Below are 1,153,433 nucleotides of genomic sequence, written 5' to 3'. Positions count from 1 at the left end.
TAACATAGACATAATATAGTCACATAATATCAACTTAGAACCACATGATACTGACCTCGTACATTTGTCAAGACTACTCTCCTACTTGATTCCTCATAAACCAGGAACCTCTTCAGGTCATTCACCTGTGTAAGAAATCGTTCCTCCATAAGACCGATTCCTGACGACCCTGTCAGAGAACGATATGCACACACACACACACACACACACACACACACACACATATATATATATACAGCAACTTAAAACAATCATGATCCTTGATGACCCTATCAGGTAAAAACATACATATAAACATTAGCATAAAGCAATCATGATCACATCATAATTACTAGATATCATAAGGCCAAGGTTAAGAGAACTTTATTCATGCACAACATGCACAATATAGAGAACAAAAACTCCCAACATAGCCAAGGCATATGAAACATCAAATCCATTTACTTTACCCTTTATTTTACCTTTCTCATGATTTACCTGTTGGCTATATGTTACAGATGTTGTACTTGATGGCTATATGTTACAGATGTTGCACTTGATGGCAACTCCCGTGGCAAGGCTCTCAATATGTTGAAAATTAAGAAGTACGCAGGAGATCAGTTCAGACAGTGCGTACCCACAGGTACACCGTGGAGGGACCGCGGCCTGATACGCAGATAAGCCGTCCAGGAGGTGCGTACCCCAGTGCACACATTTCAAGGCAAAGAAAAGCACACGTGGGGTTTCTTATGTTTAACTAGCCGACGGTATTTGTGTTTCTATGGTTTTGGCTCGTGGTATTGATCCATGATTTTAGGAGGAGCTTGCCTATATAAAGCAAAGGAGATCACTTGGCTAAGTATCTTTTGCAATTGAATATCTTAAGATCTGAAATATTGGGTTATGGTCTTAAAAGCTTGATCTATATGAAGTTGAAAGCGAATCTGTGAAGGGTGATCTCTCGAGCACATCTGGGCATCTGTACCACCTTGGTGGACTGCCTATTTGGCCCTAATCAGAAGTACGCAGGTGTTTAACAAGATAGCAATGTGGGTACGCAGAGAAGAAACAGAAGATCTGCGTGGGTACGCAGAGCAGAAACAGAAGATCTGCGTGGATACGCAGAGCAGAAACAGAAGAGCTGCGTGGGTATGCAGAGCGATGAAGGTTCAGGTGCGTACGCACAGTAACTGCACGCGGCGCGATAGTATCTTTGAGCGCGTACTTTCAGCAACAGTACGCGGCGCAATAGTGTCTCTGGGTGCGTACCTACAGTAACAGTAAGCAGCGCGGTTGAAGAAATAGTGCGTGGACACACAGTGCGGCAGAAGGGTCTTTGCGGGTATACGCAGGGGAGCAGAAGGTGAAGTGCGTATGCACGCAGACCAGAGAAAGAAGAACTGCATATCTGTCTTAAGACTTTTTGTTTGGCTATATTTTTCTGTTGATAAGGTGCTCTGGGTTTGGTTCTATTATTGTTGATCTGGTTACTACAGTTGACAGGGTTATTTTCTTATACTTGATGATCATTTGATGCTTATGGATCCAGTTTGAAAATTTATGAAAAGTGGTCCTTGTAAGAAAATAAGTAGGGGGTTGTAGCTCCCTTCCAGGAGAGACTGGAAAACGAGAGAGAAAGTTGTAGCTCTCTGCAGGTTGCAGCCTGCGTACTGGTAAAGGACTGCACCAGTACAAAACCATTGTAAAAGGAGTTTCTAATTTGAAAGAAGATAGAGACATATTGCAGCAGGTGGTTTTCACCCACATTGGGTTTCCACCTTACATCTTGTGTTCTTTGGTGTGACTATCTGTTTTCTTTGTTCATGCTTATTATTTTATGGTACTGACATGCAAAAATAATTCAAAGAACAAATAAGGAAGATTTATTAAAAGAATTAGATAATACTGATTCACCCCCCCTCTCAATATTATTTTCAACAATTGGTATCAGAGCAGGTCCTTCAAAGAAGCTTGATCGCTTGAAGGTAGATCGTTCATCATGAGCAACTACGAGAGAGAAGAATCAATCAGGCCACCGGTTTTTGATGGGATAAACTTCAATTATTGGAAGGTAAGAGTTACTGCCTATCTTCAATCTCTTGGTACAGAAGTTTGGGACATCGTAGAGACAGGCTACGCTTTTCCTTCAGCTACTCCTACAGATGCAGCCGAGAAAAAGAAGTATGAAACAAATGCGAAAGCAGTTAGTACCCTATTAGGATGTATATCCCAAACGGAATTCATGAAGGTAATGCACTATAAATCAGCAAAAGAAATATGGGACAAAATTGTCACGAGCTATGAAGGAGATGAACAGGTAAAGCGTGCTAAACTTCAAATTCTCAGGATTCAGTATGAGACTCTCAAGATGTATAATGATGAAAGTGTGGCTAACTATTTTCTTCGGGTAGATGAGATTGTTAATTGTATGAAAATTTTGGGTGAAGAAATAAAAGAGGCTATTGTGGTTGAAAAGCTTCTAAGATCATTGTCCCCCAAGTTTGAATCTAAAGTATCTGCAATAGAAGAAAAGGAAAATCTACGAATTCTTACTATGTCTCAGTTACATGGAATTCTAACTGCTTATGAAATGAGAAAGGGAGGTCCATCAGATAGAAGAGAAGCTGCTTTCAAGGTATCAGGCAAAGGAGATTATTATGAAGCAAGCCAAGTCCCAGAAGAAGAGGAAGAAGAATCAAATTTTGTCAGAAATCTTAAAAGGGGTTCTGGAAGGTTCAGAGGTAAGTTACCTTTTAAATGCTTTGCTGGTGGAAGAGTAGGTCATTATGCTGCAAAATGTCCTGATAAGGATAAAGGAAAGGAACCTGCTAGATGGAACAAGAAACAGAGTGCAAATAAGAAAAGCTACTACACTCATGAAGATAGTGATGGTCTATCAAACAGTGATGAAGATGAACGAGTTAATGAATATAAGCTGTTAATGGCATTTGAATATGATGATTATATGGATGCTATAGATGTGGATAACCTTTATGATGAAATTACTAGACTCAAGAGATGTATAGAAGAAAAGAATATGATCATTGATACTCTACAATTTCAAATTGATGAAAAGGAAAAACATCTTGAAAAATTAGAAGGTGAAATTGTTGGTCTTAGAAAAGAGATTGAGAAAACAAAAGCTATTAATCTTAAGTTTGTCAAAGGATCTGAAACTTTGGATGAGATTATCAATGTGCAGCGGTCTCCACTAAACAAGACAGGTCTGGGCTATAATGGAGAAACTTCTCAAGCATCCACCTCAAAAAGTTATCTTGGTGCAGCAAGAAGAAATGAGCAGAAGCACAATGAAGACCATCAGGTAAAGCGGGGACGAATTGCAAACAGAAACTATCAGGGGCAATCCATTTTAAGGGTGAACAAAAGCTACAACCAGCCACAGGTAAAATCTTCTCAATTTGGTTCAAGAATAGATGACAATAGAAATTACAATCAATTGGCTGGTAGATTCGATAACCGCAGAAGTTTCTTCAATGGACAATGCTTTTCTTGCCATAACTTTGGTCACAAAGCAGCTCAACGTGTTGCATATAAAACGATCATGACTAGGGAAGCTCAAAAACAAAGAAGTATGATCGGGATTACAAAAAGGACCTATAACAACTTTTCGGTTCTTGAAAATGAAGTTGAATGTTCTATTTGCAATAACCTTGGTCATGAAGACTCTGAATGCAGGAGCAGGTTTCAGCAGAAAAAGGAACAAGCCTCAAGCACCAAAACATGGAGAATAAAGGAACCACAAACAGAAAGATGTGGGATAGCATTTTATGCAGAGGGACAGGAAAATCTATGGTACATTGACAGTGGATGTTCGAAGCACATGACAGGTGATAAAGAAAAACTTGAATCATATTCTGCTCTAGAAAAAGGAAAGAAAGTCTCTTTTGGAAATGATACTCCTGCAACCATAAAAGGAAAAGGCATTGCTCAGTTAAAAGAAAAGGTCAAGGCTGGAAATGTTTTGTATGTTGATGGATTGAAGCATAATCTTCTAAGTGTCAGCCAAATGTGTGATCAAAGAACCGAGGTTATATCCAGATCAAATGGATGTCTTGTTCGTGATCTTGATACAGGTAAAACAGTGATCAAAGGCAAAAGAACTCCAAATAATCTGTACATATTTGAAGAAGGACAACAACAATGCTATCTGAGCAAGGATGATGAGCACTGGTTATGGCATTGGAGGTTGGAACATCTAAGCTTTTCACAAATAAGGAAAGCATGCAAGTATCAAGCAGTTTATGACCTTCCAGATATCAAAATTCCTGACAACACCATATGCAAATCATGTCAGTTTGGAAAACAAACCAGAACTAACTTTCCAGAGAAAGAAGGATCAGCTAGCATGCCTCTTGAGCTAGTACATACAGATACATGTGGTCCTTTCAGGAAAAGAACACCTCGAGGAGAAGAATACTTGATATTATTCATTGACGATTTCTCTAGGTTTGTCTGGTTAGGACTTATGAAGCACAAAGATGAAGCATTCGAAAAATTCAAATCCTTCAAAGCCTTGGTTGAAAATGAATCAGGTCACAAAATTAAGTGCCTCAGATCCGACAGAGGTGGGGAATTTACTTCAAACGAATTTTTCGATTTCTGTGAAGAACATGGGATAAGAAGAGAATTCTCTACAGCAAGAACTCCTCAGCAAAATGGAGTTGTGAAAAGAATGAACAGAACCGTCCAACAAATGGCTCGTGCTATGCTTGATGAGTCAGGAACTCCCGCAACTTTCTGGGGTGAAGCTGCACATGCTGTGGTTGTTATTCTCAACAAAACAAATGTCTGGGTGAACAGCACTCAAACTCCTCATGAGCTCTGGAGTGGTAGGACTCCTTCGGTAAAGCACTTCAAAATCTTTGGGAGCAAATGCTATATCAAGAATACTAATGAGCATCTTGGCAAACTTGAACCTAGAGCAGATGAAGGCATTCTTCTTGGTTACTCTCCACATAGCAAAGCATACAAATGCTACAATAAAAGACTTGGCAGAATTGTTGACAGCATTGATGTAGTAGTTGATGAGAAGGGATACATTCCTAGGCAAGTACATCATGAAGACATCGAAGAAGATGAAGGCTACCCCCAACGACAGAATGATGAAGAAGAAGAACCTCAAGAAGAACCTCAAGAAGAACCTCAAGAAGAACCAGAGGAGCAAACAAGAATAGAAGAAAAGACTCCATCCAGATATGTTCAAAAGAATCATCCAGAATCTCAGATTATGGGGCAGAAAGAAGCAGGTGTACAAACAAGAAGAACAGTTGCAGAAGCTTCAAGCTATTTGGCATTACTCTCCTCTACTGAACCACAAAATGTGAAAGAGGCATGCAAAGATGAATGTTGGGTGAAAGCAATGGATGAAGAACTTGAGCAGATCGAAAATAACAACACTTGGGAGCTGGTTCCTAGACCAAAGGATAAGAATGTTATCGGAACAAAATGGGTCTTCAAAAATAAATTGAATGAAAATGGAGAAGTAATTAGAAACAAAGCCATACTTGTTTGTAAAGGGTATGCGCAGCAAGAAGGAATAGACTTTGAAGAAACCTTTGCTCCTGTTGCAAGACTTGAGGCCATCCGAATGTTCCTTGCTCTCTCAAGTTTTCAAAACTTCAAAGTATTTCAAATGGACGTGAAATCAGCCTTTCTGAATGGAGACTTGGAAGAAGAAGTATACATTGAACAGCCAGATGGGTTCATTCTTGGAAATGATCCAAATCTTGTATGCAGATTGAAAAAGGCTCTCTATGGTCTCAAACAAGCTCCAAGGGCTTGGTACTACCGTTTGGACAAATATCTTCATCAACAAGGCTTTTCAAAAGGATCAGCAGATAGCAATCTTTATATAAAAGTTGAAAATGACAAATTGCTAATACTTGTTGTGTATGTAGATGACATTATTTTTGGCAGCAATGAAGAAGCTATGAGTCAAAGCTTTTCCTTTGTCATGCAGAAAGAATTTGAAATGTCCTTGCTAGGAGAACTGACATATTTCCTTGGTTTCCAAATCCAACAAAAAGAAGGAGGAATCTTTTTATCTCAAACCAGGTATCTCAAATAGATTTTGAAGAAATATGGTATGGAAGATGCAAAACCAGTATGTACACCCATGGTCATAGGATGTAGCCTCAGTGCAAATGATGAATCTGCAGCAGTACATCAACCAACCTATAGATCTATGATTGGAAGTTTACTTTATTTGACAGGTACCCGACCGGACATCATGCATGCAGTTGGAATAGTTGGAAGATTTTAGGCAAATCCGAAGGAGACTCATCTTGAGGCAGTGAAGAGAATTTTCAAATATCTTCAAGGGACTCAAAATTATGGCTTATGGTATCCTAGAGATACAGATCTTACACTTCATGCTTATACAGATGCAGATTGGGCCGGAAGCGTGGATGACAGGAAAAGCACAAGTGGTGGTGCGTTCTTTATGGGTTCCAGACTGGTATCTTGGTTCAGCAAGAAACATAGTTCCATTTCCTTGTCTACAGCTGAGGCGGAATATGTTGCTGCTGCATCTTGTTGCACCCAACTCCTTTGGATGATGCAGACTTTGCAGGATTTTCAAATCACTTGTACACCACCAATCCCCATCTTATGTGATAACACAAGTGCAATCAGCATCTCAAAGAATCTTGTTATGCATTCCAAAACCAAGCACATACCAATCAAGTATCATTTTCTCGGGGAACAAGTGCTTGAACAGAAGGTCAAGTTGGAGTATGTTCCTTCTAAGGAACAAGTTGATGATATTCTCACCAAACCATTGCCCAGGGACACTTTTGAATACCTCAGGCAAAAGCTGGGGGTTGTTGATGCATCATCTTATTGCTGAACCTCTTCTGATTGATGGTACAGGTTCAGGGGGATCATATAATTCATTGTTGGCATTATGGAGGATGTGCAGAAGGAGATCTTGGAAGTAGCTGCAATATGTCTCTATCTCTTTCATGGTGGATTATGGTTTTTCGCTGCAGATCTGGTTCATATTCAGAGGGAACATGTTCTTAGGGGGAGCATAACCCTTTGCCCTTGATGTCAAAGGGGGAGGATGAAGCTGAAGTTTGTGAGGTTGCCATCAAGTCCAAAGGGGGAGATTGTTGGCATGGCTATATGTTACAGATGTTGTACTTGATGGAAACTCCCGTGGCAAGGCTCTCAATATGTTGAAAATTAAGAAGTACTCAGGAGATCAGTTCAGACAGTGCGTACCCGCAGGTACACCATGGAGGGACCGCGGCCTGATACGCAGATAAGCCGTCCAAGAGGTGCGTACCCCAGTGCACACATTTCAAGGCAAAGAAAAGCACACGTGGGGTTTCTTATGTTTAACGAGCCGACGGTATTTGTGTTTCTATGGTTTTGGCTCGTGGTATTGATCCATGATTTTAGGAGGATCTTGCCTATATAAAGCAAAGGAGATCACTTGGCTAAGTATATTTTGCAATTGAATATCTTAAGATCTGAAATATTGGGTTATGGTCTTAAAAGCTTGATCTATATGAAGTTGAAAGCAAATCTGTGAAGGGTGATCTCTCGAGCACATCTGGGCATCTGTACCACCTTGGTGGACTGCCTATTCGGCCCTAATCAGAAGTACGCAGGTGTTTAACAAGATAGCAGCGTGGGTACGCAGAGAAGAAACAGAAGATCTGCGTGGGTACGTAGAGCAGAAACAGAAGATCTGCGTGGATACGCAAAGCAGAAATAGAAGAGCTGCGTGGGTACGCAGAGTGACGAAGGTTCAGGTGCGTACGCACAGTAACTGCACGTGGCGCGATAGTATCTTTGAGCGCGTACTTTCAGCAATAGTACGCGGCACAATAGTGTCTCTAGGTGCGTACCTGCAGTAACAGTAAGCAGCGCGGTTGAAGAAACAGTGCGTGGACACGTAGTGCGGCAGAAGGGTCTCTGCGGGTATACGCAGGGGAGTAGAAGGTGAAGTGCATACGCACGCAGACCAGAGAAAGAAGAACTGCGTATCTGTCTTAAGACTTTTTGTTTGGTTGTATTTTTCTGTTGATAAGGTGATCTGGGTTTGGTTCTATTATTGTTGATCTGGTTACTACAGTTGACTGGGTGATTTTCTTATACTTGATGATCATTTGATGCTTATGGATCCAGTTTGAAAATTTATGAAAAGTGGTCCTTGTAAGAAAAGAAGTAGGGGGTTGTAGCTCCCTTCCATGAGAGACTGGAAAACGAGAGAGAGAGTTGTAGCTCTCTGCAGGTTGCAGCCTGCGTACTGGTAAAGGACTGCACCAGTACAAAACCATTGTAAAAGGAGTTTCTAATTTGAAAGAAGATAGAGACATATTGCAGCAGGTGGTTTTCACCCACATTGGGTTTCCACCTTATATCTTGTGTTCTTTGGTGTGACTATCTGTTTTCTTTGTTCATGCTCATTATTTTATGGTACTGACATGCAAAAACAATTCAAAGAACAAATAAGCAAGATTTATTAAAAGAATTAGATAATACTGATTCACCCCCCCCTCTTAGTATTATTTTCAACGTTACCTATCACCGTCCATTTACCTCAATGGACCCAACCAATCCAACTAGCCAACGATCATACTCTTACTTTTAATTGCCCTTAAACATGCACCAACTTCATCCGAGTCTTTCATTACATGGTAGGTTCCACACAGCTCTCCCAGAGTTCCATCAACTTTCCTCTTTCCCAAACTAATTCCCAAGACTCAAAACATAATAGGCAAAATAAGAAACAAACAAGAAGAAAACCATGAAAATCAATAACAATACGACATCACAAACAAAGTGACAGGGCCTTGCACTAGACATAACAAAGATACAATCAAGTGCAACCAAATCACAAATATTGAAAGCATAATACTAGAAATAGACACCATGACTCCATCCCCATGGTTCCTAGTGCCTCCAGGTGAAAGCTCAACCCAAGCCTTCTTTAAGATTTCATGGAAATCCCTTTTTCCAAGCAATCCCTTACATCATACTTCCATAAACACATAATTGTTAATGCATAAATAAACATAACAATACACTAGTTACCTTGTCTTCTTATGCCAAGCACGTTTCCTTGTAGTTGAACACATCTATGCCATGTCTCAAGGGACTCCAATTCCCTTGACATATCTAGCTATAACAAGACACCAATTGTTATTGTTGTCAAATAGATGTCCATGAATATAACACATATCCACATAATGTCAAACAAATTAGGGTTAAGAAGACTTCCTGTATGCAAAACACTCATTCGTTTGGAATTGTGGTTTCTAAACATAGCCAAAGGAATTCTCACCCAATTCATTTCTTTTACCTTTACCTTTTTGCAACTGAGTCTTACAATGTACTTTCACATTACCCAATGGATACTTATATAAACAAATCAACTATTACCTTTTCATGCTAAAACCAAGCATGTTTCCTGCAACTGTTCACACATGTCGATCACATATTCCAAATATCAAGACAATCAATCTATCAATTTGAAATCAACCTTTACCAATACTAACAATCATGTCATAATCCATAGTCAACTCATAGTCATGCAATAAATCAAACATTCAACAAACTATAAATGTACCATGTTAGATGAATTAACTAGATGACATAATAGACACCAAACACTCAAACACCAAATAGAATACATAATCAAACAATGAAGCACCAAGTATACTACATAAGCAAACTCATACCTTAATGTATCTCAGGGGAGGCTATCTTGTCTGCACAATCAATCTAGATTAGCACGATATAGCTTCACAACACATCAACTCAAACATAAGGTCATGATATCCATGACAGTAACTAGCTAACATGTTCACATCATAAGCTCATAAACAATTGTCATTCATGCATAACAATCACATATGCATAGTCAATCTAGATTAGTAAAACACAATGTCACAAATAATTCGACTCATACCTAAATGTCATAACCCTAACCATTTGCATAGGCCAATCCAATTTAGTAGGATACATATAACATCAATATCTTATTGTAATAACCCTAATCATTAATTTAACTAACATATAACATGATCATTAATCAACATAAAACATAATTATCAAGCTAACTATAAGAATGCATATAACAACAAGTTACTATCATTCATGACTATTCGACACATGTGCATATAACCACACTGATTCACTAGCATCTACCATGCATGTAACCATAACAAAAAAGAATGAAAAACATGTATATAACCCTAATGCATTTAACAATCCATTAACTAACATACCTGCATGCCAAACATACAACACATGTATGACAATCTGCTCTTACCCCAAAGTCTAATGCCGCAACCTCATTCTAATGATCATCATCTCTTGCTCTATCTCAACCAACATTTTGGCATTATAACATAGCAATAGCATCATGATGACCTAATTTCATACAATGACTTCATGCACAACAACCTTCACCATGACAATGCATGCATAACAGCATATAGACACTGACATGCATAAAAAATGCATATACAGCCATACACTCATGACGACACATTCGAAAACAACACCATCAACCTTCACATGGCGAAATCACTACAACCATGATCAAAATGATGCAAATGAAACAAGCACATGGAATACAAGCATAAGGAACACATATGCAACCGATATGAATGCATGACCAACACACCACCCGTCCATTCTGTAGGTGAACCATGCTTTGATACCACTTTGTGGTATCAGATATCACCCAAAAAGAATGGAAATCGGACACCACCCGAAGAGAATGAAACTCGCTCTGATACCACTATGTAGTATCAAATATGGCCCAAAGAGAGTGCAACCCACTCTGATACCACTCTGTAACCACCATCCTCCAACATCTACCCAAGTAACCAACCAATCGGGGTAAACATGTGACGAGAAGTTACTATGATATGATTTGAATCCCTATGTGCTAGTTAAGGAAATGGAATCGATGGAAACACACCATGAAAACCTTCCATATCAGCAACAAAGCTCCTAGGAGCCATCCCAACCACTCAGGTAACCAACCCTAGAGACCAACTGATGTTTTAATGCATCAAACCCCTAGACACTCCCTTGATATGGGAAAGCACGCATCCAGGAGGCTCCAGACACTCCCAAAAAATGGGTATGCATGCGGATGGATAATTTTCTCCTCATACTTATGTCTACGAATCCGGGATTTGTGCCACTTTTTAAGACCCAAAGGCCAGATGACTGCCAAAAACTCAATGACACTTTCGGAATTAAAAGATAACAACAAAATAATAATACAGATGTAATTTCTTGAAAAATGACTTGACTAGACCCCTACTATCCATTATAAGCATTTCTTCAAACATGTCACAAATATGAAAGCTACATGTCTTAATAGTAGAACTGAGCATAGGGGTCTCATACTTATCTTAGATTTTCTATGAGGCATTGTTTCATTGTCACATTAGCTACATTATCACCAATTAGGCCGTAGATGCATTTTTCATTCATTTACAAGTAAAAGATGATGAGAGCTATACATAACCACTGTCATAATACATGTTCATAACTAGCATGATAACAACATAAATACCAAGGAAACAACAACCATATAATCCACATATAAACTAGTGTAATACTCATAGCATACTAAGGAGAAAGAGATTTCTTATTGATGATTGCATAGGCTGACTAGGCATGGGACTTCCACGAACCACCTGACAATAGACTATGTTGAACCAATAATTCTTTTAGCCAGTCACCCCTATGCCATATTCCAAGCATGAATGTGGGATCTCATGGAACAATCCATCAAAACTGAACCAGGGCTTATAGAGGCAAAACCACCTCAACCCATCAAACAATGATTCCACCTCATGGTTGGACATCACAAACCATCACAAGATTGGTATCTAACCAAGCCTTCCAAGGCTCCAGAGTGTTTGTTCCAACTAAGGCTTATAGAACTAGTAACTCAACCCACAATCGTCGTTGGGCTTCGAGAGCATTTGTCCAACCAAGGCCTCCAAGACTACTAACTCAACCCACCAAGGGCTTCCATAATGTTTACTTAACCAAGGCTTCTAGGACTAGTGACTTAACCCAAGCTGTTATAGGGCTTCAAGAGTGTTTGTCCAACCAAGGCTTCTAGGACTATTAACTCAACCCACCAAGGGATTCTAGGAACTGGAAACTCAACCCAAGCTAAAGGAACATGAGAACCAATCATAAAAACAAATAAATGAACCTACAACACCATGGCTCTCTAGGAAATGGTAAGGTTAGGAAGATCTGTTTTCAATCAATGCAATCCTCGATGCCAATTACAAATCATGACCAATAAACCACATGCATATGCCATGAATGCCAAAACTAGTGAGGAAAACATACATGCAACTTGAGACCTACAAACAAAACCCATTGTAGTTGCTGATCCCGATCTCCTCTTGCGCTTTCCTTCTCTTCCCTTGCCTTCTTTCTCCAAAACTCCTAGTGTTCCAAACTCCTCCAATAGTGCTCCAAGAAACTTTAAATGTCCAAGAGTATGTGAGAGAGAGAGAGAATAGAAGAGAGCTCCACCAAAACCTATAAAAAGCTTCCCGACCGATCCTCATAAGCCTTTTTTATCAATGAGGCCTCTATTTTCTTCAATTTCCATTATTTTCCTTCAATTTCCTCCTCATATGAAACCTATGACCAATTTCCTTTATTTTCATAAACAAAAAGCCAATATATGTCATTTTCCTTTCGAAAGCCTTTGACATTACCTTTTCCAATTTCCTTATCCATAATAAACCAAATGAACACCCACTAGGATTTTTTGCCCACCATTCAACTTGGAATACATGTTCCATTACCGTGGTCTTATATAATTTTACATGGATTTTTAACTGGGGTTGTTACAAAAATATTAGTTCTACCGAAAAACTAAATAGCTCGGCGGAAAAAAATAAATATCTCGGTTGAAAACATACGATCACAATTTTTTCGCGAGCAATTCTCGCAAAAGTGTAACCAACTTCACAGTTTTACCCATATGCATTGAAAATGATACAATATAATGCAATTCTATTAAGTATATCACTAGTACAACAATATAAATTAAATGCCTAGTAAACGTTGATAGGCTCCTAAATAATTCTCACCATTAAAAGGACCACAAAAACTCATAACCTAGATATTATTTTAGTTCAAGAAACAAAGATGGTATGAATAAAGAAAGATAATATTTTTCAACTTGGATAAATAATTGATTTTTCTATTATGTTGGTGTACACAACATGCCGAGGGATTTCCTTTTCACATGGATTCCAAATCTTAATACCCTCTCATCATCCCCCATAAATTCTATGAAACTGGTTAAGCTAGAAGAAAACAAGTTTGGTATTATTTTAAACTTGTTTAATGTGTATGGGACCTATTTTGAGAGAATCACTTTCTAGGAAAATCTCGCTGAGTTAGGAATTCTAAGTGATCCTCGTGACTATATTTGTGGGGACCTTAATTTATTTCTCTTTAAGAGAAGTGTGGTGGACAAATCCTAGGATTGACTCTAAAAATGACTATTTTTTGGTCTTTCCTTGAAAAGCATCAAATGGTGGATATCGGACCTATTAAGTTGTCGCCAACTTGGAGAAATTTCAAAAGAAATGACAACTCCATTTCAAAGTGTAAATAAAACTTTTTGATGTCAGAGGCATTGTTCGATAGTTCATTCCTAATGAAATATTACATACAAATAGGTGGTTTGTCAAATCACCTCCAAATCATGTTTAAGATGGAGAGTGAAGAACATAAGCCTCCTTCATCCCTCAATTTGAATCACTCATGGTTATTGGAAGATGATTATAAAAAAATGATTGAGGAAACTGTTGTAACGTCTACAACCACCCTCCAAAATTTTTCCTTAGCTTCATTTTGGAGCCTCCCTTCCAACCTTCACAGCAACATGTCTTGTTTCATCAAGTACACAAGATTCAGTGTTTTTATTGCACAAAGGCAACCTGTCGATCACAACATGATGCATTCGCCTCCTAGGTTGTTCACCCGAACATGGTCCAGTAGCAGGCTGAGCAACTCCTTCAATAATTTGCGCAAATCTGGAGGGCAGCCAACCTTCCCTCTAGAAATTGCGCAATTCTAACTAGCAACCTGTTGGGCCCTAGAATTGCGCAATTATGCTAAGCAAGCTTCAACCAGAGAATTGCGCAATCCTTCCCAGCTGGGCTAGTCAACCCAGAATTTGTGCAAATCTGGGCAGCAGTCAGCTGCTCTACCCAGAAATTGTGCAAATCCTCTGAGAATCCAGCCCAACTCTGAGCCAGAAATGTGCATTTTCTCCCACAGTTGAGCAGCCTCTTGCATGTGTAGTTGATTTGACCGGTTCCCTCCGAGACTGAGCAAAATTGACTTGCATGCATGGGGTAATTCTCCCAAGGCAGCATGCAAAGGCATCCCTTGTTTCAGGAATCTATTTTTAGTAGTTTGAGGTTACATGAAAGGATCATTTCAGAAGCTTCCTACCAAGTGTCGCTTTCCCTATATTTGTGGCATGCATGTCAGAACCTTGATGTTATAAAAACTCATCAACCAATCACTGCAGATCTCACTCCTCACATCAACCTTGCAGCTCTAACATCCCACATCATATCTAGGAGTTGCTACCACATTCAGCTTAGTCATTTTGGGGTATGCGCACCTTCCATGCCTTGTGTTGCATTTCTATTTCTTTTTGTGTTTTCGCTTGTGTGAGTATTGTTTTCTTGATTTCTCTGAATGCTTATGGTTGCTTACATGTATGTTAGCTTGTCCTAGCACTATTTCCATATTCATTGCTATCTCATTGTTGTCACGTGCATGAAATTGTTTTTTGCGAATGGTAGTCAACTTGGCGACTTGCCTCACCCACATGCATGTTGATATTTTTACTTAATATTTCATTCAATGTTTTCATGCATTATCAGTCACTTCTTCTTTCACTCAGTGCCGCCATGCATTAAATTCCACATTTAATTTTAGTTTCCCATCAGCGAGTCTAACCAACCTTGGGGTAGAATCTGCCTTCATTGAGATAGCATTGTGTAATCCAGCGAAGGAAGGCTCTATCTTCCTCTCTAGAAATGTGCATTTCTGCCTAGACACTGTCCTCCAGGATAGTTTTGCACATTTTTGAGGGAGTGTGACTATTGGCCCATAAAATTACGCAATGCACTCATTGAGCCTATAGTCACTCCTAGCTGGAATTGTGCCTTGCACAATTCTAGTAGTCAACAACCAGATTGGACTATGCATTGTGTAGTTCTAGTAGTCAGTCAACCTCCCAGTAGCCCAGAATGTGCCTTACTCCATCTTGGCAATCATTCTTTTGACTGCCCGGTGAAAATTAAGCAACCTTCATGATCAGTAACACAGGTATGTTGCAAGCCAGTTCTCAAGTTCATTTTGGTTTTCAACTGATACATTGCCTACCATGAGTGTTTCCATGTCTCCATGTATCACAGGTTTTCATTTGCCTCTCAGCAGTACAGGTACAATGGTTTCCAAGAGAGCAGAGTTGAAGATATCATTCAGAGCACACTTGGGGATGTAGTTGATCAAGTGTCTATCGACTTGCGTACCCATGAAGACATCAAGTTTTTCGTAGACAAGGACACCAAGATATGACCACAGAAGCATCAAGTGAGCACCATCATGAGAAACAGTTGAAGGAAGCATACCGGATGCAACTAATGCAAGAGGAAGGTTGTTGACAACATAGAGACAGAACAAAGTGGCAAGCTCAAGCAGATCCACTGGTGATGAAAGAAATTTTGGAGACTCAGACTATGAGGTGACGACATGACTTGAAGATCACACAAAGACAGAGAATGGAACAAAGAAGGAGTTGCATGTGCTGAAGCAATAATTCATGAGAACATTAAGATGCACAAACAAGCGAATGAGTTGCAGCAAGAACATGAACAACAAGGGGTGCAACATACATTCACAGATGAAACTACACCCGTACAAGTTAAAGATCCATCCTAGCAACTGGCATGGAGCAGACATGGTGAGCAGTGTTTTTGATCGCATGTAATTGATTCAGCAGCATGCATGTCATTGTGCGTATGCATACGATCCAACCCATTCAGCACACTCACCAAGGCAAAGACAAGAAGCAAGTCCAACTGGAGCTGAACATGTACTTCGGCAAGTTGATGCACATGACCACCAACACACACTTGAAGATCAACATAGACACTATGCATGAGTGTGTTGCTGGTTTAGTCTCACCCAAGAAGTCCATGCGCATGTTAGTAGATGAGTTGGATGAAGGATCCATACCAATGCACTAGATGCAACGGAGGTAAGAGTTTGCTTCAATAAGATGTAGCCATGGGGTGCATGCACACCATCATGGATGACCAAGCTTGGCATCAGCTCACCACATTTGTCATCACAAGCATGTCATAGAGTTTGTCTCATCACAACGGACTGAGTGTCAGTGATTTCTTCCAAGGTTTTCTCAAGCCATGTTGTCTCACATGAGTACATGTGCATTGTAATGTAACGTCATGTCAAGTGTCGATAGTTGGATGTAACAGTCGTAGAGTATATGAAGAGTCATGAGGGTATATGAACTATCACATAGGGGAATGTCAAGGGTCACCCCACCCTTTGCTATAAATAGAATCTCATAACTCATTGTAAAGGCTTTTGGTCATCCAAGCTTCCGATAAGACTATCTTAGAGAGAGATTGGACAATATTGTAACACACCTTGGCTTCTCCACTACACAAAGCTAGTACATCTCTTTGGAGGAGTAGGCAGATGTGGCTATAACATTCCACTATTGGAGCTAGTGATTAGACATGGATGTATTGTATGACTGGAACTTACAGTTCTTTATATAATAAGAGCCATCACGTTTCATGCATATGTTGTATTGTATTCCATCTATCTTGTTTACTCTAAATGGCATATGTATTTTCTTTCTTACACATGCATGTATGGACTATTTTATATGAGTATTTATGAATCTTTCTGAAATGCGTAGTTGGTTAAACCATCACTTTGGATTTCCATCTAACTTTCTTTCCAGCTTGTGATGCATCTTCACCTGTGTGTTCCCTTCCCATCGAGTACTATTATAGCTTTCCAAGGGGCGCACTCATCTCAACCCCCAGGTGTTAGAACCTCTCATCTACCTTCCTTGACTCATTGCAACTATCACACCCTTTCTACCAACATAGTCATCTTACTTGCCTCTATCCAAAATCATGGTCAAGGCATTACCATATGACCCACTGCTGGGACTCTTACACCAAAAGGTGTAAGGTCAAATTGGGACTTCTTACAGGAGAGATCCTCTTAGATGTTGGTGGGTCCAGCACTGTCAACATCTTGGTGCTAGAAGGAGGGCTAGATGACAAGTTGAGTCCTCACATTTGTTTTGAATCTCTACATATCTATCATGACTAACTACTCAGTTGCTCTTCAAGAGTGCATGTCTCATGGAAACGATGTCATTATCTTGGAAAAACTCTCGGATAATTTCTCTCATAAAAAATTTGATGGTCGAGGCTACGTAGCCTTGGTTAGGCACATGGTCGGCATTGTAGGCTCATGCGAAAGACATGGATTCTTTGAAGAATACATGAGCTGTGGGTTGTTCATCTACATGCTTCGAGGGCATCCAATGCAATGGTGTGCATGTTTCCTGAAAAATATATTCATTCTCTTTCTCATCTGGTCGCAGAGACAGACCGTGCTTTCAATCACTTTGACCATAAATAACTCAAAAAATAAATTATGAAATTACAAAAAGTACCCAATGAATCCATTGAAAAGTTTCACACACGCTTTTGTAATCTTTCATACCAATTCCCCGAAGATGATATTGATTGGGAATTTCTGGATGGGAGATTTGAGTATCCTCTTTGCATATATAAAAATCCGCAAGTCTTGAAATCACTCGAATCCTACTCATACTCAAGTCATGGAACTGCACAATCACGAGTAGGCACAGTCGTTGTCACAAGCGATTGTCTGCCTTCACCTCATCAAACAACTCTACCACCGTAGAGTGATGTGGGAGATCATGCACATAACTATGTTGAAATATCACATCCCCCCACCCCACCTGCTCTTGATATCTGCGCAGATTTGGCTTGCAATCTCGTTGGTTGTCACATGGATTCGCTCCCTCGACCTTTGTCCTCACGTTCTATTGATCCTCCGGAATGTACTGTCTTGTGTTCTTCCATTCCAAACTCCTCGCTTGCTATGAATGAGGATGAAGTTGTCGACGGAGTTGGTGTTATGTAGCCAACTTGTAGGTTTTAACCCCATACATAAATTACCTGCATACAAATTCTAAAACACAGAAAATAAACAATGTGAGAGCATAACACATAAAGACATATACACAGAGATTTTCCCCTGGATCCCAAAACTAAGACTACCAGATTTATTTTTCATTATGTTCCTTTCAATGTCACAATACATTTTATACATGCCGAAGCATCCAATACCATGGACCGAAAAGCCATCACGTCCAAAACCATGGACTGAAAACCATCGCGTCCAAAACCATGCACAAAACCATAGGTAGGCCGCCCTGTGACCCCCCCACTGCACAATTGGCGCAACGAAGGGGGGGCTCCCCCCCCACCCCCTCTAAACGTATATTTAACTATGTGGGCTAGTCATGTAAAGAATATAACACAACCCAACATTCTCCCACTTGTTGTTTTCCTTCCACATGGGGCCACAGGAGAGCTTAGTCATTTATCCAGCCCTGCAACTCCCATTGTTTCTATACACCAAGATAACTTCTTAGAGCTCACATATTTTTTCAATGCATCTGCAGTATTCTTCAAAGTGTCTCCCTTTTCCAGCAACACCTTTTTGTCTTCTATCATATCCCTCACAAAGTGATACCGAACATCAATGTGTTTTGTATTTGAATGGTAAGAAGAGTTCTTTGCCAAGAAAATTGCACTTTGGTTGTCACAGTCTATGCTTATAGCCCCCTATACTAACCCTATACTTGAACACAATCTATGCAACCAAACTATTTCCTTGCTTGCATGAGTGGCTGTCATGTATTCTTCCTATGTAGTTGATAGTGCCACTACAGATTGTTTCTTACTCATCCAACTGACTGCACCTCTAAATAGGTTAAACACATACCCACTTGTAGATCTTCTTTTATCCAAATCTCCAGTCCAGTCTACATCAACAAAGCCATGAATATCCAAAACTCTGTCCAATCCTAGTCTTCCTTGGTAGCACAAACCATTATCACTAGTGCCACACAAATACCTAAAAACCTGATTCATTATTGTCCAGTGATCCTTCCCTGGTTTTGACATAAACCTGCTCAATACTCCCACTGCATGTGAAATGTCTGGTCTAGTACAGACCATTGCATACATCAGGTTATCAACTGCACTTGCATATGGAACATGGGACATGTCCTCTTCATCATCTTGCGTCTTGGGACACTGTTCAGAAGATAACTTTACACCTACAAGAATAGAAACCTTCACCGGTTTACTATCATGCATATTGTCTCGACATACTTCCTCTGGTTTAACTAGAGCTTCCTCTTTTCCCAATCTCTTTTAATTTCCATGCCCAAAATATAGTTTGCAGCACCAAGATCGTCCATGTCGAATTTGGAGGACAATTGGGTCTTCAAGTCCTGGATAATTTCTTTGTCATTTCCAACTAGAAACACATCATCCACATACAAGACTAGATAAATACCATGGTCACCAATTAATTTAAAATACACATAGTGATCTACTTTGCTTCTGGTGAAGCCAAGTCCCCATATAAATGTATCAAATTTCTGATACCATGTCCTTGGTGACTGTTTTAACCCATACAAAGACTTCCTTAACTTGCATACCAATTCTTTCTTCCCCTTCACAACAAAAACTTCAGGTTGCTTCATGTAGATCTCCTCTTCTAGATCCATGTGAAGAAATGTTGTCTTCACATCCATTTGCTCTACCTCAAAATCAAAATCAGCAGCAACAAATAAAAGTAATCTAATAGAAGCTACCTTGGCAACAGGAGAAAACATATCACCAAAATCAATTCCTGGAACCTGGGAAAAACCTTTTGCTACTAATCGAGCTTTATATTTCTCCACCTTTCCTTGTACATTTGTCTTCTTCTTGAACAACCATTTGTTTCCAATGGGTTTCCTTCCAGCCGGCAACTCCACTAGATCCCATGCCTCATTTTTGTGTAAAGATGTCATTTCATCAACCATGGCCTCTTTCCAAAGTTTTCCATCCTCTGAATCTATTGCTTCTTTCACAGTTCTGGGATCATCATCAGTAATAGATAAAGAAAAATTTGAACAAAAAGCAGATGGACTATACCTTTCTGGCTGCCTTCTTTCTCAAATTGATCTTCTCACACCTGGAGTTTGTTGCTTTTCATCTTTTGATTCCTCGTCTATTGTAGAGTCTGATTCTTCCTCCTTTAGCTCAAAACCTATCTTCTCAGGTTCCTTTGGTTGGACTTCATGTTTAATAACATCTTTCACCTCTCTGAACACCACATCTCGGCTATACACAACCTTCCTTGTTACTGGGTTCCAAATCTTATAACCCTTTAAACCATCCTTATACCCAATAAAGATGCACTTTTAAAATTTACTATCCATCTTGGTTCTTTTCTCCTTTGGAACATGTACATATGCATCACATCCAAATACCCTCATATGTGAAAGAGAGGGTTTCTTACCAGTCCATACCTCTTGTGGAGTCTTATCCTACAAAGTTGATAAAGGTGATCTGTTGACCAGGTAACATGTTGTCCCCACCGCCTCTGCCCAAAATTCTTGTCCTAACCCGACACCACTAAGCATGCTTCTTGCCCTTTCCATCAACGTCTTGTTCATTCTTTCTACAACTCCATTTTTCTCAGGTGTATACAGAATAGTCTTCTTCCGTGCTATACCACACTTCTTATAGAATTATTCAAATTCCTTACTGCAAAACTTTCCACCATTATCTGTCCTCAACACCTTTATCTTCTTCTCTGTTTGGTTTTCCACCAGAGCCTTAAATTATTTAAACCTATCAAAGACTTCAGATTTCTACTTAAGGAAATATATCCATGTATTCTTTGAGAATTCATCTATAAATGATACATAGTACACAAACTTACCAAGTGATGGAACCTTCACAGGTCCAAACACATCACCGTGCACAAGCTCTAATATCTATTTTTCCCTCTTACCACCAAAGGGGAAACTCACCCAATTCTTCTTCCCATATGCAGAATTTTCACAAAAATCAAAATCCAGAGAGCTATTAATCATACCTTCTACCATACCTTTATCGTGAAGTACTCAAAGGCCCTTCTCTCTAATATGTCCAAGCCTTTGATGCCATAACATGGTCTTCTCTCCAGAGACCACTAGATTTTCTGCTCCACTTTCAGGAAACATAGAACTATTGCACCCATCAACAACAGTGCTACCTTGTAGCTTGTACATAGTTCCAATCCGAACTCCCCACATAAATACTAGTGCTCCCCAAACCATCTTGCAGATATCCTACTCGAACACTTTTTTTAAACCTGCATCATCCATCTTGCTTAGAGAAATCATATTTCTAGCTAATGCAGTAATATGTAGAACACCCAGAGGTGTTCTAACCCTTCCACTTTGCAACTTCAACTTTACTTTTTCGTGACCAACGATTCTAGCCTTCCAGTCATCCCCCAAGAAGACATCACCACCATCATATTTCTCATACTCATAGAACCACTCTTTATGGGGAGTGAAGTGAAAGGATGCACCTGAGTCAATCAACCATGCCTCATGATCTACATGTGTACTTGAAGAAGCCAAGTAAAAATCCCCACCTTCATCTGAGGTGATTTTCACCTCCGCAAAAGGAGAATCATCAGATCCCTTTCCTTTATTAGGAGCTTTAGATTTACAATCCCTTTTGTAGTGCCCTTCCTTTCTGCATTTCCAGCACACCACCTTTACAAATTTTCCTAGAGATTTAGATCTCCCACTCGATGACTTATTTTTGTCTCTGTTCTGGGACCATCCTCGTACAGACAAGGCATCACCATTCTAGCTCTCCATATTTTTCTATCTCATCTCCTCCATCAGCAAGGATGAGACTATTTCATCAAACTGCAAGGCAATTGCATTGCTACTTATTGTAATAACCAGACTATCCCACGAATCTGGTAGAGAACACAACAAACTGATCCACTTATCTTCATCTGAAATTTTAATATGAACAGATAATAACTGACTTACAACAGTATTAAATGTGTTCAGTTGCTCTTTCACCGAGTCTCCATCTTTAATCCTCAGGTTATATAGCTTTTCCGTAGGAACAGTTTACCAGAGACTTAGATTGGTACAAAGTCCCTAACTTGTCCCACAAAGCCTTAGTTGTAGCTTCCCCTGATACATTCAACAATACTAAATCATAGACACACAATTGTATTGTGATCTTTGCCTTCTGATCCAACTTCTTCCATTCTTCACAGACACTCCCATTAGTTTAGTACCTAGATCTATCGTGATCCACTAATCCTTATCCACCAACAGATCCTCCATCTTGATTTTCCACAACTCAAAAGTCTAAACATTAAATTTCTTTATCTCTATCTTCCCACTGCTCGCCATCTTCTTTCACCACCAGAATCGATCTCACAGATCTCCCACTAAACAGGGTCTACCACAGGCCTGAGTGAAACCCCTCAGCAATAAAGGTGTCCCCTTGAAGCCAAAATAGCTCTGATACCAAATGTAGGTTTAAACCTTGTATAGAAATGGCCTGGATACGAATTCTAAAACACATAAAAAAAACAATGCGAGAGCATAACACATAAAACACATATACACAGAGATTTTCCCCTGGATCCCAAAACCGGGACTGCCAGATTGATTTTTCATTATGTTCCTTCCAATGTTACAATACATATTTATACATGCTGAAGTATACAATACCATGTACTAAAAAACCATCGCGTCCAAAACCATGGACTGAAAACCATCGCTTCCAAAACCATGCACAAAACCATAGGTAGGTCCGCCTAACCTAATATAGGGTCCAAAAAAAAAATTCCCATGGTGCTGCCCTGCACCCCGTAGAGCAGAGCTACCTGCCCCCTCAAACCCCCCTTGTTATAGACATCTTTGTGCCTTACAGCCTCGAGCATGAAATGTCCATAATCTAAGGGATCCAAAGTCCCTAAACATGTTGTTCCTACCCCTAGAAGAACAAGGCAAACCAACCACAGCAATTCACAGAAGTTCTCCACCTGAAAACACTCAAAAACAAGCCAATTCTGGATCATGTCAACTGCTCCACTGGGCATCTGCGCTGAATGTCAACTGCTCCACTATCTACCTGCATTGAATGTCAACTCCAACAAAGGCTACCTGCGCTGAGTGATTTTGGACATGTGGCAGAGTCATTCCTCAAGGTGTCAATGCCCAGGAAGCTTCCAAAATGACACTTGCATCAAGGAATTCGACTGGTGATGAGTAAGAGGTTCCAAATCTCCAAGTGGAAGCAAGAACCTCCAAGTGGACTCAAGAACTGAGAGAGGGAGAGGACACTAGTCAGATCTCAAGCTGACTCATCCTCTCTCCAAACATCTATATATGGATCTCTCCTCCATGGGATCTAGAGGCTGGAATTTTGTTATTGCAAAGAATTATTGTTGGTTTGTGGCTGGAGACATTGGGTGCTTAATGCTTTGAAGGGAGCTGAAGAAGGAATTCCATTCTGCTCGGAAGGAGATGCTGGATTGGAGCCCTATGGGTTGTATCTCTTCCTGAACCCTGTTATCAATCAACAAAGCTATCTTGATTCTTTCCTATATGCTGGTGTACTTTGTATGATTGCATTAGTATATTTGATTTACTTCTAATCCTGAATCATTTATGAATATGTATATTTGCCTTTGTGTTGTGTCCTTCTCTTGTCGCAAGTAGCTGTTCTCTTGTCACAGGTAGTTGTTCTCTTGTGATCTCGTGGGATTCAAGTAGCTGTTCTCTTGAGCAAGCGAGGAGACAAGTAGCTGTGGACACACAAAGAGAAAAGGATCTAGATCGAGGGACAACCGGAAGACAAAGGATCATCCTGCATAGGCATTTTTCCCCACAACACCCCTATGACCTCCCCGCTACGCAATCGGCGCAACGAAGGGAGGGCTCTGCCCCCCCACAACCCCCACTTAACTACGTGGGCTAGTTGTGAAAAGAATATAACACAACACAACCTGTGCCATCATTCATGATGAGTGTGTGTGGGAATCTAAAGAAGAACTTGTGGTCAAGGATGACTCCCTTTCAGCGGCGCCTCATTTGCTTCATCCTAACATCCCTTGCGATTCTACCACTATTGATTTCCACTGTGCAAACCCTTTTCTAGATGTTTCTAGTTCCAATCATTCACAGGACATGTCAGATGTGAGTTTGTCATCTCAGTGCAGAGAGGACACATCTTCCTCTAAAAATCCATCCAATCAGTCATCTATATTTTTTGAAAACACAGAGGGTGAAATCTTTGCTTCCGATCTACCCTTCTGCCCGATTCATCAAATCATGAGGATGCTGACAAACATCTAAAATTTTTTGATGTTGGTTTTCCTAATCTATTCACTTCCTCATGGATCAAGATGTTGATTCAATCATTGTTAATATATCCAAGACATTGGTATACAATGATCTATCTGTCAACAAAGTCAAAACCCCTTAGACTATTGATTCACTTCAGCCTAAGCTCAGGGTTATGTTAGGCCCTCATTGTCCCGAGGTTGGTTTCACTTCTGGTCAGGAAATTGTTGAAACACTAAAGGTTCTTAATCACTCTCTACCTTGCATTGAAGATCAACCAAGCACACAGATTTTTCTTCTTCCACTCGGACTACATGATCGGATCGCTCATGCATTGGAGGAATCTTACACAGCAAGCAAACATGCACAACACAAGTGGTCTACCTTTCTCATGTTTGCTTTCATGTCATAGTCAAGAGAATGCATACACTTGACATCTTCATGCAATGTACCACAGAATGCATGTCATGCGCTTTCACTCATCTTTATTCTTTTGTTTATTTTATGCTAAGAGTGTGTTGGTCTTCATTGTTACATATTTCTTGTTTGTTGGTTTGCACAATTGTCTTGTTCACGAACCATCCCTTCACCAACATGGGTCAACCAATGCACTGATGGCTAAATTGGAAGTATCACTTCATGTAAGATGACCCATGCACTTCTAGCTTAGGAGTAGGAGTGTGTTTGCTTTTGAGTTGTTTGATTGCATGCTTTTTTGTTTACTTTCTTTGCTTGTTTGCTTGTCTACTTGCTTGTTTGCTTACTTTCTTTGCTTTCACTTTTGCTTATGCTCTTGCTTTTCTTTGTTGTTTGTCAGTTCATTTGTTTCATTTGTAGGATAGTTTCACATGAAACCATGTATGGCTCTTGAAGCAAGCTGGTTAAAGTACAAGAGGCCTTGTGCTTCTATGACTATTTGGTTATCTGTCATCTTGCCTCTGTATGAAGAACTTGTTACTTTTAGTCCATGATACGTTGAAGTCAAATATGTGTTGTTTGAAGTGAACCTTGTTGAAAACATAACGCTTGCGCATTAACTAGTATCACCTACTCTAGTCAGTTGTTTTTGGGTTAACCCTTGTCAGCTGAGTCAAGTAGAGTAAGGTGAGGGGGAAAACTTTAACAGGCATGTCAGAGGTATAATAAACTACTTCTCTGCTAGAACAGCCTCTTCTGATCTCAATGAGTCGAGATCCCTCTTCCACCTCTGAGATGAATAAGTGTTATTCACAGTTACGAAAATAAAATAAAAAATGAAAAAAGTGAAAAAAAGTTAAAAAAAAATAAAATTAAAAAATGAAAATAAATAAGGCAAAAGAAGCGAAAGGTTTCCTATGCAAAGAGGTGATGCAAATAACTCTGTCGAGGTATTGACTAGGCTCATTGGCAGCAAATCCATGCTTGTGTTCCTATGTGACTCCCCCAAGGTACTGTTTAGGCCTACTGGCAGTAGAGCAACACCGAAGATAAGACTAAGACTCTGACGACTATACTGCTTGTGCACTAATATACCCCTCAACCTCAATCAAAACAACTGTGTTGCCTTGGTTTGGAATGTGTGTCAATCGACTAAGAGCTTGGTAGATGCTACAACTTACAATCAAGCTAGTGTGGAAACCAAGAGGAGCTGATAAATGAATAATACTTCTGAAGATGTTAGACTTTATTTTCACAAAAAGGGTCCATTTAGAGAGCTAGAGTTCTACTAGTGTGTCGCCAAGTGTTGTAGCAGCTACAACCACCCTCCAAAATTTTTCCTTCACTTCGTTTTGGAGCCTCCCTTCCAACCTTCACAGAGTCATGTATTGCTTCGTCAAGTACACAAGCTTCAGTGTTTTTCTTGCACAAAGGAACCTGTCGATCAAAACTTGATGCATTCCCCCCACGGGTTGTTCACCAAGACTTGGTCCAGTAGCAGGCTAAGAAGCTCCTTCAAGAATTTGCACAAATTTGGAGGGAAACTAGCCTTCCCTCCATAAATTGCGCAATTCTACTGAGCAAGCTTCACCCAAAATATTGTGCAATCCTTCCTAGCTAGGCTGCTAAGCCTTGAATTTGTGAAAATATTGGAAGTAGTCAACTTATTTGCCCACAAATTACGCAAATCCTTTGAGCAGCCAGCCCAACTCCTAGCCATAAATGTACATTTTCTCCTAGCAGTTGAGCAGCCTCTTGCATGTGTAGTTGAGTTGATCGGTTCCCTCCGGGACCGAGAAAAACTGACTTGGATGCATGGGCTTCTTCTCCCAAGGCAACATGAAAAGGCATCCCTTGTTTTAGGGATCTAATTTTATAAGTTGGAGGTTACATGAAAGGATATTTGAGAAGCCTCCCACCAAGTGTTTCTTTCCCTATATTTGTGGCATGTGCATCACAACCTCGATGTTATCAAAACTCATCAACCGGGTAGTGTAGAGCTCATTCCTCACATCAACCTTGTAGCTCTGACATCCCACATCACATCTAGGAGTTGTTGCCACATTCAGCTCAACCATTTTGGGGTAAGCCCGACTTCCATGCCTTATGTTGCATTTCTATCACTTTTTGTGTTTTCACTTGTCTGAGTATCATTTTCTTGATTCATTTGAACGCTTTCCGTTGTTTACATGTATACTAGATTGTCCTAGCATTGTTTTAGTTTTTGTTGCTATCTCACTGATGTCATATGCATGAAACTATTTTTCGTGAATGGTCGCCGATTTGGCGACTCACCTCACCCACATGCATGTTGATATGTTTACTAAATCTTTCATTCAATGCCTACATGCATGATCAATCACTTCTGGTTTCACTCAGTGTCACCATGCATTCACTTCCACATTTGCTTTCAGTTGCCCGTCGGCCAGTCTGGCCAACCTTGGCTCGGACTCTGCCTTCATTGAGACAACATTGTGCAATCCGGGGAAGGAAGGCTCTGTCTTTCTCTCTAGAAATGCACATTTCTGTCGAGACACTGTCCTCCATGATTGGTTTGCACATTTCCGAGGGACAGTGACTATTGGCCTAGAAAATTGTACAATGCAATCCTTGGGCCTGTAGTCACTCCTAGCTAGAATTGTGCATTGTGCAATTCCAGTAGTCAATAGTCGGTCAACCTCCTAGTATTCGATACTGTGCATTACACAGTCTTAGCAGTCATTCACCTGACCTCCTGGCAAGAATTGCGAAACCTTCTTGATCAATCACACAGGTATGTTGCAAGCCAATTCTTAAGTTCATTTTAGTTTTTGACTGAAAGATTGATTTCCATGAGTATTCACATTTCTCCAAGTATCACAGGTATTCATCTACCTCTCATTAGTAGAGGTACAATGTTTTCTAAGAGAGTAGAGTTGAAGACACCATTTATAGCACACTTGGGGATGCAATCGATCAAGTGTCTATGGACTTGCCTACCCATGAGGACATCAGGTTTTTCATAGACAAGGACACCAAGAGATGATGGTAAAAGAATCATGAACAGTAGTTGAAGGAAGCATACCAAATGTAGCAAATGCAAGAGGAAGGTTGTTGAAAACATAGAGGCGGAACAAAGTTGTAAGCTCAAGCAGATCCAATGGTGATTCAAGAAACTTTGGAGACTTAGGCTATGAGGTGACAACGCGACATGAAGATCATGTGAAGACAAAGAATGGAACAAAGAAGGAGTTTGATGTGCTAAAGCAACAACTCAAGAGATAACATGAAGCTGCACAGACAAGAAAATTAGTTGCAACAGTAACAAGAACAGTAGGGGTGCAACATACATTCATGGATGAAATTGCACCCGTACAAGTTAAAGATCCATCACAGCAGCTGGCATGGATCAGACATGGTGAGCAGTGTTGTTGATCGCATGTAAGGGATTCAACAGAATGCATGTCATTGTGCGCACACATGTGATCCAACCCATTCAACATACTCACCAAGGCGAAGACAAGAATAACGTCCGACTGGAGCTAAACATTTACTTCGGCAAGTTGATGTGCATGACCACCAGCACACACTTGAAGATCAACACGGACACCATGCACATGTCAGTAGATGAGTTGGATGAAGGAGCCATACCAATGCACCGAATGCAATGGAGGCAAGATTTCGCTTCAGCAAGATGTCACCATGGGGTGCATGCACACCATCACGGATGACCAAGCTTGGCATCAGCTCACCACCTTCTTCATCACAAGCACGTCAAAGAGTTGGTCTCATCACAATGGACTAAGTGTCTGTGATGTCTTGCATGGATTTCTCAATCCATGTTGCCTCACATGAGTACATGTGCATTTTAATGTAACGTCATGTCAAGTGTAAGTCAAGTTTCAATAGTTTGATGTAACAGTCATAAAGTATATGAAGAGTCATGATGTTACATGAACTGTCACAAAGTGGAATGTGAAGGGTCACCCCACTCTTTTCTATAAATAGAACCTCATAACTCATTGTAAAGGCTTTTGGTCAGCCAAGCTTACGATAAGACTATCTTGGAGAGAGCTTGGATAGTACTGTAACGCGCCTTGGTTTCTCTACTAGACTGAGCTAGTACATCTATTTGGAGGAGGAGGCAGACGTGGTTGTAACGTTCCACTATTGGAGCTAGTAGTTTGACATGGATGTATTGTATGACTAGAACTTATACCTCTTTATATAACAAGAGCCAACGCGTTTCATGCATATGTTGTATTGTATTCTAGATATCTTGTTTACTCTAAATGGCTTAGGTGTTTTCTTTCTTACGCATGCATGTATGGACTATTCTGTATGAGTATGTATGAATCTTTCTTAAATGTGGTGTTGGTTTAACCATAATTTTGGATTTCCATCTAACTTTCTTTCCATCTTGTTATGCATCTTCGCTTGTGTGTTCCATTCACATATGAGTACTATTACAGGTTTCCAAGGGGTGCACTCATCTCAACCCCCATGTGTTAGAACCTCTCATGCACATTCCTTGACTCATTGCAGCTTTCACACCCTTGCTAGCAATAGAGTCATCTTACTTGCCTCTTTGTGAAATCACAGTCAAAGCATTACCATACGACCCACTACTGGGACTCCTACACCAAACAGTTTGAGGTCTAATTGGGACTTCTTACCGAGGAGATCCCCTTACATGTTGGTGGGTCTAACACCATCAACAGAAACGTAGTAACATTTATTGAACCTTTTTTTCCACCGCTTGTATATTCCAATTTGTAAAAAATAGTTCTAAGGTTAATGCTTCCATAAAAAAAATTGTTTCTTTCAATGAGAAATCTCAAGTTGCACTTAAAGATGTCAAGCTACAGATCAATATTTTGTATGAAGACAATTCCTTTGCCCTATTTTTTGAGGAGACTTATCTTAGTTAAGAGCGTTGGAAACCACTTGCCATAATTTATTGGAAAAGGAAGAGATGTAGTGGTGTTTAAAATGTTGGTCTCTTTGGATAAAGAAAGGATACAATAGCAAAAAAAAAGTTCATTGGTATGCAATGCGAAGGAAAAACATGAATACTATTTAGGAAATCAAAACATTAGATAGTAGTTTGGTTTTCTCCTTCAAAGAAAAGGAAGAAGGATTATAGAATTTCAAATCTCTTTCTAAAGAACCAAAAGGGCGTCCCATTTACGGAATTCTTAAGATCCTTTCAAAATTCCCCTTAGTTATTTTAGATTATATGGAATTGGATTTTGAGAAGGAAGTAATGGAGTAAAATGTTTAAACTACTCTTACATCTATCCAAAAAGGGAAGAGCCTTGTTCTAGATGACCTATCAATCCAGTTTTATTTAGAGAATAAAAAATATCTAGGAAAATACTAGGCACTTTTAATTCTACTTTCATAACATCAATTCCAAAGAAACAAGATGGGGAATTTTTTGATGGTTATATGTCGATTTCATGTTGCAATGTGATTTATAATCCAAAGGCTAACATTATAACTATAAGGACTAAACCCATCGTTACTAAAGTAATCTTAGAGGAACAATTTGGTGGTCTTCGACGTCAACAAATCTGTGATGTAGTAGTTATTGTGTAAGAAGCTATACACATTGTCAATATGTCTAGTCAACTGGTAATGATTATTAAAAACAATTTATCAAAAGTGTATGATAAATTAATTGTACCTTCTTGAAACTATCTCTTTTGTAGATGGCTATGAATATTTTTTTATTTAACTTAGATCATGGTTTGAATTCAATTAGCCTCTTTCATTGTGCTCATAAGTTAGATCCCTTCTAGGATTTTCTGAGCCTTGAGGGGGTTAAGGAAAGGCTGCCCCCTCTCCCCTTTTCTTTTCCTCTTAGTGGTTTAGGTCCTAATAATATTGATAGAATATGCTAGAGTAAGAGGGCATCTTAAATGTATTAAGCTTTTTCCTTAGGAGAATATCGCACAAATTCATTTTGTGGATGACATGCTAATATTCATATTAGGGTTGGAGAGGGACATAAAATACTTGAGAGGAATTGTGGAATTGTTCTACAAAGTTATAGATATGGAGATTAACGTTGGGAAGTCTTTTCTAATTCTTGTTTGTCTATCAAAAAACTTACTTCAGTAGATGTATATCTTCTTTCCTTTCCCTCAAAATACTTTGTATACATGCTTCAAGTAACTTAGGTTTTTTTGTTAGCCAAATGTCTTTAGGTTCATTTATTGGCTCTTGTTGGTGAAAAAATTGGAAACATGTATTTCCCTATGTGCCAATAGATTCTTGCCAATGGGGGGTTTTCTAATATTGCTCAAATCAACACTTTAAAGTATCCTTATATATTGGACATCAATCATGAGTGTGCATAAATGATGTAGAAAACTAATGATATGCACACTTACCCTAGTTTACAAGTTTGCATGTGTTTATTTTTTCCCAACCCACATGTTTTGTCATGTTGATATAAATTTCAGAATGCATTAATTGTAAACATTCAAAGATTACTTCTACTATTTTTCACTTTGTTGAGAAATATAGGGCATTAGTGGCTAGGTGATTTCTCTAGTTATCATAACTGCTTGTGATAGACTTTCGCTTCTTAATTATGATCTTCTCTTTATTTTACTTATTATTGTGTTATTTTCATCAAGACAACTACCATATCATGAACAAATAGAGAGACAAGAGACACAATATATAGGCTTTTCAACCAGGGCCTAAGCCTTTCACTCTTTGAGAGGAAAAAGAAAACGAAATTCTTCTTATAGATCTTCAATTGACAAACACCAAGACCATGACAATGACCCTTGACACTAGAGTCCTCCCAAGACCAAGTCACTAGCCTCGTTTACCAACATTGCTCTTCTTCTTCCTCTTCTCGACTTCCTAAAATCTTGGTCTTCCTCTTCTAGACTTCCTTGAGAATCTTGGCCTACCTCTTTTGGGCTTCCTTGAGAATCTTGGTCTCCTTGAGGTCTCAAGAGAGATACCTAACGCACTTCTACAGGGCCCCTTCTAGCAAGGTCTTCTTCTCAAATAAGATAACTTTGATGTAGCTGGAAGATTTCAACCTTCTTCTGGAGCCTTCATATCTTCTTCCTTTGCACGCGAGAAGACATATTACCCAAAACAATTTGAAAACTAACTTCGCTCTCCTTCCCTCCTGCTTCGTTGAGATAGTGGCTCTCTTTAGTATGATTCTTGTACTTCTTTGTAGACTTTCTTGATTGAACTTTCTTGACTTAAAATGAGGTCGAGCACTAGTATATATAGGTGTTTTTCCATGGCAGTTAGGCTGACATGATCTCTTGGAGGAGATTCGACATCATCTCTTGATTTTCTTCCTTCGTTGTAGGTCGACTTGAATAGGGATAATGACAAGGTCTTGGAGGATGACTCTACATATACAAGTGTGACACTTTACAGTATGTCTTCATTACGTGACAATGAATCTTTATAACTTTATGACTATATGACAAAACTCCTAAGGGCTCTCAATTGGAGCCTATACTAAAATAAAATCTCTCTCTCATGGAACCCATGATGCAAGCATTACAAGAATTTTATTTTTCTTCTTTACATCTCTTACATAAAATCACAATTACATGTCATTATGAAGATCGAACCTAGTTACACTTTACAACACTCCCTCTTAGCTAGGGAGGTATTCATAATGGTACTTGGTCATTCTCAATAAGAAGAAATTCTAATAAGAAGAATCAGATTGGTAACCCATTTGTTTAGCATCATATTAACCAAGATTGTTCTATAGCAAGGTATTGAATAACAACTCTATCTCTCCACAAGTTTTGAGCTCAATGCTAGCGAGATCAATGATTTATATACACCCTCATCATTGTCTCTCTCGGAACATACCCCACCTAGGTTCTCAGGGTTAGCTCCATGAGGACTATTCTTATCTTGGGCTCCCCAACCCTCAAAGAATATTGGTCCTCCACAACTCCTCTTATTTAGGATGGCCAATCTCATACTCAAAGAGTATCAAATGCCAAATGATTACGCAATTCCCTATTATGTCTTCCTAAGTGAAGACAAGAATAATGTGTTCATCTCTCCCTCTCAATTAGGGAGGACAAATTTACTCATTCCTACATAAGGAATATACCTAAGCTCCCTCTTCTATTAGGAATTTCCAATTTTATTCCATGTAAGAAACTTATTTCTAGTCTCCCTCTTAATTAGTGACCTATACCAACTCCTCAAGTGGATATGATGGGATAACCACCTGCTAAAAGAATGCCTTCCTTCGATGTCTTGTATTTTCTTTGTCAAGGAGTCTTCTACTTTTGGGGACTTATTCATATGGCATAGACCATGCATCAATTTCATCCATGAGATAGTCATGTCATCATCCCTCCCATCAGAAAGTGAGATATCAATCTACATCTAGCATTGCTTCATGTTATGCTAGCTTCATCATACTTTATTCTTTGGAAGGGTCTTTCATCCTTCTTGGAAGATATCCATAGTTCTTCCCTTTCATGGTCCTGCATAAGGCCATCTAGATACTAATTCATAAATAAGTGATGCACAATTAAATCATAATTACCTTTGTGAAGGTTTTCACCATAAAATATTCCTATAGGTATCAACATCTAGCATACATGTTGACACGTCTCCTAAATATATGTATTGTCAAGGGTCTCTATCTTTTCCAGATTTCTATTAGAGTCTTCATATCTTTCTAGGAGATATCATATTCAAATATGCTTGGTCTATTAGATGTTGACTACTTTTACCATTTTGTCTCATTCCATGATCTCTTCCTTTCTTTCTTCACATAGTTTATTTCCAGGAACTTCCAATTAGAGTTCCTCAATTGTATCCAGTCACCTCATCTTTCATATGAGGACATATTATGTTGATTTCATCTAGTAAATGTGTGATCTATTCATTTTTGCATCCTAGGAGGAGATCGTTTCTATGATAGTACTTCTCAAAATAGAACATTGATTCATGATGTTTATAACCATATCACCAATGAGAATTCATACCTCATCTTTCCTCATACTTTCTGCAATAGCTTCCTCTAAATGGAGTCTTATTCTATTGACCTATTTCCTTGTTATGTCATCATGTCATTATCCTATGGATTCCACTTGTCTTTCTTCATAATCAGTGAACCTTACAATGAAGATTCCGTCAAAGAATCTAGAGGATCCAACATATACTACTATGCATATATATGAAGAGCCTTTCCCTAGATGACCTCTTCCTTCTCGATAAGTATCTTTCAATGAGGCTAAATATTTTTGTCCAAGACATTTTACATGAGTTATTTAGTGCTTCTACCAAGATGTCATTCTTTAATATGATGCATCCTATTTTATTTACAAATATTCATACCTATACATTACACAATAGAAGAATATTTGAAGGAGATAATCTAAGTAATAGTAGAGATCTCTCACTTCCTCCTTCTTAAGCTTCCTCATTTTAGGTTCTTCCACTTCTTCGGTAATATTTGCTTCTTCTTGATTTTTCTTGTTATTCTCCCTTTGGGGACAATCTCTTTCATATTGCCCATATTATTGTAATCTATAGCACTTAGCCTTAGCCATTTTCTTATTTTTCTTCTCAGGACCAAATTTACTGACCTTTCTTTTTCCTTTAGTAATTGTTCGACTCCTTTTTCTAGGTTCTTCATCATATTGTACCTTCAACCTGTTTTCTTCTATATTGCATACAATCCATAAATTGTTGAATGAGATAGCTTCCTCTTACTTATTGAACACAAGGTTACATTTTTCATTAGTTAGTGCATTTAGAATGATGGATATCATTTCATTATTAGATACCATCTCTCCTAAGTCTTGCAATTGAGTTTTTATTTGATATGCTTTTGAAAGGCATGAAGATATCTCTTCATCCTTTGATAGCTTCTATTTAGATCAGATATCAGTGATATGATCTTTCTTATTATACTTTCAGAGAATACTTCTATTAGCTTATCATATATCTTTTTTGTTTTCTCTAGCTCGGCTATATGAGGAATGAGGGAATCTTTGATAGATTCCTATTGTAACAGCTACAACCACTCTCCAAAATTTTGGCCTGCACCAAAATTCAGAGCCTCTCTTAAGAGTTTTACTTTGTGGTTGCATACACTCGGGTTCACGAAGTGAGCGGGTGTGAGCCTTCGCACCCACCTTGCTTATTCATTCCCCCCAAGCTTTTGCATGTTGATGTCAATGTCTTGATTGAGACCATTTTCTGGTCATGCTCAAGGTCTTCGCTTCATGTGTACATGTTATGTTCACCATGAAAACATCTGTCACACTCACACATGGAGTCATATTCACTATTGCGCAAGCATCGACACGGTCAATCAACGATCAATCATGAGTGTCGTGCTTGTTTCTTGCACCGTCAGCCGACCATGTTGAACATGTGTGTCTAGTTGGTTTGAGTCGTCTCGTCATCAAGTCATGAGGGTCTGTGTTTGTAAGATCACATTTTCATCTTTCACTCGTTCACACAGTTACTCATTTTCCTAAAGTTCTGATGACCTAATTCCCCTCTGACAGTCGAACCATCACCCCGCCATTGACTTGATTGACTGTCACCCAGACCAATGCAGAAGCACCAAGCATGTCTTTTCAAGCTATGCTTCTCACAAGCAATTCAATTAACCTTCATGATGGCCACCTGGAGAGTCAGACCTTACAGCCACCTCGGAACTGACTCCCCTCAAAAATTTCACATAGGCTGCTAACCTTTCCCATTCTGTTGACTAAAGAAATTGTGCATACAAGCTGGTCAAACACCTAGTGACCATCCTTGTCTGCTTCAGAAAATTGCATAATGTTTCCATCTAGTCCTCCTAACAGTCGACCGGTTGCTCATCCAGAAAATTGCACAGTTTTCATGAGCAATACTTCTACTACCCAACAGTCCACTTAGCTCAAAAAATTTTCAGACATGATTAGCAAGCTAGCCTTTGAGCCTCAGTGCATTTTTTCTCAGTAGCAGCTCCTAGCAGTAGACTGACAATTCCCTCCAGGAAATGTGCAGTTTCTATTGCCAAGTTCTCGGTAGATGATTGCTAGTTCCCCTTGGGAATTATGCAGTTTCTGGTGCCAATGACCCAGTAGCCAACTACCAATTCCCTCCAAGGATTACGCAGTTTTGGCTGCTTGGCTCCTAGCCAGTTCCTCCAAAAAACTACGCAATTTATGCCTGTTGATCCTCCATTCAGCCCAGCCTGTTCCTCTAGAAAATTATGCAAATTTTTCTGTCAAGCCCTTGCTTCTTGCTCATTCTAGAAAATGCACAAATTTTGTCTTCCTTGCCTTCCTATAGCCCAGACTGTCCCTCCCAAAATTTGCATGCTCTTTCCTTCGAACCAAGCTAGACCTCGCAGACAGTCACTTTCGACTTGGATTGCCCATCTTCATCACCTAGTGACTCTTGCGTAGTATTCATCAGCAGTGCCCAGAGCCATCATCCCGCCTTGTAACCTTTCTGCCTCTCCCGATCATTTGCATCCAAAATAATCACTTGTCATGGTAGACTAGGATCTTTTTGGATTTGATGTCGTCTCGTCATGAGTGACTGCAGGTGCTTGTACACCAATAAAACATTGTGCGAAAACAAATGGGATGAACAAAGGGAGCACATGCAGAAGGATAGGTTCACCAACAAACAAACAAACAATGCATGTGAAGAGATGTGTTCACGGACGGATGGACGAGAAAACATGCAAGATGTGCTCGCAGATAGACGAACGGACGAACATGTGCATTTCGCGAACATATGAGCCTATCAAGCCTTCCAACATACAAGCAATGAGCAACACGCTAAATCAACATCAAGTGAACCAACAGCCATCGAAGACTCCACGCACTTTTCCATGTGGAGGTGAAGTTGTGACACACCATGAAGACATCCATCACCCAACAACACTACAACTCAACATGCACTCCAGTAGCAGCACGAATGTACCAACATTGTCATGTCGAGTCATGTCATGATTCATGTTTTCCACATCTCCATTATGGGCCATGTTGTCAAATCAATGTATTGTAACGTGGAAGTCCAAGAGACCCATTTGTTGTATAAAGAGTCATGTAAAGTTGAAAAGTCATGGAAGTCAAATAGTCACCCTTCATTATAAATACCACCTCATTTGTACATGCAAGGGACTTTTCACCTCATCTCCTCTCACATAGCCAAGAGAGTCTATAATATTTTCTTTGAGGAATAGGTAGTGGCTCCAATGCCCAGCACACAGCGCTAGTGATGTATGGTGTAACGATCTTAGAACTTTCACTTAATTCAGAAGCCTGCTAATAGGCCAGCACATTTTCACACATGTATTGTAACTGTTGTAAGACTAATATTGAACACTTGTAATGCATGTTTCTTTAACTTGTGTTGAAAACTTGAACTTATTTCACTTGTTGTAATGCATAATCTGTTAATGAAAATGTGGTGTATATGTTGTTAACGTTGTCTCACTCGTGGTGGCTATCTCCCTGGACATTAGAGATACCCTTCACATAAAACTTGTTGTAACAACTATTTCACTTGTGCAGACTCATCCCCTGAGTGTTTTACATGTTATCTTCCCTTGTATGTTGTTACTACCGCATCCATGTGGACTGCTCCTCTTGATGTTGTGCATGTCATGATTGTGTTGTGTGTTCCTAGCCGAGTTGGGACTTCATCCCAACCAACTTGGGATGCACTCCCACCCTCTCCCTCTACAGTGAAAGAACCATTGACACGAGTAACACTAGGAATCACTAGGCACGTGGACCACACTTCCTGAAGACAAAGTAGACCACTCTCCTATGCTTACAGGCAAGAGTTGAGGCAAATCCTTAAGACAGTGGCAACCGGGCCATCATACTGGATGGGACTTCCACACCAAACGGTGTGAGGTCTAGTTGGGACTTCATACCGAGGTTATCCCATAAATGTTGGTAGGTCCAGCACCATCAACATTTCTAGCACTAGAAGGAGGGAAACAAGTTGTATATGGCTTATCATCCTCTCACACTCATTCATCAACCATCTGGTCAAGGCAATAACTCACACTCCCTCTCACCTACACGTGACTCTACAGTTGGTTACTCGTCACCTACCAGGACTTAACACGTGATTTTGTATCATCAACTTTGCTCCGTCCATCCCATCACTCACCAATTCATGAAAGCTGTCGGACTGATCCTAGGCATACAACATCTTCAATACACATCAAGAAAACCAAAAGCCACTCCTAAGGGGTTGTTCTATCATCGGTGGAAGAAGAATTCCTTACCACACTTGAAGGTCTCATAGAAGCTATTGAAGATGGAGAGGAACCTCTGGTCTTCTGGCATGGCAAACGAGACACTCTTGTGATCTTGGGATCAGATTTGGTATAGGAGGTGGAGGGGAACACAACAGAGGAGGTGGAGGTGGAGACGAACCAGCAGACTCATAGCTAAAACCAATGAATTCTGAAAGAGAAGAGGAGGATGCAGAAGAAGAAGAAATGGATGACTCAAGGACCATTGGCTCTCCTGGCTATTCTACACAAGATGCCGAAGCGAGCAGAGAGAATGAATATCAAGTTCAACCTTGATAGCACGGTGAAGGCAGAATACCACTTGGAAAACTTCTACCTAAAGCTGCAGACCCATGAGGTACGATATGATGACGTAGCATGTAGTTTGTTCACATGTACCTTGGACAATCACGCAACTTCATGGTATCACAACCTTCCACCAAACTCTGTACAGAACTAGGGTGCATTCAAACACATGTTCCTTTAAAAGTTTGTTGATGACAAGACCCCAGCCATGCTACTCAAATTATTGGGAAGCCTCAAGATGGAGGGAAAAGAGAAAGTGAAAGACTCAATCAGAGGTTTACATGCATATGGAACAAATTTGCAACAAACGCTAAACCTCATGACCCCATCACAGTTGATTGCTGCACGTCTACACTGCAAACCAGCATTACGCAGTTTGCCGAGCGAGCTACGAAACCAACACTCTTAGAAAGTTATGAAGAGGCTATTTCTATTAAGAAAGACCTGCACACAATTAGAGTCTTTAAGGATGATGAACCAAAAAAGGACTCCAAAGACGTGAGCAGGAAGTCCCAAGGAATGACGAGAAAGGGTAGAGACAAGGAAGCAACTGACATTGAAACCCTCACTCACCTCATCAAGAACTTAACAACAATAGTGTCAGAGCTTAAACAGTGGAAAATGGACACATCTGCAAGCAACCATCCACATAGGCAGAGACAGGAAAGTAGCTCATCAAGCAGCAACCGGTTCGCTTCAAAAACTACGCAAAAACCTTTGTTCCAGGTCAAACAATGTGCATATCCTAAGTTTTGTTCTTTCCACGAAGAACATGACCCCGAGAACTCTTGTTCGAACTGGAAGCGAGTCACAAGCTCTTTCTGCAGTCATACACTAGATGCAAAAAGCAGTATGTAGGAGCAACCAGAAGACACTAATGATGATGAAGAGGTTGCACCTAATGAAGCATCGAGCTTTGGGCATGTGGTGAATGCATACCAATGCTTACAGGTAATGATGAAGACAAACACCAAGAAACAACCCCAAAAGAAAAATGATCGCTACAATATTAGGAGTAAGGGGGCTCTCCCCACACTTGGGGAAATAAAAGAGAAGATGAGACCGCTGATGAGGAAATTTGATCCACCGGCCAACCCAAAGTAGAAAATGAAAAACAAGTCTCTGAAGACAGCGGTGAACAAGAATACATCCATGAGCAACAAACTACAAAACACTCTGCCAGACAACACGAACATCCATTCTACCCTGGAGTCCACCTCTTCTAGACTACAACATTGTTGATGACATGAAGAAAGCTCAAGCAAACATTAGTTTTTTGGAGTTAGTTAAGGTCCAGAGTTAGCAAGATATCCTGCGGCGTGCATTGGGACAGACAATAACAGACAGCACAACCTCTACCAGCAAGGGAGTAAGCACACCTCTTGGATCACTTTCCACTGTGCTCAATATACTCCGGATGGAAGAAGCAAACTCAGGTTGCCCTCCATTCGTGCTATCTTTTGAAATTTTCAATTGCAACGTTAACAACTGCTTGGTTGATTCTGGTGCAACAGGCAACATCATGTCGCTCTCCATTGCAAAAAAGATTAATGCAGAATGGAGCGAGACATCTGTGCAAATAATCCAACTTGATAGAACATTGGTACCATCCATTGGTGAACTACGAGATGTGATCATCCTGCTATCTCATGAATGTTGAGTCCACTAATGCATCAACATAGTTATTGTGGACATACCGGAAGCATATGGTATGCTACCCAGCAGATACTGGTCCAGTAAGCTAGACAGTTATTTTGCTACAGACTGGTCTCACATGTGGATTTCATACAAGGGAAAATGCAACAAAATCCAGGTGTCATCCGAGAGGTATATGAAATACAATGTCACTCACCTTAACAGTGAGAATGAACTGTTGGCCTTCGTAGAACTCATGTTTGCAAACTGCCTCCCAGAGACAACATTGGAGTGTTATCCTACACGGCCAGCTCCAACCCCACCAGATACACAATTGGGACTCCTTCCTTGCCCAACTAATGGTAATGAAACCTATACAGTTCATTGTACCAGTAGTAGCAGTAGCAGTAGAAACAATAGAAGCAAGCAGTACTAGCATGCCAAACGGTCCATGTACAGATAAGCTGTTGGCCATGGGTTTTCACGAATCAAAGACACATGACGGCTCAAGGACTGGATGTATCTCAATCTCCCAAAACAACATAAAATGAAGGATTTCAAGCTGCTTGAAGTTCGATTTCACAAAAAACATTGCTGACTATGAAGCATTCGCGCTGAGCTTATAAAGGACCATCAGCCTCAATGCAATCGCACTCAGAGTGATACTAAAGCCCACAGACAATGTTGATGCTTTCAAGAACATAAAAATTGATGAAGTTAAGCATGAGCATCCCCTAAAAACTACAGTTGAAGTCAAGAAAGGAAGCCTCATTCTCGAGGATGGGGTTTCCCTCAACAAGCTCTATCGTTTGTAGAATTTCTGTCAAGGGCCAAGAAACGATGGAACCCATAGGACCGCCATTACAAATGAACAAAGAAACCTAGGAACCAATCATGATCCAAAGATAGCTAATATTGATACAAGTTACACATCGCAGTAGCAACAAGTCTTTGACTTCTTAATCAAATAGTATCGAGATGTGTCTACATGGGCAGATGATGACGTGGGTACACACTACATGCAAGCAATCCAATATGGGATTCTAGGTAAAGGAGGATCCAAGTCGTTGTAGCAAAGGCCAGGTAAAACACATATGTCATTTGAACTCCTTAGACAGAAAAATTGACTAAGATTTTGGGTGATTGGATTACTTGTTAATTTCGTCATCTACTTGGGTTTCTAATTTAAATCCCACACATAATAAATATGGGGAAATTCATTTATGCATTGATTTTATGAACTTGAACTTCTCTAGGAACAAAAACAACTACCCCATGCCATCATTTGAGCCTATGTTGCACACAGTATCTGAAGCAGTGGTGTCATCTTCACTTAAATGTTTTTTGGAATACCACCATGTTCCGGTAGCGGTGTCTGGTGGACTTACACTGGTCCATGAGAAACTTGGCCCACACACATGTCATTTGCAATCACTTGATGGGAGGGTTAGCAACCTTCTTGTCAACGTCCAAGATCTCAAGAATTACTTTCAGTAGGTTGGGCTGCGCTCGTTCCATGTACATAGTCTGCTTGCTGCTTATTGTTTTTTCCTTGTTTTCTTTGCTTATTATCTTTGTTTTCACTTTGTTGGATTTGCCTACTATTTTTGTGTACGTTTGTTTTGTTTTCTTGATATATTACTTTTTTTGTTTCCAAAAATAAGTGTTTCCAACTAATACATTCTGGCTTTTTAATAGAGCATGTGGTTGAAATTGAAGAGACTTGTGACACTACAACACTTGGCCAATCTTGTGTCTATCTTCTGTACGCTTGGTTATAACCTCTGTCTGATGAAGTCTTGATGGAAAATATGAATCACCTGCAAGGGAAGTTTTGGTCCAACCATGAACCTATGTCCACACTAGGAATCCCCATGCCTATACTCAACCTTATGCTCTGTGTGTTCAAGCTCATCCAACTAGTAGAAACGGAGAACAAGAAAATCTGAACGAGAAAACCTATGTCAGAGGTCTTAAATGCTTCTCTAAAGGAACAATCTCTTCTTCTCTCAATAAGTCTAGATCCCTCTTCTTCCCCAAAAATAAAAAAGTTCCTATGCACAGTCCTCTTGAAAAATACAAAGGCGAAAGAAGCGAAAGGCTTCTTGCACAGAGAGGTGAAGCATGCAACTCCACTGGGGTACTGACCAGGCTCGCTGGCAGTAGAGCAATGTGTGTATTCTTGCGTGACTCCACTGGGGTACTTTCCAGGCCTACTGGGAGTGGAGTAACACTAGAGATGAAAACTTATACTCTGAAAATCTTCAACTCGTGAGCTAAACTACCCTTCCCAGATTCGAAACATTGTGGTCAAGATGAAATGTTGATTGTGTTTGAATGAGTTAGCAAAAAGTGAACCATGTGTGTCCATGGGGTAAGTGGGGAAGCTAAACGAATGCACACAGTGATTCAATACTCCCCAAAAGACCAAGGCCCTATGTTAGAAATGAACCAAAATAGAGAAGTTGGAGTTCTACCAGTGTGTCACGAAGTGTTGTAGCGGCTATAACCACCCTCCAAAATTTTTTCCTGCACCTAAATTTGGAGCCTTCCTTGAGAGTTTCACTTGATGGTTGCGTACACTCGGGTTCACTCGATGAGCTCGTATGAGCCTTCGCACCCACCTTGCTTATTCATTCCAGCCAAGCTTTTGCATGTTGATGTCAATGTCTTGCTTGTGACCATGTTCTGGTCATGCTCAAGGTCTTCACTTTGTGTGTACATGTTATGTTCACAATGAAAACATTTGTTGTACTCACACACAGAGTCACATTCACCGTCATGCAAGCATCGTAACGGTCGATCAACAATCAATCACGAGTGTCGCGTTTGTCGCTTGCACCATCGGTTAGTCATGTTGAACATTTGTGTCTGGTTGATTTGAGTCATCTCGTCGGCAAGTCATGAGGGTGTGTGTTTGTAAGATCACATTTTCATCTTTCACTCGTTCACACACTTAGTCATTTTGCTGAATTTCTAACAACCAAACTCCCCTTTGACAGCCGAACCATCACCCCGCCATTGACTTGATCGACTGTCACCTATAACAGTGCAGAAGTGCCAAGCAATTCTCTTCAAGCTGCACTACTCACAAGCAATTCAATTAACCTTCATGGTGGCCACCCAGAGAATCAGACTCTACAGCCACCCTCGGACTAACTCCCCTCAAAAATTGTGTAGAGGCTGCTGACCTTGTCCATTCTGCTGACTGAATAAATTGCACAGACAAGCCGAATAGACACCCAGTTCTCATCCCTGTCTCCCTCAGAAAAGTGCGCAGTGTTTCCAACAAGTCCTCCTAACAGTCAACCGACTGCTCATCCAGAAAATTGCACAGTTTTCATGAGTAGAACTTATGTTTCCCAGTAGTCCTCTCAGCTCAAAAAATTGCACAGAGATGATTAGCAGGATGACTTCCCAGCCTCTATGTAGTTTCTCTCGCCAGCAGCTCCCAAAAACAGACTGACAATTCCCTCCAATAATTGTGTTGTTTCTACTGCCAAGCTCCTAGCAGTTGACTACCAATTCCCCTTGGGAATTGCGCAGTGTCTGCTGCCAGTGGCCTAGTAACAAGTTGCCAATTCCCTCCAGGGATTGTGTAGTCTTGGCTGCCAGGCTCCCAACCAATTCCTCCAAACTATTATGCAATTTTTGCCTGTTGATCCTCCATGCAACCCAGCTTGTTCCTCTAGAAAATTGCAAAAATTTTGTTTTCAAGCCCTTTCTACCTGCTCATTGTAGAAAATACATAGATTTTGTCTTCCTTGCCTTCCTGTAGCCTGGACTATCCCTCCCAAAATTTGTGTAGTTTTTCCTTCCAATCGAACTAGACCTCGTAGATAGTCATTGTCAACTTGGGTTTCCCATCTTCATCACCCAGTGACTCTTGCACATTTTTCATCAGCAGTGCCCAGAGACATCAACCTGCCTCGTAACCTTGCCACCTCTCTCGGTCATTTGCATCTGAAATGATCATGTGTCATGGTAGACTAGGAGGTTTTTGGATTTTATGTTGTCTCGTCATGAGTGACTGCAGGTGCAGGTACACCAAAAAACATGGTGCAACAACAAATGGGATGAACGAAGGGAGCACATGCAAAAGGAAAGGTTCACCAATGGATGAACAAATGATGCATGTGAAGGGATGTGTTCACTGACAAATTGACGAGAAAACATGCAAGATGTGCTCACGAACGGATGAGTGAACGAACATGCACATTTTGCAAACAGATGAGCATGTCAGGCCTTCCAACATACAAGCAATGAGCAACATGTCAAATCAACATCAAGCAAACCAACGACCATCGAAGACTCCGTGCACTTTTCCATGCGAAGGTGAAGCTATAACACACCATGAAGACATCCATCACCCATCAGCATTGTAGCTCATCATGAACTCTAGTAGCAGCATGAATGTACCAACATTGTCATGTCAAGTCACGTCATGAGTCATGTTGTCCACATCTCTATTGTGGGCCCTGTTGTCAAATCACTATAATGTAATGCCAAAGTCAAAGAGACTCACTTGTTGTACAAAGAGTCATGTAAAGTTGAAACATCATGGAAGTCACACAGTCATGAGGGTAGTAAAACAGCCATAACGGTCAGTTTCACCCTTGGCTATAAATACCCCCTCATTTGTACATGCAAGGGAATTTTCACCTCATCTCCTTCCACATAACCAGGAGATTTTGTAATCTTTTCTTTGAGGAGTAAGTAGTGGCTCCAATGCCCCTCACACGGGGCTAGTGATGTATGGTGTAGCTATGTGTCTTGGAACTTTCACTTAATTCAGAAGCCTGCTAATAGGCCAACACGTTTTCACACATGTATTGTAACTATTGTAAGACTAATCTTGAACACTTGTAATGCATATTTCTTTAACCTGTGTTGAACACTTAAACTTATTTCACTTGTTGTAATGCGTAATCTGTTAATGAAAATGTGTTTTATATGTTGTTAACGTTGTCTTGCCTATGGTATCTTTCTCCCTAGACATCAGACAAACTCTTCACATAAAAATTATTGTAACAACCGTTGCACTCGTCCGGACTCATCTGCTGAGTGTTGTATGTGTTATCTTCCCTTGTGTGTTGTGACTGTTGCATTTGTGTGCACTACTCCTCCAGAAGCTGTGCACATCTTGATTGTGTTGTGTGTTTCTAGCTGAGTTGGGACTTAATTCCAACCAACTTGGGACTCACTCCCACCCTCTACCTCTGTAGTGAAAGAACCTTTGACACAGGTAACACTAGCAACCACCAGGCATGTGAACCTCACTTCTCGAAGACAAATAAGACCACTCTCCTATGCTGACAAGAAAGAGTTGAGCTAAATCCTTAAGACAGTGGCAACCATGCCATCATACTGGATGGGACTCCCACACCTAATGGTGTGAGGTCTTGTTGGGACATCATACTGGGGTGATCCCCTGAATGTTGGCGAGTCCAACATCGTCAACAATTCCTTAAGAATCTTTTGATCCTTTAGATCTCTTTCCATGTATTCAGATAGAGTTTAATCTTTGGATGGCTTGGAGATCTTTCCATGGACATGATCGATGACTTGATTTACTTAAAGGACTATGTCTATCCTTCATTTCAATGCAAGGAAGTTTGATATCCCAACCAGCTTCTAAATTTCCTTGAAACATGGAGTAATTTTAATAGATTATAAGAGAAAAGGTACATACTTGTCAAGATAGAATATTCAACTAGATTTCTTTGGTGGTTATGAACTTGATGCTTCTTGGATGATTCTTTTAAGGATAAGAAGGCCCTTCTTTTGAAAGATCTTTTTCCAAGTGAAGTCTTTGCTTTAATAAAGAGAAGATTTCCATTTTTATGAAAACACCTTTCGATCCAATCCTTCTTTAGTCTCTAGAAATATTCCACTCCTTAGATCATGGAAAATTGATTATCTTGAAGATGGTACTCATGTTTTAGTCTTTATTTGTGCTTCCTCCTTGATTATGATTCCAAGACTTTTTGCTGAATTAGATTTCTTTGATCTGGGGTTTCATTAATATGAAGATCTTTATCTCTTGCTTAGTATTCTTTTTATCTCACTTTGATCCTTCCTTGAAACTTTATATTTGTGTGTCTTCTTTATTAGATGCCCCTTCTTGACTTTAGCACCATAGCTTTGATACCATGCTGAGAAATCTATGGCATTAATAGCTAGGTTATTTCTCTACATATGATAACTTCTTGTGATAGAATTCTACTTCTTAATTATGATCTTATCCTTCTTGTACTTATTATTGTTATTTTCATCAAGACAATTACCATATCATGAACAAATAGAGAGACAAGAGACACAGTATATAGGTTTTTCCTCCAGGGCCAAAACCTCTCACTCTTTGAGAGGAAAACCCAAACAAAATTATTCTTATAGATCTTCAGTTGATGAACACCAAGACCATGACAATGACCCTTCACACTAGAGTCCCCCCAAGACCAAGTTACTAGCCTCCTTTACCAACACTGCTCTTCTTCTTCCTCTTCTCGCCTTCTTTAGAATCCCAGTCTTCCTCTTCTAGACTTCCATGAGAATCTTAGTCTTCCTCTTCTCTGCTTCCTTGAGATTCTTGGTCTCCTTGAGGTTTCAAGAGAGAGACCTAATACGCTTCTAATCGGCCCCTTCTAGCGAGGTCTTCTTCCCAGTTAAGATCACTTTCATGTAGTTGTAAGAATTCAACCTTCTTTTGGCACCTTCGTATCTTTTGCCTTCACACATGGGAAGATATATTACCCAAAACAGTTCGCAAACTAACTTTTCTCTCCTTCCCTCTTGCTTTGCTAAGATAGTGGCTCTCTCTAGTATGATTCTCGCACTTCTTTGTAGACTTTCTTTATCGAACTTGTTTTCCTTCAAATGAGGCCAAGAACTAGTATATATAGTTGTTTTTCCATGCCATTTAGGATGACATGATCTCTTGGAGAAGAGCTGACATCATCTCTTGATTTTCTTCCTTCGTTGTAGGCCAAATTGAAGAGGGCTAGTGACAAGGTTGTGCAAGGTGACTTTACATAGACGTGTGACTCTTTATAATAAGTCTTCATTACATGACAATGAATCTTTATACTTTTATGACTAGATGAAAAAATTCCTAACGGATGTCAATGGGAGCCTATACTAAAATAAAATCTCTCACTAATTAAACCCATGATGCAAGTATTAAAATAATTCTATGTTTCTTCTTTACATATCTTACATAAAGTCACAATTACATGTCATTATGAAGATCGAATCTAGTTACACTTTACAATGCACTTTTCCTATTAGCTGAAATTAATACAAAATTTAGGCAAGCATTCAAGCATGTGTGACACTTATTTTTAGTCAAGGTGACCCAAAGAAAAACCCCAAAGCCTCTTAGGGAAAACCGGTCTTAAAAGGAGGATTTTGTTTCTTGATAAATTAGTCTAAGTACATAAAATTAAACATAGTACTTATCTCCCTTTAGCTAAAGCTTTAAATGCAATTTCTAGAAATTTGTGCCCACTGATAATTTTCATATTTACAAATTTTTCATGCCCTGAATTTTTCTGAACTCATCCACAACTCATCTCCTTAATTTATGTGCCCAAAAATCTTCCTCGAAATTTGTGTTGAAGCAGCCTTGATTTCTATGCCAAAAGAACCTCGAATTTTGTGCCAAATCTGCCTCAATTTTTGTGCTGGAAGTGACTGAAATGCACCTCAAAATTTATGCTTGGGGACAATAGAGACCCTCCTCGAAAATCACATTGAACAGTCCCTCATAATGCATACCACAACCCTTGAAATTTGTGCTACTGTTTGCCTTGATTTATGCATTGGTTGTCTCCTTGTTTTTTGTGCTCCTCTCCTTGGAATTCATGCCTCCAATGGCTTCCTCCCTCCTAGAAAATCGAACCCTCCTTCTCTAACTACAAATTCTCTTTCAAGTTCTCCTATCCTCTTCTCCTCATGCTCTCTCAAGTGTGAAGTGAAGAATGAGCCTCCCTTTTCTCCTTTTGTCTCTTAGAAAAGATTGAATCCCTAAACCTAGGATCTAACGGATGAGATTTAATCTCCAAATCTCAAGATGTGTTGTTGAGATCAATTCTCCAAAATGACCCCCCTCACACATTGGCCGCATTACTTTAAAGTCTCATAGTACCTTTTTCTGTTTTGTAATAAAGTGATTTTTCACCTCACTTTAATATTAGAAAAGTACATTATGTACTTTACACATAAAGTCACTTTATAAACTACAAGTGACTTTAATAATAGAAAAATTACATGGTACAACACTTTTAAGTACCTTTTCCACCCATGACATTAATATAACTCATAAATGTCACCAATTCAAAATTCATTAATGTCTCTACTAGGATAAAAGGGATAAATGCCTAGTAACACCTCCCCTTGGTACTATTTCCAACACTCCCTCTTACCAAGGAAGGTGTTTCTCACCACTCCCATCCTATCTCTAAAGAAAACATGCTTGCCTCTTGGCAAAGACTTGGTGAAAATGTTTGCTACCTGCTCATCAGTGGATATAAACTCAAGCTTCACTTCCCCTCACTGAACCCAGCCTCTAATGAAGTGGTATCTGATCTCTATATGCTTTGACCGATCGTGAAATACTAGATTCTCAGATATTTTAATACAACTCTGATTGTCACATTAAATCATAGCTGGTCTCAACATCTGACCAAATAAACCATGAAGAATCTTGTGAAGCAAAAATGCCTCACACCCTTCCTATATAATTTCCATGTACTTTTCCTCTATGCTACTCAATGCCACTAACTTTTCTTTCCTATTGAACCATGACACAACTATTGAGCCCAATTATAAACAACATCCGGAAGTGCTCTTCTAGCCACTGACACTATCATCCCAATCTGAGTCTTTGCAACTAATCAATCTAACCCCATCACATCTGACATAAACCAACCCATAATCCATTGTGCACTATAGGTACCTCAACACATGTTTTTTAGTCACCCAGTGTACTCTCCTGGGCTCCATCATAAACTGACTCAATGAGTTGACTGCAAACTAAATATTCGATCTAATGTTGACAAGATACGTCAATTACTCGATCAACTGACAATATAAAGTGGGATCGAGCAACTCAGAATCAACATCATGAATCTTCTTCTAGTTGGTGATCGTAGGAGTATACATAGGCCTACAACCATCCATATAGAATCTCCTCAAGATATCTCTTGCATACCTTCCCTAGACCATAAAGATGTGCCCATTATCCTTACAATCCTCCAACCCAAAAAAATAATGCATCAGCCCCATATTAGTTATAAAAAACTCTGAGGCAATATCTCTCTTGTAGTGTTGGATGAGACTATCCTCCCCTGTGATAAACAAGTCATCCACATACAGTACCAGAATGAGTGGATCGTCACCTATTAGGATAAAATATATGTTTGAATCTGCATTGCTTTTCTAGAAACCCATCTACTACAAGTACCATGGAAAATTTTAGGGGTGAATGTTCACCCTTTGGCGAAATTTAGGGGTTTTAAATTTTTAGTGGGCGAATATTTTGTATCATAGTACATTTTTACAAATCACCTCAAATAGCCCACCTTATTTTAAGGGAGAGGGTAAAAAAGGTAAATTTAGCCCTTGAAATTAGGAGTTACAACCTTCCATTCGCCCTAATTTTCGAGAATAGGTTTTATTTAAGTGAATCCTATGGGCCAAATACAATATTTATAAAAGAGGTATGGTAAATTAATAAAAATATAAATAAATGAGAGGTATGGTAAAGAAATAAAACATTTACTCCATAAGTCACCTTATATACATGCAAGGGTGTAAACAAATAAAAATATAAGTAAAGTGAAGGTATGGTAAATAGATAAAACTCTTTTTATACTTACTCATAAGGTATTTCTTTTTAGGTAAATAAATAAAAATAAATAAATATAAATATAAATATAAATAAACTAGACATATGGTAAATAAATAAAACCTCTTTTTATATTTAGTCCATAACCCTCATTCTATTTATGAAGGCTCAAAAAAGAGGTTTTATTTAAGTGAATCCTATGGGCAAAATACCATATTTGTAAATTAATAAAAATATAAATAAACGAGAGGTATGGTAAACAAATAAAACATTTTTTATATTTACTCCATAAGTCACTTTATATTTACGAACACTCAAAAAATGCGTTATATTTAGGTGAAACCTATGGGAAAAATACTATGGGACAAATACCATGGGATAGATTATTATTAATACCATGGAAAAAAACATTATTAACCCTAATATTAGTATTAATAAAAATAAAAATGGCACATGGTATTGACCCATGGTATTCACCTAGAATGTAGCCTCAAAATGGCACATGGTATTGACACATGGTATTCCCCTAGAATGTAGCCTATTTAAATGGGGGAATTAAACCAGCATAGATCCATCTTTACTCTGGATCTACTAACCCCGAGAGGTATCAAATATCGTGATATGCAAACTAGCATAGAGTGAAAAAATATTTGATCCCTCTTCCGCTTGGTGGATCAAGAGTAAAAATGGATGTTGTAATTTAATGTATGTTAAACATTTTAGCGTGGTTAAAATAAAAATCAACTCTTAATTTTATTAATTTTTATAAATTACTAATAGTAATTTTTAAGCTCCAAGTTTATGATAACCCATGGTATTGACCCATGGTAATACCATGGTATTCAAGAGTAAAAATGGATGTTGTAATTTAATGTATGTTAAACATTTTAGCGTGGTTAAAATAAAAATCAGCTATTAATTTTATTAATTTTTATAAATTACTAATAGGAATTTTTAAGCTCCAGGTTTATGATAACCCATGGTATTGAACCATGGTAATACCATGGTATTCATGTGAGCATAGACTATTTAAAGGGGAAATTCTATCATCTTAGATCCATCTTAATTCTGGGTCTACCAAGTGCTCAGAGGGATAAATAGATTTAGTACCCCTAAGAGTGGAAGATGTGGAGTTAAGATGGATATAGGTTGGTTTTTATGATAATGAAGATATTAAATAGACTTAGGAAATTATATTCTAAAAACATCTTAAGGTGAATGGTTAAAGCATAGACATTGGACAAGTATATTTGTATACTTCTGTTTTAAACTGAAACAAATCCAGGGCTAAAAGGAATGAATTAATTGCACTAGTCATCCTTCTATAACTTTCCAACATAGGCTGGAGTAAACAGATTGTAATTTTGGAATTTTTCTAACTGCAAATAGGAACATACTTGTGTATTGGCAGGGTGGTTACGAGGTCACTAGAAGTGATGAATTTGAATTTTTATTGGTTTTATATATAGTATTAGGTTTTTTCTCATGCTTTCTATGAATGACATGGGTGAATTTTATCCTACACCCACTAGGTTATCGATATGTAATTTCAGTAATTTTGATTTCAAAAGATATTTTAAATAAATGCAATGATTTCATTTGTGTATTCAATAAACACAATATTCTAATCGAATTCTGCATTTTTGGTTTACCTATATAGATTCCATGGAGAAGTATTAGTGGTGTGACATAAATTGTCCTCAAGCAGAGGCTTTAGTTTTACTCTTTTCTGGAAGCAAATACTTTCTTCCAACATTTTTGAGTTCCATGAAAAATTTGAAAGTCCTAAGAGTATTCAATTATGGGTTCAAGAGAGACATAGTATTCAGTTATGGGCTAAAGAGATCCACACTGAATGATCTATCAGCCTTATCTTCACTTAGTTTAAGACTATTCACTTGGAGAGGCTGCATGTGCCCCCACTTCAAGAGCATAGTAAAGTCATGAAGAACTTAGAGAATCTATCTTTAAGCTTTTAGTGAAGATTGGAAAAATGTTTGGGTTCAATAACACCCAATCAAGCATTAAGCTTCCAATAATGCTAGATTTTAACCCGGAGCACTTTTGTGATTTGGAGGAGATTCCCCCTCGTATTTGTGACACATCTTCAGTTGTGAATTAGACTATTACTAACTGTCATTTCCTTCGAAAGTTACCTGATGACTTGGGGAACCTCAACTCTTTAAGAATGTTAAGGAAGGAAAGAAAGTACATTATGCTAAGTTCTCTTATGCTTTTCAAGTTTTTCTTGGATATCTACAACATTTCAGATAGGAAAGTACATTCTGTTAATGAAAATTTGTCTTGATAGAAAGGCCCAATTTCAAATTCTAATGCTTTCAAAAAACATTGTATAACTGTAATGTTTCTAAAAGGAAAGAATATTTTTTCAATTTAAGTATCATGATCCCAGATTCCAACTTATTTTTCAGTAACCCATTAGGCTTTGTAGCTTTGAATAAATCCATGTTTTTTGATAAGATCCTCTTCCAAATTAGAACGCAGTTTCCTTTTGGAAATAACCACATACAATGTCTTGATTTTGTTATTGAGAAAAAAGAGGTTGTGAAACAAGCCTGTGCCATACAAGGACTTGATTCATTGATTATGTATCAATTATGGCTCTTGATGTAACAATGTCTTGATTTTGTTCCTTGAAATAGAGGTTATGCTTTACTATTTCACAGAATTTCTTACAATCTTTCCATAAGTATTGATTTATAATCTCAGTCAATGAGGGATGACAATAATGACAAAGGTAATATTCCATGGTTTGAAGTTCCCCTCTTACTAAATATTTAAATATATCACCACAATTTAACGGTTAGTTAAAGGAATTGTATTTGATTTGTAAACAATTCATTGCTTGATTTATAGATTTTGATTTTTTCCCTTTTTTATTTTTTTCTCAAATTTGGTATGAGATATCTTCCAAGATTTGGGTTCCCTATTTTCCCCACCATAGCTACGAGGTTCAGATGCTATCATTAAATATTCTCAGAACGTTACAACTTTTCCAATAAGTGTGCTTTGAAACATTGTTGTTGCTTTTCCATGGTGTTAATGCAAATAAGCACTGCAACTAGTGCCATTATTTAGATTAAGTGCCGAAATCTAGGTGGTCTTGTAATGATGGAGTGATTGTTTTCTAGCTACTAAGGCCATATTCATTTTTATCTCTTATGTTGTCCTGAGATATTCAAATTCAGAATAAGAATTGAGATTTCGTTTCCACTGTAGATTGTAGTAAGTTTCTTGAACATAATATATAGTAGATTATCTTTTACTAATCAATTGTGGATGTGATCCCTCACAAGAAAGGAAATTCAAAGTGAATTTGATTTCATATTGATTTATCAAAACATCCACATAGGAAAGCAGATTCAAAGTGACATTGATTTCACACTGATTTGTCAAAATGGAGGCAAGAGAAAATGAAACTTTGTATTCAACAATGCTCTTAATTTCATATGTACATGCACAGAAATATTAGTAGAAAATATTAAAGGGTTGCCTAAGTAATAATTTCCATTCCACTACATTCTTTACAGCTTGTAAATAAATAACATGAAACAATTCATTACACTACTTATTATTCTTTATTAATCAGTGGTTAAGATTTTGATATTGAACTGGCTAAGATTTTTCTTCCTTCTGTGAAATTGTGTGTTCTATAATGCTTCTTTTCCATTCACTATGTATAGCATATAAAGTGTTTCTAATGGAGTAGGAAGATTGGAAAGTCTTGTGATCCTTGAACTATGTTACAAGGCAGAAACCCAACGGGGCAGGGTAGGTGCATCCCCACAAAGAGGTCACAAATACCAAAGTTGCTATTGGCTAGTGCCTTGAGCTAGAAAATTTCCTTTACCCTTGTATTAACAATGAATCTGGAGAGGATTCTAATATTATCTTTATAAGATTTATATCAGTTAATATTGATGAATAAAATTCATGAGACATGAGCTAGGATGTCCTTGCAAGGTGGTTGTTGATTATTGGAGGCTATGATGGCCATTATTTCAGGCCAGGTGGTTGCACTCACTTGATCGTGAGCATGATTGTGATCAAGATGGAAGACTTCATAGTCTAGATTGATTGTTTAGCAGCGATAGTTAGTGGGATCCTTCACAAAAGCTTCTATTTCACTAATCCTTTTTATAGAGTTGTCAGATTCAATTTCCAAAGGTTTTAATCACACTATAGAGTTGAGTTCTGGCAGAGTTGTGATTAACAGTGTTAAGTATAGCAGCTATGACACTTGAATGAAGACAAGCATAGTAGAGGTATCAAACTCTGTTATAAGCTTACCTGCATATTATAAGGGACTTGGTTGGCTTTTTTATAATTTTGTAAACAAGTTCCATGTCGTGGAAATGTGAGAAAAAAATAGTGATATTGCCACCATGTGGCTCTTGTCATATATGGTTTTATACTTTTCAAAAAATTCTTTAAGAGTTCACAATGCTAAGATTTACTAGGAATTTACAAAGTTTTATTATTTAGTGAAAGACTCGCCAAGATCTTATAGGCTTTTATAATTGAGTAAAATATTCGCCATGCCTAGTGAGAGATTCACCAAAAAATTATATATACATATTATATTATTGATAAAATTGCCTTCCATTTTTCCTATATACCATGGAGATTCGCCCATTTATTATACATATAAATTTAGGGGGGGTTCTTAAAATTTTCCCTGACAAGTACACATCTATCCTCTTGTACCATGCCCTCATTGCCTGCTTCAGTCCATACAAGGCTTTCTTCAGCCTACAAACATGAGACTCCCTCTCATGAAACTCAAAGCCCTCAGGCTTCTTAATGTACACCTCCTCCTGTATAAAACCATTGAGAAAGGTGGTCTTCACATCCATCTGGTGAATCCTCCAACCCATCTCAACTACTATATATATCACTTCTCTAATGGAAGTATAACGAGAAATCGATGCAAAGGTCTCCTCACAGTTAAATCATTCTACTTGTGAGAACCCCTGTGCCACAAACCAAGATTTGAACTTCTCAACACTACCATTTGCAACATGTCTGACCTTGTAGAGACACATGGAAGTCATAAATGACTTCCCATCAGGTTGTGGAACTACCCCCCATAAATCATTCTTCATGATAGAGACCTACTCTACCATGGCATCCCTCTAGATTTGTTGTCTAGCGACCACCTCAAAACTAGCTGGTTCTGTCTCCACAACATCTACAATGAAGCCACCCAACCTCTCTAGCAGTCTACTCTCCATCATAGACAACTTGGGTCTCCCCACTGCCTCCTAAGCCTCCTTAAAGTTCTCCCAAAGCCATCTTGGTTTCCTCTTCCCCATAGTAGACTCCTATAGTGGTAAGGGAAAATCCTCAACTAGTTCCTCTCCTCCACACGAAGAAGGCTCCAAAATAAGCAAAGGAGGCTCTGAACTCTAATATACTTTGCCTTATGAACCTTCACCAGGTGATCCCGTGCTAGGCAAAGCTGTACCCTATGAACCTGTCACCCCCGAAAAAGGTGAGCTTCCCAGTCTTGATCTACCACCTGATGCACCTTAGACCTGTGGTGTGGCCCCTTGCTTAGTAGACTATTTCTCTACCTGATCAACCTCCTGAGACCTCCTCAAATGTCACATCCCTCCTCAGGACTATCTTCCTTTGTGCAAGAAGATATATGTTGTAGGCTCTGCTACTCTCACTATATCCCACTAGGATACCCCTCTTTGCAGTGGGTTCCAACTTTGTCTTGTTCTCCTCAGGGACATGTGGGTATGTAAGGTGCCCAAATATCGTTATGTGCCCAATTTACAACTTCTTCCCAGTATATATATCCTCAGGAGTATTACTCCCCAAGACTCTGTATGGGCTCTTGTTCTACAAATAAACAATAGTGTTAGACGCCTTGGCCCACAAGAAGAAAGGTAAACTTTGATCATGTAGCATCGCTCTAGCTACACCCACAATGGTCTTGTTCTTCCCCTTTTCTACCCTATTCTTCTTAGGTTTGTATGGCATAATGAGCTCCCTCTTGATGCCAACACTCTCACAAAAATCTCTCATCTCTATTGAAGTGTACTCACCCCCAATTTTCGATCTCAACACCCGGATATTCCTCCTTGTCTGGTTCTCCACAAGTGCCTTAAACTCTTGGAATCACCAAAAGACCCCATCCTTGGTCTCTAGGAAGTAAATCTAAGCCCTCCTGGGGTGGTCACCAAAGAATGTCACATGGTACTCATATCCACTCAATGAGACATCAGACATAGGACCATATACATCATAATGAACCAAATCAAGGATAAATGTAAGTTTGTTGTCACTGCTTTGGAAAGGTGTATTGGTGTACTTTCCCAAAGCACACACCCTACACACATCATCATGCTTAGTGCTGAAATCTGGCAACCTAGTAACGATCTCCCTAAGCATCCTAAAAGCTCCATGGTGCAAGTGGGTCATCCTCCTGTGCCACAACTCATATAAATCATTGCTATTGGTTTTCACTACCATAAATCGAAGAGGATGAAACATGATTCTGTATATTCTCCCACTGCAAGCTTTAATCACATGAAAAAACTTGACATTAGATCCTCAAGGATATATCAACACTTTTCCCTTCATAAATAATACCTCATACCCCTTGTCCTCCAAGCTGGAAACTAATATCAAGCTCTTCTTCAACCATGGAACATAAAGAAAATTTGTCACCCTCGGAGGAGGTGATGACTCCCTTTGAAATGAAATTTTCCCCATATCTTTTTCCTTGACTTTGGAGTTGTCACCAAGTGTAACCTCCAAGTAAATGTAATCCTCCAAAAGGTTCGTAAAGTTCTCTCTAACTACGGTCATATGGAAGGATGCTCCACTATCTATGAACCTTGCATAGGAAGATGTGACATGAGTGGATAAACCCAACACCAAAGCAAACCTAAATCAAACATATCCATAAACTCATCCACATCCGCTGAAGCTGCAACTCCTTGTTTCTTCTTACCCTTCTTGATGGGACACTGAAAAACATAGTGACTCATCTTCCCACAATAAAAGCATTTTACTTTTCTCATTTCCTTCTCCTTAGCCTTCTGCTTCCCCTTATCCTACTTTGCTCCACTAGAAGAAACCCTCTTGATATTCTTGTTATTATTTCCCTTTGTTACAAGAGAAACATTCTCCTCCTCACCTCGCCCACCACTCTTACTGCCACTTTTCATACTCCTTTTGATCTCCTCCTAGAGGAAATCACACCACATCCTCCTCCAAACAGGAAAGTTCTCTTTAGCCACCAAGTTATGGATAAATCTATCCCACTTCTTAGTGAACCCCTCTAAAGAAATACGAACCAACTGCTCCTCTGGGATAGTTTCTCCGATAATAGCTAACTTATCCTTCACCTGTGAGACTCTGGTGAGGAAAGATGTCACACTGTCGGTCTTGGTCATCTTGGTGTTGCATAGTTTTTGTCTCAACACCATCTTCCTAATCTCATAGAACTTTGGTGCAAAGAGACCAAGGACTCCCACATCTGATATGCATGTCTCATCCCTTAAACATGACTGAATAAATGATCCTTGATGACATCTAGAAGGATCCTCTTTACCTTCACATTCTTCTTGTTGAACTCTACCAACTGAGCTGGAGCAATGGGTGCTTACACAAATGCTTCAACAATTTCCCACTCTTCCACCTCCTCTAATAAAAGCATAATCCTCTCCTTCCATGGGCCAAAGTTTTTAGCCCCCATCAATATGTCCTCTACTCTCAACCCATTAGCCATGACCCCACAAACAAAAAAATGAAGCAAACCTGGACACTAAAACCTCTCTCCCTCTAAACTACTAAAATCTTTGGGTTTCTCAAAAAGTATGGTTCACTATTTGAATACTTTGGTAGCTTGTTGCCCTCTTTAACAGCTAACTAAAAATGAATATTTAAACTTGAACTCGGCTCTGATACCATGTAAAAAATTAATGATTTTCACCCTTACCCCATTTTACAATTTTGCATGTGTCTATTTGGCCCGACCCACATGTTTTTTCATGTTGATATAAATTCCATAATGCATTAATTGTAAACATTCAAAGAGTACTTGTCCTTTCACTTTTAATATCAGTTGAAATAAATACAAAATTTAGGCAAGCATTCAAGCATGTGAGATACTTATCTTTGGTCAAGGTGACCATGGAAAAAACCCCACAACCTCTTGGGGAAAACCTGTCTTCAAAGGAGGATTTTATTTCTTGAGAAATTAATCTAAGTGCATAATATTAAGCACAATACTTATCTCCCTTCTTCTGAAGCATTAAATGCAATTTCTAGAAATTTGTGCCCACAGATAATTTTTAGATTTATAAATTTTTCATGCCCAGAAATTTTTTGCACTTGTCAACAACTCAGTTCCTCTATTTTTGTGCGTAGAAATCTGCTTCAAAGTCTATGCTGAAGCATCCTCGATTTCTATGGAAAAAAACCTCAAATTTTGTGCCAAATATGCCTCAAATTTTGTGTTGAAGCTTCCTTGATTTATGCGTTGGAAGTGACTAAAATGTTCCTCCAAATTTGTGCCTGGGGATAGTAGATACCCTCCTCGAAAATCATGTTGAACAGTCCCTCGAAATGCATGCAACATCCATCAAAATGCGTGTTGTTGTTTTGCCTCAATTTTTGCATTGATGGTCTCATTGATTTTCATGTTCCTCTCCTTGGAATTTGTGCCTCTAATTGCTACCTCCCTCCTAGAAAATTGAACCCTCCTTCTCTAGTTGAAAATTCTCCTTCAAGTTCTCCTCTACTCTTCTCCTCATGCTCTCTCAAGTGTGAAGTGAATAATGAGCCTCCCTTTTCTCCTTTTGTCTCCAGAAAAGATGGAATCCCTAAACCTAGGATCCAATGGATGAGATTTAATCTCCAAATATTAAGATGTGTGGTTGAGATCAATTCTCCCAAATGACCCCCCCCCACACATTGGCCCCATTACTTAAAAGCCTCGTAGTAACTTTTTCAAGTGTGTACCTCGCTTTAATATTAGAAAATTACACTATGTACTTTACATATAAATTCATTTTATAAAGTACAACTGACTTTAATATTAGAAAAAATACATGGTACAACAATTTTACGTACCTTTTCCACTCATGACATTAATATAATTCATAAATGTGTCTACAAGGCTAAAATGGATAAATGCCCAGTAACACCTCTCCTTGGTACTATTTCGAATAAAGGAATTCTTACAAAAACCAAGAGGATTAGTTTCCATTTCTTGTCCATTTCTTATAGACAACATCTTAGTATTCAAGGGGCATTCCTCTTATGAAATGGAGTCATATAGCTACTCCAAATAAAGTGGGGTTATGGGGCCTCAAAAATATATTTATTTAGCAAATCTTTAGCAATGTGGAGCATGTTCTCATTATCAAGGGTAATGCTATCTAAGTATATCAAGTATCTCTTGATGGAGAAATAATATCGATAGACAAGGAAATCGACCAAAGGTTAAATCGTTTGGAAAGCATTGGTAGATGCTTTCCCTTTAGTTGGCTCTTATATGATCCAAATAGTGAGGAATGACTGAAAGGTCAAATTCAGTGAGGATCCCTAGATATCGGGAAAATGGTGATTAACAACTCTCAAAAGCCCTAATTAAGTATTTCCATGCAATAGGTATTTTTTTCATTAACGAATGCCAAAGTGTAGTCTCCCCAAGCAAAGCACAGGTCGAGGTGGAATTCTGAGTAAGATGGAGGTTTGGAAGGCCTAGAAGATGCAAAGTGGCACAACTATATGGGGAAGATGATATCCAATTATATTAGACTAAATGAGGATGGGGAGTAGAATACACAACTAAATTGGGTTATTCAACCAATTTCAAAGCTCAATTCTTGGGGGAAAATAAATGGTGGTGGAGGCTCCTTTTGAAACTCCGTGCTCCCCTAAAGTGAAAAATTGTTATATCAATAGCTATGAAAAATAAACTATTCATGTGAAGTAATGGTTTAAAACAAGGTTGGGTTGGCGCAAATTGATGCACCTCGTGCATAGCTTTGGAGGAGATCATTTCTCACTTATTTGTTTGCTGTCATTATGTCATTATAAAGCTAGTATTCAAGCAAAAATCTTCTACGATGAAGTAGGACTTGGATGATGCAAGTGGAGCTAGTATTCAAGCAAAAATATTCTTGGAAGAAGCAAGATTTGGAAGCATGCTTGTAGGAGTGGCTTCATAATGGATCATTCAACCAATTTGATGCTTTTCCATGTTTATTGGCGTATGGATTATGGTAAGCCCAAAATTCTAATAATTTTAAAAATGATAAAATTGTGTCACAAATAATAGCCGATAATTAAACTTATTGGATCCTAAAACCAAAAACTCAAAATTTCAATTATGCCAATACTAAATTATATATATATATATATATATATATATATATATATATATATATATATATATATATATATATGATTTTTGAAACTGCAACATTTTCTTCATGTGAAAATCTTTTTCATAATATTTTTTTCAAATATATTAAATTTTATAACCTTATCTACATAAAAATCATAAAAAACACTTTTCTTCATAAATTGTTATAACAGTTATAAATTGTGCCTGCCTAATGGTTTCAAAAAATATAAACCTTCACTATATAATCTGAAAATATCAAAATGATTAAAAAAATATTAACAATAAATAAACAAACCTTCATTGAAAATATTTTTATGATTAAAAATAAAAAATAAATTCTTTAAAATAATTCTAGCTAAACAAAATATTAAAATTATTAATTAATATTAAAAATAAATAAATAAATGTAACGCAGCGCTCTAGAGGAACAACGTAACTGCATAAATCCACTTCAAATAAGAACCCCAATAACACAGCATAATAGTGTACCTTATAATTAATTAATTATAATTTATTTCCTTAATTACAATTACTTGATCATTAGCTATTCTTATTCTTAGAATTTGACAACCCACACACCGTACTTTTTATTCCAGGCTATAGTCAAATGTAGAAAACACAACTGCTTATTAGTGAAATTTCCATTTAATGGATTCAGATGCGGGCAAAACAATTAGTCATTTAAGCTTTCTAGAAACAGATAGCAAATCCTGACCTAAAAATGCAAGGATGAATTCAATTTCTCAACCCCTTGTGGAAGGAGAAAAAAAGGACAACTGCTCTGAAAGCCGACCTTTCCTGCAATACCTTCCTTTGTGCTCTAATAAAGAATAAGATTAACTGGTTTTTTTTTTTCTGTTTATTAGAGGACTTTTTTTAAATCAATTAGAATTAGAGTTGTTTAATGAAGTCATAATTTTGTTTAGAAATAGAAATTTTGGAAAATCTGAATTACAATTATCAAGTTTCAGCATTTTGGGTATGACATAAGTTTTTTATGGTGCTGAATCCATCTTCACCATAAAATAAAAAATAAAAATTGAAAACTCCTATAATCATGTTAAAAAAAAGTAACTAGATTAAAACAAAAAATAATTTTTAAAGCAAAATTGTAACCTGTAATGACCTCGGAAAATTTGTAAATATTTTGTTACCACCGTAGGTGAAAACATTGGACAAGGATTATTATTTTCCTTTTTAATTATAACACTGTTAACTCTGAATTTGAACATTAATCGGGTAAAATCAAATATTGTAACTTCTCATTGGGAAGTTGTTTTCTTTTCTTGATTGTTAAAAAAAAAAAAAAAAAAACAGTTGCCAGCAGAAGGGGAGAACCCTAACTGCTTTCCTAGTAGTAAGAGGGGGAAAAAGGAAAAGACCGGGCTGTTGAGGAACAGACGGAGAAAAGGTGATAGAAAAATCATGCTAAGTCTGGTAATGACCAGATAGCATGGGCATGAACGTGCAATAGGTTTGCTGAAAGTTGTGGTCTGGCAAACAAGCTTGGGGGGTGATTCGTTCTTGCAGACAAGTCTCGTGGACGGGAGGAAAGACAAGCAAAAAACCAGTGTTTCCAAGCTCTAGAGGAGCAAGAGGAATAAATACTGAACATACTGGAACACAGGTGAGTACAATTTGCATCACCATTCTTCTGTAAGTTATTGAGTTGCTAAAGAGCTCCATCTAGTGTGGCCTGGTCTATTTTATACGGTCTGGGTTGACTCTGTTAGGTGGGTTCTGTTATGTGTAAATTGGTTACGTTCTGTGAGAGGGTTTCCATTTGGGAAACCCTGTTCTGGTAGTAATATTAGTGCAGGTCAAATAACCAAGAACGTGGGAGATCCCTTAGTCACAAGAAGGCTACATGCATCTATTAGGACACCTGTGGCTATATGGACCAGGTAGAAGGACTTTGGAGAAATCTGAAGGACTTATGCTGGGAATAAACGGAGGGGAACTAACCATAATTTCATACCATTGTTAAGTCGAAAATCGTTAAGAAAAATTGGTAGAGTTCTAGATAAAAGTTAGAGCAAGATGCAAAACTGAAAGTTCTAAGTATAGTTAAATTCAGCAATCATAATAATACTTTATCTCAGCAAAAGATTATCGAATTCTGTTCAGATAATTGAAAGTAAACAAAGAACTGAAACTTTTCTTTCACAATCAAGAAGTGAAATTGCGATAACGAGATGTGGATAGCGGGAAAAAATTGGCTAATACTGAATCTATTGGTTGACCAACAGTAGTCAAACGTTTACGGTGAGATACCTGTATGATAACATGAAAGCAGAACGGATACGGCCAACACCTCCATAGGGCCCTTGAGCACCCTAATGGGTCAACCATGGGCCAGGGCCTTAAAAGTAATATGTGTCATATAGCGATTAGGCTTTTTAATAATGAAAAAAACGAGTACAAACAAGAATTCTGAGAACTTATAAACCTCATTAACAGACATAGTCGTGTGCTGATAGTCGCATGTATATATAACAGAATAGTAAAATATTGTGTTAATGAAGTAAAGCATAGTTATTACTCCAAACTTATTTAAGAATTCTCAAAAAACCCTGAACGCATATAGAACAATGAGTATAAGAGTCTATTGTTCATCCTGGGTAGAATCAATTGTAGCGCAAGCAACCTAAATGAGTACAGGAACAATTGTATACATTACTGAGAAAAAAATTAGACATACGTAGACCAGCTAGAGCCAGGATAGCTAGCCATAGCATAATCTCAGAGAACCAATAGACCTGTAGCAGAGTGGAGGAAAAAATAAACTTATATCTTTGAATATAACACGCCAAAGGAATGAGCAGCAGAGCTAGCCCAACCTTAAAGAGTCACAAAAATCCTCAATATACGAACACAGGGAATCAATGAATGTACATAACATATATCCATGAGCCGAAGCTAACCGGCACTGTTATTATTACAAAACCCCGATTGGGCAGAGGAGCCGCCAATTCTTAGAAACAACACTGATTACAACAAGACACAACAACAGAATTCACGCAGACAGAAGCCCTCACTGGGCGGCAAACTGTGGAAGCACCCCATAACAGAAAAGGGAACTCGGTCGAAACCCCTTCCAGAAGGAAACCAACAATCAACCTGGCAAAAGGGAAAACAACTTTGAAGTTGTTGAAATCAGCAAACCCATTAACTATCACAACCCCGGTACCAAGAAAGGGTTCGAAATTTGGCATACCAGGATAAATCCAGCGCCATGCCTAGGCAAAAGCTGTTCCACCTTCATAGCCTTCGGCGCTTTATATTCGAAGTGCTGCTCAGCCTGTCACAAGAAGGAAAAGATTTTAGAGTCGCCTTCTAAAAAAAAAAAACAACAGGTCGAATCATGTGTAGCAGGTGACTAGGTAGGAAATACCTGACCTGCTAGAAAAGGCTCCTGAGATCTGTAAGGTGGAAGGCGTTAAGCTCGCCCCTGTAAGATGGAACAAGACGAACCTCTGGTCTGAAACCTGTGAACTGGAGGAACCCTCTGGAAGCTCGAACCCTATTGCATCGAATGAGAGCGAAAACCGTGAGCGCCAAATTGAAAGGTCACCCGAAGTGAATCTAACCGTTCGATTGAAGGGAGAGAGTTCCCTCCGTCGATTTGATCAGGGATCCTGAGAACAAGGTACCACTGCTGCAAATATTAATTCTGTTGTACCGCCAAGAGTTTACCAGCTGAGCTTGTATGTAGCAGATTCCAAGGTAGAGCTTAGCTGTCACGCTCTCGGCGAGTTACCAATAAATGCAGAATGGGAAAGTTCTGTCACCGTACCCATCAACACCCAGATCCATACAGTGTAAACAGATCCGTATGCGGATGAAGTGGAATGACTTGTATGGTTAAAAGAGAATAGGTCGAGAGTTGAAACAATGAACTGTCACCTTTGGGAAATTGTAAAGTAATTTAATAATCTTTTTTTTATTTACTATTTTCACCATGGTTTGGGAGGTGTGACATGTGGTATCAGAGCCCAGTTACAAAACTAAGGCCTCTAGGAAAATTGAAAGTGGCGTATAGAAATAGTATATATATAATAAGATCACATTTTACTCGTGTAGTTACCAGTTAGTATGCTAATTCTCCTCTTACTGTTGCCATTTATTTTATGATCAAGGAATGGACCAGGAACCAAAAGATTTGCAGCATGAGGAGAACGGACAATACATCTCGCAGATATGTGCTGGGACAGGGAGTACCTGGCCCCAAAAATAACCCTGAGCTATGGGTACAGCTCGGGGAGGAAGCCCGAAATACAAACCAGGAAATTCTGGAGACAGTGCAGGAGCTTAAGAATGAGATGGCTCGGTTACACGAAGACAACACACGATTAACGATGGAGCAAGAAAGAATTTTAAAAATTCTATCTGATAGGCAGAACCAGCCACCAGTTAGTCCTAGTATGGAACAGCAGAGAGTGTTGGAAGAACAGAACCATCATATACTACCTGAAAGATCGGAAGAACAAGAGGAACGTTTTGAAAATGCATCTGAACAGCAGACCTCAAAAAGACGAAGGGTGGAGTTGCATGGAGAATTTCGTAAGATTAAACCACCGCACTTTGACGGGGAATAGGAAGAAGCAGCTGAAGCATGGTTAATTAATATGAACAAATATTTTCAGCTCTACGAGTATGATCATAACCTTAAAGCACGGTTGGCTATTTTTCAACTGCAGGGAAAGGCTACCCTGTGGTGGGAGGAAGTTAAGATTGTAAAAGGAGTGACCGAGCAGACCATTACTTGGGAAAATTTCCAAAGGTACTTCAAGGAGAGATATTTGACCGAGCGCTTCTACGATGAAAAGGCAAGAGAATTCCATGACCTGCGGTTGGGGCAGCAGACCATGGACGAATTTATCACCCGTTTTACTTCCTTGCTCCGTTATGTGCCATATATTAGGGAGGAAAAGGCTAAGGTGCAAAGATTTGTTAGCAGTTTGCCACTGTATATGCAGGAGAGGATTGAGTTCGACAATCCAAAGTCAATGAACGAGGCAATTCGTAAAGCCAGAATCTATTATCAACAGAGCAAACAAAAAGGGAAACTGCTGGCAGGAAGTGGAATGAAAAAAGAGACTTTAAGTCAGTCGGAAGCAACAAAGGAAATCGCAGTGGCGAAGGCAAGGGGAACGGCAAAGGACAAAACAGCAGAACTACACCAAGAACTTCATCAAAATTCAAGACAGCTAGTGAATCTAGGGTCAGCGAGCAGCCTGCAAGATTGGACAACGAAGGGGAAACAAGGCCCCCAGTGCAGTGCTGGGGCTGTGGAGGGCCACACTACGTCAAAAAATGTCCACAGCATAAGGGAACTGAACAGTTATCCCAAATCCATGAAGCATCGATAGTCGGCGAGGTAGGACGTAGAGTGCCAAGGATTAATGCGGCTCTGGACGATCGTCAGACGGAATATCAACCAACCATGGTCAAATTTGAAGGTAAAATCTCAGACCTTACCATAGCTATTTTAATTGACCCTGGGGCCACACTAAGCTATATTAGTCCAAGGGTAGTGGAACATTGTAAATTGCAACCTGTTAAATTCAAAAATCCATGGCTAGTACAACTGGCTACAGGGGCCAAGAGGCGAGTAATGGCAAAAATCAGTGACTGCTCCTTCACAATAGCAGGACAGCTAGTAATGGCTGATCTAAATGTGCTTCCCCTTGGTTCATATGACACTCTGATCGGTATGGACTGGTTAGAAAAGCACTGGTCGTTAGTTGATTGCAATACAAAGATTATTTACTATAGGGATCAGCATGGAGCTAGGAAGGAAATGCAAGGAATTAAGCGGCCAATGCAGGTCCGACCAATAACCGCAACCCAGCTAGCAAAATGTATCAGAAAAGGGTGTCAGATTTATGCTATCTAAGTGGGTTATGTTGATTCTAAGGATAAAATAGCCACGTTAGATAGCATCCCTGTAATACAGGAATTTGCAGATGTGTTTCCAGATGAGATTCCCGGACTGTCGCCAAAAAGGGATATAGACTTTACCATTGAATTGGTACCAGGCGCAGCCCCGGTGTCACGAGCACCCTATAGAATGAGTGTGCCTGAATTGACTAAATTAAAAATGCAGCTGCAGGAATTACTAGATAAAGACTATATTCACCCCATTGTGTCTCCGTGGGGAGCCACAGTATTATTTGTCAAGAAAAAAGACGGAACCCTTCATATGTGCATTGATTACCATCAGCTGAACAAGATGACCATAAAAAAAAAGTATCCTCTACCTCGGATCGATGAACTGTTCGACCAAGTGAAAGGTGCAACAGTGTTCTCTAAGATCGATCTGCGATCAGGTTACCACCAGATCAGGATTAAGGAGGAAGATATCGCTAAAACAACTTTCAGAACGAGGTATGGTCATTATGAATTCGTGGAGTTACCCTTCGGGTTAACTAACGCCCCTTGCAACATTCATGTGCTTAATGAACAACATATTTCATCAATATCTGGATCGATTCGTGCTGATATTTATCGATGATATATTAATATATTTCCGCACCATAGAGGAGCACAAGGAACACCTCAGATTGGTGCTACAGACTCTTCGAGAACACCAGCTATATGCTAAGTTCAGTAAGTGTGATTTCTTCAAGGAAGAAATCTAGTACTTGGGTCACGTGATCACAAGGGAAGGGATTGCGGTAGACCCAGAAAAGATAAAAGCCATAATGGAGTGGCCCGTACCAAAGGATGTAGTAGATATCCGGTCCTTTATGGGATTAGCCGGGTACTACAGACGATTTGTGGAAGGCTTCTCCAAAGTGGCATATCCCATCACTTCCTTACAGAAAAAGGAGAGGGCATTCCAATGGACCCCAGAGTGTCAGAGGAGCTTCGAGCAGTTGAAACATCTGCTCACTACAGCACCCATTTTGAGCATAGCTGATCCTGATAAGGACTATGTGGTGTGTACTGATGCAAGCAAAGAAGGCGTGGGAGGTGTATTAATGCAAGAAGGTAAAGTGATTGCATATGAGTCTCAGAAGCTAAAAGAGCACGAGCAGAAATACTCTGCTTACGACTTGGAGTTGGCTGCCGTCATACATGCCTTAAAGATGTGGCGGCATTACCTTATGGGTAGGAAATTTCTGTCGCTGACCGACCACCACAGTCTGACCAATTATTTTAGCCAGCCCACTTTAAACGCTAGGCAAGCACGGTGGGTGGACTTCTTAAGCGACTTTGAATTTGACATCAAACAGTTGCAGAGAAAGGAAAACCGGGTGGCAGATGCCTTAATTCGGAAGGTATAGAGTTTGTACGAAATCTCCATTAGTGTATGGAAAAGTCCTTTTTGGGAAATGATAAGGAAGGCAACAGAACAAGATGCTGAATATCAACAAATAAAATAGCAAATACAACAGTATACCAGCGAGAAAAATTGGCAAGGATATGAGTTGGATGATGCTGGGATGTTGTACTATAAGAAAAGGTTATATGTACCGGATCAAAACAGCATTAAAAATCTGATATTGGATGAATTCCACATCAGCCATTATGCGGGGCACCCGGGTTATCAAAAAATGATCACTGCGATTCGGAAGGATTACTTTTGTCTGGGAATGAAGAGGAATGTGGCTGAGTACTTGGCGTGGTGTTTAGAGTGTCAACAAATTAAGGCAGAACATCAGCACCCAGCGGGACTATTGCAACCGTTACCCATTCCGAAAGGGAAATGGGAAACCATTTCCATGGATTTTATCACCGGACTGCCTAAAACAAAGAGGAATAATGATTCCATTATGGTGGTGGTAGATAAGTTGAGTAAAGTTGCACATTTTATACCTGTGAAATCCACTTACAGGGCTGCACAGATTGCTCATATTTTTATGCAGAATGTGTTCAAATTACATGGACTTCCGAAGACAATAATTTCAGATCGTGACGTGAAATTTACGTCAGCCTTTTGGAGAACATTATTGGTTGAATTAGGGACTCAGCTGAACTTTAGTACAACATATCATCCTCAGACCGACGGACAGACAGAACGAGTGAACCAAGTGGTAAAGGACATGTTAAGGGCATATGTAATGCAGCAACCGATGCGGTGGGAAGAGTACTTGCACCTGGTTGAATTTGCGTACAACAATGGGTATCATACCTCGACGCAAATGAGTCCCTTTGAGGTGCTATACGGCCGGAAATGCCATACACCCTCAAGCTGGGGTGGACCTGAAGATAAACTGAGTTTAGGACCATAAATGCTTAAAGAAATGGAAGATATGGTGAAGAAGGTACGTGCTAATTTGAAAGTTGCTTAGGACAGACAGAAGAGTTTTGCTGACTGGAAGAGGAGGTTCAAGGAATACCAAGTTGGTGACCATGTTTATATCAGAATTCAAGCCAAAAAGAGTACACTGCAATGGAGTGGGTGTGCCAAGTTGGCACCCCAATATTGTGGACCATTCCAAGTCTTCGCAAGGGTCAGACCGGTGGCTTACCAGCTCGCTCTGCCAAGTCACATCTGGGTTCAAAATGTCTTCCATGTTTCATTGTTGAAAAAATATGTTTATGACCCTAGGCATGTGATCAGATGGCAGGACATTCAGGTGGGAAAATTGTTGTTACAATAGACCTGTCAAAAGGATCATTTTCTAAGAAACTAACTTGGGACGTTGTATGTTGCAGGTCAAGCCAGAAGGATAGGTCTTGATTGAGCCACTGAGCATCCTCGACCGGAGAGAAGTACAGTTGCGGAGACGAGCTATTACCCAAGTTAAAGTGCAGTGGCGGCACTTTGGGCCTGAGGAGGCCACTTGGGAAGATGAGGAACTGATGAAAAGGACCTATCCAGGGTTGTTCATGGCTGAAAGACATCGGGACGATGTCCAATCTCAGGGGGGAAAGATGTAATGACCCCGGAAAATTTGTAAATATTTTGTTACCACCGTAGGTGAAAACGTTGGACAAGGATTATTATTTTCCGTTTTAATTATAATACTGTAAACTCTGAATTTGAGCATTAATCGGGTAAAATCAAATACTGTAACTTCTCATTGGGAAGTTGTTTTCTTTTCTTGATTGTTAAAAAGAGAAAAGAAAATAGTTGCCAACAGAAGGGGAGAACCCTAACTGCTTTCCCCAGTAGTAAGAGGGGAAAAAGGAAAAGACCGGGCTGTTGAGGAACAGACAGAGAAAAGGTGATAGAAAAATCATGCTAAGTCTGGTAATGACTAGATAACATGGGCACGAACGTGCAATAGGTTTGCTGAAGGCTGTGGTCTGGCAAACAAGCTTGGGGGGAGATTCGGGCTTGCAGACGAGTCTCGTGGACGGGAGGAAAGACAAGCAAAAAACCAGTGTTTTCAAGCTCTGGAGGAACAAGAGGAATAAATACTGAACGTACTGGAACACAGGCAAGTACAATTTGCATCACCATTCTTCTGTAATTTATTGAGTTGCTAAAGAGCTCCATCTAGTGTGGCCTGGTCTATTTTATATGGTCTGGGTTGACTCTGTTGGGTGGGTTCTGTTATGTGTAAATTGGTTACGTTCTATGAGAGGGTTTCCATTTGGGAAACTCTGTTCTGGTAGTAATATTAGTGCAGGTCAAATAACCAAGAGCGTGGGAGATCTCTTAGTCACAAGAAGGCTACATGCATCTGTTAGGACACCTGTGGCCATATGGACCAGGTAGAAGGACTTTGGAGAAATCTGAAGGACTTATGCTAGGAATAAACGGAGGGGAACTAACCATAATTTCATACCATTGTTAAGTCGAAAATCGTTAAGAAAAATTGGTAGAGTTATAGATAAAAGTTAGAGCAAGATGCAAAACTGAAAGTTCTAAGTATAGTTAAATTCAACAATCATAATAATACTTTCTCTCAGCAAAAGATTAGCAAATTCTGTTCAGATAATTGAAAGTAAACAAAGAACTAAAACTTTTCTTTCACAATCAGAAAGTGAATTGCAATAACGAGATGTGGATAGCGGGAAAAAATTGGCTAATACTGAATCTATTGGTTGACCAACAGTAGTCAAACATTTACGGTGAGATACCTGTATGATAACATGAAAGCAGAACGGATACGGCCAACACCTCCATAGGGCCCTTGAGCACCCTAATGGGTCAACCATGGGCCAGGGCCTTAAAAGTAATATGTGTCATATAGCGATTAGGCTTTTTAATAAAAAAAAACGAGTACAAACAAGAATTTTGAGAACTTATAAACCTCATTAATAGACATAGCCGTGTGCTGATAGTCGCATGTATATATAACAGAATAGTAAAATATTGTGTTAATGAAGTAAAGCATAGTTATTACTCCAAACTTATTTAAGAATTCTCAAAAAACCCTAAACACATATAGAAAAATGAGTATAAGAGTCTATTGTTCATTCTGGGTAGAATCAATTGTAGCTCAAGCAACTTAAATGAGTACAGGAATAGTTTTATACATTACTGAGAAAAAAATTAGACATACGTAGACCAGCTAGAGCCGGGATAGCTGGCCATAGCATAATCTAAGAGAACCAATAGACCTGTAGCAGAGTGGAGGAAAAAATAAACTTATATCTTTGAATATAACACGCCAAAGGAATGAGCAGCAGAGCTAGCCCAATCTTAAAGAGTCACAAAAATCCTCAATATACAAACATAGGGAATCAATGAATGTACATAACATATATCTATGAGCCGAAGATAACCGGCACTGTTATTATTACAAAACCCTGATTGGGCAGAGGAGCCGCCAATTCTTAGAAACAACACTGATTACAACAAGGCACAACAACGGAATTCACGCAGACAGAAGCCCTCATTGGGCAGAAAACTGTGGAAGCACCCCATAATAGAAAAGGGAACTCGGTCGAAACCCCTTCCAGAAGGAAACCAACAATCAACCTGGAAAAAGGGAAAACAAGTTTGAAGCCGTTGAAATCGGCAAACCCATTAACTATCACAACCCTGGTACCAAGAAAGGGTTTGAAATGTGGCATACTGGGATAAATCCAGTTCCATGCATGGGCAGAAGCTGTTCCACCTTCATAGCCTTCGGCGCTTGATATTCGAAGTGCTGCTCAGCCTGTCACAAGAAGGAAAATATTTTAGAGTTGCCTTGAAGAAAAAAAAAAAAAAAAAAAAAAAAACAGGTCGAATCATGTGTAGCAGGTGAACTAGGTAGGAAATACTTGACCTGCTAGAAAAGGCTCCTGAGATCTGTAAGGTGGAAGGCGTTAGGCTCGCCCCTATAAGATGGAATAGGACAAACCTCTGGTTTGCAACCTGTGAACCGGAGGAACCCTCTGGAAGCCCGAACCCTATTGCATCGAATGAAAGCAAAACCCGTGAGTGCCAGATTGAAAGGTCACCCGGAGTGAATCTAACCGTTCGATGGAAGGGAGAGAGTTCCCTCCGTCGATTTGATCATGGATCCCGAGAACAAGGTACCACTACTGCAAATATTAATTCTGCTGCACCGCCAAGAGTTTACCAGCTGAGCTTGTATGTAGCGGATTTCAAGGTAGAGCTTAGCTGTCACGCTCTCGGCAAGTTACCAATAAATGTAGAATGGGAAAGTTCTGTCACCGTACCCATCAACACCCAGATCCATACAGTGTAAACAGATCTGTATGCGAATGAAGTGGAATGACTTGTATGGTTAAAAGAGAATAGGTCGAGAGTTGAAACAATGAACTGTCACCTTTGGGAAATTGTAAAGTAATTTAATAATCTTTTTTTTTATTTACTATTTTCACCATGGTTTGGGAGGTGTGACATAACCTTAATAAACAATACCATTAGAATTTAGCATATATATATATATATATATATATTAGTCAAATCGCTACAGAAAACTATTTATTTTGAATATAATTTTTATAATTTTAATTCAATTATGAATAGATTTATTTTTTATGGAATATTTTAAAATATTACATTGATGATAAATAATGGTGGAAGGTAATATAAATAATTTAATTTATTTTTTAAACAAAAAGTTAGATAAATTTTATAGTTTTAATTGTATATCGGCATAATGTGTTTCAATTAATAGGTTAAAAACAAAATAGATGTATGTATGCTTTAGTAACCAAATCCCTTATCCTACGAATAAAAGAATTGTAAACTTAAAATCATATATATATAATTGTTTTTAAAAGATATAATTGTTTTTAAAAGATATGATAATGGGTAGATATTTATACGAAAGTAATGCAAATAATTTAATTAAATTTTCATTTATCTGGAATGAAAGAAAAATTTAGATAAAAGTCGTGTGCTGTGTAATAAATCCTCAATAACAATAATATCAATATGGTAGAATAAAAAGTAACAGATAAAGCATAATTAAAAGAAATATAACATCATGAAAAACCATACATATATTTGAGAAAAAGAAATAGCATCCTAAAAATTTAGATAGATAACACTTCAACAGAAAGGCACCCGAAAATTTTAACATCATGAAAACAGTCAGAGAACATGGAGGATGAACCTGAAATTCTATGCTCTTTGCTATCGATCCACGGACCACATTCCATGAAAAACACTCAACAGAGACCACAAAGACTATGTATCCACCAATCAGCGTATACTCAACCGAGACCATTCGCTGGAGGAGATGACAAACAGCTGTAACGTGTAATTTTCCCCAATTTAAAATCTACATGTAAATTACCAAAAACATTAGCAATTTAAGAGTAATTATGTCTAATACTCTTGAGTTATCAAAAATACTACTGCTTATTAATTGAAGTCTGAATTAAGCTTCGAATCTTATATTTGTATGCTTTTTTTTATTCTTGAGCTTCAACTTTACTATAGTATTATTTTTCAATATTTCTTGTAACTTTTTTTTTTCTTTATTTGTGGTTCTAAGTAAAATATAACTATATAGTATTATTTTTCAATATTTCTTGTAACTCTTTTTTTCTCTATTTGTGCTTCTAAGTAAAATATAACTAAATGAGCTTCTCTGTCAAATTTAGTAAGCTCAAAAACATTTTTATTTTCTTTCATTTTATATACTACTGTTACAATAGCTTTAGCAACTCTAATTTTTTGTTCTTCCTTCTATTATAGTTATGGAAAATTTTCCATATTCACTTTCAACACCATCAAATTTGGGCAATGCAAGCTACCTCTCAAAAAAATGTTAATCCCACCTCATAGTCAAATTCAAAATTCACTATAATTTCAGTCATGTCTTCAACAATTTCTATTGGTAGATTTTTCTCATATTTTGTTGTTGCTGCACAAACAATTTCAATTTAATCTTCAACTTCAATTTCATCATTCACATGGGCATTTACATGGCCACCTTCACTATTTTCACCATGATCATGCTCTACATCTTGTACAAATTCACTTATTTATTCTACAATTTCTTGAACTATATTGTTTAGGACAATTGTAGCTTCCATGTTTTATACATATTCTTTTATTATGATAATCATTTTATACATATTCTTTTATTATGATAATCATTTTATCAAAAATTAAAATTTTATGTGACTGATGCAGAAAGTGTTGCTTCCCCTTTCATCATATCTATCATCCAAGCCTTGTTCAATAAGACACAAAGCTATCACATCAGTCTTGTTTAATCAATGTTGATCCTTATAATCTTGAATCATGGCCTTATAGGCTACCCAACTTGAGGGTTCTTCAAACCCATGCAACATAACATCCCATAAACCTTTGAGTGTCATCTTACTGACCAAAAAATCATAATTTTTACTAGAGAATAGAAATCTTGATAGCAAATAAGAATTGTATATATATAAGTTAATAATTCCTTTGCTTCTGGAAAAATTAAGGTCATGACCATGGGCAATGCAAGTTGCCTCTCAAGAAAATGTTAATCCCACCTCATAATCAAATTCAATATTCACTATAGTTTCACTCATGCCTTCAACAACTTCCATTGGTAGATTCTCCTCACATTTTGTTGTCGCTGCAAAAACAATTTCAATTTAATCTTCAACTTCAATTTCATCATCCACATGGGCATTTGCATGGTGGGCTTCACTATTTTCACCATGATCATGCTCTACATCTTGTACAAATTCACTTATTTATTCTACAATTTCTTGAACTATATTGTTTAGGACAATTGTAGCTTCCATGTTTTATACATATTCTTTTATTATGATAATCATTTTATCAACAATTAAAATTTTATGTGATTGATGCAGAAAGTGTTGCTTCCCCTTTCACCATATATATTATCCAAGCCTGGTTCATATAGTATTAATATAAAAAGACGAAATTACCAAATTTTCATTTTTTACGAGGGAAAAATAGCATTGAGGGGAGTATTTATGAATGTATTCGGATCAAGCTCCATGGTCATGGCCTCTAAACCTACATTTGGGGCTTCTAACACCATCTTCCTTTCGAAAAAGAGAGTAGTGCTTCATTTAAGCTTTGACAACTAAGCTTTCGAAACCACGAAAAACATTAGACTAGAAATTCACATGAGGTGAGACAAAAGGGACCATTCTTGGTATGCGAAGCACAAATAAAATAATAGTAGAGAAAATATATATTTGTATTACATTGAGTTTCGTCAGTTATTAGGTAATTGACTTGTTACAATATGGTATTTGGTGCCAAGCATAGAGGTTGTTTATACATTTGTGAAACAAGACAAGGGATATGTCAAGATAATATATTGTTTGAAAATAATTAATTATAATCTAGAGAAAGCTTTATAGAATTATATGAATCTATCATGCAAGACCAGAAGTGAGATAATGTAAGTTTATTATTATTTATGATTTACATATTATTATAGTTACTATGATATTTTCGAAACATATTTCAAATCAAAATTTTATATTTGGTTTACTAAATAGAAGAAATTAACATGGATTTTTAGTGCTTTTCTCCATATCGACACGGTATAAGAAGTAAAGAGAAAATAAAACAAAGATATTTTGAGATTCAAATCATGGGTCTAAAGATATTTAGAGAGAAAAAAAATAAAAGAAATTTATTTAGATAGAAAGGCTAAATTTAAACACTTAGTAACCTTAAATAATAATCATGTTGACATTAGCGTTAATGAGGTTGTCATTGCTCAAAATAATCTTTCTTTTAATTGAGGAAAGTAATAAAAGAATGATTAAAGCTTTGAATATCATAGTGAAAATCCTATTGGCCTTAGGGTAGTAAGGAAATCATAAGACTAAGTGTTGATTTAGAAGATATTGTTATTAAAACTATATATAAATACCCTTCAAGATCAATTAAGGATGAACAATTTTGTTGACAATGGCTATACATTTCAATTAAATGTGAACAACTTTATAAACCCATAGAAGACAAAGAGAAATATCAAATTAGAGAGTCATGGGTCAGTTTCATATTCACAACTTGAAAAAATTGATAAGGTAAATCCATATTCGCATGTGGTTGGCCACTTGGTTCTTGTTGACCTTATGGACATTCTTAGTAGGGATTTTTTAATCCATCTAAATGTTTTGACCATAAATATTATGTGATTGAATGAAATCATTCTATAAATACTATGAGAGAATTGTTGCAAGGGGATATTAGTAACCTTCTTTTTCAACATAATTGAATGTATCATTTACGTTGCTTTAACATATAAATAAATAAATAAAAATAAATTATTGGTATAGGAATATAACTTAGATAGTGAGAATAAGAAGTCCATGATATTCATTCAAAGGGTGATATTTATCCATGATTAATGTCAAGAAATATGTTTTTAGAACAGATCATATATCGAAAAAGTTTTCAAAACTAATGTTGTATGGAAATATACTTCCTCATTAACAAGAAGAGTGGGTGGAACAAAAGATTTCAAAAGAAGTGATGCCTTTAGAGTCACACATGGTCTTTTTTTTTCAACTAGGTTTTAAAATTGAACAAACATGAGTCTTGATTAGTGAGTTCTTTAGCTTATGGGAAATTATTGGTATAAAAAATTCAAAAAGTTAAAAAATTTAAAACCTTGTCATGTAGCATTGATATTATAGATCCTCAAATCAAGAGCATGTTATTAGATATGACTATAATACCTTGGATATCAATGTGATGAGTGAATGATGAAACATTTATCATGGACATATTATCACAAATGGAATAAATATTTAACAAGTTTTTTTCTTTCTTTATTTTTATACTAAAGGAATTAAAAACAACGTGGGTCTTGTATTGTTGTGACAAAGGGCTAATTCTCTTTTCTACCACTATAACCTATATGTGGAGCTCAGGCAAGTGGGGTTCTCATGGGGTTTCAAACAATGACCATTATGTAAGGAGTGCCTTAACAATGCACATATTCATCAACTATTCTAGGCGTCATGGAAAACTATACAAGTTTGAGGAGGTATGTTAGCAAGTTATTTTTAATTGATTTTAAGTTTATAAAATTTATTTTTAAGTTCAACATATTAATGTTCTACGTATTTTGTTATAGATGTTATAATAACATTATTTATTCTACTTATCTAGTTGCAAGGGGCTATAAGAAAATACAAGAGAAAATGGTTAAAATGTTGAATGAAGAGAGCTAGGATGATGTTAGATGAAACTATCTAGACTCAAGCTATACAACAATCCTTAAATTTTTTTTTATTGCTTAAAAAAATGTATGTTGATTTATTATATTCATTTTATTAGTTTGCAGGTTAACTAATTTATATTTTATATACGACTTACACTACTTATGTATTTTTCCCAGAAGAAATAAAAAATGATTACTAATGGAGTACTAGAGACCTTTAAAATTTATATTTAAAGTTTAAAAAATGAATAAGACTGTATTCAAAATGCTCAACTTGATGATATCCTTGATCACTATATTTGGAATGGGCTCAACACTATGTAATATCAAGTAGTATTAGGTTATGTGAAAACATTACAAATCTTGTTCCTAAAAGAGACTATCCTTAATTACTAAAAATATTTTTCATGGTTACAACATTTAAAAAATTGGTTATGATTGATAGCCTTATACTTGCCAATGATTCAATAAAATTGTTGGATTTGTAAATGTCGCAATGTCATATTATGGAGATTCATGTTTTTTCATTTAGGAACACATATAAGGTTGTTGCTTAACCTTCAATAGGAAAGATAATTCAATAAAGCAAGTTTATTGGTAAGATATTTAGAATTTATTGTTATTATCGTTATTTACATGCTAATAAAATCTTTGTTTATTTATGTTACCTCCACAAGTGTAATATTCATAACTACAATAGTGATCCATATTTGAGTGATATTGAATGAATACATCTTGCATGTTAGGCAATAGATGATACCTATATGATCTTATTTTTGTTAATAAAAACTGAGGAAAACATAGTCCATTATTAACTTATATATGGACAAAAAACTAATGTATGAAAACAAGAATTGAAAGGAGAGATTGTAAACATTTATCCATTTATCAGAAGATAAATGTTGATTAATTATATTATAGGTGCATTTTCAATTGAAGGAGACAAGGTTTTGGAGTTGCTCTTAGGTTTAGGTAAGATTTATGATATAATATATATGAAATCATCCTCCAAGATTTATCATTTTTAATGGATGTTAGTTTATGATATTTTACTTAATAATTTTTCTAGATCTAAGATTATGTGCAACACTAGCATGTTGCCTATGGAAAGGAAGAAATTGCATATCCATTCAAAATGATGTACAATGCAATTCTATTAAGCAGATCACTAGTACAACTATATAAATTAAATGCCTAGTAAATGTTGATAGGTTCCTAAATAACGATCACAATTAAAAGGCTCATAAAAAGTCATAACTTAGATATTATTTTAGTTCAAGAAACAAAGATCATAGGAATAAAGAAAGAGAAGATTTTGCAATTTGGATAAAAAATTGATTGTTTTCTTGTGTTGGTGTAGAGGGCACGTCGAGAGGTTTCCTTTTCACATGGACTCAAAATCTTAATGCCCTCTCATCATCCGCCATAAATTCATTGAAAGTGGTTAATCTAGAAGAAAAAAAAGTTGGGTATTATTTTAAACTTGTTTAATGTGTATGGGACTTATTATGAGAGAATCACCTTCTAGGAAAATTTGGCTAAGTCAGGAATTCTAAGTGATCCCTATACCTTGATTTGTGGGGACCTTAATTTAAATCTCTTTAAGAGAAGTGTGGTGGAAAAATCCTAGGATGGACACTAAAAATGACATTTTTTTTTCTTTCCTTGAAAAGCATTAAATGGTGGATATCAGACCTATTACGTTGATGCGAACTTGGAGAAATTTCAAAAGCAATGAGGGCTTCATTTCAAAGGTGTAATGGAATTTTTTGGTGTCAGAGACATTGTTCAATAGTTCAACCTAATGAAATCTTACATAGAAATAGGTTGTTTGTCAAATCACCTCCAAATCATGTTTAAGATGGAGAGTGAAGAAGAGAAGCCTCCTTCATCCCCCAATTTCAGTCACTCATGGCTATTGGAAGAAGATTATAAAAAAATTGTTGAGGAAACGTAGGAACATTTATTGACCCCTTCTTCCTCCTCTTGTATATTCCAATTTTCAAAAAATAGTTCTAGGGTGAAGGCTTCCATAAAAAAAAAAATTGTTTATTTCAATGAGAAATCTCAAGATGTGCTTAAGAACACCAAGCTATATAGATCAATATTTTGTATGAAGAAAATTCCTTTGGCCTTTTTTTTGAGGAAGACTTATCTTATTTAAGAGCCTTGGAAACCACTTGCCAAAATTTGTTGGAAAAGGAAGAGATAGAGTGGTGTTAAAAATGTTGGTCTCTTTGGATAAATAAAGGAAACAATAACAAAACAATGTTCATTGGTATGCAATTCTAAGGAAAAACATGAATACTATTTAGGAAATTAAAACATCAAATAGTAGTTTGGTTTTCTCATTCAAAGAAAAGAAAGAAGGATTATGGCATTTGATATCTGTTTTTAAAGAACCAACTGGATGTCCCATTCAAGAAATTCTTTAGATCCTCTCAAAATTCCCCTTATTTATTTTCGATGATATGATAATGGAGGAAAATGTCTACACTACCATTGCATCCAACCAAAAAGGGAAGAAACTTATTCTATATGGCCTATAAATTGAGTTTTGTTTGCGGTTATACAACCTCATAAAATAATATTTACTAAAGGTTGTTAGATAATAAACAAATATCTAGGAAAATACTAAACACTTTTAATTCTACTTTCATAACATCAATGCCCAAGAAACTACATACCATCCTATCCTCTTTGCTATCAATATCCTCGATATCCTCTTTTCTATCCATCCATGGACCACACATCATGACAAACACTCCACAGAGAGCACACAGAGAGTATGTATCCACCAACCAATGTATAATCAACAGAGACTAGTCACTAGAGGAGATGAGAAACAAGTAGTACCCCAATCATCTAGGAGATGAGAAACAGCTGTAACGTGTTCCAGAAGATTGAATACAAAGTCGTCACTTCAAAATAAGTGCAATAAATTCAACAAAAACAGAGACATTAATTTCAACATCTGAATAATAATAATGACACCCACATTTCTTCAATATTCCCTCCATGTTATCATATGAAAAGATTTTGTGTGGGGTTATTGCACTGATGGGAGAAGGAATTTTGTGTGGGTTTCTTGCACAGTTCGTAGGAGGAGGAATGCATAAAGTCAGAAATGTGTTTCAACATGGGAAAGGCATTCTCCGATTTCAGATTGAAAAGATGAAACACGTGGTCTTTTCTTTCCATCACAACCAAATCGGCATCTTTGCCCACCTTCTTTAACACTTCTTAATACAAAACCACACGTAGTCTAACTAGGCAGAGGAGTTGCTCAGAAAATTAAGGAATTTCTGGTCATATTTAGAGAAAATCCAGTAAGGATTTTTGTAAATCCAAGTTATAGTTATTAAACTTCTAAATTTTAGGTGTCCTAGACGTTTTTGATTGTGCTGAATCAATTTCCACCATCAAAAACACAATTCAAAGACTCCCTCAACAAAAAAATTTGAATTTTTTTCTCGGATTCTGACCACTTTTGGCCGTCCGAGCAATTCCTCCTCCTTGTTAGATGACTCAAACCCCAATCTCTCTGAAGATCCTTCTCTGCAACAAATACAAGAATTCGTCCATACACCAGAGTGGACAAATCAGGAGAACGGGTCCAACTTGGTTGGAGAAAGGATGGGCACAATTAATGGTGGGTGTTATTTTGGGTTATTAGTCTTTCTAAGGCAATATATTGATTTATTTGTTAATTAAGGGGTCTATCCAAGTGAATTGGAATTAGGAGTTAGTGATTCACGTTTAATTTAAATTTATGAGATTTATTTGTTAGGAGTTGAGTGTTCAATAAATTGATGTTTAAACGGGTGAATAAATTAAAAAATTAATGAGTTACAAGTTTAATATTTGTTTTTTTCGTTGTTGTTGTATTTTTTGGGGTAAATATTTTGTATTGTCTGAAAACATGGACTATATACTAAGTCATGGAGTTTTTGTTGGTTTGTTACTAGGAAAGCCAGACCAAACCCACAAATTCAACCTTTTTAGAAGAGTAGATGACATATTTATGCTTATTGATAAAAGGCTAAAAACTAAAAACTAGGCCACATAGGCCAAATTATAGATTGAGAAATATAGACAAAGAGCATGAAAGAATAAGATAGAAAGAGATCTATCAAGGAGATTTGCCCTGCTTAGCTATGGTTCATCATCTTGATTGATAGGAGAGTCATTAAAGGATTTCCATGAGGAGTAAATATGCAAAGTTGATGATACATATCCGTAACTGGCCAACTAATATGTTATTTTATTTCCAGTTCTTCTGATGTGAGTAGGGATGTTCACCATAATGGAAGGAAGGAGCAATTCTACTTCTATGAGTAGGCTTTCAACTCTCCAATTACAAGATATTTTGTTGATGTGGGTGTCATGTGGGATCTTGCAGATCATGTTTATAACAAGTTGAGGATCTCCCTCCACTATAAGTTTGGTGTAGCCTTAAGTCTAAGAAATCAATAGTCCCTATTCCCGGGCTTTCAATTCTATTATGTTTTTATTGTTTATCCCATAAAACCTAAATAAATGTAGATAAGAGATTTGAAATGATCCCTAAAGATACCTCCATAGATCACCTCATCTATATAACATTTTGAAGTGTCATCAAAATTAAGCTTTAGAAAATTAGAGGCAGGAGGGTATACACATTGTAGTATGGCAACGAAAGGGACCAATCATTACTCCTATAGTAGGGAACCAACTCTGAAGTAGAAATGCCTCCTCATATGTGGCTTTCCGTTCTTGATTTGAGTAGGGCTACACAACAATTGATTCCTTTACATTATTTTCAACTATGATCCAAAGTGAGTCAAGGGAGAGGAAACTTTTATTGAATATGTTATGATTCCTCTCTTTCCAAGTAGCCCAAAGGAGCAAGCCCAGAAGGAGAGTCCATATACAGTTAATATAGGGTTATTAAAATCTTGAGCCTCCAATTTTTAATGATGTGAAGGATACTGGATAGATCATAATCTTATCTCTTCATGCTAGCTTCTAGATCAATCCATTGATGATTTGAATAGGGGCACCTATTGATCCAAGTGGATATCGGTGGCCACCTGCCTATTCCACTTGGACCACAACCATTGTTTATTTCAATTTCCTTAATTATAGCACAATTTCAGCTTCCTTAATTGTAGCACAATTTACTATTTTTGGCATTTTTTTAGGTCCTGAACTTCTTGAGCCATTTTGGGGCCCTAAATGACGTTTTTTTGGAAAACAGGAAAACTACAATCTTAGATTGAAAATTCTAGTTGAAAGTTATAGTCCTCGGATAGATATTTCTAATGAGGTATTGTGCACATGAAATGAAGATCGTATGCCAAAGTTATGATCTTGGGAAGTTGATCTACCAATTTACACCAACAGGGCCCATAGTTTTGGTGCTTCATCTCCTGGGGTTAGGTTTTTGGATTTTTAGGGGTTTTAATTGTTTCTCAATGATAAATAGGCCTTCGAGCCTCATTGTAACACAATTTAGAGGCATGTAGTCGACACATCTCTTCTCAGAGATAAGTTACCATCCCCCGAGCTAGTTTATTTCCATTATGTATGTAAGCATATTTCAGTTCTTTGATATTAATGAAGTTTTATTTAAGTTGCATCTCTATGTTTATGTTTATATTTGTATTTTGTTGTGTTTCTGCATAAGTATGGATCACCTATTAAAGAGGCGCTCCACATTTTCAACTTCCTAGTGGCACAAAGAACAACAAGAGGGGCCCATAGGCATGTGTTTCTAAATGTTGCCTTGGTTATTTTTTTGTCTTGAATTAATATCCATAGGAAGTTGGAATTTTTCGACCATAGATTTCTCTACCAAATGTAGATCTAGATGGAATCTTTTGGCAATTCTTTAAAACTCACTTCTAGGCTATAAGCCTCATGCATGGAAAATGAAATACTTGTTCCATAACTCTGTCATAGTTTATTAGCCAAGTTGGATATCAAGATGAGTCTTTCCTAAATCTTCCAGTAAAAGCTTGACCAAGCCTCCTCCCTATGCTTAGGGTTCCATTCCCTCGAAATTAACCATTGTATCCATATTTTATTTAAGGTAGAGGCATCCCAATAGTCTTCAACTTTGTGAAGACCTTGGGAAGTCATGTGGAAGCACATACCCCTTAAGTTGTTTTGGTCTTGGATGTTTTACAGTCATTGCCATGAGTCCTCCCAAAACATGGCTATCTATCCATCATGAATTTCTGTGAAGTAGTGTTGTTGTATCAAATGCATTCCTTTATTTTTCTAAATTCCAAATGGAGGGGGATCTTTTGGAGAAGAGAATTCTTATGAGCTATTGAATAGGAATGTGCTTTGAATATTTTCTCATCCATATACATTTCTATAGGCATTGACCTCCTTGGATCTAATGCTACTAGATCTTGGCTCCTAGAACCATAATTAAAATTGAAGGATCTCTTAGCCCCATACCTCCCTTTAGATTGGGTTTGAATGTAACAACCCCAGGATAAAATTTCATGTAAGATAGTTAATAAAGGAAAAATAAGACCAAGGTCATGGGACACATATTCCAAGCTGAATTTTGGGCAAATCATCCTAATGGGTGTTCATTTCAATTTATTATGGCTAAGGAAATTGGAAAAAACATGGAAAGACAAAGAGGCATTAATTGACATTTTATTTATGAAAATAAAGGAGAATATGAGAAAATGGAGATGAAAGGTCACAAGTTTTCATGAGAGGAAAATTAAAGTGAAAATAGAGGAAATTGAAGAAAATAGAGACCTCAATGATAAAAAGGCTTCTTAGGATCAGTTCACAGCTTTTGTCAGGTTAACCTTTTGTCAGTTTAGTTTTGAAGCTCTCTCTATTCTCTCATACTATTTCACACATAGATCATTCTTGGATCATGCTAGCACTGGAAAAAGGAAAGAAAAGGAAGGACAAGAAGGCAAAGGAAAGCAAGGGACAATTAAAGAAAATTTGGATCAAGCAGCTTCAACATGAATACTTGCAGGTAATAGGTTGCATGTGTGATTTCCTAGCCGGTTTGTAAATACATGGTACATGCATGTGTGTATTTGGTTCTCTTTTTGTCATTGGCATGGGTTTTTCCATGTGTGACAGTGGTTTTAACCTTGCCTTGCCATTTTCAAATAACCATGGTGTGATGGGGTTCCTTTATTTGGTTGAGCTTTGGATTGTTGGATGGTTTTGGAACCGGGTGAGGTGGTCTCAAGAAAATTCCCATAAGGCTTAGGAATCCCTTGACCGATTTTGGTAGGATTATGATCAATCTTGAGGGTGGAGACAGGAAAATTCCTCTAGGTATTGGTGAAGAAATTATGAGGCATCCAATCATGTTTTGGGCCTAGTAATCCCTTGATCGGTTTTGGAGAGATTATGGTAAACCCTAAGGGTGGAGGTGGTTTAATCTTCTGGAAGCCCTTGTTGTTTATTTATTGGTTTTGGGCGTAGTAGCCCCTTGAACGGTTTTGGTAGGATTGCAGTAAAGCTTGAGGGTGGAGGTGATTTAATATTCGGGAAGCCCTGGTGTAGCAACCTTGGGTTAAAAATCCATTTAATAATGTTAATAAAGGGAAAAATAAGGCCAAGTTCATGGGACACTTATTTCAAGCTGAATGTTGGGAAAAACATCCTAGTGTGGGTGTTCGTTTGGATTATTATGGCTAAGGAAATTGGAAAAGGCAATGACAAAGGCATTGAAAAGGCAAAGTGGCAATTATTGGCATTTTAATTATGAAAAATAAAGAAAAATAAGAGAAAAGGACGATGAAATGTCATAGATTTCATGTGAGGAGGAAAATGAAGGAAAATAATGGAAAATGAAGAAAATAGAGGCCTCATTAATAAAAAGGTTTCTGAGGATTAGTTCATAACCTTTTGTAAGTTCAGTATTGGAGCTCTCTCTCTCTCTTCTCTCTCTCATACACACTTAGAGTATGATTGGAGCACTCCAACATTGGAAGAAGGAAGACAAAGGAAGGACAAGAAAGAAAAAGGGAAGCAAAGATTAAGCAAGGAAGGGCGAGATCAAGTAGCTACGATGGGATTACTTGTAGGTAATGAGTTGCATGTATGATTTCCTTGCTAGTTTTGGCATGCATGGTACTTTCGTTTGTGCAGCTGGTTGTCTTGATGTGATTGGCATGGGTATTGCCAGGTGTGATAATGGATTTCAACCCTATCTTTCGATTTTCGGATAGCCATGGAGTGATGGGGTTCTTTTAGTTGGTTGAGATGGATTGTCGGATGGTTTCAAAATTCACTGGGGTGGTATCAGGAAAAATCACAAGTCCTAGGAATCCCTTGACTTGTAATGGAAGGATACACACTAAGTTACTGGTTTTGAATACCCTCGTTAGGTCTAAGAATCCCTTGATCAGTAATGGCAAGATACATGGTAAATCCTAGAGGTGTATGCCCTCGTTGGGCCTATGAATCACTTGACTGATACATGGCGAGATTGTGGTAAATCCAATATTGTATTTTTATTGTTTGGGCCTAGGAATCCCTTAGTGGGATGCAAGGGTAAATCTCGATGAAGCCTTAATTATTTATGTTGTGAGTCCCACATTCATGATTGAAATATGGAAAGGGGGTGATTGGCTGAAAGAAACATTTGGTTCAACCAATCTATGGTCGAGTGGTACATGGAAGTCCCTGGCTTGGTTTGCTTTTGCATATGTTAATAAGAGATTTTTTCCTCTTGTGTATTATGTGTGAATATGTTTGTTATTATGTGATTATAATGGTTGTCCTATCATTGTTATTCTATTGGATATATGTTGGTTATAGGCATGGTTTTATGACAGATCTTAGCATGGATCTCATCATGTTTTGATTAGTAAATGAATGAATAATGATTGTGTGGCATAGGAGACGATAATGCATCTATTATGAGAGGGCATTAGACTTTCTTGACAAATCTTAGATAAGTATGAAGTCCTTGTGTTCAGATGTGTTTATATGACTCATAAATTACATGTTCTCAATGTGTTTGATGGAATGTATGTCATGGCTAGGCCTTGTCACATGAGGTCCTTGTTCAAGTTTTGCATTAGAGGCCATATCATCTTGTTATTTATCATCTTTGGAAGTTTCATAAAGTTATGGGCAGAGGCCTGAGTCTTGGCTGGGAAAAAGTGGCTGAGAAATTGGGTACGTTAGCACAAAACTGCCTAAAAAAGGCCACAGTTGCATGGAGGCCTTGTTGTGGGAGAGACTAGAGGGTCTCAGTCGCATGGAGGGCTTGTCATGGGAGTGACTGGGGTCTATTTTGGTGGATAAGAAATTTATTTAAAGGGTTGGACACCCTGAGGGGTTGGTTGGCTCCTAGAGGTCCTAAAGGTTCTGAGGAAGGTCAGTTTGGTTTTGGTTTGTCAATTTCACTTCCTTAACTGTACTTGGGGAGTTGAATCTTATCATAATAACTCTTCATCACATGTTTACCCCAGTGGACTGGTTAGCTTGGGTAAATGTGATAAGAGGGTGTTACACCTGATTGTGTTGTCTTGAGTCCCACATTCATGCTTGGAATATGGCACAAAGGTGATTGGATGAAAGAAAGATTTGATTAAGCTCAATCTATGATCGGGTGGTACGTGGAAGCCATTGTCTTGGTTGGCTTTTGCATATCTTAATAAGAGATCTTTTTTTATTGTATTTCATGAGTACTTGTACTTGTTATTATGTGACTTTGATGTATGTTTTATCATGGTTATTATTCAAGTTATATGCTGGTTCTAAGAATAGTTTCATAACAGGTTCTAAATATTGCTCTTGACATGTTTTGATTAGATGACGACTACTTACTTAATGCATGAGCTAAATTGTGTCTATTATGAGAGGGCATTTTCTGGCTTGTTAGGGCCTGACCCAGGTTCGTAGTTAATTAGCCAAACAAATCCCTGTACTATTGGCCCTTTTGGCAACAGTACGCAGAGCACGAACTAAGGTCTCACCCGAAGTAGTATGGGGGGGTGCTGAAACCAGGTTTTCGCACCCTTGAGATGTCTGATGGTTTGATTTGTTCCAACTGTTAGTCCCTTCATGCAGGTTACTTCACACAATTCCTTGGCCTTCACGCCCTGATATATTCGTCTTCGCGCAACCCTAACTAGAGGCTATGGGGCTTTCGTGCTGTTGGAGCAGCATCTGCACTATTTCCCTAAGTCACACCCGATATCTTTACCTATCTTCTTATAACATTTAGTTATCTTCGGGTAAACATATGCCTTGTATTATATTTACTTATTCAGCACATTTACATGAGTTCGTATAGTAAGTAAATATTAAACTTGCAATTCTTACCCAATAATATGTAAAACAGGAAAAGATACATAGAAATATGGTAAAACTTCTCTTTATTAATTCTTCCCATGGTTATAGACTTGACCTGGCTTGCGCACTCAGCTGCAAGGGTCCGCACACTCAACTGCGAACTACTAGGGCTCTATGCACTCAGCTGTAGAGCCTTCTCCTACTCTACGACCCAAAGTCACAACTTACACTTCGACTCAATCAATTCCTTAGACTCATCATGCTTCCTTCGATTGATAGATCTATTTCTACACTTAGAGACTCACTCTATTTATACAATCCCATGGTTCATGGACCATGGGTAGATCTTTCAAGCTGACAGCACATTACAAAAACAAGTATGGACAACCATGTGACTCTATTATGACTTCACGCTCTGCGCCCATAAATCGCGGAGTCTTTACAATGGAGTTGGTCAAAACTTGGGATTTAAGCCCCAAAACATTCCTTAGGGGGATTCCACGCCAAATATGCCCCCAACACAAACATCGTGACTCGCCCTCGAGTCACTCTATTGGTGTAGAGATCTTTGTGGGGAGTCCCCCCAACTCTACTCAAACCACTGTAAGGTCGATAGCACACTGAGCATTTGCCTGTTGAATCTCCTGTACCCGTTGTTCCGAGACCACGGTGTTGGAACTACTTCCCTGGACATGTTCCTGCATCCCCTGCATTTGCGCGAGCTTGCCTTCAATTGTTGTTGTAATGATGAAGGCCTCATCGATCCAAGGGTAAACGCATGCCTTCAAGACTGCTTCTCTGTGCTGTGTTGCGTCCACTTGCTCTTTCAGCGCTTTGTTCGGCTGCATTCATATGAGCCTCTGGGTAAGGTCCACCATTTGCGCATTCCCTTTGACACTATCGTACTGCTCCTGGAGATCATGCACCTCTGTATTTAAGCGCTGGATGTTAGGGTCCTCCTACAGATTAGTGAGGACTTCGAAGGACTCTTTCAACATTTTGGTGCAGTCCCTTACTGCACTACTGATCTCTTCCATCCCTAATGTAATAGCGCTGACGTGCCATTCTCTTACTTCTGGAGGGGTGGATGGCTACGCCTTCAACCGTAGTTCTGCTATCTGAAGGTTTAGTTCCAGCTAAACCTTGGTCATTTCTTCTCGTGCCTCGCGCACCCCTGCTACTAGTTTATGGATGCGTGCCCCTACTGGTGTGTCTGCTGGGATGACCAACTCAAGGACCATCTAATAGGCTTCTTCCAATAGCTATACCATCTGCATGTTCTGCGACACCACTTCATCACGTTGCAAGCTCAACTGCTCCATGTTGATCTTTTGCTCGCTCAACACTTGCAATGCGTGACTCTCCCTAGCCCACAGTTATGTAGTAATCCCATCCTCTAGTACATAGAGTGTCTCCCGTAGGAGTGAAACCATGTTGATTCCTATCCCTTTTAGTGTGCTAACTATAGGCCTGTCGGCCTCATTTGCTGTAACTAGTGTCCCCTCTGGCAGCACTATGTTGTTGGTTGTCCGAGCACATAGCATTTTTTCAGTTGCAACTGTCCCTACTACGAGGTTGGTCGAAAGGGTACCAGCTTGAGGAGTGTGCACCTACAACTCCTGAATCTATGCTTTGAGGGCCCCCAACACAATCTGATTCTCCTCTGCAAAATTCTGGAGGGCCTCTGTGGTGACGTCGCGCACTGTTTCACCTATGTTGTGCAGATCACCCTCAGTAAGGGTGATTGGGTCGATCGACAGCTTGGATGCTTTCACCTTTTTGCATGGCCCCATCCACTCGCTTGGGCATTGGTGCTTCAATAGTGTTGATGATGTTTGTGGGTCTGCGCCACCCTCTTCTTCCTCTATCTTCATCTCTTTTTGCTGCCCATGTGAAGGCGACTTTTGGCCCTTGCATGCCTTCTTGATTTCCTCTTGTGTTGCTGCTGTTGTGGCCTTTTTCTGTTCTATTGTTGTTTGTGCATCGTCCCACACCTCTTGCGCTTTTGCTTCCACGGCTTCCTACCTTCTCTTCTCTTCCAATTGCACCATGCACAGTTTGGCCTACTCTTACTTCTTCTACGCAGTAGACTTTTCTACCATCGTGATGTCTGGGGCACTCCACTCTAGCTGCCATGTCTCCAGTACATCAAGAATTACATCATTTGTGGCTATGAAGGGTAGCTTGCTCCATTTCTTGGCCGAGTCCTTGCGTGCTCTGATATATATGTTGTGGAAGTCCACTTTAAATTCTACAAAACTTTGCAGGCTGTTGTAGACAGTGGGTGATAACCGTGGCTTGCGATTAATCCCCATTCTGATGTTCATTTCCATGAACACCCAGAATATCTTGTTGTCGCGGATCCGATTCATGCCTTTTGTGGCCCACAGCAAAGCGTACTTCGCGGCCTCTGGCAAATCCCTATCAATTGTGGGGAATTAACTGTCCTGCGTTAGTTCCCCTGCCACCAGCACTATGGATAGAAGAAGCCATGCATAGTGGAACATTTTTCCTTTTTCTTGGGCCTCGCAGCAATTTTCCAGGAACTCCTTTCATAAGAACTTGAACCAGTTAAAATAGACCCCATCCGCACACTGCTCAGCAAGTGCCACCACTGGCGCGGGTACCTCGTATGTGCAACACTTGCACATAACTTTACTCCCCAGTATCTGAGTCGCCACCCTGACTGATTTGTTGTTGATACCGGAGATTGTGTAGCCCCGCTTCTTCTTCTCGATATTGTATTTCTTCTTCATGGCCTCCACGATGGAAAAATCGTTGCTCTTCCCCTCCGAGATATCTGCAGGATCCTCTCCATTGCATGGAAGCTGGGTAATGTGATGGATTAAGTGGTCCATGATGGGGATGGGCTCCTCCAACCAAAAACATGCACCATGCACTAAGCAGAGCTGCTGCTTGATGAGGAATACCGTTACTGAGGCGCGGTGGAAATGTGGCACCAAGATCAGGTTTAATAACCCTACTTTTTCCACTCCATGTAACCACTTTCGCAACTCTAATTCAATAACCCCCATTGTAGTGTTCCGCTTCGACTTCATGAGATATGTGGTCTCTCGATGAGGTAATTTCTTGTGGTTAGCAAGATCCCAATCTTCAAATTTCAAGCTCGGCACCTGTCCTAGGTGTGTGCCTTCAAAGATGATGTCATCTGGGAGGAGTGAAGTCTAGAGAGAACCCTTGCTCTCGTCGAGGTCCTTGGGAACTTTTTCCTTCCCTTTACGCGGAGGGATATACATGGGCAGCTTGATTGGAGGATGCAGAGGCTCGGTTTCTTCCTCCATACCCTCGTCCTTGTCTTCTTCAATCATGAGGTCCTCTAGGTCTTCCTCCTACTCATCAGTTTCCAAGTTAACTGCTTTCCCCTTCTCCTCCATTGTCAATCTGGTGCGCAGCAGGTTTCATGGGGACACATGCACCAGAATCATTGTTTGTTTATCCTTCCTCGGCCTCAGCGTGCACAGTGATTTATGGATTTCTGCCACAATCCTAACACCTTCAGGGGAATCTTCCACGGTCAAGGCATGCGCAGCCTCTTCGGAAGTCATCTTTGTATTTCCCTAGCTTTTTCTTATGCGGCCATCTTGCTAGTCCAGAAATCTCTCAATCACTCAATCAGGGGCTCAATCAATGCTTTACACTAGGAAAACAGGTCTCGACTCAGAATATGTGGGGCATGTGATAGCTCAATTCACAAATGACCAAGTGTTGTTGGGCAGCCCTTTGTAATTTATAGCATCTTTTGAATTTGAATTCGATCGTTCCCCCCAAATCTGGTTCATTAATGCTCCCTTGGCGAAAATTTTTCCCAAATCTTGCCCATAAAGTGCGTCTTAAATGCCTACCACCCACTCCCTTTGGTCTGAAGTTGAGCATCACATCATGAATATTGACTCCAATGGTCACTTTCCAGCCAACCCGTGCAGCAGCACAACCCCTTTTGTGTGGTCGTGGACCTTCTGACATTTTACTCCTGCACGCAGCTCCAACATCGCACAACTCCCGGGTAGAGTAGTTTATAGTCCCGTGCCTCCTTTTAACTTCCTGGAGTGCTAAGACTGTACTCCCCACATTTAGTAAGGTGGTCGCGCCACCTGTATAGGGTTTCAACCAGTTATTCATTACTTTTCCTGGAAAACATCCACTTTTTATTGTTACTAGCTGTGTCATGCACTTTGTCATCTGTAGCGCGCCACCATGCGTGATCCGTTTAGTAATATTCAGTCCAATCCAAGGCATCAGGCTGATCAATTCTCGGCAGTAGTCCCCAAAGTTTTCAACCGGATCGCACACACCCTGTTTTATCACCCTAGTTTCCTTATCAAGAAAATCCTTCTTTATTTCATCCTCAAGCTTCTTGACTTCCGCTTCCACTAGAGCGCTTTCCTCCCTTAATCGCACCCTTTCCTTTATAATTTCTTGGAGCCTAAGATCATATTTTCGGATTTCTTCCTCAGGTCCCAAGTGTTCTACTTCATTTAGTTGCGCGATCCCTTCTTCCAAGGCTCCACGAGCCATCCTATCTATTGGTGCTGCTATGTGAGGACTAGGCATTTTATACTCTATGGGGATTACAGCGTTCGCTCCATACTCCAGCCTCAGAGGTGCCTACGCCATCAATTTCTTCCACATGGTTCTATAAGCCAATAGAACTGTTGGTACGCACAAGTCCCAATAAATCCGCTACACATTGTGTACCTTCTTCAATGCTTCGCATACTTCGTTAAAGGCTTCAATGTGGATAACCTTCTATGTACTTGGTCCTTCCATACTCTGTTGTTCTAATTGTCGGGGTCATTCGCACCATTGACTTGTCCACACATGCTTATTGACCGTGTCTCCCAACACGAAGTATGTGTGCATCCGTGCAGGTTTTCTAAGATATTCCTATATCTATTTGGATAGGTGTGCGCGTGGATTGTTCCATCAGAAAATATTGTCTGTTAATTGCATCTGAGGCTTCCCAATTGTATGCGCATCATCCTCCTACATTCGCGCTAGTCCTCAAAGCTTCCTTGGTGCGTACCCTACCACCTCACGGGTGTAGTGCGTAGCACCCATTTCAAAACCTCGAAGCGTTGTTGTTCCAACACCTCCCTTTTGAATCTGTTTAGGAAGTCATCTACCTAGTTTAACGCATCATACGTAGGAAGATCCCTTACCTCTATTGATATGCAACACACCGACCTCGTCATCATGTTACAGTTCAGTGTGGTTACCTCGTGTAATTGGTTCTGCCATCGTTCTATCCCTTGTCAGAATCTGATGTACAAGAGCTTTCGTGCTCCCATGAGATTTGTCAATCCGTAGTGGGATTTACCCAGTCTTTCTCTCATGCAGTTATCTTGTAGATGCAGTCCAAGTCATCATCGCTTTCATAATTGTGCACTGGCTCTGTGTAGCGTGATCCTTCTACAAGGTTCAAAGGTACAACTACATGCAGAGACTTTTTTCTCAAAAATCATTTTGTACTTCTTCAGATTTATCACCCCATTCATGTCAATGGCCCTATCTATCCCTAATAGCATAGGGTAGTGATTGTTATCATCAACAATCTCTATCACTTCGAAATCTACTAGCGCACTTGCTCCTTTGATATCCACTATGATTACCTGCAATCTTCCGATAGGTAGGATCTTTTGTTGGTTCACCATTCACAGTTGGATAGGAGACCATTGCAGCGTAGCCCTTCCCATGCACTCCCATGTCTGCTTTGGTAGAACATTTGCGTCTGATCCTAGGTCTAAAATCACTTGGTTCATCTCATATTCCCCAATCTGTGTGGTAAATCTCATCTCTCTTCCCGTCCTTGTCATGTGCTTTCCAATCTTTCGGACTACGCACGGTCCTCCTGGTGCGGTCCCAGCGCATTTATTTCTAAGTTCATGTAGTCCTTTTACAACCTTGCTGTCATGCAACAGCTTCATGCATGTTTCCAGGAACATTGTAAGGATTGATGGGTCCATGTCTGGCTCTGGCCTGTCTTTGCTTCCTGAAGTGGAGGCATCAGCGAAGCTCTTCCTAGCTTCCATGAAGGTTTTCTTAGCGCGCTCGAAATCAAACTATAATTCTTTTGTCGGAGCCTTGCGAGCCCAAGTATTATCTTTAGGTTGCTTGCCTTTGTCATTCCCTGTCAAAATTCTACTTCAGAGAACAATGTTCACATTAGGGTCTTCCTCGCGCGACTCAGACCTCATCATTTGTAGGTTCTAAGTCAAGGGAGGTTGGTGCACTCCCTTGTCGCGTAGCCTCGCTATCAATGTGGGACAATCCTCTATCTCATGATCAAACAATGTACAATACAAGCATGATGGACAAGTCGAATTCGTACAACCACGGGCATAATGTCCTGGCCCTCAGTAATTGTAACATATCAGCTATCTACGACCTCTTCTGGGTCCTCCCCCACCTCGGCCTCATTTGCGCCCTTGAAATCTAGTTCGTACCATCCCTACGTTCTGGTCAAGGGGCCGTATTTCGGCCTGAACTCTGTAGGTAGGGGTCCTATCCATCATCAGCTCATAGCTTCTACAGGTGCACTCACCATGTCCCATTAACCTACAGAAATTATAGAACAACCTACGAACTTTTCTTTTACTTCTGCAATAAATGGCAATTATCCGTAACATGCTTTACTTCTATTTGACAAATCTCACACCACAACGTAGATGCTACGCTAGGTCTTTCTTATGCCTCTAGTCTCAATGGCATTGGGCCTCCTCCCGTGAGGTTATTCGTGAACATCGGGCATTGGTCCTTGGCATGTCCCTTTCCCTTGCACTTTATGCACCATACCTCATTGCGCACTTCTGGGTGAGCTATCCTATCTTGTTTCAGACTCTGCATCTCAAGGCACAAGTTTTTCAACTGCGCATGAATGTGTTGAACTCCCAAGTTGGGATCCTGTATCGAGGTCTCGTTCAGTCTCATCGTGATCTCCAAGGCCTCGGCCTGAGTTGTGACAGTGCATTCCCTAGATGTGGTGTTAATGATGCTACAAACCATTTGCGGTGTTGTCCGTCTGTCAACGTCATGTTAGCTTCGCGAATTGTGAACTTCACTCTCTGATCCAACTCCCAAGGGGTCTCGCCTAGTATCATCATGATCTCCTTGAACCCAATGATCGACTGCGCCTCTCAATTCAGCCTGGTAAATTCCCTGTTCAGCATAGTTTGGATATTTATGATCCCCACATTCGGATTGCCATTATAATTCTTATTATACCAAGTCAACGCATGATCCTATAGAGCATTGACCAATGTTGCCTTCTTTATATTGTCATCCTAGCTCCCTGCGCTTCCCATACAACTTTTATCATGAACTAAAATTGGTCCGGATCTTCATTTCCTACTCCCTTGAACACTGGAAACTTTATCGCGCTTCCCATATTCACTCGCGATGGTGGCGGAGGTGGTATGGGCGAAGATGGGGGTGAAGATAGTGAAACTCGCTGTGGTGTGGGTGGGGGTGGTATGCGCGAGATCCTTTTCCTTATCAAATTGATCACACTTCTTGGTGAGACCTTCGTGAGCTCCTCCTCGTCTCCTTGTGGAGGTGAAATCAAGGGGCTAGTTTCTAGTTCTTCACTACCTTCGTTTCTATGAATTCTCCCACTTCTCGTAGCCCCAAACATCAATTTATTCGCATAACCCTCTTTTCACATAGTAGCATTTTAATCCAAGTGTTCAAATACTTAACGTACTTACCTCGTGGTCCTTTGAGGAAGCGTCGCTCTGCCTCACTATAGCTGACTGAAGTATCTACCATGAATTCAGTAATGAATCCTCCTATAATTCGATCGAGCCAGTGATCAACAACGCACATGATATTATCCCCCAATGCTTCCAATCTGCGCACCACTTCTGGACTCCACACAATAGGTCTGTCGAGCTTGCACCTTCCTTGGCTATCTGCTAGCTTCAAGATCCACTTGTATAGCTCGGTAGGGAATGATGTGCAACCCTAACCAAGTGTTGTGGGGCTTTTGCATTGTTGGAGCAGCAATTTTCACTATTTCTCTAAGTCACACCCAAGATCTTTACCTATCTTCTTATAACAGTTAGTTATCTTCGCGTAAACATATGCCTTGTATTATATTTACTTATTCAGCACATTTATATGAGTTCGCGTAGTAAGTAAACAATAAACTTGTAATTCATACCCAATAATACATAAAATAGGAAAAGATACATAGAAATATGGTAAAACTTCTCTTTATTAATTCTTCCCATGGTTACAAACTCGACCTGCCTTGCGCACTCAACTACATACTACTAGGCCTCTGCGCACTCAGCTACAGAGCCTTCTCCTACTCTACGACCTAAAGACACGACTTACATTTCGACTGAATCAGTTCCTTAGACTCATCATGCTTCCTTTGATTGATAGATCTATTTCTACACTTAGAGCCTCACTTTATTTATACAATCCCATGGTCTGCGGACCATGGGTAGATCTTTCAAGCTGACATTACATTACAAAAAAAAGGTCAGACAACCCTGTGACTCTATTATGACTTCGCGCTTCGCGCCAACAAATCAAAGAGTCTTTACAATGGACTTGGTCAAAACTTGGGCTTTAAGCCCCAAAACATGCCTTTGGGGGGATTCCACGCCCAACATCATTAGACCTTCTTGATGATTCTCAGATAAATATCATACCCCTATGTTCATATATCCATTCATGACATGTAGATTACATGTTCTTAATGTGTTTGATGAAATAATTTTCATGGTTAGGCTTAGTTAGGTCAAGTCTTTGATCAAGTTTTGTATGAATAACTCTATCTTGATGTCATTTATCATTCTGGGAAGTCTCACCAAGTTCTAGGTAGTGGTTTGGAGGATGACCTAGAATTTAGACTCAAAATCTAGGACCACACCCTCTAAACTGAAAATTTTAGGTCACAACCGCTACCTGGTAGGATTATGCATGCAGTTGGAGGCCCTTAACCACGTGGATGCATTTTCATGCATGTGGTTGGGAGCCCAGGTCACTGGAAAAGAATTCTAGCTTAGGGTTTGGGCATTGGGAGTGGTTTTTTGGATCCTAGGTGTCTTGTAGCTCTTAAGGAAGGCCAGTAAGGTTCCAGTTTGTCGACTCCACTTCCTTAACTATACATAGGAGGTTGAGTAATGTCATAGTAGCCCTTAACTCATGTTTACCCCAACAGACTAGTGAAAGTGGGTAAATGTGGGAGGGGTGGTTATAGATTGGTATCAGAGCATGGTTTAATACTTGGATTAAATGGGTAGAATGAGTTTTTCATGCATTTGTGTCAGTGCCTAAATGGTTGTTATGCATGCATGTCAGTGTCTATATGATTGTTATGTATGCATTGTCATGGTTATGGTTGTTATGCGTGCATTGTCATTGTTATGGTTGTTATGCATGCATTTTCATGGTTATGGTGGTTGTGCATGAGGTCATGGTATGCAATTAGTATTATCATGCATGATGTCAGTATATTGATATGATTATGTATACACATGTATCATACTAATCTAGACTGATTTTTAGGCGATATAGCCTCCTATGAACTTCACTGAGGTATGTTGATTATGTTTATATTTGGTTAATTGGCATGGTATGCTTGTAGAAAGAAGAGGATCAAAGATAACTAGCAAACTGGTGGATTATAGTTTACGAGGCTCTCCTTATAGATCACATGAGCAACTAAGAGGGTTGCAGTCTTTGGACATAGAAGACACCTTGACAATTTTAAAAGTAGAGTTTAGAAGTTTCAAAGCATATAATGGCAGAATCATTCAATCACAAGAAAGACTTGCTAAGGCATAGTAGAAACAAGCTGAGGTCAATTCAATTATTCTTCATAGTTTTTTAGACTTGCAGAGACAGGGACAACCACAAATCATTTATGGGCAAGAGGGTAGGACTAATTAGGCATATGAAAATAGGTCTCATGGTGGGAATAGGTCAAATAGGGATGACACAATCAAAGATGGTAGATTCTTGGACACACCTGATAGGAGAGGCAGTGGATATGGGTTCTACTCTAGTTCTAGTTCAGACAGGTATTATGGTCATCATTGTTATCATCTTTATAGGAGGAGTGACAAGCGATACTTTCCAAGCCACCCACATTTGATGGAGAGTTGAAAAAATTGGAGGATGCAAAGGCATGCTTTCTTTGAATGAAGAAGTTAATTGAGATGCATGATTACACAAAGAACATGAAGGCTAGGATAGCTAGTTTTAGTCTTAAAGGGAAAGTAGGCATTTTGTGGGAATATGTGAAGCATGTCAGAGACATTAGGATAGAGAAGTTGAATTGGCATGAATTCAAGAGATTATTTAGGAACACGTACTTGTCATAGAGGTACTATGATAGGAAAGCCAAGGAGTTCTATGAGTTGAAAATGGAATCTATGACAAATGAGGAATACATGACTAAGTTCTTGGAGTTGTTGAGGTATGTGTTGTATCTTAAGGATGAGAAAGCCAAAGTTCAAAGATTTATTATTGGATTTCCATTAGAATTTAAGGATTAGATTGAGTATGATGAGCCTTGGTCATTGGAAGAAGTCATTGGGAATTTAAAACATTGTTATGAGAAATAAAAGTGTAAGAATAATTCTAAGAAGGGCTGGAAAGGGAATGACAAGATTAAAGGAAAATGGCCACCGAAGTGAGAAAGACCTCAACGTGTAGGTGAGAAAGAGAATGTTTCTCCTTACAAGAAGTTTAATAGATTAGATAAGGGACATGGAACTATACCTAGAGAGCATGAAAATAGCGGTGATGGTAGGAGAAAATTGCAATGTTGGATATGTGGCAAGCATCATCTCAAGAAGGATTGTTCATTGTATCGGGGTGGTAGGTCTCAGATCTATAGTGCTTAGGAGGTGTAGATAATTGCGGATGTTGGATAGAGCATTCCTCATATCTATGAAACATTTGATAGCAAGCAGGCAGATCACCTGACATCTATTATTGAGATGGAAACTAAACTGTGTGATCTAGTTGTTTCTATTGTGGTTAACCCTGGATCTAATTATAGTTATGCTAACCCTGACTTGGTGGATAAGTGTGGTTTGAGAAAAGAAGTGCATGCAGAGTCTTGGTTGGTGTAGTTGGCTACAATTATGAAGAAAAGAGTTAATCATTGGGTGAGATCTTATGAAGTTTAGTTTAATAGTATGCCTACATCAACACATCTCAATGTGCTTCCTTTGGGATCATATAGTATGCTTATGGGTATGGATTGGTTGTACCTTCATAGGACTAAGGTGGCTTGTTATGAGAAGGCTATTGAGTGTTTGGATGATGATGGAGAGAAGAGGATATTGTAGGGTAAGAAGAAGCCTACATCAGTGAGAATGGTTAAAACTATGCAAGTGAAGCACAGTTGCAGGAAAGGGTGTGTATTATTCGTAGTGCATGTTTCTAGTGATAAAGGTAAGGATGTTGAGGAAGAAAAAATTCTTGAAGAGGTACTTGACCTTGCATCAGTTTTAGGATGCATTTCCAACATATATTTCAGACTTTCCACCTCACAGGGAAGTGTAGCTTTCTATTGAGTTAGTATCAGGGGTAGTGCCAACATCTAAGGCAACTTATAGCATGAGAACTCTAGAGCTAATGGAATTGAAGTTGAGGTTGAAGGAAATTCTTGACAAGGGATACATCAGGCCAAGTGTGTCGCCTTGGGGTGTAGCAGTGTTTTTTGGGAAGAAGAAGGATGATACTCTCAGGTTGTGCATTGATTATAGGTAGCTGAAGAAGGTGACCATCAAGAACATGTTTCTATTGTCAGTGACTTGTTTGATCAGCGGAAGGGAGAAACAATGTTCTCGAAGATTGATTTGAGATCAGGATATCATCAGATATGCATTAAAGAAGAGGACATCTACAAGTCTTCTTTTCATATCACGTATGGTTATTATGAGTTTGTTATAGTTCCTTTTGGTTTTACTAATGCTCCAACTACTTTCATGTGTTTGATGAATAGTGTGTTGCGTTCTTATCTGGAAAATTTTGTGATTGTATTCATTGATGATATATTCATATATTATAAGAATGAGGAATAACATGTGAAGCACTTAGAATTAGTATTGAGATTGCTAAGAGAGCATCAGTTGTATTCTAAGCTTAGTAAGTGTATCTTCTTTCAGAAAGACGTACATTACTTGGGAAATGTTGTTTCCAAGGAAGGAATAACAGTGGATTGAGAAAAGATAAGAACTATCATGGAATGAGAATCTCCTAGGAATGTGGATGAGGTCAGATAATTCATTGGGTTACTAGGTTATTATAGGAGGGTCATGAGGAACTTCTCACAGATTTCCTATCCTATTACATCATTGCGGAGGAAAGGAAAGAAATTTGAATGAATAGAGGAATATATAGCAAGCTTTGAGTAGTTGAAGCAATTTCTTACAAATGCTCCGGTATTGAATATTGCAGATCCAAATAAAGAGTTTGTGGTGTGTAAAAATTCTTGCAAGATGGGACTTGGTGGAGTCTTGATGTAGAAGGAACAGATAGTATGATACAAGTCATGGAAGTTGAATGACCACGAGAAGAATTCTGTGACTCATGATCTTGAGTTGGCAGTGATCATTCATGCATTGAATATGTGGAGAGACTATCTTCATGGTAGGAGGTTTGTGTTGTTAAGCAATCATAGTGGGTTGAGATACTTGGTTGACCAACCTAATTTGAATGCTAGGCAAGCTAGATGGTTGACCATGCTTAGTGAGTTTGACTTCAATATCAGGTACATTAAGGGTAAGGAGAAAAGGGTTTCAAATGCTCTTAGCAGAAGTGTGCAGGTGAGTCACATAGTAGCTATGATCTCATATAAGACATATTTACAAGTGAAGATCTTACAGGAAGGAAAACATGATGACAAGTATAAGGGGCTTAGGTACAGGTTACAACAAGAGGGTATAAGTGATGAGACATGGATTATCATCTCATGCCAGATGGTTTGGTGAGACTTAAGGACAAGATCCATGTGTCGGACAATAGCGAGCTCAAGAATATTATCTTGAGGTACTTTCATGTTAGGCCATATTTAGGCCATTTGAGATATCAAAATACATTTAAAACTATGAAGAAGTTATACTATTGGACAAATCTAAAGAAACAAGTAGCTGAGTTCGTTGCAAGGTGTTTGGATTATCAACATGTAAAATCAAAGTGCAAGCACCCAGGTGGTTTATTATAGCTGATTCCAATTCTGGAATGGAAATGGGAAGTCATTTCCATGGAATTCATTATAGGTTTGTCGAGGACATCTACACAGCATGATTCCATCATGGATTTGGTTGACAGGTTGATTAAGGTATCTCACTTCATTCCAGTGAAGTCTACTAATTTAGCTAGTGAGGTAGCATAGGTCTTCATCAGGGAGATTGTTACACAAAAATATTGTCACCATGATTATTTGCAGTCAGTATGGGTCTATCATCACTTTTATTGACCTCCTAAGCAAGCCTCAGACCTCATCTCTTCAAGTCAAGCTTTGAAAATGAGAGAAAGACATTGAAAATCAACAAAGCTCTGGTTCCGCACTTTCTGTCACTATTGCCTGTGGTCCCGTACCTTCTGTTCACAAAAACTGTGGACCTGCCCACTTTGTCCCTAAAGGTGTGGGTGCAGACCCCTGTGAAAGTCAAAAAGGTGCATGTTTATTCTAAAAAACTCACTTTGGGTTAATTTTAGATGATTCTAGAAGGAATTTTGATGTGGATTGGCTGCTCTTAGGTGGTTCATGCATCCCAAAAGAGAAGGAGCTAATCCCTTGATGAGAGGAGATATCCCTTTGAAGGAGGGCTTTATCCCTTTGAAGGAGGACCTAGTAACTTCCCTCCATTGCACTATAAATTCAGGCATTGGGCTGGTTGCTAGGGAGGTTAGAAGCTGAACATTTTTTAGGGTAAATGATGGTGAAATTAATACTTCCTAGTTGAGCTTAAGAGGAGAGATCACATACCATTTTGGCTTCATTGGGAAGAGAGTGAAACTTGTCAAAGTAGAGGAGACTTCTTGCTAGACCCTGGGAGGAGCTTGTACAACGTCAAGGCATAGGTTGTAAATTTATTCTTGATTTGAATTAATACAATTAGACTCATTTTTCTCAACAAATTGTCTCATGTCATTTGTTTCATGAATTCCTTGACTTTCATGTTAAATATGTTTTATGATATTGGCTTTTCAGGTGCTATTTAATTTGTTTGCTTGTTTGTGTTTGCAGATTCGCGACAAGGGAGCTCATTTGGATCGAAGGAGCGAAGGCTTCCACAAACTTGCGTTGGACCTATGGTAGGCCTAAAACACTTGCTTGCCTTTGTTTATAAAAGCATATTTAGAGAAAGATAGTGTGTGATTGGTTTGCTTGTCATTAGGTCTTCTTTAGATTCTAGGAAGGTCTATCTTTTCCGCAAGATCGACTTATTCCATGTGACAAAATGGCGACTCTAAATGTTTTTTCGTTGAAAATGATAGATTTCACCTGAATAATCCGTTATCTTGAACAAAATAGCAAACATTACTCATACCTGTTTGAAATGGATAAAAACGTTGCAAAAATACCTTTCAAAAGTGAAACATAAACAAATTTGCAATTTATTTACTCAAAAAACTTATAAAAAGGGTTTTCGTCAATTCATTTTACCGTTTGAGTTTTGGGTGAGAAAATAGTGCTTTTGTTCAGAAAACTTCCCGTGAAGATTGCGGAAAACCCAACCGTCGGAATCGAACGTCGTCTTCTCCAGGTAATCCACATCATCCTACTCTTCATTTTTAACTGTTTCATTTTTTTTTTAGGCTTTTATTTCATTTTTGGAGGGTTTTTAGGCTTAGAACCCACGCGCGAGGGCCCACAGGTGTAACACTTCCAGCCCACGGACCCCGACTTTTTCTCAATGGGGAAAAGGTTAGGGGTCCGCACCTTCCATGTAGGCAAGGTGCGGACCCACGCACTGTGTCTAACCTAGAGGGTGTGGTCCCCACCGCAAGGGTTTTTAACCCAAAAATTCTCAAATTTGGCCCAAACAAATTAATTTCTAGCATTCTAATTTATCTTTCTAGTTGATCCAGAGAGTACATCATGCTAGATGGGCGTGAACGAGAGCATGAGGACATGGCTCTAGCCGCGTTGAATCACCAACCTTCGATCGATGCATTGAAGGCCTGCAGTTTTAGGTCAAGTCTTTCAAATGATCTCGTAACTGAACCTTCATTCCATCCAGATATTAATCAATGTACTTAGTTGAATGAAATGAATCTGGGGGGCATGCGCTCTAGCAGTTATGCTTAGGAGGCATCAAGCACAGTTTTCTCTCTATTTCAAGCTTGTGTAAAAATGAAACTACTTTGAAGCATAGTTTTTCTCTGTTTCAAGCTTTTGTAAAAATGAAACCTATCTCGAGTCAATTTCAGTTATTTTCAAGACTCGTTAAACTCATGAAAATCCCGAGATTATTTTGCTATCTTTCATTCTTCAAAAACAAATGAAAAATGACTAGTTCTTTCCGTCTTTTCCTGCTCATAAATTAAATTGAAATTCGGCCATATGAGTACATTTTTATCATTTTTTTGAACTCATTAAAACTTACGAAAAAGTGAAAACCATTAGTACATTTTTATCATTTTTTCGAACTCGTTAAAGCTTACAAAAAAGTGAAACCTTAGAGTCACTTTTAAGCTCTTTTCTAACTCTTGAAACATGAAAAGATTGCCGAGTTTTTCTTTTAAACTCGTTAAAATGGAACTAAAAGACGGTCCACTTACAGCTCTTTTCTGACCGTAAAAACATGAAAAGATTGTTGGATTTTTGTCGTTTCAAATTCAATATTGGTTATAAAATGACATGTCGTTGATCAATTTTTTACCTTTTCGGATCAAGGGCACTAATTACGAAAACTACTCCTTGGTCGTAAAGATCAAGCAGTTTTCTCAAGTATTATTTTATACTTTTTCGGGCTTGGGAGACACAAATTTACGAAAAAGGTCAACCCTGGAGTCTTCTTAAGTTTTTCACTCTCTAAAATTGAAAAACACCGAGTTTCTCCTATACTGGACTCGTTAAAATTTCACAGTAAAGGACCTGTTCAATTACAAATAGGAACGAACCACTCCTTCTTAGGGTTCGAATTTAAACTAAGTTGGACTCACCCGAAGGATGAGCTTATAATCAAGCAAATGTTATCCTCCTCAAGCTTGTCAAAAATAAAGAGGTACTTGCCAGAAATGGTGGGGGAAAAGAGAGAAAATGGGCCTATTTGTCATACTTTGTAACCGCTCTTGAACACGACACTTTTATTCACCTGGGTTGGGAAATCCTTTACCTAACAGTTGATCAAACCACATTGAAAGTCTTCAGCCGGTTTCTGGGTATTAACTTTGGGTCAATTGTCACCAAGCCATCTGTCGTGTCGTTATGTGTTCAAGAGGTCACTGCCAATAAGCCATTCATTTGCAAAATACCTGTCATCCATCTTGATCGTCCCTGAGTCAGTCCTTGCAACTAAATTTCTTCAACTTGATCTATGATTTCGTGTTGTGGGATTGCCTGCGACGGATCGCTTTCTATCAACTTCAGCTCATTATCTATAAAGATGATCTAGAAATCGTCAGTACCTTGGAATCTGCATGCCTCAATGGCAGGTTTCTCGCCTTTGACGACAGGTTGCATCATTGACCTTCGATCAAAGGATTCTGTGACATGTTCGACATCAACACATTTATTCACATCTCATGGATTTTACTGGGTACTTTGAGAGCCATTGACATCACTGGTGGGACTGGTAATCAAGTGGTTTCTACCATGTTCGACTTCAACACATTCATTCACATGGATAGAATCGTACTGTTTCGGGAAGTAGAAATGAAGACCTTGGATCTAGTTTCCACAATCTAGGCTGCGAGGAATTTTGTATTCATTATATAAATGGACTATTCATAAACAGATGGCTGCGTACATACTGTGTCCACATGAGTCTATACTTGTAATGTCTTACAAGATCATTCCTATATCAGAGCAGTAGTTAGTTTTCTAAGTCAGTTTTGATCTGAGTATGGGAATGCCTACCTCAGTGATGATATGATCTCATATATATATCTTTCTTTGAATGTTTTTACAGGTTCCAACCGGGCTCTCCACAAGATGATCCTCGAAATGATAAAGTACTTCACTCTTCCAAAATGATAAATGAAATCCTCATCTACTACAGACTTCACACTTTAGGGTGTAATCTGTTACACAAAAATATCGTCACCATGATTATTTGCAGTCAGTATGGGTCTATCATCACTTGTACTGACCTCCTAAGCAAGCATCAGACCTCAGCTCTTCAAGTCAAGCTTTGAAAATGAGAGAAAGACATTGAAAATCAACAAAGCTCTGGTTCCGCACTTTCTCTCACTATTGCCTATGGTCCCGCACCTTTTGTTCACAAAAACTGTGGACCTGCCCGCTTTGTCCCTAAAGTTGTGGGTGCGGACCCCTGTGAAAGTAAAAAAGGCGCAAGTTTATTCTAAAAAACTCACTTTGGATTAATCCTAGATGATTCTAGAAGGAATTTTGACGTGGATTGGCCGCTCTTAGGTGGTTCATCTATCCCAAAAGAGAAGAAGCTAGTTCCTTGATGAGAGGAGATATCCCTTTCAAGGAGGGCTTTATCCCTTTGAAGGAGGACCTAGTAACTTCCCTCCATTGCACTATAAATTCAGGCATTGGGCTGGTTGCTAGGGAGGTTAGAAGCTGAACATTTTTTAGGGTAAATGCTGGTGAAATTAATACTTCCTAGTTGAGCTTAAGAGGAGAGATCACATACCTTTTTGGCTTCATTTGGAAGAGAATGAAACTTGTCAAAGTAGAGGAGACTTCTTGCTGGACCCTGGGAGGAGCTTGTACAACGTCAAGGCACAGGTTGTAAAGTTATTCTTGATTTGAATTAATACAATTAGACTCATTTTTCTCAACAAATTGTCTCATGTCATTTGTTTCATGAATTCCTTGACTTTCATGTTAAATATGTTTTATGATATTGGCTTTTCAGGTGCTATTTAATTTGTTTGCTTGTTTTTGTTTGCAGATTCGCGACAAGGGAGCTCATTTGGATCGAAGGAGTGAAGGCTTCCACAAACTTGCATTCGACCTAAGATAGGCCTAAAACACTTGTTTTCCTTTGATAATAAAAGCATATTTAGAGAAAGATAGTGTGTGATTGGTTTGCTTATCATTAGGTCTTCTTTAGATTCTAGGAAGGTCTATCTTGTCCACAAGATCGACTTATTCCGTGTGACAGAGACAATGACGTTGCATGGTATTCCTAAGAATATTGTGTCCAACATATATGCCAAGTTCACTTTTAGGTTTTGGAAGGAAATATTTACAGGTTTGAGTACAAAGTTAGCTTTCAGTACAACTTATCATTCACAGAAAGATGGATATACAGAGAGGGTCAACAAGATTTTGGAGGACATGTTGAGAATGTATGTTATGCACCAATAGCAGAAGTGGGAAGACTATCTACGACTGGTTGAGTTCACTTACAATAGTGGGTATCAGGAGTCACTGAGGTTGAGTTCATTTGAGGAACTTTATGGGTGAATTTGTAATACTCTTGTCAGCTGGAGTGGTCCAGTGAACATGGTACTAATTGGACTGAACATGTTGGTGGAGACAGAACATGAAATGCATGTTATTAAGAAGAATATAAAGGAAGCACAATATAGGCATAAGAGTTATGCAAATCAACAGAGGGTATTTAAGAAGCTTCAGGTTGGGGAGCATGTGTACCTACGCTTCAAGCCCAAGAAGAGATCCTTGAGTATTGGATCATGTGCCAAGTTGGCACCTTGTTATTGTGATACTTTCGAGATCCTTCAGGGTATTGGACTTTTATAGACATTTTTGTGCCTTACAGCATGTAGCATGAAATGTCCATTATCTAAGGGATCCAAAGTCCCTAAACATGTTGTTCCTACCCCTAGAGGAACAAGGCCAGCAAACCACAGCACTGAATAAAAGTTCTCCACCTGAAAACACTCAAAAACAAGGCAATTTTGGATCATGTCAACTGCTCCACTGAGCATCTGCGCTGAATGTCAACTGCTCCACTGTCTACCTACGTTGAATGTCAACTGCAAAGAAGGCTACCTGCGCTGGGCGAGTTTGGACATGTGGCACAATCATTCCTCAAGGTGTCAATGCCCAGGAAGCTTCCAAAATGACACTTGGATCAGGGAATTCAACTGGTGATGAGTAAGAGGTTCTAGATCTCCAAGTGGAAGCAAGAACCTCCAAGTGGACTCAAGAACTGAAGAAGAACTGAAGTGAGAGAGGACACTAGTCAGCTTCATGCCAGCCTCAAGCTGACTCATCCTTTCTCCAAAACTCCTATATATAGATCTCTCTCATGAGGTCTAGGGAGGCTGGAATCTTGTGAATGTAAAGAATTGCTGTTGGTTTTAGTTTAGAACTATTGGGTGATTTGCTTTGAAGGAGGTGAAGAGGAGATTTCTTTCTGTTGGGAAGGTGATGCTGGATTGGGCCTCTTATGGTTGTATCACTTCCTGAATCTTACTTCTTCCATTAATAAAGCATTTGAGGTTCTTCTATATGCATGTGTCTCAATGGTGTATTGTTATACTTGTGTATTTGATTTATTCTAATCCTTGAATCAATTATGAATGTATGCTTCTTGTAGTTTCCCTCTCTTGCAATTTTGCAGGATCTTGGTGTAGCTGGGCCAGTGAAAGAGCAAGGAGCTGGGGGCAAGCAGCAAGGAGAGAAGATTGGATCAATCATTAGCGAAAGACATTGGTTAGTGGATCTCTTTCTCCCCTCTTTTACATCTCATAAAGAAGTAATCTCAGATAGCTTTGCTTTGATTGTTGCTAAGGAACTATCACCCTTAGAGTGGGATAGGGTCATTCCGTATTGGATACTTTTCCCAACAACAAATTGGCGACTCCACTGGGGATCGTATCTTGTTGGTTGTTTGTGTTTTTGCTATTCATTTCCTAAACACAGGGAGTACCGAATCGAACTGCATTTGGATCTTTCAAATGCAAAGTAGAGGGCAGCTACTCTAGCTCAGTTTCTGGGCATGTTTATGATTTGAAGAGCTGATCCACAAGGACTCTGAACAGCTCTTAGTGATAGCTTTTCATCCTCCTTTGAATCATCCTTTAGTGTGTACTTGATTGGTAGCTTTGATTTGGCCAAAAACTGTTGATTTTTGAGCAATCTGTGACCCAGAACCTGAGGGAAACGAGAGTTTCTCCTTCATTGCAGGCACTGTGAAGGCAGTCTGCATTTCAACGCAGGTCCCGAAGGGGCTACCTGCGCTGAATGTCAAACTGACTGTGTTCTACCTACGCTGAACCAGTTTGGCCTTGTGCAACTGGGGTTCTCTGCTTTCTGTTGCCCTGTTTTCATCCCTGTTTTTGCAGCCTGTTATCAGTCAATGTACCTATCTGAAACCACCTTTCTTTGCCACTATTTTGCCTCGGTTGTATAAAGAAACTGTATTTGTTCTTTGTGTATTTCTTACATCATTTGCAGTTTCCCATAACGAAAGTAAACTAGTCTTGCTGTGGCCTCTTAGATCTAGACCTGTGATAAGTGTCGTTCTGATCTTAAGAGTTAGTTTGTTTGTTGTTCATAGCTGATTGAGCTTTTGCTTTCGTCATATGGTTTGAATTTATCTATTTCTAGTGTTGAAACAAGTAAATCTTAAGGTGTCTTTTGATTTTGGACAAAAGCTTGTTTGCTTTCACTTGAAATTGAATTCAAAGTTATACAACAGCTTTCTTTTTGTAGTACACCAACATTAAGAAAGAGAAAAGAAATACCTGCATTGTGCATGTGCATTTTGATAGCTTGCATGTTGATTTAGGAAAAAGTGCATTAGTGTGTGCTCTATGATCTGTGTGAAAAGATGATGTCTTTCTTTTCCCTCAGTAGTTAAGATTTTCATAAGTTGAAAAGATTGAAAAAGCTTGCTTCTCATCTTTAGACTGCATTTAGGAGTTGTACCATACATCTCGTGGTGATCCATAAAGGCAAACTACTAAACAAGATCAACCTAAAATAAATTGAATTTACATAACAACGCTTTGAAACATAACGCAAACACATAGAGGTCTAAGCTAGAGACGTGTTCCGGCGTCGTTAAACGTGATATCTTAGCGTTGAGTGGTTGGGTGATTCCTCCACGGTGAAGCGATAAGTATCAATACGGACTTGTGCTCCCACGTACCGTCGCGTATATATTGGGAGACCCCTATAGGAACAAAGCCTTTATCCATAGGAAGCCGTGTCGGCCGCCCTACTGATCGCAATGCAGTGAACACAGCATTCACGAAGATCGACCACCCGTATCGTAAAACGTATTCTGTGGTTTTGCAAAAAGTTTGGCACACCCTCTGCCTAGAACTCCAGAGTAGTTTCTTTTGGCCTTTTTCAAACTCTATAACTAAAAAAGTCCATCCGAGCATTTGTCACTTCGGGCTCGTTAAAACATCGAAGGAGACTAGAGTCATCTTTAGCTTTTTCTCGACTCTTAAAAAGTGAAAAAGCAAGTTGTGTCTAAAGCGTCGTTATAAAATTTATTTTAAAATGGAACATAATCACCTCCTATTCCTGCGTTGATCTGTAGGTTGAGAACATGGAACGCACCAACCAAGGAATTCCCCATGATGGAAATCCTAGTCCTTTCTCCTCTTGGGGAGAAGTTGGTGCGCCCCACATGGCCACATTGTCGCTTCCAGGACTGACAATTGGCCTGCCAATCTGGCTATTCTCAACCAATGTAGTTCAGAACACCATGGTTCCTGAACAGTCGAGTCAACAGTTAGATCAGTCTAGAGCTGCCCACCAGCCTTCTACTTCCTATAACCCTTCCTCCAATCCTTCATCTTCGCAAGGTAGAGTCAGCAAAAGCCAAGCTCCAATGGAGAAGAAGGAGAAGAAGAAGAGAGAGAAGAAGAAGAAGGAGCCTAAGGCGACTGGGGGCAGGCAAAAGACATCTGACAAAAATCCACACACAGCACAGACCGGGCCTAAATCGCCATGTGTCATATGTAGAGGAGACCACTTCCATAGAGATTGTCCCTGTATTCCCTGGATACTAAGGGACTGGTCCCCTCGTTTGCACAGTTCGGGAGCATCAACCTCTGATAGCCATGTTGAATGCTTACCGTCAACCAGCGAAAGTGAAGGTTCAAGACAAAGAGGGGGAGCAAGATCCCCCTGCAGACTGTGTGAAGGCGATCACGCCATCCACCGTTGTCCCTTCTTAGATGAAGCGAAGAGAGTTTTGGAAGATCATCTGGTTTCATCGTTGAGACTTCCTCCTGGATACAAAAAACTCGTGCCAAGTCCTTCGTTGGTTGAGAATACAGCTGGCCCGCTCAAGTGGTCAGCTGAAGCGTCAGTCATTGAAAATGAACCTACTGAATCCAGACCGGACAAAAGTCCAAAGGACGAAATGGCAGTTGACCCGGTTCTCCCTTTAGAAGTTTCATCTTCAAATGACACCGTCACTGAAGATTCATCTTCAAATGACACCCTCACTGAAGAGAATAAGGATGACACCATCCAGATTCTTTTCATCAACACAGACTCTGACGAGCGTCAAGGCAATGCGCCCATTCCTTTATCGCAGGAAGGAACATCGTTAGGGTCATATCCGGCCGTGTATTCGGTCCCACCACCAAGCAACCTGGTTGTGTCCTTTGATTGGAACCAACTAGGCAGACCCCGGTTGCCAGCCAGTATACCATTCAGAATTATAGTCCAAATATACAGAATGGTAATGGTTGGCACTATCATTGATGAAGGGGCGTCTGTGAGTATCCTTTCCTCTGTTGCTTGGAAAGCACTGGGTTCCCCGGCGCTTTTGCCTGAGATAAGAAATCTCTCGGGTTTCGATAAAGGAACCAGTAGACCATTAGGGATCCTCCCCAATGTGCCCATTACATTGAAAGGGAAGGCCGTTCAAATGAACGTGATGGTCGTTCAAGGACCCTTGGATTATAACCTACTCCTTGGACGAGACTATATATATTGCATGGGAGCAATAGTCTCCTCACTCTTTAGAGTAATGTGTTTTCCGCATGAAGGAAGAATGGTCAAGCTCGTGGACCAACTTTCGTTTCCCGGATCACACATCGCAAATAGTCATGTGCCATCCCTAAATGGTCTATTCATGCAAGAAGTGTCTCCACCCCCAGTTCTTATTCCTGATGAGTGCGAGTGATTCAGAAAGATGGGACTGGAACCCAGGGGGAATGCATCCTCGTCTGCGTTGGGCAGAGAGAACTTTGGGTATAAGGTAGAATTTCCGCGAGAGAATATGACTAGTCTATACCCCGTCCGGGGGTGGAAGAGGGGTTGTTCTAGAATAAGATTCTTTTGTCAAAGTTACGTGTTTGACAAAGGTCATTCACCCTTGTCTATTTCGGTAGACATTGCCGAGGAAATGTTTTGTTGAAATAATAACAAGACAATCTTTGGGTAACCAGAAAGAGGTAAGCCTCCCTCAATAACACAAATGTTTTGTCTTTGAGAAGTGTTCTTCTCTTGTCGCAAGTAGCTGTTCTCTTGTCGTAAGTAGCTGTTCTCTTGCGATCTTGCGAAAAATCTGTTGAAAGTTGGGCTGACGAGAAGACAAGTATCGTATAGACCCGTTAAAATTAACGAGAAGACAAGTATCGTTAAAATTGGACTAGCAAGACGACAAGTAGCTGTGAACACCCAAAGAAAAACAGAGGTGAGAAGGAGGAGGGGCAACCTTGAAATTGTATTTTATACCTGGGGGCATGCAACCCTTTTGGAGTGTAAGCAAAGAGCGGTTATTTATCTGTTTTTTGGATTAGCCGTTTCCGAACTTGCATAAAGAAAGGAGCGGAGCAAAGCTTAGTGAGATGAAGCTCCATAAAAAATAGAATCTTGAGGGGACATTTCTTATCTTATGACTGGTATATCGAGCAGTTTTAGCATAAAGTTCATGCTCGTTAAAAAATAAATGCAAGATCCGAGCAGTTTTAATGCGGTCTTCATGCTCGTTAAAAAATAAATATAAGCAGTGAGCAATGTTCCCTCCAGAGTTTAAGCTCATTTTTAAATAAAAAATGAACCTATCCCGGTAAATAACCACCGTGATCGTAAATTTATCATCCATAAAAACCTTGGTCGTGTTTGCACCTGCCACCTCCACTTTCATTTGGCCGATCGTTCACCTCCATATGATTGTTTACCCATTTTGAGGAACAGCTACGAAGAGTGATTTCACCTAGCCATCCTTGTGACACTGCCGTGATTGGAAAATTCCAACCTGTACCTGGAATCAGTTGCTATCCCTGTTTATCACTCGTTCCTCAAAAGACGAGTCTTCTTTAAGCTCTTTTCAACTGACTCGTAAAATATGAAAAGATTGCCGAGTTTTGGCCTTCCAGCTCGTTAAAGGACCGGAAGAGCTATCCCTCCTCTAGATTTTAATCTTTTTGGACCTGAGGGATTATTGCACAAAAAGATCGAGTGCTTGTTTTGTTCGGCTCGTTAAAGATATCGAAAACTCATCCCTTTTGTATTGTTTTATACTTTTTCGGACTTAAGGGATTAGATGACGAAAAAGGAATTTTGGAGTTGACTTTAGGTACCTTTTCAGACTCTCTAAAAATGAAAAGGACCGAGTTTTCCTTGTCGTTAGACTCGTTAAAATGATTAAATAGCGACAAACTTGTCTTTAGACGAGAACGAGTTTCCCTATCGCTAGGCTCGTTAAAACATAGCGATGGGCTTGCCCGAAGGGCAGGTTATAGAACAAGCATATGTTATCCTCCTCAAGCTTGACAAAAATAAAGAGGTACTGGTCAGAAATGACTGGGGAAAAATTGGGAGAACCTCAAAGCTTTAATGGTAGCAAGTCGCTCTTGAACATGACACTTTTCCTCCGTACCACATCGGGTTGGGTTGTTTCATTCACCGGTCTCATCACCATGGTCTCGCCAAACCATCCACATTTGGGGTAATGCTACCGATCCATCGCATCAATGTCGTTATATGTTCAAGAGATGTTTTTCAGAAAGAGTCAACCGTGTCCCATCCACTACCATACATCATCTTTCATCCTTTCATGACCGCCACCCTGAATCATATTTCGCAGATCGTTTTCACCTCTATCACAATCATTAGCTCCGTTCCGTGTCACTGATGTGGGATTCATTAAGGCCCTCCTTTGACGGATCGCTTCTTATCGACTTCAGCTCATTATCCAAGAAGTTGATCTAGGAACAACCCCCTCAGTACTTTGAAGCTTGCATGCCTCAATGGCAAGTTTCTCACTTCCGGCGACAGGTATACATCAATGACCTTCGACCGAAAGATTTTGCGTGGTGTTCGAAGCCAAGTCCTTAATTCACACCACGTGGATTGTACTACCGTACCTTGAGGGTCATCATCATTATCGGTGATTCCTCTCGCGCTTGTTAACAGTTTACATCATTGACTGGTAATCAAGCGATGTCTTTCCATGTTCGACTCTAAGAAATTCTCACATGGATCGACTTGTACTTAGAGTGAAGATCGGACGAGTTTGAAGACCCCGGATCTAGTTTCATCCATCCGGGCTGCGATATATATTCAGGAAATATAAAGACATTTGACATGTACATCATTGCAGCAGATGATCATCCTACTCAAAGGATGATAATTTTCACCAAAATTATCAGTCTACCATCAGACGATCGTCTGTTCTATGTACCAAAATGAATTTATAAAGCTGAGCATGGGAATGCCCGCCTCAGCTAGATCATGAAAGCAGTATGAAAAATAATGCATTGTATTGTATCTTATTACAGGTCACCTCTCAGTAATTGAATGAACTTCGGATCCTCCTGATAAAGCATTTCACCCGATAAACGACCTCATACTTTAGGGGGCAACTGTTATAGACATTTTTGTGCCTTACAGCATGAAGCATGAAATGTCCATAATCTAAGGGATCCAAAGTCCCTAAACATGTTGTTCCTACCCCTAGAGGAACAAGGCCAGCAAACCACAGCACTGAATAAAAGTTCTCCACCTGAAAACACTCAAAAACAAGGCAATTCTGGATCATGTCAACTGCTCCACTGAGCATCTACGCTGAATGTCAACTGCTCCACTGTCTACCTGCATTGAATGTCAACTGCAAAGAAGGCTACCTGCGTTGGGCGAGTTTGGACATGTGGCACAATCATTCCTCAAGGTGTCAATGCCCAGGAAGCTTCCAAAATGACACTTGGATCAGGGAATTCGACTGGTGATGAGTAAGAGGTTCTAGATCTCCAAGTGGAAGCAAGAACCTCCAAGTGGACTCAAGAACTGAAGAAGAACTGAAGTGAGAGAGGACACTAGTCAGCTTCATGCCAGCCTCATGCCAGCCTCAAGCTGACTCATCCTTTCTCCAAAACTCCTATATATAGATCTCTCTCATGAGGTCTAGGGAGGCTGGAATCTTGTGAATGTAAAGAATTGCTGTTGGTTTGAGTTTAGAACTATTGGGTGATTTGCTTTGAAGGAGGTGAAGAGGAGATTTCTTTCTGCTGGGAAGGTGATGCTGGATTGGGCCTCTTATGGTTGTATCACTTCCTGAATCTTACTTCTTCCATTAATAAAGCATTTGAGGTTCTTCTATATGCATGTGTCTCAATGGTGTATTGTTATACTTGTGTATTTGATTTATTCTAATCCTTGAATCAATTATGAATGTATGCTTCTTGCAGTTTCCCTCTCTTTCCATTTTGCAAGATCTTGGTGTAGTTGGGCCAGTGAAAGAGCAAGGAGCTGGGGGCAAGCAGCAAGGAGAGAAGATTGGATCAATCATTAGCGAAATACATCGGTTAGTGGATCTCTTTCTCCCCTCTTTTACATCTCATAAAGAAGTAATCTCAGATAGATTTGCTTTGATTGTTGCTAAGGAACTATCACCCTTAGAGTGGGATAGGGTCATTTCGTATTGGATACTTTTCCCAACAACATGGACCAGTGGCCTACAGACTTGTGCTGCTTGTGATAGTGAAATTCCATGATGTTTTCCATGTTTCATTTCTTAAAAGATATGTGAAAGATGTTGATCATGTGATTGATTGGTATGTATTACAGGTTGAGCAAGAAGGAGAATTCCAACTAGAACCTCAGTGTATATTGTAGTGGAAAGAGCTCATACTTCAGAATCGAGCAATCGAGAAATTTAAAGTGCAGTGGAAGCATTTTGGGCCCGATGAAGCTACATGTGAGATATTTGATTAGATGGGAGCTATGTATCTTTGATTGTTTTCCAGTTGAGGCAAAGGAGTTTTGGTATATGTACATATTTAAGTATGGATTTTAGTGTAAATATTGCAATGAGTTCTATTATAAAGCTCCAAAATGTGGTATGGTTGTTTTGTTTTCATGTGTGTCATGTTGGTTTTGCTTTTCAATAGGTTGTTCAACGTAAATATTGCATCAAGCTAAGTTATAAAGCTCCATGGGTAGTATGTATTGGTTTTTAGCGGTCTTGCTGGTTATAGGTGTCATAGAACACCGAGGATGGTGTTCCCCTAAGGGGGAGGATTTTGTAACAACCCCAGGTTAAAAGTTCATTTAATAAAGTTAATAAAGGAAAAATAAGACCAAGGTCATGGGACACATATTCCAAGTTGAATGTTGGGAAAAACATCCTAGTGGGTGTTCATTTAGGTTTATTATAGCTAAGAAAATTGGCAAAGGCTTTGGAAAGACAAAGAGGCACTAATTGACATTTTATTTATGAAAATAAAGGGAAATAAGAGGACAGGGAGATGAAAGGTTAAAGGTTTTCATGAGAGAAAAATTTAAGTGAAAATAGAGAAAATTGAATAAAATAGAGGCGTCAATAATGAAAAGGCTTCTGAGGATAAGTTCACATATTTTTTCAGTTTAACCTTTTGTCAGTTTGGTTCTGGAGCTCTCTCTATTCTCCCTTACTATTTTACACAAAGCATTCTTGGATCACTCTAGCATTGGAGAAAGGAAAGGAAAAGGAATTGTAAGAAGGAAAAGGAAAGCAAGGGACAAGCAAGGAAAAGTTGGATCAAGCAACTTCAATAGGAATACTTGTAGGTAACAAGTTGCATGTGTGAAATCCTAGTTGGTTTGTGAATGCATGGTACATGCATGTGTGTGTTTGGTTCTCTTGTTATCACTGGCATGGGTTTTTCTAGGTGTGACAATCGTTTCAGCCTTGGCTTGCCATTTCCAGGTAGCCATTTTTTGATGGTGTTATTTTATTTGGTTGAGCTTTACATTTTTGGATGTCTTTGGAATTGGGTGAAGTGGTCTCAGGAAAACTCCCTTAGGCCTAGGAATCCCTTGACAAGTTTTGAAGGGATCGCAGTAAAGCCTGAGGGTGGAGACATGAAAATTCCTCAAGGTATTGGTGAAGAAATTCCGAGGCATCCAAGCTTGTTTTGGGCCTAGTAATCCCTTGACCGATTTTGGTGGGATTGTGGTAAAGCCTGAGCGTGGAGGTGGTTTAATCTCCAGGAATCCTTGGTTGTTTATGTATTAGTTTTAGGCCTAGTAATCCCTTGATCGATTTTGGTGAGATTGTGGTAAAGCCTGAAGGTGGAGGTGGTTTAATCTTAGGGAAGCCCTGATAATTTTTTCTTGAGTCCCACCTTCATGCTTGGAATATCGCATGAAGCTGATTGGTTGAAAGAAATATTTTGGTTTAACTCAATCTATGGTTGAGTCGTATATGGAAGTCTCTGACTTGGTTGGCTTTTGCATGTGTTAATAAGAGTTGTTTTCTTATTGTATTTCATGAGTACTTGTACTTGTTATTATGTGTCTTTGATGGATGTTCAATCATGGTTATTATTCTAGTTATATGTTGGTTATAACCATGGTTTTATAACAAGTTCTAGCTATGGCTCTTGACATCTTTTGATTAGATGATGAATGTTTATTAAATGCATGAGCTAACAAACATTGTTTTAGTTATTATGAGAGGGAATTAAACCTTCTTGATGATTCTCAGATAAGTATTAGACTCCTATGTTCAAATATGTATTGATGACCTGTAGATTACATGTTCTCATTATGTTTGATGAAATTATTGTCATGGTTAGGTCCGTGTAACAATGCTGGTGAGAATTCCATGTAATAAATGTTAAAAAAATAACCACGGATGACTAGGACACTTATTCCAAGATGAATGTTGAGCGAGACATCCTAGGGGGTGTTTATTTGGTTGTTTATGGATAAGGTAATTGGCAAAGACAATGGCTAAGGCATTAAAAGGAAAAATGGCATTTTTGGCACAATTATTTATGAAAATAATGGAAATTAGGAGGAAAAGGAGGTGAAAGGTCACAGGTTACATGTGAGGAGGAAAATAATGGAAAATGAAGAAAAATGAGGCCTCATTCATAGAAAGGATTCTAAGGATCAGTTGGTAACCTTTGCTTTGGAGCTCTCTCATTATTCTCTCTCTCTCTCTCATGCTCTTGGACACTTAGAGTTTTCTTGGAGCACTTTGGCATTAGAGCAAGAAAGGCAAAGAAGGCAAGAGGAAGCAAAGATCAAGTAGGGAAAGGCAGGATCAAGCAGCTACAACAGGCTTCACTATAGGTATCAACTTGCATATGTATTTTACATGTTAGATTTGGCATGCATGGGATTTCATGTGTTTTTTTTCTACCATGACATGGGTTTTGCTAGGTGTGACAGTATTTTCAGCCTAGCCTTTCCATTTCTTGATAACTTTGATGAGATGGGTTCTCTCATGCGGTTTATGAGGATGGTCAGATTGGATTCGAAGCTGAGTGGGGTGGATCTCTAAATTGACAAACACATGGTGGTAGTGGTCCCTAAACCAAACTGAGGATGCATGAAGCCACTAGCCTAGTAACCCCTGAAGTAGACTGTGGGTCACAGTAAATCCAAATTGTGTGCCTTGGTGGGCCTAGGAATTGTTGTCGGTGAATGGCGGGATATACGATAAATCCAAGGGGCGGATTTTCTCTCCGTTGGGCCTAGTGATTATGGGATGGAATGCATGGTGAATCCTGGAGAGTATGTCTCGGTGTAGGGCCTACTGACCTCTTGATCAGACTGTGGATGCACAGTAAAGCCTGAGAGACTAGAAGCCACTCAAATTCCTCACGATGTAGGTGGAGAACTATGGTGGCATCCACATTGGTTGGTGTTTTTTATGTGTTCTATGAGTCCCACATCCATTCTTGGAATATGGCATGGGGGTGATTGGCTGAAGAGAAGCTTGGCTTAGCCGATCTATGGTTAGGTGGAATCTGGTAGTCCCATCACCAGTTGGTTCATTGAATTGATTAATGGGAAATTAATTCCATTGATTTTCATGTGTAAATGTACTGGTGTATATATGTATTTTGAAGGATGATATGTTTATTGTAATTCTATTCCTATTATGCTAGTTAAATGTTCATTTTATGGCAGCAACTCTCTTTGGCTCTTAGCATGTTTTTTCTTGTATTTGAATGGATATTGTATCTAGGACCTAATAAGTGATAAGGCAACAAATGACACAAGGAAACAATGGTTCATGGTGATACTCAGATAACTAAGAGATACCTACATTAAACTCTATTGTTTACACCTATAGGTTACATGTTGATGATAAGTTTGATGAAATGCCTGTCATGGCTAGTAGGGGTATGGTTAAGGCCTTGATAAACTATTTACTTTTGCATCATTGTTTCTTTGTAATTTACTTAATTATGAGATTTCATTCCATTTTGGGTAGTGGCCTGGGCTCTATGCATTAAAAAGTGGCTCAAATCCAAGAGTCACTGGCACAGAACTGGAAAGTTTCATCCACAGTCACTAGCATACAAGCCTATTAGAGAAACTTTAGGTCTTTGGTTGTTCCCTTGCCCATAGCATGAGAGCGACTGAGCCTTAAATTGTCCAGAACAAAAGTGGGACCTAGGGATGTGCTGTCTAAGTGGTTGACTTGTCTCCTGAGGGTTTTGTTGATGATGTTGGATGGTTGTGTTTGATGTTATGTCGATTCCACTTCCTTAAGGTTACCTAGGAGGTCGAATCTGATCATAGTAGCCTCTTGTCTCATGTTTACCCCAGTTTGCATGGTTACTTGGGTGGATGTGGGAGGAGGGTGTTACAGTGTGGTTAGGTCAAGTCTTTGATCAAGTTTTTTATGAATTACTTTGTCTTGATGTCATTTATCATTCTAGGAAGTCTCATTGAGTTCTGGGTAGTGGTCTGGAGGTTGGCCTGGTATTTAGGCTCAGAATCTAGGACTACACCCTTTGAAATGGACATTTTAGGTCATAATCGCTAACTGGTAGTCTTATGCATGTGGTTGGAGGCCCTCAACCACATGGAGGCCTTGTCATGGATGAACTTGGGATCCCAAGTCACCGAAAAAATATTTCATCTTAGGGTTTGGGCCCTGGGAGTCATTGTTTGGCTCCTAGGTGTCCTATAGTTTCTAAGGAAGGTAAGTAAGGTTCCATTTTGTCGATTCCACTTGCTTAACTATAATTAGGAGGTTGAGTCGTGTCATAGTAGCCATAAACTCATGTTTACCACAATAGGTTGGTGAAAGTGGGTAAATGTGGGAGGGTGGTTACATTGTAGATATTATCCCAAACTACAAGCACCCATTTTTTCTAATTTTGTTTGTCTTCATAGAAAATATTACTCATATTTAGAGGTAGAAAACGAAATAAGAGTTGTGTGTGTGTGTGTTGGGGGTATATATATATATATATATATATATATATATATATATATATATATATATATATATATATAGTTGACGTTAAATTTTTTTTACTCAACAATGCATACTAAAATATTTGATTTATAAACCACATTAAATTTCTTTTTCTTATTGATATTTTTGAAATTTTATATATCAACTCCATATTAAGAATATAATAAATTACAGATCTCCCTCATAATGTAAAATGAAAATATAATAATATTTTTCAATTTAATATACTTTATTTTTCTCTATATAAAATTGATATAAAATAATGTTACGTGTATCACGAACACTAATTTTTTTTTTTGTTATTAATATATTTTTGTTTTCAATATTACATCTTTGAACTACATATTAAGTGGTTGGTGAAAGAATTACATAACTCCCACATATTAAAAGGAAAATTATTATTATTGTTATTTATTTTTAATTACTTTATCCCTCTATATAAAGTAATTTTAAATTAAGGTGGAAATTTAAGATTTTATTTATGGTCAACAATGTTTTTTTGTTGTCACTAATTTTTAATTTGTTAATATTATAAGTATTATTTTATTATTGTTAAATGTAATAGTATTATTTGAAGGGAGAGATATGCTAGGATTAGTGTTTAATTTAGCATATTTATCATAATACTTTCTACTATGGTTACACCTATGATCTTCCAACTAGGTGACATATCTCTTTTAGACACTATCTTTTCAGCTGAGCCTAACTAACTAAATGAGTGGTTCTACGAGAATGGGTGGGAACCTATTTTACAAAAGTATCGTAATTGGTACTCAACAAATTAATATAGGTGGATCATGAGCTTCCTCAGGAAAAACAACAACTAAGATAGTTGAATTCTTGGATCTCAATGGAAATATCGCCTTAGGGTGAGTGCATGAAGATGGGTTACACTTTTGGGCCAAACATGGTGATGAAATTTCAAGTTTTTCCACTTTTATCGAATTGAAGCCCTTAAAATTCGTATACGCATTGTGAATTTTGTTTCGAAGAAAAAATACAATATGTGGAGAATTATGTTGTTGTCCTAATGATATTTTTACAAAAATATTTAGTGTCATATAATCTCTCAATTTTCCATTAAATGCAATACTTGTCCTTGCAAATTTTTTCACATCTTACGAGGTATGTGTTTGTTTACACATCATAACTTATTCTAAAATGTGTAATTTAGAAAAAATTATATATAGGGGCATGATCTACATAGAGAGAACTAAGTTTTCGTATTGATTTTTTTTTATGCAAAATTATATTTTTTTATTATTTTTCGAAGTTGGCGAAGTAATATTTCAATTGCATTTTGGAGACACATATGTTCACGTAAGATTTGTTTCAACTCTTTAAATAAATTTTTTAAAAAAAGTACACTTCTGAAGGGGACTAGTAAACAAAGATAGTGGAATTTTTTGAATTTTTTTCATTGTATATTTTTTTTATTATTGAATTTTTATTCAGCCCATTTAAAATTGTCCAAAAAAAATTCAAGCTTTATGTTTAAAATAAATTAATCCATTACATCTGGGTATATAGTATTGGAGCCAATTTATTCTTTCTTTTACAATAAGAACAACATAGTGTTGATCTTGGTAGGGCCACCAAAATACTACTGCATGATATGTCTATTGATTTCCAGGCCTTCTTTGGTAACAATCTACCTCAACTAGTCCTAAGAATGTGTCGACTAAAGGGATTTTATGAGATTTCACCATAGAATCCACACTGGTATAAAATTGTGCATAAGAGGATAAGATGTTGGCTATGAAAGTGCTAAGTTGTTTTTTGCTTTGTATAAGCATCCAGACTTCAGCTTTTTCCAACTGAGCTTGTTGTCTTATTTTCTTAACCAACTCAGGAGGTGAACCTCTATACTTCATTCCCCATTCATGCATTGCAGTGATAGTTGCATGAACAACTTTAGATCTTTTGCATTTTAGAGAAAGATTCTTCGGCGAAAATCACATGGAATCTCATTTGTCGACGCGTTTCGAACCAACTAGTGTGGTTCATCGTCAGGACAAGTTGAAGAAACAGATCTAGCTCATCATGCTAATTCTCCCTTGATTTCTGCTACATGCCATGCAAGGGGACAACTTCCTTGTGCATGGTGACCAACTCCTCATAGAGGTTCCTTATAGTTTCTCCCAATGTTAGCGCTTCGCCAAGTATAGCTACATGAAGCTCTTCTAGTACACCTGTGTAGGGGATTTCTTATAAACCTATGCCTAGATTTTCTCTATTTTTTTCCTCACAACTTCCAAATTATTCACCATTTGTCTATTCTTGGCCATCAAATATTCTATTTTTTCCTTAGAAGCTCATGCAAAGGCTAATTTGGCTACGACAATAGCTTCATGATTATTTTTAGTGTCCATTACAATCACCTTCTCCTTGATGAAAGTAGGACGTGTGAGGTCATCTAGAAAATGCTTCTTTCTTTCTTGCACAATTTTCTTCTGAATCTCATTGTAAGTTAAGCTGCAAATATCCATGAACATGCTCTCATCAAGTGGAGCAATTTCCCCTTTATCATCTAGAGATTTCCCTTCTGCAGGAGGAGGGGGAGACTGAGTGATGATTTGTTCTATACAAGGAATAAGATCAACATCCTAATTTTTTTGTTCCAACTCTACCTCCATGCCTTGAAAAACTATCAATTCTTCAATCTCTTGGGCAAGTTCTTTATCATGTTTTTGTTTTCTTTCTTCCTCTTATAACTGATTTTTCTCTTCTTAGTTGGCTTTCTTCAACATTGTTTCTTATTATTGCATTTTCCCTTCCCTTTGTTATTTCTTCTCCTATTCTTCCTTGTGTATTTGTTCTTCCTCTTGCCTCTTATGTTTCCTCTTTCTCTCTGCTACCATAACCACTTTCAAAATAGTTGGATCTGCTTTGAATTTGTGGCTTTGCTCCTTTGTTGGATTGTGTGAAACCTTCCTTTTATACTTTATGTTCACTGGGTTTCTCTTCTTTGATTTCCCTTCTTCTAGGATAGTTTCCTATTCGGGAGTCACATGGGATGGATTTTCATGGCTAACTAACATGTGGGGCCTAAAGGCATTCTAATAGTTTTGAATATTTTCCTCCTCTGGTCTAGACTAGGTCTCGCTAAGCTAACTGAAATGTAACTTGGCACAATGTTGCTTGCAAATGCTTCTAGGATCATATGCATGGTACTCCATAATACCAAACATGAAGTTCTCCAACTCATTACCTTCAATTTATGCAACCTTCAGATTCTTAATCTCGTAGGATCCCACTGGCGAAGGAAAAGCGGGCCAAGGTCATTTCTTTTTCATTTGAAAGACTATTGATAAGCTTATGGAATCATGGTACACATCTCCTGCATGACCATTTTATCAGTGGCATACCTCGGTAACATATGTGATGACTTCTTACAACTGAACACCATGGGATAAGTTCCATCAGGTGAGGAAAACCAATTGGAAAGTTTTGCTACTACGTCCATAGCCTCACGAGACATGCAAGATGGATCTTCCTCGAAGATCATTTGGTATAATACTATGAGGTAGTGATCAACTAGCTTCTCCATGACTCCTCTGTCACTTCACAATATTTTTTGGTTTACCAGTCCACCTCCTGCTAGGGAAAGAATTTTGAGGGCATATACCATCCAATAGTTGTGCAGACATATATAATATAGATTGTTTTCCCTTAGGAGTATTCTTTGCATTGGTCACATGGATCATAAGTTGTTGAGCCAAAAGATTTGACCAGCTGAATACCATTCCCTCATTAACAATATGATGCAAAATATAAACCCAACCTTTACGAAATGTTTCAATAGTCTTCTGACTGTATATCTGGCATCATAATACAATCAGGTACTCGAACACATTTCTTAGGGTCTATTCTTGTGTGTGTTGTTGGATGTATGACGAAACTTAGATGGCTCTTTCACCCAAGTTTTGATAACATTCTTGGTGCTTAAATAACTAGTGACTACATAAAAATGAGAATCCATATATGCTTCCAGCTTGGGAAAATGATACATGAGATGAATATCATAGGCAAAAAATGAAGCAAGTCATTGCCCACTAACATTGTTGAGCGTCATGTTGTTTATATCTATGTGTGCCAAGATCCATTTGATGATATATATGGAAGGGAAAACTGGGAACCTACATGTATGTTTATGAAAGCCCGATTTCTAGGTTTACGTCCTCCAAATCTACTTTGAAACCGGTTGTTGTGAATGCATACTTAGCCATATGCCATGTGATATCTTAATCCTTTTCAATGAAGAGTTAAGTGTGAGGCATAATAGGCATGGTAACTAGAGTACTCTCAAGTACTTCATCATTGCTTCCCTTTGTATTATCTTTTGAGGCTACTATCTTTGGAGGCATGGTGATGACAACTGATGAAAGAGAGATGAGATCAAAACCTGCAGTACCTGTATCAAAAGATGCACTCATGGCAAAGAAAAAATAGATCAAGTACATCAATTCATTTATCAATAATAAAGCAGAAACACACTCATTAGAGAGAAGGATTACGTAGTTTCTTGGCTCATGGAGGCAGACTAGGCTGTTGAACTATGCATTATGTAGTCTTAACAGGCAAGGGAGAACCTTGAGGCTTGAGACTATGCAATGCATAGTCTCAGCTAGGCAGACTGATGGAAGAGATTACACATTGTGCAGTCTTAATAGACAAAGTTGAGGCTTATGGACTAGCACTATGTAATGCACGGTTGGAAAAGCTAGTGACTACACACTGTGTAGTCTCAAAGGCCGAGGGTGAGGCTTGAGCCTTGAACTTCCAAAATGCACAGTTTGAAGGGGAAACATTTACTCAGATTATGCAGATCTGCTGGGGAAGGAGAGATAAGATTTCAAGATCTGAATGTTGGGGAAGAAATAATTGTAGATCAGCCTCAAGGTAAGTTATATAAGTGAATAACATGTACCAAAAATGATCATGCAAAAGGAAAAAAATACATGCATAAAATGACCCAGCGATGACAATTATTGGTAGGAAAAAAGCAAGAAGTCGATGCGACACTTGTAAAAAAGGAATGATGGACAAAAAAGACACTTGTACAAGCTAATAACAGTAAAATAACCTACTACTATGAAAATAAATGGCAAAAATAACACTCATAAAAGCAAAGTTGACAAAAGCGACAAAAAGCGACACATGCAAAACTTACCCAGAAAAGTGTTGCAAACTAAGTCAAAAAGCCCTTGATATTGAAGGATTGTGAAGCTTTTATCCTCAAGGCATAGCATAGTTTCCAATGATAGTGGATTTCATAGTTCCTAGAGGGAAGACTGGTAGTAGGTGCAAGATCAAGGAAGGAGATGGCTTGTGTTAGAAACTATTTATTTATAGTCGATAAAACTTAGTAATGATCAAAACAACCTAATCAAGTCCTCACAAGCAATGCATGCGGAGATAAGTCTTTTAAATCAAAGGGAATACTTGATGACAATGCGAAAAGGTTCATAGAAACTGAAAGTAGGCTCCAAAATCAAGGCATACTAAAAATTTTGGAGGGGGTTGTAGAAGTTATAACACTCATTAACACACAGGTAGAACTCCAAATCTCTGTATGAGTATAAATTTATAAACTTGGTCTATCTCTTTAGGAAGTATTGTTCATTTCATTGATTACCATAGCTTCTTTACTTTTCTTGAGAAAAATATATAGTCCCTTTATTCTTTTCATCAATGGCACACTAGAAAAGACAATTCAAACTTAGTTGATTCAATTGAGGATAAGGAGTATATAGTTATGCAAGTGGAAAAGGATTATCAGAATCTTAGTTTTCATTTCTGGTGTTGCTACGATGCCAGCAGGCATGGATAGTACCCCAACAGAGTCACTTCAAAAACACAAACATTTCTCCAATGCCAATGAGCCTGGAAAGTACCTAGATGAAGTTTTTTGCTTCACCTCCTTGCGCATGAAGCCTTTCTCTTCTTTCACCCTTTATATTTATATTTTAATTTTATTGAACTATGCATTGGCACTTATTTATTTCATGGGGAAGAAGAGGGATCTTGACTTATTGAGAGTAGAACAATTTGACCCTTAAGAGAAGGATATTTATACACCTTTGAAATACATTCCACTTGTGTAATTTTCCTCCCCTCCTTACTCTACTTGAATTAGTTGACAAGGTAGAGTTGATCAAACTTAAAAAACCAATTAGAGAGTACTAGTTGTAGATTCAAGCATCATAATTCCACTAAGGTTTTCTCTGAGCAAGAATGTATTTTCCATCGAGGCATCGTTGACTAAAAGATACAAGGCCCATGCAAAGAGAAGTAATAAACAACAAGCCAAGCATTGACATTCGTATAATGTCCTCTTCAACGTTTCCATGCCTATTACAGAAGAAAAACATGGTCTCATGCAAAGCTCATTATGATGGCAAGAAAAGAAAAGAGTAGGGAAAAAGTAAAATAGAAAAGAAACAAACTCAACTAGAATAACCCTACTCCTAAACTACCTGAGGAAAGGTCAGGCTTATGAAAAATGAAACTTCCAATGCAACCAACAAAGCATTTCTTACCTTCATCAGCTAGGGAATCAACAACTAGAAATATCATTGAGAACAACACATGATAAGAAACATGAAATGCGACATGTTCCAGAATTCAAATACAGAAAGCACAAGAAAAAAATTATAATAATAAAATGTATCCTAAACATTTTGCTGATGCATCATGATGTTTGCACACATCTTGAAAAACGGTCATATCAAAGCATTCATTCAAACTTTCAAACTTGGCCAACATAAACGTTGGCTTGATGGGCCCTGACCCAGGTTCAGCACTAGTCAGCCAAGAAAATCCCTACACTACTAGCCCTTTTAGCATCAATCCACGAAGTGCAAACTAAAGTCTCATCCAAAGTAGTATGGGGGGATGCAAGAACCAAGTTTCCACACCTTGAGATGGTTTTCATGTTGGTTTTATACCTTAACGATGTCTTCGCACATATCAATAAGCCTTTAGGGCTTATCCATGTACTTATTTATTAGTATTTCATAACCTCTGTGAAGGTTTGTGATCATCCTTCGCGTAACCCCAACAAGCAATCTTAGCACTTACGCAACTCTGTAACTACTTTGTTGTATAGTTCTCCGAATTATCTTAAGTGTTTGCCAAATCTATCATGCAATTTAGATTATCATTGCGTAAACATATATCTCTACTTTCGTTCATATAACAGAGGAAAACATATAGGTTTGCAAATAAATTTAGCATTAAAACATAAACCTAGTGCTTAACATAACATAATCACATGTAATTGACAGAAGTAAAATACATAGTAATTTCAGAATACTCTTCTTTATTGATAATCCAGGTTTTCAGTACAGACTCTGACCACCCTGCGCACACAGCTGTAGGGGTCTGCGCACTCAGCTGTGGACTTCTACCCTAGGCCTCTGTGCACTCAGCTGTAGAGCCTTCTTCCTACACTAAGGTTGTCGCTGTTAGCCCCTTTAAAGACTCATCAATCACTCAAATTAACTTAACCGAACTTACTTAGACTCCTCTTAACACCTCATTTTTATAAAATCCCATGGTCTGCGGACCAAGGGCAGATCTTATCGAGCTGACACAACCTATCTAGACTAAGGGCGGAAACCCTTTTTTACTCTTGATATCTTCATGCTCGGTGACCACAAAATGCGGAGACTTTACATTTATTTATATAAAATTCGGGCCTTTTGCCCCAAAACTTCGGCTTTTAACCACAAAATTGACCCTAATGGATCCGTTCCCGACAGGCCCCTAACACAAACATGGTGACTCACCCTCAAGTCACTAGGCCGGCACGAAGATCTTGTCACAAAGACCTCCCATCTCTATGTGAACTACTGCAACTTCGGTAGTGCACTGTGTTGCTCCCTGCATCATCTCCTCAACTAGTGGCTCTGTCGCTGACCCTGTACTTTCTGACTATATTTTCTGTTGAGTCACTTGCAGACCAGCCAACTTACCTTCGATGGTGGCGGTGAGCGCATAGGCTTCATCAAGCCAAGGCCAAATTCCGGCCTAAAGGACACTCTCTTTGCATTGTGCTTCATCCACCTTCTCCTTTTGTACCTTTTCCTCTTGCATTTTAGCTAGCCTCTGTGTAAGGGCGACGGTGCGTGCTGTGGCTTTGACTTCATCATATTTCTACTGCAACTCTTGGGCTTCCGTTTCCAACCTTTACAAGGTGGGATCCTCCTACAAATTGGTAACCACTTCGAGCACCTGCTCGAAGAGCATGGTAAATTTCGTTATGGCATTTTTTATCGCTACCACGACATCCTTCACAGTCGTCTCGCATTGCTCTTCGAATTCTAAAAGAGTTGAAGGTTGGGCCTTCAACTGCAGTTTTGTGATCTTGAGGTTTACGTCAAACTGAACCTTCACCAACTCTGTTCTACCATCGCGCACTCCAACGACGAGCTTCTGAATCTGCACATCTACGGGCTCATCATCTGGAATGGCCAGCTTTGGGAAAGACCTGCATGCCTCAGCCACCACCTTGGCCGTTCACTCATTTTTTTCTGTGATGGCTTTGACAAGGTTGACAACAGAATCTCTTTGTACCATCATTTGAGCGTTGTTGACCTTCTGCTCACTGATTACCTGTAACACACAGGCCCGAAGTTCTGTCATCATGCCATCTTGCAAATTGTGAAGCACATCACTAGGAAGGATGGCCAAACTAAGCCCAATTCCTTTGAGGGAATTTACAGCAGGCCTGTCAGCTTCAGTGTCTGTAGTTAGCACTCCCTCTAGCAGCAGTATTACCCGAAGATCCAGGGTGCGCACCATCCCTGCTGCTTCCAATGTGCCGGGCGCCAAACTAGTTGACGTGATGCTGCTTCATCCCACGCTATCTAGACCTATCAAACCTAGATCTGCAGCTTGCGTAGACCCATCTGAATGTACCCAAGGCCTGCTTCTGTTGTAACTTTAACTGTTGTAGTAGTTTCGTGGTGGTATCTCTAACCGTATCACCGATATCATTTAAATTACTTTCTGTTAAGGTGATCGGATCGAGGGAAGTCTTGCTGGACTTAGAATTCTTGCACATCCCTACCTTCTTTGGATCTTTGTTGTGCTTAACATAGAATAGAGTGGTATCTAGGTCTGCTCCTCCCTGGTCCGACTGTTGTTCCTCCTCCTCAGTCTCCAGAGATGATGACTTCTGACTCCTGTCAGAGCATGATCCTCTTCTTCTGCCTATCCTCCCATCTGTTTTTTGGTGGCACGCTCTGCCTTGGCCTTGTCCTTAGCCTCCTTTTTTCTTTTTTTGGCCAACTGCTCCATCTTCAGCTTGGCCTCCTCCTTTTTTTTTCCCTGCGGTCTTGCTAGACCCAGCTGTTAAGTCCAAGGCAGTGTGCCAATCTACCGGCTAGCATTCGAGGACTGTTGTAATTGCATCGTCTATGGCCAAGTATGGCAAGTCATACCATTTCTTCTCACAATCCTTGCATACACGTATTGAGACTCGGTGGAAGTCAGCCTTGAATTCCACATACTCCTGCAGCTTCTCGTACACCATTGGTGACAGCTGCGGTTTACGGTTGATGGCCATATGGATGCTAATCTCCATCAAGATCCAAAATATCTTATTATCCTTGACCCTTTGAGGGTCCTTCGTAGCCCACAACGAAGCAAACTTCATAGCCTCTAGTATGTTGGGCGCGACCGAAGGAAACTGGCTATCCTCTTGTAACTCCCACACAACCAACGCTATGGACAGCAGTAGTCAGGCATAATGAAATTGTTTGTTGTGATCCTACGCCTCTCTGCAGTTTGCAAGGAACTTTCAATAGAGGTAGCATGCCCAGTTCAACTACATGCCCTCCACGCACTAGGCCACTAAGGCTAGTACTGGTGCCGACACTTCATCTGCCCAAGACTTTCGCATAATCTTTCCTGCCAATATTTGCATTGCGACTTTGACCGCGGGGTCAGCTATACTTGTGATGGCATAGCTGCATGGCTTCTTGGCAAGTTTGAATTTGTCCTTCATTGCTTCAGCGAGGTCGTGCTCACCTAGATTTATTCCAAATGCCATGGCCAGATTTTCTCCCGAGTATGGAAGTCAAGTGATCCTATGGATCAGCATGTCATTGATGGGTATCGACTCTTCTAGCCACAGACACCCATTGTGCACCAAGCACAATAGCTGCTTGATCACAACCATGTTTATGGGTGTGCGGTTATAATGCGGTACCCACAACATATTTAGCAGACCCACCTTATCCACCCCTTTTACCCACTTCCTTGGCTCTAGCGCAGTCACCCCAGAGTCTTTGTGGAAGATGTGATGCATGAGCTAGTCCATCACCAAATGGGGAAAGCGTTCTACATCAGCCAAATCCTAGTCCTCCAATTTTAATAGGGGGATGCGCCCCAAGCATGGTCCTTCAAAGAAAATTTGGTCTGGAAGTAAGGGTGTGTGCAGTGTGACCTTACTTTCATTAATATCCTTTGGAACCTTTACCTTGCCTCTGTGCGGAGTAATGTACTCGGGCAGTTTAGAAATGGGTTCAGACCCCACCACATCAATGTCCTCTGCCTCCTCCATATCAATATCATTCGCATGCACATGGAGGTCTTCAACCTTGGCTTCAGGCTCTAGGTCAATCACCTTAACCTTTTCCTATGCAGTGGTCTTTCCTATCTGTGGGTGCTTTCTCGGTGATGCGCGCACTGGCTGTTACGCTTTCTTCTTATCCATCTTTGATTTTGGACCCTCCTAGGTTGGAGTAGCCCTCGACCTGGATTTCTTGGAGGATTTAGGCACTTCTTCCAATGTTTATACACTTCCAACCTTCGAGGCAGCTCCCTGAGCTTCCATTACGACCTCTGGGGCAGTTCCTTCGGCTACCATTACTTCTCCTGCACTCAAGGTTTCTTTGGGCACCGACATTATGCTAGACAACAACACCTGTGTTTGTGTGGGAAACTTGTCAAAAAATGAAATTCGCTATCAGGGCTTCAAAGAGCTCAGGTTTCATATGTGCCTGAGAGCTTAATACCACAATTCTCAAAATGCCAAGTCTTTTTCGTCGAGTAGCCACCTATAATTTATAGGAATTTTTGAATTCAAATACGACCATTCCCCCCATAAATCGTTCATAAATGCTAGATTTGTGGCATATTTTCACAGATCTTGCCCTTAAATTCCGAATTAAATACTGCCCCCCTACTCCATTTGGTTGTTTTCCAACTATCAAGTCATGAACAATGACCATAACGGTCACTTTCCAGCTGCCCTGCGTGGTCCCTTCTAGGGTAGCGTAGCTCCCTATGCATGTCTTCTAACACTATGACATTCCTCCATTCCCTTCAGTTCCCCAATCACGCAACTCCCCAACCTGGGCAGTGTAGTTTATATTCCCGTGCCTCCTTTCAACTGCTTGGAGTGCTAAGACTGTGCTTCCATCATGTAGTCATCTAATTGGATCATCGGTGTATGGCTTCAATCGGTTGCCATTCACCCGTCTGGGGAAGGGTTCTCCATTCAATTTTACCAACTGAACTGCTCCAACATCGGTAATCTCCTTGATGACATAGGGCCCCAACCAATGCATCCTAAATTTCCTTGGAAATTTATCAAACTTGATATCATATAACAAAACCAAATCATTTACCATGAAGGTGCACAGTTTGATGTGTCGATCATGCCATGCCTTTTCGTGCTCCTTTTGAACCTGTTGATGGAATCCAGCTAGAAATCTTTCTTCTTCAAGCTCTATTAACTACTCGAGCCTCTCCTCCAGGGCTCCATGATCTACCATTCCTATCAATCCTGCTATGCGTAGACTAGGTACAATGTACTCCATCGGCATCACATCTTTGACACCATAAACAAGTCTGAACGGTGTTTGTCCAGTCAACTTCTTGCAAGTCGTTCTATAAGCCCATAGTACTGCGGGTACGCGAACATCTCAGTCATTTCTTTGAGCACTACAAACATTTGTGAGCGTGCTCTCCAATACTTTATTAAATGCCTGCACCGTCCCATTAGCTTGTGGATGATAGGCCATGCTCTTTTGATGGTACACATGAAACTCCTCCATCATCGTGCTAATCGTCTCATTGAGAAAGTGTGTACCGCAATCACTCACTAGAATTTTTGGACAACCAAACCTTGTCAGTACGTACTCAAAGATAAATTTTTTGGCCATCATGCTCGTACAATATTTCACAGGCCGTGCCTCCACACACCTAGTTAAATATTTAGTCATGGCGATGATGTATCATGCACTTATCTTCTTTCCTGGCAACTGAATTGGTCTGACAAAGTCAATCACCCACTTCTCGAAGGGCTGTAGTGGTACCTATGGATTCAGTGATAGCTCATCCCTGCACGAGGGCCTGCCCATCCTTTAGCATGCGTCGTATGCCCTACGATATGGTTTTGAATCCTTATGCAAGGTTGGTCACCATAACCCAATGCGTAGGATTTTATGTGTTGTTTCTTTTCCTGCGTAATGACCTCCCGCGTCTCCGTCATGAGCCTCAGCGAGGATTCTACTCCGTTCAAACTCTGGCACATATCATCACAATATTTCATCTGACCCCATTTCGTACAAGTGCCCTGCAATGACAGAAAAGTCGGCCACGTGCACCACCAATTCCTTCTTTGGTTTACTTGTATATCCTTCCGGAGCCGTGCCTATCATTAGGAAGTGTATATTATATTCAAAGTGACTGTCTATGATGCGTACTGCAAAGAGCTACATGTCAGGTAACCCTTCCTCCAAATTAGTAGGTTCCTCTCCCATTTTGATGCGCAACAGGTGATTCGGTCCAACATTCAAATGTCATGGTTTCACAAGAACTTCAAAATCGTACTCCTGGAACAACAACAACCACCTACATATCTTTCCCCCCAACACAAGCTTGTTGACCAGGTATTTCAATGTGGAATGGTCTATATACATCTTCAATTTTCCACCCAATAAATAGTGGTTGAACTTCTAGAGCACGTACACCATAGCTAAGCCTTTGCACTCTGTTGTGGAATAATTTTTCTTCGCTTTGGACAACTTCTTGCTTGCAAACGCTATAGGATGATCTAATTCCCCTTCACTGGCCCATGTTAGTATTGCTCCTAGCACAATACATGACGTGTCCACATGCGCATGAAATTCCTTCTTCCAATCCGAGAAGACTAGGATTGATGTGGTGACCATCTTCTGCTTCAGCACATCCAAGCTCTCCTTGCATTCTTCATTCCAACATAACCTAACATCCTTTTTCAACAATTTTTCCATTGGCACGGTAATCTGGGCATAGATCTTGATGAATTTCCTATAGTATCTCGTATGCCCCAATGTTGCACGCAGTTGTTTCACAGTCCTTGGTGCCCCCAAGTTGATTATGACCGTGATCTTAGCTAGGTCTACCATCAAACCTTGTATGCATACCACATGGCCCAGCAAGATCCCAAAAGGGATGCAAAATAAACATTTTTTCAGATTGAGCATGATTTGGTATCTCTGGCATGTATCTACCATCAAGAGCATACTTGCCACATGGCACTTCACCAGTCCAAACACTGTCCAATCATCGAAGTATACCTCCATAAATTTATGAATAAAATCCTTGAACGTCGCGATGACTATGCATGAAAAGATCACCGACATGTTCTTCAGCCCAGAATCCATCATCGTATAATGGAGGCATCCCCATTCAGTTGCGAAAGTTGTCTTACTTCTATCCTCCAACACGATCTTGATCTGATGGTACCTAGAGAACCCATTAGTGAACGAATACACTTCTTGGCCACCAACATCATTAGTGAACAAGGTTGGGAAGGGAACATGTACGCAAGCTTCATTCAACTTCTTAAGGTCTACGCATATCCTTATTTCTTCCTTCTGCTTCTTTTCCTGAACCACTATTGGACTTACCCAATCAAATTCTTCCACTGGTTCAATAATTCTCGTCGCGAGCATCTTATCTAACTCAACGCGAACCCTTTCCCTATACTTCGGGCTAAGGAAGTACGGTCTTTGTTTCACAGGCTTCATGTCTAGCATTAGGGTGATCTTCATGACACCCAGGTCTCCTATTATCCCTTTCAGATCAGAAAACGTTGTGGGGAATAAGTCCTGATATTCGCGGAGCAGTTCGACAACCTTATCTCCTCTCGCATCATCCCAATAATTCCCAATCTTTGCAAACTTTGGTTCTACCTCTGTGCCAATGTTCACCTACCTAGTCTTGAGTGGCTCAATTATGTCTGGGTTCTCTAGATGTGGTCCTTCAACTCCACGATGACCTTCAGTCTCCAGGATATTAATCTTCCTTGGGTCTTCATCTTCTTCTTCTGCTGTTACATTGTAACACTCCAGCGCGTGGCTCAGCTGGGTAGTCCAATCAGGTTGAATCATGTCTAGAGGATCCTACGGTATCCTAAAGATGGTTGTCTTAACCTCTTGCAACACTTCATTGATGGATTCAAATCCATCCTGAAAACTGAACGTCATCAGAAATCCTTGGTGCAAAACATCCTATTCTTCAGTGTTATGACAAAGTTTTGTCTCCAAGTACCGATTCATTGGTATAACCTCCAAGGTATGACAAAACAGATGGACCCACTCTGGCTGAGGCTTCACTCCATATGCTTCAGTCCATTTGGCCAAATGATCTCTTAGATAATTCCTCCCGTCATACTTTTCTATTAGTTGTACCTTCAGGTTTCCAAAACATATCCTCATCATCCTTCTATATTTGTGCCAATCCTTGAAACTATCCTTGTGTGTACCCCACCATCTTGCAGGTGTAGCGCACAGTACCCAATCTAATGCCTGGAAGTGATACTTCTCTAGTACTTCCCTTTCGAATGAATCCAAAAAGTGATCAATGTTAGTTAACCCGTCATGGTGAGGAAGATTTCTTACCTCTTATGATACGCAGCACAACAACTTGGTCATCATATTACACGCAATGTAGATACTTCATGCAGTCGATTCTGCCAGTGCTCTATTTCTTCATCTAAATCTGATGTGCAAGAGCTCTTGCAGTCCCATGCAATACATCCGTCTACTATCGGATTCACCCAATCCTAGTCTCGCACCGTTATCTTGTAAATCTGGTCCAAATCTTCATCACTTTCCTAATAAGAGATCGGTTTTGTATAGCACGGTCCTTTTGCAGGATCAAGTGGCACCACTACGCGTAGTGATTTCTTCTCAAATATCATCTTTCACTTCTTCAAGTTGAATACCACATTCATGTCAGTGGCCCAATCGATCCCAAGGAGCATGGGGTAGGGATTGTTGTCATCCACAATCTTTATTACTTCAAAATCTACTAGTGAGCTCACACCTTCGATGTCAACTATTAACCCCTACAACCTCCCCATTTGGATGATTTTCTATTGATTCACCAACCTTAACTGGATTAGAGACCACTGGAGCACAAGTATCCCAATTCTTTCCCATGTTTGTTTCAGAAAAGCATTCGCGTTGAACCCCAGATCTAAGATAACTTGGTCCATTTCGTATTCCCCTATCTGCGCAGTGAGTCTCATCTCACATCCAGTCCTTAGCTTATGCTTACCAAGCTTCCTTACTATGCGTGGTTTGCTAGTAGCATTGTCCTTGCTAGTGCACCAATTAGTCAGTTCTTGTAATCCCTTCATAGCCTTACTATGCAGAGAAGTTTCATGCAGGTCTCCAAGAACATGGTAATCATGGATGGGTCCATTTCTTCAACCGGTTTCTCCTGAATTCCTAAGGTAGAGGCCTCAATGAAACTTTTCTTCACTACCATAAATGTTTCTTTAGCAAATTCCACATCAAACCCAGTCTCCTTTTTTGTTGCTTTGCAAACCCATTTAACCTCTGTTTGCTGCATCCCCTTATCCTCACCAGTTGTCGTGCCACTTCGCAACAAAATGTTTACCTTAGGGCCTTCCTCACGAGGCTTAGCCCTCATTCTCTGTAGATTCTAAGTCGATTGTGGAGGTTGCACCCCTTTTTCATGAATCTTATCCAATAATATAGGGAAATCCTCAATCGCATGGTCAAACTGAGTACAATAGCGGCATGATAGCCGCGTTGGGTTCAGGAAGTCTCTCACATTATGTCCTCGTCCTCCATAATTGTAAAAAATAAGCTTCCCTCGACCTCTACCAAGTCCTCCTCCGCCTCGGCCTCAGCCGCACCCCTGATACTCTCGTCGCACTCCTCTAGTGCCTTGGCTCGGAGGTCGCATTTCTACCTACACCCTATATGTAGGTGTCTTGTCCATCATTAATTCATAACTACGACAATTGTGCTCGTCATGACCTACTGATTGATAGAAATTGTAGAAGAGTTGTTGTGGCGTGTGTACGAATTTCTGCAGCAAATGGAAATTGTCAGTCGCATGTTTCCTAGCTACCTGGCATATAGAACACCATAGCACGGGCCCTATACTTGGTCCTACTATAGCCTCCAGCCTTAGAGGAATTGGTCCCCCTGCTGCAACATAATTCGCAAAGACTGGACAGTGATCCTTGTCATGCCCCTGACCTTTGCATTTCAGGCACCTCTGGCCGAGTTGTTTTGTCTTTCTTCAGGCTTTTCATTTTGAGGCAAAGATTCTGCAGCTACGCGTGAATCTACTGAACACCCAGATTAGCATCCTGCATTGGTGTCTCGTGCAGTCTCATCACGATTTATAGAGCTTCTGCCTGGGTCCCAATCTTTTATTGTGATAGCACAACCCTTAAGTGGGGCAGGAGTGAAGCCACAAACCATTCGCAGTGCTACCCATCACTTAGGTTCATGTTCCCTTCACAGATTGTACACTTCAATGTTTGATCCAAATCCCAGGGCGTCTCCCCAAGCTTCATCATGATCTCCTTGAATACCATAATGGATTGCGCTTGAGACTTAGGTCTACTGAATTTCCTATCCATTACAATCTGGATATCTTTCAACACGGACGCTGGGTTATCAATATTGTACTTAATGTACCACATTAGAGTGTGGTCCTGCAAACCATTAACCAATGTTGCTTTATTCATCTGATCGTCTGTGATACCCTGAGCTTCCCATACAGCCTTCGTGATGAACCAAAACTAGTTCGGATCTTCATTTCCTATGCCCTTGAATACAGGTAGCTTTACAGAGTTCACCATGTTGAACAGTGGTGGAGGTGGCGACGGTGTGGGTTATGGGGTAAGCGGTGGAGGTGAGGATGGAGGCAGTGTGGATGGATGAGCTGAGGATGGATGCAGTGTAGGTATTTGGGGGAACACTTGTCTTATCAACTGAATAATGCTCAGCGAAGAAGCCTGTTCTGCTCCTTCATCGTCACTGAGAGGAGGCTCCATCAAAGGGCTATAATCAGGGCCTTTTCTTCCTCTGTCCCTGAAATATCTTCCACTTCATGTAGCTCCAAACATCAAGGTAACTGCATGACCCACTTTTCACATAAAAGCATCTTAATCCAAGTATTTAATGATTTGAAATACTTACCTTGTGCCCCTTTGAAGAAGCGATGCTTTGCTTCATTGTAGCTGACAGAAGTATCAACCACGAACACTGTCACAAACCCTCTTACGATACGGTTGAGCCAATGGTCGAAAATGTGAGTGATCTTATCTTCATAGGCTTCCAATTTTTGCACTAACTCCAGGGTCCAGACAATCAAATCGTCAAGCCTCCACCTTCCCTAGCCGTCTGGCAACTTCGCGATCCACTCGTATAATTAAACTGGGAAGGAACAGAAGAATATTTCATGTATCTCTGTGTAAAAATATCTATCCAACTAATTTTCTTTCATCAATCGTAAATTCCTATATTCTTGCATCGTGAATTTGTGGATCTTTCTATCCAACTAGTCTCCGATCTCCTTCTTAGTTGGATTCCAGTGGTGTGACATCACATATCTTGTTATGTAGATCCTGGTCTCGATAATGGAATCATTTGTTGGCTTGATGGGCCCTGACTTAGGTTCAACATTAATCAGCTAAGAAAATCCCTACACTACTGGCCCTTTCAGCGTCAATCTGTGGAGCACGGACTGAAGTCTGACCTGAAGCAGTATGGGGGGATGTAGGAACCAAGTTTTCGCACCCTAAGATGGTTGTGATGTCGTTTTTATACCTTAACACTGCCTTCACATAGATTGATAAGCCTTTAAGGCTTATCGATGTACTTCTCTATTAGTCTTTCAGAACCTCTACGAAGGTCTGCGATCGTCCTTCGCGTAACCCTAACAAGCGATCTCGACACTTACGCACCTCTGTAACTACTTTGTTGTATAGTTCTCTGAATTATCTTAAGTGTTCACCAAATCTATCATGCAATTTAGATTATCATTGCATAAACATATATCTCTACTTGTGTTCATATAACAGAGGAAAACATATAGGTTTGTGCATCAATTTAGCATTAAAACATAAACCCAATGCTTAACATAACATAATCACATGCAATTGACAAAAGTAAAATACACAGTAATTTCAGAATACTCTTCTTTATTGATAATCCAAGTTTTCAGTACACACTCCGACCACCCTGCACACACAGCTGTACAGGTATGCGCACTCAGCTGTGGACTTCCACCTTAGGCCTCTGTGCACTCAACTACAGAGCCTTCTTCCTACACTAAGACTCTCACTCTTAGCCCCTTTACAGACTCATCAATGACTCAACTTAACTTAACCGAACTTACTTAGACTCCTCTTAAGACCTCCTTTTTATACAATCCCATGGTCCGCAGACCAAGGGCAGATCTCATTGAGCTGACACAACCTATCTAGACTAAGGGTGGAAACCCATTTTGACTCTTGATATCTTCGTGCTTTGCGACCACAAAATGCGGAGACTTTACATTTCTTTATACAAAATTTGGGCCTTCTGCCCCAAAACTTGGGGTTTTAACCCAAAAATTGACCCTAGGGGATCCATTCCCAACAATAAAGAAATCCACGAATTTGTGTTTCACAAAAGGGCTTGCTAGGTATGATTCCTCCAACCATTGAACAATAGGATCATGAAAAACAGGTGAAGGATCTGCAAGTTGAGAGATAGGTTCATTTACAACTTTTATGGTCACCTGCTGAGGAGTCTCTCAAGGAATAGTGTCAGCCTAATCATGCTTGGGACATACATCCAAACTGTGATAACCTGACATAATCATCAGCGTAGGCTAAAGTGTTTCGACACCTTGAGGTGGTTCCAAGGATCTGAATATAGATAATCAAAGACCGGTGGCTTGGAATAATCAATAGTTGAAGCTACAAAGTCATTACTAAATGAATCAATGAATATATCAAGAAAACCATGATAAAATTTTCTTTTTCAAAAGAAAAGGAATCCTCAAGATCTAATGAATCAAAGAGAGCGGTTGATTGAAAACCAAAAATTTCATTCTCTGTTTCTTTAGATTGAAAAAATAAAATATGAGAGAGACCATGAAGAGAATATTTTTCCCTGCCCTGCTTTGATGTAAAACTAACATTCCACCATTCCTGACTCACCGAAAGATGTGACAGTTGTGACAGGCCCATGGAAAATGTTAGTATAATGGGTAGGTGAGGAAATTTTTGAAATATTAGAAGAAAAATCATTCTTCATCACAGATACTTGCACGTGGGCTTCACTCAATGAACCTTTGACATAGTGTGTGCGTTTGTGGTGTACTAAACAATAACTTTAGTTTGACTACATATTGGACAATACCTCTAAAAATACAATTATTTAACCCCTTACCAATATGAACCCAATAAAACTTCCTAATTTAAGAAACCCCTACTTTCACTAGATATTGTAGGTAGCCATTTTTTCACTAACATTTTTTTATACCCCTTTATAGTTTCTCATTAAATTTGAGCCCCATGTTTTATATCTGCCAATATAAAATGCCTTTACCTGCTATTATATGCTCAATATATTATGTCATTTTTTCCTCAATATATATCCCCCAATACCACTGCATGTGGTATGGTATTTATCCCCCAGTGAATCCTCCATGGATACTGGTCCAAGTATTCTAAAGCTTCCAATCAAACCACATTTCTACCTTTTTCTTTTGAGAATGTGTTGACAGGAGGGATTTTATGAGATTTCACCATAGAATCCACACTATTGTACAACCATCTATAAGAGGATAATATGTTAGCTATGAAAATGCTGAGTTAATTTTTTCTTTGTATAAGCATTCAGACTCTAGCTTTTTCCAACTAAGCTTGTTGTCTTGTTTTCTTAACCAACATAGGTGGTGCACCTTTGCACTTCATTCCCAATTCATGTATTGTAGTGATAGTTGTGTGAACAATTTTGAGACCTTTTGCGTTCTACCTTGATTTTTGTTGCATTTCATGCAAGGGGACAATTTCCTTGTGCACAGTGATCAACTCCTCATACAAGTTCCTCATAGTTTCTCCCAATTCTACTACTTCACCAAGTATAGATGCCTGAAACTCTTCTAAGTACACTTGTGTGGGAGTTGTCTTTTGAACCTCTGCCTAGAGTTATTCTATAAGGTGCCTCCCAACTTCCAAATTCTTCACAATTTGTCTATTCTTAGCCATAAAATATTTTTTTTCCTTAGAATGTCCTACAAAGGCCAAGTTGGTTGCGATAAAATCTTCAATATTCTTTCTGGTGTCCATTACAATCACCTTATCCTTGATGAAAGTAGGATGTGTGAGGTCATCCAAAAATTGTTTCTTTCTTTTTTTCACAATTTTATTCTGAAGAACATCGTAAGTTAAGCTGCAAATATCCATGTCCCGATTTTCATCAAGAAGATAAATTTCCTCTTGATCATCTGGAGCTTTCCCTTCTGGAGGAGGACAGGGAGATTAAGTTATGATCTGTTTTGTACAAGGCATACAATCAACATGCTGATTTTGTTGTTCTGAATCTACCTCCATGCCTTGAATAACTATAATGTCTTCAAACTCTTGAGCAAGTTCTTTATCCTGATATTGTTTTCTTTCTTCCTCTTGTAGTTGATTTTTCTCTTCTTCTTCGACTTGCTTCAAAATTGTTTCTTCTTCTCGAATCTTCCTTTCCTCTTGTTCTTTCTTCTATTGTTCTTTCTATCTTTGGTATTCCTCTTACGTATTTTGTTTCCTCTTTCTGTCTGCTACCACAGTTTCTTTCAAAGTAGTTGGATTTGACTTGAATATGCATCTTTTCTCCTCTATTGAACTATGTGTAACCTTCCTTTAATACTTTATGCTCACTAGATTGTGCTTCTCTTATTGCCTCACTTCTGGAGTAGCTTCCTATTCTAGAGTCACATGTGGTGAGCACCAGTATTGTAGCAATAATGCTACAACTCCTGGGCTTCCTACTTTACTTTTATCAACCCGGTAGTTCGTAGCAAACTTGGAAGTGATGGTGATGTATGCACAGGTACTAGTTCTTACTGTACTTGGTTAGCCGACGTAAGATCACTAGGATCTCAAGGAAACTTCTATGGATTTGAGAAGAAGCTCTATATGTGATGAAAGGAAAAGAGAGATTACTTTACTGATACTATTCTACTTGCAGAAAGGAAGACTGAAATGTAAAGCAAACCAAGGAAATCCTAGTTAACCACTAATCCTACTCTTGCAGAAAGCACTATGAAAATCATGAAAGGAATGCCATTACATACTTAAGCAAGTAAAAAAAATCTAAATACGCTATTTCTGGAAGAAAATGATAAAAAATCATCCCTTTGGATTTTATGTATTTTTATGTGAATTTGTCATGCATGTAATTTATTTGTTTGTGAATGTGGCAACGAATAGGTGGCGATGGAGGGCGGTTTTGGGATGTGAGAGGATGTAGGATGGTGTGGATGGGTCCTAGGAGGTATCAGGTGGCCTTCTGAAGGATTCTCCCAAATTCAGCCTTCAAGAGGAAGCCTACAGGAAAATCTATAAGAGGACACAGGAAATCTACAGGAGGAAAAACAACGTTTTACAGGAGGCCTACAGGAGGAGGCCGAGAGCAGTTTTCACTATTTTGAAGGTGGGAGAGTAGGTGGAAAAGGTAGATGAAGGTTGGAATGAAGTGTTAGGGCACCTAGGGTCTACCAAGAATCATTAGGAGAGAGAAAGATGATTGGATTTGCTCAAGGAGAGAGAGGAAAGTCTATGGAAAATGCAGGAAACTAAGGTAGAATTGAGGGGAGACTTGGGCGACCTATAGGGCATGGATCAGATGGAGCGTGGAATGGCTAACAGGTTGGACTACTACTAGAAGATATATGCTGCATAAACAATTGAAAGTCAACCAATGAGATTTAGCAAGCAAGGAAATAAGTGCATCTAAAAAAACAAAGTTTTTGCATCAAAGTAAACTAGGATCTATGAAAGGAAATGCTGATAACCATTGCATGAAAGAAGACTATTGCTAATAAGGAAATGAGCATGATGAAGAAGTTTTGAAGCAAAGCAAACTAGACTATAAACCAACTAGAAAGTTGTAAACACTAGAAGTCCTATGAAGGAGAAAAATCTCTGTTTTTGGGGCAGCAAGAGGGTCTTTGCCTCAAATCATTGTCCCAAAGGGAGGAAGAGAGGCCAAGGAACTACTTCTAGCATTTTGGATATTTTCTTTATCACTGTTTATCCTACTATAGAAAGCATAAATGGAAGCAAAGTACCAAATCATCAAAAGCAACCTATTCTTAACCATAAAAGGAATGCAGCATCTAACAACAACCTGATCCACAAACTGAAATGAAACATACAAATACAAGTAAAGAGGAGCTTGGTTGCTTGGATTGGGCCATAACCCAAGAGCTTCAGCCCCCTGAGGTGACTCAGTGATAACTCATAATGGATTCCATCTTTATTCTCAAAACAATAATAATATTACATGAACTATCACAAGATAATAAGCTCGAAGTTGAGCAGAGTTTACATAAGTAATGCTACAACAAAAGTTCAAAAAAAATTCGACCAACTCCTTAGTGAGGCCCTAGGACTCTCTACTTATACAAATGAAGCTCCCAATAGCTTCCTTAAAATCAAGGAGGCTTGGCTCCCAAAACTCAAGGTAAACATCAATTATCCTTCACTTTGCTCGACTGCATGCTAATGCATGACTTGGCTGCGTGTACTCCGAGTTGAATGAAGGAGAATTCGAAGTGAGGAGTAATAAATGAGGGGGATTCTCTCCTATAAGTCCTCTTCTTTGTCCACTTCGAGTTATTGTTGCCATTTGTCTATTGGATGCTTGAATTTGACCACAAAAATCATCAATAATCTGCATTAAACACATATTAGACCTCATTGCATCATAACTAACTCAACTCACTCTATAAGCATAAATATAATCAGAAAATCATGCAATAAGCTAAGAGAATGGTTGATTTGACTAGGTTAGGAGGTAAAATGAGCCCATATAATTACCCATTTATGAAGCTCATCATCACTTCCCTACTGAAAGTGTTGCTCATCCTCTGAGCAACTTAGTCCATCTCCTCATCTTTGATGGCCCTGGCGGCCTCCCTAGCATCCTATGCTTCTAATGTGGTCTCCTCCTCTTTGTCATAGAATCATACCTTTCTTTCTACCTCTTCCCAATGTTGTTGCTCTTCCTCTTCTTTTCTGCCTTCTAGCATTCCTAACAGCAGTGGGGTACTCAATTTGAGGCCAATCCAATTGACGTGCAGCCTCTACATCGAGCGCTTATACATTGGCACTCTCCTTAATGCCTCTTTCATCCTCATTGGGGAGTGATGCTCCCTAATCTACAGACTATGTGGTAAGGTGTTCCATCTCCTCATACAAGCATGCACACAATCATCCGCAAGTAACCTTTCCATATCCTCAAAATGTGCAATGGCTTGAACCTGATCACTGATATATCTAGGGGCAATCTGAGGACTATCTATAAGAAGGTTATGCGTGATGATGAGTTCCATGGGGTTTGATGGCTCAGATCTAATCATTAAGGGCTCATTCTTCTCCTTTATCATCAACTATATTATTTCTGCTACCCTTAACACTTCATGGTTCATCCATGAGGCCATGGCGATTAGTTGCAGGTCCCCTAGCCTAGCATTGGGGTCCCACACATTCATGTCTGTGATGGCCATGTTATGCAGATTTTTGTCGTCTTTGCCTTATCTTCTGATGTGCTTTGGTCACACAAGTCCATAAATTTCCTGTAATCTTGGAAAGGCATTGTGCCTCTTTGTGCCAAAGTCTTGATCTAAAATTGCATCCATTGGTCCTTGAGATATAGGCCATAGGATTTTGCTAGTGTCCTACATTGCAATGCCTCCATGGACCAGCTGGCCATGCATTCCAGTTGGGTCTCTTTCTCTTGCAACTGTCTTCTTAGCAATTCATTTTCAGTTTCCAAGTGATTTCTTGTGATTGCTTCTATGTGTCTGACAACGCTTAGTTCTCTACCTATTTCTCTGAGTTTTTTCTCCATGTGGCCAATATCCTCAACTCCCTTAGATTTGGCTATTCGTATCCACCTATGGGTCCTTATGCTTTCTTTCTCTAACTCAAAGAATAGTGGAATTGCAAATTTTTGTGGAATGATTCTCTCCCCCTCAAGAAGATTGTAGTAAGAGCCAAGACTAGGCTAGGGGTCAGGTTCTTGTGCCTTTGTTGCTTCCTCCTTTTCTTGTGGCTATCCTTCTACCCTCTTTTCAAGTTATTCAGTCTCCTGTAGTTTTTACAGGGTCTCTTGTAGAACAGTCTGTGCCTCCTGTATACTGTTTTTGAGTCCTGTAATTCTACTTTTTCTTTCCATGTGGGAGACCTAGGAGTCCCTCTTTCATAAGTGATAGGTTTCTTGGAAGGGGATTATTTTTCTTAGGCAGAGGGTGAATCTTCAATAGCAATTGGAACGCTGGAAGAAGGCTGGGGTTTCCCTGTTTTGATCCTTGAGCTCTTCCTAGCCTTGAAGTACATGGAGGTCTGTCTCTTCCTCTTTTGTTTTGGTTTAATTGGGGTGCTGAGGGCAGTGAGAGCAGCTGCTACCTCTCTTTCTAGGGTCTCAAGAGACACTTCTATCTTTTCTGCCCCTTTTTCTCCTCCTTCTGTCTCTTTCTCTATCTCTGTTTGCCCTGTTTCTTCAGATTTCTCCTCCTCTCTTTAGGTTTCTTCCTAGAATCTCTTGCTCTATGCATGTCATTTTTCTAATTTTTCTTCAAGTTGGGCTAATAATTTTCTTTCTGATCTTCCAGGTCACTCTAGGTGCAAGAAGAGAGCATACTCAAGAAATTATTAAACCAATAATTCTCTTTTCTGATCCTCCAGATCACACTAGGTGCAAGAGGAGAGCATACTTTGAGAAGTTATCAATTTTTACCTTCCTTGAAATTTTTTTGTCTTTTTTTTTAAGAAAATGGCTACCTAGTTTCACTTCCCCAGTAACGGCGCCAAAATGTTTGGTCAATTTATAGTGTCCTAAATTTCTATTTAAAATTTCAATCCGAGAGTCGTAAACTGCTGAAGTGAAGTGCATTGTATATGCAAGATAATCGATTTCTTATTTCTTTGTCGTTTTTGAGTTTTTGGTTTGTTTTTGGGTTTATCTTCTGTTGATTCCCTAATGTGAGATGACATAATTGAAAGTCAAGTATGGATGGCAATGGTCATTTCTACAATGATTTTTCCAAACTTTAAAGTTCTCAAAAAGGTTTTACAGTGATGAAATCAATTCCTAAGAGAAAATAAAAATATACCAAAATAGTGAGCTAGTGACAATGAAGACCAGTATCCTTGCTGCTGTATAAAAAGAGAAAAAAAACTGAACTCAAAGCAATTAAAAGACTGTAAGCAAAGCAAACTAAATCATACTACTTCAACTCATATTCTGACCCCTCACCTTTCGACTCGCTCTGGCTATAGGAGGTAATCATAAAAAAAATCAGTAATCTGATATCTAAATTGTAGGAAATGAAATTTCATAAAATGAAACTAAGATTAAACTACTCATTCATACTTCAATCCCTGAAAATGACATGAGTAATCTAATCACTAACTTGCAGAAAAGTAAACTAAATCTTACTACATCAAATAATATTATGATTCCTCACTATTTGAGTCGCTTTGGCTATAGGAGATAATCATAAACAAATGGAGTAATATGATATCTAAATTGCATGAAAGTAAATGAGAAAAAAAAGAACTGAAAGAAATGACAATGCTAGAATTAAAACTCAGAAAATAAATCAGTAGAAGGACAAGATGATTTCATGTCATTAGTCATTAAAACTATGTAAATTGCCCGAGCTGTCTACAAGAACCTGAAAGAACAACACTAATCAGTTAACAATCATGAGAAAGCATAAAAGAAAAGATGGACAACAGTTAACATGAATATCAGAACAGTGTAATATATACAAGAAAATGATTATAAAAGCAGTAATATAATGAAAGCAAGCAAGAAACTATACAGTAGTACAGAGCCTTGGTGTACAGGGGCCCTCTGCAACCTCAACCAATCAATACTCAGTCACGAATTGAACTTAAAAACATTGTATTCTCATATATTAAAATGCAGTCATAAGATAAAGATATAGCACGGCACAGTGGGCTTGTAAAAACAGTCAATATTACATATATAAAAAGCTAACTATCAAGCGTATGATAACGCGTTATTTATAACTGAGGATGCTACAACTAATTCCTAAATTCTGTGCTGCCAAACAGACACGTGAATAACCACGTCCTGAGATCTAGCAGTATGGTAGCCATGACAATTAAATCTATGGAGTGGTGGCTATTCGATTTGGTTCACAGATCGATCCACAGGTGTTAGTACACCTCTGGAGATTGAGGAACTTGCCATGCAAATCTTCACGTGGTAAAAACAGAGTCGTGCCACCGCAAAACTCTTAGGTTGACCACTGCTTTGACTGTCCTTAACCATGGCCGTTTGTGAGTGATTCGGCTGAACCAAGGGGACACGTTCCATGTACACGTCATTTGCAGCTTGCCCATGTGGCCGAATTCTCCAGTAGACACCTGTAACATGGACTTCAACAAAATGGCTACGAAAACTTAAGCTGGTTGCGGAAAGTGACAAGTTTCTGCAGCTGATTGAACAAAAATCTAAATCAAACAGTAGTCACAAGACATAGTTAGGAAACCATTTTATAAGCTCTTTTTAAACTAATATGCAATGATTTGACAGCTTGGCGGGTCAAGTAACTGGAAAAGTAGGCTAAAAAGGTGTATAGGGAAGATGCAAGTTTGGGACTCAACATACCCCCATTGTGAAGGTGTTGCATGTCCTCATGCAACCAAAATTTTAGTCATTTCCCTTTAATCCATATGTTTTGAAGCCTCTGCTAGTACATCCAGTCCTCTTCTTTTCTTTCTTGGTGCTACCACCATCCTGGGTTTCCTTATCAGACATCTGAATTTGAGATTGAGTAATTCTCTGCTCAAATTTCTGCACTTTTTCTTTAGTTTCTTGTTCTTATTTTGCCATAGTCCCAAATGAAGCATAGTATTATCATGAATAATTTTGTCCACTTTGCTCTGCTCCTTAAGTGCTTCATTTTCTTGCTTAATATTCCTGTTTAGAACCTCTAATTCAAACACTTATTGCTTTAAGGATTGGACTTGTGTATCTTGTGTCATGTGGGGCAGAGTGGTACTCGGGCCTGCAACTGTCTTTTCTAAAGATTCGAGGTAATCATACACCTCCTGTTGACTTGGATCTATTTTGGGTGTTTTTCTTGGACTGCCTGCAAAGTCTTGTTGAGGAGGAGGACTGCTTTCTAGCTCTGGCCGAGAAGGGCTTTCATCAACATGTGGAGGACTAGTTTCAATAGTTGGCTGAGGATGAGATGGACTATGGCCAGCTGGAGGTTTCTCGGGTGTTTCCCCACCCAAGTCAATGAAGTGGGGTCATTTTACTTGTGTTTTACTCCCCCTTCCTCTAAGCCTGTTGCTTCTTCTTAAATACGGTGGACTAGTACTCCCTTCTTCTATGCTCTGTTTTCCTTTTTCCTTCTTCTTTGCTGTAGCAGCTTGTTTTTGAAGATGCACTAATCTCTCAGACAATGTTTGATAGTCCTCCTCTATAGATGGCTCTGGTGATTGGTAGACTTCTTCTATGTTCCTTTTTCCTTTCAATTTTCTCTGTTTTCTGTCCTTAGTTCTTTTCTCCTTTTCTTTTTGACCAACTTCTTGAGTTTTGATAATAGGAGAGTCTTGGATTATGGCACTCTTTTCTTTTCTCCTACTCCTTCTTGGTGTCTTAGGTGTACTGCTTTCAGGAGCCTCAGATGGCTCTTGAAAGTAATTTCTTACTAAGAACCGTTCCCAGGTATCTTTGTTTTTCTTCAGTTGGTCTTCAATGAGAATCCTTATAAGTCCATGATGATATAAGTGAGGTTCTATATTTCCTATGTTCTTTTGGACTGTGGTACTCATCTTTTTCAAACTTAGCAGTAAGAAATAAGGCAGATTAAGAGTTTGACTCTCTAAGAAGTTCATCAATAACCTAGCATGATACATGTACATTGAACCAAAGCATCCTTCGCAAGTGATAAACTTTTGGATGATTAACAGTAGGCTGGCCCATTCTTCTTTCAATGCATGAACAAGAATTCCTTTTGTAAATATAGTAACATCCATACCTGGGTTACATAACATGATTCTCCATGCCTGCTCGTCCACACTTTTGTTTTTAAACCAACGCTCACCTTCCTGGGGCAAGTCTGTGGCAGCTGCTACTGAGGCTTCAGTGACCGTGAGCTTTAAGTCTCCAATTTCCACCATCTGGCTGTCGAAAGACCGTGCAAAGGCTTTAGTTACCTCCTTGTTATGGCCCTTAAATTTTTGGATGAAGCGTAACCATTTTGCTTTCTTCAACAAATCTTTTGCTTGAGGGTAACCTTCTAAATATTTAGGTCCTTCCAGTTCTGCCCTTAGTAATCGTCCCATCCTTTCCTCTGTTTTGAAATTCAACTGAAAATTCAATTGCGTGTGAGGGTTTAGCAAAGGTAAGGTGGCTCGGTTGCAAGGTTTATGGAAAAAATAAAGTGGCTGCAATTGGAGGATAACAAGTAATGGGAGTGTTCTGGAACTGCAAGCGGAAACAGAGGATGAGCAGCCAAGGTGAGTTCACAAAATGAAGTGCAGACGTAAGTGAAGAAGATAGTCTTAACAGAATGGTAAGGAAATGGAGTGAAGTTGGGATTTTGAATTAAACGGCTGCGTGCGAAATGTTACAATTTTAATGAATGGCTGCGGAAAATGTGGTGGAGAGGAGTCGTAATGAAATAGGTCACATCTCATGATTGCAAGTGGGGTATGAAAGTGCAGTCGACTATGAGTTAAACCTGAAAATCAATCATGAGACCATTAAAGAATAAATGCATGGTTTGTTGAATAATGTCGTGGGATGGTAATGGGTAATGGAGTTATCGTGATAATCATTGCACATAGTAGAGCTTTTATGGTTTGACAACTATGCAAAATTGTGCCTTTAATTGCTATTTGAAAGAAATTTTTGCTCATACCTTTGGAATCCTTGTCATTTGTTGTCCATTAGCCTTTAATCAACTGCTCTTTATTGATGTCTGGAGATGCTCCATGTCTTCATAGCGTATGCTCAGTCACACCTGTATTTTCATGATTATTGCACTAACATTTTGACTGTGAATTTGGAAAACGGAGTGGTGGCTTCGGAAACTGCTTCTGGCTGTGGAAACTGCTTCTGGCTGTGGAAACTGCTTCCAGCTGTGGAAACTGACACAACACCCACTTGGCTGAACAAAGATAGTTAGATAATAACTAACTGAGTGGAAATGGTCCTGAAAGAGACATTTATTGATGAAATGGAATGAAATGAATGAAATGGAATGAGATGAAGTAGAGTGAAGTGAAATGAAAATGAAATGGAGATGGAGTGGAATGGCAAATGAAGTGGAGTGAAAATGAAAAAGAAGGGGAGAATTTTTTTTTGGAAAATATAGAGTGTCAGGTGTCCCTGATTTTCACTCTACATTTTCTGTATAAGATCGCCAATCAGTGATTGGTTTTCAGGCTTATACAAATTATTATTATTATTATTATTATTATTGAACTGAAAGAAACAAAGGTTAGGCTGGTGGGGAAGAAGGATTCTTCTTCACCAACCTTATTACATAATTCTCTTGAAACATTTTGACAAATTCCTCTTTTGAGAGTGGCTTATGATAAATTTTCAATCTGTGGCCATTCACAATAAGAGGAGTTTGAAATTCATCAATGTTCTTGATTCTTACCGCTCCATTGCTAAAGACTTTTTCAATCTCATATGGCCCAAGCCAATGGGTCTGAAATTTACCTTTGAAGTCTTTAAACTTGGAATCAAACAGTAGTGCCCAATCTCCCTCTTGAAACTTTTTCTCTTTGATGTATCTGTCATGCCACTTAGCTCTTTGATGTTGAACTAGATCAGTTCTTAAAATTGCTTCTTGTCTGATCTCATCTAGCTCATTCAGCTGCTCCATTCTGTGCTTTTGGGCTTCTGATAGATTCATCCCCAACTGAACTACCATCTTGAAAGTCTTGACTTGAAACTCAATGGGGAGCAGGACTTCCTTCCCATAAACGACTTCATAGGGAGAATGTCATGTTGTATTCCTCCATGTAGTTCTGTAGGCCCACAAGGCTTCAGGAAGCCTTTCTGCCCAATCTCTTCTGTGTAGATGAACAGTTTTGGTGATGATGCTTTCAATAACCTTGTTTGTAGACTCCACTTGACCATTTGCTTGTGGATGGTAAGGAGTAGATTTTCTGTGCTTGATTTTGTATTCTTCCATCAGCTTATCCATCAAGTTAGATGTAAATTTACTTCCCTGATATGTCACAATTTCTCTTGGGACACCAAAACGAGTAAAAATATCCTCATAAAGAAAATTAACAACTTAAATTTCAGTAGCAAAAGGTAATGCTTTGGCTTCTACCCATTAGTGACATAATCAATGCATACCAATATATACTTCTTCTGTTTAGATGGTGGATTAATGGGTCCAATGAAATCTAAAGCCCATTTTTAAAAGGGTTCGATGAGTACCTGTGGTTGTAATGGCATTTCATTTGAAAGAGTCAGTTTCCCTACTCTTTGGCAGCTGTCACACCTTCTAACATATTGTTTTGTATATTTGAAGAGGGAAGGCCAATAATATCCTAAAGAAATGATTTTATAGGCCATCCTTTTGTCAGCAAAGTGTCCACCGCATGGTTCATCATGACATGCCTTGAGAATGTCAGGCATTTCATCTTCTCGAACACATCTTCTGATCACACAATCTAGCCCTGTTTTAAACAATTCGTTAGAAATCCATGAATAATTTGAACTCTCCTGAATAATTCTTCTTTTTACACTAGGAAATAAATGTGGAGGTAGCTTCCCTGTAACCAAATAGTTAGCAATATCTGCATACCAAGGAGTCTTAGTAGTTATTGCAAATAAATATTCATCTGGAAACTTATCCTCTACAGGAGAATCTTCATTAGTATTTTGGATCCTAGACAAGAAATCAGCTACTGTATTTTGTTTCCCTGGTCTATCCAACACAGTAATATTGAATTCTTGTAAAAGTAAGAGCCATCTTATAACTTTGCCATTAGTAACAGGTTTTTTCATTAGATATCTAATTGTAGAATGATCAGTATGGACAAAATTTTCATAGCCTGTTATATAATGTTTAAACTTATTGATTGCATGAACAACAGCTAAGAACTCTTTTTCAGTCACAGTATAGTTCAACTCAGTGGGAGTCAAATTTTTACTGGTGTAGTAAATGGCATAAGGAACTAAATCCTTTTGACCCAATATAGCTCCTAGAGCTATATTTGAAGCATCTGTAGAAATATGGAAAGGAAGTTTCCAATTTGTCCCTCTCAAAATGGGTGCTTCAGATATTCTTGTTTTCAAAGTTTCAAACGCAGATTGACAATCAGGATCCCATTTGAATTCACTGTCTTTTGTAAGTAATTTGAAGAGTGGAGATGCTATTTTGGTGAAGTTTTCTATAAATCTTCTATAGTGTCCAGTAAATCCCAGAAAACTTCTAACATCTTTTTGACAATTTGGAATAGGCAACTTGGAGATGACTTCAACTTTTGATCTATCAACTTTAATCTCATCCCCTGAAATATGATGTCCCAAAACAATACCTTCAGTAAACATCATAAAGCATTTTTCATGACTCAATGAAAGGTATGTTTCTTTACATCTTATAAGGACTTTTTCCAAATTCTCTAATGCCTCTTCAAATGAATTACCATAAACTGTAAAATCATCCATATAAACCTCTACACAATCATGGATTAGATCAAAAAAGATTCCTAGTACTGCCCTTTGAAATGTTGCGGGTGCATTACATAATCCAAAAGGTAGCACTCGGTAGGCAAAATTTCCCCATGGACAGGTAAATGTGGTCTTATCTTGATATTCAGGTGCTACTTGAATTTGATTATAGCCACTAAAACCATCCAAAAATGAAAATTATTTTTTGCCTGCTATAGTATATAATACCTGATCGATAAAGGGTAAAGGAAAGTGATCCTTCAAAGTTGCTTTGTTCAATTCCCTGTAATCAATGCATACCCTCCATTTACCATTCTTTTTAGGTACTATAACCAAATGAGAAACCCATTGGCTATCTGAAATTGGATAAATGAAGTTTACATTGAGTAGTTTTTGGAGCTCTTCTTTCACTATCTCCCTAAGGTTTGGATTCATCCTTCTCTGAGGTTGTCTGATTGGTCTACTGTTTTCCTCAATGTAGATGTGATGAATGTAAGTCTTAGGGTCAATACCTTTCATATCAGTATACTCCCATGCAAATGCAATAGAATGTTTTTGCAAGATTTTGGTTAGCTCTCCTTGTTGTGATTTCTCCAAGTTTTTGTTGATATTCAATGTTTTACCTAGAAAGATCTCAATGGCGGAACTACCAAACTCTTCCATAGAGTAAAGAGACATTTGTCTAGATGAGAGATACTCAATGTCAGAATATAACTGAAATTGTGTGTGGTCATATTCTGAAGATGTTTCAAAGTTTTCTAATGTGTTCAGAATTTGACTATCTTCACTGATTTCGGAAATGATAAAGACAGGGTGTATAGTATCCTCATCATCAACCCATTCATTATCCCCTACTTCTATAATTGCTTTTGTTGGAGGATACAGATTGAATTTCTTTGTCGAACTACCATTAGAAATATACATATCCCCAGATCTACAACTGATAAAAGCATCAGATGTGGCTAGCCAAGGTATTCCTAAGATGAGAGGGTGTCCTCCTAGATTAATCTTGGGAGTTAAAATCATGAAATCTACTGGATATCCCCAAGAATCTAAGGAGACCGAAATGTCTTCTAATACACCATCTGGTTTGATAATTGATCGATCTGCAAGTTGTAGTAAAGTAGGTGTAAAGAGAAGATTAGGAAGTTTTAGCTGTTCCATAGTCTGTCTACACATAATGTTGATAGCAGCCCCTAAATCAATCAAAGTATTTGGAATTTCTACCCCATTGATATGTGTTTTGACAATTGGACTACCGGGATCTACATAATTCTGCATGGTAATTTTTCCCATCATGATATCTGCATTTTTTCCTACCAGGTGGATTCTTCTTGTATCTCTTGGTTTCCTTCCTGGTCTTTTGAGACTCAACTCCTTTATTGTTTTTGCTAAAATAGGAATCTCTCTAATGGCTTGTAACAAGGGAATCTTGATACAGACATTCTTTAATTCATCTAGAAAATCATAATCATGCAACAAGATTTAATTTTCTACCCCTTTGTCAATTTGTAATCTTTCAGGAAAAGGAAGTGTAGAGGAAGATGAAGGTTTCTCAACTATAGGAGTTGTGGGGGTTGACTCTTTTTCTTTTTCTTTTTGAGTGCTTGGGTTTTGAAGAGGTGATTCAGAACCTTTATTGGCTTCAAGAGAATCTTCCTCATAAATGCTTTTCTTTTGAGTATCTATAGAAGGCTTGTCTAAAACTCTACCAGATCTGAGTTGTACATCATTAAGAGGAACAATCATATAGGTAGGAAATTGTTGTCCTTCTACCATGTAAGTATTTTGAGGGTTTTTATTGTTGGGGTTCGGCAATGGCTGGGAAGGTAGCTGATTTGTCTTCTGTTGGAATGGAAGCAAGAGTTGAGAATTTGGATTCTATTGAGAAGGTTGTTGTTGTTGTAGAAATGGCAATGATAGTTGTGGATTTTGATTTGGAAGTTGTGGAGCTCGTTAGTTTTGAAAATATGGAGGATATTGATAAAATTGAGCAAATCTCCCATAAGGATTTTGCGTACCTTGTACCCATGATTGAAAAGGATTTTGAGGTTGGGACCAAGGTTGTTGCCAAGGATTTCAATTTGGTGGGGGTTGAAAGTTCATAGAGTTGTTAAACCCTCGATTTTGTTGCCCCTGCCAAGGTATCCTTGAAACAAAACAGAGAGACTCAATTGAATTTGGATCTTCTTGAAAGACAACTTTGAGCCCAGGAATTGACAATCTTTGGTCTCATGGTTTTCTGAACAAATCACACATGTTTCTACAACTTTTGCATCCAAGGGACATTCCCTTAGAGCATGTTTCTTCCTACATTTTGGACAAAAGATGGCCAAAGCTTCAGTTTCCTCTTTCTGCTTGTTTTGTATCTTAAGGGTGTCTAGTTGCTCACTAAGACTCCCTAAAATATCAGTTTTGAATTCATCAAGCATGTTGCCAATCTTAGCCCTACTTACTGATCCAGTTGCAGATTTGTTTGCTCTAATAAGAGAAGGATCTCTAGGCCCTTTTCTAGTTTTAGATTTTCCCCTTGAGAGATGGACACATAGCTCTGCTATATCATGAAGTGGAAGTTGAGATATATCTCCTTTTCCCATCATGTTCAAAATATCTATCCTGTAGTAATTTATAGGGTAAGTTCCTCAGAAAGAACACCAAAAGGACACTGCTCGCAACCAGATCACAGATCAATACACCAGTATTTTTGATGTGGTTAAAACCCTCAAAGAGGGAAACAGTCCACGACCTGAGCCAACACGGCCACTTCAGGCAATTTATTAATCAAAGAATGAAAATTTACATAAGTTTCTCTCATGCACGGATTACCCTACAAATGACCCTCCATGCACTTTAAATAGAATTCATGGACCAATCGGGTGTCAAGCCACGGATCAAGTGTCGGTAATACCGAGGAGAAAATGAACCATCGGATCACTACATATCGTGACCGTCGGATTGTAAGTTACAAAATGTACAACGGTAAAGAAACACACTTTACCTAACTCTATACCTAACTCTACACTAGACCAAGTTGTACTTAACTATTTCCTATGTGTCGGAATATCCTAACATCCCCCCTTAAGAACAACTTGGGATAGGATTGAAGGATTTACAAATATGACACAATAGGAGAAGGAAGGAGGCACTAGAACCTATCCCCCCTTAGTGAAAACTTCCTGAACTCCAACCATAAATCAAAGTTTAGTGAAATTCACCTCTGTGAGAGCCTTTGTGAAGATGTCTTCAACTTGATCATCTGTTGAACAATATTGCACTTCAAGAACATGGTCGTGAATGAGCTTTCTGATGAAGTGCATGTGTAGTTCAATGTGTTTGCTGCGCTGATGTTGAACTGGATCTTTGCATAGCTGAATGGCACTTTGATTATCACACCAAAGTGTAGTCGGATGCTGCTCCTGAAAGCCAAATTCTGATAGGATCTGACGAAGCCACAAGGCTTCCTTACTAGCTTCTACGGCACCACGATACTCTGCTTTTGCTGATGAAAGAGAAATGGAAGCTTGTTTCTTACAAGCCCATGTAATAGGTCCCGAACCAAGAGTGAACACATAACCGGCAGTAGACTTCTGATCATCAGGGTCACCAGCCCAATCAGAATCAGTGAAACCAACCAATAGAAGAGCTGCTTCGACACTGTAATGAATCCCAAACTGAACTGTACCTCGAACATAACGAAGTATTCTTTTAGCTGCTTTCCAATGACTTTCACTGGGGTTTTGCATGAACCAAGCAACAAGGCCAACAGCAAAGGAAAGGTCGGGACGAGTATGGGTTAGATACAAAAGTTTTCCTACAAGTTGACGGTATAAGGTAGCATCAACTTCAAGAGAAGTACTAATGACTGAGAGTTTGACTCCAGACTGAAAGGGAGAAGGGGCTGGCTTACAGTCTTCCATGTGAAAATGACGTAGAATATCACAAGCATACTTGGACTGGGAAAGGGAAATACCCTCCTTGGATTGCAAGACTTGAAGACCGAGAAAATAGTGTAAGTGTCCTAAGTCTGTCATTTCAAATTTCCTTTTGAGGCTAGACTTCACATGGTTTATAAGGTTGGGATCACTACCAATAAGGATAAGATCATCAACATAAAGAACAAGGATGATAAGAGAGTTGCCCACTTTCTTGGTGTAGACAGTATTGTCAGAATGACACCTAGAAAAGCCAGATTCTAAAAGAAAGCTATCCATTTTGGCATACCAAGCCCGAGGAGCTTGCTTGAGACCATAAAGGGATTTCTTAAGTCGACAAACAAGGCTGGAGTCTGTTTGTATGAAGCCAATGGGTTGTTCCATATAGATTTCTTCATGCAAGTCCCCATGCAAGAAGGCAGATTTAACATCCATCTGATGGACTTCCCATTTGAAAGAGGCAGCAATGGAAAGAACAAGGCGGATAGAGTTCATTTTGGCAACAGGGGAGAAGGTTTCAGTGTAGTCAATGCCTTGAACCTGTGAAAAGCCCTTAGCAACAAGACGAGCTTTATGTTTATCAACTTTCCCATCTGGTCCATACTTGGTTCTGTAAACCCATTTGCATCTAACAAGTTTTCGTCCCTTTGGTAAAGGAACAAGATCCCATGTATCATTTTCCAATAATGAATGATATTCTTCATTCATAGCTGCTTCCCAATCTGGATGGCCTGAAGCTTCTGCAAAGGTGTCGGGATCATAATTTACTGGAGCTTGAGCCAGTAAAGAAGAGGCTCTCTCGAACTGAGAACGTGTGCGTCGCTGATCTGTAGGATCACCGGCAAGATCACCTACTGCATCTCGAGTAGCACGAACCCATTTTGGAAGCTCAGGAGCTAAAGGAGGATCCTGAGATGGTGGGGGAGGATTTTCATCCTCACTTTCATCATCTGAAGAAGAAATGTTTTCAAAGGTAGAAGAGATAGGGAGAGGTGGCACATCCACCGGACTAGGCTCGCAGGCCGATATATTTTCATCAAATTTTACATCTCTTCTAATGATAAAATTTTTGGACTTAAATGGAATAAGTCTATAGACTTTTACATCTTCATAATATCCAACAAAAGTACATTTTTCACTCTTAGGTTCTAAAGATTTATGCTTTTCATCTGGAATATGGGCCCACGCTTCACTTCCAAAAACACGAAAGTGACTTACATCTGGTTTGATTGAGCTCCATGCTTCTTCTGGAGTGATATTCTTTAAAGCCTTAGTAGGAGTTCGATTTATTATGTAATTTGCACAGTTAATTGCTTCTGCCCAAAAACTAAGACCAAGTCCTTTAGATTGTAGCATACAATTAGCCATTTCCTTTAAGGTGCGATTCTTCCTTTCAGCTACACCATTTTGTTGTGGAGTATATGGAATAGTATGTTGCATTTGAATTCCATTCTCAGTGCAATAGTTGATGAATGTGTTTTTAACATATTTTCCGCCATTATCATATCTTAACTTAAGAATTTGATGTCCAGATTGTTTTTCAACAAAGGCCTTGAAGGCCAAAAAAGTGTTAAATACTTCACTCTTGAGTTTTAATAAGTATACCCAAGTGCGTCTGGAGAAATCATCAATGAAAGTTCAGAAATACTTGCAACCAGAGAATGACACAACTGGAAGTGGACCACATAAATCACTATGCACAAGCTGTAAAGGGGCTGAGGCGTGCCAAGAGGCACGTTTTTCAAAACTGTCCCGATGATGTTTTCTGAGTACACATCCGGAACAAACACCATCTCTGCAAGATACCATAGGAAGACCTGTCACCATATTTTCTTTACATAGATGCTGAAGGGAGCGATAGTTTAAGTGACCAAATCGCTCATGCCAAAGTTTGCTCACTTCATCGTTATCAGCAACAAATACTGAGGGAAGATTTGATGACCCAAAGTTGTGAAACTTATACAACCTTGTAGAATCATCAGCAATGCCAGTAGCCAAAATCTGTTTAGGATCTCTTAAGTCCTTGATTACAACATCATGAGGTGAAAATTCAACGATTTTACCTTCACCTGAATGAGTTATCTGATATACAGATAGAAGGTTGCAGGATAAGGTTGGAACACATAATACATCATTAAACTGACCATTGTCTAGATGAACAGTTCCAGTCCCTACAACATTAAGAGATCTATCATCACCAACATATATATTTTTGGTGTTACAATCATTTAAAGAAGAAAACATGGCTTTGTTTTTGGCCATGTGATAAGAAGCTCCAGAATCAATGAGCCACTCATGAGAATGAGAAGAAGAAGATACATTTAATGCATAGCCAGACCGAGATGCTTGACAACCACATGCAGAAAGTGCCATTCCTGAAGATGAAGTTGAAGTTGAAGATTGTCCCAAATGGATTTTATGCTTCTTCATTGCTGCTTCCAAGGCTTCCATCTTTTTAAAGCATTTTGATTCTAAGTGGCCATCTCGATTACAAAAATTGCAATGTCTATCAGTCTTCTTCCCTTTGTTTTTATATGTCTTATCATATTATTGAAATGATTTTTCATTTTGGGGCTGAAATTGCTTAGGACCCTTGTTTGGTTTAGGACCATTCTTTTTAGGATATGACTTCTTAGGATTCTTTGAATTTGGTTGCTGTTGGGTGGCTAACGCTTTCTTGGAAGAGTTTCCAAGATTAAGAAGACCAAGGTGTAAGAGTTTTTCTTGTTCTCTTATTAAAGAATCACAAAAAGAGTCAAAGGAAGGGGGCTTGTAGTCTTTTCCTTGAGAAATGAAGCCTTCTCTTGTAGAATGGAAGGTGGAAACAAATACAGAGTAGGCTGGTCCCAACTTAGTAAGGATGGAATAAATAAGGTTACTATCTTCTTTCTTAACCTTAACACCTTCCAAAAGATATCTAAGGGTCTTGAACTTAGACAAGAAATCTTCAATGCAAGAAAAATTATTAGGGTCCAATGTAAGGAACTCATTTTCAAGTTGATGGGCTCTAATTTCATTTTTAATCCCAAAAACTTTATTGATTTGTTCCATTGCTTCATGAGGAGTTTCAAGTTCTGCAATATGGAATCTAAGATCTGGAGAAATAGACATCCCTATCAAACCACGTACTTGATCTTGTCTATTTTCCCATTTAGCAGCCTTGTCTTCATCTTTCGGTTTCTTTTCTTGGCCTGTGGCTATTCGGTAGAGACCTTTACTTCTAAGTAAATCCTCCATGTAGGACAACCATTGGAAGTAGTTGGTGCTGTCAAGGGTAACTTGGTATTGACTTTCCATTTCAACAGAAACAGAAGCTGAAGATGCTAAAAGTAAGTGTTCCAATGGATAGATCTCGAAAACTTAGGCTGGTTTAAAAAAAACGGCTCTGAAAAAGGCTTCCGGATGAAGAAGTTATGGATTTTTGAAAAAACGTTGTTGAAGTTGCCGACGAAGTGCGGGAATGTGCGGAAATGAAAAAGTCCACCCCCACAAAATGGAGACTTGAACCCAAGACCTCTACTCTCTTAAAATAGCTTTGAACCAATTGATCTATACAAAAAATTTGAGAGAGAGAGAGAGAGAGGGGGGGGGGGCTTTGGGTTACGTGCTTGCTTTGAGAAAGCTCTTTTTCCCTACAAAACAAAAAACACAAAACCCAACACGGACATGCAAAGAAAACGAACCTTGCGGCTCGAAGTTAGCTTTACCCAAAGAACTAAATATTTTCAAAAAATTGAACCTTGCGGCTCAAAGTTAGCTTTAGCCGAAAAACTAAATATTTTTCTCAATGTTTCTGATTTTCCGAGATCACACTAAGGTGCAGGGAAAAGAGCATACGCATGAGAAAAATCCTTCCTTTCTGTTTCTGATTTGCCCAGATCGCACAGAGTCACAGGGCAAAGAGCATACGCAGAAATGAAAGGTATAGATCCGGTTAAAAAAAAAGGTAAATAAACCGAAACCGAAATAAGCAGAGAGAAAATAACAGTAAACTGCAAATAAAGACTGTATACCTCCAGATCTTAGAAATGACGCAGCTAGGGCTACCGGAAACCTTTTCGCGTGAAACGAAAGGGGTTCCTCACTGGAACAGATGCTCCGAACATAACAGAGCAATCCTCTTGGCCCGAAAGCAGTCAGAAACAACAGATCTAGGAAACGGTAGTCTGATGTAGTTCTACCGGCTTCAGATTTGGATCACCAATGGACACGGCCCTCAAATAGCTCCGATACCATGTAGGAATTTACAGGGTAAGTTCCTCAGAAAGAACACCAAAAGGACACCGCTCACAACCAGATCACAGATCAATACACCAGTATTTTTGACGTGGTTAAAACCCTCAAAGAGGGAAACAGTCCACGGCCTGAGCCAACGCGGCCACTTCAGGCAATTTATTAATCAAAGAATGAAAATTTACATAAGCTTCTCTCATGCACGGATTACCCTACAAATGACCCTCCATGCGCTTTAAATAGAATTCATGGACCAATCGGGTGTCAAGCCATGGATCAAGTGTCGGTAATATCGAGCAGAGAATGAACCATCAGATCACTACATATCGTGACCGTCGGATTGTAAGTTACAAAATGTACAACTATAAAGAAACACACTTTACCTAACTCTACACTAGACCAAGTTGTACTTAACTATTTCCTATGTGTCGGAATATCCTAACATATCCATTCATCTCTAATGGCTTTTAATAGAAGGGCTTTCAAGGTTTCCTCATCTAAGTTATTCATTTTTGCTCTTTTCAGGTTGTATTGAAATCTTTTAAGTAAATCCTCCAAGTTTTCATCTTCTTTTTGCACCATTTTGAATATCTCATCCTTGTGATTGGTGGGCATACAATAGTCCAGGTATCTATCCAAAAATGTTTGTTTCATATCATTCCAAGTCCTAATGGATTGAGTGACTAATCCAATGAACCATTTCAAAGCAGCTCCCTTCAATGTTGAAGGAAAAAATTTGAGTTTTTGAGAGTCTTCCAGATAATCATAAGTTTGACACACGACTTCAAACTCAAATAGAAATGTTTCAGGATCCTCATTTCGTAACCCATTAAAGTTTGGGAGGACAGATGGTGAGATGTTTCTCATTGTTGCTCGAGAATCCTCATCAACTATAGGAAATCTAAATGAGTTATCTCCCTCCCTATTTCCCCCATTGTTACCTCTACCTCCTCCATTGTTTCCTCCTCCTCCTCTACCTCTACCTCTACCAAATCCGTTTAATACTTCTTCTGTCATGATAGTTTCCTCAGAGACTTCAGAGTCCTCTTGTTCCTCTACTAATGGCGAACGAGGAGGAATTTCTCCCTCTTCTTCTTCAGGTGATTCTACTTCCTCAATTACAATGTGTTTTCCTGTAGAAGTAAAGAAAGGGTCTTTTCCTAACTCAGATTCGGTGGATAGTGTGGGAGAGTCTCGTAATTCAACTACTGCCTCTTGAATTCCAGGAATCCTAAGGCTAGGAGTGTGAGTTGGATATGATGGAGGTGTTTCCTGTCTATTCCTTGAAGTATATGGAGTTGTAAAAATCAAACTCTTGGCCCTAGCTAAAAACCTTCCCCTAGAATCTCTTGCTCTATGCATGTCATTTTTTTTAATTTTTCTTCAAGTCGGGCTAATAATTTTCTTTCTGATCTTCCAGGTCACTCTAGGTGCAAGAAGAGAGCATACTCAAGGAATTATTAAACCAATAATTCTCTTTTCTGATCCTCCAGATCACACTAGGTGCAAGAGGAGAGCATACTTTGAGAAGTTATCAATTTTTACCTTCCTTGAAATTTTCTTGTTTTTTTTTTAAGAAATTGGCTACCTCGTTTCACTTCCCCGGCAACGGCACCAAAATGTTTGGTCAATTTAGTGTGTCCTAAATTTCTATTTAAAATGTCAATCCGAGAGTTGTAAACTATTGAAGTGGAGTGCACTGTATATGCAATATAACCGATTTCTTATTTCTTTGTCGTTTCTGAGTTTTTGGTTTGTTTTTGGGTTTAGCTTCTGTTGATTCCCTAATGTGAGATGACAGAATTGAAAGTCAAGTATGGATGGCAATGGTGATTTCTACAATGATTTTTCCAAACTTTAAAGTTCTCAAAAAGGTTTCAAAACTTACTGTGATGAAATCAATTCCTAAGAGAAAATAAAAGTATACCAAAATAGTGAGCTAGTGACAATGAAGCCTAGTGTCCTTGCTGCTGTATAAAAAGAGAAAAAAAACTGAACTCAAAGCAATTCAAAGACTGTAAGCAAAGCAAACTAAATCATACTACTTCAACTCATATTCTGACCCCTCACCTTTCAACTCGCTCTGGCTATAGGAGGTAATCATAAACAAATTGAGTAATCTGATATCTAAATTGCAGGAAATGAAATTGCATAAAATGAAACTAAGATTAAACTAATCATTCATACTTCAATCCCTAAAAATGACATGAGTAATCTAATCACTAACTTGCAGAAAAGTAAACTAAATCATACTACATCAAATAATATTATGATTCCTCACTATTTGATTCACTTTGGCTATAGGAGGTAATCATAAACAAATGGAGTAATATGATATCTAAATTGCATGAAAGTAAATGAGCAAAACAGAATTGAAAGAAATGACAATGCTGGAATTAAAACTCAGAAAATAAATCAGCAGAATGAAAAGATGATTTCATGTCATTAGTCATTAAAACTATGTAAATTGCCCGGGCTGTCTACAAGAACCTGAAAGAAAAACACTAATCAGTTAACAATCATGAGAAAGCATAAAAGAAAAGATGGACAACAGTTAACATGAATATCAGAACAGTGTAATATATACAAGCAAATGATTATAAAAGCAGTAACATAATGAAAGCAAGCAAGAAACTATACAGTAGTACAGAGCCTTGGTGTACAGGGGCCCTCTGCAACCTCGGCCAATCAATACTCAGTCACGAATTGAACTTAAGAACGATGTCTTCTCATACATTAAAATGCAGTCATAAGATAAAGATATAGCACGACATAGTGGGCTTGTAAAACCAGTCAAGATTACATATATAAAAAGCTAACTATCAAGCGTATGATAACGCGTTATTTATAACTAAGGATGCTACAATTAATTCTTAAATTCTACGCTGCCAAACAGACACATGAATAACCACGTCCTGAGATCTAGCAGTATGGTAGCCGTGACAATTAATTCTATGGAGTGGTGGCTGTTCGATTTGGTTCACGGATCGATCCACAGGTGTTAGCACACCTCCGGAGATTGAGGAACTTGCCACGCAAATCTTCATGTGTTAGAAACAGAGTCGTGCCACCGCAAAACTCTTAGGTTGACCACTTCTTTGACTATCCTTGACCATGGCTGTTTGTGAGTGATTCGGTTGAGCCAAGGGGACACGCTCCATGTACACGTCATTTGCAGCTTGCCCATGTGGCCGGATTCTCTAGTAGACACCTGTAACATGGACATCAACAAAATGGTTGTGGAAACTTGAGCTGGCTGCGGAAAGTGACAAGTTTCCGCAGCTGATTGAACAAAAATCTAAATCAAATAGCAGTCACAAGACATAGTTAGGAAACCATTTTATAAGCTCTTTTTAAACTAATATGCAATGATTTGACAGCTTGGTGGGTCAAGTAACTGGAAAAGAAGGCTAAAAAGGTGTATAGGGAAGATGCAAGTTTGGGACTCAACACTTCTTCCACTAAAATTTTGATTAACCCATGGTGAGCTAACTGGTCTAGATTTCCTGCTTTTACTTTAGTACTGGAGTCAATGAGGGACTGCAGGAGGAAGTAAGGGATGTTGAGCTTCTAAGGGGCTAGAGTGTCCATGCCATACCTTAATTCATGCATGATCCTAAAGTGGTAACCATAGACAATGCTATACCTCCCCTCACAAGAAATATACTTGATTATTTGATAGCTAACTTCATCCCAAGGGTATGGTGTGCTAGTCCTTCTTATGCCATTCTTATCTTCTACGGGGGTTTCATTGTTTTGGAAGAAATTCTTCTTGGCAGCCTGGCCAATTGGTTTTTCATCACTTACTCCAAGGCAACCCAAGAGGAAGGGTAGTGACCCTACTGATAAAAAAGTGACAGTGGCATGTGTTCTAGAGTGAGGGACCAAAGAGTGGGCAAATTCCTGAGCAATTTCCTCATCAAACCCTCGGAATTTCTCAAAAAAGTTCATCCAATTGGCTCATGTGAATATGTCCACCACTTGGGGGTGTGCATGGAGCTTGGAGGAGTTGGTAGGCTCCTTCCTCATAAAACCTCTTGTCATTTTGTTTGTTCTTCCTTGGAAAAACAACTATGGAAATGGAGGGATTTTTTTTTTCTTTTGAAGAAAAACATAGAGACAGAGATTGTGTTTTTTCCAAGAAATAAGCAGCAATTCTTTTTACGAATTTACTCCACTGAAAAGTTTTATTTTCTCTTGAAAATTAAACCACTGCTTGCATATTTTGATATTCAATGGAGGTATGCCAAGAACCTACCTCTTCAGCTCGAGAATTTTGCTAAAAACCATGTTTTCCCTCTCCAAAATAGCTTACTAGCCCTCCTGTAGAACGCTGTCAGCCCTCTTGTAGGACCTGTAAGTGCTCCTGTAGAACGTCGAGATTAGGGATATTAGAGAGATCAGTGGAGAATGATGGGTACGAGGCTTTTGGGGGCACGAGAAGGTATCAAGAGTGGAGTTTCGAGGAGAGAATGAAGGAGAAAGGTGGTGAGAGTGCTTCAGCGAGGAGTACTTATGGCTTTTTATGGATATTTCCAGTGATGGAGGGTGAGCTGGCCAAGTGTACGTTGGCCCCATTCAGACCATTGGTCCCAACCTACCTTGTCATCATTTCCTTCTCCTTATAATCACCCCTCATGATTGCATCGGAGTTCCCATCGCCTCCAGTACCTGTCCTTGACATCTCTCTTGAGTTTGACTAAGGGCATGTGTGGTGACATCTTCGGATGAGTGAAGTCAACTGGATAAAGGTGGTTGAGTTAACTGGCCACCTCAACCCCAACCAGCCTCAACCATCTCGTTGCTATTTCATTCTCTCTAATTATACAAATGCAAACAGAGGAGTGGGTTAGTCACTTACCTGAGATCCAAATGCGTTTGTTGTGAGGTGCTATGGCCTTTCCTTCTGCTACATGCCTTTATTTCTTTTGATGCATGCTTTTCTGCCTACTGAGATATGGTTGTACTGTGTGTAGGTTCCTTTCTGGCTTGATCTGATCTTCATGAGTCTGCTTCATCCTATAGATTTTCACCCTCATGCTGCTGATGCTAGATTTTAATGGGATCAGCTGCTATAGGAATTCCTATAGGAGCTCCTGTAGCTGCTTCTCCCTTTGAAATTTTTAGCTTTTTCTATGCTTGGAGCTGTGAGGATGATGCCAACAATGCAAATAGAGATGGAGAGGTAATGGTTAGGCTCAAGTGAGGTGAATGGTGCTATTCTTTTCTCTTATTTTTTGTTTTTTTTTTCTTTTCCTAAAAAACTGTTTTTCTATGTTTTTTCCTAGGCAGGGAGAAGGATGGTGCTTGGGATATGATGTAGGACTAGAAATGATGGAATATAGGTTTGAATATTGTAGGAGGATTTATAAATCCTTTATGAAGCTTCCATGTTCCTCAAACTGCCTTTAAAATCCATTTCTGGCTCTTTGTAATTTCTATAGGAGCCTCCTATAGAAAACACAGGGCCTCCTGTAGAAAACACAGTTTTCGAAAAACAAGCACGGTGAGGTGAAAAGAATGTCAAGAATGATGTAGAAAGGTGAGGGAAGGTAGGATAGGTGCTGGTATTGGTTTCAGAGCTCCCTTGGCACCTATTGCTACTTCCTGTAATCCTCCTACAAACCTGCAATACAACTGGAAATTCATTTTTCTTTCTCTTTTTCTCTTTTTTTTTTTTGAAAACAACGAGGGCACCTCAAGCAGGTTTTCACCCTAGTTTCCTGCCCTGGGCACTTCCAAGGGAGGTTTTCACCCAGGGATTTTATTTTCTTTCTTCTCTTTTTTGACACCGCCAGGCCGCCTCAGGAGAGGTTTTCAAGCCAATGGTGGGACTCAAGCGCCTCATGGAGGTTTTCACTTGAGTCCTTACTATTTTTTTATTTTTTTTCTTCAGTGAGTAGGTGAAGTGGAGGCTAAGACATGCTTCACTACCATCACTGACTTATTCAATCCTTCAATGAACTCTCTCTTGGAGAGGGGTTTCTTGTAGATTTTCAATCGGTTTCCATTAACAAGCACAGGGATGGCTTCATCATCAATGGTTTTGATCAAAACTAAACCATTGTCATTAAATTTCTCCATAGTGTAGGGTCCTAGCCATCTTTTCCTCAGCTTGCCCTTGAAATATTTATACCTTGAATCATAGAGTAGTTCCCAATCTCGCTCTTGAAATTGCTTCTCTTTGATGTTTTTGTCATGCCATATCTTCCTCTGAAGCTGAACTACCTCTGTGTGGAGAAGGGCCTGCATTCTGTGTTCATCCAATCCATTAAGCTACAGTAATCTTTCTTTCTATGCATGGCTAAGGTATAGGTACAGTTGAGCTACCATCCTTAAGGTGTTGAATTCAAATTCTATTGACAGCAAAGCCTTCTTCCCATAGACCAGCGCGTAGGGTGTGAACCCTGTAGTGGTCTTCCATGTTGTGTTGTAGGCCCAAGTGGCCTCAACTAATCTATCTGCCCAATCTTTTCTGCTGTTGCTCACTACCTTTGTTAGGATCCCTTCCAATGCTCTATTAGTGACCTCCACCTACCCATTGGCTTGTGGATGGTAAAGGGTGGAAGTCCTGTGCTCGATTCTATGATGTGTGAGCAGGTCTTCAATCAGATTACAAGTGAATTGGCTACCTTGATTTGTGACCAGCTCTCTTGGATACCCGATCTTGTAGAATATGTTCTCTCTCAAAAATTCAGCAACATTTTCCTCTGTCGCTGCTTTAATTGCTTTTGTCTCCGCCAACTTTGTTAGGTAATCGGTGCACACAATGATGTATTGTTTCTGTTTTGAAGGAGGGCTGTTAGGCCCCACAAAGTCCATGCTGCACTAAAATGGCTCAATGGTCACTTGAGGCTGCATGGGCATTTCATCCTTTGGAGTATGTTTCCCCACCCTTTGACACTAATCACACTGGCTGGTATATCTCCTCACATCCTGATGAAGAGTGGGCCAATAGTAGCCTGCTTGCATTATCTTGAAGGCAGTTCTTTTTGTTGCAAAATGACCTCCACAAGGCCCATCATGACAAGTCAGGAGGATTTCAAAAACTTCCTCCTCCTTGACACATATCCTCAAGATCTGATCTGGGCCAAGTTTGAAGAGATTTCCCCCAATTCAGGTGAAAGGGACGATTTTCCTTACTATTTTGCTCTTATCCTTTGAGGATAAGTGTGGTGGGAACTATGCTAAAACCAAGTAGTTTTCTATATTAGCAAACCATGGAGAGAGTACTGAGATAGAAAATAGGTGTTCATCTGACATTTGATCATCGACCATTCCTTCTTCACCTATAGGCAAATTTATTCTAGACAAAAAGTCAACAACAACATTTTCTTTACCAAGCTTATCAACAATGGTCAAATAAAAATACTGTAGTAAAAGCAACCATCTAATAATGTGAGAATTCACATCTAGTTTGTTCATTAAATATCTAATTGTAGCATGGTCAGTGTGCACAAAGGTTTGATAGCTTGTGATATAATGTCTGAATTTGTTTAAGGAATGCACGACAGCTAGAAGTTCCTTCATAGTTACTGTATAGTTCAACTCTGCCTTTGAAAAGTTTTTTCTTATAAAGTATATGGCATAAGGTAAATTTTCATCAATTTGTTCCAAAGCTGCTCCTATTTCTTTCTTCGAGGCATCTTTCTGAATGTGGAAAGGTAGGGCCCAATTTGGGCCTCTCAAAATTGGGGCAGTCACAAGTTTTCTTTTCAAAGTATCTTGGGCTTCTTGATAGTTTTCCGAGCATATGAATTCGACATCTTTACCCAAAAGACCAAACAACAGAGAGGCTAGCTTGCTAAAATCTTTAATGAATCTTTGGTAATACCTAGCTAAGCTTAGGCAACTTCTGACATCTCTCACCTCTTGAGGAGGTGGGACCCGTTGGATGATGGCAATTTTGTTGGGGTCCACTTGCAACCCTTGTTGAGATATTGCATGCCCTAGCATGGTCCCTTCAGTCATCAAAAATTCACATTTTTCCAGACTGAGGGATAGGCTCATCTCAATACACTTGTCTAGAACTTTTCCTAGGTTATATAAAGCTTCCTGAAAATCAGAGCCATACAGAGTAAAGTCATCCATGTATATCTCTACTGCATCATGAACTAATTTGGAGAATATACTGAGTGCCGCTCTTTGGAAAGTGGTTGGAGCATTACACAAACCAAAAGAAAGGAACCAGTATGCAAAGGTACCCCAAGGACAAGTGAAAGTGGTCTTATCTTGGTCTTCCGGGCTAATTTGAATCTAATTGTAGCCGCTAAACCCATCTAGGAAAGAGAAAAAGTTTTTTCCTGCCAGACCATCTAACACTTGATCTATGAAAGGTAAAGGGAAATGGTCCTTCTTAGTGGCTTTGTTCAATTCTCGATAGTTGACACAGATTCTCCACTTACCATTTTTCTTTGGCACTGGCACTAAAGGAGAGACCCATTCACTATCAGAGATGGGATAGATGAACCCTGCATCAAGCAATTTCTGCAGTTCTTCCTTAAAAATATCTTTAAGTGCTAGGTTCATCCTCCTTTGAGGTTTCCTAACTCTCTTGCAACCTTCCTTGATGTATATATGATGAGTACAAACTTAAGGGTGCACTCCGTTCATCTCCTTACTCTAGGCAAAGGCATCTAAGTGCTTTCTCAGCAGGTTACACAATTCCTTCTCCTGTGAAGTGGATAGGGATGGATTGATTTTCAAGGTTCTTTCTAGATTGAACTCTATATTCTTAACATGGAGAGAAGTGGAGTCGGCCGCATAGAGATCAGTTGAGGGGTTGTTTTTGGTTTCTCTTACTATGTCCTCTAAAGGTGATACACTGGGAGGTGGATTTTGAATCATATTTTCAATCATATCATCCTCATCTTGTTGTTTTTCTCCCCTAGTGATTTCTAATGTACAAAGTGGTGAAAAATAAACTTCATACTCATCTTCCTCCTCCAACCAGAGAGGTAGATCATGTTCTAATGAAGGTTGCGTAGGAGGATATAGGTTTAATTTCTTGGACATATGCCTGTTCTTTATGGTCATGTTCCCAACTCGACAACTGATGTGGGCATCGGCGGTAGCCAACCAGGGTATTCCCAGGATGAGAGGATACCTAGTGAGCTTTTCCTTGGGCTGGAGAACTAATAAATCAGTAGGGCACTCCCAAGAATCAATGGAAACCATCACATGTTCTACAATCCCCTCAGGGGTCACGGTGGAGTTATCTGTTAACTGTAGCACGGTTTTGGTCTTCCTCAAGGAGCCCTGAAGGTTGAGTTTGAGCATTGTTTATTTTGTCATCACATTAATGGTAGCTCCCAGATCAATCAAAGTATGTGGAATCATGGTGCCATTGATGTGGACATCAACTATTGGGCTTCCAGGGTCTAGATATTTTGGACAGATTACATGCCCTAACATCAGGTCGAACAGCTACCCTATGACATTGACAGTTGGGGCATCTCTCTTACGCCTTACTGGATGCCTAAAGCACTTCTCTTTAATTAACCTATTATAGATAGGCACATCCTTTATGGCTTGGAGAAGTGGTATCTTTACACATATATGTTTCAATTCCCCAGGAGCTCAGTTTCTTCTGGGGTAGGCTGGACTGTCATGGATAGTCTCTTAGGAAAGGGTGGAATTACTTTCGGTTCACTTCCCTCTTTATCTTCCTCAACCTCCCTAGGTGGAGGATGACTATCTGGGAGAACTTTCCTAGATCTCAGGTTGATCTCCTGAATCTCCACAACATAAGTTGGGCATGATGGTTCCCCACTATACAGTTGCTAAGCATGTCTATTGTTCGCATTCAGATTCGGCTGGGTAGAAATTTGGGGTTGCTTTGGAGGAGCAGGAGGTAACGGTTGTGGTTGGGTAGGTGGTGGAGGAAAAAGAGAGGGGAGAGAGTTATGTTAGGGCCTCCACCCTTGATGAGGTGCATTCCATTGAGGTGATGGCTGAGCATAGGATTGAAATAAATGGTTGGCTAGTTGGGCATGATATTGAGATGTGAAGGACCAAGGAGGAGGCGTGGACCAGGAAGGATGAGCAGGGGGACCCCAAGAAGGTATGGAAGTGACTTGGGTGGGGTGGTAACATGCCTGAGATGTCCCTTGCATCCCCTTCTAGTATGATCTAGGTACATGCGACCTTCTTTGGTTTATGTAATAAAGTTTTTCAGTGACTCCCTCAACCCCTTGATATACAGCTTTAAGTCTAGGTAAGGAAGTGCACTTATCTGTGGAATGATTTTATTCAGAGACTGAACAAACCTCTATAGAGTTCAATGGGCATTCATTCCTAGGATGCCTCCTGATGCATCTAGGAAAAAAGATGGCCAAAGCCCTCTCTACTTCCTCTTGTTTCATTTTGATATGCAAGGTCTCCATTTGCGTGTCAAGAGTCTGCAACATCTCACTATTGAAGTCTTCCAACATGTTTCCAATTTCTCCTTTGGTGGATGAGTTAGAGGAAGAGGTACTAGTTATGGGTTGACTCCCCCTACCTTTCCACTTTAAAATGGTTTCTAAAAACAGTTTTTATGTCTTCATATGATAGTCAGTAGATGGAGGGTGTCTAGAACATCTTCCCAAATTCCCCTGAGTAGAACCATATTCAGAGACTCAGGATCAAGTGTACACTCGGCCCTTTTGTAACTGTGTTGGAACCTTTCCTCATATTCTTCCAAGGACTCATCACTTCCTATAGTCATTCTGAAAATTTCTTTTTTAGTATATTTTGACCTACAATAGTCTCGATACTTGTTGTTAAAGGCTTGCTACATCTGAGCCCAAGTTGTGATACTATTGCCAGGTAATCCCATGAACCAGCACAATGCTACATCCTTGAGAGTAGAAGGGAACAGTTTCAACTTTTGCTCATCTTCTGCATAGTCATAGGTTTGATAGATAACAACAAACTCAAACAAGAAGGTGTCAGTATCTTCTATAGGTAGACCATGTAAATGAGGTAGGGCAGAAGGGCTTATATTCTTCATTTTGGTGTCCCCATTGGTCTCCCGAATGGGAAAGGCACCCTTTATTCTTTCCCCATTCCCCCTAGCATTTCTGTTTTTAGCCATTGGCTCTAAAGGAATGTTTTCTTCTTCTTCTTCCCCTATAGGTTATTCAAATATGTCGGGCTATTCACCTAAGGGTTCTTCTTGATCTCAACCACCGAAAAAGAGAGAAGGTTGGCTATGTGGAGCAGTGAGGGTGTTGGGGAAAAATTTTCCTGAATTATCTCTATTCCTATGAGGCATGAAAGGAAATATTTTTGGTTGGTTTTTAATTCTTTTTTCCCCACACTGATAGTACCTGCAAAACTGAAATTGATTGAACAAACAAGTTGCAACTAACTGAAATGAGTTTGCTGAAATGAAATTTGCAGAATTGAAGAGGAAATCAAGGAAATGCAGAACTGAAAGCAAGGAAATGACTATTCTACTTTCCCTTAAATGGAAATTGCAGAATTGAAAAGGAAACCAAAAGAAATGCAAAATTGAAAGGAAGGAAATGTCTATTCTACTTTTGCTGAAATAAACTATTAGCAGAATGTTGCAAGAGAAAATAGAAGAAATCAATAATCACAAAATACTCTGATGCTTCCCCGGCAATGGCGCCAAAAAGTTGTGATCACCAGTATTGCAGCAATAATGTTTCAACTCATGGGCTTCCTACTTTACTTTTATCAACCCGCTAGTTCGTAAGAAACTTGGAAGTGACGGTGTTGTATGCACAAGTACTAGTTCTTACTGTAGGTTGTCACTTGGTCAGTCAGCGCAAGATCACTAGGAGCTCAATCCAACTTCTATGGATTCCAGAAGAAGCTCTATATGTGATGAAAGGAAAAGAGAGATTACTCTACTGATACTATTCTACTTGCAGAAAGGAAGACTGAAATGTAAAGCAAACCAAGGAAATCCTAGTTAACCACTAATCCTACTCTTGCAGAAAGCACTATGAAAACCATGAAAGAAATGCCATTACATACTTAAGGAAGTAAACAACATCTGACTACGCTATTTCTGGAAGCAAATGAGCAAAAAGCATCCCTCTGGATTTTTATGTATTTTTATGTGAATTTTTCATGCATGTAATTTATTTGTTTTTGAATGTGGCAGCGAATAGGTGGCGATGGAGGGTGGTTTCAAGATGTGAGAGGATGTAGGATGGTGTGGATGGGTCATAGGAGGTCTCAGGTGGCCTTTTGGAGGCTTCTCCCAAATTCGGCCTTCAAAAGGAAGCCTACAAGAAAATCTATAGGAGGACACAGGAAATCTACAGCAGGAAAAGCAACGTTCTACAGGAGGCCTACAGGAGGAGGCTGAGAGCAGTTTTCACTATTTTGAAGGTGGGAGAGTAGGTGGAAAAGGTAGATGAAGGTTGGAACGAAGTGTTAGGGCACCTAGGGTCTACCAATAATCATTAGGAGAGTGAAAGATGATTGGATTTGCTCAAGGAGAGAGAGCAAAGTCTATGGAAAATGAAGGAAACTAAGGTAGAATTTAGGGGAGACTTGGGCGCCCTATAGGGCATGGATCAGATAGAGGGTGGAATGGTTAACAGGCTAGACTACTGCTAGAAGATATCTGTTGCATAAACAACTAACAGTAAACCAATGAGATTTAGCAAGCAAGGAAATAAGTGCATCTAAAAAAAACAGAGTTTTTGCATCAAAGTAAACTAGGATCTATGAAAGGAAATGTTGATAACCATTACATGAAAGAAGAGCATGGAAGAATATTGTTGCTAATAAGGAAATGAGCATGATGAAGAAGTTCTAAACTGAAGCAAACTAGACTATGAACCGACTAGAAAGTTGTAAACACTAGAAGTACTATGAAGGAGGAAAATCTGTGTTTTTGGGGCAACAAGAGGGTCTTTGCCTCAAATCATTGTCCCAAAGGGAGGAAGAGAGGCCAAGGCACTACTGCTAGCCTTTTGGATCTTTTCTTCATCACTATTTATCCTACTATAGAAAGCATAAATGGAAGCAAACTACTGAATCATCAAAAGCAACCTATTCTTAACCATGAAAGGAATGCATCTAACAAACCTAATCTACAAACTGAAATGAAACATACAAATACAAGTAAAGAGGAGATTGGCTGCTTGGATTGGGCCCTAACCCAAGAGCTTCAGCCCTCTGAGGTGACTCAGTGCTAACTCAAAAAGGATTCCATCTTTATTCTCAAAACAATAATAAGATTACATGAACTGTCACAAGATAATAAGCTCGAAGTTGAGCAGAGTTTACATAAGCAATGCTGCAGCAAAAGTTCAACAAAAATTTGACCAACTCCCTAGTGAGGCCCTAGGCCTCTCTACTTATACAAATGAAGCTCCCAACAACTTCCTCAAAATCAGGGAGGCTTGGCTCCCAAAACTCGAGATAAACATCAGTTATCCTCCACTTTGCTCGGCTGCCTGCTAATGCATGACTTGGCTGCTTGTACTCTGAGCTGAATGAAGGGAAATTCGAAGTGAGGAGTAATAAATGAGGGGGATTCTATCCTATAAGTCCTATCATTTGTCCACTTCGAGTTATTGCTGCCATTTGTCCATTGGATCCTTGACTTTGACCACAAGAATCATCAATAATCTACATTAAACACATATTAGACCTCATGGCATCATAACTAACTCAACTCAGTCTATAAGCATAAATATAATCGGAAAATCATGCAATAAGCTAAGAGAATGGTTGATTTGACTAGGTTAGGAGGTAAAATGAACCCATATAATTACCCATGTATGAGGCTCATCAACATGTGATGGACCTACATGGTTGATTGGAGCATGGGGCCTAGAAGCATTATAACTATTTTTAATATTTTCCTCCTCTGCTCTAGAGTAGGTCCCGCTTAGCCAATTGAAATGTATCTTGGCACAATATTAATTACAAATTCGTATGGGATCATATGGGTGGTACTCCATAATACCAAAACTAAATTTCTCCAACTCATTACCTTTAGTTTACGCAACCTTTAGATTGTTAATCTCATAGGATCCAACTTGCAAAGGAAATGTGGGCCAAGGTGCTTTCTTTTTCCTTTGTGAGGTTGCTAATAAGCCTGTAGAATGATGGTACACAATTTCTTGCATGCCAAATTTATTAGTGGCATACCTTAGTAACAAATGTGATGAATTTTGAAAATCGAACACCTTGAGGTAATTGTCATCAGGTGAGGCAAACTAATCAGAAAGTTCTACTACTACATCCATAGCCTCAAAGGACATGAAAGTTGGCTTTTCCTCGAAGATCATCCAGTAAAATACTATGAGGAAGGGATCAAGTACCTTCTATATTTATCCTCTATAACTGCACTCTGAAAGAAACTTCCAATAAATATGAATAACAAGATTTTTTGGTGTCCAAGTTTAGCTCATGCAAGGGAAAGAATTATGAGCACATATACGATCCAATAGGTATGCAAACATATAGAAGCTGGCTTGTTTTCCCTTAGGAGAATTATTTATGTTAGTGAGATGGATCATAATATGTTGAGCCAACATATCTGACCAATTGAACACCTTTCCCTCATTGACAATCTGATGCAAAATACAAAACCAACCTTCAAAAAATGTTTCAGTACTATTTTGACCATATATCCAACAACATAATACAATCAGGGACTGGAACACCTTTCTTATAGATTTAGTCTTGTATGTGTTGATGGGTGTATGATGGAACTTATATGGCTCTTTCACCCAAGTTTTGGTAAAATCCTTGGTGCTAAAATAACTGATGACTACATAAAAATGAGAATCCATATATGCTTCCGGCTTGGGAAAATGATAAATGAGATGAATATCATGGGAAAAATATGAAGTAAGTCATTTTCCTCTAGCATTGCTCAGTGTCACACTCTTTGTCTCTATGTGCGGCAGGATCCACTTGAGGATATCTTCACAAGGCAACACTGGGAACTTGCCTGTAGGTTTATCAAATCCCGACTTCTAGACATTTATGTATACATGTCTATTCTCCAGATATACTTTGAAATTTGTATTTCTAGATGCATCCTTAACTATATGGCATGATATATTTGAATCCTTTTCAATCAAGAGTTGAGTGTCAGATAGAATAGGCATGGTAACTGGAGTACTCTCAACTGTAACTTCACTGGTACTTTCTGTAGTGTCTTTTGAGGTTGATCTCTTTGGAGGCATGATGAAGGAAACTGATGAAAAATATATGAGATCAAAACCCGTAGTACCTATACCACGAGACGCACTCACAAAAAAGACAAATTAGATCAAACAGATCATTTCATTTATCAAGATTAAAGCATCAACACAGTCACTAGAGAGGAGGATTGTGTAGTTTTTAGGCTTAGTGAGGCAGAGTGGGCTCTTCAACTATGCACTACATAGTCTCAGTAGGAAAGGGATGAACTTGAGCTCTGATACTATGCAATGCACAGCCTTAGCTGGGTAGACTAAGGGAAGAGACTGGGCACTACACAGTCTTAGTGGCCAAGGTTGAGGCATGAGGCCTGGAACTATGAAGTACATAGCTGGGCAAGCCTATGATTGTGCACTACGTAGTCTCAAAGCATGAGGGTGAGGCTTGAACCTTGAACTTGCGAAATGCGTAGGTTGAAGGTGCAACAATTACTCAGGATTTCGTAGATCTGCTGAGGAAGGAGAGAGAAAATTTCAATATCTAAGTTTTAGGGAAGAAAGAAGTGTAGATTGGCCTCAAGGTAAGTTAGATTAGTGAATAACATGTGCCAAAAATGGTCATGCAAAAGGAAAAGCATACGTGCATAAAATGACCCAATAGTGACAACTAATGGTAGGGAAAAAGCAAGAAGTTGATGCGACACTTGTAAAAAGTGAATGATGAACCAAAACAATACTTGTACAAGAAAATAACAAAAACACCAACTATTATGAAAAGAAATGGGAAAAATAACACTCATTAAAGCAACACATGCAAAAACTTACCCAGAAAATTGTTGCAAACTAAGTCAAAAGCTCCTTGATCTCATTGGGAAGGATAGAGCTCCAATGTTAAATTTGAAAATGAAGTCTAAGAGTGTCTATTATATAGATCTGGGTTAGGTTAGGGTTTATGACGCACATGCCTAAAATCAAGGAAAAAGAAAAACTTGTCTTTAGATCGAAAAAGAAACTTTGTAGCACTTGTCAAACATTAATTATGCACTTCCTATTATCTAAGGATAAACACTTAGCTTATTCCTGGAAACTGCACATTCACACTTGTTGGAAGAAAATGGTGGTCAGGTTGAGGCCCTGGGTTCAGGAACAAGGGCCAACAAAGGGTCTGCCATAATCTATTGTAACGTCGACATTTTCACCTTACTCAAGAAGAATAAGGTGTCTCACCTGAAGTGCATCACGACCTTACTTGGTTAAGAGATTAGAACTAGGCATCAGGAGAAATCGCACAAGGCTACCAATACTCGTTAAACTCAAAACCAAGGAATCATACATGTAATCATTTCAGAATACAACAACTAAACTATTCAAAAGAACATAGAATATGCACATGCATTCATAGTAAAATTTTAAAGGGGTGACATAAAACCAACAGAAGAAGATCATCAAAAGTCCTTGAAACTTCCTCTTTCATTAGTTTTAGCCAGCATTACATCATTACATTCGGGCTCAAATTCCCTCCCAACAAAACATGAACTAGGAATATAATATAATATATGGCCACGTTATTCCATAATAATGTTGGCTCAATAGGCATTGGGAAACTATTTTAGTACTCTCCATTCTCTCTCATTTTGGATTTTCCTTTGGCATTTTAAGCACTTTGCTCACCTGGATTGTTTCTTTCTTCCTCAGATGCTCTTCCCTTTCCTTTTTGGTTGCTTATGTTTCTTTGTTATCACTACTTCTTCAGTTGTTAATGAATGTTCCAGCTCGACTGTGACTACATGTGATTTGATTTCCATAGCCTATCTTCCATAGCTTCCAGAACTTAGCAGATTTTATCTCCTTCCTCAGTTGCCTACTCCATGACTTCCCATTAGTCACCTTTGGTCAAAATGTGGTCAAACTTCAAAACATGACAAAACATTGTCCCCAAAATGAAGGACCCAACAAGCCCTCACCACAGTCCATTGACTAGTCCTTGAGTGAATCACTTTTTGGTGCTATTGGTGCTTCTTGCTTTTGTGGTGCTCCTACTAATGTTGCACCTCCATGGCATGTTTCTTCAAACGAAGGACCCAACTCTAGGATAGACTATATGGCTATGATTTTGAACTGCATGCTTGCTTGATCGATGAACTATGTTGTGATTTTAGTTGTTGGTTTAGTAGGTTGTGTCATCATGAGGGAATTCCATTGAGTTTCTGCCTCTACATTCATCTATTATAGCTTCTCGAAGTGTCCCTATGCTGGTGGGTTAAGGACATGGAGCAGATTCTTTTTCTCACATGATTCTTCCTAAATTTGTTGGATTTATTTTTCAAGGGCATCTTCCTGTGCTATGAGCTCCTTTTGTTGGTTGAGGTATTGAGTTTCCATGGCTTATTTGAAGAGCTTATTAGCCTTTTTGCACAGGGGGTAGACTGGTTTATTTTTATTTGCAAGGTAGCCTAACTAGCCTTGAACTTGAGCTAAAAGTTCTTTAGCTTCCCCCGTAGCATAGATGATAGAGGCTTTCAGAAAATCCGCTTCATTAATTCTCTGCTTCATTTCACTAGCATACTGGGATACTGGATCAGGTAGCTCCCTTTGAGTGGTGAAAATAGTTCTTTTGAGATATTTGTTTTTTGAGACAAGATCGTTGAAGGTAGTTATAATATGATTTGATCATTCTAAAAGAGTAAATCTATTACTATTTTTGCAACTGAGGGCCAGAGATCCTGGAACTTTGTACTTATTTCGTCAATTTGTTTCTGTAGTGTCTGCTTCTCCCGAAGAATTTGATCTCTTTTGGCTACAATGGAAATAATTTTTTGTTGTTGCTGCTCATGCTTGACTGTTAGATTGGTGTGCAACGCCTCCACTTGGCGTGAAACTAGTTGATTAAAAGTAAACAATTGAGAAAACGAACAAATCTGGAGGTCATCGGGGGTCATAGTAGCAGGTGTAGGGTACTGACTTTGCAGTAGTTGGTCGTTGGAAACAGATTTCTCAGACTACCCTTAGGGTGAGGTCTCCTACTGCGAGGGCTCGACAGTGTGAGTAATGAGATGGTATGGGATAGAATGCGGTGGTGGTAGGGAGGAGGGGTTGGATGATAGGGACAGGGTGTGTACAGTTTATGTGGCTGGGTTCTCAGAGTTGATAGGCTTATCGGTTGTCGTTAGCGAGTTGATTTCCAGTAGTAAAGATATCACATATGTATTAACAAACTTCATTCTTGCAGGGGGGGATAGAAAGTGCCACATTGATAGTGTTCATAATGGACTGAATTATAGAGTCTACTTCCATTTCCATCTTGACAACGAGAAGATCTCCAAACAGAGGCATGTCTGACGTTATCGCTAAGAGGGAGGTTATTTAACTAATTAATATGACAACATCCTATACTCGATTCAAATCATGCAAATAATAGTGATTGTGACCTGGACCTGACCCGGATGATGCACAAACTGAAAATGAGGGTGGAATGATGGTTAATTATGATGATATGATGGCAGGTTCCTAGAAGTTGATGACTGCATTGTGTCAAAATATTATGGGAGATATTTATCCCAATTTCAAAATGACACAGGGAATTATTACTAATTATTACAGATAAGACAATTGTCATGTGTGAATCCTCGACCATAGGCAACTATGGAGGGAGGCCCTCGAGTGATGCAAGTAAAATAACTGATAAAAACTTATTCACAACAGACACAACTGAAATAACTAATGTAACTAAAATAACTTACTCAAATGAAGAGACTCACACACTAAGATAACTGATTGACTCTACCTAGACCTAACTATTATACCCTTTTGGAGATCAAATTAGTTTGTTTTGGAACCAGTTGTGCCATGGAAGGGCTTCAGGCGTGCACTATTTACCTAGCCAGGAAATAAGACTCCATCCAGTTGCATGAGTTTGACAACTCCTGATTCTTTTACTTCCACAACAATGAATGGTCCTAACCAATGCATTCTAAACAATCTAGTATGTTTTAGGAACTTACTGTCGTATAATAGAACTTGATCCCCAAGTGAAAAGGATTTCTTCTTTATGTGTCAGTTTTTCCATGCTTTCTTCCTCTCCTTCTCAACAGTTTGGTGGAAATCCGCCAGGAATCTGGATTCATCTAACTCTGAGAATGCATCCAACTATTTTGTAATTGGTTCATCTTTTGTCATGTGACTGGATCGTGATATGAAAAGGTTGGGGATGATGAATTGGATAGATACTACAACTTCTTGTCCATAAACAAGTTGGAAGGGAATATATTTATACAAGTTCTTGATGGTTGTACAATAAGCCCATAATGTGGCTGAAACCTTCTCATCCAAGTTGTCTCGGTAAGCAGAGCATATCTTAGTGAGGCCTCTCTCTAGGATTTTGTTAAAATCTCCCATAGTGCCATTTTCCTGCGGGTGGTATGGGCTGCTCTTATGGTGTTATATCATAAATTTCTATATCAATGAGGTGAATATCTCATTATTGAAGTGGGTCCCTTGGTCATTGGTGAGGTTTCAGGGGCACCCAAACCAAGTGATAATATTTTTGAAAATGAACTTGGCGGCAGTGTCTGGAGTGTAATCTTTAACTGGTGTAGCTTCAGCCCATCTGGTAAGGTAATCTATGGTAGTGATAAGGTACCTAGCATGGGATTGATGTGCTGGTGGATTAATGGGCCCCACAAAGTTGACCTCCCATTTCTCAAATTCCTGAAGTTCTCGTACTGGCTATAAGGAAAGTTCATCTAGGTGCAATGGATTTCCCACGCGCTAGAAAACATCACATTTCTGAGCATATTCCTTTGCATCTCAGAAAAGTGTGGGCCACCAAAGTCATGCATGTAACACTTTTCTCATGGTGGCCTTCCTTCCCTATTTCCACCCATAACTTCCAAATGGCTTTCCCATAGTACATCCTATTTCTCATGATAAAGAACACACTATCACAATATCTAGTCAAGGCCAATCTTCTATAATTGTCCTGCAATAAATTAGTAATATGTAGCTCGAACCATCATGTGCCTTCATTGCATCATCGTGTATTCCTTGAGACATTTTCCTATGGCTAGGAATAATGCAACGTCCTCCAATTAGTCTGGTATGGCCTCAACTCATAACAAGTCAACATCTAGCAGTTGAGCATCTATTGACCCCCTAGCTTCACATGACTCTAGCCAGGAAAGATGATCAAGACCATGTTCAACCTTCCTGGCTTTAATATTACCTTAAATGTGAACTCTCGAAACAATGAATTCCATCTATGAATACTTCCTTCAAGTACAGTCTTGTTGACTAGGTACTTCATGGCAGAGTGATCAGTGAAGAACTTGAACGGGCCCCACAAAAGATAGTTGTTGGAAAAAATACTGAGAGGGGGGGGGGGGGGGGGGGGGGGGGAGATGTGAATCATTATTTTAAAAATTCACTTAAACCTTTCAATTTCTTATTCAAATTTATGTACGCTACTGTCATTAAGTAAACTAGTGTATGTACGCGACTATGATGAAGGAAAACCGTGTGTATCCAGTTAACTAAGTTTTCATATATTTCATCATTTGTTCTAATTTAACTAGAGTATCATTATTTCATTGGCCTTTAATTAAACAATAACCATGAGTAGTAATTATAGAATAAACCATCACACTTAAGAAACACATCAACACATGAGGACACCAAGATTTTTAGGTGGAAGCCTAATGTGGGAGAAAGCGATCGTTGTCATCATCTCTTTCTTCATATTTTATTATAAAGGAAAAAATCTTACAATCTTGTACTGGTGCAAAATCATACCTATAAACATGCACCCACTTGTAGAAGGATACAACCTTCTCTCGTTCCCCATAACCCAATAGAAGGGAGATCCAACCCTCTGATCTCATTTAATGACACCCACCAGAAGGGAGCTCCAACCCCCTTATCAGATTTATCAGCTACCACTAGAAGCAAGCTTCAACTTCCTCACTAAAGTCTCAAGCCTTTAGCACCTCTATGGACCATGTTTCATAACATTTCATACTGGATCCACCTGATCCAAAACATCAAACCTCTAGGCCACTTTTCATCATAATTTCAGACTGGGCCCACTACCATCATTTAAGCCCAATGCCAAATAACAATTTTGAAATCAATCACTGAACCAATTGAATCATCAAAGTAATCACTAAATCTTAATCAATCAATAGAAACTAAAAAAGGATAGATCATATAAATGAACAGCTACTCAAAACACATAAACCAACTGCTGCTACTTCAAACCCTGATCAATCATTTGTCAGAATATATATGGGACTGTTCTAAGTCATACTGACGTATGTATGCGCTTCTCTTTAAGAGGACCTATGTACAGATCTCGAAATACTAAACAATTGAGTCTAATTCACTATCATACTGAATCAATCACTAAATCACATATTGAACCCATCACAGATCACTGAACTAGATACATGTCATCACACTATAGCATTATCCCTACTAAACATATCATTCCATAAACAAGTCAACCCAACCAACACTATCAAACACAAATTATCATAAGAGAGACTTCATCGACAAACAACAAAAAACATAATAGAACTGATCATACATCATTAACAACTCATACTGAAAAACCATAATAGAGGTACATGAATCTTATAAAGCATATCTGCGTATGTACGTGGTTATCATTCACCACACTTGCATACAGATCTGTCCATAAAACAAAATATATATGTGACTAACCAGTAGAAGATCTTCATATGTACACGACTTCTTAGTGTCAAACTAACATATAGATCTGTAATCACTGAGACATACCTTCACTACAACAAAACATTTGTCAAACCCAAATCTCGACATGTGAACTATTACAGGCACATATCATAATATCATCATCACATATCTATCAAACCATCAACAAATTATTCAATATGTGGTCATTTCAGATCTATTAGATCTAATCCATATCCATGCTCCCTGGTGCACTCCTATTTTAGATCAAGTCATAAATAATCTATTACTTGCACACTCTAACACTTGATCTCCATCTCCTTATATAGTATAATCCTTAGCTAATACCTTAGGCCAATCTCTTAGTAATGACAATGGTATTCTTTGAAGGGATCAAATATTCATTGTCATGCTCAATACTATGGGCCAATACCATGGTAAATACCCCTAGTATGCATAATACCATGGTGCGGAAACTATACGTGACTTCTCTTCATCATACTTGTGTATGTACATGGTCTTTGTCCAATCTCTGATGGTCTTTATCATTCCTCTGTCTCTAAACTGATCTTCCTTTGTCCAATCTCTGTACTAGCCTGTATGCTCATCCTGCTATCATCATGTTGACATATTTATCAAGTAGGTTGCCATTAAGGACAACACATTAGTCATAATTCCAACAATCTCCCCCTTTGGACTTCATGACAACCACTTTGGTGTTTGGTTACCACCACCTGTAGATACATGTAAATACATTTATAGAAATATCAAGCTTCTCTCCCAAGTTATCAAGCATTCTCCAAACACCAAGCTTCTCTCCCCCTTTGACATCAAGGGTAAAAGGATGACCAAGGTTGAATGAAGAATTCTTTCTCCCTTTGTAGAGATGAGTATGGTAGAGGTCTGATGTTGTTGAATATGAGCATTGACCATGCTCCTCCTGAGCATGTGCTGAAAATTTTAGAAAATATACAAATAAATACATAATGTTATGACTCAACTAAAGATGGCCTTTCCTATCACCAAGGGCTCATTCTTACATCAATCACCCAACATAGTTGGGTTAAATTTTTGACTCAACATTACATCCTATGCCCAAAATAATGGGATTACATACATAATTGACTTGACCCCAATAGTTCAAACATGACTGATTATTACAATTATTACATCATGGGTCTTTACATGACCTTTACATCAAGAGATAGGTATGACATTTATGATCGAAACCAAAGACAGGGACCTCAACCATGCGATAGAAATACCATAATAGTCGTCATAAGATCTTGCAACATAGATATTAGTAATATGAACAACAACATGCATATCCTCTTCATCAATATGAAAGATAAGAAAATGTAGTTGTTGGAGTTAATGCTTACATTCCATATTTAAGAAGTTGGTTTGTGATGGTTGAGAAGTTCTCTCAACCTCTCTATCTAATTTAGGAATAAGTTGGATCTCAGAAACTCTATTTAATAGAGAAATCTGAATGTAAATCTTTGTGTGAGTGTCTTTGCACATACACCATTTGTGCATAATATATGATTGAGTTTTTGTAATTGTGTTGTTTTAGCCATTTTTATCATGGTATCAGAGCTAGATCTGAACCTGTGTTGTGAGGAGGTGCATCTGGATGTTAACCGGGCTGTTGCAACCTGAGTATTCTGGATGGAATCGAAAACGACCCCGTGGATCGGCGTACCGATGAAATCTTGCGGCGGATCAGAAGTCGGCGTGGAACCTTGCGCTACGTTCTTGAAAAGCGGTGCGAGGGTTTTTCTCAGCTATGCTCTATTCTAGAAACCAGCGAACAAAATTCACCGAAACCCTACGCTGTTGTTCAGCAGTGGTGTCGTGACGTAGGAAACCTAAAGGGAATTAATGATAATAACCGTGGGATGGCATCTTTTCTTGTCCAATACTAGTATTTATCTCTGGGATTTATAGGGTTTATCTTGACTGGCCATAGTTAGAAATTAAATGCAGATCGATATATAACGCCAGCAGATTTTTGGGTTTTATATGTTGGCGAGTGTAAAGACCTGAGCAGTGAACTGTTGCGGTGTCATGGTGCTCACAAAAACCCTGACCTTCGCAGCAGTCTTCTCGGACTTCAGGGATCCAATGCCGTGGCTTCATAAAAACGGGGCTTAACAATCGCGTTGCCTACCAGTTCGTGGCTCTCTTCGGGAGCTCATCGATAGGGTCAGGTATCTGGTCTGGTGTCTCTGATCGCGGCAGCAATTTAAAAAAATGGAGAATACGCTGGTCAGGTATCTGGTCTGGTGTCTCTGAATGTTGGTTGAACGCTTTGTCAAATAAGCCCTGTTTCATTAACTGTCAATGCACAGATTTTATTGTTTTTCTTTTATCAATAGAACAGAGCTTCGATAGGTTTGGGATTATACAGCTTGGGGCCGTGATTAGTATTGGCTTGGTAATGAGCGCTAGAGAATTTCCATCCACGCGATAGGGAATGGGTCGATATTCGAAGGAATTTTTTAAATAAAAGGAGTTCAACGCCGGAAGATAGATGCCGCTTCTAACGGGAGATGATGATGAATTCAATGAAGAGAGTGAACCTATTAAACTCTTTTAAAAATAACCAGCAGTTCAACTATGTGTCTGATGCCAGTACTTAAAGATCAAGTAGCAATAAGGCTCAATATGGATGGTTGTCCAGATAGTATGGCAGTTGCGGATCTAGGGAAGGATCCCTCATTAGTGGTAGACATGGAAGTGGTTTCCTAATGAGGTTATGCGACAGATTGGGATGCTGTCCAGTAATTGACTTCGGGAGGTCCTTGATTCGGGAGTTGAGGAAGAGAACTCGGGAATCCAACTTGCCAACTACACCTTTCCGAGGGTTATGAGGCAACTTGATGGAGCATCTACTGATAAGCTTGATTATTTTGTTATTTTCATGTAATGTAATCATTAAGGGGGGATGTTGGAGTTAATGCTTACATTCCATATTTAAGAAGTTGGTTTGTGATGGTTGAGAAATTCTCTCAACCTCTCTATCTAATTTAGGAATAAGTTGGATCTCAGAAACTCTATTTAATAGAGAAATCTGAATGTAAATCTGTGTGTGAGTTTCTTTGCACATACACAATTTGTGCATAATATATGATTGAGTTTCTATAATTATGTTGTTTTAGCCATTTTTATCAGTAGTTTCAATATCATCAACCTATGACCAAGTATGCAACATTACCAAATTGTAGAAACAACATAAGATTATTCCATAGATATTTGTTATCAACTCATCCCCTTGACCTCATCAAGGTCAACTTTCTCTTTTCGTTTGTATGTACAACACAAACATATAGATATTTTGCAGCACAACAACATATCTCTTCATGCATCAACAACATATGTGAGAACCAAGAATATCATCATAAGGTAAGATAGGAAAATGTAGCACCAATCTTGATCAACATCACCAAGTGACCAAATCTATCAATACATGACTAAATATTGGCTAACAGTTGTTGTAATAGTATATCAATAACAATCAGTTTATCTTCATGTAACCTGCCTTTTCATCATAGGAAACAATACCATTCTTGGATCATGATGTTATCATATGCATCCATCAAAGATATCAAGAAGAATCATTACACCATAGGCAACTCAATTAATCATTCATAAGATTCCTATATGTAATTTATTGATATCCCATGACATAGAGATAGAAATATGTAAGAATTCATCGTCATCAACCAATCATAAGATTGTGCAATCAATCTTTGTTAGTAACCCATCTCCTTGATCTCATATTATCAATATCAACATGCTATATATACGAAGAGCCACAATCCTAAAGAAACATACCATATATAGCATAACATCACTATGCAACATATGTGAGAACCCAGAACAACACTATAGGCATCATCCATAATTACACCATATGAAATTGATGCATCATTGAAGATATAATGATAAAAACACATAAGTAGTGAGTGAAACTCATCATCATCAACCAATGTCGATAAGGACCATGGTATGCATATCCTCTTCATGCAACTATAACCAAAATCCAATAATTCATCATCATTAATGACAGAATAACAACATATGTGACTTCAACAACATCTACACATCATCATGCAACAAGGAATTATCAAGAAATCATAATGCCAACAATGCACCATTAGAAGCATAGTAAATGATCCCCCTGTACCTATGCCATCTATTCACTGTCAAATCTGATCACATCCATCTTCATCAATCAGTAAAGCCATCAAAGGAACTAAAGTAGAAATATCATATTGCAGATACTCATAAATCATCATAAGACAATACTACTTCTAAGTAGTATCTAAGCATCAACAGAATGTAACCAACCAATGCCAGAACTAGAAAGCCAAAGAATAACTAACTCAATCATATCATAACTTATCTCTCAGTTTGGCCCATAGTTTCTTCCTCTTAGATAAGCATACACAACTTTCTAGACCATAACTCGCATATATACGTGACTATCATTTATGAGATCCACATGCATAAAGTAAAATGATGAACTCCCATAGCCACAACTCCCCCTGAGCTTGTATGTACATTACTGGTCTTAGGGACCCAATAATCATATCCTGCTCTCATCACTTCTGCAGTCACTATGAGAAGTATTCTTTTAAGAATAATGTACTGCAGTAGAGATCATCTTCTTTTACTATGAGTCTGAATCCTCCTCATTTCTATGAGAATTCAGTTCTTTAAACACATATAATTTGTCTATATTTATGTATCCTCTTGCTATGACTTTTTTAGTTTCTTGATCCATAACCTTGCATTTGGTTGATGTAAACACAATTATATTTCCTTTATCTGCCATTTGACCTACACTTAGAATATTTTTCTTTAGCCCTTGAACTAATAAAGTATTAGCTACTCCTCTATGTTTATTAATTATGGCTCTACCTTTTCCTAGAACTTTTGCTAGAGCACTATTTCCAAGAATAACCTTACCATATTGGTTTTTCTTGAGATACTCCATCTTACTCTTATCTCCAGTCATGTGATGAGAGCATCCACTGTCTATGTACCATTCATATTCATCTTCGAATGAGCAGAGAGCAAGACCATAACTTATTTTTCTTCTTTCTCCTTATTATGAGAAACATTGGTGGATCCATCATTTTTAGTTCTATCAATATTCTTATCTGATTGCTTGCCATGTTGTCTATGGAGATTCGTTGATTTGTTCTTGCATTCTTTTGCTACATGGCCAAACTTGTTACAAGCATAACATCTTATATGACTAGAAAAGGGAATAGAGGAGTCATAAAATTTTTGTTTCATATTTATTTTATTGCAATCAATATATTTCTAACAAAATATGTTGCAAGGAAAAAAATATCCCTTAAAGAAACCTGAGTACCCGGCAGCTAATGATCTTTATGTGAACCGGTTATTTGTTTGATATCAAAACAATATGCTTCTACAATTCGCTGCAACGTGTCCATAATTATGACGTATAAAGAATTCAACATTATTGATCATATGATAGAATTCATTAACGCCTCTATAATTAGGAGAAGATGGTTTCTTTGAAGATTTAATTTACTTATTTGTTGATTAGGTTTAATTCTTATCTCTTAATTGAGCACTTTAGGTTTTTCATTGTTACCCTTTAGATTCCTTGCACTATCTTGTGAACTAGATTCTCCTTTAAAAGTTTCATGAAAACCAAGACCAGATTTAATGGAAGGAGACCTTTGACTACTAAGAATGTTATAAAAAATCTTGGTACTATCTGGAAGTCTCAAAATTTTATCCTTTTTTTCTAATTTACCTTTTAGAATGTTTACCTCAACCTCCATTATTTGGTATTTATTTTCATTTTCAAGATACTACTTTCTCATTCCTTCTTAAACCTTTCTTCCTTCTTCCATTTTCTCCTTTAAGTTGATAATTTCGTCCTTCATCCCATTCTCTTGTTCTTCAAATGCTTGAAGTAGTACTTCATTTCGCTTGTTTGACTTCTCAATATATTCCCTTAGAGAGACGATCTCAGCTTCAAGTCCTTCATAATATTGTTTATATTCTACAACAACATTTAGTAATTTAATATGATCCCTGTTATCATATGCCTGCAACTTATCTTTAAGATTAATCATATTTTTCAAAGAAAGATCAAGTTTTCTTCTAAGACCAAAAACTTCTTCTAACCTATCTTCTTTTGAATCAGTAACTCCATTTGAAATAAAAAAGGTCTTTAAGATTAATAATATTTTTCAAATAAAGATCAAGTTTTCTTCTAAGACCAAAAACTTCTTCTAACCTATCTTATTTTGAATCAGTAACTCCATCTGACATAACAAAGGTTATTTTATCATCATGTTCATATTTTGACACATTAGAAATAATATTACCTGATAGTTCTTTTGTTGAACAAAATTACTTTTGTTTTTCTTCATGGATTTCCTGTAGCTTATCCCATAGTTCCTTTTCAGTTGCAAAATGCATAGCCCTATTTAATGTTGAATCATGTATGCTATTAATGATGTCACTTAATGGCTTACTGTTCTTTTGCACTTTTTCAACTGATGGAGGAATTTTGGTGAAGCCATAGCATACTAAATACGAAACATCAAGGTTCATTAGAATAAACTTCATATTTTCTTTCCATTGTTTAGAATTATCACTGCTTAGCATAGGTACACCTTCATTGTCCATTGTTTATGATTTTCCTCGTTCTTATGCTTCTAGGGCCATCATCTTTGAATCTGTTTTCTCTTTACAATGCTTACTTTCAATTTTACCCATGAGTGCAAATTCAGTTGATTCACTTTCATATTCACTATCATCATTATTACATAGACAAGGAAATGGGCCGCATTTAGAACAAAAACCCATACTTCATAATTCGTTGTTATTGTCTTCTTCATTCTTGATCAATAGAAGCAAGGTGCTCCCAAAAATAAACATTTGCTGACATTTGTAATTTTCATTGCATCTGATATATCACTATCACTATCATAGTTTTATGACTCCTTCCTTCAATATATCTTATTCTTTCCCATCATCCTTGATCCACTCCAAGCGGTTAAGCTTCAACTAAAGTGACCCGCTCTGATACCAATTGTTGGAAAAAATACTGAGAGGGTGGGGGAAGTGAATCGATATTTTAAAAACTCACATAAACCTTTTAATTTCTTATTCATATTTCTATATGCTACTATTATTAAGTAAACCAACGAATGTACGTGACTATGGTGAAGGAAAACTGCATATATCCAGTTAACTAACATTTCATATATCTCATCATTTGTTCTACTTTAAACAATGTACCATTATTTAAAAGCCTTTAATTAAATATTAACCATAAGTAGTAAGAACATAATAAATCATCACATATAAGAAACACATCAACACATGAGGACACCAGGATTCTTAGGTGGAAACCCAATGAGGAAGAAAACCATAGTTTTCTTCGTCTCTGTCTTCATCTTTATTATAAAGGAAAACATCTTACAATATTGTACTAGTGTAGACTCATACCAGTACACAGGAACCCACCTATAGAAGGCTACAACATTCTCTCGTTCTCCAACACCCACTAAAAGGGAGCTCCAACCCCCTAATCATATTTATCACCAACCACTGGAAGGAAGCTTCAACTTCCTCACTGAAGGCTCCAAGCCTCAACACCTCTGTTGAAAATGTTTCATAATATTTCATACTGGATCCACCTGATCCAAATATCAAACCTATAGGCATTTTTTCATCATTTTATTATACTGGACCGACTACCATCATTTAAGCCCAATGCCAAATAACAATTCTAAAATCAATCACTATATCAAATCACTCAATCACTGAACCAAATAAATCATAAAAGAAATCAATGAATCTTAATTAATCAACATAAAATAAACCAGGATAGATCATATCAATGCACGACTACTCAAAACAAATAACCCAATTGTTTCTACTGTAAACCCTAATCAACCATATGTCAGAATATATATGCTACTGTTATGAGTCATACCCATGTATGTACATCCTTCTCCTTAAGAGGACATGTGCACATATCTAAAAATATTAAACAGATAAGTCTAAATCACTACCATACTGAATTAATCATTGAATCACATACTAAACCTATTGCAGATCACTGAACTAGATACATATCATCACACTGTAGCATTATCCATAGTAAACATACCATTCAATTGTTATGAAACCAGCCCAAAAAAAGATAGAAAATATGGATCAACACCTTAGAAATCAGCCTCTTCGAGGGGGCAACCTCCTTTTGTTACCGGGAAATCTGGTGTCTATTTAGAACTGCTAGTCCCACTAAGACCTGTAGCTATCTTAGAAACAAACTAACTAAAGTTACTTGTGTTTTCCTTTACGAGAGAGAGATGAGAAAGAAATAGAGAGTACCAACCTCAGTCTTTCACTTGGTTGCTTGTTTCCTTTCCCCTTCGACAGAATCTTGCCACTGCCTCCTTACTTGTCCCACTTCAAAGAGTACCTGTAGAATCACAACAGCATAATACCATCAAAGCATAGAGATCTATCACTATAAACAATATAGGATCAGATATATATTGACCATACACATGCATATATCAACACAATATTCATAGATACACAAGAATATGGAGGAAAACTCAAATAGCTTTATTGATAAAAGTAGTAGAAGAGAGGATTACAACCACTTGGTCTAACCCACCACCATCCTCCCAGCTTGAAAGCCCTCTTCACCTCATACAAAGCAAGATCACCCAACAATGTCTTCAAGGAGAAACCAGTAGCACCTCTTTGCAAATTACCAAATTCCAACCTGTGGATCTCTGGGATGAGGGATCCATATATAGATATTTGCAAGAGGTTGAGTCAACTTCTGGGATTTTTATTAGTGTCATCTCTCTGATAGTTCTTGGTTCCACTTGGAGATTTCATGATCTCTTACTCATCCTTGGGCTAATTTAGGGAGGCAAGTGTCAAATGAGAAGCTTCTAGAAGATTCTCAGGGTCTCCACCTAGAAAACTGCTTGTGCCATTTGTCTGCTCTCGCTCATCGCACCCTACAGAAGGGCTTTCCAATATGCATCGCACTTTTTGCATGTGGCAGGTGAGATGCATCACACCCTTTGCTCTGGGCAGTCTGTATGGTCCTACTTTGACCAGTTCTGAGTGGTTTTTCATGGAAAACTTCTGGGAGATGATGTAATCAGTTGACCTTGCTCCTTTAGGGTATGAAACAACACTTTTAGGGACTTAGAGGCCCTTGGTTTATGGACATATGTGATTGGGGTTGCAGTGCCAAAATATTTCTATAACACCTTTACATTACACAAATGAACAATTCTTGGATGATCCAAATGACAAGGCCTCCTTTCTATATATAAGAGTCTGAGGTGTCCTAATATAATCAGAGCCGACATAAAAATAATAATGTAAGGGCACAATAATAAAAATATGGGGACTACATGGGCACAACAATAAGGGGTATGCACTAATAACAATAAGGGGTTACACTAGTATCGGGACCTAACATGCCCCTCTCCTTCAAAAAGTGTTGTCCTCAACGCTTGAGTAGTTATGGATGATTTTGTATAAAATTATTTTCCTCCCATGTGAAATCTTTAGCGAGTAATTTCTTCCACTTGATGAGATACTCTGAAATTGATCGATTTCTTAACTGTTAGGTTCTTGTTTCTGTGACTGCTCCAGGTTCCAATATGTTTTTTCCTTCCTCGTCAAGTTCTGGCAATATTGTTTGAACTAGGATATTTTCATTATGTAAGGTCGCCATTTCTTAAGTGCATGTAGTCTTGCCAACATTTCTTTCACATAAATAGCTTTGTGTAAATACTTTCCTTTGATTGGATGACTTTCGAAAGCAATGGGCCTTTCTTCTTGCATTAAAACATCACCAATTCCATTTCTTGATGCATCATATTCCACAATAAAGGTTTTTGTGAAGTCTGGCATAGCTAAGACCGATGCTTGTCACATTACCTCTTTAAGATGTTCAAAGGCCTTCGTTGCTTCTAGATTCCATGAAAATGCATCTTTCTGCAATAATTTTGTTTTGGAATGTCTTCAGTCTTCATTCTTATTTGACGATATCCTGAACAAAGATCCAACTTTCTGAGGTAAATTAATCCATGCAATTCATCCAATACTTCATCAATGACAGGAATGGGAAATTTATCTTTAATAGTGAGCTTGTTGAGCTCTCTATAATCTAGATACATGCACCATGACCCATCCTTCTTGTGCATCAATACTACTGGAGCATAGAAAGAACTTTGACTAGGTTGACTTATACCAAACTCTAGCATTTCTGCAACCATACAGTCAATTTCACTCTTTTGGGCATAGGGATATCTATAAGGCCTGATGTTTGGAGGAACACTTCCTCGAATCAAATGAATAGAATGATCATGATCACGAATAGGTGGGAGGCCTTTTGGAATCTCTAATACCTTGGAATGAATGTCTAAGACTTTTTGGAGATTTGGAGAAATAGATGATTTCGATATGGGAACCTTTAGCAAACATAATTGTGCAATTACGCCTCATTTTTCTTTCTTTAGAAGCTTTGCCAGTCCATTAGAGATGATTATATTTCCTGATTTCCTTGTGATACCTCTTAATTCAACTTCCTTTCCTCCCGAAGAAAATTTCATGAGAAGTTCTTGAAAATTAAAAGCTATTGTACCCAAGGATTGTAGCCCTTCACACCTAGTACAACTTTAACACCACGCACTGGAATAGAAAGCATTGGGCTGCTCAATACATATTCTCCCATGGATAGCTTGATATTATGGCACTTTCCAGAGCAATTTATGGTTCCTCCACTTGTAACCATCACTTGACACTCTGGTGCTAAATATAGGAAGCAATTTAATTCCTTGGCTATCTTACAATGAATAAAATTATGGGTACTACCCAAATCAATCAACACTATTACCTTTTTCTTCTTGATATGTCCTTCTATCTTGATAGTTTGAGGAGTGGTAATTCCGGCCAATGCATTACAAGATATAGTCAGATTCATTTCTTCTTTCTCAATGTGATCTTTCACTTCTTGAACCTTTTGCTTCTTGATATGTCCTTCTATCTTGAGAGTTTGAGGAGTGGTAATTCTTTCCAATGCTTTAAAAGATATGGTTGGATTCATTTCTTCTTTCTCTAGGTTTGGTTCCTAGTGTATATCCTCTTCTTTTGATGTTTCTTGATCCTTTTCTTCCTCCTCTTCACAATCTATGTAAAATAATTTTTTCTCAGCACACTTATGACCTTTAATGTATTTGTTATCACAATTGTAACAAAGCCCTTTTTCTCTTTTTTCTTCCAATTGTTGTGATGTCAACCTTGTAGGTTGTGGAAGGCTAGGAGAAAAAAAACTTCCATATTTATAGTTGTGAGGGGTAGACTTCCTTGTTTCCATAATTTTGCTTTCCACTTTTCTTGCCAACCTGAATGCCTTCTACAATGAATCAGGTTCCCAAAGATGAACCTCATGTTGAATTTTATCCTTTAAAGTCCCTATGGAGACATCAATCCTCTGCTTCTTTGGAATATCATTTTCCCTTATATTCAATTTTTTAATGTCCTCAATGTGCTTTGCCATTGAACACTTTTGTTTGATATTTAGCAATTGGCTAAAGAATGTGTTGCTCTTTGTATCCTCATAATGTGTTATCATTTCCTCGGTGAAAATTGACCACGTAACAAGTGGTTTATGAGAACAAAGGCCTTTATACCATAAAAATTGATTTTGTTCTAAATATGAAGATGCAATATGTACCTTTTGTAACAGTTGCACCTCATGTAGATCAAAATATTTCTCCACATGTAGTATCCAATTTACCAGATCCTTTCCATCAAACTTTCTCATATCGCCTTTTCTTGATTTTAGGAGCTCGATCTTGAAACGACTATAACTATGTAATTTTAGATCTCCAAGTTTTGGAATTGTGTCCTATAGTAGCCCTCTGAGTTCTCTTTCTAACCCCACAAGTCTGATCATGATTGAATTATGCAAGGAAGAGTTATGTCAAATCTCCCACGATGATCTGATTATAGACTGGTTCAGTAGAGTGCACTTGTACGAAGTTCCACGTGTCACTGTTTCAACCTTAGGACTTGAAATCCATACAAAAGAAACTACAATCCGTCTTATTTTTGCAACTTCTTAAAAAATTTCAATCTGATGCTCAGAGAGAAAGTTATGACGTGTTTCCCAAGGTCACCTATTTAGGATGTAATTCGCGAGCCTGTAGAAACCCTAAATGTCTTGGACTATATCTCAAAAAATATAGCGAAACAAGATCTAAAATTTAGGCCCAAGCATCCCAAAGATTTCGACTTAATTTTTTTTTTAATTTTGGAGTCTGAACCTTTGTAGAAAAAAACTTATAGCAAAACTACCATGATAATCTGTTTGAGATAGAATTCTGAAGCCTATGAAAGCCCTAACTTCCTCATATGATATCTCCGCAAATATAGCGAGACAAGATCTAAAATTTGTACTTGAGGTTTAGCACGATTTCTTCTCAAATGGGTTTTTTCTCTTCTGAAAAGTCACCGAACAATAGTTATAGCAAACATTCCACGATGACCTATTTGGAGCAGCAAAACCCTAGAATCCAAAGCTCTGATACCAAATGTTATTAAACCAGCTCACAAAAAGATAGAAAAGATAGATCAACGCCTTAGAAATCAGCCTCTTCAAGGGGGCAACCTCCTTTACATTACACAAATGAACTATTCTTGGATGATCCAGATGACAAGACCTCCTTTCTATATATAGGAGTCTAAGGGGTCCTAATATAATCAGAGTTGACATAACAATAATAATGTAAGGGCACAATAATAACAATAGTGGGCTTTTATGGGGCACAATAATAAAAATATGGGGACTACACGGGCCCAACAATATAATAAGGGGGATGAATTAATAACAATAAGGGGTTACACTATTAGTATAGGGACCTAACATTAATAAACAAGTCAACACATCCAGTGTTATCAAACGCAGATTATCATAAGAGAGACTTCAATGAAAAACAACAATAAACATAACAAAAATTATCAGACATCATTAAAATCTCATACTGCAAAACCCTAGGAGATGTACCTAAATCTTATAAAGAATATATGCATAAGTACATGGTTATCATTCACCACACCTGTGTACAGATCTGTCCATAATGTAGAATATATACGTGACTACCCAGTTGTTGGCTTGAGGGGTCCTTACCCAGGTTCAGAGTTAGCTGCGCCAACCAGCAAAACCCTAAACTGCTGGCCCTTTCGGAAACAACCCATGAAGTGCAGGCTGCAGTATCACCCAAAGTAGTAATGGGGGATGACAGAACCAGGTTTTTGCATCTAGAGGTTTGTGTAATGGGTGTCTATTACTTCTAAGGTTTATTATTACCTTCACGAACCCTGACCCTTAAAATAAAAAATATACAGTAACTTACAGAAAACATATTCTAACTTTGCGCTTATTACTTTAAACATTCATAACTTCATGTAAACAATCATATCTACTACTTTTGCACACCAATTAAGTGTTTCTTAAGATAATTACAGAAAAGAGAGCGAATACACAGAAAATGCATAAGTAAATAAAACATCACAGATACACAAATATGGCTCCAAAATAGTCTTTATTATGATTAATCCTTCTAGTACATACTCTTTCTTCCCTGTGCACATAGCTGCAGGGGCCTACGCACTCAGCTTGTAGACTTACCAAGGTCTCCATGCACATAGCTGCAGGAGCCTTCCCCTTCGCCTAAGTACAGAAAACAAACTTTTCTGCCTTAGAATATTGGCCCTTACAATGATCTTCAATAATTCAATCACTTCCTATGACTCGCTATGACTCCTTTGTATAGCTTCTTTCATTACAATTCCATGGTTTGTGAACCATGGGTGGGTCACAAAAAATCCTATCTTCTAACAAACTAAGGGACTAAAGTCCCTTTTGAATCCTATGAACTTCATGCTCTGTTTGCTGAAAATGCAAAGAATTTATAAATACAACAAAGTTATTACAAAATTTACCCCAAGGGATCTTGTCCCAACAGGCCCCCAACACAATTTTGTGACTCATCCTCGAGTCACTTTGCTGGTGGCGCCTTGATCTTCGCCTACAACTCACTGAACTCAATCTTTAACACTTGTAGGTATGTTGTTCCCTGTGTAGCAGCTTGACGCACTTCCTCGACCAATTTTTCAGTGGTTGGGCCTTCAACTGCAAGGCCCATGGTCCTTTGTCTACTGCATCCCTTTTATCTTGCTCTACACTGACAAAGTCAACTGACTAGCCTTATTTGCCCATAGATGCATCCTTGAATATATGATCATTTCCTTGTGACACAACTCATCAATTTCACTCTGGATGAGCTTTTCTCCTTGTAATCTAGTGAACCTTTGCACTGGTGCTAAGGTGCGCATTGTTGATCAGATTTCATCAAAATGTCTCTACTTTTCCTCAATGTCCGCTCCAATCTTTTTTAGAATTGGATCCTCCTGTAGATAGGTCCATAACTCCATGGCCTATTCAAATAGCTTAGCGCAGCCCTTGACTACATCTTCAAAGGTGACCATTCCTTCTTTAATAACAGCTTCGCGCTGCTCTCTGACTTCTAGAGGAGTAGTGGGCTACAACTTTAGTTGTAACTATGAGATTTGTAGCTGCAGCTCAAAGCTAACTTGACTGATTTCATCCTTAGGCTCTTTAACTCCAGCAACCAACTTTTGAATTTTCTTCAAGAAAACCGCTATCTTGAGCTTTGGAAGCTCACTACAGGCCTGTACAATAGCTGCTTCCAGTTGTTGGCTTTGTGTTATTACATCCCCCTTTTCCTTGAGGGCCTGCACCTTCTCCTCAAAGATCTGTTGGTTATTAGTCTTAACCTCATTGATGACTAGCAATGTACATTTCTCCCATATCTTGAGTTCATCGAACACCCCTTGCTGCAGCTCGTGCAGAGTTTGAATGGGAAGCATGGCTAGATTCAAACTCAGGTTCTTCATATGTAGTAGAGGTGCCTACTATTCGGTTAAGTTTTCACACAAGGAACCTTCTGGTAATTTCACGATGTAGAGATCCACGGTGATTTATACGTCTAAGACTAACCCACTCACTTGATTCAGGCTCACTTGATTCCGACTCGCCTATCCCACACTCGCTTGAATGAGACCTGTTTGGACCTACAAATCTCGCACGCCCTGTTGTACCTTCCCTAATGTTTGTTGGTACTGTGCTTCGAAGTGGCTCATTAGATCCGTCATTTCATCACGGACCACATCCACAATTTCATCGAGGTGCCCCTCTATGAGGACCAAAGGCATCACGCCCATTGTTTTATTAGACTTTTTCTTCTTGCGAGGCCCTGTGGAAGTCCTCTTCTTCCGCTTCTTGACAACAAAGGGGGACTCCAACTCTACGCCCCCTTCTTCTTCTGCCTTTGTTTCTTCCTCCACATGTGTTCACTTGGTGTCTGACTCATCATCATCAATGGTGGCCTATGACATAGCCTTTTCATGCTCTTCTTCTTTTTCATTGGTCACTGCTTCTTTCTCCCTCACTGCAGCTTCTTTCTTCTGCCTAGCCTTTTTACGAGTGAAAGCTTTCTGTGCTTCCTTCTTCTTTTTTGCTGCCATGGTCTACGCTGCTAAACCTGTAGCAGTCGTACTTGTACCTACGCTGACATCAGAAGGGGTGATTGAGTCACTTTTCCACTTGCTGACAACCCATATTATATATTCTTCGGTAACCAAGTGAGGAAACATTTTCCATATGCCCATGACATCCTTCTTTATGTGAATATGCAGATTATGGAAATCCTCTTTAAAATCAGTGATATTTTTGTATTGTGTGTGCAAAGTGGGTGATAACCTTGGCCGTTGGTTGATCACCATTCATAGTTCTGTCTCAAACAAAACCCATAATATCTTTGTCTCCATTACGTGCGTGGGGTCTTTAGTAGCCCATAGCAAAGCGAACTTCACAGCCTCTGGTAGGTCTAATTCCTGCTGAGGGAATTGGCTCTCTTCGGGCATCCTCTAGGCTACCAAATCAATCAACAGCAAAAACCAGGCATAGTGAAATGCCTTGCCCTCATCCTAGGTCTCCTTGCAGCCCTCTAGAAACTCTTTACATAAGTATTGAGCCCAGTTATACTGGACTCCTTTCACGCACTGTGTAGCCGAAGAGACAACTAGTGCTGGTACTTCATCCACACAACACTTTCTCATGTTCTTACCAGCTAAGATCTGTGTAGAAAACTGCACCGTGACATATAATATGGACTAGATGGGATACCTGCGTGAATTTTTCACCAAACCAAACTCACCCTTCATTTGGTCTGCCAACTTCTTCTCTTGTGATTTACCTACAAACGCCTCCACAGGGTCCACTCCTTGGTATGGCAGCAATGTTATTCTATGGATCAACATATCAATGATCGGGATGGGTTCTCCCAACCAGAGACACCCATCATGCACCAACATCAAGAGTTGGCACACATAGATGGTGTTAATATTGGTGCAACTGAAGTGCGGCACCCACAACATATTAAGGAGCCCTGCAACCCCAACACCAATCACCCATTTCATTGGTTCCAACCACGTAACATTTGATTCTTCATAGTAGACTTTTGTCAGGTACTTGTTTGGCACCAATTGTGGAAATTTATCATGGTCCCCCAAGTCCCAATCCTCCATTTTCAGACTCGGTGTATGGGCCAAAAAATTTCCCTCAAACAACACATTCTTTAATAACAATGGTGTGAAACCATAAACCTCGAGTTATCCAGATATTTCTCACTTTAGCAGTGGCTTTTCGAGGTGGGATGTACTTTGGCAGCCGAGTTATCAGTTCAACCTCCTCTACATCAATCTCCTCTATGCCCTCATACATTTCTTCCTCATCCAGGTCTAGGGGCTCTATCAGCTGTTTGGACCGATCCATTTTCCCTTTCTGGCAGATTTTAGTCGGGTTTTTCCGTGGTGATTGTCGCACCGGGACTTGCTGAGGTTTTTTCTACTTCTTATCTCTCACCGTGGAAGTAGATGGATTAGACCTTGGTGACCTAGGCGTAGTCGGTACAGGTTGGGTTGGCTCCATCTCAAGGTGAGTTGCAGTCATTCTCTCAATGATGATCTTACGGTGCCAATCAAGCAAGTTTGTGAACTCCGGCTATGAAATAATTTCCTCCCAATACTTCTCATACATACAACACTTTACTTGGCATAAAGCAAGGCGAAAAAAATTAAGGCAAACTCTCAGGAAGCAAAGTGTTCAAATGTGGAGCGACATGCCATATTTATAGACCAATTTGAATTCAAATCCAACCGTTCCCTCCAATTCCTGGTCATTAATGCACATTTGGTGGCATTTTTCCAAAGATATGCATCTTAAAATCTCCCCCCACGCTCCTTTCAACGGAAAATTCTCCATCCAATCAACTACAGTGCTTCCAATGGTCACTTTTTAGCCTGGATGCATGATACCCACCATCATAGCACAGCTCCTTCATCGCAGCTCTCCTCTGTGCCTTGTCGTGATATGTCATGCAACCCCATTACTTTTTCCAACCTTTCTTTTGGCAGTGTAGTTTAGAGTCTCGTGTTCCCTTGCAATTGCTTGGAACACTAAGACTATCCCACAATCTTATAGTCATTGCACAGGGGTGTGATCACCCTTTTATAGCTTCAATCAAATCCCATTGACTTTTCTTGGAAATACCTCCCCATTCAGCTTCACGAGCTAAACTGCGCCTCCATCTGTAATTTCCTTCACAACATATGGCCCCAGCCAATGCATCTGGAATTTTCCTGGGAACTTTGTGAACTTACTGTCATATGCATACCTAAATCGTTGATCTTCAAGGTGCACTGTTTAATATGGTGATCATGCCATGCCTTTTCATGGTCCTTATGAACCTACTGATGAAATCTAGCCAAGATGCAATCCTCCTCCAACTCAACGAGCTGCGCAAGTCATTCCTCCATGGTATCGCGATCAACCATGTCTGTAACTGTTGCAATCTATAAGCTTGGTACTATGCACTCCATGGGCATTACAACCTCTTGCCCATATACCATCCTGAACGTTATTTGTCCTGTCATCCTTTTGCAGGTAGTCCTCTACTCCCAGAGGACTGCTCGTATGTGCACATCCTAATCATTTCGCTTCTCATTGCAAATCTTCGTCAAAGCGCTTTCCAAATTTTTTTTGAAGGCTTCTACTGTGTTATTCGCTTGAGGGTGATAAGGTGTACTCTTCTGATGATATATCTGGAATTCCTCAAGCAATGCAGCAATTGTCTCATTCAAGAAGTGCGTGCCCCTATCACTCATCAAAATCTTAGGGCAGCCAAACCGAGACAAGATATATTCAAAAATAAACTTCACGGTGGTAATGGTGCTACAAGCTTTTACAAGTTGTGCCTCCACCCACCTGGTTAAGTATTCAGTTGTGATAATGATATATCTGGCCCCTGTCTTCTTCCCCATTGGTTGTATTAGTCCCATGAAATCTATTGCCCACTTATCAAACGCCTGCAACGTCACTTGTGGATTCAGTGGAAATTCATCTCTTCATGATAGTATCCTCGTCATCTGATAGACATCGCATGCCCTGCAATATATTTTGGAGTCCTTATGCACAGTCAACCACCAAAGTCCTGCGCGTATGATCTTCTGTGTAGTTTCTCTTCCTGCATATTGTCCTCCCACTACTCCTCCATGTGCTTCTGCAAGGATACATTTCCTTTCATACTCTGAAACATACTTATGAAATATTTCATCAGATCCCATTTTGTATAAGTGTCTGGTGATAACAGAGAAATCTATAGTCCGAACTACTAGTTCTTTCTTTTGGTGCATTGAGTACCCTTCAAGAATGGTGCCTGTAGATAAGAATTGAAGTATATATATGAAATGATCATCTATGACGCGAACAAAGAAGAGCTGGCATCAGGAAACCCTTCCTCCAGACTCGTAGGCTCATCCCCATTCTCAATTCGCGATAGGTTATTTGTACCAGCATTCAGACGCCTTGGATTCACAATAACTTTGAAATCATATTCCTGGAAAAGAAGCAACCATCTACAAATCTTGCCCCCCCATGGCATGGGCTTGTTGACCAAGAATTTCAGAGTAGAATGATCTATATACATCTTGAAGTGTGGACCCAACAGATAGTGCCTGAATTTCTGCAGTGCATGCACCATTGCTAAACCTTTGCGCTTTTGTGGTTGAATGGTTATTTTCGGCCTTGAACAACTTTCTAATTGCAAATGCTATTGGATGGTCACTTGGTTGGGTCAGAACAGCTTCTAGCACGATGAAGGAAGCATCTACATGAACGTGGAACTCCTTCTTCCAGTCGAGGAACACTAAAATGGGTGCGGTGACCATTTTCTCCTTTAAAACATCCAAACTTTTCTAGCAATCCTCGTCCCAGCAAAATGTCGCATCCTTCTTCAATAATTTTTCCATAGGCGCAGTGATTTGCGCATACGCTTTGATGAACTTCCTATAATATCCCGTATGGCCCAACGTTGCATGCAATTGTTTAACATTCTTTGGGGCTTCCAGATTGACGATTACTACAATTTTGGCAGGGTCTACCATCAATCCTTGCTTGCAAACAACATGGCCCAAGAGTATCCTATAGGGTATGCAGAATATGCATTTCTTCAAATTAAGGGCTATCTGATGCTTTCGACAAGTATCCAACATGAGGCGTAGACTAGCAACATGTCACTTTACTAACCTGAACACTATCTAGTCATCGAAGTAGACCTCCAAAAATTTATGGATAAATTCCTTGAAGGTCACAATTACCACCCTAGATAAGATTGTAGGGGAATTATTAAGCCCAAAAGGCATCATTGTATACTGAAAACAACCCCATTCAATTGTGAAGGTGGTCTTACTCCAGTCCTTCGGTGCGATATTGATATGATGGTACCCTGAGAATCTATCTGTGAACGAATATGCTTCCTAGCCTCCAACATTCTCCAATACCTCATCCATGAATGGCATAGGGAATGGATCGTGGACACATGCGTCATTCAACTTCCTTAAGTCTATGCATATCTGAATTTCACCTTGTATTTTCTTTTCTTGAACCACCATGGGACTAACCTAGTCTGATTCCTCGACAAGTTCAATGATCCCAGCTTCAAGCATTTTATCCAATTCCTTGCGCACTTTTTCCTTATACTTAGGATTTAATCAGTAGGGGCATTGTTTCACTGGCTTTTCATCTGGCTTCAAAGTGATATTCATGACTCCCATATCCCCTAATATCCCTTTTATATTAGAGAACTTGGTGGGAAACAAGTCCTAATACTCTCGTAATAGCTCCGTGACCTTATCTATTGTATCTTCATCCCAATAGTCACCTATGTTTGCGAACTTTGGCTGCACTTCTGATCCAATATTCAACTGCTTGGTATTTAAGGGCTTTAAGATTTTAGGGATTTATACCTTAGGTCGCTCAACTTCGTGTTGTCCTTCGGACTCAGGAATGTGGATGTTCTTGGGATCTTCTTCACCATCCTCCGTGGTCACATTGTAGCATTTGAGTGTATGGTGCAAATGCGTACCCCAATTTGGTTGTACCCATTCAACTAGTTCTTCAAGAATTTTGAATATAGTAGCTTTGATCTCCTACAGTGCTTCATCTATACACTTAAACCCATCCTCAAAGCTAAAATTTAACAAAAAACTTTCTTTCAAAACATCCCATTCTGTGGTCATCTGTTGTAGCTTCATTTCTAGATACCAATTCATCGGGATTGTATCCAAAGTGTGGTAGAATATATGAACCCACTCTGGCTACAGTTGTTCTCCACACGCTTTTGTCCAATAAGCTAAGTGCTCGCACAGATCATCCTTTCCTATGTATTTCTCCTTAATGAGGGTATGAGCATACCGAAACCTCAACTTCATCATTCTTCAATACTCCTTCCAATCTGCAAAGCTATTGTTATGCACGCCCCACCAACGGGAAAGCATAGCTCACAGCGCAATGTTTAACGCTTGGAACCAATGTTTAACCAGTACATCCCTTTCAGATTTATCTAGAAATAAATTGACATCCTATAAACCATCATAATACGGTAAATTTCGTACCTCGGTGGATATACATCGTAGTGATTTGGTAAGCCGATTGTAGCATAGAGATGATACTTCATCTAATCGGTTTTGCTAGTGTTTGAGCTCCTCATCTAAATCTAAATTACAGGAGATATCCTTCTCTCACATAATTCACCCATTTGCCATAGGGTTGATCCAATCTTCATCTCGTGTAGCCAACTTATAGATCTGCTCAATATCATCATCCTCCTCATAATCACAGACTAGTTCAGTATATCGCGCACCTTTGGCTCGATCCAATGGCATAATCACCCTCAGTTCTTTCTTTTCAAATTTCATATTGCACTTCTTTAGGTTGACGATTGTGATCATATCAAATAACCAATCAATTCCAAGGAGCGTTGGATATGGGCTATTGTCATCCACTATTTTGATTACTTCAAAATCGTCTATGGTGCGCGCCCCTTCAATATACACAGTCACTCCATGTAGGCATCCCATAGGAATAATATTCTGCTGATTTTCTATTCTTAGCTATATAGGGGACCACTGTAGCATTGGTCTTCCCATTCTTTCCCAAGTTTGTTTTAGCAGAAAATTTGCATCGGACCCTAAATCAAGAATTACTTGGTCCATTTTGTTTTCTCCATTCTCGATAGTTAATCTCATTTTATGACCAATCCTCTTCTTACTTTTTCCCACCTTATGTACTGCACGTTTTTCTGGTAGAGGCTTATTCTTACTAGTGCAATTATCTATCAATTCTTGCAATCCTTCTATTGCCTTCTTATCCCTTAGGATTTTCATGCAGGTTTTCAAAAATGATGCTAATAAGGAGGGGTCTACCTCCTATGCAGCACTGGTATCTTCAGGCTTTCCCGTATTTTGAGTCCTTGATGTAGAAGCTCCTTCATCCGCAAAGCTCCTTTTTGCTTCCATAAACATTTCCTTCACCTTATTTACATCAAATCTAGTTTCCTTATCAACAATCTTGCAAACCCACACATTCTCCTCTAGTTGCTTCAGTTTATCTTCCCTGGTAGCTATGCCACTTTGCATGACAATATTAACAATAGGGCCTTCTTCGTGTAGTTCAGATCTCATCATTTGGATGTTCTGGGTAGGATGCTGATTTTGTGTCTTCTTTTCTTGCATCTTCGCAATGAGCATAGGGAATTCTGCTATAACATGATCAAACTAGCGACAATATTGACATGAGGGGTGTGTTGGATTTTGATAATCATGTGCAAAATGATCTAATTCCCCACAATTATAACAAATGAACTGACCACGACCCCTTCCAACTCCTCCTCCTTGCCCTCTTCCTCGGCCTTGGAATCCTCCATGAGCCACAGTTGCGCCTTGATCTTGTTGAGGACGATTCTCTGCCTGCATTCTATATGTAGGGGTTCTATCCATCATCAATTCATAACTTCGACAGTGTCGCTCATTATGACCTACAAATTTGTTATAAAAAAAAATAACTGTTGGGGGATCTGTACAAGCTTTTGTAGTAGATGACAATTATTCGTCGCATGATTTCCTGTAACCTAGCATATAGCGCACCAAGGAACTACTCCCATGCTCTGCCCACAGGATTTTCTGGCTTTTAGTGGACAGGGCCTCCCACAATAAGATAATTCTGATAGACTGGGCAATGGTCCTTATAGTGACCATGACCTTTGCATTTCAAGAACCAAACTTCTATGGGAACCTCAATATGGACTTCCTTTCCCTTTTTGAGGCTTTACAACTCCATATGTAAGCTAGTCAACTGCGATTGAATCTATTGCACCCCCAGATTCATATGTTGAATGGGAGAAGCTTCCAATCTCATAACATTCTCTAATGCTTTAGCCTATGTGCCAATTTTCTACTGTGACAGCGACAATCTCATATGGGGTAACAACGAAGCAATGTATCAATCGCTATGTTGATCATTCATGATCTGAATATTAGCCTACTACAGTGGACACTTCAATCTTTGATCAAAGTCCCATGCAAGCTCATTTACCTTCTATTGGATCTCTTTGACCTTCATAATAGACAGGGCTTGCAACTTATGCTCTTTGAATTCATTATTGAGCGTCATCTTTGTCTCGTCTAATGTTACATTTGGATGCGTTGAACAATACTTAATATACCAACTTAGTGCTCTATATTGCATTGTTGTAACCAGTTGTTCCTTCTTCAAGTCATCATCTATAACCTGTTGTGACTTCCACAAAGCATCTGCTACAAACCAAAACTGTTCAGGGTCTTATGTGTCCAGACCTTTGAATATTGGCATCTTCATAGCATTGGCCATGTTGAATAGCGGCAATGGAGGTGGAGGTGGAGGTGTAGGTGTAGGTGTGTGAGGAAGAAGTGATGCTGGAGGTGGAGTGGATGGATTTGGTATCCTCGTGATACCTTATTTTACCATTTGCAGTGCACCTAGAGGTGTCTGACTGCTTTCTTCATCACTACTAGACGCTCCTAATAGAGGACTGTACTCAACACCTAAATCTAGATTTCCTCTCAACGTTTTTCCACTTCGCGTAGCTCCCATCAGATCTCTTCTAAACATTAATTTAATGGCATAACCCTTTTCTCACACAATAGCATTTTAATCCAAGTTTTTAGGGACTTCAGATACTTACCTCTTGGTCCTTTGAAGAATTGTCATTCAGCTTCGCTATAACTTACAGATGTATCGATCACAAACTCAGTGATGAATCCACCCAAAATGCTATCGATCTAGTAATCAACAACCCTCGCGATCTTGTTTTCTGAAGCTTCTAGATGCCTTACCAACTCTGGAGTCCACACAATAGGGTTTTCCAACTTCCACGTACCTTGATTGTCTGCCAATTTAGATAACCACTGGTGTAATTCACACGGAAAAGAGCAAAAGAAAATCTCATGTTCGTATGTATATAGGTATATATTCAACCATTTTTACTTCGATAGGTGTAGATTCTTGTTTTCTTGAGATGAAAATGCATGCAACTCCTGATCTATCTACTTCTTGATTGATTTCTTAGTTGGAAACCATTTATTCGACATCACACATTCTTCAGACAAATCCTAGTCCCAACAACGGAACCATTTGTTGGCTTGAGGGGTCCTAACCCAAGTTTAGAGTCAGATGCGACGACCAACAAAACCCTAAACTTTTGGCTCTTTCGGCAACAACCCATATAGCATAGGCTACAGTCTCACCCGAAGCAGTATTGGGGGATGACAGAACTAGGTTTCTGCATCCAGAGGTCTGTGTGATGAATTTCATAGGGTTTATTCCAACATTCATGAACCCTAACCCTTAAAATGCGGAATTTACAGTAACTTACAGAAAACAGATTCTAACTCTTCTCTTATTGCTTTAAACAACCATAAACTCATGTAAACTATCAGATCTACTACTTTCATGCACCAATTAAGTGTTTCTTCAAATAATTACAGAAAACAGAAAGAATACACAAAAAACGCAGAAGTAAATAGAACATCACAGATACACAAATATGGCTCCAAAATAGTCTTTATTATGATTAATCCTTCTATTACAGACTCTTTCTTCCCTGCGCACACAGTTGCAGCAGCCTTCCCCTTCACCTAGGTATAGAAAACAGATTTTTCTGCCTTAGACTACTAACCCATACAATGATCTTCAATAATTCAATGACTTCCTATGACTCTCTATGACTCCTTTGTTTAGTTTCTTTCATTACAATTCCATGGTTCACGAACCATGGGCAGGTCACAAAACATCATATCTTCTAACAAACTAAGGGACTAAAGTCCCTTTTGACTCTTATGACCTTCACGCTCTGCTCCATAAAAATGCAGAGACTTTATAAATACAACAAAATTAGTTACAAAATTTACCCCAGGGGACCCTGTCCCAACACCAGTACAAGATTTGCATATGTACACGACTTCTCAGTGTTAAACCCACATAAATATATGTAATCACTAAGACATACCTTCACTACAACACAACATATGTCAAACCCAAATCTTGACATGCAAACTATTACAGACACATATCATAATATCATCATCACAGATATATCAAACCATAAACAGATTATTCAATATGTGTTCATTTCAGATCTATTATATCTGATCCATCTCCATGCTCCCTGTTATACTCCTATATCAGATCAAGTCATAAATAATCCATTACTTGCACACTTTAACACTTGATCTCCATATCCTTATATAGTATAAGCCTTAGCCAATACCTTAGGCCAATCCCTTAGTAATGTTGATGGTATTCTTTAACGGAATCAAATATCCATTGTCACGCTCAATACTATGGGCCAATACCATAGTAAAGACCCCTTATATTCATAATACCATGGTGCATAAACTATACGCGTCTTCTCTTCATCATACCTACTATGTATGTACACAACATTTGTTCATAATACCCACATATACTTTCTTACACTTTGCCTTTATCATTCCTCTGTCTCTGAACTAATATTCCTTTGTCAAATCTATCTATACTAGCATGTATACTCATCCTGCTATCATCATGTTGACATGTTTATCAAGTAGGTTTCCATCAAGGACAACACATTAGTCATAATTCCAACAATAGTTTCACAAGTTTATTCCATCAAGGACACCATCGAAAGTGCTTTTCACTCAGTTGTGGTATAGTTCATTTCCGCCGTGGATAATTTTCTTCTAGAAAAGTAGATCGGTTGATTAAGGTTTCCATTTCCGAACATGAAATTTCTTGTTCCAATCTGCATAAACCAGGATTGGTGTGCTTTCTAGCATTTCCATTAATACATTGAAAGCAACTTCACATTCATCAGACCATGCAAACCTTTCATATTTCTTCAACAACTTTTCCGGTGGTGCAGTGATTGAGGCATAGTCGCAGATGACCTTGCAGAAATATCTTGTGTGGCTAAGGTGGACCTCAGGTGCTTAACACTTGTTGGCCGAGGCATATTCAAGATTATCGCAACCTTAGTAGGATCGACCCACACTCCTTATTTACAAACTATATGCCCAAAACTGTTCTGAAAGGGATGGTAAAAATGCACTTTTTCAAGGTTAAGAAGATCTGTAGTTGTCTATTGTGGTCAAACAACATCTAGATAAAATTGGAGTCTCTTTTTAATAAAATGAAGACTTTCTGATCATCCATAAAAACCTCCAGAAACCTATGAATATAGTCCTGAAAGGAATCGATTAAAATCCTCGAGAACACTATCAGCATGTTCTTGAGTCCAAAAGGTGTGACATGGTAGGCATAGGACCCCCATTCAGTCGTGAGTTTTGTTTTATTACTATCCTCCTCTACAATATGGACTTGGTGGTAACTGGAGAATCCATCTGTGAAAGAGTAGATTTCATTACTTGCCACATTGTCTATGACTTCATTGCTAAAAGGGGTAGGGAAGGGGTCATGAACACATGAATTATTCAGACTCCTATAATCCAAACAAACCTAGATTTCTTCAAAGCCTTTTTTGTTTTGTATGACAATTGGACTGATCCACTCAGCCTCGTCAACTGGGAAGATAAGCCCTACTACCAACATTTTATCTATTTCCCTTTTCACCTTCTCTTTGACCCTCGAGTTCAATCTATATGGTTGGTGTTTCACTGGCTTTGCATCTAGTTTAAGCACAATATTCATTTCACCTAGCTCCCCTTTACTCCCCTTAAGCTATGTAATGGATAAAGGGAACATGTATTTGTATTCTCTTAGGAGATCAAATATTTCCTTAGTACTTTTCTCATCCCAATAATCCCCAATTGAAGCTAATTTTGGTTTCTCCTTAGTGTTTATATTGTGTTTTCAAAACTTCATAGGTAGTAGCTACTAACCAATGATTATAGGTCCAATTCCGACACTCTTCTCCCCTTCAAATTCCTTAAATCTCAAATGCCTTAATTCCCCTAAATCATCCCTATCAGGTTCCAAGTTTTTATTTTCATAAGCCACAACTTCATGGGATCTTGATTCATATATGTGATCAAAGTTTTTCTGATCTAGGTATCCCTCAATTAGTTTTCCTATTGAGAGAAGGACCCTTTTGACAAATTTCAGAGAAGCTATTATCCTCTCATCATTATCGATGAAGGAAAAATCATTGATAAACTAAGCTGCCATATGGTCCCATTCATTGGTCTATCTTCTTATCTCTTCCTTCACGTACCATGCCTATGGAAATGTCCCTAGATTATGGACAAATCTATGCACCCAAAAATTTTCTGGAAGTCCTTCTCTGATCCATCTGGCCTTACAGTCTTTTAGGTGATGCTGAGGGTGAGATCCTCCTCTATACTTAGTGACATTGGGCAAGCATTCCTCTGAATATATGAATATAGCCACCAATGTTGCTTTAGCCTCTTGCCACTCTCTGAGATGGTTACGGTGAGAGCCCCACCACCTTGCCAATGTCACCTAGACGGTGACATCCATTAAGGGTCCTTTGTGTATTTCTGAGATGGTTGAATCAACTTCATCAATAAAATCAGTAACATAAACCATGCAATTAAAAATAGGAAATTCTCGTACCTCAATACCAACCCAGTGGATACAGTGGATCATGGCGTAGTGTCTGGTGTTGATCTCATGTCGGCCCTATTTCCACTCATCCCATGCAGTCACAAGTCCAACTTCAGAGCTCTAAACACTTCTCCATCTGATCGATAATCCTACTAAAGGGTTAATGTAGTCTTCCTTTTTTCCCACCATCAACCGATATAATTGGTCCAACAACTCAGGTCCTTCTTTGTCATCCACTGGGACTCGATGAATCTTGGCCCTCGATAGGGGTCCAAGGGCTAGATCACCCTAACTCCTTCCACTTCAACGATCATGGTCTCCCTCTTCATATCAATTACTACATAGTTTTCAAAGGCCTAGTCTATTCCCAATAATGTCAGATAGGGGTCTTTGTCTCCCATAATATTTATTACCTTGAATTCAACATAATTTTTTACCCCTGGTATGTTGACCTCTACATCCTCCAAAAGTACAACTAGGAGGATACAATACTAATTCTCCATGCATAACTGAATCAAAGAGAATGCCAACTTAGGCCTTCCCAAGGCTTCCCAGGTTTTTCTGGGTAGCTGAACTCAAGTCTAGCATTGTATCCTTGATCTCAAATCTTGGAATTTGGGCATAAATATAAAATTATCTCTCTTTCCTTTTCTTGTTCCTACAGACCCGTCTAGAGTGTCTTTCGGGTAAATTGGCGAAAATGAGTCCTTCCCCGGCCACCCCATCTTTGACAATAACTTTATATTTTCCTGCAATTGTCCAAGAATTTGCTCGTCATTCATAATCTGCAGAAAAAACCTGAACCATTCTGCTATAGGTTGGGAATTAAGTTTCAATAGGTTCAAGCTTCTGGCCTTTGAAGTTTTTGGGTTTTCTCCTTGGAGCTCAATAGTTAGGGTCAATTTGTTAATAATCTTCATGGCCTCTTTGTAATAGTGCTTCTTCTAGCTAGAATCATACGAGTTCTTTGGTGAAATCGATGTTATGATTCTTGGTTGTTCAGTGGCTCCAAAGTCAACTATAGTCTTCTTCCCTCCTCGGGTGACTATATTAATTTTTGAAAGGGGATTTGTCTCAGGTTCCCTTGGTTCGGTATTAATTATATTTTCTCCTCATTGGCGGTTTTTATCTTCTCATCTAGCAATTAGCTTTTGACAATGTTATGTTGCATGTGTGTTGACCATGCATTGAGAGAACTAGGGCCTTCTGGGCAGTGGAAATTCTATTGCAACATGCCAATCTTGTCATAATTGCAACAATGTATTAGACCTTTGTCTCTTGTTCTTCCCCCTTTTATTCCTCCATCTCCTGATCCTCAAGGAGCTTCATTGATCTTGTAAGTATAACAATCTAACCAGTTAACTAGGGCATCTAGTGCCCTACACTGATCAGTGTGGTAAGTGGGTGAACCACATAACTCACAAAACATTGTAGAAATTAGGTTGTAGATTTGAAACTTCTCATGAAGTTTTAATCAAAATCACAAGACATAGACCTACTCTACTTCTCTATATACATTAATTCATAATTTAAAACAAAAATCTCAAACATGCAAGAAAAAATAAAACACATGTAACAAGTATTTTTATCTAGGGAAAGTAATTTGCTCAAAAACCCAATGTGTGCTTGTAGTAATCAAATGAATAGATATGTATTACTATTGCTTCGCTCAACTGAGCACACCTTGCAAGTGCATAACCTATCTCTCTGCTCACTGAATGCGTCAAACCCAGACATAGTCAAATTATGCCTCTACTTGAGCTCCTATTTCCTTGCGTTGTTCCTTGAGGAATTAGGCCCTTATTATTTAGGAAATTCCTGAAATTGAATTGTGCAATTCCTTTGGCTTATCATCTGACTGCATGCAACACCTATACACTTAAGACTAGTCTACAATGAATGTTAAACTGCCTCAAAATCTCCAACTCAGCTGGGTAACTCGAATTCTCTACATGCACTAGCTATTTTGGGTTGATTCATCAGTTAACTAGATGATCATTTAGTTTGATCTAAGTCCCACTGCTTAGCTTGACCCTCTACTAGTTGCTTTGATACTTGGAACTAGTTTAACTGAAAACAACATTAGATAACTGACCTTGATTGCTACAAATTATCAATCACACATGCTTAACTAAAATCTAACTCCTCCAACTCGAATTTACTAATTAAAATGGGTGACACAAGCCGTGTCACACAAGTTAACATCATCCAAGTTGTCTGATGATGTCGAAATTCAAATTTTCTCAGTTTAATCAAGGAAAAATCAAGTTGAGAATTTCTTGCTGCATTTTTTAATAAAACCATTGTTTGGGACATTTGAATACTTTTCTAAAATTAGACAAAGGCGAGGGAGATGCCAATAGGTCGTACAGATTTCATAATATTTAGTTGGAGTTGCACCCTGCTAGTTAGGAAAGGTGTGGAACATGTGTTCCCTATATATAACCCTTGTTGTTACACTAAAAAATGTCACCATGACTATTTACAGTTAGTATGGCTCTATCAACAGACATGCTATCCTCCTGGGCAAGTATTATGCCTCTGCTCTCCATGTCAAACTCCAAAAAGAGAGAGAGTCTTTATAAATGTATTTATCTCTGGGTACGCAGGTTCTCTCAACCTTACCTGCGGATACGCACCTAATGTTCACAAAAGCTGTGTACTTGTACGCTCTGTATGTAAAGGGGCAGGTTCGTACCCCTGTAAAGGTCAAAATGCGCAAGTTTCATCTTTAAAAAGTTACTTGTGGTCATTTCTAGAGCATTCTAGAAGGTTGTTCGACGTGTATTCAGCGCCTCCAGATGGTTCATGTACCCCTACCAAAGAGGAACTTATCCCATCAATAAGGGAGCTATCCCATCCAAAGAGGGGATTATCCCATTGATGGTGGACCTGAATAACTTCCTCTAGACCACTATAAATACAGGCATTGGGCAAGAAGGAGGGGAGGTTGGAAGCTAAACATTTCTAAGGGTAGATGCTGCTGGAATTAGGACTCCCATTTAGAAGCTTGTGAGGAGAGATTACCATCTTTTCTTGTTCTATTTGGAAGTGGGTGAGCTTTGTCAAAGTAAAGGAGAACTCTTGATGGACCCTGGGAGGGACTTGCACAACACCAAGGCTCAGGTTGTAATTGTTCCTTTTGTTTCCTATTAATGCAAATGAGTCCATTCTTCTCAATAACTTGTTATTTATGAGTTGTTTCATGTACTCCTTGGTCTATGTGTTAAATATGTTTTATTTTTGAGATTATCAAGTGCTATTTAATCGTTTGATTGTTAGTGAATGAAGTTTTCGAAGTGAAGGAGGAGCTCATCCGGATCAGCGGGGCTGGACTGCTACAACAGCGTTGGACTACAGGTAGGATCTAAACACTTGATTTCTTATATAGTAAATGCATGTTTAGAGAAGGATTGCTCTTATTTGTCTTGTTTGTCACTAGAGAGTCTTAGGCTCCTAGGGAGGTTGGTTGTGTCCGCACTATCGACTCTTTCCACCTGACAAATTGGCGACTCCGCTGGGGACTCCATTGATGTGAAAGTTTTTTCCTTTGTATTCAACTTTGATCTGAGAAAAGTCATTTATTTTCTGATTTTTGGCTCTGTGACTTTGTATTTGGGTGGGTTAGCTTACGGTTAGATTGAATTTAGTTTTTCTTGGCTTTTTCAGTGGTACGCACCCTCTGAGTATTGCACAGTGCGTACCTGTACGCACTGTTGCTGTGTGCACAGAGCGGGCCCGCACCTGTCTTAACAGGTTGCCTGCGTACCCTGCTAAAAATTAAGAAATTTCCATTTTTTACATTTTTCCTCTTAGATTTTGCTTTTTCTTAGTTTTTACTGCCCAGATCCATTAGTCTCTTGTCAAAGATCTTCACCTGAACTTGTTTCGATAACATTGAGTGTTTTAGTGGATTTCATAGAAGTTTAAGCCCTAGGGTTTGATTTTTGAGTAGGTCCTGTAGTGACTTTGGCGGTAGAAGTTGTCAAGCCTTAGATCTCTCTGGTTTTGTCAGCCTTCTTAGAAGTCGGACCTGTCATAAAGTCTACCTGTGAGAGCAACTTACCTTTGAGTGGTCTCTTTGGCAAATTTCGAAGTGTTTGTTGATTGAGTATTGAATTCCATTTTACAAAAAGAACAAAAAGATTTGAGTTTTGTTTTGACTGGTCTTTTGATTCTGCATTAGCTGGTCCTTGGCTTGATTGTGGTCAAGTAAAACAACCTAGAATCATCTTTGTAGGCTTTTGCCTCGTTAGGTTTTCTTAGAATAAATTTCTTTTTGATTTGCTTGTGAGTCAATTTTTCATAGATTTTATAGATTTTGAGATTGATTTTCCTTACAATAGATTTATATGCTTTATTAAATAAGAAAAATACAAAAACATCTCCTTTGAAAAGTTTTGTTTCAAGTAGCTTTGAGGTATTTTGAAAGAAAAAGAATTTTTCGTGCACGTAAGGAGTGGTCATGTTTGTATGCTTGGAAAGATAAAGAGAATTGTTTCTTTGATTGTCTTTACTAAGAAAGTTGTTTTCTATAAAAATTTGCATTTTCCAACTGTCTTAGTTAGGAATTTCATCGAAAGAGAAAAGTAGCGTAAATCATCTTAGGTGCATCTTTGTAGTGGTTTGAGTCGAGTCTACACACCATTGGTTTCATTTCCGCTACCTTTTGTCTTTAAGAAAAACCATAAAATTAACGCTTAAAGTAAAATCAACGTAGTAAATTTTATTTACTAGGGTTCTGAAACACCAATTTAGATCAGGCTAGTGTCTTGGAGTAGGAGAGTAATTAACTCTCCAAGACAACAAAACCAAACAAGTAGCTTATCTTGTGATAGAATAAATCCAATTGTCTCATTTGTACTCTGGGAAAGCTCCTCTTAAAGGAGAAGCACGAGCTCGTGTCTGAACCAGTGAGGGGATCAATCCTCCCTTGTTGGGAACGACACCAGACATGCACGTATTACAAACGGTAAACCTCGGATTAACCATTGTCGAGGAGCCAGGGGTCACTTGTCGGTAAACCTTGGATTATTGTCAAGGAACCGGCAAGGGGATTGAGCTTGATACTCTGCCCTTGCGTGCTGTCAGAGTGTAGATTGTTCCCCCAGGTGCATTTGTTGCGGTTGGTAACCTTAGTGACCATTATCTTTAGGATTCTACCGAGGTGACGGTGGAGGGAAGATCCCACTGTACCTGGAGCAGACGTCGGCTAGACTCACTTGGATTTTCCGGGGGGTTCACTTCACTCGAGACGGTTAAAGTGGAGGAACTTGTGCCAGTCTATTCATTAAGCAGGTTGCCGAGGTAACTGTTCCACCCGCCACTTCTGTACTGAATCCGGCGATGTTGGGTTTCATCTCCAACTAGCGTTTTTGGTCTGGAAGGCTACTGTTTGTGCTTGGTTTGACGCCCTAGATTCTTTAGGCGTGTGATTCAAATTTGTTTGGTTCTTTAGCGAATTTAGGTGGTTTGATTTGAGATTTTACTTTGTTTTCGTGTGTAGTAGTTAAAAGTTTTTAGCTGTGGCGGAATTACCGAGACAGTCCCGTAGACTTCGGGGCCAGTCTCCTGAAGTTGTTTCTGTGGCCGAATTGTTGAGAAGATCCCGTAGACTTCGGGGTGAGCCTCCTCGAGACGACCCGAGTAATCTAGAAGGTTTGAAGGTCCTTGTAACTCCTCCTAGCGGCAGTAGAGTAGGTTCACCTGAAGAAGGAGAATCTTCCTTGGTAGTCCATCCAGATTACCAAAGTCTAGAGACAGGTTATAATCCCGAAGCTGTTACAGTTTCTGAGCTTGCTGGTAGTTTTTCGTCTACTAGTGATATAGGTGAAGAACCCGAAATATCTGAACCTGTTACTCCGACTTCTAGTGTTCCAGATTCACCAAGAGTAGAACGAGTTATCACCGAAAATCTTCCTACTGGTTTGATTGCTATTGAAGAACTTGCTCCAGAGGAAGAAATAGGTGTCTCTAACCTTGAAGATCAACTTACTATTGAGCTCAAGGAGCGTGAATCTATCTTTTACAGTCCTCCTAGAAGTACTACTTGGTACCTTTCGTTAACCAATTATTTAGACAACTCAGGGATAGGTTTTTCTACACCTCGTACTCCTTTTCCACCTGGAGGTATTTATACTCTTGTAAATATGTCTGGTCAGTCGTCCGTGTTTACTCAAACTACTGAATCTTTCTTACACGGCGTTCCTTCTGTTCCCACTGGGTATCAATCACTTTCTGGTACCTTTGCAGGGGCATCTCCTCAACCCATTGATCATGGGTTAATAGCTGGAAATAATGGTAATGTACCGTTGGGTGTAGGAGACATTTACATGATGTCAGGTTCAGTTCCCATTTCTCAAACTCAAGGTGGCCAATTACCGCCTAGGGGGCAGCCTCAGTTAACACCTGGGGGGCAACCTCAAGGTACGCAAATTGTGTCTGGGGGGCAGCCTCAAGGTCAGTATGTACCTATGGTGCAATACATGCCTCAAGGTCAACCCCAGCCTCAATATGTACCCCAAGGTCAACCTCAGTATCAATATTTACCTCAAGGGTATCAACCTCAAGGTCAAGGTCAACCCCAGTATCAGTATTTACCCCAAGGTTATCAACCTCAAGGTCAATACTCGAGTCAAGGTTATCAACCACCTCAAGGTCAGTCATATGTTCCGAGTATGGGAACTGTACCTTTCAGTTATCAATCCTATCTTCAATCCGGTTATGGACCTCAGTATTCTCAACCTGTTACGGGTCAATACCCCGGAATGTTAGTGTGGGATCCATCACAGGGTCAACAGGTGTTGCAGCCAAGTATACAGTTGGTACCTCAAGCTGGACAACCCGTAGTTTTTGGTCCACCCCAGCAACCGCAACCTGTCCAGTCAAATGTTCAAACTTTTGTAACTTCGGTAGTTACTCAGCCGCCAATTGCACCTAGTACTCCATCTCAAACGGCTGTTGCAACTATCGCAACATCTGCCGCACTTACTTCTGGAGTATCGACAGCTCCGGTTTCTACTGTCTCTGCAACCACTCCTCAGGTATCTTTACCGTTGTCTGGATCTACGATTCAAACCACGGTCCAGATGCCTACAGGTCAGCCTGGTATAAGTACGGTTGTCACTACTCAACCTCAATTTGTTCAACAACCGTACCAGGGACAGTACCAACATGGGCAAGTTGTCCAACAGTCGGTTTACCAGTATCAACCGTATCCTGATTACACTTATCAACAACCTCAACAACCCCAGTACGGTCCGGTTAATCCTGGTTTTCCAGGAGGATATAATATCCCTAATGCGACTCCTGTTCCTAGTTATCCTGGATATCCTCCTCCTGGGACTGGTCTTGTGACCCAGAGTTTTAAAGATCCTAACCGGCAATTACCGTTTATCGCAACTTTGGATTTACCAGACTTGACGCGCCTAACGAACGATCCAATTCAATATCTTCCGTTCTGGCCACCAATGCCAAATAAGTTGCCCAGTGATATACCCAAGTTCGAAGGTAAGTCTGGAGAGGATCCGTCCAATCATGTGATGACTTACCACCTCTGGTGTGCTTCAAATTCTATCTCAGATGATTCGATCCGCTTACGTCTTTTCCAGCGTACACTCATTGGTCTCGCGGCCAAGTGGTACATTGAGTTACCACGAGCCTCTTTTTACAATTTTAGCCAGTTAGCTACCTCGTTCTTAACTCACTTTCAGTTGCCAGTTAGATACGATAACGGCACGGAGTTATTAACTTCACTAAAACAATCGACGTCCACGTATATTTCTGATCACATTCATGAGTGGAGACGTCGAAGACGGTTAGTGAAAGTTTTTATTCCGGACCAAATCTTAGCTGAATGGTTTGTTAAATCATTATTACCGAAGATTACTGAAGATGTAGCTAAGGCCAGAGTAGTTACTGAGGAGCAAGTCATTGCTCAGGTGCAGTACCTTGACTTAGTTTATACTCAGTCGGGTACGTTACACGAGAAGATTCCAGATCTTCCAAAATCGAATCAAATCACTGCTGCTCCTTCGGGAGCTCATGCTGCTGATGGTATGATTGGCATCGTGAATACAAAGAGCAAGAAGAAATCTTCTAAGACTTCTACTACTCCTATAATCACTTTGCCTGATTCCCCGACAGGAGAGTCTTCTCCTGAACTTTCCGCCGATATTCACGCTGTAGAGTCATCTACGGCCAAAACAAAAAACGGTGGAAAGAAGAAAGGAAAGAAGAAGGCTAAAGCAGACAAGGCTCTGAAGAAGAAAACAGAAAAGTCGGAAACCAATGACGAAAAGCGCAAACCTCGATATCCTTGTCTTATTTGTGAAGAGGATCATTTTACTAGAGATTGCCCTCATCGGGCCGAGGTTGTGAAAATAGTCAAAGGTTCTCCCACTCCTGCTGTGTTAAAAGATCCATTTCCAAAGTAGGAGAGTAAGATGATAGGTTCTTCCTCGACTGCCAGTGAAGAACCCATTTTGATGATGTCTCATGTGAGGATTGCGACTCGGTCGCAAGATTATGGTAGTAAGAATCCTGTTGATGGTAAGGAAGCAAAATCTTCTCATTCTAATCCATCAACCTCAGCTCCTGGTTCCGATCCACTACAGATCGAAAAACCTAACCCGGACTTAGTAATCAAACCGCCCGCCAAGGGTGTACTTCGAAGGTCTGCTTTCAATCCACATGCGAGAGCGGCCCATAATTACAACATTGTTGAGGACTTAGCTGTTTCACCCTCAGCAATGTCGGCTTTAGAAGTGCTGCAATCATGCCCAGCACAACGAAAATTACTTTTGTCGGCTATCGGAGCTGTTGATGTTCAGGACCCAAATCTGATAATCTTCGATCTAGAAAATAGTACACCGTGTCTACCCCATCAAATGGCTTTCCAAATTCCAGTGATAGTCAAAAACAGGCCTATTCATCGGACTGTGATTGATGAGGGAGCTTCTACGTGTATTATGTCGATTCAGTGTTGGAGATCGCTTGGTTCTCCTTCGCTGAACCAATCCCCGACCATCCTTAAGGCCTTTGATGGTCGTGGGTTTCGTCCGTTTGGTATTCTACAGGAATTGCCTATAGGGGTAGAAGGGAAAACCGTTAGTCTGGATGTGGAGGTGGTTGATGCCCCTCTAGACTACAACCTTCTTTTGGGTCGAAGTTGGTCATATGCTATGACAGCGGTCGTTTCATCGGTCTTCAGAATAATAAAGTTTCCACATAACGGTAAGATCATGACAATTGATCAGCTGACATACTTTTCATCCGACCCAGCCTCTTCAGAGAGTATCCAGCATGTCGGTAAGACGACAATCCCTTATAGGGACGTTGGCGTAGGTTTAGTTAAAGATTCCGGTTTACTGGGAACTTTTCCTTTCCCTCCAATCAACGCAGACCCTTCATTTGCATCAATTCATATGATTACATCAGACACCATTATATACGACGATCCTTGGATTGTCCCATCTGAATCTGAGATAGACTCATTCGGTGATGCTATGCCTTTGAGTCCATATGAAATTGCTTATGAAGTTGTCATGTCTTTTACCGACTCGCGTTCAACCCAAATCGACCAAATGAATGTGGTCAGTGAAGAATCACTTTTCACATCAACCTTAGAACGGATAGCATTTCCCGAAGTCGTGTCATCTGACGAGCAACTTCGCGAAATCCTAAGTGTAGACGATCTACCATGGGAAGATCTCCATCACAGATCTTCGTTTTTACCTAAGGATGATGCTTTTGAAAATGATTTTTCATCTATCTTTACCGCTGAATATGTCAAAGACGCTCAGAATCCAACGAAACATTCTGATTCAGAGCTGAATTTAGGGAATATTTCTCGCACTATTCCCATTGACATTTCAGTGAAGCCAGGAATTGAGGAAAACATTCATATAGGTGCCTCATGTACAGAAGATGAAATCCAAACTTACAAGGCCCTATTCCAAGAATTCCATGATGTGTTTTCCTGGTCTTACGAGGAAATGCCAGGAATCGATCCTGCCATTGTTGTTCATGAAATAAAGACCTACCCGAACGCTAAACCCGTCCGGCAACGGTTGCGTCAGATTCACCCTCGGAAAGCGGCTGCGATTAAAGCAGAAGTCGAGAAGCTGTTGAAAGCAGGTTTCATTTATCCAATCCCGTTAACGGATTGGGTATCGAATATTGTTCCGGTTAACAAGAAACAAGGAACAATAAGAATCTGTATCGATTATAGGGATATAAATCGAGCTTGTCCAAAAGACAACTATCCTACGCCTTATATCGATCAAATTATTGATGATTGTGCCGGAAGTGAAATGTTTTCCTTTATGGATGGTTTTTCGGGCTATAATCAAATCAATATTCTACCTGCCGATCAACCAAAAACGGCATTCATTTGTCCATGGGGGACATTTGCTTACTGCAAATTACCTTTTGGGCTTAAGAATGCCGGAGCCACTTTTCAACGGGCGATGTCTTACGCATTTCATGACATCAAGCACATTGTGCAACCATACCTCGATGATTTGCCTGCTCATTCTTTACATCGAGCTGATCACCTTGTCCACTTACGAGCAATCTTTATGAGGTGTAGGCATTATCGAATTCGGTTGAATCCCCACAAGTGTGTATTCTGTATAGAAACGGGTCGATTGCTGGGATTTGTTGTTTCAAAAGCTGGCATTCGCGTCGATCCCTCGAAGGTCGAAGCTATCATCAAATTGCCTCCTCCTTCGAGTTTGCGCCAACTCCAAAGTTTGCAAGGGAAAGCAAACTTTTTACGCCGATTCATTCCAAACTACGCCGAGGTCACTAAAGGTTTTACACGGTTGTTGAAACAGAATGCTCAATTCTTTTGGGACGAGATTGCCCAACAATCTTTTGATGCACTTAAACACGCGTTGACCCATGCACCGTTGTTGCATCCTCCCAACTACAACCAGGACTACTTCTTATACCTCGCAGCTTCGCATTCCACCATTGGAATGGTGTTAGTTCAAGAAGATGAATTCAGAGCGGAACATGTGATATATTATCTTAGTAGGACATTAAACCCCACTGAGCTAAAATATTCGCATGTGGAGAAATTGGCCCTAGCAGCCGTTCAAGCTGTCCAGCGTTTTCGTCACTACATTCTTCTCCGTAAAACTACAGTTATTTCGGATTGCAACCCTATGATTTATATTTTGACAAAACAACTGCTAGGGGGCAAGTACTCTAAATGGATCGTTATCCTGCAAGATTTCGACTTGGAGTTTGAGAAGTCCAAGTCTAAGAAATCCTTAGTTTTTGCGGAATTGATGTGTGATTTCCCGCATGCTGACACAGAAACTGTGGCAGAGGAGTCCATTGCGGACGAATCTTTGTTTCTTATCAGTACTTTAGATCCGTGGTACGGGGATATAATCATCTATCTCCAAACCCAAACCTTTTGGCCTGAAGCTTCAAAGTCGGAACGTCGAAAAATTCGGTTTCAATCCCAGCAATACAAAATTATTGGAGATACACTTTATCGCCGGGGGGCAGACTTAGTTTTTCGACGTTGTTTAACTCACGAAGAGGCTGAGAGGGTTTTGAATGATTGTCACTCTGGAGCATGTGGCGGTCATATGTCTGGGTATGCCACAGCTCAGAAGGTGTTGCGCGCTGGCTATTTCTGGCCGTCCATGTTTAAAGATTGTATCATTGCGGTCCGAAAATGCCACAACTGTCAAGTGTTTGATCGCAAGATGTGCACACCACCTGCTCCTCTCCATCCTATAATTTCCGTTGGACCTTTCGCCAAATGGGGTATCGATTTTATTACTTGTAACCCTCACTCGGCCGGGGGGCATGCGTATATCATCCTCGCGGTTGATTATTTTACTAAATGGGCCGAGGCGATGCCTACATTCGACGCAAGCGGCAAAACAGCTGCAGTTTTTGTATTCAATCACATTATAACTAGGTTTGGTGTCCCACAAGCAATCATCACTGACCATGGGAGCCATTTTCGAAACATCATGATGACTGAGCTTACAAGCCAGCTTGGTTTGCGCCACGATAGCTCTACTCCTTATTATTCGCAAGCCAACGGTTTGGTTGAGTCTATCAACAAAGTTCTGGTTATCATGATTCGACGAACCATTGGTATTCATCGGTCAAATTGGCACAACATGTTATTTTCAACACTATGGGCATACCGAACCTCAGTGAAAACTTCAACAGGGTTCACTCCTTTCCAGCTAGTTTATGGCTTGGAAGCTGTGTTACCCATTGAATGCGAAATCCCATCACTTCAAATGGCTGTCGAATTACTCCCAGATACTTCCGAAGAGGAGAAACGTTTATTATACTTAGCTCAGTTAGATGAGACTCGACGTGACGCTGCATTGGCAATCGAGACTCACACGAAGCGAATGAAAGCTCAGTATGATAGAAATGTGACCCCTCGAAGTTTTTCGGAGGGAGACCTAGTGCTATTATATGATCAAGCTAACGATAAGCTAGGTGCTGGAAAATTCGTTCCTATGTGGCATGGACCCTACATTGTAAAGCGAAAGCTAGCAAAAGGGGCCTATGAGCTGGTAGATTTTGATGGAGACTCTTTGGGTAAACCCAGAAATGGACTTTACCTTAAGAGGTATTATGCTTAAATGATGGGTATGGAGAATTTTAGTTAGGTTAGGTTTTCTTTCTAGCTAGTATGTTTGTTAGTTTAGATAGTGTGCTTAGCTTAGAAAGTGTGTTTTTCGTCGTTATTTTGGCTTATCTTGGTTTTACTCTTGATATTGCAGATGTCGACGCCTCTCCAAACGTACATTGGATTTGCCGATGGTGCTTGTCGTAGTACACGGAATATCTCTTCTGCAGCTTGGGTTATCTATTCGCCCTCTGACGAGTTAGTTTCTATGCATGGGGTGAGCCTCAGTCAAACGACGAACAACATTGCAGAATACAGTGCAGTGGTTGAATTATTGTCTGAATCTATTTCATTTGGAATTCAACGTCTGATAGTGAGGTTAGATTCTGAACTCGTTGTATTACAGCTCAATAGAGTATATGCCATTAGAAATCTTGTGTTATTAAGGTTGTTTTTGAGAGTGCGTCTCTTGGAACGTGAATTTGATTACATTGAATATCAGCATATTCCAAGGTCTTTAAATACATTAGCAGATGCAATTGCTTCTCGAATGTTGGACAGAAATTTACGATAATCATGCAAGTAAATTTAAAAACATTTCATCACATATGTTAAACAAAATGAGCCGGTAATAATGATATATATAGATAGGAGTGTGTCAAAAAATATACATCGTCTTCGATCATAGGTTGAAAAACACCTTATGATCGGCAAAAATGATAAGTACAAAAAACCAAAAATGTCATATGTGTCTACAAAAAGTGACTAGCCAATCACTGGTGGTGCTCTCTATACGAGACCACTGCCCGCGCTACCCTACACAAGAACCTCCTAAAAGGTCCTGGGACTACGACCACATAGCGCTGAAGTCGAATGGGAATGTCATCTATGGTGGTCTCTAGTATATCCGCCGTCAGACGCTCTAGATCCTGTTCCAGCTCGGCTAAGGTCTCTGCGGCCGCATCCTGTGGGGCTGGTGCTGGTACAGCTGGTACTCTCCTCTCAAAATCCCGGAGGTTGGCTGGACTCCGTGGACCTACATCTGCATTTTGAAAATTTGTGCTGTCAGTTTTGAGGCAATATATAAAAACAAAAAAAATACATAATTTGAAAACTTGTGAAAAATGAAATACCTCTGTCATCCCATTGTTCTCCCTGTGGAAGAACCATGTCCGGATCATTCCGAAAATCCATTCTGGCATAAGGAAAATCCTGAATAGCAAAGACCTGGCTCTCTAGCCAGTGAAAGTAACCATCAGGAAATCGAACAACTGCTGTGCCCTCATCAGGATGCCGGGCCATTACCGCAACCCATCTCGTCAACTTAGGCTCCCGAGGCGCCCCAACTGGAACTGTAAGATGCTGGGGGACCAGCATTGGAACTCTCTCTAGGGCAAAGCTCACGACTATAGGCCCATATCCAAAGGTCTTCAATTGTCCTCTCTTTGCCCTGGTTAGTTGGCCCTTCAAATTAGCCAACACAGCATCACACCAGTTGAAAATGGTGCCATGGAAACAGTCTATAGCCATCCGCATTTGGGACCCGGTGGCTTGGTGCAAAGCGGCCGCGCCGCAAAGTCTGGTAACAGTAAAGGCTATCACCATAAGTTCAGGTCGGGATATGTACTTGATTTCTATCCCCTTCTCATGGTTTTGGTTGTTGCACCACTCTAGCCAGAGACTAGCAAGGGATTGGCCACCCGGCCTAGTCCCGAATAGAGAAAGTTGATCGCCCCTGTTATGCAAGCCAGTGAGAAAATATATGTCGGAGGGCTCTATCTCGAGCTGGTGCTCTCCGATGTAGAAACATTGCTCCTGAATGTTCCACCTTTCAACCAGCCACTCAAGAAAAGGCACTTGGCCCCTCATGCCAGGTATGGCCCAGTATTTGTACAGTCTGCATGCTTTTAATGCATCAATGGAAGGTTGATGACCTATCGCGGCCAAATCAACATCCTCGTGCTCTCTTTCACGCCAATCAAGCATGGTGTGCTCCCTGCACATCATAAAACATCAGTTAGGATCCATAAAATTTAAAAATTTTGGTCTATTTTGGAGGTATGAGGGTTTCAATTTGTGTTTTGCGGGGTACGCACCCCGGCCTTTAGGGACAGAGCGCCTGGACGCAGCTTCCCTTAATGCTGGGTGCGTACACCCCGTAATTTTCCCATTGGGAAAATATCGGGGTACGCAGGTTAGCAATGCATGACCTGCGTACCCCGAAGTGCGCATCTTGAAACCCCAAGACCCCCAAAAAATCAAATAAAAGCTTAAAAATGAATTCTAAACGGATGGAAAACAAGAAAGGGGTGTTGTAGAATACCTGGTGAAACGACGTTCGATTCTGACAGTCGGATTCTCCGCAATCTCCACGGGAAGTTTCTTGTCAAAAGCCCTTTTTTCAACCTCAACAGTAAAATGGTAAAAATGACATGGTAAAAGTCTTTTTATAGGTTTTTTGGATGAATGAATACTAAGTTTGTTTATTTTTCACCATGAAAGGACATTTTTCAATGTATTTTTACCCATCTTAAACAGGTATGAGTAATGTGTCGTTTTTGTGCAGGACAAAAGGACTTTAGAGTAAAATCATCATTTTTCATGAACCAAAAAATCAGAGTCATCTTTTAAGCTCTTTTCTGACTCCTAAAACATGAAAATATTGTCGAGCGTTTCTTTTACACTCGTTAAAACGGAATTAAAAGACGGTCCCCTTATAGCTCTTTTCTGACCGTAAAAACAGGAAAAGATTGCCGGGTTTTTGTCGTTTCAAACTCGATATGGAAATAAAACGACGTGTCCTTGATCGCTTTTTACTTTTCAGGTCAGAGACTCTAATAATGAAAGTACTCCTTGGTCGCAAGATCAAGCGGTTCTCCCAGGTATTATTTTATACTTTTTCGGGCTTGGGGGACACAAATTTACGAAAAAGTTCAACCTGGAGTCTTCTTAAGTTTTTCAGACTCTCTAAAATTGAAAAACGCCAAGTTTCTCCTATACTGGGCTCGTTAAAATTTCACAGTAAAGGACCTGTTCAATTACAAACAGGAACGAACCACTCCTTCCTAGGGTTCAAATCAAAACTAGGTTGGACTCATCCGAAGGATGAGCTTATAATCAAGCATATGTTATCCTCCTCAAGCTTGTTAAAAATAACGAGGTACTTGCCAGAAATGGTGGGGGAAAAGAGAGAAGAATGAGCCTATTTGTTATCCTTTGTCTCAGAAGGAACCTTATTACCACTCTTGAACACGACACTTTTCATTCACCTGGGTTGGGAAATCCTTTACCTCACAGTTGATCAAACCACATTGAAAGTCTTCAGCCGGGTTCCGGGGATTAACTTTGAGTCTTTTATCACCAAGCCATCTGTTGTGTCGTTATGTGTTCAAGAGGTCTGCAAGCAAAACTTTCATCTGCAAAATACTTGTCATCCATTTGACCATCCCTGAGTCAGTCCTTACAGCAACATTTCTTCAACTTGAACAATGATTTCGTGTTGTGGGCTTGCCTGCAACGGGTCGCTTTCTATCGACATCAGCACATTATCTAGAGAGATGACTTAGAAATTGTCAGTACCTTGAAGTCTACATGCATCAATGGCAGGTTTCTCGCCTTTGACGTCAGTTTACATCATTGACTTACGATCGAAGGATTCCGTGAAATGTTCGACATCAACTCATTCATTCACATCTCATGGATTGTACTGGGTACTTTGAGAACCATTGACATTACTGGTGGTCTCTCTCACACTTGTTAACAGTTTACATCATCGACTGGTAGTCAAGTCGTTTCTACCATGTTCGACATCAACTCATTTATTCGCATGGCTAGAATCGTACCAATTCGGGAAGTAGAAATGAAGACCCTGGATCTAGTTTCCACCATCCAGCTGCAAGGAGTTTTGTATTCATTATCTAAGTAGACTAATCATAAACAGATGGCTGTGCCCATACTGTGTCTAAAAAAAGTCTATGATTATGATGTACTGCAAGATCATTCCTGTATCAGAGTAGTTAGTCTCTTAGTTAAAGTTTTGATCTGAGTATGGGAATGCCTACCTCAACGATGATATAATTTTATACATGTATTTTGTGTTGAAATTGCAGGTTCTGACCATGCTCTCCATGAGATAATCCTTGAAATGATAAAGCGCTTCACCCTTCCTAGATAATACAAAACCCTAATCTACTACAGGCTTCACACTTTAGGGGGCAATCTGTTACACTAAAAAATGTCACCATGACTATTTACAATTAGTATGGCTCTATCAACAGACATGCTATCCTCCTGGGCAAGTCTTATGCCTCTGCTCTCCATGTCAAACTCCAAAAAGAGAGAAAGTCTTTATAAATGTATTTATCTCTGGGTACGCAGGTTCTCTCAACCTTACCTGCGGATACGCACCTAATGTTCACAAAAGCTGCGTACTTGTACGCTCTGTATGTAAAGGGGCAGGTGCGTACCCCTGTAAAGGTCAAAATGCGCAAGTTTCATCTTTAAAAAGTTACTTGTGGTCATTTCTAAAGAATTCTAGAAGGTTGTTCGACGTGTATTCAACGCCTCTAGATGGTTCATGTACCCCTACCAAAGAGGAACTTATCCCATCAATAAGGGAGCTACCCCATCCAAAGAGGGGATTATCCCATTGATGGTGGACCTGAATAACTTCCTCTAGACCACTATAAATACAGGCATTGGGCCAGAAGGAGGGGAGGTTGGAAGCTAAACATTTCTAAGGGTAGATGCTGCTAGAATTAGGACTCCCATTTAGAAGCTTGTGAGGAGAGATTACCATCTTTGCTTGTTCTATTTGGAAGTGGGTGAGCTTTGTCAAAGTAAAGGAGAACTCTTGATGGACCCTGGGAGGGACTTGCACAACACCAAGGCTCAGGTTGTAATTGTTCCTTTTGTTTCCTATTAATGCAAATGAGTCCATTCTTCTCAATAACTTGTTATTTATGAGTTGTTTCATGTACTCCTTGGTCTATGTGTTAAATATGTTTTATTTTTGAGATTATCAAGTGCTATTTAATCGTTTTATTGTTAGTGAATGCAGGTTTCGAAGTGAAGGAGGAGCTCATCCGGATCAGCGGGGCTGGACTGCTACAACAGCGTTGGACTACAGGTAGGATCTAAACACTTGATTTCTTATATAGTAAATGCATGTTTAGAGAAGGATTGCTTTTATTTGTCTTGTTTGTCACTAGAGAGTCTTAGGCTCCTAGGGAGGTTGGTTGTGTCCGCACTATCGACTCTTTCCGCCTGACACTTGCGTAGCAACCTACGCAACTCCAACGATGGGTAAATATGTAGATGACCCCACTGATACGGAGGGAGTTCTCGAGCCTCTCAGTCTTGGGAACTCTGTGGCATGGTGCCCCTCGATATGGTAGTTGGTACACCATATGTGCAATCACGATGGTCACACCGGATGCATGTCCCTTAGCTTCTCTATCATATCAACAATTTGATGCTACAATCCTATGAGAGTGGGGTCGTGGGAGACCATTCCTCCCCAATGTTCATGTGGGTATCCTTCCATGGCTTGAATTTAGGTTTCCTATTCTAGGGCATCCTGTAGAGTATCAATCTTCTATTGAGTTAGCGACATGCGAGTAAGTGCCAATAGTACTTTTATAAACAAAATCTCGCTGATGGTTGGGGTCAATAGGGTATCTTAGCTTTCCAATGAAATCCTTAAATATTTTCATCACATCTCAAGCAGTTTCTCCTTCCTCTTCTTAATTTCCCATAGTTCTAATAGCCCTTGTTGGTTAGTCTAGGGGAGTTTGAACTCTTGAAAAAACTCCCTCTGGACTTCATCCATCATTGGATTCTGCTATTATGCAGACCACTTGATAAACCATCTTAGTGCCTTGTCTCAAAGAGTGGTATGAAATTCAATAAGATTTGTAGCATATGGAGTTTGGCTAACTCTCCAGATGGCCTCGAACATGTACTAATGTAGTTCAACATCTTCATTCCCTTTCCCAAAGAATTTAGGATATCTAGCAAAGGATCCAACCATGTTACCAACCGTACGTGGTTGAACTAGAAGATAAAGTATGAGTCCTTGGGAACCTGATTGTGAATATCCTTAGGAATCCAAATGAAAATTACTATTTCTACCACTAGAGGGACCTTCCTGTTAGGTAGTGTGTACATTATGGACCTTTATAACTTTAACTAGCTTAGATAAAAGTTGACCATGGTTGTGATAAAGTACTAGGGGAAGGTTAGGGGAGGTAATACCTAAGCTATTGGGAAATGAATCACTACTCATGGGAGACACATCATTCTTGTAAAGAAATATTCTAATACTGAAGTGCATGTAATCATCCAGTCCTTCCTTAGAACTTGTAGGGCCCAATCCATCTGGCATTCCCATATTTGCTAGTGGAGAAAAATATCTACGGCTTCTCTGAACCTCTGTCATTGTGGCAGTCTCAGCCTCTCCTATTGGACTAGGATTCACTCTAGCATCATTCCCTGCAACTTTAGCTGAATTCGTTCTGCTTCTCATACCTATGGATTGCTTAACACCGCTCCTACTTGGTCTAGCTCCTTTTTCCATCTATAGATCTCCTACATTATCCACCATTAGGTCATATACACATTATCCATTCATATACAAGTAGAAACATACTAAGAGAGATACATAGTTGTTGTCATAAAGTGTGCATATAATCAACATAATAAGAACATAAATACAATAAACATATCAACCATCAAAATCCATATATACATCAGTACATTTGCACATGGAAATCAAGGGGATGAATTTCTTATTAATCAATGCAATCAACAAACTAGAGATGGGACTACCACGTTCCATCCAACCATAGAATCGCTAAGAGAAATCTCTCTTCATCCATTCACCCCCATGCCATATTCCAAGCATGAATGTGTGACTCAAACCAAAAGAACTCAACCAAGGCATATTGAGGCTAAACCACCTCACCCTCATCAATAGAAACTAGGGTTTACCGTAATCCATCTTGGATCACTAGGCCAACATAATGAACACATCATAACATACTTTACCATGATCTCCACCCAATCACTAGGCCAAACAAGCATGGATGCCACTAGATTTCTCCACCTATGACGTGAGGAATTTTCCTGTCTTCTACTCTCTCAGGCTTTACTGCAATGCAAACCTGGATCACTAGGCCCTAAACCAAGGCCCACTCTCCAGGATTTATTGCATATCCCAAACCTGGGATTACTAGGCCCAACGAAGATAAAAACACCTCTTGGCTTTACTATATATCCTGCCATTAACTGGCAAGGATTCCTAGGCCCATCGAGGCAACACAATCCTAGATTTACCGCAACCCACAGTCTGGCGTAGGGGTCACTAGGCCAGTGGCTTTACCATGATCCACAATCCAGTTGAGGGACCACTAGGCCATGTGCTTTATCATTTGGGGATCCACCCCACTCAACTTCAAATCCATCCGGAAATCCAGTTCAACCAAAACATGAGAACCCCATCACACCATGGTTATCTGAAAATGGCAAGGCTAGGTTGAAAAACACTGTTACACCTGGTCTGGTTTAAGGACCACTAAGCCATGTGCTCTATCATTCAGATATCCACCCCACTCAACTTCAAATCCATCCGGCAATCCATCTGAACCAAAACATGAGAACCCCATCACACCATGGCTATCCGGAAATGGAAAGGCTAGGCTGAAAAACACGGTCACGCCTAGAAAAATCCATGCCACGATAGAAAATAACCACATGCAATACCATGCATGTCAAATCTAGCAAGGACAATACACATGCAAGTTGATACTTGCGATGAAGCCTGACGTAGCTACTTGATCCCACCTTTCCTTACTTAATCCTTGCTTCGTCTTTCCTTCTTCTCCTTTCTTTCTCCAATGCCAAAGTGCTCCAAGAAAAATCTAAGTATCCAAGAGTATGAGAGAGAGAGAATAATGAGAGTGCTCCAAAACTAAATTGACAAAAGGTTACCTACTGATCCTCATAAGCCTTTTTATGGATTAGGCCTCTATTTTCTTCATTTTCCATTATTTTCCTTCATTTTACTCCTCAATGCAACCCATGACCTTTCACCTCCCTTTTCTCCTAATTTCGATTATTTTCATAAATAAATGTGCCAAAAATGCCATTTTTCCTTTCAAAAGCCTTACCCATTGCCTTTGTCAATTTCCTTAGCCATAAATAACCAAATGAACACCCTCTAGGATGTCTTGTACACCATTTAGCTTGGAATACGTGTCCCATTCATCTGCGATGTTTATATATTTTACACGAGTTTTTAACCAGGGTTGTTACAACCCTCTATAGGAAACTCAATAATATACCCCTTTAGAGTGGTTTGCACCCAGAATTTGATAGCCCGAGTTAGGTTTGTGTCGAGCCGATGTAGTTCAAAAACATTAGCTTTGATCCAGGTATGAGGAGATAAACTTTGGTTTTCTATCTTTTCTTTTATCTGAAACCTTCGCAACCAATTACAGAGCTCCTCTAGAAACTTGCACCACAAGATCTTGTATTGATCGCTTGCAGGCTCCGCAATCAAAATTTATTCCTTCAACTGCTTCGCACTTCAGTGATAGAGTTGTGCTTGCTGGGAGGAAAAACACTCTACTTTTCATGCCACTGATCTTGCAACTCCTTCTTAAATATTTTCAACACCATGTTGTAGATCCCTTTGAATTTTTCAAGTCCTAGAAATGTAACCATTTGTTGGAAAAAAATGGTGGTCAGGTTGAGACCCTAGGGTCGGGTACATGGGCCAACAAAGGGTCCATCATAGTCTAGCATAGCTTCGACATTTTCACCTTACTCAAGAAGAATAAGGTGTCTCACCCAAAGTGTGTCACGACCTTACTTGGTTAAGGGATTGGAACCAAGCATCAAGAGAAATCGCACAAGGCAAATAATATTCATTAAACTCAGAACCAAGGCATCATACATGTAATCATTACAAAAAACAACAACTAAAGTATTCAAAAGAATATAGAATACACACATAAATTCATAATAAAATTTTAAAGGGGTCACATAAAACCAACACAAGGAGATCATCAAACATTCCTACAACTTGCTCTTTCATTAGTTTTAGCCAACATTACATCATTACATTCAGGCTAAATTACGCTCCAAATAGAATAGGAACTAGGAATATAATCTGATATATGGTTAGGCAATTACATAATCATGCAGGCTCAATAGGCTCAGTGACAACATTTCAATACGCTCCCTTCTCTCTTGTTCTAGATTTTCCTTCTACCTTTTAAGCACTCTGCTTGCTTGGGCTGCTACTTTCTTCCTTAGATGCTATGACCTTTCTTTTTTGGCTGCTTTTGTTGCTCAACTACAATTTCTTCCTCAATTGTTAATGAACACTCCATGTCAGTTGTGACTACATGTGCCCTGATTTCCCTGGCCGATATTCCATAACTTCCATACTTTAGAGTATTTCGTCTCCTTCCTCGGTGGCCTTCTATATGACTTCTCATCAATCACCTTTTGTCAAAATATGGTAAAACATCAAAGCATGACAAAACTTTGCGCCCAAAATGAAGGACCCGACAACACTGACATAAAGGATTACAAAATTCCTAGCAACAAGGGATTACAAATTTCACTATCTTAGTGATCCAGATCTTGGGGGGAGGCCCCCAAGATCTGAAAATTTGAAATCCCAGAAAAAGATGAGAACACCTAGTAAACAAAACCACGAAGAAACTTTTTATTAAAAGAGAGAATAATTGTAAAAGCTACATTGTGGTGGACAATTTGTCCTTTTAAAAAATGTGATTTGTTACTTATAAGCCATTTTTTAGTTACAATACCATGGGTGGGTAAATACCATGGGTGAATGAATACCATGGGTGGATGAATACCATGGGTGGATGCCACTTACAATACCATGGGTAAATTCCATGGGTGGATGACACTTTAAATTTAGATCATTCCTCCCTCAAGAAGCAATGGTCCCCATTGTGTGAATTTCCCTCTTGAGAAGCCTTTGTTGAATATGAAGAGCCAATGAAGAGAGTGATTTTGTGTGGCTAACCCACAATCATGATCAATGAAGATCTGTGGATAGAGATACCCTGTAATGCTTGAGACCAACTATGATACTAACAATGTGTAGCCTAGAAAATGGACTTCGATGAAACATGGGTGTGTGTATGATCCATAACCTTGAAAAATGAAAATCCAAGGATAGAGATACCTTGTAATGCTTGTGACCAACTACAATAATGACAGTGTGCGACCTAGAAAATGGAATTCGATGAAAATGGTTTTACTCAATTGATCCATAACCTTGTGTTTATGGGTGACCCATAACTGTGATGCTTGTTATTTTTCTTGGTAAAATTATGGTGGCTTGTCTAGTAGATTCTTCTATCAAATAAGATGTTGTAAAGGATTCTTTCACATTATTTTTTCTAGAAATATACCTCTTACTGCAACTTTGTTGATAACTTCTACTACATGTGATGAAATCAAATTTCATCAAAGACCCATTTGAGGTATTGAAGAGATATTTCCATTGATATAACAAACTTGAACTTTGATGACCCATGGAGTGAGAGAATGATTCCTAAAACTCATGGTATGTGCAGCCACACAACGAACTAGACATATTTATCTTCAATTGCTCATATCTCTCAAACTGGAGAAAAAAATCTAATTCTAGAAAAAAAAATTGAGCTAATAGAAAATCCTTTAAAACGATATATTTTTCACCTTCTAAAACGATCTATGGAGTTCATGCCACTTGTTGTGTGTGGATCATGATTGTTCAGAGGCCTTTGTTTTAGCCGGATGTATACCCCAGGAAGTTTGTACACCCCTGCACGCGGGGGGGTGCGTGGGGGACTTGTCCCCCCTGCGGGGGTCCGGGGGGCCTATCCCCCCCGGCTGGGGGGTCCGGGGGCCAGCGGTCCCCCAGCGGGGGCTCGGGGGCAGCACCCCCAAAGCCAAAAATAGATGTAAAATTGCCTTGTAAAAGTATAGTAATTTCTAGTCAATCTGGGCCGTTCATTAGGCGGATGATCTGACGGTAGAACTTATTTTTAGTTTAGGGTTTTTTGCCCTAGAAGGCAACCCCTCTCTTTGTATGAGGGCATTGTATTTTGAGGCTGTGTGATAGATGTGTATTCTGTGAACGAGAAACAGAGAGGTGAGACTGTGAGAGAAAACAGAGGATATTACAGCGGATTTGTTGTAGGTTGTGTCTCTTCATTTTGCTGGATAATAGAAAGGAAGGACTGGCTGTTCGCGGTGGACGTAGCCCAAACTGGGTGAACCACATATATCTGTGTCTCTCTTGTTTTGTGTGTTTTCTATGTTTATATTTCTGCAATATTTTATGTGTTCCATTGCTCCGTAATATATAATTTTCTAACACCACTTGCATAAAGTTTACTAAAGGTTGTTGCAAAACTTTGAAACTAAAATGTGCTTCAAACCTTCATTCCCATAGAGCCGTAACTTTCTCTGATACCATTGATCCGGATCTTGGGAGGAGGCCCCCAAGATATGAAAAATTAAAATGCCAGAAAAAATATGAGAACACCTAGTAAACAAAGAAATCTTTTATTAAAATAGAGAATAATTGTAAAGCTACATTGTGGAAGACAATCTGTCCTTTTACAAATTTTGAGTTGTTACTTATAGCCCTTTTTAAGTTACATTAACATGGGTAAATTCCATGGGTGGGTAAATACCATGGGTGGATGCCACTTACAATACCATGGGTAAATTCCATGGGTGGATGAATACCATGGGTGGATGCCACTTTCCATTCAGATCACTTAGTGAATTGCACATTTTTTTTATTGTGAGAGAGGGCCAATATAGTTTTTGTGCTTAGTGGTTGTCTGTCTTCAAGGATTGTGCAATTTTGATCCTCAAGTAATAATGCAGTTTCCAGTGATAATGGATTGTGCAGTTCCTAGAGGGAAGACCGACAGTAGGTGCAAGATCAAGATATGAGGCGAGTTGTGTTAGAAACTATTTAGTTATCATCGATAAAACTTATTCATGATCAAAACAACCTAATAAATTCATCACAAGCATTGCATGCATAGATGAATCTTCATAATCAAAGGGAATACTTGACGACAGTGAGAAAAGGTTCTTATGAACATAAGGTAGGCTCCAAAATCAAGCCATAACCAAAATTTTGGAGGGGGGTTGTAGCAATTACAACAGGATGATAAATATTAATAAAAAACAAAATATTTCAATGTTGGCCATAAATAAGGTACTTCAATGTCCACCTTAAATGACATACTTTTACATCAACTTTATATAGAGAGAGATAAAGTAATTGAAAGTGAAAATTTATAATTTCATCCATAACTACTTATCACTTTTCTGTCAAGTGGGTGTAGCTTAGGTGGTAGGGAGGATTCGTTATTATCCTCCCCACTCTGGTTCAAGTCCCACTGAGATTGACATGTTCACTCCCTAGAAGTAATTTCTACATGAAATATAACTAGCTCACCTAGACACAAGTGTGTTTTTCGTGGATGTAGCTACTAGCAATCTCCAAGACATAAGTGGGTTTTTCATGGATGTAGCTAGTATTGTCTTCAGTATAGTGAACCACCCAACAAAAATACTACTTATCACTTTTTAGAATAAGGAAGATGTGTAAATTGCTCCTATCACATGTGGTAAAGAAGAAATATATTTTAACAAAATATATTTTTGTATAAACCGTAAATAAAATATTTCAATTTACATATTAAGTAAGTAACATAATCTTATATCAACTTTATATATAAATATAAAATAAAAAAATTCTTGTATTTTTACTTTCCATGAGGGAAACATGTAATTACTTCATTATTTAAAAATTATTTTAATGTGAGCCTTCAAATAAAATATTTTAATATCATCTTAACTAAGACATCAACATCAAATTCATACACATACACACATCATAAATAAAATATCTAATGCACACCTTATGTGAAATAACCTTATCAACTTGATATATAGAGAAAGAAAAAGTAATTGAAAAAGAAACATTTTTATTTCATTGACATATATTTTCCACTTCTTAGTACAAGAAAGAGTATGTGTGTGTTTGTAAAAGGCATTGATCCATCTTAATTCCAAATTTATCAAACACAAAAAGGGATCAAATTTTTAGAGGTGAAAACCTTTAAGTTTTACACTCTACAAGAGGATTGAAACTCAAGAGATTTGATACCTGTAGGCTCTTAGGGTTAAAAATGAATCTATCAAGCCAATAGAGGGATCAAATATCTTGAAATACAAACATATTTTAGAGTGTAAAACTTTAAGAAAGGTTTGCAGCTCTAGAAATTTGATCCCTCTTTACACTTTATATATCAAGGGTTAACATAGATCTATGTTGGTTGCACACACAAACACACACAGAGCATGTGTCAAGTCTAGGTTGAGCATGAAAGGAACTCCACTTCTCCATATTGAACAACACACTAATGAAATGTTTTAGCCATAAGAAATTTTTATTTTCACTTGACTTTATATATTTTAACAAAAAAATTAATTTAAATATCTATATCTATCTATCTATTAAATACAAGGATGGAGAGTTTCTATCTAGGGTACACGTATTTAAAAGTATACTAATAACAAAAGCAACATTTTAATATGGACAATGTGGGTCACAAATAAAATATTTAAGAGCCCAAGTTAAGTATGATATATATATATCTATATATATATATATATATATATATATATATATATATATATATATATATATATATATATATATATATATATATATATATATATATATATATATATATATATTACTCAACTTGGGCTTTGAAATATTTTATTTGTGACTCACATTGGTACCCCCCCCCCCCCCCCCCCCCCAACATTCACACACACATATATATTTTACTCAACTTGACCTTTGAAATATTTTATTTGAGACCCACATTGTCCACATTAAAATGTTTCTATTGTTATTAGTATATTGTTAAATATTCATACCCTCAAGAGAAACTCTCATCCACTGTCCATCCCTCTATTTAATATATAGATAGATATAGATATTTACATTATCTTTTTTTGTTATTATTATTTTTTAAATGTTATATGTCAACTCCATATTAAATATTGAAGGAATTGTGAATCTCCTCATCACTTGAATTAGAAAGAACCTATCAATGGAATACGAAATCTCTATTTGTATCTTTGTATCTCTATATATATTTGATTTTGAAATATTTTAATTAACATATATGTTGAAAGATTCTATTTATAATCCACATTGAAATCACGCATCTCTATCATACTAAAAAGTAGAAAGAAATTAGAGAATAAATTAAAATGTTTTTACTTTCAGTTACTTTTTATCCCTTTATAAAGTAGATGTAAATTTAAAGAGGAAATTAAAGCATTTGATTTATTGTTGAATTTGAAAGGTTTTTTCTTTGTTATCATTATTTTTAAATTTTTTATTGTAAGTATTATTTTATCATGCCATAAGGCATTCCCCTTGAGAATAACTCCCCGAGCTTCCACTCTACACTGTTTGGGACTATTGATCTTGTGTTAGACGATTAAAACATTACTAGTCGTCTGATGCAAATTTTGGTTAGTTAGGGTTATGTTAGTTGTCGTGATTGCGTATTTCGAGTTTGGAAAAATGGCCGACATATGAAATTTTGGATTTGAATAGACTGTGACAACGATCCATGGGTAGTTGAAGAACTCAAAGCCACACCGCACTTCCAAACTCCGCTCACCACCTTTTCATGGGATATTCTCATGGTAACTAATTACTATTCGTATGTTTATCTTTGTGTAATGTAAGATTTAGTTTTTATTGGTTCATGTATTACTGCAACTTGTGGCCAATTTTGTTATGTGTTTGGTTATATTCATACCAACAAGTACTCATTAGAATCCTCAAGTAGTCAGGTTTACAAAAAGTGCCCTCCATTAGCATATAGAAGAATTCTTGAGTTTTTCTCCAATTAATATGTTGGTTTGTAGGTGAAGGATATAATGATGGGGGAGTTGCATGACCATGGAAATATGATAAGCGACATTGAACAGAGTTCGAAGATGATTCCTCTGTACGCAAAAATGATAAGAGAAATCAAAGTTAGGCTTCTCCATGGGGTGAGTGGTGATATCATGGCTCTCTCTCCTCCTTTTTAGTTTATGAGATTTCATTGAAGAATTATTATTTTATTGTAATCAAACATTCTTTGGTTGTTGTGATGTTGCAGATATGATCCTCAAATCATGAGGGATTCTAATATGCTCTCCATAAAGACTATACTTCAAGCCCAATACTTACTCCAATACTTCACTGAGATTAAGACAAATTCAACATTTTTTGATGATAAGGGGAGATTGAGGATTCAACCTTTTCATCTGTTTACTGAAGACCCTCCTCATGGATACAACCTCTTCCCTCCTAATATGTGCAAGGTATTCATTCTTCTATATTGTTACACATTAGAAAACACCCATCTAAAATGGGGTCTTATATGCTTAGTGCTCTAGAATAACAATAGATGTTTTCATATGTATATTTGGATCTATAACTTATGATGTAAAGGTATGATATGCACATACAACATTATGATATTTATTATTTACAATTATTTGTATGAATCTGAGACAAAGAATTTGAATCGGGGATTAGATGGATTTATGCTTCTATGGTTTGTACTCAATGGACAATGCAACTAAAGAATACACACAAACACCCAAAGAGTTGATGGATCATTCATCTCACTTTTCTTCTTTGGGTGCAAATAATTGTTTTAGAAATATTTCATGGTGATAATGTTATATGTTGCAGGGAAAACTAATAGATGAGATGATGCAAAAGTCCTTAGAAGGGGAATCAGTTGATAAAACACAATTTATTTATCTGGAAGATAGAAGTGGTGTTCCTGCCTTTCTTTGAAGTTAAGGGATGGAGATCATATTTTACCCAAAAAAAGTAAGTGAGACCATTAAACCAAATTCTTGTTTCCTCATGTTTCTTTCCACGATCTTAAGGTTGGACAAATTCTCATGAAGGTGTGGTGTTGATTAATGTTTTGGCATATACCCTTTGTGGAATTTTTTCACAAGAACTATGATATTGCCAACACTAAAGTGCATGGATGGTCTAATGTAAAGGATGTTGCAGATTTGTTTGTCAAATTTCTCAAGCCTTAATCATTGTAACCTTTATCACACACAACATATATTCTAACCCCCTTTCCCTGCTATGCAACTTTTACATTGATGATTTGTATTAATGGATCATATTGATATCTAGATGTTGGAAGCATTGTCCATATATTTTTATAAATTTGTATTCAAAAGTTTTGTGAAATCTCACTTCAAGATGTACCCTTCTGAGAAATGTACATAGATTCATTTGAATTTGAAGGGCAAAGTTTAATATTTTTAAATTTATTAATGCTTCAAAATTTTAAAATTTAAATAAATTCTATACTTCACACTTAAAAATAGAAAATTTATACTTGTGACACTTAACATCTGTGAGTTAATATCTTTGTTGTGATAAAATTTAACTATGAAATCATCGAAGCTAACTTGGATAATTAATCCATTCAAGTCACAGTTATAGAATGGTATTCATATTGTCTAAGCCAAAAAAAAAAATGTTTTTACAGACAAATTATATAACGAAAGCTGATATTCTCATTTTCCTGTCATACAAGTATAAAATTGGAAACCCATTACCTCTTATAGAGGTATAGAGCTAAGATGGTAAGAAAACAGTGATGAAATGCCTAAGCCAAAGTGAGGAAGGGTTGTAGAGCTCGCTGGTGGCGAGAGAGATAGTGCAAGATCAAATAAAATTTAACTGGTCAAGAACTCAAATATGAGTGGAAATAGGATATGTGGTCCATTTTTAATTCAATTTATTGTTGAAAAATGAATCCTTCTTCCAAATTTATAATTTTTAAAGCTTTACCACAAGTCTACAAGGTCTCTTATTAAAAGGATCAACGACATGGTGCTTCTAACCTTATGGCCAATGTGCGTCATTTTCTAGTTGTACAATAGAGAAGAATATGAGTAAATAAACATATGAATCCATACCATAGCATACCAAACACTTAAGGAAAAAAACACTTGGAAATGTGGCAAGAAAATTAGAAATGGAATATAGAGAAACATCTTTTTTATTTAACATGCAGATGTATAGAAATCATCCATCTTTCGTTCAAGAATTAACACTGGTAACTGATACTTTTGAGCCAAATATTTTTTATGGTTTCATATAGTCTATGAAGCGAAGACGAGTTATTTCCTTATAATATGAAAATTGATCATAGAAGAAAAATACATAAAATAGATATACTTAATCTTGATTTGAATGTGGAGTTGTGTGAAAAATTACTTCTAAAATACAATGTCATAACCTTTTGGGAATGATTTTTTTGTTGAGTGCATCATTCTCTTTGTCACTCCCCTTCCTTGGAAAGGGGTCACAGATGGTTGGTCAGGGAAGTAGGCATACACATATGGGAATATCTATTTTTTGTGGAAAAGGTTATGTCAAACAACTTTATTCAAGTGGCTACTATAATCTGATTGCCTGAAATCAATTGTTCTCTCATGATCCCATATTTTACATACGGGAAAGTTTAACACAATATAACTAGAAACATTTCAAATAGTTTGCATTAGGTACAAGTTCTTAATTGACAACTCCGTGTGATGTTGCAATTGGTCAATGTGTCTCAATTTCATTTACTTATGTTATTTATTTTGTAAAACATTGTTTCTATGGCAAAAATTTCAACTTCAACAAGGTATGTGATGCTACAAGATAACAAGAGTGACATGAGTGGAGTTATGGATCAAAGATCAACTGCATCTTACCCTTCTTCATTTGGATTCCCTGGGGCTGACATTTCGAAACCAAGTTTGTTGAGCCCAAGTTTGGTAATTTGTCTCCAATTAGGGACTAGTTATATGTGAAATTTATAATGTTGATATCGGTGAAGTATAAATTGATATTTTTTTAGTTAAAGATACTATTTAATACTCCACACTTTTGCAATTGTTAAGTGCCAATCGAGGGAAAACTGCATTGCCTTTAAAGGGATGGCCACTGACTGTAAGTTTCATATTAATTAGGATAATTTGCAGTCATATTATTGTCTTTCCACATCTCGTCTCCACCCTCTTTCTTGTATTTTTCCTATCTGGAATTTGTGACCTTTTATTTATGGTAAGTTTGTTTTGAAATCTCATACTTCAGCTTGAAAATTGTTCCAAGTAATTTTTTGTTATAAAGAGTTAAACCTATTTTTTTTTCATGGTTCACAATATTTAGCATTGCAATAGTGGAAGAGTTTAAGAAGTCAACATTGTGGAAAATGTGGGCATGATAGTTAAATAAAACATATCTAATGTTGTGTGCCTATGTATCAGATGGAAGTCTGGGAAGCGTACAAATGTGCAGGAGGGATTGAACTAAACATTTCTCTTTAGGAGATATAAGCGGACATGGTTGAATTGAATGGGTGGGAAATGTGTTGTAATTCTAAAACTTGGAATGAAGGGCATAGAATTCTATGAAAGGCACCTTTATTTTGAATGTACATTTATATATTATGTTGTCCAAATAGTAAAATTATTCAAGTTTTAGTGTGTATGTGCCAATATATCTGATTTTTAAGTTATAACTTGTGTGTCTGCATGATCACTGCTGAGTATTCATGTATTCCAAGTGGATTCACACATGGTGCATAATTGGATTAAAACAAAGAAATCATTAATTTTTGGCTAGGGTGTTTTAAATTGTGCCAGTGGGACAATACTTCATTTCCACAAGGACACAACCAAAATTTGCTCATATATTTGCAAAGACGTTGATAAAGCAAGGCTCAATACCAAGAGGCATATACCTATTGTTTAGGGTTACGAAAGTTGTGAGACTCAAACTTGTTCTAAAGTGCATTTGGATGGTTTTGAGGGATGTCATCAATGTTTAAGATAAATATTTACTTGCAGTAACAAGGCATATTCATGTCTGTGGAAATGAACATCAGTTTTTAGATTTTAAAAATTACGTCCACAGGTGTTGGATCTTAGGATCTTAGAATACACACCAGAAATATTTCCTAGGTTTTCCTTTGCAAATACAATTTATTCCAACCATTGAAATTTATCATTGCAAATAGAATTTGTTCCCATAAGATTTGCATCTACACCTCATTCAGTCCAGAGTTCACCATAATGCCCATCAAGGCTAGGTACATATTTAAAACTCTTACATACCAACTTGGGAAAGAAGGTAATCAATCTATATCAGTTTTACTAGTTATTTTTATTGTGTTCATTGCTTTTGTTCATGTTCTAATTACCATATTACAATTCTGAGTCTTTTTTCTGTCCCGTGTGTGAAATTTGAAGTTCCATTGCACCTTATACCATTGAATTTTCACTCAACCAACATGAATTTCCTCTCCATGATAGGAATTGGTGCCTTCTTTTCTGCATGTGAGTGAGAGAATACATCACATGGTTCAACCCTTTCTTTTGCATACTTACAAACAACTGCTAACATGAAGGAAATGAAAGAGAAGAAATTGAACCAGTTTTGCTTCATAGGGTAACATCACAACCATACCCTTCTTTTGGAACCTTGAATCCTGTACATCTTATTGTCACAATGAAAGCCATGATGTGGATGCAGGGGATGAAGACAGTGGGTGCAATTTTTGTCTCTTCATCTTTTATTCTTTTCAGCAAGTATGTGCAACATAGTGCCCACTGGATGTTGTCAATTCCCTTCAGCTATCCCATGTACCTTGCTCCTCATCTTGTAGATCTTGAGGCCTAGCAGTCCTTTCTTTTTAAAAATTAGAAGATGGCAATTCCCATTTATCAAATATAGATCAAATCAATATTATAAAACTCCAACATTAAAGGTATTGTTAAACGGTACACTAATCCAGGATTTCATTCGCTGTTATCTTAAAAAAATGATTGAAAAACATCATAGAAAAGTGATGGATCCAATCTTATAAAACTCAAGAGATAAAGGTATTACTGAGTAAAACAATCTGATTTTAGCCAATATTACTTCAAAAATAATTGAAAAGCATCAAATAAAGGGGATTTCCCATCATGAAATGGGGGTGAAATTAGACATTTTTTTTCATTTATTGATGAAGGAAAAAAACAAACATGTTGCATTACATTCAGGGAAAACATATTTCATCACAAATTTGTTCTCAAAAATTGTTGAGAATGAAACAAGATGATGGAGCTTAGTGGAAAGAAGTCGCCTTCACTAAGTGGGCCCGCAGGGTATTTTTGGTGCAAAGTCTATTTTTAGACATATGGATCATGGTCTATGAGTTTCAGGATGTTGTTTATGGATGATTGGTCATGTTGGGAAAAATAGATGGAATTCTATTTTTGGTTCAAGCGGAGTGATCAGAGTCTATTTTTAGACTCGCAGGCTAAAAATATAAACAATCAAATATTATTAGCCCTTAGTAATATTTGGACTCTAAACATTATCTTATTCTCTTGGAGCACTTCAGTTCAAGCTACGGATGTGGCACATGCAGCTGACAGAAGGAATCACGTGGTTTCTTATGTGTTAGTTGAGCTATTGCATGGAGGACTTCAGTTAGAACTCATGCATGTGAGTTCTGTGGAGTTGGATGTGGAGTTGATGGAGTTGTGTTCAGTTGAACTAGTTGTATTCAGTCTAACTAGAGAATACACTAGTGATGAGTTGTGTGAATTGATTGTTAATTAATTCACTAATTATTAACTCATAAAGTAACTGAAGAATACATCAGTTAACTTAGTGCATGGACAGTTCAACAGAGACAGGTGTTAGAGGTAAGTGAAAGGGTGAGTTGTGACTATCAGTTGTGCATGAGATTTGCACAATCATGGATTGAGTATGCCCATGAGGATTGCGCAGTATATGCCCAGTGAAATAGCCTGTGCTCACGTGATTTTCACTTGGCATTGTGCAATAGAGGTAGGCAAAGCAGCGGAGGAGATTTGAACCCGTGACTTGTTCGAATATGAGCTAGTTTTGTGTGTAACAGGTGGAGATAGTGTTGGATACTTGTGAGGAGTATTGTACTATGTATTGTTACATGTTCTCAATCATTATAATATATAGATAGTGTGGGGTTTTCAGTTTTATGCTTTCCCCGGGTTACATATTGTGTTAATATGTGCATGCGGTTGATGTTTCATTGTTTTTGATGCTGCTAAATTGATGATCAATGTAGAGGAGATTATGTATTGTGCATGTATTCCGCAATAGTGTATAATCGGGATAATCTTTATGAATAAGTGTCATATTATTCAAAATTTCTACACAAATGACTTCATAAAGATGCATTATATCACAGAAATCAAGAACATTGGTTTTTCAATAATAAACCAATACTAATGGTACTTTCTTTTTGTTTAAAAGAACCACCGAACCATTTTTTCAATTAGAGTGGAACTAAAACTCCTGCATATTTCCACTTACATTAAACACTACCAAATTGTTTTCAATTATAGTGGTGTCAAAAATCCTTGCATACTTCCAAGCTAAGACAACAAAGAAGCACCACCAATGTCCACTAGCCAACCCTGCACAAGCTTCCAAAATATTAAACTACAACACAACAACCACACCTAATTTTTAGGAGTTATTGCTCAAAAATTTAACTTTGATGTTTGATCTAAAATAATCCACTTAGGATATTACTCTTTTTGAAATATATATTCATTCAATTTCAACATGAAGGGAATGCTTGGTATCACCAACATGAAGAAGGTAAGAACCCAGAAGAAATTGCTTCACACTACTTTGATCCACAATACTCAGATCTTTGCTCACATCAATTCTTAAATACACTATTTCTGTGCCTCCTACACCAACATGAACGTTTTTGAAGCCCATCAAGCACTTTTGTGGAGTTCCATGAATAGAAAGAGGATTGGAAAATAGGAGCACAAAACAATCTCCATCTCTACAACCTATGTTATGCACGTCCACATGAATATCAAAGAACAGTCACTAGCACTTGGTGTTCTCCACTTTGACCGAAGCGTAGGAATTGTTCATTCCATGGAATGGTTTAAGTACCCTTTCATGAAGGGAGAATGAAACCAACTTTGGTGCATAGACCAAGGAAAATTTTAAGGGCTAATATTTGTAGGTGGGCTAAATTTCCATGTTTTTTCCTAAAAAAAGATTCACAAATTTGCATTTTTTCTAAAAGTAATTTCGCAAAATTTTATAGTATAAAATCATTTTACCTTAACTATCATAAAGGTTATATAGAGTCTATATATAAAATCATTAGAAATTTTAATATTTTTACGAAAATATCACCAAATATTTAATAATTTACATATAAGGGCTAATAATATTCACCAAAATTTCTAAACTTTAAGATAACTTTCCATTCTTAAAGTTTTCCCTAGTGTGGACGCGAGAATGAGAGAAATTTGAGTAACTCAGTCCATAGCTGAATGGGTACACTGATTTCCCTGTGTAAAATTTGTAAGTTCAGTCTGGGTAACTAGATGCAGGATCACGACACATGTTCATGTTTGTCATGGGTACTTTTATTGCAAATTCTTCAGGATACAATGTTACAGGAAATCTCCCACCTGCGTAAAATTCAAGAAGGAATTTGACCATTTCATCATGCTAGCAGTTATGACAATGATTATATATTTTTCACAGAATTAGTTCTAAAAGCATTGAAATTGGCATCTTTGGGAATTCGACATTTCTTGGGATTCAATATATTTGAGTATAAGATGAATTTATGGATTTGAGGTTAAGATGAATCTATGCTAGTATAGAAAGGTCAATATAGGCATGTCAATATACCTGGATTGTGCTGACCAAAAATTATGTCAGCCAATGCATCTCCTCCAGCTTGGCCCGGATATCCCACCCACAGAATGTTGCATATCTTCAGATTATCTCTGGCAAATGAAATGTCCATTGGTCCCCCTGACATTACTACTAATATCATTGTTCCTCTTGTTGCATCTATTATGTCTAATACCAATTGTTCTTTTTGTCCATGAAATAATAGGATCACTCTGAGTCCCTCTGCTTCTATTGTTTGGGTTGCTCCTACGATTATCGTTGTGGTATCTGCTTGAGATGTTGCCTCGGAAGCCTCACTTATTAGTATTGAATTTGATCTGGAAAGCTACATTTTCACATCCAAGCTTATGTATAGTTGTTGTGTATTTACCTAAACCTTGAAGAGGTGTTATGTATCTACATGGTATACCTGTAGACATATGAGAAGGCGAGTTGGAGAGTGCCTCGAGTTACCAAGATTTGGATGAGAAAACTTATAATTTTGTTATTCATCAATTGTAGTGTTGAAAATTAGATGCACTGCAATGTTGAAAATTGGCATGTGAGATGCAACCTGTTGGGTTGTGTTATATTCTTTCCATGACTAGCCCACATAGTTAACCGAGGGGTTAGAAGGGGGGTAGAGCCCCCCCTTCATTTTTCTGATTGCGTGGGGGGGGGGGGGGGGGGGGGGGGGCTCACAGGGGGTTTGAGGGGTGCAGGTAACCCTATGTTAGGTTGGGCAGACCTACCTATGGTTTTGTGCATGATTTGCGCACATGGTTTTGGACGCGATGGTTTTTGGTCGTGGTTTTGGACGTGATGGTTTTCGGTCCATGGTATTGGATGCTTCAACATGTATAAATATGTATTGTAACATTGAAAGGAACATAATGAAAAATCAAACTGGTAGTCCCAGTTTTGGGATCAAGGGGAAAATCTTTGTGCATATGTGTTTTATATGTTATGCTCTCGCATTGTTTATTTATAGTGTTTTAGAATTCGTATGCAGGTAATTTTTGTACAGGGTTAAAACCTACATTTGGTATCAGAGTTGTTTTAGCTTCAAGGGGACGCCATTGTTGCGAGGGGTTGCGCTCGGGCCCATGGTATACCCTATTCAGTGGGAGATCTACGAGATTGATTATGGTGGTTAAAGAAGATGGCGAGTAGTGGAAAGATAGAGATCGAGAAATTTAATGGTAAAATTTTTTATTTGTGGAAACTCAATATGGAGGATCTGTTGGTGGATAAAGATCAGTGGATCACGGTAGATCCAGGTACTAAACCAACGGGAATGTCTGATGAAGAATGGAAGAAGTTGGATCAAAAGGCGAAGAGCACAGTATGATTGTGTGTCTTAGATTCAGTATTGCTGAAAGTATCAGGGGAAGCTACGGCGAAGGCTTTGTACAAGTTACGGACTTTGTACCAATCTAAATCTCTGGTGAATAAACTGTTCATGCGGAAAAAGTTGTATAACCTAAGGATGAAAGATGGAGACTTGGTGATAGAGCATCTGAATTCATTTAATACTATGGTAAGTCAATTATCATCTGTTTATATCAAAATTTCAGATGAAGATAAGTGCATTAGTTTTTTGTGTTCTCTACCAGATTCATGGGATAGTCTGGTTATTGCGATAGGTAGCAATGCAACTACCTTGCAGTTTGATGAAACAATCTCGTCCTTGCTCATGGAGGAGATGAGATGAAAAAATATGGAGAGCCAGAATCGTGATGCCTTGTCTGTACGAGGACGGTCCCAGAACAAAAACAAAGATAAGTCATCAAGTGGGAGATCTAAATCTAGAGGGAGATCTAAATCTCCAGGAAAACCTATAAAGGTGGTGTGCTGGAAATGAAGAAAGGAAGGGCACTACAAAAGGGATTGTAAATCTAAAGCTCTTGACAAAGGAAATGGATCTGATGATTCTCCTTCTGCAGAGGCGAAAACCATCTCAGATGAAGGTGGGGATTTGTACTTCGTTTCTTCAAGTCCACATGTAGATCATGAGGCATGGTTGATCGACTCAGGTGCATCCTTTCAGTTCACTCCCCATAGAGAGTGGTTCTGCGAGTATGAGAAATACGATGGTGGTGATGTCTTCTTAGGGGATGATAGGAAGGCTAGAATCATTGATCACAGAAAATTACAGTTGAAGTTGCAAGGTGGAAGGGTTAGAACACTTCCGGGTGTTCTACATATTCCTGCATTGGCTAGAAACCTGATTTCTGTAAGAAAGCTAGATTATGCAGATGTAAAAACAGTGTTCGAGAAGGATACCTGCAAGATGGTTCGGGGAGCACTGGTATTGATCCAGGGAGTTCGGATTAGAACTTTGTACAAGCTGCAAGGTAGCACTGTTGTTGATGGGTGAAATAGTTTTGTGGTTCTTGAAAGTGGAGCAGAAAATCTAGTGATCTCTACCATGCTATGGCATTAAAGGCTTGGACATATTGGAGAGAAGGGCCTTCAAATACTTCATGGTAAAGGTATGGTAGAAGGTATGAGTAATATCTCTCTAGATTTTGATTTCTGTGAAAATTGTGTATATGGGAAGCATAATCGGGTGAGTTTCCCCTCTGGTGGTAAGAGGACGAAACAAATATTAGAGCTTGTGCACAGTGATGTGTTTGGACCTGTGAAGGTTCCATCACTGGGTACATCTGTGTACTATGTATCATTTATAAATGACTTCTCAAGGAATACATGGATATATTTCCTTAAGAAGAAATTGGAAGTCTTTGACAGGTTTAAAGAATTTAAGGCTCTAGTGGAAAACCAGACAAAGAAGAAGATAAAGGTGCTGAGGATAGATAACAGTGGACAGTTTTGCAGTAAGGAATTTGAAGAATTCTGTAAGAAGTGTGGTATAGCACGACAGAAGACTACTCTATATACACCTCAATAAAATGGAGTTGTAGAAAGAATGAATAAGACGTTGACGGAAAGGGAAAGAAGCATGCTCAGTGGTGCCGGGTTAGGATAGGAATTCTGGGTAGAGGTGGTGGAGACAACATGTTACCTTGTCAACAGATCACCTTCATCAGCGTTGGAGGATAAGACTCCACAAGAGGTATAGACTGGTAAGAAACCCTCTCTTTCACATCTAAGGGTATTTGGATGTGATGCATATGTACATGTTCCAAAGGAGAAAAGAACCAAGTTGGATAGTAAATCTGAAAAGTGCATCTTTATTGGGTATAAGGATGGTTTAAAGGTTTATAGGCTTTGGAACCTAGTAACAAGGAAGGTTGTGTACAACCGAGATGTGGTGTTTAGAGAGGTGAAAGATGTTATTAAACATGAAGTCCAACCAAAGGAACCTGAGAAGATAGAGTTTGAGCTTAAGGAGGAAGAATCAGACTCTACAACAGAGGAGGAATCAGAAGATGAAGAGCCATAAACTCCGGGTGTGAGAAGATCAGTTCGAGAAAGAAGGCAGCCATAAAGGTATAGTCCATCTGCTTTCTGTTCAAATTTTACTTTATCTATTACTGATGATGATCCCAAAATTTTGAAGGAAGCAGTAGATTCAGAGGATGGAAAACTTTGGAAAGAGGCCATGGTTGATGAAATGGAATCTTTGCACAAAAATGAGGCTTGAGATCTGGTGGATTTGCCGGCTGGAAGGAAACCCATTGGCAGCAAATGGATGTTCAAGAAGAAGACAAATGCAGAAGGAAAGGTGGAGAAATACAAAGCTCAGTTGGTAGCAAAAGGTTATTCCCAGGTGTCGAGAATTGATTTTGGTGATATTTTTTCTCCTGTTGCCAAGGTAACTTCTATTAGATTACTTTTATCTGTTGCTACTGCTTTCGATTTTGAGGTAGAACAGATGGATGTGAAGACAACATTTCATCACGGGGATCTGGAAGAGGAGATCTACATGAAGCAACCTGAAGGCTTTATGGTGAAGGGTAAGAAAGAACTGGTATGCAAGTTAAAGAAGTCTCTGTATGGGTTAAAATCGTCGCTAAGGATGTGGTATCATAAATTTGATACATTTATACGAGGACTTGGCTTCACCAGAAGCAAAGCAGATCAATGTGTGTATTTTAAATTAATTGGTGACCATGTTATTTATCTGTTCTTGTATGTGGATGGTATGTTGCTGGTTGGAAATGACAAGGAAATTATCTAGTATTTGAAGACCCATTTGTCCTCCAAATTCGAAATGAAAGATCTTGGTGCTGCAAACTATATTTTGGGCATGGAAACTAAAAGAGATCGGACAAAGCGGAAGCTCTGGTTAAACTAGAGGAAGTATATGTCTAGAAAATATTACAGAGGTTTAATATGCAAGATAGTAAACCAGTGAAGGTTCCTATTCCTGTAGATGTAAAGTTATCTGCTGAACAGTGTCCCAAGACACAAGAAGAGGAAGAAGACATGTCCCGTGTTCCATATGCAAGTGCAGTTGGTAGCCTGATGTATGTGATGGTCTATACTAGACTAGACATTGCACATGCAGTGGGAGTATTGAGCATGTTTATGTCAAAACCAGGGAAGGAGCACTGGACAACAGTGAAACGGGTTTTCAGGTATTTGTGGGCACTAGTGATTATGGTTTTTGCTACCAAGGAAGACAAGGATTGGACAGAGTGTTGGATATTCATGGCTTTGTTGATGCAGATTGGGCTGGAGATTTGGATCAGAGAAGATCTACAAGCAGGTATGTGCTTAACCTATTTGGAGGTGTAGTCAGTTGGATGAGTAAGAAACAAGCTGTAGTGGCACTATCAACTACGGAGGTAGAATACATGGTAACCACTCATGTAAGCAAGGAAGCAGTTTGGTTGCAGAGATTGTGTTCAAATATGGGGTTAGTAAAGGGAGCTATAAGGATAGACTGTGATAGCCAAAGTGAAATTTTCTTGGAAAAGAACCCTACATATCATTCAAAGACAAAGAACATTGATGTTCAGTATCACTTTGTGAGGGATATGATAGAAGACAAAAAGATGTTACTAGTAAAGGTGGACACTTTGAAGAATACTGCAGATGCATTGACAAAATCTGTGAGCTCTAAGAAGTTCTCTTGGTGTAGAGAAACAATGGGCATTGCAGGGCTGGATAAATGACTAAGCTTTCTTATGGCCCCCTGTGGAAAGAAAACAACAAGTGGGAGAATGTTGGGTTGTGTTATATTCTTTTCCACGACTAGCCCACGTAGTTAACCAGGGGGGTGGAACCCCCCCTTCATTGCACTGATTGCATAGCAGGGGGAGTCACAGGGGGTTTGAGTGGTGCAGATAACCCCACTCTATGGGACCCTATGTTAGGTTGGGTGGACCTACCTATGGTTTTGTGCATGATTTTCGCACATGGTTTTGGACGTGATGGTTTTCGGTCCATGGTATTGGATGCTTTGGCATGTATAAATATGTATTGTAAAATTGAAAGGAACATAATGAAAAATCAAGTTGATAGTCCCGATTTTGGGATCTAGGGGAGAATCTCTGTGTATATGTGTTTTATGTGTTATGCTATCGCATTGTTTATTTTTTGTGCTTTAGAATTCATATGCAAGTAATTTCTGTACAGGGCTAAAACCTACATTGAAGAAATAGGTACTTTTATGAGGTAATTTGGGGAGGGGCCCAGGTTACCAAGGCATTATAAGCAAAATCATAATGGCATGAGTTTTCATGATGAAAATTAGTAAGTTCCCTACCTCCCAAGACAACCCACATTGAGAATGTGGGTGACCAATAAACATAATTAAGTTGTATCACTAAGCTTAGCCAACTGAAATATAAAATATTATTTGATGGAATAGCTTGGGTACTGAGAAAGTTTCAATTAAGTGTTGGGACTACCTACATAGTTTCCAATCATAATATTGGTGACATCTGTGTTAGGTCCAATGAAAGCTAATGATTTGATCTGGGTCGGGGATAATGGTAATGCTCCATTATTGTTTTTTAATAGAACTATCCCTTATCTTGCAGTCTCTAAGGCAGACTGTTGATGTTGTTCACTAAAAACATCCCAAGGTCCAAGATTACCATAGGGATGTATTGCTGGATTGCCATCAAATAACCCAGGAAAATTTGAACAATGAAAGAGTTGAGTAGAGTTGTGTTTATAAAGGCTTCCTTCAACTTCCCAACCTTCACTATTGCTTCTCCATAATCCGCAAGGAAATTTACACAGTTGACATCCAATCTTTTCAATCAGACACAAGCAATATTTGAATAGTTAATTAGTTCCCAACCACTTATTCTTTACAAATCAATAACACAGCAGAGCTTTCTACTATTTGTACATACTACTGACCAGACTCCATGATATCTGCCACTACTCTCTCAGGAGTCGAAGTCCAAATTTGGGTGTTGTACATAACTTCTGCTGAATCACAGTCTGATACTATGTATCTACATAATAAAATTTAACAAAAAATCAACTAATTTAACAACTGATCAAAACCCTACACTATTTTCTAATAGAAATTAGACACCATTAAGCAACTATTATGGAGTAAAAATTAGCATTTGCAAGCCTATAAATTACCTATTCAATCCCCATTCTCCTCTAATAACTCCATTGAGAAGCTTTGGGTCTGCACAGGTTGGAACTCCATTAACTTTATTGTAAGAACACATGACACTTGCAGCCTGGCCATCAATCACACAGTTCTTAAATGGTGGGTTATAAGTGTTCTCTAGGTCCTGTTGTGTAACCTAATTTTTTCATTCCATATTTGAGATCAAAATCAGCCCCAGGAGCATAAATTATATAACATATGGATATATGAATTTTGAATTGGTATCCTAACATGGTCTATATAATCAACTAATATACCTAGGCATCAAAATGGAAGCGATCAACACCATTCCAGTTATCCAAATCATATGCAGTGTAATGTTTGCAGCATGCAACAACCTTTAATTTGTTAGGATCTAGACTATCTGTTAACTATAATCCCCTCACATAGTTGGCGACATATTGACTAACAAGTAAAGGATCCTCTCTTGGTGTCTCTTGACCTCGTCCCCATCTAGGATCATGAAATGTATTCACATTAGGGCTCCAATATGTCAATCCTACCAATCCTATCTTATACATTGCACAAGCCTCTGTTGGTACCGCCTACACATGAAATTCTTGTTATATTTATTTCTACTAAGTTCAATCCATGCTGAAATAGATTGGTTATATTAAGTAGTAAACTATAAACATAGTGACGAATGCCTGAGAGTTAAAAATTCCAATTACAAATTCATGTGACTATGGTTAATCCTTGACCTTGTCCCCATCTAGGATCACGAAATGTCTTCACATCAGGGCTCCAATATGTCAATCCTGTTAATCCTGTCTTATACATTGCACGAGCCTCTATTGATACGGCCTACACATGAAATTCCGGTTATATTTATTTTTACTAAGTTCAATCCATGCTGAAATAGATTGGTTATACTCAGTTGTAAACTATAAACATAGTGACGAATGCCTGAGAGTTAAAAATTCCAACTACAAATTCATGTGACTATGGTTAATCCTTGACCTCGTCCCCATCTAGGATCACGAAATGTATTCACATTAGGGCTCCAATATGTCAATCCTACCAATCCTGTCTTATACATTGCATGAGCCTCTATAGATACCACCTACACATGAAATTCCGGATATATTTATTTTTACTAAGTTCAATCCATGCTAAAATAGATTGGTTATACTCAGTAGTAAATTGCAAACATAGTGACGATTGCCGGAGAGTTAAAAATTCCAACTACAAATTCATGTGACTATGGTTACTCCTTGACCTCATCCCCATCTAGGATCACGAAATGCATTCACATTAGGGCTCTAATATGTCAATCTTGTCTTATACATTGCATGAGCCTCTATTGATACCACCTACACATGAAATTTAGGTTATATTTATTTTTACTAAGTTCAATCCATGCTGAAATAGATTGGTTATACTCAATAGTAAAATATAAACATATTGACGAATGCTCGAGAGTTGAAAATTCCAACTACAAATTCATGTGACTATGGTTAATCCTGTAAAACTGAAAAATAATCAGAAATTGATTCATTTGGAATAGGAAGAACCTAGTAATTTATTTCTCTTTATCTTCTAGCTTTGAATAACATTTTGTTTACTAATTTTTATTTTCATTGATCTTTTATATGTCACTGTTCTTCTAGAATTATGCCTTACAGTGTTTTCTTTGCAACATCTGGTGCAATTGCTATTTATTTTTAAATGTGATGTTAGGGGACAACATCTCCCCTAGATTCTACAATAATAAAAAAAGTGAAGCAATTATAGACTAAATTAGAATGTTTTTACTTTTAGTAACTTTATCTCTATATAAAGTAGATGTAAATTTAAAGTGGAAATGAAAACATTTTATTTATTGTCAAATTTGAAAGAAAAAATTGGTTATCATTTTTTTAATGTAAGTCTTATTTTATTATTTTTAAATGTAATAGTAGAAGTTGAAAAGTTTTTGGTAATTATTATTTTTTTAATTGATTAAAGTGATTTTTATTTTATTGTTTTTAAATGTAATGTTACAACACGACATCTCCCATACTAAGCTATAGAGAGTGTTTTAGGCTCAATAATAATTAATATATGGCTTGAGTGGGCCTAAAGGTTAAGAGCATGTGTTTCCTCTTAAGAGGTTACAAGTTCAAAACTAGAGAAGAGTATATAGTGATTTTATATTAGTAATTAATACATACCTACTAATTTATTATGATTTATTATAAATATATATTATGTATGGTCTAACTATATTAAATATCAACCAAATAATTTAATATTTTTGGTTTTTTTGTTTTTTATAATAATCTTCAAACTCTATAAAAATGAAGTCCTTTTGGCTTTAAAAATTATTTATTCCACCTTTATACAATCATAATATCAGAAAACTTAGCAAAAACTCAAAAAAATTAGAGTCTTACTTGATATTATAACATTGATTTATAATATTATTAAATTATAAATTAAATAATTAGTAATATTAAAATTAATATAGTTATTTTTTATATCTTAATATTAGTTAATTAAGATTATAAATTAAAGATATATAATAATACTAATTATATATTAAAGATATATATTAATAATTAATATATGCTTATTAATTTATTATGATTTATTATAAATATATATTATGCATCGTCTAATTATATTAAATATCAACCGAACGCTTTAATATTTTTTTGGGTTTTTTGTTTTTTTCTAAATAATAATCTTCAAAACTCTAAAAATGAGTTATTCTACCTCTATATAATCATAAAATTAAAAAATTCTATAAAAACTAAAAAAAAAATTAGAGTCTGACTTGCAATTGCTTAAGAACACTTTGATCTATCTACCAACAATATAATAAATAAATAAAATTTAATAATTAAAAAATAAATAACATATATTGCTATTATAACATAATATAATAAATGCAATTATTATAATTAAAAAAATAATTAATATAAAATCAATATTAAAATGGATTACTATAATTTTAGCTTTCAACTAATAAAAAAATATAATAATATTAAAACAAATATGAACAAAAACATCACAATTTAGTGCGTCATATATTCATATGTGCAAGATAAGTGGAATTAGGAAGTGATGTTGATTTATTGTTTATTTTAATAAGAGATGAAAAAGTAAAATGAAAGTAAAATGTATGTGAACATTATACAATTTCATAGCATTCAAGTAATAATATTAAAACAAATATCAACCAGAACATCACAATTTAGTGTATCATACATGTGTATCTAGTGTATCATGTATTTATATGTACCAGAAAAGTAGGAGTTAGGAAGTCATTTGATGTATCGTATATATATAAATATATATACATCAAATATATGTATATGTACATTGAATTCAATTTTACATTTAAAAATATAATTTAAACAACACGAGAACCACATCATATGGCAATCTGACAAAGCCAAAAAGCCACCTCCTTCGACCGCAACGTCAGTGCATACGTACGTGGATTAACTGTCGTTGTCGATACTTCTTGCGTGCATGAATCAGTGGAGGAGCGTCGCAGTCCGGCGATGCCTGTCCTTTTTGCCAAAACTCCTTTAAATTTAGCGATTTTGCGCAACGTCTGTGGGCCCACTTGGCATTTCAATTCCGCAACCCTGGTCAACAATGGATAGTATCCACAGTTTTAAATACAATGTGCCCGGGCTTTCGAACTTGGAACTGCGTGTCTGCGGGAATTTTTTCGACCTCGCGTACTTTTTTTTGCCCGTCGCCTACGGCCCAACACCTATGGAGTCGCCGTCGCGCTTATCTATCGTTGTTGAGATTCCTGGTTTTTTGAGAATCTATGAAGGCGGAGCGGTTGAACGCTTACTCGATCGGGGTACGGTTCCCCCTTCACCAGAGATCGAATCTGATGACTTGCAAGGAGTGGCATCCAAAGACGTGGTCATCGATGCTGAAACAGGCGTCTTCGTCCGTATCTACCTCCCTCGTCTCCATGTGACTGATGGAATTGAAAAATTGCCACTGCTTGTTTATGTTCACGGAGGGGGTTTCTGCGTCGAATCCGCTGCTTCACCTGTGTATCACAGTTATCTTAATAAAGTGGCTACAGAAGCCAAGGTGATTTGTATATCGGTGGAGTACCGTAGAGCTCCTGAGCATCGCCTCCCTGCGGCTTATGACGATTGTTTCAGTGTTCTTGAATGGCTTGACCGTCAAGCAGAGGCGTTGGATGGGGTGTCTGTCGAACCGTGGCTCGCTTCGCACGCAAATTTTAGCAAGGTGTTCGTGGCAGGTGACAGTGCCGGAGCCAACATCGTGCATCAGATGGGAATACTTGCGAGTGGAAGGAATTGGGATGGCCTGCGTTTCCAAGGGGCCATTCTGGTTCACCCCTTCTTTGACGCAGAAGAACGAATCGAAGGCACGGGGGCGGTGGCGGAGGGTTTTAAAAAGATGTCGTATGCACTATGGAGCATCGTCCTCCCTGCAGGAGCCGATATGGACCACCCCTTTTCTAACCCGATGGGACTCCGTTCTCCTGATCTGTCGACTCTGGTGTACGAACGAATGGTTGTATTCGTGGCAGAGAAGGATCTGCTGACAGGTCGCGCTGTTTCGTACTACGAAGCTTTAAAGAAGGCAGGCAAAGATGCCGATTTGGTGATGACGGAAGGCGAAGGCCACGTGTTCCATCTCATCAATCCCAATTCTGAGAATGCGCCCATCATGTTGAAACGTATTTCGGATTTCATGCATTTCTCCTCTGATTAGTCTAACAGCTCACAGAATCTTTCCGTATAAAGAGCAAATCCTATATATGTGGCTTTGGGTTATTTAATTGTTTTTGCTTTAAAGTGTAGAAAAGATTAAACAAATTAGTTGTCTGTAGAGGTTATGCAGAGGTTATAAACTAGTTTGGATGGTATATTTTTGGTCAGGATTTAGTAAAAAAAATTCAAAAATCAGAATGCTTGGAGTGTTTGAATTGTTTTTATGGTGGAAATGAGTTCAGCATCATTAAAAACTTTTACGACACTTAAAATTTTAAAGTTTAACAGTTATAACCCAAAATTTCAAAAAAATCTACTGAAATTTATCATTATCTTACCATAATTTCTATTATTTTCCAAAAAACTAATTTGTGAATTCTTTAAACTATGTTTTATTTTATTGTCCTACTACTTATATGACTTATATAACTGTAGATTATTATAATTATAATTATAATTTTTTTTAGTAAAAAATATAAACACAAATAAAATTACTATATAAAATAATTTAGTTATTAATTTTTTTTATTTAATTTTAAATATACAACTTAAATTTCTAAAATATTAAATTTATTTATATATTTAAAAACACATTTTAAATAAATAAATATCAAATTTACTTTAAAATTATATTATCAAACTTTAAAAAATCCAATATGGGAGTGAATTGAACCGTTAAAAATATATTACAAATATGTGACGATAATATCATTCTAATACACCATATCTTTTAGCAGAGAGTCATGTCATTCTAATACACATCTTGTAGAAAAGAGTCAGTCTTTACTCTCAAATTACTTTGATGTAGCTGTGAGATTGATTCCTTCCTCCAGGACCGAGGTTGATGGATCCATCATTTCCGGTCTGTCGGTCTCTTGCTTCTCTTGATTGTACTATATTTTACTTAATAGAATTAGTCTTTACCGATAAAAAAAAAACCATATCTTTTAGAAAATTATATCATAAAATACAATAATGATTTTTGAAATGTGGTTTTTACAATTCAGTGGTATGGAGAAGAAGAAGATGTGATGTTACGATATAAAATATAATTTTTTTTTTTTGAAAAATTAATAATATATATATTTTTAATTTAAATAAATATATTTATATTAATTATGTATATTTGAAATAGGATTTTTATTATTTTAATTGAATTATTGAATCATAGTGATTTGATTTTTATGGAATATTTTAAAATATTATTAATAGTTGGCACAAATTAAAAGGTGAAATTTATTTTTAAAGCAGTTAAGTTTTTTTTGTCTTTTTAATTAAATTGATTAATTAAAAAAATGTGATATGAACATGTGCTATAGGAACAAGAGTTTTTATGTGTAAATTTAAAATCTCTATAATAAAGTGGGAGTCAATTTCCATCATTAAAAAAATAAATAGTAGAATATAAATAAATTATTTTAATATCAATAAATAAAGTAATTGAAACTAAAAAAATTATGGTCAAATATTTAATGTTGTACTACTTAGTGTGAGGGAGATCTTAATTATTTTCATGCTCAGTATGAAATTGACATGTGGCATATATATAAAAAATGAACATAAATTCATTTAACTCACTATTGTATCATAAATGTTGAGGATTAAGTCCATGCATAAGGATGAAAACTTTTGAGGTGAAAACCACAATTTTTAGTGAAATATTTTATTTATAAACTGCATTGTATACACTAAAATGATTTTATGTTATTAATATATTTTTGAATGCATGTTAAAAAAAATTAACATTACATATTGAAATTTTTTATTTATGACCTACACTGAATTTTTTTTAATACTATTATTATTATTATTATTTTAAATATAACATATTAATTTTATATTAAAAATTTAAGTGAATTACACCTCCCTTTTATTATTCTTATCAATTTTTTTTTTACTTATTCTCTTTGTGGATTGAGATATTTTACTATGGTCCTTCTCTATGAAGTTGATATTAATATAAATTTTGACTTTGATATTCAAATAATTTATTTATGTTCTTTATTGGAAAATTAAGAATTATATATTTTTAACATTTAAAAGAGAAAATATGAAATTTTTATTACTTGTTTTCCCTCTGAATTTGTTATAAAATTATGTTACTTTATGGATATTGAAATATTTTATGTATGGCTGAAAGTGAGAGAGAAGATTTTTTATATCCCCTTCATACTACGTTGTAATATCAAGGAGTGGCATCCAAAAACATAGTAATTGATCCTCAAGCATATGTCTTGTTTGTCTCTACCTCCCTTGCACTAGAGGCCAAGGATGGAAAAGGCAGAGTCCTAGTGCTTGTGTACATTCACAGAGGGGGTTTCAGAATCAAATTTGTTACTTCACTTGTGTATTAGAATTATCTTAGTAAGTGGCTATAAAATCCAAGGTGATTTATATATTGATGGAGTATCAAAGAGCTCCTAAGCATTGCCTCCCTGCTACTTTTGATGTGTGTTTCAGTGTTATTGAATTGATTGATTTCCCAACAATGGAACTGTAAAAGGTACCTATGGATCTGTGGCTCAATTCACACACAATTTTCAGTGTGGTCTTCTTGGTAGGTGATAGTATTGAAGATAACAATGTGCATCAGGTGGGAATCCTTACAAGTGGAAAGAAATGGGATTGCATATGTTTCTAAGGGACCATTTTGATTCACCCCTTCTTTGACACATAAGAAAAAATACACATAATTAGGACAAGCTCAACCTAAGGATGGCCTACACTCACAAATTGATTCATTCAATTGTAGAATTTCCCACTGTAGATCACGTGATAATGCAATATACTAAAGAAAAATACTTGATCTACTTCTACAAACAAACTTGCGGAAGGTTAATCGATTTTGAGCAAGATCAAATAGAACACATATAGCAGAGAATAAGAAATCAATCACACATGAACACAAAAGAATACTCTGGGGAAAGCCTCAATGAAAAACCCCAATCTCTGTATTATCATACAAGTGGAAATATGTCTGGATTACACAAAGCTTTAGCTCACAAGCTATCCATCTCTTAGTACAATCCCTCAATGCTACTCATAGACTGAATAGACACAACATATGCCTTCTCTCAGTCCTCCAAGCCTCATATTTCCTTGCGCAGTTTCTCCTAGGTCCTCTGGTTACCACCTGTATGAATTGACCTCTCACACATCTCACCAAACTCAGAAGTAACTGCGTAATCTCCAAGGAATGAATTCCTTTTCATGCAAGAGATATCCTCAATGGAATATTCCTACAATTGATAGTACACTGTCCCATCATCAGATCTCAACTGGGTCTCTCACTGAACTGACATGCATGAATCATTTATGAGAGAATATTCAGTTATCTAAAGTGCAGTAATTACATGCATGGATGCATTAACTAACTGAACTCACAATCAGTTCCACAAACTATTGGAACTAATCTAACTGGACTTAACTCAGTTAACTAAGCTAACTAATTACAAATCAAAGTACAACTCATCCTGATCACTTTAATTAAGGGATAACTTCCTCAATCAAAGGGAAAATTGTTGCATGTCTTCACATCGACTTCATGTTTGATTTTATCCAACTAATTAACTCAAGATGAATTAATTATTTATTTTTCAAACAACTACTAAGATTAAATTCGAATTTTAGTACTCAATTTTAATTCAGGGACTAACTAAAATTGGATTGTATCTCGAAATGCTATTTATAGCAATGTTATTTTTTGCACTTCTATATTTAGCATTTCTTGTTGCTATTTTCAACACTCCCTCTCAACAAGAAAGGGATTATCTCTCACCCCAATCCTGTTTCTGTGGAACTTGAACTTCCATTTTGACAATGCCTTAGTCAAAATATCTGCATCATGTTCCTTGGTCGAAACATACAACAACAACATGATCCTCTTCACCACATAGTCTCGAAGATGATGATACCAGATATCGATGTGCTTGGATCTGTCATGAAATATTGGATTCTCAGAGAGTTTGATACAACTTTGATTATCGCAATAGATCACAGTTGGATCCATCCTCTGATTAAACAATCCTGTTAGCTCTGCTTCACAATTCGGTATTTGTTGGGTCAAAGACATCATGGCCGTGTGTTTTTTGTAAAAAGAGATCTTGCAGCACTTCATTTTATCCTTTCCCCTTCACTTGATTTATACCCTTATAACTCCCGCTACCCTGTTTTACACCCACCTTTAGCATAAAAGTCATGTTTCCTTAGCCCTGCTGCATGTGCTTCCTCCGTTTCACCTCTATATTTCTTTGAAAGCTTACGATCTGTCGGCCCCATAAGCGTGAAGCCTAAACCCACATGACCATATCCATATGGCCACGCGCGGTTATCATAGCTATCTCTGTCACATCAATCAAAGCACATGTTTTAAATCTTGGCCGTCCAATCTTTTCCCACAAGATCCAATGCTTTTCGCAACTCCTGCTCCCGTAACCTGTATGTATGTTAGTCAGCGGGGAAAGCAGTTTCCCGCGAGTCACGTCCACCATGCGTCAACGTTTGAGTGGTATCGTGCCCCCGCATATGGATAGCACCCGCCTCCGATAAGCAGTGCAAGGAAACCGCTTACCGCCGTCCTGTACGATCCCCACGCATTATTGCCCGCGTATCTTCTGCTTCCGTTAACCGTCAAATTTGTCGCATTCACATCCAACGGCCCTCGTTTCTCCATCCATATTTCCTCCTGATAGCTCCTTCCGATTTGATCTCCGCCGTTCATCTGTTGGATCCGACGGCCATTAATTATTCTCGTCCTGTGCACGCCTCTGCTATACTGTCTGTACCACTCTCGACTGCTCTCTGCTGCCAAAGAATGAAGGCGATCACCTACCTGTACCTGGCGCAGTTATTCCTCAGCGATTGCATTTAACAGAAAGCATGGCCGAGGATGGAGAGTACAGAGCTCGAGAAGATAAACGCGATTATTAGCTATGGAGATTATTTCAGTCAGCACTCCGCCTACTCAGAGAAGGACAACAAAATATATAAAAAGGCCAATTTTGTCCGTTAAAGCACACAGTTTGCAGCAGAGACCCATATTAGATTGTAAATGTGGTTGGTGGTCCATTATGACCCCTCCACGCATAGCATAGTAGAAGTGGTTATCTGGCTTGAATATGCATCATTTCCTTCCATTCATCCACCATTTTCCAACATTTTGTTGAGTTTGTAATGTTCCCGAGCATCTCTGATATACAACCTAGGCGAGTTTCTTGGGGTGATAACGTTAATTGGCATCGTTGCCGGGGAGAGGAGATTGAAGCACAGCTTCCCTGGGAGAACAACACAGTTCCAGATTTTGATGATAGATAAGGTCTGGGTACATTTCTGGTTGTAATCATCTATCTAGTGACTCCACTGGAGGAAGACCAACCTTTGGCGACTCCACATTGAAGTTCTGGCTCAGTTTGTGAGACATACTCGAAGAAATCCTCATAAATCACCAGCTAAACTAGTGCCTGACTCTGAGAAGATTGTTAAGTTGAAGAAAACATCACAGAAAGGGGCATCAGGATCAGGTAAGCCCAAGAAATCTTATTTGTCTCTACATGAGGAGTTTTTAGTTGAAAATACATAATTTGAAGACTTAGAGCCTAGTGTTGCTAGTGAACAAACACCAGCAGAGATTAATACAACCCCTTGTTCAGTGAGTTCCCCTTTGAATCTCAGTCTAAAGAAAGTTTCCCATACAGTCCAGAACATCCCTTTGTCTCTGTCATCCATTTCATTGTTTCATACTACTCAATCTGCCAGTATCCTTCCACATACCCTAGTCATGGCAGGCCAGCAAGCACCCACGAAGATAGAAAGAATTATAGTTGCCAGGTATGGACCTCTGGTTTTGCCTATTCCTTTAAATCCCATGCCTGTGGGAGAATATTAGAAATATATGCCTAAGTTCGCTGGCATAGAGGGAGTAACAGTAGAAGAATACATTGAAGCTTTTTATAGTTATGCTAATAACTTAGATATAAGTGAAAATGATGTGTGGATGAGAGTTTTTTTCCAGAGCCTTGATGGAGAGGCCAGGAAGTGGTTCAGAGAATTACCTCAGAGATCTATAACAGACATTGAAGCCTTAGATGATGCATTTTTGAAGCACTGGGAAGATAAAAAGGATTTGCTATATTACCATACTGAGTTTGGTAACCTAAAAAGGGAAAATGGGGAATCATTGCCTAATTTTAAGAAAAGATTCAATCGTATGTATAGTAAGATACCAGCTGAGGTAAAGCCTACACCCACCTCTACCAAACTCACTTATGCCAATGCTTTTGACTCTAATTTCTGCCTATTATTAAGAGAAAGGAGATGTGTCACTCTAGCCGATATGCAGGATGCAGCGTTGGAGGTGGAATCCAATATTATGGCTGCAGAAAAGCTCAAAAGTCAAGCTGACAGAAGGAGGCAGAGAGGTTAGGCTTCTACTTCCTCTGCTTCATCTTCAGAACCTAAATTAGATAAAATGACTAAGATGATAGAGTCATTGGCTGCTGAAATATCTAAGCTGAAGGTTGAGCAGAATTCAGGAAAGACAAGGCAGCATAACACATTTGCTCCAAGAAATCCAAATCCATTCAGAAGAGCAAATGAGAAATTACAAATAATTCATAGGGGTGAAGAATCAAATGAAGAACAGAAAGTTAAAGCTCCTTTCCAAAATGTAATCATGGAGGCGGAACAATTTGAAGAAGATAAGGATGAAATTCACTACATGGAAGATAAAGGCAGTGCTACATTTTTGACATTGGCTACTTATGAAGAATATTTGTTGTAGGAACAAGACAGTCAGGAGTGGGACAGAGAGGTTGTTCTACAAAGTGGTGAACAACAAAGATACAATTTGAGGTCAAATGCAAAAAATGTCAAAGAGAATTTTGCCCGGAGAGTTGCTGTCCAAACAGAGTCACAGAATATCAGATAGAGAAGACCAGCAGCTGACCCAGTCATCCTAAAAGCACCAGTTCAAGAGGTAAGAGGTTCTGATAAGTTACCTTCCTCTTTCAGCTTTGAGTCAGAAGTTCAGAAATTGAAAACATCTTTGCCTCTGGTAGAGTTGGTAAAGAGTGAAATGTTTACAAAGCCTGTCCTTGAAGCCCTTGACCTGGAAACCACACAGACCTCCACTGACTCTGTCAATTTGCAAGATGATAAGCTTGTTGTTGTGCTTAGCCCCATGATTGAACCTGCTGATAATAATTCTCCATCTTTTTATGTCTCCTTGACCATTCATGACAAAATCCTCCACAACTGCCTGCTAGACACAGGGGCCAGCCACAATTTAATGCCTAAAGCTGTCATGGAAGAGTTAGGCCTTGATATCACCAGACCATATCATGATTTATTCTCTTTTGATTCAAGGAAAGTGAAATGCCTGGGATTGATTAAAGACCTGGCCATTACCCTAACTCAGTTGCCCATGAAGAGTATGATGATGGATATTGTGGTAGCAGATGTCCCTCCTAAGTTTGGCATGCTGCTGTCTAGAGGATGGATTAAGAGACTAGGTGGGACACTACAGAATGATCTATCTTATGCCACTGTCCCAGTTTTTGGAGGAGAAAGCAGGAGATTATACAAAGAAGCACAACTGGCATACATCATTAGTGATGAGAAAAATCCTACAAATCATCCCATATATGCAGTGGACACTGATTTTGGAGCATGTATCCTCCAAATAGAAGAATCCCAGAAGGCCTCAATGCAGCTCAGGAAACAAACAAATCAGGCCGAGAAAGAGCAAGGAAGTCAGGTTTGGGAGATGTTCTTTGACGGAGCATGATTCGTATTTAAATAGGAACGCAAAAAATTATAGAGATAACCATAAACACCAATATGCAACGGAAATAATACTTCATTTCATTAATGTAAAATACTGAAATATGCTTACAAACAATAATGGAAATAAACCAGCTAGGGCGATGGTAGCTTATCTTTGAGAAGAGATGTGGCGGCTACATGCCTCTGAACTGTGTTACAATGAGGCTCGAAGGCCTATTTATTGTTGAGAAACAATGGAAAAGCATTAACATTCCAAAACCTAACCTTAGAAGATGAAATGCCAAACTGTGGGCCCTGTTTGGGTAAATTGGTACATCAACTTCCCGGGGTCGTAAGTTTGGCATACGATCTCCGTTTGACGTGTACAATAGCTCGTTAGAAAGATCTATCCAAGCATTACCACTTTGGGAAGGGAAAATTTGGTCTATGGACCCATGTTGCCCCCAGATTTCCCAAAAAACATCGTTTAGGGCCTCAAAACGGCTCCGGAAGTTCAGGACCCGAAAAACTGCTAAAAATAGTAAACTGTGCTACAATTTAGGAAACTGAAAAAAACTGAAAGAGACAGTTGTGGGAGTCCAAATGGGATAGGTGGGTGGCCATCAACATCCACCTGGATCAGAGCATGTTCCAGGGAGACTGCAGGAGTATGGGTGGTGCTGATATCTCCAGAACAAAAGAGCATTCAACTATCTCTTAAGCTGGCTTTTCAAGTCACAAACAACATAGCAGAATATGAAGCTCTGCTATTGGGCCTTAATGTAGCAAAAGAAAGAGGAATCAGGAACATAAAGGTATTTGGAGATGTCGATTTGATCATTCAGCAAGTAAATAAAACATTTCAGGCAAAACACCCAAGGCTGAAAGCATACAGAGATGAGGTATGGAGACTCAAAGATTCTATTGATTATTTATGTATTTCATATATTCCTAGAGCTCAAAATCAGCTTGCTGATTCCCTCGCCGTGTCTGCTAGTCTATTTATCCCTCCAATGCCTCCCAGACTAATTTATGAAGTGCAAATGAAATACAGACCATCCTTGCCTGATAATGTCCACCATTGGAAAGTTTTTGAAGATGATGATGAGATAAATAGGTTTCTACAAGTCATTGATGAGTTTTCTGAAATGCAAATTGACCAAGAAAATGAATCCTTGGAGGAAAGCCACAAATCCCAACTTAGAAATAAAATTGGTAAAAAGAGCATTGTCCAGCTTCCCAGCAATCATATTCCTAAGGGTTTAATTCCTCTAGAAAGACTGTTTGACCAGAATGATGTGCCTTACAAGGCTGCCCAAAAAGAAGACCAATCTGTAGTCTGTAAGCATGATATAGGAAGTCCAGGTCAGCCTAGATACGTAAATTTGTCTACTCATCTATTTGCTGACCAAAGTTATGAATACTACAAATTAATGAAGCAATTTGCTGATGTGTTTGCCTGCGAGTATAGTGACCTGAAAACTTATGATAAATAGATTATTCAGCATAAAATACCTTTAGAGAAAGACACTATTCCTTTCAAACGAAAGCTGAGACTAATAAATCCTATGCTTGTTCCTCTAATTGAAAAAGAAATTAAAAAGTTATTGGCTGCCAAGATCATAGTCCCTCTTAGATATTCAAAATGGGTAGCCAACTTGGTGGTAGTGAGGAAGAAAATTGGAGAAATCAGATTGTGTGTTGATTTCAGAAACTTGAACAAGTGCTCAAAGAAAGACAATTATCCCCTACCAAAGATGGGGCACTTGTTGCAGAAGGTCTCAGGAGCCAAAGTAATGTCTTTCTTGGACGGATTTTCAGGGTTTAATTAGATTTTTGTGCATCCAGATGACCGAGAGAAGATTGCATTTACCACTCCTTGGGGCACTTTTATGTATGCCAAGATGCCTTTTGGATTGATGAATGCTGGAGAAACATTTCAGAGAGCTATGGATATAGCATTTGTGGGAGAGAAGGATAAATTTGTCCTTATCTACCTTGATGACATAATAGTATACTCCAGCAGCCATCAAAATCATTTGCAGCATTTGAAAAAAAGTGTTTTTGAAATGCAGGAGGTTTGGGATTTCTGTCAATCCTAAAAAGTCGCAATTTTCTTTAGAAGAAGGCGAGTTGTTGGGACATATTGTTTCTGCTGCAGGTGTCTGAATTGATCCAGAAAGAGTAAAAGCAATACAAACTTTGTCTGTCCCAAGATCGAAGAAAGATATCCAATCCTTTTCGGGCAAAATTAATTTTGTAAGGAGGATTATACCAAATTTTGCAGAACTGGTCAAGCATATTACCTCCATGTTAAAAAAAGGGTCAGAGGTTAGATGGACTGATGTAGCAAGAGAATCTTTTGAGTCCATTAAAAAAGCTATTATGGAGGCTCCCACTTTAATAAGTCCAGATTACAGCAAGGAGTTCCATATAGTTTCATTTGCCTCTGAAGACACCATTGCAGCAGTGCTATTGCAGGTAGATGAAGAAGGTTCAGAACATCCAGTAGCATTTTTCAACAAGAACTTGAGGGATGTTGAACTGAGGTATGATATTATGAAAAAACAAGCATATGCTCTTATCAAATCCTTGAAAGCTTTCAGAGTTTACATTCTGCATTCCAAGATAATTGCATATGTACCCTCTGCTGCAATTAAAGATGTCTTGACACAACCTGATGCTGATGGAAGAAGGGCTAAATGGATTGCAAAGCTAATTGAATTTAATATAGAGCTGAAGCCCACCAAGTTGGTCAGAGGTCAGGGTCTTGCCAGGTTGTTAGCTGAAGAAAATTGCAGATCATTGGATATTGATTTCCTGTGCTCAATTGCAGAAAATGGTCAAACAGAAGAAAGGGAAGCAACTGAACCAGAAAAGAATCAGACACTGGCCGAAAATCTAGCTTCTTGTGATTGGTATTTTGCAATAATTAATTTCTTGCTGAAGCTAGAAATCCCTTTAGAACTTACTCAAATTCAAGCCAGAACTATAAAGCTTAGGGAAGCTAAATATTGCATTAATGAAAATCTGCTCTATTGGAGGGATCCATATGGAATGATTTTGAGGTGTCTGGACAAAGAACAGTCAATAGAAGTCATGCAATAGTTTCACTCTAGCATGTGTGGAGGACACCATTATTGGAAAACCACTACCCATAAGATCCTCAAAGCTGGGTATTACTGGCCCTCTTTATTTTCTGATGTATTTTTATTTGTTAAATCTTGTGACAGGTGCCAAAGATTTGAAGGAAAGCAGCAGTTAAAGTCCCTGCCCTTAAAACCAATATTTGCAAAAGGAACTTTTCAACAGTAGGGCTTGGATTTTATTGGAGAGATCAATCCACATTTTAGTGGCCAGCACAGATGGATATTAGTAGCCACTGATTATTTTACCAAGTGGATTGAAGCAATTCCTACCAGAAAGGCTGATCATAATGTGGTCACGAAGTTTTTGACAGAGAATATCTTTACCAAATTTGGTTGTCCATATAAATTAGTCACATGTTATAGACATTTTAGTGCCTTACAGCATTGAGCATGAAATGTCCATAATCCAAGGGATCCAAAGTCCCTAAACATGTTGTTCCTACCCCTAGAGGAACAAGGCTAACAAACCACAGCAATTCACAGAAGTTCTCCACCAGAAACTGCTCAAAAACAAGTCGATTCAGGATCAATTCAGAGGCTCCACTAGCTGTCTGCACTGAAATGCAAAGTCTGCACTGGCTACCTGCACTGCAACGCAGGTAGAAGCACTACCAGGGTGCGCTGAGCGGGAATTGACAAATGGCAAATTCATTCAACAAGGTGTCAAGACCCTGGAAGCTTCCAGAATCTTCCTCAATGACACTTGCCTCAGTGAATTCGACTAGTGATGAGTAAGAGGTCCTCAATCTCCAAGTGGAAGCAAGAACCTCCAAGTGGAAGCAAGAAATGACAGAGGGAGAGGACACTAGTCAGATCTCAAGCTGACTCATCCTCTCTCCAAACATCTATATATGGATCTCTCTTGCATGAGATTTGGAGGTTGGAATTTTGTTATTGCAAAGAATTGCTGTTGGTTTGAGGTTGGAATCATTGGGTGCTTAATGCTTTGAAGGAAGGGGAAGATAGGAATTTCATTTGCTGGGAAGGAGATGCTGGATTGGAGCCCTCTGGGTTGTATCTCTTCCTGAACCTTGTTATTCATCAATAAAGCTATCTTGGTTTCTCCTATATACTGGTGTATCTTTGATGTATGATTGCATTAGTATGTTTAGTTTATTTCTAATCCTGAATTAGTTATGAATATGAGTCTATGTCTTTGTGTAGTGTTCTCTTCTTGTGATCTTGCAGAAACCTCTTGAAGCTGGGCGAGCGAGAAGGCAAGTAGCTGGGAACTCCCAAAGAGAAGAGAAACTGGATCGAGGGACAAACGGAAGACACCAGTTAGTCCATCCATCTCTCTTCATTCTTAATTCATAAAATAAGAATACTAGAATAGCTGTCTCTGTTTGTTGCTAAGGCACTGTCACACCTTAGGTGGATAGGATCGTCCTGCATAGGCATTTTTCGCCACAACAAATTGGCGACTCCGCTGGGGAGATCTGTTTAGTCATTTTATTTGTGTCTCTATCATTGTTTGTTTCATAGACTCAACAGCAACAATCGAACTGCATCTGCTATTCTCAGATGCAAAGTAGACAGCTGCTGCCTTGATCCAATCACTGGATTTGTCTATGATCTGAACAATGGACTCACAAATGATTTGATGATCCTTTGTGATAGATCTTAGCCCTTCCTCAAAGCATCCCTTTGATTGTACCTTGTTTGTTGCTTTGATTTGGCCTGAAACCGTAGATTAATCAGCAAACTGTGACCCAGAACCTAGTGAGAAACTCTCGTTTCTCCTTCAGCGCAGACCCTGTGAAGAGGTTCTGCATTTCAACGCAGGTCCCGTGAAGGCTACCTGCACTGAATGTCAAAACCTCTGTGTTGAGGGTGCGCTGATCCAGTTAGGCCTTGTGCAGCTGGGGTTCTCTGCTCTGTTTTGCCTTGTTTTGATCTCTGATTTTTGCAGCCTGTAACCAGCATAGGTACCTGTCTGATAACTCCTTTTCTCTGCTTAAATTCTGCCTCCTTTTGTACAAAAAGACTGTGAGTGTTTTTATGTGTTTTTGGCGTCATTTACAGTTTTCCATTGCAAGAGTGAAATAGTCATCCTGTAGCCCTTGATTCAGATCTGTTGATTGTGATCTTAGGAGAGAGTTCATTGGCTGTTTACGGTTGATTATACATTTACTTTTTCTTTTGGTTTGAGTTTGTCTCTTTTAAGTGTCGAAACAAGTGTTCATTTCGAAAATCGTTAAAGTGTTGTAATCTCTTCTACCCTTTCTGGTTTCGAAAAAGTAAACTTGTTTGTATTTGTCATTTAAAAGCAAATTCAAAGTTGTACAAAAAGCTTTCTTTTTAGGCATCAATACTAAGAAAGTGGAAAACAAACACCTGCATTGTGCATTTGCATCTTGATAGTTTGCATGCTTGATTTAGGGAAAGTGCATTAGAGTGTGCTGATTGCTCTTTGAGAAAAGATGGTGTCTTTCTTTTCCCTTTGTAGCTAGGATTTTCATAGTTGAAAAGATATAAAGCTTGCTTATCATCTTTAGACTGCATTTAGGAATTGTATCATACATCTCGTGGTGAACCTCAAAAGGCAAACTTCTAAAAAGATCAACCTAAAATAAATTGAATGAACTTAACAACGCTTTGTAACTTAACGCACAACATAGAGGTCTAGGCTAGAGACGTGTTCCGGCGTCGTAAAGCCTGGTGACTGTCGATCTCGTTGATGGTGGGTGATTCCTCCTGAGGGACGATAGCGCCAGTACGGATTGTGCTCCCACGTACCGTCGAGTATATATTGGGAGACCCCTATAGGCATAAGACCTTTATCCTTAGGAAGCCGTGTCGGCCGCCCTACTGATCGCAATGCACTGAACACAGCATTCAGGAAGATCGACCGCCCGTACCTTGAAAAGTATTCTGCGGTTTTGCGAAAATTTTGGCACACCCTCTACCTAGAACTCCAGAGTAGTTCCTTTTGGACTTTTTCAGACTCTATAATGGAAAAAGTCCATCCGAGCATTTGTCACTTCGGGCTCGTTAAAACATCGAAGGAGACTAGAGTCATCTTTAGCTTTTTCTCGACTCTTTAAAATTGAAAAAGCAAGTTGTGTCTAAAGCGTCGTTAAAATTTATTTTAAACGGAACAATCACCCCTTCTTCCTGCGTTGATCTTTAGGTTGAGAAAATGGAGCACACCAACCAAGGAATTCCCCTTGGTGGAAATCCTAGTCCCTTCTCCTCTTGGGGAGATGTTGGTGCGCCTCATATGGCCACATTGTCGCTTCTAGGACTGACAATTGGCTTGCCGGTCTGGCTCTTCTCAACTAATGTCGTTCAGAACACCACTATTCCTAAACAGTCAAATCAACAGTTAGACTAGACCAGAGTTACCCACCAGCCTTCCACTTCATCTAATTCATCCTCTCCTCCTTCCTCTTCGCTTAATGGAACTGGTAAAACAAAAAACTAAGCTCCTAAGGAGAAGAAGGAAAAGAAGAAGAAAGAGAAAAAGAAGAAGGAGCCAAAAGCGCCTGGGGGCAAACAAGTGGCGTCTGACAGAAATCCACACACAGCACTGACTAGGCCTAAATCGCCATGTGTCATATGCAAGGGAGACCACTTCCACAGATATTGTCCCTGCATCCCTCGGATACTAAGGGACTGGTCTCCCCGTTTGCACAATTCGGTGGCATCAACCTTTGATAGCCATGTTGACAGCACACCATCAACTAGTGAAAGTGAAGTCACAGGACAGAGAGGGAAAGCTAGATTTCCCTGCAAACTGTGTGAAGGCGACCATGCCATCCACCGTTGTCCCTTCTTAGATGAGGCTAAAAGAGTTTTGGAAGATCGCCCGGTTTTACCAGTGCAACTTCCTCCTGGATATCAAAAACTCCTGCCAAGTCCTTCACCAGTTGAAAACCCGGCTGGCCCGCTCAGGTGGTCAGCCGAAGCACCTATCATTGAGGATGAACCGTTTGAATCCATACCTGACGAAAGTCAAAAGGTTGAGGCGGAAGTTGACCCGGTTTTGCCTTTAGAGGCTCTATCCTCGAATGATACCATCACAGAGGAGAATAAAGACGACACCGTCCAAATTCTCTTCATCAACACAGACTCCGACGAACAAGGGGGCAATTCGCCCATTCCTTTATCGCAGGAAGGAACTTCGTCAGAGTCATACCTGGCCGTCTATTCGGTCCCACCACCAAGCAACCTAGTTGTCTCGTTCGACTAGAACCAACTAGGCAGACCCCGTTTGCCAGCAAGCATACCATTCAGGATTATCGTTCAAATATACAGAATGGTAATGGCTGGCACCATCATTGATGAGGGGGCATCTGTGAGTATCCTTTCCTCTATTGCTTGGAAAGCGCTTGGTTCGCCAGCACTTTTTCCTGAAATGAGAAATCTGACAGGCTTTGATAAAGGAACCAATTGACCTTTAGGGATCCTCCCCAATGTGCCTATCACATTGAAAGGGAAGACCGTTCAAATGAATGCGATGGTCGTTCAAGGACCCTTGGATTATAACCTACTCCTTGGACGAGACTATATATATTGCATGGGAGCCATCGTCTCCTCACTCTTTAGAGTAATGTGTTTTTCGCACGAAGGAAGAGTGGTCAAGCTCGTGGACCAGCTTTAATTTCCTGGATCACGCATCGCAAATAGTCATATACCATCCCTAAATGGTCTCTTCACGCAAGAAATGTCTCAACCCACGGTCCGTCCTCCTGATGAGCGCGAGTAATCCGGGAGGATATGACTGGAACCCAGGGGGCATGCGTCCTGGTCTGCTTCGGCAGGAAAACTTTGGGTATAGGGTAGGTTTCCGCGGGAGAATATGACTAGTCTGTACCCCGTCCGTCTAGGAAGAGGGGTTATTCTAGAATAAGATTCTCTTGTCAAAGCTACGTGTTTGGCACTAAGGTCATTCACCTTTGTCTATCTCGGTAGACACCGCCGAAGAAGTGTTTTGTTTGAAAGATTAACGAGACAATCTTTGGGTAACCTGAAAGAGGTAGGCCTCTCCCGGTAAAACAAATGTTTTATTGGACTAAGAAGGGGTAACCTTGAAATCGTACTTTATGCCTGGGGGCATGCAAACCTTTTGGAGTGCAAGCAAGGGGCGGCTATTTATTTTTAAAATTTTTAGGTCCTCCCTTTAAACCTGTAGGTCTAACCCTTTAAACTCGTAGGATTAGTCGTTTCCGAACTTGCATAACGAAAGGATCCGGAGCAAAGCTTTGTGAGATGAAGCTCCATAAAAAATAGAATCTTAATGAGACATTCTTATCATATGACTGGATTAATCGAGCAGTTTTAGCACACAGTTCATGCTCGTTAAAAAATAAACGCAAGATTCGAGCAGTTTTAGCACATAGTTCATGCTCGTTAAAAAATAAACGCAAGATCCGAGCAGTTTTAGCACATAGTTCATGCTCGTTAAAAAATAAACATAAGATCGAGCAAGTGTTTCAATCCGCGTTTAAGCTCGTTAAAAAATGAACTATCCCGGTAAATAACCACAGTGAATGTAATATCATCAGCCATTAAAGCCTTGGTCGTGTTTGCACCGTCACCTCCACTTTTCCATTGGCCGATCGTTCACCTCCATATGATTGTTTACCCATTTTGAGGAACATCTGCGAAGAGTGATTTCACTAGCCATCCTTGTGACACTGCCGTGATTGGAAAATTCCAACCCGTACCTGGAATCAGTTGCTAACCCGTTTCATCACTCGTTCCTCAAAAGACGAGTCTTCTTTAAGCTCTTTTCATCTGACTCGTAAAATATGAAAAGATTGCCGAGTTTTGGCCTTCCATCTCGTTAAAGCGACCGGAAGAGCTATCCCTCCTCTAGATTTTAATCTTTTTGGACCTGAGGGATTATTGCACAAAACGATCGAGCGCTTGTTTTGTTCGGCTCGTTAAAACTATCGAAAACTCATCCCTTCTGTATTGTTTTATACTTTTTCGGACTTAAGGGATTAGATGACGAAAAAGGACTTTCGGAGTTGACTTTACGTACCTTTTCAGACTCTCTAAAAATGAAAAGGACCGAGTTATCTTTGTCGTTAGACTCGTTAAAAGCATTAAATAGCGACAAACTTGTCTTTAGACGAGAACGAGTTTCACTATCGCTAGGCTTGTTAAAACATAGCGATGGGCTTGCCTGAAGGGCAAGTTATAGAACAAGCATATGTTATCCTCCTCAAGCTTGACAAAAATAAAGAGGTACTGGTCAGCAATGACTGGGGAAAAATTGGGAGAAACTCAAGAAAACTTTGATGGTAGCAAGTCGCTCTTGAACATGACACTTTTCCTCCGTACCACAGTCGGGTTGGGTTGTTTCATTCACCGGTCACATCACCATGGTCTCGCCATACCATCCATATTTGGGGTAATGCTACCGATCCATCGCATAAGTGTCGCCATATGTTCAAGAGAAGTCGTTCAGAGAAGTCAGCCGTGTCCCATCCACTATCGTACATTATCCTTCATCCTTTCATGACCGCCACCCTGAATCATATGTCATCAGATCATTTTCACCTCCATTAAAATCATTTGCTCTGTTCCGTGTCACTGATGTGGGATACATTAAGGCCCTCCTTTGACGGATCGCTTCTTGTCAACATCAGCTCATTATCCAAGAAGTTGATCTAGGAACAACCCCTTCAGTACTTTGAAGCTTGCATGCCTCAATGGCAAGTTTCTCACTTCCGGCGACAGGTATACATCAATGACCTTCGACCGAAAGATTTTGCATGGTGTTCGATGCCAAGTCCTTTATTCACACCACGTGAATTGTACTGCAGTACCTTGAGGATCATTATCATTATCGGTGATTCCTCTCGCGCTTGTTAACGGTTTACCTCATTGACTGGTAATCAAGCGATGTCTTTCCATGTTCGACTTCAGAACATTTCTCACATGGATCGACTTGTACTTAGAGTGAAGATCGAATGAGTTTGAAGACCCCGGATCTAGTTTCATCCATCTGGGCTGCGATATATATTCAGGAAAATTAAAGACATTGGCATGTACATCATTGCAGCAGATAATCATCCTACCCCAAAGGAAGATAATTTCATCAAAATTATCAGTCTACCATCAGACGATTGTCTGTTCTATGTACAGAAAAATGAATTTATGAAGCTGAGCATGGGAATGCCCGCCTCAGCTAGATCATGAAAGCAGTATGAAAAATAATGTATTGTATTGTATTGTATTACAGGTCTCCTCGCAGCAATGAATGAACTTCGGATCCTCCTGATAAAGCATTTCACCCGATAAATGGCCTCATACTTTAGGGGGCAACTGTTATAGACATTTTTGTGCCTTACAGCATTGAGCATGAAATGTCCATAATCCAAGGGATCCAAAGTCCCTAAACATGTTGTTCCTACACTTAGAGGAACAAGGCTAACAAACCACAGCAATTCACAGAAGTTCTCCACCAGAAACTGCTCAAAAACAAGTCAATTCAGGATCAATTCAGAGGCTCCACTAGCTGTCTGCGCTGAAATGCAAAGTCTGCACTGGCTACCTGCACTGCAACGCAGGTAGAAGCACTACCAGGGTGCGCTGAGCGGGAATTGACAAATGGAAAATTCATTCAACAAGGTGTCAAGACCCTGGAAGCTTCCAGAATCTTCCTCAATGACACTTGCCTCAGTGAATTCGACTAGTGATGAGTAAGAGGTCCTCAATCTCCAAGTGGAAGCAAGAACCTCCAAGTGGAAGCAAGAAATGACAAAGGGAGAGGACACTAGTCAGATCTCAAGCTGACTCATCCTCTCTCCAAGCATCTATATATGGATCTCTCCTCCATGAGATCTGGAGGCTGGAATTTTGTTATTGCAAAGAATTGCTGTTGGTTTGAGGTTGGAATCATTGGGTGCTTAATGCTTTGAAGGAAGGGGAAGATAGGAATTTCATTTGCTGGGAAGGAGATGCTGGATTGGAGCCCTCTGGGTTGTATCTCTTCCTGAACCTTGTTATTCATCAATAAAGCTATCTTGGTTTCTCCTATATACTAGTGTATCTTTGATGTATGATTGCATTAGTATGTTTAGTTTATTTCTAATCCTGAACTAGTTATGAATATGAATCTATGTCTTTGTGTAGTGTTCTCTTCTTGTGATCTTGCAGAAACCTCTTGAAGTTGGGCGAGCGAGAAGGCAAGTAGCTGGGAACTCCCAAAGAGAAGAGAAACTGGATCGAGGGACAAACGGAAGACATCGGTTAGTCCATCCATCTCTCTTCATTCTTAATTCATAAAAGAAGAATACTAGAATAGCTGTCTCTGTTTGTTGCTAAGGCACTGTCACACCTTAGGTGGATAGGATCGTCCTGCATAGGCATTTTTCCCCACAACATCATAGACAATGCAGCAGCCTTCAGGGAAAAAGAATTGGTGGAAATGTGTGATGCAATGGGTATTAAACTGGTTCATTCCACCTGATATTATCCTCAAGGAAATGGTCTGGCAGAATCCTCTAATAAAAGCATGATAAGGATAATTAAGAATATGTTTGAGGACAATAAAAAGAATTGGGATTCTAAGCTCAAGTATGCACTGTGGGCTGACAGAGTGACCATTAAGAAACCGACAGGGAATTCTCCTTTCAAGCTGGTATATGACACTAAAGTTGTATTCCCAATTCAATTAACTCACCCTGTGGCAAAATACCTTCAAGAAGAGCAGGATGAAGAAGAAGGTGGCAAAAAGGATCATTGATTTGGCAGAGTTACATCAAATTAGAGAACAACTGGTTGAAAAGGCTGCAACACATCAGAAAAAGATCAAGGAAGTTTTTGACAGAAAGACAAAATCAGATAATTTTCAGGTTGGAGATCTGGTTCTAAAGTGGGATGCATTGAAGGAAAAGAAAGGCAATCATGGGAAATTTAATGCTTTTTGGATGGGCCCTTTCATCATTTCTCGGATTCAAGGGAACAACACCTTCATACTAAAAAGTATGGGAGGAGAAGCAGTTTTTGATGGTCTAGTTAATGGGCGTTTTCTAAAGAATTATGTTGTTTAAGGTATTTGGCCTTAAAAGTTTTAAATATTTTGTTTTTATCAGTTTTATGTAGGAAAAGTAGACTCCATGCCCAATGGAACACTAGGAATTTTGGCTAATTCATTTTCATCAGGAAGGCATTGATCTGCAGGTTCTTGAGACCTCACAGGGAGGATCTCATCCCCAGAAGGAGCCAGTGTTAGCTCTGCTTCACAATTCGGTATTTGCTGGGTCAAAGACACCGTGGCCGTGTGTTTTTTTTAAAAGGAAATCTTGCAGCAGTTCATTTTATCCTTTCCCCTTCATTTGCGTTATACCCTTATAACTCCTGCTACCCTATTTTACACCCACCTTTAGCATAAAAGTCATGTTTCCTTAGCCCCGCTACATGTGCTTCGTTCGTTTCACCTCTATATTTCTTTGAAAGCTTACGATCTGTCGGCCCGATAAGCATGAAGCCTAAACCCACATGACTATATCCATATGTCCGTGCACGGTTACCATAGCTGTCCTTCTCACATCAATCAAAGCACATGTTTTAAATCTTGGTCGTCCGATCTTTTCCCGCGGGATCCGACGCTTTTCGCAGCTCCCGCTCCCGTAACTTGCATGTATGTTAGTTAGTGGGGAAAGCGGGATTCCCGCGAGTCACGTCCGCCACGCGTCAACGTTTGAGTGGTATCACGTCCCTGCATACAGATACTGCCCGCCTCCAATAAGCTATGCGGGGAAACTGCTTACTGCCGTCCTGTATGATGCTCGCACATTATCGCCCGCATATCTTCTGCTTCCATTAACCGTCAGATCTGCTGCGTTCACATCCAATGGCCCTTGTTTCTCCATCCATATTTCCTCCCGATAGCTCCTTCTGATTTGATCTCCGCCGTTCATCTGAGGGATCCGACGGCCATTAATTATTCTCGTCCTGTGCACGCCTCCGCTATACTGTCTGTACCACTCCCGACTACTCTCTGCTACCAAAGAATGAAGGTGATCACCTACCTGTACTTGGCACAGTTATTCCTCAGTGATTGCATTTAACAGAAAGCATGGCTGAGGAGGGAGAGTACAGAGCTCGTGCAGATAAACGCAGTTATTAGTTATGGAGCTTCTTTCAGTCAGCACTCTGCCTGCTCAGAGAAGGACAACAAAATATCTAAAAAGGCCAATTTTGTCCATTAAAGCAAACAATTTGTAGTAGAGACCCATATTAGATTGTAAATGTGGTTGGTGGTCCATTATGACCCCTCCACGCATAACATAGTAGAAGTGGTTATCTGGCTTGAATATGCATCATTTCCTTCCATTCATCCACCATTTTCCACCATTTTGTTGAGTTTGTAATGTTCCCGAGCATCTCTGATATACAACCTAGGAGAGTTTCTTGGGGTGATAACAAATCCAACTAGAATTTTCTGCATCCAAATGGCCTCACATGCTGCCTAACTGGTAGCCATGTATTCAGCCTCTGGAGAGCTAAGTGCAACTGACCTATGTTTCCTGTTGTACCAAGAAACTGCAGCTGAACCAAGGTTGAAAATTTCTCCTGAAGTGCTCTTCTAGTCTGATGGACTCCCTGCCCAATCTGCATCTGTGAAGCCCTAAAGCTTCACTCTCTCTATCTGTTCGTACCATAATCCATACTAAGATGTTCCTCTGAGGTATCTTAGCACATGCTTCACTGCCTTCCAAAATAGATTGGTAGGCTGAACTGTAGCTTGACTCAGCTGGTTCATGACAAAGCATCTGGTCATGTGTTCACTAAATACATCAATGAACCCACACGCTGTTGATAAATGGTAGCAACTACTACCTCACCTGAAGTAGCATCCTCCTTCCTCCAGTTACCAGCTAGAGGAGTCTGCATGGGCTTGCACTTCTCCATGTGGAATCGCCTGAGTATCTCATTGGCATACTTGCCTTGAGACACAAACACCTCCCCATCCTTTTGCCACACTTCCATGCCTAGAAAGTAGTGCATAAGACCCATGTCTTTCATCTAGAACTCTCTTACAAGGTCCTCCTTGCAAGACTTAATCAAATGATCATCACCTGTCAGTATCAGATCATCAACATAAAGAACAATGATCAATGGCTTACCTTCTACCATGATGTGGTAAAGGTTTGCATCCGCTTCACTCTTTGTGAAGCCCAACCCGGTGAAATAGTTGTCGATTCTGGTGTACCAAGCACGAGGTGCTTGCTTCATCCCGTACAAAGAACTCTTGAGTTGGCACACATGTGACTCACGATCGAAAATCTCAAAACCTTCCGCTGCTTTATGTACACCTCTTCCTCATTATTGCCATTGAGGAACACAGTCTTCACATCCATCTAATGGATCTTCCAACCCATCTGAGTTGATAGTGCCAACATCGATCTGATAGATGAGTACCTTGCTATAGGAGCAAAAGTCTCATCATAGTTGATCCCCTCGACCTGTGAGAAACCACGGGCAACAAACCTTGCCTTATGTTTCTCAACACTCCCATCAGCTGCTTGCTTTACCTTGTAAAGCCATCGGGAACTCACCACTGACTTGTCCTCTGATCTTGGGACAACATCCCAAACACAGTTCCAAACGATGGAGTCATACTCCTCCACCATAACATCAACCCAGACTGGCTGCTGCACTGCTTCCTCAAAGGAAGAAGGTTCGGTCTCTACACACTCCCCAACCAGGGCCATGTAACCAGTGTACCGCTCGGGTGACCTCCTCTGTCTGTGTTGAGAAGATGGCTGTCCCACATTCTCTCTCGCATCCAACATCAATCTATCAGCTTCCCTTGAGCATTTCCACCCATCTCTGGAAGACTCTGCATGAGTGGATGTCTCCACTCTCAGATCCTCTACATGCGGCTGCTCCGCATTAGTCTGAGGCTCCTCCTCCTTAGGAACTAAAAGTTCCTCCTCTGCATGCAACTTGAGCTCCCTCTCAAGGGAAAATCGCATGGATTTCTACTCGTCGAACTTCATATCTCTGCGTACCACTGTCCTCTGACTGGTAGGAAAGAACGCCCAATAGTTGTGGGGTGTATTAGAGCACCCCACAAGTATCCCCAATTTAGATGTTGGCTCTAGCTTCTTCTGGGCATGTTTGGTCACATGGAAATAAACCATTGATCTAAAGATCCTGAAGTGACTCACATCTGGTCCCTTCCCGGAAAAGGTCTCCACTAGTGTCTTCAACCCCAGTATATGATGCGGGCTTCTATTATACAAGTATACTGCTATATTGCATGCCTCAGCCCACAAATGAAGTGGTAGGCTTTGGTCATGCAACATCACCCGAGCTGCTCCCACAATCGATCTGTTCTTCCTTTCGGGAACCCCATTCTGCTGTGGGTTATGGGGTGCTATCAACTCCTGTTTAATTCCTTCTGCTACACATAAGTCTTTAAACTATTGGGAGACATACTATCCACCATTGTCGCTTCACAAGGCCCTTATTTTCTTTCCAGATTCTTTCTCTACCAAGGCTTTGAACTCACAAAACCTTGAGAAGGTTTGATCCTTCTTCTGCATGAAGTAGATCCAACACCTACGAGAAAAATCATCAATAAAAATAACATAGTACCTTTTTTTAGTGGTGGAGGCTGTAGAGAATGGGCCACACACATCTGTATGAAATTGCTCCAGGATTGCTCCATCTCTACTATCTCTATCCAAAAAGGAAGATTGTGCATACTTACCCATAACCTTTACATGTATCCACTTGCTTCAGTTTTCCCTTGGGAAGTTCCGTAGAAATTTGTTGCATGATCTTCAAGGCCCCATGGTGCAAGTGGCCCAATCTTCTATGCCATAGCTCACCAACATCTTGGCTCTACACCAACTCTGCTTTGGAACTCAATGGAGCATAGTCGTCTACCTCTAGCTTGTAGAGATTCTTTACTCGAATCCCAATCCTCTTGGTCTGTCCAGTGCCGATATGCCTCAGGAATGCCTTCCCTTTACTAAAGACTACACCATAGCCTTTGTCTTCCAGTATAGTGATAGACACAAGATTCTTCTTCAGACCAGGCACATACTTCTCATCAGTCAAGGTGAGAGGAGCTCCATGCTCCCTCTGAAACACAACCGTACCTTCACCTGAAACATAGTACTTTCCATCATCGCCCATATTGATGTGCATTTAGAGGTCCTTCTCCTCCAAGGTTCTGAAAAGATTCTTGTCGCTAGTCATATGGAATGAAGCTCCACTGTCTAGGTACCAAACACATGCCACCATCGATGAAACCGTGCATGTGATGAGGGTGAAATCCAATTCGAATTGTGAGGCCAATGCCTCACCATCTGATCCCTTCGAGGATCCCTTCTTGGATTTATTCTATGGACAATTCGTAGCATGATGGCCCACCTCATGAAAATGAAAGCATCTCACTTTCGATTTTTCAATATTCTTCCCACCATGGGAAGAACTTGATTTGGAAGGGACGCCTTCCCTTTCCCTTTCCTCTTCTTACTCATTAAGGCTAGATTTTCTTCATCATCTTGCTTTCATGAAGATCCATCTCTGGTGCTTCTCCTTCTCTCCTCCTGCATCAGATCCAACCAAAGTTGTTCCCAATCTGGTAGTTTCTCTCTTCCATTTACTGAGTCTTGGTAGCTGTGTCAACTCTTAGGAAGATCGGGGAGAGGAAGACTCACCATGTCATCATCTGCTATCATGATACCTACACTTCCAAGCTCATCCCTGCAGGTGGTGAGCTTGTTCAGATATGTAGAGATTGTGTCGCCCTTTTCACACTTGATTTTCCGAAGCTTGTCTTTCAGCGCTAGCTTCCTCTGATCGCTGTTGTTATGATATATATCATTCAATGTTTTCCACATTGAAAATGGTGTCTCCTTCCCATGGATACTTGAGACAATGTGGTCTCGAACTCCCTCTAGAAGAATCCTCCTTGCTCTAGCCACACATTTCTTCCATTCCGCCAATTCTTGGGCATTATCAGATGATGGCTTGGGGACTTCTTGATCAATGAATTCCTTCAACCTATTGTCCTCTAATATCGCTTCCATGTGATCCTTCCAAGCTATATAATTCGCGCTGCCACCAAGGGCATGCTCGAGTCTCAAACTGTTGAACGCCATTGGTGAAATTTGAGATGTGATAAGAATTCGAATTCTATAATCATGAACTTCAACCTTTGAACTTCTCCCTTCTTTGTATACTGTTCTCCACTTTGATCACCTTTGCTCCGATACCATGTAGAATTTCCCACTATAGATCACCTGATATTGCAATAGACTAAAGCAAAATACTTGATCTACTTCTACAAACAAACTTGCGGAAGCTTAATCGATTTTGAGCAAGATAAAATATAACACATATAACAGAGAATGAGAAATCAATCACACATGAACACAGAAGAATACTCTGGGGAAAGCCTCAGCTAAAAACCCTGATCTCTGTATTATCATACAAGTGGAAATATGTCCGGATTACACAAAGCTTGAGCTCACAAGCTATCCAACTCTCAGTACAATCCCTCAATGCTTCTCATAGACTGAATAGACATAGAATATGCCTTCCCTTAGTCCTCCAAGCCTCCTATTTCCTTGTGCAGTTTCTCCTTAGTCCTCTAGCTGCCACCTGTGTGAATTGACCTTTGACAGAACTCACCAAACTCAGAAGTAACTGCACAATCTCCAAGGAATGGATTCCTTTTGCATGCAAGAGATATCATCAATGGAATATTCCTACAACTGATAGTACATTGTCCCATCATCCGTTCTCAATTGGGTCTCTGACTAAACTAACATGCATTGGTTATTTATGAGATAATATTCAGTTATCTGAAGTGCAGTAATTACATACATGCATGCATTAACTAACTGAACTCACAATCAGTTCCAAAAACTGTTGGAACTAATCTAACTGGACTTAACTTAGTTAACTGAGTTAACTAATTACAACTCAAAGTACAACTCATCCTGATCACTTTAATTAAGGGATAACTTCCTCAACCAAAGGGAAAACTGTTGCATGTCTTCACATAGACTTCATGTTTGATTTTCTCCAACTAATTAACTCAATGAATTAATTGTTTTTCAAACAGTTGCTAAGATCAAATTCAAATTTTAATTCTCAATTTTAGTTCAGGGACTAACTAAAATTGGAATGTATCTCGAAATGCTATTTATAGCAATGCTATTTTTAGCACTTCTATATTTAGCATTTCTTGTTGCTATTTTCAACATCAATGTGAAAACATATACATTTATATTATTACAAATTAGTTGAGGAGTTTCAAAAACCTCCTTATAAACAGGATCTAGAACGTAATTAAAACCCACAAACTTAATGAGATACATCAAGAGTCTAACAATAAAATAATCTAGAATTCTCCACATTTCTCCATTATTATAAGTCTCCCCCCTTAATGGAGAAATGTGTTTTCTACACACGTAACATAGGTCTAAATGATTCATACTTTTCCTTTCCAATTGTCTTTGTAAAGATGTCAACTACATTATCATAAGTATTACAATAAATTAAAGTAATTTCTTTAGACTGCATCTTTTCCCAAACAAAATGGTAATGAGTCTCAATATGTTTTGATCTTGCATGGTACACAAGATTGTTGGCCAATTTGATGGAGATTTGATTGTCACACTTGATAATTTTTTATGTTTTATGTACTTCTCCAACATCTTCAATAATTCGTCGCAACCAAACTGCTTCACATGTAGCACTACATAAAGTTTTATATTATGTTTGAGATCATGATAAGAAACAATTGCTTATTTCTTGTTGTTTCATGCCATGATCCTGAATCCAATTTTGAATACATATCCTAAAGTTGATCTTCTTTCATCAGGATTCCCAACCCAATCTGAATCAAAATAACCTGCCAACTCAACATCAAAAGCATCATTATATTTAATATCATACTTAACAGTCGTCTTAAGATATCAAAAGACCCTCTTTGCTACTTTCCAATGGCTTTCAAGAGGCCTTTTCCATGAACTAAACCAACATCCAAAATATGCAATATCAGGCCTGGTTGTAGTGAAAGAGTTTAGGCTTCCCACTAATTAATGATACAATTGTCATCCACCTCTCTTATGCCATCATCATTGTAGAGTTTTCCACTCTATCCTAAAGGTGTTGACTATGCTTTACATTGATCCATTTTGAACCTTCTGATTGTCTCTATAATATATTTACTCTATGTAACCAAAGTTTATCTAGCTTCTCTCCATACCTCAAGACCTAAACAATAATGCAATTCACCAAGGTATTTCACTTTAAACACCTGTGAAAACTACCTCTTAACTTTGTCAATCAATTTAGAGGCATTTCTTGTTATTATAGGATCATCAACATATAGGGAAATCAAAACAAAATGCCCCTTCTAATCTATTTTGATATATAATTTAGGATCACTTTGAATATTCATAAAATTCCTCTAAAGAAAGAAATAATAAATCTCTTCATGCCATGATCTTGGTGCCTGTTTCAACCCATATAAAGCTTTCTTTAGTTTAGAAACAAGGTGTTCTTGACCCTTTTTAACAAGCCCTTTTGGCTAAACAAGATATACTTCTTCTTTTAATGCCCCATTCAAGAAGGAAAACTTAACATTTAGCTAATGAAGTTTCCATTTATGTTTTGTGGCTAAAGAAATCATCAATCTGATTGAATTTAACTTACTAAGCTATAAGTGAAAAGGTTTCACCATAATAAATTCCCTCCTTTTGTGAATAACCTTTAACAACCAATCTAGCTTTGTGTTTATCCACTCTCCCATCAACTTTAAATTTGGGTTTGAACAACCATTTGCATCCTATGGGTACTTTATTTTTGGGCAATTCAGTTATTTCCTCAGTATCATTTCTTATTATTGAATCATATTCTTCCTTCATTGCATTTTTCCATTATACATGTTCATTAGCTTCTTTAAACTTCAAAGGTTTAATGAAATTCATCACTTTAGTCATCAAGACATAGTCTTTATATCTTACAGGTGGTTGAATCTAGTATGAAGACCTTCCTCGTAGTTCAATGCTTTTATCCCTTCTCTTACTTTATGGTGACTCATCTCACTCTCTAGGTGTGCTTTCACTACTTGAGGTGTCCATATCACTAAATTCTTCCTCTTGTGTCTACTCCTATTTGTGATTAAGTTCTTCTTTCACATCATCAAAATTATAAGGAATATGCCATGCATTGTAGCTATCCTCCCTATGGTGTTCACTTGCGTGTTCATGAAAGAAAACATCTCTACTTGCAAATAATTTATGTGTAGGGGGATCAAACATCTTGTATGCCTTGTGATCAAAAGAGTGACCAATAAAAATAACTTGATAGCTTTTGCACCAAGTTTTCTCCTATCTTCTTTTGGAACATGAGAGAAGGCTTTGCTTCCAAATATTCTTAAATGGTTTACCATTGGTTTATAACCATAAAGAGATTCAAATAGAGTTTTATGGTTTAAAATTTGTGTTGGACTTCTATTTTTTAAATAAACAACAACTAATAGCTGCAATCTAAAAATCATTGACAATATTTTACCTTTCATCATGCTCTTTGCACATTCCACTAAGGTTTTGTTATTTCTTTTAGCTACTCCATTTTTCTGTGGAGTATGTGGCACCGTGTAGCGTTGTACAATACCATGGGATTTACGGTACTTAACAAATGCACCCAATCTATATTCTCCCCCTTGATCAGATCAAAGGATCTTTATGTATTTTCTTGTTTGATTCTCACTAAGTTTTTAAATTCTTAGAAATATTCAAATACATCACTCTCCTTTATCATAAATAGAACCCATGTATATTTTGTGCAATCATCAATAAATTTCAAGAAATAATATGCTCCTCCTAATGATCTAGTCTACGTAAGTGCACACACATCGGTATGCATAAGTTAAAGAACATCTCTTTTTATTATATATATATATATATATATATATATATATATATATAGATATATATGAGTATGGAATCCTTCCTGTGCAATTTCCCTAATGCACAGCCTTCACATGCAAAATATTCATTCTTTAATAATGGAAGTCCCTCTACTACTTTTTTTTTGAAGTAGCAACAAGTCATGATAATTAAGGTGGTCATATCTTTGGTGACAAATAGCTTTTGTTGTCATGGTTGTGGACACCAATGCTTGATGAATTTTTCTTGTCATATATAGCTTATATAAGCCTCCAAATCTCACACCTCTGGTAACAACCTTGAAGTGATCCTACACGTCTTTCACCAGAGTGCGACTTCACAAATTCTTCCTTTAAATTCTGTTTTGTTATGGTAGAAACGTAGATTAAATTATTCTTAATGTCCCAATACATACATCACAATATTAATCTGTTTAACACAACCATTTGGTAATGTTACATGCACATCACCACACCCTTTAATCCAATCTGAATGACCATCCCCAAGATATATATTTGCACCATTGTTGGTTTCATGGAAATTTTCAAACCAATTTTTACTGCAAGACATGTGAATAGAGGCTCCATAGTCAACAAACCATGCATTTGAATTATCGGTTTCTGCAGATATTGCATCATTTGAAATAAATAATTGAAGATTCATAAAGACATTATTCATAGCTTCTCCTCCATCAATAAAATGACCTATGTGCCTTATATTTCTATATTTAGATTCATCGTTATCTCTTTTAAAATAATCTCTAGAATGATGTTGAGGTTTTCCACCTTTTTAAAATTTCATTCTAGAAGGTATCATACCTTTTTGAGGCTTTGTATAAGATGGTTTTCCAAATGATTACTTTATTTCTGGTGGATTTCCTCATTTTTTTCTTTCTCATGGATTTCCCTTAGAAGGTTGTTTTGCCTTCACCATCAATGCTGAATTTGAATTTTGAGGCCTTATATTTCTTCACAATTCTTCCTCCCCCATTAATATACCTTCTAACTCATCAAAATTGGGAGCTTTCTCCTTTTTTGTAAGACCTGTAATGAACATCTAGTATTCATCTAACATTAAATTTAAATTTATAGTTACAAGATCAATGTTAGATACAAATTCTCTTATGTCTCCCTTCTTATCTTTCAAATCTTCAATTTTTTAAATAAAATTACTAATGGTTTCATTTTCTTCCATCTTAATGAAGAGGACCTTGCTTTTCAAAGAGAGGAACCCCTTTGTATTTTTGGACTCATACAAGTCTTTGTGTATTCCACATTTCATTAGAGGTCTTTCAATCTCAAATACGGGAATGCTATTGTCATTCACAGACATCCTTAACAACACTTTTACCTTATTATCTCTCTTCTCCCAGTCTTGAAATGACACATATGTTGCACCTGTAGCGACATATGGCTTCCCTTCCTCTCCACTTTTTATGGACCACACCTTGTATCCTTCCAACAAAGTTTGCAATTTAAATTTTCAATTTAAAAAATTGGAGCCATATAGCTTATTCACCCCATTTAAACAAGTTTATGTAAGAGGGTAAGAGGATTAGCCATTCTGGAAAAGAAGAGTAGAAATTTCCCAAATTTTGCACAACTCAATCCACTAAAAACACTTTTTGCATAGCCTTACTGAAAACAATAAAAAAATAAAAATTAAGCACATAACCTCAACACAACCTACTTCAACTCTTTACATAGCACATCACATAGAATTATCACACACAAATAGCCTCACCATCTAGATGAGCACTTCAATAGTCTTCAAACAAATAGAAAATAAAAAAATATACGTTGATACTTACACACCACTATTTCTCTGATTGGAGTTACAGTTTCAGCTCAAGGCTGTAGATCAACGGATCTATGCACGAGTTCCAACATAGGAATTGGCTAGGATGCACTAGTGCAGAATGGGCTAGCATGCATTAGTGTTGGACCTACACTGCATGAAACAACCTAAGAGTAACAGTCTTTTAACTTCCAAATTAAAATAAAAACCCATTTTTCTTCACTAGCCTTGTCTTTCCACAAGAGATATATTGAGAGCCACAAGCAAGCACATATCACATAGAATTAGGAGCAAGATGGAGGTGAGTGTAGTTAAATTAAACTTGTACAAATGGATGGACCGCTTCAATGAGATGGACATACCACTTCAACGAGATCTCCAAATAATCACATTAATATTCCATTATTGAAATAATGCCTCCATACAATCGTTCAACAAAAATATCAATGCACACTTATAATTCAATTTCCACGTAAATCTCAATGCATGTTTCCACTTGGACTGTACTTTATTTCCCAGTTTATTTCTCGAATGGTTGTCTCGAACCCTAGCTGAATGTAATAGTGGAGTTGCTGTCGTTGTTCACATTCAATATTAGAGCTCTGTCTTCCACACGATTAACACATCCTGAGCCTCTTCGACATTGGACCTCTGCAGTTAGAGGCTTTCGCCTCCGCCCATGGATCGAGCTCTTCAAATGCACTCAGTGGCCTCTCCCAAGAGTGATCAATCACACAAAAATACTCAGCCACAAAACAAACTCAGCTACCGCCTTGGCTTTGATACCAACTCAAAATTTAATGAAATAAAAAGTATGGGAGAAGAGTGATGTAGCTCACAGGTGAGGACAAGCTTAACCTGGAGACTTCCTATACTCACAACTTGATTCAATCGGCCAGAAAACACATACATTTATAATATTACAGATTAGGTGAAGAATTTGAACAACCTCTTCATAAATAAGATCTAGAACCTATTTAAAACTCACAATCTTAACAATGAGACTAATAATAAAATAATTTAGAATTATCCATATTCCTCCATTAATCTAAATCAAATTGCATGTAGAGCGGGCATTGGGATGAAGGTGTAGGATTTTAATAAGTTGACGGATTCATATGGAGAATCACTCTCCCTATGGGGGCAAATAAATACCACCCTATTTACGACTGAGTTGGACCCTGTTCTCCCTCGTTGTTTATGGTCAAGTACTTGTGTACTTGTATTTGTGCTTGTTTATGGTCAAGTACTTGTGTACTTGTATTTGTGCCAAAAAAGGATATACTGATAGATGGTGGAATTTTGTACTACAAAGCTTTAAAGAAGGTAGGAAAAGACCGTAATTTGGTTATGATGGAAGGTGAAGGCCATGTCTTTCATCTCTTCAATCCTAATTCTGAGAATGTGTCTATCATGTTGAAATGCATTTCAGATTTCACGCATTTCTCCTCTCATCGGTCTAACAACTCATAAAATCTTTTTGTATAAAGAGAAAATCATATTTATGTGGCTTTGGGTTATTTACATTTTAGTCAAAGTGTAAAGAAAAGTATGAAATAATTTAAGTGTGAGAATTGTTTAAAATTTTAAATTAATTTCCATAGTTTATATAATTTTAATGTTTTAAATTTTTTTAAAATATTAATTTTTTTTTTATAATTAAAAAGACATCAATAAAACACAAATTCACTTAAAATTATATAATCAAACTTATTAAAAAAAATCAAAACATCAAATAATTAAACTACACCAAAAAGAATTAAACAGTTAAATATATTATAAATATATGACAATCATATCATTAAGATACATAATATATTTTATTTATATAATGAATTTCTTTTACCTCTTTGAAATGTGCTTTTTACAATTAAGTATTTTGAAAAAGTAAAAGATGTGATGTAAAATTTAGTTGTACTAATATTTGATGTAAAATGTAGACAAGAGCCATGTCGTGGCTATGTCACTGTGATTGTTTTCTTTGTACAACGTTGCAATAAATACTATAATGAAAATAAGAAACACACACACACACACACACACACATATATTTATATATATTATTGATTCACTTTTAATGTGAATATCACTTCATTATAAAATGATATTAGGACTAATAAGTACAAAAAATTGACATATTGATTACTAAAGCACTAGACATGCATAGCTAATTTGAAGAAAAAGAGGTAAAATATAGGCAGAAACCATAGTATTATAGAAGTTAAAAGTTTAGTTATCTTAAAGTAAATGACAATGTTACTAGCAAAAAATACAAGCAAAGAGAAATAAGTAAAATTCATGTGTTGTTAAACTTATAGAAAAAAAATAAATTACTTTTACACTTTTTTTTTTTTTTTTTTCTTCTGTAAATAGGAGCACATTAGGTACATGATTTTGTGAAAAACAAAAAATTCATACTAGATATGCATGACATTGGTAGTTGGACTGATAAAGATGAAGTGTAATCAAAACTATATGCTCATATACAATTGGAACAGAACCCGTGACAATGAGAAATGAAAGAAATATTAGTCAAAGAAAACTAATTTCATTGCAAGAATAATGTATTTCAATTTTTTTACAAGAAAATGGAATATACTATCAACCAAAGCATTTTATGAGGACATATACATCGATAGCAGAGAAACTGTAAATGTTGATGATATTGGAATGGTTGTTTATAGTGGAATGATTTCAATGATGATGTTATCAAGTGTCAATGTGGAAATCCATTGGATAGAAAGCTTTGAGGGCACAAACTATAGATGAAATGTTCTCGAGATATTGCTAAAAACTTTTCTCAACAATGACTCGACAATATTCATGTACTTGTGGCATTTTCATAATGCAATCTATTTTTCCATCGTGTGTTTTCAACGTGCATTCCACATTGAGGCAACAAAAATATTTTGCACCTTGTTTACAGGATGTTCAAGTCGAGGAATTTGGAACCATGGTATCTACACACTTAGTGTAGATTCATTGACAGGGTGGTGCGAAGGCATTTTTTCTCTAAGTATTCCTTGCACTCGTTTCAAAATCATTTGTAATTATTGAGTACCATGATGGTATGGTGAGAAATATAATGTATATTAAATGGAAAAAAGGAGAAAGCATTGCTAATCACCCATGTTCTTGATTTGATGAGATACAACAAATGCACCTTTGCACAATTGTCAATGAGAACATCAATGAATGTTGTTGTTCCATATGGAAGCACATAGCATCCTTTTGGGCTATTACTGACAATGTTTTTGAATAAATAGAGTGGTGTGTCTTTTTATGCTATCTAATGCTTTATGGCTAGGAAATTTTCTTTGTGGTATTCATTCAATTGTAGTTGTGCATTAGAAAATACCATGAGTATGAGTATTAACTAATTTAGAAAGTTTCAAAGGAGAATATTTTTTTCTATATGATTTGTTATCAAAAGGAAAAATCACTACAATAGTTGTTGATAGATTTGCAACACAAAATAAGGAGCAGTTTACTAGAATGATAGACTTAGAGTTGTTGTATTATTTATAGTTTCACCATCGTTGATATGCAGTTCAAATTGTCTATTGTTTTTGTGGCATTATATAATTTCAGCTGTAATAGAACGAACTAGATATGCTTTAGTTGACACAACGAGATTTTGTATTATTGTGTCTAGTGCCAATTTGTGGTTCTTGCAAACTTGAGGTATTTTTTGGACTGTAGTATTTTCATATAACACCATGTAGCATTTTGAATCTCTTATTTAATAGATGTATTTGTTTCTTATCCAACATTCTTTGATACAAAGGCTATTTCTAAGAAATAAAATCTCACGAAATTTATCTATAAGATTATTTCTTATGTTCATTATGATGGTTAGTTATCCATATTTGTCCACAAGGTTTGCATGCAAAAGTTGTGATTTGACTAGTGAATTGGAATTTTTGGTCTGACCTGGACCATATACTATGAGTATATCACCCTCAAAAAAAATTTCTTGTGCTCCTTGTAGAAAATCCTATAGATTCACAAACTCCTGCAATCTACTAAAGCATGGGACAAGAATCTACTTCTACTTTCAACTAGCGGAAGCCAATAGATCGATGAAAACAATAAGAACAATAAGAACATAAATCAATGGCACATAATACAAGACGTATCTGGGGAAAGCCACTGCTCAAAACCCCACTATATGTATTGCACATATCAGAAATATGAGTGAAGATACAAAGCTTGTTCTCACTAGAACAATTCCGCAAAAGTATGCTGAAATCTCTTAGCTCACAAGAAAGCTCTTGGCCAACACTTATCCAATTCTGCAGCTCTCCAAGCCACTATTTCCTTGTGCAATTCCTATGGCTGAATAACCCATATTAATGGGAATCCAGTGCATACAAAACTACACAATCCAACCTAGGTCCAATTCTTGATTGCATGCATGATCTATACAACTCAGTAAATCATGCAACTGATAATACACTGTCCCTGCACCCTAGTCTCAACTGGGTATTTCTTTGAACTAACATGCGTGAGTTTCTCATGAGGAAATATTCAGTTAACCGGAGTAGCACTAGTGGATGCATTAGTGCACCAACAGACTGTTAGTCCTCTATTAGTTCCAAAAATAATTTAGAACTAATTTTACTGAACTTAACTCAGTAAATTGAGATATCTAATTTCCAACTCAATTTAAACTCATACTGGACCCCTAAAACTTAGGGAGAACATATACATGACTACATAAAGACCTCCAAGTCAAAATTCCTAAGCTAATTAGGTTAATTAAACTTAATTAACTATTTACAAGTTGCCATGAGAATATAATTTGATTTTAATTCTCAGTTTAGTTGAAGGACAAATTAAATTGGAATTTCTTGCTGCCATTTCTCAACACTCCTGTGCAAAGTTCTATAATTGAACATGAAGTTGTTTGCACACTCTTTTGTCTGTGCATATGTGAAACCATGTCACTAGGTTTCATAAAATTCCAATTGATATGTAAGAATGAATGTCAATAAAGTCAATGTTACCTTTTTGTATTTTGATCATTTGATGTTTATTCATGGAGCAACTGGGAATTCGTATTGCTACTTTGCATTTTGTCTTGAGGGAGGTTCAATTTCCTATTGTCAAGAGAGGAAAATTAATTATTTGAAGTCTAATATAATTATATAAAAAGTTATTTTCACATATTGCTCAAAATCCTATGAGTACGTGAGTATGTTTGGCACTATAAGATGTACAAAGTCTATCAGTTAATATGTGTCAAGATAATTGAAAGAGCATGCAATTGATTTAGGAATTGTCAATGTCAAAAGCTTTGCTTACCAAAGAACAAGTGTCAGTTTGTGTTATTTCTTACTTTTGTTTTTTTTTTAAATGATTTTTGTTGCAAGTTTTCTTTTAGGCCATTATGACACAATGGTTGTTGGATAACATTATCTGAGGGAGTAAAAATGCTAAATATTCTATAATTTTTTAATGTTTAATATTCTAGGATAAATATGTGTTAGATTTATGTCAAAATAAAAATTGGGAATCAAAGTAATGTATTGACAAAGACACGTGAAATGTAGCTATGTTGCATCTATTTTTATATATGATTTTCTAGTAACTAGATCTTTGAATATACACAAGTTTATTTTGAAAAATTGTTCTATTCATAAATGGAACCAATAAAATCTTGAGAAGGTGCTACAAATATTCCATGTATATAAGTGCCAATATTTTTTTAAAAAAATTGCATATCTCTATCGTGGATATTTACAAATATTTGTATTTGCTATGAGCTTTAAATGCTTTGGAACACTGCATATGAACAATGGAAAAATGAGTTAAGCGAGAAATCAAGCTATATTAATGCAAATAGTGTGAAATTTGTCCAAAAGCGATCAAGCATAGAGCCATAATCAGTTGTTGGTTTTGTTGTATGGAAATTGAAGTTGTTGTTGTGCATAAATAGACCTAGTTTTTTTCGCTGATAGATATTTTGCAACATGTCCAAGTTGAAGTCACTAGCAAGCACAATTGGATGTTTTCTTGTTGCATGGTATGAAATGGACTTAATGAAATCAATTATTTCTTCAATTATCTTATTTGGATTGATAAAGACATTTGCAAGTGTGATGGCTTTTTCTTCAAAATCGAAAGTTGTAATTATTGATTCAATGTAGTTTGTTGTATAAGAGAAGTGGTTATCAATTTTGATATTTTTCATGTAGTATGTAAAAATCCCATGTAGATGCAAGACTTGTATATAGTTATATGTCTTTGCAAAGGTTTGGTTTGATGGGGGTGAATTTGTCATTGTTTCTTGGAAATAAAGGATATCAAATTTCATCAAATCATAGTCAGCAATAAGATCTTCAAAATGGAATGACAAGCCACATGTGTTCAATGAGCATATTGTCAAGAAATTATTTGTTTCAATCGAATGCAGACTGTATTCAATTTGAATGGAGACTGCTTATCTTGGCCCATATTTCTTTTGCAGTTGTGTAATCCATGACCTTGACTAGTTCAGATTCTTGTACACCAACTAATAGAGCATTTATATCTTTTGCATTTCATGTAACTTCCATATTCTAATCTCTAGTAATGAGGGATTTAGCATTTTAATATTCTTCTTCCATTACATCTTATACATCAACACCAAGAGATTACATATAGTTTTTCATCCTTACTTTCCAAAACACACAACTCATTACATTGAACATAAGTGCCCTATTCGTAAATATCCCTTCCTAGTTTTCCATAGTCCTTGATCTTCCTTCCAGTTTTTGGAATGATACTGAAATAACTTTTCTCTGATACCAATTTTTAGAAACTAGGGCAATACTAAGGGGGAGCGAATCAGTATTGTGAGAATTTTAATTATTTCTTTCACAAGTAATTAATATTAAAACACCAATAAACACTTCAAAGACCATAAATATGAGCATCACAAGAATCAACAAAAGAAAAAAATATATTCTTCAATACTTTCTTCAATTAATTTCATAAAGGAAAGCTTCAAATTTATTTTACAAAGTTTTCTAGCTCCAACTAGAAGGAAGCTACTACTCCCTAATTTATCATCTACTAATGAAAGGTGAAACTACCCTTGAGTTTATCAACTACCACTAAAAGGATATCCAACCCCTGATTGTTTACCAACCACTACTAGAAGAAGCCACAAAACCTAAGTTTATCAACTACCACTGAAAGAATCTCCAACCCCTGATTTTTTAACAGCAACTACCGGAAGGAGCTAAGATCCCTTATTTTTAAGTTGCCACTTGTTTAACCTCCTTTATTCATCTTTCATTTCATTTTCAAACTGAAATCATGAAGGCCACTATCTTTCATAAAACAAAACAATCTCTCCTCAATCATACACCCTATTCACCACAAAATCACCTTCAACAATATTTCATTACTAATCAATTCACCACACATACCAATAGCAGAAACAAAAACAAAGACACCAACTACCTCATTACTAATTTAGTTTTTTCTTATAAATAAGTTGAGCTGATATTTTTATTTTTAGAACTTTAGTTTACTTAACTCTTTAACATGCATAAATCCTTATTTTTCCATATGTAACACTTCTATTAGATTATATATCACAAAGACTGAGAGGGTTATTAAATAGCCTCAAATTCATTCCATGTTGCCTCAAATAAGCCTCTTTGATGACCTCATATTTGCTACTTCATATGCCTCAGATGAGAGTCGAATTCACCACAGACAAAGGCAAGTTTCTTGTCGAATGGTAGAGCATAAATGTCAATATATAGATTTCTTGTCTGGTGAGTGGGTTCTTTTCTAGCTGGCTCAAATTAATCACTTGAAGGAGGTTGACTTCACTAGGAGGAGGCCAACTAGCCTTCAATGGAGCCAAAACATTTAAATTTAAAATTCAAATTTACATATTTTTAAATGAGCATGAAGAACGTGCATACACATAAAATAAATATATAAATAAAAATTTACATTATGAATACCAAACATAGTTACAAAATTCAACACTCCCTCTTAACTAGGGAGGTATTCATAATGTCTTATCACAATGTTCTCAAGTTGAAATATTCTATAAGGAAGGATCAAGATTAAGACAAGCATCATCATCAATATCATAATCACTAGCATCACTATCATCTAGGTTAACCCTCTGACCTATAACAATCATGGCATTAACTCAGTACCTATGGTCCAACACCAATACCATCATGCTGGTACCTCAACCTCATGGCATCCAAACTAGTCCTCGTTCACCATAAGATGATTAGTGCACATAGTCTAGGTGAAACTCCAAATGGCCTTAACCTAGTCCAAATGCCAAAACGTACTCTCTCTAAACATATATCTGCGAAGTTCTCTGAAATATCCAAGAAGTTCTCTCTAAATAGAGATTTGAACAACTCTCTTAGATATTTGAGTAGCTCTCTCATAGATCTAAGAAGGACGCTAGGAGGAAATAACTACCCTCTACCAGATCATTCTCCCTAATTCTGGTCACAATTATTGTCACATCGAGAATGTATGTCCACTAAATCATTCTTCCTAATTCTTGTCAATTTACTTGATATAGGGATAACATCCATAATTTTTATCAGACTACATGACACTGGAAGAGCATTTTTCCATGATGCTATCTAATCTATCAAACCATTCTCCCTAGTTTTGATCAATATATTTGAAACAAGGATAACATCCCTAATTATCGTTAAAGTACATGATAGAGGGATAAACCATATCCATGATGCAATATCATCCTTTCTCCCCCTCAACTAGGGAGGAAATCTCCACAAGACCAATCTGTCTTGAAGGTGCAAAAAATTCCCTCTAGAACAATTTTTTTACATAGTATCGACTTTATGCTCCATTGAAAAATTTAGGGGCTAATGTACACAGGGGTGCAAATTCTCCATGATTTTTCCAAAAGAAAAGATTCACAATTTTCCATTTTTTTTATAAAACTGATTCGCCAAAATTTTACAATATAAAGTTATTTTACCTTAAAAATCATCAACATTATATAGAGACTATATATAAAATCATTATAAATCTGAATAATTTTACAAATATATCAATAAACATTTTATAGTTTGCATATTATGGACTAGTGAGAATCGCAAATGATTTTACACTTCAAGATAATTTTACATCCTTAAAATTTACCCTGATATGCTCATAAGTGGATATATACTTGAGCTTCAGTGCATATTTCATTGCCATGTTTGTCACAATACAATTTTGCAAGTGGTGTATGAATCCATACTGCTTCTCAACTTGCGAATCCAACTGAAATATACTTGGCATTTTCCATACGAGGTAACTTTCTTATTAAGTCTCACACTAAGGTAACAAACTGAAATTGAATCTAGGAATCCTTTCAACTTCACAGGATCCATCATCATAGATGATTTCAAGTCACCTTGACTGAGCACTCCCTATTACACTGACAATCCATCATCTAGGAATATAAGGTCAATTTTCTTTGAGGTCAAAACATGGCTTTCTGATTGCTCCCTTAGACACGAGTCATTCAACTTCCATTAGAGATAAATCATCTATGATCATCCTTGATCCATTCAACTAATATCACAGTTAAAAATCTTATTCAGTCACGAGGCTTCTTTTCATGCTCTTCAAAAACCTAAGGGAACTCTTACAACTAAGGAAAACATATTGACATAATCCTCTCCCTCTTTCTAGGATAACCTTCTCAAATTTTTCCATTTGCTACATGTTATATCTTTACTTATCTTTGACAAAATCAAGACATACTTCAAATAGCCCACTCACTCTGAACTTGGGTCTTATCTGGTGCAATATCATTCAAGTAGAAATTCTTGAAATTCCTCTTCATTTGCATCATTTTTCCATGTCTTCCATCTATTTCCAAAGTCTAGGTACTCCATTCCATTGACCTTCAATCCTCACTAGGATGTCATGGAAGAACGATTACTACCAAGCAAAGGATATAAAGACTAATTGAATAGTAAATACAATAACAATAGTAATAATTAATAAAGAGAGATAAATAATACTTATATTTTGAGAATTATAGGATAATTTGAGCTCCCTCTTAATCTCAACCTTCTTGAATTCATCTTGCAACTTCATCATCCTCAGCTAAGTATTAGTATGATGTCATAACTTCCTTGCATAGACAAGGGTTACTTCTTTTAGTGAAAATTATCACTCATATTTTTTCCAAAAACCTTAGAGCTTTTTGGTCCAAATGATATCTAGGGTTTACAAACCCTAGATATTTCAATAATAAAAAACCTAGGGTTTGGCCAAGACTTAATTTCTTCCAAACCCTATATTTTCTTGCAAGTTCAACTTTCTTCAAATGTCGTCGAGTCTCAATATCTTAGTAAGGGATCTTCTAATGAAATTTTCTTCATTAAGAATCCTGCTAGTCATGATATTATGTAGCATCTTCAAATATCCAGTACTGTGTGAACAACAATATACAATCATTTCTTTAGATTAGGCATCAAGTAGACTTTCTTGTTGGAAACAAAGGCTTCTTCAATTCAATAATTTAGGTAGCCTTATGATCATTCTGAGGTCCCTATTTTTCTAATACATCATCATGATTCTTAATATATAACTCCACATCTTATGAATATAATACTTCTATAAATGTGATGGAGACATTAAATCATGTCAAAACATGTCTTCAAGATTCCAAAACATTATCGGCATAGAAAGTCACTACATTTAAAGGAGATGTTCAATCTTTGGCAAAGACTTCAGTGAACTAGATGAGGGATTTTCGTCCTTTGATTGCAACTAGGATTTGAATTCCTGATTCACATACTTGTTTTGACCATTATTGTAATCATGATTGTAGACAAAGATCCTTGTCTAGTTTATTCCTTCAAAGTGACATCATCTCGGTTTTGGAAATTCATTAAGGCTTTATGATTGTGTGCTTCTTTTTTTGTTGCTTCCTTACTTCAACCTTTTTACATTAGCCCAATTTTTTTTCTTGTACAATGCCTTTTGGAACTCAAAACATCTTTTAAATTTTCTTCAAGGTGTGAATTTAAGGGACCATATCCTTGTCACTTAGGGCATCAATCCTTCTCTTGACATTAGACAAATTATTTTCAATGAGTATGAATCATCAATATTGTAAAACTCAAATAACCTTGGAAAATTTTATTTGAATTTTATTGAGCACGAGATTGGTCTCTCCTATTGTGTTTTGATATTGAAATTATAATACAGTGGATACCTTTAATTTAAAGGGGTATTCTATGGCACACCAAGAGTGCAACTAGCATTCATTCAGGTGATAAATATACCTAAGGTCTATTGTTGCATATTCTTGGTCACCTTCTCAGATTTACCACAGTACCTAAATAGATCATCTAAACTCCTAATGTATTAGGCTTCAAGACATCAATATTTGATCTCCTTAAGACCTCACAAGATGGGGCTTCTTTACTCGGTATGAGATTTAATAAATTTGACCTTTTGAGTTAAACTTCACAATTTTGAAGTTCTGGAAAATATCAGGGCTTAGCATAAATTCTATCTTCGGTTCTAACTTTCAGTGACTACCATAATTGGCTAAATAGCCAAATAATCTAAAAAATCTTCCCATTCCACCAAACAACTTCCAATTCGTTCACGTATGTTAAACGCTTTGCTAGTTTTGGTTGAACCACCAAATATGGCCCTCAAAGCTAGAGTTGTCGACTTGTTTATGTTGGACCCACGCTCTTGGTCAAATAACTCCATATAACCACATCCTAGAGTGAGAAATTTAACCCTCAACTTTTATTTCCTAGGAAAAACTCAATGGAGCAACTCTATTTTATTTTGAGATCTATCTGTTGGGATTAAATTTCCAGGTCGGATTGTCTTCTGATTGGTCCATTGCTCCTCATAATCCACTAACCTATATGTCATTCTATCCCAACATGATCTTCCTGAACATTTCAAGCTTTGCACTCTTGAAAACTTATGAGGTCAAATTTCTAGGGTGATGTGTCACAGCGAGACCACCACCTATCCACTATGACATTTCTGATTGGTCTTCCACTTGCCAGCTATATATGCCAAGTTATCCTAGAGCCTCGTCATCCCAAAGATTTAACTTAGATATTGTTTATAAATTTTCATGGTGCTTGGACTTCTGGGGATTTGGATGATGTGTCCTCAATACTGACTTGTCTGACACCTATGTCTGTCACATTGCCATGTGTCACCCATTTTTGGCCCCACTTCGCTACCCAAAAATTTCAAATATGCATGTCGTTGGGCATCAAATCAGGCTATCTTCCTGTTGCATTTCCATCACCCTTTTTGACCTTTTTTCATTTATTCACCTATGTTTACTATGCTAAATCCACGAGGTAATCACCCCTTTGAAGTCTATTGGAATATTTTATTAATGAAGTAGAAGTCACGAGGTTTTACCTATTCACAGCACTAAAACATATGTTTGATCGCAGCTTCTGGAGAATAGATACCAATCTCGCAGTGTCCCATAATAGATCCACAGTTCACAGCAACAACCAACCATAAGGAGCCATGTAGCTGGAGTCACAGATCCCCAACCCATTCTTGGATCACTCGCTGATCTTGTCTATCTGGTGTTTGTGCCGTTCCAAAGTAATGTACATTTCTGGGTATACGGTTACCTGGTTTTGGGGAAAGATGTTGTTCTCCCTTGCTGTGTATAAAAGACAGATTATTCCTATAATTGGGGGACTCCCCATCGATATTTTAATAGCCCTTTACAGATTAATAAAATACCATCTCTTTTGTTGTTCCATTCTTTGCTGTGACTAACGCAGCCCTGATTAGAGAGTTGGGCCTGCTCTTTTGATCAGGTGTTGCGTCTTTATGTGTGTGTCGTTTATTATTTTATGATTGCTGTTACAGCTTATTAATTCCTGTAATTTTCTTTTCTTGAGTTTTGTATCTAGTTTAGTTTTCCAGTCATGTTTTGAATCTTAATCACGAACCCTTGGTTGGAATAGATGGTACTCTTGCCCCTGCATATAACTTGCACGTTTCCTTGAAAGGATATGCACCCGGATTGATAAATTAATGTAGGAAAAGGGTGAATATATTGTTCATACCTGGACCCCAACATTTTGGCGCCATTGCCGGGGAGGCTAATAAGGTGGAAGACACTATCCAGACCAACCAGAGGGTCAATCTCTCGTCCTGGGGAGAGAATGAGTTTTCTCACTCTACTCTAGGTCCTGAGCATACATGTTCTTTCTACTTGTTTTTATTTGGTTTCTTGTTTTAATCGAACCACTCTCTTGTCCTCGGGAGGGAGAAGTCTTTTGATGCCCTACTCCAGGCCCCGAGTTAGATTTATTTCTTTCAAACCGTTGTGTGTTTTAATTTCGGGAAACCCTAGCTTTTACCCTGGGGAGGGAGGATTCTTTTGACACCCTACTTCAGATCTGGAAGTATTAGGTCTTCTCGGAGGTGTGTGTTTGTTCCTGGTTCTTGTCCTGGGGAGGGAGGAGTCCTTTGATGCCCTGCTTCGAGCCTTGAACCCTAGATTCCTGTGTTTTTTTAGTTGTCTCTCTTTTTGTAAGCTCTTTTGTTGTGGGGAAGGAATGGTCCTTTGACACCTTACTTCAAGACTAGAGCATTGTAGGTTGATACCTAGACCTTCTGTCATATCAACATTTGTATGAACAAAGAACCGAATAAGAGGGGCAGAGGAAGAGCCCCAAAAAGAGGAGGACCAGACTTGGGAAGAAAGACCTATATCCAAAAAATTATAGCGAAAGATGAATCAGAAGCCTCCTCTCACGCAGCCATGAGACCAAGTGCACAGAGAGTGAAGTTCGAGGGACAATCAGTAGAGAAATCAGTGTTGTATACAACATTCTTTGGTGATTCAACATAGCAAGGCCTTCCAGTAGTTGAGGAGACATCCAGCAGTATACCTGACCAAGGGAACCTTACCCTAGTAATAGAAGGGGAAGAGGTTGCAAGCAGGAAATTGATAGGGTCAGGTCACTCTAGCAAAGGAAAGGAGATCATAGTCGAAGGGTCAAGTCATCAGGACGTAGGAGAAGGAAACGAAGGGGCACTTGCATCACCAAGGGATCGAGGAAGTGCTTTCAAAAAATCCCAAACCCGAGTGGTAAGAAAACCTTTGCCATCTTCCACAGGGCCTGTTGAAATACCCAACGGTTATTGGAGGATATTTATGGATCCTACAACTTCCACCATCAAATTCCCGATCGGGGATCTGGGAGCTGGTGTTCCCACAAAGCCTATTCCATTAGTAGCCCTACCAAGCTTTCATGGGCTTGTTTCAGAAGACCCCGACATGTTTTTATTTGAATTTGACATAGTGTATCAGGGGTATGACTTCATGAAAGAAGCCCAGAAGCTAAAAAATTTCCCTGCTACATTAAAAGGGACAGATCTGTGATGGTTCATCAGCCTTAGAGGAAGCTCTATTTCCACATGGGATGATATGCGGACAACTTTTATGGAAAAATACCAGGATTATTGCAAATCCCAGAACATCAAGGAGGAACTTTTTAAGTTCACACAGAAAGAGGACGAGAGCTTGGAAGAGTGTGTGGAACGATTTAAGTATACAATATAGAGGTCAGGTCACTATGACCTAGATAAAGAGATTCTAAAAATCACCATCCTCTGGGATTTTCATGAAGACTCTTTGGAACTGTTGAACATCGTAGGAAAGGGAGACATCTCCAAGGAAGGTTTTGAAGTTATCTACGAATAATATATTCAGTGCTCGAGGGGGCTGATAAGAAATAGACAAGGGATTCACTCAACAAAGGTGTCTGGCGTGGGTGTTACGAAGGAAGAAATAAAAAACTAGCGAGACAATTTGAGAATGGATATCCTGAGTACTCTATCAGCACAGATGGATACACTACAAGTAAAATAAAAGCAGCTGGAATTGGAAAGGACCATGGCTATATTCTACCCAAAGTGTAGAAAGAAGCATCCAGAGAGGGAATGTCCATTAAACTCCATCGAGGAATGTGCAATCTGTGAATTAAATCATGCAACAAGCTCATGTCCCTCCTTGCCGGGCCTGAAAGTAGTATTTCAAGGGATGGGGGAAGACACAGAGCAACTGTACCTCATGGGGTCTAGAAAGCCATGGCAGCCTCGAGCACCAATGGGAAATCAAGGTATGTATTCAGATCCATCTCAATATTTCAGTAATTTCAATATGAATCCTCAATCCATGCCTTATCCTCCCATGTGGGCACAATACCAATATCCACCTTGGTATTAGTGGAATCCTCAAGCCAGTTCTAGCTCCCCATGGGCTCCAACTTGGTGGGGATCCTCTCTTGGGTAGTTTCCTCAACTGATGCCACAGCAACAACTCCAACTGCCCTCTAATGTGCCTCCTAGTAATCAACCTGCCCATCCTCAGCTTCCAATCCAACCTAACCCGAATCCCAATAATAAGGGAGTGCATCAAACTGACACTCTTAACCTACCTTCATATAACATTTCTACTACAGAGTTGTATGAAATGAATTTGCGATCAGGTCGAACAGTCAATGTTCAACCTCCTCCAGTTATCATTGAACAACTTGATAGTGAAGGTAAGGAATCAAAATCAATTAATAAAGAACCAGAATAGATTGGTAGAAACCAGGCACCTCCTGCAAAACAACATCAACCTGAACCACCTTATCTAGAGAGACTAACTCTGAATAAATCAAGCCCTCAAGATGAATTCGACTTATTAGGTGAATTACATGACTTATTTGTTAAAATTCCCTTGTTACAAGCTATGAAGGATGTACCGATATATGCAAAGACCCTTAGGGAATACTGTTCAAAGAAGCCTGTAAAGAAATCTAAAGACCCCCTTACTATTCATGTCATGTGAAAGTTATCAGATTTTATGATGGGAAAATCAATGCCTGTAAAGTATGGAGATCCAGGGAACCCAATCCTGACAGTACAAATTAATGGGATAGAGATTTTGAATGTGCTGGTAGACCTAGGCGGTACGATTAATGTCATCACCACTGAAACTATGCATACATTAGGTCTTCGTAACTTGAAACATACACGTACAGTGTTGGAACTGGCAGATCGATCTACAATAAAACCAATAGGGAAGTTAGAAGATGAAACAATTTTAGTGGATTCATGGCACTATCCCATAGATTTCCTTGTTCTACATATGCAATCTTCGGTGGGCGGCCATCCTTTAATTTTAGGTATACCATGGCTGGCTACTGTAGATGCTTACATTGGGTACCGTTCAGGGCACATGGTTATTTCAAATGGGAAAAATACTAAGAACTTAGTGTTATACCCACCTGCAGAACCAAACCCATCCTCAAAACCAGTGGGTAGCAAGAAAATCTTATCAAGGAAAGAGCTTGAAACAGAAAATGAGGAATTAAGACCAGTCCTCACTATTGGGCAGGCCTTTCAGTTAAAAATGGAATCGGAGGATGATGTAATCACCTCCTTCATGGATGATCCTTGCTCCTTTTTAGATCCAAATAAACGGATCCTAGAATTTATCATAAGTTGTGAGACACAGGAAACTATTGAAATATTAAAAGGATCATACGAGCTACCTGTTGATGCACCCCATGGAAGTGTTTTGGTGGAATTAGAACCAGGAAAAGCCCTGAATATTAATCCAGACCTATTAGAATCCCATAAGAAGAAACTTATAGATGTCCTTCGAAACATAAGGAAGCCTTCGCCAGGATTACTCGGACATGAAGGGGATTCCTACTAATTTATGTACCCATCATATATACATTAAGGAAGATTGTCGTCTTGTGAGACAACCTTAGAGAAGGATGAACCCTGCATTGAAAAATGTTGTGAAAGAAGAACTTCAGAAATTACTGGACGTAGGTTTTATTTACCCCATTTCAGATAGCCAATGGGTTTCCCCATTAGTAATGGTCCCCAAGAAAAATGGTAAATGGCGGATATGCATGGATTATCGAGAATTAAATAAGGCAACGCAGAAAGATCATTTTCCTTTACCATTTATTGACCAAGTTCTGGACACATTGGCTGGCAAAATTTTTTTCTCCTTCCTAGACGGATTTAGTGGGTATAACCAGATCCAGATAGCTCCTGAAGATCAGGACAAAACCACTTTCACATGCCCCTGGGGAACATTTGCATACCAGGTCCTTCCTTTTGGCCTATGTAATGCACCTACAACGTTCCAGAGGGAAATTTTGGGGATCTTCTTTGATTTGGTAGATGATAGTGTTGAAATTTACATGGATGACTTTACTCCATATGGGGATTCATTTGTAGAAGGGCTGAAAATTTAGAAAAAGTTCTCGAAAGGTGTATACAGGCGCGTGTCTCTTTGAGTACGGTAAAATTCCATATGATGATGGAGGAGGGAATTGTTCTGGGACATTTTCTCTCAGCTGAAGGAATCTAGATGGACCCAACAAAAATAAAGGTAATTTTGCACTTCCCGACACCCAAAACGCCCACACAGGTACGCAGCTTTATTGGTTGTGCTGGTTATTACAGGAATTTTATAGAAAATTTTGCTAAAGTAGCACATCCACTTTTTCAATTGCTAACAAAAGATTCAGATTTTGTGTGGACAGGTGACTGTGATATAGCTTTTACAAAAATTAAAGAATTGGTCTGTAGCGTTCCGATCCTTAGAGGGCCAGACTTGGAATTACATTTCCATATTCACGCGGATGCTTCCCAAACAACATTTGGTGTAGTATTAGGACAACAAGAGGACAGGGTACCATATGCAGTTTACTATGTTAGTAAGAATTTGGCTCCTGCTGAATTAAACTACACAGTAACTGAAAAAGAGTTCCTTGTTGTCATCTATGCCATCAACAAATTCCGGCACTACATTACTGGGTATCCTACCTTTGTACATACTGATCATGCAGCTATCAGGTATTTAATGAATAAACCTATTACCCCTGGTCGCATTACAAGATGGATTTTGCTACTACAGGAATTTGACATTACTATAGTAGATAAACTAGGAAAGGAAAATGTGGTTGTAGATTTCTTGTCTAGGATAGAAAATGATGGTAAGAATACACCAATTGAAGATAATTTTCTAGATGAACATCTTTTTGCAGTTTTTGCTAACACTTCATGGTATGCAGTATTGCTAATTATCTTGATACAGGGAAGGTGCCTTGTCATCTATCATATAAGGAGCAAAGGAAGATTATTCGTCAGATTACCTGATATTCATGGATGGCAAGATATCTCTTTCATACAGGGGTTGACCAATAGATTCGACGTTGTGTGGCAGAAGATGATATCTATGAGATATTAAAAGTTGCACATGATGGACCCTATGGAGGACATTTTGCAAATAAAATAACAGGTCACAAAGTGTTGCAAATGGGATATTACTGGCCTTCCATCTTTCGTGATGCTCGAGATTATGTCCGAAGGTGTGATAGTTGTCAAAGGATGGGACAACCTGGGAAAGCAGATGAAATGCCTCTACAAACCTAGATAGTCCTTGAACCATTTGAGAAATGGGCCATCGATTTTGTTGGACCCTTCAACCCACCTTCTCATCAGAAATCTTACATCTTGGTCTGCACCGATTATGTGACTAAATGGGTGGAAGCCAGAGCGGTCACGAGAGCAATAGAGCAAGTAGTGGCAGACTTTCTTTTTGAAGAAATATTTTCCCGATATGGTACTCCAAGGGAAATTGTGTCGGATGGAGGATCATAGTTCACATCTCATATGATAGGGAAGTTGATGCAGAAATATGGGGTCAAACATAGAGTGACAACCCCCTATCACCCCCAGGCGAACAGACAAGTAGAAAGTACAAACAAGATATTGGAAAATATCTTGACAAAAATAGTAGCAAGTCATTGCCAGGACTGGACACAAAATCTTCCAGAAGCCTTATGGGCGTATAGAACAACATGGCGGAATACAATCGGGTTTTCTCCATTTGAATTATTCTATGGGAAATACCCCTTATTTCCAGTAGAATTTGACATCAATACACTCAGAACAGCTCTAGAAGTAGGCTTAGACCTATCAGAAGCATAGAAATGTCGACTAGAACAACTGAATGAGTTGGACAAGATTCGGTCAGTAGCTCTCCAGAAGACTACTGCTGTTCAAAAACAGAGAATGAAATGGCATGTTAAATTTATCAAAAGTAAGGTGTTTCATGTGGGGGATTGGGCATTACATTATGACTCTCGATTTAAGGATTTCAAAGGCAAGATTCTCACTCGGTGGATGGGACCATATCAAGTGGATGCAGTGTTCGACAATGGAACAGTTAGATTAATTACAATAGATGAGAACCATACCTCGTTCCTAGTAAATGGACATCATTTAAAACTATACCACCATCCAGCCTCTAGAGATGCCTTTGTAAAACACCTTTCTAATTCATTTGATTTAATGGTTGTTGGAATAAAGGACGCTCTCACTATGCTCTAAAAAAAAAAAATACTAATATAATATATATATATATATATATATATATATATATATATATATATATATATATATATATATATATATAGTGTTATTACTTGTTTGAATTTTGCAGGAATAACAAAAGAATATGGCCAGGAGAAATATAACACTCGGCGCTGTTACTCTGCAACTGCTATTACTCCACTGGTACTGTTACTCAATTGGTGTTGTTACTCCGTAACTGCTACTACTCCACTGGTGCTGTTACTCCGCAACTGTTGTTACTCCACTGGTGTTGTTACTCTGCAACTGCTGTTTCCGCCGGTGCTATTACTCTGCAATTGTTGTTACTTCGCCGGTGCCATTACTCCACAACTGCTGTTACTCCACTGGTGTTGTTACTCCGTAACTGCCGGTGCTGTTACTCCGCAACTGCTGTTACTCCACTGGTGTTGTTACTTCGTAACTACCGTTACTCTATAATTGCTGTTACTCCATCGGTGTCGTTATTCCACAACTGTTGTTAATCCACTGGTGCCATTACTCTGTAACTACTGTTACTTCGCCGATGCTGTTACTCCACAACTGCTGTTACTCCGTAACTTCTATTACTCCGCAATTGTTGTTACTCTGTAACTGCTATTACTCCGCAACTGCTGTTACTCCACCGGTGTTGTTACTCCGTAACTACCGTTACTCCGCTGATGTTGTTACTCTTTAACTTCCGTTACTCCGCCATTATTGTTACTCTAGAACTACTGATGTTGTTACTCACTATTGCTGTTACTCCCTACTGCTATTACTCACTATTGCTGTTGCTCCTATTGATGTTACTCCCTACTACTGCTACTCCATCCTGCTGTTACTCTGTCAGACATCTTGCTATTACTCCACCACAAGGTAGGTCCCCAAGTACGTCTCTGCTGACTTTTACGGATTTAATTAAAATATTCCAAAAAGACATCAATACGTGCCACGGATGGCTGTAATCAAGTTGGGGGGGAGCCGTCATAAGAAACGATGGCGTACCACGAAAAGCATTCATGACACATGATTTATACCAAGCTAAATTTAATGATTACGGTACGCTGTAATCACTACCTCGATGCATTGGAATGCGTATTCATACACAAAGAGTCATAACTATTCACCTCCCCAACATGCTGCATTAAACCACTGAAAATATCCAACCGTACTACCATAACTCGCCATCATTCCCTGAGATTTCTGAAACATACCAATACTGTTTCCTATTGAATTTCCACTTGCTAGCTATATATGCCAAGTTGTCCTATAGCCTCGTCATCCCAAAGATTCAAATTATATATTGTTTATAAATTTTCATGGTGCTTAGACTTCTGGGGATTTGGATGATGTGTCCTCACTACTGACTTTTCTAACACCTATGTCTGTCACATTGCCATGTGTCACCCATTTTCAGCCCCACTTGGCTACCCAAAAATGTCAAATATGCATGCCATGTCTCTATTGGTCCATGTCATGTGGATGCCATCATGACACTATGTCTTATTTTTCTAATGATATTACACCAAGTATCCTTCTCTAGTTATTCCATTTTGTCAATACACCATGTCGCTTTCCCTTGTCACTCTTCCATGTCCTCCTAGCATTGTGTCATCCCTGAGGATAGAGCTTGCACATGCCTTGGAAAATTATGGGGAAATTCTTCTAAGGTGTTGTGGCCCTTAGGGTCCTTGCTCGAATTGTTGAAATTGTTGAGGTTATGTGTTGAGCCACCTCGTCCAAAAGTTCCACCTAGTTTGTTGGTCCCGTGCACTTTGGAGAAATCTGTCTAATGGTTTCATAGACACCCCACCTAGTGGTTTTGAAATTAGGGGTGGCTGGGTCATGCATTTCACTTGGACCATTGATTTATGGAGATGGTGGTTTGGAAAAACCACCAATTACACGACACCCCTAGTTATCTTGCAACGAGGCATGGGCTTGCATATATCATCTAATCTGGATTTGGGCACGCATAACGCCCAATCTACCGTCTGATATGTGCTCCATTTATATAGTCATCAGGGGTGCCAAATTTTTAAACCAAACCACCAAATGACATAAACTGCTAAGTCTAGAGAGTTCTAGACTGGCACCAAATTTGGCCTAGAAACACTAAAATTTGTACTTTTACCTTCAAAATTTTGATCGACCATATCTTTCGATCTAAGAGTTTGTAGACTTCAATATATCGTTGGAAAGATATTTCTGAGCTCTATACATATAAGTATTTACAAGGGCTTATGTTCTAGTATTATATACTAAAAATTGATCCAATGTTTCTATTCTTTGACTAATTTGCTTGTACCCAACTTTTCCTTTTCCATCAATGATAACTTATGTCTAACAAGGGGTTTATGTTGTGGTTGTAAGCATGCTCATTATCAATAAGTGTTAGAAGTATTATTTAGGGACTAAATAACATTGTCTTTCCTCCCCTAAACATAGTGTTTAATATCTAAAAAAATCATTTAGGGATTAAACCACTTATTACCTCCCCCGCCATTACTTTTCTTATACCATGAAGCCCATTTCTAAAGAAACAATATTTATTCATGGAATTTGTATCACACTTGGATGTTTAGAAACACTAACCATGACCCAAAGAATGATTTGTGGTGTTATATCAAGATATATTCTCATTGAAGGCATATGTTTTTTTTAGTCATGATGCTTGTATCCCTGTAGTAGGCTAGAGACACCATACAAGTTCTTTTATGGTCATTCAACGACTTGTTCAACATTATAGTTATATAATATTTGTGGGGATTAGGTTTTTCTCATGGATATTATGTATAACAAGTTTCACTGGGGGCACATGACTCATTATTCTCCTCGTACAACCTTAATTAGACCATTAAAAACATTCCTCATTACTAAGTAAACTTGGTCACAATAGCGTGTGCACATTATTGGTTGTGCATATACTTTAGAGTGTGTGCACACTTTATACCACATTCATTTACATTGACAATATTAGCATACCTATTTTCTGAATTGGTTGCATTGCATTTAGGTTTAGAATGGAATAGCTAATGATTTGGGATATGTATACATTGAAACTTCCATTTTTTCCGATCAACCCTCAACATCTCTATTTTTCATGTTATTTTTGTATAAGCCACACAAATCTATGGTTCATGAAACTACAAACACATATAAAGTCAACTATACATATTTCAAATATATAATTGTTTAAAAAAATAAATATTGTTTACAAATTTTAAAATATTTTTGCCTTTACATATAAAGTCCATCATCTAGGTAATCAAGACTTGCACTAATGGGAATATGTGCATCATATTTTTCTTCAAAAATAGCATACTACTTTTGGAAAAATTCAAATTTCACATAGTTACACAAAGATTCTAGAAATAAAAGTGATGTATTTAGAAATCTTATTTAATTTCTTACATTTCTTTTTATAGCATATTCAAATTCATTCTGAATGTACCTTGAATCATCCTTCCAAGTTAATAAATTGTTATTTTTCCATGTTTTTGTTTCAACAAATGTGCCTTAAGAGGTCATCATTGACTTACACTCACCCTGAGGCACAAAGATTTTGAAAATTTTACTTAACAAGATTTGGATTTTCGCTAGGATGGAGTGGGGGTCCCAAAATTAGGTGGGTAGAACTCAATTCAAGGTTGCTAGTAGAAAGGGCCTTCCTAGGAAGGAGGAGAAGACAGGATAAAAGGAAGAAGGGATTGGGGACAAGGAAGTTGGGGGGTAGAGGGGGCTTAGACATGTGGATTTCACTCGGGAATCTATAATTAAGATAAGCTTGATGGATGAGTTTACTGTTTTTTTCTAAACTTAAAAAAAAAAAAATTGCTATTGGACAAGATTTTAATATATAATTTTGGTAAAAAAAAACTAGTAATACATAATGAAATATTTATAATATAAAAATTATGTTTAATTATGATTATGTTTTTATGAAAATAATTTTATTTAGGAAATGTTTATGCAAATCTAAGTAAATATAAAATGGGAAACATGATGCAATGCCAAACCTCATCTTTATCATTAGTTTTATGATGAAAAACCTACTCAAGGCATTACAAATAGTGAAAATGAATTTCTCTACTCAATATTCAAGAGAGAAACTTGGTATTCGTACCTAATTTAAAAAGGTTCCATAAAGAAATCCACTTTGCCGATAAAAGAATGTACCCACGTTTTTTGACCCGTTGTAAATAGAGAAAACTTTATGACGATACTCCAATTTGATAGTGTACAATAAATTTGGGTAAGGATAATTATCAAGTAATGTAAGATATGAGGAGGGTAATTTTCTATTGTAATACTGATGCCACTCGCTTATGAGTGGTTCCATCTCGGGTTATAAGTAAGACATCATGTCCTTTGTAAAATACACTTATAGTACTTTAAGCAACAAAGTCGACGTTCAGGCGGTGGTATTAATATTTAAATTGGTGTGGATATTTTATTAGAAAAATTCATCACAATATATCTAATAAACTATTAAAATCTTTACTGTGAAGGTTAATTTTCCTTAGATATTGGATTATTTAATTACTATATTATATGTTTAAATGTATAAAATAGTTAAAATTTGAAAAATGGAGAACACAAAAATATGCAAACACATCCACAAATAAACACAAGATTTACCTTTACAAACATGTTAAGGAGAAAACCTAGCTAGAATGTTTTCTCTCTTTTCTTTAGTATGGAAATATGAAAATAAAAACAAAGAGCTACCCTGCATGGAGTTACTTGAGACTTCTAACATGTACAACGACTATGGAAACTAATCCAATCTATTCTACTCTATAACCTCTCATTCTTAGATCCTCTCCTAAACTACGAAACAAATACAATAACATAGAATGGAATCCATACTCCACCTAGTGGCCAAATATTTAACATTGCTTAATATCCATTTATGGGCAGTTTTTTTACTTCCTCAAATCTAAATTAGAGTTATGGTTTTTTACCTTCTATAATCTTCTTGAAAACTAGACGATCTAGGAGGATCCAAAAAGGGCTATAATTTAAAGTCTCGAAAATTTGATATAAATAACGTCATGTTGAAATTCTTGATCAGACGATTCCAACACAACTTGAATTACATCGAACGAAGTCCGTATGTAAAATTTATGGTGTTTTAAATTTCATGCCAAACAACAAAATGTTGGACAACATGACATGTGGAATGTCTATATAACACCATGTGGAAAGACCGTACATCCAATGTGGCACAAAATATAGTTGACACATGTCGTTGAGTTAGCATTGATGTCGTAGGTAGAGATTTACATGGAAGAGATACTGACTGGGAACTAGATTTCCAATAGAATCATGCCACATGGCCCAATCAAAGGGCACCACATGGCACCACAAAGAAGCTAGTCAAAAGAATCATTTGTTAGAGTCGTGGGGTTTGAACCCACAACCTTGGAAGAGGAAAGCCGAAAAACCAAAAATTAGGTCACGAGTTTGCTTTATTCTATAAATGAATGATATATCTATATCTATATATATATATATATATATATATATAGATATATATATATATATATATATAGATATATATATATATATATATATATATATATATATGCTTTCTTTATAACCAATTGAAGAGGAGGACGGCCGTAGACTTGACCCCACACCTCTCGCTAGCCAAAAGGGCTTCACTCAATGAACATATGACACATTGACATATCACGTGTTTTAATGGTATACTAAACAATGCTGTTAATTTGACTACATATTGAAAAATAACTCTAAAAATCACATTATTTAACCCCCGACCAATATGAACTTGTTACTGTTGCTACAACACCCTCCAGAATTTTGTCCTACATCCAATTTTTTGAACCTACGTTGAATTTGCATGTTGTCATCGCAAGTATTAAGAGTCACCACATGTGTTTTATCCAAGTATCCCAGTCCCATTCGGAAGAAAAGAAAAGTGTTGCCTTTTAGCATGGCAAGCGTCACACATCGCACATATGTAGTTTTGGTTTGTTTCAAGGGGTAACCTTGGAGCTAATGATTCATTCTTATCATGTAGACATGTATCGCACTCATTCCCAAAGTTTCAATAACTTTCGCACACGTGTCGTCATTTTTGTTGCAATGTGTACCTTTAGTGTCATACATGGGGAAAGTTGTCAGAATGTCATCATATTGAGGGAAGTATGTTGTTCACGTGTTTTGAGTGATCAGTTTTGTATTACCAATTTTTCTAAGTGTGTGATCATGCTCAAGTTTTTCCCTTGCTCACTTTGGCTTCACTGATCCCACACTTAGCCAAATATTGAAAACTTCTCGACCGAGCAACTTGAACTCACTTAGCCTTCTTGAACAATGTACTGTGAAATCGTAACCCTTAAGCCTAGAACTCTCCTCTTGAAACTACACAATGCACAATCCCTTTGGTGAGCTCCAGTATTGTAGCAATAATGCTACAACTTCTGGAGCTTCCTTCCTCAATTTTATCAACTTGGTAGTTCGTAACAAACTTGGAAGCGACGGTGTTGTATGCACAAGTACTAGCTCTTGCCGTAGCTGTCACTTGGTCAGCTGGCACAAGTCCGCTAGGGGCTCAAGCCAACTTCTATGAGCTCTTAGAAGAAGCTTTTTAACTGATGGACGAAAGCTAACTCAAAGGAAGCTAATCTATTTGCAGAAAGGAACTGAAAGCCAACAAGAAACGCAAACCCTAGAAAACCCTAATTCTACCAGCTGGTCTTACTGATGCAGAGATGGGAATGCAAACTACTAAAAGAGATGCCATTACTTCTATGAAGGTAAAATGCGTGTCTAGACTACCTCTATCTGAAGAAAACATTTTTTGTATTTTTGTTTCAATTATTAGAATTATCATGTATGTGCTTTTAACTAGTTTTTTTATTGTGCAGAGGTGGATCAAGGAGGAGGAGGGCTTGAAAAAGGTTGGGAAGGTTCAGAGAGGGTCTAAGGGGTTCCTAACACCCTTCCAGAGAGTTTCACAAAGTTTGGCTGCCAAAAGACTGAGTTTATGAGCTTCTACAGGAAGTCTGCAGGGGTTCTACAGGATGTTTCAGAATTTCTACAGGATGTTCAGTAATTCCTACAGGATGTTCTATAATCAGATTTTGGGTGATGGGTGAGTGGAAGAAGCTTCATGGGTGGATAGGGAGGTAGGAGAGGGGTTTGTAATGACTTAGTGACAGAGAGATGAGACGATGAGGGGGGTGTGCAAAGCTAGTTTGTCTGAAGGAGGGTAGAGGGAATGGAAGGCCGAAAAGGTAGGATAACGTGGGCAGTAGAGTAGTTGAGAGACAAGGGGTCTAATTGGGAGATGAGCAGTTGGCCTGGGCAAGGCTTAGAAGGACGAGAGAGTGAGGGAGTAGCACTGCACAGTGTCAATTGAACCAGATCATCCACGTCCTGCACATAATCAAAACATTCCTAATCTGTCCTAACTGTTTAATGGAACCAATGATCAGCACGTTATTTCTAAAGAAAACCATATATTGGTACTGAAGCAAAGAAACATTCCAAGAGGTCTGAGCGCATGGACAACTACTACAAACGAAAATATTGCACCAAAGATTGCATGAGTACGTAAACCAATGTGTTTGGTGGGTAGCACTGTCTGCAATTCCAGCCCCTAGAAAGAGGTGAAAATGAGTGTGCAGGCAACCCTTTTCTGGAACTTTTATCAACTCCAATCTCTTCACTCTATTCTAAACAGCTGAAGCAACTCTATCTTCTAACAATGACCTACTTAACCACACCAAGAAATCTAACTCAACAAACTGCGTTTCAAATGCATGTAAAGAAAACCATAATGCTGAAAGAAAAGATAACAATATAGAAGAAGGAGGCCTTAGGCTCTCAGGTTGGGCCCAAACCCGAGAGCTATGGCTCCTTTAAAAGCTCAGAACTGAGATCAAATCTGACTGCTTTCCATTAAAAAATAATAATCATAAGTCAAAGAGCATGCCAATAATGGCTACAAAAGAGCAAAACCAAGCTAGCAGCTCGTAGTGCAGAATGTGCAACAATGTTTCAAAAGTCCTTTTCGAAGGCTAAAGCCTTATCATTTATACATCACAAGGCCCCAAGCTGGCCTCCTAAATCAGTGGGACTTGGCTGACCAAACTAGGAGTGAACTGCTGCTTCCTCAAAATCCGTTTGGCTGCCTTCTAAATCCGGTTGTGGTGGCTGTTGGAGCTCGGAGTTGGGGGTGAAGATCCCGAGGAAGGCCATTTAATGGTGGACAACCCTCCTACGAATCCTCAACCCCATCTTGGCTGTCTCCTGGTCCTTATTTGCTCGGTTTAGTTCCAATCATGTGTCAAAAAACCTGAAATGAGCACGTGTTAGCCACCTAGGAATAGTGACTGCCCTTATTCGTACAAATGACATAAACATACTAAAAAATGATGCATAAGTTATGGAAAATGAAGGATTGAGCAAAGGTAGTTAGGCCAAATGAGCCCAAAATGTTACCAAATTTGGGGCTCATCATCACCCCCCAGCTAAAATGATTGCTCATCCCTGAGCAACTAATCCAACTCCTCGTCCTTCATTGTTTTCACCGCCACCCTCACATCCCAGGCTTCTGAAGTGGTCTCCTCCTCACTGGCATGGAACCCAGCCTTCCTTTCCACCTCTTCCCACTACTTATGCTCTTCTTTTTCTGTGCTGCCTTCCATCAATCCTAACAGCAGAGGTGGGCTTAGCTTGAGGCCAATCCAGCTGGCTTGGAGGTTCTGTATGGACTTCTTATAGAGGGGCACCCATGCTAGAGCTTCCCTCATTCGAGTTGGAGTATGATATTCTCTGATTTTAAGGCTGTGGGACAATGTGTTCCATCAGCGGGTGCAAGCATGAACACAATTGTCCCCTAATAGTCGCTCCATATCCTCGAAATGTGCTATGGCCTGTGCCTGCTGATCCATGTATTTCAATAAAGTTTGAGGGTTGGTGGCTAAGTGTTGGTGGGCCGATATCAATGCAGTGGGATCCCCTGGCTCTGCTCTAATCAGCAGTGGCTCATGTAATTCTCGGTCCATGACCTCTTTGACCTCTGTTGCCCTCTTTTCTTCATGGTTCAACCATAAGGCAAATGCCATCAACTGCATATCCCCTACAACTGTGTTGGGATCCCATGAAGTCACATTAGGAAGGGCCAAATTATGGAGATAAAACTCCGAGAGTTTGGCCTTATCCTCTGATGAACTGCTATTGCATAACATTGTGAACTGCTGGGGGTCTTGGAGTTGGGAGATACCCCTCTGTGCCAATGCATTAATCTGAAATTGCAGCCACTGGTCTCGTAGGTACAGGCCATAGGATTTGGTCGGCTGTCTGCATTGTAGAGCATCCATGGCCCAACTGGCCATGCAAGCCAGTTGTGCCTCTTTTTGCTGCAACTGCTGTTTGAGAGCTTGTATCTCGATTTGTGCTTGCAGTTCCCTTTCCTGTAGATGTGAGGTTGGCTCCCCAAGACCAACTTGCAGTCCTTCTCTGCCTTGATGTTCTGCTGTAGTGTCCCCTGAGGATGTGCCCTTTTCCTTCTTCAGTTCCTGTAGCTGCAGTTTAAGTTTCTCGTTCTCTTCCTGTAGGAATACCCACTGGAAGTTTGCCACGTGTTTGGACATAGCTAATTCTTTTCTTGCCTCCTTGAGTTGTTCCTCCAAGGGGCCTATATCTGCCACTCCTTTTGATTTAGCTATTTTCATCCACGTGTGGGTTCTCACTCTTTCTTCCTCCAACGCAAAGAAAAGCGGCACTGTGAATTTTTGTGGAATAATTTTCCCAGCCTCCAAAAAGTTATAATACGAGCTCAAGCTTGGCTGGGGACTAGGTTCCGAAATATGCTCTTTCTCTTCTTCCCTCGGTGGCTCTACTTCATCTTCCCTAAGTGGTGATGAGGGTGCCTCTCCCTCCATCCTCTCTGTCTCCTTAAGCCGGGCTAATGTTTCCTGTAGAACGGCCTCAGCATCCTGTAGCCGGGCTTTTGAAGCCAACCTGTCCATTCTCTCCTTCCAAGTAGTTGTCTTCGGGCTCCCCCGCTCATAAGTGACTGATATTTTTGAGGGGGACCTCTCCCTTGGCGAGGTAGGGGTATCTTCTATAGTAATTGGGCTGCTGGATGGAGGTTGGGGCCTGCCTGTTTTGATTCTCACACTTCTCCTGGCTTTGAAATACAGAGGGATCTCCCTCTTTCGTTTTTCCTTCGGCTTAGGAGGTGTACTAAGGGTGGCCAGCACGGCTGCTGCCTCCCTTGCAAGAATTTCGGCTGTCTTCTCCTTTGGTTTTCCTTTCTCAGGGCTTCCTGTAGAAGGCCCTGTATCAGCTGATTTCTGGCTTCCTGTAGAAGCCATTTTTGGTTTTCCTGTAGAAACAGGTGGCACCGTTTTAGCCTGTTTGGCTGAGGGTGCTTTGCCTTTTGACTTGGTTGAGGCTGCTTTCGAGGTGCCTTTATTGACGTGGACTTGTTCCGTCCTTTCCACCCTACTCTGTAGCCTTTTCTCTTTGGGTGTCAATGTGGATTTGTCACCCTCCTTTTCGGCAACCTGGGGTTTCTCTTGCCTCCCCTTTTGTTCTTTCTTCGGTGCTTTGGCTGCGGGTTCTTGGCCTTTCCCTTTCTTCTCTGTGTGTACTGAATCCTTCTCCTCGCTGCTGGAGTAGGTGAGCTCCTCGGTCAACATTTTGATATCGCCATCCTTAGTCAGATTTCGGAAGGCTTCCCACGAGAGAGGGACTGTGTAGGTGTGGAGTGCATCCCCCACGAGGAGCTTAATGAGCCCATGATGGGCTACCTAGTCTGGCGTTCCCTCTCGTAATTTGGTGGCACATTCAATCATGGACTGCAGGAGGAAGTAAGGAATGCTTAGCTTGTTTTTTGAAGGTAGGTCCATTTGGTGCCTCAATTCTGTGAGCAGCCGGAAATGGTACCCATATACGATGTTGAATCGTCCTTCGCACGTGATATACTTCATAATTTGGAGGCTGACCTCACTCCAAAGCGGCTGTAGGCTAGCTCTGCGAACCCCGTTCTTATCCTCTGAGAATTGCTCCTCCGGTGGAAAGAACTCCTTTTTAGCCTTCTGGCCTAATTTCCTCTCCTCCTTGTCCCACGGTACCCCCATTGGGAGGTCAGTGACTCTGCTGATGAACTGTGGGGTGAGTCTGAGATTCAAACCCCTGAAATTGACAACGGCCAGCGTTTTTGATTTTGGCTTCAAAGCTCGCAGGAACTCCTCTGCCACCTCATCATCATAACCTTGAAGCTTGTCGCAGAACGACATCCATCGCGCACGAGTGAACAGTTCTACCACCTCCGGGTTTTCCCGTAGCTTCTTTGAGTCTGTCGGTTCCTTTCTGATGAATCCACCCGGCATGGTGAAAGCCTGCTATGTTAGCCGGAGGTGGCGGGTGCGTATCAAAAGATGGCCTTTCGGATTTCTTTGGGCAGAGCGCAGAATTACGCCTCTATCAAGCACACAGTGCGTGAATTCTCGGATATCTATAGGTGAGCCTTGACGGGGCCTTAATTACGAACCAAATCCTGTAGAAAACCCCGCATATACTACGACAACAATTTTCATGCGAAAGGAAGACGACGCTTGCAATTTTATGCTCAGACTGTAGTTTTACATTTTTGAGGACGTCGACTTCGACACCCTTCAAACCAGTTGCATGGGAGGAACAAGTTCAGGCTTACCTTTTCTAATTTGCCACCTTTGACGTGAATATATCGATTTTCCTCCGTAGCGGCTAGCTTCCTGTGGCACAGCTTCCTGTAGAAGTTGTGCACAGGTTCCAGAGAGCACGTCAGTGGTTCTGCGCCTTCTGTGCAACCACCAGACGTTTGAACAAGCCGAGGACTTGGAGTAACGAGCTTCAGAGAAATTCAGACGCTTACTCGACTGCAAAACGGCTGGTGATAAATGAGTGGAGTGACGATCTAGCCGGTGGATTTGAATCCCGACCAAACTCGTGGTGTGGGGGTGAGCTATCCCTGCTGGACCGTTGGATGACGTCACCTATTCATTTCATTGCAAGTCTCCCTGACCACCACATCATTCCCTGCATATCTGCCGCCGCCATTTCCGTTAGATCGCCGCTTCTCCCCGACTGGACGCTTCTCACGTGTCCATTACCCGTTTTGCTTGCCACGACCAACACTTTCCAAATCTGACGAGACCATCTAACTGGTCGTGGTGGCCAGTTGAATGGCTACCCGACTACTCAACCCATTCATTTCCACACTTGCAAACATTTTAGAGTATTATTCATGTAATTTGACGAAAAAAGGGTGAGGCACTTACCTGTGCGGCCGCGACGTTATTTTCAGGTTTCAGGACGAGGGTGATTGGATTTGCTTGTTGCTACTTCATGCACAGGCACGGGGGTCCCTCCTTGCAGACTGCTGCTGATTACGAAGCTTGTTACTTGGCTGCGGGTGGTGCATGTGCCCGCTCTATGTGTTGCAGGCACCTTGATGGTGTACATGCTAGCTGGATGAACTGCTACGGGATTCCTGTAGGATGTCCTATAGCAGTTTTTCCTCCTCGGGTGCATGCCAAAACGGTGGAGACGGTGGCATCACGGTCACGATCGCAGGGCCCTCGGATGGCTTTGATAAGTAGTGCATGGTGTCTCTGCATCTTTTTTCCATTTGAGAATCGCTTCCTCTGATAATTCAATGTTCTGATTTGACTTTGCAGGTATTTCCATTGCATGGCGACTGGGGTGGTAGAAAGAGGCGACAACAGTGCATGATGGAGAAAACATTAGCTTGCATGCCTTCGTGTCAGACCTCGAGCGTTAGATCTCCCCACACAGTTGGTTCTGGGCCGTCCAAAGATTCTACAGGAAGTTTCCTGTAGAAATACAGAACTTCCTGTAGAAAGTCCTGTAGCTTCCTGTAGAAGGCTAAACGGCGATCAAATCATGCCCAGACCTTGGAAGAGATGAGTCTTTCTGGAGGGAGTGCTGGAGAGGTCACTTGGTAGCATAGTAGGGACCCTTGTCTTTGAGTTGAGGGGCCTCTTTTCCTGCACGGAATACCTGCAACCTGCATGCATTGCCACATTGTGAACTTGCTTTCCCTATTTTTTTTTTTGTTTGTCTTTTTTCTTTTGTTTTTTTGTTTTTTTTGAAAGACAGCAGGGGTGCCTCCATGAGGTTTTCACCCTTACCATCTGCCTTGCGCGCCTCAGAGAGGTTTTCACTCAAGGGTCTTTTTCAAACATTTTCAGAAAGACAGCAGGGATGCCTCAATGAGGTTTTCACCCCTACCATCTGCCTTGGGAGCCTCAGAAAGGTTTTCACCCAAGGATCTTTATTATTATTATTATTATTATTATTTTTAATATCTTTAGGGTATGCCCAAGACAGAGGCAGAACCCTTCTCTATGACCAGCACTGATTTTTCCACAGTTTTGATGAATTCTTGCCTTGAAAGAGGTTTTTTGTAGATCTTTAGTCGATGCTCATTGACAAGCATAGGGATGGCCTCCTCATCAATGGTCTGAATAAGAACAGATCCATTGTCATTACATTTTTCCACTGCATATGGTCCCAGCCATCTGGTTCTGAGCTTCCCCTTGAAATCCTTATGCCTGGAATCATACAACAACGCCCAATCTCCCGGCTGAAATTGCTTGTCAGTGAGGTGTTAGTCATGCCACACCTTCCTCTGAAGTTGAACCACTTCTGAGTGGAGAAGGGCCTGCATTTGGTGTTCGTCCAATCCATTCAGTTGCAATAACCTTTCCTGTTGGGCATGGATGAGATCCAGGTCCAGCTGAGCTGCCATCCTCAAGGTGTTGTATTCGAACTCAATTGAAAGCAAAGCTCTCTTCCCATAGACCAGCTCATAAGGTGTGAAGCCGGTTGTGGTCTTCCAAGTGGTGTTGTAAGCCCACGTGGCCTCAACCAGGTGATCTGCCCAATCTTTCCTACTGCTGCTCACCACCTTAGTCAAGATCCCTTCCAATGCTCTATTGGTGACTTCCACCTGCCCATTTGCTTGAGGATGATAGGGGGTGGAAGTCCTATGCTTGATTTTGTGATGAGCAAGTAGGTCTTCAATTAAGTTGGAGGTGAACTGGCTTCCTTGATCGGTGACTAGCTCTCTTGGGTAGCCAAATTTGTAGAAGATGTTTTCTCTTAAGAAATCGGCCACCTTTTCTTCTGTCGCTGCTTTGATTGCCTTGGTTTCTGCCCACTTTGTCAGGTAGTCTGTGCACACAATGATGTAAGACCTTTGCCTCGAAGGAGGATTGATTGGACCCACAAAATCCATACCCCACTTCTCAAATGGCTTAAGAGTCACTTGAGGTTGGAGAGGAATTTCGTCCCTTGGAGTCGGTTTCCCCATTCTTTGGCATCGGTCACATTGGCTGATATACCTTCTGACATCTTGATGAAGCATGGGCCAATAGTAGCCTGCCTGCAGGATTTTGAAGGCAGTCCTTTTGGCTGCAAAGTGTCCTCCACAAGGCCCATCATGACAGGTTAGGAGGATATCAAAGACTTCCTCCTCCCTTACACAACGCCTTAAGATCTGATCAGGGCCAAGCTTGAACAGGTTGCCCCCGATCCAAGTGAATGAGGCACTCTTCCTTACGATCCTGCTCTTCTCCCTTGAGGATAGGTGCGGAGGGAACTGTACTGAGACAAGGTAGTTTGCTATATCAGCAAACCATGGAGAGAGTAGTGAGATAGCAAACAGATGTTCATCTAGCATCTGGTCATCCACTGTTCCATCCTCACCTGCGGGTAAATCCAATCTAGACAAAAAGTCAGCAACAACATTTTCTTTACCTGGCTTGTCAACAATAGTCAAATCAAATTGCTGCAGCAAAAGTAACCATCTAATAATACGAGCATTCACATCCGGTTTATTCATTAAATATCTAATTGCAGCATGATCAGTATGTACAAATGTTTGATATCCAATGATATAATGTCGGAATTTGTTCAGTGCATGGACCACGGCCAAGAATTCTTTCTCAGTTATAGTGTAATTCAGTTCTACCTTGGATAAGTTTTTGCTGACAAAGTATATGGCGTATGGAAGTTTTTGTTCAACTTGTCCTAAGGCTGCCCCTATGGCTTTGTTCGAGGCATCAGTGTGGATGTGGAAAGGTAGGGCCCAGTTTGGACCTCTCAAGATTGGGGTAGACACCAACTTGTCCTTTAATTCATTCAGAGCCTTCTGACAATCGTCAGTCCATTTAAACTCAACATCCTTTGCCAAGAGGCTAAATAATGGCGAGGCTAGCTTGCTGAAGTCTTTAATGAATCTCCTATAATACCCTGCTAAACCTAAGAAACTTCGAACATCTCTTACCTTCTGAGGAGGTGGAACCTTCTTGAGGAGAGCAATTTTGTTGGGATCCACCTGTAATCCTTGGCGAGAAATGGTATGGCCTAGCACGGTCCCTTCAGTCATCAAGAATTCACACTTTTCAGGACTAAGGGACAGGTTCATCTCAATGCACTTGGTTAGGAATTTTCCCAGATTGGACAATGCTTCCTGGAAGTTGGACCCATAAGGAGTGAAGTCATCCATATAGATTTCCACCGAATCATGGATCAGCTCAGAAAAGATGCTCAAGACGGCTCTCTGGAAGGTGGCAGGAGCATTGCATAGTCCAAAGGGAAGAACTCGGTAAGCAAAGGTACCCCAAGGACAAGTGAAGGTGGTCTTATCTTGGTCTTCCAGGCTGATCTGGATCTGGTTATACCCGCTAAACCCATCTAGGAAAGAGAAAAACTTCTTTCCTGCCAGTCCATCCAACACTTGATCTATGAAGGGTAGAGGAAAATGGTCTTTCTTGGTGGCCTTGTTCAGTTCTCGGTAGTCCACACAGATTCTCCACTTCCCATTTTTCTTGGGAACCAACACCAAAGGGGATACCCATTCGCTATCCGAGATGGGGTAAATGAATCCGGCATCCAACAGTTTTTGTAATTCCTCCTTGACGATGTCCTTAAGGGCTGGATTCATTCTCCTTTAGGGTTGCCTAACCGGTTTATAGTCTTCTTTGATGTAGATGTGATGGGTACAGACCGAAGGATGGACTCCTTTCATCTCCTTATAGCTCCAAGCAAAAGCATCTAGATGACTGGCCAACAGACTACACAGTTCTTTTTCCTGGGAAGGAGATAGGGAGGAGCTGATCTTTAATGTTCTCTCAGGGCCGAACTCCACATTTTTGACTCTAGGAGCGACAGGGTTGGTCACACAAAGGTCCACTAAGGTGCTGGCTTGGGCATCCTCCACCAATTCCTCTAAGGAAAATGCACTGGGAGGTGGATTCTGGATCAAGGTCTCAATCAAATCATCCTCGGTTGGGAGGCCTTCCCTAGTGGTGTCTAGGGTGCACAAAGGTGCTGAGTACACCTCATCCTCTTCTCCTTCCTCCAACCAAAGTGGTAAGTCATGCTCTAATAAGGGTTGGGCAGGAGGGTACAGGACTAGCTGCTTGGACATAGGACCATTTTTGATGGTCATGTTTCCTGCACGGCAGCTTATGTAAGCATCTGCAGTGGCTAACCAAGGCCTTCCCAAGATAAGAGGGTATCCAGTAAGCTTTGCCTTTGGTTGCAGAACCAGGAAGTTTGCAGGGTACTCCCAAGAGTCAACAGAGACCAAGACATCCTCTACAATCCCTTCGGGAGTCACGGTGGAGCGATCTACTAGTTGCAGGACTGTTGAGGTCTTTCTCAAGGAACCCTGAAGGTTGAGTTTGAGCATGGTATCTCTGGTCATCACATTAATGGCAACCCCCAGATCAATCAATGTGTGTGGTATGATGGTGCCATTGATGTGGACATCAACTACAGGACTCCCAGGATCCAGATACTTTGGGCAGATGGCCTGCCCCAACATAAGATCAGACAGTTGTCCTATGACATTGATGGTTGAAGCATCTCTTTTTCGCCTGCCTGGGTGTCTGAAACACTTTTCCTTAACCAGTTTGTTGTATATCGGTACATCTTTGATGGCTTGGAGAAGTGGTATTCTCACACACAACTGTTTGAGTTCTCCCAGAAGCTCATCCTCCTCTGGGTTGGGTTGTGTGGTGGCCGTTAGTCTCTCAGGAAAGGGTGGAATGGCCTTTGGTTAACTTTCCTGTTTATCTTCCTCGTCCTCCGGGGGAGGAGGTTGGCGATCCAGAAGAGTCTTTCCAGATCGCAGATTGATCTCCTGGATCTCCACAGCATAGGTAGGGCATGATGTTTCCCCAGTATATACCTGCTGGGCCTGTCGGTTGTTGGGGTTCGAGTTCGGTTGAGCAGGCATTTGGGGTTGCCTTGGAGGAGCAGGAGGTAATGGTTGTGGTTGAGCTAGTGGTGGAGGCAAAATGGCGGGAGGAGTATTGTACTGGGGCCTCCACCCCGATTGAGGTGCATTCCACTGAGGCTGTGGCTGGGCATGTGAGTGAAACGAATGAGTAGTGGGCTGAGTATGGTACTGAGGCGGGTAAGACCATGGAGGAGGCATAGACCAGGAAGGATGAGCAGGGGGACCCCAGGAGGGCATAGGAGCAGATTGGTTGGGGCTATAATAAGCTTGGGGTGTTCCTTGCATCCCCTGTTGGTAAGGTCTAGGTCCATGTGGCCTCCTTTGGTTGAGGAAATAGAGAGGTTCAGTGGGCGCTTTTGTCCCTTGATACATGGCTTTAAGCGCAGGTAAGGTCGGACATTGGTTTGTGGGGTGGTCCTCCTCACAGACAAAACATACCTCAACCGAATGTAATGGGCACTTGTTCTTAGGGTGTTTCCTTGTACACCTAGGGCAGAAGATAGCCAAAGCCCTCTCAACTTCCTCTTTCTTCTGCTGGATTCGGAATGTATCAAGTTGCATGGCGATGGTCTGTCTCACCTCACTCTTGAGGTCCTCTAATTGATTTGCAAACTCATGTTTGGAGAAAGGAATACCAGCTCAGAGGAGGTTTCCTCTACCTCTTTTCCGGGCTGCCCTAGAGTGGTTTCTAAACACAGTCTTTATGTCCTCATAAGGCAGCTGGTAAATATCTCCTCCAGCTAGCATGTGAAGGGTATCCAAGAGGTCTTCAGGGACTCCTCGGAGCAGGACCAACTTAAGAGATTTAGGGTCAAGGGTGCACCTGGCCCGTTTATAGCTAAGTTGGAACCTTTCCTCGTAATCTTCTAAGGACTCATCATTCCCCATGGTCATCCGAAAGATTTCTCCCTTGGTTTCCTTGGACCTACAGTAGTCCCGGTATTTGGTATTGAAAGCTTGCTGCATCTGGGCCCAAGTGGTGATAATGTTCCCAGATAAGCCCATGAACCAGCGTAATGTTGCATCCTTAAGGGTAGAGGGGAAGAGTTTCAGTTTTTGCTCATCTTCGGTATAGTCATAGGTTCGACAAAGGACGGCAAACTAAAACAGGAAGGTATCAGGGTCTTCAGTAGTCAGTCCATGGAAGTGAGGTAAAGCGGAGGGGCTGATGTTCTTCATTTTCATGTCTCCATTGGTCTCTCGGATGGGGAAGGCACCTTCAATTCTCTCATCTTCTCCCCTATTGTCAGCCATAGCTTCAAATGGAGTGTTCTTTGACTCTTCTTGTAGGAATTTACAGGGTAAGTTCCACAGAAAGAATACCAAAAGGACACCGCTCACAACCATATCTCAAATCAATACACCAGTATTTTTGACGTGGTTAAAACCCTCAGAGTGCAAGGAGGGAAACAGTCCACGGCCTGTCCCAACGTGGGTACTACAGGAAATTTATTAATCAAAGAATGAAAATTTACATAAGCTTCTCTCATGCACGGATTACCCGAACAATGACCCTCCATGCGCTTTAAATAGAACTCATGGACCAATCGGGTGTCAAGCCATGGATCAAGTGTCGGTAATACCGAGGTGAGAGTGAACCGTCGGATCACTACATATCGTGACCGTCGGATTGTAAGTTACAAAATGTACAACGGTAAAGAAACACACTTTACCTAACTCTAACCTAACTCTATACTAGACCAAGTTGAACTTAACTATATCCTATGTGTCGGAATATCCTAACATCCCCCCTTAAGAACAACTTGGGATAGGATTGAAGGATTTACAAATATGACACAATAGGAGAAGGAAGGAGGCACTAGAGCCTATCCCCCCTTAGTGACAACTTCCTGAACTCCAAGCATATATCGAAGTTTAGTGAACTTCGCCTCTGTGAGAGCCTTTGTGAAGATGTCTGCAACCTGATCATCTGTTGGACAATATTGCACTTCAAGAACATGGTCATGAATGAGCTTTCTGATGAAGTGCATGTGTAGTTCAATGTGTTTGCTGCGCTGATGCTGGACTGGATCTTTGCATAGCTGAATGGCACTTTGATTATCACACCAAAGTGTGGTTGGATGCTGCTGCTCAAAGCCAAACTCTGATAGGATCTGACGAAGCCACAAGGCTTCCTTACTAGCTTCCACGGCACCACGATACTCTGCTTCTGCTGACGAAAGAGAAATGGCAGCCTGTTTCTTACAAGCCCATGTAATAGGTCCTGAACCAAGAGTGAAGACATAACCAGCAGTAGACTTCCGATCATCAGGGTCACCAGCCCAATCAGAATCAGTGAAACCAACTAACAGAGGAGCTGCTTTGGCACTGTAATGAATCCCAAACTGTACTGTACCTCGAACATAACGAAGTATTCTTTTAGCTGCTTTCCAATGACTTTCACGGGGGTTTTGCATAAAACGAGCAACAAGGCCAACAACAAAGGAAAGATCAGGACGAGTATGGGTTAAATACAAGAGTTTTCCGACAAGTTGACGGTATAAGGTAGCATCAACTTCAGGAGAAGTACAAGAGACTGAAAGTTTGACTCCAGACTGAAAGGGGGAAGGGGCTGGCTTACAGTCTTCCATGTGAAAATGACGAAGAATATCACAAGCATACTTGGACTGGGAAAGGAAAATACCCTCTTGGGATTGCAAGACTTGAAGACCGAGAAAATAGTGTAAGTGTCCTAAGTCTGTCATTTCAAATTTCCTTTTAAGGCTGGACTTCACATGGTTTATAAGGTTGGGATCACTACCAGTAAGAATAAGATCATCAACATAAAGAACAAGGATGATAAGAGAGTTGCCCACTTTCTTGGTGTAGACAGTATTGTCAGAATGACACCTAGAAAAGCCAGATTCTAAAAGAAAGCTATCCATTTTGGCATACCAAGCCCGAGGAGCTTGCTTGAGGCCATAAAGGGATTTCTTAAGTCGACAAACAAGGCTGGAGTCTGTTTGTATGAAGCCAATGGGTTGTTCCATATAGATTTCTTCCTGCAAGTCCCCATGCAAGAAGGCAGATTTAACATCCATCTGATGGACTTCCCATTTTAAAGAGGCAGCAAGGGAAAGAACAAGGCGGATAGAGTTCATTTTGGCAACAGGGGAGAAGGTTTCAGTGTAGTCAATGCCTTCAACCTGTGAAAAGCCCTTAGCAACGAGACGAGCTTTATGTTTATCAACTTTCCCATCTGGTCCATACTTGGTTCTGTAAACCCATTTACATCTAACAAGTTTGCGTCCCTTTGGTAGAGGAACAAGATCCCATGTATCATTTGTCATTAATGAATGATATTCTTCATTCATAGCTGCTTCCCAATGTGGATGGCCTGAAGCTTCTGCAAAAGTGTCAGGATCATGATTTACTGGAGCTTGAGCCAGTAAAGAAGAGGCTCTTTCAAACTGAGAACGTGTACGTCGCTGATCTGTAGGATCACCGGCAAGATCACCTGCTGCATCCCGAGTAGCACGGACCCATCTTGGAAGTTGAGGATCCTGAGAAGGTGGGGGAGGATTATCATCCTCGCTTTCATCATCTGAAGAAGAAATGTTTTCAAAAATAGAAGAGATAGGAAGAGGTGGCACATCCGCCGGACTAGGCTCGCAGGCCGATTTATTTTCATCAAATTTTACATCTCTTCTAATGATAACATTTTTGGACTTAAATGGAATAAGTCTATAGCCTTTTACATCTTCAGAATATCCAACAAAAGTACATTTCTCACTCTTAGGTTCTAAAGCTTTATGCTTTTCATCTGGAATATGGGCCCATGCTTCACTTCCAAACACACGAAAGTGACTTACATCTGGTTTAATGGAACTCCAAGCTTCTTCTGGAGTGATATTCTCTAGAACCTTAGTAGGAGTGCGATTGATTATATAATTTGCACAATTAATTGCTTCGGCCCAAAAACTAAGACTGAGTCCTTTAGATTGCAGCATACAATTAGCCATTTCCTTTAAGGTGCGATTTTTCCTTTCAGCTACACCATTTTGTTGTGGAGTGTATGGAACAGTATGTTGCATTTGAATTCCATTTTCGGTGCAAAAGTTGATGAATGTGTTTTTAACATATTCTCCACCATTATCAGTTCTTAGCTTAAGAATTTGATGTCCAGATTGTTTTTCAACAAAGGCTTTGAAGGCCAAAAAAGTGTTAAATACTTCGCTCTTGAGTTTTAAGAAGTATACCCAAGTGCGTCTGGAGAAATCATCAATGAAAGTTAAGAAGTACTTGCAGCCAGAGAATGAAGCAACAGGAAGAGGACCACATAAATCACTGTGCACAAGCTGTAAAGGGGCTGAGGCGTGCCAAGAGGCACGTTTGTCAAAACTGTCCCGATGATGTTTTCCGAGTACACATCCGGAACAAACACCATCTCTGCAAGATACCATAGGAAGACCTGTCACCATATTTTCTTTACATAGATGCTGAAGGGAGCGATAGTTTAAGTGACCAAATCGCTCATGCCAAAGTTTGCTCACTTCATCATTATGAGCAACAAATACTGAGGGAAGATTGGATGACCCAAAGTTGTGAAACTTATACAACCTTTTGGAATCATCAGCAAGACCAGTAGCTAGAATCTGTTTAGGATCTTTTAGATCCTTGATTACAACATCATGAGGTGAAAATTCAACAATTTTACCTTCACCTGAATGAGTTATCTGATAGACAGATAGAAGGTTGCAGGATAAGGTTGGAACACATAATACATCATTAAACTGACCATTGTCTAGATGAACAGTTCCAGTCCCTACAACATTAAGAGATCTATCATCACCAATATATATATTTTTGGTGTTACAATCATTTAAAGAAGAAAACATGGCTTGGTTTTTGGCCATGTGACAAGAGGCTCCAGAATCAATGAGCCACTCATGAGAATGAGAAGAAGAAGAAGATACATTTAATGCATAACCAGACTGAGATGATTGACAATGACATGCAGAAAGTGCCATTCCGGAAGTTGAAGTTGAAGTAGGCTCCACATGGATTTTATGTTTCTTCATTGCGGCTTCCAAGGCTTCCATCTTCTTAAAGCATTTAGATTCTAAGTGGCCATCTCGATTACAAAAGTTACAATGTCTATCAGTCTTCTTCCATTTGTTTTTATTGGTCTTATCATTTTGCTGAAATGATCTTTCATTTTGAGGCTGAGATGGTTTAGGACCATTCTTTTGAGGATATGACTTCTTAGGATTCTTTGAATTTGGTTGCTGTTGGGCGGCTAACGCTTTCGTGGAAGAGTTTCCAAGATTAAGAAGACCAAGGTGTAAGAGTTTTTCTTGTTCTCTTATTAAGGAATCACAAAAGGAGTCAAAGGAAGGGGCCTTGTAGTCTTGTCCTTGACAAATGAAAGCTTCCCTTGTAGAATGGAAAGTGGAAACAAATACAGAGTAGGCTGGTCCCAACTTAGTAAGGATGGAATAAATAAGGTTACCATCTTCTTTCTTAACTTTAACACCTTCCAAGAGATATCTAAGGGTCTTGAATTTGGACAAGAAATCTTCAATGCAAGAAAAATTATTAGGATCCAAAGTAAGCAGCTCATTTTCAAGTTGATGGGCTCTAATTTCATTTTTAATCCCAAAAACTTTAGCAAGTTTTTCTAATGCTTCATGAGGAGTCTCAAGTCCTGCAATGTGGAATCTAAGATCAGGAGAAATAGACATCCCTATCAAACCACGTGCTTGATCTTGTCTATTTTCCCATTTTGCCGCCTTGTCTTCATCTTTTGGTTTCTTCTCTTGGTCTGTGGCTATTTTGAAGAGACCTTTACTTCTAAGTAAATCTTCCATGTAGTCTACCCATTGGAAGTAGTTAGTGCTGTCAAGAATGACTTGGCATGGACTTTCCATTTTAAAAAAAACTGAAGCTAAAGATGCTGAAAGTAAGTGTTCCAACGGATAGATCTCGAAAAAATAGGCGGTTTTAAAAAAAACGGCTCTGAAAAAGGCTTCCGGATGAAGAAGTTATGGCTTTTTGAAAAAAAAATTGTTGACATTGCCAGCAAAGTGCGCGAATGTGCGGGAATGAAAAAATCCGCCCCCACAAAATGGAGACTTGAACCCAAGACCTCTACTCTCTTAAAATAGCTTTGAACCAATTGATCTATACAAAAAATTTGAGAGAGAGAGAGAGAGAGAGAGAGAGGGGGGGGGGGGGGGGGGGCCTTGGTTTGCGTGCTTGCCTTGAGAAAGCTCTTTTTCCCTACAAAACACAAAACACAAAACCCAACACGAATATGCAAAGAAAAACGAACCTTGCGGCTCGAAGTTAGCTTTAGCCAAAAAACTAGAAATTTTTAAAAAAAATCTCAAAGTTAGCTTTAGCCGAAAAACTAAATATTTTTCTCAATGTTTCTGATTTTCCGAGATCACACTAAGGTGCAGGGAAAAGAGCATACGCATGAGAAAAATCCTTCCTTTCTGTTTCTGATTTGCCCAGATCGCACAGAGTCGCAGGGCAAAGAGCATACGCAGAAATGAAAGGTATAGATCCGGTTAAAAAAAAGGCTAAATAAACTGAGACCGAAATAAGCAGAGAGAAAATAACAGTAAACTACAAAAAAAACACTGTATACCTCCCGATCTGAAAAATGACGCAGCTAGGGCTACCGGAAACCTTTTCGCGTGAAACGAAAGGGGTTCCTCACTGGAACAGATGCTCCGAACGCAACAGAGCAGTCCTCTCGGCCCGAAAGCAGTCAGAAACAACAGATCTAGGAAACGACAGCCGCATGCAGTTCTACCGGCTTCAGATTTGGATCACCAACGGACGCGGCCCTCAAATAGCTCTGATACCATGTAGGAATTTACAGGGTAAGTTCCACAGAAAGAATACCAAAAGGACACCGCTCACAACCAGATCTCAAATCAATACACCAGTATTTTTGACGTGGTTAAACCCTAAGAGTGCAAGGAGGGAAACAGTCCACGGCCTGTCCCAACGTGGGTACTACAGGCAATTTATTAATCAAAGAATGAAAATTTACATAAGCTTCTCTCATGCATGGATTACCCGAACAATGACCCTCCATGCGCTTTAAATAGAACTCATGGACCAATCGGGTGTCAAGCCACGGATCAAGTGTCGGTAATACCGAGGTGAGAGTGAACCGTCGGATCACTACATATCGTGACCGTCGGATTGTAAGTTACAAAATGTACAACGGTAAAGAAACACACTTTACCTAACTCTAACCTAACTCTATACTAGACCAAGTTGAACTTAACTATATCCTATGTGTCGGAATATCCTAACACTTCTTCTGCTATAGGATCTTTGTATATCTCAGGAGGTTCGCCTATAGGTTCTTCTGGTTCACTGTCACCAAAGAAGAGAGAAGGGTGACTTAGTGATGTGGTGGGGGTGTTGGGTAAGAATTTTCCTGTTTTATCTCAATTTCTACGAGGCATGAAATGAAAAGACTTTTGATTGCTTTTGTTTTTTCCTGGTACCTGCAAAACTAAAACAGATTGAACTGCAACTAACTATCTTGCTGAAATGGAAATGCGGAATTGAAATGAAAGCATGAAAGAACTAATCTAGTTTGCTCAAATGAAATTGTAGGAATGAAATGCTAGGCTACGCTTGTGGAATTGAAATGCTAATCTACGCTTTTAGAAATGAAATTGCGGAATTGAAATGTTAATCTATGAAAGCAGGAAATGTCTATGCTACTTTTGCAGAAAGGAAATTGCAGAATGGAAATGAAATACTACTTAGCAGAAGGCGAGAGTAGGAAAGTAGAAGAAAAGCAACAATCACCAATACTCTGACGCTTCCCCGGCAACAATGCCAAAAAGATGGTGAGCTCCAGTATTGTAGCAATAATGCTACAACTCCTGGAGCTTCCTTCCTCAATTTTATCAACCCGGTAGTTCGTAACAAACTTGGAAGCGACGGTGCTGTATGCACAAGTACTAGCTCTTTCCGCAGCTATCACTTGGTCAGCTGGCACAAGTCCGCTAGGGGCTCAAGCCAACTTCTATGGCTCTTAGAAGAAGCTTTTTAACTGATGGACGAAAGCTAACTCAAAGGAAGCTAATCTATTTGTAGAAAGGAAGTGAAAGCCAACAAGAAACGCAAACCTTAGCAAACCCTAATTCTACCAGCTAGTCTTACTGATGCAGAGATGGGAATGAAAACTACTGAAAGAGATGCCATTACTTCTATGAAGGTAAAATGCGTGTCTATACTACCTCTATCTGAAGAAAACATTTTTTGTATTTTTGTTTCAATTATTAGAATTATCATGCATGTGCTTTTAACTAGTTTTTTACTGTGCAAAGGTGGATCAAGGAGGAGGAGGGCTTGAAAAAGGTTGGGAAGGTTCAGAGAGGGTCTAAGGGGTTCCTAACACCCTTCCAGAGAGTTTCACAAAGTTTGGCTGCCAAAAGACCGAGTTTATGAGCTTTTACAGGAAGTCTGTAGGGGTTCTACAGGATGTTTTAGAATTTCTACAGGATGTTCAATAATTCCTACAGGATGTTCTATAATCGGATTTTGGGTGATGGGTGAGTGGAAGAAGCTACATGGGTGGATAGGGAGGTAGGAGAGGGGTTTGTAATGACTTAGTGACAGAGAGACGAGACGATGAGGGGGGTTTGCAAAGCTAGTTTGTCTGAAGGAGGGTAGAGGGAATGGAAAGCCGAAAAGGTAGGATAACGTGGGCAGTAGAGTAGTTGAGAGACAAGGGGTCTAATTGGGAGATGAGCAGTTGGCCTGGGAAAGGCTTAGAAGGACGAGAGAGTGAGGGAGTAGCACTGCACAGTGTCAACTGAACCAGATCATCCACGTCCTGCACATAATCAAAACATTCCTAATCTGTCTTAACTATTTAATGGAACCAATGATCAGCACGTTATTTCTAAAGAAAACCATATATTGGTACTGAAGCAAAGAAACATTCCAAGAGGTCTGAGTGCATGGACAACTACTACAAACGAAAATATTGCACCAAAGATTGCATGAGTATGTAAACCAATGTGTTTGGTGGGTAGCACTGTCTGCAATTCCAGCCCCTAGAAAGAGGTGAAAATGAGTGTGCAGGCAACCCTTTTCTGGAACTTTTATCAACTCCAATCTCTTCACTCTATTCTAAACAGCTGAAGCAACTCTATCTTCTAACAATGACCTACTTAACCACACCAAGAAATCTAACTCAACAAACTGCGTTTCAAATGCATGTAAAGAAAACCATAATGCTGAAAGAAAAGATAACAATACAGAAGAAGGAGGCCTTAGGCTCTCAGGTTGGGCCCAACCCCGAGAGCTATGGCTCCTTTAAAAGCTCAGAACTGAGATCAAATCTAACTGCTTTCCATTAAAAAATAATAATCATAAGTCAAAGAGCATGCCAATAATGGCTACAAAAGAGCAAAACCAAGCTAGCAGCTCGTAGTGCAGAATGTGCAACAATGTTTCAAAAGTCCTTTTCGAAGGCTAAAGCCTTATCATTTATACATCACGAGGCCCCAAGCTGGCCTCCTAAATCAGTGGGACTTGGCTGACCAAACTAGGAGTGAACTGCTACTTCCTCAAAATCCGTTTGGCTGCCTTCTAAATCCGGTTGTGGTGGCTGTTGGAGCTCGGAGTTGGGGGTGAAGATCCCGAGGAAGGCCATTTAATGCTGGACAACCCTCCTACGAATCCTCAACCCCATCTTGGCTGTCTCCTGGTCCTTATCTGCTCGGTTTTGTTCCAATCATGTGTCAAAAAACCTGAAATGAGCACGTGTTAGCCACCTAGGAATAGTGACTGCCCTTATTCGTACAAATGACATAAACATACTAAAAAATGATGCATAAGTTATGAAAAATGAAGGATTGAGCAAAGGTAGTTAGGCCAAATGAGCCCAAAATGTTACCAAATTTGGGGCTCATCACCCTTCCTTCCAAAAATGTGCACTGCGTAGTCTCAGTGCTCAATCCTGACCCTTGAGCTCTAGAACTGCATAGTCTCTTCCTTCAATCAACCTCCTCTTTTCAAGTCATAGTATCAATAAAAAAGACTCAACCTTTACCTCTTGAACTGTGCATTTGTGTAAGCCCTAAACCTTTGTCCCTCAAGAACAGTGTAGTGGGAAACCTCAAGCCTAACCTTCTAAGCCCCTCAATTGTGTATTTTCCTTTCCCTGGCTTGTCTAAATGATGAATTGCATAGTCTCATGGGTCAGTCCTAGCCCCTGACCTCCTGAGCTACACAACTATACAATTTGAGCCAGGCTCTCAGGCTATCACCCGGTTCCATCCTAGTTAATGGTTTTCATGGAGCATGTTAAAATATGGGTTTATCAAATTGATGCCATCTTGTCATGGTTGGACTTCAGTTGCAGGTATCATATCATGTTATGATAAGATTATGATGAAGGATATGAAGAAGGAAACCTTGTTATAAGAAACCTTTGTAGCTGCAAAGAAAAATTGATCAATCAAGTCACGACAGAGGGAAGGAATATTGCGACAAAAGTTAGACATCAATATCACATTGAAGGCTCCATACCTTCAAGCCTTATGGAGGAGGAAGAATAAGAACACGCACCATCATTCACGAAGACTCAAAGATAGCAGCAACAAGAGTGACTTCACATTGCCCTGTCATCATGCAATCCATGTCATCAATGTCTTGTCATTTCCTGTCAAATTGTCATGTCATCATTGGCCAAATCATTTTTGGATTATATGATTTTGATGTGCAGGGAATGTAATGTTAAGTGGAATTCCAAGGGTCATCTATAGAATGTGAAAAGTCATGAAGGTGTCAAAAGGTCATAGAGAAGTCAAAAAATCATGTGTAGTCTAAGAGTCACAAGGGAGGTGAATGGTGACCCCATTTGTTATATATACACCCTCATAGCTCATGCAAAGGAATTTTAACCTTGGATCCTCCTACCAAGAATTAGAGAGGAATATAGTTCTTTTGGAGGAGCAAGTGGTTGCTCTAATACTCCACTATTGGAGCTAGTGGTGTTCACTATACCGATGTACCTTGGAAATTTTGCTTAATTTTGAAGCTCATTGAGCCAACACACTTTCGTGTTTTTGTCATAAATATTTTAAGACTATTCTTTGAATTTTTGTGATGTATGCTGTTTTCATCTATATTAAGGAAATTGAACTATTTCGGTGGCTTTGGTACCTATATTGTTGAAGGTTTGTTGTATGTGTTTCAACAATCATTACTTCTATGTGAACTATTTCACTAGTTTTCCAATGATTCATTCATATGCACATGTTTGTGTGTCCTTACTAGATCAATATTATTACTCTTCTTTTAAAGGCTCACTTTTCTCCCCCTTTCGGTAGAAGAACCTTGATACATTTTGTAGTTGAAAATTCCACAAGGCATACTCACCTGCTCATATGAAAGTACCTATGCATTACTCTTTTGTGTTGACCATTGTAGCCAAGGAAAATCACTAAGAACATATTGTAGTTAGGCCTTATTCCGGAAGGACTACCAAACCAAACAGCGTGAAGTCTAATTAGGACTTTTCATTGGGGAGACCCCCTTGGTTGACATATTTCTAGCACTGTCAACAACACCCAATACACATTGCCAATTTAAAAAACCCCTAATTTCAATAGATATTGTAGGTATCCATTTTTCATTAACATTTTTTATACCCCTTTATATTGTTTTATGAACTTTGAGCTCCATTTTTTATACCTACCAATATGAAAACACTTTAGCCCCTATTATATGATCAATAAATTATGTCATTTTTTCATCAATATATCCCCCAATATGAAAGCACGTTGTAGGGTATTTATCCTCCCACTAAATCTCCCATGTCGCCAACCATTGATGCATGACAACCAATAAAATCCATGCACCATGTCATATATCAAAGACCGTCGGTGAGCACATGGTCCAAGGATTAGGTTATATGGTATGTTATCACAAAATCAAGCACTGAAAGGCTGCTGATCAAGTAGACTCTGTGCAACTATTTCAAACCAGACTTTTGACTAAGGCTTAGCCTCCTTAGCCTGAGAGGGCTCTCTCAAAAGGTTATTGATTTTGACTATTGATGAGATGGCTAACTCTTGCAAAGTAAATTTAACACATATGTTGGCTGGACAGACATTACAAAGACTTCCATTGGGCTCATGGAGTTAATCATCACTTCAGCAAACTATAAAACTACTCATTCATAGAAGTCAGGGCATGTAATGTTTAAACACTCAAAATACCTCTCATAGAAACCTCAACTTACAAATACACACAGGAAATCAGAGCAGCAAAGTGAATTCTGAGTGATTGTGTATCTATACAGTTGTAAAACATAAAGGATAAAACAAAACCACATATATCTTGAGCATTTGAAACACTGTGTGAATCCTGAGAAGAAAAGCAGTCATTTGTATTACTGAAAATAAGTTTTTACACAAGCCAAAATAAACTCTGTTTTCTCAAATATCCAACCCTCATTACATCCAAGTTTCATCTATATATAGAAACATATCTTTAACTACTTTGAGCTTCCTCCTCCAGCATGAGGGGAGCTCGATGACTGCTACTAATTACCCCTATCTGCTATTTAACTGACTCATTAAATACAATAAGTGCTAAACTGGAATTTTAAAGAGTCCTAATTAAACTAAAACTCTAATTCTATCCTCCTCGTAGAATGATTCTTTCTTGCTTCTTGACACCTGTCTCCTTTCAGTTTGGCCGAGATAGCTGAGAAGAGGATTCAATGTTCCAGGCTAGCTTTGGATGCTGAATGCGTTGATGGTTCAATAATATTAGGATAAAACCCCTGTTTTTCCGGTTCCAGTCTTCCACTACCTCTTCGAAAATGTAGCAGCATGTCTCCAGCTCTTTAATATCCCAAAAATGATGAGCATCACCATATTTCCAAATGTGCTGGAAGCTTCGTTGATGAACAGGTGTGCAAGCCAAAACTCCTCGTATGCAACTCCTTCCAAACCCTAATGACCGGTAATAAAGTGCCTTTATAATAAAAACTTTTAACTCGAGACAAAACACTTCACTTTACAAAAAAGGTACACCTGTCATCATTTGAATGGCTATGCTAGCTTCATGTGGTCTCCTAAATGTCCCTTAGATGTTTCCTTTGAAAATTTTCTGATCCTCCCATCAAACTGTTTGTCTTCATTATAAAACAACACCTACAGCAGTTTCGTAGCGCGCTACGAAACTGCTGAATTTGCTAAAACAGTGTGTATTTGCCTTGAGGAATTTTCTGCTTGGACCTTTAATTCTTTAAACCTCCTTTACATGTGGCAGAGATCTATATGTCTTCAAAATAATGGAACTAAACAAAATTTGACAAAACTTAGAACAAGACCTTTCTCACCATCAATGAGCAGCTAATTGACCTAGCTGTGCTTTTAAGTCTGCAACCTCCCTCCTCAGGGCTTTGTTTTCAGCTCTTAGATTCATGTTTATTTTTCTGATGAATTTAGCTTGTTTGAGAGCTGGAACTGTCCATGTATAAACATCAGCTACTGAATCCACCTGACCTACTAGGTTTTTACTTCCTTTTAACACAGCTCTTCGATAATTTGCATACCTGACTGCAAACTCCCTAGTGGCATTTGTCACCTTAGCAATTTCATTTTTTGCTGCCTCCAACTGGTTCTTTATGGCTATAATATTACCTCCTTGGGAAATAATGACTGTTCTATTCTTGCCTTTTTGCTTAATTCTCTCTGCCTCCTCTGTTCTGGGCAATTTTTCAACTTCCTCTGCTCTAGGCAGTTTCTCAGCTTCCCTTACTTGTTTTCTTGTAACAGGTCTTCTTGGTTTGAAGATAAATTCCTCACCTGGTTCATCAAACCTCAGTCTTTTTGAAGCTTTAGATTTTTTAGTGCTTTCTGGTGATGATTGAGTCAAATCAATGTGCATTGGTTCAATATGCACCGGTTCAACCTGCTCAAACTCAATGGCCTCAAGCAAATCACTCAAGCTGGCCTTAGATATCGGGCTTTCCTCAACAGCTAATGCTTTGCCTTTTTCTTTGCTTATTTGACTCCTTGTCCTAACTCCTGACACTGTTTCAGATCCACTTGGTCCAGGTGCATCTTTCTTATGCTTAGCTTCTTCTTTTGATGATGGCTGAGGTTGCTCTTTAATAACCAAGGGCTTCACTGATTTTCTCAACTGTGACTTGGCCTTCTTTTTATCCTTTGCCTCCTTTCGAAGCTCAGCTATCGTGGGTTCCTCAACTGATTCTTCTTTTTCTCTAACCGGCTGTGGAGTAAGACTTGTTTTACTCTGGAAACCAGCCATGAAGATGAAAGAGTTCCAGTCTCTACCAATTTTCTGAAGACCATCCAGCACTAGTAGTTTAATCAAACCATGGCAAAATAATGATGTTTCACAATCATCCTTCCTTAATTTCACTTTGTCACACATTTTGCTGAGACTGCGAAACAAGTAAAATGGAATATCTATAGATGCTTTACCCGTAAAATGCAACAGCAACTTAAAGTGATAGGAGTAGACCTTATTATATCTTCCCTCACAGGTTAAGTACTTTTGAATACAGGTGAGAAGAAGGGCATAGTGCTCCTTAACATAGTTTCTAGGCACAGCTTTTGTTAGGTCTTCATTCACATATGCCTCTTTTAAAAACTCTTTGCAGGGGTTCATATCAAATTTAAAGTTCTTAAACCACTCTTGTCCCCCTCTTGGAATCTCAGTTACAGTAGCAATTGCCTCCGGAGACACTTGAACTTCTAACATAGCTATTTTAGAATTCAAACCCGTGAAGTTTAAGGCAAAATCCTTTGTTACCTGAGCATGGCCACCCTGCAGCTTCTTACAGAAATTCCAACAGCCAGCATCCTTGAAGGCTTTCTTCACGCCCTCATCTCTTAATGCAAGGTCCAAACCTTCAGGCTCTGTTCTCTGACATTTTCCAGACCTATGTTCTTTCCTCTCCATTTCGCTTTTGAAATTTTCGCACAAAGAATGGCCAACAGCTTCAACTCAAATGGTAATTCAATTCCTTTGAACGCGGGCTCGCTTGCAATCAGGCTCACTTGAAAAACTCGGGCTCGCTTGCAAATTCAAATACCTCATCACACATGCTAGTTACTTATGCATCATTTACGATCATCATAAAGAATCTATGCACGGTAAAACCCATTTGAATAATATTTATGTGCATGCCTGCAAATCTATTGGTGGAGTGATGGTTAATGAGTGTTTGGGAGGTACGTCCACTGACATGAACGGACGGAAGTGATGACTCATCAACAGACTTGACCCTTTTAGGAATATACGCTGCAAAACGCACGAATCCGCGATTTCGTAGCGCAGTTAGTTATAAATTGGCAAAATGCGCTGCGAAACGGCTTGATGCTGACGCGCTGCGAAATGGCTAAACAATGATTACGCTGCAAAATTAACCAATGAGACTGCGCTGCGAAACTACGGAAAGGATCGGTGACATGGACAAGACAAGACATGGCTTTTGCACTCATGATGGAGGATGACCAATAGGATTAGAGAATGATTTACATCAAACACCTTTTAAAACTTAAACCCTAAGTAAGAAACATAGGACAAAAACCATTTGACACCAACTTTTGATATTTAACTTGGACAAAGGATTATATACATATGCTTATAGTTCTAAGTGATAACATGGTATATAACATGTAGTTTGAATAGTTATAACAAATTGTTATATTTAATATAACCAACATCCCTTCCATAATAAAGTCCTATTGTGTGTGTTTATGTATATATAATCCAACATATGGAGACGTAACCTTAATGGGCTTGATTGCAGGGCTACAGATCCCTAATGTTATTGATACGAAAATCATGTGTCATTGCACCACACATTGTGGTTTTGTACAGAGGCTGAATATTATCATTTGAAGCTTAAGTTTTAAACAATTTTTGGTATAAACTTTAGCCTTTGGGGAGAGAGGGAAAGGGTTTTCTCAAATATTCTTTGGGTTAGTATATAGCATTGTAAATTGTCTGGTTTTGAAAGGAAATTGAGCTCCATAGTATTGTACCATGTGTTATCACTGTGTTTTTGGTATTACACAATTTTCATGCCCTTTGGGAGATTTAAGAAGTGAGAGATTTTTGCAAGGAGTTATTTGAGGCTTTGTAAAGCTAAAGAATAGAGAGCCAACTTTAGATATTGTGGATTTGATGTAATTTGAGTAATTTTGCGTCATATTAATTGAAGAGGTCACTCCATTGGAAGAAAACCCGAAGATGTGGCCCACATCTGTGAACTTCATTATCAATCTCGTTGTGTTCCTTTTGTTTATCGATAATTGTTTCTTTATGTTCATAGTTTTTTAAATGTTTATTATTAAGTTTGGTATTACAAATTCTATTTGAAGGAAACAAATCTTAGGTTTGCAATGAAAGATCTTCATCAATTTGGTATCAAAGCTAAATGAGCTAGTTTGATTTTGGTTCTTGATTGTGAATGATTACCAGGTAAAATCTTAAAAAGGGAGAAAGTGAAACTGAATATTACAACCCCAAATTTGGTTCAAGGAGCTTCACTCAAAGAGGGCAGATGGATTCACTAAGATGAGAGAATCCTTTTAACTGCTTGAGATTTTATCAAGGCATTATGTCTGTTGCAGCCAAGGGTAGAAAATATCTATAATGAAAGAGGACTTAAGAAATGAGAAGGCACCATTCAATTAAACAATGAGGGTGATAAATCCTCTCTTCCTTCATTTTCTCCTCCTCCTTTGATACCTCCATCTCCTCCTCATTCTTCACCTCCTTCTTCTCTATCTAATTCTCTATCACCATCTCCTCATAAGAAGATTGTTTCAAAGAAGCCGTTTTTGAAGTTGGATGTCAAGTTCATCTCACCATTGTATAATGGTGAGATTAATGTAGAAAAATTACATAATTGGATTCAAAAAATAGAAATTTATTGTTGTATTCAACAGATTGTTGAAGAAGAGGTAAAGATTCAGTTGGCCTCTCTTTTACTTGAAGGGGTAACACTGGTTTGGTGGGAAAGTAAACTTTGAGAAGCCAAAAAAAATAATGCTAAGATCCTTTATTCATGGTAAAAATTCACTAATGCATTAAATATTGATTTTTATCCATTAGGTTATACTCATAAAGCAATAATGGAATGGAAAATTTTGAGATAGGGAAAAGGAAAAAGAGTGCAACGTTTTACTGAAGAAATTAGGAAGAAAGAAGTGGATATGAATATTCCATTAGATTATTCATATATGTTTTTAAAATACATTGACACAATTCATATTTATCATAGTCACACTATTCTTCTATTTAATCGAACTAACTTGGATGAAATATGTGTCCAAGCTACTCATTTGAGTCTAGGGGAAAGAATGTGCAGAATTATTTCACAAAGAAGAAAAAATCCAAGTTCTGTGAAGGAAAATTTAAAGGAAAGAGGAAATGTAAAAAGGTTGCTATAGTGAAGAAAGAAGAGGAAAAGTGTATGTGTTCTCATTGTAAAAAATAAGGGCATTATCATGCTCATTGTTGAAATCTACATCTCAAATTAACACAACTAACACCTAATAGGTTTGGAGGAAAAGGAAATAAAAATATTGTTGCAACAGTACAACACAATTTGGGATCTCATTTAGGGGATGAAACTCATGTCATAGATGTAGGAGTTCAAGGTAAAGCATCTACTCATTCTAGATCTAATTCTTTTATTTCGTCACCTAGAGATGAGAGCATAAGAAGTGTGTTTTTTCATATAAGGGTGATAATTAAGCATACAAAAGTTGATACCTTTTTATACTAGTTCCCAAGTGCATTTAATATTTGAAGAAATTGCCAAGAAGTTTGGATTATAAACAACATCTCAAAAGAAATCTTAACCTCTCAGTTGGATTTGTGAAAATTCAAAGCTACAAGTAATGAAGAGGTGTAAACTAGATTTGGTGTCACTTTAAAATTTATTGATGAGGTTTATTTTATTGAAATTTTAAGTGGTTCTATAGAATAATAATTGTTTTTTTATGATAATCCTTTTAGGTTGATCTTTCTTCTATTTATTATGCATCATAACATAATTACACAAAGAACTACAATAGTAAAACATGAAGAGACAACCACACAAGAATTTGCCTTGCAAAAACACACATGGGGAAAGCACATCAATCATTTCCTTATAGAATCAAGTCAATAAGAGAAACATCATAGGAAAGCAATAGAATTGACCTAGTCCATCCTCCTAGTCCAGTCAAACAAACTCGTACTATAGTCCTTCATCAAAAAGAGATGACTTTGTTGGCCTCAGATAATTTTGCTAGCCTCAGATAATTTCACTAGCATTCGATTAGGTCATGTATCAAAAGGAGAGAGGGTTATTCATTGGAATCAAATTCACTCCATGTTGCCTCAAATAATCCTCTTTGATAACCTCATATTTTCTACTTCATATGTCTCAAATGAGAGGTGAATTCAACATAGAAGAAGGTGAGTTTCTTGTCAAATGGTGTAGCATAAATGTCAATATAGAGATTTCTTCTTTGGTGAATGGGTTCTTTTCTAGCTAACTTGAATTAATCACTTGAAGGAGGCTGATTTGACTAGGAGGAGGCCAACTATGCTTCAATGGAGCCAAAACATTTAAATTTAAAATTCAAATTTTCATCTTTTGAAATGAGCATGAAGAACACGCTTAAACATAAACTAAATATAGGAATAAAAATTTACATTATGAAGACCAACCATAGTTACAAAATTCAACATTTCCTCTTAACTAGGGAGGTATTCATAATGACTTATCATGATGTTCTCAATTTGAAATATTCTATAAGGAAGGATCAAGATTAAGATAATAATCATAATCAGTAGCATCACTATCATCTAGGTTAACCCTCTTGACCTATAACAATCATGGAATCAACTCACTACCTATGGTACAACACTAATATCAACTAGTCACCATGATAATATTTGTGCCTCGAACTCATGGTATCCAGACTAGCCCTCGTTCATCATAAGATGATTAGTGCACATAGTCCAGGTGAAACTCCAAATGGCCTTAACCCAGGACAAATACCAAAACATGCTCTCTATAAACAAAGATCTAAGTAGTTCTCTCAGAGATCCAAGAAGCTCTATCTACATAGAGATCTAAACAAATCTCTCAAAGATATGAGTATCTCTCTCATATATCCAAGCAAGATGTTAGGAGGCACCAACTACCCTCTACCATACCATTCTCCCTAATTTAGGTCACAATTATTGTCACATGGATAATGTATGTCCATTGAATCATTCTTCCCAATTCTTGTCAATGTAATTGATATGGGGATAATATCCCTAATTCCGATCAGAGTACATGATACTGTTTGAATATTTTTCCATTATGTTATCTAATGAAACCATTCTCCCTAATTTTGGTGAATATATTTGAAACAAGGATAACATCCCTAATTATCGTCAAATTACATGACACAGGGATAAGCCATATCCATGCTGCAATGTAATCCTTGCTCACTCTCAACCATGGAGGAAATATCCACAAGACCAAGCTTGTCTCGAAGGTGCAAAAAAATTCCGTCAATAAAGAATTTTTGATAGAATATCGACTATATTCTCATAAATGGAGATATACCTGAGCTTCACCGCACCTTTCATCACCGTGCTTGTCATTATACAATTCTGAAAGTGGCATATGAATCCATACTGGTTCTCAACTTGTGAAACCAACTTTAATATACTTGGCCTCTTTCATATGGGGTGACTTGCTTATTAAGTCTCAAACTAAGATAAAAAACTCAAACTAAATCTATAAATTGTTCCAGCTTCACAATATCCATCATCACATATGCTTTCAAGTCATCACGACTGAGTACTCCCTCTTCCACTGGAAATCCATCATCCAAGAATATAAGGTCAATTTTTTTTTTAGGTCAAAACATGGATTTCCTATTTCTCCTTTTGACACATGATTCCTTCAACTTCCATTAGAGATAAATCATCTAGGATCATCCTTGATCCATTCAACTAAACCCACATTATAAAGTATTCTTCAATCATGAAGCTTCTTTTCATGCTCTACAAAAACCTAAGGAAACTCTTACAACTGAGGCAAACATCTTAACATAATCCTCTCCCTCTTTCTAGGAGAATCTTCTCAAATGTCATCCTCTGCTACATGTTAGATCTTTATTTCTGTTTAGCACAATCAAGATGTACTTCAAATAGCGTAGTCACTCTGAAATTGGGTCTTATCTGGTGCAATATCCTTCAAATAGATATTGTGGAAATTCCTCTTGTGTTGCTTCATTCTTCCACTTCTTCCATTTGTTTATAAAGTCTACGTACTCGCTTTCATTGACCTACAATCCTCACTAGGAGGTCATGGAAGAACAATTACTACCAATAAAAGGATATACAGACTAATTCAATGGTAAAGACAATATTAATAGTAATAATTAATAAAGAGAGATAAATAATACTTATCTTTTGAGAATTATAGGATAATTTCAACTCCCTCTTAATCTCATCCTTAAATTCATCTTGAAACTTCATTGTCCTTGCCTAAGCATCAACATGATGGCATACCTTCCTTGCATATACTATGGTTACTTATTTAAGTGGAAATGATCACTCCTAGGTTTTTTCCAAAAACCCTAAATATTTTTGATCCAAATGATAGATAGGGTTTACAAACCACCAAATTACATAAACTGCTAAGTCTGGAGAGTTCTAGACTAGCACCAAATTTGGCCTAGAAACACCAAAATCTGTACTTTTACCTTCAAAATTTTGATCGACCATATCTTTCGATCTAAGAGGCATTTTCTAGACCTCAATATATCGTTGGAAAGATATTTTTGAGATCTATACATATAAGTAGTTTATAAGGACTTATGTTCTAGTATTATATACTAAAACTTGATCCAAAGTTTCTATTCTTTGACCAATTTTTTGCACCTAGCTTTTCCTTTGCCATCAGTGATAACTTATGTCTAACATGGGGTTTATGTTGTGGTTGTAAGCATGCTCATTATCAATAAATGTTAGAAGTATTATTTAGGGACTAAATAACATTGTTTTTCCTCCCCTAAACATAGTGTTTAATATCTAAAGAAATCATTTAGGGATTAAACTACTTATTACCTCCCCCCCCTGGTTACTTTTTTTATACCATGAAGACCATTTCTAAAGAAACAATATTTACTCATGGAATTTGTATCACACTTGGATGTTTAGAAACACTAAGCATGACCCAAAGAAGGATTTGTGGTGTTAGATCAAGTTATATTCTCATTGAATGCATATGTTTTTCTTTAGTCATGGTGCTTGTATCTCTATAGTAGGCTAGAGACACCATACAAGTTCTTTTATGGTCATTCAATGACATGTTCAACATTATAGTTATATAATATTTGTGGGAATTAGGTTTTTCTCATGGATATTGTGTCTAACAAGTTTCACTGGGGGCACATGACTCATTATTCTCCTCGTACAACTTTAATTAGACCATTAAAAACATTCCTCATTACCAAGTAGACTTGGTCACGATAGTGTGTGCACATTATAGGTTGTGCATATACTTTAGAGTGTGTGCAGACTTTATAGCACATTCATTTACATTGACAATATTATCATACCTGTTTTCTGAATTGGTTGCATTGGATTTAGGTTTAGAATGGAAAAGCTAATGGTTTGGGATACATATACGTTGAAACTTCCATTTTTTCTGATCAACCCTCAACATCTCTATTTTTCATGTTATTTTTGTATAAGCTACACAAATATATGGTTCATGAAACTACAAACACATATAAAGTCAACTAGACATATTTCAAATATATAATTGTTTAAAAAAATAAATATTGTTTACAAATTTTAAAATATTTTTGTCTTTACATATAAAGTCCATCATCTAGGTAATCAAGACTTGCACTAATGGGAATATGTGCATCATATTTTTCTTCAAAAATAGCATACTACTTTTGGAAAAATTCAAATTTCACATAGTCACACATAAATTATAGAAATAAAACTAATGTATTTAGAAATCTTATTTAATTTCTTACATTTCTTTTTATACCATATTCAAATTCATTCTGAAACCTTGAATCATCCTTCCAATTTAATAAATTGTTATTTTTCCGTGTGTTTGTTTCAACAAACGTGCCTTAAGAGGTAGTCATTAGCTTACACTCACCCTGAGGCACAAAGATTTTGAAAATTTTACTTAACAAGATTTGGATGTTGGCTAGGATGGGGTGGGGGTCCCAAAATTAGGTGGGTAGAACTCAATTCAAGGTTGCTAGTAGAAGGGGCCTTCCTAGGAAGGAGGAGAAGATAGGATAAAAGGAAGAATGGATTGGGGACAAGAAAGTTGGGGGTAGAGGAGGCTTAGATATGTGGATTTCACTCAGGAATCTATAATTAAGATAAGCTGGATGGATGAGTATACTGTTTTTTTTCTAAACTTAAAAAAAAAATTGCTATTGGACAAGATTTTAATATGTGATTTTGGTAAAAAAATAGTAATACATAATGAAATATTTATAATATAAAAATTATGTTTAATTATGATTGTGTTTTTATGAAAACAATTTTCTTTAGGAAATGTTTATGCAAATCTAAGTAAATATAAAATGGGAAACATGATGCAATGTCAAACCTCATCTTTGTCATTAGTGTTATGATGATAAACCTACTCAAGGCATTACTAATAGTGAAAATGAATTTCTCTACTCAATATTCAAGAGAGAAACTTGGTATTCTTACCTAATTTAAAAAGGTTCCATAAAGAAATCCACTTTGCCCATAAACAAATGTACCCTTTTTTTTTGACCCATTAGGAGGAGTCCAATTGATATCAAAAGGTTCTTCACTCGGAGCCCGAGAGGCAAGAGGCTGAACACTTGGAATAATAGGAAGAGTACCCGTAACAAACAATACCTTAGAAGAGATAGCAGAAAGGGGCTCTTCGTCACTTGGTAAGGACGGCAGATTCGGTGACTCCGCCATGATAGCCTAAACTCAAAATTCCAAGAGAAGAGATATAAAAAAACCTTCCAAGATATAACTCATGATGTGGCTAAGATTAACAGGTAAGATGCTATCACAGACAAATAAATTTTATGACATCGGAATGGAACTTTTCCTTTTCATGTTTAAAGAGTCGAGAAGAAGGACAAAATATGACTCTAGTCTCTTTCGAAGTTTAATGAGCCTGAAAGGACAAGTGCTCAGATGATCCTTTTGCTTTTAAAGAGTCAAAAAGGAATGAAAGCGACTGCTCTGGAATTCTAGGAAAAAGGTTTCCCAGACAAATCGTAAAATTGCATATACACCTTGTTAATAAAATGAGAGAGAAATGACCAAGGACTTCCCGTATGACAGTCAATCTTCCTGAATGTTGTGTTTAGTGCATTACGATTCGTAAGGTTGTAGACTCAACTTCCTATGGATAATAGGATGATAGCCTAGTGGGATCTCCCAACATACATGTGACGGTACAAGGAGCACAAATCTGTACTAGTATCTATTGAATCGTAAAAGGAGGAATCACCCAACCTTAGTGAAAACAATAGCAACTAGGTTTAATGAGGTTGAAACACGTATCTAGCCTAGACCTATAGATGTGTGAGTTTTAGGTTCCATTGCATTTTTAAGTTTATTCAATAAATTTTAACAGTTAATCTTGAATTAAGTCTCAGTTTTAAGGCCCTAATGAATGTATCTTCAAAACTCCTAGAATGGAACTAAATGAGAAAAAAGACCATTTTCGTTGGATGAACAACTAGCTAAGGAAGAGTGAGAGGTGCAATGGACAATAGATGAATGGCAAGAAAGAAAACCAATCAAAGAAAAATAAATACTTCTACCATTTACTCAAACCTGCAAGAAATCTAAACAAGAATATGGAAAGCACACTTTTTTCTTTTCAATGGCTTAATCTCAAGAATCTACTAATGAAAAAATCATCTTTCAAATCTTAATACAAGATGAATGAAATTTTTGATTTTTCAAATAAATGATAAGCAACTAAATGCAAAACGAATCAAAGACTCAAAACTAAGGAGATATTTATTTTGCAAAACTGGAAAGCTGTCTCACTGACTGGGAAGTAATGTGATCTATGTCGAGTGAAGGAAGGAAGTTGCACAAACAAGGCATGAAAGTTTGGTAACCAAACATCACATACCCATCAGGAAGATGACAAACAACGAATAGGAAGAAGCCTCAAACAAAGTCAGAGATTATACCTAGTAGAGTCTAAACATCCTAATGAATGAGCGACCTAAGAAAACCAATCGTTCAAGAAACCCTAAGGCATTAGGTCATACGGTTCAAGAGGAAGGGTTTCAAAAGACTTGAAAACCGGAAACGAAAAATCCTAACAACCAAAACTTATGATATAATAAAGAGGAAAAAAATACAAGCTCAGAGGACAGAACACACTGGCCAATCAACCAACAAACTTCAAATTTTGAAACTTATAGGAATCGTTGCAAGCATAAAACTAGCAAAGTGCACCAACAACAAATTGTCGCACCCCTCTAGCTGAGCACTTTGTGATGACATCATGAAATTACACCAGTTAGCTGCACCAAGCCGATTTTAGGACTCATCGTGGCTGTTAGGCAATTTAGTTGCGCTGGACAGTAAAAAGCGCAACCCAAAAGATAGCGAAGGCACGACTACTTCGCGACTGTAAGAAAATAAACATCGACAACCTCAGATCAAAGGCAAAAAATGAAAGTTAGGCTGAGGCAAGGCCAGATCTATCACTCATGAGAGTGGGAAGACTACAAAAGTAGTCGAACAACTTCCAGAATAGAGCATGGTACCCAAACAATAAGGGAGACAACAAACAAACAAAACCGATCAACAAAAAAGACAAGGTGTTCCCCAGTGGATTCGCTAACTTGTGACACAGGCAAGTTCCCTCTGCAGATAGAGGTAACCCCTCTAGCCATAGAGAGGATCTAGTCATTGCAAAGACAATACCAAACAAAATTTCCTTAAAAAGTTGGTGTTATGAAGGCCTATCTTCAGTTTGTCGTTCGATGAAGTCCTCTTTGTGTTGCTCCATGTCTCGTTCTTCTAGTCACTTATACTTGAAAACAACGTGTAGAGAAACACCACAAACGCAATATAAAATGACCAAACAATCTACTTGAAGAGTCAAGGAACCTCAAGTTGTCGGCATACAATTCAACATACGATATAGGAAACAAGCTATTGATTTGTATTAATATAAATCAAAGTAAAGCTTACAACCATGCCTTAACGTCGTAAGTCTCCTTGAAGGGTCTCATCGGCATGTCTCTGTAAGGATTTACTTGTGAACCATCTCCCAAGGGAATAAATGACTCTCTCTTTTGTTGAAAAGATTGACGCTAGAAAGTTCTCAAACCAACTCTACTCAAACATCTCTCAAACCAAAATACATGTGAGGCTACTTTCACACTCCAATGACACTCTCTACCTCTACTCCTCTCTTAGAAGCCTGAAGCTACCAAATTACATCTAGCTATTGCCCAGTTACATCCAAGCTAGCTGATCCCATTCACGGAGGAGACATTTATAGGAGGGAGAGGTTCCATGAGAGATGGAAGGAAGAGCTTATCTCTTAGGGAGGTTTCACAAAAGGTGGAACAATTATCCCAAAGGAGAGAAGCGAGCTCATTTGACCCAACAACTAGCCCTAGGACCACCCATGAAGTAGTTTCATCTCAAAGCTTTGACAAGTTTGTAAAAAAACTTGTCAAAACTATATCAGTGTGGGTGAAACACAGGGACACAGTGACAACGTTGCTAGGGCTAGTGCAAACTTGACCATCTTCGTGGGTGAGACAAATTATGACCCGTGATGACCCAGAAAGTTAGGTAAAAGGGGTTTGCTTTAGGGATAATGAACTAAAACATTCTTCCTGAGATTACAAGGAAGGTATTGATACATAATTGGCAACATGACATAGAATAGATGTCAGTAATATGGACTGGCAGTATCGGGGATCAGGGAATGCAGAGTCAATGACAAATTACTGTGTAACACTTCCATGATCTTTTGTTTAGTTTCCCATAGCTAGGCCAAGATCATTCTCTGATACCACTATAATGTTCCAAACTTAAATAAATAGTTATATGAAAAGAAAAAACAATTTACAACACATAAATTTTAAACAATCAGGAAATGCTTATAAAAGCTCCATAAGTAAGAACCAGTTGAGCCATTTAATTAATTAATGGAGCAAGTACAATAATATGGATGAATGCACTTGGGCTTGCCTCAATGTCAAGCGTGACAGATCCTAGGTGATAATACAATGATCTCAAATGTTGGAAATGGCTGCTCCTCTAATGCTTTGTGCTACCTAGAAACTACACTGCTGCCTGGAACGGGACTGCAAGAAACTCCACCTCCAGTGCTAAAAAAATGCTGCAAATTTAACGTTAAGCTCCTTGACCAAAACCTAGAAATGGTTTGGCCTATCTCCAAGAAAAAGTCGAACCCAAAAAATGGTGCAAATTCCCTAGCTAAATGGAAATTTTCCCTATTATAAGAATTACGATACCAGGCCCAAATATCGTCACGAAAATTCTAAAATTTTAATTATGGAATACTCTCAGAAAACCTAGAAAAAACCCAGAAATGATTTGAATGGATTTTAACCATCCAAAATCAACCCCCTAAGAGGCCCTACACCCTCCAAAAATACTGAAGCACACAACTTGCAAATATACCAACAAAATCCTCCTCCAATGCTTTGGAAAATTAGTAATAACCTCCACTAGTGTTTCCCTCGTCTCTCCCGACAAGGATCAACCTCAATAACTAAGACTCCACCTCCCACATGTGCACAATATTCTCCTTCTTCACTGGCCCAGGAAGTGAGAAAACCCCACTAAATAGAAGCTCTCTCTCTCTCAGCTCCAAAATTCATCCAAAATGTAGAAAGAGACCCAAGCCTCCCTTCTAGAATTTCTCCTGGCCAAATCTCCTCTTAGATATGTTGAAATCACAACTCAACCTCTCCTCACTACATCCTCTAGGAATACACACCACTTGGAGACATTGGATACAACTGTAGATGAACCTCCTTCGAAAGAATGTAGATGAAATTCTCTAGGGTGGCACTCGAAGTCCCCTGAAGAAAGGGTGATATCTCCACTAGAAGAACTCTTGCTAAACATCAAGTGACTCGGCTAAGCATCTTGAGAAACCAAAGAGAAATTCGATATGACAAATATGAATGAAATGTGGAGAGTTTCCTTCCTTATATAGAGTTCGTGGAGAAATTTTCCCTCCAATTGTACCTCCATCATGGACCCTTACTTAACCACCTCCATGCAAATCAAACTAGGGAGTGTGTAATTCCCTAGTGTGGATAGGCCTCATGTGTAATTTAACCACAACAAAATAACATTTCCCTAGTATAATCTCCTAATAAAATTGAATGGGCCCAAATATCTACAAAATTGGCCCCAAAATGCAATAATTAGTCTTGTTCCAAATTAATTTAGGAAGGGACATGGCACACAACTTTTTAAAGGTTTATTATCAAGTAAGGTATTTCACATTTTTTTTAAAGACAAAAAATCATAAGATCGTAATAAAATATCCTGAACATGGATAGTGCCATATGTATGAGTAATATGGATTAACATAACATCCCCTCATACCATGGTGGTGAAGATGGTAGGTCAACTTGTGAGATGCATATTTTTTGCACGCGAACTCTGACTGACCTGATACTTATTCTATTGGAAAGGTATCCAGGTGCATATCATCGTCAAAGGGCCCTCACTCAAGAAAGGAAAATTTTGACATGAATAAATACCATTTGATGCCTTAAAATGGATGTGGAAGGTTTCTAACCTTAATTTTCTAAATTGGGACTTTTTGTTAAAGTGACTCCACAAAGTAATTCCTCCATTTTTATCACTTTGAAAGAAGTGAGATATATGAAAAATAATATAGTCATCCAATCTATACACATAGCAATGATATAACAACCTACAAGTCTTCACTTTATGAATCTATAGCATAGCTTGTGTATTTGTGGGATATTAAGAACACGTAATTTCACTAGATATTAATAAGTTCCTTCTTACATCCTTTTTTTTTAACTCCCCACCCAATACATATTTATAATACAAAAGAACTTTATTTTTAATAGATGTCCCTTTTATACCCCCCAATACCAATAGAACCCTCGTAGTTGTCATCCTATCATCCCCTCGACACCCCCACAGAGACCTACATTATATAGGCCTTATCTTTCAAAATGTTCAAACTCTCTTCATGAATGAACATGATAAGATATTGGTCAACAAGGTGAAGTTCTCGTGAATCCGTTTAAGTCAATTCCATTCTTTTCTAAATAAAGCGTTGATTTGTCACTGTCACTTGAAAGAGATCGGAAGTGATGTAGGTCAATTCCATGCCATTACAATTTGAAATTTGAATTTGTCAGTTTCAACCTCATAGATATGGATGGTGAAAGGGTTAAGGTATATCGTTAACAAGAAAAGCCTCCAAAAAATATTGAGATGGAAAACTTTATTCTTACTTCTTTTATATATATTGGTTCAAACATCATATTTACTTTGGTGAGATCTTTTAGGTAGTGATTAATGACCCACTCGTTGTTATTTGGGAGGAAATACCTTTTAGTGAATCAAAGATTCTCCTATTATAATCCAACTACCATAAGAAAAAAAAATATTCTATACAAGAAAGTCATTTGAAATTAAACTTAATACCACTTAAAGCATACTTTAAATTAAACTTAATACCTCTTAAAGCCCCAAAAAATTCAAGGAGTATAACTTTGACAATCCACTTACAAAAGTAAACCAATATACGTAAAACTTTTTAAATATATAATTCCAAATTTGATTTGAAAAAATACAAAATTCAATGCCAAAAAGAAAATGAGGCACAAAAATAATCCCATATGTATATAAATCCAAATGAAATTTTGTAAGTCCAGATGTATATAAATCCAAATGAAATTTTGTAAGTCTAGATGTATATAAATCCAAATGAAATTTTGTGAGTCCAGATGTATATAACTCCAAATGAAATCTAGAACCATACAAAAAATTGAAAAGAAATCAAAATCTTTACTAAACTTGATACCTCTTGAAGTGCCCAAAAATTCAAGGAGTGTGACTTTGGAAATCCACTTACAAATGTAAACCAATATACCTAAAACTTTATAAATATTCCATTCCAAATTTTATTTCAAAAAATAAAAAGATTCAATGCCAAAAATAAAACCAGGCACAAAAGTAAGCCCAAATGTATATAAAGTCCAAATGAATTTTGTAAGCCCATATGTCTACTAGCATTTACACCAAGAGGTGCAAAGCAATGCCGATAGGAGCAATGGGTGGTACAGAAGTAAGTAAAAGAAACATTTGAGTAAAATTCTACATATGTGTTGTATGAATCAACAACCCCCCATTATAGTTAATAATAGAATTAATAAAGAATAGGGACCATTTTAAAATTTAGACTATTTTCCAAAAATTCGTAATAAGATAAGGAATTCTTAGTTTTAAGATACCAAAAAAACTTAATTAAAAAGAGAGACAAATTTTAGGTTTAAATTTAAAGCCTTGATGCAAAGGTATTATAATGGAACATCCTAAAAACTCATTTTAAGAAATTTGATGATTAAAACCTTTCCCAAGTAAATTTCAAAGGTTTAAGGACCCATTTTGTTGGCACAACTATAGTTAATTCCACCTCTGCTAGACTCATTTTTCATGTATTTTTCTCTGCTATCCCAAATTGGTGAATCCCATTTATTGAAGTTTTTTATATGGTATGTCTCGACAAACTTTGATATCATTATACGCCCAACCTTCGATGGCCCACATCATACCTGTCATATATCACAAGTTTTCGCATCAGAAATTTTCCGATATAGTTTGTTCACCCCTCAGACCCAATATAGAATTTAAGTATGGTTTATGATCCAAATCGTGTCAATTCATTATTTCAAGATTTTTAATAATTCAAAAAGTTGTAAACTTCGATAAGGTGGACCTGATTTGCAATTTAATTGTGATTTATAATATGACCGGGTCCACTGCCATTTATCGGTATTTTTACGATGACAATTCCAAAAAACTCCAATATCCATTTAACAAGTGGATCCGATAAGAAATCTAACTGCCATGTATTTGAACAAATCCTTCCCACGTAATTTCTGCATGAAATGATAAGGCAGGTGCAAGTTGAACAAAATGATGCAGTCTTGAAATGGACCACATATTTGGTGAGGTCTTTTGGGTAGTGATTAATGACCCACTCATCTTTATTTGGGAGGGAATACCTTTTAGTGAATCAAATATTCTCCTATTATAATCCAACTGCCTTAAAAAAATATTATTCTATACAAGTAATTCATCTGAAATTAAACTTTTTTTTGTGTAATTTAGCTAATATATTAGATCACAAAAATATTACATATGGTTACAGAAAAGGCCTGCCATTTTCAGAGAGAAAAGACAAAATGCAGGCCTGTAAAGACAAAAGACCACTTATATAGGCCTTGTAGGATAGGAAACGTTCTGCTTAAAGAATACCATAAACTGAACCTGAGTCAAATAGAAATCAAAACAGATAACGACCAACCACACAGGGCTGCCAGAAATAGATAACGGCCAACCACACAGGGTTGCCAGATAGTACTAGAGCAACTACAATCAGAGAAGGCCGCTTAAAGGCCCGCCGAAGCTTACATTCAACATAGACAGAAAAAAACCACAAGCAGAGGACAGACAGGAACCAACAGAAGAAGACTGCCCCTCAGGAATCCTACTGGTTGATTTTGGTGACTCCTGGAGAACCAACAACACTTGGACCAGCGCCATCATCTCCCTTGGGAACACTGCGGGACCTGTGGCATCTGATGATGGTTGTCTTGGAATTCTCTTTAGGGATATCAATAGAGACATTAAGCCCATGGCGTATAGACAGCTTGAAGAGCCGAATAAACCCTGCCAGGCTCTGAGCAAGCATTTTAAGTTCCTCCGTGAGGGAGTTGAGGGTTATCTCCAGCTTGTCCAGCTGCGCCGAATTCTTGGCAGAGGCAAGGGAGTTCGCCTGGTAGGCATCCTTGAGAGCTGCCCCTTGCATGCTCATGGCTTTAGCGAGCATCGTTTTCATCTTCCAAGCCTCACTCTGCATTCTCAGGAACTTGGTAGCTTTGGTGGTTGGGGTGCTTGGGTCCGAGAGCCAATCTACCTCCTCGCTGATGGTTTTCATGTCCATCCCTTCACTGGCTTTGTTCACCTCAACTTGGAGCTCTTCAATGAACTGTTTACCTTTCTTGGAGACTGAGGCCTCGTAATTCTCCCAGGCCCTCTTTAAATCTTTGGTAGCTCTGGAGCTACGGATGTTGCGCTCGGCCATAGCACAATTGCAGGTGCAGGCTATTGAAAATTGAACTCCTATACACGAAACAGTGAACACAGGGCTGAGCTATGAGGAATATTGTGAGTAGGTGAATTCTTTCCCAATTATTTTGTATATTAATAGTGAAATATGCGTGAGGGGTCACGATCATAACTAAAACCTCCGTCTTTTCCATGTTTCTGATAGCCTGAATCCCCAACAGGTGACTGACGACCTTCTTATTATTACAGTTGAGTACATTCAGACTGCCACGCTTGTCACTGAAGAGAAGAGGCCACGCGTACTCCAATTCATGATAGGTATGCTGACCTCTATCCTTGTGGTAGATCTTCCACCTTTTCCAATGCGAGCCATAGGACAACCTCCAATGGTGCCACCTCTAGGCATTAAGGATTAGGGAATAAATATTTAGAGAAAACCACATAATTCATTGATGATTGGTACCTTGTAAGTTGTCCTCCTCCCCTGACACACCTGTGAGGTCTTGCCTTGATATTTGTAGGCATTTGTCCTGAAGATTGGCACATGTGACGCTCTGCCAATAGGTGTCTATGTCATCATTTTGGTGGTCGATCGCATGGTTGGCGAGGCTATCTACCATTGCATTCACACTGCGCCTGATTACCTGCAAAATGACTCCATTGAGAGTGGAGAGATGTCTAGTGATGATCACGGTGACCATGGCTAGGTGCCAGTGCTTTGTGTTTGGTCAATTTAGTGTGACCTAAATTGCTATTTAAAATGTCAATCCGGGATTCGTAAGCTGACGAAGTGAAGTGTACTATATGTGCTAGATAACCATTTCCTTAATCTTTTGTCGTTTTTAAGTTTTTAGTTTATCTTTGGATTTATCTTTCCCTAATGTGTGATGGTGAAAATGAAAGTGAAGTATGAAGTATGGATGGTGATGGTGGTTTCTACAGTGATTTTCTCAAACTTGAAAGTACTCAAGAAGAAAGCTTTAAAACAACTAAACTGAAATCAATTCTTAAGAGGAAGTAAATGCATCAAACAGTGAACTAATGACAATGGCCCAGTATCCTTACTGCTGAATGAAAAGAAAGTAAAAACTGAACTTAAAGCAACTCAAACTAAAAACAAAGCAACTAATTCACACTACTTAAACTCTTTCAGATCCTTTACCCTTCAGCTTAATCTACCTTGTGGGAAGAAATCATGAACAAGTCAAGCAATATGCTATCTAAATGGCAAGAAATTAAATTGCATAAAAGAAACTAGTCACACTACTTTAACTCTTCTGGTCCTTTACCCTTCAGCTCAATCTACCTTGTGGGAAGCAACCATGAATAAGTTTAAGCAATATGATAACTAAATTGCAAGAAATTAAATTGCAGAAAGGAAACTAATCACACTACTTCAACTCTTCTGATCCTTTACCCTTCAGCTCAATCTACCTTGTGGGAAGCAATCATGAATAAGTTTAAGCAATATGATAACTAAATCACACTACAGTTAGTAATATTCTGATTTCTTGCTAATAGAGTCACTTGACGATAGAAAGAAACCATGAACTGATGAGCAGTATGATATCTAAATAACAGAAAAATAAATAAGCAAATCACAACTTGGAAAAGACAGTGCTGGAATTAAACTTTAGAAAATGTAAGTTAGCAGGAAGGACAAGATGATCTCATATGTCAATAGTTATCAAAAAGATGAAAATTTGCCCGGGCTGCCTAAGAAAACCTGCAGAAAAGCACTGATCAGCTGACGGCTATAAGAAAACATAGGTGAAAATATAAACATCAGTGAGTAAAGAAACATTAAAACAATGTGTTATGTACAAGCTAAAGATTATGAAAGCAGAAACATAATAAAACCAAATGAAAAATTTACAAGGCTTCAGTGCGCAGGGGCCCTCTGCCACTTCATCCAGTCAACAAGTAGTCACACGAATGAACTCATAAAAGTCTTCTCATGTATTAAAACAGAAACATATATAAAACAGTGGGGTGATAACAATAAAAGTTCAGAAATTACATATCCAAAAGCTTCTTTACATCGTTCATCGACGCGTTATTTATAATGAAAAAGTGCTGAACTAACTAACTGACTCCTACGCTATTAACTATGTTTCCAAAGACACATAGATCCCTTCAGCCGAGATCTAGCGTAACTATCATCATGTCTATTAAATCTTCGTTGTGGTAGCTGTTGGATTCAGGTTACGGGGATGATCTCCAGGTGTGCCGGTGTCTTCGTGGGCTGAGGACTGTGCTACGTAATCGTTCACGTGCCCAAAACAGAGACGTGCCACCACTGAACTCCTTGGTTGGCTTTGCCTTTGACCCTCGTTGACCGTGACCTTCCATGGATGATTTGGCTGATTTGAAGGGACACGTTCCATGTATCCGTCACCTGTAGCTTGCCCATATAGCTCGTTTCTTCATAGGACACCTGTAGCACAGCTTTTAACAAAATAGCTGCGGAATCCTATGCTGGCTGCGGAAACCTGTGCTGGCTGCGGAAACTGAGAAGTTTCCGCAGCTGCATGAACAAAAACTAAACCAAACAACAGTCATAAGCATAGTCAGAAAACCATGTAAAAAGCTCTTTTTAAACTACAATGCAATGATTTAACAGCTGGGTGGATGAAATAAGTGGAAAAAGAAGGCTGAGAGGGTGTATAGGAAGGTGCAGGCTTGAAGCTCAACATACCCCCACTGTGAAGGTGTTGCATGTCCTCATGCAACCAAAATTGAGTTATTTCCCTCTAATCCACATGTTCTGAGGCTTCTGCAAGGACATCTAGCCCTCTTTTCTTCTTCTTTGATGCTAACATCATCATCCTTGGTTTCCTGACTAGACATTTGAACTTGAGGTTAATCAATGCTCTGCTTAACTTTTTGCACTTCTTCTTCAGTTTTCTATTTTTCTTTTGCCACAGTCCTAAATGAAGCATAGTGTTATCATGGACAATCTTGTCTACTTTACTCTGCTCTTTGAGTGCTTCATTTTCCTGTATGATATGCCTATTTAGGACTTCTAACTCAAATACTTCCTGTTTCAAAGACTGAACTTGTGCATCAAGTGGCAGAGAGGTACTTGGTCCTGCAGCTGATTGTTCTAAGGATTCCAGGTAATTGTATGCCTCTTGCTGATTAGGATCTACCTCAGGTGTCTTTCTCGGACTAGGCTCAAAATCTGGTGGAGGAGGAAGACTGCTCTCTCTTTCCGGCCGAAAAGGGCTTTCCTCACGTGGAGGACTTGACTCAATGCTTGGCTGAGTTGGAGATTTCTCAAGTGTCTCTTCATCTAAATCAATAAAGTGAGACTGTTTTTCTTTGGTTTTTTTCCCCTTCCCTTTTAGCCTAGTGCTCCTTCTTAAGTATGAACTAGTACTCTTCTCTGGTGCACTCTGTTTCCTTTTTGCTTTTTCTTGGCTATGGCAGTAGCTTGAAGATCTATTAATCTTTTTGACAGAGGTTGATAATCCTCTTCTATGGATTGCTCAGGGGATGGATAAATTTCTTGGATGGTTCTTTTGCCTTTTTCTTTTATCTGTTTCTTACTTTTAGCTCTATCTTCTTCTTCTTTTTGGACTATTTCTTGAATTTATATTGTAGGGGAGTCTTGGATTGTAATGTTCTTTTCTTTCCTCCTACTTTTCCTTGGAATATTTGGTGGACTGCTTCCAGAGGCCTCAGATGGCTCTTGGAAGTAGTTTCTTGTCAAGAATTTCTCCCAAGTATCCTTAGTTTTCTTCAACTGATCCTCAATAAGAATTTTTATGAGCCCATGATGGTATAGATGAGGTTCAATGTTGCCTACGTGTTTTTGAACTATAAAACTCATCTTTTTCAAACTTGATAGCAGAAAATGAGGCAAATTAAGAGTGTGACCGTCTATGAAATTCATCATCAATCTAACATGATACATATACATAGAGCCAAAACGACCTTCACATGTGATAAATTTCTGGATGACTAACAGTAGACTAGACCATTCCTCTTTTAGTACATGAACAGGGATGCCTCTTGTAAATATGGTGGTATCCATACCTTGGTTTTGTAGCATGGTTCTCCATATTTGATCGTCCACACTTCTATTTTTAAACCACCTTTCACCTTCTTGAGGTAGGCCCGTGGCAGCTGCTACTGTGGCCTCGGTCACTGTGAATTTTAAGTCTCCAACCTCCACTGTTTGTCCATTAAAAGACCGTGCAAAAGCTTTGGTCACCTCCTTGTTATAGCCTTTAAACTTCTGGATAAATCGTAGCCATCTGACTTTCTTCAGCAATTCCTTAACTTGAGGATAACCCTCCAAGTATTTCGGTCCTTCCGGCTCAGCTCTCAGTAATTTTCCCATCCTCTGTTTTAAATTCCACTGAGAGTTCTTCTGCGTGTGAGGGTTTAAGGGAAAAAATAACTCTGTTACAGGGTTTAGGATAGACTGTAGTGACTGCAGTCAGGGTTTAGGATGACTGTAGTGACTGCGGTTAGGGTTTAGAACGAACTGTAGTGGCTGCAGTTAGAAATGGAGAACAGTGAATGGAAATACTCCAATTATAGGAGGAACAATGGGTGAGCAGCAGTAAACGAGTTCATGAAATGAAATGCGGATGCATGCGAGGAGTATGGTATAAGTGGAGTGTAAGTGGAGTAATAAGCGAGTGGAGTAACGGCGGGACTCTTTCGAATCAGATGACTGCATATGAAATTTTACACGTCTCAACAGACGGCTGCGGAAATTACGGCTAAGAAGAGCCGTAACACAATAGGTCACGTCTCAAGAGTACGGGTAATAAATGGAAGTGCAGTCAGTCTTGAGTTTAAACTCGGGATAATCATGAGACCGTTAGGGCAATGAATGCGAGGTGTGTGGATTAACAAGCCATTAACGAGGATTAGTGGAATAGGAGTGGTAGTGGAGCTATCGTATCAAATCATCGCTCATAGTAGAACTTGTTATGGTTTAATGACTATGCGTAATTATGACTTGAATTGTTATTTGATAAAGATTTTTGATCATACCTTTGTAACTTTGTCATTTCTTGCTCAAGGCTTCTAACCAATTGCTCTTCTTTGTTATCTTGGAGATGCCCCATGTCTTTAGCTCAATTACACCTGCATTTCATGATTATGGCACTAACAGTTGACTGTAAATTTTGAAAACAGAGTGATGCTGGCTGCGGAAACTGTTTCTGGCTACGGAAACTGTTTCTGGCTGCGGAAACGGTCTCCAGCTGCAGAAATTGAGACAACACCCCCTTAACTGCACAAAGATAGTTAGAGGAAAACCAACTGAATGAAAATAGTCCTGAAGGGGACTTTTATTGATGGAGTGAAATGGAATGAATGGAGTGAAATGAAAGTGAGGTGGAGTGAAGTGAAATGGAAATGGGAATGAGATGGAGGTGAAGTGAAATGGTAAGTGAGATGAAGTGAAGATGGCAAAGAAGGAGAGGAGATATTTTTTTTGGAAAATATAGAGTGTCAGGTGTCCCTGATTTTCACTCTACATTTTCTGCATAAGACCGCCAATCTGTGATTGGCTTTTAGGCTTATACATTTTTTTTTTTTTTTTTCAAAAACTGAAAGAAACAGAGATTAGGCTGATGGGCGAGAAGGAATCTTCTCCACCAGCCTTATTGCAGAATTCTCTTGGAACATTTTGACAAACTCCTCTTTTGAAAGTGGCTTATGATAAATTTTCAATCGGTGGCCATTCACAATAAGAGGAGTCTGAAATTCATCAATGGTCTTGATTCTTACCGCTCCATTGTTAAAGACTTTGTCAATCTCATATGGCCCAAGCCAATGAGTCTGAAATTTTCCTTTGAAGTCTTTAAACTTGGAATCAAATAGTAAAGCCCAATCTCCCTCTTGAAACTTTCTCCCTTTGATGTATCTGTCATTCCACTTAGCTCTTTGGTGTTGAACTAGATCAGTCCTTAAAATTGCATCTTGTCTAATCTCATCTAGCTCATTCAGGTGCTCCATTCTGTGCTTTTGGGCTTCTGATAGATTCATCCCCAACTGGACTGCCATCTTGAAGGTCTTGTCTTGAAACTCAATGGGGAGCACGACTTCTTTCCCATAAACAAGTTCATAGGGAGAATGTCCTATTGTGTTCCTCCATGTAGTTCTGTAGGCCCATAAGGCTTCAGGAAGCCTTTCTGCCCAATCTCTTCTGTGGAGATGAATAATTTTGGTGATGATGCTCTCAAGAACTTTGTTTGTAGATTCCACTTGGCCATTTGCTTGCGGATGGTAAGGAGTAGATTTTCTGTGCTTAATTTTGTATTCTTCCATCAGCTTCTCCATCAAATTAGATGTAAATTGACTTCCCTGATCTGTCACAATTTCTCTTGGGACACTAAAACGAGTAAAAATATCCTCAAAAAGAAATTGAATAACTGAATTTTCAGTGGCAGAAGGCAATGCTTTGGCTTCTACCCATTTAGTGACATAATCAGTGCAAACCAATATATACTTCTTTTGTTTAGATGGTGGATTAATTGGTCCAATGAAATCTAAAGCCCATTTTTCAAAGGGTTCGATGAGTACCTGTGGTTGTAATGGCATTTCATTTGAAAGAGTCGGTCTCCCAACTCTCTGGCAGCTGTCACACCTTCTGACATATTATTTTTCATCTTGGAAGAGAGAAGGCCAATAATATCCTAAATAAAGGATTTTATAGGCCGTCCTATTGTCAGCAAAGTGTCTACCGCATGGTTCATCATGACATGCCTTAAGGATGTCAGGCATTTCATCTTCCCGAACACATCTTCTGATCACACAATCTAGCCCTGTTTTAAACAATTCATTAGAAATCCATGAATAATTTGAACTCTCCTGAATAATTTTCCTTTTCTCATTAGGAAATAAGTGTGGAGGTAGTTTCCCTGTAACCAAATAGTTAGCAATATCTGCATACCAAGGAGTCTTAGTAGTTACGGCAAACAACTATTCATCTGGAAACTTATCCTCTACAGGAGAATCTTCGTTAGTATTTTGGATTCTAGACAAGAAATCAGCTACTGTATTTTGTTTCCCTGGTCTATCCAACACAGTAATATTGAATTCTTGTAAAATTAAAAGCCATCTTGTAACTATGCCATTAGTAACAGGTTTGTTCATGAGATATCTAATTGCAGAATGATCAGTATGGACAAAAGTTTCATAGCCGGTTATATAATGTCTAAACTTGTTGATTGCATGAACAACAACTAAGAACTCTTTCTCAGTCACAGTGTAGTTTAACTCAGTGGGAGTCAAATTTTTACTGGTGTAGTAAATGGCATAAGGAACTAAATCCTTTTGACCCAACATAGCTCCTAGAGTTGTATCTGAAGCATCTGTAGAAATATGGAAAGGAAGTTTCCAATTTGGCCCTCTCAAAATGGGTGCTTCAGATATTCTTGTTTTCAAAGTTTCAAATGCAGATTGACAATCAGGATCCCATTTGAATTCACAGTCTTTTGTAAGTAATTTGAAGAGTGGAGATGCTATTTTGGTGAAGTTTTCAATAAATCTTCTATAATATCCAGTAAATCCAAGAAAACTTCTAACATCTTTTTGACAATTTGGAATAGGCAACTTGGAGATGACTTCAACTTTTGATCTATAAACTTTAATCCCATCCCCTGAAATATGATGTCCTAAAACAATCCCTTCAGTAAACATCATAAAGCATTTTTCATGACTTAATGATAGGTTTGTTTCTTTACATCTAATAAGGAATTTTTCCAAATTCTCTAATGCCTCTTCAAACGAATTACCATAAACTGTAAAATCATCCATATAAACCTCTACACAATCATGGATTAGATCGGAAAAGATTCCTAGTACTGCCCTTTGAAATGTTGTGGGTGCATTACATAATCCAAAAGGAAGTACTTGGTAAGAAAAAGTTCCCCATGGACAGGTAAATGTGGTCTTGTCCTGATCTTCAGGTGCTACCTGAATCTGATTGTAAGCACTAAAACCATCCAAAAATGAGAAATACTTTTTGCCTGCTAAAGTATCTAATACCTGATCAATAAAGGGTAAAGGAAAGTGATCCTTCAAGGTTGCTCTGTTCAATTCCCTATAATCAATGCAAACCCTCCATTTACCATTCTTTTTAGGTACTATAACCAAAGGAGAAACCCATCGGCTATCTGAAATTGGATAAATGAAGTTCACATTAAGTAACTTTTGGAGCTCTTCTTTCACTATCTCCCTAAGGTTTGGATTCATCCTTCTCTGAGGTTGTCTGATTGGTCTACTGTTTTCCTCAATGTAGATGTGGTGAATGCAAGCTTTAGGGTTAATACCTTTCATATCGGTATACTCCCATGCAAATGTAGTAGAATGTTTTTGCAAGATTTTGGTTAGCTCTTCCTGTTGTGATCTTTCCAAGTTTTTGTTGATATTCAATGTTTTACCTGGAAAGATCTCAATGGCGGAACTACCAAACTCTTCCATAGAGAAAAGAGACATTTGTCTAGATGATAGATACTCAATGTCAGAATCCAACTGAAATTGTGTGTGGTCATATTCTGAAGATGTTTCAAAGTTTTCTAATGTGTTCAGAATTTGACTATCTTCACTGATCTCAGAAATGGTAAAGACAGGTTGTATAGTATCTTCATCATCAATCCACTCATTATCTCCTATTTCTGTAATTTCTTTTGCTGGAGGATACAGATTGAATTTCTTTGTCGAATTACCATCAGAAATATACATATCCCCAGACCTACAACTGATAAAAGCATCAGCTGTGGCTAGCCAAGGTCTTCCTAAGATGAGAGGATGTCCTCATAAATTACTCTTGGGAGTTAAAATCATGAAATCTACTGGATATTCCCAAGAGTCTAAGGAGACTGGAATGTCTTCTAATACACCATCTGGTTTAATAATTGATCGATCTGCAAGTTGCAGTAAAGTAGGTGTAAAGAGAAGGTTAGGAAGTTTCAGCTGTTCCATAGTTTGTCTACTCATAATGTTGATAGCAGCCCCCAAATCAATCAAAGTATTTGGAATTTGTACCCCATTGATATGTGTTTTGACAATTGGACTACCGGGATCTACATACTTCTGCATAGTAATTTTTCCCATCATGATATCTGCAATTTTTCCTACCAGGTGGATTTTTCTTGTATCTCTTGGTTTCCTTCCTGGTCTTTTAAGACTCAACTCCTTTATTTTTTTTGCTAGAATAGGAATCTCCTTAATGGCTTGTAACAAGGGAATCTTGATACAGACATTCTTCAATTCATCTAGAAAATCATATTCAGGCAACAAGATTTGTTTTTCCACCCCTTTGTCAATTTGTAGTCTTTCAGGAAAAGGAGGTGTGGATGAAGATGCAGGTTGCTTAACTATAGGAGTTGTGGGGGTTAGTTCTTTTTCTTTTTCTTTTTCTGAGTGTTTGGGTTTTGAAGAGATGCTTCAGAACCTTTATTGGCTTCAAGAGATTCTTCCTCAGAAATGCTTCGATTTTGAGCATCTATAGAAGGCTTATCTAAGACTCTACCTGATCTGAGTTGTACATCATTGAGAGGGACAATCATATAAGTAGGAAATTGTTGACCTTCCATCATGTAAGCATTTTGAGGGTTTTTATTATTGGGGTTTGGCAATGGCTGAGAAGGAATTTGATTTGACTTCTATTGGAATGGGAGCAAGAGTTGAGAATTTGGATTCTGTTGAGAAGGTTGTTGTTGTTGTGGAAATGGCAATGATAGTTGTGGGTTTTGATTTGGAAGTTGTGGAGCTTGTTGATTTTGAAAAGATGGAGGATATTGATAAAATTGAGCAAATCTCCCATAAGGATTTTGCATACCTTGTACCCATGATTGAAAAGGATTTTGAGGTTGGGACCAAGGTTGTTGCCAAGGATTCCAGTTTGGTGGGGGTTGAAAATTCATAGAGTTGTTAAACCCTTGATTTTGTTGCCCCTGCCAAGGTCTCCTTGCAACAAAACATAGAGACTCAATTGTATTTGGATCTTCTTGAAAGACAGCTTTGAGCCCAGGAATTGAAGGAAAATCCTTGGTCTCATGATTCTCTGAACAGATTACACATGTTTCTACAACTTTTGCATCCAAGGGACATTCCCTTAGAGCATGTTTCTTTCTACATTTTGGGCAAATTATGGCCAAAGCTTCAGCTTCTGCTTTCTGCTTGTTGTGTATCTTAAGAGTGTCTAGTTGCTCACTAAGACTCCCTAAGATATCAATTTTTAACTCATCAAGCATGTTGCCAATCTCAGCCCTACTTACTGATCCAGTTGCAGATTTGTTTGCTCTGATGAGAGAAGGATCTCTAGGCCCTTTTTGAGTTTTAGATTTCCCCCTTGAGAGATGGACACATAGCTCTGCTATATCATGAAGTGGAAGTTGAGATATGTCTCCTTTCCCCATCATGTTCAAAATATCTATCCATTCATCTCTAATGGCTTTTAATAGAAGGGCTTTCAAGGTCTCCTCATCTAAGTTACTCATTTTTTCTCTTTTCCGATTATATTGGAATCTTTCAAGTAAATCTTCCAAGTTTTCATCTTCTTTTTGTACCATTTTGAATACCTCATCCTTGTGATTAGTGGGCATACAATAGTCCAGGTACCTATCCAAAAATGTTTGTTTCATATCATTCCAAGTCCTAATGGATTGAGTAAGTAACCCCATGAACCATTTCAAAGCTACTCCTTTCAATGTTGAAGGAAACAATTGAGTTTTTGAGAGTCTTCCAGATAATCATAAGTTCGACACACGACCTCAAACTCAAATAGAAATGTTTCAGGGTCCTCATTTCTTAACCCATGAAAGTTTGGGAGGACAGATGGTGAGATGTTCTTCATTGTGGCTCGAGAGTCCTCATCGACTATAGGAAAGCCAAATGAGTTATCTCCATCCCTATTTCCCCCAATGTTACCTCTACCTCTTCCATTATTTCCTCCTCCTCCTCCTCTACCTCTACCAAATCCATTTGCTCCTTCTTCTGTCATGGCAGTTTCCCTGGAGAATTCAGAGTCCTCTGGTTCCTCTACTAAGGGTGAACGAGGAGGAATTTCTCCCTCTTCTTCCTCAGGTGATTCTACTTCTTCAATTACAATTTGTCTCCCTGTAGAAGGAAGGAAAGGATCTCTTCCTAATTCAAATTCGATGGATGGTGTGGGAGAGTCAACTACTGCCTCTTGAATTCCAGGAATCCTAGGGCTAGGAGTATAGGTTGGAGATGATGGAGGTGTCTCTTGTCTATTCCTTGAAGTAGATGGAGTTGTAAAAATCGAACTCTTGGCTCTAGCTAAAAACCTTCCCCTAGAATCTCTTGCTCTATGCATGTCATTTTTTTATTTTTCTTCAAGTCGGGCTAATAATTCTCTTTCTGATCTTCCAGGTCACTCTAGGTGCAAGAAGAGAGCATACTCAAGAACTATTAAACCAATAACTTTCTCTTTTCTGATCCTCCAGATCACACTAAGTGCAAGAGGAGAGCATACTTTGAGAGGTTATCAATTTTCCTTCCTTGAAATTTTCTTGTTTTTTTTTTTTAAGAAATTGGCTACCTAGTTTCACTTCCTCGGCAATGGCGCCAAAATGTTTGGTCAATTTAGTGTGATCTAAATTTCTATTTAAAATGTCAATCCGAGATTCGTAAGCTGACGAAGTGAAGTGTACTATATGTACTAGATAACCATTTCCTTAATCTTTTGTCGTTTTTAAGTTTTTAGTTTATTTTTGGATTTATCTTTCCCTAATGTGTGATGGTGAAAATGAAAGTGAAGTATGAAGTATGGATGGTGATGGTGGTTTCTACAGTGATTTTCTCAAACTTGAAAGTGCTCAAGAAGAAAGCTTTAAAACAACTAAACTGAAATCAATTCTTAAGAGGAAGTAAATGCATCAAACAGTGAACTAATGACAATGGCCCAGTATCCTTGCTGCTGAATGAAAAGAAAGTAAAAACTGAACTTAAAGCAACTCAAACTAAAAACAAAGCAACTAATTCACACTACTTAAACTCTTCAGATCCTTTACCCTTCAGCTCAATCTACCTTGTGGGAAGCAATCATGAACAAGTCAAGCAATATGCTATCTAAATGGCAAGAAATTAAATTGCATAAAAGAAACTAGTCACACTACTTTAACTCTTCTGGTCCTTTACCCTTCAGCTCAATCTACCTTGTGGGAAGCAACCATGCATAAGTTTAAGCAATATGATAACTAAATTGCAAGAAATTAAATTGCAGAAAGGAAACTAATCACACTACTTCAACTCTTCTGATCCTTTACCCTTCAGCTCAATCTACCTTGTGGGAAGCAATCATGAATAAGTTTAAGCAATATGATAACTAAATCACACTACAGTTAGTAATATTCTGATTTCTTGCTAATAGAGTCACTTGACGATAGAAAGAAACCATGAACTGATGAGCAGTATGATATCTAACTAATAGAAAAATAAATAAGCAAATCAAAACTTGGAAAAGACAGTGCTGGAATTAAACTTCAGAAAATGAAAGTTAGCAGGAAGGACAAGATGATCTCATATGTCAATAGTTATCAAAAAGATGAAAATTTTCCTGGCCTGCCTAAGAAAACCTGCAGAAAAGCACTGATCAGCTGACGGCTATAAGAAAATAGAGGTGAAAATATAAACAACAGTGAGTTAAGAAACATTAAAACAACGTGTTATGTACAAGCTAAAGATTATGAAAGCATAAACATAATAAAACCAAATGAAAACTTTACAAGGCTTCAGCGCGCAAGGGCCCTCTGCCACTTCAGCCAGTCAACGAGTAGTCACACGAATGAACTCAGAAAAGTCTTCTCATGTATTAAAACAACAACATATATAAAACAGTGGGGTGATAACAATAACAGTTCAGAAATTACATATCCAAAAGCTTCTTTACAGCGTTCATCGACGCGTTATTTATAATGAAAAAGTGCTGAACTAACTAACTGACTCCTACGCTATTAACTGTGTTGCCAAAGACACGTAGATCCCTTCAGCCGAGATCTAGCGTAACTGTCATCGTGTCTATTAAATCATCAGAGTGGTAGCTGTTGGATTCAGGTTACGGGGATGATCTCCAGGTGTCTTCGTGGGCTGAGGACTGTGCTACGTAATCGTTCACGTGCCCAAAACAGAGACGTGCCATCGCTGAACTCCTTGGTTGGCTTTTCCTTTGACCCTCGTTGACCGTGACCTTCCATGGATGATTTGGCTGATTTGAAGGGACACGTTCCATGTATCCGTCACCTGTAGCTTGCCCATATAGCTCGTTTCTTCATAGGACACCTGTAGCATAGCTTTTAAGAAAATAGCTGCGGAATCCTGTGCTGGCTGCGGAAACCTGTGCTGGCTGCGGAAACTGAGAAGTTTCCACAGCTGCATGAACAAAAACTAAGCCAAACAACAATCATAAGCATAGTCAGAAAACCATGTAAAAAGCTCTTTTTAAACTACAATGCAATGATTTAACAGTTGGGTGGATGAAATAAGTGGAAAAAGAGGGCTGAGAGGGTGTATAGGAAGGTGTAGGCTTGAGGCTCAACAGTTTGTTACCTTCTCAGAACGTGAGCCATTTTGCATTTACCTCATAGCATTAATGGCTAAGAGCAAGTCTCCTTCCACTATTGCTACCCCACTTCCCAAGCGGATTAGGATTTGCAAACCCTACTCCAGAGCTGCAAATTCTGCCTCGTTGTTAGTGGATTGCCCCAGAGAATTACTGTAGATGTGATGAATTTCCCCTTTATCATTGCATATCACACCTCCATGGCCAGTCAGGCCAAGGTTGCCCTGAGAGGCTCCATCAATGTTTAATTTGTGAAACCCCAGGAAAGGAGGTTTCCAAGACAACAGAGAAGGAGTGGGTTGAGGTCTTTGCATCGGATAATTGAGGTCAATTGCAGCACTCATGCCAAATATCTGCAGAATTCACCTGTCATTTGTGGAATGCCTATTTTCCTGTTCTGCTTTACTCCTGGTAAGGGCAGTTTCATGCATATTTTGCATGATGTTTGTTTTGATGGTATCTAGCTGCCTAGAATCCCTCTGAAAAATTCTTCTATTTCTTTCTTTCCATGTGGACCAAACTATAAAACCAGGGCTTAGCCTCCATAGGATTTTTACAGTGTCACAGCTTGAATATTTGGTTCGCCAGTTGGCTATGTTGTCTTGTATGGACTCTCTGTTCCTGTCTGTTTGTTTGAAGATTTCCTCCATCCATACCCATAGTTTATTGGTCCATTCGCAATTGTTGAGGAGATGATTCATCGACTCCTCTTCCTTTTCACAGAGGGGACATCGGGATGGACCAACGAAGCCTTTTTTGCACAAGTTCTCCCCAGTGGGGATTATACAATGCTTTAGGAGCCACAAGAAAGTTTTTATCTCCGGCCAGATGGTGGGTTCCCAAACATTATTATGCCAATTCACTTTCTCTTCCTGATTCCTATGTTCTAAATAAAGTTTGGCTTCCTTTAGGTTGAAGGTACCTCCATCAAGTTTGCCCCATCTTAGTTGATCTTCATCCTGAGAGTAATGGATCTTCCTCTTATCCAGACAAGAGTGCAAGGATAAGAGAAGGTTGCCCATTCCATCTTCTTGTGGGGTAGTATTAGGGTGCCAATGTCTCCATTGCTGGTCCGCGATACTGTCTGTCCAGTATTGGTTCACCCTGAGTTTTCCTTGTTCCTGGTACCTGTGTTGCAGGGGAAGATAATCAAGACTTTCAAGCTTGGGAAGTTGTTGCCAAGCATCTTCCCAAAAGAGAGCTATGTTACCATTGCAGATTTCCCAAAAGTAGTGATTTTTTATGATGTTCTGATTGGCCCTTGCCATGTTCCAAATGCGGGATCCGGCTAGAGGGTTAGCCATTATAATGAGATCCTGAGGGCGCTAGTTTTCAGCATACCTTGCTTTCCATAGCCTGGCCCAGGGTGTCTGTGGTTCTTTGACCCATCTCCACCAGAGCTTGGCCCCACAAGCTTTGTTTACTGTGTCTAGGTCTTGAAGCCCCAAACCACCTAGGATCTTGGCTTTACAAATTTTTTCCGAAGCTACTAGAGTTCATTTCTATTTGCCATATTTTCCAGACCATAGGAAGGTTCTTTGAATGTTCCTTATTTTTTGGAGAACACCTTTGGGAGCCAGAAGGATGGAGAGCATATACTGAGGAATGGCTTGTAGGACAGCCTTAGTCAGGACAAGCCGGCCAGCGAAGTTAAGGACCCTATTAGTCCAGTGATTACTACGTTCTTCTAGGCTGGAAAGCAATTTCTCCCAGTGGATATTTTTCCAGGGTTTATCAGTGAGAGGGATTGCGATATACTTAGAGGGAAATCTTTGCCTTTTGAACCCAAGGATAACAGTAAGATTTTTTTGGATTGCTAAGTGAGTATTGAAAAAGAAAATGGAGGACTTATCCAAATTAAGGTCCATACCTGTTGCTTGACTGAAGAGATTAAGGATAGCTTTGAAACCTTGGGCTTCCTGGATCGTTGGAATTCCATGGAGCATGGTATCATCCACAAATTGTTGATGAGTAGTGGCTCGGCAAGGTGGCAGTGGTTGGAGGCCCTAGATAAAGTTCCTTTCCTTAGCAGTTTTAATGATGCAACTCAGGCCTTCCATCAATATGACAAAAAGAAAAGGGTAAATGGGATCCCCTTGGTGAATGCCTCTAGAGGGGGCAAAGGGGAGGGTGGGAGCTCCATTGACTAGAATAGAAAATCTGGGGGATTTAACTAAGGCTAGAATCTAGTTGATCCAGCATTGTGCAAACCCAAAGGCTTCCAGAATGGCTTCGAGATACTTCCAATTGACCTTATCATAGGCTTTCGAGAGATCCAACTGAATGATCATGCCTGCTTTTTTCTGGGATTGAAGAGTGTGAACCATTTCTCATGCTAGCATGTCATTATCCATGATCTGTTTGCCTTCCACGTAGCCAGATTGCTCCTCGGAGATTATCAGAGGAAGAATTGGCTTTAGTCTGTTGTCCATTACTTTGGAGATAATCTTATAAAGAACATTGCACAAAGCAATTGGCCTAAATTTTGAAGGGGTGTAAGCTACCTCCTCTTTGGGAATAAGGGCAATGAAGGTGGTATTGAGGGATTTGAGGATGGAGGAAGATTTTCTGGAGTCTTCCACCACCTCCCACACTTCCAGCTGCACGATTTCCCAGCAAGCTTTGAAAAAATCAATGATGAAGCCATCCTACCCTGGATCCTTTCCATTAGGAATCTCTTTCACTACTTCTTCCACCTCCTCCATGGTGACAGGGTGATCTAAGGATTTATTCTGATCTTCAATTATTAATCTTGGTATGGAAGACATGACTTCCCTAATAGCCTCTTCCCTATTATTGTCTAGTTCTATTGCTATATGGCTAAAGTGATCAGTGAGGATGGAGGAAATGTCCTGATGAGAGTGGAGGGGAGTGCCTTGCTCATCCTTCAACCTGGTGATTTTGTTGGTGCACCTGTAATCTATAGCTGAACAATGGAAGAACTTGGTGTTTTTCCCCTTCTTTGAGCCATTGTATGCGAGACTTTTGTCTCCATAATATTTCCTCCTGCTGGCATCTTTCATTCCATTTCTGCATGAGGACTTGCTCTGTGCTAATGGAATCCTGGGTGATGTCCCCTTTGAGCCATTCTGTGTGGATCTGTGCCATCTGTTCCTCCAGGGCTTGTTTGTCTTTGAAGATATTCCCGAAGACCTCTTGGTTCCAGGACCTAAGCCGAGCTTTGAGGTGCTTTAATCTAGCTTGGAACCAATACATTTTGGTGCCTTTGGTGTCCAATGGCTTGTGCCACCAATGTTTGATTTTAGAAGTGAAGTCTGGATGGCCCAACCAAAATTTATCAAACCTGAAAGGTCTATTTTTCGGAGTGCCAAGGATGGCTGCATCCAAGGTGGTGGGCCAATGATTAGAGACTCTACAAGGAATAATGTCCGATTCCACAGTGATCCCCTCAAGGAGGATGGCTTCCGTTATAAGAAAATGGTCAAGTCTGGAGGAGATCTTCTTTTCTCCTCCTCTTTTATTATTCCAGGTGTGTAACCAGTTTTTGGGGAGGATATCAACAAGATTTGTTGTTCTGATGAAGCTATTGAATGCCTCTGCATCTCTATTCAAAGTTCTTACCCCTCCTTTCTTTTCTGTCAGCGAGGTAATCATGTTGAAATCTCCTCCATAGATAGCTTTAGCAGTGGAATGTCTGTGTTGCATCTTGGAGAGGTGATCTAGCATCAACAGTTTATCCTCTAGTCTTTGGGGGCTATAGATATTAGTACACATGTATGTATTGGATTCCCCTATGATTTGCATTTCCAGGGAGATATATGATGTAGAAGCCTTTGCATTTATGAGATGGAGGGAGTGGGGATTCCAGAAAGTGGCCAGGCCTCCCTCCATTCCATTCCCTTCCACTTCCGTGTATTCCATTCTTTTTCCTAAATTTCTGCTTATTCCTTTCATTCTCTGGTTGGAGCATTTGGTTTCTTGTAAAAAAATCATGTCAGGATTTTCATTTTTGACTTTCTTTCTCAGAATTCTTTGTTTCCTTTGGCTATTTAGCCCTCTAGCATTCCATGAAAGAATATTCATAATTAACAAGGTTTAAGAGGAGAACATGAAAGCCTTAAGGGCTTTCATCTTACCTGAGTTTAGGAGCATCTGACCTAGCTCTTGTAGTGCTTCATTGTTTGTTTGTCGAACTCTCTTGTGTTTGGCATTGTTGTTTGTTTGATGTAACCCTTGGGCCTTGATTCCCAGACCCTTTGTGGCGCCAAAGCCTCTTTTCTGCCCTTTTAGTTCTGCGTCTTGCCTTGCTAGGAAGAGAAAATTGACTCTGGCTACTTCCTCCTCTAGAATATGTTCCATTCCTTTTTGCTTCCATTACTCTACCATGGTATTAAAATCCATGCCCTCCCTCTCTAGTATGTCACTGAGTTCCATATCCTCTATACTTATTTCACTGGTAGTCATTTCCACATCTCCTTCTAAGTTTTTTGCCAACTCATGACCTTGTAGGATCTCCTTTGTCGGATTTTGATTGGGATCCTGGTCTTCCTGTGAAGGAGCATGTTGGATTTTCTGTGTTAGGTCTGGTGCTTGGGGGATTTTGGCTGAGACTATTCCAGACCCAAGAACTTCAAAGGCATTGATAGTACGTTTGATGGAGGTGCTGTTTTGGGTTGGTTTTTCTGATTGGCTCGTTGTCTCCCATTTGGATGAGAAAAACCTTCCTGAACCTTTCCCATGATTTCTTTGGCTTTCTTGGTTGACTTATTCATTGTGCATTCCCTAAACAGGTGTCCATGTTCGTGGCACTTCCCGAATCGAAAGGGGATTCGTTCATAATGTATAGCTTGAAAGAAGACTCCATCTCTAAATTCTAGCCATAGACCTTCATGTAGTGCACCTGAAACATCCATTTCAACACATATTCTTGCACAAGAGGTATCCTTTTTTGCAGGGTATCCTCCGAGGCTTGGATAAAGTTTCCCAGTTTGTTGCCTATTTGTTCCAGTGCTGCAGGTCTCCAGTAATCAATGGGGAGAGAGAATAGGAGAATCCAAACTGGTACATGCGTGAATGTTTCCTGTTTTAGTTCAAAGTTGGGTTTCAAGGGTCCCATATAGAGGCCTGCTGAGGCATAGAAATATGGTCCTCCATAAAAAATGTGATCCCTGTCTTCCAGGTTCACAAAGACAACAATGAAGAACCCTTTGGCCCCCAGGTGTAACCTGACATCTCCGTTAGACTTCTATTGTTGCTTGATCCAGAAGCAGAGGACTTTTTCTGTCAGCTAGAAGCCCATGAACTTACAGATCACCGCATGTATTGACATATGGTCCCTGTAAGCTTGCATTTCAAGGTCGGTGATAACAACCCGTAGACTTTCTGTCATTTTGGGCTTGCAGCGCCCCACGTCCTCCTGTTTTCTTGTCACTGTGGCAGATCCCTCCAGATCTATGCCTTGCTGGGGCAGGGCCTCAGTTTCCACATTTTTTTTGTTTCTTCCTTTTGCTTCTTGTGGTTCTTGCTCAAGACTGGGGTTCTCATTGTCTTTTCCTTCCAGAATCTTGATTTCATTGGTCTGTTTTTGACTTTGGGTTTCCTTGGTTTTCCCACCAGCCTTTTTCTTCTTGCTTAGCTCATCTTTTCCTGCATTTTCAGATCCAGAGATCTACACCCCTTCCAGTGGGGCCTTTCCTTTATCCATCATTACTTGCTTGTATGAAGGGGCCCCATTAGTCCCCGCCTGCGTCATCTATTGGGCCAGGGCAAGCCCACGCCTCTGAAGCTCTGCGAACAGAGAAGTTTGTGACAGTAATCAGAATATAGGTCGAAACCCTCGCTTAGGTCCGCATTGCCTCACCAACCAAGCAATATCGGAAATTAAACTTAATACAACTTAAATCATACTTAAAATTAAGCTTAATACCTCTTAAATACCCAAAAAATTCAAGGAATATAACACTGACAATCCACTTACAAAACTAAACCAATATACCTAAAACGTTATAAATATATAATTCCAAATATTATTTGAAAAAATATAAAATTCAATACCAGAAAGGAAACGAGGCACAAAATAATCCCATATGTATATAAATCCAAATGAAATTTTGTAAGTCCATATTTATATAAATCCAAATGAAATTTTGTAAGTCCATATGTATATAACTCCCAATGAAATCTAGAAAAATACAAAAAATCAAACAGAAATCAAAATCTTTACTATAGCGCCCAAAAGTTCAAGTGTGACTTTGGCAATCCACTTACAAAATTAAACCAATACACCTAAAAATTTATAAATATTTCATTCCAAATTTATTTGAAAAAAATAAAAAAATTCAATGCCAAAAATAAAACTAGGCATAAAAGTAAGCCCATATGTATATAAAGTCCAAATGAATTTTTTAAACCCATATGTATACTAGCATTTGCACCAAGAGGTGCAAAGTAATGCCAATAGGAGTAGTGGGTGGTATGGAAGTAAGTAAAAGAAACTTTTGAGTAAAATTTTAAATATGTGTTGTATGACTCAACAACCCCCATTATAGTTAATAATAGAATTAATAAAGAATAGGGACCATTTTAAAATTTAGGCTATAATCCAAAAATTCATAATAAGATAAGGAATTCTTAGTTTTAAGATCCCAAAAAAACTTAATTAAAAAGAGACATAAATTTTAGGTTTAACTTTAAAGCCTTGATGCAAAGGTATTATTCAGAACATCCTAAAAAGTCCTTTTAATAAAATTGACGATTAAAACCTTTCCCAAATAAATTTCAAAGGTTTAAGGACTTGTTTTGTTTGCACAACCATAGTTAATTCCACCTCTACTAGACTCATTTGTCATGTATTTTTCTGCTATCCCAAATTGGCGAATCACATTTATCAGATTTTTTATGGTATGTCTCGAAAAGCTCTGATATCATTATACACCCAACCTCCAATGGTCCACATCATACCATGTCATATATTGCAAGTTCTCCCATTGGAACTTTTCCGATATAGTTGGTTCAGTCACCAGACGCAATATAGAATTTAAATATGCTTTATGATCCATATCGCGTCTATTCATTATATCGAGATATTTAAGAATCCTGAAAGTTGTAAACTCTGATAGTTTGGACCCGATTTGGAATTTAATTGTGATTTATAATATGATCGGGTCCAATGCCATTTATTGGTATTTTATGATGAGAATTCAAAAAAACTCCAATATCCATTTAACAAGCAGATCCGATAAGAAATCTAACTACTATGTAACCGAACAAGTCCTTCTCACATAATTACCACATGAAATGATAAGCCAAGTGCAGGTTGAATGAAGTGATGTAGTCTTGAAATGGACCGCATATTTGGTCAGTTTTGATTTTGTTTCTACATGAAACAACAACATGCCAAGAATGTGTTTACGCAATGGAGAGATAAGTTCCCAAAGTATTATGACAAATTAAGTTGTTTAATTTTTTTTTTCTTCAGTATAAAAGTGTGTAGAAGTTCTATAGTAAATGAGATGTGTGTAAACTAAGAACTTCATTGCATTGCATATTGATTTATTTGGAAAAATCAATACTGATATATTAATCAACAAATATTTGAGAAAAGGTAGCAACTGGAAGGACTTATTAATCAAGAAAATTTTAGAACAGGAAGCAACAATAAGGGTATAGAAAGCTTTAATTGTTTAAATGAATTAAATGATATATAAAATAATTTAGACTAAGGAAAATTTGACAATAGAAATTCTTAAGTCCACGCAATATACCAAAAATGATAGATAAATACATAGAGCATGCCATTTAAATGAATAATAGGAATGCTTCTTTTCTAAATTAAATATCGACATTCACATTTCATGGGAAAGTATCTCTGTGACAATTGTAGAGTTATTTTACTTGTCTGTTTTATATTATTTTACAAATATTTATTTACAATTTTCTTTTAAAGGTGGTTCCTATGGAATTAGATAGTTTTGGTTGCAGTTGTTGGTTAAGAGACAAGATAAAAATGTTATTGGGTTTCTACATTCTGTTGGCAAGTATGATATAAGGTGTGTTACGATGGAACAGTCGGGTCCGAAACACATATCACAATTAGAGGTTTGAAAGTGACAAGGATTCAAAAGTGGCGATATGGCAGATGCGATATTACATCAAAGTTGTTATAATAAAGGAAATAAGGCCTAAAAGACATGACAATCATAGATTGGTGGGTCTAAGGGGAGGTCTCATTCCAAAATCTTTGATCAAGGGTGGATGCAATTTTATATTAAATATGTTCTTATGAAATTAATCTGGTCTGAAGGTAAACGATATCGTAAGTTTTAGTAGGACAATCATATGATTTCTTGGATAAAAATATTCAATAAAGTTGAAGTGTATCAAATCCCATGTGGATCCACGTTGTGTCAGTTAATTGTGAAATGCAATGAAATTATGGTTTTTGATATTCTAAATTATTTCATTAATATTAACGATTGTTGTAGATTTGGTTCATAAAAGTTTTGGATTCATACATAATTTTTAATTTTCTCTAAGTTATTCGATGTAAGTGTAGTCACTCGCCAGTATTTGTGTTTTTTCCTCGTAGGCTAGTCCCGATAAACAAAATTCAGTAAGAAATGTCTTAATAGAAATATTTTTGTTTGCACTACTGTAGTTGTAAATAAGTCTTAATATAAAGAAGAAACATTGCGATTCTACATATGAGTAGAGTGAATGTGTATCGTGTTCTATTATCTGTATGATGATGCTATGTTTATGAGTTGAATTACTGCTTTATTTCAACTTTGCCATATATGCTATTGGATGTGATTGGACCATTTACATGATTGATGTGTTTTAATCGAAATCTTTTAAGTATATAGATGAACAACGGTATCATATATGTGCAGTGCTTTATATCAACTAAAGTAATCAACTATTTAATTAAAGAAACTATCATTACTCATTTTATATTCATGAATGGTTTAATGATCTAGATTATAATTCTATAAGTGAAAAGATTATATTATTGATACATTTTCCTTGGACAAATATTACAAGGCTTTGTTTATATTTTTTTTTTTAGTTTGATATACATTCATTAGCTTCGAATTCATATATCCTTCACTCATCCATGACCGTTGTAGTCTCTGATACCATTGAGTATAATATTGTGGAACACGTGAAGAAGGTTAAGGGCAACATTTCTTTCTATGAGGTTAGTAAATTGAAACAACAAAATAAACTATTATTTAAAGAGTTTAATCCAATTTCTACATCTCCTTTTCATTTCTTAATTCTTTGAAAGGATACAATTTTAAGAAATTGATATTAACATTTTGAATATTTTAATCTTTCATTTGGTTCCCATTTATGCTATATATAGTTAATTTAAATCTAAGTTTGAAGTGAAAAGTTACATAAGAAGTTGAAGTTTCTTCTTATGAAACTAGATGCCCAAGATAATCAACAAGTATGATAGGCCGATTGCCGAAAGGGACATTCTGATAGGAAGGAAATGCCTCCCTTAAATGATCGTCTATGAGTGAAAGAAGTTTAGGCCAAATAAATATCATTTCATCAATTCAAATGTATTTTACGTGACAAAGTTTTTCTTGGATTAGTAGAAGTGGTTGGCCCTCAAGAGGATGCATTGAGACTAAACGAATGCAATGGGAAGAATGGATTGTAAGCACCTTTATGTTAAATGTTGCAACACCTGTTGGAGCAAGTAGGAGCAATGGACTTGAATTGGGGGATCATTCAACAGGAAATATATCTCTTAAGAAATCAATTAAATGAGACTTCCCTGTGCCAACAAAACCTTGGATGAGCATTCTAAGTGGAGGAATGGGGGAAGTCATTCTAAAGTGGGTAAGGACAATGGTGAAAGTAGCTTGTTGGGTGGGTGATAGTGAGGTGAGCGAGCGGGGAAATGGAGTGGGGCTAGAATGGATTTGGGTGGATGAGCGACTGAAGTCTATAAAATTTATTGTTGTCTCTTACAAAGGGAGAGAGATGATATTATGGGACCAATTGTGGTTAGATTCAAAGTCATGATGTCCAACCATGTCAAGGTCATCAATTCTCATCTTGTTTCCAGGGTGTAGCTAAGAAAGTAATTGCCATTCATCGTCGTCTACAGATTCATGGGGGTTGGGCACATCATTAGTGGAGGTGTCACCAAAGCTAGGGGAAGGGGGAGTTTCAGGGGCTCGATGAACATGGCATGGAACATACGCATATCTTTTTTGTTCCCAATGCAAAATTATTGTTGCATCAGTGGAGCCAATGTTTGATGGGAGTGAGCAGAAAGTGCAGTATAGAAGTAGTTCACTCCAGCAAAAAGAAGCGTAGGATGCATTAGTAGGAGAAGGGATCGAGGAATAGGAAGGGAGGACATGGAAAATCTTGCAATGATTTATTTGTTTTCATTGGTTATGTTTTTGGCAAGCAGAGAATGAACAGGAATGTGCAGCCTCAAGAGGAGTTAGAGTTTCAAGTGAGGGGGATCTATTTATGTATGCTACAATGAAGGGTGGTGTTACGAAGGGGGAACCTAGACCATGAGAAACACATCAAAAATGAGTAGATAGAAAATGAAAGGGGAAGTTTTTGTAGCATGGGCATGTTCCCTATGCGCCGATGTCCCTATTAGAAATTGTTGCCGTTAAAATTTTCTGGACAAAACTAACAATAGGTTCTTGGGGGTGACAACCTAAGAGACACGTGACAACATTTTCTGATAATTTTCTGATTTTGTCACTGGATTTGCTACATATTTCACGATGTAGTGGAGAACAACATGCCGATAAAAAATGGTTTGGAAATCGATGTTTTCTCTCCATATGGAAATCAATGTTTGCTCTCCAATTTCATCAATCATCAAAGAGGTGGCATTCAAACCCCATGGAACTCCATAGTGACAAACAAAAGTAGGACCTTTTTTGCCAAGACATGAAGAGGGGTTGAATTTTGTATGCCGTTGAACACAATTAAGAAGATCCTCGTAGTCTTGAAGGGGAGAAGATGAAAATATCAATGGAGAAGGGAGGTTGCATGGGTCATTCTCTATAGCGATGTGTCCATAAGTGAACATTGTTCAACAGGCCGAGGATTCCAAGCAGAAATGTGTTCAACAAAATACGACTTCACTCTATTCACGTACCTTGGTCATCCCAGTCAAGGTTTTCCATATCAGGTGTGTTTTCTAGCCAAAGGAAACCATGTATGTGTGTGAAGCCCCTATGTTTTCACTCATACATGAAAATATGAGAAAGGAAATTTTTTGAGGCAAGTGTACATATAGGAAAAAAAGGAAGGAGAAGGACGGCTAGGCCAAAACTTTCATGAGAAGGCCTTTGCATGAAAACCTTTTTGCAAGACCTCTTTGAGGAAGATTGTGAATTGAAAATGAATGTGTTGCACTACAAGATGCGGATTGTTGATTATATTGTTGAATTTCGATCGAGACAACTCCGATGAATCTGGGGGGGGTGTTAGGCATGACCATGTGCATGTCATGCCATTTGCTGTCAATTGCATTAAGGGTGAATAAGAAAGTAGGGTGACCTATTTGCACGATAATGTTAGTGAGTTCACCTCTACGTTTGTCCCAGAATGAGCATGTCCCTCTAAGGCCTAGCCCGAAGCACATAATCTAGTCAGGAACCATGGAATCAAGCATGTCATTGGGGCGTGCACGAAGGTGTACAACGGTCATTGGAAAACCCACTTCAAGGTTTCTTTTCACGAAAACAACAACAGTTTCTTGATTACGATGCCACAAAATAAGATTGTACAAGTAATACTAGAATATTGGATGTTGGGAAAAGTGGATATCATAGTAGCGTATGAGGTGAACAACATATTCTTGCATTTCAAATTTTCTAAGACGTGGTTGACCATGTTGGCATTATGTTTTTCTGGTATGGCTGTATGTTACAGATGTTGTACTTGATGGCAACTCCCGTGGCAAGGCTCTCAGTTTGTTGAAAATTAAGAAGGACGCAGGAAACCAGTTCAGAAGGTGCGTACCTGCAGGTACACCATGCAGGATCCGCGTCCAGAGACGCAGTCCAGCCGTTCAGGGGGTGCGTCGACCCAGTGCACACTTTTCAAGGCAGAGAAAAAGCACGTGGGGGTTTCTTGTGTGGTATCTAGCCGACGGTTTTGTGTTTCTATCGTGTCGGCTCGTGGTATTGTTCCATGTTTTGAGGAGGAGCTTGCCTATATAAAGCAAGGAGATCATTTGGCTAAGCATGTCTTTGGTTGAATATCCTTTTGGGTGAGATCTGATCTAGATTTAAAGAAGGCGAATCTACTGAAGGACTGAGATCTCTTTGGCGCAAGATCAGATCTGAAGATCTGACTGTTTGGGTTACACTTAAAGTCTTGAAATCATTCATACCCGGAGGGACGCAGGTACGGTGAAAGGAAAGCGCGCCGGGACGCAGTGCAGAATCTGGAGACCTGCGTGGGGACGCAGGGCAGACGAAGTTCAAGTGTGTCTGGGACGCGGTTCAGTAACTGGAGATCTGCGTGGGGACGCAGAGCGATCAAGGTTCAGGTGCGTCTCTGAAGCAAAGGACGCGGCGCGACAGTGTTTTTGGGTGCGTCTCTGTAGCAGAAGGACGCGGCGCGATAGTGGTTTTGGGTGCGTCCCTGTAGCAGAAAGACGCGGCACGATTGTGTTTCTGGATGCGTCCCTGAAGCAACAGAACGCAGAGCAGTTGAAGGAACAATGCGTGGGCACGCAGTGCAGCAGAAGGATATCTGCGTCTGGACGCAGTGTAGCAAAAGGTTAGGTGCGTCTGGTCGCAGGCCACAGAAGGAAAAACTGCGTCTCTGTTCTATTGATTGTATTTATCTGTTGATAAGGTGTTCTGGGTTAATTCTGTTATTACTGATCTGATAACTGTAGTAGATAGTAACTGTTATGTACTGGATGATCATTTGATGCTTTATGAAAAGAAGTAGAGAGTTGTAGCTCTCTGCAGGTTGCAGCCTGCGTACTGGTAAAGGATTGCACCAGTACAAAATCATTGTAAAAGGAGTTTCTAATTTGAAAGAAGATAGAGACATATTGCAGCAGGTGGTTTTCACCCACATTGGGTTTCCACTTTACATCTTGTGTTCTTTGGTGTGACTATCTGTTTTCTTTGTTCATGCTCATTATTTTATGGTACTGATATGCAAGAATAATTCAAAGATCAAATAAGGAAGATTTGTTAAATTGCCAGATAATACTGATTCACCCCCCCTCTCAGTATTATTTCCAACAATTGGTATCAGAGCAGGTCCTTCAGAGAAGCTTGATCGCTTGAAGGTAGATCGTTCATCATGAGCAACTACGAGAGAGAAGCATCAATCAGGCCACCGATTTTTGATGGGACAAACTTCAATTATTGGAAGGTAAGAGTTACTGCATATCTTCAATCTCTTGGTACAGAAGTTTGGGACATTGTAGAAACAGGCTATGCTTTTCCTTCAGCTACTCCTACAGATCCAGCTGAGAAAAAGAAGTATGAAACAAATGCAAAAGCAGTCAGTACTCTATTAGGAAGTATATCCCAAACAGAATTCATGAAGGTAATGCACTTCAAATCAGCAAAAGAGATATGGGACAAAATGGTCACGAGCTATGAAGGAGATGAACAGGTAAAGCGAGCTAAACTTCAAACTCTCAGGATTCAGTATGAGACTCTTAATATGTATAATGATGAAAGTGTGGCTAATTATTTTCTTCGGGTAGATGAGATTGTTAATTGTATGAAAAATTTGGGCGAAGAAATAAAAGAGGCTATAGTAGTTGAAAAGATTCTAAGATCATTATCCCCCAAGTTTGAATCTAAAGTATCTGCAATAGAAGAAAAGGAAAATCTCCGAGTTTTCACTATGTCTCAGCTACATGGAATTCTAACTGCTTATGAAATGAGAAAGGCAGGTCCATCAGACAGAAGGGAAGCTGCTTTCAAGGCATCAGGCAAGGAAGATTACTATGAAGCAAGCCATGTTCCAGAAGAAGAGGAAGAAGAATCCAATTTTGTCAGAAATCTTCAAAGGGGTTCTGGAAGGTTCAGAGGTAAGCTACCTTTCAAATGCTTTTCTTGTGGAAGAGTAGGTCATTATGCTGCAAAATGTCCTTATAAGGATAAAGGAAAGGAACCTGCTAGATGGAACAAGAAACAAAGTGCAAATAAGAAAAGCTACTACACCCATGAAGATAGTGATGGTCTATCAAACAGTGATGAAGATGAACGAGGTAATGAATATAAGTTATTAATGGCATTTGAAGATGATGATTATATGGATGCTATAGATGTGGATAACCTTTATGATGAAATCACTAGACTCAAGAGATGTATAGAAGAAAAGAATGTGATCATTGATACTCTACAATTTCAAATTGATGAAAAGGAAAAACATCTTGAAAAACTAGAAGGAGAAATTGTTGGTCTTAGAAAAGAGATTGAGAAAACAAAAGCTATTAATCTTAAGTTTGTCAAAGGATCCGAAACCTTGGATAAGATTATCAATGTGCAGCGGTCTCCTCTAAACAAGACAGGTCTGGGTTACAATGGAGAAACCTCTCAAGCATCCACCTCAAAGAGTTATCTTGATGCAGCAAGAAGAAATGAGCAAAAGAACAATGAAGATCATCAGGTAAAGCAGGGACGAATTACAAATAGAAACTATCAAGGGCAATCCATCTTAAGGGTGAACCAGCCACAGGTAAAATCTTCTCAATTTGGTCCAAGAATAGATGAAAATAGAAATTACAATTAGTCGGCTGGTAGATTCGATAACCGCAGAAGTTTCTTCAATGGACAATGCTTTTCTTGTCATAACTTTGGTCACAAAGCAGCTCAATGTGTTGCATATAAAACAATCATGACTAGGGAAGCTCAAAAACAAAGAAGTATGACAGGGATTACAAAAAGGACCTATAACAACTTTTCAGTTCTTGAAAATGAAGTCGAATGTTCTATTTGCAATAATTTTGGTCATGAAGAATCTGAATGCAGGAGCAGGTTTCAGTAGAAAAAGGAGCAAGCCTCAAGCACCAAAACATGGAGAATAAAGGAACCTCAAACAGAAAGATGTGGAATAGCATTTTATGCAGAGGGACAGGAAAATCTATGGTACATTGACAGTGGATGTTCGAAGCATATGACAGGTGATAAAGAAAAACTTGAATCTTATTCTGCTCTAGAAAAGGGAAAGAAAGTTTCTTTTGGAAATGATACTCCTGCAACTATAAAAGGAAAAGGGATTGCTCAGTTAAAAGAAAAGGTCAAAGCTGGAAATGTTTTGTATGTTGATGGATTGAAGCATAATCTTCTAAGTGTCAGCCAGATGTGTGATCAAAGAACCGAGGTTATTTTCAGATCAAATGGATGTCTTGTTCGTGATCTTGATACAGGTAAAACAGTACTGAAAGGCAAAAGAACTCCAAATAATCTGTACATATTTGAAGAAGGACAACAACAATGCTATCTGAGCAAGGATGAAGAGCACTGGTTATGGCATCGAAGGTTGGGACATCTAAGCTTCTCACAAATAAGGAAAGCATGCAAATATCAGGCAGTTCGCGATCTTCCAGATATCAAACTTCCTGACAACACCATATGCAGATCATGTCAGTTTGGAAAACAAACCAGAACTAACTTTCCAGAGAAAGAAGGATCAGCTAGCAGGCCTCTTGAGCTAGTACATACAGATACATGTGGTCCATTCAGGAAAAGAACACCTAGAGGAGAGGAATACTTGATATTATTTATTGACGATTTCTCCAGGTTTGTCTGGTTAGGACTTATGAAGCACAAAGATGAAGCATTCAAAAAATTCAAATCCTTCAAAGCCTTGGTTGAAAATGAATCAGGTCACAAAATTAAGTGCCTCAGATCCGACAGAGGTGGGGAATTTACTTCAAATGAATTTTTCGATTTCTGTGATGAACATGGGATAAGGAGAGAATTCTCTACAGCTAGAACTCCTCAGCAAAATGGAGTTGTTGAAAGAATGAACAGAACAATCCAACAAATGGCTCGTGCTATGCTTGATGAATCAGGAACTCCCGCAACTTTCTGGGGTGAAGCTGCACACGCTGCGGTTGTTATTCTCAACAAAACAAATGTCCGGGTGAACAGCACTCAAACTCCTCATGAGCTTTGGAGTGGCAGGACTCCTTCGGTAAAGCACTTCAAAATCTTTGGGAGTAAATGCTATATCAAGAATACTGATGAGCAGCTTGGCAAACTTGAACCTAGGGCAGATGAAGGCATTCTTCTTGGTTACTCTCCACATAGCAAAGCATACAAGTGCTACAATAAAAGACTTGGCAGAATTGTTGACAGCATTGATGTAGTGGTTGATGAGAAGGGATACATTCCTAGACAAGTCCATCATGAAAACATCGAAGAAGATGAAGGCTATCCTCAAAGACAAAATGATGAAGAAGAAGAACCTCAAGAAGAACCTCAAGAAGAGCCAGAAGAGCAAACAAGAATAGAAGAAAAGACTCCATCCAGATATGTTCAGAAGAATCATCCAGAATCTCAGATTGTGGGGCAGAAAGAAGCAGGTGTACAAACAAGAAGAACAGTTGCAGAAGCCTCAAGCTATTTGGCATTACTCTCCTCTACTGAACCACAAAATGTGAAAGAAGCATGCAAAGATGAATGCTGGGTGAAAGCAATGGATGAAGAACTTGAGCAAATCGAAAAGAACAACACTTGGGAGCTGGTTCCTAGACCAAAGGATAAGAATGTTATCGGAACAAAATGGGTCTTCAAAAATAAATTGAATTAAAATGGAGAAGTAATTAGAAAAAAAGCCAGACTTGTTTGTAAAGGGTATGCGCAACAAGGAGGAATAGACTTTGAAGAAACGTTTGCTCCTGTTGCAAGACTTGAGGCCATCCGAATGTTCCTTGCTCTCTCAAGTTTTCAAAACTTCAAAGTATTTCAAATGGACGTGAAATCAGCCTTTCTGAATGGAGACTTGGAAGAAGAAGTGTACATTGAACAGCCAGATGGGTTCATCCTTGGAAATGATCCAAATCTTGTATGCAGATTGAAAAAGGCTCTCTATGGTCTCAAACAAGCTCCAAGGGCTTGGTACTACCGGTTGGACAAATATCTTCATCAACAAGGTTTTTCAAAAGGTTCAGCAGATAGCAATCTGTATATAAAAGTTGAAAATAACAAATTGCTAATACTTGTTGTGTATGTAGATGACATTATTTTTGGCAGCAATGAAGAAGCTATGAGTCAAAGCTTTGCCTCGGTCATGCAGAAAGAATTTGAAATGTCCTTGCTAGGAGAACTGACATATTTCCTTGGTTTGCAAATCCAACAAAAAGAAGGAGGAATCCTTTTATCTCAAACCAAGTATCTCAAACAGATTTTGAAGAAATATGGCATGGAAGATGCAAAACCAGTATGTACACCCATGGTCACAGGATGTAGTCTCAGTGCAAATGATGAATCTGCAGCAGTACATCAACCAACCTACAGATCTATGATTGGAAGTTTACTATATTTGACAGGTACCCGACCAGACATCATGCATGCAGTTGGAATAGTTGGAAGATTTCAGGCAAATCCGAAGGAGACTCATCTTCAGGCAGTGAAGAGAATTTTCAAATATCTTCAAGGGACTCAAAATTATGGCTTATGGTATCCTAGAGATACAGATCTTACTCTTCATGCTTATACAGATGCAGATTGGGCCGGAAGCGTGGATGATAGGAAAAGCACAAGTGGTGGTGCGTTCTTTATGGGTTCCAGACTGGTATCTTGGTTCAGCAAGAAACAGAGTTCGATTGCCTTGTCTACAGCTGAAGCAGAATATGTTGCTGCTGCATCTTGTTGCACCCAACTTCTTTGGATGATGCAGACTTTGCAGGATTTTCAAATCACTTGTACGCCACCTATCCCCATCTTATGTGATAACACAAGTGCAATCAACATCTCAAAGAATCCGGTTATGCATTCAAAAACCAAGCACATACCAATCAAGTATCATTTTCTCCGGGAACAAGTGCTTGAACAGAAAGTCAAGTTGGAGTATGTTCCTTCTAAGGAACAAGTTGCTGATATTCTCACCAAACCATTGCCCAGGGACACCTTTGAGTACCTCAGGCAAAAGCTGGGGGTTGTTGATGCATCTTCTTGTTGTTGAACCTTTTCTGATTGATGGTACAGGTTCAGGGGGAGCATATAATGCATTGTTGGCATTATGGAGGATGGTCAGAAGGAGATCTTGGAAATAGCTGCAATATGTCTCTATCTCTTTCATGGAGGATTATGGTTCTTTGTTATAGATCTGGTTCAAGGGGAGCATGATCTTAGGGGGAGCATACCCCTTTGCCCTTGATGTCAAAGGGGGAGAATGAAGCTGAAGTTTGTGAGGTTGCCATCAAGTCCAAAGGGGGAGATTGTTGGCATTATGTTTTTCTGGTATGGCTGTATGTTACAGATGTTGTACCTGATGGCAACTCCCATGGCAAGGCTCTCAGTTTGTTGAAAATTAAGAAGGATGCAGGAAACCAGTTCAGAAGGTGCGTACCCGCAGGTACACCATGCAGGATCCGCGTCCAGAGACGCAGTCCAGCCGTTCAGGGGGTGCGTCCACCCAGTGCACACTCTTCAAGGCAGAGAAAAAGCACGTGGGGGTTTCTTGTGTGGTATCTAGCCGACGGTTTTGTGTTTCTATCGTGTCGACTCGTGGTATTGTTCCATGTTTTGAGGAGGAGCTTGCCTATATAAAGCAAGGAGATCATTTGGCTAAGCATGTCTTTGGTTGAATATCCTTTTGGGTGAGATCTGATCTAGATATAAAGAAGGCGAATCTACTGAAGGACTGAGATCTCTTTGGCGCAAGATCAGATCTGAAGATCTGACTGTTTGGGTTACACTTAAAGTCTTGAAATCATTCATACCCGGAGGGACGCAGGTACGGTGAAAGGAAAGCGCGCCGGGACGCAGTGCAGAATCTGGAGACCTGCGTGGGGACGCAGGGCAGACAAAGTTCAGGTGCGTCTGGGACACGGTTCAGTAACTGGAGATCTGCGTGGGGACACAGAGCGATCAAGGTTCAGGTGCGTCTCTGAAGCAAAGGACGCGGCGTGACAGTGTTTTTGGGTGCGTCTCTGTAGCAGAAGGACGCGGCGCGATAGTGGTTTTGGGTGCGTCCCTGTAGCAGAAAGACGCGTCACGATTGTGTTTCTGGATGCGTCCCTGAAGCAACAGAACGCAGAGCAGTTGAAGGAACAGTGCGTGGGCACGCAGCGCAGCAGAAGGATATCTGCGTCTGGATGCAGTGTAGCAAAAGGTTAGCTACGTCTGGTCGCAGGCCACAGAAGGAAAAACTGCTTCTATGTTCTATTGATTGTATTTATTTGTTGATAAGGTGTTCTGGGTTAATTCTGTTATTACTGATCTGATAACTGTAGTAGACAGTAACTGTTATGTACTGGATGATCATTTGATGCTTTATGAAAAGAAGTAGAGAGTTGTAGCTCTCTGCAGGTTGCAGCCTGCGTACTGGTAAAGGACTGCACTAGTACAAAATCATTGTAAAAGGAGTTTCTAATTTGAAAGAAGATAGAGACATATTGTAGCAGGTGGTTTTCACCCACATTGGGTTTCCACCTTACATCTTGTGTTCTTTGGTGTGACTATCTGTTTTCTTTGTTCATGCTCATTATTTTATGGTACTGATATGCAAGAATAATTCAAAGATCAAATAAGGAAGATTTGTTAAATTGCCAGATAATACTGATTCACCCCCCCTCTCAGTATTATTTCCAACAGACCAATCATGGAAACCTCTGTCGGGATGAGTGTGGGGAACACCATAGTAAACATGCCTTCTATGGTATATTCATTGATAGCGGAGCGGGAAACATAGGGCCACAAAAGTGAAGTAGTGGAATTAGGATGGGGAGAGTGTAGGTAGTTGGTTATTTCTTCAAGCTCAGTATGGGAATTTGGGAGTGTTGATACAAAAGAGGATGGTTGGAGGTTTGTTGTGGTGGGATGTGTAGGAATTTTATTTTCGAAAGTAGGAAAGGAAAGTCATGGTTCAGGAGAGGAGGGGGTAATGCTACGGATGAGAGAAGACATATCAGTAGGGTTAGTCGGTAAAGCACATATTTCAGCTTGGTCCAGATGGAAATCATTGTAGTAGGGATCATGGGATAGTTTGTACTCTAAAGGTGCAAGAACACGTGTCCTGCTAACAATGAAATCTTATGTTTTGTGGTTATAGCCATGTATATTAACAATGGCGATGTTTAACTCAGAGATCAAGCGTGGAAAAATGTTGGAAATCGTAGTGATGTCTTGGGGGGAACAAATAGTATGACCAATGTATTTTTACTATCCACCTCGTGCATGGGTGACTTGGAAGGTTGGGTTGACACGTGATATGATAATTTTCTTTATTTGTGTTAGAGAAGCAAGGACAAATGGTTGGTTGCAAGGTTCCATGTTGTCTGATATCAAGAAGCGATGGGTGGAGTTTGTAGTTGCAGATCGGGAGCAACAGAGGTTACCATGTAAGAATTTTTTTTTCATACTTGGGTATGATTCTTTCCATATGGAGCAAACATGAAAGGGAGAGAGGTCATCTATCCTTTCACAAAATTGGTGGTGTGCATGTTTAAGGGTAAGGTTCAACAAAATATGGGGATGGGAGGGTGAACTAGGATGAGTCGATGGTGGGGTGTGTGATGTATATGGGGAGGAAGTGCTAGTGAATGGAGAAAGATGAAGGGTAGGTACAGTCGGAGTAGGGAATGTTGAAGGACATGATTTTCCAAGTGAAGCTTTGAGATGTTGGGGAAGAGAAACATTACAGAGGGCTATACTTGGAAATGTTTGGTTGTTTAAATCAGCTTTATATTTGAGCTGTCTTTGTTTGTTGGAGACGTCTTTATTCTATGCATAAACCAATCTCTTGTGAACATTTCATGAGGGGTTTGCAAAACAAGTTGGCATTGTAGGTTTTAACCCCATACAGAAATTACCTGCATATGAATTCTAAAACACAGAAAATAAACAATGGGAGAGCATAACACATAAAACACATATACACAGAGATTTTCCCTTGGATCCCAAAACTAGGACTACCAGCTTGATTTTTCATTATGTTCCTTTCAATGTTACAATACATATTTATACATGAAGAAGCATCCAATACCATGGACCGAAAAACCATCGCGCCTAATACCATGGACTGAAAACCATCATGTCCAAAAAACATGTGCGAAAATCATGCAAAAAACCATAGGTGGGTCTTCCCAACCTACCATACGGTCCAAAACCAAAATTATAAAGTGGGGTTACGGGTACACCTCAAACCCCATGTGACCTCCCCCCCTCTAACCCCCAGTTAGCTACACGGCCTAGTTGTGGAAAGAATATAACACAACCCAACATTCTCCCACTTGTCGTTTTCTTTCCATAGGGGGCCACAAGAGAGCTTAGTCATTTTTCCAGCCCTAAAACACCCATTGTCTCTCTACACCAAGAGAACTTCTCAGAGCTCACAAATTTTTTCAATGCATCTGCAGTATTCTTCAAAGTGTCCACCTTTATCAACAACACCTTTTTGTCTTCTATCATATCCCTCACAAAGTGATACTGAACATAAATGTGCTTTGTCTTTGAATGATATGCAGGGTTCTTTGCCAAGAAAATTTCACTTTGGCTGTCACAGTCTATCCTTATAGCTTCCTGTACTAACCCCATACTTGAAGACAATCTCTACAACCAAACTGCTTCCTTGCTTGCATGAGTGGCTGCCATGTATTCTGCCTTTGTAGTTGATAGTGCCACTACAGATTGTTTCTTACTCATCCAACTGACTACACCTCCAAATAGGTTAACCACGTACCCACTTGTAGATCTTTTCTGATCCAGATCTCCAGCCCAGTCTACATCAACAAAGCCACGAATATCCAACACTTTATCCAATCCTAGTCTTCCTTGGTAGCACAAACCATAATCACTAGTGCCACACAAATACCTGAAAACCCGGTTCACTACTATCCAATGCTCCTTCCCTAGTTTTGACATAAACCTGCTCAATACTCCCACTGCATGTGCATTATCTGCTCTATTACAGACCATTGCATACATTAGGCTACTGACTGCACTTGCATATGGAACACGGGACATGTCCTCTTCCTCTTCTTGTGTCTTGGGACACTGTTCAGTAGATAATCTCACACCTACAGGAATATGAACCTTCACTGGTTTACTATCCTGCATATTAAACCTCTGCAGTATTGTCTCGACATACTTCCTCTGGTTTAACCAGAGCTTCCTCTTTTCTCGATCTCTTTTAATTTCCATGCCCAAAATATATTTTGCAGCACCAAGATCTTTCATGTAGAATTTGGAGGACAATTGAGTCTTCAAATCTTGGATAATTTATTTATCATTTCCAACTAGCAACATATCATCCACATACAAGACCAAATAAATAACATGGCCACCAATTTATTTAAAATACACATAGTGATCTTCTTTGCTTCTGGTGAAGCCAAGTCCCCATATAAATGTATCAAAATTTTGATACCACATCCTTGGTGACTATTTTAACCCATACAGAGACTTCTTTAACTTGCATACTATTTATTTCTTACCATTCACCGCAAAGCCTTCAGGTTGCTTCATGTAGATCTCCTCTTCCAGATCCCTGTGAAGAAATTTTTTCTTCACATCCATCTGTTCTACCTCAAAATCAAAAGCAGCAGCAACAGATAAAAGTAATCTAATAGTAGTTACCTTGGCAACAGGAGAAAAAATATCACCAAAATCAATTCCCAGCACCTGGGAATAACCTTTTGCTACCAACTGAGCTTTGTATTTCTCCACTTGCCCTTCTACATTTGTCTTCTTCTTGAACACCCATTTGCTACCAATGGGTTTCCTTCTAGCCGGCAACTCTACTAGATCCCAAGCCTCATTTTTGTGCAAAGATGCCATTTCATCAACCATGACCTCTTTCCAGAGTTTTCCATCCTCTGAATCCACTGCTCCCTTCACAGTTTTGGGATCATCATCAGTAATAGACAATGCAAAATTTGAGCAGAAAGCCGATGGACTATACCTTTCTGGCTGTCTTCTTTCTCGAACTGATCTTCTCACAACCAGAGTTTGTGGCTCTTCATCTTCTCATTCTTCTTCCTTTAGCTCAAACTCTATATTCTCAGGTTCCTTTGGTTGGACTTCATGTTTAATAACATCTTTCACCTCTTTGAACACCACATATCGGCTGTACACAATCTTTCGTGTGACTGGATTCCAAAGCTCATAACCCTTTAAACTATACTTATACCCAATAAAGATGAACTTTTCAGATTTACTATCCAACTTGGTTCATTTCTCATTTTGAACATGTACATATGCATCACATCCAAATACCCTTAGATGTGAAAGAGAGGGTTTCATACCAGTCCATACCTCTTATGGAGTCTTATCCTCCAACGCTGATGAAGGTGACCTATTGACGAGGTAACATGCAGTATCCACGACCTCTGCCTAGAAATCCTGTCCTAACCCGGCACCACTGAGCATGCTTCTTGCCCTTTCCATCAACGTCTTGTTCATTCTTTCTGCAGCTCCATTTTGTTGAGGTGTATATGGAGTAGTCTTCTATCGTGCTATACCACACTTCTTATAGAATTCTTCAAATTCCTTGCTACAAAACTCTCCGCCATTATCTGTCCTTAGATCCTTTATCTTCTTCTCTGTCTAATTTTCCATGAGAGCCTTAAATTCTTTAAACCTGTCAAAGACTTCAGATTTCTTCTTAAGAAAATATATCCATGTATTCCTTGAGAAATCATCTATAAATGATACATAGTACACAGACTTACCTAGTGATGGAACCTTCACAGGTCCAAACACATCATTGTGCACAAGTTCTAATATTTGTTTCACCCTCTTACTACCAAAGGCGAAACACACCTGATTTTGCTTCCCATATACACAATTTTCACAGAAATCAAAATCCAGAGAGCTATTACTCATACCTTCTACCATACCTTTACCATGAAGTATTCGAAGGCCCTTTTCTCCAATATGTCCAAGCCTTTGATGCCATAGCATGGTCTTCTCTCTAGAGACCACTAGATTTTCTGCTCCACTTTCAAGAACCACGGAACTGTTGTACCCATCAACAACAATGCTACCTTGTAGCTTGTAAATAGTTCCAATCCAAACTCCCCTCATCAATAGCAGTGCTCCTCGAACCATCTTGAAGGTAACTTTCTCGAACACTATTTTTACACCTACATCATCCAGCTTGCTAACAGAAATCATATTTCTGGCTAGTGCAGGAATATGTAGAACACCTGGAAGCGTTCTAACCCCTCCACCTTGCAACTTCAACTTTACTTTTCCGCAACCAACAATTCTAACCTTCCTGTCATCCCCCAAGAAGACATCACCACCATCATATTTCTCATACTCACAAAACCACTCTCTTTGGGGAGTGAAGTGAAAGGATGCACCTGAGTCAATTAAGCATGCCTCATGATCTACATGTGTACTTGAAGAAGCCAAGTACACATCCCTACCTTCATCTGAGGTGGTTTTCGCCTCTGCAAAAGGAGCATGATTAGATCCCTTTCCTTTATCAGGAGCTTTAGCTTTACAGTCCCTTTTGTAGTGCCCTTCCTTTCCGCATTTCCAGCACACCACCTTTACAGGTTTTCCTGGAGATTTAGATCTCCCACTCAATGAATTATTTTTGTTTCTGTTCTAGGATGGTCCTCGTATAGACAAGGCATCACCATTCTGGCTCTCCATATTTTTCCATCTCATCTCCTCCGTCAACAAGGCTGAGAATATTTCATCAAACTGCAAGGGAAGTTCATTGCTACCTATTGCAATAACCAGACTATCCCATGAATTTGGTAGAGAACACAACAAACTAATGCACTTATCTTCATCTAAACTTTTAATATCAACAGATGCTAACTGACTTACCATAGTATTAAATGCGTTCATATGCTCTGTCACCAAGTCTCCATCTTTCATCCTCAGGGTATACAACTTTTTCTGCGGGAACAATTTATTCACCAGAGACTTAGATTGGTACAAAGTCACTAACTTGTCCCACAAAGCCTTCGTTGTAGCTTCCCCTGATACATTCAGCAATACTGAATCTGAGAGACACAATCGTATTGTGCTCTTTTCCTTTCGATCCAACTTCTTCCATTCTTCATCAGACACTCTTGTTGGTTTAGTACTCGGATCTACCGCGATCCACTAGTCTTTAGCAACTAATAGATCCTCCATCTTGATTTTCCACAACTCAAAACTATGACCATTAAATTTCTCGATCTCTATCTTTCCATTGCTCGCCATCTTCTTTCACCACTAGAATCGATCTCGTAGATCTCCCACTGAACAGGGTCACCATAGGCCCGAGTGAAACCCCTCAGCGACAAAGGCATCCCCTTGAAGCCAAAATAGCTCTGATACTAAATGTAGGTTCTAGCCCCGTACAGAAATTACTTGCATATGAATTCTGAAACACAGAAAATAAACAATGCAAGAGCATAACACATAAAACACATATACACAGATATTTTCCCTTGGATCCCAAAACCGAGACTACCAGCTTGATTTTTCATTATGTTTATTTCAATGTTACAATACATATTTATACATGCTGAAGCATCCAATATCATGGACCAAAAAACCATCGCGTCCAATACCATGGACCGAAAACCATCGCGTCCAAAAAACATGTGCGAGAATCATGCACAAAACCATAGGTGGGTCCACCCAACCTAACATAGGGTCCAAAACCAAAATTTTCTGGGGCACTGCCTCGGACCCCATAAAGTGGGGTTACGGGTACAACTCAAACCCCCCTGTGAACTCCCCCCGTCTAACCCCCAGTTAACTATGTGGGCTAGTCGTGGAAAGAATATAACACAACCCAACAGGCATGTTTGATACAAAGATGGTGACAAAAGTATTAGTGAATATAGAAGATGTGAAACAGTAGTCTTGAGCACAAAGATAAAGTACATAGCCCCTAAAACCAAGAACTTCATTACTGGTTATATTTTCAAAATAGTTCCTTTTAACTTATAAAGTAGATGTGTCTTTTGATAAAGAAACTACAGTTAATTGGTTGGACAAACCTTTTTATAATAGATTTTATGCTTCTTTGACATTATGCACTAATGTTGTGCCATTGAAATTTTTTGTGTTGAAATCAATCTTATTACAACGAAGTATTTTTTGTGGTGATCGATAACTATTTATCATTGATTTACCAAATATATTTCAGGTAAGGAAGCAACAATCGTTCATAAAAAGACATTTTTTGTATTTAGCTGCACAAAGAAACCTTTTTAAGGATGCAAACATTCTATTTTGTTTAGAAGGAAGAAGAACAAACATATATACTCCATGTAAAGGTAAAAGATGGATAATTATGCAAAGTTGAAAGGTGCAACATGTAACATAGGTGCATACACATAAACAAGAGAAGTGTAATGATGAAGTGAATAGTAGAAGAGGGTGAAAGGGGATGAAATGATAATAAATGGAAAATAATATAGAAGTTTTTGTTTACAATTTATCGTGGCATGGGGAAAACAAAACAAATTTGAAAGGTGGAGAACAACTGAATTAGTAGACATTATTTTGATATCCTGGAGGAGTATGGAACATGGAGAGCCATATTTGATTTTCTCTAAATTGATTAACAAAAACTTCAAATAGACGACACCATTGAAGCTATCTATTTTCACAGGCAATGTGAAGAGGAAAGGATGACATGAAACCCTTGTACGAAGCTTGTGGAAAACATAAATATCACTGGAGAGTATGAAAAAGTCTTTGGATTTGACACCCAGGAGTTCAGTTACATCATCATCAAAAGCAGTAACAATTTCCAGCAGGCCTATGTGGTCATGCATTTCAAATTTTAGCACATAATGATACTAACATTCTAGGGAATCCCCACCACATTTTGTGCAGTGCCACATTCCATTTGAGTGGTTGACAACTTTTTTCATGCATTTCATGCCATTAGATGAGAGAGGTCATGTAAGGAAGTAGAACTATTTCATGTCAATAGAGGTGATGGTTCCACGAACAGAGAACCATGTTGCCTTTTCGGTGGGATACGAATCTATAAGATTGACAATTGTATGTTGTGTATGGTGGTAGTTGGAAGACCACGAGAATTTTCTACTTAATCAAGGTGAAGTGCCCAAGAGACATCTTTAATTTAACCATGACTAGAGCTTCTCAGTCTCTAGAATGTCGAGATCTAGAATGAGGCTAGTGGTCGAGATAGTCTCGACAGTTCTTCCATTAAATTTGGCTATGCGGCCACCTTTTATTGTAAGCACGATCGAAGCACCAGAAGAGGCAAGTTGAACAAACTTCTTGCCTACGGTGTCTCAATGCTTCCCATAGGGTGACACCGATGCTATACCCAGACATGTCTTCCAAGTTGAGAGTTTCTCTAGGCGTTTCAGAGTCATCTCTTTGATGAATGGTGGAAGTTGGAGAAGTGGAGCTGATAATGCCAATGATGTCGACAATTGAGCCGAGGTTTGCAGATCTAGTTTCACCTATAGATTTAAAACAAAAATAGTGGAAAGGAATTATCAAAACATCATCTAGGGAAGGTTTAATAATGGAATTTTCATAGAGCTAGACTTCCCATTTGTTATTGAGATGGTTGTAATTTTTGTTTGTTGGTTTCACTGTGCCATTTGAAACCATGTAAATCTGCCCAATTTGGATAAGGTCATGCAAGGAATTTTCCATATCTCCAAAGATAGAGAGATGGATTACATCATTGGTAGAATAAATGAGGTCAAATCCAAAGACCTTTTTGGAGGCTCAAGCATTGTTGTACAAGTGAACGACTATTTTTCCAAGGACACTACTCTAGATCAACCATTGTTTATGGTAGGGGCTTAGCGCCAGGGATGTAATGGAAACATACAGAACAAACAACAACTGAGCTGATGATAAAGAGGAAGCTTGTGTTGAAGGATAAATATATGAGGTGGGGCCATGTGACACTGAAGAGACCAGTTGGTATGTGGACAGTTGTACAATTTGAAGAAGGGTTGGGTCCCCAATCAAAGGTGCATGATGTTCAAGAAATTCGAGTTGAATAACGTGAAGAGTCCTAAAAAGAAGGAAAGAAAGAGAAAAGCAACATGGCATTAGTGGGAGTGACAATGGTGCAGAGAGGGAAGGAATAAAAAAACATGATGGATATGGTGAAGAGTGAACATACATATAGTTTTACAAAAATATGCAAGTGATTTCATTGAGAATGATGATTGACCCCAACTTGAGGGCACCAGATATGACATGGTCATTGTAAGTAGAAGGAAGCAAAGTTCTGTGATGAGAAGTACAATGGGAGAGGTAAATTAGGTAGTGTTGGTACGTTGTCTTTGTGGAAGCAAAAAGGGCGAGTTCAACTATTTGGAGTGATGGCTAGATCACTATAGATCTAGCCCACAACAAAGCGATGGCATTCGTTGTTAAGGTAACTTCAATGAAGAGGAGAAAAAGAGGTGTTCTGGAAGGTGAAAGCGCATGAAATTTTGTCAACATTGGAAAGGAAATAGAAAAAAAGCAGCGAACACAAATGAAAGAGAATGATTCACAATCGAGATTGTTGTCAATAGTGAAAGGTAACAGAGAAGAAAATTTGAAATGTCTAAGAAGAGAAAGTTGGATCTCTATATATGATGTTTCAGAAACTCTATAGGGGGGTGTCTTGCACGTCATGACAATGCAGATATTACTTTAAACTATATATATAATATGAAAACATTGATACCTACCATTTGAGTGTACAAGGCAATATGGTTAGCAAGTTTTCAATTCTCACCTATTTGTGAATGAAAATTCTAGGACAATTTTTTGGTTGAAGGAATTAGCACGACATGCAACACCAACAACAAGAGCAATAGAAAGAGATGAGCAATAGAAGAGAAACAACAACATAAAGTGCAACTCGAAAAAGAAGAAAAATAGTGCGAGGTGAACAGGTTAAATAAAGCATGTGTCCATCTACCAAGTAAGCAGAGGAAGTAATAAATGAGAGTCAAGACACGTCATATAGATCACGAGGCTACCAATGACAAAGAAAATGAGAGAGATGCTTGTCCGAGTGAGAGTAAAGTGAGAATAAATACACATAGTCAAGTCATTAATTAGATTATTGAATAGAAGAGGCCTTGATGCAAAGATGTGTGGATAGGTTTGAAACCTTAATTAAAGGAAAACGTGACATATTGATTAAGTATATATGGGATTTTCTGGGCTTTGAAACTTTGACATGAGAATAATCCTTTGGAAATCTTGGAAGTGGAAAGTTTGATCCAGCATATCAGGGTGGTTCATTTCAATAAACACACATCATAAAGTGGCCAGGGCATAAACATATCAACTTTGTGTGAGCGAGAATAAAACAAAAATAAAGCGAGATAGTTGTTCCATTAATTAGATTAATGAATGGAATAGTCGTTGAGACCGAGATGTGTATATAGGTTTTAAGTTGGAATCGTTAAAAAATGTGACATATTGATTAAACATATATCAGATTTTTCACGTATTGAAACCTTGACATCAAAATAAATATTTTGGAAATCTCTGAAAGAAAAAGTCTAATTTATCCTATTAATGTGGTTCCACACAAGGGCATAAAATATAGGATCTTCGTACAAGGGAGAATAAAATGACAGTAAATGCACATAGTCAGTTAATCATGCTTAATTAAGAATAAAATAGGCAATGAAAGCAAGATACGTGCATAGATAGTGGATCTTATCAGAGCTTGTATTGCAAAAGTTATGATAAGGGGAGAATGCGATTTTTCATTTAAGTTTGATCTGATAAAGCAACCAGATCTACATATTCTCCAATATAACCCCATCAGATTCACTATTCCATGAAATTAATTTTTATTAATATATTGGGTCCAGAACCAAATTGACAATTGGAGGATTAAGGCATATCAACAATTTCACATATGTGGCAATTCAAAAATCTTGATATGATAGTGGATGCAATATTCTGATTGCCCTGTGTGTAGTCGGAGGTCCATATTGCATATCGGAAATTGAAAAATTAGAGAGGTGACAAATTTCAAATTTGTAATATTTTGAAGTTGCGAAACAAAATAATTGTTGGGGAAATGGAGAAACAAAATAAAGAACATTTTTCATTGAAAAACGAGACATGGGCATGCCTTTTTCTCTCTGACTCTTCCAAATGGACATGTGGTGCAATATAATTGGTTTTGATAAGGGATGACTGGTGAATAAAGATTGGTTTCAATAAAGCCACATGACATATGACATCAACATGGCATTCCAGGTCCGTGGAAATGTGGCACACAATTTTGACCTTTTCAGGGCCCAAAGGGGGGAAAATAGGGTGACATGTGTCACTAAATACAAGGTGCCACGTGGCAGTAAATGATGTAATGGACCGGAGATCGGAATTGAGAGGTTGAAGCATGTTGTTGCATCAAATTAAAATCTTGGATTGAAATCCTCCGATTAAGGGCCTCCGATATGGGGGTTGTACCACATTCACAAAAAAGGAAAGACGCAAGGCTGAGAACCAAGGGTGATTGCAATCGTTGATCGCATATCGGTGTTTTGCAACATGTGTGATTTCAAAAGTTCCAATAGAGGGGCTATGATATATTGTTGGTCCACAGTTAGTAAGACTCAAATAACCTTGGGCTTAAAGTGTTTAGAAAGGAAAATAACGCCCATTGCAATATGCGATATTCTCAAAGCATATATGTGGTTGGAGGTCCATAGCATATAAATCAGATATAACTCTAGCAGATTCACTATTCCATTAAATTATTTTCGATTAGTATATCAAGTCTAGAACCAAATCGAAAATCGGAACATTAATCCATATCGGCGATTTAACATATGTGGCATTTCAAAAATTTCAATATGACAGTGGATGTGATATTCTGATTGCCCTGTGTGTAGTCATAGGTCCATTTCGCATATCAACAATTGGCAAATAAGAGGGGTGATAACTTTCAAATTTTGCGATATTGCAAAATTTTGATATAAAATTACCAAGAATGTTAAACCGCTGGGGAAATGACAAAACAAAATAAAGAAGGGTTTTCATTACAAAACCATACATTGAAGTGATTTTTCTCTCTCTTCCAAATGGATGTGTAGTGTAATATGATTGGTTCTGACAAAGGACATGTAGTGGAAAGAGATTGGTTTCGATAAAGACACATGGCCCTATGATGACAACATTGCGTGGCAGGAAGTTTCAACATTTTAGGGCCCCAAGGTGGGAAAAAAATGGTGACACGTGTCACTAATTACAAGATGCCATGTGGCAATGAATGACATAATAGACTGGAGATCGACGTTCAAAGGTTGAGGAATATTGTTGCATCAAAGTAAAATATAGGATTGAAATCCTTCGATTAAGGAGCTCTGATATGGGGGACGACCCATGATCACAAAGAACGAAAGATGCAAGGCTGAGAACCAATGCCAATCACAATCATTGATCTCATATTGGTGTTTTGCAACATGTTCCATTTCAAACGTTCTGATAGAGGGGCTTCGATATTGCGCTAGTGCAGAATTATTAAGACTCAAAGAACCTTGGGCTTAAAGTATTTAGAAAAGGAAATTAACACCCGTTGCGATATGCGATATTGTCAAAGCTACAAGTATTAAAGTTGCGCGGAGGGTGCATTACAGGTTAACAAAGAAATTATTGGTAAAACCAGAGAAGGACAAGGTCTTTTCTCTCTTCTCATAGGCACACATGGTAGATAAAGGTTGTTTTCGATAAAGGACAAGTGTTGAAAAGTGATAAGCTACATGCATAGGGTGAACTTCCTACAAAACCATTAAAAGAAGGTTTAATTATTATAGCAGCGGCCCCATATGGAAGTGACAAGTGGCAAGGGTCATGTGGTATGGAGAGAAATGCGACAAGGGCCAAGCACCAAAGAGCTCATCCTATCGAAGATCGTCAATTGAAACCCATGATCATCACACATTGAAAAGGTATATTCCTCGAAGGCCAATGAATCTGCTACAGTGTCATGAGGAAGAACCTCACCATAAAAATCATATTGGCTTAATAACTCCAAATGAAATCTATACAAATACAAAAATTTGAAAAGAAATCAAAATCTTTACTTCAATACCTCTTGGGGTGACTCCTTGGAATCAATGAAAATTGTGGCCAACAAATATCAGTAATACCTTGGGATATCATGCTGTATAGGCTTGAAATTTGAAATTTCTTCTTTTATACTAAAAATTTGATTTGCATAGTTTTTTATCTTTCATATCTATTATTTTACTTATATATTTTTTCAAGATTGCGATTTTCTTATAAATTTTATTATTTTATATTAAAAAATAAAATTTATAATAGGTAACATTTTATCAAATAACTTTTATAATGTAGAATACAAATGAATTGTCTTATTTTTTAAATTAAATTTACAATTGAATTATTTATTTTAAAATATAAATATATATTATATATTATATTTAGTTAATCATTAAAATGTTTCAAAGTTAATTTTTTTTTTTTTTAAATTAAAAAAAAAAAATTACAATTATTTTAATATAAAATAGAAAACAATTAAAACAAAACTTTTCTTTTCTTTTAAATTTATAAAAAAATTACAATCAAATTATAAAAAAATTTACAACAATTTTGGAACAAACAATGTTTCATAAAGTGAAATGAAATTGTGTTAACTAATCCTTCAAGATTATGTTTGTAAAATAGTAATTAGTTATCTTTTACTTTATGTTAATAAGTTATCAAGATAATTTTATTTTGAACCTACCTTAAATTTGTAAAAATGAAGTTCTCATCATGAATTCAATCAATTTTCAATTGTGGAGTTTATTCATGGGGCTGTCTATAGTGGTATCAGAGCATCGATCGAGATTATAAACACCATGCCTACTGAGTTTGTTTTAGAGGAGGCATTGTTTGAAGTCCCATTGTATAAAGACTATAGGATTGCAGGTTGTTTTTGAGGAGACATTGTCATGAAGAAAAATGAAATAAGACTGCATGACTGCTAGATAACATTGAATATTAGCGAATCTTAAGCTTTGAAGCATTTTTTGGAAGTGAATTATTAACTTAAGTTAAAAGTGGTGGAAATATTCCAAAGGGAAACAGTAATGTCTGAACCCAACTCTCTTCAAAATTATTTTGAAGCCCATCATCAAACCATTAAGCCAATTTTATTTAAAACAAATGGAGAAATGATTTATTTTCTTAGAAGAGTATTGCATATGTTTCAAAAATTTGAGAAGGATTTGTTTGAAGATTTTGTTTGGCTACAAAACAATTATGACTTCAATAGTCTCCATAATTGGATTTGTGCTTAGTGGAAAGGAGAATTATCAAGAGTGGTTTAGAAAGCTTAAAAGTGCTCTTGTTTTTAACTATTTTTGGGAATTTTTTCAAGGCAGATAGATAAGGATGGAAAAGAAATTGCATTAGAGCCACCTGATAATGAGAAGCAGCGTGCAATTTTGGAAAGAATAGATAATAAGGCATATGCATTAATAATTTCATCGATGAAAACAAGGTAATTCAATATATCATTTCATGTGATACTACATTCGAAGCATTACAACAGTTGAAAGAACTGTATGACTCACACTCAGAACTTGAAATTATTCAGTTGTTGTTGAGATTGTTTAATTTGGAGATGAAAGATAATGATCCATTGAAGAGTGATTTTGAAATAAAATTCATTTTTAATGATATAAAAGGCACTGGAATTGAAGTAAATTTACAACTCACAGATTTTATAAAATTCTTTCACCCTGTCTATTCACACTATTTGGAAGCACTCCATGCTAGCGTGCTGTTAAAAGACATTACATTTGATAAACTATTAAACAAAATAGCTAAGATAGAAGAGGTCTTTGGAAAGAAAGAGACTCGAAACAATTATAACGTAGAAACTTTATGCCTTGCACAAAAAGAACGAAAGTATTATGGTGAAACTTCTAGAGGTGATAAAAGTACTAAAGATCATGGTAGAAGAAATTATAGAGGCAGGGGGGCAAACATAATCAGGGATAGAAAAAATGATAGAAAACAAAGAATAAATTATAGAGGCGGGGGGGAAACATAATCAGGGAGAGAAACATAATCAGGGAGAGAAACAACCATTTGATAGATAACAAATAAATTTTAATGATAAATTAGTTATCAAGTGTTTTAGGTGTGATAAAATTGGTCACACTGCTACTAATTGTAAAATTCCTTGGGAGAAAGTTAGTGAAAGGAGAAAATTGTTGAATGAAAAGAAAGATCAGGCACCACCAGATAAGGGAAAACCACCAAAGTCTACACATTACATTATTGCTCATTGCAATTTTAATATTATTGATGTTTTTAGTAACGCATTTTCTTCATGGGAAGATAGTTTGATTTTGGATTCAGGAGACACATGTCATATGACTTTTAGGAGATATATTTTTAGAACATTTAGTGACCAAGTTGATGGAGTAGTATATTTTGCTGACAAAAATCAAGTTAAGCTTTCAAGAATTGGATCCATTTGTTTGAAGATACCAAATCTTGTAAATTATTTTCTAGTGGATGTCCTTTATATTCCACAATTTCAAATAAATCTAATGTCTCTAATACATATTCGATAGCAAGGGAATTCCATACATATCTTTGATGGCATCATTGAGATACGTAGAGAATATTATCATGTAGTCATTATGACCAGCGTTCAAGAAGGTACATTTTTAAAATTCAATGGCACAACATCTACTATAATGAAGTCTCATGATAGTTATTCTCTATTAGCACAACAAAATGATACTCTATCTTCCAGTTTATTACGACATGCTCGTCTTGGTCACATTAACTATGCCAATATCAAAATTATGAGACAATAAGGTATAAAAGGATTTCCTACAATTCCAAGAAATCTTACACCATTTGATGCTTGTATTTTGGGGAAACATTCTAAGCAGCCTTTTCATAGTTCTTCTTCTAGAGCTTCAAGAAAATTAGACTCATACATTCAAATTTACATGGTCCTATGCCTATTGTAACTACCAATGGTAGTAATTATATGCTGAAATTTATTGATGATTATTCGAGAATGTGTTGGCTCACAAGTATCTGAAATTTTTAAAACTTTTCATTCGACGGTCAAAAATGAAACTCATAACTAATAATGGTGGTGAATATACTTCTAATGCTTTTGAAGAGTATTTAAAGGACAACAAAATCAAACATGAGAATATCATAGCTTATAATCCACAACATAATGTCGTTGCAGAACATATCAATAGAATTTTTATTAATATGGTTAGATATATGATGTTCTTTAACAATTTTTAGTTGATATTTTCAGGAGAAGCAGTGCCTTATGCAGCTTATATTCACAATTTTTTTCCTTCTTTTGTCATCAATAATAAGTATGCTTATGAAATATGGCATAATCATCTTCCTATTATTCAACATTTCAGAGTCTTTGGTTTTCTATGCTATGCATTCATTCCTAAACATCAACGCAACAAGTTGAGTGCAAAGAGTCGTAAATGTATTTTCTTTGGATATTCTACTACTTCCAAAGATTACAGGTTGTATGATGAGGATGATAAGAAATTTATTATTTCCCGAGATGTTATTTTTCTTGGTTGTGATAAAGATAATTCCATCATTGATTGACAACTGAATCATTTGGATAAATTTGCATCCAAAAAGTTTTATTTTGAATATGATAATGATGTTCCACATATTGAAGGGGGGGTTTCCCATTCTAGATCAGTATGTGGTTTTTCCATCTTTGAGTCATGAGAATGATGAGAATGTTACTGCTGAAGAAAATTTGGAAGATAGTATTGTTTCTGTAGGGTCACAAGGATTTCCTAAAGAGCTTGTACTTTAGGATGAGCAACCATCACATTCACTATAAGAAACTTTACAAAGATCCACATGTGTTTGAAAAATTACAAGCAAGAATGATGATTTTGAGATAGGAAGTTCTTCTAAAGGTGATTTAGGTAACATTTCTCATGACTGTGAATTTCAAAATTCTATAATTAGTGACCTTAGTTCTTTTGAAGAAGCTGCTAATTGTGATGAATGGAAAGATGCAATGAAAAAGGAGTATGATGCACTTGTTAATAATGGAACTTGGAGGTTAGTGGATTGTCATGTTGGCATCAAACCTATTGGTTGTAAGTGGGTGTATAACATCAAGTACAAGGAAAATGGTTCACTTGATAAATACAAGGCAAGGATTGTAGCAAAATGCTATGCTCAGAAAGAAGGTATTGACTACGCAAAGAAATTTTCTCCTATAACAAAAAGGGGGATAATTTGAACCCTATTTTCTCTTGTAGTTTAGAATTGTTGGAAGATACACCATATGGACATGAAAACAAATTTTTTGAATGGAAATTTTAAGGAGGATGTTTATATGTTTCATCTTGAAGGTTTTCTTATTGAAGGTACAGAGAAAAACGTATGTAAGTTGGTAAAGGAGTTGTATGGAATGAAACATGCATCCCATGAATGGTATGAAAAAGTAACTGAACACCTTCTCAAGTTAAACTATAAGTTGTTTGATCCGAATGATGCAACTCTTTTTGTTAAGAAAGTTGGAAATTCGGTTCTATATTTGGTTTTCTATGTATATGATTTTATGATTATAGGAAATAATGATGACTATATAGTGTCCATTAAAAGAGAGTTAATGAAATTTTTTGACATGACAAATTAGGGTTTATTGCATTATTATTTAGGGATTGAAGTTGATCATAAACCCAAATATATTTTTATTTCTCGGAAAAAGTATATTGGACAACTATTGGACAGATTTGGGAAGTAGGAATGTAACCCTAATGCTACTCCTATGGAGCAAAATTTGAACTTTGTTTCCACTGAAAGAAGTACGTATGAGGATCACACAAAGTACCAGCAACTTGTTGTAAGTTTGATTTTTTTAACTACTAGTTGACATAGATTAGCTTTTGTTGTAGGGATACTTTCCATCTTCATGCATTAGCCATGTGAAGGTCATTGGAATGCAACGAAGTGAGTGCTCAATTATTTGAAAGACACTCAAACATATGGTATCGAATATTCTGAAGTTGCATATTTCCATATCACCGTCTATTCAGATTATGATTTTGATGGAGATAAGGAGAATGGGGTCTCTAGTTCAGGTTATTTGATGAATCTGGGATCAACAACTATCAGTTGGAGATCATGCAAGCAGTCTGTTCCTACTAATTCTACCTCTGAAGCTGTATATGTTGCAAAAACTAAAGCTACAAAAAAAATCATTTGGCCTCACAAAATACTTGAATACTTATAGGAGAAACAAAATGCTTCAACTCCACTATTTGTTGAGAATTCTTTTGTATTTCAGTTGGCCAAGAATCCCAAGTTTCATGATAAAATAAATCATATTAACACCAAATATCACTTGATTCGACATTACATTGAGGCCAAAGTCATTCATATAATAACATTGTCCTACTTTAGAGTAGGTCACAGATATCTTTACCAAAGCACATGGACATGAAAAGTTTGAAAAGAATGTTACTTGGCATGTCGTATGTCCCTTTGGATTAATGGGGTAATGTTACCTAATATTTCATGATTATATTTTTAAAATAGTAACTAGTTTTTACTTTTTACTTTACATTAATAAGTTAGAAAAACATTTTTATCTCGAACCTACCTTACATTTGTATAAATGAATTTCCTGCCATGGATGTGCATTAGTTTTCTATTTTGCATTTTATTCATAGACCTATCTACAAATTTATTAGAAATTTCAATCCGTCGATCTATAATAGTGTTGTGTTGAGTTCAAAGTCTACATATTAACTGTATACTCTAAACATCACTAAATATAATTTAGTAACTTATTTAGTCTTCTATATTAATTACTGATTTCTAATAACATACAATATTTAAGTCACTTGATTTTTACTAAACTAATAGTATTTACTCATGAGAATGATGAGAATGTTACTGCTGAAGGAAATTTGTAAGATAGTATTGTTTATGCAGGATCAAGAGAAGTTCTTGAACAAGCTATACTTTGGGATGAGAAGTCATCACAACCACTTCAACAACCTTTACGAAGATCCACACAAGTTCAAAAACTTTCAAGCAAGTATGATGATTTTGAGACAATAAGTTATTCTAAAGGTGATTCAGTTAACGTTTCTCATGATTGTATTTCATCATTCTACAATTAGTGAATCCAGTTCTTTTGAAGAAGATACTAATTGTGATGAATGGAAGGCTACAATGAAAAGGAAGTATGGTGTACTTATTAAGGATGTAACTCAGAGGTTAGTGTATCCTCCTACTAGCACCAAACCTTTTAGTTTTAAATGGTTGTATAAGATCAATTACATGGTAGATGGTTCGCTTGATAAATAAAAGGAAAGGCTTATAGAAAAATGCTACACTGAGAAGGAAGTTGTTGACTACACAGATACATTTTCTCCTATAGAAAAATGGGGCACAATTAGAACTCTGTATTTTCGTGCAGCTCAGAATAGTTGGAACATACACCATATTTACAACAAAAAAACTTTTTTGAACGGTGATTTGAAGGAGGATGTTTATTGTTTTAGCTTGGATATTTTTATTTTAAAGTTAAAGAGAAATTGGTATGTAAGTTGGTAAAGGTGTTGCATGGAAGGAAATATGGATCCCGTGCATGGTATGAAAAACTAATTGAACACCTTCTCAAGTCGAATTATAAGTTGTTTGATCTTGTTGAAAATGTAACTAGGTTCAGTCTTCATATTGACATGTGTAATTGTGATTTTATGTAATTGATGCAAAGAAGAAAAATGAAATTATTATTGTAGTGCTTGTCTCATGGGTTTCATGAGCAAGGAATTTCATTTTTTTAAGACTTCCAGAATGATGATAGATCAAAGCATTTGAAACTGTTTTTAGGCTAGTATCTTCACATGTGTGACAAAAAAACTAGCGTTTTTGTAGTGGTGTTATAACAATCCAAAAGGAAGCAATTAAAGGATCTCCAAATCAACTCTATTTCTAATCGAGTCCACTTAGAAGAGTTTTCAAGGATAGCGAAGAAGGGAAACACCTCCAAAATTTCTCCTACTCCTCCCACATGTGAGATTACAGAAGTACGAATTGCAGTATGTGGAAAGAGACCAAAATTTCAAAAATGCAGACAATTTGACTTGAGTTGACCAAAGAAGGAGGAAAGAGCAACAAATTTGATTCAAGGAGGATCTCTTTAAGGAAGGTTTGTGACTTGGTCTTAGAGAGGAAAATATGTCAAGGGTCTTAGTCTTGGTATTCCTCAATTTAAGCCTTTATAAGAAGAAGAATTCATTTTCTTTTTCCTCTCAAGTGGGAGAGGATTTAGCTTTGGCTGATAGCCTACATTCTCTGTCCCCTGTCTTGTTATTATTTATTCTTTGGTAGTTGTTTGATGAATAAGAACACTATAATAATATAACTAAATAGAAGATCATAATCTATTCAAGTGAAAAGAAGTCAAAATTAGTTATCATTAATAGAGAAATCACCTAATATTGATTCCCTAGATTTCCCAACATGGTATCAGAGCTAAGGTGACAAAGTCAAGAAAGGGCATCTTACCAAGGGACACTCAAGGTTCAAATCACAAGGAAGGAATCAAAGAGAATCTATAAGTCAATATATATCAAGAATAATTCTACACTATAAATAAGTCTTGGTATCCTCAAGTCATATCAAGAGAGCTCAAAGAACCTACTCAAGTTGAAGGACTTATCAATCAAGTTACTTTCTAGAAAAGCAAGACCAAGAATGTTGTCATCAAGATTATAAGGCAATCTCTGTCTCTTTGAAGAAAGGTTATTACCATGGAATACATCATCAAGAAGTCATCATTTATCACCATCATCAAAGACACCACCATAAGAGTATAAAACAAAATCTCCCTCTCTGTGGGATCAAGTATCATTCTGGAAGAAAACTATCATCCACAAGGAGATGTTTTTCTATTCTCTATATCATCATCAACATCAAGAAAGAAGAAAGAAGAAGGAGAATCCTATCAAGTAAGTATATTTATGTCCACATATGAATCAGTGAGAATGTTGTTTTTCAAGGAAAGAAACAAATTGGTTGAGTTTTCGAATTATCTTGCATGGAAGAAAGGGACAGATCTAAATCTCATTGAAAATGAGGTTCTGGAACATGTAAAAGGATCTATCACCAAAACATCAAAGGAAGATTCTTAAACAATTGAAAAGTATATGAAATGGGAAATTAGGGCTCAAAGGATTCTCATAGAATCCATCAAGGATCCCCTCATTCCATAAGCATTGAAACTTGAAACTTCAAAAGAAATCTATAACAAATTGGTGTAGTTTTATTCGATAAGGACTGCAGGAGAAGTCATCCCATTAAGGAAAGTACTCTACAAGATAAATATTCCAAGAGAAGAAGGAATAGCCTCATATTTTATGAGGATATCTAAAGTCAAGGATCAACTTCAAGATCTGGGAGAAGTCATGTCTGATCGAGAAATGACTTATAGTAGTACTAAATGCGCTACGAGAGGAGTGGGGTAACTTTACTTCACATATCTATGGGAGAAAGAAGCTAATACATTTCAATATCTACAGTCAGTATGCAACATTGAAGAATCCAAGATAAAGGAAAAATATGATGTAGGATTAGGTGAGAAAATCAAGCTTATGCTACAATGACAAGAACGAAGGGAAAAATTTTCAAGTCTAGTTCTCATAAAAAGAAAATGAACATGACTAAGATTCAATGCTATGGATGTCAAGAATATGGGGATTACAAAAGAAAATGTCCTAAGGTCAAGAAGGAAAATAAAAAAATAGGAAGAGAAGAAGCCCATAACACAAAGGAAGTTGGAGGAAGCTAAAAAGAAGAAGTCCAAGAAAGAGGAAGTAAAAGATCTCTATTACAATTGAGATAGTCTTTCTCTCCTATCCCTTTTCAAGTTTATGTTTTCAAGTTTATTTTCTATTGCAAAGTATAAATATCATGGTATATATCATTAGAATAACATCATAAAAGCATTAGAAGAAAGAGCTTGTGACATCATCATAGGGAAGCATGAGAGATAGATGAATTAGGAAGGATGTAGCTCTTGGTAACCTCATTAGAAGAATAAGTAGTATTTATGGGAAAATAGAAAAATAAAAAATTAATATGGCATGAGGCTCATCATACATTTTTGAAAAGGAAACACCTCTTGGATGAGGACATTCAAGATCCTCTATTGGAATATTCGTCGAAAGGTTCACAAAATTTCAGAAGGAAACAAGGGTTTCATCAAGAATTACAACTTGTGGAATTCATGGGATGATGGTATGATGATAGACAAGGTGAAGAAGATCATGGGATTGAAGTTCCTTCAATTAAAGAGAGTTTTTGAAGGAATTCTAGATGACCTAAAGGAAAATGAGGTATGTATGCTTGTGTTCGATAATGTAGAGTCATGTCATATGGTTGCAGGTAAATGTGGATAAATGCTCTATCTCGAGAGCATGGTCAAAAGAAAGGATATCCTCCTTTCAAAAGGATGCAGGAAGGCATGAGTCACACATTTTCTAGATGAAATAAACATAATATGTCCTCATATGAAATATGAGGTGGTTTTGATTGGAGGTACTCTGATTAAAAGTTCATGGGAAGAAAATGTGTGAAGAAAGAAAGGAAGAGACCATGAATTATGAAAGTATGGAAAAATACAATCAACATCCAACGACTGAGAGATTTGACTAGGATATCTCCATGAAAGTATGAAGACCCTGATGAATTCTAAAAAAGAAAGACACCCTTGATAATATATATCTTTGGGAGATGTGTCAATGTGTCTGTAGGATGTTGATGCAAGCTAGAAGATGTCATGATGAAAGACCGCCAAAAAGGTAATTTTTATTTAATGTTCATTGCTTTATTTTTGAACGATATATGGATGGGCTTATGCAGGGAAACCAAGAGAATATCTATGGATATCATCCACCCATAATGTCCATGTAGTATGATAAAATATCCTTAAGGAAACATGGCATGAAGAAGGTAGCATGGCATGAAGGAAGCTAGATAGGAACTTATGGATCACTTTTCGATGAAAATAATAATGACATGAATGAAACATGGATCAAAGTGATCAATATAGGTGGCTCTAGAGACACTCAGAGGTCAAATAAGACTCATAATAGGTAAAAATTCAAAGTGGTCAGATTTCTCTCAAACTAGAACCATATTGAAGTGCGCATCGTCCTGATTTTAATGGTGCAAACGACACTCAAATCTGAGTTCGTATGAGGGAGATAGAGTTGGTCAAGTTTTTGGTCAAAGTGGGCATGTGGGCTAGGTTTAAGGACCCTAAAAATTGACTGAGACCTGGCGCACAGAATACGGCCATAGATGGGCGAAATTGTTGCCTACTTAAATCACCCATTGGCCCTTATTTTCGACAAAATTAAAAATGCCCAAATTGTTTTTTTTTTTTAATGAAAAAATAATTAAAAATGGGAGGTGGGCCATAACCCTCACCACCCCTATCACATGTGGCATACAGGTTCAAAATAAGTGGCGAGATGTGACCCCCTCCACACGCCAAGACACAAAACAAATATAGTATATATATGATGTGGGCGGAAGCAAAAAACAGACCTGCCAAATCCATTGCGCCACTTTTCAACATTCAATGGGGACAGATGTGGTTGAACCCATCCGGCCCATGTGGGATGACCCCAAAACTACATGAAACTCCAAATATAAGGTTATGGTTCTGACCCCACCAAGTTAAACCTTCGATGTTGACCGCTAGATTAGGATCACAACTAAACTCCAAAACACATGTAACGCCAACATATGTTAACTGCCAAATTTTTTTATAATCGCCAGTAGACCATTGTAAAAAACATGCCATGGTTATAACAATAAAAAACCAATATGTATTTTGGTCAGGTGGGGATTGGCACCTCTGACCTCCGACCTCTGCCAACCTATTCTCAGCTTTTCACCATTGGACCAAATATTCCACTTTGTTAATTATGCTCGCAAAATTATCTAAGTTCCTTTCAAATCAGTCGACTAGGAGGGCGCAAAGCAGAGGAATGGAAGGAAGCCAACAAAACCATGAATTACAGATCCACAAACCAGGGTGGAACCCTGAGCGCCTGGAGCTGTGGAACCATGAACATAAAAGTATTCTTAGATGCTGAAAGATTCCCTTGGAGGTAAAAATTTCACATTGTCATAATACTATCAAGTTTATAGCCATTTTTATCATATTTTCGTAGGGAGCGTGATGGTGAACTCAGATTTGCCATCTAAACAACAAAATTGTAGGTGCCCCGTAGCAAAGAATCTCTGAATAATCACGAGGAATCTTTAAATTCCCTTGGAAGCTAAATTTTTCCAGTGTCAGGATCATGATGAGGAGATCATATTTTCAATCTGAGTAGCAGATCTCTAGTAAGCCAGTGGGGAGGAATATTTAAGGAATCTTTAAGATTCAACGAAGGCCCATAATTTGACTATGTTAGAATTGGATGAGTTTATAATTAATTTTACACTATTCGTCATGGGAATTCAGTGGTGTAGTTAGTTTCAGCCATCTTCGAACATGGAAATATATGATGCAGTTATGTTATGTGTCAATTTTTTTTTGCTGCGATGATGTATTATTGTTGAGATCCCTGTCTAACACTATTTTGAGGGATGCTTTTTGCCACATTATTGTGAGATTTTATTAGCTTGTAATGCTGAAGGAAGACCCATTTTGAGTGAGAGTTCCTGTAGGGAGAACATCTCATGGAGAGACACGTCACTCTTGTTGAGGGTATTTTTCCTTGTTATGACAAAGAACATGCCATGTACATCATCATCATTTTCATCATTATATGAAGCGACTTCCACTATCTTGACATTGGGTCCAGAGACATAACCCACACTGGGTGAACTCCATTATCAAATGTATCATGTTCTTGATTTGCTGATCTTTGTCATGTTTCCTCTTGTTTAAGCATGCACATGTGGTTCTTTATGCTCTTTTAAATTCACTTTAACAACATCACAAAAGTAAAAGATTTTGGAAATTCCAGTAGTTGAAGTATCCCGACTGAAGTTTGTATCAGAGCGGTCTTCTCACTGATGTGAATTGCAAGCATGAATGACTGAATGTGCAACAATGGAGGATGAAAACCAAATGTAAAAGGCCTTTCTTAGGATGTCCAAAATGGTGTATAATTTCCCACTGTAGATTAAACTGATTATGCAATGTACTAAAGAAAAATACTTAATTTACTTCTATAATCAAACTTGCGGAGGCTTAATCAATTTTCAGCAAGACCAAATAGAACAAATATAACAGAGAAGAAGATTCAATCACACATGAACATAGAAGAATAATCCTGGGGAAAGCCTTAGCTAAAACCCCAAGCTCTGTATATCATACAAGTGGAAATATATCCCAGATTACACAAAACCTTAGCTCAGAAGCTATCCAGCTCTCAGTACAACCCCTCAGCTACTCATAGATAGTCAAAGGCTTCTCACAAACCTTCTCCTCTACCCTCCAGCCTCCTATTTCCTTACGCAGTTTCTCCTCGGTCCTTAAGCTGCCACCTATGTGTAATAATCCCTCACACACTGCTCTGACCTCTGAAATAACTGCACAAACCTGAAGGAGATGATTCCTTCTGCATGGATGAGTTTCCTATATAGGAAAAATCCTCCAACTAATAGTACATTGTCCCTTCTTGTGATCTCAATTGGGTCTCTGACTAAACTGAAATGCATGAGTTATTTATGAGAGAACATTCAATTATCTGGAGAGCAGTAGTTACATGCATGCAATCATTAACTAACTAAACTCACAATTAATTCTACAAGTTGTTAGAACTAATCTAATTGGACTTAAATCAGTTAACTAAGCTAACTAGTTACAACTCAAAGTACAACTCATCCTCATCTCCTTAACTAAGGGATAAATTCATTAATCAACGGAGAAATTGTTGCATGTCTTCACATAGACTTCATGTTTGATTTTCTCCAACTAATTAAATTTTGGTGAATTAATTAATTATTTTTCGAACAGCTAGTAAGATAAATTTGAATTTTTACTTCTCTTTTTAGTTCAAGGACTAACTAGAATAGGAAGCTATCCCGAAACGCTATTTATAGCAATGATATTTTTAGCACTTCCATTTTTCATTCCTTGTTGCTATGTCCAACACTAGTGCCCAAATTGCTATTTATAGCAATGTTATTTTTAGCATTTCTTGTTGTCATTTTCAACACTCCCTCTCAATAAGAAAGGAATTCAACTCAAACCTGATCCTGAACCTTTGGAATGCTCTACATGTAACACTTCTGCCAAGTGTTATTGTTCCAACACTTCTAGAAACAAAAAAAACTCCCAACTGACGTCTCTGTTGGGCTAGAAACATCCTCTTATGTTGAAGCTCCATCTGCCACTGACAAGTGCTCCCTCTCTGTCCTTGGAGCTGATGAAACACTCCATGAATCTCGCACCATTGCACACCTCTCTATGCCATCCTACACTGGTGCAACACTCCTGTGCCTCTGGCATTGATACAACCTGCTAGCTCTACATAGTCTTGGGACTCCTGCACTGTAGCTCTCTCTGCCTCTCCATCCACATCTGTCTCTACCCACTTAGACAGTCTTGCTACTCCTCTTCAGGGCTTCCGTAGAAAGGTCTGATCAAAGAGGTCGGGTACATCAATGATCATGCCCCTATTCCAGCCTTCTTGGGACTATCACTCCACATCGCCCCACCTCCTACCTAGAGGTATGGATGCATGTGATCCCTCTGCGCACTTGGCTCGAAATTTCCCCCTACTGGAGGTCTCCGCATGAGTGGATACCTCCACTTGGTCTCCTCTCAGCTTCTCCAGCTATGGCTGCTCCACAACCTCCTGAAGTTGCTTCACCGATTGTGGCTCCTCCATAATTGTCTGAGACTTCTTCTAGCGTTTCATGTTGAGAGGTAATGTACTCTTCCTCTCAACCACCAAGTCTCCAACAGTTGCCTTGCTCCTCAAGGATTTGCATGCATCTTGAACCTCAAGAGCATACAAGTTCTTGACTCGTGAATCGATCTGCTTCACCTATCTTGTGGTGATGTGTCAAAGGAAAACCTTTCCCTTACTGAAGACTACATCATATCCTTTGTCTTCTAGAATTGCGATCAACACCAAATTTTTCCTCAATCTTGGTACATACTTGACATCAGTCAAGGTAATGTGAGCTCCATGCTCCCTCTGAAAAACAACTATGTCTACACCTGAGACACTATACTTTTCATCATTACCCATCGCTATGAGTATCTGGAGATCTTTCTCCTCCAAGGTATTGAACAAACTCTTATCACTGGCCATGTGGAAAGAAGCTCCACTGTCAGGAAACCAACCACATCCCACCATGGATGAAACCATGCATGCGAAGAGGGTGAAATCCAACTTGAACTGTGGGGTGAATGCCTCACCTTTAGATCCTTCCATGGATCCCATGACAATGAAAGCATCGCACTTTCGATTTGTCAAACTTATTTCTACCATGGGAAGAACTCGATTTGGGATGAGAATCCTTCTCCTTCCCTTTCTTCACCTTACTCTCTAAGGCTATATTTTCCTCATCATCTTGCTTTGATGACGATCCATCTCTGGTGCTTCTTCTTATGTCCTCCTGCATCAGATCCGACCAAAATCATTCCCAATCTGGCAGTTTTTCTCTTCCATTAACCGAGTCTTGGTAGCTATGCTAGCACTTAGGAAGACCAAGGAGTGCAAGACTCACCAAATCATCATCGGATGTCATGATCCCTATTCTTCCAAGCTCATCCCTGCAGGTGGTGAGCTTGTTTAGGAACGTAGAGATCGTGTCGCCCTTTTCACTCTTGATTTTCTAAAGCTTCTCTTTCAGTGCCAACTTCCTCTGATTGCTGCTATTATGATATAGATCTTTCAATGTTTTCCACATCGAAAATGGTGTCTCCTTCCCATGGAAACTCAAGACTATGTGGTGTCGAACTCCCTCCAGAAGGATTCTCCTTGCTCTAGCCACACATTTCTTCCATTCTGCTAATTCAGTAGCATCAGTCGATTTGGGGACTTCTTGATCAATGAATTCCTTTAGACTGTTATCCTCTAATACTGCTTCCATGCAATCCTTCTAGGTTATAAAATTTGAGCTGCCATCAAGGGCATACTCGAGCCTTAAACCATTGAACGCCACTGGTGAAATTGAGATGTGATAAGAACCGATTTCTATATTCAGGAACCTCAAACTTCGAGCTTCTCCCTTCTTGTATACAGTTCTCTCTTTTGATCACCTTTTCTCCGATGCCATGTAGAAATTCGCATTGTAGATTAAACTAATTATGAAATGTACTAAAGAAAAATACTTAATCTACTTCTATAATCAAACTTGCAGAAGCTTAATCGATTTTGAGCAAGATCAAATAGAACACATATAACTGAGAAGAAGATTCAATCACACATGAACACAGAAGAATAATCCTGGGGAAAGCCTCAGCCTAAAACTTCAATATTTGTATATCATACAAGTGGAAATATATCGTGGATTACACAAAGCCTTAACTTGGAAGCTATCCATCTCTCATTACAATCCCTTTGCTGCTCATAGACAGTCAAAGGCTTCTCACAAACCTTCTCCTCTTCCTTCCAGGCCTCCTATTTCCTTGCGTAGTTTCTCCTCAGTCCTCAAGTTGCCACCTGTGTGTAATAATCCCTCACACATTGCTCTGACCTCTGAAATAACTGCACAAACCTGAAGGACATGATTCCTTCTGCATGGATGAGTTTCCTATATAGGAAAAATCCTCCAACTAATAGTACATTGTCCCTTCCTCTGATCTCAACTGGGTCTCTGACTGAACTGACATGCATGAGTTATTTATGAGAGAATATTCAATTATCTGGAGAGCAGTAGTTACATGCATGCAAGCATTAACTAACTAAACTCACAATTAATTCTACAAATTGTTAGAACTAATCTAACTAGACTTAACTCAGTTAACTGAGCTAACTAATTACAACTCAAAGTACAACTCATCCTCATCTCCTTAACTAAGAGATAAATTCATCAATCAATGGAGAAATTGTCGGATGTTTTCACAGAGACTTCATGTTTGATTTTCTCCAAGTAATTAACTCATGGTGAATTAATTAACTATTTTTCAAACAACTGGTAAGATCAAATTTGAATTTTTACTTCTCTATTTTAGTTCAGGGGCTAACTAAAATAGGAAGGTATCCCGAAATGCTATTTGTAACAATGATATTTTTAGCACTTCCATTTTTCATTCCTTGTTGCCATGTCCAACACTGGTGCCCGAACTACTACGTATAGCAATGCTATTTTTAGCATTTCTTGTTGTCATTTTCAACAAATGGTGGACATAATGTATCAAGCTTATGAGAAGAGAATAGAGAAAGAGGATAAATAAAGAGCAGAGGACGATGCTCCATCTACCCTCTCAAGTGAACATTCATCGTCTTCATCGTCTTCTCATAATTTGAATGAGAAGATCAACCAGAGCCTTCAAGAAGATAATGTTGAATTGAGGAGGCTTCTACAAGAAGAGAAAGACGAGAAACAAAGACTGCAGCTTCAGCTACAAGCCACGATAGAGGCTTTAGAGGAATTGAACTACAATGAAGGCTTAGATAAGCCATCATCATATGTTTCAGAATCGACAATTGAGGTAAACAATGTTAATCCTTCTTCAGTTACATCTTTACATGATGTTATTTTTGTTGGAAATGTGGAGGTACCCATTTCAGGGACTGACATGAGAAACCTTACCAAGATGGGGTGTTAAGGAGGAGGACTTGGTGTTAATGGCCAAGCCATGACTCAATCATTAGAGGTTGTGCAAAGACCTCGATTCACAGGTTTGGGATACCTCGAAGGAGAATGCTCAAAGGTGTCAAAATTTTACTAAACATTGTTAAACCGTCAAGGAAAAAGAATTATGGGAACACATCACCATAATCCCATGACAATGCACATTGTAGGGGAAGAGCTGAGGCAAGCCCTCATCACAATAATTACACTAGAGACAGTCAGGAAAGGTATAATAAGTCTCAGTGTTCTAGTTTTTATTTTGATTACAAGCATGTTCCTAACAATGGACATAAATCATTGCATAAGAAAACATGTATTTTTTATGGTTTACATAACCATGTGATTGTTGAGTGCTAGAAGAGAATGTAAGTACGAAAGAGGATGAGGCATGAAAGGACTTCTCCACTTTAGGGAAAGAAGGTTAAGAAAGTTTGGAGGAAGAAGAAATTTTGCATTCATTGCAATAGAGGTGGTCATTAAAGAGCCACATGTTGGAGGCTCCATCTAGAGCAATGTCTTAAGGACAAAGTGCTCGATCATGAACCAGTTGAAAAATTTGTTTCACAAGTGAATCCACCATAGGGAGATGACCCATTCACTTTGATAAGTGAGAGATGGTTTTTCTAGATGTGTTAGCTTGTCATGGCCATATTTTTGTAAATCATTTATTGCAATTTACATTGTAAAAGTGATGATGTGTTTTCCATCACTTGTTGCAGCAACAATGATGTTTTGGCTGGGGTATTATTTTTAGTTTGATGTAAAATTGACCACATAATATATGTTATAAACTCATGGCAAGTATGGGAGGATTGGGTAATTATGGTCATGTAATTAAGCATGTAATTTTCAAAATATTGTACTACAAGTTTGTTGAGGATGTAGTGTTACCTGGAAAAGTGTCTATTTAGAACTGCTCTATCCCACTAAGGTGTGACAGCTACCTTAGAAACAAACAGAGAAAACTACTTTTGTATCTCCTTTATGAACTATAAACAAAGAGGAATAGGAAGAACCAACCTGTGTCTTGCGCTAGTCCTTCGATCCAATCTCTCTCCTCTTTGACAGCTTCCAGCTACCTGCTCCCTTACTTGCCCAGCTTCACCAAGTACCTGTAAGATCACAGAAGAAGGAAACTATACAAAGACATGGGTTTATATTCATAAATAACTTAGGATCAGATTTAAGTTAACCATACAAATGTAACCAGCATCAATGATACAAAAGCATGGATAAGAAACTCAAATAGTTTTTATTGATATACAAGAAGATCCAAGAGGAGTTACAACCGATGATTCCTGACCCAGCATCAACCTCCCAGCAAAGAAGTCCCTTCTTCACCCCCAACAAAGCATAGATCACCCAATTCTCTGATATGTATCTCAAAACCAACATCAATTCCTTACAATGTGCAAAATTCCAGTCTCTAGATCTCTGGGATGGGGGATCCATATATAGATGTATGCAAGGAGGATGACTCAGCTTGTGATTTGATTAGTGGCTTCTCTCTGTCAGTTCTTGCTTCCACTTGGAGACTTAAGGCCTCTTACTCATCCTTGGTCGAACTCAGTGAGGCAAGTGTCATGGGAGAAGATTTTGGAAGCTTCCATTGTCTCTCCACCTCGTGGAATGACACTGCCACTTGTCATTTCCCGCTCAACGCACCCTGGTAGTGCATTTAGGTGCGTTGCAACGCACCTAGCTAGTGGACTTAGGTGCTATGCAACGCACTTAGCTAGTAGAGCAGCTGAAATGATCCTGTTTTGACTTATTCTGAGCAGTTTCTGGTGGAGAACTTCTGGGAGAAGCTGTAATTTGTTGACCTTGTTCCTTTAAGAGTTAGAACAACACTTTTAGGGACTTAGGAGCCCTTGGTTTATGGAAATTTCATGCTTGGAGCTGCAAGGCACAAAAATGTCTATAACAGTTGCCCCCTAAAGTATGAGGCCATTTATCGGGTGAAATGCTTTATTAGGAGGATCCGAAGTTCTTTCAATGCTGGGAGGAGACCTGTAATAAGATACAATACAATACATTATCTTCATAGTATTTTCATGATCTAGCTGAGGCGGGCATTCCCATGCTCAACTTTATAAATTCATTTTCATGTACATAGGACAGACAATTGTCTGATGGTAGAATGATGATTCTGATAGAGCCATCATCCTTTGGTAGGATGATTATCTGTGTTGTAATGATGTACATTTCAATGTCTTTATTTTCCTGAATATATATCGCAACCCGGATGGTTGAAACTAGATCCGGGGTCTTCAATCTCGTCCGATCTTCACTCGAAGTACAAGTCGATCCATGTGAGAAATTTCTTGAAGTCGAACATGGAAAGACATCGCTTGATTACCAGTCAATGATGTAAACTGTTAACAAGCGCGAGAGGAATCACCGATAATGATAATGACCCTCAAGGTACTGCAGTACAATTCACGTGGTGTGAATAAAGGACTTGGCGTCGAACACCACGCAAAATATTTCGGTCAAAGGTCATTGATATAAACCTGTCGCCGGAAGTGAGAAACTTGCCATTGAGGCATGCAAGCTTCAAAGTACTGAATGGGGTGTTCCTAGACCAACTTCTTGGATAATGAGCTAATGTCGACAAGAAGTGATCCATCATAGGAGGGCCTTAATGAATCCCACATCAATGACACAGAACGGAGCAAATGATTTTGATGGAGGTGAAAACAATCTGATGATATATGGTTTAGGGTGGCGGTCATGAAAGAATGGAGTATAATGTATGGTAGTGGGCGGGACACATGTGGCCTTTATAGATGACTTCTCTTGAACATATCGGTGACACTGATGTGATGGATTGGTAGCATTAACCCCAAATGTGGATGGTATGGTGTGACCATGGTGATGTGACCGGTGAATGAAACAACCCAACCCGACTCGGGCACAGAGTGGAAGTGTCACGTTCAAGAGCGACTTGCTACCAATAAAGATTCTTTGAGTTTTCTTCCCAATTTTTCCCCAGTCATTGCTGACCAACACCTCTTTATTTTTGTCAAGCTTGAGGAGGATAACATATGCTTGTTCTATAATTTTCCCTTCGGGCAAACCCATCGCTATGTTTTAACGAGCCTAACGATAGTGAAACTCGTTCTCGTCTAAAGACAAGTTTGTCGCTATTAACCTTTTTAATGAGTTTAACGACAAAGATAACTCGGTCCTTTTCATTTTTAGAGAGTCTGAAAAGGTACGTAAAGGTAACTCCAAAATTCCTTTTTCGTCATCTAATCCCTTAAGTCCGAAAAAGTATAAAACAATACAGAAGGGATGAATTTTCGATTAGCTTTAACGAGCCGAACAAAACAAGCGCTCGATCTTTTTGTGCAATAATCCCTCAGGTCAAAAAAGATTAAAATCTAGAGGAGGGATACCACTTCCTGTCGCTTTAACGAGCTGGAAGGCCAGAACTCGGCAATATTTTCATATTTTATGAGTCAGAAAAGAGCTTAAAGAAGACTCATCTTTTGAGGAATGAGTGATAAAATGGGTAGCAGCTGATTCTAGGTAAGGTTTTGAATTTTCCAATCACGGCAGTGTCACAAGGATGGCTAGTGAAATCACTCTTCGCACCTGTTCCTCAAAATGGGTAAACAATCAAATGGAGGTGAATGATCGGCCAATGGAAAAGTGGAGGTGATGGTGCAAACACGACCAAGGCTTTAATGGCTGAAGTACTACATTCACGGTGGTTATTTACCAGGGAATAGTTCATTTTTTAACGAGCTTAAACGCAGGTGGAAACATTTGCTCGGTCTGGGTTTATTTTTTAACGAGCTTGAACCTCCCGGTAACACTGCTCGATCCGGGTTTATTTTTTAACGAGCTTGAACCTCACGGTAACACTGCTCGATCAGATGGTCTTGTTCGTCCAGTAGTTCGCCTGAGAGTACCAGCTGTTGCCCCAGCAGGAGAGGCCACTAGAAGGGCTATTCTTCGCGACCTCGATGTGGCCGAGACTCTCACAACTTTGCAGGAGCAGGTTGAGGGACTCACTCTCGGTATACCAGATGTGAGTACTAACGAGCTACCTTTGCGGTTACAGCGGCATACTACTGGTGTGCCCAGACGATGGACTCGTCTCCTACGCATGATCGCACAGGCTGTGACTTGCTATCACGAGCATCATTAGACTAGGGTGCCCCCTAGCATTTTGAGTTTTGGGTCGCTTGACCAATTTTGTCTTGGTTACAGAACATTATGTGTAAACCATAAAGAGCTATATATATTTTTGCTTTTCGGAGTTTTATTTTGGTTGGGCTACATGATCCACATGCAAAACATTGATGATGTGTTTCTTTTTATAAATGTTGCAAATGTCTATCTAACACATAGTTTGCTAATGAGTTGGTTAATGTGTTTAAGTTTCTGGAAATATGTTGGTATTGAATAAGATCAAATTGTCTTTCCAAAATCTTAACCCTTAGGAACATGCGATAAATAGTTGGGTTTCAGACGGAATATATACCATTGAGTTGCAGTATTACGAGTTATGAGTCTAGCCTGACAATTAGTCGGCGTATACCATGAGTGATGGCATCAGAGAGAAGTTATATCAACGCGCTATACTCAGCGATGTTATTCGTTGATCGACCAATACATACACCTCTGAAACTTACTAACTCGCCGCTTGGATCAAAAATGGCCCAGGCTGCGGAGGACAGGTTCCGCGAACTACGACTTGCTCCGTCGGCATATCCAACACATGGCTCCAATAGGTTTGACATCTGCAATAAATGTAAAAAGTGGATTACTCGACCAAAAAAGACACTTTAGCGAAAACAAAAATATAACAAAAGCATATTGGTTACTATTTATGCATAGTAACGCTTGAGGTACAACCCATTACGAGGTTGCGCCAATGGAATTCCGTCATAATCCATTAACTCGTAGGCTCCCTTTGCTAATACTCGCTTAACAATATAGGGGCCCATCCATAAAGACTTAAATTTACCTGCTCCCAATTTATCGGATTCTTGGTCGTAAAGCAAGACCAAGTCACCTTCTGAGAATGACTCGTTTCTTATGGGCTTCGTTAGCCAAAGCAGCGTCACGACGGGTTTCATCCAATTGGATTAATTCCAAGAAATGAGCCTCTTCTTCTGAAGTTCTGGGGAGGAGATCAATTGCGAGTTTGAGAGACGAGATTTCACACTGGACTGGTAAGACTGCTTCCAGGCCATATACCAGTTGGAAGGGTGTGAACCCGGTTGCATTCCTTACCGATGTTCGGTAAGCCCACAAAGCTGAGTACAAGATTAGGTGCCATCTCCTTTTGTGAACTCCGATCATCCTTTGCAGCATGCATTTCAGGACTTTGTTGATTGCTTCAACTTGTCCGTTGGCTTGCGGATAATATGGAGTAGAGCTGTCGTGAGACAACCCTAGTTTGGCAGCTAATTCAACCATCATGTGATTGCGGAAATGCAATCCATGATCTGTGACTATAGCCTGTGGTACACCGAATCTGGCGACTACATGATTGAAAAAGAAGAGGGCAGTTGTTTCACTAGTATTATCTAATGTAGGCATCGCCTCGACCCATTTGGTAAAATAGTAAACTGCGACTATGATATACCCATGCCCCCCGGTCGAGGTGGGGTTACATGTCATGAAATCGATGCCCCATTTGGTGAATGGCCCAACAGCAACTATTGGCTGTAGAGGTGCGGGTGGTCTTCTGGTTTTGCTATCAAAAATTTGACAAGCATGGCAACTTCTGACTGTGGTTATGCAATCTTTGAACATTGTTGGCCAGAAGTATCCTGCTCGTAAAATTTTTTGTGCTGTAGCATATCCAAATAGATGCCCCCCACACGTGCCTGAATGACACTCATTTAGGACTTTTTCGGCCTCCTCATGGGTGAGGCACCTTCTCAGAACAGTATCGATACCACGACGGTAAAGTGTATCACCGACGATCATGTAGTCTTTTGCTTGGTATCGAATACGTTTTTGTTCAGAGTGGGAGGTGTTTGGCCTAAATTTTTGGGTTTGGAGATAAATTATTATATCCCCATATGACTCATTGCTTGTAGCTATCAGAAACAAACTTTCATCCACGATTGATTCTTTGGATGTTTCATCGTTGGACGACGATGGGAGATCGCATAATAATTCTGCGAAAACTAGAGCTTTCTTTGACTTGGATTTTACAAATTCCAGATCAAACTCTTGAAGGATTGCTATCCATTTTGAATATTTGCGCTCCAGCAACTGTCGCGACAATATATAAGTCATGGGGTTGCAATCTGACAGAATGGTAGTCTTCCGAAAGAGGACATAGTGTCGAAATCTTTGTATCGCTTGAGCAGCTGCAAGCGCTAGTTTTTAAACATAAGAATATTTGCTTTCTGTATCATTTAAGTTCTTACTTAAATAATATATAGGGTGCTCAATTCCATCAACTTCTTGAACTAAAACCATTGCGATGGTCGTATTTGCTGCAGCCAGATACAGGTTAAAATCTCTTTGATAATCAGGGGCGTACATTAATGATGCTTTCATTAGGGAATCTTTTAAAGCATCAAAGGAAGCTTGCGCAACCTGATCCCAGACAAAGGATAACTCCTTTTTCAAGAGACGAGTATAACCTTTAGCAAGTTCAGCATAATTTGGAATGAACCTCCTCAGAAAGTTTGCTTTCCTTTGGAGTTTCTGAATCTGAAGCAAATTCGAAGGTGGAGGCAAATTTATGATTGCCTGGACCTTACACGGGTCGAGACGAATCCCATCCTTGGAGACTACAAAGCCAAGTAAACGACCAGAACTGACGCAAAATACACATTTGTGCGGATTGAGTCGTATCTTGTAGTGTCGGCAACGTAGAAATATTGCTCTTAAATGCTGCGGATGATCAGTCTGCTTTCGCGAATGAGCCGGAAGGTCGTCGAGGTATGGTTGAACGATGTTTTTGATGTCATGGAAGGCATAATTCATTGCCCTCTGAAACGTCACCCCTGCATTCTTTAAACCAAAGGGTAATTTTCGATATGCGAATGTGCCCCACGGACAAATAAATGCAGTCTTTGATTGGTCCTGTGGGTGGATTTTTATTTGATTATACCCGGAGAATCCATCCATGAACGAAAAGATTTCGCATCCGGCGCATTCATCAATTATCTGGTCAATGAAGGGTGTAGGGTAGTTGTCTTTTGGACAAGCTTGATTTACATCCCTATAATCGACACACACTCTAATTGTCCCCTTTTTTTTCATAACCCAATCGGTTAGAGGAACCGGGTAGATGAAACCAGTATGGAGAAGTTTTTCAACTTCTGCCTTAATGGAAGCGACTTTCTTGGGGTGCACCTGCCTTAGCCGTTGTTGTACTGGTTTGACATCTGGATACATCTTAATTTCGTGTTCAACGATACTTGAGTCGATGCCTGGCATTTCACTGTATGGCCAAGCAAAGACATCTCTGAATTCGCGAAAAAGAGCATTATATATTTCCAGTTCTGAAGGAGAACAACATTTGCCGACATAGATATTCTCTACAACATCTATTTTGGTCGAGATATTTATGGCTATAGTCTCTTCAATGTTGGATAAGTTTTTCTCGAAAACCACCGTATTTACAGTATTTGATAGAAAATCAACTACTGAAGGATGGTAAAGGTCATTTTGAGTATCTTCTTCACAATCCGGAAGAAGAGAACGATGGTGGGAATCATTCCATGGTGCTCCTTCAATTACCATAGCTTGGAGAATTCCTTCGTCGGTGACATGCACTCGCGACCAAGGATATGAAGGAGTACCATATTCTCTAGACCTATCTATCCAAACGCTTGATGAGCGTTGATTTGGGTTTTCCTCCCATGCTAGGAATATTGATTGCTATAATATTTCCATTGGGCTTGGGGGAAAAACCACTGCATGATCCATGTTGATATCGTTTTCTGAGATCTTTATAGAAGATATCATGTTGTAGGTTCCTATCGACGCTACTTCCGCCAGATTGATTGGAGGTGGAAGAGCGAAAGTTCCCATTAGTATAGGATATTTTAGTAGGCCTACTCCGATATTCTGAAGCGAATGGGGGCTTCCATGGATCATGGGAATGATTCCAGTAACTTGAGAACCATTAGGGAGGAAGTTTTGTTGATCGACGATTGAAATCCCTCCTTGAAAGGGAAATGCAATCTTTCTAAAATAGGTGGACACAACAGTTGCCATGGAATATATCCATGGTCGTCCTAGTAGGATGTTGTAATCAAGATTCTCATCGATGACTTCAACATCTATTTCTACTGTCTTTCCTCCTAGTTAAACTTTCAAGTTATTTAGGATACCATATGGGGTATATGCCCTTCCGTCGAATGCTTTTAATGTCATCGCAGACCGCGACAAGGTTGGAGATCCTAATTTTTTCCAGCAACTCATCGACATAATACATGTAGATGCCCCCTCATCAATAATTGTTCGATGAACAGTTTTGTTGAGGGTTTTCACTTGAACAAGGAAAGCTAGTTGAGCCGGTAACTAAGGATCGTATCCTTTGTGGTCAAAGGATACAAGATTGGAATCCTTTGGATCAATCCCACCAATGGCCGATAATAAAGCCTGCCTTTGGGATGGGCAATTTTGTAGTACTTCAAGAGTCGACATAGCGGATGGCGATTGGGCCAAATCTTCCACTATGTTATAATGCTGTGCCGCTCTAGCGCGGGGATTAAATGTCGACTTGTGTACTACTCCCTTTGGCGGTTTTATCGTCAATTCAGGGATGGTGGGTGGTACAACTTCTGTCGAAGTTGTTGTCGAACTACTTGGTTGATCTTTATCCTTGTTGTTCGACAGCTGCAGATTCCCATAATCTTTGTTCCTTGTCGATATCAAAGCATCATTCTACTGTTTTGAAATCGACAACATTAGCACTTGAGACGGGGAAGCATTTCCACTTTCAACCAGATTTGTTCCTGGATTTGGAAATGGATCAGTTAACACTGCTGAGGTTTTTGAATTCTTAAAGAATTTCTTAATCTCAACTCTGTGTGGACATTCTGCGGTCCGGTGATCCTCATCGCATATAAAGCATGGAAATCTTGGTTTCCTATTTCCAGGAGGGTTTGAAGAAGATTTTTCAGGAGATGATTCCTCCTGTTCCTTCTTCTTCCCTTTGCCTTTCTTCTTGCTTCCTGGTTGTTTGGTTTCTTTGCCATTATCTGTTGATACGGCATTTACTTTTGAAGCAAGAAGTTCGTCTTTTGCATTTTGACCTGAAACCTTACGGGCCTTTTTGGATGTAGCCTTTGTCGATTTCGTGTCTGTCGTGCCAATCACGCCATCGCCAGCATGAGAGTCATTGTTCGATTTAGGAGGAGGAGGAATTGAGAATTCCGGTCTAGGGGCGTCCGGTATTTTGTCGTAGAGCATGCTGGACTGAGTGTAAATCAAGTCCAGATATTGTGCACGAGCGATAACTTTCTCTTCTGTTACGACTCCCCCCTTTGCCACATCTTCCGTGATGGAAGGCAATAATGACTTAATAAACCATTCAGTCATTACCAAATGGGGACATACGTTTTTACCATCCTACGACGACGCCGCCACTCATGTATATGATCAGATATGTGAGTGGCCGTTGTCTATTTGAAGTTGGTAAGAAGTTCTGTTCCCGTTTTGTACCTTATCGGTAATTGAAAATGGGTTAAAAAGGTTGTGGCTAAGGTACTGAAGTTGTCGAACGAAGCTCTAGGCAATTCAATGTACCATTTTGTCGCTAGACCCGTTAACATCCTCTGAAAGAGGCGAAGTCTTATCGAATCATCATTTAGGGTGTTTGATGAACACCATAGATGAAAGGTCATCACGTGATTCGATGGATCTTCACCCGGATTTCCATTAAATTTAGGAATATCTGATGGAAGTTTATGCGGAATCGCTGGCCACCAAGGGGCGTAAGCAATTAAATCGTTTGTTAGCCGATTTAAATCCGGTAACTCTAAGGTTGCCACGAAGGGTAACTGTTGATTCAGGTTAGGTGAAGCATACCCAGGATAAGATGGAATCGCCTGAGCAGTTGGTCTTTGGATACTGGCATAATGCATTTGATGCTGGTATGTTTGGTAAGGTTGGTGGACTTGACCATTGTAAAATGGTTGATTTTGACCATTTTGGATGTACGGTTGTCCACTGTTCGCAAAGATTTGCTGCTCAGAACCTTGGTATACTTGTTGGACTTGTGGTTGTTGGTATTGCACCAGCCATGGTTGTGAAGCCATGTGCTGTTGCCCGATACTAGCTGTTTGACCAAGGTGAGGGGTAATTGTACCCGTCTGAACCTGTGTCGCCCCATTAGTCGGCGATTGTGGTTGAGTCGCAGGGTCAAGGGGTTGTTACATTACAACCTGAGAACCCTGAGGTTGGCATACAACAGGCAGTGCTTGAACTTGCGACACTGTCACAATAGCTGGCGTAGTCGGGATGTTTGACATAGGTACACATTGTTGCATCGAATACACTACTCTTGGTTGTTGAGGTAGTATAGGTACCCAACCACTTGAGGTAATTCCAGTATAACCTAAATATTGTTGTGAACTCCTGTATGGATATCCTCCCGGAGGGGATAATGAAAGAGCATACTGCCCCCCATACGGTGGTAATCCAGAACTCAAGGGAATTGTTTGCCCTTGGGGGATGGACTGCCCAAATTGACCTCCAAATGGATCAATTTGTTGAGACCCAACATAAGAGTTTCCGGATATTATTCCGGATGAACAAACAGGAACAGACCAGACTGTCGAAATAGCCCCTGAGTGGGTTCCTTCTAGTGGTTGAGAGCTAGTAGGGACAGATGGTATGCCGACGAACATTGTCGGAGTGATAGCAGGGAGTTCTGCCGTCGCTGTGTCAGATGACACAGTCCTAGATGTTGACGGTTGTTCAGACATTTGTAGTCTATCCAAAAGATTACCTAGCGATTCTACAGGAGCTTCCGCTGGTGGTAGACTAACTTCTGATGTCGAAGGATATAGAGTGATCCCGACTCCAAAGTGCGTTGGAGTACTCATTTGAGGATCTTCTATAATTTCTTCTATTGCAATCAGACCAGGTGGAAGGGGAAGACCATCAGGTCCGTAAAATATTTCTGGTGCCGAAGAAGCAGCGACAGATGTTTGAAGAGTAAGACTCTCCGAACCGGTTGTAGATGGAACTGGTTCGGTAACGCAAGTGTTTATTCTCAAACTAGGATCAGTACCACTGTCCTTCTGTGGCTGTTGAACTTCTTTTGTAGAGGCAGGGATTCCAGAAATTTTTGGAGTAACCGTAATCTCTGATGTCATTGGAACACTTGTTCTAACTTTGATAGGAGATTTGGAACCGGTTAAACGAGTTCGCTTTGCCTGTACTAGTTTCGATTCCGGAGACAAAGACGGTTGACTCGTAAGCCTCCGCGAACGACGGGGTTTCAATTGACTTTCTTCCACGATTGCGGATTACTCGATCAACTAAAATAAAGGGAAGGTATGTTTCCGAATTAAATGAATTTTAGACGCTTTTGACACAACTTGTTTTTTCAGTTTTTAAGAGTCAAGAAAAAACAAAAGATGACTCTAGTCTCCTTCGATTTTTAATGAGCCTGAAGTGACAAGTGCTCAGATGGACCTTTTCCGTTAAGGAGTCTGAAAAGGAACGAAAGGGACTGCTCTGGAAGTCTAGGTAGAGGGAGTACCAAACCAATCGCAAAACTGCAGAATACTTTTTACGGTACGGCAGTCAATCTTCCCGAATGCTGTGTTCGGTGCATTGCGATCAGTAGGGCGGCCGACACGGCTTCCTATGGATAAAGAATTTAAGCCTATAGGGGTCTCCCAATATATACTCGACGGTACGTGGGAGCACAAGTCCGTACTGGCACTTATTGTCTCAAAGTGGAGGATTCACCCAACCATCGATGAGGACAACAGTTACTAGGCTTTACGACGCCGGAATACGTCTCTAGCCTAGACCTCTAAATGTTGTGCGTTAAGTTCTAAAGCATTGTTAGGTTCATTGAATTTATTTTAAGTTGATATTTCTTATGAAGTTTTCCTTTTGGGTTCACCACGAGATGTAGATGTAATTCCTAAAATGCAATCTAAAGATGATAAACAAACTTTTATCTCTTTTCAGCAATGAAAATCCTAGCTACTAGGGGAAAAGAAAGACACAATCTTTTCACAAAGAGCAAAGAGCACACTGTAAATGCACTTTCCTAAATCAAGCTAAACAGACTATCAATATGCAAATGCACATGCATGTATTTGTTTTTTCACTTTCTTAGTATTGATGCTAAAAAGAAAGTTGATGTACAAATCTGAATTTGCTTTCAAGTGACAAACACAAACAAGCTTCTTCTCGAAATCAAAAGGTATGGACGATTACGACACCTTATGATTTTGAAATAAATACTCGTTTTGACACTAGAAAGTCACAAATTCAAACCAAAGGAAAAAGTAAAAGCATAATCGACTATCAACAGCAAATAAACTTTATCCTATGATCAAAATCGACACTTGCGACAGATCTAAATCAAAGGACGACAATACGATTATTATACTTTTGCAATGGAAAACTGTAAACGACTCAACAAACACATAAAAACATCTATAGTTCTTTTGTACAAATGAGGTGGAATATCAGTAAGGAAAAGGGGTTTGAAACAGTCAAATACTGATCACAGGCTGCAAAATCAGAGACAAAACTGGAAAGAATGAAGCAAAGAACCTCAGTTGCACAAGGCTAGGCTGATCAGCGCTCCTGTTACACAGAGAAACTGCATTGCAACGCAGGTTGCCCTCTCGGGAAGTGCGTTGAAATGCAGAACCTCTTCACAGTGCCTGCGCTGGGGCAGAAACGAGAATTCTATCAAGGTTCTGGGTCACAGTTTGCAGTTTAATCTTTCGTTTTAGGCCGAGTAAAAGCAATCAGTAATGCACAATCAGAGGTAGATCTAAGGAGGGTCTAAGAGCTATCACAAGGGCAATCAGTTAGTCTATGAATCATCTGTTCAAATCATAAACAGATCCAGTGAACGGATTGAAGCAGCAAATGTCTACTTTGCATTTTCTATGGCAAACGCAGTTCGATTGCTACTTATAAGTTTATGAAATAAACAACAAGAGATACACAAACAAACTAATTAGACACGGTCCCCAGTGGAGTCGCCATTTTGTTACCGGGAAAAGTGTCTATTTAGAACTGCTCTATCCCACTAAGGTGTGAGAGCTACCTTAGGAACAAACAGAGAAAACTACTTTTGTATCTCCTTTATGAACTATAAACAAAGAGGAATAGGAAGAACCAACCTGTGTCTTGCGCTAGTCCTTCGATCCAATCTCTCTCCTCTTTGAAAGCTTCCAGCTACCTGCTCCCTTACTTGCCCAGCTTCACCAAGTACCTGTAAGATCACAGAAGAAGGAAACTATACAAAGACATGGGTTTATATTTATAAATAACTTAGGATCAGATTTAAGTTAACCATACAAATGTAACCAGCATCAATGATACAAAAGCATGGAGAAGAAACTCAAATAGTTTTTATTGATATACAAGAAGATCCAGGAGGAGTTACAACCGATGATTCCTGACCCAGCATTAACCTCCCAGCAAAGAAGTCCCTTCTTCACCCCCAACAAAGCATAGATCACCCAATTCTCTGATATGTATCTCAAAACCAATAGCAATTCCTTACAATGTGCAAAATTCCAGCCTCTGGATCTCTGGGATGAGGGATTCATATATAGATGTATGCAAGGAGGATGAGTCAGCTTGTGATTTGATTAGTGGCTTCTCTCTGTTAGTTCTTGCTTCCACTTGGAGACTGAAGGCCTCTTACACATCCTTGGTCGAGCTCAGCGAGGCAAGTGTCATGGGAGAAGATTTTGGAAGCTTCCATTGTCTCTCCACGTCGTGGAATGACACTGCCACTTGTCATTTCCCACTCAACGCACCCTGGTGTTGAGTCTTGAAAATGTCATTCATTTCCATTACACTTTCACTATTATGTCCATTATATCACCTCCATTTCACCTCCATTTCACTACTATGTCACCACATTCATCCCACTTTCATTATCATTGGGCCACCTTTATGTTTTTCCAATCTTTATTATTTCTAAGCCTTTTAAGTGAATTTGTGGTTAAACATTAGAAAATAATGTGCATATGCTTATACCTAACAAATGGGTTGAGATTGTTGACATGTGTAGGTTGAAAGGAGGCTTCTAGAAGACCCTTATGTGGCACTCTAAGGCCAAATTCGAATTTGGTTGGAAAGAATCATGGGATCATGAGGATATGTGTCACATCTCCTAATTGTATTGTAACTCTAAAAAGACATGTGTCTTATCAGTTCCTATTTTGATTAGGACTCTAGAGGTAGAGGGAGAGATTCATGGACTATCATTAATGAGATGGCTCTCATCTTTTTGTATAAATAGGAGATCTCTCTCCTTCATTTGTTAGTCTTTAGTTCCTAGTTCTTAAGTTTGTAGTTTTTCCTTGATGGCTTTTGAAAGCTTTGGAAAGCTTTGTTGTACTTTGTACTTTTGAAGAATTTGAATAAAGCTTTGATGTTCTCAACATGGAAGGAGATGTGAAGTAGATTTCATGGAGCATATTAGAATGTAAGTTAGAGTAGATTTCATTTTGTAAATATTTCTTTGATTTGATTATGTTATTTGATTGCTTTCAAGTTTTATAGATTAGATTTTTCATTCATGCAATTTTAATTCATGCAAGTGTGTTTAATTTTGCTTTGATTTCATAGGTAGTAGGGGGCCCCTGCCTTGTATAGTTGTCATTTAATTTCACATTTTATTTTTCTCATGTATATTAGCTGTACATAAAAAAGTTGTTTTGATTACTGTTGTTTTACATTTTTCTCATGTATATTAGTTGTACATAAATTGCTTTCAAGTTGATTGTAGATTAGTGATGCACATAGCCTTTTAATGACTAATGAATGACATGATAGAATCATCTTGTCCTTTTGCTAAAGCAGCAAGGATACTGGGTCTCTTAGTCACTAGCTCATTGTTTGGTTATTGCATTTTATTTTGATTGAACTAATGACATGATAGAATCATCTTGTCCTTTTGCTGAAGCAGCAAGGATACTGGGTCTCATAGTCATTAGCTCGTTGTTTGGTTATTGCATTTTATTTTGATTGAACTAGTTGTATATTCACACTTTTGTTTAAATACTAACTCCATCAATAACATGTTTTAAGTTCTTTTGAAGTGTTAAGTTTGGGAAGTTACCATTAGGGACATAGGCCTTGTCTTGAAATCTTTATCCATACTTGTCCTTTAAAACTATTTTTAAGACCTTAGAATAGGATTTCCATTTGCATTAAACACTTTAGAAAACCAACAAGAACAAAACTCCAAAAACAAACATAAACTATAAAACAACGAAGTAAGAGAAAGGTTAACTAAGCACATATAGTGCACCACACTTCATCAGTTTACGATACCCGGATTGATAATTTATGTAGAGCAATTTAAGACGTTAAATTGACTAGACACCTGGTAGTGCATTTAGGTGCGTTGCAACACACCTAGCTAGTGGACTTAGGTGCTATGCAACGCACTTAGCTAGTGGAGTAGCTAAAATGATCCTGTTTTGACTTATTCTGAGCAGTTTCTGGTGGAGAACTTCTGGGAGAAGCTGTAATTTGTTGACCTTGTTCCTTTAGGAGTTAGAACAACACTTTTAGGGACTTAGGAGCCCTTGGTTTATGGACATTTCATGCTTGGAGCTGCAAGGCACAAAAATGTCTATAACATGTAGGTATCAAATCATCACTTACGGCTCTGAAGGACAAAGGTGAAGGAGAAGGAAGGGTGACCTGTTAGGACACTTGTGGTGCAAATAATGTACAAAGAAGTTGCAGATTATGTTCATGCTTTTGGTTGACCAAAATCTCTTCAGTGGGGAGGAATGATCCATGTGGATCCAGAGACACTTAGAGGTCAAAGAAGACTCATAATATGTTAAAATTCAAAGTGCTCAGATTTCTCTTGAACCAGGACTACGTCAAAGTGCTCATTGCCCTAATTCCAACGGTGTGAACGACACTCAAATTCGAGTTCGTATGAGGGAGAAAGATTTGCTCAAAGTTTCGGTCAAAGTTGGCATGTGGGCCAAGTTTAAATATCGGTCAAATTAACTGAGACCTAGTGCACAAAATCTGGCCAACGGATGGGTGAAATTGTTGCCTACTTAAATCACCTAGTGGCCCTTATTTTCGAGAAAATAAAAAATGGGTAAATCATTTTTTTTTAAATCCAAAAATAATTAAAAATGAGAGGTGGGCCATAACCCTTGCCACCCCTGTCACAAATGGTATATAGAGTCAAAGTGAGTGGCGGTTCGTGACCCCCACCACACCCCATGACACATAATACAAATATCATATATATGAGATGTGGGCGGATGCCAAAAGTGAACCCACCAAATCCTTTGACTTGTCAACATTGAATGGGGGTCGGAAGGGGTTGAACCTACTTGGACCACATAGGACAGCCCCGAATAGGAAACCCCAAAAATACATGCAACTCTAAATATAATGTTATGATTCTGACCCCGCCAAGTTTAAACCTTCAATGTTGATCACTAGATTGGGATCACAATTGAACTCCAAAACAAATGTAACGCCAACATAAGTTAACCACGGCATTACAACCGCCAAGATTTTTGTAAGCACCAACAAACGGTTGTAAAAAACATGCCATGGTTACAAAAATAAAAAACCAATATGTATTTTGGTTGGGTGGGGATTGGAACCTTAGACCTCTACTGACCTATTCTTAGATTTTCACCATTGGACTGAACGGTCCACTTTGTTAATTGCGCCTGAAAACTTATGTAAGTTACTTTCAAATCAATCGACCAGGAGGGCATGAAGAGGAGGAATGGAGGGAAGCTAGTGGAACCATGAATTATGGATCCATGAACTAGGGTGGAACCCTGAGCACCTGGAGCTGTGGAACCATGAACTGAAGAATATTCATAGATGTTGAAATATTCCTTAGGAGGTAAAAATTTCACATTGTCAGAATGTTGTCAAGTTTATAGTCATTTTTATTAGATTTTCACAGTGAGCGTGATGGTGAAGCAAGATTCACCATATGAGTACCAGAATTATAGGTGGCCAGTAACAAACAATGTCTAAAGAATCTTGAGGAATCTTTAGATTCCCTTGGAGGGTGAATTTTGGCAACGTCAGAATCTGGCTGAATTTATACTCATTCTTCTTAGAATTTCACAAGCATCATGATGCAAATATAATATTTGCAATACGAGTAGCAAATCTCCAGTCATTTAGTGGAGAGGAATATTTTGAGAATATTCAAGGATCCTGAATTCCCATAATTTGACTATTTCAAAATTGGATGAGTTTACAGTCAATTTTATACTACTTATCACTGGGAACTCAGTGGTGTAGTCAGTTTTAGTAGTTGAGCCTTTCATTTTTTGGCTATCTTCGAACATGGAAGTATATGATGCATTTATGTTGTACATCCTTTTTTTCGCTGCGATGATGTATTATTGTTGAGATCCCTCTGTAACACTATATTGAGGGATGCTTGTTGGCACATTATTGTGGGATTTTATTAGCTTGTCATGCTAAAGGAAGACCCATTTTGAGTGAGAGTTCCTATAGGGAGAACGTCTCATGGATTGAAACTCTACTCTTGTTGAGGGTATTTGTCTTTGTTATGACAAAGAACATGCCATGTACATCATCATCATTTGTAGCATTATATGAAGCGACCTCCACTATCTTGACATCGGGCCTAGAGACATAACCCACAGTGGGTGAACTCCATTACCAAATGTATCATGTTCTTGAATTTTTTATTATTTTCATGTTTCCTCTTATTTAAGCATGCACATGTGGTTCTTTATGCTCTTTTAAATGCAATTCTAACAACATCATGGAAGTAAAAGATCTTGAATAATTCCAGTAGCTGAAGGATCCTGGATCAATGACGGATGGTTTGTGCCCTACGAAGAAGTACCAAAACATGAAGACTCCTGAATAAATAAAAGAAGTTCATGTCATTGTGAGCAGCAGTTCTTCATGTAACTAGTTTTCTCGTCATCTCCACTTGAGGAGCTGTTGTAGATCCCTAATTAAGAGGGACCCTGGAAACAAGTTTCTTACTTGGTAGAAACTTGGAAGAAAATTCCTAAGCCAAGAGGGAGCTTAGGTACATTCCTTCCTTAGGAATGAGTACATTCCTTCATTGGAATAGGTATGTCCTCCCTACTTAAGAGGCACAAATAGACACATCATTCTTGTCTTCACTTGGGAAGACATAATGGAGGATTGGGTAAACATCTAGTATCTCATGCTCTTTGAGGATGAGTTGGGGCATTGAAGATAAGAGTAATAGAAGACCAATATTATTTGAGGATTAGGAATTGAAGATAAGAATAGTCCTGGTGGAACACACCCTGAAAACCTGAGTGGTGTATTTTCTGAGAGAGAGAATGTTGAAGGTGTCTATACATCATTGGTCTCGCTAGCATTGAGCTCATATCTTGTGGAGAGGTAGATTTTTCAATCAATGCCTTTCTATGTGACAATTCGGGTTGATATGATGTTACTCTTCTTACGAGAATTCTTCATATTGAGAATGTCAAAGTACCTTGTATGGATTATGAATACCTCCCTAGTTAAGAGGGAGTGTTGAAAAATGTAACTAGGTTCAGTCTTCATAATGACATGTGTAGTTGTGATTTTATGTAATTGATGCAAAAAAGAAAATAAAAATTTATTATTGTAATGTGTGCCTCATGGGTTTCATGAGCAAGGAAATTTATTTTTAGGTATGGCTCCCATTGTGAGCCCTTAGGATTGGTCATAAATTCAAATTGAGTCAATGTCATGTATGAAGAACCCTTCTTGAGCATGTTACATATTTGTATGAGTCATTAAAAGAATAAAAAGGCCATCCAAGACCAAGCCTAAGCACCTGCTACAAGTCAACTTCAAGAAGGAATAACGAAACCTCTCCAAAGGATATGTTGGCCTAGATCCATATTAAGTTGGCTTATATGTATGGGAAAATCACTATATATAGGTTGCTTGACTCCCATTTGGAAGAAAGAAATTTGGTCAAGGATAAGTATGCAATAAAGGAGTGTGACAATCATATAGAAGGAGATCTATATCCAAGCGAAGGAAGGAGGATCAAATCGAAGCATTTGGCATTATTTTTGGGCTTGTATCTTCACACGTGTAATAGAAAATGTAGGGTTTTTGCAGTGGTGTTATAACAGTCTAAGAGGAAGCAATTAAAGGATCTCCTAATCAACTCTATTTCTAGTTGAGTTCACTTAGGAAAGTCTTAAAGGATAAAAAAGAAGGGAAACACCTCCAGACTTGTTCTTACTCCTCCAACATGTGACATTGCAGAAGTACGAATTACAGAGACTGAAATTTCAAAAGTGCATATAATTTGACTTGAGTTGACCAAAGAAGGAGGAAAAAGTAACAAATTTGATTCAAGGCGGATCTCTTCAAGGAAGGTTTGTGACTTGGTCTTGGAGAGGAAAATAGGTCAAGGGTCTTAGTCTTGGTATTCCTCAATTGAAGTCTCAATAAGAAGAATAATTCATTTGGTTTTTCCTTTCAAGTTGGAGAGGTTTTAGCCCTAGCCAATAGCCTACATTCTGCGTCTCTTGTCTCGTTATTGTTTATTATTTGATAGTTGTTTGATGAAGAAGAACACTATAATAATCTAACTAAAGAAAAGATCCTAATCTACTGAAGTAAAAGGAATTCACAAGTAGTTATCATTAATAGAGAAATCAGCTAACCTTGATGCCCTCGATTTCTCAATAGATCTGGATGATGCAACCCTTTTGTTAAGAAAGTTGGAAAGTGAGTTCTATATTTGGTTGTCTATTTAGATGATTTGATAATTACAAGAAATAATGATGACTATATAGCATCCCTTAAAAGAGAGTTAATGAAATTTTTGACCTGACAAATTTGGGTTTATTGCATTATTATTTAGGGATTAAGTTGATCAAAAACCCAAATATATTTTATTTATCAAAAAAAGTATATTGGATAGATTTTGGGATGTAGGATTGTAACCCTGTTGCTACTCCTATGGAGAAAATTTTGAAGTTTACTTCCACTGAAGAAAGTACAATTGAGTATCCAACAAAGTACATGCAACTTGTTGGAAATTTTTATTTTCTAACTACTACTCAACTTGAAAGAGATTTTGTTGTAGAGATGCTTTCGAGGTTCATGCATCAGCCATGTGAAGCTCATTAGGATGCAACAAAGTGAGTGCTCAAGTATTTGAAAGGCACTCGAACATATGGCATCAAATATTATGAAGTTTCATATTTCCATCTCACTGACTATTCATATTATAATTTTGATGGAGATAAGGAGAATGAGGTCTCTAGTTCTGGTTATTTGATCAATCTTGGTTCAAAAACCATCAATTGGAGATCATCCAAGCAATATGTTCCTATTGATTCCACCACTGAAACCAAATATGTTGCAACAACTCAAGCTACAAAATAAATCATTTGGCTTTGCAAAATACTTGAAGAGTTGCAGGAGAAACAAAAAGCTTCAACTCCATTATTTGTTGACAATTCTTCTGCAATTCAGTTGGCTAAGAATCTCAAGTTTCATGATTGAAGCAAGGATATTAACACCAAATATCACTCGATTCGAAATTATGTTTGGGAAAAATTCATTAATCTAACACATTGTACTACTTTAGAGCAGATCACAGATATCTTTACCAAAGTACTTGGACGTGAAAAGTTTGAAAAGTTCAGAATGTTACTTGGCATATCAAATGTCCCTCCGGATTAAGGGGAATGTTAACTAAACTTTCAGGATTATGTTTGTAAAATAATAATTAGTTGTTAGTTTTTACTTTTCATTAATAAGTTATCAAGACAATTTTATCTTGAGCCAAACTTACATTTGTATAAATGAAGTTCTGATCATAAATACAATCAATTTTCTTTTATGATATTTATTCACAATTATATCTGCAAATTTATTACAATAGTATGGTATTGTGTTGAGTTGAATTCAAAATCTACATATTAACGGTGTAATCTAAACATCACTAAATTTAATTAAATAACTTATTTACTCTTCTATTTTAATTCTTGATTTCTAATAATATAAAATATTTAACTGACTTGATTTCTACTAAACTACCCTTCTACTAAACTAAATTAAAATAATAATAAATATCTTATACAGCCAGAGTCTACTATCATCTACTATTTACATTACTAAATGAAAATGATACAATATATAAACAAATGTGATTATGCTAATAAATATTACTATTTCGGAATGCTCATATATGATTTCAAATTTTGATTGTAATTTTTACACGTTCTTGTCAAATACATCTTTAGAGGAAGAAAAACAACCAGCAGGATATCAAATTCTAGGCCTGCCGTGGAAGAGCCGTCTATAACGCTTATCGTTTGGGTACGTAGACGAGGTCTGTGGCCAGTGGCATTTTAGTTGTCAATTTAGTATGGAAAAATATTTGATATGGGGACCTTTAAATACAATGTGACTTGCGACTGTAAACTTGCGCGTCTGCGAAAAGAAAGAACTTGCGTGTTCCTTCAGCCCAACACCTATGGAGTCAGGAGAGAGGCGACAGCTTTCCTGATCATTAGATGGAATGGACAGAAGTTAACGTGCTGGTTTGGATTTACCCAAATATAATTACAAAATATTTGATTCTATTCGGAAGCTTTTTATTATTTTATCATTTGAATATTTTGGTTAGAATTTGGTAAACAAAAATATTTAACTGTTTGGTTGGAAATTAATGAAATCACTTATTTGGTCATGTATTTTGTCATTTAAAACTTGTATTTAAATATTTAAAATTTATTTTTAAAGGTAAAAATGAATTTAACACATTATTATAAATAAATTATTTTAAATAGAAAAAACGAATTTTAGTTAATTCATAAAAAAATTATCATTAAAATTGAAAGCAATTTTTTATTATTTTACAATACTTATTTTCTCTATCTTAAAATAGAAAACGTATAAGTGACGTGTTTTTAAAAATAATTTCTACCACAACTTTGATTTACATATTTACATTGAAGGTGTTCCTATGATGGATTTCACTGGGTAGATTTGGCCAATAAGATCTTTGTATTTTCTTCCTCCTTCCCCCACAGAGAAATTGACACGTGTCACTACCTTCCCGTCTAAAGTAGCGTCATTTCTTGAAAACTCCATTGGTTCCTACAACAAAAGAGAGTTTCCATCACCTAGGACACCAAGACGGCGGCGGGGTCGAGCGACAAGAAGGAAAGTGACAATGTTATAAAAGTAGGTACCTCTCTTGGTTGAATGCACATACTCAAACACCATGTTCTTTTCTACCCTTGCCATGGTGGACAACCACTAATGCACCTTCTCTTCCTCATCATATTTTATGTCTACTAAAAACTTAGTTGTTCAAAGCACATGGGAAAAAAATTACAAACCATCCATGGAATATCTGAAGATAATATGACTCACATGATATCTGAATGTAATTGAATTTTTGAGATTTTTTAAAAGATACATCTCTTTTCTTTAATGAACATAAATGAAAATGTTGTCAACTAGCCAAGGTGTGATCATGTTGATTATCCCTCCCTTCAGAGACAAGGAGAGACAACATATCCACTTTGGAACCATTTTCAAGGCAATTGATAAATATGATGGATTTGGATAGGTAGATTTGGCCAATAAGTTTTGTGTATTTTCGTCCTCATTCCTCCACATAGAAATTGACATGTGTCACTGCCTTCCCATTTACAGTATCATCCTTTCCTAAAAAATCCACTGGTTCTTGTAACACAAGAAAGTTGTTTCCACTTAGGACACCAAGACGATAGGGTCAGATGAGAAGAAGGAAAGTGATGTTGTTATAAAAGTAGGTACCTCTCTTGGTTGAATGAATATACTCAAACACCATATTCTTGTCTACCTTTTCCATGGTGGATAACCACTGATGCACCTTCTCTTCCTCATTATATTTGATGTCTACTAAAAACTTAGCTATTCAAAGCACAAGGAAATAGATTACAAACCATCCATGGGACATCTGAAGATTATATGACTCACAGGATAACTGAATGTAATTGAATTTTTTAATTTTCTTCAAAAGCTACATCTCTTTTCATTAATGAACATAAAATAAAATGTTTTCAGCAAGCCAAGGCATGATCATGTTGATTATCCCTCCCTTCATAGACAAGGAGAGATGACATATCCACTTTGGAACCATTTTCTAGAAAATTGATAAATATGAAGGATTTGGCTTGGCAGATTTGGCCAATAATATCTGTGTATTTCCGTCCTCCTTCCTCCACATATAAATTGGCACCTATCACTGCATTCCCATCTACAGTAGCATCCTTTCTTCAAAACTCGACATGTTCCTGCAATGCAAGAAAATTTCCATCGCCTAGGACACCAAGACAATGGGGTTGGAAAAGAAGAAGGAAAGTAATGGTGTTATAAAAGTAGGCACCTCTCTTGGTTGAATGCACATACTCAAACACCATGTTCTTTCCCACCCTTTCCATGATGGATAACCACTAATGCACCTTCTCTTCCTCATCATATTTTATGTCTCTTGAATACTTAGTTGTTAAAAGCACATGGGAAAAAATTACAAACCATTAATGGAACATCTAAAGATTATATGACTCATAGGATAACTAAACGTAATTGAATTTTTTATTTTTTCTAAAAATATACATCTCTTTTATGTAATGAATATAAAAGAAATTGTTGTTAGCTAGCCAAGGCATGATCATGTTGATTATCCCTCCCTTCACAAACAAGGAGAGAAAACATATCCACTTTGGAACCATTTTCAAGACAATTGATAAATATGATGAATTTGGCCAATAAGATCTGTCTATTTTCATCCTCCTTCCTCCACATAGAAATTGACATGTGTCACTGCCTTCCCATCTACAGTAACGTCCTTTCTTGAAAGCTCCACCGGTTCCTACAACACAAGAAAGCTGCCACCACCTAGGACGCTAAGACGATGAGGTCGGATGTGTTGAGAAATTGAGGGCAGTAGCATCGGTGTTTTCTCTTCTATTAATGACTGCTTGTGAATGATTTTTACGTGTTTAGATTAGGATCTTCTTCATGTTAGATTATTAGTGGTATTCTTCATCAAAGAGTAACCAATGCATTAACATAAATAAACAGGAGACACAACATATACGCTATAAGTCAATGCCAAAACCTATCATACTTTGAGAGGAAAACCTACACAAAATTCTTCTTATAGAGATTCCAATTGATAAATACCAAGACCAAGACCCTTAACCTATTAGTCACTCCAAGACCAAGCCACAAGTCCTCTTTCATCTTATCGATTACTCTTTCTCAATTTCTTCTTCTTCAGATCTTGCATCATATGAGATCACTGTAGTTATATCAAAATAAGATCACAGTAATGCTCTTCTTCCTTCAATAGTAGAACCAAATCCTTATGTTTGAGATAATATCGAGGCCTTCTTTAATACTAAGGATTATTCACATACTAGTTATCTTCTTTCTGAGAGGCGTCGAATACTTCTTTGTTGTAATGTATACTGAATCACTATGGCATACTACCTGTTGAGAATAGCAACAAGAAATGCTAAAATAACATTCAGTATATTCCAAGTTTATTTTGTCCTTGAATTAAAATTAGAATTTAGTCTCACCAGTTGCTTGAAAAATAATTAATTAATTCATCTTGAGTTAATTAGTTGGAGAAATTCAAGTTAGAAGTCTTTGTGAAGTCATGCAACAGTTATCCCTTAAATTAAGGATATTATCCCTTAATTAAGGAGATAAGATTGAGTTATATTTGAGTTGTAACTAGTTAGATCAGTTAACTGAGTTAAGTCCAGTTAAATTAGTTCCAAACAGTTTGAGGAACTAATTATTAGTTTAGTCGGTTAATGCATGCATGCATCAAACTAGTCTACTCCAGATAACTGAAGATTCTCTCATAAATAACTCATGCATGCCTATTCAGAGAAAGACTGAGTTGAGATTAAAGATAGGGACAAGTTACTATCAGGTGCATGAGTTTTCCTATAAAGGAAACCCATCCACGCAGAAGAATTCAGGTTCCTTGAGGATTTCCCGCTTTTACAGGGTGTGAGATCAGCTTGAGTGATCAGTGTTACACTTGGTAGCAATAGGATCACCTAGGAGAAACAACGCAAGCAAATAGGAGGCTTGGACGGTAGAGGAAAAGGTTTGTGAGAAGCCTTGTTTGCCTGTGAGCATCCAGGAGGATTATACTGAGAGCTGGCTAGCTGTGAGAGCTAGGGCTTTGTGTAATTATGAGATATTTCCACCTTGTATGATAATACATGTAGTGGGGTTTTTAGCTGAGCCTTTCCATGAGTATTTTCTGTGTTTCATGTGCTTTGATTCTTCTTTTGGTTATATGTGTTCTGCTTGATCTTGCTCAAATCTATTAATCTTCCGCAAGTTTGATTGTAGAAGTAGATTAAAGTATTTTGCTTTAGTTATATTGCATTATCAAGTTAATCTATAGTCAGATTTTCTACATAAATCTCAAAGGTAGATTTGTAGAGAATTTGCAGGAAATTCTACATGGTATCAAAGTTGGATATGCAGAATTTCTACATGGTATCAGAGCCTATTTTATCGGAGCAAAGGTGATCAGAGCTGTGAAAAGTATACTAAGAAGGGAAATTCGATGTTTGAAGTTCTTGATTGCAGGTACAAAATCGAATTCTTATGACACATCAAAGTTCACCAATGGCGTTCAATGGTTTGAGACACAAGTATGCACTAGATGGCAGCTCAAATTACATAGCATGGAAGGATCACATGGAAGTAGTATCAGAAGACAATGGTTTGAAGGATTTCATTGATCAAGAAATCCCCAAGCCAGCTGCGTCTAATGCACAAGAATTGGCTGAATGGAAGAAGTGCGTGGTGAAGGCGAGAAGGATTCTTCTAGAGGGATTTTGAGACCATATTGTCTCGAGTATCCATGGGAAGGAGACTCCATTTTCAATGTGGAAGACATTGAAGGACCTATATTAGAACAATAGCGACCAGAGGAAACTGGCGCTCAAGGATAAGATTTGGAAAATCAAGTGTGAGAAAGGCGACAATATTTCTACATATTTGAACAAGATCACCACCTGTATAGATGAGCTTGGTAGTGTGGGAATAACTAATGCTGATGATGATATTGTGAGCCTTGCTCCCCTCGGTATTCCAAAGAGCTAGCATAGCTACCAGGACTCTGTGAATGGAAGGGAGAAACTTCCAGATTAGGAATGACTGTGGTCGGATCTCATGCAAGAGGAGATCAGGAGGAGCACACGAGATGGTTCTTCATCTAGGGAGGATGAAGAAAATATGGCCTTAGCGAGTAAGGAAAGGAAAGGGAAGGAGAAGGATTCTCATCCCAAATCGAATTCTTCTCATGGAGGGAAGAAGGTTGACAAATCTAAAGTGAGATGCTTTAATTTTCATGAGATGGGTCATATGTGAATAATTTCCCATCGAAGAAGTTGAAGAAGGGATCCTCGGAAGGATCTGAAGGTGAGGCATTGGCCTCTCAGTTCAAAATGGACTTCACCCTCATCACATGCATGGTGTCTTCGATGATGGGTTGTTGTTGTTTTCTTGACAATGGAGCCTCACTGCACATGAATGGCGATAAAAGTTTATTCAGTACCTTGGAGGAGAAAGACCTCAAGATAGTCATAGAGATGGGTGACAATGAAAGGTATAGTGTTTCAGGAGTGGGCATGGTTTCTTTTCATAGGGAGCATGGAGCTCTTATCACCTTGATAGATGTGAAGTATGTGCTTAGACTGAAGAAGAACTTGGTATCGATCGCAATGTTGGAGGACAAAGGCTACAATATTGTCTTTAGTAAGGGAAAGGTTTTCCTTAGACACATCACCATGGGATAGGTGAAACAAATCAGTTCATGGGTACAAAACTTGTATGCTCTTGAGGTTCAAGATGCATGCAAAGCCTTAAGGAGCAAGGCCAATGTTAGAGACTTGGTGGTTGAGAGGGAGAGTAAATTACCTCTCAACATGCAGCCCCAGAAGAAGTCTCAGATAATTGTGGAGGAGACACAATTGGATATTTTGAGAGAAGATTGAGTGGAGGCATCCACTCATTCAGACCTCCAGTAGGGGAAAATTTTGAGCCATGTGGGCAAAGGGATCACATACAGCCATACCTCCAAGTGTGAAGTGGGACGATGTGAAGTCATAGTCCCAAGAAGGCTGAAATTAAGTAGAGTTCACTGACAGGTTTTATCTCATGGATTGTACCTTGCTATGGGAGCCTAAAGTACATAGTAGTAGGAGGAATCAGTGGGATTGATGCAGTCAAAGATCAAAGTGACAGAGGCTACAACAGTCAGATACTGAAGAGTGCAGAGAAGGATTGAAAACAATGCAGTAAGGTAGAGTCAGCAGAAGTGCATATTTTCCAGTTGACAGAGGCAATAACAGTTAGAGACTTTGATGACAGATGCATTATACTAATTTAGGTTGGATGTTTTTTTGTTTCTAGAGTTGTTGGAGCAACAACACTAGAGAGAAGTGTTGCATGCAGAACATTCCAAAGGTTTAGGATCGGGATCAATTTGAATTCCTTTCATGTTGAGAGGGAGTGTTGAGAATAGCAACAAGAAATGATAAAAATAGCATTCAGTATATTCCAATTTTAATTTGTCCTTGAATTAAAATTGATAATTAAATTCCAAATTTAGTCTCACCAGCTGCTTGAAAAATAATTAATTAATTCATCTTGAGTTAATTAGTTGGAGAAATTCAAGTTAGAAGTCTTTGTGAAGTCATGCAACAGTTATCCTTTAAATTAAGGAGATTATCCCTTAATTAAGGAGATAAGATTGAGTTATATTTGAGTTGTAATTAGTTAGCTCAGTTAACTGAGTTAAGTCTAGTTAAATTAGTTCCAAACAGTTTGAGGAACTAATTGTGAGTTCAGTCAGTTAATGCATGCATGCATCAAACTAGTGTACTCCAGATAATTGAAGATTCTCTCATAAATAACTCATCCATGTCTATTCAGAGAAAGACCCAGTTGAGATTAAAGACAGGGACATGTTACTATGAGTTGCATGAATTTTCCTATAAAGGAAACTCATCCATGCAGAAGGATTAAGGTTCCTTGAGGATTGCGTAGTTTTATAGGGTGTGAGATCAGTGTTACACTTGGTAACAGTAGGATCACCCAGGAGAAACAACGCAAGGAAATAGGAGGCTTGGAGGGTAGAGGAGAAGGTTTGTGAGAAGCCTTGTTTAGTTATGAGAATATAGGAGGATTGTACTGAGAGCTGGCTAGTTGTGAGAGCTAAGGATTTGTGTAATTCTGAGATATTTCCACCTTGTATGATAATACAGATAGTGGGGTTTTTAGCTGAGGCTTTCCGTGAGTATGTTCTGTGTTTCATGTGCTTTGATTCTTCTTCTAGTTATATGTGTTTTGTTTGATATTTCTCAAATCTATTAAGCTTCCACAAGTTTGATTGTAGAAGTATATTAAAGTATTTTGCTTTAGTTATATTGCATTATCAAGTTAATATACAATCAGATTTTCTACATAAATCTCAGAGGTAGATTTGTAGAGAATTTGAAGGAAATTCTACATGGTATCAAAGCTAGATCTACAGAATTTCTACAATACCAAGCTGTAGGTTCTTCATTATATGGAATTGTAACTATCTCAAATAAATCAAACTATGATCTATACATAGACTATTCTCCCTCGCTGTCACTGTGATCATAAGAAGGATCTGAATTCCTTTGAAAATGGTTAATTATAAAGAGAACTATGATGTCCCTTCTCCATTCGAGTTCCTTTATGTGATACATACGAACTTGTTAATGCCTCTAAAAATCACAAATATCTGAGATCTTCTCACTGTGTCGCAGATCCAAAATTATCTTTGTTTTCACTCATTTGAAAAACTCAGAGACATTTGCAAAATTGTGTGTAAATATGAAGATCCCACCTGCCTTTTTATATTGGTTGTCCTATAAATAATTCGACCTATCTTTATGAAGGTTTGTGTATTCAAATAGTGAGCTGACATGAGTGTTATTACTCGATATTGAAGCCGAAAAAGAGGAGGAGGACTCATGCTTTTCGTTGGAGGGATATTTGACAATCTTTTGATGCATATACATATATTCTTCATACATGACATTGACTCTATATGACTTTTATGACAAATCCTAAAGCTCTCAATGGGATCTTATCAAAAAATAAAACCTCTTGCCCATGAAACCCATGAACGAAGGCATAATAATAATTTTATTTTTCTCCTTTACATCATTTACAAAAATCACAGTTACATGTCATTATGAAGACCAGACCTATTTATACTTTTCTAACAGGATGAGAAGAAGGATAATTATGGTGTTATAAAAGTAGGTCTGTCTCTTGGTTGAATGCACATACTCAATCGCCATGTTCTTGTCTGCCCTTTCCATGGTGGATAACCACTTATGCACCTTCTCTTCCTCATCATATTTTATATCTATTGAAACTTAGTTGTTCAAAGCACATGGGAAAAAAATTACAAACCATCCATGGAACATCTGAAGATCATATGACTCATAGGATAACTGAATGTAATTGAATTTTTTAATTTTTTAAAAGGATACATCTCTTTTATTTAATGAACATAAAAAAAAAAAATTTCAGCTAGCCAAGGAATGATCATGTTGATTATCCCTCCCTCCATAGACAAGGAGAGACAACATATCCACTTTGGAATCATTTTCAAGACAATTGATAAATTTTCTATGCAAGGCTGAGCAATAAACATGTAGATTATCCTTCCAATGTATAGATAATGAGAGCCACCATATCTTCTTTTGTGCCAATTAATAACCAATACCTTTTATCAATAAATCCAATCATAAACATGCCAATTATCCATCCCTATATAGGGAAGGATAAACAATAGATCCACGTCTGTACCAATTAACATGCCAATTATCCATCCATACATAGGAAAGGACAACCACCATATTGTATTTTTAAAGAAAATTCAACAGAGCCAATATATTTTTTAGGATTTATATCATATTTGAAAATTGTATTGTTATATCGAATTTGATTTTTCATTACTCACATCCTGGAATTCAATTACCGAGAAAGTTGACAAGCTTTTGCCTAGATGAAAAATTATCCTCAGCTTTTTAATCATGCCATTTGTGAGACACTGCATTTATCAGTAGACTCTTTTGTCAACATTCTTGAAACCAATTGTAGAGCTGAAATACGAAGTAACGCTATAAGAAACAACAACATTGGAAACAACATAATCCATTATTAGATTTATGTTGGTAATATACACTGGGAATTCCCGTGCGAAGAAAACATCTACAATTGAGCAATTCTTTGATGTAAAATAAAGAAATAAATAAGGAACAAAAATGAGAAACACTTACCAAATGTGGTTTTGAGATAACTAAAGGCTCCACCTACCACAAGCATAGAAAATGCAAACTCAGTATAGCAAAACATAGAAGCAAGAGTGGAGACACCAACTATGACATAGGGTAGGATAACACTTGGCCCTCCTAAGGATCGGGCAAAATTTCCCATGGCGACAAAGATGCCAGCCCCAACCATGCCTCCGATACCTAGGGTTACAAGATAAAACCACTGTAAGATTCTCTGCATCTTTGTACCAGAAAAGGATTTCACTCGCATTAGCTCCTCCTCACAACTTGAAACAACCCCCATGCATTTAATGAGTCGTATGGGTTTCTCCAGCAATGCAAGGTCTAATGACAGTGGACTTGAAAAGGAGCAACCCAACATTTTTATTCTTGGTCATAACTATGGCTTACAGAGTAGAGGAGGAGGATGTGATGAAATTTTTGCTTGCTAAGGTCCAAATCATAGAAGAAAATATCTAAATACTGAGATTTCACCGCAACGAGACAAAGAAGAGGGAAAATAGGGAGAAAAGTAGGTGGGTTTACATGTGTATCATAGTCATGGAACATATCTCTATCCTTCACAACAACAAACAAGTATCCATATAACAATAATAACAAAAACGAGATGAAAAAATCAAGGAGGGAAAAGTGGAAAGATGGGAAACCCATAGTAAAAAACTCTCTCTTAATACCTTCCCAATCTCGGAAGAGTTACCAAAATCACAAGAAGACCACTTGTCAAGACAACCTTAACTCCATTAATACCTTCCCAGCCTCCAAGAGGAGCACCTATTAAGACAACTCTAATATCCAAGACAATTGTAAAGGTCAATAGAGTTGGATCATAATCATCAATAATGGTGCACTAACACAAATACCATTAATGGACATGGATGAAAGATCAAAGGAATGGAATGATTGACCTATGTGGATGATGATATTACCCATGCAGATTAATGGAGAAATTTGTGTTTCTTTTTCTAAGTGCTTTGAGCTCAACAACTGCAATCCATTGTACTCCTCAACTTTGTCGATTCACTATGTGTGCTGCATTTGGTTTTGTTATGTATTTATTTTCTCCAGACTTGGAAAACACATTTTAGGAGTAGCCTATAGCTTGATCAAGCCATGGGTTTAGTTTTTAGGTATGTTCATACATAAAGCAGGGATTTTACTCCATCAAAATAGGAGGGAAAGAAAAGCTTTTTCTTTGTACAACTAGTGGGTGGAGTGGCTGTGGTGGTGAGAGGTGATATAGGTGGCTCCAAAAATGCTCAGAATTTAGAACTAGCTTTGGAAAAGCTCAAAAATCAAAGTTCTCATATTTCACCCAAGCTAAGAACAGATCGTAGTGCTCATCATACTCATTCCAATAGTGTGAACGACACTCAAATATGAGTTCATATGCTCAAGATATTCACAGTCAAAGTTTTGGTCAAACTATCTTGAGCGATAGCCGCTAACAAGGCAACAATTTGGAATTTTATGGAACATGGACTCCTACCACTGGAACAGGGAAATTTGTCACCTCTTTAATTTTTCCGGTAAACCTACAAAACAGTCAAAAAATTTTGAATGATGATTTCTAAATTGATGCAAAAAAAAAATGTCTGTTGGGTTAGCCGGCCACCACCCCCACGAATCCCCATCCAACATATATTGAAAAGGCCAACGACCATACATATTTGGAGGCCAACAGGATTTGAAACCGCATCGGCCATGTGGCCGGCCCGCTCTAAGCGGTGACCCCATACCTACGACACTCCAATATTAAACAACTCGTGTGAACCATTTTAATGGTGGCAAACATTTCAAACGTTAACGTATATATTAATGGAATAAGGTTATTTAAAAAAAAAAAATATGACCACAACACTATATAAAAACCCAACGAATATTTGAGATATGGTCTGGTTACAAATTAAAACAATAACCAAATGACATATGGGTATATGGTTATGAAAAACATTTGACTAACCACTAAAATGGGCAATCAATGGGTGGGTCGTGGGTTGGAACCTGGCCCACTCCCAACCAAACACCATTTTCCAACCACACACCTAATGGGCACCACATTGTTTAATTCACTGATTTCTAATATAAAGTCTAGAATTTTGTCATTTGGCAGATGAATCCCAAAATGGAGAGAATGCACAGAACCCAAAGTGGGCATAGGAACCGAGGTTTGGAAACCTGATGTAGAGAATATGCAGAGAATCTAAATGATTCCCTTAGATGACAAGTTTTCATAGTGATAAAATCATGTCAACTTTATACTAAAACGAACCAGAATTTCACAGGGACTGTGATGGCGTGGTCCATTTACACATATAAGCAGTATAAATTTAGATAGCCAACAATGAGGAATATTTGCAAAATCTTGAAGAATCTAAAAGATTCCCTTAGCGACTGATTTTTTACATAGGCAAAATGATGCCAACTTTATAGGAATTTTTCCCAAAATTCGCAAGGAGCACAATCGTGTGCTAAGAATTTCCATCCGAGCAGTAAATTCTTCGCTCATCTTCAGGAAGGAATATTTAGGGGGAATCTTCAAGATTCTCGAGAGTCCAAATTTTGACAATGTGAGAAAGGGGTCAAGTTTATAGTCATTTGACATGATTTCGTGCCATGAATTCCATGGTGTAGTCCATTTCATTAGCATAGCTTTGAATTTTTAGGCCATCCCTAGAAGGGGAGGTATATTATGTAACGACGCCATGCCTTTGCTTTGATTTTCTAAGATGATGATTATTTTTTTGTTGAGATCCTTGTTACCATTATGTTTAAGGATACTCGTATTCCACGTCATGTGAGAATTTGTTATCTTGTCATGCTGAAGGAGGGCCCATATGAGTGAGACTTCCTATAGGAAAACGTCTCATGGAGAGACATGCCACTCTAGTTGAGGGTGTTTATCCTTGTAATAACAAAGAATGTACCATGTACATCATCATCATATTGCACCATTTAATGAAGCGACCTCCCCACCCTTGACACTGAAACCGAAGATGTTACCCACATTGGGTGAACTTCATTATCAATGAGTTTTGTGTTCTTGATTTGATGGCTTCTATTATGTTTCCTCTTCTTTAAAAGTATGCATATGTGATTCTTCATACTCTTTCACGTGCAATTCTGCTAACACCAAATAAGTAAAAGATTTTGGGTAATTCTGGTAGTTAAGATAATCCAGATGAAGTTTGGTATCAGAGAAATCTTCTTGTTGATGTTAATTACGAGTGTGAATGATAACTAGAGATTGAATGTGCAACAAGAAGGAAAATGGAGAAAAACAAAGATCTGTACGAGGACCCTCTCAGGATGGCACGAATGATATATTTAATGTATGTAGATTATGAGGAGAAAATGGAAAGAGAGGAACATGAGAAAGAAAGAGCAGAGGATGATGCTCCATCTCCATCTTCCATTGATTATTCATTCACTTCATCATATTCTCATCATTCAAATGAGGATATCAATCGAAGCCTTCAAGAAGAGAATGCTGAATTGAGGAGACTTCTACAATAAAAACAAGAGAAGTAGAGAATGCAGCTTCAGTTACGAGCCACAGAAGAGGTATTGGAAAAGTTGAAGCTCAATGAAGGCTTAGTGAAGCCATCATTGCTTGATTCAGAGTTGATAGCTGAGGTAAAAGATGTTGATAGTTCTTCAATTTCATTTTCACATGATGTTATTTCTATTTGAAGCCTTGAGGTACCCAATTCAGGAAATGACATGAGATTCCTCACCAAGATGGGGTACATTCAAGGAGGATGTTCGAAGGTAGAAAAATCTTCCAGGCCATCAAGGAAAGAGGATAATGGGAACAAATCACAATCCTCCCATGACATCGCACATTTCAGAAGAAGAGCTAAGGCAAAATCTCATCTCCAAGATTGCACCAAAGGCAACCAAGAGAGGTATAAACAATCTTAGTATTCTAAAGTTCATTTTGATTACAAGCATATTATTAATATTGAGAATAAATCATGGTGTATAAAACCATATAGCTTTTTTGGTTTGCATAACCATGTGGTTGTTGAGTGTTGGAAGAGAATGACAACAAGAAAGAGGATGAGATGTGAAAGGAATTCTCCACATCAGGGAAGGAAGAAGGTTATTTAAGTCTAGAGGAAGAATACTTTTTGCAATCATTGCAACAAAGGTGGAAATCAAAGACCCACATGTTGGAGGCTCCATATAGAGCAACATATCAAGAAGAAAGTGGTTGTGCAGGAACCAATTGAAAAGTTGTTCAACAAGCAAATAAGCTCCAGGATGATGACCCATTCACCTTTATGAGTGAGAGGTGGTTTTACAAGATATTTAATCTTGTCATGGCTACATTTTGTAAATCATGTGTTGTGATATAATTGTAAAAGTGATGATGTGTTTTCGATCGCTTATTAAAGAAACAATGATGTTTTGGCCTTTTATTGATAATTGGGGTATTTGTTTCCATGATGTAAACTTGATCACAGAGTGTGTAATATAAACTCTTGGAAGGTATGGAGATTCTTGGGTCATGATTGGTCATGTAATTGAACATGTAGTTTACAAAGAATGTACTACAAGTTTGTAGAGGATGCAAGTGTCAACTCATTACTTATGGCTCTGAAGAACAAGGGTGCAGGAGAAGGAAGTGTGGTCAGTCAGGACACTTGTGGTGCAGACAATGCAACACAATAGTTTTAGGTTATGTTCATTGTTTTGGATTACCAAAATATCCTCAGTGGGGAGGAATGAACTAGGTGGTTCCAGAAATGCTTAGAATTCAGAAGTGGCTTTGGAAAAGCTCAAAAATCAAATTTCCTGGATTTCACTCAAAATAGGACTAGATCATAGTGCTTATCATCTTGATTCCAATGATGTGAATGACACTCAAATATAAGTTTGTATGATCAATATATTCGTGGTCAATTTTTTGTCAAACTATGCCCAATGACAACCCCTAACGAGGAAACAATCTAGAATTTTCTGGCATATGGATTCTGATTGCTGAAATGAGTGAATTTTTCACCTCTTTAATTTTAATGCTAAACCCGGTCGAAATTTTTTGAACGATAATTTTGATGAATATATATATATATATATATATATATATATATATATATATATATATATATATATATATATATATAAGTTGGGTTGGCGAGCTGCCACCACCTCCAAACCCCATCCCACATATATTAAAAAGGCCAACGACCATACGTATTTGGAGGCTAGCAAGATTCGGACTCGCATTGGCCATGTGGCTGGCCTGCTCCAAGTGGCGATCCCATACGAACGACACTCCAATCTTAAGAAACCCACTGCCAACCATTTTAACAGTGCCAACCATTTCAAACATAAACGTATATATTAGTGACATAAGGTTATTTTAATAAAATCAAACATTTGTTTAAAAAATGTAACCACAACACTATATAAAAACCAAACCAATATTTGAGATATGGTTTAGTTACCAATTAAAACAAGAACCAAATGACATATGGGTATATGGTTATAAAAAACAATTAATTGACCACTAAAATGTGTCATAAAAGGGTGGGCCGCAGGTTCTAACCTGACCCACTCCCAACCAAACACCAACTACCAACTGCATACCTAATGGGCACCACATTTGTTTAATCTGTCGATATCTAATGTGGTGCATACCTAATGGGAACCACATTGAGCCGAGGAGAAAAACCCTGATGCATAAAATATGTAGGGAATTTAAAAGATTACTTGGAGGACAATTTTTCAAAGTGACAAAATCATGTGAACTTTATACTCAAACAAACTAGAATTTCACAGGGAGAATGATGGTGTGGTCCTTTTCCTCATCTGAGTAGCAAAATTTCAGGTAGCTAGTAGTGAGGAATCTTTGTAGAATATTAAGGGAACTAAAAGATTCCCTTGGAGGTTGATTTTTGATAGAGGCAGAATGATGCCAACTTTATAGTCAATTTTCGTAGAATTTTGTAAGGAGCATAGTGGTGTGCTTATAATTTCCATATGAGCAGCAGATTCTTCACCCATCTCCATGAAGGAATCTTTGGGGGGAATCTTTGAGATGCCCGAGGGTCCAGATTTTGATGGTGTCAGAAAGGGGTCGATTTTACAGTGGTTCGACATGATTTCACACAACGAATCCAACGGTGCAGTCCATTTCATTAGCAGATCTTTGCATTTTCAGGCCATCCCCAAAAGTGGAGGTATATGATGCAGTGATTCCATGTCTTTATTTTGATTTTATGAGATAATGATTTTATTGTTGAGATCCTTGTTACCATTATGGTTAAGGATACTCGTATGCCACATCATGTGAGAATTTATTATATTGTCATGCTGAAGGAGTGCCCATATGAGTGAGAGTTCCTATAGGAGAACGTCAAGTGGAGAGACATGCCACTCTAGTTGAGGGTGTTTATCCTTGTAATGGCAAAGAATGTACCATGTACATCATCATCATCTTGCAACATTTAATGAACCAACCTCCCCACTCTTAACACCGGGCCTGGAGACATAGCCCACACTGGGTGAACTTTGTTAATGTATTTTGTGTTTTGTGTAACTTCTTGATTTGATAGTTGTCATTATGTTTCCTCTTCTTTAAAAGTATGCACATGTGGTTCGTCATACTCTTTCACATGCAGTTCTGCTAACATCACAAAAGTAAAATATCTTAGTTAATTCTGATAGATGAGAGAATCTGGATGAAGAGGAGAGGCAACAATGGGATTTGGGGTTGTGGGTGATTTTGTGGGAGAGGTTGAAGGAGCTTGCACCATGTATGACACTAAGAAACATGAAATAAGGAATCACATCATCATCATTGTTGTAGATCGAGCCATTGTTTCTCCACATGTTCTTATTTCCTTCTTTTGTTGAGATCTATATTTATCTTAGCCATGAGGAGATTGGAATAAATGACCTTCAAATAAATGTATGTGTCTAAGCCACGAGGATATTGGAATATTCAACCTACAAAGAGTAATTCATTTTGTAATGCACTTGGGTTTTTCACAGTTTCTCCCTGTGGAAATTGTGTGACAATCTAGAATAAAGCATTCAAGCGTTGGGTTTTGGGGTAAGCATGGCTAAAATGATACAAGGAGCTATGATACTCATGAACTAATATAGTCAACAGGTGCTTCAAGGTTTGGATCTTTGATGTCGATCTTATGCAATGACATAATAATAAAATTTCATAACTATAGAAATTGCACTGAAACATGCAAAGGAACAATAAGACTCCACTTAGGATAATTGATCAATAACATTATATATGACAAAATGGCGCATATAAAAGACTAGGTGAGAGATATGAGGAAATTCTACATTCCATATGTTATGAGGCGATTGTGCAATCCATACTATGCTTATGATTTTTCCTCTGCCTAGATAACCAATGCACTTAAGTCCAATGGCCATTTTCATCATGGTAGTATGGTCAAACCATTCCAATGAGATAATGCTTGTACTTTGTTACTAAGAAAAAAATTATCCACCACAAAAGGAAAGTACAATTTTTTTAATACACAAATTGAAAAGGTATAGTACACAATAACACTTAACTACAATGATTAGCCATTAAGTGGAACTTGTTCAATATGAACTTGTTTGAAATAGATTATAAACATATGATATTATGAGAAAGCTGACTGATATTATTGAAAGTTAAAGAGAAAAAATACTTCAAAGATGTCTCCACTTGTCAGAACATCTTTGCAAGAAAGTTCATGAATGCGAAAATTCCAAATGTGCAATCAAGGTCGGTTCAGTGGTCCATTCCCAGCTCTGCTAGGGTAAGGAAATTCATTCTCAGTAAATAACTCCATTCTGAAATGTCAGGTGCTAGGCTAAATATCTCCATTCTGAAACGGCAGGTGCCAGGGTAAAGAAATGCATTCTAAAATGCCAGGTGCTAGGGTAAAGAATTGTCCTCATTGTGAAATGTGAGGTGCTATGGTAAAGAACTACCCTAATTGTGAAATGAAAAGTGCTAGGGGAAAGAACTACTAGTTCTAATGAGATGGCTTGAGGAAGCTGTTCCTTTGCTACATTGTTTTTCTTATAGTTCTTCCAGTCAAGGATGCCGACCGAATGAGACTCTTCATTTCAAGGATTTGCTTAAGAACATTTTCTTGAATTTTTCCCATTTTTGGATCAAGCGCTTTCCCTGTTGTGTGTGTTAGCTACCTATACCAATAGGTTTCATATTTCATGATTGGCAAAGAAAGTTCCAAATATGCTCTGCTTTGATGATGCAAAGATCCCATATTTCCAAGAGAAGACAAGGTGTGTATATAGCTAGATGTGGACTCAATTTTGATGGATGGTCCAACAGCCTAATCTGGATCATGCCATGTTTTAAATTTTCAGTTGTAGAATAGAGAAAGAAGTCTGTCCAAACTGTTTAATCTTGGCAGACAAGTAGCTTAGGTAGAGAAATAAGGCTCCCAACTGCTTAATCTGGGACCTTGGAAGCAATAAGGGTAGCATTAGATAGAGAATCAAAAGGAAAAAGCTAGAGAAAAGAAAAGGCAAATAAGGGTCTGCAAGTCTAAGTGCACCCTCCAAGAAGAAACAAAAAATGCTAGGCAAATAGATGGGTAGGCAGATGGGGTTGCAGAAGTGTCACTCCTTACAATTGAAGGTGTGCTAACCTATTTTCATAAAGCAAAATCAATGGATTGAGAAGGTCTTCTTCTCCATCAGGTTGCAGCAAAACAAAGAAGCATGTCTAACTTCCCCTTTTTCCCCTTTCCCATTCATTACTAACATCCCCTCATCAGTTGAGATTCATGGAAGAATTTGCGGTTTTATGGTGGTTCTTGTTCCTTTAAAAGCCACATTTCTTGTCTAAAAATCTTTTCATTTTGATCTACTCCCTAAACTAAGTGATTTTCAAATCAACTTAGTGATATCACCCCTCATCCACCCTTTCATCCACATTAATCCCTGACTTCTATTATATAATTCCCCTATGTTACCCTTTCCCTACTATTATAACACCATGGTGTATAAACCCCAAACATTGTATAAATATCCCTCCCCTTGGCATTATAGCCATATGTCCTTTGTCAGGGATCAAATGGACATCTGGTCAGTTTGAGAAACCTAAGCCTTACCCCCCTTCCCCCTTCTGAATCCATTTGACCCATTAAACCCTTTATTTGCTAAGAAAACCTTATGAAAAACCCTTTTTACCCATAACCCGCTTCATTTGCAAAAAGCGCACAAATACCCACTTTTTCCAACTTATCCAAAGTATGGGCGCGATATTATTTTCATTTGAAAATAAAAACAAAACCATATAATTCCACCGAAACCCAAAGTCCCGCTGGGCACTCCTTTCGAAAGAAAATAATATTTTATTACTTCCCCGCGCCCGTATCGATCAGTCATCTCAGCATCCCGTTGACCGTCGGATCGACCCCCTTTGATCTGACGGCCCTCGTGCATATCGGATCGGCCCCGACGTACGAGATTTACCTTCTGATATCTGTCAGAGGGTGACGTCAGGCCTCCGCCACGCGCCACCCCCACAACGTATCGGAGGTACATCTGACATTCCAGCCTCCGTAACAAAAGCGGTGCGATATAAAACCGCCAACCGTTTCCAGTTTCGGGTGATCCACCCTGCCAGCGTCACCGCTAGCATCACCACCGTGTCAGCGCTCCGTCCTCTAGTTGCTCCACCTGTCTGCCACTTCACCATCCCCGTGGACCCCTTGTATGCCGCCACGTCACCCGATGACGTCATGCTGACGTCATCCGACCTTGACCCCACTTGATGACGTCATGCTGACGTCATCCCAAAAAGGCGCCAAAGTCCTAAAAAACTATATTTTGGCCGAAATGTCGCGTTTTTTGCACTTTTTGCAAAAGACGTTGTTGTATCCTCTGCATGAAATTCACTTCCGAGCCTCCGCCAACCTGCTGAATTCAACCTCCAGACTGCTGGCGCGCCATTTCACCTGCATCCTTGACCTTTGCCGACTGTATATCAGGTATTTATCCGTGCAAATCCTTTCTGCGCCTGATTCTGTCTGTAAATTGCCAAATTAGCTTAAAAACACTGAAAAAGCAGATAACTCACCAGCAAAATTCCCTCTGCCTGGTCCCCATTGGCACCTAGAACGTCGAAATTCACCAGCTAAGCCTCGTTTACCTGCAATTTGATTAAAACTGCATTCTGTTCGCGCATTCGCGAACTAATAACCCAAACCATACCATTTTGTTGTAAAAGAGAGAGTAAGGCCAAACATTTGCCTTAGTTGTGTTCAAAGCAGCATTTTAATTGCTGCAACTCACCTTTTGTCCTCTGTACCCAAGTAATTCACCTTCCTGTTCAAAGAAACTCGTCAGTGTTGTTCTGCACGGTAACACTAGTCCATAAATCACAGAAATCCTTAAAAGCATCCATGGATCCACCAGTAGCCCCGGTGGCATTGAATGTTTCTCCATTGAATGCCCCTCAGAGACAATTAGAGTGGCAGCCTCTAGCAGACCTGGATTATCAGATATCCGAAGAAATGTTGATGCGCAGCAAGTACCACATTCATCTGTTGAATGAATTAAGGATTAAACATGAAGCTGGAACAGATGTATTAGGTGTCTGGGACTCTTTTCTCCCTATCTTCAAGCTCCCACAGGTCAACCAGTTTCCTCAGCTAATTCATCTATGTGCTGAATGCTATGACCCTACTCAGAGGGCAGTGCTTGACCCCTTAGGCTCAGCTGTTTTTTATTCACTCCTGAAGCCATCAGAGAGATGCTGCAATTCAAAAATCAGAAGAAATTGGTTCCTTTGTCACTAAGTGATCTGATTAAGCAAGGAGCCAGGTTGACAGATGCTCAGGTCACTAGATTAAATCAGCTCTACATTGACTCTGACTCTGTCAAGTATCCTCCTATCAACCATGTGTACCTCAATCAACTGGGCAGAGATCTAGTAGATATGATCAGTCCCATTCTGGGCTACAATTCGGTTGAGTTTTTTGATGAAACTGTGCTGGTAATGATGCTTATGTTTTCACCTGGCAAATCTCCAGTCTGCTATGACTATGCCACTTACATATCAGATAAAATGCATGAGCAATTGATGAACCTACCAAGAGAAAGGGTGTTCAGGTACACCTCCTACATCTGCCACTTAATGTTGTACTATCAACACGAGAAATTTCATTTTTCTATGAAAAGAGTGGATGCACAAGGGAACCCAAGGTCAGTAGTCTATTGGTCTTCTGCCTTCCACTGCAGATCCGAATCTCCATACACTTACTGTGAATTCATAGATCTCTTCATCCACCCCGCCATGTCTATGCTGATGAGCTCACCTCCTCCAAGACTTACTAATGAAATGCAAAGGGTCCTTCAGCTATCCAAAACATACAGCATTGGGGACTGGTACTTTTACCAGCACCACACAGTTATCAGAATATATGGGTGTGAATTGCCTCCCTACAGATTGCCCAGGTATGTACCCATGAGATTGTTTGCCCTGGAATACTTCAGGCAATTTGGAAATGCCGATGTGCTGCACTTTTTAGGCAGAGGCAAGAAAGCACAACTGAAGGTCAGGAACCAACTTGGCCACTTTATCTATAACAAGAGGGAGGAAGGTTGGTGAGAAGCAGACAGAATACTTGAGTCCCTTGGCCTTCAGACCAATTTTCTCTGGACACCCTATGACCCCAATCACTTCATAACTCTAAGAAGGGTCAAGTATAGGCTGTCCAGTTATGATCATGTAAGGATTCCTCACATAGAAAAACATGCAAATCAAGTAAAATGGAGGAGAGGAGCCTTAGAGGAAGCTGTCACACAAGAAGAGTTAAATGAAAGAGCAATTAGAAATCTGAGGAAGATAGCTGACCTTGAGCTTTGTTCACAGGTGTTTACTCTTCCAAGCACACAAGTGGGAGCAGTTGCCTCCTCCTCAACTGCAAATCAGCAAGCAGCCAAAGCTAGTGAGCAAACCTCTAGCAAAGGCAAGGAAAAAGAGATGGAAACGGAACAGCCACCTCATGAGGAGGTGCAGCAGCCACAACAGTAGGAACAATAGCAAGAAGAGGGGAAGCATGACAAAGAGCAGCCATTACAGCAAGAAAGGGCAGCTGAGGCCCCAATTTTCACTGAGCAACAGGCTCAGAATACTGTGCCTCCCAGGCAAGAGACTACTACCGAAGCTTCAGTCCTCCAAACTCCACAAAAGGAGGATGTAAGTAGGAAAAGGGACAGAGAGACTCCCCTCACATCATCCATAAATCAGGGAGGAAAAAGGCATAGGATGAATCCCTTCTCTGAGGAGGAAATGCCAATTGGGCAGTCTCTGGGCATGGGCCCACCAAGTAGAGAAGCATCTACTAACTCCTTCCAGCAGGGACAAGACAGAACAGTGCGAGGAGAAGTCAGCTCCTCAAGCCACCAAAGAGAAGGTGAAGGAGGAATCAAACAACAGTTTATTGACATTAAAAGGAAGAATGAGCCACTTAAAATACAGCTCTACAACCATCTGCTGAAAATGGCTCCTACTAACCAGCAAAGACTGATGTCTGCCTATGATGTTCAGGAGGGCAAAATGATCATGAGTCATTTTATGCCAGCTGTACTACAGCCACAGTCCCCTGCAGACTATATAAGGACCAATCTTGAGGTCCTTGCCAAGGACGTCCACCCAATGGACAAAATTGAATTGCACAAACAAACGGGTGAGATGGTGTATGCCTCCTTGGCAGACAAAACACTGGACAATTACAGGCTAGAAAATAGCCTAAATAATACAACTGCCCAGCTTGAGTTGGAAAAGGCATCCTCTCAGGCGAAGGATAACAGAATTAAAGCCTTAGAGGATATAATTATAGAACTTGGGCATGATCCCAAGGATATTAAGGATGTGCAAGCATTGTTGAAATTAAGGGATGCAGACATGGCAGCCCTTAGAAAGATGGTCAAAGTCCCAGCAACAATTCACCCACAGACTGAAGAAGTTGCTCAGCTAAGACATGATAAAGATGCCACTGCTTTGCTGGTATCCTTATACAAACAGCTAATCCAGACTCAAGAAAAGCTGGGAGAATCAGAGGCTGCCCAGGCAGCATTACAGGCAGCATTGCAGCAAAAGGAAGGAGGTCAAACCTCTCAGCCTCCTCCTGAAATAATTAACCTTGAGGAAGCTCCTCAAACCACTGCTCCTCCAACTCAACAAACAGAACCAACAACACCATCCACCTCAGCACCAGCGCCAACAACAGACCAGGCTTCAAGCCTGGACATGCAGAAACTAAGAAATGAAATCCAAGCCCTGGAAGCCCAAATGTCAGAGTTAAAAGAGGCCAGGGAAAATTTGGGCAAGTTGAATGAACGATATGACAAATCTAAGCAGACTGTAGCAGAAAAGGGCAGGGAAATAAAGGCCCTTAAAGACAGGATAAAGGAGCTAGAAAAGCAGCTCACATTGGATAAGGTGACAGCTGAGCTCAAGACCATGCTATGGGCCAACATTGGCCAATCTATCACTGACCAATGGCAGTACATTGAGACAATTCATGAGCAGTTGGAGCTCATTGCAAAAGCACAGAGGGAAATCCAGAGATCAAGGTGTTATAGACATTTTTGTGCCTTACAGCATGAAGCATGAAATGTCAATAATCTAAGGGATCCAAAGTCCCTAAACATGTTGTTCCTACCCCTAGAGGAACAAGGTCAGCAAACCACAGCACTAAATATCAGTTCTCCACCTGAAAACACTCAAAAACAAGCTAATTCTGGATCATGTCAACTGCTCCACTGAGCATCTGCGCTGAATGTCAACTGCTCCACTCTGTACCTGCGCTGAATGTCAACTCTAATGAAGGCTACCTGCGCTGGGCGAGATTGGCCAAGTGGCACAGTCATTCTGCAAGGTGTCAATGCCCAGGAAGCTTCCAAAATGACACTTGGATCAGGGAATTCGCCTTGTGATGAGTAAGAGGATCTAGATCTCCAAGTGGAAGCAAGAACTTCCAAGTGGACTCAAGAACTGAAGAATAACTGAAGTGGGAGAGGACACTAGTCAGCTTCATGCCAGCCTCAAGCTGACTCATCCTTTCTCCAAAACTCCTATATATAGAGCTCTCTCATGAGGTCTAGGGAGGCTGGAATCTTGTGAATGTAAGGAAGTGTTGTTGGTTTGAGTATAGAACTATTGGGTGATTTGCTTGAAGGAGGTGAAGAGGAGATTTCTTTCTGCTGGGAGGTGTTGCTGGATTGGGCCTCTTATTGTTGTAACACTCTCAGAACTTTACTTCTTCCATTAATAAAGCATTTGAGGTTCTTCTATATGCATGTGTCTTAATGGCGTATTGATACTTGTATATTTGATTTATTCTAATCCTTGAATCAATTATGAATGTATGCTTCTTGTAGTTTCCCTCGCTTGTCATTTTGCAAGATCTTGGTGTAGCTAGGCCAGTGAAAGAGCAAGGAGATGGGAGCAAGCAACAAAGAGGGAAGATTGGATCAATCATTAGCGGAAGACAATGGTTAGTGGATCTCTTTCTCCTCTCTCTTACATCTCATAAATAAGTAATCTTGAATAGCTTTGCATTCGGTTGTTGCTGAGGTACTATCACCCTTAGAGTGGGATAGGGTCATTCCGTATTGGATACTTTTCCCAAGAACAAATTGGCGACTCCGCTAGGGATCGTATCTTGTTGGTTGTTTGTGTTTTTGCTATTCATTTCATAAACACACGGAGTACCGAATCGAACTGCATTTGGATCTTTCAAATGCAAAGTAGAGGGCAGCTACTCTAGCTCAGTTTCTGGGCAAGTTTATGATTTGAAGATCTGATCCACAAGGACTCTAATAAGCTCTTAGTGATAGCTTTTCATCCTCCTTTTCATCCCTTAGTGTGTACTTGACTGATAGCTTCTGATTTGGCCAAAAACTGTGAATTTTTGAGCAATCTGTGACTCGGAGACCAAGAGAAACGAAAGTTTCGTTCTTCAGTGCAGGCTGTGTGAAGGCTGTCTGCATTTCAGCGCAGTTCCCGAAGGGGCTACCTATGCTGAAGGTCAAACTGCCTGTGTACTACCTGCGCTGGACCAGTTTTGCCTAGTGCTACTGGGGTTTCCTGCTGTTTCTTGCCCTGTTTTCACTCTTGTTTTTGCAACCTGTTACCAATCAATGTACCTATCTGAAACCAACTTTCCTTACCACTATTCCGCCTCGATTGTATAAATAAACTGTATTTGTTCTTTGTGTATTTCTTGCATCATTTGCAGTTTCCCATAACGAAAATGAACTAGTCTTGCTGTGACCTCTTAGATCTAGACCTGTGATAAAGTGTCGTTTTGATCTTAAGAGTTAGTTTGTTTGTTGTTCATAGCTGATTGAGCTTTTGCTTTCGTCATTTGGTTTGAATTCATATATTTCTAGTGTCGAAACAAGTAAATCTTAAGGTGTCTTTTGATTTTGGACAAACTTGTTTGCTTTCACTTGAAATTGAATTCGAAATTATACAACAGCTTTCTTTTTGTATCGCACAAACATTAAGAAAGAGAAAAGAAATACCTGCATTTTTCATTTTGCATATAAGTTTGTATGTTGATTTAGGGAAAAAGTGCATTAGTGTATGCTCTTTGATCTGTGTGAAAAGATTTTATCTCTCTTTTCCCTCAGTAGTTAAGATTTTCATAAGTCGAAAAGATTGAAAAAGCTTGCTTCTCATCTTAGACTGCATTTAGGAATTTGTATCAAAACATCTCATGGTGAACCTTGAAAGGCAAACTTTAAAAAGATCAACTTAAAATATATTGAATGAACCTAACAACGCATTGAAACATAACGCAAACACATAGATGTCTAAGCTAGAGACGTATTCCGGCGTCGTTAAACGTGATATCTTAGCGCTGAGTGGTTGGGTGATTCCTCCACGGTGAAGCGATAAGTATCAATACGGACTTGTGCCCCCACTTGCGTATATATTGGGAGACCCCTATAGGATCAAAGCCTTTATCCATAGGAAACCGTGTCGGCCGCCCTACTGATCGTAATGCAGTGAACACAGCATTCACGAAGATCGACCACTCGTACCGTAAAACGTATTCTGTGGTTTTGCGAAAAGTTTGGCACACCCTCTGCCTAGAACTCCAGAGCAGTTTCTTTTGGCCTTTTTCAAACTCTATAACTGAAAAAGTCCGTCCAAGCATTTGTCACTTCGGGCTCGTTAAAACATCGAAGGAGACTAGAGTCATCTTTAGCTTTTTCTCGACTCTTAAAAAGTGAAAAAGCAAGTTGTGTCTAAAGCGTTGTTATAAAATTTATTTTAAACGGAACATAATCACCTCCTATTCTTGCGTTGATCTGTAGGTTGAGAACATGGAACGCCCCAACCAAGGAATTCCACATGATGGAAATCCTAGTCCTTTCTCCTCTTGGGGAGAAGTTGGTGCGCCCCACATGGCCACATTGTCGCTTCCAGGACTGACAATTGGCCTGCCTATTTGGCTGTTCTCAACCAATGTAGTTCAGAACACCATGGTTCCTGAACAGTCGAGTCAACAGTTAGATCAGTCTAGAGCTGCTCACCAGCCTTCTACTTCCTATAACTCTTCCTCCGATCCTTCATCTTCGCAAGGTAGAGCCGGCAAAAGCCAAGCTCCCATGAAGAAGAAGGGGAAGAAGGAGAGAGAGAAGAAGAAGAAGGAGCCTAAGGCGACTGGGGGAAAGCAAAAGACATCTGACAAAAATCCACACACAGCACAGACTGGGCCTAAATCGCCATGTATCATATGTAGAGGAGACCACTTCCATAGAGATTGTCCCTGTATTCCCCGGATACTAAGGGACTGGTCCCCTCGGTTGCACAATTCGGGAGCATCAACCTCTGATAGCCATGTTGAATGCTTACCGTCAACCAGCGAAAGTGAAGGTTCAAGACAAAGAGGGGGAGCAAGATCCCCCTGCAAACTGTGTAAAGGCGATCACGCCATCCACCGTTGTCCCTTCTTAGACGAAGCGAAGAGAGTTTTGGAAGATCGCCCGGTTTCACCGTTGAGACTTCCTCCTGGATACAAAAAACTCGTGCCAAGTCCTTCGTTGGTTGAAAATACAGTCGGCCCGCTCAAGTGGTCAGCTGAAGTGTCAGTCATTGAAAATGAACCTACTGAATCCAGACCAGACGAAAGTCTAAAGGTCGATACGGCAGTTGACCCGGTCCCACCTTCAGAGGTTTCATCTTCAAATGACACCGTCATCGAAGATTCATCTTCAAATGACACCCTCACTGAAGAGAATAAGGATGACACCATCCAGATTCTTTTCATCAACAGCGACTCTGATGAGCATCAGGGCAATGCGCCCATTCCTTTATCGCAGGAAGGAACATCGTCAGGGTCATACCTGGCCGTGTATTCGGTCCCACCACCAAGCAACCTGGTTGTGTCCTTTGATTGGAACCAACTAGGCAGACCCCGGTTACCAGCCAGTATACCATTCAGAATCATAGTCCAAATTTATAGAATGGTAATGGCTGGAACTATCATTGATGAAGGGGCATCTGTGAGTATCCTTTCCTCTATTGCTTGGAAAGCACTGGGTTCCCCGGTGCTTTTGCCTGAGATAAGAAATCTCTCGGGTTTTGATAAAGGAACCAGTCGACCATTAGGGATCCTCCCTAATGTGCCTGTTACATTGAAAGGGAAGACCGTTCAAATGAACGTGATGGTCGTTCAAGGACCCTTGGATTATAACCTACTCCTTGGACGAGACTATATATATTGCATGGGAGCTATAGTCTCCTCACTCTTTAGAGTAATGTGTTTTCCACACGAAGGAAGAATGGTCAAGCTCGTAGACCAACTTTCATTTCCGGGATCATGCATCGCAAATAGTCACATACCAACCCTCAATGGTCTATTCACCCAAGAAATGTCTCCACCCCCAGTCCTCCTTCTCGATGAGTGCGAGTGATTCAGAAAGATGGGACTGGAACCCAGGGGGCATGCATCCTAGTCTGCTTTGGGCAGAGGAAACCTTGGGTATAAGGTAGAATTTCCGCGAAAGAATATGACTAGTCCGTACCCCGTCCGAAAGAAGGAAGAGGGGTTGTTCTGGAACAGGATTCTTTTGTTAAGGTTACTTGTTTGACAAAGGTCATTCACCATTGTCTACTTCGGTAGACAGTGCCGAGGAAATGTTTTCGTTTGATGGTGTTAACAAAACAATCTTTGGGTAACCAGAAAGAGGCAAGCCTCACCCTTTAAAAAAAATGTTTTATCAGATAAGTAGGGGCAGCCTTGAAATTGTATTTTATACCTGGGGGCATGCAAACCTTTTGGAGTGCAAGCTAGGAGCGGTTATTTATCTGTTTTTTGGGATTAGCCATTTCCGAACTTGCATAAAGAAAGGAAGAGAGGGAGCATAGCTTATGTGAGGTGCAAGCTCTATAAAAATTGGAATCTTGTAGGAGACATTTCTTATCTTATGACTGGGATATCGAGCAGTTTTACCGCGGAATTTATGCTCGTTAAAAAATAGAAAAGCGAGATCCGAGCAGTTTTAGCACATAGTTCATGCTCGTTAAAAAATAAACATAAGATCGAGCACTTTTACTGTGGAATTTATGCTCGTTAAAAAATAGAAAAGCGTGAGCAAGAGTTTCCTCCAGAGTTTAAGCTCATTAAAAAATGAACATACCCCGGTAAATAACCATTGTGATCGTAAATTTATTAGCCATAAAAAGCCTTGGTCGTGTTTGCACCCGCCACCTGCATTCCATTTGGCCAATTGTTCACCTCCATATGATTGTTTGCCTATTTTGAGGAACAGCTGCGAAGAGTGATTTCACATAGCCATCCTTGTGACACTGCCGTGATTGGAAAATTCCAACCTGTACCTGGAATCTGCTGCTATCCCTGTTTATCACTCGTTCCTCAAAAGACGAGTCTTCTTTGAGCTCTTTTCTCCTGACTCGTAAAATATGAAAAGTTTGCCGAGTTTTGGCCTTCCAGCTCATTAAATTGACCGGAAGAGCTATCCCTCCTCTAGATTTTAATCTTTTTGGACCTAAGGGATTATTGCACAAAAAGGTCGAGCGCTTGTTTTATTCGGCTCGTTAAAGTTATCGAAAACTCATCCCTTCTGTATTGTTTTATACTTTTTCGGACTTAAGGGATTAGATGACGAAAAAGGAATTTTGGAGTTAACTTTCTGTACCTTTTCAGACTCTCTAAAAATGAAAAGGACCGAGTTTTCCTTGTCGTTAGACTCGATAAAATGATTAAATAGCGACAAACTTGTCTTTAGACGAGAACGAGTTTCCCTATCGCTAGGCTCGTTAAAACATAGCGATGGGCTTGCCCAAAGGGCAGGTTATAGAACAAGCATATGTTATCCTCCTCAAGCTTGACAAAAATAAAGAGGTACTGGTCAGAAATGACTGGGGAAAAATTGGGAGAACCTCAAAGCTTTAATGGTAGCAAGTCGCTCTTGAACATGACACTTTGTCCTCCGTATCACATCGGGTTGGGTTGTTTCATTCACCGGTCTCACCACCATGGTCTTCGCCAAACCATCCACATTTGGGGTAATGCTACCGATCCATCGCATCAGTGTCGTTATATGTTCAAGAGATAATGTTCAGAAAGAGTCAACCGTGTCCCATCCACTGCCATACATTGTCCTTCATCCACCCATGATCGCCACCCTGAATCATATTTCACAGATTGTTTTCACCTCCACTAAAATCATTAGCTCCGTTCCGTGTCACTGATGTGGGATTCATTAAGGCCCTCCTTTGACGGATCGCTTCTTGTCGACTTCAGCTCATTATCCAACAAGTTGATCTAGGAACAAACCCCTCAGTACTTTGAAGCTTGCATGCCTCAATGGCAAGTTTCTCACTTCCGGCGACAGGTATACATCAATGACCTTCGACCAGAAGATTTTGCGTGGTGTTCGACGCCAAGTCCTATATTCACACCACGTGAATTGTACTGCAGTACCTTGAGGGTCATTATCATTATCGGTGATTCCTCTCGCGCTTGTTAACAGTTTACATTATTGACCGGTAATCAAGCGATGTCTTTCCATGTTCGACTTCAGCGCAATTCTCACATGGATCGACTTGTACTTAGAGTGAAGATCGAACGAGTTTGAAGACCCCGGATCTAGTTTCATCCATCCGGGCTGCGATATATATTCAGGAAAAATAAAGACATTTGATATGTACATCATTGCAGCAGATGATCATCCTATTCAAAGGATGATAATTTCAGCAGAGAATTATCAGTCTACCATCAGACGATCGTCTGTTCTATGTACCAAAATGAATTTATAAAGCTGAGCATGGAAATGCCCGCCTCAGCTAGATCATGAAAGCAGAATGAAAAATAATGTATTGTATTGTATTTTATTATAGGTCACCTCTCAGTGATTGAATGAACTTCGGATCCTCCTGATAAAGCATTTCACCCGATAAACGACCTCATACTTTAGGGGGCAACTGTTATAGACATTTTTGTGCCTTACAGCATGAAGCATGAAATGTCAATAATCTAAGGGATCCAAAGTCCCTAAACATGTTGTTCCTACCCCTAGAGGAACAAGGTCAGCAAACCACAGCACTAAATATCAGTTCTCCACCTAAAAACACTCAAAAACAAGCTAATTCTGGATCATGTCAACTGCTCCACTGAGCATCTGCGCTGAATGTCAACTGCTCCACTCTGTACCTGCGTTGAATGTCAACTCTAATGAAGGCTACCTGCGCTGGGCGAGATTGGCCAAGTGGCACAGTCATTCTGCAAGGTGTCAATGCCCAGGAAGCTTCCAAAATGACACTTGGATCAGGGAATTCGCCTTGTGATGAGTAAGAGGATCTAGATCTCCAAGTGGAAGCAAGAACCTCCAAGTGGACTCAAGAACTGAAGAATAACTGAAGTGGGAGAGGACACTAGTCAGCTTCATGCCAGCCTCAAGCTAACTCATCCTTTCTCCAAAACTCCTATATATAGAGCTCTCTCATGAGGTCTAGGGAGGCTGGAATCTTGTGAATGTAAGGAAGTGCTGTTGGTTTGAGTATAGAACTATTGGGTGATTTGCTTGAAGGAGGTGAAGAGGAGATTTCTTTTTGCTGGGAGGTGTTGCTGGATTGGGCCTCTTATGGTTGTAACACTCTCAGAACTTTACTTCTTCCATTAATAAAGCATTTGAGGTTCTTCTATATGCATGTGTCTTAATGGCGTATTGATACTTGTATATTTGATTTATTCTAATCCTTGAATCAATTATGAATGTATGCTTCTTGTAGTTTCCCTCGCTTGTCATTTTGCAGGATCTTGGTGTAGCTAGGCCAGTGAAAGAGCAAGGAGTTGGGAGCAAGCAGCAAAGAGGGAAGATTGGATCAATCATTAGCGGAAGACAACGGTTAGTGGATCTCTTTCTCCTCTCTCTTACATCTCATAAAGAAGTAATCTTGAATAGCTTTGCATTCGGTTGTTGCTGAGGTACTATCACCCTTAGAGTGGGATAGGGTCATTCCGTATTGGATACTTTTCCCAACAACACAAGGGCATCTCTAGGCAACATGCCTGAGGTTGCCAATAGAATGATCAATGTTCTTAACAACAGAACAAGTGCTCAGTTAGCCACTATGGGAATCTCCAACAGAACTGAGACTATCCAGCTAATAAAGAGGGTCCTAACACTGAGAAGCCTAGTGCAGACACTAGAGAGAAGGACCCAGGATATGCAGACCGAGGTCAACAGATTCATGTAAAAATTTGTGGCTTTGCAAAACAGAGGTCTTCCAGGCTTACTGAACAGCGCAGGAAAACTTCTTTCACATGAAAACTACACCAAAAGGGTGAATACCTTTGCCACAAATCAGATTACAGAGAAAGCCAGCACCTCAGAGGAAACAGGGCCAGCAACAGGACAAAGTCTCTACAACAGGGTAGAGAGGTTATTTTTTATTATGGATGAGATCAAACATCTGTTTGACGCGCCTCCCAATTTCTATAAATATACAGAGGCAGATGAGACATTAGATGCAATTCTCAGACATCAATTGCCCACACAGGAATGGTGGACTAAGGCAATACAGATGATATTATAAACCAGAGCCTGTAAATCGAATTTTGTTATTTATTATTCAAATCTACCAGTGATCATGCACAGGAAAGCTTGAAAAGATCAGCAAGCATGAAAGAAGAAGGGCTGAGCCAACTCAGCAGAACTAATTGGCCAACAAAGCACAATTGACAGCTAACAGGTAGCAGGGCCGAAAGTTACAACACGACATGCCAAAAAGATGCATTTCTCAGAGTTAAAGCAGAACGTTAGACTGACTCAGTGACCTCTAAAGGCCAAAATATCTTCTGACAAACATAAAGAGCTTTTATGTTGTATTAAAGGCAGCAATAACTTTTTATCTGCTGTTCTGTACAAAGTTGGTGAAACATTTATTTCTCAGATGACTCAACGCCTTAGATATTTGTATTACCGTTTGTATATATTTCCCCCTCGCATAAGCTTGCAGGGGTTGTTGTTGATTACTCTTCAAGAGTTCTTTTGCTGTAAATCTTCAGAGTTTAATAAAAGGCTGATGGAAATTCCAAAGTCTGTGTTGTCTGAGGGATTGTGATGCGATTTGCTGAGTGCTACAGGATTCATGCATGTTGTCATGACTCAATAAGTTTCCTTTCAACTTTCGTTATGTTTCTTTCTGTTATTTTTCATAACTCATCCATGTTCTAGATATCGCAATTAATGGCAGAGAAAAAGACTAATTCCAGGATTTATTCATAGGATACCCTGAATTCAATCTATGCTATTACAAATGTTTTCTTCAGTTATGATCATAAAGGTGTGATTCTTAATTGCTGCACCTCTACACTATATCTTTCATAGAAATTATTGTTTAGGAATTCAAGTCTGCTCCTTTACAATACATCTCTTTCTTACAACCCAGCTTAGTGGAAAATTCTTAATTGCTTTTCACTGGTTGCACACATTTCATCACTATAATATCAAGTTTGTTTCATGAGATATTCAACAGGCCCTGCAGTTTCAGTAATCCTAATCTACCTCTCAAACAACCAGTAACCAAAGACTCCATTGCCCAATGGACTAGAATTTTATGAAGGTCTACTCCTTAGGTACAGAAGACATCCCTCAACCAAAACATAAAACCAAAACCGGAACATCACAGCTAGCCTAAAATACTATCAAAACAGAGACAAATCATAAAGAGAGAGCCCTCTCTGATTACAGTTTGGCTAGAAACTGCAATCCAAAGATTGGTTAGTGGTTACCCCGACCGTATTCCCTTGGGAGTCATAGGGAACAACCTGGGTGTTAACATAATTGGCGACTCCACTGGGGACCAAGCATACTTTTCAAACCGTTGTCTATCCATAGACAGTGGTTCTAAAAAAGCTTAAACAGTCCCTTAAACAATCCTAAAATATCTTAGAAAATACCAAAAACAAATTCAGAAGCTGGCTCCTAAAAGGGAAAACAGGCACACTAGGTCAAACCCTGACCCAAATCCACCAGCTGTGTTTGAGAATCCTAATATAATCCCTAGAATCATTAGGAAGCAGCAAAGGCAGGAAAATCCTACTGATTTGACTCCTGAGACAGCCCACCCTGAACCAGTTCCAACCCCAATCAAGGTTCTATTTAGGTCTACCCCTGTCTCCCCCAGTTCACCATCTACATCTCAAAGCCCTCCTTTCACATCTTCACCCACTGCACATATCCCCTTGAAAAACACTCTAGGTGCTGCTACACCTGTTACCCCTGTGGTACACACCGTTCCTTTTATCCCAGTTTCTCCTGTAAATCCCCCAAACCTTGTGAATATGGCTAACAGATATGCACCCTTGCAGCTACCTGCTAATGCTCCAGCTTTACCTCAAGATTATCAATCCAAGATCTCGTATTTTGACTCCACTGGCCCTTTCACAGCTATTGAGCACGCCAAAAGAATGCAAGACCATTTTGAGAACTATGAAATCGATGATGACAGTGTGAGAATGAGGATTTTTGTCCAAAGCTTGACTGGGGATGTAAGAACTTGGTTTAGATCCCTGACTGTAAATACCATCACAACTCCTGATGAGCTTTATCAAGCCTTTACTAGCAGATGGGAGAAGAAGAAGGATCCTCTGCACATACTTGGTGAATATGACACTATCAAAAGAGGTCCCCAAGAGACTGTTTTAGAGTATTGTGCAAGATTCAACAATGTATATAACGCAATCCCACAAAACTTAAGACCCCCTCCTGATTTAGCCTTGTACAAATTCCTTGATGGTTTTGACCCTGACATGGCGTATCAATTGAAGGAAAGAGCCCCTGAAACCCTTGAAGAGGCTCAAAAAGTTGCTGTCACAGTAGAAGCTAACCTGATTGCCAAAAGAAACAGAGCAAGGTTAGAAAAGAGAACCACCTTCAAAGAAGAACCCTCAGCTTTTGATCAAAAATTGGATACAATACTCACTGGTATGAAGAGACTGGGTGACAGAGTAGAATCAGTTGAGAGAAAGTCATCATGGGAAGCACCACAAAACAACCCTCCTAGGAATCCAAATTTTAGGAGAACTCAAAACCCAAACGTTGGCAAGGCCAGTGCTGACCAAGACATAAGACCCCCTTTCCAAGAAAACTATGCTGAAACTGCCACATCAAGTGAACCCAATGAAAATTCTCAGATTAATTTAATGGGTCTAGATGGTGAAAGTCAAGTCTTTTTGACACAAGAAGACCATGAGGATGAGGTAATCAAGTTGTTCCCAATCAAATCAGGTGAGTCATTTGACTTCAAACAAGGCTATGACACAGCTGTTTATGAAGTCCATAAGCAATACAAGCTAAGGAGCAGAACTGTAAATGTAACACAGCCTGAAAAGATAAAAGATAATCAGCAGCCCAAAAGAGCCATAATTACAGAGCCAAATGACCCAAAAGATTCACTTGCAAAAGAAGTAACCATTGAAGAAATCACTGAGTCAGCTTCTACAAAACAGCAGCCCATGGCTGCATCATCCTTGCACCCTAACCCAAGTGTCACTCCTCAAGAGATGAGCAAGAAGGGCAAGCCTCAAAATCAGGATAAGAATCAAGAAGAAGAGTTAGTGAACAAGGAAAGAAATGTCATCCACAGCCAAAAGACCCAATCCAAAAAACCCTTTGACCTAGAAACTGAAATTAGTAAATTGAAGATAGCAATTCCTCTCTAGAATTGGCCAAACATAGCATCTACAAACAACAAATCAGGAAATCCCTCCAACTTACTAGCAACAAAGATGATATTAATGTGTTGGATGATACCCCAGAGCTACTTTTTGGCCCAGAGGTGGATGGAAAGACAGCAGGTGTAGGCATTTTACCTTTCTATGTCAGCCTTCATGTTCATGACAAGATATTACACAATGCAATGTTTGACTCGGGTGCCTCTCACAACCTGATTCCCAAATCAGTCATGGAAAGACTAAACCTGGATATTACCAGACCATACAAGGACCTGTTCTCCTTTGATTCCAGCCAAGTCAAGTGCTTAGGCCTAATAAAAGATCTATGTGTGTCTCTTGTTCAGTACCCAAACAAAACAATTCTAATGGATGTGGTAGTTGCTGACATCCCACCCAAGTATGGGATGCTGTTATCAAGGTCATGGGGGGCTAAACTTCAAGGTTCCCTACAGTTAGATATGTCATATGCTACCATCACTATTTTTGGGCAACCAAAGAGATTGTACAGAGAAACATTAATGAAATACATGGTCAGCAGTGAAGAAAAGCCTCAAAACTTTCCCATATATGCTGTCCATTCAGACATTGACTCATACATTCTCTTCAATGATAATACAACTCTCTCAGATAGTGAGGGTGAACCCAAGACACTCATACAAGAGGAAGACACTAACGAGCAAACTCCTACCCAAGAAACAATGATTAAACAAACATTAAACACAGCTGCTGCTCAAGAAAGCGAACAGGTTCCATCAAGTGAGGAGACTGCCCTAGAAAACAGACTAGATGGCACACCAGAGCTTCAACTTACAATTCCAGCACACAAGGAGGTCATTAAGTTCTCCCTGGAACAAGACATCCTATGGTTCCTTGAATTTGACGGGTCAGTCAACAAATTAGGGGCAGGAGCTGGAGTTTGGATACATAATAAACAAGACAGTCATGCAGAAGGCCGAGCCTATAGACTGAATTTCAAGTGTACTAATAATATGGCAGAATATGAAGCTCTTTTACTAGGCCTCAAGCTAGTAAAGTTCTTACAAGCCAAAAAAGTCTCAATTATGGGGGATTCGGATTTAGTCATCCAACAAGTGAAGGGAAATTTTGTCACCAATGACAAGAGACTGAGGTCTTATAGGTCTGCTGTGGCTGAAATGCTAAGCTTCTTCTCTGAATTCCAAATCACCAAAATTTCTAGGACCCATAATCTTCATGCTCATAGTTTAGCCACATTTGCAAGTACCTGCAAGCTACCTTTTGAGTCCCATCATCGCTTTACAACTGAGGTAAAGCACAGACCTTCTGTCCCAAACAATGTCAAAGAATGGCAGGTATTTGAAGATGATGCACAAATAAACAACTTCTTGACCTTGCAACAAGAATTTGCAGGACTAAATATTGACACTGAAAGAGCAAGTCAATCACAAATACTTGAAAGAGCAAGTCAATCACAAATACTTGAAAGAGCAAGTCAATCACAAATACAGTTTGAACAGACTCACCACCCAATATCACCCAAAACAGCAAAACAAATGCTAAATCCAACTATTTTCAACAAGGAGAACATACAACAAATTCAACAAACCAATCATGAGGAAGTAGCTGTGGTAGAGGCTGAAATCATAGAGCTGAAAGACAATTTTCTCCCAACAGGACTAACTCCATTAGAAGACATCTTTGACTCAAATGACATCCCTAGAAAACCAAAAATGCAACCCCTAAATACAGCCATTGAAGAATGCAATATTGGCACTATTGATAAGCCCAAGATAATAAAGCTATCTGCATCTCTGCCTCCTGACCAAAAACCCAAATACATTGACCTTTTCAAAGAGTTTCAGGATGTCTTTGTATGGGGTTATGAGGATTTAAAATCCTATGACACCTCTGTTATCCAGCATACTATCCCTCTCAAGCCTAATCAGAAGCCATTTAAACAAAAATTGAGAAGGATCAATCCCATGCTCCTCCCTTCAATTGAAAAGGAATTGCAAAAAATGTTTAAAGCAGGCATCATAGCACCAATCAGGTTTTCTAATTGGATTTCAAATTTGGTCCCTACAAGAAAGAAAACTAGTGAAATAAGGCTTTGTGTGGATCTTAGGAACTTGAATCAAGTATCCCTCATGGACAATTATCCCTTACCCAAGATGGATCACATTCTTTAACGGGTGGTAGGTGCCTCAAGGATCTCATTACTTGATGGATTCTCAGGTTTTAATCAAATCTTAGTACACCCTGATGATCAAGACAAAACTGCATTTACAACCCCATGGGGAACTTTCAAATATGTAAAAATGCCTTTTGGATTGAAAAATGCAGGGGCAACGTTTCAAAGAGCAATGGATATTGCTTTTGCCAAAGAGATTCATGACTTCCTTGTCATTTATTTGGATGACCTCACACCCTTCTCAAAATCTGACCAAGAACATTTGAAACACTTGAGACAGATCTTCTTAACATGCAGGAAATATGGAATTTCCTTAAATCCCAAGAAGTCTCTGTTTGGTTTGGAAGAAGGCAAGTTGTTAGGACATATCATTTCAAAGGATGGCATAAGAATTGACCTAGATAGGATACAAGCTATCTTACAAATGCCCCACCCAAGAAATATCAAAGAATTGCAAGCATTCTTGGGAAAGATCAACTTCTTGAGAAGGTTTATCCCAAACCTAGCAGAACTGATCAGATTACTGAATAATATGCTAAAGAAGGATTCAAAAGTGAAATGGACAGTTGAAGCAAATCAAGCCTTTGAAGGTATAAAATTGGCCCTTACCCAAACCCCAGTCCTAACAAATCCTCAATTTGACAGGGAATTTATCATATTTTCCTTTGCTTCCAAACACACAATTGCTGTTGTCTTGTTACAGAAAGATGACCAAGGAAATGAGAAACCCATTGCTTTCTTTAGTAGATCTCTTAGAGATGCTCCCCTAAAATACCAAATCATGGAGAAACAAGCTTATGCTTTGGTCAAGGACATCAAAGACTTTAGGATTTACATCCTCTATTCACATGTTATAGCTTATGTACCAAGTCCTATTGTCAAAGACATTCTCACCCAAGAAAATTTAGAGGGCAGAAGAGGGAAGTGGATTGCCAACATTTTGGAATTTGATATTGAGATAAAACCTACAAAACTAATAAAAGGGCAAGGTTTGGCCAAACTAATGACAGAAGCAAACTTCCAAGCCTTAGACATCAACCAGCTGGACAGTGAACCGGAGATGGCGACTCCAAAGATCAATATAGCCTTTGAACAATCCCCTTGGTACTCTGATATATGTTATGTATTGCAAAACCTGTGTGCTCCCCCAGGATTTTCCAGAACTAAATGTAGATTCTTAAAAATGAAAGCCTCAAGATTTTGTGTTATGGACGGAAATTTGCTTTGGAAAAATCATGAAGGGATATTGCTAAACTGCTTAATTGAGGATGAGACTAACAATATCATGAAAGAATTTCATGCAGGTGACTGTGGTGGACACTTGTATTGGAAGTCCACTGTGGATAAAATACTGAGGGCTGGTTACTATTGGCCTACCCTGTTCTCTGATGTTAAAAAGTTTACTACATCATGTCATAAATGTCAAGTGTTTGAGGGAAAGAGAAAGTTACTACCACTTCCCTTAAGGCCTATTGCAACAGAGAGACCTTTTCAACAATGGGGCTTGGATTTCATTGGGGAAATTCATCCCTCATCCTCAGGCCAGCACAGATGGATTCTAACAGCTACAGACTATTTCACTAAGTGGATTGAAGCTGCTCCATGCAGACAAGCAAATGATTCAATAATCATTCAGTTTTTGGAGAATAACATATTGGCTAGATTTGGCTGCCCTGACAAAATAATAACAGACAATGCTGCTGCTTTCAGATCTAAGAAGATGGTGAATTTCTGCCACAAATTTCACATTACCTTGGGCCATTCTACTGCATACTATCCCCAAGGAAATGGCCTTGCTGAATCATCAAATAAAAGCCTGGTGAACATCATAAAAAAGGTGCTGGAAGAAAATAAAAAGAACTGGCACAAAAAGCTTGTGAATGCCTTATGGGCAGATAGACTAACAACCAAGAGATCAATTGGGGTCAGCCCATATGAGTTGGTTTATGGATTAGAAGCCAAATTCCCTTCATCACTAGGAGTTCCTGTTATGAAACTTCTTCAAGAAAGCCAAGCTGAACCAAATGATATGCAAAGAAGGATCAATCAAATAATATGCTTGCAGCAAACTAGAGATCAAGTCTACAGCAGAGTTCAAGTTTTACAAGAAAAACTAAAGAAAGCTTTTGATAGAAGGACCAAGGCAGAAGATTTCAACATTGGTGACAAAGTCCTCAAGTGGGATTCAAGAAGGGAAGATAAAGGAAAACATGGAAAATTTGATTCCCTTTGGAGAGGACCATTTGCTGTCCAAGCAGTACAAGGAAACAATACTTATTTCCTTAAAAGTCTTAATGAAATTGATTTGGATGAAGGTCCTGTGAATGGCAGGATGCTGAAGCACTATTTTGACTACTACCCATAAGTGCAGTCTAAGTTTCCATTGTACATATTCAAGTGTATATATTACTCTCTGTAGGATGTAAAAATGCAGTTTCTCAAGTTTTATTAACTATCAGCAAAAGGCAAATAGGATCAGAGATCTACCAAGATGGGAAGAGCACAATTTTGGGCATTTTAAAGCAGCATACTTCAAGTGTTGGTGAAAGCAGTCAAAAGCCAAGGCATTCTGACCTGCTGTTCTTGGTCTTTCAAATGAAAAACCATCCCCATGTGGAGCCACTGTTAGCTACCTATACCAATAGGTTTCATATTTCATGATTGGCAAAGAAAGTTCCAAATATGCTCTGCTTTGATGATGCAAAGATCCCATATTTCCAAGAGAAGACAAGGTGTGTATATAGCTAGATGTGGACTCAATTTTGATGGATGGTCCAACAGCCTAATCTGGATCATGCCATGTTTTAAATTTTCAGTTGTAGAATAGAGAAAGAAGTCTGTCCAAACTATTTAATCTTGGCAGACAAGTAGCTTAGGTAGAGAAATAAGGCTCCCAACTGCTTAATCTGGGACCTTGGAAGCAATAAGGGTAGCATTAGATAGAGAATCAAAAGGAAAAAGCCAGAGAAAAGAAAAGGAAAATAAGGGTCTACAAGTCCAAAGTGCACCCTCCAAGAAGAAACAAAAAATGCTAGGCAAATAGATGGGTAGGTAGATGGGGTTACAGAAGTGTCACTCCTTACAATTGAAGGTGTGCTAACCTATTTTCATAAAGCAAAATCAATGGATTGAGAAGGTCTTCTTCTCCATCAGGTTGCAGCAAAACAAAGAAGCATGTCTAACTTCCCCTATTTCCCCTTTCCCATTCATTACTAACATCCCCTCATCAGTTGAGATTCATGGAAGAATTTGTGGTTTTATGGTGGTTCTTGTTCCTTTAAAAGCCACATTTCTTGTCTAAAAATCTTTTCATTTTGATCTACTCCCTAAACTAAGTGATTTTCAAATCAACTTAGTGATATCACCCCTCATCCACCCTTTCATCCACATTAATCCCTGACTTCTATTATATAATTCCCCTATGTTACCCTTTCCCTACTATTATAACACCATGGTGTATAAACCCCAAACATTGTATAAATATCCCTCCCCTTGGCATTATAGCCATATGTCCTCTGTCAGGGATCAAATGGACATCTGGTCAGTTTGAGAAACCTAAGCCTTACCCCCCTTCCCCCTTTTGAATCCATTTGACCCATTAAACCCTTTATTTACTAAGAAAACCTTATGAAAAACCCTTTTTACCCATAACCTGCTTCATTTGCAAAAAGCGCACAAATACCCACTTTTTCCAACTTATCCAAAGTATGGGCGCGATATTATTTTCATTTGAAAATACAAACAAAACCATATAATTCCACCGAAACCCAAAGTCCCGCTGGGCACTCCTTTCGAAAGGAAATAATATTTTATTACTTCCCCGCGCCCGTATCGATCAGTCATCTCAGCGTCCCGTTGACCGTCGGATCGGGCCCCTTTGATCCGACAGCCCTCGTGCATATCGGACCGGCCCTGACGTACGAGATTTACCTTCCGATATCTGTCAGAGGGTGACGTCAGGCCTCCGCCACGCGCCACCCCCACAGCGTATCGGAGGTACATCTGACATTCCAGCCTCCGTAACAAAAGCGGTGCGATATAAAACCGCCAACCGTTTCCGGTTTCGGGTGATCCGCCCTACCAGCGTCACCGCCAGCATCACCGCCGTGTCAGCGCTCCGTCCTCCAGTTGCTCCACCTGTCTGCCACTTCACCATCCCTGTGGACCCCTTGTATGCCACCACGTCACCCGATGACGTCATGCTGACGTCATCCGACCTTGATCCCACCTGATGACGTCATGCTGACGTCATCCCAAAAAGGCACCAAAGTCCTAAAAAACTATATTTTGGCCGAAATGTCGCGTTTTTTGCACTTTTTTCAAAAGACGCTGTTGTATCCTCTTCATGAAATTCACGTCCGAGCCTCCGCCAACCTGCTGAATTCAACCTCCAGACTGCTGGCGCGCCATTTCACCTGCATCCTTGACCTTTGCCGACTGTATATCAGGTATTTATCCGTGCAAATCCTTTCTGCGCCCGATTCTGTCTGTAAATTGCCAAATTAGCTTAAAAACACTAAAAAAGCAGATAACTCACCAGTAAAATTCCCTTTGCCTGGTCCCCATTGGCACCTAGAACGTCAAAATTCTCCAGCTAAGCCTCGTTTACCTGCAATTTGATTAAAACTGCATTCTGTTCGCGCATTCGTGAACTAATAACCCAAACCATACCATTTTGCTGTAAAAGAGAGAGTAAGGCCAAACATTTGCCTTAGTTGTGTTCAAAGCAGTATTTTAATTGCTGCAACTCACCTTTTGTCCTCTGTACCCAAGTAATTCACCTTCCCGTTCAAAGAAACTCGTCAGTGTTGTTCTGCACGGTAACACTAGTCCATAAATCACAGAAATCCTTAAAAGCATCCATGGATCCACCAGTAGCCCCGGTGGCATTGAATGTTGCTCCATTGAATGCCCCTCAGAGACAATTAGAGTGGCAGCCTCTAGCAGACCTGGATTATCAGATATCCGAAGAAATGTTGATGCGCAGCAAGTACCACATTCATCTGTTGAATGAATTAAGGATTAAACATGAAGCTGGAACAGATGTATTAGGTATCTGGGACTCTTTTCTCCCTATCTTCAAGCTCCCACAGGTCAACCAGTTTCCTCAGCTAATTCATCTATGTGCTGAATGCTATGACCCTACTCAGAGGGCAGTGCTTGACCCCTCAGGCTCAGCTGTTTTTTATATCACTCCTGAAGCCATTAGAGAGATGCTGCAATTCAAAACTCAGAAGAAAATGGTTCCTTTGTCACTGAGTGATCTGATTAAGCAAGGAGCCAGGTTGACAGATGTTCAGGTCACTAAATTAAATCAGCTCTACATTGACTGTGACTCTGTAAAGTATCCTCCTATCAACCATGTGTACCTCAATCAACTGGGCAGAGATATACTAGATATGATCAGTCTCATTCTGGGCTACAATTCGATTGAGTTTGTTGATGAAACTGTGCTGGTAATGATGCTTATGTTTTCCCCTGGCAAATCTCCAGTCTGCTATGACTATGCCACTTACATATCAGATAAAATGCATGAGCAATTGATGAGCCTGCCAAGAGAAAGGGTGTTCAGATACACCTCCTACATCTACCACTTAATGTTGTACTATCAACACGAGAAATTTCATTTTGCTATGAAAAGAGTGGATGCACAAGGGAACCCAAGGTCAGTATTCTATTGGTCTTCTGCCTTCCACTGCAGATCCGAATCTCCATACACTTACTGTGAATTCATAGATCTCTTCATCCACCCCGCCATGTCTATGCTGATGAGCTCACCTCCTCCAAGACTTACTGATGAAATGCAAAGGGTCCTTCAGCTATCCAAAACATACAACATTGGGGACTGGTACTTTTACCAGCACCACACAGTTATCAGAATATATGGGTGTGAATTGCCTCCCTACAGATTGCCCAGGTATGTACCCATGAGATTGTTTGCCCTGGAATACTTCAGGCAATTTGGAAATGCCGATGTGCTGCACTTTTCAGGCAGAGGCAAGAAAGCACAACTGAAGGTCAGGAACCAACTTGGCCACTTTATCTATAACAAGAGGGAGGAAGGTTGGCGAGAAGCAGACAGAATGCTTGAGTCCCTTGGCCTTCAGACCAGTTTTCTCTGGACACCCTATGACCCCAATCACTTCATAACTCTAAGAAGGGTCAAGTATAGGCTGTCGAGTTATGATCATGTAAGGATTCCTCACATAGAAAAACATGCAAATCAAGTAAAATGGAGGAGAGGAACCTTAGAGGAAGCTGTCACACAAGAAGAGTTAAATGAAAGAGCAATAAGAAATCTGAGGAAGATAGCTGATCTTGAGCTTTGTTCACAGGTGTTTACTCTTCCAAGCACACAAGTGGGAGCAGTTGCCTCCTCCTCAACTGCAAATCAGCAAGCAGCCAAAGCTAGTGAGCAAACCTCTAGCAAAGGCAAGGAAAAAGAGATGGAAACGGAATAGCCACCTCATGAGAAGGTGCAGCAGCCACAACAGCAGGAACAATAGCAAGAAGAGGGGCAGCATGACAAAGAGCAGCCATTACAGCAAGAAAGGGCAGCTGAGGCCCCAATTTTCACTGAGCAACAGGCTCAGAATACTGTGCCTCCCAGGCAAGAGACTACTAACGAAGCTTCAGTCCTCCAAACTCCACAAAAGGAGGATGTAAGTAGGAAAAGGGACAGAGAGACTCCCCTCACATCATCCATAAATCAGGGAGGAAAAAGGCATAGGATGAATCCCTTCTCTAAGAAGGAAATGTCAATTGGGCAGTCTCTGGGCATGGGCCCACCAAGTAGAGAAGCATCTGCTAACTCCTTCCAGCAGGGACAAGACAGAACAGTGGGAGGAGAAGTCAACTCCTCAAGCCACCAAAGAGAAGCTGAAGGAGGAATCAAACAGCAGTTTATTGACATTAAAAGGAAGAATGAGCCACTTAAAATACAGCTCTACAACCATCTGCTGAAAATGGCTCCTACTAACCAGCAAAGACTGATGTCTGCCTATGATGTTCAGGAGGGCAAAATGATCATGAGTCATTTTATGCCAGCTGTACTACAGCCACAGTCCCCTGCAGACTATATAAGGACCAATCTTGAGGTCCTTGCCAAGGACGTCCACCCAATGGACAAAATTGAATTGCACAAACAAACGGGTGAGATGGTGTATGCCTCCTTGGCAGACAAAACACTGGACAATTACAGGCTAGAAAATAGACTAAATAATACAACTGCCCAGCTTGAGTTCGAAAGGGCATCCTCTCAAGCGAAGGATAACAGAATTAAAGCCTTAGGGGATATAATTATAGAACTTGGGCATGATCCCAAGGATATTAAGGCTGTGCAAGCATTGTTGAAATTAAGGGATGCAGACATGGCAGCCCTTAGAAAGATGGTCAAAGTCCCAGCAACAATTCACCCACAGACTGAAGAAGTTGCTCAGCTAAGACATGATAAAGATGCCACTGCTTTGCTGGTATCCTTATACAAACAGCTAATCCAGACTCAAGAAAAGCTGGGAGAATCAGAGGCTGCCCAGGCAGCATTACAGGCAGCATTGCAGCAAAAGGAAGGAGGTCAAACCTCTCAGCCTCCTCCTGAAATAATTAACCTTGAGAAAGCTCCTCAAACCACTGCTCCTCCAACTCAACAAACAGAATGAGCAGCACCATCCACCTCAGCACCAGCGCCAACAACAGACCAGGCTTCAAGCTTGGACATGCAGAAACTAAGAAATGAAATCCAAGCCCTGGAAGCCCAAATGTCAGAGTTAAAAGAAGCCAGGGAAAATTTGGGCAAGTTGAATGAACGATATGACAAATCTAAGCAGACTGTAGCAGAAAAGGGCAGGGAAATAAAGGCCCTTAAAGACAGGATAAAGGAGCTGGAAAAGGAGCTCACATTGGATAAGGTGACAGCTGAGCTCAAGACAGTGCTATGGGCCAACATTGGCCAATCTATCACTGACCAATGGCAGTACATTGAGACAATCCATGAGCAGTTGGAGCTCATTGCAAAAGCACAGAGGGAAATCCAGAGATCAAGGGCATCTCTAGGCAACATGCCTGAGGTTGCCAATAGAATGATCAATGTGCTTAACAACAAAACAAGTGCTCAGTTAGCCACTATGGGAATCTCCAACAGAACTGAGACTATCCAGCTAATAAAGAGGGTCCTAACACTGAGAAGCCTAGTGCAGACACTAGAAAGAAGGACCTAGGATATGCAGACCGAGGTCAACAGATTCATGGAAAAATTTGTGGCTTTGCAAAACAGAGGTCTTCCAGGCTTACTGAACAGCGCAGGAAAACTTCTTTCACATGAAAACTATGCCATAAGGGTGAATACCTTTGCCACAAATCAGATTACAGAGAAAGCCAGCACCTCAGAGGAAACAGGGCCAGCAACAGGACAAAGTCTCTACAACAGGGTAGAGAGCTTATTTTTTATTATGGATGAGATAAAACATCTGTTTGAAGTGCCTCCCAATTTCTATAAATATACAGAGGCAGATGAGACATTAGATGCAATTCTCAGACATCAATTTCCCACACGGGAATGGTGGACTAAGGCAATACAGATGACATTATAAACCAGAGCCTATAAATCAAATTTTGTTATTTATTATTCAAATCTACCAGTGATCATGCACAGGAAAGCTTGAAAAGATCAGCAAGCATGAAAGAAGAAGGGCTGAGCCAACTCAGCAGAACTAATTGGCCAACAAAGCACAATTGACAGCTAACAGGTAGCAGGGCCGAAAGTTACAGCACGACATGCCAAAAAGATTCATTTCTCAGAGTTAAAGCAGAACGTTAGACCGACTCAGTGACCTCTAAAGGCCAAAATATCTTCTGACAAACATAAAGATCTTTTATGTTGTATTAAAGGCAGCAATAACTTTTTATCTGCTGTTCTGTACAAAGTTGGTGAAACATTTATTTCTCAGATGACCCAATGCCTTAGATATTTTGTATTACCGTTTGTATATATTTCCCCCTCGCATAAGCTTGCAGGGGTTGTTGTTGATTACTCTTCAAGAGTTCTTTTGCTGTAAATCTTCAGAGTTTAATAGAAGGCCGATGGAAATTCCAAAGTCTGTGTTGTCTGAGGGATTGTGATGCGATTTGCTGAGTGCTACAGGATTCCTGCATGTTGTCATGACTCAATAAGTTTCCTTTGAACTTTCATTATGTTTCTTTCTGTTATTTTTCATAACTCATCCATGTTCTAGATCTCGCAATTAATGGCAGAGAAAAAGACTAATTCCAGGATTTATTCATAGGATACCCTGAATTCAATCTATGCTATTACAAATGTTTTCTTCAGTTATGGTCATAAAGGTGTGATTCTTAATTGCTGCACCTCTACACTATATCTTTCACAGAAATTATTGTTTAGGAATTCAAGTCTGCTCCTTTACAATACATCTCTTTCTTACAACCCAGCTTAGTGGAAAATTCTTAATTGCTTTGCACTGGTTGCACACATTTCATCACTATAATATCAAGTTTGTTTCATGAGATATTCAAAAGGCCCTGCAGTTTCAGCAATCCTAATCTACCTCTCAAACAACCAGTAACCAAAGACTCCATTGCCCAATGGACTAGAATTTTATGAAGGTCTACTCCTTAGGTACAGAAGACATCCCTCAACCAAAACATAAAACCAAAACCGGAACATCACAGCTAGCCTAAAATACTATCAAAACAGAGACAAATCATAAAGAGAGAGCCCTCTCTGATTACAGTTTGGCTAGAAACTGCAATCCAAAGATTGGTTAGTGGTTACCCCGGCCGTATTCCCTTGGTAGTCATAGGGAACAACCTGGGTGTTAACAGTGTGAATGATTTTCAAATGTTTCGTACCTCCAATTTTTTTAAATTTCATTCAAGAAGGTTCAGTTTCTGTTATATTTTATACTTTGGATTTCATGGTGAGAATTTTACAAATTCCAGAGGTTCGATCTTAAATTTAGGTGAGTGACATATCATCTCAAATAATAAATCAAATTAGAGTATTTTGGGGCCAATAATTCCTTTTCAGAAACATCATTATTTGCCGATGTTTTGAGCCAAATCATCCTAAGGGATAACACGCTAATGTGTAGTTGTGACTAGAATGTTCAAATGGATAATAAGTTAATTTATTTATTAGATTGCATTAATTATTAATAATTATTATGTCAAGTTGGAAAATTGAGTGATGAAGAAATAAATTTGAAATACCTTAGATGATACTAAACATTTACATTATTTTAATGGTACATTAAATATATATATATATATATATATATATATATATATATATATATATATATATATAAGTAATCATATGTGCCATTCTATTTCAAGTTCCTCACATTTATGAAAATAATAATAATAATTATTTATATGTTAAAAAACCTATGGCCAGGTTCATTCAAAGACTGAGTTGAGGAAGATATAATTTTGAACTCTATTATAATATTGGTTTAAGAAGCTAGGAGTGATCGCATATCATCAGTCCATAGATGCCGATTGAAAATACAAGGGATATGAAGAATGTTTGAAATGAATAATACAAGAAAGGGAATTTTGCTAAGGCACTCTTGTTTTAGATTATATTCCCAAATCTTACATTCCTTCGGTGTACCTTTGCACCTTTAGGGGAAATTTCTAGTATTACACATTGTTATAAAGATATATATACTTTTCATTTTATTATTAATTAGTAAAGTGAATGTGCATATAAAATATCATGAGTAAACATGATGGGGTTGTTGTGGACTTTATGGGTGATAAGGGCCTTCATCATATGAGGAGGAGGAATGCCCACATCATAACTCAATATGCAATTATTAATGAATATATGTTTAGGCATTCCTCTAAAATATAAGAATACATTACTTAATAAACTAGTGCCTATAAAACGGTTTACTACTTTCATCATGCCATATTTCTAGTTATCCTATTCACCTATTACATTATATCTACCATTTTTTGAAAAGTTGTGTCCTTCCTCTCCCAATTGTTAAAATGTATGTTTATAAATTTGGACATGAATGTACAATTTCACTGATTACTCAATCACCCACTGGCCACTTTTATGCCGTCAAGAAAAATGAGTGTTTTATATAAATGTGCAACTTCATCCATTGCTTAATGACCTATGGGCCTATGGGTTATGAGTGTGAGTACCCACTTCCCACCATCCACCTATGTGAGGGTTAAGAGTGACTCATTGTGTAATAACCTAGTGACTAAGGGTGATGGTGGGTATTCACCGTTTGTTTATGTAAGGGTTAAGAGTGATAGTGTAATCACCTAGTGAGTAAAGATGAGGGTAGATATTCACCATCTATCTTTATGGAGGGCTGAGGGTGAAAGTGGGAGTGAAGTGTGTTAAATTAGTGTTTTATTTTAGAATTACAAAATTAGTATTAGTCCATATTAGTTGTAGAATATTAAGATGGTGTGAGGATGAGAGTGAAGTTGAGTATTATTTTTCCACTTTTATTCTTATATTAATTGCACATTGTTAGATGAGCACTTATTTTTGTATATTTATTTTTAAGAAGGTTTGGAGTGAGGCTAAGCATTTGTGTACTCATTTGTTCACCACTCATTCTCTCAAGAAATGAGTTTTTGCAAAATGAAATGTGTTTTCATGCATTATGGGACTAGCCTACAGAAATGTACAACCTCATCTCCCACCGACATCCACCCTCTTGAGTAATAAATATGTGCATTTACATACTCAATGTCTTGTAGTGACTTACCTATAGCCATTTCTCAATTGCTCACCTACTAGGAAATGGGGAGTGTAGAGAAAAAGTCCTACATCAACAAGAAATTCCCTAGGAATTAGTTCCCTCATTTAAATGTATTGTTAAGATGAAAAAAAAATTAATGTAAATAATAAAATTAAAGTATTAAATATTCAAAAAGTGTTTTCAAGTTCATTATTATCCATCATCAACTCAACTATCTTTACCACCATCAAGCCTTAAAATTCACATTGTCACCCACCATCATAGGGGTGAGTGTACACAAATGCATCCCCTCACCCCCCATGGTTCACATTTATGTACTCATTCCTGCATCATCCATTCTGTTAGGTGGTGAAAGACGGTCTAAATGTGCTATCATTTGGTCCTTTTTCAATGGCTTAAAATAATGGGAAGGAAAATTTACATTTTAAACCTGAAATTTAGTTAGAATTGTTTAGATTAATGGAATGAGATATATCAAATGTTAACATTAAATAGTCACATTCCATTAGAGGGATATTAAGATGTTGAATCCATATGAAATTTTTACAAAGATTGATAGTTAGATTCTAGTAAAGATAAATATGGGAAAATCAAAATATAAAATATTTAAACCTTATCTCAAGTGGTGAGAGTGTTTAAAATGAATGTCTTTCTCAATCATTATGTAAAACTCCTATATAGACATACATCGTTACCTACCTATCCTTTGAAAGTGTGAGAATGTGTCACAACAAATGTTTTCATTTAACACATATCCTTACCTACCCTATTAAAAGGTGAGGATGTGCTAATTGAATATTGTCATTGAATACAAATCCTCACCTACCTTATTGAAAAATGAAAATTTATCAAACAAATGTATTTTTTGAAAATTATAAAACTAGATTTCTTAATATCAAAATATAATATCTAATCCATCATAACAATAGTTGAAAAAGTAGACTCGTCCAAAGTAGACTCATCTCAAGTCTCTTTGGGTGAGTCTACTTTTTCAACTAATCTTATGATGAATTAGATATTATATTTTGATATTAAGAAATCTATTTTTATAATTTTCAAACAAGTCATTTGTTTGATACATTTTCATTTTTCAATAAGGTAGGTGAGGATTTGTATTCAATGACAAAATTCAATTAGCACATCCTCACCTTTTAATAGGGTAGGTTAGGATATGTGTTAAATGAAAACATTTGTTTGACACATTCTCACATTTTCAAAGGATAGGTAGGTAATGATGTATGTTTATATAGCAGTTTTACATAATGATTGAGAAAGACATTCATTTTGAACACTCTCATCACTTGACATAGGGTTTAAACATTTTATGTTTTGCTTTTCCCCTATTTATCTTTACTAGAATCCAACTATCAATATTTGTAAAAATTTCATATGGATTCAACATATTAATATCCCTCTAATGGAATGTGACTATTTAATGTTAACATTTGATATATTTCATTCCATTAATCTAAATAATTATAATTAAATTTCAGGTTTAAAATGTCAATTTTCCTTCCCATATTTTAAGCCATTGAAAGAGGACCAAATCATAGCACATTTAGACCATCCTTCACTTCCTAGAAGAATGGGTGATGCATGAATGAGTACATAAATGTGAACCATGGGGGGTGAGGGGATGCATTTGTGTACACTCACCCCTATGATGGTGGGTGACAATGCGAATTTGAAGGCTTGATGGTGGTAAAGATAGTTGAGTTGATGATGGATAATAATGAAATTGAAAATACCTTTTGAATATTTAATACTTTAATGTTATTATTTACATTAATTTTTTCCCATCTTAACAATACATTTAAATGAAGGAACTAATTCCTAGGGAATTTCTTGTTGATGTAGGATGTTTTCTCTGCACTCCCCATTTCCTAGTAGGTGAGCAATTGGGAAATGGTTATAGGTAAGTCATTACAAGACATTGAGTATATAAATGCACCAATTTATTACTCAAGAGGGTGGATGTCAATGGGAGATGAGGTTGTACATTTTTATGGGCTAGTCCCATAATGCATGAAAACACATTTCATTTTGCAAAAACACATTGCTTGAGAGAATGAGTGGTTAACAAATGAGTACACAAATGATTAGCCTCACTCCAACACCTTCTTAAACAAAAATATACACAAATAAGTGCTCATCTAACAATGTTCAATTAATATAAAAATAAAAGTGGAAAAATAATACTCAACTTCACTCTCATCCTCACACCATCTTAATATTCTACAACTAATATAAACTAATACTAATTTTGCAATTCTAAAGTAAAACACTAATTTAATGCACTTCACTCCCACTTTCACCCTCAACCCTCCACAAAGATAGATGGTGAATATCTACCCTCATCTTTGCTCACTAGGTGATTACACTATACTCTTAACCCTTAAACAAATGGTGAATACCCACCATCACCCTTACTCACTAGGTGATTACACAATGAGTCGCTCTTAACCCTCACATAGGTGGAGGGTGGGAAAGTGAGTACTCACACTCATAACCCATAGGCCCATAGATAATTAAGTAATGAATGAAGTCACACATTTATATAAAACACTCATTTTTCTTCACGGCATAAAAGTGGCTGGTGGGTGATTGAGTAATCGGTGAAATTGTACATTCATGTCACAATTTATAAACATATATTTTAATAATTGGTAGAGGAAGGACACACATTTTCAAACAATGGTAGATACAATGTAATAGGTGAATAGGATAACTAGGAAGATGGCATGATGAAAGTAGTAAATCATTTTATAGGCACTAGTTTATTAAGTAATGTCTTCTTATATTTTAAATGAATGCCTAAACATATATTCATTAATAATTGCATATTGAGTTATGATGTGGGCATTCCTCCTACTCAGATTATGAAGGCCCTTATCACCCATAAAGTCGACAACAACCCCTCATGTTTACTCATGATATTTTATATGCACATTCACTTTACTAATTAATAATAAAATGCAAATTATATATAGCTTTATAACAATGTGTAATACTAGAAATTTCCCCTAAAGGTGCAAAGGTACACCGATGGAATGTAAGATTTGGGAATATCATCTAAAACAAGAGTGCCTTAGCGAAATTCCCTTTCTTGTATTATTCATTTCCAACATTCTTCATATCCCTTGTATTTTCAATCAACATATGGACTAATGATATGCGGTCTGTTGGCATTATGACATAGATTTGGCATTATGACACAAGTGTTATCCTTGACGGAAACTCACTCAGATGACAGATCACAGTTCAGAATTAAGAAAGAGAGGTATACGTAGGTTCCCCATTGACCAAGCTGCGTGTACAAGTGGGTTTGCATGTCAAAAGGTGCTATAGCATATACACGCACTTTCGTAGAAGGAAAGGTGCGTACATGTTGGAAAACTTAGTTTTGGTCCATGGTATTATGATCCATGGTATTGGTCTAAGGTATCTTGTCTGAAGTGTTGACCCAAGGTATTTGTTCTAAGTGGTTCTGGTCCATGGTATTGAGTAAGGCCTAAGACTATAAAAGGAGGAGAAGATCATTAGGCAAAGGTACTCAAGAATTGAATATTTGATGAAGAGCAAGATCTAGAATTCAGGTTATTGGGTTATGGTGCATAGCTGGATCTAAATCAAGGATGAACCTTAGTGCTTGATGAAGGATAAGATCTAATGATGGGTCAAGATCTTAAGGCTTGAAGAGAAGAATCTTTGTGTGGTTTTAATCTTTTATCTGAATAACTGGCACATGTTGTAATCTGTAAATATGATGATCTGGGTATAACTGATGTTTGTAATTGTTGTAAAGTTTAAATCATCATTTACAGATATGGTTCGCCTTGAGAAAACAGCATATGTACGCAGGTTCGACACATTGAAGTTGCATATACCTTATGCTTTAGGTACTTCTGTTTGTTGTTGCAATGTTCTGGGTTCTGGCTTGGGTTCTGGTTACTGTTATTATATTTTGGTTACAACATTCTGAGAAGTGATTGATTGATTTAGTTTTGGTTAGTGCAAAGGAGATTGGTTGATGAAAATATATTTGATGTTTGATTGATGTTATTGATGGATCCAGTTTGAAAATTTATGAAACGTGGTCCCTGGAAGAAAAGAGAAGGTTGTAGCCTTTTGTAGGCCAGCACCTACGTACTAGTAAAAACATCAGCTAGTACAAGAGCTAGGGGGTTGTAGCTCCCTTCTAGGAGAAGCTAGAGAATGAGAGAAGGTTGTAGCCTTCTACAGGTAGAAGCCTACATATTGGTATAAGACTACACCAGTACAAAAATTGTAAAAATAAGTTTCTTATTAAAAGGAAGTTAGAGATGATTGCAACAGGTGGTTTTCACCCACATTGGGTTTCCACCTTATATCTTGTGTTCGTGTGTGTGATTATCTGTTCTGTTTTTACTGCACCTGGTTACTGTTTATATGGTTCTGATGCACAAATTAAATATCAACATATGATGAATAAACTAAATTATAAGTTTGAAGGGTATACATTAGTTGCCTTAAATACAGTTGCGTATACATGCAAGTTTCATTAACCGAAGTAGCATATATGAATCTAATTATGGAAATGAAAGATTTTTGACTTGTTGATACTGATTCACCCCCCCTCTTAGTATTATTTCCAACAATTGGTATCAGAGCAGGTCCTTCAGAAGAAGCTTGATCGCTTGAAGGAAGATCTATCATCATGAGTAACTACGAAAGAGAGGGATCCATTAGACCACCAATCTTTGATGGGAGAAACTTCGTTTATTGGAAGGTAAGAACCAAAACCTATCTTCAATCTCTTGGAACAAATGTCTGTGAAACCGTGGAAGGAGGATATACATTTCCATCAGCAATTCCTACAGATAGGGTGGGTAAAAAGCAATATAAAACCAATGCCAAGGTTGTCAATACATTATTGGGGAGTCTGTCACAATCAAAATTTGTCAAAGTTATGAAAATCAAAATTTCCAAAGAAATATGGGACAAGATCGTTCTAAGCTATGAAGGAGACAATCAGGTAAAACATGCAAAATTGCAATCTCTCAGAATTCAATATGAAACTCTCAAAATGCACAAAGATGAAAGTATAGCTAGTTACTTCTTACATATAGATGAGATTGTTAATTGCATGAAGAACTTGGGTGAAGAGATAAAAGAAGTTACCTTAGTTGAAAAGGTTTTAAGATCCTTGTCTACTAAGTTTGAATCAAAATTTTATGCCATAGAAGAAAAGCAGGATCTTTAGAGTATTACTATGACACAGTTGCACAGAATCTTAACTACTTTTGAAATGAGAAAAGGAGGTCCATCAGTTATGAGAGAATATGAATTCAAAGCTTCAGGAAGAGAAGAACTCAATGAATCAGGACATATTTCAGAAGGAGAGGAAGAGGAAAACTTTGTCAAGAACCTTCAACGAGAAACTGGAAGATTCAGAGGCAAACTACCTTTCAAATGTTTTTCTTGTGGAAGAGTCGGTCATTATGCAGCCAAATGTCCTCATAAAGATAAGCTTGATAAAGGTAAGGAATCAGAAAAATGGAATAGAAAACAAAGTGTAAGTAAGAAGAGCTACTATACGCATGAAGATAGTGATGGTTTATCAAATAGTGATGAAGATGAAAATAGTAATGACTATAGACTTCTGATGGCTTTTGAAGATGATGATTTCTTGGATGCTTTAGATGAAGATGACCTTTATGAAGAAATCTCTAAACTCAAAATCTGTTTAGAAGAAAAGAATATGATTATAGATACTCTGACATTCCAACTTGCTGAAAGAGAAAAACACAATGAAAAACTAGAATGTGAAATTGTGGTTGTAAGAAAGGATATTGAGAAAGCAAAAGCTCTCAATCTTAGATTTTCTAAATGATCAGAAACCTTAAATGAAATTATCAAAGTGCAGCATTCTCCTCTGATAAAGACAGGTCTTGGATATACTGAAGAAGCTTCCCAAGCACAAAAGACGTCAACCTCCACTAAAAGTTGTCTTGATGCAACAAAGAGTAGTGAACAGTTTGACAATTGACAACAAAGGCATAAAGCAGATCACCAAGTAAATTAGGCTCAATTTACTTCAAGGATGAACAGAAGCTACAATCAACCTCAAGTAAATCATACTCAATCTGGTTCAAGAATGAATATCAATAGCAACTACAATCACAAGGTTAGTAGATTCGATAATTGAGGAACTTCTTTAATGGCCAATGTTTTTCATGTCGTAACTTTGGACACAAAGCTGCTCAATGTGTTTCTTACAAGACCATCATGAATAGAGAAGCATGAAATCAAAGGAATGTGACAGGGATCATGAAACAAACCTACAATAAATTTTCTCATCTTGAAAATGAAATAGAATGCTCTATCTGCAACAACTTCAGTCATGAAGAGTCTAAATGCAGGAGTAAATTTCAGCAAACATCTCAGAAGGAGCTAACTTCATTAAATTCCAGAATATGGAGAAATAAAGACTCGCAAACAGAAAGATGCAGTATAGCCTTGTATGCAAAAGGACAAGAAAATCAGTGGTACATCGACAGTGGATGCTCAAAATACATGACAGGTGATGAAGAAAACCTTCAGTCATATAATGCCTTAGAAAAGGAAAAGAAGGTCTCATTTGGAAATGACACTCCTGCTATCATAAAAGGTAAATTTCTATGCTCTTAAAAGAAAAATTTAAAGTTGGGAATGTTATGTATGTTGATGGTCTAAAGCATAACCTGTTGAGGGTCATTCAAATGTGTGATCAAGGAAATGAAGTAGTATTTTGATCAAATGGATGTGTTGATCGTGAGCTTGATACAGGAGAAACTGTGATCAAAGGTATAAGAACTCTAAACAACTTATACATACTCAAGGGAGGAAAAAATAGTGCTATATAAGAAAAAATGATGAAAATTGGCTATGGCATAGGAGATTGGGGCATCTAAGCTTCTCTCAAATAAGAAAAGCATGGAAATTCCAGGTTGTTCGTGATCTTCCTGATATCAGCATCACAGAAAATACAATATGCGAATCATGTCAATTTGGTAAGCAAACCAGAGTGCAATTCCCTGAAAAGGAAGGATCAGCTAGTAAGCCTCTTGAACTTGTTCATACTAATTTATGTGGACCATCAAGGAAAAAGTCACCTCGTGGAGAGGAATACTTTATATTGTTCATTGATGATTTTTCCATAATGTTTTTGATAGGGCTTCTAAAGCATAAAGTCGAAGCATTTGAAAAAATTCAAAGCCTTCAAAGCCCTAGTTGAAAATGAATTAGATCAAAAAATCAAATGTCTCAGATCTGATTGAGGAGGAGAATTTACCTCGGATGAATTCTTTGACTTTTGTGAAGAACATAGAATAAAAAGGAAATTCTCCACTGCAAGGACTCCTCAGCAAAATGGAGTGGTAGAAAGGATGCATAGAATTGTTCAACAAATGGCTCGTGCTATGCTAGATGAATCTGGAACTCTTGTAACCTTTTGGGGTGAATCCACATTCGTAGCTATCACTATTCTCAACGAAGCAAATGTTCGGGTAAACAACACTCAAACCCCACATGAACTTTGGTATGGTAAGACTCCTACTGTAAAATACTTCAAAGTTTTTGGAAGCAAATGTTACATAAAAAGGACTGATGGAAAACTTGGCAAGTTTGAACCCAGAGAAGATGAAGGCATTCTCCTTGGTTACTCTTCTCGAAGTAAAGGATATAAGTGCTATAATAAAAGACTTGGGAAAATTATTAAAAGTATTGATGTTGTGGTTGATGAAACAAGCAAAAATCCAAAGCAGGTAAAAACTGAAGATTATGGAGAAGATGAGGATTATCCTTCCACATCAAATCAGACTAATTCTGAAGAAGAAATAATGAAGCACTAGAAGAACAGATAGCAGCAGAAGAAAAGACTCCATCCAGGTATGTTCAGAAAAAAATCCAGAGACTCAAATTTTGGCATAGAAAGAGGCAGGTGTGTAGACAAGAAGAACTATTACAAAAGCTTCAAGCTATCTAGCATTGCTTTCCTCCATCAAACCTCAAAATATAAATGAAGCATGCAAAGATGAATTTTGGGTCAAGGCCATGAATGAAGAACTTGAGCAAATTGTAAAGAATAATACTTGGGAATCAGTTTCTAAACCTCATGATAAGAATATCACAGGAACCAAATCGAAATTAAAAAACAAGCTGAATGAAAATGGAGAAGTTATTAGAAACAAGGCCAGACTTGTTTGTAAATGGTATGCTCAAAAAGAAGGTATAGATTTTGAAGAAACTTTTGCACCTATTTCTAGACTTGAAGCCATAAGAATGTTCCTTGCTCTTTTTAGTTTTCAGAAATTCAAAGTACACCAAATGGATGTAAAATTTGCCTTTCTTAATGGAGACTTAGAAGAAGAATTATATATGGAGAAACCAAATGGATTCATCCTTAGAAATGATGCAAAACTTGTTTGTAGACTTAGAAAGGCTCTCTATGGTCTAAAACAAGCTCGAAGGGTCTGGTATTACCGTCTTGACAAATACCTACATCCACAAGGTTTTTCAAAAGGATCAACTGATAACAATCTACATACAAAGATTGACAACAATAAATTGCTAATACTTGTTGTGTATATCGATGATATCATTTTTGGTAGCAATGAAGTAGGCATGAGTCAGAATTTTGCTTCGGTAATGTAGCAAGAATTTGAAATGTCCCTACTGGTGAGCTTATATATTTTCTTGGTCTACAAGTTCAACAAAATAAAGATGGTATTTTTCTGTCACAAACCAAGTATCTCAAGCAGATCTTGAAAAAATACGACATGGAATATTCTAAACTAGTATATACACCTATGGTAACACGATGCAGTCTCAACTATGATGAATCAACAGTAGTACGTCAACAAACCTACAGATCCATGATTGGTAGTCTACTTTATCTAACAAGTACCTGACCAAACATCATGCATGCAATGGGAATAGTTGGAAGATTCCAATCAAATCCAAAGGAATCACACCTTCAGGCAGTCAAAATGATTTTCAAATATCTTCAAGGAACAAAGAATTTTGGTTTATGGTATCCTAGAGATACAACTCTTACACTTCATGCATATACAGATGCAGATTGGGCAGGAAGCATTGATGACAGAACTGGTGGTGGTGCATTCTATATGGGTTCTAGATTAGTGTCTTGGTTCAGCAAGAAACAAAGTTTAATTGCATTATCTACAGCTGAAGCAGAATATGTGGCTGTTACATCTTCCTGCACACAACTCCTTTGGATGATGCAAACATTGCAAGACATTTAGATGACATGTACTCCACCCATGTCCATTCTATGTGATAATACAAGTGCCATTAGTATTTCAAAGAATTCAGTCATGCATTCCAAGACCAAGCACATACCCATCAAATATCATTTTTTACGTGAAAAGGAGCTTGAACAAAAGGTCAAATTGGAGTATGTTCCCTCCAAAGAACAGGTTGTTGATATATTCACCAAACCACTGCCCAGAGAGACTGTTGGAAATAATACTGAGAGGGGGGGGGGGGGGGGGGGGGGGGGGGGGGAGGGCGTGAATCAGTATTATCAGATCAATAAAACTTTTTCATTTCCATACTTAGATACATATACGCTACTTCATTCAAGGGAACCCGCGTGTATACGCATCTGTGTCTAAAGCAACTAGCGTATATCCAAAATACTTATGATTCAGTTAATCCATTAAATGTTGATCTTTAGTTAGTGCATCAGAACTTCATTAACCATATGAACAGTAAGCAGGTGCAGTAAAAACAGAACAAATCATCACACACAAGAAGCACACATGAACACCATGATATAAGGTGGAAACCCAATGTGGGTGAAAACCACCTGCTGCAATTCGTTTCTATCTTCCTTTATTAAGAAACTTTTTTTACAATGTACTGGTGCAGTCCTTTACCAGCACGCAGGCTACAACCTGCAGAAGGCTACAACCTTCTCTTGTTCTCCAGACTCTCCTGGAAGGGAGCTCCAACCCCCTTTGCTCTTGTACTAGCTAAGATACTAGTAAGTAGGCGCCGGCCTACAATCTTCTCTCCTCCAGGTAGCACGTTTCATACATTTTCAGACTGGATACTCCTGAAGCACAACACATAATCTGAAAGGCCACGTTTCATCAAATTTTCATACTGGACCCATAACTATCATTGAAGCTCAAAACAATCACTACTAGCATCATCAAACTCTGAATCACTGAAACCCTGTTAACAACACCGTCACCAGAACACAGAGCAGACACAGAACTCTGTAATAACAATCAGACCCAACTGCAACTTCAAATATCATACTTTACAATGTATACGCTACTACGATGAATCAAACCCGCGTATATACGCGCTTATTCAAAGGCCAACCCACGTACAGATCTAAAAATATTTTCTTATAACTTTGCAGTTGTACCAGACATCAGTCATACTCATAACATTTATAGAACATTACTTGCGTCAGTATGCAGATCTAGAATAAGCATAATCAACCATATAAAGATAGTTCATTTCAAACCATTTGATTCCGATCTATCCTTAGATCTTGTTCTCCATCAACCGGTGAGATCCCTCCTTAGCTCAGATCAAGCAATGCATCATCAACCCATAACCTGTATACTGGATCTCATCCTTCCTTAGATATTCAAGACCTTTTTTTTGGATGCACTTGCCTAATGATCTTCTTCTCCTTTTATAGTCTTAGGCCTTGCTCAATACCACGGTCCAAAACCATAATAAATCAATACCAAGAGCCCAATACTTGGGATCAACACACTTGTCGAGATACCATGGTCCAAAACCATAGGTTCAAATACCGAGGACTAACTACCACGGACCAAAAGTAAGCTTTCCGACATGTACACGCTTTTCCGTGCATAAAACTGCGTGTATACCCTACTTGGTACATAGCGAACCTGCGTATACGCGACTTGGTATATAGTGAACCTGCGTGTATACCCTACTTGGTATATAGTGAAACTGTGTATATATATTTTCTCTTCATACTTGTAGTCTGATCATCAATTCCTTGCTGCTATCCTTATGCACTATGATTTGTCATTAATGTGATTTGCCATTAAGGACAACACTTGTCTCATAATGCCAACAATCTCCCCGTTTGGACTTGATGGCAAAGCTAACTTGTCACACTTAGAACTTCATCTTCTTATTCCTTTCAGTTGTCCTACATCCCATGCATTTAGTCACATCTGTAGATTGATCTAGTTATATGTAAGTGAGATGTTCTTCTATGAGAGGGTTGCCATCAAGTACAACACATGCATCATAATTCCAACAGAGACATTTGAAAATCTAAGACAGAAGCTGGGAGTAGTTGATGCATCATCTTGCTATTAAAACTTATCTGTTTTAGAGAAAAGTGGTTACACACGAGTTTCATGAAGTGTATCCACGTACATATGCCGGTTACTGTGGATAGAGTCACGTATATGTTGGTTTGAAGAAAAGAAGTGGGCCAGACTCAGGAAGAAAGGAGTGTGATATGGGTCTAACAGTGATCATCTCGCACAGGTTCAAGGGGAGCATATACTTCTAATAATGCATTGTTGGCATTATCTTAGAAGATCTTGGTAGAAATTCATAATTGTTTTTGATTCAGGTGGAACAGGTTCAGGGGGAGATCATGGTTGCTAGTTTGGATGGCGATTAACAGATGTTGTTGATGATAGTTGCTGATGACTATCATGGTCTTGATTTAGATATTTTGTCTCTATGTCATGTATATATTTTAATGTCAAGGTCATGAAATGACCTATTTTGTTTCCCCACTATGCATGGAATGGATGATGTAATGTTCTTGTTTTGATAGGTATGAACAATTGGTGTATCCCCACTTGGTTGGGAGATGGATGTATGTATGAGTCATTGGTGATAGGAAGGTCATTTATGATGTATGTATAGAGTCATGTTCTTCTTTTAGAACATATTTTTGCAGACCTTGCTTATATTCAGGGGAGCATGAACCCAGGCATGGAGCTCAATCAGCACACTTCAACATATCAGAGAATTAAGCATGTACTTAGGGGGAGCATAACCCTTTTCCCTTGATGACAAAGGGGGAGAGTGACTTGGCATTGCCATCAAGTCCAAAGGAGAAGATTGTTGGCATTATGACACATATTTGGCACTATGACACAAGTATTGTCCTTGATGGCAACTCACTCAGATGACAGATCACAGCTCAAAATGAAGAAAGAGAGGTATACGCAGGTTCCCCAATGACCAGGCTGCGTGTACATGCGGGTTCACATACCCAAAGGGGTGTATAGCGTATACATGCACTTTCATAGAAGGAAAGGCACATACATGTTGGAAAATTTAGTTTTGGTCCGTGGTATTTGGTCCATGGTATTATGATCCATGGTATTGGTTCAAGGCATCTTGTCCGAAGTGTTGACCCTAGGTATTTGGTCCAAGGAATTGGTTCTAAGTGGTTTTGGTCCATGGTATTGAGTAAGGCCTAAGACTATAAAAGGAGGAGAAGATCATTAGGAAAAGGTACTCAAGAGTTGAATGTTTGATGAAGAGCAAGATCCAGAATTTAGGTTATTGGGTTATGGTGCATAGTTGGATCTGAATCAAGGATGAACCTTAATGCTTGATGAAGGATAAGATCTAATGATGGGTCAAGATCTTAAGGCTTGAAGAGAAGTATCTTTGTGTGGTTTTTATCTTTTATCTGAATAATTGGTGCATGTTGTAATCTGTAAATATGATAATCTGGGTATAACTGATGTCTGGAATTGTTGTAAAGTTTAAATCATCATTTATAGATATGTATGCAGGTTCGCCTTGATAAAACTGTGTATGTACGTAGGTTCGACACATTGAAGTAGCGTATACATAACAAAATATGCTTTAGCTACTTCTGTTTGTTGTTGCAATGTTCTGGGTTTTGGCTTGGGATTTGGTTACTATTACTATATTATGGTTACAACATTCTGGGAAGTGATTGAATGATTCAATTTTGGTTGGTGCAAATGAGATTGGTTGATGCAGATATATTTGATGTTTGATTGATGTTATTTATGGATCTAGTCTAAAAATTTATGAAACGTGGTCCTTAGAAGAAAAGAGAAGGTTGTAGCCTTATGTAGGCTAGCACCTACGTACTAGTAAACACATCAGCTAGTACAAGAGCTAGGGGGTTGTAGCTCCCTTCCAGGAGAAGCTGGAGAATTAGAGAAGGTTGTAGCCTTCTATAGGTAGAAGCCTACGTGCTAGTATAAGACTGCACCAGCACAAAAATTGTAAAAAGAAGTTTCTTATTAAAAGGAAGATAGAGATGATTGCAACAGGTGGTTTTCACCCACATTGGGTTTCCACCTTATATCTTGTGTTCATGTGTGTGATTGTCTATTGTGTTTTTACAGCACCTGGTTACTGCTTATATGGTTTTGATGCACAGATTAAAGATCAACATATGATGAATTAACTAAATTATAAGTTTCCAGGGTATACACTAGTTGCCTTAAATACAGTTGTGTATACACGCAAGTTTCACTAACTGAAGTAGTGTATATGAATCTGATTATGGAAATGAAAGATTCTTGACTTGCTAATACTGATTCACCCCCCCTCTCAATATTATTTCCAACACAGTCATTCCTAGCTTCTTGAACCAATATTATAAAAGATGTCCAAATTATATCTTCCTCAACTCGGTCTTTGAATGAACCTGACCATAAGTTTTTTAACATATAAAGAATTGTTATTATTGTTTTGAGAAATGTGAGGAACTTTAAATAGAATGGCAGATATGATTGCTTTGATATAATTTTTTTTTAATGTACCATTAAAATAATGTAAATGGTATCATCTAAGGTATTAGAAATTTATTTCTTCATCACTCAATTTTCCAACTTGACATAATAATTATTAATAATTAATGCAATCTAATAAATAAATTAACTTATTATCCATTTGAACATTCTAGTCACAACTACACATTATCGTGTTATCCCTTAGGAGGATTTGGCTCAAAACATCAACAAATAATGATGTTTCTGAAAAGGAATTTTTGGCCCCAAAATACTCTAATTTGATTTATGATTTGAGATGATATGTCGCTCACCTAAATTTAAGATCAAACCTCTAGAGTTCGTAAAAGTCTCACTATGAAATCCAAAGTCTAAAATATAATAGAAACTAAACCTTCTTGAATGAAATTTTAAAAAATTTGAGGTACGAAACATTTGAAAATACTTCACACAAAAAGGAAAGCGCTTGATCCAAAAGTGGAAAAAATTTAGGAAAACTTTCTTCAACAAATCCTTGGAATGAGGAGTCTCATTTGATTGGCGTCCTTGACTGGCAGAACTATAAGAAAAAGGATGTAGCAAAGGAACAACTTCCTCAAGCCATCTCATAATAACTAGTAGTTATTTACCATAGCACTTGTCATTTCACAGTTAGGGTAGTTCTTTACCACAACACCTCACCTTTCACAATGAGGACAATTCTTTACCCTAGCATCTAGCATTTTAGAATGCAGTTCTTTACCCTAGAACCTGTCGTTTCAGAATGGAGTTCTTTATCCTAGCACCTGACATTTCAGAATGGAGTTATTTACTGAGAATGAATTTTCTTACCCTAGCAAAGGCTGGGAATGGACCACTGAACCGACCTTGATTGCACATTTGGCATTTTCTCATTCATGAGCTTTCTTGCAAAGATGTTTTGACAAGTGGAGACAGCTTTGAAGTATTTTTTCTCTTTAACTTTCAATAATATCAGTCAACTTTCTCATAATATCACATTTTTAGAATCTTATTTCAAACAAGTTCATATTGAACAAGTTCCACTTAATGGCTAATCATTTTAGTTAAGTGTTATTGTGTAGTATACCTTTTCAATTTGTGTATTACAAAAGTTGTTATTTCCTTTTGTGGTGGATGATTTTTTTCTTAGTAACAAAGTACAAGCATTATCTCATTGGAATGGTTTGACCATACTGCCATGATGAAAATGGCCATTGGACTTAACTGCATTGGTTATCTAGGCAGACAAAAAATCATAAGCATAGTATGGATTGCAGAATCACCTCATAGCATATGGATTGTAGAATTTCCTCATATCTCTCACCTAGTCTTTTATATGCATCATTTTTTCATAGAGAATGTTATTGATTGATTATCCTGAGTGGAGTCTTATTGTTTGTTTGCATGTTTCGGTGCAATTGTTAGAGTTATGAAATTTTATTATTATGTCATTGCATAAGATCGACGTCGAAGATCCAAACCTTGAAGCACCTGTTGCAGCAGTTAAAACTCCAGGACCGTAGAGTAATGAGTTGTAAGCATCATTGACTATATCAGTTCATGAGTATCATAGCTCCCTGTATCATTTTAGCCATGCTTACCTGAAAACCCAATGCTTGAATGCTTTATTCTAGATTGTCACACAATTTCCACAGGGAGCAACTGTGAAAAACCCAAGTGCATTATAGAATGAATTACTCATTGTAGGTTGAATTAGATCCCTGAAGGAGATCTAATGGAAGGAAGTGACCATTGTCAGAAGCCTTCCAATCAATATATAACTATATAAATGTATATTTATTATTATTTTAATTGGAAATCTTCAATTAAATAATAAAATTTAATTACGTATCTCCCAATCTAAATTTCTTATTACCATAATTAACTACCTTCATACGTCTTGCATTTTTTAATAGCGTTGTAACATGTGGATTAATTTCCTTTTTGGTGCACAATCTTTGCCTTTTAGGACAATATGGTGCAATGGCCCAACCCCTACAGATCATTATGACAAACTAAGAATAACAGAGAAGATGAAAGGTTGTATAAACCAACATATTTTTCAAACAACTAATCCAACATCAGTACCTTAAATTTTTCATGAAGATATCATATTGAGAACATTTGAAAAATGACGGGAACTATGGGCAGTGACTATTTCTCTTTTGAGAGGGTGACGTTAAAACAGTGATAAGAATTCACTGTTTTTTTTTTTTTTTTTTTTTTTTTTTTTTAAATCAGAAAAAATTGATATTAAAGGAGATATTGGTATGTTTTACTAAATTTTGTGAAGTGACTAAATGTAGCTTTAACCATTCACCTTAAGATGTCTTTTACAATATAATTTCCTAAGTCTATTTTATAGCTTGAGTGGGCCTAATGGTTAAGAGCATGTGTTTCCTCCTAAGAGGTCATAGGTTCAAAACCAGAGGGGGGTAGAGTATGTATGCCTTCGTAGACTTAGCAGTCAAATCGTTGCACGGAGGTGGGTCCCTTGTTCGACAAAGAAGGGGGTCTCATACACCAATTTGGTGTCTATTTATCCCTCTCAGCTCTTGGTAGACCCAGAAATAAGATGATCTAAGCTAATAGAATTTCCCCTCTAAATAGTCTATGCTTACATGAATACCATGGTATTACCATGGGTTATCATAAACTTGGAGCTTAAAAATTACTATTAGTAATTTATAAAAAATAATAAAATTAATAATAAAATTTTATTTTAACCAAGTTAAAATGTTTAAGTGACATTAAATTACTAGATCCATTTTTACTTTTGATCTACCAAGCCCCGAGATGGATCAAATATTTTTCACTCTATGCTAGTTTGCATATCACGATATTTGATCCATTTCGGGGCTTAGTAGATCCACGATATTTGATCCATTTCAGGGCTTAGTAGATCCAGAGTAAAGATGGATTTTAAATAGGCTACATTCCAGGTGAATGCCATGGGTCAATACCATGTGCCATCTTTATATTTATTAATACTAATATTAGAGTTAATAATGTTTTTTTGCAAGGTATTAATAATAATTTGGCCCATAGTATTTGGCCCATAAGCTTCACCTAAATATAACATATTTTTTGTTAGGTGACTTATGGAGTAAATATAAAAGAAAAAATGTTTTATTTATTTACCATACCTCTCGTTTATTTATATATTTATTAATTTATCATACCTCTTTTATAAATATGGTATTTGGCCCATAGGATTCACTTAAATAAAACCTCTTTTTGAGCCTTCTTAAATAGAAAGAGGGTTATGGACTAAATATAAAAAGAGGTTTTATTTATTTACCATACCTCTAGTTTATTTATATTTTTATTTATTAACCATACCTTTGAAGTAAGTATAAAAAGAGGTTTTATTTATTTACCATACCTCCACTTTATTTATATTTTTATTTATTTACACCCTGGTGTGTTCATAAATATAAGGTGACTTATAGAGTAAATATAAAAATGTTTTATTTATTTACCATACCTCTTGTTTATTGATATTTTTATTTATTTACCATACCACTAGTTTATTTATATTTTTATTAAGTATAAAAATATGTTTTATTTATTTACCATACCTCCATTTTATTTATATTTTTATTTATTTACAAGGTGACTTACAGAGTGAATACAAAAAAATGTTTTATTTATTTCCCATAGCTCTCATTTATTTATAATTTTATTAATTTACCACACCTCTTCTATAAATATGGTATTTGGCCCATATTATTCACTTAAATAAAACCTCTTTCTTGAGCCTTCTTAAATAGAAAGAGAGTTATGGATTAAATATAAAAAGAGGTTTTATTTATTTACCATATCTCTAGTTTATTTATATTTTTATTTATTTACCATACCTTTGCAGTAAGTATAAACAAAGTTTTTATTTATTTACCATACCTCCACTTTATTTATATTTTTATTTATTGGGACCAAATACAACCTCGCAAACCATGTCCCAAACCAGAAAATGAGCAATTGCAAACGAATTTAACATTGCAAACCAGAAAATCGAGCATTGTAATGGAATATAACCTCCCAAACCAGGGGAATCGGGTCAAATGAGTCTTTTCATAGTTTATTCGCCCTTTTTCTGGGCTAAAATGAAAAAAAAAAAAAAAAAATTAAATAAAAGTTGGGTAAATATATGAAATGAGTGTTTTATAAAAATTTCGCCCCTCTAAAATGAAAAATTCCTTAAATTTCGCCATTGGGCTAAAATTCACCCCTAAAATTTACCATGATCTTCTCCCACAATGTAGTCCATAATTCATTGAGAAATCTTGTGTCTCTATCTGAAATGATGCTCCTTGGTATCCCAAAGTGCATCTAGACCTGTCCGAAGAACAAGTTTGTTGCTTCTTGTACACTAATGGTATTTTTACAAGTCATCAGAACACACATCTTGCTGAACCTGTCAAGTACCACGAACATGTAGTCATGTCCCTTCCTAGTTGTTGGTAAACCTCCCACAAACTCCATAGAAATTATTTCCCAAGGACAATTAGGTACATGTAACGGATGATAAAAGCCATATTTCTTGTTGCTAGGCTTGTTGGTACAACAAAACATGCATCCTCTTATGAACCTAGCTACCTTCTCTTGCATCTTGGGCCAATACACATATCTCTAGAAGTTAGCCATGGTCTTCACTACACCAAAGTGCCCTGCAACCTTAGAGGTGTGAGCCTCTCTAATTAGCTACAAACTCTCACATTTAGGAATCATAGTTTATCTAGCCTATAAAGTAACCCATCTTGGAGATGGTAGGCAATAGGGTCGTTGCCATCATGCACATGACTATGACTCTACAACTGTTGATACACCTCCTTGAAGTCCTCATATTATAAATATGCTTCTCTGTATGCATCATGGGTGAATGGCTTCATGTGCATAAGAGTCCCAAAAGCTATAATCTTTGATGTAGGTGGCCTTGAAAGATTATTGTCCAAACTGTTTGTCCTTCCCTTCGTAGACATGATCACCAAATAAAATTGTTGTAAAAACCACATCCACTTGTAATGCCTAGTCTATTGTAGCTTACTCTAGGTTTGTAAATACTATAACGGTTGGTGATATGTGTGGATTACTGTCTCCTTTCCCTTAAGATAGTGCTTCCACTTCTTCACAAATTACACCATGGCATAGAGATCCTTATCATAGGTAGGGTAGTCAAGAACTCCCCCATGAAATACTTTGCATCAAGGTAACTCCCATATAATACCCACTTGCATCTATCTCCATTTCAAGGGGTCACTACAAGTTTGGTAATGCCAAAATTGTTTCTTGATTGGTCTTCTTCTTTAGCTCCTCGAAATACTTCTGCTGACCTTTTCCCCATTTGAAACTCTTCCCACTTGTTGTTATGGTGTGGAGTGGTGCTGCTACCTTTGAAAATGAGGTTATGGATTTCCTCAGGTACTGTGATACCCCAACGAAACTCCTGACCTCAAAAACATTAGTAGGAATTGACCATTTCATGATGGCATCCAGCTTGGAAGGATCTATCTTCAAATCTCCTCCACCAATCATATACCCTAGATACACCAAATAATGTTGCGTAAACTCACACTTCTTGAGATTTGCTAGCAACTGGTGCTTCTTCAATGTTTCGAGCACTTGTGTCAAATGTGAAATATTCTCCTCCCAGGTAGCACTAGTATATCATCCAGATATACAATAAAAAATGAATCTATTAAATGATACACTATATCATTCATTAATCCCATAAATGTAGTTGATGCATTACATAGGAAAAATGGAATAACTAACCACTCATACAAGCCTTTCCTAGTTTTGAAGGTGGTCTTCCATGTATCTTCTTCTTTAACTCCAACCCGATGATATTCAGACTTCAAGTCCAACTTGGTGAAATACTTTACTTGCTGCAACTGACCTAGCAGATCGATTATCCTAGGAAGGAGGTATATGTTCTTGAGCATGATTTTATTCAACACCCTGTAATCTAAACACATTGTCCAAGTCCAATCCTTCTTTAGAAATATGATGATGGGTGACCGACACGGTGATGTACTCAGTCAAATGACACCCTGGTCAGGTAGTTGTTGCAACTATTTCTTCACCTCGCTTTCTTCTATAACAAACTGCATGTAGATCCCAATATTTGGTAATGGGGAGTCTCGAAATAATTGGATCTCATGCTCCACTTCTCTCTTAGGTGGTAAGCCTTTAGGCTCTCTAAACACATCCTTGTGTTGTCACATACTGCAAAATGTGTTTTTAGTTTTCCAAAAAGTAAAAGAGAAGATAAATTTGCAGTCCTTTTCCAAGATATACAAAGAGTCAAAGTCTTGATTGGACCCTCTCCATTGGAAATTTATCTGAACAAGCTTTCCAACGATATGTAGAACTCCAAAAACAGACTCTTGCATAAGAAGTTATGTTATTCTAAAGTTCAAGGATTAAAGCCTCAAAGGAAAAGAGGAATATTGGAGGTTTGATATCAGAGATTGGCTAATCGAAGATCTTGGAATATCGACTATCGCATATTGATGACCACACTCAGAGCAGGATAGAATATCAGCGATCGTGCTCCAGCAACATGGAATATTAGCAATCGTAGCTTCAGGCATATCAAGATATCGATGATCGCATAATCAGAGGTCCTGATGCATCAAAGATCACATATCAATGATCACACATCAAGTATCATCAGATATTAGGGTCGTTAGTATAGAATCACGCAATATCGCAACATTGGAAATCATAACTTATGAATGTGACATCCTTTAAAGGTTGCGGAACACATGAAGTTCCGATATAGCATAAGGCTATTGGGGAACTCAAAAATGAGTTTTCAAATGATTTCATCACACATCATGGGTGGACGAGCCCTTTTCTCTCCCCTCTAGCAGGGTGTGTGGAAACATCTGGTTAATTCTGATAAGTGATGTGTGGTAGCATAGGATTGACTCCGATAAGCACATGTGGAAGATGATGTCAGCATGATGTGGTGGTACAGAAAGACACGTGGTAGTCTGTTTTGTCATTTTAAGGGGGCCTATGGGGGCATATCTAAGTGACATGTGTCACCACTCAAAAAGTGCCACGTGGCAAGGATGACGTCCCATCAGAAATCACAAATCAGAGATTGATGGATATCGGCAATTTAAAGTAGTTCACACTTGGAAAATTCCGGTAAGGGGGCTCTAATAAAAGGGCCGATGCACAGTCACACAAAGAGTCAAATAACCAAGGGCATGGGTCAGAGTCAAAGTACAGAGAGCGATCGGTGATTGGAGAATGAGAATTGTTACAACTCCATAGTTAAATCCCAAATTTGAAACCACTAATTATAAGGGTTCCGATATTTGGCTAAGTGCATGTTCGCTAGAGGAACTTAAAGGAAAGGGGAACAAAGCATTTAAAAAAGGAAGAATATGCCCCAGATAGGAACAAAAGGCCCTAGTGTCTTAAGGCTAAGCATCTGGTCATAGACATCGGCCATATGATGAATAAAGAAGAAATGGGCTAAACAAAAGGAGCCTAGGAGCTCTATTAATCGTTGTTTTGTAATGTCCTTTAGAGTAAAAGTCCCGATGAAGAAAAACTATGATTTAACAATATGTCTATATTACTGGGAATATAACACTCCGATAGTGAAATGAAAGGTGCTATGTGATGTATGAGTTAGTAGATGTGATTCCATGATACCACTAAGGCCATTGTAGCTAATCGATCCCAGCTCTAAAAGGTGGGAATTCAAGTGGTTAAGGTGAAAATGTCAGGAACCATCTGAGCTGCAAGAGAGGCACAAAAACATAGAAACATCGCGTGATCAATGGCCATCACAGGGTGGTAGGAAGATATTTTCCTCCATAATCATTCAATTTTCCCTTATTTCTATTTTCCTGTAATTTTCGTATTTTAAATAACATAATCAAATCCGATCGCAATAATTTGGGCAATAGGCCTTTGCGTGCTGAGACAACTAGTCTATCAAATAGCTGGAGCTTAGGCTAAGATATTTTGTAATTATTTTACAAAGATCTCCCTTTCCTTATAAAAGGAAAATAGAAACACTTAATAGAGGTTCCAGAATTCTGCACCTGAGAGGTCCAAATTCTGTGATTCCACTTTTGGCTCTATTTGCCCGTTCATGAGGTCCTTGAGTGATACAAAGGCTAAATGTAATGGACTAGTGACTTGGACTGATTTTGAAGGATTACTATAACTCTTTAGTGACTCTAATCAGATCAATGTGCATTATGCTTTCCCCTTGTTTATCACTTCATCTATTTTTTTCTCGCTCTGAAATATTGTAATTAAGTTGTTGGTTTCACTCTGATTCATGGTTGTATATTCACTGCTAGGTAGTAACAATACCCATGGTAATTACAGATTTACTTGTGTTATTTGATAGCCTACAGTACCTTTATGATCACATATTTACTTATTCTAATTAGTGAAAAATGTATTCATGATGTATACATATTGGGACCTTAATTAACGCTCCACTGTTTTTGCCATTCCACCTCTTCAGTCTGCCACACTTTTATCAGAACATTGTTTCTTAAGATTTTGTATTGTATCCAACCCTGTGCATCAAATTCCTTCCTTTCTTTCCTCCTCTTCATTTTGATACAACGCCAATATTAAAGTTGCCTATTGTTGTGTTTCGGCCACTAGAACTAGATATTTCTCTTTGAGATTAGCCCAATTTACCCCCTGTGTTTTTAGATCCATGTATTTGCTTAAATTCACCTTGATGAAAGACTATTGAATCAAACCCCCCTTCATTATCTTTTTCATACTATGTGAAAATTAGAGTGTAGTAGAAATCACTACTAATAATATTCAAACCTAGGCACTCATCTACAATCAATCCAGAGGCTGTCAATAGGAGATTTCTATATCTCCCAAAGCACTTGTTCAATAGGTCATAGAAAAATCTATAGGAGAGTCTTGAACTTGTTCTTTAGGTGAAGGACGTGAATCGTAAACTGGAACCTCTTTTTCAACCACCTAGTGGGCCTCCTCTTCTTGTGCGACTTCTCATAACTGAGATTGTTGTGGTTCTGGATCACTTGACTCTCCATCGGAGCCATACACATCATATGAAAGAGACTCATCGAATTCAGTAGAATATGATATCTGAAAATTTGTTTGCATCTCGATGATGTATCTTTCTTCTCTTTCTTGATCACTCGGTCATGCTTCTTGATGCCAGTATATCTCATCTTGGAGTGGAGCCCCACAAACATCTTCAACAGGATCACTAACCTCAGAAACATTTCCAACATTAAAATATGCACAACAATCTTCAAATAGAGAATCTGATGTATATAATCTTTTACAATAATGATTGAATGCTATGTGAAAACTCTTTTAGGAAGATATGCTGCCACAAGGTATTGTTATGTACCAAACTCTAAAATCTTCTTCTAAAGAGTACATGAACAATTTAATTTGCAAATCTTCAAAAACCAGTAGGGAATTTTGAGGTCTAAAATCAGCCTCCTAAGGAAATTATAAAATAACAGTGAAAATAATATAATACAATTAAATTATACCATCAAATTCTAGAGGGAAAAAAGAAAAAAACTGTTTTTTCAACTCGTGTTTTCAACTTATCTCCCTATGGGTTTCCTCAAATTTCAAGAGGGAACACTCATTGGATGCATAATTTTATTTCTCATACAAGGAGTACCCATGTTTCATACTTTTTATGGACCACGCTACATGAAAAATGACAAATACATGAAAATCATGACTGCAATCATGCTTTTTCATGTAATTATCATTTTTCGTGTAGCAGGGTCCATAAAAAGTATGAAACATGGGTACTCCTTGGATGAGGAATTAAATTCTGCATCCAACGTGTACTCCCACTCAAAATTTGAGTAAAAACTTGGGGAGATAAGTTGAAAATACAAGTTGAAAAAGTAGTTTTATTATTTTTTAATATTTTTACTTTTTAATACAAAAATGGTGAATCAACCCCCATGGTTGACATTATCATCACGAATCCTATTAGTTAGAAATTTTATTTTGGTTGTACGTTTTCTTAAGAGGCCCATTTTAGACCTCAAAAATTCCCTAATGAATACCCTGTTGTTCCATGCATTCATGAAAATCCTTAAGGTGTTGGTCCGACCTTCTATCTCTGTTTCCACTAAATCTATGAAAATAACTATTTCATTCATTAAATGAAGAGACATGATTGGGATAACCAACAATTGAAGAAAAATCCGGTGGGGCAAATTTGCTGGCCAAGAAAGCAGGAAGGGCCATTTTGAAAACCTCTCTAAGTGGGTGATCTCAAGTTAAAAAGCAGGGGAAGTTTTCTGTTGTTCAGCGTCAGAGCAAGTATGAGGCCTATTGAAAGTCAGGATGGTCAAATAAAGATATAGACAGTGGAGTCACCAGGGTGAGTGATCCTCAACCCACACTTCCCTTGCTCACTTGATAGAGGGAATGTAAAAATTTTGTGGTACCCAGGGAAAAATATACTAATCCGGTCCCCAAAAATGGAGCCAAAAAGATGTTCTAGCTTTTTATAGCACCTGTAGCACAAGTGCTTCGGGAGATATAGAAGCCTACTAGAGACAACCTTTGTGTTGGAAGAAGACTAGTGCCTAGGGCATATTATAGAGAGGAGTGCTTTTGAATATTATTAGTAGGGAATTTTGTTTCACATCAATTGTCACGTAGTTTGAAAAATATAATAAAGGGGGCTTGGTTCAATAGTCCTTCATCAAGGTGAACTCAAGCAAATACATGGATCTAAATACTTAGGGGCTGAATCGGGCTAATCTCAAAGAGAAATGTTTGGTTATGGTGGCTGACACACAACAATAGGTAGCTTCAATATTGGCATTGTAGAAAAATGAAGAGGAGGAAAGAAACGAAGGAATTTGATGCATAGGGTTGGATACAATACAAAATCCTAAGAAACAATGTTTCGGCAGAAGTATGGAAGACTTAAGAGGTGGAATGGAAAAAACAGTGGAGCGTTAATTAAGGTCCTAAGATCTATACATCATGAATTCGTTTTTTTGCTAATTAGCATAAGTAAATTTGTGCTCATACAGGTATTGTAGGATATCAAATAACACAAGTAAATATGTAATTAGCATAGGTACTATTACTACTTAGCAACAAATATACAACCATGAATTGGAGTGAAACCAATAGCTTCATTACACTATATCATAGGGAGAAAAACATACATGAAGTGATAAACAAAGGGGAAACATATTTCACCTTACTTTGATTGGAATCACAAAGGAGTTTCTGTAATCCTTCAAAATGAGTCCAAATCACCACTCCATTACATTTAGGATTTTTATCGCTCGAGGACCTCATGAACAGGAAAATAGAACCAAAAGTGGAATCACAAAATTTGGACCTCTCGGGTGCAAAATTCTGGAACCTTTGTTAAGTGTTTCTTCCTTCATTTTGTAAGGAGAGGGAGAGATTTTTAAAACAATTACAAAATATCTTAGCCTGATCTCGAGCCGTCTAATAGAATAGTTGTCCCAGCGTGTGAAGGCTTTCTGCCCAAATTATTGTGATCGGATTTGATTATGTTCTTTAAAATATGAAAATTACAGGAAAATAGAAATAAGCGAAAGCTGAATAATTATGGAGGAAAATATCTTCCTGCTATCCTATGATGGCCTCTAATCAAGTCATGTTTCTACGGTGATGTGCCTCCCTTACAGATTGGCTACTTCCTGTCACTTTCACCTTAACCACTTGGATTCCCAGCTTTTAGAGCTAGGATCGATCAGTTGCAATGGCCTTAGTAGTATCATGGAATCACAATTTTCGACTTATCCATCACATAACTCCCTGCCTTTCACTATCAAAGTGCTATACTCCCAGTAATATAGTCATACTGTTATATCAGAGTTTTTTCTTCATTGAGACTTTTATTCTAAAACAAATTGTAAAACAATGATTAATGGTGGTCGTAAGATCCTTTTGTTTAGCCCCTTTCTACTTTCTTCATCATATGACGGGGGCTATGACCAGATGCTTTGCGTTAAGGCACTAGGGCCTTTTGTTCCTATCTGGGGATATTCTTCCTTTGTGAAATGCGTTGCAACCCTTTCCTTTAAGTTCCTCTAGTGACCATGTGCTTAGCCAAATACTAGAACTCTTCTAATCGGCGGTTTCCAATTGGGGATTTAACTATGGAGTTGTGATAATGCTCATTCTCCGAGTGTCGATAGCTCTTTGTGATTTGCCTCAACCCCGTGCCCTTGCTTCTTTGAATATTTATGCGACTATGTGCCAGCCCTTATATCAGAGCTCGCTTATTAGTGTTTTCGAAGTGCGCATTGCTTTAAAGTGCCGACATCCATTAACCTCCAATTTTCAATCTTCGCTGGGACGCCATCCTTGCCACATGGAACTTCTTGAGTGGTGACACGTCACCCGGATATGCCCCCATAGTCCCCCTTAAAATTCCAAAATAGACTACCATGTGTCCTTCTATACTACCATGTCATGTTCACTGCATTTTCCTTGTGTCCTTATCAGAGCCAACCCTATTTTGCCACACGTTACTTATGAGGAATAACCATATGTTACCACACACTTGCTGGAGAAGAGAGAAAAGGGTTCATCCACCCTTGGTTTTGCGATGAAATATTTTGTAAACACATTTTTGAGTTCCTTGGTAGTTTTACGCTATATCAGAACTTCATGTGTTTAACAACTTTAAGGTTGTCACATCCAAAAGTTCTAATTACCAATGTTGCGATATTGCATGATGCTAGACCTGCGATATTTGATCTCTAATGTTTCTTGATATTTGATCACCTATATGTCATCGTTGATCTTCCAAGACCTTCGATTGGCCAATCCTCGATATCAGACCTCTGATTAGTCAAAGTTTTATATCGAACCTACAATATTCCTCCTTTCCTTGAACTTTAGAAGACCATAACTTTTGATCCACAAGTCCATTTTTGGACTTCTATATACCATGGGAAAGATTGTTCAGAGCAATTTCCAATGGAGAGGGTATGATTTAGACATTGACCCTTTCTGTGTCTTGGAATATGACATAAAATGTCTTTTCTCTTTTTCAGTTTGGACAGCTGAAAGCACATTTTGTAGTAGATGACAACATTGGCTTCAATTGGGGACAATGCCTTGTTGGCAAGGTGTTGAGAACCTGTAGACTAGTAGCCTTCACCATTGGGCATGGAGTCAAAAATATAATGAACTTATAAAACTGGAAAATCTCCATGGAACTTTATTTGTAGGGAGTCCTCTCCTCATCAAACTAAAATGCAAAAATTTAAATTCTAACAACGCGAAACTAAATGCTTAGCTAGTGAGCTTATTTATATACAACTCTTATTTATGAACAAGAATCAGATCAACCAAGTGAACTCAAACTTCCAATGAAACCATCTCAACATCAAGGTACTAGACCTTATGTCATTGTTATCTAGAAATTCAATAATTAAAGCAGGCATGACCAACATACAATGTTTGGACAAAATTTTTGATATGTTCCCCCAACTTGGTAGTTGATGCTCAAATATTTTCCAATCCTCCATGAACCTTCTAATTGGGTTGTGTTCTTGAAAATTAGTGGATAAAATAGGTATGCACCCCATAAGAATTTCAGACCAAAGGTTTGACACATACCTTGGAATTGATGTATATTGTTGCCTACCAAAGAAAGATACCATATAATCAGCTACGGGATCATGGAACTGATGAGAAAAAAAAATAGATGTCTCTCTTTATTGAACAATTTCTAGGGAGGGATCTTTCTGCAATAGGCAGCAAAATACTTTGCTTGGCTCTTCAACTTTGGGCTCTTCTTGAAAAAATTGTCTGTAGAAGCCTTCTCGCCACTTGCTAGTAAGAAACTCCTTTGAACAAATGTAACAGTCTTATCCTCCTTTAAATCATATGCATCATAGATCATGGGAGAGTATTGAACTTGTTCTTTAGGTGAAGGATGTGAATCATAAACGGGATCCTCTTTGTCAACCTCCTGGTGGGACTCCTCTTCTTGTGCAACTTCCCATAATTGAGATTGTCATGATTCTGCATCACTTGAATCTCCATCAGAGTCATACACATCATAAGAAGCAGAATCATCAAATTTGGTAGAATAAGATCTTTGAGGGTTTTTTTTCATCTCAATTATGTCTCCTTATTATCTTTCTTGATAATTGGGTGATGCTTATTGATTCCAATATATGTCTTCATGGAGTGGAGCCCCATAAACATCTTCAGGAGGATCATTAACCTCAGAAATTTTTTCAACATCAAAATATGCACAACAATGTTCAAACAGAGCATCCAGTGGATGTAATCTTTTGCAATAATGATGGAATGTTATGTGAAAATTCTTTAAGGAAAATGTGATACCACAAGGAATTGTTCTGTAACAAACTCTAAAATATTCTTCTAAAGAGTACATGAACAATTTCATTTGCGCATCTTAAAAAAAATACCTTGTTGTTCCATGCATTCACGAAAATTCTTAAGGTGATGGTTTGCCTTCTGTTTGTGTTTCCACTAAATCGAGGCAAATAGGTATTCCAATCATGAAATGAAGGGACATGATTGGTATGACGAAAAATAGAAGAAAAATCCAGTGGCGCAAATTTTTTGGCCAAGAATGCAAGAAGGGCCATTTTGAAAACCTCTCTAGGTGAGTGATCTCAAGTTCAAATGTAGGGGAAGTTTTCTGTTGTTCAGCATTAGAGCGAGTTTGAGTCCTCTTGAAAGCAAGGAAGGTAAAATAAATATATAGACAATGGAGTCGCTAGGGTTTTTATAATAATATTCATTAGTGGAGTCATCAAGGTGAGAGATCTTCAACCCACACTTCCTTTTCTCACTCGAAAGAGGGAATGTAAAAACTATGTGGTACCCAGGGAAAAATATTATGATCTGGTCCCCTAGAATGACACCAAAAATATGTTGTATATTTTTCTATCATATGTAACACTAGTGCTTCAGGATATATAGAAGCCTCATAGAGACAACCTCCGAGTTGAAAGAAGACTAGTGCCTAGGTCATCTTATAGAGAGGAGTGCTTTTGAATATTATCAGTAGGGCTCTCTGGTGCACACCAATTGTCAGATATATTGAAAAAGATAATAAAGGGGGCTTGGTTCAATAGTCCTTAATCAAGGTGAATTCAAGAAAATACATGGATATAAATACTAAGGGGGTAAATCATGATAATCTCAAAGAGAAATGTCTGTTTCTGGTGGCTGAAACACAACAATAGGAAGCTTCAATATTGGCGTTGTAGAAAAATGAAGAGGAGGAAATAAAGGAAGCAATTCGATGCATATGGCCAGATACAATACAGAATCCTAAGCAACAATGTTCTAGAAGAAGTATGGAAGATAGAAGAGGTGGAATGGTAGAATTAATGGCGCACTAACTAAGGTCCCAAGATCTATACATTATGAATAAATTTGTTACTAATTAGCATATGTAAATATGTGCTCATACAGGTATTGTAGCCTATCAAATAACACAAGCAAATATGTAATTACCATACGTACTATTACTACCTAGCAGCAAATATACAACCATGAATCAAAGTAAAACTGACAACATCATTACATTATTTTAGATAGAAAAACATACATCAAGTGATAAACAAAGTGGAAACATATTGCACATTTCTCTGATGGGAATCACCAAAGAGTTTCATTAATCCTTCAAAATGAGTCCAAATCACTAGTCCATTATATATCACATTTGTATCGCTCAAGGACCTCATGAATAGGAAAATAAAACCAAAAGTGGAATCACAAAATTTGGACCTCTCGGGTGCAAAATTATGGAATCTATGTTAAGTGTTTCTTCCTTCCTTTTATAAGGAGAGGGAGAGATTTGTAAAGTATTTACAAAATATCTTATCCTAAGCTCTAGCTTTCTGATAAACTAGTTGTCTCAGCGTGCGAAGGGATGCTACTCAAATTATTGTGATTGGATTTGATTTCATTCTTTAAAATACTAAAATTACAGGAAAACAAAAATAAGGGAAAATTAAATGATAATGCAGGAAAATATCTTCCTACCACCTTGTGATGGCCTCTAATCATTCCATGTTTCTGCGGTGATGTGCCTCCCTTGTAGCTTTGATGGTTCCTGTCACTTTCACCTTAAGCACTTGAATTCCCACCTTTTAGATCTGGGATCGATCAACTGCAATGGCCTTAGTGTTATCATGGGATCACATCTGTTGACTCGTCCATCACATAACTCCCTGCCTTCACTATCAGAGTGTGATATTCCCAGTAATATAGCCATACTGTTATAACAAAGACTTTTCTTCATCAAGACTTTTATTGTAAACTATATTAAAAAACAATGATTAATGATGGTCCTAGGCCCCTTTTGTTTAGTCCCTTTCTACTTTCTTCATAATATGATCGGGGGCTATGACCAGATGCTTAGCCTTAAGGAACTAGGGAATTTTGTTCCTATCTGGGGGTTATTCTTCCTTTTTCAAATGCTTTGCACCCCTTTCCTTTAAGTTCCTCTAGCATCCATGCACTTAACCAAATATTAGAACCCTTATAATTAGTGGTTTCCAATCAGGGATTTAACTATGGAGTTGTAACAATGCTCATTCACCAATCACTGATAGATCTATGTGATTTGCCTCATCCCCATGCCCTTGGTTCTTTGACTCTTTATGTGACCTTGCATCGACCATTTTATCAGAGCCCCCTTATCCACATTTTCCAAGTGTGAACTTATTTAAAGTGGCAACATCCATCAACCTCTGATTTACGATCTCTTATGGGACATCATCCTTGTCACGTTGCACTTCCTAAGTGGTGACATATGTTATCCAGATATGCCCCCATAGACCCCCTTAAAATGAAAAAATAGGCTGTCATGTGTCTTTCCATACCACCACATCATGCTGACATCATCTACCACGTGTCCTTATTCGAGGAAATCCGGTGTCGCCATATGTCACTTATAAGAACTAACCCAATGCTACCACATGTCCTATTGCAGGAGAGAGAAAAGGGCCCATCCACCCTTAATTTTGTAATGAAATCCTTTGTAAACTCATTTCTGAGTTCCCCATTAGTTTTATGCTATATCAGAACTTCATGTGTTTCGCAACCTTTAAAGGTTGTCACATTCATAAGTTATGCTTTCCAATGTTGCAATATTGCATGATGTTGGACTAGCAATCGCCGATATCTGATGTTACTTGATGTGTGATCGTCGATATGCGATCTTTAATGCATTGGGACCTCTGATTATGTGATCGTCGATACCCTGATGTGCCTAAAGCTGTAATCGTCAATATTCCATGTTGCCAAAGTGTGATCAGTAGTATTCTATCCTACTCAGAGTGTGGTCACTGATATGCGATCGTTGATGTGCCAAGACCTTCGATTAGCCAATCTTTGATATCATACCTCCAATATTCATCCTTTCCTTGAGGCTTTAATCCTTGAACTTTAGAAGACCATAACTTCTGATCTCGGAGTCCATTTTTGGACTTCTACATACCATTAGAAAGCTTGTTCAGAGAACTTTCCAATGGATATGGTCCAATTAAGACTTTGAGTGTTTATATAGCCTAGAAGAGGATTGCAAACTTCTCATCTCTTTTACACTTTGGACAACTAAAAACAAATTTTGCAGTAGGTGAAAACATAAGGATGTGTTTCGAGAGCCTAAAGGCTTACCCCCTAAGAGAGAAGTGGAGCATGAGATCCAACTATTTATAGCCTTCCCATTACCAAATGTTGGGATCTACAAGAAGTATGTTATAGAAGCAAGTGAGGTGACGAAATAGTTGCAACATCTACTTGAGCATGGTGTCATTTGACTGAGTACATCACCATGTGGGTCACCCATCATCATTTTGCCAAAGAAGGATTGGAATTGGAAAATGTGTTTAGATTACAAGGTGTTGAATAAAATCATGCTCATGAATAGAGACCCCCTTCCCAGGATAATTGATCTGCTAGATCAGTTGCAGCAAGAAAAGAATTTCACCAATACGGACTTGAAGTTTGGATATCACAAGGTTCCTTTCATTTAAGTTCCTCTAGATACCATGTGCTTAACCAAATATCATAACCCTTCTAATCAGTGGTTTCCAATTGGCAATTTAACTATGGAGCTACTACAATTCTCATTCTCCAATCATCGATAGCTCTTTGTGCTTTTCCTCAGCCCCACACCCTTGGTTCTTTGACTCTTTATGTGATTGTGCATTGGACCTTATATTGGATCACCCTTATCGACATTTTCCAAGTGTGTACCGCTTTAAAGTGTCGACATCCATTAACCTCCGATGATCTCCAATGGGATGTCATCCTTGTCACATGGCACTTCCTAAGTGGTGACACGTGTCACCCGGATATGCCCCCATAGACCCCTTATATTTGAAAACAGATTACCATGTGTCCTTCCATACCGCCATGTCATGCTAAAGCCATATGCCACGTGTTCTTAATAGAGTCAATCCTGTGCTGCCACACATCACTTATTGAGACTAACTAGATGTTGCCATGAGTCCTACTGGAGGAGAGAGAAAATGGCCCGTCCCCCCTTGGTTTTGCGATGAAATCTTTTCTAAACTCATTTTTGAGTTCCCTGATGGTATTACATTATATCAAAACCTCATGTGTTTCACAACCTTTAAACATTGTAATGTTCAGAAGTTCTGATTTCCGATGTTGCGCTATTGTGTGATGTTTGGCCTACAATCGCTGATCTATGATGTTACTTGATGTGTGATCGTCGATATGTGATCCTTGATGTGTCGATATGCGATCGTCGATGCATCGAGACCTCTGATTATGCAATCACCGATATTGTAATATGCCTAAAGTGGAAATTGTTGATATTCCATGTCACAAGAGCGTGATTGCCGATATTATATGTTGCTCTTAGTGTGATCTTCGATGTGTCAAGACCTATAATTAACCGATCTCCGATATCGGACCTTCGATATTCCTCCTTTCCTTAAGGCTTTAATCCTTGAACTTTAGAAGACCATAACTTCTAATCCAAGTGTCCATTTTTCGACTTCTACATACCGTTGGGAAGCTTGTTCAGATAAATTTCAAGTGGAGAGGGTCTGATTCAAACTTTGAATCTTTCTATGGATTGGAATATGACTACAAAATTATCTACTCTTTTTCACTTTGGACAACTAAAAACACATTTTGTAGTAGGTGACAGCACCTTGTATGCCTTTAACAACTCCTCCAATTGTTGTTTTTGTTTAGTAGTACACCCCTTCAGGGATTCCTGGCCTCTTATTTACTCCTCTTCAAACTTAATTTCTCTTAAAAACAATAAAACATACCTGTTGCTAGAACTAGTCAATTTCTTGGCTCGGTTGGCATTTACGAGTGAAATTTTCAACTTGCCTTTGTGCACATTGATGATGAACAATTTTCCATCCTTGATGAGTCGATACCGGTTAGCTCTCCTCATGAATATTGAATAATGCATGTACATGTATGGACTCCGAAAATATACTTCATCAATAAAATCAGCATTGATAGCAAATCTAATTTTGCACTGTTTTTTTACCTTCAACTCTACATCCTTATTTACCCATCTCAGTGGATATTAGTTTGGATGATCATGAAATTCAAGCCCCAAATTCTTTTCTAGCTTTGTTGGAATGAGATTCTCCTAGAATATTGAGTCAATAGAGCATTAATCATTGTCTTATTGAGTCAAACAGAGCATTAATCGCCTCCTTCTGCACTGATTTATAAACAATATTCTCATCCACGTCTAAACTTATTTCAACTAGGTTGCTCAAATTAATGGCCATGAGATTCTTCTTCTTATTATATTTCTTATTGTTCTTGAAGTATAGCTCTAGATACAACTTCCAACACTTCTCGTTTGTATGGCCATCAATGTTGCATTGGTTGTAGTGGTTGCTAGGATCCTTGCACTGGTGTGTGTTGTGGCTGCCATTTTTTATCTTTTCCACATTTTTGCTTCTTCTTCCCCTCCTCAGAAGCTTCTTGATTCTCCTTTTACTTCGATCCACTTGATTGTGCTCTTTTTAATCCTATATTCTCCAGGTATTGTGTCTGTACACAAGCCTCATCCATCGATTTGTGCTTGAAAAATATTTCTTTCTCACGCAGATGGTTGTGTAGACCACCCAAATACTTGAGGAGTACATATGGGTTCTTTGGAGAGATAACCAAAATTATAGTGATGTTTCTAAATTATGTGGTTTACTCCTACACACTTTGGCCATGCTTTTGCCTGAAGTAATGCCATCAGATCTGCTAGTCCTCCATTTACCCAATGTTATAAAATTGTGACTTAATGAGGGTTTTGAAATCCTCCCACTTAGTCACTGGAGGTTCTCCCTCCAACCTTAGGGTTTTGGTGTGGCTCTCCCACTAAGTCAGTGCATGGCCCTCTAATTTTAGCTGCGCAAAGGAGACCCTTTTCCATTCTTTGATCTGATGGACGTTGAAATAAACTTTGAATTTCTGTAACAAGTGGTTCAACTTTAGAGCATCGATATCACCATGGCACAACTTCATATTGCATTTTTCTTCCATTTTGAAGAGGGATTGATTCACAACACTCAAACTGGGTTGATATTTTTCAGGTTCTTTATTTGGCTAGTTCTCTATGTCTTCCCGATCTCCTGATCCCCCTTCTCCTTTGTCCTCTACATTCGAATCCCCATCTTCTCCAAATATCCCCAACTTATTGCTTAGGGCTTCCATGAGGAGGTTGACATTATGATTTATGTTTGCAACTTTTTGTTCTAGCCACAGAAGCCTCACCTTTGTAGGATCAAGTGGTTCATTTACATATTATTTTCCATGATTAGGGTTTTACGATTTTTTATCCTACCAACATAGATCCCCTGCAAATATCCATAAATGTGCAAAGAAACCTGCTCTAATACCAAATGATATGTAAATTACCATGGATATTCCACTAGATGGTTCATCACAATAGATATAAGACACAATATATTCTCTTTGGGAAACCCTTTCGGGAGAAAACCCAACTAGAAGGTGAGGCCACTTCACTCTCTTTCTTTGTCTGGAAATATAGCTACAGTTATGAAGTAGTGATGCCTATGGCCCATGGTCTACTATAGTGCACATATCCTCTTTGTGTGAGGACTTTAGTCCCCTGAGTTTTCAAGTTTAAGTCCTCCTGGGTGAAGAATGTAATCAATGTAATCATATGTAATATAATATCAACCTACAAAAAAAAATATCTAGCAAATAATTTCTTTATGATTTTTTAAGGATACAAGGGCACTCCTAGATGAGAAATTTACTAAGTAACCCCTAGTGCAAAAAGAAGTCATACTACTAATTCCATACAAAAAAAGATTACAAAACCCTATCTTCCTGGACTATCTTAACCATATATAATCGAAAACTAAAAAGATAACAAGCATTTTCATCATTCGTATTTAGAAGAGGATATGGGAACAGGTTCCTTGATACTCAATTGTTGAGGTGCAAGAATTTCAGAGTCACATTGTATGTATCCCTCTTTATGGGCCAACATTGCATCCAACCTATCCAAGGTGAAGCAATGGATCCTCAACATTCTCTTGATGTCCTCTAAACAAGAAAACACATTATACCTTTAAACTTGTTTAATCTTCAAGACAAATCCCAACAAGGTCTTCATATATCAGCGAAAAGCTACAAAATTCAAGCATTTCTTCTTCCATCCCCTGGTCTGACCAGGTTTTGATACATAAGTATATTTCTCATCCATGATTTTAGACTCAGAGTGGGCTTACCTTTCCACTCCAGCTTGAGTTCCCAAATTATGAATTTCTCTCCTTGTCTTCACAGAATCAACATTAAAATAGGTAGCAATAAAATCCTGAGCAAAAAGCTTCACTCTCCATTGATATTGCATGCCGCTTCCCTCACTCTAGTTGCAACACATGATTTTCCTAGGTGGAATGGTTGGAAAAATAGGGTCACACATGTAACAACTTATATAACAACCAAAACCTACAAAGAAACAAGAGGAAGACCTAACCATAACATTGTTTGGGCTTTGGCACCGCCCAACATAATTGTCACATAAAATTGTTAGCCAAACCATGCCAATGGAAAGACACCTCCACTCAGACTCCACTAAAATGGTTACCCCAGTGGCAGAGCCAACAAAGCCCAGAATAATTACCAAATACAGAGCCACAGGTTTCCCCGAAGATAAGTTTTGAAAAATACATTTAGAACTGGATAATACTAGGAGGGCAAAGAAACTCTCAGCCAATTAACAATTTTCTCCATCAGAGCTCGCTTACCAGAACAAAAACCAATCCCAAACATACCAGAATAAATTCCTTTCAACTCAAGCAACAATCTATCCCACTTAAGACAGAGAGAAAATAAACACATGCACTTCCCACACCCCACTAAATCCTCATACTGCCTTACCACAAAATAATGCAATTCACAAAGGAACAAAAACAAATTATTGTTATGTTATTTATTATCTTTTTAAACTATATTATGTAATATATAATTTTATATGTCATTTGTCTTTTTTATTTTTTGTTTATTTTCAAATTATTGTATATATATATATATATATATATATATATATATATATATATATAATTTTTATTCTTTTATATATGTTTTGTTTTGGATTTTTTATATTTTATTATAGTGATATTTTTATGATTTTTTTAATTAAAAAATTTAGATATATAATTAATATAAAAAGACGAAATTATAGGTTTTTAATTTTTCATGCAGAACAAATAGAATCAAGGAGAGTATTTATGAATTTATTCGGATCAACCTATATGGTCATGGCTTCTAAACCTATATTTGGGTCTCTAACACTTTCTTCCTTTCGAAAAAAGAGTATGTTAGGTCCCTATAATACTAGTGTATTCCCTCATTGTTATTGTTAGTGTAGCCCCCTTATTGTTATTGTTGTGCCCATGTAGTCCCCATATTATTATTATTATGCCCCATAGATGCCCATTATTTTTATTGTTGTTCCCTTACATTATTATTGTTATCTCGACTCTGATTATATAGTGACCCCTTAGACTCTTATATAAAGAAAGGAGGTTCTTTCATTTGAATCATCCAATAATTGTTCATTTGTGTAAAGTAAAGGATGATCCCCCCTCGAAGAGGATGATTTTTAAGTCATTGGTCTATCTATTTGTGAGCTGGTTGCATAATATTTGGTATCAGAGCTTTAGATTCCAGGGTTCCGCTTCTTCAAACAGGTCATCTTGGAATTTTCGCTATAAACTTTTTTCTACAAGGCTTTAGAAGATGAAATTTTTACCACTTGGAGCCGACATCTCATAGAAATTCTTGTAAACATTTCAAATCTTGGTGCGATATATTTTTAGAGATATGATCTTAGGAAGTTAGGGCTTTTGCGGGCTCTAGAATTCTGTCTCAAACATGTGACCTAGGAAAAATCATCATAAATTTTGTTTCATATATCGAATTTGAATTATGTAACAAGTAGCTTAAATTAAATGAACCGTATTTTTTGTTTTAGAAATTTTGGGGCCAAAGGTTGAAACAATGACATGTGGCATCCCGTACAACTTTGCTCTACTGAACCAGTTCTTAGTATGGTGATTGTGGGAGATTTAGCATAACTCTTTCTTGAAGAATCTAGTCTCAATCTAACTTGTGGGGTTGGAAAGAGGGATCATAGAGATACCACAAAAAGAAATTTTAGAACTTGGAGATTCGAAATTACAGATTTACAATCATTTTAGGCTCGAGCTCCTAAAATGTAAGAAAAAGGTGTATATATATTTTTTAAATTGCATATATTTTCTTTGAAAAATCAGTTTGAAGTGATTCAAATGGCATAGTGAAGCATAGATATCATTGTTTTATTTAAAAATGACTTGAAGCAAGAAAATGAAAACACCTAGTAAGAAACCATAAATCTCTACTATGATGCATGAAGAAGAGGAAGAAATGCAACATGATATATCAAACTTACGAGACCAAGTGCATCAAATTTCTCTCTCATGAAGAGTAACCAAAAATGAAATGGAACCTAATACAGATCATTTTAATAATAGTTTAAAATCATACATGGAAGGTTTTAAGGACGGAAAAGAAGTAAAAATTAAAGGCAACATGGAAGATTTGAAGAATGGTTTAAAAGCAGACATGGAAGGTTTGACAAAATTGCTGCAACAAATACTTCCTAATGACGAAAAGGTATTAGATGAAACTCATGATGATAACAAAAGTAATGTTAATCACGATTTCATAGACTCTAACATTAGATTGAAGACCAAACATATTCCAAAGATTGATATGAGGAAGTTTGATGGCAAGGATCCTGTAACATGTATACTACAAATGGAGCAAATATTTTGATCTTCATAATGTGGAACACACACAAAAGGTACACATTGCAACTTTATATTTAGAACCCAATCAGTTTGTATGGTACAATGAATTTTTTCTAATAAACCACTTGTCACTTGGTTAAGTTTTACCGAGGAAATGATTGAACATTATGAGGATACAAAGAGCAACATTTTCTTTAGCCAATTGATAAATATCACACAAAAGGGTTCAATGGTAGAGCACATTGAGGACTTTAAAAATTGAATATAATGGTAAATGATATTCCAGAAGAGCATAGGAATGATGTTTTCATAGTGACTCTAAAGGATAACATCCAACATGAGGTTCACCTTTGGAAAAGTGATTCATTGGAGAAGGCATTTAGGTTGACAAGAAAATTGAAATAACAATTATGGAAAAAAGGAAGCCTACCAGTCACAACTATAAATATTAAAGTGTTCTTTCCCCTAGCCTTTTACAACCTACAAGGATGCCACCATAAAAATTGTAAGAGAAATGAGTTAAAGGGCTTTTCTACAGTTGTGATAGAAACTACATTAAAGGTCATAAGTGTGGTGAGAATAAATTATTTTACATAGATTGTGAAGAGTGTTGGGTTGTGTTATACTCTTTCCATGACTAGCTCACATAGTTAACCAGAGGTTAGAGGTGTGGCGGAGCCTTCGTTACGCCAATTGTGTAGTAGGGAGGTCACAGGGGGTTTGAGGGGTGCAGGTAACCCCATTCTATGGGGTTCGGGGCAGCGCCCCAAAAATTTTTGGTTTTGGAACCTATGTTAGGTTGGGAAGACCCACCTATGGTTTTGTGCATGATGTTTGCACATTATTTTGGATGCAATGGTTTTCGGTCCGTGTTTTTGGACACGATGGTTTTCGGTCCATGGTATTGGATGCTTCGGCATGTATAAATATGTATTGTAACATTGAAAGGAAAATAATGAAAAATCAAGATGGTAGTCCCAGTTTTGGGATTTAGGGGAAAATCGCTTTGTATATGTGTTTTATGTGTTATGCTCTCATATTGTTTATTTATGTGTTTTAGAATTCGTATGCAAGTAATTTTTGTACGGGGTTAAAACCTACCTTTGGTATTAGAGTTGTTTTGGCTTCATGGGGGTGCCTTTGTTGCTGAGGGGTTTTTCTCAGGCCTGTGGTAGACCTTGTTTAGTGGGAGAATTGCGAGATCGATTCTGGTGGTGAAAGAAGATGGCGAGCAGTGGAAAGATAGAGATCAAGAAATTTAATGGTCAAAGTTTTGAGTTGTGGAAACTCAATATGGAGGATCTGTTGGTGGATAAAGATCAGTGGATCGTGGTAGATCTAGGTACTAAACCAATGTGAGTGTCCGATGAAGAATGGAAGAAGTTGGATTGGAAGGCAAAGAGAACAATATGATTTTGTGTCTCATCAATATTGCTGAATGTATTAGGGGAAGCTACAACGAAGGCTTTGTGGGACAAGTTAGGGAATTTTTACCAATATATGTCTCTGGTGAATAAACTTTTCCTGCGGAAAAAATTGTATAACCTAAGGATGAAAGATAGAGAATCGATGACAGAGCATCTGAATGCATTAAATACTATGGTAAGTCAGTTAGCATCTGTTGAAATTAAAATTTCAGATGAAGATAAGTGCATCAGTTTGTTGTGTTCTTTACTAGATTTGCAAGATAGTTTGGTTATTGCAATAGGTAACAATGCAACTACCTTGCAGTTAGATGAAATAGTCTCATCCTTGTTGACAGAGGAGATGAGATGGAAAAATATGAAGAGCCAGAATGGTGATGCCTTATCTGTACGAGGACGGTCCCCAAAACAGAAACAAAAATAAGTCATCCAATGGGAGATCTAAATCTAGAGGGAGATCTAAATATCCAGGAAAACTTGTAAAGGTGGTGTGTTCGAAATGCGGAAAGGAAGGGCACTACAAAAGGGACTATAAATCTAAAGCTCCTGATAAAGGAAGGGGATCTGATGATGCTCCTTCTGTAGAGGAGAAAACCACCTCAGATGAAGGTGGGGATATGTACTTGCCTTATTCAAGTACACATGTAGATCATGAGGCATGGTTGATTGACTTAGGTGCATCCTTTCACTTCATTCCCCATAGAGAGTGGTTTTGCTAGTATGAGAGATACGATGGTGGTGATGTCTTCTTAGGGGATGATAGGAAGGCTAAAATCGTTGGTCACGAAAAATTAAAGTTGAAGTTTCAAGGTGGAAGGGTTAGAACACTTTCGGGTATTCTGCATATTCCTGCATTGGCCAAAAATTTGATTTCTGTAAGCAAGTTGGATGATGCAGGTGTAAAAACAATGTTCGAGAAGGATACCTACAAGATGGTTTGGGGGCACTAGTATTGATGCGGGGAGTTCGAATTGAAACTTTGTACAAGCTGCATGGTAGAACGGTTGTTAATGGCTGCAACAGTTCTGTGGTTCCTAAAAGTGGAGCAGAAAATCTAGTGGTCTCTGGAGAGAAGACCATGCTATGGCATCAAAGGCTTGGACATGTTGGAGAGAAGGGCCTTTGAATACTTCAGGGTAAAGGTATGCTAGAAGGTTTGAGTAATAGCTCTCTGGGTTTTGATTTCTGTGAAAATTGTGTATATGGGAAGTAGAATCGGGTGAGTTTCCCCTCTAGTGGTAAGAGGACGAAACATATATTAGAGCTTGTGCATAGTTATGTTTTTGGACCTATGAAAGTTCCATCACTGGGTAAGTCTATGTACTATGTATCATTTATAGATGACTTCTCAAGGAATACATGGATATATTTCCTTAAGAAGAAATATGAAATCTTTGATAGGTTTAAAGAATTCAAGGCTTTGGTGGAAAACCAGATGGAGAAGAAGATAAAGGTGTTGAGGACAGATAATGGTGGAGAGTTTTGTCGTAAGGAATTTGAAGAATTCTATAAGAAGTGTGGTATAGCACAGCAGAAGACCACTCCATATACACCTCAACAAAATGGAGTTACAAGAAGGATGAACAAGACATTGATGGAAAGGGAAAGAAGTATGCTCAGTGGTGCTGGGTTAGGACAGGAATTATGGGCAGATGTGGTGGAGACAACATGTTACCTTGTCAATAGATCACCTTCATCAGCATTGGAGCATAAAACTCCATAAGAGGTATGGACTGGAAAGAAACCCTCTCTTTCACATCTGAGGGTATTTGGATGTGATGAATATGTACATGTTCCAAAGGAGAAATAAACAAAGTTGGATAGTAAATCTGAAAATTGCATCTTTATTAGGTATAAGGATGGTTTAAAGGGTTATAAGCTTTGGAACCCAGTAAAAAGGAAGGTTGTGTACAACCGAGATGTGGTGTTCAGAGAGGTGAAATATGTTATTCAACATGAAGTCCAACCAAAGGAACCTAAAAAGATAGATTTTGAGCTAAAGGAGGAAGAATCAGACTCCACAGTAGAGGAGGAATCAGAAGATGAAGAGCCACAAACTTCGGGTGTGAGAAGATCAGTTCGAGAAAGAAGGCAACTAGAAAGGTATAGTCCATCTACTTTCTATTCAAATTTTTCTTTATCTATTACTGATGATGATCCCAGAATTGTGAAGGAAGCAGTAGATTCAGACGATGGAAAACTCTCAAAAGAGGCCATGGTTGATGAAATGGCATCTTTGCACAGAAATGAGACTTGGGATCTAGTGGAGTTTCTGGCTAGAAGGACACCCATTGGCAGCAAATGGGTGTTCAAGAAGAAGACAAATGCAAAAGGAAAGGTGGAGAAATACAAAGCTTGGTTGGTAGCAAAAGGTTATTCCTAGGTGCTGAGAATTGAATCTGGTGATATTTCTTCTCCTGTTGCCAAGGTAGCTTCTATTAGATTACTTTTATCTATTACCGTTGCTTTCGATTTTGAGGTAGAACAGATGGATGTGAAGACAACATTTCTTCATGAGGATCTGGAAGAGGAAATCTACATGAAGAAACCTGAAGGCTTTGCAGTGAAGGGTAAGAAAGAACTAGTATGCAAGTTAAAGAAGTCTCTGTATGGGTTAAAACAATCACCAAGGATGTGGTATCAGAAATTTGATACATTTATATGGGGACTTGGCTTCACCAGAAGCAAAGCAGATCACTGTTTGTATTTTAAATTAATTGGTGACTGTGTTATTTATTTGGTCTTGTATGTGGATGATATGTTACTGGTTGGAAATGAAAAATAAATTATCTAGGATTTGAAGACCCAATTGTCTTCCAAATTCGACATGAAAATCTTGGTGCTACAAACTATATTTTGGGCATGGAAATTAAAAGAGATTGGGAAAAGAGGAAGCTCTGGTTAAACTAGAGGAAGTATGTCGAGACAATATTACATAGATATAATATGCAAGATACTAAACCAGTGAAGGTTCCTATTCTTGTAGGTGTAAAGTTATCTGCTGAACAGTGTCCCAGGACACAAGAAGAGGAAGAGGACATGTCCCGTGTTCCATATACAAGTGCAATCGGTAGCTTGATGTATGAAATGGTTTGTACTAGACTAGACATTACACATGTAGTGGGAGTATTGAGGAGGTTTATCTCAAAACCAGGAAAGGAGCATTGGACAATAGTGAAGTGGGTTTTCAGGTATTTGGTGGCACTAGAGATTATGGTTTGTGCTACCAAGGAAGACCAGGATTGGACAGAGTGTTGGATATTCATGGCTTTGTTGATGAGACTAGGCTAGAGATCTAGATCAGAGAAGATCTTCAAGTAGGCATGTGTTTAACCTATTTGGAGGTGCAGTTAGTGGGATGAGTAAGAAACAATCTGTAGTGGCACTATCAAATACAGAGGCAGAATACATGGTAGCCACTCATGCAAGCAAGTAAGCAGTTTGGTTGTAGATATTGTGTTCAAGTATGGGGTTAGTACAAGGAGCTATTAGGATAGATTGTGACAGACAAAGTACAATTTTCTTGGCAAAGAACTCAAAGACAAAGCATATTGATGTTCAATATCACTTTGTGAGGGATATGATAGAAGACAAAAATTTGTTGCTATTAAAGGTGGACACTTTAAAGAATACTGCAGATGCCTTGACAAAATTTATGAGCTCTGAGAATTTCTCTTGGTGTAGAGAAACAATGGGCCTTGTAGGGCTGGATAAATGACTAAGCTCTCTTGTGGTCCCCTGTGGAAAGAAAACAACAAGTGGGATAATGTTGGGTTGTGTTATATTCTTTCCACGACTAGCCCACGTAGTTAACTGGGGGGGTTAGAGAGGGGGGCTCCGCGCCCCCTTCGTTGCACTGATTGCATAGTGGGGGGCTCACAGGGGTTTGAGGGGTGTAGGTAACCCCTCTCTATGGGGTTCAGGGCAGCGCCCCAGAAAATTTTGGTTTTGGAACCTATGTTAGGTTGGCTGGAACCACCTGTGGTTTTGTGCATGATTTTTGCACATGTTTTTGGATGCGATGGTTTTCAGTCCATGGTATTGGATGCTTCAGCATGTATAAATATGTATTGTAACATTGAAAGGAAAACAATGAAAAATCAAGTTGGTAGTCCCAGTTTTGGGATCGAGGGGATAAATCTCTATGTATATGTGTTTTATGTGTTATACTCTCGCATTGTTTATTTTATGTGTTTTAGAATTCGTATGCAAGTAATTTCTATATGGGGTTAAAACCTACAAAGAGGAGGAAGAAAAGGAACAAGAAACTTCAAAACAAGAGGATATACACCAGGAACCAACCCTAGAGAAAGAATAAATGAACCTGACCATATTTTTTAATGCATTGGCAAGAATTACCTCTCCTCAAACTCTCAATATAAAAGGACATATCAAGAAGAAATAGTTAATAGTGCTGATTGATTCAGGTATTTTATCGGGAAAACTAGTGTCAATGAAGAGCTGCTAGTTCCACTAAGGCTGGTAGCTATCTTAGAAACAAACAAGCTAAAAACTACTTTCGTTTTCCTTTATGAGAAATAGATAAGAGAAGAATAAGGAGACCAACCTCTGTCTTGCGCTTGGTTCCTTGCTCGATTCCTCTCTCTTTTGATAGGTCTTCACCACTCGCTTCCTTGTCTACCTAGCTTCAAAGAGTACCTGTAGAATCAAAGAAGCATAACACTATCCAAGAACATAGATCTATTATCATAAACAATATAGGACCAGATGTATATTGACCACACAAATGCATAAATCATCAATCATACAAGAATGTGGAGGAAAACTTGAATAGCTTTATTGATAATCAAGAAAGAGCAAAGAGGATTACAACCAATTGTTCTGACCCAACATCATCCTCTCAGCAAGAAAGCCCTTATTCACCTCATGAAAAGCTTAGATCACCCAACACTTATGATATTGCACCAAGAAACCAATAGCACTTCCTTACAAGATACAAAATTCCAGCCTCTAGATCTCTGGGATGAGGGATCCATATATAGTTGTTTGCAAGGGGGGTGAGTTAGCTTTTGAGTTTTGATTAGTGTCCTCTCTCTGATAGTTCTTGAATCCACATGGAGATTGATGATCTCTTACTCATTCCTGGGCGAATGCAGAGAGGCAAGTGTCACAGGAGAGGTTTCTGGAAGATTCCATGCTCCTTCACCTTGCGGATTGACCCTGCCATTTGCCAACTCTCACCCATCACACCCCATAGAAGGATTTTTCAACATGCATTGCACCTATTGTGTGTGTTCAAGTGGGATGCAACTCACTTTGACCATGGAGCAGGTGAAATGGTCCAGTTTTGACCAGTTCTGAGTAGCTTTTCATGGAGAACTTCTGGGAGATGTTGTAATCAGTTGACCTTGTTGTTTTAGGGGTTGGAACAACACCTTTTAGGGACTTAGGGGCCCTTGGTTTATGGAAATTTATGCTTGGGGTTGCAGTGCCCAAAAATGTCTATAACAGTTGCCCCCTAAAGCATGAGGTCGTTAATCTTTTGATGTCGGGTGAAATGCTTTATCATGAGGATCGGAAGTTTTTTCAAGTTGGAAGGCGACCTGTAATAAGATACAATACAATACATTATATTCATAATATTTTCATGATCTAGCTAAGGCGGGCATTCCCATGCTCAACTTTATAAATTCATTTTCATGTACATAGGACAAACAATCGTTTGAGTGTAGACTGATGATTCTGGGAGAGCCATCATCCCTTATATTGGATGATTATCTGTGCAACAATGATGTACATTTGATGTTTTTATTTTTTTAAATATATATTGCAGCCCAGGTGGATGAAACTAGATCTGGGGTCTTCAATCTCGTTCGATATTCACTCAAAGTACAAGTCGATCCATGTGAGAGATGTTCTGGAGTCGAACATGGAAAGACATCACGTAATTACCAGCCAATGATGTAAGTTGTTAACAGGCGCAAGAGGAATCACCAATAATGATGATGACCCTCAAGGTACTACAGTACAATTCACGTGGTGTGAATAAGGGACTTGGCGTCGAACACCATGCAAAATATTTCGGTCGAAGGCCATTGATGTAAACCTGTCGCTGGAAGTGAGAACTTGCCATTGAGGCATGCAAGCTTCAAAGTACTGAAAGGGTTGTTCCTAGATCGAATTCTTGGATAATGAGCTGATGTCGACAAGAAGCGATTCGTCATGGGAGGGCCTTAGGGAATCCCACATCAATAACACGAAACAGAGCAAATGATTTTAATGGAGGTGAAAACAATCTGGTGATATAAGGTTCAGGGTGGCGGTCATGAAAGAATGGAGTGTAAATGTATTATAGTGGGTGAGACACAGGTGAATTCTCTGAGTGACTTCTCTTGAACATATCGGCGACACTGACATGATGGATTGGTAGCAGTAACCCCAAATGTGGATGGTGTGACAGAACTATGGTGATGTGACCAGTGAATGGAATAACCCAACCTGACTCAGATGCGGAGTGAAAGTGTCATGTTCAAGAGCGACTTGCTACCAACAAAGTTTCTTCAAGTTTTCTTCCCAATTTTTCCCTAGTCATTGCTGACCAGTACCTCTTTATTTTTTTCAAGCTTGAGGAGGATAACATATGCTTGTTCTATAATTTTCCCTTCGGGAAAACCCATCGCTATGTTTTAATGAGCTTAGCGATAGTGAAACTCATTCTTGTCTGTTATGGACAAGTTTGTCGCTATTAGGTTTTAACGAGTTTAACGACAAAGATAACTCGGTCCTTTTCAATTTTAGAGAGTCTGAAAAGGGACGTAAAGGAAACGCCAAAAATCCTTTTTCATCATCTAATCCCTTAAGTCTGAAAAAGTATAAAATAATACAAAAGGGATGAATTTTTAGTAATGTTAACGAGCTGAACAAAACAAGCGCTCGATATTTTTGTGTAATAATCCCTCAGGTCCAAAAAGATTAAAATCTAAAGGAGGGATAAAACTTCCGGTCACTTTAACGAGCTGGAGAGGCCAATGGCTCGGCAATATTTTCATATTTTACAAGTCAGTTGAAAAGAGCTTAAAGGAGACTCTTTTTTGAGGAACGAGTGATAGATTCAGGTAGCAACTGATTCCAGGTAAGGTTTGGAATTTTCCAATGATGGCAGTGTCACAAGGATGGCTAACAGGATCACTCTTCGTAGTTGTTCCTCAAAAGGGGTAAAAAATCAAGTGGAGGTGAATGATCGGCTAATACAGAGTGGAGGCGATGATGAGAACATGACCAAGGATTCAAAGGCTGATGATAATACATTCACGATGGTTATTTACCAGAAAAATGGTTCATTTTTTAATGAGCTTAAATGCTGGGGGAAACACTTGCTCATTTCTTATGTTTATTTTTTAACTAGCTTGAATTCTGCGTTAAAACTGCTCGATATAATGGTCATTGATTTTCTTGATTTTACCATTAATAACTTTGTTCCTTCAAAGGTTGTACTGCCTGCTCAATTGCTTCATCAAAGTAGTTAGAAATGAACAATATATGTTTGAAAATGAGTTAAGACACTAATATTTTACTTGAATTACGTAAAAAGTAATTTAAAAGTGTTTTTAGCTCTCATTTTACCATTTTATTTGAACTTTGGTCTGTTGGAGCTTTGGAGGTGCTTTCCCCCTTTATTTTCACTAGCTAATTCCGGGAGATTCTGTGGACGATTTTCGGCGCCGTCTAGACCAGGTAGGAGCTAAACCTGAGCTCTTTCATTTCATCCTTTCCGTTTTGCATTCTGAGCATGTTTTCTAGTTTTTCTGAGCCTCTCGGGTTTGAAAAACTCACCCTGGCTCCATCGCACCCTTTCTATATCGAAAGGTGCATTGCATGTTGGCCTACCCACTGGACAGTTAGCATGCAACACCCCCAGAACACTGCTGGGGTTGCGATGGCCGCAAGGAGGGAAATTTGTGCACAGTTTTTCATGGAAATTTTTGCCTGTTTTTCACCAAATCAGGATCTAAATCTTCTCTTGTTTGTTTTCAGAGATTCATTGGAGAAAAATGCATGTTACATGGCGAGAACATGAGCATGAAGAGGAGGACATGCTTGCTTTACATGATCCGGTTACGGTAAATGCACTGCGGAACTGTGGCCTATTCAAGTTTCTCCGCATCTCTACCATGAGGCAACAAATCAACTTGTTGCAGTATTTGCTTGATGCCTGGGATCCTACCAGCCAGGTGTTCCAGATTAGGGGCAAATCTATCCCCTTGGCTGTCGTGGACATCTATTTTTTGACTAGCTTATTGAGGCAGGGTGCCCCTATCTCTTTATCAGGTTCGGCCTGTGGGGGTGAATCTGTGAGAGATTACATTCGCAGGTATTGCAGAGAGGGATCTTAGCTGAGTAAGGACAGCAAGATCAACATTCGAGATTTCACTGATAGGCCCTTGAGGACCATTCTGTTCACTTCTGCTAGGATGGCTGGTAGTGCGGCTCTTCATGTGGCCAACCAATCTTATATGCAGTACGCCTTAGAATGCCTTGAACCAAAGGTATTCAACTGGTGTGATGAAGTACTCTTTGTGATGAAAGAACAATTGACCAAGGTAAAAAACAGAAGATTGAAGAAATTTGGGTACGGTTCTATTTTGACCGCTTTTGCCTTGGAAAAGATCCCGTTGATGCAGCCACAGTACATTGCACTTGGTTTACCTCCACCGACTGAGCCACGGATGCAGAGATGGGTCGACCATATGTCCAAACATGCTGGTCAGTCTCAGGTTTGCTTTTCTGATAACTTCTTCGGGTGGTTTGATCATCAGGAGATGGTTTTTTCCGAGTATCCATATGTTGGTATGGTTTCCCGGGGTGACCCGGATTTGGTACTGCCGGCTGGCGAGCAGTGGGGCGCCATTGGTAAAATTTTGACCATATCTTTGTTTATTTTTTCTCTTTATAATGTTCTTGTGATTTATTCTATCAAGACTAATCAGAACTCATGTGCTCATGCAGATATTGGACCAGTTCGGCCAGTAGTACACTTGAGAGTGCCAGCTACCGCTCCAGCAGGAGAGGCTGTGGGAAGGGCTATCCTTCGCAACCTTGATGTGGCCGAGACTCTTTCAGCATTACAGGATTAGGTCGAGGGCCTCACTCTCGATATTCTAGATGTGAGGATTGACGAGCTGCCTCTGAGGTTGCAGCAACATACTACTGGCGTGCCAAGTCGATGGACTAGGCTTTTACACATGATTACATAGGCGGTGACTTGTTATCACCAGCATCATTAGACTAGGCTGCCCCCTAGCGTTTTGAGTTTTGGGTCATTTGACCAATTTTTTGTCTTGGTTACAGAACATTATGTGTAAACCATAAATAGTTATATATATATTTTTGATTTTCAGAGTTTTATTTTGGTTAAGTTACATGATCCTGATGCAAATATTGATGAAATGCTTCATTTTATAAATGTTGCAAATGTCTATCTAACACATAATTTGCCAATGAGTCTGTTAATGTGTTTAAGTTTCTGGAAATATGCTGATATTGAATAAAATCAAGTTGCCTAAGTTCCAAAATCTTGACCCTTAGGAACATGCGATAGATAGCTGGATTTCGGACAGAGTATATACCAGTGAGTTGTAGTATGACGAGCTGTGAGTCTAGCCTGACGAGAAGTCAGCGTATGCCATGTGTGATGGCATCAGAGAGAAGTTCTATCAACATGCTATATTCAGCGATGTTATTTTTTGACCGACCAATACATACCCCTCTGAAACTTACTAACTCGCCGCTTGGATCAAAAATGGCCGAGGCCACAGAAGATAGGTTCCACGAACTACGACTCGCTCCGTCGGCATATCCAACAAATGATTCCAATAGGTTCGACATCTGCAACAAATGTAAAAAGTGGATTACTCGACCAAAATGATTACTCTTAGTGAAAACAAAAATGTAACAAAAGCATATGGGTTAGCACACTAAATCATGCGTAGTAATGCTTAAGGTACAACCTGTTACGGGGTTGCGCCAGTGGAATTCCATCATAATCCATCAACTCGTAGGCTTCTTTTGCTAATACATGCTTAACAATACAGGGGCCCATCCGTAAAGACTTGAACTTACCTGCTCCCAATTTATCGGATTCCTGGTAATAAAGTAAGACCAAGTCACCTTCTTAGAACACACGGGGTTTGACATTCTTCTCGAATTGCGCTTTGACTTGTTTCTTATGGGCTTCGTTAGCCAAAGTGGCATCACGATGAGTTTCATCCAATTGGATTAGTTCTAAGAAACGAGCCTCCTCTTCTGAAGTTCCGAGGAGAAGGTCGATTGCGAGTTTGAGGGACGAGATTTCACACTGAACTGGTAAGATTGCTTTTAGGCTATACACCAGTTAGAAGGGTGTAAACCAGGTTGTATTCCTTACCGATGTTCGGTATGCCCACAAGGCCGAGTACAGGATCAGTTGCCAACTCCTTCTGTGGACTCCAATCATCCTTTGTAGCATACGCTTCAGGACCTTGTTGATTCCTTCAACTTGTCCGTTGGCCTGCGGGTAATATGGAGTAGAGCTGTCGTGAGACAACCCTAATTTGGCGGCTAATTCAGCCATCATGTGATTCCAAAAATGCGATCCATGATCTGTGACTATAGCCTGTGGAACGCCGAATCTGGCGACTACATGATTGAAAAAGAAAAGGGCAGTTGTTTCACCAGTGTTATCTAATGTAGGCATCGCCTCGGCCCATTTGGTAAAATATTCAACGACGACTATGATATACCCATGCCCCCCAGTCGAAGTGGGGTTACATGTCATGAAATCAATGCCCCATTTAGCGAATGGCCCAACAACAACTATTGGCTACAGAGGTGCGGGTGGTCTTCTGGTTTTGCTATCGAAAATTTGGCATGCATGGCAACTTCTGACTGTGGTTATGAAATCTTTGAACATTTTTGGGCAGAAGTATCCTGCTCGTAAAAATTTTTGCACTGTAGCGTAACCAGATTGATGCCCCCCACACGCGCCTGAATGGCAATCATTCAGGACTTTTTCGACTTCCTCATGGGTGAGGCACCTCCTCAGAACTGTATCGACACCACGACGGTAAAGCGTATCACTGACGATCATGTAGTCTTTTGATTGGTATCGAATACGTTTTTGTTCTGAGCGGGAGGTATTAGGCCTATATTTTTGGGTCTGGAGATAGATGATTATATCTCCATACCACGGATTGCTTGAAGATATCAGAAACAAAGATTCATCCACGATTGTTTCTTCTGATGTTTCATCGTTGGACGATGATGGGAGATCGCATAGTAATTCCACGAAAACTAGGGATTTCTTTGACCTGGATTTTACAAATTCCAGATCAAACTCTTGAAGAATTTCTATCCATTTTGAATATTTGCCCCCCAGCAACTGTCGCGACAATATATAAGTCATGGGGTTGCAATCTGACAGAATGGTAGTTTTCCGAAAGAGGACATAATGCCAAAATCGTTGTATTGCTTGAACCGATGCGAGAGCGAGCTTTTCAACATACGAATACTTGCTTTCTGTATCATTTAAGTTCCTACTTAAATAATAGGATGTTCAATTTAGTTGTCTTCTTGAACTAAAACCATTGCGATGGTTGTATCTACTGCAGCAAGATACAGGTTAAAGTCTCTTTGATAATCAGGAGCGTACATTAATGATGCTTTCATTAGGGATTCTTTTAAAGCATCAAAGGAAGCTTGTGTGACCTGATACCAGACGAAGGGCACTTCCTTTTTCAATAGACATGTATAACCTTTAGCAAGTTCAACGTAATTTGGAATGAACCTCCTTAGAAAGTTTTCTTTCCCTTGGAGTTTCTGAATCTGAAGCAAATTTGAAGGTGGAGGCAAATTTATGATTGCTGGAACCTTACATGGGTCGAGACGAATCCCGTCCTTTGAGACTATAAAGCCAAGTAAATGACCAGAACTGACACTGAACACACATTTGTGTGGATTGAGTCGTATCCTGTAGTGTCGGCAACGTAGAAATATCGCTCTCAAACGATGCGAATGATCGGTCCGCTTTCGCGAATGAGCCGGAAGGTCGTCGAGATATGGTTGAACGATGTTTTTGATGTCATGGAAGGCATAATTCATTTCCCTCTGAAACATTGCCCCTGCGTTCTTTAAACTAAAGGGTAATTAGTGATATGCGAATGTGCCCCACGGACAAATAAATGCAGTCTTTGACTGGTCCTGTGGGTGGATATTTATTTGATTATACCCGGAGAATCCATCCATGAATGAGAAGATTTCGCATCCGGCGCATTCATCAATTATCTAGTCAATAGAGGGTGTAGGGTAGTTGTCTTTTGGACAAGCTTAATTTACATCCCTATAATCGACCCACACTCCGATCATTCCTTGTTTTTTCATCACAGGAACAATGTTCGATACCCAATCGGTTAGAGGAACTGGGTAAATGAAACCAGCATGGAGAAGCTTTTCAACTTCTACCTTGATGGCAGCGGCTTTCTTACCAGTGCACCTGCCGTAGCTGTTGTCGTACTAGTTTGACATCTAGATACATCTTGATTTCTTGTTCAACTATACTCGAGTCAATGCTTGGTTATCGGAGTCAGTGGAGTCACCATTTTGTTATCGGGAAAACTAGTGTCTATGCAGAGCTGCTAGTCCCACTAAGGCTGGTAGCTACCTTAGAAACAAACAAACTAAAAACTACTTTCGTTTTCCTTTATGAGAAATAGATAAGAGAAGAATAAGGAGACCAACCTCTGTCTTGCGCTTGGTTCCTTGCTCGATTCCTCTCTCTTCTGATAGGTCTTCGCCACTCGCTTCCTTGTCTACCTAGCTTCAAAGAGTACCTGTAGAATCAAAATAGCATAACACTATCCAAGAACATAGATCTATTATCATAAACAATATAGGACCAGATGTATATTGACCACACAAATGCATAAATCATCAATCATACAAGAATGTGGAGGAAAACTTGAATAGCTTTATTGATAATCAAGAAAGAGCAAAGAGGATTACAACCAATTGTTCTGACCCAGCATCATCCTCTCAGCAAGAAATCCCTTCTTCACCTCATGAAAAGCTTAGATCACACAACACTTATGATATTGCACCAAGAAACCAACAACACTTCCTTACAAGATACAAAATTCCAGCCTCTGGATCTCTGGGATGAGGGATCCATATATAGATGTTTGCAAGGGGGGTGAGTCAGCTTTTGAGATTTGATTAGCGTCCTATCTCTGATAGTTCTTGAATCCACATGGAGATTGATGATCTCTTACTCATTCCTGGCGAATGCAGAGAGGCAAGTGTCATAGCAGAAGTTTCTGGAAGATTCCATGCTCCTGCACCTTGCGGATTGACCCTGCCATTTGTCCACTCTCGCCCATCGCACCCCATAGAAGGTTTTTTCAACATGCATCGCACCTACTATATGTGTTCAGGTGGGATGCAATGCACTTTGACCATGGAGCAGGTGAAATGGTCCAATTTTGACCAGTTTTGAGTAGTTTTTCATGGAGAACTTCTGGGAGATGCTGTAATCAGTTGACCTTGTTCTTTTAGGGGTTGGAACAACACCTTTTAGGGACTTAGGAGCCCTTGGTTTATGGACATTTGTGCTTGGGGTTGCAGTGCCCAAAAATGTCTATAACAAGGTATTACCCATAATTTTATTCATTGTATTATAGCCAAGGAATTAAATTGCTTCCAATAACCAACACTAGAATGTCAATTGATGGTTGTAAATGGAGGAACTATAAATTTCTATGGAAAGTTCCATAATATCAAGCTAATTATGGGGGAATATGTATTGAATACTCCAATACTCTCCATTCCAATGGGTGGTGTTGATGTTGTACTAGGAGTCTAATGGTTACAATATTTGGGTATAATAGCTTTTAATTTTTCAAGAACATTCCTTGAATTTTTTTCCGGAAGGAAAGGAAGTTGAATTAAGGGGTATCGAAAGGAAACCAGGAAGATTAATTAGCTCTAATGGCATGGAAATGCTTCTAAAGAAAGAATAATGGGGCGTAATTGCACAATTATATTCACTAGAGTTTCAAACATCGAAATCATCTATTTCTCCAGATCTCCAAAAAGTATTGGACAACCATTCCAAGGTATTTGAGACTCCCAAATGCCTCCCACCTATTGGTCATCATGATCATGTTATTCATTCATTTCCAGGAAGTGTTCCTCCAAACATTAGGCCTTATAGATATCCTTATTCCCAAAAGAGTGAAATTGAACATATGGTTGCAAAAATGCCAGAGGGTGGTATAATTCAACCTAGTCAAAGTTATTTCTCTACTCTAGTAGTATTGGCACACAAGAAGGATGGATCATGGTTCATGTGTCTAGATTATAGGGAGCTCAACAAGATTAATATTAAAGATAAATTTCCCATTACTTTCATTGATGAATTATTGGATGAATTACATGGAGAAATTTACTTCATCAAGTTGGATCTTCATTCAGGATTTCACCAAATAAGAATGAAGACTGAATACATTTGGAAAACAACATTTAGAACTCATGAGGGTCATTATGAATTTTTTGTCATGCCTTTTGCCCTTATTAATGCACCTTCTACATTTCAAGGTTTGTTGAATTCCATTTTCAAACCCTTCCTTAGAATATTTGTGTTAGTATTTTTTGATGATATGCTAATCTACAACAAGTCTTGGAAGGATCATTTTCAACATGTTGATAGGGTGCTCAAACTATTCAAGGAGAAACAATTATATGCAAAAACCTCCAAATGTTTCTTTGGAGTACAGGAGGTGGAATATCTGGGTCATATTTTATCTCATGAGGGTGTTAAGGTAGACCCTAACAAAATTAAAGACATTAAGGAATGGAAAATTCCCACATCCATAAATCATTTGCGAGGATTTCTTGGGTTGAGAGGGCATTATCGCAATTTTTTTAAGAATTATTGGAGAATAACAACATTTCTAACAACATTACTGAAGAAAGATGCATTTTCTTGGACTCCAGAAGCAACTAAGGCCTTTTAACATCTTAAATAGGAAATGTGCCAAGCACCAATCTTGGCTCTACCAGACTTCACAAAAAACTTTATTGTGGAATGTGATGCCTCAAGAAATGGAATTGGTACTATTTTAATGGAAGAGGGAAGACCCATAACTTTTGAAATTCATCAAATCAAAGGAAAGTATTTACACAAATCTATTTATGAGAAGGAAATGTTGGAAATACTACATGCATTAAAGAAATGGTGACATTACCTAATGGGAAGACACTTAAAGGTAAAAACGGATCTTGATAGTCTTAAATAATTTTTAGAACAAATATTATCTTAAGAAGAGAAACAAAAATGGGTAACAAAGATGTTGGTTATGACTTTGAAATCATCTACAAAAAAGGGAAGAAAAATGTTGTTGCAGATGCACTCTCAAGAAAGGATGAGGATGTGGAAGCATTGCTTTGTTCCATTTCTATTATCCAACTAGATTGGATAACCAAAGAAATGGATGAATGGAAGAATAACGAAGAAGTGTGGGCACTCATTCAAAAGCTGTAGCAAGATACCAGTACATCTAATACATTTAGCTAGAGAAATGATTCGTTATGGTATAAATATTGCTTATACCTTTGTAATAATTCCCAACTAAAACAAAAGATTTTTCTAGAATTGCACACCTCTCCCTTAGGAGGGCACTCCAGATGTTTAAAAAATTACCACAATGTTAAGAGGGAACTTTTTGGGCATGGCCTTAAATATGATAATCAAACGTTTGTGGTAGAATATTTGGTTTGCCAACAAAATAAAGTTGAGACAATTAAGACCTCGGGTTTGTTACAACCTTTATCCATTCAAATTCAATGTTGGGAGGAGGTTTCAATGGATTTTATCATAGGTTAACCCAAATCCGAAGGAAAGAGTGTCATCATGGTGGTAGTTGATTGACTTACCAAGTATGAACACCTTCTTGCATTATCTCATTCATTTAAATCTAGTACAATTGCTACTGCTACATGGAAACCCAAAGATTATTTTAAGCGACAGAGATCCCATTTTCATAGGAAAGTTTTGTACGGAATTATTTTCTTATCTGGGTACTCAATTAGCTCATATCTCATCTTATCATCCTCAATATGATGGGAAAACTAAGATAGTGAACAGATGTTTGCAAGGATATATTCATTTCTTTGCATTTGATCAACAAACATAATGGGTCAAGTAGTTATCTCTAGTTGAATGGTAGTATAACACTTGCTTCCACATTGCACCAAAAATGAACCCATTTATGGTACATTATGGATATCATCCACCATCCATCACATCATATTTAAGAGAAAATTCTAAGGTTCAAGAAATGGAAGATGACATTGAGCACCAACAACAAGTTATCTAACTGTTAAAGGATAACCTCACATTGGTGAAAAATGGAATGAAACAACGGCCATATAAACATTGCAGCGAAAGAATTTTTCATGTAGGTGAATGGGTATTTTTACGGCTACAACCATACAAAAAAATGTCCCTTAAGAAATCTAAGAAGGATAATAAATTATCACCAAAGTATTATGGTCCTTACAAGGTGTTGCAAAAGATTGGTACTATGGCATACAAATTGGAGCTTCATGCATCTTCTCGATTGCACCTTGTTTTCCATGTTTCTTTCTTAAACAAGGTTATAGGTGATAAGCTCACAGTTCAAAGAATATTTCTAGAACTTGACGAGGAAGGAAAATCATATTAGAACTTGAATAAGTCACAAAAGCAAGAACTCGACAGCTACGAAATCGATCAATTCCAGACTATCTCATCAATTGGAAGAACATACTTGCTGAAGATTCCGTATGGGAGGATGAAAATTTTATACAGAAGCATCCAAAACTACTCAGGCGTCGAGAAAAACACTCTTTTCAAGGAGAAGGGAATGTTAGGTCCCTATAATACTAGTGTATTCCCTCATTGTTATTGTCAATGTATCCCCCTTATTGTTATTGTTGTGCCCATGTAGTCTTGATATTGTTATTATTGTGCCCCATACAAGCCCACCATTATTGTTGTTGTTCCCTTACATTATTATTGTTATGTTGGATTTGATTATATTTTGACCCCTTAGACTCCTATATTTAGAAATAAGGTTTTTTCATTTGAATCATCTAAGAATTGTTCATTTATGTCGTTGATCTATCTATTTGTGATCTTGTTGCATAATAGAGTAGTGTTTCATTTAAGGTTTGACAACTAATCTTTTGAAAACCATGAAAAACATTAAACTATAAATTCACATAAGGTGAGACAAAAAGGACCATTCTTGGTAGGTGAAGGACACATAAAGTAATAGTGGAGAAAATGTATATTTGTATTACATTAAGTTTCATCATTTACAATCAAATTATGATGTAATTGGCTTGTTACAAGATAGTATTCGGTGTTAGGCATAGATGTATTTTATGCATTTGTGAAACAAGACAAGACATTTGTCAAGATGATATATTGTTTCAAAATAATTCATTATAATTTGAAGAAAGATTTATAGAATTATATGCATCTATCATGCAAGACAATAAGTGATATAATGTAAGTTTGTTTAATCCTATTAATTATTTATATATTATTATAAAAGGACCATGATAATTTCAAAACATAATTATAACCAAAATGTTATATTTTATTTTTATAATATTTTGATATGGCATTTTCATGGATATTAGCAAGGGTTTATTAAATAGATGAAATTATCATGAATTTTAAGTATCTCCCCTCATATCAACAAGGCATAAGAAGTAAGGAAAAATAAGATAGATAATTTGAGATTCAAACCATGTGTGTAATGATAATTAGACAACAAAAAATAGAGAAAACTTATTTGGTTAGAAAAGATAAATTTAAACATTTAACAACCTTAAATGACAAAGATGCTGACATTAGTGTCAATGAGGTTCCAACTCTTTTTCAAAATAACCTCTTTTAATTCATAAAAGGAGTAAAGCAGCGATTAGATTTGAATATCATAGTAAAATTCCTATTGTCCTTAGGGTAGTAGGGAAATCATAAGACTAATGGTTGATCTAGAGGATAGTGCTATTAAAACTACATATAAATACCCTTCAAGATCAATTGAGGATGAACGATTTTAATGACAATGGTCATACATTTAAATTAAATGTGAAAAAATGTATAAACCCATAAAATAACAAGATAAATATCAAATTAGAGAGCCATGGCTCACTTTCATATTCACAACCTGAAAATTTTGATGGGGTAAATCCATATTTGCATGTGGTTGGCCACTTGGTTCTTTTTGACCTTATGGAAGTTCCTAGCAAAGATTTTCTAAATCCATCTAAACGTTTTAACTATAAATATTATGTGATTGAACGAAACCATTATATAAATACTATAAGGGAATTGTTGCAAGGGGGTCTTAGTAACCCTCCTTTTAACATAATTGGATATGTCATTTACGTTGCTTTAACATATACATAATAAACAAATGTTATTGGTATATGACTATAATTTAGATAGTAAGTATAAGAAACCCATGGTATTCATTCAAAGGGTGAGATTTATCCATAATGAATGTCAAGAAATATGTGTTTAGCACATATCAAACATCAAAAAGTTTTCAAAACTAATGTTGTATGGAAATAGGCTTCTTAATTGACCAAAAGAGTGGGTGGAACAAAATATTTCCAAAGAAGTGATGCCTTTAGAGCCACACATGGTTTTTTTCTTTAATTTGGTTTTAAAATTGAACAAACATGAGTTTTGATTGGTGAATTCTTTATCTTATGGGAAATATTGATTTAAAAATTCAAAAGGTTAAAAAGTTTAAAACCTTGTCATGTGGCATTGGTAATATAGGTCCTCCAATCAAGAGTATATTATAAGATATGGCTATAATGCCTTGGATATCAATGTGATGAGTGAATGATGAAACATTTATCATGGTCATATTATCAAATGTAAGGTTAAGTGAATTATTAATGGAATAAATATCTAACAAGTTTTTACATTTCTTTCTTTATTTGTTTTACTAGAGGAATCTAAAATTAAGTGGGTCTTATATTGTCATGACATAAGTTTGGTCCTTTTTCTACCAATATAACCTATATGAGGAGGTCAAGTAGGTGGGACATCCACGAGATTTCAAATAGTGACCATTATGTAAGGAGTGCCTTAACAATGCACTGATCCATTGACTGCTCTAGGCCCCGTGGAAAAATATATAGCAGGTTTGAGGAGGAATTTTAGCTAGTTATTTTTAATTAATTTTAAGTTTATAAAATTTACATTTAATTCAACATATTAATTTTCTATGTATTTTTTTATAGATTTTATTTTAAAATTATTTATTCTACTAATATAGTTGCAAGGGTTATATGAAAATACAAGAGAAAATGGTTAAAATGTTGGATGAAGAGAGTTAGGATGATGTTAAATGGAACTATCTAGACTCAAGTTATACAACAATCCTTAAATAATTTTTTGTTGCATTAAAAAAGGTATGCTGACTTATTATATTCATTTTATTAGTTTGTAGGTTAGCTAATTTATATTTTATACTTACTTATAATACACATGTCTTTTTCCTATAATTTATAAAAATTATTACAAATGGATTACTAGAGACCTTTAAAAATTATATTTAAAGCATCAAGTTTGAAAAATTAATAAGACTATTTTCAAAATGTTCAACTTGATGATATCCTTGATCACTATATTTGGAATGGGCTCAACACTATGCAATATCAGGTAGTGTTAGGTTATGTGAAAACATTGAAAATCTTGTTCCTAAAAGGGAATATCCTTGATTTCTAAAAATATTTCTCATGATTACAATATTTAAAACATTGGTTATGATTGACATACTTATACTTGCCAATGATTACAAAATTGTTGGATTTGTAAATGTCACAATGTGATAGTGTGGAGATTCATCTTTTTTCATTTAGGAACACATCTAGGATTATTATTTAACTAGAAAAAGGAAACATAATTCAATAAAACAACTTTGTTGGCAAGACATTTAAAATGTAAATTAATATTATTATAAATTAGATATTAATTTTAATTATTTACATGCTAATATAATCTTTCTTTATTTATGTTACCTCCACAAGTCTAATACTTATCTCTCCAATAGTGATCCATATATGAGCGATTTTGAACGAATACATTTTTCATGTTAGGCAATAGATGATACCTATAATCTTATTTTTATTAATAAAAAAAGATGGAGGAAAACACAATCAATTATTAACTTATAATCTATGGATAGAAAACCAATGTATGAAAACAAGAATTGAATGAAAAATTATAAACATTTATAAGTATATAAAAGTTGATTAATTCTATTATAGGTGCATTTTAAATTGAAGGAGACAAGATTTTGGAGTCTCTCTTAGGTTTAGGTAAGATTTATGATATCATATATGCAAAATATTCCTTCAATCTTTATCATTTTTAGTGGATGCTTGTTTATGATATTTCTTATGGAAAGGAATTGCATCTATCAAACGAAAGGATGTGATCGTTTTGACCGAAACCTATAAATAATCTTAGCAAAAACATCATTTCCTCTCTCATTGTACATTTTCCATATGCAACTTTTGGAGAACTTTTGGATAGCGAACTTTTTTGGATCTACCTTTTGGATAGTAAAACTTTTTGGGCTATATTTTGGATCTAGTGAACTATTTTCAGTAACAAATTTCTTGACTGGTTAAATAACACCGTGGATAACATATTTCTATATGAAAATTTTTGATAGCAATTTTTTTTGGATCTACATTTTAGATAGTGAATGTTTCTCGCCTAGCTTTTGGATGGTGAACTTTTTTGAGTAACACATTTCTTGAATAGGTAAATAAGATTGTGATTAGCATAAGTAATACCTTTTAAGTTTTTAAATTTTTTTTATCAATTTTTTATTTTAATGAAAATGTCTATTGCCCACTTTGTTCTCCATGATTGTAAATTTATTTAATTTATTTTTAAAGTATAAAAATTTTGCTTCGAAATTATATTTCTTAATATAAAATTTTCATTAATTTTTTAAAAATCTATATAGATTGAATTATCACGGGGAAATGAACAAATTGCAAGAGAAAATATGATCGAATTAGACACATTGCGGTTTGTAGATAACACTCAAGAAACTATTATAGAAGAAATAAGGAAGAACATTTACATATTGAAAGGGAAAATCAATCTCAACCAGAAGAAGTTGAACTAGGTATGTAAATCTACATTTTGTAAATGATATTTAGAATTTAATAGTGTATTGTGCAATTTAATTTTTATTTGATGAACTAACTTTAAGATGATTTTGCAATGTAAACAGAGAGATATTTGCCTCATAACATTGATGATGAGATTGAAAATGTTGAAAGAGAAAGTGAAAAAGAAAACGAACTAGACATTAATGAAGTTGTTGAATATGTTGAAAGAGATTCAAGCGAAGAAGAAGTTGAACCACCCATCTATATATACATATATATATATATATATATATATATATATCTATATATATATATATATATATATATATATATATATATATATATATATATATATATATATATATATATATGTCTATATATATATATATGATTGAAATTACACATATTTACTAGTTTCAATTTCATTTTCTATTTTTAAATTTAATTATTTAATGTATCTTTATACTCATTTACATTAAATTCTCATATGTATAGGTGAAATCAATATTTATGATGAGATGTTAGAAAATGTCGACACTAGCACATATGGAGATAAAAATGATGACCATGTTATGCGATATCATGTTAAGATGATTATTGATAAGTTCTTCGAAGATGAAAATATGATAGTTTAAGTTCAAATTCTGAGAGGAATCTTAACATCGAAGAAATTAAAACAAGATAAAACATTATTGAGCATTCAAAAATAAAAGTAAAAGATAAAAAGGTGAAGGAGAATGTGATTGAAAATACAAGTAGTGCTCTAAAGTCAATTGGAAGATCTAGAAAGAAATGTGATCTAGATGCATGTAGAGCAAAAAAAACAACAATGGTTTCATCAACTACTCAGAAAAACTGTTTGGCAAAATCTATGGCCTAAGCATTAGGGACCTGATGAAAAACATTGCACAAGCATAAGAAATTTTGAATTCAAATATATGAAAATGATGATTTTTCTTGTTGGACAATTGTTTGTAGGAAACCATACAAAGATAGACTTGGAGAAAATGTTAAAACTATCATATGTGATTATTGGATGAAAAATTCACATGTTTTGTAGAAATAAAGAGGTGATGTGATGAAGAATAGCATGAAATCAGTATGAAGAACATCCAAAACATATCTCAGACACCACTTAGATAGAGGTGTTCAAGAAGTTGAAAGAAGAGAATCATGGAATTAATATCTCAATTAGTAATTTTGTGCAACAAAAACCATGGTATGCTAAGCTTATCACTATACGTGACAGTTGTCGTTGTCATTATCATGTGGAAATTCAATTATAATATGACACCTTCCTTGATTTTGGTAAAATATTTTTCAGAAATTCACCTCCTCCTTCCACTATCCATGATTGCATACCTCAAATTCTACCTAGAAGAGAAAATCATGAATTATTTTACCAAAAGAAATGTGTTGGTGTTAAAAAATATGATCATTGTGGAAATTTGACTTTGTTTCACAACAAATATCCTATTGATATGGATGATCAATCACTATCCAATGTAAAAGTGGAATGCAAGAGATATGAATATATCCATACATCGGTTACTGCAAGTGGTAGTACAAGTGCTAGAAGGATTGATTTACAAGAAGATGAAATTTATGTGATAGAGTTTCTAAGGAAGCTTGAAACAGAAATTTATAAATACACCAAGAATTCTCATAGAGCTTGATGTTAGGATCTACAATTCGAAAAATCCCTGAAATTTTTCTGCTAGGGACAATTTTGTCAATAGTTGATTTTGTAGAAAATTACACGTTTGCGGCAAAAAAAGAAATACAAAGTGAATATTATCATTTCGACCAAGTCTCTATGATTTCCCATGTTATATATAGGCACGTTGAAAAAAATGTTGATCATATACAAAGCACCAATAACAATCGTCATGTTATTAAAGAATATCATTTTTATATCAATGATGATTGTACACATGGTACACATTTTGTACAACATTACTTCGATAATATTTATTATTCATTGAACGTTCATGGAACAAAATTCAATGAACATTGGATATGGGCATATAGATCCATAGATCAATTCAAATGTTCATGATCATTCTTCTGGTTGTGTCATCTTCATAAGAAAACCAACATTAAACATTGCTGGAATTTCTTTGAGACTGGTCATGGAAAAGGAGAACATGATGGTGCAAGGGCATGTATAAAATAAGCACTTCAAAGATAACGAAACTTGTTGTTGTCATTATCATGTGGAATTTCAATTATAATATGACACTTTCATTTATTTTGGTAAGACATTTTGGAGAAATTCACCTCCTCCTTCCAATATCCATGATTGCATATCCCAAATTCTATGTGGAAGAGAAAATCATGAATTATTTTACCAAAAGAAATGTGTTGGTGTTAAAAAAATGTGATAATTATGCAAATTTAACTTTTTTTCACAACAAATATCTTATTTATATGGATGATCAATCACTATCCAACATAAAAGTGGAATGGAAGAGATATGAATATATTCATACATCGATTAATGCAAGTGGTAGTACTAGTACTAGAAGGATTGATCTACGAGAAGATGAAATTTATGTGATAGGATTTTTGAGGAAGTTTGAAACCTAAATTTATAAATACACCAATAATTTTCATAGATCTTGATGGCAAGACTTGCAATTTGAAAAATATTGTTAAATTTTTCCACCAGGTACAATTTTGTGGATAGTTTATTTTGCAGAAAATTACATATTTGTTGCAAAAAATGAAATACAAAGTGAATATTATCATTTTGACCATGCCTCTATGCTTTTCCATGTTCTCTATAGACATTCTGAACAAAATGTTCATCGTATAGAAATAAACAATAACAATCGACATGTTATTAAAGAATATCATTTTTATATCAATGATGATTGTACACATGGTACACATTTTGTACAACATTGCTTCGATAATATTTATTATTCATTGAAAGCCCATATAATAAAATTCAATGAAAATTGGATATGGTTAGATAGATGTGCAGATCAATTCAAATCTTCAAGATCTTTCTTCTGGTTATGTCGTCTTCATAAGGAAACCAACATTAAACATTGGTGGAATTTCTTGGAGACTGATCATGGAAAAGGAGAAACTGATGGCTTAAGGGCATGTATAAAATGAGCAAGTCTTCGAGGATATCAGATAGACCACTCTACCAACCCACTTGTCTCAGTTGATCAAGTTGTTCAATGGTGCATTTTTGAACTAATCCATGAGACTAACCCATAAGGGAGGTACACAAGTATATGTATATATGTATATATGTGTGTGTGTGTGTGTGTATATAGATATATATACATATATATAGATATATATGTATATATCTATATATATATATATTATTTTTTATTTTTTTCATATGATAATTTTTATTAATTTCTAAATTTTCAAAAATTTATAAATTATAGTTTAAATAACTGATCAATGATGATCTTTGATATATAAATTGTATTTTAAATAACATATTGATATTTTTTTAATTTACTACAGGTTCGTTTGGCATATTGGATTCCAAGATGTAGATAGATCAATTCCATATGAAGTTGAAATAGTAAAATGGACTCAAAAATTTCATTCAATTAAAACAAAAGAGTACCAAAATGCATTTGCATTTGATAAAAGAAAAAATCTTGTTTGTATCATATTTGCATAGAGGACACAAAATTCAATGATGCTTGTGAAAATAATATGTATGTGAAAGCTTGGAAACATACAGAACTTAATACAAAGGAGAAAATGTCACTTGCAAGCTTGGAAGAGATGGAATAAGAGGAGAATATATTGTCATCTGAAGGTGATAGAGCTTCTAATCTTCTTAGAGAAGGTAACATTTCAATTTCTTTCAAAGGATATATATAGATATAATCATTGTGTATAAGTATAGATAAAAGTTAAAATATATCTAAAATTAATAAAATTGTACATGTTGATAACTAATTTCTTGTTAATGAAGATCTAAATTTGCACATTGTTTTTTATTATGTAGGAGTTGTTTTTTTGTAGTTGCACCCATTAATAACATAGAAAATGTAAAGTATTGTTTGATATGGTGCATTGAATGAAAGATGAAGTTATTGGAGGACAATGATGATAACGATTTTATATATGAAAGAGGGTCTATTATATTGAAATGATAGTTTTTCCAAGAAACTCATCAAACCGAGATTCATGTTTACTTTGAAGATACCAACCCAATGCCATAAGTTATCAATATAGTCACTTGGTGTGTGTAATGCACATAAACTTGATAGAAGTTCAATCAAGAAAAAAATTGAAATTTAAAAAATGGAGAATGTTAAAATTTGGCCATGAACAAATCATTGAGGATGGAATTCCATTAGAATATTTTTAATTGAACTCACCAACAATATCTTCTCCTTGTATTAATCTCTTAGAAAGAGTTCAAGTAGATTGTTAGCCTTCCATGACCTTTCGTTTTCCATTTTTCAATGAGGTTCTCTAGATTTCATTGAATAATAATATTACAAATAATGCATTTATTACAAATTTCTATGCTTTTTGGCATGTTTCTCTTTTGTCTTCAAGTGGATTTATCATCATCTCTATTTTTCTTCATTTAATTTTATTAAGTTTTCTTCTTTCTATTATTTTTTTAACCTTTGACTGTATTAAAGAATTGGTTATGTTATTATATACAAATATGTTCATGCTTTATATTTCATTTTGTATTGTTTTGATTAAGGGTAGCCTTTAGAAAACATATCTTTGTTATTCTCATGCTACATTAGATGTTGAATGTAAGATTTAGGTTAAATGCCTTATAATGATATTCAATGAGATTTGATGGTCTCTCAAATCTTAAAATATATTCCTAGAATATGATAAATAAATGTCAATTAATGATTGAACTTAATAGAGCACCATCCAAAATAATTTTTTTGGTTCCTTATAATAAGATATATTCATCACATATTTTTCTTCTTTATGTGATCTTTGTGTGTTTTCAAATATTTTTAGTGCTATCTTAGTGACATTATTTACTTTATTAAAATCTCAAATTACAATCAATTTCAGATGTTCTGCATCTCTTATACATCTTAATAGAATAAAATTAGTGTCCTGAATAGGTCAAGAAAATGCATTTTATTGTGTGTTTGTCCTATACATGAAATTCATACACCATCTATATGTTCATTGCATAATATCCATTATATGAACCTATTAACTAACAATGCATGCTCCACACATAGTATTTAATATTGAAAAAAATCATTTACTAAGAAAAGTTAGGCCTGAATTGATATTAATATAACTTTTGAGATTAATGCAATTTTAGTTGATTCAAGATTGCAATATTTAGTTCCTAATCTCTATTATTTCTTAAATTTCATGAAACATACAATAGTAACAAACTTGAAGACAAAGAAGGTACTTTAACTTTTGAATGTATGTATTTAACAAGCTTGATGGAATGTCCTTTTGCACAAACACATATCTCATATATATGTACCATGAATCTCGTAAAAAGAGGGAGAAAGTACAATGGTCTATTATATATGGGGCACTTACTACTCCAAATCTACTTATAAAACAAAAAATTTATGAGGCTATAATAGAATTTCTTCCATATCTTCTATGGAAATAGCTCAAAACTAACCTAACAATTTCCAACAGTTTAAGGTCTACCATCAAACACAAGAGTTTTCATGTCTCAACAACCTAACCTTTGGGTTTAGGCTACCATTGGTCATGCTTTCAATCACAAAAATCTACTTTTCAACACATTTTAGGTTTTATCTTCAACATTATATTAATGGAATGAAGATTCTAAAATAGTGAGAAGGAAGCTCCTTCGAAATCAAATGTTCCTTCATTAAAAAACCAAAATTGTGGAGTTTTAACAATTGGTTTTTTGAATTGTTATAAAATTTATAGTAAAAACCATTTTTTTAGATAGTAATAAAAATTGTCAAGTTTTCCAAAGCTCCATTTGAAGTAAACTGTCATTGATAAAATTACCAAGATGTAATATCCATATGTCCTACCAATAGAACAAGGGTGATTGTGCATTCTCTCTCCAAATTTGAAATAACATCTAGCAGATTATGGGTTGTATACTTTGAAATATATTAGAGTCAAAGGAGTGTGGAACGATGGTTCATAGGTTTGGATTCAAGCAGAATAAACTGGGCTAGTAGGTGTTTCGACTTCATAACGGAAGGATTTTTGGCTTACCATATTTGGACGCTTTCTGTTGGATGTGGTCAATACTATAGTTTGGTCTTGGAATCGCTCTCTGGATATCTTAGCAACTAAATTAGTATATGAGGCCTTAACTATAGTCAATGAGGATGCATAGAGGAAATGGTGGTATTAATTCATTTGGAAATGGAAATATCCTTTAATTATTAGGGCATTTTTATGTTAAGACATCATACTAACTATTGTTACCACTATTATGGGAATGGGCAAAAAATTACCAAAATGTAGATTACATCTATTAATAGGCTTGTATTTCAAAAATTATCTAAATATGGGCAAGATTAAGCAAAGAGTTGCAAATTTTCATAGTTTCACTATAAATAAACTAATTTTTAAAATGAAATACAAACATATTTGTACGAAAAACTTCAAATTTAAATATATAAAAAATACAAACTACAACGAATTAAAAACTCCAATTTAGAAAACAAAAACAAAATTCCATAAATTTAAGGTAACACTGTATTATTTCTTCACACTTGTAAAAAACAATACAGATATCAAGAAAACACGAACTAGATCAAAGTACAAAGGCTTACTGTACTTGTAATACTCTATTCTTTCCTTCAACCAAAAAATGAAAAAAATAATATAAAAAATAGCAATACAATTTACAATGTAAAAGTCTCTCCTTTTCCTCCATTTCTTGTCAATCCTAAAGTGTTAATCCCAAAGGTTGTTTCTACAAATATAAATTACTCTATATCACATGTAGTGGTTAGTTCTCTAGGCCGAGGACATCATATTTTAGCTCTAGAATTATTGGAAACATGTTCAACTAATTTAATCCTTCTCCTTCAACTTTTAATCATTAAAAGGTGATTAAGAAACTTGGAATTTTCAACTACAAGGTATATTTTAATGCCACTCCTTACCATGTGGTCTCCCGTAAGTTAAACAATCATCATTCTTGCATGGTTTATAGAGATATTTGTTTTAATATTGAGCCCAAAATAATAATGGAACAAATTGGTTTGACATGTACGAGTGAGACCAAAACCTAGATAGATTTAATAAGAAGGTACAACTAGCAATATGTCATATTAAAGACCTTATTCTAACCATGTTTTTGACTTGGAAAATCACATTGTGCAATTTCTGGGTGACCATCAATACGGAAGTAGGGAATTATTCTATAATCATTTTGGAGCATCAACAAAAACACTTGACTAGCAGGATATCTTAGCCTTGATGGATCTTGTTTGATCATTATTCATCACTAAAAGGATAACATTCTTTTAAGAGAGCCAATAGTATTTGCATATATAAAAAACTATCCATAATCCTAAGGTTCATTGTATTTAAATAGGACTCAAGCCATGTATTCCATATTCGTGGAAGGAGGACACTTATCTATTGTCTAAATAAATTCCAATCATAATTAAAATCAAATATGAGATCATAATGGAACTTGGAAAATTTACAGGTTGATGGAGACTATTCTTGTGAAGGTGATGTTCCATTTTTCATGTTATATTTTCTGTCTAGAAAAACTTTGAATTATCCTATCTTTTGTCCTTTTCCTACAATAATAATAATAATTATGAATTTGAAGCCCTACACCTTTGTTTGAATAGAGCCTTGTCATTATGCTACACACATAGACAAGTTTGAGTCATTTAGATATGGTTATTAATATGACCAAATGAGTTTGTAACACACTAATACTTAGGTATTTAGATGTTACAAAGCAATTCTTGATGATGTCAAAGAGCTAAAGCAAAGAAAAATAGAAAGAGAAAAGGATATGGTATGAGTGAACAAACGATATCTAGAACAAATTGTTGGTGTTATACTATTAGAATTGCAACATACCTATTTGATTGCACGTTACAATGTTTTAGTGAGGTTGCATACGTCCAGATAAGAGGTTTTATATGTCTTGGAACTACTTGGAAAAGCAGATGCAAGATAACGTAAAGTGTCAATATTTTGGAGAAATGAATCTCTCGAGGCTTTGGATTTGGAGATTCCAAAAGCTTAGATGTGATCCCATGCAACAATTCAATAACCCTCTTGAACTCCATTTCAAAAGAGTCTTCTCATCCAACTAGTGATGTATATATATGCACATTGGATATGGCTATCAATGAAACCTTTATTTATGTGCCTCATATTGATATATGGCTACACTTATCTATTTGAGTGAAATTTTTGGTTTTTATATTATCTGCATCCAATCACCTTAAAGAACATAAAATGTTTGGGAAGTTTCAAAATAAGATTCACTAATGCATATGAATTCAATGATGCAATTCAAGCAATACAATAAAAGGCTAGATGGGTCTAGCATAAGAAATGGGAATTATTCTTTAAGCTTGAAACTCTTAATATATATATTCATATCCAAAACTATTCTAATGAGGATAATGTTTGGGTTTTTTTCCAAAGAGCACAACAGTCAATAAGGTTTATATCAACATGATTCTTCTATAAATCTATATCACAATAGTGAAGATGAATCTTCTAATGAGGAGCATGTAGCACTTAAGTTGAAACCTTAATGGTTACATTTCCACTACCGTTGGAATAAGTGCAAGCACATAGAGTGTTGGCTTAATTGATCACATTGACAGCTTATATTACTATCTGGTGGTTTGGCCTATTTAATCCTATATTTGTTTATGACTACTTTGGAGAGATCTTCTTAGCACTTATCATAGGAATCTTTATCTTTTGCATCTTTTTATATATTAAGGGAAATGTTCCATCATATTCAACTAATTCAAGGTCCTTTAGAGATGCAATTATTGACTTCTCTTAGGGTATGGAGGTTTATCCTCAAATAGACAAAAAAACTTTGACATTAAGGTCTTCACTAATTGTCAGTTTGGAATGATGTCTTGCGAAGTTCTTGCTGTAACATACTATATAAAACAATATGAAGAGTATGGAAGAGTAGTGGATTCCATGTTACTAAGAAGGATATTAGTGTTGGTGTATGTAAAAAAATTATTCTTCTGGGAATTTTGCTATTGGAACACCATTGATATAATTCATGATCAAGTTGGATTTTACATTTGTTGGGGATGTATAGTTTGGGTACCATATGTATATACATCTCCAGCTCTATATCTTGTGCATCATCCCATTAGTTTGGGTCTTGAGCTGTCATTCAGCATACTTTTTTTTTCTTTAAGATAAAAAAACAATTTTTCCATTAATGATAAAAAATATACATATATCATGGTAATGCACTAAAATTACCAAATGACACAAATGAAAAGTATCCTATAGCCCCTAGAGGAAAACCCATCTCAGACCTAGATCTACCTCCCAATTGTCACTATTGACAACCCTAAAAAAAAACAAAGTATTGAAGCAAGTTGAAAAGAAACAGAAGCCCAACATGGCATATACAAGAAGATATAAAACTCCAATAAGTGCCAAAAAAAATGATCAAAACTTATTGCTTTCATTTTATGCATATTCATAAACTATGATTGTGATAAGTGACGACATGGAATGATAGTAGAAGACAAAAAAGGTGGTGGCTACAATGATATGAAAAATTTACATATAACATGGTACTGCATTAAAACGACCAAATGAAAACAAATGCAAAGTATCCAACAACCCCTAGAGGAAAACCCATATCATACCTAGATCAACCTCTCAGTTGTCATTGCTGTCAATCCTAAAAAAAAAGGAAAGACTAAAGTATCAAGGTTAGAAGAAAAGAAATGAAATCTCAATAGGGAATATGCAAGAAGATCCAAACCTCTAATCAGTGTGAAAAAAAAACAATCAAAACTTATCGCTGGAATTGTATGCATATTCATCAACTATAATTGTGATAGACAACAACAAATACTAATAGTAGCAGATGACAAAGGTGGTGACTTTCTCATACTTGATTTTTTGATGCAATTGGGTCCGGTTGACTCGAGGATGAGGCTAGGTTTTCTCATGCTCCTAAAAAAAGGAAAAAGTCAATATTTACTCCAACAACCAATATTCTTGTAAATCAACAAAAAAAATAGATTCTACCTATAAAAACTCAAAAAAAAAACCTTCATATCTAACAAATCAAAAAAAGGAACCTACCTCTAACAAAGAAACAAAAGATAATTCACAACAGTGCCAAAAGGCCACAACAATAGTGTCAAAAGGCCGCAATAATAGTGTCAAAAGACTGCAATAACAGTGTCAAAATACTACAACAATAGTGTCTGATTGCAACAATGGTGCCAAAGGACTACAACAATAGTTCCAAAACAAACGGCCAATTTCAAAATACTACAACAAAAATATGGAAGAACAATGTATACAATGCGAAAAAATTGCAAGGGCCTCACTACCCACATATATATAATGACTTTTTCAGTCAAAAACAATTTTTTGACTGAAAAACATCTTCGTCTAAAAAAACTAGTGACTAGGTTCTCCCCTCGGTCAAAATCTGTTTCGTGGTATTTGAGGTTTGAAATAACTTAAATGCCCAAACTTTTCGCTGAAAGTTAGATTTAAACATTTCACTAAGAAAATTGTAACCACCCTCCTCCCCCATCTACCCAAGTAACTAGAGAACAAGGGTAAACATGTCATGAGAAGTTACTATTATATGATTCAACTCTCTATGTGTTAGTTAATGAAGTGTAACTAAAGAAAACACACCATGCAGACCTTCCACATCAGCAACAGAACTCCCAGGAGCCATCCCAAGCACTCAGGTAACCAGCCCCAGAGACCAACTGAATTTTTAGTGTATGAAACCCTTGGATGGTCCCTTGATATGGGAAAGCATGTGTCTAGGAGGATCCAAACACTCCCAAAACATGGGTATGCATGCATCTAGGGAATTTTCTCCTCAATCTTGTTCCTATGACTCTAGGATTTGTGCCACTTTTTTAGGCACAGAGCCCAAGTCATTGCCCATAAATCAATGACACTTTTAGAACTAAAATATAACAAAAAAATAATGATACAAATACAATTACTTGAACAAGGACTTGACTAGACTCCTACTATCCATAATAGGTATTTTGTCAAACATGTCACAAAAATGAAAGATATAGATCTTAACAACATAAATAAGCATAGTGATCTCATACTTATATGGGATTTTCCATGAGGCATTGCTTCCTTGTCAAGTTAGCTGCATTATCATCTATTAGGCCATAGATGCATTGTTCATTCTTTTACAAGTAAAAACATGATGAGAGTCGTACATATCTACTTTCATAATATATGTTCATAACAAACATAATAACAACATAAATTCCAAGGAAACAACAACCATATAATCCACATACAAACTAGTGTAATACTCATAAAATACAAAGGATAAAGTGAGATCTTATTGATGATTTTATATGCCAACTAGGTATGAGACTTTCACGAACCACCCGACCATAGACTAGGTTGAACCAATCTTTCTTTTAGCTAGTCAATACTGTGCCATATTCCAAGAATGAATGTGGGATCTCATGGAACAATGCATCAAAACTAAAATAGGGCTTCCAGAGGCCAAACCACCTCATCCCATCAAACAATGATTCCATCTCATGGTCACACATCACAAACCATCACCAAATTGGTCTCTATCCAAGTCTTCCAGGGCTCCAAAGCGTTTGTTCCAACCAAGGCTTCCAAGACTAGTAACTCAACCCATTGCTGTTGTTAGGCTTATATAGCATTTTTCCAACCAAGGATTCCAGGAATAGTAACTCAACCCAAAAAGGGCTTCTAGAGCATTTGTCCAACCAAGGATTCCATGAATAGTAACTCAACCCAAGTTGTTACAAGGCTTCCATAGCGTTTGTCTGACCAAGGCTTCCAAGGTTAGTAAATCAACCCACCAAGGGCTTCCAGGAAGTAGTAACTCAACCCAAGGCATAAAGGAACATGAGAACCAACTGGAAAAACAAATAAAGAACCCACAATGCCATGGATATCTAGGAAATGGAAAGGGTAGGCAGATCGACTATCAATCAAGACAATCCTCCATGCCAATAATAGACCATGACCAATAAACCATGCATATGACATACATGGGAAAACTAGAGAGGAAAACATACATGCAGCTTGATACCTGCCAAAAAAACCCATTGTAGCTATTGATTCGAATGTCCTCTTGTACTTTCCTGCTCTTCCTTTTCCTTCTTGCTCCAAAACTTCAAGTGTGCCAGACTCCTCCAAGAGTGCTCCAAGAAACTCTAAATGCCCAAGAGTATGAGAGAGAGAGAATAGAAGAGAGCTCCACCAAAACCTGTCATAATCTTGCCAACTGATCCTCAGAAGTCTTTTTATCAATGAGGCCTCTGTTTTCACCAATTTCCATTATTTTCCTTCAATTTACTCCTCACATGCAACTTGTGACCTTTCACCTTCCTTTTCTCCTAATTTCCTTTATTTTCATAAATAAAACTCCAATAAATGCCATTTTCCTTTCCAAAGTCTTTACCATTTCCTTTGCCACAATAAACCAAATGAACACCCACTAGGATGTTTTTTCCACCATTTAGCTTCGAATGTGTGTCTCGTGACCGTCATCTTATATATTTTTACATGTATTTTTAACCAGGGTTGTTATAGAAACCTACCCCTTGGGGGAAGACCATCCTCGGTGTTCAATGACACCTATAACCAGCAATACTATTGAAAAGAGAAACATACTACCCATGGAGCTTTATAACACAGCTTGCTATAGTATTTACAATGGCCATTATTGAAAACATGACAATCATATCGTTTACTAGAGCTTTATAACACAACCCATTACAATGTTTACAATGATAACCACATATATGCACATGCACATTTTCTTCACCCAACAAATAATCATATTGTCTATGGAGCTTTAAAAATCCAACTCGTTACAATATTTACAATAATACATAAATACACACATATGCACATTTTCTCAATCAGAAAATAAAAGGATATGACGCATGCATCCACAACAAGGGAACCCAGAGGCTTACACCTCCACTCTCAAAGTAATACCAGGATTCACCTCCTTCTTAGGAAGTCTAAAATCCACTGTAAGGTCAAATCTGCTTCCAATGTCCATCGCTACAATCATGCACCTCTTTTCCTCCCAATGAATAGTCAGCAGCTCATTGTTCCAGGGCACATTCCCAATGTGCATTTGATTCTATCTGGAAATGCTAATGACAAAAAGAAATCCATTCCTGACCTTCCCTTCTCCGCTACACATTCCCTTGGGCAATCCGGTCACCCCCTTCCATGCATTCACACACCTTCCAAGTTCCGCTGGAATCCCCATCTTGGGTATTCCATCCCTTAGCAAGGCTTCCTCATATCGGAAGATACAAAAACCAAGGCATATCCCTGGCTCAAAATCATCACATTGTTCATAGAATGCTCATGGAAATCAATGGACATTATTGGGTACCAGTGTCCCACAATGGCCCTTCTCCTAAAGTGCTTTACCAACATACTGCTACATGTTCTAATTTCTTTCACTACTGTTGCTAATTCTTTCATTCGATTTCAACCACCTAACTAGACATTTCTGTGCTTTCCTATACCAAGAACATAGTTTCCATTAGAATCGAAATAAAATGAAATAACTTCAAATATTGCCTCATTGGTGGCCCGTCAATGAGGTACACTTGCAATTCTCTTTGCTTCCTATCACAACAAGTCAAACTAGAATCTTTGACCAAACCATTATGTATAAACATATCACATCAAGTTAGATTAAAACACAACCATCATAGATAAAAATCATAAATCACATGTAACCATCATAAACCATAATCATAGATCACATGTAATCATAATAGACCAGAATCATAAATCACATGCATAATAAAACTAAAATAAAATATTGATACTTATCCTTTAATCAATACTTAGCTTCTACCTTTTTCTTTATTTTGTACGCACACCAGATTGGTTGCCACACCTGACAAAAACCTAGTTCCTTCTCTTTAACCATGTACACATACACATAGTATGCATCACACACATACAACCACACATGGCATACAACACCATGTAACACATGCACTTACACCTGATATATGACACATACACCTACACCTGATGTACAAAAAAATACATATACGTACACAAAGTACAACACAATGAATACACATGTCACGGTACCACGACTACACAATGTACATACATAGTACCGCATGCACACAACACAACATGTGTGACATGCACATAATACCACATGTACACCAATACCATATGTTCAACATGTAAATAATACCACATATACATAACACCACCTACACAGCATGTGCACAACATCACATGTACACGACACCACCTGCACATTGTGTACACATTGTCGTATGTACACCGCACCACTTGTACAATGTGTACACAATACCACATGTACACAACACCACATGCACAAATGTACACGACACCACATGTACACAACACCACATGCACGACATGCACATAGAACCACATTTACAATACGTACATAGCACCACGTGCAAACAACACCAGATGTACAGTCATGCACACAACACCATATGTACATAGTACCACATGTACAACATTCACACAACACCATATGTACATAGCGTTGCATATACAACATGTACATAGCATCATCTATACACAACACTGCATATCCAACATTTGCAGAACACCATATGCACACAGCATCGTATATCCATCATTCACACAGTACAATTTGTACATATCATCCCCTATCCAAATGTACATAACACCATCTATACCTAGCACTGCATATGCAATATTCACATAATACTATTTGTACCACCTTGTACATAATATTGCATAAACAAAATGTACACAAACTCTCTATACACAATACCACATGCACATAACATCACAGATGCAACATGTAAAACATATATAAAATATGCAAAATAGTAGCACTACATATCCAAAACTATACTAACTCTACCATGCAACATTTATTCCAATGTCTCTCTTCCATCCATGCTTATCCTAGAATGCCACAAAGCACATTGTCTTCATTCCATTGATGTATCCCTCAGTATAGCTTGTCCATAACATAGACATAATATAATCACATAATATTAACTCAGAACCACATGATACTAACCTCATAGATTTGTCAAGACTACTCTCCCACTAGATTCCTCATAAACCATGAACCTCTTCATGTCATTCACCTGTGTAAGAAATCATTCCTCTATAAGACTGATTCCTAATGACCCTGTCAGACAACGGTATGCACACACACACACACACAGATATATATATATATATATATATATATATATATATATATATATATATATATATATATATATATATATATATATATATATATATATATATATAAACATCAGCATAAAGCAATCATGATCCCCGATGACCCTGTCAGATAAAGACATACATATATACGTGTATACATATAAACGTTAGCATAAATAAATCATGATCACATCATAATTAGTAGATATCATAAGGCCAAGGTTAAGAGAACTTCCTTTATTCATGCACAACATGCACAATATAGAGAACAACAACTCCCAACATATTTAAGGCATCTGAAACATCAAATCCATTTACTTTACCCTTTATGTTACCTTTCTCATGATTTACCTATCACCATCGATTTACCTCAACAAACCCAACCAATCCAACTAGCCAACAATCATAATCTTACTTTTAACTGTCCTTACACATGCACCAACTTCATCTAAGTCTTTCATTACCTGGTAGGTTCCACATAGCTCTCGCAGAGTTCCATCAACTTTCCTCTTTCCCAAACCAATTCCCAGGACTCAAAACATAAAAGGAAAAATAAGAAACAAATAAGAAGAAAACCATGAAAATCAATAACAATACGACACCGCAAACAAAGTGACAAGGCCTTGCACTAGACATAACAAAGATACAATCAAGTGCAACCAAATCACAAATACTAAAAGCATAATACTAGAAATAGAAACCATGACTCCATCCCCATTCTAAGTGCCTCGAAGTGAAAGCTCAACCCGAGCCTTATTTAATATTTCATGGAAATCTCTCTTTTCATGCAATCCCTTACATCATACTACCATAAACACATAACTATTAGTGCATAAATAAACATAACAATACACTAGTTACCTTATCTTCTTATGCCAAGCACGTTTCCTTGTAGCTAAACACATCCGTGTCATGTCTCAAGAGACTCCAATTCCCTTGACATATCTAGCTATAAAAGGACACCAATTGTTATACTTGTCAAATAGATATCCATGAATATAGAACATAATGTCAGACAAATTAGGGTTAAGAATACTTCTTGTATCCAAAACACTCATTCGTTTGGAATTGTGGTTTCCAAACATAGCCAAAGGAATTCTCACCCAATTCATTTATTTTACCTTTACCTTGCTGCAATTGAGTCTTACAATGTACTTTCACATCACCCATGGATACTTATATAAACAAATCAACTATTACCTTGTCATGCTAAAACCAAGCATGTTTCCTGCAACTATTCACACATGTCATTCACATATTCCAAATATCAAGACAATCAATCTATCAATTTGAAATCAACCTTTACCAAGACAAACAATCATGTCATAATCCATAGTCAACTCATAGTCCTTAGACATAATGCTACAACTATCACCTACTTACACTCAAGTATATATTAGTTGCCTCAACACATATCTATTAGTACAACCATCTTAAAGCAAGATCATTCCTTCATGCAATCCTATAGACTTATACTCATATCATGTAATAAATCAAACATTCAACAAACTATAAATGTACCATGTTAGATAAATTAACTAGATGCCATAATAGACACCAAACACTCAAACACCAAATAGAAGACATAATCAAACAATGAATCACCAAGTATACTACATAAGCGAACTCATACCTTAATGTATCGCAAGGGAGACTATCTTGTCTGCACACTCAATTGAGATTAGCACAATATAGCTTCACAAGACATCAACTAAAACATATGGTCATGATATCCATGAAAGTAACTAACTAACATGTTCACATCATAAGATCATAAAAAAATGTCATTCATGAATAACAATAACATATGCATAGTCAGTCTAGATTATTAAAACATAATGTCACACATAATTCGACTCATACCTGAATGTCATAACCCTAACCGTCTGCATAAGCCAGTCCAATTTAGCAGGATACATATAACATCAATATCTTATTTTAACAACCCTAATCATTAAGTTAACTAACATATAACAAGTTAACATATAACATGCTCATTAATCAACATAAAACATAATCATCAAGCTAACTATAAGAATGCATATAACAAAAAGTTACTATCATTCATGACTATTCGACACATGTGCATATGACCACACTGATTCAATAGCATCTACCATGCATGTAATCATAACAACAATGAATGAAAAACATGTATATAACCCTAATTCATTTAACAATCCATTAACTAATATACCTGCATGCCAAATATACAATACATGTATGACGATCTACTTTTACCCCAAAGTCTAATGCCACAACCTCATTCTAATGATCTTCATCTCTTGCTCTATCTCAACCAACACTTTAGCATTATAACATAGCAATATCATCATGATGACCTAATTTCATACAATGACTTCATGCACAGCAACCTTCACCATGACAATGCATTCATAACAACATATAGACACTGACATGCATAAAAAATGCATATACAACCATACACTCATGATGACACATTCCAAAACAACACCATCAACCTTCACATGGCGACATCACTACAACCATATCAAAATGATGCAAATGAAACAAGCACATGGAATACAAGCGTAAGGAACACATATGAAACTGACATGAATGCATGACTAACACACCACCCATCCATTCTGCAGGTGAACCATGCTCTGATACCACTTTATGGTATTAGATATCACCCAAAAAGAATGGAAATTAGACACCACTTAAAGAGAATGAAACTCACTTTGATACCACTATGTGGTATAAAATATGACCCAAAGAGAGCACAACCCACTCTAATACCACTCTATAGCCACCCTCCTCCCACATGTACCCGAGTAACCAGCCAATCAGGGTAAACATGTGATGAGAAGTTACTATGATATGATTTGAATCCCTATGTGCTAGTTAAGGAAATGGAATCGATGGAAACACATGATGCATACCTTCCAAATCAGCAACAGAGCTCCCAGGAGCCATCCCAACCACTCAAGTAACCAGCCCTAGAGACCAACTGATGTTTTAATGCATAAAACCCTTGGACACTCCCTGGATATGGAAAAGCATGCATCCAGGAGGCTCCAGACACTCCCAAAACATGGGTATTCATGCAGATGGATAATTTTCTCCTCATGCCTATGCCTACAACTCCAATATTTGTGCCACTTTTTAAGGCCCAAAGGCCAAGTGACTACCCAGAACTCAATGACACTTTTAGAACTAAAATATAACAACAAAATAATGATACAAATGCAATTGCTTGAATAAGGACTTGACTAGACCCCTACTATCCATGATAAGCATTTCGTAAAACATGTCACAAATATGAAAGCTACAGGTCTTAATAGCAGAACTAAGCATAGGGGTCTCATACTTATCTGGGATTTTCTATGAGGCATTGTTTCCTTGTCACATTAGCTACATTATGACCAATTAGGCCATAGATGCATTGTTCATTTATTTACAAGTAAGAGAATGATGAGAGCTATACATAGCCATTGTCATAATACATGTTCATAACCAGCATAATAACAACGTAAATACCAAGGAAACAACAACCATATAGTTGACATATAAACTAGTGTAATACTCATAGCATACCAAGGAGAAAGAGATCTCTTATTGATGATTGCATAGGATGGCTAGGTATGGGACTTCCACGAACCACCCAGCAATAGACTATGTTGGACCAATATTTCTTTTAACCAGTCACCCCTGTGACATATTCTAAGCATGAATGTGGGATCTCACAGAACAATCCATCAAAACTGAACCAAGGCTTCTAGAGGAAAAACCACCTCAACCCATCAAACAATGATTCCACCTCATGTTTGGACATCATAAACCATCACCAGATTGGTATCTAACCAAGCCTTCCAGGGAGCATTTTTTCCAACTAAGTCTTACAAAACTAGTAACTCAACCCACAACCATCGTCGAGCTTCGAGAGCATTTGTCCAACCAAGGCCTCCAAGACTAGTAACTCAACCCACCAAGGGCTTCCACAACATTTAACTAACCAAGGCTTCTAGGACTAGTAACTCAACCCAAGTTGTTACAGGGCTTCAAGAGTTTTTTTCCAACCAAGGATTCCAAGACTATTAACTCAACCCACCAAGGGCTTCTAGGAACTAGAAACTCAACCCAAGCTAAAGGAACATGAGAACCAACCATAAAAACAAATAAATGAACCCATAACACCATGGCTATCCAAAATATTGCAAGGTTAGGAAGATCTGTTGTCAATCAACACAATCCTCCATGCCAATTACAAATCATGACTAATACACCACATGCATATGCCATGAATACCAAAACTAGTGAGGAAAACATACATGCAACTCGGGACCTACAAACAAAACCCATTGTAGTTGCTGATCCCAATCTCCTCTTACACTTTCCTTCTCTTCCTTTGCCTTCTTGATCCAAAACTCCAAGTTTTCCAAACTCCTCCAATAATGCTCCAAGAAACTCTAAATGTCCAAGAGTATGAGAGAGAGATAATAGAAGAGAGCTCCACCAAAACATGTTAAAAGTTCGCCAACCGATCCTCATAAGCCTTTTTTTTTATCAATGAGGCCTCTATTTTCTTCAATTTCCATTATTTTCCTTCAATTTCCTCCTCACAAGAAACCTATGACCTTTCACCTTCCTTTTCTCATAATTTCCTTTATTTTCATAAATAAAATGTTATGCTCTTAACCTGCAAGACGATACCGGAATACAAAATATGCGAAGAAATATACCCAGAACATAGAATAGTGAGAAACAATGGCAAGTATTTTATTATTCAGAAAGCAATGTTCACTTGCCTCTTCGAGGGGGAAACCTGCAATAGAGAAGAGCTCGATCGAAAAATAAGACACGATGCTCCTCGCAGGGAGTCTCTATCCTTTATATATGACTCATACATGCAATAACATGGATCAATACCATGGTTCTTATTAATACCATCTATCTAATACCATGGCCCATTTGCAACTAACTGTGGCCCCGTCATTAATTGTGAGTTAAACACATCCAATTATTAATATGGGCTTTATTGACTCCTTACTTAACTATAACTATGACTCGATCCTACTACATGAATAAGGGGGTTAGGGTGGGACCCTAACATGCCCTCCCCCTTAATAATAACCTTGTCCTCAAGGCTGAAGCTATGGAAAATGCTGAAGAATAGTGGTTGGTTCCTAGGTTGCATCTTCCGGAGAGGTCTCTTTCCACTTGACAAGGACTTCCTTGATCATGCGGCCATGCAAGTGCCATTCTCGTGTGTCTAGGACCTATTCAGGTTGGAGCCAGATTGACCCTTCTTCATCCAATTCAGGTAGACTGTTTTGAATTCTGCAATTGTTCCCAATCACTTTCTTGAGGCATGGGACATGGAAAACTATATGGATTTTTGCAGTGGGTGGCAAAGCTAGCTTGTAGGCCACTTCTCCAATGCGCTGAAGTACTTGACATGGTCCATAGAATTTTGGAGATAGTTTATGACAACCCTTGTCTTTGAGTGAAGTTTTCTTATATGGTTGCAACCTCAAAAATACTTGATCCCCTTCTTGAAATTGGCGCTCTGAGCGATGCTGATCTACCTGTTGCTTCATGCGGTTTTGAGCTTGATGAAGATTCTTTCTAAGATAGGTGAGCATGGTTGTGCAGTTTTGTAGGAGTTGATCCACTGCTTGTACCTTGGAGCACCCGTTGATATAAAAAGTAGGGGAAGGAGGGAGTTGACCATAAACTGCTTCATAGGGAGTCACTTTGGTGGTGGCATTATAGTTGGTGTTATACCACCATTCAGCTAGAGGCAACCACTGTACCCATAGATGTTGCTTTTCTGAAGTGAAACACCTAAGGTAGGTTTCCAGACATTTGTTGACGGCCTCAGTTGGACCATCCGTTTGTGGATGATAGGAAGTATTGAGTTTTAGTTGGGTGCCTTGTAGCCTGAAGAGTTCCTACCAAAATTTACTGGTGAAGATCGGGTCACGATCAGACACAATAGAAGTGGGCATGCCATGCAATTTGAAGATCTGATCTACGAAAGATTGAGCGACCAAAGTCGGTGTAAACGGGTGGGGTAGGGCGCAGAAATGAGCATACTTAGAAATTCGGTCCACAACCACCATGATGACTGACTTCTTTCCTAACTTTGGAAGACCTGTAATGAAATCCATAGAAACCTTCATCCATATAGATGCCGGGATGGGCAACAGTTGTAATGTGCCTGGTGCTTTGACTGTCTCACCTTTGTGGCGTTGACAGACATCGCATTTTGCTACAAAAGTAAGCATGTCCTTTTTCATCCTTGTCCAAAAAAATGATCTTCTTGTGCGAGCATATGTCTTCTGAAAGCCTGAATGTCCTGCAGTGGGAGGTGAGTGCAATTTTGCCAAAATGTGGCTTTTGAGGATGGTTGTTGGTGATATTATGACTCTGTCCCTGTAGCGAAGAATCTCATCCTGCCACGAGTAGCCCTTGGTGGAATTTGGATCCGCCTGCAATTGAGTAATGAGTTGGGAGAGCCTGGGATGTGAAAACCATTCCCTGCGAGCCTCTTCAATACATTCTGGAATGGGAAGGGAAATTGCGAGCAGGGTACTTTCCTCCTCAAAATGGCGAGATAATTCATCTGCTACACTATTTTCGCGCCCTTTCTTGTAAATGATCTCATAATCATATCCCAACATTTTGGCGAGCCATTTATTTTTTTGTGGGGAGGATAGGCGTTGCTCCAAAAAAATATTTAAGACTGTGATGGTCTGTGCGGATTTGGAAACGTCGCCCCAGTAAGTAAGGTCGCCAGGTATCTACTACATGTATGATGGCCATCATTTCCTTCTCATAGGTAGATTGTCCCAGATTCCTCCCACTTAGTTCTTGGCTTGTGAAGGCCAAGGTTCGACCTTCCTGCATTAAGACTTCCCCAATACCCGTACCCGAAGCATCACATTCAATGACAAAAGATTTGGTGAAATCAGGTAGTGCTAAGACTGGAGTAGATCACATGGCATTTTTGAGAGCTGTAAATGCCTGTTGAGCATCATCATTCCAGAAGAATGGTTTTTTTTTTAGGAGTTGAGTGAGGGGCTTTACAATGCAGCCATAACTTCAGACAAATTTGTGATAATAGCCTGTGAGACCCAAAAATCCTCTCAGGCTCTTCAAGGTCTTAGGTTGAGGCCAATCCTGCATTTCGTGGATCTTTTTGGGGTCCACCTTGACACCTTCTCGCCCCACAATGTGGCCCAAATACTCAACTTCTTCCATGCCAAAAGGACATTTGGACATATTAACAAATAATTTATGCTTGCGGAGCAGTTCCAAGAGTAGATCTACATACTGAAGATGTGCGGCCCAAGTGCAGCTATAGATGAGGATGTCATCGAAGAAGACAAGGAAAAATTTCTTGAGATATGGTTTGAGAAGGTGGTTCATAAGGCTCTGAAAAGTAGATGGGGCATTACAAAGACCGAATGGCATGACCAGGAACTCATAATGGCCTTCATGAGTTCAGAAAGCAGTCTTTTGAATGTCAACTTCCTTCATTCGAATTTGGTGGTAGCCTGAGCGAAGATCCAACTTAGTGAAGAATTGAGCCCCATTGAGTTCATCCAACAAATCATCAACAACCGGGACGGGAAATTTATCTTTGACTGTCAACTTATTGAGGGCCCTGGAGTCTGGACACATCTGCCATTCCCCATCTTTCTTGAGCACCATGACCACCGGTGATGAATAAGGACTAATGTTGGGACGAATGACACCTGGTTCCAAAAGTTCCTTGACTATTTTTTCTATTTCATTCTTTTGGGTGAATGGATATTTGTATGGGTGCACATTTGGTGGTTGGGCCCCTAGAACCAAGGTGATGCTATGATCATGTTCCCCTCGCGAGGGTGGAAGCTCATGAGGTTTGTCAAAGACTGGTAGATGGTTATTTAAAATCTGTTGCATCTCAGGATGAATCGACAGAGAATTGGGTTCGACGGCCTAGATAGCATTAAATTGAGTGATAACTCCATGATGGCCCTTTTTTAGCAATTTTTCCATACTATGTGAGCTGATGATAGAGGGAGCTCCCGCTTGGAGTCCACGAAGGGTATATGTGGAGTTTTTCTGCTTAAAGCTCATATATAACTCCTGAAAATCCATTCTGATTGGCCCAAGAGTGCGAAGCCATTCAGCACCAAGGACAATGTCGCACCCCCCCATGTGTATGGCAAACACGTGGGTCTTCAACTAATAATCCCTAATTTGAAGTTTGACATTTTCAAAGCGGCCTTCACATTTCATTGTTCCACCATCCGCAATTTGGACTTGGAAGTTAGAAACTGCTCGTACAAAACAATGCACTGCTTCCGCAACTTTTTGATGGATGAAATTATGTGTACTTCCACTATCAATCAAGACTACTATTGGGCGATGTTTAATAAAACCTCTGATTTTGAGAGTTTGAGGTGAAGAAATCCTTGCCAAAGTATGCAGTGAAATAACTGGTTTGTCAGGGACATTGTCCTTCTGGCTGTCTTCTTCTACCTCCTCCGGTTCCTCAAGTGGTGGGGCTTCCTCCGATGAGCTGTAATTAGTGGCATGAATTTGAAAAAAATTAGGCTCCTTGCATTTATGACCTAGGGAGTATTTTTCATCATCGTAGTAACATAATCCATGTTTTCTTCTTTCGGCCATTTCTGCAGGTGATACCTTATGAACCTTAAGTGTTTGAGTCGTGCTGTGAGCCTGTGGGGGGCGACCCTTGGCGGTGAAATTTGCGCGAATGGGTTGGGCTGCTAACGCACGTTCCACGTTACGAGCTACCTTGCAAGCCTCCAACCATGTGGGAGGGTGGTGTAGTCAGACGTTGGCTTGTATGGCCTCTTTAAGACCACTGATAAAACATTCCATGTAGAACGCATCTGAGAGATCCCTAGTGCAGAAAGCTAAGGCTTCAAAGGCTGTAATATATTCATCAGCTGTGCCAGTTTGTCAAAGCTTAGTGAGACGACCCAAAAAAGAAGATTCCTCGTCAAAGCGCTCTGTAAGAGCTTTTTTGAAGGTGGCCCAAGTCAAAAAACTTCCATTGCAACATTGATGCCATTCCCACCATTGCCATCTTGCATTGTCCAAGTACATGCTCCCCACCATAAGCTGAGTCTCATTATCTAAGATGTTATTCAGATTGAAATACTACTCCATTTGTGCTATCCATGCGGCCGGGTGAGTACCATCAAATTTATGCATATCCAGCTTGGGAGGTCGCAGACGGGATTGTTGGTGGGTGGGCCAGAGGTGAAGAGAGCAGCTAGACTCACCCTCACTGTGTCCATTGCCAATATACGCCTCCTGGAAGGCTTCCTCCTTACCTTTAAAGAGTGTATCAATTAGTCTGTCAAGCTAAGATTGGATGGATTGCAAGGATTATTCAAGTTTTTCGATCTTCTCATTGGCCATAGTTTGAGCTCTAGTTTCTACCATGCACCGATCCTATGTACTTGAAATTTGGGACCGCCCGAATTTTTTTTTTCACAGAAAATTGAGTGGTACCACCTTGATCAGGTCATCGTCCTGATTCTTATGGGCTAGATCACCAATAAGCGCCCCGGGGGGTCTCAAACCTTTTACTTTTTTTTTTTTTTTGAAAACTCCTAACAGATTTTTACTCCTTTCTTAGGAATACTGTAGTAGCCGAATCCCCAAAATGCCAATGCTACCAAAAGACCTACTAAAATCATGCCCCGGTATAGGAACCACACACAACTACTCAGATCTGGTGGATTTGAGAGATCCGAATGGCTGATCGGATAGCTCTGAGCGGCGGCACGGACAGCTACTGCGGATTTGATGGATCAGAAAGGCTGGTCTGCTAACTTGGAAATGTGGGACTGATGTCTGCTGCTGCTGCAACCCCACTTGTGAGATCTAATTTGGCAGAGATTATGCGTGATCCCAAGATAGAAAAGGGAACTATAGTCTCGAGGAGTGTCAGGTGCTACAGATCGCAATATACATAAGGGTCTGACAGTAGTACTCGGGCCAATGTTTCATGGCTCTAACTAAGGAGGATAAATCGTACCCTTAGCTGTACAACCCGACTACCCTATCATATGGGTGAGTAATCTCTCTGAGTGTTGTTCTCGGTGTATTGTAGCAGCAAGTTGGCCAACGGTTTATCTATGGCGAGGTTTCGAAGGAGCTAGGGGGCTTCCGATATACCCAGAGGGTACTTGGAAGATAGTTCGTGCGCGGTTGTGTCTAATGCGCTACTACTCGAAGGGGTACCCAGAGGGGTTACAAGGGAGTCCAACAAGTGTGACCACCTCTTGTATTTCTTGCGTGCATGCCTCCCCAAATCCGCAGGTTTATGCGCTGAACGACAGATCCTGTGGTTTAAAGACGTCGGAACACGTCTCTAGCCAAAAAAACATTTGCTAAGAAATGGAGATCCCATCGGCCCTGGAAAGAGCTCTCATACCACTTGTTATGCTCTTAACCTGTAAGACAATACTGGAATACAGAATATGCGAAGAAAAATACCCAGAACATAGAATAGTGAGAAACAACAGCAAGTATTTTATTATTCAGAAAGCAATGTTCACTTGCCTCTTCAAGGGGGCAACCTCCAATAGAGCAGAGCTCGATTACAAAATAAGGCACAATGCTCCTCGCAGGGAGTCTCTATCCTTTATATATGACTCATACATGCAATACCATGGATCAATACCATGGTTCTTATTAATACCATCTACTAATACCATGGCCCATTTGCAACTAACTGTGGTCCCGTCATTAATTGCAGGTTAACCACTTACAATTATTAATATGGGCTTTATTGACTCCTTACTTAACTATAACTATGACTCGATCCTACTACATGAATAAGGGGGTTAGGGTGGGACACTAACATAAAATGCCAATATATGCCATTTTCCTTTCGAAAGCCTTTGACATTGCCTTTGCAAATTTCCTTATCCATAATAAACCAAATGAACACCCACTAGGATGTTTTTCCCACCATTCAGCTTGGAATACGTGTTCCATGACCATGGTCTTATATATTTTTACATGGATTTTTAACTAGGGTTATTACAGAAATATTATTTCTTCCAAAAAACTAAAGAGTTAGGCTGAAAAAAATAAATAGCTCGGTTGAAAACATATGATCACAATTTTTTTGCGAGCAATTCTCACAAAAATGTAACCCAACTTCACAATTTTACCCAATATGCATTGAAAATGATACAATATAATGCAATTATATTAACTAGATCAATAGTACAACAGTATAAATTAAATGCCTAGTAAATGTTGATAGGTTCCTAAATAATTCTCACCATTAAAAGGATCATAAAAATTCATAACCTAGATATTATTTTAGGTCAAGAAACAAAGATGGTAGGAATAAAGAAAGATAATATTTTTCAACTTGGATAAATAATTGATTGTTCTATTATGTTGGTGTAGATAGCATGCCGAGAGGTTTCCTTTTCACACGGATTCCAAATCTTAATACCCTCTCATCATCCCCCATAAATTCTATGAAAGTGGCTAAGCTAGAAGAAAACAAGTTTGGTATTATTTTAAACTTGTTTTATGTGTATGGGACCTGTTTTCAGAGAATCATTTTCTAGGAAAATCTGGCTAAGTTAGGAATTCTAAGTGATCCTCGTGATTTGATTTTTGAGGACCTTAATTTAAATCTCTTTAAGATAAGTGTGGTGGAAAAATCCTAGGATTGACTCTAAAAATGACTATTTTTTGGTCTTTACTTGAAAAGCATCAAATAGTGGATAGCAGACCTATTAAGTTGATGCCTACTTGGAGAAATCTCAAAAGCAATGGAAACTCCATTTCAAAGTGTAATGAAAACTTTTTGATGTCAGAGGCATTGTTCGATAGTTCATTCCTAATGAAATCTTACATACAAACAGGTGGTTTATAAAATCACCTCCAAATCATGTTTAAGATGGAGAGTGATGAACATAAGCCTCCTTCATCCCTCAATTTGAATCACTCATGGTTGTTGTAAGATTATTACAAAAAAATAGTTGAGGAAACTGTTGTAGCTACTACAACCACCCTCCAAAATTTTTCCTTAGCTTTGTTTTGGAGCCTCCCTTCCAACCTTCACAGCAACATGTCTTGGTTCATCTAGTACACAAGCTTCTCAACTTGATGCATTCCCCTCACAGGCTATTCACCCGGACATGGTCCAGTAGCAGGCTGAGAAACTCCTTCAATAATCTACGCAAATCTAGAGGGCAACCAGCCTTCCCTCCAGAAATTGCGCAATATTGACTGGAAGCCTGCTGGGTCCCAGAATTACGCAATTCTGCTAAGCAAGATTCAACCAGAAAATTTTTCAATCCTTCCCATCTAGGCTGCTTAACCCATAATTTGTGAAATTCTGGGCAGCGGTCAGCTGCTCTACCTAGAAATTGCACAAATCCTCTGAGCAACCAGCCCAACTCCCAGCCAAAAATGTGCATTTTCTCCCAGCAGTTGAGCAGCCTCTTGCATGTGTAGTTGAGTTGACTGATTCCCTCCAGGACTGAGCAAAATTGACTTGCATGCATGGGTTGCTTCTGCCAAGGCAGCATGCAAAAGCATCCCTTGTTTTAGGTATCTAATTTTAGCAGTTGGAGGTTACATGCAAGGATCATTTCAGAAGCCTTCCACCAAGTGTCGCTTTCCCTAGATTTGTGGTATGCATGTCACAACCTCGATGTTATAAAAAATCATCAACCGATCACTGCAGAGCTCATTCCTCACATCAAACTTGTAGCTTTAACATCCCACATCACATCTAGGAGTTGTCGCCACATTCAACTTAGCTGTTTTTGGGTATGCCCACCTTCCACGCCTTGTGTTGCATTTCTGTCGCTTTTTGTGTTTTTTCTTGTGTGAGTACTATTTTCTTGATTACTTTGAATGCTTATGGCTGCTTACCTGTATACTAGCTTGTCCTAGCACTATTTCAATTTTAATTGCTATCTCACCGTTGTCACATGCATGAAACTATTTTTTGCGAACGATAGCCAATTCGGCAACTTGCCTCACCCACGGGTATGTTGATCTTTTTACTTAATATTCCATTCAATATTTTCATGCATGATCAATCACTTCTTCTTTCACTTAGTGTCGCCATGCATTCACTTCCACATTTGCTTTGAGTTTCTCGTCATTGAGTCTAGCCAACCTTGGCCCGGACTCTGCCTTCACCGAGATAGCATTATGCAATCCGAGAAGGAAGGCTCTATCTTCCTCTCTAGAAATCAAATTTCTACCTAGACACTATCCTTTGGGACAATTTTGCACATTTCTGAGGGAGAGTGACTGTTAGCCCAGAAAATTACGTAATGCAGTCTCTGAGCTTGTAGTCACTCCCAACTAGAATTGTGTATTGCGTAATTCTAGCAGTCAAAAACCAAACTAGATTCTGCATTGCGCAGTTCCAATAGTCATTCAACCTCCTAGCATCCCATAATGTGCCTTACATAGTCTTTGCAATCATTCTCCTGACCTCCCAACTAAAATTGTGCAACCTTCATGATCAGTCACACAAGTATGTTGCAAGCCAGTTCTCAAGTTCATTTTGGTTTTCAACTAACAGATTGATTTCCATGAGTGTTTCCATGTTTCCAAGTATTGCAAGTGTTCATTTGCCTCTCAGTAGTACATGTACAATGGTTTCCAAGAGAGCAGAGTTGAAGATACCATTCAAAGCACACTTGGGGATGCAGTTGATCAAGTGTCTATGGACTTGCCTACCCATGAAGACATCAAGTTTTTCATAGACAAGGACACCAAGATATGACCATAGCAATATCAAAGTGAGAAGCATTATGAATAGTAGTTGAAGGTAGCATACCAGATGCAGCAAATGAGAGAGGCAGAAAAAAGTTGCAAGGTCAAGCAGATCCACTGGTGATGAAAGCAACTTTGGAGACTCAAGATATGAGGTGACGACGTGACATGAAGATCACACGAAGACAGAGAATGGAACAAAGGAGTTGCATGTGCTGAAGCAATAAATCAAGAGAGAACATGAAGCTACATAGACAAGCGAATGATTTGCAGTAGGAATAGGAACAACAGGGGTTGCAACATACATTCACAGTTGAAACTGCACTCATACAAGTTAAATATCCATCCCAGCAACTAGCACGGAGCAGACATGGTAAGCAGTGTTTTTGATCGCATGCAAGGAATTCAGCAACATGCATGTCATTGTGCATATGCATACGATCCAACCCATTCAGCACACTCATCAAGGTGAAGACAAGAAGAAAGTCTAACTGTAGCTGAACATATACTTCAGAAAGTTGATCCGCATGACCACCAACACACACTTGAAGATCAACACAGACACTATGCATCAATTTGTTGTCGGTTCATTCGCACCCAAGAAGACCATGCACATGTTAGCAGATAAATTGGATGAAGGATCCATACCAATGCACCGGATGCAACGGAGGAAAGAGTTCTCTTTAGCAAGATGTCACCATGGGGTGCATGCACAGCATCATGGATGACCAAGCTTGGCATCAGCTCACCATCTTTTTCATCATGAGCATGTCATAGATTTTGTCATGGACCGAGTGTTAGTGATGGCTTGCATAGCTTGCTCAAGTCATGTTGTCTCACATGAGTACATGTGCATTGTAATGTAACGTCATGTAAAGTGTGGATAGTTGGATGTAACAATCATAGAGTAGATGAAGAGTCATGAGAGTAGATGAACTGTCACAAAGGGGAATGTCAAGGGTCACCCCACCCTTTGATATAAATATAACCTCATAACTCATTGTGAAGGCTTTTGGTCATCCAAGCTTCTGATAAGACTATCTTGGAGAGAGCTTGGACAATATTGTACACACCTTAGCTTCTCCACTACACGAAGCTAGTACATCTCTTTGGAGGAGCAGGCAGATGTGGCTGTAACGTTCCACTGTTGGAGCTAGTGGTTGGACATGGATGTATTGTATGACTGGAACTTACACTTCTTTATATAAAAAGAGCTAGCACATTTCATGCATATGTTGTATTGTATTCCATCTATCTTGTTTACTCTAAATGGCATATGTATTTTCTTTCTTACGCATGCATGTATTGACTATTCTATATGAGTATGTATGAATCTTTCTGAAATGCCTTGTTGGTTTAACCATCACTTTGGATTTCCATATAAATTTATTTCCAGCTTCTGATGCATCTTCACTCATGGGTTCCCTTCCCATCTGAGTACTATTATAGGTTGCCAAGGGGTGCACTCATCTCAACCCCTATGTGTTAGAACCTCTCATCTACCTTCCTTGACTCACTGCAGCTGTCACACCCTTTCTACCAACAGAGCCATCTCACTTACCTTTGTGCAAAATCACGGTCAAGGCATTACCATATGGTCCACTACTGGAACACTTACTCCAAACCGTCTGAGTTCTAATTGGGACTTATTACTGGGGAGATCCCCTTACATGTTGGTGGGTCCAGCACTGTCAACATTTTGGCGCTAGAAGGAGGACCAGATGACAAGCTGAGTCCTCACATCTATTTTGAATCTCTACATATCTATCATGACTAACTATTGAGTTTCTCTTCCGGAGTGCATATCTTATGGAAATGATGTCATTATGTCGGAAAAGCTCTCAGATAACTTGTCTCATAAAACATTTGATGGTGGAGGCTATGTAGCCTTGGTTAGGCACATGGTCAGCGTTGTAGGCTCATGCAAAAGACATGGATTCTTTGAAGAATACATGAGTTGCACGTTGTTCATCTACACGCTTTGAGGACACCCAATAACAATGCAATGGTGTGCATGCTGCTTGAAAAATCTTTTCATTCTCTTACTCATCTGGTCGTAGAGATAAACTATGCTTTCAATCACTTTGACCGTAAAGAACTCAACAAAGAAATTCTGAAATTACAAAAAGCACCCGATGAATCGTTGAACAGTTTCACACACTTTTGTAATCTTTCATACTAATTCCCCGGAGACGATATTGATTGGGAATTTCTCGATGGGAGATGTGAGTATCTTCTTTACATATATGAAAATTGACAATTCTTGAAATCACTCGGCTCTTGCTCATACTCCGATGATGGAAATGTACAATCCAGAGTAGGCACAGTCATTGTCACAAGTGACTGTCTACCTTCACCTCATCAAACAACTCCACCACCGCAGAGTGATGTGGGACATCATGCACATACCTCTGTTGAACTGTCACATCCTCCCACCCCACCTGCTCTTGATATCTATGCAGATTTGGCTTGCAAGCCTGTTGGTTGTCACGTGGATTCATTCCCTCGACCTTCATCCTCGCGTTATGTTGATCCTCCAGATTGTACTGTCTTGTGTTCTTCCATTCCAGACTCCTTGCCTACTGTGAACGAGGATGAAGTTGTCGACAGAGTTGGTGTTATGCAGCCAACATGTGCCATCATTCATGATGAGTGTGTGGGAATCTAAAGAAGAACTTGTGGTGAAGGATGACTCCCTTTCAGCTGTGCCTCATCTGCTTCCTCCTAACATCCCTTTTGATTCTACCATTGTTGATTTCCCTTGTGAAAACCCTTTTTTGGATGTTTCTAGTTCCGATCATTCGTAGGACATGTCGGATGTGAATCTGTCATCTCAGTGTGGAGAGGACACATATTCCTCTGAAAATCTGTCCAATCAGTCATTTCTCTTTTCTGAAAACACAGAGGGTGAACATCTTTGCTTCCCGTCTACCCCTCTGCTTGATTCATCAAATCTTGAGAATGCCGACGAACATCTCAAATTTTCTGATCTTGGTTACCCTAAGCTATTCACTTCCTCATCTGATCATGATGTTGATTCAATCATTGTTAATCTATCCAAGACACTAGTCTACAATGATCTATCTGTCAATTAAGTCAAAACCCCATAGACTGTTGAGGCACTCTAACCCAAGTTGATGGTTATGTTAAGCCCTTGCTATCCTGAGGTTGGTTTCACTTCCGGTCAGGAAATTTTTGACACACTTAAGGCTCCTCATCACTCTTTTCCTTGCATTGAAGATCAACCAAACACCCAGATTTCACTTCCTCCACTTGAACTACACGGTCACATCGCTCATGCGTTGGAGGAATCTTACACAGCAAGCACACATGCACAACACAAGTGGTCTACCTTTCTCACATTTTCTTGCATGTCACAGTCAAGAGAATGCATACACTCGACATCTGCATGTAGTGTGCCACAACATCATGGTAGCTCCACAGAAGGAATGTCATGCACTTTCACCCATCTTTTTTCTATGGTTTCTTTTATGCTCGGAGTGTGTTGGTCTTCACTGTTACATCTTTCTTGTTTGTTGGTTCATACAATTGTCTTGTTCATGAACAATGCCTTCACCAACATGGGTCAACCAATGCACCGGTGGCTACATTGGAAGTATCACTTCACGTGAGATGACCCATGCATTGTTAGCTTAGGAGTAGGAGTAGTGTTTTCTTTTGAGTTGTTTGCTTGCATGCTTATTTTCTTACATTCTTTGTTTGTTTGTTTGTCTACTTGCTTGTTTGCTTACTTGCTTTTCTTTCGCTTTTGCTTCTGCTCTTGCTTTGATTTGTTGTTTGTTAGCTCACTTGTTTTGTTAGTAGGATAGTTTCACATGAAACCATGTATGGCTCTTGGAGCAAGCTAGGTAAAGTACAAGAGGCCTTTCTACTTGGTTATCTATCATCTTGCCTCTATATTAAGAACTTGTTACTTTTAGTCCATGATATGTCGAAGGAAAATACGTACTATTCGAAGTTAACCTTGTTGAAAACACAACGCTTGCACACTAACTAGTATCACCTACTCTAGTTGGTTGTTTTTGGGTTAACCCTTGTCAGCTGAGTCAAGTAGAGTAAGGTGAGGGGGAAAACTTTAATAGGCACGTCAGAGGTATAATAAACTACTTCTCTGCTGGAATAACCTCTTCTACTCTCAATAAGTTAGGATCCCTCTTCCTCCTCTAAGATGAAGTGCTATGCACAGTTACGAAAATAAAAAAATGAAAAAAGTTAAAAAAAAAAAAGAAGTTAAAAATGAAAAATGAAAAAATGAAAATTAATAAGGCGAAAGAAGAGAAAGGCTTCCTACATAGAGAGATGATGCAAGTAACTCTGCTAGGGTACTAACCAATCTTGTTGGCAACTGAGCCATGATTGCGTTCCTATGTGACTCCACAAAGGTATTGTTAAGGCCTGCTGCCAGTGGAGCAACATCGAAGATGAGACTAAGACTCTGACAACTATACTGCTTGTGCACCATTATACCCCTCAACCCCAATCAAAACAACTGTTTTTCCTTGGCTTGGAATGTGTATCAATCGACCAAGAACTTGGTAGATGATACATCTTATAATCAAGCTAGTGTGGAAACCAAGAGGAGCTGAGAAATGAAAAGTACTTCCGAAGGTGTTAGACTTTCTTTTAACGAACAAGGTCCATTCATAGAGCTGGAGTTCTACCAGTGTGTTGCTGAGTGTTGTAGTGGCTACAACCACCCTCCAAAAATTTTCCTTCGCTTCATTTTGGAGCCTCCCTTCCAACCTTCATAGAAGCATGTCTTGCTTCATCAAGTACACATCCTTCAGTGTTTTTCTTGCACAAAGGAACCTTGTCGATCAAAACTTGCTGCATTCCCCTCACAGGTTGTTCACCTAGACTTGGTTTAGTAGCAGGCTAAACAACTCCTTCAAGAATTGTGCAAATCTGGAGGGCAACCAACCTTCCCTCCAGAAATTTCCAATTCTAATTGGCAGCCTACTCGGCCCCAGAATTGTGCAATTCTGCTGAGCAAGCTTCACCCAGGGAATTGCAAAATCCTTCCCAGCTAGGCTTCTCAGCCGAGAATTTGTGAAAATTTGGGTAGCAATTAGCTGCTCTACCTAGAAATTATGCAAATCCTTTGAGCAATTAGCCCAGCTCTCATCCAGAAATGCACATTTTCTCCCATTAGTTGAGCAACCTCTTCCATGTGTAGTTGAGTTGACCGATTCCCTCCAAGACTAAGAAAAACACACTTGCATGCATGGGATACTTCTCCCAAAGTAGAATGCAAAGGAATCCCTTGCTTTAGGGATCTATTTTTAGCACTTGGAGGTTACATGCAACGATCATTCCAGAAGCCTCCCACCAAGTTTCGCTTTCCCTAGATTTGTGGCATGCACGTGACAACCTTGATGTTATCAAAACTCATCAACCAGATGCTACAGAGCACATTCCTCACATCAACCTTGCAGATCTAACATCCCATATCAAATTTAGGAGTTGTTGCCACATTCAGCTCAACCGTTTTGGGGTAAGCCCGACTTCCATGCCTTGTGCTACATTTTTGTCACTTTTTGTGTTTTTTATTAATTTCTTTGAACGCTTGTTTCCATTTAAATGTATACTATATTGTCCTAGCACTATTTTAGTTTTTGTTGCTATCTCATTGTTGTCGCATGCATGAAACTATTTTTCACGAATGGTCGTCGATTTGGTGACTCGCCTCACCCACATGCATGTTGATATGTTTACTAAATCTTTCATTCAATGTTTGCATGCATGATCAATCACTTTTGCTTTCACTTAGTGTCGCCATGCATTCACTTCCACATTTTCTTTTAGTTTCCCGTCGGTGAGTCTAGCCAACCTTGGCCCTAACTCTACCTTCACTGAGATAACATTGCATAATCCGTAGAGGAAGGCTCTGTCTTCCTCTCCAGAAATGTGAATTTATGCTCAGACACTATCCTCTAGGACTATTTTGTGCATTTCTAAGGGATAGTGACTGTTGGCCCAAAAAATTGTGTAATGCAGTCACTCCCAGCTAGAATTATGCATTGTACAATTCCAACAGTTAGCAGTCAGTCAACCTCCCAGTAGCCCAAATTGTGCCTTACACGGTCTTAGCAGTCATTCTCCCGACCACCAGGCGGGAATTGTGTAACCTTCATGATCAAAACACATATATGTTTCAAGCCAGTTCTCAAGTTCATTTTGGTTTTCGACTAACGGATTTCTTACCATGAGTTTTGACATGTCTCCAAGTATCATAGGTATTCATCTGCCTCTCAGAAGTAGAGTTATAATGGTTTCCAAGAGAGCAGAGTCGAAGACACCGTTAAAAGCACACTTGTGGATGCAGTCGATCAAGTGTCTATGGACTTGCCTACCCACGAAGACATAAAGTTGTTCGTAGACAAGGACACCAAGATATGATGGTATCAACATCATGAATAGTAGCTAAAGGCATCATACCAGATGCAGTGAATGCAAGAGGAAGGTTGTTGACAACATAAAGGTGGAAGTAAGTTGCAAGCTCAAGCAGATCCACTGGTGATGAAAGCAACTTTGGGGACTCAGGCTATGAGGTGATGATGCGACATGAAGATCACATGAAGATAGAGAATGGAACAAAGAATGAGAATGATGTGCCAAAGTAGCAACTCAAGAGAGAACATGAAGCTGCATAGACAAGCGAATGAGTCGCAACAGCAACAAGAACAGCAGGGGCCTCAACATACATTGACAGATGTAATTGCACCTGTACAAGTTAGAGATCCATCCTAGCAACTGGCAAGGATCAGACATGGTGAGCAGTGTTGTTGATCGCAGCAAGGGATTCAGCAGCATGCATGTCATTGTGTGCACATATGAGATCCAACCCATTCAATACACTCACCAAGGCGAAGACAAGAAGCAAGTCCAACTGGAGCTGAACATGTACTTCACCAAGTTGATGTGCATGACCACCATCACACACTTGAAGATCAGCATGGACACCATGCGCATGTTAGAAGACCAGTTGGATGAAGGAGCCATTCGAATGCACTGGATGCAACGGAGGCACGAGTTTGCTTCAACGAGATGTCACCATGGGGTACATGCACACCATCGCAGATGACCAAGCTTGGCATAAGCTCACCACCTTCTTCATCACAAGCATGTCAAAGAGTTGGTCTCATCACAATGAACTTAGTGTCAGTGATGTCTTTCATGGCTTTCTCAAGCCATGTCGTTTCACATGATTACATGTGCATTGTAGTGTAACGTCATGTCAAGTGTAATTCAAGTGTCGATAGTTGGATGTAACAGTCATAGAGTAGGTGAAGAGTCATGAGGGTAGATGAACTATCACAAAGGGGAATTTCAAGGGTCATCCCACCCTTTGCTATAAATAGAACCTCATAACTCATTGTAAAGGCTTTTGGTCAGCCAAGCTTACATTAAGACTATCTTGGAGACAACTTGGAGAGTATTGTAATGCGCCTTGGCTTCTCCACTACACGGAGCTAGTACATTTCTTTGGAGGAGTAGGTGGATGTGGTTGTAACATTCCACTATTGGAGCTAGTAGCTGGACATGGATGTATTGCATGACTGAAACTTAGACTTCTTTATATAATAAGAGCCAACACATTTCATGCATATGTTGTATTGTATTCCAACTATCTTGTTTACTCTAAATGGCATATGTATTTTCTTTCTTATGCATGCATGTATGAATATTTCTGAAATGTGGTGTTCGTTTAACCATCACATTGGATAGCCAACTAACTTGCTTTCTAGATTTTGATGCATCTTCACTCATGTGTTCCCTTCCCATCCAAGTACTATTACAGGTTGCCAAGGTGTTGTTGGGAAAAGTATCAATGATGTTTTGTTATAGACATTTTTGTGCCTTACAGCTATAAGCATGAAATGTCCATAATTCAAGGGATCCAAAGTCCCTAAAGATGTTGTTACAGCTCCTAAAGGAACAAGGTCAACCAATGACAGCTTCTCCCAGAAGTTCTCCACCAAAAACCACTCAGAAACAGTCAATTCAGGATCAATTCAAGTGCTCCACTAGCTGCCTGTGTTTCAAAGCACCCCAGTACACTGTCTAGGTGCGTTGCAATGCACTTGAATGCACTAACCAGGTGCATTGAGCGGGAAAGGACAAGTGGCAAAGTCATTCAACGAGGTGGAAAGACCATGGAAGCTTCCAGAATCTTCTCCAATGACACTTGCCTCACTGAATTCGACCAAGTGATGAGTAAGAGGCTCTCAGTCTCCAAGTGGAACCAAGAACTGACAGAGAGAAGCCACAAGTCAAAACATAAGTTGACTCATCCTCTCTGCTTACATCTATATATGGATCCCTCATCCCAGAGATCCAGAGGCTGGAATTTTGTACTTTGCAGAGAATTGTTGTTGGTTTGAGATTGAGATTAGTACATTGGGTGATTTATGCTTTGTTGGAGGAGAGGAAGGGATTCCTTTGCTGGGAGGTAGATGCTAGATTGGAACTCACTTGGTTGTATCTCCTCTTGGACTTTCTTATTCTATCAATAAACTATTTGAGTTTCTCCTACATGCTGTGTATCAATGATGTTTTGTTATATTTGCATGTTTAGCTTAATCTGATCTTGAGCTTTTTATGAATGTATATCTATATCTTCGTGTAGTTTCTCTCTCTTGTGATCTTGCAGGAATTCGGTGAAGCTGGACCGGTAAGGGAGCAGGGAGCTGGAAGCTATTGAAGAGAGGAGCGATTGGATCAACAAGCTAGCGAAAGACACAGGTTAGTTACATCCTTCCTCCTCATTTACATCTCATAAAGAAGAAATACTCAAGTAGTTTTCCTTGTTTGTTGCTAAGGCACTATCACACCTTAGAGTGGGATAGGGACATTCTGAATAGATACTTTTCCCAACAACAAATTGGCGACTCCATTGGGGAACGTATCTAGTTAGTTTATTTGTGTTTCTATTGTTGTTCTTCTCATAAACTTAGGAGTGTTGAATCGAACTGCATTTTCCATTTACAAATGCAAAGTAGAGATCTGCCACTCTAGTCCACTCACTGGGCCTGTTTATGATCTGAACAAGCTGATCCACAAATGCTCTAACTGCCCTTTGTGATAGCTCTTAGTCCTCCTTTAAATCATCCTTCTAATTGTACCTTATTGATAGCTTTTATCCGGCCAAAATCCATAGATTAAACTGCAAACCGTGACCCAGAACCCGGAGACAATTCTCGTTTCTGCTTCAGCGCAGGCTCTGTGAAGAGACTCTGCATTTCAACACAGGTCCTGAGAGGGCTACCTGCGCTGCAATTCAGTTTCTCTGTGCTGCAGGTGTGTTGATTAGCCTTTGCCCTGTGCAGTTGTGGTTCTTTGCATCCTTGTGTTCAGTTTCATCTCTGTTTTTGCAGCCTGTTATCAGTGTGTGTACCTATCTGAAAACCCCTTTTCTCTGCCTTAATTCCACCTCAGTTGTATAAAGAAACTGTATTTGTTTTTGTGTATTTGTTACATCATTTGCAGTTTCCCATTACAAAAGTAAACTAGTCATACTGTCGCCCTTAGATCTAGACCTGTCATAAGTGTCGTTTTGATCTTAGGAGTAAGTTTGTTTGTTGTTGACAGTTGATTGCGCTTTTACTTTTGTCTTTTGGTTTGAATTTATGAATTTCTAGTGTTGAAACAAGTGTTTACTTCAAAATCATAAAGTGTCGTAATTGTCTTTTTGATTTCAAAAAGAAACTTGTTTGTGTTTTCAATTGAAATCGAATTCAAATTTGTACAACAGCTTTCTTTTTAGGCATCAATATTAAGAAAGTGAAAACAAATACATGCATTTGTGCATTTGCATTTTGATAGTTTGTATGGTTTGATTTAGGAAAAGTGAATTTACAGTGTGCTCTATGCTCTTTGAGAAAAGATTGTGTCTTTCTTTTCCCCTTGTAGCTAGGATTTTCATTGTTGAAAAGAGATAAAAGCTTGCTTATCATCTTTAGACTGCATTTAGGAATTGTATATACATCTCGTGGTGATCCAAAAAGGCAAACTTCTAAGAAAGATCAACCTAAAATAAATTGAATGAACTTAACAACGCTTTGTAACTTAATGCACAACATAGAGGTCTAGGCTAGAGACGTGTTCCGGCATCGTAAAACCTGGTGATTGTCGATCTCGCTGATGGTTGGGTGATTCCTCCTGAGAGACGATAAGCACCAGTACGGATTGTGCTCCCACGTACCGTCGAGTATATATTGGGAGACCCCTATAGGCATAAAAGCTTTATCCATAGGAAGCCATGTCGGCCGCCCTACTGATCGCAATGCACTGAACACAGCATTCGGGAAGATTGACCGCTCGTACCTTAAAAAGTACTCTGCGGTTTTGCGAAAAGTTTGGCACACCCTCTACCTAGAACTCCAGAGCAGTCCCTTTCGTTCCTTTTCAGAGTCCTTAACGGAAAAGGTCCATCTAAGCACTTGTCACTTCAGGCTCATTAAAAATCGAAGGAGACTAGAGTCATCTTTTACTTTTTCTCGACTCTTAAAAACTGAAAAAGCAAGTTGTGTCCAAGCGTCGTTAAAATTTATTTTAAACGGAACATTCATACCCTTTTTTCTAGCGTTAATCTTTAGGTTGAGAAAATGGAGCCTACCAACCAAGGAATTCCCCTTGGTGGAAATCCTAGTCCCTTCTCCTCTTGGGGAGATGTTGGTGTGCCCCATATGGCCACATTGTCGCTTCCAGGACTGACAATTGGCTTGCCGGTCTGGCTCTTCTCAACCAATGTCGTTCAGAACACCACTATTCCTGAACAGTCGAATCAGCAGTTAGACCAGTCCAGAGTTACCCACCAGCCTTCTACTTCCTCTAATTCTTCCTCTCTCCCTTCCTCTTCGCTTGACGGAACTGGTAAAACTAAAAACCAAGTTCCTAAGGAGAAGAAGGAAAAGAAGAAGAAAGAGAAGAAGAAGAAGAAGCCAAAGGCGACTGGGGGCAAACGAGTGTCGTCTAATGAAAATCCACACACAGCACTGACTAGGCCTAAATCGCCATGTGTCATATGCAAGGGAGACCACTTTCACAGAGATTGTCCCTGCATCCCTCGGATACTAAGGGACTGGTCTCCCCGTTTGCACAATCCGGTGGCGTCAACCTCTGATAGCCATGTTGAAATCACATTGTCAACTAGCGAAAGTGAAGTCCTAGGACAAAAAGGGAGAGCTAGATCTCCCTGTAAACTGTGCGAAGGCAATCACGCCATCCACCGTTGTCCCTTCTTAGATGAAGCAAAAAGAATTTTGGATGATCGTCCGGTTTCACCGTTATGACTCCCTCCTGGATATAAAAAACTCTTGTCGAGTCCTTCGTTAGTTGAAAATCCAGCTGGCCCACTCAAGTGGTCAGCTGAAGCGCCGGTCCTTGAAGATGAACCAGCTGAATCCATACCCGACGAAAGTCAAAAGGTCGAGGCGACAGTTGACCCGGTCTTGCCTTTAGAGGTTTTATCTTCGAATGACACAGTCACTGAGGAGAATAAGGATGACACCGTCCAAATTCTCTTCATCAACATAGACTCCGACGAACACAGGGGCAATCCACCCATTCCTTTGTCGCAAGAAGGAAGTTCGTCAGAGCGATATCCGGTCGTTTACTCGGTCCCACCACCAAGCAACCTAGTTGTCTCCTTCGACTGGAACCAACTAGGCAGACCCCGTTTGCCAGCAAACATACCATTCAGAATTATCGTCCAAATATACATAATGGTCATGGCTGGCACCATCATTGATGAGGGGGCATCTGTGAGTATCCTTTCCTCTATTGCTTGTAAAGTGCTTGGTTCGCCAGCGCTTTTGCCTGAAATGAGAAATCTGACAGGCTTTGATAAAGGAACCAGTCAACATTTAGGGATCCTCCCCAATGTGCCCATAACATTGAAAGGGAAGACCGTTCAAATGAATGTGATGGTCGTTCAAGGACCCTTGGATTATAACCTACTCCTTGGACGAGACTATATATATATTGCATGGGAGCCATCGTCTCCTCACTCTTTAGAGTAATGTGTTTTCCGCACGAAGGAAGAGTGGTCAAGCTCGTGGACCAGCTTTCATTTCCCGGATCACGCATCGCAAATAGTCGCATACAATCCCTAAATGGTCTCTTCACGCAAGAAATGTCTCAACCCACGGTCCGTCCTTCCGATGAGCGCGAGTAATTTGGAAGGATATGACTGGAACCCAGGGGGCATGCGTCCTGGTCTGCTTCGGTAGGAAAAATTTGGGTATAGGGTAGGTTTCCGCGGGAGAATATGGCTAGTCCGTACCCCGTCCGTGATTGGAAGAGGGGTTGTTCTAGAATAAGATTCTTTTGTCAAAGTTATGTGAGTTGGCGGGCATCGTCACTCACCTTTGTTTATCTCGGTAGACATCGCCGAAGAAGTGTTTTGTTTGAAAGATTAACAGAACAATCTTTGGGTAACCTGAAAGAGGTAGGCCTCTCTCAGTAAAACAATTGTTTTGGCGGAAGTGAAGTAGAGGTAACCTTGAAACTCTGTTTTATACCTGGGGGCATGCAAACCTTTTGGATTGCAAGCAAGGGGCGGCTATTTATTTTTTAAATTTTTAGGTCCTCCCTTTAAACCCGTAGGTCTAACCCTTTAAACTCGTAGGATTAGTCATTTCCAAACTTGCATAATGGAAGGATGCGGGGCATAGCTTTGTAAGGCGCAAGATCCATAAAAAATCGCATCTTACATGAGACATTCTTATCATATGACTGGATTGATCGAGCAGTTTTAGCACATAGTTCATGCTCGTTAAAAAATAAACATAATATCGAGCAAGTGTTTCAACCCGTGTTTAAGCTCGTTAAAAAATGAACTACCCTCCGGTAAATAACCACCGTGAATGTAACATTATCAGCCATTAAAGCCTTGGTCGTGTTTGCACCGTCACCTCCGCTTTTCATTGGCCGATCATTCACCTCCATATGATTGTTTACCCATTTTGAGGAACAGCTGCGAAGAGTGATTTCACTAGCCATCCTTGTGACACTGTCGTGCTTGGAAAATTCCAACCCTTACCTGGAATCAGCTGCTACCCATTTTATTACTCGTTCCTCAAAAGATGAGTCTTATTTAAGCTCTTTTCATCTGACTCGTAAAATATGAAAAGATTGCCGAGTTTTGGCCTCCCAGCTCGTTAAAGCGACCGGAAGAGCTATCCCTCCTCTAGATTTTAATCTTTTTGGACCTGAGGGATTATTTCACAAAAAGACCGAGCGCTTGTTTTGTTCGGCTCGTTAAAACTATCGAAAATTCATCCCTTATGTATTGTTTTATACTTTTTCGGACCTAAGGGATTAGATGACGAAAAAGGACTTTCGGAGTTAACTTTACGTACCTTTTCAGACTCTCTAAAAATGAAAAGGACCGAGTTATCTTTGTCGTTAGACTCGTTAAAAACATTAATAGCGACAAACTTGTCTTTAGACGAGAACGAGTTTCACTATCGCTAGGCTCGTTAAAACATAGCGATGGGTTTGCCCGAAGGGCAAATTATAGAACAAGCGTATGTTATCCTCCTCAAGCTTGACAAAAATAAAGAGGTACTGGTCAGCAATGACTAGGGAAAAATTAGGAAGAAACTCAAAGAACTTTTATTGGTAGCAAGTCGCTCTTGAACATGACACTTCCGCTCCGTGCCTGAGTCGGGTTGGGTTGTTTCATTCACCAGTCACATCACCATGGTCTCGCCATACCATCCACCTTTGGGGTAAATGCTATCGATCCATCACACAAGTGTCGCCGATATGTTCAAGAGAAGTCATCCAGAGAAGTCAACCATGTCCCATCCACTACCATACATTATACTTCATTCTTTCATGACCGCCACCCTGAACCTTATATCATCAGATCGTTTTCACCTCCATCGAAATCATTTGCTCCGTTCCGTGTCACTGATGTGGGATACATCAAGTCCCTCCTGTGATGGATCGCTTCTTGTCGACATCAACTCATTATCCAAGAAGTTGATCTAGGAACACCCCCTTCAGTACTTTGAAGCTTGCATGCCTCAATGGCAAGTTTCTCACTTCCGGCGATAGGTATACATCAATGACCTTCGACCAAAAGATTTTGCGTGGTGTTTGACGCCAAGTCCTTTATTCACACCACGTGAATTGTACTGCAGTACCTTGAGGGTCATTATCATTATCGGTGATTCCTCTCGCGCTTGTTAACAGTTTACATCATTGACTGGTAATCAAGCGATGTCTTTCCATGTTCGACTTCAAAACATTTCTCACATGGATCGACTTGTACTTAGAGTGAAGATCGGACGAGATTGAAGACCCCAGATCTAGTTTCATCCATCCAGGCTGCGATATATATTCAGGAAAAATAAAGACATTGACATGTACAGCATTGCAGAACAGATAATCATCCTACCAAAAGGATGATGATTTCATCAGAATCATCAGTCTACCATCAGACGATTGTCTGTCCTATGTACATAAAAATGAATTTATAAAGCTGAGCATGGGAATTCCCGCCTTAGCTAGATCATGAAAACAGTATGAAAAATAATGTATTGTATTGTATCTTATTACAGGTCTCCTCCCAGCATTGAATGAACTTCGGATCCTCCTAATAAAGCATTTCACCCGATAAACGACCTCATACTTTAGGGGGCAACTGTTATAGACATTTTTGTGCCTTACAGCTATAAGCATGAAATGTCCATAATTCAAGGGATCCAAAGTCCCTAAAGATGTTGTTACAGCTCCTAAAGGAACAAGGTCAACCAATGACAGCTTCTCCCAGAAGTTCTATCAAATAGTTTATTGATAGAATAAGAAAGTCCAAGAGGAGATACAACCAAGTGAGTTCCGATCCAGCATCTACCTCCCAGCAAAGGAATCCCTTTCTCTCCTCCAACAAAGCATAAATCACCCAATGTACTAATCTCAATCTCAAACCAACAACAATTCTCTGCAAAGTACAAAATTCCAGCCTCTGGATCTCTGGGATGAGGGATCCATATATAGATGTAAGCAGAGAGGATGAGTCAGCTTATGTTTTGAATTGTGGCTTCTCTCTGTCAGTTCTTGCTTCCACTTGGAGACTGAGAGCCTCTTACTCATCACTTGGTCGAATTCAATGAGGCAAGTGTCATTGGAGAAGATTCTGGAAGCTTCCATGGTCTTTCCACCTCGTTGAATGACTCTGCCACTTGTCCTTTCCCGCTCAACGCACCTGGGTAGTGCATTCAAGTGCGTTGCAATGCACCTAGACAGTGTACTGGGGTGCTTTGCAACGCAGGCAGCTAGTGGAGCACTTGAATTGATCCTGAATTGACTGTTTCTGAGTGGTTTTTGGTGGAGAACTTCTGGGAGAAGCTGTCATTGGTTGACCTTGTTCCTTTAGGAGCTGTAACAACATCTTTAGGGACTTTGGATCCCTTGAATTATGGACATTTCATGCTTATAGCTGTAAGGCACAAAAATGTCTATAACACAAGGGGTGCACTCATCTCAACCCCCATGTGTTAGAACCTCTCATGCACCTTCCTTGACTCACTATAGCTATCACACCCTTGCTAACAACAGAGTCATCTTACTTGCCTCTGTGTGAAATTGCAGTCAAGGCATTACCATACGACCCACTGCTGGGACTCCTACACCAAATGGTTTGAGGTCTAATTGGGACTTCTTACCAGGCAGATCCCCTTACATGTTGGTGAGTCCAGCGCCATCAATAGAAACGTAGGAACATATATTGAACCTTTTTTCCACCACTTGTATATTCCAATTTGTAAAAAATAGTTCTAAGGTGAAGGCTTCCATTAAAAAAAAAATGTTTCTTTCAATGAGAAATCTCAAGTTGCACTTAAAGATATCAAGCTATAGATCAAGATTTTGCATTAAGATAATTCCTTTGCCTTGTTTTTTAACGAGACTTATCTTAGTTAAGAGCCTTGGAAACCACTTGCCATAATTTATTGGAAAAGGAAGATATGCAGTGGTCTTTAAAATGGTTGTCTCTTTGGATAAAGAAAGAATACAATAACAAAAAAATGTTCATTGGTATGCAATGCCAAGGAAAAACATGAATACTATTTAAGAAATCAAAACATTAGATAGTAGTTTGGTTTTTCGTTCAAAGAAAAGGAAGAAGAACTATGGAATTTCAAATCTCTGTTTAAAGAACCAAAAGGATGTCCCATTTAGGGAATTCTTAAGATCCTTTCAAAATTCCCCTTAGTTATTTTAGATTATATGGACTTGGATTTTGAGAAGTAATGGAGTAAAATGTCTCGACTACTCTTGCATCCATCCAAAAAGGGAAGAGCCTTGTTCTAGATGGCCTATCAATCCAGTTTTATTTAGGCTTATACAACCTCATAAAATAAGATTTACTAGAGGTTGTTAGAGAATAAAAAATATCTAGTAAATTGCTAGCCACTTTTAATTATACTTTCATAACATAAATTCCCAAGAAACAAGATGGGGAATTATTTGATGGTTATATGTTGATTTCATGTTGCAATGTGATTTATAATCCAAAGGCTAACATTATAACTATAAGGACTAAACCCATCCTTACTAAAGTAATCTCATAGGAACAATTTGGTGGCCTTCGACATCAACAAATTCGTTATGTAGTAGTTATTATGTAAGAAGCTATACACATTGTCAATATGTCTAATCAATTGGTAATGATTATTAAAAACAATTGATCAAAAGTGTATGATAAAACAATTATACCTTCTTGAAACTATCTCTTTTGTAGATGGGTATGAATATTTTTTTATTTAACTTAGATCATGGTTTGCATTCAATTAGCCTCTTTCATTGTGCTCATAAATTAGACCCCTTCCAGGATTTTTTGAGCCTTGAGGGGGTTAAGGCAGGGCTTCCCCCTCTCCCCTTTCCTTTTCCTCTTAGTGTTTGAGTTCCTAATAGTATTGATATAATATTCTAGAGTAAGAGGGGATCTTAAAGGTATTAAGTTTTTTCCTTAGGATAATATCACAGACATTCATTTTGTGGATGACATGCTAATATTCAAATTAGGTTTGGAGAGGGACATAAAATACTTGAAAGGAATTATGGAATTGTTCTACAAAGCTATAGGTATGGAGATTAATGTTGGGAAGTCTTATCTAATTCTTGTTGGTCTATCAAAAAAATTACTTTAGTAGATGTATATCGTCTTTCCTTTCGCTCAAAAAACTTTGTATACATGCTTCAAGTATCTTAGGTTTTTTTGTAAGGAAAATGTCTTCAGGTTCATTTATTGGCTCTTGTTGGTGAAAAAATTGGAAACATGTATTTCCCTATGTGTCAATAGATTATTGTCAATGGGGGATTTTCTAATATTTCTCAAATCAATACTAGAAAGTATCCTTATATATTGGACATCAATCATGACTGTGCATAAATGATGTAGAAAAATAGCGATATGCACACCTACCCTAGTTTACAAGTTTGCATGTCTTTATTTGGCCCAACCCACATGTTTTGTCATGTTGATATAAATTTTGGAATGCATTAATTGTAAACATTGAAAGAGTACTTCTACTATTTTTCACTTTGTTGAGAAATCTAGGGCATCAATAGCTAGGTGATTTCTCTAGTTAAGATAACTACTTGTGATAGACTTTTGCTTCTAAATTATGATCTTCTCTTTATTTTACTTATTATTGTGTTATTTTCATCAAGACAATTACCATATCATGAACAAATAGAGAGACAAGAGACACAGTATATAGGCTTGTCAGCCAGGGCCAAAATCTTTCACTCTTTGAGAGGAAAAACCAAACGAAATTCTTCTTATAGATCTTCAATTGATAGACACCAAGACCATGAAAATGAACCTTGACACTACAGTCCTCCCAAGACCAAGTCACTAGCCTGCTTTACCATCATTTCTCTTCTTCTTCCTCTTCTTGGCTTCCTTAGAATCTCGGTCTTCCTCTTCTTGTCTTCCTTAAGAATCTCACACTACCTCTTCTCGACTTCCTTGAGAATCTCAGTATCCTTGAGGTTTCAAGAGAGATACCTAATGCACTTCTACAGGGCCCCTTCTAGCGAGGTCTTCTTCTCAAATAAGATAACTTTGATGTAGCTGCAAGACTTCAACCTTCTTCTAGAACCTTCGTATCTTCTTCCTTCTCATGCGAGAGGATATCTTACCAAAAGCAGTTTGAAAACTTACTTCGCTCTCCTTCCCTCCTACTTCACTAAGATAGTGGCTCTCTCTAGTGTGATTCTCGTACTTCTTTGTATACTTTCTTAATCGAAATTTATTGACTTAAAATGAGGTCGAGCATTAGTATATATAGGTGTTTGTCAATGGCAGTTATGCCAACATGATCTCTTGGAGGAGATTTGGCATCATCTCTTGATTTTCTTCCTTCGTTGTAGGCTGACTTGAATAGGGATAGTGACAAGGTCTTGGAGGATGACTTTAAATATACAAAGTGTGACTTTTTACAATATGTCTTCATTACATGACAATGAATCTTTATAATTTTATGACTAGATGACAAAACTCGTAAGAGTTCTCAATTTGAGCCTATACTAAAATAAAATCTTTTTCTCATAAAACCCATGATGCAAGCATTACAATAATTTTATTTTTCTTTTTTACATCTCTTACATAAAATCACAATTACATGTCATTATGAAGACCGAACCTAGTTACACTTTACAACACTCCCTCTTAACTAGGGAGGTATTCATAATGGCACTTGGTCATTCTCAATATGAACAATTTCTCATAAGAAGAATCAGATTGGTAACCCATTTGTTTAGTATCATATTAACCTACATTGTTATATAGCAAGGCATTGAATAACAACTCTATCTCTCCACAAGATCTGAGCTCAATGTTGGTGAGATCAATGATTTATATACACCCTCATCATTGTCTCTCTTGCAACATACCCCACCCAGGTTCTCAGGGTGTGCTCCATGAGGTCTATTCGTATCTTGGGCTCCCCAACCGTCAAAGAATATCAGTCCTCCACAACTCCTCTTATTTAGGATGACCCATCTCATACTCAAAGAGTATTAGATTCCAAATTATTACCCAATCCCCTATTCTATCTTTCTAAGTGAAGACAAGAATAATGTGTCTATCTCTGCCTCTCAATTAGGGAGGACAAATTTACTCATTCCTACGGAAGGAATGTACCTAAGCTCCCTCTTGTCTTTGGAATTTCCAATTTTATTCCATGTAAGAAACTTGTTTCTAGGCTCCCTCTTAATTATGGACCTACACCAGCTCCTCAACTGGAGATGATGGGATAACCACCTGCTAAAAGAACACCTTCCTTCAATGTCATGTATTTTCTTTGTCAATGAGTCTTCTATTTTTTGGGACTTATTCATAGGGCATAGACCATGCATCAATTTCATCCATGAGTTAGTCATGTCATCATCCCTCCCATCAAAAAGTGAGATATCAATCTACATCTAACATTAATTCATGTTATGCTACCTTCATCAGGCTTTCTTATTTGGAAGGGTCTTTCATCTTTCTTGGGATATATCCATAGTTCTTCCCTTTAGTAGTCCTACATAATCCCATCGAGATACTAGTTCATAAATAAGTGATGAAAAATTAAATCGTAATTACCTTTGTGAAGGTTTTTCACCATGAAATCTTTCTGTAGGTATTGGCATCCAGCATACATGTTGACACGTCTCCTAAATATATGTGTTGTCAAGGGTCTCTATCTTTTCCATATTTCTATCAGAGTCTTCATATCTTTCTGGGAGATATCATATTCAAATATGCTTTGTCTATCAAATGTTGACTGCTTTTACCATTTTTTTCTCTTTCCACGATCTCTTCCACTCTTTATTCACATAGTTTATTCCCAGGAACTTCCAATTAGAGTTCCTCAATTGTAGCCATCCACCTCATATATCATATGAGGACATATTATGTTGATTTCATCTAGTAAATATGTGATCTATGCATTCCTGCATCCTAGGAGGAGATCCTTTCTATGACAAAGCTTCTCAAAACAGAACATTGATTCATGATGTTTATAACCATATCACTTGTGAGCATTCATAACTCATCTTTCCTCATACTTTCTACAACAGCTTCCTCTGAATGGAGTCTTATTCTATAGACCTGTTTCCTTGTTATGTCATCATGCCATTATCCTATGGATTCCACTTGTCTTTCCTCATAATCGGTGAACTTGATAATGAAGATTCTGTCAAAGAATCCAAAGGATCTAACATATACAATTATGCATATGTATGAATATCCTTTCCCTAGATGACTTCTTCCTTCTCCATAAGTATCTTTCAATGAGGTTTCAAGAGCTATACCCTATATAGCTAAAGATTTTTGTCCTAGACATTTTACATGTGTTATTTAGTGCTTCTACCATGATGTCGTTCTTTAATATGATGCATTTGATATTATTTACAAAGATTCCTACCTATACTTTACACAATATAATAATATTTGAAGGAGGTCATCTAAGTAATAGTAGAGATCTCTCATTTCCTCCTTCTTAGGTTTCCTTGTTTCAAGTTCTTCCACTTCTTCGGTAATATGTGCTTCTTCTTTATTTTTATTGTTATTCTCCCTATGAGGACAATCTCTTTCATAGTGCCCATATTATTGTAATCTATAGCACTGAGCCTTAGCCATTTTCTTCTTTTTCTTCTGAGGAACAAATTTACCAACCTTGCTTTTTCCTTTAGTAATTGTTCGACTCCTTTTTCTAGGTTCTTCATCATATTGTACCTTCAACCTATTTTCTTCTATATTGCATAGAGTCCATAAATTGTTGAATGGGATAGCTTCCTCTTCCTTATTGGACACAAGCTTACATTTTTCATTAATTAGTGAATTTAAAATGATGGATATCATTTCATTATCAGATACCATGTCTCCTAGGTCTTGCAATTGAGTTTTTATTTGATATGCTTTTAAAAGGCATGAAGATATCTCTTCATCCTTTGATAGCTTCTATTTAGATCAAATTTCAGTGACATGATCTTTATTATTATACTTTTAGAGAATACTTATATTAGCTTATCATATATCTCTTTTGTTTTCTCCGGCTTGGCTACATGAGGAATGAGGAAATCTTTGATAGATTCCTGTTGTAGTGGCTACCACCACTCTCCAAAATTTTGGCCTGCACCCAAATTCGGAGCCTCCCTTAAGAGTTTCACTTGGTGGTTGCATACACTTAGGTTCACTTCATGAGCTCGTGTGAGTCTTCGCACCCACCTTGCTTGTTCATTCCACCCAAGCTTTTGCGTGTTGATTTCAATGTCTTTCTTGTGACCATGTTCTGGTCATGCTCAAGGTTTTCGCTTCATGTGTACATGTTATGTTCGGTATGAAAACATCTGTCGCACTCACACATAGAGTCATATTCATTGTTACGCAAGTGTTGACATGGTCGATCAACGATCAATCATGAGTGTCGCGACTGTTTCTTGCACCGTCGGTTAGTCATGTTGAACATATGTGGCTGGTTGGTTTGAGTCGTCTCGTCATAAAGTCAAGAGGGTGTGTATTTGTAAGAACAAATTTGCATCTTTTACTCGTTCACACACTTAGTCATTTTGCTAAAGTTCTGACGGCCAGATTCCCCTCTAACAGTCGAAACATCACCCCATCATCAACTTGATCAGCTGTCACCCAGAACAATTCAGAAGCACAAAGAAAGTCTTTTCAAGCTACACTGCTCGCATGAAATTCAATCAACCTACCTGCTGGCCACCTGGAGTGTCGGACCCGGTAGCCACCCTAGAATTGACTCCCTTAAAAAATTTCATAGAGGCTGCTGACCTTGACTGTTCTGCTAATTGAAGAAATTGCACAGACAAGCTAGTCAAACACCTAGTGCTCATCCTTGTCTCCTTAAGAAAATTGCACAATGTTTCCATCCAGTCCTCTCGATAGTCGATCGGCTGCTCATCCAGAAAATTGCATAGTTTTCATGAGCAGGCCTTCTGTTGCCCAACAGTTTACTCAACTCAGAAATTGCGCAGAGATGATCAGCAAGTTAGCCTCCTAGAATCAGTGCAGATTCTCTCAGCGACAGCTCCCAGCAGTAGACTGACAGTTCCCTCCAGGAATTGCTTAGTTTCTACTGCCAAGCTCCCAGCAAATGACTACTATTTCCCCTTGGGAATTGCGTAGTTTCTGCTGCCAGTGACCCAATATCCAGGTACCAGTTCCCTCTAGGGATTGCGCAGTTTTGGCTACCAGGCTCCTGGCCAGATCATCCATGTAGCCCAACCTGTTCCTCTAGAAAATTGTGAAAATTTTTCTATCAAGCCCTTGCTTCCTACTCATTCTAGAAAATGTGCAAATTCTGTCTACCTTGCCCTCCTACAGCCCAAACTGTCCCTCCCAAAATTTACGCGATTTTTCCTTCCAGCCAAGCCAGACCTTGTGGACAGTCACTGTCAACTTGGATTGCCCATCTTCATCACCCAGTGACTCTTGTGTAGTTTTCATCAGTAGTGCCCAGAGCCATCATCCTTCCTTGCAACCTTGTTGCCTCTCCTAGTCATTTGCATCTGAAATAATCATGTGTCATGGTAGGCTAGGAGGATTTTTGATTTGATGTCGTCTCATCATGAGTGATTGCAGGTGTAGGTACACCAACAAACATGGCGCGACAACAAATGGGATGAATGAGGGGAGCACATGCAGAAGGACAGGTTCACCAATGAGCAAACAAATGATGCATGTGAATAGATGTGTTCATGGACGAACAAATGGAAAAACATGCACATTTCTCAAACATATGAGCTTGTCAAGCCTTCCAACATACAAGCAATGAGCAACATGCCAAATCAACATCAAGAGAACTAACAACCATTAAAGACTCCACGGACTTTTCCATGTGGAGGTGAAGCTATGACACACCATGAAGACATCCATCACCCAACAACACGAATGTACCAACACTGTCATGTCGAGTCATGTCATGAGTCATGTTGTACACATCTCCACTGTGGGCGATGTTGTCAAATCAATGTAATGTAACGTGGAAATCCAAGAGACCCACTTGTTGTACAGAGAGTCATGTAAAGTCAAAAAGTCATGGAAGTCAAAAAATCACCCTTGTCTATAAATACCTTGTCATTTGTACATGCAAGGGACTTTTCACCTCATCTCCTCCCACATAGCCATGAGAGTCTATAATATTTTCTTTAAGGAGTAAGTAGTGGCTCCAACGCCCTGCACACAGGGCTAGCGATGTATGGTGTAACGATGTGTCTTGGTACTTTCACTTAATAAAGAAGATTGCTAACAGGCCAGCATGTTTTCACACATGTATTGTAACTGTTGTAAGACTAATCTTGAACACTTGTAATGCATGTTGCTTTAACCTATGTTGAACACTTGAACTTATTTCACTTGTTGTAATTCATAATCTGTTAATGAAAATGTGTTTTATATGTTGTTAATGTTGTCTCGCCCATGGTGGCTATCTCCCCAGACATCAGACGGACCCTTCACATAAAACTTGTTGTAACAATTGTTGCACTTGTGTGAACTCATCCCCTGAGTGTTGTACGTGTTATCTTCCCTTGTGTGTTGTGACTGCCGCATCCATGTGGACTTCTCCTCTGGAAGTTGTGCATGTCCTGATTGTGTTGTGTGTTCCTAGCTGAGTTGGGACTTCATCCCAACCAACTTGGGACTCACTCCCACCCTCTCCCTCTGCAGTGAAAGAACCATTGACACAAGTAACACTAGAAATAACTAGGCATGCACACCTCACTTCTTGAAGACAAAGAATACCACTCTTCTATGCTTACAAGAAAGAGTTGAGGCAAATCCTTAAGATAGTGGCAATGAGGCCATCATACTCAATGGGACTTCCACACCAAATAGTGTGAGGTCAAGTTGGAACTTCATACAGGGGTGATCCCATGAATGTTGGCAGGTCGAGCACCATCAACATTTTTGGGGCTAGAAGGAGGGAAATAAGTTGTATATGGCTGAATATCCTCTCACACTCATTCATCAACCATCTAGTCAAGGTAGTAAATCACATTGCCTCTCACCTACGCGCGACTCTACAGTTGGTTACTCTTCACTTACCAGGATTGAACATGTGATTCCATATCATCAACTTTGTTCTATCCATCCCATCACTCGCCAGTTAGTGAAAGGTATTGGACTAATCCTAGGCACTCCTAAAGGAGTTGTTGTATCATCGGTGGAAGAAGAATTCCTTACCACACTTGAGGGTCTGGAAGAAGCTATTGAATATGAAGAGGAACCTCTGGTCTTCCGGTAAGGTGAACAATACACTCTTGTCATCTTACGATCAGAATTTAGTACAAGAGGCAGAGGAGAACACACAGGAGGAGGCGGAGGCAGAGACGAACCAAAAGACTCATAGCCGGAACCATCAGATTCTGAAAGAGAAGAGGAGGATGAAGAAGAAGAAGAAATGACTAACCCAAATCTTGAATGGATGACTCAGGGACCATTGGCTCTCTCGGTTGTTCTGCACAAGATGCTAAAGTGAGCGGAGAGAATGAAAATCAAGTTCAACCCTCATAGCACGAGGAAGGGAGAAGACCACTTGGACAACTTCTACCTACAACTGCAGACCCATGAGGTATAGTATGACGATGTATCATGTAGTTTGTTCCCATGTACCTTGGGCAATCACACATCTTCATGGTTCATAGCCTTCCACCAAACTCTATACAGAACTGGGGTGCATTCAAACGCATGTTCCTTGAAAAAAAATTGATGACAAGACGCCAACCATGCTACTCAAAGAATTTGGAAGCCTTGAGATGGAGGGAAAAGAGAAAGTGAAAGACTTCAATTAGAGGTTTACACACATATTGAACAAATTTGCAGCAGACACTAAACCTCATGACTCCATCACGGTTGATTACTACACGTCTACACTGCCAACTAGAATTGCACAGTTCGTTAAGTGAGCTGCGAAACCAACACTCTTCAAAAGTTGTGAAGAGGCTATTGCTTTTGAGAAATACCTATGCACAATTGGAGTCATCAAGGATGATGAACCAACAAAGGACTCCAAAGACATGAGCAATAAGAACCAAGAAATGGTGATCAAGGGTAGAGACAAGGAAGCAACTGACATCACTTGCCTCATCAAGAACTTAACAACAAAAGTGTCTGAGCTTAAACAACAAAAAATAGACCCATCTTCAAGCAGCCATCCGCCAAGGTAGAGACAGGAAAGTAGCTCATCAAGCAACAACTAGATCGCTTCAAAAACTGCGTAGAAATCTATGTTCCATGTCGAACAGTGCATAGATCCTAAGTTTTGTTCTTTCCACGAAGAACATCACCCCGAGAACTCTTGTTCGGACTAGAAGCGAGTCACAAACTCTTTCTGCAGTCATACACTAGATGCAGAAAGCAATATGTAGGAGTAGCCAGAAGACACTGATGATGATGAAGAGGTTGCACCTGATGAAGCATTGAGCTTTGGGCATGTGGTGAATGCATACCAACGCTCAAAGGTAATGATGAAGATGAACACCGAGAAGCAACCCCAAAAGAAAAATGATCGCTACAATCTTAAGAGTAAAGGGGCTCTCCCCACACTTGGGGAAATAAAAGAGAAGATGAGACTGTTGATGAGGAAAGCTGACCCACCGGTCACCCCAAAGAAGAAAAAACAAAACAAGTCCAAGAAGATAGAGGTGAACAAGAATACATCCATGAGAAACAAACTGCAAAACAGTCCGCCGGACAACATGAACATCTGTTCTACCCCGGACCCCTCAGCAAGTCTACCACCTCTGGACTACAACATTGTTGATGACATGATGAAAACTCAAGCAAACATCAATTTTTTCGAGTTAGCTAAGATCCAGAGTTAGCGAGATATCCTGTTGCGTGCATTGGGATAGACAACAACAAACAACGCAACCTCTACCAGAAAGTGAGAAAGCACACCTCTCGGATTGCTTTCCACTGTGCTTAATATATTCTAGATGGAAGAAGCGAACTTAGGTTGCCCTCCATTCCTGCTATCTTTTGAAATTTTCAATTGAAACATTCACAATTGCTTGGTTGATTCCATCGTAGTAGCCAATGTCATGCCCTTCTCCATTGAAAAAAATATTAATGCAAAATGGAGTGAGACATCGCGTGAATAATCCAACTTGATAGAACATTGGTGAGCTTTAAGACATGATCGTATGGCTATCTCATGAAATTTGTGTCCACCAATGCATCAACATAGTTATTTTGGACATACCAGAAGAATATGGCCTGCTACTTAGCAGAGACTGGTCCAGCAAGCTAGACAGTTATTTTGCTATAGACTAGTCTCACATGTGGCTTCTGTACAAGGGAAAATGAAACCAAATCCGGGTGTCATCCAAGAGGTATATGAAATAAAATGTCATTCACCAACAGTGAGAGTGAACCGTTGGTCTTCGTAGAACCCATGTTTGGAAACTGCCTCCTGGAGACAACATTGGAGTGTTATCTTGCACGGCTAGCTCCAACCCCACCAGACGCATAGTTGGGACTCCTTCCTTGCCCAACTAATGGTAATGAAATGTGTACAGTGCATTGTACCAATAGTAGCAGTAGAAGTAGCAACAATAGAAGCAAGCAGTACTAGCATGCCAAATGGTCCGTGTACATATAAGATGCAGGCCATGGGTTTTCACGAATCAAAGACACATGACGACTCAAGGAGCTGGTGAATCAAAGTCGCCCAAAACAATAGAAAATGAAGGATTTAAAGCTACTTGAAGTTAGAGTGCACAAAAAACATTGTTGAGTGTGAAGCACTTGTGCTGAGCTTACAAAGGACCATCAGCCTCACTGCAGTTGCACTCAAACTGATACTACACCCCACAGACAATGTTGATGCTTTCAATAACATAACAATTGATGAAGTTAAGCATGAGTAGCCCCTAAAAACTACAGCTGAAGTCAAGAAAGTTAGGCCTCATTCTCAAGGGTGGGGTTTCCCTCAACAAGCTCTATGGTTTGTAAGGGCCAAGAAACAACGAAACCCATAGGACCGCAACTACGAATGAATAGAGAAACCTAGGAACCAATCATGATTTGAAGATAGCTAATCTCGGTACAAGTTACACATTGCAGCAGCAACAAGTCTTTGACTACTTAATCAAACAGTACCGGGATGTGTCTACACGGTAAGATGATGACCTGAGTACACACTACATGCAAGCAATCCAACACGAGATTCCAGGTAAAGGAGGTTCCAAGTCATTGTAGCAAAGGCCAAGTAAAACACATATGTCGTTTGAACTCCTTATACAAAAAAATTGACTAAGATTTTGGATGATTGGATTACTTGCAAAGTTCGTCATCATAATTGGGTTTCTAATTTAAATACGTAAGAAATACGGGGAAATCCATTTATGCATTTATTCACAGAACTTGAACTACTCCTGGAACTAAAACAACTCCCTCGTGCCATCATCTAAGCCTATGTTGCACATAGTATCTAAAGCAGTGGTGTCATCTTCACTTAAAGGTTTTTTGGAATACCACCAAGTTTTGGTAGCGGTGCCCGGTGGACATACACTGGTCCATGAGAAACTTGGCACACACAAATGTTGTCTGCAGTCACTTTACAAGAGGGTTGAAAACCTTCCTGTCAACAACCAAGATCTCAAGTATTACTTTCAGTAGTTTAGGCCGCGCCCATTCCATGTACATAGTCTGCTTGTTGCTTGTTGTTTTTTCCTTGTTTGCTTTGCTTATTATCTTTTTTTCACATTGTTGGATTTTCCTACTATTTTTTTTTACGTTTGTTTTCTTTTCTTGATATATTACTATTTTTATTTCCGGAAATAAGTGTTGCCAACTACTACGTGTTGGCTTTTGAATATAGTATGTGGCTGAAATTGAAGAGACTTGTGACACTGCGGCACTTGGCCAATCTTGTGTATGTATTCTATATGCTTGGTTATAACCTATGTCCGATGAAGTCTTGATGGAAAATACGAACCATCTGCAAGGGAATTTTTGGTCCAACCATGAACCTGTGTCCACACTGGGAATCCCCATGCCTGTACACAACCTTATGCTCTATGTGTTCAAGCTCATCCAACTAGTAGAAATGGAGAAGGGGAAAATCTGAATAAGAAAACCTATGTCAGAAGTCTTACATGCTTCTCTGAAGGAACAACCTCTTCTTCTCTCAATAATTCGAGATCCCTCTTCTTCCCCAAAAATAAATAAGTTCCTATGCACATTCCTCTTGAAAAATACAAATGTGAAAGAAGAGAAAGGCTTCCTACACAGAGAGGTGAAGCATGCAACCCCACCGGGGTACTGACCAGGCTCACTGGTAGTAGAGCAATGTGTGTGTTCCTACGTGACTCTGCTGGGGTACATTCTAGGCCTATTGGTAGTAGAGCAACACCAAAGATCAAAACTTGTACTCTGAAAATATTCAACTCGCAAGCTAAACTACCCTTCCCAGATTCGAAACATTGTGATCAAGCTGAAATGTTGATTTTGTTTGAATGAGTTAGCAAAAGTTGAAACATGTGTGTCCATGGGGTAAGTGGGGGAGCCCAAGGAACCCACACAATGATTGAATACTCCTCGAAAGACCAAGGCCCTGTGCTAGAAAAGAACCAAAATAGAGAAGTTGGAGTTCTACCAGTGTGTCACCAAGTGTTGTAGTGGCTGCAACCACCCTCCAAAATTTTGGCCTGCACCCAAATTCAGAGCCTCCCTTAAGATTTTCACTTGATGGTTGCATACACTCAGGTTCACTCCATGAGCTCGTGTGAGCCTTCGCACCCACCTTGCTTGTTCATTCCAACCAAGATTTTGCATGTTGATGTTAATGTCTTGCTTGTGACCATGTTCTGGTCATGCTCAAGGTCTTCACTTTGTGTGTACATGTTATGTTCGCTATGAAAACATATGTCGTACTCACACACAGAGTCACATCCACTGTCACGCAAGCATCGTAACAATTGATCAACAATCAATCATGAGTGTCGTGCTTGTCTCTTGCACCATCGGTCAGTCATGTTGAACATGTGTGTCTGGTTGGTTTGAGTCATCTTGTCATCAAGTCATGAGAATGTGTGTTTGTAAGATCACATTTGCATCTTTCACTTGTTCACACACTTAGACATTTTGCTGAAGTTCTAATGACAAGACTCCCCTCTAATAGCTAGACCATCACCTCACCATCAACTCGATCGACTGTCACCCATAATAGTGCAGAAGCACCAAGCAAGTATTTTCAAGTTGCGCTACTTGCAAGCAATTCAATCAACCTTCATGTTGGCCACCCAGAGAGTCGGACTCGACAGACACCTCGGGACTAACTCCCCTAAAAAATTGTACAGAGGCTATTGACCTTGCTCGTTCTCTTGACTGAATAAATTTCATAGACATGTCAGACAGACGCCCAGTGCTCATCCCTATCTCCCTCAGAAAAATTGTGCAGTGCTTCCAGCGAGTCCTCCCGACAGTCGACTGAATGCTCATCTAAAAAATTGCGTATTTTTCATGAGTAGGCCTTCTACTGCCCAACAGTCTTGTCAGCTCAGAAATTGCATAGAGATGTTCAGCAGGCCGACCTCCCAGCCTCCGTGCAATTTCTCTGCCAGCAGCTCCCAACAGCAGACTAACAATTCCCTCCAGGAATTGTGGAGTTTTTGTTGCCAAGATCCCAGCAGTTGACTTCCAGTTCCCCTTGGGAATCGCACAGTTTTAGTTTCTAGTGGCATAGTAGCCAGTTGCCAGTTCCCTCCAAGGATTGCACAGTCTTGGCTGCCAGGCTCCTAGCTAGTTCCTCCAAAAAATTGCGCAATTTCTGCCTATTGATCCTCCATGCGGCCCGGCCTATTCCTCCATAAAATTGCAAAAATATTGTTGTCAAGCCCTTGCTACTCGCTCATTTTAGAAAATGCATAGATTTTGTCTACCTTGCCTTCCTGCAACCCAGACTGTCCCTCCCAAAGTTTGTGCAGTTTTTCCTTCCAGCTGAACCAAACCTCGCAAACAGTCATTGTCGACTTGGATTTCCCATCTTCATCACCCAGTGACTCTTACGCAGTTTTCATCAGTAGTGCCGAGAGACATCATCCCGCCTCGCAACCTGGCTGCCTATCCCAGTCATATTCATCCGAAATGATCATGTGTCATGGTAGACTAGGAGGTTTTTAGAGTTGATGTTGTCTCATCATGAGTGACTGCATGTGCAGGTAAACCAACAAACATGGCGCGACAACAAATGGGATGAATGAAGGGAGAACATGCAAAAGGACAGGTTCAACAATGAACAAACAAACGATGCATGTGAAGAGATGTATTCACGGATGAATGGATGATAGAACATGCAAGATGTGCTCATAGACGGACGAATTGACAAACATGTGAATTTCACAAACAGATGAGCAACATGCCAAATCAACATCAAGAAAACCAACAACCATCAAAGACTTCATGCACTTTTCCATGCGGAGGTGAAGCTGTGACACACCATGAAGACATCCATCACCCAGCAGCACTGCAGCTCGTCATGCACTCCAGTAGCAGCACGAATGTACCAACACTATCATGTAGAGTCATGTCATGAGTCATGTTTTCCAAATGTCCACTATGGGCCATGTTGTCAAATCACTGTAATGTAACGTGGAAGTCAAAGAGACCCACTTGTTGTACAAAGAGTCATGTAAAGTCAAAAAGTCATGGAAGTCAAACAGTCATGAGGGTATTCGAACAGCCATAAGGGTAAGTTTCACCCTTGGCTATAAATACCCCCTCATTTGTACATGCAAGGGAATTTTCACCTCAGCTCCTCCCACATAGCCAAGAGATTCTATAATCTTTTCTTTGAGGAGAAAGTAGTGGCTCCAATGTGGTGAGCTCCAGTATTGCAGCAATAATGCTGCAACTCCTGGGACTCCCTTCTTTACTTTTATCAACCCGGTAGTTTGTAACAAACTTGGAAGCGACGGTGTTGTATGCACAAGTACTAGCTCTTGCCGCAGTTGTCACTTGGTCAGCTGGCACAAGTCCAATAGGAGCTTAAGCTAACTTCTATGAGCTCTGAGAAGAATATTTTTAACTGATGGATGAAAACTAACTCAAAGAAGGTTGATCTACTTGCAGAAAGAAACTGGAAAGTTGAAAGGAAACGTAAATCCTAGCAAACCCTAATTTTACGAGCTATCCCTACCGATGCAAGAAAGAGGATGCAAGCTACTGAAAGAAATTCCATTGACTTCTAGGAAGGTAAATATATGTATCTAAGCTACTTCTACAGTAACATCTGAAAAAAAACATCTTTTTGTATTTTTGAATAAGTTTCCAGAATTATCATGCATGCGATTTGACTGTTTTGACTGTGCAGAGGTGGATTGGTGAGAGGAAATTCTTGGAGGAGGTTATGAAGGTTCAGAGAGGGCCTAAGGGGTCCTAATACCCTTATAGAGAGTTTCACAGAGTTTGGCTATCAAGAAACCTCATTTGTGAGATTCTACAGGAAGTTTGCAGGGGTTCTACGGGATGTCTGTGATTTTCTACAGGATGTCTGTAATTTTTCTACAGGATGTTCAAAAATGGGATTTTGGAGGATGGATGGAGGAAGAAAAATGAAGAAGTGGGTATGGAGGTAGGATAAGGGTTGGAGGTGGTCCAGGACTTGGTGGATGGAGTTGAGGAAAGATGTAGATGGCTGGATTTGTTCAAGGAGGACTGAAGCAATGTTGCACAAAAACTAGGGTTATGTGAGAAAATGGCAAACATAAGGCAAGAATCTGAGTTGAGGGATGGAGCAGATGGGTTTGATGGAGTATGCGCAGATGGAGAAGTGGTACAGGTGCTTTGCAAGTTGTTTTTCCAACTAAACCAACAAAGACTTGTAAAATCAAAGACCTAGTTACGTTGACCTAATCCGATCTAGATGACAGTAAAGAGAATGAACAGAAGTTTGAACTACAATGAAACCATGTATACTAACTTATGCAACTAATCAAGCAAAGATCTGAACATGTAACCAACTTCTGCAAATGAAAATCAAACACTAGTGATTGCATGGCAATGCAAAGTTAGTGTTTTTGTGGGCAGCAAGGTCACCTTGATCCCAGCTCCTGATCCCACTGTGGGAGAGGTGAAATCAGAGGTGCTTGATGGCATTTTTCTAAAGTTCTTCCTTGTTATTAACCTATCAACTCAATCTGAACATGAAAATCATTTTTAATCATCAAAAGCAGCCTAAACAACAAAACAAGATTTAAATCTAAATAACAGATTTTATTCTAAGATTGCAGCAAAAACACATAAAAGTAAACAAAGGAGGTACTGGGCACTTGAGTTCGGCCCAACCCCAAGAGCTACAGCCTCCTAAGGGAGATTTAGAGCTAGTGCAAAGCTGGATTCATCTTTATTGATCACAAGAAATGTTACGTTCCAAAAACTGTCCACAAGGAAAAGCTTGAAAATGTGCAGAAATGCAAAGCTAACCTACTGCCTAAGAAATAACTAAAATCGATCTATAAACTAGCTAACTTCTGCCTACAAAGTGACTCTGAAATGAGGCCCTAAGCCCTCTTATTTATACAAATTGAGGACCCCAAAAGCCCTCCTAAACTTTAGGAACTCGGCTGCCAAAACTTGTAGATAACAGCACTTTTACTAGCACTTGCTCGGCTACCCTTGTGATAATTGATTTGGTGGCCCTTGAACTCCGAGCTGATGGTGGAGAATTCGAGGTAAGGGCCCATAAATGAAGGGGACACCTTCCTACAAATCCTCTCCCTTGTTCTTCCACGAATTGGGCTGCCAAGTGCTCATTAAAACCTTTGATTTTGTCTCAAAATTGACTAAAAATCTGCACAAAGCACCCATTAGACTTGTTGGCATAATGAATAACCCAATTCACTCTATTAGCATAAATATAATAAAAAACATGCAATAAACTAATGAGAATGGTGGATTAAGTCGAATTAGGAGGTTGAATGAGCCCATATAATTATCCATTTTTGGGGCTCATCACAATGCCCCATGCACAGGGCTAGTGATGTATGGTGTAGCGATGTGTCTTCGAACTTTCACTTAATTCAAAAGCCTGCTAATAGGCCAACACATTTTCACACATGTATTGTAACTATTGTAAGACTAATCTTGAACACTTGTAATGCATGTTGCTTTAACCTGTGTTGAACACTTGAACTTATTTCACTTGTTGTAATGCATAAACTGTTAATGAAAATGTGGTGTATATGTTGTTAATGTTGTCTCGCCTATGGTAGCTTTCTCCCTGGACATCAGAAAAACCCTTCACATAAAAATTTTTGTAACAACCGTTGCACTTGTGCAGAATCATCCACTGAGTGTTGTACGTGTTATCTTCCCTTATGTGTTGTGATTGTAGCATCTGTGTGGACTACTCCTCCGGAAGCTATGCACGTCCTGATTGTGTTGTGTGTTCCTAGATGAGTTGGAACTTCATCCCAACCAACTTGGGACTCACTCCCACCCTCTACCTCTGCAGTGAAAGAACCATTGACACAAGTAACACTAGCAATCACCAGGCACGTGAACCTCACTTCTCAAAGACAAATCAAACCACTTTCTTGTGCTGACAAGCAAGAGTTGAGTTAAATCCTTAAGACAGTGGCAACTTGGCCATCATACTAGATGGGACTCCCACACCAAATGGCGTGAGGTCTAGTTGGGACATCATACCGGGGTGATCCCCTAAATGCTGGCGATTCCAACATCGTCAACAATTCCTTAAGAATCTTTTGATCCTTTAAATCTTTTTCCATGTATTTAGATAGAGCTTGATCTTTGGATGGCTTGGAGATCTTTCCATGGACATGATCGATGACTTCATTTACTTCGAGGACTATGTCTATCCTTCATTTCCATGCAAGGAAGTTTGATATCCCAACTAGCTTCTAACTTTCCTTAAAACATGGAGTAATTTTACTAGATTATAAGAGAAAAGGTACATACTTGTTAAGATAGAATATTCAACTAGATTTCTTTGGTGGTTATGAAATTGATGCTTCTTGGATGATTCTCTTAAGGATAAGAAGGCCCTTCTTTTGGATGATATTTTTACAAGTGAAGTCTTTGCTTTAATAAAGAGAACATTGTCCTTTTTATGAAAACACCTTTCGATCTAATCCTTCTTTAGTATCTAGAAATATTCCACTCCTTAGATCGTGGAAAAATGATTATCTCGAAGATGGTACTAGGGTTTTAGTCTTTATTTGTGCTTCCTCCTTGATTATGATTCCAAGACTTTTTGCTGAAGTAGATTTCTTTGATCTAGGGTTTCATTAATATGAAGATCTTGATCTCTTGCTTAGTATTCTTTTTATCTCGCCTTGATCCTTCCTTGAAACTTTATCTTTGTGTGTCTTCCTTATTAGATGCCCCTTCTTGACTTTAGCACCTTAGCTTTGATACCATGTTGAGAAATCTATGGCATTAATAGCTAGGTGATTTCTCTACTTATGATAACTTCTTATGATAGAATTCTAATTCTTAATTATGATCTTCTCTTTCTTGTACTTATTATTGTTATTTTCATCAAGACAATTACCATATCATGAACAAATAGAGAGACAAGAGACACAGTATATAGGCTTTTCCTCCAGGGCCAAAACCTCTCACTCTTTGAGACGAAAACCCAAACAGAATTCTTCTTATAGATCTTCATTTGATGAACACCAAGACCATGAAATGACCCTTGACACTAGAGTCCTCCCAAGACCAAGTTACTAGCCTCCTTTACCAACAATGCTCTTCTTCTTCCTCTTCTTGGCTTCCTTAGAATCCCAGTCTTCTCTTCTCGGCTTCCGTGAGAATCTTGGTATTCCTCTTCTTTGCTTCCTTGAGAATCTTGGTCTCCTTGAGGTCTCAAGAGAGAGACCTAATACGCTTCTAATTGACCCCTTCTAGTGAGGTCTTCTTCCCAGATAAGATCATGTTGATGTAGCTACAAGAATTTGACCTTCTTTTGGCACCTTCGTATCTTCTGCCTTCACACGTGGGAGGATATATTACCCAAAACAGTTCACAAACTAACTTCTCTCTCACTCCCTCTTGCTTTGCTAAGATAGTGGCTCTCTCTAGTATGATTCTCACACTTCTTTGTAGAGTTTCTTGATCGAACTTGCTTGCCTTCAAATGAGGCCAAGAACTACTATGTATAGATGTTTTCCCATGCCATTTTGGATGACATGATCTCTTGGAGAAGAGCCAACTTCATCTCTTGATTTTCTTCCTTCATTGTAGGCTGAATTTAAGAGGGCTAGTGACAAGGTCTTGGAGGATGACTTTACATAGAAAAGTGTGACTCTTTACAATAAGTCTTCATTACATGGCAATGACACTTTATACTTTTATGACTAGATGACAAAATTCCTAAGGGATGTCAATGGGAGCCTATACTAAAATAAAATCTCTTGCTCATGAAACCCATGATGCAAGTATTAAAATAATTTTATTTTTCTTCTTTATATCTCTTACATAAAATCACAATTACATGTCGTTATGAAGATCAAACCTAGTTACACTTTACAACACACTTTTCCTATCAGCTGAAATTAATACAAAATCTAGGCAAGCATTCAAGCATGTGAGACACTTATTTTTGGTCAAGGTGACCCTAAAAAATACCCCAAAGCCTCTTAGGGAAAACCAGTCTTCAAAGGAGGATTTTATTTCTTGATAAATTAGTCTAAGTACATAAAATTAAACACAGTACTTATCTCCCTTCAGCTGAAGCATTAAATGCAATTTCTAGAAATTTGTGCCCACTGATAATTTTAATATTTACAAATTTTTCATGCCTTGAATTTTTTTGAACTCATCCACAACTCATATCCTTAATTTATGTGCCCATAAATCTTTCTCGAAATTTGTGTTGAAGCAACCTCGATTTCTATGCAAAAAGGAACCTCAAATTTTGTGCCAAATCTACCTCAATTTCTGTGTTCAAAGTGACTAAAATGTGGCTCAAAATTCATGCTTGGGTACAATAGAGACCCTCTTTTAAAATCACATTGAACAGTCCCTCATAATGCGTGCCACAACCCTTGAAATTTGTGCTAATATTTGCCTCGATTTTTGCACTGACTGCCTCCTTGATTTTTGTGCTCCTCTCCTTGGAATTCATGCCTCTAATGGCTTCCTCCCTCCTATAAAATAAAAACCTCATTCTCTAATTGCAAATTCTCTTTCAAGTTCTCCTGTCCTCTTCTCCTCATGCTCTCTCAAGTGTGAAGTGAATAATGAGCCTCCCTTTTCTCCTTTTGTCTCTTAAAAAATATTGAATCCCTAAACCTAGGATCTAATGGATGAGATTTAATCTCCAAATCTCACAGATTGGCCCCATTACTTAAAAGCCTCATAGTACCTTTTTCAAGTTGTGTACCTTTTTCTATTTTCTAATAAAGTGAATTTTCACCTCACTTTAACATTAGAAAATTACACTATATACTTTACACATAAATTCACTTTATAAAGTACAAGTGACTTTAATAATAGAAAAAGTACATGGCACAACACCTTTAAGTACCTCTTCCACCCATGACATTAATATAGCTCATAAATGTCACCAATACAAAAGTCATTAATGTCTCGACTAGGATAATAATGGATAAATGCCTAGTAACACCTCTCCTTGGTACTATTTCCAACACGCCCTCTTCCCAAGGAAGTTCTTTCTCACCACTCGCATCCTATCTCTAAAGAAAACATGCTTGCCTCTTGGCAAAGGCATGGTGACAATGTTTGCTACTTGCTCATCAGTGGATATAAACTCAAGCTTCACTTCCCTTCGCTGAACCCAGCCTCTGATGAAGTGGTATTTGATCTCTATATGCTTTGACCCATCGTGAAATACTATATTCTCAGATATTTCAATACAACTCTGATTGTTACATTAACTCATAGTTAGTCTCAGCATCTGACCAAATAATCTTGCGAAGCAAAAATTCCTCACACCCTTCGTGGATAATTTCCATGTACTTTACCTCTACACTATTCAATGCCACTAACTTTTGTTTCCTATTGAACCATGACACAAGTGTTGAGCCCAATTAGAAACAACATCTGAAAGTGCTCTTCTAGCCACTAACACTGCCAACCCAATCTGAGTCTTTGCAACTAATCAATCTGACCCCATCACATCTGATATAAACCAACCCATAATCCACTGTGCCCTGTAGGTACCTCAACACATGTTTTGTAGCCACCCAGTGTACTCTCCTGGGCTCCATCATAAATTGACTCAATGAGTTGACTGTAAAATAAATATTCAGTCTAATGTTGACCAAATACATCAATGACTCAATCAACTGATGATATGAAGTGGGATTGAGCAAGTCAAAATCAACATCGTGAATCTTCTTCTAGTTGGTGATATTAGGAGTATTCATAGGCTTACTACCATCCATACAGAATCTCCTCAAGATATCTCTTGCATACCTTCCCTAGCCCATAAAGATGTGCCCATCCTCCTTACAATCCTCTGACCAAAAAAATAATGCATCAACCCCATATTAGTTATATAAAACTATGAAGCAATATCTCTCTTATAGTGTTGGATGAGACTATCCTCCCCTATGATAAACAAGTCATCCACATACAGTACCAAAATGAGTGGATCATCACCTATTAGGATAAAATATAGGTTTGAATCTGCATTATTATTCTAGAAACCCATCTACTACAAGTAGGAATCTATCCTCTTGTACCATGCCCTCGGTGTCTGCTTCAATCCGTACAAGGCTTTCTTCGGCCTACAAACATGAGACTCCCTCTCATGCAACTCAAAGCCCTCAGGCTTCTCAATGTACACCTCCTCCTGTATAAAACCATTGAGAAAGGTGGTCTTCACATCCATCTGGTGAATCCTCTAGCCCATCTTAGCTGCTATATATATCACTTCTCCAATGGAAGTATAACGAGAAACCAGTGCAAAGGTCTCCTCACAATTAACTCCTTCTACTTGTGAGAACCCCTGTGCCACAAACCGGGCTTTGAACTTCTCAACACTACAATTTGCAACATGTTTGACCTTGTAGAGACACATGGAAGTTACAAATGACTTCCCATTAGGTTGTGCCACTACCCCCCATAAATCATTCTTCATGATAGAGGCCTACTCTACCATGGCATCCCTCCAAATTTGTTGTCTAGCGGCCACCTCAAAACTAGATGGTTCTGTCTCCACAACATCTGCAATGAAGCCACCCAACCTTTCTGGTGGTCTACACTCCATCACAGACAACTTGGGTCTCCCCACTACCTCCTAAGCCTCCTTGAAGGTCTCCCGAAGCCATCTTGGCTTCCTCTTCCCTGTAGTAGACTCCTATGGTGGTATGGGAAATTCTTGAACTAGTTCCTCTCCTCCAGGCGAGGAAGGCTCCGAAATAAGAAAAGGAGGCCCTAAACTCTAATATACTTTTCCTGATGAACCTGCACCAGGTGATCTTGTGCTAGGCAAAGTTGTACCCTATGAACCTATCACCCGTGAAGAAGGTGAACTTCCTAATTTTGATCTACCACCTGATGCACCTTAGACCTATGGTGTGGCCCCCTGCTTAGGAGCCTGTTGCTCTACTTGATCAACCTCCTTAGACCTCCTCAAATGTCACATCCCTCCTCAGGACTATCTTCCTTTTATCCCACTAGGATACCCCTTTTTGCAGTGGGTTCCAACTTCATCCTGTTCTCCTCAGGGACATGTGAATATGTAAGGTACCCAAATATCCCTATGTGCCCAATTTACAACTTCTTCTCAGTATATATCTCCTCAGGAGTGTTACTCCCCAAGACTCTATGTGGGCTCTTGTTCTACAAATAAAAAATAGTGTTACATGCCTCGGCCCACAAAGAGGGGGACACTTTAATCATGTAGCATCACTCTATCTACACCCACAATGGTCTTGTTCTTCCCCTTTGCCACCCCATTCTTCTTAGGTTTATATGACACAATGAGCTCCCTCTTAATGCCAACACTCCCACAAAAATCTCTCATCCCTATTGAAGTGTACTCACCCCCATTTTCCTATCTCAACACCTGGATCTTCCTCCTTGTCTGGTTCTCAACAAGTACCTTAAACTCTTGGAATCACCAAAAGACCCCATCCATGGTCTCCAGGAAGTAAATCTAGGTCCTCCTAGAGTGGTCATCAAAGAATGTCACATGGTACTCATATCCACTCAATGAGGCATGGGACATAGGACCACATACATCATAATGAATCAAATCAAGGATACATGTAACTCTGTTGTCACTGCTTTGGAAAGGTGTATTAGTGTACTTTCCTAAAGCACACCCCCTGCACACATCATGATGCTCAGTGCTGAAATCTGGTAGCCTGGTAACCATCTCCCTAAACATCATGAAAGCTCGATGGTGCAAGTGGGCCATCCTCCTGTGCCACAACTCATATAAATCATTGGTTTTCACCACCATAAATCAAAGAGGATGAAATATGAGTCTATATATTCTCCCACTGTGAGCTCCAATCACATGACCAAACTTGACACTAAATCCTTGAGGATATATCAACACTTGTCCCTTCGTAAATAATACCTCATATCCCCTGTCCTCCAAGCTGGAAACTGATATCAAACTCTTCTTCAACCCTGGAACATAAAGAACATTTTTCACCCTTGGAGGAGGTGATAACTCCCTCTGAAATGAAATTGTCCCCATATCTTTTTCCTTGACTTTGGAGTTATCACCAAGCAGAACCTCCAAGTAAATGTAATCCTCTAAAAGGTTCGTGAAGTTCTCTCTAACTATGATCATATGGCAGGATGCTCCACTATCTATGAACCATGCACGAGAAGATGTGACATGAGTGGCTAAAGTCACCACCAAAGCAAACCTGAATCAAACATATCCATAAACTCATCCAGATCCACTAAAGGTGCAACTCCTTATTTTTTCTTACCCTTATTGATGGGACACTGAACAACATAGTGACTCATCTTCCCACAAGAAAAGCATTTCACTTTTCTCATTTCCTTCTCGTTAGCCTTCTACTTCCCATTATCCTTCTTTGCACCACTAGAAGACACCTTCTTGATATTCTTGTTCCTATTGCCCTTTGTTGCAAGAGAAACATTTTCCTCCTCACCTCCCCCACCACTCTTGCTGCCACTTTTCATACTCCTCTTGATCTCCTCCTAGAGGAAATCGCACCATCCTCCTCCAAATAGGAAAGTTCTCTCTAGCCACCAAGCTATGGATAAATCTATCTCAATTCTCAGTGAATCCCTCTAAAGCAATACGAACCGAATGATCCTCTAGGATAGTTTCTCCAATAGTAGCTAACTCATCCTTCACCTATGAGACTTTGGTGAGGAAAGATGTCAGACTTTCGGTCTTGGTCATCTTGGTGTTGTGTAGTTTTTGTCTCAACACCATCTTCCTAATCTCATAGAACTTTGGTGCAAAGAGACCAAGGACTCCCACATTTGATATGCATATCTCATCCCTGAAACATGAGGGAATAAATGATCCTTGATGACATATAGAAGGATCATTTTTTCCTTCACATTCTTCTTGTTGAAATCTACCAACTGAGCTGGAGCAATGGGTGCTTGCACCACTGCTTCAACAATTTCCCACTCTTCCACCTCCTCCAGTAAAAGCATAATCCTCTCCTTCCATGGGCCAAAGTTTTTAGCCCCCATCAATCTATCCTCTACTCTCAACCCATTAGCCGTGACCCCACAACCAACAAAATGAAGCAAACCTAGACACTAAAACCTCTCTCCCTCTAAACTACTAAAGTCTTTGGGTTTCTGGCAAAGTATGGTTCACTGTTTGAAGACTTTGGTAGCTTGTTGCCCTCTTTAATAGCTGACTAAAAATGAAGATTTAAGCTTGAACTTGGCTCTGATACCATGTAAAAAATTAATGATCTACACCCTTACCTCATTTTACAATTTTGCATGTGTTTATTTGGCCCAACCCACATGTTTTGTCATGCTGATATAAATTCCATAATGCATTAATTGTAAACATTCAAAGTGTACTTGTCCTTTCACTTTTCCTGTCAGTTGAAATAAATACAAAATTTAGGCAAGCATTCAAGCATGTGAGACACTTATTTCTGGTCAAGGTGACCTTGGAAAAAAACCCCACGTCCTCTTGTCTTTAAAGGAGGATTTTATCTCTTGAGAAATTAATCTAAGTACATAATATTAAACACAATACTTATCTCCCTTCATCTGAAGCATTAAATGAAATTTCTAGAAATTTGTGCCCATAGATCATTTTTAGATTTACAATTTTTTCATGCCTAGAAATTTTCTGCACTTGTCCACAACTCAGCTCCTCGATTTTTGTGCCTATAAATTTGCTTCAAAATCTAAGCTGAAGCATCCTCGATTTTTCTGAAAAAAACCTCAAATTTTGTGCCAAATATGCCTCAATTTTTGCACTAAAGTTGCCTTGATTTATGTGCTGGAAGTGACTAAAATGTTCCTACAAATTTGTTCCTCGGGATAGAAGAGACCCTCCTCGAAAATCATGTTGAACAGTCCCTCAAAATGCGTGCCACATCCATCAAAATTCATGTTGTTGTTTTGCCTCGATTTCTACACTAATAGTCTTGTTGATTTTCATGTGCCTCTCCTTGGAATTTGTGCCTCCAATGGCTACCTCCCTCCTAGAAAATTGAACCCTCCTTCTCTAATTGCAAATTCTCCTTCAAGTTCTCCTCTACTATTCTCCTCATGCTCTCTCAAGTGTGAAGTGAATAATTAGCCTCCCTTTTCTCCTTTTGTCTCCTAGAAAAGATGGAATCCATAAACCTAGGATCCAATGGATGAGATTTAATCTCCAAATATTAAGATCTGTGGTTGAGAACAATTCTCCCAAATGACAGCGGCCCCCCCCCCCCCCGCCACACACACACACACATATTGGCCCCATTACTTAAAAGCCTAATAGTAACTTTTTCAAGTGTACCTCACTTTAAGATTAGAATATTACACTATGTACTTTACATATAAAGTCATTTTATAAAGTAGAAGTGACTTCAATATTAGATAAAATACATAGTACAACACTTTTACGTACCTTTTCCACCCATGACATTAATATAGCTCATAAATGTCACCAAGACAAAAGTCATAAATGTGTCTACAAGGCTAACAGGGATAAATGCCTAGTAACACCTCTCCTTGGTACTATTTCAAACAAAGGAATTCTTTCAAAAACGAAGAGGATTAGTTTCCATTTCTTATCCATTTCTTATAGAAAACATCTGAGTAATCAAGGGGCATTCTTCTTATGAAATGGAGTCATATAGCAACTCCAAATAAAGTGGGGTTATGGGACCTCAAAAATATATTTATTTAGCAAATCTTTAGCAACTTGGAGCTTGTTCTCCTTATGAAGGGTAATGCTATCTAAGTATATCAAGTATCTCTTAATGGAGGAATAATATCGTTAGACAAGGAAATTTCCCAAAGGTTAAATCGTTTGGAAAGCATAAGATGCTTTCCTTTTAGTTGGCTCTTAGGTGATCTAGATAGTGGGGAATGACTAAAAGTTCGAATTCAGTGAAGATCCCTAGATAGGGGGAAGATGGCGATTAACAACTCTCAAAAGCTCTAATTAAGTATCTCCATGCAGTAGGTATTTTTTTCATTAACGAATGCCAAAGTGTAGTATCCCCAAGCAAAGCATAAGTCGAGGTGGAATTTTGAGTAGGATGGAGGTTTGGAAGGCCTAGAGAATGCAAAGTGGCACAACTATATGGGGAAGATGATATCCAGTTCTATTAGACTAAATGCAGATGGGGAGTAGAATACACAACTAAATTGGTTTATTCAACCCATTTCAAAGCTCAATTCTTGGGGGAAAATAAATGTTGGTGGATGCTCCTTTTGAAACTCTGTGCTCCCCTAAAGTGAAAAATTGTCATATCAATAGCTATGAAAAATAAACTATTCATGTGAAATAATAGTTTAAAAGAAGGTTGGGTTGGCCCAAATTGATGCACCTAGTGCATAGCTTTGGAGGAGCTCATTTCTCACTTATTTGTTTTATGTCATGATGTCATTATAAAACTAGTATTCAAGCAAAAAGAACTAGTATTCAAGCAAAAGTATTCTTGGAAAAAGCAAGATTTGGAAACATGCTTCTAGGAGTGGCTTCATAATAAATTCATATATATATATATATATATATATATATATATATGAACTAGACCATTTTCTTTATATAAAAAACTTCTCCACAATATTTTTGTTCAAATAAATTAAATTTTATAACCGTACATATATCAAAATCATAAAGAAAACTTTTCTTTGTATAAAAATCTTTTCCTTCATATTTTTTTTGAAGTATGTTAAATTTATAACCCTTCATACATCAAAATCATAAAGAAAACAAAATATTATAATATATATTAAAGTTATTTTAACAGTTATAATTTGTGCATGCCTAATGGTTTAGAAATATATAAATCTTCACTACATGTTCTGAAAATACTAAAATAATTATAAATGATTATAAAGAAATAAATAAATAAATAAATAAACCTTTCACTACACAATTTGAAAATTTGAAAATAATTGAAAATGATCAAAAATAAATAAAAGGAATGGTAGGAGGGAGAAGGTGACATGATGGAGCGCGCCGGTCTCGGTTAACAAGGGTTAGGGCACCTGTAGATACCGCAGGCGCATGAGGGTTATACTGTCTCTCACCATTTCTCGTCGTTTCGCACTGTTGCACCCGCATCGTTTTCCCCGCCGTCCTCGCATCGCTGTTGTCCGTTCCGTTCCCGCTAGCAAAGATGGAAGGTCACATGGAGACCGACCTAGTCGACTACTCCGCAGATCCGCTCGAAGACCAGGTCATTTTCGATAACCCTAATTTCTCAGTGTCGGTTTCACGATTTCCGGGGGATTCGGACCCCTTTCCGCAGGACACCTCGCCCGTGGTCTCTTTGCCCGAATATATACCGGAACCATCGGCCTCTGTACGGTTTTCTGATTTCTCGCCGGGTCTGGAAGCACCTCCCCTGTCACCTGGTACCCTCCATATCCTATCTACCTTCACGCCTCACCAGCTATCCTTTGATCCGCACCCGCCCCTCTCCACAGTTCTTCCAACCCCTTCGGTGGCGGCCCCTGTTTCTGGATCACAAGCACCCCCTGTGTCTGGGTTTCGGCCGTCCGGCTGTTTTGAAACCCCGGCGGTTCAAGTAAAAGCCACAAAATCCACATCTCCTGAGGGGACACAGAACCCCTTTGTGGATCATCCCTCGGCTCCTCGCACCAAGAAGCGGAAATCCAGGTGCATCAAGGTGACGTCAAAGGACATTAACATAAGGTTTGGAGAAACATCAGCCATCGGGGAAGTGGCGGTTATGGCTCGTACCGTTCTGGTAGGACATGTGCGAGGGCGGGCATACTCAGCCAACAGATTGACGCTATGGGTAAAGGAGATCTGGGGTGGTCTGCTAAAAGAATTGCCGGATGTCCATGTTCTCCCCCGTGGATGGTTCTCTCTTCATTTCGCAAAAGAAATCTACACGGACCTGGTTCTGGCAAAGTACTGGCACATCGAAATGGCACCAGTCCTGCTCAAGAGGTGGAGTCCCCTTTTTGACCCTGAGCGTGAACAGATTGGGGCGGGACCCCTGTGGGTTCGATTGCCGGGTTTACCGCTACAATACTGGAACGAGGATGTACTCATAAGGATTGGCAATGCGCTTGGCACATACCTGGACCATGACCGCACGTTTGTGGAATCAAAGAAGCGTACACTTGCTCATGTGCTCGTTCACCTGGACACACAAGAAGGGTTGGAAGAAAAGATCACACTGCATTGGGGCAAATACAACAGAATACAGATCCTGGACTACGAAGGTGTCCCGTTTCGCTGCAATCGATGCCATCAGGTGGGGCACCTGTTCAAGGATTGTCCGCTCAATAAAAAATCGGAGGAGTCACCTAAGATTACTCCAATCCCATCCAGAGGTGCCTCCCCTGTTATAACTCGACAGCCTCAGGGTCCCTCTCCTGTCTCACAGGTCTCTCCTCAAGCTACTCCGCAGAAATCAGGAAAGAAGGGATTCGGATCGTCCTCCCCGCCGATGACCAGGGCTCGGGCAGCAGCAGGGGCTGCTCAGGTCTTGGGTACCTCTCTAACCCTATCTCCCTATTCACTTGATACTTCATCGATTTTGGTTACATCAAAAGCTCATGTATCATCTGCACACTGCATCATATCATCCCCTCCCCCGACTATTTCTTCGGTTGAGCCTTCCTTTCCACCCTCTTCCTCATTTACCTCGTAGTCATCTCCCCGTAAATCAACCTCCCATCCTTATGCACTTCGATCCCATGCGCACAAAGCTGATCTACCAGGTAGTCAGGTGGGGTTGGGTATCATCCAATCAGGGACGGGACCTATGACCACCAGAGGCAGGAAGACCGAACTCTCAAAAGCTATCAGACGGGCTGGGGCAGAGGTAGCATCAGGTCGTCAATCTACACTCGAAGGGGTCCTTAGAGCAATTCCAACCCCGAGAAGTGTTCCCCCATGAAATGCTTATCTTTCAATTGCAGGGGTTTGGCTAGTCCCCCCAAAAAACTAGCCCTACAGAGGCTCTTCGAGGTAGAACAGCCTGACATTATTCTACTTCAGGAGACTCTAGGTCCGGCTGAGAACGTTACCCTCTCCTTACAAGCCCTAGCCCCAAAATGGAAATTCATGGCAACCGATGCTATTGGACGATCAGGGGGTCTGGCTATCGGCTACAATCTCAGAACCATCAGAATTGATGCAGCTTGGGGTGGACTGGGGTTCTTGGGTATTGATATTTTTTCATCGGAGCTTGGAAAATCTCTCAGAATCTTGAACGTTTATGGTCCCTGTCACCAGAGGGAGACTTTTTGGAGGCATCTCCTTAATCTTTCACTATTGGCCCAAGATCACACCATTCTGGGGGGGGATCTAAATTTTTCTTTGGGGTTCAGTGAATCATGGGGGTCCTCGGCACAGGTGGATGCCATCACGGAATTCATGAGGAACATTCTGGATCAGAAAAACTTCATTGACGTCCCCATGCAGAAGCCTCAGCCCACTTGGAGGAACAGAAGGGTGGGCTCGGCAGCTTTAGCTCGCAGACTGGATAGATTCTTGATGAAGGGCCCTCTGCTTCAGCAATTTCACCATTATAAGCAATGGGTAGGTTCAGGGGGTATATCTGATCATTCCCCCATATATCTGGAGATATTTGGGCCACACCCGAAACCAAAAGCCCCATTTAAATTCAATCACACATGGATACAAGATCAGGGTTTCATAAAATTGGTCAATGACTTCTGGAAGGCACATCCCATTGACAGAGAGGCCTCCCTGGCAAAGGGGTTTTGTAATAACCTCACCTTGCTAAAGCATCTAACCATCAATTGGGCAAAGGAAAAGAACAGAAAGGAATCCGAACAGCTCACCAACATTGAAGCTGAGCTTTTTTCTCTACAGGATGACCGGAATTTGGGATTCATCTCGGGGGAGGAAAAATCTCGATTGATTGAGCTGGAAAACCAAAAAGCAAGCATCCTCAGACTAAGGGAGGAATCCAACAGGTTGAGAAGCAGAGCTATATGGTTGAAAGCTGGAGATGAAAACTCAAAGTTTTTTCAGAACTATGCAAAAGGAAGGAAAGTCTCAAATACTATATGGAATCTGCCTCTACCAGAGGGGGGTCTTGCAGACTCATTCAATAAGCTCTCCCAGCTTGGTACTAATCACTTCAGAAGCATATACAAATCTCCACCAGGAACAAACCTGGCTGAAATTATTAATGTGGCAAATCATTTCCCTAGATATGTAAATGAGGAAGACGCTGAAGATCTTACGGCTCCAGTCACCATGGAAGAATTGGAGGGCACATTAAAATGGTTCAAGAAAGATAAAAGCCCTAGACCGGATGGATGGTCCATTGAGTTTTACCTAACCTTTTTTGAACTCTTGGGTCAAGACTTGCTGAGGGTGGTGGAGGAAAGCAGAGCATCGGGCTGTTTATATCATGCTATCAACTCAACTTTCATAGCCCTCATACCCAAGACTGACTCCCCTTCCTCCTTCGATGACTACCGTCCCATCTCCTTGTGTAACTGTCTTTACAAAATCATCTCTAAGATTATTGCCAATCGTCTTAGACCCATCCTCTCCAAACACATTGCCCCTCAGCAATTTGCTTTCCTGGAGGATAGACAAATCCATGAAGCCATCGGTTCTGCCCAAGAGGCCCTGCATTCTATTTGGTCTAGACACTTAAAGTGCATTCTCCTCAAGATTGATCTGTCAAAAGCCTTTGATCGGGTTAGCTGGCTTTACATTAAAATGCTACTCATTCATCTGGGTTTTCCAATATCTCTTATCAACTGGATCATGGCCTGCATTATGACCCCATCTTATAGTGTGCTCATCAATGGATCGGCCTCCCATTTCTTCCACTCTGAAAGGGGACTCCGACAAGGATGTCCTCTCTCCCCTCTATTATTCCTCATGGTCATGGAGGGCTTGAGCCGTCTAATCATATCTGCTAAAAGAGAGGGATCCCTCAGCGGTCTCAAGATCACAGATGATTGCTATCTTACACATCTACTCTTTGTGGATGATGTCCTCATTCTACTGGATGGTAGCATCCGAGACTCTCTATCCTTTTCCCGAATCCTCCAACTCTTCATGAAGGCCACTGGCATGATGGTTAACCAGCAAAAATCCACGATCACTTTCGCCAGATCCTCGGTAAACGAAGCTCAAATTGCTCATCAAGCCTTCCCTTTCTCCATTCACCCTATGGACAGGGGCCTAAAATATCTGGGATTCTGGCTAAAACCTGCGAGTCAAAGAATTGCAGACTGGGTCTGGTTAGTCAACAAATTGGAGAAAAGGCTAAATTGTTGGAGTCACAGATATCTATCCAGAGCTGGGCGCCTCGTTCTCATTAAATCGGTGCTGGAAGCAACCCCAGTCTTTTGGATGGCACTTGCCTGGATTCCTAGAAATATTCTCGCTCGACTTCAACAAATTTGTAACAAATACCTTTGGGCTGGAAGCCAAGAAAAGCGCATTTTTGCTGGGATTGGATGGCAGAAGATAGCACTCCCAAAAAGGTGGGGAGGTTGGGGCCTAAAGGATCTTCCATTATTTGCAAAAGCAATGGCAGCTAAAATGAGCTGGTCGCTACTAACAATCCAAAACTTATGGTCTCGTTTATCATACCATAAATACATTTGGCCACAAGATATTCTGGATTGGGTAAGGCTCCCTAGTTGGAATAGGACAGGCATATCAACTGTTTGGAAGGCCTTACTATTCTCATTGCCCCTAATCAGGGATAACCTGGTTTGGTGAATAAACGACGGATCTCTGGCTAGAATAGGGATGGACCCATGGATTGGCGATCCGTCTAGAATAGGGATGGACCCATGGATTGGCAGCAGAGGTAGGCATACCCTATCACAAGATCTGATTCAGTACCTACACTCCCGTGACATTAATGTAATCGCACATGTTGCTGATCAAGGAAACTCCGAGATCTTTCATCAAGCATGGAAGTCGGCGCATCAAATGAATCTGCCACTCAGATGGCATCAGGAATGGCAAGACTACAGAACTGCACTAACCGAATCTCATATAAGAATCAGAGACGGTCCAGATGAATTAGTTTGGAGTCAGGCAGAGAATGGAAAATATTCTCCAAAGGCCGGATATATCACACTCATCAGTCACAAAAAACCAGACCATATCCCGACCTGGTGGCAAAGCATTTGGAAACTATCAGCTCCGCCTAGATCAAAACTTTTTTTCTGGTGCGTATTGAGGAATAAGGTACCTACAGGAGAATACCTAATGCACAGAGCAATACATGGGCCAACTTGGTGCGTGCTGTGCAAAGACGCATCGGAATCCACAGAGCATCTCTTTTTGAGATGCAATGCTACACTAGAATTATGGCGATCTCTCTCAAATCACTTCTCTTTCAATGGCAATTGGGAAGGATCGGACCTGATCGAGGCTTGGGAAAATTGGGCACAAAAACATAAGGGATCGAAATGTATACTCCTTCCGATTCTTGTAAACTGGCAGATTTGGAAGGCTCGAAATCGCTCTATTTTTTAGAACAGACCTATCATCTGGCCATTGATCGAAGCCGCTATCACTGCTGCCTATAAGGAACTCCCTGACCCTCTGCCCCCAAAAGAACGCCATCCTCATCCGCCCCCTTGCATTGACAAAAACATCCCTTGGGCCTTCTTTGATGGGGCTGCAAATCATCAAAGCTGTGGGGGAGGTTTTATATTACATTTGAATGAACATCATTATTACACTGTAAAATCGGGCCTGGGCACAGGAACTAATAACTTTGTTGAGCTCATAACCTTGCGACATCTTCTCCACTTTGCTCTACACCACCATTGCACCAGCATCAATATTTTCGGGGATTCAAAAACTGTAATAAATTGGTTCAATGGCATATCTGACTGTCACATACACACACTCAGCATCATCCTAAATGAAGTTTTTGTTTTCAAGGCAGCTTTTAACAACATCTCGTGCTCCCACATTTACAGGGAACATAACGGCCATGCTGACAAATTATCCAAGGAGGCCGCATTGATGGACAGAGGCATATGGGAGATCGCAGAGGTGAAGGGACGGAATGAATACATATATTTTCACCGGCCATACATAGACCAAGAATACCAGCATGCACCAGAATCTTAATTACTGAAAGGATTTTTGTTTTTTGTCATGCAGACAGTGTTTATCTATGATGATCAGAAATTGCATATTTTTGTGCCTTATGGCAAAATGTAAACAGTCTTATATGACAGAACTATTTCTCGGAGAACTACATAGTGCTCTGCACGATATATTTATGTAAATATGGAACACTGTTATACACAATGGAAATCCCATATGCGTAAAGCATCTACAATATGTAATTTTTCCAATCTTAATGAAAAATTACGAATTTTTCCAGTGGAAAAAAAGATGAAAAATAAATAAAAAAATTCCTAAAATAACCAAACTTGCAAACAAAATATTAAAATTATTAAAAAATATTAAAAATAAATAAATAAATACCGTAACACAGCGCTCTAGCCGAACAATGTAACTGCATAAATCCACTTCAATTAAGAAAACAGCATGACCCCAATAACACAGCATAATTGTGTACCCATAAAAGAATCCGACGCATTCGTTCACATACAATTCAATGCATTCACCTCGAAGGAGTACATAATGATCATTATAGCTTTGAATACTCTTGTGAAAACATTTATCGTTGACTGTTTCCATTCAATTAATTATAATTTATTTCCTTAATTACAAGTACCTTTTTATCAGCTATTCTTAGAATTGGACAACCCACACACCATATTTTTTATTCCAAGCTATAGTCAAATGTAGAAAACACAACGGCTTGTTAGTGAAATTTCCATTTTAATCCATCCGGCTTTCTTTTTGTTTAGTGGATTCAGATGCGGGCAAAACAATTAGTCACTTAAGCTTTCTAGAAACAGATAGCAAATCCTGACCTAAAAATGCAAGGGTGAATTCAATTTCTCAACCCATTATAACACTTCAACAGAAAGGCACCCGAAAATTTTAACATCATGAAAACAATCAGAGAAAATGGAGGATGAACCTGAAATTCTATGCTCTTTGCTATCGATCCACAGACCACATTCCATGACAAATACTCAACAGAGACGACACAGAGACTATGTATCAACCAACCAGTGTATACTCAACCGAGACCATTCGCTGGAGGAGATGACAAAAAACTACTACCCTAATCATGTAGGAGATGAGAAACAGCTGTAACGTGTTCCAGAAGATTGAATACAGAGTCCTCAATTCAAAATAAGTGCAATAAAGTCAGCAAAAACGGAGACATTAATTTCAACATCTGAATAATAATAATGACACCCACATTTCTTCAATATTCGCTCCATGTTATCATATGAAAAGATTTTCCGTGGGGTTCTTGCACTGATCGGAGGAGGAGGAATTGTGTGTGGGTTTCTTGCACAGATCGTAGGAGGAGGAATGCATAAAGTCGGAAATGCGTTTCAACATGGGGGGTGCATTCTCAGATTTCGGAGTGAAAAGATGAAACACGTGGTCTTCGCCTTCGGTCACAACCAAATCGGCATCTTTGCCCGATTTCTTTAGCGCTTCGTAATATAAAACACCCCGATCTCTCAGAAGATCCTTCTCTGCAACAAATACAAGAATTCGTCCGTAGACCAGGCTGGACAAATCAGGAGAACGGGGTCCAACTGGGTTGGAGAAAGGATGGTCCTTGTCCGCCCCTGCGGGGAGAGAGATGCTCCATATTACGTCCGTCAACTTATTAAAATCCTCCACCTCCGCCTCTGGCCCCAATTCGCGGCCAATTCGTTCTTCGCTGCCAAAGGCGGGGTGAACCAGAATGGCCCCTTGTAAACACACCCCATCCCAATTCCTTGCACTTGCACGAATGCCCATCTGGTGCACGATATTGGCACCAGCACTGTCACCTGCCAAGAACACGTTTCTGAAATCTGCGTAGGAAGCGAGCCACGGATCGATGGGCACACCCTCTGCTGCCCTTGCTTGGAGGGCGAGCCATTCCAGCACACCGAAACAATCGTCATAAGCCGCAGGGAGGCGGTGCTCAGGGGCTCTCCGGTACACCACCGATGCACCAATCACCTTGGCCTCAGTACACACATTATTAAGATAGTTGTGATAAAGTGGCGAAGCAGCGGATTCAATGCAGAAACCCCCTCCGTGAACATAAACAAGCAGTGGCACTTTTTCTTTTCCATCGGTAACCTCAAGCCGGGGGAGGTAGAGACGAACGAAGACGCCTGTTTCAGGATTGATGACCACGTCTTTGGATGCCACTCCATGCAAATCACCATATTCGAGCTCTGGAGAAGGCGGAACCGTACCCAGATCGACCACGCGTTCAACCGTTCCGTCTTCATAAACTCTCACGAAACCAGGGGCTTCAACAATGATAGACAAGGGTGACGGCGACTCCATAGGTGTAGCACTTTAGATGACGCCAAAAAAAGGCAAATGCAAGCAACAAGTTTTCTTCGGACACACACTGATAAATTACAAAGCCGAGCGACAAAGACACAATCTATTTAAAGCTCCGGGTGACAAATATTTTTCTACCCTAGTTCCAGAATCTCCGGATAACGAAATTTTTTCCAGCCTAATTCCAAAACTGAATTGCCACGTGGCCCTAAAACGTCTGGTAAGGATCAAAATTTAATGGTGCTTTGGCATAAAGGACCAGCGTCGCAAGACTTCTCCTCTAAGGCACTACGTTTCCCAGTAATTGTGTAACCAGGTGGCAGGAAGCAGGGATAAGGACACTCTAACTCCACTAGTTGTTTAAGGAGTTGTCTATAATGCGATTTTTTGGAGATTCCGGTGACCAAATCGGCGGGAAAAATTGAGGTTAAATCTTGATTTGTATTATTTAAAATGGTTTTTTAACCGCATATTTGGATTCAACACCCTGAAAAACCCTGGACGCTTTGATTGTGCAGAAACTAGCTATCAAACTTGCGATTCTAATAAATGGCTGCCGGATTTTGACCAGAAAAACCCACCGGAAAAGCTTCCAAAAAGTCACATTATAGACCATTGTGTTGTTTAATGAAAAGGCATTTAAGAAAAGTTACGACGGATACCGTTGGGAGCACTTTCTGCGAATCCCTCGACCGTTCTGAATGCTTCTCGATATTTGATCCTGAGCTTGTTGAAGATAATTCTCATGAGTTACTGATTATTTTAGATTAAAGAAAAAAAGATCACGCACTTTGTGCATTAATGCTTCTTGAGAAGATCAAAAGTGGGTCTCGTGAGTTGTGGACATAATTTCAAGAATTATCAGTCATATTAGAAACTATATTGAATTATAGTTTTGGGTTGATTATAATTAATTATAATAATAATTAGGTAGTTAATGTGATAGTGATTAGGGTATATCAACTGGTTAGTTTGTTGGTTACTTAATAGCTGGGGGATTGTGAGTTAATGATGAATGGTTGGAGGGTGTGTTGTTTAAAGTGTTAGTGGTTGGTGTTAATGATTAATTAGTAGATTAGTGGTTGGTGTTATTTTGGGACATAATATTGCAGTATTGTGGGTTAATTAAGGGGTGCATGTTAGTGAGTTGGAATTAGTAGGTAGTGATTCATTTAATTCAAATTTGTGGGATTAATGTGTTGGTAGTTAAGAGTTTAATAAATTAATGTTTAAATAGGGTGAATAAATTAAAGAGTTATTAAGTTACTTGTTTAGTGTATTTTTGTTGGGTAAATATTTTGTATTGTTTGAAAACATGAAGTATATACCAATCTAGATCTATCTTAACAAATTTTTGATCTACTAATATCTTAGAGGGATGGAATCTTTTTTCAGTTTAAAAGAGGTTTATTTATCAAGATATTTGGTCTCTTAGTAGATCTCGAGTTCAAATGGATCTAGTCTAGTTTTATTCCCCCTTTAAATATGTTATATTCCACATGAATACCATGGGCCAATACCATAAGCCATTTTTATTTTTATAAAATTATTTTATTTTTATAAAGCTATTTTTATTTATTTTATTTTGACCTAGTTAAAATGCTTACATTATATTAATCTTATAATTTAGGCTTTTGTGATTCATATCTTGATTACAAGAGATTTTTTTCGGAAATGATCACATCAACACGTTTCTAACCATCTAGTGTGGTTCATCTTCATGACAAGATGAAGAACCAAATCATGACATCAAATTAAATAAAATAGTTATTTGTTAAAAGACAATTTTTTTATATTAAAGTAAATACTAAATTAAATTAATTTTATTATTTAAATCAAAAAGAAGTACTATGATTTAAAAAAATAAAATAACCAAAACTAACTAATATAATCAGATTTAATAATTCCAAACATTAAATAAATAATAATAAGAAAATAAATAAATGAATAAATAGGAAGATCTTATAGAATCAACTAAAATTAAATAATATGGTAAAACTTAATTATTCCAAACAATAAAATAATAACAATTATTATTATTTATTTGTTTTGGTTTATTAGCTTTATTGTTTGGAATAATTAGGTTTTACCATATTCTTATACGACATTTTTTATTATTAAAATAATAATAAAATTAATTTAGTTCACTATTTGCCAACTGTTACTTCAATTTTTTTATTTTTTTTTAACAAATAATCATTCTTTAGTTCAAACCAAGAGGGTTTCATACACCAATTTGGTGTTTTCTTGGCCATGACCTTAAAATTGGATAATAATAATAATAATTATAACATCTCTTCCATATTAGTCAATCTTTTTTATTTTATTTTTATTTTTAGTATTGTGCATTTTGGTTGAGTAAAAATGTTGTATTGATAATTATAATTATTAATTATTTTGTTTTATTTTTTAAATTTAATTTATTTTTATTTTATTTTATTTTGACCGACTCAAAATGTTTACAAACATTCCAACCTCAAGCCCCTGTACATGTTTTCTTTCAAATTTAATTTAGAAGATATATATATATATATATATCTATATATATATATATATATATATATATATATATATATATATATATATATATATATCGATTTGGCTCATGGTATTGTAAAAAAATCTATTTGCAAGTTAATAATATCCATGGTAAAATAGTGGTGAATATACATGGTTGAGAATTTTGTTTTATTGTAAGTTTATTGTAAGAATTATGTTTTTATGTGCTTATTAATTAAAATTAAATATGGCTACACAATCATTTTTTCCACCACTACATCTCTCCAATACCTTTTTCTTTTAGATTTAATTTAAAAAGCATTATAGAATTAAATTAATCTAAAATATTTAAAAAATTGTTGACATACAATCTTTCTTACATTATACCTAATGCCTACAAATCTCCCTAATACTAGGTTGTAGAGGGCCTCTCCGCGTAATTAAGTCATGGAGTTTTCTGTTGGTCTGTCATTAGGAACACTAGACCAAACTCACATTTTCAATCTTTTCAATAGAGTAGAGGACATATTTCTACTTATTGATATAAAAGCTAAAAGCCAAAAGCCAAAATCTGAAAAAATGGGCTACATAGGCCAATTATAAACTGAGAGATATAGACAAAGGGCATGAAGGAATAAGATAGAAATAGATAGATCAAGGAAATTTTCCCTTCTTAACTATGGTCCAATATTCTTGCTTGAGGGAGAATCTTTAAAGAATTTACATGAGGAGGAAATATGAGAAGTTGATGATACATATCCCTAATTGGCTAACTAATCTACTATTTTATTTCTGATTCTTCCTATGTGAGTAGGAATGTTCACTAGAATGGAAGGAAGGAGCAATGCTACTTTTATGAGTAGGATTTCAAGTCTCCAATTACAAGATATTTTGTTGACATAGGTGCCATGTAGGATCTCGTGGATCATGTTTATAACAAGTTGAGAATCTCCCTCCACCAAAAGATTGGTGTAGTCTTGTGTTTAGGAAACCAATAATACCTCTTCTAGGGCTTTCAATTCTATTGCATTTTTATTGTTTTTCCCGGGGAGAAAATATCGTAATTTTCATTATCAGAGAAAATTACATGTTGTAAATTCCATAGGCATATATATAAAAGTGACCATGGTCAACTGTGGACTGTTTGTAACTGTTAAGAAACTACAAAATGACCCTGTGTAGGGTAAACTGATAGTATCTGATCATATAAATTTTATTTACATATTCAAAATTTCCCCATGGTGATTACTATTCTGTAGGCAAAAAAATTAACACACAAAATATATTGATAAGTTAGGGCATGTCAACCCTCTGTAGATCTTGTTCTATGTAAGGTCTATGGAAGAACTGATAGATCTTCTCAGGTGTATTCTCCGTGATCAGCCATTCCCCTCTAGGATGATGCGTTGCCTCTTTGGATAGTTAGTTCGCAGATTCATTACGCTCCTTGTAGATATGAGTACATGAAACAAGATCAAAATGTGTTTTTAGAAATAAAATATCATCCAATATGGTTCTGAGTGTATATGCATGGCATGTTCATATGCAGTTGAACCATTTTATAACTATCTTGGAGTCCTCATAAAATTGTAACTGTTTGCAATTTTTGTATAAAGCAAAATGTAAGAGATGACAGAGTGTAAGGAGCTCCACGAAATTATTTGTGTCATCTCCCAACCCCAAACAGATGTGAAAATAGTGTGTTTCAGTCAAATGAAGGATAATGTCACCACCACATCCCTGTTCTTGTGTTGCTCCGTTGAAATAGGCCCAAGGGTGCTCTTTGTCAATGAATTCCATATTGATGTTCCGAGTCCAAATAACTTGTTCATCGACTGAGATTTCCAAATAGCTATTACAGATCTTGGGTATGATTTGTGTCGAGACAATGTTTTTCCCCCGAAAGATATTGTTGTTTTGACACATCGAAATGTACAAGCATACCATTAAAGGCAGGTTTCGAGCTCTTGGGATAATTGCTATTGTCCATAACTTGTTCTAGGAAATTGGTATATCATCGCCAATCCATGTATATGGTAAGTTTAGTGTGTGTAAGAGTTGTGCCCAGACCTATTGTGTAGTGGGGCATGAGAGGAAGAGATTTTGATTCGATTCCTCCTCTGCTCATTATAAAACACAACATGTTGGCCCCAGATATGATCTTTTCCTAAGATTAGTTCCAGTCGAGGTTTTATCCATAATGATGTTCTACATCAGTAAGTGAGTGCGTGGTGGACCTTTTAACTTCTAGAAATTACTCCACCAACTTTCCAGAAATTCAGGCTTGTGGCCAACATGTATGATAGAATATCCATCCTTTGGGGTATAGTTTCCTTTTTGTGTAATTCCCCAGATCAAGTCATCATCCTGATCCCTTAATCTCACATGTGGTTCAAAAAATGTCTGCATGTATGTCCTCCACTCCATTTGTCATTGTACTAGAATATCCAAGACCTCCCCAAATAGCCAAGCTTGCTGATATATAGTAGTATTGGGAGGGTCCTTGAGTTGTGCAATGTTTTCCACTCCATTTTGTTTGAGGAATGTAATCAAGTCAGGTGGGATATGGTAGGATTTTCTGCATCCAATCCATGGATCGATCCCAATGCGAACAGACCCACCATTACCAATCCTCCAAGTGAGATGCCTTCTTATGGTGGGAAGGGTATTTAAAACAGTCCTCCAGATCACTGATATACCCTTCCTGTTCGAGGTGGGTAACCTTAACCAATCTAGGACAGAGCTCAACTAAATCTATTTGTAGGTGACCACCTCCGACCAAAGGCTCTTGCGTTTCAGCAGTAGCCAACCTAGTTTGGCCACAAGTGCTTGTGCAAAAGCAGAGAGATTTTTTAAGCCCCAACCTACCCGTTTTTTAGGAGTTACTATTCTACTCCATTTGACCCATGCATAGCATTTTACTTCCTTATGGCCCTTCCATAAGAAATGACATCAGACTCGTTGTATCTTTTGTAGTATGCCTTGGGGGATCCAGGCTAGGGACATCCAAAAGAACGGTGTGGCTTCCAAAACTGATTTAATGAGCACTAGTCTACCGGCTCTAGAGAGTAGACGATGGCTCCAAATGTTTAATCTTCCTTCCACCTTAGCAATCAACCAGGTCCAGTCTACAATTTTGTATCCATCTGCTTTTATCCTAAAGCCTAAGTACTTCAAACCATCCTCCAATGACAGGTTTAGAAAGGGGAAATTTTGTAGTGCAAGGTGGGTTTCCTGTTGAGAGCAGACAGAGAATGATATAATGGATTTGGCCCGATATATTTCCATCCCTATTGTAGCACTAAATAGTTTCAACACTTCAGAGAGTGTGATGATGTCCTGTATTCCCTCGTCAAGGAAAATGAGTATGTCATCAACAAAGAGTAGTTGAGATAGTGTGCATTGATCTGTTATCTTGAGGCCCATGAACCTCCCTACTCACTTCTCCGTCACAATCAGTCTGCTTAGGCCTTCCATGACCAACAGAAATAACAGAGGGGATAGTGGGCACCCTTGCCTAATTCCACGCTTTGCCCGAAAAGAGTGGGAAGCTGATCCATTGATTAAGATTGTGAATGATACTGAGGTGATGCAGCACATAATCCAGTTTTTAAAAACCAGTGGGAACCCCAAATGGGTAAGTATCATCCTTAGGTATAATCAGCCGACCCTATCAAAAGCCCTTGAGAGGTCAATTTTTAGCAACACCCCTTTGTGTTTCTTCATTTTGATGGAGTGAAGGGCCTCTTGTGCCGAGCCTATGGCCTCATGGATTTGTCAATTTTGTAGAAAGGAAAACTATTCCAGAGAGATGTGATCTGACAAGATCGTTTAATGCAGTTTGCAATTATCTTTGTGATAATTTTGTAAAGGAAATTACATAGAAATATAGGCCTGAAACCATTGAAAGATAGCGGGGAGTCTAAATTGGGGATGAGGGCTATATAGGTGGAATTGATAGGTTCAAACATTCGACCCAATAATCGACTTTCTTCGACCACACCAAGTATGTCCGGTCTAATGATGTAAAAAAAAGTAAGGTAGAATTCCGTGAACTAGCCATCCAGCCCCAGACTTTTGTCCTTCTTGAACCACTTCAGGGTGCTCTCTAGTTCCCCCATAGTAATAAGTTTTATGAGATCCTGCATCAAGTCAGGTTCCACAAATATGGGGAAATGTCCAGCGATGTAGATGATATCAACAATTGGTGTACCTAGAGGGGCTTTGAACAACTGCTTGAAGTGAGTGTTACCCAGTCAGGCTAGCTGTGGATGTGTATTTGCAATCAAGCCCTATTCCATAGGCATCTGCTAGATGGTGTTGCTCATTTTCCTTCCAATTGAAAATTTATGAAATAATTTCGTGTTACCATCCCTCGCTTGTAACCAAATGGCCCTGCTTCTGAGTCTCCATGTTTCTTCCCATTCCAACAAAATATTTGATCTCTAGGCTTCCCATTCCACTAGATGTAGTTTTTCTTCTATGGAGATGAAACCTCTTCCCTATTCATCCGTTAAAGAGGCCAAATGCTTTTTGATGTCAGCTAGGGTGTGCTCCTCCCTAGCTTTTTTCCTTTTTTCCCAATCAATGGATAATTGCTTAATATTATTCAGGTTACTACAAAAACCTTCGACCTTCCTCTGATCATTTGGTGGGGGTTAAGCTTTCCAAAAATCCAAGACCATCTTGAGATAGTCGGGATCCTTTAGCCAAGTTGAGTTGAACTTGAAAGGAGCCCTTCATTTATTGAAAGAGCCAGCCACTTCCAGATATATAGGGGAGTGATTCGGGATTCCCCCAGTGCCCACCCATTGTCTATAGTTTGAGAGGGAATTTAGAAGGTCTTCTTGAATGAGATACCTCTCTAGTATCCTCCCTAGAGCTGCATCTCTAGTCCGTCTATTATGCCACGTTGGCATCTTCTTGTTCATAGGAACATCAATAAGACCATATTGCTCCAAGAGGGTGCTCAGCTAATCTGAGAGTGGATCCAGCTACGAGTGGTGTCCCCAGGATTCCTCATGTCCCATGGAGAAATTAAGATCACCCCCCAAGATAGAGGATTGGTTGATCAGGTAATTATCTAGGAACTGTTGCCAGAAGTCCAGTCTGTTTTGATTGGGGCCATAAATGTTCATAATACGGAGATGTTTTCCCAATTCAGCCGAGAATATATCCATTCCAAGGAAACCCTAACCTCCCGACGATGAAGTCACCTTAATGGATCGAGGGTTGAACCCAAGAGCAAGAACCCTAGATCGCCCAACAGCATCAAGAGCTTGGAAGTGCCAGCCGGGCATGATGGCTTATAAGGTCTTAAAAATCTGCTCAGAACAACTTAGGGTCTCCTGAAGGAAAATAATGTCACAGGGTTCACAGCACAAAAGTCTCTTAAGGGATAATTTTTTTGAGGGACTAACCAAACCCTTGCGGTTATAAGATAGCCACTTCATCAAGGAACAAAACAAAGGATGTTTGGTGCTCTAAGTACCCTTTCAATGGTGTTCTTTCAGCCCTGGGCAACATCAATCCCAACAAATTTAATGGCTTTGGATGTCTTGGAAGGCCTCCCCCAGGAGGGTTTATGCTCAATGGTAGAGGATGGGATACCCAGGCCAAGCATATAAGGGTTTGTCTAATGACGAGAACAGAGGTTGTAGGAGTGTGAGCCCAAAGTAGTAGGGAAATGAGGATGTTGTAGTTGTCCCAGTCCAAGGACGGCCAACCGGGTGGTGGAAAAGATAGGGGATGGAAGATAAAGTGCATAAGTGATGGGGGAAGTTACCAAACAAGAATTCAATGCAGATGGTTCCAGTGAGACAATAAATTGATTAAAAAACATAGCAGAGGATAAGGAATAAGAAACAGTACCTGATGTAGGAGCAGTCCCCCAGCAGACCAAGATCTAGTCAATGGGGGGGATATAGACGACATCTGGGAGGCACTGGATGGCTGAATAGTGACCCCATCCACATCCTTTGGATGATCCAGACCTGTGGGTTGCTCGTCCACAATCGGGTCTTCTATTTGTCAATGCTTCATTCCCTTTGTAGCATGTTGGAGTAGTAGGCATGAGAAACCTTGTAGAGATGTCCAACCTTATGGCATCATCTGCACCTAAATGGAACTCCATCATAGTCAAGATTTTGTCATTGAGAGAAATGCCACCAATGGAGGGTTATCTTTTCCTCCAGCCCTTCCTTCGTATCCAAATGTACCAGGATGTGAGCCATAGTCATGATCCCTATCTTCTCAAAGAATTGATCATGTTCGAGATAAGTACCCACCACCTCCAATTCAGTTGATGTTAGAAAATTATATATTACGGAGCAATGGAACACATAAAGTATTGCAGAAATATAAACACAGAAAACGCACAAAACAAGAGAGACACAGATACACGTGGTTCACCCAGTTTGGGCTACGTCCACCCCAAACAGCCAGTCCTTCCTTTCTATTATCCAACAAAATGAAGAGACACAACCTACATCAAATCTACTGTAATATCCTCTGTTTTCTCTCACAGTCTCACTTCTCTGTTTCTCGCTCACCGAATACACATCTATTTTCCAGCCTCAAATACAATACCCTCATACAAAGAGAGGGTTGCCTTCTAGGGCAAAAAACCCTAAACTAAAGATAAGTTCTATCGTCAGATCATCTGCCTAATGAACGGCCCAGATTGACTAGAAATTATTATACTTTTACAAGGCAATTTTACATTTGTTTTTAGCTTCGGGGGCGCTGCCCCCGAGCCCCCGCCGGGGGACCGCTGGCCCCGGACCCCCCAGCCGGGGGGGATTGGCTCCCCCGGACCCCCGCGAGGGGGACAAGTCCCCCCCGCGTGGAGGGGTGTACAAACTTCCTGGGGTATACATCCGGCTGAGACAAAGACCTCTGAACAATCATGCTCCACACACAACAGTTGAAAACAATATGAGTCCAGAATTACATCAGAAGGCCCGGCAAACAGACCCAATTTGGCTCAGCTGCCAATTGTTCCCTATCAGGGTCAAACAAGGGATCCCATCTCTTCAGCAGATCATAAATAAATGCCAATTAATGCCTCATGCCTTTCCAAAGCCTTAGCCAATTTTCCTTAGCCAAAACACACATCCAATGATTCCCTCTAGGATATTGTTTCCAAACATTTAGCTTGGAATACGTGTCCCTTACCCATTGTCTTATTTTTCATGTATTTGCATTATTACATGAATTTTTCACGAGGGTTGTTACACTCTTCTCCAAAAAATTCTCCTCCATATGGAATCTAGCAAAAAAAGGAATGCATTTGATACAACAACACTACTTCAGGGAAACTCATGATGGATAGATAACAATGTTTTGGGAGGACTTATGGAAACAACTCCCAAAATTCCAAGACTAAAACAACTTAAGGGTTATGTGCCTCCACATGATTTCCCAAGGCATTCACAAATTTGAAGACTATTTGGATTCCTCTACCTCAAATAAAACATGGATACATTGGTTACTTCCAAGGGAATGGAACCCTAAGCCAAGGGAGGAGACTTGGTCAAGATTTTAGTGGAAGCTTTAGCGAAGAATCATCCTAATATCGAACATAGATAATAAACTATGATAGGGTTATGGAGTAATCATTTCATTTTCCATAAATGAGGCCTATATCCTAGAAGTGAGTTTTAAAGAATTGCCAAAAGATTCTAGCTAGAGCTATATCTTGTAGAGAAATATATGGTCGAAATATTCCAACTTCCTATGGCTCCTAATTCAAGACAAAAAAATAACCTCGGAAACATTTAGAAACACATGCGTATGGGCCCTTCTCGTTGTTCTTTGGGCCTTTATAAAGTTGAAAATGTGAAGCATCTCTTCAATAGGTGCCCTTATTCCAATCATCAATGGATTGATCTAGAAGCTAGCATGAAGAGATAAGACTGTGATTTATCCAATATCCCTCACATCATTAAAAACTGGAGGCTCAAGCTTTTGATAATACTATATTAACTATATATGGACTCTCCTTCTAGGTATTCTACTTTTGGGCTACTTGGAAAGAGAGGAACCATAACATATTCAGTAATCACTCCCTTCCTCATGACTTTCTTTGGATCATAATTGAGAATAATGTAAAGGAATCAATTTTTGTGTAGCCTTACTCAGATTAAGACTGGAAAGCCACATATGAGGAGGCATTGCTACCTAAAAGTTGGTTCCCTACTCGAGGAGTCATTATTTCCCCCTTTCTTTTCCGTACCACAATGTCTATACCCTCCTCCCCCTAATTATCTAAAGCTTAATTTTGACGACACTTCAAAATGTAAGCTAGATGAGGTGAGCTATGGAAGTATCTTTAGGGATCATTTTATATTTCCTATCTACATTTATTTATGCTTTATGAGATATAACAATAAAAATAAAATAGATCCAGGAAACCCTAGAGCTTTGAAGGATGGCAACCATGGCGTTACTGTGGCTCAATAGCCCAGCACCTGATGGTCTGGGCTAAACCATTACGGCTCGCTAGACCCCATCCATCCATCTACCTATCTTCCTGCAGTTTTCCCTAGAGCCCTCTATCCTCACGGTCTTCCTGATCTTCTCGCCATCCATTACTGTCACCGGCTGTTTACTATCCATAGAAATGGATCTAGATGATGCAAATTAGAGGAGGACCCTCATCCCCATGAGGTCATTTGGTCACACCATCGCGTTGTGTCGGGTTTTGGTCCTTTTTTTGCAACACTGCGATCACTATCAACTGCTAACACTGCCCCGGTTTGACTAGGGCCATTTATGCCCCATCCTCCACCCTTGGTTAACATCGCTGATGACCTTGGTTTGGATTGCCCACTTCTTTCCCCGACGACCTTGAATCTGCTCGATACTTGTCTTCAAACTTCACCCACCTTTGATGCGCCACTTCCCCAGCTCCCCCACATCTCTGCTTCGCACCGTATCCTGTCCTTCTTAGGCATCCCCCCACCTGGGTCTACCTCCTTCTCAAACCCTCCACACTCCGGTGCTACCTTAAACCCTGGTGGCCCTAACCCCAACACACCTATCCGATCTAGATGTTTTAGCTCCCCAATCCCTAACCCTAAATCCACCCCATCCACTCCTTAGACTGTAAACCAGTGCATTCGTGGTCTCCTTTGGGACTATCCAACGACCTACCATTCTAATAAACTCAAAAAAGGTAGGTACCTCAAAGCTATGGATAAGGAAATCAACCTTGCTTTAGGCGAAGACATCTTGATAGGAGAAGTCGCTGAGACTGCCAAGAAGGTCTTGGTTAGCTGCATTCATGGGCAGACCTATTCTATCGAGAAGCTTCTTCTTTGGACCATAGAGATCCTGGGCTCCTTACTCAAAGAATTGTCCATCATTTGGGTGCTAGCGCGAGGATGGTTTGCCCTCTTCTTTCACAAGAATAAATAAATGCCAATTAATTCCAAGGGAGCATATCCGATTATGTACTAAAACATGGAAGGAAATTCCACAACAATAATGGGTACATGGGTTCATTCATACATTGGAGACAATCCCTTAGAAATGGTACCTAGAAACAGAGCTTCAACATGGTACTGCAAGCTGGGTAGATATGCTTGATGGTTTTATATTGACATTTAGCTTTGAAGATGATTGTCCATATATATATTCAACCCTTCAGATAGTTAAGAAGAATATATTTGAGAATTTAGCTCCAAGGACATGGCAACAACCTGACTGGGTTGAGTAGATAGAACATGCACTAGAATGTTATAACCTTATTGTAGAAGAAGTAGAAGATCCTCACAACATTGGCATAGCATAATCAAAAGGACATTGTTAAGTAAATGGACCTAAGCCAAAGATACAAGATATAACAAAACTATCAAAGACAAAGAAGGTGAATATAGGATCAGAACAGGAATCAAAGTTTGCAACTATAGGAGATTATTGGGATGAAGAGACAATCAACAAGGTTACATAACTGCTTCATGAATATTAGGAGCCATTTTCCACTAAATTTTCAGAAATGAAGGGTGTAGTAGGATATTTAGGAGTTATGAAGATCCCCCTTAAGCCTGATGTGAAGCCAGTCAAGAAAATACGTTATAGATTGAATCTGAACTATAATGAGAAAGTAAAAGATGAGTTGGATAAGATGATAGAAGTAGGATTTATTGAACTTGTGGAAGAATTAGAATTGGTAAGTCCTATTGTGGTACAAGAAAAAAAAAACTCAAGGAGAAATCAAGATATATGTTGATTTGAGGAAGTTGAATGATGCATGCTTACATGATCCTTTCCCTACCCTTTTCACAGATGAAGTGCTAGACAACATAGGAGGGTAGGAAGTTTATTCATTTACAGATGGATTTTCAGGAGATCATCAGATTAGAATTGCACCTGAAGATCGACATAAGACCACCTTTGCTACAAAATGGGGTTCATATCAATACATAGTGATGTCTTTTGGATTGAAGAATTCCCCTGCTATATTTTCAAGAGTGGTGGTCGTAGCTTTCAAAGAATATATCCAAAAATTTCTAGAAGTATATTTTGATGATTGGACAATATTTGAGTTGTTGAGCAAACAAACTGGAAGTTTAAGGCTTATGCTTGATACATGTAGACAATACCATATCTCCTTGAACTTGAAGAAGTGCATATTTTTTGTACCTTTTGGTATATTGTTGGGGCAAATTTTTTGCAAGAAAGGATTAATGGTAGAATCTGCGAAAATTTCTATCATTGTGAACTTACCTCCATCGAAGACAGTAAGACAACTTCACACTACATTGGGAAATACATGATATTACAGGAATTTTGTCAAAGGATATGCTAAAATTACTACGCCTATGGAAAAAATGTTGAAGAAGGATGTCACTTATCAATGGGATGAAGAACGTCAACAGAGCCTCAACATATTGAAAGAAACTATGGTAGTTTCTCCTATACTAGTATTCACTGATTGGAATAAGGAATTTCATGTCCATGCGGATGCATATTGTATAGTTTTGGGAGTGGTACTAACACAACCTGGTGAAAGAGAAGTTGATCATCCTATTGCTTTTGCAAGTAGGAAAATATCTAAATGAGAAGAATTACACAACTACAGAAAGGGAGTGATTTGCAATGGTATATGCCTTGCGGAAGTTTAGACATTATTTGTTGGGGAAGAAAAAGAAAAAACTGGCATGGAGAAGAGGAAGGCATAGGGCGAAGCTGCCTAAATGAAAAAGAAGAAGTAGAAGGACAATAAGATGAAGGATATCATGGTCCTTACTGAAGGAGACTTACATCAAAGTAGGGACTAGATACAGGAAGCAACAACAGAATCCTAGAATAGAGTAGAAGATCACTATGGCACACTTCTGACTAGTATTGTAGACTGGATCGCGAAATTGAAGATACTAGCATAGACTGTCAGGCAGCGAGTGTAGATAGAGGAAAGGGTTGGAGTAGAATGGCAAATAGAGCCTACTCTTGTAGCGAGGTTGGAATAGATACCTGTAGGAGTCTTATAATTTCAATCTGTTGAACTGCAACGATAGGCTAAAGAATGGAAGCATGTCAACATGAACATTGCAGCAGTGTCGTTGCCAATATTACACAAACTGCACTTAAAGATTATACAGGAACTAAAGCTGAGGGAACAACATACATCGCATCTGAATATACAAGTAGAAAACGACCATGCTACGCTTTGACAGAAGCTCAAGTAGGTGATGTAAGAAAATGATCAAATGGCAGATGAATACCATAAGATCAAGGAGGTGGTCGAAGTGATATGTAAAGAGATATTGGACCTTGATGTCTGAGAGGAAGAGCTAGTAGAAGACATGGTCGTGAAGCTCGACTTTGTAGTGAATGAGTATAAGGAAAAAATTGTCGTAGTGCAATTTAAGTATGAAATGCAGATTAGTAGATGAAAATAAAGTTGCAACTAACTACGTGATTGGAAGTAAGATATCAGAGGGAGACTGACCTAAATACTATAATGGGAAGCATCTCCACAACAATGGAAGACTATGGGAAATTGTTAGATGAAATTTTGCAAATTGGGACTTCGATGCAAGAAGATCCAAATGTACAGAAACTGCAGGAAGAAATGTAGTAGAAGCAACAAAAGTTAGAGGAGATTTGGGAATATTCAAAGATCTTACCCATCTCGCAGAGGATCATGAAGATCAATGAAAGTAAGGTCCTTGAGAAGAACATTGAGGAACTGAAGAAGGAGGAGTAGATTTTGGTAGAGAGGACTCAACCTTGGTAGGACGAGGCCCTCCAATGATCATAGGAAGTGGATGAGAAGCTTCGAGAGCTTCGACAAAGGGAAACTGTGTTGGTGCAGAAGGATGTAGAACATGTGATAGAGGCGCTGTTGGAGGAAGAACACGGTGAGGAAAATTAGGTGACAGAAACATTGCAAAAGTTTAACCAGGCCTACAACATCATCACAACAAAAATCATAGGCAAAGAAACTAAATGACTCAAGATGAGTCACATGTGAGTGTTTGGGGCCTATTGGGCACAACCCAACTTGGCCCAGATTTTGATGAAGACTCCCCATTTTGGGGACCAGAGTGCAAACTAAAGGGTGCATCAGAGCGCTCAGTGGAGCAGTGGAGTGTCAAAGTGTACTGCACAATAGATATACTATGCAGTATATGGGAATAGGGGTGAGTATAGTATATATAGTGGTGAATAATAAAGAAGGAGATAGCCTAAGGAGCCTTGAAGAATCACATCATGTATTGAATGGTTGTATCTATTTTAGTTGTGGTCTAGGAAAGAAGGTGAGGCTCTACAACTGAGTGCAGATAGGCCTGAGTTCGCAGTTGAGTGAGCGAACTGCCTACAACTAATTGTGCAGGCCAAGAAATGTTTGTTGTACAAATTCTCTATTATAAGAAACAGTTCTTGTGGACATAGTACCACATTGGAATGAACCACAGTAAAAATTGTGTCTTCATTTGTTCATTTACTTATTATCTATTGTAGTGTAGCAGTTTATTACAGTTTCACTTTATTTTAGTACAGTGAAGTTTTATGGATGTATATGATATGTTTTAAGTGATTAATGTAATGTAGCAAAGTAATTTATGAATGCGAAGTAATTTATGAAGGTTAAAGTATAAGAAAACAAAAAAATACCACACCTTTGCATCCCTCAAAGTTGTAGAAATCTGGTTCTTCGTCCTCCCAAGGTCACTTCGGGTGAGACTCCAATCTACTTGTAGGTCGTTGTTGAAAGGGCTAGTGATTGAGGATTTTTTTGGTGTGCAGTAAAAGAATCGAACTTGGGTCAGCCCAACCTAAGCCAACACTGTTATATGTTTCTTGATTAAATTCTTATATGTTAGGTTGCATTCTTGTATGCTTGTTTACATGTATCAATCTTGTAGGCTGTTTACAAGAATTGATCAGTTATGCTCGACTACATGTATTCATGCATATGTGTAGTTGATTAAGAATTGCTTATGCATGTTTATGCTTGCATATGGAAATGTGTACAATGGAGTAATGGTTGTTTCCATGCATGAGGTCATGGTTTGTGAAGTTGATATGATCATGCATTGATGACTGGACTCTAGCTAGAATGAGGTGTATATGCTTTGGTACTCATGTGTTATATGTCTATATGCATTTCTTATGGATATATGGTCTTAGTTATAGTTATGCATGAATAGCATGTCAAACATGGCTTGTGAATTCTTCGTATGAAATTTAGGTCATCAGGGTGATATTGGTATGTTATGATGCTAATGTGTTCACTGAGATAGAGTAGGAGATGCAAATCATCATAATGAGGTTGCAACATTGGACTTTGGGGTAAGAGAATAATGTCATACATGTATTGTATGTTTGGCATGTAGGTATGTAAGTTAAGGATTGTTATATGAATTAGGTTTATATACATTAGGTTTATGTATATGTATTTTAATTTTATGTTTACATTCATGATAGATGTTAGTTGATTAGTGTTGTTATATGCACATGTCTTGGATAGTCAAGAATGATAGTACCCTGTAGTTGTATGCATCTCTATTGTTGTTTTATACTAGATAACCTAATGATTATTTTATATTGATGGGTATGTTATAGGTTAACTTGTTGTTATATGAGAATTAGCTTGATGATTAGGGTTATTTCATTAAGATCTTGACGTCATATGTATCATGCTAAATTGGATTGGCCTATGTAGATGGTTAGGGTTACGACATTCAGGTATGAGTCGACTTATTATGTTGCATTGTGTGGTACTAATCTAGACCGATCATACATATGTGATTTCTATGCATAAATGATATTTGTTTATGAGTTAGGATGTGAACATGTTAGTTAGTGATTGATATGGATAGCATGATCTTATTTATGTTGATGTGTTGAGAAGTTATATCATGCTAACTAGCTTGATTGTGCAGAAAAGATAGCCTCCCCTAAGATACATTGAGGTATGAGTTTTCTTATGTCATATATTTAATACATGACTGTTTGATTATGTTGTCTAGTTGATTTATTTAACATGGTATGGTTGCGAGTTGGTTGAATGTTTGATGAATTTCATAATATGAGTATGTGTTCAAATTATCTTGTTTTAAGATGGTTGTACTTATACATATGTGTTGAGACAGTTGATATGTACTTGCACGTAAGTAGGTGACAATTGTAGCTTTATGTCTAATGACTATGAGTTGACTATGGATTATGGCATGATTGTTAGTCCTTCTAAAGGTTGATTTCCAATTGATAGATATTATTGTGGTTGACATGTTTGAGCAATTGCAGGAAACATGGTTGGTATTGGTGTGACAAGGAAATAGTTGACGTGTTTATATAACTAATAGTTGGGTGATGTGATAGTACATAGTAAGCCTCGATTGTAACAAGGTAAAAGATAAATGCAGGGAATTGGACAAGAATTCCTTTGGCTATGTTTGGAAACCCTAATTCCAAATGAATGAGTGCTTTGCATACAAGAAGTCTTCTTAACCTTGATATTGTTTGACATTATGTGGATATGTGCTAGATTCATGAACATGTAATTGACAAATATATTAGCTAGTCTGTAGTTATAAGTGGATTTGTCAAGGGATTTGGAGTCCCTTAAGAGATGGCAAGGATGTGTTCAGTTACAAGACAATGTGCATGTAAAAACAAGATATGTTAACTGATGTATTGCCATGTTTATTTATACAGTGACAATTATGTGTTTACGACAGTATGATGTAGGGGATTTCATGGCAAAAGAAATTGCCATGAAATCTTGAATAAGGCTCTAGTTGAGCTTTCCTTAAGAACCACGGGGAATGAGCCACGGTGTCTGTTGTTAGCTTGGTTCTTTTGGTATTTTGTGATTTTTACACTTGATTTGTGATTTTGCATGTGTTTGGTGCATAGCTTTGCCACTTTGTTGCAGTGTCATATTACTTTTGGTTTTCCATGGTCTTCTTGTTGTTTTTCCATTCTTACCTTTTATTGTTTTGAGTCTTGGGGATTGGCTGGGAAAGAGGAAGTTAATGGAGATCTAGGAGAGTTGTGTGGTACCCAACATATAATGTAAGATCTAGATGAAGCTCAGTGCATGAGTAAGAGAAGCAGAAGGTATGACTATCAGAGCTGGTTGGACTGGTTGGCCCATAGTGTTAAATGGACAGTGGAAATACAGACATGTGAAAGGTAACTAGAAAAGGTAAAGTAAATGGATCTCAGGTGTCGGATGCCTTGGCTATGTTGGGAATAATTGTCCTCAATGTTATACATGAATAAAGAAAGTTCTCTTAACCTATACCTTATGTTATCTGGTAATTATGTTATGATCATGATTATGCTGATGTTTATATATGTATATAAGTATGCATGTATGTCGTTGTCTGAAAGAATGATGATTGTTTTATTCTAATGACTATATATGTATGTATGTATGTCTTTATGTCACTGTCTGATAGGGTCATCAAGGATTGTCCTTATGAAGGAATGATTGCTTACACAGGTGAATGACATGAAGGGGTTCATAGTCTTATGAGGAATCAATTGAGAAGAGTAGTAATCACAAATATACAAGGTTATCATCATATGGTGAGGAGTTGGTATTATGTGATTACATTATGTCTATGTTATGGACATGTTATACTGAGGGATACAACAGTGAAATGAAAGAAGTGTGGTCTGTGACATGTTGGGACAAGCATGGATAAGACATTGTAAGCAAGGTTGCATGGTAGAGACAGTGTGGTTTTGTATGTGTGGTACTATTGTTGTGCACATGTTTTATATGTTGTACATGTTGCATCAATGTTGTGTGCACATAGCATGTGTACATGTTGTTTATAAAATCTTATGTACAAGATGGTACATATAGTGTTGTGCAAATATTGCATATGCAGTGTTGGGTATAGATGGTGCTATGTACATGATGGATATGCAGTGTTGTGTGCATATGGTGTTGTGCACATGTTGGATATGCAGTGTTGTGTACATATGATGCTATGTACATGTTGGATACACATTTCTATGTACATATGGTGCTCTATGCATGTTTAACATATGGTGATATGTACATATGGTGTTGTGTGCATGATTGTACAAGTGGTGTTGTGAGCATGTGGTGTTGTGTACATGTTGTACATGTGGTGTTGTGTATATGTCATGAATGCAATGTTATGTATATGTTCTGTCACATCCATGTGGTGCATGTGGTACTATGTACATGTGGTATTGTGTACATGTTTTATAGTGATGCAATGCACATGTAGCGTTGTGTACACGTTGTGCAGGTGGTGCTGTGTATATGTGATGTTGTACACACATTGTGTAGGTGGTTGCAATGTACAGGTTGTAGTGTGTACATGTGGTACATATGGTACTGGTGTATATGCATGTATTGCACTGGGTGTTTGTCTGGTGTGGTAACCGATCCAAAGTGAGTACATAATAAAGACAAAGGTAGAAGATAAGGATTGATGAAATGATAAGTATGAGAATTTTATTTTAGTTTTATTATGCATGTGATTTATGACTATGATACATGATGATTATATGTGATCAATGATTTTGGTTTATGATGGTTACATGTGATTTATGATGTTGGTCTATGATGGTTTTTATTTTAGCTAACAAGATTTGATATGTTTATAAATGATGTTTTGATCAAATAGTTAGTTTGACTTGTTGTGACAGGAAGCAAGCAGGATTGCACGTGTACCTTAGTGACGAACTACTAATGAGGTATGATTTGAGGTTATTTCAATTTATTTGAATCTAATGGAAATTATGTGCTTGTAACAGGAAAGCATGAACATGCCTAGTTGGGTGGTTGAAATTGACTGCGAGAATTTGCAACAACAAGAAAAGAAATTAGAACATGCAGTAGTATGCTCGTAGACTACTTCAGGAGAAGGACCACTATGGGACGCTGGTACCCAATAGTGTCCATTGATTTCCATGAGCATGCTATGACCGACATGATCATTTTGACGTAGGTATATTCCTTGGCTTTCTATCTTCCAATGCAAGGAATCCTTGCCAAGAGCTGGATTACGCTAGATAGGGGATACTAGGGAACTTGGAAGGTTAGTGACTACACAAAAGGGGGTGACCAGATTTCCTAAGGGACTTTGTAGCAAAGAAGGGAAGGTCGCAGATATATTTGTTTTGGTCATTACCATTTCCAGATGGAATCAGATGTGCACTAAGAGTGCACCTTGGAACAATTGTTGATTTATGGTAACATCGGTTGTGATATAAGCCTAAAAATTTGTAGGCAGGCTTGGACACATGTATTACATAATACCTAGAAATAATTTTGGGAAATTCCATCCATAAATAGTTTTATTAAAATAATTAATTATTTTTAATGGGTGCCTAAGTCTAAACTTAGGGAATTAAAATAATTAATGGGTATTAATCAAACAAAAGGATTATAAGAAGAGGCTTGATGGAAATCACATTAGTGAGAGATGAAGAGATCGAATTTCTTAGAGAGGGCAGCATAGCAATTGCTAGAGAGAAGATTAAAGTGTTTTCTTGCAGTGAGGGGTAGGGATAGTTCTAGCTGGAGAGCTTCCTAATACGAGATTAATGACAGAGGAGCGAGAGAGAGATCCAGAGGAGGAAGCATAGAGGCTACGCTAGGAAGTGTCGGGCCACGTAGAGGTAGCATTGAGCCTCAGAGGGAATCCACAAAAATTGTTGTAGAATGGATTTCCAGATCCAAAATCCAGGGTGTGAGATCGATAGGGAAGAAGTCGAAGTCATAGAGGAAAATCGATTATCGTGGAAGAGTGACACATTTCCCAGAAGCTCTGACACAGAACAGTGCAGGGATTGTGCAGAAACTATGTAAAGGTAGCTAGGGGTTGGCCATTAAGGGGCTAGATCAGTGTTAGATCACCAGTGATAGTGTGAGGTATTTCTCACTAATCTTCTTCCAGTCAGATTCTCTATATTGGATAGTGAGTTGGGATTCCAATGAATTGTATTAAAAAAGTTACTGCTTAATAATACGAACCCTCAGTTGTTGCACCGATTTTCTTGCATTGGTTTTTCCGGGGACATTTGTCCAAAAATAATGGTGTAATATGTTGTGTATTGATTTCTTGCTCAGTTTCTATTTCTGCATATAATTTTAATTGGTGAAGGTTGCAGTGTATTAGTTTTGGTTTTTGCAGTAGGATGTAATAAATAATTTGTTCATTAATTTAACAAATATAAAAAATTTAATCAATTGCTGGAGTAGAAATTTGGGTCTTCCAAATTTTGACATGGTACCAGAGCTCCAAGTGAAACAAGAGAGCAGAGCCAGAAGAGCCAAGTGATAAAGAGAAGGAGGTTTGAAGTGATGCATAGGCATCAAAATGAATCCCCAAATGAATTGTGTAGTCCAGGCCAGGAGTGAATCTTTTTTTAAGGAAAGTCTCTCTTTGAGTGAGTCGACAGAGAGTAATACTTCCAAATCAAAGTTTTATAGTGTCAAACGGAGCGGCGCAGAAGCATTAGCACAGAGGAGGTTATTGGTGTGACATAGTTTTCTGCAGTGGTTATTGGGGCATAAAAACATCAGAAGGAAGAAGAGGGATATTGTTGAGGGAATTTCTTCCTTAGAGAATTCCTAGCGAGGGAATTCAATTTCTCATTTACTAAACAACAATAGGGAAAATCAGATCTACTAACTATAGCATGCAGTGCATAGGCCAGCCTAGTAGCAACACAAAGGAGAGAGGAGGTAGTTTGACATTTCATTGGAAGATATGGTAGCTCATGGGTTGCAAGATCAATATTGGTTGGAGGGTGCATCCAACTACGTGATCTAGAAGGCAAGTATCTCATGCCTTCTAGATGAGAAAATTTCAAAACCTATGTCGACAATGTGGTAGCTTACCCGTGAATCCATATCCGCTAAAGAAGTACAAGGCTGGCAAAGGCCAAACGATTGATCCTCAATGGAATGAGAGATCACATAGTGTGTCACATTGTTGACAAGGATACTACCCAAAAAATGTGGGAAGCATTGGCCACATTATACGAAGGATCTTCTACGCAGTGGAAACTATACTTGGAGCAGAAGATGAGCTCCATGCAGATGCAGAAGGGGGAATGCATTGATCATTGGAAGCTGTGGGGTCAAAACCTCAACCTACCAATATGGTGAGGCTAGCCCTGAATTCAGTCTCGGAAGAATGGAAAGTATTTGTCCAAAGCATCCTAGGTAATGAAAGATTGTGAGATTGGGAAGGAATGTTGTTCGCTCTTTAACAAGAAGAGATGAGGAGAGAGTTGGACAAGTGAAACCTTGATAGCAGTAATAGCTATGGGATGAAGCCCAAGGAGGAGGAAGAAAATATGTCCCTTGCATCCAAGGTATAGTAGGAGCAGTGGAGCCAAAAGAAGGACATCTCGAAGATCAATTGTTTTCGGTGTGGTGAATTTGGTCACTACACTACATAGTGTCATCTCAAGAAGAAGGAAAAGGACGAGAATCATGATCCAAAGGTTTCATCCAGAAAGATCAAGGAGGAGAAATTTACCATGGTTTCCCATATACCTTGAGGGGAGAGGTGGCGTGATCTAGTACTACAGTTCAAAAGAACTATAGATGGGTGGGATCCTTAAGGAGTCCACCTCTCAGATCAATACCTTGCTACGGCAGCCCATATTGGAAGTAGTAGGATTGACTACTGTTAGTTGGTGCAAAGGAGTGTTGGAGAGACAGTTGCAGTGGCTAGGAGCACCAGAGACTGAGTAGCGCAAAGTAGATTTGGAAGCAATGCAGTTCGCACAGTGCAAAGTTAGCAACAGTGAAAAGGATTCAAAGGGTCAATGCAGAGACTAGAAACAATCATAAATCCAACAACATATGCATCATACTAAACACCTATTCAATAATTTTGGATGCTTTTCCATTTTTGATGCAGTAGCAGCAACATTTGGAGAAGGTTGTAGTGCAGATGCAGTGTTGGTAGTGGCAGTGCCAGCAGCAGCACAAATGTAGAACTTATGAAGGTTGTAGTATAGATGTAGTGTTGATAGTGGGAGGGTCAGTAGCAAAAGAGATGCAACATGTCTTTAGTATTTGGTGGGAAGTAATGTCAGACATCAATAGCACAGAGGGAGATGTTACAGAGAAGGGTGATGCTTCAACATGTTGCATTACCATAACACATTCCTTGCTATGAGGGAGTGTTGATTTCTGGTAGCATCAGATGTTCTCTAAGCCTCAAAATTTTCAGGGAGGCTTGGACACAAGTATTCCACAATACCAAGAAATTGTTTTGGGAAATTCCACACAAAGATAGTTTTATTAAAATAATTAATTATTTTTAATGGGTGCCTATGTCTAAACTAATGAAATTAAAATAATTAAAGGGTATTAATCAAATTGAGGGCAATACTTCTAGATTAAAACAAGGATCAAGCCAAAATGATTTAAGCCATTGAATAAAATATAATCTGGGTCATTGATTGATCAACAAGAGGATTATATTAGATGAATCTTGATGAGCATTTGGAAATAATATCAGTGAGAGATAAAGAAATCGAATTTCTCAGAGAGGGAAGCACAATAGTTGCTAAAGAGAAGATCGAAGTGATTTATTACAGTGAAGGGTAGGAATAGTTCTAGTTGGAGAGTTTCCTGACCCAGAAATACATCGTAGAGGAGGCAGAGAGAGATCCAAAAGATACAATGAAGAGGCTACACTAGGAAAAATAGACCCACACAGAGGCAACACTGAGCTTGAGAGAGAATCTACAAATTTTCTGTAGAATCGATTTCTAGATCTAGAAGCCAGGTTGTGATATCGGGAGGGTAGAAGTCAAAGTCTCAGAAGAAAACTGATCAATCAGGAAGAGTGATAGAGTTCCTAGAAGCTTTGATGCAAAGCAGCGTAATGATTTCATAGAAACTATGTAGAGGCAGCTAGGGGCTGGCCATTCGGGGGTTGGATCATTGTCATATTTCTAATGATAGTGTTTGATATTTCTCATTAATCTTCTACTGGTCAGATGCCCTATATTGGATTGTCAGTTGGGATTCCAATGAATTGTATTAAAAAAACTATTGCTTAATAATACAAATGCTCAGTTGTTGCATTGGTTTTCCCACATTGGGTTTTCCCACATTGGGTTTTTCTGGGGGCATTTGTCCAAAAATAATAGTGTAATGTGTTGTGTATTTATTTCTTGCCCAGTTTCTTGCTTTCACATATAATTTTAATTGGTGAAGGTTGCAGTGTATTAGTTTCGGTATTTGCTATAGGATGCAATAAATAATTTTTTTAGTAATTTAACAAATAGAATAAACTTAATCAGTTGTTGCAATAGAAATTTGGGTCTTCCAAATTTTCACAACAATTAACTAGTAACTGTTCACTAAGAGGACAAGGGCCTAGGATTCTAGCACTCGACATTGGATGCAACTTTGATTGTGGTAGTGGATTCTGGACTTCTTAGGAAAGAGGTGAATGCTGGTACTACTTTTGAGGGTGGAGGTGTGGTCATCTGGATTCCCTTGTTGATTGATACGGGCATCATATCCTTTTATTTGCTGGTTTATAAAATGTGCATATGTGTATATGTGGTTATTGTAAATACCATAATGAATTGTGTTATAAATCTCCAGTATGCAGTATGGTTGTTACCTGGTCATGTTGTCATGATGTTTTTCTTTGAGTAGGTATTTCATTGTAAATACTACAACGAGCTAAGTTATAAAGCTCCATGGGCAGTGGGTTTGTTTTTTAGTGGTTTTTATGAGGTCTTGATGTGGTTTAACACGAAGGATGGTGTTCCCAAAGGGGGAGGGTTCTATAACAATCCTAGTGAAAAATCATGTAATAATGTAAATAAATGCAAAATAAGACCACAAGTAAGGAACACGGATTCCAAGTTGAATGCTAGGGAAAGATATCCTATTGGGCATCATTGGATGTGTGTTTTGGCTAAGGAAAATTGGTTAAGGCTTTGGAAAGGCATGAGGCATTAATTGACATTTATTTATGAAAATAAAGGTAACTAGTAGAAAAGTAAGGTGAAAGGTCACAGGTTGCATGTGAGGAGGAAATTGGAGGAAAATAAGGGAAAATTAAGAAATTAGAGGACTCATTAATAAAAGGATTTTGAGGATTAGTTGGCAGGCTTGGATAGTGAATTTTCTTAGTCAGTGTAAGCTCATGGTCTGTTCAAGTTTTGATCTCTCATATTCTTCTTTCTCTTTCTCTCTCTCTCACTCTTGATCACTTAGAGTTTTCTTGGATCACTCTAGATTTGGATCAAGGAAGGAAAAGAAAACAAAGGGAAAGGAAGGAACCGCAAGGATCATGGAAGGAAAACGCAAGATAAAGTAGCTTCAGGAGGAATACTTTCAGGTAACCTTTGGTATGTGTGATTTCCTAGATGGTTTGGAAATGCATGGATTTGTATGTTGGTGTATGGTTCTCTTGTTGTTGGTGGCATGGTTTTGTTGGGTTAGGGTAGTGGTTTTCAGCCTAGCCTTTCCTTTTTCTGGATGCCATGGTATATTGGGATGTTTATCTTGGTTTTGAGCTTTCATTTACCATATGGATTTCAGAATCCGAGGCATATGTGGTCTCAAGTTTCATTCCCAAAGGCCTAGGAATCCCTTGAACAATTTTGATGGGATACATAGTAAATCCCGAGGGAGAAGTCTCAGTTTAGGGCCTAGTGATCTGGGTTTGGATTACAGTAAAGCATGAGAGATTGATCTTAGTTTAGGGCCTAGTCATCCGGGATTGGATTGTGGTAAAGACTAAGAGATAAGGAGATAAAAAATTCCTCAAGGATAGTGATGGATTCCAAATGGCATTCCAAGTTCAGTTCGTTTGTGATTGGAGCACCGGTTTTGGTGTGATCAAGGTTTGATGAGTGTGGAGGTGGTTTAACCTTTGGATTCCATTGGTTTTTCATGGATTGGTTGTTCTATGATATCCCACATTCATTCTTATAATATGGCATAGGGGTGACTCACAGAAAGAGAGATTTGGTTCAACCATGTCTATGGTCAGGTGGTATGTGGAAGTCCTTTAATTGGTCAGACTTTCCTATGATTAATAGAAGCTAAGTTCTCCTACTTTTTCACTAGTTTATATGTGGATTTAATGGCTTTCATATCTTTGATATTTATATGGTTTTATGATGGTTATAAGCATCGCTAAATGGCTAGTTCATGTCATGGTTATTTCATGTATTTACTTGTAATTATTAAATGGATGGATGCAAGACCTAATGGATGTAAGAACTAATAGTTAAATGGAGAGGGAGGCAGTCCTTCTAGTTATGTTTCATAAGTTCTTTCAATCATTTATGCTTTGTCTTGTATCCTTGACCTATAGTTTGCATTGATGCCAAGCATTTGACATAATGTCAGTCCCAGTTGGGGATGATTAGGCCTAGTCCTGAGGTTGATTTTTGATTTGTTTATATTGCCATAATGTCTTTGATGAATTCTAAAGGTTATAAGAAGTTTTGGGCAGAGGCTAGGATTTTGGGCTAGAAAAGTGGCTCAAATCTCGGGGACATTGGCACCACTCTTCTGGAAAATGCCTAGGGATGCTGTCACACGGGACTGTGAGAGTTACTTTGGCTTCTGGTCATTGTCTTGCCTATAGCATGCGAGTGACCAAGGATTAAAAGGCTTAAATAATCAGTGGGACTCAAGGACAAGATGTTTGAGTGGCTGACATGTCTCGTTAGGGTGTTGTTGCTGATGTGGATGGGTTTTTTTCATATGTTATGCCAGTTCCATTTCCTTAAGGTCACCAAGGAAGTTGAATCCTTTATAGTAGCCTCTCTCATCACATGTTTACCCCGACTGACCGGTTTCTTCAGTGGACCTGGGAGGAGGGGTTGTTACAAATGGAATTCTTATGAGGTATTGAATAGGAATGTGTTTTGCATATTTTCTCATCCATATACATTTCCAAAGGCCTTGAAATCCTTGGATCCAATGCCACCATATCTTGGCTCCTAGAACAATAACTAAAGTTGAAGGATCTCTTAGCCCCATACCTCCCTTCAATTTGGGTTTGTAGATATTATCCCGAGCTACAAGCACCCATTTTTCTTCCAATTTTGTTTCTCTCCATAGGAAATACTACTCATACTCAGAGGTAGAAAACATATATATATATATATATATATATATATATATATATATATATATATATATATATATATATATATATATATATATATATATATATATATATATATATATATATAGATATATATATAGATATATATATAGATATAACATTGAAGGATAAATTGAATAATAAAATCCCCAAGGGTTAGCTCAGTTGGTCAAAAACTGTGCCTCGCCATCGGGAGGTCACAGGGTTGATTATGCCCAAAGCCCTTGGGGTTAGGTCTTGCCAATAGGTGGAGGGGTGATTAGCCCAGATTTTTCCATTGACGTAGTGACCACTCACTGACCATGGTGTTCGTGAACCACACATAAATAAGAGTTCTCTATGTGTGTGTTGGAGCGTGTATATATACTTAATGTAAAAAAAAATTACTCAACAAAGCATACTAAAATATTTGATTTATAAACCACATTAAATTACTTTTTGTTATTAATATATTTTGAAATGTTATATATCAATTCCATATTTAGAATAGAATAAAATTCAAATCTCCCTCACAATGTAAAGTGAAAATATAAGAATATTTTTAATTTCAATTACTTTATTTTTCTTTATATAAAATTGATATAAAATCATGTTATGTCTATCACTAGCACTAAAATAGATTTTTGTTATTAAATATTTTTGCTTTCATTGTTACATCTATGAACTACATATTAAGTGGCGAAAGAATTACATAACTCCCTCATATTAAAAGGAAAATTATTATTATGAGTATTTACTTTTAATTACTTCATCTCTATATATAAAGTAATGTTAAATTATGGTGGAAATTTAAGATTTTATTTATGGCCAACCGTGGTTTTTTGTTATCACTAATTTTTAATTTATGAATATAAGTATTATTTTATTATTGTTAAATGTAACAATATTATTTGAAGGGAGATCTCTGATATGATTGAGGTTTACATTAGTATATTTATCATAATACTTTGTATTCTGGTTGCGACTACGATCTTCCAACTAGGTGTATCTCTTTTAGACGATATCTTTCCAGCGGAGCCTAACTTACTAAATGAGTGGTTCTGCGAGAAGGCATGCAAAGCCCTTTTACAAAAATGTCATAACTCGTACTCAACAAATTAATGTAGGTGGATTAGGATGCTCCTAATGGTACAATAACAACCAAGATAGTTCAATTCTTAGATCCCAATGTAAATATCACCTTAAGGGTAGGTGTTTACCCAAAGAAGCAGTTAACCCTAAATACATGGTGTAACCCAACAAACTAGAGGGATACCATTAATATATAAAGGATCATGCCCTCATATGAAAATTTTTTGGTATTTGGATATCTAGGAGGGATTTGGTGAAGTGGATCCAAACAAAATGGCAACCTAAATGCCAAATCGATATGAAATTGTAACAACCTTGGTAAAAATTCATGTAAAAATATATATATGGCCACGGTGATGGGACACATATTCCAAGATGAATGTTTCACAGGATATCTTAGGGGGTGTTCATTTGGTTTCTTATGGTTAAGGATTTGGAAAGGAAAAATGGAATTTTTGGAACATTTATTTATGAAAATAATGGAAAATAGGAGAAAAGGAAGGTGAAAGGTCACAGGGTGCATATGAGGAGGTAAATGAAGGAAAATAATTGAAAATGAAGAAAATAGAGGCCTCATTCATAAAAAGGTTTGTGAGGATCGGATGGATTTGAGGATGAGTGAGGTGGATCTCTAAAAGATAGAGCACATGGCCTAGTGGTCCCTAAACCAGATTGTGGATCACGGAAAAGCCACTAGCCTAGTGACCCCTGAGCTAGATTGTGGGTTGCGGTAAAGCTAGGATTGTGTTGCCTTGATGGGCCTAGGAATCCTTGCCGGTGAATGGCAAGATATACAGTAAAGTCAAGAGGTGGTTTCCTCTGTGTTGGGCCTAGTAATCTTGGGTTTGGGATATGAGGTAAAGCCTAGAGAGCGGGTCTCAATTTAGGGCCTAGTGATTCAAGTTTGGATTGTGGTAAAGCTTGAGAGACTAGGAGATAGGAAAATTCCTCATGGTATAGATGGAGAAATCTAGTGACATCCATGCTTTTTTGGCCTAGTGATCAGGTGGAGATCATAGTGAGACATGTTATGATATGTTCATTATGTGGCCTAGTGATATAGGATGGATTATAGTAAAACCTGGTTTCTATTGATGAGGGTGAGGTGGTTTAGCCTCAGTATGCCTTGGTTGGTTCTTTTGGTTTGAGTCCCGCATTTATGCTTGGAATATGGCATGGGGGTGAATGGCTAAAGAGAGATTTGGCTCAGCCATTCTATAGTCCGGTGCAATGTGGAAGTCCCATCCCAGGTTTGGTTTTTGTATCATTAATGAAAGGTTATTTCTCCTTGTATTTCTATGAGCATTTTGATGGATTATATGTGGTTTATATGATTGTACTTTCATGAGTATTTATGTTGTTATTATGCTAGTTATATGTGTGTTTTATGATAGTAGCTATATATGGATCTCAACATGTTTTTGCTTGTAAATGAATGGATATTGTATCTATCTCCTAATAAATGGTAATGTAGCAAATGGAATGAGGAAGAAATGGATCTTAGCTATTCTCACATAAGTACAAGATACCTATGTTTAATTTTGTTGGCAACACCTGTATATTACATGATTGCGACATGTTTGATGAAATGTCTGTCATGGCTAGTAGGGATTTGATGGAGGTCTTGTTTAACTTATTTCTTTTGCATCATTGTTTCCTAGTTCTTTTAATGCTCCTAAGTTATAATTCCATTTTGGGTAGTGACATGGGATTTGGGCCTAAAAAGGTGGCTCAAACCCCAGGGTCACCGACATAACACTAGAAAATTAGGTCTCTAGACGTTGGAAAGCAAGCATGTGAGAGTGAATTTGGGTTTCTGGATATTGTCATGCTTATAGCATGAGAGCGACTAAGGATTAAGATGTCCAAAACATCAGTGGGACCTAGGGACAGGATGTATGAGTGACTGACATGTCTCATGTGGGTTTTTTTGTTGATGTGTTCCATCAATTCCATTTCCTTAAGGTCACATAGGGGGTCAAATCCAATAATAGTAGCCTCTTGTTGCATGTTTACCCAATTGGCATGATTACTTGGGCAGATGTGGGAGGAGAGACTTGCCTTTTATGTTTTGGGTCTTGGGAATTGGTTTGGGGAAGAGGAAAGTTAATGGAGCTCGGGTAGAGTTGTGCAGTACCCAACAGGTAATGTAATGTACATGAGTAAGCACAACGGAAGGTAAGACTATGATAAACAATTGGATTGTTTGGGTCCATTACGGTAAATGGATGGTGGCAGCACAGACATGAGAAAAGTAACCAGAAAATGTAATGTAAATGGATTTGAGGTATTGGATGCCTTAGCTATGTTGGGAACCATTGTTCTCAATGTTGTGTATGTTGTGCATGAATAAAGGAAGTGCTCTTAACCTTGAGCTTGATATTTGGTAATTATGTTATGATCATGATTATGTTGATGTTTATATATATATATATATATATATATATATATACATATATATATACGTGCAAGTGTGTATCTATGTCATTGTCTGACAAGGTCATCAAGAATCATTCTTACGGAGGAACGATTGCTTATGCAGGTGAATGACATGAAGAGGTTCCTGGTCTTATGAGGAATCAATGGGAAGGAGTAGCCCTAAAAAATATATGAGGTCAGTATCATGTGTTTATGAGTTTATATTATGTGATTGTATTATGTCTATGTTATGGACAGGTTATACCGAGGGATATAGTAGCGAAATGAAAGCAATGTGGTCTGCGAAGTGACAGGACAAGCATTGATAAGACACTGGAAGTAAGTTTGCTTGGCAGAGACAGTGTGGTTCTAGATGTGTGGTACTATTGTTGTGCATACGATGCTCTATAGATGTTGGATATGTGATGATGTGTACAAATGATGCTACGTACATTTTGGATATGCAGTGCTATGTATAGGTGGTGATGCATGGATGTTGTACATGTGGCGCTATGCACATATGGTGTTGCGTGCATGATTGTACAAGTGGTGTTATGTGCATGTGGTGATGTGTACATGTTGTAAAAGTGGTGTTGTGTGTAGGTGGTGATGTGTACATGTTGTACATGTGGCACTGTGCACATATGGCATCGTATACATGTCATGCGTGTGGTACTGTGTACATATGGTATTGTGTACACGTTGTATAGTGGTGCAGTGTACATGTGGCATTGTGTACGCATTATGTAAGTGGTACCATGTACATATGATGTTGTGCACATGTTGTGCAGGTGGTTGTAATGTACAGGTGGTACATATGGTACTGGTGTAGATGCATGTATTGCTTGGTGTGTAGTTGTATGTGTGTGATGCAAACTATGGGTATGTTCACATGATTGAGGAGAAGGCATTGGGTGTTTGTCTAGTGTGGCAACCGATCTGCAGTGTGTACGGAATAAAGACAAAGGTAGAATATAAGGATTGATTGAAGGATACGTATCAATATTTTATTTTAGTTTTATCATGCATGTGATTTATGAATATCAGGTATATGATGATTATATATGATCTATGATTCTGGTTTATGATTGTTACATCTGATTTATGATTTTGATTTATGATGGTTATGTTTTCAGCTAACCTGATGTGATATATTTATACATGATGATTTGGTCCAAGATGTTAGTTTGACTTGTTGTGACAGGAAGTAAACAGGATCGCAAGTGTACCTTATTGATGAACTACCAAAAAAGTATGATTTGAGGTTATTTCAATTTATTTGAATCTAATGGAAATTAGGTGCTTGGAATAGGAATGTAGGAACATGCCCGATTAGGTGGTTGAAATCGGATGTAAGAATTGATAGAAGCGGCAAAGTAAATTGGAACATTCAACAGTATACTGGTAGAGCACTTTAGGAGCAAGGCCATTGTGGGACACTGGTATCGGACAATGTCCATTGATTTCCGTGAGCATCCTATGAAAGGTATGATGGTTTTAAGGGAGTGATAGGCCTTGTTTGTTTGACCTTATGATGTAAGTAATCCTTACCAAGGGATGGATCGTGCGGGATAGGAGATGCCATGAACTTGGAAGGTGAGTGACTACACAGAAGGGGGCGACCAGATTTACCTAGGGACTTTGTATCAGAGAAGGGAACGTCACAAATATGTTTGTTTTTTTCACTAGCATTTCCATATGGACTCAGATGCACATTGGGAGTGCGCCCTAGAATAATAAGATGATAATTATTCACTAAGAGGACAAGTGGCGCAAGATTGTAGCGCTAGACATTGGATGATGTTTGACTATAATAGTGGATTTTGGACTGCCTGGGAAGAAGGTGAATCCTGGAATTACTTTGAGGGTAGAGGTTTGAGCCTTTGGATTCCCTTGTTGTTGATACAAGCATCGTATCCTTTTATTTGTTGGTTGAGCAAATGTGCATATGTGTATATGTGTGTACTATTGTAAATATTGTATTGAGCTAGATTTATAAAGCTCCATAGATAGTATGATTATTTGTTGGGTGATGAAAATGTGGATGTTATTGTAAATATCGTAATGAGCTGTATTATAAAGCTCAAGTGTTCGGTATGGTTGTTATCTAGACAAGTTGTCATGATTTTTTGCTTTTGAGCAGGTTATTCATTGTAAATATTACAATGAGCTGTGTTATAAAGCTCCATGGGAAGTATGTTTTTTTTCAATCATTCTTGTTGGTTATAGTTGTCATTGAACACTAAGGACGGTGTTCCCTCAAGGGGGAGAGTTATGTAACAACCCTGGTAAAAGTTCATGTAAAAAATATATATGGCCATGGTGATGGGACACATATTCCAATCTAAATGTTGGGCAAGACATCCTAGGGAGTGTTCATTTAGTTGTTTATGGCTAAGGAAATTTGGAAAGGCGATGGGTAAGGATTTGGAAAGGCAAAATCGCATTTTTGGCACATTTATTTATGAAAATAATGGAAAATAGGAGAAAAGGAAGGTGAAAGGTCACAAGTTGCATGTGAGGAGGAAAAAGAAGAAAATAGAGGCCTCATTCATAAAAAGGCTTCTGAGGATCAACTGGAAATCTCTTAGTTAGTGTAAGCTCTTGTCAAGCTTGATCAATTCAGTTTTGGAGCTCTCTTCCATTCTATCTATCTCTATCACTCTTGGACACTTGGAGTTTTATAGGAGCACTTTGGCATTGGATCCAGAAAGGTAGAGAAGGAAAGAGGAAGCAAAGATCAAGCAGCTACAATGGGATTATTTGCAGGTATCGATTTACATGTGTATCTTCCTTTCCATATTTGGCATGCATGGTATTGCATGTGGTTCTTTTGCTATTGTGGAATGGGTTTTCCTAGGTGTAACAGTGTTTTCACCCTAACCTTGCCATTTTCGAATAGCCATGGTGTGAATGGGTTCTCTTGTATTGGTTGAGATGGATTGCTGGATGGATTTGAAGCTGAGTGAGGTGGATCTCTAAATGATAGAGCACATGGCCTAGTGGTCCCTAAACCAGACTATGGATCATGATAAAGCCACTAGCCTAGTGACCTTTGCACTAAACTGTGGGTTGTGGTAAAGCCATGATTGTCTTTCTTTGGTGGGCCTAGGAGTCCTTGTTGGTGAATGGAAGGATATACAATAAATCCAAGAGGTGTTTTTCTCTTTGTTGGGCCTAATAATCCTTGTTTATGATATGCGGTAAATCCTTGAGAGTAGGTTTCGGTTTAGGGCCTAGTCATCCAAGTTTGGATTGCGGTAAAGCTTGAGAGACTAGAACACTAGAAAATTCCTCACGATGTAGGTGGAGAAATCTAGTAGCATCCATGTTTGTTTGGCCTAGTGATTGGGTGGAGATCATGGTAAAGCCTATTATGATGTGTTCCTTGTGTTGGCCTAGTGGTCTAGGATGGATTACGATAAAGCTTGGTTTCTATTGATGACGGTGAGGTTGTTTAGCCTCAGTATGCCCTAGTTGGTTCTTTTCGTTTGAGTCCCACATTCATTCTTGGAATATGGCACGGTAATGAATAGCAGAAGAGAGATTTGGCTCAACCATTCTATGGTTTGGTGGAATGTGGATATCCCATCTCGGGTTTGGTTTTTGAATCATTAACGAAAGGTTATCTCTCCTTGTATTTCTATGATCATTTTGATAGATTATATGTGGTTTATATGGTTGTACTTTCATGAGTGTTTATGTTGTTATTATTCTAGTTAAGGAAACGACCAAACTACTTGGTGGGGGAATCGCATGATTGCCCCCCTGCTCTACAGGGACCGAAGAAGGACCCTCTTGACCAGCAGGGACAGGAGGGTCATTTTCGGACTCAGGAGAATCTTACAAGACGAGAAGAACATGAGCATAGTGCTCTTCTGAAACAGAGTGATCAACAGGTGGTGAACCCAAGTCGACACTCTTTCCGACCAATGGTTGGTCAGGAATAGGCTGAGCACAACCAGGTTCAGGAAGAGAAGGGTGGACAAGAGAAGAATCTAAGTTAATCTCTTTGTCAATTGAGAGAGGGTCTGAAGAGAGCCTCTGATAACCAATGGGAAGTTGGGGTGAAGAAGCTGTAAGACTTTCCAAAACGGCAGAAGCTTTATCCATGAGCGGGCAAAGGTGAAGGGAATGGTTGCCTTCACATGGTCTACAGGGGAATCGAATCTTCCCTTTCTTCTTACTGCTGCCAGTTGATAGGGTAGCATCATCATGAGCTTCAGAGGATAATGAGGGATGAGCTGGATCATGAGACCATACTTCTAAGATCCTAGGAATGCCAGGACAATCACGAAGAAGATGGTCACCCTTTCACAATTTACAAGGAAACTTAACCTTCCGCGAAGGAGCAAAAGGTGTTCCGACCTGAGATGTACTTGGAGCAATCATTGCACAGGTGGCCTCACATTTAGCGGACTTCTTCATCTTCTTCATCTTCTTCTTCTTCGTCTTAGTCCCCTGGTTACTAGATGTGAAACTTTCACTAGGCGAAGGAGGAGAGGAGGAGGAAGAAACAGGGGAAGAAGGCATAGGCTCAGCCTTGGAATCAACATGTCGTGGTTTGGGAGTAGATGGTGGAATAGGAGTCATGACACTCGGGACCACAGAGGTTCAAAATAACCACACGGGTAAACCGATGGTTAACCCAGGCAAAGACAATGTTGCCATATACGGAGCACCGGCATTTCCAAATGGAGGAAACGGACCAGGATTTCCATCTGGGGGAAAACCTTGGCCGGTAGACTCAGGGAATGCTGCCATCAAGAATATTCCTGAAAAACACTCTTCTCACAACCAAGAACTTGAACTGTTACCAGGAATATTTCGTGGGCAGTAAATTTTATGACAGAGGAACAAAACTTGACCTTTTCATGTTTCAAGAGTCGATAAAAGGACGAAAAGTTGACTCTATCTCTTTCAAGGTTTAATGAGCCTGAAATGACAAGTGCTTAGATGGACCTTTTCTTTTAGGGAGTCCGAAAAGGAACGAAAGTGACTACTCTAGAGAAACTAGGCAAAAGGTTAACTAGACAACCCATAAAACTGCATATACACCTTGGCAATCATATGAAAACCAAGGACTTTCCATACAGTAGTCAATCTTCCCGAATGATGTGTTCAGTGCATTATGGTTTGCAAGGCGGCAAACATGGCTTCCTAGGGATAAAGGATGATAACCTAGTGGGGTCTCCCAACATATACTCGACGGTACATGGGAGCACAATTCCGTACTAGACCGCTATTGAGTCATAGAAGGAGGAATCACCCAACCTTGAGTGCAAACAATAGTGACTAGGTTTAATGACACCAGAGCATGTCTCTAGCCTAGACCTCTAAATAGTGTGCGTTATGTTCCAATGCGTTGTTAGGTTTATTCAGTTCATTTTAGAGTTGATCTTGAATTATGTTTCAGTTTTCAGGCCTTATCGTATATATACAACAAATCCTAGGATGCAGCTAGAATGAGCAAAATATCCTTTTATTTCAATGAAAACCTACCTACGGGAGGGTAGAGATATCATTCCCAAACCAGGAAAACCATGATGAACAGAGACAGTCACTCAATGCATACAGACACCAATTCCTAATGTGCACGGATACTACTAATGAGAGATTCTACCATTCGCTTTCCAATATGCAAACTTGAAATGCAAATTCACTTTCACTTTCATTCACTAAAGGAATGCAATCTTTTTTATTTTGATGTCTTTAAATCTAGAAGAAGCAAATAAGAAACAAGCAAGTGCGAGAAAAAACCGGTTGATCCAAACAATTGTGATCTATGTTCGGTAGTAGAGAGAAATCGAATCAATGCCAAAGATTGGTTCAATAACAGTCACTAAACAATCAACCAAAAACAAGCAAAGGGGAAGGCTCAATCAAACCAAAAAGAAGCTACAAACGAACCTTCAACGAACAAGCAACCAAGCCAAACTGATTCAAGGAACTTGAAATAGTGAAGTAGGTCACATAAGAAAAAAGGCAAGATTCATTCAACAAAGCTCACAAAAGAGTGCCTTAACCATGAAGAGCGAAAAAAAAGCTATCAAGCAAGAGGGAAAAGTCAGGGACCAGTAGGACTGATAGACTCAGGAGGCAGAATTGAGAAAATCAATTCTATAGGAATCAGCACGGGTAATACACAAGAAACTAGCGCTTAAAAAGAACTAACCGCAACAATAGAGCGATGTCAGCACGGAAGTACACGACTTTTCGTGATGGTTGGATTTACAGAGTCATCACGACTGTGAGACGTAATTATGCGATGCACAGGATATTACAAAAGGGTGAGCACAATGACAGCGCTACTATTAAAATTAAATCCACGATGATGCTCAAAACAATGGCAGGCGAGCAAGAACTCCCAAATCAAAAACAGTCAATCCTTCAATCAAATAGGGGGATTTCCCAGATCAGCCCAGGAAACTCAAAAGACTGGTAACTAATCCCCAAACTTCAAAAGAGACCAAACCAAAAATCAAAACAAGAGCAAACAAGAGAAGAACATAGGCCAAGCTCCCCAGCAGAGTCGCCAATTGTGATGCAGGAAAGTGTTCCCTCTATGGACAGAGGCAACCCCTCTAGCCCTAGAGTGGGTCTAGTCACAAACAAGGACAGATCAACGATAGTTTTCCTTAAACAGTCGTAGTTGGAGGCCTACCTCAACCAGTGGTCGATGGAGTTCCGTTGCGCTGCTCCAGCTTCTGATTCCCAAAGAGTAATCAACCTGAAACAATGTAAAGGAAATACAACAAAGCACATAACCGAAAAACAACAATGATCTATTTACTCACAAAGTCAAGAAGTCATGAGCTATCAAGTAAATTACATACAAGACATAGGAAAACATCATTGATTGTATTAATAATAAAATAAGAGTAAGCTTACAGCCAAATTCTTGACGTCACAAGCCTTCTCAGAGGGATCGAGCCAGCATGTTCCTCAAGCATTCACTCTTTGAAGATGGATATCCCAACATGTAGAGTTCTCTCTCACTCACAAGCTTTACATAAAGCTAAGGGCACTTCACAACCTTCCACAAGTTATCAACACTCTCACACTTGTCACACCCACACCAGCTATCTACAAACACTAGCAGCATTACTCAATCCAAGAATTTTCCCACTATCCAACTAGTTGATCATAGCATAGGTGAGAGTTTAAAGAGGAGAAGGAGTCTCCATGAAAAGTGGAAGAGTGAGCTTATCCCCAAGGAAGGTAGCACAAATGACGAAACAACCATGCCAAAAAAGGGAGGGCGATACAAACTATGCCAACAACTAGGTCTGGAGTTATTTGGAAGGCTGACTGTTGGAACAAATCGCCCAATCTGGATCATCGCGGGTACATAACTGGTATTTAGCGCTGACATCGCTATTGAGTAATACAGCCAGTCAGGTCATCGCCAAAGATTACAAGTAACCTCACGCTGGGACATAAAATCAGACCAACATGGGAATCAGGTGTACTTCTGCACTGGCAATGCATCTGGACTGTTTAGGAGCACCTTTCAACACGTATATTTAATCTACAGACGCGATGAAGCAGATAAATTTAGGAAAGTGGGTCATTTGGCAACATCATAGGTCATTTGTTCAATATGAGCATGTTTCACTTGGACACATGACACAGTAGAAGGACTGTAGTGAAGGCAGTGACAAATTGTTGTGTAACACCTAGCCTATTTGTTAGATTTTTTGTAACTTTCTCCTTAACTAACATTTGTTTTTAACTATTTAATCCACTTACCATATACTCTCTGTTTTCTGCACCCACCTAGTATACAGGAACACATATGTTTTTAATACAACCAAGTTAAGAGCATGTGTTTCCTTTTAAAATTCCAAAAGTATAGCATGTCTATCTCTATAAACTAACAACAAAATCATTGCATAAAAAAGGTAAGCTTAAAATTAAATTAAAATTAGATTATTATTATTATGATAAATACACCAAATATGGAAAAATTGTTTTCAAACACAACCATAAAAAAATTTTAGTTTATAAAATACAACTACAAACTTATTAAGCCAACCTAGATCCATCTTAACACGGATCTATCAAGTGTCGAGAGGGATCCAATCTCTCGATGTGCAAACCACTTTTTTGGCACTTGATAGATCCAGGTTAAGATGGATCTAGGTTGGTTATATAATATCTATATTTGTATCTATGTGTCTCTTTCTTATTCCCTCTCTCTATCTCACCCCCCAAACATACACACTCTCTCTCCATATCTATCTCTCTCTCTCCCTCCCTCTTCCTCTCTGCATCTCTCTCTTCCCTCTATCTCTCCTCTCTCCATCACTCCCTTGTCACTCCCTCTCTCTCTCTACCTTTCTCCCTCTATGTCTTTATTCTTCCTTCCCTCTCTCCCCCTCTAACTTCATCTCTCTCTCCTCTCTCTTAGTCCTCTCTCTCCCCCTCTAACTTCATCTCTCTCTCTCCTCTCTCTTAGTCCTCTCTCTCCCTTTCTCTCTCACCTCACTCTATCCCCCCCATCACTCTCTCTCTCTCTTTCCCCCCTCCATATTTGTTCCTCCCTCTCTCTCTTTCCCTTCTCTCTCTATCATTATCCCCACCTATTCTCTCTCTCCCCTCTCTCTCTTCCTACCTCCTTCTCTCTATCTCCCCCCATCACTCTCTCACTCTCTCTCTCTCTCTCTCCACCCTCCATCTTTGTCACTATCTCCCTCCCCCTATCTTCCCTTCACTTTGCTTGCTATCATCACTTGGGTCCTTAGTTAAGATAGATCTATGTTGGTTCTTACTAATATTTGTATTATATAAATTTCACATCTTTAAATACAAAAGTATTCTCATTTTTAATTTTATTAAAACCTTAATTTAATTTATATGGGAATAATTTTAGTAGTTTTGAGGATAGAGGGTTTATATATATATGAAAACTAATTACAACCCTTTTCCTATTAGCTTCAAAAAAAAAGTTATAAAATTAAATTAAATTAAAATATTTCTATTGTGAAATAAGTTATGGTTTTTGGGCATGTGGTATTGATAAGGCATGATATTGGCCCATGGTATTGTAACAAAGCCTATTTACAAGTTAAGGGGTGAATATCGATGGTTAAGAATCTTGTCATATTGTTATAAAATATTTAGATTGTGAAATAAGATATGATTTTTTGGCATGTGGCATTGATAAGCCATGGTATTAGTCCATGCTATTGTAACAAAGCCTATTCACAAGTTCATAATATCAATGACAAAGCGGGGGTGAATATCCATGATTAAGAATCCTATCATATTCTTATAAAATATTTTGATTTTGAAATAAGTTATGTTTTCTGGGCATGTGATATTGATAAGCCATGGTATTGGCCCATGGTATTGTAACACAGTCTATTTCCATGTTAATGATATCCATGGTAAAGTGAGAATGAATATCCATGGTTAAGAATATTTTCATATTGTTATAAAATATTTTGATTGTGAAATAAGTTATGTTTTTAGAGCATGTGGTATTGATAAGCCATAGTATTGGCCCATGGTATTATAACAAAACAAATTTTTTACAAGTTAATAATATCCACTGTAAAGTGGGGGGTGAATATATATGGTTAAGAATCTTGTCATATTGTTATAAAATATTTTGGTTGTGAAATAAGTTATGGTTTTTGGGCTTGAGGTATTGATAAGCCATGGTATTGGCTCATGGTATTGTAACAAAGTCAAAATATAACAAATTGAATTTTATTATTTTTATTATTAATTGAGCCAACATTTATATTTTTGCACTCATCCCCATACTTTTGACTTTTATTATTATTATTATTATTATTCTTTAACTAAGCCCATATTTAGAATTGTTTACATACTTACATTACACCTACACATCTACTCTATACTCTATAAATATTGTGTTTATTTTTTTTAGGGAGGGCAATTTTAACATTTTTGAAAAAATTGAGCCTTAATTTTGATGTAACAAAGCCCTCCTAATTCCAATCTTCATTTAATTTCTAAAAAAAGTAGTATATTTTCACTTTTCATAGGGCAGAGGGAAAATTGGTAGATCTTTTCACTTTTCATAGGGTGGGAGGGAAAACGAGATTGAAGAGAGTTGTGAATTAAGGTTTTACCAGTAGTAGATTGATATTGAACCCCACCATTAGATCTTCAGTCCATTAATGGCACCCATGTATGTTTCATTTCTAACCTCGCTGCATTTACACCCCACTTTTAGTCTTCTTCCACATAGGGAGGAGTACACACACCTCAGATCTCTGGTTCAAAATTCACTAATTTTTTCATCCTTGCTTTTAATTTTACGAGTAGCATATTTTCATTTTTCATAGGGCGTGAGGGAAAACGAGATTGAAGAGAGTTGTGAATTAAGGTTTTTATCAAACCCCACCATTGGATCTTCGATCCATTAATGGTGCCTAGGTATGTTTCATTTCAAACCTCATGTTTCATTTCTAACCTCGATGCATTTCCACCCCACTTTTAGTCTTCCACACAAGGAGCATTGGTTCAAAATTCACTATTTTTTTCATCCTTTATTTAAGTTTAAGAGTAGCATATTTTCACTTTTCATAGGGTGGGAATGAAAATGAGATTGAAGAGTGTTGTGAATTAAGGTTTTACCAGTAGCAGATTGATATCGAACCCCACCATTGGATCTTCAATCCATTAATGGCGCCCAGGTATGTTTCATTTCTAACCTCGCTGCATTTCCACCCCACTTTTAGTCTTCTTCCACACAGGGATGAGTACACACACCTCAAATCCCCCACCATTGGATCTTCAATCCATTAATGGCGCCCACGTATGTTTCATTTCTAACCTCGATGCATTTACACCCCACTTTTAGTATTCTTCCACACATGGACGAGTACACACACCTTAGATCTCGGGTTCAAAATTCATTATTTTTTCATCCTTGCTTTTAAGTTTACGAGTAGCATATTTTCACTTTTCACATGCGGGAGGGAAAATGAGATTGAAGAGAGTTGTGAGTTAAGGTTTTACCTCTTCAATCCATTAATGGTGCCCAGGTATGTTTCATTTCTAACCTCGCTGCATTTCCACCCCACTTTTAGTCTTCTTCCACACAAGGAGGACTGGTTCAAAATTCACTATTTTTTTCATCCTTTCTTTTAAGTTTAAGAGTAGCATATTTTCACTTTTCACAGGGTGGGAGGGAAAATGAGGGAACATAGGTAAAAGCATATGTATTTTTCCTTCTTTTATGGTTTCAAAATTTCTCTTTAAGAAATCCTATTTTTGTTCTTTCCAAGAAAAACTCTCTGGGGAATCCCAATGGATGTTTCCCCACATTCATGGATGGCATCCCTAGTAAACCCATTGGCATTGACCAGTGCACCTCACCAACTATCCAAATACCTAGTAACATTAATGACATTTGGTTGGGCTAAGCCCTTGGGCTCAATAAATCATAATCAACTACACTATTTTCCATATTAACATATTGATCCTATTTAACATTTTGTTGGAGTAACCATAATAATCCAAGCCCGTTCCTATTTTTATTTTGGTTTTTAATTCCTTATTTGGTGTGGTGACAACTTTATATGATTGTATAGATGTTTATTTTTGTCAGAGTACATTCTACCTTGTCTGTTATGTACTGATGGAGTTCAATTTCATTAGTTGTGACCAAAGAACTATGTCAGACATATATACAAGGATTATTGTATGACTATTTATAAATTGAACATTGTCCTTAAACAAGCAAAGTAGATCCTTAATGCTACATGTTTGTATCTTAGGGAACTTCTAATCCTAATAAATGAGGTGAAATTTAAGTGTTTCCAGAATCCAAATCTCAAGTTTTGTTAGTTCACTCATATAAGGTCCTGGAAAAGCAAAGTGAAATTTAATTATTTCCAAATCTTAAATTCTGTGACTTCACTCATATTTGGTGTTGGAATCTTTTGAGCAAACAGGGAGAATTTCTTTTAGTTGCATTCAAATTTTCCAAAAATAATACTAAATTTCTCCCTGACTAAAATTCTCCCTGAAATGGCTTTGGACTGAAAATTTTGTAAATATGTTTAGGGAAATAACCCAAAATACATTTTCCAGATTAGAGTTTTATAACACTAGGTACTAAAACAGTCTTCTACTTTCTGCTGCAAATGTTTGATAGAGTCTTTCATGCTGGATGGACGAAATAATTTTTAATGAATAATCACTTAACATAAATGATATATTAGGTTGCATAAATATATAACTTAGAAGCATGAAATGAAGAGGAAACCTCAACGAGATTGACATATTCTTAATTGAGTTGAATGAGGCCAAGAATAAATTTGACTAGAGGGTGTTGAAAATGGCATAATTTTGTTCTGGTTGGATAGATTTAGAACTAAAAATCAACAGTTTTCTTGCTTACATAACTTGGGAAGATTTTTGTATCTCAAGTCTCAAACTTATTTAATAGTATTATTTTATGCCTTGCAATGTTGAGATATGCTGTGATACCACTTGCTAGTAACCTAAACACATTGGATGAAAATTTAGTTGTGAATTTTACTTGCAAAAGATATAAGTGAAAATATAGATTAATTGTCCCTTGTGTAGAATCTCCTTGAAAATCTGCTACTGCTTGAATGAATAATTCTGAAACTAATTACTGCATGAAGACCGTTAAACACACATGGATAGTAAGGACAATATGAAAGATAAAACATGCAGTACATTTTTTATTAACAGGAGATATACATTTATAGTACATTGTTTGACCGTTGGGTTTCACATCCCAAGGCCTCTTGGACTCCTTTTGTCCATTTGGCTTCCACACTAACCCATTGAGGATTAGGTGTCCAACATTCCCCCCCTTAATCCGAAGGGTTATGTATGAGTCCAAGAAGAGAGCTGTAATACAAAATGTGCAAAAATTGCATGGTAGCACTAGGCTGAATGTGCTCTATGAAATGTTGGTATAAAGGGCAGTGGTTTAAGGATGACCACCAACACTGGAACGCTTAGTGCAGTTCCTGGAACTCTTCCAAAACTGGCAAGAAGTTGAAGTCTTCTACTAGAGGAAGTGATCCTATTGCTTTAAACAGGGAAACCTTCAACCATAAAAGGGAGGTCTCACCCCGCATAAAAGGTAAAACTTCAACCTAAAAAGGGAAGTCTCAACCTGTGATGGTTTAAGGATGACCAACAACTCTGGAATGCTTAATGCAATTCCTGGAACTCTTCCAAAACTGGCAAGAAGCTGGAGTCTTCTGCTAGAGGAAGTGTTCTCAATTTTGTTCCTGGAATTCTTCTAGAATTGGCAAGAAGCTGAAGTCTTCTGCTAGAGGAAGTGTCCTAGATTGCCAACTGAAGGCATGTTCACGGACATCTTTGTCTCTGGCTACAACTCTGAAACTGGTGTGGCAGGTTGTGGCTCAGGTTTGCTTGATGTGGCTTTGAAGCTTATAGATAACCATCATTTCCCCCCCTGTCAGATACAAGGTGAGATGATGGAGAAAACTCAACTGCAAGACTTTTCAATACTCTGGAACAAGTTCTGACATGTGTTTGGAATATCTTCTTGGCTGTTGATGCCCATTTCCAAGAAGCGATCCATCCAAGATGAATCTTTGTTCTTGCAGGACGTTTGTTTCTGAAGCATCTGTGTGAAGAATGACTGGTTTTATGACAATGCTTACATGGATGAAGATCAAAATGGTGATCTTTCAAATGGCCAACTCTATCACAGTGTTGGCATTTCACGATCTGTTGTTGTTGTTGTTGCTGTGGAAGAGGGGCAGAATCTGGAACAGCTAGAGGTGAACTGTCATGAGGAGCAAGTGAACTGTCATGAATGAATCCAGCGCTCTGAAACTGAATGGGCTTGGCATAGTCTGGAATATGAAAGGACAAGTCCTTGTCATATCCAAGATCAGTTCTGTGCTTGTTGTGGACAAGTTGTTCCCAAGGTCTGATGATGGGCTTGGGAAGTGCAGACTGAGTTTCTGCATCTGCATGTACAACTGCTGCTTTATTTGAATGAACTGTAACATTATTGACTTGCTGCTGATGGGTGGTTGTCTCAATGTTCTGAACAAAAACAGGTTCAGAATGATGTCTATTTTGATGTAGCTCTTCTTGCTGTAGCTGTGATTCAAGCTGCAAAAAATCAATCTTTTCCTGTGCATTTTGTAGACATGTCTGAATTTCTGAGAGAGATCCTATGCTGATTTGTAATGTGTCATCAACAGTAGATTGTATAAGAGTTTTCATGAACTCTAATACTTCACTGATTCTGGCCATTTTTCTTCAATGTCAGATTTACACCTTAAAAACTGATCACAATTATTACTTAATGCAGAAAAGTAATATCCACTCACAGTACACAGCAATATCTTGTATAAATGTGTAGCAAATGAATCAAGGAATCAATGTTTATATATGTAGACGGAGACTATAATGAGTTTTAAGCAAATTAAAAATCTTAAGATTCCTTTATTCAGATTGAATTCATGGATTACTTCTTCTTTCAAGCGATTTGTTCTCTATTTGCAGCTGAATCTTTACGAAAAACTACACATTCACAAATATTTACTGTGAAAGATCTATATTCCCTATTTTCTCTCCTTAAGACTTCATCATTTCATCTCAGCAGCTATCCATTCCCTTGAATTTCAGCAGATAGGGGAAACTATCCAACAAGATTTGCAAGCCGGATGGATTTATTCAATACTTCTTTATTCTCTGCGTTTCCAATCCAAAAATTGAGTTATGTCAAACTCAGGATTTTTTTTTTTATTTTTTTTTTTACACAAATATAACAAACTTCCCCTACTCTCGGCGGCAATTAGCCCTTTCCAAACAAATGCCTTTGCAAAAACCTAAATTTTCAAACTCTAGAGAACCCTCTGATAATGTTTCACAAAAGCAATTTCTCCGATTGAAATTCTAAATAAGCTGGCATAATAGAAAATCATTCAGCAAATGCTGCAAATCATGCCTGGGAGTGCTGCTTCCAATTCTTTGGCCATGGGTGGTGTTCTTACTGAATAGCTCAGACAGAAAATTGTCAGACAGGTGGAGTATTATTTTAGTGATGCAAATCTGAGTACTAACAACTATTTGATGAAATTTGTGAGTAAGGACGCAGAAGGATTTGTTCCTATTCCGGTTATCACATCATTCAAGAAAGTGAAGAGTCTTGTTATTAACTATGCATTGATCACATCGGCACTGAGAACGTCTTCACAACTAGTTGTAAGTGAAGATGGGAAGAAAGTGAGAAGAGTGACACCAATGTCAGATGCAGAAATTGAAGAATTGAATGCTATGGGTACGTGCCCATGAGAGAACGCTGTATACCATTGTCTTTCAGTCCCATCTCATCACCACTATAATAGCCCCGAAACCTATGAAATTATGAAATCTGCAGAAAACTCTGTGGATCCATGATATTAAAAACAAACCCGTGACAAACTGAAACAATCTTCAAATGGGGTAGTAACGAGAGTATCTGTTACACAGCTAAGCGAAGTTTGTTGATACCATTCAATAAAATGTTGATACCATTCAATACCAGACAGAGATACCATATAGCAGTCAGCCTTTAAATACAACAGACAAATGATCCTTATTCCACAGACATGTATAAAACTCTAGCTTATAGATAGCATATACACATACTTTTGGTGAGTGATGAATACATAAATGTCTATGAAATTTAGTTGTGACTTATCCAAACAGGGTCTGAAATCACCAGCAATCGGATAGACTTTATTTGCGTTCAAACAAAATAGAATGCAGCATTCTCAACAGCACATCTCCACCATGTCGCAAAAAATCCAACTTTTCGCCTGGAGCTCAAGCCAGAAGCCACTAATCTTTGCTGAAACAGTCGCAAGATGCACCTTTGACAATCATGCCGACAGCGGCAAACAACCAAAGCATAAAATCAAAACCTGCAAAAGTCCAGAATACCAGATATACGTTTAAGAGGCACTAGCAACATTATAAGACCCGATGCTCTTCTTCCGATTTCAAAGAAAAAGATGCATTGCACAACATCCACCAGTGAGTCCACAGAGACCAGAAAGGCAACCGTTCAAAGCCCTCGACTCCATGATCAGAGAATACAGCTGCAAATGCTATTACCCAAAACGTATGCTGAGACAATAACTGTAAATATTTGGAGCTCGAACCTTCACCAATGGCGATTGCACAAGACTGTAGAGATATGGGCTTGCAAATGTACATCAAGCGTCTGCCATTCTAATTCTTTAAAGAGATCTGAACTTCCAAATCATATTGTTTACACTTCGGAGCTATTCATAGTTGTGTGCAACTGCCGAATCGAAATTTTTCAATCCATTCATCCATCAATGGCGGATAATCAACAAAGTACGAGTTTAATCGATGGCAACGGTGTAGCAGCGAAGGCGCTGGCGAGAGCGGGCATCGATCACATGTTCGGAGTGGTAGGCATTCCAGTGACATCCTTCGCCAATTGCTCAGTCAAGGAAGGTGTCTGCTTCATTGCTTTCCACAATGAACAATCTACGGGCTACGCTGCGAGCGCCTTCGGGTATCTGACACGGACTCTCGCAGCTCAGGTAAGGCACGCGAGTACTAAGATAAAAGAATGATCCCGGCGGCCTGAGACAAACAAAAGGATGACTTGCTCGGTGAAGTAGGCTTTTGGTTAACGGTCGCTACAGAAAACAAATGGAGGCGCAGGTGAGATGTGGGAATCCGCAGAGTATAATCAATGAAGGCGTAGCATAATCAGGTGAAGTAGTTCATGCAATGGAGGCGCAGGTGCAATAACGCCCTTTTGAAACATTTATGACAGGCAGAGCCAGCCAATAAAAAATGACAGATAGGACAGCACTAAAATTACCATGAAACGCTTATGGACAGAGAGCGCAGGTAAACATATGGCAGACAGACATGTCAGAACCACTTGGACAGTGCTGGCAGTGTCAGGAGCAACTAAAATTTAGCTGAAGAAATATTCATGAGAAAATATTCATGAAGTTTATGGCAAAAATAAACTGCACAGAAAGGCCATAAGACAAATGGCTCACATTAATTATGCAGGGCAGGAATACGCCTGCTCTGATAAATGTTAAACACACATGGACAGTAAGTATAATATGAAAGATAAAACATGCAGTACATTTTTTATTAACAGGAGATATACATTTATAGTACATTGTTTGACCGTTGGGTTTCACATCCCAAGGTCTCTTGGACTCCTTTTGTCCATTCAACTTCCACACTAACCCATTGAGGATTAGGTGTCCAACAAAGACAAAAAAAATATCTCTACCAATTTGTAGTGGAATAGAACAGAAATAAAACACAGTCACACTATAGCAAAAAAAACAAAATTTTCTAGGGAACCCAACTAGGAAAACCCTCTGCTAGCTGTAGAAATTTAAAATACTATCCATATTAGACTTTGAGACACCTTCTTCAAGACCAAGTTCATCGATTCTTATTTCTTTCCATATTCATTTTCATAAGCATTAGGGTTGTTGTCCGTCAAATCAGAGTAGCTAGAAAGTGTCTCTTTGATTTCAAAAAGCAGATCAGGATCAACTTCATCCAAGAATCCCCTAGAAGGCTCATCAGTAGCAAGAAGAAAGGTCTTTTTTTATTTTATTTCATCACATGCATCCATCATAATCACTGATTTGTCTTCATTTCTTTCACAGTCATTTTCAATGTTAGATGCAAAAGGTAATTTAGTATGATATAATCCTTAGGTAACCAACCTCAGACATATTGTTGGTTAATCTATGTTGCTTGAAGTTTATTGAGTTTGAGTTTTATCATGAAACTACTAGAAGCATACTAGAATGATGAGTTGATTATCTTGATAACAATGTTATGGTTTGATCTAGTCCTTGAAAGGAACTTATAGTTGATGGTCAAAATTTCGCATTCCTTTCATTTTTATATCTTCACATATAAAAAATATCTTTATGTTATAAACTCTAGCTAGATATATACAGTAACTGCCACTCAAAAGTTGGATGCCATCATTTTGGAGCTTGAGCTTACTCAACTTACCTTTGTTTAAGTTGAAAATGTCATTAGATCTCATTATATCGTCTATTGCAGAGCATGAATGCAATTTACCTTTGTTTTAGTTAAAAATGTAATTAGATCCTTCTATATCATCTTTTGTAGAGAATGAATCCAATTTCTCATAATCCATTTGCTTGAGGTATAACAAATCTACTTTAATTCATTAAACTTACTTTTCATATTCTATTTGTTGATTGTGATTCTCCAAGCCACATCTGCATTGGAAAAGGGGCATATTTAATGAAGTGTGGAAGGAGAGGGAAGCTTCAGTTATGTCCTTTCAAACTTTCTAAGGTATGTAATAAAATTTAAAAAAAATTCTCCATAGAATGTTGTGCTTTAACTTTTTCTTTTGATAATGGATTATTTATGTGATCTCCCCTCTCTTACACACAACCAGAGTCTAGACATACATGGTTTTTTGGGATATGTGGACAATGGACAGATTTATGCTAATCATTTATCTATAAATTTACACTGTAGAAGATCAAGCATTTATAGTTGAATATTTCCTTGCCACTAAATTAGAGTTGAAGAGTCAAACTCCTATTTTTCAGGCATATACCTCACTTTTAAATCAATTTATTGCTGACTCTGTATAGACCTTCCATGGGAGGGAAAAGAGTGATCACTACCATTGCTTAATCTTTCTGCAGACTAATCTGCAGACTAAGTAAAGATTCCAAATGTGTATAAATTAGTGTCTCCTTAGAGAATCCCAACAGTGGCACTATTATAGCAACAAGAAACTCATTTATTTTGAGTTCTTCATTAGTTCATTGATAGTATATTGTTTATTCCATACAATACCTCAACAATGTATGATCAAATTACAGTTAAGCCTGCCATAATATTTTGACTTACCCTCTTTTAGAGGGAAGCTAGAGTGCGTGTCAAGCTTGCACATCACAATTGTATCATGCAAAGTTTACCTAGGACAATTTTTGTGCATCTAAGCAACAAGATACATGTTGGAATTCAAGAGGTAACAATACTACAAAGTGGGAAAGAGGTTTCACAATTAACCTAGATTTCACATTATGGTTGGAGTTGGTTTGTTGGCAAGATGCTGCATACCCCAACTTCCTTTTTATGACTGAGTGCAAGATTGAATCCTTCAACATATTCCTCGCTCAATTGTCATTAAGTGATGGGATTTCTCAAAAGTGTTGCGCACCTATAAACTTTACTAGAGTTGTTCTTGAGTCTTCGGAGGTGGTTATCTTTTCAAAGAACACACATAAAAGAAGAGGAGAAATAATATGCTTCGCTAATTTGAAGTTATCTACCTGTGAATAGGGTGTTCCCATTCATAAACCTGATGACTCGCTCTAATTCTTTCTAGTGAACAAATTTGGGACTTGCCATGAATCGTGAGACAATTCCAACCCCATAACTATAAATTTCTTATTTAAATCTATACCCAATAGATTAGAATCTTCACAAGGAGAACTCCATTATCTTTTTGAAAGAGCCTGCAATCGACTTCTACCATGCTATTTAATCTTTTCTGTATTTATTTGCATCCTTGGTATGTGACATAAATATGCAACAAGCTACCTTTCATTTTCTATACTAACACTCCTAAAAAATAATAAAGTATGCCCAAATCTATCATTTCAAATGATTTATGTAGCTCACCTTTTGGTTTTTCAATTATCAAAGTTGTTACCTATATTGATGAGAACTTCTACAACCGATACCACAGTGACAATATATGTTATAGTTTTATCCGTGTTTCTCTGAAGGTGTTTCTCCTTTAGTAGAGAAACAATACACTGTAGTTTCCATTTAGGGGAGAAGTGTACCCAGTAACAACCTTGACCTGTGTGTAGATGGGTTGAATGCACATTAGACTCTATCTGTTGTTTTGAAGGTGTTTCTCCTTCAACAATACTTCATCTTAGTAGATACTTTCGGTCTGTACCTTTAGTAGTTGCATGCATCCTTGGGATACGTGTTGTAGATTATAGTTTTCCTATGAGCTTGTAGCAGTGATGAAAGAAGTGCATCGATTTTAGGCATATTTAGTATGCTTTTATAGTTTGACTTAGATGCTCACTTTTCTTAATTTAGGTGTTTTTCTTAGTTCTATTTTATGCACAGATTTATCTTTAAGAAAAGTGCACAGTAGAGAAGGGTTCTATATTTTGAGCAGGGGACACACTTCTAGGTAGGAGGTACTCTATTCTAGGAAGCTTTTGCCATGCAGGTTAGGTGATTTATCCAAGAATCCCAAGAGGTGCTATTGTAGCAATAAGAAATTTGTTTATTTTGAGTTCTTCATTAGTGCATTGATAGTATATTGTTTATTCCATGCAATACCTCAATATTGTATACAACCATATTTAGTATGCTTTTATAGTTTGACTTATATGCTCACTTTTCATAATTTAGGTGTTTTTCTTAGTTCTATTTTATGCACAGATTTATCTTTAAGAAAAGTGCACAGTAGAGAAGGGTTCTATATTTTGACCAGGGGACACACTTCTAGGTAGGAGGTACTCTATTCTAGGAAGCTTTTTCCATGCAGGTTAGGTGCTTTATCCGAGAATCCCAAGAGGCACTATTGTAGCAATAAGAAATTTGTTTATTTTGAGTTCTTCATTAGTGCATTGATAGTATATTGTTTATTCCATGCAATACCTCAATATTGTATGATCAAATTATAGTTAAGATTTTCATAATATTTTTACTTACCGTCTTTTAGAGGGAAACTAGAGTGTGTGTCAAGCTTGCACGTCACAATTGTATCATGCAGAGTTTACCTGGCACGATTTTTATGGATCTAAGCAGCCAAATACCTATTGGAATTCAAGAGGGAACAATACTAAAAAGTTGGAAAGAGGTTTCATAGTTAACCTGCCTTTCACATTATGGTTGGAGTCAGTTTGTTGGCAAGATGTTGGATACCCCAACTTCCTTTTTATGACTGAGTGCAAGATTGAATCCTTCGACATATTCCTCGCTCAATTGTCATTAAGCGATGGGTTTTCTTAGAAGTGCTTCACATATATAAACTTTACTAGAGTTGTTATTGATTCTTTGGATGTGGTTATCTTTTCAAAGCACACACGTACAAGAAGACGAGAAATAATATGCCCGACTAATTTCAAGTTATCTTCCTGCAAATAGGGTGTTCCCTTCCATAAACCTGACGACTCACTCTACTTCTTTCTAGTGAACAAATTTGGGACTTTTCATGAATTGTGAGACAATTTCAACCCCATAACTATCAGTTTCTTATTTAAAGTTATAGCCACTAGATTAGAACCTGCATAAGGAAAATTCCATTCCCGTTTCAAAATAACCTGCAATCGACTTCTACCATGCTATTTAACATTTTATGTATTTATTCGCATCCTTGGCCTATGACATAAAGACGCAACAAGTTACCTTGCATTTTCTATATTAACACTCCTAAACAATAATAAAGTATGCCTAAATCTGTCATTTCAAATGATCTATGCATCTCACCTTTTGGTTTTTCAATTATCAAATTTGTTACCTATATTGATGAGATCATCGACAACCGAGGCCATAGTGACAATATCTATTAGAGTTTTATCCATGTTGCCTTAAAGGTGTTTTTCCCTTAGCAGCACTACAATACATTGTAGTTTCCATTCAGCAGAGAAGTGTACCCAGTAGCAACCTTGGTCTGTGTGAAAATGGGTTGAATTCACAATAGACGTTATCTATTGTTTTGAAGGTGTTTCTCCTTCAATATTACTTCATCTCAGAAGATCCTTTCAATCTACACCTTCAGTAAATGCATACAGCCTTGGGGTACATGCTATAGATTCCAGTTTTTCTGTGAGGGTATAGCAACGATGAAAGAATCGCATCAATTTTAGGCATCTTATTGTTGTTGTATGAAAGCATGCTTGTCTAGTGTTTCCCAAACTTATATAGAGTCATATTTATTATACTTTTACAGTTTGACTTAGATGCTCACTTTTCTTAATTTAGGTTTTTTTCTTAGTACTATTTTATGCATAGATTTATCTATAAGAAAAGTGCACAATAGAGAAGGGTTTTATATTTTGAGCAGGGGACACTCTTTTAGGTAGGAGGTACTCTATTCTAGGGAGCTTCTATCATGCATGTTAGGTGCTTTATCCTAGACAGAGTTCCAAGTCCTTGCCTCCTTGAAAAAGTCCCTACCAGACAAGACACCGGTGGATAGAGTTCCAAGTCCCTAAATTTTCCAAAAACCCACTTGGCCCTAGCTATCTAGCCTAAAATCCTTTACATTCTAGTTATCTCTTGGCTGTGATTTCATAGAGAAATCCCTCTCTATCTTGGTAGGGGTAGCTAACAAACTAAAAGCTTGGTCTATGGTTACCTCCGTCGATCTCTTCATCAGCATGGGACATTATGGAGGATAACAGAGGGCATGACAACTAGGGAGTGCCAAGGTTTTCTAGTGAATGTAAGGTTCCCAAGTCATGGAAAATTGCAATGCTATTTGTGAGGTCATGACTGCCAAGGTGTGTTAGGGAATGCTAGGGCATGCTAAGATGTGCTAGATACTACGAAGACATGTCAAACAAGCTAAGATGTGCCAGATAGTACGAAGACATGTCAAACAAGATAAGATGTGCCAAGTGCTAAGGCATGCCAAGATGTACAAGGGTTCCAAGTCCCTGCCTCCTCTTCTTCCATATGATATCCACTTATGACATTTCCTTTGCAATATTTGGTGCATTTGATAGTTATAGGTCATTTATAGGTTATAAATGTCTCCAGAGTTTCACTTTTAATTGAGTATTCAACTTAACATATTGGTTCTCTTATACCTAACTATTTTTCCCTCCACCCAATTTTCATAACTTCAATAACCATTAGGTAGGGACCTACATCTTCGATGTTGCTTTGCTTGTTTAGTAAAATATTGCTGAGACTTTAATTTATTGAAAGTTGTAGAATTTGTAATTTATGAAGTTTCAAGGTCTAATTTAAAAAAATATAATTCTTTAAAGGGTGCTAGCTCAATGGAAGAGCACCTGCTTTACAGGCAGGAGGTTGGTGGTTTGATTCCATCATGCCTTGACATCCATATGGAATGGAGACAATCAATTTTTGGTGATAGAGGCTCTTTTGACCATCACCAATGAGCTTTTGTGACATTTTTCGACCCTCACCAAAAATATGAAATGGTGACGGTCAACGAACGCTACCATGTATAGGCATCAATAGTGACAACCCTCAAAGGTCCGTAACCATAAATCATTGTTTTTGATATGAAATGGTGATGGTCATTGTCCATCATTATAGTCATTATTCATGATGGACATTGAATGTCACCACAACACCTATACTTCTATAAACATAACTTTTGGTGACGGTCAATGAACATCACCATATATATGCACCAATAGTGACAGCCATTAAAGATCCATTACAATAAACCATTATTGTTTATATGAAATGGTGACGGTCACTGTCCGTCATTATAATCAATATTCGTGATGGACCTTGAATGTCACCATAACACCTATACTTTTGGTGATGCCACCTTTGGTGACGTTCAGTTTTTAGTGACCGAGGCTATGGTCCATCACCATTGCTCATATGCAATGGTGATGGTTGCTATCTGTCATTATAAATCATTATTGGTGATGAAATTTGAATGTCACTACAACACCTATACTTTTGGCGACGCCACCTTTGGTGACGTTTATTTTTTGGTGACGGAGGCTATGGTCCATCACCATTGCTCATATGAAATGGTGACAGTCATTATCCATCATTATAAATCATTATTGGTGAAAAAATTTGTATGTCACTACAACACCTATACTTTTAGTGACTCCACCTTTGGTGACGTTCAGTTTTTGGTGAGGAATGCTCTTTTGACCACCACCAATGAGCTTATGGTCACATTTTTCACCCCTCACCAATGTCATTTTTTCTTGTAGTGAATCTTGTTGCAGATGTGCTATTGGTTTAACCATCATTTTGGATTGCCCACTGAATCGCTTTCCAATTTGTGATGTCTCTCCGCTTGTGTGTTCCCTTCCCAGCTGAGTACTGTTATAGGTTTCCAAGGAGCACACTCAATGCAACCCACCTATGTTAGGACCTCTCATTTACCTTCCCTAACTCACAGTCACACCCTTGCTACTGAAAGAGTTATCTTACTTGCCTCTATGTGAAATTGTGGTCAAGGCATTACCATACGACCCACTACCGGGACTCCTACACCAAATGGTCTAAGATCTAATTGGGACTTCTTACCAAGGAGATCCCCCTAACATGTTGGCAGGTCTAGCACTATCAACATTTCTGGTGCTAGAAGGAGGGCCAGATGACAAGTTGTGTCCTCTCATCTAGTTTGAACCTTTGCATACCTTCCATGGATTCTTGCACTCTTCTCCCTCCGCGATGCTTTTCGAATCATGGAGATGTCTCCATCACAGGGGGAGCTTTTTGATCTCTTGTGCACTTACACATATGATGGTGAAGGAGAAGTGGCCTGGCCTGAGTACTTACATGCCTTTCTTTCCATGCTTCATGAGGAAGATGGGAGTTCTGACAAATAGGCCATCTTGCTACATAAACACACACTTTGTGAATCTCCACGTTGTTGGCTTCTCACCCTACTGGCTGACAATGTGAACTCACTTGAGCACTTCTATGATCTTATTGAAGACACTTTCTATCATTTTGATACAGACTATCTTGACCAAAAATTGTTACAGCAACGGAAGGCTCTGCATGAATTAGTTATTGAATTTTTGCAGCGCTTCCGTGACTTTCAGTTTCCTGCTTCGAGGAGCCAGATGAAATTTTCCTATCTTTGGGACCGGTTCAAGTATTTCCTTAAAAAATAGTCCTCTCCCAAGAAGAAGCTTGAGATCAAGCCTCGCTCAACATTCTTCATTAATGGAGCTGTGCAATCTCATGTGGATGCGGGCACTGTCTCGACTGACTATCCGTCTTCCCCTCATTCAATAGCTCCACCACTACCAAGTGATGCTGAGGATCATGCTTAGACACCTATTCATCTTTCACATCCTCCCAACATCACTTCAGTTAATTTTTGCATAGATTTGGTTGTGAGTACTTCGAGTTCTCATATGCATTCTATTCTATGACCTCCGTCTTCACACTTGGGTGTTCCTCCAGATGATACTGTCTTGTGTTCATCCATTCCGGGCTCTTCACTTGTTGTGAATGAGGAAAAATCCATTGATGGAGTTTGTGTTGCACAACCAACATGCGTTGTCATTCATGAAGAGTATGAGTGGGATCTTGAGCATCAACACTCGGAGAAGGAGGAGTCCCTTCCATTCGAGCCCCCTCCATTCTTTCCTAACATCTTTGGTGAACCTACCATCCATGATTTCGCATGTGTGTCTTCATCCATGGATGCACCCATTGTTAATCACTCACAGGACTTGCCGTATGTTGGTCAATCATTCGAAAAATGAGAGGATAAGTTATTCGTTGAAAATCCACTTGATCTTTCATTTGTCTTCTCTGGAAACACAAATTATGAGTTTGTCCACTTTTCATCTACCCTTCTATTTGATTCATATGATCATGAGGATGCCGATGAATTCATTGATTTTTCTAATCATGGAAGTGGTGATCCATTTGTTTCCATATTTTATCATGATCATGACTCTATCACAATTGATCTTTCAAAGCCACCAGTTTATGATGATCTATCTGATGGTGAAGTTGAAACACCCAAGACCGTCGAGGCACTTCAGCCCGAGCTGGTGGTTATGTCAAGTCCTCGCTCTCTTGGGGTTAGTCTCACTTCCAATCATGAAACTGTTCAATCACCCAAGGCTCCTCATCACTTATATGTATGCATTGAAGATCCATCTCACACACAGATTGTACTTCCTCCACTCGAGCTACACGATCCCATCACTCATGCATTGGAGGAATCTTACATGGAAAGCACACATGTACAACACAAGTTATCTTTGTTTCTTTCATTTTCTTGCATGTCTCAGTCAAGAGTGTTCTTATGCTCCAAAGTTGTACACAGTGTCACACAACACCATGATAATTCCACGAACTGCTTGTCATGCAATTGCACTCTCTTTTGTCCTGTGGGCACTGTCAAACACAGAGTGTTGTTGTCTTCATTGTTATATCTTTCTTGCTTGTTGGTTCACACAACTAGGTTTCTCTCGGACCAAGCGTTCACCAACATGGGTCAACCAATGTGCCAGTGGCTGCATTGGAAATATCCCTTCATGTGATCAGGCCCATGCACCGTTAGTGTAGGAGTAGGAGTAGTGTTTTCTTTCAGTCAGTTTTCTTGCATGCTTGTTTGCTTACTTGCTTTGTTTGTTTATTTTTCTACTTTCATGCTTACTTACTTGCTTTGATTTCACTTTTGCTTTTGCTCTTTCTTTGCTTTGTTGTTTGTTATTTTGCTTATTTCGTACGTATAGTTCGTACATTTCTTTCATAGGTTAGTTTCGCATGAAACCATGTATGACTCTTGAAATGAGTTGGGTGAAGCACAAGAGGGCTTTTACAACTATCGTTACTTGGTTATATGTCATCTTGCCTCCGTATGAAGAACTTGTTAGTTTTAGTTCGTAATACGCCCAAGGAAAATACGTACTGTTCGAAGTGAACCTTGGTGAAAACACAACGCTTGCGCGCTAACTAGTGTCACCTTCTCTAGTCAGTTGTTTTTGGGTTAACCCTTTTTAGCTCAGTCAAGTAGAGTAAGGTGAGGGGGAAAACCTTAACAAGCATGTCAGAGATACAATAAACTACGTCTCTGCTAGAACAACCTCTTCTTCTCTTAATAAGTCGCGATCCCTCTTCCACCTCTGAAATGGACAAGTGCTATGCACAGTGAATAATGAAAAAAAATGAAAAAATGAAATGTCAAAAAATTAAAAATGACAAATGATTAAGGCGAAAAAAGATAAAGGATTCTTGCATAGGGAGATGATGCAAGTAACTCCATCAGGGTACTAACCAGGCTCACTGGCAGCAGAGCCATGCTTGTGTTCCTATGTGACTCCGCCAGGGTACTGTCCAAGCCTGCTAGCAATGGAGCAACACCAGAGATGAAACTAAGACTCTGATGACTATACTGCTTGTGCACCAATATACCCCTCAACCCCAATCGAAATAATTGTATTTCCTTGGCTTGGAATGTGTGTCAATCAACCAAGATCTCGACAGATGCTACATCTTACAATCAAGCTAGTGTGAGACCAAGATGAGCTGAGAAATGAACAATACTTCTGGAGGTGTTAGAATTTATTTTCATGAACAAGGTCCATTCAGAGAGCTAGATTTCTACCAGTGTGTTGCCAAGTGTTCTAGCAGCTACAACCACCCTCCAAAATTTTTCCTTAACCCGTTTTGGAGCCTCCCTCCCAACCTTTCACAACACCTTGTCTTGTTTCATAAAGTACACAAGTTTTAGTGTTTTCTTGCACGAAGGAAACCTGTTGATCACAACTTGATGCATTCTCCTGATAGGTTGGTCACCCAGATTTGATCCAGCTGTAGGTTGAGTAACTTCCCCAAGAAAATTTCATCTTTCTGGAGGGAAACCAACCTTCCCTCCAGAAATTGCACAATTCTATCTGGCAGCCTGCTGGGCTCCAAAATTGCGCAATTCTGCCAGCCAACACTCCCAACAGGAATTGCGCAAATTTCCCCAGCAGGGCTGCTCATCCCAGAATTTGCGCAAATCTAGGTAGTAGTTAGCTGCTCTACACAGAAATTGTGTAAACCTCCTGGGAATTCATCCCATCTCCCAGCCAAAAATGTGCATTTTTCTCAAGCAGTTGAGCAGTTTCATGCATGAGCAATCTGGTTGACCAGTTCCACCTGGGACCAAGGAAACTTGACTTGCATGCATGCATGACTTGCTTTTTCCCGAAATAGAAAAAGGTGACATGAAAAATGCATCCCATGATTCAGGGAGCTATTTTTCGTAGCCAGGGGATACATGCAAAGTTGTTTTAGAAACTTCCCTAAAGGTGTGGTTTTTCCTATATTTGTGGCATGCGTGTCATGAGCCCAAACTTATTTATTCAATGCATTAGAGCTCATTATTTCACATCGATCTTGGAGCTCTATCATCCCACAACACATTCAGGACTCTTTGACATATCCAGCTCAGCTATTCACGGGTAAATGACCTCAACTTGTCTTCTTCAACATTTCTATCATTTTTTGTGTATTATCTTGTGTGAGTGTTGTTTTCTTGATTTATTTGAACGCTTTCTATCCTTTACATGTATACTATCTTATCCTAGCTCTGTTTCATTTTTCTTTGCTATCTAACTGTTGTCGCATGCCTGAAACTGTTTTGCATGAACGTTCGCTGAACCGACAAATCGCTTCACCCACATGCATGTTGATCTATTTGTTGAATCTTTCATTTATGTTTTGCATGCAATTTCAATCACTTCTACTTTCACTTAGTGTCGCCATGCATTCATTGTATTATTTTCTTTCAATTTCTCGTCGGTGAGTCAGGCCAACCTTGGCCCAGACTCTGCTTTCACAGAGATTGTATTGCACAATCTGGGAAGGAAGGCTCTACCTTCCTCTCGAGAAATGCGAATTTCTGCTGAGAACTTCCCTCCATGGCTTTTTTCACATTTCTGAGGGGCTATGATTGCTGGCCCAGAAAATTGCGCAATGCAGTCCTTGAGCCTGCAATCACTCCTAGCTGGAATTGCGCATTGCACAATCCCAAAAGCCAACATCCAGTCTGGATTGCGCATTTTGTAGATCCAGCAGTGAATCTTGCGTCCTAGAGAGTGTAGACTACCTTTTCACAGTTCTGGCAACCAATCACCAATCCTCCCAGAAGAAATTGCGCAATCTTTCCCATCAGTTTCCCAGGTATGTGCCGTGTCATTCCCCAAAGTTTCTTTTTTTTCACTGACAAATTTATTGCCATGCATGTTTTTTGTCTCCATATCTTTCAGGTGTTCATCTATCTCAATGGCTTCCAAGAGAACAGGATCACAGGAAAATGATGGAAATGCAGCTGGAGCAGCAGTTGAGAAAGTGTCCTCTAGTCTGCCGATCTATGAAGATACAAAGTTGTATCTAGACAAGGACATCAAACTGAAGTGGCAAGAGGTCAATGAAACATTTGCAGGCACTTTTAGGGAACACCTTGAAGATTTTCAGGTGTACGTGAACATTCACAAGTCTGGCTTGTATTGGATTGCATGCAGATATCTCGCGTTCCCATACACGGACATGATACACAGGATCATCTCTCATAGTGATCTCAAGACGATCACTTTGAGTAGTGTCAGTGGAACGAATCTTGTGACCTTATGGGAACGAGATTATGATGAGATGTATCAGATATTAGAGCCCGTGACTGTCATGGAGACTCCATTCAGCTTACCCAACAGTAGTGCTAACTCCAGAGACATTCTGAATAATTGGGTAAAGGAGCTAGCTTGATTCAGGTTGACACCCAACCAAATCTGCAAGACAAAGATACTGAGGAAGGTGTACCAATACTTGATCATATTTTCTTGTCGAGTCTATGTCCAAGAAAGCATGGAAACCTTCCCACAAAGTAGGGTGATTGCACTGGACAAATTGGCTAGAGAAGGAAAACCATGTAACTGGTCTGACATACTGGCTCACTAGTTGAAGGAACAAGTAACGAAGGCTCAACAGTCACCTAAAGGTATGCATGTAAAGATGTACATATCCACCGACATCTTAGATATAGTTTGTGCCCAATAGGAGTTCTCATGCTTGGATTGGTCATGGTCACCAGCGAAGACTACTGTGAACATGTATTTCAAGTTGTTATCCGAATGCACCTTCAAAGGAGTAATCATGCGACTGTTCGCTCATTTTGTCACCCCTGTGTACAAGATTATATTCGAACAGGATCCACCCTGCATGTCAAAGGAAGCAATGGAGGAATTGATAGACAGTGGATATTGGTATGCCTCACCATCCAACACTTTCATTCGAATGTTTAGTGCGAAGAAGCCTCACATGTCTGCCTTGGATGTACTTGTCATGTAAGAAGCAGCATATCACATCTCTGCAGGATTGACAGCTAGACTGCATCGGAAGAATAATGCACCTTGGCTAGCTCTTCCATTGCAGATTGGGTTATATGAGATCCGAAGTATCAAGCAAGTGGATGTTGAAGCAGAACTGATGAAGAAGTACCCATTCAACCTCTGAAGCTACAATATGTATGACCCACATTGCATTGTGAAACATCACTACACGAGAGTTCAATTCAACTAGATATATGGGGCATATCATTGGGTCGAGTAGGACCCATGGAGATATTGCTACAGTTTCTGCAGACCCAATGAGCTAGTCGGATTTGTTGTGGAGTGGTTAGCGAAGCAACATGAAGCAGCATCATAGAGAGCACCAACAGTAGAAGCAGTGGCAGCAGAGGCAAGCATACCAGTGCGTTACAAAGGTAAGAGGAAGATTGTCGATCACATGGAGGAGGAGAAAAGATGCAAGTTTTGAGCAGATCCACTTGTAGAGAAAGCAGCTATGGCTATAGAGGCAAAGAGGTAGCAGTGTGACAAGAGAATTGCGTGAAGGCAAAAGGACAAGAAGAGAACAAAAGATGTAGAGAGGGAGTTGCATGAGTTGAGGGAGAAACTATGAAAGGAACAAGAGATGCACAAATAGGAGGGAAGTGCAACAACAATAGATATAGCAGGGGTCGCAACATGTGCAAATAGACAAAGCAATGCTCGTACAAGTAGTTGATTCATCTGATCAGTTGGCATCAAGCGAATGTGGTGAACCATCACAGGGGCAAGACTTCGCTCATGAGATAGAACAAGAACTTCAACCATTGGATGCAGACATGGAGTAGCAGGAGTTGGAAAAGGACACCGACCTCATGCCTCACCACAAAGAGGTCGACTCACCCACTTCAATGCATCCAGATGATGAGCAAGTCTCGAATGACCAAGGAGGCACTGAGATCCTTGGTGATCAGCTGAAAGAAGAGATGCACAACATCTCGTTTGATGAATCCCAACATAGATTTGTGCAGTCTCCCAAAGTGTCAACTCCGAAGGATCATACGTCTCCTGCACAAATCTAGGAACGAGTGATCGTGAATGATGTGCGCAAACATCCAGTTACCTTGGCTGATGCAACCAGAGTGTATGTCGAAGCCACTGGCTCAAGTGTTTTCTTCCTAATAGCTGAGAATGAGTGAATGGAAAAGGAACCACAAACGTCCAAGCAAGGAGGAGACATGGTGACAATGTCCACCCAAGTGGAACTGAAGAAGGCAATACTAGATGAAGTATTGTCCCTTGACATAGTTATGTGAGCATTGTACTCCAAGTTTGGTACTATGCACAAGGTAGTCATCCATCTCGACAGATGGAAGCAATGATGTTCTTGAAGAGCACGTATATTGATGAACTTGCATGTTGATGTTAATGACATGAAAACATGGACGATGAAGTACAAGGGAGCCCCACTTCACTTTCCTAAGATTATGAGGGTCATCGCAGTCAAGCTGAAAGTACGTATTCAGAGTCAAATCCATAATTACAAAGAACTGCCATAGTTCATCACTAGCATATAGGCTTCCCATGCATGAGTATCCAAAAGTATGGATGTTGTGGTGTGCACACATGCGATCCCATCACTTGGGACTCTCACCCAGTCACAGACAAGGAAATAGGTCCGACTTGAGCTTGACTCGTACTTCAATGAGTTGATGCGCATTGCCACTAGCCCATACTTGCCCGTCAATGCAGACATCACGCACAAGTATGTTGCTGGTCCGGCCACCTTGAAGACAATGATGTGCATGCTTTTAGATGAGTTGGACAAAGGAGCCTGAGAAATGTATCAGGATGCTATGGAGGCAAGGGTCAGGTTGCAAACAAATGTCACCACGGAACACACACACACCATCAAGGACTATAGATCTTGGCATCAGTATGTTACTGTTGATTAACATGAAGATGTTGAAGAGTTGGACTTCCATTGTTTTCTAAGTTAGAGCGATGTCTAGTTTTCCTTGCTCAAGACAGTTGTGTTCACATGGGTACATGTGAATTCTAATGTTAAGTCATGTAAAGTGTCAGTCAAGTGCCAATGGTGGATGTAACATTCATAGAGTAGGTGAAGAGTCATGAGGGTATTTCAACAGTCACAAAGGGGAATGTCAAGGGCCACCCTACCCTTTGCTATAAATGGTCCCTCATAACTCATTGTATAGGATTTTTGTCAGCCAAGCTTTCGATAAGACTATCTTGGAGAGAGCTTGGATAGTATTGTAATGCGCTTTGGCTTCTCCACTACACAGATCATTGAGCAATTACATCTCTTTGGAGGAGCAGACAAATGTGGTTGTAACGTTCCACTTTTTGGGCTAGCGGGTTTACATGGATGTATTGTATGATTGGAACTTACACTTCTTTATATAATAAGAGCCGACACATTTTCATGCATATGTTGTTATTGTAGTTAGACTGTTCCAGTTTCTTTAGAAAATTATGTTTCTTAACTTACGTAGTTGTGTACGAACTTTTTTTTATGCAATTATATGAATCTTGTTGCAGATGTGTTGTTGGTTTAATCATCACTTTGGATTGTTAGCTGACTCGCTTTCAATTTTGTGATGTCTCTCCTCTCGTGTGTTCCCTTCCCAGCTGAGTACTATTATAAGTTTCCAAGGGGTGCACTCATCTCAACCCACCTGTGTTAGAACCTCTCATGCACCTTCTTTGACTCAGTGCAGTGGTCACACCCTTGCTACTGATAGAGTTATCTTACTTTCCTATATGTGAAATCGCATTCAAGGCATTAACATACGACCCACTACTGGGACTCCTACACCAAACGGACTGAGGTCTAATTGGGACTTCTTACCGAGGAGATCCCCTTGACATGTTGGTGGGTCCAACATCGTCAACAAATTCTCAGATAAGATCCCTATATTTAATTATGTTGGTTACACCTGTAGATTACATGCTTGTGACATGTTTGACAAAATTCCTATCATGGCTAGTAGGGATCTGTTTAAGGTCTTGTTTAATTTATTAATTTTGCATCATTTTTCCCTGTTATTTTACTTCTCCTAAGTTATAATTCCATTATGGGTGGTGACCTGGGATCTGGGCCTGAAAAATCAACTCAAATCTTGAGGTTTCTAGCATAACACCGGCAAATTGGCTCTCTAGATGCTTGAAGGCAACCCTGTTAGAGCGACTTTGGGTTTTTGGACAGTGTCATGCCTATAGCATGAGAGTGAGGATTAATATGTCCAGAACATTAGGGAAACCCAGGGACAAGATGTATGAGTGGCTGACATGTCTCTTGACGGTTTTGTTGCTGATATGGATAGGTTGGTCGATGTGTTCCATTGATTCCACTTCCTTAAGGTCACATAGGAGGTCGAATCCAATCAGAGTAGCCTCTTGTTGCATGTTTACCCGGTTGGCATGGTTACTTGGGCAGATTTGGGAGGAGGGTGTTAGAGAAATCAAGAGACAAAGGATTCTTTATGGTGATTTTCTCTAACCTAGAAGACAAGGCTAGGAAATTTGAAAATGACCCTTATTTTTTTAACAATGTTGGTCTGTTCATGAGATTATGGGAAGAACTTGACAATCTAGAGAAGGAAAAAATTATAGAAACTCTAGTTTGGGTGTGAATCTTTTCATTGTTGGAGGTTTTTTGGGATGTTGATATTCTCAAAAGAATTGGAATCTCCATTGGAAATTTTGTGAATATTTTGGAGGTTACAAGGAGATGCCACTACACCTCTTACACTAGACTATGCATGTACATGAATATTTCTCAACCCTTCCAAGATACAACTAAAATTTCTTATCACAAAAAAGTCTGGAATCAACCTCTAGATTACGATCACATTCCATTCAAGTGTCGATGTTATCATGAGTATGTCCACCTATTTCAATATCTCCATTTAAGAAAGTGAAATTACAGAACGAAACCTCACAGGGTAACACGAATGGGTTCCATAAAGTGGGAAGTGAGAGGAGAAACCCTAAATTTCAGTCAACTTAATTGACAAAAAATGATATCCTAGTGGAAAATAATTTCTTAATGCTTATGAATCAAGAGGAGAGCATAAAAATTCTAGAAGATCTAATGGCCATGGAGCCAAATGGGGATGTTCTGCAGGGAAACCCACTCCAAAGAGAAAGACCCCAGAAACCCCAATTGAGAATTTAGAGATGAAAGAGTTATCCATCAATGATGAGGTCAGGATGGATCTAAAATAGAACTGAGAGACCATAAGGGAAAATGAACATTTATGACAAATATTATCAAAGAATGGGAGCACATGGAATCATATTCCATTTTGTATGAAAACAAATACCAATAATATTAGCTTTATGTTCTTTAGGAGAACCAAAGAATGGAAGGAGATGGGGAGAATGGATCAACAAGCATGGGATTGGTAATTCAAACATAGAAAGGCAAAGGAAATGATTAAATAATCAAAGAAAGTAATAAAAAAAAAAAAAATCCACTAAAGAAGGAATCCAATTTGTGGGCGAGTTTCTAGTGAATTCAAGTTAGGTGGTCACAGTCCTAGAGATGTTATCCTCCTCTCAACATTATACCCAATGGATATTATCACTTCGAATATTCATGGCCTCAAAAACCTAGGTAAATAGAGCTATCTTAGGGATAGAATAAGAAAGGACAAACTTTCAATTGTTACGTTACAAGAGACAAAAGTCTCAAGTGAAAGGGTCCAAACTTTTGTGGATCAGTGTTGGAAGGGATGTGAGACAATGGCCTTGGATGAAAAAGGGAGTGATGGGGGTATTTATGTCCTTTGGAATCCAATTTAGGTACCTTTTCAGGACTAGCTTGCTTGTCCTCACATCCTTTTTGGAAGATGTCGATATGTGAGCACTAAGGAGATAATGTGTGTGATAGTTGTTAGAAAAGCATAAAGGCATAAATATTTTCTTATGATGATAATTACTTGTGTTATTATTATGTCCTTATTAACTTATTTATGTTCTTCCTTCATCTTCTTCTCATCAAGAAATTGTCAAAGAAGAAACATGAAGATCATGGACCCCAGATGTATGCACTCAACCAGGGATAAAACCCCTATATAGGGGAAAACCTAGTAAAAAGCTCTTCCTTCAATAGATTCCAATGAGATAGACCAAGAACTTAGACCAACAGACCTTCCTCCTCCACAAAGTAAGTCTTCCAAAATGATTTAGTATTCTCTTCTTATCCAATATATTCAACCTAGCAACAATCCAAAAATATGACTTCCCGTTTGCAGAATTCCAACCACAGCTTCAGAATTTCAACCCCCCCAACTACTGCAAAATTTCGGCCCGCTGTAATATTCCATAACTTCGCATGTGTCGAATAGGAGAGAGAGAAAAATATCAACTTCTCTTTCTTGATAAAGTCCTCCTTATTCATTATCTCTTTCCTCTTCTTCCTTGGAAATTCACACTTTTTAAGGTCCCATAAGTTGTAGATCGAACTTGTGAGAGAATGAAAAATGAGGTCGAGTTGCCACCTTTATATATGATTTTTTGTCCCTCTGTTTAGGATAACTTGTTGGATGAGGCCAAATTGACCTATTTTACAATAAAATAATTTTCTTTCTTGACAAATAAATCCCAAGAAGGGTTTGTTACAATATGACATGGACAAGGACACTTGAAATAAACCCTAGAGGCTTTAGCCTATAAACAATTGACCCAAGCATGAAACCCATGCTTTAATAATTCAATTTATTTAATAATAAAATTTCGTTTTCTTTTCTTTTGACAAATACATTTCATTGAGACTCAAATATAATTATGAAGACCGATACTAGTTACATTTTTTTCAGCACTCCCTCTTAATGAGGGAGGTATCCATAATTACATATATATAGAGGTACATGGAATATCTCAAAATGAACTAAGAATATTTCTAGAACATTCAGTGTTGTGGAATAGATAGCTGACTAGGGTATTCTATCCGGGTGGGAGTAAGATGGACTCAATCTTTCAACCACTCTCGGTACCATCAGGCTTACTAGCTAACCATCAACCCAGGGATCTAGGTGCATATCCAAGGTTAGAGTTCCATGACCAACATCACCTTCCCTCTTCAGGATCTAGACATCAACATATAGGGTGGCCAGATGTCATCCCAAGCATCCACCATTACATGCTTCAACTCTTCCTACCAAACTAGATATATCCATTTGTCCAAGCATGCTTCCAAAGTGTTCAACCTTCTTATGAAGAGATTTAATTATACAAACACAAAACCCCAATCATAAATAAACTTTTCAAATATCAGTAGACACAAACCTTTTAAGTCCTCTGATGCTACTATCATCTAGTTATCCATATACAATTTGTCAAAATTTATCTTCTTTCACTTCTTTAGCAATACCAAATACTTCTTCAGATTTCCTTAAGTATTTTGTTTGAAACACCATGAACATTTAATGATATTACTTTCATTCATTTGGCTTAATTATTACTTTAAGGAATTCACTGTCATAATATGCCCTATCTCTTAACTGGGGATATATACCCTTTCTTCTGTCTAGGCTCCCTCTTAACTTAGGGAGATCAATCACTTCCTTCTTCAATAAAATCGGAGAGCATTTCATGGCTTTATTCCTTCTACAACATCAAGGTCGTCTTGATCATCATAACTTCCTTCATCATGATTATTATTATCCTATGAACATATTCATCATTTGAAGATTATGTACCTACAAAACTTTAATAGAAAGTACAACCAAATACAAACATACAGAAGCATGAAGTTAACTATACCAAAATTATGTTACTATAATGGAAGCATTTATATTTTAGATATCAATCACCTAAACTTAGCTAGGTTCATAATCATCAAAATTTACATTTATTTACATACTATACTTCAAATTCCTTTTTGGGTTTTTCACAACTCCTAGACTTCATCTTTTAGACACAAAGCCTTACATATAAATAATTCAAACAATTAACAATCTAATCATAGTGCTTTACTGTAACATCCTCCTCCCACATTTACCCAAGATAACTGGTCCACTGGGGTTAACATGTGACGAGAGGATATTATGATCTGATTAAACTCCCCATGTAAAGTTAAGGAAGTGGAATTGACAAAACACAACTAATGTAACCTTCTCCACATGTTACAAAACCTCTAGGAGCCAACCAACCTCTACAAGTGACAACCCTTGAGGAAACTTAAATGTTTAATTACCTAGGGCCTAAGTTTCTCCCATGACATGGGAATGCATGTGACTAGGACCATCTAGTCACTCTCACAGCAAGGGCATGCAAGTGACTGGGGTCTTTTTCAGCTAGTTCTGATCTCGTGACCCAAGATTTTGTGCCACTATTTTAGGGCCAAGACTCAAGCCACCACCCAAAACTTCATGAAACATCCAAAAATGAAAAGTAACATTGAAACAATGATACAAATGAAAATAATTAAACAAAGACTTTACTGGACCCCTAATATCCATGACCAACATTTCGTCAAACATGTCACAATTATTCATTCTGTTGGTCATAATAACAAATATGAGCATAGGGGTCTCATACTTATCAGAGAATCCCTAAGAAGAATTGATTCCTTATCACATTAGTTTCATTATCATATATTAGTTCATATATTCATTAATCATTATTTTACAAATCAAAACATGATGAGAGCCATACATCATCATTGTCATAAAACATACTCATAACCAATATATAAACAACATAATTCATAAGGATACAACAACCATAAAATCCACTTATAAATGAGTACATTTACACATGAAATACCAAGAAGAAGTAACTCTTATTATTGAATGCATAAGCCAACTAGGTATGTGACTTCCATGAACCACCCGACCATAAATTGGCTAAACCAAATATTTCATTCATCCAATCACCCCCCTACCATATTCCAAGCCTGAATGTGGGACTCATAACCAAAACTCAACCAGGGCTTCTTGAGGCTACACCACCTCACCCACATCAATATAACCAATATTTAATGCAATGAACACCAGATCAGAAGGCCCTAATCAAGCATTGATGCCAATGGATTTCTCCACCTACACCGTGAGGAATTTTCCTTTCTCCTAAACTCTAGGCTTTACCGTAATCCACACCGAATCACTAGGCCCTAACCGAGACTCCACCCTTCAGGCTTTACTGTATATCCCTCCATTCACTGGTCGAGGATTCCTAGGTATGGTTGAGGGAACCCAAATATAAACTTTACAGTCTATCCCGCTATTCACCGGTCGACGATTCCTAGGCCTGGTTGAGGGAAACCACATATAAGTTGTACAGTATATCCCGCCATTCACTGGTAGAGGATTTATAGACCCACCAAGGTAACAAAAAATCTGGCTTTACCACAACCCACAACTCAGTTTAGGGGTTATTAGGCCAAGGATTTACTGCAATCCATAGTATGATTTTGGGATTACAAGGCCATGTGTACTTTCTTTCGGAGACCACCGCACTCATTTTGAATCCATCCAACAATCTAGCTCAACCAAAACATAAGAACCCCATCACACCATGGCTATCCAAAAATTGCAAGGCAAGGATGAAAAACATGGTCACACCTAGTGAAACCCATTCCAATGACAACAAGAGAACCAAGAACACACATGCATAACCATTCATGCCAAAACTAGCAAGGAAACCGCATATGCAAATGGATACCTGCATATAATCCCGTTGTAGCTGCTTGATCTTGCTCCTCCTTGTTTGATCTTTGCCCCCTCTTTCCTTCTTTTCTTTTCTTGATCCAATGCTAAAGTGATCCAAGAAAAACCTAAGTGTCCAAGAGTGAGAGAGAGAATAGAGAGTGAGAGCTATGAAACTAAACTAACAAAATTCTGAGTTGAAAAAAGCCTACTAACTGATCCTCATAAGCCTTTTATCAATGAGGCCTCTCTTTTCTTCATTTTCTCTTATTTTCCTTCATTTTCCTCCTCACATGCAACTTGTGACCTTTCACCTTCCTTTTCTCCCAATTTCCATAATTTTCATAAATAAAATGCCAATTAATGCAATTTTTCCTTTCCAAATCATTTGCCATTTCCTTTTCCAATTTCCTTAGCCATAATAAACCAAATGAACACCCACACTAGGATGTATTTTCCCAACATTCAGCTTGGAATAAGTGTCCCATGACTGTGGTTATTATTTTTCCTTTATTAACTTTATTTACATGGAATTTTCATCAGGGTTGTTACAAAACCCTTCCCTCTTGGGGGAACACCATCCTCGATGTTCAATGGCACCTACAACCAACAAAACTACTGAAAGAAAAACATACCGCCCATGGAGCTTTATAACACAACTCAATGCAATATTTACAATGACCACCTACTAAAAACATGACTATGATATGGTTTACTTGAGCTTTATAACACAACTCATTACAATATTTACAATAAAAACCACATTTACTTATGCACATTTTCTTCAACTAGAAAATAACAATACTGTCTATGGAGCTTTATAAATCCAGCTCGATATAGTATTTACAATAATATACACATATAAACATATGCACATTTGATCAACCAGTAAATAAAAGGATATGATGCATGCATCTGTAACAAGGGAATCCAGAGGCTCACACCTCCACCCTCAAAGTAATACCAGGACTCACCTCCTTCCTAGGAAGTCCAGAATCCACTACCAAAGGCTTATATGCATCAAATATCTAGCACTACAGTCTTGCGGTACTTGTTCCCTTAGTGAAAAGTTACCGGCTCATTGTTCTGGCGAACACTCCCAATGTGCATCTGATTACATCTAGCAATACTGATGACAAAAAAATTCCATCCTCAACATTCCCTTCTCTGCTACATAGTCCCTCAGGCAATCTGGTCACCCCTTTTTGTGCAGTCACTCACCTCCCAAGTTCCCCAACATCTCCTACCCTGGATGATCCATCCCTTGGCAAGGCTTCCTCGCATCAGAAGATCTAACAACCAAGGCATATACCTTCCTCAAAACCATCATACTAATCATAGCATGCTCATGGAAATCAATGGACACTATTGGGTACCAATGTCCTACAAAGGCCTTGCTCCTGAAGTGCTTTAACAACATGTTACTGCATTTTCCAATTCCTTTTCTTGTTCTACTAATCCTTACCATCAGTTTCAACCACACAACCGAGCATTTTCATACTTCTTGTACCAAGAACATAATTTCCATTACATTCAAATAAATTGAAATAAATTCATTTCATACCTCATCGGTAGCCCATCGATGAGGAACACTTGCAATTTTGTTCACTTACTATCACAACAAGTCAAACTAGCTCTTTGAATATATCACATCTGGTTAGCTCAAAATGCAACCATCATAAATCAAAATAATATATCACATGTAACCACCATAAATCAAAATCATAGATCACATGCATAATAAAACTAAAATAAAATACCAATACTTATCCTTCAATCAATCCTTTCTGTACGCACACCAAATCGGTTGTTAGACCTAACAAACATCCAATGCCTTCTCTTTAATCACGTACACATATAGCCACACACAACATACAACACCATACAATACATGCACCTATACCTTACATACAACACATACACCTACACCTGGTGTACAACACAACACATAGGCCTGCATCTATTGTACAACACAACACAATACATACACCTACACCCGGTGAACAACACAATAGATATACATAGATAGAGTACAACAGAACGAATGCACATGTCATGATACCACGATTATGAAATGCGTATACACAGTACCACACATACACAAAACAACATGTACAACATGCACACAGTACCACATGTGCATGACACAGCATGTAAAACATGCACACACTACCACAGGTACAATAGTACCGCATGTATAACATGTACACAACACCACCTACGTAACATGTGCACAACACCACTTACGTAACGTGTACACAACATTGCATGCACACAACATCGGATGCACACAACACCACTTACACAATGTATAAACAAAACCACATGTACACAACACCACATGTACACAACATCACGTGCACACCATGTACACGCACTATATGTACACAACACCGCATGTAAAAAACATCATAGATGCAAGATGTAAAACATATAAAAGATATGAACAACAGTAGTACCACACATCTAGAGACCACATTGTCTCTACCACGCAACATTGCTTCAAGTGCCTTTCCAACATCCATGTGTATCCCAGAATGCCACAGATAAAAATACTCTCATTCCGCCGATGTACCCCTCAATGTTACCTGCCATAACATAGACATATAATAATCACATAATATCAATTCATATCCACATGATACTAACCTCATATATTTGTCAAGGCTATTCTTTCCAATTGATTCCTTGTAAGATCAGGAACCCCTTCATGCCATTCACCTAAATAAGAAATCATTCTACCACAAGAATTATCCTTTATGACCCTATCAAACAATGACATATATATATATATATATATATATATATATATATATATATATATATATATATATATATATATATATATATATATATATATCTATATATCTATATATCTATATATATATATGTTAACATAAAACAATCATGATCCCTGACGGCCTTGTCAGAAAAGAACATATGTACATACATATATACATTTATACATGTGAACACTAGCACAAAACAATCCTAACGACCATATCAGTCAATGACATACATACATACATATATGCATAGATAAAAACCAACATAATCATAGTCACAACACAATTACCAGATGTCATAAGGTGAAGGTTAAGAGAACTTCCTTTATCTGTGCACAACATGCACAACATCAAGAACAACCGTCCCCAGCATAGCCAAGTCATCTGATGCCTCAAATACATTTACTCTACCTTACCTAATTACCTTTCTCATGATTGTTATGTCATCGTCCATTTATCCTAATGGATCCAACCAACTTAACTGACTGTCATACTCTTGCCTTTAGCTGCCCTTACATGTGCCATGATTCATCTAGATCTTACATTACCTTTCAAGCATAACAACCATGGTGAAAATTCCATGTAATAAAAGTTAATAAAGGAAAAGTAATAACCACGGTGATGGGACACTTATTCGAAGCTGAATGTTGGGAAAAACATCTTAGTGAGTGTTCATTTTGGTTATTATGGCTAAAGGCATTTGAAAAGGTAAGAGGCATTATTTGCTATTTTTTTATGAAAATAATAGAAATTAATAGAAAAGGAGGTGAAAGGTCATAGGTTGCATGTGAGGAGGAAAATGAAGGAAAATAATGGAAAATGAAGAAAATAGAGGCCACATTAATAAAAAGGCTTTTGAGGACCAGTTCATGGCTTTTGGTCAATTCAGTTTTGGAGCTCTCTCTCTATTCTCTCTCTCTTACTCTTAGACATAGAGTTTTCTTGGAGAACTTCAACATTGGATAAAGAAGAGAGAAGAAGGAAAAGAGGAAGAAAACATCAAACAAGGAAGAGAAGGATTAATCAACTAAAATGGGTTTACTTGCAAGTATCAATTTGCATGTGTTATTTTCTTGCTAGATTTGGCATGCATGGTTATGCATGTGTGTTCTTGGTTCTCTTTTTGTCATGGGAATGGGTTTTTCCGGGTGTGACAATGTTCTTTAACCTTTCCTTTCCATTTTAGGATAGCCATGGTGTGATGGGGTTCTCATGTTTTGGTTGAGCTAGATTGTCATATGGATTTGAAGCTTAGTGAGGTGGATCTATGAGTGAAAGAATACATGGCCTAGTGATTCCTAAACCAGGCTATGTATTGTAGTAAAACTACTGGCCTAGTGACCCTTGAACCATACTATGGGTTGCATAAAGTCGGGTATTGTGTGCCTCAGTGGGCCTACGAATCCTTGACCGGTGGTAGGATATAAAATAAATCCTAGAGGTGGTTGTCCTTAATCAGGCCTAGTTATCCTTGCCAATGAATGGTGGCATATAGGTAAACCCTAGAGGGTGGTGTCTTGATTATGGCGTAGTCATCCATGGACTAGACTATGGATTGCGATAAATCCTAGAGACTAGGAGACTGGTATGTGACTTCCATGAACCACATAAATTGGATAAACCAAATGTTTCTTTCATCCAATCACCCCGCTACCATATTCCAAGCCTGAATGTTAGACTCATAACCAAAACTCAACCAGTGCTTCCTGAGGCTACACCACCTCACCCTCATCAATATAACCAAACTTTAACTCCATCAACACCAGATCAGAAGGCCCTAATCAAGCATGGATGCCAATGGATTTCTCCACCTACACCGTGAGGAATTTTCCTTTCTCCTAGTCTCTAGGCTTTACCGCAATCCACACCAGATCATTAGGCCCTAACCGAGACTCCACCCTTTAGGATTTACTGTATAACCCTCCATTCACTGGTTGAGGATTCCTAGGCCTGGTCGAGGGAACCCACATATAAGCTTTACAGTCTATCCCACCATTCACCGGTCAAGGATTCCTAGGCCTGGCTGAGGGAACCCACATATAAGTTGTATAGTATATCCTGCCATTCATTGGTCGAGGATTTATAGGCCCACTGAGGTAATAAAAAATCTGGCTTTACCACAACCCACAACCCGGTTCAGGGGTTACTAGGCTAAGGATTTACCGCAATCCATAGTATGATTTTAGGATCACTAGGCCATGTGTACTTTCTTTCAGAGACCACCTCACTCATTTTGAATACATCCAACATTCCAGCTCAACCAAAACATATGAACCCCATCACACTATGGCTACCCGTAAATTGCAAGGCAAGGATGAAAAGCATGGTCATACATGGTGAAACCCATTCCAATGACAACAAGAGAACCAAGAACACACATGCATAACCATTCATGCCAAAACTAGCAAGGAAACCACATATGCAAATGGATACCTACATATAATATTGTTGTAGCTACTTGATCTTGCTCCTCCTTGTTTGATCTTCGCCTTATCTTTTCTTCTTTGCTTTTCTTGATCCAATGCTAAAGCGATCCAAGAAAAACATAAGTGTCCAAGAGTCAGAGAGAGAATAGAGAGAGAGAGCTATGAAACTAAACTAACAAAATATTGAGTTGACAAAAGCCTGCTAACTGATCCTCATAAGCCTTTTATCAATGAGGCCTCTCTTTTCTTCATTTTCCTCCTCACATGAAACTTGTGACCTTTCACCTTCCTTTTCTCCCAATTTCCATAATTTTCATAAATAAAATGCCAATTAATGCAATTTTTCCTTTCCTAATCATTTGCCATTTCCTTTTCCAATTTCCTTAGCCATAATAAACCAAATGAACAGCCACACTAGGATGTCTTTTCCCAACATTCAGCTTGGAATAAGTTTCCCATGACTATTGTTATTATTTTTCCTTTATTAACTTTATTTACATGGAATTTTCAGTAGGGTTGTTACAAAACCCTTCCCTCTTGGGGGAACACCATCCTCGATGTTCAATGGCACCTACAACCAACAAAACTGCTAAAAGAAAAACATACCACCCATGGAGCTTTATAACAGAACTCAATGCAATATTTACAATGACCACCTACTAAAAACATGACTATCATATGGTTTACTTGAGCTTTATAACACAAATCATTACAATATTTACAATAAAAACCACATTTACTTATGCACATTTTATTCAACCAAAAAATAACAATACTATCTATGGAGCTTTATAAATCTAGCTCGATACAGTATTTACAATAATATACACATATAAACATATGCACATTTGATCAACCAGTAAATAAAAGGATACGATGCCTGCATCTACAACAAGGGAATCTAGAGGCTCACACCTCCAACCTCAAAGTAATACCAGGACTCACCTCCTTCTTAGGAATTCTAAAATCCACTACCAAAGGCATATATGCATCAAATATCTAGCACTACAATCCTGCGCTACTTGTTCCCTTAGTGAAAAGTTACCGGCTCATTGTTCCAGCGAACACTCCCAATGTGCATCTGATTCCATCTAGCAATACTAATGACCAAAAAAATCCATCCTCAACATTCCCTTCTCTCCTACATAGTCCCTCAGGCAATCTGGTCACCCCGTTCCATGCAGTTACTCACCTTCCAAGTTCCCCGATATCCCCTACGCTGGGTGATCCATCCCTTGGAAAGGATTCCTCACATCAGAACGTCTAACAACCAAGGGATATACCTGCCTTGAAACCATCATACTAATCATAGCATGCTTATGGAAATCAATGGAGACTATTGGGTACCAGTGTCCTACAATGTCCCTGCTCCTGAAGTGCTTTAACAACATGCTTCCGCATTTTCCAATTCCTTTTGTTGTTGCTACTAATCCTTTCCATCAGTTTCAACCACACAACCGGGCATTTTCATACTTCTTGTACCAAGCATATAATTTCCATTACATTCAAATAAATTGAAATAAATTCATTTCATACCTCATCAGTAGCCCATCGATGAGGAACACTTGCAGCTTTGTTCACTTCCCGTCACAACAAGTCAAACTAGCTCTTTGAATATATCACTTCTAGTTAGATCAAAATGCAACCATCATAAATCAAAATAATATATGACATGTAACCACCATAAATCAAAATCATAGATCACATACATAATAAACTGAAATAAAATGCGAATACTTATCCTTCAATCAATCCTTTCTGTACGCACACCGAATCAGTTGTTAGACCTGACAAACATCCAATGCCTTCTCTTTAACCACGTACACATGCACATAATGTGCATCACACACATATAGCCACACACAACATACAATGCCATACAATACATGCACCTATACCTTACATACAACACATACACATGTATAAGATGTACCCAACACCACCTACACATCATGTACACAACACCACCTGTGTAATGTGTATACAACATCACATGCACACAACACCACTTGCACAATGTATAATCAAAACCACATGTACACAACACCACATGTACACAACATTGCCTGCACACCATGTACACACACTATATTTACACAACGCCGCATGTGCAAAAAATCATAGATGCAAGATGTACAACATATACAAGATATGAAAAACAATAGTACCACACATCTAGAGACCACTTTGTCTTTACCACGCAGCCTTGTTTCAAGTGCATTTCCACCATCCATGCATATCCCAGCATGCCATAGATAAAACTATTTTCATTCCATTGATGTACCCCTCAATGTTACCTGCCATAACATAGACATAATATAATCACATAATATAAATTCATATCCACATGATACTGACCTCATATATTTGTCAGGGCTATTCTTCCCAATTGATTCCTCGTAAGACCAGGATCCTCTTGATGCCATTCCCCTGAATAAGAAATCATTCTACCACAATAATTATCCTTTATGACCCTGTCAAACAATGACATACATATATACATATAAACATCAACGTAAAACAATCATGATCCCTGACAACCTTGTCAGACAACAACATATATACATACATATATACATTTATACATGTGAACACTAGCACAAAACAATCCTAACGACCATATCAGTCAATGACATACATACATACATACATACATACATATATGCATATATAAAAACCAACATAATCATAGTCACAACACAATTACCAGATGTCATAAGCTCAAGGTTAAGAGAACTTCCTTTATCTGTGCACACCATGCACAACATCGAGAACAACCGTACCCAAAATAGCCAAGGCATATGATGCCTCAAATCCATTTACTCTACCTTACCTAATTACCATTCTCATGATTGTTCTGTCATCGTCCATTTATCCCAATGGACCTAACCAACTTAACCGACTGTCATACTCTTGCCTTTAGCTACCCTTACATGTGTCGTGATTCGTCTAGATCTTACATTACCTCTCAAGCGTAACAACCCTGGTGAAAATTCCATGTAATAAAGTTAATAAAGGCAAAATAATAACCACGGTGATGGGACACTTATTCGAAGCTGAATGTTGGGAAAAACATCCTAGTGAGTGTTCATTTTGGTTATTATGGCTAAAGGAATTTGAAAAGGCAAGAGGCATTATTTTCCATTTTTTTTTATGAAAATAACGGAAATTAGGAGAAAAGGAGGTGAAAGGTCATAGGCTGCATGTGAGGAAAATGAAGGAAAACAATGGAAAATGAAGATAATATAGGCCACATTAATAAAAAGGCTTTTGAGGACCAGTTCATGGCTTTTGGTCAATTCAATTTTGGAGCTCTCTCTATTCTCTCTCTCTATTACTCTTAGATGCGGAGTTTTCTTGGAGAACTTCAACATTGGATAAAGAAGGGAAAAGAAGGAAAAGACGAAGAAAACATCAAACAAGGAAGATAAGGATTAATCAACTAAACAGGTTTACTTGCACGTATCAATTTGCATGTGTTATTTTCTTGCTAGATTTGGCATGCATGGTTATGCATGTGTGTTCTTGGTTCTCTTTTTGTCATGGGAATGGGTTTTTCCAGGTGTGACAATGTTCTTTAACCTTTCCTTTCCATTTTCGGATAGCCATGGTGTGATGGGGTTCTCATGTTTCGGTTGAGTTGGATTGCCATATGGATTTGAAGCTGAGTGAGGTGGATCTATGAATGAAGGAACACATGGCCTGGTGATTCCTAAACCAGGATGTGGATTGCAGTAAAACTACTGGCCTAGTGACCCTTGAACCAAACTATGGGTTGCGTAAAGCCAGGTATTGTGTGCCTCAGTGGGCCTAGGAATCCTCGACTAGTGAATGGTGGGATATACAATAAATCCTAGAGGTGGTTGCCCTTGATTAGGCCTAGTTATCATTGTCGAGGAATGGTGGCATATAGGTAAAGCCTAGAGGGTGGTGTCTTGATTATGGCATAGTGATCCCTGGACTAGACTATGGATTGCGGTAAAGCCTAGAGACTAGGATACTGGTAAATTCCTCATGGTGTAGGTGGAGAAATCTGTTGTCATCCATTCTTGTTTATGGCCTAGTGATCTGGTGGGTATTACAATAAAGCCTTGTATTGTATGTTTATGGTTTAGGACCTAGTTATCCGATTTAGATTGTGGTAATGCCTGGTTCTATTGATGAGGATGAGGTGGTGTAGCCTCAGGAAGCCCTGGTTGATTTTTGGTTATGAGTCCCACATTCATGCTTGGAATATGGCACAAGGGTGATTGGTTGAAGAGATATTTGGTTAAGCCAATCTATGGTCGGGTGGAACATGTTAGTGCCATACCTGGTTGGCTTATGTATTCATAAATAATAATTCCTTCTCCTTGGTATTTCATGTGTAAATGTACTGGTTCATATGTGGTATTTATTGTTGTTGTATCCTTTTTATTTATGTTGGCTATTTGCTGGTTATGAGCATGTTTTATGGCAATTATAATATATGGATCTCATCATGTTTTGGTTGATAAATGAATGAACAATGAAATTATATATGAAATAATATAGGATAATGCAACTAATGTGATAAAGCATCAATGATTCCTTACGAATCTCAGATAAGTATGAGAACCCTATGCTCAGATATGTTGTTATGACTTGTAGATTACATGTGCACAGTGTGTTCGAAGAAATTTCTATCATTGTTAGGCTTCATTAGGTCAAGACTTTGATCAAGTTTTGTGTTAGAGACTTTGTCTTGGTATCATTTATTGTCTTGGAAAGTCTCATCAAGTTCTGGGAAGTGGTTTGGAGACTAGCCCTGAAAAGGTGGCTTAAACCTTGTAGTCTCCGACACAGAATTGGATAAAAAAGACTACAGTCTCTCCCTTGCATGCATTGTTGGAGCGACTGGATGGTCCCAGTCGCATGCATTCCATGTCATGGGAGTGTCTGGGGGTTTAATTCAATGAAAGGCTAGGTTAACTTAGGGGTTGCGCACCTGGTGTGTTGGATTATCCCTTGGGGGTCTTGCAACACCTGAGGGAGGTCTGTAAAGTGTTGGTGCATTGGTTCCACTTCCTTAAATACACTTATGGTTTTGAATCATATTATAGTGACTCTTTGTCACATGTGCACCCCGATGGACCGACTAGTTTGGGTAAATGTGGGAGGAGGGTGTTACAGAGTGGTACCAGAGCATGGTTCAACACTTCGAATGGATGGGTAGTGTGTTGGTCATGCATTCATGTTGGTTTCATACATGTGTTCTCTATTCTTGTTATATATGTACTTGTTGCATATGCATGGTGGTGTTCATAGTTATAGTGGTGTCGCTGTGTGGAAGTGGATGGTGTGTTGTTGGATGTGGTCGTCATGAGTGTATGTCAAATGTAAATGCATTTGTTATGCATGTCAGGATCTATATGTTGTTATGCATGCATTATCATGGTAAAGGTTGTTGTCCATGAGGTCATTGTATCCATTTTGGGTCGTCATGATGGTTTTGGTGTTATGATTTTGATGTTTCGATTAAGATAGAGCAGGAGATGCATATCATCAAAGCGAGGTTGCATCACTAGACTTTGGGGTAAGAGTAGATCATCATATATATTTGTACTTTGGGCAAGAAGGTATGTGGTTAATGGTTGTTATAAGAATTAGGGTTACTTATATACTTTCCATTCTATTGTTTGTGGTTACATGTGTGGTAGATGCTAGTTAAGTGTGGTCATATGCACGTGCATTAGATAATCATGTAGGATAGTAGATTGTTGTTTTATGCATTTTTGTTGATGTTATATGTTAGTTAACTTGATGATTAGGGTTTCTCATTAAGGTCTTGATGTTGTATCTATCGTTTTGATCTGGATTGGTTTGTGTGGATGGTTATGGTTATGACATTCAGGTATGAGATGATATATTTGTGATATTGTGCTATACTAATCTAGACTGACTATGCATATGTGATTGTTACACATGAACAATGGTTTTTTATGAGTTTATAATGTGAACATGTTATCTAGTAACTGTCATGGATATCATGACCTTATTTATGTTTGAGTTGATATGTTGTGAGGCTATATCATGCTAAACTAGATTGATTGTGCAGACAAGATAGCCTCCACTGAGATACATCAAGGTATGATTTTGATTATGTTGTCTATTTGTTGTTTGAGTGTTTGATTATGTCATCTAGTTGATTTATTTAACATGGTATGTTTTCAAGTTGTTTGAATGATTGATTACTTACATGATATGAGTATGTGCCTATAAGATTTCATGAAGGAACGATTTTGTTTTAAGATGGTTGTACTAACACAGATGTGCTGAGACAAATGCTATGCACTTGAGTGTAAGTAGGTGCTAGATGTGGTAGTATGAGTAATGATTATTAGTTGATTATGAAATGGTTTTAGTCTTGGTAAAGGTTGATTTTAGATTAATAGATATGATGTATTGATATTTGGAACATGTGATTGATGTGTGTGAATAATTGCAGGGTAACATGCTTGGTAATTACAAGACAAGGTAATAGTTTATGTGTTTATATAACTAACAGTTGGGTGATGTGACAGTACACGGTAAGACTTGATTGCAACAAAGTAAAAAGGTAAAAGAAAGGAATTGGGTAAGAATTCCTTTAACCATGTTTGGAAACCCTAATTCCAAATGAATGAATTCTTTGCATACAATAAGTATTCTTAACCTTTATTGCATCTCACATTATGTGGATATGTGTTATATTTATGGACATGTATTTTATATGTGTAACAACTAGCGTCTAGTTATAGCTAGATTTGTCGAGGGAATTGGAGTCCCTTGAGAGATGGCACGGATGCATTCAACTACAAGGCAGTGTATTTGTCACAACAAGGTAAGATAACTAATATATTGTATATTTATTTATGTGTTGAAAGTTGTGTGTTTATGGTAGTATGATGTAGGGGATTGCATGGAAAAAGTGACTACCATGAAATATTGGACAAGGCTCAGGTTGAGATTTTGTTTGAAAGCATTGGGAACCCATGTGGATTGAGTCATAGTCTCTGTTTCTAATCTTGTGCTTCTGGTATTTTGTTTTTTTTTTTGTGCTGTATATGTCTAGTGCAAGGTCTTTCCACTTTGTTTTTGGTGTCATATCTCTATTAGTATTTAATGGTTTGCTTCTTATTCATGCCTTTTATGTTTGAGGGTATTGGGAATTGGTTGGGAAGGAGGAATTTAATGGAGCTCTGGCGAGTTGAATGAAGCCTAGCAGATAATGTAATGCCTGGATGAAGATTGGAGCATGTATAAGGGCAACTAGAGGTAAGAGTATGACAACTAGTTGGATTGGTTCGGTCTATTAGTGTAAATGGATGGTGGAAAAAAATTATGAGAAAGGCAACACAAAAGGTAAAGTAAATGAATTGAGGCATCATATGCCTTAGCTATGTTGGGAACTGTTGTTCTCAATGTCATGCATGTTGTGCACTAATAAAGGGAGTTCTCTTAACCTAGACCTTATGATATTTGGTAATTGTGTTGTGATTATGATTATGTTGATGTTTATATATGCATATGTGTTTTTATATATGTATGCATGTATGTGTGTGTGTATATATATATGTGTGTGTGTGTGTGTTATATATATATATATATATATATATATATATATATATATATATATATATGTATATGTATATGTATATGTATATGTGTGTGTGTGTGTGTGTGTGTGTGTGTGTGGGTGTGTGTGTGTGTGTGTAGTAGTTTGATAGGGTTGTCAGGGATCACAATTTTTTTATGTTGATGTTTATATGTATATATGTATGTATGTATGTCATTGTTTGACATGGTCATGAGGGAGCATTCTTGTAGAGGAATGATTTCTTATGCAGGTGAATGGAATGAAGGGGTTCCTGGTCTTATGAGGAAACAAATGGGAAGAGTAACCCTCACAGATATATAAGGTCAGTATCATGTAGATATGAATTGATATTATGTCTATGCTATGGAAGGTAATTATAAGGGGTACATCAATGGAATGAAAGTAGTGTGGTATATGACATGTTGGGATAAGCATGAATGGTGGAAATACACTTGAAACAAGGTTTCTTGGTAGAAACAGTGTGGTTTATGGATGTGTTTTAACATTTTTGTGCATAGGTTGTATATGTTGTACATGTTGCATCTATGTTGTTGTGCGCATACGGTGTTCTGTATATATAGTGTGTGTACGTGTTGTTTATGCAATGTTATGTATAGGGTGGTACCGATAGGTTTGTGTTCATATTGCATACGTAGTGATGGGTATAGATGGTGCTATGTACATGTCAGATATGCACTGTTGTGTACATATTGTACTATGCGCATGATGGATATGCAATGTTGTGTGCATATGGTGCTGTGCACATGTTGGATATGCAGTGTTGTGTACATATGGTGCTATGTACATGTTGTGTATGCAATTCTATGTACATATGATGTTGTGTGCATGTTGTACATGTGGTACTATCTACATATGGTGTTGTGTGCATGATTCTACATGTGGTGTTGTGTGCATGTGGTGTTGTGTACATATTGTACACGTGGTGGTGTGTGCAAGTGGTGTTGTGTACATGTTGTGCATATGGAGTTATGTACATGTGGAATCATGTACATGTACATGTCATGCATGTGGTGTTGTGTACATGTGGTATTGTGCACACATTGTATAGATGGTGCAGTGTATATGTGGCGTTGTGTACACGTTGTGGAGGTGGTCTCGTGTACATGTGATGTTGTGCACACGTTGTGCAGGTGGTGTTATGTACAGGTGGTAGTGTGTACATGTTTTACATATGGTATTGGTGTACATGTGGTACTATGTGCATATCATACATGCTGTGTTCTAGGCTATGTATGTGTATTGTGTAGTTGTGGGATCATGACATGTGTATTCGTTGTGTTGTATTTTGTGAGTACATGCATTACGTTGTGTTGTACATCAAGTGTAGGTACATGTATTGTGTGGTATTGTACATTGGGTATAGATGTATGTGTTGTGTTGTACATTGGGTGTAGGTATAAGTGTCATGTTGTATACTGAGTGTAGGTGTCTGTGTTGTGATGTACATTGTGTATGTGTACGCCATTGAGGAAAAGAAATGGAAATGTGTGTTTCTGGGTGAGGAAATCGATCCAGTGTGCATACGGAAAGGAAAAATGATAAAGGTAGAAGCTAAGGATTGATTAAAGGATAAGTATCATTATTTTATTCCAGTATTATTATGCATGTGATCTATTATTCTGATTTATCATGGTTACATGTAATCTATGATTCTGGTTTATGATGATTGCATGTGATTCATGATTTTGATCTTGATGCTCGTGTTTCGAGCTATCCAGATGTTCTATGTTTATACATAATGATTTGATCAAAGAAGCCAACTTGAATTGTTGTGACAGGAATTAAACATGATTGCAAGTGTACTTTATTGACGAGCTACCAATGAGGTATGATGTGAATTTATTTCAATTTATTTAAAATCTAATGGAAGTTATGTGCTTGGTACAAGTAGCACAGAGATGACCAATTGGGTGGTTTAAATTGACTACAAGTATTAGCAGCAATAGCAAAAGGAATTCAAACATGCAGCAGTGTGATGGTAAAGCACTTTAGGAGCAGGGTTGTTGTGGGACACCAATGCCCAATAGTGTCCATTCATTTCCATGAACATACTATGACCAGTATGATGGTTTTGAAACAAGTATATGCCTTGGTTGTTTAAACTCCTGATTCAAGGAAACCTTGCCAAGGGATGGATCGCCCAAGAAAGGGGATGTCAGGGAACTTGGAAGGTGAGTGACTACACAAAAGGGGGTGACCGTATTTCCCGAGGGACTATGTAGTAGAGAAGGGAAGGCCTAGGATGGATTTTTTTGGGTCATTAGAATTTACAGATGGAATCCGATGCACATTGGTAGTGTGCCCTGGAACAATGATCCGGTAATTATTCACTGAGAGGACAAGTGGCACATGATTGCAGTGTTAGACATTGGAAGCATATTTGACTTTGGCAATGGATTTTGGACTTCCTGGGAAGGTGGTGAATCTTGGTACTACTTTGAGTGTGGAGGTGTGAGCCTCTATATTCCCTTGTTTCTGATGTGGATATCATATCCTTTTATTTGTTGGTTGAGAATATGTGTATATTATTGTAACTACTGTATCGAGTTGGATTTATAAAGCTTGATAGAAAGTATGGTTATTTGCTGGTTGAAGAAAATGTGTATGAGAATATGTGGTTGTTATTGTAAATACGGTAATGAGCTATTTTATAAAGCTCTAGTAAATGATATGTTTGCCATGTTTCAACAATGGTCGTTGTAAATATTGTAACGAGCTATGTTATAAAGGTCCATAGGAAATATGTTTTGGTTTTCAATGGTATTTCTTGTTGTAGGTGTCGTTGAACACCGAGGACAGTATTCCCCTAAGGGGGAGGGTTCTATAACAACCCTGGTGAAAATTCCATGTAATAAAAGTTAATAAAGGCAAAATAATAACCATGGTTATGGGACACTTATTCCAAGATGAATGTTGGGAAAAACACCCTAGTGGGTGTTCATTTTAGTTATTATGGCTAAAGGAAATTAGCAAAGGAAATGGAAAAGGAATCTAAAAAGGAAAGAGGCATTATTTGGCATTTTATTTATGAAAATAATGGAAATTAGGAGAAAAGGAAGGTGAAAGGTCACATGTTGCATGTGAGGAGGAAAATGAAGGAAAATAATGGAAAATGAAGAAAATAGAAGACACATTAATAAAAAGGCTTATGAGGATCAGTTCATGGCTTTTGGTCAGATCAGTTTTGGAGCTCTCTCTCTATTACCTCTCTCTCTTACCCTTGGACACTTAGAGTTTTCCCCGCGAGCTTGAACATTGGATCAAGAATGGAAAAGAAGGCAAAAAAGAAGAAAATATCAAGCAAGGAAGAGCAGGATCAAGTAGCTACAATGGGTTTACTTGCAGGTATTAATTTGCATGTGTGATTTCCTTGATAGATTTGTCATGCATGGTTATGCATGCGTGATCTTGGTTGTCTTTATGTCATGGGCATGGGTTTCTCCAGGTGTGATAGTGTTCTTCATCCTTGCCTTGCATTTTCGAATAGCCATGGTGTGATGGGGTTCTCATGTTTTGGTTGAGCTGGATTACCAAATGGATTTGAAGCTAAGTGATGTGGATCTCTGAATGAAAGAACACTTGGCCCAATGATTCCTAAACTAGACTGTGGATTGTGGTAAAGCTATTAGCCTAGTGACCCCTGAACCAAACTATGGGTTCCGGTAAAGCCAGGTATTGTGTGCCTTGGTGGGCCTAGGAATCCTCAATCGTTGAATGTTAGGATATATAATAAATCCTAGAGGTGGTTTCCCTTGATCAGGCTTAGGAATCCTTGTCGGTGAATGATGGCATATAGGTAAAACCTATAGGGTGGTGTCTTGATTATGGCTTAGTGATCCCTAGACCAGACTATGGATTATGGAAAAGCCTAGAGACTAGGAGACAGGAAAATTCCTCACAGTGTAGGTGGAGAAATCCACTCGCATCCATGCTAAAAAAAAATGGCCTAGTGATCGGTGGAGATTATGGTAAAGCCTTGTATTGTATGTTTATGGTTTAGGGCCTAGTGATCCAGTGTGGAACATGGTAGTGCCATAACTAGTTGGCTTATGCATTCATTAATAATATTTACTTCTCCTTCGTATTTCATGTGTAAATGTACTAGTTCATATGTGTGTTCTTGGTTCTCTTTTTGTCATGGACATGGGTTTTTCCAGGTGTGACAATGTTTTCAACCTTTCCTTTCCATTTATGGATAGCCATGCTGTGATGGGTTTCTCCTATTTTGGTTGAGTTGTATTGCTATTTGGATTCGAAGCTAAGTGAGGTGGATCTCTAAATGAAAGAGCACATGACATAGTGATCCTTGAACCAGACTATGGATTGTGGTAAAGCCACTGGCCTAGTGTCCCCTGAACCAAACTATGGGTTGTGGTAAAGCTAGGTATCTTGTGACTTGGTAGGCCTAGGAATCCTTAACTGGTGAATGGTGGGATATACGATAAATCCTAGAGGTGGTTTCCCTTGACCAGGCCTAGGAATCCATGCTGGTGAATGACAGGATATATGGTAAATCCTTGAGGGTGGTGTCTCGATTATAGCCTAGTGATCCTTGGATCAGACTTTGGATTTTGGTAAATCCTAGAGACTAGGAGACAAGAAAATTCCTCATGGTGTAGGTGGAGAAATTTGGTGGCATCCATGCTTCTCTATGACCTAGTGATCTAGTGGGGATTACAGTAAAGCAGGTATTGTATGTTTATGCTTTAGGGCATAGTGATCCGATGTGGATTGCATTAAAGCCTAGTTCTATTGATGAGGATGAGGTGGTGTAGCCTCATGAAGCCCTGGTTGAGTTTTGGTTATGAGTCCCACATTCATGCTTGGAATATGGCACAGGGGTGATTGACTGAAGAGATATTTGGTTCAGGAAATCTATGGTCGGGTGGAATGTGGTAGTCCCATACTCGATTCTCTTATGAATTCATTAATAAAACTTCCTTCTCCTTGGTATTTCATGTGTAAATGTACTGGTTCATATGTGGTGTTTATGGTTGTTGTATCCTTTTTATTTATGTTGGCTACATGTTGGTTATGAGCATGTTTTATGACAGTTATGATGTATGGATATCATCATGTTTTGGTTGGTAAATGAATGAAAAAGGAACATATGATCTAATATATTATAATGCAACTAATGTAATAAGGCATCAATAGTTCCTTATGAATCTCAGATAAGTATGTGACCCCAATGCCTAGATTTATTGTTATGACAGTAGATTACATGTGCATAATGTGTTTGATGAAATGTTTGTCGTTGTTAGGCTTGGTTAGGTCAAGTCCTTGATCAAGTTTTGTGTTAGAGCCTTTTTATTGGTGTCATTTATTATATTCGAAAGTCTCATCAAGTTTTGGGAGGTGGTTTGGAGACTAGCCCTAAAACAGTGTCTTAAATCTCACAGCTTCTAGCACAGAACTGGATGAAAAAGATTGCAATCTCTCCCTTGTAGGAATTGTGGGAGAAAATATAGGGTCCCATTCACAGGCATGTCCATGTCATGGGAGTGAGTGGGGGTTTAATTCATTAAAGGGCTAGGTTAACTCAGGGGTTGGGCACCTGGAGTGGTGGATTAGCTCTTAGGGGTCCTGCAACACCTAAGCGAGGTCTATAAAGTGTTTGTTCATTGATTCCACTTCCCTAAATGCACTTGGGGAGTTCAATCATATCATAGTGACTCTTTGTCACATGTTTACCCCGATGGACCAGTTATCTTGGGTAAATGTGGGAGGAGGGTGTTTATCCCAATGGACCCAACCAACTCAACCAACTGTCATACTCTTTCCTTCAACTACCCTTAGATGTAGTGGGATTCATCTATGTCTTACATTACTTGTTGGGTTTCATTCAACTCTCCTCGAGCTCCATTAACTTCATCTTTCCCAACCAATTCCCAAGACCCACAAAACATAAGAGGTAAGAAAAATGACAAGTAAGAAGAAAGCCATGAAAACCAATATAAATAAGACACCACAAACAAAGTGGCATGATCATGCACTAGATTCAATCAAGAAAACAAATCAATCACAAACACATCAAAAGACCGAAAGAACGTGACTATCAACAAACACGATGACTTAATCCCCATGGTTCCTAGTGCTTCCAAGGGAAATCTCAACCTGAGCCTTCTTCAAGATTTCATAGCAGTCTCTTTTCCATGCAATTCCCTGTATCATACCTCCATAAACACACAACTATTAGTGTATAAACACATATAGAAATATAGCATTTATCATACCTTGTTATGCCAAGCACTCTACCTTGTAACTGAACACACATGTCAACCACATGTTCCAAGGATTAAGACAACATATCTATTAATTTGAAATCAATCTTTACCAAGTCTAACAACCATGTCATAATCAACAATCAACTCACATTCATCAATCATTATACATAATACTACAACTATCACCTACTTACACTCAAGTACATACCAACTATCTCAACACATATGTATTAGTACAACCATCTTAAAACAAGGTCATTTCTTCATGCAATCTTATAGATACAAATTCATATCATGCAAATAATCAAATATTCAAGCAATAGATAGATGACCTAATAGACACCAAACACTCAAACGCCAAATAGACAACATAATCAAACATTCAAACACCAAATACACGACATAAGGAAACTCATACCTTAATGTATCTCAGGGGAGGCTATATTGTCTACACAATCAATCTAGATTAGCATGATATAAATTCATAACACAACAACTCAAACATAAATAAGGGAATGGTATCCATAATAGTAACTAGCTAACATGTTCACATCATAAAATCATAAACAATTTTCATTCATGCATAACAATCACATATGCACAGTCAGTCTAGATTAGTATAGCATGACATCACAATTATATTGACTCATATCTGAGTATCATACCCACAACCATCTACATAGACTAATATATATTACCACAATAAATATAACATCAATATCTTAGTTGCAATGAACATACTCATCATGCATATGACAACAATGCATATAACAACAGGTTACTATCCTTCATAACTAACCCACGCATGTACATATGTTAGATCTAAGACTTTTGTGATCCATATTGTAAATAAATGTCTTTTGGAATAATCACATCATTAGGATTTGGTCAATGTTTCATACCAACTAATGTGGTTCATCCTCAAGACAAGGTAAAAAAATCAACCAATCTTCAAGAATAAATAGTATGGATGCATCATTTCCCAGAGTTAGCCATTGAAAACTAGCCATTGGTGATTAGTTACAAATATTCTAAAAATGGCAACGAGGAATTATTAATTAATTAAAATATTATAAATTTAGTTACAAAGTAGTCATTAGGAATCATAATTATTTATATTAATTCTTTTTTAATATAGTACGAATAATTAATAAAAATAGTACTCTATGGTTCAAGAAATGGTTAAGAAAGAGAGACTAAGATTTCAACAATCCACAACACATACCAAATCTAGCGCATTTTAATGTGTCAAAATGCCTTAGCCAGAAAGAGAGATATATGTGATGTGATGATCAAAGCATAGTTGAAATGCATGGATATGCGATGGGGAATGGGCACAAAATAAACAAAGATTACAAATTTTGATCAAACACGCCATACGAGTTGTTGATCCATATCTCCAAAGTCTCCCACCATGTGTCACGCACTCATGTAGCACATCAATACTAGAAAAATAAGAATAGATCTGCAATATATTTAAAACCCCAAAATTTAAGTGATGTTGAGATCAAATGCTTATGCCACACAAAACAAAATAAAACCAAAAAAAAAAAATACTAAAAATATTGTTAGCTTCATACACATGAAATTTTATAGTTTGTGTTAAACTAATAGCTGGGGATTAATTTATAATATTACTTGATAATTGTTGTAGCCTTTGGATTCCAATATTTTATATAAAATGATTTAAATAAATTTGGTTCTTGATCTCGAATTTGCTTTCTTTGTGAGCCATTTTTATTGGTTTTATATGAGGATTCAAACAATGAAATTCTTAATAAGATTGTATTTGTTGTTGGAGGTGGATATTAAGTTGAGGAGAGGTCCACTACTAAACATCCAGACTGCAGATAAAGCTCAAGAAACCTTGTTGGAGAGTTCAAGATTGGAGTAATATCTTTCAGTTAGACACAAACAATTTTTAGTCCGTGAATTTCAAAAATTGGTGATACATGTTCAACATTATTTAACATAATTTATTCCACAAGGGTTTGTTCAATAGAACAAGAGTTTTTTAATGTAAATATATTATAAAATAAAATGTTGTGAAGAATCAAGGGGAATTCTTCCTTTATAGGATCGTGACAGGAAAGCCTATGTAGTTTAGTTAAAGATCAATATTTTCTTGGGAAGAACTTTTCTAGCAACTTATTTTTGCATGAGGAAGAGAAATTTGGCATTTTTGTGAGTAATTTTCCAAGGTAGAGCTCGAAGACTATAGAAGGATTGTTTGAAGGATTATGCAGCTGTAAGGACACATTAGAGACCTTTAGATTTTGAGCATTGTATTTAATTTGGATATTATTATCAATTTAAGTGTAGTGGGATACCTTCAAGGTTAGTATATTTTGTCATAGATTCACATTTTGGTTTGTATGATTGGGCATTGTTGCCATTTGTGAAATCTCTTGTTATAATATGGATTGGAATCTATTATGTCTCTCCGAAAGTTTTTGTGATATAAGAGTTTGTCATAGAGAATGACTAGTGAAAATCATATTTGTTATGAGAACTGTTTCCACAACCAAATATTCACTTTATAAACATATGTTCAACCCCTACCTCCATTTCCCTTTTCTACTAATAAGTATAAGCTATGTTTTATTATCAGTTTTAATCCAATTTCCTTTTTTCACTTTGCATTTAGTTTGGATTTTAAAAATGTTTATTTGAGAGTTTCCTTACGAGGAGAGAAACTTTGCCAATGGATGGGCTGAGCCCACATATTAGCCAACCTAAAATACTTCCAATTGTGATCTCTTAACGATATTGTGAGAGATTCATTTTCCTTCTTACTAGTGTGTACCACCAATGCTTATCCCATATCAACATTACGAGGAAAGTGTAAATAATAGATCAGACTTGAAACTTTATATTAGGTTAGATTAGGATTAACATTAATTTTAGGTTAGAGTTAGTTAGAGGTAGTTGGACCCTTAATCTAGTGAGATCAATCGTACCAAATGAGTAAGAGTATAAATTTGGACCCTGATAGGGTGGCATCTCCCTTGTTGCTAGCAAAATGCCTATTCCAACAACTTTCCATTCTGTCAACTTCTAAAAAATATTTGTGCCTATCAAAAAATTAACGCTAGAAGGGAGGTCACTGATAGACTAACCTATTTGGAGACTTTCATTTAAAAAAAATTATTTTTAAAATTGCTCCTTCCCTAATTCCATCTAGAAGTGTGCTTGTAGAAAATCCTCATGCAACAATCCAATGAACATAGTTAAACACTTGTCTAGGGACAAATTTGATGGTAAGAGTAAAAGAATTGCAAGTAAATATGTTTTCTAGTACATACATAATTGTAGTTCATATGATATCAATGAATCTATCATGTGCAGGGTCTTCACTTTCACCTTTGCAAGCTTGGTTAAGGAATAGTGTCAATCATTCCCAGTTGCTTCCATACACACATGGGATTAGCTTGTAACTAAATTTGTACATACATTTCAAGATTATGAATATGACGAAATATGTTCAGAACTTGAAACCCTACATAGGTTAGAAGGTGAATCTTTGGTTGATTTTCTTATTAGATCTAAACTAATCTCTTTCAAATTTCACATTGATGATAAGCCTTCTGACACTGACCTAAATGAATGGTTTCTTCATCTCTTATTTCTTCCTTGTATAAAAAATTGTTATGCTAAACCTATAAATCTTCCTTTTCTAAGTGTACATGCTACATTTGATTATACAAATGATTATTTTAATTATACTAATAACGTTAATAATCATGTTCAAACAACTCCTGTAATACTTACTAATGAGCGGTTTCAAGAAAGTATAGGTACATTCAACAAAACCAATTCCATTCCTGAAACTAGTTCAAATGATGGTAAACTAGATGTTTATCATAAAGAGGATAATAAAAAAATAGTAACTTAAGTCTCATATTATAATGATAATGATTGTGTCAATAGAGAAGCATGTGATCATATTTTATCTAACAATGATTATTCATTACACCCTGATTTGTTTGTTGATTCTTTCTCATGTTATAATGACTCCTTTTATGGGTTAGTCCCTTCCTATATAAATCCACATAGGGAAAACAAAGGAACTTGTTGTAGTGGCTACAACCACCCTCCAAAATTTTTCCTACGCTTCATTTTGGAGCCTCCCTCCTAAATTACAACAACTCATCTTGCACTGACCTAGGTACTTTTTCTTTAATTGAGCTTCATCCTTTGCATTATGACTTGTGTTTTCTTACTTGATTTACTATCTAACCCACAAGTCGATCTCTTCACTTGGTTTTCACCCAGTTCCAGGCTTGCCTTAGTGAACTATGCAATCCTTGAGGGAAACCATCCTTGCGCTGGGGAATTGCGTAGTCCAAGATGACAGATTTGCTTGATTTTCACACTCCCCATGGGAAGATATGTGTCCCCTTGCCCGGATCTCACACTTCATTGCATGCATTGCGAAATCTAGGAGATCAAGGCCTCTACCTTGGCTTCTAGAATTGCACAGAACCTGTCCTGGCCTGGATCCAACTGCACACTACGCAGTTCCAGGAGCTAGTCTCCCATCTTGGCCATTGAGACTGCACAATGCGCAATCTCTCCTAGACCCTTGCCCAAACTAGAACTATGCATTGCATAGTTCCATTCATCAAGCTTCCACACTAACTGATGGGACTATGCTATGCATAGTTCCCATAGTGAGCCAATCACCCATCTCAGTCAAAATTGTGTAACCCCTCTCATCAGATGCCTTGATTTCTACTTGATCATGTTTTCAAGTTAGATTTGTAAGAGCTAATGTTTTCTTGCCAAGAGTGTCCTTTCTGTCCCATAGGTACCACACTCATGAAGCACTTCTCTCTAGTAGTAATTGTACCATGGAATCAAAGGGAGCCGCTTCAAGAGAGACCATTGAAATTAGTATTGGGGAAGAAGTTAATAAAGCACCAGTTAACTTACCAATATATTTGGACACTCAACTACTCATTGAAAATGAGTCAACACTAACATGGCAGCAAGTCCAGTAGCAATAGCAGAAGGCAACAATCTAGTACAAGATCAGGAAAAGAGGAAGTAGCTGACATAATAGAGGGAGAAAACATATGCAGAGTAAAAGCGGATTCAATCTTCATGCAGGCACATTTGGCAGTAGAAAAAAAGGAAGCAGAGGACATAGACAATAGAGTAGAGGAAGAGAGAAAAGCATAGCTTGTAGGTAGCAGAAATGAGACTGCAACAAGAAGAACAGCAACCGAAGGAAGGACGAGAGCTGAGGAGGAAAGAACAAGAAGAGAAGTAGAAGTGGTAAAAAGAACAAACGTAAGGCACAATGACAGAGAAAACAATGCCAATAAAAGTTGATGAGCCGAAATAGCCAACAACTGAGGAAAAGAGTGAATAGATACAGGTTCCCTTACCAATGCTAAACACAAGAACCAAGTGTGACTAGAGATTGATGAGTACATGGAGCAGCTAGGATAATAGGTCACAAGGGAAGACATGGAGCTTAGTGCACATAACATGCAGAAGTAAATTGGTGGTCCTGTCATGGTCAACACCATGCTACACATGCTTCAGAACAAGTTGGACACAGGTTTCACACCATATACCCGTATGATATGGATGCAAGTACCCGCTATCAGAAAGACGCTATCAAGAAGTTTGGGGACATCATCATGCAGTACCAAGCTTGGCATCAATATGTGACTGAGAAGCACCAAGTGGAGGTTGCCGAGTTGGTCTTTCCCCAAATTTTGGAATCATAATGTTTTTTATTGTTGGGCTATCTCTAGCCTATTTTTTCTTACATGGGTACATGAGGAAAATGTAACATTATTTGTAAATATGTTGTAAGTGAAATTCCAAGTTTCATGAGTGGAATGTGAAAGGTCATCATGTTATGTAAGGAGTTACTTGTAAGGAAGTTGAAGAGTCATGAGGGTAGTCAAAGAGTCACAAAGCAGAATTTAAAGGGTCACCCAACCCTTTTTTATAAATAGAACCTCATAACTCATAGAACGGGCTTTTGCAAGCCAAGATTTTGGCTAGGCTTAGGCTTAGAAAAGGCTTTGAAGTATTTTGACGAGCCTTGGATTCTCCATAGTGTAGAGTGAGTATATTTCTTTGGATGAGTAGATGTTCTTGACTGTAATGTTCCATTATTAGGGCTAGTGGTTGTCAATGGTGTACGTATGAATGGAAATTTCACTTATAATATAATATCATAGCAAACACACTTTCATGCATATGTTGTTATTGTAGTTGGACTATTCTGGTTTCTTTAGAAATATATGTTATTTAACTTATGCATTTTCTTATGAAAATTTGGATGAAAATGTATGAATATTGTTGAATGAGTTTTTGGATTAACCCATCACTTTAACTTGTGCACTATTCTACATATTAGCCTGTGATTTCATTCCGCTCATGTGTTCCTTTCAAGTTGCGTATTATTACCGAATACTAAGGGGCACACTTTCTTTTCCTCTCCATGTGTTAGAACCCCCATGAATCTGACTTGACTCGCTACAAGGTCATACACTTGCTTTAGCTCAAATTTATCATACTAATCTCTGCGCGCTACCGTGGTCAAGGCATTACATTACCACACACTACTAGGAATCCTACTCCAAACTATCTGAGGTCTAGTTGGGACTTCTTACCGGGGAGATCCCTTGAATGTTGGCGGGTCCATCACCGTCAACATTTCTGACACTAGAAGGAGGGCCAGATGACAAGCTGAGCCCTTGAAGTCTGTTTTGAGTTTCTGCACATCATTCATGAATTATATCATAATCAAAACCCCGACATGTTTTTCTCACACTCTTGATTGCGATGTGTCGGTGCATGTTATATATGACTTGTCAAGATACAAATTTGATGGAAAAAATGGAACACCCCTGTTAATTCACAGAATTGCCTCTTTGGGCTTCTATGACAAAAATGATGTCCCCTCGGATGACATCGCTTGTGGCTTGTTCGCTTTCACGTTTGAAGGGTGCATCAACTAATGGTGTCACACATTGCTCACAACCTCTATACACTCTTTTGATCACAAGTTTTCGTTCTTTATGACCATAAAGTAATTAATCAAAAAAATATAAAATTGCGAAAATGACATGACGAATATCTTGATCATTTTCACGATCATTTTCTTCATTACTGTTATGAATTTCTTGAAGATGAAGTTGAATGGAAAATTTTGGAGGAAATATTTCAGTGTCTTCTTCACATCTCTAAGAATCCACATGAGTTATAATCTTTTGAACCTTTCCCAACATACATTGGTGTTAGAGCTTCTAAATTTGAGATGGACAAGGTTGTTGTCCCAAGTGACCCTCCGTCCCCTTCTCATTAAATAGCTCTATCTTTGCAGGTTGAGGTGGGAGAAGTTGAGAATCCACCTGTTGATCTGTCATCATCTTCTCCTACCTCACCTGCTTAGGATTTTTGTGCAGCTTTGGATTGCAAGCCTAATGGTTGTCATGTGGTCTTATCTCCTCATCCCTTGTCCTTTCATTCCTTTCATCCTTCAAATTTTGGTGTGTTGTGTTCATCTGTTTTGGATTCCATATGTGATGTTCACATGGATCAAGTTGTGGACAAATTTGGTGTTGGATAGCCAACCTGCACTATCATTCTTGATGAGTATGTGTGGGATTTTGAACAACAATTTGCAGCGAAGGATGACTTCCTTCCGTCTGCACCTTGTCCGCTTATCCTATCATCTTATGCGGTTCTACCATTTCTTTCCATTCTTGTGAAAATCCATCTCTGGATGTTTCCACTTCCGATCATTCACGGAATGTGTGGGATTTCATTTTGTCATCTAATTGCAGAGAGGAAAAATCTATCTTCCCACATCCACTTGATCTCTCATCTTTCATTTCTGGAGACTCAGAGGGTGAAATTTTTTGTTTTTCATCACCCCCTCTTTGTGATTTTCACTCATTCATTTGATCATGATTCTGATTCACCTACTATCGATCTTTCTAAGCCACTGGTATTTAATGATCCATCTTCTGATGAAGTGGAAACTCTGACACTTCAGCCTGAGCATATGGTTATGTCAGGTTCTTGTAGCCTTCAGGTCAGTTCCACCTTTGATCAGAAATCTGTTGAATCTCCCCAAGCTCCTCATCACTCTCTTGTTGATAGTGAATATCAATCCAATCCACAGTTTTCACATCCTCCACCAGAATCATAGATCCTATCACTCAGGCATTGGAGGAGTCATACGTAGAAAGCAATGTTGTGAAATGAAAATTTTCTTCTTTCTTCATGTTTTCTCGTTTGTCAAGTTCGAAGTTGTGTACATGATTGTCATCCACGCACAATGTGACAGAACACCATGATACATTTGCAGAGTGCCTTTCATGTTCTTTCAATCTTTTCTTTTATGTGGGTGCATTCAAACATTAAATGATTTTTTTTGCATTTCTTTATCTTTCTTGTTTGTTCGTATGCTAGAATATATTTCCTGCCAATCATGCTATCGCCTACATGGGTCAACTAGTGCGCCAATAATTGCATTGGAAATATCACTTCTTTCGTTTTCTTGTGGACCTGTAGGATTAGTTTCCATATGAAACCGTGTTCAGATTCTTGAGATAAGCAGGGTGAAATCCAAGAGGAACTTGTAAAGCTATCAACACTTGGTTATCTGTCTATTCACTCTCTTTACAAGGATCTTGCATTTTTTCTAGTCAATTGTTACACAACATTTTGTCACTGTCCCTGTAATCCCCATACACGATCATAGAGGACCTCTGCAGTGAACCCCGCATGCTTTCCTCTCATGAAGAAACTCCCATTATGTCCCTCTTCATGAGCAGAACAATTCCCTTTTGCATCATTTCCCAAAAATCTTCCGTTTATCCCAATTTAAAAGATCGGTGCTAATGACCCGTGTCCTCCTCATGCCGATATGCAGGGATTACAACTATCCCTAGCACTGATTGAATCGACTGAGCCCTTTCTCAGTCGCGTCGACCCTATTTTGGAAATTTTTTTAAATATGGAGCTGAAGCTTCCAACTCTAGAATCTTCGTAATGGAAGTCTGGTAAATGGTTAGGTCGGATGGAGTGGAGGATGTCAGTTTGGGCTCCTTTCCCCTATTAGGATGGAATTAATCCAAGAGATAAGGCCTTCTCCCATGAGAATAGGAACTATCTCCCATCCATCCAAGCTATAAAAACCTCTCTTTTTCCCAAGAAAAAGCTAGTTTTTAGTTTGGAGTTAGAATAATCAGCAAGACATGTATAGTCTGAAGTTTTATAGTGTATGTTTGAGAGAGAATAACATGCTTTGGTGTGATTTGAGACTAGAGGAAAAAAATCCTTAAAACCTCTATTGTTGGGGGCTGCGCATGAAGTGCTAGCAGAAGTTTGGGAACTTGGATACGTCAAAGGAGACCAGCAACATCAAGGCACCGGTTGTAATATCTTTTTGATTTATATAAATGAAACTATCGATTGATTTCCTACATGAAGTGTCATTTTACATCTTTATGGCTTAATGTTCCTTGACTTGTTAAGTAGGCTGAATACAATATTGTATGCTATTATGTTTGTTGTTTGTTGTTGTTTGCTTGTTTCAGGTGTTCGAAGGAAGGAAACGAAAGATAGCTGGAGCGAGGAAGCAGGATCATCACCAAGCGGAATAGTGTTCTAAGAGGTAGGCCCTCTTAATTGATTCTAGCTTAAGGAAATATTCCATAGATTGTCTGTTTGTGACTAGACCCGCTCTCTCGGGCTAGAGGAATTGTTTGTGTCCGCACTTAGAATTTACCTGCATCACAAATTGGCGACTCCACTAGGGAACCAATCCTTCTATTTGATTGATTGTAATTTCATGGTTTTGTGTGAACTTTTCTAGTATCACCATTTCCCTCTCATGTTCTCTACTTTTCCTAGTTTATTGCTCTGAGTCTAAAATTTACAGTAGAAAGTCTAGTTTTTACCTGAGGAATTTTTTATTTTTTCCTTTGAATCCTCAGCCAGCGTGGTTTTTGCTAAAACAGTCGCACCGACCTCCTTCTGGCACTTGTTGTCAGTTAGGCAGTTGTGCCAATGCCTATAGGTGGAGATTAGGGTTTACCCCAAATCTCAACCAATGTGTCCTGCTCTCCTGATTTCTGCCTCTTAGCTTGTTTTAGACTATTTCTCCCTGACTGGAAATCTTGATTTGGCTTGGTTTATGTGCTTGTTGGTTTGCCTTTTTTTTCTTGATTTCTTGAGTCTTTGGATGCTTAGTAGCTCTAGGAAATCTAGGTTGTCATCCATTCAGCTGATTGTGAAATCAATGAGTCAAGTTGTTGGTGAATTTACTCCTTGCATTTCATTTGTAGTCCTCTTATTACTTTGATCTCCATCATTCAAGTTTGAAAAGTTATCATAATTTTGTTTAAACATCTCTTTTCTAGCACAGATCTCGTTGCTTGTCTTGTTTCTTGGTAGAGTCATTGCGTCATTAGTTTGGAAGAAGTCATTTTTGTGTCTTTTCATCTGTCTTAGGATTGATTGTCTCGAAAACTTTTTCATTGAAGTGTTTTACAAAAAAAAATTCCTTTTTGTCATTTCTTGAAAAGTACACAATTCTAGTTTGCTGCATCGATACGTTACATTAGTTAGCATCATTGAAGACTATATTTTCATTTTCATTTGAAAAGAAAAATAATTCTCTTTCTTTTTAAAAGGATTGCTTGAAGTGCACTTGTTAGGAAAATAGGAATTGGGAAGGGTCTTTTGATTATTTTGTTTTCAAAGAGTAAAGTAGTGAAAAAATATTTTTTCTTTCTTTTGCTTGGTTGTTTGCATTTGATTGTGTTTTCTACCCTCTCTAGTGTAAACAATTCATCAATTTGAAAGAGTCATGTCTCATTTAGCTGCATATAGGATTTTTTGAGTCACATCGTTAAGGCCTGAAAACCGAGACATAATTCAAGATAAAATTTAAAATGAACTCAATTAACCTAAGGTGCATTTGAAACCTAACGATCACATCTAGAAGGTCTAGGCTAGAGATGTGTTCCAACGTCTTTAAACCTAGCAGTTGTTGTTCGCTCCAACACTAGACAGTGCTAGTATAGACTTGTGCTCCCCATACCATCGAGCATATGAAGGGAGACCCCACGAGGCTGCAATCCTTTATCCATAGGAAGCCAAGTCTGCTGCCTTGTTAACGTGATATACCGAACACAGCATTCGGGGAGATCGCCTGCTCGTACTTCTCGGTTCAATGGGAGGTATTCTGCAGTTCACGGTTACCTGGTAATCCTTTTTACCTAGATCATCCTGAGTAGTCAATTGATCCTTTTGACTCTTTAAGCTTAAAATATCATCCAAGCACTTGACCTTTCGAGCTCGCTTCAAATCGGAAGTGATAGAGTCGCCTTTGCTTCTTTCTTGGTTATTAAAACATGAAAGAGGACTAGTTTGTTTTTGCGTCTTAAAAAATTGTTGCCCACAATCTCATAACATCCTTGTTAGTCTTTTCTAGACCAAATCATATTATTCCTTGTAAGGTATATTTAAAGCCTTGGATTTTATCTCTCTTTTCCTGTTATTTGAGACAAAGACATCATGGCTGAACCATCCAGTTCACCTAGTTCCTCTTCCTCTCCTCTGTCTGAAATATTGTCTGAGGAGCCATTTCCTGCATTACCGGGTTACTTGAGGACCAAGATGCTGAACTTGTAATTGTTCTGAGCATTCAACCTTTTTCATCTTGTCTGCCACCTCCCTTAGATACTGGGTCACTTTCTGATATTGGCCCGGAATATCTGGATAACCCTATCTAGACTCTCAAGAGTCAGCCAACTACTGACGGTCAGCTTGGACTGGTTGTTTATCCTCTAAATCCTTTGTTCGACCCTATTGTGATATCACCGCAGGGTCCGTACAGTCCGTACAATAAGCCGGGTACTCCTTTGGAATTATCCCCTCGAACATCTTCGGTCATTCATCGTCGCTTATTTCTACCCATGGAACCTGAAGGCGAATTTCCAGTCTCCTCTCTAGGACACTCGAAGGTTTCCACTCCACACACTGTCGAAGATAAAGAAGATCAATTTCCTCCTGAAGGTTTCCCCTACACAGGAATCATTCCCATCAGTGTTTATCAGGACCTACCTCCTAATTATGTAACTTTGGCACAATTGGTTTTAGGTACACCTAGTGCCTCTTTGCTTTATCATAATCCTGTTTGGGCGTCTGGCACTATGCGTACCACGGGTCCGTTCATTCGAAACATGACCCCCCAACAGATGGTGATTTCTGTAGTTACTTCAGTCTTGGTGAAACCCACCATTTTGAACCCTCTTGTCTCATCAGTCCAAGTCACCCGTCTGGTGCAACTGATGGTATCGAGTCCTGCTTCTGTTAATCCTTCGGTCCCTCCAGTAAGTGCATAGGCTATGCCACCACTTGGGGGGAAAAATCTGAATGTCTCTATGGTGTCAGGCACAACTAATGTGAGTAGCTCACAGGCTCACATGGTTGGGGTGAACCAGCCTTCTTCTAGTGCTATTCAAAACCTTATTGGTCCTGCTGGATCAAGTAATGTCCAGTACCAACAGGTCCAAAATCCTGTTGGTCCGTCTGGGTCAAGAAATTTCCATTATCAGTAGCCTTATGAGGCTCAGGTTCAGTACTCAACTCCTTATGTTCCATATGGTTTCAAAGGAATGGTAAATCCACCTTACATCCTTCATCCTGGACAATACGGTCAGCTTGATCCGACCACCATTCCCAGTGGCTATGGCTAGATACAATTCGGAAATTTTCAAGGTTTCAATCCAGGAACTATATAAGTACCCCTGCAACAACAAGGACAACCTCTGCAGTAACAAGGGAAACCTTCGTTCCAGTAAGGGCCATCCATGTAGCAGCAGGGGCCGATGATGCAACAGCAGGGACCACTACAACATCCAAAGGGGCAACCCTCGTACTATTTGAAGCAAACCATGCAACCACAAATGCAGTATTTTCAGCAAACCTCCCAACCTATGTCTTCGTAAGGCCAACCTCTGCAGCGGCAGGGACAACTTTTGCAACTGAAAGGTCAACCCTCGCAGTAGAAAGGTCAACCCGAGCAGCAACAACCCCTATATACATATCAACAGGGGAAACCTTTGCAAGGAAAATGTCAGGGTCAAGTCCTGCAGCAGTAGGCCCAAAATAACAGGTTCAAAATCCTTTTGTCCAAGGACAACAGGTCCAAAATCCTTATGTCTAGGGCCAATAGGTTCAAAACCCATATGTCAATGGACAACAGGTGCAAAACCCATATGTCTAAGGTCAACAGGCTCAACAACTTTTTAACTCGTATGTTGCTTATCAACAACCTATGACTGCACAATTTCAAGGCTTTCAAGGTCAAAATTCTCCCTACAGGCAACGTAACCTATAGTGGGGGAAAAATAAAATTCCCTATGGAGAAAACCCTCCAATATGGGGAGAAAATCCTTACCAACAAGGTTGGGGCCTCTAGTTGGACCCGATTATCGACCTCCAATGCCTTTCAATACTCAATTGTCGTTCTTGGCTACACTAGAGTTTCCAGATGTGTCTCGACTCATGAATGATCCAACTCTTCATTCACCCTACTGGCCTATGATCCCATCCAAGATCCCGAGTGATTGTTTGAAGTTCGATGGGAAAGCAAAAGAAGATCCTCAAGCCCATGTGATGACATATCACCTCTGGTGCTCTTCGAATTCCTACATTGACGATTCTATTTGTCTCCATCTTTTCCAACGAACTCTCATAGGCACTGCAACCAAGTCGTACATCGAGCTCCCTCAAAGTAATTATTATGACTTCAACTCTTTAGCCATGGCTTTCCTCACACATTTCTGTTGGGTTGTGTTATATTCTTTCCACGACTAGCCCACGTAGTTAACCAGGGGGTTGAAAGGGGGGTGAATCCCTCCCTTCATTGCGCTGATTGCATAGCCGGGGGAGTCATAGGGGGTTTGAGGGGTGAAGATAACCCCACTTTATGGGGTCCGGGGCAGTGCCCCATAAAATTTTGGTTTTGGACACTATATTAGGTTGGGCGGACCTACCTATGATTTTTTGCATGTTTTTTGCACATGGTTTTGCACGCGATGGTTTTCGGTCCATGGTTTTGGACATGATGGTTTTTGGTTCATGGTATTGGATGCTTCGGCATGTATAAATATGTATTGTAACATTCAAAGGAACATAATGAAAAATCAAGCTGGTAGTCTCGGTTTTGGGATCCAAGGGAAAATCTCTGTGTATATGTGTTTTATGTGTTATGCTCTCACATTCTTATTTTGTGTGTTTTATACCCCGTAATTGCAGGTAATTTCTGTACGGGGTTAAAACCTACATTTGGTATCATAGTTGTTTTGGCTTCAAGGGGATGCCTTTGTTGCTTAGGGGTTTCACTCGGGTCTGTGGTAGACCCTGTTTAGTGGGAGATCTGTGAGATTGATTCTGGTGGTGAAAGAAGATGGCAAGCAGTGGAAAGATAGAGATCGAGAAATTTAGTGGTCAGAGTTTTGAGTTGTGGAAACTCAATATGGAGGATCTATTGGTGGATAAAGATTAGTGGATCATGGTAGATCTAGGTACTAAACCAACGGGAGTGTTCGATGAAGAATGAAAGAAGTTGGATCGGAAGGAAAAGAGCACAATACAATTATGTTTCTCAGATTTAGTATTGCTAAATGTATCAGGGGAAGCTACAACAAAGGCTTTGTGGGATAAGTTAGGGACTTTGTACCAATCTAAGTCTTTGGTGAATAAACTGTTCCTACGGAAAAAGTTGTATAACCTGAGGATGAAAGATGGAGACTTGGTGACAAAGCATCTAAATGCATTTAATACTATGGTAAGTCAGTTATTGTCTGTTGATATCAAAATTTCAGATGAAGATAAGTGCATTAGGTTGTTGTGTTCTCTACCAGATTTGTGGGATAGTCTAGTTATTGCAATAGGTAGTAATGCAACTACCTTGTAGTTTGATGAAATTGTCTCATCCTTGCTGACAGAGGAGATGAGATGGAAAAATATGGAGAGCCAGAATGGTGATGCCTTGTCTGTACGAGGATGATCCCAAAACAGAAACAAAAATAAGTCATCGAGTGGGAGATCTAAATCTAGAGGGATATCTAAATCTTCAGGAAAACCTGTAAAGGTGGTGTACTGGAAATGCGAAAAGGAAGGGCACTACAAAAGGGACTATAAATCGAAAGCTCCTGACAATGGAAAGGGATCTGATGATGCTCCTTCTACAGAGGCGAAAACCACCTTAGATGAAGGTGGGGATGTACACTTGGCTTCTTCAAGTACACATGTAGATCAAGAGGCATGGTTGATTGACTCAGGTGCATCCTTTCACTTCACTCCCCATAGAGAGTGGTTTTGCGAGTATGAGAAATACGATGGTGGTGATGTATTCTTAGGGGATGATAGGAAGGCTAGAATCGTTGGTCTCGGAAAAGTGAAGTTGAAGTTTCAAGGTGGAAGGGTTAGAACACTTCCGGGTATTCTAGATATTCCTACATTGGCCAAAAATCTAATTTTTGTAAGCAAGTTGGATGATGTAGGTGTAAAAATAGTGTTTGAGAAGGATACCTGCAAGATGGTTTGGGGAGCACTGGTATTGATGCGGGGAGTTCAAATTGGAACTCTGTACAAGCTGCAAGGTAGCACTATTGTTGATGGGTGCAACAATTCTGTGGTTCCTGAAAGTGGAGCAGAAAACCTAGTGGTCTCTGGAGAGAAGACCATGCCGTGGCATCAAAGGCTTGGACATATTGGAGAGAAGGGTCTTCGAATACTTCATGGTAAAGGTATGGTAGAAGGTATGAGTAATAGCTCTCTGGATTTTGATTTCTGTGAAAATTGCATATATGGGAAACAAAATCGAGTGAGTTTCCCCTCTAGTGGTAAGAGCAGAAATATATATTAGAGCTTGTGCATAGTGATGTGTCTGGATCTGTTGAAGGTTCCATCACTAGGTAAGTTTGTGTACTAAGTATCATTTATAGATGACTTCTTAAGGAATACATAGATATATTTCCTTAAGAAGAAATTTGAAGTCTTTGACAGGTTTAAAGAATTTAAGGCTTTGGTGGAAAACCATACTGAGAAGAAGATAAAGGTGTTGAGGACAGATAATGGTGGAGAGTTTTGTAGTAAGGAATTTGAAGAATTCTGTAAGAAGTGTGGTATAGCATGGCAAAAGACTACTCCATATACACCTTAGCAAAATGGAGTTACAGAAAGAATGAACAAGACATTGATGGAAAGGGCAAGAGGCATGCTTAGTGGTGTCGGGTTAGGACAAGAATTCTGGGCAGAGGCGGTGGAGACAACATGTTACCTGGTCAATAGATCACCTTCATCAGCATTGGAGGATAAGACTCCACAAGTGGTATGGATTGGTAATAAACCCTCTCTTTCACATCTAAGGGTATTTGGATGTGATGCATATGTACATGTTCCAAAGGAGAAATGAACCAAGTTGGATAGTAAATATGAAAAGTGCATATTTATTGGGTATAAAGATGGTTTAAAGGGTTATAAGCTTTGGAACCCAGTAACAAGGAAAGTTGTGTATAGCCGAGATGTGGTGTTCAGAGAGGTGAAAGATGTTATTAAACATGAAGTCCAACCAAAGGAACCTGAGAAGATAGAGTTTGAGCTAAAAGAGGAAGAACCAGTCTCTACAACAAAGGAGGAATCAGAAGATGAAGAGCCACAAACTCCAGGTGTGAGAAGATCAGTTCGAAAAAGAAGGCAGCCAGAAATGTATAGTCCATCTTCTTTCTGTTCAAATTTTGCTTTATCTATTACTGATGATGATCCCAGAACTGTGAAGGAAGCAGTAGATTCAGAGGATGGAAAACTCTGGAAAGAGGCCATGGTTGATGAAATGGCATCTTTGCACAAAAATGAGGCTTCGGATCTGGTGGAGTTGCCGGTTGGAAGGAAACCCATTGGCAGCAAATGGGTGTTCAAGAAGACAAATGCAGAAGGAAAGGTGGAGAAATACAAAGCTCGATTGGTAGCAAAAGGTTATTCCTAGGTGTCGGGAATTGATTTTGGTGATATTTTTTCTCCTGTTTCCAAGGTATCTTGTATTAGATTAATTTTATCTATTGTTGTTGCTTTTGATTTTGAGGTAGAACAGATGGATGTGAATACAACATTTCTTCACAAGGATCTAGAAGAGGAGATCTACATGAAGCAACCTGAAGGATTTGTGGTGAAGGGTAAGAAACAACTGGTATGCAAGTTAAAGAAGTCTCTGTATGGGTTAAAACAGTCACCAAGGATGTGGTATCAGAAATTTGATACATTTATACGGGGACTTGGCTTCACCAGAAGAAAATCATATCACTATGTGTATTTTAAAATAATTGGTGACCATGTTATTTATCTGGTCTTGTATGTGGATGATATCTTGCTGGTTGGAAATGACGAAGAAATTATCTAGGATTTGAAGACCCAATCGTCCTACAAATTCGACATGAAAGATATTGGTGCTGCAAACTATATTTTGGGCATGGAAATTAAAAGAGATTGGGCAAAGAGGAAGATCTAGTTAAACTAGAGGAAGTATGTCGAGACAATATTGCAGAGATTTAATATGCAGGATAGTAAACCAATTAAGGTTCCTATTCCTGTAGGTGTAAAGTTATCTATTGAACGGTGTCCCAAGACAGAAGAAGAGGAAGATGACATGCCCCATGTTCCATATGCAAGTGCAATCGGTAGCCTGATGTATGAAATGGTCTATACTAGACCAGACATTGCACATGAAGTGGGAGTATTGAGTAGGTTTATGTCAAAACCAAGAAAGGAGCATTAGACAGCAGTGAAGTGGGTTTTCAGGTATTTGCGTGGCACTAGTGATTATGGTTTGTGCTACCAAGGAAGACCAGGATTGGACAGAGTTTTGGATATCCGTGGCTTTGTTGACGCAGACTAGGCTGGAGATCTGAATTAGAGAAGATCTACAAGTGGGTATGTGTTTAACCTATTTGGAGGTGCAATCAATTGGATGAGTAAGAAACAATCTGTAGTGGCACAATCAACTATAGAGGCAGAATACATGGCAGCCACTCATGCAAGCAAGGAAGTAGTTTGGTTGCAGAGATTGTGTTCAAGTATGGGGTTAGTAGAGGGAGCTATAAGGATAGACTGTGATAGCCAAAGTGCAATTTTCTTGGCAAAGAACCCTGCTTACCATTCAAAGACAAAGCACATTGATGTTCAGTATCACTTTTTGAGGGATATGATAGAAGACAAAAAGGTGTTGCTGGTAAAGCTGGACACTTTGAAGAATATTGTAGATGCATTGAAAAAATCTGTGAGCTCTGAGAAGTTCTCTTGGTGTATAGAAACAATGGGCATTGCAGGGATGGATAAATGACTAACCTCTCTTATGGCCTCTTGTGGAAATAAAACAACAAGTGGGAGAATGTTGGGTTGTTTTATATTCTTTCCACGACTAGCCCATGTAGTTAATCAGGGGGTTAGAACGGGGGCAGAGGCCCCCTTCGTTGTGCCGATTGCATAGCAGGGGGAGCCACACGGGGTTTGAGGGGTGCAAATAACCCCATTTTATGAAAATTTTCGTTTTGGACCCTATATTAGGTTGGGTAGACCTACCTATGATTTTGTGCATGTTTTTCACACATGGTTTTGGATGCGATGGTTTTCGGTCCATGGTTTTGGATGTGATGGTTTTCGGCCCATGGTATTGGATGCTTCAACATGTATAAATATGTATTGTAACATTGAAAGGAACATAATGAAAAATCAAGCTGGTAGTCTCAGTTTTGGTATCCTAGGGAAAATATCTGTGTATATGTGTTTTCTGTGTTATGCTCTCACATTTTTATTTTGTGTGTTTTAGAATTCGTAATGCGGGTAATTTCTGTACGGGGTTAAAACCTGAATTTCCAATTGTCGGTTCACTATGAAAGCAACACCTATTTGCTTACATCGCTCAAGAAAAATATTTCAACCCACATCTCCGATCACATCCATGAATGGAGATGTAGGTGTTTCCTAATCAAATTCAAGATTGCTGATTAGTTACTAACCGAATGGTTCACCAAATCATTCGTCGCTCCAATTTCTCGTGATATCGCTATGGGTGGGTGCGTCACGGAGGAGCAAGCCATTTCTCGTGCCCAATACTTAGATATTGTTTACTCTTAGTCTAGCACTTTGTATGAGTTATTAGCCGATGCTCCGAGGCCATCATCCAATCCAACGGAATTGAAGTCACAGGCTACACCTCCTGTTGATGGAGTAATTGGTTCAATGTCCCAGGCCCCTACAAAATCTTCTTCCAAATAGAAGTCGACCTCAAACACTGCTTCCAATAGTGCCTCTCAAAATCCACCTGGCCCTGGTTAAACTTCAAAGGTCAACGCTATTCAGTCTACCACAGTGGACAAATCCTCGAAAGGTAAGAAGAAAGGCAAAGGCAAAGGCAAAGCCGATGCCCCAAAACAGGGTCCTCCTAAGTCGTTTGTTGGCAATGATTCCCAACAGAAGCCTAAGCATCCATGCCTCATTTGTGAGGAAGATCACTATACTAAGGACTGTCCCAAACGATCTGAGGTTATTCGGTTGCTCAAAGGGACCCCATCTGTCCTGAAAGAGCCCTTTCCATCCTAGTAGACCCAAATGTAGCCCAACCTCAATCATCTGCTTCCTCGAGTTCACAAGTGCTCATGATAAGTACATCGATTAACGTGGCTACCAGAACAAAAGATTATCAAACTCCTACTCTGACAGCATGGAAAGAAAAAGAAGGTGGCCCTTCTTCTTCTACCTAATCAAGTTCTAGTCCTCTCCATATAGAGTGACCTAATCCTGACTTCGTCGTTCGACCACCTTCTCGAGGTGTGTTACGGAAGTCCTTGTACAATCCAAATGCTCGCGCCACTCAACATTATAATATTGTTGAGGATTTGTCTCAAGCACCATCAACTATGTCTCCTCTCGAGGTCCTTCAAAGGTGTCCTTCTCAGTGGAAATCATTATTGTCGGCTATTGGCGGTATTGATCCTATTGATTCTAATCTTATTTGTTTTGGCTTGGAAAACCACATTCCACATTTGCCTCCTCAAATTTCCTTTCTCATTCAGGTCATTATCCATGAGAAAACCATTCACAAGACCGTCATCGATGAAGGTGCTTCCACCTGCATCATGTCTCTTGCTTGTTGGAAGGAAATTGGTTTTCCTACTCTAAACTAGTCCCCTAACACTTTGGCAGCTTTTGACGGGTGCGATTCGCGACCATTCGGTGTCTTACCCGACCTTGCCATTACTTTGGAGGGCAAGATAGTGCATGTCAAAGTAGAGATCATTGACGCTAATCTCAATTATAATATTCTACTCGAATGGAGTTGGACCCATGCCACGTGTTGTAGCATCCATTGTTATTTAAGTTTTATTTTCAATTTTATCAAAAATATGAAAGAAAAACCAAATATTATGTTATACGGAAATAAAAATAAATGTGAGGATTTTAAAGAAATGGTTGATTATATATTATTAATGGCTTTTGAAAGTGATAAACCCATGTAAAGATCTGGGTCGTCCGATCAACAGGCCACAAATCCGATGACAATTGTGTTGGTAACTAGAACGGAGTTTACTTCGGAAATTGGACGTGATGGTGTATCAAATATAGTTTAATTCGTTGAAGTTCGTGACAAATATCGGGTCGGAAATTAATGGAGTTGTCTTCAAAATCAGACTCGATAAATCATTAACTGGTAGTTTTTATTTCCTATCGGGTCCATATGATGCCAACGGATATTAGGTCGGCAAGTAATCAGGTTTTATATTTAAAATCGGACCCGATAAATCATTAAATGATAGTTTTTATTTCCTATTGGGTCCATATGGGAGTCAAAGGGGCGTTGAAAAGGCGGACGCGACAGGTTATGAACCAGAGTGTTAATTCTTTTGAGTTTTGTGGTAACCGAAGGTTTGCTGTTGTCTAAAGGTCATGCAGGTTCAAGAGGCGCGATCAAGCGATAGCTTGATAAGTACGTTGAGGTGTGCTACGGGGAAGCAATGAGCACAAAGTTTAATTAAAGCTCAACCCTCGTAGTTGACCATGACATTAGCATGATTGACCGAAATTTGTGGCCTGAAATCACTGTGGGGGTTCAACCTCATTGAAGCTCCAGTACATTCTTTACCCCCATGGTGAGCTCCCAAAGCTTTCCGCCTCATGTTGCTCATTCCACATCTTCCACCGCTTTCATCTGTTAATTGCCTACTCCACTCAACATACCCCACCACCTCATCCACTACTCCATTAATGCTCATCCATTAGTAGAACCACAGGCTCACGCTATAGATTCTAACAGCAAGCAGCAATCTCCCATCATTCTCTGATTTCTATTACTTCTTATTATCTTGTTTTCTTAAAATGAATGAGGTGTTTTTACCCTCAAAAGTACTATTTTGTAATGATCTTTACTTCAGAGTAGTTAGAGGATAGTTAGGTAGTTTGACAGTTTTGGTGATTAGCAACTGCCCCATAATGTGTAAAAAGAGGAAAATTTACATAGAGGGGGTTCGAATTTTGGAGAACCTGGAGACTAGGCCACTGTATTCTTGATAAAACTATTGATTAATGAAAGAATCAGAAGCTTTCCACACATTATTGGGTATGATTTTGCGACTTCTCTGTTATGTGTCAATAAATGTTTTGTTCTTTTAAGTATGGTAATGAAGTTGTAGGGCTTTATTTTCTTATGTAAAGGAAGTTAAAATCCCTTAAAAGAGTGCTCCTATACTTGAAGTTCCCACCTCTGCAATTCTTCTAAGTTACAGATAGTAGTTTTCGTGTAAGACAACATATTATCTTTAACTTCTCCAAGTGTCACAGATAGTAGATTCTGTGTAAAATAGAATATTGTCTATGACTTCTTCAAGCTTTCTTCATTCATCACTTATATTCAGCAATCAAATGGCATTCTGAGATTTTCATGTCACCTAAGTATTGAGGGTCTAAAACCAAGTCTTCCAGGTCCTTCATTTGAGAATACAACATACAATTAACTGACAAACAAGTGACAATAATTATAAACATTAATGTCTTAAGCACAATTTCTATACAACCAGGAAATTGGTTTCTTAAGGTACAACATTAATTGGCATCATTGCCGGGGAGAGAAGACAAGAACACTTTTCCCCTGGTTTTCAATAGTTTCCTCTGGTTGTTCAATGAGGAAGAAATATTTGGTTGTTTTGAACAAAAGAAATAAAGTTGGCTCCAAAGAGACCCCATACAAGGTCAGATACCTCACATCAGAATGTTAAAGCCCTTTTAGATCCTGAGAGGATAGTTTCCAAGAGGGTTGGAAGGCCTAAAACTCCACATACACCAAGTCCTACACTTTCTGCACCAGGCAGCATCTCATCACATCTTTCACATTCATATTTTATTGAACAAGAGACACATTCTACATCCAATTCATTCCAATAACCCAACTATCATGAACAGTATTTAGAGTCTATTTCTTTTTCAATATATGTTATTGCAATTCACCCTGAACCTATAAGTACATTACCACCTTTGCACACTCCATTTACTCCTCAATCAGGTTCCACATTCGCTGGTAATCAAGGTTCAGTAAATTCACAGGAAAATATGGTAGCACCTACATTTTTAATGAATAGGTATGCGCCTATTCAATTGCCACAACAGTTGAACCAAATGCCACAAGAATACTTGAATATTCTTCCTCGTTTCACAGGGGAGGATGAATAAACATCAGAGAATCATATATTAGTATTTTGTAATTTCGCAGAAAGCCTAAATGTTGAACACCTGGATGTTGTTCTAAGACTTTTTGTCCAATGCTTGGATGGTGAAGCAATAAAATGGTTTAAAGGGCTTCCTAATAACTATATTACAACATGGGAAGAGATGGAGCGCCTGTTCACCCAGAGATGGGGAGAAAAAAGAGACCATGGGTATTCACTCACAGAGTTTAATGCTATAAAGAAGAAATCTGATGAAACTGTAGTTGAATTTGTTAGAAGATTTAATAAGCTGTACAATAGTCTTCCAGTGGAGATTAAGCCCCCTCCTACTGGTGCAAAAATAACTTTTGCAAGGGATTTTGAGTCAAATTTTGGATTCACATTGAGGGAGAGGAGATCCCCAATCCTTGATCCAATCCAAACATATGCATTAGAGATAGAAGAAAATCTGGTGGTTGTAGGTAAAACACTAGATGCACAACCTATCCAAGATAAGGGAAAGACTAAAGTAGAATCCTCTCAAGATCAAACATTAGAGGATATGAATAATTTAATTAGAAATTTGTCTAATAAATTGATTAAATTGGAATTAGAGAATAAGAATTCTCAGAGAGAAGTATAGCAAAATAGAAATTTTAATCCTCAATATAGAAGACAACCTCTGTAAATTTTACAGGGGGAAAGAAAAGATCAAGATCATATCCAAGCACCATTGTATATAGAGGTAGATCCTAATGGAGTACCAGAGCATTTTGAGGATCATGATGACCATATTTTCACATTGTATGCAGTAGATGAAGATGAACTAGATGTTGAGGAATGAGAATATAGTGAAACATATGTCATCTATGATGATAATGAAATTGATGAAAGTTGGAAATGGTTTTATGATTTTATGCAGGCAGAACTACATAAGAAATATGACTTCAGATCAACGAAAATATCTGGAACTCAAGAAGATGAAGGCGAGCAGCAAGTTCCAGCTCCCTTACAAAAGGTGAATCCACAAGTACAAGAACCACAGCCTGCAAAACAATTGAATAAAGGAAAGAAGCAGCAAAACACAAGTAGCAAGACTCAAATGCTTCAAGGGGAGTCTTCTCAAGACAAAAGTGAAAAAAATCCTTTAGAAAAACTTGTTTCCATTACACAAGAGATTTCAATAATGAAGAGAAGTGAAGATGAAGACGAAAAGAACACTAAATAGGGTCATGTGTTCAGTTTAACTAAAGAATTAGAAAAAATTAGAATTCAAGTGCCCCTCACAGAGTTAGTAAAAACACCATCTTATCAAAGAGAAATTATAGAGTTTATCAATCCATCTCAGAATGTGAAGATAAATGACATTGTGAATTTGCAATAAGATAAACTAGTAGTGGTTTTTGATTAACATGTGGAGGAGGTAGGTTCTTCAACAGCTCCTTTCTACATTTCTTTATTGGTTCATGATTTACTCTTGCACAGTTCTATGTTTGATTCAGGAGCCTCACATAACCTTATGCCATTATTAGTGATGAAACAACTAAACCTACAAGTTACTAAACCTTACAGAGACTTGTATTCTTTTGATTCACATAAATTCAAGTGTTTGGGGGGCATTAAAGATATGGTGGTGTCACTAGCCTAGATTCCAACTAAAAGTTTGGTAATGGATGTAGTGGTAGCAGATATCCCTGCTAGGTTTGGAATGTTACTATCTAGTAGGTCATGCGGGGCTAAATTGGGTGGTGTTTTGAAACTATATTTTTATTATGCTGTCATACCAATTTTTGGTGGGGAAGAAAGGAGGTTGTACAAAGAAACAAGATTTATTAGAATAATCACAAATAACGAAGCAAGTAATTCACCTGTATATAGCCAAGAAAAAGATTACTTTTCTTGCTTCATGCTGCATGACAATGCAGAATTGGCTAAAGATAACCAGAGGCGGCTTACTCCAGCCTGTGTAAATACAGAGCTGCAAACAGAAGGGGTGTGGAAGTGCTTATTTAATGGATCCTATTCTAAAGAAGGAACAAGTGATGGTTTCCTTTCACAAGATGAACATATTCAAAATCACAATATTGGAACCAAGAAGGAACCCAAGCTGGTCAAATTGTTCAAGGAATTTTCACTTAATTATAAGGAGAGATATATTAAGATTTTCAGGCAATACACTGATGATTTGGATTGTTCCTATGAGGCTATGAAGACATATGAGGAAAGCATGTTCAACAAACTTGGATTCCCTGTCAAAGTCATAACAGACAATTCTCAAGTGTTCATTTCAAGTAAGTTTGTTTCCTTTTGTTAGAAGTATAATGCCATTTTATCTCATTTAACTGCTTATCATCCACATGGAAATGGATTGGCTAAATTCACTAGCAAAACTTTGATGAGAATCCTTAAGAAAACTACTGCAGAGAATCTTGATGGTGAAACTCTACAGCTGCCTGGCAATGGGCAGTACCTCAAGCATTACTTCCAGTTCTGAAGCATAAGCATCCTATCATTGTAGATACCAGAGTGAATTCAGTGAACAAGTGCCATATAATTTGAATTGGTTAAACAATATATGACTCCATGCCTGAGGTGAAGGCACTGTTCTGCAATTATTAGCGCTTCTGTCGAAAAAGCACTATCCCCAAGTGGAGCCAGATGTTGTAGCATCCATTGTTATTTAAGTTTTCTTTTCAATTTTATCAAAAATATGAAATAAAAATAAATAAAAAAATATGAAAGAAAAACCAAATATTATGTTATAATGGAAATAAAAAGAAATGTGAGGATTTTAAAGAAATGGTTGATTTTATATTATTAATGGATTTTGAAAGTGATAAACCTGCGAGAAGATCTGGGTAGGATCTGATCAACAGGCCACATATCCGATGATAATCACGTGGGCAACTAGAACAAATTTTATTTTAGAAATCGGATGCGATGGTGTATCAAATACAGTTTAGTTCGCTGAAGTCTAGGCCAAATATCTGGGCGGAAAGAAATGGGGTTTTGTCTTTAAAATTGGACCTGACAAATCATTAACTAGCAGTTTTTATTTCCTATCAGGTCCGTATGACACCGACGAATATCAGGTCGGCAAGTAATCGGGTTTTATCTTTAAAATTGGACCCGATAAATCATTAACTAGCAGTTTTTATTTCCTATCAGGTCCGTATGGGAGTCAAATGGGTGTTGAAAAGGCCGACGCGACAAGTTATGTACTAGAGTTTTAATTTTTTTGAGTTCTGTGGTAACCGAATGGTCTGAAATTTATCCAGGACAAAGAATTAAACGTATTACCGACTCATGTGAATGGATGTGCCTATGATACATTATGCAATGGATCGATAAGATTGCAAAATACATAGACACTGAAGTAGTTAGAGAAAACACAATAGTAAAACATGTAAATATAACAAGTTTAATAAGGATTTCACCCAATGCTCCTGGGCTATGTCTCCCGGTCTAGCCTTTAGTGGTGGCCTCTCTATTCTATTTTCAAAGCGGATTTTTTACAACAGTGAGCTCAATTTGAGTCTCACTCAATAGATATAAATCAGTAGGACTGGACTTGGATCCCCGAAGTCTCTGGAGTACACAGACTCTCCTTACTGAAATTCGACCTCTGTTGGTCACAGTAGTATGAACCCAATTTGAGACTCATACATGACAGGCCTATGCCGAGGAGTTCGCTTGAACCTCTCAAGCGTTCTCGGGAGTACACAGACTCCCTGGCTCTCTCTGGCTCTGTCTCGATGTTGCCTTTGCTCTGCAGGTCAGCTCGACTTACTTTTTCTGTTCTCTGCTCTTAACTTTTTTACTCTCTTTTCTCACTACTTGCTTTATTTCTGTCTGTTCATGGCTTTAAAGCCAATCTGCTTCCTGACTGTTCATTTCCGCTTCCCAGCGTTCTGGTTCTCCTGCCACTTGTCCTTTGGAATTCCTCTGTTCTGCGTCATCATCACTGTGTAATGCCTCATAGGAAGGTGGCCACCTGTTTCATAACGAACTGAGTGTTAGTTCTGTTGGAAACGTTTGAACTGCCATTATTTCCGTTAACTTCCCAGAATGCCCGCAAACATGATTCCTCCACCAACTCATCGTTCATGTCAGACTTCAAACCTTTATACAACTCAGCCTGTTTACCCCGTTGAATTCGGTCATCTATCGGATTGCATGTCCACCATCGATCTGGAGCCTCCATATCCTACGGTCTCTGTCCATATCAAGCGGGTAAGTTTCATGATGTTTACCCATTCGATGTGAGTGGTTCTCTCTCTCTTCCACCAGACGCATGACACCTTGTGTGTGGCATCGGGCGGGACTCAGTCGAAACCACTTACCGCTCGAAGCCCTTCCGATATTCTGTCGGTTTTCGTGTGGGACCTGCCTCTGACGGAATCGGCGAATTCCATATGGTTTTTGACTCTTCAGGTTCGGGTCGCTTGGGGCTTTTTCTTCTCTAAGGGGTTTTCCTGGCAATATGCGATTAGCCAAAGACAAAATCCAAGGGAGACCTTGGTGTGAAACCAAAACAGGTCTCAAAAGGAGATCTTTGTGTAGAAGAATGTTTAGCTCGGTTGTAAGCATGCTACACATAACATAAATGTTCATCCCAAAGGTTGGGATGCTTGCTACAATAGCCTCTGAGCAACTGGATTCAGAAACCTCCCCCGTTTCTCAAAAAGGCTTCCCGTTTTGCTGTTTCGTGGCAGCGCGCATTACCATGGGCCAACGGTCGACGCGCTTGACCGAGGGTCCTCGTTGCTTGGTGCTGCTCACAAATTACAACTGTTCGAGGATATTTCTGATAAGCTCGACCTTTGTAAGTCTTTGAAACTTTGGCATGAATTTTACAGAGTTATGAAAACTTAGAGAGTTCTTTAGGATCCAATTCAGATCACGGCCTTCCCACTGAAAATCTTTTGGACCACCAAAAGTTGGTTTTTAAGCATCAATCAAGTGAGGGTACAGATTCCTCGCTTGCCCAATTTCTATCCATTTCGCACTGCTTGGTTTTGAACCTTTGAGTCCAATCCTCAGGTACTCAACATCCCCCCTACGTGTAGTTCTCACCTTCCTGTCCAGAACTGTATCTTCTTGCAACTCATTGAGATATTCAGGTAACAAATCATCAATAGAAGGCAATTGACTCTGCTCTTCGGGATCTTCAATCAATGAAGGTTCAAATAGTCTCAAGTTGTCTGCATTAACAATTGAGTAGATGTGCATGTAAGCTGGTAAATCAAGGCGAAAAGCATTCTCACCAATTTTCTCAAGTATCTTGAAAGGTCCATACCTTATTGGCTTCAACTTCTTACCTTCACCTTGCATTCTGTCTTTGCTAATATATAGCCAGACTTGATCACCAACTTGGAAACTATGCTCAGTCCGATGCTTATCATGCCTTGCCTTGTACTTGGCTTGGCTCTTTTCCAGCTGTTCCTGTACTTCCTGGTGAATCTCTTGGATTTGTTCGATGAACTTGGTTGCCTTGTCCACATCACTGTGTCCATCAACCGCTATGTCTTTATCAAAGACAAAATCCAAGGGAGACTTTGGTGTGAAACCATAACAGGTCTCAAAAGGAGATCTTTGTGTAGAAGAACGTTTAGCTTGGTTGTAAGCATGTTGCACATAACATAAATGTTCATCCCAAAGCTTGGGATGCTTGCTACAATAGCCTCTGAGCAACTGGATCACTATCCTATTGACCACTTCTTTTTGGCCATCTATTTGCAGATGAAAAGTTTTGCTCTTCTTCAGTCTAGTGTCCATCAATTCCCACAAACTTGACCAAAATTTCCCAACAAATCATGTATCTCAATCAGATATAATGGAAGTGAGTAATCCAAAATGAACCCATACATGTTGAAAGAACAAATTTGCAGTTTGTTCAGCTGTAATCTATTTGTTACAAGGTATTAAAATACACATTTTTCTTAACCTATCCACAACAACATATAAATAGTCATGACCTTTTCTAGATTTAGGCAGCCCCCCAGCGAAGTCCATAGAAACACTTTTCCAGGGGTGAGAAGGAACTGGTAATGGAGTGTACAAGCCTAGTTTTCTATTGATGGGCTTGCTTTTAGCACACATCGTACACCCTCTTACATATCTAGAAATTGTCTCATGCATTTTTGGCCAATAACAAAATCTTTGTAGTTGTGCAACTGTTTTACTTACACCAAAGTGACCTGATATTAGAGAAGTGTGTGCTTCTCAAATTATCTTTACTCTTTCTGTGAGGAATGCATAACTTTCCCAAATTATACAAGAGTTGGTCCTTAACATGATAATCCAATTCTTCTACTTGTTTGCCATGAATTAAAGTTGCATATACATCTTTAAAATTTATATCTTGAGCATACTGTTCAATGTAGCTTTCATGCAATACTGAATTATGCTTAAGTATAGTGGATGCATTTATGATTGGTCTGGACTACATATCTGCAACTTTGTTGTGTATTCCCCTTTTATATCTAATGACAAGATGAAACTGTTGTAGAAAACCCATCCACCTATAGTGTCTTGATTGCTTCAACTTAGTTTGTGAGTGAAAATATTGAAGTGGTTGATGATCAGTATGTATAACTATCTCTTTGCCCATTAAATAATGTTTCCACTTTTCCACACTCTGTACTAATGCATACAATTCTTTATCATATGCGGGATAATTAACTACTACAAAATTAAATGTCTCAGAATGATAGCATATGGGTTTACCATGCTACATCAACACTGCTCCCATGGCATAGTCACTGACATCCATTTCAATCCCAAATGGTCTCTGAAGATCGGGCAGTGCTAGTACTGGTGTTGTACTAATCTTTTGTTTTAAGGTGTTGAAGGCTTTCTGTTGTTTTCCTCCCCACTGAAACACCTTGTTCAATCCTATTAAAGCATGTAAGGGAGCTGCAATCAAGGAAAAGTTAGAAATAAAATTTCTCCAATATTGTGCTGCTCCTAAGAAGCTTCTAACTTCTATAGTAGATTTGGGTTTAGGCCAGTTTATAATGACTGCAACCTTAGAGGGATCTATCTTCAATTCACCACCCCCTACAATATGAACCAAAATATACTAAGATGTTTTGCCAAATTCAAATTTTGAGAGCTTAACATAAAGATTCTCTTTTTTTCAAAACATCTAGAGTCTGCTTGACATGATTTAAATGTTCTTCCCATGTTTTACTAAATATAAGAATGTCATCTAAATATACAATGACAAAATCATCAATAAAAGGTCTAAGTACATCATTCATTATTCTCATGAAAGTAGCAGGAGCATTAGTTAAGCCAAAAGGCATAACCAACCACTCATACAATCCCTGCTTTGTTTTCAAAGCAGTCTTCCATGCATCTTTCTCTGAAACTCTGACCTGATGATAGCCAATATGCATGTCCAACTTGGAAAAATAAACAGCTTCTTTCAACTGATATAGTAGATCATCTATTCGAGGAAGGGGATAACGATTTTTTATTGTTATCTTATTCAGTGCTCAGTAATCAATGCACATTCTCCATGAACCATCTTTCTTTCTCACCAAGACAATTGGAGATTTACAAGGCGATGTGCTAGGTCTTATGAACCCTTTCTCGAGTAGCTCTTGTACCTGCTTCTTGATTTTTGCATTCTCTAAAGTGGACAACCTGTACATTTTGATGTTAGGCAATGGAGCATCTTGCTGAAAATTAATATCATGTACTATTTCCTTTTTGGGTGGCAGACCTTTAGGTTCTTGAAATAGTATATCATATTCTGAAACAACTTTTTCTAAATCAGCTTGTTGTTTAGCATTACAACCCTCAAATACATTGGTTTTATCAGGTTTCTTTTCCTTTACAACCATCAGTAAAAATTGTTTGCATGAATTTACAATTCTTTTCATTTTCCTTGAGTTTATGAGAGTATAATTATTCTTGAGTTTATGAGCTCTTACAATATATTCATTCCATCTTTAACAAGTTGATACTTGTTTTCAGCCCTATAGAAAATAACTTTTCTATCATACAAGTAAGGACTCCCTAAAACAATTCCACATATATCCAAGAGAACAATATCTAACTTAACCTCATCTACAAATGCTGACCCAAAAGAAAACCTAAGTTTACATTGTCTAGTCACTTGTAGCTGTGCTTTATCACATAACCAACCTAATGGATATGGCTTTTTGTGAGGTGTGGTTAGTAATCCCAACTTCTTTACAATTGCTTCAAAAATTAAATTTACTTGTGAACCACTATCAAACAAAGTATCAATCTTTTGATGCTTGGAAACAACTCGAATATGAAAAAGCTCATGTTTTTTCCTCTTATTTTCTTCATTGTCAGTAGATTGTTCAGAATTACTAGTATATGCTTTAGAATTTCTACCTTTTATACATGTGGCTACAATTCTTGTTTCATCTTCCGAATCTGACCCCAAATCTTTTTGAATAGTTGCAACAGTCTTCTTCTTCTTGCCATCTTACTTCTCGGGCTTCAGCTCCGGATGCAGAATCCAGCAGTGTTCATCATCATGCCCATCCTTCTTACAATGAGTGCATGAAGATTTGGCCTTTTGTACAGTATTTGTCTTCCTCTCTTTCCATTTCTGTTTTCTTTTCTCCTTATTCTTGCTTGCAGTGGGTTTTGATGATCCCCCAACTTCTGGGTTCACATTCTTGCCTCTAGCCTCTAGATGTGTAGCTTGAACAGATACCTCATCTATGCTAGTGGGATTAAACATGAGAATAGTGTGCGTTAAGTAGTTGTGTAAACCCCCTATATACTTCAGCAGAGTTTCAGGTGAGTCTAACTAAATTCCTAGAATCAAAGCTCTTTTCCTAAATTCTTGAGTGTAACTTTGTACACTTTTCCCTTTTAATTGTCGAAGAGTTTGCCAACTCATCATGGCTTGCTGCATATAAGCTAGTGGATAGAACTGTTTTTTAATTGCAGAAACAATTTCACTCCATACAAAAAGAATTTTACCATGCTTCTTCATGTCAGCTTATGTCCTGCCTTCCCACAATACCAAGGCAGTGCCTCCAAGGCATAGGCTGGCCAGCTAAATCTTACTACTGTCTGAATCAATGCTCTGCACTCTGCAATAAACATCAATTTGTCTATCCAACTTCTCTGCATTCAACTCTCCATCATATATTGTTAAATCAAATTAAACATCTAATTTAATCAAAGATGTCTTCTTTTTGTTTTCAAGGCTACTAGGAGGTGTGGGAAGTTTTTCTTCTTTCCCTTTGCCTTTAGAGTGGTCATGGAGGAGAGATTTTTCTACTCCTTTATCTCATTTGGAGTTTGATGAATCTTCCTCTCTACCTTTCTTAAATTCTCTATACATTTCCTCTACCATGGCTCTCATGGCCATGAAACTATCCATGAACTGAGGGTCTGATTCCAAGGGACTTTCTTTTGACATCTTCCTCTTAGGATAGACTCTTCCGATTTCAGGGTTAGTTTCAACCAACTCTCCTTCTCCTAATTTAAGCTTTGATCTAGTTAGCATTCAACAACAAAATCCAGCACAAGCTTCTTTAACCTTAGTAACCTAGAGCTCTGATACCACTTGATCTGGAATTTATCCAGGAAAAAGAATTAAAGGTATTAAAGACTCATGTGCATGGATGTGCCTATGTTACTTTATGCAACGAATCGATAAGATTGCGAAATACACAAACACTGAAGCAGTTAGAGAAAACAAAATAGTAAAACATGTAAACACAACAAGTTTAATAAGGAGTTCACCCAATGCTCCTGGGCTACGTCTCCTGGTCCAGCCTTCAGTGGTGGCCTCTCTATTATGTTTTCAAAGTAGATTTTTTACAATGGTGAGCTCAATTTGAGTCTCACTCTACAGATATAAATCAGTAAGACTGGACTTGGATCCCCAAAGTCTCTGGAGTACACAGACTCTCCTTACTGAAACTCGACCTCTGTCGGTCACAGTAGTATGAACCCAATCTGAGACTCATACATGACAGGCCTATGCCGAGGAGTTCGCTTGAACCTCTCAAGCCTTCTCGGGAGTACACAGACTCTTTGAATCTCTTTGCCCCTGTCTTGATGCTTCTTTTGCTCTACATGTCAGCTTCACTTACTTTCTCTGTTCTCTGCTCTTAGATTTTTTACTTGCTTTTCTCATTGCTTGCTTTATTTCTGTCAGTTCATGGCTTTAAAGCCAATCTGCTTCCTGACTGTTTGTTTTCTCTTTCTAGAGTTCTGGTTCTCCTGCCTCTTGTCCGTTTGAATTCCTCTATTCTGCATCATCATCACTGTGTAATGCCTCACAGGGAGGTGGCCACCTGTTTCATAACGAACTGAGTGTCAGTTCTCTTGGAAATGTTTGAACTGCCATTATTTCCGTTTAACTTCCCAGAATGCCCGCGAACATGATTCCTCTACCAACTCATCGTTCATGCCGAACTTGAAACATTTATACAACTCAACCTATTTACCCCATTGAATCCGATCATCCATCGGATTGCATGTCCGCCGTCGATCTGGAGCCTCTAGATCCTACGGTCTCCGTCCATATCGGGTGGGTAAGTTGCATGACGTTTACCATCCAATGTGAGCAGTTTTCTCTCTCTTCCGTTAGATGCATGGCACCTAGTGTGTGGCATCGGGTAGGACTCGGTCGAAACCGCTTACCGCTTGAAGCCCTTCCGATATCCTGCCAGTTTTCGTGTGGGACCTGCCTCTGACGGAATCGGCAAATTCTGTATGGTTTTTGACTTTTCGGGTCTGGGGTGCTCAGGGCTTTTTCTTCTCTGAGGGGTTTGCCCAACGATATGCGATTAGCGACTTGTCACTAATCACATATCAGAAACCTCCCCCGTTTCTCAAAAAGGCTTCTTGTTTTGTTGTTTCATGGCAGCGCGCATTACCATGGGCCAAAAATCGACGCGCTTGACCAAGGGTCCTCGTTGCTTGGTGCTGCTCACAAATTACAACTTTTCGAGGATATTTCTGATAAGCTCAACCTTTGCAAGTCTTTTAAACTTTGGCATGAATTTTACAGATTTATGAAAACTTAGAGAGTTCTTTAGGATCCAATTCGGATCACTGAAGGTTTGTCGTCGTCTAAAGGTCATGCAGGTTCAAGAGGCGTGATCAAGCGATAGCTTGATAAGTATGTTGAGGTGTGCTGCGGGGAAGCAATGAGCATGAAGTTTAATTAAATCTCAACCCCCGCAATTGACCATGATGTTAGCATGGTTGACCGAAATGTGTGGCCTGAAATCACTGCGGGGGTTCAACCTCGTTCAAGCTCCCGTACATTCTTTACCCTCGCGGTGAGCTCCCAAATCTTTCCACCTCACATCACTCATTCCACATCTTCCACCACTTTCACCTGTTAATTTCCTATGGCGCTCACCATACCCTGCCACCTAATCCACTACTCCATTAATGCTCAGCCATCAGCAGAACCACAGGCTCAAACTATAGATTCTAACAGTGAGCAGCAATCTCCCATCATTCTCCGATTTCTGTTACTTCTTATTATCTTGTTTTCTTGAAATGAATGAGGTGTTTTTAACCTCAAATGTAATATTTTGTAATGATCTTTACTTCAGAGCAGTTAGAGGATAGTTAGGTAGTTTGACAGTTTTTGTGATTACCAACTGTCTCATAATGTATAAAAATAGGAAAATTTACAGAGAGGGGGTTCGAATTTTGGAGAACCTGGAGACTAGGCCACTGTATTCTTGATAAAATTGTTGATTAATGAAAGAATTCGAATTTTTTGACACATTTTTGGGTATGATTTTGTAACTTCTCTGTTGTGTGTCATTAAATGTTTTCTTCCTTTAAGTATGGTAATGAAGTTGTAGGTCTTTATTTTCTTATGTAAATGAAGTTAAAATCCCTTAAAAGAGTGCTCCTATACTTGAAGTTCCCACCTCTGCAATTCGTCTAAGTTACAGATAGGAGTTTTTGTGTAAGACAACATATTATCTTTAACTTCTCCAAGTGTCAAGGATAGTATATTTTGTGTAAAACAACATATTGTCTATGACTTCTTCAAGCTTTCTTCATTCATCATTTATATTCAAAAATCAAATGGCATTCTGAGATTTTCATGTAACCTAAGTATTGAGGGTTTAAAACCAAGTCTTTCAAGTCCTTCATTTGAGAATACAACATACAATTAAGTGACAAACAAGTGACAATAGCTGTAAACATTAATGTATTAAGCACAATTTCTATACAGCCAGGAAATTGGTTTCTTAAGGTACCACACCATGTATGTTGTAGCCTCCTCCTTGTTCCATGTGATTCGTTTTCCCCATAAAGGTAAGATAGTCACCGTTGACCATCTATCCTTCTTTGCCTCTTCCTCTTGGGATGGCAATGTCCTGTATGTCAAGCACACCGGTGCTCCTTATGAGAGTGTGGGAGCAGGAATATTTAAAGATCCTACTCTTATGGGTATCTTTCTACTCCCACCTCCTCATGTTGCCTCTGTTAACATGATTTCGGTCAAGTCTGATCCTTGGGTCATTCCCTCTCCGGATATTGTTGACACATGGGGCAAGGTAATGCCGTTAAGTCCCACTAAAATTAATTACTTGGAAATTATTTCGGCTTCGCCTTCGGTGTCCTCTGATTATCTTGTTTTGAAAACCTCTCTTGATGCGTATTCTCAATCCCCGTGGCTTGGTGCTTTGGAATCTCTCCATCCCTTAGCCAAGACTTTTCCGACGAGAGTATCATGGAAGTAATGTCTCTAGAAGAAGTACCTTGGAACGACACTCATCATCATTCCTCATTCTTGCCTAGCCCAACGGTCTTGTCTACTTGTCTCGAGGAGTTCTCTTCTCAGTTCCCCTCCCTACCACTTCAGACACCAATCATGACTCATGAAGTTTGGTCAAAAGGGAACATGGGTAACATTACCCAAACGATGCCAATTGATATTTCTATCAAGCCTGGTGTCATTGAAAATATCCATATCGGGGTAACTTGTTCTCCAGAAGAGATCAAGCTCTATACTCATCTGTTCCAAGAGTTCTGGGATGTTTTTGCATGGTCATATGAAGAAATGCCTGGCATTGACCCAAGTATAGTCATGCACGAAATACCGACTTATCCTCATGTGAAGCCTGTTCGCCAATGGCTCCGCCCAATGCACCCTAGAAAAGCGACCACCATTAAGGGTGAAGTTGAAAAACTTCTCAAAGCTGGATTCGTTTATCCAATCCCTCTTACAGATTGGGTGTTTAATATTGTGTCGGTGAAAAATAAGCAAGGCATAATCCACGTTTGCATTGATTACCGTGATCTCAATCATGCCTATCCAAAGCATAAATACCCCACTCTCTTCATTGATCAAATCATTGATGAATGTGATGGGAGTGAATTCTTTTCTTTCATGGACAGTTTTTCTGGCTACAACTAGATCAACATTTTGCTGACTGATCAAGATAAGACAACCTTCATCTGTCCGTGGGGTACTTTCGCGTACAAAAATCTTCCCTTTGGCCTTAAAAATGCTGGGGTTACATTTCAGAGAGCGATGTCTTATGCATTCCATGACATCTGAAACATCGTTCAGCCTTACTTGGATGACCTTCCTGATCATTCTCGTAAGCGCCATGATCACCCTGATCATCTCCGGCAATTTTTTCTTCGTTGTCGACACTACAACATTCGGCTCAATTTGCATAAGTGTGTCTTTTGCGTCAAATCTGGATGACCCCTTGGATTTATTGTCTCTAAGGCAGGCATTCGCCTTGATCCTCTTAAATTAAAGGCCATAGTTAATTTACCCCCTCCATCTTCATTGCACCAACTGTAGAGTCTGCAGGGAAAAGAAATTTTCCTCTGTCATTTTGTACCAAATTATGCTGAGCTGGCTTCAGGGTTCACCCGGTTTCTCAAGAAAGGAACCCCCTTTGTTTGTGATGAAATTTCCTAAATTCTTTTGATGACCTCAGGTTTGTTCTCATAAAAGCTCCTTTGCTACATCCCCCGAATTATCATTGAGATTACTTCCTTTATCTCGTTGCAGCCGCTAGCACCATCACCATGGTGTTGGTACAAGATGATGACAAAGGCAATGAAAATGTTATTTACTACCTCAGTCGCAATCTCCTCGACACTGAGACGTGTTATGCTCATGTTGAGAAGTTGTCTTTGGTTGTCGTCCAGGCTATTTAGCACTTTCGACACTACATTCTCCTACGCACTACCACTGTGATTTCCGAATGCAACCCCATGACCTACATCCTGACTCATCAGTTGCTGGGGGGCAAGTATTCTAAATGGATTTTCATCCTACAAGAGTTTGATTTGGTGTTCACGACTGCCAAATCTAAGAAATCACTGGTTTTTGCCAAATTGATTTTCTCCCTTCCTTCTACATCTCTTCCTGTTGGTGCCACTAAGCAGCTTCCAGACAAGACTCTTTTCCTAATTAGCACCCTCGACCCATGGTACGGTGATATCATCGTGTATCTCCATACATCCACCTTCCAGTCTATGTTGACTAAGGATTATCGTCGATGCATTCGGCATCACTCCTAACCCTACCGTATTATTGGAGATACTTTATACCACGTCGGTGTCAATTCAGTTCTTCTCCACTGCCTTACTCTCGAGGAGGCTGAGAAAGTTTTAAATGAATTCCATTCCGGGGCATGTGGTGATCATATGTCTGGACATGCTACTGCTCAAAAAATACTTCACATTGGTTACTTTTGGCCCTCCATCTTCAAGGATTATTTCCTTGTTGTTCGCAAATGCCATGAGTTCCAAATTTACTAGCGAAAAATATGAGCCCCGCCCACTCACCTACATGCTGTTTTTGGGCATGGAATCCCCCCACAGCATGGTTTGGGGCTCAAATCCCAAGTTTTGAGTAATATTATTGTAAAAACTCCACGAATTGCGGGCATGGAGTGCGAATTTTATGTTAGAGTCATAGGGTTGTCCACCCTAAGTTTTTAATGTAGTGTCAGCCTACCCATGGTCCGCGGACAATGGGATTGTACAAATAGAGCGAGGCTCTAAGTTGTAAAGTAGTTAGAAAACCAACGGATGGAGTCTGAAAGATAGCAAAGCATAGAGCAAGAGTCTAGTATCTTGGGTTGTAGTAGTAGGAAAAGGTTGTGTAGCTGAGTGCGCAAAGGCCTAGCAGAGTCCTGAGCTGGGTGTGTGAACCCCTATAGCTGAGTGCACAGGGCGAGTCGAGTCTGTAACCAAGGAAGAAGAATAATAAAGAGAAGTTTTATCTGAATTTTGTGTATCTTTTCTTGTGTTATTTCCTGTTTAATATCATTTACAATTATATTGTTTATTTACTGCGCGTGCTTGTATGAATGGTGAATATTGTTAAGTATAACTGAAAGCATATAGATAAGCTGAGTTAATCAACTAATATCGGGTTACTAGTAAGCATTTGGGTAATAACACTGTTAGGGCCCTAAGTAGGGCTGCGCGAAGGCAACATCACAGGTTGCGAGGTACTAATAAGTGTGCGTAGCGACGTGTGCGCAGAGTCAAACCATGGACCATTTGGAACACATCAGACATCCCCAGGGTGCGGAAACCTAGTTCTAGCACCCTCCCATACTACTTCGGGTGAGACCTCAGTCTGCACTCCGTGGACTGTTGCTGAAAGGGCCAGTAGTACCAGGATTTGTCTCACTAAATCATCTCCGAACCTGGGTCATGCCCCAACAATCCAACAAATGGTTCTGTTGTCGGGACCAGGATCTGCATAAGGGATGTCTGACATCATGTCACTGGAATCCAATGAAGAAAGAAATTGAAGTGTGGTTAGACAGAAAGATTCACGAGTTCGACGGCACAGGAAAACAGGAATCCGCGAGTATCAAAGGAACAGTGGTTGGAGCGTTACTTATATACGGAAATCCACGAAATTTTATTTGCATCCTTTCCCTCTGAGTTATATGAGTGGATCGCAAAGCTAGCAGAGAGTCAAGGAAGGTGTAGGCTCAACAAACCAATTGTGTGGACTCCAGAATTAGTGCGTAGACTAGAAGCATCGGAAGATAAGATCGTGTGTGTTGTGGACCATTGGCTCGATCGAATTATAGGGGGTTTTATCACCGATTTCGCGGTACACACAACAGTCAGCTACAGCGAGGTGGAATGACGCTTCCTCAAAGGACCACGAGGTAAGTACATTAAATATTTGAACACTTGGATTAAGACGTTATTGTGTGAAAGGTAGGTTATGCGAACAAATTGATTTTTGGGGCTACACGAAGTGGGAGGATCTATAGAAATGAAGGTAGCACAGAGATAGAAAATAACCCCTTGATTTCGCCTCAGTGGGAAAGCGAGGAAGAGCTCGCGAAAGTTTTTTCGAGAAGTGAAGTCAGTCTGATAAGGAAGCGAATTCCGCACCTACCACCTCCACCTACACGCCCACCAGTCTCACCATCATCACCTCCATCTCCACCCACACCACCTCCACCACCACCATAGTTCAATATGGTAAGCGCGATAAAATTTTCGGTATTCAAAGGAGTAGGGAACAAAGATCTAGACCAATTTTGGTTCATGGTAAGGGCCATATGGGAAGCACAAGGAGTCGTGGATGAGAATATAAAGAAGGAAATGTTGGTGAGCACGTTACAAGATCGCGCACTAACATGGAACATTAAGCATTATAATGACCATCCGAATGCGGGGATCACAGATATCCAGGCCACACTGAACAGGGAATTTAACAGGCCAAATTCGAAGACACAATTGATTATCGAGTTTAAGGAGATCACGATGCTTCCATGTGAGACCCCATGGGATCTAGATCATAGACTAAAGAGTATGATTCGTGAAGCTAACATGACCTTGACAGATGGGCAACACCTCGCATGGTTTGTAGCATCACTGGCACCACATCTAAGAATGGTGTTGTTGCAGCAGAAGTTATCCACCCAGGCCGAAGCTTTGGATATTGCAATGAGATTGCACGATACCCCAATACAAGATCTTGGCCTGGGAGTCCAACAAATCCACGTGCAACTGCAAAATTTTTGTCTGGAAATGCAGAGTTTGAAACAAGACAGGAAAACCCTCCCAGAAGCACGTGAGGAGGTATGGTGCATAAATACAAAGGCCAAAGACATGACAAGGACCATTGTCTAGTCTTCACGAATTACTTGGCAGGAGGAGGGCCGATGCCATTAAGACCAGAGGCACAAGCAGGATCAATCATGACACCTACTTTATGGTGCGCGATCTGTCAGATAGGAGGAAAACATGCTATGGATAATTGTCATCTATTGCAGAAGTATACGCAGACATCCCAAAAATTGTTTTGTAATTTCTGCAGGTCGATAGGCCATGATGAGTGCACCTGCAGAAGATATGAACTAATGATGGATTGGACCCCTGCCTACAAAGTACAAACCAAAATGTGATCCCTCGACCCAAATGCATGAGTGGCGCACGCTGGATTTCAGGGGTGCGGACAAGGTCGAGGTGGAATGGGACCAGGAAGGGGTCACGGATAACTAATTTGTTACAATTACGGAGGGCCAGGGAACTATGCTCATGATTGTATGAATCCGACGAGAACATCATGTTTATACTGTACTCAGTTTGATCATGAGGTAGAGGACTACCCTACACTGATAGCAAGGCTGCGTGAGAAAGGGGTACTCCAGCCTCCCCCAACTCAGAATTTGCAAATGATGAGGTTTGAGCTGCGCGAAGAGGACCCGAATGTAAACATAGTGCTCAGAAGCAGTATCACGACAGGAGATGACAAAGGTAAGCAGCCTGAAGAAAGTGCGTGGGTTCACAAGGCTCCTACAAAGGAACGTGAATTTGATCTGGAGCACGCAGAGGAGAAATTCATGGAATCTAAGAAGAGCTTCACGGAAGCCTCCACTTCAAGTAGTAAGGATCAACTAGAGTCGGAGATGGATCCTTTAATGATCACTACCTTTCTGGAGACATGTATGAAACTGCTCCACGAAAGCAAGGCTGTGAAAGGGCTGCAAGAACTTATCACTAGGTGCGCTAGGTCAGGAGAACCACGCGTAGTCCAGAAACTTGGAAAGAACACTTTATGAACAGGAAGGGAAATGAGATTGACTGCACAAATCGGGTAGTATGAAATGGATCAAGTAATTTTGGATCTAGGATCAGACGTGAATGTGCTGCCAAAGCAGACATGGGAGTGCATGGGTAGGCTCGCGTTGCAATGGTCCCCTATTCAATTATGGATGGCGAACCAGCAGAAGATCCTACCGATGGGAAGATTTTAGGGGATAACAGTAGACATCGAAGGTGTGAGCGCACTTTCATATTTTTAGGTGACAGAGATTGTTCATGACAGAAATCCCTATCCTGCACTACTGGGAATCGACTGGGCCACTGATATGAATGGAGTAATAAATCTAAAGAAGCACAAAATGATTTTTGAGAAAAAGTCACTACGCGTAGTGCTACTTTTAGACCCTGCGGAAGGAGCGCACTACATAGAGCCAGTGGGCGATGACAAGTGCGATGACGAGCTAGACTGTATCTACAAGATAACTGCTCGGGAACAGGATTGGGTGAATCCTACACCGGATGGCCGGATTTCATGGGAGAGTGAAAGCTCCTACACATTAGATTCAGATGAGGAAATAGAACGATGGAAGAAACGGTTACATGAGGTGACCAAGCTCAATTGCAACATGATGGTAAGATCACTGTGCTGTGTGACAACAAAGGTAAGGGATCTACCTATGTATGACAGGTTGACAGTGGTGGATGAATTCCTGAACAAATTTGAAAGAAAAATTCCAGAACAACAGTGGTTAGATGCTCTGAAATGGGCACTGCTCGCGATGCCTGCAAGGTGGTGGGGTACGCATCAGAGAAGATTTGAGAGATGGTGCCAATGCAGAAGGGGGATGCTTATATGATTTGTAAAACCTCAGCTACGGATGAGACCCAGTTATGAGGGGTGAAACAGCTTGCTCTCCCACCTTTCCAGATGGGTACAGACGTATGGTACGCAACCCACACGAACACACACCGCTATCATGATAGGAAATAGGAACAACAAGCAGAAGTAGGCAAGACAAGTGCGCGAATGATGAAGCATGATAAAACCTAGCGTGCCAAAAATCATACACGGGGAAGCCTTTGACAAGGTGTGCGAAGTGTTGAATAGGGTCCACCATGTGAGACGCACCGACTGGGACTTGTGCATACCAGTGGTTGTATGGGCTTATAGGACCATGTGCAAAACTCTGACCGCGCAAGCGCTTTCAAAGCTGAAGTATGAAGCAGGGGCTATAGTCCTAGTGGAGCATGCGAAGACAAGTCTATGCATAACAACACCCAGAGATACGATGGTCCACGCTGACCGAAACGAAGAAATCACATAGTTGCGTGAAATAGAACATATAATACTTGAGGAAGAAATCTAACAGGGAAACTTTAGACTTAGCGAACTTGAAAAAGACCAGGTACGGTTGAGGGAGGAAAGCATTTTAATGGATGCAAAGGTCAGGAAACTGGAAAACAAAATAAAGGAATAATTTCTCTTCGAGAAACCTGGGATGGCAAGGCAAGGTGCGTACAGTCATACTGACAAATTGGAGAGCTATGATCATGAATTGGTTAGTCTACTACCATGGCTAAGACCGCATCTCGCCAAACGTAGTGACCAGGGTAGCGCAGTGCAAATAGTAGAGTGCGCGTTGTCAATCACTACAATGGAAGATGGGGATTCTCCACAAACCATGGTGCAGGACGAGATGAAGCCCTGCCCAGGTGGAGCACCCACCTAACTATCCATAGGAAGGACAGTCTTAGCGCTCTAGGCAGTTGAAAGGGAGCGCGGGACTCTAAAATATTATGCCTGGGGGCTGCGCAAAATGAGAGATGTGTGCAAGAGCAGGACATCACAGGGTTCGCGACCACACATGAAGGGTTACGTTGCCACGTGGGTCGACTGGGAAGTGACCGTTGGTGTCACTATTCATGACGAGATGTCCGACTTGAGGCCAAATGGAGCGGGCGATGGGCATTTAAGGAGAAAGTATGGGCAAAATTTGGGAAAATATGCCGCCAAGGAAGCATTGATGGCCCGAAATGGGGGGGAACGGTCGAATTTGAATTCAAAAGGTGCTATAAAACTCAAAATGCTAGCCAGCGGACAACACTTGGTCATTTGAGCATTGAGTGGTTGAGTAGAGCACAGAGTGTTGAGAGCCAAGTGATGATAGAGCCCCTGAGTTCCTGAGAGACAAAATTGTGTAGAGATGATAACGGCCACTAAGGATGGGTTGGGAATTGAGGAACGAATTGTCGGCGAGGCCGTGCAGAGCCCCATGGTAAAGGATGTTCCCAAAGGTGCTCAGGTTGTGACAGAAATCTTAAAATCACCGTAGATGTCGAGGCTAAAGAAGGGTAAGCAGACAATGGGACCAGTACGCATGTCCCTGAGGAATCCGTGGCACAACAAGTTATCAATGGAAGAAAAGGGGAAGGCAATCACGATTGAAATAGATGAGGAGGAAGAGGATTTGTAGGCCCTGATTTCCAGCACAGAAGAAGAAGAAGACATGGAGGAGGACATCCAACTGTTGCGCTCTACAGCGAAACTTCCCACGTATGTCACTCCGCGGAAAGGGAAAGCCAAAGTACCAAAGAATCTTGATGCAACAAAGAGTTCGCTCCAGACCCCACTCCTCCCCGTTGGCATTATATTTGAGGGCTCGCACCTAGGCTATGTGCCCACCATGAAATTTGAAGACTGGGGCCTCGCGGACAGTAAGAAGTTCCCGCACTTAGAAACGACAAAACTGATGAAGCAAAATACAGAGGGGTCAGTGCTAGCGTTAAAGCCACGAAAATGGCTGTGCGGTGTGGAAAAGGCCGGGTTGCTGCACTTGTTATGGATTCCACATTTCCACGCACGCCCATCACCATATAGGTTGACTGGTTCCCCTCTTCGAGAAAGTCTTGTGATGAAATAAATGTCTAAAGTCTCCAACTCCAACTCTTGGTCACCAATGATGAAAATTTCTTGATTTATGTCCCACTAATCAGGTAGCGCAGCAGCTCGGATTGAGCCCACATCCCTAGTGTGAGAAAGAAATTGAGGAGCCCACAGTTCCTCAAAGCCTCCAAGCAATTTGGATTAGCTATTGCTTGAGTATTGATATCCTCATGCTCTCATTCTTTCCAATCCACCATTTTCAACGATTTTCTTCCTCCAAAAACCATTTAATCAAGTCGATGATCATCTTTTGACGAAGAAAATTGGGTTCAAGTCGTCAAATTGAGAAAAAAACATGTTTTTCTTTGCTCATGCCGCTGGTGCGACTGTTTTAAAAAAGTGGCACCAACAGCATGATTGGTGGTTTTCTTAACCCTCGGTCAGCGCAGATCCATTCCCGGAAATCGTGATGACTGAGGGCGATTTTTTTTGCCAAATCCTTCCCTTGAAATCTAAAAAATGGATAAAAACATGTAAAAATAGTATGAAAATGGAGCTTAAGGTCTTGGCTCTTACCTACAGCTAACAACTTGGCAAATGACTTCCCGTATCTCCCGCAATCTACTCCAGAAAAATTAGGGCACAAAAGGGTAAAAACCTCTTCACACAAAGGTAAAATGGCAAAATGGTAAAAAATAATTAATTTTTTCCCCTTTTTTATTCATTTTTTATGAAAATATTAGGGTTTTTAAAGTGATTTTGACCTATTTTTCCTCAGAGCTGCATAATGCATTTACCTTTATTGGGCAATGATAGGTGATGAATTGTTGACGATGACACTTTAGTCCTGTTTAAGCTCTTTTCTTGGCTCGTAAAACTCAAATGAAAATATCACCGACTATTTTTACATTTTGGCTCGTTAAAGGAAATAAAATGGGGTGGTCTGCTTTCAACTCTTTTCCGACCTTTTAAACACAAATATATTTCCAAGCTTTTGTCATTTTGAACTTGTTAAAGGATGCAAAAGGTCGTTTACCCAGTATACATTTACCCCTTTTTCAGACTAGGATAAACTATTTACGAAAAAGCTACTCCTTGACTGGAATGGTCAAGCGATTCTCTCAAGTATCATTTTCTACCTTTTCAGGCTCGAGAAACACAAATGTATGAAAAGGGACCATGTGGAGTTTTCTTTTCTGTGCCTTTTTCAAACTCTCTAAACATGAAAAAGATATCGAGTTACACCTTTGTCAGAATCATTAAAGAATTAAATGACATTGGATTCGTCACCATGACAGACATGAGCTTCTCCTTCCTAGGGCTCATTAAACTTACTAGGTCAGATTAGTCCAAAGGATGAAATTATAGTGCAAGCACATGCTATCCCCTTCAAGCTTGCGATAAAAAATAATTGGAATACATACCAGAAATGGTGGGAGAAAATTGGAAATCCTATTAGTAGTTTCAGCAACTCACTCTTGAACATAACACTCTCTGTTTCGTGGTGGGCTGGGATATCCTCCCTTCATCATTGACTTTCCTAGGTTGGGCCACTCACTTGACCTTCCATTTGATCATTGCCGCGTCATCATTTTTTACCTAAAGATGATTTGAGGTTGTCATTGATGTCAACCCAAGCAGCACCACTGTTATACACATTTTTGTGCCTTACAGCATGAAGCATGAAATGTCTATAATCTGAGGGATCCAAAGTCCCTAAACATGTTGTTCCTACCCCTAGAGGAACAAGGTCAGCAAACCACAGCACTGAATAGCAGTTCTCCACCTGAAAACACTCAAAAACAAGGCAATTCTGGATCATGTCAACTGCTCCACTGAGCATCTCCGCTGAATGTCAACTGCTCCACTATCTACCTGCGCTGAATGTCAACTGCAAAGAAGGCTACCTGCGCTGGGCGAGTTGGGACATGTGGCACAGTCATTCCTCAAGGTGTCAATGCCCAGGAAACTTCCAAAATGACACTTGGATCAGGGAATTCGACTGGTGATGAGTAAGAGGGTCTAGATCTCCAAGTGGAAGCAAGAACCTCCAAGTGGACTCAAGAACTGAAGAATAACTAAAGTGGGAGAGGACACTAGTCAGCTTCATGCCAGCCTCAAGCTGACTCATCCTTTCTCCAAAACTCCTATATATAGAGCTCTCTCATGAGGTCTAAGGGGGCTGGAATCTTGTGAATGTAAGGAAGTGTTGTTGGTTTGAGTTTAGAACTATTGGGTGATTTGCTTTGAAGGAGGTGAAGAGGAGATTTCTTTCTGCTGGGAAGGTGATGCTGGATTGGGCCTCTTATGGTTGTATCACTTCCTAAACTTTACTTCTTCCATTAATAAAGAATTTGAGGTTCTTCTATATGCATGTGTCTCAATGATGTATTGTCATACTTGTGTATTTGATTTATTCTAATCCTTGAATCAATTATGAATGTATGCTTCTTGTAGTTTCCCTCTCTTGCCATTTTGCAAGATCTTGGTGTAGCTGGGCCAGTGAAAGAGCAAGGAGCAGGGAGCAAGCAACCAGGAGAGAAGATCGGATCAACCATTAGCGAAAGACATCGGTTAGTGGATCTCTTTCTCCCCTATTTTACTTTCATAAAGAAGAAATCTTAGATAGCTTTGCTTCGATTGTTGCTGAGGTACTATCACCCTTAGAGTGGGAAAGGGTCATTCCATATTGGATACTTTTCCCAACAACAAATTGGCGACTCCACTGGGGATCGTATCTTGTTGGTTGTTTCTGTTTTTGCTATTCATTTCTTAAACACAGGGAGTACCGAATCGAACTGCATTTGAATCTTTCAAATGCAAAGTAGAGGGCAGCTACTCTAGCTCAGTTTCTGGGCATGTTTATGATTTGAAGAGCTAATCCACAAGGACTCTGAACAACTCTTAGTGATAGCTTTTCATCCTCCTAATCACCCTTTAGTGTGTGCTTGTTTGATAGCTTTTGATTTGGCCAAAAACTGTGAATTTTTGAGCAATCTGTAACCCGGAAACCAAGAGAAATGAGAGTTTCTCTCTTGATTGCAGGCACTGTGAAGGCAGTCTGCATTTCATCGCAGGTCCCGAAGGGGCTACCTGCGCTGAATGTCAAACTGACAGTGTACTACCTGCGCTGAACCAATTTTTCCTCGTGCAACTGGGGTTCCCTGCTGTTTGTTGCCATGTTTTCATCTCTGTTTTTGCAGCCTATTATCAGTCAATGTACCTATCTGAAACCACCTTTCTTTGCCACTATTCCACCTTGGTTGTATAAAGAAACTGTATTTGTTCTTTGTGTATTTCTTACATCATTTGCAGTTTCCCATAGCGAAAGTGAACTAGTCTTGCTGTGGCCTCTTATATCTAGACCTGTGATAAGTGTCGTTTTGATCTTAAGAGTTAGTTTGTTTGCTGTTCATAGCTGATTGAGCTTTTGCTTTTGTCATATGGTTTGAATTTATGTATTTCTAGTGTCGAAACAAGTAAATCTTAAGGTGTCTTTTGATTTTGGACAAAGCTTGTTTGCTTTCACTTGAAATCGAATTCAAAGTTATACAACAGCTTTCTTTTTGTAATACATCAACATTAAGAAAGAGAAAAGAAATACCTGCATTGTGCATTTTGCATTTGATAAGTTTGCATGTTGATTTAGGGAAAAGTGCATTAGTGTGTGCTCTATGATCTGTGTGAAAAGATGATGTCTTTCTTTTCCCTCAGTAGTTAAGATTTTCAAAGTTGAAAGATTGAAAAGCTTGCTTATCATCTTAGACTGCATTTAGGAGTTGTACCATACATCTCGTGGTGATCCATAAAGGCAAACTGCTAAACAAGATCAACCTTAAAATAAATTGAATTTACATAACAACGCATTGAAACATAACGCAAACACATAGAGGTCTAAGCTAGAGACGTGTTCCGGTGTCGTTAAACGTGATATCTTAGCATTGAGTGGTTGGGTGATTCCTCCACGGTGAAGCGATAAGTATCAATACGGACTTGTGCTCCCACGTACCGTCGCGTATATATTGGGAGACCCCTATAGGAACAAAGCCTTTATCCATAGGAAACCGTGTCGGCCGCCCGACTGATCGCAATGCAGTGAACACAGCATTCACGAAGATCAACCACCCATACCGTAAAACGTATTCTCTGGTTTTGCGAAAAGTTTGGCACACCCTCTGCCTAGATCTCCAGAGTAGTTTCTTTTGGCCTTTTTCAAACTCTATAACTGAAAAGGTCCACCCGAGCATTTGTCACTTCGGGCTCGTTAAAACATCGAAGGAGACTAGAGTCATCTTTAGCTTTTTCTCGACTCTTAAAAAGTGAAAAAGCAAGTTGTGTCTAAAGCGTCGTTATAAAATTTATTTTAAACGGAACATAATCACCTCCTATTTCTGCGTTGATCTGTAGGTTGAGAACATGGAACACACCAACCAAGGAATTCCACATGATGGAAATCCTAGTCCTTTCTCCTCTTGGGGAGAAGTTGGTGCGCCCCACATGGCCACATTTTCGCTTCCAGGACTGACAATTGGCCTGCCAATTTGGCTATTCTCAACCAATGTAGTTCAGAACACCATGGTTCCTGAACAGTCGAGTCAACAGTTAGATCAGTCTAGAGCTGCCCACCAGCCTTCTACTTCCTATAACTCTTCCTCCAATCCTTCATCTTCGCAAGGTAGAGCCGGCAAAAGCCAAGCTCCCATGGAGAAGAAGGAGAAGAAGAAGAGAGAGAAGAAGAAGAAGGAGCCTAATGCGACTGGGGGTAAGCAAAAGAGATCTGATGAAAATCCACACACAGCACAGACCGGGCCTAAATTGCCATGTGTCATATGTAGAGGAGACCACTTCCATAGATATTGTCCCTGTATTCCCCGGATACTAAGGGACTGGTCCCCTCGTTTGCACAATTCGGGAGCATCAACCTCTGATAGCCATGTTGAATGCTTACCGTCAACCAGCAAAAGTGAAGGTTCAAGACAAAGAGGGGGAGAAAAATCCCCCTGCAGACTGTGTGAAGGCGATCACGCCATCCACCATTGTCCCTTCTTAGACGAAGCGAAGAGAGTTTTGGAAGATCGTCCGGTTTCACCGTTGAGACTTCCTGCTGGATACAAAAAACTCGTGCCAAGTCCTTCGTTGGTTGAGAATACAGCTGGCCCGCTCAAGTGGTCAGCTGAAGCGTCAGTCATTGAAAATGAACCTACTGAATCCAGACTGGATGAAAGTCCAAACGTCGAAACGGCAGTTGACCTGGTTCTTCCTTCAGAAGTTTCATCGTCAAATGACACCGTCATTGAAGATTCATCTTCAAATGACACCCTCACCGAAGAGAATAAGGATGACACCATCCAGATTCTTTTCATCAACACAGACTCTGATGAGCATCAGGGCAATGCGCCCATTCCTTTATCGCAGGAAGGAACATCGTCAGGGTCATATCCGGCCGTGTATTCGGTCCCACCACTAAGCAACCTGGTTGTATCCTTTGATTGGAACCAACTAGGCAGACCCCAGTTGCCAGCCAGTATACCATTCAGAATCATAGTCCAAATTTACAGAATGGTAATGGCTGGCACTATCATTGATGAGGGGGCACCTGTGAGTATCCTTTCCTCTGTTGCTTGGAAAGCACTGGGTTCCCCGGCGCTTTTGCCTGAGATAAGAAATCTCTCGGGTTTCGATAAAGGAACCAGTCGACCATTAGGGATCCTCCCCAATGTGCCTGTTACATTGAAAGGGAAGACTGTTCAAATGAACGTGATGGTCATTCAAGGACCCTTGGATTATAACCTACTCCTTGGACGAGACTATATATATTGCATGGGAGCAATAGTCTCCTCACTCTTTAGAGTAATGTGTTTTCCACACGAAGAAAGAATGGTCAAGCTCGTAGACCAACTTTCATTTCCGGGATCACGCATCGCAAATAGTCACATACCAACCCTGAATGGTCTATTCAATCAAGAAATGTCTCCACCCCCAGTCCTTCTTCCCGATGAGTGCGAGTGATTCGGGGAGACGGGACTGGAACCCAGGGGGCATGCATCCTGGTCTGCTTCGGGCAGAGAAAACCTTGGGTGTAAGATAGAATTTCCGCGAGAGAATATGACTATTCCGTACCCCGTCCGTGGATGGAAGAGGGGTTGTTCTGGAATAGGATTCTTTTGTCAAGGTTACGTGTTTGACAACAGTCATTCACCCTTGTCTATTTCGGTAAACAGTGCCGAGGAAATGTTTTGTTTGAAAGATTAACGAAACAATCTTTGGGTAACCATAAAGAGGTAAGACTCACCCTTTAAAACAAATGTTTTGATGGATAAGTAGGGGCAGCCTTGAAATTGTATTTTATACCTGGGGGCATGCAAACCTTTTGGAGTGCAAGCAAAGAGTGGTTATTTATCTGTTTTTTGGATTAGTCATTTCCGAACTTGCATAAAGAAAGGATATGGAGTAAAGCTTAGTGAAGATGAAACTCCTTAAAAAATAGAGATCTCACAGGAGACATTTCTTATCTTATGACTGGTATATCGAGCAGTTTTAGCATAAAGTTCATGCTCGTTAAAAAATAAACGCAAGATCCGAGCAGTTTTAACGCGGTCTTCATGCTCGTTAAAAAATAAATAAAAGCAGTGAGCAATGTTTCCCCCAGAGTTTAAGCTCATTTTTAAATAAAAAATGAACCTATTCCGGTAAATAACCGCTGTGATCGTAAATTTATCAGCCATAAAAGCCTTGGTCATGTTTGCACCTGCCACCTCCACCGTCATTTGGCCGATCGTTCACCTCCATATGATTGTTTACCCATTTTGAGGAACAGCTGCGAAGAGTGATTTCACCTAGCCATCCTTGTGACACTGCCGTGATTGGAAAATTCCAACCTGTACCTGGAATTTGCTGCTATCCCTGTTTATCACTCGTTCCTCAAAAGACGAGTCTTCTTTGAGCTCTTTTCAACTGACTCGTAAAATATGAAAAGATTGCTGAGTTCTGGCCTTCCAGCTTGTTAAAGTGACCGGAAGAGCTATCCCTTCTCTAGATTTTAATCTTTTTGGACCTGAGGGATTATTGCACAAAAAGGTCGAGCGCTTGTTTTATTCGGCTCGTTAAAGTTATCGAAAACTCATCCCTTCTGTATTGTTTTATACTTTTTCGGACTTAAGGGATTAGATGACGAAAAAGGAATTTTGGAGTTAACTTTCTGTACCTTTTCAGACTCTCTAAAAATGAAAAGGACCGAGTTTTCCTTGTCGTTAGACTCGTTAAAATGATTAAATAGCGACAAACTTGTCTTTAGACGAGAACGAGTTTCCCTATCGCTAGGCTCGTTAAAACATAGCGATGGGCTTGCCCGAAGGGCAGGTTATAGAACAAGCATATGTTATCCTCCTCAAGCTTGACAAAAATAAAGAGGTACTGGTCAGAAATGACTGGGGAAAAATTGGGAGAACCTCAAAGCTTTAATGGTAGCAAGTCGCTCTTGAACATGACACTTTTCCTCCGTATCACATCGGGTTGGGTTGTTTCATTCACCGGTCTCATCACCATGGTCTCGCCAAACCATCCGCATGTGGGGTAATGCTACCGATCCATCGCATCAATGTTGTTATATGTTCAAGAGATGTCGTTCAGAAAGAGTCAACCGTGTCCCATCCACTGCCATACATTATCCTTCATCCACCCATGATCGCCACCCTGAATCATATGTTACAGATTGTTTTCACCTCCACTAAAATCATTAGCTCCGTTCCGTGTCACTGATGTGGGATTCATTAAGGCCCTCCTTTGACGGATCGCTTATTGTCGACTTCAGCTCATTATCCAAGAAGTTGATCTAGGAACAACCCCCTCAGTACTTTGAAGCTTGCATGCCTCAATGGCAAGTTTCTCACTTCCGGCGACAGGTATACATCAATGACCTTCGACCGAAAGATTTTGTGTGGTGTTCGACGCCAAGTCCTTTATTCACACCACGTGAATTGTACTGTAGTACCTTGAGGGTCATTATCATTATCGGTGATTCCTCTCGCGCTTGTTAACGGTTTACATTATTGACCGGTAATCAAGCGATGTCTTTCCATGTTTGACTTCAGCGCAATTCTCACATGGATCGACTTGTACTTAGAGTGAAGATCGAACGAGTTTGAAGACCCTGGATCTAGTTTCATCCATCCGGGCTGCGATATATATTCAGGAAATATAAAGACATTTGACATGTACATCATTACAGCAAATGATCATCCTACTCAAAGGATGATAATTTCAGCAGAGAATTATCAGTCTACCATCAGACGATCCTCTGTTCTATGTACCAAAATGAATTTATAAAGCTGAGCATGGGAATGCCCGCCTCAGCTAGATCATGAAAGCAGAATGAAAAATAATGTATTGTATTGTATTTTATTACAGGTCACCTCTCAGCGATTGAATAAACTTCGGATCCTCCTGATAAAGCATTTCACGATAAACGACCTCATACTTTAGGGGGCAACTGTTATAGACATTTTTGTGCCTTACAGCATGAAGCATGAAATGTCCATAATCTGAGGGATCCAAAGTCCCTAAACATGTTGTTCCTACCCCTAGAGGAACAAGGTCATCAAACCACAGCACTGAATAGCAGTTCTCCACCTGAAAACACTCAAAAACAAGGCAATTCTGGATCATGTCAACTGCTCCACTGAGCATCTGCGTTGAATGTCAACTGTTCCACTGTCTACCTGCGCTGAATGTCAACTACAAAGAAGGCTACCTGCGCTGGGCGAGTTGGGACATGTGGCACAGTCATTCCTCAAGGTGTCAATGCCCAGGAAGCTTCCAAAATGACACTTGGATCAGGGAATTCGACTGGTGATGAGTAAGAGGGTCTAGATCTCCAAGTGGAAGCAAGAACCTCCAAGTGGACTCAAGAACTGAAGAATAACTAAAGTGGGAGAGGACACTAGTCAGCTTCATGTCAGCCTCAAGCTGACTCATCCTTTCTCCAAAACTCCTATATATAGAGCTCTCTCATGAGGTCTAAGGGGGCTGGAATCTTGTGAATGTAAGGAAGTGTTGTTGGTTTGAGTTTAGAACTATTGGGTGATTTGCTTTGAAGGAGGTGAAGAGGAGATTTCTTTCTGCTGGGAAGGTGATGCTGGATTGGGCCTCTTATGGTTGTATCACTTCCTGAACTTTACTTCTTCCATTAATAAAGCATTTGAGGTTCTTCTATAAGCATGTGTCTCAATGATGTATTGTTATACTTGTGTATTTGATTTATTCTAATCCTTGAATCAATTATGAATGTATGCTTCTTGTAGTTTCCCTCTCTTGCCATTTTGCAGGATCTTGGTGTAGCTGGGCCAGTGAAAGAGCAAGGAGCAGGGAGCAAGCAGCCAGGAGAGAAGATCGGATCAACCATTAGCGAAAGACATCGGTTAGTGGATCTCTTTCTCCCCTATTTTACTTTCATAAAGAAGAAATCTTAGATAGCTTTGCTTCGATTGTTGCTGAGGTACTATCACCCTTAGAGTGGGATAGGGTCATTCCGTATTGGATACTTTTCCCAACAATAACCACGGGCTACCCTCATCTTGCAAGGGAATTTTTACTTGACAACTTACTCTATTTTGAGTCAAGGATCTTCTAGATATATTCTATTCGTCGAGATATTTCCGTTGATATATGGTATGCCAAGTAATTCTTCACGGTTTGAGAGATATTCATGTTTGAAGTTAGTAACCCTAGTTAGTGGGCTAAAACCCTATGGGGTTGTGGCATGGCACTCATAATTGGTTTTTGTCATTGAATAGTTATTAATTAATAATTTTTTAAGCTCCTAAAATCCCTCCAGCATTCTCTATATAAGCCCCTCTCAACTCTATAAAAAGAAATCTCATATATCCTCCAAATGTAGCGATCGTGGCATTTTCACTATAACTTCATTTTTGCGAAGTCTTAGATTCTAAAATTAAAACCAATTTGATTTGAAATCCTGATGAACATGTTGACCCAATTTCAGATCTTTGTTTGCTATATTTTTGGAGATATGATCTATGGAAGTTAGGGTTTTTGCAGGTTTCTGAATTTCATCTCAAAGAAGTGACCTTGGGAAAATTGTCATAACTCTTTCTCTGAGAAGAGGATTGAAATTCTGTAAAAGGTGGCGGATAGTGCACGGACTGTATTTTTTTGTATATCAATTCAGAGCCGAAGGAGGAAACAGTGACACGTGGCACGTCGTACAAGTTCGCTCTACTGAACTAGTCCATAATTAGGTCATTGTGAGAGATTGGACATAACTTTGTCTTGAAGAGTCCATATAGGGTCAGACCTATGGCATTGGAAAGAAGAACACATGTTGGGGATCTGAAATCACAGAGATACATCAGATTAAATATCGTACTCCTAGAAAGAAATAAAAGTTAGATCAAGTGTTGTCAAGGGGTGCAAAGGACCAAAATTTCTAGGGCAACAAAAAGAAAGGTGTAGCAAAATGATGCAGTAGAGGTAAGCTATAGGTAAGTATCTTTTGTATATCCATGTTCATATCTTAAATGCATTAGGTTCTTTGTATTCTAATTTGTTTCTTTTGTTTAGCACTGACATATGCTCTACAGAATGAGGTAAGTTTTGCTATTATCATGTCATGGGTATTTCCTTGAAGACTTTTTGCAGGTATTATATATTCATCAAGAGAAGACTCAATGAATAATCTAATGTTATGAAGAATGAGAAAGGGTAGCATGACAAGAGCAGCAATCAAGGTGTAGAACAATAGTAAGAATTTCACCACATGAATTCTTCAAGTGGGCAGCACTCCATATAGACATTGTAAAAGTATCATTGTACAAAGTCATTGTAAAAGTATCTTTGTAAAATTTGTACAACTGTCTATCAGCCAAGAGTCAAAGAGGCAGTGTCGGGAGGTCTAGGATCGTCATTAGGTGGTTGTGTCATAGTTGGGGTTATGGTCTAGTGTGTCATCTTCTTCTACATCATTCTATATCATTGTAAAGTGGAACATTTTCCTTGGTATGGGAGTCCATTCTTCTTTTATTCTTCGATAGGGTGGTAGGGTGGTGCTAGGTTGGTGCATGAAGTCACCAATAGGTTCAAGCCTGTGAAAAATTCAGGGTGGTCGGGTGGAGCTAGGGTAAGTTGTAGCTCATTGGGTGTTGGGTCATCCGTTCAGTTGACTACTGAAGAATCTCGGGCGTTGGAGCGTCCATCCAGTGGGAGCTGGAGAGTAATGTTTTTCTAGATTCTAGGAAGTTTGAGCTTTCTTTTCAATTGGAGTTGAAGATTAAAGAATTGTTAGAAAAGTACTCGGTGGATTTTGACCCGAAGGGGGTTTTCCACCTAAAATTTTTGTGCCCTGTGTTCTTTTATTCATTGTTGTTACTACATAAACATTAATGATAATTGAAGATTAACTAATGCTCTGAAAATATTTAAAAGTGATAATTTCTAAGGAATACTCATTCACCCCCCCCCCCCCCCCGTTCTCATTGTTTTCCAACAATTCGTATAAGAGTTTGGTTCCTTCAATAGAAGTTTAACAACTGGAAGGAGATCATGGAGCATACCAAGAATGGTGTAGTTATATTCAATGAAAACAATTATGCACTCTGGAAAGGAAGAATGGAGGTCTATCTCTTAGTACAAGGTTACGAACTATGGGACACTATTCAAAATGGCTTTACACCAACAGTAGATGAACAAGGTAAGAGGAATTTGGTAAATGATGCAAAAGCAAAGAATATTATTATTAGTGGACTTATTGAATCTGCTTATCATAAGGTGTTGGGTTGAAAAACTGCCAAAAATGTATGGGACAAGATTGAGAATATATATGCAGGTGACTCAAATGTCAAAGAAGCAACGCTTCAAATCTACAGAGAAAAATTGAGCAACTCAAAATGAAAGAAGATGACAACATTGTTCCATACTTCCAACAAGTTGATGAAATAACCAACACTCTGGAAGGATTGGAAGAGCCTGTTGATGAGAATACTATTATATGAAAGATTCTTAAAACATTACCAGGAAGATTCAACCCAAAGGTATGGGTCTTAGAATACAGTGCAAATTTGGACAAAATCAGTAAAGAGGAATTACATGGAGTTCTCATAGCATGTGAAATGAGACTTGATGAAGAAGAGGGTACTTCGCATCTAGAAACTGCATTCGCTGCATCTAATAAAACCAATAAGGAGAAACAACCTTCAAAGGCAAAGGACTACACCTACACCTGCAAGTGTGAAGAAAAGGAAGATGATGAAGAAGGTTTTTCAAATGGAGAATATGCTTACTTTACGAGAAAACTAAAAATTGGTAAGGAAAAATTCAAAGGTAAACTTCCATTGATATGTTTCGGTTGTGGTGAGGTTGGGAATTTCGTAGCAAAATGTCCGAACAGAAATGATGGAAACTCAAAAGGAAAGAAAGGCTTTAATAAATTCAACAAGCAATGCAAGAAGAAAGGATTCAAAAGGAACTTTCTCTCTAAAGAAGACAACTCATCATCCAATGAAGATAGTGACAGTGAAGAAGAAGCCAATGAGAGAGTATTGTTTATGGCCAAGCATAATAAACAAGAGGTATCAAACAATGAAGACGAAGGCTTGACCATAGAAGAATTTTCTAAGGAGGCAATCAAGCTTATAAAAGAGCTCAAGGCTGAGAAGATCCATTCCAACGCTCTTGAAGAACAAGTTCAAGGTCTCAAAATTGAAGTTGAAGAACAAAAATGTATTGAAAAGTCACGTCAAAATATGTTGGAAGAAAGCAACTGAGAAAAGGAAGCATTAGAAGTTGAAGTAGTGTCGCTGCATAAGGAAGTGAAGAAGGGAAAAACTTTCCAAAACTATGCCAACAACTCAAGGGCGTTGGAAGAACTCATCAACAATCAACAATCTTACAACGACGGAACTAGCCTTGGTTACAAAGAAGAAGAAGTAGGACCTTCTACAAAAAAAATACAATGAACCTATGAGATATGACAGGCATGTAGACTTCATTGGACAATATTGGCAAGAACAGCCTTGGAAGACAATTCCCTGACGAAGATTTCCATCCAAGTACCAACATATTTTGCATGGTTATTGTTATTCATGTGGAAAATTTGGTCATAAAGTTGTAGAATGTCACATGTACCCTAGGAACCAATACAATTCCAGGAGATCTGACAAATATGAACCTCCTAGGGCTCAACGAAACATCAATAGATTTTAACATTTAAGAAGTAATATTGATTGTTACAAATGTCGAAACTTTGGACACATAGCTAGAGACTGCAGACTTGAAAATCCTCCAGAAAAATTTTCGAAGCCACAGAACGAACGAACATGGAAGAAGAAGAAGAAGACTGATACTTGTGATCTCGCTCTCGAGGCTCAAAACAACAAAAATGTGTGGTATGTTATAGTAGTTGCTCAATGCATAGGACTGGAGATAGAAAGAAATCTGTATCTCTGAAAGAGAAGAAGGATGGAACCATGTCCTTTGGAAATGATGGATCTTCAAATTTTATAGGATCAGGTACCATCAGTCTCGGAAGAAAAGATGCTCTAGTCAAGAATGTTCTATTGGTTGAAAACATGAATCATAATCTGCTCAGTGTTAGACAAGTGTGTGATCAAGGACACACAATGCTATTCAACTCCACGAAATGTGAAATCAGGAAGGGCAGGTATGGTAAAATTGTGGCTACAGCAAGTTGAGCTCCAAACGAAATATATGTTCTAGATGAAGCAACTAAAACATGTCCACTAGCTAAATAAGATGAAAGTTGGTTATGGCACAAACGAATGGGTCACATAAACTTTGATAATCTTGTCAAGATAAGAAAAAAGGAAGAAGTACGAGAAATGCCGAAAATCTCAAAACCTTCGAACACACTATGTGAGGCCTGTCGGCACGACAAAGAGACAAAATGCGGATTTAAAACAAAAGAACACTTTGCATCACATCCATTGGAATTGATACATACTGATCTATGTGGTTGTATGGGAACAAAAGGCTTAGATGGAGAATTATATTTCATGTTAATGATAGATGACTATACCAGGATGACAGCCATCAGTTTCCTAAAGAAAAAATCTGAAGCATTTGAGTGCTTTAAGATCTACAAGTAGTTGGTCGAAAATGAAACTAATTTAAAAATAAAGTGTCTAAGATCAGATAATGGTGGAGAATTCACTTCCAAATTATTTCAGCAATACTATGACAAAAATGGAATAAAAGGACAATTTTCAATAGCACGAACACCTCAGCAAAATGGAGTCGCTGAAAGAAATAACATAATCGTATAGGAAATGGGTAGAATAATGCTTAAGGACTCAAAATTGGATGAAAAATTCTGGGTTCAAGAAATTGATACAACAGTCTTCATTATCAACAGAAGTCTTCTCATAAATAATTGCAATAAGACCCCATATGAATTATGGAAAGGAAAACCATCTAATGTAAAATATTTCACAATCTTCAGAAGCAAATGTTATATCAAAAGAGAAGATCAAAAGTTGGGTAAGTTTGAATCGCGTGTTGATGAAGGTATTTATGTTGGTTACTCACACAAAAGGAAGTCCTATAAATTCTATAATCTAAGACGAAAACAGATAGTGGAGAGCATAAATGTTACATTTGATGAAGATATTGTTCTAAAGAATAATGATGATGATCTAGAATCTTTGAAACTTGAGACAGAGGTTGAAAAAGGTACAGAGAAAATTATAGAACAAGAAGCAACTGTCAACCAGGAAGAAGTAAATAATGATCAACAAGATATACATGAACAACAACAAGAAGCTCCTCCAAAGAGAACAAAAGAATGGATTCAAAAGAACCATCCATCAAATCAAATCATTGGTGACATAAATGAAGGAATTGGAACAAGAAAAGGTCAACAGCTTCATTCATCACAACAAGCTCACATTGCTTTTCTAGCAACCTTTGAGCCTAGTAGTTTTGAGGAAGCCAATCATAATGAACATTGGTTAGCATCTATGAATGAAGCATTGGATCAAATCGAGAAGAATAACACCTAGGAATTAGTTCCATGACCAAAAGATAAAAATGTCATTGGAACTAAATGGGTGTTCAGGAACAAATTGAATGAAGATGGACAGGTTACCAGAAATAAAGCAAGATTGGTTTGCAAAGGTTATGCACAAGTGGAAGCAATTTATTTCGACAAAACATTTGCACTAGTTTTTAGAATGGATGCCATCCGGATGTTTCTCACCTATGCATGCTGAAGAAAAGTAAAATTCTACCAAATGGATGTTAAGTCAACATTTCTAAATGGAGAATTAGAAGAAGAAGTTTACATCAAACAACCTGAAGGTTTTCTACTATTAGAAAAAGAAGACTATGTTTGTAGGTTAAAGAAGGCTTTGTATGGTCTCAAGCAGGCTCCCAGAGCATGGTATGCTTGTCTTGATGGATATCTACATCAACAAGGGTTCAAGAAAGGTACTACTAATAGCAATCTTTACGTACAAATAGATAAGGATAATTTAACAATCATTGAGGTATATGTGGATGATATAATCTTTGGTAGCAATGATGATTGACTAAGTAAGAACTTTGCTACAAAGATGCAAAGTGAGTTCGAGATGTCTTTACTTGGTGAGTTGACATACTTCTTAGGGCTTCAAATATCTCAGTAAGAGAAATGAATATTTATATGTCAAGCCAAGTACATCAAGTAAATTCTCAAGAAATTCAAAATGGAAGATTGCAAACCCGTCCTTACTCCGATGGTAACAGGTTGAAAATTGAGCATAGACGACTCATCTAAGGATGTGGATCAGAGGTTGTACAGATCTATGATTAGTAGTCTTCTATATGTAATAGTCTCCCAACCAGATGTTATGCAAGTAGTTGGACAAGTAGCAAGATTCCAAGTAGCACCAAAAGAATCGCATATTATTACCGTCAAAAGAATTGTTCGATATCTAAAGGGCACAACAGAATATGGCTTGTGGTATCCCAAGGGAAACAATCTCATTATTCAAGCCTTTACAGATGCAGATTGGGCAGGAAGCATTGATGATCATAAGAGTACTAGTGGAGCAACATTCTATCTAGGTGGTTGTCTCGTATCATGGTTGAGCAAAAAGCAAACCTCAATCTCGTTATCTACAGTGGAAGAAAAATACATTGCAGCGACAACTTGTTGTACTCAAGTCCTTTGGATGAAACAAACTTTGAAATATCTTCAAGTACAATTCAGTGAGCTTATTCCCATCTTCTGTGATAACACCAATGCCATTAGCATCTCTAAGAATATTGCCATGCATTAAAAAACAAAACACATTCCAATAAAATATCATTTGTTAGAGAACAAGTCGCTGAAAAGAATATCAAACTTGAATATGTTGGTGCAAAAGAACAAATCGCTGATATCTTTACTAAACCTTTACCTCATGAATCATTTGAATATCTTCACCAGAAGCTTGGGATTCTCCCAAGTTCTCATTAGATTTTCCTTATTCAGAAAATAAAGGAGGAGTGGAAGTGTGTACAGGTCCGCAGGATGGTTGTGTGTTAGGGGGAGTTACCCTTTGCCATTGATGTCAAAGGGGGAGAGAAGGCAGTAGGAAGAGGTGCCCTGATCACAGGGGGAGTACGTGTGTTGCCATCAATGCCAAAGGGGGAGATTGTTGATCTAAAGATAATCTGAGGTTGTCACTAATGTCAACCCAAGCAGCACCAGGGGATACCCTTATCTTGCAAGGGAATTTTTACTTGACAACTTACTCTATTTTGAGTCAAGGATCTTCTATATAGATTCTACTCGTCGAGATATTTCCATTGATATATGGCACACCAAGTAATTCTTCACGGTTTGAGAGATATTCATGTTTGAAGTTAGTAACCCCAGTTAGTGGGCTAAAACCCTATGGGGTTGTGGCATGGCACTCATAATTGGTTTTGGTCATTGAATAGTCATTAATTAATAATTTTTTAAGCTCCTAAAATCCCTCCAACATTCTCTATAGAAGCCCCTCTCAACTCTATAAAAAGAAATCTCATATATCCTCCAAATGTAGTGATCGTGGCAGTTTCACTATAACTTAATTTTTGTGAAGTCTTAGATTATGAAATTAAAACCCATTTGATTCACAATCTTGATGAACGTCGTGACTGAATTTCAGATCTTGGTTCGCTATATTTTCGGAGATATGATCTGTGGAAGTTAGGGTTTTTGCAGGCTGTCGAATTTCATCTCAAAGAAGTGACCTTGGGAAAATCATCATAACTCTCTCTCTCTGAGAAGAGGATTGGAATTTTGTAAAAAGTGATGGATAGTGCATGGACTGTAGTTTTCTGTGTATCAATTTCAGAGCTGAAGGAGGAAACAATGACACGTGGCACATCGTACAAGTTCGCTCTACTGAACTAGTCCATAATTAGGTCATTGTGAGAGATTGGACATAACTTTGTCTTGAAGAGTCTAAATCAGGTTAGACCTATGGCATTGGAAAGAAGACTTATAGGGCTTCTATAGGACTGAATATCACATGTTGGGGATCTGAAATCACAGAGATACATTAGATTAAATATCGTGCTCCTAGAAGGAAAGAAAAACTAGATCAAGTGTTGTCAAGGGGTGCAAAGGACCAGACTTTCCAGGGAAGCAAAGAGCAAGGTGCAGTAAAATGATGCAGCAGATGTAAGATATAGGTAAGTATATTTTGTATATGCATGTTCATCTCTTAAATGCAATAGGTTCTTCGTATTCTAATTTTTTTTTGTTTTTTTAGCACTGACATATGCTTTGCAAGATGAGGTAAGTTTTGCTATTATCATGTCATGGATATTTGCTAGAAGACTTTTTGTAGGTATTATATATTCATCAAGAGAAGAATCAATGCATAATCTAATGTTTTGAAGAATGAGAAATGGTAGCATGACAAGAGCAACAATCAAGGTGTAGAACAACAATAATAAGTTCACCACATGAAGTCTTCAAGTGGGCAGCACTGCATACAGAAATTGTAAAAGTATCATTGTACAGAGTCATTATAAAAGCATCTTCGTAAAAGTTGTACAACTGTCTATCGGCCAAGGGTTGAAGAGGCAGTGTTGGGAGGTCTAGGATAATCATTAGGTGGTTGTGTCATAGTTGGGGTTATGGTCTATTGTGTCGTATTCTTCTACATCATTCTATATTATTGTAAAGTGGACCATTTTCCCTGGCACGGGATTCCATTCTTCTTTTATTCTTCTATAGGGTGGTAGGGTGGTGCTAGGTTGGTGCATGAAGTCACCAACAGGTTCAAGCCTATGAAAACTTCAAGGTTGTTGTGTAGTTCTAGGGTGAGTTTTAGCTCATTGGGTGTTGGGGCATCCGTTCAGTTGACTACTGAAGAATCTCAAGCATTGGAGCATCCATCCAGTGGGAGCTGGAGAAGAATGCTTTTCTAGATTCTAGGAAGTTTGAGCTTTCTTTTAAATTGGAGTTGAATATTAAATAATTATTAGAAAAGAATTCGGTGGTTTTTGACCCGGAGGAGGTTTTCCACCTAAGATTTTTGTGCCTCCTGTGTTCTTTTATTCACTGTTTTTACTACATAAACATTAATGATAATTAAAGATTAACTAATGCTCTGAAAATATTTAAAATTTCTAATTGCTAAAGAATGTTGATTCACCCCCCCCTCTCAGTATTTTCCAAAAATCATGACCACCGATCCCATGGATCCGAAAGCTGCCAAAACTCCAGAATTGTGTCGCCGATATGTTCAAGAGTTAGTCTCTTTGTAGTTACACTTACTCCTGATTCTTTGTACCCTCTGAAACCATTTGCATCCCTTTGTCTCGTTTTGATGATTTGGGACACATCATGGCCCTCCTTCGACATAGTCACTTCCTATCGACTTTAGCTCATTATCTAGGAAGATGACTGAGAGATTCCCTTCCATTACCTTAGAGCTTGCATGCCCTAATGGAAAGTTCTTCACAATCGACGACAAGTTCACGTCATTGGCTTTCGATCGGGTCATTTCACGGGAGTTGTACATCAATTCCTTTATTCACATTCTGTGAGTTGTGCTGCCAGTACCTTGAGAGCCATTGCCATTATTGGTGGTTTCTATCGCGCTTGCTAACGGTTCACATCATTGACTGGTAATCAAGCAACTTCCTAGCATGTTCGACTTCAACAGATTCATTCACATGTTAAGATTTGTAGTTTGATCAAGTCGTTTGGAGCGCAAGACCCTCGGCTAAGATTACACAGGTCCAGGTTGCAAGGCGATGTGACATGGTCATGTTGATATACATGTCTCTTTCAAATGGATGGCTGCGACCATACCATGAGTTGTTATATGTGATCCTTCTCATTATTGGGTGGCTGCAACCATACCTTGGTTTCATTATGATCCTTTCTACTAGATGGCTGCGCCCATGCCTTGGATCCCTTTACATGATCATTCTTTGGATGGTTGTGTCCATACCATGATTCATGTATTATTATTCATATTTTTCAATGATGTATATGTATCTATGCTTACTTGCAGGTTCTCCGACAATGGACTTTGGTTCTCTGCACGCACTTGTAAAGAATTTCACTCCTCACTCTAGTTCGGCCTTCATGCTTTAGGGGGCATCTGTTACACGAGATTTTTTCACTATCCCTATACTCCCCATCCACGATCCTGGAGGACCTCTACAGTGAACCCCACATGCTTTCCTCTCATGAAGACACTCCCATTATGTCCCTCTTCATGAGAAGAACAATTCCCTTTTGCATCATTTCCCAAAAATCTTATGTTTATCCTAGTTTACAAGACCAGGGCTAATGACTCGTGTCCTCCTCACGCTGATATGTAGGGATTACAACTGTCCCTAGTGTCAATCGGATCAATTGAGCCCTTTCTTAGTCACAATGATCCTCTTTTGGAAAAAATTTTAAATATGGAGCTAAAGCTTCCAGCTCTAGAAGCTTCGTAACAGAAGTCTGGTAAATGGTTAGGCCAGATGGAGTCGAGGAGGTTAGTTTGGGCTCCTTTCCCCTATTAGGATGGAACTAATCCAAGAGATAAGGCCTTCTCCCATGAGAATAGGAACCATCTCCCATCCATCCAAGCTATAAAAACCTCTCTTTTTCCCAAGCAAAAGCTAGTTTTTAGTTTGGAGTTAGAATAATCATCGCAACATCTATAGTCTGAAGTTTTCTAATTTATGTTTGAGGGAGAATAGTGTGATTTGGTGTGATTTGAGACTAGAGGGAAAGAGGCCTTAACACCTCTATTGTTGGGGGATGTCCTTGAAGTGCTAGTGAAAGTGTGGAAACCCGGATATGTCAGAGGAGACCAGCAATGTCAAGGCACCAGTTGTAATCTCTTTTTGATTTATATAAATGCAACTATCAATTGATTTCCTACATGAAGTGTCATTTTACATATTTATGTCTTAATGTTCCTTAACCTGTTAAGTAGCCTAAATACAATATTGTTTGCTATTACATTTGTTGTTTTCTATTGTTTGCTTGTTTCAGGTGTTCGAAGGAAGGAAACAAAAGATAGCTAGAGTGAGGAAGCAGGATCATCACCAAGCGAAATAGTGTTCTAAGAGGTAGGCCCTCTTAACTGATTCTAGCTTAAGGAAATCTTTCGTAGATTGTCTGTTTGTGACTAGACTCACTCTCTCTGGATAGAGGAACTGTTTGTGTTCGCACTTAGAATTTACTGCATCACAATCACATATCCTATCACTCAGGCATTGGAGGAGTCATATGTAGAAATCACTGTTGTGAAACGAAATTTTTCTTCTTTCTTCATGTTTCCTGGTTTGTCAAGTTTGAAGGTGTGTACATGCTTGTCATCGACACACAATGTGACAGAAAACCATGATATATTTGTAGAGTGCCTTTCATGTGCTTTCAATCTTTTCTTTTATGTGGACGCGTTAAAAATTTCAATCATTTTGTTTGCATTTCTTTATCTTTCTTGTTTGTTGGTATGCTTGAATATCTTTCCTGTCAATCATGCTATCGCCTACATGGGTCAACCAGTACGCCAATAATTGCATTAGAAATATCACTTCACGTTTGTTGGACCATCCTCTGCTTCGCTTAGGAATAGGAGTAGTGTTTTCTTTCCTATTTTGTTTTGCTTACTTTGTTTGTCTTCGTCTCACTTATTTCGTTTGCTTGTGGACCTGTAGGATTAGTTTCCATATGAAACCATGTTTGGCTTCTTGAGACAAGCAGGGTGAAATCCAAGAGGAACTTGTAAAGATATCAACACTTGGTTATCTATATATTCCCTCTCTTTATGACGATCTTGCATTTTTTCTAGTCGATGATACCCTGATGGGAAATATGTTCCTTTCAGAGTGAGTCATGGTGAAATCTCAACACTTGCACTCTTAACTAGTACGACCTATTCTTATCAATTTTATATATTTGGTTAACCTTGTCAACTCAGTCAAGTAGAGTAAGGAGAGGGGGAGAACCTTAACAAGTATGTCAGAGGTATATATAAACATCCTTCTCTGAAGGGACAACCTCTTCTTCTCTCAATAAGTCGGGATCCCTCTTCCACCTCATGAAATAAATAAGTGCCTATGCACAGCTCTTTGAAAAATGAAAAAACTTAAATGAATAAAATAAAATAAAGGAAAAAGAAGAGAAAGGCTTCTTACACAGAGAGGTGAAGCAGGTAACTCCGTCGAGGTATTGTCCAGGCTCACTGGGAGTGGAGCAATGCTTGTGTTCCTGAAGTGACTCTATCGGGGTAATGTCGAGGCCTGCTGGCAGTAGAGAAACACCAAAGATGAAACCTAAACTCTGATAGTCTAAATTACTTGTGCATCAATATAACTCTCATTCCCAATCGAAACAACTCATTTGACTTTGCTTGGTATGTGTGATATCGATAAAGAGACTAGTAGGGGCTACATCTTTAACTCAAGCTAGTGAAGAAGTTATCACAATCAAAGAATAGAACAATACTTTCGGAAGAGTTAGACTCACTTTACACGAGACCAGGTCCATATAGAGAGTTGGAGTTCTACCAGTGTGTCTCCAATGTTGTAGCGGCTACAACCACCCTCCAAAATTTTACCTATGCTTCATTTTGGAGCCTCCCTCCTAAATCACAGTAGCTCATCTTGCATTGACCCAAGTACTTATGCTTTGATTGAGCTTCATACTTTGCATTATGACTTGTGTTTTATTACTTGGTTTACTGTCTAACCCACAAGCTAATCTCTTGACTTAGTTTTCACCTGGTTCCAGGCTTGCCTTAGTGAACTGCACAATCCTCAAGGACAACTAGCCTTGCTCTTGGGAATTATGCATTCCAAGCTGAGAGTGAGCCTTAAGCTCCAAAATTACATAGAGATAGTTGAAAACTAGCCTTAATTTGGGAAACTGCGCAGAGCATGAGGGGCAGCCCAAACCCACTCAGCCCAGAAATTGTGCAGGACCTCACTGTGCTCAGAAACTACATAGTGCATGAGCTAGAGAGTTTCCTTGTCCTTCCTAGAACTGTGCAATCTTTCGGGGCAATGCATGGCAGGTTTCCCCTAGAAAAGTAAGAAAAATAAAGGGCAAGAAGCATCCCTAGGAAGTAGGGATCTATTATTAGTTTCCCGAAGGTGGCACATTGCTATCTTTAGAAGTTTCCACCAAGTGTCGCTTTTGTCCTTGATCTTAGGCATACGTGTCATAAATTCCAATTGGCTCAATTCTATGTTATGGACACCTCTAGAGCTCATTTTTACATTCGATCATCAAGGTCTAGCACTACTGAGGAGATCAAGGAACCTTCAGAGCATTGTCCTCACTTTTCGGGGTGTTTTTTTTCTTTTATTATCTTCTACTGCTTTTTTTGACGCTTTTTATGGTTTAGATTGTGAGAGTGTTGTTTCACTTGTTTATTTGAATGACTGCCAGAGTTTTAACTTGTAGAAGTGTTGTTTCAAGTTATAGGGTGCCTTTCCCAAGTGTCACGTGAGTTTTCCCATTTTTGCACCAATAGTTGCTCTTGTGGCGACTCTCTTCACATGCTTCTTTTTCCTTTAGTTTTATCAATTGTTGCACTTGTTTCACATTCATGCATCATCACATCATCCTTCAGATATTCTCGATTTTCGCACTCCCCACGGGAATATCTATGTCCCCTTGCCCGAATCTCACACTTCACTTCATGCAATGCACAATATAGGAGCTCAAGGCCTCTACCTTGGCTTCTAGAATTTCACAAAACCTATCTTGGCTTGGCTCCATCTGTGCATTGCGTAGTTCTAGGAGCCAATCTCCCAGCGTGGCCACTAAGACTATCCAATGTGCATTCTCTCCCAGGCCCCGACCGAGACTGAACTATGCATTACGTAATTCCAATCGTCAAGCTTCCACACTAACTATTGAGGTTGTGCAGTGTGAAGTTCCCACAGTCAGTTAGTCATCCCTGTCAGTCAAAATTCCACAATTCCTCTCATTGTTAGGATATTCCGACACATAGGATATAATTAAGTTCAACTTGGTCTAGTATAGAGTTAGGTTAGAGTTAGGTAAAGTGTGTTTCTTTACCGTTGTACATTTTGTAACTTACAATCCGACGGTCACGATATGTAGTGATCCGACGGTTCACTCTCACCTCGGTATTACCGACACTTGATCCGTGGCTTGACACCTGATTGGTCCATGAGTTCTATTTAAAGCGCATGGAGGGTCATTGTTCGGGTAATCCGTGCATGAGAGAAGCTTATGTAAATTTTCATTCTTTGATTAATAAATTGCCTGTAGTACCCACGTTGGGACAGGCCGTGGACTGTTTCCCTTCTTGCACTCTGAGGGTTTTAACCACGTCAAAAATACTAGTGTATTGATTTGAGATCTGGTTGTGAGCGGTGTCCTTTTGGTATTCTTTCTGTGGAACTTACCCTGTAAATTCCTACATGGTATCAGAGCTATTTGAGGGCCGCGTCCGTTGGTGATCCAAATCTGAAGCCGGTAGAACTGCATGCGGCTGTCGTTTCCTAGATCTGCTGTTTCTGACTGCTTTCGGGCCGAGAGGACTGCTCTTTTGCGTTCGGAGCATCTGTTCCAGTGAGGAACCCCTTTCGTTTCACGCGAAAAGGTTTCCGGTAGCCCTAGCTGCGTCATTTTTCAGATTGGGAGGTATACAGTGTTTCTTTTGCAGTTTACTGTTATTTTCTCTCTGCTTATTTCAGTCTCAGTTTATTTAGCCTTTTTTTTAACCGAATCTATACCTTTCATTTCTGCGTATGCTCTTTACCCTGCGACTCTGTGCGATCTGGGCAAATCAGAAACAGAAAGGAAGGATTTTTCTCATGCGTATGCTCTTTTCCCTGCACCTTAGTGTGATCTCGGAAAATCAGAAACATTGAGAAAAATATTTAGTTTTTCGGCTAAAGCTAACTTTGAGATTTTTTTTAAAAATTTCTAGTTTTTTGGCTAAATCTAACTTTGAGCCGCAAGGTTCGTTTTTCTTTGCATATTCGTGTTGGGTTTTGTGTTTTGTGTTTTGTAGGGAAAAAGAGCTTTCTCAAGGCAAGCACGCAAACCAAGGCCCCCCCCCCCCTCTCTCTCTCTCTCTCTCTCTCTCAAATTTTTTGTATAGATCAATTGGTTCAAAGCTATTTTAAGAGAGTAGAGGTCTTGGGTTCAAGTCTCCATTTTGTGGGGGCGGATTTTTTCATTCCCGCACATTCGCGCACTTTGCCGGCAACGTCAACAATTTTTTTTAAAAAGCCATAACTTCTTCATCCGGAAGCCTTTTTCAGAGCCGTTTTTTTTAAAACCGCCTATTTTTTCGAGATCTATCCGTTGGAACACTTACTTTCAGCATCTTCAGCTTCAATTTTTTTAAAATGGAAAGTCCATGCCAAGTCATTCTTGACAGCACTAACTACTTCTAATGGGTAGAATACATGGAAGATTTACTTAGAAGTAAAGGTCTCTTCAGAATAGCCACAAACCAAGAGAAGAAACCAAAAGATGAAGACAAGGCGGCAAAATGGGAAAATAGACAAGATCAAGCACGTGGTTTGATAGGGATGTCTATTTCTCCTGATCTTAGATTCCACATTGCAGGACTTGAGACTCCTCATGAAGCATTAGAAAAACTTGCTAAAGTTTTTGGGATTAAAAATGAAATTAGAGCCCATCAACTTGAAAATGAGCTGCTTACTTTATATCCTAATAATTTTTCTTGCATTGAAGATTTCTTGTCCAAATTCAAGACCCTTAGATATCTCTTGGAAGGTGTTAAAGTTAAGAAAGAAGATGGTAACCTTATTTATTCCATCCTTACTAAGTTGGGACCAGCCTACTCTGTATTTGTTTCCACTTTCCATTCTACAAGGGAAGCTTTCATTTGTCAAGGACAAGAATACAAGGCCCCTTCCTTTGACTCCTTTTGTGATTCCTTAATAAGAGAACAAGAAAAACTCTTACACCTTGGTCTTCTTAATCTTGGAAACTCTTCCACGAAAGCGTTAGCCGCCCAGCAGCAACCAAATTCAAAGAATCCTAAGAAGTCATATCCTCAAAAGAATGGTCCTAAACCATCTCAGCCTCAAAATGAAAGATCATTTCAGCAAAATGATAAGACCAATAAAAACAAATGGAAGAAGACTGATAGACATTGTAACTTTTGTAATCGAGATGGCCACTTAGAATCTAAATGCTTTAAGAAGATGGAAGCCTTGGAAGCCGCAATGAAGAAACATAACATCCATGTGGAGCCTACTTCAACTTCAACTTCCGGAATGGCACTTTCTGCATGTCATTGTCAATCATCTCAGTCTGGTTATGCATTAAATGTATCTTCTTCTTCTTCTCATTCTCATGAGTGGCTCATTGATTCTGGAGCCTCTTGTCACATGGCCAAAAACCAAGCCATGTTTTCTTCTTTAAATGATTGTAACACCAAAAATATATATATTGGTGATGATAGATCTCTTAATGTTGTAGGGACTGGAACTGTTCATCTAGACAATGGTCAGTTTAATGATGTATTATGTGTTCCAACCTTATCCTGCAACCTTCTATCTGTCTATCAGATAACTCACTCAGGTGAAGGTAAAATTGTTGAATTTTCACCTCATGATGTTGTAATCAAGGATCTAAAAGATCCTAAACAGATTCTAGCTACTGGTCTTGCTGATGATTCCAAAAGGTTGTATAAGTTTCACAACTTTGGGTCATCCAATCTTCCCTCAGTATTTGTTGCTCATAATGATGAAGTGAGCAAACTTTGGCATGAGCGATTTGGTCACTTAAACTATCGCTCCCTTCAGCATCTATGTAAAGAAAATATGGTGACAGGTCTTCCTATGGTATCTTGCAGAGATGGTGTTTGTTCCGGATGTGTACTCGGAAAACATCATCGGGACAGTTTTGACAAACGTGCCTCTTGGCACGCCTCAGCCCCTTTACAGCTTGTGCACAGTGATTTATGTGGTCCTCTTCCTGTTGCTTCATTCTCTGGCTGCAAGTACTTCTTAACTTTCATTGATGATTTCTCCAGACGCACTTGGGTATACTTCTTAAAACTCAAGAGCGAAGTATTTAACACTTTTTTGGCCTTCAAAGCCTTTGTTGAAAAACAATATGGACATCAAATTCTTAAGCTAAGAACTGATAATGGTGGAGAATATGTTAAAAACACATTCATCAACTTTTGCACCGAAAATGGAATTCAAATGCAACATACTGTTCCATACACTCCACAACAAAATGGTGTAGCTGAAAGGAAAAATCGCACCTTAAAGGAAATGGCTAATTGTATGCTGCAATCTAAAGGACTCAGTCTTAGTTTTTGGGCCGAAGCAATTAATTGTGCAAATTATATAATCAATCGCACTCCTACTAAGGTTCTAGAGAATATCACTCCAGAAGAAGCTTGGAGTTCCATTAAACCAGATGTAAGTCACTTTCGTGTGTTTGGAAGTGAAGCATGGGCCCATATTCCAGATGAAAAGCATAAAGCTTTAGAACCTAAGAGTGAGAAATGTACTTTTGTTGGATATTCTGAAGATGTAAAAGGTTATAGACTTATTCCATTTAAGTCCAAAAATGTTATCATTAGAAGAGATGTAAAATTTGATGAAAATAAATCGGCCTGCGAGCCTAGTCCGGCGGATGTGCCACCTCTTCCTATCTCTTCTACTTTTGAAAACATTTCTTCTTCAGATGATGAAAGCGAGGATGATAATCCTCCCCCACCTTCTCAGGATCCTCAACTTCCAAGATGGGTCCGTGCTACTCGGGATGCAGCAGGTGATCTTGCCGGTGATCCTACAGATCAGCGACGTACACGTTCTCAGTTTGAAAGAGCCTCTTCTTTACTGGCTCAAGCTCCAGTAAATCATGATCCTGACACTTTTGCAGAAGCTTCAGGCCATCCACATTGGGAAGCAGCTATGAATGAAGAATATCATTCATTGATGACAAATGATACATGGGATCTTGTTCCTCTACCAAAGGGACGCAAACTTGTTAGATGTAAATGGGTTTACAGAACCAAGTATGGACCAGATGGGAAAGTTGATAAACATAAAGCTCGTCTCGTTGCTAAGGGCTTTTCACAGGTTGAAGGCATTGACTACACTGAAACCTTCTCCCCTGTTGCCAAAATGAACTCTATCCGCCTTGTTCTTTCCCTTGCTGCCTCTTTAAAATGGGAAGTCCATCAGATGGATGTTAAATCTGCCTTCTTGCATGGGGACTTGCAGGAAGAAATCTATATGGAACAACCCATTGGCTTCATACAAACAGACTCCAGCCTTGTTTGTCGACTTAAGAAATCCCTTTATGGCCTCAAGCAAGCTCCTCGGGCTTGGTATGCCAAAATGGATAGCTTTCTTTTAGAATCTGGCTTTTCTAGGTGTCATTCTGACAATACTGTCTACACCAAGAAAGTGGGCAACTCTCTTATCATCCTTGTTCTTTATGTTGATGATCTTATTCTTACTGGTAGTGATCCCAACCTTATAAACCATGTGAAGTCCAGCCTTAAAAAGAAATTTGAAATGACAGACTTAGGACATTTACACTATTTTCTCGGTCTTCAAGTCTTGCAATCCCAAGAGGGTATTTTCCTTTCCCAGTCCAAGTATGCTTGTGATATTCTTCGTCATTTTCACATGGAAGACTGTAAGCCAGCCCCTTCTCCCTTTCAGTCTGGAGTCAAACTTTCAGTCTCTTGTACTTCTCCTGAAGTTGATGCTACCTTATACCGTCAACTTGTCGGAAAACTCTTGTATTTAACCCATACTCGTCCTGATCTTTCCTTTGCTGTTGGCCTTGTTGCTCGTTTTATGCAAAACCCCCGTGAAAGTCATTGGAAAGCAGCTAAAAGAATACTTCGTTATGTTCGAGGTACAGTACAGTTTGGGATTCATTACAGTGCCAAAGCAGCTCCTCTGTTAGTTGGTTTCACTGATTCTGATTGGGCTGGTGACCTTGATGATCGGAAGTCTACTGCCGGTTATGTCTTCACTCTTGGTTCAGGACCTATTACATGGGCTTGTAAGAAACAGGCTGCCATTTCTCTTTCGTCAGCAGAAGCAGAGTATCGTGGTGCCGTGGAAGCTAGTAAGGAAGCCTTGTGGCTTCGTCAGATCCTATCAGAGTTTGGCTTTGAGCAGCAGCATCCAACCACACTTTGGTGTGATAATCAAAGTGCCATTCAGCTATGCAAAGATCCAGTCCAGCATCAGCGCAGCAAACACATTGAACTACACATGCACTTCATCAGAAAGCTCATTCATGACCATGTTCTTGAAGTGCAATATTGTCCAACAGATGATCAGGTTGCAGACATCTTCACAAAGGCTCTCACAGAGGCGAAGTTCACTAAACTTCGATATATGCTTGGAGTTCAGGAAGTTGTCACTAAGGGGGGATAGGCTCTAGTGCCTCCTTCCTTCTCCTATTGTGTCATATTTGTAAATCCTTCAATCCTATCCCAAGTTGTTCTTAAGGGGGGATGTTAGGATATTCCGACACATAGGATATAGTTAAGTTCAACTTGGTCTAGTATAGAGTTAGGTTAGAGTTAGGTAAAGTGTGTTTCTTTACCGTTGTACATTTTGTAACTTACAATCCGACGATCACGATATGTAGTGATCCGACGGTTCACTCTCACCTCGGTATTACCGACACTTGATCCGTGGCTTGACACCCGATTGGTCCATGAGTTCTATTTAAAGCGCATGGAGGGTCATTGTTCGGGTAATCCGTGCATGAGAGAAGCTTATGTAAATTTTCATTCTTTGATTAATAAATTGCCTGTAGTACCCACGTTGGGACAGGCCGTGGACTGTTTCCCTCCTTGCACTCTGAGGGTTTTAACCACGTCAAAAATACTGGTGTATTGATTTGAGATCTGGTTGTGAGCGATGTCCTTTTGGTATTCTTTCTGTGGAACTTACCCTGTAAATTCCTACACTCATTAGATGCCTTGATTGATGCTTGATCATTCTGTGATGTTAGATTTGTAAGATCTAATGTTTGCTTGCCATGAGTATCATTTCTCTATGACAGGTACCACACTCGTGAAACACTTCTCTCTACTAGTAATTGTACCATGGCACCAAAGAGAGATGCTTCAAGAGATACCATTGAAAGAAGTAATAGGGAAACAATTGAGCAAGCTCCAGTTAACTAGCCAATATATGCAGACGCTCAACTGCTCATAGAAAAGGAGTCAACACTAACATGGTAGTAAGTCCAACAACAATTGTAGAGGGCAACAATCTAGTACAAGATCAGGGAAAGAGGAAGTTGTTGACATAATAGAGGGAGAACAAAGTTTCAGAGTAAAAGCAGATTCAATCTTCATGTAGGGATCTTTAGTAGCAGAAGGACACAGCCAACAGAGCAGAGGAAGAGAGAAAAGCAGATTTTTCAGGTAGCAGAACTGAGACTGCAACAAGCAAAAGAACAACCGAAGGAAGGACGAGACCTGAGGAGGAAAGAACAGGAAGAGAAGCAGAAGGAGGAAGAAGAACAAAGGCAAGGTGCAATAACAGAAAAAAAAAACACCAATAAAGGTTGATGAGTTGGAATAACGAAAAACTAAGGAAAAGAGTGAACAAATACAGGTTCCCTCACCAATGCTAAACATAAGAACCAAGTCCGACTAGAGATCGATGAGTACATGGAGTAACTAAGATGAGATCTCACCAGGGAAGACTTCAAGCTGAGCACAAATAACATGCAAAAGTACATTGGTGGTCCCGTCATGGTCAACACCATGTTGCACATGCTTTAGAACAAGTTGGACATAGGTTAAAAGACCATATACCCATATGCTATGGAGGAAAGAGTCTACTATCAGAAATACACCATCAAGTAGTTTGGGGACATCATCATCCAATACCAAGCTTGGCATCAATATGTGACCAAGAAGCACCAAGTGGAGGTCGTCGAGTTGGTCTTTCCCCAAATTTCAGAATCATAGTGTTTTGTCTTGTTGGGTTGCCTCTAGCCTATATATTCTTACATTGGTACATGAGGAAAATGTAATGTTATTTGTAAATATGTTGTAAGTGAAATTCCAAGTGTCACTAGTGAAATGTGAAAGGTCATCATGTTATGTAATGAGTTACTTGTAAGGAAGCTGAAGAGTTATGACGGTAGTCAAAGAGGCACAAAGGGGAATGTAAAGGGTCACCCCACCCTTTATTATAAATAGAACCTCATAACTCATAGAGCGACCCTTTGGTAGCTAAGATTTTGGCTAAGCTTTTGGTTAGGCTTAGGCTTAGAAAAGGCTTGGGATTATTGTGAGGAGCCTTGACTTCTCCACAACGTACAGCGAGTATATTTCTTTAGAGGAGCAGGTGTTCTTGACTGTAATGTTCCACTATCGGGGCTAGTGGTTGTTAATGTTGTATGTATGGATGGAACTTTCACTTATAATATAATATCAGAGCCATCATGCTTTCATGCATATGTTGTTATTGTAGTTGGATTATTCTAGTTGCTTTAGCAATGTATGTTGTTTAACTTATGCATTTTCTTATGAACTAATTTTTATGCAATTGTGTGAATCTTATTGAATGTGTGGTGTTGGATTAACCCATCACTTTAACTTGTTGACTATTTTTCATCTTAGCCTGTGATTTCATTCCTCTTGTGTGTTCCTTTCAATTTGTGTACTATTATGTTGACAGTGCTGGACCCGCCAACATGTCAAGGGGATATCCCCGGTAAGAAGTACCAATTAGACCTCAAACAATTTGGCGTAGGAGTCTCAGCAGTGGGTCGTAAGGTAATGCCTTGACTGCGATGTCACACAGAGGCAAGTAAGATAACTTTTCCAGTAGCAAGGGTGTGACTGATGCACAGAGTCAAGGAATGTGTACGAGAGGTTCCAACACTTAGAAGGGAGAGAAAGGTGAAGGTAAGTTCCAGGTTGAAAGGGATCATTCCCAACTCAGCTAGGAACACACCACACAAAGGACATCCACAGCTTCCGGCAGAGCAGTCCACTCAGATGCGGCAGTCACAACAATAAGGTAAGATAACACGAACAACGCTCATAGATCAGTCCAATATGAGTGTGATGGTTGATACAACAAGGTTCATGAGAAAGGTCTATTTGATGTCCAGCAGAGAATTCGACACGAACGGTGACAACATTAACAACATATGCAACACATTAATAACAAGATTCATATAATTTCATACAAATGAGTTCATATACAAGTACATAAGTTAAACAACATATATCATTAAAGAAACCGGAATAGTACAACTACAATAAAAACATATGCATGAAAATGTGGTGGCTCTTATTATATAAAGAAGTGTAAGTCACAATCATACAATACACCATGTAAACCTGCTAGCCCAAATAGTGGAACATTACAGCTACATCTGCCTTCTCCTCCAAAGAGATGTACTAGCTCCGTGCATTGGAGAAGCTAAGGCACGTTATAATATTGTCCAAACCTTCTAAAAAATATTCTTAGTAGAAGCTTGGCTGACCAAAAGCCCATACAATGAGTTATGAGGGATTATTTATAACAAAGGGTGGGGTGACCCTTGACATTCCCCTTTGTGACAGTTCAACTACCCTCATGACTCTTCACCTACTCTATGATTGTTAAATCCAACTATTGACACTTGACTTACACTTGACATGACTCAACATTACAATGCACATGTACTCATTTGAAACAACATGGCTTGAGCATGCCTTGCAAGACATCACTAACACTCGGTCCGATGTGGTGAGACCAACTCTTTGAAATGCTTGTGATGGTGAAGCTAGTGAGCTTATGCCAAGCTTGGTCATCCATGATGGTGTGCATGCACCTCATGGTGACATCCTGTTGAAGCGAACTCTTGCTTTTGTTGTGACCGATGCATTGGTTCAACCCCTTCATCCAACTTGTCTGCTAACATGCGTATGGTCTTCTTGGGTGCAGCTGAACTGCCAGCACACTGATGCATAGTGTCCATGTTGATCTTCAAGTGTGTGTTGGTGGTCATGCACATCAACTTGCCGAAGTACCCATTCAGCTCCAGTTGGACTTGCTTCTTGTCTTCGCCTTGGTGAGTGTGTTGAATGGGTTGGATTGCATGCGTGCACACAATGACATGCATGTTGTTGAATCCCTTGCATGTGATTAACAACATTGCTCACCATGTCTACTCCGTGTTAGCTTTTGGGATGGATCTTTAACTTGTATGGGCACAATTTCATCCGTGAGTGCATGTTGCACCCACCATTGTTCCTGTTCCTGCTGCAACTCATTCATCTGTCTGTGAAACTTTATGTTCTTCTTGAGTTGCTGCTTTAGCACATGCAACTCCTTCTTTGTTCCATCTTCTACCTTCGCGCAATCTTTATGTCGCGCCATCACTTCATATCCAGAGTCTCCAAAGTTTCTTTCATCATCAATGGGCCTGTTTGAGCTTGAAACCTTGTTCCGCCTCCATGTTGTCAACATCCTTCCTCTTTCATTTGATGCATTCATTGATTTTGCTGCATTCACTACATTCGGTATGCTTCCTTCAGCTATTATTCATGATGCTGCTTGTTGTGATGTTGTTGCTTGATGCCCTTGTCTACGAGCAACTTGATCGACTGCATCCCCAAGCATGCTCTAAACGATGCCTTTGACTCTTCTCTCTTGGAAACCACTGTACCTGTAGTGCTAAGAGGCAAATGAACACCTGCAATACCTGGAGACATGGCAACACTCATAGCAAGCAATCTATCAATCAAAAATCAAAATGAACATGACAACTGACTTGCAACATACTTGGGTAAATGATCAATGAAGGTTGCGCAATTTCGGCTGGGAGGTCGGGAGACCAACTGCCAAGACTACTCAAGGCACAGTATGGGTTGTTGGGAGACTGGCTAACTACTGGAACTACACAATGCACAGTCCATTCTAGCTACTGACTGTTGAGATTGCAATGCACAATTCCTGTTGGGAAGGACCGCTAGCATAGGGACAGAGTTGCGCAATTTCTTAGGCCAAGAAGCCACTATCCTCCAGAAATGTGCAAAATAGTTCTGGCGGCCAGTGCTGGGTAGGAATGCACAAATATGGAGAGGAAAGTGAGCCTTCCCTCCCTAGATTGTGAAATGCAGCCTTGATGAAGGCAGAGTCTGGGCCAAGGTTGGCCCGACTCACCGACAAGCAACTGAAAGAAAGTAAGTCAGTGAATGCATGGTGACACTAAGTGATAGCAAAATTGATTAACAGTGCATGCAAAACATGAATGAAAGATTTAGCAAATAGATCAACATGCATGTGGGTGAGGCAGTTTGTCGATTGGGCGAACGTTCGTGCAAAACAATTTCATGCATGCGAATGTAGTGAGATAGCAATGAAAACTAAAACAGAGCTGGAACAAGCTAGTATATATGTAAAAAATATCAAGCACTCAAAGAAATCAAGTAAACAATACTCCCATAAGAGAAAACATAAAAAGTGACAAAAATGCAGCACAAGGCATGGGAAGTGGGCTTACCCCAAAATAGCTGAGTTGAATGTGCCCACTTCTCCTAGATGTGATGTGGGATGTCAGTGGTACAAGTTTGATGTGAGGAATGAGCTCTGAAATGTTTGGTTAATGATTTTTTATAACATCGAGGTTGTGATGTGCATGCCACGAATCTAAGGGAAGCGACACTTTGTGGGAGGTTTCACAATCGATCCTTGCATGTAACCTTTAACTGCTAAACATAGATCCCTTAAACAAGGGATGCCTTTGCATGATGCCTTGGGAGAAGAAACCCATGCATGAAAGTCTATTTTTATCAGTCTCAGAGGGTACTAGTCAAATCAGCTGCACATGCAAGAGACTGCTTGAATGCTGGAGAAAAATTCGCATTTCTGGCTGGGAGTTGGGTTGACTTCCCAGGAGGTTTGTGCAATTTTTCGGTAGATAAGCTGACTGCTACCATGATTTACGCAAATCCTGGGCTGAACAGCCTAGTGCTCGGAAAATTTGAGCAAATCCTACTGGGAGGGTTGACTAGAAGGATTGCGTAATCTTCGAGCCCAACAGGCTATCAGAGAGGACTGCACAATTCCTGGAGGGAAGGCTGGTTTCCCTCCAGGAATGCAGAATTTTCAAGGGGAAGTTACTCAGCTTGTAGCTGGACCAAGTCCTAGTGAGTAGCCTGTGAGGGGAATGAATCAATTGTGATCGACAGGCTACCTTTGAGTGAGGAAAACACTGAAGCTTGAGTACTTGACGAAGCAAGACAAAGTGTTGTGTAAGGTTGGTAGGGGAGGCTCCAAAACAAGCTAAGGCAAAATTTTGGAGGGTGTTGTAGCCACTGCAACGCTTGGTGACACACTTGTAGAACTCCAGCTCTCTAAATGGACCTTGTTCGTGAAAAACGAGTCTAACACCTCCAGAAGTATTATTCAGTTTTTAGCTCATCTTGGCTTCACACTAGCTTGATGTAATATGTAGCATCTACCAGACTCTTGGTCAATTGACACAAATTCCAAGCCAAGGCAACACAATTGTTTCGATTGGGCTTGAGGGGTATATAGGTGCACAAAAAGTATAGTCGTCGGAGTCTTAGTTTCATCTCTGGTGTTGCTCCACTGCTAGCAGGCCTGGATAGTACCCCGATGGAGTCACATAGGAACACAAGCAGGGATCTGCTACCAGCGAGCCTGGTCAGTACCTCGGCGGAGTTACTTGCATCACCTCCATGCATAGGAAGCCTTTCTCTTCTTTTGCCTTATTCATTTTTCATTTTGAATTTTCTGACATTATTTTTTTTTTCATTTTTACTGTTCATAACACTTATTCATTTCAAAGGCGGAAGAGGGATCCTGACTTATTGAGAGCAGAAGAGGTTGTTCCAGTAGAGAAGTATTTTATTGTATCTCTAACGTGCCTGTTAAGTCCCCCTCACCTTACTCTACTTGACTGAGATGACAAGGGTTATGTTGTAGCAGTTAAAACCACCCTCCAAAATTTTTCCTTAGCCTGTTTTGGAGCCTCCCTACCAACATTCACAGAAACTTTCCTTGATTCGTCAAGTCCTCAAGGTTCAGTGTCTTTCTTGCTCAAAGGTAGCCTGTCGATCATAGTTTGATCTTTTCTCTTCACAGACTGCTCATCTGAACTTGGTCCAGCTGTAAGTTGAGCAACTTCCCAGTGAAATTTGCACATTTCTAGAGGGAAACCAGCCTTCCCTCCAGGAATTACACAATTCCCTCTAACAGCTTGTTGGGCTCCAGGATTACGTAATCCTACCAACGAACCCTCCCAGTAGGATTTACGCAATTTTCCCATCAACAGGAAGTTCAACCCAGGATTTAAGAAAATCTGGGCAGCAGACAGCTGCTGGGCCCAAAAATTATACAATCCCATTGGGCAGTCAACCCAACTTATAGTCAAGAATGCACACTTTTCTTTAGGATTCAGGCAGTCCCTTGCATGTGCAGCTGAGTTGACCGGTTCCCTCTGGCACTGAGAAAAACAGACTTGCATACATGGATTGTCTCTCCCAAGGAAGAATACAAAGGCATCCCATGTTTTAGGGACCTATGTTTAGCAGTTGGAGGTTACATGCAAAGAACAATTCAGAAACCTCCCTCCAAGTGTCGCTTCCCCTAGATTTGTGGCATGGACATCATGACCTCAATGTTATCAAAACTCATCAAACAGACACTGCAGAGCTCATTCCTCACATCAACCTTGTATCTCTGACATCCCACATCACATCCAGGAGCAGTTGGCACATTCATCTTAGTTTTTTTGGGGTAAGCTCGCTTCCCATGCCTTGTGCTACATTTTTGTCGCTTTTTGTGTATTCGCTTGTGTGTGTTGTTTTCTTGATTTCTTTGAATGCTTGTTGTCGTTTACATGTATACTATCTTTTCTTAGCTCTATTTCATTTTTCGTTTCTATCCCAGTACTATTGCATGCATGAAACTGTTTTGCACAGACGTTCACCCAACCGGCAAACTACCTCATCCACATGCATGTTGATCTATTTGCTAAATCTTCCATTCATGTTTTGCATGCACTTTTTATCACTTCTGCTATCACTTAGTGTCGCCATGCATTTCATTGAATTACTTACTTTCAGTTGCCCGTTGGTGGGGCGAGCCAACCTTGGCCCGGTCTCTGCCTTCACCAAGGCTACTTTGTGCAATCTGGAGAAGGAAGACTCACCTTCCTCTCCAAATTTGCGCATTCTGGTGCAACACTGACCTCCTCGACTAAATTACGCATTTTTGGAAGTCAATGGCTGCTTGGCCCAAATATTTGTGCAAATTTTTCCCTGGGCCAACAGTTTTTCCCAGCTAGAATTGTGTATTGCACAATCCCAACAGTCAATTGCCCAAGTAGATTGTGCATTTTGTAGTTCCAACAGTTAGACAATCTCCTAGCAGCCCATACTTTTCCTTGTGCAGTCTTGGCAGTCGGTCTCCTGACCTCCCAACCGAAGTTGCACAGCCTTCATGATCATTCACCCAGGTATGTTGCAAGTTAGTGCTCATGTTCATTTCGGCTTTTGACTGACAGATTGCTTGCTATGAGTGTTTACATCTCTCTAGGTACCACAGGTGTTCATCTGTCTCTCAGCAGTACAGGTACAATGGTTTCCAAGAGAGCAGAGATGAAGACACCGTCCAGAGCACACTTGGGGATGCAGTCGATCAAGTGTCCATGGGCTTACCTACTCATGAAGACCTCAAGTTTTTCATGGAAAAGGACATCAAGAAGCAACATCACAGCAAGCAACATCATGAACAATCGCTGAAGGCAACATACCAAACACAGAAAACACAATGAATGCAAGAGGAAGTTTTTGACAAAATAGAGGCAGAGCAAAGTTACAAGATCAAGAAGATCCACTGATAATGAAAGAAACTTTGGAGACTCGGGCTATGAAGTGACAACACGACATGAAGATCACACGAAGGCAAAAGATGAAACAAAGAAGGAGTTGCATGTGCTAAAGCAACAACTCAGGAAGAAAATGAAGTTGCATAGACAGTCTAATGAGTTGCAGCAGGAACATGAACAACAGTGGGCATAATATGCACTCATGGATGAAACTAAGCTAGTACAAGTTAAGGATCCATCCCAATAGCTGACACAGAGCAAACATGGTGACCAGTTTTGTTGATTTCATGCGAAGGATCCAACAACATGCATGACATTAATCACACGTATGCAATCCAACCCATTTAACACACTCACCAAGGCGAAGACAAGAAGCAAGTCCAACTGTGGCTGAACATTCACTTCGACAAGTTGATGCGCATGACCACCAATACACACTTGAAGATCAACATGGACACTATATATCAGTGTGTTGCCAGTTCAACCGTACCCAAGAAGACCATGTGCATGTTAGAAGACAAGTTGGATGAAGGGGCCGAACTAATGCACCAGTTGCAATGGAGGCAAGAGTTTGCTTCAGGAAGATGTCACCATGAGGTCCATGCACACCATCATGGACGACCAAGCTTGGCATCAGCTCACCAGCTTCACCATCACAAGCATGTCAAAGAGTTGGTCTCACCACAACAGACTGAGTGTTAGTGATGTCTTGCAAGGTTTGCTCAAGCCATGTTGTCTCACATCAGTACATGTGCATTGTAATGTTGAGTCATGTCAAGTGTAAGTCGAGTGTCAACACTTAGATGTAACAGTCATAGAGTAGGTGAAGAGTCATGAGGGTAGTTGAACTGTCACTAAGGGGAATGTCCAGGGTCACCCCACCCTTTGCTATAAATAGTCCCTCATAACTCATTGTATAGGCTTTTGGTCAGCCAAGCTTCTCCTAAGACTATCTTGAAGAAGGCTTGGATAATATTGGCTTCTCCACTACACGGAGCTAGTATATCTCTTTGGAGGAGCAAGCAGATGTGGTTGTAACGTTCCACTGATGGGGCTAGCAGGTTTACATGGTGTATTATATGATTGTGACTTACACTTCTTTATATAATAAAACCCAACACATTTTCATGCATATGTTGTTATTGTAGTTGGACTGCTCCAGTTGCCTTAATGATATATGTTGTTTAACTTACGTACTTGTGTATGAAATAATTCACATGCAATTATATGAATCTTGTTGTTAATGTGTTGCATATGTTCTTAATGTTGTCACCATCTATGTCAACTTCTCTGCCGGACATTACATAGACATTTCTCTGAACCTTGTTATATCAACTGTCACACTTGTCTCAGACTGATCTGTGAGTGATGTTCGTGTTATCTTACCTTGTATGTTGTGACTGTCGCATCTGTGTCGACTGCTCTACTGGAAGTTGTGCATGTCCTTTGTGTTGTGTGTTCCTAGCCGAGTTGGTACTGATCCCTTTCATCTTGAAACTCACCTTCACCTTCCTCTCCCTTTGAAGTGTTGGAACCTCTCATACTCATTCCTTGACTCACTGCATCAGTCACACCCTTGCTCCTAACATAGTTATCTTACCTGCCTCTGTATGACACCGCGGTCAAGGCACTACCTTATGACCCACTGTTGGGACTCCTACACCAAACAGTTTGAGGTCTAATTGGGACTTCTTACTGGGGAGATCTTGTTGACATGTTGGCGGGTCCAGCACCGTCAACATTTCTGGTGCTAGAAGGAGGGCCTAATGACAAGCAGTGTCCTCTCATCCAATTTTGAACATTTTCATATCTTTCATGGAGTTTTTCATTTTTCTTCCCCCGAGGTGTTTTTCGAATCGTGAAGATGTCTCCATCTCGGGGAAGCTATTTGATCTCTTGTCCACTCACACATATGATGGTGAACGCGAAGTGGCCTGGCCTGAGCACTTACATAACTTTCTTTCCATGATTTGTGAGGAATATGAGTTTACTGATGAACAGGCCAGTTCACTGCTTGCATACACACTTCGCAAATCTCCATTTCATTGGGTGCTCAGCCTACCGGCTGACATCGTGCACTCATGTGAGTACCTCTGTGATCTTACTGAAGACACGTTCTATCATTTTGATCCAAACCATCTTGACCAGAAAATTTTACAACAACGGAAGGCTCTGCATGAATCCGGTTATTGATTTTTGGCAGCACTTCTGTGACTTACATTTTCAAGCTCCAAAGAGACAGATGAATTTCGCTTATCTCTGCGACCGGTTCAAGTACTATCTTAAGAAATCTTCCTGTCCCAAGAGAAAGCTTGATGTCAAGCCTCGGTCAACATTCTTCATTGATGGAATTGCACAATCTCATGCCGGAGCAGGCATTGTCCCAACAGGCCATTCGCCTCCCTATCATTCAATAGTTCCACCATCACCCAGCGATGTTGAGGATCATGTTTGCACACCTGTTCATCCTTCACACTCTCCCAACATCACTCCACTCCATTTTCGCGCAAATTTAGTTGTGAGTCCTTTGAGTTCCCATATGGTTCTTTTCTTCGGCCTCCGTCTTCGCACTCAGGTGTTCCTCTAGATGATGATGTCTTGTGTTTTTCCATTCCAGACTCTTCACTTGTTGTGAACGAGGAACAACCCACTAACGGAGTTGGTGTTTCACAACCAACATGCACTGTCATTCATGAAGAGTATGAGTGGGAGCTTCAAAATCAACACTCGGCGAAGGATGACTCCCTTTCGTCTGATCCCCCTCTGTTCTTTCCTAGCCTATTCAGTGAACCTGCCATCCATGATTTTGCATGTGTGTCTTCATCCATAGGTGCACCCATTTTTGATCACTAGCAGGACTCACCGGATGTTAGTCCATCATTTGACAATGGAGAGGATAAGTTATTCATTGAAGATCAACTTAACCCTTCATCTGTCTTCTCCGAAAACATAGAGGATGAGTTCGTTCGCTTTTCATCTACCCCTCTGTTTGATTCATCTGATCATGAGGATGTGGAAGAATTCATTGATTTTTTTTATCGTGGCCGTCGTGATCCATTTTCTTCCATTTTTTGTCAAAATCATGAATCTATCGCAGTTGATCTTTCAAAGCCACCGGTTTATGATGATCTACCTGATGATGAAGTTGAGAATTAATACTGTTGAGGCACTTCAGCCTGAGTTGATGGTTATGTCAGGCCCTCACTCTCTTGGGGTCAGTCTCACTTCCGATCATGAAAATTTTCAATCACCCAAGGCTCCTCATCACTCATCTGTATGCATTGAAGATCCATCTCACACACAGACCACACTTCCTCCACTCAAACTGCATGACCCCATTACTCATGCATTGGAGGAGTCTTACATTGAAAGCACTCGTTCGCGAAGCAAGTTATCATTGTTTCTTTCGTTTGCTTGCATTTCTCAATCAAGAAAGTTCTTTTTCTTCAAAGTTGCACATAGTGTCACACAACACCATGATAAGTCCACGGACTGTCCATCATGAACATGCACTCACTTATGTCCCATGGGAACTTTGAAACATGAAGTGTGGCTGTCTTCATTGTTATATCCTTCTTGTATGCAGTCTACACGACTGGGTTACTCGCGGACCAAGCCTTCACCAACATGGGTCTACCAATGTGCCGGTGGCTGCATTGGAAGTATCACTTCACGTGATCAAGCCCTTGCACCGTTAGTGTAGGAGTAGGAGTAGTGTTTGCTTTCAATTGTTTTATTGCATTCTTGTTTGCTTACATGCTTTGTTTGCTTGTTTGTTTTCTTGCTTGTTTGTTTACTTGTTTCACTTTCATTTTAGCTTTTGCTCTCACTTTGCTTTGTAGATTGTTAGTTCATTCACTTGTTTCATTCATAGGATAGTTTACATGAAACCATGTGTGACTCATGAAACGAGCTGGGTAAAGTACAAGAGGGTTTGTACAACTATCACTACTTGGTTATCTGTCATCTTGCCTCTATACTATGAACTTGTTACTCTTATTCCATGATATGTCGAAGGAAAATATGTACTCTTCGAAGTGAACCTTGGTGTAAACACAACTCTTGCATGCTAACTAGTGTCACCTTCTCTAGTCAATTGTTTTTGGGTTATCACTTGTCAACTCAGTCAAGTAGAGTAAGGTCAGGGGGGAAACCTTAATAGGCACATCAGAGATACATTAAACTACTTCTCTGTTGGAACAACCTCTTCTGCTCTCAATAAGTCAGGATCACTCTTCCGCCTCTGAAATGAATAAGTGCTATGCACAGTGAAAATGAAAAATGAAAAAAACATAAGGTCAAAAAATTCAAAATGAAAAATGAATAAGGTGAAAGAAGACAAAGGCTTCCTGCATAGGGAGGTGACGCAAACAACTCCATCGGGGTATTGACCAAGCTCGCTAGCAGTGGAGCCATGCTTGTGTTCCTATGTGACTCCACCAGGGTACTATCCAGTCCTGCTGACGGTGGAGGAACACCATAGATGAAACTTTGACTCTGATGACTATACTACTTGTTCACCTACATACCCCTCAACCCCAATTGGAACAACTGTGTTGTCTTAGCTTGGAATGTGTGTCAATCGACCAAGAGTCTAGCAGATGCTACATCCTACAATCAAGCAAGTGTGAAGCCAAGATGAGCTGAGAGTTGAACAATACTTAAGGAGGTGCTAGACTTGCTTTTTACAAACAAGGTCGATTCAGAGAGCTGGAGTTCTACTGGTGTGTCGCCAAGTGTTGTAGCGGCTACAACCACCCTCCAAAATTTTTCCTTAGCCTGTTTTTGAGCCTCCCTACCAACCTTCATAGCAACTTGCCTTGCTTCGTCAAGTCCTCAAACTTCAGTGTCTTTCTTGCTCAAAGGCAGCCTGTTGATCACAATTTGATATTTTCCCTTCATAGGCTACTGATCCTGACTTGGTCTAGTTGCAGGCTGAGTAGCTTCCTAGTGAAATTTGCGCATTTCTCAAGGGCAACCAGCCTTCCCTCCAGGAATTGCACAATTCCATCTAACAGCCTGCTGGGCTCCAGGATTGTGCAATCCTGCCAGCCAACCCTCCCAGCAAGATTTGTGCAATTTTTCTCATCAACAGAAAGTTCAGCCCAAGATTTGCACAAATCTGGGCAGAAGTTAGCTATTGGGCCCAACGCAATCCCCTTGGGTAGTCAGCCCATCTTATAGTTAGGAATTCACATTTTTCTTCAGCAGTCAAGCAGTCTCTTGCATGTGCAGCTGAGCTAACCGGTTCCCTCTGAAACTGAGCAAAATAGAATTTCATGCAGGGGCTTTCACTCCCAAGGCAACATGCAAAGGCATCCCTTATTTTAGGGATCTATGTTTAGCAGTTGGAGGTTACATGCGAGGAACAATTCAGAAACCTCCCTCCAAGTGTCGCTTCCCCTAGATTTGTGGCATGCGCGTCACAACCTCAATGTTATCAAAACTCATCAACCAGACCCTACAGAGCTCATTCCTCACATCAACATTGTAGCTCTGACATTCCACATCACATTTGGGAGTAGTCAGCACATTTAGCTCAGATGTTTTGGGGTAAGCTCCCTTCCCGTGCCTTGTGCTGCATTTGTGTAGCTTTTTGTGCATTCGCTTGTGTGAGCATTGTTTACTTGATTTATTTGAAATTTTGTTGTCGTTTACATGTATACTATGTTAAGTTATGGTATGTTCTATGCTTATAACAGTTTACTTCTTTTTCTTATTATATTCCACTGATTAGCAATCACATGTACATAAAGTAAAGTGCAGATAGAACATTAAACGATCGACAGAAAACAAGCCAAGACAAGAGACACAGGATGTGGCGGCTAGCCAGGGACAAACCCCACAATGTGTGGGGAAACCCTTTGATCAAATCTTTTTTTATCTTCAATAATTCAGTAGAGAGAAATAGTACAATAAATCTGATTCATATCAGCAGTAGCAAACCCTAGATCAACAGCATCAGCATTAGCGGCTTCATTATCAAACTAGGGCAGATCATATCTCACAAACTGACCGTCGGATTGATTTCATTCCACCACCAAAAGTTTCGGCTTCTAGAGGAGGTTCACATGAACCTACAGTGTAGTTCAGATGAGGAGATCTTCTAGGCCACGCAAGTCAATCTTTACTTCTGCAGTTGCAGCTTCAGTTTCAGTAGTTTCCGGCTTCAAACTAGGGCAGCCGATATCTTGCAAACCGTTCGTCGGATTGACTTCATTCCACCACCAAAAGTTGTGGCTTTCAGAGGAGGTTCAGATGAACCTATAGCGCAGTTCTAAAGAGGAGATCTTCTAGGCCACGCAAGTCAATCTTTACTTTTTCAGTTGCAGCTTCAAATTCAACAGCTTTTGACTTCACTTGTGTGAGAGAGAGACCCATTTCAGCGCAATAGAGAAGAGACTCATTTCTGCGCAGTAAAGAGAGAGAGATGTGATGAGATGAGTGAGTCCAAATGAGGAAAATTCCTCTTATATTTATACACAACATTGGTGGGTGAATAGATGCGACTGTTGGGCTTCTGAGCCTACATGAGTTGTAGGTCGGCTTGATAATAATTCCATAATCAAAATAAATTCATATCTCCATGAATACTTATCGGAATCGGATGATCTTTATATCAATCCTACACCTCTCGATGAGAGGAAACTAATAAAAATATTATCAGCCATGAATAAGATGAACCACATGAATTTTTTCCCTGGTTGCCAATTTTAACACTCCCTCTCAACCATGGAGAACTTCATCTGCAATCTGTCTATCGGTCGTTACTATTCATCCATCAAATGCACTTCCCTGTACAGCCTAGCCCTACCCTGCTCTGCTCTATTTTTCCTGTTCTTCTTTCTCTTGTTTTGCCCTGCACTGATCTGTACTATTTTGCTCTGTTCTGCTCTGCTCTTGCATTGTTCTGTTTTGCTCTGCTTTTGTCCAAATTATGAAGAAGAAGAAATGATTGAGGATGTATCATACTAACTCAAAATCAGTCTCAGAGTATGTACCACTGGCCCCAGACCAGTCTCAACCAACCCGAAGTCAGCGTCATAGTGAGTACAACTCCACTAGTCCTAGACTAGTATCATCCTCCACTGACTCAAAATCAGTCTCAGAGTGCGTACCATTGGTCCCAGACCAGTCTCAGCCGAGCCGAAGTCAGCTTCATAGTCAGTACCACTCCTACCACTGGTCCCAAACGAGTATCGCAGTCTCAGAGAGTGTACCACTGGTCCCAGACCAGTCTCAACCGACCCGAAGTCAGTGTCATACTATGTACCACTCTCACTGGTCCCAGACCAGTACTGCACTGACACGAAGTCAGTCTCGGAGTATGTACCACTGGTCTCAGACCAGTCTCAACCGACCCAAAGTCAGTGTCATAGTATGGTACAACTCCTACCACTGGTCCCAGACCAGTATCATTGATCCCAGATCAATGGAGGTCATCCTAGCCTAGGGAGTACGATGGATACAACGATGCATCCATCGGTACTACTATGGTCCCTAAATTCATTTCCCTGCTCATTGATCAGATGAGAGGTAATTCCCATGAGTCCCAGACTACATGGGTAGGATGCCTCGACAGGAGAACTAATCAATCCTGTCCTCATAGGAGAACACCTCAATCCTGCTACAATCGCCGTGGAGAACACATCAATCCAGGCCTCACAGGAGAACTAATCATCCTGCTACACAGGAGAGTGAATCATCATGTTCCACAAGAGAGCTAATCATCTCTTCCCACAAGAGAGCGAATCATCTTGTTCCAGTGTGCACCACCAGGGGAGGGCGAGTCACCCTGTGGTCATATGTTGCTCCAGTAGGAACCGCAAGCCCTCAGAGCTCCCAGAGCTCAATGTATGCAACATGCAGGACCCTTGTACAAGGGTTTCTTGCCGACTCCAAGTCATTTGGGAAAATCACATATTAGATCTTTCCTCGAGGCTTTGACAAGGTGTATCAACCTATACATCATCTTAATGTGATGGAGCTTCCTTGCTCATCGACTTACCATATCCCAGATGATGTCTATCTGCTGGAGCAATTGAAAAATATGAGATTCCTCAATAATTGAATCCCACCTATGGTTGTTATAGAGAATCACAGTGGTATCCAATGTAAATCCAAACAGTTCACTAAAGAGCTTTCGCAACCATACTGCCTCACGCAAGGTTATGTTAGCAACAATATATCCTGCTTCGGCGGTGCTCAAAGCCACTGACTTCTACTTCCTACTCATCCGGGATATCGAAGCAGATCCCAAGGTGAAATAGTAACCAAAAGTGCTCTTACGATCCTCCACATTGCCTGCCCAGTCAGCATCTGTGTATCCAAATAGTCTCACATCTCTCGCAATGTATCTTAACCCATAAGTGACAATGCCACAAAGATATCTCAGCAGATTCTTGGCACCAATCCAATGTATGTGGTGGGGTTCAACCATATGCTGACTCAATGTGTTGACTGCAAAGCATATATCTGGATGGGATTTCACTAAGAACATTAATGCTCTGACGAGTTGCCGATACTCAGTAGCATTTCGTAAAACAGGTCCAGCAGCACTACCACTTAACTTCTTGAAGTCAAGCTCCATTGGGGTAGTTACAGGCTTGCAGTCCACCATTCTGAATCTTTCCAATATCTTCACCACATATTTTCCTTGAGATAGGAAAGTTTCTCCTGGCGTTTTCCACACTTCAAGTCCTAGGAAGTAGTGCATTAGTCCTAGGTCCTTCATTTCAAATTCAGAAGCCAGCTCCCTCTTACATTTGTGAATGAGAGGGTCTGCACCTGTTAGAAAGAGGTCATCCACATACAACACCAGTATGAGAGGCTTGTCATCTTCAACCTTAAAGTAAAGGTTAGGATCGGCTTCACTCCTAGTGAATCCCAGCTTCATCAAGTAGCTATCGATCCTCTCATACCATGCTCAGGGTGCTTGCTTCAGCCCATAGAGAGCTTTCTTCAACCTGCATACATGAGATTTTCGATCATAAATCTCAAATCCTTCGAGTTGCTCTACGTAGACCTCTTCTTTGATCGAGCCATGCAAGAACGCAGTCTTGACATCCATCTGATGTAGGTTCCATCCTTGTGAAGCGGCAAGGGCTATGATCGAGCAGATGGTCGTATATCTGGCAATAGGTGCAAATATCTCATCATAGTCTATACCTTCCTTTTGGGAGAAACCTCGAGCAACAGAACGAGCCTTATACTTTTCCGTACTTCCATCTGCTGCATGCTTTATCTTGTAAATCCATTTGGAAGTAACAACTGTCTTGTCCTGGGGTCTGGGAACTACTTCCCAAACATCATTCTTCATGATAGACTCATATTCTTCGGTCATAGCATCCTTCCATACTTGATGCTTGACGGCATCTAAGAATGACGAAGGCTCATTTTGTATGATCGTGCTCATGATGGTCAGGTATCCTTGATACCTATTAGGTTTCTTACTTTCACGAAAGGTTCCTCGGGGTGCAGCATGTCCTTCAGCATCATCAAGTAACCCCCTAAGCCATGAAGGCCTCTTCCTAGACGAGGAAGGCTCATATGGAGGAGGATCAATCGGATCCATGGGTTCTTCTACATCAGGCATTGATTCATCATCCTTTTCTTCCGGTTCCCTGGTGTCGGCTTCTTGAGATCTCCTCAAAGTCGGAAGATTGTTCACCTTGCTGAGAGCCATCTCTTCGTCAAAGGTGACATCATGACTAATTACGACTTCTCTTTGACTGGCTACATAGATTCTATAGCCTTTAGTATTTTCACCATAGCCCACGAAAATTCCCTTCTTTCCAGATGCACCCAATTTATTTCTTTTCTCTTTCGGCACATGAAAGTATATAGGGCTTCCAAAAATTTTAAAATGAGAAACATCAGGTTCTTACCGATGAATTTTTCTTCAGGAGTCTTGGAACCCAATGCTTCATGAGGGCATCAATTTTGTACATATACGGCAATGTTTGCAGCTTTAGCCCATAGAAACTTTGGAAGTCTTTGATCATGTAGCATGGCCCGAACAGCTTCCATAATTGTGCGGTTCTTCCTTTCTGCCACACCATTCTGTTCAGGAGTATATGGTGTAGTAGTCTCCCTCTTGATGCCAGCCTCTTTACAAAAATCATGGAACTCATTAGATTCATATTCAGTCCCATTGTCAGTTCTTAAGATCTTGATCTTCTTTTCGGTTTGATTCTCGATTAGGGCTTTGAAGTGTCGGAACCAAGGGAACACTTCATCCTTCTTTTTCAAGAAGTATATCCAGGTCTTTCGAGAATGGTCATCTGTAAAAGTGAGATAATATGAGTATCCTCCCAAGGAGTTCACGGGCATCATACATGATATGTCTGAGTGAACTAGTTGTAATATATCAGAGGTCTTGCTTTGACTTGAAGGGAATGGTCCCCTTTTGAGCTTTCCTTCGGCACATCCCGGACATACACCTTATTTCTCTACTTGGAATTCAGGTATCCCTGTTACCATCTGTCTTACATCGGGTAGAGCTTTGTAATGAAGGTGGGCTAACCTCCGATGCCAAAGTTCAGACTGAAGCGTTGTGTCACAAGACATGACACCTAGCGGACTTCCACTGACTTGATATAAAGAATCAACTCGAAACCCAAGAGCGAAAGCATCGTTAACATTATTTTTCCATATGCGTACCTTCCCATCGCTGAAGGTTACCTTATAGCCTTTGTCTTCCATTGCCGAGATGGATACCAGGTTCTTTTTGAGATCAGGTACCTATAATACATCTTGCAAGTGAATCATATTACCTTGATTCAATTTAAGAGAAACATTGCCTACACCTTTCACTGGGTATTTCATGTCATCTCCAAGGACAATTTCTAGGTTAGTTTATTTCTCTACCAAATTATAGAGTACTTATTTGTAACCAGTGAAGTTTCTTGAGGCACCACTATCAATGAGCCAAATTCCCATTGAGTCCAAAGGAGCGGAGGTAGATAGAGCAACTGGTAGATAATATTCAGCCTGCTTATTGTCAACAGTGTTGGATTCATACCTGGAATTTCTAGCCTTCTTGAATGGTTGCCCTCTTCCTTGATTTCCCAAATTCCTTTTTCCTTTGTTGTTGAATTTTCCATTCCTTCGATTACCATGAGAGGGATTTTGATCATCGTCACGGTGAGAGTCCTTTCTATCAGGGCATTCCCTTGCATAGTGACCTGCTTTATTGCAAATGAAACATCGTCCTTTTCTTCCACCCTTCAATCCAGCCTTTCTTTTCGATTTAGACCCAGAATTATTTCTTTTCTTATCATGAGAAGAAAAAGCAGCAGGAGGACCTTTAGGCAAGGGCATTTCCTGCTCTTCTACCCTTGTTTCTTCTTGAATGCATCTAGCCATTAATTCCTCAAAACTAGGAATTACATTATTGTTCAGAAGAGTATTCCTGAACACATACCATTCAGATGGTAATCCTCTGAGAGTTGTGAGTGCCATTTCTCTGTCAGTAATAGTTTCCCCAATAGATAGGAGATCATTCTTGATCTCGGTGATTCTTAAGAAGTATGCTTGCATACTTTCATCTTTACCCTTCTTGATTTCCCTCGGCTTATTTCTAAGAAACAAAACTTGATTTGCATCATTAAATTTAAATAAAATCACCAATCTATCATAGATTTCCTTGGAGGTGTCTAGATCAGAGATGTAGGCCACCAAGCGCTTGTTGATAGAGTCCCGGATGATCTTTTTCGCTTTAATTTCTCCATTCTTCCATTTGTTCCTGGCAGCAGGAGGTGCATTTGATGGAGGCTCAACAATATCGCCTCTTACGTGACCCAACACTCCTTGATCCTATAGGGTTAGATCGATAGACATCTTCCATCCGTGATAGTCAGCTTTCTCACGGAGCTTGTCTTCGGCAGGGAAGAGTGTTGAGGACCCCATAGTTCTTTTAGAATAGCCTTGCCAATATTCTCTTCAATCATTGCTTTCGCTCTTTCTCAGGCTTTGTCTTCAGCTCAGATCCGATACCATGTTAAGTTATGGTATGTTCTATGCTTATAACAGTTTACTTCTTTTTCTTATTATATTCCACCGATTAGCAATCACATGTACATAAAGTAAAGTGCAGATAGAACATTAAACGATCGATAGAAAACAAGCCAAGACAAGAGACACAGGATGTTGCGGATAGCCAGGGACAAACCCCACAATGTGTGGGGAAACCCTTTGATCAAATCTTCTTTTATCTTCAACAATTCAGCAGAGAGAAATAGTACAATAAATCTGATTCATATCACCAGTAGCAAACCCTAGATCAGTAGCATCAACATTAGCGGCTTCATTATCAAACTAGGGAAGACCATATCTCACAAACCGACCGTCGGATTGACTTCATTCCACCGCCAAAAGTTTTGGCTTCTAGAGGAGGTTCAGATGAACCTACAACACAGTTCAGATGAGGAGATCTTCTAGGCCACGCAATTCAATCTTTACTTCTGCAGTTGCAGCTTCAGTTTCAGCAGTTTCCGGCTTCAAACTAAGGCAGTCGATATCTTGCAAACTGTTCGTCAGATTGACTTCATTCCACCACCAAAAGTTGCGGCTTTCAGAGGAGGTTCAGATGAACCTACAGCACATTTCCAAAGAGGATATCTTCTAGGCCATGCAATTCAATCTTTACTTCTGTAGTTGCAGCTTCAAATTCAACAGCTTCCGGCTTCACATGTGTGAGAGAGAGACCCATTTCAGCATAGTAGAGAAGAGACTCATTTCTGCGCAGTAGAGAGAGAGAGAGAGATGTGATGAGATGAGTGAGTCCAAATGAGGAAAAGTCCTCTTATATTTATACACAACGTTGGTGGGTGAATAGATGCGACTGTTGGGCTTCTGAGCCTACATGAGTTGTAGGTTGGCTTGATAATAATTCCATAATCAAAATAAATTCATATCTCCATGAATACTTATCGGAATCAGATGATCTTTATATCAATCCTACACCTCTCGATGATAGGAATATAATAAAAATATTATCAGCCATGAATAAGATGACCCACATGAATTTTTGCGCTGGTTTCCAATTTTAACATACTATCTTGTCCTACCTCTATTTTAGTTTTCGTTGCTATCTCACTGTTGTCGCATGCATGAAACTGTTTTGCACGGACCTTCGCCCAACTAGCGAACTTCCTCACCCACATGCATGTTGATTTATTTGTTGAATCTTCCATTCATGTTTTACATGCTCTGTTTATCACTTCTACTATCACTTAGTGTCACCATGCATTTCATTGACTTACCTTCTTTCAGTTGCCCATTGGCGAGTCGGGCCAACCTTGGCCTGATCTCTGCATTCGCCAAGGCTGCTTTGCGCAATCTGGAGAAGGAAGGCTCACCTTCCTCTCCATATTTTCATGTTCTAGCCCAACACTAACCTCCTGGACTGAATTACGCATTTCTAGAAGTCATTGGCTGCTTAGCCCAAAAATTTGCGCAAATCTATCCCTGGGCCAGTAGTCTTTCCCAGTTGGAATCGTGCATTGCACAAACCCAACAGTTAATTGCCCAACTGGATTGCACATTTTGTAGTTCCAGTAGTCAGACAGTGTCCCAGAAGCCTAGACTGTGCCTTTTGTAGTCTTGGTGGTCGCTCTCCTGACCTCCTGGCAGAAATTGCACAACCTTCATGATCATTCACCCAAGTATGTTGCAAGTCAGTTCTCATGTTCATTTTGGTTTTCGACTGACATATTTCTTGCTATGATTGTTTCCATGTCTCCAGGTATCATAGGTGTTCATATACCTCTAAGCAGTACAAGTACAATGGTTTCCAGGAGAGCAGAGATGAAGACATCGTCCAGAGCACACTTGGGGATGCAGTCGATCAAGTGTCCATCGGATTACCTACTCATGAAGACCTCAAGTTTTTCATGGACAAGAACATCAAGCAGTAGCATCACAGCAAGAAACATCACGAACAAGAGCTAAAGGCAACATACCAAACGCAGCAAATGCAGTGAATGCAAGAGGAAGGTTGTTGACAACATAGAGGCAAAGAAAAGTTACAAGATCAAGCAGATCCACTGATAATGAAAGAAACTTTGGAGACTCAGACTATGAAGTGACGATGCAACATGAAGATCGAGTGAAGGAAGAAGATGGAACAAAGAAGGAGTTTCATGTGTTGAAGCAGGAACTCAGGAAGAACATGAAGCTGCACAGACAATCCAATGAGTTGCAGCAGGAACAAGAACAGAAGTGGGCGCAACATGCACTCATGGATGAAACTGAGCCAGTACAAGTTAAGGATCCATCCCAGCAACTGACACAGAGAAAACATGGTGAGCAGTGTTGTTGATCTTATGAAAAGCATCCAACAGCATGCATGACGTTGAGCGTACGCATGCAATCCAACCCATTCAACACACTCACCAAGGCGAAGACAAGAAGCAAGTCCAACTGGGGCTGAACATGCACTTTGGCAAGTTGATGTGCATGACCACCAACACACACTTGAATATCAGCACAGACACTATGCATCAATGTGTTTCTGGTTCAATCATACCTAAGAAGACCATGTGCATGTTACTAGACAAGTTGGATGAAGGGGACGAACCAATGCACCGGTTGCAACAGAGGCAAGAGTTCGCTTCAGCAAGATGTCACCATGAGGTACATGCACACCATCACGGATGACCAAGCTTGGCATCAGCTCACCAACTTCACCATCACAAGCATGTCAGGGATTTGGTTTCACCACAATGGACCGAGTGTCATTGATGTCTTGCAAGGCTTGCTCAAGCCATGTTGCCTCACATGAGTACATGTTCATTGTAATGTTGAGTCATATCAAGTGTAAGTCGAGTGTCAACACTTGGATGTAACAGTGATAAAGTAGGTGAAGAGTCATGAGGGTAGTTGAACTGTCACAAAGGGGAATGTCAAGGGTCACCCCACCCTTTGCTATAAATAGTCCCTCATAACTCATTGTATAGGCTTTTGGTCAGCCAAGCTTCTACTAAGACTATCTTAAAGAAGGCTTGGACAGTATTGGCTTCTCCACTACACAGAGCTAGTATATCTCTTTGGAGGAGTAGGCAGATGTGGCTATAACATTCCACTGATGGGGTAGTAGGTTTACATGGTGTATTGTATGATTGTGACTTACACTTCTTTATATAATAAAACCCAGCACATTTTCATGCAGATGTTGTTATTGTAGTTGGACTGCTCCGGTTGCCTTAATGATATATGTTGTTTAACTTGTGTACTTGTGTATGAACTGATTCACATGAAATTATATGAATCTTGTTGTTAATGTGCTGCATATGTTGTTAATGTTATCACCGTCTGTGTCGACTTCTCTGCCGGACATCAAACAGACCTTTCTCTGAACCTTGTTATATCAACTATCACACTCGTCTCAGACTGATCCATGAGTGTTATTCGTGTTATCTTACCTTGCATGTTGTGACTGCAACGTCCATTTCGACTGCTTTGCCAGAAGCTGTGCATGTCCTTTGTGTTGTGTGTTCCTAGCCGAGTTGGGACTGATCCCTTTCAACCTAGAACTCACCTTCACCTTCCTCTCCCTTTGAAGTGTTGGAACCTCTCATACTCATTCCTTGACTCAATGCATCAGTCACACCCTTGCTACTGATAGAGTTATCTTACTTTCCTCGACATCGTGGTCAAGGCATTACCTTACGACCCACTGTTGGGACTCCTACTCCAAATGTTCTGAGGTCTAATTGGGACTTCTTACCAGATGGATCCCCTTGACATGTTAGCAGGTCCAACACCATCAATAGGTTAACCCAAAAACAATTGATTAGAGAAGGTGACACTAGTTAGCGTGCAAGCGTTGTGTTTACACCAAGGTTCACTTCGAAGAGTACATATTTTCCTTCGACATATCATGGGCTAAGAGTAACAAGTTCATCATATAGAGGCAAGATGACAGATAACCAAATAGCGATAGTTGTACAAACCCTCTTGTACTTTACCCAGCTCGTTTCATGAGTCACACATGGTTTCATGCGAACTAACCTACGAACAAAACAAGTGAATGAACTAACAACAAATCCAAGAAAAAGAAAGAGAAAAAATGAGAGAAAAGAAAGCAAACAAACAAGAAACCAAACAATCAAGCAATCAAAGCATGAAAGTAAACAAGCATGCAAACAAAAGACTGAAAGAAAACACTACTCCTACTCCTACACTAATGGTGCATGGGCCTGATCACGTGAAGTGATACTTCCAATGCAGCCACCAGCGCATTGGTAGACCCATGTGGGTGAAGTCTTGGTCTGCGAGTAACCCAGTTGTGTAGACCGGCATACAAGAAAGATATAATAGTGAAGACAGCCACACTTCGTGTTTCAAAGTGCCCATAGGAAATAAGTGAGTGGATGTGCATGACGGATAGTCCATGGACTTATCATGGTGTTGTGTGACACTACTTGCAACTTTGAAGCAAAAGCACACCCTTGACTGAGACATGCTAGAAAAGGAAAGAAACAAAGATAACTTGTGTCATGAATGAGTGCTTGCAATGTAAGACTCCTCCAATGTATGAGCAATGGGATTGTGCAGTTCGAGTGGAGGAAGTGTGATCTGTTAGTGAGATGGATCTTCAATGCATACAGACGAGTGATGAGGAGCCTTGGGTGATTGAATAGTTTCATGATCAGAAGTAAGACTAACCTCAAGAGAGCGAGGGCTTGACATAACCATCATCTCGGGTTGAAGTGCCTTGATAGTCTTGGGTGTCTCAACTTCATCATCAAGTAGATCATCATACATCAATGGCTTTGAAAAATCAACTGTGATAGATTTGTGATCATGATAAAAATTGCAAGCAAATGGATCACGACCGCCACGATCAAAAAAATCAATGAATTCTTCGACATCATCATGATCAAATGAATCAAACAGAGGGATAGATGAAAAGCGAATGAACTCATCCTCTGTGTTTCTAGAAAAGACAGATTAAGGATCAAGTGGATCTTCAATGAATAACTTATCCTCTCCATTTTTGAATGATGGACTAACATCCGGTGAGTCCTACGAGTGATCAACAATGGGTGCATCCATGGATGAAGACACACATGCAAAATCATGGATGGCAGGTTCACCAAAGAAGCTAGGAAGGAACAGAGGGGGCTCAGATAGAAGGGAGTCATCCTTCGCCAAGTGTTGATGTTCAAGCTCCCACTCATACTCTTCATGAATAACAACGCATGTTGGTTGTGCAACACCAACTCCGTTAGTGGGTTGTTCCTCGTTCACAATAAGTGAAGAGTTCAGAATGGATGAACACAAGACAACATCATCCAGAGGAACAACTGAGTGCAAAGACGGAGGTCGAAGAAAAGAATGCATATGGTAACTCGAAGGACTCACAACCAACTCTACGCAAAAATTGAGTGGAGTGATGTTGTGAGGGTGTGAAGGATGAACAGATGTGTGAACAGGATCCTCAGCATCACTGGGCGATGGTGGAACTATTGAATGAGAGGGCGGCAGACCTTCTATTGGAACAGTGCCTGATCCCACATGGGATTGCACAGTTCCATCAACGAAGCAGGTTGAGAGAGGCTTGACATCAAGCTTTCTCTTAGGATGGGAATATTTCTTAAGACAATACTCGAACCGGTCCCAAAGATAAGTGAACTTCATCTGGCTCCTCGGAGCTTAAAACTACAAGTCACGGAAGCGCTGCCAAAAATCAATAACAGATTCATGCGGAGCCCTCCGCCACTGTAACAGTTACTGGTCAAGATGGTTTGGATAAAAATGATAGAACATGTCTTCAATAAGATCACAAAAATTCTCATATGAGTGCATGGTGTCAGTTGGTAGGTGGAGAACCCCACGAAATGGAGATTTGCGAAGTGTGTATGCGAGCAACAACCCGGATTGTTCGTTAATAAACTCATCTTCCTCATAAATCATGGAAAGAAAGTTATGTAAGTGCTTAGGCTAGGCCACTTCGCATTCACCATCATACATGTGAGTGGACAAGAGATTGAAAATCTTCCCCAAGATGGAGACATCTTCATGATTTGAAAAACACCTCAAGGGAAGAAGAGTGCAAGACTCCATGAAAGATATGCAAAGGTTCAAAACTGAATGAGAGGAAACTGCTTGTCATCAAGCCCTCCTTCTAGTCCGAGAAATGTTGATAGTGCTGGACCCACCAACATGTCAAGGGGATCTCCCCGATAAGAAGTCCCAATTAGACCTTAGACTGTTTAGTGTAGGAGTCCCACCAGTGGGTCGTAAGGTAATGCCTTGACCGCGATGTTGCACAGAGGTAGGTAAGATAACTTTATTAGTAGCAAGGGTGTCACTGATGCATAGAGTCAAGGAATGTGTACGAGAGGTTCCAACACTTCGAAGGGAGAGGAAGGTGAAGGTGAGTTCCAGGTTGAAAGGGATCAATCCCAACTTGGCTAGGAACACACCACACAAAGGACATGCACAACTTCTAGTGGAGCAGTCCACTCGGATGCAGTAGTCACAACAACAAGGTAAGATAACACGAACAACACTCACGGATCAGTCCGAGATGAGTGTGATAGTTGATATAGCAAGGTTCATGAGAAAGGTCTATCTGATGTCTGGAAGAGCAGTCGACATGGACGGTGACAACATTAACAACATATGCAACACATTAACAACAAGATTCATATAATTGCATACAAATCAGTTCATATACAAGTACGTAAGTTAAACAACATATATCATTAAGGCAACCAGAACAGTCCAACTACAATAAAAACATATGCATGAAAATGTGATGGCTCTTATTATATAAAGAAGTGTAAGTCACAATCATACAATACACCATGTAAACCTGTTGGCCCCAACAGTGGAACATTACAACCACATCGGCCTTCTCCTCCAAAGAGATGTACTAGCTCCGTGCAGTGGAGAAGCTAAGGCACATTACAATACTATCCAAGCCTTCTTCAAAATAGTCAAGATTAGTAGAAGCTTGGCTGACCAAAAACCCATACAATGAGTTATGGGGGACTATTCATACCAAAGGGTGGGGTGACCCTTGACATTCCCCTTTGTGGTAGTTCAACTACCCTCATGACTCTTCACCTACTCTATGATTGTTACATCCAACTGTTGACACTTTACTTACACTTCACATGACTAAACATTACAATGCACATGTACTCATGTGAGACAACATGGCTTGATTAAGCCTTGCAAGACATCACTGACACTCGGTCTACTGTGGTGAGACCAAATCTTTGACATGCTTGTGATGGTGAAGCTGGTGAGTTGACGCCAAGCTTGGTCGTTCATGATGGTGTGCACGCACCTCATGGTGACATCCTGCCGAAGCGAACTGTTGCTTTTGTTGTGACCGGTGCATTGGTTCAGCCTATTCCACCTTTGTGTTGTCAACAACCTTCCTCTTGCATTCGCTGTGTTCACTGCATTTGTTACGTTCGCTGCATTCGATATGCTGCCTTCAACTATTATTCATGATGCTTCTTGTTGTGATGTTGTTGCTTGATGTCCTTGTCTATGAACAACTTGATGTCTTCGTGAGTAGGCAAGATCATAGACACTTGATCGACTGCATCCCCAAGCATGCTCTGAACGGTGTCTTTGGCTCTGCTCTTCTGGAAACCATTGTACATGTACTGATGAGAGGCAGATGAATACCTACAATACCTGGAGACATGACAACACTCATAACAAGAAATCTGTCAGTCAAAAACAAAATGAACATGAGAATTGACTTGCAACATACTTGGGTAAATGATCATGAAGGTTGTGCAATTTCAGCCAGGAGGTCGGGAGACCGACTGCCAAGATTTCTTAAGGCATAGTCTGGGCTACTGGGAGACTGGCTGACTACTGGAACTGCACAATGCACAGTCTAGTCTGGTTACTGACTGCTGGGATTGCGCAATGTGCAATTCTAGCTGGGAAGGATTGCTGGCCTAGGTACAAATTTGCGCAATTTCTTGGGCCAATCATCCACTCTCCTCCAAAAATGTGAAAAATAGTCCTGGAGGCCACTGCTGGGTAGGAATGCGCAACTATGGAGAGGAAGATGAGCCTTCCCTCCCCAGATTGTGCAATGCAGCCTTGATAAAGGTAGAGTCCGGGCCAGGGTTGTCCAAAAATTGAAAGCAATTAAGTCGGTGAATGCATGGTGTCACTAAGTGATAACAGAAGTGATTAACAGTGCATTCAAAACATGAATGAAAGATTCAGCAAATAGATCAACATGCATGTGGGTGAGGTAGTTCATCAGTTGGGCAAACGTTCATGAAAAACAGTTTCATGCATGCGATAATAGTGAGATAGCAATGAAAGTTGAAACAGAGCTAGGACAAGCTAGTATATATGTAAATGATAGAAAGCACTCAAAGAAATCAAGCAAATAGTACTCCCACAAGAGAAAACACAAAAAGCGACAAAAATGTAGCACAAGGCATGGGAAGCAGGATTACCCAAAAACAACTGAGTTGAATGTGCCAACTGCTCCTATATGTGATGTGTGATGTCAGAGCTACAAGTTTGATGCGAGGAATGAGCACTGCAACGTCTGGTTGATGACTTTTGATAACATCAAGGTTGTGACATGCATGCCATGAATATAGGGGAAGCGACACTTGGTGGGAGGTTTTAGAATTGATCCTTGCGTGTAACCTCCAACTGCTAAACATAGATCCCTAAAACAAGGGATGTCTTTTCATGCTGCCTTGGGAGAAGCAGCCCATGCATGCAAGTCTGTTTCGCTCAGTCCGAGAGGGAACCGGTCAACTCAGCTGCACATGCAAGAGACTACACGACTGCTAGAGAAAAATGCGCATTTCTGGCTAGGAGTTGGGCTGATCGCTTTGGTGGTTTGTGCAATTTTTGGGCAGAGAAGATCACTACTGCCCAAATTTGTGCAAATCCTGGGCTAAACAGCTCGCTGCTGGGAAAATTTGCACAAATCCTGCTAGGAGGGATGGCTGGCAGGATTGCGCAATCCTAGAGCCCAGCAGGCTGTCAGAGAGGATTGCACAATTCATGGAGGGAAAGATGGTTCCCCTCTACGAATGTGCAATTTTCAAGGGGAATCTGCTCAGCCTATAACTGGACCAAGTCCTTGTGAGCAGCTTGTGAGGGGAATGGATCAACTGTGATCGAAAAGCTACCTTTGAGAGAGGAAAACACTGAAGCTTGAGTACTTGACGAAGCAAGACAAATTCTTGTGTAAGGTTAGTAGGGGAGGCTCCAAAACAGTCTAAGGCAAAATTTTGGAGGGTGTTGTAGCCGCTGCAACATATTACAAGCTTCTAAGGGGCACACTTCCTTTTCCCTTCCATGTGTTAGAACCCCCATGCATCTAACTTGACTTGCTGCGAGGTTACACACTATCTTAAGCTCAAAGTTATTGTACTTATCTATGCGCGCTACCATGGTCAAGGCATTACATTACCACCCATTTTTGGGACTCCTACTCCAAAGAGTCTGAGGTCTAGTTGGGAATTCTTACTGGGGAGATCCCCTAAATGTTGGCGGGTCCATAACCATGAACAGAACTATAAGGAATAATGATTTTGAACTTTCCATCAATCAAGATCAAAACAAAGAAGAGATAAGTAATCATTATGTAAATAGTTCTCATGAATATAAAGCATATATATTTGATTTACCTTTTGGTTCTGATTTATCTTTTATGGGAAAAGACAATGAATTCATTTATGATAAACCTTTGGAGATTGATAATATTGAGGAATTTCACCCTTTGGTGATGGTTATGTCAGGTCCTTGTGTTACCAATCCTCAAAGTGAATCTATAATACAAGATGAGGCATGTCCTAATACATATATTGTTATAATATACCCTTATTGTGTACCCTCTAATGATTTTGAAAACATGGATCAAGTTTTGGTTAAATTTATAATGGTATTGAACATCTTTCACAAGCAATAATTTTTTTGACCTTAATAGTAACATCTCGAATAATACTTGTGAAAAGTAATTATTTACAGATAAACTCCCATTTCTTTCTGACAATAATGTAATTTGTGAATATAATAATGCAAATTTATTTTCAAATAATCTCACTTTTTGAGAAACTATAGTACCTATAAGTGTATCATTTCATACCTATCAATAATGCTATCCATTCATGGATTTTTTTATCATCTATAACGTATGTCCATTTTGATTTTATTGATCCAATTGAAACATATCCGCACCCCATATCACGGTCCTACCACCACACCCGTCACCATTGGCTCTACATGCATCCATTGCATTGCAAGTCAACAATCCACAACACATACAAAAACTAGTGCGTTTCTATGCACTGACATGCCTCAATAAGAAAAAGCGTTGTATGTGATGTGATGAGCAATATAGTTGAAATGTGTTGATATGTGTTTTTTTGATGGATCTCTGTTGGGATTTGAAACGTTGATAAATATGGTTTCTATTGTGGATATTCTGAGACTAAATTCAAAAGAAATAGAGAATTTTTCAAATAATATTTTTGTGATTTATGATTTAAATTGAGAATTTTTTGGAAAAATCACATAGAAAAATTAGAATTTGTGCTTTTCATGATGAAAAATTTTGATGGGGGTTCGAAAGAGGTCTACCCTAAAATTTTTATGTGATTTCTCAAAAAAAAAATCTTAACTTAAAAAAATAAAAATTACAATTTTTTTTAATTGAATATGCCATATGCATCGTTTCTCCATATCTCCAGAGTCATTCCTCTTGCCACATCTCACTCCTCTTGCCACATCTCACGCACTGATGTAGGACATCAATAATCACTACCACAAAAACAAGAGTAGATCCGAAATATATTGGAAAACCCAGAGTTCAAGCAATGTGGAAATCACGTGCTTATGCCACACAAAACAAAACAAATCCTTAAAATCTTGTAAGTGTCATAGACATGATTTTTTTTTGGTTCACTAAAGGTTGGGGATTCATTTATATATTAATTGATAACTATTGTAGCCTTTCAATCCCGATCTTTCAAACAAAATGAATTAATTAAACATGGTTCTTGATCTTGAACTTGTTTGCTTTCTCAGCCATTTTTATTGCTTTTAAATGAAAATTCAAACGATGAGATTCTTAATAAAGATTGCATTTGTTATTGTAGGTGGACATTAAGTTGGGGAGAGATGCAATCTTAAGCATCTAGAGCATAGATCAAGATCAATAAACCTTGCTCGCAAGTTCAATATTGGAATAACACGTTTTTGTTACACAAAAATAAGTTTTAGTCTATGGATTTTCAAAATTGGCCAAACGTGTTCAACGAAATTTAATTGAAATTATTCAACAAAATATGGGTTTCGTAATGTAAATATATTATAAAATAAAGTTTTTCAAAGAACAAAGGGGAAGAATATTTCATTTAGATGATAGTGATAGGAAAGCCTCTATGTATTTTAGTTTTAGTCTAAGATCAAGATTTTCTCAAGGAAGTATTTTTCTAGCAACTTGTTTCCTGAATGAGGAAGAGAAAGTCAACATTTTGTGAGCAATTTCGGAGGCAGAGATTGAAGACTAGAGAAGGAATGTTTGAAGGACTTGCAACTGAAGAACACATCAGAGACTTGAGGTTTTGGGCATTGTATTTAATTTCGATATTGTTACCAATTGAAGTGTAATTGCATACTTTTAGCGTTAACAAATTGTGTACCAGATTCACGTGTTGGTTTGTATGAATGGGCATTGTTGTCATTTGTATAAAATATAAACTATTGTTATAATTTGGATTGGAATCTTTTATTTCCTTTTCAAATTTCTTGTGATCCAACAGTTTCTCATGTTGTGAAAATTATTTCCATTACGATTTACTTTGGATCATTTTTAGATAACATTTTCTTTCTAAATAGAAAATGAATTGAGAAAATTATATTTGTTATGAGAACTATTTCCACAACCAAATATCGAGTTTATAAACTTATGTTCAACCCTTGTCTCTAGATATCTTTTATATTGATAAGTATGAGCCATCTTCTATTACCGGTTTTAAGCCCATTTCCTTTCTACACTTAGCATTTTAGTTAGTTTTCATTTAGGTTAAATTTTGAACAAGTTTATTTGAGAGTCTCCTTATGAGGAGTGAAACTTTCTTATTGGCCTGGTTGAGCCCATATATTAGCCAACCCAAAAGACTATTTGCGATCTCTTAACAAGATTGTGAGTGATTCTTTCTCCTTCTTACTAGTTGGTCCCACAAATTCTCACCACATATCAACAGTAAGAGGAAAACGTAAATAATAGATTAGACTTTAACTTTTAGATTAGGTTAGATTAGGATTAACATTTCTTTTAGGTTATAATTAGTTAGAGGTAGTTGGGCCCTTAAACTAGTGAGATCCACCACACCAACTCAGTAAGGGTCTAACTTGGGACCTTGTTCAAGTGGCATCTCCCCTGTTGCAAGAAGAACACCTATTCCAACAACTTTGCATTCTTTCAACTTATGGAAGAATATTTCGACTTGTTAATAGGGCACTACGGAGCGTGGATCCCCTGAGGGGTTTTAGGTGCATATTTTCGACTGGGGCGCATTTGACAGGAGCCACGAGATGGATATTTATCTCCATCAATTGATGTCAGAAATTCCATCGCACTGCGGAGGTCGGATTTAAGTGCACTAGATTAGGGAAGCCACAAACTTATGGAGGGAGTGTAATGGAAAAAATTATGTGAGGCAATTGATAGTCAATTGACGATTGAAGATCCCCACCCCCTCTCATTATCTGCCAGAAGGCAGGAGGGCCCACAATTTTTATAGGCCGCTGGTACAATTAAGTGGACACATTAAAAAAGTTTTCTAGAGGGGATTCACATGTTTGTTTAATGGTAGAAAGGACAAATAATGGACCCCCCTCTCATTATTTGTCGAAAGGTAGGGGCGCCCACAATTTGTATAGACCATCCATGTATTCAAGTAGACACATGGAAGAAGTTCGCCATAGGGGAGTCACACACCATTTAATGATAGAAGGGACAAATAGAAAACCTCCCCCATTGTTAATTGTCAGAAGGCAAGGGGGCCAAAATTAATGTGGGTCATTGATATAAATGGTGATAATCGATTTACAATGAGCCAATGGGTGAGTAGCGAGGGGCTTAACTTGCATGTCTTATAACGAAAAACATTGGTTTAGATGCTAAGGTCGATGTCATGGAGCTCTTGGGCTAGGTGATATGGTAGCTGCCACGTGGACATAATCATGGTCATGATTTGGTGCCAAGAATGAGGTGGAGCCACCTGGGTGGCGTTGTGGAGCCATGTGTGTTCCACTTTGTTGTCACATGGGTGAAACATGGGTGCCATGTGGTAGGTTCTTGATTATGTTGAAAGGATGAAATGACTAACTTTAAATGAGCATAAATTTTCATCTAGCTATTAGATCATGTTAAAATTTCTATTTTCGGAGAGCTCTCGATGAACTAAATGAGATGGTGATGTCCAAATTTAATTCCATTAATATTTGGAAAGGATAAATTTTGCAATTGCATTTTCATAGTGAGACCATAGAGGTTAGGTTAATTAATAGTAACACCTCTCATTTAGCCTGGTGAGTATAAGGGGGGTGGAGGGGAGTGTTATAGTGTAGTATCAGTGCAGAAGGCTCAATATTGGATCTCAGGAGATAAAATTTGGGACTCTAGTGTAGTATGGTAATGTGTTAGAGTTTGTTATAGAGTAATGTCAAGGCATGGCTCAACACTTGGGTTGAATGGGCCTAGAAGGATGACTCTTAGAACTATGTTACAAAGTGTAGTAACTATTGTCGATGATTGTGGTGTGCTACTTGTAGCATTAGATTGGAGATTATATTCTATATGAAAGTATTGAAATTGACATGATTATTATTTTCTAGCACACATGCTAACTTGAGGTTGGTGTCTTAGATATCCATATACCAGCGGGCTTACGGTAATTAAGCCAAGGTGATGGGTAAGAATATGTATTTAGGTTTTGGATTGCCTAACAATTGTATGTGTGTGACAACACATAAGAGAGCAACAATAAAGACAATGAAGAGAAAATGAATGAGCAGTAGAATGGTACAGTATAGAATTGATAGATCTTAGCATGGACATGAAGAGGAGTTAGTGGATAAAAGAAGAGAGGAAGGCTCCCTTGATTGAATGAATACCCTCAAAGGTTTAAGGGATGAGATAAGGAGCTGCAAGGATAACAATGGGAAGATTGTTAGGACCTAGGAAAAACAAGTAGAGGTGAATGTAGTTATACTGCAAAGCTAGTTAGGTATACAAAGATAGAAAAAAAATGAGTTAGGTGCTAGCTACAAGCTTAAGAAAAGTTTATGAAGACTTGGAAGGAAATAATTAAAGACTGATGGTACATAAGGAAACATATCTAAGAAAATACACTGATAAGGAAGTGAAGACACAATGATGTTGAGAAATATAGGGGAAACAAGATAGGTGATTTCTCTTGCTTTGATAACTGACTGAGATGTCTTTTTACTTATCTTAATTAGTTTCTTCTTCAACTTGATTAGTATTGTGTTCTTTTCATAAAACAACTACTAAAAAATAAAGAACATTGAGACAAGATGACATAAGATATAAGTGATAAGCCAAAGCCAAAACCTCTCCAATTGAGAGGAAAACTCACAAGAATTCTTCTCTTCTTATATATATTCAATTGATAAATTCCAAGACCTATGACCCTTGAACAAGGCCCTCAAAGAACAAGTTAAATATCCTTCCAACAACTTCTGCAATTTTGATCCCCAACAAATTCTTCTGCAACTTCGACCCCTAGAAACAATTTCTACAACTTTGACATAGTAGCTTCAACAACTTCGACCTAGTGGATTCACAACATCGACCTGCCACACTTTGACCTTTCTCAAGTTTGACCTAGTTGTAGCTTCACAACTTCGATGTAGCTTCACAACTTTGAACTGGATCCAACTTCACAACTTCTACCTAGATGCAACTTCACAACTTCGACCTAGATGTAGCTACAAAGCTTTGACCTAGATGCAGCTTCAGAGCTTCGACCTAGATGCAACTTCACAACTTTGATGCAACTTCATAATTTTGTCTTTCCTAGTACTTGCAAAAACCCTAACACAAGAGAAAGAGGGAGAGGTCCAAAAATTTGATCTTGCTCTTCTTCTTCTTCTTCTTCTTCATCCTTTTCCAGCTTCTATCTCGAGGAGATTGAACTTTCTTGAGTGAATGTCAAAATGAGGCCGAGTTTCTTCTTAGTTATAGGCTTGTGAGGGGTACAAAATGTTATCTTTAGGTTGACTTGTCCTTTCATGTAGGCCAACTTGATCTTTTCACCATGACAAGGTCTTGCAAGGTCTTTTGACTCTATTTTGACTCAAATAAATTTTATTGACAATATGTAACATGCCCAAATGGGTCTTCAATACATGACAATGACTCAATTGACTTTATGAAAAACCTAGAAGCACTCAATGGGTGCTTGACCTAAAAAACAAATTTCCTTGAGCATGAAACCCATGCCTCAACAATAATAATAATACTATTATTTTTCTCATTACATTAAAGACATAAAAGCATGATTACATATGTCATTATGAAGACTGAACCTAGCTACATATTTCAACAATTGAGGGGTCCCACCCCATTGAGTATTCTAGACAAGAGGACAAATAATTACAAGAAACTGTCTAGTGTTTCCACCAAGAGACACTATCAGAAGAAAAGAATAGGAAAGGATTGCAAAAAAAAATTAAAAAGGAAAAGCCTCCCACCTTTGCTGGAGTGGTGAAGAAGGCAGAAGAAGTAGAGGCATGGCTGCTAGGAATGAAAAATCATTTCAAGGTCCATATCTACTCCAAAAATATGAATGAAAGAGTAGTCGTCTTTAGCATGAAGGGAAATTCTAATATCTGGTGGGAATATTTGAGGAATGTAAAAGATATCAGGGAGAAAAAATTGACCTGAATGATATTGGAGAGGTACTTTAGGGAAAAGTACCTATCTGAGAGGTACTATGACAACAAGGCCAAAGAACTTTATGAATATAAGTTAGGAAAAATATCAACTTATGAGTTTACAACTAGATTCCTCGAGCTATTGAGGTATGTACCATTCCTCAAGGATGAAAAGGAAAAGATTCAAAGATATATTAGTGGGTTGACACAAGAATTTAGGGACAAGATAGAGTTAGAAGAACCACAAACACTGGAGGATGATATGAGGAAGATGAGGCATTACAATGAATAGAAAAAGCATAGGATTGATTTTCAAACTAATTGTAAAACAAAAGGAAATCCCATCCTTAAGAGAAAGGGGAAAAAGCTACAATGAAATAACCTGGAGGAAAGAATGTAAATTCTTCCACTTTTATTAGGGGTCAGTTTTAGAAGGGATTCACCATTGATGGTAGAGACTTCTTCTCTCAACCTATGGAAGAGGAAGTCAAGGGTCTCAAAGGAGAGCCTATGAAGTGTTTCACATGTGGAGAAAACCACAGGAAGAGAGAATGTCCTCAGTGATATAATAACGATATGAGACTGTACAATGTGTAATATGTAGAGATAGTAAATGACATGGGTTGGAGTATCCCATGCATTTATGTAGTATTGGACAACATGCGAGTTGATCATCAAGCCTCAATGATCAAAATTGAGGGTATGGTAAACAACCAATTTGTTTTGATTTTAATTGAACCTAGTTTTAATTTCAGTTATGTAAGTTCATCAATGGAAAAGAGGTGTGCATTGTAGATAAAAACACATGAAAGCTCTTAAGTGGTTCAACTAGCCACTGAGTCTAAGAAGCAGGTCGAGCATGTGGTAAAGTCATGTCTATTTATAATGGAAAATATTCCCACATCAGTCAGCTTGAACCTACTACTATTGGGTTCATATGATGTATTAACTGGCATGGATTGGTTGGAAAGAAACAAGAAAAAAATTGATTTCTTCAGCAAATCAATCAAATGCCTCAATGAAAATGAGGAAAGAATAACTCTATGGAGAATTTAGAAGCCCGTGATAGTTCAACAAATAATTGCACGATAGCTAAAGCGGTGCAACAGGAAGGGGAGTGGACTATTTGCGGTGCAAGTGTATAGAGAACTAGAGGATGGGAAGGAAAGGGATGAAGAGCACCCAATAATAAAAAAGTTCAATAATGTATTCCTTGTAGAGATCCCAAGGCTATCATCGAGAAGATAAATTTATTTTCTATTGAGTTGCTGCTAAGATCAATGCCATCATCCAAAGCTCCATATCGAATGATTACACCGGAATTAGTAGAGCTGAAACTATAATTAAAAGAAATAATGTACACATAGTACATCAGACCCATAGTATTAGCTTAGGGAGCACCCATATTATTTGTAAAAATGAACGAGGGCATGTTAACATTGTGCATTTATTACCGATAAATGAACAAATCCACCATAAATAATAGGTACCCTCTACCAAGGATTGATGATTTATTTGATCAGTTGAGAGGGGATGCAGTGTTTTCAAAGATTGACTTGAGGTTTGGATACCATCAGTTGCACATTAAAGACAAAGATATTCATAAGACTGCCTTTAGAACTAGGTATGGGCACTATGAATTTGTAGTTGGGCCATTTGCATTAGTTGAGAGGGGATGCAGTGTTTTCAAAGATTGACTTGAGGTTTGGATACCATCAGTTGCACATTAAAGACAAATATATTCATAAGACTGCCTTTAGAACTAGGTATGGGCACTATGAATTTGTAGTTGGGCAATTTGCGTTCACAAAAACCCCAACAATGTTCATGAGTTTAATAAACAACGTTCTCAGACCATATCTGGATAAATTTGTATTGGTTTTTGTTGATGACATCTTGGTTGATCTAAATACCAAGGAGGAACATGAGAAACATTTATCAGTTGTACTAAAATTGTTGAGATATCATCAACTCTATGCTAAATTGAGCAAGTGTGAGTTTTTCCTGTCACGGGTTTAGTACTTGTGACAATTGTTTCCAACAAAGGAGTAGTTGTAGACCTAAAGAATATTAAAGATATTATGGAGTAGCATACTCCTAAAAACATGATAGAAGTTAGATCTCTTATGGGTTTGGTCGGTTATTACTAGAGATTCATCCAAAATTTCTCCAATATTGGACACCCAATCACCGCATTGCAAATAAAAGGAGTTAAATTCTAGTGGACACTAGAATTTTAATCTAGCTTTGAGAAATTGAAATATTTTCTCACTCATGCATCAGTACTAAGGATAATAGATCCAAATTAAAAAAAAAAAATTGTGCACAAATTTATGCAAGGAAGGGATTATTTGAGTCCTCATGCAAGAAGGACAAGTTGTATGCTATGAGTTGAGAAAGATAAAAGAGCATGAACATAATTATGTCACCCATGATATGAAATTGGTAGCAATATTCTACGCACTGAAAATATGGAGGCATTACCTCCTTGTGAGGAACTTTATATTAATATCAGATCATGGAGGGCTAAGCTACTTGTTTGATTAACATGAGCTGAATTCCAAGAAGGAAAGATGGTGGAACTTAATTAGTGAGTTTTATTTTGAAATCAAGTATATTAAAGGAAAGGCAAACAAGGTAATTGATGCACTCAGTAGAAGGCTACAAGTGGCTCAAGTAGTAGTTGTAATTTCTTATGAAATTAATATTCAAGAAAAAATTATAGAGGAAGAACAACAAGATGAGCGATACTAGTAAATAAAAGAATGTTTGCAGCAAGATCTTGAAGCAGCAATGAGCAATATTTATCTCTCATAAAGGATGGATTGGTAAAGTTCAAAGGAAGGTGGTATATACCTTGTATGGGCGACTTGAATAAGCTCATATTGGATTAATTCCATATAAGATGATATTATGGTCATCCCAATTATCAAAAATTGATAAAAGCAATGAAAAAGACATATTATTGTCTAGGCATGAAAAAGGATGTGGTTGAGTACATTGCAAAATGCTTGGAATGCCAACAGCTAAAGGTAGAATGTAAACATCTAGAGGGATTACTAAAAACAATCCCCATTCCAAAATGGATGTGGGAAATCATCTCAATGGACTTCATTACTGGGCTTCCAAGGACAATTAGTAAACATGATGCCATAATGATGGTGGTGAATAAGTTAAGCAAGATAACTCACATAATAGTTGTTTAATCCACTGATGAGGCAAGTGACATCACCCATATTTTTATAAAGGATTTAGTGAAATTACATGGTGTGCTCAAGAATATCATCTCCGCTAGGGATGCAAAATTCAAATCTAAGTTTTGGAAGGAATTGTCTCCTGGTATAATTAGCATTCAGTATAGCATGGCAACCTCAAACAGATAGGAAGATTGAAACAGTGAATAGGGTTTTGGAAGTCATGCTCAGAATGCATGTCATGCATCAATCAAGGAGGTGGCAAGAATTTCTAAATGTGGTTCATTTTTCGTATAACAATAGGTACTAGGATTCATTGGAAATGAGTCCATTTGAGGCTCTATATCAAAGGAAATGCAAAAATCCTTTCAGCTAGTGTGATCCAATGAATTGGGTGCACATCAAGCTTAATATGCTGAAAGATTGGGAACAATAAGTGTTTTTTATTAAATAATAATTGAAGATAGCTCAAGACAGGAAGAAGAGCTATGTAGACCAATAAAGGATGCATAAGGAATTCCAAGTTGGAGATCATGTTTTTCTTTGTGTCAAATCGAGGAAAATTTATTTAAGGATTGGGTCTTGTGCCACGTTGGCACCATGATTTTGTGGGCCATTTCAAGTTCTAGAATGAGTGAGGTCAATGTGTTGGGTTTGGAGCTTGATTTTGTTCTTGAGTCAAAGGTCTCAGTTGTGTTGGATGCCATTCCTAAATGGGAAGGCAACGTTGCCCGTATGATAACCATTAGGGGGGTCTAGGGGGGGTGGCGACTACTTTTAAAGAGCACCTTCTAGAAGGGGTTCGAGGGTAGTGCCCCTAAAGCTAAAAATAGATGAAAAGTTACCTTGTAAAATATTGTAATTTTGTAGTCAATTTGGGTCGTTCATTAGGCAAATGATATGATGACAAAATTTATGTTAATTTAGGATTTTTTTCCCTACAAGGAAACCCTTGATTTATATGAGGAAATTGTATTGTGGTTGTGAATGATTATTCTGAGAGAGAGAGGAGGTTGTGTGACAGAGAAGATGAAATTATAGCGGATTTGTTGTAGGTTGCATCTCTTCATTTTGATGGATAATATAAAAGGAAGGATTGGTTTTTTCTTTGTAGACCTAGCCCAAATTGGGTGAACCACATATATCTATGTCTATCTTGTTTTATGGTTTTTTGTATTTGTGTTTTTGCAATATTTTATGTGTTCCAATGCTCTGTAATATATAATTTTCTAACAACTGGTATCAGAGCTGAAGGTCTATTTGGTTGATAAAGTCGTAGGAGAGAAGTGCTCCTGGTTCAAGTGGGACCAGTGACAGAAGATGGTAGGTTTAGGGTTGAGAGATTTAATGGAAAAAAATACCATCTGTGGAAGATGCAAATGGAAGATTATCTATATCAGAAACGTTTATACCTACCATTGACTGGAAAATCAAAGAATCTAATGAGTATGACGAATGCATAATGGGAGATTCTCGAAAAAAAGGAACCGGGAAGAATACGACTATGTTTAGCAGCGTCAATGGCATTCAACATTTCAAAGGAAATGCCAACAGAAGGTTTAATGACAGAATTAGCCAAACTATATGAAAAACCCTCGGCCTAAAATAAGGTATTCCTTATGAAGCGTATATTTAATATGAATATGTCAAAGGGAGAATCCATTACTGATCATTTAAACGACTTTAACACGGTTACCAATCAGTTAAGTTATGTAGGGGTAAATTTTGATGATGAAGTGGACCTCTGTTATTTCTGTGTTCGTTGCAAGAAAGTTGGAATGTCTTACCTATGGCTATTAGTAACTCTGTCTCTGTATCTAGTACTTTAAATTTGTATGATGTTGTTGGTGTCGTCCTTAGCGAGGAAATACGATGGAAAATATATAGTGAGACATTAGGTAATGCTTTGACAACAGAGACTAGGGGAAGAAAAATGGAATGAGGAAGGAGCCGAGGAAATCATAGTAAGTCGAGTAAAGGTAGATCCAAATCTAGATAAGGGATAGTATGCTGGAAATATGGAAAGAAAGGACACTTGAATAAAGACTACAAATATCAGGAAGCAAAAGAAGGAGATGGACACCAAGTGAACAATCATGAAGAAAATGTGATAGGGGATGTGTTGCAATATTCTTTGATTTTTTCATTATATGCTTGGGTGGTTGATTTAGGGGCTTCATTCCATGCTACACCTGATAGGAAACATTTTCATGACTATGCTCAAGGAGATTTTGGACATGTTCGTTTGGGTGATGATAAACCCTGTAAAATCATTAGAATGGGTAAGATTTTTATAAAGAAAAAAAATGGAAACCAATGGCTATTGAAGGAGGTAAGGCATGTTCCATAACTAAAGAAAAATATAATTTCAACAGGGTAGTTAGGTAGTGAATGTTGTGTAACTACATTCATAGATAAAACCTGGAAGGTCACTAAAGGAACCCTGGTAATAGCAAAAGAAGAAAATGTTGGTACGTTGTATTTATGCAATGGTATTTCTAATTTTGTTAATGCTTTAACCTCCATAGGAGAAGATACGACATTATGGCATCATAGGCTTGGGTACATGAGTGAGAAACGGATGCGGATTCTTCACTCAAGAAATTTGTTTCCAGGTTTGAAGCGTGTTGATTTGGATTTCTGTGATAATTGTGTTTACAGAAAACAAAAGAGAGTCAAATATATCAAAGTTGGGAAGGGAAAGAAGAGAGAAAAATTAGATATTTTGCATACAGATGTATGGGTACCAGCTCAGGTATCATCTATTGGTGTCTCTCACTATTACGTTATTTTTATTGATGATGCAACTAGAAAAACCTAGATTTATTGAATTTGGAACAAATCTAATGTATTTGATACTTTAAGAAATGGAAAGCTTTGGTTGAGAATGAGACAAGAAACAAATTGAAGTGTATCAGATCAGATAATGGAGGTGAATACTGCAACAAAGAGTTTGATAACTACTGTTCAAAACATGGAATTCACAGAGAGAAGACGATTCTAGGAACACCATAGGAAAATGGTGTGTCAGAAAGGATGAATGTGACAATCATGGAGCGCGCAAGGAGCATGAGATCGCATGCAGGATTTCCCTTACAATTTTAGGTATATGTTGTAGATATTTCTATTTATAATATAAACAAAGGGCCTTCAATTTCTTTGAATGGTGGTATTTCAAAGGAGGCATGGACAGGTAAAAGGTAAACTACTCATTTTTAAAGACTTTCGGTTGTGAAGCCTTTTTCCACATTAATAAAGAAAATAGAACAAAGCTTGAGGTAAAATCAAAGAAATGTACCTTTATTGGATATGATGTTAATGATTTTGGTTATCACTTATATGACTATGAAAATAACAAAATCATTAGGAGCAGAGCTGTCATATTCAATGAAAAGGTCTTGTATAAGGAGATGATGCAGGAAAAGAAACAGGAAAGGGAAAACAAAGAATATGCAGTGTTTGATGGGATCACAGAAAAAGTAAAGGTGCCTACAATTCATAATGATCAATAGGCACAACAACAACACACACCTCAAACACTTGAAATTGGTGTTAGATGATCTTCCAGGATAAGTAGACCCCTGAATAATACTCTCCTTTATTATATTATGTATTTTTGACTAATTATATTGAATTGAAAATATATGAAGAAGAAATGCATATAGAAACTAGGAATATGTGGGAGCAAGACATGGAAGAAGATATGGTATCCTTGATGCATAAATAGACTTGGGACTTAGTCAAGTTTCCCGTAGGTAAAACAATATTGCAGAATAAATGGGTTTACAGGTTGAAGGAAAAAGATGGAGGAAAACAAGGTATAAGGCTAAACTTGTGGTGAAGGGGTTTGCAAAAGATAAAGGTATATAATTTGATGAATTTTTTTCTCTTATTGTTAAAATGACTTCAATCAAAACTACTTTAAGTCTAGTGGCAACAGAAGATTTTCATCTTGAGAAGTTAGATGTAAAGACAACATTTCTCCATGGGGATTTGGAGGAAGAAATATATATGCAACAACCACAAGGGTATGAAGTCAAAGGGAAGGAGAAATTAGTCTTCAAGCTGAAGAAGAGCTTGTGTGGCCTAAAACAGGCTCCAAGGCAATGATATCTAAAATTTGACAAGTTTATCTCTGAACAAGGTTATATTAGATGTCATTCTGATCACTGTGTTTATCGTAAGAAACAAAATTATGTCATCTATATTATATTGCTATTGTATGTAGATGACATGCTTGTTGCAAGTTATAACATGCATGAAATAAATGTGCTTAAGGGAAAATTGGCAACTTCATTTGAAATGAAGAATTTGGGTGCTGCAAAACAAATCCTTAGTATGAGAATAACTAGAGACAGGAAAAGTCACAAATTAACATTGTCTCAGAGTGAGTACATAGAAAAGGTGTTGGAAAGATTTAATATGCAAAATGAAAAACCAGTTAGTACACCTTTGGCTAGCCATTTCAAACTAAGTAAGGAGATGTGTCCCAAGACCCAGGAAGAGATGGATTATATATGTAAAGTTCCATATGCATCAGCAGTTGGAAGCTTAATGTATGCAATGGTCTACGCAAGGCCTGATATTTCATATGCATTGGGAGTTGTAAGAAAATATATGAGCAATCTCGGAAAATAGCATTGGATGGCAGTGAAGTTGATTCTCAAATATTTGAGAGGTACCAAAAATCAAGCATTATGATTTGGTGGTTCAAACTTTGCTCTACAGGGATATGTTGATGCATATATAGAAGGTGATAGATATAACATGAGGAGCACCACAGGGTATGTGTTTACTGTAGGTGGAACAACCGTGAGTTGGGTTTCAAAATTGCAAAACATTGTTACACTTTCAACAATAGAAGTAGGGTATGTTGCTACTACAGAGGCTACTAAAGTAATGATTTGGTTACAAAGTTTTATGGATGAGTTGGGAAAATAAATGAACATAAGTGACTTTTTGCTTTGGTTCAATTCCTTTTGTCAAATTTCATTTTTGTTGAGACTCCTTTTACTTTCATCTGTAACCTCATTTCACACCTGTAAGTCTCACTTTTACCCCAATCTTGTTCACCTCAATCTTATTCTTACTTACCGTGACATCCGTAAAGTTATTTTATAAATATATCACCCAAGTTGTAGAGGAATCCAAGCTCTAACTCCAGAGAAATTCGATTAATCAAACTAAACCGTTGACCTTCCCGCCATACATCATAAGATTCAAATCAATACAATTAATGGTTTTCAGAGGGGGGTAGGTAGTAAATGGCTTAGGAGGGGAGGTATGAAATTAACAAGAGGGTGACAGCTATAAAAACCAATAAGGTGAAAAACATATTTTTAGACCCCCCTTTGTTAAATGTTGAAAAGGGGGCCCCCTCGAAATCCATCAATAACCATTGATTTATTTTACACATATCTCGAGGGATGAAAGATTAGGGTGAATTAATAGTTAAGTGCGGGGTGGGGACACAATTTACTTTGTCTTTATGGATTTGACTTGTGACTTGACATATATAATACAATTATGAAGTGGGAATTTAATGGATATGGTGATTTTAATGGCAATGTGGAAATGGAAAGAGATAAGGTGGAGTATAGGATAAGGTAAGATGAAAATAGGTAACATATGAGGCAAATATATTAGAGAATGAGTGGGAGATGAGTGTAGTTTTATTTTATAAAATATTATTTTATTTAAAATATAAAACCAAAATAATATTTAAATATGATGATTTTATATCCAAATAAAATTAATTTAAAATTGAATAAAACTTTGATGAGGGCAATTGAAAATTAGGCATAAAAGCCACTTTTGTTTATTTTGTTAGACCCTCATAAATGAGCTTGAAACTATGCATACCAAAATAAGCATGTCCAGGGCATAAATTTTGCCTAAATTTATCATGTCCTAACATCGTCTCCAACTGGGGATGATGGCCCCCCTACAGGGCATTAAATAACTGCAACTCCAGTGCGTGACCATTCAATAGTCATCAGACCCCTCATCCTGCAAATTGTGACCTGTTCTGAAACTCAAACCTTTGTACAAACCGAAATGATACTGAATACTGCAAAATGTAAACTAAATGCTGAAAAAGATGCTTGCCCAGTAAGCTTATTTATGTATAGACAATCCTATTCTAACAACTGAGAACCAAATGCTTGATTTCAAGAAATGTAAAACCTCCAATATAACCAATCAAAACGTTGATACAATACCTGGGCTCGTTGACTATGTTTAAGAAGAATCAAAACTAGAGCTTGTAAGGGCACTAGAAACTTATTGTAAGCTTTATCTTCACAACAGAAACATAATCGGAACTCTGTAGTGAACAATTCCTCCATATAGACAGCTATGTGATCATAAAAGACATGACTTGTTGTTTGATTTTCAAAGTATTCTGCAAATTTATGGTCATGTTTCATATATGCTTTCTTTACCATCATACAGTTTCAGTTGTGAGTCATTAGATCTATTCTCAAGACAATCATCAACCTCAATATAAAAATGCAACACTACCACTTCTTGTTTTGGCTGACAAAGGTTCTCAAAGAAATGATTTTGAAATTGTAAATTGTGGCCCTGAATTTGAGCTTCTAAGGCTTGAAAATCCTTCTCGATTTTTTAAACAAACTCCGCTAAGAATGTGGTCTTGGATTCAGAGCTACATTTGCATTTCTCTAGATAAATAGGAAAAAATATGAGAAAGCCTCATCAATTTGATCATCATCAAAATTATCCCAGTATTCCTTGCAACCTTCAATAGTTTGCACATACCCTCTCATCTTGTTTAGAAAGAAACCTTATCAGTGTGTAGTGGAGATGTGATGAGTGTTCTTCAATCTAGATTCTTTGACAATGGAGTCTTTGGATCAAGTTGAACACTTGATTGGAGTCACCAGGTGAATGGTTCAGCCTTCTTGTGTCTAATCATTGTCCACCATCACCAATTAGATCCGAAAGTTGCTACTCTTTCCTGAAGATGATGAAAGCTTGTCCCCAGTATGGTCGCCATAATGTTATCACTCCGTAATTTTCCAAGGCTGTGAGAGAAACCCAAAGGTAACCAGAAAACCTCTTGCAAAGCTAGGATCTATCCCTTTCCACTTTAGAGAGGGATCTCTCTATTATATTTAGATTTTTGGTTTTAAGATATTAGGCTAGTTATGAGTTCTAAGTTTGGTTTTTTCAAAGATTTGGTTGAAACTGCAAGGAAAGTCCATTGGGAAATGGAGTCATAAGTCTTAGGGTGATCAAATACAAAAATTTCAGAACAGATGTAACAGGGAAAGGTAGGCAGGATTTTGGATCTTTAGAGAATTTGTGGAGTGAATGGGATGAAATAGATTACAGTCAATTAAATATAGAGTATACTAGGATGAATTCTATATTTAATATCAGAGTGAAAACATAGATATTGTTTATAAGCTAGAGCAAAGTGTATTTAAACAAATTCAACCCTTAATCTTCTTTAAACAATAGAGACAAAAAGAACATATGGAAAACTGGAAAAATAACAATTTTACAAGAGAGGAAACTCCGCAAATTGCCTGATACAGGAATCCTGGAACAAACTTTTTGTATTAATGGAAATGATCACTTCATTACATGTACATCTCTACATCAAAGATCTGATTTATTCACATCATTTCCCACACTTTGTACTTCAATATATGAAGTATTTATACTATTCATCAAAATATCTTGATTTAAAATATCAAGATGTTTTTACAAAATATCCTAAAAATTGTTTACAAAAATAGTACAAGAATATAGGAGAATTAAACTGTTGAATCTCTATGGCACTGATTTCATGGATTTTGGTGAATCCTAAAAATTGTTTACAAAAATAGTACAAGAATATAGGAGAATTAAACTGTTGAAGCTCTATGGCACTGATTTCATGGATTTTGGTGATGACCTGGACTTAAAAGGCTGCTTCTCTACTATTGATATCTTCGTGCCCTTGAAATATAGAGTTGTTGATTTATTTCCATTTGTCTTTCAACTTCTAATTTTGTGCCTTAAAATCTAGGGTTTGTGAAGTTGTCCCTGAAAATCTGTCAATTACTTGAATTTACTAATGATTTTATGTCACCCTTTTACAATGCTTCACCAATGTCATAAAATATTTTGGAAGGAAATATTTTCTAAATGTTTTTCAAATATTCTATAAATGAATTTCATATTTATCTATTTTCATGAATTTACTAAATGAAATCCTCAAAATATCTCTTCAAATAATTGCATCCCGTAAATCCATCCATTATTTGAAATTGTGTCTTGTTTTGAAATCTTTTAAATTCATGCCTTGTTTTTCCTTCTCGTGGATTTTCAAAACTATGTGTTTTTTGCCTTCCCATGTATTTCCAAAACCATGTGTTGTTTATCCAGGTGTTTTTAAACTATGTTTTTTTCCTTCCCATGGATTTCCAAAACCATGTGTTGTTTATCCATCTATTTTTGTTTTTAGTTTGCCTTTAACCCCTGTAAAATATTTGGATAAACTTCTGTTCCCATACATTTTTCATTCATAATTCATTTTCTTTCCTTGTCTCTATAAAACTATTGTTGGTTTTTCTTCCATGGTTTTGATTTTAAAAATAGTTAAAATTATTTTCAATCTCAAAATAATTTAAGTATTCCGTTGTGCCAACATACAGGAAAATAAATGAATATTAGTGACTTTTCACTTTCGTTCAATTCCTTTTATCAAATTTCATTTTTGTTGAGTCTCCTTTTACTTTCACCTGTAACCTCATTTCACACCTATAAGTCTCTTTTTTACATCGGTCTTGTTCATCTTAGTCTTATTCTCACTTAGCGGGTAAATTATTTTATAAATATATCACCCAAGCTTCAACCCAAGAGGAATCCATGCTCCAACTCCAGAGAAATTCAATTACTCAAAGAGAACCACCATACATCATAAGATTCAAATCAATACAATGAATGGTTTTCAGGCCGGTAGGTAGTAAATGGTGGGTGACAACTGTAAAAAGTTGTAAAGTGAAAAACATCTTTTCGTACCCCCCTCGTTAAATGTCAAAAGGCAGCCCCCGAAATCCATCAATAACCATAGATTTATTTTGCACATATCTCGAGGCATGAAAGATTAGGGTGATTTAATAGTTGAGTGCCCCGTGGGGACACAATTTACTTTGACTTTTTGCACATATCTCGAGGCATGAAAGATTAGGGTGATTTAGTGTTGCGTGGGGACATAATTTACTTTGACTTTAAGGATTTGACTTGTGACTTGAAGTCTATAATACAATTATGAAGTGGGAATTTAATGGATATGGTAATATGAAGTCGGAGTTTAATGCATATGGTAATTTTAATTGCAACTTGGAAATGGAAAGAGATAAGGTGGAATATAGGATAAGGTAAGATGAATATAGGTAATATATGAGGCAAATATATTAGAGAATGAGTGGGAGATGAGTGTAGTTTTATTTTATAAAATATTATTTTATTTGAAATATAAACCAAAATAATATTTAAATATATTGATTTTATATCCTGAATACAATTAATTTAAACTTGAATAAAACTTTGATGAGGGAAATTGAAATTAAGTATAAAAGTCAATTTTTTTTATTTTGTTAGACCATCATAGATGATCTTGAGACTCTACATACCAAACTAAGCATTTCGAGGGCATAAATTTTGCCAAAATTTATCATGTGCTAACAGGTGGATCACGGGGTGGGTTTTCCCTATAAGGAAACCCACAATGTATATGAGGGAATTTTATTGCGGGTGTGAATGATTATTTTGAGAGAGAGAGAGGAGGCTATGTGAGAGTGAAGAGGAAATTATAGCAAATCTACTGTAGGTTGTATCTCTTCATTTTACTCGATAATATAAAAGGAAGGATTAGATGTTTATCCATGGACATAACTCAAATTGGGTGAACCATGTATATTTGTTTTTCTCTTGTTTTATGTGTTTCTATATTTGTGTTTCCACAATATTTTATGTGTTCCATTTCTTTGTAATATATAATTTTCTAATGCAATGGATTATGGATTGGAATTACCTCCCACAGTGAAGGCTCGTGATGTTTTCCATATCTCTTTACTTAAAAAGTATGTACATGTTAATTATCTTGTTGATTGGTCTATGTTATAGGTGGAATCCGGGGGAGAATTCTAGCTAGAGCCAATGTGCATCCTGAATAAGAGGCATATCATACTTCGGAATGGAGTAATCAAGCAAGTTAAGGTGTAGTGGAGGAAATTTGGACCAAATAAAGCCACTTGAGAAATGGCTGAATAGATGAGGGCATCTGACCCATTTTTGTTTGCTGGTTAAGAAAATCTAAATATGAATGAAAATGAATGTAAATGAATGTAAATCACCTTGTGTATAAAACTCATAGTAGCATGGTTGCACTTGTGTTCAGGTATAGAACACCAAGGATGGTGTTCCTCCAACGAGGTGGGGTTTGTGAAAACTCTTTTTGGCTATCCCTATTGAAATTATCCTTGCGAGTTGTAAATTCATGTAACTATTTTAGAAATGTAAACACAATTACTTGCAATGAGCAGCGGACATAGATACAAAATTTTTAGGAGTACTTGTTAGGGAATTTGGTTAAGTACATGTTGTGCATTAAGTCCCACCATCCTCTGACTGAGTTTAATGGCCTACATTGTAGACAGGGAGGTGGAGTATGGGAATATTGAGTGGAGGACAAGCCCATACCCCCTATTTCATACCTTGTGGAAGGAATTGTGAGGTCAACATGCAAGGGGTTAGTGGAGAAAAGAGCCGATGAGAAAAGAAGAAGAGGAATTTTCATTCAGAGGAGATGGATGAAACAATTATTGGAAAGAGAAGAGAAGACATTCATTGTAGTATACAAAGCGCAAAAAACACATTAGGAATTTAATGTGGTCAATCTGGTAAGAAACACAGACCTAATTTATTGGTGTGGGTGTTTGTGTGTCAGGTTAAGTGCACAAGGATTAGTGAAAAAACTCATGGGAAAAGAAGATAACACTAGGATAAGCATTGTCGTTGGAGTAGGAATATGTTGAGGAGTGAAGTTGAAAAAAGAATACAGATGGAGACATTGTGTGTTCTATATCCTTGCCAAATTGAGCAGGTGGAAATTTAGTCTACTATGGACTCTTGGTTCAGAGGGAAAATCCTTGTGTGTTTTTTGATATCTACGAGAATAATAGATGAATACCAGTGTGCTTTGAATTCTTGGGTGAAAAGATGGAGAAAATAGGGTACTAAATATGAAACTAAGTGGGTGGAGATAGGTGGTCTCTATATTTCTATGTGGTCAATTTGATTGGCATCAGTTTAAGTCCCTTGAGCATTTACTCCTAAGACTCTAAATCTGACACAGGGGTGGTCAACTACAAGAAATATTGTAGTGCAGTCAGCCTACAGTTGGGTGGCGAATTGAAGTCCCTCCCTCAATTGTTAGTCACTCAAGATAATAAGCTAAGTGTTTTCATGTATACCTGTTGCACTTGAATGTTGAATGTTATCATTGTATAACAATGGATGTGTATCAACATTGTTAATGTAGGATGTGTATTCCTATGTATGTTTGTGTGAAATGGGATGTATTGCATGTTTTTTTCTCAAACTGTGAGAGCATTGTAGCTTCCCGGAATGGATAATATATATTTATTATTGCATAATCATTTTCATGACTAGTGTTTATTGTTAAGAATCTAGTTAGACTACTATGGCATCTAAAATTCCATTATTGTTTGTCATATGCACTAAGAAAACTCTATGATTGAAAATTAAATATGTTTGGATTCTTGTTAAGGAATGTTTGTATGGTCCCAGACATATTCACATCCTGGGGAATGAAGGCCAGCCTTCACGAGACGGAAAGTCCTTCCGTTACTTGACAGGGATTTTTCCCATTCACTTTGTGCCCAATCTGGGTGAGGGCCTACTCCATGTCCTAGCATGATGGTGCTAGGTGCAATGACATGGAATCTCTATAGGAGGGGTCCATGGTGATCCACATAAATTTCTTATAATGATGATGATCTAAGGAATAACAAATATGCTCAAATTCTCTCGAAACTAGTGTTGAATTGTAAATCTAGCCATTTTGATTCCAGCGATACTGGAATTTTCTCAATTCGACACCACATGAGAAAGTTATCACCTTTTGAAGTTTTTGGAAAATAACTAAAAAATTAACTTGCAGAGTTGACTGGGTAGGGTGTACGATGACGTGATACTGACATCAGCAGGGTGACTATGTAATATGTTGGTCAGATAGGCCAATCTCATGCTAAATAACATGATCATACAGGGACATTTGGTAGTTTTCTATTGGTTGGTGAAGCTTTGTTTTGGCCAATCTGAGGGGAACACGTGGCACTATGAGAGGGCTCCACATGGGCCTCGAAGTTCATGTAAAATTTGTTGGGTGATTGACCGACCTTTGTAGGGTTCGACCTGATGACCTCTGACAACACAGTGCAACACTTTACTGATACAACGCGTAGTTATTCTTGTTATATAACATGGGCCACATATATTTAAATTGTAACTGTTGGTATTTTGGGGGGTGGGGGGGGAGGGGGTTGGGCGGGCCGATGTGCTTGCCCGATAGGTCCAACCCGAAGTCATGTGAATGCAACGTGACTATGTTTCATGCCAAGGTGGAAGGGGCATGGAGTTGGCCTCGACTCTAGTCCCATTAAATATTATGTAATCTTCAGCTTTTACCACAGGAGGTGCAGGGTACGTGGCACCTTTCCCGCACCCTAGCCCACGATCATATAATGATAATGTGGCCTAGAATAGAGGGTGGATAAGAGCATGGCCTCTAGCCCATGTATCGGTCATATTATATACCATATGACCAAATTAAGGGGCAGAGGAACAAGAGCATGACTCTATTGGTGCGCTTAACGACCTCACAATTTGCACATTTATTGGTGAATTTGTCACTGAACCCACAACATTTTGTTGCTCTGCAAGGCCGCCAAAGGCAGAATCGTTGCCAATTTTGAAAAAGGGTCAATTTTGTAGGGTAATTAGTAGGGAAATGAAGAAGGAGGACTAACTTATCCATTTTCAGCCTTTTTGAGCCCATGAAGAGCCTACACAGGGGTTTTTGGGTGTTCTGGACATAATCGTAGTATTATTTTTGAAATTTGAGCATTGTATGTTTATATAATTAAAATTTTGAGCATATAATATAAAGGTCCAACATTGGAAGTTGGACCCAGAGACGTAGGCTAGGAGGGGTGCACTCTATCATCAAATTATTGTTTTGTGATGTTGCATGTTGTCTATTTTTTACTGTCAAAATTTGCAAAACCTAACTAAGTTTAATAAGTTTATGCTCTTTTGAAATTTTGATCCATTTCCCACACGACATAAAGTAGCTTGAAAATTTTTACAAGAAACCTTTAATTTTAAATTTTAAATCAGTTTTGTATCAGAGCCTGGTTGTTTTGAAGGTTTAAGAGTTTTTGCAAGTTTTTTCTTTAATGATTACAAGGTCTAAATTGAGAAGAGGAGTGCTTGAATAACCAAACCCTCAAATTGGTTCAAGGAGGTTGAAAACTCCAAAAGCTCCACCAATCATGGCACATGAAGAAGGGTAGGAGATGATGTATGAGGATGAGAGAGCTTTTAGAAATGATTTCTATGATATGTCAGAGATGGTGAAAGTGTTGTACAATGAGAGGACAGAAAGGATGTAAGGAGAAAGTTCTAAAAAAAAAGGTAATGGTGGTGATAGGAGGAATATTCCACCTCCACCTCCTCCTTCACCTCCATCTTCACCTCCATATTCACCTCCTTCAACACCTAGACATGCTCCTCCTAGATCTTGAAAAGGACATGCTAAGTCTCCTTTGCTTAAGATTGATCTCAAGTTTGAATTTCCTATGTACAATGGGGAAGTAAATGCTGAAAAGTTGGGAAAATCCTTGTGTGTTTTTTGATATCTACGAGAATAATAGATGAATACCAGTGTGCTTTGAATTCTTGGGTGAAAATATGGAGAAAATAGGGTACTAAATATGAAACTAAGTGGGTGGAGATAGGTGGTCTCTATATTTCTATGTGGTCAATTTGATTGGCATCAGTTTAAGTCCCTTGAGAATTTACTCCTAAGACTCTAAATCTGACACAGGGGTGGTCAACTACAAGAAATATTGTAGTGCAGTCAGCCTACAGTTGGGTGGCGAATTGAAGTCCCTCCCTCAATTGTTAGTCACTCAAGATAATAAGCTAAGTGTTTTCATGTATACCTGTTGCACTTGAATGTTGAATGTTATCATTGTATAACAATGGATGTGTATCAACATTGTTAATGTAGGATGTGTATTCCTATGTATGTTTGTGTGAAATGGGATGTATTGCATGTTTTTTTCTCAAACTGTGAGAGCATTGTAGCTTCCTGGAATGGATAATATATATTTATTATTGCATAATCATTTTCATGACTAGTGTTTATTGTTAAGAATCTAGTCAGACTACTATGGCATCTAAAATTCCATTATTGTTTGTCATATGCACTAAGAAAACTCTATGATTGAAAATTAAATATGTTTGGATTCTTGTTAAGGAATGTTCGTATGGTCCCAGACATATTCACATCCTGGGGAATGAAGGCCAGCCTTCACGAGACGGAAAGTCCTTCCATTACTTGACAGGGATTTTTCCCATTCACTTTGTGCCCAATCTGGGTGAGGGCCTACTCCATGTCCTAGCATGATGGTGCTAGGTGCAATGACATGGAATCTCTATAGGAGGGGTCCATGGTGATCCACGTAAATTTCTTATAATGATGATGATCTAAGGAATAACAAATATGCTCAAATTCTCTCGAAACTAGTGTTGAATTGTAAATCTAGCCATTTTGATTCCAGCGATACTGGAATTTCCTCAATTCGACACCACATGAGAAAGTTATCACCTTTTGAAGTTTTTGGAAAATAACTAAAAAATTAACTTGCAGAGTTGACTGGGTAGGGTGTACGATGACGTGATACTGACATCAGCAGGGTGACTATGTAATATGTTGGTCAGATAGGCCAATCTCATGCTAAATAACATGATCATACAGGGACATTTGGTAGTTTTCTATTGGTTGGTGAAGCTTTGTTTTGGCCAATCTGAGGGGAACACGTGGCACTATGAGAGGGCTCCACATGGGCCTCGAAGTTCATGTAAAATTTGTTGGATGATTGATTGACCTTTGTAGGGTTCGACCTGATGACCTCTGACAACACAGTGCAACACTTTACTGATACAACGCGTAGTTATTCTTGTTATATAACATGGGCCACATATATTTAAATTGTAACTGTTGGTATTTTGGGGGGTGGGGGGGGAGGGGGTTGGGCGGGCCGATGTGCTTGCCCGATAGGTCCAACCCGAAGTCATGTGAATGCGACGTGACTATGTTTCATGCCAAGGTGGAAGGGGCATGGAGTTGGCCTCGACTCTAGTCCCATTAAATATTATGTAATCTTCAGCTTTTACCACAGGAGGTGCAGGGTACGTGGCACCTTTCCCGCACCCTAGCCCACGATCATATAATGATAATGTGGCCTAGAATAGAGGGTGGATAAGAGCATGGCCTCTAGCCCATGTATCGGTCATATTATATACCATATGACCAAATTAAGGGGCAGAGGAACAAGAGCATGACTCTATTGGTGCGCTTAACGACCTCACAATTTGCACATTTATTGGTGAATTTGTCACTGAACCCACAACATTTTGTTGCTCTGCAAGGCCGCCAAAGGCAGAATCGTTGCCAATTTTGAAAAAGGGTCAATTTTGTAGGGTAATTAGTAGGGAAATGAAGAAGGAGGACTAACTTATCCATTTTCAGCCTTTTTGAGCCCATGAAGAGCCTACACAGGGGTTTTTGGGTGTTCTGGACATAATCGTAGTATTATTTTTGAAATTTGAGCATTGTATGTTTATATAATTAAAATTTTGAGCATATAATATAAAGGTCCAACATTGGAAGTTGGACCCAGAGACGTAGGCTAGGAGGGGTGCACTCTATCATCAAATTATTGTTTTGTGATGTTGCATGTTGTCTATTTTTTACTGTCAAAATTTGCAAAACCTAACTAAGTTTAATAAGTTTATGCTCTTTTGAAATTTTGATCCATTTCCCACACGACATAAAGTAGCTTGAAAATTTTTACAAGAAACCTTTAATTTTAAATTTTAAATCAGTTTTGTATCAGAGCCTGGTTGTTTTGAAGGTTTAAGAGTTTTTGCAAGTTTTTTCTTTAATGATTACAAGGTCTAAATTGAGAAGAGGAGTGCTTGAATAACCAAACCCTCAAATTGGTTCAAGGAGGTTGAAAACTCCAAAAGCTCCACCAATCATGGCACATGAAGAAGGGTAGGAGCTGATGTATGAGGATGAGAGAGCTTTTAGAAATGATTTCTATGATATGTCAGAGATGGTGAAAGTGTTGTACAATGAGAGGACAGAAAGGATGTAAGGAGAAAGTTCTAAAAAAAAAGGTAATGGTGGTGATAGGAGGAATATTCCACCTCCACCTCCTCCTTCACCTCCATCTTCACCTCCATATTCACCTCCTTCAACACCTAGACATGCTCCTCCTAGATCTTGAAAAGGACATGCTAAGTCTCCTTTGCTTAAGATTGATCTCAAGTTTGAATTTCCTATGTACAATGGGGAAGTAAATGCTGAAAAGTTGGGAAAATCCTTGTGTGTTTTTTGATATCTACGAGAATAATAGATGAATACCAGTGTGCTTTGAATTCTTGGGTGAAAATATGGAGAAAATAGGGTACTAAATATGAAACTAAGTGGGTGGAGATAGGTGGTCTCTATATTTCTATGTGGTCAATTTGATTGGCATCAGTTTAAGTCCCTTGAGAATTTACTCCTAAGACTCTAAATCTGACACAGGGGTGGTCAACTACAAGAAATATTGTAGTGCAGTCAGCCTACAGTTGGGTGGCGAATTGAAGTCCCTCCCTCAATTGTTAGTCACTCAAGATAATAAGCTAAGTGTTTTCATGTATACCTGTTGCACTTGAATGTTGAATGTTATCATTGTATAACAATGGATGTGTATCAACATTGTTAATGTAGGATGTGTATTCCTATGTATGTTTGTGTGAAATGGGATGTATTGCATGTTTTTTTCTCAAACTGTGAGAGCATTGTAGCTTCCTGGAATGGATAATATATATTTATTATTGTATAATCATTTTCATGACTAGTGTTTATTGTTAAGAATCTAGTCAGACTACTATGGCATCTAAAATTCCATTATTGTTTGTCATATGCACTAAGAAAACTCTATGATTGAAAATTAAATATGTTTGGATTCTTGTTAAGGAATGTTCGTATGGTCCCAGACATATTCACATCCTGGGGAATGAAGGCCAGCCTTCACGAGACGGAAAGTCCTTCCATTACTTGACAGGGATTTTTCCCATTCACTTTGTGCCCAATCTGGGTGAGGGCCTACTCCATGTCCTAGCATGATGGTGCTAGGTGCAATGACATGGAATCTCTATAGGAGGGGTCCATGGTGATCCACGTAAATTTCTTATAATGATGATGATCTAAGGAATAACAAATATGCTCAAATTCTCTCGAAACTAGTGTTGAATTGTAAATCTAGCCATTTTGATTCCAGCGATACTGGAATTTCCTCAATTCGACACCACATGAGAAAGTTATCACCTTTTGAAGTTTTTGGAAAATAACTAAAAAATTAACTTGCAGAGTTGACTGGGTAGGGTGTACGATGACGTGATACTGACATCAGCAGGGTGACTATGTAATATGTTGGTCAGATAGGCCAATCTCATGCTAAATAACATGATCATACAGGGACATTTGGTAGTTTTCTATTGGTTGGTGAAGCTTTGTTTTGGCCAATCTGAGGGGAACACGTGGCACTATGAGAGGGCTCCACATGGGCCTCGAAGTTCATGTAAAATTTGTTGGATGATTGATCGACCTTTGTAGGGTTCGACCTGATGACCTCTGACAACACAGTGCAACACTTTACTGATACAACGCGTAGTTATTCTTGTTATATAACATGGGCCACATATATTTAAATTGTAACTGTTGGTATTTTGGGGGGTGGGGGGGGAGGGGGTTGGGCGGGCCGATGTGCTTGCCCGATAGGTCCAACCCGAAGTCATGTGAATGCGACGTGACTATGTTTCATGCCAAGGTGGAAGGGGCTTGGAGTTGGCCTCGACTCTAGTCCCATTAAATATTATGTAATCTTCAGCTTTTACCACAGGAGGTGCAGGGTACGTGGCACCTTTCCCGCACCCTAGCCCACGATCATATAATGATAATGTGGCCTAGAATAGAGGGTGGATAAGAGCATGGCCTCTAGCCCATGTATCGGTCATATTATATACCATATGACCAAATTAAGGGGCAGAGGAACAAGAGCATGACTCTATTGGTGCGCTTAACGACCTCACAATTTGCACATTTATTGGTGAATTTGTCACTGAACCCACAACATTTTGTTGCTCTGCAAGGCCGCCAAAGGCAGAATCGTTGCCAATTTTGAAAAAGGGTCAATTTTGTAGGGTAATTAGTAGGGAAATGAAGAAGGAGGACTAACTTATCCATTTTCAGCCTTTTTGAGCCCATGAAGAGCCTACACAGGGGTTTTTGGGTGTTCTGGACATAATCGTAGTATTATTTTTGAAATTTGAGCATTGTATGTTTATATAATTAAAATTTTGAGCATATAATATAAAGGTCCAACATTGGAAGTTGGACCCAGAGACGTAGGCTAGGAGGGGTGCACTCTATCATCAAATTATTGTTTTGTGATGTTGCATGTTGTCTATTTTTTACTGTCAAAATTTGCAAAACCTAACTAAGTTTAATAAGTTTATGCTCTTTTGAAATTTTGATCCATTTCCCACACGACATAAAGTAGCTTGAAAATTTTTACAAGAAACCTTTAATTTTAAATTTTAAATCAGTTTTGTATCAGAGCCTGGTTGTTTTGAAGGTTTAAGAGTTTTTGCAAGTTTTTTCTTTAATGATTACAAGGTCTAAATTGAGAAGAGGAGTGCTTGAATAACCAAACCCTCAAATTGGTTCAAGGAGGTTGAAAACTCCAAAAGCTCCACCAATCATGGCACATGAAGAAGGGTAGGAGCTGATGTATGAGGATGAGAGAGCTTTTAGAAATGATTTCTATGATATGTCAGAGATGGTGAAAGTGTTGTACAATGAGAGGACAGAAAGGATGTAAGGAGAAAGTTCTAAAAAAAAAGGTAATGGTGGTGATAGGAGCAATATTCCACCTCCACCTCCTCCTTCACCTCCATCTTCACCTCCATATTCACCTCCTTCAACACCTACACACGCTCCTCCTAGATCTTGAAAAGGACATGCTAAGTCTCCTTTGCTTAAGATTGATCTCAAGTTTGAATTTCCTATGTACAATGGGGAAGTACATCTCTCATCTGATCCAACTTGCTTCTCTTCATTTGGAAAGTACATCTCTCATCTGATGGGAGGCCACAACTCAATAAGATTTGAAGAAAAGTGGTAAAATTATCAGTTATTGGAATGATTTTATAATTGTATTAAGAAGGAAATTTTATCCACTAGCTTATATGCAAAAAACAATTATGGATTGGAAAAAATTTAGACAAGTTAAGGTCAGAGTGTCCAAAGTTACATGCAAGAATTTAGAAGAACAACTTTAATCATGGGTGTTGATTTGTCTTCACAACACACTCTCCTTAAATATATAGGTGGATTACAAAGTTATTTGAGACATACTATACTTATGTTCAATACCACCAATCTAGATGAAGTATGCGTTTAGGGAACTTATTTAGAATCAAGAGGCAAGAATGTTCCTTAAGAGACTAGTAAGAAACCTTCCAAATCTGGAGACAAAGGAAAGGGGAAGATTAAAGGAAAAGAAAAAAAGAATGCTACAATCAAGAAAGAGGGAGAGCAAATTACCTATAAACATTGTTCAAAAGAAGGCCATGATGAAGACCATTTTTGGAAATTACATCCATAAATGAGATAAAATAACTTCAATAACAAGGGGGAACAAAAGACTGCAGCTACAACTCAAAAAGATCTAGGATTTGATTCAGGTGATGAAACCAAAATCACAACCATGCGAATAAAATGTAAAGCTTCTAATGCAGGTACTAGTTCCTCTAGTAAGCCTATTGAGTCTCAAAGTGATAAAGAAATGATATGAACTTATGCAGGAATGAAACAAAACACAGATACACACATAAACATAGAGATGCAACAGAAAGAAAACTTCATTTCATTAATATCAAAGAACTGAAATATGCTTACATACAAAAATGGAAATAAACTAGCTTGGGCAATGGTAGCTTATCTCTGAGAAGAGATGTGGCGGCTACATGCCTCTGAATTTTGTTACAATGAGGCTCAAAGGCCTATTTATTATTGAGAAACAATATAAAACCCTAAACATACAAAAACCTAACCCTAGGAGATGAAGTGCCAAAACTGTGAGCCTCGTTTAGTTAAATTGGTGCATCAACTTCCCAGGGTCGTAATTTTGTCATACTATCTCCATTTGGCTATCATAATACCTCGTTTCAAACATCTCAAAGAGGATACTAATAAAAAAATTTAGATTATTTTGGGACTTTTTTGGTCTCTCAGTTTTCCCTAAAAACGTCTTTTAGTCCCTCAAAATGGCTCTGGAAGTTTAGGACCCGAAAAACTGTCAAAAATATAAAGTTGTGCTACATTTAAGGAAACTGAAAAGAAACAACAATGGGTGTCCAATTGGAGTAGGTGGGTGGCCACCAATATCCACTTGGATCAGTCCTCCCTCCTTAGTAAGCAATGGTCCCCATTACATTGAGTGACTCTATGAGATGGGGAAAATTTTGTTGAACTTGGTCCCTAGTGAGCCACTTGCCTTGGTGCAATATTTGGCTAGCTTTGACAACCCGATATAGTTGGATCTTATACTAGTGAGTGTTCTTGATATGCATGTCCATGATCCGATCAGTTGTGGGCTTCTTTTGTTGGTGTGAGTTGTTCTACAATGTCTGATGTGTCCAGTAATGGTGGAAAGTATGGTCAAAGGCGGTCCACATTGAGCAGTGGGCGTAGGCCAAGGAATGGTGGAATGTTGAGCTCGAAACAAATGTCCCCTATAGCCTTAGTGATGGTTTAAGGCCTATATGAGAGTGGGTGAAGCTTGCGGTGGGGCCCAGTGAGGCGCTCCTTATGCAAATGTAACCAAACTTTGTCACCCACCTGGAACTTGTGTGGCACTCGATGCTAATTGTGACGTTGCTTGTATTTACCATTGACTCTGTCTAATATGTCATGGACCTATTCACAGATGTGTTGAATGCGCTCAATGAAGTTGTTAGCCCTGATAGCTTTGGACTGGAAATGAGACAAATCTACCTCAGTAGCTACAAATGGTATGGCCACTTCAATGGGACATAGTGGCTAGAATCCCAACCCCACCTGAAAGGGGCTATGGCCAATTGAGCTATGGATAGCTCTATTGTAGCTATGTTGGACATAGGGGAGGCTATCATCCCATGTGCCTAGATGCTTTGAGTTGTACCTATGTAGAATTTGTACGATCATCCTGTTGTTGACCTCTATTTGGCCATCAGTTTAGGGGTGCAAATTCATGGAATTAGTGAGCTTGGTATCCAGCATCGAACAGAGACTTGACCAAAATGTACTTAGGAACTTGTTGTCTCAATCTAAGATAATGGACGTGGGATCCCAAAGTGTACTTACACTCATTCAAAGAGGAGATTAGTAGTGAATTTTTTTGTGATACTCGTCTTGCAGGCCACCAGAATGGCCATATTAGAGAATCTGTCGACGAACACGAAAACATAGTCATTACCATGCATAGTAAAAGGAAGCCCTAACATGTGATCGATGGGGATGGATTCCCAAGGTCTACTATGAGTAGGAAAAGGAGTGTATAAGCCTTTATTCTTGATGGTTAGTTTGGCAATGGTGCAAGCAGTGTGGGATATGATGTACTTCCCAACATCTTGTTGAAGGTTCGGCCAATAAAAATACTTCTACAACACTGTGAATATTTTCTCTACCTCGAAATTTCCAGTGACCGGACTATAGTACACCTCCAAAATCATCTTGTCATGCTCACTTGAAGGAACACAAAGGTGTCTGAGGTGGCATAATAGTACATCGTGGAGGTGAAAATTTGGAACTTGCTTTCCTTCCAGGAGCGTCTGGTATGTGTTACCCAATTCAGGATTGCTCTTTCAAAGATGCGGCCACCCCGTAGTCTCGTGCCCACAAGAGTTGAGTGTAATAACCCTAGTGAAAATTCCATGTAATAAAAGTAAATAAAGGCAAAATAATAACCACAGATGATGGGACACTTATTCCAAGGTAAATGTTAACAAAAATCCTAGTGATGGGGATCACTTGTGATTGTTTATGGCTAAGGAAATTGGCAAAGGCAATGGCTAAGGCATTGGAAAGGAAAAATCAAATTTTTGGCACAATTATTTATGAAAATAATGGAAATCAGGAGAAAAAGGAGGTGAAAGGTAATAGGTTTCATGTGAGGAGGAAAATGAAGGAAAATAATGGAAAATGAAGAAAATAGAGGCCTCATTCTTAATAATGGTTCTGAGGATTAGTTGGTAACCTTTTGTCGGTTTAGTTTTGGAGCTCTCTCATTATTTTCTCTCTCTCTCTTATACTCTTGGAGACTTAGAATTTTCATGGAGCACTCTTGGTGGGTGTGGCATACTTGGATTTTTGGAGCAAGAAGGCAAAGGAACAACAGGAAAGTGAAAGAGAGCATCGAGATCAGCAGCTACATCAGATTTGCTTGTAGGTACCAAGTTTCATGTATGTTTCCTTCACTAGTTCTGGCATGCATGGCACATGCATTTGGTTTCTTGGTTGTGATTTGTCATTGGCACGGAGGATTGCCTAGATTGGAAGTGGATTGCCTAACCTTACTATTTCCTGGATAGCCATGGTGATTTTGGGTTTACTTTCATTGGTTGTCTTTTGTTGGTTCTCATGTTTCCTTAGTTTGGGTTGAGTTATTAGTTCCTGGAAGCCCTGGTTGGAAAAACACTATGGAAGCCCTGTAAAAACTTGCGTTGAGTTACTAGTCCTAGAAGCATTGGTTGGAAAATTTATCTAGAAGCCCTTGGTGGGTTGAGTTACTAGTATTGGAAGCCTTGGTTGGACAAATTATCTAGAAGCCCGACGACAACTATGGGTTGAGTTACTAGTCCTGGAAACCTTGGTTGGAACAAACGTTCTCGAAGCCCTGGAAGGCCTGGATGGAGACCAATCTAATGATGGCTTCATGATGTCTGATCGTGAGGTGGATGGCCTCACAAGCCCTGGCTGAGTTTTGATTGATGTGTTCTATGAGATCCCACATTCGTGCTTAGAATTTGGCACAAGGGTGAATGACTGAAGAGAGATTTGGTTTAGCCATTCTACGGTTGGGTGGAATGTGGAAGTCCCATCTCGAGTTTTGGTTTTGAGCCATTAATGAAAGTTTAGTTCTACTTGTATTTCTATGAGAATTCTGATGGATTATATGTGGTCTATATGACTATACTTTCATGAGTATTTATGTTGCTATTATGTTGGTTATGTATGTGTTTTATGACAGTAGCCATGTGTGTCTCTCATCATGTTTTTACTTGTAATTGAATGATCAATGTATCCTTGACCTAATGGATGGAATGGTAGTTGATATGTTGAGACATCAATGGTTCTTAGCAATTCTTAGCTAAGTATGAGACCCCTATGCTTAGAACTGTTAATTACACATGTAGATTACACATTTTCAATATGTATGACGAAATGTTTGTCATGGCTAGTAGGGGTCTACTCAAGGTCTTGAATAAGTGATTGCTTTAATACTTACATATCCATGTTATTTTTCTGATTTGAAGAGATGGTTCAATTCTGGGCAGTGACCTGGGCTTTGGGCCTAAAAAAGTGGCTTAAATCTCGAAGTCGCTAGCATAGCACTAACAGTTTTGGTGTTATGAAACCAGCTCACAAAAACATAAAAAAGAAAGATCAACGCCTTAGAAATCAGCCTCTTCGAGGGGGAAACCTCCTTTACATTACGCAAATGAACAATTATTGGATGATACAAATGACAAAACCTCCTTTCTATATATAGGAGTCTAAGGGGTCACAATATAATCAATGCCGACATAACAATAATAATATAAGGGCACAATAATAACAATACTGGGCTTCTACGGGGCACAATAATAACTATTGAAAAGTGCAACAAGAAATGCTAAAAATAGCACTACTATAAATAGCCCTGCTATAAATAGCATTTCAACCATTGTGGATCTTAGCAACAATGGGTGAAAAGTGAAAGTGCTAAAAATAGCATTTCAAGATCCCTTCTTATTTTAGTCAGTCCTTGGACTAAACATAGGAAGTAAAATTCGAATTTGATATTAACAGTGGTTTGTAAATTAATTAATTAATTCATCTTGAGTTAATTAGTTAAGGAATTATGAACATGAAGTCTACGTGAGGACATGAAACAGTTTCTCCTTTGATTGACGGATTTATCCATCAGTTAAAGAGATAAGAGTGAGTTGTAATATTGAGTTGTAATTAGTTGCCTCATTTAATTGAGTCAAGTCCAGTTAGATTAATTTAAGAGTTTGTTAAATTAATGAGAGTTCAGTTAGTTAATGCTTGCATGCATGTAACTAATGTATTTCAGATAACCGAGTATTCACTCATGGATAACTCATGCATGTCAGTTCAGTCAGAGACCCAGTTGAGATGAGATGGAGGGACAGTGTACTATCAGGTGCAAGAATATTCCATTATGAATATTCCTTGCATGCAAAAGGAATATTATTCCTTAAGGATTGCACAGTTGGATCAGAGGTTACAGTGAGTGTGATGAGGCCAATTCACACATGTGACATCATTGGACCCCAATCAAAACTGTGCAAGGAAATAGGAGGCTTGGAGGGCTTGAGGAAGATATATTCTATGTCTATTTAGTCTGTGAGTTGTATTGTTTGATTGCAGAGAGACCAGGATAGCTTTTGAGCTGATTCTTTTTGTAACTTGAACAAGATTTCCACTTGTATGATAATACAGAGTTTGGGTTTTAGGTAGTTTCTTTCCCCAGTGTTATATCTTCTGTGTTATGGTTGAATACTTCTCGTTCTTAGCTATATCTGTTCTTGGTTGATGATGCTCATATTTGTTTAAGCTTCCACAAAGTTTATGGTAGAAGTAGATCTAGTATTATGCTTTAGGACATTGCATATATCAGGTGATCTACAGTGGATATATGCAAAAGCTTCCTCTTAGGATCAGTATAGTAGAGCTGGAGCAATCCTGGAGCGAGTTCACTCAGATATATGTGGACCATTCTCTACAGCCTCCACCACTAAGAAAAGGTACTATGTTATTTTTATTGATGATTTTTCTCGTAGATGTTGGATCTACTTTATGCAAAATAAGTATTAGACCTTCTTGAGTTTTTGTGAGTTTAAAGCCTTGGCCGAGAAAGAATCTGGAAATAAAGTAAAAGCCTTGCGTAGCTACAATGGTGGAGAGTATGTTTCCCAGCAGTTTAAAGACTTTTGTGTTGCAGAAGCAATTAAATGGGAACTGACGGTACCCCATAACCCACAACAGAATGGGCTGGCTAAAAGGAAGAACAGATCTATTGTGGGAGCAGCTCAAGCGATATTGCATGACCAAAGCCTACCACTTCATTTGTGCGTTGAGGCATGCAATACAACAGTGTACCTTTATAATAGAAGTTCTCATCATATCTTGGGGATGAAGACACCTATGGAGGCTTTTTCGGGGAAGCGACCAGATGTGAGTCACTTCTGCATCTTTGGATCATCAATTTACTGTCATGTGACCAAAGATGCTTGGAAGAAGCTAGACCCAACAACTGAGTTGGGGATACTTGTGGGGTACACAGATACACCCCACAACTATTGTGTATTACTTCCTACCAAACAGAGGACCGTAGTGCGAAGGGATCTGAAGTTCAACAAGTAGAGAGCCATGTGAGTGTCACTTGAGAGGGAGCTCAAGTTGCATGGAGATGAGGAATTTTTAGTTCCAAAGGAGGAGGAGCCTCATGATGATGTGGATCAACCACATGCAGAGGATCCAGTAGTGGAGACGACCACTCCTAGAGAGTCTTCAAGAGATGGGCAGAAACGGTCATGGGAAGCTGACAGGTTGATGCTAGATGTGAGAGAGAATGTGGGGCAGCCATCCTCTCAACGCAGACAGAGGAGATCTCTCGAGAGATACACTGGATATATGGCCCCAGTTGGGGAGTGTGTAGCGACCGAACCTTCTTCTTTTCAGGAGGCAGTGCAGCAACCAGTCTGGGTTGATGCAATGGTAGAAGAGTACGATTCTATCATAGAACAGTGTGTGGGATGTTGTCCCTAGACCTGGGGACAAGTCAGTGGTTAGTTCCAGATGGCTTTACAAGGTAAAGTAGGTAGCTAATGGCATTGTTGAGAAACACAAGGCAAGATTTGTTGCCCGAGGTTTCTCACAGGTTGAGGGGATCGACTACAATGAGAACTTTTCTCCCATAGCAAGGTACTCATCTATCAGATCGATGCTAGCTCTATCAGCTCAGATGGGTTGGAAGATCCATCAGATGGATGTGAAGACAGCGTTCCTCAATGGGAAGATTGAGGAAGAGGTATACATTGAGCAACCCGAAGGATTTGAGACCTTCAATCGCGAGTTGCATGTTTTCCGACTCAAGCGAGCACTGTATGGGCTGAAGCAAGCACCCTGTGCTTGGTATACCAGGATCAATAGCTATTTTACTATATTGGGCTTCACCAAGAGTGAAGCAAATGCGAACCTTTACCACATCATGGTAGAAGGTAAGCCATTGATTATTGTACTTTATGTCGATGATCTGATTTTGACAGGTGACTATCAGCTTATCAAATCTTGCAAGGAGGACCTTGCAAGAGAGTTTGAGATGAAGGACATGGGCCTCATGCACTACTTTCTAGGCATAGAAGTGTGGAAGAAAGATGGGGAAGTATTTGTGTCTCAAGGCAAGTATGCCAATGAGATACTCAAGCGCTTTCACATGGAGAAGTGTAAACCCATGCAGATTCCTCTAGCTGGGAACTAGAGGAAGGAGGATGCTACTTCAGGTGAGGAGTAGCTGCTACTGCTTACCAGTAGCTTGTGGGTTCACTCATGTATCTAGTGAACACACGACCAGATTTGTGCTTTGCGGTAAACCAACTGAGTCAAGCTATGGTTCAGCCTACCAAGTTGTTTTGGAAGGCAGCGAAGCATGTGCTGAGATATCTCAAAGGCACTATATAGTACAGATTGTGGTACAGACGGATAGAGGGAGTGAAGTTGCAAGGCTTCACGGATGCGGATTGGGCAGGTAGTCCATCAGACCAGAAGAACACTTCTAGAGGAATCTTCAACCATGGTTCAGCTGCAGTTTCCTGGTACAGCAGGAACCAAAGATCAGTTGCACTTAGCTCAGCAGAGGTTGAATACATGGCTTCCAGTCAGGTAGCATGTGAGGCCATTTGGATTCGGAATATTCTAGTGGGATTGTTTGGTCAGATGATGGATCCTACAGTGATATATTGTGATAATCAGAGTTGCATAAAACTCCCTGAGAATACAGTGTTTCATGGCAGGTCCAAACACATAGATATCCATTACCATCATCTACAGGATTGTGTGGTCAAGGGGATCATGATGTTGCAGTATGTTTCAACCGAGGAGCAGGATGCAGATATTTTGACTAAGGCATTGTCAAAATGCAAGTTCGAGTTCCATAGAGACAGGATCGGGGTTACTGATAATCCCTTTCTTATTGAGAGGGAGTGTTGAAAAGTGCAACAAGAAATGCTAAAAATAGCACTGCTATAAATAGCCCTACTATAAATAGCAGTTCAGCCATTGTGGATCTTAGCAACAATGGGTGAAAAGTGAAAGTGCTAAAAATAGATTTTCTAAAAATAGCATTTCGGGATCCCTTCTTATTTTAGTCAGTCCCTAGACTAAACATAGGAAGTAAAATTCGAATTTGATATTAACAATTGTTTGTAAATTGATTAATTAATTCATCTTGAGTTAATTAGTTAAGGAATTATGAACATGAAGTCTATGTGAGGACATGCAACAGTTTCTCCTTTGATTGAGGGATTTATCCATCAGTTAAAGAGATAAGAGTGAGTTGTAATATTGAGTTGTAATTAGTTGGCTCATTTAACTGAGTCAAGTCTATTTAGATTAATTTAACAGTTTGTTAAATTAATGAGAGTTCAGTTAGTTAATGCTTGCATGCATGTAACTACTACATTTCAGATAACTGAGTATTCACTCATGGATAACTCATGCATGTCAATTCAGTCAGAGACCTAGTTGAGATCAGATGGAGGGAAAGTGTACTATCAGTTGCAAGAATATTCCATTGTGAATATTCCTTGCATGCAGAAGGAATATTATTCCTTAAGGATTGCGCAGTTGGATCGAAGGTTACAGTGAGTGTGATGAGGCCAATTCACACATGTGACATCATTGGACCCCAATCAAAACTGCGCAAGGAAATAGGAGGCTTGGAGGGCTTGAGGAAGATATATTCTATGTCTATTCAGTCTATGAGCTGTATTTTTTGATTGCAGAGAAAGCATGATAGCTTTTGAGCTGATTCTTTTTGTAACTTGAACAAGATTTCCACTTGTATGATAATACAAAGTTGGGGTTTTAGGTAGTTTCTTTCCCGTGTTATATCTTTTTTGTTATGGTTGAATACTTCTCATTCTCAGTTATATCTGTTCCTGGTTGATGATGCTCATATATGTTTAAGCTTCTGCAAATTTTATGGTAGAGGTAGATCTAGTATTATGCTTTAGGACATTGCATATATCAAGTGATCTACAGTGAAAATTATACAATAACAATATGGGGACAATAGGGGCACAACAATAACAATAGGGGCTACAATGAAAATAGTAATGGGGGAATCACTAGTATTACAGGGACCTAACATGCCCCTCTCCTTCAAAAAAGTGTTGTCCTCAATGTTTGAGTAGTTCTAGATGCTTCTGTATAAAATTCTCATCCTCCCATGTGGAATCTTCTGCCGGTAAGTTCTTCCACTTGACAAGGTACTCCGAAATTGATTGATTTCGCAGCTGTCGAGTTCTTGTTTTTGTGACTGCTTCAGGTTCCAATATGATTTTTCCTTCCTCGTTAAGTTCTAGAAATAATTTTTGAACTGGGAGCTTGTCACTAATAACCTTCTTTATGCATGAAACATGGAAAACTGGGTGCACTCGAGAAGCTACAGGAAGCTCCAATTTGTATGTCATAGTACCAATCTTTTGCAACACCTTGTACAAACCATAATACTTTGGTTATAATTTATTATCCTTCTTAGCTTGCTTGAGGGACATTTGTTTATATGGTTGTAGTTATAGAAATACCCAGTGACCTATATGAAAACTTCTTTCACTGTGATGTTGATTTGCCTGTTGTTTCATTCTATTCTATGCCAAATTTAGGTTATCCATTAAGAGTTGGATAACTTGTTGTTGATGATTGATGTGATCTTCCACTGCTTTAACCTTAGAATTTTCTCTTAAATATGATGTGATGGATGGTGGGTGATATCCATAAAGTGCCATAAATGGGGTCATTTTTACTGCCGTATGGAAGGAAGTGTTATACCACCATTCAGACAAAGGCAACCATTTAACCCATTGTGTATGTTTATCAAATGCAAAGCAACGAAGATATCCTTCCAAACATTTGTTTACTATCTCAGTTTTCCCATCAGATTGAGGATGATAAGATGATCTATGAGCTAACTAAGTACCAAGACAAGAAAATAATTTTGTCCAAAAATTTCCAGTGAAAATGGGATCTCTATTGCTTACAATAATCTTTGGGTTTCCATGTAGCTTTTGAATTGTTTACATAAATGTAGTAAAAACTGTATTGGCTTTAAATGGATGAGATATTGCAGAAAAGTGTGCATACTTGGTAAGTCTGTCAACCACCACCATGATGACACTCTTTCCTTCAGACTTGGGTAAACATATGATGAAATCCATTGAAACCTCCTCCCAATGTTCACTTGGAATGGATAAAGGTTGTAATAGACCCGGGGTCTTAATTGTTTCAACTTTATTTTGTTGGCAAACCAAACATTCCACCATGAACTTTGGAATATCAGATTTAAGGCCATCCCAAAAAAACTCCTTCTTAACTGTGTGGTAAGTTTTTAAAAATCCTGAGTGCCCTCCTAAGGGAGAGGTGTGCAATTCCATAAAAATATTTTGTTTGAGTTGGGAATTTTGACATAGGTATAAGCAATCTTTGTACCATAACGAATCATTTTTCTAGCTAAATGTATCAGATTTACTGGGATCTTGTTGTAATGAATGAGTTCCACACTTCTTCATCATTCTTCCATTCATCCCTTACTTCATTTATCCAATCTAGTTGGATAATAAAAATGGCACAAGGCAATGTTTCCACATCCTCATCCTTTCTTGAGAGTGCATCTTCCACAACATTTTGATTCCCTTTTCTATATATGATTTCAAAGTCATAACCCAACATCTTTGTGACCAATTTTTGTTGCTCTTCTGAAGATAATCTTTGTTCTAAAAAGTATTTCAGACTATCATGATCTGTCTTTACCTTGAAGTGTCTTCCCATTAGGTAGGGTCATCATCTCTTAAGTGCATGTAGTATTGCCAACATTTTTCATAAATAGCTTTATGTAAATACTTTCCTTTGATTGGACGACTTTCAAAAGAAATGGGTCTTTCTTCTTCCATTAAAACAACACCAATTCCATTTCCTGAGGCATCACATTCCACAATAAAGGTTTTCGTGAAGTCATACATGGCTAAGACAGGTGCTCGGCACATTGCCTCTTTAAGATGTTCAAAGGCCTTCATTGCTTTTGGAGTCCATAAAAATGCATCTTTCTTCAATAATGTTGTTATAGGTGCTTCTATTCTCCCAAAATTCTTAACAAACTTGCGATAATGCCCTATCAACCCGAGAAATCCTCGCAAATGCTTTATGGATGTGGGGATTTTCCATTCCTTAATGGATTTAATTTTTCTAGGGTCTACCTTAACACCTTCATGAGATACAATATGACCCAGATATTCCACCTCTTGTACTCCAAAGAAACATTTTGAGATTTTTGCATATAATTGTTTCTCCTCCAAGAGTTTTAGCACCCTGTCAACATGTTGAACATGATCATTCCAAGACTTGCTATAGATTAGTATATCATCAAAAAATACTAACACAAATTTTCTAAGGAAGGGTTTGAAAATGGAATTCATCAAACCTTGAAATGTAGAAGGTGCATTGGTAAGGCCAAAAGGTGTGACCAAAAATTCATAATGACCCTCATGAGTTCTAAATGTTGTTTTCGGAATGTCTTCAGCCTTCATTCTGATTTGATGATATCCTGAACGAAGATCCAACTTGGTGAAGTAAATTGATCCAATAGTTCATCAATGACAGGAATGGGAAATTTATCTTTAATAGTGATCTTGTTGAGCTCCCTATAATCCGGACACATGCGCCATGATCCATCCTTCTTGTGCACCAATACTACTAGAGCAAAAAAAGAACTTTGACTAGGTTGAATTATACCGGCCTCTAGCATTTCTACAACCATATTCAATTTCACTCTTTTGGGCATAGGGATATCTGTAAGGCCTGATGTTTGGAGGAACACTTCCTAGAATCAAATGAGTAGCATGATCATGATCATGAATAGGTGGGAGACCTTTGGGAGTCTCAAATACCTTGGAATGATTTTCGAAGACTTTTTGGATATCTAGAGAAATAGATGATTTTGATGTGGGAACCTCTAGCGAACATAATTGTGCAATTACACCTCGTTGTTCTTTATTTAGAATCTTTTTCATTCAATTAGAGCTTATTATCTTTCTTGGTTTCCTTGCGATACCTCTTAACTCTACTTCCTTTCCTTCCGAAGAAAATTTCATGAAAAGTTCTTGAAAATTAAAAGCTATTGTACCCAAGGGACATCAACACAACCCATTGGAATGGAAAGCATTGGGATATTCAATACATATTATCCCATGGATAGCTTGATATTATATCACTTTCTAGAGAAATTTATGGTTCCTCCACTTGCAACCATCACTTGACACTTTGGTGCTGGATATAGGAAGCAATTCAATTCCTTGGCTATCTTACAATGAATAAAATTATGGGTACTGCCTGAATCAATCAACACTATTACCTTTTTCTTCTTGATATGTCCATATATATTGATAGTTTTAGGAGTAGTAATTCTGGCCAATTCATTACAAGATATGGTCAGATTCATTTTTTCTTTCTCTAGGTTTTGTTTGTGGTGTATATCCTCTTATTTTGATGTTTCTTGTTCATTTTCTTCCTCCTCTTCACAATCTATGTAAAAAAATTTCTTCTCAGCACACTTATGACCTTTAGTGTATTTTCTATCACAACTATAACAAAGTCCTTTTGCTCTTTTTTCTTCCAATTGTTGGGGTGTCAACCTTGTAGGTTGTGGAAGGCTAGGGGAAACGACACTTGCATCCTTATAGTTGTGAGTGGTAGTCTTCCTTGTTTCCATAACTTTGCTTTCCATTTTTCTTGCCAACCTGAATGCCTTCTCCAATGAGTTAGGTTCCCAAAGGAAAACCTCATGTTGGATTTTATCCTTTAAAGTCCCTATGAACACATCAACCCTCTGTTCCTTTGGAATATATTTTACCCTTATATTCAATTTTTGTAATTCCTCAATGCGCTCCATCATTGAAACATTATGTTTGAGGTTTATCAATTGGCTAAAAAAAGTGTTTCTTTTTGTATCCTCATAATGTGCTATTATTTCTTCCATAAAAATTGCCCAAGTGACAATTTGTTTACGAGAGCAAAGCCATTGATACCATACAAACTAATTTGGTTCCAAATATAAAGTTGCAATGCATACCTTTTGTGTGTTTTGCACATTATGGAGATCTAAATATTGCTCCATCTATTGTATCCATGTTACAAGATCCTTGCCATCAAACTTCCTCATATCCATATTTGGAACATGGTGGGTCTTGAATCCAACATAAGATTCTATGAAATCATGATTAACATTTCTTTTGTTCTCATCATGAGTTTCCTTTACTACCCTTTCACCATTAGTAAGATTTTCTTGTAGAAACTTAATCAAATCTATATTCAAATCTTCCATCTTAGTGTCCATGTCATTCATCTTAGCTTCCATGCCATCCATATTAACTTGCACTCCATTCATATTATCTTCCACGCCTTTCATTAAACCATCAATATTAGCTCCTGTTACCTTTTGTGAGAGTGAAATTTGTTGCACTTGGTCTCATGTTGCATTTCTTCCTCTTATTCATGACTCATGCTAGATATTTCATGTTGCTTACTAGGTGTTTCCATTTTCTATCTTCACGGCATCAATTAATGATAATTATACGTTACTATGCCCTTTGAACTTGAACATAATTTTTCAACCCAAACTTATGCAAAATTTTTAAAATAATACACAAGTTTTTTCGCTTTGTAGAAGCTCGATATTGAATCTGATGTATCTCTGTAATTGCGGATCTCCAAGGTCTGAAATATATTTCTACGGTAGCCCTCTGAGTCCTCTTTCCAATGCCACCAGTCTGAGAAAAATTGGATTCTCCAAGAAAGCGTTATGCCCAATCTCCCAAGATGACCTGATTATATAATGTTTCAGTAGAGAGAACTTGTACGATGTGCCATGTGTCATTATTTCGACCTTCGGATCTAAAAATGATACACAGAAACTATATTCCGTACTCTTTCTGTAACTTCTTACTAAATTTCAATATGAAACTCAGAGAGAAAGTTATGACGATTTTACCAAGGTCACCTATTTGGAATGTAATTCAAGAGTATGAAAAACACTAACTTCCTCAGATCATATCTCCGAAAATATAGCGAGACAAGACCTACAATTCTAGCTCAAGATGAAGAACGATTTCGGCTCAAATGGGTTTTGTTTTTAGCTTCTGAAATGTCTCAGAAACAAAATTATAGTGAAAATTCCACGATGACCTTTTTGGAGTAGCAAAACCCTAGAATGCAAAACTCTGATACCAAATGTTATGAAACCAGCTCACAAAAACATAGAAAAGAAAGATCAATGCCTTAGAAATTTGCCTCTTCAAGGGGGAAACCTCTTTTACATTACACAAATGAACAATTCTTGGATGATACAATTGACAAAACCCTCTTTCTATATATAGGAGTCTAAGGGGTCACAATATAATCAAGGCCGACATAACAATAATAATATAAGGGCACAACAATAACAATACTGGGCTTCTATGGGGCACAATAATAACAATATGCGGACAATAGGGGCACAAAAATAATAATAAGGGCTATAATGACAATAGTAATGGGGGAATCACTAGTATTATAAGGACCTAACATTTGGTCTCTGGTCGCTGGCAGGCAAGCCTATGGGAGCGACTTTGGGTTTCTGGTGGCACTCATGCTTATAACATGGGAGCGACTGAGGCTTAAGCTATCCAAAAGTTCAGTGGGACCACAAGGTAAGTCAAGTCTAAAGTATTGGATTGGTTCTTGATGGTTCTGTAGCTGATGATTAATGTATGTATGGTGTGTTTTGGTCAATCCCACTTCCTTAATGTGACTTAGGAGGTTGAATCATATCATAGTGGCCTCTCATCACATGTTTACCCCAGTTGGCCGGTTACTTGGGTAGATCTGGGAGGAGGGTGTTATAGAGTGGTAACAAAGCATGGTTCACCCCTAAAACTAGATGGGCTATGTGTTGGTCATGCATGCATGTGAGTTGTATGTGTTTCTCTTACACTTGCGTTCCATGTGCTTGTTGCATTTTCATGATGTTGTTCATGGTTGTAGTGATGTTGTCATGTGAAAATTGAAGTTGTTGTGGTGAAATGTAGTGTCGTGAGTATATGACTAGTTACATATCGATTTATGTCGCTTACATGTATCGTTGTAGTATTTTTGGTTGCAATCTTGCTTGATTGGTTACATTCTTGTATGCTTGGTTGCATGTATCATTCTTGCAGGTTTGATTTCAAGTATTGTTCATTCATGCTTGATCATATGTGTTTATGCATATGTGTGGATGGTTATGCATCACTTATGCATGTTCATAGTTGCATGTGGTCAAGTGTATAGTGGTGTAATGATGGTGGTTGTCATGCATGAGGTCGTGGTGTGTGTGGTGGTTGAGGTCATGCATTGATGACTGGACCCTAGCTAGAATGGTAGTTGCATGGTCATATGATTATGTTTTATGTTTATATATGTTGTCATGATTATGTTATACATGTATCACAGTGATTTTTTGATCTTGCAGACAAGGTATCCTTCCCGAGCTATACTATGGTACGTTGGTTTATTGTGATTTGGTGTAGCTGACATGATACACATTCTAAGAAGAAATATCAAATGGCTAGCAAGATGGTTGACTACAAAGACTCTCCCTATGAATTCAAAGAGCAGTATGGTGTTGGGAACCATTTCGATTTGGAAGTTACACTGAGAAGCTTAATGAAAGAGATAAGGATTTGTGAGGAAGATAATGACATAATCATAAGGGCACAAGAGAAACAAGAAGAGGAAAATGCAGAAATACTTATGAGTTTTGTCATATTTGCAGTGATAGGGACCACATCGGATCAGCTATAAGAAGGAGGATAGAACTAATGTGGCATATGGTAGTTAATCACATGGTGGTCATAGATCAGATAGAGATGACACAATCAGATATGGAATATGGTTGGACACTCCAGATAGGAGAAGGGATAAACACAAGCATGATTCTAGTTCTAATTCAGATAAGCACCATGATCATCATCGGTATCATCCTTACAAGAGAAGTGATAGGGGATATTTTTCGGATGATTTTAAGAAAGAGAAGCCACCAACATTTAATGGAGAGATAAAGAAACCACAGGATCCAAAGGTGTGGTTTTTTGGCATGTGGAAATTCTTCAAGTTGCATGACTATTCAGAGAACATGAAAGCTAGAGTGGCTACATTCAGTCTCAATGGTAAAGCAAACATTTGGTGGGAAGATGTGAAGAATTTTAGATGTATTCTTGAAGACGATTTTACTTAGAGTGAGTTTGAGCGGCTATTCAATAAGAAGTACTTGTCAGAGAGATACTTTGATGACAGAGAAAAAGCATTTTATGAGCTAAAGATGGGTTCCATGACAAATGATGAGTACACTAGCAAGTGACTAGCAAGTTCCTGGATTTACTGAGGTATGTGACATATCTCATAGAGGAAAAGGCAAAGATTCAGAGGTTCATTAGTGGGTTACTGATTTCATTTAAAGATAGAATTGAGTTTGATGAGCCTAGATCATTGGAGGAGGCCATTCATAAGCTAAGGCATTGCTATGAACAATCGAAGCACAAAATTGAGACTAAACCAAACTAGAGAGGTAATGAAAATAAAAAACGAAAATGGGACAGAAAGTGAGCAAGGCCTCTAGATACAGGTAACAAAGAGAATGTCACACAACCTAATAAGTTCAATGCATTAGATATAGGACAGGGATTCCGATCAGGAGAACAAAACAAGAAGACAGGTTGGAAGCCTATAGAGTGTTGGATTTTTGGCAAGGATAATTGCAGGAGAGATTGTCCATAGAATTAGGGTGTTAGACCTCAGATATATAGTGCCTAGGAGGCAAAGACTATTGGGGATGTTGGTAAGAGTATTCCACGTATCTATGCAACATTGGATAACAAACAGGTGGAGAATTAGGCATCTATCATTGAGATGGACAGTAAGCTTTGTGATCAAGTTATTTCTATTTTGATTGACCCTGGATCTAATTATAGCTATGTTAATCTTGACTTGGTGGATAAGTTTGGTTTCAGTAAGGAATTGCATGCAGAGTCTTGGTTAGTGCAGTTGGCTATAGGTACAAAGAAACAAGTTCATCATTGGGTAAGAGCTTGTGAATTTGACTTGAATGGTATTCCTACCGCAACACATTTGAATGTATTACCATTGGGTTCATACAGTATGTTGTTGGGCATGGACTGGTTGTATCTTCATAGATCCAAGGTAAAGTATTATGAAAAAGATATTGAGTGTGTCGATGACAATGGGGAACCAAGAGTCTTATAGGGTAAGAATAAAGCTACATCAGTTAGGATGGTGACAACTATGCAGGCAAAGTGTAGTCGCAGGAAAGGGTGTAAGCTATTAGTAGTGCACATTTCTAGTGATAAGGGTGTTAGAGTCGGTCTGGTCAGCCCTCTGTCAGAGATCAAAAATCTTTATGCATTTCATTTTTAGGTGTCCCACTCCATTCATTCATCTGCATTCCGCTAGGGGCATGCCATGATCTGACGGAGAAGGTCATGCTAGTCATTCCCCTCATGTCTGGCTCCTGTTGGCTTAGGTCTTTTGTCAATGATCACCAAAGTCCATGACAGTCAAGGTCTGGTCCTTTAATGGAAAAAAGTCATTTCCGATCATTAGGTCTAGGGATTAAATCAATTTGGTCTTTAAATATGTCCAGTAAAACCATGCAGGCCAGAGTGATGCCCTTGTAAAGTAATGATTCACAGAGTTTCATCGTCATATTGATAAACTTCAACTGTTCTTCAAAACTTTGTTTTGAAGAAAAGTCAAACAGTGTCATTGGTGATAAAATTTTCAAAGAGATCGTCAATTGATTTCTTTAGATGCAGTCATGGTTTCCATGGCCAAATGTCCTGTCGTGCAATCCCTGCAAAAAGTGCCGAAAATTTCATCATTTGAGCTAAAATTTCAAAGGGAAAGTGAAAATCAGCATTGCTATTAATCAGTGAAAAAGTGTCAAAACATAACATTAGAAAAATGGGTTTTTGGAGAAGCAAAAATCTAACCCATCACTTCCAAGTCTTTATAAACAATTTTCCACCAAAATTGAAGTCATTGTGCAAATCAAGTGCGTAGGGAGACATTGCAAAAGGTTTGAGTGTGCATCGTGGTGTTTGGAGCAAAGTTGGAGGCCATTACAGGCACGCGGCACATATAGGCAGGGGCGCAGCACACACACAGGGCGCGGCGCACACAAAGCCTGCCCACAGTGCAAATTCTTAACTGGCGCGATGCACACCCAGAGCACGGTGCACTGGGTTTTGCACACGACGCACACAGACAAAGGGCCCGAAACAGTGCCAAACTCCTTCAAATCTTTTGTGAAGCCCATCAAATTGCAAAGTAGGCTCTATAATATCACTTGCTCCTCAAATTTTATAGATGATATGGTGGTTTTATGCCTATGATTGAAATGCAACAAAACTCATAAAGCAACCATAAGAAAACACAAAGGGCCATTTTTGCTAGGGTTGTGTAATTGTGTTGCTGATGCCAAGGTCCCATTTTCCATTCCTTACCATTTTTCCTTATTCCCCTATGCCATTTTTCCTATTATCACTACCCTAACACTACCAAAATCATAGTCCCTTTCGCCTCCTCCTATTGGTCAATAAAAACCCCAAACCCTAACCTATCAAAATACCCAAAACCCCTACATATCCCGAAACAAAATTCTCCCTATAACCCTTATTCCCATTACATTACTCCCCTCCTAATACTCCCTTTGTTTCATTGTTCCTCTTGGTGGAAGATATCACAAACAACACCCAGCTTCACCATCATCCAAGGGCAGCCTTAATACAGTATATAAACAACAGTCATGGCATCTGAGGGTTCATCAGAGTATGAGGTGGAAACTCACAGTGACACAGCTTCAGGAGAACAGGGCCCCAGGAGACATCACAGGAGTGGAAAACATGTTAGGGATGAGCCAAACACCCTCGCTGAATTGCAGGCATGCTCTCTTGCTATGTCATGTTTCCAGCACCTAGCATGTTTTGAATTTTGTCAAAGGGTGGAAAATGTTAGAGTTCATCATGAGTTGGCCCGTATTTTTGTGCTTCACCTACATGGAGGTCGGTCTATCTTGGCCGGGGTCACCTTCACATTGACACCCGAAACTATCTCAGTGGCAACAGGCATACCAAATGTTGGAGAATAGTCGCATAAGAAGAAGAAGGTGGATAGGCATAAGAAGAAGAAGGTGGATAGGCATCATTAAGAGCCTTACATTAAGGCTAGTTGTTTGAGGCATCTGACAAGAGTCTTCCCATTTAGATTTTTGAAAGATGAGTATGCTCCGCTCATGAAATTGATCATGAAATACTTCAGTTGTGAGGGGAGGTTTTCTCCCCTATATGCCTATCACATCAGGTTGCTCATGCACTTTACCAGAGTGCAGATGATGAACCTCCCATTTTTCATTTGCAGGAACATAGAGAGGATGAAAAATTTCATGCAGAATAAGACCCCTCAGTAGCTGCTCAACAGTGTTTATCACTTTGCTCTTATCCGGATTTTGGTGGATCATCAGTTGGGATTGTAGGGAATTTCTTGCGAGGACTTCATCTCCCGTGACTTCTTCAGCGCTCCACAGGTAGTATCAGAGGTAGAACATGATATAGGTTGTCCTTCACATCAATATGAGCGCCATGACACTGCTACTATGCCAGTATTCATCACCTATCAGAGAGGCAGTAGACATTTGTTTGCAGCGGCAAAGCGAGTGTTATCTCCACCCAGGGTGGAAGGGGCCTCACTTCCTACATCGATGACACAGGAACAGGACAAAGGTAAGGAGCCAATTCATGATGAGGGGCCTTCAAGTGAGCCATCAGGTGAACGAGAGACCGAATTCGTTCTCCTTCATGATGATGAGACAGATACAAAACCTACAAATGCAGAGCTTAGAGAGATCATCCAGGAGCAACAATCAGTGATTAAGGCCTTATCCCTTGACTTGGAGAGGGCTAAGTGGAACATGAAATACCTGGAGCAGAGGAACAAATAGCTGGAGGATTAGCGGGTGATCATAGAGCTACAAAACATTCGTGAGCATCGCCAAGCTGCACAAAGGAGAAGAGTTGAGCTCATGTCATTAGAGCAAGAAATCAATGAGGATCGGGAGGCCAATCTCGAGAGCGTGAACATGCACTTGGAGAGGCTACTATATAAGGCTGACAAGGACCATGCTTTACTGAGACACACAGCTTATCATTACAGGACACGAAATATGAGTGCAAAGGCCTGAATAAGGAGCTTGAAGGCAAAATTGAGAAAAGAAACAAAAGAGGCAAAAGAGGCAAAAGAGCAAGATTGGCTTTGAATATTGGTTTAGGCTTCTTTAGCACAGCATAGCACCCCATAGAGAACCTCTAGCCCAAATTTCAAGGAATTTGGGGAAATTTTGGTCACATTACAAATTTTTGGGCAAAACACAGGTTTTTTCTCCTTGTGCGTGCGACGCTAAAAATTGGGAACTCCAAATGAAGAATGGTTTGCATTTTTGGATTTAGCATGGAAAATCACGACTACTGGTGCTTGAAAAATAAATATGGGCAAGATCTGAGTCTCGAGGAGGTCAAAAACACCCAAAAAATGACCTCTCTGCCCCTATTTTGACACACAGGAAGTAGTCTTGCGAGAATTAAGATTTGGAGGGGCAAATGAGCACCAAATTCAGAAACTCTAGTTGGGTTAGAAAGTAAACAGGACAGGCTTTCTAACAAGAACACTTGGGCACATTTTGGACTCCTGAAAGTGCCTCAAAGAAGGCTCCCAAGTTCTGTGGTGCACAGAAAAAATGGCGCGGCGCACACAGGAAAAAATGCCAAATTTGCCTCTGTTTCGTGAAATTTCTATTCGCGACTTCTCCAAGTGGGCCCACTCATCTACATTTCAGTTTTTTGGCACCTAAGGTGGCATTTAAATTATTTTCTCTCCAGATTGGCTTCTATCCAAGTGGCGAAGGAAGGCAAATGATCACCCAAGCCATTTGTCATGTTTGTATCGCTGCACCTGTAGCTGATGGTTGGCTCTTCATCTCCATTTTGTAATGATTCGAGTAACTCCCCAACCCTTGGGCATTCTATCTCTTCATCGCACATTCTATATATTGTATGCAAACTATTTGCAAAGGGTTGGTTGGCTTGTAACATCTGGGAGACTATGGGAAAGAAACTCTGCTTCTTTACTATATATTTTTGACAGAGAATTAATGAAAGGCAGCGGCTCTGTTTCATGAGATTCATGTGGTTGTGAGTGTAGCAAATGTGTCTCTTATGTTTTCATATGTGTTTCATTATGTTTCATAATTCAATTCATGTTCATTTCCAGTGAAATTTTCTGAGTTAGATAAGGTAGAATTCAATTTTATTGCTCTGCCTGTGGGAAAATTTCATGTTCAGTGTTCTTCTTCTGTTGAAAAGGATTCATGTTCCAATGCCCATTTCACTCTCCTAAATAATCTCTCCATTCCACGTTATTTCAAACTAAATTGCTACACTTCCCGCCTGCCTTGCCTCACAAAGTAATCTATGCCTTTGTATTAAATTCTTTGTTCTTTGCTGACCGTTGGTCCCATACCATCCCAGAAGCTCAGTCATTCATAAAAATTGTTTCTTGTATCCCTATTCACTTACTAGCCTAAGATCAATATTTCACTGTAAGTCATCTCAGACCATTTTTTGCCTATCTATTCACTGAGTGTGACTCAGAGAGAGCCCTCTCTTGTTTTGGTAGGGCTAGCTACCAGACTAAGCATGGTTTGTGGTTACCCTGAATTTTGCCTTCCTTCAGCCTAAGGCAGATTTAGGTGCTAACAAAGGGTAAGGAAGTTGAGGATATAGATGTGTTGAGTAGGTACCCAGTTTTACAATAGTTCAAGGATGTATTTCCTGAAGACATTACAGAGTTTCCATCTCACAGGGAGGTAAAATTTTATATTGAGTTAGTACCAGGGGCAGCTCCAACATCAAAAGAAATTGACAAGATGAGAACATCTGAGTTGGTTGAGTTAAATTTGCAACTGTAGGAAATGTTGTAAAAGGGGTACATTAGGCCAAGTGTATCACCATGGGGCGCAACAGTATTGTTTGTGAAGAATAAAGACGGTACTCTCATATTATGCATTGACTACAGGTAGTTGAACAAAGTGACTATCAACAACAAGTACCCTTTGCTGAGGATTGATGACTTATTCGATGAGCTGAAGGGAGAAACATTGTTCTTGAATATTGACTTGAGATTTGGATACCATCAGGTACGCATCAAAGAGGAGGGCATTTAAAAGACTACGTTCAGGACCAGGTATGGGCATTATGAGTTTGTTGTAGTTCCATTTGGCTTAACTAATGCTCCAACTACATTTATGTGTTTGATGAATATTGTGTTGCATCCATATTTGATAAGTCTTTTATAGTGTTCATTGATGATATACTGGTATATTCTAAAAATGAGGAAGAGCATGTCGAGCACTTAGCAACAGTGTTGAGGTTGTTGAGAGAGCATAAGTTGTATGCTAGGCTAAACAAGTGTAGTTTATCTCAGACTGAGGTACACTACTTGGGGCATGTTGTCTCCAAGGAGGTAATTGTAGTAGATCCAGAGAAGATAAGGGCCATCATGGAGTGGGTAGCTCCTAAGATTGTGGATGAGGTGAGATCCTTCATGGGTTTGACATGCTACTATAGGAGGTTCATCAAGAACTTCTCGGATATTTCTTATCCTAACACATAATAAAGGAAAGGTAAGAAGTTCAAATGGACTAAGGAGTGTGAGGTTAGCTTTGAGCAACTCAAGAAATTTTTTACGCATGCACAGGTACTATAGATTGTAGATCCAGAAAAAGAGTTTGTGGTATGCACAGATGCTTGCAAGAGAGAACTTAGTGGAGTCCTTATGCATGATGGACGAATGGTATGTTATGAGTCTTAGAAATGAGACGAGCATGAGCAGAACTACCCGACACATGATTTGGAGTTAGCAACGATCATACATGCATTGAAGATGTGGAGATACTATCTTCTTGGTAGAAGGTTTGTACTTATGAGTGATCACACTGGTTTGAGGTATTTGTTTGATCATCCAAATCTGAATCCCAGGCAGACTAGATGGTTAGCCACGATCAACGAGTTTAAATTTGAGATCAGGTACATCAAAGGTAAAGAGAACAAGGTGGAAGATGCTCTCAACAAACGGTACAGGTAAATCACTTGGAAACTATGAGCTCTGATGGGACATACTTACAGGATAAGATCTTGCAGGAAGGTTAGAAGGATTTCAAGTATATGGAGTTATGCACAGGTTGTAGCAGGGTGTTGGTATAGGTACAGGTGATATTAAAGGTACAGGTATCGGTGTAGGTATAGGTAGTGGTAGTGGTACAGGTACAGGTGGCAGTATAGGTACAAGTATTGGTACAGGTACAGGTGCAAGTGCACAGGGTATGGATCATTGTCTTACAATAGATGGGTTGGTCAGGTTCCGAGACAAGATATATGTACTGGATAATAGTGAGCTCGAGAAGGTGATCTTGAGAAAGTTTCATGCGAAGCCTTTTTTAGGTCACCCAAGTTATCAGAAGACATTAACTGTAGTGAAGGAAATTTATTATTGGCCAAATTTGAAGAGGGATGTAGCAAAGTTTGTGGCTAGATGTTTCGACTTCCAGTGAATGAAAGAAGAGTGTAAACATCCAAGTGGACTTCTACAACCGATTGCGATTCTAGAGAGGAAATGGGAAGTAATTTCCATGGACTTCATCACAGGGTTGCTGAAGATTGTGAGGAAACATGATTACATTATGGTTATTGTGGACAAGTTGACGAAGGTTTCACATTTCATTTCGGTGAAGTCTACATTCTCAGCTAGCGATGTAGCATAGGTATTCATTCGAGATGTGGTTAGATTGCATGGTGTTCCGAAGAATATTGTGTCATACAGGGATGCGAAGTTCACTTCCAAGTTTTAGAAGGAATTGTTTGCAAGTTTGGGCACAGAGTTGGTCTTTAGCACAACTTATCATCTGCAGACAGATGAAAAAACAAAAAGGGTCAACAGGATATTAGAGGACATGTTGAGGATAAATTTGATGCATCAACAATGAAAGTGGGAAGATTATTTTCCACTGGTGGAGTTCGCATGCAACAATGGTTATCAGTAATCATTAAGGATGGGTCATTTTGAGGCATTATATGGGTGGACTTGCAACACTCCCATCAATTGGAGTGATCCGGTTAATAGGTTATTGATTGGACCATATATGTTGGTAGACATGGAACAAGAAATGTAGGTTATAAATAAAAATATAAAGGTAGCACGGGATAGGAAGAAAATCTATGCAAACCGGAATAGGTTGTTCAAGGAGTTCCAGGTTTGGGAATAGGTGTACTTGCGCATCAAACGAAGAAGAGTTACAGACTTGATCATGTGCCAAGTTGGCACCACAATTCTATGGAGCCTTCAACATTATTGAGAGGATTACAATGGAATTCCATGATGTTTTCCATGTATCTTTGCTTAAGAAGTATGTTAAGGATGTTGATCATGTGATTGTTGGTCTGTAATGCAAGTGGAACAAGATGGCTAATTCTAGCTGGAACCTTAGTGTATATTGCAGAAAAAGGTTCTCATGCTCCGAAACCGAGAAATCGAGCAAGTTAAGGTGCAGTGGAAGCACTTTGGGCTCAATGAAGCTACATGGGAGATGGTAGATCAAATGTGGGCTATGTATCCTTCCTTATTTGCTGGCTGAGGAAAAGTATTTTTGGCTTGGCATTTGGTATATGCGTTGGTATGTGTTTTGGTTTTGATGATGTTGGTTTATGTACATATGTATATGGATGTAAATACTGCCATGAGCTGTGTTATAAATCTCCACTATGCGGTATGTTTTTATGATGTCATGTTATTATGTTGATTTGGTTTTCTTTTCAGCAGGGTGATCGTTGTAAATACTGCATCAAGCTAAGTTATAAAGCTCCATCAACAATATATATTTTTCTTACAGCAGCTTTGTGGTTATAGGTGTTGTTGAACATCGAGGACAGTGTTCCCCCAAGGGGGTGGGTTATGTAACAGCCTTGGTGAAAATTCCATGTAATAAAAGTAAATAAATGAAAAATAATAACCACGGATGATGGGACACTTATTCCAAAATCAATGTTGGGAAAAATCCTAGTGATGGGGATCACTTGTGATTGTTTATGCCTAAGGATATTGGCAAAGGCAATGGCTAAGGCTTTGGAAAGGAAAAATGGCTTTTTGGCACAATTATTTATGAAAATAATGGAAATTATGAGAAAAAGGAGGTGAAAGGTCACAGCTTACATGTGAGGAGGAAAATGAAGAAAATAGAGGCCTCATTCATAAAAAGTCTTCTAAGGATCAGTTGGTAACCTTCTGTCAATTTAGTTTTGGAGCTCTCTCATTATTCTCTCTCTCTCTGATACTCTTGGAGACTTAGAGTTTTCTTGGAGTGCTCTTGGTGGGGGTGGGATAATTCTATTTTTGGAGCAAGTAGTCAAAGGAAGAGCAGGAAAGCGCAAGAGGGCATCGACATCAACAACTACATCATATTTTCTTGCAAGTACCGAGTTATAGGTATGTTTCCTTTACTAGTTTTGGAATACATGGAACATGCATGTGGTTTATTGGTTGTGATATGTCATTGTCATGGAGGATTTCCTGGATTGACAGTGGATTGCCTAGCCTTTCCATTTCTTGGATAGCCATGGTGATTGTGGGTTTACTTTGATTGTTTGTTTTTGGTTGGTTCTCATGTTTCTTTAGCTTGGGTTGAGTTATTAGTTCCTGGAAGCCCTGGTTGGACAAACATTCTGGAAGCCCTATAATAGCTTGGGTTTAGTTACTAGTCCTAGAAGCCCTTGTTGGACAAACTCTCTGGAAGCCCTTGGTGGGTTGCATTACTAGTCCTGGAAGCCTTGGTTAGACAAACACTCTGGAAGCCTAACAACAACTGTGGGTTGAGTTACTAGTCCTAGAAGCCTTAGTTGGAAAAAACACTCTAGAAGCCCTGGAAGACCTGGATGGAGATCAATCTGATGATGGTTTCGTGATGTTTGGTCATGAGGTGGAATCACTATTTGATGAGTTGAGGTGGATGGCCTCTAGAAGCCCTGGATGAGTTTTGATTGATATGTTCTATGAGATCCCGCACTCATGCTAGGAATATGACACACGGGTGAATGGCTGAAGAGAGATTTGACTCAACCATTCTATGGTTGGGTGGAACATGGAAGTCCCATCCCGAGTTTGTATTTTGAATCATTAATGAAAGGTCATTTCTCATTGTATTTCTATGAGAATTTTGATGGATTATATGTGGTATATATGATTATACTTTCATGAGTATTTCTACTGCTATTATGTTGATTATGTATTTGTTTTATGACAATAGCTATGTGTGGCTCTCATCATGTTTTTACTTGTAATTGAATGATCAATGTATCTATGACCTAATGGATGGAATGGAAGTTGATGTGTTGAAGCATCAATGGTTCTTAGCGATTCTCAGCTAAGTATGATACCCTTATTTTCAGAAATGTTAATTACACCTGTAGATTACACATTTTCAATATGTTTGACGAATTGCCTCTCATGGCTAGTAGGGGTCCAATCAATGTCTTGAAAAAGTGATTGCTTTGGTACTATCATTTCCATGTTATTTTTCTGATTTAAAGAGACGGTTCAATTTTGGGCAGTGACTTGGGCTCTGGGCATGAAAAAGTGGCTCAAATCCTGGAGGTGTTGGCGTAGCACTGACAATTTTGGTCTCTGGTCGCTAGCAGGAAAGGCTATGGGAGCGATTTTTGGTTTCTGGTCACACTTGTGCCTATAGCATGCGAGCGACTGAGGCTTAAGTTGTCCAAAAGTTCAGTGTGACCCAAGGTAAGTTTTCTAAAGTATTGTATTAGTTCTTGAGGGTCTTGTAGCTGATGATTAATGTATGTATGGTGTGTTTCTGTTGGTTCCACTTCCTTAATGTAACTTAGGAGTTCAAATCATATCATAGTGGCTTCTCGTCGCATGTTTACCTCGGCTGGCCGGTTGCTTGGGTAGATGTGGGAGGAGGGTGCTACATCGAGCATAGTGGTTAGCACCATGACCGACGGTCAACTAAGGCACTCTGCAACATTGTTGTTTTTGGCCTTCTAGTACTTAATTTTCAAATGGAACTATTGTATGTATGTGGAATGATGGTGATCTTTATGCAACTTCCCCTATGTGTGTATGAACTACATGGGTCAGTGGTTTATGTGGATGATCATTTCCTTTCCTAGAATCTAATGCTTCCATTTTTAGTAGGCTTACACAATGGAATACATCTCTTTAACATAGGTAGGACACTTTCAGATTGTGTCTGAAAGTGTCTCACTATGATATGCCATGGGACGACCTTGTTGCGTAAGAAATGCACCAATAGCATAGTCTGAGGCATTTGTCTCGATCTCAAATGGTTGATGCAGGTATCGTAATGTAAGCACTGGTGCAGAGTGGAGGTGATGATTCCACTCAAATAAATACTTATATTGGGATTCAAGGCAAAATAACTTTGCTTTCGCTCCTCCCCTGGTGACTTGACTGAAAGGCTAAGCGATATGAGAGAACCCCAACACGAATTTGTGGTAGAAGTTGATAAGACCCAAAAAGTTGTGAAGCTCTGTTAGAGTGGTTGGGGCTAGCCAATCCCGAATGAGTTGTATCTTGGCTGGGTCCACGAGCACACCCCACTCATTAATGATGTACCCTAGATATTTAACCTAGGTCATACCAAAAGTGCATTTCTCCAAATTGGCACACAGCTTGTGCTTTCGCAAGGTTTGGAGGACCTATTGAATATGGCGGAGGTTCTATTCCTAGCTCTAGCTGAATATCAGAATGTCATCCACATACACCACCAATAATGAGTTAGTGAAGGGTTGCAAGATGTCATCCATCATCCTCATGAAGGTTGCAAGGGCATTCGTCAACCTGAAATCCATGACCAACCATTCGAAAAGGCCCTCCTTGGATTTCAACATAGTCTTCCACACATCTGAGGGTTTGATCGGTATGTAGTGATAACATGACCTCAAGTCAATATTGCTAAAATATTTGGCCCCCTTGAGCTGGTCCAGAACGTCATCAATCCATGGGATTGGATACCTATTCTGGACAATGATCTTGTTCCACACCTGATAGTCAATATAGAGACTCCAAGTCTCGTCCTTCTTCTGTATCAACATGATCAGGCTCCCAAAGGGTGATGAACTTGGCTGATGTGCCCTTTCTATAACAACTCTTGAATCTTCCTTTTGATTTCATTGTTCTCCAGAACATAGCGTCGATAGATTAGTCCATTTGGTAGCGGCATGCCCGGGATCATATCGATGGAGTTCTTGACCTGACAGTGTAGAGGTTCCCCTCTAGGTGAGGTCAAGATGTCCTTATACTCCTCCACAACCTTGTCCATCTAGTGTCCTCGTGCGAAGGAGCCTTGTTTGGAGGTTGTGGCCACAATCCTATTCTTTCCCTGATGGTGAATCATAAGGAAAACCAATTTCCCAGTCTGGGAAATGATCTTACTACATTTCTTCGTAGTGATCAAAGGAATGGTGGTAGGCAGTGCTACCTTCAGTATCATGTTCAACTTATTTCCCAAAGTAATAATAACAGTGTGAGGCGTAGACTCATGCACAACGTGTTGCTTCCACAAGTATGGTTGACCTAATAATACATCACAAACTTCAAGAGTAACATCACACAGTACCTCATCTGTGAAGGGCTTGATGTTGTAGGGAAGGCGACATTGTTGTCTAACGTGAAGATCTTTCCCTTGGTGAAGCCACCTGATTGTGTATGTCTGTGGGTGTGGTGTGGTCGATAGGCCCAACCACTTCATGAACTCTGCTGAAATGAGGTTATTTTGGTTCCTACTATTGACAATGAACTGTAGCATAGAACCCTTCACCCACATCTATGAGTGAAAGAGTTGCTCCCCCTCCTCTGGATTTTCGGGCTCATCCTTTTGGATCTTAGTGGTGACAAGGGTGGCACTAGGCTCCACATCAAAAATCTGCTTCCCTTTTCCATTCCCCTTGTCAGTTTTTGACTCAGAGTCAGCACATGAATTTGATTTAGAAGACTTCAGCTCGACCACCAGTGACTGCTTGGCTCGACACTCACTTGTGTTGTGAGTGGGGCTCTTATGGAATTGGAATCATTTCCTTATGTCCTTCTTGGTATTGATGGTGTTTTTCTTTGCTTGTGGCTTCAACGGGCTGTCCTGGGTCACCCCGCCTTGGTTTTGGCCATGTTTTGTTGTTTGGGGGCACCTTTCACTTTCTTTGGATTCACGGATCCAAAGTCTCACTTCTTCTGTTTAAATTTCTACTTGATCTTGACAACGTATCGATAGGTGGCACGAAGCGAGGATATGTCTAGGAACTTCATCTCATCTTAGATATACTTGTGTAGGCAGGCGCGGTACTTGAGTACCAAATGTTACTCAGAATCCTTGATATCCAACTTCGTGAGAAGGGTATGGAAAACATTTGTGAACTCTAGCACATATTGGTCCCTTCCCTGCCACATTCTGGTCCACTTTATGTATTTATATTCATATCTCCCAACAGGGTAATATGGTTCCTTGATGGCGTCTCAGAAAGAATTCCAAGTGGGTGCGGCTGAAAACAATGAAGATTCCCTCGTACTTTTATTCATAGTAGGTTTCCCACCATTCCTTGACATGTGGGGCAGCTTTGAGGAGTGAAAAATTAATATTTTACCAATTAGAAAAGTCATGAACTAAAAAATATCCTTCAAAGAGATTTAACCATCTATCTACAGAATCTGCATCTATCTGACCTTCAAATATGGGAATTTCAAAGTTAACTTGTACCTTAAAAGGAATGGTGCCTCCAGAGTGGCTGCTAGATGAAGATGTGTCACTTGTGGGTAGTTGCCAAAGGATCTTGGCAAAGTTATCCATCATTGCATTCCATTGTCGCTCAAGGGCTTCCTCATAAAATATTTTGAAAGGATCTCCTGTCCCCTCAACTTTCTTTTCTTCATCCGTGGGAGGTCATCGGGGTTTGCAAGGCTGGTCTTGCAAAGGTTCAACCAGTTCAATCCCTAATTCCTTATACCCTGACCTCATTGGGGACATGCAAAGAAAAATAGAGAAAGAGTAGACTGCTCTGATACCACTGATCCAGACTCATGCAAGAACACAATAAAATAAAGATATAAACATAAACACATAGATGTAGCCAAAATAAAATTTATTTCATTAATATCAAAGAACTGAAATATGCTTACATACTAAAATGGAAATTAACTAGCTCGGGCGATGGTAGCTTATCTCTGAGAAGAGATGTGTCATCTACATGCCTCTGAACTATGCTACAATGAGGCTTAAAGGCCTATTTATTATTGAGAAACAATGGAAAACCCTAAACATCCAAAAACCTAACCCTAGGAGATGAAGCACCAAAACTGTAGGGCCTATTTAGGTAAATTGTTACATCAACTTCCCTGGGTCCTAAATTTGGTAGACAATCTTCATTTGGTATACCTCATTTCGAATATATCAAAGAGGAGGCTGAAAATTAAGCTTTTATCATCCCTCCATTTTCCCTAAAAACGTCTTTTAGTCTCTCAAAACGGCTCTGGAACTTTAGGACTTGAAAAACTACCAAAACTAGTAAGTTGTGCTACAATTAAGGAAACTGAAAAGAAACAATAGTGGGGGTCCAAGTGGAATAGGCGGGTGGCAACCAATATCCATCTGGATCAAGAAATAAGTGAGCTTTTTCATATCAGAGTCATTACAAAACATACAAAAGTTGATACATTGTTTTATAGTGGATCCCAAGTCAATCTTATTTCTGAAGCAATTGTCAAGAAATTAAATCTAGAAACTATACCTCATACAAGTGACAAGAAAGTGTAAACTCAAATTTTCCATCACTGAAAATTTTATAGATGAGGTAGACCTTGATGTTGTACCACTTGACATATGTGGAATTGTTTTAGGGAGTCCATACTTGTATGACCGAAAAGTCATATTTTATCGTCATGAGAAAAAACACAAGTTTATTTAAAGATGGAATTGAGTATATTGTTAGTCTAGCACCTCACAAGAAGATGAACATATCTCTTGTAAGTGTTGGTCAGATGAAAAGACTTGTCAATGCTAGTAAGAATTTTGTGTTGTTGATAATTAAAGCTAAAGATACTATTGAATCTGAAGCTTTCACATGATGTGATTCTAAACTCAAGCATGAATTGGCTGAAGTTGTTAACAATTATGACAAGATGTTTAAGGAACCTGAAGGGTTTCCTCCTAAACGAGGAATCCAACATGAGATTCAATTGCAGTAGGATGCACCACTTCTAAATATTGGCATGTATAGAGTGTCAGTTTTGGAGAATGCAGAAATCAAGAAGCAAAATGAAGAGCTTCTTGAAAAAGGGGTCATCAAGCCTATCACATCTCCTTGTGGGCCTCCTATTGTTTTGCTTCCAAAGAAAGATGGTACACGATACATGCATGTATATTTTTGAGCTTTGAACAAGATCACAGTAAAGAACCACTATCCTCTTCCTCGCATTAATTATTTCCTAGATCAATTAAAGGAAGTTATTTACTTTACTAAGTTAGATTTGAGAAGTGGTTATCATTAGATAAGGATTGCTAAAGATGATATTTGGAAAATTCTTTTAAGACAAAATAAGGTTTGCTTGAATGGTTAGTTATGTAGTTTGGGCTTTGCAATTCACCTGCAACATTCATGAGAGTTATGAATGATGTTTTGAGACCATTCCTTGATGATTTTTTCATAGTTTACTTAGATGATATTCTGATTTTCAGTAAGACTCGTGAAGAGCATGTGAAGCATGTGAACAAGCTTTAGATGTCTTGAAAAAGGAAAAGTTTTATTTGAATATGTATAAGTGTGAATTTTGGAAAACATCTCTGGTTTATTTGGGTCATATTGTAGGAGGGTGTTGGCTTGTAGGGGCCTGACCCAGGTTCAGAGGTGATTTAGCCAAACAAATCCTGGTACTACTGGCCCTTTCGGAAACAATCCATGGAGCACGGACTGAGGTCTCACCCGAAGTAGTATGGGAGGACGCTAGAACCAGGTTTCTGTACCCTAGAGATGTCTGATGATTTTCGGTGGTCCGCGGTTTAACCCTGCGCGCACGTTGCTACGCGTACTTATCAATACCTTGCAGCCTGTGATGCTACCTTCCCGCAGCCCTACTCGGGGCTCGATCCACTTTGGTACCCAATCCCTTACTATTCACCCGACATTAGTTGATCACTTAGCTTATCTACATGTGTTTAGTTATACTTAACAGTGTTCACCATTCATACCAGTGCACGCGATAAATAAAACAATATAATTGCAAAAGATATCAACCATATAATAACTCAAAATAGATACACAAGATTTGGAATCAAACGTATCTTTATTATTCTTCTTCCTTGGTTACAGACTCGACACCGCCCTGCGCACTCAGCTGCAGGGGTCCGTGCACTCAGCTGTGCACTCTACTAGGCCTCTGTGCACTCAGCTACAGAGCCTCTTCCTACTACTATGACCCAAAGCACTTAGACATTTTCTCTATGCTCACTATCTTCTAGACTCCATTCGTCCTCTATGTATCTCTTTCTTTTTTCTTTACAACTTAGAGCCTCACTCTATTTATACAATCCCATGGTCTGCGGACCATGGGTAGGCTGACACTACATTCAAAACTTAGGGTGGACAACCCTATGACTCTAACATACAATTTGCGCTCCGCGCCTGTAATTCACGGAGTATTTCCAACAATAATACTCAAAACTTGGGCTTTGAGCCCCAAAACATGTTGTGGGGGGATTCCATGCCCAACAAGCCCCCAACACAAAGATCGTGGCTCGCCCTCGAGTCACTCTGTTGGCACAACGATCTTAGCACGGAGTCCCTACAGCTGGTCCCGAATGGCCTAAATGTCAGCAACGCACTGAGCTGCTGCCTGCTAAACCTGCTGCATTTTGTCTTCTGAGCCCTATGTTTCCAGCGTGCTGCACTGCATCTGTGCATGCATCCCCTAAATTTGCGTGAGCTTTCCTTCAATATCTGTTGTGATTGTGAAGGCTTCGTCAATCCATGGTTGGATGCGCACTTTAAGAATGACTTCCTTATGGCGCATCGTGTCCACCTGCTCCTTTAATGCCTTGGCTTGCTGCATCCTTGTAAGCCGCTGAGTAAGGACTATTGTCTGTGTAGTCCCTTTGATGTTGTCATATTGTTGCTGGAGTTCGCGTGCCTCTGTCTCTAGCCACTGGATGTTGGGGTCCTCCTGCAACGTCATGAGGACCTCAAGCACCTGCTCCAACATGTTGGTACAGTCGTGCACTGCACCTCCAATCTCTTCCATCCCTGCTACAATAGTGCTGGCACGCTGCTCTCTGACCTCTAGGGGAGTGGAAGGCTGCGCCTTCAACCGCAGCTCGACAATCTGGAGATTCAGCTCTAGCTACACCTTTGTTGTCTCGTCTCTGGCATCGCGAACTCCACTTGCTAAACTGTGAATCCGTACTTCTACCGGTAGATCTGTTGTGATAGCCAGCTCTAGGACGCGTCGGAAAGCATCATCTACCATCTACACCAACTGTTGGTTCTGTGACACCAACTTGTCACACTGCAAGCTAAGCTGTTCTATATTAATCTTCTGCTCGCTTAGAACCTGGATCGCGCAGCTCTCCTTGGCACGCAGCTCTCCCTGGCATGCAGCTCTGCTGTTATTCCATCTTGTAGCTGATAGAGCATTTCCCGTGGAAGGGTAGCTAGATTAAGGCCAAGGCCTTTCATCATGCTAACTATCATTCGGTCCATCGCATCTGCTGATACTAATGCTCCCTCTGGCAACACTATTGTGTTGGCCATCCTCGCGCACAACATTTGTTCTGTTGTTGAAGTGCCTGCTACGACGTGGGTAGACAGGATACCTTCCTGAGGGGGTCGCACCTTTAACTCCTACAGTTGTGTCCTGAGGGCCCCCAACACACTCTGGTGCTCCGTCATAAACTCTTGGAGCACTTCACTGGTGACATCATGGACCGTCTCGCCAATGTCATGGAGATCACCTTTAGTTAAGGTGATCGGGTCGATGGCCAGCTTCGAAGCCTTGACCTTTTTTCTTGGACCCAATCTTTTTGCGACACACGGCCATTTGAGTTGGGTCGAGGTGGTTCCCGGGTCTACGCTCTCTTCTATAGGGTCTGTGTCCTCTGCCTCCTATCTTGCAGACACTACTTGGCCCTCCTCTGCCTGCACTATTGCAGCCTATGTTGTCTGCGCTGCTACTGCTGCTTCGGCGGCCTTCTTCTACTCCGTGGCTACCTGTGCCACTTCGCGGGCTGCCCTGACCTCGGCTGCCGCTTTTTCATTGCACCTTTTCTCATCCAGTTGGGTGACGCGCAGCTTGGCATCATCCTTCCTTTTTTGTGTTGCCTCCTTCTCTAGTTCTGCCAAATCTAGGGCGCGCCACTCGGGAGGCCACATCTCTAACACTGCAAAGATCGCGTCTTCAGTGGCTATGAATGGGAGCTTTGTCCACTGCTGTGCTAGATCTTTTTACACTCTGATGTAGATATTATGCATGTCCACCTTGAAATCTGCAAAACTATGTAGACTGTTGTGCACCATGGGGGACAGGCACGGCCTCCTATTAATCCACATTTGGATGCTTACCTCCATGAGCACCTAGAAAATCTTGGTATCGTGAATCCATTTCACATCCTTGGTTGCCCAGAGTGAAGCATACTTCACGGCCTTTGGTAGGTCTCGGTCGATGCTCATGAACTGGCTGTCCTGCAGCAGTTCTCCTACTACCAGCAAGATGGATAAGAGCAACCACATGTAGTGGAAGATCTTACCCTATTCCTGCACCTCCTGGCAGTTGAGAAAAAACTCCTCGCAGAGGAACTCGGCCTAGTTGAACTGGAACCATTCCGCACATTGTTCAGTCAGCGCAACTACCGGTGCTGGTACTTCATCCCCACAACATTTTCTCATTACTTTATCGGCCAGGAGTTGGGTGGCTACGCGCACCCCTTTATCCTTGATACTAGTGATAGCATAACCCCTCTTTTTCTTCTCGAGCTTATATTTTTTCTTCATGGCCTTTGTGAGAGCCAAGTCACTACTTTTCCCTACTATCATCGCGGGGTCCTTTCCCTTACAGGGAAGCCGAGAAATTTGGTGGATGAGATCTGCCATGATGGGAATAGGCTCCTCCAGCCATAAGTACCCATCATGCACCAGGAAAAGCAGCTGCCTGATGATGAAAATGGTGATGGGTGTGCGGTGGAAATGTGGTATCCATAGTAGATGAAGCAACCCAACCTTTTCCACACTGCGTAGCCATTTTCGCAGCTCTAACGTTATCGCCAGTCCCTTCGTATTTTGTTTCATCAGGTTCACCATTTCTAAGTGCGGGAACTTCTCGCTATCCATGAGGTCCCAGTCTTCAATTTTCAGGGTGGGAACACGTCCTAGGTGGGATCCCTCAAATACAATTCCATCAGGGAGGAGTGGGATCTGGAGTGCACTCTTTGTTGCATATAGATCCTTCGGTATTTTGGTTTTCCCTTTCCGCAGAGGGACATATGCAGGCAATTTTGCTGAAGATCGCAATGGTTGGATGTCTTCCTCCACGTCTTCTTCTTCCTTTGTGATGACAATCAAGGCCTGCAAGTCTTCTTCCTCTTCATCTGTTTCAATGGTAACTGCCTTTCCTTTTTCTTCCATTGATAACTTACTGTGCCGCGGATTCCTCGGGGACATACGTACTGGTCCCATTGCCTGCTTATCTTTCTTCGGTCTCGGTGTCCAGGGTGATTTGGGGATTTCTATCACGACCCCAGTGCCTTCGGGAACATCCTATACCATGGGGGTCTGCGCGGCCTCGCCGGCAGTTCCTTCCTCAATTCCCAACCCATCCTTAGTGGCTGTCATCATTTCTACACAGTATTTTGTCTCTCACGAACTCAGGGGCTCTATTATCGCTCGACTCTCAACACTCTGTGCTCTGCTCAACCGCTCAATGCTCAAATGACCAAGTGTTGTCTACTGGCTAGCCCTTTGAGTTTTATAGCACCTTTTGAATTCAAATTTGACCATTCCCCCCAATTCTGGGCCATCAATGCTTTCTTGGCGGCAGATTTTCCGAAATCTTGCCCATAACTCTTGTCTTAAATGCCCGCCACCCGCTCCATTTAGCCTCAAATTGGACATCCCGTCATGAACAGTGACACCAACAGTCACTTCCCAGCCCACCCGCATGGCAACGCATCCCTCCATGCGCGGGCACAAACCTTGTGATAGGATTTTCCTGCGCGCACCTGTCAGAGCACGCAACTTCCAAGGAGAATAGTTTATAGTCTCGCGCTCCCTTTCAGCTGCCTAGAGTGCTAAGACTATTCTTCCTACGGCTAGTCAGGTGGTCGCACCACCTGTGCGAGGCTCCATTTTTCCCTCTAGTATAGTCCGCGAAAAATCCTCATCTGTCATCGTGGTGATCGTCACCGCGCACTCTACTGTTTGTAGTGCACTCCCCTGGTTACTGTGTTTGGTGATATATGGTCCTAGCCACGACAGCAGACTAATTAATTCTTGGTGATAGTCTTCTAATTCATTAGTATGATCACCCGCACCTTGCCTTGCCATCCTTCGTTTATCGACGAGACATGCTCCCTTGATCTCATTTTCCAACCTCTTGACTTTTGCATCCATCAAAATGCTTTTCTTCCTTAGCCATACCCGGTCCTTTTCAAGTTCGCGAAGTCTAAGGTTCCCTTGCCGAATGGCTTCCTAAAGTCTTATGTGTTCTGCTTCACGTAGCTGTGTGATTTCCTCGTCCTAGGCTTCGCGCACTGTCACACCTATGGGTGCTATTTCGTGTGGATTCATCTTCGCATGCTCCTCAGAGATTACGGTCCTTACTTCAGTCCGCCTCCTTGGAATTGTTTTCGCAGTCAGGGTTTTGCATATGGTCCCATAGGCCCATCGAACCGCTGGTACGCGCAGGTCCCAGTCAGTGCGTCTCACCTGGTGAACCTTGTTCAGCACTTCGCACACCTTATCGAGTGCTTCTCTATGGATAATCCTTGGCACACTTTGCCTTTCTTGCTACTGCGTTTTGTTCCAATTCTCTATTCTGGGAGTGGTGTGCACTTGTGCGGGCTGCATGTCATATGTTTGTACCCATCAGGAAAGGTGGGCACGCAAGTTGTTTTGCCCCTCATAACTGGCTCTCATCCTTAGCTGGGGTTTTCCAAATCATAGGCGCATCATCCTCTTGCATCCATGCTAGTCCTCAAAACTTCCCTGATGTGTACTCCACCACCTTGTGGGCATTGCGCGCAGTGCCCATTTCAGAGCATCGAACCACTGCTGTTCTGGCACTGCGCTTTTAAATTTGTATAAGAATTCATCCACCACTGTCAACCCATCAAACCTTGGTAGATCCCTTACCTATGTTGTCACACAGCGCAGTGATCTAACCATCATGTTGCAATTAAGCGTTGTTACTTCGTGCAGCCGATTCTTCCATCGCTCTATCTCTTCATCTGAATCCAAAGTGCAGGAGCTTTCGCGCTCCCACAAAATCCTACCATCTGTAGTTGGGTTCACCCAGTCCTGTTCTTGTGTAGTTATCTTGTAGATGCAATCGAGATCATCATCACTATCATCATCACGCACCGGTTCAGTGTATTGCGCTCCTTCGGCCGGATCTAGTAGTACTACTACGCGTAGTGACTTTTTCTCAAAAATCATTTTGCGCTTCTTCAGATTTATGACTCTGTTCATATCGGTGGCCCAGTCTATTCCTAGTAGTGCGGGATAGGGATTGCTATCATTGAAAATCTCTATCACTTCGAAATCTACCAACGCGCTCACACCTTCAATATCCATTGTTACCCCTTGCAATCTCCCCATGGGGAGGATCTTCTGCTGGTTCACCATTCGCAATTGAATAGGAGACCATTGTAGTGTGGGTCTGCCCATGCGTTCCCATGTTTGTTTCGGCAGTACATTCGCGTCCGACCCGAGATCTAGGATTACCTGATCCATTTCATACTCACTGATTTACACAGTCAACCTCATTTCCCTCCCTATGCGCAATGCATGCTTTCCAAGTTTCCGGACCATGCACAGTTCTCTTGACCCTGCACACCTAGTGATAAGTTCTTGTAGTCCTTTTACTACCTTGCTGTCGCGCAACAGTTTCATGCATGTCTCTAGAAAGGTAGTGAGCATTGAAGGATCCATCTTGGGTTCTAGTTAATCCTTACTACCTGAAGTGGAGGCCTCCATGGAGCTCTTCTTAGCTTCCATGAATGTCTCCTTTACATGTTCTAAATCAAATTCAGGTTCCTTTGTAGGAGCCTTGCTAACCCATGCACTTTCTTCTGGTTGCTTCCCTTTATCATCTCCAGTGGTGATACTGCTCCTAAGCACTATGTTTACATTCGGGTCTTCTTCGCGCAGCTCAGACCTCATCATTTGCAAATTCTGAGTCGGAGGAGGCTGGAGTACCCCTTTTTCACATAGCCTCGCTATCAATGTAGGGCAGTCTTCTACCTCATGATCAAACTGAGTACAATACAAACATGATGTCCTCATCAAATTTGTACAATCATGGGCATAGTGTCCTGGCCCTCCGCAATTGTAACAAATTAGTTTTCTACGACCCCTTCCTGGTCCCATTCCTCCTCGACCTTGTCCATGCCCCTGAAATCCAGTGCACTCCATTCCTGCATTTGGGTCAAGGGCTCGCGTTTTGGTCTGTACCCTTGTAGGCAGGAGTCTGATCCATCATTAGCTCGTAGCTTCTGCAGGTGAATTCATCATGGCCTACTGACCTGCAGAAATTACAAAACAGTTGGTGGGACGTCTATGTATACTTCTGCAATAGATGACAATTATCCGTAGTGTGTTTTCCTCCTATATGATAGATCGCGCACCATAATGCAGGCGCCACACTTGGTCTTGCTTGTGCCTCAAGTCTTAACGACATTGGCCCTCCTCCCGCCAAGTAATTTGCGAAAACTAGACAGTGGTCCTTGTCATGCCCCTGGCATTTACATTTTATGCACCATACCTCCTCTGGCCAAGGTGTCCTGTCGTATTTCAAACTCTGCATTTCCAGACACAAATTTTGCAATTGCGCGTGGATTTGTTGGACTCCCATACCAGGATCTTATATAGGGGTCTCATGCAATCTCATTGCCATCTCCAAGGCTTCGGCCTGGGTGGAAAGCTTTTGTTGTGACAGCGCCGTCCTTAAATGTGGTGTTAATGATGCTACAAACTAGGCACGGTGTTGTCCATCCATCAAAGTCATGTTGGCTTCACGAATCATACTCTTTAGCCTCTGGTCTAGATCCCAGGGGGTCTCGCCCGGGAGCATTGCGATCTCCTTAAACCCGATAATTGATTGTGTCTCCGACTTTGGCTTGCTAAATTCCCTGTTCAGCGCGGCTTGGATTTCTATGATTCTTGCGTTTGGATGGTCATTAGAATGCTTAATGTACCATGTTAATGCGCAATCTTGCAACGCGCTTACCAGCGTAACCTTCTTTATATTGTCATCCACGACCCCTTGTGCTTCCCATACTGCCCTTACCACGAACCAGAATTGGTCCGGGTCTTCATTCCCTACTCCTCTGAATATCGGCAGTTTGATTGCACTCGAACTGTGGTGGTGGCAGAGGTGGGGTGGGTGGAGATGAAGGTGAAGAGGGTGAGACGAGTGGCGGTGTAGGTGGAGGTGGTAAGTGTGGAATTCACTGCCTTATCGGACTGACCGTGCTTCTCGGAGAAACTTTCGCGAGCTCTTCCTCGCATTCCCACAATGGTGAAATTAAGGGACTAGTTTCTAACTCTTCACCACTTCTGTTTCTTTAGATATTCCCACTTCGCGTAGTCCCAAACATTAATTTATTCGCATAAGCCGCTTTTCACATAATATCATCTTAATCCAGCTATTCAAAGATTTAATATACTTACCTCACGGCCCTTTGAGGAAGCGTCGTTCCGCCTCACTATAGCTGACGGTCATATCTACCGTGAACTCAGTGATAAATCCTCCTATAATCCGATCAAGCCTATGGTCCACAGCTCGCGCGATCTTATCTCTTGACACTTCTAGTTTGCGCACTAATTCTGGAGTCCAAACGATTAGTTTGTCGAGCCTACACCTTCCCTAACTATCGGCTAGCTTTGTGATCCACTCATATAGGTCAGAAGGAAACGATGCAAAGAAAATTTCGTGGATTTCCGTATATAAGTAGCGCTCCAACCATTGTTCCTTAGATACTCGCGGATTCCTGTTTTCCTCTGCCAAGAACTTGTGAATCTTCTTGTCCAACCACTCTTCAATTTCTTTCTTGGTTGGATTCCAGTGACACGACATCAGACATCCCTTATGCAGATCCCGGTCCCAGCAACGAAACCATTTGTTGGCTTGTAGGGGCCTGACCCAAGGTCAGAGGTGATTTAGCCAAACAAATCTCAGTACTACTGGCCATTTCGGCATTAATCTGCGGAGCGCGGACTGAGGTCTCACCCAGAGTAGTATGGGAGGGTGCTAGAACCAGGTTTCCGCACCATAGAGATGTCTGATGATTTTCAATGGTTCGCGGTTTAACCCTGCGCGCACTTCGCTACGCGTACTTATCAATACCTCGCAACCTGTGATTCTGCCTTCGTGCAGCCCTACTCGGGGCTCGATCCACGTTGGTACCCAATCCCTTACTATTAACCAAACATTAGTTGATCACTTAGCTTATCTGCATGTGTTTAGTTATACTTAATAGTGTTCACCATTCATACCAGTGCGCGCAATAAATAAAGCAGTATAATTGCAAAATATATCAACCATATAATAACTCAAAACAGATACACAATATTTGGAATCAAACATCTCTTTATTATTCTTCTTCCTTGGTTACAGACTCGACTCCGCCCTGTGCACTCAGTTGCAGGGGTCCGCGCACTCAGCTGCAAACTCTACTAGGCCTCTGCGCACTCAGCTGCAGAGCCTCTTCCTACTACTATGACCCAAAGCACTTAGACCTTTTCTCTATGCTCGCTATCTTCTAGACTCCATTCGTCCTCTATCTATCTCTTTCTTTTTTCTTTACAACTTATAGCCTTGCTCTATTTATACAATCCCATGGTCCGCGGACCATGGGTAGGCCAACACTACATTCAAAACTTAGGGCGGACAACCCTATGACTCTAACATACAATTTGCGCTCCGCGCCCGTAATTCGTGGAGTCTTTTCAACAATAATACTCAAAACTTGGGCTTTGAGCCCCAAAACATGCTGTGGGGGGATTCCATGCCCAACAGAGGGGGTGAATTGAAATCCCTCAAAAGTTGAAGTCATTGTGAATTGGCATAAACCCAACAATGTAACAGAACTTAGGAGATTTTTGGGAGCAACCCAATATTGGAGAAAATTTATCGCTAACTTCTCACTCACTGCAACACCATTAGATGCTCTGACAAATGTGAAATAGATATTTTAGTGGGGATGCAAACAACAAAAATCCTTTGACACTTTGAAAGAGAAAATTAGTATAACACCTATTCTAGCACTTCTAGATCTTAAGAAACCATTTGAGATTCAAATTGATGCAAGTGATTATGTAATGGGAGCATATTTTATGCAACATGGTAAGACAATTTGTTATCATTCTGAAACCTGTATTAATGCAGTGATTAATTATACAAATTATGATAAAGAGTTGTATGCTTTGTTACAAAGCATGAATAAGTAGAAGCATTATTTGATGGATAAAGAAATGATTATTCATACTAACCATCAAACTTTGCAATATTTATAATCTCAAACCAAGCTACAACACACTAGACATTTCAGGTGGATGGGACTCTTACAACAATTTCATTTCGTAATCAGGTACAAGAAAGGTATATACAACAAAGTTGATGATATGTTATCAAGGCCTATTGTTAATTTATCTGTGATTCTTAAGCATAAGTCAATCATGCGTGAAATTTATATTGAACAATAGTCTCAAGATGGTGATTTTAAAGATGTTTATGCAACTTTGAGTCAAGGCAATCATGTTGAATAGTTGGATTATCATGTTCATAACAAGTTCTTTTATCATCTTGGGAAGTTATGTTTTCCACGGGGTGAAAGAGTCAATGTCATAAGGGAAGCCCACACTTCTCTTGTTGTTGGTCACTTTGGTGTAGGCAAAACAATTGCTCAAATTCAGAGGTATTGTTATTGACTTCACATGAATGAAATTGTTTCAAGATATGTAAAGGGATTTTCCATGCATGCTACTAGCAAGCCTAACAATAGGAAATTAGGTTTTTACACTCCACTTCCTATTCCTTCTCATCCTTGGGAAATTATTTCTATGGATTTTATAGGGGGACTACCAACGTATAGGAAAATTCATGATTATCTATATGTTGTTATGGATTGTTTCAACAAAATGTGTGTGTTGATGCAATGTAAGAAACAAGTTACAGCTGAACAAACTACAAATATATTCTTCCAAAATGTATGGGTTCACTTTGTATTACTCCTATTATATTTTATCAATATTATTGATATATCAAGAAATTTTGGTCAAGTTTATGGGAACTCATGGACACTAAGTTGAAGAAAAGCACTGCATTTCATCCACAAACCGAAGGCCAAATATAAGTAGTGAACAAAATAGTAATGCATCTCCTTCAAGGATATCCTGATATTGCAATAGATGGACATAGTCATGTGGAAAAAGGAAATCATTTCATTGAACAAATTCAGATAGTGCATCAAAGAGTACAAGAGTAGCTAGAGAAGAGAAAAGCCAAGTACAAAGCAAGACATGACAAGCATAGGGTTGATCATGATTTCCAAGTAGGAGATCAAGTTTGGTTGTATATCAACAAGGAAAGAATTCAAGGTGAAGGTAAAAAGCTCAAGCCAATCAGATATGGTCCTTTCAAAATCTTGGAGAAGATTGGCAATAATGCTTTCTCATTAGATTTGCCACCTTACATGCAAATTTCTTTTGTTGTCAATGTGGAAAAATTGAGATTGTATGAGTCTCAAATGATTGATGATCATGAAGAAAATGTTCAGATTCCATCTATAGAAGATTTTGCTCCTGAATATTTAAATGAGTTGCAAGAAGACTCAATTCTTGACAGGAGAATCAGGACTTCATGCAGAGGCAATGTGGAGTATCTTCGAGTGGGGCTCAAAGGTACCAATCCAAGTAAAGCAAGGTGGATTGAGATCGGAAAAGTGAGGGAGTTGTACCCTCACTTACTTGTTGAGTAAAAATAGACTTTTGGTGGTCCAAAATCTTCCAGTGGGGAGGAATGATCCAGGGGATCAAAAATATGCTAAAAAAATCAAGTTCTCAAATTCTCTTGAAACTAGTGCCAAATCGTAGATCTCATCGTTCTGATTCCAATGATGCTTGAATCACCTCAATCCGACATTGCATGAGAAATTTATCACATTCTGAAGCTTTTGGAAAATAGTTAAAAAGTCAACTTGTAGGGTTGACTCGACAACTAACTAGGTGTTATAGACATTTTTGTGCCTTACAGCATGAAGCATGAAATGTCAATAATCTGAGGAATCCAAAGTCCCTAAACATGTTGTTCCTACCCCTAGAGGAACAAGGTCAGCAAACCACAGCACTAAATATCAGTTCTCCACCTGAAAACACTCAAAAACAGGCTAATTCTGGATCATGTCAACTGCTCCACTGAGCATCTGCGCTGAATGTCAAGAGCTCCACTGTCTACCTGCGCTGAATGTCAACTGCAAAGAAGGCTACCTGTGCTGGGCGAGTTGGGACATGTGGCACAGTCATTCCTCAAGGTGTCAATGCCCAGGAAGCTTCCAAAATGACACTTGGATCAAGGAATTTGACTTGTGATGAGTAAGAGGGTCTAGATCTCCAAGTGGAAGCAAGAACCTCCAAGTGGACTCAAGAACTGAATAATAACTGAAGTGGGAGAGGACACTAGTCAGCTTCATGCCAGCTACAAGCTGACTCATCCTTTCTCCAAATCTCCTATATATAGAGCTCTCTCATGAGGTCTAGGGAGGCTGGAATCTTGTGAATGTAAGGAAGTGTTGTTGGTTTGAGTATAGAACTATTGGGTGATTTGCTTGAAGGAGGTGAAGAGGAGATTTCTTTCTGCTGGGAGGTGATGCTGGATTGGGCCTTTTATGGTTGTATCACTTCTTGAACTTTACTTCTTCCATTAATAAAGCATTTGAAGTTCTTCTATATGCATGTGTCTTAATGGCGTATTGATACTTGTATATTTGATTTATTCTAATCCTTGAATCAATTATGAATGTATGCTCTTGTAGTTTCTCCCTCTTTTTATTTTGCAAGATCTTGGTGTAGCTGGGCCAGTGAAAGAGCAAGGAGCTGGGAGCAAGCAGCAAAGAGAGAAGATTGGATCAATCATTAGCAGAAGACAACGGTTAGTGGATCTCTTTCTCCCCTCTCTTACATCTCATAAAGAAGTAATCTCGAATAGCTTTTCTTTGATTGTTGCTGAGGTACTATCACCCTTAAAGTGGGATAGGGTCATTCCGTATTGGATACTTTTCCCAACAACAAATTGGCGACTCCGCTGGGGATCGTATCTTGTTGGTTGTTTGTGTTTTTGCTATTCATTTCATAAGCACAGGGAGTACCGAATCGAACTGCATTTGGATCTTTCAAATGCAAAGTAGAGGGCAGCTACTCTAGCTCAGTTGCTGGGCAAGTTTATGATTTGAAGAGCTGATCCACAAGGACTCTAAATAGCTCTTAGTGATAGCTTTTCATCCTCCTTTTCATCCCTTAGTGTGTACTTGACTGATAGCTTCTGATTTGGCCAAAAACTGTGAATTTTTGAGCAATCTGTGACCCGGAAACTGAGAAAAACGAAAGTTTGAATCTTCAGTGCAGGCACTGTGAAGGCAGTCTGCATTTCAGCGTAGTTCCCGAAGGGGCTACCTGTGCTGAAGGTCAAACTGCCAGTGTACTACCTGCACTGAACCAGTTTTGCCTAGTGCTACTGGGGTTCCCTCCTGTTTATTGCCCTGTTTTCACCCTTGTTTTTGCAGCCTGTTACCAGTCAATGTACCTATCTGAAACCAACTTTCCTTGCCACTATTCCGCCTCGGTTGTATAAAGAAACTGTATTTGTTCTTTGTGTATTTCTTATGTCATTTGCAGTTTCCCATAACGAAAAGTGAACTAGTCTTGTTGTGGCCTCTTAGATCTAGACCTGTGATAAGTGTCGTTTTGATCTTAAGAGTTAGTTTGTTTGTTGTTCATAGCTGATTGAGCTTTTGCTTTCGTCATATGGTTTGAGTTTGTATATTTCTAGTGTCGAAACAAGTAAATCTTAAGGTGTCTTTTGATTTTGGACAAGCTTGTTTGCTTTCACTTGAAATTGAATTCAAAGTTATACAACAGCTTTCTTTTGTATTACACCAACATTAAGAAAGAGAAAAGAAATACTTGCATTGTGCATGTGAATTTTGACAGTTTGCATGTTGATTTAGGAAAAAGTGCATTAGTGTGTGCTCTATGATCTGTGTGAAAAAATGTTGTCTTTCTTCTCCCTGAGTAGTTAAGATTTTCAAAGTTGAAAGATTGAAAAGCTTGCTTATCATCTTAGACTGCATTTAGGAGTGTTACTATACATCTCGTGGTGATCCATAAAGGCAAACTGCTAAACAAGATCAACCTTAAAATAAATTGAATTTACATAACAACGCATTGAAACATAATGCAAACACATAGAGGTCTAAGCTAGAGACGTGTTCCGGCGTCGTTAAACGTGATATCTTAGCATTGAGTGGTTGGGTGATTCCTCCACGGTGAAGTGATAAGTATCAATACGGACTTGTGCTCCCACGTACCGTCGCGTATATATTGGGAGACCCCTATAGGAACAAAGCCTTTATCCATAGGAAACTGTGTCGGCCGCCCTACTGATCGCAATGCAGTGAACACAGCATTCACGAAGATCGACCACTCGTACCTTAAAACGTATTCTGTGGTTTTGCGAAAAGTTTGGCACACCCTCTGCCTAAAACTCCAGAGTAGTTTCTTTTGGCCTTTTTCAAACTCTATAACTGAAAAAGTCCATCTGAGCATTTGTCACTTCGGGCTTGTTAAAACATCGAAGGAGACTAGAGTCATCTTTAGCTTTTTCTCGACTCTTAAAAAGTGAAAAAGCAAGTTGTGTCTAAAGCGTCGTTATAAAATTTATTTTAAACGGAACATAATCACCTCCTATTCCTGCGTTGATTTGTAGGTTGAGAACATGGAATGCCCCAACCAAGGAATTCCACATGATGGAAATCCTAGTCCTTTCTCCTCTTGGGGAGAAGTTGGTGCACCCCACCTGGCCACATTGTCGCTTCCAGGACTGACAATTGGCCTGCCAATTTGGCTATTCTCAACCAATGTAGTTCAGAACACCATGGTTCCTGAAAAGTCGAGTCAACAGTTAGATCAGTCTAGAGCCACCCACCAGCCTTCTACTTCCTATAACTCTTCCTCCAATCCTTCATCTTCGCAAGGTAGAGCCGGCAAAATCCAAGCTCCCATGGAGAAGAAGGAGAAAAAGAAGAGAGAGAAGAAGAAGAAGGAGCCTAAGGCGACTGGGGGCAAGCAAAAGACATCTGACAAAAATCCACACACAGCACAGACCGGGCCTAAATCGCCATGTGTCATATGTAAAGGAGACCACTTCCATAGAGATTGTCCCTGTATTCCCCGGATACTAAGGGACTGGTCCCCTCGTTTGCACAATTCGGGAGCATCAACCTCTGATAGCCATGTTGAATGCTTACCGTCAACCAGCGAATGTGAAGGTTCAAGACAAAGGGGGGGAGCAAGATCCCCCTGCAGACTGTGTGAAGGCGATCACGCCATCCACCGTTGTCCCTTCTTAGACAAAGCGAAGAGAGTTTTGGAAGATCACCCGGTTTCACCGTTGAGACTTCCTCCTGGATACAAAAAACTCGTGCCAAGTCCTTCATTGGTTGAAAATACAGCTGGCCCGCTCAAGTGGTCAGCTGAAGCGTCAGTCATTGAAAAAGAACCTACTGAATCCAGACCAGACGAAAGTCTAAAGGTCGATACGGCAGTTGACCCGGTTCTTCCTTCAGAGGTTTCATCCTCAAATGACACCGTCACTGAAGATTCATCTTCAAATGACACCCTCACTAAAGAGAATAAGGATGACACCACCCAGATTCTTTTCATCAACACCGACTCTGATGAGCATCAGGGCAATGCGCCCATTCCTTTATCGCAGGAAGGAACATCGTCAGGGTCATATCCGGCCGTGTATTCGGTCCCACCACCAAGCAACCTGGTTGTATCCTTTGATTGGAACCAACTAGGCAGACCCTGGTTACCAGCCAGTATACCATTCAGAATCATAGTCCAAATTTACAGAATGGTAATGGCTGGAACTATCATTGATGAAGGGGCATCTGTGAGTATCCTTTCCTCTATTGCTTGGAAAGCACTGGGTTCCCTGGAGCTTTTGCCTGAGATAAGAAATCTCTCGGGTTTTGATAAAGGAACCAGTTGACCATTAGGGATCCTCCCCAATGTACCTGTTACATTGAAAGGGAAGACCGTTCAAATGAATGTGATGGTCGTTCAAGGACCCTTCGATTATAACCTACTCCTTGGACGAGACTATATATATTGCATGGGAGCTATAGTCTCCTCACTCTTTAGAGTAATGTGTTTTCCACACGAAGGAAGAATGGTCAAGCTCGTAGACCAACTTTCATTTCCAGGATCACGCATCGCAAATAGTCACATACCAACCCTCAATGGTCTATTCACCCAAGAAATGTCTCCACCCCCAGTCCTCCTTCCCGATGAGTGCGAGTGATTCGGAAAGATGGGACTGGAACCCAGGGGGCATGCATCCTGGTCTGCTTCGGGCAGAGGAAACCTTGGGTAGAAGGTAGAATTTCCGCGAAAGAATATGACTAGTCCGTACCCCGTCCGAAAGAAGGAAGAGGGGTTGTTCTGGAACAGGATTCTTTTGTTAAGGTTACTTGTTTGACAAAGGTCATTCACCATTGTCTACTTTGGTAGACAGTGCCGAGGAGATGTTTTCATTTGATGGTGTTAACAAAACAATCTTTGGGTAACCAGAAAGAGGCAAGCCTCCCTCAATAACATTAATGTTTTGTCTTTGAGTAGTGTTCTTCTCTTGTCGCAAGTAGCTGCTCTCTTGTCGCAAGTAGTTGTTCTCTTGCGATCTTGCAAAAGATCTGTTAAAAGTTAGGCTGACGGGAAGACAAGTACCGCATAAGACCTGTTAAAAATAACGAGAAGACAAGTATCGTTAACATTAGACTAGCAAGACGACAAGTAGCTGTGAACACCCAAAGAAAAGCAGAGGTGGGAGAGAGGAGGGGCAGCCTTGAAATTGTATTTTATACCTGGGGGCATGCAAACCTTTTGGAGCGCAAGCAAAGAGCGGTTATTTATCTGTTTTTTGGATTAGTCGTTTCCGAACTTGCATAAAGGAAGGATGTGGGGCAAAGGTCAAAATTTGCCAAATTAGGAGCACAGCTTCGTGAGATAAAGCTCCATAAAAAATAGCTATCTCACAGGAGACATTCTTATCTTATGACTGGTATATCGAGCAGTTTTACCGCGGAATTTATGCTCGTTAAAAAATAGAAAAGCGAAGATCCGAGCAGTTTTAGCACATAGTTCATGCTCGTTAAAAAATAAACATAAGATTGAGCAGTGTTTTGGCACATTCAAGCTCGTTAAAAAATGAACCCATACCGGTAAATAACCATTGTGATCGTAAATTTATTAGCCATAAAAAGCCTTGGTCGTGTTTGCACCTGCCACCTCCATTCCATTTGGCCAATCGTTCACCTCCATATGATTGTTTACCCATTTTGAGGAACAGCTGTGAAGAGTGATTTCACCTAGCCATCCTTGTGACACTGCCGTGATTGGAAAATTCCAACCTGTACCTGGAATCTGCTGCTATCCCTGTTTATCACTCGTTCCTCAAAAGACGAGTCTTCTTTGAGCTCTTTTCTCCTGACTCATAAAATATGAAAAGTTTGCCGAGTTTTGGCCTTCCAGCTCGTTAAAGTGACCGGAAGAGCTATCCCTCCTCTAGATTTTAATCTTTTTGGACCTGAGGGATTATTGCACAAAAAGGTCGAGCGCTTGTTTTATTCGGCTCGTTAAAATTATCGAAAACTCATCCCTTCTGTATTGTTTTATACTTTTTCGGACTTAAGGGATTAGATGACGAAAAAGGAATTTTGGAGTTGACTTTATGTACCTTTTCAGACTCTCTAAAAATGAAAAGGACCGAGTTTTCCTTGTCGTTAGACTCGTTAAAATGATTAAATAGCGACAAACTTGTCTTTAGACGAGAACGAGTTTCCCTATCGCTAGGCTCGTTAAAACATAGCGATGGGCTTGCCCGAAGGGCAGGTTATAGAACAAGCATATGTTATCCTCCTCAAGCTTGACAAAAATAAAGAGGTACTGGTCAGAAATGACTGGGGAAAAATTGGGAGAACCTCAAAGCTTTAATGGTAGCAAGTCGCTCTTGAACATGACACTTTTCCTCCGTATCACATCGGGTTGGGTTGTTTCGTTCACCGGTCTCATCACCATGGTCCTCGCCAAACCATCCACATTTGGGGTAATGCTACCGATCCATCGCATCAGTGTCGTTATATGTTCAAGAGATGTTGTTCAGAAAGAGTCAACCGTGTCCCATCCACTACCATACATTATCCTTCATCCACCCATGATCGCCACCCTGAATCATATTTCACAGATTGTTTTCACCTCCACTAAAATCATTAGCTCCGTTCCGTGTCACTGATGTGGGATTCATTAAGGCCCTCCTTTGACAGATCGCTTCTTGTCGACTTCAGCTCATTATCCAAGAAGTTGATCTAGCAACACCCCCTTCAGTACTTTGAAGCTTGCATGCCTCAATGGCAAGTTTCTCACTTCTGGCGACAGGTATACATCAATGACCTTTGACCAGAAGATTTTGCGTGGTGTTCGACGCCAAGTCCTTTATTCACACCACGTGAATTGTACTACAGTACCTTGAGGGTCATTATCATTATCGTTGATTCCTCTCGCGCTTGTTAACGGTTTACATTATTGACCGGTAATCAAGCGATGTCTTTCCATGTTCGACTTCAGCGCAATTCTCACATGGATCGACTTGTACTTAGAGTGAAGATCGAACGAGTTTGAAGACCCCGGATCTAGTTTCATCCATCTGGGCTGCGATATATATTCAGGAAATATAAAGACATTTGACATGTACATCATTACAGCAGATGATCATCCTACTCAAAGGATGATAATTTCAGCAGAGAATTATCAGTCTACCATCAGACGATCGTCTGTTATATGTACCAAAATGAATTTATAAAGCTGAGCATGGGAATGCCCGCCTCAGCTAGATCATGAAAGCAGAATGAAAAATAATGTATTGTATTGTATTTTATTATAGGTCACCTCTCAGCGATTGAATGAACTTCGGATCCTCCTGATAAAGCATTTCACCCGATAAACGACCTCATACTTTAGGGGGCAACTGTTATAGACATTTTTGTGCCTTACAGCATGAAGCATGAAATGTCAATAATCTGAGGAATCCAAAGTCCCTAAACATGTTGTTCCTACCCCTAGAGGAACAAGGTCAGCAAACCACAGCACTAAATATCGGTTCTCCACCTGAAAACAATCAAAAACAGGCTAATTCTGGATCATGTCAACTGCTCCACTGAGCATCTGCGCTGAATGTCAAGAGCTCCACTGTCTACCTGCGCTGAATGTCAACTGCAAAGAAGGCTACCTGCGCTGGGTGAGTTGGGACATGTGGCACAGTCATTCCTCAAGGTGTCAATGCCCAGGAAGCTTCCAAAATGACACTTGGATCAAGGAATTCGACTTGTGATGAGTAAGAGGGTCTAGATCTCCAAGTGGAAGCAAGAACCTCCAAGTGGACTCAAGAACTGAAGAATAACTGAAGTGGGAGAGGACACTAGTCAGCTTCATGCCAGCTACAAGCTGACTCATCCTTTCTCCAAGTCTCCTATATATAGAGCTCTCTCATGAGGTCTAGGGAGGCTGGAATCTTGTGAATGTAAGGAAGTGCTGTTGGTTTGAGTATAGAACTATTGGGTGATTTGCTTGAAGGAGGTTAAGAGGAGATTTCTTTCTGCTGGGAGGTGATGCTGGATTGGGCCTTTTATGGTTGTATCACTTCCTGAACTTTACTTCTTCCATTAATAAAGCATTTGAAGTTCTTCTATATGCATGTGTCTTAATGGCGTATTGATACTTGTATATTTGATTTATTCTAATCCTTGAATCAATTATGAATGTATGCTCTTGTAGTTTCTCCCTCTTGTTATTTTGCAGGATCTTGGTGTAGCTGGGCCAGTGAAAGAGCAAGGAGCTGGGAGCAAGTAGCAAAGAGAGAAGATTGGATCAATCATTAGCAGAAGACGACGGTTAGTGGATCTCTTTCTCCCCTCTCTTACATCTCATAAAGAAGTAATCTCGAATAGCTTTTCTTTGATTGTTGCTGAGGTACTATCACCCTTAGAGTGGGATAGGGTCATTCCGTATTGTATACTTTTCCCAACAACACTAGGCAAGTTGTACGATGACATGGCACTGATGTTCGCAAGGTGACTATGCAGTACAGTGTTCAGATGGGCCAATCCCATGATGACATGTGGCATGATCGTACAGGGACAATTGATATTTTTATATTGGTTGGTGAAGTTTTAGTTTTGGCCAATCGGAGGGTGACACATGACCCTATGAGAGGGTGCCATGTGTCCCACGAAGTTCATGTAAAATTATTAAGGCGACCAACCAACCTGACTTGGGTTCGACCCCAAAACCTCCATCAGCAGAGTGCAATGATTTACCAATACACTGCACAGTGATTTTTTTATATAACATGGGCCACATATATTTAAATTGTAACTGTTGGTAGTTTGGGGAGGGGCAGGGGGAGAGCCAGAAAGCTCACCTGACTGACTCAACACCAAGTTATGTGAATGTGACATGATCATGTGTCGTGCCGAGGCAGAAGGGGTGGGGAGTTGACATCGGCCCCAGTCTCATTAAATATCATGTAACCTTCGAATTTTATCAGGGGAGGGGTGGGACGCGTGGCACCCAGCCTGTAGTCATATAAAGATAATGTGACCTAGAGCAGAAGGTCGGTGGGTGCATGGCCTCTGGCACGCATCTCGGTCATATTATATACCATACGACTGAACCAAGGGGCGGAGGAACTGGAGCATGACCCTATTGGCATGCTTAATGACTCGATAATTTTCACATTTATTAGCAGATTTATCGTTGAACCTGTGCCAGTTTATCACTCTGCAAGGCCACCAAAGGCAGAATTTGTTTCCAATTTTGACATAGGGTCAATTTTGTAGGACAATTAGCAGGGAAATGAAGGAGACCTAACATAGCCATTTTTTAGCCTTTTTGAGCCCAAGAAGAGACCACACAAGGGTTTTTGGGTGTTCTACACACAATGGAAGTGTTATTTTTGTAATTTTAGCATTATACGTTGATGTAATTGTCATTTTAAGCATATAATATAAATCTCAAACATTGGAAGCTGGACATGTAGCCCAAGAGGGGTGAACTCCATCATCAAATTGTTGTTTTGTGATGCTACATGTTGTCTATTTTTCATTGTTAAAATATGAAAAACTTAACTAATTTTTAATAAGTTTATATTCTTTTTCAATTTCCATCCATTTCCCACACAACATAAACTAGCTTGCAAAATTTAAAAAAAATTCAATTTTTAATTTCAGATCAGATGAAGTGGTGATTTGCTCAAATTTCGAGACATGATTGGGCCCAGGGACTTGATCCAAGGTGGGGGATGCCAAAATGGACACTGATGTCATGTACTCAAGACAGCGCAAGGTTGATAACATGGTCTGTTGCTAGTGTAAAATGTGACATGGTGGAATGACCCATTTGGAAGGCCAAATGACTATTTTCTAAGTGACACATGACATCATGGGAGGATGCGACATGGCAGATAGACATCATCATGTCAATAGAAGGATGGTGACTTAGACACTAGGAATTACATGTGACTTGATGACACATGGAGATGATTGGTGGTTCCATTAGGTGTAGGGGCACTATGTGGTGTCGATGGGAAGTTAATGTGGCTAGAATCCACCTCACCATTGAGCGTGAGTCCCCTGAGAGACTTCATGTGCATCTTTTCAACTAGGGTGAAATTGAAGGGAACCACAAGACAAAGTTTTGTTCCCATCACTTGACGTGGGAAATGTTTCTGTGCCACGAGGTCATAGTTTAAGTGCACTAGAGTGGGGAAGCCACAAACTAACAGAGGGAACATAATGGAGAAAATTTTGTCAACCAATTGATAGTTAGTTGACAATTGCAGACCCCCCCACTGATATCTGATAAAAGGCAAGGAGCCTATAATTTATATAGATTTTCGTTGCAGTCAAATGGAGACATGGAAGAGTTTTCTAGAGGGGAGTCACTCATCATTTAATGGCAGAAGGGACAAATAGCATACCCCCACTTTGTTAACTGTCAGAAGGCAAGGGACCACATTTAATTTGTGTTGTTAGTATAAACATTGGTGATCAATTTACGATGAGTTAGTGGGTGAGTATTGAAGGGTTTACTTAGATTTTTTATAATGGTAAATGTTGGTTTGTAAGCTAAGGGTGATGTCATGGGGCCCTTGGGAAACATGATGTGGTAGGTGCTACGTGGATGTAACCATGGCCATGATTTGGTGCGAGGAATGAGGTTGAATTGCCTAGGTGGGGTTGGTGGAACCATGTAGCTTCCACGTGGGTGTCACATGGGTGACACGTGGGTGCCATATGGCAGGTTCTTGCTTATGTGGTAGGGATGGAATGAATAACTTTAAATGAGCATAACTTTCGATCCAGGTGTCAGATTACATAAAATTTCTATCACCAGAAAGCTCTCGACAAACCGAAGATGATGGTGATGTCCAAAGTTAATTATGCTAACTTTGGAAAAGGAAAAAATTTGTAACACCATTTCCGTAGTTAGATCATGGAGGTGAAGTTAATTAAAATTAACAAGCCGCATTCAACATCAAGACTACAAAGGGTGGGATGGAGCATTACACACACTCTAAAACATATATCAAGAGATCTATACTAAAATTGCATTATTTTTCACTTTTTGACAATGCAATTTTTTCCAAAATTCTTGAAGGAATACTCTCCTCCATTATAAAAAATAAATTAAAAATTTGAATTTTTCTATAGCCTCCCATCTTTTCTTTTAAAGAAAGGAAAATGAATGTGTGTGTGTGTGTGTGTGTTTGTGTGTATAGACATATATTTTTTTTATTTTTTTATTTTTTTTTGCGGAAAATCAAGGTAGGTCTACCAAAAGTGACCATGCCCCCGGGCCAAACTAATATGAGCCTAACCTTAAGGGCGTTGAGGAGAATTGAACCCATGACCTCTGAATGGCAAGATGCTTTAGTAATGAGACCTTAACCAATTGAACTAACCCTTAGGGATAAAATGAGAATGAATGAATGAAAACATTTCTTGGAAAGTCATTAATGAAAGTAAAAAGAATACTTCATACTATTGTAAAATTGATATTGCATTGGTTCAGATACATCCAAGTAAACAAATGTAATTGTTACTTTTTTATCAGTGAGTTATCCTTCCAAAAAGGTGCCTTGGTGTGTTTTCCATGAGCACAACACTCATACATACCCATTAAAATAAGAAATTAGTGATCCAAGCCCTCTACAAGAGATCACTCTTTCTTGAAGCAATGATGCCTTGAGACCATTTCAAAAGACTTTTTGACTCACTATCTATGTTAATGGAAACTTCATGGGCCTTTGTAGATGTTTGTACAAGTTGTCCTTTGCCATAACTCTTATAATTAGTTTATCATTCATGCTCTTATAAAATATTAGTTAAATCAAACTAAGTAAATAACCTTGTATTTAACAATTTTCCCTTTTACTAGAAAATTCTTAATCAATATAATTATATTAAAAAACAAACTTGACTCCCTTAATTTTACCGTATAAAATTTAACAAAAAACAAATTTTCCCACAATAAAATATTCAACACCATTTCCAACATTCCTCCTTTTTATCAACTATTCACACAACACATAGCATGTGAGAAGTCATCCATGGTGTTACTTCATAAACCAAATACCACCCTATGAGGAATGCATCATTATCATAATTAGGGTGTGTTATCAACTATTCACACAACACAGAGCATGTGAGAAGTCATCCATGGTGCTGCTTCATAAACCAAATACCACCCCCTATAAGAAAGACACCATTATCATAATTGGGATGTGTTATCAAGCATGTAAGAAGTCATCCATGGTGTTGCTTCATAAATCAAATACCACTCCTATGAGGAAGACACCATTATCATAATTGGGGTGTGAAAGAGTTGGATATTGGAGGTGTCTACATACCAAGGAAACCTTGCTATCATTTATGGTTAATAATACACACCCTTATTTTAGAGCAACACATATTCAATTTCTTGATTTTGTGTTGGTTGATGGTTTTGGTTTTTTTTAAATGTGTCATTCACTATCTCCCACACTAACAACATTTTCCACTTAATTTCCCCACCAAAGTTTGGTATTCTAAAATTATAATCGATGCCATTGTAAATTTATCAATATTCTTGATTCAAATGCTACATGTGCTACTTCATAGTTCGTTTTTGGATTGGGTTCTTAACCATGAATCGTGAAAGAAAGATTGGATAAGTCGTTCTCATCCTTTCATATGCTGGAGCAACAACACCTAGAAACTATTCATCCCAATACATATTTATAAAGGCTAGTGCCTGAACAAGCACAAATGAGAAGCACATGAGAAAACTTGTGCGAGAACAATTGGAAAATTCCTCCAACGAATTCCGAGTCGCCCAACCTAGTTTACTTCTTATATATGTCGGTGTTCTATCAAATCCCTAAAAGCTTACCAGGAATTTAGGTCAACCTTGGTAGGCCAATACAAAAAGGGCGACCGCACTTTCAAAATATGGTATATAATCAATATGAAAGCAAGTAATCTCAATATGAAACCCGTGATGTAGAATTTTGATATTTAGAATCCATTTATAAATAACCCCACCCATATTTTATAATGAAAAAAAGTAAAATCTTATGAGCTTTTATATATAAATATATATATTTTAAAGATAGAAGAATTTGTAATTGTTGAATTGAGACTTCTATGATCCATAACAGTTATAAGAAGAGCTTCGGCGTAAATCACATATAGAAAGACCTTTGTCGACGCGTTTCGAACCAGCAAGTGTGGCTCATCGTCAAGACAAGTTGAAGAAACAGATCCAGCTATGCATGTTAAATAGTCTGAGCAGGGCCTCCAATAGCTATCTAGAACAACGGCTAACTTTGACTTAGGGACAGTCAAAAAGTCAAATTGATTATCTAAAGGAAGATAATTAATGACCAAACCTATATATAGATATATAATTATATAAATGGAATAATTTTAGGGAGGTTTACATTATTAATTAGTTAAAAATGTATAATTTAATAATTAATTTTTTTATTTTTTTTATTAAATGGGAATTAGTTAAATTGAAGACCTAAATTTTTTATAAATAAGGTAAATGTAAGATGATAGTTAAATAAAATAAATAATAATAATAATAAAAATCAGCAAAAAAATAAATAAATAATAATAATAATATACATTCGTTAATAGAAAAATAAATAAATCGATAAAAATATATATATAATTAAAAATAATAATAATATATATAAATTAGTTACGAAAGAAAACGCATACTGAGCAGTATCTTCATGTTGATTCCCATAATTTCCCTGCTGAGAAGATGGGTGTCCTTAACACCCTCGCTACTCGTGCCTTCAGGATTTCTGATAATGAGAGCTTTGATAAGGAGAGATCCCATCTCCTTGATGTCTTTGTGGAAAATGGATATAGTAGGCGCCTAGGTCAGAAGGCTTTCCTTAAAGCATCTAGAAATGCAGTTATTAGGAAAGAACCTAAGGAGCGCCGACTAGGTGTCCACCTTCCATATGTCCAAGGAACCACAGACAAGATTGCTCGGATCCTTAAGAGGTATGATATTCCCTCTACATTTAGACCCCTCAAAACTATTCGTAATTCCCTCCGATCGGTTAAAGATCCTGTTAACCCCAAGGACATGAAGGGTGTCTACTTGATCCCTTGTTCTTGTGGGACCCCCTACATCGGGGAAACAGGGCGCTCCATCCATCAGAGGATTAGCGAACATGCAGCTGACCTAAGACATGGGAGAACCAAGTCTTCAGCGCTAGCAGAGCATGTGGATAAGACCAAGCATCACGTTTGTATTGAGGAGGCTAAGGTTGTTGCCAAAGTTGCCCAGTTCCATCATCGTAAACTCAGGGAAGCTATTGAGATCGAAAGAAGGCCTAACAATCTCAATAGAGATGACAGCTGGAAGATCAGTAGATGTTGGATCCCTGCCCTTTCATCTTAGTCTCCCCCCCCCCCTTCGTCTTTTTCGCTTTCGTCGTTCCCCTGGAGCCTTCCTATCTCCTTGGGTTTGTCCTTCTTGCTCTGGACTCTTTCCAGTCCTTCTCCTGTTTATTTTTGTCGCTCCTTTTTTCCCTGATCAATATTGGTATTTATTATCATAACTAATATTTATTTACTTAGTTTTATTATTATTATTATTTATTTATTTATTTTAATATATATTTTAATTTATTTATTTATTTATCTATTAACGAATATATAATATTAATATTAATATTATTTATTTATTTGCTTATTTTTATTGTTAAGTCGCTCCCTTTTCCCTGATTGATATTGGTATTTATAGTCATAACAAATATTTATTTATTTATTAATTATTATTATTATTATTATTATTATTATTATTTATTTATTTTATTGGTTTTTCGTAACTAATTTTTTTTTTTATTATTATTATTATTATTATTATTATTATTATTATTATTATTATTATTATTATTATTATTATTATTATTATTATCTATTGTATTATTTTTTCGTAACTCATTTTTATATATTGTTATTATTTATAATTTATTTATTTATTAGCAAATATATATTAGTATTATTATCATTTTTACTTTCTTATTATTATTTATTTTTTTATTTTTTTCGTAACTAATTTATATATATTATTATTATTTTTAATTTTATATATATATTTTTATCGATTTATTTATTTTTCTATTAACGAATATATATTATTATTATTTTTTTTTTTTTTGCGGATTTTTATTATTATTATTTATTTTATTTAACTATCATCTTACATTTACCTTATTTATAAAAAAGTTAGGTCTTCAATTTAACTAATTCCCATTTAATAAAAATAAATAAATAAATAAAAAAAAATAAAAATTTAATTATTAAATTATACATTTTTAACTAATTAATAACGTAAACCCTTTCTAAAATTATTCCATTTATATAATTATATATCTATATATAGGTTTGGTCATTAACTATCTTTCTTTAGATAATTAATTTGACTTTTTGACTGTCCCTAAGTCAAAGCTAGAAGTTGTTCTAGATAGCTGTTGGAGGCTCTGCTCAGACTATTTAATATGCATACCTAGATCTGTTTCTTCAACTTGTCCTGACGATGAGCCACACCTGCTTGTTCGAAAGGCGTAGACAAAAGTCTTTCTATATGTGATTTACGCCAAAGCTCCTTATAATTTGTAATTAATTAGAATTATTAGAATGAAATTTAAATTTGGTTTCCCTTTATTATAGCTTTTAAATGGTTTAGTATTAATAATTTTGAAGACAATGCTTCTGATGCAACTTATGATTCAACCAGACTGTAGAAATTTTTAAAGATGCACCCCTGACACATCCATATAAAAAAATTCCAATATATTAATAAAAAACAACTATGTTTGAATTTTATCACAAAACGTGTCTTGTGTTCAACGAAAGATGCATGTGATAATGTCATGCCCCACACACAAAATAATTAGTGAAAGATCTTTTAGTGACTCTTGGATATGAAGGACATATATAAAAGAGTTTTAAATCAAATTGACGTAAGGAATCTCTCTTAATAAATGTTGGAGTGGGGTTTTCAACATTTGTTAAAATATTTATGTTTGAAATATTTATGGTGGCGCGAAATTTGATCATGGTTAGATTAAAAAAAATCGGATAATATTTACGCCGTAAGGCGTTTCCCTCTGGGAAGAACTCCCTTATATGCCACGTGTCCTATTTTCGACCATTGATCTGATGTGTTAGACGATTAAAAGAGATTGTGCCGTTCGATCAGATGGAATTTTAATCAGCGCTGGTTGAACTCCCTGTTTATCTCATGCTGAAGAGATTACCAGCTCGAAACCCTTCGCAGACGGTAGTGATGGCTTCGCTGGAGTTTCGATTTCCTTGGCATCTTTTTTTAGTGATGTCCTCCAGCCGCGGCATGCCAGCTACATCGTCGGAGGGCTGTTGTCACCTATGGTCTGTAATTATGATGTACCAGAGATCTGTGATCTAATGCCCAATTCGGTATGGCGCATTCAATCTCTCAATTTATGCAGCGTTTGCCCCGATATTGAGCCAACATCACTAGAATTTCAGGACCTTCTAATTCACTGCGTTGGGTATTTGTTCTAGGTCTGTAACTATTCTTTGTTTTCTCCCGAGGGTTCACGTCAGCGGTTTGATGCTGCCATACCTGAAGCAAAGAATGGAAGGGCATACAAACCCTAGGAAGCTACAAATTAACGTCATCGTGGGACGTCCTTCCATCACAGTTTCAGGTTAGTTTTCTATTTTCGAATATCTTGATCTGTAACCAGTTTTTTCTAGATCCACTTGTTGGCATTTAGAGCACTAGGTTTCCACTACCCTGGCATTCAAGCTTTCATGAAATATGTTTAAAGGGTTTTGTATCCTTCTGGGAAATGGAGAAACCGGTTTGCGTGTAGGTCCAGCCAACACTGATATTTACTGGGAAAGATTTTGGTATTAGAAGTACGACAGAGAGCTCCACCTCTGGTTCAGACAATAGTCAGTCTACGTCTTCCAATATAAAGCCCAAGGAAGAGGGCTCTCGCACTGGCTCACCACCATGGCAACAACGAAAAGAATGGCAACTACATGTTCGAACTTGGAGAGAATTTGACGCCTCGATGTAAGAACACATCTTTCATCACGGTTTTGCTCATTTGTGATGGGATTTTCCTTTTGGAGTCTTAGATCTAAAGGAGGGTTATGTTGCTGATATTAAAATGTAGTTTATAAATAGCCTTTTGACCTGATCTACTCTACTAATCTGGCAAAAATATCTTGTTGTTTTGTTGACAAAATACTTAGTAAAATGGGTGAAGTTAGGCATTTAGGACTCCAGATTTCTTGTTATTATTATATCTCAACATAGGTAACAGTATATAATTCGTGATCAAAATAAAAACAACAAAGTCTGGAAATCTTTCCCATTTAACTCAGCCACCACTAAAGTTCCTGGGGTGAGTTCGATTCCCAAGCTCATGTACTGTTCTTGGCTTAATGGCTATCTGTAATTTGTAGGAAGAGATTGTAATAAATTGATACAATTATTAAAAATATTGATTTAAAATATGACTGTCATTTGGCGTATGCATCTATACTGTATACTGCTACTAGTTTTATTTTTTCCATACGGCAATATTCAGTAGGAGCCAAGTAGCCTTGGCCCATGTAATTTCACTTGATTTCCTTCCCACGAGATATCATGGCTTATACAAATAGCTTAAGAAATTTCTCTGGCAGGTTGACTAATAATAGTTCTGCAGGTAACTATTTGACTTTACCCCATGAGGTTGCAGGAGCTCCTCAGTCTCTTATGCCTTCCCAAAGTACAAATTCAACACAGAATGCATTTTCGGGAGGGATTGGGACTGGTAACTCTGTTCTCACCTTTGTTGTAGTTTCATTTGGATAAGAAGTTTTATTAGTATACGAGGTGTTCTGGCCCTATAAAGTCAACCAACATCTTGCAGTTGGATATATGGATTCTTGGTACAAGAAATCCAGAACCCATCTCCTCTTTTTTTCTCATAGGTTTACCTTGAGAAATGCAAAATCTTGTGCCTGTTAAAAACGTTTTCATTTTTCTTCTACCCTATGAATTTCCCGGTGTAAGAAGTTCATAACCCATGGGCATTAGGCCTATTTGAATGATTTTCCATCCCATCTTGATTTAGTTGACAATTTTTACTTCCTTGGCTGCGAGTTACCATCATTTACCCATTACCCATCTGCGCCATCTCTAACTACGTTTCGTGGTGTGAGAAGTTCATAACAACCTATTGGCATTAAGACTTCTTGAATGATATATTATCCCATTTGCATTTAGACAACTGTTTCACTTCCTTGCCAGGCGAGTTACCATCATCTATTCATGATCATACTCAATAAACCCAATTTTATAGACATGATGGATTGGAGGATTTTGAATTTTTGTAATAATCCAAATATTTTACTGCCTCCTTTATGGGATTTGAGTATGGAATCACAAGAAATATGAACTATACTATTTTTTGAGTGCTTTGTTCATGGGTTTTTACCATTGATTTAGACCTAGAAATTGAGCAGACAATTCCACTAAAATTTGCTGCCCTGTTTTCGGGTTTATTACCGGGAATATGAAATCCACTCACGACATTTCCATCTTTCTGTACCATTAAAAATCGAAGAGCCTGTTTGTTTGTTTGTTTTTTTTGGCTTCTTTCTTTTTATGTTTTTACTGTGAAACTCCCCTACTAATCTACTCTAGCGAAGGCCTTTTGTCTGATCCACTTAGACACCCCTTGTATTTAAGAGTGCTGAAGGTAGTTAAGGTTTAATACATGTGCTTTTTTGTTGCAGATGTCAGTGAATCTCTTCTTTATGAAGATATATGGCATGCATGTGCTGGTCCACTTGTTACTTTGCCTCGTATTGGGGAGAAACCGGTTTGCGTGTAGGTCCAGCCAACACTGATATTTACTGGGAAAGATTTTGGTATTAGAAGTACGACAGAGAGCTCCACCTCTGGTTCAGACAATAGTCAGTCTACGTCTTCCAATATAAAGCCCAAGGAAGAGGGCTCTCGCACTGGCTCACCACCATGGCAACAACGAAAAGAATGGCAACTACATGTTCGAACTTGGAGAGAATTTGACGCCTCGATGTAAGAACACATCTTTCATCACGGTTTTGCTCGTTTGTGATGGGATTTTCCTTTTGGAGTCTTAGATCTAAAGGAGGGTTATGTCGCTGATATTAAAATGTAGTTTATAAATAGCCTTTTGACCTGATCTACTCTACTAATCTGGCAAAAATATCTTGTTGTTTTGTTGAAAAAATACTTAGTAAAATGGGTGAAGTTAGGCATTTAGGACTCCAGATTTCTTGTTATTATTATATCTCAACATAGGTAACAGTATATAATTCGTGATCAAAATAAAAACAACAAAGTCTGGAAATCTTACCCATTTAACTCAGCCACCACTAAAGTTCCTGGGGTGAGTTCGATTCCCAAGCTCATGTACTGTTCTTGGCTTAATGGCTATCTGTAATTTGTAGGAAGAGATTGTAATAAATTGATACAATTATTAAAAATATTGATTTAAAATTTGACTGTCATTTGGCGTATGCATCTATACTGTATACTGCTACTAGTTTTATTTTTTCCATACGGCAATATTCAGTAGGAGCCAAGTAGCCTTGGCCCATGTAATTTCACTTGATTTCCTTCCCACGAGATATCATGGCTTATGCAAATAGCTTAAGAAATTTCTCTGGCAGGTTGACTAATAATAGTTCTACAGGTAACTATTTGACTTTACCCCATGAGGTTGCAGGAGCTCCTCAGTCTCTTATGCCTTCCCAAAGTACAAATTCAACACAGAATGCATTTTCGGAAGGGATTGGGACTGGTAACTCTGTTCTCACCTTTGTTGTAGTTTCATTTGGATAAGAAGTTTTATTAGTATATGAGGTGTTCTGGCCCTATAAAGTCAACCAACATCTTGCAGTTGGATATATGGATTCTTGGTACAAGAAATCCAGAACCCATCTCCTCATTTTTTCTCATAGGTTTACCTTGAGAAATGCAAAATCTTGTGCCTGTTAAAGACGTTTTCATTTTTCTTCTACCCTATGAATTTCCCGGTGTAAGAAGTTCATAACCCATGGGCATTAGGCCTATTTGAATGATTTTCCATCCCATCTTGATTTAGTTGACAATTTTTACTTCCTTGGCTGCGAGTTACCATCATTTACCCATTACCCATCTGGGCCATCTCTAACTACGTTTCGTGGTGTGAGAAGTTCATAACAACCTATTGGCATTAAGACTTCTTGAATGATATATTATCCCATTTGCATTTAGACAACTGTTTCACTTCCTTGCCAGATGAGTTACCATCATCTATTCATGATCATATTCAATAAACCCAATTTTATAGACATGATGGATTGGAGGATTTTGAATTTTTGTAATAATCCAAATATTTTACTGCCTCCTTTATGGGATTTGAGTATGGAATCACAAGAAATATGAACTATACTATTTTTTGAGTGCTTTGTTCATGGGTTTTTACCATTGATTTAGACCTAGAAATTGAGCAGACAATTCCACTAAAATTTGCTGCCCTGTTTTTGGGTTTATTACCGGGAATATGAAATCCACTCACGACATTTCCATCTTTCTGTACCATTAAAAATCGAAGAGCCTGTTTGTTTGTTTGTTTTTTTTGGCTTCTTTCTTTTTATGTTTTTACTGTGAAACTCCCCTACTAATCTACTCTAGCGAAGGCCTTTTGTCAGATCCACTTAGACACCCCTTGTATTTAAGAGTGCTGAAGGTAGTTAAGGTTTAATACATGTGCTTTTTTGTTGCAGATGTCAGTGAATCTCTTCTTTATGAAGAGATATGGCATGCATGTGCTGGTCCACTTGTTACTTTGCCTCGTATTGGGGAGAGAGCTTTTCACTTTTCACTGTGGACATTATCTGTATCTTCATATAGGTACAAAGGATTGCATTTGCACCATTTTCAAATTGTTTTATATTTTAGACCCGGTGCCATCTGAGAAATGGACCAAGCTGAGTATCATGATGTATATTTCGTATAACTACGACACATTTGGTGTGGCACTGGCTCTCTTTCCCAAGGATAATAATCAAATTGTAAATCTCTCCTTGCAGAAAGTTTAAAGCCCTGGTTTCCCTTGTGTTGCACACAGATAGGGAACTCCTCAGACAATTTAATTACCTGCACCAACAGAATTCACAGAAATGGCAGCCTGAATCAGTTATATATGTTCTTTCAAAAATATATGGATTTAATAATGCAAATGAGTGCTTGGTTTATCTCACCTTTGGCACACATTTGAAGCAAAATAAGTGGCTACATGCTAATTGCATCGGCTCCACAACGGCATCTGCACATAGATTTATGGGTAGAAGTTTAAGATTTTGTTGTCTGTTGTTAGAATATAGATAAATCATTGAAATAACAATGTAAAAAAAAAAGAATATTCTAAGTACCCAGGCATATAGAACAAGTAAGTTCCTTATCGATAGCAGATTTTGATGATGCTTGTGTTCAACTTTGGAAATAGTGGGCATGTTCCCCATTGTTTTCTCTGTAGTATATAATACTGTTTTAATACCATTGGATCCATTAAGATTTGAAAATGGACTCTCTGGAAGGTTATGTCCATAGCTGTTGCAAGGAAAGAAACTCACTGATCATTACCTTTTTATAATAATCACCAAAACAAAACAAAGTAGCTTCTATTCAACTACTTCCAGGAACCCATTATTGACAGCTTGTTTTCTAAGTAAATCTTTGTCATGTTCTTTATTTTACAGAACTGCAGACTGTGGATGATGGTCTCTACTTTTCTTGATCATCATTGTCCCGCTTAGGCTTATCTTTACCCAAGATGATCGGTTGAAGGAACTTTGTTGAGATCTGCATAAGAGGATGAATGAAATTACTTAAATGCAAAGTGACAGTCTCTAGAGAACAGATTGGAAAGTTATCCATATATCAGGAAATTAACAGCTTGACATATCCATCCCCAATAAGATTTTGTATGAATGAGTTAAATTTTACTCTCGATGGAAATACTGAAGCACTTGTGGCCAGTGGAATGTGTGTCCATGGAGGGTAAGATTTTAGTAACGGTTACCAAACTATTGTGAAATGTATTCCAGAATATCTAGTAAGGATTTGTGAGATTGTCTTTTCTAGTGATGGTCACAAATCATGACCACAACAATGCAATTCAGTCAGATCTTTGAGGACCAATGTTCACAATCTATGTGAAACACCATCTGTATAAATCAAAAATAAATGCCCAAAAGGGTTTAAAATGATATATTGAACGATAAATGGACTGCTGCAATGTTTTAATTTTGATGATAAAATGTAAAATATTTTAATTTCAATTACATATATATTATATATCATTTAACATTTTTATAAATTTTTATGGTTAAAATATTTATTTCATTTCATATATACTTTTTTTGACATTCAAAGATACAATTTAAATTATGAAAATCAACACGTTCTATTTTTCACTCTAAAGAAGTTTGCAGGTGAAAAAATTTGAGATCCTTTTCCAGTGAAAAAAATTGATATTTCTCGTTAGATTGCGTAATTAAAATGGATCTATACAATTTGATTTTTCTTGACTTAGGTTAGATCCGTACTTAAAATAAATCTATGTTAATTTTACAGATCAGATATATTTTTAATAATATAGTAATATTAAAAAAATTCTATCCTCAACTTAATCTAAATCACTACAGCAAATTAACAATCCACTATCTTAAAAAATGTTAACCACATATTTTCAACCCAACCTAACTCAACTCAACTCAAATTTCAACAGAACTAGCAACTTAGGTTCATGGATGGGCGTTAAGATCTCTCAAATGCAGCACATTTCGAGGCTAGGTCAGTTACGGTTCTGAAACCATGAGGAAATTTTTCACGTACTAAAACATGCGAATCTCTAATTGACTCCAAGTCATTCTCCTGAAATTTGAGATTGACCTATTTATACAGAGAAAAAATAATAATATCGGTCGGTCCATGGGAGTCAAAATTTAATGGCCATAATAGGTCGATCGGAGTCAAAAATTTTAATAGGAGCATCACTCTGAATTTCCTCCCTTTTATCTCACAAATAAAAAAAGACTTGTAAATAAAGTATTTAAGTGGTAGCAACCAAGTATACTGATGGATGCCACAACCAAGTATACTGATAAAATCCTTGATGTATCTCGGGGCACTCCTCAGACAATTTAATTACCTGCACCAACAGAATTCACAGAAATGGCAGCCTGAATCAGTTATATATGTTCTTTCAAAAATATATTGATTTAATAATGAAAATGAGTGCTTGGTTTATCTCACCTTTGGCACACATTTGAAACAAAATAAGTGGCTACACGCTAATTGCTTCGGCTCCACAACGGCATCTGCACATAGATTTATGGGTAGAAGTTTCAGATTTTGTTGTCTGTTGTTAGAATACAGATAAATCATTGAAATAACAATGTAAAAAAAATGATTATTCTAAGTACCCAGGCATATAGAACAAGTAAGTTCCTTATCGATAGCAGATGTTGATGATGCTTGTTAAAATTTTGGAAATAGTGGGCATGTTCCCCATTGTTTTCTCTGTAGTATATAATATTGTTTTAATATCATTGGATCCATTAAGATTTGAAAATGGACTCTCTCGAAGGTTATGTCCATAGCTGTTGCAAGGAAAGAAACTCACTAATCATTACCTTTTTATAATAATCACCAAAACAAAACAAAGTAGCTTCTATTCAACTACTTCCAGGAACCCATTATTGACAACTTGTTTTCTAAGTAAAATCTTTGTCATGTTCTTTATTTTATAGAACTGCAGACTGTGGATGAGGGTCTCTACCTTTCTTGATCATCATTGTCCCGCTTAGGCTCATCTTCGTTATTCTCCAGTACCTCAAGCAGGTACCCAAGATGATCGGTTGAAGGCAACTTAGTTTCGACCTCGAATGAACAGAGTAATTACTCTTATTCTCATTAGTTGCATATATATGTTTCAGTTTCTGATCTTATGTCAAATTTAGTTGCTTGAAGACATTTCCTTTGCTGTGAGGAGTTAGTGCTAGAATTGTTTTTTCCCATAACGAAGAATGGCACATGAAATATCGAGTTGATATCCTTCTGACATAGAGTAAAGGGTGTTTAGACCTAGTGTTTAGGGTTGTAATTTAAACATTTGTTTAGTAGTTCAATTTGTAAAATCATCACCCTTAAACAGGTTAGCCCTAAATGCTGATGGTGGATTATGGCAAAATATTCAAAGCCTCAATTGCCAATAATCTACTTTTCCATTAATGAAATATAACATTCTTTGAATATTAGCAAAAGAGATTACATCATATCTCAAACCAAAGCTTCAGTATGCAAATTACCCCTCCCTGAATAGGCAAGAAGAGCTAGCATATCTGCCTTCGCTCCAATATCAAGAGAGTATATAGCTTTCCTGAGAATCACTATCCTAGTTGAAATCTGGATTGCAAGATTTGAATTGAAAGCTTTGGTTTCCCCAAATAAAGTGGCTTACCTTTGCATTAAACTGACTTTGTGAAATTTCAAACAATGGATAAATGTTAATGTAAGAACGTGACCTTATTCTTCCTCATTGTTTGTCTGTAACTTATTATTGTAGACTTTGAAATTACTGCGAGGAGAAGGAGATGACCTACCTTATTGGACCAAGAGGTAATTGACAATGTCCATGGAATTAGATGAATTGATTGAGGATGAATCTGGAGAAAACTCTGGGAGTTGTGACATCCAAACTCATCTATCACTTGCAATGCTTGGAGTTGATGATGATTTGGTATCAAACAGTTGTCCAGATCAAAGTGTAAATCTTGTACATGAGAGCAAAACATTGGAAGATTATTTCTATGGACATTATAGCCGTTCAACAAGCTTTGATTGATTTAAATCTACTTCTCTGAGCTTCATAATTTTTCTTATTCCTTGCTTCTGTAAAAGCTTAAATATTTTATACTTGGTGTATTACTGTGAGCCAATGCCACTACTTAGCTATGTTCAATTTCAATCACTCTCCATATTGGCTGAAGCTGTGTCTGAAGTTGAGTGGAGTCCATGTAAAGTCCCTTGCCAATTCCTTGTATAAATGTGAAAGCCATTAGTGGTCACTCGTTTTGGTGACCCACTGGTGCTCACTAGAGCTGAAAAATTTTCTTGTCCTTGCCTTTGGAGCAATTGTATGTATGTGGAAGGAAAAGCAATTATGATATCGCTATTGATATGCCAAACCATTGTTATGTACTTTTTTAGGTCTGAAGATGTGTAACTTATGGTTTAGCTTGGTACATTCTCTTGTATACGAGTTTACTTTGAATTTGTCAATATCATAAGCCCAATAGCGATTTAAGTGTATGTCTGCATGGCAGAACTGCATTGCGGTTAAGTGTATGTCTGCATGGCAGAACTGCATTGCGGTTGTAGGCTTGAACCAACATCTCTTCTAGAGAAATTCAACAATTCTAATTTAATAATCCTATCGGCCTCTCTTTGTACCTTTTGAGACAATTGCTAGTTCTAGATGGGACATATAACTCCAATGTGCTTTGTCCTCGTTACAGAGAACACAAAAATATTAATGCAGGGTATAACAACTATACCACTAGCACTACAAATCATTTCTGCTCAAAAAGGGGGATTTAAATCATGCAGCAACTTAAGAGGGGCAGGGTCCAGTTTCAAAAATAGCCTTACAATTGGACTAATCAAAATAAAATCTGATTCGCTTCATAGGCATAGAGTAAACAGGTACCAATGAGGTAACGTGCAAGTGGACAATTAAATCATATTCAGCACAAGACCAGCCCTCGGCATACAATGCAATTGAAAGTCTTGTGTTATGAGCTCCGAACAAGATCACAAATGATATATTATTCACCAAATTTTAATCTTCCACAAAGAGACAGATTGATCTTCTCTGATTTGTCAAACAAATAAAAAAATACCAAAATTATGCATAGAATCATCTTTGAACTGTAAACACTACAGTATATAGTAACCTGGGAAAGTGATGAAGCACTCAATACCATACAAAAATAAAATTCCTTAATAGAAGAAAACACCACTGAAAATTGTGAAAAGCTGCCAAATGAACTTTGCCAATCTTTTAGATTTACAGAAACAAAGTCAAAAAACCTCTTCAAAGCTAAGTGCTTACTACCAGCCACATCCAATAGAAAAGGTTTTATGGGGCCTGATAAGATCAGAACTTGCTTGACCACGGTAAGATAAGCACCGTACCTACCTAATGTATAAAAGAAGACTGATAAGCTGGAGGAGGGGCAGGCAGTCTACTGCCAAAGTGATGGTTGCTGTAATTAGTAGAGGAATTGTAAGAATCAGAACCCAACAACGAAGGCCCCATGTTATCTGATGGATACATATATGGCCTTGAGAGCGAGACTGGAGTCCTATTTCCAACACCATAGCCTGCTCCATATAATCCTTGGTTTGATCTGTCATATGCATTTTGGCCCTGTAGGTTGTAGGATGTAACACCTGGAGCTGCACCAGAATATTGTACTCTATCCAAAGACCTATAAAAGCTTCTGTCTGCACCATTGGAAGAAGCATAAAGAGTCGGAGTTCTTTCATCTGCACTTAACGGAGGCATATATACACCAGCGTTTCCTCCATTGGCACGAGGACGCTTAGGTTGAGACTTAACAGCGCCTGCAGACCTTTTTCTGTCAGCCTTAGCTTTCTCTAGCTGAGCTACACGCTTTTGAAGAGGATCTGGTGAGAACTGCGATTCAAGTTTGTGCTCCTTAATGCACTTTATAACAGCTCTGTAAGCAGAAAGCTCTTTTGTATTTACTTCATTCTGTAGCAGCAAATAAAAATATCGGTCAAAAAAGGAACTTCCAATATAACCAACAATACTAAGCCAAAATGATCATCACATAACAAGACATTTTGTATAACAGTAATACAATCGTACTTGTGCAACAGTAGAGTTATTCCCGCTTTTTAAACTTGCCTGAGAAGCTTTCTTAGCATCTTTCAGATATTCCTTCAACAAAGGAACAGGTGCAAACTTCTTTGTCAGCCCAAATGCATGAGCAAAGTTGACTGCCTCAATTTGTTTTCAACAAAGGAACAGGTGCAAACTTCTCTGTCAGCCCAAATGCATGAGCAAGGTTGACTGCCTCAATTTGTTTTCCACTATTGACCAGGGTTTCTACAACATCTGCATGAAATTGTCACAAAATTTTCAGTTAATCTGAATATGTCACAAACATTTGAAATACCAAAAGACAGTTTACTGTGAAAGAAAAAACAATACAGACAACTTCAACGGATTTGTCAATAAAGATAACAGCTATGCCAGCTTGAGACCATTTTCATAAGTAAACAGTTCCCCACTCATGAAAGGCCCTATGACACTTTACCATAGCTGATCATCTTCAGGTGCCTTTATTAATATCAACAAAATAACTTACATACAACTTTCTACCTCATAAAAAGATGTCTACCTAGTAGAGGCCACTCAGTATCTGCCTTGCATATGAAATGTTGAGATCTAAAGAAAAGACTACCAACCCCATCAACTTAGAAACCCGTTCACTGGACTAAACAAAAAACGTTGGGAAGGTTTACTACAGCCAGGATTACCAAAATTTATCTTCAACTCAATCAGCCACAACCAAGTATACTGATAAAATCCACGAGTCCCTCAAAAAAACCAAGCTAGCCATGAATGCCAAAAAAACAACAAAAAGCCTATCTACCAAAATGGATGGAAATTTTGCCAGCCTAGCCACTGAGGCTAACATTACAGAACACCAGCCAACCAAGCTGGCATTTTTTATTCAAGTCCAAGGGAACGACAAAGTTCAGGTGTCTGCCTGCACCGTGCAAATGCAAGAACAAGCTTGCATAAGTCATCTTTATCAAACTCTCACGCAATTCCAAAAGTGGCTAGAAGTTGTAAGAAGGCCTGGGCCTCCAACGAATTGCCATTGGCAACATCTCCTTCAAGGTTTATCTTCGACTTCCATTCATGTGCAATACTTTTGGCTTGCTCCTTTATATTTAAGGGCAGAACTGGATGTTCAACACCCAAAATAGGATCTACCAAAACAGGTACAAGAGATTCCAGTAATAATGTACAGGCCCGGCGTAGATCCGGGAGCCCAGACTCTTTCTTGTCACTTGACTTTTGTTCAAGAGAATAAAACCCCTCCAAGGACTCCAACACTAACCGTGGTGGGTCAGTTGCAGAGTTTAATGCAGAGGGAACCTAATTGCAAAGCCCTATTTCCAATTGCAAAAGTCATTAAGAATGGGAAGAAAGGATTTAGGGATTATAATATCTGAAAATTTCTATTTTTAAAGTATTATAAAATGAGTTTAGATATTTATATAACAATAATAAGTGGAAATCAGAAAAAGAAAAAGAAAAGAAAAGAAATTGATTGGAGATAAACTTTTTATAATTTTGTAAATGTTATTGAGTTCCAATGCTCAAACAAAATATTTATAAAAGGTAATTCACTGGTCTGTGGATGAAGCAAACGTTTGGAGGCTAATTCGTGAAGTCTGACAATAAAAGAGGTGAAATTAGAATGAGTAATGATAAGACAGACATCCTTGTATAGAAATTGCAATGAGGTTCTTCTTAAAGGTGACTTAATTGTATCACATTGATTTTGACATGACAACATCAGCAAAATGATATAAAAGTCGTTGCAACTAGTACATCTGTGTTTGGTGCATTAATCACTATATGAGATTGAAGGAATCTGGGGCATTCTCTATCAGAACTATTGCTTGATTGACAACAACATGAGTCTTGTGTTGTACAACAATTGTATAATTGGTGCATTAATCATTGTATGAGATTGAAGGAATCTGGTGGCATTCTCAATCAGAACTATTGACAACAGCATGGGCCTTGTGTTGTACAACAATTGTATAATTTGATTGTGAAGGATTTAAGGAGAAGTAATGTTGTTTTTTCTGATCCTAGCAAGGATTAGCAAATATACTATTTATTGGTCCCTGTGGTATACATTGTTTGGACCTTGTTTTCTCCCTTAATTGTAAGTGCATAAAAATATTAGATTCATAGGACAGGGTACCATTAATCATGTGATCCAATGATCTTGGACGTTTTTTATTGAATTCTTCAAAACTTATTTCCATTTGATCTTCCAAAATGTGAAGATAGTTTTATTGGTTGGAACAATGCTACAACTTACAAGTTATAATAACACAGATTCTGTTCTGCATAATGCTTTCCACCTTGCAATCTTTTTGTGGATATGGTTAAGCAATATTCTCTTCGAGTAAAGAATAAATTATTGTGTGTAGAGTCATTGGGTTTACTATAGTAATGATTGTAACATTTTGTAGTCTTTTGTTTGTTGTTATGTGGTTTAGTGGTTGAGACAGTGCATTACCATGTTAATGAACCAAAGTCAAACTTAGAGATCAGAGCCCTCAATTATAAGTTGGTTGAATTTTATGAGATTTATATGCAATATTAATTCAATAATTAAAAAAAAATATAGACTTAAGCACCCTAAATAAACTTCAATTTATACATCTTTAGAATCTCATTTATGCTACATATCTGCATTTCATGTACATTTTCCCATTCCTTATGCCTTACGGCGTTTCCTTTGCAACATTTGGTGCAAATGCTAGTATACTATTGCGGGGAGTTATAATAATAACTTATTTTTAAAATTTTAGTCAACAATGGATGGGATGAGGGATTTTTTTAATTGTATTATAAAAATCCACTTAACTTATCTTTGAATTCAAATTTATAACATTTCGTTTCAAACAATTAAACTTCTTAATATTATATATATTCATTTATATATTAAAAATAAAAGTTTAATATTATATATATCCAATTATATATTTAAAATAAAAAATTATTTTTGTCCAGCAATTTGACAATTCTTTATCATTTCACGACTTACTTACCATCTTATAGTGCTGCTTTTTCCACGCAGCGACGCCAGCTGGAAACTTTACTCTTATATGGTGGAAATGCGTTTTCCATATAACGACGCTTTCTTATCTCACTGTTTTGAAATTATTGGACATTTTATCTTGGAAATTATGGGGTATAGGCTGTTTTAAATGCAATCTGCCACTGGGGTTTGTGACTCTATGCTTGCTCCTTGCTCTGGCCTCCTCTCAGTTCGGCGGCATACCAGAACCCACGCCGTGCCTATGGAGTCGTCGCCGTCTTCCTTATCTGTTGTACTTGAGGTTCCCGGTATGGTGAGAGTCTACGAAGACGGAACAGTTAAACGCTTGGTCGACCGCGGTACGGTTCCCCCTTCTTCACAGATCGTTGATGAATTCGAGGATGGAGTAGCATCCAAGGACGTGGTGATCAATCCTGAAACAGGCGTCTTCGTTCGAGTCTACCTCCCCCGGCTCGAGGTTACGGATGAAAAAGAAAAAGTGCCCGTGCTTGTTTATGTTCACGGAGGGGGTTTCTGCATCGAATCCGCTGCATCTCCATTTTACCACACCTATCTTAATAAAGTGGCTAAAGAGGCCAAGGTGATTTGCGTATCCGTGGAGTACCGAAGAGCGCCGGAGCATCGCCTCCCAGCGGCTTATGACGATTGTTTCGATGTGCTCGAATGGCTCGCCCGCCAAGCGGAGGCAGCAGAGGGGGAACCCATCGATCCGTGGCTCGCTTGCCACGCAGATTTCAGCAACGTGTTCGTAGCAGGTGACAGCGCTGGAGGTAATATCGTGCACCAGCTGGGCATTCGTGCCAGTACAAGGAATTGGGGTAACCTGTGTTTACAAGGGGCCATTCTGGTTCACCCCGGCTTCGGCGGAGAAGAACGAATTGGCAGCGAATTAGGGTCAGAGGCGGCGGTGGAGGATTTTAATAAGTTGACGGATCTAATGTGGAGCACCTCCCTCCCCGCAGGGGCGGACAAAGACCACCCTTTTTGCAACCCAGTTGGAGCCCGTTCTCCGGCTCTGTCCACTCTGGTGTATCTTCGGACACTTGTATTCGTGGCAGAGAAGGATCTGATAAGAGATCGGGGTGTTTTATATTACGAAGCGCTAAAGAAGGCGGGCAAAGATGCCGATTTGGTTATGACAGAAGGCGAAGACCACGTGTTTCATCTCTTCAATCCAAACTCTGAGAATGCGCCCCTCATGTTGAAACGCATATCCGACTTCATGCATTCCTCCTCGTCAGATCACTGTAAAAGCCCCAAATAGAATATTTCCATGTGAACGTCAAAGTACAACATCTGTAGTAAAGCTGTTTGTCTGTTTGTCGTGAGCTACAGGATTAGGCTCCGAGATTCTCCTCTATCCACTCATCTTCGTTGTGGTCTCTGTTCAGTACTTTTGACCGCATGTGGTCTTTGGATGATGTATCGCGAATGATAATTTAACAATAAATTCCTCCTTTATTTTAAAAATTTAATTATAATTGATTGATTGTTATAAATGTTTTTACAAGATAAAGTTTCATTATGCAGCATTTCCAGAAGAATCGAATGCGTTGAACTGTTAGTAAATAAATGCATCGGTTGTTATTCTTCTCATTTGAAATTGAAACAGAGATACCGCTGGGTATCCTTGACGTTTGGTTACACACTGTCATTATAGTTGTTGCAGACCATGTGTTACGCATTCAATTTCACCTTTAATAGGGTATTACTTTGTTTTTTTAAACAATTGCAAAGTTTTTATAATTTAATATTAATAAATGAATTTTATTATTTTTTATTAATATTTATATACAATAAGATTAATTCAACTCTTATTTTATAATGATACTATTATCGCAAAACCAAAATAGGATTAATTTAGGGTTTATTTTACATTATCACAAAACCAAAAACTTTTTGCAAATATTTTAGCCAGCATCTTTAATCAATAAGATTTTGACCTCTTATTTTTTTTTTAACTTTTGACTGAACTCTTATTTTTGTTATCTAAAATTAATAGGTAAGAGCTTTGGCTCAGTTTATATAAAGTATAATGATTAATAATTACACAAAACCAAAAACTTCTTGCAAATATTTTAGCCAGCATCCTTAATCAATAAGATTTTGACGTCTTATATTTTTTTTTGTTTTTTTTGACTGAACTCTTATTTTTGTTATCTAAAATTGAATAGGTAAGAGCTTTGGTTCAGTGTATATAAAGTATAATGACTAATAATTATTTATATAATAATGGAGTTGTTTTTAGTGTGATTTTTTGGATTTTTTGGTGTAAAACTTTGAATTGAAATTTTGATTTGTGTTATTTGATGAATTCAGCGGGTTGAAAAGCTTCTAAGGCACTTGCACTGTGCACGGGTTACCCATCAAAATTGTAATTTCAATAAGAGAAATTAGACCGGAAAAACCCACAAAAAAAACTTCCAAAAAATCACATTAAACACAACTAGTATAAAAAATAAATGCCACAAAAGTTAGCAAAGTATCTCCTACAAATTATTTTTTCAACTCATCAAGGGATTTATTGACATTCTGTGAAGATAAAAAAATGACTGGAAATAAAAACAATCCAACTAAAACAAAATTTCAAATAATATAGATTCCGATCATAATTTTTTAAAATTTTTATTCAATATATATTAAAAACAGTTAAATTTTTTAAAAATAATTAATATATAATTATTTTAAAAATAAAAATCAATAATTTATATTATATAATATAGTAAAAAATGTTAATAATAAATTAAAATCATTGTCAATTCAAATAACAAATAAGTCAATAGACCATGTTCGAGTGGAGGGCAACATGGTGACGGGGTTAGGGTTTCTCTGCAGAGACCGCCTGCAGTTCTCTGAATCTGTGGTACGACAGCGCCTGCCCCCGTAACTTCTCAGCTATTGTTTTTGACCCCCCGTTCCACCCACCCATATCTTGGAACAAGCTTTCACCGGTGCTTCATACTGCAGACGGTCAATTTTTTACTCCTTACCCTCCATCTTCGCCAACCTTCACCGTTCCCTGTGAGCATCATTCTTCCAGGCAGGCTTAACAGTTATGGATGAGCTGGTCGATTACTCTGCGGATCCTTCAGAGGATGTGCTGGACACCCCCCGGGACCACTACGGCCAGTTACTTTCCCTTCGACAGTGCGTTATCCGATGAGGTTGATGCTCTCCCGCCCATCTCTCGCTCTCGCATTACATCTGTATCATTCCCTGAAGACGCTCCCTCACCCCTTGAATTCATTACACATCCGCTCTCACTGCACACGCTTGCATTTGCTGACCCTCTGTCAAACCCTTGCGGCAAAACCCTTGTCGAGGATCTAGCTCTAAACCCTCCTTTGTTTGCTTCTAGCATACCCTCGACGGACCGCCTCTTGGTCTCAGCTGCTTTGGGGCCTGTCTCATCTGCTCCCCTGTCCTCTGGGAAATTTTACTGGGATTGGACCTATCTCGGGGATATTCGCCTCCATTCCATTAACGGCCGTAGTGGATTCTAGGGCTTCCCCTACATCGACGACTGCTCATACAGCCTTAGCTCCGGAAACCTCTGCTACTAGATTATTTGGGGTTAACAAAAAAAAGAGGTGCTTAAAGCTTTGGACCTGCGAGGTTTTCCTCAATCTCATTGAGGACACTCAACTTCTGGACTCCATGGATACCGCGAAGAAAGTTCTTGTGGGCCGGGTTCGTGGCCGACATTACAGTGTGGATAAGCTTCAACAATGGACCTCGGAAGTCTGGGGTCATCACCTGAAAGATCCCCTAAAGGTACAGACATTTGTAAAGGGTTGGTTTGCTTTACGATTCAGCTGCCTTACACATACCAGCTAGGTATTGTCCATGGTCTAGCACATAGATCAGGCACCTATATTGCTTCGAAGATGGACGCCATTGTTTGATCCGGAACGGGAGAGGGTTGATACTGGACCTATCTGGGTGCGCCTCCCAGGGCTTCCTCTTCATTTCTGGATGGAGGATGTCTTATAGAGGATTGGAAATGCCCTTGGCATCTATCTCACATATGATGACTCTTTTCAGACTACGGGGCACATGGCATTTGCCAGGATACTGGTTCACCTAGATCTCTCTGATGGTTTACTAGAGCACATAAACATTTGGTGGAGGAATAATGCTAGGAGACAAATTCTGGATTATGAGGGCGTGCCATTTAGATGCAGGCATTGCCACAAGGTGGGACACCTGTATAAAGATTGTCCTCTTATTAGCAAGGCTAACAAACAGAACCCAGTTTAGGAAACTGTGGCATAGGAGCGCCCTTCACAGGAGAAGCAGCCACAGAATATGGAACCTACAGAGGAGATGGATGAGATGCAGACGACCCCAACAGAAAATAATGCGGCCCCTCCACAGACCAATCAAAAGAAGCGTGTCAGACCTCCCCATCGTCCACCTCTGCCACCTCCTGCCTGTACCAGGGCGTCCACCGAGGGCTCTCTTTCTATGGGTAAGAACCTACCCTTCACCTCATCTTCCCTTTGCAACTCATCATTTCTTGATATCATATCATCTGGATCATCTTCTGCTTTCTTTTCCATCATATCATCTGGTGTAACATTGGGATTCTGTCCAGCCTCTACCTCTACCTCTGTTGCCTCTGCCTCGATTTTTTGTCAGGTTGCATCCAGCCCCGTTTACACTCCATCTCCGCCCTCCCCTTCGATTACCCCTCACCCACCACCATCCACTTCAGATCAGGCTCCTTCTATATCGGGGTACATGACCCGCTCAAAAGCCAAGAGATAGGCATTGGATCATGTAGGGCTTGATATCATTACCTCCCCCCCTCCTCATAAGCACCATAGGGGGAGACCCTCCTCACTCTCAAAAGCTCAATTTGTGGTAGGAGATGAGATTGCTTTGGGCAAAGAATCTACTATCCCTGGGGTACTTAGAGTCAGAGACACCCCATCTGAACCCCGTCCATGAAGATCATCTCCTTCAATTACACAAGGCTTGCTAGGCCTGATAAGAAATTAACACTCCCTCGTTTAATTACATCTGACTCGCATGATATTTTGTTCTTACAAGAGACTCTGGGCCCTGTGGCTGACATTTCCCATACCCTACAAATCATGTTTCCTGGGTGGATTTTTATTGGCCTAGATGCTCATGAGAGATCGAGTGGCTTAGCCTTGGGTTACAATACTCGCACTATTATGATGCATAGTCTAATTATGTAACATGTTTAAATTATGGGAAACGAGGTTGACCATAGTCAACTATTCTTGTTCGTAGTTGATCATGTTCAAACATGGTCATCATGCATAACCATAGTACAACATGGTCGACAAGTTCAAACATATCCAATCATGGTCAACTATGGTAACAATACTCATCATTGTCAACACAGTCAACCATAGTTAACATGGTCAACCATATACATCTATAGTTACATGTTCACAACCATGTTCAAGAAAGCCCAACAATGGTCAAATAAGACCTACAATGGTCAAACCAACTCAACAATGGTAAATCAAGTTCAACAATGTTCAACTATGGTCGTCTAGCTTGGTGATCCTTATGCAAATTGTAGATTCTAGGAATATCCTCGAATTTGATGGACAACAACATGGTCAATTATTTGATCTTGCTATTGTTTATTGGGTTCTAGGATATTCCCAAAATGAGTAGTCGAGATAATTTAAGCAATCGAACTCAACCATGGTCATCCATGTTCAACTATAGTCAATATGGTCAACAATATTCACCCACAGTCAACCATGGTCAACCATGTTCACCCAGAGCCTTACATGGTTGACCATAGTTAACCAGGGTAAAATATGGTCAATAATACAACCATATTCAACCATGGTCCAACAAGCTCAAGGATAGTCAAACATGGTCCCACGGTCATCCATCATTAACATGGTCAATCAAATTTATCTATAGTTAAGTATTGAAAACCATGATCAAACATGTTAACACATAGTCATCCATGTTCAAACAAGATTCACCATATTCAAGAAAATCGATATTGTAATTCGATGAACAAAAATTAGTCACAACGTGATGAACATAAACCAATATAACAATGTAACGAACAAATATTGAGGTCATAGTGTAATCAACAAAAGTCGATGTTGTAATGTGATGAAAATAACCAATGTCACCCTATGATGAACACAAGTTGGCTTGCAATGTGATTAACCAACATAGGTCCATCTTAACTCTAGATCTACCAAGCATTAAAAAGAATCAAATCTCTCGAGGTTGAAACCCTTCCTCATGTTATTTTATTCAAAAACAGGTTTACATCTTGAGCGATTTAATATCTCTCAGTGCTTGATAGATTTGGAGTTAAGATGGATCTACATCAGTTAATAATTATATTAATTATGATAATGTGTATTATAAATATACTTATTTAATTTTTGTTACTTTTAATGAGAGGTTGTTATCAAGATTGTTCGATACCCTTTCAATAGTTTATTTTCCTCACAAATGGTTCTCATCCTCAACCCGTCCTTGTAAGATTTGAACCTAAAACTTAAGAGGAACTAAACCCCACACAAAAGATAACTACTATCTATATTATATATTTCATATTATTTTTTATTTTTAATTATACAATTATTAATTAAATTTATTGTGTTTTTATATGCTTTTTAATTATATGTTTTGAAATATCATGATTACAAATATGGATTATTATTATTTAAGTTTATATTAATGTGATATGCATATTATCATTTTTCTCGGGAAAAAATGTTTGTAATTTTATTAATGAAAATGAAAATGCAATACAACAAACTGAGTTGAATCCATTTATTATTTTTATTACTTTTTTTAAGAAAATATTATGTTTTATTATTGTTATTATTTGATTTAATGTTTCATTTTATGGACACTACAAGATCTCTTTCATATTGAGCTGATCTTTAAATGTTTACACTCATTTATAGACACTACAACATCTCCCCCATATTGGGAGGTAGAGTGCCTGATGACGCAACAAATATTGATGATGCAATGCTATAAACAAAACTTGACATTACAATGTAGCGAACAAAAAGAAACATCGCAATGGGATGGAAAAATTTGATGTCACAATGTGAAAAAAAAAAATTGGCATTGTAAGTGATGAACTAAAATCAATTTCACAATGTGATGAATAAAAATCAATCTTGCAGTGATATGAATAGAAATTGACATCACAATGTGACGAACAAACTTGGTCATATATTGTCTTCATGGTGAAACATGTTTGATCAACATATATCAACCACTTCTAATGTGCTTCATGCAAATAACATGGTGACCCATGGTTGACCATGGTAATCCATACTGAATATGGTTAAACCTTTCTTAGCCATGGCCGAGATGGTCAACCAAGGTCAACCATGGTCAAGTTTGTCACCTATAATCAACCATGGGTAACATGGTTAACCAAGGCGATCCATGCTCAACGTGGTCAACCATAATCAACATGCCCAACCATATTCATCTATAACATTCATAATCATGGTTATCCATGTTCACTCATAGTTTGTAACAACCTTGGTGAAAATTACATGTAATAAAATTAAAAACAATAACCACGAATGAATGGGAAACTTATCCAAGCTTAATCTTGGGCAAGACATCCTAAGGGGTGCTCATTTGGTTATTTATGGCCAAGGAAATTGGCAAAGGCAATGGATAAGGCTTTGGAAAGGAAAAATGGCATTTTTGGCACAATTATTTATGAAAATAATGGAAATTAGGAGAAAAATGAAGTGAAAGGTCACAGGTTGCATGTGAGGAGGAAAATGAAGAAAATAGAGGCCTCATTCATAACAAGGCTTATGAGGATCAGTTGATAACATTTTGTCAGTTTAGATTTGAAGTTCTTTCATGATTCTCTATCTCTCATACTCTTGGACACTTAGAGTTTTCTTGGAGCATTTTGGTATTGGATAAAAAAAGGCAAAGAAGGTAAGAGGAAGAAAAGATCAAGTAGGGAAAGGCAGGATCAAGAAGCTATAATAGGCTTCATTTCATGTATCGATTTGCATGTGTATTTTCCTTGCTAGATTTGGCATGCATGGGATTGCATGTGTTTCTTTTATACCATGGCATGGGTTTTGCCAGGTGTGAGAGTATTTTTAGCCTAGCCTTTCCATTTCTTGATAGTTTTGATGAGATGGGTTCTCTCATACTATTTGTGTGGGATGGCCAGATTGGATTCAAATCTGAGTGGGGTGGATCTCCAAATTGACAAACACGGTGGTAGTGGTCCCTGAACCGGACTAAGGATGCATGAATCCATTGACCTAGTAACCCATGAAGCAGACTGTGGGTTGTGATAAAGCCAGATTGTGTGCCTCGTTGGGCCTAGGAATCCTTGTTGGTGAATGGTGAGATATACGGTAAATCCAAGAGGTGGATTTTCTCTTCGTTGGGCCTAGTGATTCCGGGATGGAATGCACGGTAAAGCCTAGAGAGTATGTCTCGGTGTAGGGCCTAGTGATCCCTAGATCAGACTATGGATGCATAGTAAATCCTCAGAGACTAGGAGACACTCAAATTCCTCACAGTGTAAACGGAGAACTCCGGTGGCATCCACATTGATTGGTGTTTTTGATGTGTTTATGAGTTACACATTCATACTTAGAATATGGAACAGGGGTGATGGCTTAAGAGAGACTTGGGTCATCCAATCTATGGTCAGGTGGAACGTGGTAGTCCCATCACCGGTTGGTTCATTGCAATGATTAATGAGAAATTACTTCCATTGATTTTCACGTGTAAATGTATTGATATATATATGGATTTCGATAGCTGATATGTTCATTGTAATTATGTTCCTATAATGCTGGTTAGATGTATATTTTGTGGTAGCAACTATGTTTGGCTGTCAGCATATTTTTACTTGTATTTGAATGGATATGGTATTTATGACCTAATACGTGATAAGGAAGAAAATGGCATGAGGAAACAATGGTTCATGGTGATTCTCAGATAAGTATGAGATCCCTACACTTAATTATGTTGTTTACACCTGTAGGTTACATGTTGACAATATGTTTGATGAAATGTCTGTCATGGCTAGTATGGGTCTGGTTAAGGTCTTGATCAAGTATTTAATTTGGCATCATTGTTTCCCTGTACTTTACTTGATTCTGAGCTTTCATTCCAATTTGGGTAGTGGCCTGGGCTCTGGGCCTAAAAAGGTCGCTTAATTCCTGAGGTCGCTGGCACAAAACTGGAAAGTTTGGTCCACATTTACTGGTAGGCAGGCCTATGAGAGTGACTTTAGGTCTCTGGTCGTTCTCTTTCCCATAACATGAGAGCGACTATGGCTTAGGAGGTCTAGAACAATAGTGGGACCCAGGGACAGACTGTCTGAGTGGATGACTTGTCTCTTGAGGGTTCTGTTGATGATCTTAAATGACTCTATGTGATGTTCTATCGATTCCACTTCTTTAAGGTTACCTAGGAGGTCAAATCTGATCATAGTAGCCTCTCGTCTCATGTTTACCTTGGTTTGCATGGTTACTTGGGTGGATGTGAGAGGAGGGTGTTACATAGATGTTCTGTCAATTCCACTTCCTTAAGGTTGTTACCTAGGAGGTTGAATCTCATCATAGTAGCCTCTCGTCTCATGTTTACCCCGGTTGGCATGGTTACTTGGGTGAATGTGGGAGGAGGGTGTTACAAAGTGGTATCGGAGCATGGTTCAACTCTCGAATTGAATGGGTTGAATGCGTTAGTCATGCATGCATGTCAGTTGCATGTGTGTCTCTTACACTTATATGCTTGTTGCATTTGGCGGATGATGGATTAGGGTTGTGGTATGGTTACCATGAAGAATTTGATGTTGATTTCATGAAGAGTAATTGACATGAGTATGTGATTGATTGTATATGGTTATTTGATGCTAACATGTTGAGTTTATGTCGTCTACTTACATCCATGTATGTTAGGTTACATTTTGAATATTTTAATTACATGTATCAGTCTTGTAGGTTGATTACAAGAACTGATCGATCACGTTTGACTACATGCGGTTTTGTGTATTTGTATTTGGTTAGGCGTTGCTTATGAATATTGTCGGTTGCATGTAGAAATGCGTACAATGGAGTAATGGTTATTGTTTTGAGGCTTCTGCAATTTGTATTGTGTGTATAATTTTCTTCCGAAATTATCACATCCATTGTTGTTAGAATCGACGTCTCGAGCCATCCACCATGGCTCATCATCAGGATAGATCTATAAATGTGAAGGATAGATCTTGCGGGAATTGAATAAACAGAGGAATGAGCTATGTGGAGAGGGAATGTTGTTAGCCGACCATGCCATTATTTATAATGATAATTTTAAATAATTTTTATTATTATTTTAATTAAATTTTTTCTTCCTTCCCTTTTATATTAATTTTAATTAATGATAGTTTTAATTAATTTTTTCAATAAATTTAAATAATTTTAATTAATGATAATTTTAATTAATTTTTCTTTTTCCATTTATTGCTTTTGTTGTTAATTAATTTTATGTTAGAATTTCAATTAATTCTAATTAATTTTATTTTTATTTTAGAATTTTAATAAGGATGCTTTAAATTTCTTTTTAAGATTTTAAAATTATTAATAATGTTAATATTCATAATCATATAATTTATGTTGAATTTTAATTTCGAAAAATTCCTTAAAAATTAATGGTAAAGTTGATATTAATATTAATATAATTTTGATTGAGATTATTTTAACTAGTTTTAATTTAGTTAATTAATGTTAATTTTTAATTTAGAATAAAATTTTAAAATTTTTAGAATAGATTTGTCTTTCAAAATGATTGATTTTTAATTTTTTTAGATTAAGAATAAGTTTTTAATTTGGAATGAATTTTTAGAATAAATTTGTCTTTTTAAAAATTTAAAATTATTAATAATGTTAGTATTCATAATCATATAATTTATGTTGAATTTTAATTTAGAAAAATTCCTTAACAATTAATGGTAAAGTTAATATTAATATTAATGTAATTTTGATTGAGATTATTTTAACTAATTATTTTAATTAATTAATGTTAATTTTAATTTAGAATAAATTTTTAAAATTTTAGAATAGATTTGCCTTTCGAAATGATTGATTTTAATTTTGTTGGATTAAGAAATAATGTTTAATAATAATATTAATCATGAATAATATTGATATTAATATTAATCTAACTTTTGAATTATCTAGTTAAAAATAATTTTACTTAATTTTCAATTTTTAATTTTTAACTAATAAAACCTTATATTTCCAGTTGAAATCTGAATTAATTTTTTTTAGATTAGGGTTAGTGATTATTTAGGATGTGAGGTATGGGGGTTGAAAAGTAAGGATAGGAATGGAGTAATGGTTGTTGTCATGCATGAGGTCATAGCACACATTGCTGATCTCGCCTTGCATTGATGATCAGATCCTAGTTAGAGTGATGTTTATGTGTTGATACATTTATTTGTGTATGTTTATATGTTGTTATGATTATTTTATACATGTATCACGCTGATTTGGTGATCTTGCAGGCAAGGTATCCTCCCCAATCTATACTACAGTACGTTGGTTTATTCTGATTTGGTTTATCTGACATATTATGCATTACAAAAAGAAAGAGATGAAATGGCAAGAAATGTTGTAGACTACGTAGAATCTCCCTGCATCAGATGAGTAGTGTGGTGTGGGGAATACTTTTGATTTGGCCGATACACTTAGAAGCTTGAAGGAAGAGATAACGAGTTGTAAGGCAAATAATGATCAGATCATACAGACACAAGATAAGCAAGAAGAGGTTAATGCTATACTTCTTCAGAGTTTGTTAGGCTTGCAGTGACAAGGGCCACTTCAGATCATCCATGGAAAAGAGGATAAAACTAATGGGGTGTATGGTAGTAATCTCCTGGTAGACACGGGTCAGATAGATCTGATACAGTGAGAGATGGCAGGTTGTTGGACACTCCAGAGAGGAGGGGCAATGAATACATGAATTATTTGAGTTTTGGTTCTGATAGACATCATGATCATTGTCCCTATCATCCTTACAGGAGTAATGACAGGGGATACTTATTGGATGAATTTGAGAAATCAAAACCACCTACTTTTGATGGAGATGTGAAGAAGCCAGAAGATGCAGAGGCTTGGATACTTGGCATGAACAAATTATTTGAGTTGCATGAGTACAAAGATAACATGAAGGTCCGGATAGCTATCTTTAGCTTGAAAATTAAAGAAGGCATATGGTAGGAAGATTTCAAGCAGGTTAGAGACATCATAACAGATGACTTGAGTTGATGGGAATTTGATAGGATTTTTAGGAAGAAGTACTTGTCAGAAAGGTACTACGACAGTAATGCTAAAGAATTCTATGAGCTAAATATGGGGTCAATGACAGACGAAGAGTATACGACCAATTTTCTTGATCTATTGAGCTATGTATCGTATCTTACTAATGAGAAGTCTAAAGTTTAGAGATTTGTTAGTGGTTTTCCATTGGCATTTAGAGATCATATTCAGTATGATGAGCCTCGGTTGCTTGAGGAAGTCATTGGGAAACTGAAGCATTGTTATGAACAATCAAAGCATAAGAATGAATCTCAACATGGATGGAAAGGAAAAGACAAAGGTAGAGGTAAATAGTAGCCTAAGAGGACAAGGCCTCAACATGTAGATGGGAAAGAAAATGTGGCACCACAAAAGAGATTTAATGAAACTAGATGGGACATGGTCCACAATAGCAACATTAGAATAGAGGTGAGGGCACCGGTCAGTTGGAGTGTTGGACATGTGGTGAGGAGCACCTTAGGAGAGATTATTCGTAGCATTAGGGTGGAAGGCCTAAGATATACAATGCACATGAGGCATAGATTGTTGGGGATGTTGGTCAGAGTATGCCACATATCTATGCAGCAATGGACAATGGGCAAGAAGAACACCAGTCATCTATCATTGAGATGGACAGTAAGCTTTGTGATCAAGTTATTTCTTTTTTGAATGACCCTGGATCCAATTATAGCTCTGTTAGTCTTGACTTGGTGGATAAGTGTGGTTTGAGTAAGGAATTGCATGCAGAGTCTTGGTTAGTGCAGTTGGCTACAGGTACAAAGAAGCGAGTACATCATTGGGTAAGGTATTGCACATTTGACTTAAATGGTATGCCTATAACAACAGATTTGAATGTATTACCATTGGGTTTCATTATTGGACATGGATTGGTTGTATCGACATAGAACCAAGGTTCATTGTTATGACAAAGTTATTGTGTTGATGACAATGGAGAACCAAGAATCTTGCAGGGTAAGAAGAAGGCCACATCAGTTAGGATGGTGATAGCTATGCAAGCAAAACGTAGCCGCAGGAAAGGGCGTAAGCTATTTGCAGTACACATTTCTAGTGATAAGAGTAAGGAGGTTGAGGATAAATTAATGTTAAATAGGTACCCAGTGTCGCAGCCATTTTAGGATGTATTTTCTGAGGACATTACACAGTTGCCACCTCACAGGGAGGTAGAATTTTCGATTGAGTTAGTGCCAAGGACAACTCCAGCATCGAAAGCACCTTACACGATGATCACACCTGAGTTGATTGAGTTAAAGTTACGATTGAAGGAAATGTTGGACAAGGGATACATTAGGCCAAGTGTATCACCTTGGGGCACACCGGTCTTGTTTGTGAGCAAGAAAGATGTTACCCTCAAATTATGCATTCATTACATGCAGTTGAACAAAATGACTATCAAGAACAAATATCCTTTTTCGAGGATTGATGACTTGTTCAATCAGCTGAAGGGAGCAGCAGTGTTCTCAAAGATTGACTTGAGATCCGGATGCCATCATGTATGCATCAAAGAAGAAGACATATAAATAATTGCGTTCAAGACTAGGTATGGGCATTATGAATTTTAACATCTACCGACTATGGATGAAATTAGAAAGTGTCATTATTATTCAGATATTGAATAATAATTATGTTTAAAGGGTCTTTAGTACGTCCACTATATTCGGCTTATTTTAAACTTATCGAACACAGTAAAGTTGTTTGTATGTTTGTCATCACCTACAAGATTAGGCTGTGATATTCTCCTCTATCCACTCATCTTCGTTGTGGTCTCCGTGAGTACTTTTGACAGTATCTGGTCTTTAGATGTATCACAAATGATAATTTAATAATAAATTCCTCGTTTATTTTAAAAATTTAATTATAACTGATTGATTGTTTAAGTAGGGCAGGCTAAATGTTTTTTTAAGTTAAAGTTTCATTATGCAGCATTTTCGCGAGAATCGAATGCGTTGAACTATTAGTAAATAAATGCATCGGTTGTTATTCTTCTCATTTGAAATTGAAACAGAGATACCGCTAGGTATCCTTGAAGTTTGGTTACACACTGTTATTATAGTTGTCGCAGACCAGGTGTTAAGCATTCAATTTCACCTTTAATAGGGTATTACCTTGTTTTTATTTAAAAACAATTGCAAGTTTTTATAATTTAATATTATAGATTGAATTTTATTATTTTTTATTAATATTTTAAAATATTTATATACACTATGATTAATTTAACTCTTGTTTTATAATATAATGATACTATTATCACAAAACCAAAATAAGATTAATTTAGGGCTTATTTTATATTATCAGAAAACCAAAAACTTCTTGCAAATATTTTAGGCAGCATCCTTAATCAATAAGATTTTGACTTCTTCTTTTTGTTTTTACTTTTGACTGAACTTTTATCTTTATCTATGTTATCTAAAATTAAATATGTAAGAGTTTTGGTTAAGTGTATAAAGTACAATGATTAATAACCATCCATATAACAATGGAGTTGTGTTTAGTGTGACTTTTTGGACTTTGTGGTGTAAAATTTGAGGTGAAATCTTGATTTTTGTTATTTAAATTGTTTTTTTGACTGTATATATGGATTCAGCACCTTGAAAAACCCCTAGGGCGCCTCGACTGTGGAGGGGTTACCCATCAAACTTGTAATTTCAATAAATTCTTGCCAGAGTTTAGAGAAATTAGACCGGAAAAACCCACCATAAAAACTTCCAAAAAATCGCACTAAAGACAAGACGTATAAGAAAGTGGGTACCATGAAAGTTTGCAAAGTATCTCTTACCAATTATTTTTTCACTGCATCAACGAATTTATTAGCATTATGTGAAGATAAAAAAATGCCTCAAAATAATAAACAATCCAACTAAAACAAAATTTCAAATATATATGGATTCCCATCATCATTTTTTAAAATTTTATTTAATATATATTAAAAATAGTTAAATATTTAAAAATAATTAATATAGATTTATTTAATTAATATATAATTATTTTAAAAATAAAAATCACTAATTTATATTATGTAATATATAATATAGTAAAAAAATGTTAATAATAAATTAAAATGGTTATCAATTCAAATAATAAATAAGTAAATAAAGCAACTTTGTTTTTAATAATTTACATACTATAAAGAAATATATAATTTAAAAAAACATTATCATTACAGTAAGACATTATTATTGTTAATGGGTAAGATTAGATTCTCCAATATCACAAAACAAGATTACAATTAACAAAATATCTCAATTTACTAATCAATAAAACTTAAATTAAATAAATTCAAAACCTTAATATAAACTTGAATTTAATTATATTTACACTATATTTACACTAAACCTCAAGATCTAGAAGTTGATTATAGGGTTATGTGGTTCTTTTCATTTAAAATGTAAAAAAAATAAAAAAATAATATCCGTGCGATGAAGTTGTGAAACAAGTTTCTCATAAATTTCTTCTAAAAATTGAACCTTCAATGAAAACAACAATAAATCCGGTTATGAATTTATCTAGCGCATAGTGCTTGAAAATTCACCGTAAATCTTTTGGCATTTATTACGCAGTGATCGTTGTGAACGAAAATAAAATGCAGGTTGATAAAATTGCCATTATACAGTGGTTGATATTTGAACAAAAATATATAGTGCGGACATTTAATTATTTTAATATTATTTTCCAAAAATAAATCATTACCCTCATTAATTTTCATAACATCATAGTTATTTAATTAATTTTTATAATTATTTTAACCATTTAAAATAAATAATCATTTTCAAATATTAAAAAAAATGTTTATATTATTCTTTATTATTATTATATAAAAATGTTAATTCTAGCACTTAGCAAAGAGTAATATCAGGTTTATATTTAATAAAATATTTTCTAATGAGATTGATTTTTTATTTAAGTGATTTATTTTAAAATAGTGGTAAATCTTAAATTAAAATAAATAGCTATTTTTTCTAATATTAATTTATATTTTCTTCTTATTATTATATATTATTATGCATAGCCTAATCATGTAATATGGTCAAATTATGGGAAATGAGGTTGACCATAGTCAACCATCCTCACCACATTCATACACAATGGTTATCAAAATCCATACACATCTATAATTAAACATTGAAATCATGCTCAATCATGTTCACTCATAGCCAACCATTCTTGTTCATAGTTGATCATGTTCAAACATGGTCATCATGTATAACCATAGTACAATATGGTCGACAAGTTCAAATATATCCAACCATGATCAATTGTAGTACCAATAGTCATCATTGTCAACATAATCAACCATAGTCAACATGGTCAACCATATACATCTATAGTACATGTTCACAACCATGGGCAAACAAGCCCAACAATGGTCAAACAAGACCTACAATGGTCAAACCAACTCAACAATGGTAAATCAATTTCAACAATGTTCAACTATGGTCGTCTAGCTTGGTGATCCTTATCCAAAATGTAGATTCTAGGAATATCTTGGACTCTGATGGACAACAACAAGGTCAATTGTTTGATCTCCAGATTGTCTGTTGGATTCTAGGATATTCCCAAAATGAGTTATCGAGATAATTTAAGTAATCTAACTCAACCATGGTCATCCATGTTCGACTATAGTCAATATGGTCAACAATATTCACCCACAGTCAGCCATGGTCGACCATGTTCACCCATAGTCTTACATGGTTGACCATAGTTAACCATGGTAAAATATGGTCAATAATACAACCATATTCAACCATGGTCAAACAAGCTCAGGGATAGTCAAACATGCTCCCATGGTTATCCATCATTAACATCGTCAATCATATTTATCTATAGTTAAGTATTGAAAACCATGATCAAACATGTTAACACATAGTCAACCATGTTCAAACAAGATTCACCATATTCAAAAAAATCGATATTGTAATTCGATGAGAAAAAATCAGTCACAATGTGATGAACAGAAACCAATATCACAATGTAAGAAACAAATATTGAGGTCATAGTGTAATAAAAAAGTCGATGTTGTAATGCGATGAACAATAATCAATGTCACCTTGTGATGAACAAAAGTTGGTTTGCAATGTGATTAACCAACATAGGTCCATCTTAACTCCGGATCTACCAAGCATAAAAAGGAATCAAATCTCTCGAGGTTGAAACCCTTCCTCATGTTTTTTATTCAAAAACAAGTTTACATCTTGAGCGATTTAATATCTCTTAGTGCTTGATAGATCTGGAGTTAAGATGGATCTACATTGGTTAATAATTATATTAATTATGACAATGTGTATTATAACTATACTTATTTATTTTTTGTTACTTTTAATGAGAGGTTGTTATCAAGATTGTTCGATATCCTTTCAATAGTTTATTTTCCTCACAAATGGTTCTCATCCTCAACCCCTCCCTGTAAGATTTGAACCTAAAACTTAAGAGGAACTAAACCCCACACAAACCATAACTACTATTTATATTATATATTTCGTATTATTTTTTATTTTTAATTATACATTTATTAATTAAATTTATCATGCTTTTATATGCTTTTTAATTATATGTTTTGAAATATCATGATTACAAATATGGATATTAATAAAAATAAAAAAGCAATAAAGCAAATTGATTTGAATCCATTTATTATTTTTATTACTTTTTTTAAGTAAGCAAATATTATGTTTTATTATTGTTATTATTTGATTTAATGTTTCATTTTATGGACACTACAAGATCTCTCTCATATTGAGTTGATCTTTAAATGTTTACACTCATTTATAGACACTACAACATCTCCTCCATGTTGGGATGTAAAGTGCCTCATGACGCAACAAATATTGATGATGCAATGTGATAAACAAAAGTTGACATTACAATATGATAAACAACTATTGACATTGCAATGTAGTGAACAAAAAGCAACATTGTGATGGGATGGAAAAATTTGATGTCACAATGTGACAAACAAAAATTGACATTGTAAGTGATAAACTAAAATCAATTTCACAATGTGATGAATAAAAATCAATCTTGCAGTGATATGAATAGAAATTGACATCACAATGTGACAAAAAAACCTGATCATCATATGTGGTGAACAAAAATTAATGTCACAAAGTGACAAGCGAATATGAACATCACAATGTAACAAACAAAAATCAATGTTGCAATGTGGTGAACAAAAATCAACATTGCAATGCAAACAATAGAAATTGATGTCACATTTGATGAGTAAAAATCAACATCATAATGCGATGAAAAAAATTGATGTCACATGTGATGAACTAAAATCCATAATGTAATGTGATGAAGAAAAATTGACACTAGAATGTGATGAATAGAAAAGCACTAGATAACAATGTGATGAACAAATAATAATGTCACAACATGTTGAACAAGGTCTGACAACCTGATGTAATTAAAAAAGTTCACATCATAATGTAATAACAAACATCATCATCATAATGTGATGAATAAAATATTGATTCTACAATGGACATCCATGTCTTAGTGTCATAATGTGATGATGCCATAATGGTCACCCATAATTAACCATGGCCAAACATGGCTAGACATAGTCTTCATTATCAAACAAATCCAAACATGGTTAGCCATAGTTAACATGGTCAAGCATGGTCACAATTTCTCAATGTCACAATGGTAAAGTATGGTCATGATGGTCCACCATGGTGAATCATAGTCAACATCATCACATGGTCACCATAGTAATCACATTCATCACAATTAACCATACTCAACCATGAGGAACATATCTAACATAGGAAACATGGTCAACCATAATTTACCATAGTCAACCATGTCAAACATGGTCACCCATGGTTGACCATGGTAAACCATGTTGAATATGGTTAAACCTTTCTTAGCCATGGCCAAGATGGTCAACCAAGGTCAACCATGGTCAAGGTTGTCATCCATAATCAACCATGGGTAACATGGTTAGCCATGGTGATCAATGCTCAACATGGTCAACCATAATCAACATGCCCAACCATATTCATCTATAACATTCACAATCATGGTTATCCATTTTCACTCATAGTTTGTAACATCCCTGGTGAAAATTCCATGTAATAAAATTAAAAACAATGAGCACAGATGAATGGGACACTTGTTCCAAGCCGAATGTTGGGAAAGACATCCTAGGGGGTGTTCATTTGTTTCTTTATGGCTAAGGAAATTGACAAAGGAAATGGATAAGGCTTTGGAAAGGAAAAATGGCATTTTTGGCACAATTATTTATGAAAATAATGGAAATTAGGATAAAAATGAAGTGAAAGGTCACAGGTTGCATGTGAGGGGGAAAATGAAGGCAAATAATGGAAAATGAAGAAAATAGAAGCCTCATTCATAAAAAGGCTTATGAGGATCGGTTGGTAACCTTTTGTCAATTTAGCTTTGGATTTCTTTCATTATTCTCTATCTCTCATACTCTTGGACACTGAGAATTTTCTTGGAGCATTTTGGCATTGGAGCAAGAAAGGCAAACAAGGCAAGAGGAAGTAAAGATCAAGCAGGGAAAGGCAGGATCAAGAAGATACAACAGGATTCATTGTAGGTATCAACTTGCATGTGTATTTTCCTTTCTAGATTTGGCATGCATGGGATTGCATGTGTTTCTTTTCTACCATGGCATGGGTTTTGCCAGGTGTGACAGTATTTTCATCCTAGCCTTGCAATTTCCTGATATCTTTGATGAGATGGGTTCTCTCATACGGTTTGTGTGGGATGGCCGGATTGGATTTGAAGTCAAGTGGGGTGGATCTCCAAATTGATAAACACATGGTGGTAGTGGTCCCTGAACCGAACTGAGGATGCATGAATCCATTGGCCTAGTAGCCCCTAAACAAGACTATGGGTTGCGATAAAGCCAGATTGTGTGCCTCGGTCAGCCTAGGAATCCTTGCCGGTGAATGGTGGGATATATGGTAAAGAAAAGAGGTGGATTTTATCTCCGTTGGGCCTAGTGATTCTAGGATGGAATGCACGGTGAAGCCTGGAGAGTATGTCTCAATGTAGGGCCTAGTGATCCCTGGATCAGACTATGGATGCATAGTAAAGCCTCAGAGACTAGGAGGCACTCAAATTACTCACAGTGTAGGCGTAGAACTCAAGTGGCATCCGCATTGATTAGTGTTTTTTATGTGTTCTATGAGTCCCACATTCATGCTTGGAATATGGAACACGGGTGATTGGCTAAAGAGAGACTTGGCTCATCCAATCTATGGTCAGGTGGAATGTGGTAGTCCCTCACGGTTGGTTCATTGCATTGATTAATGAGAAATTACTTCCATTGGTTTTCAAGTGTAATGTATTGATATATATATGGATTTTAATGACTGATATGTTCATTGTAATTATGTTCCTATTATGTTGGTTAGATGTATATTTTGTGGTAGAAACTATGCTTGTCTCTCAGCATGTTTTTACTTGTATTTGAATGGATACGGTATCTGTGACCTAATACGTGATAAGGAGAAAATTGACATGAGGAAACAACGGTTCATGGCGATTCTTAGATAAGTATGAGATCCTTACACTTAATTATGTTGTTTACACCTATAGGTTACATGTTGAAAATATGTTTGATGAAATGCCTGTCATGGCTAGTATGGATCTAGTTAAGGTCTTGATCAAATATTTAATTTTGCATCATTGTTTCCCTATACTTTACTTCATTCTAAGCTTTCATTCCAATTTGGGTAGTGGTCTGGGCTCTTCGCCTGAAAAAGTGGCATAATTCCCGAGGTTACTGGCATAGAAATGGCAAGTTTGGTCCACATTCACTGGTAGGTAGGCATGTGAGATCGAATTTAGGTCTCTGGTCGTCCTCTTACCCATAGCATGAGAGAAACTATGGCCTAAGAGGTCTAGAACAACAGTGGGACCCAGGGACAGGCTGTCTGAGTGGATGACTTGTCTCCTGAGGGTTCTGTTGATGATCTTAAATGACTTTGTGTGATGTTATTTCGATTCCACTTCTTTAAGGTTACCTAAGAGGTCAAATATGATTATATTAGCCTCTTGTCTCATGTTTACCCCAGTTGGCATGGTTACTTGGGTGGATGTGAGAGGAGGGTGTTACATAGATGTTCCATTGATTCCACTTCCTTAAGGTTACCTAGGAGGTTGAATATGATCACAGTAGCCTCTCGTCTCATGTTTACCCCAGTTGGCATGGTTAATTAGGTGAATGTGGGAGGAGGGTGTTACAAAGTGGTATCAGATCATGGTTCAACTCGCAAACTGAATGGGTTGAATGTGTTAGTCATGCATGCATGTTAGTTGCATGTGTGTCTCTTACACTTATATACTTGTTGCATTTGCTGGATGATGGATTAGGGTGGTAGTATGGTTATCATGGAGAATTTGATGTTGATTTCATGAAGAGTAATTGACATGAGTATGTGACTAACTGTATATGGTTATTTGTCGCTTACATGTTGAGTTTATGTCATCTACTTACATCCTTATATGTTGAGTTGCATTTTGAATATTTTAATTACATGTATTAGTCTTGTAGGTTGATTACAAGAAATGACCGATCACATTCGACTACATGGAGTTATGTGTATTTTTAGGTTGTTAGGCATTGCTTATGCATATTGTCAGTTGCATGTGGCAATGTGTACAATGGATTAATGGTTGTTGTCATGCATGAGTTCATAGCATGCATTGTTGATATGGCCTTGCATTGATGATCATATCCTATTTAGAGTGATGTTTATGCGTTGATACATTTATTTGTGTATGTTTATATGCTATTATGATTATTTTATATATGTTTCATGCTGATTTGGTGATCTTGCAGACAAGGTATCCTCCCCAATCTATACTAAGGTACATTGGTTTATTGTGATTTGGTTTATCTGACATATTATGCTTTACAAAAAGAAAGAGATCAAATGGATAAAATGGTTGTAGACTACGTAGAATCTCCCTATGCATCAGAGGAGCAACGTGGTGTGGGGCATACTTCTAATTTGGTCGATACAATGAGAAGCTTGAAGGAAGAGATAAGGAGTTGTAGGGAAGATAATGATTAGATCATACAGGCACAACAGAAGCAAGCAGAGGTTAATGCTATACTTATTTAGAGTTTTTTAGACTTGCAGCGAGAAGGGCCACATTAGATCATCCATGGAAAATAGGATAAAACTAATGGGGCGTATGGTAGTAGATCTCCTGGTAGACACAAGTCAGATAGATATGATAAAATGAGAGATGGTAGGTTGTTGGACTAATCTAGGTGGATGTTGGTGGCCACTCACCTATCCCACTTGGACCCCCACAACTATCTCTTTCAGTTTTTCAGTTTTCGTAATTGCATCACAATTTACTATTTTTAGTAGTTTTTCGGGTCTTGAACTTCCGGAGCCGTTTTGGGACCCTAAATGACGTTTTTTGGGAAATCTGGGAGCAATGTAGGTCCACGGACTAATGTTTCTCTTCCCAAAGTTGTAATGCTCGGATAGATCTTTCTAATGAGCTATTGTATGCGTCAAACGAAGATCGTATGCCAAAGTTACGACCCCGTGAAATTGATGTACCAATTTACCCAAACGGGGCCCACAATTTGGCGTTTCATCTTCTAGGGTTAGGTTTTGGGATGTTAAGGGTTTTCCATTGTTTCTCAACAATAAATAGGCCTTCGAGCCTCATTGTAACACAGTTCAGAGGCATGTAGCTGCCACATCTCTTCTCAGAGATCCGCTACGAATCGCACTAGCTAGTTTATTTCCATTTCTGTTTGTTAGCATATTTCAGTATTTTACAGTAATGAAATGAAGTATTATTTCCACTGCATATCTGTGTTTATGGTTATCTATGTAATTTATTGCTTTCATGTTTAAATCCGTATTAGTGGTATTATAGTTTTCTGCTTTTTCTCTGTTTTTCTTTTCATGTCCCCAACGAGGTCGGGATATAAGGAGTTAGGGCTTGAACTGGTCGAACCTTTGCAAGACCAGCCTCGCAAATCCTGACGTCCTCCCATGGCGAATGAAAAGAAAGATGAGGGGGTAGGAGATATTATCAAAATCTTGCTCGAAGAAGCCCTCGAGTGACAAAGGAACGGGATGATGGAAAACTTTGCCCAGATCCTTTAGCGGCTACCCAAAGGCGATGCATCGGCTTACAATAGCTACTCTGGAAATGCCATGCCCTTTAAGGTACAAGTTAATTTTGAAATCCCCATATTTGAGGGTCAGATAGACACAGACACCGTAGATAAATGGTTAAATATGCTAGATGGGTATTTTTTTGTTCATGAATTTTTGAGTCATGAAAAGATTGTTTTCGCTCTTCTCAAAGCAGCCCCCCACGTCAAGGACTGTTGGGAAACCTACTATGAGCAGAAGAATGAAAGTATGGGATCACTATTTTCAGCCACACCCACTTGGGATTCATTCCAGGATGCTGCCCCTGTCAAAATCTATGAGGAAATATACATCAAATGGACCACATTGCGGCAGGGAAGGGACCAAGATGTGTCGAAGTTCACAAACATTTTTCATACCTTCGCACACAGTTGAGTATCAAGGACTCTGAGCTGCATTTGGTACTCAAATACCGCGGCTACCTACACAGATACATCCAGGAAGAGATGGAGTTCCTGAATATCTCCTCACTCAGCACGACGTACCGATACACTATCAAAATCAAGCAAAAGTTCAAACAGAAGAAGAGAGATTTTGGATCTGTGACTTTGAAGACGAAAGGACAAAGCCAAGGTGGGGTGACCCAAGACAACTCGTCAAAGCCGCAAGAAAAGAACAACACCACGAAGTCAAACAAGGACACAGGAAAGTGGTGTGAGTTCCTGAAGAGTCCCACTCATAACACAAGTGAGTGTCTGACCAAGCAGTTGTTGGTGGCCGAGTTGAAGGCTTCCGAATCAGATGCATGTTCGGACCTTAAGTCAGAACCCAATAAGGGTAATGGAAAAGGGAAGCAGATCATTGATGCGGAGCCCAACGTCATTGTTGCCACTGCCAAGATCCAAAAGGATGAGCTCGAACATCCAGAGGAGGGGGAACGTCTTTTCCACTCACAGATGTGGGTGAAGGGTTTGCCACTGTGATTCATTGTCGACAATGGCAGCCAAAAGAACCTCATTTCAGTAGAGGTCATGAAGCAGTTGGGCCTACTGACTACACCACACCCGTAGCCGTATAGTATTGGGTGGTTTCATGAAGGACGAGATCTCAAAGTTCACTGGTAGTGCCGCCTTCCCTATAGCATCAAGCCTTTCACATACGAGGTATTGTGTGATAATACACCTCTAGATGTTTGTAATGTATTATTAGGCCAGCCATACTTGTGGAGGCGACATGCTGTGTATGAGTCAAGACCTCGCGCTATCATTATTTCTTTGAATAATTTATTATACAGGATACCAAAGGTAGCCCCACCTACTACCACTTATTTGATCGATGCTAAGAAAGGCAACAATCTCATCTCACAAACTAGGAAATTTATTTTTTGTCTGGTTTGCTCCCAAAGTAAGGGGAAGGTTGTTGCCACATCCATGACCCCCGTGAAGGGTGCCTCCACGCAGCAGCAGCATCAAAGGAATACAGTCATGACAAAACACAGGAACAACTTCTCCTCACCCACAGGGGTACCACACAAGCTTCAGGTGGACAACAAAGTCTAGATGCATCTGCAGAAAGAACTCCTTACAAGAGCCCATTAGAAGCTCTGACCACACCGATATGGTCCTTACACCATTACTAAGGTTGTGGGAAATAATTCTTTGGAGCACAGAATTCCTCCATTCCTTCGACTGCACCAAGTGTTCAATGTATACCACCCTCGACCATGCTTCCCACCATTACTAGACACATCCGAGATTGCAAAACAGCTCACCAGGGACCAAGTTCAGCAAATGGAGGAACTCAATGCAATGGGGACCATTGCTTCCTAAGGGGGGAGGAATGATCTAGGTGGATGTTGGTGGCCACCCACCTATCCCACTTGGACCCCCACAACTGTCTCTTTCAGTTTTTCAGTTTCTGTAATTGCAGCACAATTTACTATTTTTAGCAATTTTTCGGGTCCTTAACTTCCAAAGCCGTTTTTAGGCCCTAAGTGACGTTTTTTGGGAGATCTGGGAGCAACATGGATCCATGGACCAATGTTGCTCTTCCCAAAGTTGTAGTTCTCAGATAGATATTTCTAACGAGCTATTGTATGTGTCAAACGAAGATCGTATGCCAAAGTTACGATCCTGAGAAATTGATGTACCAATTTACCTAAACAAGGCCCACAATTTGGCGTTTCATCTTCTAGGGTTAGGTTTTGGGATGTTAAGGGTTTCCCATTGTTTCTCAACAATAAATAAGCCTTTGAGTCTCATTGTAACACAATTCAGAGGCATGTAGCTGCCACATCTCTTCTCAGAGATCCGTTACCATCGCCCTAGCTAGTTTATTTCCATTTCTGTTTGTAAGCATATTTCAGTGTTTTACAATAATGAAATGAAGTATTATTTCCATTGCATATATGTGTTTATGGTTATTTCTGTAATTTATTGTGTTCCTCTTTAAATCCAGATTAGTGGCAGCTAAAAGAACCTCATTTCAGTAGAGGTCGTGAAGCGGTTGGGCCTATCGACTACACCACACCCGCAGCCATACAGTATCGGGTGGCTTCATGAAGGACGAGATCTCAAAGTTCGCCAGCAGTGCTATCTTCCCTACAGCATCAAGCCTTTCACAGATGAGGTATTGTGTGATGTTACACCTCTGGATGTTTGTGATGTATTATTAGGCCAGCCATACTTGTGGAGGCAACATGTTGTGTATGAGTCAAGACCTCGCGCTGTCATTATTTCTTTGAATAATTCATTATACAGGATACTAGAGGTAGCCCCACCTACTGCCACTTCTTTGATTGCTTCTAAGAAAGGCAACAAGCTCATCTCATAGACTAGGAAATTTATTTTCTGTCTAGTTCGCTCCCAAAGTAAGGGGAAGGTCATTGCCACATCCATGACCCCCGCGAAGGGTGCCTCCACACAGCAGCAACAACAAAGGAATACGGTCATGACAGAACACAGGATTGAAGGAAGAGATAAGGAGTTGTAAGGAAGATAATGATCAGATCATACAAGCACAAGAGAAGCAAGCAAATGTTAATGCTATACTTCTTTAGAGTTTATCAGACTTGTAGCGACAAGGGCCACTTTAGATCATCCATGGAAAAGAGGATAAATCTAATGGGGTGTATGGTAGTAGATCTCCTGGTAGACACAGGTCAGATAGATCTGATATAGTGAGAGATGGCAGGTTGTTGGACACTCCAGGAAGGAGGGGTGGTGAGTACAGGATTTATTCGAGTTTTGGTTCTGATAGACATCATGATCGTTGTCGCTATCATCCTTACAGGAGGAATGATAAGGGATAATTATCAGATGAATTCAAGAAATCAAAACCACTTATTTTTTATGGAGATGTGAAGAAGCTAGAAGATGTAGAGGCTTGGATACTTGGCATGAAAAAATTATTTGAGTTGCATGAGTACAAAGATAACATGAAGGCCTAGATAGTTATCTTTAGCTTGAAAATTAAAGCAAACATCTGGTGGGAAGATTTAAAGTGGGTTAGAGACATCAGAACATATGACTTGAGTTGGTGGGAATTCAAGAGGGTTTTTAGGAAGAAGTACTTGTCAGAAAGGTACTACGACATTAAGGCTAAATAATTGTATGAGTTAAAGATGGTGTCAAGGACAGACAAAGAGTATACGATGAAGTTTCTTGATCTATTGAGCTATGTACCATATCTTACTAATGAGAAGGCTCAAGTTTAGAGATTTGTCAGTGGTTTTCCATTAGCATTTAGAGATCGGATTGAGTATCATGAGCCTCGGTCACTTGAGGAAGTCATTGGGAAACTGAAGCATCGTTACAACCAATCAAAGCATAAGAATGAATCTCAGCATGGATGGAAAGGAAAAGACAAAGGTAGAGGTAAATAGTAACCTAAGAGGTAGAGGTAAATAGTAACCTAACAGGAAAAGGCCTCAACATGCAGACGGGAAAGAAAATTTGGCACCACAATAGAGATTTAATGCAGCTAGATAGGGACATAGGCCACAGTAGCTACATCAGCATAGAGGTGAGTGCATTGGTTAGTTGGAGTGTTGGACATGTGGTGAGGAGAAACTTATGAGATATTGTCCGCAACATCAGGTTGGAAGGCCTAAGTTATAAAATCCACATGAGGCATAGACTATTGAGGATGTTGGTCAGAGTATTCCACGTATCTATGCAGCAGTGGACAACGGGCAAGAAAAACACCAGGAATCTATCAGTGAGATGGACAATAAGCTTTGTGATAAAGTTATTTCCTTTTTCATTGAACCTCGATCCAATTATAGTTATGTTAGTCCTGACTTGGTGGATAAGTGTGGTTTGAGTAAGGAATTGCATGCAGAGTCTTGGTTAGTGAAGTTGGCTACAGGTACAAAGAAGCGAGTTCATCATTGGGTGAGAGGTTGCACATTTGATTTAAATGGTATGCCTACAACAACACATTTGAATGTATTACCATTGGGTTCATACATTATGTTATTGGGCATGGATTGGTTGTATCTACATAGAACCAAGGTTGATTTCTATGACAAGGCTATTGAGTGTGTTGATGACAATGGAGAACCAAGAATCTTGCAGGGTAAGAAGAAGGCCACATCAGTTAGGATGGTGACAACTATGCAAGCAAAGTGTAGCCGCAATAAAGGGTGTAAGCTATTTGTAGTACACATTTCTAGTGATAAGAGTAAGGAGGTTGAGGATGCAGATATGTTGAATAGGTACTCAGTGTTGCAGACATTTCAGGATGTACTTTTTGAGGAAATTACACATTTTGCACCTCACAGGGAGGTGGAATGTTCAATTGAGTTAGTGCTAGGGGCAGCTCCAGCATCAAAAGCACCTTACACGACGAGCACACCTGAGTTGGTTGAGTTAAAGTTACAGCTAAAGGAAATGTTGGACAAGGGATACATTAGGCCAAGTGTATCACCTTGGGGCACACCGGTCTTGTTTGTGAGGGAGAAAGATGGTACCCTCATATTATGCATTGATTACATGTAGTTGAACAGAGTGACTATTAAGAAAAAATATCCTTTGCCGAGGATTGATGACTTGTTCAATCAGCTGAAGGGAGCAGCAATGTTCTCGAAGATTGACTTGAGATCTGGATACCATCAGGTATGCATCAAAAAGGAGGAGATATACAAGATTGCATTTAGGACTAGTACTTGAGTTGCATGAGTTTATTTTAGACTGAGGCACACTACTTGGGACATGTTGTCTCCAAGAAGGGAATTGCAGTAGATCCAGAGTAGATAAGGGCCATCATGGAGTGGGTAGCTCCTAAGAGTCTGGATGAGGTGAGATATTTCATGGGTTTGGCAGGCTATTATAGGAGGTTCACCAGGAACTCCTCATAGATTGCTTATCCTATCACATCATTGCAGAGGAAAGGTAAGAAGTTCGAATGGACCGAATTCTGTGAGACTAGCTTTGAGCACCTCAAGAAGTTGTTGACGCATGCACCTATGCTACAAATTGTAGATCTTGACAAAGAGTTTGTGGTATGAAAAAATTCATGCAAGAGAGGGCTTGGTGGAGTCCTTATGCAGGATGGACATGTGGTATGTTATGGGTCCCAGAAACTAAACAAGCAGGAGCAGAACTACCCGACATATGATCTTGAGTTAGCAGTGATTATACATGCCTTGAATATGTGGAGGCCCTATCTTCTTGGAAGGCAGTTTGTGCTTATGAATGATCACATTGCGTTGAGGTATTTGTTTGACCAAACGAATCTGAATTCCAAGCAGGCTACATGGTTGGTCACGATCAACGAGTCTGACTTTGAGATTAGGTACATCAAGGGTAAAGAGAACAGGGTGGTAGATGCTCTCAGTAGATGAGTACAGGTACATCACTTGATAACTATGATCTCCTATGGGACAGACTTACAACATAGGATCTTGCAGGCAGGACAGCAGGATGTCAGGCACATGGAGATTGTGCACAGGGTGATAGTACAAGTACAGGTACAAGTCATGGTATAGGTATAGGTCATGTTATAGGTATAGGTACATGTACATGTAGTGGTACAGGTATAGGTGGCAGTACAAGTATAGGCACAGGTACAGGTATAGGTGTATGTGTCAGTGCACAGGGCATGGACTATTGTATTACAATAGAGGGATTGGTCAGGTTCCAAGACAGGATATATGTACTGGACAACAATGAGCTCAAGAAGGTGTTCTTGAGGGAGTTTCATGTGAAATCTTATTCGGGTCACCCAAGTTATCAGAAAACAGTGACATGGTGAAGAGATATTACTATTGGCTGAATCTGAAGAGGGATATCGCAGAGTTTGTGGCTAGAAGTTTCATCTATCAGCGAGTGAAATCAGAGTGAAAACATCTTGGTGGACTACTACAGCCGATTGTTATTCCTGAGTGGAAATCAAAGGTCATTTCGATGGATTTTGTCACAAGGTTGTAGAAGATAGTGAATCAGCATGATTCCATCATGGTTATTGTGGACAAGTTAACAAAGGTTGCACACTTTGTTCCGATGAAATCTACATTCTCAGCTAGTGATGTGGCACAGGTATTCATTTGAGACATGGTTAGACTACATGGTGTCCCAAATAATATTGTGTTAGACAGGGACGCAAGTTTCATTTCCATGTTTTGGAAGGAGTTATTTGCAGGTTTGAGCACCGAGTTGGCCTTCAGGACAACTTATCATCCATGGACAGATGGACAGGCAAAGAGGGTCAACAAGATATTAGAGGACATGTTGAAGATGTATGTGATGTATCAGCAAAGGAAGGGGAAGAGTATCTCCCTTTGGTCGAGTTTTCATACAATAACGGTTATCAGGAGTCATTGAGGATGAGCCCTTTTGAGGCATTGTATGGGAGGAATTGTAACACTCCCATTAGTTGGAGTGATCCGGTTAGCAGAGTATTGATTGGACCAAATATATTGACAGACATGGAACATGAGATGTAGGTGATGAAGAAGAATCTCAAGGCAACATAGGATAGGTAGAATAGTTATGCATACAGGAACAGGTTGTTCAAGGAGTTCCAGGTTGTGGAATAGGTGTACTTGCCCATCAAAACCGAAGAAGATATCCTTGCGGATTGGTTCATGTGCCAAGATGGCACCACGATTTTGTAGACCCTGCAGTATCATTGAGAGGATTGGGCAAGTAGCCTATTGACTTTCACTACCTCCGACATTGAAATTCCACGATGCTTTCCATGTATCTTTTCTTAGGAAGTATGTTAAGGATGCTGATCATGTGCTTGGCTAGTTTCTATTGCAGGTGGAACTAGATGGAGAATTCTAGTCGGAGCCTCAGTGTATATTGTAGAAAAAAGGTGCTCATATTCCTGAAACAAGCAATCGAGCAAGTTAAAGTGTAGTGGAAGCACTTTGGGCTCGATGAAGCTACATGGGATATGGTAGATCAGATACTGGCCATGTATCCTTCCATATTTTCTGGTTGAGGGAAAGCAACTTTGATTTGGTGGTTTGGTGATTTATTATGGTGGTTTGGTAGTTTCGTAGTTTCTTTATGGTGGTTTAGTATTTTCTTATGATGGCTTGGTATATGCTTCATGGCAGTTTAATATTTTCTTTATGTCAGTTTAATATATGATTTATGGTGATCGATATATGCTTTATGATGGTTGATATATGGTATATGATGTTTTGTTATATGCCTAGATATGATGTTAGTATATGTTTGATATATGTTTTGGTATATGATTTGGCATATGTTTTGGTATGTATACCTTTGATGATGTTGCTATATGTACACCTGTGTATGAATGTAAATACAGTAACGAGCTATATTATTAGCCTCCGCTATGCGGTATGTTGTCATGATGTTCTTCTCTTGAGGAGATATTTCATTGTAAATACTGCATCAAGTTGTGTTATAAAGATCCATAAGAAGTATGCCTTCTTCAGTGGGTTGTTGAATATGTGTGATTGAACATCGAGGATAGTGTCCCCCAAGGGAAAGGGTTCTCTAATAGCCCTGGTGAAAATTCCATGTAATAAAGTTAAAAACAATAACCATGGATGAATGGGACACTTATTCCAAGCTGAATGTTGGGAAAGACATCCTATGGGGTGTCCATTTGGTTATTTATGGCTAAGGATTTTGGCAAAGGCAATGGCTAAGGCTTTGGAAAGGCAAAATGGATTTTTTGGCACAATTATTTATGAAAATAATGTTAATTAGGAGCAAAAGGAAGTGAAAGGTCACATGTTTCATCTGAGGAGGAAAATGAAGGAAAATAATGGAAAATAAAGAAAATAGAGGCCTTGTTCATAAAAAGGCTTCTGAGGATAAGTTGGTAACCTTTTGTCAGAGTTAGATTTGGAGTTCTTTCATTATTCTCTCTCTCTCATACTCTTGGACACTTAGAGTTTTCTTGGAGCATTTTGGCATTGGCGAAAGAAAGGAAATTAAGGAAATAGGAAGCAAACATCAAGTAGGGAAAGGTAGGATCAAGCAGCTACAATGGGCTTCACTGCAGGTATAGACTTTCATGTCTATTTTCCTTGCTAGATTTGGAATGCATGGGATATTATGTGTTTCTTTTCTATAATGGCATGGGTTTTTTGAAGTGTGATAGTATTTTTAGCCTAGCCTTGTCATTTCCTGATAACTTTGATGAGATGGGTTCTCTCATATGGTTTGTGTGGGATGGCAGGATTGGATTCGAAGCTGAGTGGGGTGGATCTCTAAATTGACAAACACATGGTGGTAGTGGTTCCTGAACCAGACTGAGGATGCATGAAGCCACTAGCCTAGTAGCCGCTGAACTAGACTGTGGGTTGTGGTAAAGCCATATTGTGTGCCTCGGTGGGCCTAGGAATCCTTTCCAGTGAATGGTGGCATATACGGTAAAGCCAAGAGGTGGATTTTCTCTTCGTTAGGCCTAGTGATTCCAGGATGGAATGCACGGTAAATCAAGTTTAAGGCTCTTCAGGAAGAGGAAAGGGGGATGGAAAAGGAGGAAAGCGATGAGGAACAAATTCAGACCAAAGGCAATAGTAACAGGATAATCGACCATCAATAACAATCAAACTTTCTCCTATGATCGAAATCGACACTTGTGACAAATTCAAATCAAAGGATGATAGTACGACTATGCTACTTTTGCAAAGGAAAATTGTAAACGACTCAACAAACACACAAAAACATCTACAGTTCTTTTGTACAAAGGAGGTGGAATAACAGCAAGGAAAAGAGGTTTCAAACAGACATATACTGATCACAGGCAGCAAAGTTCAGGGATAGAACTGGAAAGAATGAAGCACAGGAACCACAGCTGCACAGAGCTAGTCTGATCAGCGCACTTGTAACACAGAGAATCTGAAATGCAGCGCAGGTTGTCCCTTCGGGAAGTGCGCTGAAATTCAGAATCTCTGAACAGTACCTACACTGGGTCGGAAACGAGACTCTGTCCGAGTTCCGGGTCACAGTTTGCAGTTCATTCCTTGGTTTTTGGCCGAGTAAAAAGCAATCAGTAATGCAACAATCAGGGGTAGATCTAAGGAGGATCTAAGAGCTATCACAAGGGCAATCAGATAGTTTGTGAATCAGCTGTTTAAATCATAAACAGATCCAGTGAATGGATTGAAGCAGCAGTTATCTACTTTTCATTTGTTATGGCAAATGCAGTTCGAATGCTACTTATAAGTTTATGAAACAAACAACAAAGAATGATAAACAAACAAACTAATTATCTCCCCAGCGGAGTCGCCATTTTGTTACAGGGAAAAGTGTCTATTTAGAACTGCTCTATCCCACTAAGGTGTGACAGCTACCTTAGAAACAAACGGAGAAAAGCTACTTTTGTATCTCCTTTATGAATTATAGATAGAGAGGAATAGAAAGAACCAACCTGTGTCATGCGCTAATCCTTTGATTCGATCCCTCTCTTCTTTGATAGTCTCAAGCTACTTGCTCACTAGCAAGCCCAGCTTCACAAAGTACCTGAAAGATCACAGAGCACTATACAAAGACATGGATCTATATTCATAAACAACTTAGGATCAGATTTAAGTTAACCATACAAATGTAACAAGCATCAATGATACAAAAGCATGGAGGAGAACTAAAATAGCTTTTATTGATAAACAAGAAAAGATACAGGAGGAGTTACAACCAGTGGTTCCGACCCAGCATCAACCTCCCAGCAAAGAAGCCCCTCTTCACCTCCAACAAAGCATAGATCACCCAACAATCTGATGTTTGTCTCTAGAAACCAACAACAATTCCTTACAATATGCAAAATTCCAGCCTCTAGATCTCTGGGATGAGGGATCCATATATAGATATTTGTAAGGAGGATGAGTCAGCTTGTGATTTGATTAGTGTCTTCTCTCTGTCAGTTCTTGCTTCCACTTGGAGACTGAGGGCCTCTTACTCATCCTTGGTCAAATTCAGTGAGGCAAGTGTCACAGGAGAAGATTCTAGAAGCTTCCATTGCCTCTCCACCTCGCGGAATGACACTGCCATTTGTCATTTCTCGCCCATCACACCCCACAGAAGGGAGTTTTGAAATGCAACACACCCTCACAGTGCATTTGGCTGAGATGCAACGGACCTAGCCAGTGGAGCAGCTGCAATGATCTTGTTTTGACCAATTTTGAGTAGTTTTTCATGGAGAATTTCTAGGAGAAGCTGTAATCTGTTGACCTTGTTCCTTTAGGGGTTAGAACAACACTTTTAGGGACTTAGGAGCCCTTGGTTTATGGACATTTCATGCTTGGAGTTGTAGGGCACAAAAAAGTCTATAACAAGTCTGATCCATCATTAGTTCGTAGCTTCTGCAAGTGCATTCATCATGGCCTACCGACCTACAGAAATTAAAAAACAGTTGGTGGGACGTCTGTGTATACTTCTGCAATAGATGAAAATTATCCGTAGTGTGTTTTCCTCCCATCTGACAGATCGCGCACCATAGTGCAAGCGCCGCACTTGGTCCTGCTTGTGCCTCAAATCTTAACGACATTGGCCCTCCTCCCGCCAAGTAATTCACAAAAACTGGAAAGTGGTCCTTGTCATGCCCCTGACATTTACATTTTATGCACCATACCTCCTCGCGCACCTCTGGCCAAGGGGTCCTATCCTATTTCAAACTCTGCATTTCCAGACACAAATTTTGCAGTTGCGCATGGATTTGTTGGACTCCCAGACCAGGATCTTATATAGGGGTCTCATGCAATCTCATTGCCATCTCCAAGGCTTTGGCCTGGGTGGAAATATTTTGTTGTGACAATGCCATCCTTAAATGTGGTGTTAATGATGCTAAAAACCAAGCACGGTGTTGTCCATCCATCAAATTCATGTTGGCTTCACGAATCATACTCTTCAACCTCTGGTCCAGATCCCAGGGGGTCTCGCCCAGGAGCATTGCGATCTCCTTAAACTCGATAATTGATTGTGTCTCCAACTTTGGCTTGCTAAATTCCCTGTTCAGCGCGGCTTGGATTTCTACGATACCTGTGTTTGGATGGTCATTAGAATTCTTAATGTACCATGTTAATGCGCAATCTTGCAACGCGCTTACCAGCATAACCTTCTTTATATTGTCATCCATGACTCCTTGTGCTTCCCATACTGCCCTTACCATGAACCAGAATTGGTCCGGGTCTTCGTTCCCTACTCCTCTGAATATCGGCAGTTTGATCGCACTTGCCATATTGAACTGTGGTGGTGGCAGAGGTGGGGTGGGTGGAGATGAAGGTGAAGAGGGTGAGACGGGTGGCAGTGTAGGTGGAGGTGGTAAGTGCGGAATTCACTGCCTTATCAGACTGACCATGCTTCTCGGAGAAACTTTCACGAGCTCTTCCTCGCTTTCCCACGAGGGTGAAATTAAGGGACTAGTTTCTAACTCTTCACTACTTCCATTTCTGTAGATATTCCCACTTCGTGTAGTCCCAAACATTAATTTATTCGCATAACCCGCTTTTCACATAATAGCATCTTAATCCAACTATTCAAAGATTTAATGTACTTACCTCATGACCCTTTGAGGAAGCGTAGTTCCGCCTCACTATAGCTGACAATCATATCTACCGTGAACTCAGTGATAAATCCTCCTATAATCCAATTAAGCCAATGGTCCACATCTCGCGCGATCTTATCTCTTGACACTTCTAGTTTGCACACTAATTCCAGAGTCCAAACGATTAGTTTGTCGAGCCTACACCTTCCCTGACTATTGGCTAGCTTTGCGATCCACTCATATAGCTCAGAAGGAAACGATGCAAAGAAAATTTTGTGGATTTCCGTATATAAGTAGCACTCCAACCATTGTTCCTTAGATACTCGCGGATTCCTATTTTCCTGTGCCAAGAACTTGTGAATCTTCCTGTCCAACCACCCTTCAATTTCTTTCTTGGTTGGATTCCAGTGACATGACATCAGACATCCCTTATGCAGATCCCGGTCCCAACAACGAAACCATTTGTTGGCTTGTAGGGGCCTGACCCAAGTTCAGAGGTGATTTAGCCAAACAAGTCTCGGTACTACTGGCCGTTTCGGCAATAATCTGCGGAGCACGGACTGAGATCTCACCCAAAGTAGTATGGGAGGGTGCTAGAACCAGGTTTCCACACCATAGAGATCTCTGATGATTTTCGGTGGTTCACGGTTTAACCCTGCGCGCACTTCGCTACGCGTACTTATCAATACCTCGCAGCCTATGATGTTGCCTTCGTGCAGCCCTACTCGGGGATCGATCCACGTTGGTACCCAATCCCTTACTATTAACCCAAAATTAGTTGATCACTTAGCTTATCTGCATGTGTTTAGTTATACTTAACAGTGTTCACCATTCATACCAGTGCGCGCAATAAATAAAACAGTATAATTGCAAAATATATCAACCATATAATAACTCAAAATAGATACACAAGATTTGGAATCAAACGTCTCTTTATTATTCTTCTTCCTTGGTTACAGACTCGACACCGCCCTGCGCACTTAGTTGCAGGGGTCCGCGCACTCAGCTGCAGACTCTACTAGACCTTTGCGTACTCAGTTGCAGAGCCTCTTCCTACTACTATGACCCAAAGCACTTAGACCTTTTCTCTATGCTCGCTATCTTCTAGACTCCATTCGTCCTCTATGTATCTCTTTCTTTTTTCTTTACAACTTAGTGCCTCGCTCTATTTATACAATCCCATGGTCCGCGGACCATGGGTAGGCCAACACTACATTCAAAACTTGGGGCGGACAACCCTATGACTCTAACATACAATTTCCGCTCCGTGCCCGTAATTCGCGGAGTCTTTTCAACAATAATACTCAAAACTTGGGCTTTGAGCCCCAAAACATGTTGTGGGGGGATTCCATGCCCAACAGAGGGGGTGAATTGAAAATTTATCCCTCAAAAGTTGAAGTCATTGTGAATTGGCATAAACCCAACAATGTAACAGAACTTAGGAGATTTTTGGGAGCAACCCAATATTGGAGAAAATTTATCGCTAACTTCTCACTCACTGCAACACCATTGGATGCTCTGACAAGTGTGAAATAGGTCTTTTAGTGGGGATGCAAACAACAAAAATCCTTTGACACTTTGAAAGAGAAAATTAGTATAACACCTATTCTAGCACTTCTAGATCTTAAGAAACCATTTGAGATTCAAATTGATGCAAGTGATTATGTAATGGGAGCATATTTTATGCAACATGGTAAGACAATTTGTTATCATTCTAAAACCTGTATCAATGCAGTGATTAATTATACAAATTATGATAAAGAGTTGTATGCTTTGTTACAAAGTGTGAATAAATAGAAGCATTATTTGATGGATAAAGAAATGATTATTCATACTAACCATCAAACTTTGCAATATTTATAGTCTCAAACCAAGCTACAAGACACTAGACATTTCAGGTGGATGGGACTCTTACAACAATTTCATTTCGTAATCAGGTACAAGAAAGGTATATACAACAAAGTTGATGATATGTTATCACGGCCTATTGTTAATTTATCTGTGATTCTTAAGCATAAGTCAATCATGCGTGAAATTTATATTGAACAATATTCTCAAGATGGTGATTTTAAAGATGTTTATGCAACTTTGAGTCAAGGCAATCATGTTGAATAGTTGGATTATCATGTTCATAACAAGTTCTTGTATCATCTTGGGAAGTTATGTTTTCCACGGGGTGAAAGAGTCAATGTCATAAGGGAAGCCCACGCTTCTCTTGTTGTTGGTCACTTTGGTGTAGGCAAAACAATTGCTCAAATTCAGAGGTATTTTTATTGACTTCACATGAATGAAATTGTTTCAAGATATGTAAAGGGATTTTCCATGCGTGCTACTAGCAAGCCTAACAATAGGAAATTAGGTTTGTACACTCCACTTCCTATTCCTTCTCATCCTTGGGAAATTATTTCTATGGATTTTATAGGGGGACTACCAATGTATAGGAAAATTCATGATTATCTATATGTTGTTATGGATTGTTTCAACAAAATGTGTGTGTTGATGCAATGTAAGAAACAAGTTACAGCTGAACAAACTGCAAATATATTCTTCCAAAATGTATGGGTTCACTTTGTATTACTCACTTCTATTATATTTTATCAATATTCTTGATATATCGAGAAATTTTGGTCAAGTTTATGGGAACTCATGGACACTAAGTTGAAGAAAAGCACTGCATTTCATCCACAAACCAAAGGCCAAACATAAGTAGTGAACAAAATAGTAATGCATCTCCTTCAAGGATATTCTGATATTGCAGTAGATGGACATAGTCATGTGGAAAAATGAAATCATTTCATTGAACAAATTCAGATAGTGCATCAAAGAGTACAAGAGCAGCTAGAGAAGATAAAAGCCAAGTACAAAGCAAGACATGACAAGCATAGGGTTGATCATGATTTCCAAGTAGGAGATCAAGTTTGGTTGTATATCAACAACGAAAGAATTCAAAGTGAAGGTAAAAAGCTCAAGCCAATCAGATATGGTCCTTTCAAAATCTTGGAGAAGATTGGCAATAATGCTTTCTCATTAGATTTGCCACCTTACATGCAAATTTATTTTGTTGTCAATGTGGAAAATTTGAGATTGTATGAGTCTCCAATGATTGATGATCATGAAGCAAATGTTCAGATTTCATCTATAGAAGATTTTGCTCCTGAATATTTAGATGATTTGCAAGAAGACTCAATTCTTGACAGGAGAATCAGGACTTCACGCAGAGGCAATGTGGAGTATCTTCGAGTGGGGCTCAAATGTACCAATCCAAGTAAAGTAAGGTGGATTGAGATCAGAAAAGTGAGGGAGTTGTACCCTAACTTACTTGATGAGTAAAAATAGACTTTTGGTGGTCCAAAAGCTTTCAGTGGGGAGGAATGATCCAGGGGGTCAAAAATATGCTAAGAAAATCAAGTTCTCAAATTCTCTTGAAACTAGTGCCAGATCGTAGATCTCATCGTTCTGATTCCAATGATGCTTGAATCGCCTCAATCCGACATTGCATGAGAAATTTATAACATTCTGAAGCTTTTGGCAAATAGTTAAAAAATCAACTTGCAGGGTTGACTCGACAACTAACTAGGCAATTTGTACGATGACATGGCACTAATGTTCGCAAGGTGACTATGCAGTACAGTGTTCAGATGGGTCAATCCCATGATGACATGTGGCATGATCGTACAGGGACAATTGACAGTTTTATATTGGTTAGTGAATTTTTAGTTTTGGCCAATCGGAGGGTGACACATGGCCCTATGAGAGGGTGCCATGTGTCCCTCAAAGTTCATGTAAAATTGTTAAGGCGACCAACCAACCTCACTTGGGTTCGACCCCAAAACCTCCATCAGCAGAGTACAATGATTTACCAATACACTGCACAATGATTTTTGTTATATAACATGGGCCACATATATTTAAATTGTAACTGTTGGTAGTTTGGGGAGGGGCAAGGGGAGAGCCAGAAAGCTCACCTGACTGACCCAACACCAAGTTATGTGAATGTGACATGATCATGTGTCGTGCCGAGGCAGAAGGGGTGGGGAGTTGACATCGGCCCCAGTATCATTAAATATCATGTAACCTTCGACTTTTATCAGGGGAGGGGTGGGACGCGTGGCACCCAGCCTGCAGTCATATAAAGAAAATGTGACTTGGAGCAAAAGGTCGATGGGTGCATGGCCTTTGGCGCGCATCCCGGTCATATTATATACCATACGACTGAACCAAGGGGCGGAGGAACTGGAGCATGACCCTATTGGCATGCTTAATGACTCGATAATTTTCACATTTATTGGCAGATTTATCATTGAACTTGTGCCAGTTTATCACTTTGCAAGGCCACCAAATGTAGAACTTGTTGCCAATTTTTACATAGGGTCAATTTTGTAGGACAAATAGCAGGGAAATGAAGGAGGCCTAACATAGCCATTTTTTAGCCTTTTTGAGCCCAAGAAGAGACCACACAAGGGTTTTTGGGTGTTATGCACACAATGGAAGTGTTATTTTTGTAATTTGAGCATTATATGTTGATGTAATTGTCATTTTAAGCATATAAAATAAAGGTCAAACATTGGAAGCTGGACACAGAGATGTAGCCCAAGAGGGGTGAACTCCATCATCAAATTGTTGTTTTGTGATGCTGCATGTTGTCTATTTTTCATTGCTAAAATATGAAAAATTTAACTAATTTTAATAAGTTTATGTGCTTTTTCAATTTCCATCCATTTCCCACACGACATAAACTAGCTTGCAAAATTTTACAAAAAAAATTCAATTTTTAATTTCAGATCAGATGAAGTGGTGATTTGCTCAAATTTCGAGACATGATTGGGCCCAGGGACTTGATCCAAGGTGGGGGATGCCAAAAGGGACACCGATGTCATGTACTCAAGACAACGCAAGGTTGATAACATGGTCTGTTGCTAGTGTAAAATGTGACATGGTGGAATGACCCATTTGGAAGGCCAAATGACTATTTTCTAAGTGACACATGACATCATGGGAGGATGCGACATGGCAGAGAGACTTCATCATGTCGATAGAAGGATGATGACTTAGACACTAGGAATTACATGTGACTTGATGACACATGGAGATGATTGGTGGTTCCATTAGGTGTAGGGGCATTATGTGGTGTCGACGGGAAGTTAATGTGGCTAGAATCCACCTCACCATTGAGCACGAGTCCCCTAAGAGACTTCATGTGCATCTTTTCAACTAGGGTGAAATTGAAGGGAACCACAAGACAAATTTTTGTTCCCATCACTTGACGTGGGAAATGTTTCCGTGCCACGAGGTCATGTTTAAGTGCACTAGAGTGGGGAAGCCACAAACTAACAGAGGGAACATAATGGAGAAAATTTTGTCAACCAATTGATAGTTAGTTGACAATTGCAGACCCCCCCACCGATATCTGATAAAAGGCAGGAGGCCTATAATTTATATAGATTTTCGTTGCAGTCAAACGGAGACATGGAAGAGTTTTCTAGAGGGGAGTCACTCATCATTTAATGGTAGAAGGGACAAATAGCATACCCCCCCCCCCCCCCCCCCCCCCCTTTGTTAACTGTCATAAGGCATGGGACCACATTTAATTTGTGTTGTTAGTATAAACATTGGTGATCAATTTACGATGAGTTAGTGGGTGAGTACTGAAGGGTTTACTTAGATTTGTTATAATGGTAAATGTTGGTTTGTAAGCTAAGGGTGATGTCATGGGGCCCTTGGGAAACATGATGTGGTAGGTGCCACGTGGATGTAACCATGGCCATGATTTGGTGCGGGGAATGAGGTGGAATTGCCTAGGTGGGGATAGTGGAACCATGTAGCTTCCACGTGGGTGTCACATGGGTGACACGTGGGTGCCATATGGCAGATTCTTGCTTATGTGGTAGGGATGGAATGAATAACTTTAAATGAGCATAACTTTCGATCTAGGTGTCAGATTACATAAAATTTCTATCACCAGAAAGCTCTCGACGAACCGAAGATGATGGTGATGTCCAAAGTTAATTATGCTAACTTTGGAAAAGGAAAAAAATTGTAACACCATTTCCGTAGTTAGATCATGGAGGTCAAGTTAATTAAAAGTAACATGCCCCATTCAACCTCAAGACTACAAAGGATGGGATGGAGAATTACACATACTCTAAAACATGTATCAAGATATCTATACTAAAATTGCATTATTTTTCTCTTTTTGACAATGCAATTTTTTACAAAATTCTTGAAGGAATACTCTCCTCCATTATAAAAAAATAAAAATAAAAAATTGAATTTTTCTATAGCCTCCCATCTTTTCTTTTAAAGAAAGGAAAATGAATGTGTGTGTGTGTGTGTAGACATATATTTTTTTATTTTTTTATTTTTTTATTTGTTTTCGCGGAAAATCAAGGTAGGTCTACCCAAAGTGACCATGCCCCTGGGCCAAACTAATATGAGCCTAACCTTGAGGGCATTGAGGAGAATTGAACCCATGACGTCTGAATGGAAAGATGCTTTAGCAATGAGACCTTAACCAATTGAGCTAACCCTTAGGGATAAAATGAGAATGAATGAATGAAAACATTTCTTGGAAAGTCATTAATGAAAATAAAAATAATACTTCATACTATTGTAAAATTGATATTGCATTGGTTCACATACATCCAAGTAAACAAATGTAATTGTTACTTTGTTATCAGTGAGTTATCCTTCCAAAAAGGTGCTTTGGTGTGCTTTCCATGAGTGCAACACTCATACATACCCATTAAAATAAGAAATTAGTGATCCAAGCCCTCTACAAGAGATCACTCTTTCTTGAAGCAATGATGCGTTGAGACCATTTCAAAAGACTTTTTGAATCACTATCTATGTTAATGGAAACTTCATGGGCCTCTGTAGCCGTTTGTAAAAGTTTTCCTTTGTCACAACTCTTATAATTAGTTTATCATTCATGCTCTTATAAAATATTAGTTAAATCAAACTAAGTAAATAACCTTGTATTTAACAATTTTCCCTTTTACTAGAAAATTCTTAATTAATATAATTATATTAGAAAACAAACTTGACTCCCTTAATTTTACCGTATAAAATTTAACAAAAACAAATTTTCCCACAATAAAATATTCAACACCATTTCCAACGTTCCTCCCTTTTATCAACTATTCACACAACACATAGCATGTGAGAAGTCATCCATGGTGTTACTTCATAAACCAAATACCACCCTATGAGGAAGGCACCATTATCATAATTGGGGTGTGTTATCAACTATTCACACAACACAGAGCATGTGAGAAGTCATCCATGGTGCTGCTTCATAAACCAAATACCACCCCTATAAGAAAGACACCATTATCATAATTGGGATGTGTTATCAAGCATGTAAGAAGTCATCCATGGTGTTCCTTCATAAACCAAATACCACCCCTATGAGGAAGACACCATTATCATAATTCGGGTGTGAAAGAGTTGGATATTGGAGGTGTCTACATACCAAGGCAACCTTGCTATCATTTATGGTTAATAATACACACCCTTATTTTAGAGCAACACATATTCAATTTCTTGATTTTGTGTTGGCTGATGGTTTTGGTTTTTTTTTTTTAAATGTGTCATTCACTATCTCCCACACTAACAACATTTTCCACTTAATTTCCCCACCAAAGTTTGGTATTCTAAAATTATGATCGATGCCATTGTAAATTTATCAATATTCTTGATTCAAATGCTACATGTGCTACTTCATAGTTCGTTGTTGGATTGGGTTCTTAACCATGAATCGTGAAAGAAAGATTGGATAAGTCGTTCTCATCCTTTCATACGCTAGAGCAACAACACCTAGAAAGTATTCATCCCAATACATATTTATAAAGGCCAGTGCCTAGACAAGCACGAATTAGAAGCACATGAGAAAACTTGTGCAAGAACAATTGGAAAATCCCTCCAACGAATTCCCAATTGCCCAACCTAGTTTACTTCCTATATATGTCGGTGTTCTATCAAATCCCTAAAAGCTTACCAGGAATTTAGGTCAACCTTGGTAGGCCAATACAAAAAGAGCGACCGCACTTTCAAAATATGGTATATAATCAATATGAAAGCAAGTAATCTCATTAGTGTTTAAATTTCTGGAAACCTGTGATGTAGAATTTTGATATTTGGAATCCATTTGTAAATAACCCCACCCTATTTTATAATGAAATAAAATCTTATAAGCTTATATAAATATATATATATTTTAAAGATAAAAAGACTTTGTAATTGGTTAGGATTATTGAAATGAAATTTAAATTTAGTTTCCTTTATTATAGGTTTTAAATGGTTTAGTATTAATAATTTTGAAAACAATGCTTCTTATGCAACTTATGATTCAGCCAGACGTAGAAATTTTCAAAGATCCACCCCTCACACATCTATTTCTATTTTATAATGAAATAAAATCTTATAAGCTTATATAAATATATATATATTTTAAAGATAAAAAGACTTTGTAATTGGTTAGGATTATTGAAATGAAATTTAAATTTAGTTTCCTTTATTATAGGTTTTAAATGGTTTAGTATTAATAATTTTGAAAACAATGCTTCTTATGCAACTTATGATTCAGCCAGACGTAGAAATTTTCAAAGATCCACCCCTCACACATCTATATAAAAAAAGATTCCAATATATTAATAAAAAACAAATGATAATGTCATGCCCCACACAAAATAATTAGTGAAAGATATTTTAGTGACTCAAAGATGCACCCGTGACACATCCATATAAAAAAGATTCCAATATATTAATAAAAAACAACTATGTTTGAATTTTATCATGGATGTGATGGATGTGATAATGTGATGCCCCACACACAAAATAATTAGTGAAAGATCTTTTAGTGACTCTTGGATATGAAGGATATATATAAAAGAGTTTTAAATCAAATTGATGTAAGAAATCTCTCTTAATAAATGTTGGAGTGGGGTTTTCGACATTTGTTAAAATATTTATGTTGGAAATATTTATGGTGGCGTGGAATTTGATCATAGTTAGATTAAGAAAAAGTCGAATAATATTATAATATCGTGGGGAGTTATAATAATAACTCATTTTTTAAATTTTAGTCAACAATGGATGGGATGAGGGATTTTTTTAATTGTATTATAAAAATCCACTTAACTTATCTTTAATTCAAATTTATAACATTTCGTTTTAAACAATTAAACTTCTTAATAGTATATATATATTCATTTATATATTAAAAATAAAAGTTTAATATTATATATATCCAATTATATATTTAAAGTAAAAAATTATTTTTGTCCAGCAATTTGACAATTCTTTATCATTTCCCGACTTACTTACCATCTTGTAGTGCTGCTTTTTCCACGCAGCGACGCCAGCTGGAAACTTTACTCTTATATAGTGGAAATGCGTTTTCCATATAACGACGCTTTCTTATCTCACTGTTTTGAAATTATTGGACATTTTATCTTGGAAATTATGGGGTATAGGCTGTTTTAAATGCAATCTGCCACTGGGGTTTGTGACTCTATGCTTGCTCTTTGCTCTGGCCTCCTCTCAGTTCAGCGGCATACCAGAACCCACGCCGTGCCTATGGAGTCGTCGCCGTCTTCCTTATCTGTTGTACTTGAGGTTCCCGGTATGGTGAGAGTCTACGAAGACGGAACAGTTAAACGCTTGGTCGACCGCGGTACGGTTCCCCCTTCTTCACAGATCGTTGATGAATTCGAGGATGGAGTAGCATCCAAGGACGTGGTGATCAATCCTGAAACAGGCGTCTTCGTTCGAGTCTACCTCCCCCGGCTCGAGGTTACGGATGAAAAAGAAAAAGTGCCCGTGCTTGTTTATGTTCACGGAGGGGGTTTCTGCATCGAATCCGCTGCATCTCCATTTTATCACACCTATCTTAATAAAGTGGCTAAAGAGGCCAAGGTGATTTGCGTATCCGTGGATTACCGAAGAGCGCCGGAGCATCGCCTCCCAGCTGCTTATGACGATTGTTTCGATGTGCTCGAATGGCTCGCCCGCCAAGCGGAGGCAGCAGAGGGGGAACCCATCGATCCGTGGCTTGCTTGCCACGCAGATTTCAGCAACGTGTTCGTAGCAGGTGACAGCGCTGGAGGTAATATCGTGCACCAGCTGGGCATTCGTGCCAGTACAAGGAATTGGGGTAACCTGTGTTTACAAGGGGCCATTCTGGTTCACCCCGGCTTCGGCGGAGAAGAACGAATTGGCAGCGAATTGGGGTCAGAGGCGGCGGTGGAGGATTTTAATAAGTTGATTGATCTAATATGGAGCATCTCCCTCCCCGCAGGGGCGGACAAAGACCACCCTTTTTGCAACCCAGTTGGAGCCCGTTCTCCGGCTCTGTCGACTCTGGTGTATGGACAAATGCTTGTATTCGTGGCAGAGAAGGATCTGATAAGAGATCGAGGTACTCTGTATTACGAAGCGCTAAAGAAGGCGGGCAAAGATGCCGATTTGGTTATGACAGAAGGCGAAGACCACGTGTTTCATCTTTACAATCCAAACTCTGAGAATGCGCACCTCATGTTGAAACGCATATCCGACTTCATGCATTCCTCCTCGTCAGATCACTGTAAAAGCCCCAAATAGAATATTTCCATGTGAACGTCAAAGTACAACATCTGTAGTAAAGCTGTTTGTCTGTTTGTCGTGAGCTACAGGATTAGGCTCCGAGATTCTCCTCTATCCACTCATCTTCGTTGTGGTCTCTGTTCAGTACTTTTGACCGTATGTGGTCTTAGGATGATGTATCGCGGATGATAATTTAACAATAAATTCCTCCTTTATTTTAAAAATTTAATTATAATTGATTGATGGTTATAAATGTTTTTACAAGATAAAGTTTCATTATGCAGCATTTCCAGAAGAATCGAATGCGTTGAACTGTTAGTAAATAAATGCATCGGTTGTTATTCTTCTCATTTGAAATTGAAGCAGAGACACCCGCTGGGTATCCTTGACGTTTGGCTACACAGTGTCGTTATAGTTGTTGCAGACCATGTGTTAGGCATTCAATTTCACCTTTAATAGGGTATTACTTTGTTTTTTTTAAACAATTGCAAGTTTTTATAATTTAATATTAATAAATGAATTTTATTGTTTTTTATTAATATTTATATACAATAAGATTGATTCAACTCTTATTTTATAATGATACTATTATCGCAAAACAAAAATAGGATTAATTTAGGGTTTATTTTATATTATCACAAAACCAAAAACTTCTTCCAAATATTTTACCCAGCATCCCTAATCAATAAGATTTTTTATTTTTTATTTTTTTTTTAACTTTTGACTAAACTCTTATTTTTGTTATCTAAAATTAATAGGTAAGAGCTTTGGTTCAGTTTATTATTTGTCAGGAGGAGGCTTCAGAAGATCAGTGTCTTCGGGGGAAATGGACTCTCTCTTCCTCACATCCATTGCAGACGGGACAGACACGGTTGGCTCTTTCTTTACCCTTGCAGTAGGTAATTTCGAATTGATCCCTTTTGTCTTCGCATTGGACTTCTCTTCCGCCATTGCTACGGTTACTGCTGCTTGCTAGAATGATAGGCTCTGGTTATGCTGTTTGCTGGAATCAAAGGGTCTGCTTATGCTGTTTTGATAGAATGAAAGGCTCTGCTTGCTAAAGAAACTGGAGATGAGAAGGGTCAAGGCTGATATTATGTGTTAGTTTCAATCAAAACTTATCCAGCGTGAGAGGAACATAGATTGAGGTTCGCATGTACCAAGGTTAATAGTTATAAACAATGCAAAGCGAGAGCGCGCGCGTATTTTCATACCATGGTGGAGTTAATTCAATAGTTATAAACAATGCACAGAGATAGGGAGCGCGTATTTTGATACCATTACAAAAATCTTCAACAACATCATACAACAAGGGCTCTCCACAGATTGGACAACTAGTGTGGCAATACCTCTTTTCAAGAGTGGTGACATCAATAATCCCTCCAATTATAAAACCATCATGATAAACCCTTTGTTTGCAAAGCTATTTGGAAGCATGCTATAAAACAAAATTAGCAAGTGGGCAAAAGAAAGAAATAAGCGTGCTAAAGGGCAAGCAGGTTTTAGACCTGGGCAAGCAAGTTTTAGACCTAAGCATTCAACAGTTGATCATTGCATAACTTTAAGGCACATCATTGAAAAAGTTTGGGAGAATAAGGAAGAAGTCTTTTGTTGCTTTGTTGATTTCAGAAAAGCGTTTGACTCGGTTCCTAGAGATAAACTTTGGCAAAGAATGGAGGAACTTGGGATTCCTAAACATTTGAGAGCAGCTGTGCATAGGCTGTATGAAGAGGTGAAAGTCAAAATTAGAACTTCGGCAGGCATTTCTGAAAGTTTTAGAAGCGATATCGGGGTCAAGCAAGGCTGCCCATTGTCTCCTACCCTTTTTGGTTTATATATCGACAAGCTTGAGGAGTGGTTAAATTCGCAAGGGGGTGAGGGTATCTATTTGTGCAAGTTTGTTATAAGACTTCTTTTGTATGCAGATGACCTCATTCTGATTGCTAAATCGGTGCTTGGTTTGCAAGAGCACTTACTATCCCTTGAGCATTTTTGTAGAAGTGTGGGGATGCAAGTCAATATCAGCAGAACGAAAGTAGTGGTCTTCTCTAAGAAAAGAAAACATAACCAACATAAGTTCTACTTTGAAGGCAACATTCTGGAAGAAGTTGCGGAATACAAATACCTCGGAGTTGACTTCAACAAAAATCTAAGCTGGAATGGTTGTAGAAAGAAAAGAACTTTGGGCAGTTGGAAAGCATTTTATGCTTTTCAAAATAGGTGTAGAGAGGCAGAGTTATGGGATTGGAAGACCACTCAAACTCTTTTTTGGCTTCTAGTGATTCTATATGGTTGTGAACTGTGGGCTAGCAGTACTTCCGACATGCAGTGGAGACAAATTGAGAAAATTCAGAAGCGTTTGATTACAAACAAATTTAAGATTAAAAGTGCAGTGCCTTATGATATCTTGTTAAGTGAAACAGGGGCTACTCCTATTGAAGCAATTGCTATGGTGCGAGTCATAAGTTATTTAAAAAAAATTGAGCAAATGGAAGAGGGTAGATGGCCTAAGGTTGTCTTTAATGATAGATTGTGCAAGAGCAAAAAAACTTGGATGCAACAAAATAACAAATGGTTTAGTAAATGGGATATTTGCTTGAACGCGTGCCCCATAAACAACAAAGAGATAAAAACTTTTGTTATGGAAAAGTTCCACAAACGTACTTGGGAGAAGGAGCTAGGAAGAAAGAAAATTTACTATATTGAAGTGTTTAATCCCACTCATAATCATCAACCAAAAGCATACATAGAGGCCAATATCTATTGGAGAGCCAAAATTCTTATTGCTCAGTTAAGGACTAATTCTCATCAACTCCGTTGTGAAACAGGGCGCTGGAAAAGGCCAAAGGAAGTGTGGGAGGAAAGGGTATGCATTTTTTGTTCTTCCGAAAAAGTGGAAACATAAAAACATTTCATTTTAGAATGTGAGGCCTTCAAAGACAACAGGGAAAGTTATGCAGATACGTTGGCAGCTAGCTCTTGGGATAATCTATTTAACGAGGGGTTTGTCGAGAAGACGGGAGCATTTATTGCGAAGCTTCACAAAAAAAGGGCCGAATACATCAAGCAGATGAAAAAGCAATCTGTCCCACAGGCTATCTTTAGCCTCGTGGACGTTAAAATAATTTCTTTCTTTCTTTCTTCTTGCAAATATTTTAGCCAGCATCCTTAATCAATAAGATTTTGACGTCTTATATTTTTTTTTACTTTTGACTGAACTCTTATTTTTGTTATCTAAAATTGAATAGGTAAGAGCTTTGGTTTAGTGTATATAAAGAATAATGACTAATAATTATTTATATAATAATGGAGTTGTTTTCAGTGTGATTTTTTGGATTTTTTGGTGTAAAAATTTAAATTGAAATTTTGATTTGTGTTATTTAATGAATTCAGCGGGTTGAAAAACTTCTAAAACACTTGGGCTATGCACGGGTTACCCATCAAAATTGTAATTTCAATAAGACAAATTAGACCGGAAAAACCCACAAAAAAAATTCCAAAAAATCACATTAAACACAACTAGTATAAAAACTAAATGCCACAAAAGTTCGCAAAGTATCTCCTACAAATTATTTTTTCAACGCATCAAGGCATTTATTGACATTCTGTGAAGATAAAAAAATGACTGAAAATAATAAACAATCCAACTAAAACAAAATTTCAAATATATATAGATTCCGATCATAATTTTTTTAAATTTTTATTCAATATATATTAAAAACAGTTAAATATTTTAAAAATAATTAATATATAATTATTTTAAAAATAAAAATCACTAATTTATATTATATAATATATTTAAAAATGTTAATAATAAATTAAAATCATTGTCAATTAAAATAATAAATAAGTCAATAGACCATGTTCGGGTGGAGGGCAACATGGCGACGGGGTTAGGGTTTCTTTGCAGAGACCGCCTGCAATTCTCTGAATCTGTGGTACGGCAGTGCCTACCCCCGTAAATTCTCAACTATTGTTTTTTACCCCCCGTTCCACCCACCCATCTCTTGGAACAGGCTTTCACCGGCGCTTCATACTGCAGACGGTCAACTTTTTACTCCTTACCCTCCATCTTCACCAACCTTCATCGTTCCCTGTTAGCATCATTCCTTCAGGCAGGATTGACAGTTATGGATGAGCTGGTCAATTACTCCGCGGATCCTTCAGAGGATGTTCCCATCTGGACATCCCCTGGGACCACTACGTCCAGTTACTTTCCCTTCGATAGTGCGCTATCCGATGAGGTTGATGATCTCCCACCCATCTCTCACTCCCGCATTACATCTGTATCATTCCATGAAGACGATCCTTCACCCCTTGAATTCATTACACATCCGCTCTCACCGCACACGCTTTCATTTTGCTGACCCTCTGTCAAACCCTTGCGGCAAAACCCTTGTTGAGGATCTAGCTCTAAACGCTCCTTCGTCTGCTTCTAGCATACCCTCGACGGACCGCCTCTTGGTCTCAGATGCTTTGGGGCCTGTCTCATCTGCTCCCCTGTCCTTTGCAGCTCCCCCACTAGGAAATTTTACTGGGATTGGACCTATCTTGGGGATATTTGCCTCCATTCCATTGACGGCCGCAGTGGATTCTAGGGCTTCCCCTACATCGACGACTGCTCATACAGCCTCGGCTCCGGAAACCTCTGCTGCGAGATTATTTGGGGTTTCAAAAAAAAAGAGGTGCTTAAAGCTTCAGACCTACGAGGTTTTCCTCAATCTCACCGAGGACACTCAACTTCTGAACTCCATGGATACCACGAAGAAAGTTCTTGTGGGCCAAGTTCGTGGCCAACATTACAGTCTGGATAAGCTTCAACAATGGACCTCGGAAGTCTGGGGTCATCACCTGAAAGATCCCCCAAAGGTACAGACATTTGTAAAGGGTTGGTTTGCTTTGTGATTCAGCTGCCTTGCACATACCAACTCGGTATTGTCCATGGTCTAGCACATAGATTAGGCACCTGTATTGCTTCGAAGATGGATGCCATTGTTTGATTTGGAACAGGAGAGGGTTGATGTTGGACCTATCTGGGTGCACCTCCTAGGGCTTCCTCTTCATTTCTGGATGGAGGATGTCTTATAGAGGATTGGAAATGCCCTTGGCATCTATCTCACATATGATGACTCTTTTCAGACTACGGGGCACATGGCATTTGCCAGGATACTGGTTCACCTGGATCTCTCTGGTGGTTTACGAGAGCACATAAACATTCGGTGGAGGAATAATGCTAGGAGACAAGTTCTGGATTATGAGGGGGTGCCATTTAGATGCAGGCATTGCCACAAGGTGGGACACCTGTATAAAGATTGTCCTCTTATTGGCAAGGCGAACAAACAGAACCCAGTTTAGGAAACTGTGGCATAGGAGCCCCCTTCACAGGAGCAACAACCACAGAATATGGAACCTACAGAGGAGATGGACGAGATGCAGATGACCTCGATAGACAAGAATGTGGCCCCTCCACAGACCAATCAAAAGAAGCGTGGCAGACCTCCCCATCATCCACCTCCACCACCTCCTGCCTATACTAGGGCGTCCACCGAGGGCTCTCTTTCTCTGGGTAAGAACCTACCCTTCACCTCATCTTCCCTTTGCAACTCATCATTTCTTGATATCATATCATCTGGATCATCTTCTGGTTTCTTTTCCGTCATATCATCTGGTGTAACATTGGGATTCTGTCCAGCCTCTACCTCTACCTCTGTTGCCTTTGCCTCGATTTTTTGTCAGGTTGCATCTAGCCCCGTTTACACTCTATCTCCGCCCTCCCCTTTGATTACCCCTCACCCGCCATCATCCACTTCAGATTAGGCTCTTTCTATATCGGGGTACATGACCCGCTCAAAAGCCAAGAGACAGGCACTGGATCATGTAGGGCTTGATATCATTACCTCCCCCCCTCCTCATAAGCACCATAGGGGGAGACCCTCCTCGCTCTCAAAAGCTCAATTTGTGGTAGGAGATGAGATTGCTTTGGGAAAACAATATACTATCCCTGGGGTACTTAGAGCCAGAGACACCCCATCTGAACCCCGTCCATGAAGATCATCTCCTTCAATTGCAGAGGGCTTGCTAGGCCTGATAAGAAATTAGCACTCTGTCGTTTAATTACATCTGACTCGCATGATATTTTGTTCTTACAAGAGACTCTGGGCCCTGCGGCTGACATTTCCCATACCCTACAAATCATGTTTCCTGGGTGGATTTTTATTGGCCTAGATGCTCATGGGAGATCGAGGGGCTTAGCCTTGGGTTACAATACTCGCACTATTAAGTTGCTCAATTGTTGGGGAGGAGCTGGCCATATTGGTGTTGGCATACACTCTACGGATCTAGGTATGAACTTCCGGATCTTTAATGTGTATGGGCCTTGTCAAAACAGACCTGAATTCTGGCAAAACCTTCTAGGTTTGGATTTATTTTTGGCTGAACACCTGATTCTTGGAGGGGATCTCAATTTTTCCATCAGTCATGCCGAGTTTTGGGGACATAGAGCACAACGAGACTCCCTATCAAACTACTTCTTATCCATTCTGGACACTCATCAGTTGATCGATATCCCTTCAGCTAAACTACAAGTGACCTGGAGGAATAACAGGACTGGGGAATACAGACTGGCTCGAAGACTTACCGCTTCTTAGTCAAAGAGAAGGTTATGGAACTGGGATTTCACATTCTACAGAGAGTTGGATCTGGGGGGATCTCTGATCATCTCCCCATATACTTGGATATTGATGGAGGTAGAGCAAATCCTAAAGGACTTTTCAAATTCTGCTCTGCCTAGCTCGGGGAAGAGTCATATATTAGTATGGTCACTAATTTTTGGAAAGAAAACCCTCTTGGGGCGAGGGGTGACTATATTAATGGTTTTACATGCAATCTTGCTGAATTGAAGAAATTGTCCAAGCATTGGGCTCACAATAAAAGAATACAGGAGGAACAGTCCCTCAGACTAATTGAAGCTTATTTAGCTGCTTTTGAAAATGATCAGGGAGGTTTATTCACTTTTGACGAACATAAGGAGAGGATTACTTCCCTATACACTGCCAGAGGGAAAATCCTTAAGGATCGGGAAGAAGTCTGGCGATTAAGAAGTAGGGCCATTTGGATGCATGAGGGGGATGAAAATACTAAATTTTTTCACAAGTTCACCAATGGAAGGAAGGTGATTAATACCATCGGGCAGCTCTAGAATGATCAAGGACAGGTTGTAAACTCTTTTCAACTACTGGCTGCACTTGCAACCTCTCATTTCAAAGGTATTTACAGCTCCCCACGAGATGCAAATCTGGCAGAAATCATCAGGGTGGCACAACGTTTCCCAAGGTTTGTAGATTAAGAGGAGGAAGGAGAATTGACCAAAGAAGTTACTCTGGAAGAGTTCGAGGCTACCCTAAAATTATTTAAAAATGACAAAAGTCCTGGACCTGTTGGATGGACAATATAGTTCTATTTGTCTTTCTTTGACATCATTGGTGGAGATCTGCTAAAAATTGTTGATGATTCTAGAACCAGAGGATATCTTGAGACATCCATCACCTCTACCTTCATTGCACTCATCCCAAAAACTAATAATCCGGTCTCCTATGAAGAATATCGCCCCATTTCTCTTTGCAACTGCATATACAAGATTATCTCTAAGATCATTTCCAACTGGATGCATCCCATCCTATCCAACCACATTTCACCAGAGCAATTCACCTTCCTACAAGATCGACAGATACATGAAGCAATGGGCACTGCTCAGGAAGTACTTCATACTCTACATACCAGGCGAGCCAAAGGTATGATTCTAAAAGTTGATTTATCCAAGGCATTTGACAGGGTAAATTGGTTATACATTAGAATGCTTTTAACCCACTTGGGTTTTCCATTCATATACATCAAATGGATTATGAGTTGTATATCTAACATCCCCTTCAACATCTTGATGAATGGTAGTGCATCCCCCTTCTTGTTTTCTGAAAGGGGTTTGCGGTAGGGGTGTCCGCTATCACCTTTACTCTTCCTTCTTGTCATGGAAGGCCTCAGTAGACTTATAAATGATGAACATAGACAAGGCAGATTACAGGGCATAAAGATATCTGAAGGTTGCATATTAACTCATCTACTTTTTGTTGATGATATCCTAATATTTCTCAATGGTAGCATTGGTGATCTTACCAATATCAAAGCCACCTTCTCTCTATTTCAAGTGGCTACTGGCATGCTGATTAATGATTCAAAATCCACCTTGACAGCTGCAGAATGCACTCCACATGGGATCTTTTTTGCACACTAGCACTTCCGATTTACTCAACTGAGCCTAGCAGAAGGATTAAAATATATGGGGTACAATTTAAAGCCCTTGGGCTACAAGGTTGCCGACTGGACCTGGATCATCTCTAAAATGGAAAAAAGGCTCAACATCTGGTATCTCAAATATCTATCTCGCGCTGGCCGTCTCACCCTCATCAAAAGTGTCTTAGAGGCCACTCTTGTCCATTAGATGTCTTTGGCATGGATCCCCAGAAGCATCCTCTCCAGAATTTAATCTCTTTGCTATAGATTTCTATGGCAGGGGAGTAAGCAGGGCAGGATATTCGCTTGGTTGATCCAGATTTAAACAGGAACGCAACAAATTACAGAGATAACCATATACACAAAGATGCAGCGGAAATAATACTTCATTTCATTAATGAAAAATACTGACATATGCTTACAAATAGAAATGGCAATAAACTAGCTAGGGCGATGGTAGCTTATCTCTGAGAAGAGATGTGATGGCTACATGCCTCTGAACTGTTCTGAACTGTATTACAATGAGGCTCGAAGGCCTATTTATTATTGAGAAACAATGGAAAACCCTTCACATACCGAAACCTAACCCTAGAAGATGAAACGCCAAATTGTGGGCCCCGTTTGGGTAAATTGGTACATCAATTTCCCGGGGTCGTAACTTTGGCATACGATCTCCGTTTGACGCGTACGATAGCTCGTTAGAAAGATCTATCCGAGTACTACCACTTTGGGAGGCAGTACATCAATTTCCCGGGGTCGTAACTTTGGCATACGATCTCCGTTTGACGCGTACGATAGCTCGTTAGAAAGATCTATCCGAGTACTACCACTTTGGGAGGCAACATAGGGCTCGGTCGCCCCAGAATTCCAAAAAAACATTGTTTAGGGCCTCAAAACGGCTCCGGAAGTTCAGGACCCGAAAAACTGCTAAAAATAGTAAACTGTGCTACAATTAAGGAAACTGAAAATGCTGAGAAAGACAATGGTGGGGGTCCAGGTGGACCTGGCAGGTGGCCACCAATATCCACCTGGATCATTCCTCCCCCCTTAGGAAGCAATGGTCCCCATTGAGCTCCTCCATGAGATGAGGAAACCTCTGCTGAACTTGTTCCCTGGTGAGCCACTTGCCCTGCTGAAGGAGTTGGCCTGCTTTGACAACTCGATACAGTTGGATATGCTGTTGGCGAGTGTTCTTGATCTGTGTGTCCATGATCCGATCAGTTGCAGCTTGTTCCATGCAATCTGGATTTAATTCTGTGGGTTTGAGCTGTTCTGCAATGTCGGATGTGTCTAGCAATGGTGGAAAGTATGGCCGAAGGCGGTCCACATTGAACACTGGGTGCAGGCCAAGGAATGGGGGAATGCTGAGCTCAAATGCATTGTCTCCCATAGCCTTAGTAATGGTGTAAGGACCATATCGAAGTGGTCTCAATTTCCGATAGGCTCCAGTAAGGCGTTCCTTTTGCAAATGCAACCAGACTTTGTCGCCCACCTGAAACTTGTGTGGCACCCGGTGTTGATCATGTCGCTGCTTGTACTTGGCATTTGATTTCTCAAGAATGTCATGGACCTGCTGGCGAATATGTTGGATGCGCTCAATGAAGCTGGTGGCCTTATCTGTTTCGGACTGGACATGAGCTGAATTCACGTGAGTAGCTGCAAGTGGCATGGCCACATCAATGGGGCATAGTGGCTGGAATCCTAAACCCACCTGAAAAGGGCTATGGCCAGTGGAGCTGTGAAGAGCTCGGTTGTAGCTGTGTTGAACATAGGGGAGGCTCTCGTCCCATGTGCGTGGATGCTTTGAGTTATACATGCACAGAATGTGCACAATCATCCTGTTGACAACCTCTGTCTGGCCATCAGTTTGAGGATGGAAGGCTGTGGACTTCGTGAGTTTGGTGTCCAGCATTGACCAGAGACTGGACCAAAATGTGCTGAGAAACCGACTGTCCCGATCTGAGATGATAGACTGTGGGATCCCAAAGTGCACCCACACTCGTTCAAAGAAGAGTTTAGCAGTGGCTTCTGCTGTGATATTCTTCTTGCAGGCCATCATAATGGCCATCTTTGAGAACCTGTCGACGACCACAAAAACACAGTCATTTCCATGCTTAGTGGAAGGAAGGCCTGACATGTAATCCATGGAGATGGATTCCCAAGGTCAACTAGGGGTAGGCAACGGGGTATAGAGGCCTTGCTTCTTAATGGTCGGTTTGGCAATGGCACAGGCAGTACATGATCGGATGTACTTCCCAACATCCTGTGGAAGATTCGGCCAATAGAAATAGTTTTGCAGTACTGCCACTGTTTTCTTGACCCCGAAATGCCCAACAGCCCGACTGTAGTGTGCTTCCCAAATCATCTTGGCACGCTCGCTTGAAGGAACACAAAGGTGACCGAGGTGGCATAATAGGGCATCCTGGAGGTGAAAATCTGCAACCTGTCGACCCTCCAAGAGTGTCTGGTATGTGTGGCCGAATTCTGGGTCGCTTTTGTAGAGAAGTGGCCAATCAGAAGTCTCGTGCCCGCAAGAGTTGAGCACGGTGGTTAGCGCCATGATCGGTGGTCGACTAAGGTGTTATAGACAATTTTGTGCCTTACAGCAACAAGCATGAATTGTCAATAATCCAAGGGATCCAAAGTTCCCTAAACATGATGTTCCTACCCCTAGAGGAACAAGGTCAGCAAACCAACAGCTCTCAGATCAGTTCTCCACTTGAAAACACTCAAAAACAAGCAATCCTGAAATCAAAGCAGGTGCTCCACTGGGTTTCTGCGCTGAAACACAGCTGCTCCATGGTGTACCTGCGTTGCAAAGCAGGCAGAACAAAGCCCACCTGCGTTGGGCGAGTTTGGACATGTGGCACAGTGAGTCATTGCTTTGGAATCTTCCAAAATGACACTTGGATCAGGTATTTCGCCTTGTGATGAGTCAGAGGCTTTGTTTCTCCAAGTGGAAGCAAGGTTCACCAAGTGGACTCAAGAACTGAAGATCAACTAAAGATTAACTGAAGAGAGAGAGGACACAAGGCAGCTACACATCAGTTGCAAGCTAACTCATCCTTTCTCAATTCATCTATATATTGAGCTCTCTCCTATGAGCTCAGGGGGCTGGAATTTTGTGCAAAGTAATGATATGCTGTTGGTTTCATTCTTGAGTTATTGGGTGATTGTTTGAGAGAGGTGAAGAAGAGCAATTCTTTCTGCTGGGAGGTGTTGCTGGGTTGGAGCCTGCAATGGTTGTAATCCTCTCAGAACCTTTATTTCTTCATTAATAAAAGCTATTGAGGTTCTTCTATGTGCTTTTGTTCAATTATATATTGTGATGATTGCATGTTTGGTTTACACTAATCCATGAACCAGTTATGATTGCATGCCTCTTGTAGTTTCCTTCTTTGTCATTGTGCAGGATCTCATTGTAGCTGGGCGAGCAGAAGGACAAAGAGCTAGGAGCAAGCGGCCAAAGAGGAGAGTTTGGATTCGACATTAAGCGCAAGGCAACGGTTAGTGCTTCCTCCATTCTCTTTTGCTTTCATAAAGAAGTAAACTTTCATTAGTTTGTTTTACAGTTGTTGCTAAGGAACTGTCACCCTTAGAGTGGGTTAGGGTCATCCGAGTCGGATACTTTTCCCTACAACAAACTGGCAACTCCACTGGGGATCGTATCCGTTTGATTGTGTTTGTAGTATTTTTGCTATTCATTTCCTGAACAAAAGAGTACCAAATCGAAAAGCTTTTGACTATATCAAAAGCGAAGTAGAGGGGCTGCTACTCTTGCTCATTGTCTGAGCAGATTCATGATTTGAAGAGCTGATCTACAAAGATCCTTGTAAGCTCTTAGTGATAGCTTTGCACCTTCTAAATCATCCCTTTAAGTGTGCTTGACTGAATGCTTCTGATTTGAGCAAAAACCGTGCATTTTTGAGAAAATTATGACCCGGAGACTGTGAAAACGCAACTCTCGTTTTCCAAAGCAGGTAGTACACAGGCTACCTGCTTTGCAACGCAGGTCCCGAACTAGCTACCTGCGCTGAGAGCCAGTTTGACTGTGCAGAGCCTGCGTTGACCCAAATTTGCTTAGTGCATTTGGGGTTTCCTCCTTTCTCTTGCCTGTTTTCACTTAGTTTTGCTGCTAGGTGTCAGTCTTGTACCTGTTTTGAAACCAATATTACTTGCCATCATTCCGCCTCTGTTATATAACGAAATTGTACTTGTTCTTTGTATTTCTTATTCATTTACAGTTTCCCATAACGAAGAGTAAACTAGTCATGCTTTTGGCCTCTTAGATCTGAACCTGTGTTAGGCGTTTTGCTGGTCTAAAGAGTTAGCTTGTTTGCTGTCCATAGCTGATTAGTCATTTTACTTTCGTTAGTTTGGTTTGATTTCATGTATTTCCAGTGATTAAGCAAGTGAATCTTAAGGTGTCTTTTGATTTTGGACAAGCTTGTTTACTGTCTCTTTAAATCGAAATCAAAGTTATATAACCACTTTCTTTTTGTATCCATCCACATTAAGAAAGGGAAAAGAAAATACATGCATTGTGCATTTTGCATTTGACTGTGTGCTTGACGATTTAGGAAAATTTGCATTTTAGTGTGTGCTCTATGATCTGTGTGAAAAGATTTGCCTTTCTTTTCCGTCAGTAGTTAAGGTTTTCAAAGTTGAAAGATTGAAAAGTTTGCTTCTCATCTTAGACTGCATTCAGGAATTTGTTATATACATCTCGTGGTGATCCTTAAAGGCAAACTGATAAGCAAGATCAACATTAAAATAAATCCAATTTACATAACAACGCTTTGTAACATAACGCAAACATCTAGAGGTCTAGGTAGAGACGTGTTCCGGCGTCGTTAAACATAGTGACTGTCGATCTCTACGAAGGTGGGTGATTCCTCCTGAGAGTCGGTGGCACTAATACGGACTTGTGCTCCCACGTACCGTCGCGTATATATTGGGAGACCCCTATAGGCAATTATCCTTTATCCATAGGAAGCCGTGTCGACCGCCCTACTGATCGCGATGCAGTGAACACAGCATTCACGAAGATCGACCACCCGTACCGTAAAACGTATTCTGTGGTTTCGCGAAAAGTTTGGCACACCCTCTGCCTAGAACTCCAGAGCAGTTTCTTTTGGCCTTTTTCAAACTCTATAACTGAAAAAGTCCATCCGAGCATTTGTCACTTCGGGCTCGTTAAAACATCGAAGGCGACTAGAGTCATCTTTAGCTTTTTCTCGACTCTTAAAACATGAAAAAGCAAGTTTGTGTCTAAAAGCGTCGTTAATAAAATTTATTTTAAGCGGAACAAAATCACCTGTTATTCCCACGTTGATCTTTCAGTTGAAAAGTATGGAGCCCACCAACCAAGGAGGCAACCTTGGCGGAAGTCCAAATCCCTTCTCCTCTTGGGGAGATGTTGGTGCGCCTCATATGGCAACATTGTCACTTCCAGGATTGACAATTGGCCTACCTGTATGGCTCTTTTCAACTAATGTAGTCCAGATCGCCACTAATCCTGAGCAGTCGAATCAACAGTCAGACCAGTCTAGAATTACCCACCAGCCTTCCACTTCTTATAATACTTCCTCTGATATTTCATCTTCGCGAGGTGGAACTGGCAAAAGTCAGCCTCCCATGGAGAAGAAAGAAAAGAAGAAAAGAGAAAAGAAGCAGAAGGAGCCTATGGCGAAGGCGACTGGGGGCAAGCAAAAGACAGCTGACAAAAACCCACACACTGCACCGACCGGGCCTAAATCGCCATGTGTCATTTGCGAAGGGGCCCACTTCCATCGTGATTGTCCTTGTATTCCCCGGATACTAAGGGACTGGTCCCCAAGGTTGCACAATCCGATAGCATCAACCTCTGGTAGTCATGTTGATTGCAGTCCGTCAACTAGCGAGAGTGAAGGACGAAGAGGGAGATCAAGATCACCCTGTATATTGTGTGAAGGCGAGCATGCCATCCACAAATGTCCATTCTTAGATGAGGCAAAGAGAGTTTTGGAAGATCGTCCGGTTTCACCGTTACGACTTCCTCCTGGATACCGAAAACTCGCGCCTAGTCCCTCGATAGTTGAAAATCCAGCTGACCCGCCCAAGTGGTCAGCTGAAGTGTCGGTCATTGAGAATGAACCTACTGAATCCAGACCAGACGAAAGTCTAAAGGTCGAAACGGCAGTTGACCCGGTTCTTCCTTCAGAGGTTTCGTCGTCCAATGACTCCGTCATTGAAGACCCATCTTCAAATGACACCCTCACTGAAGAGGATAAGGATGACACCGTCCATATTCTTTTCATCAACACAGACTCTGATGAGCATCAGGGCAATGCGCCCATTCCTTTATCGCAGGAAGGAACATCGTCAGGGTCGTATCCGACCGTATATTCGGTCCCACCACCAAGCAACCTAGTTGTGTCCTTTGATTGGAATCAACTAGGCAGACCCCGGTTACCAGCCAGTATCCCATTCATAATCATAGTCCAAATCTACAGAATGGTGATGGCTGGAACTATCATTGATGAAGGGGCATCTGTGAGTATCCTTTCCTCTGTTGCTTGGAAAGCACTGGGTTGCCCGGCGCTTTTACCTGAGATGAGAAATCTATCGGGTTTTGATAAAGGAACCAGTCATCCGTTAGGGATTCTCCCCAATGTTCCAGTTACATTGAAAGGGAAGTCAGTTCGCATGAACATCATGGTCGTCCAGGGACCCTTGGCATATAACTTACTCCTTGGACGAGACTATATATATTGCATGGAGGCAATAGTGTCCTCGCTCTTTAGAGTCATGTGTTTTCCGCACGAAGGAAGAATGGTCCAGCTAGTAGACCAACTTTCATTTCCAGGATCACGCATTGCAAATAGTCAAATACCATCCCTTAACGGTTTATTCGCTCAAGGAATGCCACCGCCTCCGGTTCTACTTCCCGATGAATGCGAGTAATCAGGAAAGAAAGAATTGGGACCCAGGGGGCATGCACCCTGGCCTGCCTCGAGCAGAGAAAACCTTAGGTATAAAGTTAATTTCCGCAGAAGGATGGACTAGTCCGTACCCCGTCCGGCAGAGGAAGAGAGGGTTGTTCTAGGATAAAATTCTTTTGTCAAAGTTATGTGAGCGAAGCGATCGCTCCCTCTGTCTAAAGAAGTGGGCTCTCCTAAGGAGGGGGTCTATTTGTGGCAGCAAGAAGCCACCATCTTTGAATGTCAAGCCTCACCCATTAAAACAAGCTGTTTTGAAGGATAAGTAGGGGCAGTCTTCAAAGAAAGAGATGAAATTGCTGCAACAAGTGGTCACCATCTTTAGCAACCTAATGATAGACATCGCCGAAAAAAGACCATTTTTCGGATAATAAGTAAGAGATGGCAGAATCTCGAAATTATACTTTATACCTGGGGGCATGCAAACCTTTTGGAGTGCAAGCACGGGAAGACTATTTATTTTTTTAAATTTTTAGGTCCTCCCTTTAAACCTGTAGGTCTAACCCGTTAAACTCGTAGGATTAGCCGTTTCCAGTTTGCATAAAGAAAGGATGAAGGGAAAAATTTAAAACCTACCAAATTGGAGTAATTAGTGAGGTATCGCTCCTTAAATAAGATTACCTCACCTAAAGCATTCCTTGTATTAAGACTGGTATAAATCGAGCAGTTCTAGCAATGTTCATGCTCGTTAAAAAATAAATGCAATCATCGAGCAGTTTTTGTGCAGAAGTTCATGCTCGTTAAAAAATAAACGTAAATTGTGAGCAATCTTTCCCTAGCAGTTCAAGCTCATCCAGAAAAAATGAACCGGTAAACAACCTCGAGAAATGTAACCTTTGAAAGCCATATTAAAAGCCCTTGGTCGTGTTTATATGCCATCACCTCCATCCGTTCATTTGGCCAATCGTTCACCTCCATATGTTTGTTCACCCATTTTGAGGAACAGCTGCGAAGAGTGATTTCACTTAGCCATCCTTGTGACACTGCCGTGATTGGAGAATTCCAACCTGTACCTGGAATCTGCTGCTATCCCTGTTCATCACTCGTTCCTCAAAAGACGAGTCTTATTTGAGCTCTTTTCACTGACTCGTAAAATATGAAAAGTTTGCCGAGTTTTGGCCTTCCAGCTCGTTAAAGCGACCAGAAAGCTATCCCTCCTCTAGATTTTAATCTTTTTGGACCCGAGGGATTATTGCACAAAAAGATCGAGCGCTTGTTTTGTTCGGCTCGTTAAAGCAACTGAAAATTCATCCCTTCTGTATTGTTTTATACTTTTTCGGACTTAAGGGATTAGATGACGAAAAAGGAATCTTGGAGTTAACTTTTCGTACCTTTTCAGACTCTCTAAAAATGAAAAGGACCGAGTTTTCCTTGTCGTTAGACTCGTTAAAATGATTAAATAGCGACAAACTGGTCTTTAGACGAGAACGAGTTTCCCTATCGCTAGGCTCGTTAAAATATAGCGATGGGCTTGCCCGAAGGGCAGGTTATAGAACAAGCATATGTTATCCTCCTCAAGCTTGACAAAAATAAAGAGGTACTGGTCAGCAATGACTGGGGAAAAATTGGGAGAACCTCACAGTATTAATGGTAGCAAGTCGCTCTTGAACATGACACTTTATCCTCCGTCCGCATCGGGTTGGGTTGTTTCATTCACCGGTCGCAGAATCATGGTCCTCGCCACACCATCCACAATTGGGGTAATGCTACCAATCCATCACATCAGTGTCGTTATATGTTCAAGAGATGTGGTTCTGTAAAGAGTCAACCCTGTTCCACCCACTGCCATACATTATCCTTCATCCACTTCATGACCGCCACCCTGAATCATACATCACAGTTTGTTTTCACCTCATCATAATCGCTAGCTCCGTTCCGTGTCACTGATGTGGGATTCATTAAGGCCCTCCTTTGACGGATCACTCCTTGTCGACATCAGCTCATTATCCAAGGAGTTGATCTAGGAACACTCCCCTCAGTACTTTGAAGCTTGCATGCCTCAATGGCAAGTTTCTCACTTCCGGCGACAGGTATACATCAATGACCTTCGACCAGAAGATTTTGCATGGTGGTCGACGCCAAGTCCTTTATTCCCACCATGTAGATTGTACTGCCGTACCTTGAGGGTCATCATCCTTATCGGTGATTCCTCTCGCGCTTGTTAACGGTTTACATTATTGACCGGTAATCAAGCGATGTCTTTCCATGTTCGACTTCAAGAAATTCTCACATGGATCGACTTGTACATCGAGTGAAGATCGGAAGAGATTGAAGACCCCGGATCTAGTTTCATCCATCCGGGCTGCGATATATATTCAGGACATAAAGACATTTGATATGTACATCATTGCAGCAGATGATCATCCTTTTCAAAGGATGGTAAATTCGGCAGAGAATTATCAGTCTAGCATCAGACGATCGTCTGTTCTATGTACCAAAATGTATTTATAAAGCTGAGCATGGGAATGCCCGCCTCAGCTAGATCATGAAAAATGTATGAAAAATAATGTATTGTATTGTATCTTATTACAGGACACTTCTCAGCAGATCGAATGAACTTCGGATCCTCTCAATAAAGCATTTCACCCGATAAACGACCTCATACTTTAGGGGGCATCTGTTATAGACAATTTTGTGCCTTACAGCAACAAGCATGAATTGTCAATAATCCAAGGGATCCAAAGTTCCCTAAACATGATGTTCCTACCCCTAGAGGAACAAGGTCAGCAAACCAACAGCTCTCAGATCAGTTCTCCACCTGAAAACACTCAAAAACAAGAAATCCTGAAATCAAAGCAGGTGCTCCACAGGGTTTCTGCGCTGAAACACAGCTGCTCCATGGTGTACCTGCGTTGCAAAGCAGGCAGAACAAAGCCCACCTGCATTGGGCGAGTTTGGACATGTGGCACAGTGAGTCATTGCTTTGGAATCTTCCAAAATGACACTTGGATCAGGTATTTCGCCTTGTGATGAGTCAGAGGATTTGTTTCTCCAAGTGGAAGCAAGGTTCACCAAGTGGACTCAAGAACTGAAGATCAACTAAAGATTAACTGAAGAGAGAGAGGACACAAGGCAGCTACACATCAGTTGCAAGCTAACTCATCCTTTCTCAATTCATCTATATATTGAGCTCTCTCCTATGAGCTCAGGGGGCTGGAATTTTGTGCAAAGTAATGATATGCTGTTGGTTTCATTCTTGAGTTATTGGGTGATTGTTTGAGAGAGGTGAAGAAGAGCAATTCTTTCTGCTGGGAGGTGTTGCTGGGTTGGAGCCTGCAATGGTTGTAATCCTCTCAGAACCTTTATTTCTTCATTAATAAAAGCTATTGAGGTTCTTCTATGTGCTTTTGTTCAATTATATATTGTGATGATTGCATGTTTGGTTTACACTAATCCATGAACCAGTTATGATTGCATGCCTCTTGTAGTTTCCTTCTTTGTCATTGTGCAGGATCTCATTGTAGCTGGGCAAGCAGAAGGACAAAGAGCTAGGAGCAAGCGGCCAAAGAGGAGAGTTTGGATTCGACATTAAGCGCAAGGCAACGGTTAGTGCTTCCTCCATTCTCTTTTGCTTTCATAAAGAAGCAAACTTTCATTAGTTTGTTTTACAGTTGTTGCTAAGCAACTGTCACCCTTAGAGTGGGTTAGGGTCATCCGAGTCGGATACTTTTCCCTACAACATGAGGCAATCTGCAACATTATTGGTGCTGCCCTTTTTATACTTGATATTCAAGTGAAACTGTTGCAGGTATGTAGACCACTTCTGATGGCGATCATTCTGCAATTTCCCTTGGGTCTGTATGAATTGCAGAGGTCGGTGGTCTGTGTGGATGACCGTTTCCTTCCCCAAAATGTAATGCTTCCATTGTCAGCAGGCCTGTACAATGGAATACATCTCTTTATCATAAGTGGGGTACTTCCGGACTGTGTCTGAAAGTGTTTCACTGTGATATGCCACTGGATGTCCATGTTGAGTAAGGACTGCCCCAATATGGTTATCTCTGTAAAGCCCTTGGGCTACAAGGTTGCCGACTGGACCTGGATCATCTCTAAAATGGAAAAAAGGCTCAACATCTGGTATCTCAAATATCTATCTCGCGCTGGCCGTCTCACCCTCATCAAAAGTGTCTTAGAGGCCACTCTTGTCCATTAGATGTCTTTGGCATGGATCCCTAGAAGCATCCTCTCCAGAATTTAATCTCTTTGCTATAGATTTCTATGGCAGGGGAGTAAGCAGGGCAGGATATTCGCTTGGTTGATCCAGATTTAAACAGGAACGCAACAAATTACAGAGATAACCATATACACAAAGATGCAGCGGAAATAATACTTCATTTCATTAATGGAAAATACTGACATATGCTTACAAACAGAAATAGCAATAAACTAGCTAGGGCGATGGTAGCTTATCTCTGAGAAGAGATGTGATGGCTACATGCCTCTGAACTGTTCTGAACTGTATTACAATGAGGCTCGAAGGCCTATTTATTGTTGAGAAACAATGGAAAACCCTTCACATACCGAAACCTAACCCTAGAAGATGAAACGCCAAATTGTGGGCCCCGTTTGGGTAAATTGGTACATCAATTTCCCGGGGTCGTAACTTTGGCATACGATCTCCGTTTGACGCGTACGATAGCTCGTTAGAAAGATCTATCCGAGTACTAACACTTTGGGAGGCAACATAGGGCTCGGTTGCCCCAGAATTCCAAAAAAACGTCGTTTAGGGCCTCAAAACCGCTCCGGAAGTTCAGGACCCGAAAAACTGCTAAAAATAGTAAACTGTGCTACAATTAAGGAAACTGAAAATGCTGAGAAAGACAATGGTGGGGGTCCAGGTGGACCTGGCAGGTGGCCACCAATATCCACCTGGATCATTGGTTCAAGTGGGAGGCCCTTAATTTACCAAAGAAGTGGGGGTGTTGGGGATTAAAAAAACTAGAATATTTCTCATCTGCACTAGTTGCTAAGCTTGGTTGGCACCTTGTATCAGCTGACAGCCTATGGTCTAAGGTTACTTATCTAAAATACATTGCCCCACTGCATATTATGGATTGGATAAGGCGACCCCATAGATGTACTTCTGGGATTTCCATTATCTGGAAAGTTGTTATCAAGGCATTGAATCCTATCAGAGAAGGCATCACTTGGAGAATCCGCTCGGGTAATAAAGTCCGCATTGGTATTGATCCGTGGGTTGGCTGCGGAAATATGCATAAACTTCCTATTGAGCTCATACAGCACCTCCAAAACCAAAATTCTTCTCATATTTCTCATATTGCCCATATGGATAATACCACTTTCCTGCACCAGGCCTGGGAAACTGCACCTCAGTTAAACATTCCCCCTCTATGGGTACAATATTGGGAGGATTTCACTCAGGAACTTACAGAAGTTCACATACGAATCACTGATGGCAATGATTAGATTATTTGGGCACTATCTAAATCTGGCAGATATTCCCCCAAAGATGGATATTTGGCCCTGACTGGAGCTAGAAGGCCTCAGATTATTGCAGACTGGTGGAGGCACCTTTGGAAGCTTAAAGCCCCCCCCAGGTCATGGATGTTAATGTGGACCATCCTTCAAAATAAAATCCCTACGGGTGATAACCTCCTTAAGCAAGCACAATTTGGCCCTCACTGGTGCTACCTGTGCAAAAGTGATAATGAATCTGCCAGCCACCTGTTCCTCGAGTACACAGAAGCCTGAAAACTATGGGATCTTATTATCCCTGTTGTTGCTCCATCATCTATTTGGTCTGGAATATCTATTATCGTGGTCTGGTAATCTTAGTATACTTTTGTATCTGCTCATAAACAGTGCAATGTGCCCCTATTGATTTGTTGGGAAATTTGGATCGCCATAAATCGAATAATATTCCAAAATACAGAGCTGAACTGGTTTGTCTCGACAGCCAGGGTGTTGGCTGATTACACCCTCATCCCTGATGATCCTCCCCCATAGCGCACCCAGAACATTACACCTGAACATATAGACCTTCACAAGCCATGGGCTTACTTCGATGAGGCTACACAGGAGACAGGGTGTGGTGGGGGGGGGGGTTGTATTACATATAAATCATCATCATTCTTACAACATGCTGATGGGTTTCAGATGTGGAACTAATAATTTTGCAGAGCTTTTAGCTGCTAAACACCTCATTCAATTTGCATTGGAGAGAAATTGCAGAGATTTACAATTATTTGGGGATTCCAAAATCATATGTGACTGGCTGAATAGAACATCTAGGTGCACTACTTATTCATTGAATCATATATTGGACGAAACTCTGAGATTACTTTCATCATTTGATTGCTTTACATGTAATCACATTTTCAGGGAACGGGACGGGGTAGCTGACAGCTTATCCAAAGAAGCTGCGATCGTGGAGCTAGGCATTTGGATGATCCAAGAGCTTCATGATGGAATTCACTATCAATATTACCATCGGCCTTTTATGGACATACAAGCTTAATTTTTTGCTAATTTTTTTGTAGACATAAAAACATTTTTTTGTGTATATATTTATCGTCGGATAGTTAAACAATTTCTATTACTATTGGTTTACAGTATTATATATTGCTGCCTCCCTGCATGGATAAAAGCAACAAATTTTTGATCTTTGTTAGTTGTTGATAGTCATGTCCTGGATATGATCTGAATATGCACATATGCTTCTACAAAATGTAATTTCCTTTTATTAATGAAATTATGATTTTTTCTTAAGGGAAAAAAATAAATAATTCAATAAAGCAACTTTGTTTTTAATAATTTATATATTATAAAGAAATATATTCAATCTATCTTTTATAATATATTTTATATGAATAACTACTTTTTAAAATATATATCTATTTATATTTTACCAGATATTTTTCTGAGAAAAAACATTATCATTATAATAAAATATTATTATTGTTAATTGGTAAGATTAGATTCTCCACTACCACAAAGCAAACTTACAATTAAAAAAATTTAAATTAAATAAATTCCAAGCTTTTATATAAACTGGAATTTAATATTTTTACTTTAATTTAATTATATTTAGGCTAAACCTTAAATTAAATGCAAATTGATTATAAGGTTCTGTGGTTATTTTCATTTGAAATGGAAAAAAAATATCCGTGCGATGAAGTTGTGAAACAAGTTTCTCATATATTTCTTCTAAAAATTGAACCTTAAATGAAAACACCAATAAATCAGAACACATGATCCGGTTATGATTTTATTACGCAAATCTTTTGCCATTTATTACGCAGTGATCGTTGTGAACGAAAATAAAGTGCAAGTTGATAAATCATATTCATGATCAAATTGCCATTATGTAGTGGTTGATATTTGAACAAAAAGATATAGTGCAAATTGGTAAAATCATGGACATTTAATTATTTTAATATTAGTTTCCAAAGCTAAACCATTACCCTGATTAATTTTCATAAAATCATAATTATTTAATTAATTTTTATACTTATTTTTAACAATTTAAAATAAATAATCGCCCACGGGGTTTTGGATTGACGGTGAATGGGTGCGGTGTTAAGGCACTCCTTGCGATAGGCTACCGGTTCAAATCCCCGTGGGTACTTAGGTTAGTATTAACTAGAAAAAAACAATTTAAAATAAATGATCATGGTCAAATATTAAAAAAATAAAAAAAATTATATTATTCATTACTATTATAATAATATAAAAATGTTAATTTTCCCATTCAGCAAAAAGTGATATCAAATAGGTTTATATTTAATAAAATAATAAAATATTGAATGAGATTTTTTTATTCAAGTGATTTATTTTAAAATGGTGGTAAATCTTAAATTAAAATAAATAGTAATTTTTTCTAACATTAATATATCTTCTTTTATTATTAACATATATTATGATGCATAGTCTAATTATGTAACATGTTTAAATTATGGGAAACGAGGTTGACTATAGTCAACTATTCTTGTTCATAGTTGATGAGTTCAAACATGGTCATCATGTATAACCATAGTACAACATGGTCGATAAGTTCAAACATATCCAATCATGGTCAACTGTGGTACCAATAGTCATCATTGTCAACACAGTCAACCATAGTTAACATGGTAAACCATATACATCTATAGTTACATGTTCACAACCATGGTCAAGAAAGCCCAACAATGGTCAAATAATACCTACAATGGTCAAACCAACTCAACAATGGTAAATCAAGTTCAACAATGTTCAACTATGGTCGTTTAGCTTGGTGATCCTTATGCAAATTGTAGATTCTAGGAATATCCTGGAATTCGATGGACGACAACATGGTCAATTATTTGATCTTGCTATTGTTTATTAGATTCTAGGATATTCCCAAAATGAGTAATCGAGATAATTTAAGAAATCGAACTCAACCATGGTCTTCCATGTTCAACTATAGTCAATATGGTCAACAACATTCACCCATAGTCAACCATGGTCAACCATGTTCACCCAGAGTCTTACATGGTTGACCATATTTAACCAGGGTAAAATATGGTCAATAATACAACCATATTCAACCATGGTCAAACAAGCTCAAGGATAGTCAAACATGGTCCCATGGTCATCCATCATTAACATGGTCAATCTTATTTATCTATAGTTAAGTATTGAAAACCATGATCAAACATGTTAACACATAGTCATCCATGTTCAAACAAGATTCGCCATATTCAAGAAAATCTATATTGTAAGTCGATGAGAAAAAATTAGTCACAATGTGATGAACATAAACCAATAAAAAAATGTAACGAACAAATATTGAGGTCCTAGTGTAATCAACAAAAGTCGATGTTGTAATGTGATGAAAATAATCAATGTCACCCTATGATGAACACAAGTTGGCTTGCAATGTGATTAACCAACATAGGTCCATCTTAACTCTAGATCTACCAAGCATCAAAAGGAATCAAATCTCTCAAGGTTGAAACCCTTCCTCATGTTTTTTTATTCAAAAACAGGTTTATATCTTGAGCGATTTAATATCTCTCAGTGCTTGATAGATTTTGAGTTAAGATGGATCTACATCGGTTAATAATTATATTAATTATGATAATGTGTATTATAAATATACTTATTTAATTTCTTTACTTTTAATGAGAGGTTGTTATCAAGATTGTTCAATACCCTTTCAATAGTTTATTTTCCTCACAAATGGTTCTCATCCTCAACCCCTCCCTATAATATTTGAACCTAGAACTTAAGAGGAACTAAACCCCACACAAACCATAACTACTATTTATATTATATATTTCATATTATTTTTTATTTTTAATTATACATTTATTAATTAAATTTATTGTGTTTTTATATGCTTTTTAATTATATGTTTTGAAATATCATGATTACAAATATGGATTATTATTATTTAAGTTTATATTAATGTGATATGCATATTATCATTTTTCTTGGAAAAAAATGTTTGTAATTTTATTAATGAAAATGAAAATGCAATACAACAAATTGAGTTGAATGCATTTATTATTTTTATTACTTTTTTTAAGCAAATATTATGTTTTATTAATGTTATTATTTGATTTAATGTTTCATTTTATGGACACTACATGATCTCTTTCATATTGAGCTGATCTTTAAATGTTTACACTCATTTATAGACACTAGAACATCTCCCCCATATTGGGAGGTAGAGTGCCTCATGACGCAACAAATATTGATGATGCAATGTGATAAACAAAACTTGACATTACAATGTAGCGAACAAAAATAAACGTTGCAATGGGATGGAAAATTTTGATGTCACAATGTGAAAAACAAAAATTGGCATTGTAAGTGATGAACTAAAATCAATTCACAATGTGATGAATAAAAATCAATCTTGCAGTGATATGAATAGAAATTGACATCACAATGTGACGAACAAACTTGGTCATATATTGTCTTCATGGTGAAACATGTTTGATCAACATATATCAACCACTTCTAATGTGCTTCATGCAAATAACATGGTGACCCATGGTTGACCATGGTAATCCATACTGAATATGGTTAAACCTTTCTTAGCCATGGCCAAGATGGTCAACCAAGGTTAACCATGGTCAAGGTTGTCACCTATAATCAACCATGGGTAACATGGTTAACCAGGGTGATCCATGCTCAACATGGTCAACCATAATCAACATGCCCAACCATATTCATCTATAACATTCATAATCATGGTTATCCATGTTCACTCATAGTTTGTAACAACCTTGGTGAAAATTACATGTAATAAAATTAAAAACAATAACCATGAATGAATGGGAAACTTATTCCAAGCCGAATCTTGGGCAAGACATCCTAAGGGGTGTTCATTTGGTTGTTTATGGCCAAGGAAATTGGAAAATGCAATGGATAAGGCTTTGGAAAGGCAAAATAGCATTTTTGGCACAATTATTTATGAAAATAATGGAAATTAGGAGAAAAATGAAGTGAAAGGTCACAGGTTGCATGTGAGGAGGAAAATGAAGAAAATAGAGGCCTCATTCATAACAAGGCTTATGGGGATCAGTTGATAACATTTTGTCAGTTTAGATTTGAAGTTCTTTCACGATTCTCTATCTCTCATACTCTTGGACACTTAGAGTTTTCTTGGAGCATTTTGGCATTGGATAAAAAAGGCAAAGAAGGTAAGAGGAAGAAAAGATCAAGTAGGGAAAGGCAGGATCAAGAAGCTACAATAGGCTTCATTGCAAGTATCGATTTGCATGTGTATTTTCCTTGCTAGATTTGGCATGCATGGGATTGCATGTGTTTCTTTTATACCATGGCATGGGTTTTTCCAGGTGTGACAGTATTTTTAGCCTAGCCTTTCCATTTCCTGATAGTTTTGATGAGATGGGTTCTCTCATACTATTTGTGTGGGATGGCCAGATTGGATTCAAAGCGGAGTGGGGTGGATCTCCAAATTGAAAAACACATGGTGGTAGCGGTACCTGAACCGGACTAAGGATGCATGAATCCATTGACCTAGTAGCCCATGAACCAGACTGTGGGTTGTGATAAAGCTAGATTGTGTGCCTCGTTGGGCCTATGAATTCTTGTTGGTGAATGGTAAGATATACGATAAATCCAAGAGGTGGATTTTCTCTTCGTTGGGCCTAGCGATTCCGGGATGGAATGCACGGTAAAGCCTAGAGAGTATGTCTCGGTGTAGGGCCTAGTGATCCCTAGATCGAACTGTGGATGCATAGTAAATCCTCAGAGACTAGGAGGCACTCAATTTCCTCACAGTGTAAGCGGAGAACTCTGGTGGCATCCACATTGATTGGTGTTTTTGATGTGTTTATGAGTTGCGAATTCATACTTAGAATATGGAACAGGGGTGATGGCTTAAGAGAGACTTGGCTCATCCAATCTATGGTCAGGTGGAACGTGGTAGTCCCATCACCGGTTGGTTCATTGCAATGATTAATGAGAAATTACTTCCATTGATTTTCACATGTAAATGTATTGATATATATATATATGGATTTTGATGGCTGATATGTTCATTGTAATTATGTTCCTATAATGCTGGTTAGATGTATATTTTGTTGTAGCAACTATGTTTGGCTGTCAGCATGTTTTTACTTGTATTTGAATGTATATGATATTTATGACCTAATACGTGATAAGGAAGAAAATGACATGAGGAAACAATGGTTCATGGCGATTCTCAGATAAGTATGAGATCCCTACACTTAATTATGTTGTTTACACATGTAGGTTACATGTTGACAATATGTTTGATGAAATGTTTGTCATGGCTAGTATGGGTCTGGTTAAGGTCTTAATCAAGTATTTAATTTTGCATCATTGTTTCCCTGTACTTTACTTGATTCTGAGCTTTTATTCCAATTTGGGCAGTGGCTTGGGCTCTGGGCCTGAAAAGGTCGCTTAATTCCCGAGGTCGCTAGCACAAAACTGGAAAGTTTGGTCCACATTCACTGGTAGGCAGGCCTATGAGAGTGAATTTAGGTCTCTGGTCGTTCTCTTTCCCATAGCATGAGAGTGACTATGGCTTAGGAGGTCTAGAACAATAGTGGGACCTAGGGACAGACTGTCTGAGTGGCTGACTTGTCTCTTGAGGGTTCTGTTGATGGTCTTAAATGACTCTATGTGATGTTCTGTCGATTCCACTTCTTTAAGGTTACCTAGGAGGTCAAATCTGATCATAGTAGCCTCTCGTCTCATGTTTACCCTGGTTTGCATGGTTACTTGGGTGGATGTGAGAGGAGGGTGTTACATAGATGTTCTGTCAATTCCACTTCCTTAAGGTTGTTACCTAGGAGGTTCAATATCATCATAGTAGCCTCTCGTCTCATGTTTACCCCGGTTGGCATGGTTACTTGGGTGAATGTGGGAGGAGGGTGTTACAAAGTGGTATCGGAGCATGGTTCAACTCTCAGATTGAATGGGTTGAATGCGTTAGTCATGCATGCATGTCAATTGCATGTGTGTCTCTTACACTTATATACTTGTTGCATTTGCCGGATGATGGATTAGGGTTGTGGTATGGTTGTCATGGAGAATTTGATGTTGATTTCATGAAGAGTAATTGACATGAGTATGTGATTGACTGTATATGGTTATTTGTCACTAACATGTTGAGTTTATGTCGTCTACTTACATCCATGTATGTTAGGTTACATTTTGAATATTTTAATTACATGTCTCAGTCTTATAGGTTGATTACAAGAACTGATCGATCACGTTCAACTACATGCGGTTATGTGTATTTTTATTTGGTTAGGCATTGCTTATGAATATTGTTGGTTGCATGTAGCAATGCGTACAATGGAGTAATGGTTATTGTTTTGAGGCTTCTGCGATTTGTATTGTGTGTATAATTTTCTTCCGGAATTATCACATCCATTGTTATTAGAATCGACATCTCGAGCCATCCACTGTGGCTCATCATCAGGATAGATCTATAAATGTGAAGGACAGATCTTGCGGGAACTGAATAAACAGAGGAGTGAGCTATGTGGAGAGGGAATGTTGTTAGCCGACCATGCCATTATTTATAATGATAATTTTAAATAATTTTTATTATTATTTTAATTAATTTTTTTCTTCCTTTCCTTTTATATTAATTTTAATTAATGATAATTTTAATTAATTTAAATTTTAATTAATTTTTTTTTCCATTTATTACTTTTGTTTTTAATTAATTTTATGTTAAAATTTCAATTAATTCTAATTAATTTTATTTTTATTTTAGAATTTTAATAAGGATGCTTTAAATTTCTTTTTAAGATCTTAAAATTATTAATAATATTAATATTCATAATCATATAATTTATGTTGAATTTTAATTTTGAAAAATTCCTTAAAAATTAATGGTAAAGTTAATATTAATATTTTATACAATTTTGATTGAGATTATTTTAACTAATTTTAATTTAGTTAATTAATGTTAATTTTTAATTTAGAATAAAATTTTAAAATTTTTAGAATAGATTTGTCTTTCAAAATGATTGATTTTTATTTTTTTTAGATTAAGAATTAATTTTTAATTTGGAATAAATTTTTAGAATAAATTTGTCTTTTTAAAAATTTAAAATTATTAATAATGTTAATATTCATAATCATATAATTTATGCTGAATTTTAATTTAGAAAAATTCCTTAACAATTAATGGTAAAGTTAATATTAATATTAATGTAATTTTGATTGAGAATATTTTAACTAATTATTTTAATTAATTAATGTTAATTTTAATTTAGAATAAATTTTAAAATTTTTAGAATAGATTTGTCTTTCGAAATGATTGATTTTAATTTTGTTGGATTAAGAAATAATGTTTAATAATAATATTAATCACGAATAATATTGATATTAATGTTAATCTAACTTTTGAAATTATCTAGTTAAAAATAATTTTACTTAATTTTCAATTTTTAATTTTTAATTTTTAACTAATAAAACCTTATATTTCCAGTTGAAATCTATATTAAAATTTTTTAGATTAGGGTTAGTGATTATTTAGGATGTGAGATATGGGGATTGAAAAGTAAGGATAGGAATGGAGTAATGGTTGTTGTCATGCATGAGGTCATAGCACACATTGTTGATCTAGCCTTGCATTGATGATCAAATCCTAGTTAGAGTGATGTTTATGTGTTGATGCATTTATTTGTGTATGTTTATATGTTGTTATGATTATTTTGTACATGTATCACGCTGATTTTTGTGATCTTGCATGCAAGGTATCCTCCCCAATCTATACTACAGTACGTTGGCTTATTCTGATTTGGTTTATCTGACAATTATGCATTACAAAAAGAAAGAGATGAAATGGCAAGAAAGGTTGTAGACTACGTAGAATCTCCCTGCATCAAATGAGTAGCATGGTGTGGGGAATACTTTTGATTTGGCCGATACACTTAGAAGCTTGAAGGAAGAGATAAGGAGTTGTAAGGCAAATAATGATCATATCATACAGACACAAGATAAGCAAGAAGAGGTTAATGCTATACTTCTTCAGAGTTTGTCAGGCTTGCAACGACAAGGGCTGCTTCAGATCATCCATGGAAAAGAGGATAAAACTAATGGGGTGTATGGTAGTAATCTCCTGGTAGACACGGGTCAGATAGATTTGATACAGTGAGAGATGGCAGGTTGTTGGACACTCCAGAGAAGAGGGGCAATGAGTACATGAATTATTTGAGTTTTGGTTCTGATAGACATCATGATCATTGTCCTTATCATCCTTACAGGAGTAATGATAGGGGATACTTATCGGATGAATTCAAGAAATCAAAACCACCTACTTTTGATGGAGATGTGAAGAAGCCAGAAGATGCAGAGGCTTGGATACTTGGCATGAACAAATTATTTGAGTTGCATGAGTACAAAGATAACATGAAGGTCCGGATAGCTATCTTTAGCTTGAAAATTAAAGAAGACATATGGTGGGAAGATTTCAAGCGGGTTAGAGACATCATAACAGATGACTTGAGTTGGCGGGAATTCGATAGGCTTTTTAGGAAGAAGTACTTGTCAGAAAGGTACTATGACATCAAGGCTAAAGAATTCTATGAGCTAAATATGGGGTCAATGACAGACGAAGAGTATATGACCAATTTTCTTGATCTATTGAGGTATGTATTGTATCTTACTAATGAGAAGGCTAAATTTTAGAGATTTGTTAGTGGTTTTCCATTAGAATTTAGAGATCATATTCAGTATGATGAGCCTCGGTTGCTTGAGGAAGTCATTGGGAAACAGAATCATTGTTATGAACAATCAAATCATAAGAATGAATCTCAACATGGATGGAAAGGAAAAGACAAAGGTAGAGGTAAATAGTAGCCTAAGAGGACAAGGCCTCAACATGTATATGGGAAAGAAAATGTGGCACCACAAAAGAGATTTAATGAAACTTGATAGGGACATGGGCCACAATAGCAACATCAGCATAGAGGTGAGGGCACCGGTCGGTTGGAGTGTTGGACATGTGGTGAGGAGCACCTTAGGAGAGATTGTTCGTAGCATCAGGGTGGAAGGCCTAAGATATACAATGCACATGAGCCACAGATTGTTGGGGATGTTGGTCAGAGTATTCCATGTATCTATGCAGCGATGGACAATGGGCAAGAAGAACACGAGTCATCTATCATTGAGATGGAAAGTAAGCTTTGGGATCAAGTTATTTCTTTTTTGAATGATCATGGATCCAATTATAGCTCTGTTAGTCTTGACTTGGTGGATAAGTGTGGTTTGAGTAAGGAATTGCATGCAGAGTCTTGGTTAGTGCAGTTGGCTATAGGTACAAAGAAGCGAGTTCATCATTGGGTAAGGTATTGCACATTTGACTTAAATGGTATGCCTATAACAACACATTTGAATGTATTACCATTGGGTTCATATAGTGTGTTAATGGACATGGATTGGTTATATCGACATAGAACCAAGGTTCATTGCTATGACAAAGTTATTGAGTGTGTTGATGACAATGGAGAACCAAGAATCTTGCAGGGTAAGAAGAAGGCCACATCGGTTAGGATGGTGACAACTATGCAAGCAAAGCGTAGCCACAGGAAAGGGCATAATCTATTTGCAATACACATTTCTAGTGATAAGAGTAAGGAGGTTGAGGATTAATATATGTTGAATAGGTACCCAATGTTGCAGCCATTTTAGGATGTATTTTCTGAGGACATTACACAGTTGCCACCTCACAAGGAGGTAGAATTTTCGATTTAGTTAGTGCCAAGGACAACTCCAGCATCGAAAGCACCTTACACAATGATCAAACCTGAGTTGATTGAGTTAAAGTTACAATTGAAGGAAATGTTGGACAAGGGATACATTAGGCCAAGTGTATCACCTTGGGGCACACCGGTCTTGTTTATGAGCAAGAAAGATGTTACCCTCAAATTATGCATTGATTACATGCAATTGAACAAAATGACTATCAAGAACAAATATCCTTTGTCGAGGATTGATGACTTGTTCAATCAGCTAAAGGGAGCAGCAGTGTTCTCAAAGACTGACTTGAGATCTAGATGCCATCATGTATGCATCAAAGAAGAAGACATATAAATAACTGCGTTCAAGACTAGGTATGGGCATTACGAATTTTAGCATCTACCGACTATGGATGAAATCAGAAAGTGTCATTATTATTCAGATATTGAATAATAATTATGTTTAAAGGGTCTTTAGTACGTCCACTATATTCGGCTTATTTTAAACTTATCTAACACAGCAAATTTGTTTGTTTGTTTGTCGTCACCTACAGGATTAGGCTGCAATATTCTCCTCTATCCACTCATCTTCGTTGTGGTCTCCGTGAGTACTTTTGACAGTATGTGGTCTTTGGATGTATCGCAAATGATAATTTAATAATAAGTTCCTCGTTTATTTTAAAAATTTAATTATAACTGATTGATTGTTTAAGCAGGGCAGGATAAATGTTTTTTTAAGTTAAAGTTTCATTATGCAACATTTCCGCGAGAATCAAATGTGTTGAATTGTTAGTAAATAAATGCATCAGTTGTTATTCTTCTCATTTGAAATTGAAATAGAGATACCGCTAGGTATTGTTGATGTTTGGTTACACACTGTTATTATAGTTGTCGTAGACCGGGTGTTAAGCATTCAATTTCACCTTTAATAGGGTATTACTTTGTTTTTATTAAAAAACAACTCAAGTTTTTATAATTTAATATTATAGATTGAATTTTATTATTTTTTATTAATATTTTAAAATATTTATATACACTATGATTAATTTAACTCTTGTTTTATAATATAATGATACTATTATCGCAAAACCAAAATATGATTAATTTAGGGCTTATTTTATATTATCAGAAAACCAAAAACTTCTTGCAAATATTTTAGGCAGCATCCTTAATCAATAAGATTTTGACTTCTTCTTTTTGTTTTTACTTTTGACTGAACTTTTATTTTTATCTATGTTATCTAAAATTAAATATGTAAGAGTTTTGGTTAAGTGTATAAAGTACAATGATTAATAACCATCAATATAACAATGGAGTTGTGTTTAGTGTGACTTTTTGGACTTTGTGGTGTAAAATTTGAGGTGAAATCTTGATTTGTGTTATTTAAATTGTTTTTTTGACTGTATATATGGATTTAGTGCCTTGAAAAACCCCTAGGGCGCCTCGACTGTTTTGGGTTACCCATCAAACTTGTAATTTCAATAAATTCTTGTCGGAGTTTAGAGAAATTAGACCGGAAAAACCCACCATAAAAGCTTCCAAAAAATCGCACTAAAGACAACTCGTATAAGAAAGTGGGTACCATGAAAGTTCACAAAGTATCTCTTACCAATTATTTTTTCACTGCATCAACGCATTTATTAGCATTATGTGAAGATAAAAAAAATGCCTCAAAATAATAAACAATCCAACTAAAACAAAATTTCAAATATATATGGATTCCAATCATCATTTTTTAAATTTTTATTTAATATATATTAAAAATAGTTAAATATTTAAAAATAATTAATATAGATTTATTTAATTAATATATAATTATTTTAAAAATAAAAATCACTAATTTATAAATTATGTAATATATAATATAGTAAAAAAATGTTAATAATAAATTAAAATGGTTATCAATTCAAATAATAAATAAGTAAATAAAACAACTTTGTTTTTAATAATTTACATACTATAAAGAAATATATAATTTAAAAAAACATTATCATTACAATAAGACATTATTATTTTTATGGGTAAGATAAGATTCTCCAATATCACACAACAAGATTACAATTAACAAAATATCTCAATTTACTAATCAATAAAACTTAAATTAAATAAATTCAAAACCTTAATATAAACTTGAATTTAATTATATTTACACTATATTTACACTAAACCTCAAGATCTAGAAGTTGATTATAGGGTTATGTGGTTCTTTTCATTTAAAATGTAAAAAAAATAAAAAATAATATCCGTGCGATGAAGTTGTGAAACAAGTTTCTCATAAATTTCTTCTAAAAATTGAACCTTCAATGAAAACACCAATAAATCCGGTTATGAATTTATCTAGCGCATAGTGCTTGAAAATTCACCGTAAATCTTTTGGCATTTATTACGCAGTGATCATTGTGAACGAAAATAAAGTGCAGGTTGATAAAATTGCCATTATCCAGTGGTTGATATTTGAACAAAAATATATATTGCGGACATTTAATTATTTTAATATTATTTTCCAAAAATAAATCATTACCCTCATTAATTTTCATAACATCATAGTTATTTAATTAATTTTTATAATTATTTTAACCATTTAAAATAAATAATCATTTTCAAATATTAAAAAAAATGTTTATATTATTCATTATTTTTATTATATAAAAATGTTAATTCTAGCATTTAGCAAAGAGTGATATCAGGTTTATATTTAATAAAATATTTTCTAATGAGATTGATTTTTTTATTTAAGTGATTTATTTTAAAATAGTGGTAAATTTTAAATTAAAATAAATAGCTATTTTTTCTAATATTAATTTATATTTTCTTCTTATTATTATATATTATTATGCATAGCCTAATCATGTAACATGGTCAAATTATGGGAAATGAGGTTGACCATAGTCAACCATCCTCACCATATTCATACACAATGGTTATGAAAATCCATACACATCTATAATTAAACATTGAAATCATGCTCAATCATGTTCACTCATAGCCAACCATTGTTGTTCATAGTTGATCATGTTCAAACATGGTCATCATGTATAACCATAGTACAATATGGTCGACAAGTTCAAATATATCCAACCATGATCAATTGTGGTACCAATAGTCATCATTGTCAACACAATCAACCATAGTCAACATGGTCAACCATATACATCTATAGTTACATGTTCACAACCATGGGAAAACAAGCCCAACAATGGTCAAACAAGACCTACAATGGTCAAACCAACTCAACAATGGTAAATCAACTTCAACAATGTTCAACTATGGTCGTCTAGCTTGGTGATCCTTATACAAAATGTAGATTCTAGGAATATCTTGGACTCTGATGGACAACAAGAGGGTCAATTGTTTGATCTCGATATTGTCTATTGGATTCTAGGATATTCCCAAAATGAGTTATCGAGATAATTTAAGCAATCTAACTTAACCATGGTCATCCATGTTCAACTATAGTCAATATGGTCAACAATATTCACCCACAGTCAGACATGGTCGACCTTGTTCACCCATAGTCTTACATGGTTGACCATAGTTAACCATGGTAAAATATGGTCAATAATACAACCATATTCAACCATGGTCAAACAAGCTCAGGGATAGTCAAACATGCTCCCATGGTCATCCATCATTAACATGGTCAATCATATTTATCTATAGTTAAGTATTGAAAACCATGATCAAACATGTTAACACATAGTCAACCATGTTCAAACAAGATTCACCATATTCAAAAAAATCGATATTGTAATTCGATGAGAAAAAATCAGTCACAATGTGATGAACAGAAACCAATATCACAATGTAAGAAACAAATATTGAGGTCACAGTGTAATCAACAAAAGTCGATGTTGTAATGCAATGAACAATAATCAACGTCACCTTGTGATGAACAAAAGTTGGTTTGCAATGTGATTAACCAACATAGGTCCATCTTAACTTGGGATCTACCAAGCATAAAAAGGAATCCAATCTCCCGAGGTTGAAACCCTTCCTCATGTTTTTTATTCAAAAACAAGTTTACATCTTGAGCGATTTAATATCTCTCAGTGCTTGATAGATCTGGAGTTAAGATGGATCTACGTTGGTTAATAATTATATTAATTATGATAATGTGTATTATAACTATACTTATTTATTTTTTGTTACTTTTAGTGAGAGGTTGATATCAAGATTGTTCGATATCCTTTCAATAGTTTATTTTCCTCACAAATGGTTCTCATCATCAACCCCTCCCTGTAAGATTTGAACCTAAAACTTAAGAGAAACTAAACCCCACACAAACCATAACTACTATTTATATTATATATTTCGTATTATTTTTTATTTTTAATTATACATTTATTAATTAAATTTATCATGCTTTTATATGCTTTTTAATTATATGTTTTGAAATATCATGATTACAAATATGGATATTAATAAAAATAAAAAAGCAATACAACAAATTGAGTTGAATCCATTTATTATTTTTATTACTTTTTTTTTAAGAAAATATTATGTTTTATTATTGTTATTATTTGATTTAATGTTTCATTTTATGGACACTACAAGATCTCTCTCATATTGAGTTGATCTTTAAATGTTTACACTCGTTTATAGACACTACAACATCTGCCCCATATTGGCATGTAGAGTGCCTCATGACGCAACAAATATTGATGATGCAATGTGATAAACAAAATTTGACATTACAATATGATAAAAAACTATTGACATTGCAATGTAGTGAAAAAAAAGCAACGTTGTGATGGGATGGAAAATTTTGATGTCACAATGTGACAAACAAAAATTGACATTGTAAGTGATAAACTAAAATCAATTTCACAATGTGATGAATAAAAATCAACCTTGCAGTGATATGAATAGAAATTGACAACACAATGTGACAAAAAAACCTGATCATCATATGTGGTGAACAAAAATTAATGTCACAAAGTGACAAGCGAATATGAACATCACAATGTAACAAACAAAAATCAATGTTGCAATGTGGTGAAAAAAAATCAACATTGCAATGCAAAAAATAGAAATTGATGTCACATTTGATGAGTAAAAATCAACATCATAATGTGATTAAAAAAATTGATGTCACATGTGATGAACTAAAATCCATAATGTAATGTGATGAAGAAAAATTGACACTAGAATGTGATGAATAGAAAAGCACTAGATAACAATGTGATGAGCAAATAATAATGTCACAACATGTTGAACAAGGTCTGACAACCTGATGTAATTAAAAAAGTTCACATCATAATGTAATAACAAACATCATCATCATAATGTGATGAATAAAATATTGATTCTACAATGGACATCCATATCTTAGTGTCATAATGTGATGATGGCATAATGTTCACCCATAATTAACCATGGCCAAACATGGCTAGACATAGTCTTCATTATCAAAAAAATCCAAACATGGTTAGCCATAGTCAACATGGTCAAGCATGGTCACAATTTCTCAATGTCATAATGGTAAAGTATGGTCATGATGGTCCACCATGGTGAGTCATAGCCACATGGTGAATCATAGTCAACATCATCACATGGTCACCATAGTAATCACATTCATCACAATTAACCATACTCAAACATGAGGAACATATCTAACATAGGAAACATGGTCAACCATAATTTACCATAGTCAACCATGTCAAACATGGTCACAAATGACACAATGAAAGTCCTTGTCAACCATAGCCAAACATGGTCATATATTTTCTTCATGGTCAAACATGTTTGATCAACATATATCAACCACTTCTAATGTGCTTGATGCAAACAACATGGACACCCATGGTTGACCATGGTAAACCATGTTGAATATGGTTAAACCTTTCTTAGCCATGGCCAAGATGGTCAACCAAGGTCAACCATGGTCAAGGTTGTCACCCATAATCAACCATGGGTAACATGGTTAGCCATGGTGATCAATGCTCAACATGGTCAACCATAATCAACATGCCCAACCATATTCATCTATAACATTCACAATCATGGTTATCCATTTTCACTCATAGTTTGTAACAGCCCTCGTGAAAATTCCATGTAATAAAATTAAAAACAATAACCACAGATGAATGGGACACTTATTCCAAGCTGAATTTCGGGAAAGACATCCTAGGGGTGTTCATTTGTTTTTTTATGGCTAAGGAAATTGACAAAGGAAATGGATAAGGCTTTGGAAAGGCAAAATGGCATTTTTGGCACAATTATTTATGAAAATAATGGAAATTAGGATAAAAATGAAGTGAAAGGTCACAGGTTGCATGTGAGGGGGAAAATGAAGGCAAATATTGGAAAATGAAGAAAATAGAGGCCTCATTCATAAAAAGGCTTATGAGGATCGGTTGGTAACCTTTTGTCAATTTAGCTTTGGATTTCTTTCATTATTATCTATCTCTCATACTCTTGGACACTGAGATTTTTCTTGGAGCATTTTGGCATTGGAGCAAGAAAGGCAAAGAAGGCAAGAGGAAGTAAAGATCAAGCAGGGAAAGGTAGGATCAAGAAGATACAACAAGATTCATTGTAGGTATCAACTTGCATGTGTATTTTCCTTTCTAGATTTGGCATGCATGGGATTGCATGTGTTTCTTTTCTACCATGGCATGGGTTTTGCCAGGTGTGACAGTATTTTCAGCCTATCCTTGCCATTTCCTAATATCTTTGATGAGATGGGTTCTCTCATACAGTTTGTGTGGGATGGCGAGATTGGATTTGAAGTCAAGTTGGGTGGATCTACAAATTGATAAACACATGGTGGTAGTGGTCCCTGAACCGGACTGAGGATGCATGAATCCATTGGCCTAGTGGCCCCTGAATAAGACTATGGGTTGTGATAAAGCCAAAATGTGTGCCTCGGTGGGCCTAGGAATCCTTGCCGGTGAATGGTGGGATATATGGTAAAGACAAGAGGTGGATTTTATCTCCGTTGGGCCTAGTGATTCTGGGATGGAATTCACGGTGAAGCCTGGAGAGTATGTCTCAGTGTAGGGCCTAGTGATCCCTGGATCAGACTATGGATGCATAGTAAAGCCTCAGAGACTAGGAGGCACTCAAATTACTCACAGTGTAGGCGTAGAAATCCAGTGGCATCCACATTTATTAGTGATTTTGATGTGTTCTATGAGTCCCACATTCATGCTTGGAATATGGAACAAGGGTGATTGGCTGAAGAGAGACTTGGCTCATCCAATCTATAGTCGAGTGGAATGTGGTAGTCCCTCATGGTTGGTTCATTGCATTGATTAATGAGAAATTACTTCCATTAGTTTTCAAGTGTAATGTATTGATATATATATGGATTTTGATGGCTGATATGTTCATTGTAATTATGTTCCTATTATGTTGGTTAGATGTTTTGTGGTAGAAACTATGCTTGTCTCTCAACATGTTTTTACATGTATTTGAATGGATACGATATCTGTGACCTAATACGTGATAAGGAAAAAAATGACATGAGGAAACAATGGTTCATGGCGATTCTTAGATAAGTATGAGATCCTTACACTTAATTATGTTGTTTACACCTGTAGGTTACATCTTGAAAATATGTTTGATGCAATGCTTGTCATGGCTAGTATGGATCTAGTTAAGGTCTTGATCAAATGTTTAATTTTGCGTCATTGTTTCCCTGTACTTTACTTCATTCTGAGCTTTCATTCTAATTTGGGTAGTGGTCTGGGCTCTTCGCCTCAAAAAGTGGCTTAATTCCTGAGGTTACTGGCATAGAAATGGCAAGTTTGGTCCACATTCACTGGCAGGTAGGCATGTGAGAGCGAATTTAGGTCTTTGGTCGTCCTCTTGCCCATAGCATGAGAGAAACTATGGCCTAAGAGGTCTAGAACAACAGTGGGACCCAGGGGTAGGCTGTCTGAGTGGATGACTTGTCTCCTGAGGGTTCTGTTGATGATCTTAAATGACCCTATGTGATGTTATTTCGATTCCACTTCTTTAAGGTTACCTAAGAGGTCAAATATGATCATATTAGCCTCTCGTCTCATGTTTACCCCAGTTGGCATGGTTACTTGGGTGGATGTGAGAGGAGGGTGTTACATAGATGTTCCGTTGATTCCAATTCCTTAAGGTTACCTAGGAGGTCGAATATGATCACAGTAGCCTCTCGTCTCATGTTTACCCCAGTTGGCATGGTTAATTAGGTGAATGTGGGAGGAGGGTGTTACAAAGTGGTATCAGATCATGGTTCAACTCTCAAACTGAATGGGTTGAATGTGTTAGTCATGCGTGCATGTTAGTTGCATGTGTGTCTCTTACACTTATATACTTGTTGCATTTGCTGGATGATGGATTAGGGTGGTAGTATGGTTATCATGGAGAATTTGATGTTGATTTCATGAAGAGTAATTGACATGAGTATGTGACTAACTGTATATGGTTATTTGTCGCTTACATGTTGAGTTTATGTCATCTACTTACATCCTTGTATGTTAAGTTGCGTTTTGAATATTTTAATTACATGTATTAGTCTTGTAGGTTGATTACAAGAAATGCCCGATCACATTCGACTACATGCAGTTATGCGTATTTTTAGGTTGTTAGGCATTGCTTATGCATATTGTCAGTTGCATGTGGCAATGTGTACAATGGATTAATGGTTGTTGTCATGTATGAGTTCATAGCATGCATTGTTGATATGGCCTTACATTGATGATCATATCCTATTTAGAGTGATTTTTATGCGTTGATACATTTATTTGTGTATTTTTATATGCTATTATGATTATTTTATACATGCTTCATGCTGATTTGGTGATCTTGCAGACAAGGTATCCTCCCGAATCTATACTAAGGTACGTTGGTTTACTGTGATTTGGTTTATCTGACATATTATGCTTTACAAAAAGAAAGAGATCAAATGGATAAAAAGGTTGTAGACTACGTAGAATCTCCCTATGCATCAGAGGAGCAGCGTGGTGTGGGGCATACTTCTAATTTGGTCGATACAATGAGAAGCTTGAAGGAAGAGATAAGGAGTTGTAGGGAAGATAATGATCAGATCATACAGGCACAAGAGAAGCAAGCAGAGGTTAATGCTATACTTCTTTAGAGTTATTCAGATTTGCAGCGACAAGGGCCACTTTAGATCATCCATGGAAAAGAGGATAAAACTAATGGGGCGTATGGTAGTAGATCTCCTGGTAGACACAGGTCAGATAGATCTGATACAGTGAGAGATGGTAGGTTGTTGGACTGATCCAGGTGGATGTTGGTGGCCACCCATCTATCCCACTTGGACCCCCACAAATATCTCTTTCAGTTTTTCATTTTCCGTAATTGTAGGACAATTTACTATTTTTAGCAGTTTTTCGGGTCTTGAACTTCCGGAGCCGTTTTGGGACCCTAAACGACGTTTTTTGGGAAATCTGGGAGCAATATAGGTCCGCGGACTGATGTTTATCTTCCCAAAGCTGTAATGCTCGGATAGATCTTTCTAATGAGCTATTGTATGCGTCAAATGAAGATCGTATGCCAAAGTTACGACCCCATGAAATTGATGTACCAATTTACCCAAACGGGGCCCACAATTTGGCGTTTCATCTTCTAGGGTTAGGTTTTGGGATGTTAAGGGTTTTCCATTGTTTCTCAACAATAAATAGGCCTTCGAGCCTCATTGTAACATAGTTCAGAGGCATGTAGCTGCCACATCTCTTCTCAGAGATCCGCTACGAATCGCCCTAGCTAGTTTATTTCCATTTCTGTTTGTAAGCATATTTCAGTATTTTACAGTAATGAAATGAAGTATTATTTCCACTGCATATCTGTGTTTATGGTTATCTATGTAATTTATTGCTTTCATGTTTAAATTTGGATTAGTGGTATTAGAGTGGTCTACTTTTTCTCTGTTTTTCTTTTCATGTCCCCAACGAGGTCGGGATATAAGGAGTTAGGGCTTGAACTGGTCGAACCTTTGCAAGACCAGCCTCGCAAATCCTGACGTCTCCCATGGCGAATGAAAATAAAGATGAGGGGGCAGGAGATCTTATCAAAATCTTGCTCGAAGAAGCCCTCAAGTGACAAAGGAACGGGATGATGGAAAACTTTGCGCAGATCCTTTAGCAGCTACCCAAAGGCGATGCATCGGCTTCCAGTAGCTACGCTGGAAATGCCATACCCTTCAAGGTACAAGTTAATTTTGAAATCCCCATATTTGAGGGTCAGATAGACACAGACGCCATAGATAAATGGTTAAATCTGCTAGATGGGTATTTTTCTGTTCATGAATTTTCGAGTCATGAAAATATTGTTTTCGCTCTTGTCAAAGCAGCCCCCCGTGTCAAGGACTGGTGGGAAACCTACTGCGAGCATAAGAATGAAAGTATGGGCTCACTATTTTCAGCCACACCCACTTGGGATTCATTCCAGGATGTTGACCCTGTCAAAAGCTATGAGGACAAATACATCAAATGGACCACAATGTGGTAGGGAAGGGACCAAGATGTGTCGAAGTTCACAAACATTTTTCATACCCTTCACACACAGTTGGGTGTCAAGGACTCTAAGCTGCATTTGGTACTCAAATACCGCGGCTACCTACACAGATACATCCAGGAAGATATGGAGTTCCTGAACATCTCCTCACTCAGCACGACGTACTGATACACTGTCAAAATCGAGCAAAAGTTCAAATAGAAGAAGAGAGATTTTGGATCTGTGACTCTGAAGATGAAAGGACAAAGCCAAGGTGGGGTGACCCAAGACAACCCGTCAAAGCCGCAAGAAAAGAACAACACCACGAAGTCAAAGAAGGACACAGGAAAGTGGTGTGAGTTCCTGAAGAGTCCCACTCATAACACAAGTGAGTGTCTGACCAAGCAGTTGTTGGTGGTCGAGTTGAAAGCTTCCAAATCAGATGCATGTTCGGACCCTATGTCAGAACCCAATAAGGGGAATGGTAAAGGGAAGAAGATCATTGATTCGGAGCCCAACGTCACTATTGCCACCGCCAAGATCCAAAAGAATGAGCCTGAAGATCCAAAGGAGGGGGAACGTCTTTTCCACTCACAGATGTGGGTGAAGGGTTCGCCGTTGTGATTCATTGTCGACAGTGGCAGCCAAAAGAACCTCATTTCAGTAGAGGTCGTGAAGTAGTTGGTCCTACCGACTACACGACACCTATAGCCATACAGTATTGGGTGGCTTCATGAAGGACGAGATCTCAAAGTTCACCAAAAGTGCCGCCTTCCCTACAGCATCAAGCCTTTCACAGACAAGGTATTGTGTGATGCTACACCTCTGGATGTTTGTAATGTATTATTAGGCTAGCCATAATTGTGGAGGCAAAATGCTATGTATGAGTCAAGACCTCACGCTGTCATTGTTTCTTTGAATAATTCATTATAAAGGATACCAGAGGTAGCCCCACCTACTGCCACTTATTTGATCGTTGCTAAGAAAGGCAACAATCTCATCTCACAAACTAGGAAATTTATTTTTTGTCTGGTTCGCTCCCAAAGTAAGGGGAAGGTCGTTGCCACATCCATGACCCCCGTGAAGGGTGCCTCCACGCAGTAGCAATATCAAAGGAATACGGTCATGACAGAACACAAGAACAAATTCTCCTCACCCACAGGGGTACCACACAAGCTTCAGGTGGACAACAAAGTCTAGCTGCATCTGCAGAAAGAACTCCTTATAAGAGCCCATTAGAAGCTCTGACCACACCGACATGGTCCTTACACCATTACTAAGGCTGTGGGAAATAATGCTTTGGAGCACAACATTCCTCCATTCCTTCGACTGCACCATGTGTTCAATGTATACCACCCTCGACCATGCTTCCCACCATTACTGGACACATCCGAGATTACAAAACAGCTCACCAGGGACCAAGTTCAGCAAATGGAGGAACTCAACACAATGGGGACCAATGCTTCCTAAGGGGGGAGGAATGATCCAGGTGGATGTTGGTGGCCACCCACCTATCCCACTTGGACCCCCACAACTGTCTCTTTCAGTTTCTCAGTTTCCGTAATTGCATCACAATTTACTATTTTTAGCAGTTTTTTTGGGTCCTAAACTTCCGGAGTCGTTTTGAGGCCCTAAATGATGTTTTTTGGGAAATTCGGGAGCAACATGGATCCATGGACCGATGTTTCTCTTCCCAAAGTTGTAGTTATCATATAGATCTTTCTAACGAGCTATTGTATGCATCAAACGAAGATCGTATGCAAAAGTTATGATCCCGAGAAATTGATGTACCAGTTTACCCAAACGGGGCCCACAATTTGGCGTTTCATCTTCTAGGGTTAGGTTTTGGGATGTTAAGGGTTTTCCATTGTTTCTCAACAATAAATAGGCCTTTGAGTCTCATTGTAACACAGTTCAGAGGCATGTAGCCGCCACATCTCTTCTCAGAGATCCGTTACCATCGCCCTAGTTGGTTTATTTCCATTTCTGTTTGTAAGCATATTTCAGTGTTTTACAGTAATGAAATGAAGTATTATTTCCAATGCATATCTTTGTTTATGGTTATCTCTGTAATTTATTGCGTTCCTATTTAAATCCAGATCAGTGGCAGCTAAAAGAACCTCATTTCAGTAGAGGTCGTGAAGCGGTTGGGCCTATCGACTACACCACACCCGTAGCTGTACAGTATCGGGTGGCTTCATGAAGGACGAGATCTCAAAGTTCGCTAGCAGTGCTGTCTTACCTACAGCATCAAGCCTTTCACAGATGAGTTATTGTGTGATGTTACACCTCTGGATGTTTGTGATGTATTATTAGGCCAGCCATACTTGTGGAGGCGACATGCTATGTATGAGTCAAGACCTCGCGCTGTCATTATTTCTTTGAATAATTCATTATACAGGATACTAGAGGTAGCCCCACCTACTGCCACTTCTTTGATTGCTTCTAAGAAAGGCAGCAAGCTCATCTCATAGACTAGGAAATTTATTTTCTATCTAGTTCGCTCCCAAAGTAAGGGGAAGGTCATTACCACATCCATGACCCCCGCGAAGGGTGCCTCCACGCAGCAGTAGCAACAAAGGAATACGGTCATGACAAAACACAGGATTGAAGGAAGAGATAAGGAGTTGTAAGGAAGATAATGATCAGATCATACAGGCACAAGAGAAGCAAGCAAAGGTTAATGCTATACTTCTTTAGAGTTTTTCAGACTTGCAGCGACAAGGGACACTTTAGATCATCCATGAAAAAGAGGATAAAACTAATGGGGAGTATGGTAGTAGATCTCCTGGTAGAAACAGGTCAGATAGATCTGATATAGCGAGAGATGGCAGGTTGTTGGACACTCCAGAAAGGAGGGGTGGTGAGTACACGATTTATTTGAGTTTTGGTTCTGATAGACATCATGATCATTGTCGCTGTCATCCTTACAAGAGGAATGATAAGGGATAATTATCAGATGAATTCAAGAAATCAAAACCACTTATTTTTGATGGAGATGTGAAGAAGCTAGAAGATGTAGAGGCTTGGATACTTGGCATGAAAAAATTATTTGAGTTGCATGAGTACAAAGATAACATGAAGGCCTAGATAGTTATCTTTAGCTTGAAAATTAAAGCAGACATCTGGTGGGAAGATTTCAAGTGGGTTAGAGACATCAAAACATATGACTTGAGTTGGTGGGAATTCAAGAGGGTTTTTAGGAAGAAGTACTTGTCAGAAAGGTACTACGACATCAAGGCTAAATAATTGTATGAGTTAAAGATGGGGTCAACGACAGACAAAGAGTATACGATGAAGTTTCTTGATCTATTGAGGTATGTACCATATCTTACTAATGAGAAGGCTAAAGTTCAGAGATTTGTCAGTGGTTTTCCATTAGCATTTAGAGATCAGATTGAGTATGATGAGCCTCGGTCACTTGAGGAAGTCATTGGGAAACTGAAGCATCATTACAACCAATCAAAGCGTAAGAATGAATCCCAGCATGGATGGAAAGGAAAAGACAAAGGTAGACGTGAATAGTAACCTAAGAGGAAAAGGCCTCAACATGTAGATGGGAAAGAAAATGTGGCACCACAAAAGAGATTTAATGTAGCTAGATAGGGACATGGGCCACAGTAGCAACATCAGCATAGAGGTGAGTGCATTGGTTAGTTGGAGTGTTGGACATGTGGTGAGGAGAAACTTATGAGATATTGTCCGCAACATCAGGGTGGAAGGCCTAAGTTATAAAATCCACATGAGTCATAGACTATTGAGGATGTTGGTCAGAGTATTCCACGTATCTATGCAACGGTGGACAACGAGAAAGAATAACACCAAGAATCTATCAGTGAGATGGACAATAAGCTTTGTGATCAAGTTATTTCTTTTTTTATTGAACCTAGATCCAATTATAGCTATGTTAGTCCTGACTTGGTGGATAAGTGTGGTTTGAGTAAGGAATTTCATGCAGAGTCTTGGTTAGTGAAGTTGGCTACAGGTACAAAGAAGCGAGTTCATAATTGGGTAAAAGGTTGCACATTTGATTTAAATGGTATGCCTACAACAACAAATTTGAATGTATTACCATTGGGTTCATACATTATGTTATTGGGCATGGATTGGTTGTATCTACATAGAACCAAGGTTGTTTTCTATGACAAGGCTATTAAGTGTGTTGATGACAATGGAGAACCAAGAATCTTGCAGGGTAAGAAGAAGGCCACATCAGTTAGGATGGTGACAACTATGCAAGCAAAGTGTAGCCACAATAAAGGGTGTAAGCTATTTGTAGTACACATTTCTAGTGATAAGAGTAAGGAGGTTGAGGATGCAGATATGTTGAATAGGTACCCAATGTTGCAGACGTTTCAGGATGTACTTTTTGAGGACATTACACATTTTGCACCTCACAGGGAGGTGGAATGTTCAATTGAGTTAGTGCTAGGGGCAACTCCAGCATCAAAAGCACCTTACATGACGAGCACACCTGAGTTGGTTGAGTTAAAGTTACAGCTAAAGGAAATGTTGGACCAGGGATATATTAGGCCAAGTGTATCACCTTGGGGCACACCGGTCTTGTTTGTGAGGAAGAAAGATGGTACCCTCATATTATGCATTGATTACATGTAGTTGAACAGAGTGACTATTAAGAAAAAATATCCTTTGCCGAGGATTTATGACTTGTTCAATTAGCTGAAGGGAGTAGCAATGTTCTCGAAGATTGACTTGAGATCTGGATACCATCAGGTACGCATCAAAAAGGAGGACATATACAAGATTGCATTTAGGACTAGGTACTTGAGTTGCACGAGTTTCTTTTAGACTAAGGCACACTACTTGGGACATGTTGTCTCCAAGGAGGGAATTGCAGTAGATCTAGAGTAGATAACGGCCATCATGGAGTGGGTAGCTCCTAAGAGTCTGGATGAGGTGAGATATTTCATGGGTCTGGCAGGATATTATAGGAGGTTCATCAGGAACTGATTGCTTATCCTATCACATCATTGCAGAGGAAAGGTAAGAAGTTCGAATGGACCGAAGAGTGTGAGACTAGCTTTGAGCACCTCAAGAAGTTGTTGACGCATGCACCAGTGCTACAAATTGTAGATCTGGACAAAGAGTTTGTGGTATGAACAAACTCATGCAAGAGAGGGCTTGGTGGAGTCCTAAGCAGGATGGACAGGTGGTATGTTATGAGTCGCAAAAACTAAACAAGCAAGAGCAGAACTACTCGACATATGATCTTGAGTTAGCAGTGATTATACATGCCTTGAATATGTGGAGGCCCTATCTTCTTGGAAGGAAGTTTGTGCTTATGAATGATCACATTGGGTTGAGGTATTTGTTTGACACAACGAATCTAAATTCCAAGCAGGCTACATGGTTGGTCACGATCAACGAGTCTGACTTTGAGATTAGGTACATCAAGGGTAAAGAGAGCAAGGTGGTAGATGCTCTCAGTAGATGAGTACAGGTACATCACTTAATAACTATGATCTCCTATGGGATGGACTTATAACATAGGATCTTGTAGGCAGGACAGCAGGATGTCAGGCACATGGAGATTGTGCACAGGGTGATAGTACAGGTATAGGTACAAGTCATGGTATAGGTATAGGTCATGTTACAGGTATAGGTACATGTACATGTAGTGGTACAGGTACAGGTGGCAGTACAAGTACAGGCACAGGCACAGGTATAGGTGCAGGTGTCAGTGCACAGGGCATGGACTATTGTATTACGATAGAGGGATTGGTCAGGTTCTAAGACAGGATATATGTACTGGATAACGATGAGCTCAAGAAGGTGATCTTGAGGGAGTTTCATGTGAAACCTTATTCGGGTCACCCAAGTTCTTAGAAAATAGTGACATGGTGAAGAGATATTACTATTGGCTGAATCTAAAGATGGATGTAGCAGAGTTTGTGGCTAGAAGTTTCGTCTGTCAACGAGTGAAATTAGAGTGCAAACATCTTGGTGGACTACTACAGCTGATCGTTATACCCGAGAGGAAATCGAAGGTCATTTCGATGGATTTTGTCACAAGGTTGCAGAAGATAGTGAATACGCATGATTCCATCATGGTTATTGTGGACAAGTTAACAAAGGTTGCACACTTTGTTCCGATGAAATCTACATTCTCAGCTAGTGATTTGGCACAGGTATTCATTTGAGACATGGTTAGACTACATGGTGTCCCAAATAATATTGTGTTAGACGGGGACGCAAATTTCACTTCCATGTTTTGGAAGGAGTTATTTGCAGGTTTGAGCACCGAGTTGGCCTTCAGGACAACTTATCATCCATGGACAGATGGACAGGCAAAGAGGGTCAACAAGATATTAGAGGACATTTCGAATATGTATGTGATGTATCAGCAAAGGAAGGGGAAGAGTATCTCCCTTTGGTCGAGTTTTCATACAATAACGGTTATCAGGAGTCATTGAGGATGAGCCCTTTTGAGGCATTGTATGGGAGGAATTGTAACACTCCCATTAGTTGGAGTGATCCGGTTAGCAGAGTATTGATTGGACCAGATATATTGACAGACACAGAACATGAGATGCAGGTGATCAAGAAGAATCTCAAGGAAACATAGGATAGGTAGAAGAGTTATGAATATAGGAACAGGCTGTTCAAGGAGTTCCAGGTTGGGGAATAGGTGTACTTGCACATCAAAACTGAAGAAGATATCCTTGCGGATTGGCTCATGTGCCAAGATGGCACCACGATTTTGTGGACACTTCAGTAAAATTGAGAGGATTGGGAAAGTAGCCTATTGACTTTCACTACCTCTGACATTGAAATTCAATGATGCTTTCCATGTATCTTTTCTTAGGAAGTATGTTAAGGACGCTGATCATGTGCTTGACTGGTTTCTATTGCAGGTGGAACTAGATGGAGAATTCCAGTCGGAGCCTCAGTGTATATTGTAGAAAAAAGGTGCTCATATTCTTGAACCAAGCAATCGCGCAAGTTAAAGCGCAGTGGAAGCACTTTGGGCCCGATGAAGCTACATGGGAGATGGCAGATCAGATACCTGCCATGTATCCTTCCTTATTTTCTGGTTGAGGGAAAGCAACTTTGATTTGGTGGTTTGGTGATTTATTATGGTGGTTTGGTGATTTATTATGGTGGTTTGGTAGTTTCTTATGGCAGTTTCGTAGTTTCTTTATGGTGGTTTAGTATTTTCTTATGATGGCTTGGTATATGCTTCATGGCAGTTTAATATTTTCTTTATGTCAGTTTAATATATGATTTATGGTGATCGATATATGCTTAATGATGGTTGATATATGGTATATGATGTTTTGTTATATGCCTAGATATGATGTTAGTATATTTTTGATATATTTTTGGTATATGATTTGGCATATGTTTTGGTATGTATACCTTTGATGATGTTTCTATATGTACACCTGTGTATGAATGTAAATACAGTAATGAGCTATATTATTAGCCTCCGCTATGTGGTATGTTGTCATGATGTTCTTCTCTTGAGGAGATATTTCATTGTAAATACTGCATCAAGTTGTGTTATAAAGATCCATAAGAAGTATGCCTTCTTCAGTAGGTTGTTGAGGTATATGTGTGATTGAACGTCGAGGACAGTGTCCCCTAAGGGAAAGGGTTCTCTAATAGCCCTGGTGAAAATTCCATGTAATAAAGTTAAAAACAATAACCATGGATGAATGGGACACTTATTCCAAGCTGAATGTTGGGAAAGACATCCTAGGGGGTGTTCATTTGGTTATTTATGGCTAAGGATTTTGGAAAAGGCAATGGCTAAGGCTTTGGAAAGGCAAAATGGATTTTTTGGCACAATTATTTATGAAATTAATGTTAATTAGGAGCAAAAGGAAGTGAAAGGTCACATGTTTCATCTGAGGAGGAAAATGAAGGAAAATAATGGAAAATAAAGAAAATAGAGGCCTCGTTCATAAAAAGGCTTCCGAGGATAAGTTGGTAACCTTTTGTCAGAGTTAGATTTGGAGTTCTTTCATTATTCTCTCTCTCTCATACTCTTGGACACTTAGAGTTTTCTTGGAGCATTTTGGCATTGGCGAAAGAAAGGAAAATAAGGAAATAGGAAGAAAAGATAAAGTAGGGAAAGGTAGGATCAAGGAGCTACAATGGGCTTCATTGCAGGTATAAACTTGCATGTCTATTTTCCTTGCTAGATTTGGAATGCATGGGATTGTATGTGTTTCTTTTATACAATGGCATGGGTTTTTCCAAATGTGACAATATTTTTAGCCCAGCCTTGTCATTTCCTGATAACTTTGATGAGATGGGTTCTCCCATATGGTTTGTGTGGGATGGCAGGATTGGATTCGAAGCTGAGTGGGGTGGATCTATGAATTGAGAAATGCATGGTGGTAGTGGTCCCTGAACCAGACTGAGGATGCATGAAGCCACTAGCCTAGTAGCCCCTGAACTAGACTGTGGGTTGTGGTAAAGCCAGATTGTGTACCTCGGTGGGCCTAGGAATCCTTGCCAGTGAATGGTGGGATATACGGTAAAGCCAAGAGGTGGATTTTTTCTTCGTTGGGCCTAGTGATTCCAAGATGGAATGCATGGTAAATCTTGGAGAGTATGTTTCAGTGTAGGGCCTAGTGATCCCTGGATCGGACTGCAGATGCACAATAAAGTCTAAGAGACCGGGAGGCATTCAAATTCCTCATAGTGTAGGTAGAGAACTCCAGTGGCATCCACATTGATTGTTGTTTTTGATGTGTTTTATGAGTCCCGCATTCATGCTTGGAATATGGTAGTCCTATCACTAGTTGGTTCATTGCATTGATTAATGAGAAATTACTTCCATTGATTTTTCATGTGTAAATGTACTTATATATATATATATATATATATGGATTTTGATGGTTGATATGTTCATTGCAATTATGTTTGTTAGATGTATATTTTGTGGCAGCAACTGTGTTTGGCTTTCAGCATGTTTTTACTTTTATTTGAATGGATATGGTATCTATGACCTAATCAGTGATAAGGAAACAAATGACATGAGGAAAAAATGGTTCATAACGATTCTCAGATAAGTATGAGATCCCTACACTTAATTCTGTTGTTTACACCTGTAGGTTACATGTTGACAATATGTTTAATGAAATGCATGTCATGGCTAGTAGAGGTATGGTTAAGGTCTTGATCAACTATTTACTTTTGCATCATTGTTTCCATGTAATTTAATTGATTCTGAGCTTTCATTCCATTATGGGTAGTGGCCTAGGCTCTAGGCTTGAAAAAGTGGCTTAATTCCTAGGGTTGCTAGCACAAAAATGGCAAGTTTGGCCCATAGTCGCTGACAGGAAAGCCTATGAGAGTGACTTTAGATCTTTGGTCACCCTCTTACCCATAGCATGAGAGAGACTATGGCCTAAGAGGTCTAGAAAAATAGTGGGACCCAGGGACAGGCTGTTTGAGTGGTTGACTTGTCTCCCGAGGGTTTTCTTGATGATGTTGGATGACTGTGTGTGATGTTCCATCGATTCCACTTCCTTTAGGTTACCTAGGAGGTCTAATATGATCATAGTAGCCTCTCCTCCCATGTTTACCCCGGTTGGCATGGTTACTTGGGTGAATGTGGGAGGAGGGTGTTACATACTTAACCATAGTTCACCATATTCAATCATGGTTAGTTAAGGTCAAACTCAAAACAACATGGTTAGAAGTTCAACCTTAGTCAACCATATTCACCCATGGTTGAACCAACACAATAATGGTTAACCATAGCTACCATTATCATCCACAGACATCCATGGCCCACTACTTTATTAAGCATAGTCAACATGCGCAACCATATTCATTTATAGTTAAATGTTTCCAACCATGGTCAACCTTGTTCACCCATAGTCAACCATTGTTGACCATAAATAATCATGCTCTTACAAATTCATCCATAGTCAAACATGCTAAACAGATTAAAACATGGAGAAGAAGTTCAACCATGGTTACAATGGTTACCATGGAAATCCATGGTAAAAAATATTTAACCATTGTCACCCATGGTCACCAATGGTTAATCCTCATCAACCCTTGGTCAACCATCACCATTCATTATTAACCACAATTGACCTTCTAAAACCTTAGTTAATCATGGTTAACCATTGATCTAGATTGGACCATTATATTATTTTTCATCAATCTTAATGGTTGTAGAGTGGAAAAATTGAAGGAATTAACTTACAAGAGTAGTTTTCCTAAAAGATCTAGTTTGGAGAATTAGGGTTCAAAACTTTTTGGGTCCATTATGAGGCCTTCAATGGTTTTTTTTTTGGGATAGTAAAATTTTCCCTATTAACTAAATGACCTTTGATGCTATTCTACACTCAAAGACCTTTTAAATGGGGCAAGAAATATTTCATTCAAAGTTTCGATGAAAAATCTATGCCACCCAAAAGTTCACCTTCTTATTTTTTCCACCATGATTTGAGAGAATGCCATGTATACCCCGTTACTCATGGAAAATGGGATATATGAAGAAGACTTTACAAGGGTCAAATTTATAACTTTTATTGAGAGATGGAGGTGTCAAACTTAACCCCTAGTTGGTTACTAGCATATGTCATAATTGGGCCACTGGGAGGAAAAGGGGTTCCATTATATTCGAGTGCATTTTCTTTCATAGTAGAGTAGAGTAGCTAAGAGTGGATATAGAGAGAGAGTATAACAAAGGGGATTTGTATTTTGTAGAAACCCATAGACCATAGGTCTCGAGTAACTCCTTATATAGTACTTTCTCCTTTGTATTTACCTTATTTCCATTCTAGATAAAAGGGAATAGAGCAACCTCACCTTCGAGCTTGGTTTTCTCTGGAAAGGGTTCAAAGATAATATCTTTAAATTTATTGTGATTAGTGTGTGTTTGTTTTTCACTATTCTCTATGTTAGCCTCCTACTGCAGCAGGTTAATCATCTTTCATGATCGACATTTTTACATGCCAAATATGTCATAATTTGCTTGATGTAATCCTCCATATTTGCTACAAATGCCCAGAGAAGTGTCCATGAGAGTGTGCTAGTCTAAATGCCACTGTTGTGTTCCATTTTGATGAGTTGATCCATTTTGATGAGTTTTTCAGCTAAGGGAGGTCCAAACAGCTTAATCTTGGTCTCCCTAGATTTCAATTTCCTGTTTTAGAATATAGAGAATAAACATCTGTCCAAACTGTTTAATCTTGGCAGATTTGTAAATAGGTAGAGAAACAAGGGTGCTCAACAGCTTAATCTGAGCCCCTGGATGCAATAAGTGTGGATTTAGATAGGAGGATAGTCAAAAGAAAAGTTGTAAAGTTGGGTTTGCTAGTTCAAGTGCACCCAAACCAAAAGAAGAGAAAATGCTAGGTAAATAGGCCGGGTAGGTAGCTTTGTGGTTGCAGAATCATGACTTGTGATCCATTTCAGATTTTCAAGTGTCACATCTATTCATATCACAAGTTTGAGGCAGTTTTCCATTTGAAGGACTTCAAGAAATGCATGTCTAACCTCCCCCTTCTTCCTCTCCCCCAAATCACTCACTAACTTCCCTAAAAGAGGTCAAGATCTGCTTGGTACCTCTTAGTCTCATCATTCTCCATATCATTTACCTTGGTGAAGATTTGCTTCAATCAAGGAATGTCCACACTGCTTCTATGAGTCATTTTCCCCCATTAATAGCCTAAGACATCATACTTAGCACTTTTTCTCATCATTGTCATATTAACTACTAACACTACTATGTAACTCCCTATCTATTTCCCCTTCCCCTACTAAAACTATGTATATAACTCCCCTATATATTTATCCCTCCCCCTGGTTGAAAAATAACCATATACATCCTTGGGAATTGCTAAGTTTATCAGAAACTCAGCAAGAATCCTCACTTCTCCCCTCAAGCCATCTTCTCATGCATTTTTGACCTTTCCGATGCATAGAACCCTTCATCACCCCCCTCCAAATGTATAAAATCCATCTTTGGGCCTTGTTTTGCCTTTATAAGGCATGAAACCCTCTTTGGCCACTAAACCCCTCTCAAAACCACATCACTTTCCTCGTAAGTGCCTTTGGACTCCTTCCAAGGCATAAGAATGCAAAAAACATGAAAAAACTTCAAAAAAGGATAAAATCCTCCCTCTTTTGGCTATCAGACCCCTTCCGATGCCTTAGAATCCATGCCAAACTATAAAGGAACCCTTCTGATTTCCCAAAAGGTTTGGCAATTCACAAAAACATGGGTCCGATATAATAAAGTTTCATTTGATCCCCCTCCGATGTGATATCGCTATCAGGAGGGGGCAGTGGCATATATAAGCGAAAATGGCTAAATCTCAAGGCATGGGGCATAGTGCCGATGGGCCGGACCCGAAAACATATAAAGTGGACCGGTAATAGCATATCGGGTCCACGCAGTTCGACGATTCCATATGTGTCGCCCTCTGGTCCCTCCGACTGCCGATTCGCCGACGGATCCAGGACCGTTGGATCGGGCCCCAAATCTGACGGTCCAGATCTTGTCGCGCGGCCCCCCACTTCGCATCGTCCCATATACTACTCCAATTTGGCGAAGCCGATGAGTTATCAAATGCAGTGTTAAGGGTTTTCGGGTCCGCGGACCCATTCCACTGATAAAACCGCCGATTTGGGTTTCGCCGATGGGTCGGACCCGAAATAAAATAAAGAGGGCCTGAATAACTTATCGGGTCCGATGGGTTTCAGACGTTTTTATGTGGCAACCCCATGACCTCGCCGATAGCAAATTGTCGAGTTAGTCTCAGCCACCCATTTGGGCCCAAAGATCAACGACCCATACTTAATCGCATCACTCCTATATGGCTCCGACCAACGGAGCCGAAAAGTAATAAAGCGCAGCATATAGTATATCGGGTCCGCTTACCCATTTTACCAAATCCGCCGATATGAAAGCTTCGATGGGCCGGACCCGATCTCCATAAAGAAAGGGCATATAAGCATTTCGGGTCCGCGACAGTTCGGAGGTTTTATGTGTTGGGACCAATGGTTCGCCCCGATGTGATTTAGCGCCAGCCGTTGGATCGGCCCATGCCGGATCCAACGACCATGATTTAATGATTGCTACAGTGCCTACTTAAACGCCAAATTTTCACAATTTCGCAGTGTTTTGAGAGCATTTCCATATTATGATAAAATGGCCATTGTTTAAACTTTTGTGTGCAGCGCTCCCGCCCGCCACAACTAATAAGGGAAATCATACATCCTTAAGCCATTTAGGATCGCTCCAAGCCCGGTTTTGCTCTAGGGGGCCAGTCTCGGCCTCGGCACAGTCGGCAACACTTTTTCCTCCTGTTTGCACTATTTTTCAAATTTTAAAGCTAGTTTTGATTGGCCAGAGCGCCGATAGCATTCCAAAAGCCACGGGAACCTTTGCAGCAGTTATTTTTGCATTAAAAGGCAGAAAGGGGGCGATGGGACAGTTTAAAGAGTATTAGCGGTGAGAAAAGGCCCAGAGGCGTGCCATAGCATCTCCAAAAGCGGCAAAGAGTATCAGTCCAGTTTTTCAAAGCAGATGAAAGCAAAGCAAGCCCAACAAAGGTCAACAAAGCATCATTCAGCCATTAAGGCTCACCAACACTTCTTCTTTTTCTTTAAAGCCACCTAAAGGCATAGATGAAGGCTTTCAAGGCAGAGTTATTGCAGAGACATTGTCCCGAGTCATATTTTTGAAGCAGCGCTGCTTCCTTAAATGCATAGTTATCACACAGAGGACAACGCGTGGCTCAAGGAACTCTTTTAGTCCTTTTTTGAAACTACAGGACCATGCGCAGCCCTAAAGAGCCATTTTGATGAGGCTTCTCCCTCATGAACACCTGTTTTAGATATTTTATTGCATTTGTTTCCAGCACAACTTAGCATTAGAAGTAGTTATTGCACAAATCTCTTTTGAATATGTTTTGATAGATATTTTGAGATATTTTCTCCCTTGACACCTGTTCAAGGGATGTTTGTAAATATTTTCTATTTAAACCACCCTCTGCATTGTTTTAAGGGTTGGTTGGTCGATAACTTCCTCTCGAGACTTGCATTGTATTTTCTGAGAGTCTCTATAATCAAAGATCGCTGGAATGTTTGGGAGATGAACTGACTGTTGTGTTTTAATGACTAAAGAGTGACTATGGAATCCTAACGCTTCTACATATCCCAATAAGTGTTTCTTATCTCTGTTTACAGTTTATATGTTTTTATGCCATCATTGTTTCACTATCTAAATAGCAAAAAGAAAGAATAGTTCAAAGCTCACTTAGCTGTATTTTGTTCTCAATTTCTGTGATTTATCTATGTTTTCCTCTGAATTAGTCCTGAATATGAATACAGATTTGCTCATATTTACGCTAGTTCCTTCATATATGAATGTTGTTTAGGAATCCTTGACTACTCCTATATAAATGTTCGTTCACCTTCCCTCTGTTAGCATAATGAGAGCTACTTAGTTTCCTTTCATTCACTGACCTTCATTCCATCCTTATTCCAGCTTGATATTGTTTTATGAGTAGCTATACTGCTCTGTATTCTCTTGTGACCAAGAAAACGCAACAGCAAGCCTAATCCACGACTCCATGCCCAATGGTTTGAACTTCTCACACTATGCATCCTGTTGTTGGAAAAAGTATCCAATACGGAATGACCCTATCCCACTCTAAGCGTGATAGTACCTCAGCAACAACCGAATGCAAAGCTATTCAAGATTACTTCTTTATGAGATGTAAGAGAGAGGAGAAAAGGATCCACTAACCGTTATCTTCCGCTAATGATTGATCCAATCTTCCCTCTTTGCTGCTTGCTCCCGACTCCTTGCTCTTTCACTGGCCCAGCTACACCAAGATCCTGCAAAATCACAAGAAAGGGAAACTACAAGAAGCATACATCCATAATTGATTCAAGGATTAGAATAAATCAAATATACAAGTATCAATACGCCATTGAGACACATGCATATAGAAGAACCTCAAATGCTTTATTAATGGAAGAAGTAAAGTTCTGAGAGTGTTACAACCATAAGAGGCCCAATCCAGCAACACCTCCCAGCAGAAAGAAATCTCCTCTTCACCTCCTTCAAAGCAATCACCCAATAGTTATAAACTCAAACCAACAGCACTTCCTTACAGTCACAAAATTCCAGCCTCCTTAGACCTCATGAGAGAGCTCTATATATAGGAGTTTTGGAGAAAGGATGAGTCAGCTTGAGCTTGGCATAGAGCTGACTAGTGTCCTCTCCCACTTCAGTTATTCTTCAGTTCTTGAGTCCACTTGGAGGTTCTTGCTTCCACTTGGAGATCTAGATCCTCTTACTCATCACAAGGTGAATTCCCTGATCCAAGTGTCATTTTGGAAGCTTCCTGGGCATTTGACACCTTGAGGAATGACTGTGCCACTTGGCCAATCTCGCCCAGCGCAGGTAGCCTTCATTACTGTTGACATTCAGCGCAGGTACAGAGTGGAGCAGTTGACATTCAGCGCAGATGCTCAGTGGAGCAGTTGACATGATCCAGAATTTGCTTGTTTTTGAGTGTTTTCAGGTGGAGAACTGATATTTAGTGCTGTGGTTTGCTGACCTTGTTCCTCTAGGGGTAGGAACAACATGTTTAGGGACTTTGGATCCCTTAGATTATTGACATTTCATGCTTCATGCTGTAAGGCACAATGTCTATAACAGTTGCCCCCTAAAGTATGAGGTCGTTTATCGGGTGAAATGCTTTATCAGGAGGATCCGAAGTTCATTCAATCGCTGAGAGGTGACCTGTAATAAAATACAATACAATACATTATTTTTCATTCTGCTTTCATGATCTAGCTGAGGCGGGCATTCCCATGCTCAGCTTTATAAATTCATTTTGGTACATATAACAGACGATCGTCTGATAATTCTCTGCTGAAATTATCATCCTTTGAGTAGGATGATCATCTGTTGCAATGATGTACATATCAAATGTCTTTATTTTTCCTGAATATATATCGCAGCCCGGATGGATGAAACTAGATCCGGGGTCTTCAAACTCGTTCGATCTTCACTCTAAGTACAAGTCGATCCATGTGAGAATTGCGCTGAAGTCGAACATGGAAAGACATCGCTTGATTACCGGTCAATAATGTAAACCGTTAACAAGCGCGAGAGGAATCACCGATAATGATAATGACCCTCAAGGTACTGCAGTACAATTCACGTGGTGTGAATAAAGGACTTGGTGTCGAACACCACGCAAAATCTTCTGGTCGAAGGTCATTGATGTATACCTGTCACCGGAAGTGAGAAACTTGCCATTGAGGCATGCAAGCTTCAAAGTACCGAAGGGGTTGTTCCTAGATCAACTTCTTGGATAATGAGCTGAAGTCGACAAGAAGCGATCCGTCAAAGGAGGGCCTTAATGAATCCCACATCAGTGACACGGAACGGAGCTAATGATTTTAGCGGAGGTGAAAACAATCTGTGAAATATGATTCAGGCTGGCGATCATGGGTGGATGAAGGATAATGTATGGCAGTGGATGGGACACGGTTGACTCTTTCTAAATGACATCTCTTGAACATATAACGACACTGATGTGATGGATCGGTAGCATTACCCCAAATGTGGATGGTTTGGCGAAGACCATGGTTATGAGACCGGTGAATGAAACAACCCAACCCGATGTGATACAGAGGACAAAGTGTCATGTTCAAGAGCGACTTGCTACCATTAAAGCTTTGAGGTTCTCCCAATTTTTCCCCAGTCATTTCTGACCAGTACCTCTTTATTTTTGTCAAGCTTGAGGAGGATAACATATGCTTGTTCTATAACCTGTCCTTCGGGCAAGCCCATCGCTATGTTTTAACGAGCCTAGCGATAGGGAAACTCGTTCTCGTCTAAAGACAAGTTTGTCGCTATTTAATCATTTTAACGAGTCTAACGACAAGGAAAACTCGGTCCTTTTCATTTTTAGAGAGTCTGAAAAGGTACAGAAAGTTAACTCCAAAATTACTTTTTCGTCATCTAATCCCTTAAGTCAGAAAAAGTATAAAACAATACAGAAGGGATGAGTTTTCGATAACTTTAACGAGCCGAATAAAACAAGCGCTCGACCTTTTTGTGTAATAATCCCTCAGGTCCAAAAAGATTAAAATCTAGAGGAGGGATAGCTCTTCCGGTCACTTTAACGAGCTGGAAGGCCAAAACTCGGCAAACTTTTCATATTTTACGAGTCAGGAGAAAAGAGCTCAAAGAAGACTCGTCTTTTGAGGAACGAGTGATAAACAGGGATAGCAGCAGATTCCAGGTACAGGTTGGAATTTTCCAATCACGGCAGTGTCACAAGGATGGCTAGGTGAAATCACTCTTCGCAGTTGTTCCTCAAAATAGGTAAACAATCATATGGAGGTGAACGATTGGCCAAATGGAATGGAGGTGGCGGGTGCAAACACGACCAAGGCTTTTTATGGCTAATAAATTTACGATCACAATGGTTATTTACCGGAATAGGTTCATTTTTTAATGAGCTTAAACTCTGGAGGAAACTCTTGCTCAATCTTATGTTTATTTTTTAACGAGCATGAACTATGTGCTAAAACTGCTCGGATCTCGCTTTTCTATTTTTTAACGAGCATAAATTCCGCGGTAAAACTGCTCGAAATACCAGTCATAAGATAAGAATGTCTCCTGCAATATTCCATTTTTATAAAGCTCGCACCTCACATAAGCTATGCTCCCACTCATCCTTTCTTTATGCAAGTTTGGAAACGGCTAATCCCAAAAACAGATAAATAACCGCTCCTAGCTTACACTCCAAAAGGTTTGCATGCCCCCAGGTATAAAGTATAATTTCAAGGCTGCCCCTACTTATCCGATAAAACATTTGTTTTAAAGGGTGAGGCTTGCCTCTTTCTAGTTATCCAAAGATTGTTTTGTTAACACCATCAAACGAAAACATTTCCTCGGCACTGTCTACCGAAGTAGACAATGGTGAATGACCTTTGTCAAACAAGTAACCTTATCAAAAGAATCTTGTTCTAGAACAACCCCTCTTCCTTCCACGGACGGGGTACGAACTAGTCATATTCCTTCGCGGAAATTCTACTTTATACCCAAGGTTTCCTCTACCCGAAGCAGACCAGGATGCATGCCCCCTGGGTTCCAGTCCCATCTTTCCGAATCAATCGCACTCATCAGGAAGGAGGACTGGGGGTGGAGACATTTCTTGGGTGAATAGACCATTGAGGGTTGGTATGTGACTATTTGCGATGTGTGATCCCGGAAATGAAAGTTGGTCTAGGAGCTTGACCATTCTTCCTTCGTGTGGAAAACACATTACTCTAAAGAGTGAGGAGACTATAGCTCCCATACAATATATATAGTCTCGTCCAAGGAGTAGGTTATAATCCAAGGGTCCTTGAACGACCATCACATTCATCTGAACGGTCTTCCCTTTCAATGTAACAGGTACATTGGGGAGGATCCCAAATGGTCGACTGGTTCCTTTATCAAAACTCGAGATATTTCTTATCTCAGGCAAAAGCTCCGGGGAACCCAGTGCTTTCCAAGCAATAGAGGAAAGGATACTCACAGATGCCCCTTCATCAATGATAGTTCCAGCCATTACCATTCTGTAAATTTGGACTATGATTCTGAATGGTATACTGGCTGGCAACCGGGGTCTGCCTAGTTGGTTCCAATCAAAGGACACAACCAGGTTGCTTGGTGGTGGGACCGAATACACGGCCGGATACGACCCTGACGATGTTCCTTCCTGCGATAAAGGAATGGGCGCATTGCCCTGATGCTCATCAGAATCTGTGTTGATGAAAAGAATCTGGATGGTGTCATCCTTATTCTCTTCAGTGAGGGTGTCATTTGAAGATGAATCTTCAGTGACGGTGTCATTTGAAGATGAAACCTCTGAAGGCGGAACCGGGTCAACTGTCGTTTCGACCTTTAGACTTTCGTCTGGTCTGGATTCAGTAGGTTCATTTTCAATGACTGACTCTTCAGCTGACCACTTGAGCGGGCCAGCTGTATTTTCAACCAACGAAGAACTTGGCACGAGTTTTTTGTATCCAGGAGGAAGTCTCAACGGTGAAACCGGGCGATCTTCCAAAACTCTCTTCGCTTCGTCTAAGAAGGGACAACGGTGGATGGCGTGATCGCCTTTACACAGTCTGCAGGGGGATCTTGCTCCCCCTCTTTGTCTTGAACCTTCACTTTCGCTGGTTGACGGTAAGCATTCAACATGGCTATCAGAGGTTGATGCTCCCGAATTGTGCAACCGAGGGGACCAGTCCCTTAGTATCCGGGGAATACAGGGACAATCTCTATGGAAGTGGTCTCCTCTACATATGACACATTGCGATTTGGGCCCGGTCTGTGCTGTGTGTGGATTTCTGTCAGATGTCTTTTGCTTGCCCTCAGTCGCCTTAGGCTCCTTCTTCTTCTTCTCCTTCTTCTCCATGGGAGCTTGGCTTTTGCCGGCTCTACCTCGCGAAGATGAAGGATTGGAAGAAGAGTTATAGGAAGTTGAAGGCTGGTGGGCAGCTCTAGACTCATCTAACTGTTGACTCGACTGTTCAGGAACCATGGTGTTCTGAACTACATTGGTTGAGAATAGCCAAATTGGCAGGTCAATTGTTAGTCCTGGAAGCGACAATGTGGCCATGTGGGGCGCACCAACTTCTCCCCAAGAGGAGAAAGGACTAGGATTTCCATCTTGTGGAATTCCTTGGTTGGGGCGTTCCATGTTCTCAACCTAAAGATCAACGCAGGAATAGGAGGTGATTATGTTCCGTTTAAAATAAATTTTATAACGACGCTTTAGACACAACTTGCTTTTTCACTTTTTAAGAGTCGAGAAAAAGCTAAAGATGACTCTAGTCTCCTTCGATGTTTTAACGAGCCCGAAGTGACAAATGCTCGGATGGGCTTTTTCAGTTATAGAGTTTGAAAAAGGCCAAAAGAAACTGCTCTGGAGTTCTAGGCAGAGGGTGTGCCAAACTTTTCGCAAAACCACAGAATACGTTTTACGGTACGGGTGGTCGATCTTCGTGAATGCTGTGTTCACTGCATTGCGATCAGTATGGCGGCCGACACGGTTTCCTATGGATAAAGGCTTTGATCCTATAGGGGTCTCCCAATATATACGTGACGGTACGTGGGAGCACAAGTCCGTATTGATACTTATCGCTTCACCGTGGAGGAATCACCCAACCACTCAACGCTAAGATATCACGTTTAACGACGCCGGAACACGTCTCTAGCTTAGACCTCTATGTGTTTGCGTTATGTTTCAATGCGTTGTTATGTAAATTCAATTTATTTTAAGGTTGATCTTGTTTAGCAGTTTTCCTTTATGGATCACCACGAGATGTATAGTAACACTCCTAAATGCAGTCTAAGATGATAAGCAAGCTTTTCAATCTTTCAACTTTGAAAATCTTAACTACTGAGGGAAAAGAAAGACAACATCTTTTCACACAGATCATAGAGCACACACTAATGCATTTTTCCCTAAATCAACATGCAAACTGTCATAATGCACATGCACAACGCAGGTATTTCTTTTCTCTTTCTTAATGTTTGTGCGATACAAAAAGAAAGCTGTTGTATAACTTCGAATTCAATTTCAAGTGAAAGCAAACAAGCTTGTCCAAAATCAAAAGACACCTTAATATTTACTTGTTTCGACACTTATAAATATATAAATTCAAAACATATGACGAAAGCGAAAGCTCAATCAGCTATGAACAACAAATAAACTAACTCTTAAGATCAAAACGACACTTTATCACAGGTCTAGATCTAAGAGGCCACATCAAGACTAGTTCACTTTTCGTTATGGGAAACTGTAAATGATATAAGAAATACACAAATAACAAACACAGTTTCTTTATACAACCGAGGCGGAATAGTGGCAAGGAAAGTTGGTTTCAGATAGGTACATTGACTGGTAACAGGCATCAAAAACAAGGGTGAAAACAGGACAAGAAACAGCAGGAAACCCCAGTAGCACTAGGCAAAACTGGTTCAGCGCAGGTAGTACACTGGCAGTTTGACCTTCAATGCAGGTAGCCCCTTCAGGAACTGCGCTGAAATGCAGACAACCTTCACACAGCCTGCACTGAAGAACGAAACTTTCGTTTCTCTTGGTTTCCGGGTCACAGATTGCTCAAAAATTCACAGTTTTTGGCCAAATCAGAAGCTATCAGTCAAGTACACACTAAGGGATGACAAGGAGGATGAAAAGCTATCACTAAGAGCTTATTAGAGTCCTTGTGGATCAGCTCTTCAAATCATAAACTTGCCCAGAAACTGAGCTAGAGTAGCTGCCCTCTACTTTGCATTTGAAAGATCCAAATGCAGTTTGATTCGGTAGTCCCTCTGTTTATGAAATGAATAGAAAAAACACAAACAACCAACAAGATACGATCCCCAGTGGAGTCGTCAATTTGTTGTTGGGAAAAGTATCCAATACGGAATGACCCTATCCCACTCTAAGGGTGATAGTACCTCAGCAACAACCGAATGCAAAGCTATTCAATATTACTTCTTTATGAGATGTAAGAGAGAGGAGAAAAGGATCCACTAACCGTTATCTTCCGCTAATGATTGATCCAATCTTCCCTCTTTGCTGCTTGCTCCAGGCTCCTTGCTCTTTCACTGGCCCAGCTACAGCAAGATCCTGCAAAATCACAAGAAAGGGAAACTACAAGAAGCATACATCCATAATTGATTCAAGGATTAGAATAAATCAAATATACAAGTATCAATACACCATTGAGACACATGCATATAGAAGAACCTCAAATGCTTTATTAATGGAAGAAGTAAAGTTCTGAGAGTGTTACAACCATAAGAGGCCCAATCCAGCAACACCTCCCAGCAGAAAGAAATCTCCTCTTCACCTCCTTCAAAGCAATCACCCAATAGTTCTAAACTCAAACCAACAACACTTCCTTACAGTCACAAAATTCCAGCCTCCTTAGACCTCATGAGAGAGCTCTATATATAGGAGTTTTGGAGAAAGGATGAGTCAGCTTGAGCTTGGCATAGAGTTGACTAGTGTCCTCTCCCACTTCAGTTATTCTTCAGTTCTTGAGTCCACTTGGAGGTTCTTGCTTCCACTTGGAGATCTAGATCCTCTTACTCATCACAAGGCGAATTCCCTGATCCAAGTGTCATTTTGGAAGCTTCCTGGGCATTTGACACCTTGAGGAATGACTGTGCCACTTGGCCAATATCGCCCAGCGCAGGTAGCCTTCATTACTATTTACATTCAGCGCAGGTACAGAGTGGAGCAGTTGACATTCAGCGCAGATGCTCAGTGGAGCAGTTGACATGATCCAGAATTTGCTTGTTTTTGAGTGTTTTCAGGTGGAGAACTGATATTTAGTGTTGTGGTTTGCTGACCTTGTTCCTCTAGGGGTAGGAACAACATGTTTAGGGACTTTGGATCCCTTAGATTATTGACATTTCATGCTTCATGCTGTAAGGCACAAAAATGTCTATAACACATCCCAACTCTATTTGAAAGAATCCTCCATCCCACCAAAATCAAAACAAAACCCAAGAAAATCATAACTGGCCTAAAATCAACCTAAAACAAAGCTAAATTATAAAGAGAGAGCCCTCTCTGATTGCAGGTAGGCTAGGACCTGCAGTCCAAAGATTGGTTTGTGGTTACCTTGGCCATATCCTTTAAGGAGCTTTAAGGACAACCTGAGTGATAACATAATGGCGACTCCACTGGGGACAATCCTCAGATAATTTCACAAATCAAGGTGGAAAGCTCCACTGGGAAGGAACCAGACCTTCAAAAGTTTCTTTCTAACCCTTATATTCTTAGAAAAATCCCCAAAAAACAAGCTAGAAGTTGGCTCCCAAAAGGAATTCGCGTTATACAAGGTCAAATCCAGACCTAAATTCCCCAGCAGCTTTTGAAAATCCCAATATAATCCCAAGGAACCTCAGGAAGCTAGAGCGAAGAGAGGATTTTGCTGATAATAGTCCTGAAGCAGTTCACCCAAGCTGTGTTCCAACCCCTGTCAAAGTTTTATTTCGTTCAACCCCTAGTTCCCCTGGTTCATCATCCACATCTCAAAGCACTCCTTCCACACCTCCATTCACTGCACATACTACCACTACTACTCCTATTATCCCAGTTGTTCTAGATGTTCCGTTTATCCCTGTTCTTCCACTTATCCCTGCCAACATGGCGAATAGATATGCATCTTTACAGCTGCCTGAAAATCCCGGGGCTATGCCTCAGGATTACCAAACTAAAATCACATATTTTGATGGCACAAGTGCCTGCACATCCCTTCAGCATACAAAGAAAATGCAGGATTACTTTGAAAGCTATGAGATTGACGATGATAATGTGAGAATGAAGATTTTTGTCCAAAGTTTGACAGGCGATGTCAGGACTTGGTTTAGAGCACTCCAAGTTAATTCCATAGCAGACCCAGAAGCCTTATACTAGTCATTTATCAACAGATGGGAGAAAAAGAAAGACACCTTGCACATACTAGGTGAATACGATACAATTAAAAGAGGCCCTCAAGAGACTGTTTTGGACTACTGTGCAAGATTCAATAGCATTTATAATGCTATCCCACAAAACTTAAGGCCTCCACCTGATCTTGCCTTGTATAAATTCCCTGATGGATTCGACCCAGATATGGCCTACCAGTTAAAAGAAAGAGCCCCTAACAGCCTTGCAGACATGCAAAATGTGGCTGTTACCGTGGAGGCAAATTTAATTGCCAAAAGAAACAGAGCTAGAACTGAGAGAAAAACCACCTTCAAGTAAGAACCCTCAGCCTTAGATCAAAAGCTAGATGCTATTATCAATGGCATGCACAGGCTGGGAGACAGAGTAGAGAGTGTTGAGAGGAAATCATCATGGGACGGGCAGCAAGCTAACACTGTTGGGAACTCGAATTTCAGGAAAAATCAAAATCCAAACGCTGGTAGGTCTAGCCCAGACCATGATATAAGACCTCCTTTTCAAGAAAACTACGCAGAGGCATCCACTTCTAATGAACCCATAGAAGACACTCACATGAACTTAATAGATCTGAAGGGTGAGCAACAAATTTTTCTAACCCAAGAAGAACAAGATGACCATGAGATAAATCAATTTCAGACTAAGTCTGGTGAGTCTTTTGACTTTAAACAAGGTTATGATTCAGCTATTTATGAAGTCCACAAACAGTATAAGCTGAGGACAAGAACCATAGATGTGCCCGAAAGAGTTAACCAAAGGAGGGCAAACAACCCAACCAGATTAGAGGCAAGGCTATTATAATAGAAACAGTTGATATAACTGTCCCAAACCCGCACCAAGTGACTGTAGAGGACATAACAGACATACAACCTTCTATTGATCAGCCTCTGCTACCTTCGTCCTCAAAGGAAAATTTAAATAGCACTCCTAAAAGCCTTCCCAAAACAGAAATACTGCAAGGTATCACTCACCATAACACTGATAATCAAGATGAAAATGCAGAAAATACACTTGAAAAGGGGAAATCTGCTATTTCCAACACAAAGACTCCATTGGAGAAACCATTCAACTTAGAAGCAGAAATAAGAAAACTTAAGATTTCCATCCCCTTATCTGAACTTGCAAAGCATGATGTGTATAGGCAACAAATCCAAAGATCACTGCAAATGCCAGAGAATAGGGATGATGTGAATGTTCTAGATGACACACCTGAGTTGCTTTTTGGTCCAGAAGTTGATGGAAAATTAGCACATGGAGCTGTTCTACCCTTTTATGTCAGTCTGCACATTCATGACAAAGTCTTGCACAATGCTATGTTTGACTCAGGTGCCTCACACAATATTATGTCCAAAGCTGTAATGGAGAAGCTAAAGCTTGATGTAACAAGACCATACAAAGATCTATTCTCCTTTGACTCAAGTCAAGTCAAATGTTTAGGCCTCATCAAAGACTTGTGTGTCTCCTTAGTCTAATGCCCAAATAATACAATCCTCATGGATGTGGTGGTTGCTGACATACCACCAAAGTATGGCATGCTGTTGTCAAGATCTTAGGGGGCAAAACTCCAAGGATCTCTCCAATTAGACCTCTCCTATGCCACTATTTCAGTCTTTGGGCAACCAAAGAAACTGTATAGAGAAAAACTGATGAAGTATGTGGTAAGTAGTGAGGAAAAGCCCCAGAATTTCCCTATCTATTCAATCCATTCTGATATGGATTCTTTTATTTTGTTTAATGATGGAACAAGTCCTCCAACTAATGAGAGGCCTTTGGCTTTAGTACAACAAGCACACATCAATGAAGAATCGGTTTCACATACCCATGAGACTGTCACAACAGCCAATGCAACCAGCACACAAGAAAAACCTCCCAAAACACAAAACCTAGGTCTGCCCAATCCTAAAATGACTGAAACTCTTAATATTAACCACAAGCAAGAAATCACATGGTATTTAGAGTTTGATGGTTCTGTTAATAAGCTAGGAGCAGGGGCAGGAATATGGATTCACAATACACATAATAGCCATGTAGAGGGTCATGCTTACAGACTTAACTTCAGATGTACCAACAACATGGCAGAGTATGAAGCTCTCCTTTTAGGCCTTAAACTGCTCAAAGCTCTAGGAGCTGCAAAGGTGTCCATTCTAGGTGACTCTGATTTAATCATACAACAAATGAAGGGCAACTATTTTACCAATAATAGAAGGCTAAGAGCTTATAGGACTGCTGCTACTGCAATACTTGATACCTTCACTGAATCCAAACTGGCTAAGATTTCTAAAAGCAATAACATGCATGCTCACAGCCTAGCTACTTTTGCTAGCACTTGCAAGCTTCCTTTTGAGCCCAATCACCACTTTACTGCTGAGGTAAAGCACAGGCCTGCTGTCCCTAACAATGTTAAGGATTGGCAAGTGTTTGAGGATGATGCTCAAATCAACAATTTTCTTACCTTACAGCATGAGTTTTCAGGCCTAAACATTGATATGGATGCCATGGATGATCCACTGCAAGCAATAAACCAAATCCAGCAAACTGTAACAGCTGAAATAGCTAGAAAATTGCTACAGCCAACCATCTTTGATGAAGAAAACATAGAAGAGTTGAAACAGATGCATTTGGAGGAAATAGCCAAAACAGAAGCCGAAATCATTGATTTAAAGGATAACTTTATGCCTGTTGGCCTCACTCCATTAGAAGATATGTTTGATGCCAATGATGTCCCTAAAAATCCTAAGATGCAGCCTATAAACATTGCCATAGAAGAATACAACATTGGAACAACAGAGAAGCCCAAAATGATCAAACTGTCTAAGTCTTTGCCTCCTGATAAAAAACCAAAGTATGTGGATTTGTTCAAAGAATTCCAAGATGTCTTTGCTTGGAGTTATGAGGACTTGAAGTCCTATGACACCTCAATTACTCAACATACCATTCCCTTAAAGCCAAATCAAAAGCCCTTCAAACAGAAACTGAGGAGAATCAATCCTGTGCTTCTCCCTTTAATTGAGAAAGAAGTGAAAATAATGTTTGAAGCAAGTATCATAGCACCCATTAGATTTTCTGAATGGGTATCCAATCTTGTTCCCACAAGAAAGAAAACATGTGAGATTAGGCTTTGTGTAGATTTGAGAAACCAAAACCAAGTCTCCCTTAAAGACCACTACCCATTGCCCAAAATGGACCACATCCTACAAAGAGTAGTGGGGTCATCTCGAATCTCTTTGCTAGATGGATTTTCAGGTTTTAATCAAATATTGGTTCACACGGATGATCAGGACAAAACAACCTTTACAACATTGTGGGGAACATTTAAATATGTGAAAATGCCTTTCGGCCTAAAGAACGCAGGTGCCACCTTTCAAAGGGCCATGGACATTTCATTTGCCAAGGAAATCCATGATTTCTTGGTTGTCTATCTTGATGATCTTACCCCTTTCTCCAAATCTGATCAAGAGCACCTAAGACATTTGAGACAAGTGTTCCTAACATGTAGGAAATATGGCATTTCCTTGAACCCCAAGAAGTCTTTATTTGGCCTTGAAGAAGGCAAACTACTCAGACATATCATTTCAAAAGACGGGATTAGAATTGATCCGGAAAGGATCCAAGCCATTCTCCAAATCCCATATCCAAGAAACATAAAAGAGCTGCAATCATTCCTAGGAAAGATTAATTTCCTAAGGAGATTTATCCCAAATCTAGCCGAGCTGATAAGACTGTTGAGCAACATGTTAAAGAAGGATGCCAAGGTAAAATGGTCTCTTGAAACCAAGCAAGCATTTGAAAGTATCAAAGTTGCCTTAACTCAAGCCCCAGTCCTCACAAGTCCTCAATTTGATAGGGACTTTATCATATTTTCATTTGCATTTGATAATACCATAGCTGTTGTCCTATTGCAAAAGGATGACCAAGGAAATGAAAAGCCAATTGCTTTTTTCAGCCGAGCCTTAAGAGATGCCCCTTTGAAGTACCAAATCATGGAGAAGCAAGCTTATGCCCTTGTTAAAGCACTCAAAGACTTCAGAATTTACATTTTATATTCACATGTGATTGCTTATGTCCCAAACGCTGTTGTAAAAGACATATTAACCCAAGAGGGGTTAGAAGGCAAAAGAGGCAAGTGGATTGCCAACATCCTTGAGTATGACATAGAAATAAAACCAACCAAGCTAATAAAGGGACAAGGTTTAGCTAAACTGATGTCCGAAACAAACTTTCAAGCCTTAGACATTTACCAACTGGACAATGAACAGGAGCTGGCGACTCCACAGATCAGTGAAACCTTTCTGCAATCCCCATGGTATGCTGATATATGCTTTGTATTGTTAAACCTGTTTTCTCCCCCAGGATTGTCCAGAACTAAGAAAAGATTTTTAAAAATGAAGGCTTTGAAGTTTTGTGTCTTAGACGGTGCTTTATTTTGGAAGAATCATGAAGGCATATTGCTTAATTGTTTAACCATGAATGAAACTAACAATGTCATGAAAGAATTCCATGCAGGGGACTGTGGAGGACATCTATATTGGAAGTCCACTGCTGATAAAATTTTAAGGGCTGGATTCTATTGGCCCTCTTTGTTTGCAGATGTAAAGAAGTTTGCTATCTCATGTCACAAATGCCAAATCTTTGAGGGCAAAAGAAAGCTGTTGCCCTTGCCTCTTAAGCCCATCTCAACCGAGAAACCTTTTCAACAATGGGGTCTTGACTTCATTGGAGAAATCCATCCCTCTTCCTCATGCCAGCATAAGTGGATTCTAACTGCCACCGACTATTTCACCAAGTGGATTGAAGCCATCCCATGTAGGCAAGCCAATGACTCCACCATTATCCAATTCCTGGAGTGCAATATCCTGTCCAGATTTGGCTGCCCTGAGAAAATCATCACTGACAACGCCGCTGCTTTCAAATCCAAAAAGATGATCAATTTTTTCCATAAATTCCATATCACTTTAGGCCACTCTACAGCCTATTACCCTCAAGGTAATGGCTTAGCCGAGTCATCTAACAAGAGCCTGATCAGTATTATCAAGAAGATATTAGAAGAAAACAAGAAGAACTGGCATAGTAAGCTCACAAATGCCCTATGGGCAGACAGATTGTCAACCAAGAAATCCATTGGGATGAGCCCTTATGAGCTAGTATATGGCATGGAGGCCAAATTTCCTTCATCGTTGGGCATTCTTATTATCAAGCTACTGCAAGAGATTCAAGCTGAGCTAAATGATATACAAAGGAGGATAAACCAAACAATTCATTTGCAGCAGACAAGAGAGCAAGTCTATGACAGAGCTCAAATTATGCAAGAGAAGCTCAAAAGGATGTTTGATAAGAGGACTAAGGCTGAGAATTTCTGTGTTGGCAACAAAGTTCTAAGGTGGGACTCATGAAGAGAAGACAAGGGAAAACATGCAAAATTCGATTTCCTTTGGAGAGGGCCATTCGTTATTTCTTATGTTCAGGGAAATAACACATATTTCCTCGAATCTGTAGAGGGCAGCACTGTTGAAGAAGGCCCTGTAAATGGCCGTATGCTCAAGCATTATCATGATCCCTTTTGTTGAACATAACGCAACGTTGTATATATCTTTTTGTACATTGATATTTGTATATATCAGCACTTTTGTTTTTATTTTGTATAAACAGTCTGATTGTTAGAGGAGCAGCAACAAAGTTTGTGAAGACACAACCAATGCAAGTCTTCTATTTTTGAGCTCTGTCTATGCAGTAATCTCAGCAAAACATCAAGAGCAGCGCTATCATATCACAGTGATTTATGTTAAAGAGAAGTTGTTTGCAGCTTGTAGTCTTCAAATCAACAGTATCAAAAAGAAAGGAGGATTTTCAGTCTACTTCAGCACCCTTTCAAAGACAAAATGAAGAGAAGAGCTCCAGTTTTATTCCCTTTTTTGTGTTTATTTCACAAGGCAGTGCTCAAGCAAAAGTGTATGTAATATCAAGCACGCAGAAGAAAGCAGGCGATGCTTTATTTTTCACAGTGTTTCAGTTAAGGGGGAGTGCTGCATTCAGAAGTTAAAGTTCTAGTCATTCAGCAGTTGGCACAGAAGAAATTTTCAAATAACAACAACTACAGAGGATCAAGGCATTCTGACCTACTGTTCTTGGCTTGTCACAAGGAAAAGCCATCCCCAAGTGGAGCCACTGTTAGCCTCCTGCTGCAGCAGGTTAATCATCTTTCATGATCGACATTTTTACATGCCAAATATGTCATACTTTGCTTGATGCAATGCTCCATATTTGCTACAGATGGCCAGAGAAGTATCAATGAGAGTGTGCTAGTCTAAATGCCACTGCTGTGTTCCATTTTGATGAGTTGATCCATTTTGATGAGTTTTTCAGCTAAGGGAGGTCCAAACAGCTTAATCTTGGTCTCCCTAGATTTCAATTTCCTGTTTTAGAATATAGAGAATAAACATCTGTCCAAACTGTTTAATCTTGGCAGATCTGTAAATAGGTAGAGAAACAAGGGTGCTCAACAGCTTAATCTGAGCCCCTGGATGCAATAAGTGTGGATTTAGATAGGAGGATAGTCAAAAGAAAAGTTGTAAAGTTGGGTTTTCTAGTTCAAGTGCACCCAAACCAAAAGAAGAGAAAATGCTAGGTAAATAGGCCAGGTAGGTAGCTTTGTGGTTGTAGAATCATGAATTGTGATCCATTTCAGATTTTCAAGTGTCACATCTATTCATATCACAAGTTTGAGGCAGTTTTCCATTTGAAGGACTTTAAGAAATGCATGTCTAACCTTCCCCTTCTTCCTCTCCCCCAAATCACTCACTAATTTCCCTAAAAGAGGTCAAGATCTGCTTGGTACCTCTTAGTCTCATCATTCTCCATATCATTTACCTTGGTGAAGATTTGCTTCACTCAAGGAATGTCCACACTGCTTATATGAGTCATTTTCCCAGATTAATAGCCTAAGACATCATACTTAGCGCTTTTTCTCATCATTGTCATATTAACTACTAACACTACTATGTAACTCCCTATCTATTTCCCCTTCCCCTACTAAAACTATGTATATTACTCCCCTATATATTTATCCCTCCCCCTGGTTGAAAAATAACCATATACATCCTTGGGAATTGCTAAGTTTATCAGAAACTCAACAAGAATCCTCACTTCTCCCCTCAAGCCATCTTCTCATGCATTTTTGACCCTTTCCAATGCATAGAACCCTTCATCACCCCCCTAACTACCTTCCAAATGCTTCAGGACTCATTCCTAAGCATAAATCCCCCTCCAAAAGTATAAAATCCATCTTTGGGCGTTGTTTTGCCTTTATAAGGCATGAAACCCTCTTTGGCCACTAAACCCCTCTCAAAACCACATCACTTTCCTCCTAAGTGCCTTTGTACTCCTTCCAAGGCATAAGAATGCAAAATCCATGCAAAAACCATGAAAAACCTTCAAAAAAGGATAAAATCCTCCCTCTTTTGGCTATAGGACCCCTTCCGATGCCTTAGAATCCATGCCAAACTATAAAGGAACCCTTCCGATTTCCCAAAAGGCTTGTAGTTCACAAAAACATGGGTCCGATATAATAAAGTTTCATTTGATCCCCCTCTGATGTGATATCGCTATCGGGAGGGAGCAGTGGCATATATAAGCGAAAATGGCTAAATCTCAAGGCATGGGGCATAGTGCCGATGGGCCGGACCCGAAAACATATAAAGTGGACCGGTAATAGCATATCGGGTCCGTGCAGTTCAACGATTCCATATGTGCCACCCTCTGGTCCCTCCGACTGCCGATTCGCCGACGGATCCAGGACCGTTGGATCGGGCCCCAGATCTGACGGTCCAGATCTTGTCGCGCGGCCCCCCACTTCGCATCGTCCCATATACTGCTCCGATTTGGCGGAGACGATGAGTTATCAAATGCAGTGTTAAGGGTTTTCGGGTCCGCGGACCCATTCCATTGATAAAACCGCCGATTTGGGTTCCGCCGATGGGTCGGACCTGAAATAAAATAAAGAGAGCCTGAATAACTTATCAGGTCCGATGGGTTTCGGCGTTTTTATGTGGCAACCCCATGACCCCGCCGATAGCGAATTGCCGAGTTAATCTCAGCCGCCCATTCGGGCCAAGAGATCAACGGCCCAGATTTAATCGCATCACTCCTATATGGCTCCGACCAGCGGAGCCGAAAAGTAATAAGGCGCAACATATAGTATATCGGGTCCGCTTACCCATTTTACCAAATCCACCGATATGAAAGCTCCGATGGGCCGGACCCGATCTCCATAAAGAAGGGCATATAAGCATTTCGGGTCCGCGGCAGTTCGGAGGTTTTATGTGTTGGGACCAATGGTCCGCCCCGATGTGATTTAGCGCCGGCCGTTGGATCGGCCCGCGCCGGATCCAACGGCCATGATTTAATGATTGCTACAGTGCCCACTTAAACGCCAAATTTTCACAATTTCGCAGTGTTTTGAGAGCATTTCCATATTATGATAAAATGGCCATTGTTTAAAGTTTTGTGTGCAGCACTCCCGCCCGCCACAACTAATAAGGGGAATCATACATCCTTAAGCCATTTAGGATCGCTCCAATCCCGGTTTTTCTCCAGGGGGCGAGTCTCGGCCTCGGCACAGTCGGCAACACTTTTTCCTCCTGTTTGCACTATTTTTCAAAGTTTAAAGCTAGTTTTGATTGGCCAGAGCGCCGATAGCATTCCAAAAGCCACGGGAACCTTTGCAGCAGTTATTTTTGCATTAAAAGGCAAAAGGGGGGCGATGGGACAGTTTAAAGAGTATCAGCGGTGAGAAAAAGCCCAGAGGCGTGCCATAGCATCTCTAGAAGCGACAAAGAGTATCAGACCAGTTTTTCAAAGCAGATGAAAGCAAAGCAAGCCCAGCAAAGGTCAACAAAGCATCATTCAGCCATTAAGGCTCACCAACATTTCTTCTTTTTCTTTAAATCCACCTAAAGGCATAGATGAAGGCTTTCAAGGCAGAGTTATTGCAGAGACATTGTCCTGAGTCATATTTTTGAAGCAGCGCTGCTTCGTTAAATGCATAGTTATCACACAGAGGATAGCGCGTGGCTCAAGGAACTCTTTGAGTCCATTTTTGAAACTGCAGGACCATGCGCAGCCCTAAAGAGCCATTTTGATGAGGCTGCTCCCTCATGAACACCTGTTTTAGATATTTTATTGCATTTATTTCCAGAACAACTTAGCATTAGAAGCAGTTATTGCACAGATCTCTTTTCAATATGTTTTAATAGATATTTTGAGATATTTTCTCCCTTGACACATGTTCAAGGGATGTTTGTAAATATTTTCTATTTAAACCACCCTCTGCACTGTTTTAAGGGTTGGTTGGTCGATAACCTCCTCTCGAGACTTGCATTGTATTTTCTGAGAGTCTCTATAATCAAAGATCACTGGAATGTTTGGGAGATGAACTGACTGTTGTGTTTTAATGACTAAAGAGTGACTATGGAATCCTAACGCTTCTACATATCCCAATAAGTGTTTCTTAGCTCTGTTTATAGTTTATATGTTTTTATGCCATCATTGTTTCACTATATAAATAGCAGAAAGAAAGAATAGTTCAGAGCTCACTTAGTTGTATTCTGTTCTCAATTTCTGTGATTTATCTATGTTTTCCTTTGAATTAGTCCTGAATATGAATACAGATTTGCTCATATTTACGCTAGTTCCTTCATATATGAATGTTGTTTAGGAATCCTTGACTACTCCTATATAAATGTTCATTCACCTTCCCTCTGTTAGCATAATGAGAGCTACTTAGTTGCCTTTCATTCACTGACCTTCATTCCATCCTTATTCCAGCTTGATATTGTTTTATGTGTAGCTATCCTGCTCTGTATTCCTCTTGTGACCAAGAAAATGCAACAGCAAGCCTAATCCACGACTCCATGCCCAATGGTTTGAACTTCTCACACTATGCATCCCAACTCTGTTTGAAAGAATCCTCCATCCCACCAAAATCAAAACAAAACCCAAGAAAATCATAACTAGCCTAAAATAAACCTAAAACAAAGCTAAAGTATAAAGAGAGCCCTCTCTGATTGCAGGTAGGCTAGGACCTGCAGTCCAAAGATTGGTTTGTGGTTACCTCGGCCATATCCTTTAAGGAGCTTTAAGGACAACCTGAGTGATAACACTCTATTTCCCACATTTTATCTATTTCATGCATAAACAATAAAATTTGTAATATAATATCTCAAATCTCAAGGAATTAACCCTTCATAATATAGAATTTGATTTATTTTAGTAGATTTATTATGATGAACTATCTAGTGGAATATCCATGGAAATTTAAATATCATGTTGGTATCATAGTAGGTTTCTTTGGTTGTTTGTGGGAAGTTGCAGAGGATCCAAGAAATTGTTTGAGAATAAAGACATAAGACACTAGCCATGACCAACGAATATATTTATAGTAGTCCTTGAAATCTAACAAAGATTGCATTACCAGGGTAGGAAGCGAAGGTTGCAAATTTCATCCATAATATGAACCTTCTTATGGAGGCTTTGAAAAACAAGTTTGGAATTAGAGAAGATGGAGGTTCCAATCAAAGGAAAATCAATGGATTTGGAAGATCCATACAAGGATTCCAACAAAGAAACCAAAAAATAGCAGTTAGTTTTGAGCATCATGAAAGATTCATAGTCTCCAATTAAGATGGGAGAAACTTTGGACATCAAGTTGTATAAAGGTGATATCAATACTTTGAAATTAAATTACTTGTGGTAATAGTTAGAGGTTTACTTTTGCGTTCACCACATAGATTAGGAAAATAAAATTATGCTGTTGATTGGTATGTGTTGATCTGATTTAGAATGTTAGTTTGCAGTGCAAAGATATTCCTCAAATTATAAACAAAATTATTTCATTGTGATTAAGGATTCATGAATTTTTGCAAGTGAAATGAAGAGTTTTTATGTTAATTTTAAGAGTAATTTAACATAAATCAGAAAATGAACAACATCACAAACATGTACAAAACATTAAAAAAAAACGCATTACAACAAGAACATGATAAAGGAGTTCACCCCTCTTGGGATACGTCTCCTTGGTCCAGCTTCCAATGGCTTGGGCCTCTCTATTATGCTCAAAATTGTAAAAATATGTGTTTACAATGCTCAAATGCTTCTGAAACCTGCTCCAATTAGTCCAGAATACTCAAAAAATGGCTATCTAGTCTCTTTTTGTAACCAATTTGGTGGAAAACTAAAGATGTTATGATTTCTCCTAGTTTTCCCACTATTCGTTCCACAAATTTCTCCACATCCGATAAGAACCCACAATTTTTCTCCAAAAATCCTCTAACCGAGCGAGAATTTTGTCGTGTGGTGGGCCATAATCCGTCGACACTAACTTTCCATCACAAATCACAATCAGAAAGGACTAACAGGCTTAAGGTTTGTGTATATGATAGGTGATTGTACGATTGCGATGTCGCAGACCCGACAACACTATAAACTAGAACTGATGAACCTCTTGCATCCGAGAACTTACCACAAATCGCAGTTCGGTGGTGCCTCAGCGGGTAATCATAATGCGGGGCCTTTTCACCATTTTGATTTGCGATTACGATATTGCATCACAACCCAAACCTATTGAGGCTGATTTTCCACAATGCCTTCCCTTTGCCGATGTGCGATTACGAACTATGGCATCGCGCCTCCAGCGGATTCTTGAAATCCTCCTCGCCTACCTTATCACATCGCAACCCTTCCCTGCTCGGGGGCCGATTTTTAACGACGACTTGCCTATGACTGAAATCTACAACATGCAGGGGCCAATGGAGGCTTGCCACTTGGTGCCTCCTCATTCGCTGAAGGACCTTGCCATATCATCCAATCCTGCCATGTGAGCAAGTCAAACCTAAACTTTGACTTGCTCTAACGTCTGCATACGAGCTCGGATTTGAGTGCCTTTGGTACCATTGGAATTAGAATGACGAGCTCTTCAATATGAAGCTAAGTTTAATAAGATTATAACACTTTTATTTTTTAGCATAATTTTGAGCACCTAATCACTCCTCCCCATTGGAAGCCTTTTGGACCCCAAAAGGATCACTTTCAATTGTTTAGCAGGTGAGGGCACAATTCTCTCACATTTCCAACCTCTATCCATTTCGATTTTGAAGGAATTGTACCTTTGAGCCCCACTCGAAGATAATCAATGCTTCCCCTTTTTGATGTCCTTGTTCTTCTGTCAAGTATAGTGTCTTTCTAAAGAACATCAAGGAATGCTGGAGAAAAGTCTTCAATAGGTGGAATTTGAATACTCTCTCCTTGATATTCAATCAAAGGAGGCTAATACAACCTTAAATTATTAACATTAACAACAACATAAATTTTCATATATGAAGGCAAATCCAACCTGAAGGCATTGTTACAAATCTTTTCCAAAATTCTGAATGGACCATATCTAATTGGTTTTAGCTTTTTACCTTCTCCTTGGAGCCTCTCTTTTTTAATGTGAAGCCAAAATTCATCACCAACATGGAGCTTGTGATCTTGATGATGCTTGTTGTGCCTTTCTTTGTACTTGCCTTGCCTTTTCTCAAGTTGTTCTTGAACCTTTTGGTGTACTAATTTTATTTGTTCAATGAACTTTATTGCTTTGTCTATGTCGCTATGACCTTCAATAGCAACATCTTTGCCAAAAATAAAATCCAAATGATATTTAGGAAAGTATCCCATGCATGCCTCAAATGGAAAAGTTTGAGTGGAAGAGTGCTTGGCTCAGTTGTAAGCATGTTGAATATAGTGCAATTGTTCATCCCACAACTTAGGATGCTTGCTACAATACCCATGTAGAAGATGTATCATTGTTCTATTCACTACCTCTGTTTGACCATCTGTTTGTAGATGAAAGGCTGTACTCTTTTTCAATTTGGTGTCCGTGAATCCCCACAAGTTTTACCAAAAATTCCTCACAAAGCAAGAATATCGATCACTAACAATGGATGTGGGCAATACGAAATGCAACCAAACATTCTAAAAGAATAACTAAGTAGTTTTTTCAGCCGTAACTTGCTTTTTACATGGTATCAAAATACACATTTTTTTGAACCTATCTGCAAATACATACAAATAATCATGACCTCTTTTTGACAATGGGAGACCTCCTACAAAATCCATAGAAACACTCTCCCACAGTCGTGAAGGAACTGAAGTGGTGTGTACAATACTAACTTCCTATTACTAGGCTTATTGATTGCACATAATGAACATCCCTTAATAAAACGACACACACTTTCAAGTATACGAGACCAATAAAAATACCTGTATAGATGTGCCACCATATTACTTACACCGAAGTGACCAACAATAAGAGAAGTATGTGCCTCTCTTATGATGTTAACTCTTTCTCCCTGTGGATTACAAAGCTTGCCAAGATAGTACAAGTTATCATGCAAATGATAATCCAATTCCTATACTTGGTTACCTTGACTCAAGCTTGCATAAACATATTGAAATTCATTATCTAATGCATAATTCTCAATATAAATTTCATGTAAAACAAAATTATGTTCGAGTAAAGTAGCTGCACTGACAATCAGCCTAGAAAGCATATCAACAACTTTATTGTAGATACCTTTCTTATACTTGATTATCAAGTGGAATTGTTGAAGGAAACCCATCCAATGGAAGTGCCTTTGTTGCTACAACTTAAACACTTTATCATTGAAAATTTCTGAATGAAAAGAAATGGGCTTACCACATTGCAAAAAGGCTGCACCCATGACATAGTCACATACAACAACCTAAAACTTAAATGTCCGTCTCAAGTCTAGAAAAGCAAGTATAAAGGCTAAACTGATCTTTTGTTTTAAAACATCAAATGCCTCTCGTTGTTTGCCTCCCAACTAGAAGACCTTTTGCACAACTTCCAATGAACACAAATGAACTACAATAAAAGAAAAATTAACAAAATTTCTCCTCCAACATTGGGCTGCTCCCAAAAAGCCTCTTATCCAAATGATTATCTTGAGCCTGCCTGTGGAAATTGCGGAGCAAATAAAAGGTGTTTTCAGCTTCACAGGTGTTATCCTCCACAATGTCCCAACTTCAAACCACTTAGGGTTCAACAACTAGCCTTGCTAAATCAAAGAGGGTTCTCTCTATGATCTCACAACCAATGATGACTGGAGTGGGAAAAAATGTTAGGCTAGTTATTACAACACGAAGGTTCTATAGGTTTTAACCTCGTACAGAAATTACCTACATATGAATTCTAAAACACAGAAAATAAACAATGCGAGAGAATAACACATAAAACACGTATACACAGAGATTTCCCTTGGATCCCAAAACCGAGACTACCAGCTTGATTTTTCATTATTTATTTCAATGTTACAATACATATTTATACATGTTGAAGCATCCAATACCATGGACCGAAAACCTTCACATCCAAAACCATGGACCGAAAACCATAGGTAGGTTTGGCCAACCTAATATAGGGTCCAATTTTATTTTTTTCCCGAGGCAGGGTTACCCACCCCCCTCAAACCCCCTGAACAAGGGGGGTTGCCGCCCCCCTGTGACCCCCCCGCTGCACAATCGACACAAGAAAGGGGGGGCTCTGCCCCCCCAATTCACTACGTAGGTAAGTCATGGAAAGAATATAACACAACCCAACATTCTCCCGCTTGTTGTTTTCTTTCCACAGGGGGCCATAGGAGAGCTTGGTCATTTTTCCAGCCCTGAAACACCCATTGTTTCTCTACACCAGGATAACTTCTCAAAGCTCAACAGATTTTGTCAATGCATCCACAGTATTCTTCTAAGTGTCCACCTTTACCAGCAACACCTTTTTGTCTTCTATCATATCCCTCACAAAGTGATACTAAACATCAATGTGCTTTGTCTTTGAATGACAAGCAGGGTTATTTGCCAAGAAAATTTCACTTTGGCTGTCATAGTCTATCCTTATAGCTCCCTGTGCTAAGCCCATACCTGAACACAATCTCTGCAACCAAACTGCTTCCTTGCTTGCATGAGTGGTTGCCATGTATTCTGCCTCTGTAGTTGATAATGCTACTATAGATTGTTTCTTACTCATCCAACTGACTGCACCTCCAAATAGGTTAAACACATACCCACTTGTAGATCTTCTCTGATCCAGATATCCAACCTAGTCTGCATCAACAAAGCCACGAATATCCAACACTCTGTCCAATCCTAGTCTTCCTTGGTAGCACAAACCATAATCACTAGTGCCACGCAAATACCTGAAAACCCGCTTCACTACTGTCTAGTGATCCTTCTTTGGTTTTGACATAAACCTGCTCAATACTCCCACTGCATGTGCAATGTCTAGTCTAGTACACACCATTGCATACATCAGGCTACCGACTGCACTTGCATATGGAACACGGGACATATCCTCTTCCTCTTCTTGTGTCTTGGGACACTGTTCAGTAGATAACTTTACACCTACAGGAATAGGAACCTTCACTGGTTTACTATCTTGCATATTAAACCTCTGCAATATTGTCTCGACATAATTCCTTTGGTTTAACCAAAGATTCCTCTTTTCCCGATCTCTTTTAATTTCCATGCCCAAGATATAGTTTGCAGTACCAAGATATTTCATGTCGAATTTGGAGGACAATTAGGTCTTCAAATCCTGGATAATTATCTGTAATTTCCAACCAGCAATATATCATCCACATACAAGACCAGATAAATATCACGGTCACCAATTAATTTAAAATACACACAGTGATCTGCTTTGCTTCTGGTGAAGCCAAGTCCCCGTATAAATGTATCAAATTTCTGATACCACATCCTTGGTGACTATTTTAACCCATACAAAGACTTCTTTAACTTGCATACTAGTTCTTTCCTACCCTTCACTGCAAAGCCTTCAAGTTTCTTCATGTACATCTCCTCTTCCAGATCCCCATGAAGAAATTTTGTCTTCACATCCATCTATTCTACCTAAAAATCAAAAAGCAGCAGTAGCAGATAAAAGTAATCTAATAGAAGTTACCTTGGCAACAGGAGAAAAAATATCACCAAAATCAATTCCTGGCACCTAGGAATAACCTTTTCCTACCAACTAAGCTTTGTATTTCTCCACCTTTCCTTCTACATTTGTCTTCTTCTTGAACACCATTTGCTGCCAATGGGTTTCCTTCCACCCGACAGCTCGACCAGATCCCAAGCCTCATTTCTGTGCAAAGATTCCATTTCAGCAACCATGGCCTCTTTCTAGAGTTTTCCATCCTCTGAATCTACTGCTTCCTTCACAGTTTTGGGATCATCATCAGTAATAGATAAAGAAAAATTTTAATAGAAAGTAGATGGGCTATACCTTTCTGTCTGCCTTCTTTCTCGAACTGATCTTTTTACACCTGAAGTTTGTGGCTCTTCATCTTCTGATTCCTCCTCTGCTGTAAAGTGTGATTATTCCTCCTTTAGCTCAAACTCTATCTTCTTAGGTTCGTTTCATTGGACTTCATGTTTAATAACATCTTTCACCTCTCTAAACACCACATCTCATCTATACACAACCTTCCTTGTTGCTGGGTTCCAAAGCTTATAACCCTTTAAACCATCCTTATACCCAATAAAGATGCACTTTTCAGATTTACTATCCAACTTGGTTCGTTTCTCCTTTGGAACATGTACATATGCATCACATCGAAATACCCTCAAATGTGAAAGAGAGGGTTTCTTACCAGTCCATACCTCTTGTGGGTTCATATCGTCCTATTATAGCCTAAATCTACCTCAGGTTGAGAAAGGCAGGTCTAGGGTAACATCAAACCATGCTTAACGTGGTAGCTAGCCCTACCAAGTCGTGAGAGGGCTCTCTCCTTGTCAATCTGGAGAAATATGGAAAATAATGCAAGAGATGACTGATGTAAATACTAATTTTAGGCTAGGTATATGCTCAGAGAAGTTTTATTGATTTTAATGATTGTTTGCTGGATCAGATGAGGAAGGCAGTTTTGGGTCCGGGAAATGAACTCAGATTTGCAGAGGTTTCTGTGGGGCGAGGTAGGCAAGTTTTTTAGCACTTTTAATTAGGTGTAATGGTGAGTCTTAAGACTGGTGAGGAGTTGGAGAGGTCATGCAAGGTTCATGAGTCCTCTTCAAACAGTAGAAAACATGTAAAACTAAATAAACCCTAAGGCAGAGCACTGAAACATCAATGAATTCCACCTTTACACTTGATTCATTTAGTTATGCAGAAAAAGAGAGAGATAATGGCACACATAAACATATGATAAATTGAATAACAGAGGAGAAAATAATACTAATTCACCTTGCCACAAGAATCCCACAAAGTGCTGCAAAACACTGGTTTATTTCCTTGCCAAACTATAGAAGTGGTGTACAATAGTGCTCAAAGCATCCACAAGAGTCCAACCTTGACAAATGGTTGAAAAAACATATGATATAGACACTCAAACCACCTATGCTATCCATCAGGGGTTGAATCCATGAGAAAATGGGTGGTTTCAACCATATCTAAACTAGGAACACAAAAGTAGGCAGTGGAACATCTTGCCTCTAAAATTATGGAAACTGATTCATTCATCCTCCAACCAATTCTAACTGATGTATCTACCTACTTGAGTCAATGTTCATCATTTTTACATCAGAGTACATCAATTTACATAATATTACATTATGAATTTGACCATGAGAGAGAAAAAGTCAAACTGGTAGAAAACTAGGTGAAATTATGAGCAAACAGGGAAAATTGGCAAATTTTCCTCCTATGAGTAGCGCCATTTTTTCTGTGCGTAGTGATTTTTCTAGGCCACGTTTGGAAGGCTTCCCGAAGTCCAAATCAGGTGTATGATAGTGCATTGGAAAGCTTGGTGAGTCTACATTCTGGGAAAACTTGAATTTTTTGATTTGGAGTCCATTTGACCCTCCAAAAATGCAATATCCCAAGACTGCTTCCTGTGTCGCCAAAAAGTGGCAGAGAGGGCATTTTTGGGTGTTTTTGGCCCTTTTGGAGGTCCAAAACTTGTCAAAACTTCACAGCCATTTCTGAGCATGCATAACTTTTCATGGTGATTCCAAAAATGTAAAGGTTTTTGCAAATGGATGTCCCCATCAAAAGTGTAGCACTAGTGGCACTACGCACATGCCGGAAAAACTTGTTTTTTGCCTCAAAAATTCAAAAATGTCCAAAACTTCACCAAATTTCTTGAAATTTGGCATGAGTGATATTTTTTAGGTGCTATGCTGGGCCAATGATGCTTCAGCCAAGATCTTGAGCTTATATTTCTCTTTCTTGCTCCTCAGAGCTCTCTTTAACTTGGCTTTTAGGCTTCTTATCCTTGTCTTACAAATTTAGTTCCGGGCCAAATAGTGATAAGCCATGTGGCGCAACATTTTCTTCTCCTTGTTGGCTTTCTCAAGCAATTTCTCCAAGTGAATGTTTACCCTCTCTAGCCATTTCACAAAACTGGTAACAAGGCTGATGTTTAAAACATGTTACTGTAAGAGGGCATGCTAGTAACTCTGTGACAGTGGTGGGCTCCTCCCGGATATGTTTTCATCCTTTATGTGGTTTTCTCGGTGAATGAGCCTCTTGGGAAGAATCTCTGACAGTTTCATCATCCCTCTCATATGCTAAGTCTGTCTCCATACTTGAAAATTTGGAGTGAAAAATGGATGAGTATGGAGAGATTTTTATGAAGATGAGTAGAGTAACTGCTATTTTTTTTCTTTTGGGAATTGAGGGGTTGACTGGTAGTATAACTGTAAATGAGGGTTTTGATGATGGAAGTAGGGTTTTAGGGAATGTATAAGGTTTAGGAAATGGGAATTAGGGTTTAGAGAATGGATAGGGTTAATGTTTAGGAATTATGTATATGGCTTAGGGTTTGGTAATAGGGGGTAAGGTGAGAGCCAATGGGAGAGGGAAAGAGGAAGGGATTTAGGGAAATTTAGTGCAGGGGCATGGGATGTAGGGAGATAATCACAAGGGAGTTAAAACAACAAAAAACACAAAACCCTATGCAAGCTTTGCAGGACAATTTTGGAGGCAGCTAGGATTTCATTTTTAAACACTCAAATCACCACCATAGATGAAAAAAAATCCCTTGCTAGATCAGATGAGAGGACGTACCTACTTGTTGAGAGGTTAATTTGTGAAATTGGAGGTAGAGGAAAGTAATTAAATGTGATTTGGAGTTCATCTAGTAGATGCATAGCGCTGCCTCCCAGGTGCGTAGTGCACTTTCTATGCGTAGCACACAACCAAATTCCAGTTCAAAACCTGCGCCCGGTGCGTAGCGCCAGTGAAAATTTGAATTTTTGCTACAATTTCCTTCTTTCTCCCACAAACCCGATTTTCTCCCTTTTTCTCTCTCTCTCTTGCAAAAAATGAAGTCTTCAAACACCAAGAAGAACTTTATATTCTCTTGATTTTAATTTTTCATTTACAAACCCACTTTTCTAAGGTTCTTCTTGGTTCACTTTGCTTGAAAAACCTTGTTTTTCATTTTGCAATTTGACTCTTTTGATCATTTGATGAGCTGCTACTTTGATTTTTTTGTTTCTTGCAGTGGCTGGAGTTGGCAAGGTGACCAAGGATAGTAGCTGAGGCTTATCACATATGAAAACATTGAAATTACATAAAATTTGTACATGAAATAGAAAAAACCCTGTTTTCACCACAAAACAGAGTTTTGAGGTAAAAACCCTTTATGAAGCATATCATCAGTAAATTTTGTAATTTTATGAACTTATTAGACATCCTCATGTGCCCACTGACCTCTTATTGAGTTTTTGAAGACAATGATGGCAAACCCTAGACCTAATGAGACCTAAAAACCCTAAAATGACTTTGGCAAATGGAATGAAATAAAAAAGATAGAAAATTACTTGTACATGTGAAAATAGGCCAGAAGATAAATGGCATGAGGGAAATTAACAAACAACCACTACCATCAGTTGATCCATGACCTAATGGAATGCAGCTGATCGGATGGGACAGCTAATATGCATGCAAAAAGAGAAATTTTATCACTAATGGAGGTATGAAGATACCAACACTAACACCTCCAACGTTGATGAAGGTGACCTGTTGACCAGCTAACATGCAGTGTCCACCGCCTCTGCCCAGAATTCTTGTCCTATCCTAGCACCACTGAGCATGCTTCTTGCCCTCTCCATCAACATCTTGTTCATTCTTTCTACAACTCCATTTTGTTGAGGTGTATATGGAGTAGTATTTTGCCTTGCTATACCACACTTTTTACAGAATTCTTCAAATTCGTTTTTGCAAAACTCTCCACCATTATCTGTCCTTAGCACCTTTATCTTCTTCTCTGTTTGGTTTTCCACCAGAGCCTTAAATTATTTAAACCTGTCAAAGACTTCAGATTTCTTCTTAAGGGAATATATCCATGTATTCCTTGAGAAGTCATCTATAAATGATACATAGTACACAGACTTACCCAGTGATGGAATCACAGGTCCAAACACATCACTATGCACAAGCTCTAATATCTGTTTCGCCCTCTTACCACCAAAGGGGAAACTCACCCGATTCTGCTTCATATATACACAATTTTCACATAAATCAAAATCCAGAGAGCTATTACTCATACCTTCTACCATACCTTTACCATGAAGTATTCAAAGGCTCTTATCTTGGCAATATTTCCAAGAATTTGATGCCACAACATGGTCTTCTCTCTAGAGACCAATAGATTTTTAGCTCCACTTTTAGGAACCACAAAACTGTTGCACCCATCAACAACAGTGCTACCTTGCAGCTTGTACAGAGTTCCAATCCGAATTCCCTGCATCAATACCAGTGCTCCCTGAACCATTTTGTAGGTATCCTTCTCGAACACTATTTTTACACCTGCATCATCCAGCTTGCTTACAGAAATCAGATTTCTGGCTAATGCAGGAATATGTAGAACACCTGGAAGTTTTTTAACCCTTCCACTTTGCAACTTCAACTTTACTTTTCTAAGACCAATGATTCTAGCCTTCCTGTCATCCCCTTCGAAGACATCACCACCATCATATTTCTCATACTCGTAGAACCACTCTCTATGGGGAGTGAAGTGAAATATGCACCTGAATCAATCAACCATGCCTCATGATCTACATGTGTACTTGAAGAAGCCAAGTACACATCCCCACCTTCATCTAAGGTGGTTTTAGCCTCTATAGAAGGAGCATCATCAGATCCCTTTCCTTTGTCAGGAGCTTTAGATTTACAATCCCTTTTGAAGTGGCCTTCCTTTCCGCATTTCCAGCACACCACCTTTACAGCTTTTCCTGGAGATTTAGATCTCCCTCTAGATTTAGATCTCCCACTTGATGACATATTTTTGTTTCTGTTCTGGGACCATCTTCATACAGACAAGGCATCACCATTCTGGTTCTCCATATTTTTCCATCTCATCTCCTCCATCAACAAGGATGAGACTATTTCATCAAAATGCAAGGCAGTTACATTGCTACCTATTGCAATAACCAGACTATCCCATGAATTTGGTAGAGAACACAAAAAACTGATGCACTTATCTTCATCTGAAATTTTAATATCAACAGATGCTAACTGACTTACCATAGTATTAAATGCGTTCAGATGCTCTGTCACCGAGTCTCCAATTTTCATCCTCAGGTTATACAACTTTTTCCGCAAGAACTGTTTATTCACCAGAGACTTAGGTTGGTACAAAGTTCCTAACTTATCCCACGGAGCCTTCACCGTAGCTTCCCTTGATACATTCAGCAATACTAAATCTAAGACACATAATCGTATTGTGGTATTTGCCTTCTGATCCAACTTCTTCCATTCTTCATCAGACACTCCTGTTGGTTTAGTACCCAGATCTACCACAATCCATTGATCTTTATCCACCAACAGATCCTACATCTTGAGTTTCCACAACTCAAAACTCTGACCATTAAATTTCTCGATCTTTATCTTTCCACTGCTCGCCATCTTCTTTCACCACCAGAATCAATCTTGCAGATCTCCCACTAAACAGGGTCTACCACGGGCCTGAGCGAAACCCCTCAGCAACAAAGGCACCCCCTTGAAGCCAAAACTGCTCTCATACCAAATGTAGGTTTTAATCCCATACAGAAATTACCTGCATACAAATTCTAAAACACAAAAAAATAAACAATGCGAGAGAATAACACATAAAACACATATACACAGAGATTTCCCCTGGATCCCAAAACCGGGACTGCCAGCTTGATTTTTCATTATTTCTTTCAATGTTACAATACATATTTATACATGCCGAAATATCCAATACCATGGGCCGAAAACCATCGCGTCCAAAACCATGGACCAAAAACCATTGGTAGGTTCGCCCAACCTAATATAGGGTCCAATTTTTTTTTTTCTCGGGGCGCTGCCCCAGACCCCGTAGAGGGGGGCTACCCGCCCCCCTCAAAACCCCCCTATGACCCTCCCATTGTGCAATTGGCACAACAAAGGGGGGGGATCCACCCCCTGGTTCAATACATAGGTTAGTCATCGAAATCATATATCACAACCCAACAGGTTCCACAGATTTAGGGTTTGCTGGATCAGAGGTACAAATCATGGAACTAGGCCAGGTCTTCAAAGTTTCAGTTGCATGAGATATAAAGGAGCAAGGTATGCATGCTTTTGTGATAGATTTGGAGTTGGTAAATGTAGTGTAGGGTTGAATAGGCAAGAAAATAAATATGAGCATGTGAACCATGAATCCATCTATCAGAATACTGAGCACATAAAATGAGATTCCTAACAAAACAAAGCTTAATTACAAGATTTTTGTTTAATACCTCTTAATAAAATCACTAAAAGGCATAAATATGGAAGGGAAACTAATTTATCATTAATATAAATGTTTAATAGGAGAAAAATCTTACCACAAACTCACACCACAAGAATTATTGAATAATAGCTGCAACTTGGCCTTTGATTTCCTATAAAAATATGGTGAAGTACAAGCTACAAGATTTCCACTCTCTGATGTCCAACCCTCAGTATGACTGAAAACTAGATACATATAGACCAAAAAAAAACTTCCCCACTCTCAGGGGTCGAATCCCTCAGTGTAGAAACTGATCACAAGAATATCTCCAACATGACCTAATGATTAGGGAGGTTAACAAACTCTCCTCAAAACAGAAAAATTGATACATTTGACTTTTAACCAACATTAATGATGATGAATCTACATCAAAATGACTCTAATAAGACATATTTACCATAATTTGTATCAATTCAACTCACAAAATGAGGAATTATATCATAAAATCCAAGTTTTACTAAAGAAAATTTGGAATTTGGACAAACAGGCAAAAGCGTAGCGCCACATACAAAAGCGCAGTGCCATTAGACATAAGCACAACACCAAATTTTAGGAGGTTTTTGAAGGCCTTTCATTGCTCCAAATCTATCTCTGAATATACCAATGGAAAGCTTCAGATGTCTACTTGTTATTAGACACCTCAAGCAAGCAAAATGGAAACTCCAAGACCAAGAAAAGCTCATTCTCCCACAACTACTCGAAAAACACAATGCCTAGTCCAATAAGGTGGCAGAAACTGGGTTTTTGACTTGTTTTTCAACAAGGCCCCACAAGTGGATAGTTGGCATGTATAGGTCATTATCTATCAATCCATATAAAATTTTTGGCATTCAGAGGTCTGAGGAAAAAGCGTAGCGCCTTTGGCTGAATTGTTCTTCTTGTTTATGCCAAAAGTCACAAAAACTCAAGATTATTCAATATTTCTTCAAAATTGTTTCAATTCTGGTCCATGAAGCTTTGAAATAAAATTTCAAGAAAGGAGAGAGGCCTTAGCTAGAAATTCAAGTTTATCTTTCTCTTTTTTCCTCCTTAGGGTTTTCCCTAAGTTATTTTTCCACTGCTTGATTCTAACTTAGGAGACCTTGTTTCTAGTACAATAGTACATGGCCATATGCCTTTGAAGTTTAGTGGCCATGTTGGCCCTCTTAAGGAGATTTTCCAAGTGGAAATTGACTCTATCAAGCCAATTTACCCTATTTTCCTCAAAATCTTCTTCAATGGACTTGTCAATGTTTTTCTGCCTTGGTGGAGAGGATGTTTCAATGATTTGCTCTTCTTTCCTCTTCAAACCACTTTTCTTAGGCCTTCTAGGCCAATTTTAAAACCAATGGCTTCAATCTCTTCCAAGTTTATCACTATTTTACCTTTGGCACCATCCATCTCGAAATCAACTTTAGATTTATCAAGAAAAAGTTGCTTGACTTTGAGCTGCTTGTGTTCTTGCTGAAAGAAATAACTCAAAAAAATGCCTTGGACAACCTACTCTTCAACTCTCTAATCTCAACCTATTTCTCTTGGATAATATTCTCTGAATATTTGACCTCCTCATGCACTTCTAAATATGCCATATCAGTGTCAAAATGAATATGTGCTTCTTCATCCAATGGTGCCTCATGCTGCTGTGATGATGTAGGCTTGGTTCTTTCAATAATGTCTGGAGAAAACACAAGCCTTTTCCCTCTTGTGTAGGTCCTGGTCACTTACTCCCTAGGAGTTCTTGTGATATGTCTGCTTGTGGAAGCCACCTATGGTTGTGTTGGAGAAGACAAAGGAGTAGAGTGACTACTTAACTGAGCTGGAGGAGGCAATAAATATGCTGAATAGATGAAACCATCCCAAGACAAATTGATTTGTGCTAGCTGATGGAAAGCCAGGATCTTCACCAAGCCATGATGAAACAAATTGGCATGATTATCTTCTCCCAACCAATTCACCTTCTCTACCATCTTAACCATGCTTTTGTAAAGGTAATGAGGTAGGTTGATAACTTCTACACTAGTGAAATGCATCAAAAGCCTCACATGGTACTGATACAATCTTGAGAATCCACCCTCACATGTAAAATAATTCATGATCATTTTCATGAGAGGGGCATACTTGTCTAGCAAATGTCTGAAAGGGAAGATATGCTTTGGAGCAGTTTTATATGGAGGTTTAAGATACATCTTGTAATTCTCAAGGTCGAGGTCTCTTTTCTTAAACCAAAGTTATCCAGTGTTTGGTATCCCTGTAGCTGTAGCGATTGTGTTTGCTGAAACAGTGAACACCACTCCATCAAAGGTCACCTTATCCCTCCTCAAACTAGTGGAAAAAGTGTTGGTGAGTTTGTCATTAAAACCAAGTCTTCAATCCTTTGGCAAAAGGCAAGGCAACCAACATCCTGGAAGGATTTATTGAGGAAAGCAGAAGACATGATGTAATGTGTTGAAGTTGGTTCATATATATTGATCAGACCTGCCATATGCCTCCTCTTATCAGTGGTCTCAGAATCCATAGAAAACCCTAGCTCAATGGGAGAGGAAATTAGGGTTTGGTGTAGGGAAAAATAGGGGATTTGGGCAGTTTTCAAAATTGAGGGAGGTGAAGGGGTTTTAGAGTCTCTAAATTCTTGGGAAAATTATAGGGGGTAGGGATATCTATTATGGAGTGAGGTGAAGTTGAATTTTGGGATTTGGGTGATGGGAAGGAATGCAAAACTAGGAAAAACAGTCCTAGTCTAGAAATGCATAGTAGGGACCAGGGTTTGTGAGGAAAAGTGATGAAATGAGGAATTTGATGAGGGAAAGTGTGGGAGATGGTGTATTAAGAGTGTAGGAGGGTGTATGAGATCAAAATTAAGGGTTTTTCTCAACAAAGAGACCAAATCGACAATGAAGCTAAAAGCGCAACAAACCCTAGGAGAGGGTGTTTTTACAAGATTTTAGAGCATGAAATGAAATAATAAAAAGGTGAAACAGAGGGTAGGTAGGCCCACTTAGTTTCCCTTGATGTGTTTGAACCTTCTGTTGATGAAGAAACCATTGGAATTAAGTTTCCCCCCTTTGAAGAAAACACAACACCTTTGGCAAAAGCGCAACGTAGCAAATGATGAGGCAATTTAGGAGAATAAAATTGTTATTCTGAGGGTGTAAGAGCTATTTTAAAGTGAAGAGATGTTTTTTGCAAATGAAATGAGAAAATTAAAAGCTATTTTGGTCTTTTGTAGATTTGGAAATCGATTTTCTCCTTTGATGGTGTAGTCGCCCCACCATGTCCTTTCGCATTTTATTTTGAAACTGCAGCTTTAGAACATTTAGGATATATTACATCATAATGGAGATGTAAAATCACTTTAGAACCTTTATTGAATTTTTTTCCCTATCACTAATCCTTCAAATGATGATTTTGGTGGTAAAATTATTTATTTTCATGCTTTTGACCCTATGACCTAATGATGACACTATATGAATGAATGATTTGAATGATGACATGATGACTATGACATCATTTCAACAAGGGATGACCTGACCATGTTTATGTCGAGTGATCATAAAGGTGAAAGGAGTAGTGATGACCTACCTAACCTAACCAGTGACCAATTTTTTATATTGAAAACCTATTTGAAACCATAAAATTTTGCAGTAGGACCCTATCAAAAACTTTGTAAGAGCATATTTTACCACTGATGACTAACAATAATGACATACACTAACAACGAGGATTTATAATTCCTTCACTTTTGTTTGCAGGAATGGAGTCAATACCACCATAGACTGTTACAGTTTCAATCTTGTAGAGGTCTAGCTTCAACTCACCTTCTCCACATCCCACACAGACTGCCAAAAAGCCCTTGGGAACCTGAAATCACTTGGAAAAACCAATTTCATGGCTCAAGTACATAAAAGAAGTTTTATCCAACATATACTTTGACATCTTGAGAAACACATGTTCTTAACATACGAAATCAAGTATTCCTTTTCACACATGACATGTTCATAATGAAATTTTCTGAAAATGAAAATATCATCCAAATAGGTTATCCTGTCTAGAAATGGAATCAACACATATTTCTTCATATGCGTGAAAGTAGTAGGAGCATGGAAAATACCGAAAAGCATAACAAGCCATTCAAACAAACCATGCATGGTTTTGAATGTCGTCTTCCTTATATCTCCTTCAACGAATCTACTTTGATGAAAACCACTTCTTGAATCCCTTTTAAGGGAATGCTTACCATTCTTCTCTGGTGCCAAAACAAGAGGTGCACCACACGGTAAAGGAGTAGGCTGAATGATCATTTTATTCAAAAATCCTTGGATTTGCATCTTAATTTTTGCACTTTCCATCAATGACATCCTATACATGCCAATGTTAGGAAGAAGACACTTTTGCTGCAACTGTAACTCAAGTTGGATTCCACTCTTGGGAAGTAATCCTTTTGATTCCTGAAACATTTCATCAGATTGGTTAACAACGTCAACCAAATCAGTTTTAAAATTCGAATTACAACCATCAAATGCTTCATAGTCAATATCATTCTCGGGTTTGATAATGAGAAGCACAAAATTCTTTCTTGAATTCACTAGTCTTTTCATCTGTCCTGCATTAACAAGTGAAATTTTTGTTTTTTTGTTGTGAGCTCTCACAATATATTCTACTCCATTTTTGAATATGTGATATTTGTTTTCATGTCGATGGAAAATTGATTTTCTGTCATGAAGGTATGGGCTGCCCAAAATGATGCCATAGATATCTGACGACACAACGCCAAGCTCCACTTCATTTATGAATTTTGCAGTGATTGAGAATTTCAGTTTACACTTTCTCGTAACCTGCAATTGCACATTGTCACATACCCATCCAAGTCGATACGGTTTATGATGTGGAACAATTTCTAAATTTAAACTCTTGACAATGTTTTCAGAGATAAGATTGGTTTGAGAGATGTTATTAAACAACGTATCAATCTTGTTATGTTTTGAGATCACCCTTATGTGAAACAGTTCTATTCTCCTCTTTTCATTTGGAGTTTCATTTTGTGAGTCTCAAGAACTAGTGCTGGTAATGGATTCTTTTCCTTTTAACCCCATGGCTGTGATTTTGGTTTCATAACCCAAATTGGATCCTGAATCCTATTGAGTGGTTGCAGTTGTCTTCTGTTTTCTCTTGTTGTTGTTTCTTTTTTGGTTTCATTTCGGGATGAAGCTTCCAACAGTGAGCTTCATCGTGACCCTCTCTGGAATAATGTTTACAGATTTTTTACTTTCCTTCCTTTTTAATGCATGCATTTTTATTTCCTTTGAAACCCTTTTCTTTCTCTTTACCCTTAAATGGATTTTTACTACCTTCTTCTCGGGTGTTTTTCCCTCTTGCCCCAAAATGAGTGGCTTTCACACACACATCATCTAGATTATTGGGATTAAGCATTAAGATAATATTACTAAGGTAACTGTGTAAATCCCATATGTACTTCAACAAAATGTCATGTGACTGCAAATCTACACCCAACATCAGAGACCTTTTTCTAAATTCTTGGGTGTAATCTTTCACATTTTGACCTTTAAGCTATCTAAAGTTCTGCCAATTCATGATGAATTTATGCATATAAGCTAGAGGGTAGAATTGTCTTTTAATTTCAGAAATGAAATCATTCCAAAAAATTGAGATCTTACCATGTTTTTTTTATCTCCTCTTGGGTCTTTGATTCCCACCATACTAGTGCTGCACCGTCCATTCTCAAGGAATCTAATTAAATCTTTATGACATCCTCTAGAAGTTTTGAATCCTGCAATAAACCTCCAAATGATGAATCCAATTATCAAGCTTCTCTGCATTCACTTCACCATTATACATGGGCAACTCGAGTTTAACATCAAGTTTTAAAAAAGTTGAATTACCAGTTCCTTTTGAAGAATGATGATGAGAATGAGTAAGGGTTATATTAGTGGAAGAGTGTGAAGATGCTTGTGAAGAAGAAGATGGTCGAGAGGGTGGAGGTTTGTCTCCATTTCGATTACCTCCTCTTGAAGAACCTTCTACTTTGGGAGGTTTGGAATTTTCTCCTTGCAACTTTTTATTCCTCTCTTCATAGAGGAACTTCACCATCTCTATCATATCAAAGAAAGCCTTTCTGAAGGCCTTCTCATCTTTTGTCATGTTTGTAGGTTCTCCTTCCTGAGACATGATCTCTAGAGTCTCAACTGCAACTTCAGGATGAAATTGTGTTGGAGATTGTGGCAACCTTGCTTTTCTTCCCCTTGACCCAACTTCAGGGCTTCCAACCAGCTTTCCTTCACCACTTTTGAGTTTTAACCTTATAAGCATGATATAAACTTGCAAATAATTAAATCCTTCTTTCATAAAGAAAACCTAGTGTTCTAATACCAAATTGATCTGATTTAGAATATTAGATTGCAGTGCTAAGATCTTCCTTAGATTATAAAAAAATGCATTCATTGTGCTTAACGATTCATGAATTTTTACAAGTGAAATGAATAGTTTTTTATGTTAATATTATGAGAAATTCAACATAAATCAAAAACTGAACAACAACATAAGCATGTACAGAGCATCATTAAAAATACATTAAAACAAAAACTTGATAACGAAGTTCACCCCTCCTAGGATATGTCTCCTTGGTCCATCTTCCAATGGCTTGGGCCTCTCTATTATGCTCAAAACTGTAAAAATCTATGTTTACAATGCTCAAATGCTTCTGAAACCTACTCCAATCAGTCTAGAATACTAAAAGAATAGCTATCTAGCCTCTTTTTGCAACTAATTTGGTGGAAAAATGAAGAAGTTATGACCTCTCCTAGTTTTCCCACTATTCATTCCACAAATTTCTCCACATTTGATAGGAACCCACAATTTTGCTCCCAAAATCTGCTAACCGAGCGAGAATTTGCCTTGTGACGGGCCATAATCCATCAACACCGACTGTCCACGCAAATCGAAATCGACAAGGACTGGCGAGCTTAAGGTTTGTGTATGTTAGGCCCCTATACTACTAGTGTAAACCCTTATTGTTATTAGTACAACCCCCTTATTGTTGTGCCCATGTAGCCCCCATATTGTTATTATTGTGCCCCATAGAAGCCCACTATTGTTATTATTATGCCCTTACATTATTATTGTTATGTCGGCTCTGATTATATTATGAACCCTTAGACTCCTATATATAGAAAGGAGGTCTTGTCATTTGTATCATCCAAGAACTATTCATTTATTTAATGTAAAGGAGGTTGCTCCCTCGAAGAGGCTGAATTCTAAGGCAATGATCTATCTTTTCTATCCTTTTGTGAGCTGGTTTCATAACATTTGGTATCAGAGCTTTGGATTCTAGGGTTTCGCTGCTCCAAATAGGTCATCGTGGCATTTTTGCTATAACTGTTTTCTGTGATGTTTCAAAAGCGAAAAAAAACCCATTTGAGATGAAATCGTGCTGAACCTCGGGTCCAAATTTCAGAGCTTATCTCGCTATATTTTCAAGTATATGATCTGAGGAAGTTAGGGTTTTTGCAAGCTCCAGAATTTAAGCTAAAACAGGTCATTGTGAAATTTTTTCTATAACTCTTTTGCTACAAAGTTTTAGAAGATAAAACAAAAACCTGTTTGAGAGGAAATTGGTCTATACCGCGAATCCGAATTTCATATCCTTTCTCGCAATATTTTTGGAGATATATTCTAAGGAAGTTAGGGTTTTTGCAGACCCTCGAATTACATTCCAAACAAGTGACCAGGGGAAATATTCATAACTATCTCTCTATGCATCCAATTGAAATTTCTTAAGAAGTTACAGAAAGAGGACTTCCTGTAGCTTTCTGTACATCAGTTTTAGGTACTAAGGTCGAATCAGTGAGACGTGGAACGTCGTACAAGTTTGCTCTATTGAACTAGTCTAGAATTAGGTCATCGTGGGAGATTTGGCATAACTATTTCTTGGATAATCAAATTCTGATCAAACTTGCGGGGTTAGAAAGAGAACTCAAAGAGCTACCGCAGGAAGAAATTTCAGAACTTGGAGATCTGAAATTACAAAGTTACAGTCGTTTCAAGATCGAGCTCCTAAAATCAAGAAAAATCGAGATGAGGAAGTTTGATGGCAAGGATCCAGTAAATTGGATACTACAGATGGAGAAATATTTTGATCTACATGGTGTACCACTGTTACAAAAGGTATGTATTGCATCTTCATATTTAGAACAAGATCAATTTTTATGGTATAAAGGGCTTTGTTCTCGTAAACCACTTGTTACGTGGTCAATTTTCACGGAGGAAATTATAGCACATTATGAGGATACAAAGAGCAACACCTTCTTTAGAGCAACACCACAACAATTGGAAGAAAAAAGAGAAAAAGGGCTTTGTTACAATTTTGATAAAAAAATGCACTAAAGGTCATAAGTGTGCTGAGAAGAAATTATTTTACATAGAGTATGAAGAGAAGGAAGAAAAGGATCAAGAAACATCAAAAGAAGAGGATATACGCCAGGACCCAACCCTAGAGAAAGAAGAAATGAATCTGACCATATATTCTAAAGCATTGGCAAGAATTACCTCTCCTCAAACTCTTAAGATAGAAGGACATATCAAGAAGAAAAAGGTTCAAGAAGTGAAAGATCACATCAAGAAAGAAGAAATGAATCCAACCATATCTTGTAATGCATTGGCCAGAATTACCACTCCTCAAACAATCAAGATAGAAGGACATATCAAGAAGAAAAATGTTCAAGAAGTGAAAGATCACATCGAGCATCAAGAAATGAATCTGACCATATCTTGTAAAGAATTGGATGAAATTACCACTCCTCAAACTCTCAAGATAGAAGGACATATCAAGAAGAAAAAATTTCAAGTAGTGAAAGATCACATCGAGCATCAACAAAAAGTTCTCCAACTTTTAAAGGATAACGCCACCTTGGTGCAGAATTAAATGAAGCAACAGGTAGATCAACATCGCAGTGAAAAAGGTTTTGATGTAGGTGATTGGGTATTTTTATGGCTACATCTCAAGCAAGCTATTTGTGAGAAGGAAATGTTGGAAGTACTACATTCACTTAAGAAATGGTGACCTTACACAATAGGAATACACTTCAAGGTAAAGATGGATCATGATAGTCTAAAATACCTTTTAGAAAAAATATTATCTTTAGAAGAACAGAAAAAATGGGTCACAAATATGTTGGGTTATGACTTTGACATCATCTACAGAAAAGGGAAGAAAATTTTTGTTGCAGATGCACTCTCAAGAAAGGATGAGGATGTGGAAGCATTGTGTTGTGCTATTTCTATTATCCAACCAGATTGGATAAACGAAGAAAAGGATGAATGGAAGAATGACAAAAGAAGTGTGGCCACTCATTCAAAAGTTGCAAAATATCCTAATTCAAATAATATTGCCAGAACTTGAAGAGGAAGGAAAAATCATATTGGAACCTGGAGCAGTCACAGAAAGAAGAACCCGACAGTGACGAAATCGATCAATTTTAGAGTATATCATCAAGTGGAAGAACTTACCCGCTGAAGATTCCACATGGGAGGACAAAGAATTTTATACAGAAGTATCAAGAACTACTCAAGCGTTGAGGACAACACTTTTTGAAGGAGAGGGGCATGTTAGGCCCCTATACTACTAGTGTAACCCCTTATTGTTATTAGTACAACCCCCTTATTGTTGTGCCCATGTAGTCCCCAAATTGTTATTATTGTGCCCCATAGAAGCCCACTATTGTTATTATTGTGCCCTTACATTATTATTGTTATGTCGGCTCTGATTATATTATGACCCCTTAGACTCCTATATATAGAAAGGAGGTCTTGTCATTTGTATCATCCAAGAATTGTTCATTTATGTAGTGTAAAGGAGGTTTCCCCCTCGAAGAGGTTGAATTCTAAGGCATTGATCTATATTTTCTATCTTTTTGTGAGCTAGTTTCATAACAATGTATGTGGCGGGAAATTGTGCGATTGTGATGTTGCAGAGTCAATGTTACTATAAATTGGAACTGATGAACCTCTCACATCCAGGAACTTATCACAAATCACAGTTTGGTGGTACCTCAGTGGGTATTCATAATGTGGGCCTTTGCACCGTTGTGATTTGCGATTGCGATATCTCATCGCAATCCAAACCTACTGGGGCTTATTTTCCGTAATTCCTTCCCTTCGCAGATGCGTGATTGTGATCTATCACATTGCGCCTCCGGTTGATTCTTGAAAGCCTTCCCTCCTGCCTTATCGCATCGCAACCCTTCACTGCTCGGGGGCCGATTTTTAACGCCGACTTGCCTGCAATTGCGATTTGCAACATGCAGGGGCCAATGGTGGCTTTCCACTTCGTGCCTCCTCATTCACTGAAGGATGTTGCCACATCATCCAATCCTGCCATGTGAGCAAGTCAAACCTGAACTTTGACTTGCTCTAACTTCTGCATACGAGCTCAAATTTGAGTGTCGTTCACACCGTCGGAATCAAAACCACGAGCTCTTCAATTTGAAACTAAGTTTAACAAGACTCCGACACTTTGATTTTTGAGCATAATTTTGAGCACCTGATCAATGTTATAGGTGGAATCTAGGGGATAATTCAATCCAGATCCAATGTCCATCTTGAATCAAAGGAAGATCACACTTCAGAATCCAGGAATAAATCAAGTCAAGGTGTAGATGAGGCACTTTGGACCAAATAAAGCCACTTGAGAAATGAATTAATTAATGAGGGTATCATACCCATTTTTGTTTGTTAGTTAAGAAAATCTAAATATGAATGAAAATGAATGTAAAACACTCTGTATATAAATCTCAGAGTGAAATTTTATGCATGATATAGAGCATGGTTTCCCTTGTGTTTAGGTATAAAACACTAAGGATGTTGTTCCTATAAATGGGTGGGGTTTGTGAAAACTCTTTTTGCTATCCCTATTGAAATTATTCTTGTGAGTTGCAAAATCATGTAATTATTGTGGAAATGTAAACATAATGACTTGCAGTGAGTAGTGGACACATATACAAAGTCTTGAGGAGGATCTGCTAAGGAATTTGGATAAGTAAAGGTTGTGCATTAATTCCCACCATCCTCTGACTAAGTTTAATGGCCCACATGGTAGATATGGAGGTGGAGTATGGGCTTATTGAGTGGATGACAAGCCCATACCCCCTATTTCATACCTTGTGGAATGCATTGTGAGGTCAACATGCAAGAGGCCACGAGGGGATCAATGGAGAAAAGTGCCAACGATAAAAGAAGAAGGGGAAATTTCATTCAGAGGATATGGATGATAATAATGATTGGAAAGAGCAGAGAAGACATTAACTGCATTATACAAAGAGAAAACAACACATTGGGAATTCAACATGGTTGTTCTGGTAATAAACACAGACCCAAGTTATGGTTGCGGGTGCTTGTGTGCCAGGTTAAGTTCACAAAGATTAGTGAAAAAACTCGTGGGAGAAAAGGATAACACTGGGATAAGCATTGTCGTTGGAGCAGGAACATGCTAAGAAGTGTAGTTGAAGAAGGAATGCACGTGGAGACATTGTGTGTTTTAGATCCTTTTCGAGTTGAGTATGTGAAAACTTAGTCTACATATGGACTCCTGTTTCGCAGGGAAAATCCTTGTGTGATTTTTGATATCTACGGGAATAATATATGGATACCAGTGTGCTCTGAATTCTTGGGTGACTAGGTGGAGACATTGGGGGAATAAATATGAAACTAAGTGGGTGGATATATGTGGTCTCTAGATTCTTTTGTGGTCAATTTGATTGGCATCAGTTTAATTCCCTTGAGCATTTACTCCTAAGACTTTAAATCTGTAACACCCTCCTCTCACATCTACCCAAGTAACCATGCCAACCAGGGTAAGAGTTAGATGAGAGGATACTATGACTAGATTCGACCTCCTATGTAACCTTAAGGAAGTGAAATCGAAGGAAACATGACACCGATTCATCCAACATCAGCTTCGAAATCCTCATAAGACATGTCAGCGACTCAGATAGCCTATCCTTGGGTCCCACTATTGTTCTAGATCTCTTAGGCCACAGTCTCTCTCATGCTATGGGAAAGGGAGCAACCAGAAACCCAAATTCAGTCTCACAGGCTTGCCTAGTAGCAACCAAAGACCAAATTTTTTGATTCTATTCTAGTGATCCCGGGATTTAAGCCACTTTTTTAGGTCCATAACCTAGGTCGCTACCCAGAATAGAGTGATAGCTTGAAATCAATAAAAGTACAGGAAACCAATGACGCAAAAGTAATAAGCTGAACAAGACCAGACCATACTAGCCATGACATGCATTTCATCAAACATATCATCAACATGTGACCTACAGGTGTAAACAAAAGAATTAAGTGTAGGGATCTCATACTTATTTGAGAATCACTATTAACCATTGTTCACTCATGTCATTTGCTGCACTACAATCTATTAGGTCATAGACACATTATCCATTCCTGTACAAGTAAAAGCTTGTTGAGATCCATACATAGTCGCTATCATAAAATATACATATAAACAACATAATAGGAACAAAAATACCATAAACATATCATCCATCAAAATCCATATATACATCAATACATTTACACATGAAAATCAAGGGAATGAATTTCTCATTAATGAATGCAATGAACCAAGCGAATATGGGATTACCACATTCCACCTGACCATAGATTGGCTGAGCCAATTATCTCTTCAACTGATCACCCCCCTGCTATATTCCAAGAATGAATGTGGTACTCATAGAACACACCAAAAACACCAATCAACATGGATGCCACCGGACTTCTCCGCTTACACCGTGAGGAATTTGATTTCCTCTTAGTCTCTCAGGCTTTATCATTCATCCAAAGTCTGATCCAGGGATCACTAGGTCCTACACTGAGACATACTCTCCAGGATTTACGTTCATCTCATCCCAGGACCACTAGCCCCAACAAAGAGAAAATCCACCTCTTGGATTTATCGTATATCCAGTTATTCACCCGCAAGTATTCCTAGGCCCATCGAGGCACACAATATGGATTTATTGCAACCCACAGTCCGGTTCATGGGTTACTAGGCCAATGGATTTGTGATCCTTATTCCGGTTCAGGGACCACTCAGACCTTTTTTTTTTCAATTCGAAGATCCACCCCACTCAACTTCGAATCCAATCCCATCGTCCCACATAAACTGAATGAGAGAACCCATCTCATCAAAGCTATCACGAAATGGCAAGGTTAGGCTGAAAATATTGTCACACCTGGAAAATCCATGCCATTGAAAAAAAGAAACACATGCAATCCTATGCATGCAAAATCTAGCAAGGAAAATACACATGCAAGTCGATACCTACAATGAAGCATGTTGTACCTTCTTGATCCTACCTTTCCCTGCTTGATCTTTACTTCCTCTTTCCTTCTTTTCCTTTCTTGCTCCAATGCCAAAGTGCTCTAAGAAACTCTAAGTGTCCAAGAGTATGAGCGAGAGAGAGTAATGAAAGAGCTCCAAAAATGGACTGACAAAAGGTTACGAACTGATCCTCAGAAGCCTTTTTATGGATGAGGCCTCTATTTTCTTCACTTTCCATTATTTTCCTTCATTTTCCTCCTCTCATGCAACATGTGACCTTTCACCTACTTTTTCTCCTAATTTCCATTATTTTCATAAATAATTGTGCAAAAAATGCTATTTTTCCTTTCCAAAGACTCAACCATTACCTTTGCCAATTTCCTTAGCTATAAACAACCAAATGAACACCCCCTATGATGTCTTTCCCAACATTCAACTTGGAATACGTGTCCCATCAACCTTGGTTATTGTTTTTAACTTTTATTACATGGAATTTTCACCAGGGCTGTTAAAGAACCCTCCCCTTTGGGGGACACTGTCCTCGATGTTCAATCACACATATACCTCAGGAACCTACTGAAAGAAGAAATAATTCTCATGGATCTTTATAACATAACTCGATGCAGTATTTACAATGAAATATATGCTAAAAAAACATCATGACAACATGATAACATACTACATAGTGGAGCTTTATAACACAACTCATTACGGTATTTACAATGATCATCGTTCTGAGTGCCAACCCACATGACATCATAATATCATGATAACATAGCCACATGATAGCATAGTAACATGACAACATAATCATAATGACATAACACCCATACCACACAGTGGAGCTTTATAACATAGATTATGGTGGTATTTACATCCATATAAATGTGTACATATAGAAAAATTACCAAAAATATATACCAAATCATATACCAAAGAATATATCAAATCATATACTAACACCATATCTAAGCATATATCAAAACATAATATAGCATATACCAAACCATCATAAAGAATATATCAACCACCATAAAGCATATACCAAACCACCATAAAGCACATATCAAACCACCATAAAGCATATACCAACCACGATAAAGCATATACCAAACCACCATATCAAAGTTTCTTTGCCTCAACCGGAAAACATGGAAGGATACATAGTCTGCATCTGATATGCCATATCCCATGTACCTTCATCGGGCCCAAAGTGCCTCCATTGCCCTTTAACTTGCTTGATTTCTTGGTTCCAGAGTTTGAGCACCTTTTTCTGCAATATATACTGAGGCTCTGGTTGGAATTCTCCATCTGGCTCCACTTGCAATACAAACCAGTCAATCACATGATCAACATATTTAACATAATTCTTAAGCAAAGATACATGTAAAACATCATGGAATTTCACTATTGGAAGCAGTGCAAGTCGACAGGCTACTGGCCCAATCCTCTCAATGATACTGAAGGGTACAAAAACTGTGGTGCCAACTTGGCACATGATCCAATCCACAAGGATATATTCTTTGATTTGATGTGTAAGTACACTAGTTCCCCAACCTAGAACCCCTTGAACAACTTGTTTCTATCTACAAAACTCTTCTTCCTATCATGTGTTGCCTTTAGATTCTTCTTGATCACTTGCATCTCTTATTCCATGTCTGCCAACATATCTGGTCCAATCAATACCCTGCTAACTAGATCACTACAATTGATAGGATTGTTACGACTCTGCCCATATAGTGCCTCAAAATGACTCATCCTTAATGACTCTTGATAACTATTTTTGTATGAAAACTATACCAAAGGGAGATACTCTTCCCACTTTCATTGTTGATGCATCAAATAGATCCTCAACATGTCCTCCAATATCTTGTTAATCATCTCTATCTATCCATCTGTCTGTGGATGAAAAGTTGTATTGAATGTCAACTCTATGCACAAAACCTGCAAATAACTCCCTCTAGAACTTCGAAGTGAACTTCACATCCCTATCTGACACAATGTTCTTCATAACACTATGCAGTCTAGCCACATCTCTGATGAATACCTATGCCACATCGTTAGCTGAGAATGTAGACTTCGCTGGAATGAAGTGTGCAACATTTGTTAACCTGTCCACAATAACCATGATGGAATCATGTTGTCTCACTGTCTTCAGTAACCCTGTGATGAAATCCATGGAAATAAACTCCCATTTCCACTTTGGAATTGTGACCAATCGTAGCAGTCCACGTAGATGTTTACACTCTTCTTTCAATCACTGAGAGTTAAAACACCTTGCCACAAACTTTGCTACATCCCTCTTCAAATTCAGCCAATAATAGAATCTCTTCACCACTACCAGTGTCTTCTAATAACCTAGGTGACCTGAACAAGGTTTCACATGAAACTCCCTCAAGATCACCTTCTTGAGCTCACTGCTATCTGGTACATATATCGTGTCTCGGAACCTGATCATTCCATTTGTTGTAAGACAATAATCCATACCTTGTGCACCTACGCCTGTACCTGTATCTGTTCCTGTGCTTGTACCTATACTGCAACCTGTACTTGTACCAATACATGTACCTATAACTTCACATATACATATACTTGTAATATTATATATACCTGTACCAGTACCCTACGACAACCTGTCCACAATCTCCATATACTTGACATCCTGTTGACCTGCCTGCAAGATCTTATCTTGTAAGTCTATCCCATAGGAGCTCATAACTGCCAAGTGATGTACCTATACCTGTCTGCTGCAAGCATCTGCCACCCTGTTCTATTTACCTTTGATGTACCTGATCTTGAAATCAAATTCATTGATCATGCCCAACCATCTAGCCTGCCTGGTGTTCAAATTCAGTTGGTCAAAGAAATACCTCAACCCAATGTGATCACTCATAAGTACAAACCTCTTACTAAGAAGATAGTGTCTCCACATCTTCAATACATGTATGATCACTACTAAATCAAGATCATGTTTTGGGTAGTTCTACTCATGCTCGTTTAGTTTTTGGGACTCAGAGCACACCACCTATCCATCCTACATAAGGACTCCACCAAGTCCTCTCTTGCAAGCAACTGTGCATGCCACAAAATCTTTATCTAGATATGCAATCTGTAACATTGGTGCATGTGTCAACAACTGCTTATGTTGTTCAAAGATAGTGTCACACTCCTTTGTCCATTCAAAATTCTTACCTTTCCTTTGCAATGATGTAATGGGATAAGAAATCTATGAGAAGTTCCTGATGAACCTCCTGTAATAGCTTGATAGACCCATGAAATATCTTACCTCATCAACACTCTTAGGATCTATCTACTCTATGATGACCCTTATCTTCTCTAAATCTACTGCAATGCCCTCCTTGGAGACAACATGTCCCAATTAGTGTACCTCAGTCTGAAAGAAACTGTAGTGTTGAGATTATCATACAACTGATGCTCTCTCAACAACCTCAACACTCCTGCTAAATACTTGGCATGCGTATATCATCAACGAACACAGTAAAAAACTTATCCAAATATGGACACAACACACTATTCATCAAGCACATGAATGTAACTGGAGCATTAGTTAAGCCAAATGGAACAACAACAAACTCATAATTCCCATACCTGTTCCTGAACATAGTCTTGTAAATGTCCTCCTCTTTGATGCATACCTAATGGTATCTAGATCTCAAGTTGATCTTTGAGAACACTATTTCTCCCTTCATCTGATCGAGCAAGTCAGCAATCCTTGGCAAAGGGTACATGTTATAGATAGTCATTTTGTTCAACTATCTGTAATCAAGGCATAATCTGAGAGTACCATCTTTCTTCCTCACAAACAAGACATGTGTCCCCCAAGGTGATACACTTGGCCTAATGTATTCCTTGTTCAACATTTCCTTCAATTGCAACTTTAACTCAACCAACTCATACATACTCATATTGTAAGGAGCTTTTGATGCTAGAGGTGCCCCTGGAACTAACTCAATAGAAAAGTCTACCTCCCTATGAGGTGGAAACTCTATAATGTCCTCAATAAATACATCTTGAAACTGTTGCAAAACTGGATACCTGTTCAACACATCCGCATCCTCAACCTCCTTGTCCTTATCACTATAAATGTGTACTGCAAATAACATACACCCTTTCCTATTACTACACTTTGCTTGTATAGTTGTCACCATCCTAAATGATGTGGCTTTCTTCCTACCCTGCAAGACTCTTGGTTCCCCATTGTCATCAACACACTCAATGGATTTGTCATAGCAGTCTACCTTGGTTCTATGAAGATACAACTAATCCATGCCCAACAAAATACTATATGATCCAAATGGTAACACATTTAGATATGTTGCGGTAGTCATACCATTCAAATCAAATGCGCAAGCTCTTACCTAATGATGAAATCACTTCTTTGTACCTGTAGCCAATTGCACTAACCAAGAATTTTCATCAAATTCCTTACTCAAACTACACTTGTCCACCAATTCATGACTAACATAGCTATAATTAGATCCAGTGTCAATCAAAATAGAAATAACTTTATCACAAATCTTACCATCCATCTTAATGATAGATACCTAGTGTTCTTCCTGCCTGTTTTACACTGTTGCATAGATACATGGAATACTCTGACCAACATCCCCAAGGGTTTGCGCCTCCTATGCACTATATATCTTAGGCCTTCCACCCTGATGTTGCAGACAGTCTCTCCTAAGGTGTTTCTCACCACATGTCAAACACTTTGTTAACACCCAGGTTGTTCCCTATTACTCCCAAGGGAATACGGCCGGGGTAACCACTAACCAATCTTTGGATTACAGTTTGTAGCCAAATTGAAATCAGAGAGGGCTCTCTCTTTATGATTTGTCTCTATTTTGATAGTGTTTTTAGGCTAGCTATTATGCTCAGGTTTTTCGCTTATGTTTTGGTTGAAGGACTTCTTTCAGTTCTTAAGATGTAGTGTTCAGACAGTAGTATATCATTGGGCAATGGAGTCTAGAGTTGTGAACTGTTTTGAAATGCTGGAGTGATGATGTTCAGACTGCAGGGCCTATTGGGTATCTCAAACAAACAAAATTTAAACTTAAGTGGTGATGTATGGTCAGCCAACAGAAAGCAATTAAGAATTCTTCATTAAGCTAGTGATGTGAAAGTGAAACATGTTGCTCAGGAGCAAACTTGAATTCCTGAAACAAAGGTCACTGTGAAAGACATATTCTGAAAGTGTAGCAATTAAGAATTACACTTATCAATATTATAGCTGAAGAAAACATTCATTAACAACATAGATTGAACTCAGGGTATTTCATGAATAAATCCTGAAGGCTATTCTTTTTCTTTGTTGCTAAATACTTAGAAATTAGAAACATGTATGGATTGTAAAAGATTGAAACACACAACAAAGAGAGTTACAGAAAAACTTATTGTATTGTGAGGTACACAGGAATCCTGCAGTTTTCAACAAACACCAGAACGCATTCAACACTTCAGAACTTTGAGAAATTCCATCACTTTGTTTATTAAACTCTGAAAATATTACAACTTAAGAACTTCTTCAAGGGAAATCAACAACCACCCCTGCAAGCTTGTGCGAGGGGCAAATATATACAATCGGTTGTACAAAATATCTGAGTGCTAAGTTATCTCAGAAATGAATATGTTCACCAACTTTTCAAGATATTTAGATAACAAAGTTATTACATCATTGAATACAAAGAAAATGCATCTTTATGCCTGTCAGAAGATATTTTGGCCTTTGGAGGCCACTGAGTCGGTTGGAGTGATCTGCATTAATGCTAAAATGTGCGCTTTTGGAGCTGCTCTGCTGTAGCGTCTCGGCCTAGACACCTGTAGCTTCTCTCCTTGCTCTGTTGGCCGTAAGTTCTGCTGAGTTGGCTCAGCTAATGCATATTGATTCTTTTAGACTGTCCTGTGTATGACAATTTGCATTTTCCATGAACAAAATTTATTGAATGGCTTCTTGTTTATAAAATCATCTGTATTGCCTTAGTCCACCATTCTTGTGTAGGTAGTTGATGCCTGAGAATTGCATCCATAGTATCCTCTGCCTCTGTATATTTATAAAAATTGGGAGGCACTTCAAATAGGTGTTTAATTTCATTCATTATAAAAAATAAACTTTCTACTATGTTGTAGAGAGTCTGTCCTGTGGCTGACCCTGTTTCCTCGGAGGTGCTGGGCTTCTCATTGATCTTACTTGTGGCAAATGCATTAACCCTTTTGGCATACTGCTCATGTGTGAACAGTCTCCCTGCATTGTTCAGTAAGCTAGGGAGCCCTCTGTTTTCTAATACCTGAAATTTCTCCATAAACCTGTTTACCTCAGTCTGCATGTCCTGGGTTCTTCTCTCTAATGTCTGCACCAAGTTTCTCAGTGTAAGAACCCTCTTGATTAACTGAATGGTCTCAGTTCTGTTTGAAATTCCCATGGTAGCCAACTGAGTACTTGTTCTATTGTTAAGCACATTAATCATCCTGGTGGCCACTTCAGGCATGTTGCTTAGAGCAGCCCTTGATCTCTGAACTTCAGTCTGTGCTTTTGGAATGAGCTCTAACTGCTCATGGATTGTTTCAATATACTGCCATTGGTCATTAACAGATTGGCCAATATTAGCCCACAACACTATTTTAAGCTCAGCCACAACCTTATCTAATTTGAGTTCATTCTCTAGCTCTTTGATCCTGTCTTTGAGGGCTTTTATCTCCCTGCCCTTTTCTGCCACAGACTGCTTGGATTTGTCATATCTATCATTTACTTTGGCCAATTTCTCCCTGGTCTCATTCAGTTCTGTCATTTGAGCTTCCAGGGCCTGAATCTCATTTCTTCGCTTTTGCATATCCAAGCTAGGGGCCTGCTCTGTTGTTGGTGGTGCTGAAGTGGATGGTGCTGCTTTTTCAGTCTGTTGAGGAGGAGGAGTAGTAGTTGGAGCAGCTTCCTCAAGGTTAATGATTTGAGGAGGAGGTTGGGAGGTCCGACCTTCTTCTCTTTGTTTCAGAGTTGCTTGTAACGCTGCCTGTGCAGCCTCTGATTCTCCCAGCTTTTCTTGTGTCTGGATAAGATGCTTATAGAGAGACACCAGCAAAGCTGTGGCATCTTGATCATGCCTTTGTTGCGCTACTTCATCTGTTTGAGGGTGAATTGTGGCTGGGAGTTTGATCTTTCTCCTTAAAGCTGCCATATCTGCATCCCTCAATTTTAATATTTCTTGTATGCCCTTGATATCTTTGGGATCATGCCCAATCTCAATAATTATATCTTCTAAGGACCTTATTCTGTTGTCCTTTGCTTGAGAGGATGCCCTTTCCAAGTCAAGTTGGGCAGCTGTATTATTAAGGCTATTTTCTAGCCTGTAGTTATCCAATGTCTTGTCTACCAAGGAAGCATAGACCATCTCACCTGTTTGTTTATGCAATTCAATTTTATCCATTAGGTGGATGTCCTTGGCCAAGACCTCAAGATTGGTCCTTAGGTAATCTGAAGGGGACTGTGGCTGCAAAGTAGTTGGTATGAGGTGACTCATGATCATCTTGCCCTCCTGGACATCATATGCAGACATTAGTCGCTGCTGGTTGGTGGGAGCCATTTTCAGAAAATGGTTATACAACTATATTTTTATGGGCTCATTCCCTTTCTTTATTTCAATGAACTGTTGTTTAATGCTCAGTTCACCCTCTCTCTACTGGCTAGAGGAGCTGACTTCTCCTCCCACTATTCTGTTCTGTTCCTCTTGGAAGGAACTTGCAGATGCTTCCCTGCTAGGTGGGCCCATGCCCAGAGACTGCCATGCTGGCATTTCCTCTTCAGAGAAAGGATTCAATCTCTGTCTTTTCTCACCATGACTTATTGATGTGGTCAAGGGAGTCTCTCTGTCCCTTTTTCTGCTAATATCCTCCTTTTGTGGAGTTTGGAGGGTTGATGCATCAGCTGGTGTTTCTTGCCTAGGAGGTACTATGTTTTGAGCCTGCTGCTCAGTGAGAATTGGGGCCTCAACTGCCCCTTCTTGGTGTGTGGGCTGCTCTATGTCATGCTGCCCTTCCCTTTGCTGTGATTCCTGTTGTTGTTGTTGCTCTACCTGCTGCTGCACTTCTTCTTGCTGTTCCATCTCTTTATCTGTTTGGTCTTCAGTCATGGGAGGTGGTTGCTCTTGTTCCACCTGCTTTCCTTTGCCTTTGCTGCCTGTCTGTTGAGTGTTCATGGCAGCTTGCTGATGTGTTGTTGAAGAAGAGGCAGCTGCTCCAAGTTGCCTTTGATATGAGGGGGAAACCTGTCCACAAGTTTCCAAGTCAGCTTCTTTTTGTAGATTCCTAGCCTCTCTCTCTAGTATCTGCTCTCTAGAGATTGGCTCTTCTAGAGTGCCCTCTTTCCAGTTTAAAGAATTTGCATACTTTTCAATATGAGGGAGCCTAACATGTGAATAGTTACCCAATTTGTATCTTATCCTTCTGAGGGAGATAAAATGATTACGGTCATAAGGTATCCATTTAAAACTGGTTTGCAATTTGAAACCCTCTAAGATCATATCTGCCTCCTTCCATCCCTCCTCTCTTTTATTGTATAGAAAAGGGCCTAGCTGGTTTCTCACCTTCAGCTGCACCTTCTTATTCCTACTTTGCAAATGGAAATAGTCTGCACTTCGAAACTGCCTGAAGTATTCTAGGGCAAACAGTCTCATAGGGACATACCTTGGCAGCCTGTAAGGATCCAATTCACAGCCATATACTCTGATTACTGTGTGGTGTTGGTAAAAATACCAATCACCAATGCTGTAGGATTTGGAGAGATGGAGAATTCTCTGCATGTCATCGATTAACCTTGGAGGAGGGACACCATACAGCAATGTCATAGCTGGGTGAATGAACAGGTCTATAAATTCACAGTATGTGTATGGTGATTGAGAAACATTATGGAAAACTGAAGTCCAAAACACAACTGACCTTGGAATTCCCTGGGCATTGAGTTTCTTGAGGGGAATGGAGAAACTGTCTGGTTGATAAAACAAGAACAGGTGGTAGATGTATGAGGTGAATCTGAATACCCTCTCCCTTGGTAGATTCATAAGCTGTTCATGTATCGTTTCTGCAATATAGGTGGCATAGTCATAGTGTACAACTAGAGGTTTTCCAGGAGAAAACATGGACAACATTTCCATTATAGTGTCATCAACATCCTCAATTCCCTTGTATCCCAGGACATAGCTGATCAAATCCACTAGCATTCTGCCCAAGTCATTCAGGTATTGATATCCAATAGGAGGAGTTCTCATAGTTTCAGAGCTTGGCTGTACAAGTAACTGGTTAATTTTGGTAATCTGGGCACTTGACAATTTACTCCCCTTCTTTATTAGATCCAACATGGAAAGGGGGGTCAGTGGCCTGGCAGTATGGAAATGCAGCATCTCATTTATGGTTTCTGGGGTGATGAAGAACAAAACTGAGCCTGTAGGACTGAGAACAGCTCTCTCGCAAGGATCATAGCATTCCTGGCATTTATGGATCAAGTCTGGGAGGGCATTGACTTGAGGGAGGTTGTAGATGGGAAAATTTGAGTCCCAAATCCCTAAAATATCAGCCCCATTAAGGTGTTGAGCTTTTAGTTCATTGAGCATATGAATATTAAACTTAGATGTGATTGGGAACCAGTCTAAAATCCGATGATCCATGTATCCCAGGGCTTTCCATTCTGTTTCCCTTTGAGGGGCATTCAGAGGCTGAACATTCAGGGCTATTGGTGTCTCCATGGTTAATGAGGCTTCTGAATTGTATGTAAACTGGTTCTGAATGATCAGAGCAACCCGAAGGAGTCTCTTTACAATGGAAGTGTGGATTTCAAGGGATAGAGGGCAAATGAACAACTGCAGCAATTGAAATACTGCTTTGAAGTGTAAATGAGACCAATGTCTGGTATCAATCTGTCTCTTTTAGCAGGTATGTACAGTTTGAGTGACTGGTTCGCGATTGCGCGAACAGAGTACAGTTTCTTATGAAAATGTGGGCAAACAAGGCTCGGCTGGTGCTTTTCGACCTCACAGTTGCGAATGGGGGCTAGACACAGGAATTTTACTGGCAATTTATAAGTTTCGGTGTCTTTTAAGCTTTGTGAGGGAATTCACAGACAAATTAGGAATATGAAGGATTTACAAGGGTAAATACCTGGTAAACAGCGAGCAACGGTCACGAATGTATGTAGAAATGACGCGCCGGAGGTCTCCAAATCGATTTCAGCAAGGTGGTGCAAGTTTGGACGTGAAAAATCCATGCAGAGAAAGCAACAGCGAATTGGAAAAAGTATGAAAAAAAAGCGAAAATTGGCCAAAATATGGATTTTTGGCATATTGGCGCGTTTTTTGGATGACGTCAGCATGACGTCATCAGGTGGGGTCAAGGTCGAATGACGTCAGCATGACGTCATCGGGTGATGTGGCGAGCTATGATTGGTCCACGGGTATGATGAAGTGGCAGACATATTAGCGCGGGGGCGGACGAAGGAGCTGATGCGGCGGCGGGGTGGCAGTGACGTGGTCCTGACGCGGTGATGACGCAGGCATGGCAAAACTGGTGGTAAACGAAAAAGCGGTAATGGTTTTCTGGGACCGCCTACCATAAGACGATGGTTTTGTCAGAGGGCAACCCGCGAAATTGTGAGGGCGACGCGTGGCAAGGGCCTGATGTCACCCTCTGACAGTTTCTCGGGTACTAAATGTCGGACGTCGGGCCCAACCCGATATGTATAATGGCCGTCCGATCTAAAGCGCTCGATCGGACGGTTGACGGGTCAGTGAAGTGATCGGTCAATACGGAAGGGGGCGGGATTAAAATAATACTTCTTTCAGGATTTGTGCTCGACGGACACCTCTGGGATGCGGTGGTTTGTAATGTTTTTCAATGTACTTTGAAAAATAAAATAATATGCGCCGATACTTTGGATAAGTGCAAAAACTGGGTTTTTGGTGTGTTATTTGCAAATGAAGCGGGTTATAGGTAAAAAGGGTTTTTTCCAGGTTTTTTTTTTTTTAGCAAATGAAGGTTTTAATGGGCCAAATGGATTCAGAAGAGGGGAGGGGGTAAGACTTAGGTTTATCAAAGTGACCAGATGTCATTTTGATCCCTGACAGAGAAAATATGGCTATAATGGCAAGGGGAGGGATATTTATACAATGTTTGGGGTTTATACACCATGGTGTTATAATACTAGGGGGAAGGGTAACATAGGGGAATTATATAATAGAGTTAGGGTTAATATGGATGAAAAAGGGTGGATGAAGGGGAGATAATACTAAGTTTATTTGAAAATAACTTAGCTTAGGGAGTAGATCAAAATGAAAAGAGTTTTAGACAAGAAATGTGGCTTCTAATAGGACTAAGAACCACCATAAAACCACCAATTTTTCCATGAATCTCAGCTGATGAGGGGATATAGTAATGAATGGGAAAGGGGATAAGTGGGAAGTTAGACATGCTTCTTTGCTTTGCTGCAACCTGATAGAGAAGAAGGACTTCTCAATCCATTGATTCTGCTTTTGTGAGATAGTTTAGCATACCTTCAATTATAAGGAATGACACTTCTGCAACCTCATCTGCCTACCCATCTATTTGCCTAGCATTTTTATTTCTTCTTGGAGGGTGCACTTAGGCTTGCAGACCCTTATTTTCCTTTTCTTTTCTTTGGCTTTTTCCTTTTGGTTTTCTATCTAATTCTACCCTTATTGCTTCCAAGGTCCCAGATTAAGCAGTTGGGAGCCTTACTTCTCTACCTAAGCTACTTGCCTGCAAAGATTAAACAGTTTGGACATACTTCTTTCTCTATTCTACAACTGAAAATTTAAAACATGGCATGATCCAGATTAGGCTGTTGGACCATCCATCAAAATTGAGTCCACATCAAGCTATAAGCATAGATTGTATCCTCTTGGAAATATGTGATCTTTGCATCATCAAAGCAGAGCATATTTGGACCTTTTTCATTGCCAATCATGAAATATGAAACCTATTGATATAGGCAGCTAACAATGGCTCCACATGGGGATGGTTTTTCATTTGAAAGACCAAGAACAGCAGGTCAGATTGCCTTGGCCCTTGACTTCTTTTATCAAAATTTTGAAGTTTGCTGCTTTGAAATGCCAAAATTGTGTACTTCCCTTCTTGGTAGACCTCTAATCCTATTTGCATTTTGCTGATAGTAAATAAGCTTGGAAAACTGCATTTTTACATCCTTAGAGAGAGTAATATATACACTTGGATATGTACAATGGAAACTCAGGCTGCACTCATGGGTAGTGGTCAAAATAGTGCTTCAGCATCCTGCCATTCACAGGACCTTCATCCAAATCAGTTTCATTAAGACTTTTAAGGAAATAAGTGTTGTTTCCTTGTACTGCTTGGACAGAAAATGGTCCTCGCCAAAGGGAATCAAATTTTCCATGTTTTCCTTTATCTTCCCTTCTTGAATCCCACTTGAAGACTTTGTCACCAATGTTGAAATCTTCTGCCTTAGTTCTTCTGTCAAAGGCCTTCTTTAATTTTTCTTGTATAACTTGAACTCTGCTGAAAACTTGGTCTCTAGTTTGTTGTAAACATATGATTTGATTGATTCTTCTTTGCATATCATTTGGTTCAGCTTGCCTTTCTTGAAGAAGTTTCATAACAGGTACCCATAGTGATGAAGGAAACTTGGCTTCTAATCCATACACCAACTCATATGGGCTAGTCCCAATTGATCTCTTGGTCGTTAGTCTATCTGCCCATAGAGCATTCACAAGCTTCTTGTGCCAATTTTTTTTGTTCTCTTCTAGCACTTTCTTTATAATGTTTACCAGGCTTTTATTTGAAGACTCAGCAAGGCCATTTCCCTGGGGGTAGTATGCAGTAGAATGGCCCAAGGTAATGTGAAATTTTTGGCAGAAATTCACCATTTTCTTGGATCTGAAAGCAATAGCATTGTCTGTTATTATTTTGTCAGGACAACCAAATATAGCCAATATGTTATTCTCCAAAAACTGAATGATTGTTGAATCATTTGCTTGTCTGCATGGAGCAGCTTCAATCCACTTGGTGAAGTAGTCTATGGCTGTTAAGATCCATCTATGTTGGCCCGAAGATGAGGGATGAATTTCCCCAATGAAATCCAAGCCCCATTGTTGAAAAGGTCTCTCTGTTGCAATAGGCTTTAAGGGAAGTGGCAGTAACTGTCTCTTTCCCTCAAACACTTGACATTTATGACATGAGGTGGTGAATTTCTTGACATCAGAGAACATGGTGGGCCAGTAGTAACCAGCCCTTAGTATTTTATCCATAGTGGACTTCCAATACAAGTGTCCACCACAGTTACCTGCATGAAATTCTTTTATGATATTGTCAGTTTCATTCTCAATTAGGCAGTTTAGCAATATCCCTTCATGGTTTTTCCAAAACAAATTTCCATCCATAACACAGAATTTAGAAGCTTTCATTTTTAAGAACCTACATTTAGTTCTGGACAATCCTGGGGGAGCACACAGGTTTTGCAATACATAACATATATCAGAGTACCAAAGGGATTGTTCAAAGGCTACCTTGATCTTTGGAGTCGCCATCTCCGGTTCACTATCCAGCTGGTTGATGTCTAAAGCTTGGAAATTTGCTTCTGTCATTAGTTTGGCCAAACCTAGCCCTTTTATTAGTTTTGTAGGTTTTATCTCAATATCAAATTCCAAAATGTTGGCAATCCACTTTCCTCTTCTGCCCTCTAGGTTTTCTTGAGTGAGTATGTCTTTTACAATAGAACTTGGCACATATGCTACAACATGGGAATAAAGGATGTAAATCCTAAAGTCTTTAATGGCTTTGACCAAAGCATAAGCTTGCTTTTCCATGATTTGATATTTTAAAGGTGCATCTCTAAGAGCTCTGCTAAAGAAAGCAATTGGCTTCTCATTTCCTTGGTCATCTTTCTATAACAAAACAGCAGCAATAGTATGCTGGGAGGCAAAAGAGAAAATGATAAATTCTCTGTCAAATTGAGGATTGGTCAAGACCGGGGTTTGGGTAAGGGCCAGCTTTATACCTTCAAAGGCTTGGTTTGCTTCAACTGTCCATTTTACTTTTGAATCTTTCTTTAGCATGTTATTTAGTAATCTGATTAGTTCTGCTAAGTTTGGGATAAACCTTCTCAAGAAATTGATTTTTCCCAAAAATCCCTGCAATTCTTTGATATTTCTTGGGTGGGGCATTTGTAAGATAGCCTGTATCCTGTCTGGATCTATCCTAATGCCATCTTTTGAAATGATATGTCCTAGCAACTTGCCTTCTTCCAAACCAAACAAAGATTTCTTGGGATTCAAGGAAATTCCATACTTCCTACATGTTAGGAAGATCTGCCTTAAATGTTTCAAATGTTCTTGATCTGATTTTGAGAAAGGTGTAAGGTCATCTAAGTAAATGACAAGAAAGTCATGAATCTCCTTGGAAAAAGCAATATCCATTGGTCTTTGAAAAGTTTCCCCTGCATTTTTCAATCCAAAAGGCGTTTTTACATATTTGAAGGTTCCCCATGGGGTTGTAAATGCAGTTTTGTCTTGATCATCAGGGTGTACTAAGATTTGATTAAAGCCTGAGAATCCATCAAGTAATGAGATCCTTGAGGCACCTACCACTCTTTGGAGAATGTGATCCATCTTGGGTAGGGGATAATTATCTTTGAGGGATACTTGATTCAAGTTCCTAAGATCCACACACAGCCTTATTTCACCAGTTTTCTTTCTTGTAGGGACTAAGTTTGAAATCCACTCAGAGAATCTGATAGGTGCTATGATGCCTGCCTTGAACATTTTCTGTACCTCGTGTTCCATTGCTGGGAGAAGCATAGGGTTGATTCTCCTCAATTTTTGTTTAAAGGGTTTTTGATCAGGCTTGAGAGGGATAGTATGCTGGATAACAGAGGTATCATAGGACTTTAGATCCTCATAACTCCATGCAAAGACATCCTAGAACTCTTTAAAGAGGTCAATGTATTTAGGCTTTTGATCAGGAGGTAAAGATGCAGACAATTTTATTATTTTGGGCTTGTCAATGGTACCAATGTTGCATTCTTCAATGGCTGCATTTAAGGGCTGCATTTTTGGTTTTCTAGGAATATCATTTGAATCAAAGATGTCCTCTAGTGGGGTTAGGCATGTTGGCAGAAAATTGTCTTTCAGCTCCATGATTTCATCCTCTACAATAGCTGCTTCCTCATGATTGGTTTGTTGAATTTGTTGAATGTTCTCCTTGTTGAAAATAGTTGGATTTAGCATTTGTTTTGTTGTTCTAGGTGATATTGGGTGGTTGATCTGTTCAAACTGTATTTGTGATCGACTTGCTCTATCAAGTATTTGTGATTGACTTGCTCTGTAAAGTATTTGTGATTGACTTCCTCTGTCAATGTCAATATTTAATCCTGCAAATTCCTGTTGCAACGTTAAAAAATTGTTTATTTGCATATCATCCTCAAATACTTGCCAGTCTTTAACATTGTTTGGAATGGAGGGTCTGTGTTTTATCTCAGCTGTGAAACAATTGTTAGGTTCCAATGGTAATTTGCAAGTACTAGCAAATGTGGCCAAACTATGGGCATGCAGATTGTGGGTTCTAGGGATTTTAGTGATTTGGAATTCAGAGAAAAAGTTTAGTACTTCAGCAACAGCGGACCTATAAGACCTTAGTCTTTTGTCATTGGTGACAAAATTTCCCTTCACTTGTTGGATAACTAAATCTGAATCTCCCATGATTGAAACCCTGGCAGCTTGCAAGAACTTTACTAACTTGAGGCCTAGTAAAAGAGCTTCATATTCTGCCATGTTATTAGTACATCTGAAGTTTAATCTATAGGCTCTGCCTTCTGCATGACTTTTTTCTTCATTGTGTACCCAAACTCCAGCTCCTGCCCCTAATTTGTTGACTGAGCCATCAAATTCAAGGAACCATAGAATATCTTGTTGTGAAGGAGATTTAATGATCTGTTCATGTGCTGGCAATGTGAGTTGAAGTTCTGGTTTTTGATCTGGCTTGTCTTCTAGGACAGTCTCATCATTTGATTGAATATGCTTGACAACTAGAGCAGCAGCAGTGTCTAGTGATTGATTGACTGTTGTTTCATGGGTTGATCCAGGTGGATATTGGTGGCCACCCGCTAATTCCACTTGGATCCCCTCTAGTGCTTCTTACAGTTTTTATCAGTTTCCTTAATTATAGCACAGTTTACTATTTTTAGCAGTTTTTCGGGTCCTAAACTTCCGGAGCCGTTTTGAGGCCCTAAACGACGTTTTTTGGGAAATCCACGGCCAACGATTTTTTTGGTAAAAATCGTCTTTTCCGTCGTAGTCCTCGGAGAGATCTTTCCAACGGGCTATCATGCACGTCAAACGGAGATAGTATGACCAATTCGCGACCCCGGGAAGTTGATGTACCAAGTTACCCGAAAACAGGGCCCACAATTTGGCGTTTCATCTTCTAGGATTAGGTTTTGGAATGTGAAGGGTTTTCCATTGTTTCTCAACAATAAATAGGCCCTCGAGCCTCATTGTAACACAGTTCAAAAACAGTTCAGAGGCATGTAGCCGACACATCTCTTCTCAGAGATAAGCTAACATCGCCCTAGCTGGGTTATTTCTATTTGTAAGCATATCTCAGTATTCTCCATTAATGAAATGAAGTATTATTTCCGCAACATCTCTGTTTTTATGGTTATCGCATATTATTATTTCTGTTGCATCTCTGTTTTTATGGTTATCGCATCTCTGTATTTATGGTTATCTATGTAATCTATTGCGTTCCTGCTTAAATCTGGATCAGTGGTATCAGAGCGGTCTGCTTTTTCTCTTTTTTTCTTTGCATGTCCCCAACGAGGTCGGGATATAAGGAATTAGGGCTTGAACTGGTCGAACCTTTGCAAGACCAACCTCGCAAATCTCGACGTCCTCCCATGGCAGATGAGAAGAAAGACGAGGGGGCAGGAGATCCTATCAAAATCTTGCTCGAAGAAGCGCTCGAGCGGCAAAGGAACGCGATGATGGATAGCTTTGCGCAGATCCTTCAGCGGCTACCCAGAGGCGACGCATCGGCTTCCAACAACTACTCTGGAAACGCCACACCGTTTAAGGTACAAGTTAATTTTGAAATCCCCATCTTCGAGGGTCAAATAGACGCAGATGCCGTAGATAAATGGTTAAATTCTAGATGGGTATTTTTCTGTTCACGAATTTTCAAGTCGGGAGAAGATTGTTTTCTCTCTTCTCAAAGCAGCCCCCCACGTCAAGGACTGGTGGGAAACCTATTGCAAGAAGAAGGATGAAAGTACAGGCTCACTATTTTCAACCGCACCCACTTGGAATGACTTCCGGGATGCCATCAAGGAGCAGTACTATCCCGTCAGAAGCTATGAGGACAAATACATCAAATGGACCACACTGCGGCAGGGATGAGACCAAGATGTGCCGGAGTTCACAAACATTTTTCATACCCTTCGCACACAGTTGGGTATCAAAGATTCTGAGCTGCATCTGGTACTCAAATACCGCGGCTGCCTACACAGATACATCCAGGAAGAGATGGAGTTCTTGAACATCTCCTCACTCGGCACAACATACCGATACACTGTCAAAATCGAGCAAAAGTTCAAATAGAAGAAGCGAGACTTTGGATCTGCAAATCCAAAGCCCAAAGGACAAAGCCAAGGCGGGGTGACCCAAGACAACCCGTCGAAGCTGCAAGAAAAGAACAACACCACGAAGCCGAAGAAGGACACAGGAAAGTGGTGTGAGTTCCACAAGAGTCCCACTCATAACACAAGCGAGTGTCGGACCAAGCAGTCGCTGGTGGCTGAGTTGAAGGCTTCCGAATCAGATGCATGTTCCGACTCTGAGTCAGAACTTGACAAGGGGAATGACAAAGGGAAGCAGATTATTGATGCGGATCCCAGCGCCACTGTTGCTACTGCCAAGATCCAGAAAAATGAGCCCGAAGATCCAGAGGAAGGGGAACGCCTTTTCCACTCACAGATGTGGGTGAAGGGTTCGCCGCTGCAATTCATTGTCGACAGTGGCAGCCAAAAGAACCTCATTTCAGCAGAGGTCGTGAAGCGGTTGGGCCTACCAACTACACCACACCCACAACTGTACAATATCGGTTGGCTTCACGAAGGACGAGATCTCAAAGTTCGCCAGCAGTGCCGCCTTCCCTACAGCATCAAACCCTTCACAGATGAGGTATTGTGTGATGTTACACCTCTGGATGTTTGTGATGTACTATTAGGCCAGCCATACTTGTGGAGGCGACATGCTATGTATGAGTCAAGGCCTCGCGCTGTCATCATTTCTTTGGATAATTCATTATACAGGATACCAGAGGTAGCCCCACCTACCGCCACCTCTTTGATCACTGCTAAGAAAGGCAGCAAGCTCATCTCACAGACTAGGAAATTTATTTTCTGTCTGGTTCGTTCCCAAAGTAAGGGGAAGATCGTTGCTACATCCATGACCCCCGCGAAGGGTTCCTCCACACAGCAGTAGCAACAGAGGGATACAGTCATGACAGAACACAGGAACAACTTCTCATTACCTGGAGGGGTACCACACAAGTTTCAGGTGGGCGACAAAGTTTGGTTACATCTGCAGAGGGAGCGCCTTACCAGAACCCATCAGAAACTCAAACCACTTTGACATGGTCCTTACACCATTACCAAAGCTATGGGAGACAATGCATTTGAGCTCAACATTCCCCCATTCCTTGGCCTGCACCCGGTGTTCAATGTCGACCACCTTCAGCCATACTTTCCACCATTACTAGACACGTCCAACATTGCAGAACAACTCACACCCACAGAGTTAAAACCAGCTTGCATGGAACAAGTTGCAACTGATCGGATCATGGACACACAGATCAAGCATACTCGCCAGCAGAATATCCAACTGTATCAAGTTGTCAAAGCAGGACAACTCCTTCACCAGGGCAAGTGGCTCACCAGGGACCAAGTGCAGCAGAAGTTCCCTCATCTCATGCAGGAACTCAACGTAATGGGGACCATTGCTTCCTAAGGGGGGAGGAATGATCCAGGTGGATATTGGTGACCACCCGCTAATTCCACTTGGATCCCCTCTAGTGCTTCTTACAGTTTTTATCAGTTTCCTTAATAGCACAGTTTACTATTTTTAGCAGTTTTTCGGGTCCTAAACTTCCAGAGCCGTTTTGAGGCCCTAAACGACGTTTTTTGGGAAATCCACGGCCAATGATTTTTCTGGTAAAAATCGTCTTTTCCGTCGTAGTCCTCGGAGAGATCTTACCAACGGGCTATCATGCACGTCAAACGGAGATAGTATGACCAATTCGCGATCCCGGGAAGTTGATGTACCATCTTACCCGAAAACGGGGCCCACAATTTGGCGTTTCATCTTCTAGGGTTAGGTTTTGGAATGTGAAGGGTTTTCCATTGTTTCTCAACAATAAATAGGCCCTCGAGCCTCATTGTAACACAGTTCAAAAACAGTTCAGAGGCATGTAGCCGACACATCTCTTCTCAGAGATAAGCTACCATCGCCCTAGCTGGGTTATTTCTATTTGTAAGCATATCTCAGTATTCTCCATTAATGAAATGAAGTATTATTTCCGCGGCATCTCTGTTTTTATGGTTATCGCATATTATTATTTTTGATGCATCTCTGTTTTGATGGTTATCGCATCTTTGTATTTATGGTTATCTACGTAATCTATTGCGTTCCTGCTTAAATCTGGATCATGGGTGGTAATTCTTTCATTAGAGTCTTCCTCTTGTATGAGTATTTTGGTTTCAACATCATTTTTTGAGAGAGTTGTGCTGTCATTGAAGAGAATGTATGAGTCTATGTCTGAATGGACAGCATATATGGGAAAGTTTTGAGGCTTTTCTTCACAGCTGACCATGTATTTCATGAGTGTTTCTCTGTATAGTCTTTTTGGTTGCCCAAAAACAGAGATGGTGGCATATGACATGTCTAATTGTAGGGAACCTTGGAGTTTAGCTCCCCATGATCTTGATAACAACATCCCATACTTAGGTGGGATATCAGCAACTACAACATCCATTAGAATTGTTTTGTTTTGGTATTGAACCAGAGACACACATAAATCTTTTATGAGACCTAAACACTTGACTTGGCTGGAGTCAAAGGAAAATAGGTCCTTGTATGGTCTTGTTATATCTAGATTCAATCTCTGCATGACTGCTTTTGGCATGAGATTATGAGAGGCACCTGAGTCAAACATTGCATTATGTAATATTTTATCATGAATATGTAAGCTGACATAAAAAGGAAATATCCCTGTGACTACTGCTTTTCCGTCCACTTCTGGGCCAAATAGTAATTCTGGGGTGTCATCCAACACATTGACATCATCTTTGATGCTGGTGAGTTGAAGGGACTTCTTGATATGTTGTTTATAAATGTCATGCTTGGCTAGTTCTGAGAGAGGAATTTCTATCTTTAGTTTGCCAATTTCAGTTTCTAGGTCAAAGGGTTTTTCAGATTGGGTCTTAGGGTTATGGATGACAGTCCTTTCCTTGTTCACTAAATCTTATTCTTGATTCTTAGCTTGATTTTGGGACTTGTCTTTTTTACTCATCTCTTGAGGAGTAACATTTAATTTAGGGTGAGAGGATGAAGTAGCCATAGGCTGTTGTTTTAAGGGCAATGGTTCAGTGATCTCTTCAATAATTACTTCTTCTGCAGGTGAATTTGTTTTGTCATTAGGCTCTATGACTATGGCTCTTTTAGGCTGCTGATTATCCTTTATCTTTTCAGGCTGATTTACATTCACAGTTTTGCTCCTTAGCTTGTATTGTTTATGGACTTCAAAAACAGCAATGTCATAGCCTTGTTTAAAGTCAAAGGATTCACCTGATTTGGTTTGAAACAGTTTGATTTCATCATCCTCATGGTCTTCTTGTGTTAAGAAAACTTGACTTTCACCATCTAGACCCATTAAATTAATCTGAGAATCTTCATTGGGTTCAGTTGATGTGGAAGTTTCAGCATAGTTTTCTTGGAAAGGGGGTCTTATGTCTTGGTCAGCAGTGGCCTTGCCAACGTTTGGGTTTTGAGTTCTCCTAAAATTTGGATTCCTAGGAGGGTTGTTTTGTGGTGCTTCCCATGATGATTTTCTCTCAACAGATTCCTCTCTATCACCCAATCTTTTCATTCCATTGAGTATTGCATCCAGCTTTTGATCAAAAGCAAAGGGTTCTTCTTTGAAGGCTGTTCTCTTTTCTAACCTTGCTCTGTTTCTTTTGGCAATCAGGTTAGCTTCCACTGTGACAGCAACCTTTTGGGCCTCTGCAAGGGTTTGAGGGTCTCTCTCCTTTAACTGATAGGCCATGTCAGGGTCAAAACCATTAGGGAATTTGTACAAATCTAAATCAGGAGGGGGTCTTAAATTTTGTGGGATTGCATTATATACATTGTTGAATCTTGCACAATACTCCAAAACAGTCTCTTGGGGACCTCTTTTGATAGTGTCATATTCACCAAGTATGTGCAGAGGATCCTTCTTCTTCTCCCATCTGCTAGTAAAGGCTTGATAAAGCTCATCAGGAGTTGTGATGGAATTTGCATTCAGGGATCTAAACCAAGTTCTTACATCCCCAGTTAGGCTTTGAACAAACATCCTCATTCTCACACTGTCATCATCTATTTCATAGGTCTCAAAATGGTCTTGCATCCTTTTGGCATGCTGAACAGCTATCAAAGGGCCAGTGGAGTCAAAATATGAGATTTTGGTTTGGTAGTATTGGGGTAGAGCTGCAGCGTTAGCTGGTATCTGCAAGGGTGCATATCTATTAGCCATATTCACAAGGTTTGGGGGATTTACAAGAGCAACTGGGATAAAAGGAACGGTGTGTATCACAGGGGTAACAGGTGTGTCAGCACCTAGAGTGTTGGTCGAAGAGATATGTGCAGTGGGTGAAGATGTGCCAAGAGGGCTTTGAGATGTGGATGGTGAACTGGGGGAGACAGGGGTAGAGCGAAATAGAACCTTAATAGGGGTTGGAACAGGTTCAGGGTGGGCCGTCTCGGGACTTAAATCACTAGGATCTTCCTGCCTTTGCTGCTTTCTAATTATTCTAGGGATTATATTAGGATTTTCAAAAACAGTTGGTGGTTCTGAGTCAGGGTTTGACCTAGTATGTCTGGTTTTCCTTTTAGGAGCCAGTTTCTAAACTTCTTTTTGGTATTTTGCAGGATATTTTTGTGTCTACAGAGGTCAGACAAGATTTTGAACTTGTTGTATATTTCCCAAAGCTAGCAGCAAAGGAAATGAGTAGCTTTCAAGAGATAAACAGACATTAGAAAATCTTGAGGAGGCCCCCAGTGGAGTCGCCAATTATGTTAACACCCAGGTTGTTCCCTATGACTCCCAAGGGAATACGGTCGGGGTAACCACTAACCAATCTTTGGATTACAGTTTCTAGCCAAACTGAAATCAGAGAGGGCTCTCTCTTTATGATTTGTCTCTGTTTTGATAGTGTTTTTAGGCTAGCTATTATGCTCAGGTTTTTCGCTTATGTTTTGGTTTAAGGACTTCTTTCAGTGCTTAAGATTTAGTGTTCAGACAGTAGTATATCATTGGGCAATGGAGTCTAGAGCTGTGAACTGTTTTGAAATGCTGGAGTGATGATGTTCAGACTACAGGGCCTATTGGGTATCTCAAACAAACAAAATTTAAACTTAAGTGGTGATGTATGGTCAACCAACAGAAAGCAATTAAGAATTCTCCATTAAGCTGGTGATGTGAAAGTGAAACATGTTGCTCAGGAGCAAACTTGAATTCCTGAAACAAAGGTCACTGTGAAAGACATATTCTGAAAGTGTAGCAATTAAGAATTACACTTATCAAGATTATAGCTGAAGAAAACATTCATTAACAACATAGATTGAACTCGGGGTATTTCATGAATAAATCCTGAAGGCTATTCTTTTTCTTTGTTGCTAAATACTTAGAAATTAGAAACATGTATGGATTGTAAAAGATTGAAACACACAACAAAGAGAGTTACAGAAAAACTTATTGTATTGTGAGGTACACAGGAATCCTGCAGTTTTCAACAAACACCAGAACGCATTCAACACTTCAGAACTTTGAGAAATTCCATCACTTTGTTTATTAAACTCTGAAAAGATTACAGCATAAGAACTTCTTCAAGGGAAATCAACAACCACCCCTGCAAGCTTGTGTGAGGTGCAAATATATACAATCGGTTGTACAAAATATCTGAGTGCTAAGTTATCTCAGAAATGAATATGTTCACCAACTTTTCAAGATATTTAGATAACAAAGTTATTACATCATTGAATACAAAGTAAATGCATCTTTATGCCTGTCAGAAGATATTTTGGCCTTTGGAGGCCACTGAGTCGGTTGGAGTGATTTGCATTAATGCTAAAACGTGCACTTTTGGAGCTGCTCTGCTGTAGCGTCTCGGCCTAGACACCTGTAGCTTCTCTCCTTGCTCTGTTGGCCGTAAGTTCTGCTGAGTTGGCTCAGCTTTCATCTTTAATGCATGCTGATTCTTTTAGACTGTCCTGTGTATGACAATTTGCATTTTCCATGAACAAAATTTATTGAATGGCTTCCTGTTTATAAAATCATCTGTATTGCCTTAGTCCACCATTCTTGTGTAGGTAGTTGATGCCTGAGAATGGCATCCATAGTCTCCTCTGCCTCTGTATATTTATAAAAATTGGGAGGCACTTCAAATAGGTGTTTAATTTCATTCATTATAAAAAATAAACTTTCTACTTGTTGTAGGGAGTCTGTCCTGTGGCTGGCCATGTTTCCTCTGAGGTGCTGGGCTTCTCATTGATCTGACTTGTGGCAAATGCATTAACCATTTTGGCATACTGCTCATGTGTGAACAGTCTCCCTGCGTTGTTCAGTAAGCTAGGGAGCCCTCTGTTTTCTAATACCTGAAATTTCTCCATAAACCTGTTTACCTCAGTCTGCATGTCCTGGGTTCTTCTCTCTAACGTCTGCACCAAGTTTCTCAGTGTAAGAACCCTCTTGATTAACTGAATGGTCTCAGTTCTTTTTGAAATTCGCATGGTAGCCAACTGAGTACTTGTTCTATTGTTAAGCACATTAATCATCCTGGTGGCCACTTCAGGCATGTTGCTTAGAGCAGCCCTTGATCTCTGAACTTCAGTCTGTGCTTTTGGAATGAGCTCTAACTGCTCATGGATTGTTTCAATATACTGCCATTGGTCATTAATAGATTGGCCAATATTAGCCCACAACACTATTTTAAGCTCAGCCACAACCTTATCTAATTTGAGTTCATTCTCTAGCTCTTTGATCCTATCTTTGAGGGCTTTTATCTCCCTGCCCTTTTCTGCCACATACTACTTGGATTTGTCATATCTATCATTTACTTTGGCCAATTTCTCCCTGGTCTCATTCAGTTCTGTCATTTGAGCTTCCAGGGCCTGAATCTCATTTCTTAGCTTTTTCATATCCAAGCTAGGGGCCTGATCTGTTGTTGGTGGTGTTGAAGTGGATGGTGCTGCTTTTTCAGTCTGTTGAGGAGGAGGAGTAGTAGTTGGAGTAGCTTCCTCAAGGTTAATGATTTGAGGAGGAGGCTGGGAGGTCCGACCTTCTTCTCTTTGTTTCAGAGTTGCTTGTAACGCTGCCTGTGCAACCTCTGATTCTCCCAGCTTTTCTTGTGTCTCGATAAGCTGCTTATAGAGAGACACCAGCAAAGCTATGGCATCTTGATCATGCCTTTGTTGCGCTATTTCATCTGTTTGAGGGTGAATTGTGGCTGGGAGTTTGATCTTTCTCCTTAAAGCTGCCATATCTGCATCCCTCAATTTTAATATTTCTTGTATGCCCTTGATATCTTTGGGATCATGCCCAATCTCAATAATTATATCTTCTAAGGACCTTATTCTGTTGTCCTTTGCTTGAGAGGGTGCCCTTTCCAACTCAAGTTGGGCAGCTGTATTATTAAGGCTATTTTCTAGCCTGTAGTTATCCAATGTCTTGTCTGCCAAGGAAGCATAGACCATCTCACCTGTTTGTTTATGCAATTCAATTTTATCCATTGGGTGGATGTCCTTGGCCAGGACCTCAAGATTGGTCCTTAGGTAATCTGAAGGGGACTGTGGCTGCAAAGTAGTTGGTATGAGGTGACTCATGATCATCTTGCCCTCCTGGACATCATATGCAGACATTAGTCGCTGCTGGTTGGTGGGAGCCATTTTCAGCAAATGGTTATACAGCTGTATTTTTATGGGCTCATTCCTTTTCTTTATTTCAATGAACTGTTGTTTAATGCTCAGTTCACCCTCTCTCTGCTGGCTAGAGGAGATGACTTCTCCTCCCACTGTTCTGTTCTATTCCTCTTGGAAGGAACTTGCAGATGCTTCCCTGCTAGGTGGGCCCATGCCCAGAGACTGCCCTGTTGGCATTTCCTCTTCAGAGAAAGGATTCAATCTCTGTCTTTTCTCACCATGACTTATTGATGTGGTCAAGGGAGTCTCTCTGTCCCTTTTTCTGCTAATATCCTCCTTTTGTGGAGTTTGGAGGGTTGATGCATTAGCTGATGTTTCTTGCCTAGGAGGTACTATGTTTTGAGCCTGCTGCTCAGTGAGAATTGGGGCCTCAGCTGCGCCTTCTTGGTGTGTGGGCTGCTCTATGTCATGCTGCCCTTCCCTTTGCTGTGATTCCTGTTGTTGCTGTTGCTCTACCTGCTGCTGCACTTCTTCTTGCTGTTCCATCTCTTTATCTGTTTGGTCTTCAGTCATGGGAGGTGGTTGCTCTTGTTCCACCTGCTTTCCTTTGCCTTTGCTGCCTGTCTGTTGAGTGTTCATGGCAGCTTGCTGATGTGTTGTTGAAGAAGAGGCAGCTGCTCCAAGTTGCCTTTGATATGAGGGGGAAACCTGTCCACAAGTTTCCAAGTCAGCTTCTTTTTGTAGATTCCTAGCCTCTCTCTCTAGTATCTGCTCTCTAGAGATTGGCTCTTCTAGAGTGCCCTCTTTCCAGTTTAAATAATTTGCATACTTTTCAATATGAGGGAGCCTAACATGTGAATAGTTACCCAATTTGTATCTTATCCTTCTGAGGGAGATAAAATGATTACGGTCATAAGGTATCCATTTAAAACTGGTTTGCAATTTGAAACCCTCTAAGATCATATCTGCCTCCTTCCATCCCTCCTCTCTTTTATTGTATAGAAAAGGGCCTAGCTGGTTTCTCACCTTCAACTACACCTTCTTATTCCTACTTTGGAAATGGAAACAGTCTGCATTTCCAAACTGCCTAAAGTAATCTAGGGCAAACAGTCTCATAGGGACATACCTTGGCAGCCTGTAAGGATCCAATTCACAGCCATATACTCTGATTACTGTGTGGTGTTGGTAAAAATACCAATCACCAATGCTGTAGGATTTGGAGAGATGGAGAATTCTCTGCATGTCATCGGTTAACCTTGGAGGAGGGATACCATACAGCAATGTCATAGCTGGGCGAATGAACAGGTCTATAAATTCACAATATGTGTATGGTGATTGAGAAACATTATGGAAAACTGAAGTCCAAAACACAACTGACCTTGGACTTCCCTGGGCATTGAGTTTCTTGAGGGGAATGGAGAAATTGTCTGGCTGATAAAACAAGAACAGGTGGTAGATGTATGAGGTGAATCTGAATACCCTCTCCCTTGGTAGATTCATAAGCTGTTCATGTATCTTTTCTGCAATATAGGTGGCATAGTCATAGTGTACAGCTGGAGGTTTTCCAGGAGAAAACATGGACAGCATTGCCATTATAATGTCATCAACATCCTCAATTCCCTTGTATCCCAGGACATAGCTGATCAAATCCACTAGCATTCTGCCCAAGTCATTCAGGTATTGATATCCGATAGGAGGAGTTCTCATAGTTTCAGAGCTTGGTTGTACAAATAACTGGTTAATTTTGGTAATCTGGGCACTTGACAATTTACTCCCCTTCTTTATTAGATCCAACATGGAAAGCGGGGTCAATGGCCTGGCAGTATGGAAATGCAGCATCTCATTTATGGTTTCTGGGGTGATGAAGAACAAAACTGAGCCTGTAGGACTGAGAACAACTCTCTGGCAAGGATCATAGCATTCCTGGCATTTATGGATCAAGTCTGGGAGGGCATTGACTTAAGGGAGGTTGTAGATGGGCAAATTTGAGTCCCAAATCCCTAAAATATCAGCCCCATTAAGGTGTTGAGCTTTTAGTTCATTGAGCATATGAATATTAAACTTAGATGTGATTGGGAACCAGTCTAACATCTGATGATCCATGTCTCCCAGGGCTTTCCATTCTATTTCCCTTTGAGGGGCATTCAGAGGCTGAACATTCAGGGCTATTGGTGTCTCCATGGCTAATGAGGCTTCTGAATTGTATGTAAACTGGTTCTGAATGATCATAGCAACCCGAAGGAGTCTCTTTACAATGGAAGTGTGGATTTCAAGGGATAGAGGGCAAATGAACAGCTGCAGCAATTGAAATACTGATTTGAGGTGTAAATAAGACCAATGTCTGGTATCAATCTGTCTCTTTTAGCAGGTATGTACAGTTTGAGTGACTGGTTCGCGATTGCGCGAACAGAGTACAGTTTCTTATGAAAATGTGGGCAAACAAGGCTTGGCTGGTGCTTTTCAACCTCACAGTTGCGAATGGGGGCTAGAGACAAGAATTTTACCGGCAATTTATAAGTTTCGGTGTCTTTTAAGCTTTGTGAGGGAATTCACAGACAAATTAGGCATATGAAGGATTTACAAGGGTAAATACCTGGTAAACAGCGAGCAACTGTCATGAATGTATGTAGAAATGGTGCGCCAGAGGTCTCCAAATCGATTTCAGCAAGGTGGTGCAAGTTTGGACGTGAAAAAACCATGCAAAGAAAGCAACAGCGAATTGGCAAAAGTATGAAAAAAACACGAAAATTGGCCAAAATATGGATTTTTGGCATATTGGCGTGTTTTTTGGATGATGTCAGCATGGCGTCATCAGGTGGGGTCAAGGTCGGATGACGTCAGCATGACGTCATCAGGTGATGTGGCGAGCTATGATTGGTCCACGGGTATGATGAAGTGGCAAACATATCAGCGCGGGGGCGGACGAAGGAGTTGATGCGGCGGCGGGGTGGTAGTGACGTGGTCCTGACACGGTGATGACGCGGGCATGGAAAAACTGGTGGTAAACGAAAAAGCGGTAATGGTTTTCTCGGGCCGCCTACCATACGGCGATGGTTTTATCAGAGGGCAACCCGAGAAATTGTGAGGGCGACGCGTGGCAAGGGCCTGACGTCACCCTCTGACAGTTTCTCGGGTACTAAATGTCGAACGTTGGGCCCAACCCGATATGTATAATGGTCGTTCGATCTAAAGCGCTCGATCGGACGGTTGACGGGTCAGTGAAGTGATCGGTCAATACGAAAGGGGGGCGGGATTAAAATAATACTTCTTTCGGGATTTGTGCTCAGCGGACACCTCTGGGATGCGGTGGTTTGTAATGTTTTTCAATGTATTTTGAAAAATAAAATAATATGCGCCGATACTTTGGATAAGTGCAAAAAGTGGGTTTTTGGTGTGTTATTTGCAAATGAAGCAGGTTATAGGTAAAAAGGGTTTTTTCGAGGTTTTTTTTTTTTTTAGCAAATGAAGGTTTTAATGGGCCAAATGGATTTCAGAAGAGGGGAGGGGGGTAAGACTTAGATTTATCAAAGTGAACAGATGTCATTTTGATCCCTGACAGAGAAAATATGGCTATAATGCCAAGGGGAGGGATATTTATACAATGTTTGGGGTTTATACACCATGGTGTTATAATACTAGGGGGAAGGGTAACATAGGGGAATTATATAATAGAGTTAGGGTTAATATGGATGAAAAAGGGTGGATGAAGGGGAGATAATACTAAGTTTATTTGAAAATAACTTAGCTTAGGGAGTAGATCAAAATGAAAAGAGTTTTAGACAAGAAATGTGGCTTCTAGTTGGACTAAGAACCACCATAAAACCACCAATTTTTCCATGAATCTCAGCTGATGAGGGGATATTAGTAATGAATGGGAAAGGGGATAAGTGGGAAGTTAGACATGCTTCTTTGCTTTGCTGCAACCTGATAGAGAAGAAGGACTTCTCAATCCATTGATTCTGCTTTTGTGAGATAGTTTAGCATACCTTCAATTATAAGGAATGACACTTCTGCAACCTCATCTGCCTACCCATCTATTTGCCTAGCATTTTTATTTCTTCTTGGAGGGTGCACTTAGGCTTGCAGACCCTTATTTGCCTTTTCTTTTCTTTGGCTTTTTCCTTTTGGTTTTCTATCTAATTCTACCCTTATTGCTTCCAAGGTCCCAGATTAAGCAGTTGGGAGCCTTACTTCTCTACCTAAGCTACTTGCCTGCCAAGATTAAATAGTTTGGACAAACTTCTTTCTCTATTCTACAACCGAAAATTTAAAACATGGCATGATCCAGATTAGGCTGTTGGACCATCCATCAAAATTGAGTCCACATCAAGCTATAAGCACATATTGTATCCTCTTGGAAATATGTGATCTTTGCATCATCAAAGCAGAGCATATTTGGACCTTTTTCATTGCCAATCATGAAATATGAAACCTATTGATATAGGTAGCTAACACACTTCAACCAACCAATGCCCTCATCTCCATGCTGCTGCTACTACCGTTGTGACCCATGTCCATGTCTAGCTGCATTAAATATCTTTTGCAGTGTGATATTTTATTTCCCATCTACATTCTGAGGCATTGTCCTCTTAGGCTGCCCTTTACCTCTACCTTTGCCTTTTCCCTTCAATCCATGCTGAGATAATTCTTACACTTTGATTGTTCATATAAATTATTCAATTTCCCAATAACTTCCTCAAGTGACCGAGGCTCATCATACTCAATCTAATCTCTAAATGTTAATGGAAAACCACTGAAAAATTTATGAACTTTAACCTTCTCATCAGTAAGATATGGTACATACCTCAATAGCTCCAAAAATTGATCATGTACTCTTCATTTGTCATTGATACCATCTTTAGCTCACAGAATTCTTTAGCCTTACTGTCATAGTATCTTTCAGATAAGTATTTCTTCCTGAAAAGCCTCTTTAATTCCCGCCAACTCAAGTCATTTGTCCTAATGTCTTTGACCTGCTTAACATCTTCCCATCATATGTCTTCTTTACCCTTTAAGCTGAAGATAGCTATTCTGGCCTTCATGTTATCTGTGTACTCATGCAACTCAAAGAATTTTTTCATCCCGAGTATCCAAGCCTCTACCTCTTCTAGATTCTTCACATTTCCATGAAAAGTAGGTGGTTTTTCTTTCTTGAATTCATCCGTCAAGTATCCCCTATAATTCCTCCTATAAGGATGATAACGATGACGAGCATGATGTCTATCAGAACCATAACTAGAATAATGCCTTTACTCATCGCCCCTTCTATCCGGAGTGTCTAACAACATGTCATCTCTCACTGTATCAGATCTATCTGGCATGTTTCTACCAAGAGACCTACTTCCATATGCCCCATTAATTCCATCCTCATGTGCATGGATGATTCAAAGCGGCTCTTGTCACTGCAAGTATGAATAACTCTGAAGGAGTATAGAATTAACCTCTGCCTTACAAATACTTATCTCTTCCTTCAAGCTCCTCAATGTATCTGTCAAATTGGAAGGATTCCGAACACCATATTGCTCTTCAGATTCATAGGGAGAGTCTTTGTAGTCAACCATCTTGCTAGCCATTTGATATTTCTTCCTACAATGCATAATAGGTCAGATAAACCAAATCAAAATAAACACATACATTACTATAGCCCGGGGATGATACCTTGTTTGCAACATCACCAAATCAGCGTGATACATGTATAACATAATCATAACAACATATATACATATGAAAATAAATGTATCAACAATTAAAAATCAATCTAGCTAGGGTCCAGTCATCAATGCAAGGCCATATCAACAATGCATGATATGACCTCATGCATGAAAACAACCATTACTCCATTGTACACATTGCCACATGTAACCAACAACATGCACTAGAAATTCCTAATCAACTACACATATGCATAAACGCATGTAGTCGAACATAAGCAATCAATTCTTGTAATCAACCTACAAGACTGATACATGTTATCAACATATTCAAGAGTGTAACCTAACATGCAAGGATGTAAGTAGGTAACATAAAATCAACATGTAAATGACATATAATCCATATGCATCCAGTCACATACTCATGACAAATACATTTCACGAAATCAATATCAAATTCTCCATAAAAACCATACTACAACCATAATCAATCAGGAAGCCAATGCAATCAACACATGAAACGAAAGTGTAAGAGACACACATGCAATTGACATGCATTCTTGACCAACACACACTGCCCATCTAGTCTTAGAGTTGAACCTTGCTTTGATACCACTCTGTAACACCCTCCTCCCACATCTACCCAAGTAACCATGCCAACTGGGGTAAACATGAGACGAGAGGCTACTATGACCAGATTTGATCTCCTATGTAACCTTAAGGAAGTGGAATTGATGGAAACATCACACAAAGTCATCCACCATCAACTTCAAAATCCTCAAAACACATATCAGCCACTCAGATAACCTATCCCTGGGTCCCACTACTGTTTTGGATCTCTTAGGCCATAATCGCTCTCATATTATGGGCAAGGGAGTGAACAGAAACCCAAATTTGCTCTCATAGGCTTGCCTCCCAGTGATCAGAGACCAAAGTTGCTAGTTCTATGCTAGTGACCCCAGGATTTCAGCCACATTTTCAAGCCCAGAACCCAGGTCACTACCTAGAATGAAGTGGTAGCTTGAAATTAGTAAAACTATAGGGAAGCAATGATGCAAAAGAAATACACTGAACAAGACCATAAGCAGACCCCTACTAGCCATGATAGGCATTTTGTCAACCATATCATCAACATGTAACTTACAGGTGTAAACGACAAAATTAAGTGTAGGGATCTCATACTTATTTAAGAATCGCTATGAACCATTTTTCCCTCATATCATTTGCTGAACTATCATCTATTATGTAATAGAAACATTATCCATTCATGTACAAGTAAAAACATGTTGAGAGCCATATATAGATGTTGTCATAAAATATACATATAACCAACATAATAGGAACATAAATACCATAAATATATCAGCCATCAAAATCCACATATACATCAATACATTTACACATGAAAGTAAAGGGAATTAATTTCTCATTAATGAATGAAATGAACCAATCAGAGATGGGACTTCAATGATCCACCCGACCATAGATTGGTTGAGCCAAGTCTCTCTTCAGTCGATCACCCTCATGCCATATTGCAAGCATGAATGTGGGACTCATAGAAAAAACCAAAAAACCAATCAACATGGATTCCACCGGAGTTATCCACCTACACCTTGACGAATTTGAGTGCCTCCTAGTCTCTAAGGCTTTACCGTGCATCCACAGTCCGGTCCCAGGACCACTAGGTCCAACAGAGAGAAAATCCACCTCTCAGCTTTACCATATATCCTACCATTCACTGGAAGGGATTCCTAGGCCCACCGAGGCACACAATCTGGCTTTTCCGCAACCCACATTCTAGTTCAGGGTTACTAGGCCTGTGGCTTCGTGATCCCCAGTTTGGTTTAGGGACCACTCATACCATGTGTTTGTCAATTCGAATATCCACCCCCCTCAGCTTTGAATCCAATCTGACCATCCCATATAAACCAAATGAGAGAACCCATCACATCAAAGCTATCAAGAAATGGCAAGGCTAGGTTGAAAATATTGTCACACCTTAAAAAACCCATGCCATGGTAGAAAAGAAACACATGCAATCCCATGCATGCCAAATCTAGCAAGGAAAATACACATGCAAGTCTATACCTGCAATGAAGCATGTTGTAGCTACTTGATCCTACCTTTCCCTGCTTGATCTTTGCTTCCTCTTGCCTTCTTTTCCTTTCTTTTTCCAATACCAAAGTGCTCCAAGAAACTTTAAGTGTCCAAGGGTACGAGAGAGAGAGCGAGAGTAATGAAAGAGATCCAACACTGGACTAACAAAAGGTTACCAACTGGTCCTCAAAATCCTTTTTATGGACGAGGCCTCTATTTTCTTCATTTTCCATTATTTTCCTTCATTTTCATCCTCTCATGCAATCTGTGACCTTTCACCTCCTTTTTCTCCTAATTTCCATTATTTCATAAATAATTGTGCCAAAAATGCCATTTTACATTTCCAAAGCTTTAGTCATTGCCTTTTCCAATTTCCATAGCCATAAATAACCAAATGAATACTCCCTAGGATGTCTTTCTCAACATTCAGCTTGGAATAAGTATCCCATCAACCATGGTTATTGTTTTTAACTTTTATTACATGGAATTTTCACCAGGGTGGTTGCAAAATCTGACCCAGGGGTGGTCAACTACAAGAAATACAGTGGTGCAGTCAGCCTACAATTGGGTGGAGAGTTGAAGTCCCTCCCTCAATTGTTATTCACTCAAGATAACAAGACAAGGGTTTACATGTATACTTGCTGCACTTGAATGTTGAATGTTATCATTTTATAACAATGGACGTGTATTCCTGTGTGTGTGCAATGGGATGTACTGCATGTTTTGTTCTCAAAATGTGAGAGCCTTGTAGCTTCCTAGAATGGCTAATATATATATATATATATATATATATACTATTTCATAATCATTTTCATGACTAGTGTTGATTGTTAAGAATCTAATCACAATACTATGGTTTCTACAACTCCATTCTTGTTTGTAATATGCACTAAGGAAACTTTATGGTTGAACATTAAATAGGTTTGGATTCTTGTTAAGGAATGCTCGTATGGATCCAGACATATTCACATCCCAGGGAACAAAGGTGTGCCTTCATGGGACAGAAAGTCCTTCCGTTACTTGAAAGGGATTTTTCCCATTCACGTTGTGCCCAGTTTGGGTGGGGACCTACTCCATGTCCTAGCATGATGGTGCTAGGTGCGATGACATGGAAACTCTATAGGAGGGGTCCATGGTGAAACCCATAAATTTCTTATAATGATGATGATCCAGGGGATCAAAAATACGCTCAAATTTTCTCGAAACTAGTGCGGAATCGTAAATCTCATCATTATGATTCCAAGGAGACTTGAATCACCTAAATTTGAAACTGTATAAGAAATTTATCACCTTCTGAACTTTTTTGCAAATAATAAAAAAGTCAACTTGCAGGGTTGACTATGCAGGCCATACAATGACATGGTACTGACATCAGCAGGGTGACCATGCATTATGGTGGTCAGACGGGTCAATCATGTGTTGACACATGGCATGATTGTATAGGGACAATTGGTGGTTTTCTAATGGTTGTTGAAGTTTTGGTTTGGCTAATTGGGCAGTGACATGTGGCCCTATGAGAGGGTGCCACATGGCCCTCGAAGTTCATGTAAAATTTGTTGGGTGAATGACTGACCTCTGCGGGATTCAACCCCATGACCTTCGGCAATATAGTGCAATGCTTTACTAATACACCATGTACTGATTCTTGTTATCTAACATTGGCCACATATATTTATATTGTAGCGGTTGGCAGTTTGGGGGTTTGGAGGGGGGGGGGGTGGGCGCGACGGGATTTACTTAATTTACCAACCCCGAGTCATTTGAATGCGACGTGACCGTGTGTCATGCTAAGGTGGAAGGGGCGGGGAGTTGGCCCTAACCATGGTCCCATTAAATATCACAAACCTCTGACTTTTATCACGGGAGGGGCGGGGCATGTGGCACCCTACCTGCACCCCAAACCACGGTCTTATAATGATAACATGGCCTAGAGAGGAGGGACCACATAAGCATGGACTTTAGCCCATGTATCGGTCATACTATATACCATTCGACCGAACCAAGGGGTAGAGGAACAAGAGCGCGACCCTATTGGTGCACTTAATGACCTAACAATTTGTACATTTATCTATGGATTTATCACAAAACCTGCACCAATTTGTCACTTTGCAAGGCCACCAAAGGCAAAATTCGTTGCCAATTTTTACATAGGGTCAACTTTGTAGGATAATTAGTATGGAAATGAAGGAGGCCTAAATTGGCCATTTTTCAGTGTTTTTGAGCCAATGAAGAGCCTACACAGGGATTTTTGGGTCTTCTTGGCATAATGGAAATATTATTTTTGCAAGTTGATGTAGTTAAAGTTTTGAGCATATAATATAAAGGGACAACATTGGAAGCTAGATGTGGAGACGTAGCCCAAAGGGGGTGAACTATGTCATCAAATTGTTGTCTTGTGATGTTGCATGTTGTCTATTTTTCACTATCAAAATATGCAAGACTTAACTAAGTTTAATAAGTTTATTTTATTTTGCAATTTCGATCCTTTTCCCACAAGAAATAAACTAGCTTACACAATTTTACAAGAAACCTTCAATTTTTAATTTCAAATCAGTTTCGTATTAGAGCCTAGTTGTTTTGAAGGTTTGATAACTTTTTCAAGTGTTTTCTTGAATGATTATAAGGTCTAAATTGAGAAGAGAAGGAGTGCTTGAATAACCAAACCCTCAAATTGGTTTAAGGAGGTCGCAAAATCCGAAAGCTCCACTAGTCATGGCACATGAAGAAGGGTAGGAGTTGATGTATGAGGATGAGAGAGCTTTTAGAAAGGATTTCTATGATATGTCAGAAATGGTGAAATGTTGTACAATGAGAAGATAAAAATGATGCAAGGAGAAAGTTCTAATAAAAGAAAGGTAATGGTGGTGATGGGAGCAAGCCTCCACCTCCACCTCCTCCTTCACCTCCATCTTTGCCTCCTTCAACACCTAGACATACTCCTCCTAGATCTTGAAAAGGACATGCTAAGTATCATTTGCTTAAGCTTGTTGTCAAGTTTAAATTGTCTATTTACAATGGGGAAGTAAATGCTAAAAAGTTGGATAATTGAGTTCATCAAATTGAAGTCTATTTTAGGATTCAAAAGATTGAGGATGATGTTACTAAGATCAATCTTGCTTCTCTTTGTTTGGAAAGTGCAACTCTCATCTGGTGGGAGGCAAGAACTCAATAAAATTTTAAGAAAAGTGGTAAAATTATCTCTTATTGGAATGATTTTATAGTCGCATTAAGAAGGCAGTTTTATCCACTAGCTTATATGCTAAAAGCAATTATCGATTGGAAATTTTTAAGACAAGCTAAAGGTCAGAGTGTCCAAAGTTACACACAAGAATTTATAAGAAGCACTTTAATCTTGGGTGTTGATTTGTCTTCACAAGACAATCTCCATAAATATATAGGTGGATTACATAGTTATTTGATACATACTATACTTATGTTTATTACCACCAATCTAGATGAAGTATGTGTTTAGGAAACTCATTTAGAATCAATAGGCAAGAATGTTCCATAAGAGACTAGCAAGAAGCCTTCCAAATATGGATACAAAGGAAAGGGGAAGTTTAAAGGCAAAGAAAAATAGAATGCTATAGTCAAGAAATAGGGAGAAAAACTTACCTATAAAAATGATTCGAGCCATGCTGCGTTGGGTGTCCTTTTCACCTTTGGTATAATATCTATTGAGACCTTTTTCTCATCACCCAAATCAATGGTCCATCTGCTGCAATCCCAAGAGCTACGATATTCCTTTCATCATCATAATATGACCCCAAGTCAATTGGTCTACCTTGGATAAATCCTACAGCTGTGACCTTCTCTTCTTCCTCTGATTTAGACTCATGATATTTTTGTAGGGTGGCAGTTGTCATCTACCTCTCCCTTCTGTCATTCCCCCTAGGCCTCAACTCAGGGTGTAGTTTCTAGTAATTCTCTTTGTCATGTCCCTCTTTCTCACAATGTCTACAAGAGGGATTTTCTCCTCTTCTCTTGGTTGTTGCAGCTCTTTTTGGGTGGTCATTTTGTTTATGCATCCCCCTACTCACAAGATGCATGGCCTTCAAACTCGCCTCATCAATAGTAGCAGGTTCAAACAATAATAATGAATGTTGTATGTAACTATGTAAGGAACTGATGTACTTAGTTACAATATCTAGTGAATCTAATGGAATGCTCAAATTCAATGCTTTTTTCCTAAATTCTTCAGTGAAGTTTTGCACATTTTGACCCTTGATTTTCCTTAGGTGTTTCCATTCCATTAATTTTTTTTGTTTATATCCCAGAAGGTAAAATTGATTCTTCAATGCAGAAACAAAATTTGACCATGAGGAAAGAAGTTTACCCATATTTTTGTTGCCTTGCAATCTGCTATCCCACCAAATGAGAGTGGTGCCACTCAGTCAAAGGGATGCCAACGGGATATTTGTCTCATCTTCTTCGATCTGTTGGATCTAGCAATAGACGTCAATATTGCCTAATCCAATTGTTGAGTTTTTCTACATTACACTCTCCAGCATACATAGGCAAGTCAAACTTTAGATCTAGTTTAAGGAATTTTTTCTTATATGTATATATGGAGTCGCAATTGGAGTGATGAGAATTATCACTTGAAGAAGGAGAGGGAGGGTGAACTTCTCCACCATCTCCTTAATGTGCTGATCCATGATCATCTGCATCTTTCTTCTCGTGCTCGAGGGCCTTATCATACTCTGAAAACAGCTTGTCCTAACTTTGCCACTTTGAGTTTTGAGCCTTTTACCATGCCACTGGTACTTTTTGAAGATCCACCTAGATCAATCCTCTAGGATCCTCATGGATCAATCCACCAGGATCCTCCTGGATCATAAAGGGTTCTAGTTGTCTTGCAGTCCTTAGTTTTTTCCACGGTCAGTGAAGGTGTTGTAGGTCTTGGAGATTGAAAAATGGGTCAGTTTGGCCATGTGAAGAGGTTCCAATATGATGGCATGTACTTCAAAGTGTACCTTGAAATGCTTGATCATTTCAAAATTGTAGGTTGGGAACCAGTATTTCAACGTTTTAATAGGTACAACCTTAGTTGGTGCCATGATTTTGTCTTCTCTTTTGATGGAAATATAGCTCAAATCAAGACATTACGGTTCACTGTCATAGAAAAGTCGATTGTTGAAGCAATGGGTTTGTGAGAAGAAGGTGGAAGGTGGTTCAAGAAGCAGAGGTTGCTGAATGTGGATTTAAATTTCTTCCTAAAATAAGACTACCAAAATCAAGACTGGGATGCAGGGGACCTCCAAAGAAAACTGAAACCTTAATGGACAGTTGCACTTAGAATTTTCTTGCTTTTATTCACTTGTGAAGGTAGGTATTCCAAAGCTTACCTATATCACATGAGGTTTCTTTGTCACTTACTAGGTCTTAGGAAAATGAATTTTCTATACTTCCTACATCAAAATTTGGTCAAAATGTTCACTAAGGCAAGGAAGAGACGTAAATTATAAGCTCTTGGTTTTTTCATCGCAGTCGCATTAAGATTTTATGTACCCATGAGTTGAATAAGAAAGTGGAACAATTAAGGAAAATAAGGCAAAGGAACCCAAACCCATTTGTACCTAGAAGATCATGAAGAGGTAAAAACAAAGTTCCTTCTTAAGCTATTGTTGAAATATGGCAACAAGAATATTCCAATTTAATTTTTCCTTCAATTAAATTGTGAATTAAAATTGAATTTAGTCTTAACAGCTACTTGGAAATAATTAATTAATTTATTTTAAATTAACTAGTTGAAGAAATTCAAGTTAGAAGTCTTTCTAAAGTCATGCAAGAGTTATCCCTTAAATTAATGAGATAAGATTGAGTTATATTTGGATTGTAATTAGTTAACTCAGTTTACTTAGTTAAGTCTAGTTAAATTAGTTCCAAACTGTTTGAGGAACTAATGGTGAGTTAACAATCAGTTGATGCATTAATGCTCTCAACTAGTGCTACTCTAGTTAACTGAAGATTCCCTCATCAGAAACTCATGCATGTCTATTCTGAGAAAGATCCAGTTGAGATTAAAGTTCAAGGACAATGTACTATGGTTGCATGTGTTTTCTCATGGAAAATCTCATGCATGAAGTCAAGGATTAATCCTTGAGGATTGTGCAGTTTTGAAGGAAAGGTTTTCCCCTTGCTAAGAGAGAATCATCCACAAGGAACAACGCAAGGAAATAGGAGCTTGGAGGGCAGAGAGGAAGGTTGTAGAGAAGCCAAGATTGCCTGTGAGCATCTATGAGGATTGTACTAAAAGCTGGCTAGCTGTGAGAGCTAAGGCTTTGTATAATTCCTATGTATTTCCATCATGTATGATAATACAATAGTGTGGGGTTTTTAGCTGAGGCTTTCCCAAAAGCATTTTCATGTGTATTGTTCCATTGATTCTTCTTCTTCTGGTTATATTGTTCATCTTGATCTTTAAGCTTTCGCAAATTGATAGTAGAAGTAGGTTATAGTATTTTGCTTTGATTTATATTGCATTATCGGGTTAACCTATCACAAATTTTCTACATGGTATCAGAGCTGGATTTGTAGATATTTTCTACATGGTATCGGAGCTGTGAATAGTATATTGAGAAGAGAATTTGAAGTTTGAAGTTCGGGGTTGTAGTTGAAAATCGAATTCATATCATACTTCAAGGTTGGCCAATGGAGTTCTATGGCTTGAGACTCGAGTATGCGTTGGAAGGTAGCTCGAATTACATATTGTTATAGACATTTTTGTGCCTTACAGCATTGAGCATGAAATGTCCATAATCTAAGGGATCCAAAGTCCCTAAACATGTTGTTCCTACCCCTAGAGGAACAAGGCTAACAAACCACAACAATTCACAGAAGTTCTCCACCAGAAACTGCTCAAAAACAAGTCAATTCAGGATCATTTCAGTGGCTACACTAGTTGTTTGCGCTGAATGTCAAAGCCAACACTGGCTACCTGCGTTGAATGTCAAATGGAACACTGGCTACCTACGCTGAACGAGAGTAGACATGTGGCAGGCTCATTTCTCAAGGTGTCAAAACCCAGGAAGCTTCCAAAATGACACTTGCCTCAGGGAATTCGACTGGTGATGAGTAAGAGGTTCCAAATCTCCAAGTGGAAGCAAGAACCTCCAAGTGGACTCAAGAACTGACAGAGGGAGAGGACACTAGTCAGATATCAAGCTGACTCATCCTCTCTCGAAACATCTATATATGGATCTCTCCTCCATGAGATCTAGAGGCTGGAATTTTGTTATTGCAAAGAATTGTTGTTGGTTTGAGATTGGAATCATTGGGTGCTTAATGCTTTGAAGGGGGTGAAGATAGGAATTCCATTTGCTGGGAAGGAGATGCTGGATTGGAGCCCTCTGGGTTGTATCTCTTCCTGAACCTTGTTATTCATCAATAAAGCTATCTTGGTTTCTCCTATATGCTGATGTATTTTTGATGTATGAATGCATTAGTATGTTTAGTTTATTTCTAATCCTGAACTAGTTATGAATATGAATCCATGTCTTGTGTAGTGTTCTCTTCTTGTGATCTTGCAGAAACCTCTTGAAGCTGGGCGAGCGAGAAGGCAAGTAGCTGGGAACTCTCCAAGAGAAGAGAAGCCGGATCGAGGGACAAACGGAAGACACCGGTTAGTCTATCTATCTATCTCTTCATTCTTAATTCATAAAGGAAGAATACTAGAATAACTGTCTCTGTTTGTTGCTAAGGCACTGTCACACCTTAGGTGGATAGGATCGTCCTTCATAGGCATTTTTCCCCACAACAAATTGGCGACTCCACTGGGGACATTTGTTTAGTCATTTTATTTGTGTTTCTATCATTGTTTATTTCATAGACTTGACAGCAACAATCGAACTGCATCTGCTTTTCCCGGATGCAAAGTAGACAGTTGCTGCTTTGATCCAATAACTGGACTTGTCTATGATCTGAACAATGGACTCACAAATGATTTGATGATCCTTGTGATAGATCTTAGTAGCCCCTCAAAGCATCCCTTTGATTGCACCTTGCTTGTTGCTTTTATTTTACCTGAAACAGTTGATTAAGTAGAAATCTGTGACCCAGAACCTGTGGGAAACGAGAGTTTCTCCTTCAGCACAGACGCAGTGAAGGGATTATGCATTTGAACGCAGGTCCCGTGAAGGCTACCTGCGCTGAATGTCAAAACCCCTGTGTTGAGGTTGCGCTGAACCAGTTTGCTCTTGTGCAGCTGGGGTTCTCTGCTCAGTTTTTCCTTGTCTTGATCTCTGATTTTTGCAGCCTGTAACCAGCATAGGTACCAGTCTGATAACTCCTTTTCTCTGCTTAGATTCCGCCTCCTTTTGTACAAAAAGACTGTGAGTGTTTTTATGTGTTTTTGCGTCATTTACAGTTTTCCTTTGCATGAGTGAAATAGTCATCCTGTATCCCTTGATTCAAATCTGTTGATTGTGATCTTAGAAGAGAGTTCATTGGTTTTTTGCAGATTGATTATACATTTACTTTTTCTTATTGGTTTGAATTTGTCTCTTTTAAGTGTCAAAACAAGTATTCATTTAGAAAATCGTTAAGTGTTGTAATCTCTTCTACCCTCTCTGATTTCGAAAAAGTAAACTTGTTTGTATTTATCATTTAAAAGCAAATTCAAAGTTGTACAAAAAACTTTCTTTGTAGGCATCAATACTAAGAAAGTGGAAAACAAACACCTGCATTGTGCATTTGAATTTTGATAGTTTGCATGTTGGATTTAGGAAAAGTGCATTAGAGTGTGTTGATTGCTCTTTGAGAAAAGATGGTGTCTTTCTTTTCCCTTAGTAGCTAGGATTTTCAAAGTTGAAAAGATATAAAGCTTGCTTATCATCTTTAGACTGCATTTAGGAATTGTATCATACATCTCGTGGTGAACCTTGAAAGGCAAACTTCTAAAAAGATCAACTTAAAATATATTGAATGAACTTAACAACGCTTTGCAACATAACGAAAAAAATAGAGGTCTAGGCTAGAGACGTGTTCCGGCGTCGTTAAGCCTGGTGACTGTCGATCTCGTGGATGGTGGGTGATTCCTCCTGAGGGACGATAGCGCCAGTACGGATTGTGCTCCCATGTACCGTCGCGTATATATTGGGAGACCCCTATAGGCATAAAACCTTTATCCTTAGGAAGCCGTGTCGGCTGCCCTACTGATCGCAATGCATTGAACACAGAATTCAGGAAGATCGACCGCCCGTACCCTAAAAAGTATTCTGCGGTTTTGCGAAAAGTTTGGCACACCCTCTGCCTAGAAATCCAGAGTAGTTCCTTTTGGCCTTTTTCAGACTCTATAACGGAAAAATTCCATCCGAGCATTTGTCACTTCGGGCTCGTTAAAACATCGAAGGAGACTAGAGTCATCTTTAGCTTTTTCTCGACTCTTTAAAACTAAAAAAGCAAGTTGTGTCTAAGCGTCGTTAAAAATTTATTTTAAACGGAACAATCACCCCTATTCCTGCGTTGATCTTTAGGTTGAAAAAATGGAGCACACCAACCAAGGAATTCCCCTTGGTGGAAATCCTAGTCCCTTCTCCTCTTGGGGAGATGTTGGTGCGCCCCACATGGCCACATTGTCGCTTCCAGGACTGACAATTGGCCTACCAGTCTGGCTCTTTTCGACCAATGTCGTTCAAACCACAACTATTCCTGAACAATCGAGTCAACTGTTAGACCAGACCACGGTTGCCAACCAGCCTTCTACTTCATCTAACTCTTCCTCTCCTCCTTCCTCTTCGCTTGACAGAACTGGTAAAACAAAAAACCAAGTTCCTAAGGAGAAGAAGGAAAAGAAGAAGAAAGAGAAGAAGAAGAAGGAGCCAAAAGCGACTGGGGGCAAACAAGAGTCGTCTGACAAAAATCCACACACAGCACTGACCAGGCCTAAATCACCATGTGTCATATGCAAGGGAGACCACTTCCACAGAGATTGTCCCTGCATCCCTTGGATACTAAGGGACTGGTCTCCCCGTTTGCACAATTCGGTAGCATCAACCTCTGATAGCCATGTTGACTGCTCACCGTCAACTAGTGAAAGTGAAGTCCCAAGACAGAGAGGGAAATCTAAATTTCCCTGCAAACTGTGTGAAGGCGATCACGCCATCCACCATTGTCCCTTCTTAGACGAGGCTAAAAGAGTTCTGGAAGATCGCCCGATTTTACGAGCGCAACTTCCTCCTGGATATCAAAAACTCCTACCAAGTCCTTCACTAGTTGAGAACCCGGCTAGCCCGCCCAGGTGGTCAGCCGAAGCACCTATCATTGAAGATGAACCGTCTGGATCCATGCCTGACGAAAGTCAAAAGGTTGAGATGGCAGTTGACCCGGTTTTGCCTTCAGAGGCTCTATCTTCGAATGATACCATCACAAAGGAGAATAAAGACGACAACATCCAAATCCTCTTCATCAACATTGACTTTGATGAACAAGGGGGCAATGCCCCCATTCCTTTATCGCAGGAAGGAAGTTCGTCAGAGCGATATCCGGCCATTTATTCGGTCCCACCACTAAGCAACCTGGTTGTGTCCTTTGACTGGAACCAACTAGGCAGACCTCGGTTGCCAGCAAGCATACCATTCAGAATTATCGTTCAAATATACAGAATGGTAATGGCTGGCACTATCATTGATGAGGGGGCATTTGTGAGTATCCTTTCCTCTATTGCTTGGAAAGTGCTTGGTTCGCCAGCGCTTTTGCCTGAAATGAGAAATCTATCAGGCTTTGATAAAGGAACCAGTCGACCTTTAGGGATCCTCCCCAATGTGCCTATTACATTGAAAGGGAAGACCGTTCAAATGAACGTGATGGTCGTTCAAGGACCCTTGGATTATAACCTACTCCTTGGACGAGACTATATATATTGCATGGGAGCTATTGTCTCCTCACTCTTTAGAGTAATGTGTTTTCCGCATGAAGGAAGAGTGGTCAAGCTCGTGGACTGACTTTCATTTCCCGGATCACACATCGCAAATAGTCATATACCATCCCTAAATGGTCTATTCACGCAATAAGTGTCTCAACCCACGGTCCGTCCTCCTGATGAGCGCGAGTAATCCAGGAGGATATGACTAGAACCCATGGGGCATGCATCATGGTCTGCTTCGTCAGGGAAACTTTGGGTATAGAGTAGGTTTCCGCGAGAGAATATGACTAGTCTGTACCCCGTCCGTAGAGGAAGAGGGGTTATTCTAGAATAAGATTCTTTTGTCAAAGTTATGAGAGTTGGCGGGCATCGCCGCTCACCTTTGTCTATTTCGGTAGACATTGCTGAGGAAGTGTTTTGTTTGAAAGATTAACGAGACAATCTTTGGGTAACCTGAAAGAGGTAAGCCTCTCTCTTTAAAACAATTGTTTTGAAGGAAGAGAAGTAGAGGTAACCTTGAAATCGTACTTTATACCTGGGGGCATGCAAACCTTTTGGAATGCAAGCAAAGAGCGGTTATTTATCTGTTTTTTGGGTTAGTCGTTTCCGAACTCGCATAACGAAAGGATGCGAGGCATAGCTTTGGTAAGGCGCAAGCTCCATAAAAAATGGAATCTTACACGAGACACTCTTATCATATGACTGGGTAATCGAGCAGTGTTAGAACAAATTTCATGCTCGTTAAAAAATAAACGCAAGATCCGAGCAGTTTTAGCACATAGTTCATGCTCGTTAAAAAATAAAACGTAAGATCGAGCAAATGTTCCCACCCGCGTTTAAGCTCGTTAAAAAATGAACTATCCCAGTAAATAACCACTGTGAATGTAATATCATCAGCCATTAAATCCTTGGTCGTGTTTGCACCGTCACCTCCACTTTTCCATTGGCCGATCGTTCACCTCCATATGATTGTTTACCCATTTTGAGGAACAGCTGCGAAGAGTGATTTCACCTAGCCATCCTTGTGACACTGCCGTGATTGGAAAATTCCAACCTGTACCTGGAATCAGCTGCTAACCCTGTTTATCACTCATTCCTCAAAAGACGAGTCTTCTTTAAGCTCTTTTCAGCTGACTCCTAAAATATGAAAAGATTGTCGAGTCCTTGGCCTTCCAGCTCGTTAAAGGGACAGGAAGAGCTATCCCTCCTCTAGATTTTAATCTTTTTGGACCTAAGGGATTATTGCACAAAAAGATCGAGCGCTTGTTTTATTCGGATCATTAAAACTATCGAAAAATCATCCCTTCTGTATTGTTTTATACTTTTTCGGACTTAAGGGATTAGATGACGAAAAAGGACTTTTGGAGTTAACTTTATGTACCTTTTTAGACTCTCTAAAAATGAAAAGGACCAAGTTATCCTTGTCGTTAGACTCGTTAAAATCATTAAATAGCGACAAACTTGTCTTTAGACGAGAGCGAGTTTCACTATCGCTAGGCTCGTTAAAACATAGCGATGGGCTTTCCCGAAGGGCAGGTTATAGAACAAGCATATGTTATCCTCCTCAAGCTTGACAAAAATAAAGAGGTACTGGTCAGCAATGACTGGGGAAAAATTGGGAGAAACTAAAGAAAACTTTGATGGTAGCAAGTCGCTCTTGAACATGACACTTTTCCTCCGTACCACAATCGGGTTGGGTTGTTTCATTCACCGGTCACATCTATGGTCTCGCCATACCATCCATATTTGGGGTAATGCTACCGATCCATCGTATCAGTGTCGCCACATTTTCAAGAGAAGTCATTCAGAAAAAGTCAACCGTGTCCCATCCACTGCCATACATTATCCTTCATCCTTTCATGACCGCCACCCTGAATCATATGTCACAGATCGTTTTCACCTCCATTAAAATCATTAGCTCTGTTCCGTGTCACTGATGTGGGATTCATTAAGGCCCTCCTGTGACGGATCGCTTCTTGTCGACATCAGCTCATTATCCAAGAAGTTGATCTAGGAACAACCCCTTCAGTACTTTGAAGCTTGCATGCCTCAATGGCAATTTTCTCACTTCCGGCGACAGGTATACATCAATGACCTTCGACCGAAAGATTTTGTGTGGTGTTCGACGCCAAGTCCTTTATTCACACCACGTGAATTGTACTGCAGTACCTTGAGGGTCATTATCATTATCGGTGATTCCTCTCGCGCTTGTTAACGGTTTACATCATTGACCGGTAATCAAGCGATGTCTTTCCATGTTCGACTTCAGAACATTTCTCACATGGATCGACTTGTACTTAGAGTGAAGATCGAACAAGTTTGAAGACCCCGGATCTAGTTTCATCCATCCGGGCTGCGATATATATTCAGGAAAGATAAAGACATTGACATGTACATCATTGCAGCAGATAATCATCCTACTCAAAGGATGATAATTTCATCAAAATTATCAGTCTACCATCGGATGATTGTCTGTTTTATGTACAGAAAAATGAATTTATAAAGCTGAGCATGGGAATGCCTGCCTCAGCTAGATCATGAAAGCAGTATAAAAAATAATGTATTGTATTGTATCTTATTATAGGTCTCCTCTCAGCATTGGATGAACTTCGGATCCCCCTGATAAAGCATTTCACCCGATAAACAGCGTCATACTTTAAGGGGCAACTGTTATAGACATTTTTGTGCCTTACAACATTGAGCATGAAATGTCCATAATCTAAGGGATCCAAAGTCCCTAAACATGTTGTTCCTACCCCTAGAGGAACAAGGCTAACAAACCACAGGAATTCACAGAATTTCTCCACCAGAAACTGCTCAAAAACAAGTCAATTCAGGATCATTTCAGTGTCTACACTAGCTGTTTGCGCTGAATGTCAAAGCCAACACTAGCTACCTGCGTTGAATGTCAAATGGAACACTGGCTACCTGCGCTGAACGAGAGTAGACATGTGGCAGGCTCATTTCTCAAGGTGTCAAAACCCAGGAAGCTTCCAAAATGACACTTGCCTCAGGGAATTTGACTGGTCATGAATAAGAGGTTCCAAATCTCCAAGTGGAAGCAAGAACCTCCAAGTGGACTCAAGAACTGACAGAGGGAGAGGACACTTGTCAGATCTCAAGTTGACTCATCCTCTCTCCAAACATCTATATATGGATCTCTCCTCCATGAGATCTAGAGGCTGGAATTTTGTTATTGCAAAGAATTGCTGTTGGTTTGAGATTGGAATCATTGGGTGCTTAATGCTTTGAAGGGGGTGAAGATAGGAATTCCATTTGCTGGGAAGGAGATGCTGGATTGGAGCCCTCTGGGTTGTATCTATTCCTGAACCTTTTTATTCATCAATAAAGCTATCTTGGTTTCTCCTATATGCTGATGTATTTTTGATGTATGAATGCATTAGTATGTTTAGTTTATTTCTAATCCTGAACTAGTTATGAATATGAATCCATGTCTTGTGTAGTGTTCTCTTCTTGTGATCTTGCAGAAACCTCTTGAAGCTGGGCGAGCGAGAAGGCAAGTAGCTGGGAACTCTCCAAGAGAAGAGAAGCCGGATCGAGGGACAAACGGAAGACACCGGTTAGTCTATCTATCTGTCTCTTCATTCTTAATTCATAAAGGAAGAATACTAGAATAGCTGTCTCTGTTTTTTGCTAAGGCACTGTCACACCTTAGGTGGATAGGATCGTCCTACATAGGCATTTTTCCCCACAACACATATCATGAAAAGATAAAATGGAGGCTGTATTAGAAGACAATGGCTTGAAGGAATTCATTGATCAAGAAATCCCAAAGCCAGATTCAAATAATGCACAAGATTTGGCTGAGTGGAAGAAGTGTGTGGTGAAGGTGAGACAGATCATCGTTGAGGGAGTTCGTGACCATATTGTCTCGAGTCTCCATGCGAGAGTTACTCCATTTTCAATGTGGAAGACATTGAAGGACCGCTACTAGAAACGTAGCCACTAGAGGAAATTGGCTCTCAAGGATAAGCTTCGAAGAATCAATATGGAGAAGGGCGATACTATTTCTAAATATCTAAACAAGCTCACCACCTGCAGAGATGAGCTTGGCAATGTGGGAATAACTACTACCGATGATGATATGGTGAGCCTCACTCTCCTTGGCCTTCCAAAGAGTTGGAATAACTACCAGGACTCTATGAATGGAAGGGAGAAAATTCTGGATTGGGAATGATTGTAGTCAGATCTTATGTAGGAGGAGATTAGGAGGAGCACATGAGATGGTTCTTCATCCAAGAATGATGATGAAGAAAATGTGGCCTTAGCAAGTAAGGCAAGGAAAGGGAAGGGGAAGGCTTCCCATTTCAAATCAAATTCTTCTCATGGAGGGAAGAAGGGTGACATGTCTAAAGTAAGATGCTTTAATTGTCATAATATGAGACATTATGTTACTAATTGCCCATCGAAGAAGTCCAAGAAGGGATCCTCAAAAGGATTGGAAGGTGAGGCATTAGCCTCTCATTTCGAAATGGACTTTACCCTCATTGCATGCATGGTGTAATTGATGATGGGTTGTGTCTGGTATCTTACAGCGGAGCCTCATTCCACATAACGGTGATAAAAATTTATTCAGTGCCTTGGAGGAGAAAGACCTCAAGATGCACATAGAGATGGGTGATGATGGAAGGTATAGTGTTTCAGGAGTGGACACAGTTGCTTTTCAGAGGGAGCATGGAGCTCCTCTCACCTTGACAAATGTGATGTATGCGCCTAGACTAAAGAAGAACTTGGTATCGATCATGATTTTAGAGGACAAAGGCTATGATTTTGTCTTCAATAAAGGAAAGGCATTCCTAAGACACATAACCATGGGTTAGACCAAGAGGATAGGGATTCGAGTTAATAATCTCTATAAACTAGTGGTAGACGATTGTGCAGCATTGAGTACGAAATCAGAATTGGTGTAAAGCCAAGACATTGGCAAGTTGTGGCACAGGTGGTTGGGCCATTTGCATCATGGGTATTTGAAGATAATGTAGCAGATATCTACAAGAATTGCCAAAGGTAAACTTGTGTAAGTTGACACATGCAAAGGTTGTACCTTGGGAAAGTACACCAAGTCTTCCTTTCATGATCGAGACAGTTGAGTAGAGGCTATCTTAGAGTGAGTTCATACTGATTTATGTGGATCATTCTTGATGGCATCCACAGTGAAGCAAAGGTATTATGTGATTTTCATTGATGACTATTCTCGTAAATGTTGGATTTATTTCATGTAGAAGAAGGACCAAACCTTCACAAAGTCTTGTGAGTTCAAAGCTTTGGTTGAGAAAGAGTCAGGGAAGAAGATCAAGGTCTTCAGAAGCGACAATGGTGGAGAATATGTCTCTCAAGAGTTTAAGGACTTCTATGTAGTGAAAGGAATTAAACGAGAGTTGACAACACCTCATAACCCACATCAGAATGGGGTGGCCAAGAGGAAGAATAGAACTATTGTAGGGGCAGCATGGGCAATGTTGCATGACCAAGTCCTACCACTTCACTTGTGGGCTGAGGCATGCAACACAACAGTCTATTTGCAGAATAGAAACCCACATCGCATACCTGGGATGAAGACACCAAAGGAAGCTTTCTTCGGTAAGAGACCAGATGTGGGTCACTTCAGGATCTTTGGCTCATTGGTATATTGCCACGTGACAAAGGATTCATGGAAGAAGCTTGAGCTAACAGCATAGTTGGGGATATTTGTGGGGTACACTTAAATACCTCACAACTATCAAGTGTACTTGCTTACTAGTCAGAGGATGGTGGTTCGCAGAGATCTCAAGTTTGATGAGCAGAAGGCCATGTGAGTTTCCCTTGAGAGGGAGCTCTAACTACAAGTTGTGGAGGAACTATTGGTTCCTAAGAAGGAGGAGCCTCAGATTCATGCAGAACAACCACATGTAGAGCTTCCAAGAGTGGAGACATCCACTGAAGAAGAGTCTTCTAGAGATGGAAAAAAGCGCACAAGAGAAGCTGACAATTTGTTGGAGGATGCGAGAGAGAATGTGGGAGCACCATCTTCTCAGACCAGACAGAGGAGGTCACCTGAGAGGTACAGTGGATACATGGCCCTTACTGGGGAATGTGTTTAGATTGAGCCATTTTCCTTTGAGGAAGTAGTGCAGCAGCTGATTTGGGTTAATGCTATGGTGGAGGAGTATGACTCCATATTTCGTAACAATGTTTGGGATGTGGTTCCGAGACGAGAGAACAAGTCAGTTGTGAGTTCCCATTGGCTTTACATGGTAAAGAAAGCTATTGAAGGTAGTGTGGAGAAGCATGAGGTAAGATTTTTTTCCCGTGGATTTTCATAGGTCGAGGGGATTGACTATGATGAGACTTTTACTCCTATCGCAAGGTACTCATCTATCAGATCTATGTTGGCACTATCAGCAGAGATGGGATGAAAGATCCATCAGATGGATATGAAGACTACATTCCTCAATGGCAAAATTGAGGAAGAGGTGTACATAGAGTAGCCAAAAGGTTTTGAGACCTTCAATCGTGAGTCGCAAGTGTGCTGAATCAAGAGAGCATTGTACATGCTAAAGCAAGCTCCTCGTGCTTGGTACACCAGGATAGACAACTACTTCATCTGGTTGGGCTTCACAAAGAGTGAAGCGGATGTGAACCTGTACCACATCGTGGTGAAAGGTAAGTTGTTGATCATCGTACTTTATGTTGATGAACTCATATTGACTGGTGATGATCAGTTGATTGTGTCTTGCAACGAGGACCTTGCAAGAGAATTCGAGATGAAAGACATGGATCTCATGCATTACTTCCTTGGCATTGAAGTGTGGCAGAAGGATGGGGAGTTATTTGTGTCTCAAGGCAAGTATGCCAACGAGATACTCAGGAGATTCCACATGGAGAAGTGCAAGCCCATGCAGACTCCTCTAGCAGGTAACTGGAGGAAGGAGGTTTCTACTTCAAGAGAAGTGGTAGAGGTTATTGTGTACAGGTGGCCTGTGGGTTCACTAATGTACTTAGTGAACACATGACCATCTTTGTGCTATGCAGTGAACCAACTGAGTCAAGCAATGGTTCAACCTACCAAGATGTTTTGGCAGGCAGCAAATCATGTATTGAGATACCTCAGAGGCACATCTCAGTATGGATTATGGTACAGATGGACAGAGGGAGTGAAGCTACAGGGCTTCACTAATGCAGATTAGGTAGTGACTCCATCAAATTGAAAGAGCACATCAGGAGGGATTTTCAACCTTGGGTCAATGGCAGTTTCTTGGTACAACAGGAAACAAAAGTCGGTTGCACTTAGCTCGGCAGAGGCAGAATACATGGTTGCAATTCAAGTAGCATGTGAGTCCATTTGGATGCAGAAAATCCTAGTTGGTTTTCTTGATCAGAGGATGGATCCAACTTTGATCTATTGTGATAATCAGAGTTGTATCAAACTCTCTAAGAATCCATTATTTCATGATAGTTCCAAGCACATCGACATATGGTATCATAATCTCAGAGACTGTGTAGCAAGGAGGATCATGTTGTTGCAGTATATTTCAACAGAGGAGCAAGATGCTGACATTTTGACAAAGGCATTGTCAAAGTGTAAATTTGAGTTCCATAGAGACAGGATCGGAGTGGTAGATAATCCCTTTCTTGTTGAGAGGGATTTTTGAAATATGGCAATAAGAATATTCCAATTTAATTTGTCCTTGAATTAAATTGTGAATTAAAATCGAATTTAGCCTTAACAACTACTTGGAAATAATTAGTTAATTTATTTTAAATTAATTAGTTGGAGAGTTAGAAGTCTTTCTGAAGTCATGCAAGAGTTATCCCTTAAATTAAGGAAATAAGATTGAGTTATATTTGAGTTGTAATTAGTTAACTCAGTTTATTGAGTTATGTCCAGTTAAATTAGTTCCAAACTGTTTGAGGAACTAATAGTGAGTTAACAGTGAGTTGATGCACTAATGTACTCAACTAGTGCTACTCCAGTTAATTGAAGATTCCCTCATCAGAAACACATGCATGTCTATTCTGACAAAGGCCCAGTTGAAATTAAAGTTCAAAGATAGTGTACTATCAATTGCATGTGTTTTCTGATGGGGAAAACTCATGCATGCAGTCAAGGATCAATCTGTTATGAAACCAGCTCACAAAAAGATAGAAAAGATAGATCAACGCCTTAGAATTCAGCCTCTTCGAGGGGGAAACCTCCTTTACATTACACAAATGAACAATTCTTGGATGATACAAATGACAAGACCTAATTTTTATATATAGGAGTATAAGGGGTCATAATATAATCAGAGCTGGCATAACAATAATAATGTAAGGGCACAATAATAACAATAGTGGGCTTCTATGGGGCACAATAATAACAATATGGGGACTACATGGGTACAACAATATAATAAGGGGGTTGTACTAATAACAATAAGGGGTTACACTAGTAGTATAGGGGCCTAACATGCCCCTCTCCTTCAAAATGTGTTGTCTTCAATGCTTGAGTAGTTCTTGATGATTCTGTATAAAATTCTTGTCCTCCCATGTGGAATCTTCAAATGGTAAGTTCTTCCACTTGATGAGATACTCTGAAATTGATATATTTTGTAGCTATTGAGTTCTTGTTTCTGTGACTGCTCGAGGTTCCAAAATGATTTTTCCTTCCTCTTCAAGTTCTGGCAATATTGTTTGAATTGGGATATTCTGCAACTTTTGAATGAGTTGCCACACTTCTTTGTCCTTCTTCCATTCATCCCTTGCTTCATTTATCCAATCTAGTTGGATAATAGAAATAGCACAAAACAATGCTTCCACATCCTCATCATTTCTTGAGAGTGCATCTAAAACAAAAATTTTCTTCTCTTTTCTATAAATGATGTCAAAGTCATAACCCAACATATTTGTGACCCATCTTTTTTGTTCTTCTAAAGATAATATTTGTTCTAAAAAGTATTTAAGACTATCATGATCCATTTTTACTTTGAAGTGTCTTCCCATTGGGTAAGGTCACCATTTCTTAAGTGCATGTAGTATTTCCAACATTTCCTTCTCATAAATAGCTTGCTTGAGATGTAGCCATAAAAATACCCAATCGCCTACATCAAAACATCTTTCACTACGATGTTGATCTACCTGTTGTTTCAATCAGTTCTGCACCAAAGTGGCATTATCCTTTAAAATTTTGAGAACTTGTTGTTGTTGCTCGATGTGATCTTTCACTGCTTGAACCTTTTTCTTCTTGATATGTCCTTCTATTTTTAGAGTTTGAGGAGTGGTAATTTCTTCCAATGCTTTACAAGATATGGTCAGATTCATTTCTTGATGCTTGATGTGATCTTTCAATTCTTGAACATTTTTCTTCTTGATATGTTCTTCTATCTTGATAGTTTGAGGAGTGGTAATTCTGGCCAACACATTAAAAGATATGGTTGGATTCATTTCTTCTTTCTCGATGTGATCTTTCATTTCTTGAACCTTTTTCTTCTTGATATGTCCTTCTATCTTGAGAGTTTGAGGAGTGGTAATTCTTGCCAATGCTTTATAAGATATGGTTGGATTCATTTCTTCTTTCTCTAGGGTTGGTTCTTGGTGTATATCCTCTTATTTTGATGTTTCATGATCCTTTTCCTCCTCCTCTTCATAATCTATGTAAAATAATTTCTTCTCAGCACACTTATGACCTTTAGTGCATTTTCTATCACAATTGTAACAAAGCCCTTTTTCTCTTTTTTCTTCCAATTGTTGTGCTGTCACCCTTGTAGGTTGTGGAAGGCTAGGAGAAACAACACTTCCATGTTTATAGTTGTGAGGGGTAGAATTCATTGTTTCCATAATTTTGCTTTCCACTTTTATTGCCAACCTGATTGCCTTCTCCAATGAATCAGGTTCCCAAAGACGAACCTCATGTTGAATGTTATCCTTTAAAGTCCATATGGAGACATCAATCCTCTGCTTCTCTGGAATATCATTTTCCCTTATATTCAATTTTTCAAAGTCCTCAATGTGCTCTTCCATTGAACACTTTTGTTCGAGATTTATCAATTGGCTAAAGAAGGTGTTTTTCTTTCTATCCTCATAATGTGTTATCATTGCCTCCATGAAAATTGACCATGTGACAAGTGGTTTACAAGAGAAAAGCCCTTTATAACATAAAAATTGATTCAGTTCTAAATAATTAGATGCAATACATACATTTTGTAATAGTGGTACACAATGTAGATCAAAATATTTCTCCATCTATAGTATCCAATTTACCAGATACTTGCCATCAAACTTCCTCATCTCGCTTTTTCTTGATTTTAGGAGCTCGATCTTGAAACGACTGTAACTCTATAATTTCAAATCTTCCAGTTCTGAAATCGCGATTTGTAGTAGTCCTTTATGTCCTCTTTCCAATGCCACCAGTGTGATCAAAATTATATTCTCCAAGGAAGAGTTATGCACAATCTCCCAAGATGACCTAATTATACACCTTTTTAGAATAGAAAACTTGTATGACTTGCCACATGTCACTGTCTTGACCTTAGGATATGAAAAATATACACAAAACACTACATTCCGTCCTCTTTCAATAAATTCTTATGAAATTTCAATTTGATGCTCAGAGAGAAAGTTATGACGATTTTCCCTAGGTCACCTATTTGGAATGTAACTCGGGAGTCTGCAAAAAGGCCAACTTCCTCATATCATATCTCCACAAATATAGTGCGCAAATATATGAAATTTGGACCCAAGGTTCTGAACAATGTCAACCCAAATGGTTTTTTTTTTAGCGTCTGAAATGTCGCAGAGAAAAAGTTATAGTGAAAATGTCACGATGACCTGTTTGGAGCAGTGAAACCCTAGAATCCAAATCTCTGATACCAAATGTTACGAATCTAGCTCACAAAAAGATAGAAAAGAGAGATAAACACCTTAGAATTCAGCCTCTTCAAGGCGGTAACCTCCTTTACATTACACAAATGAACAATTCTTCCATGATACAAATGACAAGACCTCCTTTCTATATATAGGAGTTTAAGGGGTCATAATATAATCAGAGCCGACATAACAATAATAATGTAAGGGCACAATAATAACAATAGTGGGCTTCTATGGGGCACAATAGGAACAATATGGGGACTACATGGGTACAAAAATATAATAAGGGGGTTACACTAGTAGTATAGGGGCCTAACACAATCCTTGAGGATTGCACAGTTTTGAAGGAAATATTTTCCACTTGGTAAGAGAGAATCAACCACAAGGAACAACACAATGAAATAGGAGCTTGGAGGGCAGAGAGGAAGGCTAGAGAGAAGCCAAGATTGCCCGTGAGAATCTGTGAGGATTGTACTGGGAGCTGGCTAGTTGTGAGAGCTAAGGCTTTGTATCATTCCTATGTATTTCCACCATGTATGATAATACAATAGTGCGGGGTTTTTAGCTAAGGCTTTCCCTAAAGTATTTTCATGTGTATTATGCCATTGATTCTTCTTCTTCTGGTTATATTGTTCAGCTCGATCTTTAAGCTTCTGCAAATTGATAATAGAAATAGGTTATAGCATTCTGCTTTGATTTATATTGCATTATTGGGTTAACCTATCACAGATTTTCTACGGTTATAGGCTAGGAAACCAAAGGAGAATCCAGCCAACACCACGCTGAAAAACACGAGGAGGTCCTGGTGAAGATGCCATAGGTTGAAGTTTGTGAAGGGAGGACTATAAGCCAAAGACACCAACTGATAATTATTGTAGAGGAGGAATAAACAAAACAAAAAATATCAAAGAGAAAAAAAAAGGGTAAACAGAGAGTTTGAACAGAGGATGAGGAAGCCGAGATAGAGGTTAGGGTTCAGGGAAAAAGACCTCACACTTGACCTACTAACAAACTGAGGTTGAATTTAAAAGCTAGAATGAATCCTAAGTACAAAGAAACAGTCATCATCCTTGATGAAGAAGAAAAAACATAGCAGACTTCAAAATGTATGAAAAGACTGAGGAAAACAGAGTATATTGACAAGAACAAAGGAAAACCCCTAAAAACTAATAAAATCACAAAAAATATAACTGGGAGGGTGACAAGGAGTCAAGATAAGTTGGAAATCCTTGCTCAAGTTGTAGAGGACATAGGGAAGTGATCAATTGACTCCAGGGGCAAAGTATAATATAAACCCAAATTTTTGTTTCAACAAAACCTAATTTTGCTACAAAAAAACCCTAATAGATATTTAGAATTTTGGTTTACCCATTCTTAAACATCATGCAGTAATTATTTTGAGTATACTATGGTAAGGTATCAAATATTTTTGTGGCCTAAGGAGTATAAGTCAACATGAGGAAAGCAAGTAACAAAGAAGGTAGACAATTACACAATTTTGGCATCATTTCCAGGTTCATGCATTAGTTGGCTACAAGGAGGGAATACAAGTTTAGCTTCATAGATCAAGCTTGTAAAGACGTTAACCGTTCCATATCCTATCTTGCAACAGATAGTTTTTCATTCTTCCAGGATACTAGTAGCAGGAGCATATAGTAGCCTTGTACTATGTTTTGACTAGGGATTATGTACCAGATTAGTGATCTGAATAGCTCAGAGGATATGGTTTCTGTGATTTTTTTCAATTAAGCTCTCAATATTATGTAAATAATTTGTAATTATTTCTACCATATTTTAAGGAGTTGAACTATATTGTATTTTCTATATATTTCATCAAGAATATGAAGAAAGGGTTGATTTTTATGGAAAACATAGTCATTATATGTGTTTGTTTAAATTCTTTTATTTCATTTTCCAAGATCAATAGATTATAACCAATGATATAAAGATCCATGAGATAGTTGGTTTTATTATGAATCTCTGTGCTTTTCAATTTTTCCTTTAATAATCTCATGAATGCATTCCTTCTTAATGTTTTGGAAAGATAAATTAGTTCAGAATTCATCTTTGTTTTTAATGCTCTGAGTTAAGCTTTTCAAAGGTTCCCATTTTGATCTTCTAAAGACACCTTAGGATTCATTGTGCATGCACTATATAGTGGTGGATTTTTATTATTTTCCTTCATCCATCTACAAAAAATGACAAAGGTCTAGGATTTGCTATCCACCTTGCCTTTATCAATCCTCATTAAACAACCAGTTATCTTGGTAAACAAACACAAGTCTAGTTATTTGACTCCATCACCCAATGAGCTATTGATTTCAAGCCCAACCAAACTCTACAACAACAAAACCTATCTAAATATGTAACCACAGTGTATAGGTCAGAGAGATCCCTCTCTAGATTGAAGGGGCTAGACTTCAATCTACAAGTTGGAGTGAAAAGTTTACCTTGGAAACTTCTCTCCCATAGCCAAGAAAAATATTCCTGAGTGCTAACACTTACTCTGATCATCTCATGGGTTTTCATTTATCTTTAAGGGATTTCTTTATGGAATCCTAAAGCCCTCTTGCCTTAAATATTTTTCATGGAGGAACATGCATCATTTCTAAGTAATGTAGTTCATAATTTCAAGGAAAGTGCTGACCTGAGTTTAACTTAATGGATCCCTCCCATTCCTCCACTTTATCAAAGCCTTTGAATGAATAACTGCGGGGAAAGAATATAGATTCAACATTATGGAAGTATTATATCCATTTTCTTAAGTCTCTTTTGCCATCCCACCTATTTAACTCGACTACATCATAAACATACCTCACAAATGTGCTTATCAAAAGGGTGATCAAAGCGGAAGCATTTGAAATACAAGTAAACCCGTAGAAGCTATGGAAACTCATTAGCAGTGGGAAAATTCTTGTATGACATAAAAAAAAAATCTGCTGGGGTACTGAATAGGCTTGTTGGCAGAGAAGCAATGTCAGAGACCATTCATATCGATGGATATATGCTTTATTAAAAAACTCATATTAGAACCTATTCATATTACTCATATGAGGTAATCTTAAATATTAATTATTCCCCAAAATTCAGATTCATGGTTTTAGACTCAGTCTACTTCAAGTACTTATATTTTTGAACTTATATTGCTTGATTTGCTAATATGGGATCCATGGGAAATGTTTTACTGTTTGACGGCTTAATAGAACTCATCATTTTAACCCTTGGGTAGGGTTAATCTCATCTTCTTTTAACTAGAGATAACTGGTTCTTCCTTGTGTGTTTCCATTGTTGTGGTGAAATCACAACCTCCCCCCCCCCCTTCCACCCCCCTGCACCCCCGCCCTCCATTTTAATTTATTATCTTCATATTAATAATGGGGAACCTTTATGTAAATTTTGGCTAAATTTCTCTTTAATATTGTCTTTTGGTTAAGTGTACAATAATTTTGCGAGATTTTTGTTTTCTTCCGATTTCTATTCTGATTGATTCATTGCTTTCAATTTTTCACTAGCTTTCCATTGGTTTTTATTTCATCTCATTTGGACTCATGATTTGCAAATGGTGCTTATCCGAATTCAGTGATTTTTATTGCCTCTATGAAAAAATGTATTTTAATTTATTTTTTGTAAATTACTTATAAATATTAATTTTGTATTAAATTTACCTAATTTTTTTTTATTATTTATTTTATTTCTGACGATTCTAAAAACCACTACACTGAAATTGTATAATAATTAAAATTATATGTTATCGAGTCTTAGAAATCTAATTCAAATTCCAATTTCAAAAAACCTCTTAAAAACCCATACTTACTAAACAAAAAATGGCTTTTATTTTTATGTGGTTGAGACTTAATAATAAATTAGATATTATCCCTCACTCCTCGTAGCTTTAAATTTGGTAACTCCTTTCTTTAATTAACCTATAAAATCCTTACTTATCACTCGCTCATCTCAGGACACATTTCTTAAAATTTGGTAACTCCTTTTTTTAATTAACCTATAAAATCCTTACTTATCACTCGCTCATCTCAGGACACATTTCTTAAAACCCCGAGATCTTTCTTCCCCACAATCCCTCTTCTTACCACTCCTTATACCTCCCTTTTTATGCTTTCTCATATATGCATGGTCCATTACATGGAGCCAACCACCACTAATCCATTGGCACGCACTTCCATGAGATTTTTTATTCATAAATTAAATTAATTTATTTTAAATTAAATATTTGTTCTTAATTAATTTAATAATTTGTAATTATAATGTAATTTAATAATTTTAATTACATTGTATATTAATTAATGTAATAACTGTAATTAATCAAATTTAATTATTTATATAATTAATAGCTATTAATTTAATTTAGATTAGTATTTTTAATTAATTTGCCTACTTTTGGTTTAGACATGTATTTTTTAAGAATTTTTGCAAATTTGAAATTTCAATTTTGGAAAGGCATATCCTAAGATTTATTTTGCAAAATGAAGTTCACAATAGCTCGTTAAAAATCTAAGAATGAGGAGAATAATCTCGGAATGATAAGTTTATTAGATTTAATCGTCTAATGAGCCAAAAATTTAGCAAAAGACAAAGTGATGAATTTGCAACAATAATTGGTTTTTCCTAATTTGATTTGAGCAAATTTCATTGCCTTGAGAAAAATGCTATCAATGATTCTTTCCCCAGTAATACTTAAAGACTAATTAGATCCATTTGAAGAAATTGTAGCATGGAATTTCTTTTGATTTTATTTATGTTAATTTAGAAATTTCATGATAGTTTGTTTTTATTTTATTTCTAATATGCAATTTAATTTATTTTTATTTTGGTTTTGATTGGTTTTTAGCAGGAGATCAGTTGGAGAAGTTCATATCTGAGGCATTTTGGAGCAATGGAAAAAGACTAGCAAAGAGAAAAATGGGGAATTTATAGCTCTAATTCAAGATCTAGAAATCTACGCTCAATAGTTCTCTATTGTTGGAGATTTTTGTAATTATTAAATATCAGTTTTGAGAAGGAGGAAGGGTTTCCTCTTCTCTGCAACCAGAGGCTTTTAAATCACTATTCTTTAGGAGATTATAGTTGTAGGTGATGGGAAAACTTCAGTTCTTAGGTGTTAGGGGAAATTCTGTATTTCTCTTGTTGTGCATTTGCACTTTTGTAATGTATTGTGAGTTGAATTATGGAGAGACAAAGCATCTTGGGTTCTAAAAGATAAGATTGTTATGTGCCATTGTAAGAAATTTCTTGATGGAGTTGAAGTTTCTCATGGATTGCTAAATTTGTAATGAAGTTCTCATATGATTTTAATAAATTTTCATTCCAATGCACTATTGTTTAGATGATAAGTTAATTTGTTATTGCCATAATTTCTCCAATTGAATTTAATTCTTGTTCTAAATAGTGTATTACATTTTGATTGAGCACTATTGTCTTATTGATTTGTTTTATGCTATTGAATTTCTTTAAGATCTATCTCCGAGGAACAAAACATAATTAGAATTTAACACGAATTCATTGAAATAGGAATGTACTGAGAAGGAACTATTTATTGTTTAAATACATTCTTATTTTGTTTTCTCTTGCATTAATTAAATGAACTTCTTCTTTTAATTGATAAAAAGTATATAACAAATTCAATCATATAAACTTTCCTCTTCCCTTGGTTAGTCAGTTCATCTGCTCTCGAATTGAGAGAGGGTTATTATTTTCTAATTCGAGATAGGATTATATTTTTTCTTGCATATTAGAGTAGATCTGCATTTAGATTTGATTATGAATTCTAGAAGTCCCCTCATGTAGGGATAACCTTAGTCTCAGCTTGGCTAAGCCATAAAATCAGGTTAAGTATTTGCTTTCTTGCATGTGCACAACAAGAGGACAGATCTAATTTCTCTCTTTCTATTGGCAAGTAAAAGACAAACTATAAGTCGACAGAGAGAAAGAGGGTCAATGGACCCAATTGAACCAATCAGAACTAGTACATCAAATGGATAAGAGCTTAGTTGGGGCTCAGACCGAGTGGTCTCCCTTACATATGATTGAGATTGGATCATTATATTATTTTTCATCCATCTTGTTGCTTTTGGAATGGAAACATTTAAGAATCAATTTACATAAGTAATTTTATTGATGAAATCTAATTTGATGAATTGCGTTTTGAAGCCTATGAGGCATTAAAGTACATTTTTGGGGGTAAATATTTCTCCCTTAAGTGTTATAGATTGTATGTTATTCTACACTTAGATACCTTTTCAATAGTGGAATAAGGATGCCAATCAAAATCCAAATGCAAAATTTATGCCACCCAAAATTTGACCTTCATGTTTTCTCCACCATGATTGAAGAGGTTTCCACATCAATTATGTTACTCATGGAAAAGGAGCTAGTCACATGGAGACTGAAAAAGAATCTATAAGGGTCAAAGTTATACTCTGGTTGAGAATTGAAGGAGTCAAACTTAACCCCTGATTTTATATCGAGCTATGTTAACAATTGGGCCACTAGGAGGAAATGGGGTTCCATTCTATTTGAGTGCAATTTGTTCCTAATTAGAGCAAAGTAGCAAGAGTGGATAGAGAGAGAGAGTATATCAAAGGATCTTTTTATTTTGTAGTTGCACATAGGCCAAAGGTCTCAAATAACTCCATAAGAGTGCCTTCTTCTTTATATTTTCATTATTTCCATTCCAGACAAAAGAGAGTAGAGAAACCTTGCCTTGTATTTTGGTTTTCTCCTTAAAGGGTTTCTTGGAGTATGTCTTGGAGTTTTTTGTTTTAACAACCCCTTTCTAATCCATCTGTTAGATAGTATTATGAATTGTAAATTCATGTCAATAATATGGAATTGTAAATGTTGGATGGCTAAGTGGAAACATATTTAGAGGTTTTGGGAGGGGGATTTGCTAGTAAACCAAAGCTATTATGTTTAATTCACAACCTATCTCCCTACTAAAGTTATCACACTGTTGCATATAAATTAAAGTTAGGAATGGGATCCCTAAGTAGAGTATGATCTATGTAATGTTGATTCTCATGGAAGCATGGGTGTGGTAAACACAAGAGAAGAAGCTTAGGGGAAGAAAGAAGATAATATAGTGATTCAACAAATCATTTAGGACATCGAGGAGCATTCACATCATTATGGAAGAGTGAACAATGAAGATGTTGAGTCGAACAAGATAAGAGCTCGTTAAAAAAAGGATAATGTAGAGTATTAATTGGAGCAGATACAAATCTTCCAAGGAAAGATAACTCGTGCAACCTATGTGCTCTTTGGGATGGTACTCCCTATGTTTCTTGAGGCCTATGATTGTGCTTTTTAAATTTATTTTCCAAATATATTTCATTCGATTTGTAACAATCATGTGTCATTCAAGGTTGAGAAACCAAATAAACACTTGAGTAGTGGATTTCCTTGGAGTTGAGAAACCATTGGAGAAGCTAGTTTGTTTGAGAAACTACTTGACATGTTGATACTCCTAGGAATTATTAAAAGGTTATATTAAATCCTAAGTGGCTTCCCTTGGGGATAGGAAATGATCCAAGTGGATATTGGTGGCCACTCATCTATTCCACTTGGACCCCCATCTATATTTGGCAGTTTTTCGGGTCCTAAACTTCCAGAGCCATTTTGAGGCCCGAAACGATTTTTTTTTTGGAAAATCAGTGGTACTGAACATGAGTTTTCAACTCAATATTCACTATTAGCAGTTGTAGTCCTGTTGAGGCCTCGAAAATCAGTGCTTCAACATGGGGGAAATTCACTCGGTCTGGACCTTAAGACAACTTCATTTCTATTTAGGTAGTGGCTCCGACTGGGGATAATGGGACCATTTTCCCAATGAAAGGTTATTGAATGAATGTGTAATGCTTATAATGGAGTGAAATAGATGGACTTGCAGCAATGGGTCAAATGGAAAATATATGCATTAATCTACTCTATAACCCAGGATTGTTTAACATTTATCTAGATGTGATCTATACTGATTTTCTTTAGTAAATGACAGTATAGATTGCTCAAACACAAATTGAAATGAAAATATTTCAAGATGATTATGTTGATTAAATAGTTAATCAAAATAATGTGTATAACTCATATATCATTTCGAATATCAAAGAAAATTTCTTAACATGAATTAAAAAAAATTATCAATGGCAACATGATCAGAAATGAATACATGTAACATTGTTCTTTTAATACCATGTAATAAGCAATCTGAAAGATAAATTCACTATTTATTTATGAAAAAAATAGAGGTACAAAGATAGAAATACCAGATGCACGTTGCTCAACTCATAAAAGAAATCGAAATAGTTTATTCCTTCTCACAAAGATGTTTCAAGAGTCCAGAAATGAAACTTCTCAAAATTCTTTATGAAAATTCCTAAAAGTTTATTCCAGTCGTTCTATTGAGAAAAGTAAGAAAGTACATTAGTGCAAGCTTTCGTAATATTTTCTTCATAAAATTCTAGACCTTTATTTCATACAACAAGTAATCTTAAATAGCAAAAAACAACTAAATCTATTATGCAGAGCATTGAGGGCATTTAAACAGATCCCTTCAACAATGCTTAAAGTAAAATAGTATTTGGTAGAAATTTTTGAATGTGATTTGTTGTATTCATCAGCTTTGTTTGTTCCATCATATTATCTTGATGTTTGTCTATCTATTTGAACTAAACTCCCACTTATAAGCACAGTTGTTCTCTTCTGTCATAAACCTGAACAACGAAAACAAGAATCAATAAGATAGAAACAAATGAGACTGATAAGCGAGTTTTATTTGAAACAAATCACTCTTGTAGGAAATCAAGAAAAACATAGAGTCGTAATAAATTCCAAACATAACCATCATGGAGAGGAATGTTGAGTGATGTGTGCGATAAGAGAGGTGAACTTTACTATTTTATCGTAGATCACAATCACTTTTAGATTGGGGGTACAACTCAGAATAATCTAAAAGGGGGATTTCTTAAAACATATCACAATAGAAACATTGGGAAGTTGGATGACTTGTTATAAACTGTGTCCTTTTAAAATTTGCGATTGTGAAGTCCTATGGTGATGTGGCAGGTGACTTGGCAGATCCATGTGGCAGATGTCATGGCGAATGATGTGGCAGATTGGGTCTTATTACAAATCGCAAAACAGATGGGAGGATTAGTGGTTTTTCAGAGGGGTTCGAAGTGGTAAGCGGTTTGTGAAGGGGGGAATCTAAAAGAATGGAGGAGTGACATGTAGAGAAACGGAATGGATGGAAAAACCACTTTTCGGACCCCCCTGTGAGAAGCTTAAAATTGAGCAGACGAGGGTCTGAAATCTTATTTTTTGTTGATCTGGGCATTTGTTTAAGTCTGGCTTTAGATAATATTGCAATCGGCGTTTGGAGCGAAGGCATAGAAATATTGTTTAAGTCCCTAAAGACTTGTGATTTGCGATGTGCGGGATGACCTAGAGGATGATGTCACATGTGATGTGGATATGATGTCATTGATCACAATCACAATTGGTGGTGTGGAGCAGGGCAGAACCTTTAGATTCTTGTGATTGCGAGGATGCAACATTTTGACGAATCACATTGAATAATCCCCGTGGGACCGACTTTATCGCATATCGCAATTGGTTAAGGTAGGAGGTAGGAGGCAGGATCTTTGGAAACTGCGATAGCCATAGACACAAGATTGTTTATGAATTACGTTGTATAATCCCGTCAGTCCGGGCTTAATCGTAATCGAAATTAGTTAAGGCTAATAATTAAGTTCTTTGGAACCTTTTGCGATAGTCATGGACGTGGGGAATTTATGAATTGACATGTATATTTTCCTATCAGGTCTGGTCTAATCACAATCGCAATGGATTTTGGTGGAGGGGCCTTGAGCCTTTGGAACTTTGTTTATTATGGGATGTGTGATGCGGGGTATGGCGGAGAGTCAGAGTTTATAAATATTTCTACCTTTGGGAATTAAAAAAATTCTACTATTTTGTTTTTTATTTAAATAACCCATATTGTTTAATACTTAAGGTTTTTCTTTTAAGCCTAAGTATAGTTTTGGTCTCGGGGGCTATTAAAATTTGGTTTTTTGGGTAATGAAGGTTTAATACTTGGGTTATAATTAAAAAGCCTAAGTGTTAAACTTTGATTATAGGATTTTTATTAACATTGTTTTATGTTGATTTTCTATTTTTTTAGTTTTTTGTTTTTTTAAGAAAATAAAATCAAAGGTATTTTTAAAAACTAAAGGGTCCCTATTTTAATATAATAAATTTCATAGAAAATTTATAATATATTAAAATGGGGGTTGTTGAAAAATACAACAATTGGCGATTCACTGGAAGAGCCAATTATCTCTCGTAAATGATTTTTTTCCAAAAATTCAATAAAAATAATTTAAGAACTGGAAACTAGTTTTTGAAACATTAAGATAAATAAAATTACTCTGACTATAAAACTCATTAATTTGCAATTTATTTTAAAAACCTTTCGTGAATATTTGAGTTTAAAACCTCTCTTAGTTGCAAATTCAATCATACTGGTACCCAAAAAATAAGATGCATTATCAAATATAAATGCAGAAGGCAAACCAAATCTTGTAATGATAAATTGATCAACAAATTCTATAATAGATTCAGAATTGAGTACCTTTTGCGCAATTTCTTCCACCCACTTAGTGAAGTAATCTGTAGTATTCAGAATATATCTATTTTGTTAGAAGAGTAATGAATGATCTCACATATGATATCCAGTCCCCATTGTTCAAAAGGTTGCTCGATGTTGACTGGTTGCAAAGGCAAGGCTAGTTTCTGTTGTCTTCCAGAAGCAGTTTGCCATGTTTTGAATTTTCTTACATATGCGTCAGTGTCTTTCAAGCGAGTAGGCCAGTAGTAGCTAGCATGTAAGATTTTGTGTGCAGTAGTATCTCCTCCAAAGTGTCCACTTGCTGGTCCATTGTGAAGTTCCTGCAAGATTGTTTGTGATTCATATTTTTCTAAGCATCTTATCAATATGGAATCATAGTTTCTCCTAAATAACATGTTATCAACAATCTCATAATGACTTGATTTTAATTGTAAGGCTCTTTTTTCTTTTATAATTGAGTTCAGGAGGAGCATATCCATTTTTCAATTAAAAAATTAAATCAACGTATTGGGAATCAACATCAATTACACTTACCTCATAAATGTGTTCATTGTTACATGTGTCACCTTTGGTTGGTATGTTTGATTCTCGTGTAAGAAGCTTGCAGAAACCTTTCCCTCTCACAATTTTGGCTGGTTTTATTTCAATATCATATTCCTGTAGAGATGTTATCAAATTTTCTCTCTTCTCTCCTAATTATTTTTGCATTAGTAATTGCCTCACTGCTGGGAATGGGAATATTACTTTTGTGTGTGAATTTTAAATAAAAGGTCTTAAATGCTTTACATATTTATATATAGCAAATGCTTATTTTTCTACTTCTGAATAATTCAATTCAGCACCTTGAAAATTTGAACTGAAAAAAGAGATGGGTGCTTCAATTTTTCTGATTATCAAATTGTATCAAAAAAACAACATAAGATGTTGAAGAAGCAATGGTATATAAGATGAAATGATTAGAGAAATTCAGAGTATTTTAAAAAGTCACATTAATAATTTCCCGTTTGATTAAATTGAATGCTTGCTTTTCAGGCTGACCCCATTTAGAAACTGCATCTTTCTTGATCATTTGTTGTAATGGCAAAATAATTTGTGAGAAATCAGGGACAAACCTTTTGAAAAAAATGATCTGTCCAAAAAAGGATTGCATGATTTTTTTGTTAAATGGTGGAGAAATTTATAAAATTTCTTTTATTCTAGTAGGATCAATGTAAATTCCATTTTTTGACGCAATGAATCCTAAAAGTTTCCCTTCACTAAGAGCTAAAAAATACTTTTTCATATTTAATGAACTCCCATATTTTCTACAACATTCAAAAATTTGTCTTAAGTTCTACAAATGATTATTTATGTTCTTTGAATAAACAGTAATGTCATCTAGATAAACAACAACTGTTTTTCTTAACATACCTTTGAAAGCTATATCCATGGCTCATTGGAAAGTGGCCCCTGCGTTTATTAAACCGAATGGAATTTTTTGGTAGGCATAAGTTCCCCATTTGGTTTTGAAAGTAGTCTTTAGCATATCATCTGGGTGGACCATGATTTGATTATATCCTCAGAAACCATTAGGGAAAGACATAAGTTTGGAACCAACAACTGATCGTAAAATATGTTCTATAGTGGGTAGTGGAAAATTATCCTTTTGAATGGCCTTATTGAGATTCCTAAAATCTATACAAATGCAGATATCATTGTTTTTCTTCCTAACAGGTACCAAGTTGGAAACCCATCTTGAATGCCTAACAAGAGAAATGATTTTATCGTTAAGGAGTTTATTCAATTCCATTTTGTTTTGATTTTCTAAGTTCGGGTGAATTTTCCTTAATTTTTGCTGGACAAGTTTATTATTTGATATCATCAAGATTGTGTGTTGTATGATGGAAGTGTCAAATGTTTTGATATCTTCATAACTCCAAGCAAAGACATCCTTATATTTTTTAAACAAATGAATGAAGGATAATGTTTCTTCAGACGAGACACCAAGTCTTAAATTGAAATTCTGAGGTTTTAGATTTGTCCCAAGATTTATTAATTCAAATCTCAAAGTTGAACGCTGTAGTTTGTATTAGTAACTATTTTAAATCCGTCTTTTAAATCATAGAGATCCTAAAGTTTTACTACAGATTTGGGTATAGGATTATCATCGATTTTCTGTTTTAATTTATCATTGTGTTCATCCTCATCAATTATTTGGTCATCGTATGATTTTTTAGAAGTTAAGAAGCTTAAAATGTCTTCATCATCATTCAATACTTGCTAGTTGGTGATATTATCAGGAATGGATGGTGTAAAGATTAATTCTACAAAAAATCTATTGGGATTGTAATCTTCTGATGGGATTAGTTTTGATGCAATGTTAGCAAGAAGTCCAGTGCTAGCATTTTGAAACCTAGGAATACCAAAAATGTTAAATGCTAAACAATGTGAAGTGAGAGATTGAACCAATGACTGATAATGCTTCAAGTGTGTAGAGATACAATGCATCATGTTTCTTACTTGTTTAATTACAATTTCTAAAGATACATAAACTTGAAGGTATTTAACGTCGAGGATAATTTCTTTATACATACCTTGGACCAATGCCTCATATTCTGCAACATTATTTGTGCATTTGAATTCAAATCTGCAAGTCAACATTGTCTTCATGCCTTCAGGATTAATCAATATGTAACCTGCTCCTACACCATCACTTGATTTCGACCCATCAAAATACAATGTCCATAATAAAGAATTAACTAATGGTTTTTCTAGCATATTTACATGTCTAGAAAAAATTTTCTATGAAAAAAAATCAATTTAAGAAGTTACAAAATTACTGAGAAATGGTGGCGTTTGTGCTTTAAAATTCTCAAAAAATGATTCAGTAGAGTAGTTTCCAAGAATGTTGTTATTAAATGCTACTACCTCATTTTAACCTTCGAAATCTGTTTCTGAATGTTTCATATGTTTTTCTAGGTTAATTCTAATTTGATTCAACTTTCCTTTAAATGAGAGCCATAAGTGAGGCCAGTCAGTGGAAAAATAACCATGTATTTTTTCTGATCAATCTCTACTAAGAATTAAACCATAGAAATATGGGATATCAACAACAAGTATATCAATTATTTGACAAGATTCAGGGGTCGAAGATAATCTAATAAGAATTGAATTCATTTCTCCTATGACTTCGAATTTTGTCCTATCAAGTTGCACAATGTGAATTGTGGTTTCTGGGGTGACATGCTCAATTTTAAACAAACTGAATACCACATGATATTCGAAGAAGCCCCTGAATCTACTAAGAAATTATTTACATTTTTATTAAATATTTCAAAAGTCAAAAGAAAAGGAGGGTTATGTGAATTAGACTTGTCACCTATCAGAATAGCTTTAGAGTAATTGAATAATAAATGACCAGGAGGTTTACCCATTTCATTAAAAGCTTTGGATACCACTGCAGCAGGAAGAGGAGAAGCGGGTACTACGTTCAATTCTTTCAGCAAAAATTTATGTTGTTTGAGTTTAGTGAGTTCATGAAAGGAAATTTTTTCTTTTATTTTATTCAAATCCTAAACTATATTGTACTCAATAGTATTTGAAACTAGTAAGTTTATGGGCGAAGATGGAGAATTGGATGAAGAAGAAATTACTTGGGGGCAAGTACAAGTGGACTTTTTAACAACAACTTTATCTATAGCAGTGGAAGTTGAAGGTTTCTATTTTTTAATAGGTTTTATAGGATCAACTGGAACTTTACTTCTTGTGCTAAAAGGTAGTGCTTCATATTTATTTTCACTATCAGAAATAGGAAGAATAAAATCCCACATTCCATTTAAATGAGCTATTTGGTCATCTTGGGGTTCATCATGAGAAAATGTTGCTTCCTCTTCATCTTCATCATCAGTTTCTACATTAGAGATGGTGTTTGGAGGTTGTGGATTAGGCGGTTGATTTCTTGTAAATGTTCTAAAAGGTTTTTTGGAAGAAGATTCGACTACTTGTTTTTTTATCTCTACTATCTCGTTAAGGACTTGTTGTAAGCCTTCAAGATCAAAGGGATATTTAAGTTCTTTCTTTCCTGGCTCATCCTTAAATGTAACTCTTTTTAATTTTCTATCTTCCAGATACTTTTTCTTTTCTAGTGCATTTATTCCCTTCTCTACAGACACAACTTCTTTCATGTTTTCTACAAAGGTATTTTTATTAGCTCTATCTACAAAAATTTCTATGTTAGAAGGAAGAGATGAAATATATCATTCAATTTGTCCATCAACACCAGGTCTAGAAGTAGTTGGGATTTTATTTAACAATTTGTTAAATCTGGAATTGAAATATTTTATATATTCCCCTCAATTCATTTTTAAATTGTAAATGTCATTGATAAGAGATGAGGTTGAGCGATCGTCACCAAATTTAGTAAAAAATTGTTCTTCAAAAATATCCCAACTAGTAATAGAATTGGCTGGTAATGAAAAGTACCAAGACTCTGTTGATCCTGTAAGAGTGTATGGAAATAATATAACAACCACATCTTCTTCATCTACCCCTTTAAGATTGATGGCTAACATATAATTATGAAGGTGCTCTTCAACAGGTAACCCATCATTAGGATTGAATTTCGGAAGCCATCTTTTAGGATTTTTTTGGTAGAGGATGAAGTGGTGTTGGCATTTGAATAACTCTCAGATTGTACCACGGTCTAGCTGCCATTGTAGCAGTTGGGGAGGTTGGTGGTCCCCAGTATTGCAGCAATAATGCTGCAACTCCTGGGACTCCCTTCTTTACTTTTATAAACCTGGTAGTTCGTAGCAAACTTGGAAGCGATGGTGCTATATGCACAAGTACTAGCTCTTGCCGCAGCTGTCACTTGGTCAGCTGGCAAAAGTCCGCTAGGAGATTAAGCCAACTTCTATGAGCTCTTAGAATAATCTTTTAACTGATGGATGAAATCTAACTTAAACGAGGCTAATCTACTTGCAGAAAAGAAGAAAAGCGGAAAGGAAATGCAAACCGTAGCAAACCCTATTTTTACCGACTAACCCAACTGGTGCAAGAAAAATGATGAAAGCTACAGAAAAGAATGCCATTGACTCTTAGAAAGGTAAAATGCATGTGACTAAGCTACTTCTGAAGTGAAATCTGAAAGGAAACATCTTTTTGTATTTTTGAGTAAGTTGGCGGAATTATTGTGCATGTGCTTTAACTGGTTTTTGACTGTGCATAGGTGGATTGGCGAAAGGAAATACTTGCAGGAGGTCGGGAATGTTAGAAGAGGGCATAATGGGTCCCTAGCACCCTTCCAGAGAGTTTCACAGTGATCGGATCTCAAGAAACCGCTTTCGTGAGCTTCTACAGGAAGTCTGCAGGGGTTCTACAAGATGTTCCGTAATTTCTACAGGATGTTCCGAAAGGGAGTTTTGGAGGGTTTATGGAGGAAGATAGGTGGATAAGTGAGTATGGAGGTAGGATAAGGGTGTGAGGAGGTCCAGGACTTGGTGGATGGAGTTGAGGAGAGATGAGGATGGATAAGTTAGTTCAAGGAGGAGTGGAGCAATGTTGCACAAAAATATGGAAACTAGGTTAAGGTGTAGCAAATATGAGGCAAGAACCAGAGGTAGGGGATGGAACAGAGGGGATTGATGGAGTACGGGTAGATGAAGAGGTGTTACAGGTGCTCTGCAATTTGCTTCTCTAACTAAACAAACAGTGACTTGGAGAAATCGATGACCTAGCTACTTTATTCTAATTTGGCATAAGCAACAAAAAACAAAATGAACAACAATTTATTTCCAACGAAATCATGTGAAATAGCTATGAAAACTAAGCAATCATGAACCTAAGCATGTAACCACAACTGGTATCAACTTCTGCAAATGATAATCTAACACTAATAGTTGCATGATGAAGCAAAGACAATGTTTTTGGTGGTAGCAAGGAAACCTTGGTCCCAGCTCATGGTCCCACTGAGGGAGAGGTGAGATCGGAGGTGCTTGATAGCCTTTTTCTAAAGATATTGTATGTTATTAACCTATTAAATCAACTTAAAACATAAGCAACTATTTCTATCAGCAAAAATGAACTAAATAACCGAACAAGATTGTAACCTACTAGCAGAAATTAATTAAAGACAACATAAAAACATATAACAGTGCACAGATGAGGTATTGGAACTTGGGTTAGGCCCAACCCCAAGAGCTATAGGCTCCAAAAAAGAAGCTCAGAACTAAGGAAAAATGCAACTGATCTCAAATATTTATAAAACAACCATATCACAGAAATGTTTACCGCAAAGGCTCCACAAATGAGCAAAAACAGAGCAGCATTAGAGTGCTAACCTACTGATTAAAAAATGACTAAAATCGAACTACAAACTAGCTAAATTTTGCCTACAAAGTGACTAACTGAAATGAGGCCCTAAGCCTTCTTATTTATACAAATTGAGGACCCCAACAGCCCTCCTAAACTTTAGGAACTCGACTGCCAAAACTTGTAGTTAACAACATCTTTACTAGCCCTTGCTCGACTGCCCTTGCGATAATTGATGTGGTGGCCCTTGAACTCCGAGATGATGGTGGAGAATTCGAGGTAAGGGCCCATAAATGAAGGGGAAACCTTCCTACAAATCCTCTCCCTTGTTCTTCCACGAATTTTGCTGCCAAGTGCTCATTAAAACCTTTGATTTTGTCTCAAAATTGACCAAAAAACTGCACAAAGCACCCATTAGACTTTTTGGCATAATGACTAACCCAATTCACTCTATTAGCATAAATATAATAGAAAACATGCAATAAACTAATGAGAATGGTGGATTAAGTCGAATTAGGAGGCTGAATGAGCCCATATAATTATCCATTTTTTGGGCTCATCATCACCCCCTACTGAAAGTATTGCTCATCCTCTGAGCAACTAATCTATCTCCTCATCTTTGATGGCCCTGGTGGCCTCCCTGTCATGCCAAGCTTCTAAATTGATGTCCTCTTCTCGGTCATGAAACCATGCTTTTCTCTCTGCTTCTTCCCACTGCCTGTGCTCCTTTTCTTGTAGCAGTTTTGTTAGCGCCTCAACCTCAACTTGCAACTTGTCCTCTCTTTGCTATTCATCAGATGTTTCTTTGTCTTTCCTTCTTCCTGTGATTGTTTGGCTGCCTTTTCCTCCAATTGCTCAGTCTCTCTTAGCTTAGCCCGAGTTTCCTATAAAAAATTCTTAGCTTCCTGTAGAACTGTCTCAGCTTCCTGAAGAGGTGTCTTTGAGTCCATCTGAATTCTATCTCTCCAAGTGAAGGTTTTTGGCTTCCTCATTCATAGGTGATGGTTATCTTTGAATGAGGCTCCTCATTTTGTTTAGTTGTGCAATCCTCAATAGTAATTGGCTCTTTTGACTGTGGTTTGGGTCTGCCATCTTTTATCCACGTGCTCCTTCTTGCCTTAAAGTACATGGAAGGCTCCCTTTTTCACTTCCTTTTTTGTTTTGGAGCTGTGCTTAAGGCAACCAGCACAGTTGCTACCTTCCTAGCTAAAACCTCAGGTAATTTCTCTATTTTCTGCTCCGTTTTTATACTTCCTGTAGAAATTGTGTCAGTTGTTTTCATGCTTCCTATAGAAACTGTTTTAATTGTTTCAGTCTGCTTGGCTGGGTGTGTCTTTCTTTTCAACTTTTGTGTGGTTTCCTTGGTTGTGCCCTCCTTTTTGTGGATTTTTTCAGTCCTCTTTTCTCTACTCTGCAACTGTTTCTCCCTGGGTGTTTGTGCCATTGTTTCTCCCACAGTTTTAGGCTCAGAAATTTGGCCCATTTCTCCTTTTCCTCTCTATTCTTGTTGTGCCTGAATGTCTTGCATTTCTTCATCACTGGTTTTCTCACCTTTTTCAATGTGTTCTTCTTTCGGCCAAAACTCTGATATTGTCATCTTGGGACATGTTTCAAAAAATTTCCCATGATATGGGGACAGTGTACATGTACAGGGCATCTTCTACAAATAATTTGATGAGCCCATGATGGGCCAATTGGTCTAGAATCCCTTCATTCATTTTTGTCCCATATTCAACCAGTGACTGAAGAAGAAAATAGGGAATTCTTAGTTTCATTTCTGGACTTAAATCAATTCCATGTCTAAGTTCACACAGTAACCTGAAATGATAACCACCGATAATGTTGAGTTATGAATCCCCCTTGCATGATGAGAGTGCTCTATTTTATGCTCTGATCAGAAAAGGAATGTTGTTTATGTTTTCCTCCTTTGGACTTCAGGAAAGGATCTCTCGAGTGTTTAAATTTTAAATTGCACCAATTCCCTGGTTCTAAGGCCTTTGCTACGCAGAACTTGACTATCTGTGTATATAAGGAAGAATTAGGTTTCCACAGACAGAGTGCAAAGCTCAATTTTCATCCCCAGCATACATACAACCATGTAAAATTCACATTATTTATACACAGGTTAGCCCTCACAGTGCTTTATCTTTTCTACAAGAGGAATTTTCTTAACATGAACAGTGGAGGAGAATTTTGACACAGAACCAACTGAGAAATTCCGTGCAACACATAGGAAAACTGTTATTTTCGACTCACAAGCAGACTTGTCTCTAACCCTCCAATTCAAGACAGTTCAGTTTACCACTTTTTCGAAATATACCATGCATGGAAGAGTGTTTTGAGCCTACCTCTCTCGGAACTCCAAATTTGACGAAGAATGTCTAGGCTTCTCTGCTCCGGAATGTTGTGTCGTACTTCTTGTAGAAGACCCCCCCAGTTCCTATAGAATGGTACTGCGCCTCTGAGTGAGCTCGATATGCATAGAATCTTGAAGACAGGTAGAAAAACTGGTGGAGGTCAACTAGTTAATCATTTTGTGGAAGTGGAGGATGCATACTTCAGTTGCAAGTGCAAATGAACAACAGGTGGTTTCAGCCGAGCATTTTTTTAACTGCGGCGTGATTCGTGGTGAGGGGATGAGGTGGAAAAATGTGCGTTGGCTCCATGAAGATGGCAGTGTTGTCCCAAAACTTCATGTTTTCGACCTGTGATCACTTCCATCAATTACATTGAAGTTTAAACGGTCACCACTACCTATTTCCAGATTTCCTCCTGAGATGGCTGAGCACACGTGTCGTATTCACCCACCGAAAGCTGTTGAACTGGATGAGGGTGGTGAGTTGGCTGGCCGCTGATTTTTTTTAACCACAACCATCTCATTGTTCACGCAGTTTTCAAATTACATTCATGCAACCAGAGGAACGAGTTTAGTCATGTACCTAGAAGTCGAGCGTGGTTGCTGTGAGGTGTTGTGGCCTTTCATTTCGTGAATGCATTTGTTTATGTGGTTGCATGATGGCTTGGTTGTTGATTCATGGCTGTTTTCCTTGTTCAGGTGTCCTCTGGCCAGATCTAAGCTGTAAGAATTTGTTTCCACATTCAGACTTGCACCCTCAAGCTGTTGATGTTGAATTTTTACAAGGCAACGACTTATTTTCTCCATTTCTCCTGAATGATAGACCGGATCAATCTGAAACTTTTTGAGCATGTTCCTATCATCATTATGCACCTCCCATAGAAAAATTACAGTCAATGGATGCACAAATTTTGAGAAAAACTGAAAATGACTGAAGATTACAGAGGTCAATTTCTCAGAAACGATGCATCGGAATTGGCTGACACTGCTTGGGTAGGTTACTATCACCCATATGCATCTCCCCATGAAACAGGTTTTGAAACGGATGCATGGATATGGAGAAAATGCAAAAATGGCTGACGGTGATGGAGGCTGATTTCTTGGAAACCGTGCATCGGAATTGGCTGAAATTGCTCGGGCATGTTGCCATCATCCATATACAACTTCTCATAAAACTGTTTTGTAAATGGATGCACGGTTTTCACATGAGGGGAAAAACAAATTTATGTTCTGTGTATTTTTGCTTCAAAGCATTCTGCAGGCGGTTTGCACAATAAGAAAAAATGACCTTGGGGTATGATGCATGCATAGAAATGATGGAGGAGGAGTTTGAAGAATGTAGGAGGACTTATGAACCTGGGAGGAAGCTATCATGTTCACCAAACTGCTTTTTTGAAATCCATTTCTAGCTTCCTGTAGAAATCCTGTCATTTCTATAGGAACTTCCTGTAGAACACACAATTTTGAGGAAAGAAGCACAAGGAGATGGAAAAAATGATGGAGAAGGGTGAGGGATGGAAACATGGATGCTTGCAGGCCTCATGGACAGATTCCCGGCCTTCAGGTCCTCTTCAGAGATCAATTTGGCTTGTTTGTAGGCTTCCTGTAGAAGACACAGAACTTCCTGTAGAAGGCACAGAACTTCCTCTGCCTTTGTTTCGAGCGATCCTCCTAACCTGCAATGTCCTTGCTGCAACCTACAATTATTCAAATGTAAATTAGGTTTATTTTTCTTTTTCTCTTTCTCTTTTTTTGAAAACAACTAGGGCGCCTCATGGAGGTTTTCACCCTAATTGCCTACCCTGGGCGCCTCCAAGGGAGGTTTTCACCCAAGGATCTTATTCTCTTTTCTTTTCTCTTTTTTCAACCCATTGACCGCCTCATGGAGGTTTTCAATCAATGAGCCAATCTAAGGGGCCTCCGAGGAGGTTCTCACCTTATATTTTTATTTTTCTCTTATTTTCATTTCTTTTCTTTTTTCTTTTTTCCTACCCTACCCTACTTGAAAAACAAAATCATTTTCAAGTATAAGAATACTTCCAATGGAGCCATGTGCACATCGAGATTAGAGACAAAATGATGTGGAGGCTTGAAATGCATGCTTTGACAGCTATCTAGATTTCAGAGACCAAATGATTTGACTTTGAAGGGACCAAACATAGCTGAGGAAGAGAGTACTGCTGCAACTTAGTGACCATCTGGAACCATATCTCAATATAGCTATGATATCCTTGGTCCTTTTGCTGATCTGGATCATTCTTCATATCTTCTTCTATCATAACCTTCTCATCTTCCTCTTTTTGTTGATTTTTCTTTTGAGTACATGGAGGATTTGATGGTAACCATGAGGGAGCTTTCTCAATCTCTGATTCTGATCTCTTCTCTTCATCAAGTGTAGCCCATGGTTCTTTGATCTCCTCTCTTGAATCTTATTTTGCTGGATGTCATCCTTCAGTGTCGTCAATATAATCTCTTTTCTCCAATACTCTTCCTGAGCTATGGTGAATATCTTAGAGCTCAAGAGGAGTTGTTTGGACATGCTGTGCCTCAACATTGTAATGGAGTTGAGCTACTCCAATGTGTGGATTTGGAAATGGTGGTACGGGTAGTTGAGTGGGGGTGTATATTTGAGATGGATGTGGATGGGCTTGTGGTTGGGCAGGCATTTGGGGCTGCCTTGGTGGAGGAGGAGGCGATGGTTGCGGTTAAGCAAGTGGTAGAGGCAAAGGAGTGGGAGGAGAGTTGTACTGAGACCTCCACCCTTGATGAGGTGCATTCCACTAAGGCTGTGGTTGAGCATAAGAGTGAAATGAATGAGCAGCTGGTTGGGCATAATATGGAGATGGATCCGACCGAGGGGGTGTGGACCAAGAAGGATGAGCAGGGGGACCCCAAGAAGGCATGGAAGTGGTTGGATAGGGGTCGCAATAGGTCTGTGATGTCCCTTGCATTCCCTGCTGGTAAGATATGGGTCCATGTGGCCTCCTTTGATTCAGGTAATAGAGTGGTTCAGTGGCTCCTTTTGCCCTCTGATATGCAGCTTTGATTCTGGGTAAGGAAGGGCACTAATCTATAGGATGGTCTTTTTCACAGACAAAACACACTTCTATGGAGTGCAATGGACATTCATTCCTAGGATGCTTTCTAGTGCACCTGGGACAAAAGATGGCCAAAGCCCTCTTGGCTTCCTCTTGCTTCCTTTGGATCCACAAGGTATCCAGTTGCATGGCAAGAAACTACCTCATATCACTCTTGAAATCTTCCATCTGATTTGCAAATTCATTTTTGGATAAGGTACTACTCCCAACATTTCTGCTTGTAGCCATTTGCTCCAAAGGAATGTTTTCTTCTTCTTCTCCCCTAAAGGTTCTACAAATATGTCTTGATGTCCACGTAGGGGTTGCTCTTACTCACAGCCATCGAAGAAGGGAGAAGGTTGGCTGTGTGAAGCAGTGGGGGGTGTTGTGCAAAGATTTTTCTGACTTATCTCTACTCCTACAAGGCAGGAACGGAAATCTTTTTTGTTGATTTTATTTATTTATTTATTTTTTTTTTTTCTGCTTGTACCTACAAAACTAAAATAGATTGAACTGCAACTAACTATCTTGCTGAAATGAAAATGCAGAATTGAAATGAAAGTAGGAAAGGACTAATCTATTTTGCTCAAATGAAATTGCAGGAATCAAATGCTAGTCTACGCTTGCAGAATTGAAATTGCGGAATTGAAATGCTAATCTACGCTTGCAGAATTGAAATTGCTAAATTGAAATGCTAATCTATGAAAGCAAGAAATGTCTAATCTACTTTGCGGAAATGAAATTGTAGAATGGAAATGAAATAAACTACTTAGCAGAAGGTTGTAATAGAAAATAGAAGAAAAGCAGCAATCACCAATACTCTGACACTTCCCCGGTAATGGTGCCAAAAAGATGGTGGGCTCCAGTATTGCAACAATAATGCTGCAACTCCTGGGACTCCCTTCTTTACTTTTATCAACCCAGTAGTTCGTAACAAACTTGGAAGCGACGGTGCTGTATGCACAAGTACTAGCTCTTGCCGCAACTGTCACTTGGTCAGCTGGCACAAGTCTACTAGGAGCTTAAGCCAACTTCTCTAAGCTCTTAGAAGAAGCTTTTTAACTGATGGATGAAAGCTAACTCAAAGGAGGCTAATCTACTTGCAGAAAGAAGCGAAAAGCGGAAAGGAAATGCAAACCATAGTTTTACCGACTAACCCTATTGGTGCAAGAAAAATGATGAAAGCCAGAAAGGAATGCCATTGACTCTTAGAAAGGTAAAATTCATGTGACTAAGCTACTTTTGAAGTGAAATATGAAAAGAAACATCTTTTTGTATTTTTGAGTAAGTTGGCAGAATTATTATGCATGTGCTTTAACTGGTTTTTGACTGTGCAGAGGTGGATTGGCGAAAGGAAATGCTTGCAGGAGGTCGGGAAGGTTAGAAGAGGGCCTAAGGGGTCCCTAGCACTCTTCCAAAGAGTTTCACAATGATCAGATCTCAAGAAACTGCTTTCGTGAGCTTCTACAGGAAGTCTGCAGGGGTTCTACAAGATGTATAGCAATTTCTACAGGATGTTTCGAAAGGGAGTTTTGGAGGGTTGATGGAGGAAGAAAGGTGTGGAAGTGAGTATGGAGGTAGGATAAGGGTGTGAGGAGGTCCAGGACTTGGTGGATGGAGTTGAGGAGAGATGAGGATGGCTGGGTTTGTTCAAGGAGGAGTCGAGCAATGTTTCACAAAAATATGGAAACTAGGTCAAGGTGTAGAAAATATGAGGCAAGAATCAGAGGTAGGGGATGGAGCAGAGGGGATTTATGGAGTACGGGTAGATGGAGAGGTGTTATAGGTGCTCTACAAGTTGCTTCTCTAACTGAACAAAACTTGGAAAAACCTATGACCTAGCTACTTTATTCTAATCTGGCCTAAGTAACAACAAAGAAAATTAACAGCAGTTTATTTGCAACGAAATAATGTGAAATAGCTAAGAAAACTAAGCAATCATGAACCTGAGATTGTAACCACAACTGGTATCAACTTCTGCAAATGAGAATATAACACTAATAATTGCATGATGAAGCAAAGACAATGTTTTTGGTGGCAGCAAGGACACCTTGGTCCCAACTCATGGTCCCACTGAGGGAGAGGTGAGATCGGAGGTGCTTGATAGCCTTTTTCTGAAGATCTTCTCTATTATTAACCTATTAAATCAACTTAAAACATAAGCAACTATTTCTATTAGCAAAAATGAACTAAATGACCGAACAAGATTGTAACCTACTAGCAGAAATTAACTAAAGACAACAGAAAAACATATAACAATGCACAGATGAGGTCCTGGCACTTGGGTTAGGCCCAACCCCAAGAGCTACAGGCTCCCAAAAAGAATCTCAAAACTGAGGTAAAATGCAACTGATCTCCATTATTCAGAAAATAACCATATCACAGAAATGTTTACAGCAAAGGCTCCACAAATGAGCAAAAACAGAGCAGCATTAGAGTGTTAACCTATTGACTAAAAAATGACTAAAATCAAGCTACAAACTAGCTAACTTCTGCCTACAAAGTGACTAACTGAAATGAGGCCCTAAGCCTTCTTATTTATACAAATTGAGGACCCCAACAACCCTCCTAAACTTTAGGAACTCGGCTACCGAAACTTGTAGTTAACAGCACCTTTACTAGCCCTTTCTCGGCTGTGCTTGTGATAATTGATGTGGTGGCCCTTGAACTCCGAGCTAATGGTGGAGAATTCGAGGTAAGGGCCCATAAATGAAGGGGACACCTTCCTACAAATCCTCTCCCTTGTTCTTCCACGAATTGGGCTGCCAAGTGCTCATTAAAACCTTTGATTTTGTCTCAAAATTGACCAAAAAACTGCACAAAGCACCCATTAGACTTGTTGGCATAATGACTAAGCCAATTCACTCTATTAGCATAAATATAATAAAGAACATGCAATAAAATAATGAAAATGGTGGATTAAGTCAAATTAGGAGGCTGAATGAGCCCATATAATTATCCATTTTTGGGGCTCATTAGAGGTGGATGTGATGAAAGAAGAACTGGTAGCTGTGATAATACTACTTGAGTAAACATTATTTGTTTTTGTAGAGGAAATGGAAATATATGAAGTGAACGATAGAGAAAAAAGGAAATGAAAAATGAAGAAATGGAGATTTTTGTGAATGAGAGAGTGAGGTAATCTCACTAGTAGATGTTTGGGAATCTGACGTAATAGTTTTCGTTTGGTGGGATTGATGTGGAAATTCAAATGGTGAGATGCCAAGTTTTGCACTTTGGGATCGAGTCAAAACACTAGTTTTGTGAAAAATAGAAGTTATACTTCCTTCAGAAACTTCGAATGATTCAGGATTTTCTGCTGAAACGGAGATGTCTTCCAATTTCTTTATCAAAGATGTAATTTTTGGTGATTCTGGAGTATAATCCACAGATATTACCTTGGGAAGTATTCTAGGAGACTTGGTAGGAGATTGTACAACTCCTGATCTAGAAGTAGGAGATTCTAGAGGGGATCTGGAAGTAGTAGGAGATTTGGAGGGGAAATGACTCTTGGAATGGCCTTCTGTTTTTAGATTGGACTAAATTTCCATTCATAGTCTGAAGGCCCTCCTTCTAGTGCCAAAATGTGTTGAGGCCTCAAAAATTGCTGCTTCAACATGGGGAAAAAACACCCGGTCTAGACCTTAAGACAACTCCTTTTCTGTTTAGGTAGTGGTTTCGACTGGGGATAATGGGACCAGTTTCCAAATGAAAGGTTATTGAATGAATGTGTAATGCTATAATGGAGTGAAATATATGGATTTGTAGTAATGGATCAAATGGAAAATATACACATTAATCTACTCTATAACCCGGGATTATTTAACATTTATCTATATGCGATCTATAATGATTTTCCTTAGTAAATGAAAACATAGATTGCTCAAACACCAATGGAAATGAAAAAATTTCAATATGATTATGTTGATTAATAGTTAATCAAAATAATATGTATAACTCATAGGCATTTAGAATATAAAAGAAAATTGCTTAAGATGAATTTTAAAAAATATCAATGGGAGCATGATCAGAAATGAATACATGTAACATTGTTCTTTTAATACCATCTAATAAGAAATGTGAAAGATAAATTCACTATTTATTTATGAGCAAAACAAAGGTACAAAGATAGAAATACCAAATTCGCGTTGCTCAACTCATAAACGAAATAATAGCAGTTCATTCCTTATGACAAAGATGATTTCAGGAGTACATAAATGCAACTTCTCAAAATTCTTTATGAAAATTCCTAAAAGCTTGTTCCAGTTGTTCTATTGAGAAAAGTATGAAAGTAAAGTAGTGCGAGATTTCGTAAGCTTTTCTTCATAAAATTCCAAAACTTTATTTCATACAACAAGTAAGGTTTAATAACAGAAAACAATTGATTCTATTGTGCATAGAAGTGAGGGCATTTAAACAGATCCCTTCAACAATGCTTAAAGGAAAATAATATTTGGTAGAAATTTCTGAATGTGATTTGTTGTCTTCATCAGCTTTGTTTGTTCCATCGTATTATCATGATGTTTTTCTGTCTGTTTGAACTGAACTTCTGTTTATCATAACAGTTTTCCTCTTTTGTCATGAAACTGAACAAGGAAAATAGGAATCGATAAGCTAGAAATAAATGAGTCTAATAAGTGAGTATTATTGGAAAGTAACTTTTGTAGGAAATAAAAAAAAATGTAGATTCATAATAAATTCTAAACATAACCATCATGGAGAGGAATGAAGAGTGATGTGTGTGATAAGAGAGGCAGAATTTACTATTTTATCATAAATCACAATCGCTTTTAGACTAGGGGTAGAACTCAGAATAATCTAAAAGGGGGATTTCTTAAAACATATTGCAATCGCAACATCGGGAAGGTGGATGGCTTGTTATAAAGTATGTCCTGTTAAAAATTTTGATTGTGAACTCCTAGGGTGATGTGGCAGATCCATGTGGCAGATGTCATGGCAGATGATGTGGCAGATTGGGTCCTATCGTAGATCACAAAACAAACAAGAGGCTTAATGGTTTTTTTCAGAGGGGTTCAAAGTGGTAAGTGGTTTGTGAAGGGGGGAGTCGAAAAGAATGGAGAGTGACACGTAGAGATAGGACTTGGATGGAAAAACAACTTTTCAAACCCCCATGTGAGAAACTTAAAATTGAGCGTAGGGGGTCCAAAATCTTATCTATCGATCTGGGAAGATTAGATCTCAGTCGTTCATTCAAGTCTGGCTCTGGATATTATCGCAATCGGTGTTCGTTATGGAGGCACAATATTTTTTATTTTAATTCCCTAAAGACTTGCAATTTGCGATGAGCGGGATGACACGAAGGATGACATCACATGTGACATGGATATGAAGTCATTGATCGCAATTAAAGTCGGTGGTGTAGAGTGGTGCAGAACCTTTAGAATCTTGCGATTGCGCAGATGTGAGATTTTAATGAATCACAGTGAAAAATCCCCGTGGGTCTAGCTATATCACATATCACAATCGGTTAAGGAAGGAGGCAGGACCTTTGGAAACTGCAATAGTCGTGGATGCGATATTGTTTATGAATTGCAATGTATAATCTTATCGGGGCTGGCCTTAATCGCAATTGCAATTGGTTAAGGCTAAGACTTAAGTTCTTTGGAACCTTTTGCGATAGTCATGGACGCAGGGAATTTGTGAATTGACATGTATATTTTCCCATTGGGTCCAGTCTAATCGTAATCGCAATGGAGTTTGGCAGAGGGGTCTTGAGCCTTTGGAACACTGTTTATTATGGGTGTGTGATGCAAGGTATGGTGCAGAGTCTAAGTTTATAAAGAGGTTGACCTTTGGGAATTAAAAAACTCTGACTATTTTGTTTTTTATTTAAGTAACCCATATTGTTTAATACTTAAGGTTTGTTTTTAAGCCTAATTATAGTTTTGGTCTCAGGGGCTATTATCATTTGGTTTTTTGAATAATAATGGTTTAATACTTGGGTTTTAATTAAAAATCCTAAGTATTAAACTTTGATTATAGAATTTTATTAACATTTTTTATGTTGATTTTTTATTTTTTGAATTTTTGGGTTTTTTAAGAAAATAAAATCAAAGGTTTTTTTTAAACTAAAGGGTCCCTATTTTAATATAATAAATTTCATAGGAAATTTATAATATACTAAAATGGGTATTGTTGAATAATACAACAAGTCCTTGGATAGATCTTTGTAATGAGGTATCGTGTCTATCAAATGAAGATTGTTTGCCAAAGTTACAACCCTGGGAAGTTGATATACCAATTTACCCCAACGGGGCCCATAGTTTGGTGTTTCATCTCCTAGGGTTAGGTTTGTGGATGTTTGAGTTCTTCCATTGTTTCTTAATAATAAATAGGCCTTCAAGCCTCATTGTTACATAGTTCAAACGCATGTAGCTGCCACATCTCTTCTCAGAGATAAAATACCATCTCCCTTGCTACTCTTTCTTCCATTCTTTTTGTAAGCATATTGTAGTATTTGATATTAATGAAATGAAGTGTTATTTTTGTTGCATATTTGTATTTATGGTTATAGCTGTAATTTGTTGTGTTTCTATTTAAATCTGGATCAGTGGTATCAAAGAAGTCTGCTCTTTCTCTGTTTTTCTTTGCATGTCCCCAATGAGGTCGAGA

The 1,153,433-nt window shown here is 38.7% G+C and overlaps 1 long non-coding RNA gene and 6 pseudogenes across 1 annotated transcript; 3 read left to right on the top strand and 4 right to left on the bottom strand.

Moving 5' to 3' along the window:
* Nucleotides 1-70,962: 70,962 nt before the first annotated feature.
* Nucleotides 70,963-71,967, bottom strand: LOC149239613 (uncharacterized). Its single transcript, XR_016245457.1, has 2 exons — nt 71,605-71,967; nt 70,963-71,493 (listed from the first exon to the last, which is right to left on the bottom strand). It is a non-coding gene; the product is annotated as an uncharacterized LOC149239613 (long non-coding RNA).
* Nucleotides 71,968-243,917: 171,950 nt separating this feature from the next.
* Nucleotides 243,918-251,685, bottom strand: LOC149239612 (beta-xylosidase/alpha-L-arabinofuranosidase 2-like; annotated as a pseudogene).
* Nucleotides 251,686-254,534: 2,849 nt separating this feature from the next.
* On the top strand, nt 254,535-255,668 carry LOC149239611 (2-hydroxyisoflavanone dehydratase pseudogene; annotated as a pseudogene).
* A 371,744-nt stretch (nt 255,669-627,412) lies between these two features.
* On the bottom strand, nt 627,413-628,489 carry LOC149239610 (2-hydroxyisoflavanone dehydratase pseudogene; annotated as a pseudogene).
* A 289,855-nt stretch (nt 628,490-918,344) lies between these two features.
* Nucleotides 918,345-922,385, bottom strand: LOC149239609 (FRIGIDA-like protein 3; annotated as a pseudogene).
* Nucleotides 922,360-923,743, top strand: LOC149239608 (2-hydroxyisoflavanone dehydratase pseudogene; annotated as a pseudogene).
* Nucleotides 923,744-967,099: 43,356 nt separating this feature from the next.
* Nucleotides 967,100-968,487, top strand: LOC149239607 (putative carboxylesterase 13 pseudogene; annotated as a pseudogene).
* Nucleotides 968,488-1,153,433: the final 184,946 nt, after the last annotated feature.

Source organism: Pinus tabuliformis, chromosome 8 (assembly GCF_031772625.1).
Source record: "Pinus tabuliformis cultivar Carrire ecotype Pingquan chromosome 8, CPIR1, whole genome shotgun sequence".
Lineage (NCBI taxonomy): Eukaryota > Viridiplantae > Streptophyta > Pinopsida > Pinales > Pinaceae > Pinus > Pinus tabuliformis.
Note: the sequence above shows the minus strand (reverse complement) of the source record. Positions and strands in the feature narration are given on the sequence as shown.